This window comes from Dermacentor andersoni, chromosome 1, assembly GCF_023375885.2.
Source record: "Dermacentor andersoni chromosome 1, qqDerAnde1_hic_scaffold, whole genome shotgun sequence".
NCBI classification, from domain to species: Eukaryota; Metazoa; Arthropoda; class Arachnida; order Ixodida; family Ixodidae; genus Dermacentor; species Dermacentor andersoni.
The window spans coordinates 4,629,221-5,725,697 of NC_092814.1; the positions used below are offsets into that span (position 1 = coordinate 4,629,221).

At 47.3% G+C, this 1,096,477-nt stretch overlaps 3 protein-coding genes, 1 long non-coding RNA gene and 1 pseudogene across 4 annotated transcripts; 4 read left to right on the forward strand and 1 right to left on the reverse strand.

The window, feature by feature from the left end:
* The first annotated feature begins 330,733 nt into the window (after positions 1 to 330,733).
* Positions 330,734 to 836,312, forward strand: LOC126544748 (octopamine receptor beta-2R-like). Its single transcript, XM_050192214.3, has 3 exons — positions 330,734 to 331,866; positions 835,952 to 836,087; positions 836,146 to 836,312. Exons 1-2 carry the CDS (start codon positions 330,777 to 330,779, stop codon positions 835,969 to 835,971), a joined length of 1,110 nt encoding a protein of 369 aa, XP_050048171.1. The 5' UTR covers positions 330,734 to 330,776; the 3' UTR covers positions 835,972 to 836,087; positions 836,146 to 836,312.
* Positions 836,313 to 851,889: 15,577 nt separating this feature from the next.
* On the forward strand, positions 851,890 to 853,521 carry LOC140215529 (uncharacterized). Its single transcript, XM_072286028.1, has 3 exons — positions 851,890 to 851,966; positions 852,057 to 852,159; positions 852,261 to 853,521. Exons 1-3 carry the CDS (start codon positions 851,890 to 851,892, stop codon positions 853,338 to 853,340), a joined length of 1,260 nt encoding a protein of 419 aa, XP_072142129.1. The 3' UTR covers positions 853,341 to 853,521.
* A 5,864-nt stretch (positions 853,522 to 859,385) lies between these two features.
* Positions 859,386 to 859,898, forward strand: LOC140215530 (uncharacterized). Its single transcript, XM_072286029.1, has one exon. It carries the CDS (start codon positions 859,386 to 859,388, stop codon positions 859,896 to 859,898), a length of 513 nt encoding a protein of 170 aa, XP_072142130.1.
* A 44,733-nt stretch (positions 859,899 to 904,631) lies between these two features.
* LOC126545652 (uncharacterized) lies at positions 904,632 to 909,275 on the forward strand (annotated as a pseudogene).
* A 156,136-nt stretch (positions 909,276 to 1,065,411) lies between these two features.
* On the reverse strand, positions 1,065,412 to 1,071,155 carry LOC126522012 (uncharacterized). The gene is made up of 5 exons (XR_007597331.3): positions 1,070,747 to 1,071,155; positions 1,069,962 to 1,070,070; positions 1,068,729 to 1,068,855; positions 1,066,261 to 1,066,372; positions 1,065,412 to 1,065,537 (listed from the first exon to the last, which is right to left on the reverse strand). It is a non-coding gene; the product is annotated as an uncharacterized lncRNA (long non-coding RNA).
* Positions 1,071,156 to 1,096,477: the final 25,322 nt, after the last annotated feature.

A 1,096,477-nucleotide genomic window follows, 5' to 3' on the forward strand; every position in this document is an offset into this window, starting at 1 on the left:
ATACTATAAAATGCGACACCGGCCGCGGCTTGCAGGTTCGAAGCAGCGGATGTGGCAGCGAAGCTTTTGCTGTTGCCCTAATTTTATACACACATACACCACTGGTATAGTGGTAGCAGCACTGTAATGTGATGCATCTCTTTCGTGACATACTATAAAATGCGACACCGGCCGCGGCTTGCAGGTTCGAAGCAGCGGATGTGGTAGCGAAGATTTTGCTGTTGCCCTAATTTTATACACACATACACCACTGTCATAGTGGTGGCAGCACTGTAATGTGATGCATCTCTTTCGTGACATACTTTAAAATGCGACACCGGCCGCGGCTTGCAGGTTCGAAGCAGCGGATGTGGCAGCGAAGCTTTTGCTGTTGCCCTAATTTTATACACACATACACCGCTGGTATTGTGGTGGCAGAACTGTAATCTGATGCATCTCTTTCGTGACATACTATAAAATGCGACACCGGCCGCGGCTTGCAGGTTCGAAGCAGCGGATGTGGCAGCGAAGATTTTGCTGTTGCCCTAATTTTATACACACATACACCACTGGTATAGATGTGGCAGCACTGTAATGTGATGCATCTCTTTCGTGACATACTATAAAATGCGACACCGGCCGCAGATCGCAGGTTCGAAGCAGCGGATGTGGCAGCGAAGATTTTGCTGTTGCCCTAATTTTATACACACATACACCACTGGAATAGTGGTGGCAGCACGGTAATGTGATGCATCTCTTTCGTGACATACTATAAAATGCGAGACCGGCCGCAGATCGCAGGTTCGAAGCAGCGGATGTGGCAGCGAAGATTTTGCTGTTGCCCTAATTTTATACACACATACACCGCTGGTATAGTGGTGGCAGCACGGTAATGTTATGCATCTTTTTCGTGACATCCTATAAAATGCGACACCGGCTGCAGATCGCAGGTTCGAAGCAGCGGATGTGGCAGCGAAGTTTTTGCTGTTGCCCTAATTTTATAAACACATACACCACTGGTATAGTGGTGGCAGCACGGTAATGTGATGCATCTTTTTCGTGACATCCTATAAAATGCGACACCGGCCGCAGATCGCAGGTTCGAAGCAGCGGATGTGGCAGCGAAGCTTTTGCTGTTGCCGTAATTTTATACACACATACACCACTGCTATAGTGGTGGCAGCAATGTAATGTGATGCATCTCTTTCGTGACATGCTATAAAATGCGACACCGGCCGCAGATCGCAGGTTCGAAGCAGCGGATGTGGCAGCGAAGATTTGGCTATTGCCTTAATTTTATACACACATACACCACTGGTATAGTGGTGGCAGCACTGTAATGTGATGCACCTCTTTCGTGACATACTATAAAATGCGAGACCGGCCGCAGATCGCAGGTTCGAAGCAGCGGATGTGGCAGCGAAGCTTTTGCTGTTGCCCTAATCTTATACAAACATACACCACTGGTATAGTGGTGGCAGCACTGTAATGTGATGCATCTTTTTCGTGACATCCTATAAAATGCGACACCGGCCGCAGATCGCAGGTTCAAAGCAGCGGATGTGGCAGCGAAGATTTTGCTGTTGCCCTAATTTTATACACACATACACCGCTGGTATAGTGGTGATAGCACTCTAATGTGATGCATCTCTTTCGCGACATACTATAAAATGCGAGACCGGCCGCAGATCGCAGGTTCGAAACAGCGGATGTGGCAGCGAAGCTTTTGCTGTTGCCCTAATTTTATACACACATACACCACTGGTACAGTGCGGCAGCACTGTAATGTGATGCATCTTTTTCGTGACATCCTATAAAATGCGACACCGGCCGCAGATCGCAGGTTCGAAGCAGCGGATGTGGCAGCGAAGCTTTTGCTGTTGCCCTAATTTTATACACACATACACCACTGGTATAGTGGTGGCAGCACTGTAATGTGATGCATCTTTTTCGTGACATCCTATAAAATGCGACACCGGCCGCAGATCGCAGGTTCGAAGCAGCGGATGTGGCAGCGAAGCTTTTGCTGTTGCCCTAATTTTATACACACATACACCACTGGTATAGTGGTGGCAGCACTGTAATGTGATGCATCTCTTTCGTGACATACTATAAAATGCGAGACCGGCCGCAGATTGCAGGTTCAAAGCAGCAGATGTGGCAGCGAAGCTTTTGCTGTTGCCCTAATTTTATACACACATACACCACTGGTATAGTGGTGGCAGCACTGTAATGTGATGCATCTTTTTCGTGACATCCTATAAAATGCGACACCGGCCGCAGATCGCAGGTTCGAAGCAGCGGATGTGGCAGCGAAGCTTTTGCTGTTGCCCTAATTTTATACACACATACACCACTGGTATAGTGGTGGCAGCACTGTAATGTGATGCATCTCTTTCGTGACATACTATAAAATGCGAGACCGGCCGCAGATCGCAGGTTCGAAGCAGCGGATGTGGCAGCGAAGATTTTGCTGTTGCCCTAATTTTATACACACATAAACCGCTGGTATAGTGGTGGCAGCACTGTAATGTGATGCATTTTTTCGTGACATACTATAAACTAAGCAAGCGGCCGCGGCTCGCAGGTTCGAAGCAGCGGATGTGGCAGCGAAGCTTTTGTTGTTGCCCTAATTTTATACACACATACACCACTGGTATAGTGGTAGCAGCACTGTAATGTGATGCATCTCTTTCGTGACATACTATAAAATGCGACACCGGCCGCGGCTTGCAGGCTCGAAGCAGCGGATGTGGTAGCGAAGATTTTGCTGTTGCCCTAATTTTATACACACATACACCACTGGTATAGTGGTGGCAGCACTGTAATGTGATGCATCTCTTTCGTGACATACTATAAAATGCGACACCGGCCGCGGCTTGCAGGTTCGAAGCAGCGGATGTGGCAGCGAAGCTTTTGCTGTTGCCCTAATTTTATACACACATACACCACTGGTATAGTGGTAGCAGCACTGTAATGTGATGCATCTCTTTCGTGACATACTATAAAATGCGACACCGGCCGCGGCTTGCAGGCTCGAAGCAGCGGATGTGGTAGCGAAGATTTTGCTGTTGCCCTAATTTTATACACACATACACCACTGGTATAGTGGTGGCAGCACTGTAATGTGATGCATCTCTTTCGTGACATACTATAAAATGCGACACCGGCCGCGGCTTGCAGGTTCGAAGCAGCGGATGTGGCAGCGAAGCTTTTGCTGTAGCCCTAATTTTATACACACATACACCACTGGTATAGTGGTAGCAGCACTGTAATGTGATGCATCTCTTTCGTGACATACTATAAAATGCGACACCGGCCGCGGCTTGCAGGTTCGAAGCAGCGGATGTGGCAGCGAAGCTTTTGCTGTTGCCCTAATTTTATACACACATACACCGCTGGTATTGTGGTGGCAGAACTGTAATCTGATGCATCTCTTTCGTGACATACTATAAAATGCGACACCGGCCGCGGCTTGCAGGTTTGAAGCAGCGGATGTGGCAGCGAAGATTTTGCTGTTGCCCTAATTTTATACACACATACACCACTGGTACAGCGGTGGCAGCACTGTAATGTGATGCATTTCTTTCGTGACATACTATAAAATGCGACACCGGCCGCGGCTTGCAGGTTCGAAGCAGCGGATGTGGCAGCGAAGCTTTTGCTGTTGCCCTAATTTTATACACACATACACCGCTGGTATTGTGGTGGCAGAACTGTAATCTGATGCATCTCTTTCGTGACATACTATAAAATGCGACACCGGCCGCGGCTTGCAGGTTCGAAGCAGCGGATGTGGCAGCGAAGCTTTTGCTGTTGCCCTAATTTTATAAACACATACACCGCTGGTATTGTGGTGGCAGAACTGTAATCTGATGCATCTCTTTCGTGACATACTATAAAATGCGACACCGGCCGCGGCTTGCAGGTTCGAAGCAGCGGATGTGGCAGCGAAGATTTTGCTGTTGCCCTAATTTTATACACACATACACCGCTGGTATTGTGGTGGCAGAACTGTAATCTGATGCATCTCTTTCGTGACATACTATAAAATGCGACACCGGCCGCGGCTTGCAGGTTCGAAGCAGCGGATGTGGCAGCGAAGCTTATGCTGTTGCCCTAATTTTATACACACATACACCGCTGGTATTCTGGTGGCAGAACTGTAATCTGATGCATCTCTTTCGTGACATACTATAAAATGCGACACCGGCCGCGGCTTGCAGGTTCGAAGCAGCGGATGTGGCAGCGAAGCTTTTGCTGTTGCCCTAATTTTATACACACATACACCGCTGGTATTGTGGTGGCAGAACTGTAATCTGATGCATCTCTTTCGTGACATACTATAAAATGCGGCACCGGCCGCGGCTTGCAGGTTCGAAGCAGCGGATGTGGCAGCGAAGTTTTTGCTGGTGCCCTAATTTTATACACACATACACCGCTGGTATTGTGGTGGCAGAACTGTAATCTGATGCATCTCTTTCGTGACATACTATAAAATGCGACACCGGCCGCGGCTTGCAGGTTCGAAGCAGCGGATGTGGCAGCGAAGCTTTTGCTGTTGCCCTAATTTTATACACACATACACCACTGGTATAGATGTGGCAGCACTGTAATGTGATGCATCTCTTTCGTGACATACTATAAAATGCGACACCGGCCGCAGATCGCAGGTTCGAAGCAGCGGATGTGGCAGCGAAGATTTTGCTGTTGCCCTAATTTTATACACACATACACCACTGGAATAGTGGTGGCAGCACGGTAATGTGATGCATCTCTGTCGTGACATACTATAAAATGCGAGACCGGCCGCAGATCGCAGGTTCGAAGCAGCGGATGTGGCAGCGAAGATTTTGCTGTTGCCCTAATTTTATACACACATACACCGCTGGTATAGTGGTGGCAGCACGGTAATGTTATGCATCTTTTTCGTGACATCCTATAAAATGCGACACCGGCTGCAGATCGCAGGTTCGAAGCAGCGGATGTGGCAGCGAAGTTTTTGCTGTTGCCCTAATTTTATAAACACATACACCACTGGTATAGTGGTGGCAGCACGGTAATGTGATGCATCTTTTTCGTGACATCCTATAAAATGCGACACCGGCCGCAGATCGCAGGTTCGAAGCAGCGGATGTGGCAGCGAAGCTTTTGCTGTTGCCGTAATTTTATACACACATACACCACTGCTATAGTGGTGGCAGCACTGTAATGTGATGCATCTCTTTCGTGACATGCTATAAAATGCGACACCGGCCGCAGATCGCAGGTTCGAAGCAGCGGATGTGGCAGCGAAGATTTGGCTGTTGCCTTAATTTTATACACACATACACCACTGGTATAGTGGTGGCAGCACTGTAATGTGATGCATCTCTTTCGTGACATACTATAAAATGCGAGACCGGCTGCAGATCGCAGGTTCGAAGCAGCGGATGTGGCAGCGAAGCTTTTGCTGTTGCGCTAATCTTATACACACATACACCACTGGTATAGTGGTGGCAGCACTGTAATGTGATGCATCTTTTTCGTGACATCCTATAAAATGCGACACCGGCCGCAGATCGCAGGTTCAAAGCAGCGGATGTGGCAGCGAAGATTTTGCTGTTGCCCTAATTTTATACACACATACACCGCTGGTATAGTGGTGATAGCACTCTAATGTGATGCATCTCTTTCGTGACATACTATAAAATGCGAGACCGGCCGCAGATCGCAGGTTCGAAGCAGCGGATGTGGCAGCGAAGCTTTTGCTGTTGCCCTAATTTTATACACACATACACCACTGGTATAGTGGTGGCAGCACTGTAATGTGATGCATCTCTTTCGTGACATACTATAAAATGCGAGACCGGCCGCAGATCGCAGGTTCAAAGCAGCAGATGTGGCAGCGAAGCTTTTGCTGTTGCCCTAATTTTATACACACATACACCACTGGTATAGTGGTGGCAGCACTGTAATGTGATGCATCTTTTTCGTGACATCCTATAAAATGCGACACCGGCCGCAGATCGCAGGTTCGAAGCAGCGGATGTGGCAGCGAAGCTTTTGCTGTTGCCCTAATTTTATACACACATACACCACTGGTATAGTGGTGGCAGCACTGTAATGTGATGCATCTCTTTCGTGACATACTATAAAATGCGAGACCGGCCGCAGATCGCAGGTTCGAAGCAGCGGATGTGGCAGCGAAGATTTTGCTGTTGCCCCAATTTTATACACACATAAACCGCTGGTATAGTGGTGGCAGCACTGTAATGTGATGCATTTTTTCGTGACACACTATAAAATAAGCAAGCGGCCGCGGCTCGCAGGTTCGAAGCAGCGGATGTGGCAGCGAAGCTTTTGCTGTTGCCCTAATTTTATACACACATACACCACTGGTATAGTGGTAGCAGCACTGTAATGTGATGCATCTCTTTCGTGACATACTATAAAATGCGACACCGGCCGCGGCTTGCAGGTTCGAAGCAGCGGATGTGGTAGCGAAGATTTTGCTGTTGCCCTAATTTTATACACACATACACCACTGGTATAGTGGTGGCAGCACTGTAATTTGATGCATCTCTTTCGTGACATACTATAAAATGCGACACCGGCCGCGGCTTGCAGGTTCGAAGCAGCGGATGTGGCAGCGAAGCTTTTGCTGTTGCCCTAATTTTATACACACATACACCGCTGGTATTGTGGTGGCAGAACTGTACTCTGATGCATCTCTTTCGTGACATACTATAAAATGCGACACCGGCCGCGGCTTGCAGGTTCGAAGCAGCGGATTTGGCAGCGAAGCTTTTGCTGTTGCCCTAATTTTAAACACACATACACCGCTGGTATTGTGGTGGCAGAACTGTAATCTGATGCATCTCTTTCGTGACATACTATAAAATGCGACACCGCCCGCAGATCGCAGGTTCGAAGCAGCAGATGTGGCAGCGAAGCTTTTGCTGTTGCCCTAATTTTATACACACATACACCACTGGTATAGTGGTGGCAGCACTGTAATGTGATGCATCTTTTTCGTGACATCCTATAAAATGCGACACCGGCCGCAGACCGCAGTTTCGATGCTGCGGATGTGGCAGCCAAGCTTTTGCTGTTGCCCTAATTTTATACACACAAACACCGCTGGTATTGTGGTGGCAGAACTGTAATCTGATGCATCTTTTTCGTGACATACTATAAAATGCGACACCGGCCGCGGCTTGCAGGTTCGAAGCAGCGGATGTGGCAGCCAAGTTTTTGCTGTTGCCCTAATTTTATACACACATACACCGCTGGTATAGTGGTGGCAGAACTGTAATCTGATGCATCTCTTTCGTGACATACTATAAATTGCGACACCGGCCGCAGATCGCAGGTTCGAAGCAGCGGATGTGGCAGCGAAGATTTTGCTGTTGCCCTAATTTTATACACACATACACCCCTGGAATAGTGATGGCAGCACGGTAATGTGATGCATCTCTTTCGTGACATACTATAAAATGCGAGACCGGCCGCAGATCGCAGGTTCGAAGCAGCGGATGTGGCAGCGAAGATTTTGCTGTTGCCCTAATTTTATACACACATACACCGCTGGTATAGTGGTGGCAGCACGGTAATGTTATGCATCTTTTTCGTGACATCCTATAAAATGCGACACCGGCTGCAGATCGCAGGTTCGAAGCAGCGGATGTGGCAGCGAAGATTTTGCTGTTGCCCTAATTTTATAAACACATACACCACTGGTATAGTGGTGGCAGCACGGTTATGTGATGCATCTTTTTCGTGACATCCTATAAAATGCGACACCGGCCGCAGATCGCAGGTTCGAAGCAGCGGATGTGGCAGCGAAGCTTTTGCTGTTGCCGTAATTTTATACACACATACACCACTGCTATAGTGGTGGCAGCACTGTAATGTGATGCATCTCTTTCGTGACATGCTATAAAATGCGACACCGGCCGCAGATCGCAGGTTCGAAGCAGCGGATGTGGCAGCGAAGGTTTGGCTGTTGCCTTAATTTTATACACACATACACCACTGGTATAGTGGTGGCAGCACTGTAATGTGATGCATCTCTTTCGTGACATACTATAAAATGCGAGACCGGCCGCAGATCGCAGGTTCGAAGCAGCGGATGTGGCAGCGAAGATTTTGCTGTTGCCCTAATTTTATACACACATACACCGCCGGTATAGTGGTGATAGCACTCTAATGTGATGCATCTCTTTCGTGACATACTATAAAATGCGAGACCGGCCGCAGATCGCAGGTTCGAAGCAGCGGATGTGGCAGCGAAGCTTTTGCTGTTGCCCTAATTTTATACACACATACACCACTGGTACAGTGGTGGCAGCACTGTAATGTGATGCATCTTTTTCGTGACATCCTTTAAAATGCGACACCCGCCGCAGATCGCAGGTTCGAAGCAGCGGATGTGGCAGCGAAGCTTTTGCTGTTGCCCTAATTTTATACACACATACACCACTGGTATAGTGGTGGCAGCACTGTAATGTGATGCATCTCTTTCGTGACATACTATAAAATGCGAGACCGGCCGCAGATCGCAGGTTCGAAGCAGCGGATGTGGCAGCGAAGATTTTGCTGTTGCCCTAATTTTATACACACATAAACCACTGGTATAGTGGTGGCAGCACTGTAATGTGATGCATTTTTTTGTGACATACTATAAAATAAGCAAGCGGCCGCGGCTCGCAGGTTCGAAGCAGCGGATGTGGCAGCGAAGCTTTTGCTGTTGCCCTAATATTATACACACATACAGCACTGGTATAGTGGTAGCAGCACTGTAATGTGATGCATCTCTTTCGTGACATACTATAAAATGCGACACCGGCCGCGGCTTGCAGGTTCGAAGCAGCGGATGTGGTAGCGAAGATTTTGCTGTTGCCCTAATTTTATACACACATACACCACTGGTATAGTGGTGGCAGCACTGTAATGTGATGCATCTCTTTCGTGACATACTATAAAATGCGACACCGGCCGCGGCTTGCAGGTTCGAAGCAGCGGATGTGGCAGCGAAGCTTTTGCTGTTGCCCTAATTTTATACACACATACACCGCTGGTATTGTGGTGGCAGAACTGTAATCTGATGCATCTCTTTCGTGACATACTATAAAATGCGACAGCGGCCGCGGCTTGCAGGTTCGAAGCAGCGGATGTGGCAGCGAAGCTTTTGCTGTTGCCCTAATTTTATACACACATACACCGCTGGTATTGTGGTGGCAGAACTGTAATCTGATGCATCTCTTTCGTGACATACTATAAAATGCGACACCGGCCGCAGATCGCAGCTTCGAAGCAGCAGATGTGGCAGCGAAGCTTTTGCTGTTGCCCTAATTTTATACACACATACACCACTGGTATAGTGGTGGCAGCACTGTAATGTGATGCATCTTTTTCGTGACATCCTATAAAATGCGACACCGGCCGCAGATCGCAGGTTCGAAGCAGCGGATGTAGCAGCGAAGCTTTTGCTGTTGCCCTAATTTTATACACACATACACCACTGGTATAGTGGTGGCAGCACTGTAATGTGATGCATCTCTTTCGTGACATACTATAAAATGCGAGACCGGCCGCAGATCGCAGGTTCGAAGCAGCGGATGTGGCAGCGAAGATTTTGCTGTTGCCGTAATTTTATACACACATACACCACTGCTATAGTGGTGGCAGCACTGTAATGTGATGCATCTCTTTCGTGACATGCCATAAAATGCGACACCGGCCGCAGATCGCAGGTTCGAAGCAGCGGATGTGGCAGCGAAGGTTTGGCTGTTGCCTTAATTTTATACACACATACACCACTGGTATAGTGGTGGCAGCACTGTAATGTGATGCATCTCTTTCGTGACATACTATAAAATGCGAGACCGGCCGCAGATCGCAGGTTCGAAGCAGCGGATGTGGCAGCGAAGATTTTGCTGTTGCCCTAATTTTATACACACATACACCGCCGGTATAGTGGTGATAGCACTCTAATGTGATGCATCTCTTTCGTGACATACTATAAAATGCGAGACCGGCCGCAGATCGCAGGTTCGAAGCAGCGGATGTGGCAGCGAAGATTTTGCTGTTGCCCTAATTTTATACACACATACACCGCCGGTATAGTGGTGATAGCACTCTAATGTGATGCATCTCTTTCGTGACATACTATAAAATGCGAGACCGGCCGCAGATCGCAGGTTCGAAGCAGCGGATGTGGCAGCGAAGCTTTTGCTGTTGCCCTAATTTTATACACACATACACCACTGGTACAGTGGTGGCAGCACTGTAATGTGATGCATCTTTTTCGTGACATCCTTTAAAATGCGACACCCGCCGCAGATCGCAGGTTCGAAGCAGCGGATGTGGCAGCGAAGCTTTTGCTGTTGCCCTAATTTTATACACACATACACCACTGGTATAGTGGTGGCAGCACTGTAATGTGATGCATCTCTTTCGTGACATACTATAAAATGCGAGACCGGCAGCAGATCGCAGGTTCGAAGCAGCAGATGTGGCAGCGAAGCTTTTGCTGTTGCCCTAATTTTATACACACATACACCACTGGTATAGTGGTGGCAGCACTGTAATGTGATGCATCTCTTTCGTGACATACTATAAAATGCGAGACCGGCCGCAGATCGCAGGTTCGAAGCAGCGGATGTGGCAGCGAAGATTTTGCTGTTGCCCTAATTTTAAACACACATAAACCGCTGGTATAGTGGTGGCAGCACTGTAATGTGATGCATTTTTTCGTGACATACTATAAAATAAGCAAGCGGCCGCGGCTCGCAGGTTCGAAGCAGCGGATGTGGCAGCGAAGCTTTTGCTGTTGCCCTAATTTTATACACACATACAGCACTGGTATAGTGGTAGCAGCACTGTAATGTGATGCATCTCTTTCGTGACATACTATAAAATGCGACACCGGCCGCGGCTTGCAGGTTCGAAGCAGCGGATGTGGTAGCGAAGATTTTGCTGTTGCCCTAATTTTATACACACATACACCACTGGTATAGCGGTGGCAGCACTGTAATGTGATGCATCTCTTTCGTGACATACTATAAAATGCGACACCGGCCGCGGCTTGCAGGTTCGAAGCAGCGGATGTGGCAGCGAAGCTTTTGCTGTTGCCCTAATTTTATACACACATACACCGCTGGTATTGTGGTGGCAGAACTGTAATCTGATGCATCTCTTTCGTGACATACTATAAAATGCGACAGCGGCCGCGGCTTGCAGGTTCGAAGCAGCGGATGTGGCAGCGAAGCTTTTGCTGTTGCCCTAATTTTATACACACATACACCGCTGGTATTGTGGTGGCAGAACTGTAATCTGATGCATCTCTTTCGTGACATACTATAAAATGCGACACCGGCCGCAGATCGCAGCTTCGAAGCAGCAGATGTGGCAGCGAAGCTTTTGCTGTTGCCCTAATTTTATACACACATACACCACTGGTATAGTGGTGGCAGCACTGTAATGTGATGCAACTTTTTCGTTACATCCTATAAAATGCGACACCGGCCGCAGATCGCAGGTTCGAAGCAGCGGATGTAGCAGCGAAGCTTTTGCGGTTGCCCTAATTTTATACACACATACACCACTGGTATAGTGGTGGCAGCACTGTAATGTGATGCATCTCTTTCGTGACATACTATAAAATGCGAGACCGGCCGCAGATCGCAGGTTCGAAGCAGCGGATGTGGCAGCGAAGCTTTTGCTGTTGCCCTAATTTTATACACACATACTCCACTGGTATAGTGGTGGCAGCACTGTAATGTGATGCATCTCTTTCGTGACATACTATAAAATGCGACACCGGCCGCGGCTCGCAGGTTCGAAGCAGCGGATGTGGCAGCGAAGCTTTTGCTGTTGCCCTAATTTTATACACACATACACCACTGGTATAGTGGTAGCAGCACTGTAATGTGATGCATCTCTTTCGTGACATACTATAAAATGCGACACCGGCCGTGGCTTGCAGGTTCGAAGCAGCGGATGTGGCAGCGCAGCTTTTGCTGTTGCCCTAATTTTATACACACATACACAGCTGGTATTGTGGTGGCAGAACTGTAATCTGATGCATCTCTTTCGTGACATACTATAAAATGCGACACCGGCCGCAGATCGCAGGTTCGAAGCAGCAGATGTGGCAGCGAAGCTTTTGCTGTTGCCCTAATTTTATACACACATTCACCACTGGTATAGTGGTGGCAGCACTGCAATGTGATGCATCTTTTTCGTGACATCCTATAAAATGCGACACCGGCCGCAGATCGCAGGTTCGAAGCAGCGGATGTGGCAGCGAAGCTTTTGCGGCTGCCCTAATTTTATACACACACACACCACTGGTATAGTGGTGGCAGCACTGTAATGTGATGCATCTCTTTCGTGACATACTATAAAATGCGAGACCGGCCGCAGATCGCAGGTTCGAAGCAGCGGATGTGGCAGCGAAGATTTTGCTGTTGCCCTAATTTTATACACACATAAACCGCTGGTATAGTGGTGGCAGCACTGTAATGTGATGCATTTTTTCGTGACATACTATAAAATAAGCAACCGGCCGCGGCTCGCAGGTTCGAAGCAGCGGATGTGGCAGCGAGGCTTTTGCTGTTGCCCTAATTTTATACAAACATACACCACTGGTATAGTGGTAGCAGCACTGTAATGTGATGCATCTCTTTCGTGACATACTATAAAATGCGACACCGGCCGCGGCTTGCAGGTTCGAAGCAGCGGATGTGGCAGCGAAGCTTTTGCTTTTGCCCTAATTTTATACACACATACACCACTGGTATAGATGTGGCAGCAATGTAATGTGATGCATCTCTTTCGTGACATACTATAAAATGCGACACCGGCCGCAGATCGCAGGTTCGAAGCAGCGGATGTGGCAGCGAAGATTTTGCTGTTGCCCTATTTTTATACACACATACACCACTGGAATAGTGGTGGCAGCACGGTAATGTGATGCATCTCTTTCGTGACATACTATAAAATGCGAGACCGGCCGCAGATCGCAGGTTCGAAGCAGCGGATGTGGCAGCGAAGCTTTTGCTGTTGCCCTAATTTTATACACACATACACCGCTGGTATAGTGGTGGCAGCACGGTAATGTTATGCATCTTTTTCGTGACATCCTATAAAATGCGACACCGGATGCAGATCGCAGGTTCGAAGCAGCGGATGTGGCAGCGAAGATTTTGCTGTTGCCCTAATTTTATAAACACATACACCACTGGTATAGTGGTGGCAGCACGGTAATGTGATGCATCTTTTTCGTGACATCCTATAAAATGCGACACCGGCCGCAGATCGCAGGTTCGAAGCAGCGGATGTGGCAGCGAAGCTTTTGCTGTTGCCGTAATTTTATACACACATACACCACTGCTATAGTGGTGGCAGCACTGTAATGTGATGCATCTCTTTCGTGACATGCTATAAAATGCGACACCGGCCGCAGATCGCAGGTTCGAAGCAGCGGATGTGGCAGCGAAGATTTGGCTGTTGCCTTAATTTTATACACACATACACCACTGGTATAGTGGTGGCAGCACTGTAATGTGATGCATCTCTTTCGTGACATACTATAAAATGCGAGACCGGCCGCAGATCGCAGGTTCGAAGCAGCGGATGTGGCAGCGAAGCTTTTGCTGTTGCCCTAATCTTATACACACATACACCACTGGTATAGTGGTGGCAGCACTGTAATGTGATGCATCTTTTTCGTGACATCCTATAAAATGCGACACCGGCCGCAGATCGCAGGTTCAAAGCAGCGGATGTGGCAGCGAAGATTTTGCTGTTGCCCTAATTTTATACACACATACACCGCTGGTATAGTGGTGATAGCACTCTAATGTGATGCATCTCTTTCGTGACATACTATAAAATGCGAGACCGGCCGCAGATCGCAGGTTCGAAGCAGCGGATGTGGCAGCGAAGCTTTTGCTGTTGCCCTAATTTTATACACACATACACCACTGGTATAGTGGTGGCAGCACTGTAATGTGATGCATTTTTTCGTGACATACTATAAAATAAGCAACCGGCCGCGGCTCGCAGGTTCGAAGCAGCGGATGTGGCAGCGAGGCTTTTGCTGTTGCCCTAATTTTATACAAACATACACCACTGGTATAGTGGTAGCAGCACTGTAATGTGATGCATCTCTTTCGTGACATACTATAAAATGCGACACCGGCCGCGGCTTGCAGGTTCGAAGCAGCGGATGTGGCAGCGAAGCTTTTGCTGTTGCCCTAATTTTATACACACATACACCACTGGTATAGATGTGGCAGCAATGTAATGTGATGCATCTCTTTCGTGACATACTATAAAATGCGACACCGGCCGCAGATCGCAGGTTCGAAGCAGCGGATGTGGCAGCGAAGATTTTGCTGTTGCCCTAATTTTATACACACATACACCACTGGAATAGTGGTGGCAGCACGGTAATGTGATGCATCTCTTTCGTGACATACTATAAAATGCGAGACCGGCCGCAGATCGCAGGTTCGAAGCAGCGGATGTGGCAGCGAAGATTTTGCTGTTGCCCTAATTTTATACACACATACACCGCTGGTATAGTGGTGGCAGCACGGTAATGTTATGCATCTTTTTCGTGACATCCTATAAAATGCGACACCGGATGCAGATCGCAGGTTCGAAGCAGCGGATGTGGCAGCGAAGATTTTGCTGTTGCCCTAATTTTATAAACACATACACCACTGGTATAGTGGTGGCAGCACGGTAATGTGATGCATCTTTTTCGTGACATCCTATAAAATGCGACACCGGCCGCAGATCGCAGGTTCGAAGCAGCGGATGTGGCAGCGAAGCTTTTGCTGTTGCCGTAATTTTATACACACATACACCACTGCTATAGTGGTGGCAGCACTGTAATGTGATGCATCTCTTTCGTGACATGCTATAAAATGCGACACCGGCCGCAGATCGCAGGTTCGAAGCAGCGGATGTGGCAGCGAAGATTTGGCTGTTGCCTTAATTTTATACACACATACACCACTGGTATAGTGGTGGCAGCACTGTAATGTGATGCATCTCTTTCGTGACATACTATAAAATGCGAGACCGGCCGCAGATCGCAGGTTCGAAGCAGCGGATGTGGCAGCGAAGCTTTTGCTGTTGCCCTAATCTTATACACACATACACCACTGGTATAGTGGTGGCAGCACTGTAATGTGATGCATCTTTTTCGTGACATCCTATAAAATGCGACACCGGCCGCAGATCGCAGGTTCAAAGCAGCGGATGTGGCAGCGAAGATTTTGCTGTTGCCCTAATTTTATACACACATACACCGCTGGTATAGTGGTGATAGCACTCTAATGTGATGCATCTCTTTCGTGACATACTATAAAATGCGAGACCGGCCGCAGATCGCAGGTTCGAAGCAGCGGATGTGGCAGCGAAGCTTTTGCTGTTGCCCTAATTTTATACACACATACACCACTGGTACAGTGGTGGCAGCACTGTAATGTGATGCATCTTTTTCGTGACATCCTATAAAATGCGACACCCGCCGCAGATCGCAGGTTCGAAGCAGCGGATGTGGCAGCGAAGCTTTTGCTGTTGCCCTAATTTTATACACACATACACCACTGGTATAGTGGTGGCAGCACTGTAATGTGATGCATCTCTTTCGTGACATACTATAAAATGCGACAGCGGCCGCAGATCGCAGGTTCGAAGCAGCAGATGTGGCAGCGAAGCTTTTGCTGTTGCCCTAATTTTATACACACATACACCACTGGTATAGTGGTGGCAGCACTGTAATGTGATGCATCTCTTTCGTGACATACTATAAAATGCGAGACCGGCCGCAGATCGCAGGTTCGAAGCAGCGGATGTGGCAGCGAAGATTTTGCTGTTGCCCTAATTTTATACACACATGAACCGCTGGTATAGTGGTGGCAGAACTGTAATCTCATGCATCTCTTTTGTGACATACTATAAAATGCGACACCGGCCGCGGCTTGCAGGTTCGAAGCAGCGGATGTGGCAGCGAAGATTTTGCTGTTGCCCTAATTTTATACACACATACACCGCTGGTATTGTTGTGGCAGAACTGTAATCTGATGCATCTCTTTCGTGACATACTATAAAATGCGACACCGGCCGCGGCTTGCAGGTTCGAAGCAGCGGATGTGGTAGCGCAGATTTTGCTGTTGCCCTAATTTTATACACACATACACCACTGGTATAGTGGTGGCAGCACTGTAATGTGATGCATCTCTTTCGTGACATACTATAAAATGCGACACCGGCCGCGGCTTGCAGGTTCGAAGCAGCGGATGTGGCAGCGAAGCTTTTGCTGTTGCCCTAATTTTATACACACATACACCGCTGGTATTGTGGTGGCAGAACTGTAATCTGATGCATCTCTTTCGTGACATACTATAAAATGCGACAGCGGCCGCGGCTTGCAGGTTCGAAGCAGCGGATGTGGCAGCGAAGCTTTTGCTGTTGCCCTAATTTTATACACACATACACCGCTGGTATTGTGGTGGCAGAACTGTAATCTGATGCATCTCTTTCGTTACATACTATAAAATGCGACACCGGCCGCAGATCGCAGCTTCGAAGCAGCAGATGTGGCAGCGAAGCTTTTGCTGTTGCCCTAATTTTATACACACATACACCACTGGTATAGTGGTGGCAGCACTGTAATGCGATGCATCTTTTTCGTGACATCCTGTAAAATGCGACACCGGCCGCAGATCGCAGGTTCGAAGCAGCGGATGTGGCAGCGAAGCTTTTGCTGTTGCCCTAATTTTATACACACATACACCACTGGTATAGTGGTGGCAGCACTGTAATGTGATGCATCTCTTTCGTGACATCCTGTAAAATGCGAGACCGGCCGCAGATCGCAGGTTCGAAGCAGCGGATGTGGCAGCGAAGCTTTTGCTGTTGCCCTAATTTTATACACACATACACCACTGGTATAGTGGTGGCAGCACTGTAATGTGATGCATCTCTTTCGTGACATCCTGTAAAATGCGACACCGGCCGCAGATCGCAGGTTCGAAGCAGCGGATGTGGCAGCGAAGCTTTTGCTGTTGCCCTAATTTTATACACACATACACCACTGGTATAGTGGTGGCAGCACTGTAATGTGATGCATCTTTTTCGTGACATCCTGTAAAATGCGAGACCGGCCGCAGATCGCAGGTTCGAAGCAGCGGATGTGGCAGCGAAGATTTTGCTGTTGCCCTAATTTTATACACACATAAACCGCTGGTATAGCGGTGGCAGCACTGTAATGTGATGCATTTTTTCGTGACATACTATAAAATAAGCAACCGGCCGCGGCTCGCAGGTTCGAAGCAGCGGATGTGGCAGCGAAGCTTTTGCTGTTGCCCTAATTTTATACACACATACACCACTGGTATAGTGGTAGCAGCACTGTAATGTGATGCATCTCTTTCGTGACATACTATAAAATGCGACACCGGCCGCGGTTTGCAGGTTCGAAGCAGCGGATGTGGCAGCGAAGCTTTTGCTGTTGCCCTAATTTTATACACACATACACCGCTGGTATTGTGGTGGCAGAACTGTAATCTTATGCATCTCTTTCGTGACATACTATAAAATGCGACACCGGCCGCGGCTTGCAGGTTCGAAGCAGCGGATGTGGCAGCGAAGCTTTTGCTGTTGCCCTAATTTTATACACACATACACCGCTGGTATTGTGGTGGCAGAACTGTAATCTGATGCATCTCTTTCGTGACATACTATAAAATGCGACACCGGCCGCAGATCGCAGGTTCGAAGCAGCAGATGTGGCAGCGAAGCTTTTGCTGTTGCCCTAATTTTATACACACATACACCACTGGTATAGTTGTGGCAGCACTGTAATGTGATGCATCTTTTTCGTGACATCCTATAAAATGCGACACCGGCCGCAGATCGCAGGTTCGAAGCAGCGGATGTGGCAGCGAAGCTTTTGCTGCTGCCCTAATTTTATACACACACACACCACTGGTATAGTGGTGGCAGCACTGTAATGTGATGCATCTCTTTCGTGACATACTATAAAATGCGAGACCGGCCGCAGATCGCAGGTTCGAAGCAGCGGATGTGGCAGCGAAGATATTGCTGTTGCCCTAATTTTATACACACATAAACCGCTGGTATAGTGGTGGCAGCACTGTAATGTGATGCATTTTTTCGTGACATACTATAAAATAAGCAACCGGCCGCGGCTCGCAGGTTCGAAGCAGCGGATGTGGCAGCGAAGCTTTTGCTGTTGCCCTAATTTTATACACACATACACCACTGGTATAGTGGTAGCAGCACTGTAATGTGATGCATCTGTTTCGTGACATACTATAAAATGCGACACCGGCCGCGGCTTGCAGGTTTGAAGCAGCGGATGTGGCAGCGAAGATTTTGCTGTTGCCCTAATTTTATACACACATACACCACTGGTATAGTGGTGGCAGCACTGTAATGTGATGCATCTCTTTCGTGACATACTATAAAATGCGACACCGGCCGCGGCTTGCAGGTTCGAAGCAGCGGATGTGGCAGCGAAGCTTTTGCTGTTGCCCTAATTTTATACACACATACACCGCTGGTACTGTGGTGGCAGAACTGTAATCTGATGCATCTCTTTCGTGACATACTATAAAATGCGACACCGGCCGCGGCTTGCAGGTTCGAAGCAGCGGATGTGGCAGCGAAGCTTTTGCTGTTGCCCTAATTTTATACACACATACACCGCTGGTATTGTGGTGGCAGAACTGTAATCTGATGCATCTCTTTCGTGACATACTATAAAATGCGACACCGGCCGCGGCTTGCAGGTTCGAAGCAGCGGATGTGGCAGCGAAGATTTTGCTTTTGCCCTAATTTTATACACACATACACCGCTGGTATTGTGGTGGCAGAACTGTAATCTGATGCATCTCTTTCGTGACATACTATAAAAGGTGACACCGGCCGCGGCTTGCAGGTTCGAAGCAGCGGATGTGGCAGCGAAGCTTTTGCTGTTGCCCTAATTTTATACACACATACACTGCTGGTATTGTGGTGGCAGAACTGTAATCTGATGCATCTCTTTCATGACATACTATAAAATGCGACACCGGCCGCGGCTTGCAGGTTCGAAGCAGCGGATGGGGCAGCGAAGCTTTTGCTGTTGCCCTAATTTTATACACACATACACCGCTGGTACTGTGGTGGCAGAACTGTAATCTGATGCATCTCTTTCGTGACATCCTGTAAAATGCGAGACCGGCCGCAGATCGCAGGTTCGAAGCAGCGGATGTGGCAGCGAAGCTTTTGCTGTTGCCCTAATTTTATACACACATACACCACTGGTATAGTGGTGGCAGCACTGTAATGTGATGCATCTCTTTCGTGACATCCTGTAAAATGCGACACCGGCCGCAGATCGCAGGTTCGAAGCAGCGGATGTGGCAGCGAAGCTTTTGCTGTTGCCCTAATTTTATACACACATACACCACTGGTATAGTGGTGGCAGCACTGTAATGTGATGCATCTTTTTCGTGACATCCTGTAAAATGCGAGACCGGCCGCAGATCGCAGGTTCGAAGCAGCGGATGTGGCAGCGAAGATTTTGCTGTTGCCCTAATTTTATACACACATAAACCGCTGGTATAGCGGTGGCAGCACTGTAATGTGATGCATTTTTTCGTGACATACTATAAAATAAGCAACCGGCCGCGGCTCGCAGGTTCGAAGCAGCGGATGTGGCAGCGAAGCTTTTGCTGTTGCCCTAATTTTATACACACATACACCACTGGTATAGTGGTAGCAGCACTGTAATGTGATGCATCTCTTCCGTGACATACTATAAAATGCGACACCGGCCGCGGTTTGCAGGTTCGAAGCAGCGGATGTGGCAGCGAAGCTTTTGCTGTTGCCCTAATTTTATACACACATACACCGCTGGTATTGTGGTGGCAGAACTGTAATCTGATGCATCTCTTTCGTGACATACTATAAAATGCGACACCGGCCGCGGCTTGCAGGTTCGAAGCAGCGGATGTGGCAGCGAAGCTTTTGCTGTTGCCCTAATTTTATACACACATACACCGCTGGTATTGTGGTGGCAGAACTGTAATCTGATGCATCTCTTTCGTGACATACTATAAAATGCGACACCGGCCGCAGATCGCAGGTTCGAAGCAGCAGATGTGGCAGCGAAGCTTTTGCTGTTGCCCTAATTTTATACACACATACACCACTGGTATAGTTGTGGCAGCACTGTAATGTGATGCATCTTTTTCGTGACATCCTATAAAATGCGACACCGGCCGCAGATCGCAGGTTCGAAGCAGCGGATGTGGCAGCGAAGCTTTTGCTGCTGCCCTAATTTTATACACACACACACCACTGGTATAGTGGTGGCAGCACTGTAATGTGATGCATCTCTTTCGTGACATACTATAAAATGCGAGACCGGCCGCAGATCGCAGGTTCGAAGCAGCGGATGTGGCAGCGAAGATATTGCTGTTGCCCTAATTTTATACACACATAAACCGCTGGTATAGTGGTGGCAGCACTGTAATGTGATGCATTTTTTCGTGACATACTATAAAATAAGCAACCGGCCGCGGCTCGCAGGTTCGAAGCAGCGGATGTGGCAGCGAAGCTTTTGCTGTTGCCCTAATTTTATACACACATACACCACTGGTATAGTGGTAGCAGCACTGTAATGTGATGCATCTCTTTCGTGACATACTATAAAATGCGACACCGGCCGCGGCTTGCAGGTTTGAAGCAGCGGATGTGGCAGCGAAGATTTTGCTGTTGCCCTAATTTTATACACACATACACCACTGGTATAGTGGTGGCAGCACTGTAATGTGATGCATCTCTTTCGTGACATACTATAAAATGCGACACCGGCCGCGGCTTGCAGGTTCGAAGCAGCGGATGTGGCAGCGAAGCTTTTGCTGTTGCCCTAATTTTATACACACATACACCGCTGGTACTGTGGTGGCAGAACTGTAATCTGATGCATCTCTTTCGTGACATACTATAAAATGCGACACCGGCCGCGGCTTGCAGGTTCGAAGCAGCGGATGTGGCAGCGAAGCTTTTGCTGTTGCCCTAATTTTATACACACATACACCGCTGGTATTGTGGTGGCAGAACTGTAATCTGATGCATCTCTTTCGTGACATACTATAAAATGCGACACCGGCCGCGGCTTGCAGGTTCGAAGCAGCGGATGTGGCAGCGAAGATTTTGCTTTTGCCCTAATTTTATACACACATACACCGCTGGTATTGTGGTGGCAGAACTGTAATCTGATGCATCTCTTTCGTGACATACTATAAAAGGTGACACCGGCCGCGGCTTGCAGGTTCGAAGCAGCGGATGTGGCAGCGAAGCTTTTGCTGTTGCCCTAATTTTATACACACATACACTGCTGGTATTGTGGTGGCAGAACTGTAATCTGATGCATCTCTTTCATGACATACTATAAAATGCGACACCGGCCGCGGCTTGCAGGTTCGAAGCAGCGGATGGGGCAGCGAAGCTTTTGCTGTTGCCCTAATTTTATACACACATACACCGCTGGTACTGTGGTGGCAGAACTGTAATCTGATGCATCTCTTTCGTGACATCCTGTAAAATGCGAGACCGGCCGCAGATCGCAGGTTCGAAGCAGCGGATGTGGCAGCGAAGCTTTTGCTGTTGCCCTAATTTTATACACACATACACCACTGGTATAGTGGTGGCAGCACTGTAATGTGATGCATCTCTTTCGTGACATCCTGTAAAATGCGACACCGGCCGCAGATCGCAGGTTCGAAGCAGCGGATGTGGCAGCGAAGCTTTTGCTGTTGCCCTAATTTTATACACACATACACCACTGGTATAGTGGTGGCAGCACTGTAATGTGATGCATCTTTTTCGTGACATCCTGTAAAATGCGAGACCGGCCGCAGATCGCAGGTTCGAAGCAGCGGATGTGGCAGCGAAGATTTTGCTGTTGCCCTAATTTTATACACACATAAACCGCTGGTATAGCGGTGGCAGCACTGTAATGTGATGCATTTTTTCGTGACATACTATAAAATAAGCAACCGGCCGCGGCTCGCAGGTTCGAAGCAGCGGATGTGGCAGCGAAGCTTTTGCTGTTGCCCTAATTTTATACACACATACACCACTGGTATAGTGGTAGCAGCACTGTAATGTGATGCATCTCTTCCGTGACATACTATAAAATGCGACACCGGCCGCGGTTTGCAGGTTCGAAGCAGCGGATGTGGCAGCGAAGCTTTTGCTGTTGCCCTAATTTTATACACACATACACCGCTGGTATTGTGGTGGCAGAACTGTAATCTGATGCATCTCTTTCGTGACATACTATAAAATGCGACACCGGCCGCGGCTTGCAGGTTCGAAGCAGCGGATGTGGCAGCGAAGCTTTTGCTGTTGCCCTAATTTTATACACACATACACCGCTGGTATTGTGGTGGCAGAACTGTAATCTGATGCATCTCTTTCGTGACATACTATAAAATGCGACACCGGCCGCAGATCGCAGGTTCGAAGCAGCAGATGTGGCAGCGAAGCTTTTGCTGTTGCCCTAATTTTATACACACATACACCACTGGTATAGTTGTGGCAGCACTGTAATGTGATGCATCTTTTTCGTGACATCCTATAAAATGCGACACCGGCCGCAGATCGCAGGTTCGAAGCAGCGGATGTGGCAGCGAAGCTTTTGCTGCTGCCCTAATTTTATACACACACACACCACTGGTATAGTGGTGGCAGCACTGTAATGTGATGCATCTCTTTCGTGACATACTATAAAATGCGAGACCGGCCGCAGATCGCAGGTTCGAAGCAGCGGATGTGGCAGCGAAGATATTGCTGTTGCCCTAATTTTATACACACATAAACCGCTGGTATAGTGGTGGCAGCACTGTAATGTGATGCATTTTTTCGTGACATACTATAAAATAAGCAACCGGCCGCGGCTCGCAGGTTCGAAGCAGCGGATGTGGCAGCGAAGCTTTTGCTGTTGCCCTAATTTTATACACACATACACCACTGGTATAGTGGTAGCAGCACTGTAATGTGATGCATCTCTTTCGTGACATACTATAAAATGCGACACCGGCCGCGGCTTGCAGGTTTGAAGCAGCGGATGTGGCAGCGAAGATTTTGCTGTTGCCCTAATTTTATACACACATACACCACTGGTATAGTGGTGGCAGCACTGTAATGTGATGCATCTCTTTCGTGACATACTATAAAATGCGACACCGGCCGCGGCTTGCAGGTTCGAAGCAGCGGATGTGGCAGCGAAGCTTTTGCTGTTGCCCTAATTTTATACACACATACACCGCTGGTACTGTGGTGGCAGAACTGTAATCTGATGCATCTCTTTCGTGACATACTATAAAATGCGACACCGGCCGCGGCTTGCAGGTTCGAAGCAGCGGATGTGGCAGCGAAGCTTTTGCTGTTGCCCTAATTTTATACACACATACACCGCTGGTATTGTGGTGGCAGAACTGTAATCTGATGCATCTCTTTCGTGACATACTATAAAATGCGACACCGGCCGCGGCTTGCAGGTTCGAAGCAGCGGATGTGGCAGCGAAGATTTTGCTTTTGCCCTAATTTTATACACACATACACCGCTGGTATTGTGGTGGCAGAACTGTAATCTGATGCATCTCTTTCGTGACATACTATAAAAGGTGACACCGGCCGCGGCTTGCAGGTTCGAAGCAGCGGATGTGGCAGCGAAGCTTTTGCTGTTGCCCTAATTTTATACACACATACACCGCTGGTATTGTGGTGGCAGAACTGTAATCTGATGCATCTCTTTCGTGACATACTATAAAATGCGACACCGGCCGCGGCTTGCAGGTTCGAAGCAGCGGATGGGGCAGCGAAGCTTTTGCTGTTGCCCTAATTTTATACACACATACACCGCTGGTACTGTGGTGGCAGAACTGTAATCTGATGCATCTCTTTCGTGACATACTATAAAATGCGACACCGGCCGCGGCTTGCAGGTTCGAAGCAGCGGATGTGGCAGCGAAGCTTTTGCTGTTGCCCTAATTTTATACACACATACACCGCTGGTATTGTGGTGGCAGAACTGTAATCTGATGCATCTCTTTCGTGACATACTATAAAATGCGACACCGGCCGCGGCTTGCAGGTTCGAAGCAGCGGATGTGGCAGCGAAGATTTTGCTGTTGCCCTAATTTTATACACACATACACCGCTGGTATTGTGGTGGCAGAACTGTAATCTGATGCATCTCTTTCGTGACATACTATAAAAGGTGACACCGGCCGCGGCTTGCAGGTTCGAAGCAGCGGATGTGGCAGCGAAGCTTTTGCTGTTGCCCTAATTTTATACACACATACACCGCTGGTATTGTGGTGGCAGAACTGTAATCTGATGCATCTCTTTCGTGACATACTATAAAATGCGACACCGGCCGCGGCTTGCAGGTTCGAAGCAGCGGATGGGGCAGCGAAGCTTTTGCTGTTGCCCTAATTTTATACACACATACACCGCTGGTATTGTGGTGGCAGAACTGTAATCTGATGCATCTCTTTCGTGACATACTATAAAATGCGACACCGGCCGCGGCTTGAAGGTTCGAAGCAGCGGATGTGGCAGCGAAGCTTTTGCTGTTGCCCTAATTTTATACACACATACACCACTGGTATAGATGTGGCAGCACTGTAATGTGATGCATCTCTTTCGTGACATACTATAAAATGCGACACCGACCGCAGATCGCAGGTTCGAAGCAGCGGATGTGGCAGCGAAGATTTTGCTGTTGCCCTAATTTTATACACACATACACCACTGGAATAGTGGTGGCGGCACGGTAATGTGATGCATCTCTTTCGTGACATACTATAAAATGCGAGACCGGCCGCAGATCGCAGGTTCGAAGCAGCGGATGTGGCAGCGAAGATTTTGCTGTTGCCCTAATTTTATACACACATACACCACTGGTATAGTGGTGGCAGCACGGTAATGTGATGCATCTTTTTCGTGACATCCTATAAAATGCGACACCGGCTGCAGATCGCAGGTTCGAAGCAGCGGATGTGGCAGCGAAGATTTTGCTGTTGCCCTAATTTTATACACACATACACCACTGGTATAGTGGTGGCAGCACTGTAATGTGATGCATCTCTTTCGTGACATACTATAAAATGCGACACCGGCCGCGGCTTGCAGGTTCGAAGCAGCGGATGTGGCAGCGAAGCTTTTGCTGTTGCCCTAATTTTATACACACATACACCGCTGGTATTGTGGTGGCAGAACTGTAATCTGATGCATCTCTTTCGTGACATACTATAAAATGCGACACCGGCCGCGGCTTGCAGGTTCGAAGCAGCGGATGTGGCAGCGAAGCTTTTGCTGTTGCCCTAATTTTATACACACATACACCGCTGGTATTGTGGTGGCAGAACTGTAATCTGATGCATCTCTTTTGTGACATACTATAAAATGCGACACCGGCCGCGGCTTGCAGGTTCGAAGCAGCGGATGTGGCAGCGAAGATTTTGCTGTTGCCCTAATTTTATACACACATACACCGCTGGTATTGTGGTGGCAGAACTGTAATCTGATGCATCTCTTTCGTGACATACTATAAAAGGTGACACCGGCCGCGGCTTGCAGGTTCGAAGCAGCGGATGTGGCAGCGAAGCTTTTGCTGTTGCCCTAATTTTATACACACATACACCGCTGGTATTGTGGTGGCAGAACTGTAATCTGATGCATCTCTTTCGTGACATACTATAAAATGCGACACCGGCCGCGGCTTGCAGGTTCGAAGCAGCGGATGGGGCAGCGAAGCTTTTGCTGTTGCCCTAATTTTATACACACATACACCGCTGGTATTGTGGTGGCAGAACTGTAATCTGATGCATCTCTTTCGTGACATACTATAAAATGCGACACCGGCCGCGGCTTGAAGGTTCGAAGCAGCGGATGTGGCAGCGAAGCTTTTGCTGTTGCCCTAATTTTATACACACATACACCACTGGTATAGATGTGGCAGCACTGTAATGTGATGCATCTCTTTCGTGACATACTATAAAATGCGACACCGACCGCAGATCGCAGGTTCGAAGCAGCGGATGTGGCAGCGAAGATTTTGCTGTTGCCCTAATTTTATACACACATACACCACTGGAATAGTGGTGGCGGCACGGTAATGTGATGCATCTCTTTCGTGACATACTATAAAATGCGAGACCGGCCGCAGATCGCAGGTTCGGAGCAGCGGATGTGGCAGCGAAGATTTTGCTGTTGCCCTAATTTTATACACACATACACCACTGGTATAGTGGTGGCAGCACGGTAATGTGATGCATCTTTTTCGTGACATCCTATAAAATGCGACACCGGCTGCAGATCGCAGGTTCGAAGCAGCGGATGTGGCAGCGAAGATTTTGCTGTTGCCCTAATTTTATACACACATACACCACTGGTATAGTGGTGGCAGCACTGTAATGTGATGCATCTCTTTCGTGACATACTATAAAATGCGACACCGGCCGCGGCTTGCAGGTTCGAAGCAGCGGATGTGGCAGCGAAGCTTTTGCTGTTGCCCTAATTTTATACACACATACACCGCTGGTATTGTGGTGCAGAACTGTAATCTGATGCATCTCTTTCGTGACATACTATAAAATGCGACACCGGCCGCGGCTTGCAGGTTCGAAGCAGCGGATGTGGCAGCGAAGCTTTTGCTGTTGCCCTAATTTTATACACACATACACCGCTGGTATTGTGGTGGCAGAACTGTAATCTGATGCATCTCTTTTGTGACATACTATAAAATGCGACACCGGCCGCGGCTTGCAGGTTCGAAGCAGCGGATGTGGCAGCGAAGATTTTGCTGTTGCCCTAATTTTATACACACATACACCGCTGGTATTGTGGTGGCAGAACTGTAATCTGATGCATCTCTTTCGTGACATACTATAAAAGGTGACACCGGCCGCGGCTTGCAGGTTCGAAGCAGCGGATGTGGCAGCGAAGCTTTTGCTGTTGCCCTAATTTTATACACACATACACCGCTGGTATTGTGGTGGCAGAACTGTAATCTGATGCATCTCTTTCGTGACATACTATAAAATGCGACACCGGCCGCGGCTTGCAGGTTCGAAGCAGCGGATGGGGCAGCGAAGCTTTTGCTGTTGCCCTAATTTTATACACACATACACCGCTGGTATTGTGGTGGCAGAACTGTAATCTGATGCATCTCTTTCGTGACATACTATAAAATGCGACACCGGCCGCGGCTTGAAGGTTCGAAGCAGCGGATGTGGCAGCGAAGCTTTTGCTGTTGCCCTAATTTTATACACACATACACCACTGGTATAGATGTGGCAGCACTGTAATGTGATGCATCTCTTTCGTGACATACTATAAAATGCGACACCGACCGCAGATCGCAGGTTCGAAGCAGCGGATGTGGCAGCGAAGATTTTGCTGTTGCCCTAATTTTATACACACATACACCACTGGAATAGTGGTGGCAGCACGGTAATGTGATGCATCTCTTTCGTGACATACTATAAAATGCGAGACCGGCCGCAGATCGCAGGTTCGAAGCAGCGGATGTGGCAGCGAAGATTTTGCTGTTGCCCTAATTTTATACACATATACACCACTGGTATAGTGGTGGCAGCACGGTAATGTGATGCATCTTTTTCGTGACATCCTATAAAATGCGACACCGGCTGCAGATCGCAGGTTCGAAGCAGCGGATGTGGCAGCGAAGATTTTGCTGTTGCCCTAATTTTATAAACACATACACCACTGGTATAGTGGCGGCAGCACTGTAATGTGATGCATTTTCGTGACATACTATAAAATAAGCAACCGGCCGCGGCTCGCAGGTTCGAAGCAGCGGATGTGGCAGCGAAGATTTTGCTGTTGCCCTAATTTTATACACACATACACCACTGGTATAGTGGTGGCAGCACTGTAATGTGATGCATCTTTTTCGTGACATCCTATAAAATGCGACACCGGCCGCAGATCGCAGGTTCGAAGCAGCGGATGTGGCAGCGAAGCTTTTGCTGTTGCCCTAATTTTATACACACACACACCACTGGTATAGTGGTGGCAGCACTGTAATGTGATGCATCTCTTTCGTGACATACTTTAAAATGCGAGACCGGCCGCAGATCGCAGGTTCGAAGCAGCGGATGTGGCAGCGAAGATTTTACTGTTGCCCTAATTTTATACACACATAAACCGCTGGTATAGTGGTGGCAGCACTGTAATGTGATGCATTTTTTCGTGGCATACTATAAAATAAGCAACCGGCCGCGGCTCGCAGGTTCGAAGCAGCGGATGTGGCAGCGAAGCTTTTGCTGTTGCCCTAATTTTATACACACATACACCACTGGTATATTGGTAGCAGCACTGTAATGTGATGCATCTCTTTCGTGACATACTATAAAATGCGACACCGGCCGCGGCTTGCAGGTTCGAAGCAGCGGATGTGGCAGCGAAGATTTTGCTGTTGCCCTAATTTTATACACACATACACCACTGGTATAGTGGTGGCAGCACTGTAATGTGATGCATCTCTTTCGTGACATACTATAAAATGCGACACCGGCCTCGGCTTGCAGGTTCGAAGCAGCGGATGTGGCAGCGAAGCTTTTGCTGTTGCCCTAATTTTATACACACCTACACCGCTGGTATTGTGGTGGCAGAACTGTAATCTGATGCATCTCTTTCGTGACATACTATAAAATGCGACACCGGCCGCGGCTTGCAGGTTCGAAGCAGCGGATGTGGCAGCGAAGCTTTTGCTGTTGCCCTAATTTTATACACACATACACCGCTGGTATTGTGGTGGCAGAACTGTAATCTCATGCATCTCTTTCGTGACATACTATAAAATGCGACACCGGCCGCGGCTTGCAGGTTCGAAGCAGCGGATGTGGCAGCGAAGATTTTGCTGTTGCCCTAATTTTATACACACATACACCGCTGGTATTGTGGTGGCAGAACTGTAATCTGATGCATCTCTTTCGTGACATACTATAAAATGCGACACCGGCCGCGGCTTGCAGGTTCGAAGCAGCGGATGTGGCAGCGAAGCTTTTGCTGTTGCCCTAATTTTATACACACATACACCGCTGGTATTGTGGCGGCAGAACTGTAATCTGATGCATCTCTTTTGTGACATACTATAAAATGCGACACCGACCGCAGATCGCAGGTTCGAAGCAGCGGATGTGGCAGCGAAGATTTTGCGGTTGCCCTAATTTTATACACACATACACCGCTGGTATTGTGGTGGCAGAACTGTAATCTCATGCATCTCTTTCGTGACATACTATAAAATGCGACACCGGCCGCGGCTTGCAGGTTCGAAGCAGCTTATGTGGCAGCGAAGATTTTGCTGTTGCCCTAATTTTATACACACATACACCGCTGGTATTGTGGTGGCAGAACTGTAATCTCATGCATCTCTTTCGTGACATACTATAAAATGCGACACCGGCCGCGGCTTGCAGGTTCGAAGCAGCGGATGTGGCAGCGAAGATTTTGCTGTTGCCCTAATTTTATACACACATACACCGCTGGTATTGTGGTGGCAGAACTGTAATCTGATGCATATCTTTCGTGACATACTATAAAATGCGACACCGGCCGCGGCTTGCAGGTTCGAAGCAGCGGATGTGGCAGCGAAGCTTTTGCTGTTGCCCTAATTTTATACACACATACACCACTGGTATAGATGTGGCAGCACTGTAATGTGATGCATCTCTTTAGTGACATACTATAAAATGCGACACCGACCGCAGATCGCAGGTTCGAAGCAGCGGATGTGGCAGCGAATATTTTGCGGTTGCCCTAATTTTATACACACATACACCACTGGAATAGTGGTGGCAGCACGGTAATGTGATGCATCTCTTTCGTGACATACTATAAAATGCGAGACCGGCCGCAGATCGCAGGTTCGAAGCAGCGGATGTGGCAGCGAAGATTTTGCGGTTGCCCTAATTTTATACACACATACACCGCTGGTATTGTGGTGGCAGAACTGTAATCTCATGCATCTCTTTCGTGACATACTATAAAATGCGACACCGGCCGCGGCTTGCAGGTTCGAAGCAGCTTATGTGGCAGCGAAGATTTTGCTGTTGCCCTAATTTTATACACACATACACCACTGGTATAGATGTGGCAGCACTGTAATGTGATGCATCTCTTTAGTGACATACTATAAAATGCGACACCGACCGCAGATCGCAGGTTCGAAGCAGCGGATGTGGCAGCGAAGATTTTGCGGTTGCCCTAATTTTATACACACATACACCACTGGAATAGTGGTGGCAGCACGGTAATGTGATGCATCTCTTTCGTGACATACTATAAAATGCGAGACCGGCCGCAGATCGCAGGTTCGAAGCAGCGGATGTGGCAGCGAAGATTTTGCTGTTGCCCTAATTTTATACACACATACACCACTGGTATAGTGGTGGCAGCACTGTAATGTGATGCATCTTTTTCGTGACATCCTATAAAATGCGACACCGGCCGCAGATCGCAGGTTCGAAGCAGCGGATGTGGCAGCGAAGCTTTTGCTGCTGCCCTAATTTTATACACACACACACCACTGGTATAGTGGTGGCAGCACTGTAATGTGATGCATCTCTTTCGTGACATACTATAAAATGCGAGACCGGCCGCAGATCGCAGGTTCGAAGCAGCGGATGTGGCAGCGAAGATATTGCTGTTGCCCTAATTTTATACACACATAAACCGCTGGTATAGTGGTGGCAGCACTGTAATGTGATGCATTTTTTCGTGACATACTATAAAATAAGCAACCGGCCGCGGCTCGCAGGTTCGAAGCAGCGGATGTGGCAGCGAAGCTTTTGCTGTTGCCCTAATTTTATACACACATACACCACTGGTATAGTGGTAGCAGCACTGTAATGTGATGCATCTGTTTCGTGACATACTATAAAATGCGACACCGGCCGCGGCTTGCAGGTTTGAAGCAGCGGATGTGGCAGCGAAGATTTTGCTGTTGCCCTAATTTTATACACACATACACCACTGGTATAGTGGTGGCAGCACTGTAATGTGATGCATCTCTTTCGTGACATACTATAAAATGCGACACCGGCCGCGGCTTGCAGGTTCGAAGCAGCGGATGTGGCAGCGAAGCTTTTGCTGTTGCCCTAATTTTATACACACATACACCGCTGGTACTGTGGTGGCAGAACTGTAATCTGATGCATCTCTTTCGTGACATACTATAAAATGCGACACCGGCCGCGGCTTGCAGGTTCGAAGCAGCGGATGTGGCAGCGAAGCTTTTGCTGTTGCCCTAATTTTATACACACATACACCGCTGGTATTGTGGTGGCAGAACTGTAATCTGATGCATCTCTTTCGTGACATACTATAAAATGCGACACCGGCCGCGGCTTGCAGGTTCGAAGCAGCGGATGTGGCAGCGAAGATTTTGCTTTTGCCCTAATTTTATACACACATACACCGCTGGTATTGTGGTGGCAGAACTGTAATCTGATGCATCTCTTTCGTGACATACTATAAAAGGTGACACCGGCCGCGGCTTGCAGGTTCGAAGCAGCGGATGTGGCAGCGAAGCTTTTGCTGTTGCCCTAATTTTATACACACATACACTGCTGGTATTGTGGTGGCAGAACTGTAATCTGATGCATCTCTTTCGTGACATACTATAAAATGCGACACCGGCCGCGGCTTGCAGGTTCGAAGCAGCGGATGGGGCAGCGAAGCTTTTGCTGTTGCCCTAATTTTATACACACATACACCGCTGGTACTGTGGTGGCAGAACTGTAATCTGATGCATCTCTTTCGTGACATCCTGTAAAATGCGAGACCGGCCGCAGATCGCAGGTTCGAAGCAGCGGATGTGGCAGCGAAGCTTTTGCTGTTGCCCTAATTTTATACACACATACACCACTGGTATAGTGGTGGCAGCACTGTAATGTGATGCATCTCTTTCGTGACATCCTGTAAAATGCGACACCGGCCGCAGATCGCAGGTTCGAAGCAGCGGATGTGGCAGCGAAGCTTTTGCTGTTGCCCTAATTTTATACACACATACACGACTGGTATAGTGGTGGCAGCACTGTAATGTGATGCATCTTTTTCGTGACATCCTGTAAAATGCGAGACCGGCCGCAGATCGCAGGTTCGAAGCAGCGGATGTGGCAGCGAAGATTTTGCTGTTGCCCTAATTTTATACACACATAAACCGCTGGTATAGCGGTGGCAGCACTGTAATGTGATGCATTTTTTCGTGACATACTATAAAATAAGCAACCGGCCGCGGCTCGCAGGTTCGAAGCAGCGGATGTGGCAGCGAAGCTTTTGCTGTTGCCCTAATTTTATACACACATACACCACTGGTATAGTGGTAGCAGCACTGTAATGTGATGCATCTCTTTCGTGACATACTATAAAATGCGACACCGGCCGCGGTTTGCAGGTTCGAAGCAGCGGATGTGGCAGCGAAGCTTTTGCTGTTGCCCTAATTTTATACACACATACACCGCTGGTATTGTGGTGGCAGAACTGTAATCTGATGCATCTCTTTCGTGACATACTATAAAATGCGACACCGGCCGCGGCTTGCAGGTTCGAAGCAGCGGATGTGGCAGCGAAGCTTTTGCTGTTGCCCTAATTTTATACACACATACACCGCTGGTATTGTGGTGGCAGAACTGTAATCTGATGCATCTCTTTCGTGACATACTATAAAATGCGACACCGGCCGCAGATCGCAGGTTCGAAGCAGCAGATGTGGCAGCGAAGCTTTTGCTGTTGCCCTAATTTTATACACACATACACCACTGGTATAGTTGTGGCAGCACTGTAATGTGATGCATCTTTTTCGTGACATCCTATAAAATGCGACACCGGCCGCAGATCGCAGGTTCGAAGCAGCGGATGTGGCAGCGAAGCTTTTGCTGCTGCCCTAATTTTATACACACACACACCACTGGTATAGTGGTGGCAGCACTGTAATGTGATGCATCTCTTTCGTGACATACTATAAAATGCGAGACCGGCCGCAGATCACAGGTTCGAAGCAGCGGATGTGGCAGCGAAGATATTGCTGTTGCCCTAATTTTATACACACATAAACCGCTGGTATAGTGGTGGCAGCACTGTAATGTGATGCATTTTTTCGTGACATACTATAAAATAAGCAACCGGCCGCGGCTCGCAGGTTCGAAGCAGCGGATGTGGCAGCGAAGCTTTTGCTGTTGCCCTAATTTTATACACACATACACCACTGGTATAGTGGTAGCAGCACTGTAATGTGATGCATCTCTTTCGTGACATACTATAAAATGCGACACCGGCCGCGGCTTGCAGGCTTGAAGCAGCGGATGTGGCAGCGAAGATTTTGCTGTTGCCCTAATTTTATACACACATACACCACTGGTATAGTGGTGGCAGCACTGTAATGTGATGCATCTCTTTCGTGACATACTATAAAATGCGACACCGGCCGCGGCTTGCAGGTTCGAAGCAGCGGATGTGGCAGCGAAGCTTTTGCTGTTGCCCTAATTTTATACACACATACACCGCTGGTACTGTGGTGGCCGAACTGTAATCTGATGCATCTCTTTCGTGACATACTATAAAATGCGACACCGGCCGCGGCTTGCAGGTTCGAAGCAGCGGATGTGGCAGCGAAGCTTTTGCTGTTGCCCTAATTTTATACACACATACACCACTGGTATAGTGGTGGCAGCACTGTAATGTGATGCATCTCTTTCGTGACATCCTGTAAAATGCGACACCGGCCGCAGATCGCAGGTTCGAAGCAGCGGATGTGGCAGCGAAGCTTTTGCTGTTGCCCTAATTTTATACACACATACACGACTGGTATAGTGGTGGCAGCACTGTAATGTGATGCATCTTTTTCGTGACATCCTGTAAAATGCGAGACCGGCCGCAGATCGCAGGTTCGAAGCAGCGGATGTGGCAGCGAAGATTTTGCTGTTGCCCTAATTTTATACACACATAAACCGCTGGTATAGCGGTGGCAGCACTGTAATGTGATGCATTTTTTCGTGACATACTATAAAATAAGCAACCGGCCGCGGCTCGCAGGTTCGAAGCAGCGGATGTGGCAGCGAAGCTTTTGCTGTTGCCCTAATTTTATACACACATACACCACTGGTACAGTGGTAGCAGCACTGTAATGTGATGCATCTCTTTCGTGACATACTATAAAATGCGACACCGGCCGCGGTTTGCAGGTTCGAAGCAGCGGATGTGGCAGCGAAGCTTTTGCTGTTGCCCTAATTTTATACACACATACACCGCTGGTATTGTGGTGGCAGAACTGTAATCTGATGCATCTCTTTCGTGACATACTATAAAATGCGACACCGGCCGCGGCTTGCAGGTTCGAAGCAGCGGATGTGGCAGCGAAGCTTTTGCTGTTGCCCTAATTTTATACACACATACACCGCTGGTATTGTGGTGGCAGAACTGTAATCTGATGCATCTCTTTCGTGACATACTATAAAATGCGACACCGGCCGCAGATCGCAGGTTCGAAGCAGCAGATGTGGCAGCGAAGCTTTTGCTGTTGCCCTAATTTTATACACACATACACCACTGGTATAGTTGTGGCAGCACTGTAATGTGATGCATCTTTTTCGTGACATCCTATAAAATGCGACACCGGCCGCAGATCGCAGGTTCGAAGCAGCGGATGTGGCAGCGAAGCTTTTGCTGCTGCCCTAATTTTATACACACACACACCACTGGTATAGTGGTGGCAGCACTGTAATGTGATGCATCTCTTTCGTGACATACTATAAAATGCGAGACCGGCCGCAGATCACAGGTTCGAAGCAGCGGATGTGGCAGCGAAGATATTGCTGTTGCCCTAATTTTATACACACATAAACCGCTGGTATAGTGGTGGCAGCACTGTAATGTGATGCATTTTTTCGTGACATACTATAAAATAAGCAACCGGCCGCGGCTCGCAGGTTCGAAGCAGCGGATGTGGCAGCGAAGCTTTTGCTGTTGCCCTAATTTTATACACACATACACCACTGGTATAGTGGTAGCAGCACTGTAATGTGATGCATCTCTTTCGTGACATACTATAAAATGCGACACCGGCCGCGGCTTGCAGGTTTGAAGCAGCGGATGTGGCAGCGAAGATTTTGCTGTTGCCCTAATTTTATACACACATACACCACTGGTATAGTGGTGGCAGCACTGTAATGTGATGCATCTCTTTCGTGACATACTATAAAATGCGACACCGGCCGCGGCTTGCAGGTTCGAAGCAGCGGATGTGGCAGCGAAGCTTTTGCTGTTGCCCTAATTTTATACACACATACACCGCTGGTACTGTGGTGGCAGAACTGTAATCTGATGCATCTCTTTCGTGACATACTATAAAATGCGACACCGGCCGCGGCTTGCAGGTTCGAAGCAGCGGATGTGGCAGCGAAGCTTTTGCTGTTGCCCTAATTTTATACACACATACACCGCTGGTATTGTGGTGGCAGAACTGTAATCTGATGCATCTCTTTCGTGACATACTATAAAATGCGACACCGGCCGCGGCTTGCAGGTTCGAAGCAGCGGATGTGGCAGCGAAGATTTTGCTTTTGCCCTAATTTTATACACACATACACCGCTGGTATTGTGGTGGCAGAACTGTAATCTGATGCATCTCTTTCGTGACATACTATAAAAGGTGACACCGGCCGCGGCTTGCAGGTTCGAAGCAGCGGATGTGGCAGCGAAGCTTTTGCTGTTGCCCTAATTTTATACACACATACACCGCTGGTATTGTGGTGGCAGAACTGTAATCTGATGCATCTCTTTCGTGACATACTATAAAATGCGACACCGGCCGCGGCTTGCAGGTTCGAAGCAGCGGATGGGGCAGCGAAGCTTTTGCTGTTGCCCTAATTTTATACACACATACACCGCTGGTACTGTGGTGGCAGAACTGTAATCTGATGCATCTCTTTCGTGACATACTATAAAATGCGACACCGGCCGCGGCTTGCAGGTTCGAAGCAGCGGATGTGGCAGCGAAGCTTTTGCTGTTGCCCTAATTTTATACACACATACACCGCTGGTATTGTGGTGGCAGAACTGTAATCTGATGCATCTCTTTCGTGACATACTATAAAATGCGACACCGGCCGCGGCTTGCAGGTTCGAAGCAGCGGATGTGGCAGCGAAGATTTTGCTGTTGCCCTAATTTTATACACACATACACCGCTGGTATTGTGGTGGCAGAACTGTAATCTGATGCATCTCTTTCGTGACATACTATAAAAGGTGACACCGGCCGCGGCTTGCAGGTTCGAAGCAGCGGATGTGGCAGCGAAGCTTTTGCTGTTGCCCTAATTTTATACACACATACACCGCTGGTATTGTGGTGGCAGAACTGTAATCTGATGCATCTCTTTCGTGACATACTATAAAATGCGACACCGGCCGCGGCTTGCAGGTTCGAAGCAGCGGATGGGGCAGCGAAGCTTTTGCTGTTGCCCTAATTTTATACACACATACACCGCTGGTATTGTGGTGGCAGAACTGTAATCTGATGCATCTCTTTCGTGACATACTATAAAATGCGACACCGGCCGCGGCTTGAAGGTTCGAAGCAGCGGATGTGGCAGCGAAGCTTTTGCTGTTGCCCTAATTTTATACACACATACACCACTGGTATAGATGTGGCAGCACTGTAATGTGATGCATCTCTTTCGTGACATACTATAAAATGCGACACCGACCGCAGATCGCAGGTTCGAAGCAGCGGATGTGGCAGCGAAGATTTTGCTGTTGCCCTAATTTTATACACACATACACCACTGGAATAGTGGTGGCGGCACGGTAATGTGATGCATCTCTTTCGTGACATACTATAAAATGCGAGACCGGCCGCAGATCGCAGGTTCGAAGCAGCGGATGTGGCAGCGAAGATTTTGCTGTTGCCCTAATTTTATACACACATACACCACTGGTATAGTGGTGGCAGCACGGTAATGTGATGCATCTTTTTCGTGACATCCTATAAAATGCGACACCGGCTGCAGATCGCAGGTTCGAAGCAGCGGATGTGGCAGCGAAGATTTTGCTGTTGCCCTAATTTTATACACACATACACCACTGGTATAGTGGTGGCAGCACTGTAATGTGATGCATCTCTTTCGTGACATACTATAAAATGCGACACCGGCCGCGGCTTGCAGGTTCGAAGCAGCGGATGTGGCAGCGAAGCTTTTGCTGTTGCCCTAATTTTATACACACATACACCGCTGGTATTGTGGTGGCAGAACTGTAATCTGATGCATCTCTTTCGTGACATACTATAAAATGCGACACCGGCCGCGGCTTGCAGGTTCGAAGCAGCGGATGTGGCAGCGAAGCTTTTGCTGTTGCCCTAATTTTATACACACATACACCGCTGGTATTGTGGTGGCAGAACTGTAATCTGATGCATCTCTTTTGTGACATACTATAAAATGCGACACCAGCCGCGGCTTGCAGGTTCGAAGCAGCGGATGTGGCAGCGAAGATTTTGCTGTTGCCCTAATTTTATACACACATACACCGCTGGTATTGTGGTGGCAGAACTGTAATCTGATGCATCTCTTTCGTGACATACTATAAAAGGTGACACCGGCCGCGGCTTGCAGGTTCGAAGCAGCGGATGTGTCAGCGAAGCTTTTGCTGTTGCCCTAATTTTATACACACATACACCGCTGGTATTGTGGTGGCAGAACTGTAATCTGATGCATCTCTTTCGTGACATACTATAAAATGCGACACCGGCCGCGGCTTGCAGGTTCGAAGCAGCGGATGGGGCAGCGAAGCTTTTGCTGTTGCCCTAATTTTATACACACATACACCGCTGGTATTGTGGTGGCAGAACTGTAATCTGATGCATCTCTTTCGTGACATACTATAAAATGCGACACCGGCCGCGGCTTGAAGGTTCGAAGCAGCGGATGTGGCAGCGAAGCTTTTGCTGTTGCCCTAATTTTATACACACATACACCACTGGTATAGATGTGGCAGCACTGTAATGTGATGCATCTCTTTCGTGACATACTATAAAATGCGACACCGACCGCAGATCGCAGGTTCGAAGCAGCGGATGTGGCAGCGAAGATTTTGCTGTTGCCCTAATTTTATACACACATACACCACTGGAATAGTGGTGGCGGCACGGTAATGTGATGCATCTCTTTCGTGACATACTATAAAATGCGAGACCGGCCGCAGATCGCAGGTTCGAAGCAGCGGATGTGGCAGCGAAGATTTTGCTGTTGCCCTAATTTTATACACACATACACCACTGGTATAGTGGTGGCAGCACGGTAATGTGATGCATCTTTTTCGTGACATCCTATAAAATGCGACACCGGCTGCAGATCGCAGGTTCGAAGCAGCGGATGTGGCAGCGAAGATTTTGCTGTTGCCCTAATTTTATACACACATACACCACTGGTATAGTGGTGGCAGCACTGTAATGTGATGCATCTCTTTCGTGACATACTATAAAATGCGACACCGGCCGCGGCTTGCAGGTTCGAAGCAGCGGATGTGGCAGCGAAGCTTTTGCTGTTGCCCTAATTTTATACACACATACACCGCTGGTATTGTGGTGGCAGAACTGTAATCTGATGCATCTCTTTCGTGACATACTATAAAATGCGACACCGGCCGCGGCTTGCAGGTTCGAAGCAGCGGATGTGGCAGCGAAGCTTTTGCTGTTGCCCTAATTTTATACACACATACACCGCTGGTATTGTGGTGGCAGAACTGTAATCTGATGCATCTCTTTTGTGACATACTATAAAATGCGACACCGGCCGCGGCTTGCAGGTTCGAAGCAGCGGATGTGGCAGCGAAGATTTTGCTGTTGCCCTAATTTTATACACACATACACCGCTGGTATTGTGGTGGCAGAACTGTAATCTGATGCATCTCTTTCGTGACATACTATAAAAGGTGACACCGGCCGCGGCTTGCAGGTTCGAAGCAGCGGATGTGGCAGCGAAGCTTTTGCTGTTGCCCTAATTTTATACACACATACACCGCTGGTATTGTGGTGGCAGAACTGTAATCTGATGCATCTCTTTCGTGACATACTATAAAATGCGACACCGGCCGCGGCTTGCAGGTTCGAAGCAGCGGATGGGGCAGCGAAGCTTTTGCTGTTGCCCTAATTTTATACACACATACACCGCTGGTATTGTGGTGGCAGAACTGTAATCTGATGCACCTCTTTCGTGACATACTATAAAATGCGACACCGGCCGCGGCTTGAAGGTTCGAAGCAGCGGATGTGGCAGCGAAGCTTTTGCTGTTGCCCTAATTTTATACACACATACACCACTGGTATAGATGTGGCAGCACTGTAATGTGATGCATCTCTTTCGTGACATACTATAAAATGCGACACCGACCGCAGATCGCAGGTTCGAAGCAGCGGATGTGGCAGCGAAGATTTTGCTGTTGCCCTAATTTTATACACACATACACCACTGGAATAGTGGTGGCAGCACGGTAATGTGATGCATCTCTTTCGTGACATACTATAAAATGCGAGACCGGCCGCAGATCGCAGGTTCGAAGCAGCGGATGTGGCAGCGAAGATTTTGCTGTTGCCCTAATTTTATACACATATACACCACTGGTATAGTGGTGGCAGCACGGTAATGTGATGCATCTTTTTCGTGACATCCTATAAAATGCGACACCGGCTGCAGATCGCAGGTTCGAAGCAGCGGATGTGGCAGCGAAGATTTTGCTGTTGCCCTAATTTTATAAACACATACACCACTGGTATAGTGGCGGCAGCACTGTAATGTGATGCATTTTCGTGACATACTATAAAATAAGCAACCGGCCGCGGCTCGCAGGTTCGAAGCAGCGGATGTGGCAGCGAAGATTTTGCTGTTGCCCTAATTTTATACACACATACACCACTGGTATAGTGGTGGCAGCACTGTAATGTGATGCATCTTTTTCGTGACATCCTATAAAATGCGACACCGGCCGCAGATCGCAGGTTCGAAGCAGCGGATGTGGCAGCGAAGCTTTTGCTGTTGCCCTAATTTTATACACACACACACCACTGGTATAGTGGTGGCAGCACTGTAATGTGATGCATCTCTTTCGTGACATACTTTAAAATGCGAGACCGGCCGCAGATCGCAGGTTCGAAGCAGCGGATGTGGCAGCGAAGATTTTACTGTTGCCCTAATTTTATACACACATAAACCGCTGGTATAGTGGTGGCAGCACTGTAATGTGATGCATTTTTTCGTGACATACTATAAAATAAGCAACCGGCCGCGGCTCGCAGGTTCGAAGCAGCGGATGTGGCAGCGAAGCTTTTGCTGTTGCCCTAATTTTATACACACATACACCACTGGTATATTGGTAGCAGCACTGTAATGTGATGCATCTCTTTCGTGACATACTATAAAATGCGACACCGGCCGCGGCTTGCAGGTTCGAAGCAGCGGATGTGGCAGCGAAGATTTTGCTGTTGCCCTAATTTTATACACACATACACCACTGGTATAGTGGTGGCAGCACTGTAATGTGATGCATCTCTTTCGTGACATACTATAAAATGCGACACCGGCCGCGGCTTGCAGGTTCGAAGCAGCGGATGTGGCAGCGAAGCTTTTGCTGTTGCCCTAATTTTATACACACCTACACCGCTGGTATTGTGGTGGCAGAACTGTAATCTGATGCATCTCTTTCGTGACATACTATAAAATGCGACACCGGCCGCGGCTTGCAGGTTCGAAGCAGCGGATGTGGCAGCGAAGCTTTTGCTGTTGCCCTAATTTTATACACACATACACCGCTGGTATTGTGGTGGCAGAACTGTAATCTCATGCATCTCTTTCGTGACATACTATAAAATGCGACACCGGCCGCGGCTTGCAGGTTCGAAGCAGCGGATGTGGCAGCGAAGATTTTGCTGTTGCCCTAATTTTATACACACATACACCGCTGGTATTGTGGTGGCAGAACTGTAATCTGATGCATCTCTTTCGTGACATACTATAAAATGCGACACCGGCCGCGGCTTGCAGGTTCGAAGCAGCGGATGTGGCAGCGAAGCTTTTGCTGTTGCCCTAATTTTATACACACATACACCGCTGGTATTGTGGTGGCAGAACTGTAATCTGATGCATCTCTTTTGTGACATACTATAAAATGCGACACCGACCGCAGATCGCAGGTTCGAAGCAGCGGATGTGGCAGCGAAGATTTTGCGGTTGCCCTAATTTTATACACACATACACCGCTGGTATTGTGGTGGCAGAACTGTAATCTCATGCATCTCTTTCGTGACATACTATAAAATGCGACACCGGCCGCGGCTTGCAGGTTCGAAGCAGCTTATGTGGCAGCGAAGATTTTGCTGTTGCCCTAATTTTATACACACATACACCGCTGGTATTGTGGTGGCAGAACTGTAATCTCATGCATCTCTTTCGTGACATACTATAAAATGCGACACCGGCCGCGGCTTGCAGGTTCGAAGCAGCGGATGTGGCAGCGAAGATTTTGCTGTTGCCCTAATTTTATACACACATACACCGCTGGTATTGTGGTGGCAGAACTGTAATCTGATGCATATCTTTCGTGACATACTATAAAATGCGACACCGGCCGCGGCTTGCAGGTTCGAAGCAGCGGATGTGGCAGCGAAGCTTTTGCTGTTGCCCTAATTTTATACACACATACACCACTGGTATAGATGTGGCAGCACTGTAATGTGATGCATCTCTTTAGTGACATACTATAAAATGCGACACCGACCGCAGATCGCAGGTTCGAAGCAGCGGATGTGGCAGCGAATATTTTGCGGTTGCCCTAATTTTATACACACATACACCACTGGAATAGTGGTGGCAGCACGGTAATGTGATGCATCTCTTTCGTGACATACTATAAAATGCGAGACCGGCCGCAGATCGCAGGTTCGAAGCAGCGGATGTGGCAGCGAAGATTTTGCGGTTGCCCTAATTTTATACACACATACACCGCTGGTATTGTGGTGGCAGAACTGTAATCTCATGCATCTCTTTCGTGACATACTATAAAATGCGACACCGGCCGCGGCTTGCAGGTTCGAAGCAGCTTATGTGGCAGCGAAGATTTTGCTGTTGCCCTAATTTTATACACACATACACCGCTGGTATTGTGGTGGCAGAACTGTAATCTCATGCATCTCTTTCGTGACATACTATAAAATGCGACACCGGCCGCGGCTTGCAGGTTCGAAGCAGCGGATGTGGCAGCGAAGATTTTGCTGTTGCCCTAATTTTATACACACATACACCGCTGGTATTGTGGTGGCAGAACTGTAATCTGATGCATATCTTTCGTGACATACTATAAAATGCGACACCGGCCGCGGCTTGCAGGTTCGAAGCAGCGGATGTGGCAGCGAAGCTTTTGCTGTTGCCCTAATTTTATACACACATACACCACTGGTATAGATGTGGCAGCACTGTAATGTGATGCATCTCTTTAGTGACATACTATAAAATGCGACACCGACCGCAGATCGCAGGTTCGAAGCAGCGGATGTGGCAGCGAAGATTTTGCGGTTGCCCTAATTTTATACACACATACACCACTGGAATAGTGGTGGCAGCACGGTAATGTGATGCATCTCTTTCGTGACATACTATAAAATGCGAGACCGGCCGCAGATCGCAGGTTCGAAGCAGCGGATGTGGCAGCGAAGATTTTGCTGTTGCCCTAATTTTATACACACATACACCACTGGTATAGTGGTGGCAGCACTGTAATGTGATGCATTTTTTCGTGACATACTATAAAATAAGCAACCGGCCGCGGCTCGCAGGTTCGAAGCAGCGGATGTGGCAGCGAAGCTTTTGCTGTTGCCCTAATTTTATACACACATACACCACTGGTATATTGGTAGCAGCACTGTAATGTGATGCATCTCTTTCGTGACATACTATAAAATGCGACACCGGCCGCGGCTTGCAGGTTCGAAGCAGCGGATGTGGCAGCGAAGATTTTGCTGTTGCCCTAATTTTATACACACATACACCACTGGTATAGTGGTGGCAGCACTGTAATGTGATGCATCTCTTTCGTGACATACTATAAAATGCGACACCGGCCGCGGCTTGCAGGTTCGAAGCAGCGGATGTGGCAGCGAAGCTTTTGCTGTTGCCCTAATTTTATACACACCTACACCGCTGGTATTGTGGTGGCAGAACTGTAATCTGATGCATCTCTTTCGTGACATACTATAAAATGCGACACCGGCCGCGGCTTGCAGGTTCGAAGCAGCGGATGTGGCAGCGAAGCTTTTGCTGTTGCCCTAATTTTATACACACATACACCGCTGGTATTGTGGTGGCAGAACTGTAATCTCATGCATCTATTTCGTGACATACTATAAAATGCGACACCGGCCGCGGCTTGCAGGTTCGAAGCAGCGGATGTGGCAGCGAAGATTTTGCTGTTGCCCTAATTTTATACACACATACACCGCTGGTATTGTGGTGGCAGAACTGTAATCTGATGCATCTCTTTCGTGACATACTATAAAATGCGACACCGGCCGCGGCTTGCAGGTTCGAAGCAGCGGATGTGGCAGCGAAGCTTTTGCTGTTGCCCTAATTTTATACACACATACACCGCTGGTATTGTGGTGGCAGAACTGTAATCTGATGCATCTCTTTTGTGACATACTATAAAATGCGACACCGACCGCAGATCGCAGGTTCGAAGCAGCGGATGTGGCAGCGAAGATTTTGCGGTTGCCCTAATTTTATACACACATACACCGCTGGTATTGTGGTGGCAGAACTGTAATCTCATGCATCTCTTTCGTGACATACTATAAAATGCGACACCGGCCGCGGCTTGCAGGTTCGAAGCAGCTTATGTGGCAGCGAAGATTTTGCTGTTGCCCTAATTTTATACACACATACACCGCTGGTATTGTGGTGGCAGAACTGTAATCTCATGCATCTCTTTCGTGACATACTATAAAATGCGACACCGGCCGCGGCTTGCAGGTTCGAAGCAGCGGATGTGGCAGCGAAGATTTTGCTGTTGCCCTAATTTTATACACACATACACCGCTGGTATTGTGGTGGCAGAACTGTAATCTGATGCATATCTTTCGTGACATACTATAAAATGCGACACCGGCCGCGGCTTGCAGGTTCGAAGCAGCGGATGTGGCAGCGAAGCTTTTGCTGTTGCCCTAATTTTATACACACATACACCACTGGTATAGATGTGGCAGCACTGTAATGTGATGCATCTCTTTAGTGACATACTATAAAATGCGACACCGACCGCAGATCGCAGGTTCGAAGCAGCGGATGTGGCAGCGAAGATTTTGCGGTTGCCCTAATTTTATACACACATACACCACTGGAATAGTGGTGGCAGCACGGTAATGTGATGCATCTCTTTCGTGACATACTATAAAATGCGAGACCGGCCGCAGATCGCAGGTTCGAAGCAGCGGATGTGGCAGCGAAGATTTTGCGGTTGCCCTAATTTTATACACACATACACCGCTGGTATTGTGGTGGCAGAACTGTAATCTCATGCATCTCTTTCGTGACATACTATAAAATGCGACACCGGCCGCGGCTTGCAGGTTCGAAGCAGCTTATGTGGCAGCGAAGATTTTGCTGTTGCCCTAATTTTATACACACATACACCGCTGGTATTGTGGTGGCAGAACTGTAATCTCATGCATCTCTTTCGTGACATACTATAAAATGCGACACCGGCCGCGGCTTGCAGGTTCGAAGCAGCGGATGTGGCAGCGAAGATTTTGCTGTTGCCCTAATTTTATACACACATACACCGCTGGTATTGTGGTGGCAGAACTGTAATCTGATGCATATCTTTCGTGACATACTATAAAATGCGACACCGGCCGCGGCTTGCAGGTTCGAAGCAGCGGATGTGGCAGCGAAGCTTTTGCTGTTGCCCTAATTTTATACACACATACACCACCGGTATAGATGTGGCAGCACTGTAATGTGATGCATCTCTTTAGTGACATACTATAAAATGCGACACCGACCGCAGATCGCAGGTTCGAAGCAGCGGATGTGGCAGCGAAGATTTTGCGGTTGCCCTAATTTTATACACACATACACCACTGGAATAGTGGTGGCAGCACGGTAATGTGATGCATCTCTTTCGTGACATACTATAAAATGCGAGACCGGCCGCAGATCGCAGGTTCGAAGCAGCGGATGTGGCAGCGAAGATTTTGCTGTTGCCCTAATTTTATACACACATACACCACTGGTATAGTGGTGGCAGCACGGTAATTTGATGCATCTTTTTCGTGACATCCTATAAAATGCGACACCGGCTGCAGATCGCAGGTTCGAAGCAGCGGATGTGGCAGCGAAGATTTTGCTGTTGCCCTAATTTTATAAACACATACACCACTGGTATAGTGGTGGCAGCACGGTAATGTGATGCATCTTTTTCGTGACATCCTATAAAATGCGACACCGGCCGCAGATCGCAGGTTCGAAGCAGCGGATGTGGCAGCGAAGCTTTTGCTGTTGTCGTAATTTTATACACACATAGACCACTGCTATAGTGGTGGCAGCACTGTAATGTGATGCATCTCTTTCGTGACATGCTATAAAATGCGACACCGGCCGCAGATCGCAGGTTCGAAGCAGCGGATGTGGCTGCGAAGCTTTTGCTGTTGCCGTAATTTTATACACACATACACCACTGCTATAGTGGTGGCAGCACTGTAATGTGATGCATCTTTTTCGTGACATCCTATAAAATGCGACACCGGCCGCAGATCGCAGGTTCGAAGCAGCGGATGTGGCAGCGAAGCTTTTGCTGCTGCCGTAATTTTATACACACATACACCACTGCTATACTGGTGGCAGCACTGTAATGTGATGCATCTCTTTCGTGACATGCTATAAAATGCGACACCGGCCGCAGATCGCAGGTTCGAAGCAGCGGATGTGGCAGCGAAGATTTTGCTGTTGCCCTAATTTTATAAACACATACACCACTGGTATAGTGGTGGCAGCACGGTAATGTGATGCATCTTTTTCGTGACATCCTATAAAATGCGACAACGGCCGCGGCTTGCAGGTTCGAAACAGCGGATTCGGCAGCGATGCTTTTGCTGTTGCACTAATATTATACACACATACACCGCTGGTACAGTGGTGGCAGAACTGTAATGTTATGCATCTCTTTCGTGACATACTATAAAATGCGAGACCGGCCGCAGATCGCAGGTTCGAAGCAGCGGATGTGGCAGCGAAGATTTTGCTGTTGCCGTAATTTTATACACACATACACCACTGGTATAGTGGTGGCAGCACTGTAATGTGATGCATCTCTTTCGTGACATACTATAAAATGCGAGACCGGCCGCAGATCGCAGGTTCGAAGCAGCGGATGTGGCAGCGAAGATTTTGCTGTTGCCCTAATTTTATAAACACATACACCACTGGTATAGTGGTGGCAGCACGGTAATGTGATGCATCTTTTTCGTGACATCCTATAAAATGCGACAACGGCCGCGGCTTGGAGGTTCGAAACAGCGGATTCGGCAGCGATGCTTTTGCTGTTGCACTAATATTATACACACATACACCGCTGGTACAGTGGTGGCAGCACTGTAATGTGATGCATCTCTTTCGTGACATGCTATAAAATGCGACACCGGCCGGAGATCGAAGGTTCGAAGCAGCGGATGTGGCAGCGAAGATTTTGCTGTTGCCGTAATTTTATACACACATACACCACTGGTATAGTGGTGGCAGCACTGTAATGTGATGCATCTCTTTCGTGACATACTATAAAATGCGAGACCGGCCGCAGATCGCAGGTTCGAAGCAGCGGATGTGGCAGCGAAGATTTTGCTGTAGCCCTAATTTTATACACACATACACTACTGGTATAGTGGTGGCAGCACTGTAATGTGATGCATCTCTTTCGTGACATACTTTAAAATGCGAGACCGGCCGCAGATCGCAGGTTCGAAGCAGCGGATGTGGCAGCGAAGATTTTGCTGTTGCCCTAATTTTATACACACATACACCACTGGTATAGTGGTGGCAGCACTGTAATGTGATGCATCTTTTTCGTGACATCCTATAAAATGCGACACCGGCCGCAGATCGCAGGTTCGAAGCAGCGGATGTGGAAGCGAAGCTTTTGCTGCTGCCGTAATTTTATACACACATACACCACTGGTATAGTGGTGGCAGCACTGTAATGTGATGCATCTCTTTCGTGACATACTATAAAATGCGAGACCGGCCGCAGATCGCAGGTTCGAAGCAGCGGATGTGGCAGCGAAGATTTTGCTGTTGCCCTAATTTTATACACACATACACCACTGGTATAGTGGTGGCAGCACGGTAATGTGATGCATCTTTTTCGTGACATCCTATAAAATGCGACACCGGCTGCAGATCGCAGGTTCGAAGCAGCGGATGTGGCAGCGAAGATTTTGCTGTTGCCCTAATTTTATAAACACATACACCACTGGTATAGTGGCGGCAGCACGGTAATGTGATGCATCTCTTTCGTGACATACAATAAAATGCGAAACCTGCCGCAGATCGCAGGTTCGAAGCAGCGGATGTGGCAGCGAAGATTTTCCTGTTGCCCTAATTTTATACACACATACACCACTGGAATAGTGGTGGCAGCACGGTAATGTGATGCATCTCTTTCGTGACATACTATAAAATGCGAGACCGGCCGCAGATCGCAGGTTCGAAGCAGCGGATGTGGCAGCGAAGATTTTGCTGTTGCCCTAATTTTATACACACATACACCACTGGTATAGTGGTAGCAGCACGGTAATGTGATGCATCTTTTTCGTGACATCCTATAAAATGCGACACCGGCTGCAGATCGCAGGTTCGAAGCAGCGGATGTGGCAGCGAAGATTTTGCTGTTGCCCTAATTTTATAAACACATACACCACTGGTATAGTGGTGGCAGCACGGTAATGTGATGCATCTTTTTCGTGACATCCTATAAAATGCGACACCGGCCGCAGATCGCAGGTTCGAAGCAGCGGATGTGGCAGCGAAGCTTTTGCTGTTGTCGTAATTTTATACACACATAGACCACTGCTATAGTGGTGGCAGCACTGTAATGTGATGCATCTCTTTCGTGACATGCTATAAAATGCGACACCGGCCGCAGATCGCAGGTTCGAAGCAGCGGATGTGGCTGCGAAGATTTTGCTGTTGCCCTAATTTTATACACACATACACCACTGGTATAGTGGTAGCAGCACGGTAATGTGATGCATCTTTTTCGTGACATCCTATAAAATGCGACACCGGCTGCAGATCGCAGGTTCGAAGCAGCGGATGTGGCAGCGAAGATTTTGCTGTTGCCCTAATTTTATACACACATACACCACTGGTATAGTGGTGGCAGCACGGTAATGTGATGCATCTTTTTCGTGACATCCTATAAAATGCGACACCGGCCGCGGCTTGCAGGTTCGAAGCAGCGGATGTGGCAGCGAAGATTTTGCTGTTGCCCTAATTTTATACACACATACACCACTGGTATAGTGGTGGCAGCACTGTAATGTGATGCATCTTTATCGTGATATCCTATAAAATGCGACACCTGCCGCAGATCGCAGGTTCGAAGCAGTGGATGTGGCAGCGAAGCTTTTGTTGTTGCCCTAATTTTATACACACATACACCACTGGTATAGTGGTGGCAGCACTGTAATGTTATGCATCTCTTTCGTGACATACTATAAAATGCGACACCGGCCGCAGATCGCAGGTTCGAAGCAGCGGATGTGGCAGCGAAGCTTTTGCTGTTGCCCTAATTTTATACACACATACACCGCTGGTATTGTGGTGGCAGAACTGTAATCTGATGCATCTCTTTCGTGACATACTATAAAATGCGACACCGGCCGCGGCTTGCAGGTTCGAAGCAGCGGATGTCGCAGCGAAGCTTTTGCTGTTGCCCTAATTTTATACACACATACACCGCTGGTATTGTGGTGGCAGAACTGTAATCTGATGCATCTCTTTCGTGACATACTATAAAATGCGACACCGGCCGCGGCTTGCAGGTTCGAAGCAGCGGATGTGGCAGCGAAGCTTTTGCTGTTGCCCTAATTTTATACACACATACACCGCTGGTATTGTGGTGGCAGAACTGTAATCTGATGCATCTCTTTCGTGACATACTATGAAATGCGACACCCGCCGCGGCTTGCAGGTTCGAAGCAGCGGATGTGGCAGCGAAGCTTTTGCTGTTGCCCTAATTTTATACACACATACACCACTGGTATAGATGTGGCAGCACTGTAATGTGATGCATCTCTTTCGTGACATACTATAAAATGCGACACCGGCCGCAGATCGCAGGTTCGAAGCAGCGGATGTGGCAGCGAAGCTTTTGCTGTTGCCCTAATTTTATACACACACACACCACTGGTATAGTGGTGGCAGCACTGTAATGTGATGCATCTCTTTCGTGACATACTTTAAAATGCGAGACCGGCCGCAGATCGCAGGTTCGAAGCAGCGGATGTGGCAGCGAAGATTTTACTGTTGCCCTAATTTTATACACACATAAACCGCTGGTATAGTGGTGGCAGCACTGTAATGTGATGCATTTTTTCGTGACATACTATAAAATAAGCAACCGGCCGCGGCTCGCAGGTTCGAAGCAGCGGATGTGGCAGCGAAGCTTTTGCTGTTGCCCTAATTTTATACACACATACACCACTGGTATATTGGTAGCAGCACTGTAATGTGATGCATCTCTTTCGTGACATACTATAAAATGCGACACCGGCCGCGGCTTGCAGGTTCGAAGCAGCGGATGTGGCAGCGAAGATTTTGCTGTTGCCCTAATTTTATACACACATACACCACTGGTATAGTGGTGGCAGCACTGTAATGTGATGCATCTCTTTCGTGACATACTATAAAATGCGACACCGGCCGCGGCTTGCAGGTTCGAAGCAGCGGATGTGGCAGCGAAGCTTTTGCTGTTGCCCTAATTTTATACACACCTACACCGCTGGTATTGTGGTGGCAGAACTGTAATCTGATGCATCTCTTTCGTGACATACTATAAAATGCGACACCGGCCGCGGCTTGCAGGTTCGAAGCAGCGGATGTGGCAGCGAAGCTTTTGCTGTTGCCCTAATTTTATACACACATACACCGCTGGTATTGTGGTGGCAGAACTGTAATCTCATGCATCTCTTTCGTGACATACTATAAAATGCGACACCGGCCGCGGCTTGCAGGTTCGAAGCAGCGGATGTGGCAGCGAAGATTTTGCTGTTGCCCTAATTTTATACACACATACACCGCTGGTATTGTGGTGGCAGAACTGTAATCTGATGCACCTCTTTCGTGACATACTATAAAATGCGACACCGGCCGCGGCTTGCAGGTTCGAAGCAGCGGATGTGGCAGCGAAGATTTTGCTGTTGCCCTAATTTTATACACACATACACCGCTGGTATTGTGGTGGCAGAACTGTAATCTGATGCATATCTTTCGTGACATACTATAAAATGCGACACCGGCCGCGGCTTGCAGGTTCGAAGCAGCGGATGTGGCAGCGAAGCTTTTGCTGTTGCCCTAATTTTATACACACATACACCACTGGTATAGATGTGGCAGCACTGTAATGTGATGCATCTCTTTAGTGACATACTATAAAATGCCACACCGACCGCAGATCGCAGGTTCGAAGCAGCGGATGTGGCAGCGAAGATTTTGCGGTTGCCCTAATTTTATACACACATACACCACTGGAATAGTGGTGGCAGCACGGTAATGTGATGCATCTCTTTCGTGACATACTATAAAATGCGAGACCGGTCGCAGATCGCAGGTTCGAAGCAGCGGATGTGGCAGCGAAGATTTTGCTGTTGCCCTAATTTTATACACACATACACCACTGGTATAGTGGTGGCAGCACGGTAATGTGATGCATCTTTTTCGTGACATCCTATAAAATGCGACACCGGCTGCAGATCGCAGGTTCGAAGCAGCGGATGTGGCAGCGAAGATTTTGCTGTTGCCCTAATTTTATAAACACATACACCACTGGTATAGTGGTGGCAGCACGGTAATGTGATGCATCTTTTTCGTGACATCCTATAAAATGCGACACCGGCCGTAGATCGCAGGTTCGAAGCAGCGGATGTGGCAGCGAAGCTTTTGCTGTTGTCGTAATTTTATACACACATAGACCACTGCTATAGTGGTGGCAGCACTGTAATGTGATGCATCTCTTTCGTGACATGCTATAAAATGCGACACCGGCCGCAGATCGCAGGTTCGAAGCAGCGGATGTGGCTGCGAAGCTTTTGCTGTTGCCGTAATTTTATACACACATACACCACTGCTATAGTGGTGGCAGCACTGTAATGTGATGCATCTTTTTCGTGACATCCTATAAAATGCGACACCGGCCGCAGATCGCAGGTTCGAAGCAGCGGATGTGGCAGCGAAGCTTTTGCTGCTGCCGTAATTTTATACACACATACACCACTGCTATACTGGTGGCAGCACTGTAATGTGATGCATCTCTTTCGTGACATGCTATAAAATGCGACACCGGCCGCAGATCGCAGGTTCGAAGCAGCGGATGTGGCAGCGAAGATTTTGCTGTTGCCCTAATTTTATAAACACATACACCACTGGTATAGTGGTGGCAGCACGGTAATGTGATGCATCTTTTTCGTGACATCCTATAAAATGCGACAACGGCCGCGGCTTGCAGGTTCGAAACAGCGGATTCGGCAGCGATGCTTTTGCTGTTGCACTAATATTATACACACATACACCGCTGGTACAGTGGTGGCAGAACTGTAATGTTATGCATCTCTTTCGTGACATACTATAAAATGCGAGACCGGCCGCAGATCGCAGGTTCGAAGCAGCGGATGTGGCAGCGAAGATTTTGCTGTTGCCGTAATTTTATACACACATACACCACTGGTATAGTGGTGGCAGCACTGTAATGTGATGCATCTCTTTCGTGACATACTATAAAATGCGAGACCGGCCGCAGATCGCAGGTTCGAAGCAGCGGATGTGGCAGCGAAGATTTTGCTGTTGCCCTAATTTTATAAACACATACACCACTGGTATAGTGGTGGCAGCACGGTAATGTGATGCATCTTTTTCGTGACATCCTATAAAATGCGACAACGGCCGCGGCTTGGAGGTTCGAAACAGCGGATTCGGCAGCGATGCTTTTGCTGTTGCACTAATATTATACACACATACACCGCTGGTACAGTGGTGGCAGCACTGTAATGTGATGCATCTCTTTCGTGACATGCTATAAAATGCGACACCGGCCGGAGATCGAAGGTTCGAAGCAGCGGATGTGGCAGCGAAGATTTTGCTGTTGCCGTAATTTTATACACACATACACCACTGGTATAGTGGTGGCAGCACTGTAATGTGATGCATCTCTTTCGTGACATACTATAAAATGCGAGACCGGCCGCAGATCGCAGGTTCGAAGCAGCGGATGTGGCAGCGAAGATTTTGCTGTAGCCCTAATTTTATACACACATACACTACTGGTATAGTGGTGGCAGCACTGTAATGTGATGCATCTCTTTCGTGACATACTTTAAAATGCGAGACCGGCCGCAGATCGCAGGTTCGAAGCAGCGGATGTGGCAGCGAAGATTTTGCTGTTGCCCTAATTTTATACACACATACACCACTGGTATAGTGGTGGCAGCACTGTAATGTGATGCATCTTTTTCGTGACATCCTATAAAATGCGACACCGGCCGCAGATCGCAGGTTCGAAGCAGCGGATGTGGAAGCGAAGCTATTGCTGCTGCCGTAATTTTATACACACATACACCACTGGTATAGTGGTGGCAGCACTGTAATGTGATGCATCTCTTTCGTGACATACTATAAAATGCGAGACCGGCCGCAGATCGCAGGTTCGAAGCAGCGGATGTGGCAGCGAAGCTTTTGCTGTTGCCCTAATTTTATACACACATGCATCACTGGTATAGTGGTGGCAGCACGGTAATGTGATGCGTCTTTTTCGTGACATCCTTTAAAATGCGACACCGGCCGCAGATCGCAGGTTCGAAGCAGCGGATGTGGCAGCGAAGCTTTTGCTGTTGCCGTAATTTTATACACACATGCACCACTGGTATAGTGGTGGCAGCACTGTAATGTGATGCATCTCTTTCGTGACATACTATAAAATGCGAGACCGGCCGCAGATCGCAGGTTCGAAGCAGCGGATGTGGCAGCGAAGATTTTGCTGTAGCCCTAATTTTATACACACATACACTACTGGTATAGTGGTGGCAGCACTGTAATGTGATGCATCTCTTTCGTGACATACTATAAAATGCGAGACCGGCCGCAGATCGCAGGTTCGAAGCAGCGGATGTGGCAGCGAAGATTTTGCTGTTGCCCTAATTTTATACACACATACACCACTGGTATAGTGGTGGCAGCACTGTAATGTGATGCATCTTTTTCGTGACATCCTATAAAATGCGACACCGGCCGCAGATCGCAGGTTCGAAGCAGCGGATGTGGCAGCGAAGCTTTTGCTTTTGCCGTAATTTTATACACACATACACCGCTGGTATAGTGGTGATAGATCTCTAATGTGATGCATCTTTTTGTGACATCCTATAAAATGCGACACCGGCCGCAGATCGCAGGTTCGAAGCAGCGGATGTGGCAGCGAAGCTTTTGCTGTTGCCCTAATTTTATACACACATACACCGCTGGTATTGTGGTGGCAGCACTGTAATGTGATGCATCTCTTTCGTGACATACTATAAAATGCGACACCGGCCGCAGATCGCAGGTTCGAAGCAGCGGATGTGGCAGCGAAGATTTTGCTGTAGCCCTAATTTTATACACACATACACTACTGGTATAGTGGTGGCAGCACTGTAATGTGATGCATCTCTTTCGTGACATACTTTAAAATGCGAGACCGGCCGCAGATCGCAGGTTCGAAGCAGCGGATGTGGCAGCGAAGATTTTGCTGTTGCCCTAATTTTATACACACATACACCACTGGTATAGTGGTGGCAGCACTGTAATGTGATGCATCTTTTTCGTGACATCCTATAAAATGCGACACCGGCCGCAGATCGCAGGTTCGAAGCAGCGGATGTGGAAGCGAAGCTTTTGCTGCTGCCGTAATTTTATACACACATACACCACTGGTATAGTGGTGGCAGCACTGTAATGTGATGCATCTCTTTCGTGACATACTATAAAATGCGAGACCGGCCGCAGATCGCAGGTTCGAAGCAGCGGATGTGGCAGCGAAGCTTTTGCTGTTGCCCTAATTTTATACACACATACATCACTGGTATAGTGGTGGCAGCACGGTAATGTGATGCGTCTTTTTCGTGACATCCTTTAAAATGCGACACCGGCCGCAGATCGCAGGTTCGAAGCAGCGGATGTGGAAGCGAAGCTTTTGCTGCTGCCGTAATTTTATACACACATACACCACTGGTATAGTGGTGGCAGCACTGTAATGTGATGCATCTCTTTCGTGACATACTATAAAATGCGAGACCGGCCGCAGATCGCAGGTTCGAAGCAGCGGATGTGGCAGCGAAGCTTTTGCTGTTGCCCTAATTTTATACACACATACATCACTGGTATAGTGGTGGCAGCACGGTAATGTGATGCGTCTTTTTCGTGACATCCTTTAAAATGCGACACCGGCCGCAGATCGCAGGTTCGAAGCAGCGGATGTGGCAGCGAAGCTTTTGCTGTTGCCGTAATTTTATACACACATGCACCACTGGTATAGTGGTGGCAGCACTGTAATGTGATGCATCTCTTTCGTGACATACTATAAAATGCGAGACCGGCCGCAGATCGCAGGTTCGAAGCAGCGGATGTGGCAGCGAAGATTTTGCTGTAGCCCTAATTTTATACACACATACACTACTGGTATAGTGGTGGCAGCACTGTAATGTGATGCATCTCTTTCGTGACATACTATAAAATGCGAGACCGGCCGCAGATCGCAGGTTCGAAGCAGCGGATGTCGCAGCGAAGCTTTTGCTGTTGCCCTAATTTTATACACACATACACCGCTGGTATTGTGGTGGCAGAACTGTAATCTGATGCATCTCTTTCGTGACATACTATAAAATGCGACACCGGCCGCGGCTTGCAGGTTCGAAGCAGCGGATGTGGCAGCGAAGCTTTTGCTGTTGCCCTAATTTTATACACACATACACCGCTGGTATTGTGGTGGCAGAACTGTAATCTGATGCATCTCTTTCGTGACATACTATGAAATGCGACACCCGCCGCGGCTTGCAGGTTCGAAGCAGCGGATGTGGCAGCGAAGCTTTTGCTGTTGCCCTAATTTTATACACACATACACCACTGGTATAGATGTGGCAGCACTGTAATGTGATGCATCTCTTTCGTGACATACTATAAAATGCGACACCGGCAGCAGATCGCAGGTTCGAAGCAGCGGATGTGGCAGCGAAGATTTTCCTGTTGCCCTAATTTTATACACACATACACCACTGGAATAGTGGTGGCAGCACGGTAATGTGATGCATCTCTTTCGTGACATAATATAAAATGCGAGACCGGCCGCAGATCGCAGGTTCGAAGCAGCGGATGTGGCAGCGATGATTTTGCTGTTGCCCTAATTTTATACACACATACACCATTGGTATAGTGGTACCAGCACGGTAATGTGATGCATCTTTTTCGTGACATCCTATAAAATGCGACACAGGCTGCAGATCGCAGGTTCGAAGCAGCGGATGTGGCAGCGAAGATTTTGCTGTTGCCCTAATTTTATAAACACATACACCACTGGTATAGTGGTGGCAGCACGGTAATGTGATGCATCTTTTTCGTGACATCCTATAAAATGCGACACCGGCCGCAGATCGCAGGTTCGAAGCAGCGGATGTGGCAGCGAAGATTTTGCTGTTGCCCTAATTTTATAAACACATACACCACTGGTATAGTGGTGGCAGCACGGTAATGTGATGCATCTCTTTCGTGACATACAATAAAATGCGACACCTGCCGCAGATCGCAGGTTCGAAGCAGCGGATGTGGCAGCGAAGATTTTCCTGTTGCCCTAATTTTATACACACATACACCACTGGAATAGTGGTGGCAGCACGGTAATGTGATGCATCTCTTTCGTGACATACTATAAAATGCGAGACCGGCCGCAGATCGCAGGTTCGAAGCAGCGGATGTGGCAGCGAAGATTTTGCTGTTGCCCTAATTTTATACACACATACACCACTGGTATAGTGGTAGCAGCACGGTAATGTGATGCATCTTTTTCGTGACATCCTATAAAATGCGACACCGGCTGCAGATCGCAGGTTCGAAGCAGCGGATGTGGCAGCGAAGATTTTGCTGTTGCCCTAATTTTATACACACATACACCACTGGTATAGTGGTGGCAGCACGGTAATGTGATGCATCTTTTTCGTGACATCCTATAAAATGCGACACCGGCCGCAGATCGCAGGTTCGAAGCAGCGGATGTGGCAGCGAAGATTTTGCTGTTGCCCTAATTTTATACACACATACACCGCTGGTATTGTGGTGGCAGAACTGTAATCTGATGCATCTCTTTCGTGACATACTATGAAATGCGACACCCGCCGCGGCTTGCAGGTTCGAAGCAGCGGATGTGGCAGCGAAGCTTTTGCTGTTGCCCTAATTTTATACACACATACACCACTGGTATAGATGTGGCAGCACTGTAATGTGATGCATCTCTTTCGTGACATACTATAAAATGCGACACCGGCCGCAGATCGCAGGTTCGAAGCAGCGGATGTGGCAGCGAAGATTTTCCTGTTGCCCTAATTTTATACACACATACACCACTGGAATAGTGGTGGCAGCACGGTAATGTGATGCATCTCTTTCGTGACATACTATAAAATGCGAGACCGGCCGCAGATCGCAGGTTCGAAGCAGCGGATGTGGCAGCGATGATTTTGCTGTGCCCCTAATTTTATACACACATACACCATTGGTATAGTGGTACCAGCACGGTAATGTGATGCATCTTTTTCGTGACATCCTATAAAATGCGACACAGGCTGCAGATCGCAGGTTCGAAGCAGCGGATGTGGCAGCGAAGATTTTGCTGTTGCCCTAATTTTATAAACACATACACCACTGGTATAGTGGTGGCAGCACGGTAATGTGATGCATCTTTTTCGTGACATCCTATAAAATGCGACACCGGCCGCAGATCGCAGGTTCGAAGCAGCGGATGTGGCAGCGAAGATTTTGCTGTTGCCCTAATTTTATAAACACATACACCACTGGTATAGTGGTGGCAGCACGGTAATGTGATGCATCTCTTTCGTGACATACAATAAAATGCGACACCTGCCGCAGATCGCAGGTTCGAAGCAGCGGATGTGGCAGCGAAGATTTTCCTGTTGCCCTAATTTTATACACACATACACCACTGGTATAGTGGTGGCAGCACGGTAATGTGATGCATCTTTTTCGTGACATCCTATAAAATGCGACACCGGCTGCAGATCGCAGGTTCGAAGCAGCGGATGTGGCAGCGAAGATTTTGCTGTTGCCCTAATTTTATAAACACATACACCACTGGTATAGTGGCGGCAGCACGGTAATGTGATGCATCTCTTTCGTGACATACAATAAAATGCGAAACCTGCCGCAGATCGCAGGTTCGAAGCAGCGGATGTGGCAGCGAAGATTTTCCTGTTGCCCTAATTTTATACACACATACACCACTGGAATAGTGGTGGCAGCACGGTAATGTGATGCATCTCTTTCGTGACATACTATAAAATGCGAGACCGGCCGCAGATCGCAGGTTCGAAGCAGCGGATGTGGCAGCGAAGATTTTGCTGTTGCCCTAATTTTATACACACATACACCACTGGTATAGTGGTAGCAGCACGGTAATGTGATGCATCTTTTTCGTGACATCCTATAAAATGCGACACCGGCTGCAGATCGCAGGTTCGAAGCAGCGGATGTGGCAGCGAAGATTTTGCTGTTGCCCTAATTTTATACACACATACACCACTGGTATAGTGGTGGCAGCACGGTAATGTGATGCATCTTTTTCGTGACATCCTATAAAATGCGACACCGGCTGCAGATCGCAGGTTCGAAGCAGCGGATGTGGCAGCGAAGATTTTGCTGTTGCCCTAATTTTATAAACACATACACCACTGGTATAGTGGCGGCAGCACGGTAATGTGATGCATCTTTTTCGTGACATCCTATAAAATGCGACACCGGCCGCAGATCGCAGGTTCGAAGCAGCGGATGTGGCAGCGAAGCTTTTGCTATTGCCCTAATTTTATACACACATACACCACTGGTATAGTGGTAGCAGCACTGTAATGTGATGCATCTCTTTCGTGACATACTATAGAATGCGACACCGGCCGCGGCTTGCAGGTTCGAAGCAGCGGATGTGGCAGCGAAGCTTTTGCTGTTGCCCTAATTTTATACACACATACACCGCTGGTATTGTGGTGGCAGAACTGTAATCTGATGCATCTCTTTCGTGACATACTATAAAATGCGACACCGGCCGCGGTTTGCAGCTTCGAAGCAGCGGATGTGGCAGCGAAGCTTTTGCTGTTGCCCTAATTTTATACATACATACACCACTGGTATAGTGGTGGCAGCACGGTAATGTGATGCATCTTTTTCGTGACATCCTATAAAATGCGACACCGGCTGCAGATCGCAGGTTCGAAGCAGCGGATGTGGCAGCGAAGATTTTGCTGTTGCCCTAATTTTATAAACACATACACCACTGGTATAGTGGTGGCAGCACGGTAATGTGATGCATCTTTTTCGTGACATCCTATAAAATGCGACACCGGCCGCAGATCGCAGGTTCGAAGCAGCGGATGTGGCAGCGAAGCTTTTGCTATTGCCCTAATTTTATACACACATACACCACTGGTATAGTGGTAGCAGCACTGTAATGTGATGCATCTCTTTCGTGACATACTAAAGAATGCGACACCGGCCGCGGCTTGCAGGTTCGAAGCAGCGGATGTGGCAGCGAAGCTTTTGCTGTTGCCCTAATTTTATACACACATACACCGCTGGTATTGTGGTGGCAGAACTGTAATCTGATGCATCTCTTTCGTGACATACTATAAAATGCGACACCGGCCGCGGTTTGCAGCTTCGAAGCAGCGGATGTGGCAGCGAAGCTTTTGCTGTTGCCCTAATTTTATACACACATACACCGCTGGTATTGTGGTGGGAGAACTGTAATCTGATGCATCTCTTTCGTGACATACTATAAAATGCGACACCGGCCGCGGCTTGCAGGTTCGAAGCAGCGGATGTGGCAGCGAAGATTTTGCTGTTGCCCTAATTTTATACACACATACACCGCTGGTATTGTGGTGGCAGAACTGTAATCTGATGCATCTCTTTCGTTACATACTATAAAATGCGACACCGGCCGCGGCTTGCAGGTTCGAAGCCGCGGATGTGGCAGCGAAGCCTTTGCTGTTGCCCTAATTTTATACACACATACACCGCTGGTATTGTGGTGGCAGAACTGTAATCTGATGCATCTCTTTCGTGACATACTATAAAATGCGACACCGGCCGCGGCTTGCAGGTTCGAAGCAGCGGATGTGGCAGCGAAGCTTTTGCTGTTGCCCTAATTTTATACACACATACACCGCTGGTATTGTGGTGGCAAAACTGTAATCTGATGCATCTCTTTCGTGACATACTATAAAATGCGACACCGGCCGCGGCTTGCAGGTTCGAAGCAGCGGATGTGGCAGCGAAGCTTTTGCTGTTGCCCTAATTTTATACACACATACACCACTGGTATAGATGTGGCAGCACTGTAATGTGATGCATCTCTTTCGTGACATACTATAAAATGCGACACCGGCCGCAGATCGCAGGTTCGAAGCAGCGGATGTGGCAGCGAAGATTTTGCTGTTGCCCTAATTTTATACACACATACACCACTGGAATAGTGGTGGCAGCACGGTAATGTGATGCATCTCTTTCGTGACATACTATAAAATGCGAGACCGGCCGCAGATCACAGGTTCGAAGCAGCGGATGTGGCAGCGAAGATTTTGCTGTTGCCCTAATTTTATACACACATGCACCACTGGTATAGTGGTGGCAGCACGGTAATGTGATGCATCTTTTTCGTGACATCCTATAAAATGCGACACCGGCTGCAGATCGCAGGTTCGAAGCAGCGGATGTGGCAGCGAAGATTTTGCTGTTGCCCTAATTTTATACACACATACACCGCTGGTATTGTGGTGGCAGAACTGTAATCTGATGCATCTCTTTCGTGACATACTATAAAATGCGACACCGGCCGCGGCTTGCAGGTTCGAAGCAGCGGATGTGGCAGCGAAGCTTTTGCTGTTGCCCTAATTTTATACACACATACACCGCTGGTATTGTGGTGGCTGAACTGTAATCTGATGCATCTCTTTCGTGACATACTATAAAATGCGACACCGGCCGCGGCTTGCAGGTTCGAAGCAGCGGATGTGGCAGCGAAGCTTTTGCTGTTGCCCTAATTTTATACACACATACACCACTGGTATAGATGTGGTAGCACTGTAATGTGATGCATCTCTTTCGTGACATACTATAAAATGCGACACCGGCCGCAGATCGCAGGTTCGAAGCAGCGGATGTGGCAGCGCAGATTTTGCTGTTGCCCTAATTTTATACACACATACACCACTGGAATAGTGGTGGCAGCACGGTAATGTGATGCATCTCTTTCGTGACATACTATAAAATGCGAGACCGGCTGCAGATCGCAGGTTCGAAGCAGCGGATGTGGCAGCGAAGATTTTGCTGTTGCCCCAATTTTATAAACACATAAACCACTGGTATAGTGGTGGCAGCACGGTAATGTGATGCATCTTTTTCGTGACATCCTATAAAATGCGACACCGGCCGCAGATCGCAGGTTCGAAGCAGCGGATGTGGCAGCGAAGCTTTTGCTGTTGCCGTAATTTTATACACACATACACCACTGCTATAGTGGTGGCAGCACTGTAATGTGATGCATCTCTTTCGTGACATGCTATAAAATGCGACACCGGCCGCAGATCGCAGGTTCGAAGCAGCGGATGTGGCAGCGAAGATTTTGCTGTTGCCCTAATTTTATACACACATACACCACTGGTATAGTGGTGGCAGCACTGTAATGTGATGCATCTCTTTCGTGACATACTATAAAATGCGAGACCGGCCGCAGATCGCAGGTTCGAAGCAGCGGATGTGGCAGCGAAGCTTTTGCTGTTGCCCTAATTTTATACACACATACACCACTGGTATAGTGGTGGCAGCACTGTAATGTGATGCATCTTTTTCGTGACATCCTATAAAATGCGACACCGGCCTCAGATCGCAGGTTCGAAGGAGCGGATGTGGCAGCAAAGCTTTTGCTGTTGCGGTAATTTTATACACACATACACCACTGGTATAGTGGTGGCAGCACTGTAATGTGATGCATCTCTTTCGTGACATACTATAAAATGCGAGACCGGCCGCAGATCGCAGGTTCGAAGCAGCGGATGTGGCAGCGAAGCTTTTGCTGTTGCCCTAATTTTATACACACATACACCACTGGTATAGTGGTGGCAGCACTGTAATGTGATGCATCTTTTTCGTGACATCCTATAAAATGCGACACCGGCCGCAGATCGCAGGTTCGAAGCAGCGGATGTGGCAGCGAAGCTTTTGCTGTTGCCCTAATTTTATACACACATACACCACTGGTATAGTGGTGGCAGCACTGTAATGTGATGCATCTCTTTCGTGACATACCATAAAATGCGAGACCGGCCGCAGATCGCAGGTTCGAAGCAGCGGATGTGGCAGCGAAGATTTTGCTGTTGCCCTAATTTTATACACACATAAACCGCTGGTATAGTGGTGGCAGCACTGTAATGTGATGCATTTTTTCGTGACATACTATAAAACAAGCAACCGGCCGCGGCTCGCAGGTTCGAAGCAGCGGATGTGGCAGCGAAGCTTTTGCTGTTGCCCTAATTTTATACACACATACACCACTGGTATAGTGGTAGCAGCACTGTAATGTGATGCATCTCTTTCGTGACATACTATAAAATGCGACACCGGCCGCGGCTTGCAGGTTCGAAGCAGCGGATGTGGCAGCGAAGATTTTGATGTTGCCCTAATTTTATACACACATACACCACTGGTATAGTGGTGGCAGCACTGTAATGTGATGCATCTCTTTCGTGGCATACTATAAAATGCGACACCGGCCGCGGATTGCAGGTTCGAAGCAGCGGATGTGGCAGCGAAGCTTTTGCTGTTGCCCTAATTTTATACACACATACACCGCTGGTATTGTGGTGGCAGAACTGTAATCTGATGCATCTCTTTCGTGACATACTATAAAATGCGACACCGGCCGCGGCTTGCAGGCTCGAAGCAGCGGATGTGGCAGCGAAGCTTTTGCTGTTGCCCTAATTTTATACACACATACACCGCTGGTATTGTGGTGGCAGAACTGTAATCTGATGCATCTCTTTCGTGACATATTATGAAATGCGACACCGGCCGCGGCTTGCAGGTTAAAAGCAGCGGATGTGGCAGCGAAGATTTTGCTGTTGCCCTAATTTTATACACACATACACCACTGGTATAGTTGTGGCAGCACTGTAATGTGATGCATCTCTTTCGTGACATACTATAAAATGCGAGACCGGCCGCAGATCGCAGGTTCGAAGCAGCGGATGTGGCAGCGAAGCTTTTGCTGTTGCCCTAATTTTATACACACATACACCACTGGTATAGTGGTGGCAGCACTGTAATGTGATACATCTTTTTCGTGACATCCTATAAAATGCGACACCGGCCGCAGATCGCAGGTTCGAAGCACCGGATGTGGCAGCGAAGATTTTGCTGTTGACCTAATTTTATACACACATACACCACTGGTATAGTGGTGGCAGCACTGTAATGTGATGCATCTCTTTCGTGACATACTATAAAATGCGAGACCGGCCGCAGATCGCAGGTTCGAAGCAGCGGATGTGGCAGCGAAGATTTTGCTGTTGCCCTAATTTTATACACACATACACCACTGGTATTGTGGTGGGAGTACTGTAATCTGATGCATCTCTTTCGTGACATACTATAAAATGCGACACCGGCCGCGGCTTGCAGGTTCGAAGCAGCGGATGTGGCAGCGAAGATTTTGCTGTTGCCCTAATTTTATACACACATACACCGCTGGTATTGTGGTGGCAGAACTGTAATCTGATGCATCTCTTTCGTTACATACTATAAAATGCGACACCGGCCGCGGCTTGCAGGTTCGAAGCAGCGGATGTGGCAGCGAAGCTTTTGCTGTTGCCCTAATTTTATACACACATACACCGCTGGTATTGTGGTGGCAGAACTGTAATCTGATGCATCTCTTTCGTGACATACTATAAAATGCGACACCGGCCGCGGCTTGCAGGTTCGAAGCAGCGGATGTGGCAGCGAAGCTATTGCTGTTGCCCTAATTTTATACACACATACACCGCTGGTATTGTGGTGGCAGAACTGTAATCTGATGCATCTCTTTCGTGACATACTATAAAATGCGACACCGGCCGCGGCTTGCAGGTTCGAAGCAGCGGATGTGGCAGCGAAGCTTTTGCTGTTGCCCTAATTTTATACACACATACACCACTGGTATAGATGTGGCAGCACTGTAATGTGATGCATCTCTTTCGTGACATACTATAAAATGCGACACCGGCCGCAGATCGCAGGTTCGAAGCAGCGGATGTGGCAGCGAAGATTTTGCTGTTGCCCTAATTTTATACACACATACACCACTGGAATAGTGGTGGCAGCACGGTAATGTGATGCATCTCTTTCGTGACATACTATAAAATGCGAGACCGCCCGCAGATCGCAGGTTCGAAGCAGCGGATGTGGCAGCGAAGATTTTGCTGTTGCCCTAATTTTATACACACATGCACCACTGGTATAGTGGTGGCAGCACGGTAATGTGATGCATCTTTTTCGTGACATCCTATAAAATGCGACTCCGGCTGCAGATCGCAGGTTCGAAGCAGCGGATGTGGCAGCGAAGCTTTTGCTGTTGCCCTAATTTTATAAACACATACACCACTGGTATAGTGGTGGCAGCACGGTAATGTGATGCATCTTTTTCGTGACATCCTATAAAATGCGACACCGGCCGCAGATCGCAGGTTCGAAGCAGCGGATGTGGCAGCGAAGCTTTTGCTGTTGCCGTAATTTTATACACACATACACCACTGCTATAGTGGTGGCAGCACTGTAATGTGATGCATCTCTTTCGGGACATGCTATAAAATGCGACACCGGCCGCAGATCGCAGGTTCGAAGCAGCGGATGTGGCAGCGAAGATTTTGCTGTTGCCCTAATTTTATACACACATACACCACTGGTATAGTTGTGGCAGCACTGTAATGTGATGCATCTCTTTCGTGACATACTATAAAATGCGAGACCGGCCGCAGATCGCAGGTTCGAAGCAGCGGATGTGGCAGCGAAGCTTTTGCTGTTGCCCTAATTTTATAGACACATACACCACTGGTATAGTGGTGGCAGCACTGTAATGTGATACATCTTTTTCGTGACATCCTATAAAATGCGCCACCGGCCGCAGATCGCAGGTTCGAAGCAGCGGATGTGGCAGCGAAGATTTTGCTGTTGACCTAATTTTATACACACATACACCACTGGTATAGTGGTGGCAGACCTGTAATGTGATGCATCTCTTTCGTGACATACTATAAAATGCGAGACCGGCCGCAGATCGCAGGTTCGAAGCAGCGGATGTGGCAGCGAAGATTTTGCTGTTGCCCTAATTTTATACACACATAAACCGCTGGTATAGTGGTGGCAGCACTGTAATGTGATGCATTTTTTCGTGACATACTATAACATAAGCAACCGGCCGCGGCTCGCAGGTTCGAAGCAGCGGATGTGGCAGCGAAGCTTTTGCTGTTGCCCTAATTTTATACACACATACACCGCTGGTATTGTGGTGGGAGTACTGTAATCTGATGCATCTCTTTCGTGACATACTATAAAATGCGACACCGGCCGCGGCTTGCAGGTTCGAAGCAGCGGATGTGGCAGCGAAGATTTTGCTGTTGCCCTAATTTTATACACACATACACCACTGCTATAGTGGTGGCAGCACTGTAATGTGATGCATCTCTTTCGTGACATGCTATAAAATGCGACACCGGCCGCAGATCGCAGGTTCGAAGCAGCGGATGTGGCAGCGAAGATTTTGCTGTTGCCCTAATTTTATACACACATACACCACTGGTATAGTTGTGGCAGCACTGTAATGTGATGCATCTCTTTCGTGACATACTATAAAATGCGAGACCGGCCGCAGATCGCAGGTTCGAAGCAGCGGATGTGGCAGCGAAGCTTTTGCTGTACCCTAATTTTATACACAAATACACCACTGGTATAGTGGTGGCAGCACTTTAATGTGATGCATCTCTTTCGTGACATACTATAAAATGCGAGACCGGCCGCAGATCGCAGGTTCGAAGCAGCGGAAGTGGCAGCGAAGATTTTGCGGTTGCCCTAATTTTATACACACATAAACCGCTGGTATAGTGGTGGCAGCACTGTAATGTGATGCATTTTTTCGTGACATACTATAACATAAGCAACCGGCCGCGGCTCGCAGGTTCGAAGCAGCGGATGTGGCAGCGAAGCTTTTGCTGTTGCCCTAATTTTATACACACATACACCGCTGGTATTGTGGTGGGAGTACTGTAATCTGATGCATCTCTTTCGTGACATACTATAAAATGCGACACCGGCCGCGGCTTGCAGGTTCGAAGCAGCGGATGTTGCAGCGAAGCTTTTGCTGTTGCCCTAATTTTATACACACATACACCACTGGTATAGATGGGGCAGCACTGTAATGTGATGCATCTCTTTCGTGACATACTATAAAATGCGACACCGGCCGCAGATCGCAGGTTCGAAGCAGCGGATGTGGCAGCGAAGCTTTTGCTGTTGCCCTAATTTTATACACACATACACCACTGGAATAGTGGTGGCAGCACGGTAATGTGATGCATCTCTTTCGTGACATACTATAAAATGCGAGACCGGCCGCAGATCGCAGGTTCGAAGCAGCGGATGTGGCAGCGAAGATTTTGCTGTTGCCCTAATTTTATACACACATGCACCACTGGTATAGTGGTGGCAGCACGGTAATGTGATGCATCTTTTTCGTGACATCCTATAAAATGCGACTCCGGCTGCAGATCGCAGGTTCGAAGCAGCGGATGTGGCAGCGAAGATTTTGCTGTTGCCCTAATTTTATACACACATACACCACTGGTATAGTGGTGGCAGCACTGTAATGTGATGCATCTCTTTCGTGACATACTATAAAATGCGAGACCGGCCGCAGATCGCAGGTTCGAAGCAGCGGATGTGGCAGCGAAGCTTTTGCTGTTGCCCTAATTTTATACACACATACACCACTGGTATAGTGGTGGCAGCACTGTAATGTGATGCATCTTTTTCGTGACATCCTATAAAATGCGACACCGGCCGCAGATCGCTGGTTCGAAGCAGCGGATGTGGCAGCGAAGATTTTGCTGTTGCCCTAATTTTATACACACATACACCGCTGGTATAGTGGTGATAGCACTCAAATGTGGTGCATCTCTTTCGTGACATACTATAAAATGCGAGACCGGCCGCAGATCGCAGGTTCGAAGCAGCGGATGTGGCAGCGAAGCTTTTGCTGTTGCCCTAATTTTATACACACATACACCACTGGTATAGTGGTGGCAGCACTGTAATGTGATGCATCTTTTTCGTGACATCCTATAAAATGCGACACCGGCCTCAGATCGCAGGTTCGAAGGAGCGGATGTGGCAGCGAAGCTTTTGCTGTTGCGGTAATTTTATACACACATACACCACTGGTATAGTGGTGGCAGCACTGTAATGTGATGCATCTCTTTCGTGACATACTATAAAATGCGAGACCGGCCGCAGATCGCAGGTTCGAAGCAGCGGATGTGGCAGCGAAGCTTTTGCTGTTGCCCTAATTTTATACACACATACACCACTGGTATAGTGGTGGCAGCACTGTAATGTGATGCATCTTTTTCGTGACATCCTATAAAATGCGACACCGGCCGCAGATCGCAGGTTCGAAGCAGCGGATGTGGCAGCGAAGCTTTTGCTGTTGCCCTAATTTTATACACACATACACCACTGGTATAGTGGTGGCAGCACTGTAATGTGATGCATCTCTTTCGTGACATACCATAAAATGCGAGACCGGCCGCAGATCGCAGGTTCGAAGCAGCGGATGTGGCAGCGAAGATTTTGCTGTTGCCCTAATTTTATACACACATAAACCGCTGGTATAGTGGTGGCAGCACTGTAATGTGATGCATTTTTTCGTGACATACTATAAAACAAGCAACCGGCCGCGGCTCGCAGGTTCGAAGCAGCGGATGTGGCAGCGAAGCTTTTGCTGTTGCCCTAATTTTATACACACATACACCACTGGTATAGTGGTAGCAGCACTGTAATGTGATGCATCTCTTTCGTGACATACTATAAAATGCGACACCGGCCGCGGCTTGCAGGTTCGAAGCAGCGGATGTGGCAGCGAAGATTTTGATGTTGCCCTAATTTTATACACACATACACCACTGGTATAGTGGTGGCAGCACTGTAATGTGATGCATCTCTTTCGTGGCATACTATAAAATGCGACACCGGCCGCGGCTTGCAGGTTCGAAGCAGCGGATGTGGCAGCGAAGCTTTTGCTGTTGCCCTAATTTTATACACACATACACCGCTGGTATTGTGGTGGCAGAACTGTAATCTGATGCATCTCTTTCGTGACATACTATAAAATGCGACACCGGCCGCGGCTTGCAGGCTCGAAGCAGCGGATGTGGCAGCGAAGCTTTTGCTGTTGCCCTAATTTTATACACACATACACCGCTGGTATTGTGGTGGCAGAACTGTAATCTGATGCATCTCTTTCGTGACATATTATGAAATGCGACACCGGCCGCGGCTTGCAGGTTCGAAGCAGCGGATGTGGCAGCGAAGATTTTGCTGTTGCCCTAATTTTATACACACATACACCACTGGTATAGTTGTGGCAGCACTGTAATGTGATGCATCTCTTTCGTGACATACTATAAAATGCGAGACCGGCCGCAGATCGCAGGTTCGAAGCAGCGGATGTGGCAGCGAAGCTTTTGCTGTTGCCCTAATTTTATACACACATACACCACTGGTATAGTGGTGGCAGCACTGTAATATGATACATCTTTTTCGTGACATCCTATAAAATGCGACACCGGCCGCAGATCGCAGGTTCGAAGCAGCGGATGTGGCAGCGAAGATTTTGCTGTTGACCTAATTTTATACACACATACACCACTGGTATAGTGGTGGCAGCACTGTAATGTGATGCATCTCTTTCGTGACATACTATAAAATGCGAGACCGGCCGCAGATCGCAGGTTCGAAGCAGCGGATGTGGCAGCGAAGATTTTGCTGTTGCCCTAATTTTATACACACATACACCACTGGTATTGTGGTGGGAGTACTGTAATCTGATGCATCTCTTTCGTGACATACTATAAAATGCGACACCGGCCGCGGCTTGCAGGTTCGAAGCAGCGGATGTGGCAGCGAAGATTTTGCTGTTGCCCTAATTTTATACGCACATACACCGCTGGTATTGTGGTGGCAGAACTGTAATCTGATGCATCTCTTTCGTTACATACTATAAAATGCGACACCGGCCGCGGCTTGCAGGTTCGAAGCAGCGGATGTGGCAGCGAAGCTTTTGCTGTTGCCCTAATTTTATACACACATACACCGCTGGTATTGTGGTGGCAGAACTGTAATCTGATGCATCTCTTTCGTGACATACTATAAAATGCGACACCGGCCGCGGCTTGCAGGTTCGAAGCAGCGGATGTGGCAGCGAAGCTATTGCTGTTGCCCTAATTTTATACACACATACACCGCTGGTATTGTGGTGGCAGAACTGTAATCTGATGCATCTCTTTCGTGACATACTATAAAATGCGACACCGGCCGCGGCTTGCAGGTTCGAAGCAGCGGATGTGGCAGCGAAGCTTTTGCTGTTGCCCTAATTTTATACACACATACACCACTGGTATAGATGTGGCAGCACTGTAATGTGATGCATCTCTTTCGTGACATACTATAAAATGCGACTCCGGCTGCAGATCGCAGGTTCGAAGCAGCGGATGTGGCAGCGAAGCTTTTGCTGTTGCCCTAATTTTATACACACATACACCACTGGTATAGATGTGGCAGCACTGTAATCTGATGCATCTCTTTCGTTACATACTATAAAATGCGAGACCGGCCGCAGATCGCAGGTTCGAAGCAGCGGATGTGACAGCGAAGATTTTGCTGTTGCCCTAATTTTATACACACATACACCACTGGTATAGTGGTGGCAGCACGGTAATGTGATGCATCTTTTTCGTGACATCCTATAAAATGCGACACCGGCTGCAGATCGCAGGTTCGAAGCAGCGGATGTGGCAGCGAAGGTTTTGCTGTTGCCCTAATTTTATAAACACATACACCACTGGTATAGTGGTGGCAGCACGGTAATGTGATGCATCTTTTTCGTGACATCCTATAAAATGCGACACCGGCCGCAGATCGCAGGTTCGAAGCAGCGGATGTGGCAGCGAAGCTTTTGCTGTTGCCGTAATTTTATACACACATACACCACTGCTATAGTGGTGGCAGCACTGTAATGTGATGCATCTCTTTCGTGACATGCTATAAAATGCGACACCGGCCGCAGATCGCAGGTTCGAAGCAGTGGATGTGGCAGCGAAGATTTTGCTGTTGCCCTAATTTTATACACACATACACCACTGGTATAGTTGTGGCAGCACTGTAATGTGATGCATCTCTTTCGTGACATACTATAAAATGCGAGACCGGCCGCAGATCGCAGGTTCGAAGCAGCGGATGTGGCAGCGAAGCTTTTGCTGTTGCCCTAATTTTATACACACATACACCACTAGTATAGTGGTGGCAGCACTGTAATGTGATACATCTTTTTCGTGACATCCTATAAAATGCGACACCGGCCGCGGATCGCAGGTTCGAAGCAGCGGATGTGGCAGCGAAGATTTTGCTGTTGACCTAATTTTATACACACATACACCACTGGTATAGTGGTGGCAGCACTGTAATGTGATGCATCTCTTTCGTGACATACTATAAAATGCGAGACCGGCCGCAGATCGCAGGTTCGAAGCAGCGGATGTGGCAGCGAAGATTTTGCTGTTGCCCTAATTTTATACACACATAAACCGCTGGTATAGTGGTGGCAGCACTGTAATGTGATGCATTTTTTCGTGACATACTATAACATAAGCAACCGGCCGCGGCTCGCAGGTTCGAAGCAGCGGATGTGGCAGCGAAGCTTTTGCTGTTGCCCTAATTTTATACACACATACACCGCTGGTATTGTGGTGGGAGTACTGTAATCTGATGCATCTCTTTCGTGACATACTATAAAATGCGACACCGGCCGCGGCTTGCAGGTTCGAAGCAGCGGATGTTGCAGCGAAGCTTTTGCTGTTGCCCTAATTTTATACACACATACACCACTGGTATAGATGTGGCAGCACTGTAATGTGATGCATCTCTTTCGTGACATACTATAAAATGCGACACCGGCCGCAGATCGCAGGTTCGAAGCAGCGGATGTGGCAGCGAAGCTTTTGCTGTTGCCCTAATTTTATACACACATACACCACTGGAATAGTGGTGGCAGCACGGTAATGTGATGCATCTCTTTCGTGACATACTATAAAATGCGAGACCGGCCGCAGATCGCAGGTTCGAAGCAGCGGATGTGGCAGCGAAGATTTTGCTGTTGCCCTAATTTTATACACACATGCACCACTGGTATAGTGGTGGCAGCACGGTAATGTGATGCATCTTTTTCGTGACATCCTATAAAATGCGACTCCGGCTGCAGATCGCAGGTTCGAAGCAGCGGATGTGGCAGCGAAGATTTTGCTGTTGCCCTAATTTTATACACACATACACCGCTGGTATTGTGGTGGCAGAACTGTAATCTGATGCATCTCTTTCGTGACATACTATAAAATGCGACACCGGCCGCGGCTTGCAGGTTCGAAGCAGCGGATGTGGCAGCGAAGCTTTTGCTGTTGCCCTAATTTTATACACACATACACCGCTGGTATTGTGGTGGCTGAACTGTAATCTGATGCATCTCTTTCGTGACATACTATAAAATGCGACACCGGCCGCGGCTTGCAGGTTCGAAGCAGCCCCCCGCAGGGGCGTCTGCGTGAGCAGGCGTTTGGTGTGTTGCGACACCACGGACCCGAGCACATGAGGGTTGGACCCTCCCGCGTGTAGCCGTGCGCGGCTTAGCCGTGTCTGGGGAAAAGGGGATCCTGGGGGTTGAGCTGAAGCTGGGTGTTTGGACCTTTAAGGCCCCCCGGCGGAGGCAACACACCTCTTCGGCCTCAGCTTCACATAGACGGCACCTCCAGACTGACCCACCTGGAGGAAATCGGCAGTCGCCTTTTCCTGTCTCTCTCTCCCTACAATCTTCGTCTTTCCCCTACTTTCCACCTTTCCTGTCTCCTTCTCTCTTCTATTTACTTCCTTTCTCCTTGGCGGCAAGGGTTAACCCTGTGTGGTTATCCAACCTTGGGTACACCATATTTGGTTATAGTGGCGGCGTACGACTGGCGTCGTGCAGACTTGCATGCAAGCTCTGCCGCGTCCCCTCGTTGGGCTCCGTGGTGGGCGGTCGGCGCTGTTGCCGAATTTTTATACATTTTCATGGAACTTTCTTTCCCCAAACTTCCTGATCGCCCTCAGAAACGAGGGCGCACCGAAGATATCTTTCAATTTTTCGGACGACAAGTCCTCAACTTTCCCCGATTCCACGTGATTCATTCAGAAAAACCAGACAAACTAGTGCGATCCATTTCACCGTTCCTTGTCTCCAAGACTTTGACCGAAGTTTTCGGTACAGGATATAAGGTGTCCAGAATGTCAAGTGGCGATCTCCTTTTGGAGCTCCAAGATCAGAAGCAGTATGAGAAGCTGCCGAAACTTGTGTCATTTGGAGAGACCCAATTAACAGTAACCCCGCACCGTACCATGAACACAAGCCGCGGTGTTGTCTCGGACGATGACTTGCTGGAGCTCACTGAGGATGAACTCTTGGAGGGCTTCAGTGACCAGAATGTAATCAATGTTAAAAGAATTAAGATCAGGCGTGACAGTAAAGAAATCAAGACCAAACACCTTATATTGACTTTCGGCTCAAGTATTCTGCCCGAGTCTGTAGAGGCCGGGTACATCAAGCTCCGTGTTAGGCCATATGTGCCAAATCCCCTTAGATGTTTCAAATGCCAACGCTTCGGCCACAGTTCGCAGAGCTGCCGAGGCCGTCAAACCTGTGCGAAGTGCAGTGCCCACGAACATAATTCTGAAGCTTGCAAAAACACTCTCCACTGCGTAAACTGTGAAGGCGAGCACGCCGCATACTCGCGGTCGTGCCCGTCCTGGAAAAAAGAGAAAGACATAGTCACAATCAAAGTTAAAGAAAACATATCGTACAAAGAGGCACGCAGGCGGGTAGCATACCTGTCTAAGAGTAGCTTTGCCGATGTGGCGCGTAAGGGGGCAGCGTCACAACGGCCTCCGGCGGCTGTCCGACCCACAGGCAGTGAGTCGGCGGTTACGCCATCTGCCCCCGCGGCGGTTGCAGCTAGCGCTGCTCCGTCTACCCAGCAGACGGGGCCATCGACCCCGAAGGTGGACGCAGCCGACGCTGCCCCAGCCTCCGAGGCCCCTTCCAGCGCTGGCAACGGCCAGCGCAGCCAAATCCCTCTGGGAGCCCCATCGACCTCCGGGCTGGTGGGCGCAGGGGTCTTGCCCTCCAAGGCGGGACTCCCTCTGAAAACCTCTCGCTCGCAAGAGCGCTTGTCCGGCGTCTCACACGAGGCAATGGACACTACACCTGTCCCCAAGGCGCACCAAACGCCTAAGGAGCGTCGAGAATCGCTCGAACGCTTCAAAAAGAACAAAACACCTATTACAGGGCCTCGAAAGGGCTCTGTAATATAAGGCATCCACTCCGTTTCCGTAAACACAGCACCAATTTACCTTAAACATGGATACACAAATCATTCAATGGAACATCAGAGGTCTCCTTAGAAACCTTGATGATTTGCAAGAACTCATCCACAAACATAATCCAAAAGTGCTGTGTTTACAGGAAACACACTTAAAATCTAAACACACAAACTTTCTCCGTACGTATGTTACGTTTCGCAAAGATCGCGATGATGCCGTCGCATCATCGGGTGGTGTTGCCATTCTTACTCATAGAAGTACTGCGTGTCAACCTCTACCGCTACAAACGCCCCTTGAAGCAGTGGCGGTTCGAGTTGTCCTACTAAACAAACTCATCACCATTTGCTCCCTTTACATACCCCCGCATTACCAACTGAACAAACTCGAATTTCACTCCTTGATCGATCAATTGCCAGAACATTATGCTCTTCTTGGCGATTTCAATGCGCACAGCTCCCTGTGGGGCGACTCTCGTATAGATGCGCGAGGTCGCCTTGTTGAACAGTTCCTTTTTTCTTCTGGAGCGTGCCTTCTCAATAAGAAAGAACCCACATATTACTCTCTTGCAAACCGATCCTTTTCGTCAATAGATCTTAGTATAGTCTCCCCGTCTGTACTGCCTGAACTTGAGTGGGAAGTTACCGACAACCCTTACGGTAGCGACCACTTCCCTATACTGCTAAGATCATATAAAGAAAACGAATATCCACCATACGCTCCTAGGTGGAAGATTGAGACAGCTGATTGGGAGAAATTTCGATCTCTAACTAGTATCTCATGGGCTGACCTGTCTTCGTTAGGAATTGACGCTGCAGTCGAGTTTTTTACAGCATTCATAATAGATGTCGCATTTAAATGCATATCAGAAGTAAAAGGCTTGGCCTGCAAACGACGTGTCCCATGGTGGAACGACGATTGTAGGATCGCTCGTAAAAAACAGAACAGGGCGTGGGGGTTGCTACGCGCTTCTCCCACTGCTGAGAATCTAGTCAACTTTAAAAAAGTAAAATCCGAAGGCAGGCGAACCCGCCGACAGGCCAGACGAGAAAGTTGGCAGATGTTTCTATCGAGTATTAACTCGTTCAGGGATGAGGCGAAAGCCTGGAACAGGGTCAATAGGATAAGAGGGCGACAAGCACATGCACTCCCATTGGTAAACACAGAAGGCGATACCCTACAAGACCAGGCCAACTCACTTGGGGAGCACTTTGAGAGTGTATCAAGCTCAAATCATTATTCGCAATCCTTCCTAAAATATAAACAAATAGAAGAAGGCAAGCCACTCATCAATAAATGCCGACAGAATGAACCGTACAATTGCCCTTTTAGTGCTGCCGAGTTGAAAGCTGCCTTGAGCGCATGCAAGAGCTCCGCACCAGGATCTGATAGAATCATGTATGAAATGCTCAAAAACTTACACAATGACACGCAACTTACACTACTCACACTTTTCAACACCATCTGGGATGCAGGGTACCTTCCAACCGCGTGGAAGGAAGCCATTGTAGTCCCTGTTTTGAAACAAGGCAAAGACCCTTCCTCAGTGGCAAGTTACCGCCCGATAGCCCTCACAAGTTGCATTGGTAAGGTGTTCGAAAAAATGATAAATCGGCGACTCATTCATTTCCTTGAACAGAGCAAAATGCTTGATCCTTATCAGTGCGGCTTCCGAGAAGGGCGCTCCACAACCGATCATCTCGTGCGTGTTGAAGGGAATATCCGGGACGCATTTATACATAAACAGTTCTTCCTATCGATATTTCTCGATATGGAAAAGGCGTATGACACAACGTGGCGTTACGGAATCTTAAGAGACCTGTCAGAAATGGGCATCCACGGTAATATGTTTAATATAATAAAAAGCTATCTGTCAAATCGTACCTTCCGGGTAAAAGTCGGCAATGCACTCTCACGTCCTTTTACGCAAGAAACGGGTGTACCCCAAGGAGGCGTGCTCAGCTGCACGCTATTTATCGTGAAGATGAACACGCTTCGTGCTTCACTACCACCCGCCATCTTTTACTCTGTCTACGTGGACGACATTCAAATAGCTTTCAAATCTTGTAACCTCGCAGTCTGCGAGAGACAGGTACAGCATGGCCTGAACAAAGTGTCAATGTGGGCAGACAAGAATGGGTTTAACATCAATCCTAACAAAAGCTCTTGTGTTCTTTTTACAAGAAAGAGAGGACTTATCCCAGATCCTTGCATAGAACTGCGTGGACAACAGATACCTGTAAACAAAGAACACAAATTTCTAGGTGTCATACTTGACTACAGACTCACCTTCGTCCCCCACATTAAACATCTCAAAGAAAAGTGTCTAAAAACAATGAACGTAATCAAACTTCTATCCCAGACTACGTGGGGTAGTGACAGGAAGTGCTTAATGAATCTCTATAAAAGCCTCATTCGATCACGACTAGACTATGGCGCCGTGATTTACCACTCTGCCGCCCCGAGCGCATTAAGGATGCTAGACCCAGTCCACCATCTAGGAATCCGACTGGCCACTGGCGCTTTCAGAACGAGTCCCATACAAAGTTTATATGTAGAATCAAATGAGTGGTCACTTCATCTGCAGAGAACATACATCAGCCATACATATTTTCTGAAAGTCCACTCAAACCCCCAACATCCCTGTTTTAGTACCATTAATGACATGACATGTGCTACACTCTTTCGCAATCGTCCGTCCGTAAGACAGCCTTTCTCGCTGCGAGTGAGGGAGCTTAGCGAAGAAATGCACGTTCCACTCCTCGAGCTTCGCCTAATGCATCCAGCCAAGCTGCTACCTCCTTGGGAGTGGCAGCTCATACAATGTGATATATCGTTCGTGGAAGTCACAAAGCATGCCCCAGAGATTGAAATCAAGATGCACTTCCGGGAACTCCAGCACAAATACTCCTGCAGGGAGTTCTACACAGACGCATCAAAGTCACACGACGGGGTATCCTATGCAGCCGTCGGTCCATCCTTCTCGGAATCCGACGTACTGCACCCGGAAACTAGTATCTTTACGGCTGAGGCCTACGCACTGCTGTCGGTCGTAAAGCATATAAATAAATCACAACTCCAGAAATCAATTATATATACGGACTCCCTCAGTGTTGTGAAGGCCTTGATGTCTTTCTGTAATCACAAAAATCCAGTATTTAATGAGCTCTACTCCGCACTGTGCAAAGCATATATATCTAACCAACATGTGATCATATGCTGGGTGCCTGGACATAGGGGCATCGAGGGAAACGTTCTAGCCGACCAGATGGCCACATCAATCTCATTGCATGCAGTTAATCCTACTGCTTCGGTCCCTGTCACAGACCTGAAGCCTTTCTTAAGAAGGAAACTACGAAGCCACTGGCAACGCATGTGGGACGAAGAAATAAATAATAAACTGCATGTAATAAAGCCACAATTAGGTTTCTGGCCTCTTGTAACAAAATGCCGCCGGACAGATGTGCTATTCTGCCGCCTAAGAATAGGACACACTTTTGGCACACATAACTTTTTACTCACGGGAAACGAGCCTCCAACCTGTGGTAGATGCGGGGAGAGGCGTACCGTCCTCCACGTCCTACTGGAGTGTCGGGAAGCCGAACCCGAAAGAAAAAAACATTTTCTCTTAGCATACAGGCACCACATCCCCCTTCATCCTGTTATGTTACTTGGTCCAGAACCACTCTTTGACACCAACGCCGTCTTAGGTTTTTTGAAAGATGTTGTGTTGCATGTTATTAGCCCCACACGTTCGTAGCGCTTCCTCTCTTCTGAGGATGTCGCTGCGATAATTATTTCTAATAAGCACATGCCTCTAGGCCCTTGTGGTTCAAGGGCTCTGGCGAGGCTGTAGTGCTGTAAGCAATTTAACGTCTCGCATATTTTAAACAATGCATCATTCTTTTACGATGGATTTTAATCTTCACAGTCTTCGTCATTAATCATCGCCATAATTTTATAGCACGTAGATTTTACGCAACTTACAGCGACTATTTTTAGGCCACTTTACAGCCAGGTCACATCTTCCATAATACATCGTTAACACTACCATTTGTCATGGCGCTCTTTGGCCATACCTGGCCCTTGCGCCATAAAACACTACACATCATCATTCGAAGCAGCGGATGTGGCAGCGAAGCTTTTGCTGTTGCCCTAATTTTATACACACATACACCATTGGTATAGTGGTGGCAGCACGGTAATGTGATGCATCTTTTTCGTGACATCCTATAAAATGCGACACCGGCCGCAGATCGCAGGTTCGAAGCAGCGGATGTGGCACCGAAGCTTTTGCTGTTGCCGTAATTTTATACACACATACACCACTGCTATAGTGGTGGCAGCACTGTAATGTGATGCATCTCTTTCGTGACATGCTATAAAATGCGACACCGGCCGCAGATCGCAGGTTCGAAGCAGCGGATGTGGCAGCGAAGATTTTGCTGTTGCCCTAATTTTATACACACATACACCACTGGTATAGTGGTGGCAGCACTGTAATGTGATGCATCTCTTTCGTGACATACTATAAAATGCGAGACCGGCCGCAGATCGCACGTTCGAAGCAGCGGATGTGGCAGCGAAGCTTTTGATGTTGCCCTAATTTTATACACACATACACCACTGGTATAGTGGTGGCAGCACTGTAATTTGATGCATCTTTTTCGTGACATCCTATAAAATGCGGCACCGGCCGCAGATCGCAGGTTCGAAGCAGCGGATGTGGCAGCGAAGATTTTGCTGTTGCCCTAATTTTATACACACATACACCGCTGGTATTGTGGTGGCAGAACTGTAATCTGATGCATCTCTTTCGTGACATACTATAAAATGCGACACCTGCCGCAGATCGCAGGTTCGAAGCAGCGGATGTGGCAGCGAAGATTTTGCTGTTGCCCTAATTTTATACACACATACACCACTGGAATAGTGGTGGCAGCACGGTAATGTGATGCATCTTTTTCGTGACATCCTATAAAATGCGGCACCGGCCGCAGATCGCAGGTTCGAAGCAGCGGATGTGGCAGCGAAGATTTTGCTGTTGCCCTAATTTTATACACACATACACCGCTGGTATAGTGGTGATAGCACTCAAATGTGATGCATCTCTTTCGTGACATACTATAAAATGCGACACCGGCCGCAGATCGCAGGTTCGAAGCAGCGGATGTGGCAGCGAAGCTTTTGCTGTTGCCCTAATTTTATACACACATACACCACTGGTATAGTGGTGGCAGCACTGTAATGTGATGCATCTTTTTCGTGACATCCTATAAAATGCGACACCGGCCTCAGATCACAGGTTCGAAGCAGCGGATGTGGCAGCGAAGCTTTTGCTGTTGCCCTAATTTTATACACACATAGACCACTGGTATAGTGGTGGCAGCACTGTAATGTGATGCATCTCTTTCGTGACATACTATAAAATGCGAGACCGGCCGCAGATCGCAGGTTCGAAGCAGCGGATGTGGCAGCGAAGCTTTTGCTGTTGCCCTAATTTTATACACACATACACCACTGGTATAGTGGTGGCAGCACTGTAATGTGATGCATCTTTTTCGTGACATCCTATAAAATGCGACACCGGCCGCAGATCGCAGGTTCGAAGCAGCGGATGTGGCAGCGAAGCTTTTGCTGTTGCCCTAATTTTATACACACATACACCACTGGTATAGTGGTGGCAGCACTGTAATGTGATGCATCTCTTTCGTGACATTCTATAAAATGCGAGACCGGCCGCAGATCGCAGGTTCGAAGCAGCGGATGTGGCAGCGAAGATTTTGCTGTTGCCCTAATTTTATACACACATAAACCGCTGGTATAGTGGTGGCAGCACTGTAATGTGATGCATTTTTTCGTGACATACTATAAAATAAGCAACCGGCCGCGGCTCGCAGGTTCGAAGCAGCGGATGTGGCAGCGAAGCTTTTGCTGTTGCCCTAATTTTATACACACATACACCACTGGTATAGTGGTAGCAGCACTGTAATGTGATGCATCTCTTTCGTGACATACTATAAAATGCGACACCGGCCGCGGCTTGCAGGTTCGAAGCAGCGGATGTGGCAGCGAAGATTTTGATGTTGCCTTAATTTTATACACACATACACCACTGGTATAGTGGTGGCAGCACTGTAATGTGATGCATCTCTTTCGTGACATACTATAAAATGCGACACCGGCCGCGGCTTGCAGGTTCGAAGCAGCGGATGTGGCAGCGAAGCTTTTGCTGTTGCCCTAATTTTATACACACATACACCGCTGGTATTGTGGTGGCAGAACTGTAATCTGATGCATCTCTTTCGTGACATACTATAAAATGCGACACCGGCCGCGGCTTGCAGGTTCGAAGCAGCGGATGTGGCAGCGAAGCTTTTGCTGTTGCCCTAATTTTATACACACATACACTTTGGTATTGTGGTGGCAGAACTGTAATCTGATGCATCTCTTTCGTTACATACTATAAAATGCGACACCGGCCGCGGCTTGGAGGTTCGAAGCAGCGGATGGGGCAGCGAAGCTTTTGCTGTTGCCCTAATTTTATACACACATACACCGCTGGTATTGTGGTGGCAGAACTGTAATCTGATGCATCTCTTTCGTGACATACTATAAAATGCGACACCGGCCGCGGCTTGCAGGTTCGAAGCAGCGGATGTGGCAGCGAAGCTTTTGCTGTTGCCCTAATTTTATACACACATAGACCACTGGTATAGTGGTGGCAGCACTGTAATGTGATGCATCTCTTTCGTGACATACTATAAAATGCGAGACCGGCCGCAGATCGCAGGTTCGAAGCAGCGGATGTGGCAGCGAAGCTTTTGCTGTTGCCCTAATTTTATACACACATACACCACTGGTATAGTGGTGGCAGCACTGTAATGTGATGCATCTTTTTCGTGACATCCTATAAAATGCGACACCGGCCGCAGATCGCAGGTTCGAAGCAGCGGATGTGGCAGCGAAGCTTTTGCTGTTGCCCTAATTTTATACACACATACACCACTGGTATAGTGGTGGCAGCACTGTAATGTGATGCATCTCTTTCGTGACATTCTATAAAATGCGAGACCGGCCGCAGATCGCAGGTTCGAAGCAGCGGATGTGGCAGCGAAGATTTTGCTGTTGCCCTAATTTTATACACACATAAACCGCTGGTATAGTGGTGGCAGCACTGTAATGTGATGCATTTTTTCGTGACATACTATAAAATAAGCAACCGGCCGCGGCTCGCAGGTTCGAAGCAGCGGATGTGGCAGCGAAGCTTTTGCTGTTGCCCTAATTTTATACACACATACACCACTGGTATAGTGGTAGCAGCACTGTAATGTGATGCATCTCTTTCGTGACATACTATAAAATGCGACACCGGCCGCGGCTTGCAGGTTCGAAGCAGCGGATGTGGCAGCGAAGATTTTGATGTTGCCTTAATTTTATACACACATACACCACTGGTATAGTGGTGGCAGCACTGTAATGTGATGCATCTCTTTCGTGACATACTATAAAATGCGACACCGGCCGCGGCTTGCAGGTTCGAAGCAGCGGATGTGGCAGCGAAGCTTTTGCTGTTGCCCTAATTTTATACACACATACACCGCTGGTATTGTGGTGGCAGAACTGTAATCTGATGCATCTCTTTCGTGACATACTATAAAATGCGACACCGGCCGCGGCTTGCAGGTTCGAAGCAGCGGATGTGGCAGCGAAGCTTTTGCTGTTGCCCTAATTTTATACACACATACACTTTGGTATTGTGGTGGCAGAACTGTAATCTGATGCATCTCTTTCGTTACATACTATAAAATGCGACACCGGCCGCGGCTTGGAGGTTCGAAGCAGCGGATGGGGCAGCGAAGCTTTTGCTGTTGCCCTAATTTTATACACACATACACCGCTGGTATTGTGGTGGCAGAACTGTAATCTGATGCATCTCTTTCGTGACATACTATAAAATGCGACACCGGCCGCGGCTTGCAGGTTCGAAGCAGCGGATGTGGCAGCGAAGTTTTTGCTGTTGCCCTAATTTTATACACACATACACCGCTGGTATTGTGGTGGCAGAACTGTAATCTGATGCATCTCTTTCGTGACATACTATAAAATGCGACACCGGCCGCAGATCGCAGGTTCGAAGCAGCGGATGTGGCAGCGAAGATTTTGCTGTTGCCCTAATTTTATACACACATACACCACTGGAATAGTGGTGGCAGCACGGTAATGTGATGCATCTCTTTCGTGACATACTATAAAATGCGAGACCGGCCGCAGATCGCAGGTTCGAAGCAGCGGATGTGGCAGCGAAGATTTTGCTGTTGCCCTAATTTTATACACACATAAACCGCTGGTATTGTGGTGGCAGAACTGTAATCTGATGCATCTCTTTCGTGACATACTATAAAATGCGACACCGGCCGCGGCTTGCAGGTTCGAAGGAGCGGATGTGGCAGCGAAGCTTTTGCTGTTGCCCTAATTTTATACACACATACACCGCTGGTATTGTGGTGGCAGAACTGTAATCTGATGCATCTCTTTCGTGACATACTATAAAATGCGACACCGGCCGCGGCTTGCAGGTTCGAAGCAGCGGATGTGGCAGCGAAGATTTTGCTGTTGCCCTAATTTTATGCACACATACACCGCTGGTATTGTGGTGGCAGAACTGTAATCTGATGCATCTCTTTCGTTACATACTATAAAATGCGACACCGGCCGCGGCTTGGAGGTTCGAAGCAGCGGATGGGGCAGCGAAGCTTTTGCTGTTGCCCTAATTTTATACACACATACACCGCTGGTATTGTGGTGGCAGAACTGTAATCTGATGCATCTCTTTCGTGACATACTATAAAATGCGACACCGGCCGCAGATCGCAGGTTCGAAGCAGCGGATGTGGCAGCGAAGATTTTGCTGTTGCCCTAATTTTATGCACACATACACCGCTGGTATTGTGGTGGCAGAACTGTAATCTGATGCATCTCTTTCGTTACATACTATAAAATGCGAGACCGGCCGCAGATCGCAGGTTCGAAGCAGCGGATGTGGCAGCGAAGATTTTGCTGTTGCCCTAATTTTATACACACATACACCACTGGTATAGATGTGGCAGCACTGTAATGTGATGCATCTCTTTCGTGACATACCATAAAATGCGACACCGGCCGCAGATCGCAGGTTCGAAGCAGCGGATGTGGCAGCGAAGCTTTTGCTGTTGCCCTAATTTTATAAACACATACACCACTGGTATAGTGGTGGCAGCACGGTAATGTGATGCATCTTTTTCGTGACATCCAATAAAGTGCGACACCGGCCGCAGATCGCAGGTTCGAAGCAGCGGATGTGGCAGCGAAGATTTTGCTGTTGCCCTAATTTTATACACACATACACCACTGGAATAGTGGTGGCATCACGGTAATGTGATGCATCTCTTTCGTGACATACTATAATATGCGAGACCGGCCGCAGATCGCAGGTTCGAAGCAGCGGATGTGGCAGCGAAGATTTTGCTGTTGCCCTAATTTTATACACACATACACCACTGGTATAGTGGTGGCAGCACGGTAATGTGATGCATCTTTTTCGTGACATCCTATAAAATGCGACACCGGCTGCAGATCGCAGGTTCGAAGCAGCGGATGTGGCAGCGAAGATTTTGCTGTTGCCCTAATTTTATAAACACATACACCACTGGTATAGTGGTGGCAGCACGGTAATGTGATGCATCTTTTTCGTGACATCCTATAAAGTGCGACACCGGCCGCAGATCGCAGGTTCGAAGCAGCGGATGTGGCAGCGAAGCTTTTGCTGTTGCCCTAATTTTATGCACACATACACTTTGGTATTGTGGTGGCAGAACTGTAATCTGATGCATCTCTTTCGTTACATACTATAAAATGCGACACCGGCCGCGGCTTGGAGGTTCGAAGCAGCGGATGGGGCAGCGAAGCTTTTGCTGTTGCCCTAATTTTATACACACATACACCGCTGGTATTGTGGTGGCAGAACTGTAATCTGATGCATCTCTTTCGTGACATACTATAAAATGCGACACCGGCCGCGGCTTGCAGGTTCGAAGCAGCGGATGTGGCAGCGAAGTTTTTGCTGTTGCCCTAATTTTATACACACATACACCGCTGGTATTGTGGTGGCAGAACTGTAATCTGATGCATCTCTTTCGTGACATACTATAAAATGCGACACCGGCCGCAGATCGCAGGTTCGAAGCAGCGGATGTGGCAGCGAAGATTTTGCTGTTGCCCTAATTTTATACACACATACACCCCTGGAATAGTGGTGGCAGCACGGTAATGTGATGCATCTCTTTCGTGACATACTATAAAATGCGAGACCGGCCGCAGATCGCAGGTTCGAAGCAGCGGATGTGGCAGCGAAGATTTTGCTGTTGCCCTAATTTTATACACACATAAACCGCTGGTATTGTGGTGGCAGAACTGTAATCTGATGCATCTCTTTCGTGACATACTATAAAATGCGACACCGGCCGCGGCTTGCAGGTTCGAAGGAGCGGATGTGGCAGCGAAGCTTTTGCTGTTGCCCTAATTTTATACACACATACACCGCTGGTATTGTGGTGGCAGAACTGTAATCTGATGCATCTCTTTCGTGACATACTATAAAATGCGACACCGGCCGCGGCTTGCAGGTTCGAAGCAGCGGATGTGGCAGCGAAGATTTTGCTGTTGCCCTAATTTTATGCACACATACACCGCTGGTATTGTGGTGGCAGAACTGTAATCTGATGCATCTCTTTCGTTATATACTATAAAATGCGACACCGGCCGCGGCTTGGAGGTTCGAAGCAGCGGATGGGGCAGCGAAGCTTTTGCTGTTGCCCTAATTTTATACACACATACACCGCTGGTATTGTGGTGGCAGAACTGTAATCTGATGCATCTCTTTCGTGACATACTATAAAATGCGAGACCGGCCGCAGATCGCAGGTTCGAAGCAGCGGATGTGGCAGCGAAGATTTTGCTGTTGCCCTAATTTTATACACACATACACCACTGGTATAGATGTGGCAGCACTGTAATGTGATGCATCTCTTTCGTGACATACCATAAAATGCGACACCGGCCGCAGATCGCAGGTTCGAAGCAGCGGATGTGGCAGCGAAGCTTTTGCTGTTGCCCTAATTTTATAAACACATACACCACTGGTATAGTGGTGGCAGCACGGTAATATGATGCATCTTTTTCGTGACATCCAATAAAGTGCGACACCGGCCGCAGATCGCAGGTTCGAAGCAGCGGATGTGGCAGCGAAGATTTTGCTGTTGCCCTAATTTTATACACACATACACCACTGGAATAGTGGTGGCATCACGGTAATGTGATGCATCTCTTTCGTGACATACTATAATATGCGAGACCGGCCGCAGATCGCAGGTTCGAAGCAGCGGATGTGGCAGCGAAGATTTTGCTGTTGCCCTAATTTTATACACACATACACCACTGGTATAGTGGTGGCAGCACGGTAATGTGATGCATCTTTTTCGTGACATCCTATAAAATGCGACACCGGCTGCAGATCGCAGGTTCGAAGCAGCGGATGTGGCAGCGAAGATTTTGATGTTGCCCTAATTTTATACACACATACACCACTGGTATAGTGGTGGCAGCACTGTAATGTGATGCATCTCTTTCGTGACATACTATAAAATGCGACACCGGCCGCGGCTTGCAGGTTCGAAGCAGCGGATGTGGCAGCGAAGCTTTTGCTGTTGCCCTAATTTGATACACACATACACCGCTGGTATTGTGGTGGCAGAACTGTAATCTGATGCATCTGTTTTGTGACATACTATAAAATGCGACACCGGCCGCGGCTTGCAGGTTCGAAGCAGCGGATGTGGCAGCGAAGCTTTTGCTGTTGCCCTAATTTATATACACACATACACCGCTGGTATTGTGGTGGCAGAACTGTAATCTGATGCATCTCTTTCGTGACATACTATAAAATGCGACACCGGCCGCGGCTTGCAGGTTCGAAGCAGCGGATGTGGCAGCGAAGATTTTGCTGTTGCGCTAATTTTATGCACACATACACCGCTGGTGGCAGCACGGTAATGTGATGCATCTTTTTCGTGACATCCTATAAAATGCGACACCGGCCGCAGATCGCAGGTTGGAAACAGCGGATGTGGCAGCGAAGCTTTTTCTGTTGCCCTAATTTTATACACACATACACCACTGGTATAGATGTGGCAGCACTGTAATGTGATGCATCTCTTTCGTGACATACTATAAAATGCGACACCGGCCGCAGATCGCAGGTTCGAAGCAGCGGATGTGGCAGCGAAGATTTTGCTGTTGCCCTAATTTTATAAACACATACACCACTGGTATAGTGGTGGCAGCACGGTAATGTGATGCATCTTTTTCGTGACATCCTATAAAATGCGACACCGGCCGCGGCTTGCAGGTTCGACACAGCGGATTCGGCAGCAATGGTTTTGCTGTTGCACTAATTTTATACACACATACACCACTGGTATAGTGGTGGCAGCACTGTAATGTGATGCATCTCTTTCGTGACATACCATAAAATGCGAGACCGGCCACAGATCGCAGGTTCGAAGCAGCGGATGTGGCAGCGAAGATTTTGCTGTTGCCGTAATTTTATACACACATACACCACTGGTATAGTGGTGGCAGCACTGTAATGTGATGCATCTTTTTCGTGACATCCTATAAAATGCGACACCGGCCGCAGATCGCAGGTTCGAAGCAGCGGATGTGGCAGCGAAGCTTTTGCTTTTGCCGTAATTTTATACACACATACACCGCTGGTATAGTGGTGATAGCACTCTAATGTGATGCATCTTTTTCGTGACATCCTATAACATGCGACACCGGCCGGAGATCGCAGGTTCGAAGCAGCGGATGTGGCAGCGAAGATTTTGCTGTTGCCCTAATTTTATACACACATACACCACTGGTATAGTGGTGGCAGCACTGTAATGTGATGCATCTTTTTCGTCACATCCTATAAAATGCGACACCGGCCGCAGATCGCAGGTTCGAAGCAGCGGATGTGGCAGCGAAGCTTTTGCTGTTGCCCTAATTTTATACACACATACACCACTGGTATAGTGGTGGCAGCACTGTAATGTGATGCATCTCTTTCGTGACATACTATAAAATGCGAGACCGGCCGCAGATCGCAGGTTCGAAGCAGCGGATGTGGCAGCGAAGCTTTTGCTGTTGCCTTAATTTTATACACACATACACCACTGGTATAGTGGTGGCAGCACTCTAATGTGATGCATCTCTTTCGTGACATACTATAGAATGCGAGACCGGCCGCAGATCGCAGGTTCGAAGCAGCGGATGTGGCAGCGAAGCTTTTGCTGTTGGCCTAATTTTATACACACATACACCACTGGTATAGTGGTGGCAGCACTGTAATGTGATGCATCTTTTTCGTGACATCCTATAAAATGCGACACCGGCCGCAGATCACAGGTTTGAAGCAGCGGATGTGGCAGCGAAGCTTTTGCTGTTGCCCTAATTTTAGACACACATAAACCGCTGGTATAGTGGTGGCAGCACTGTAATGTGATGCATCTTTTTCGTGACATACTATAAAATGCGAGACCGGCCGCAGATCGCAGGTTCGAAGCAGCGGATGTGGCAGCGAAGCTTTTGCTGTTTCCCTAATTTTATACACACCTAGACCGCTGGTATAGTGGTGGCAGCACTGTAATGTGATGCATCTCTTTCGTGACATACTATAAAATGCGACACCGGCCGCGGCTCGCAGGTTCGAAGCAGCGGATGTGCCAGCGAAGCTTTTGCTGTTGCACTAATTTTATACACATATAGACCGCTGGTATAGTGGTGGCAGCACTGTAATGTGATGCATCTCTTTCGTGACATACTATAAAATGCGACACCGGCCGCGGCTCGCAGGTTGGAAGCAGCGGATGTGGCAGCGAAGCTTTTGCTGTTGCCCTAATTTTATACACACATACACCACTGGTATAGTGGTGGCAGCACTGTAATGTGATGCATCTTTTTCGAGACATCCTATAAAATGCGACACCGGCCGCGGCTCGCACGTTCGAAGCAGCGGATGTGGCAGCGAAGCTTTTGCTGTTGCCCTAATTTGATACACATATACACCGCTGGTATTGTGGTGGCAGCACTGTAATGTGATGCATCTCTTTCGTGACATACTATAAAATGCGACACCGGCCGCGGCTCGCAGGTTCGAAGCAGCGGATGTGGCAGCGAAGCTTTTGCTGTTGCCCTAATTTTATACACACATACACCACTGGTTTAGTGTTGGCAGCACTGTAATATGATGCATCTTTTTCGTGATATCCTATAAAATGCGACACCGGCCGCGGCTCGGAGGTTCGAAGTAGCGGATGTGGCAGCGAAGCTTTTGCTGTTGTCCTAATTTTATACACATATACACCACTGGTATTGTGGTGCCAGCACTGTAATGTGATGCATCTCTTTCGTGACATACTATAAAATGCGACACCAGCCGCGGCTCGCAGGTTCGAAGCAGCGGATGTGGCAGCGAAGCTTTTGCTGTTGCCCTAATTTTATACACACATACACCGCAGGTATAGTGGTGGGAGAACTGTAATGTGATGCATCTCTTCCGTGACGCACTATAAAATGCGACACAGGCCGCGGCTTGCAGGTTCGAAGCAGCGGATGTGGCAGCGAAGCTTTTGCTGTTGCCCTAATTTTATACACACATACACCGCAGGCATAGTGGTGGCAGCACTGTAATGTGATGCATCTTCTTCGAGACATCCTATAAAATGCAACACCGGCCGCGGCTCGCAGGTTCGAAGCAGCGGATGTGGCAGCGAAGCTTTTGCTGTTGCCCTAATTTTATAAACACATACTCCACTGGTATAGTGGTAGCAGCACTGTAATATGATGCATCTTTTTCGTGATATCCTATGAAATGGGACACCGGCCGCGGCTCGCAGGTTCGAAGCAGCGGATGTGGCAGCGAAGCTTTTGCTGTTGCCCTAATTTTATACACATATACACCGCTGGTATTGTGGTGGCAGCACTGTAATGTGATGCATCTCTTTCGTGATATCCTATAAAATGCGACACCGGCCGCGGCTCGGAGGTTCGAAGTAGCGGATGTGGCAGCGAAGCTTTTGCTGTTGTCCTAATTTTATACACATATACACCGCTGGTATTGTGGTGCCAGCACTGTAATGTGATGCATCTCTTTCGTGACATACTATAAAATGCGACACCGGCCGCGGCTCGCAGGTTCGAAGCAGCGGATGTGGCAGCGAAGCTTTTGCTGTTGCCCTAATTTTATACACACATACACCGCAGGCATAGTGGTGGCAGCACTGTAATGTGATGCATCTTCTTCGAGACATCCTATAAAATGCAACACCGGCCGCGGCTCGCAGGTTCGAAGCAGCGGATGTGGCAGCGAAGCTTTTGCTGTTGCCCTAATTTTATAAACACATACTCCACTGGTATAGTGGTGGCAGCACTGTAATATGATGCATCTTTTTCGTGATATCCTATGAAATGCGACACCAGCCGCGGCTCGCAGGTTCGAAGCAGCGGATGTGGCAGCGAAGCTTTTGCTGTTGCCCTAATTTTATACACACATACACCACTGGTATAGTGGTGGCAGCACTGTAATGTGATGCATCTTTTTCATGACATACTATAAAATGCGACACCGGCCGCGGCTTGCAGGTTCGAAGCAGCGGATGTGGCAGCGAAGCTTTTGCGGTTGCCTTAATTTTATACACACATACTCCACTGGTATAGTGGTGGCAGTACTGTAATATGATGCATCTTTTTCGTGATATCCTATAAAATGCGATACCGGCCGAGGCTCGCAGGTTCGAAGCAGCGGATGCGGCAGCGAAGCTTTTGCTGTTGCCCTAATTTTATACACACATACACCACTGGTATAGTGGTGGCAGCACTGTAATGTGATGCATCTTTTTCATGACATACTATAAAATGCGACACCGGCCATGGCTCGCAGGTTCGAAGCAGCGGATGTGGCACCGAAGCTTTTGCTGTTGCCCTAATTTTATACACACATACTGCACTGGTATAGTGGTGGCAGCACTGTAATATGATGCATCTTTTTCGTGATGTCCTATAAAATGCGACACCGGCCGCGGCTCGCAGGTTCGAAGCAGCGGATGTGGCAGCGAAGCTTTTGCTGTTGCCCTAATTTTATATACACACACACCACTGGTATAGTGGTGGCAGCACTGTAATGTGATGCATCTTTTTCATGACATACTATAAAATGCGACACCGGCCGCGGCTCGCAGGTTCGAAGCAGCGGAAGTGGCAGCGAAGCTTTTGCTGTTGCCCTAATTTTATATACACACACACCACTGGTATAGTGGTGGCAGCGCTGTAATGTGATGCATCTTTTTCATGACATACTATAAAATGCGACACCGGCCGCGGCTCGGAGGTTCGAAGTAGCGGATGTGGCAGCGAAGCTTTTGCTGTTGTCCTAATTTTATACACATATACACCGCTGGTATTGTGGTGCCAGCACTGTAATGTGATGCATCTCTTTCGTGACATACTATAAAATGCGACACCGGCCGCGGCTCGCAGGTTCGAAGCAGCGGATGTGGCAGCGAAGCTTTTGCTGTTGCCCTAATTTTATACACACATACACCGCAGGTATAGTGGTGGGAGAACTGTAATGTGATGCATCTCTTCCGTGACGCACTATAAAATGCGACACAGGCCGCGGCTTGCAGGTTCGAAGCAGCGGATGTGGCAGCGAAGCTTTTGCTGTTGCCCTAATTTTATACACACATACACCGCAGGCATAGTGGCGGCAGCACTGTAATGTGATGCATCTTCTTCGAGACATCCTATAAAATGCAACACCGGCCGCGGCTCGCAGGTTCGAAGCAGCGGATGTGGCATCGAAGCTTTTGCTGTTGCCCTAATTTTATAAACACATACTCCACTGGTATAGTGGTGGCAGCACTGTAATATGATGCATCTTTTTCGTGATATCCTATGAAATGCGACACCGGCCGCGGCTCGCAGGTTCGAAGCAGCGGATGTGGCAGCGAAGCTTTTGCTGTTGCCCTAATTTTATACACATATACACCGCTGGTATTGTGGTGGCAGCACTGTAATGTGATGCATCTCTTTCGTGACATACTATAAAATGCGACACCGGCCGCGGCTCCCAGGTTCGAAGCAGCGGATGTGGCAGCGAAGCTTTTGCTGTTGCCCTAATTTTATACACACATACACCACTGGTATAGTGGTGGCAACACTGTAATATGATGCATCTTTTTCGTGATATCCTATAAAATGCGACACTGGCCGCGGCTCGGAGGTTCGAAGTAGCGGATGTGGCAGCGAAGCTTTTGCTGTTGTCCTAATTTTATACACATATACACCGCTGGTATTGTGGTGCCAGCACTGTAATGTGATGCATCTCTTTCGTGACATACTATAACATGCGACACCGGCCGCGGCTCGCAGGTTCGAAGCAGCGGATGTGGCAGCGAAGCTTTTGCTGTTGCCCTAATTTTATACACACATACACCGCAGGTATACTGGTGGGAGAACTGGAATGTGATGCATCTCTTCCGTGACGCACTATAAAATGCGACACAGGCCGCGGCTTGCAGGTTCGAAGCAGCGGATGTGGCATCGAAGCTTTTGCTGTTGCCCTAATTTTATACCCACATACACCGCAGGCATAGTGGTGGCAGCACTGTAATGTGATGCATCTTTTTCATGACATACTATAAAATGCGACACCGGCCGCGGCTCGGAGGTTCGAAGTAGCGGATGTGGCAGCGAAGCTTTTGCTGTTGTCCTAATTTTATACACATATACACCGCTGGTATTGTGGTGCCAGCACTGTAATGTGATGCATCTCTTTCGTGACATACTATAAAATGCGACACCGGCCGCGGCTCGCAGGTTCGAAGCAGCGGATGTGGCAGCGAAGCTTTTGCTGTTGCCCTAATTTTATACACACATACACCGCAGGTATAGTGGTGGGAGAACTGTAATGTGATGCATCTCTTCCGTGACGCACTATAAAATGCGACACAGGCCGCGGCTTGCAGGTTCGAAGCAGCGGATGTGGCAGCGAAGCTTTTGCTGTTGCCCTAATTTTATACACACATACACCGCAGGCATAGTGGCGGCAGCACTGTAATGTGATGCATCTTCTTCGAGACATCCTATAAAATGCAACACCGGCCGCGGCTCGCAGGTTCGAAGCAGCGGATGTGGCAGCGAAGCTTTTGCTGTTGCCCTAATTTTATAAACACATACTCCACTGGTATAGTGGTGGCAGCACTGTAATATGATGCATCTTTTTCGTGATATCCTATGAAATGCGACACCGGCCGCGGCTCGCAGGTTCGAAGCAGCGGATGTGGCAGCGAAGCTTTCGCTGTTGCCCTAATTTTATACACACATACACCACTGGTATAGTGGTGGCAGCACTGTAATGTGATGCATCTTTTTCATGACATACTATAAAATGCGACACCGGCCGCGGCTTGCAGGTTCGAAGCAGCGGATGTGGCAGCGAAGCTTTTGCTGTTGCCTTAATTTTATACACACATACTCCACTGGTATAGTGGTGGCAGCACTGTAATATGATGCATCTTTTTCGTAATATCCTATAAAATGCGACACCGGCCGCGGCTCGCAGGTTCGAAGCAGCGGATGCGGCAGCGAAGCTTTTGCTGTTGCCCTAATTTTATACACACATACACCACTGGTATAGTGGTGGCAGCACTGTAATGTGATGCATCTTTTTCATGACATACTATAAAATGCGACACCGGCCGCGGCTCGCAGGTTCGAAGCAGCGGATGTGGCAGCGAAGCTTTTGCTGTTGCCCTAATTTTATACACACATACTGCACTGGTATAGTTGTGGCAGCACTGTAATATGATGCATCTTTTTCTTGATATCCTATAAAATGCGACACCGGCTGCGGCTCGCAGGTTCGAAGCAGCGGATGTGGCAGCGAAACTTTTGCTGTTGCCCTAATTTTGTACACACATACACCGCAGGTATAGTGGTGGGAGAACTGTAATGTGATGCATCTCTTCCGTGACGCACTATAAAAAGCGACACAGGCCGCGGCTTGCAGGTTCGAAGCAGCGGATGTGGCAGCGAAGCTTTTGCTGTTGCCCTAATTTTATACACACATACACCGCAGGTATAGTGGTGGCAGCACTATAATGTGATGCATCTCTTTCGTTACATACTATAAAATGCGACAGCGGCCGCAGATCGCAGGTTCGAAGCAGCGGATGTGGCAGCGAAGATTTTGCTGTTGCCCTAATTTGATACACACATGCACCACTGGTATAGTGGTGGCAGCACTGTAATGTGATGCATCTTTTTCGTGATATCCTATGAAATGCGACACCGGCCGCGGCTCGCAGGTTCGAAGCAGCGGATGTGGCAGCGAAGCTTTTGCTGTTGCCCTAATTTTATACACACATACACCACTGGTATAGTGGTGGCAGCACTCTAATGTGATGCATCTTTTTCGTGACATACTATAAAATGCGACACCGGCCGCGGCTTGCAGGTTCGAAGCAGCGGATGTGGCAGCGAAGCTTTTGCTGTTGCCCTAATTTTATACACACATACTCCACTGGTATAGTGGTGGCAGCACTGTAATATGATGCATCTTTTTCGTGATATCCTATAAAATGCGACACCGGCCGCGGCTCGCAGGTTCGAAGCAGCGGATGCGGCAGCGAAGCTTTTGCTGTTGCCCTAATTTTATACACACATAAACCGCTGGTATAGTGGTGGCAGCACTGTAATGTGATGCATCTTTTTCGTGACATACTATAAAATAAGCAACCGGCCGCGGCTTGCAGGTTCGAAGCAGCGGATTTGGCAGCGAAGCTTTTGCTGTTGCCCTAATTTTATACACACATACACCACTGGTATAGTGGTGGCAACACTGTAATATGATGCATCTTTTTCGTGATATCCTATAAAATGCGACACTGGCCGCGGCTCGGAGGTTCGAAGTAGCGGATGTGGCAGCGAAGCTTTTGCTGTTGTCCTAATTTTATACACATATACACCGCTGGTATTGTGGTGCCAGCACTGTAATGTGATGCATCTCTTTCGTGACATACTATAACATGCGACACCGGCCGCGGCTCGCAGGTTCGAAGCAGCGGATGTGGCAGCGAAGCTTTTGCTGTTGCCCTAATTTTATACACACATACACCGCAGGTATACTGGTGGGAGAACTGGAATGTGATGCATCTCTTCCGTGACGCACTATAAAATGCGACACAGGCCGCGGCTTGCAGGTTCGAAGCAGCGGATGTGGCATCGAAGCTTTTGCTGTTGCCCTAATTTTATACCCACATACACCGCAGGCATAGTGGTGGCAGCACTGTAATGTGATGCATTTTCTTCGAGACATCCTATAAAATGCAACACCGGCCGCGGCTCGCAGGTTCGAAGCAGCGGATGTGGCAGCGAAGCTTTTGCTGTTGCCCTAATTTTATAAACACATACTCCACTGGTATAGTGGTGGCAGCTCTGTAATATGATGCATCTTTTCCGTGATATCCTATGAAATGCGACACCGGCCGCGGCTCGCAGGTTCGAAGCAGCGGATGTGGCAGCGAAGCTTTCGCTGTTGCCCTAATTTTATACACACATACACCACTGGTATAGTGGTGGCAGCACTGTAATGTGATGCATCTTTTTCATGACATACTATAAAATGCGACACCGGCCGCGGCTTGCAGGTTCGAAGCAGCGGATGTGGCAGCGAAGCTTTTGCTGTTGCCTTAATTTTATACACACATACTCCACTGGTATAGTGGTGGCAGCACTGTAATATGATGCATCTTTTTCGTAATATCCTATAAAATGCGACACCGGCCGCGGCTCGCAGGTTCGAAGCAGCGGATGCGGCAGCGAAGCTTTTGCTGTTGCCCTAATTTTATACACACATACACCACTGGTATAGTGGTGGCAGCACTGTAATGTGATGCATCTTTTTCATGACATACTATAAAATGCGACACCGGCCGCGGCTCGCAGGTTCGAAGCAGCGGATGTGGCAGCGAAGCTTTTGCTGTTGCCCTAATTTTATACACACATACTGCACTGGTATAGTGGTGGCAGCACTGTAATATGATGCATCTTTTTCGTGATATCCTATAAAAAGCGACACAGGCCGCGGCTTGCAGGTTCGAAGCAGCGGATGTGGCAGCGAAGCTTTTGCTGTTGCCCTAATTTTATACACACATACACCGCAGGTATAGTGGTGGCAGCACTATAATGTGATGCATCTCTTTCGTTACATACTATAAAATGCGACAGCGGCCGCAGATCGCAGGTTCGAAGCAGCGGATGTGGCAGCGAAGATTTTGCTGTTGCCCTAATTTGATACACACATGCACCACTGGTATAGTGGTGGCAGCACTGTAATGTGATGCATCTTTTTCGTGATATCCTATGAAATGCGACACCGGCCGCGGCTCGCAGGTTCGAAGCAGCGGATGTGGCAGCGAAGCTTTTGCTGTTGCCCTAATTTTATACACACATACACCACTGGTATAGTGGTGGCAGCACTCTAATGTGATGCATCTTTTTCGTGACATACTATAAAATGCGACACCGGCCGCGGCTTGCAGGTTCGAAGCAGCGGATGTGGCAGCGAAGCTTTTGCTGTTGCCCTAATTTTATACACACATACTCCACTGGTATAGTGGTGGCAGCACTGTAATATGATGCATCTTTTTCGTGATGTCCTATAAAATGCGACACCGGCCGCGGCTCGCAGGTTCGAAGCAGCGGATGCGGCAGCGAAGCTTTTGCTGTTGCCCTAATTTTATACACACATAAACCGCTGGTATAGTGGTGGCAGCACTGTAATGTGATGCATCTTTTTCGTGACATACTATAAAATAAGCAACCGGCCGCGGCTTGCAGGTTCGAAGCAGCGGATTTGGCAGCGAAGCTTTTGCTGTTGCCCTAATTTTATACACACATACACCACTGGTATAGTGGTGGCAACACTGTAATATGATGCATCTTTTTCGTGATATCCTATAAAATGCGACACTGGCCGCGGCTCGGAGGTTCGAAGTAGCGGATGTGGCAGCGAAGCTTTTGCTGTTGTCCTAATTTTATACACATATACACCGCTGGTATTGTGGTGCCAGCACTGTAATGTGATGCATCTCTTTCGTGACATACTATAACATGCGACACCGGCCGCGGCTCGCAGGTTCGAAGCAGCGGATGTGGCAGCGAAGCTTTTGCTGTTGCCCTAATTTTATACACACATACACCGCAGGTATAGTGGTGGGAGAACTGGAATGTGATGCATCTCTTCCGTGACGCACTATAAAATGCGACACAGGCCGCGGCTTGCAGGTTCGAAGCAGCGGATGTGGCATCGAAGCTTTTGCTGTTGCCCTAATTTTATACACACATACACCGCAGGCATAGTGGTGGCAGCACTGTAATGTGATGCATTTTCTTCGAGACATCCTATAAAATGCAACACCGGCCGCGGCTCGCAGGTTCGAAGCAGCGGATGTGGCAGCGAAGCTTTTGCTGTTGCCCTAATTTTATAAACACATACTCCACTGGTATAGTGGTGGCAGCACTGTAATATGATGCATCGTTTTCGTGATATCCTATGAAATGCGACACCGGCCGCGGCTCGCAGGTTCGAAGCAGCGGATGTGGCAGCGAAGCTTTTGCTGTTGCCCTAATTTTATACACACATACACCACTGGTATAGTGGTGGTAGGACTGTAATGTGATGCATCTCTTTCGTGACATACTATAAAATGCGACAGCGGCCGCAGATCGCAGGTTCGAAGCAGCGGATGTGGCAGCGAAGATTTTGCTGTTGCCCTAATTTGATACACACATGCACCACTGGTATAGTGGTGGCAGCACTGTAATGTGATGCATCTTTTTCGTGATATCCTATGAAATGCGACACCGGCCGCGGCTCGCAGGTTCGAAGCAGCGGATGTGGCAGCGAAGCTTTTGCTGTTGCCCTAATTTTATACACACATACACCACTGGTATAGTGGTGGCAGCACTGTAATGTGATGCATCTTTTTCGTGACATACTATAAAATGCGACACCGGCCGCGGCTTGCAGGTTCGAAGCAGCGGATGTGGCAGCGAAGCTTTTGCTGTTGCCCTAATTTTATACACACATACTCCACTGGTATAGTGGTGGCAGCACTGTAATGTGATGCATCTTTTTCGTGATATCCTATAAAATGCGACGCCGGCCGCGGCTCGCAGGTTCGAAGCAGCGGATGTGGCAGCGAAGCTTTTGCTGTTGCCCTAATTTTATACACACATACACCACTGGTATAGTGGTGGCAGCATTGTAATGTGATGCATCTTTTTCGTGATATCCTATAAAATGCGACACCGGCCGCGGCTCGCAGGTTCGAAGCAGCGGAAGTGGCAGCGGAGCTTTTGCTCTTGTCCTAATTTTATACACATATACACCGCTGGTATTGTGGTGCCAGCACTGTAATGTGATGCATCTCTTTCGTGACATACTATAAAATGCGACACCGGCCGCGGCTCGCCGGTTCGAAGCAGCGGATGTGGCAGCGAAACTTTTGCTGTTGCCCTAATTTTGTACACACATACACAGCAGGTATAGTGGTGGGAGAACTGTAATGTGATGCATCTCTTCCGTGACGCACTATAAAAAGCGACACAGGCCGCGGCTTGCAGGTTCGAAGCAGCGGATGTGGCATCGAAGCTTTTGCTGTTGCCCTAATTTTATACACACATACACCGCAGGCATAGTGGTGGCAGCACTGTAATGTGATGCATTTTCTTCGAGACATCCTATAAAATGCAACACCGGCCGCGGCTCGCAGGTTCGAAGCAGCGGATGTGGCAGCGAAGCTTTTGCTGTTGCCCTAATTTTATAAACACATACTCCACTGGTATAGTGGTGGCAGCACTGTAATATGATGCATCGTTTTCGTGATATCCTATGAAATGCGACACCGGCCGCGGCTCGCAGGTTCGAAGCAGCGGATGTGGCAGCGAAGCTTTTGCTGTTGCCCTAATTTTATACACACATACACCACTGGTATAGTGGTGGCAGGACTGTAATGTGATGCATCTCTTTCGTGACATACTATAAAATGCGACAGCGGCCGCAGATCGCAGGTTCGAAGCAGCGGATGTGGCAGCGAAGATTTTGCTGTTGCCCTAATTTGATACACACATGCACCACTGGTATAGTGGTGGCAGCACTGTAATGTGATGCATCTTTTTCGTGATATCCTATGAAATGCGACACCGGCCGCGGCTCGCAGGTTCGAAGCAGCGGATGTGGCAGCGAAGCTTTTGCTGTTGCCCTAATTTTATACACACATACACCACTGGTATAGTGGTGGCAGCACTGTAATGTGATGCATCTTTTTCGTGACATACTATAAAATGCGACACCGGCCGCGGCTTGCAGGTTCGAAGCAGCGGATGTGGCAGCGAAGCTTTTGCTGTTGCCCTAATTTTATACACACATACTCCACTGGTATAGTGGTGGCAGCACTGTAATATGATGCATCTTTTTCGTGATATCCTATAAAATGCGACACCGGCCGCGGCTCGCAGGTTCGAAGCAGCGGATGCGGCAGCGAAGCTTTTGCTATTGCCCTAATTTTATACACACATAAACCGCTGGTATAGTGGTGGCAGCACTGTAATGTGATGCATCTTTTTCGTGACATACTATAAAATAAGCAAGCGGCCGCGGCTCCCAGGTTCGAAGCAGCGGATGTGGCAGCGAAGCTTTTGCTGTTGCCCTAATTTTATACACACATACACCACTGGTATAGTGGTGGCAACACTGTAATATGATGCATCTTTTTCGTGATATCCTATAAAATGCGACACTGGCCGCGGCTCGGAGGTTCGAAGTAGCGGATGTGGCAGCGAAGCTTTTGCTGTTGTCCTAATTTTATACACATATACACCGCTGGAATTGTGGTGCCAGCACTGTAATGTGATGCATCTCTTTCGTGACATACTATAACATGCGACACCGGCCGCGGCTCGCAGGTTCGAAGCAGCGGATGTGGCAGCGAAGCTTTTGCTGTTGCCCTAATTTTATACACACATACACCGCAGGCATAGTGGTGGCAGCACTGTAATGTGATGCATTTTCTTCGAGACATCCTATAAAATGCAACACCGGCCGCGGCTCGCAGGTTCGAAGCAGCGGATGTGGCAGCGAAGCTTTTGCTGTTGCCCTAATTTTATAAACACATACTCCACTGGTATAGTGGTGGCAGCACTGTAATATGATGCATCTTTTTCGTGATATCCTATGAAATGCGACACCGGCCGCGGCTCGCAGGTTCGAAGCAGCGGATGTGGCAGCGAAGCTTTTGCTGTTGCCCTAATTTTATACACACATACACCACTGGTATAGTGGTGGCAGGACTGTAATGTGATGCATCTTTTTCATGACATACTATAAAATGCGACACCGGCCGCGGCTTGCAGGTTCGAAGCAGCGGATGTGGCAGCGAAGCTTTTGCTGTTGCCTTAATTTTATACACACATACTCCACTGGTATAGTGGTGCAAGCACTGTAATATGATGCATCTTTTTCGTGATATCCTATAAAATGCGACACCGGCCGCGGCTCGCAGGTTCGAAGCAGCGGATGCGGCAGCGCAGCTTTTGCTGTTGCCCTAATTTTATACACACATACACCACTGGTATAGTGGTGGCAGCACTGTAATGTGATGCATCTTTTTCATGACATACTATAAAATGCGACACCGGCCGCGGCTCGCAGGTTCGAAGCAGCGGATGTGGCAGCGAAGCTTTTGCTGTTGCCCTAATTTTATACACACATACTGCACTGGTATAGTGGTGGCAGCACTGTAATATGATGCATCTTTTTCGTGATATCCTATAAAATGCGACACCGGCCGCGGCTCGCAGGTTCGAAGCAGCGGATGTGGCAGCGAAGCTTTTGCTGTTGCCCTAATTTTATACACACATACACCACTGGTATAGTGGTGGCAGCATTGTAATGTGATGCATCTTTTTCGTGATATCCTATAAAATGCGACACCGGCCGCGGCTCGCAGGTTCGAAGCAGCGGAAGTGGCAGCGGAGCTTTTGCTCTTGTCCTAATTTTATACACATATACACCGCTGGTATTGTGGTGCCAGCACTGTAATGTGATGCATCTCTTTCGTGACATACTATAAAATGCGACACCGGCCGCGGCTCGCCGGTTCGAAGCAGCGGATGTGGCAGCGAAACTTTTGCTGTTGCCCTAATTTTGTACACACATACACCGCAGGTATAGTGGTGGGAGAACTGTAATGTGATGCATCTCTTCCGTGACGCACTATAAAAAGCGACACAGGCCGCGGCTTGCAGGTTCGAAGCAGCGGATGTGGCATCGAAGCTTTTGCTGTTGCCCTAATTTTATACACACATACACCGCAGGCATAGTGGTGGCAGCACTGTAATGTGATGCATTTTCTTCGAGACATCCTATAAAATGCAACACCGGCCGCGGCTCGCAGGTTCGAAGCAGCGGATGTGGCAGCGAAGCTTTTGCTGTTGCCCTAATTTTATAAACACATACTCCACTGGTATAGTGGTGGCAGCACTGTAATATGATGCATCTTTTTCGTGATATCCTATGAAATGCGACACCGGCCGCGGCTCGCAGGTTCGAAGCAGCGGATGTGGCAGCGAAGCTTTTGCTGTTGCCCTAATTTTATACACACATACACCACTGGTATAGTGGTGGCAGGACTGTAATGTGATGCATCTTTTTCATGACATACTATAAAATGCGACACCGGCCGCGGCTTGCAGGTTCGAAGCAGCGGATGTGGCAGCGAAGCTTTTGCTGTTGCCTTAATTTTATACACACATACTCCACTGGTATAGTGGTGCAAGCACTGTAATATGATGCATCTTTTTCGTGATATCCTATAAAATGCGACACCGGCCGCGGCTCGCAGGTTCGAAGCAGCGGATGCGGCAGCGCAGCTTTTGCTGTTGCCCTAATTTTATACACACATACACCACTGGTATAGTGGTGGCAGCACTGTAATGTGATGCATCTTTTTCATGACATACTATAAAATGCGACACCGGCCGCGGCTCGCAGGTTCGAAGCAGCGGATGTGGCAGCGAAGCTTTTGCTGTTGCCCTAATTTTATACACACATACTGCACTGGTATAGTGGTGGCAGCACTGTAATATGATGCATCTTTTTCGTGATATCCTATAAAATGCGACACCGGCCGCGGCTCGCAGGTTCGAAGCAGCGGATGTGGCAGCGAAGCTTTTGCTGTTGCCCTAATTTTATACACACATACACCACTGGTATAGTGGTGGCAGCATTGTAATGTGATGCATCTTTTTCGTGATATCCTATAAAATGCGACACCGGCCGCGGCTCGCAGGTTCGAAGCAGCGGAAGTGGCAGCGGAGCTTTTGCTCTTGTCCTAATTTTATACACATATACACCGCTGGTATTGTGGTGCCAGCACTGTAATGTGATGCATCTCTTTCGTGACATACTATAAAATGCGACACCGGCCGCGGCTCGCCGGTTCGAAGCAGCGGATGTGGCAGCGAAACTTTTGCTGTTGCCCTAATTTTGTACACACATACACCGCAGGTATAGTGGTGGGAGAACTGTAATGTGATGCATCTCTTCCGTGACGCACTATAAAAAGCGACACAGGCCGCGGCTTGCAGGTTCGAAGCAGCGGATGTGGCAGCGAAGCTTTTGCTGTTGCCCTAATTTTATACACACATACACCACTGGTATAGTGGTGGCAGCATTGTAATGTGATGCATCTTTTTCGTGATATCCTATAAAATGCGACACCGGCCGCGGCTCGCAGGTTCGAAGCAGCGGAAGTGGCAGCGGAGCTTTTGCTCTTGTCCTAATTTTATACACATATACACCGCTGGTATTGTGGTGCCAGCACTGTAATGTGATGCATCTCTTTCGTGACATACTATAAAATGCGACAGCGGCCGCAGATCGCAGGTTCGAAGCAGCGGATGTGGCAGCGAAGATTTTGCTGTTGCCCTAATTTGATACACACATGCACCACTGGTATAGTGGTGGCAGCACTGTAATGTGATGCATCTTCTTCGAGACATCCTATAAAATGCAACACCGGCCGTGGCTCGCAGGTTCGAAGCAGCGGATGTGGCAGCGAAGCTTTTGCTGTTGCCCTAATTTTATACACACATACTCCACTGGTATAGTGGTGGCAGCACTGTAATGTGATGCATCTTTTTCATGACATACTATAAAATGCGACACCGGCCGCGGCTCGCAGGTTCGAAGCAGCGGATGTGGCAGCGAAGCTTTTGCTGTTGCCCTAATTTTATACACACATACACCACTGGTATAGTGGTGGCAGCATTGTAATGTGATGCATCTTTTTCGTGATATCCTATAAAATGCGACACCGGCCGCGGCTCGCAGGTTCGAAGCAGCGGAAGTGGCAGCGGAGCTTTTGCTGTTGCCCTAATTTTATACACACATAAACCGCTGGTATAGTGGTGGCAGCACTGTAATGTGATGCAGCTTTTTCGAGACATCCTATAAAATGCGACACCAGCCGCAGATCGCAGGTTCGAAGCAGCGGATGTGGCAGCGAAGCTATTGCTGTTGCCCTAATTTTAGACACACATAAACCGCTGGTATAGTGGTGGCAGCACTGTAATGTGATGCATCTTTTTCGTGACATACTATAAAATAAGCAACCGGCCGCGGCTCACAGGTTCGAAGCAGCGGATGTGGCAGCGAAGCTTTTGCTGTTGCCCTAATTTTATACCCACATACACCACTGGTATAGTGGTGGCAGCACTGTAATGTGATGCATCTCTTTCGTGACATACTATAAAATGCGAGACCGGCCGCGGCTCGCAGGTTCGAAGCAGCGGATGTGGCAGCGAAGCTTTTGCTGTTGCCCTAATTTTATACACATATACACCGCTGGTATTGTGGTGGCAGCACTGTAATGTGATGCATCTCTTTCGTGACATACTATAAAATGCGACACCGGCCGCGGCTCGCAGGTTCGAAGCAGCGGATGTGGCAGCGAAGCTTTTGCTGTTGCCCTAATTTTATACACATATACACCTCTGGTATTGTGGTGGCAGCACTGTAATGTGATGGATCTCTTTCGTGACATACTATAAAATGCGACACCGGCCGCGGCTCGCAGGTTCGAAGCAGCGGATGTGGCAGCGAAGCTTTTGCTGTTGCCCTAATTTTATACACATATACACCGCTGGTATTGTGGTGGCAGCACTGTAATGGGATGCATCTCTTTCGTGACATACTATAAAATGCGACACCGGCCGCGGCTCGCAGGTTCGAAGCAGCGGATGTGGCAGCGAAGCTATTGCTGTTGCCCTAATTTTATACACATATACACCGCTGGTATTGTGGTGGCAGCACTGTAATGTGATGCATCTTTTTCGTGACATACTATAAAATAAGCAACCGGCCGCGGCTTGCAGGTTCGAAGCAGCGGATTTGGCAGCGAAGCTATTGCTGTTGCCCTAATTTTAGACACACATAAACCGCTGGTATAGTGGTGGCAGCACTGTAATGTGATGCATCTTTTTCGTAACATACTATAAAATAAGCAACCGGCCGCGGCTCACAGGTTCGAAGCAGCGGATGTGGCAGCGAAGCTTTTGCTGTTGCCCTAATTTTATACCCACATACACCACTGGTATAGTGGTGGCAGCACTGTAATGTGATGCATCTCTTTCGTGACATACTATAAAATGCGAGACCGGCCGCGGCTCGCAGGTTCGAAGCAGCGGATGTGGCAGCGAAGCTTTTGCTGTTGCCCTAATTTTATACACATATACACCGCTGGTATTGTGGTGGCAGCACTGTAATGTGATGCATCTCTTTCGTGACATACTATAAAATGCGACACCGGCCGCGGCTCGCAGGTTCGAAGCAGCGGATGTGGCAGCGAAGCTTTTGCTGTTGCCCTAATTTTATACACATATACACCTCTGGTATTGTGGTGGCAGCACTGTAATGTGATGGATCTCTTTCGTGACATACTATAAAATGCGACACCGGCCGCGGCTCGCAGGTTCGAAGCAGCGGATGTGGCAGCGAAGCTTTTGCTGTTGCCCTAATTTTATACACATATACACCTCTGGTATTGTGGTGGCAGCACTGTAATGTGATGGATCTCTTTCGTGACATACTATAAAATGCGACACCGGCCGCGGCTCGCAGGTTCGAAGCAGCGGATGTGGCAGCGAAGCTTTTGCTGTTGCCCTAATTTTATACACATATACACCGCTGGTATTGTGGTGGCAGCACTGTAATGGGATGCATCTCTTTCGTGACATACTATAAAATGCGACACCGGCCGCGGCTCGCAGGTTCGAAGCAGCGGATGTGGCAGCGAAGCTATTGCTGTTGCCCTAATTTTATACACATATACACCGCTGGTATTGTGGTGGCAGCACTGTAATGTGATGCATCTTTTTCGTGACATACTATAAAATAAGCAACCGGCCGCGGCTTGCAGGTTCGAAGCAGCGGATTTGGCAGCGAAGCTTTTGCTGTTGCCCTAATTTTATACACACATACACCACTGGTATTTTGGTGGCAGCACTGTAATATGATGCAGCTTTTTCGAGACATCCTATAAAATGCGACACCGGCCGCAGATCGCAGGTTCGAAGCAGCGGATGTGGCAGCGAAGCTATTGCTGTTGCCCTAATTTTAGACACACATAAACCGCTGGTACAGTGGTGGCAGCACTGTAATGTGATGCATCTTTTTCGTGACATACTATAAAGTAAGCAACCGGCCGCGGCTCACAGGTTCGAAGCAGCGGATGTGGCAGCGAAGCTTTTGCTGTTGCCCTAATTTTATACCCACATACACCACTGGTATAGTGGTGGCAGCACTGTAATGTGATGCATCTCTTTCGTGACATACTATAAAATGCGAGACCGGCCGCGACTCGCAGGTTCGAAGCAGCGGATGTGGCAGCGAAGCTTTTGCTGTTGCCCTAATTTTATACACATATACACCGCTGGTGTTGTGGTGGCAGCACTGTAATGTGATGCATCTCTTTCGTGACATACTATAAAATGCGACACCGGCCGCGGCTCGCAGGTTCGAAGCAGCGGATGTGGCAGCGAAGCTTTTGCTGTTGCCCTAATTTTATACACATATACACCTCTGGTATTGTGGTGGCAGCACTGTAATGTGATGGATCTCTTTCGTGACATACTATAAAATGCGACACCGGCCGCGGCTCGCAGGTTCGAAGCAGCGGATGTGGCAGCGAAGCTTTTGCTGTTGCCCTAATTTTATACACATATACACCGCTGGTATTGTGGTGGCAGCACTGTAATGTGATGCATCTCTTTCGTGACATACTATAAAATGCGACACCGGCCGCGGCTCGCAGGTTCGAAGCAGCGGATGTGGCAGCGAAGCTTTTGCTGTTGCCCTAATTTTATACACATATACACCTCTGGTATTGTGGTGGCAGCACTGTAATGTGATGCATCTCTTTCGTGACATACTATAAAATGCGACACCGGCCGCGGCTCGCAGGTTCGAAGCAGCGGATGTGGCAGCGAAGCTTATGCTGTGTCCCTAATTTTATACACACATACACCACTGGTATAGTGGTGGCAGCACTGTAATATGATGCAGCTTTTTCGTGATATCCTATAAAATGCGACTCCGGCCGCGGCTCGCAGGTTCGAAGCAGCGGATGTGGCAGCGGAGCTTTTGCTGTTGTCCTAATTTTATACACATATACACCGCTGGTATTGTGGTGCCAGCACTGTAATGTGATGCATCTCTTTCGTGACATACTATAAAATGCGACACCGGCCGCGGCTCGCAGGTTCGAAGCAGCGGATGTGGCAGCGAAGATTTTGCTGTTGCCCTAATTTGATACATACATACACCACTGGTATAGTGGTGGCAGCACTGTAATGTGATGCATCTTCTTCGAGACATCCTATAAAATGCAACACCGGCCGCGGCTCGCAGGTTCGAAGCAGCGGATGTGGCAGCGAAGCTTTTGCTGTTGCCCTAATTTTATACACACATACTCCACTGGTATAGTGGTGGCAGCCCCCGCAGGGGCGTCTGCGTCAGCAGGCGTTTGGTGTGTTGCGACACCACGTACCCGAGCACATGGGGGTTGGACCCTCCCGCGTGTAGCCGTGCGCGGCTTAGCCGTGTCCGGGGAAAAGGGGATCCTGGGGGTTGAGCCAACGCCGGGTGTTTGGACCTTTACGGCCCCTCGGCGGCGGCAACACACCCCTTTGGCCTCGGCTTCACGTAGACGGCACCCCCGGACTGACCCAGCCGGGGGAAATCGGCAGTCGCCTTTTCCTGTCTCTCTCTACTCTAATCTTTGTCTTTCTCTTTCACTTTTGACCTTTCCTGTCTCCTATTTACTTCATTTCATTTCCAAGTTTCCGGGCGGCTAGGGTTAACCATGTGGGCGTGGCCTTCCTTGGTCATGGTTATATGGTTATAGCAGTTATGTATGGCTAGTGGTTTTAAAACACTCCCGTGTTGGGCTCCATGGTGGGCGGCCAGCTTAGCTGCCGAACTTATATGTAATTTCATGGACAGAACCCCCTCTTCAACAAAACCTGATCGGAGGCCGAAAAGGCACCGGACCGAGGTAATGAATTTCAATAAACCTAGTGATTGCTTCACAAAATTTTTTGTCATCACGTCTGAAACTGAACAAAAAATTCAAGACATGTCCCCCTTCCTCATCGCCAAAGCACTTAACGAGTGTATTGGTGAGACCTACAAAGCCAAGAAAATGAATTCTGGAGACCTCTTGCTCGAAGTTATGACGGCTGAGCATAGCAGGCAGATTAAGAAACTTGAGAAGATCGGTGAGAACAGTGTGTCTGTCTCACCACATCGGACACTGAACTACGCGAAGGGTGTGATTTCAGATACAGAACTCCTTAAGTGCACAGACGAGGAAATCGAAGAAGCCTTGAGAGATCAGGGTGTTCTATGTGCAAGACGAATTAAATTTAGAAAAAATAACATTGAAACTCCGACCAAACACATTGTGCTGACCTTCAACTCCTTAACACTTCCAAGTGCCGTTAAGGCTGCTTACCTGTACCTTAGAGTAAGACCATATTTGCCCAATCCCCGCCGGTGCTTTCGGTGTCAGAAATATGGGCACGGCTCCCAGTCATGTCGCGGAAGAGCAACCTGTGCTAAATGCGGTCAACCAGACCACGGTGATGAAACGTGCACAAACGAGCTGTGTTGCGCAAATTGCGCGGGTCAGCACGCGGCATTTTCCAGATCTTGTCCTCGGTGGAAAAAAGAAAAAGAAGTGATTGCATTGAAGGTACGGGAGAACATATCATACATTGAAGCCAAAAAGAGAGTCGCTTTTGCCGATAGAGGTACTTACGCACAGGCTGTGCACAGAGGGCGTGCGCCGCCGATGGTGTCAATTGGAACCCAGGTGGAGCTGCTGGACAAGGTTTCAGCTCTCCGGCCCTCCTCACCCAGTGAAATAACAGACGCTCGTCGAAACCCTCTCCCAAGAGGCCCAGAGGCTTCAGCTGAGGCTGACGGCAGTCAGCACGTGGTAGAGGCCACGAAGGTCTCAACGCCGGTGCTGAAGGACCGCTTTCTTTCCAAGAAGACGGCACCTTCTCCAAGCACCATCAACGATGAACGCCCAAAGGGCGATGATATGATGGAAGTGTGTCCGCCGGACACGAATCAAACAAAAGAGCCTACATCTGGTAGGCAAACCAAAAAGTCGGGTATTCCCCCTGGAAAACACAAAGGGGGTAGACTTCCGGTCATTCCTCCTGCTAAGGAGAAGTGACCGACAAAGCATTTTAGCAAGTTTCTTGCTCATTCACATAAGTCATCTTTGTGACCTCTTACATAGAATCTCTTTGTGAAGTACTTGATAATCCACATCATCAAATATGGCTACTATTGTGCAGTGGAACTGCCGTGGTTTAAGAACCAATATTGATGACATTTACAATCTTTTCGAGGATGCTGAGGCTTCTGTTATGTGTTTGCAAGAAACTCATTTGAAAGATTGCCATAAACAACCTCTGCGTCGATATAGCATCTTTCGCAAAGATAGGGAAGAGGCGTCAGTCGCATCTGGAGGAGTCGCTATAGTGGTCGCTCAAGGAGTCCCAGTACGCGAAGTGAAGCTTAACACCAACTTAGAAGCTGTTGCAGTAAAGGTTCAGATAGGGAAAACAATAACAGTATGCTCCCTGTACTTACCACCAGGTAAGAATATCACAATAAAAGAATTAGAAAATCTCGTGAAAGAACTTCCAGAACCTTTCCTTTTATTGGGTGATTTTAATGCTCATAATAACATCTGGGGCAGTAACCACACTGACGCAAGGGGGAAAATGGTAGAAGAATTTTTAGACAACTGCAATCTGTACCTTTTTAATGATTCAAAGCCAACATATTTTATTGCTAAATCACAATCTACTTCAAGCATTGACCTCTTCTGTGGCACGCCGTCACTTGCTGGATTTTTTTATTTGGGACGTGAGGGAAAACCCACGTGGCAGCGACCACTACCCTATAATACTCAAGCCGATCGACGCGCCTCCAACAACGCCAGTACGAAGACAGAGATGGAAGCTGGGTAAAGCAGACTGGTCAGTTTTTTTGGAAAGCTCCGAAATAAGGATTGATGATGTCATCGCACTCAATATTGACGACTTATGTGATGCGATAACGAAACAAATTTTAGATGCAGCTGAAAACTCCATACCACTTTCACAAGGGAAACTTCCACGTAGACCAAAACCGTGGTGGAATGAAGCATGTGATAAAGCTCGTAGGAAACAAAACTGTGCATGGTCTCGACTTAACAGGTACCCAAATTTCGAAAATTTATTGCTGTTTAAACAAAAGCGCAGTGAGGCTAGAAGAGAAAGACGGATAGCAAAAAGAACATCATGGGTGAAATATGTGAGCTCTATAAACAGTCAAACAACAAGTAAATTAGTCTGGAAGAAAGTGAGAAAAATAGACGGGGTTCATACAGAACACACACTCCCTATATTCGACGAGGAAACGGATCTTAAAGGGCAAGCAAATATACTTGGCGAGCACTTTGCTGGAATTTCGAGTGACGCTCACTACACGCCCGAGTTTCTTAATATAAAGGCCACGGCAGAAAAGAAAGATCTTCGGATATCTCTGAATAGTACTGAGCCATATAACTGTCCTTTTACAAAAACTGAACTTTAGGGAAGAGCCATTCAGCAGGCCCGGACAACATACACTACGAAATGCTGCGACACCTACACATGAACACGTACGACACAATCCTTCACCTCTTCAACAGGTTGTGGGCGGAAGGCTATTTTCCAAAAGCATGGAAGAAGGCGATAGTTCTACCACTTCTAAAACCTGGAAAGGCACGCTCTGATCCTAACAGTTATCGCCCCATTGCCTTAACCAGTTGTTTAGGAAAAACATTCGAAAGAATGGTTAACAAACGGCTTGTACACCTTTTGGAAAGTAACGGGTTACTTGATCAGTACCAGTGTGGCTTTAGAGCCAATCGCAGCACAATCGACCAATTAGTTCGGTTAGAAACAAAAATCCGTGAATCTTTCGTCCAAAGGCAGCATTGCGTCTCCGTTTTCTTTGACCTATCAAAAGCGTATGATACGACGTGGAGACATGGCATTTTAATGGACTTGCACAGACACGGAATAAAAGGGCACATGCTTTGTATAATCAAAAGCTATCTGGAGGACCGAACTTTTCAGGTAATGTTTGGACCAACTTTCTCCAACTGTTTTATACAGAAGAATGGAGTGCCGCAAGGTGGAGTATTGAGCGTTACACTATTTTTAGTGAAGCTGAATTCGATAACTACAGTTATTCCTTCTTCCTTAATGTATTCTTTATATGTCGATGACATTCAACTTTGTTTCTCCTCTTGTAATATGGCTACTTGCGAACGCCAACTCCAGTTGGGTGTAAACTCTATAGTGCGATGGGCAAACGAAAATGGTTTTAAATTTTGCGCAGAAAAAACAATATGCGTACCTTTCAGTCAATACCGAAGGCTCACACCGGACCCAACATTACATATTAAAGGACAGCAAATCACAGTAAAGAACGAACACAAATTTCTTGGTATGATCTTTGACAAAAAACTCAACTTCAAAGCGCACATCGCTTATGTAAAACAGAAGTCTCTGAAATCCATAAATTTAATAAAGCTCCTATCCCACCAATCATGGGGTTCAGATAGAATATGTCTGCTTCGCATATACAATGCAGTTGTCCGATCACAATTAGACTACGGATGTTTTGTGTACGGCTCAGCTCGAAAGTCAGCATTAGAGGTTCTTGATCCGGTGCATCACCTCGGACTACGTCTGTGCTCCGGCGCGTTTCGTACGTCTCCTGTACAAAGCTTGTATGCAGAAACCAACCAGCTGTCTTTGGAACACAGAAGACTATTTCTTGGAAACATGTACATAATGAGAGTACTGTCCTGTTCAACGCATCCTTGTAGACGACTATTTACAAGGCCGCGCTTTGAAACACATTTTAGCAACAAACCGGCAATCATTCCTTCTTTTTTCATCAGGTACCAAAAGCTGAATGCGGACCTATGTTTCGACGTAAGAAATAAATTCTTGCAAGATGAACCTTCTTTTGCTCCTTGGGAGATGAAACATGCGCAATGCGACTTTAGGTTAACAAAAAACAGAAAACAATTTTCACCAAGAGAGGCGTTACTAAGCGAATATTTAGAAATAGAATCAGAATATAATTTTTGCGTGAAATACTTTACAGATGGATCAAAAAGCAATGGCAATGTAGGCGCTGCAGTGACATCAAATCAATTTGAAAAACAAATGAGACTTCCAAGTCAGGCTACGGTCTTTACTGCAGAACTTCATGCCATTTCGTTAGCTCTTGAAGACATCCTAAAAAGAGGAAATAACCAATCTGTTATATTTAGCGACTCCTTGAGCTCTCTTCAAGCTCTCGCATCTAGGTTACCATCTAGAAATAATCTATTGAAGAAAATAAAAAAACAATACACAACATGTCACAAGAGAGCGTTAAATGTCACTTTCTGCTGGATTCCTAGTCATGTAGGAATTCCCGGTAATGAAAGAGCAGATTTCATGGCAGTCAGTACCAAAGATTTGGAGCTACATGATGTTGGCCTACCTTGGCAAGATTATAAAGCCACTTTAAAAATAGCAGTTAAGAAACACCGGCAGAAAGTGTGGGATCAAGAAAAACTTAACAAGCTTCATTGCATAAAACCTATTCTACGAGAATGGCAGAGTTGTCGCCACAGACAAAGATTTTACGAGGTTATTTTATGTCGCTTAAGAATTGGTCACACAAGGCTGACACATAGTTACTTAATTAATAACAAACCACAACCACCATGCCAACACTGCGGTGAAATTTTAACCGTGCTACATATTTTAATAACATGTCCTGGTTTAGAAAAATGGAGGCAAAGATATTTTAAGATTTTTTACGAAAAAAGAATCCCTATCCATCCTATGTTGTTATTGAGCGATGAACCACTGGTCCCATATGAAGATACTTTTAACTTTTTAAAAGCCACAGGAATCCTACAAGAACTGTAGCACATTTCATGTTTTATATTTTTACTTGGCCTTACACCATTTTACAGCATTTAAACAAATAAGCTAATACGAAAATCATGTTCTTGGCGCATTATAGTCTGCACGGCTGCTGCGCCATAAAAATTCCAAATCATCATCATCAGTGGTGGCAGCACTGTAATATGATGCATCTTTTTCGTGATATCCTATGAAATGCGACACCGGCCGCGGCTCGCAGGTTCGAAGCAGCGGATGTGGCAGCGAAGCTTTTGCTGTTGCCCTAATTTTATACACACATACACCGCTGGTATTGTGGTGGCAGCACTGTAATGTGATGCATCTTTTTCATGACATACTATAAAATGCGACACCAGCCGCGGCTCGCAGGTTCGAAGCTGCGGATGTGGCAGCGAAGCTATTGCTGTTGCCCTAATTTTATACACATATACACCGCTGGTATTGTGGTGGCAGCACTGTAATGTGATGCATCTTTTTCGTGACATACTATAAAATGCGACACCGGCCGCGGCTCGCAGGTTCGAAGCAGCGGATGTGGCAGCGAAGCTTTTGCTGTTGCCCTAATTTTATACACATATACACCGCTGGTATTGTGGTGGCAGCACTGTAATGGGATGCATCTCTTTCGTGACATACTATAAAATGCGACACCGGCCGCGGCTCGCAGGTTCGAAGCAGCGGATGTGGCAGCGAAGCTATTGCTGTTGCCCTAATTTTATACACATATACACCGCTGGTATTGTGGTGGCAGCACTGTAATGTGATGCATCTTTTTCGTGACATACTATAAAATAAGCAACCGGCCGCGGCTTGCAGGTTCGAAGCAGCGGATTTGGCAGCGAAGCTTTTGCTGTTGCCCTAATTTTATACACACATACACCACTGGTATTTTGGTGGCAGCACTGTAATATGATGCAGCTTTTTCGAGACATCCTATAAAATGCGACACCGGCCGCAGATCGCAGGTTCGAAGCAGCGGATGTGGCAGCGAAGCTATTGCTGTTGCCCTAATTTTAGACACACATAAACCGCTGGTACAGTGGTGGCAGCACTGTAATGTGATGCATCTTTTTCGTGACATACTATAAAGTAAGCAACTGGCCGCGGCTCACAGGTTCGAAGCAGCGGATGTGGCAGCGAAGCTTTTGCTGTTGCCCTAATTTTATACCCACATACACCACTGGTATAGTGGTGGCAGCACTGTAATGTGATGCATCTCTTTCGTGACATACTATAAAATGCGAGACCGGCCGCGACTCGCAGGTTCGAAGCAGCGGATGTGGCAGCGAAGCTTTTGCTGTTGCCCTAATTTTGTACACATATACACCGCTGGTGTTGTGGTGGCAGCACTGTAATGTGATGCATCTCTTTCGTGACATACTATAAAATGCGACACCGGCCGCGGCTCGCAGGTTCGAAGCAGCGGATGTGGCAGCGAAGCTTTTGCTGTTGCCCTAATTTTATACACATATACACCTCTGGTATTGTGGTGGCAGCACTTTAATGTGATGGATCTCTTTCGTGACATACTATAAAATGCGACACCGGCCGCGGCTCGCAGGTTCGAAGCAGCGGATGTGGCAGCGAAGCTTTTGCTGTTGCCCTAATTTTATACACATATACACCGCTGGTATTGTGGTGGCAGCACTGTAATGTGATGCATCTCTTTCGTGACATACTATAAAATGCGACACCGGCCGCGGCTCGCAGGTTCGAAGCAGCGGATGTGGCAGCGAAGCTTTTGCTGTTGCCCTAATTTTATACACATATACACCTCTGGTATTGTGGTGGCAGCACTGTAATGTGATGCATCTCTTTCGTGACATACTATAAAATGCGACACCGGCCGCGGCTCGCAGGTTCGAAGCAGCGGATGTGGCAGCGAAGCTTATGCTGTGTCCCTAATTTTATACACACATACACCACTGGTATAGTGGTGGCAGCACTGTAATATGATGCAGCTTTTTCGTGATATCCTATAAAATGCGACTCCGGCCGCGGCTCGCAGGTTCGAAGCAGCGGATGTGGCAGCGGAGCTTTTGCTGTTGTCCTAATTTTATACACATATACACCGCTGGTATTGTGGTGCCAGCACTGTAATGTGATGCATCTCTTTCGTGACATACTATAAAATGCGACACCGGCCGCGGCTCGCAGGTTCGAAGCAGCGGATGTGGCAGCGAAGATTTTGCTGTTGCCCTAATTTGATACATACATACACCACTGGTATAGTGGTGGCAGCACTGTAATGTGATGCATCTTCTTCGAGACATCCTATAAAATGCAACACCGGCCGCGGCTCGCAGGTTCGAAGCAGCGGATGTGGCAGCGAAGCTTTTGCTGTTGCCCTAATTTTATACACACATACTCCACTGGTATAGTGGTGGCAGCCCCCGCAGGGGCGTCTGCGTCAGCAGGCGTTTGGTGTGTTGCGACACCACGTACCCGAGCACATGGGGGTTGGACCCTCCCGCGTGTAGCCGTGCGCGGCTTAGCCGTGTCCGGGGAAAAGGGGATCCTGGGGGTTGAGCCAACGCCGGGTGTTTGGACCTTTACGGCCCCTCGGCGGCGGCAACACACCCCTTTGGCCTCGGCTTCACGTAGACGGCACCCCCGGACTGACCCAGCCGGGGGAAATCGGCAGTCGCCTTTTCCTGTCTCTCTCTACTCTAATCTTTGTCTTTCTCTTTCACTTTTGACCTTTCCTGTCTCCTATTTACTTCATTTCATTTCCAAGTTTCCGGGCGGCTAGGGTTAACCATGTGGGCGTGGCCTTCCTTGGTCATGGTTATATGGTTATAGCAGTTATGTATGGCTAGTGGTTTTAAAACACTCCCGTGTTGGGCTCCATGGTGGGCGGCCAGCTTAGCTGCCGAACTTATATGTAATTTCATGGACAGAACCCCCTCTTCAACAAAACCTGATCGGAGGCCGAAAAGGCACCGGACCGAGGTAATGAATTTCAATAAACCTAGTGATTGCTTCACAAAATTTTTTGTCATCACGTCTGAAACTGAACAAAAAATTCAAGACATGTCCCCCTTCCTCATCGCCAAAGCACTTAACGAGTGTATTGGTGAGACCTACAAAGCCAAGAAAATGAATTCTGGAGACCTCTTGCTCGAAGTTATGACGGCTGAGCATAGCAGGCAGATTAAGAAACTTGAGAAGATCGGTGAGAACAGTGTGTCTGTCTCACCACATCGGACACTGAACTACGCGAAGGGTGTGATTTCAGATACAGAACTCCTTAAGTGCACAGACGAGGAAATCGAAGAAGCCTTGAGAGATCAGGGTGTTCTATGTGCAAGACGAATTAAATTTAGAAAAAATAACATTGAAACTCCGACCAAACACATTGTGCTGACCTTCAACTCCTTAACACTTCCAAGTGCCGTTAAGGCTGCTTACCTGTACCTTAGAGTAAGACCATATTTGCCCAATCCCCGCCGGTGCTTTCGGTGTCAGAAATATGGGCACGGCTCCCAGTCATGTCGCGGAAGAGCAACCTGTGCTAAATGCGGTCAACCAGACCACGGTGATGAAACGTGCACAAACGAGCTGTGTTGCGCAAATTGCGCGGGTCAGCACGCGGCATTTTCCAGATCTTGTCCTCGGTGGAAAAAAGAAAAAGAAGTGATTGCATTGAAGGTACGGGAGAACATATCATACATTGAAGCCAAAAAGAGAGTCGCTTTTGCCGATAGAGGTACTTACGCACAGGCTGTGCACAGAGGGCGTGCGCCGCCGATGGTGTCAATTGGAACCCAGGTGGAGCTGCTGGACAAGGTTTCAGCTCTCCGGCCCTCCTCACCCAGTGAAATAACAGACGCTCGTCGAAACCCTCTCCCAAGAGGCCCAGAGGCTTCAGCTGAGGCTGACGGCAGTCAGCACGTGGTAGAGGCCACGAAGGTCTCAACGCCGGTGCTGAAGGACCGCTTTCTTTCCAAGAAGACGGCACCTTCTCCAAGCACCATCAACGATGAACGCCCAAAGGGCGATGATATGATGGAAGTGTGTCCGCCGGACACGAATCAAACAAAAGAGCCTACATCTGGTAGGCAAACCAAAAAGTCGGGTATTCCCCCTGGAAAACACAAAGGGGGTAGACTTCCGGTCATTCCTCCTGCTAAGGAGAAGTGACCGACAAAGCATTTTAGCAAGTTTCTTGCTCATTCACATAAGTCATCTTTGTGACCTCTTACATAGAATCTCTTTGTGAAGTACTTGATAATCCACATCATCAAATATGGCTACTATTGTGCAGTGGAACTGCCGTGGTTTAAGAACCAATATTGATGACATTTACGATCTTTTCGAGGATGCTGAGGCTTCTGTTATGTGTTTGCAAGAAACTCATTTGAAAGATTGCCATAAACAACCTCTGCGTCGATATAGCATCTTTCGCAAAGATAGGGAAGAGGCGTCAGTCGCATCTGGAGGAGTCGCTATAGTGGTCGCTCAAGGAGTCCCAGTACGCGAAGTGAAGCTTAACACCAACTTAGAAGCTGTTGCAGTAAAGGTTCAGATAGGGAAAACAATAACAGTATGCTCCCTGTACTTACCACCAGGTAAGAATATCACAATAAAAGAATTAGAAAATCTCGTGAAAGAACTTCCAGAACCTTTCCTTTTATTGGGTGATTTTAATGCTCATAATAACATCTGGGGCAGTAACCACACTGACGCAAGGGGGAAAATGGTAGAAGAATTTTTAGACAACTGCAATCTGTACCTTTTTAATGATTCAAAGCCAACATATTTTATTGCTAAATCACAATCTACTTCAAGCATTGACCTCTTCTGTGGCACGCCGTCACTTGCTGGATTTTTTTATTTGGGACGTGAGGGAAAACCCACGTGGCAGCGACCACTACCCTATAATACTCAAGCCGATCGACGCGCCTCCAACAACGCCAGTACGAAGACAGAGATGGAAGCTGGGTAAAGCAGACTGGTCAGTTTTTTTGGAAAGCTCCGAAATAAGGATTGATGATGTCATCGCACTCAATATTGACGACTTATGTGATGCGATAACGAAACAAATTTTAGATGCAGCTGAAAACTCCATACCACTTTCACAAGAGAAACTTCCACGTAGACCAAAACCGTGGTGGAATGAAGCATGTGATAAAGCTCGTAGGAAACAAAACTGTGCATGGTCTCGACTTAACAGGTACCCAAATTTCGAAAATTTATTGCTGTTTAAACAAAAGCGCAGTGAGGCTAGAAGAGAAAGACGGATAGCAAAAAGAACATCATGGGTGAAATATGTGAGCTCTATAAACAGTCAAACAACAAGTAAATTAGTCTGGAAGAAAGTGAGAAAAATAGACGGGGTTCATACAGAACACACACTCCCTATATTCGACGAGGAAACGGATCTTAAAGGGCAAGCAAATATACTTGGCGAGCACTTTGCTGGAATTTCGAGTGACGCTCACTACACGCCCGAGTTTCTTAATATAAAGGCCACGGCAGAAAAGAAAGATCTTCGGATATCTCTGAATAGTACTGAGCCATATAACTGTCCTTTTACAAAAACTGAACTCTTCGATGCAATATATTTAGGGAAGAGCCATTCAGCAGGCCCGGACAACATACACTACGAAATGCTGCGACACCTACACATGAACACGTACGACACAATCCTTCACCTCTTCAACAGGTTGTGGGCGGAAGGCTATTTTCCAAAAGCATGGAAGAAGGCGATAGTTCTACCACTTCTAAAACCTGGAAAGGCACGCTCTGATCCTAACAGTTATCGCCCCATTGCCTTAACCAGTTGTTTAGGAAAAACATTCGAAAGAATGGTTAACAAACGGCTTGTACACCTTTTGGAAAGTAACGGGTTACTTGATCAGTACCAGTGTGGCTTTAGAGCCAATCGCAGCACAATCGACCAATTAGTTCGGTTAGAAACAAAAATCCGTGAATCTTTCGTCCAAAGGCAGCATTGCGTCTCCGTTTTCTTTGACCTATCAAAAGCGTATGATACGACGTGGAGACATGGCATTTTAATGGACTTGCACAGACACGGAATAAAAGGGCACATGCTTTGTATAATCAAAAGCTATCTGGAGGACCGAACTTTTCAGGTAATGTTTGGACCAACTTTCTCCAACTGTTTTATACAGAAGAATGGAGTGCCGCAAGGTGGAGTATTGAGCGTTACACTATTTTTAGTGAAGCTGAATTCGATAACTACAGTTATTCCTTCTTCCTTAATGTATTCTTTATATGTCGATGACATTCAACTTTGTTTCTCCTCTTGTAATATGGCTACTTGCGAACGCCAACTCCAGTTGGGTGTAAACTCTATAGTGCGATGGGCAAACGAAAATGGTTTTAAATTTTGCGCAGAAAAAACAATATGCGTACCTTTCAGTCAATACCGAAGGCTCACACCGGACCCAACATTACATATTAAAGGACAGCAAATCACAGTAAAGAACGAACACAAATTTCTTGGTATGATCTTTGACAAAAAACTCAACTTCAAAGCGCACATCGCTTATGTAAAACAGAAGTCTCTGAAATCCATAAATTTAATAAAGCTCCTATCCCACCAATCATGGGGTTCAGATAGAATATGTCTGCTTCGCATATACAATGCAGTTGTCCGATCACAATTAGACTACGGATGTTTTGTGTACGGCTCAGCTCGAAAGTCAGCATTAGAGGTTCTTGATCCGGTGCATCACCTCGGACTACGTCTGTGCTCCGGCGCGTTTCGTACGTCTCCTGTACAAAGCTTGTATGCAGAAACCAACCAGCTGTCTTTGGAACACAGAAGACTATTTCTTGGAAACATGTACATAATGAGAGTACTGTCCTGTTCAACGCATCCTTGTAGACGACTATTTACAAGGCCGCGCTTTGAAACACATTTTAGCAACAAACCGGCAATCATTCCTTCTTTTTTCATCAGGTACCAAAAGCTGAATGCGGACCTATGTTTCGACGTAAGAAATAAATTCTTGCAAGATGAACCTTCTTTTGCTCCTTGGGAGATGAAACATGCGCAATGCGACTTTAGGTTAACAAAAAACAGAAAACAATTTTCACCAAGAGAGGCGTTACTAAGCGAATATTTAGAAATAGAATCAGAATATAATTTTTGCGTGAAATACTTTACAGATGGATCAAAAAGCAATGGCAATGTAGGCGCTGCAGTGACATCAAATCAATTTGAAAAACAAATGAGACTTCCAAGTCAGGCTACGGTCTTTACTGCAGAACTTCATGCCATTTCGTTAGCTCTTGAAGACATCCTAAAAAGAGGAAATAACCAATCTGTTATATTTAGCGACTCCTTGAGCTCTCTTCAAGCTCTCGCATCTAGGTTACCATCTAGAAATAATCTATTGAAGAAAATAAAAAAACAATACACAACATGTCACAAGAGAGCGTTAAATGTCACTTTCTGCTGGATTCCTAGTCATGTAGGAATTCCCGGTAATGAAAGAGCAGATTTCATGGCAGTCAGTACCAAAGATTTGGAGCTACATGATGTTGGCCTACCTTGGCAAGATTATAAAGCCACTTTAAAAATAGCAGTTAAGAAACACCGGCAGAAAGTGTGGGATCAAGAAAAACTTAACAAGCTTCATTGCATAAAACCTATTCTACGAGAATGGCAGAGTTGTCGCCACAGACAAAGATTTTACGAGGTTATTTTCTGTCGCTTAAGAATTGGTCACACAAGGCTGACACATAGTTACTTAATTAATAACAAACCACAACCACCATGCCAACACTGCGGTGAAATTTTAACCGTGCTACATATTTTAATAACATGTCCTGGTTTAGAAAAATGGAGGCAAAGATATTTTAAGATTTTTTACGAAAAAAGAATCCCTATCCATCCTATGTTGTTATTGAGCGATGAACCACTGGTCCCATATGAAGATACTTTTAACTTTTTAAAAGCCACAGGAATCCTACAAGAACTGTAGCACATTTCATGTTTTATATTTTTACTTGGCCTTACACCGTTTTACAGCATTTAAACAAATAAGCTAATACGAAAATCATGTTCTTGGCGCATTATAGTCTGCACGGCTGCTGCGCCATAAAAATTCCAAATCATCATCATCAGTGGTGGCAGCACTGTAATATGATGCATCTTTTTCGTGATATCCTATGAAATGCGACACCGGCCGCGGCTCGCAGGTTCGAAGCAGCGGATGTGGCAGCGAAGCTTTTGCTGTTGCCCTAATTTTATACACACATACACCGCTGGTATTGTGGTGGCAGCACTGTAATGTGATGCATCTTTTTCATGACATACTATAAAATGCGACACCGGCCGCGGCTCGCAGGTTCGAAGCTGCGGATGTGGCAGCGAAGCTATTGCTGTTGCCCTAATTTTATACACATATACACCGCTGGTATTGTGGTGGCAGCACTGTAATGTGATGCATCTTTTTCGTGACATACTATAAAATGCGACACCGGCCGCGGCTCGCAGGTTCGAAGCAGCGGATGTGGCAGCGAAGCTTTTGCTGTTGCCCTAATTTTATACACATATACACCGCTGGTATTGTGGTGGCAGCACTGTAATGTGATGCATCTCTTTCGTGACATACTATAAAATGCGACACCGGCCGCGGCTCGCAGGTTCGAAGCAGCGGATGTGGCAGCGAAGCTTATGCTGTTGCCCTAATTTTATACACACATACACCACTGGTATAGTAGTGGCAGCACTGTAATATGATGCAGCTTTTTCGTGATATCCTATAAAATGCGACACCGGCCGCGGCTCGCAGGTTCGAAGCAGCGGATGTGGCAGCGGAGCTTTTGCTGTTGTCCTAATTTTATACACATATACACCGCTGGTATTGTGGTGCCAGCACTGTAATGTCATGCATCTCTTTCGTGACATACTATAAAATGCGACACCGGCCGCGGCTCGCAGGTTCGAAGCAGCGGATGTGGCAGCGAAGCTTTTGCTGTTGCCCTAATTTTATACACACATACACCGCAGGTATAGTGGTGGGAGAACTGTAATGTGATGCATCTCTTCCGTGACGCACTATAAAATGCCACACAGGCCGCGGCTTGCAGGTTCGAAGCAGCGGATGTGGCAGCGAAGCTTTTGCTGTTGCCCTAATTTTATACACACATACACCGCAGGTAGAGTGGTGGCAGAACTGTAATGTGATGCATCTCTTTCGTGACATACTATAAAATGCGACAGCGGCCGCAGATCGCAGGTTCGAAGCAGCGGATGTGGCAGCGAAGATTTTGCTGTTGCCCTAATTTGATACATACATACACCACTGGTATAGTGGTGGCAGCACTGTAATGTGATGCATCTTCTTCGAGACATCCTATGAAATGCAACACCGGCCGCGGCTCGCAGGTTCGAAGCAGCGGATGTGGCAGCGAAGCTTTTGCTGTTGCCCTAATTTCATACACACATACTCCACTGGTATAGTGGTGGCAGCACTGTAATGTGATGCATCTTTTTCATGACATACTATAAAATGCGACACCGGCCGCGGCTTGCAGGTTCGAAGCAGCGGATGTGGCAGCGAAGCTTTTGCTGTTGCCCTAATTTTATACACACATACTCCACTGGTATAGTGGTGGCAGCACTGTAATATGATGCATCTTTTTCGTGATATCCTATGAAATGCGACACCGGCCGCGGCTCGCAGGTTCGAAGCAGCGGATGTGGCAGCGAAGCTTTTGCTGTTGCCCTAATTTTATACAGACATACACCACTGGTATAGTGGTGGCAGCACTGTAATGTGATGCATCTTTTTCATGACATACTATAAAATGCGACACCGGCCGCGGCTCGCAGGTTCGAAGCAGCGGATGCGGCAGCGAAGCTTTTGCTGTTGCCCTAATTTTATACACACATAAACCGCTGGTATAGTGGTGGCAGCACTGTAATGTCATGCATCTTTTTCGTGACATACTATAAAATAAGCAACCGGCCGCGGCTCGCAGGTTCGAAGCAGCGGATGTGGCAGCGAAGCTTTTGCTGTTGCCCTAATTTTATACACACATACACCACTGGTATTTTGGTGGCAGCACTGTAATATGATGCAGCTTTTTCGAGACATCCTATAAAATGCGACACCGGCCGCAGATCGCAGGTTCGAAGCAGCGGATGTGGCAGCGAAGCTTTTGCTGTTGCCCTAATTTTATACACACATACACCGCAGGTATAGTGGTGGGAGAACTGTAATGTGATGCATCTTCTTCGAGACATCCTATAAAATGCAACACCGGCTGCAGATCGCAGGTTCGAAGCAGCGGATGTGCCAGCGAATATTATGCTGTTGCCCTAAAGTTATACACACATACACCACTGGTATAGTGGTGGCAGCACTGTAATGTGATGCATCATTTCGTGACATCCTATAAAATGCGACACCGGCCGCAGATCCCAGGTTCGAAGCAGCGGATGTGGCAGCGAAGATTATGCTGTTGCCCTAATGTTATACACACATACACCGCTGGTATAGTGGTGATAGCACTCTAATGTGATGCATCACTTTCGTGACATACTATAAAATGCGAGACCGGCCGCAGATCGCAGGTTCGAAGCAGTGGATGTGGCAGCGAATATTTTGCTGTTGCCCTAATTTTATACACACATACACCACTGGTATAGTGGTGGCAGCACTGTAATGTGATGCATCTTTTTCGTGACATACTATAAAATGAGCAACCGGCCGCGGCTCACAGGTTCGAAGCAGCGGATGTGGCAGCGAAGCTTTTGCTGTTGCCCTAATTTTATACACACATACACCACTGGTATAGTGGTGGCAGCACTGTAATGTGATGCATCTCTTTCATGACATACTATAAAATGCCACACCGGCCGCAGATCGCAGGTTCGAAGCAGCGGATGTGGCAGCGAATATTTTGCTGTTGCCCTAATTTTATACACACATACACCACTGGTATAGTGGTGGCAGCACTGTAATGTGATGCATCTTTTTCGTGACATCCTATAGAATGCGACACCGGCCGCAGATCGCAGGTTCGAAGAAGCGGATGTGGCAGCGAAGATTATGCTGTTGCCCTAATTTTATACACACATACACCGCTGGTATAGTGGGGATAGCACTCTAATGTGATGCATCACTTTCGTGACATACTATAAAATGCGAGAGCGGCCGCAGATTGCAGGCTCGAAGCAGCGGATGTGGCAGCGAAGCTTTTGCTGTTGCCCTAATTTTATACACACATACATCACTGGTATAGTGGTGGCAGCACTGTAATGTGATGCATCTTTTTCGTGACATCCTATAAAATGCGACACCGGCCGCAGATCGCAGGTTCGAAGCAGCGGATGTGGCAGCGAAGCTTTTCCTGTTGCCCTAATTTTATACACACATACACCACTGGTATAGTGGTGGCAGCACTGTAATGTGATGCATCTCTTTCGTGACATACTATAAAATGCGAGACCGGCCGCAGATCGCAGGTCCGAAGCAGCGGATGTGGCAGCGAAGCTTTTGCTGTTGCCCTAATTTTATACACACATACACCACTGGTATAGTGGTGGCAGCACTCTAATGTGATGCATCTCTTTCGTGACATACTATAAAATTCGAGACCGGCCGCAGATCGCAGGTTCGAAGCAGCGGATGTGGCAGCGAAGCTTTTGCTGTTGCCCTAATTTTATACACACATACACCACTGGTATAGTGGTGGCAGCACTGTAATGTGATGCATCTTTTTCGTGACTTCCTATAAAATGCGACACCGGCCGCAGATCGCAGGTTCGAAGCAGCGGATGCGGCAGCGAAGCTTTTGCTGTTGCCCTAATTTTATACACACATAAACCGCTGGTATAGTGGTGGCAGCACTGTAATATGGTGCAGCTTTTTCGAGACATCCTATAAAATGGGACACCGGCCGCAGATCGCAGGTTCGAAGCAGCGGATGTGGCAGCGAAGCTATTGCTGTTGCCCTAATTTTAGACACACATAAACCGCTGGTATAGTGGTGGCAGCACTGTAATGTGATGCATCTTTTTCGTGACATACTATAAAATAAGCAACCGGCCGCGGCTCACAGGTTCGAAGCAGCGGATGTGGCAGCGAAGCTTTTGCTGTTGCCCTAATTTTATACCCACATACACCACTGGTATAGTGGTGGCAGCACTGTAATGTGATGCATCTCTTTCGTGACATACTATAAAATGCGACACCGGCTGCAGATCGCAGGTTCGAAGCAGCGGATGTGGCAGCGAAGCTTTTGCTGTTGCCCTAATTTTATACACACATACACCGCAGGTATAGTGGTGGGAGAACTGTAATGTGATGCATCTTCTTCGAGACATCCTATAAAATGCAACACCGGCTGCAGATCGCAGGTTCCAAGCAGCGGATGTGGCAGCGAATATTATGCTGTTGCCCTAAAGTTATACACACATACACCACTGGTATAGTGGTGCCAGCACTGTAATGTGATGCATCATTTCGTGACATCCTATAAAATGCGACACCGGCCGCAGATCCCTGGTTCGAAGCAGCGGATGTGGCAGCGAAGATTATGCTGTTGCCCTAATGTTATACACACATACACCACTGGTATAGTGGTGGCAGCACTGTAATGTGATGCATCTCTTTCATGACATACTATAAAATGCGACACCGGCCGCAGATCGCAGGTTCGAAGCAGCGGATGTGGCAGCGAATATTTTGCTGTTGCCCTAATTTTATACACACATACACCACTGGTATAGTGGTGGCAGCACTGTAATGTGATGCATCTTTTTGGTGACATACTATAAAATGAGCAACCGGCCGCGGCTCACAGGTTCGAAGCAGCGGATGTGGCAGCGAAGCTTTTGCTGTTGCCCTAATTTTATACACACATACACCACTGGTATAGTGGTGGCAGCACTGTAATGTGATGCATCTCTTTCATGACATAATATAAAATGCGACACCGGCCGCAGATCGCAGGTTCGAAGCAGCGGATGTGGCAGCGAATATTTTGCTGTTGCCCTAATTTTATACACACATACACCACTGGTATAGTGGTGGCAGCACTGTAATGTGATGCATCTTTTTCGTGACATCCTATAAGATGCGACACCGGCCGCAGATCGCAGGTTCGAAGCAGCGGATGTGGCAGCGAAGATTATGCTGTTGCCCTAATTTTATACACACATACACCGCTGGTATAGTGGGGATAGCACTCTAATGTGATGCATCACTTTCGTGACATACTATAAAATGCGAGAGCGGCCGCAGATCGCAGGTTCGAAGCAGCGGAAGTGGCAGCGAAGCTTTTGCTGTTGCCCTAATTTTATACACACATACACCGCTGGTATAGTGGGGATAGCACTCTAATGTGATGCATCACTTTCGTGACATACTATAAAATGCGAGAGCGGCCGCAGATCGCAGGTTCGAAGCAGCGGATGTGGCAGCGAAGCTTTTGCTGTTGCCCTAATTTTATACACACATACACCACTGGTATAGTGGTGGCAGCACTGTAATGTGATGCATCTCTTTCGTGACATACTATAAAATGCGAGACCGGCCGCAGATCGCAGGTCCGAAGCAGCGGATGTGGCAGCGAAGCTTTTGCTGTTGCCCTAATTTTATACACACATACACCACTGGTATAGTGGTGGCAGCACTCTAATGTGATGCATCTCTTTCGTGACATAGTATAAAATTCGAGACCGGCCGCAGATCGCAGGTTCGAAGCAGCGGATGTGGCAGCGAAGCTTTTGCTGTTGCCCTAATTTTATACACACATACACCACTGGTATAGTGGTGGCAGCACTGTAATATGGTGCAGCTTTTTCGAGACATCCTATAAAATGTGACACCGGCCGCAGATCGCAGGTTCGAAGCAGCGGATGTGGCAGCGAAGCTATTGCTGTTGCCCTAATTTTAGACACACATAAACCGCTGGTATAGTGGTGGCAGCACTGTAATGTGATGCATCTTTTTCGTGACATACTATAAAATAAGCAACCGGCCGCGGCTCACAGGTTCGAAGCAGCGGATGTGGCAGCGAAACTTTTGCTGTTGCCCTAATTTTATACCCACATACACCACTGGTATAGTGGTGGCAGCACTGTAATGTGATGCATCTCTTTCGTGACATACTATAAAATGCGAGACCGGCCGCAGATCGCAGGTTCGAAGCAGCGGATGTGGCAGCGAAGATTTTGCTGTTGCCCTAATTTTATACACACATAAACCGCTGGTATTTTGGTGGCAGCACTGTAATATGACGCAGCTTTTTCGAGACATCCTATAAAATGCGACACCGGCCGCAGAACGCAGGTTCGAAGCAGCGGATGTGGCAGCGAAGCTTTTGCTGTTGCCCTAATTTTATACACACATACACCACTGGTATAGTGGTGGCAGCACTGTAATGTGATGCATCTCTTTCGTGACATACTATAAAATGCGAGACCGGCCGCAGATCGCAGGTTCGAAGCAGCGGATGTGGCAGCGAAGCTTTTGCTGTTGCCCTAATGTTATACACACATACACCACTGGTATAGTGGTGGCAGCACTGTAATGTGATGCATCTCTTTCGTGACATACTATAAAATGCGACACCGGCCGCAGATGGCAGGTTCGAAGCAGCTTATGTGGCAGCGAAGCTTTTGCTGTTGCCCTAATTTTATACACACATAGACCGCTGGTATTGTGGTGGCAGCACTGTAATGTCATGCATCTTCTTCGAGACATCCTATAAAATGCGACACCGGCCGCGGCTCGCACGTTCGAAGCAGCGGATGTGGCAACGAAGCTTTTGCTATTGCCCTAATTTTATACACACATACTCCACTGGTATAGTGGTGGCAGCACTGTAATATGATGCATCTTTTTCGTGATATCCTATAAAATGCGACACTGGCCGCGGCTCGCAGGTTCGAAGCAGCGGATGTGGTAGCGAAGCTTTTGCTGTTGCCCTAATTTTATGCACACATACACCACTGGTATAGTGGTGGCAGCACTGTAATGTGATGCATCTTTTTCATGACATACTATAAAATGCGACACCGGCCGCAGATCACAGGTTCGAAGCAGCGGATGTGGCAGCGAAGCTTTTGCTGTTGCCCTAATTTTATACACACATACACCACTGGTATTTTGGTGGCAGCACTGTAATATGATGCAGCTTTTTCGAGACATCCTATAAAATGCGACACCGGCCGCGGCTCGCACGTTCGAAGTAGCGGATGTGGCAACGAAGCTTTTGCTATTGCCCTAAATTTTAGACACAGATAAACCGCTGGTATAGTGGTGGCTGCACTGTAATGTGATGCATCTTTTTCGTGACATACTATAAAATAAGCAACCGGCCGCGGCTCACAGGTTCGAAGCAGCGGATGTGGCAGCGAAGCTTTTGCTGTTGCCCTAATTTTATACACACATACACCGCTGGTATTGTGGTGGCAGCACTGTAATGTGATGCATCTCTTTCGTGACATACTATAAAATGCGACACCGGCCGCGGCTCGCAGGTTCGAAGCAGCGGATGTGGCAGCGAAGCTTTTGCTGTTGCCCTAATTTTATCACACATACTCCGCTGGTATAGTGGTGGCAGCACTGTAATGTGATGCATCTCTTTCGTGACATACTATAAAATGCGACACCGGCCGCGGCTCGCAGGTTCGAAGCTGCGGATGTGGCAGCAAAGCTTTTGCTGTTGCCCTAATTTTATACACACATACACCGCTGGTATAGTGGTGGCAGCACTGTAATGTGATGCATCTCTTTCGTGACATACTATAAAATGCGACACCGGCCGCGGCTCGCAGGTTCGAAGCTGCGGATGTGGCCGCGAAGCTTTTGCTGTTGCCCTAATTTTATACACACATACTCCGCTGGTATAGTGGTGGCAGCACTGTAATGTGATGCATCTCTTTCGTGACATACTATAATATGCGACACCGGCCGCGGCTCGCAGGTTCGAAGCAGCGGATGTGGCAGCGAAGCTTTTGCTGTTGCCCTAATTTTATACACACATACACCGCTGGTATTGTGGTGGCAGCACTGTAATGTGATGCATCTCTTTCGTGGCATACTATAAAATGCGACACCGGCCGCGGCTCGCAGGTTCGAAGCAGCGGATGTGGCAGCGAAGCTTTTGCTGTTGCCCTAAGTTTATACACACACACTCCACTGGTATAGTTGTGGCAGCACTGTAATGTGATGCATCTCTTTCGTGACATACTATAAAATGCGACACCGGCCGCGGCTCGCAGGTTCGCAGCTGCGGATGTGGCAGCGAAGCTTTTGCTGTTGCCCTAATTTTATACACACATACACCACTGGTATTGTGGTGGCAGCACTGTAATGTGATGCATCTCTTTCGTGACATACTATAAAATGCGACACCGGCCGCGGCTCGCAGGTTCGAAGCAGCGGATGTGGCAGCGAAGCTTTTGCTGTTGCCCTAATTTTATACACACATACTCCACTGGTTTAGTGGTGGCAGCAGTGTAATGTGATGCATCTCTTTCGTGACATACTATAAAATGCGACACCGGCCGCGGCTCGCAGGTTCGAAGCAGCGGATGTGGCAGCGAAGCTTTTGCTGTTGCCCTAATTTTATACACACATACACCGCTGGTATTGTGGTGGCAGCAGTGTAATGTGATGCATCTCTTTCGTGACATACTATAAAATGCGACACCGGCCGCTGCTCGCTGGTTCGAAGTAGCGGATGTGGCAGCGAAGCTTTTGCTGTTGCCCTAATTTTATACACACATACTCCACTGGTATAGTGGTGGCAGCAGTGTAATGTGATGCATCTCTTTCGTGACACACTATAAAATGCGACACCGGCCGCGGCTCGCAGGTTCGAAGCAGCGGATGTGGCAGCGAAGCTTTTGCTGTTGCCCTAATTTTATACACACATACTCCACTGGTATAGTGGTGGCAGCACTGTAATGTGATGCATCTCTTTCGTGACATACTATAAAATGCGACACCGGCCGCGGCTCGCAGGTTCGAAGCAGCGGATTTGGCAGCGAAGCTTTTGCTGTTGCCCGAATTTTATACACACATACACCACTGGTATTGTGGTGGCAGCACTGTAATGTGATGCATCTCTTTCGTGGCATACTATAAAATGCGACACCGGCCGCGGCTCGCAGGTTCGAAGCAGCGGATGTGGCAGCGAAGCTTTTGCTGTTGCCCTAATTTTATACAACATACACCGCTGGTATTGTGGTGGCAGCACTGTAATGTGATGCATCTCTTTCGTGGCATACTATAAAATGCGACACCGGCCGCGGCTCGCAGGTTCGAAGCAGCGGATGTGGCAGCGAAGCTTATGCTGTTGCCCTAATTTTATACACACATACTCCACTGGTATAGTGGTGGCAGCACTGTAATGTGATGCATCTCTTCCGTGACATACTATAAAATGCGACACCGGCCGCGGCTCGCAGGTTCGAAGCTGCGGATGTGGCAGCGAAGCTTTTGCTGTTGCCCTAATTTTATACACACATACTCCACTGGTATAGTGGTGGCAGCACTGTAATGTGATACATCTCTTTCGTGACATACTATAAAATGCGACACCGGCCGCGGCTCGCAGGTTCGAAGCAGCGGATGTGGCAGCGAAGCTTTTGCTGTTGCCCTAATTTTATACACACATACACCGCTGGTATTGTGGTGGCAGCAGTGTAATGTGATGCATCTCTTTCGTGACATACTATAAAATGCGACACCGGCCGCGGCTCGCAGGTTCGAAGCAGCGGATGTGGCAGCGAAGCTTTTGCTGTTGCCCTAATTTTATACACACATACACCGCTGGTATAGTGGTGGCAGCACTGTAATGTGATGCATCTCTTTCGTGACATACTATAAAATGCGACACCGGCCGCGGCTCGCAGGTTCGAAGCAGCGGATGTGGCAGCGAAGCTTTTGCTGTTGCCCTAATTTTATACACACATACTCCACTGGTATAGTGGTGGCAGCAGTGTAATGTGATGCATCTCTTTCGTGACATACTATAAAATGCGACACCGGCCGCGGCTCGCAGGTTCGAAGCAGCGGATGTGGCAGCGAAGCTTTTGCTGTTGCCCAAATTTTATACACACATACACCATTGGTATAGTGGTGGCAGCACTGTAATGTGATGCATCTCTTCCGTGACATACTATAAAATGCGACACCGGCCGCGGCTCGCAGGTTCGAAGCAGCGGATGTGGCAGCGAAGCTTTTGCTGTTGCCCTAATTTTATACAAACATACACCACTGGTATAGTGGTGGCAGCACTGTAATGTGATGCATCTCTTTAATGACATACTATAAAATGCGACACCGGCCGCGGCTCGCAGGTTCGAAGCAGCGGATGTGGCAGCGAAGCTTTTGCTGTTGCCCTAATTTTATACACACATACACCGCTGGTATTTTGGTGGCAGCACTGTAATGTGATGCACCTATTTCGTGGCATACTATAAAATGCGACACCGGACGCGGCTCGCAGGTTCGAAGCAGCGGATGTGGCAGCGAAGCTTTTGCTGTTGCCCTAATTTTATACACACATACACCACTGGTATAGTGGTGGCAGCACTGTAATGTGATGCATCTCTTTCGTGACATACTATAAAATGCGACACCGGCCGCAGATGGCAGGTTCAAAGCAGAGTATGTGGCAGCGAAGCTTTTGCTGTTGCCCTAATTTTATACACACATACTCCACTGGTATAGTGGTGGCAGCACTGTAATATGATGCATCTTTTTCGTCATATCCTATAAAATGCGACACCGGCCGCGGCTCGCAGGTTCGAAGCAGCGGATGTGGCAGCGAAGCTTTTGCTGTTGCCCTAATTTTATGCACACATACACCACTGGTATAGTGGTGGCAGCACTGTAATGTGATGCATCTTTTTCATGACATACTATAAAATGCGACACCGGCCGCAGATCACAGGTTCGAAGCAGCGGATGTGGTAGCGAAGCTTTTGCTGTTGCCCTAATTTTATGCACACATACACCACTGGTATAGTGGTGGCAGCACTGTAATGTGATGCATCTTTTTCATGACATACTATAAAATGCGACACCGGCCGCAGATCACAGGTTCGAAGCAGCGGATGTGGCAGCGAAGCTTTTGCTGTTGCCCTAATTTTATACACACATACACCACTGGTATTTTGGTGGCAGCACTGTAATATGATGCAGCTTTTTCGAGACATCCTATAAAATGCGACACCGGCCGCGGCTCGCACGTTCGAAGCAGCGGATGTGGCAACGAAGCTTTTGCTATTGCCCTAAATTTTAGACACAGATAAACCGCTGGTATAGTGGTGGCTGCACTGTAATGTGATGCATCTTTTTCGTGACATACTATAAAATAAGCAACCGGCCGCGGCTCACAGGTTCGAAGCAGCGGATGTGGCAGCGAAGCTTTTGCTGTTGCCCTAATTTTATACATACATACACCACTGGTATAGTGGTGGCAGCACTGTAATGTGATGCATCTCTTTCTTGACGTACTATAAAATGCGACACCGGCCGCGGCTCGCAGGTTCGAAGCAGCAGATGTGGCAGCGAAGCTTTTGCTGTTGCCCTAATTTTATACGCACATACTCCACTGGTATAGTGGTGGCAGCACTGTAATGTGAGGCATCTCTTTCGTGACATGCTATAAAATGCGACACCGGCCGCGGCTCGCAGGTTCGAAGCGGCGGATGCGGCAGCGAAGCTTTTGCTGTTGCCCTAATTTTATACACACATACACCGCTGGTATTGTGGTGGCAGCACTGTAATGTGATGCATCTCTTTCGTGACATACTATAAAATGCGACACCGGCCGCGGCTCGCAGGTTCGAAGCAGCGGATGTGGCAGCGAAGCTTTTGCTGTTGCCCTAATTTTATCACACATACTCCGCTGGTATAGTGGTGGCAGCACTGTAATGTGATGCATCTCTTTCGTGACTTACTATAAAATGCGACACCGGCCGCGGCTCGCAGGTTCGAAGCTGCGGATGTGGCAGCAAAGCTTTTGCTGTTGCCCTAATTTTATACACACATACACCGCTGGTATAGTGGTGGCAGCACTGTAATGTGATGCATCTCTTTCTTGACGTACTATAAAATGCGACACCGGCCGCGGCTCGCAGGTTCGAAGCAGCAGATGTGGCAGCGAAGCTTTTGCTGTTGCCCTAATTTTATACGCACATACTCCACTGGTATAGTGGTGGCAGCACTGTAATGTGAGGCATCTCTTTCGTGACATGCTATAAAATGCGACACCGGCCGCGGCTCGCAGGTTCGAAGCGGCGGATGCGGCAGCGAAGCTTTTGCTGTTGCCCTAATTTTATACACACATACACCGCTGGTATTGTGGTGGCAGCACTGTAATGTGATGCATCTCTTTCGTGACATACTATAAAATGCGACACCGGCCGCGGCTCGCAGGTTCGAAGCAGCGGATGTGGCAGCGAAGCTTTTGCTGTTGCCCTAATTTTATCACACATACTCCGCTGGTATAGTGGTGGCAGCACTGTAATGTGATGCATCTCTTTCGTGACATACTATAAAATGCGACACCGGCCGCGGCTCGCAGGTTCGAAGCTGCGGATGTGGCAGCAAAGCTTTTGCTGTTGCCCTAATTTTATACACACATACACCGCTGGTATAGTGGTGGCAGCACTGTAATGTGATGCATCTCTTTCGTGACATACTATAAAATGCGACACCGGCCGCGGCTCGCAGGTTCGAAGCTGCGGATGTGGCAGCGAAGCTTTTGCTGTTGCCCTAATTTTATACACACATACTCCGCTGGTATAGTGGTGGCAGCACTGTAATGTGATGCATCTCTTTCGTGACATACTATAATATGCGACACCGGCCGCGGCTCGCAGGTTCGAAGCAGCGGATGTGGCAGCGAAGCTTTTGCTGTTGCCCTAATTTTATACACACATACACCGCTGGTATTGTGGTGGCAGCACTGTAATGTGATGCATCTCTTTCGTGGCATACTATAAAATGCGACACCGGCCGCGGCTCGCAGGTTCGAAGCAGCGGATGTGGCAGCGAAGCTTTTGCTGTTGCCCTAAGTTTATACACACACACTCCACTGGTATAGTTGTGGCAGCACTGTAATGTGATGCATCTCTTTCGTGACATACTATAAAATGCGACACCGGCCGCGGCTCGCAGGTTCGCAGCTGCGGATGTGGCAGCGAAGCTTTTGCTGTTGCCCTAATTTTATACACACATACACCACTGGTATTGTGGTGGCAGCACTGTAATGTGATGCATCTCTTTCGTGACATACTATAAAATGCGACACCGGCCGCGGCTCGCAGGTTCGAAGCAGCGGATGTGGCAGCGAAGCTTTTGCTGTTGCCCTAATTTTATACACACATACTCCACTGGTTTAGTGGTGGCAGCAGTGTAATGTGATGCATCTCTTTCGTGACATACTATAAAATGCGACACCGGCCGCGGCTCGCAGGTTCGAAGCAGCGGATGTGGCAGCGAAGCTTTTGCTGTTGCCCTAATTTTATACACACATACACCGCTGGTATTGTGGTGGCAGCAGTGTAATGTGATGCATCTCTTTCGTGACATACTATAAAATGCGACACCGGCCGCTGCTCGCTGGTTCGAAGTAGCGGATGTGGCAGCGAAGCTTTTGCTGTTGCCCTAATTTTATACACACATACTCCACTGGTATAGTGGTGGCAGCAGTGTAATGTGATGCATCTCTTTCGTGACACACTATAAAATGCGACACCGGCCGCGGCTCGCAGGTTCGAAGCAGCGGATGTGGCAGCGAAGCTTTTGCTGTTGCCCTAATTTTATACACACATACTCCACTGGTATAGTGGTGGCAGCACTGTAATGTGATGCATCTCTTTCGTGACATACTATAAAATGCGACACCGGCCGCGGCTCGCAGGTTCGAAGCAGCGGATTTGGCAGCGAAGCTTTTGCTGTTGCCCGAATTTTATACACACATACACCACTGGTATTGTGGTGGCAGCACTGTAATGTGATGCATCTCTTTCGTGGCATACTATAAAATGCGACACCGGCCGCGGCTCGCAGGTTCGAAGCAGCGGATGTGGCAGCGAAGCTTTTGCTGTTGCCCTAATTTTATACAACATACACCGCTGGTATTGTGGTGGCAGCACTGTAATGTGATGCATCTCTTTCGTGGCATACTATAAAATGCGACACCGGCCGCGGCTCGCAGGTTCGAAGCAGCGGATGTGGCAGCGAAGCTTATGCTGTTGCCCTAATTTTATACACACATACTCCACTGGTATAGTGGTGGCAGCACTGTAATGTGATGCATCTCTTCCGTGACATACTATAAAATGCGACACCGGCCGCGGCTCGCAGGTTCGAAGCTGCGGATGTGGCAGCGAAGCTTTTGCTGTTGCCCTAATTTTATACACACATACTCCACTGGTATAGTGGTGGCAGCACTGTAATGTGATACATCTCTTTCGTGACATACTATAAAATGCGACACCGGCCGCGGCTCGCAGGTTCGAAGCAGCGGATGTGGCAGCGAAGCTTTTGCTGTTGCCCTAATTTTATACACACATACACCGCTGGTATTGTGGTGGCAGCAGTGTAATGTGATGCATCTCTTTCGTGACATACTATAAAATGCGACACCGGCCGCGGCTCGCAGGTTCGAAGCAGCGGATGTGGCAGCGAAGCTTTTGCTGTTGCCCTAATTTTATACACACATACACCGCTGGTATAGTGGTGGCAGCACTGTAATGTGATGCATCTCTTTCGTGACATACTATAAAATGCGACACCGGCCGCGGCTCGCAGGTTCGAAGCAGCGGATGTGGCAGCGAAGCTTTTGCTGTTGCCCTAATTTTATACACACATACTCCACTGGTATAGTGGTGGCAGCAGTGTAATGTGATGCATCTCTTTCGTGACATACTATAAAATGCGACACCGGCCGCGGCTCGCAGGTTCGAAGCAGCGGATGTGGCAGCGAAGCTTTTGCTGTTGCCCAAATTTTATACACACATACACCATTGGTATAGTGGTGGCAGCACTGTAATGTGATGCATCTCTTCCGTGACATACTATAAAATGCGACACCGGCCGCGGCTCGCAGGTTCGAAGCAGCGGATGTGGCAGCGAAGCTTTTGCTGTTGCCCTAATTTTATACAAACATACACCACTGGTATAGTGGTGGCAGCACTGTAATGTGATGCATCTCTTTAATGACATACTATAAAATGCGACACCGGCCGCGGCTCGCAGGTTCGAAGCAGCGGATGTGGCAGCGAAGCTTTTGCTGTTGCCCTAATTTTATACACACATACACCGCTGGTATTTTGGTGGCAGCACTGTAATGTGATGCACCTATTTCGTGGCATACTATAAAATGCGACACCGGACGCGGCTCGCAGGTTCGAAGCAGCGGATGTGGCAGCGAAGCTTTTGCTGTTGCCCTAATTTTATACACACATACACCACTGGTATAGTGGTGGCAGCACTGTAATGTGATGCATCTCTTTCGTGACATACTATAAAATGCGACACCGGCCGCAGATGGCAGGTTCAAAGCAGAGTATGTGGCAGCGAAGCTTTTGCTGTTGCCCTAATTTTATACACACATACTCCACTGGTATAGTGGTGGCAGCACTGTAATATGATGCATCTTTTTCGTCATATCCTATAAAATGCGACACCGGCCGCGGCTCGCAGGTTCGAAGCAGCGGATGTGGCAGCGAAGCTTTTGCTGTTGCCCTAATTTTATGCACACATACACCACTGGTATAGTGGTGGCAGCACTGTAATGTGATGCATCTTTTTCATGACATACTATAAAATGCGACACCGGCCGCAGATCACAGGTTCGAAGCAGCGGATGTGGCAGCGAAGCTTTTGCTGTTGCCCTAATTTTATACACACATGGCCGCGGCTCGCAGGTTCGAAGCAGTTGATGTGGCAGCGAAGCTTTTGCTGTTGCCCTAATTTTATACACACATACACCACTGGTATTGTGGTGGCAGCACTGTAATGTGATGCATCTCTTTCGTGACATACTATAAAATGCGACACCGGCCGCGGCTCGCAGGTTCGAAGCAGCGGATGTGGCAGCGAAGCTTTTGCTGTTGCCCTAATTTTATACGCACCTACTCCACTGGTATAGTGGTTGCAGCACTGTAATGTGATGCATCTCTTTCGTGACATACTATAAAATGCGACATCGGCCGCGGCTCGCAGGTTCGAAGCTGCGGATGTGGCAGCGAAGCTTTTGCTGTTGCCCTAATTTTATACACACATACACCGCTGGTATTGTGGTGGCAGCACTGTAATGTGATGCATCTCTTTCGTGACATACTATAAAATGCGACACCGGCCGCGGCTCGCAGGTTCGAAGCAGCGGATGTGGCAGCGAAGCTTTTGCTGTTGCCCTAATTTTATACACACATACTCCACTGGTATAGTGGTGGCAGCACTGTAATGTGATGCATCTCTTTCGTGACATACTATAAAATGCGACACCGGCCGCGGCTCGCAGGTTCGAAGCTGCGGATGTGGCAGGGAAGCTTTTGCTGTTGCCCTAATTTTATACACACATACACCGCTGGTATTGTGGTGGCAGCACTGTAATGTGATGCACCTATTTCGTGGCATACTATAAAATGCGACACCGGCCGCAGATGGCAGGTTCGAAGCAGAGTATGTGGCAGCGAAGCTTTTGCTGTTGCCCTAATTTTATACACACATACTCCACTGGTATAGTGGTGGCAGCACTGTAATATGATGCATCTTTTTCGTCATATCCTATAAAATGCGACACCGGCCGCGGCTCGCAGGTTCGAAGCAGCGGATGTGGCAGCGAAGCTTTTGCTGTTGCCCTAATTTTATGCACACATACACCACTGGTATAGTGGTGGCAGCACTGTAATGTGATGCATTTTTTCATGACATACTATAAAATGCGACACCGGCCGCAGATCACAGGTTCGAAGCAGCGGATGTGGCAGCGAAGCTTTTGCTGTTGCCCTAATTTTATACACACATGGCCGCGGCTCGCAGGTTCGAAGCAGTTGATGTGGCAGCGAAGCTTTTGCTGTTGCCCTAATTTTATACACACATACACCACTGGTATTGTGGTGGCAGCACTGTAATGTGATGCATCTCTTTCGTGACATACTATAAAATGCGACACCGGCCGCGGCTCGCAGGTTCGAAGCAGCGGATGTGGCAGCGAAGCTTTTGCTGTTGCCCTAATTTTCTACGCACCTACTCCACTGGTATAGTGGTGGCAGCACTGTAATGTGATGCATCTCTTTCGTGACATACTATAAAATGCGACATCGGCCGCGGCTCGCAGGTTCGAAGCTGCGGATGTGGCAGCGAAGCTTTTGCTGTTGCCCTAATTTTATACACACATACACCGCTGGTATTGTGGTGGCAGCACTGTAATGTGATGCATCTCTTTCGTGACATACTATAAAATGCGACACCGGCCGCGGCTCGCAGGTTCGAAGCAGCGGTTGTGGCAGCGAAGCTTTTGCTGTTGCCCTAATTTTATACACACATACTCCACTGGTATAGTGGTGGCAGCACTGTAATGTGATGCATCTCTTTCGTGACATACTATAAAATGCGACACCGGCCGCGGCTCGCAGGTTCGAAGCTGCGGATGTGGCAGGGAAGCTTTTGCTGTTGCCCTAATTTTATACACACATACACCACTGGTATTGTGGTGGCAGCACTGTAATGTGATGCATCTCTTTCGTGACATACTATAAAATGCGACACCGGCCGCGGCTCGCAGGTTCGAAGCAGCGGATGTGGCAGCGAAGCTTTTGGTGTTGCCCTAATTTTATACACACATACACCGCTGGTATTGTGGTGGCAGCACTGTAATGTGATGCATCTCTTTCGTGACATACTATAAAATGCGACACCGGCCGTGGCTCGCAGGTTCGAAGCAGCGGATGTGGCAGCGAAGCTTTTGCTGTTGCCCTAATTTTATACACACATACTCCACTGGTATAGTGGTGGCAGCACTGTAATGTGATGCATCTCTTTCGTGACATACTATAAAATGCGACACCGGCCCCGGCTCGCAGGTTCGAAGCTGCGGATGTGGCAGGGAAGCTTTTGCTGTTGCCCTAATTTTATACACACATACTCCACTGGTATAGTGGTGGCAGCACTGTAATTTGATGCATCTCTTTCGTGACATACTATAAAATGCGACACCGGCCGCGGCTCGCAGGTTCGAAGCTGCGGATGCGGCAGCGAAGCTTTTGCTGTTGCCCTAATTTTATACACACATACACCGCTGGTATTGTGGTGGCAGCGCTGTAATGTGATGCATCTCTTTCGTGACATACTATAAAATGCGACACCGGCCGCGGCTCGCAGGTTCGAAGCAGTGGATGTGGCAGCGAAGCTTTTGCTGTTGCCCTAATTTTATACACACATACACCGCTGGTATTGTGGTGGCAGCACTCTAATGTGATGCATCTCTTTCGTGACATACTATAAAATGCGACACCGGCCGCGTCTCGCAGGTTCGAAGCAGCGGATGTGGCAGCGAAGCTTTTGCTGTTGCCCTAATTTTATACACACATACACCACTGGTATTGTGGTGGCAGCACTGTAATGTGATGCATCTCTTTCGTGACATACTATAAAATGCGACACCGACCGCGGCTCACAGGTTCGAAGCAGCGGATGTGGCAGCGAAGCTTTTGCTGTTGCCCTAATTTTATACACACATACTCCACTGGTATAGTGGTGGCAGCAGTGTAATGTGATGCATCTCTTTCGTGACATACTATAAAATGCGACACCGGCCGCGGCTCGCAGGTTCGAAGCAGCGGATGTGGCAGCGAAGCTTTTGCTGTTGCCCTAATTTTATACACACATACACCGCTGGTATTTTGGTGGCAGCACTGTAATGTGATGCACCTATTTCGTGGCATACTATAAAATGCGACACCGGCCGCAGATGGCAGGTTCGAAGCAGAGTATGTGGCAGCGAAGCTTTTGCTGTTGCCCTAATTTTATACACACATACTCCACTGGTATAGTGGTGGCAGCACTGTAATATGATGCATCTTTTTCGTCATATCCTATAAAATGCGACACCGGCCGCGGCTCGCAGGTTCGAAGCAGCGGATGTGGCAGCGAAGCTTTTGCTGTTGCCCTAATTTTATGCACACATACACCACTGGTATAGTGGTGGCAGCACTGTAATGTGATGCATTTTTTCATGACATACTATAAAATGCGACACCGGCCGCAGATCACAGGTTCGAAGCAGCGGATGTGGCAGCGAAGCTTTTGCTGTTGCCCTAATATTATACACACATGGCCGCGGCTCGCAGGTTCGAAGCAGTTGATGTGGCAGCGAAGCTTTTGCTGTTGCCCTAATTTTATACACACATACACCACTGGTATTGTGGTGGCAGCACTGTAATGTGATGCATCTCTTTCGTGACATACTATAAAATGCGACACCGGCCGCGGCTCGCAGGTTCGAAGCAGCGGATGTGGCAGCGAAGCTTTTGCTGTTGCCCTAATTTTCTACGCACCTACTCCACTGGTATAGTGGTGGCAGCACTGTAATGTGATGCATCTCTTTCGTGACATACTATAAAATGCGACATCGGCCGCTGCTCGCAGGTTCGAAGCTGCGGATGTGGCAGCGAAGCTTTTGCTGTTGCCCTAATTTTATACACACATACACCGCTGGTATTGTGGTGGCAGCACTGTAATGTGATGCATCTCTTTCGTGACATACTATAAAATGCGACACCGGCCGCGGCTCGCAGGTTCGAAGCAGCGGATGTGGCAGCGAAGCTTTTGCTGTTGCCCTAATTTTATACACACATACTCCACTGGTATAGTGGTGGCAGCACTGTAATGTGATGCATCTCTTTCGTGACATACTATAAAATGCGACACCGGCCGCGGCTCGCAGGTTCGAAGCTGCGGATGTGGCAGGGAAGCTTTTGCTGTTGCCCTAATTTTATACACACATACACCACTGGTATTGTGGTGGCAGCACTGTAATGTGATGCATCTCTTTCGTGACATACTATAAAATGCGACACCGGCCGCGGCTCGCAGGTTCGAAGCAGCGGATGTGGCAGCGAAGCTTTTGGTGTTGCCCTAATTTTATACACACATACACCGCTGGTATTGTGGTGGCAGCACTGTAATGTGATGCATCTCTTTCGTGACATACTATAATATGCGACACCGGCCGTGGCTCGCAGGTTCGAAGCAGCGGATGTGGCAGCGAAGCTTTTGCTGTTGCCCTAATTTTATACACACATACTCCACTGGTATAGTGGTGGCAGCACTGTAATGTGATGCATCTCTTTCGTGACATACTATAAAATGCGACACCGGCCCCGGCTCGCAGGTTCGAAGCTGCGGATGTGGCAGGGAAGCTTTTGCTGTTGCCCTAATTTTATACACACATACTCCACTGGTATAGTGGTGGCAGCACTGTAATTTGATGCATCTCTTTCGTGACATACTATAAAATGCGACACCGGCCGCGGCTCGCAGGTTCGAAGCTGCGGATGCGGCAGCGAAGCTTTTGCTGTTGCCCTAATTTTATACACACATACACCGCTGGTATTGTGGTGGCAGCGCTGTAATTTGATGCATCTCTTTCGTGACATACTATAAAATGCGACACCGGCCGCGGCTCGCAGGTTCGAAGCAGTGGATGTGGCAGCGAAGCTTTTGCTGTTGCCCTAATTTTATACACACATACACCGCTGGTATTGTGGTGGCAGCACTCTAATGTGATGCATCTCTTTCGTGACATACTATAAAATGCGACACCGGCCGCGTCTCGCAGGTTCGAAGCAGCGGATGTGGCAGCGAAGCTTTTGCTGTTGCCCTAATTTTATACACACATACACCACTGGTATTGTGGTGGCAGCACTGTAATGTGATGCATCTCTTTCGTGACATACTATAAAATGGGACACCGACCGCGGCTCACAGGTTCGAAGCAGCGGATGTGGCAGCGAAGCTTTTGCTGTTGCCCTAATTTTATACACACATACACCACTGGTATAGTGGTGGCAGCACTGTAATGTGATGCATCTCTTTCGTGACATACTATAAAATGCGACAGCGGCCGCAGATCGCAGGTTCGAAGCAGCGTATGTGGCAGGGAAGCTTTTGCTGTTGCCCTAATTTTATACACACATACTCCACTGGTATAGTGGTGGCAGCACTGTAATTTGATGCATCTCTTTCGTGACGTACTATAAAATGCGACACCGGCCGCGGCTCGCAGTTTCGAAGCAGCGGATGTGGCAGCGAAGCTTTTGCTGTTGCCCTAATTTTATACACACATACACCGCTGGTATTGTGGTGGCAGCACTGTAATGTGATGCATCTCTTTCGTGACATACTATAAAATGCGACACCGGCCGCGGCTCGCAGGTTCGAAGCAGTTGATGTGGCAGCGAAGCTTTTGCTGTTGCCCTAATTTTATACACACATACACCACTGGTATTGTGGTGGCAGCACTGTAATGTGATGCATCTCTTTCTTGACGTACTATAAAATGCGACACCGGCCGCGGCTCGCAGGTTCGAAGCAGCGGATGTGGCAGCGAAGCTTTTGCTGTTGCCCTAATTTTATACACACATACTCCACTGGTATAGTGGTGGTAGCACTGTAATGTGATGCATCTCTTTCTTGACGTACTATAAAATGCGACACCGGCCGCGGCTCGCAGGTTCGAAGCAGCGGATGTGGCAGCGAAGCTTTTGCTGTTGCCCTAATTTTATACACACATACTCCACTGGTATAGTGGTGGCAGCACTGTAATGTGAGGCATCTCTTTCGTGACATGCTATAAAATGCGACACCGGCCGCGGCTCGCAGGTTCGAAGCGGCGGATGCGGCAGCGAAGCTTTTGCTGTTGCCCTAATTTTATACACACATACACCGCTGGTATTGTGGTGGCAGCACTGTAATGTGATGCATCTCTTTCGTGACATACTATAAAATGCGACACCGGCCGCGGCTCGCAGGTTCGAAGCGGCGGATGCGGCAGCGAAGCTTTTGCTGTTGCCCTAATTTTATACACACATACACCGCTGGTATTGTGGTGGCAGCACTGTAATGTGATGCATCTCTTTCGTGACATACTATAAAATGCGACACCGGCCGCGGGTCGCAGGTTCGAAGCAGCGGATGTGGCAGCGAAGCTTTTGCTGTTGCCCTAATTTTATACACACATACACCGCTGGTATTGTGGTGGCAGCACTGTAATGTGATGCATCTCTTTCGTGACATACTATAAAATGCGACACCGGCCGCGGCTCGCAGGTTCGAAGCAGCGGATGTGGCAGCGAAGCTTTTGCTGTTGCCCTAATTTTACACACACATACACCGCTGGTATTGTGGTGGCAGCAGTGTAATGTGATGCATCTCTTTCGTGACACACTATAAAATGCGACACCGGCCGCGGCTCGCAGGTTCGAAGCAGCGGATGTGGCAGCGAAGCTTTTGCTGTTGCCCTAATTTTATACACACATACACCGCTGGTATTCTGGTGGCAGCACTCTAATGTGATGCATCTCTTTCGTGACATACTATAAAATGCGACACCGGCCGCGTCTCGCAGGTTCGAAGCAGCGGATGTGGCAGCGAAGCTTTTGCTGTTGCCCTAATTTTATACACACATACACCACTGGTATTGTGGTGGCAGCACTGTAATGTGATGCATCTCTTTCTTGACGTACTATAAAATGCGACACCGGCCGCGGCTCGCAGGTTCGAAGCAGCGGATGTGGCAGCGAAGCTTTTGCTGTTGCCCTAATTTTATACACACATACTCCACTGGTATAGTGGTGGTAGCACTGTAATGTGATGCATCTCTTTCTTGACGTACTATAAAATGCGACACCGGCCGCGGCTCGCAGGTTCGAAGCAGCGGATGTGGCAGCGAAGCTTTTGCTGTTGCCCTAATTTTATACACACATACTCCACTGGTATAGTGGTGGCAGCACTGTAATGTGAGGCATCTCTTTCGTGACATGCTATAAAATGCGACACCGGCCGCGGCTCGCAGGTTCGAAGCGGCGGATGCGGCAGCGAAGCTTTTGCTGTTGCCCTAATTTTATACACACATACACCGCTGGTATTGTGGTGGCAGCACTGTAATGTGATGCATCTCTTTCGTGACATACTATAAAATGCGACACCGGCCGCGGCTCGCAGGTTCGAAGCGGCGGATGCGGCAGCGAAGCTTTTGCTGTTGCCCTAATTTTATACACACATACACCGCTGGTATTGTGGTGGCAGCACTGTAATGTGATGCATCTCTTTCGTGACATACTATAAAATGCGACACCGGCCGCGGGTCGCAGGTTCGAAGCAGCGGATGTGGCAGCGAAGCTTTTGCTGTTGCCCTAATTTTATACACACATACACCGCTGGTATTGTGGTGGCAGCACTGTAATGTGATGCATCTCTTTCGTGACATACTATAAAATGCGACACCGGCCGCGGCTCGCAGGTTCGAAGCAGCGGATGTGGCAGCGAAGCTTTTGCTGTTGCCCTAATTTTACACACACATACACCGCTGGTATTGTGGTGGCAGCAGTGTAATGTGATGCATCTCTTTCGTGACACACTATAAAATGCGACACCGGCCGCGGCTCGCAGGTTCGAAGCAGCGGATGTGGCAGCGAAGCTTTTGCTGTTGCCCTAATTTTATACACACATACTCCACTGGTTTAGTGGTGGCAGCAGTGTAATGTGATGCATCTCTTTCGTGACATACTATAAGATGCGACACCGGCCGCGGCTCGCAGGTTCGAAGCAGCGGATGTGGCAGCGAAGCTTTTCCTGTTGCCCTAATTTTATACACACATACACCGCTGGTATTGTGGTGGCAGCAGTGTAATGTGATGCATCTCTTTCGTGACATACTATAAAATGCGACACCGGCCGCGGCTCGCAGGTTCGAAGCAGCGGATGTGGCAGCGAAGCTTTTGCTGTTGCCCTAATTTTATACACACATACACCGCTGGTATAGTGGTGGCAGCACTGCAATGTGATGCATCTCTTTCGTGACATACTATAAAATGCGACACCGGCCGCGGCTCGCAGGTTCGAAGCAGCGGATGTGGCAGCGAAGCTTTTGGTGTTGCCCTAATTTTATACACACATACTCCACTGGTATAGTGGTGGCAGCAGTGTAATGTGATGCATCTCTTTCGTGACATACTATAAAATGCGACACCGGCCGCGGCTCGCAGGTTCGAAGCAGCGGATGTGGCAGCGAAGCTTTTGCTGTTGCCCTAATTTTATACACACATACACCGCTGGTATAGTGGTGACAGCACTGTAATGTGATGCATCTCTTTCGTGACATACTATAAAATGCGACACCGGCCGCGGCTCGCAGGTTCGAAGCAGCGGATGTGGCAGCGAAGCTTTTGCTGTTGCCCTAATTTTATACACACATACACCGCTGGTATAGTGGTGACAGCACTGTAATGTGATGCATCTCTTTCGTGACATACTATAAAATGCGACACCGGCCGCGGCTCGCAGGTTCGAAGCAGCGGATGTGGCAGCGAAGCTTTTGCTGTTGCCCTAATTTTATACACACATACTCCACTGGTATAGTGGTGGCAGCAGTGGAATGTGATGCATCTCTTTCGTGACATACTATAAAATGCGACACCGGCCGCGGCTCGCAGGTTCGAAGCAGCGGATGTGGCAGCGAAGCTTTTCCTGTTGCCCTAATTTTATACACACATACACCGCTGGTATTGTGGTGGCAGCAGTGTAATGTGATGCATCTCTTTCGTGACATACTATAAAATGCGACACCGGCCGCGGCTCGCAGGTTCGAAGCAGCGGATGTGGCAGCGAAGCTTTTGCTGTTGCCCTAATTTTATACACACATACTCCACTGGTATAGTGGTGGCAGCACTGTAATGTGATGCATCTCTTTCGTGACATACTATAAAATGCGACACCGGCCGCGGTTCGCAGGTTCGAAGCAGCGGATGTGGCAGCGAAGCTTTTGCTGTTGCCCTAATTTTATACACACATACTCCACTGGTATAGTGGTGGCAGCAGTGTAATGTGATGCATCTCTTTCGTGACATACTATAAAATGCGACACCGGCCGCGGCTCGCAGGTTCGAAGCAGCGGATGTGGCAGCGAAGCTTTTGCTGTTGCCCTAATTTTATACACACATACTCCACTGGTATAGTGGTGGCAGCACTGTAATGTGATGCATCTCTTTCGTGACATACTATAAAATGCGACACCGGCCGCGGCTCGCAGGTTCGAAGCAGCGGATGTGGCAGCGAAGCTTTTGCTGTTGCCCTAATTTTATACACACATACACCACTGGTATAGTGGTGGCAGCACTGTAATGTGATGCATCTCTTTCGTGACATACTATAAAATGCGACACCGGCCGCAGATCGCAGGTTCGAAGCAGCGTATGTGGCAGGGAAGCTTTTGCTGTTGCCCTAATTTTATACACACATACTGCACTGGTATAGTGGTGGCAGCACTGTAATTTGATGCATCTCTTTAGTGACATACTATAAGATGCGACACCGGCCGCGGCTCGCAGGTTCGAAGCAGCGGATGTGGCAGCGAAGCTTTTGCTGTTGCCCTAATTTTATACACACATACACCGCTGGTATTGTGGTGGCAGCAGTGTAATGTGATGCATCTCTTTCGTGACATACTATAAGATGCGACACCGGCCGCGGCTCGCAGGTTCGAAGCAGCGGATGTGGCAGCGAAGCTTTTGCTGTTGCCCTAATTTTATACACACATACACCGCTGGTATAGTGGTGGCAGCACTGTAATGTGATGCATCTCTTTCGTGACATACTATAAAATGCGACACCGGCCGCGGCTCGCAGGTTCGAAGCAGGGGATGTGGCAGCGAAGCTTTTGCTGTTGCCCTAATTTTATACACACATACTCCACTGGTATAGTGGTGGCAGCAGTGGAATGTGATGCATCTCTTTCGTGACATAGTATAAAATGCGACACCGGCCGCGGCTCGCAGGTTCGAAGCAGCGGATGTGGCAGCGAAGCTTTTGCTGTTGCCCTAATTTTATACACACATACACCGCTGGTATAGTGGTGGCAGCACTGTAATGTGATGCATCTCTTTCGTGACATACTATAAAATGCGACACCGGCCGCGGCTCGCAGGTTCGAAGCAGCGGATGTGGCAGCGAAGCTTTTGCTGTTGCCCTAATTTTATACACACATACTCCACTGGTATAGTGGTGGCAGCACTGTAATGTGATGCATCTCTTTCGTGACATACTATAAAATGCGACACCGGCCGCGGCTCGCAGGTTCGAAGCAGCGGATGTGGCAGCGAAGCTTTTGGTGTTGCCCTAATTTTATACACACATACTCCACTGGTATAGTGGTGGCAGCAGTGTAATGTGATGCATCTCTTTCGTGACATACTATAAAATGCGACACCGGCCGCGGCTCGCAGGTTCGAAGCAGCGGATGTGGCAGCGAAGCTTTTGCTGTTGCCCTAATTTTATACACACATACTCCACTGCTATAGTGGTGGCAGCACTGTAATGTGATGCATCTCTTTCGTGACATACTATAAAATGCGACACCGGCCGCGGCTCGCAGGTTCGAAGCAGCGGATGTGGCAGCGAAGCTTTTGCTGTTGCCCTAATTTTATACACACATACACCGCTGGTATTGTGGTGGCAGCACTCTAATGTGATGCATCTCTTTCGTGACATACTATAAAATGCGACACCGGCCGCGGCTCGCAGGTTCGAAGCAGCGGATGTGGCAGCGAAGCTTTTGCTGTTGCCCTAATTTTATACACACATACACCACTGGTATTGTGGTGGCAGCACTGTAATGTGATGCATCTCTTTCGTGACATACTATAAAATGCGACACCGACCGCGGCTCACAGGTTCGAAGCAGCGGATGTGGCAGCGAAGCTTTTGCTGTTGCCCTAATTTTATACACACATACACCACCGGTATAGTGGTGGCAGCACTGTAATGTGATGCATCTCTTTCGTGACATACTATAAGATGCGACACCGGCCGCAGATCGCAGGTTCGAAGCAGCGTATGTGGCAGGGAAGCTTTTGCTGTTGCCCTAATTTTATACACACATACTCCACTGGTATAGTGGTGGCAGCACTGTAATTTGATGCATCTCTTTCGTGACATACTATAAAATGTGACACCGGCCGCGGCTCGCAGTTTCGAAGCAGCGGATGTGGCAGCGAAGCTTTTGCTGTTGCCCTAATTTTATACACACATACACCGCTGGTATTGTGGTGGCAGCACTGTAATGTGATGCATCTCTTTCGTGACATACTATAAAATGCGACACCGGCCGCGGCTCGCAGGTTCGAAGCAGTTGATGTGGCTGCGAAGCTTTTGCTGTTGCCCTAATTTTATACACACATACACCACTGGTATTGTGGTGGCAGCACTGTAATGTGATGCATCTCTTTCTTGACGTACTATAAAATGCGACACCGGCCGCGGCTCGCAGGTTCGAAGCAGCGGATGTGGCAGCGAAGCTTTTGCTGTTGTCCTAATTTTATACACACATACTCCACTGGTATAGTGGTGGCAGCACTGTAATGTGAGGCATCTCTTTCGTGACATGCTATAAAATGCGACACCGGCCGCGGCTCGCAGGTTCGAAGCGGCGGATGCGGCAGCGAAGCTTTTGCTGTTGCCCTAATTTTATACACACATACACCGCTGGTATTGTGGTGGCAGCACTGTAATTTGATGCATCTCTTTCGTGACATACTATAAAATGCGACACCGGCCGCGGCTCGCAGGTTCGAAGCAGCGGATGTGGCAGCGAAGCTTTTGCTGTTGCCCTAATTTTATACACACATACACCGCTGGTATAGTGGTGGCAGCACTGTAATGTGATGCATCTCTTTCGTGACATACTATAAAATGCGACACCGGCCGCGGCTCGCAGGTTCGAAGCAGCGGATGTGGCAGCGAAGCTTTTGCTGTTGCCCTAATTTTATACACACATACACCGCTGGTATAGTGGTGGCAGCACTGTAATGTGATGCATCTCTTTCGTGACATACTATAAAATGCGACACCGGCCGCGGCTCGCAGGTTCGAAGCAGCGGATGTGGCAGCGAAGCTTTTGGTGTTGCCCTAATTTTACACACACATACACCGCTGGTATTGTGGTGGCAGCAGTGTAATGTGATGCATCTCTTTCTTGACATACTATAAAATGCGACACCGGCCGCGGCTCGCAGGTTCGAAGCAGCGGATGTGGCAGCGAAGCTTTTGCTGTTGCCCTAATTTTATACACACATACACCGCTGGTATAGTGGTGACAGCACTGTAATGTGATGCATCTCTTTCGTGACATACTATAAAATGCGACACCGGCCGCGGCTCGCAGGTTCGTAGCAGCGGATGTGGCTGCGAAGCTTTTGCTGTTGCCCTAATTTTACACACACATACACCGCTGGTATTGTGGTGGCAGCAGTGTAATGTGATGCATCTCTTTCTTGACATACTATAAAATGCGACACCGGCCGCGGCTCGCAGGTTCGAAGCAGCGGATGTGGCAGCGAAGCTTTTGCTGTTGCCCTAATTTTATACACACATACACCGCTGGTATAGTGGTGACAGCACTGTAATGTGATGCATCTCTTTCGTGACATACTATAAAATGCGACACCGGCCGCGGCTCGCAGGTTCGAAGCAGCGGATGTGGCAGCGAAGCTTTTGCTGTTGCCCTAATTTTATACACACATACACCGCTGGTATAGTGGTGGCAGCACTGTAATGTGATGCATCTCTTTCGTGACATACTATAAAATGCGACACCGGCCGCGGCTGGCAGGTTCGAAGCAGCGGATGTGGCAGCGAAGCTTTTGCTGTTGCCCTAATTTTACACACACATACACCGCTGGTATTGTGGTGGCAGCACTGTAATGTGATGCATCTCTTTCGTGACATACTATAAGATGCGACACCGGCCGCGGCTCGCAGGTTCGAAGCAGCGGATGTGGCAGCGAAGCTTTTGCTGTTGCCCTAATTTTATACACACATACACCGCTGGTATAGTGGTGACAGCACTGTAATGTGATGCATCTCTTTCGTGACATACTATAAAATGCGACACCGGCCGCGGCTCGCAGGTTCGAAGCAGCGGATGTGGCAGCGAAGCTTTTGCTGTTGCCCTAATTTTATACACACATACTCCACTGGTATAGTGGTGGCAGCAGTGGAATGTGATGCATCTCTTTCGTGACATACTATAAAATGCGACACCGGCCGCGGCTCGCAGGTTCGAAGCAGCGGATGTGGCAGCGAAGCTTTTGCTGTTGCCCTAATTTTATACACACATACACCGCTGGTATAGTGGTGACAGCACTGTAATGTGATGCATCTCTTTCGTGACATACTATAAAATGCGACACCGGCCGCGGCTCGCAGGTTCGAAGCAGCGGATGTGGCAGCGAAGCTTTTGCTGTTGCCCTAATTTTATACACACATACTCCACTGGTATAGTGGTGGCAGCAGTGGAATGTGATGCATCTCTTTCGTGACATACTATAAAATGCGACACCGGCCGCGGCTCGCAGGTTCGAAGCAGCGGATGTGGCAGCGAAGCTTTTCCTGTTGCCCTAATTTTATACACACATACACCGCTGGTATTGTGGTGGCAGCAGTGTAATGTGATGCATCTCTTTCGTGACATACTATAAAATGCGACACCGGCCGCGGCTCGCAGGTTCGAAGCAGCGGATGTGGCAGCGAAGCTTTTGCTGTTGCCCTAATTTTATACACACATACTCCACTGGTATAGTGGTGGCAGCACTGTAATGTGATGCATCTCTTTCGTGACATACTATAAAATGCGACACCGGCCGCGGTTCGCAGGTTCGAAGCAGCGGATGTGGCAGCGAAGCTTTTGCTGTTGCCCTAATTTTATACACACATACTCCACTGGTATAGTGGTGGCAGCAGTGTAATGTGATGCATCTCTTTCGTGACATACTATAAAATGCGACACCGGCCGCGGCTCGCAGGTTCGAAGCAGCGGATGTGGCAGCGAAGCTTTTGCTGTTGCCCTAATTTTATACACACATACTCCACTGGTATAGTGGTGGCAGCAGTGTAATGTGATGCATCTCTTTCGTGACATACTATAAAATGCGACACCGGCCGCGGCTCGCAGGTTCGAAGCAGCGGATGTGGCAGCGAAGCTTTTGCTGTTGCCCTAATTTTATACACACATACTCCACTGGTATAGTGGTGGCAGCACTGTAATGTGATGCATCTCTTTCGTGACATACTATAAAATGCGACACCGGCCGCGGCTCGCAGGTTCGAAGCAGCGGATGTGGCAGCGAAGCTTTTGCTGTTGCCCTAATTTTATACACACATACACCACTGGTATAGTGGTGGCAGCACTGTAATGTGATGCATCTCTTTCGTGACATACTATAAAATGCGACACCGGCCGCAGATCGCAGGTTCGAAGCAGCGTATGTGGCAGGGAAGCTTTTGCTGTTGCATTAATTTTATACACACATACTGCACTGGTATAGTGGTGGCAGCACTGTAATTTGATGCATCTCTTTCGTGACATACTATAAGATGCGACACCGGCCGCGGCTCGCAGGTTCGAAGCAACGGATGTGGCAGCGAAGCTTTTGCTGTTGCCCTAATTTTATACACACATACACCGCTGGTATAGTGGTGACAGCACTGTAATGTGATGCATCTCTTTCGTGACATACTATAAAATGCGACACCGGCCGCGGCTCGCAGGTTCGAAGCAGCGGATGTGGCAGCGAAGCTTTTGCTGTTGCCCTAATTTTATACACACATACTCCACTGGTATAGTGGTGGCAGCAGTGGAATGTGATGCATCTCTTTCGTGACATACTATAAAATGCGACACCGGCCGCGGCTCGCAGGTTCGAAGCAGCGGATGTGGCAGCGAAGCTTTTCCTGTTGCCCTAATTTTATACACACATACACCGCTGGTATTGTGGTGGCAGCAGTGTAATGTGATGCATCTCTTTCGTGACATACTATAAAATGCGACACCGGCCGCGGCTCGCAGGTTCGAAGCAGCGGATGTGGCAGCGAAGCTTTTGCTGTTGCCCTAATTTTATACACACATACTCCACTGGTATAGTGGTGGCAGCACTGTAATGTGATGCATCTCTTTCGTGACATACTATAAAATGCGACACCGGCCGCGGTTCGCAGGTTCGAAGCAGCGGATGTGGCAGCGAAGCTTTTGCTGTTGCCCTAATTTTATACACACATACTCCACTGGTATAGTGGTGGCAGCAGTGTAATGTGATGCATCTCTTTCGTGACATACTATAAAATGCGACACCGGCCGCGGCTCGCAGGTTCGAAGCAGCGGATGTGGCAGCGAAGCTTTTGCTGTTGCCCTAATTTTATACACACATACTCCACTGGTATAGTGGTGGCAGCAGTGTAATGTGATGCATCTCTTTCGTGACATACTATAAAATGCGACACCGGCCGCGGCTCGCAGGTTCGAAGCAGCGGATGTGGCAGCGAAGCTTTTGCTGTTGCCCTAATTTTATACACACATACACCGCTGGTATAGTGGTGACAGCACTGTAATGTGATGCATCTCTTTCGTGACATACTATAAAATGCGACACCGGCCGCGGCTCGCAGGTTCGAAGCAGCGGATGTGGCAGCGAAGCTTTTGCTGTTGCCCTAATTTTATACACACATACTCCACTGGTATAGTGGTGGCAGCAGTGGAATGTGATGCATCTCTTTCGTGACATACTATAAAATGCGACACCGGCCGCGGCTCGCAGGTTCGAAGCAGCGGATGTGGCAGCGAAGCTTTTCCTGTTGCCCTAATTTTATACACACATACACCGCTGGTATTGTGGTGGCAGCAGTGTAATGTGATGCATCTCTTTCGTGACATACTATAAAATGCGACACCGGCCGCGGCTCGCAGGTTCGAAGCAGCGGATGTGGCAGCGAAGCTTTTGCTGTTGCCCTAATTTTATACACACATACTCCACTGGTATAGTGGTGACAGCACTGTAATGTGATGCATCTCTTTCGTGACATACTATAAAATGCGACACCGGCCGCGGCTCGCAGGTTCGAAGCAGCGGATGTGGCAGCGAAGCTTTTGCTGTTGCCCTAATTTTATACACACATACTCCACTGGTATAGTGGTGGCCGCAGTGGAATGTGATGCATCTCTTTCGTGACATACTATAAAATGCGACACCGGCCGCGGCTCGCAGGTTCGAAGCAGCGGATGTAGCAGCGAAGCTTTTCCTGTTGCCCTAATTTTATACACAAATACACCGCTGGTATTGTGGTGGCAGCAGTGTAATGTGATGCATCTCTTTCGTGACATACTATAAAATGCGACACCGGCCGCGGCTCGCAGGTTCGAAGCAGCGGATGTGGCAGCGAAGCTTTTGCTGTTGCCCTAATTTTATACACACATACTCCACTGGTATAGTGGTGGCAGCACTGTAATGTGAGGCATCTCTTTCGTGACATGCTATAAAATGCGACACCGGCCGCGGCTCGCAGGTTCGAAGCGGCGGATGCGGCAGCGAAGCTTTTGCTGTTGCCCTAATTTTATACACACATACACCGCTGGTATTGTGGTGGCAGCACTGTAATTTGATGCATCTCTTTCGTGACATACTATAAAATGCGACACCGGCCGCGGCTCGCAGGTTCGAAGCAGCGGATGTGGCAGCGAAGCTTTTGCTGTTGCCCTAATTTTATACACACATACACCGCTGGTATAGTGGTGGCAGCACTGTAATGTGATGCATCTCTTTCGTGACATACTATAAAATGCGACACCGGCCGCGGCTCGCAGGTTCGAAGCAGCGGATGTGGCAGCGAAGCTTTTGCTGTTGCCCTAATTTTATACACACATACACCGCTGGTATAGTGGTGGCAGCACTGTAATGTGATGCATCTCTTTCGTGACATACTATAAAATGCGACACCGGCCGCGGCTCGCAGGTTCGAAGCAGCGGATGTGGCAGCGAAGCTTTTGCTGTTGCCCTAATTTTACACACACATACACCGCTGGTATTGTGGTGGCAGCAGTGTAATGTGATGCATCTCTTTCTTGACATACTATAAAATGCGACACCGGCCGCGGCTCGCAGGTTCGAAGCAGCGGATGTGGCAGCGAAGCTTTTGCTGTTGCCCTAATTTTATACACACATACACCGCTGGTATAGTGGTGACAGCACTGTAATGTGATGCATCTCTTTCGTGACATACTATAAAATGCGACACCGGCCGCGGCTCGCAGGTTCGTAGCAGCGGATGTGGCTGCGAAGCTTTTGCTGTTGCCCTAATTTTACACACACATACACCGCTGGTATTGTGGTGGCAGCAGTGTAATGTGATGCATCTCTTTCTTGACATACTATAAAATGCGACACCGGCCGCGGCTCGCAGGTTCGAAGCAGCGGATGTGGCAGCGAAGCTTTTGCTGTTGCCCTAATTTTATACACACATGCACCGCTGGTATAGTGGTGACAGCACTGTAATGTGATGCATCTCTTTCGTGACATACTATAAAATGCGACACCGGCCGCGGCTCGCAGGTTCGAAGCAGCGGATGTGGCAGCGAAGCTTTTGCTGTTGCCCTAATTTTATACACACATACACCGCTGGTATAGTGGTGGCAGCACTGTAATGTGATGCACCTCTTTCGTGACATACTATAAAATGCGACACCGGCCGCGGCTCGCAGGTTCGAAGCAGCGGATGTGGCAGCGAAGCTTTTGCTGTTGCCCTAATTTTACACACACATACACCGCTGGTATTGTGGTGGCAGCACTGTAATGTGATGCATCTCTTTCGTGACATACTATAAAATGCGACACCGGCCGCGGCTCGCAGGTTCGAAGCAGCGGATGTGGCAGCGAAGCTTTTGCTGTTGCCCTAATTTTATACACACATACACCGCTGGTATAGTGGTGACAGCACTGTAATGTGATGCACCTCTTTCGTGACATACTATAAAATGCGACACCGGCCGCGGCTCGCAGGTTCGAAGCAGCGGATGTGGCAGCGAAGCTTTTGCTGTTGCCCTAATTTTACACACACATACACCGCTGGTATTGTGGTGGCAGCACTGTAATGTGATGCATCTCTTTCGTGACATACTATAAGATGCGACACCGGCCGCGGCTCGCAGGTTCGAAGCAGCGGATGTGGCAGCGAAGCTTTTGCTGTTGCCCTAATTTTATACACACATACACCGCTGGTATAGTGGTGACAGCACTGTAATGTGATGCATCTCTTTCGTGACATACTATAAAATGCGACACCGGCCGCGGCTCGCAGGTTCGAAGCAGCGGATGTGGCAGCGAAGCTTTTGCTGTTGCCCTAATTTTATACACACATACTCCACTGGTATAGTGGTGGCAGCAGTGGAATGTGATGCATCTCTTTCGTGACATACTATAAAATGCGACACCGGCCGCGGTTCGCAGGTTCGAAGCAGCGGATGTGGCAGCGAAGCTTTTGCTGTTGTCCTAATTTTATACACACATACTCCACTGGTATAGTGGTGGCAGCAGTGTAATGTGATGCATCTCTTTCGTGACATACTATAAAATGCGACACCGGCCGCGGCTCGCAGGTTCGAAGCAGCGGATGTGGCAGCGAAGCTTTTGCTGTTGCCCTAATTTTATACACACATACTCCACTGGTATAGTGGTGGCAGCAGTGTAATGTGATGCATCTCTTTCGTGACATACTATAAAATGCGACACCGGCCGCGGCTCGCAGGTTCGAAGCAGCGGATGTGGCAGCGAAGCTTTTGCTGTTGCCCTAATTTTATACACACATACTCCACTGGTATAGTGGTGGCAGCACTGTAATGTGATGCATCTCTTTCGTGACCTACTATAAAATGCGACACCGGCCGCGGCTCGCAGGTTCGAAGCAGCGGATGTGGCAGCGAAGCTTTTGCTGTTGCCCTAATTTTATACACACATACACCACTGGTATAGTGGTGGCAGCACTGTAATGTGATGCATCTCTTTCGTGACATACTATAAAATGCGACACCGGCCGCAGATCGCAGGTTCGAAGCAGCGTATGTGGCAGGGAAGCTTTTGCTGTTGCCCTAATTTTATACACACATACTGCACTGGTATAGTGGTGGCAGCACTGTAATTTGATGCATCTCTTTCGTGACATACTATAAGATGCGACACCGGCCGCGGCTCGCAGGTTCGAAGCAGCGGATGTGGCAGCGCAGCTTTTGCTGTTGCCCTAATTTTATACACACATACACCGCTGGTATTGTGGCGGCAGCAGTGTAATGTGATGCATCTCTTTCGTGACATACTATAAGATGCGACACCGGCCGCGGCTCGCAGGTTCGAAGCAGCGGATGTGGCAGCGAAGCTTTTGCTGTTGCCCTAATTTTATACACACATACACCGCTGGTATAGTGGTGGCAGCACTGTAATGTGATGCATCTCTTTCGTGACATACTATAAAATGCGACACCGGCCGCGGCTCGCAGGTTCGAAGCAGGGGATGTGGCAGCGAAGCTTTTGCTGTTGCCCTAATTTTATACACACATACTCCACTGGTATAGTGGTGGCAGCAGTGGAATGTGATGCATCTCTTTCGTGACATACTATAAAATGCGACACCGGCCGCGGCTCGCAGGTTCGAAGCAGCGGATGTGGCAGCGAAGCTTTTGCTGTTGCCCTAATTTTATACACACATACTCCACTGGTATAGTGGTGGCAGCACTGTAATGTGATGCATCTCTTTCGTGACATACTATAAAATGCGACACCGGCCGCGGCTCGCAGGTTCGAAGCAGCGGATGTGGCAGCGAAGCTTTTGCTGTTGCCCTAATTTTATACACACATACACCGCTGGTATTGTGGTGGCAGCACTCTAATGTGATGCATCTCTTTCGTGACATACTATAAAATGCGACACCGGCCGCGGCTCGCAGGTTCGAAGCAGCGGATGTGGCAGCGAAGCTTTTGCTGTTGCCCTAATTTTATACACACATACACCACTGGTATTGTGGTGGCAGCACTGTAATGTGATGCATCTCTTTCGTGACATACTATAAAATGCGACACCGACCGCGGCTCACAGGTTCGAAGCAGCGGATGTGGCAGCGAAGCTTTTGCTGTTGCCCTAATTTTATACACACATACTCCACTGGTATAGTGGTGGCAGCACTGTAATGTGATGCATCTCTTTCGTGACATACTATAAAATGCGACACCGGCCGCGGCTCGCAGGTTCGAAGCAGCGGATGTGGCAGCGAAGCTTTTGCTGTTGCCCTAATTTTATACACACATACTCCACTGGTATAGTGGTGGCAGCAGTGGAATGTGATGCATCTCTTTCGTGACATACTATAAAATGCGACACCGGCCGCGGCTCGCAGGTTCGAAGCAGCGGATGTGGCAGCGAAGCTTTTGCTGTTGCCCTAATTTTATACACACATACACCGCTGGTATAGTGGTGACAGCACTGTAATGTGATGCATCTCTTTCGTGACATACTATAAAATGCGACACCGGCCGCGGCTCGCAGGTTCGAAGCAGCGGATGTGGCAGCGAAGCTTTTGCTGTTGCCCTAATTTTATACACACATACTCCACTGGTATAGTGGTGGCAGCAGTGGAATGTGATGCATCTCTTTCGTGACATACTATAAAATGCGACACCGGCCGCGGCTCGCAGGTTCGAAGCAGCGGATGTGGCAGCGAAGCTTTTCCTGTTGCCCTAATTTTATACACACATACACCGCTGGTATTGTGGTGGCAGCAGTGTAATGTGATGCATCTCTTTCGTGACATACTATAAAATGCGACACCGGCCGCGGCTCGCAGGTTCGAAGCAGCGGATGTGGCAGCGAAGCTTTTGCTGTTGCCCTAATTTTATACACACATACTCCACTGGTATAGTGGTGGCAGCACTGTAATGTGATGCATCTCTTTCGTGACATACTATAAAATGCGACACCGGCCGCGGTTCGCAGGTTCGAAGCAGCGGATGTGGCAGCGAAGCTTTTGCTGTTGCCCTAATTTTATACACACATACTCCACTGGTATAGTGGTGGCAGCAGTGTAATGTGATGCATCTCTTTCGTGACATACTATAAAATGCGACACCGGCCGCGGCTCGCAGGTTCGAAGCAGCGGATGTGGCAGCGAAGCTTTTGCTGTTGCCCTAATTTTATACACACATACTCCACTGGTATAGTGGTGGCAGCAGTGTAATGTGATGCATCTCTTTCGTGACATACTATAAAATGCGACACCGGCCGCGGCTCGCAGGTTCGAAGCAGCGGATGTGGCAGCGAAGCTTTTGCTGTTGCCCTAATTTTATACACACATACTCCACTGGTATAGTGGTGGCAGCACTGTAATGTGATGCATCTCTTTCGTGACCTACTATAAAATGCGACACCGGCCGCGGCTCCCAGGTTCGAAGCAGCGGATGTGGCAGCGAAGCTTTTGCTGTTGCCCTAATTTTATACACACATACACCACTGGTATAGTGGTGGCAGCACTGTAATGTGATGCATCTCTTTCGTGACATACTATAAAATGCGACACCGGCCGCAGATCGCAGGTTCGAAGCAGCGTATGTGGCAGGGAAGCTTTTGCTGTTGCCCTAATTTTATACACACATACTGCACTGGTATAGTGGTGGCAGCACTGTAATTTGATGCATCTCTTTCGTGACATACTATAAGATGCGACACCGGCCGCGGCTCGCAGGTTCGAAGCAGCGGATGTGGCAGCGCAGCTTTTGCTGTTGTCCTAATTTTATACACACATACACCGCTGGTATTGTGGCGGCAGCAGTGTAATGTGATGCATCTCTTTCGTGACATACTATAAGATGCGACACCGGCCGCGGCTCGCAGGTTCGAAGCAGCGGATGTGGCAGCGAAGCTTTTGCTGTTGCCCTAATTTTATACACACATACACCGCTGGTATAGTGGTGGCAGCACTGTAATGTGATGCATCTCTTTCGTGACATACTATAAAATGCGACACCGGCCGCGGCTCGCAGGTTCGAAGCAGGGGATGTGGCAGCGAAGCTTTTGCTGTTGCCCTAATTTTATACACACATACTCCACTGGTATAGTGGTGGCAGCAGTGGAATGTGATGCATCTCTTTCGTGACATACTATAAAATGCGACACCGGCCGCGGCTCGCAGGTTCGAAGCAGCGGATGTGGCAGCGAAGCTTTTGCTGTTGCCCTAATTTTATACACACATACTCCACTGGTATAGTGGTGGCAGCACTGTAATGTGATGCATCTCTTTCGTGACATACTATAAAATGCGACACCGGCCGCGGCTCGCAGGTTCGAAGCAGCGGATGTGGCAGCGAAGCTTTTGCTGTTGCCCTAATTTTATACACACATACACCGCTGGTATTGTGGTGGCAGCACTCTAATGTGATGCATCTCTTTCGTGACATACTATAAAATGCGACACCGGCCGCGGCTTGCAGGTTCGAAGCAGCGGATGTGGCAGCGAAGCTTTTGCTGTTGCCCTAATTTTATACACACATACACCACTGGTATTGTGGTGGCAGCACTGTAATGTGATGCATCTCTTTCGTGACATACTATAAAATGCGACACCGACCGCGGCTCACAGGTTCGAAGCAGCGGATGTGGCAGCGAAGCTTTTGCTGTTGCCCTAATTTTATACACACATACTCCACTGGTATAGTGGTGGCAGCACTGTAATGTGATGCATCTCTTTCGTGACATACTATAAAATGCGACACCGGCCGCGGCTCGCAGGTTCGAAGCAGCGGATGTGGCAGCGAAGCTTTTGCTGTTGCCCTAATTTTATACACACATACTCCACTGGTATAGTGGTGGCAGCAGTGTAATGTGATGCATCTCTTTCGTGACATACTATAAAATGCGACACCGGCCGCGGCTCGCAGGTTCGAAGCAGGGGATGTGGCAGCGAAGCTTTTGCTGTTGCCCTAATTTTATACACACATACTCCACTGGTATAGTGGTGGCAGCAGTGTAATGTGATGCATCTCTTTCGTGACATACTATAAAATGCGACACCGGCCGCGGCTCGCAGGTTCGAAGCAGCGGATGTGGCAGCGAAGCTTTTGCTGTTGCCCTAATTTTATACACACATACTCCACTGGTATAGTGGTGGCAGCAGTGTAATGTGATGCATCTCTTTCGTGACATACTATAAAATGCGACACCGGCCGCGGCTCGCAGGTTCGAAGCAGCGGATGTGGCAGCGAAGCTTTTGCTGTTGCCCTAATTTTATACACACATACACCACTGGTATAGTGGTGGCAGCACTGTAATGTGATGCATCTCTTTCGTGACATACTATAAGATGCGACACCGGCCGCGGCTCGCAGGTTCGAAGCAGCGGATGTGGCAGCGCAGCTTTTGCTGTTGCCCTAATTTTATACACACATACACCGCTGGTATTGTGGCGGCAGCAGTGTAATGTGATGCATCTCTTTCGTGACATACTATAAGATGCGACACCGGCCGCGGCTCGCAGGTTCGAAGCAGCGGATGTGGCAGCGCAGCTTTTGCTGTTGCCCTAATTTTATACACACATACACCGCTGGTATTGTGGCGGCAGCAGTGTAATGTGATGCATCTCTTTCGTGACATACTATAAGATGCGACACCGGCCGCGGCTCGCAGGTTCGAAGCAGCGGATGTGGCAGCGAAGCTTTTGCTGTTGCCCTAATTTTATACACACATACACCGCTGGTATAGTGGTGGCAGCACTGTAATGTGATGCATCTCTTTCGTGACATACTATAAAATACGACACCGGCCGCGGCTCGCAGGTTCGAAGCAGGGGATGTGGCAGCGAAGCTTTTGCTGTTGCCCTAATTTTATACACACATACTCCACTGGTATAGTGGTGGCAGCAGTGGAATGTGATGCATCTCTTTCGTGACATACTATAAAATGCGACACCGGCCGCGGCTCGCAGGTTCGAAGCAGCGGATGTGGCAGCGAAGCTTTTGCTGTTGCCCTAATTTTATACACACATACTCCACTGGTATAGTGGTGGCAGCAGTGGAATGTGATGCATCTCTTTCGTGACATACTATAAAATGCGACACCGGCCGCGGTTCGCAGGTTCGAAGCAGCGGATGTGGCAGCGAAGCTTTTGCTGTTGCCCTAATTTTATACACACATACTCCACTGGTATAGTGGTGGCAGCAGTGTAATGTGATGCATCTCTTTCGTGACATACTATAAAATGCGACACCGGCCGCGGCTCGCAGGTTCGAAGCAGCGGATGTGGCAGCGAAGCTTTTGCTGTTGCCCTAATTTTATACACACATACACCACTGGTATAGTGGTGGCAGCACTGTAATGTGATGCATCTCTTTCGTGACATACTATAAGATGCGACACCGGCCGCGGCTCGCAGGTTCGAAGCAGCGGATGTGGCAGCGCAGCTTTTGCTGTTGCCCTAATTTTATACACACATACACCGCTGGTATTGTGGCGGCAGCAGTGTAATGTGATGCATCTCTTTCGTGACATACTATAAGATGCGACACCGGCCGCGGCTCGCAGGTTCGAAGCAGCGGATGTGGCAGCGAAGCTTTTGCTGTTGCCCTAATTTTATACACACATACACCACTGGTATAGTGGTGGCAGCACTGTAATGTGATGCATCTCTTTCGTGACATACTATAAGATGCGACACCGGCCGCGGCTCGCAGGTTCGAAGCAGCGGATGTGGCAGCGCAGCTTTTGCTGTTGCCCTAATTTTATACACACATACACCGCTGGTATTGTGGCGGCAGCAGTGTAATGTGATGCATCTCTTTCGTGACATACTATAAGATGCGACACCGGCCGCGGCTCGCAGGTTCGAAGCAGCGGATGTGGCAGCGAAGCTTTTGCTGTTGCCCTAATTTTATACACACATACACCGCTGGTATAGTGGTGGCAGCACTGTAATGTGATGCATCTCTTTCGTGACATACTATAAAATGCGACACCGGCCGCGGCTCGCAGGTTCGAAGCAGGGGATGTGGCAGCGAAGCTTTTGCTGTTGCCCTAATTTTATACACACATACTCCACTGGTATAGTGGTGGCAGCAGTGGAATGTGATGCATCTCTTTCGTGACATACTATAAAATGCGACACCGGCCGTGGCTCGCAGGTTCGAAGCAGCGGATGTGGCAGCGAAGCTTTTGCTGTTGCCCTAATTTTATACACACATACTCCACTGGTATAGTGGTGGCAGCAGTGGAATGTGATGCATCTCTTTCGTGACATACTATAAAATGCGACACCGGCCGCGGCTCGCAGGTTCGAAGCAGCGGATGTGGCAGCGAAGCTTTTCCTGTTGCCCTAATTTTATACACACATACACCGCTGGTATTGTGGTGGCAGCAGTGTAATGTGATGCATCTCTTTCGTGACATACTATAAAATGCGACACCGGCCGCGGCTCGCAGGTTCGAAGCAGCGGATGTGGCAGCGAAGCTTTTGCTGTTGCCCTAATTTTATACACACATACTCCACTGGTATAGTGGTGGCAGCACTGTAATGTGATGCATCTCTTTCGTGACATACTATAAAATGCGACACCGGCCGCGGTTCGCAGGTTCGAAGCAGCGGATGTGGCAGCGAAGCTTTTGCTGTTGCCCTAATTTTATACACACATACTCCACTGGTATAGTGGTGGCAGCAGTGTAATGTGATGCATCTCTTTCGTGACATACTATAAAATGCGACACCGGCCGCGGCTCGCAGGTTCGAAGCAGCGGATGTGGCAGCGAAGCTTTTGCTGTTGCCCTAATTTTATACACACATACTCCACTGGTATAGTGGTGGCAGCAGTGTAATGTGATGCATCTCTTTCGTGACATACTATAAATTGCGACACCGGCCGCGGCTCGCAGGTTCGAAGCAGCGGATGTGGCAGCGAAGCTTTTGCTGTTGCCCTAATTTTATACACACATACTCCACTGGTATAGTGGTGGCAGCACTGTAATGTGATGCATCTCTTTCGTGACCTACTATAAAATGCGACACCGGCCGCGGCTCGCAGGTTCGAAGCAGCGGATGTGGCAGCGAAGCTTTTGCTGTTGCCCTAATTTTATACACACATACACCACTGGTATAGTGGTGGCAGCACTGTAATGTGATGCATCTCTTTCGTGACATACTATAAAATGCGACACCGGCCGCAGATCGCAGGTTCGAAGCAGCGTATGTGGCAGGGAAGCTTTTGCTGTTGCCCTAATTTTATACACACATACTGCACTGGTATAGTGGTGGCAGCACTGTAATTTGATGCATCTCTTTCGTGACATACTATAAGATGCGACACCGGCCGCGGCTCGCAGGTTCGAAGCAGCGGATGTGGCAGCGCAGCTTTTGCTGTTGCCCTAATTTTATACACACATACACCGCTAGTATTGTGGCGGCAGCAGTGTAATGTGATGCATCTCTTTCGTGACATACTATAAGATGCGACACCGGCCGCGGCTCGCAGGTTCGAAGCAGCGGATGTGGCAGCGAAGCTTTTGCTGTTGCCCTAATTTTATACACACATACACCGCTGGTATAGTGGTGGCAGCACTGTAATGTGATGCATCTCTTTCGTGACATACTATATAATGCCACACCGGCCGCGGCTCGCAGGTTCGAAGCAGGGGATGTGGCAGCGAAGCTTTTGCTGTTGCCCTAATTTTATACACACATACTCCACTGGTATAGTGGTGGCAGCAGTGGAATGTGATGCATCTCTTTCGTGACATACTATAAAATGCGACACCGGCCGCGGCTCGCAGGTTCGAAGCAGCGGATGTGGCAGCGAAGCTTTTGCTGTTGCCCTAATTTTATACACACATACTCCACTGGTATAGTGGTGGCAGCACTGTAATGTGATGCATCTCTTTCGTGACATACTATAAAATGCGACACCGGCCGCGGCTCGCAGGTTCGAAGCAGCGGATGTGGCAGCGAAGCTTTTGCTGTTGCCCTAATTTTATACACACATACACCGCTGGTATTGTGGTGGCAGCACTCTAATGTGATGCATCTCTTTCGTGACATACTATAAAATGCGACACCGGCCGCGGCTCGCAGGTTCGAAGCAGCGGATGTGGCAGCGAAGCTTTTGCTGTTGCCCTAATTTTATACACACATACACCACTGGTATTGTGGTGGCAGCACTGTAATGTGATGCATCTCTTTCGTGACATACTATAAAATGCGACACCGACCGCGGCTCACAGGTTCGAAGCAGCGGATGTGGCAGCGAAGCTTTTGCTGTTGCCCTAATTTTATACACACATACTCCACTGGTATAGTGGTGGCAGCACTGTAATGTGATGCATCTCTTTCGTGACATACTATAAAATGCGACACCGGCCGCGGCTCGCAGGTTCGAAGCAGCGGATGTGGCAGCGAAGCTTTTGCTGTTGCCCTAATTTTATACACACATACTCCACTGGTATAGTGGTGGCAGCAGTGGAATGTGATGCATCTCTTTCGTGACATACTATAAAATGCGACACCGGCCGCGGCTCGCAGGTTCGAAGCAGCGGATGTGGCAGCTAAGCTTTTGCTGTTGCCCTAATTTTATAAACACATACACCGCTGGTATAGTGGTGACAGCACTGTAATGTGATGCATCTCTTTCGTGACATACTATAAAATGCGACACCGGCCGCGGCTCGCAGGTTCGAAGCAGCGGATGTGGCAGCGAAGCTTTTGCTGTTGCCCTAATTTTATACACACATACTCCACTGGTATAGTGGTGGCAGCAGTGGAATGTGATGCATCTCTTTCGTGACATACTATAAAATGCGACACCGGCCGCGGCTCGCAGGTTCGAAGCAGCGGATGTGGCAGCGAAGCTTTTGCTGTTGCCCTAATTTTATACACACATACACCACTGGTATAGTGGTGGCAGCACTGTAATGTGATGCATCTCTTTCGTGACATACTATAAGATGCGACACCGGCCGCGGCTCGCAGGTTCGAAGCAGCGGATGTGGCAGCGCAGCTTTTGCTGTTGCCCTAATTTTATACACACATACACCGCTGGTATTGTGGCGGCAGCAGTGTAATGTGATGCATCTCTTTCGTGACATACTATAAGATGCGACACCGGCCGCGGCTCGCAGGTTCGAAGCAGCGGATGTGGCAGCGAAGCTTTTGCTGTTGCCCTAATTTTATACACACATACACCACTGGTATAGTGGTGGCAGCACTGTAATGTGATGCATCTCTTTCGTGACATACTATAACATGCGACACCGGCCGCGGCTCGCAGGTTCGAAGCAGCGGATGTGGCAGCGCAGCTTTTGCTGTTGCCCTAATTTTATACACACATACACCGCTGGTATTGTGGCGGCAGCAGTGTAATGTGATGCATCTCATTCGTGACATACTATAAGATGCGACACCGGCCGCGGCTCGCAGGTTCGAAGCAGCGGATGTGGCAGCGAAGCTTTTGCTGTTGCCCTAATTTTATACACACATACACCGCTGGTATAGTGGTGGCAGCACTGTAATGTGATGCATCTCTTTCGTGACATACTATAAAATGCGACACCGGCCGCGGCTCGCAGGTTCGAAGCAGGGGATGTGGCAGCGAAGCTTTTGCTGTTGCCCTAATTTTATACACACATACTCCACTGGTATAGTGGTGGCAGCAGTGGAATGTGATGCATCTCTTTCGTGACATACTATAAAATGCGACACCGGCCGCGGCTCGCAGGTTCGAAGCAGCGGATGTGGCAGCGAAGCTTTTGCTGTTGCCCTAATTTTATACACACATACTCCACTGGTATAGTGGTGGCAGCAGTGGAATGTGATGCATCTCTTTCGTGACATACTATAAAATGCGACACCGGCCGCGGCTCGCAGGTTCGAAGCAGCGGATGTGGCAGCGAAGCTTTTCCTGTTGCCCTAATTTTATAGACACATACACCGCTGGTATTGTGGTGGCAGCAGTGTAATGTGATGCATCTCTTTCGTGACATACTATAAAATGCGACACCGGCCGCGGCTCGCAGGTTCGAAGCAGCGGATGTGGCAGCGAAGCTTTTGCTGTTGCCCTAATTTTATACACACATACTCCACTGGTATAGTGGTGGCAGCACTGTAATGTGATGCATCTCTTTCGTGACATACTATAAAATGCGACACCGGCCGCGGTTCGCAGGTTCGAAGCAGCGGATGTGGCAGCGAAGCTTTTGCTGTTGCCCTAATTTTATACACACATACTCCACTGGTATAGTGGTGGCAGCAGTGTAATGTGATGCATCTCTTTCGTGACATACTATAAAATGCGACACCGGCCGCGGCTCGCAGGTTCGAAGCAGCGGATGTGGCAGCGAAGCTTTTGCTGTTGCCCTAATTTTATACACACATACTCCACTGGTATAGTGGTGGCAGCAGTGTAATGTGATGCATCTCTTTCGTGACATACTATAAATTGCGACACCGGCCGCGGCTCGCAGGTTCGAAGCAGCGGATGTGGCAGCGAAGCTTTTGCTGTTGCCCTAATTTTATACACACATACTCCACTGGTATAGTGGTGGCAGCACTGTAATGTGATGCATCTCTTTCGTGACCTACTATAAAATGCGACACCGGCCGCGGCTCGCAGGTTCGAAGCAGCGGATGTGGCAGCGAAGCTTTTGCTGTTGCCCTAATTTTATACACACATACACCACTGGTATAGTGGTGGCAGCACTGTAATGTGATGCATCTCTTTCGTGACATACTATAAAATGCGACACCGGCCGCAGATCGCAGGTTCGAAGCAGCGTATGTGGCAGGGAAGCTTTTGCTGTTGCCCTAATTTTATACACACATACTGCACTGGTATAGTGGTGGCAGCACTGTAATTTGATGCATCTCTTTCGTGACATACTATAAGATGCGACACCGGCCGCGGCTCGCAGGTTCGAAGCAGCGGATGTGGCAGCGCAGCTTTTGCTGTTGCCCTAATTTTATACACACATACACCGCTGGTATTGTGGCGGCAGCAGTGTAATGTGATGCATCTCTTTCGTGACATACTATAAGATGCGACACCGGCCGCGGCTCGCAGGTTCGAAGCAGCGGATGTGGCAGCGAAGCTTTTGCTGTTGCCCTAATTTTATACACACATACACCGCTGGTATAGTGGTGGCAGCACTGTAATGTGATGCATCTCTTTCGTGACATACTATAAAATGCCACACCGGCCGCGGCTCGCAGGTTCGAAGCAGGGGATGTGGCAGCGAAGCTTTTGCTGTTGCCCTAATTTTATACACACATACTCCACTGGTATAGTGGTGGCAGCAGTGGAATGTGATGCATCTCTTTCGTGACATACTATAAAATGCGACACCGGCCGCGGCTCGCAGGTTCGAAGCAGCGGATGTGGCAGCGAAGCTTTTGCTGTTGCCCTAATTTTATACACACATACTCCACTGGTATAGTGGTGGCAGCACTGTAATGTGATGCATCTCTTTCGTGACATACTATAAAATGCGACACCGGCCGCGGCTCGCAGGTTCGAAGCAGCGGATGTGGCAGCGAAGCTTTTGCTGTTGCCCTAATTTTATACACACATACACCGCTGGTATTGTGGTGGCAGCACTCTAATGTGATGCATCGCTTTCGTGACATACTATAAAATGCGACACCGGCCGCGGCTCGCAGGTTCGAAGCAGCGGATGTGGCAGCGAAGCTTTTGCTGTTGCCCTAATTTTATACACACATACACCACTGGTATTGTGGTGGCAGCACTGTAATGTGATGCATCTCTTTCGTGACATACTATAAAATGCGACACCGACCGCGGCTCACAGGTTCGAAGCAGCGGATGTGGCAGCGAAGCTTTTGCTGTTGCCCTAATTTTATACACACATACTCCACTGGTATAGTGGTGGCAGCACTGTAATGTGATGCATCTCTTTCGTGACATACTATAAAATGCGACACCGGCCGCGGCTCGCAGGTTCGAAGCAGCGGATGTGGCAGCGAAGCTTTTGCTGTTGCCCTAATTTTATACACACATACTCCACTGGTATAGTGGTGGCAGCAGTGGAATGTGATGCATCTCTTTCGTGACATACTATAAAATGCGACACCGGCCGCGGCTCGCAGGTTCGAAGCAGCGGATGTGGCAGCGAAGCTTTTGCTGTTGCCCTAATTTTATACACACATACTCCACTGGTATAGTGGTGGCAGCAGTGGAATGTGATGCATCTCTTTCGTGACATACTATAAAATGCGACACCGGCCGCGGCTCGCAGGTTCGAAGCAGCGGATGTGGCAGCGAAGCTTTTCCTGTTGCCCTAATTTTATACACACATACACCGCTGGTATTGTGGTGGCAGCAGTGTAATGTGATGCATCTCTTTCGTGACATACTATAAAATGCGACACCGGCCGCGGCTCGCAGGTTCGAAGCAGCGGATGTGGCAGCGAAGCTTTTGCTGTTGCCCTAATTTTATACACACATACTCCACTGGTATAGTGGTGGCAGCACTGTAATGTGATGCATCTCTTTCGTGACATACTATAAAATGCGACACCGGCCGCGGTTCGCAGGTTCGAAGCAGCGGATGTGGCAGCGCAGCTTTTGCTGTTGCCCTAATTTTATACACACATACACCGCTGGTATTGTGGCGGCAGCAGTGTAATGTGATGCATCTCTTTCGTGACATACTATAAGATGCGACACCGGCCGCGGCTCGCAGGTTCGAAGCAGCGGATGTGGCAGCGAAGCTTTTGCTGTTGCCCTAATTTTATACACACATACACCGCTGGTATAGTAGTGGCAGCACTGTAATGTGATGCATCTCTTTCGTGACATACTATAAAATGCGACACCGGCCGCGGCTCGCAGGTTCGAAGCAGGGGATGTGGCAGCGAAGCTTTTGCTGTTGCCCTAATTTTATACACACATACTCCACTGGTATAGTGGTGGCAGCAGTGGAATGTGATGCATCTCTTTCGTGACATACTATAAAATGCGACACCGGCCGCGGCTCGCAGGTTCGAAGCAGCGGATGTGGCAGCGAAGCTTTTGCTGTTGCCCTAATTTTATACACACATACTCCACTGGTATAGTGGTGGCAGCACTGTAATGTGATGCATCTCTTTCGTGACATACTATAAAATGCGACACCGGCCGCGGCTCGCAGGTTCGAAGCAGCGGATGTGGCAGCGAAGCTTTTGCTGTTGCCCTAATTTTATACACACATACACCGCTGGTATTGTGGTGGCAGCACTCTAATGTGACGCATCTCTTTCGTGACATACTATAAAATGCGACACCGGCCGCGGCTCGCAGGTTCGAAGCAGCGGATGTGGCAGCGAAGCTTTTGCTGTTGCCCTAATTTTATACACACATACACCACTGGTATTGTGGTGGCAGCACTGTAATGTGATGCATCTCTTTCGTGACATACTATAAAATGCGACACCGACCGCGGCTCACAGGTTCGAAGCAGCGGATGTGGCAGCGAAGCTTTTGCTGTTGCCCTAATTTTATACACACATACTCCACTGGTATAGTGGTGGCAGCACTGTAATGTGATGCATCTCTTTCGTGACATACTATAAAATGCGACACCGGCCGCGGCTCGCAGGTTCGAAGCAGCGGATGTGGCAGCGAAGCTTTTGCTGTTGCCCTAATTTTATACACACATACTCCACTGGTATAGTGGTGGCAGCAGTGGAATGTGATGCATCTCTTTCGTGACATACTATAAAATGCGACACCGGCCGCGGCTCGCAGGTTCGAAGCAGCGGATGTGGCAGCGAAGCTTTTGCTGTTGCCCTAATTTTATACACACATACACCGCTGGTATAGTGGTGACAGCACTGTAATGTGATGCATCTCTTTCGTGACATACTATAAAATGCGACACCGGCCGCGGCTCGCAGGTTCGAAGCAGCGGATGTGGCAGCGAAGCTTTTGCTGTTGCCCTAATTTTATACACACATACTCCACTGGTATAGTGGTGGCAGCAGTGGAATGTGATGCATCTCTTTCGTGACATACTATAAAATGCGACACCGGCCGCGGCTCGCAGGTTCGAAGCAGCGGATGTGGCAGCGAAGCTTTTCCTGTTGCCCTAATTTTATACACACATACACCGCTGGTATTGTGGTGGCAGCAGTGTAATGTGATGCATCTCTTTCGTGACATACTATAAAATGCGACACCGGCCGCGGCTCGCAGGTTCGAAGCAGCGGATGTGGCAGCGAAGCTTTTGCTGTTGCCCTAATTTTATACACACATACTCCACTGGTATAGTGGTGGCAGCACTGTAATGTGATGCATCTCTTTCGTGACATACTATAAAATGCGACACCGGCCGCGGTTCGCAGGTTCGAAGCAGCGGATGTGGCAGCGAAGCTTTTGCTGTTGCCCTAATTTTATACACACATACTCCACTGGTATAGTGGTGGCAGCAGTGTAATGTGATGCATCTCTTTCGTGACATACTATAAAATGCGACACCGGCCGCGGCTCGCAGGTTCGAAGCAGCGGATGTGGCAGCGAAGCTTTTGCTGTTGCCCTAATTTTATACACATATACTCCACTGGTATAGTGGTGGCAGCAGTGTAATGTGATGCATCTCTTTCGTGACATACTATAAAATGCGACACCGGCCGCGGCTCGCAGGTTCGAAGCAGCGGATGTGGCAGCGAAGCTTTTGCTGTTGCCCTAATTTTATACACACATACTCCACTGGTATAGTGGTGGCAGCACTGTAATGTGATGCATCTCTTTCGTGACCTACTATAAAATGCGACACCGGCCGCGGCTCGCAGGTTCGAAGCAGCGGATGTGGCAGCGAAGCTTTTGCTGTTGCCCTAATTTTATACACACATACACCACTGGTATAGTGGTGGCAGCACTGTAATGTGATGCATCTCTTTCGTGACATACTATAAAATGCGACACCGGCCGCAGATCGCAGGTTCGAAGCAGCGTATGTGGCAGGGAAGCTTTTGCTGTTGCCCTAATTTTATACACACATACTGCACTGGTATAGTGTTGGCAGCACTGTAATTTGATGCATCTCTTTCGTGACATACTATAAGATGCGACACCGGCCGCGGCTCGCAGGTTCGAAGCAGCGGATGTGGCAGCGCAGCTTTTGCTGTTGCCCTAATTTTATACACACATACACCGCTGGTATTGTGGCGGCAGCAGTGTAATGTGATGCATCTCTTTCGTGACATACTATAAGATGCGACACCGGCCGCGGCTCGCAGGTTCGAAGCAGCGGATGTGGCAGCGAAGCTTTTGCTGTTGCCCTAATTTTATACACACATACACCGCTGGTATAGTGGTGGCAGCACTGTAATGTGATGCATCTCTTTCGTGACATACTATAAAATGCGACACCGGCCGCGGCTCGCAGGTTCGAAGCAGGGGATGTGGCAGCGAAGCTTTTGCTGTTGCCCTAATTTTATACACACATACTCCACTGGTATAGTGGTGGCAGCAGTGGAATGTGATGCATCTCTTTCGTGACATACTATAAAATGCGACACCGGCCGCGGCTCGCAGGTTCGAAGCAGCGGATGTGGCAGCGAAGCTTTTGCTGTTGCCCTAATTTTATACACACATACTCCACTGGTATAGTGGTGGCAGCACTGTAATGTGATGCATCTCTTTCGTGACATACTATAAAATGCGACACCGGCCGCGGCTCGCAGGTTCGAAGCAGCGGATGTGGCAGCGAAGCTTTTGCTGTTGCCCTAATTTTATACACACATACACCGCTGGTATTGTGGTGGCAGCACTCTAATGTGATGCATCTCTTTCGTGACATACTATAAAATGCGACACCGGCCGCGGCTCGCAGGTTCGAAGCAGCGGATGTGGCAGCGAAGCTTTTGCTGTTGCCCTAATTTTATACACACATACACCACTGGTATTGTGGTGGCAGCACTGTAATGTGATGCATCTCTTTCGTGACATACTATAAAATGCGACACCGACCGCGGCTCACAGGTTCGAAGCAGCGGATGTGGCAGCGAAGCTTTTGCTGTTGCCCTAATTTTATACACACATACTCCACTGGTATAGTGGTGGCAGCACTGTAATGTGATGCATCTCTTTCGTGACATACTATAAAATGCGACACCGGCCGCGGCTCGCAGGTTCGAAGCAGCGGATGTGGCAGCGAAGCTTTTGCTGTTGCCCTAATTTTATACACACATACTCCACTGGTATAGTGGTGGCAGCAGTGTAATGTGATGCATCTCTTTCGTGACATACTATAAAATGCGACACCGGCCGCGTCTCGCAGGTTCGAAGCAGGGGATGTGGCAGCGAAGCTTTTGCTGTTGCCCTAATTTTATACACACATACACCGCTGGTATTGTGGTGGAGGCAGTGTAATGTGATGCATCTCTTTCGTGACATACTATAAAATGCGACACCGGCCGCGGCTCGCAGGTTCGAAGCAGCGGATGTGGCAGCGAAGCTTTTGCTGTTGCCCTAATTTTATACACACATACTCCACTGGTATAGTGGTGGCAGCACTGTAATGTGATGCATCTCTTTCGTGACATACTATAAAATGCGACACCGGCCGCGGTTCGCAGGTTCGAAGCAGCGGATGTGGCAGCGAAGCTTTTGCTGTTGCCCTAATTTTATACACACATACTCCACTGGTATAGTGGTGGCAGCAGTGTAATGTGATGCATCTCTTTCGTGACATACTATAAAATGCGACACCGGCCGCGGCTCGTAGGTTCGAAGCAGCGGATGTGGCAGCGAAGCTTTTGCTGTTGCCCTAATTTTATACACACATACTCCACTGGTATAGTGGTGGCAGCAGTGTAATGTGATGCATCTCTTTCGTGACATACTATAAAATGCGACACCGGCCGCGGCTCGCAGGTTCGAAGCAGCGGATGTGGCAGCGAAGCTTTTGCTGTTGCCCTAATTTTATACACACATACTCCACTGGTATAGTGGTGGCAGCACTGTAATGTGATGCATCTCTTTCGTGACATACTATAAAATGCGACACCGGCCGCGGCTCGCAGGTTCGAAGCAGCGGATGTGGCAGCGAAGCTTTTGCTGTTGCCCTAATTTTATACACACATACACCACTGGTATAGTGGTGGCAGCACTGTAATGTGATGCATCTCTTTCGTGACATACTATGAGATGCGACACCGGCCGCGGCTCGCAGGTTCGAAGCAGCGGATGTGGCAGCGCAGCTTTTGCTGTTGCCCTAATTTTATACACACATACACCGCTGGTATTGTGGCGGCAGCAGTGTAATGTGATGCATCTCTTTCGTGACATACTATAAGATGCGACACCGGCCGCGGCTCGCAGGTTCGAAGCAACGGATGTGGCAGCGAAGCTTTTGCTGTTGCCCTAATTTTATACACACATACACCGCTGGTATAGTGGTGGCAGCACTGTAATGTGATGCATCTCTTTCGTGACATACTATAAAATGCGACACCGGCCGCGGCTCGCAGGTTCGAAGCAGGGGATGTGGCAGCGAAGCTTTTGCTGTTGCCCTAATTTTATACACACATACTCCACTGGTATAGTGGTGGCAGCAGTGGAATGTGATGCATCTCTTTCGTGACATACTATAAAATGCGACACCGGCCGCGGCTCGCAGGTTCGAAGCAGCGGATGTGGCAGCGAAGCTTTTGCTGTTGCCCTAATTTTATACACACATACACCGCTGGTATTGTGGTGGCAGCACTCTAATGTGATGCATCTCTTTCGTGACATACTATAAAATGCGACACCGGCCGCGGCTCGCAGGTTCGAAGCAGCGGATGTGGCAGCGGAGCTTTTGCTGTTGCCCTAATTTTATACACACATACACCACTGGTATTGTGGTGGCAGCACTGTAATGTGATGCATCTCTTTCGTGACATACTATAAAATGCGACACCGACCGCGGCTCACAGGTTCGAAGCAGCGGATGTGGCAGCGAAGCTTTTGCTGTTGCCCTAATTTTATACACACATACTCCACTGGTATAGTGGTGGCAGCACTGTAATGTGATGCATCTCTTTCGTGACATACTATAAAATGCGACACCGGCCGCGGCTCGCAGGTTCGAAGCAGCGGATGTGGCAGCGAAGCTTTTGCTGTTGCCCTAATTTTATACACACATACTCCACTGGTATAGTGGTGGCAGCAGTGTAATGTGATGCATCTCTTTCGTGACATACTATAAAATGCGACACCGGCCGCGGCTCGCAGGTTCGAAGCAGGGGATGTGGCAGCGAAGCTTTTGCTGTTGCCCTAATTTTATACACACATACTCCACTGGTATAGTGGTGGCAGCACTGTAATGTGATGCATCTCTTTCCTGACATACTATAAAATGCGACACCGGCCGCGGCTCGCAGGTTCGAAGCAGCGGATGTGGCAGCGAAGCTTTTGCTGTTGCCCTAATTTTATACACACATACACCGCTGGTATTGTGGTGGCAGCACTCTAATGTGATGCATCTCTTTCGTGACATACTATAAAATGCGACACCGGCCGCGGCTCGCAGGTTCGAAGCAGCGGATGTGGCAGCGAAGCTTTTGCTGTTGCCCTAATTTTATACACACATACTCCACTGGTATAGTGGTGGCAGCACTGTAATTTGATGCATCTCTTTCGTGACATACTATAAAATGCGACACCGGCCGCGGCTCGCAGTTTCGAAGCAGCGGATGTGGCAGCGAAGCTTTTGCTGTTGCCCTAATTTTATACACACATACACCGCTGGTATTGTGGTGGCAGCACTGTAATGTGATGCATCTCTTTCGTGACATACTATAAAATGCGACACCGGCCGCGGCTCGCAGGTTCGAAGCAGTTGATGTGGCAGCGAAGCTTTTGCTGTTGCCCTAATTTTATACACACATACACCACTGGTATTGTGGTGGCAGCACTGTAATGTGATGCATCTCTTTCTTGACGTACTATAAAATGCGACACCGGCCGCGGCTCGCAGGTTCGAAGCAGCGGATGCGGCAGCGAAGCTTTTGCTGTTGCCGTAATTTTATACACACATACACCGCTGGTATTGTGGTGGCAGCACTCTAATGTGATGCATCTCTTTCGTGACACACTATAAAATGCGACACCGGCCGCGGCTCGCAGGTTCGAAGCAGCGGATGTGGCAGCGAAGCTTTTGCTGTTGCCCTAATTTTATACACACATACACCACTGGTATTGTGGTGGCAGCACTGTAATGTGATGCATCTCTTTCGTGACATACTATAAAATGCGACACCGACCGCGGCTCACAGGTTCGAAGCAGCGGATGTGGCAGCGAAGCTTTTGCTGTTGCCCTAATTTTATACACACATACACCACTGGTATAGTGGTGGCAGCACTGTAATGTGATGCATCTCTTTCGTGACATACTATAAAATGCGACAAAGGCCGCAGATCGCAGGTTCGAAGCAGCGTATGTGGCAGGGAAGCTTTTGCTGTTGCCCTAATTTTATACACACATACTCCACTGGTATAGTGGTGGCAGCACTGTAATTTGATGCATCTCTTTCGTGACATACTATAAGATGCGACACCGGCCGCGGCTCGCAGGTTCGAAGCAGCGGATGTGGCAGCGAAGCTTTTGCTGTTGCCCTAATTTTATACACACATACACCGCTGGTATTGTGGTGGCAGCAGTGTAATGTGATGCATCTCTTTCGTGACATACTATAAAATGCGACACCGGCCGCGGCTCGCAGGTTCGAAGCAGCGGATGTGGCAGCGAAGCTTTTCCTGTTGCCCTAATTTTATACACACATACACCGCTGGTATAGTGGTGGCAGCACTGTAATGTGATGCATCTGTTTCGTGACATACTATAAAAAGCGACACCGGCCGCGGCTCCCAGGTTCGAAGCAGGGGATGTGGCAGCGAAGCTTTTGCTGTTGCCGTAATTTTATACACACATACTCCACTGGTATAGTGGTGGCAGCAGTGGAATGTGATGCATCTCTTTCGTGACATACTATAAAATGCGACACCGGCCGCGGCTCGCAGGTTCGAAGCAGCGGATGTGGCAGCGAAGCTTTTGCTGTTGCCCTAATTTTATACACACATACACCGCTGGTATAGTGGTGGCAGCACTGTAATGTGATGCATGTCTTTCGTGACATACTATAAAATGCGACACCGGCCGCGGCTCGCAGGTTCGAAGCAGCGGATGTGGCACCGAAGCTTTTGCTGTTGCCCTAATTTTATACACACATACTCCACTGGTATAGTGGTGGCAGCACTGTAATGTGATGCATCTCTTTCGTGACATACTATAAAATGCGACAACGGCCGCGGCTCGCAGGTTCGAAGCAGCGGATGTGGCAGCGAAGCTTTTGCTGTTGCCCTAATTTTATACACACATACTCCACTGGTATAGTGGTGGCAGCAGTGTAATGTGATGCATCTCTTTCGTGACATACTATAAAATGCGACACCGGCCGCGGCTCGCAGGTTCGAAGCAGCGGATGTGGCAGCGAAGCTTTTGCTGTTGCCCTAATTTTATACACACATACTCCACTGGTATAGTGGTGGCAGCACTGTAATGTGATGCATCTCTTTCGTGACATACTATAAAATGCGACACCGGCCGCGGCTCGCAGGTTCGAAGCAGCGGATGTGGCAGCGAAGCTTTTGCTGTTGCCCTAATTTTATACACACATACACCGCTGGTATTGTGGTGGCAGCACTCTAATGTGATGCATCTCTTTCGTGACATACTATAAAATGCGACACCGGCCGCGGCTCGCAGGTTCGAAGCAGCGGATGTGGCAGCGAAGCTTTTGCTGTTGCCCTAATTTTATACACACATACACCACTGGTATTGTGGTGGCAGCACTGTAATGTGATGCATCTCTTTCGTGACATACTATAAAATGCGACACCGACCGCGGCTCACAGGTTCGAAGCAGCGGATGTGGCAGCGAAGCTTTTGCTGTTGCCCTAATTTTATACACACATACTCCACTGGTATAGTGGTGGCAGCAGTGTAATGTGATGCATCTCTTTCGTGACATACTATAAAATGCGACACCGGCCGCGGCTCGCAGGTTCGAAGCAGCGGATGTGGCAGCGAAGCTTTTGCTGTTGCCCTAATTTTATACACACATACTCCACTGGTATAGTGGTGGCAGCACTGTAATGTGATGCATCTCTTTCGTGACATACTATAAAATGCGACACCGGCCGCGGCTCGCAGGTTCGAAGCAGCGGATGCGGCAGCGAAGCTTTTGCTGTTGCCCTAATTTTATACACACATACACCGCTGGTATTGTGGTGGCAGCACTGTAATGTGATGCATCTCTTTCGTGACATACTATAAAATGCGACACCGACCGCGGCTGACAGGTTCGAAGCAGCGGATGTGGCAGCGAAGCTTTTGCTGTTGCCCTAATTTTATACACACATACACCACTGGTATAGTGGTGGCAGCACTGTAATGTGATGCATCTCTTTCGTGACATACTATAAAATGCGACACCGGCCGCAGATCGCAGGTTCGAAGCAGCGTATGTGGCAGGGAAGCTTTTGCTGTTGCCCTAATTTTATACACACATACTCCACTGGTATAGTGGTGGCAGCACTGTAATTTGATGCATCTCTTTCGTGACATACTATAAGATGCGACACCGGCCGCGGCTCGCAGGTTCGAAGCAGCGGATGTGGCAGCGAAGCTTTTGCTGTTGCCCTAATTTTATACACACATACTCCACTGGTATAGTGGTGGCAGCAGTGTAATGTGATGCATCTCTTTCGTGACATACTATAAAATGCGACACCGGCCGCGGCTCGTAGGTTCGAAGCAGCGGATGTGGCAGCGAAGCTTTTGCTGTTGCCCTAATTTTATACACACATACTCCACTGGTATAGTGGTGGCAGCAGTGTAATGTGATGCATCTCTTTCGTGACATACTATAAAATGCGACACCGGCCGCGGCTCGCAGGTTCGAAGCAGCGGATGTGGCAGCGGAGCTTTTGCTGTTGCCCTAATTTTATACACACATACACCACTGGTATTGTGGTGGCAGCACTGTAATGTGATGCATCTCTTTCGTGACATACTATAAAATGCGACACCGACCGCGGCTCACAGGTTCGAAGCAGCGGATGTGGCAGCGAAGCTTTTGCTGTTGCCCTAATTTTATACACACATACTCCACTGGTATAGTGGTGGCAGCACTGTAATGTGATGCATCTCTTTCGTGACATACTATAAAATGCGACACCGGCCGCGGCTCGCAGGTTCGAAGCAGCGGATGTGGCAGCGAAGCTTTTGCTGTTGCCCTAATTTTATACACACATACTCCACTGGTATAGTGGTGGCAGCAGTGTAATGTGATGCATCTCTTTCGTGACATACTATAAAATGCGACACCGGCCGCGGCTCGCAGGTTCGAAGCAGGGGATGTGGCAGCGAAGCTTTTGCTGTTGCCCTAATTTTATACACACATACTCCACTGGTATAGTGGTGGCAGCACTGTAATGTGATGCATCTCTTTCGTGACATACTATAAAATGCGACACCGGCCGCGGCTCGCAGGTTCGAAGCAGCGGATGTGGCAGCGAAGCTTTTGCTGTTGCCCTAATTTTATACACACATACACCGCTGGTATTGTGGTGGCAGCACTCTAATGTGATGCATCTCTTTCGTGACATACTATAAAATGCGACACCGGCCGCGGCTCGCAGGTTCGAAGCAGCGGATGTGGCAGCGAAGCTTTTGCTGTTGCCCTAATTTTATACACACATACTCCACTGGTATAGTGGTGGCAGCACTGTAATTTGATGCATCTCTTTCGTGACATACTAAAAAATGCGACACCGGCCGCGGCTCGCAGTTTCGAAGCAGCGGATGTGGCAGCGAAGCTTTTGCTGTTGCCCTAATTTTATACACACATACACCGCTGGTATTGTGGTGGCAGCACTGTAATGTGATGCATCTCTTTCGTGACATACTATAAAATGCGACACCGGCCGCGGCTCGCAGGTTCGAAGCAGTTGATGTGGCAGCGAAGCTTTTGCTGTTGCCCTAATTTTATACACACATACACCACTGGTATTGTGGTGGCAGCACTGTAATGTGATGCATCTCTTTCTTGACGTACTATAAAATGCGACACCGGCCGCGGCTCGCAGGTTCGAAGCAGCGGATGCGGCAGCGAAGCTTTTGCTGTTGCCGTAATTTTATACACACATACACCGCTGGTATTGTGGTGGCAGCACTCTAATGTGATGCATCTCTTTCGTGACACACTATAAAATGCGACACCGGCCGCGGCTCACAGGTTCGAAGCAGCGGATGTGGCAGCGAAGCTTTTGCTGTTGCCCTAATTTTAGACACACATACACCACTGGTATTGTGGTGGCAGCACTGTAATGTGATGCATCTCTTTCGTGACATACTATAAAATGCGACACCGACCGCGGCTCACAGGTTCGAAGCAGCGGATGTGGCAGCGAAGCTTTTGCTGTTGCCCTAATTTTATACACACATACACCACTGGTATAGTGGTGGCAGCACTGTAATGTGATGCATCTCTTTCGTGACATACTATAAAATGCGACAAAGGCCGCAGATCGCAGGTTCGAAGCAGCGTATGTGGCAGGGAAGCTTTTGCTGTTGCCCTAATTTTATACACACATACTCCACTGGTATAGTGGTGGCAGCACTGTAATTTGATGCATCTCTTTCGTGACATACTATAAGATGCGACACCGGCCGCGGCTCGCAGGTTCGAAGCAGCGGATGTGGCAGCGAAGCTTTTGCTGTTGCCCTAATTTTATACACACATACACCGCTGGTATTGTGGTGGCAGCAGTGTAATGTGATGCATCTCTTTCGTGACATACTATAAAATGCGACACCGGCCGCGGCTCGCAGGTTCGAAGCAGCGGATGTGGCAGCGAAGCTTTTGCTGTTGCCCTAATTTTATACACACATACACCGCTGGTATAGTGGTGGCAGCACTGTAATGTGATGCATCTGTTTCGTGACATACTATAAAAAGCGACACCGGCTGCGGCTCCCAGGTTCGAAGCAGGGGATGTGGCAGCGAAGCTTTTGCTGTTGCCGTAATTTTATACACACATACTCCACTGGTATAGTGGTGGCAGCAGTGGAATGTGATGCATCTCTTTCGTGACATACTATAAAATGCGACACCGGCCGCGGCTCGCAGGTTCGAAGCAGCGGATGTGGCAGCGAAGCTTTTGCTGTTGCCCTAATTTTATACACACATACACCGCTGGTATAGTGGTGGCAGCACTGTAATGTGATGCATGTCTTTCGTGACATACTATAAAATGCGACACCGGCCGCGGCTCGCAGGTTCGAAGCAGCGGATGTGGCACCGAAGCTTTTGCTGTTGCCCTAATTTTATACACACATACTCCACTGGTATAGTGGTGGCAGCACTGTAATGTGATGCATCTCTTTCGTGACATACTATAAAATGCGACAACGGCCGCGGCTCGCAGGTTCGAAGCAGCGGATGTGGCAGCGAAGCTTTTGCTGTTGCCCTAATTTTATACACACATACTCCACTGGTATAGTGGTGGCAGCAGTGTAATGTGATGCATCTCTTTCGTGACATACTATAAAATGCGACACCGGCCGCGGCTCGCAGGTTCGAAGCAGCGGATGTGGCAGCGAAGCTTTTGCTGTTGCCCTAATTTTATACACACATACTCCACTGGTATAGTGGTGGCAGCACTGTAATGTGATGCATCTCTTTCGTGACATACTATAAAATGCGACACCGGCCGCGGCTCGCAGGTTCGAAGCAGCGGATGTGGCAGCGAAGCTTTTGCTGTTGCCCTAATTTTATACACACATACACCGCTGGTATTGTGGTGGCAGCACTCTAATGTGATGCATCTCTTTCGTGACATACTATAAAATGCGACACCGGCCGCGGCTCGCAGGTTCGAAGCAGCGGATGTGGCAGCGAAGCTTTTGCTGTTGCCCTAATTTTATACACACATACACCACTGGTATTGTGGTGGCAGCACTGTAATGTGATGCATCTCTTTCGTGACATACTATAAAATGCGACACCGACCGCGGCTCACAGGTTCGAAGCAGCGGATGTGGCAGCGAAGCTTTTGCTGTTGCCCTAATTTTATACACACATACTCCACTGGTATAGTGGTGGCAGCAGTGTAATGTGATGCATCTCTTTCGTGACATACTATAAAATGCGACACCGGCCGCGGCTCGCAGGTTCGAAGCAGCGGATGTGGCAGCGAAGCTTTTGCTGTTGCCCTAATTTTATACACACATACTCCACTGGTATAGTGGTGGCAGCACTGTAATGTGATGCATCTCTTTCGTGACATACTATAAAATGCGACACCGGCCGCGGCTCGCAGGTTCGAAGCAGCGGATGCGGCAGCGAAGCTTTTGCTGTTGCCCTAATTTTATACACACATACACCGCTGGTATTGTGGTGGCAGCACTGTAATGTGATGCATCTCTTTCGTGACATACTATAAAATGCGACACCGACCGCGGCTCACAGGTTCGAAGCAGCGGATGTGGCAGCGAAGCTTTTGCTGTTGCCCTAATTTTATACACACATACACCACTGGTATAGTGGTGGCAGCACTGTAATGTGATGCATCTCTTTCGTGACATACTATAAAATGCGACACCGGCCACAGATCGCAGGTTCGAAGCAGCGTATGTGGCAGGGAAGCTTTTGCTGTTGCCCTAATTTTATACACACATACTCCACTGGTATAGTGGTGGCAGCACTGTAATTTGATGCATCTCTTTCGTGACATACTATAAGATGCGACACCGGCCGCGGCTCGCAGGTTCGAAGCAGCGGATGTGGCAGCGAAGCTTTTGCTGTTGCCCTAATTTTATACACACATACTCCACTGGTATAGTGGTGGCAGCAGTGTAATGTGATGCATCTCTTTCGTGATATACTATAAAATGCGACACCGGCCGCGGCTCGTAGGTTCGAAGCAGCGGATGTGGCAGCGAAGCTTTTGCTGTTGCCCTAATTTTATACACACATACTCCACTGGTATAGTGGTGGCAGCAGTGTAATGTGATGCATCTCTTTCGTGACATACTATAAAATGCGACACCGGCCGCGGCTCGCAGGTTCGAAGCAGCGGATGTGGCAGCGAAGCTTTTGCTGTTGCCCTAATTTTATACACACATACTCCACTGGTATAGTGGTGGCAGCACTGTAATGTGATGCATCTCTTTCGTGACATACTATAAAATGCGACACCGGCCGCGGCTCGCAGGTTCGAAGCAGCGGATGTGGCAGCGAAGCTTTTGCTGTTGCCCTAATTTTATACACACATACACCACTGGTATAGTGGTGGCAGCACTGTAATGTGATGCATCTCTTTCGTGACATACTATAAGATGCGACACCGGCCGCGGCTCGCAGGTTCGAAGCAGCGGATGTGGCAGCGCAGCTTTTGCTGTTGCCCTAATTTTATACACACATACACCGCTGGTATTGTGGCGGCAGCAGTGTAATGTGATGCATCTCTTTCGTGACATACTATAAAATGCGACACCGGCCGCGGCTCGCAGGTTCGAAGCAGCGGATGTGGCAGCGAAGCTTTTGCTGTTGCCCTAATTTTATACACACATACACCGCTGGTATAGTGGTGGCAGCACTGTAATGTGATGCATCTCTTTCGTGACATACTATAAAATGCGACACCGGCCGCGGCTCGCAGGTTCGAAGCAGCGGATGTGGCAGCGAAGCTTTTGCTGTTGCCCTAATTTTATACACACATACACCACTGGTATAGTGGTGGCAGCACTGTAATGTGATGCATCTCTTTCGTGACATACTATAAGATGCGACACCGGCCGCGGCTCGCAGGTTCGAAGCAGCGGATGTGGCAGCGCAGCTTTTGCTGTTGCCCTAATTTTATACACACATACACCGCTGGTATTGTGGCGGCAGCAGTGTAATGTGATGCATCTCTTTCGTGAGATACTATAAGATGCGACACCGGCCGCGGCTCGCAGGTTCGAAGCAGCGGATGTGGCAGCGAAGCTTTTGCTGTTGCCCTAATTTTATACACACATACACCGCTGGTATAGTGGTGGCAGCACTGTAATGTGATGCATCTCTTTCGTGACATACTATAAAATGCGACACCGGCCGCGGCTCGCAGGTTCGAAGCAGGGGATGTGGCAGCGAAGCTTTTGCTGTTGCCCTAATTTTATACACACATACTCCACTGGTATAGTGGTGGCAGCAGTGGAATGTGATGCATCTCTTTCGTGACATACTATAAAATGCGACACCGGCCGCGGCTCGCAGGTTCGAAGCAGCGGATGTGGCAGCGAAGCTTTTGCTGTTGCCCTAATTTTATACACACATACACCGCTGGTATTGTGGTGGCAGCACTCTAATGTGATGCACCTCTTTCGTGACATACTATAAAATGCGACACCGGCCGCGGCTCGCAGGTTCGAAGCAGCGGATGTGGCAGCGGAGCTTTTGCTGTTGCCCTAATTTTATACACACATACACCACTGGTATTGTGGTGGCAGCACTGTAATGTGATGCATCTCTTTCGTGACATACTATAAAATGCGACACCGACCGCGGCTCACAGGTTCGAAGCAGCGGATGTGGCAGCGAAGCTTTTGCTGTTGCCCTAATTTTATACACACATACTCCACTGGTATAGTGGTGGCAGCACTGTAATGTGATGCATCTCTTTCGTGACATACTATAAAATGCGACACCGGCCGCGGCTCGCAGGTTCGAAGCAGCGGATGTGGCAGCGAAGCTTTTGCTGTTGCCCTAATTTTATACACACATACTCCACTGGTATAGTGGTGGCAGCAGTGTAATGTGATGCATCTCTTTCGTGACATACTATAAAATGCGACACCGGCCGCGGCTCGCAGGTTCGAAGCAGGGGATGTGGCAGCGAAGCTTTTGCTGTTGCCCTAATTTTATACACACATACTCCACTGGTATAGTGGTGGCAGCACTGTAATGTGATGCATCTCTTTCGTGACATACTATAAAATGCGACACCGGCCGCGGCTCGCAGGTTCGAAGCAGCGGATGTGGCAGCGAAGCTTTTGCTGTTGCCCTAATTTTATACACACATACACCGCTGGTATTGTGGTGGCAGCACTCTAATGTGATGCATCTCTTTCGTGACATACTATAAAATGCGACACCGGCCGCGGCTCGCAGGTTCGAAGCAGCGGATGTGGCAGCGAAGCTTTTGCTGTTGCCCTAATTTTATACACACATACTCCACTGGTATAGTGGTGGCAGCACTGTAATTTGATGCATCTCTTTCGTGACATACTATAAAATGCGACACCGGCCGCGGCTCGCAGTTTCGAAGCAGCGGATGTGGCAGCGAAGCTTTTGCTGTTGCCCTAATTTTATACACACATACACCGCTGGTATTGTGGTGGCAGCACTGTAATGTGATGCATCTCTTTCGTGACATACTATAAAATGCGACACCGGCCGCGGCTCGCAGGTTCGAAGCAGTTGATGTGGCAGCGAAGCTTTTGCTGTTGCCCTAATTTTATACACACATACACCACTGGTATTGTGGTGGCAGCACTGTAATGTGATGCATCTCTTTCTTGACGTACTATAAAATGCGACACCGGCCGCGGCTCGCAGGTTCGAAGCAGCGGATGCGGCAGCGAAGCTTTTGCTGTTGCCGTAATTTTATACACACATACACCGCTGGTATTGTGGTGGCAGCACTCTAATGTGATGCATCTCTTTCGTGACACACTATAAAATGCGACACCGGCCGCGGCTCGCAGGTTCGAAGCAGCGGATGTGGCAGCGAAGCTTTTGCTGTTGCCCTAATTTTATACACACATACACCACTGGTATTGTGGTGGCAGCACTGTAATGTGATGCATCTCTTTCGTGACATACTATAAAATGCGACACCGACCGCGGCTCACAGGTTCGAAGCAGCGGATGTGGCAGCGAAGCTTTTGCTGTTGCCCTAATTTTATACACACATACACCACTGGTATAGTGGTGGCAGCACTGTAATGTGATGCATCTCTTTCGTGACATACTATAAAATGCGACAAAGGCCGCAGATCGCAGGTTCGAAGCAGCGTATGTGGCAGGGAAGCTTTTGCTGTTGCCCTAATTTTATACACACATACTCCACTGGTATAGTGGTGGCAGCACTGTAATTTGATGCATCTCTTTCGTGACATACTATAAGATGCGACACCGGCCGCGGCTCGCAGGTTCGAAGCAGCGGATGTGGCAGCGAAGCTTTTGCTGTTGCCCTAATTTTATACACACATACACCGCTGGTATTGTGGTGGCAGCAGTGTAATGTGATGCATCTCTTTCGTGACATACTATAAAATGCGACACCGGCCGCGGCTCGCAGGTTCGAAGCAGCGGATGTGGCAGCGAAGCTTTTGCTGTTGCCCTAATTTTATACACACATACACCGCTGGTATAGTGGTGGCAGCACTGTAATGTGATGCATCTGTTTCGTGACATACTATGAAAAGCGACACCGGCCGCGGCTCGCAGGTTCGAAGCAGGGGATGTGGCAGCGAAGCTTTTGCTGTTGCCCTAATTTTATACACACATACTCCACTGGTATAGTGGTGGCAGCAGTGGAATGTGATGCATCTCTTTCGTGACATACTATAAAATGCGACACCGGCCGCGGCTCGCAGGTTCGAAGCAGCGGATGTGGCAGCGAAGCTTTTGCTGTTGCCCTAATTTTATACACACATACACCACTGGTATAGTGGTGGCAGCACTGTAATGTGATGCATGTCTTTCGTGACATACTATAAAATGCGACACCGGCCGCGGCTCGCAGGTTCGAAGCAGCGGATGTGGCACCGAAGCTTTTGCTGTTGCCCTAATTTTATACACACATACTCCACTGGTATAGTGGTGGCAGCACTGTAATGTGATGCATCTCTTTCGTGACATACTATAAAATGCGACAACGGCCGCGGCTCGCAGGTTCGAAGCAGCGGATGTGGCAGCGAAGCTTTTGCTGTTGCCCTAATTTTATACACACATACTCCACTGGTATAGTGGTGGCAGCAGTGTAATGTGATGCATCTCTTTCGTGACATACTATAAAATGCGACACCGGCCGCGGCTCGCAGGTTCGAAGCAGCGGATGTGGCAGCGAAGCTTTTGCTGTTGCCCTAATTTTATACACACATACTCCACTGGTATAGTGGTGGCAGCACTGTAATGTGATGCATCTCTTTCGTGACATACTATAAAATGCGACACCGGCCGCGGCTCGCAGGTTCGAAGCAGCGGATGTGGCAGCGAAGCTTTTGCTGTTGCCCTAATTTTATACACACATACACCGCTGGTATTGTGGTGGCAGCACTCTAATGTGATGCATCTCTTTCGTGACATACTATAAAATGCGACACCGGCCGCGGCTCGCAGGTTCGAAGCAGCGGATGTGGCAGCGAAGCTTTTGCTGTTGCCCTAATTTTATACACACATACACCACTGGTATTGTGGTGGCAGCACTGTAATGTGATGCATCTCTTTCGTGACATACTATAAAATGCGACACCGACCGTGGCTCACAGGTTCGAAGCAGCGGATGTGGCAGCGAAGCTTTTGCTGTTGCCCTAATTTTATACACACATACTCCACTGGTATAGTGGTGGCAGCAGTGTAATGTGATGCATCTCTTTCGTGACATACTATAAAATGCGACACCGGCCGCGGCTCGCAGGTTCGAAGCAGCGGATGTGGCAGCGAAGCTTTTGCTGTTGCCCTAATTTTATACACACATACTCCACTGGTATAGTGGTGGCAGCACTGTAATGTGATGCATCTCTTTCGTGACATACTATAAAATGCGACACCGGCCGCGGCTCGCAGGTTCGAAGCAGCGGATGCGGCAGCGAAGCTTTTGCTGTTGCCCTAATTTTATACACACATACACCGCTGGTATTGTGGTGGCAGCACTGTAATGTGATGCATCTCTTTCGTGACATACTATAAAATGCGACACCGACCGCGGCTCACAGGTTCGAAGCAGCGGATGTGGCAGCGAAGCTTTTGCTGTTGCCCTAATTTTATACACACATACACCACTGGTATAGTGGTGGCAGCACTGTAATGTGATGCATCTCTTTCGTGACATACTATAAAATGCGACACCGGCCGCAGATCGCAGGTTCGAAGCAGCGTATGTGGCAGGGAAGCTTTTGCTGTTGCCCTAATTTTATACACACATACTCCACTGGTATAGTGGTGGCAGCACTGTAATTTGATGCATCTCTTTCGTGACATACTATAAGATGCGACACCGGCCGCGGCTCGCAGGTTCGAAGCAGCGGATGTGGCAGCGAAGCTTTTGCTGTTGCCCTAATTTTATACACACATACACCGCTGGTATTGTGGTGGCAGCAGTGTAATGTGATGCATCTCTTTCGTGACATACTATAAAATGCGACACCGGCCGCGGCTCGCAGGTTCGAAGCAGCGGATGTGGCAGCGAAGCTTTTGCTGTTGCCCTAATTTTATACACACATACACCGCTGGTATAGTGGTGGCAGCACTGTAATGTGATGCATCTCTTTCGTGACATACTATAAAATGCGACACCGGCCGCGGCTCGCAGGTTCGAAGCAGGGGATGTGGCAGCGAAGCTTTTGCTGTTGCCCTAATTTTATACACACATACTCCACTGGTATAGTGGTGGCAGCAGTGGAATGTGATGCATCTCTTTCGTGGCATACTATAAAATGCGACACCGGCCGCGGCTCGCAGGTTCGAAGCAGCGGATGTGGCAGCGAAGCTTTTGCTGTTGCCCTAATTTTATACACACATACACCGCTGGTATAGTGGTGGCAGCACTGTAATGTGATGCATCTCTTTCGTGACATACTATAAAATGCGACACCGGCCGCGGCTCGCAGGTTCGAAGCAGCGGATGTGGCAGCGAAGCTTTTGCTGTTGCCCTAATTTTATACACACATACACCGCTGGTATTGTGGTGGCAGCACTCTAATGTGATGCATCTCTTTCGTGACATACTATAAAATGCGACACCGGCCGCGGCTCGCAGGTTCGAAGCAGCGGATGTGGCAGCGAAGCTTTTGCTGTTGCCCTAATTTTATACACACATACACCACTGGTATTGTGGTGGCAGCACTGTAATGTGATGCATCTCTTTCGTGACATACTATAAAATGCGACACCGACCGCGGCTCACAGGTTCGAAGCAGCGGATGTGGCAGCGAAGCTTTTGCTGTTGCCCTAATTTTATACACACATACACCACTGGTATAGTGGTGGCAGCACTGTAATGTGATGCATCTCTTTCGTGACATACTATAAAATGCGACACCGGCCGCAGATCGCAGGTTCGAAGCAGCGTATGTGGCAGGGAAGCTTTTGCTGTTGCCCTAATTTTATACACACATACTCCACTGGTATAGTGGTGGCAGCACTGTAATTTGATGCATCTCTTTCGTGACATACTATAAGATGCGACACCGGCCGCGGCTCGCAGGTTCGAAGCAGCGGATGTGGCAGCGAAGCTTTTGCTGTTGCCCTAATTTTATACACACATACACCGCTGGTATTGTGGTGGCAGCAGTGTAATGTGATGCATCTCTTTCGTGACATACTATAAAATGCGACACCGGCCGCGGCTCGCAGGTTCGAAGCAGCGGATGTGGCAGCGAAGCTTTTGCTGTTGCCCTAATTTTATACACACATACACCGCTGGTATAGTGGTGGCAGCACTGTAATGTGATGCATCTCTTTCGTGACATACTATAAAATGCGACACCGGCCGCGGCTCGCAGGTTCGAAGCAGGGGATGTGGCAGCGAAGCTTTTGCTGTTGCCCTAATTTTATACACACATACTCCACTGGTATAGTGGTGGCAGCAGTGGAATGTGATGCATCTCTTTCGTGGCATACTATAAAATGCGACACCGGCCGCGGCTCGCAGGTTCGAAGCAGCGGATGTGGCAGCGAAGCTTTTGCTGTTGCCCTAATTTTATACACACATACACCGCTGGTATAGTGGTGGCAGCACTGTAATGTGATGCATCTCTTTCGTGACATACTATAAAATGCGACACCGGCCGCGGCTCGCAGGTTCGAAGCAGCGGATGTGGCAGCGAAGCTTTTGCTGTTGCCCTAATTTTATACACACATACACCGCTGGTATTGTGGTGGCAGCACTGTAATGTGATGCATCTCTTTCGTGACATACTATAAAATGCGACACCGGCCGCGGCTCGCAGGTTCGAAGCAGCGTATGTGGCAGGGAAGCTTTTGCTGTTGCCCTAATTTTATACACACATACTCCACTGGTATAGTGGTGGCAGCACTGTAATGTGATGCATCTCTTTCGTGACATACTATAAAATGCGACACCGGCCGCGGCTCGCAGGTTCGAAGCAGCGGATGTGGCAGCGAAGCTTTTGCTGTTGCCCTAATTTTATACACACATACTCCACTGGTATAGTGGTGGCAGCACTGTAATGTGATGCATCTCTTTCGTGACATACTATAAAATGCGACACCGGCCGCGGCTCGCAGGTTCGAAGCAGCGGATGTGGCAGCGAAGCTTTTGCTGTTGCCCTAATTTTATACACACATACTCCACTGGTATAGTGGTGGCAGCAGTGTAATGTGATGCATCTCTTTCGTGACATACTATAAAATGCGACACCGGCCGCGGCTCGCAGGTTCGAAGCAGCGGATGTGGCAGCGAAGCTTTTGCTGTTGCCCTAATTTTATACACACATACTCCACTGGTATAGTGGTGGCAGCAGTGTAATGTGATGCATCTCTTTCGTGACATACTATAAAATGCGACACCGGCCGCGGCTCGCAGGTTCGAAGCAGCGGATGTGGCAGCGAAGCTTTTGCTGTTGCCCTAATTTTATACACACATACTCCACTGGTATAGTGGTGGCAGCACTGTAATGTGATGCATCTCTTTCGTGACATACTATAAAATGCGACACCGGCCGCGGCTCGCAGGTTCGAAGCAGCGGATGCGGCAGCGAAGCTTTTGCTGTTGCCCTAATTTTATACACACATACACCGCTGGTATTGTGGTGGCAGCACTCTAATGTGATGCATCTCTTTCGTGACATACTATAAAATGCGACACCGGCCGCGGCTCGCAGGTTCGAAGCAGCGGATGTGGCAGCGAAGCTTTTGCTGTTGCCCTAATTTTATACACACATACACCACTGGTATTGTGGTGGCAGCACTGTAATGTGATGCATCTCTTTCGTGACATACTATAAAATGCGACACCGACCGCGGCTCACAGGTTCGAAGCAGCGGATGTGGCAGCGAAGCTTTTGCTGTTGCCCTAATTTTATACACACATACACCACTGGTATAGTGGTGGCAGCACTGTAATGTGATGCATCTCTTTCGTGACATACTATAAAATGCGACACCGGCCGCAGATCGCAGGTTCGAAGCAGCGTATGTGGCAGGGAAGCTTTTGCTGTTGCCCTAATTTTATACACACATACTCCACTGGTATAGTGGTGGCAGCACTGTAATTTGATGCATCTCTTTCGTGACATACTATAAGATGCGACACCGGCCGCGGCTCGCAGGTTCGAAGCAGCGGATGTGGCAGCGAAGCTTTTGCTGTTGCCCTAATTTTATACACACATACACCGCTGGTATTGTGGTGGCAGCAGTGTAATGTGATGCATCTCTTTCGTGACATACTATAAAATGCGACACCGGCCGCGGCTCGCAGGTTCGAAGCAGCGGATGTGGCAGCGAAGCTTTTGCTGTTGCCCTAATTTTATACACACATACACCGCTGGTATAGTGGTGGCAGCACTGTAATGTGATGCATCTCTTTCGTGACATACTATAAAATGCGACACCGGCCGCGGCTCGCAGGTTCGAAGCAGGGGATGTGGCAGCGAAGCTTTTGCTGTTGCCCTAATTTTATACACACATACTCCACTGGTATAGTGGTGGCAGCAGTGGAATGTGATGCATCTCTTTCGTGGCATACTATAAAATGCGACACCGGCCGCGGCTCGCAGGTTCGAAGCAGCGGATGTGGCAGCGAAGCTTTTGCTGTTGCCCTAATTTTATACACACATACACCGCTGGTATAGTGGTGGCAGCACTGTAATGTGATGCATCTCTTTCGTGACATACTATAAAATGCGACACCGGCCGCGGCTCGCAGGTTCGAAGCAGCGGATGTGGCAGCGAAGCTTTTGCTGTTGCCCTAATTTTATACACACATACTCCACTGGTATAGTGGTGGCAGCACTGTAATGTGATGCATCTCTTTCGTGACATACTATAAAATGCGACACCGGCCGCGGCTCGCAGGTTCGAAGCAGCGGATGTGGCAGCGAAGCTTTTGCTGTTGCCCTAATTTTATACACACATACTCCACTGGTATAGTGGTGGCAGCAGTGTAATGTGATGCATCTCTTTCGTGACATACTATAAAATGCGACACCGGCCGCGGCTCGCAGGTTCGAAGCAGGGGATGTGGCAGCGAAGCTTTTGCTGTTGCCCTAATTTTATACACACATACTCCACTGGTATAGTGGTGGCAGCACTGTAATGTGATGCATCTCTTTCGTGACATACTATAAAATGCGACACCGGCCGCGGCTCGCAGGTTCGAAGCAGCGGATGTGGCAGCGAAGCTTTTGCTGTTGCCCTAATTTTATACACACATACACCGCTGGTATTGTGGTGGCAGCACTCTAATGTGATGCATCTCTTTCGTGACATACTATAAAATGCGACACCGGCCGCGGCTCGCAGGTTCGAAGCAGCGGATGTGGCAGCGAAGCTTTTGCTGTTGCCCTAATTTTATACACACATACTCCACTGGTATAGTGGTGGCAGCACTGTAATTTGATGCATCTCTTTCGTGACATACTATAAAATGCGACACCGGCCGCGGCTCGCAGTTTCGAAGCAGCGGATGTGGCAGCGAAGCTTTTGCTGTTGCCCTAATTTTATACACACATACACCGCTGGTATTGTGGTGGCAGCACTGTAATGTGATGCATCTCTTTCGTGACATACTATAAAATGCGACACCGGCCGCGGCTCGCAGGTTCGAAGCAGTTGATTTGGCAGCGAAGCTTTTGCTGTTGCCCTAATTTTATACACACATACACCACTGGTATTGTGGTGGCAGCACTGTAATGTGATGCATCTCTTTCTTGACGTACTATAAAATGCGACACCGGCCGCGGCTCGCAGGTTCGAAGCAGCGGATGTGGCAGCGAAGCTTTTGCTGTTGCCCTAATTTTATACACACATACTCCACTGGTATAGTGGTGGCAGCACTGTAATGTGAGGCATCTCTTTCGTGACATGCTATAAAATGCGACACCGGCCGCGGCTCGCAGGTTCGAAGCGGCGGATGCGGCAGCGAAGCTTTTGCTGTTGCCCTAATTTTATACACACATACACCACTGGTATTGTGGTGGCAGCACTGTAATGTGATGCATCTCTTTCTTGACGTACTATAAAATGCGACACCGGCCGCGGCTCGCAGGTTCGAAGCAGCGGATGTGGCAGCGAAGCTTTTGCTGTTGCCCTAATTTTATACACACATACACCGCTGGTATAGTGGTGGCAGCACTGTAATGTGATGCATCTCTTTCGTGACATACTATAAAATGCGACACCGGCCGCGGCTCGCAGGTTCGAAGCAGCGGATGTGGCAGCGAAGCTTTTGCTGTTGCCCTAATTTTACACACACATACACCGCTGGTATTGTGGTGGCAGCAGTGTAATGTGATGCATCTCTTTCGTGACATACTATAAAATGCGACACCGGCCGCGGCTCGCAGGTTCGAAGCAGCGGATGTGGCAGCGAAGCTTTTGCTGTTGCCCTAATTTTATACACACATACACCTCTGGTATAGTGGTGGCAGCACTGTAATGTGATGCATCTTTTTCGTGACATACTATAAAATGCGACACCGGCCGCGGCTCGCAGGTTCGAAGCAGCGGATGTGGCAGCGAAGCTTTTGCTGTTGCCCTAATTTTATACACACATACACCGCTGGTATAGTGGTGGCAGCACTGTAATGTGATGCATCTCTTTCGTGACATACTATAAAATGCGACACCGGCTGCGGCTCGCAGGTTCGAAGCTGCGGATGTGGCAGCGAAGCTTTTGCTGTTGCCCTAATTTTATACACACATACTCCGCTGGTATAGTGGTGGCAGCACTGTAATGTGATGCATCTCTTTCGTGACATACTATAAAATGCGACACCGGCCGCGGCTCGCAGGTTCGAAGCAGCGGATGTGGCAGCGAAGCTTTTGCTGTTGCCCTAATTTTATACACACATACACCGCTGGTATTGTGGTGGCAGCACTGTAATGTGATGCATCTCTTTCGTGGCATACTATAAAATGCGACACCGGCCGCGGCTCGCAGGTTCGAAGCAGCGGATGTGGCAGCGAAGCTTTTGCTGTTGCCCTAATTTTATACACACGCACTCCACTGGTATAGTGGTGGCAGCACTGTAATGTGATGCATCTCTTTCGTGACATACTATAAAATGCGACACCGGCCGCGGCTCGCAGTTTCGAAGCAGCGGATGTGGCAGCGAAGCTTTTGCTGTTGCCCTAATTTTATACACACATACACCGCTGGTATTGTGGTGGCAGCACTGTAATGTGATGCATCTCTTTCGTGACATACTATAAAATGCGACACCGGCCGCGGCTCGCAGGTTCGAAGCAGTTGATGTGGCAGCGAAGCTTTTGCTGTTGCCCTAATTTTATACACACATACACCACTGGTATTGTGGTGGCAGCACTGTAATGTGATGCATCTCTTTCTTGACGTACTATAAAATGCGACACCGGCCGCGGCTCGCAGGTTCGAAGCAGCGGATGTGGCAGCGAAGCTTTTGCTGTTGCCCTAATTTTATACACACATACTCCACTGGTATAGTGGTGGCAGCACTGTAATGTGAGGCATCTCTTTCGTAACATGCTATAAAATGCGACACCGGCCGCGGCTCGCAGGTTCGAAGCGGCGGATGCGGCAGCGAAGCTTTTGCTGTTGCCCTAATTTTATACACACATACACCACTGGTATTGTGGTGGCAGCACTGTAATGTGATGCATCTCTTTCTTTACGTACTATAAAATGCGACACCGGCCGCGGCTCGCAGGTTCGAAGCAGCGGATGTGGCAGCGAAGCTTTTGCTGTTGCCCTAATTTTATACACACATACACCGCTGGTATAGTGGTGGCAGCACTGTAATGTGATGCATCTCTTTCGTGACATACTATAAAATGCGACACCGGCCGCGGCTCGCAGGTTCGAAGCAGCGGATGTGGCAGCGAAGCTTTTGTTGTTGCCCTAATTTTACACACACATACACCGCTGGTATTGTGGTGGCAGCAGTGTAATGTGATGCATCTCTTTCGTGACATACTATAAAATGCGACACCGGCCGCGGCTCGCAGGTTCGAAGCAGCGGATGTGGCAGCGAAGCTTTTGCTGTTGCCCTAATTTTATACACACATACACCTCTGGTATAGTGGTGGCAGCACTGTAATGTGATGCATCTTTTTCGTGACATACTATAAAATGCGACACCGGCCGCGGCTCACAGGTTCGAAGCAGCGGATGTGGCAGCGAAGCTTTTGCTGTTGCCCTAATTTTATACACACATACACCGCTGGTATAGTGGTGGCAGCACTGTAATGTGATGCATCTCTTTCGTGACATACTATAAAATGCGACACCGGCCGCGGCTTGCAGGTTCGAAGCTGCGGATGTGGCAGCGAAGCTCTTGCTGTTGCCCTAATTTTATACACACATACTCCGCTGGTATTGTGGTGGCAGCACTGTAATGTCATGCATCTCTTTCGTGACATACTATAAAATGCGACACCGGCCGCGGCTCGCAGGTTCGAAGCAGCGGATGTGGCAGCGAAGCTTTTGCTGTTGCCCTAATTTTATACACACATACACCGCTGGTATTGTGGTGGCAGCACTGTAATGTGATGCATCTCTTTCGTGGCATACTATAAAATGCGACACCGGCCGCGGCTCGCAGGTTCGAAGCAGCGGATGTGGCAGCGAAGCTTTTGCTGTTGCCCTAATTTTATACACACACACTCCACTGGTATAGTGGTGGCAGCACTGTAATGTGATGCATCTCTTTCGTGACATACTATAAAATGCGACACCGGCCGCGGCTCGCAGTTTCGAAGCAGCGGATGTGGCAGCGAAGCTTTTGCTGTTGCCCTAATTTTATACACACATACACCGCTGGTATTGTGGTGGCAGCACTGTAATGTGATGCATCTCTTTCTTGACATACTATAAAATGCGACACCGGCCGCGGCTCGCAGGTTCGAAACAGTTGATGTGGCAGCGAAGCTTTTGCTGTTGCCCTAATTTTATACACACATACACCACTGGTATTGTGGTGGCAGCACTGTAATGTGATGCATCTCTTTCTTGACGTACTATAAAATGCGACACCGGCCGCGGCTCGCAGGTTCGAAGCAGCGGATGTGGCAGCGAAGCTTTTGCTGTTGCCCTAATTTTATACACACATACTCCACTGGTATAGTGGTGGCAGCACTGTAATGTGAGGCATCTCTTTCGTGACATGCTATAAAATGCGACACCGGCCGCGGCTCGCAGGTTCGAAGCGGCGGATGCGGCAGCGAAGCTTTTGCTGTTGCCCTAATTTTATACACACATACACCGCTGGTATTGTGGTGGCAGCACTGTAATGTGATGCATCTCTTTCGTGACATACTATAAAATGCGACACCGGCCGCGGCTCGCAGGTTCGAAGCAGCGGATGTGGCAGCGAAGCTTTTGCTGTTGCCCTAATTTTATACACACATACACCGCTGGTATATTGGTGGCAGCACTGTAATATGATGCATCTCTTTCGTGACATACTATAAAATGCGACACCGGCCGCGGCTCGCAGGTTCGAAGCAGCGGATGTGGCAGCTAGGCTTTTGCTGTTGCCCTAATTTTATACACACATACACCGCTGGTATAGTGGTGGCAGCACTGTAATGTGATGCATCTCTTTCGTGACATACTATAAAATGCGACACCGGCCGCGGCTCGCAGGTTCGAAGCAGCGGATGTGGCAGCGAAGCTTTTGCTGTTGCCCTAATTTTACACACACATACACCGCTGGTATTGTGGTGGCAGCAGTGTAATGTGATGCATCTCTTTCGTGACATACTATAAAATGCGACACCGGCCGCGGCTCGCAGGTTCGAAGCAGCGGATGTGGCAGCGAAGGTTTTGCTGTTGCCCTAATTTTATACACACATACACCTCTGGTATAGTGGTGGCAGCACTGTAATGTGATGCATCTTTTTCGTGACATACTATAAAATGCGACACCGGCCGCGGCTCGCAGGTTCGAAGCAGCGGATGTGGCAGCGAAGCTTTTGCTGTTGCCCTAATTTTATACACACATACTCCGCTGGTATAGTGGTGGCAGCACTGTAATGTGATGCATCTCTTTCGTGACATACTATAAAATGCGACACCGGCCGCGGCTCGCAGGTTCGAAGCAGCGGTTGTGGCAGCGAAGCTTTTGCTGTTGCCCTAATTTTATACACACATCCACCGCTGGTATTGTGGTGGCAGCACTGTAATGTGATGCATCTCTTTCGTGGCATACTATAAAATGCGACACCGGCCGCGGCTCGCAGGTTCGAAGCAGCGGATGTGGCAGCGAAGCTTTTGCTGTTGCCCTAATTTTATACACACATACACCACTGGTATTGTGGTGGCAGCACTGTAATGTGATGCATCTCTTTCGTGACATACTATAAAATGCGACACCGGCCGCGGCTCGCAGGTTCGAAGCAGCGGATGTGGCAGCGAAGCTTTTGCTGTTGCCCTAATTTTATACACACATACACCACTGGTATTGTGGTGGCAGCACTGTAATGTGATGCATCTCTTTCCTGACATACTATAAAATGCGACACCGGCCGCGGCTCGCAGGTTCGAAGCAGCGGATGTGGCAGCGATGCTTTTGCTGTTGCCCTAATTTTATACACACATACACCGCTGGTATTGTGGTGGCAGCAGTGTAATGTGATGCATCTCTTTCGTGACATACTATAAAATGCGACACCGGCCGCGGCTCGCAGGTTCGAAGCAGCGGATGTGGCAGCGAAGCTTTTGCTGTTGCCCTAATTTTATACACACATACTCCGCTGGTATAGTGGTGGCAGCACTGTAATGTGATGCATCTCTTTCGTGACATACTATAAAATGCGACACCGGCCGCGGCTCGCAGGTTCGAAGCAGCGGATGTGGCAGCGAAGCTTTTGCTGTTGCCCTAATTTTATACACACATACACCACTGGTATTGTGGTGGCAGCACTGTAATGTGATGCATCTCTTTCGTGACATACTATAAAACGCGACACCGGCCGCGGCTCGCAGGTTCGAAGCAGCGGATGTGGCAGCGAAGCTTTTGCTGTTGCCCTAATTTTATACACACATGCACCGCTGGTATTGTGGTGGCAGCAGTGTAATGTGATGCATCTCTTTCGTGACATACTATAAAATGCGACACCGGCCGCGGCTCGCAGGTTCGAAGCTGCGGATGTGGCAGCGAAGCTTTTGCTGTTGCCCTAATTTTATACACACATACTCCGCTGGAATAGTGGTGGCAGCACTGTAATGTGATGCATCTCTTTCGTGACATACTATAAAATGCGACACCGGCCGCGGCTCGCAGGTTCGAAGCAGCGGATGTGGCAGCGAAGCTTTTGCTGTTGCCCTAATTTTATACACACATACACCACTGGTATTGTGGTGGCAGCACTGTAATGTGATGCATCTCTTTCGTGACATACTATAAAATGCGACACCGGCCGCGGCTCGCAGGTTCGAAGCTGCGGATGTGGCAGCGAAGCTTTTGCTGTTGCCCTAATTTTATACACACATACACCGCTGGTATTCTGGTGGCAGCACTGTAATGTGATGCATCTCTTTCGTGACATACTATAAAATGCGACACCGGCCGCGGCTCGCAGGTTCGAAGCAGCGGATGTGGCAGCGAAGCTTTTGCTGTTGCCCTAATTTTATACACACATACACCGCTGGTATTGTGGTGGCAGCAGTGTAATGTGATGCATCTCTTTCGTGACATACTATAAAATGCGACACCGGCCGCGGCTCGCAGGTTCGAAGCTGCGGATGTGGCAGCGAAGCTTTTGCTGTTGCCCTAATTTTATACACACATACTCCGCTGGTATAGTGGTGGCAGCACTGTAATGTGATGCATCTCTTTCGTGACATACTATAAAATGCGACACCGGCCGCGGCTCGCAGGTTCGAAGCAGCGGATGTGGCAGCGAAGCTTTTGCTGCTGCCCTAATTTTATACACACATACACCACTGGTATTGTGGTGGCAGCACTGTAATGTGATGCATCTCTTTCGTGACATACTATAAAATGCGACACCGGCCGCGGCTCGCAGGTTCGAAGCAGCGGATGTGGCAGCGAAGCTTTTGCTGTTGCCCTAATTTTATACACACATACTCCGCTGGTATAGTGGTGGCAGCACTGTAATGTGATGCATCTCTTTCGTGACATACTATAAAATGCGACACCGGCCGCGGCTCGCAGGTTCGAAGCTGCGCATGTGGCAGCGAAGCTTTTGCTGTTGCCCTAATTTTATACACACATACACCACTGGTATTGTGGTGGCAGCACTGTAATGTGATGCATCTCTTTCGTGACATACTATAAAATGCGACACCGGCCGCGGCTCGCAGGTTCGAAGCAGCGGATGTGGCAGCGAAGCTTTTGCTGTTGCCCTAATTTTATACACACATACTCCACTGGTTTAGTGGTGGCAGCAGTGTAATGTGATGCATCTCTTTCGTGACATACTATAAAATGCGACACCGGCCGCGGCTCGCAGGTTCGAAGCAGCGGATGTGGCAGCGAAGCTTTTGCTGTTGCCCTAATTTTATACACACATACTCCACTGGTTTAGTGGTGGCTAATCTGTAACGTGATGCATCTCTTTCGTGACTTACTATAATTTGCGACACCGACCTCGGCTCACAGGTTCGAAACAGCGGATACTGCAGCGGAGCTTTTGTTGTTGCCCTAATTTTATACACACATACACCGCTTATGTTGTGGTGGCATATCTGAAACGTGATGCATCTCTTTCGTGACATACTACAAAATGCGACACCGGCCTCGGCTCACAGGTTCGAAACAGCGGATGCGGCAGCGGAGCTTTTGCTGTTGCCCCAAGTTTATACACACATACACCGCTGGTATAGTGGTGGCTAATCAGTAACGTGATGCATCTCTTTCGTGACATACTATAAAATGCGACAGCGGCCTCGGCTCATAGGTTCGAAACAGCGGATGCGGCAGCGGAGCTTTTGCTTTTGGCCTAATTTTATACACACATACACCGCTGGTATAGTGGTGGCTAATCTGTAACGTGATGCATCTCTTTCGTGACATACTATAAATGCGACAGCGGCCTCGGCTCGCAGGTTCGAAACAGCGGATGTGGCAGCGGAGCTTTTGCTGTTGCGCTAAGTATTTACAAACATACACCACTGGTATAGTGGTGGCAAATCTGTAACGTGATGCATCTCTTTCGTGACATACTATAAAATGCGACAGCGGCCTCGGCTCACAGGTTCGAAGCAGCGGATGCGGCAGCGGAGCTTTTGCTTTTGGCCTAATTTTATACACACATACACCGCTGGTATAGTGGTGGCTAATCTGTAACGTGATGCATCTCTTTCGTGACATACTATAAAATGCGACAGCGGCCTCGGCTCGCAGGTTCGAAACAGCGGATGTGGCAGCGGAGCTTTTGCTGTTGCGCTAAGTATTTACAAACCGACACCACTGGTATAGTGGTGGCTAATCTGTAACGTGATGCATCTCTTTCATGACATACTATAATATGAGACACCGGCCTCGGCGGACCGGTTCGAAACAGCGGATGCGGCAGCGGAGCTTTTGCTGTTGCCCTAATTATTTACAAACACACACCACTGGTATAGTGGTGGCTAATCTGTAACGTGATGCATCTCTTTCGTGACATACTATAACATGCGACACCGGCCTCGGCTCACAGGTTCGAAACAGCGGATACTGCAGCGGAGCTTTTGCTGTTGCGCTAAGTATTTACAAACATACACCACTGGTATAGTGGCGGCTAATCTGTAACGTGATGCATCTCTTTCGTGACATACTATAATATGCGACACCGGCCTCGGCTCACAGGTTCGAAACAGCGGATGCGGCAGCGAAGCTTTTGCCGTTGCCCTAATTTTATACACACATACACCGCTGTTATAGTGGTGGCTAATCTGTAACGTGATGCATCTCTTTGGTGACATACTATAATATGCGACACCGGCCTCGGCTCACAGGTTCGAAACAGCGCATACGGCAGCGGAGCTTTTGCTGTTGCCCTAATTTTATACACACATACACCGCTGTTATAGTGGTGGCTAATCTGTAACGTGATGCATCTCTTTCGTGACTTACTATAATTTGCGACACCGACCTCGGCTCACAGGTTCGAAACAGCGGACGCGGCAGCGGAGCTTTTGCTGCTGGCCCAATTTTATACACACATACACCGCTGGTATAGTAGTGGCTAATCTGTAACGTGCTGCATCTCTTTCGTGACATACTATAACATGCGACACCCGCCTCGGCTCACAGGTTCGAAACAGCGGATGCGGCAGCGAAGCTTTTGCTGTCGCCCTAATTTTATACACACATACACCGCTGATATTGTGGTAGCTAATCTGTAACGTGATGCATCTCTTTCGTGACATACTATAATATGCGACACCGGCCTCGGCTCACAGGTTCGAAACAGCGGATGCGGCAGCGGAGCTTTTGCTGTTGCCCCAATTTTTACACACATACACCGCTGGTATAGTAGTGGCTAATCTGTAACGTGATGCATCTCTTTCGTGACATACTATAATATGCGACACCGGCCTCGGCTCACAGGTTCGAAACAGCGGATGCGGCAGCGGAGCTTTTGCTGTTGCCCCAAGTTTATACACACATACACCGCTGGTATAGTGGTGGCTAATCAGTAACGTGATGCATCTCTTTCGTGACATACTATAAAATGCGAAAGCGGCCTCGGCTCACAGGTTCGAAACAGCGGATGCGGCAGCGGAGCTTTTGCTTTTGACCTAATTTTATACACACATACACCGCTGGTATAGTGGTGGCTAATTTGTAACGTGATGCATCTCTTTCGTGACATACTATAAAATGCGACAGCGGCCTCGGCTCGCAGGTTCGAAACAGCGGATGTGGCTGCGGAGCTTTTGCTGTTGCGCTAAGTATTTACAAACATACACCACTGGTATAGTGGTGGCTAATCTGTAACGTGATGCATCTCTTTCGTGACATACTATAATATGCGACACCGGCCTCGGCTCACAGGTTCGAAACAGCGGATACGGCAGCGGAGCTTTTGCTGTTGCCCTAATTTTATACACACATACACCGCTGTTATAGTGGTGGCTAATCTGTAACGTGATGCATCTCTTTCGTGACATCCTATAATATGCGACACCGGCCTCGGCTCACAGGTTCGAAACAGCGGATACTGCAGCGGAGCTTTTGTTGTTGCCCTAATTTTATACACACATACACCGCTTATGTTGTGGTGGCAAATCTGAAACGTGATGCATCTCTTTCGTGACATACTACAAAATGCGACACCGGCCTCGGCTCACAGGTTCGAAACAGCGGATGCGGCAGCGGAGCTTTTGCTGTTGCCCCAAGTTTATACACACATACACCGCTGGTATAGTGGTGGCTAATCAGTAACGTGATGCATCTCTTTCGTGACATACTATAAAATGCGACAGCGGCCTCGGCTCACAGGTTCGAAACAGCGGATGCGGCAGCGGAGCTTTTGCTTTTGGCCTAATTTTATACACACATACACCGCTGGTATAGTGGTGGCTAATCTGTAACGTGATGCATCTCTTTCGTGACATACTATAAAATGCGACAGCGGCCTCGGCTCGCAGGTTCGAAACAGCGGATGTGGCAGCGGAGCTTTTGCTGTTGCGCTAAGTATTTACAAACATACACCACTGGTATAGTGGTGGCTAATCTGTAACGTGATGCATCTCTTTCGTGACATACTATAATATGAGACACCGGCCTCGGCGGACCGGTTCGAAACAGCGGATGCGGCAGCGGAGCTTTTGCTGTTGCCCTAATTATTTACAAACACACACCACTGGTATAGTGGTGGCTAATCTGTAACGTGATGCATCTCTTTCGTGACATACTATAACATGCGACACCGGCCTCGGCTCACAGGTTCGAAACAGCGGATACTGCAGCGGAGCTTTTGCTGTTGCGCTAAGTATTTACAAACGTACACCACTGGTATAGTGGCGGCTAATCTGTAACTTGATGCATCTCTTTCGTGACATACTATAATATGCGACACCGGCCTCGGCTCACAGGTTCGAAACAGCGGATGCGGCAGCGAAGCTTTTGCTGTTGCCCTAATTTTATACACACATACACCGCTGTTATAGTGGTGGCTAATCTGTAACGTGATGCATCTCTTTGGTGACATACTATAATATGCGACAACGGCCTCGGCTCACAGGTTCGAAACAGCGGATACGGCAGCGGTGCTTTTGCTGTTGCCCTAATTTTATACACACATACACCGCTGTTATAGTGGTGGCTAATCTGTAACGTGATGCATCTCTTTCGTGACTTACTATAATTTGCGACACCGACCTCGGCTGACAGGTTCGAAACAGCGGATGCGGCAGCGGAGCTTTTGCTTTCGGCTTAATTTTATACACACATACACCGCTGGTATAGTGGTGGCTAATCTGTAACGTGATGCATCTCTTTCGTTACATACTATAAAATGTGACAGCGGCCTCGGCTCGCAGGTTCGAAACAGCGGATGTGGCAGCGGAGCTTCTGCTGTTGTCCCAAGTTTACACACACATACACTGCTGGTATAGTGGTGGCTAATGTGGTTAATCAGTAACGTGATGCATCTCTTTCGTGACATACTATAGAATGCGACAGCGGCCTCGGCTCACAGGTTCGAAACAGCGGATGCGGAAGCGGAGCTTTTGCTGTTGCCCTAATTTTATACACACATACACCGCTGGTATAGTGGCGGCTAATCTGTAACGTGATGCATCTCTTTCGTGACATACTATAACATGCGACACCGGCCTCGGCTCACAGGTTCGAAACCGCGGATGCGGCAGCGGAGCTTTCGCTGTTGCGCTAAGTATTTACAAACATACACCACTGGTATAGTGGCGGCTAATCTGTAACGTGATGCATCTCTATCGTGAGATACTATAATATGCGACACCGGCCTCGGCTGACAGGCTCGAAACAGCGCATGCGGCAGCGGAGCTTTTGCTGTTGTCCTAATTATTTACAAACACACACCACTGGTATAGTGGTGGCTAATCTGCAACGTGATGCATCTCTTTCATGACATACTATAATATGCGACACCGGCCTCGGCTCACAGGTTCGAAACAGCGGATACTGCAGCGGAACTTTTGTTGTTGCCCTAATTTTATACACACATACACCGCTGTTATAGTGGTGGCTAATCTGCAACGTGATGCATCTCTTTCGTGACATACTATAATATGCGACACCGGCCTCGGCTCACAGGTTCGAAACAGCGGATACTGCAGCGGAGCTTTTGTTGTTGCCCTAATTTTATACACACATACATCGCTGTTATAGTGGTGGCTAATCTGTAACGTGATGCATCTCTTTCGTGACATACTATAATATGCGACACCGGCCTCGGCTCACAGGTTCGAAACAGCGGATGCGGCAGCGGAGCTTTTGCTGTTGCCCCAAGTTTATACACACATACACCGCTGGTATAGTGGTGGCTAGTCTGTAACGTGATGCATCTGTTTCGTGACATACTATAATATGCGACACCGGCCTTGGCTCACAGGCTCGAAACAGCGGATGCGGCAGCGAAGCTTTTGCTGTGGCCCTAATTTTATACACTCATACACCGCATATGTTGTGGTGGCAAATCTGAAACGTGATGCATCTCTTTCGTGACATACTACAAAATGCGACACCGGCCTCGGCTCACAGGTTCGAAACAGCGGAAGTGGCAGCGGAGCTTCTGCTGTTGCCCCAAGTTTACACACACATACACTGCTGGTATAGTGGTGGCTAATGTGGCTAATCAGTAACGTGATGCATCTCTTTCGTGACATACTATAGAATGCGACAGCGGCCTCGGCTCACAGGTTCGAAACAGCGGATGCCGAAGCGGAGCTTTTGCTGTTGCCCTAATTTTATACACATATACACCGCTGGTATAGTGGCGGCCAATCTGTAACGTGATGCATCTCTTTCGTGACATACTATAATATGCGACACCGGCCTCGGCTCACAGGTTCGAAACAGCGGATGCGGCAGCGGAGCTTTCGCGGTTGCGCTAATTTTATACACACATACACCGCTGGTATAGTGGTGGCTAATCTGTAACGTGATGCATCTCTTTCGTGGCATACTATAAAAGGCGACAGCGCCCTCGGCTCGCAGGTTGGAAACAGCGGATGTGGCAGTGGAGCTTTTGCTGTTGCCCTAATTATTTACAAACATACACCACTGGTATAGTGGTGGCTAATCTGTAACGTGATGCATCTCTTTGGTGACATACTATAATACGCGACACCGCCCTCGGCTCACAGGTTCGAAACAGCGGATACGGCAGCGGAGCTTTTGCTGTTGCCCTAATTTTATACACATATACACCGCTGTTATAGTGGTGGCTAATCTGTAACGTGATGCATCTCTTTCGTGACTTACTATAATTTGCGACACCGACCTCGGCTCACAGGTTCGAAACAGCGGATGCGGCAGCGGAGCTTTTGCTGCTGCCCCAATTTTATACACACATACACCGCTGGTATAGTAGTGGCTAATCTGTAACGTGCTGCATCTCTTTCGTGACATACTATAACATGCGACACCCGCCTCGGCTCACAGGTTCGAAACAGCGGATGCGGCAGCGAAGCTTTTGCTGTCGCCCTAATATTATACACACATACACCGCTTATATTGTGGTGGCTAATCTGTAACGTGATGCATCTCTTTCGTGACATACGACACCGGCCTCGGCTCACAGGTTCAAAACAGCGGATGCGGCAGCGGAGCTTTTGCTGTTGCCCCAATTTTATACACACATACACCGCTGGTATAGTAGTGGCTAATCTGTAACGTGATGCATCTCTTTCGTGACATACTATAATATGCGACAGCGGCCTCGGCTCACAGGTTCGAAACAGCGGATGCGGCAGCGGAGCTTTTGCTGTTGCCCCAAGTTTATACACACATACACCGCTGGTATAGTGGTGGCTAATCAGTAACGTGATGCATCTCTTTCGTGACATACTATAAAATGCGACAGCGGCCTCGGCTCACAGGTTCGAAACAGCGGATGCGGCAGTGGAGCTTTTGCTTTCGGCCTAATTTTATACACACATACACCGCTGGTATAGTGGTGGCTAATCTGTAACGTGATGCATCTCTTTCGTTACATACTATAAAATGTGACAGCGGCCTCGGCTCGCAGGTTCGAAACAGCGGATGTGGCAGCGGAGCTTTTGCTGTTGCCCTAATTATTTAGAAACATACATCACTGGTGTAGTGGTGGCTAATCTGTAATGATGCATCTCTTTCGTGGCATACTATAATATGCGACACCGGTCTCGGCTCACAGGTTCGAAACAGCGGATGCGGCAGCGGAGCTTTTGCTGTAGCCCTAATTTTATACACACATACACCGCTGGTATAGTGGTGGCTAATCTGTAACGTGATGCATCTCTTTCGGGACATACTATAATATGCGACAGCGGGCTCGGCTCGCAGGTTCGAAACAGCGGATGTGGCAGCGGAGCTTTTGCTGTTGCCCTAATTATTTACAAACACACACCACTGGTATAGCGGTGGCTAATCTGAAACGTGATGCATCTCTTTCGGGACATATTTTAAAATGCGACACCGGCCTCGGCTCACAGGTTCGAAACAGCGGATGCGGCAGCGAAGCTTTTGCTGTTGCCCTAATGTTATACACACATACACCGCTGATATTGTGGTGGCTAATCTGAAACGTGATGCATCTCTTTCGGGACATACTATAATATGCGACAGCGGGCTCGGCTCGCAGGTTCGAAACAGCGGATGTGGCAGCGGAGCTTTTGCTGTTGCCCTAATTATTTACAAACACACACCACTGGTATAGCGGTGGCTAATCTGCAACGTGATGCATCTCTTTCGTGACATACTATAATATGCGACACCGGCCTCGGCTCACAGGTTCGAAATAGCGGATACTGCAGCGGAGCTTTTGTTGTTGCCCTAATTTTATACACACATACACCGCCGTTATAGTGGTGGCTAATCTGTAACGTGATGCATCTCTTTCGTGACATACTATAGTATGCGACACCGGCCTCGGCTCACAGGTTCGAAACAGCGGATACGGCAGCGGAGCTTTTGCTGTTGCCCTAATTTTATACACACATACACCGCTGTTATAGTGGTGGCTAATCTGTAACGTGATGCATCTCTTTCGTGACATCCTATAATATGCGACACCGGCCTCGGCTCACAGGTTCGAAACAGCGGATACTGCAGCGGAGCTTTTGTTGTTGCCCTAATTTTATACACACATACACCGCTTATGTTGTGGTGGCAAATCTGAAACGTGATGCATCTCTTTCGTGACATACTACAAAATGCGACACCGGCCTCGGCTCACAGGTTCGAAACAGCGGATGCGGCAGCGGAGCTTTTGCTGTTGCCCCAAGTTTATACACACATACACCGCTGGTATAGTGGTGGCTAATCAGTAACGTGATGCATCTCTTTCGTGACATACTATAAAATGCGACAGCGGCCTCGGCTCACAGGTTCGAAACAGCGGATGCGGCAGCGGAGCTTTTGCTTTTGGCCTAATTTTATACACACATACACCGCTGGTATAGTGGTGGCTAATCTGTAACGTGATGCATCTCTTTCGTGACATACTATAAAATGCGACAGCGGCCTCGGCTCGCAGGTTCGAAACAGCGGATGTGGCAGCGGAGCTTTTGCTGTTGCGCTAAGTATTTACAAACATACACCACTGGTATAGTGGTGGCTAATCTGTAACGTGATGCATCTCTTTCGTGACATACTATAATATGAGACACCGGCCTCGGCGGACCGGTTCGAAACAGCGGATGCGGCAGCGGAGCTTTTGCTGTTGCCCTAATTATTTACAAACACACACCACTGGTATAGTGGTGGCTAATCTGTAACGTGATGCATCTCTTTCGTGACATACTATAACATGCGACACCGGCCTCGGCTCACAGGTTCGAAACAGCGGATACTGCAGCGGAGCTTTTGCTGTTGCGCTAAGTATTTACAAACGTACACCACTGGTATAGTGGCGGCTAATCTGTAACTTGATGCATCTCTTTCGTGACATACTATAATATGCGACACCGGCCTCGGCTCACAGGTTCGAAACAGCGGATGCGGCAGCGAAGCTTTTGCTGTTGCCCTAATTTTATACACACATACACCGCTGTTATAGTGGTGGCTAATCTGTAACGTGATGCATCTCTTTGGTGACATACTATAATATGCGACAACGGCCTCGGCTCACAGGTTCGAAACAGCGGATACGGCAGCGGTGCTTTTGCTGTTGCCCTAATTTTATACACACATACACCGCTGTTATAGTGGTGGCTAATCTGTAACGTGATGCATCTCTTTCGTGACTTACTATAATTTGCGACACCGACCTCGGCTGACAGGTTCGAAACAGCGGATGCGGCAGCGGAGCTTTTGCTTTCGGCTTAATTTTATACACACATACACCGCTGGTATAGTGGTGGCTAATCTGTAACGTGATGCATCTCTTTCGTTACATACTATAAAATGTGACAGCGGCCTCGGCTCGCAGGTTCGAAACAGCGGATGTGGCAGCGGAGCTTCTGCTGTTGTCCCAAGTTTACACACACATACACTGCTGGTATAGTGGTGGCTAATGTGGCTAATCAGTAACGTGATGCATCTCTTTCGTGACATACTATAGAATGCGACAGCGGCCTCGGCTCACAGGTTCGAAACAGCGGATGCGGAAGCGGAGCTTTTGCTGTTGCCCTAATTTTATACACACATACACCGCTGGTATAGTGGCGGCTAATCTGTAACGTGATGCATCTCTTTCGTGACATACTATAACATGCGACACCGGCCTCGGCTCACAGGTTCGAAACCGCGGATGCGGCAGCGGAGCTTTCGCTGTTGCGCTAAGTATTTACAAACATACACCACTGGTATAGTGGCGGCTAATCTGTAACGTGATGCATCTCTATCGTGAGATACTATAATATGCGACACCGGCCTCGGCTGACAGGCTCGAAACAGCGCATGCGGCAGCGGAGCTTTTGCTGTTGTCCTAATTATTTACAAACACACACCACTGGTATAGTGGTGGCTAATCTGCAACGTGATGCATCTCTTTCATGACATACTATAATATGCGACACCGGCCTCGGCTCACAGGTTCGAAACAGCGGATACTGCAGCGGAACTTTTGTTGTTGCCCTAATTTTATACACACATACACCGCTGTTATAGTGGTGGCTAATCTGTAACGTGATGCATCTCTTTCGTGACATACTATAATATGCGACACCGGCCTCGGCTCACAGGTTCGAAACAGCGGATACTGCAGCGGAGCTTTTGTTGTTGCCCTAATTTTATACACACATACATCGCTGTTATAGTGGTGGCTAATCTGTAACGTGATGCATCTCTTTCGTGACATACTATAATATGCGACACCGGCCTCGGCTCACAGGTTCGAAACAGCGGATGCGGCAGCGGAGCTTTTGCTGTTGCCCCAAGTTTATACACACATACACCGCTGGTATAGTGGTGGCTAGTCTGTAACGTGATGCATCTGTTTCGTGACATACTATAATATGCGACACCGGCCTTGGCTCACAGGCTCGAAACAGCGGATGCGGCAGCGAAGCTTTTGCTGTGGCCCTAATTTTATACACTCATACACCGCATATGTTGTGGTGGCAAATCTGAAACGTGATGCATCTCTTTCGTGACATACTACAAAATGCGACACCGGCCTCGGCTCACAGGTTCGAAACAGCGGAAGTGGCAGCGGAGCTTCTGCTGTTGCCCCAAGTTTACACACACATACACTGCTGGTATAGTGGTGGCTAATGTGGCTAATCAGTAACGTGATGCATCTCTTTCGTGACATACTATAGAATGCGACAGCGGCCTCGGCTCACAGGTTCGAAACAGCGGATGCCGAAGCGGAGCTTTTGCTGTTGCCCTAATTTTATACACATATACACCGCTGGTATAGTGGCGGCCAATCTGTAACGTGATGCATCTCTTTCGTGACATACTATAATATGCGACACCGGCCTCGGCTCACAGGTTCGAAACAGCGGATGCGGCAGCGGAGCTTTCGCGGTTGCGCTAATTTTATACACACATACACCGCTGGTATAGTGGTGGCTAATCTGTAACGTGATGCATCTCTTTCGTGGCATACTATAAAAGGCGACAGCGCCCTCGGCTCGCAGGTTGGAAACAGCGGATGTGGCAGTGGAGCTTTTGCTGTTGCCCTAATTATTTACAAACATACACCACTGGTATAGTGGTGGCTAATCTGTAACGTGATGCATCTCTTTGGTGACATACTATAATACGCGACACCGCCCTCGGCTCACAGGTTCGAAACAGCGGATACGGCAGCGGAGCTTTTGCTGTTGCCCTAATTTTATACACATATACACCGCTGTTATAGTGGTGGCTAATCTGTAACGTGATGCATCTCTTTCGTGACTTACTATAATTTGCGACACCGACCTCGGCTCACAGGTTCGAAACAGCGGATGCGGCAGCGGAGCTTTTGCTGCTGCCCCAATTTTATACACACATACACCGCTGGTATAGTAGTGGCTAATCTGTAACGTGCTGCATCTCTTTCGTGACATACTATAACATGCGACACCCGCCTCGGCTCACAGGTTCGAAACAGCGGATGCGGCAGCGAAGCTTTTGCTGTCGCCCTAATATTATACACACATACACCGCTTATATTGTGGTGGCTAATCTGTAACGTGATGCATCTCTTTCGTGACATACGACACCGGCCTCGGCTCACAGGTTCAAAACAGCGGATGCGGCAGCGGAGCTTTTGCTGTTGCCCCAATTTTATACACACATACACCGCTGGTATAGTAGTGGCTAATCTGTAACGTGATGCATCTCTTTCGTGACATACTATAATATGCGACAGCGGCCTCGGCTCACAGGTTCGAAACAGCGGATGCGGCAGCGGAGCTTTTGCTGTTGCCCCAAGTTTATACACACATACACCGCTGGTATAGTGGTGGCTAATCAGTAACGTGATGCATCTCTTTCGTGACATACTATAAAATGCGACAGCGGCCTCGGCTCACAGGTTCGAAACAGCGGATGCGGCAGTGGAGCTTTTGCTTTCGGCCTAATTTTATACACACATACACCGCTGGTATAGTGGTGGCTAATCTGTAACGTGATGCATCTCTTTCGTTACATACTATAAAATGTGACAGCGGCCTCGGCTCGCAGGTTCGAAACAGCGGATGTGGCAGCGGAGCTTTTGCTGTTGCCCTAATTATTTAGAAACATACATCACTGGTGTAGTGGTGGCTAATCTGTAATGATGCATCTCTTTCGTGGCATACTATAATATGCGACACCGGTCTCGGCTCACAGGTTCGAAACAGCGGATGCGGCAGCGGAGCTTTTGCTGTAGCCCTAATTTTATACACACATACACCGCTGGTATAGTGGTGGCTAATCTGTAACGTGATGCATCTCTTTCGGGACATACTGTAATATGCGACAGCGGGCTCGGCTCGCAGGTTCGAAACAGCGGATGTGGCAGCGGAGCTTTTGCTGTTGCCCTAATTATTTACAAACACACACCACTGGTATAGCGGTGGCTAATCTGAAACGTGATGCATCTCTTTCGGGACATATTTTAAAATGCGACACCGGCCTCGGCTCACAGGTTCGAAACAGCGGATGCGGCAGCGAAGCTTTTGCTGTTGCCCTAATGTTATACACACATACACCGCTGATATTGTGGTGGCTAATCTGAAACGTGATGCATCTCTTTCGGGACATACTATAATATGCGACAGCGGGCTCGGCTCGCAGGTTCGAAACAGCGGATGTGGCAGCGGAGCTTTTGCTGTTGCCCTAATTATTTACAAACACACACCACTGGTATAGCGGTGGCTAATCTGCAACGTGATGCATCTCTTTCGTGACATACTATAATATGCGACACCGGCCTCGGCTCACAGGTTCGAAATAGCGGATACTGCAGCGGAGCTTTTGTTGTTGCCCTAATTTTATACACACATACACCGCCGTTATAGTGGTGGCTAATCTGTAACGTGATGCATCTCTTTCGTGACATACTATAGTATGCGACACCGGCCTCGGCTCACAGGTTCGAAACAGCGGATGCGAGAGCGGAGCTTTCTGTTGCCCCAATTTTATACACACGTACACCGCTGGTATAGTAGTGGCTAATCTGTAACGTGATGCATCTCTTTCGTGACATACTATAATATGCGACACCGGCCTCGGCTCACAGGTTCGAAACAGCGGATGCGGCAGCGAAGCTTTTGCCGTTGCCCTAATTTTATACACACATACACCGCTGTTATAGTAGTGGCTAATCTGTAACGTGATGCATCTCTTTGGTGACATACTATAATATGCGACACCGGCCTCGGCTCACAGGTTCGAAACAGCGCATACGGCAGCGGAGCTTTTGCTGTTGCCCTAATTTTATACACACATACACCGCTGTTATAGTGGTGGCTAATCTGTAACGTGATGCATCTCTTTCGTGACTTACTATAATTTGCGACACCGACCTCGGCTCACAGGTTCGAAACAGCGGACGCGGCAGCGGAGCTTTTGCTGCTGCCCCAATTTTATACACACATACACCGCTGGTATAGTAGTGGCTAATCTGTAACGTGCTGCATCTCTTTCGTGACATACTATAACATGCGACACCCGCCTCGGCTCACAGGTTCGAAACAGCGGATGCGGCAGCGAAGCTTTTGCTGTCGCCCTAATTTTATACACACATACACCGCTGATATTGTGGTAGCTAATCTGTAACGTGATGCATCTCTTTCGTGACATACCATAATATGCGACACCGGCCTCGGCTCACAGGTTCGAAACAGCGGATGCGGCAGCGGAGCTTTTGCTGTTGCCCCAATTTTTACACACATACACCGCTGGTATAGTAGTGGCTAATCTGTAACGTGATGCATCTCTTTCGTGACATACTATAATATGCGACACCGGCCTCGGCTCACAGGTTCGAAACAGCGGATGCGGCAGCGGAGCTTTTGCTGTTGCCCCAAGTTTATACACACATACACCGCTGGTATAGTGGTGGCTAATCAGTAACGTGATGCATCTCTTTCGTGACATACTATAAAATGCGAAAGCGGCCTCGGCTCACAGGTTCGAAACAGCGGATGCGGCAGCGGAGCTTTTGCTTTTGACCTAATTTTATACACACATACACCGCTGGTATAGTGGTGGCTGATTTGTAACGTGATGCATCTCTTTCGTGACATACTATAAAATGCGACAGCGGCCTCGGCTCGCAGGTTCGAAACAGCGGATGTGGCAGCGGAGCTTTTGCTGTTGCGCTAAGTATTTACAAACATACACCACTGGTATAGTGGTGGCTAATCTGTAACGTGATGCATCTCTTTCGTGACATACTATAATATGCGACACCGGCCTCGGCTCACAGGTTCGAAACAGCGGATACGGCAGCGGAGCTTTTGCTGTTGCCCTAATTTTATACACACATACACCGCTGTTATAGTGGTGGCTAATCTGTAACGTGATGCACCTCTTTCGTGACATCCTATAATATGCGACACCGGCCTCGGCTCACAGGTTCGAAACAGCGGATACTGCAGCGGAGCTTTTGTTGTTGCCCTAATTTTATACACACATACACCGCTTATGTTGTGGTGGCAAATCTGAAACGTGATGCATCTCTTTCGTGACATACTACAAAATGCGACACCGGCCTCGGCTCACAGGTTCGAAACAGCGGATGCGGCAGCGGAGCTTTTGCTGTTGCCCCAAGTTTATACACACATACACCGCTGGTATAGTGGTGGCTAATCAGTAACGTGATGCATCTCTTTCGTGACATACTATAAAATGCGACAGCGGCCTCGGCTCACAGGTTCGAAACAGCGGATGCGGCAGCGGAGCTTTTGCTTTTGGCCTAATTTTATACACACATACACCGCTGGTATAGTGGTGGCTAATCTGTAACGTGATGCATCTCTTTCGTGACATACTATAAAATGCGACAGCGGCCTCGGCTCGCAGGTTCGAAACAGCGGATGTGGCAGCGGAGCTTTTGCTGTTGCGCTAAGTATTTACAAACATACACCACTGGTATAGTGGTGGCTAATCTGTAACGTGATGCATCTCTTTCGTGACATACTATAATATGAGACACCGGCCTCGGCGGACCGGTTCGAAACAGCGGATGCGGCAGCGGAGCTTTTGCTGTTGCCCTAATTATTTACAAACACACACCACTGGTATAGTGGTGGCTAATCTGTAACGTGATGCATCTCTTTCGTGACATACTATAACATGCGACACCGGCCTCGGCTCACAGGTTCGAAACAGCGGATACTGCAGCGGAGCTTTTGCTGTTGCGCTAAGTATTTACAAACATACACCACTGGTATAGTGGCGGCTAATCTGTAACTTGATGCATCTCTTTCGTGACATACTATAATATGCGACACCGGCCTCGGCTCACAGGTTCGAAACAGCGGATGCGGCAGCGAAGCTTTTGCTGTTGCCCTAATTTTATACACACATACACCGCTGTTATAGTGGTGGCTAATCTGTAACGTGATGCATCTCTTTGGTGACATACTATAATATGCGACAACGGCCTCGGCTCACAGGTTCGAAACAGCGGATACGGCAGCGGTGCTTTTGCTGTTGCCCTAATTTTATACACACATACACCGCTGTTATAGTGGTGGCTAATCTGTAACGTGATGCATCTCTTTCGTGACTTACTATAATTTGCGACACCGACCTCGGCTGACAGGTTCGAAACAGCGGATGCGGCAGCGGAGCTTTTGCTTTCGGCTTAATTTTATACACACATACACCGCTGGTATAGTGGTGGCTAATCTGTAACGTGATGCATCTCTTTCGTTACATACTATAAAATGTGACAGCGGCCTCGGCTCGCAGGTTCGAAACAGCGGATGTGGCAGCGGAGCTTCTGCTGTTGTCCCAAGTTTACACACACATACACTGCTGGTATAGTGGTGGCTAATGTGGCTAATCAGTAACGTGATGCATCTCTTTCGTGACATACTATAGAATGCGACAGCGGCCTCGGCTCACAGGTTCGAAACAGCGGATGCGGAAGCGGAGCTTTTGCTGTTGCCCTAATTTTATACACACATACACCGCTGGTATAGTGGCGGCTAATCTGTAACGTGATGCATCTCTTTCGTGACATACTATAACATGCGACACCGGCCTCGGCTCACAGGTTCGAAACCGCGGATGCGGCAGCGGAGCTTTCGCTGTTGCGCTAAGTATTTACAAACATACACCACTGGTATAGTGGCGGCTAATCTGTAACGTGATGCATCTCTATCGTGAGATACTATAATATGCGACACCGGCCTCGGCTGACAGGCTCGAAACAGCGCATGCGGCAGCGGAGCTTTTGCTGTTGTCCTAATTATTTACAAACACACACCACTGGTATAGTGGTGGCTAATCTGCAACGTGATGCATCTCTTTCATGACATACTATAATATGCGACACCGGCCTCGGCTCACAGGTTCGAAACAGCGGATACTGCAGCGGAACTTTTGTTGTTGCCCTAATTTTATACACACATACACCGCTGTTATAGTGGTGGCTAATCTGTAACGTGATGCATCTCTTTCGTGACATACTATAATATGCGACACCGGCCTCGGCTCACAGGTTCGAAACAGCGGATACTGCAGCGGAGCTTTTGTTGTTGCCCTAATTTTATACACACATACATCGCTGTTATAGTGGTGGCTAATCTGTAACGTGATGCATCTCTTTCGTGACATACTATAATATGCGACACCGGCCTCGGCTCACAGGTTCGAAACAGCGGATGCGGCAGCGGAGCTTTTGCTGTTGCCCCAAGTTTATACACACATACACCGCTGGTATAGTGGTGGCTAGTCTGTAACGTGATGCATCTGTTTCGTGACATACTATAATATGCGACACCGGCCTTGGCTCACAGGCTCGAAACAGCGGATGCGGCAGCGAAGCTTTTGCTGTGGCCCTAATTTTATACACTCATACACCGCATATGTTGTGGTGGCAAATCTGAAACGTGATGCATCTCTTTCGTGACATACTACAAAATGCGACACCGGCCTCGGCTCACAGGTTCGAAACAGCGGAAGTGGCAGCGGAGCTTCTGCTGTTCCCCCAAGTTTACACACACATACACTGCTGGTATAGTGGTGGCTAATGTGGCTAATCAGTAACGTGATGCATCTCTTTCGTGACATACTATAGAATGCGACAGCGGCCTCGGCTCACAGGTTCGAAACAGCGGATGCCGAAGCGGAGCTTTTGCTGTTGCCCTAATTTTATACACATATACACCGCTGGTATAGTGGCGGCCAATCTGTAACGTGATGCATCTCTTTCGTGACATACTATAATATGCGACACCGGCCTCGGCTCACAGGTTCGAAACAGCGGATGCGGCAGCGGAGCTTTCGCGGTTGCGCTAATTTTATACACACATACACCGCTGGTATAGTGGTGGCTAATCTGTAACGTGATGCATCTCTTTCGTGGCATACTATAAAAGGCGACAGCGCCCTCGGCTCGCAGGTTGGAAACAGCGGATGTGGCAGTGGAGCTTTTGCTGTTGCCCTAATTATTTACAAACATACACCACTGGTATAGTGGTGGCTAATCTGTAACGTGATGCATCTCTTTGGTGACATACTATAATACGCGACACCGCCCTCGGCTCACAGGTTCGAAACAGCGGATACGGCAGCGGAACTTTTGCTGTTGCCCTAATTTTATACACACATACACCGCTGTTATAGTGGTGGCTAATCTGTAACGTGATGCATCTCTTTCGTGACTTACTATAATTTGCGACACCGACCTCGGCTCACAGGTTCGAAACAGCGGATGCGGCAGCGGAGCTTTTGCTGCTGCCCCAATTTTATACACACATACACCGCTGGTATAGTAGTGGCTAATCTGTAACGTGCTGCATCTCTTTCGTGACATACTATAACATGCGACACCCGCCTCGGCTCACAGGTTCGAAACAGCGGATGCGGCAGCGAAGCTTTTGCTGTCGCCCTAATATTATACACACATACACCGCTTATATTGTGGTGGCTAATCTGTAACGTGATGCATCTCTTTCGTGACATACGACACCGGCCTCGGCTCACAGGTTCAAAACAGCGGATGCGGCAGCGGAGCTTTTGCTGTTGCCCCAATTTTATACACACATACACCGCTGGTATAGTAGTGGCTAATCTGTAACGTGATGCATCTCTTTCGTGACATACTATAATATGCGACAGCGGCCTCGGCTCACAGGTTCGAAACAGCGGATGCGGCAGCGGAGCTTTTGCTGTTGCCCCAAGTTTATACACACATACACCGCTGGTATAGTGGTGGCTAATCAGTAACGTGATGCATCTCTTTCGTGACATACTATAAAATGCGACAGCGGCCTCGGCTCACAGGTTCGAAACAGCGGATGCGGCAGTGGAGCTTTTGCTTTCGGCCTAATTTTATACACACATACACCGCTGGTATAGTGGTGGCTAATCTGTAACGTGATGCATCTCTTTCGTTACATACTATAAAATGTGACAGCGGCCTCGGCTCGCAGGTTCGAAACAGCGGATGTGGCAGCGGAGCTTTTGCTGTTGCCCTAATTATTTAGAAACATACATCACTGGTGTAGTGGTGGCTCATCTGTAATGATGCATCTCTTTCGTGGCATACTATAATATGCGACACCGGTCTCGGCTCACAGGTTCGAAACAGCGGATGCGGCAGCGGAGCTTTTGCTGTAGCCCTAATTTTATACACACATACACCGCTGGTATAGTGGTGGCTAATCTGTAACGTGATGCATCTCTTTCGGGACATACTATAATATGCGACAGCGGGCTCGGCTCGCAGGTTCGAAACAGCGGATGTGGCAGCGGAGCTTTTGCTGTTGCCCTAATTATTTACAAACACACACCACTGGTATAGCGGTGGCTAATCTGAAACGTGATGCATCTCTTTCGGGACATATTTTAAAATGCGACACCGGCCTCGGCTCACAGGTTCGAAACAGCGGATGCGGCAGCGAAGCTTTTGCTGTTGCCCTAATGTTATACACACATACACCGCTGATATTTTGGTGGCTAATCTGAAACGTGATGCATCTCTTTCGGGACATACTATAATATGCGACAGCGGGCTCGGCTCGCAGGTTCGAAACAGCGGATGTGGCAGCGGAGCTTTTGCTGTTGCCCTAATTATTTACAAACACACACCACTGGTATAGCGGTGGCTAATCTGCAACGTGATGCATCTCTTTCGTGACATACTATAATATGCGACACCGGCCTCGGCTCACAGGTTCGAAATAGCGGATACTGCAGCGGAGCTTTTGTTGTTGCCCTAATTTTATACACACATACACCGCCGTTATAGTGGTGGCTAATCTGTAACGTGATGCATCTCTTTCGTGAAATACTATAGTATGCGACACCGGCCTCGGCTCACAGGTTCGAAACAGCGGATGCGAGAGCGGAGCTTTCTGTTGCCCCAATTTTATACACACGTACACCGCTGGTATAGTAGTGGCTAATCTGTAACGTGATGCATCTCTTTCATGACATACTATAACATGCGACAGCGGCCTCGGCTCACAGGTTCGAAACAGCGGATGCGGCAGCGAAGCTTTTGCTGTTGCCCTAATTTTATACACACATACACCGCTGATATGGTGGTGGCTAATCTGAAACGTGATGCATCTCTTTCGTGACATACTATAACATGCGACACCGGCCTCGGCTCACAGGTTCGAAACAGCGGATGCGGCAGCGGAGCTTTTGCTGTTGCCCCAAGTTTATACACACATACACCGCTGGTATAGTGGTGGCTAATGAGTAACGTGATGCATCTCTTTCGTGACGTACTATAGTATGCGACACCGGCCTCGGCTCACAGGTTCGAAACATCGGATGCGGCAGCGAAGCTTTTGCTGTTGCCCTAATTTTATACACACATACACCGCTGATATGGTGGTGGCTAATCTGTAACGTGATGCATCTCTTTCGTGACATACTATAGTATGCGACACCGGCCTCGGCTCACAGGTTCGAAACAGCGGATGCGGCAGCGAAGCTTTTGCTGTTGCCCCAATTTTATACACACGTACACCGCTGGTATAGTAGTGGCTAATCTGTAACGTGATGCATCTCTTTCATGACATACTATAACATGCGACACCGGCCTCGGCTCACAGGTTCGAAACAGCGGATGCGGCAGCGAAGCTTTTGCTGTTGCCCTAATTTTATACACACATACACGGCTGATATGGTCGTGGCTAATCTGAAACGTGATGCATCTCTTTCATGACATACTATAACATGCGAAACCGGCCTCGGCTCACAGGTTCGAAACAGCGGATGCGGCAGCGAAGCTTTTGCTGTGGCCCTACTTTTATACACACATACACCGCTTATGTTGTGGTGGCAAATCTGAAACGTGATGCATCTCTTTCGTGACATACTACAAAATGCGACACCGGCCTCGGCTCACAGGTTCGAAACAGCGGATACGGCAGCGGAGCTTTTGCTGTTGCCCTAATTTATACACACATACACCGCTGTTATAGTGGTGGCTAATCTGTAACGTGATGCATCTCTTTCGTGACGTACTATAGTATGCGACACCGGCCTCGGCTCACAGGTTCGAAACAGCGGATGTGGCAGCGGAGCTTCTGCTGTTGGCCCAAGTTTACACACACATACACTGCTGGTATAGTGGTGGCTAATGTGGCTAATCAGTAACGTGATGCATCTCTTTCGTGACATACTATAGAATGTGACAGCGGCCTCGGCTCACAGGTTCGAAACAGCGGACGCGGAACCGGAGCTTTTGCTGTTGCCCTAATTTTATACACACATACACCGCTGGTATAGTGGTGGCTAATCTGTAACGTGATGCATCTCTTTCGTGACATATTATAAAATGCGACAGCGGCCTCGGCTCGCAGGTTCGAAACAGAGGATGTGGCAGCGGAGCTTTTGCTCTTACCCTAATTATTTACAAACATACACCACCGGTATAGCGGTGGCTAATCTGTAACGTGATGCATCTCTTTCGTGACATACTATATTATGCGACACCGGCCTCGGCTCACAGGTTCGAAACAGCGGATGCGGCAGCGGAGCTTTTGCTGTTGCCCCAATTTTATACACACATACACCGCTGGTATAGTAGTGGCTAATCCGTAACGTGATGCATCTCTTTCGTGACATACTATAATATGCGACACCAGCCTCGGCTCACAGGTTCGAAACAGCGGATGCGGCAGCGAAGCTTTTGCTGTTGCCCTAATTTTATACACACATACGCCGCTGATATTGTGGTGGCTAATCTGTAACGTGAGGCATCTCTTTCGTGACATACTATAATATGCGACACCAGCCTCGGCTCACAGGTTCGAAACAGCGGATGCGGCAGTGGAGCTTTTGCTGTTGCCCCAATTTTATACACACATACACCGCTGGTATAGTAGTGGCTAATCTGTAACGTGATGCATCTCTTTCGTGACATACTATAACATGCGACACCAGCCTCGGCTCACAGGTTCGAAACAGCGGATGCGGCAGCGAAGCTTTGGCTGTTGCCCTAATTTTATACACACATACACCGCTGATATTGTGGTGGCTAATCTGAAACGTGATGCATCTCTTTCGGGACATACTATAAAATGCGACACCGGCCTCGGCTCACAGGTCCGAAACAGCGGATGCGGCAGCGGAGCTTTTGCTGTTGCCCTAATTTTATACACACATACACCGCTGGTATTGTCGTGGCTAATCTGTAACGTGATGCATCTCTTTCGTGGCATACTATAAAATGCGACAGCGGGCTCGGCTCGCAGGTTCGAAACAGCGGATGTGGCAGCGGAGCTTTTGCTGTTGCCCTAATTATTTACAAACACACACCACTGGTATAGTTGTGGCTAAACTGTAACGTGATGCATCTCTTTCGTGACATACTATAATATGCGACACCGGCCTCGGCTCACAGGTTCGAAACAGCGGATACTGCAGCGGAGCTTTTGTTGTTGCCCTAATTTTATACACACATACACCGCTCTTATAGTGGTGGCTAATCTGTAACGTGATACATCTCTTTCGTGACATACTATAGTATGCGACACCGGCCTCGGCTCACAGGTTCGAAACAGCGGATGCGGCAGCGGAGCATTTGCTGTTGCCCCAATTTTATACACACATACACCGCTGGTATAGTAGTGGCTAATCTGTAACGTGATGCATCTCTTTCATGACATACTATAACATGCGACACCGGCCTCGGCTCACAGGTTCGGAACAGCGGATGCGGCGGCGAAGCTTTTGCTGCTGCCCTAATTTTATACACACATACACCGCTGATATGGTGGTTGCTAATCTGAAACGTGATGCATCTCTTTCGTGATATACTATAACATGCGACACCGGCCTCGGCTCACAGGTTCGAAACAGCGGATGCGGCAGCGGAGCTTTTGCTGTTGCCCCAAGTTTATACACACATACACCGCTGGTATAGTGGTGGCTAATGAGTAACGTGATGCATCTCTTTCGTGACATACTATAACATGCGACACCGGCCTCGGCTCACAGGTTCGAAACAGCGGATGCGGCAGCGAAACTTTTGCTGTGGCCCTACTTTTATACACACATACACCGCTTATGTTGTGGTGGCAAATCTGAAACGTGATGCATCTCTTTCGTGACATACTACAAAATACGACACCAGCCTCGGCTCACAGGTTCGAAACAGCGGATGTGGCAGCGGAGCTTCTGCTGTTGCCCCAAGTTTACACACACATACACTGCTGGTATAGTGGTGGCTAATGTGGCTAATCAGTAACGTGATGCATCTCTTTCGTGACATACTATAGAATGCGACAGCGGCCTCGGCTCACAGGCTCGAAACAGCGGATGCGGAAGCGGAGCTTTTGCTGTTGCCCTAATTTTATACACACATACACCGCTGGTATAGTGGCGGCTAATCTGTAACGTGATGCATCTCTTTCGTGGCATACTATAAAATGCGACAGTGGCGTCGGCTCGCAGGTTCGAAACAGCGGATGTGGCAGCGGAGCTTTTGCTGTTGCCCTAATTATTTACAAACATACACCACTGGTATAGTGGTGGCTAATCTGTAACGTGATCCCCGCAGGGGCGTCTGCGCAAGCAGGCGTTTGGTGCGTTGCGACACCACGTACCCGAGCACACGAGGGTTGGACCCTCCCGCGTGTAGCCGTGCGCGGCTTAGCCGTGTCTGGGGAAAAGGGGATCCTGGGGGTTGAGCCGATGCTGGGTGTTTGGACCTTTAAGGCCCCCCGGCGGAGGCAACACACTTCTTCGGCCTCGGCTTCACATAGACGGCACCTTCAGACTGACCCACCTGGAGGAAATCGGCAGTCGCCTTTTCCTGTCCTCTTCTCCAATCTTCGTCTTTCTCTCCCACTTTTCCATCTTTTCTGTCTTCTCTTCACTTCTTATTACTTCCGTATTTCCTGGCGGCAAGGGTTAACCGTGTGTTATATATCCTGCCTTGGGTATATATATATTAGGTTATAGCGGCGATGTATGGCTGGCGTCTGCAGGTATTCTTCCAACCTTGTAGCGTCCCCTTGTTGGGCTCGGTGGTGGGTGGCCACCATCGCCGCCGAACTTTCCTGCTCTATATGGCAAATAACTTTCCTCCGCTACCTGATCGCTCCCTGAAGAGGGGGCGCACCGATGAAACATTCACTTTCTTCATGCAGCCAAAACAATCCTTTCCAAAGTACCACGTTGTACATAGTCAGCACGATAAGAAAACAGTCAGAATGATCTCACCATTTGTCGTTGCGAAATCTCTCACTGAAGCAATTGGCCCAGGCTATAAAGTAACTAAGATGGGAAGTGGTGATCTTCTTCTCGAACTTCGCGACAAAGCGCAATATGACAAACTCTCGAAACTTGTTGCATTTGGAGAAATTCCAGTCTCAGTGGGCCCACACAGATCCATGAACACAGTGCGCGGGGTCGTCTCAGAAGATGACCTTCTCGAACTGAGTGAAAGCGAACTACTAGAAGGATGGCAAGAACAGAACGTTGTCAAAGTGCAAAGGATTAAAATAAGACGAGATGACAAAGAAATACCAACTAGGCATATAATCATAACATTTGGAACCAGCATTCTCCCTGAATCAATAGAAACCGGCTACTGCAAGCTTCGTGTTAGACCGTACATCCCAAATCCGCGTCGATGCTTTAAGTGTCAGCGTTTTGGACATGGGTCGCAAACCTGCAGAGGACGGGCTACTTGTGCTAAGTGTAGTTCTTCTGAACACGCTTCTGACATCTGTACTTCACCAAATCACTGTGCCAACTGTGAAGGAGATCACCCCGCCTACTCGCGATCGTGCCCCTCGTGGAAAAAGGAGAAACAAATCATAGAACTGTAAGTAAAACTCAACCTATCATTTCCAGAGGCACGTAAGCGTTTCTCACTCCAAAATCAGTCCAGTCCTTCCTACACCGATGTGGCGCGCCTGGGGGCAGCGCTACATCTTCAGGCGGCCGCGCAAGTCACACGGAATGTGACGGCGGTTACGCCATCAGCCCCCCTGGCGGGAGCAGCCACGGCTCTTCCGCCCCCTACCACGAACGACCAGCAGACCTCCGAGCCTGCTGGTCCCAGGGCCACTGCTCATGCAGACAGGCCCGAAAAACCCCCGCGCGTGCCCGCTGAGCGGGCGTCATCCAGCGCCTCTGACGAGGCGATGGATATAACAAAAACTTCTCCGGCGTCTCAGACGCCGAAGGAACGGCGTTGCTCCCTGGAGCGCGCCAAGAAAAAAGAAATACCCCGCATCAAGGGGCCTGAAAAGGTCCCTTGAGCCAGTCTAAGTGATATCTCTTGACACACAGCACATAAACACAAACAATATGGATACACAAATATTACACTGGAACGTGAGAGGTTTGATCCACAACCTCGACGATGTCAAAGAACTCTTACACAAATACAATCCAAAGGTGCTGTGTGTTCAGGAGACACACCTTAAATCTACGCAAACAAACTTTCTTAGGCAATATGCTATTTTCAGGAAGGACCGAGATGATGCTGTTGCATCGTCCGGCGGCGTAGGAATAATAGTAGACAGAGGCGTTGCTTGTCGGCAGCTGCAACTCCGAACTCCCCTTGAGGCAGTTGCTATCCAAGCAGTACTATTCAATAAACTAGTTACTATCACGTCCGTATACATCCCCCCAAATTATCAACTCTCTAGCACAACATTTCAAAGCTTTATTGATGAGCTGCGTCACCCTTACATAGTCGTCGGTGATCTAAATGCGCATAGCACACTGTGGGGTGACTCACGCTGTGATGCGAGAGGACGGCTTATAGAAAACATCCTATTCACTTCGAGTTCCTGCTTGCTTAATAAGAAAAAGCCAACGTTTTACAGCTCTACACATAAAACATTTTCTTCGATAGACCTAAGCATAGCGTCTAGTACAATTGTGCCATATCTCCAGTGGGATGTCATTAATAACCCTTATGGCAGTGATCACTACCCCATCGTCCTAAACCTTAAAAAACAAAGTGGGTATCCTGCACATGTTCCTCGATGGAAAGTTGATTCAGCGGACTGGACGAAGTTTCGCGAACTAACGCAGCTGCCCTGGAATGATATCTGTGAACTTAGCCTAGACGACGCAGTAGCATACATAACAGCGTTCATTATTGATGCTGCATCAGTATGTATCCCCCAAACAAAAGGGTCGCCCTCAAGACGACGTATTCCATGGTGGAATGAGGAGTGTAGAGAAGCCAGGAAAAAGCAAAACAAGGCTTGGAATCTCCTCCGTAACTCACCAACCGCAGAGAACCTCATTAATTTCAAGGCGATCAAGTCGCAAGGGAGAAGAACGCGCCGCCGCGCTAAACGCGAAAGTTGGAAAAACTACATAAGCAGCATCAATTCATATACAGACGAACGAAAAGCCTGGAACAGGGTTAACAAAATAAAAGGCCGCGAAACTCATCCCTTACCTTTATTAAATACACAAGGAGACACCCTGGAGGATCAGGCAGATTGTCTAGGAGCACATTTCGAGCACATTTCCAGTACATCACATTACACAGATACATTCCTAAAATACCAGCGACTAGCAGAGCAGATGAATTTGGATCGGAAAAGCACATCCAACGAAGCATACAACCGTCCATTTGGAATGGCTGAGTTCCAGGCCTCACTGAACTGTTGCAACAAGTCCGCTCCAGGAAGTGACAGGATAATGTATGAGATGATCAGACACTTACACCCCGAAACACAAAAAACACTACTGTCACTCTTTAATTCCATGTTCTCTGCAGGCTACATTCCTTCTGTTTGGAAAGAAGCAATCGTAATCCCTATTCTCAAAGAGGGCAAGGACCCTTCCTCACCCAACAATTATAGGCCCATAGCTCTGACAAGCTGTATATGCAAATTATTTGAGAAAATGATTAACCGTCGCCTCATCCATTTTCTTGAAAGCAGCAAGATACTCGATCCCTTACAGTGCGGTTTTAGAGATGGTAGATCCACAACAGATCACCTTGTCCGCATCGAGACAAATATCCGCGATGCCTTTGTCCACAAGCAGTTTTTCCTGTCTGTATTTTTAGATATGGAGAAGGCATACGACACAACCTGGCGCTTTGGAATCCTCCGCGATCTGTCTGAAATGGGAGTTCGAGGCAACTTGCTATACACCATTCAGAGTTACCTCTCCAATCGCACGTTCCGTGTAAGACTTGGTAACGTTCTGTCCCGTCCATTTACGCAGGAGGCTGGTGTTCCACAAGGAGGTGTGCTCAGCTGCACTCTTTTTATAGTCAAAATGAACTCGATCCAGACTGCCATACCACGTAGTATGTTTTATTCTGTATATGTAGATGACATCCAGATAGGTTTTAAATCATGTAATCTAAGTATCTGTGAGCGACATGTACAGCTTTGCATAAATAAATTGTCTAAGTGGGCGGACGAAAATGGTTTTAGGCTAAATCCGAGAAAAAGTACGTGCGTCCTGTTCTCTAATAAAAGAGGTATACTGGCGGAACCAGTAATCAATCTCAATTGAGAACGGTTATCTGTGAGCTGTGAACACAAATTCTTAGGGATCCTTCTAGACAGTAAGCTAACCTTTGTGCCACACCTGAAGTATCTTAAGGCAAAGTGCCTCAAGACTATGAATCTTCTGAAGCTGTTGTCACGCACAGCTTGGGGAAGCGACAGGAGATGCCTAATAAAGTTGTACAAAAGCCTAATATTAACACGCCTTGACTATGGGGCCATAGTCTATAATTCTGCTGGACCTAGTACTCTAAGAATGCTAGATCCTGTCCACCACTTAGGCATCCGCCTTGCAACAGGCGCCTTTAGAACTAGTCCTGTGCAAAGCCATTACGTCGAATCTAATGAATTGTCGCTGTACTACCAAAGGACATATTTGTGTCTTTCGTATGCCTTCAAGGTAAAATCAGCTGTGGATCATCCATGTCATTCAATTATTCACGACTCCCCCACGGCCAGGCTATTTCGTAACCGCCCAGGTGTCCGGCCTCCTCTGTCCCTCCGGTTGGAAGCACTCTCAGAGAAAACAGGAGTCTCTCTTTTAGAGAATGTCTTAATGGCCCCCTCTCGGCTTCCACCGCCTTGGGAGTGGCAAACTATCCAATGTGACATCTCCTTCTTAGAAATATCAAAACAAGCACCTGAGGCTCACATACAATCACATTTTCTTGAACTTAAAGAGAAGTATTCCTGTGACGAATATTACACAGATGCTTCGAAGTCTCCTGCTGGTGTTGCTTACGCAGCTCTCGGACCCTCATTTTCAACATCAGGGCCACTAAACCCACACACCAGTATCTTTACGGCAGAAGCATACGGTATACTTTCGGCTGTTAAACACATAAGGCGCAGAAATGTCGCTAAGGCTGTTGTCTTTACAGACTCACTAAGTGTCGTGAGAGCCCTGATTAGCCTACGAAAACATAAGAATCCTGTTTTGAATGCGCTGTATAGTTTGTTGTGCTCCGCATATATCTGCAACCAAGCGATTATTATATGCTGGGTACCTGGCCATAAAGGTATAAAAGGCAACGTAGCTGCTGACGAAAACGCTACGTCAGTGAGTTTTAGCGACACAGATGGAAATATCCCCATTCCTGCCACAGACCTAAAGCCCTTTTTACGCCGTAAATTGAGGAAACATTGGCAATCAGAGTGGGATACACAAACATTGAATAAGTTACATATTATAAAACCAAGATTGCGGAGTTGGATAAGTGAGAAAACAGCACGGTACAAAGAAGTACTTCTTTGCCGATTAAGAATAGGACACACTTACAGTACTCACTCCTACCTATTGACTGGCGGGGATCCTCCTACTTGTAGTAGGTGCGGCGATGGCCTCACAGTCATCCATGCTCTTATCCAGTGCCCTGCAATAGAAACGGAGAGGAAAAAGTATTTCCCTTCTGCATATCGCGAAAATATACCTCTCCATCCTGCATTTTTTCTTAGTGACGAACCATTTTTCAAACTGCAAACAGTCTTAGATTTTTTAGAAGAAACCGACATCCTGAAAATCATTTGGCCAGGCAATTTTTAGCACGTGACTAACAGCCCTGCATTCAAGGGCTCTCTTAAAACTCTGGTGTCAGTGTTGTTTTATTGCACAGTGTTTTTACGATAGCCCATTGCCATAACCCACATCGCTGCCTAGTCACCTTCATTATTTTAGCAACTATATATTCTACTCCACGTACAGCTACAGATTTTAGGCCCTTTTACAGCCATGTGACATCTACCATAAGGAATTCATTGTGCACGCCATCCATAATACATCAACATTACCACTTGTCATGGCGCTCTTTGGCCAAACCTGGCCCTTGCGCCACAAAACACCACACATCATCATCATCAATCTGTAACGTGATGCATCTCTTTCGTGACATACTATAATATGCGACACCGGCCTCGGCTCACAGGTTCGAAACAGCGGATGCGGCAGTGGAGCTTTTGCTGTTGCCCCAATATTATACACACATACACCGCTGGTATAGTGGTGGCTAATCTGTAACGTGATGCATCTCTTTCATGACATATTATAAAATGCGACAGCGGCCTCGGCTCGCAGGTTCGAAACAGCGGATGTGGCAGCGGAGCTTTTGCTGTTACCCTAATTATTTACAAACATACACCACCGGTATAGCGATGGCTAATCTGTAACGTGATGCATCTCTTTCGTGACATACTATATTATGCGACACCGGCCTCGGCTCACAGGTTCGAAACAGCGGATGCGGCAGCGAAGCTTTTGCTGTGGCCCTACTTTTATACACACATACACCGCTTATGTTGTGGTGGCAAATCTGAAACGTGATGCATCTCTTTCGTGACATACTATAAAATGCAACAGCGGGCTCGGCTCGCAGGTTCGAAACAGCGGATGTGGCAGCGGAGCTTTTGCTGTTGCCCTAATTATTTACAAACACACACCACTGGTATAGTGGTGGCTAATCTGTAACGTTATGCATCTCTTTCGTGACATACTATAATATGCGACACCGGCCTCGGCTCCCAGGTTCGAAACAGCGGATACTACAGCGGAGCTTTTGTTGTTGCCCTAATTTTATACACACATACACCGCTGTTATAGTGGTGGCTAATCTGTAACGTGATGCATCTCTTTCTTGACATACTATAGTATGCGACACCGGCCTCGGCTCACAGGTTCGAAACAGCGGATGCGGCAGCGGAGCTTTTGCTGTTGCCCCAATTTTATACACACATACACCGCTGGTATAGTAGTGGCTAATCTGTAACGTGATGCATCTCCTTCATGACATACTATAACATGCGACACCGGCCTCGGCTCACAGGTTCGAAACAGCGGATGCGGCAGCGAAGCTTTTGCCGTTGCCCTAATTTTATACACACATACACCGCTGATATGGTGGTGGCTAATCTGAAACGTGATGCATCTCTTTCGTGACATACTATAAAATGCGACAGTGGCGTCGGCTCACAGGTTCGAAACAGCGGATGTGGCAGCGGAGCTTCTGCTGTTGCCCCAAGTTTACACACACCTAAACTGCTGGTATAGTGGTGGCTAATGTGGCTAATCAGTAACGTGATGCATCTCTTTCGTGACATACTATAGAATGCGACAGCGGCCTCGGCTCACAGGTTCGAAACAGCGGATGCGGAAGCGGAGCTTTTGCCGTTGCCCTAATTTTATACACACATACACCGCTGGTATAGTGGCGGCTAATCTGTAACGTGATGCATCTCTTTCGTGGCATACTATAAAATGCGACAGTGGCGTCGGCTCGCAGGTTCGAAACAGCGGATGTGGCAGCGGAGCTTTTGCTGTTGCCCTAATTATTTACAAACATACACCACTGGTATAGTGGTGGCTAATCTGTAACGTGATGCATCTCTTTCGTGACATACTATAATATGCGACACCGGCCTCGGCTCACAGGTTCGAAACAGCGGATACGGCAGCGGAGCTTTTGCTGTTGCCCTAATTTATACACACATACACCGCTGGTATAGTGGTGGCTAATCTGTAACGTGATGCATCTCTTTCGTGACATATTATAAAATGCGACAGCGGCCTCGGCTCGCAGGTTCGAAACAGCGGATGTGGCAGCGGAGCTTTTGCTGTTACCCTAATTACTTACAAACATACACCAACGGTATAGCGGTGGCTAATCTGTAACGTCATGCATCTCTTTCGTGACATACTATATTATGCAAAACCGGCCTCGGCTCACAGGTTCGAAACAGAGGATGCGGCAGCGGAGCTTTTGTTGTTGCCCTAATTTTATACACACATACACCACTGGTATAGTGGCGGCTAATCAGTAACGTGATGCATCTCTTTCGTGACATACTATAACATGTGAGCGGCCTCGGCTCACAGCTTCGAAACAGCGGATGCGGCAGTGGAGCTTTTGCTGTTGCCCCAATTTTATACACACATACACCGCTGGTATAGTAGTGGCTAATCTGTAACGTGATGCATCTCTTTCGTGACATACTATAACATGCGACACCAGCCTCGGCTCACAGGTTCGAAACAGCGGATGCGGCAGCGAAGCTTTTGCTGTTACCCTAATTATTTACAAACATACACCACCGGTATAGCGGTGGCTAATCTGTAACGTGATGCATCTCTTTCGTGACATACTATATTATGCGACACCGGCCTCGGCTCACAGGTTCGAAACAGCGGATGCGGCAGCGAAGCTTTTGCTGTGGCCCTACTTTTATACACACATACATCGCTTATGTTGTGGTGGCAAATCTGAAACGTGATGCATCTCTTTCGTGACATACTATAAAATGCGACAGCGGGCTCGGCTCGCAGGTTCGAAACAGCGGATGTGGCAGCGGAGCTTTTGCTGTTGCCCTAATTATTTACAAACACACACCACTGGTATAGTGGTGGCTAATCTGTAACGTTATGCATCTCTTTCGTGACATACTATAATATGCGACACCGGCCTCGGCTCCCAGGTTCGAAACAGCGGATACTACAGCGGAGCTTTTGTTGTTGCCCTAATTTTATACACACATACACCGCTGGTATAGTGGTGGCTAATCTGTAACGTGATGCATCTCTTTCGTGACATACTATAGTATGCGACACCGGCCTCGGCTCACAGGTTCGAAACAGCGGATGCGGCAGCGGAGCTTTTGCTGTTGCCCCAATTTTATACACACATACACCGCTGGTATAGTAGTGGCTAATCTGCAACGTGATGCATCTCCTTCATGACATACTATAACATGCGACACCGGCCTCGGCTCACAGGTTCGAAACAGCGGATGCGGCAGCGAAGCTTTTGCTGTTGCCCTAATTTTATACACACATACACCGCTGATATGGTGGTGGCTAATCAGTAACGTGATGCATCTCTTTCGTGACATGCTATAGAATGCGACAGCGGCCTCGGCTCACAGGTTCGAAACAGCGGATGCGGAAGCGGAGCTTTTGCTGTTGCCCCAATTTTATACACACATACACCGCTGGTATAGTGGTGGCAGCACTCTAATGTGATGCATCTCTTTCGTGACATACTATAGAATGCGAGACCGGCCGCAGATCGCAGGTTCGAAGCAGCGGATGTGGCAGCGAAGCTTTTGCTGTTGCCCTAATTTATACACACATACACCGCTGGTATAGTGGTGGCTAATCTGTAACGTGATGCATCTCTTTCGTGACATACTATAATATGCGACACCGGCCTCGGCTCACAGGTTCGAAACAGCGGATACGGCAGCGGAGCTTTTGCTGTTGCCCTAATTTATACACACATACACCGCTGGTATAGTGGTGGCTAATCTGTAACGTGATGCATCTCTTTCGTGACATATTATAAAATGCGACAGCGGCCTCGGCTCGCAGGTTCGAAACAGCGGATGTGGCAGCGGAGCTTTTGCTGTTACCCTAATTACTTACAAACATACACCAACAGTATAGCGGTGGCTAATCTGTAACGTCATGCATCTCTTTCGTGACATACTATATTATGCAACACCGGCCTCGGCTCACAGGTTCGAAACAGAGGATGCGGCAGCGGAGCTTTTGTTGTTGCCCTAATTTTATACACACATATACCACTGGTATAGTGGCGGCTAATCAGTAACGTGATGCATCTCTTTCGTGACATACTATAACATGTGAGCGGCCTCGGCTCACAGCTTCGAAACAGCGGATGCGGCAGTGGAGCTTTTGCTGTTGCCCCAATTTTATACACACATACACCGCTGGTATAGTAGTGGCTAATCTGTAACGTGATGCATCTCTTTCGTGACATACTATAACATGCGACACCAGCCTCGGCTCACAGGTTCGAAACAGCGGATGCGGCAGCGAAGCTTTTGCTGTTGCCCTAATTTTATACACACATACACCGCTGATATTGTGGCGGCTAATCTGAAACGTCATGCATCTCTTTCGGGACATACTATAAAATGCGACACCGGCCTCGGCTCACAGGTTCGAAACAGCGGATGCGGCAGCGGAGCTTTTGCTGTTGCCCTAATTTTATACACACATACACCGCTGGTATAGTGGTGGCTAATCTGTAACGTGATGCATCTCTTTCGTGGCATACTATAAAATGCGACAGCGGGCTCGGCTCGCAGGTTCGAAACAGCGGATACTGCAGCGGAGCTTTTGTTGTTGCCCTAGTTTTATACACACATACACCGCTTTTATAATGGTGGCTAATCTGTAACGTGATGCATCTCTTTCGTGACATACTATAGTATGCGACACCGGCCTCGGCTCACAGGTTCGAAACAGCGGATGCGGCAGCGGAGCTTTTGCTGTTGCCCCAATTTTATACACACATACACCGCTGATATGGTGGTGGCTAATCTGAAACGTGATGCATCTCTTTCGTGACATACTATAACATGCGACACCGGCCTCGGCTCACAGGTTCGAAAGAGCGGATGCGACAGCGGAGCGTTTGCTGTTGCCCCAAGTTTATACACACATACACCGCTATTATAGTGGTGGCTAATGAGTAACGTGATGCATCTCTTTCGTGACATACTATAACATGCGACACCGGCCTCGGCTCACAGGTTCGAAACAGCGGATGCGGCAGCGAAGCTTTTGCTGGGGCCCTACTTTTATACACACATACACCGCTTATGTTGTGGTGGCAAATCTGAAACGTGATGCATCTCTTTCGTGACATACTACAAAATGCGACACCGGCCTCGGCTCACAGGTTCGAAACAGCGGATGTGGCAGCGGAGCTTCTGCTGTTGCCCCAAGTTTACACACGTATACACTGCTGGTATAGTGGTGGCTAACGTGGCTAATCAGTAACATGATGCATCTCTTTCGTGACATACTATAGAATGCGACAGCGGCCTCGGCTCACAGGTTCGAAACAGCGGATGCGGGAGCGGAGCTTTTGCTGTTGCCCTAATTTTATACACACATACACCGCTGGTATAGTGGCGGCTGATCTGTAACGTGATGCATCTCTTTCGTGGCATACTATAAAATGCGACAGTGGCGTCGGCTCGCAGGTTCGAAACAGCGGATGTGGCAGCGGAGCTCTTGCTGTTGCCCTAATTATTTACAAACATACACCACTGGTATAGTGGTGGCTAATCTGTAACGTGATGCATCTCTTTCGTGACATACTATAATATGCGACACCGGCCTCGGCTCACAGTTTCGAAACAGCGGATACGGCAGCGGAGCTTTTGCTGTTGCCCTAATTTATACACACATACACCGCTGGTATAGTGGTGGCTAATCTGTAACGTGATGCATCTCTTTCGTGACATACTATAATATGCGACACCGGCCTCGGCTCACAGGTTCGAAACAGCGGATACGGCAGCGGAGCTTTTGCTGTTGCCCTAATTTATACACACATACACCGCTGGTATAGTGGTGGCTAATCTGAAACGTGATGCATCTCTTTCGTGACATACTATAACATGCGACACCAGCCTCGGCTCACAGGTTCGAAACAGCGGATGCGGCAGCGAAGCTTTTGCTGTGGCCCTACTTTTATACACACATACACCGCTTATGTTGTGGTGGCAAATCTGAAACGTGATGCATCTCTTTCGTGACATACTACAATATGTGACACCGGCCTCTGCTTACAGGTTCGAAACAGCGGATGTGGCAGCGGAGCTTCTGCTGTTGCCCCAAGTTTACACACACATACACTGCTGGTATAGTGGTGGCTAATGTGGCTAATCAGTAACGTGATGCATCTCTTTCGTGACATACTATAGAATGCGACAGCGGCCTCGGCTCACAGGTTCGAAACAGCGGATGCGGAAGCGGAGCTTTTGCTGTTGCCCTAATTTTGTACACACATACACCGCTGGTATAGTGGCGGCTAATCTGTAACGTGATGCATCTCTTTCGTGACGTACTGTAGTATGCCACACCGGCCTCGGCTCACAGGTTCGAAACAGCGGATGCGGCAGCGGAGCTTTTGCTGTTGCCCTAATTTTATACACACATACACCGCTGGTATAGTGGTGGCTAATCTGTAACGTGATGCATCTCTTTCGTGACGTACTGTAGTATGCGACACCGGCCTCGGCTCACAGGTTCGAAACAGCGGATGTGGCAGCGGAGCTTTTGCTGTTGCCCCAAGTTTACACACACATACACCGCTGGTATAGTGGTGGCAGCACTCTAATGTGATGCATCTCTTTCGTGACATACTATAGAATGCGAGACCGGCCGCAGATCGCAGGTTCGAAGCAGCGGATGTGGCAGCGAAGCTTTTGCTGTTGCCCTAATTTATACACACATACACCGCTGGTATAGTGGTGGCTAATCTGTAACGTGATGCATCTCTTTCGTGACATACTATAATATGCGACACCGGCCTCGGCTCACAGGTTCGAAACAGCGGATACGGCAGCGGAGCTTTTGCTGTTGCCCTAATTTATACACACATACACCGCTGGTATAGTGGTGGCTAATCTGTAACGTGATGCATCTCTTTCGTGACATATTATAAAATGCGACAGCGGCCTCGGCTCGCAGGTTCGAAACAGCGGATGTGGCAGCGGAGCTTTTGCTGTTACCCTAATTACTTACAAACATACACCAACAGTATAGCGGTGGCTAATCTGTAACGTCATGCATCTCTTTCGTGACATACTATATTATGCAACACCGGCCTCGGCTCACAGGTTCGAAACAGAGGATGCGGCAGCGGAGCTTTTGTTGTTGCCCTAATTTTATACACACATATACCACTGGTATAGTGGCGGCTAATCAGTAACGTGATGCATCTCTTTCGTGACATACTATAACATGTGAGCGGCCTCGGCTCACAGCTTCGAAACAGCGGATGCGGCAGTGGAGCTTTTGCTGTTGCCCCAATTTTATACACACATACACCGCTGGTATAGTAGTGGCTAATCTGTAACGTGATGCATCTCTTTCGTGACATACTATAACATGCGACACCAGCCTCGGCTCACAGGTTCGAAACAGCGGATGCGGCAGCGAAGCTTTTGCTGTTGCCCTAATTTTATACACACATACACCGCTGATATTGTGGCGGCTAATCTGAAACGTCATGCATCTCTTTCGGGACATACTATAAAATGCGACACCGGCCTCGGCTCACAGGTTCGAAACAGCGGATGCGGCAGCGGAGCTTTTGCTGTTGCCCTAATTTTATACACACATACACCGCTGGTATAGTGGTGGCTAATCTGTAACGTGATGCATCTCTTTCGTGGCATACTATAAAATGCGACAGCGGGCTCGGCTCGCAGGTTCGAAACAGCGGATACTGCAGCGGAGCTTTTGTTGTTGCCCTAGTTTTATACACACATACACCGCTTTTATAATGGTGGCTAATCTGTAACGTGATGCATCTCTTTCGTGACATACTATAGTATGCGACACCGGCCTCGGCTCACAGGTTCGAAACAGCGGATGCGGCAGCGGAGCTTTTGCTGTTGCCCCAATTTTATACACACATACACCGCTGATATGGTGGTGGCTAATCTGAAACGTGATGCATCTCTTTCGTGACATACTATAACATGCGACACCGGCCTCGGCTCACAGGTTCGAAAGAGCGGATGCGACAGCGGAGCGTTTGCTGTTGCCCCAAGTTTATACACACATACACCGCTATTATAGTGGTGGCTAATGAGTAACGTGATGCATCTCTTTCGTGACATACTATAACATGCGACACCGGCCTCGGCTCACAGGTTCGAAACAGCGGATGCGGCAGCGAAGCTTTTGCTGGGGCCCTACTTTTATACACACATACACCGCTTATGTTGTGGTGGCAAATCTGAAACGTGATGCATCTCTTTCGTGACATACTACAAAATGCGACACCGGCCTCGGCTCACAGGTTCGAAACAGCGGATGTGGCAGCGGAGCTTCTGCTGTTGCCCCAAGTTTACACACGTATACACTGCTGGTATAGTGGTGGCTAACGTGGCTAATCAGTAACATGATGCATCTCTTTCGTGACATACTATAGAATGCGACAGCGGCCTCGGCTCACAGGTTCGAAACAGCGGATGCGGGAGCGGAGCTTTTGCTGTTGCCCTAATTTTATACACACATACACCGCTGGTATAGTGGCGGCTGATCTGTAACGTGATGCATCTCTTTCGTGGCATACTATAAAATGCGACAGTGGCGTCGGCTCGCAGGTTCGAAACAGCGGATGTGGCAGCGGAGCTCTTGCTGTTGCCCTAATTATTTACAAACATACACCACTGGTATAGTGGTGGCTAATCTGTAACGTGATGCATCTCTTTCGTGACATACTATAATATGCGACACCGGCCTCGGCTCACAGTTTCGAAACAGCGGATACGGCAGCGGAGCTTTTGCTGTTGCCCTAATTTATACACACATACACCGCTGGTATAGTGGTGGCTAATCTGTAACGTGATGCATCTCTTTCGTGACATACTATAATATGCGACACCGGCCTCGGCTCACAGGTTCGAAACAGCGGATACGGCAGCGGAGCTTTTGCTGTTGCCCTAATTTATACACACATACACCGCTGGTATAGTGGTGGCTAATCTGAAACGTGATGCATCTCTTTCGTGACATACTATAACATGCGACACCAGCCTCGGCTCACAGGTTCGAAACAGCGGATGCGGCAGCGAAGCTTTTGCTGTGGCCCTACTTTTATACACACATACACCGCTTATGTTGTGGTGGCAAATCTGAAACGTGATGCATCTCTTTCGTGACATACTACAATATGTGACACCGGCCTCTGCTTACAGGTTCGAAACAGCGGATGTGGCAGCGGAGCTTCTGCTGTTGCCCCAAGTTTACACACACATACACTGCTGGTATAGTGGTGGCTAATGTGGCTAATCAGTAACGTGATGCATCTCTTTCGTGACATACTATAGAATGCGACAGCGGCCTCGGCTCACAGGTTCGAAACAGCGGATGCGGAAGCGGAGCTTTTGCTGTTGCCCTAATTTTGTACACACATACACCGCTGGTATAGTGGCGGCTAATCTGTAACGTGATGCATCTCTTTCGTGACGTACTGTAGTATGCCACACCGGCCTCGGCTCACAGGTTCGAAACAGCGGATGCGGCAGCGGAGCTTTTGCTGTTGCCCTAATTTTATACACACATACACCGCTGGTATAGTGGTGGCTAATCTGTAACGTGATGCATCTCTTTCGTGACGTACTGTAGTATGCGACACCGGCCTCGGCTCACAGGTTCGAAACAGCGGATGTGGCAGCGGAGCTTTTGCTGTTGCCCCAAGTTTACACACACATACACTACTGGTATAGTGGTGGCTAATGTGGCTAATCAGTAACGTGATGCATCTCTTTCGTGGCATACTATAAAATGCGACAGTGGCGTCGGCTCGCAGGTTCGAAACAGCGGATGTGGCAGCGGAGCTTTTGCTGTTGCCCTAATTATTTACAAACATACACCACTGGTATAGTGGTGGCTAATCTGTAACGTGATGCATCTCTTTCGTGACGTACTGTAGTATGCGACACCGGCCTCGGCTCACAGGTTCGAAACAGCGGATGCGGCAGCGGAGCTTTTGCTGTTGCCCTAATTTTATACACACATACACCGCTGGTATAGTGGTGGCTAATCTGTAACGTGATGCATCTCTTTCGTGACATATTATAAAATGCAACAGCAGCCTCGGCTCGCAGGTTCGAAACAGCGGATGTGGCAGCGGAGCTTTTGCTGTTACACTAATTATTTACAAACATACACCACCGGTATAGCGGTGGCTAATCTGTAACGTGATGCATCTCTTTCGCGACATACTATATTATGCGACACCGGCCTCGGCTCACAGGTTCGAAATAGAGGATGCGGCAGCGGAGCTTTTGTTGTTGCCCTAATTTTATACACACATACACCGCTGGTATAGTGGCGGCTAATCAGCAACGTGATGCATCTCTTTCATGACATACTATAAAATGTGAGCGGCCTCGGCTCACAGCTTCGAAACAGCGGATGCGGCAGCGGAGCTATTCCTGTTGCCCTAATTTTATACACGCATACACCGCTGCTATAGTGGTGGCTATTCTGTAACCTGATGCATCTCTTTCGTGACATACTATAAAATGCGACAGCGGCCTCGGCTCGCAGGTTCGAAACAGCGGATGCGGCTGCGGAGCTTTTGTTGTTGCCCTAATTTTATGCACACATACACCGCTGGTATAGGGGCGGCTAATCAGTAACGTGATGCATCTCTTTCGTGACATACTATAAAATATGAGCGGCCTCGGCTCACAGCTTCGAAACAAAGGATGCGGCAGCGGAGCTTTTCCTGTTGTCCTAATTTTATACACACATACACCGCTGCTAAAATGGTGGCTAATCTCTAACGTGATGCATCTCTTTCGTGACATTATATAAAATGCGACACCGGCCTCGGTTCACAGGTTCGAAAGAGCGGATACGGCAGCGGAGCTTTTGCTGTTGCCCTTAGTTTATACACACATACACCGCTGGTAAAATGGTGGCTAATCTCTAACATGATGCATCTCTTTCGTGACATACTATAATATGCGACACCGGCCTCGGCTCACAGGTTCGAAACAGCGGATACGGCAGCGGAGCTTTTGCTGTTGTCCTAATTTTATACACACATACACCGCTGTTATAGTGGTGGCTAATCTGTAACGTGATGCATCTCTTTCGTGACATACTACAAAATGCGACACCGGCCTCGGCTCACAGGTTGGAAACAGCGGATGTGGCAGCGGAGCTTCTGCTGTTGCCCCAAGTTTACACACACATACACTGCTGGCATAGTGGTGGCTAATGTGGCTAATCAGTAACGTGATGCATCTCTTTCGTGACATACTATAATATGCGACACCAGCCTCGGCTCACAGGTTCGAAACAGCGGATGCGGCAGCGGAGCTTTTGCTGCTGCCCCAAGTTTATACACACATACACCGCTGGTATAGTGTTGGCTAATCTGTAACGTGATGCATCTCTTTCGTGACATACTATATTATGCGACACCGGCCTCGGCTCACACCTTCGAAACAGCGGATGCGGCAGCGGAGCTTTTGTTGTTGCCCTAATTTTATACAAACATACACCGCTGGTATAGTGGTGGCTAATCAGTAACGTGATGCATCTCTTTCGTGACATACTATAACATGCGACACCGGCCTTGGCTCACAGGTTCGAAACAGCGGATGCGGCCGCGAAGCTTTTGCTGTTGCCCTAATTTTATCCACATATACAGCGCTGGTATCGTAGTGGCTAATCTGCAACGTGATGCATCTCTTTCGTGACATACTATATTATGCGACAGCGGCCTCGGCTCGCAGGTTCGAAACAGCGGATGCGGCAGCGGAGCTTTTGTTGTTGCCCTAATATTATACACACATACACCGCTGGTATAGTGGCGGCTAATCAGTAACGTGATGCATCTCTTTCGTGACATACTATAAAATATGAGCGGCCTCGGCTCACAGGTTCGAAACAGCGGATGCGGCCGCGAAGCTTTTGCTGTTGCCCTAATTTTATCCACACATACACCGCTGGTATCGTAGTGGCTAATGTGTAACGTGATGCATCTCTTTCGTCACATACTATAATATGCGACACCGGCCTCGGCTCGCAGGTTCGAAACAGCGGATGCGGCAGCGGAGCTTTTGCTGTTGCCCTAATTTTATACACACATACACCGCTGGTAAAATGGTGGCTAACCTCTAACGTGATGCACCTCTTTCGTGACATAATATAAAATTCGACACCGGCCTCGGCTCACAGGTTCGAAACAGCGGATACGGCAGCGGAGCTTTCGCTGTTGTCCTAATTTTATACACACATACACCGCTGTTATAGTGGTGGCTAATCTGTAACGTGATGCATTTCTTTCATGACATACTATAACATACGAAACCGGCTTCATCTCACAGGTTCGAAACAGCGGATGCGGCAGCGAAGCTTTTGCTGTTGCTATAATTTTATACACACATACACCGCTGATATTGTGGTGGCTAATCTGAAACGTGATGCATCTCTTTCGTGACATACTACAAAATGCGACATCGGCCTCGGCTCACAGGTTCGAAATAGCGGATGCGGAAGCGGACCTTTTCCTGTTGCCCTAATTTTATACACACATACACCGCTGTTATAGTGGTGGCTAATCTGAAACGTGATGCATCTCTTTCGTGGCATACTATAAAATGCGACAGCGGCGTCGGCTCGCAGGTTCGAAACAGCGGATGTGGCAGCGGAGCTTTTGCTGTTGCCCTAATTATTTACAAACATACACCACTGGTATAGTGGTAGCTAATCTGTAACGTGATGCATCTCTTTCGTGGCATACTATAATATGCGACACCGGCCTCGGCTCACAGGGTCGAAAGAGCGGATGCGGCAGCGGAGCGTTTGCTGTTGCCCTAATTTTATACACACATACACCGCTGATATTGTGGTGGTTAATCTGAAACGTCATGCATCTCTTTCGTGACACACTATAAAATGCGACACCAGCCTCGTCTCACAGATTCGAAACCGCGGATGCGGCAGCGGAGCTTTTGCTGTTGACCCAAGTTTATACACACATACACGGCTAGTATAGTGGTGGCTAATCAGTAACGTGATGCATCTTTTTCGTGACATACTATAAAATGCGACACCGGCCTCGGTTCACAGGTTCGAAACAGCGGATACGGCAGCGGAGCTTTTGCTGTTGCCCTAAGTTTATACACACATACACCGCTGGTAAAATGGTGGCTAATCTCTAACATGATGCATCTCTTTCGTGACATACTATAATATGCGACACCGGCCTCGGCTCACAGGTTCGAAACAGCGGATACGGCAGCGGAGCTTTCGCTGTTGTCCTAATTTTATACACACATACACCGCTGTTATAGTGGTGGCTAATCTGAAACGTGATGCATCTCTTTCGTGACATACTACAAAATGCGACACCGGCCTCGGCTCACAGGTTCGAAATAGCGGATGCGGAAGCGGAGCTTTTCCTGTTGCCCTAATTTTATACACACATACACCGCTGGTATAGTGGCGGCTAATCTGCAACGTGATGCATCTTTTTCGTGACATACTATAAAATGCGACACCGGCCTCGTCTCACAGGTTCGAAACCGCGGATGCGGCAGCGGAGCTTTTGCTGTTGACCCAAGTTTATACACACATACACCGCTAGTATAGTGGTGGCTAATCAGTAACGTGATGCATCTTTTTCGTGACATACTATAAAATGCGACAGCGGCCTCGGCTCACAGGTTCGAAACAGCGGATGCGGCAGCGGAGCTTTTGCCGTTGCCCTAATTATTTACAAACATACATCACTGGTATAGTGGTGGCTAATCTGTAATGATGCATCTCTTTCGTGACATACTATAATATGCGACACCAGCCTCGTCTCACAGGTTGGAAACAGCGGAGAAGGCAGCGAAGCTTTTGCTGTTGCCCCAATTTTATACACACATACACCGCTGGTATAGTAGTGGCTTATCTGTAACGTGATGCATTTTCTTTCGTGACATAGTATAATATGCGACACCGGCCTCGACTCACAGGTTCGAAACAGCGGATGCGGCAGCGAAGCTTTTGCTGTTGTCCTAATTTTATACACACATACGCCGCTGGTATAGTGGCGGCTAATCTGTAACGTGATGCATCTCTTTCGTGGCATACTATAATATACGACACCGGCCTCGGCTCACAGGTTCGAAATAGCGGAGAAGGCAGCGAAGCTATTGCTGTTGCCCCAATTTTATACACACATACACCGCTGTTATAGTAGTGGCTAATCTGTAACGTGATGCATCTCTTTCTTGACATACCATAAAATGCGACAGCGGCCTCGGCTCACAGGTTCGAAAGAGCGGATGTGGCAGCGGAGCTTTTGCTGTTGTCCTAATTTTATACACACATAAACCGCTCTTATAGTGGTGGCTAATCTGTAACGTGATGCATCTCTTTCGTGACATACTATAACATACGACACCGGCCTCGGCTCACAGGTTCGAAACAGCGGATGTGGCAGCGGAGCTTTTGCTGTTGTCCTAATTTTATACACACATACACCGCTGGTATAGTGGCGGCTAATCTGTAACGTGATGCATCTCTTTCGTGGCATACTATAAAATGCGACAGCGGCGTCGGCTTCCAGGTTCGAAACAGCGGATGTGGCAGCGGAGCTTTTGCTGTTGCCCTAATTATTTACAAACATACACCACTGGTATAGTGGTAGCTAATCTGTAACGTGATGCATCTTTTCGTGACATACTATAATATGCGACACCGGCCTCGGCTCACAGGTTCGAAACAGCGGATACGGCAGCGGAGCTTTTGCTGTTGCCCTAATTTTATACACACATACACCGCTGTTATAGTGGTGGCTAATCTATAACGTGATGCATCTCTTTCTTGACATGCCATAAATTGCGACAGCGGCCTCGGCTCGCAGGTTCGAAACAGCGGATGTGGCAGCGGAGCTGTTGCTGTTGTCCTAATTATTTACAAACATACACCACTGGTATAGTGGTAGCTAATCTGTAACGTGATGCATCTTTTCGTGACATACTATAATATGCGACACCGGCCTCGGCTCACAGGTTCGAAACAGCGGATACGGTAGCGGAGCTTTTGCTGTTGCCCTAATTTTATACACACATACACCGCTGTTATAGTGGTGGCTAATCTGTAACGTGATGCATCTCTTTCGTGACATACTATAGTATGCGACACCGGCCTCGGCTCACAGGTTCGAAACAGCGGATGCGGCAGCGGAGCTTTTGCTGTTGCCCTAATTTTATACACACATACACCGCTGGTATAGTAGTGGCTAATCTGTAACGTGATGCATCTCTTTCTTGACATGCCATAAAATGCGACAGCGGCGTCGGCTCGCAGGTTCGAAACAGCGGATGTGGCAGCGGAGCTTTTGCTGTTGCCGTAATTATTTACAAACATACACCACTGGTATAATGCTAGCTAATCTGTAACGTGATGCATCTCTTTCGTGACATAATATAATATGCGACACCGGCCTCGGCTCACAGGTTCGAAACAGCGGATGCGGCAGCGAAGCTTTTGCTGTTGCCCTAATTTTATACACACATACACCGCTGATATTGTGGTGGTTAATCTCAAAAGTGATGCATCTCTTTCGTGACATACTATAAAATGCGACACCGGCCTCGGCTCACAGGTTCGAAACCGCGGATGCGGCAGCGGAGCTTTTGCTTTTGCCCCAACTTTATACACACTTACACCGCTGCTATAGTGGTGGCTAATCAGTAACGTGATGCATCTCTTTCTTGACATGCCATAAATTGCGACAGCGGCCTCGGCTCGCAGGTTCGAAACAGCGGATGTGGCAGCGGAGGTTTTGCTGTTGCCCTAATTATTTACAAACATACATCACTGGTATAGTGGTGGCTAATCTGTAATGATGCATCTCTTTCGTGACATACCATAAAATGCGACAGCTGCTTCGGCTCGCAGGTTCGAAACAGCGGATGTGGCAGCGGAGCTTTTGCTGTTGCCCTAATTTTACACACACATACACCGCTGGTATAGTAGTGGCTAATCTGTAACGTGATGCATCTCTTTTGTGACATGCTATAACATGCGGCACCGGCCTCGGCTCACAGGTTCGAAACAGCGGATGCGGCAGCAAAGCTTTTGCTGTGGCCCTAATTTTATACACATATACACCGCTGGTATAGTGGTGGCTAATCTGTAACGTGATGATCTCTTTCGTGACATACTATAATATGCGACACCGGCCTCGGCTCACAGGTTCGAAACAGCGGATGCGGCAGCGGAGCTTTTGCTGTTGCCCTAATTATTTACAAACATACACCACTGGTATAGTGGTAGCTAATCTGTAACGTGATGCATCTCTTTCGTGACATACTATAATATGCGACACCGGCCTCGGCTCACAGGTTCGAAACAGCGGATACGGCAGCGGAGCTTTTGCTGTTGCCCTAATTTTATACACACATACACCGCTGTTATAGTGGTGGCTAATCTGTAACGTGATGCATCTCTTTCGTGACATACTATAGTATGCGACACCGGCCTCGGCTCACAGGTTCGAAACAGCGGATGCGGCAGCGGAGCTTTTGCTTTTGCCCCAATTTCATACACACATACACCGCTGGTATAGTAGTGGGTAATCTGTAACGTGATGCATCTCTTTCGTGACATACTATAACATACGACACCGGCCTCGGCTCACAGGTTCGAAACAGCGGATGTGGCAGCGGAGCTTTTGCTTTTGCCCCAACTTTATACACACTTACACCGCTGCTATAGTGGTGGCTAATCAGTAACGTGATGCATCTCTTTCGTGACATACTATAAAATGCGACAGCGGCCTCGGCTCACAGGTTCGAAAAAGCGGATGCGGCCGCGGAGCTTTTGCTGTTGCCCTTATTTCATACACACATACACCGCTGGTATAGTGGTGGCTAATCTGTAACGTGATGATCTCTTTCGTGACATACTATAATATGCGACACTGGCCTCGGCTCGCAGGTTCGAAACAGCGGATGTGGCAGCGGAGGTTTTGCTGTTGCCCTAATTATTTACAAACATACATCACTGGTATAGTGGTGGCTAATCTGTAATGATGCATCTCTTTCGTGACATACCATAAAATGCGACAGCTGCTTCGGCTCGCAGGTTCGAAACAGCCGATGTGGCAGCGGAGCTTTTGCTGTTGCCCTAATTTTACACACACATACACCGCTGGTATAGTAGTGGCTAATCTGTAACGTGATGCATCTCTTTTGTGACATGCTATAACATGCGACACCGGCCTCGGCTCACAGGTTCGAAACAGCGGATGCGGCAGCAAAGCTTTTGCTGTGGCCCTAATTTTATACACATATACACCGCTGGTATAGTGGTGGCTAATCTGTAACGTGATGATCTCTTTCGTGACATACTATAATATGCGACACCGGCCTCGGCTCACAGGTTCGAAACAGCGGATGCGGCAGCGGAGCTTTTGCTGTTGCCCTAATTATTTACAAACATACACCACTGGTATAGTGGTAGCTAATCTGTAACGTGATGCATCTCTTTCGTGACATACTATAATATGCGACACCGGCCTCGGCTCACAGGTTCGAAACAGCGGATACGGCAGCGGAGCTTTTGCTGTTGCCCTAATTTTATACACACATACACCGCTGTTATAGTGGTGGCTAATCTGTAACGTGATGCATCTCTTTCGTGACATACTATAGTATGCGACACCGGCCTCGGCTCACAGGTTCGAAACAGCGGATGCGGCAGCGGAGCTTTTGCTTTTGCCCCAATTTCATACACACATACACCGCTGGTATAGTAGTGGGTAATCTGTAACGTGATGCATCTCTTTCGTGACATACTATAACATACGACACCGGCCTCGGCTCACAGGTTCGAAACAGCGGATGTGGCAGCGGAGCTTTTGCTGTTGCCCTAATTATTTACAAACATACACCACTGGTATAGTGGTAGCTAATCTGTAACGTGATGCATCTCTTTCGTGACATACTATAATATGCGACACCGGCCTCGGCTCGCAGGTTCGAAACAGCGGATGTGGCAGCGGAGCTTTTGCTGTTGTCCTAATTCTATACACACATACACCGCTGTTATAGAGGTGGCTAATCTGTAACGTGATGCATCTCTTTCGTGACATACTATAGTATGCGACACCGGCCTCGGCTCACAGGTTCGAAACAGCGGATGCGGCAGCGAAGCTTTTGCTGTTGCCCTAATTTTATACACACATACACCGCTGTTATAGTGGTGGCTAATCTGTAACGTGATGCATCTCTTTCGTGACATACTATAGTATGCGACACCGGCCTCGGCTCACAGGTTCGAAACAGCGGATGCGGCAGCGGAGCTTTTGCTTTTGCCCCAATTTCATACACACATACACCGCTGGTATAGTAGTGGCTAATCTGTAACGTGATGATCTCTTTCGTGACATACTATAATATGCGACACCGGCCTCGGCTCACAGGTTCGAAACAGCGGATGCGGCAGCGGAGCTTTTGCTGTTGCCCTAATTATTTACAAACATACACCACTGGTATAGTGGTAGCTAATCTGTAACGTGATGCATCTCTTTCGTGACATACTATAATATGCGACACCGGCCTCGGCTCGCAGGTTCGAAACAGCGGATGTGGCAGCGGAGCTTTTGCTGTTGTCCTAATTTTATACACACATACACCGCTGTTATAGTGGTGGCTAATCTGTAACGTGATGCATCTCTTTCGTGACATGCTATAACATACGACACCGGCCTCGGCTCACAGGTTCGAAACAGCGGATGCGGCAGCGAAGCTTTTGCTGTTGCCCTAATTTTATACACACATACACCGCTGTTATAGTGGTGGCTAATCTGTAACGTGATGCATCTCTTTCGTGGCATACTATAATATGCGACACCGGCCTCGGCTCACAGGTTCGAAACAGTGGATGCGGCAGCGAAGCTTTTGCTGTTGCCCTAATTTTATACACACATACACCGCTGATGTTGTGGTGGTTATTCTCAAAAGTGATGCATCTCTTTCGTGACATAGTATAATATGCGACACCGGCCTTGGCGCACAGGTTCGAAACAGCAGATGCGGCAGCGGAGCTTTTGCTGTTGCCCTAATTTTATACACACGTACACCGCTGGTATAGTTGTGGCTAATCTGTAACGTGAAGCATCTCTTTCGTGACATACCATAAAATGCGACAGCTGCCTCGGCTCGCAGGTTCGAAACAGCGGATGTGGCAGCGGAGCTTTTGCTGTTGCCCTAATTATTTACAAACATACATCACTGGTATAGTGGTGGCTAATCTGTAATGATGCATCTCTTTCGTGACATACTATAATATGCGACACCAGCCTCGGCTCACAGGTTCGAAGCAGCGGAGAAGGCAGCGAAGCTATTGCTGTTGCCCCAATTTTATACACACATACACCGCTGGTATAGTAGTGGCTAATCTGTAACGTGATGCATCTCTTTCGTGACATACCATAAAATGCGACAGCGGCCTCGGGTCGCAGGTTCGAAACAGCGGATGTGGCAGCGGAGCTTTTGCTGTTGCCCTAATTTTATACACACATACACCGCTGGTATAGTGGTGGCTAATCTGTAACGTGCTGCATCTCTTTCGTGACATACCATAAAATGCGACAGCGGCCTCGGGTCGCAGGTTCGAAACAGCGGATGTGGCAGCGGAGCTTTTGCTGTTGCCCCAATTTTATACACACATACACCGCTGGTATAGTAGTGGCTAATCTGTAACGTGATGCATCTCTTTCGTGACATACCATAAAATGCGACAGCGGCCTCGGCTCGCCGGTTCGCAACAGCGGATGTGGCAGCGGAGCTTTTGCTGTTGCCCCAAGTTTACACACACATACACTGCTGGTATAGTGGTGGCTAATGTGGCTAATCAGTAACGCGATGCATCTCTTTCGTGACATACTATAAAATGCGACACCGGCCTCGGCTCACAGGTTCGAAACAGCGGATACGGCAGCGGAGCTTTTGCTGTTGTCCTAATTTTACACACACATACACCGCTGGTATAGTAGTGACTAATCTGTAAAGTGATGCATCTCTTTCGTGACATGCTATAACATGCGACAGCGGCCTCGGGTCGCAGGTTCGAAACAGCGGATGTGGCAGCGGAGCTTTTGCTGTTCCCCTAATTTTACACACACATACACCGTTGGTATAGTAGTGACTAATCTGTAAAGTGATGCATCTCTTTCGTGACATGCTATAACATGCGACACCGGCCTCGGCTCACAGGTTCGAAACAGCGGATGTGGCAGCGGAGCTTTTGCTGTTGCCCCAAGTTTACACACACATACACTGCTGGTATAGTGGTGGCTAATGTGGCTAATCAGTAACGTGATGCATCTCTTTCGTGACATACTATAAAATGCGACAGCGGCCTCGACTCGCAGGTTCGAAACAGCGGATGTGGCAGCGGAGCTTTTCCTGTTGCCCTAATTATTTACAAACATACACCACTGGTATAGTGGCGGCTAATCTGTAACGTGATGCATCTCTTTCGTGAGATACTATAACATGCGATACCGGCCTCGGCTTACAGGTTCGAAACAGCGGATGCGGCAGCGAAGCTTTTGCTGTTGCCCTAAATATTTACAAACATACATCACTGGTATAGTGGTGGCTAATCTGTAATGATGCATCTCTTTCGTGACATACTATAACATGCGGCAGCGGCCTCGGTTCACAGGTTCGAAACAGCGGATGCGGCAGCGAAGCTTTTGCTGTTGTCCTAATATTATACACACATACACCGCTGGTATAGTAGTGGCTAATCTGTAACGTGATGCATCTCTTTCTTGACATACCATAAAATGCGACAGCGGCCTCGGCTCACAGGTTCGAAACAGCGGATGTGGCAGCGGAGCTTTTGCTGTTGTCCTAATTTTATACACACATACAGCGCTGTTATAGTAGTGGCTAATCTGTAACGTGATGCATCTCTTTCTTGACATACCATAAAATGCGACAGCGGCCTCGCCTCAGAGGTTCGAAACAGAGGATGTGGCAGCGGAGCTTTTCCTTTTGCCCCAAGTTTATACACACATACACCGCTTGTATAGTGGTGGCTAATCAGTAACGTGATGCATCTCTTTCGTGACATACCATAAAATGCGACAGCGGCCTCGGGTCGCAGGTTCGAAAAAGCGGATGCGGCAGCGGAGCTTTTGCTGTTGCCTTTATTTCATACACACATACACCGCTGGTATAGTGGTGGCTAATCTCTAACGTGATGATCTCTTTCGTGACATACTATAAAATGCGACACCGGCCTCGGCTCACAGGTTCGATACCGCGGATGCGGCAGCGGAGCTTTTGCTTTTGCCCCAAGTTTATACACACATACACCGCTTGTATAGTGGTGGCTAATCAGTAACGTGATGCATCTCTTTCGTGACATACCATAAAATGCGACAGCGGCCTCGGGTCGCAGGTTCGAAAAAGCGGATGCGGCCGCGGAGCTTTTGCTGTTGCCTTTATTTCATACACACATACACCGCTGGTATAGTGGTGGCTAATCTCTAACGTGATGATCTCTTTCGTGACATACTATAAAATGCGACACCGGCCTCGGCTCACAGGTTCGATACCGCGGATGCGGCAGCGGAGCTTTTGCTTTTGCCCCAAGTTTATACACACATACACCGCTTGTATAGTGGTGGCTAATCAGTAACGTGATGCATCTCTTTCGTGAAATACCATAAAATGCGACAGCGGCCTCGGGTCGCAGGTTCGAAAAAGCGGATGCGGCAGCGGAGCTTTTGCTGTTGCCCCAAGTTTATACACACATACACCGCTTGTATAGTGGTGGCTAATCAGTAACGTGATGCATCTCTTTCGTGACATACCATAAAATGCGACACCGGCCTCGGCTCACAGGTTCGAAACCGCGGATGTGGCAGCGGAGCTTTTGCTGTTGCCCCAAGTTTATACACACATACACCGCTTGTATAGTGGTGGCTAATCAGTAACGTGATGCATCTCTTTCGTGACATACCATAAAATGCGACAGCGGCCTCGGGTCGCAGGTTCGAAAAAGCGGAAGCGGCAGCGGAGCTTTTGCTGTTGCCCTTATTTCATACACACATACACCGCTGGTATAGTGGTGGCTAATCTCTAACGTGATGATCTCTTTCGTGACATACTATAAAATGCGACACCGGCCTCGGCTCACAGGTTCGAAACCGCGGATGTGGCAGCGGAGCTTTTGCTGTTGCCCCAAGTTTATACACACATACACCTCTTGTATAGTGGTGGCTAATCAGTAACGTGATGCATCTCTTTCGTGACATACCTTAAAATGCGACAGCGGCCTCGGGTCGCAGGTTCGAAAAAGCGGATGCGGCCGCGGAGCTTTTGCTGTTGCCCTTGTTTCATACACACATACACCGCTGGTATAGTGGTGGCTAATCTCTAACGTGATGATCTCTTTCGTGACATACTATAAAATGCGACACCGGCCTCGGCTCACAGGTTCGAAACCGCGGATGCGGCAGCGGAGCTTTTGCTTTTGCCCCAAGTTTATACACACATACACCGCTTGTATAGTGGTGGCTAATCAGTAACGTGATGCATCTCTTTCGTGACATACTATAAAATGCGACAGCGGCCTCGGGTCGCAGGTTCGAAAAAGCGGATGCGGCAGCGGAGCTTTTGCTGTTGCCCCAAGTTTATACACACATACACCGCTGATATTGTGGTGGTTAATCTCAAAAGTGATGCATCTATTTCGTGACATACTATAAAATGCGACACCGGCCTCGGGTCGCAGGTTCGAAAAAGCGGATGCGGCAGCGGAGCTTTTGCTGTTGCCCCAAGTTTATACACACATACACCGCTTGTATAGTGGTGGCTAATCAGTAACGTGATGCATCTCTTTCGTGACATACTATAAAATGCGACAGCGGCCTCGGCTCACAGGTTCGAAACAGCGGATGTGGCAGCGGAGCTTTTGCTGTTGCCCTAATTATTTACAAACATACACCACTGGTATCGTGGTAGCTAATCTGTAACGTGATGCATCTCTTTCGTGACATACTATAATATGCGACACCGGCCTCGGCTCACAGGTTCGAAACAGCGGATGCGGCAGCGGAGCTTTTGCTGTTGCCCTAATTTTATACACACATACACCGCTGATATTGTGGTGGTTAATCTCAAAAGTGATGCATCTCTTTCGTGAAATACTATGAAATGCGACACCGGCCTCGGCTCACAGGTTCGAAACCGCGGATGCGGCAGCGGAGCTTTTCCTGTTGCGCTAAGTATTTACAAACATACACCACTGGTATAGTGGCGGCTAATCTGTAACGTGATGCATCTCTTTCGTGAGATACTATAATATGCGACACCGGCCTCGGCTGACAGGTTCGAAACAGCGGATGCGGCAGCGGAGCTTTTGCTGTTGCCCTAATTATTTACAAACATACATCACTGTTATAGTAGTGGCTAATCTGTAACGTGATGCATCTCTTTCGTGACATACTATAACATGCGATACCGGCCTCGGCTGACAGGTTCGAAACAGCGGATGCGGCAGCGAAGCTTTTGCTGTTGCCCTAATTTTATACACACATACACCGCTGATATAGTGGTGGCTAATCTGTAACGTGATGCATCTCTTTCGTGACATACTATAACATGCGACAGCGGCCTCGGTTCACAGGTTCGAAACAGCGGATGCGGCAGCGGAGCTTTTGCTGTTGCCCTAATTTTATACACACATACACTGCTGGTATAGTGGTGGTTACTCTGTAACGTGATGCATCTCTTTCGTGACATACTATAAAATGCGACAGCGGCCTCGGCTCGCAGGTTCGAAAAAGCGGATGTGGCAGCGGAGCTTTTGCTGTTGCCCTAATTATTTACAAACATACATCACTGGTATAGTGGTGGCTAATCTGTAATGATGCATCTCTTTCGTGACATACTATAACATGCGACAGCGGCCTCGGCTCACAGGTTCGAAACAGCGGATGCGGCAGCGGAGCTTTTGCTGTTGCCCTAATTTTATACACACGTACACTGCTGGTATAGTGGTGGCTAATCTGTAACGTGATGCGTCTCTTTCGTGAGATACTATAAAATGTGACAGCGGCCTCGGCTCGCAGGTTCGAAAAAGCGGATGTGGCAGCGGAGCTTTTGCTGTTGCCCTAATTATTTACAAACATACATCACTGGTAGAGTGGTGGCTAATCTGTAATGATGCATCTCTTTCGTGACATTCTATAATATGCGACACCAGCCTCGGCTCACAGGTTCGAAACAGCGGAGAAGGCAGCGAAGCTATTGCTGTTGCCCCAATTTTATACACACATACACCGCTGGTATAGTAGTGGCTAATCTGTAACGTGATGCATCTCTTTCGTCACATAGTATAATATGCGACACAGGCCTTGGCTCACAGGTTCGAAACAGCAGATGCGGCAGCGGAGCTTTTGCTGTTGCCCTAATTTTATACACACATACACCGCTGGTATTGTGGTGGCTACTTTGTAACGTGATGCATCTCTTTCGTGACATACTATAAAATGCGACAGCGGCCTCGGTTCACAGGTTCGAAACAGCGGATGCGGCAGCGGAGCGTTTGCTGTTGCCCTAATTTTATACACACATACACTGCTGGTATAGTGGTGGCTACTCTGTAACGTGATGCATCTCTTTCGTGACATACTATAAAATGCGACAGCGGCCTCGGCTCGCAGGTTCGAAAAAGCGGATGTGGCAGCGGAGCTTTTGCTGTTGCCCTAATTATTTACAAACATACATCACTGGTATAGTGGTGGCTAATCTGTAATGATGCATCTCTTTCGTGACATACTATAACATGCGACAGCGGCCTCGGTTCACAGGTTCGAAACAGCGGATGCGGCAGCGGAGCTTTTGCTGTTGCCCTAATTTTATACACACATACACTGCTGGTATAGTGGTGGCTACTCTGTAACGTGATGCATCTCTTTCGTGACATACTATAAAATGCGACAGCAGCCTCGGCTCGCAGGTTCGAAAAAGCGGATGTGGCAGCGGAGCTTTTGCTGTTGCCCTAATTATTTACAAACATACATCACTGGTATAGTGGTGGCTAATCTGTAATGATGCATCTCTTTCGTGACATACTATAACATGCGACAGCGGCCTCGGCTCACAGGTTCGAAACAGCGGATGCGGCAGCGGAGCTTTTGCTGTTGCCCTAATTTTATACACACATACACTGCTGGTATAGTGGTGGCTAATCTGTAACGTGATGCATCTCTTTCGTGACATACTATAAAATGCGACAGCGGCCTCGGCTCGCAGGTTCGAAAAAGCGGATGCGTCAGCGGAGCTTTTGCTGTTGCCCTAATTATTTACAAACATACATCACTGGTATAGTGGTGGCTAATCTGTAATGATGCATCTCTTTCGTGACATACTATAACATGTGACAGCGGCCTCGGTTCACAGGTTCGAAACAGCGGATGCGGCAGCGGAGCTTTTGCTGTTGCCCTAATTTTATACACAATTACACTGCTGGTATAGTGGTGGCTACTCTGTAACGTGATGCATCTCTTTCGTGACATACTATAAAATGCGACAGCGGCCTCGGCTCGCCGGTTCGAAAAAGCGGATGTGGCAGCGGAGCTTTTGCTGTTGCCCTAATTATTTACAAACATACATCACTGGTATAGTGGTGGCTAATCTATAATGATGCATCTCTTTCGTGACATACTATAACATGCGACAGCGGCCTCGGCTCACAGGTTCGAAACAGCGGATGCAGCAGCGGAGCTTTTGCTGTTGCCCTAATTTTATACACACATACACTGCTGGTATAGTGGTGGCTAATCTGTAACGTGATGCATCTCTTTCGTGACATACTATAAAATGCGACAGCGGCCTCGGCTCGCAGGTTCGAAAAAGCGGATGTGGCAGCGGAGCTTTTGCTGTTGCCCTAATTATTTACAAACATACATCACTGGTATAGTGGTGGCTAATCTGTAATGATGCATCTCTTTCGTGACATACTATAACATGCGACAGCGGCCTCGGCTCACAGGTTCGAAACAGCGGATGCGGCAGCGGAGCTTTTGCTGTTGCCCTAAATTTATACACACGTACACCGCTGGTATAGTGGTGGCTAATCTGTAACGTGATGCATCTCTTTCGTGACATACTATAAAATGCGACAGCGGCCTCGGCTCGCAGGTTCGAAAAAGCGGATGTGGCAGCGGAGCTTTTGCTGTTGCCCTAATTATTTACAAACATACATCACTGGTATAGTGGTGGCTAATCTGTAATGATGCATCTCTTTCGTGACATACTATAACATGCGACAGCGGCCTCGGCTCACAGGTTCGAAACAGCGGATGCGGCAGCGGAGCTTTTGCTGTTGCCCTAAATTTATACACACGTACACCGCTGGTATAGTGGTGGCTAATCTGTAACGTGATGCATCTCTTTCGTGACATACTATAAAATGCGACAGCGGCCTCGGCTCGCAGGTTCGAAAAAGCGGATGTGGCAGCGGAGCCTTTGCTGTTGCCCTAATTATTTACAAACATACACCACTCGTATAGTGGTGGCTAATCTGTAACGTGATGCATCTCTTTCGTGACATACAGAAAATCTGACACCGGCCTCTGCTCACAGGTTCGAAACAGCGGAGAAGGCAGCGAAGCTTTTCCTGTTGCCCTAATTTTATACACACATACACCGCTGGTATTGCGGTGGCAGAACTGTAATGTGATGCATCTTTTTCGTGACATCCTATAAAATGCGACACCGGCCGCGGCTCGCAGTTTCGAAACAGCGGATGCGGCAGCGAAGCTTTTGCTGTTGCCCTAATTTTATACACACATACACCGCTGGTATTGCGGTGGGAGAACTGTAATGTGATGCATCTCTTTCGTGACATCCTATAAAATGCGACACCGGCCGCGGCTCGCAGTTTCGAAACAGCAGATGCGGCAGCGAAGCTTTTGCTGTTGCCCTAATTTTATACACACATACACCGCTGGTATTGCGGTGGCAGAACTGTAATGTGATGCATCTCTTTCGTGACATCCTATAGAATGCGACACCGGCCGCGGCTCGCAGTTTCGAAACAGCGGATGCGGCAGCGAAGCTTTTGCTGTTGCCCTAATTTTATACACACATACACCGCTGGTATTGTGGTGGCAGAATTGTAATGTGATGCATCTTTTTCGTGACATCCTATAAAATGCGACACCGGCCGCGGCTCGCAGGTTCGAAAGAGCGGATGCGGCAGCGAAGCTTTTGCTGTTGCCCTAATTTTATACACACATACACCGCTGGTATTGTGGTGGCAGAATTGTAATGTGATGCATCTTTTTCGTGACATCCTATAAAATGCGACACCGGCCGCGGCTCGCAGGTTCGAAAGAGCGGATGCGGCAGCGAAGCTTTTGCTGTTGCCCTAATTTTATACACACATACACCGCTGGAATTGTGGTGGCAGAATTGTAATGTGATGCATCTTTTTCGTGACATCCTATAAAATGCGACACCGGCCGCGGCTCGCAGGTTCGAAAGAGCGGATGCGGCAGCGAAGCTTTTGCTGTTGCCCTAATTTTATACACACATACACCGATGGTATTGTGGTGGCAGAACTGTAATGTGATGCATCTTTTTCGTGACATCCTATAAAATGCGACACCGGCCGCTGCTCGCAGGTTCGAAAGAGCGGATGCGGCAGCGAAGCTTTTGCTGTTGCCCTAATTTTATACACACATACACCGCTGGTATTGTGGTGGCAGAACTTTAATGTGATGCATCTTTTTCGTGACATCCTATAATATAGGATGCCAGCACTATACCAGTGGTGTATGTTTGTAAATAATTAGGGCAACAGCAAAAGCTCTGCTGCCGCATCCGCTGTTTCGAACCTGCGAGCCGAGGCCGCTGTCGCATTTTATAGTATGTCACGAAAAAGATGCATCACATTACAGTTCTGCCACCGCAATACTAGCGGTGTATGTGTGTATAAAATTAGGGCAACAGCAAAAGCTTCGCTGCCGCATCCGCTGTTTCGAAACTGCGAGCCGCGGCCGGTGTCGCATTGTATAGGATGTCACGAAAAAGATGCATCACATTACAGTTCTGCCACCGCAATACCAGCGGTGTATGTGTGTATAAAATTAGGGCAACAGCAAAAGCTTCGCTGCCGCATCCGCTGTTTCGAAACTGCGAGCTGCGGCCGGTGTCGCATTTTATAGGATGTCACGAAAGAGATGCATCACATTACAGTTCTGCCACCGCAATACCAGCGGTGTATGTGTGTATAAAATTAGGGCAACAGCAAAAGCTTCGCTGCCGCATCCGCTGTTTCGAAACTGCGAGCCGCGGCCGGTGTCGCATTGTATAGGATGTCACGAAAAAGATGCATCACATTACACTTCTGCCACCACAATACCAGCGGTGTATGTGTGTATAAAATTAGGGCAACAGCAAAAGCTTCGCTGCCGCATCCGCTGTTTCGAAACTGCGAGCCGCGGCCGGTGTCGCATTTTATAGGATGTCACGAAAGAGATGCATAGGATGTCACGAAAAAGATGCATCACATTACAGTACTGCCACCACAATACCAGCGGTGTATGTGTGTATAAAATTAGGGCAACAGCAACAGCTTCGCTGCCGCATCCGCTGTTTCGAACCTGCGAGCCGCGGCCGGTGTCGCATTGTATAGGATGTCACGAAAAAGATGCATCACATTACAGTTCTGCCACCACAATACCAGCGGTGTATGTGTGTATAAAATTAGGGCAACAGCAAAAGCTTCGCTGCCGCATCCTCTGTTTCGAACCTGCGAGCCGCGGCCGGTGTCGCATTTTATAGGATGTCACGAAAAAGATGCATCACATTACAGTTCTGCCACCACAATACCAGCGGTGTTTGTGTGTATAAAATTAGGGCAACAGCAATAGCTTCGCTGCCGCATCCTCTGTTTCGAACCTGCGAGCCGCGGCCGGTGTCGCATTGTATAGGATGTCACGGAAAAGATGCATCACATTACAGTTCTGCCACCACAATACCAGCGGTGTATGTGTGTATAAAATTAGGGCAACAGCAAAAGCTTCGCTGCCGCATCCTCTGTTTCGAACCTGCGAGCCGCGGCCGGTGTCGCATTTTATAGGATGTCACGAAAAAGATGCATCACATTACAGTTCTGCCACCACAATACCAGCGGTGTATGTGTGTATAAAATTAGGGCAACAGCAAAAGCTTCGCTGCCGCATCCTCTGTTTCGAACCTGCGAGCCGCGGCCGGTGTCGCATTTTATAGGATGTCACGAAAAAGATGCATCACATTACAGTTCTGCCACCACAATACCAGCGGTGTTTGTGTGTATAAAATTAGGGCAACAGCAAAAGCTTCGCTGCCGCATCCGCTGTTTCGAACCTGCGAGCCGCGGCCGGTGTCGCATTGTATAGGATGTCACGGAAAAGATGCATCACATTACAGTTCTGCCACCACAATACCAGCGGTGTATGTGTGTATAAAATTAGGGCAACAGCAATAGCTTCGCTGCCGCATCCTCTGTTTCGAACCTGCGAGCCGCGGCCGGTGTCGCATTTTATAGGATGTCACGAAAAAGATGCATCACATTACAGTTCTGCCACCACAATACCAGCGGTGTATGTGTGTATAAAATTAGGGCAACAGCAAAAGCTTCGCTGCCGCATCCGCTGTTTCGAACCTGCGAGCCGCGGCCGGTGTCGCATTTTATAGGATGTCACGGAAAAGATGCATCACATTACAGTTCTGCCACCACAATACCAGCGGTGTATGTGTGTATAAAATTAGGGCAACAGCAAAAGCTTCGCTGCCGCATCCTCTGTTTCGAACCTGCGAGCCGCGGCCGGTGTCGCATTTTATAGGATGTCACGGAAAAGATGCATCACATTACAGTTCTGCCACCACAATACCAGCGGTGTTTGTGTGTATAAAATTAGGGCAACAGCAAACGCTTCGCTGCCGCATCCTCTGTTTCGAACCTGCGAGCCGCGGCCGGTGTCGCATTTTATAGGATGTCACGAAAAAGATGCATCACATTACAGTACTGCCACCACAATACCAGCGGTGTATGTGTGTATAAAATTAGGGCAACAGCAAAAGCTTCGCTGCCGCATCCTCTGTTTCGAACCTGCGAGCCGCGGCCGGTGTCGCATTTTATAGGATGTCACGGAAAAGATGCATCACATTACAGTTCTGCCACCACAATACCAGCGGTGTTTGTGTGTATAAAATTAGGGCAACAGCAAAAGCTTCGCTGCCGCATCCTCTGTTTCGAACCTGCGAGCCGCGGCCGGTGTCGCATTTTATAGGATGTCACGGAAAAGATGCATCACATTACAGTACTGCCACCACAATACCAGCGGTGTTTGTGTGTATAAAATTAGGGCAACAGCAAAAGCTTCGCTGCCGCATCCTCTGTTTCGAACCTGCGAGCCGCGGCCGGTGTCGCATTGTATAGGATGTCACGAAAAAGATGCATCACATTACAGTTCTGCCACCACAATACCAGCGGTGTATGTGTGTATAAAATTAGGGCAACAGCAAAAGCTTCGCTGCCGCATCCTCTGTTTCGAACCTGCGAGCCGCGGCCGGTATCGCATTTTATAGGATGTCACGAAAAAGATGCATCACATTACAGTTCTGCCACCACAATACCAGCGGTGTATGTGTGTATAAAATTAGGGCAACAGCAAAAGCTTCGCTGCCGCATCCGCTGTTTCGAACCTGCGAGCCGCGGCCGGTGTCGCATTTTATAGGATGTCACGAAAAAGATGCATCACATTACAGTTCTGCCACCACAATACCAGCGGTGTTTGTGTGTATAAAATTAGGGCAACAGCAAAAGCTTCGCTGCCGCATCCGCTGTTTCGAACCTGCGAGCCGCGGCCGGTGTCGCATTGTATAGGATGTCACGAAAAAGATGCATCACATTACAGTTCTGCCACCACAATACCAGCGGTGTATGTGTATAAAATTAGGGCAACAGCAAAAGCTTCGCTGCCGCATCCTCTGTTTCGAACCTGCGAGCCGCGGCCGGTGTCGCATTGTATAGGATGTCACGAAAAAGATGCATCACATTACAGTTCTGCCACCACAATACCAGCGGTGTATATGTGTATAAAATTAGGGCAACAGCAAAATCTTCGCTGCCGCATCCGCTGTTTCGAACTTGCGAGCCGCGGCCGGTGTCGCATTTTATAGGATGTCACGAAAAAGATGCATCACATTACAGTTCTGCCACCACAATACCAGCGGTGTTTGTGTGTATAAAATTAGGGCAACAGCAAAAGCTTCGCTGCCGCATCCTCTGTTTCGAACCTGCGAGCCGCGGCCGGTGTCGCATTTTATAGGATGTCACGAAAAAGATGCATCACATTACAGTTCTGCCACCACAATACCAGCGGTGTTTGTGTGTATAAAATTAGGGCAACAGCAAAATCTTCGCTGCCGCATCCGCTGTTTCGAACTTGCGAGCCGCGGCCGGTGTCGCATTTTATAGGATGTCACGAAAAAGATGCATCACATTACAGTTCTGCCACCACAATACCAGCGGTGTTTGTGTGTATAAAATTAGGGCAACAGCAAAAGCTTCGCTGCCGCATCCTGTGTTTCGAACCTGCGAGCCGCGGCCGGTGTCGCATTTTATAGGATGTCACGAAAAAGATGCATCACATTACAGTACTGCCACCACAATACCAGCGGTGTATGTGTGTATAAAATTAGGGCAACAGCAAAAGCTTCGCTGCCGCATCCGCTGTTTCGAACCTGCGAGCCGCGGCCGGTGTCGCATTTTATAGGATGTCACGAAAAAGATGCATCACATTACAGTTCTGCCACCACAATACCAGCGGTGTTTGTGTGTATAAAATTAGGGCAACAGCAAAAGCTTCGCTGCCGCATCCGCTGTTTCGAACCTGCGAGCCGCGGCCGGTGTCGCATTGTATAGGATGTCACGAAAAAGATGCATCACATTACAGTTCTGCCACCACAATACCAGCGGTGTATGTGTGTATAAAATTAGGGCAACAGCAAAAGCTTCGCTGCCGCATCCGCTCTTTCGAACCTGCGAGCCGCGGCCGGTGTCGCATTTTATAGGATGTCACGAAAAAGATGCATCACATTACAGTTCTGCCACCACAATACCAGCGGTGTTTGTGTGTATAAAATTAGGGCAACAGCAAAAGCTTCGCTGCCGCATCCGCTGTTTCGAACCTGCGAGCCGCGGCCGGTGTCGCATTTTATAGGATGTCACGAAAAAGATGCATCACATTACAGTTCTGCCACCACAATACCAGCGGTGTATGTGTGTATAAAATTAGGGCAACAGCAAAAGCTTCGCTGCCGCATCCTCTGTTTCGAACCTGCGAGCCGCGGCCGGTGTCGCATTTTATAGGATGTCACGAAAAAGATGCATCACATTACAGTTCTGCCACCACAATACCAGCGGTGTATGTGTGTATAAAATTAGGGCAACAGCAAAAGCTTCGCTGCCGCATCCGCTGTTTCGAAACTGCGAGCCGCGGCCGGTGTCGCATTGTATAGGATGTCACGAAAAAGATGCATCACATTACAGTTCTGCCACCACAATACCAGCGGTGTATGTGTGTATAAAATTAGGGCAACAGCAAAAGCTTCGCTGCCGCATCCGCTGTTTCGAAACTGCGAGCCGCGGCCGGTGTCGCATTTTATAGGATGTCACGGAAAAGATGCATCACATTACAGTTCTGCCACCACAATACCAGCGGTGTTTGTGTGTATAAAATTAGGGCAACAGCAAAAGCTTCGCTGCCGCATCCGCTGTTTCGAAACTGCGAGCCGCGGCCAGTGTCGCATTGTATAGGATGTCACGAAAAAGATGCATCACATTACAGTTCTGCCACCACAATACCAGCGGTGTATGTGTGTATAAAATTAGGGCAACAGCAAAAGCTTCGCTGCCGCATCCGCTGTTTCGAAACTGCGAGCCGCGGCCGGTGTCGCATTTTATAGGATGTCACGAAAGAGATGCATAGGATGTCACGAAAAAGATGCATCACATTACAGTACTGCCACCACAATACCAGCGGTGTATGTGTGTATAAAATAAGGGCAACAGCAAAAGCTTCGCTGCCGCATCCGCTGTTTCGAACCTGCGAGCCGCGGCCGGTGTCGCATTTTATAGGATGTCACGAAAAAGATGCATCACATTACAGTTCTGCCACCACAATACCAGCGGTGTATGTGTGTATAAAATTAGGGCAACAGCAAAAGCTTCGCTGCCGCATCCTCTGTTTCGTACCTGCGAGCCGCGGCCGGTGTCGCATTTTATAGGATGTCACGAAAAAGATGCATCACATTACAGTTCTGCCACCACAATACCAGCGGTGTATGTGTGTATAAAATTAGGGCAACAGCAAAAGCTTCGCTGCCGCATCCTCTGTTTCGAACCTGCGAGCCGCGGCCGGTGTCGCATTTTATAGGATGTCACGAAAAAGATGCATCACATTACAGTTCTGCCACCACAATACCAGCGGTGTATGTGTGTATAAAATTAGGGCAACAGCAAAAGCTTCGCTGCCGCATCCGCTGTTTCGAAACTGCGAGCCGCGGCCGGTGTCGCATTGTATAGGATGTCACGAAAAAGATGCATCACATTACAGTTCTGCCACCACAATACCAGCGGTGTATGTGTGTATAAAATTAGGGCAACAGCAAAAGCTTCGCTGCCGCATCCGCTGTTTCGAAACTGCGAGCCGCGGCCGGTGTCGCATTGTATAGGATGTCACGGAAAAGATGCATCACATTACAGTTCTGCCACCACAATACCAGCGGTGTTTGTGTGTATAAAATTAGGGCAACAGCAAAAGCTTCGCTGCCGCATCCGCTGTTTCGAACCTGCGAGCCGCGGCCGGTGTCGCATTTTATAGGATGTCACGAAAAAGATGCATCACATTACAGTTCTGCCACCACAATACCAGCGGTGTTTGTGTGTATAAAATTAGGGCAACAGCAAAAGCTTCGCTGCCGCATCCTCTGTTTCGAACCTGCGAGCCGCGGCCGGTGTCGCATTGTATAGGATGTCACGGAAAAGATGCATCACATTACAGTTCTGCCACCACAATACCAGCGGTGTTTGTGTGTATAAAATTAGGGCAACAGCAAAAGCTTCGCTGCCGCATCCTCTGTTTCGAACCTGCGAGCCGCGGCCGGTGTCGCATTTTATAGGATGTCACGGAAAAGATGCATCACATTACAGTACTGCCACCACAATACCAGCGGTGTTTGTGTGTATAAAATTAGGGCAACAGCAAAAGCTTCGCTGCCGCATCCTCTGTTTCGAACCTGCGAGCCGCGGCCGGTGTCGCATTGTATAGGATGTCACGAAAAAGATGCATCACATTACAGTTCTGCCACCACAATACCAGCGGTGTATGTGTGTATAAAATTAGGGCAACAGCAAAAGCTTCGCTGCCGCATCCTCTGTTTCGAACCTGCGAGCCGCGGCCGGTATCGCATTTTATAGGATGTCACGAAAAAGATGCATCACATTACAGTTCTGCCACCACAATACCAGCGGTGTATGTGTGTATAAAATTAGGGCAACAGCAAAAGCTTCGCTGCCGCATCCGCTGTTTCGAACCTGCGAGCCGCGGCCGGTGTCGCATTTTATAGGATGTCACGAAAAAGATGCATCACATTACAGTTCTGCCACCACAATACCAGCGGTGTTTGTGTGTATAAAATTAGGGCAACAGCAAAAGCTTCGCTGCCGCATCCGCTGTTTCGAACCTGCGAGCCGCGGCCGGTGTCGCATTGTATAGGATGTCACGAAAAAGATGCATCACATTACAGTTCTGCCACCACAATACCAGCGGTGTATGTGTATAAAATTAGGGCAACAGCAAAAGCTTCGCTGCCGCATCCTCTGTTTCGAACCTGCGAGCCGCGGCCGGTGTCGCATTGTATAGGATGTCACGAAAAAGATGCATCACATTACAGTTCTGCCACCACAATACCAGCGGTGTATATGTGTATAAAATTAGGGCAACAGCAAAATCTTCGCTGCCGCATCCGCTGTTTCGAACTTGCGAGCCGCGGCCGGTGTCGCATTTTATAGGATGTCACGAAAAAGATGCATCACATTACAGTTCTGCCACCACAATACCAGCGGTGTTTGTGTGTATAAAATTAGGGCAACAGCAAAAGCTTCGCTGCCGCATCCTCTGTTTCGAACCTGCGAGCCGCGGCCGGTGTCGCATTTTATAGGATGTCACGAAAAAGATGCATCACATTACAGTTCTGCCACCACAATACCAGCGGTGTTTGTGTGTATAAAATTAGGGCAACAGCAAAATCTTCGCTGCCGCATCCGCTGTTTCGAACTTGCGAGCCGCGGCCGGTGTCGCATTTTATAGGATGTCACGAAAAAGATGCATCACATTACAGTTCTGCCACCACAATACCAGCGGTGTTTGTGTGTATAAAATTAGGGCAACAGCAAAAGCTTCGCTGCCGCATCCTGTGTTTCGAACCTGCGAGCCGCGGCCGGTGTCGCATTTTATAGGATGTCACGAAAAAGATGCATCACATTACAGTACTGCCACCACAATACCAGCGGTGTATGTGTGTATAAAATTAGGGCAACAGCAAAAGCTTCGCTGCCGCATCCGCTGTTTCGAACCTGCGAGCCGCGGCCGGTGTCGCATTTTATAGGATGTCACGAAAAAGATGCATCACATTACAGTTCTGCCACCACAATACCAGCGGTGTTTGTGTGTATAAAATTAGGGCAACAGCAAAAGCTTCGCTGCCGCATCCGCTGTTTCGAACCTGCGAGCCGCGGCCGGTGTCGCATTGTATAGGATGTCACGAAAAAGATGCATCACATTACAGTTCTGCCACCACAATACCAGCGGTGTATGTGTGTATAAAATTAGGGCAACAGCAAAAGCTTCGCTGCCGCATCCGCTCTTTCGAACCTGCGAGCCGCGGCCGGTGTCGCATTTTATAGGATGTCACGAAAAAGATGCATCACATTACAGTTCTGCCACCACAATACCAGCGGTGTTTGTGTGTATAAAATTAGGGCAACAGCAAAAGCTTCGCTGCCGCATCCGCTGTTTCGAACCTGCGAGCCGCGGCCGGTGTCGCATTTTATAGGATGTCACGAAAAAGATGCATCACATTACAGTTCTGCCACCACAATACCAGCGGTGTATGTGTGTATAAAATTAGGGCAACAGCAAAAGCTTCGCTGCCGCATCCTCTGTTTCGAACCTGCGAGCCGCGGCCGGTGTCGCATTTTATAGGATGTCACGAAAAAGATGCATCACATTACAGTTCTGCCACCACAATACCAGCGGTGTATGTGTGTATAAAATTAGGGCAACAGCAAAAGCTTCGCTGCCGCATCCGCTGTTTCGAAACTGCGAGCCGCGGCCGGTGTCGCATTGTATAGGATGTCACGAAAAAGATGCATCACATTACAGTTCTGCCACCACAATACCAGCGGTGTATGTGTGTATAAAATTAGGGCAACAGCAAAAGCTTCGCTGCCGCATCCGCTGTTTCGAAACTGCGAGCCGCGGCCGGTGTCGCATTTTATAGGATGTCACGGAAAAGATGCATCACATTACAGTTCTGCCACCACAATACCAGCGGTGTTTGTGTGTATAAAATTAGGGCAACAGCAAAAGCTTCGCTGCCGCATCCGCTGTTTCGAAACTGCGAGCCGCGGCCAGTGTCGCATTGTATAGGATGTCACGAAAAAGATGCATCACATTACAGTTCTGCCACCACAATACCAGCGGTGTATGTGTGTATAAAATTAGGGCAACAGCAAAAGCTTCGCTGCCGCATCCGCTGTTTCGAAACTGCGAGCCGCGGCCGGTGTCGCATTTTATAGGATGTCACGAAAGAGATGCATAGGATGTCACGAAAAAGATGCATCACATTACAGTACTGCCACCACAATACCAGCGGTGTATGTGTGTATAAAATAAGGGCAACAGCAAAAGCTTCGCTGCCGCATCCGCTGTTTCGAACCTGCGAGCCGCGGCCGGTGTCGCATTTTATAGGATGTCACGAAAAAGATGCATCACATTACAGTTCTGCCACCACAATACCAGCGGTGTATGTGTGTATAAAATTAGGGCAACAGCAAAAGCTTCGCTGCCGCATCCTCTGTTTCGTACCTGCGAGCCGCGGCCGGTGTCGCATTTTATAGGATGTCACGAAAAAGATGCATCACATTACAGTTCTGCCACCACAATACCAGCGGTGTATGTGTGTATAAAATTAGGGCAACAGCAAAAGCTTCGCTGCCGCATCCTCTGTTTCGAACCTGCGAGCCGCGGCCGGTGTCGCATTTTATAGGATGTCACGAAAAAGATGCATCACATTACAGTTCTGCCACCACAATACCAGCGGTGTATGTGTGTATAAAATTAGGGCAACAGCAAAAGCTTCGCTGCCGCATCCGCTGTTTCGAAACTGCGAGCCGCGGCCGGTGTCGCATTGTATAGGATGTCACGAAAAAGATGCATCACATTACAGTTCTGCCACCACAATACCAGCGGTGTATGTGTGTATAAAATTAGGGCAACAGCAAAAGCTTCGCTGCCGCATCCGCTGTTTCGAAACTGCGAGCCGCGGCCGGTGTCGCATTGTATAGGATGTCACGGAAAAGATGCATCACATTACAGTTCTGCCACCACAATACCAGCGGTGTTTGTGTGTATAAAATTAGGGCAACAGCAAAAGCTTCGCTGCCGCATCCGCTGTTTCGAACCTGCGAGCCGCGGCCGGTGTCGCATTTTATAGGATGTCACGAAAAAGATGCATCACATTACAGTTCTGCCACCACAATACCAGCGGTGTTTGTGTGTATAAAATTAGGGCAACAGCAAAAGCTTCGCTGCCGCATCCTCTGTTTCGAACCTGCGAGCCGCGGCCGGTGTCGCATTGTATAGGATGTCACGAAAAAGATGCATCACATTACAGTTCTGCCACCACAATACCAGCGGTGTATGTGTGTATAAAATTAGGGCAACAGCAAAATCTTCGCTGCCGCATCCGCTGTTTTGAACCTGCGAGCCGCGGCCGGTGTCGCATTTTATAGGATGTCACGAAAAAGATGCATCACATTACAGTTCTGCCACCACAATACCAGCGGTGTTTGTGTGTATAAAATTAGGGCAACAGCAAAAGCTTCGCTGCCGCATCCTCTGTTTCGAACCTGCGAGCCGCGGCCGGTGTCGCATTTTATAGGATGTCACGAAAAAGATGCTTCACATTACAGTACTGCCACCACAATACCAGCGGTGTATGTGTGTATAAAATTAGGGCAACAGCAAAAGCTTCGCTGCCGCATCCGCTGTTTCGAACCTGCGAGCCGCGGCCGGCGTCGCATTTTATAGGATGTCACGAAAAAGATGCATCACATTACAGTTCTGCCACCACAATACCAGCGGTGTTTGTGTGTATAAAATTAGGGCAACAGCAAAAGCTTCGCTGCCGCATCCTCTGTTTCGAACCTGCGAGCCGCGGCCGGTGTCGCATTTTATAGGATGTCACGAAAAAGATGCATCACATTACAGTTCTGCCACCACAATACCAGCGGTGTATGTGTGTATAAAATTAGGGCAACAGCAAAAGCTTCGCTGCCGCATCCGCTGTTTCGAAACTGCGAGCCGCGGCCGGTGTCGCATTTTATAGGATGTCACGAAAGAGATGCATAGGATGTCACGAAAAAGATGCATCACATTACAGTACTGCCACCGCAATACCAGCGGTGTATGTGTGTATAAAATAAGGGCAACAGCAAAAGCTTCGCTGCCGCATCCGCTGTTTCGAACCTGCGAGCCGCGGCCGGTGTCGCATTTTATAGGATGTCACGAAAAAGATGCATCACATTACAGTTCTGCCACCACAATACCAGCGGTGTATGTGTGTATAAAATTAGGGCAACAGCAAAAGCTTCGCTGCCGCATCCTCTGTTTCGAACCTGCGAGCCGCGGCCGGTGTCGCATTTTATAGGATGTCACGAAAAAGATGCATCACATTACAGTTCTGCCACCGCAATACCAGCGGTGTATGTGTGTATAAAATTAGGGCAACAGCAAAAGCTTCGCTGCCGCATCCGCTGTTTCGAAACTGCGAGCCGCGGCCGGTGTCGCATTGTATAGGATGTCACGGAAAAGATGCATCACATTACAGTTCTGCCACCACAATACCAGCGGTGTTTGTGTGTATAAAATTAGGGCAACAGCAAAAGCTTCGCTGCCGCATCCGCTGTTTCGAAACTGCGAGCCGCGGCCGGTGTCGCATTGTATAGGATGTCACGAAAAAGATGCATCACATTACAGTTCTGCCACCACAATACCAGCGGTGTATGTGTGTATAAAATTAGGGCAACAGCAAAAGCTTCGCTGCCGCATCCGCTGTTTCGAAACTGCGAGCCGCGGCCGGTGTCGCATTTTATAGGATGTCACGGAAAAGATGCATCACATTACAGATCTGCCACCACAATACCAGCGGTGTTTGTGTGTATAAAATTAGGGCAACAGCAAAAGCTTCGCTGCCGCATCCTCTGTTTCGAACCTGCGAGCCGCGGCCGGTGTCGCATTTTATAGGATGTCACGTAAAAGATGCATCACATTACAGTTCTGCCACCACAATACCAGCGGTGTATGTGTGTATAAAATTAGGGCAACAGCAAAAGCTTCGCTGCCGCATCCGCTGTTTCGAAACTGCGAGCCGCGGCCGGTGTCGCATTGTATAGGATGTCACGAAAAAGATGCATCACATTACAGTTCTGCCACCACAATACCAGCGGTGTTTGTGTGTATAAAATTAGGGCAACAGCAAAAGCTTCGCTGCCGCATCCGCTGTTTCGAACCTGCGAGCCGCGGCCGGTGTCGCATTGTATAGGATGTCACGAAAAAGATGCATCACATTACAGTTCTGCCACCACAATACCAGCGGTGTTTGTGTGTATAAAATTAGGGCAACAGCAAAAGCTTCGCTGCCGCATCCTCTGTTTCGAACCTGCGAGCCGCGGCCGGTGTCGCATTGTATAGGATGTCACGAAAAAGATGCATCACATTACAGTTCTGCCACCACAATACCAGCGGTGTTTGTGTGTATAAAATTAGGGCAACAGCAAAAGCTTCGCTGCCGCATCCGCTGTTTCGAAACTGCGAGCCGCGGCCGGTGTCGCATTGTATAGGATGTCACGAAAAAGATGCATCACATTACAGTTCTGCCACCACAATACCAGCGGTGTTTGTGTGTATAAAATTAGGGCAACAGCAAAAGCTTAGCTGCCGCATCCTCTGTTTCGAACCTGCGAGCCGCGGCCGGTGTCGCATTGTATAGGATGTCACGAAAAAGATGCATCACATTACAGTTCTGCCACCACAATACCAGCGGTGTATGTGTGTATAAAATTAGGGCAACAGCAAAAGCTTCGCTGCCGCATCCGCTGTTTCGAAACTGCGAGCCGCGGCCGGTGTCGCATTGTATAGGATGTCACGAAAAAGATGCATCACATTACAGTTCTGCCACCACAATACCAGCGGTGTATGTGTGTATAAAATTAGGGCAACAGCAAAAGCTTCGCTGCCGCATCCGCTGTTTCGAAACTGCGAGCCGCGGCCGGTGTCGCATTGTATAGGATGTCACGAAAAAGATGCATCACATTACAGTTCTGCCACCACAATACCAGCGGTGTATGTGTGTATAAAATTAGGGCAACAGCAAAAGCTTCGCTGCCGCATCCGCTGTTTCGAAACTGCGAGCCGCGGCCGGTGTCGCATTTTATAGGATGTCACGGAAAAGATGCATCACATTACAGTTCTGCCACCACAATACCAGCGGTGTTTGTGTGTATAAAATTAGGGCAACAGCAAAAGCTTCGCTGCCGCATCCGCTGTTTCGAAACTGCGAGCCGCGGCCGGTGTCGCATTTTATAGGATGTCACGGAAAAGATGCATCACATTACAGTTCTGCCACCACAATACCAGCGGTGTTTGTGTGTATAAAATTAGGGCAACAGCAAAAGCTTCGCTGCCGCATCCGCTGTTTCGAAACTGCGAGCCGCGGCCGGTGTCGCATTGTATAGGATGTCACGAAAAAGATGCATCACATTACAGTTCTGCCACCACAATACCAGCGGTGTATGTGTGTATAAAATTAGGGCAACAGCAAAAGCTTCGCTGCCGCATCCGCTGTTTCGAAACTGCGAGCCGCGGCCGGTGTCGCATTTTATAGGATGTCACGAAAGAGATGCATAGGATGTCACGAAAAAGATGCATCACATTACAGTACTGCCACCACAATACCAGCGGTGTATGTGTGTATAAAATTAGGGCAACAGCAAAAGCTTCGCTGCCGCATCCTCTGTTTCGAACCTGCGAGCCGCGGCCGGTGTCGCATTTTATAGGATGTCACGAAAAAGATGCATCACATTACAGTTCTGCCACCACAATACCAGCGGTGTATGTGTGTATAAAATTAGGGCAACAGCAAAAGCTTCGCTGCCGCATCCGCTGTTTCGAAACTGCGAGCCGCGGCCGGTGTCGCATTTTATAGGATGTCGCGAAAGAGATGCATAGGATGTCACGAAAAAGATGCATCACATTACAGTACTGCCACCACAATACCAGCGGTGTATGTGTGTAGAAAATTAGGGCAACAGCAAAAGCTTCGCTGCCGCATCCGCTGTTTCGAACCTGCGAGCCGCGGCCGGTGTCGCATTTTATAGGATGTCACGAAAAAGATGCATCACATTACAGTTCTGCCACCACAATACCAGCGGTGTATGTGTGTATAAAATTAGGGCAACAGCAAAAGCTTCGCTGCCGCATCCTCTGTTTCGAACCTGCGAGCCGCGGCCGGTGTCCCATTTTATAGGATGTCACGAAAAAGATGCATCACATTACAGTTCTGCCACCACAATACCAGCGGTGTATGTGTGTATAAAATTAGGGCAACAGCAAAAGCTTCGCTGCCGCATCCGCTGTTTCGAACCTGCGAGCCGCGGCCGGTGTCGCATTTTATAGGATGTCACGAAAAAGATGCATCACATTACAGTTCTGCCACCACAATACCAGCGGTGTATGTTTGTATAAAATTAGGGCAACAGCAAAAGCTTCGCTGCCGCATCCTCTGTTTCGAACCTGCGAGCCGCGGCCGGTGTCGCATTTTATAGGATGTCACGAAAAAGATGCATCACATTACAGTTCTGCCACCACAATACCAGCGGTGTATGTGTGTATAAAATTAGGGCAACAGCAAAAGCTTCGCTGCCGCTTCCGCTGTTTCGAAACTGCGAGCCGCGGCCGGTGTCGCATTGTATAGGATGTCACGAAAAAGATGCATCACATTACAGTTCTGCCACCACAATACCAGCGGTGTTTGTGTGTATAAAATTAGGGCAACAGCAAAAGCTTCGCTGCCGCTTCCGCTGTTTCGAAACTGCGAGCCGCGGCCGGTGTCGCATTTTATAGGATGTCACGAAAAAGATGCATCACATTACAGTTCTGCCACCACAATACCAGCGGTGTTTGTGTGTATAAAATTAGGGCAACAGCAAAAGCTTCGCTGCCGCTTCCACTGTTTCGAAACTGCGAGCCGCGGCCGGTGTCGCATTTTATAGGATGTCACGAAAAAGATGCATCACATTACAGTTCTGCCACCACAATACCAGCGGTGTATGTGTGTATAAAATTAGGGCAACAGCAAAAGCGTCGCTGCCGCATCCGCTGTTTCGAAACTGCGAGCCGCGGCCGGTGTCGCATTGTATAGGATGTCACGGAAAAGATGCATCACATTACAGTTCTGCCACCACAATACCAGCGGTGTTTGTGTGTATAAAATTAGGGCAACAGCAAAAGCTTCGCTGCCGCATCCGCTGTTTCGAAACTGCGAGCCGCGGCCGGTGTCGCATTGTATAGGATGTCACGAAAAAGATGCATCACATTACAGTTCTGCCACCACAATACCAGCGGTGTATGTGTGTATAAAATTAGGGCAACAGCAAAAGCTTCGCTGCCGCTTCCGCTGTTTCGAAACTGCGAGCCGCGGCCGGTGTCGCATTTTCTTTTATAGGATGTCACGAAAAAGATGCATCACATTACAGTTCTGCCACCACAATACCAGCGGTGTATGTGTGTATAAAATTAGGGCAACAGCAAAAGCTTCGCTGCCGCTTCCACTGTTTCGAAACTGCGAGCCGCGGCCGGTGTCGCATTTTATAGGATGTCACGAAAAAGATGCATCACATTACAGTTCTGCCACCACAATACCAGCGGTGTATGTGTGTATAAAATTAGGGCAACAGCAAAAGCTTCGCTGCCGCATCCGCTGTTTCGAACCTGCGAGCCGCGGCCGGTGTCGCATTTTATAGGATGTCACGAAAAAGATGCATCACATTACAGTTCTGCCACCACAATACCAGCGGTGTATGTTTGTATAAAATTAGGGCAACAGCAAAAGCTTCGCTGCCGCATCCTCTGTTTCGAACCTGCGAGCCGCGGCCGGTGTCGCATTTTATAGGATGTCACGAAAAAGATGCATCACATTACAGTTCTGCCACCACAATACCAGCGGTGTATGTGTGTATAAAATTAGGGCAACAGCAAAAGCTTCGCTGCCGCATCCGCTGTTTCGAAACTGCGAGCCGCGGCCGGTGTCGCATTGTATAGGATGTCACGAAAAAGATGCATCACATTACAGTTCTGCCACCACAATACCAGCGGTGTATGTGTGTATAAAATTAGGGCAACAGCAAAAGCTTCGCTGCCGCTTCCGCTGTTTCGAAACTGCGAGCCGCGGCCGGTGTCGCATTTTATAGGATGTCACGAAAAAGATGCATCACATTACAGTTCTGCCACCACAATACCAGCGGTGTTTGTGTGTATAAAATTAGGGCAACAGCAAAAGCTTCGCTGCCGCATCCGCTGTTTCGAAACTGCGAGCCGCGGCCGGTGTCGCATTGTATAGGATGTCACGAAAAAGATGCATCACATTACAGTTCTGCCACCACAATACCAGCGGTGTTTGTGTGTATAAAATTAGGGCAACAGCAAAAGCTTCGCTGCCGCTTCCGCTGTTTCGAAACTGCGAGCCGCGGCCGGTGTCGCATTTTATAGGATGTCACGAAAAAGATGCATCACATTACAGTTCTGCCACCACAATACCAGCGGTGTATGTGTGTATAAAATTAGGGCAACAGCAAAAGCTTCGCTGCCGCTTCCGCTGTTTCGAAACTGCGAGCCGCGGCCGGTGTCGCATTGTATAGGATGTCACGGAAAAGATGCATCACATTACAGTTCTGCCACCACAATACCAGCGGTGTTTGTGTGTATAAAATTAGGGCAACAGCAAAAGCTTCGCTGCCGCTTCCGCTGTTTCGAAACTGCGAGCCGCGGCCGGTGTCGCATTGTATAGGATGTCACGAAAAAGATGCATCACATTACAGTTCTGCCACCACAATACCAGCGGTGTATGTGTGTATAAAATTAGGGCAACAGCAAAAGCTTCGCTGCCGCTTCCGCTGTTTCGAAACTGCGAGCCGCGGCCGGTGTCGCATTGTATAGGATGTCACGAAAAAGATGCATCACATTACAGTTCTGCCACCACAATACCAGCGGTGTTTGTGTGTATAAAATTAGGGCAACAGCAAAAGCTTCGCTGCCGCTTCCGCTGTTTCGAAACTGCGAGCCGCGGCCGGTGCCGCATTTTATAGGATGTCACGAAAAAGATGCATCTCATTACAGTTCTGCCACCACAATACCAGCGGTGTATGTGTGTATAAAATTAGGGCAACAGCAAAAGCTTCGCTGCCGCATCCGCTGTTTCGAAACTGCGAGCCGCGGCCGGTGTCGCATTGTATAGGATGTCACGGAAAAGATGCATCACATTACAGTTCTGCCACCACAATACCAGCGGTGTTTGTGTGTATAAAATTAGGGCAACAGCAAAAGCTTCGCTGCCGCATCCGCTGTTTCGAAACTGCGAGCCGCGGCCGGTGTCGCATTGTATAGGATGTCACGAAAAAGATGCATCACATTACAGTTCTGCCACCACAATACCAGCGGTGTATGTGTGTATAAAATTAGGGCAACAGCAAAAGCTTCGCTGCCGCATCCGCTGTTTCGAAACTGCGAGCCGCGGCCGGTGTCGCATTTTATAGGATGTCACGAAAGAGATGCATAGGATGTCACGAAAAAGATGCATCACATTACAGTACTGCCACCACAATACCAGCGGTGTATGTGTGTATAAAATTAGGGTAACAGCAAAAGCTTCGCTGCCGCATCCGCTGTTTCGAACCTGCGAGCCGCGGCCGGTGTCGCATTTTATAGGATGTCACGAAAAAGATGCATCACATTACAGTTCTGCCACCACAATACCAGCGGTGTATGTGTGTATAAAATTAGGGCAACAGCAAAAGCTTCGCTGCCGCATCCTCTGTTTCGAACCTGCGAGCCGCGGCCGGTGTCGCATTTTATAGGATGTCACGAAAAAGATGCATCACATTACAGTACTGCCACCACAATACCAGCGGTGTATGTGTGTATAAAATTAGGGCAACAGCAAAAGCTTCGCTGCCGCATCCGCTGTTTCGAACCTGCGAGCCGCGGCCGGTGTCGCATTTTATAGGATGTCACGAAAAAGATGCATCACATTACAGTTCTGCCACCACAATACCAGCGGTGTATGTTTGTATAAAATTAGGGCAGCAGCAAAAGCTTCGCTGCCGCATCCTCTGTTTCGAACCTGCGAGCCGCGGCCGGTGTCGCATTTTATAGGATGTCACGAAAAAGATGCATCACATTACAGTTCTGCCACCACAATACCAGCGGTGTATGTTTGTATAAAAATAGGGCAACAGCAAAAGCTTCGCTGCCGCATCCTCTGTTTCGAACCTGCGAGCCGCGGCCGGTGTCGCATTTTATAGGATGTCACGAAAGAGATGCATAGGATGTCACGAAAAAGATGCATCACATTACAGTTCTGGCACCACAATACCAGCGGTGTTTGTGTGTATAAAATTAGGGCAACAGCAAAAGCTTCGCTGCCGCATCCGCTGTTTCGAAACTGCGAGCCGCGGCCGGTGTCGCATTGTATAGGATGTCACGAAAAAGATGCATCACATTACAGTTCTGCCACCACAATACCAGCGGTGTATGTGTGTATAAAATTAGGGCAACAGCAAAAGCTTCGCTGCCGCATCCGCTGTTTCGAAACTGCGAGCCGCGGCCGGTGTCGCATTTTATAGGATGTCACGAAAGAGATGCATAGGATGTCACGAAAAAGATGCATCACATTACAGTACTGCCACCACAATACCAGCGGTGTATGTGTGTATAAAATTAGGGTAACAGCAAAAGCTTCGCTGCCGCATCCGCTGTTTCGAACCTGCGAGCCGCGGCCGGTGTCGCATTTTATAGGATGTCACGAAAAAGATGCATCACATTACAGTTCTGCCACCACAATACCAGCGGTGTATGTGTGTATAAAATTAGGGCAACAGCAAAAGCTTCGCTGCCGCATCCTCTGTTTCGAACCTGCGAGCCGCGGCCGGTGTCGCATTTTATAGGATGTCACGAAAAAGATGCATCACATTACAGTTCTGCCACCACAATACCAGCGGTGTATGTGTGTATAAAATTAGGGCAACAGCAAAAGCTTCGCTGCCGCATCCGCTGTTTCGAAACTGCGAGCCGCGGCCGGTGTCGCATTGTATAGGATGTCACGAAAAAGATGCATCACATTACAGTTCTGCCACCACAATACCAGCGGTGTATGTGTGTATAAAATTAGGGCAACAGCAAAAGCTTCGCTGCCGCATCCGCTGTTTCGAAACTGCGAGCCGCGGCCGGTGTCGCATTTTATAGGATGTCACGAAAGAGATGCATAGGATGTCACGAAAAAGATGCATCACATTACAGTACTGCCACCACAATACCAGCGGTGTATGTGTGTATAAAATTAGGGTAACAGCAAAAGCTTCGCTGCCGCATCCGCTGTTTCGAACCTGCGAGCCGCGGCCGGTGTCGCATTTTATAGGATGTCACGAAAAAGATGCATCACATTACAGTTCTGCCACCACAATACCAGCGGTGTATGTGTGTATAAAATTAGGGCAACAGCAAAAGCTTCGCTGCCGCATCCTCTGTTTCGAACCTGCGAGCCGCGGCCGGTGTCGCATTTTATAGGATGTCACGAAAAAGATGCATCACATTACAGTACTGCCACCACAATACCAGCGGTGTATGTGTGTATAAAATTAGGGCAACAGCAAAAGCTTCGCTGCCGCATCCGCTGTTTCGAACCTGCGAGCCGCGGCCGGTGTCGCATTTTATAGGATGTCACGAAAAAGATGCATCACATTACAGTTCTGCCACCACAATACCAGCGGTGTATGTTTGTATAAAATTAGGGCAGCAGCAAAAGCTTCGCTGCCGCATCCTCTGTTTCGAACCTGCGAGCCGCGGCCGGTGTCGCATTTTATAGGATGTCACGAAAAAGATGCATCACATTACAGTTCTGCCACCACAATACCAGCGGTGTATGTTTGTATAAAAATAGGGCAACAGCAAAAGCTTCGCTGCCGCATCCTCTGTTTCGAACCTGCGAGCCGCGGCCGGTGTCGCATTTTATAGGATGTCACGAAAAAGATGCATCACATTACAGTTCTGGCACCACAATACCAGCGGTGTTTGTGTGTATAAAATTAGCGCAACAGCAAAAGCTTCGCTGCCGCATCCTCTGTTTTGAACCTGCGAGCCGCGGCCGGTGTCGCATTTTATAGGATGTCACGAAAAAGATGCATCACATTACAGTTCTGCCACCACAATACCAGCGGTGTTTGTGTGTATAAAATTAGGGCAACAGCAAAAGCTTCGCTGCCGCATCCCCTGTTTCGAACCTGCGAGCCGCGGCCGGTGTCGCATTTTATAGGATGTCACGAAAAAGATGCATCACATTACAGTTCTGCCACCACAATACCAGCGGTGTTTGTGTGTATAAAATTAGGGCAACAGCAAAAGCTTCGCTGCCGCATCCTCTGTTTCGAACCTGCGAGCCGCGGCCGGTGTCGCATTTTATAGGATGTCACGAAAAAGATGCATCACATTACAGTTCTGCCACCACAATACCAGCGGTGTTTGTGTGTATAAAATTAGGGCAACAGCAAAAGCTTCGCTGCCGCATCCGCTGTTTCGAACCTGCGAGCCGCGGCCGGTGTCGCATTTTATAGGATGTCACGAAAAAGATGCATCACATTACAGTTCTGCCACCGCAATACCAGCGGTGTTTGTGTGTATAAAATTAGGGCAACAGCAAAAGCTTCGCTGCCGCATCCTCTGTTTCGAACCTGCGAGCCGCGGCCGGTGTCGCATTTTATAGGATGTCACGAAAATATGCATCACATTACAGTTCTGCCACCACAATACCAGCGGTGTATGTGTGTATAAAATTAGGGCAACAGCAAAAGCTTCGCTGCCGCATCCGCTGTTTCGAAACTGCGAGCCGCGGCCGGTGTCGCATTGTATAGGATGTCACGAAAAAGATGCATCACATTACAGTTCTGCCACCACAATACCAGCGGTGTATGTGTGTATAAAATTAGGGCAACAGCAAAAGCTTCGCTGCCGCTTCCGCTGTTTCGAAACTGCGAGCCGCGGCCGGTGTCGCATTTTATAGGATGTCACGAAAAAGATGCATCACATTACAGTTCTGCCACCACAATACCAGCGGTGTTTGTGTGTATAAAATTAGGGCAACAGCAAAAGCTTCGCTGCCGCTTCCGCTGTTTCGAAACTGCGAGCCGCGGCCGGTGTCGCATTTTATAGGATGTCACGAAAAAGATGCATCACATTACAGTTCTGCCACCACAATACCAGCGGTGTTTGTGTGTATAAAATTAGGGCAACAGCAAAAGCTTCGCTGCCGCATCCGCTGTTTCGAAACTGCGAGCCGCGGCCGGTGTCGCATTGTATAGGATGTCACGAAAAAGATGCATCACATTACAGTTCTGCCACCACAATACCAGCGGTGTTTGTGTGTATAAAATTAGGGCAACAGCAAAAGCTTCGCTGCCGCTTCCGCTGTTTCGAAACTGCGAGCCGCGGCCGGTGTCGCATTTTATAGGATGTCACGAAAAAGATGCATCACATTACAGTTCTGCCACCACAATACCAGCGGTGTATGTGTGTATAAAATTAGGGCAACAGCAAAAGCTTCGCTGCCGCTTCCGCTGTTTCGAAACTGCGAGCCGCGGCCGGTGTCGCATTGTATAGGATGTCACGGAAAAGATGCATCACATTACAGTTCTGCCACCACAATACCAGCGGTGTTTGTGTGTATAAAATTAGGGCAACAGCAAAAGCTTCGCTGCCGCTTCCGCTGTTTCGAAACTGCGAGCCGCGGCCGGTGTCGCATTGTATAGGATGTCACGAAAAAGATGCATCACATTACAGTTCTGCCACCACAATACCAGCGGTGTATGTGTGTATAAAATTAGGGCAACAGCAAAAGCTTCGCTGCCGCTTCCGCTGTTTCGAAACTGCGAGCCGCGGCCGGTGTCGCATTGTATAGGATGTCACGAAAAAGATGCATCACATTACAGTTCTGCCACCACAATACCAGCGGTGTTTGTGTGTATAAAATTAGGGCAACAGCAAAAGCTTCGCTGCCGCTTCCGCTGTTTCGAAACTGCGAGCCGCGGCCGGTGCCGCATTTTATAGGATGTCACGAAAAAGATGCATCTCATTACAGTTCTGCCACCACAATACCAGCGGTGTATGTGTGTATAAAATTAGGGCAACAGCAAAAGCTTCGCTGCCGCATCCGCTGTTTCGAAACTGCGAGCCGCGGCCGGTGTCGCATTGTATAGGATGTCACGGAAAAGATGCATCACATTACAGTTCTGCCACCACAATACCAGCGGTGTTTGTGTGTATAAAATTAGGGCAACAGCAAAAGCTTCGCTGCCGCATCCGCTGTTTCGAAACTGCGAGCCGCGGCCGGTGTCGCATTGTATAGGATGTCACGAAAAAGATGCATCACATTACAGTTCTGCCACCACAATACCAGCGGTGTATGTGTGTATAAAATTAGGGCAACAGCAAAAGCTTCGCTGCCGCATCCGCTGTTTCGAAACTGCGAGCCGCGGCCGGTGTCGCATTTTATAGGATGTCACGAAAGAGATGCATAGGATGTCACGAAAAAGATGCATCACATTACAGTACTGCCACCACAATACCAGCGGTGTATGTGTGTATAAAATTAGGGTAACAGCAAAAGCTTCGCTGCCGCATCCGCTGTTTCGAACCTGCGAGCCGCGGCCGGTGTCGCATTTTATAGGATGTCACGAAAAAGATGCATCACATTACAGTTCTGCCACCACAATACCAGCGGTGTATGTGTGTATAAAATTAGGGCAACAGCAAAAGCTTCGCTGCCGCATCCTCTGTTTCGAACCTGCGAGCCGCGGCCGGTGTCGCATTTTATAGGATGTCACGAAAAAGATGCATCACATTACAGTACTGCCACCACAATACCAGCGGTGTATGTGTGTATAAAATTAGGGCAACAGCAAAAGCTTCGCTGCCGCTTCCGCTGTTTCGAACCTGCGAGCCGCGGCCGGTGTCGCATTTTATAGGATGTCACGAAAAAGATGCATCACATTACAGTTCTGCCACCACAATACCAGCGGTGTATGTTTGTATAAAATTAGGGCAACAGCAAAAGCTTCGCTGCCGCATCCTCTGTTTCGAACCTGCGAGCCGCGGCCGGTGTCGCATTTTATAGGATGTCACGAAAAAGATGCATCACATTACAGTTCTGCCACCACAATACCAGCGGTGTATGTTTGTATAAAAATAGGGCAACAGCAAAAGCTTCGCTGCCGCATCCTCTGTTTCGAACCTGCGAGCCGCGGCCGGTGTCGCATTTTATAGGATGTCACGAAAAAGATGCATCACATTACAGTTCTGCCACCACAATACCAGCGGTGTTTGTGTGTATAAAATTAGCGCAACAGCAAAAGCTTCGCTGCCGCATCCTCTGTTTTGAACCTGCGAGCCGCGGCCGGTGTCGCATTTTATAGGATGTCACGAAAAAGATGCATCACATTACAGTTCTGCCACCACAATACCAGCGGTGTTTGTGTGTATAAAATTAGGGCAACAGCAAAAGCTTCGCTGCCGCATCCCCTGTTTCGAACCTGCGAGCCGCGGCCGGTGTCGCATTTTATAGGATGTCACGAAAAAGATGCATCACATTACAGTTCTGCCACCACAATACCAGCGGTGTTTGTGTGTATAAAATTAGGGCAACAGCAAAAGCTTCGCTGCCGCATCCTCTGTTTCGAACCTGCGAGCCGCGGCCGGTGTCGCATTTTATAGGATGTCACGAAAAAGATGCATCACATTACAGTTCTGCCACCACAATACCAGCGGTGTTTGTGTGTATAAAATTAGGGCAACAGCAAAAGCTTCGCTGCCGCATCCGCTGTTTCGAACCTGCGAGCCGCGGCCGGTGTCGCATTTTATAGGATGTCACGAAAAAGATGCATCACATTACAGTTCTGCCACCGCAATACCAGCGGTGTTTGTGTGTATAAAATTAGGGCAACAGCAAAAGCTTCGCTGCCGCATCCGCTGTTTCGAACCTGCGAGCCGCGGCCGGTGTCGCATTTTATAGGATGTCACGAAAAAGATGCATCACATTACAGTTCTGCCACCACAATACCAGCGGTGTTTGTGTGTATAAAATTAGGGCAACAGCAAAAGCTTCGCTGCCGCATCCCCTGTTTCGAACCTGCGAGCCGCGGCCGGTGTCGCATTTTATAGGATGTCACGAAAAAGATGCATCACATTACAGTTCTGCCACCACAATACCAGCGGTGTTTGTGTGTATAAAATTAGGGCAACAGCAAAAGCTTCGCTGCCGCATCCCCTGTTTCGAACCTGCGAGCCGCGGCCGGTGTCGCATTTTATAGGATGTCACGAAAAAGATGCATCACATTACAGTTCTGCCACCACAATACCAGCGGTGTTTGTGTGTATAAAATTAGGGCAACAGCAAAAGCTTCGCTGCCGCATCCCCTGTTTCGAACCTGCGAGCCGCGGCCGGTGTCGCATTTTATCGGATGTCACGAAGAAGATGCATCACATTACAGTTCTGCCACCACAATACCAGCGGTGTTTGTGTGTATAAAATTAGGGCAACAGCAAAAGCTTCGCTGCCGCATCCCCTGTTTCGAACCTGCGAGCCGCGGCCGGTATCGCATTTTATAGGATGTCACGAAAAAGATGCATCACATTACAGTTCTGCCACCACAATACCAGCGGTGTTTGTGTGTATAAAATTAGGGCAACAGCAAAAGCTTCGCTGCCGCATCCTCTGTTTCGAACCTGCGAGCCGCGGCCGGTGTCGCATTTTATAGGATGTCACGAAAAAGATGCATCACATTACAGTTCTGCCACCACAATACCAGCGGTGTTTGTGTGTATAAAATTAGGGCAACAGCAAAAGCTTCGCTGCCGCATCCGCTGTTTCGAACCTGCGAGCCGCGGCCGGTGTCGCATTTTATAGGATGTCACGAAAAAGATGCATCACATTACAGTTCTGCCACCACAATACCAGCGGTGTATGTGTGTATAAAATTAGGGCAACAGCAAAAGCTTCGCTGCCGCATCCGCTGTTTCGAACCTGTGAGCAGAGGCCGCTTCTCGGATTTTCTGTATGTCACGAAAGAGATTCATCACGTTACAGTTTAGACACCACTATAGCAGCGGTGTATGTGTGCATAAAATTACGGCAACAACAAAAGCTTCGCTGCCATCTCCGCTGTTTCGAACCTGTGAGCAGAGGCCGGTGTCGGATTTTCTTTATGTCACGAAAGAGATGCATCACGTTACAGAATAGCCACCACTATACCAGCGGTGTATGTGTGTATAAAATTACCGCAACAGCAAAAGCTTCGCTGCCGCATCCGCTGTTTCGAACCTGTGAGCAGAGGCCGCTTGTCGGATTTTCTGTTTGTCACGAAAGAGATGCATCACGTTAAAGATTAGCCACCACTGTAGGAGCGGTGTATGTGTGTATAAAATTAGGGCAACAGCAAAAGCTTCGCTGCTATCTCCCCGCAGGGGCGTCTGCGTAAGCAGGCGTTTGGTGTGTTGCGACACCACGGACCCGAGCACACGAGGGTTGGACCCTCCCGCGTGTAGCCGTGCGCGGCTTAGCCGTGTCTGGGGAAAGGGGGATCCTGGGGGTTGAGCCGATGCCGGGTGTCTGGACCTTTAAGGCCCCCCGGCGGAGGCAACACACCTCTTCGGCCTCTGCTTCACATAGACGGCACCCCCGGACTGACCCACCCGGGGGAAATCGGTAGTTGCCTTTTCCTGTCTCTCTCTCCCTACAACCTTCGTCTTTTCCTTACTTTCCACCTTTCCTGTCTCCTTCTCACTTCTTTATTACTTCCGACCTTTCTGGCAGCAAGGGTTAACCTTGTGTGAGTAGCCAACCTTGGTTATATCATATTGGGTTATAGCGGCAACGTACAGCTGGCGTTTGCAGGCCCTGTTGTTCAGGCCCTGCAGCGTCCCCTTGTTGGACTCCATGGTGGGTGGCTAGCGTTGCTGCCGAAAACTACACTTCCACACATGGCTGTTTCCTTCCCTCCACTACCTGATCGCCCTCAGAAAAGAGGGCGCACCGATGAAGTCTTCCAGTTTTTTGGCCGCCAAAAAGAATCATTCCCACGTTTCCATGTGATTCATTCTGCAAACCCAGATAAACAAGTACGAACGATCTCACCCTTCCTTGTTTCCAAGTCATTGACTGAAGTCTTTGGTCTTGGTTATAAGGCGTCGAGGATGGCAAGTGGTGATCTCCTCTTGGAGCTCCGCGACCAAAAACAATATGAAAACTTGTCAAAACTAGTGTCATTTGGGGAAACCCAGATAATTATTACCCCGCACCGCACGATGAACACCACCCGTGGTGCTGTCTCTGACGATGACTTGATGGAGCTCACCGAGGCTGAACTCTTGGAGGGCTTCAGTGACCAGAATGTTATCAATGTTAAGCGAATTAAGATGAGGCGAGATGGAAAAGAGATCAAAACGAAACACCTGATACTCACCTTCGGCTCAAGTGTCCTTCCCGAGTCCATCGAGGCCGGTTATATCAAACTTCGTGTTAGGCCATACATTCCCAATCCTCTCAGATGCTTTAAAGGCCAACGTTTCGGCCACAGTTCACAGAACTGTCGAGGCCGGCTGACTTGTGCCAAGTGCAGTGACAACGAACGTTCCTCTGAAACGTGTCTGAACACTCCACATTGTGTTAATTGTGATGGCGAGCATGCCGCATACTCGCGGTCATGCCCGTCCTGGAAGAAAGAAAAAGAAATAGTCACAATCAAGGTCAAAGAAAACATATCTTTCAAGGAGGCACGTAGGCGGGTGTCATACCTGTCTAAGAGTAGCTTTGCCGATGTGGCGCGTAAGGGGGCAGCGTCACAACGGCCTCCGGCGGCTGTCCGACCCACAGGCAGTGAGTCGGCAGTTACGCCATCTGCCCCCGCGGCGGTTGCAGCTAGCGCTGCTCCGTCTACCCAGAATGAGGGACCATCGACCCCGAAGGTGGACGCAGCCGAGGCTGCCCCAGCCTCCGAGGCCCCTTCCAGCGCTGGCAACGGCCAGCGTAGCGAAATCCCTCTGAGAGCCCCATCGACCTCCGGGCTGGTGGGCGCAGGGGTCTTGCCCTCCAAGGCGGGACTCCCTCTGAAAACCTCTCGCTCGCAAGAGCGCTTGTCCGGCGCCTCACACGAGGCAATGGACACTACACCTGTCCCCAAGGCGCACCAAACGCCTAAGGAGCGTCGAGAATCGCTCGAACGCTTCAAAAAGAACAAAACACCTATTACAGGGCCTCGAAAGGGCTCTGTAATATAAGGCATCCACTCCGTTTCCGTAAACACAGCACCAATTTACCTTAAACATGGATACACAAATCATTCAATGGAACTTCAGAGGTCTCCTTAGAAACCTTGATGATTTGCAAGAACTCATCCACAAACATAATCCAAAAGTGCTGTGTTTACAGGAAACACACTTAAAATCTAAACACACAAACTTTCTCCGTACGTATGTTACGTTTCGCAAAGATCGCGATGATGCCGTCGCATCATCGGGCGGTGTTGCGATTCTTACTCATAGAAGTATTGCGTGTCAACCTCTACAGCTACAAACGCCCCTTGAAGCAGTGGCGGTTCGAGTTGTCCTAATAAACAAACTCATCACCATTTGCTCCCTTTACATACCCCCGCATAACCAACTGAACAAACATGAATTTCACTCCTTGATCGATCAATTGCCAGAACCTTATGCTCTCCTTGGCGATTTCAATGCGCACAGCTCCCTGTGGGGCGACTCCCGTATAGATGCGCGAGGTCGCCTTGTTGAACAGTTCCTTTTTTCTTCTGGAGCGTGCCTTATCAATAAGAAAGAACCCACATATTACTCTCTTGCAAACCGATCCTTTTCGTCAATAGACCTTAGTATAGTCTCCCCGTCTGTACTGCCTGAACTTGAATGGGAAGTTACCGACAACCCTTACGGTAGCGACCACTTCCCTATACTGCTAAGATCATATAAAGAAAACGAATATCCACCATACGCTCCTAGGTGGAAGATTGAGACAGCTGATTGGGAGAAATTTCGATCTCTAACTAGTATCTCATGGGCTGACCTGTCTTCGTTAGGAATTGACGCTGCAGTCGAGTTTTTTACAGCATTCATAATAGATGTCGCATTTAAATGCATATCAGAAGTAAAAGGCTTGGCCTGCAAACGACGTGTCCCATGGTGGAACGACGATTGTAGGATCGCTCGTAAAAAACAGAACAGGGAGTGGGGGTTGCTACGCGCTTCTCCCACTGCAGAGAATCTAGTCAACTTTAAAAAAGTAAAATCCGAAGGCAGGCGAACCCGCCGACAGGCCAGACGAGAAAGTTGGCAGAAGTTCCTATCGAGTATTAACTCGTTCAGAGATGAGGCGAAAGCCTGGAACAGGGTCAATAGGTTAAGAGGGCGACAAGCACATGCACTTCCTTTGGTAAACACAGAAGGCGATACCCTACAAGATCAGGCGGACTCACTTGGGGAGCACTTTGAGAGCGTGTCAAGTGCCAACCATTACTCGCAATCCTTTCTCAAATATAAACAAATAGAAGAATGTAAGCCACTCATGAGAAAATGTCAACAGAATGAACCATACAACTGTCCTTTTAGCATTGCCGAGTTGAGAGCTGCCTTGAGCGCATGCAAGAGCTCTGCTCCGGTATCTGACAGAATCATGTATGAAATGATCAAAAACCTACATAAAGACACCCAAGTTACACTAGTCACACTTTTCAACGCGATTTGGGCTGCGGGATACTTCCCGACTACATGGAAAGAAGCCATTGTGATCCCGGTTTTGAAACAAGGCAAAGATCCTTCCTCAGTGGCAAGTTACCGCCCGATAGCCCTGACAAGTTGCCTTTGTAAGGTATTTGAAAAAATGATCAATCGCCGTCTCGTGCATCTCCTAGAGTCCAGTAAAATGCTTGACCCATTTCAATGTGGTTTTCGGGAAGGGCGATCTACAACCGACCATCTTGTGCGCATCGAAGCGAGCATTCGCGATGCCTTCGTGCACAAGCAATCCTTCTTATCTGTATTTCTGGATATGGAAAAACCGTACGACACAACCTGGCGGTACGGAATCCTGCGCGATCTTTCCGCGCTAGGTATCCGCGGCAATATGCTAAATACTATAGAGAGCTACCTAGAGAACCGTACATTTCGAGTGAAAATAGGTCCTGCACTGTCGCGTACATTTAAACAGGAAACTGGGGTACCCCAGGGTGGCGTACTCAGCTGCATGCTCTTTGTCGTAAAGATGAACACGCTTCGTGCATCTTTACCACCAGCTATTTTCTATTCCGTGTACGTAGACGATATACAAATAGGTTTTAAATCCTGCAACCTCACAGTCTGCGAGAGACAGGTACAGCATGGTTTGAACAAGGTGTCACAGTGGGCAGAGAAAAATGGATTTAAAATCAATCCTCACAAGAGTTCTTGTGTTCTGTATACAAGAAAGAGAGGCCTGGTTCCGGATCCTTGCTTAGAACTGTGTGGACAACAGATACCTGTAAACAAAGAACACAAATTTCTAGGTGTTATACTTGACAATAGACTCACTTTCATCCCACACATAAAATATCTTAAAGAAAAATGTCTGAAAACAATGAACCTCTTGAAACTTCTATCGCAAACTACGTGGGGTAGTGACAGGACGTGCCTAATGAATCTCTATAAGAGCCTGATTCGGTCACGATTAGATTATGATGCCGTGATCTACCATTCTGCCGCCCCGAGCGCGCTAAAGATGCTAGATCCGGTCCACCATCTAGGAATCCGCTTAGCCACGGGCGCTTTCAGAACGAGTCCCATACAAAGTTTATATGCAGAATCGAATGAGTGGTCACTTCATATCCAGAGAACATACATCAGCCAAACATATTTTTGAAAGTCCACTCTAATCCTCAACATCCGTGTTATAATACCGTTAACGAGATGACATACGCTACACTCTTTCGCAATCGTCCCTCCGTAAGACAGCCTTTCTCGCTGCGTGTGAGGGAGCTTAGTGAAGAAATGCAAGTTCCACTCCTCGAGCTTCGCCTAATGCATCCAGCCAAGCTGCTACCTCCTTGGGAGTGGCAGCTGATACAATGCGACACATCTTTCGTTCAAGTTACAAAGCACGCTTCAGACATTGAAATCCAAATGCATTTCCGGGAACTCCAACACAAACACTCCTGCACGGAGTTCTACACAGACGCATCGAAGTCACACGACGGGGTGTCCTACGCAGCCGTCGGGCCATCCTTCTCGGAAACCGATGTACTGCATGCGGAAACTAGTATCTTTACGGCTGAGGCCTACGCACTATTGTCGGCTGTGAAGCATATCAGGCAATCAAAACTCCAGAAAGCAGTCATATATACGGATTCCCTTAGTGTTGTGAAGGCCTTGGTGGCATTCTCTAACCACAAAAATCCGGTAATTAACGAACTCTATTCTGCTCTGTGTAAAGCGTATGTAGGTAATCAGCATTTCATCATATGCTGGGTGCCAGGTCATAGGGGCATCGAAGGTAACGTCCTGGCGGACCAGATGGCCACGTCAGTTGCATCATTTTCTGCTAATCCCACCGCTGCAGTTCCTGTCACAGACCTGAAGCCCTTCTTACGGAGGAAACTACGGAACCAGTGGCAGCGCCTATGGGACGCGGAAACAAATAATAAGCTCCACGTGATAAAGCCGCAGTTAGGATTCTGGCCTTCCGTAACAAAATCACGCCGGACAGATGTCCTATTCTGTCGTCTAAGAATAGGACACACTTTTGGCACACATAACTTTCTACTCACCGGAAACGAGCCTCCAACCTGTGGTAGATGCGGGGAGAGGCTGACCGTCCTCCACGTCCTTCTGGAGTGTCGGGCAGCCGAATCTGAAAGAAAGAAACATTTTCCCTTAGCATACCGCCAGAACATCCCCCTTCATCCAGTAATGTTACTCGGCCCAGAACCGCTGTTTGACTCCAGTGCAGTCCTGGGCTTCCTGAAAGATGTTGTCTTGCATGTTCTTAGCCCCACATGTTCGTAGCGGGTCCTCTCTTCAGAGGATACCGCTGTGATAGCTCTCTCGTATAGCACGCGCCTCTAGGCCTTTGTGTTTCAAGGGCTCTGGCGAGGCAGCAGTGCTCCAAATAATTTTACTATCTTATACATTTTCCATTTTGCATCATTCTCCTACGATGGATTTTAATGGTCATAGTTTTCTTCATTAATCATCGCCATAATTTTATAGCACGTAGATTTTACGCACTTTACAGCGACTATTTTTAGGCCACTTTACAGCCAAGTCACATCTTCCATAATACATCAACAATAACACTTGTCATGGCGCTCTTTGGCCAAACCTGGCCCTTGCGCCACTAAACACAACACATCATCATCATCATCATCATCGCTGCTATCTGCCCTGTTTCGAACCTGTGAGCAGAGGCCGGTGTCGGATTTTCTTTATGTCACGAAAGAGATGCATCACGTTACAGAATAGCCACCACTATACCAGTGGTGTATGTGTGTATAAAATTAGGGCAACAGCAAAAGCTTCGCTGCCATCTCCGCTGTTTCGAACCTGTGAGCAGAGGCCGGTGTCGGATTTTCTGTATGTCACGAAAGAGATGCATCACGTTAAAGATTAGCCACCACTATAGCAGCGTTGTATGTGTACATAAAATTAGGGCAACAGCAAAACCTTCGCTGCCATCTCCGCTGTTTCGTACCTGTGATCAGAGGCCGGTGTCGGATTTTCTGTATGTCACGCAAGAGATGCATCACGTTAAAGATTAGCCACCACTATACCAGCGGTGTATGTGTGAATAAAATTAGGGCAACAGCAAAACCTTCGCTGCCATCTCCGCTGTTTCGAACCTGTGAGCAGAGGCCGGTGTCGCATTTTCTGTATGTCACGACAGAGATGCATCACGTTAAAGATTAGCCACCACTATACCAGCGGTGTATGTGTGTATAAAATTAGGGCAACAGCAAAACCTTCGCTGCCGGATCCGCTGTTTCGAACCTGTGAGCAGAGGCCGGTGTCGGATTTTCTGTATGTCACGACAGAGATTCATCACGTTAAAGATTAGCCACCACTATACCAGCGGTGTATGTGTGTATAAAATTAGGGCAACAGCAAAACCTTCGCTGCCGGATCCGCTGTTTCGAACCTGTGAGCAGAGGCCGGTGTCGGATTTTCTGTATGTCACGAAAGAGATGCATCACGTTAAAGATTAGCCACCACTATAGCAGCGTTGTATGTGGGCATAAAATTTGGGCAACCGCAAAACCTTCGCTTCCATCTCCGCTGTTTCCAACCTGTGAGCAGAGGCCGGTGTCGGATTTTCTGTATGTCACGAAAGAGATGCATCACGTTAGTGACTAGCCACCACTATACCAGCGGTGTATGTGTGTATAAAATTAAGGCCACAGCAAAAGCTTCGCTGCCGCATCCGCTGTTTCGAACCTGTGAGCAGAGGCCTCTTGTCGGATTTTCTGTATGTCACGAAAGAGATGCATCACGTTACAGATTAGACGCCACTATAGCAGCGGTGTATGTGTGTATAAAATTTGGGCAACAACAAAAGCTTCGCTGCCACCTCCGCTGTTTCGAACCTGTGAGCAGAGGCCGGTGTCGGATTTTCTGTATGTCACGAAAGAGATGCATCACGTTAAAGATTAGCCACCACTATACCAACGGTGTATGTGTGAATAAAATTAGGGCAACAGCAAAACCTTCGCTGCCATCTCCGATGTTTCGAACCTGTGAGCAGAGGCCGGTGTCGGATTTTCTGTATGTCACGAAAGAGATGCATCATGTTAAAGATTAGCCACCACTATAGCAGCGTTGTATGTGTGCATAAAATTAGGGCAACAGCAAAACCTTCGCTGCCATCTCCGCTGTTTCGAACCTGTGAGCAGAGGCCGGTATCGGATTTTCTGTATGTCACGAAAGAGATGCATAACGTTAAAGATTAGCCACTACTATACCAGCGGTGTATGTGTGTATAAAATTAGGGCAACAGCAAACCCTTCGCTGCCATCTCCGCTGTTTCGAACCTGTGAGCAGAGGCCGGTGTCGGATTTTGTGTATGTCAAGAAAGAGATGCATCACGTTACAGATTAGCCACCACTATAGCAGCGGTGTATGTGTGTATAAAATTAGGGCAACAACAAAAGCTTCGCTGCCGCATCCGCTGTTTCGAACCTGTGAGCAGAGGCCGCTTGTCGGATTTTCTGTACGTCACCAAAGAGATGCATCACGTTACAGATTAGACACCACTATAGCAGCGGTGTATGTGTGAATAAAATTAGGGCAACAGCAAAACCTTCGCTGCCATCTCCGCTGTTTCGTACCTGTGAGCAGAGGCCGGTGTCGGATTTTCTGTATGTCACGAAAGAGATGCATCACGTTAAAGATTAGCCACCACTATACCAGCGGTGTATGTGTGTATAAAATTAGGGCAACAGCAAAACCTTTGCTGCCATCTCCGCTGTTTCGAACCTGTGAGCAGAGGCCGGTGTCGGATTTTCTGTATGTCACGAAAGAGATGCATCACGTTACAGATTAGACACCACTATAGCAGCGGTGTATGTCTGCATAAAATTAGGGCAACAGCAAAACCTTCGCTGCCATCTCCGCTGTTTCGAACCTGGGAGCAGAGGCCGGTGTCGGATTTTCTGTATGTCACGAAAGAGATGCACCATGTTAAAAATTAGCCACCACTATAGCAGCGGTGTATGTGTGTATAAGATTAGGGCAACAACAAAAGCTTCGCTGCCACCTCCGCTGTTTCGAACCTGTGAGCAGAGGCTGTGTCGGATTTTCTGTATGTCACGAAAGAGATGCATCACGTTAAAGATTAGCCACCACTATACCAACGGTGTATGTGTGAATAAAATTAGGGCAACAGCAAAACCTTCGCTGCCATCTCCGCTGTTTCGAACCTGTGAGCAGAGGCCGGTGTCGGATTTTCTGTATGTCACGAACGAGATGCATCACGTTAAAGATTAGCCACCACTATACCAGCGGTGTATGTGTGTATAAAATTAGGGCAACAGCAAAACCTTCGCTGCCGCATCCGCTGTTTCGAACCTGTGAGCAGAGGCCGGTGTCGGATTTTCTGTATGTCACGAAAGAGATGCATCACGTTAAAGATTAGCCACTACTATAGCAGCGTTGTATGTGTGCATAAAATTAGGGCAACAGCAAAACCTTCGCTGCCATCTCCGCTGTTTCGAACCTGTGAGCAGAGGCCTGTGTCGGATTTTCTGTATGTCACAAAAGAGATTCATCACGTTAAAGATTAGCCACCACTATAGCAGCGGTGTATGTGTGCATAAAATTAGGGCAACAGCAAAACCTTCGCTGCCATCTCCGCTGTTTCGAACCTGTGAGCAGAGGCCGGTATCGGATTTTCTGTATGTCACGAAAGAGATGCATCACGTTAAAGATTAGCCACCACTATACCAGCGGTGTATGTGTGCATAAAATTAGGGCAACAGCAAAACCTTCGCTGCCGCATCCGCTGTTTCGAACCTGTGAGCAGAGGCCGGTGTCGGATTTTCTGTATGTCACGAAAGAGATGCATCACGTTAAAGATTAGCCACCACTATAGCAGCGTTGCATGTGTGCATAAAATTAGGGCAACAGCAAAACCTTCGCTGCCATCTCCGCTGTTTCGAACCTGTGAGAAAGGGCCTGTGTCGGATTTTCTGTATGTCACGAAAGAGATTCATCACGTTAAAGATTAGCCACCACTATAGCAGCGTTGTATGTGTGCATAAAATTAGGGCAACAGCAAAACCTTCGCTGCCATCTCCGCTGTTTCGAACCTGTGAGCAGAGGCCGGTATCGGATTTTCTGTATGTCACGAAAGAGATGCATCACGTTAAAGATTAGCCACCACTATACCAGCGGTGTATGTGTGTATAAAATTAGGGCAACAGCAAACCCTTCGCTGCCATCTCCGCTGTTTCGAACCTGTGAGGAGAGGCTGGTGTCGGATTTTTTGTATGTCACGAAAGAGATGCATCACGTTAAAGACTAGCCACTACTATACCAGCGGTGTATGTGTGTATAAAATTAGGGCAACAGCAAACCCTTCGCTGCCATCTCCGCTGTTTCGAGCCTGTGAGCAGAGGCCGGTGTCGGATTTTCTGTATGTCACGAAAGAGATGCATCACGTTAAAGATTAGCCACCACTATACCAGCGATGTATGTGTGTATAAAATTAGGGCAACAGCAAAACCTTCGCTGCCATCTCCGCTGTTTCGAACCTGTGAGCAGAGGCCGGTGTCGGATTTTCTGTATGTCACGAAAGAGATGCATCACGTTACAGATTAGCCACCACTATAGCAGCGGTGTATGTGTGTATAAAATTAGGGCAACAACAAAAGCTTCGCTGCCATCTCCGCTGTTTCGTACCTGTGAGCAGAGGCCGGTGTCGGATTTTCTGTATGTCACGAAAGAGATGCATCACGTTAAAGATTAGCCACCACTATACCATCGGTGTATGTGTGTATAAAATTAGGGCAACAGCAAAACCTTCGCTGCCATCTCCGCTGTTTCGAACCTGTGAGCAGAGGCCGGTGTAGGATTTTCTGTATGTCACGAAAGAGATGCATCACGTTACTGATAAGCCACCACTATACCAGCGGTGTATGTGTGTATAAAATTTGGGCAACTACAAAAGCTTCGCTGCCACCTCCGCTGTTTCGAACCTCTGAGCAGCGGCCGGTGTCGGATTTTCTGTATGTCACGAAAGAGATGCATCACGTTACTGATTAGCCACCACTATACCAGCGGTGTATGTGTGTATAAAATTAGGGCAACAACAAAAGCTTCGCTGCCATTTCCCCTGTTTCGAACCTGTGAGCAGAGGCCGGTGTCGGATTTTCTGTATGTCACGAAAGAGATGCATCACGTTACTGATTAGCCACCACTATACCAGCGGTGTATGTGTCTATAAAATTAGGGAAACAGCAAAAGCTTCGCTGCCGCATCCGCTGTTTCGAACCTGTAAGCAGAGGCCGCTTGTCGGATTTTCTGTACGTCACGAAAGAGATGCATCACGTTACAGATTAGACACCACTATAGCAGCAGTGTATGTGTGAATAAAATTAGGGCAACAGCAAAACCTTCGCTGCTATCTCCGCTGTTTCGTACCTGTGAGCAGAGGCCGGTGTCGGATTTTCTGTATGTCACGAAAGAGATGCATCACGTTAAAGATTAGCCACCACTATACCAGCGGTGTATGTGTGTATAAAATTAGGGCAACAGCAAAACCTTCGCTGCCATCTCCGCTGTTTTGAACCTGTGAGCAGAGGCCGGTGTCGGATTTTCTGTATGTCACGAAAGAGATGCATCACGTTACAGATTAGACACCACTATAGCAGCGGTGTATGTCTGCATAAAATTAGGGCAACAACAAAAGCTTCGCTGCCACCTCCGCTGTTTCGAACCTGTGAGCAGAGGCTGTGTCGGATTTTCTGTATGTCACGAAAGAGATGCATCACGTTAAAGATTAGCCACCACTATACCAACGGTGTATGTGTGAATAAAATTAGGGCAACAGCAAAACCTTCGCTGCCATCTCCGCTGTTTCGAACCTGTGAGCAGAGGCCGGTGTCGGATTTTCTGTATGTCACGAAAGAGATGCATCACGTTAAAGATTAGCCACCACTATACCAGCGGTGTATGTGTGTATAAAATTAGGGCAACAGCAAAACCTTCGCTGCCGCATCCGCTGTTTCGAACCTGTGAGCAGAGGCCGGTGTCGGATTTTTTGTATGTCACGAAAGAGATGCATCACGTTAAAGATTAGCCACCACTATAGCAGTGTTGTATGTGTGCATAAAATTAGGGCAACAGCAAAACCTTCGCTGCCATCTCCGCTGTTTCGAACCTGTGAGCAGAGGCCTGTGTCGGATTTTCTGTATGTCACGAAAGAGATTCATCACGTTAAAGATTAGCCACCACTATAGCAGCGATGTATGTGTGCATAAAATTACGGCAACAGCAAAACCTTCGCTGCCATCTCCGCTGTTTCGAACCTGTGAGCAGAGGCCGGTGTCGGATTTTCTGTATGTCACGAAAGAGATGCATCACGTTAAAGATTAGCCACCACTATACCAGCGGTATATGTGCGTATAAAATTAGGGCAACAGCAAAACCTTCGCTGCCGCATCCGCTGTTTCGAACCTGTGAGCAGAGGCCGGTGTCGGATTTTCTGTATATCACGAAAGAGATGCATCACGTTAAAGATTAGCCACCACTATAGCCGCGTTGTATGTGTGCATAAAATTAGGGCAACAGCAAAACCTTCGCTGCCATCTCCGCTGTTTCGAACCTGTGAGCAGAGGCCTGTGTCGGATTTTCTGTATGTCACGAAAGAGATTCATCACGTTAAAGATTAGCCACCACTATAGCAGCGGTGTATGTGTGCATAAAATTAGGGCAACAGCAAAACCTTCGCTGCCATCTCCGCTGTTTCGAACCTGTCAGCAGAGGCCGGTATCGGATTTTCTGTATGTCACGAAAGAGATGCATCACGTTAAAGATTAGCCACCACTATACCAGCGGTGTATGTGTGCATAAAATTAGGGCAACAGCAAAACCTTCGCTGCCGCATCCGCTGTTTCGAACCTGTGAGCAGAGGCCGGTGTCGGATTTTCTGTATGTCACGAAAGAGATGCATCACGTTAAAGATTAGCCACCACTATAGCAGCGTTGTATGTGTGCATAAAATTAGGGCAACAGCAAAACCTTCGCTGCCATCTTCGCTGTTTCGAACCTGTGAGCAGAGGCCGGTGTCGGATTTTCTGTATGGCACGAAAGAGATGCATCACGTTAAAGATTAGCCACCACTATACCAGCGGTGTATGTGTGTATAAAATTAGGGCAACAGCAAAACCTTCGCTGCCATCTCCGCTGTTTCGAACCTGTGAGCAGAGGCCGGTGTCGGATTTTCTGTATGTCACGAAAGAGATGCATCACGTTACAGATTAGCCACCACTATAGCAGCGGTGTATGTGTGTATAAAATTAGGGCAACAACAAAAGCTTCGCTGCCATCTCCGCTGTTTCGTACCTGTGAGCAGAGGCCGGTGTCGGATTTTCTGTATGTCACGAAAGAGATGCATCACGTTAAAGATTAGCCACCACTATACCAGCGGTGTATGTGTGTATAAAATTAGGGCAACAGCAAAACCTTCGCTGCCATCTCCGCTGTTTCGAACCTGTGAGCAGAGGCCGGTGTCGGATTTTCTGTATGTCACGAAAGAGATGCATCACGTTACTGATTAGCCACCACTATACCAGCGGTGTATGTGTGTATAAAATTTGGGCAACTACAAAAGCTTCGCTGCCACCTCCGCTGTTTCGAACCTCTGAGCAGAGGCCGTTGTCGGATTTTCTGTATGTCACGAAAGAGATGCATCACGTTACTGATTAGCCACCACTATACCAGCGGTGTATGTGTGTATAAAATTAGGGCAACAACAAAAGCTTCGCTGCCATTTCCGCTGTTTCGAACCTGTGAGCAGAGGCCGGTGTCGGATTTTCTGTATGTCACGAAAGAGATGCATCACGTTACTGATTAGCCACCACTATACCAGCGGTGTATGTGTGTATAAAATTAGGGAAACAGGAAAAGCTTCGCTGCCGCATCCGCTGTTTCGAACCTGTGAGCAGAGGCCGCTTGTCGGATTTTCTGTACGTCACGAAAGAGATGCATCACGTTACAGATTAGACACCACCATAGCAGCAGTGTATGTGTGAATAAAATTAGGGCAACAGCAAAACTTTCGCTGCTATCTCCGCTGTTTCGTACCTGTGAGCAGAGGCCGGTGTCGGATTTTCTGTATGTCACGAAAGAGATGCATCACGTTAAAGATTAGCCACCACTATACCAGCGGTGTATGTGTGTATAAAATTAGGGCAACAGCAAAACCTTCGCTGCCATCTCCGCTGTTTCGAACCTGTGAGCAGAGGCCGGTGTAGGATTTTCTGTATGTCACGAAAGAGATGCATCACGTTACAGATTAGACACCACTATAGCAGCGGTGTATGTGTGCATAAAATTAGGGCAACAGCAAAACCTTCGCTGCCATCTCCGCTGTTTCGAACCTGTGAGCAGAGGCCGGTGTCGGATTTTCTGTATGTCACGAAAGAGATGCATCACGTTACAGATTAGACACCACTATAGCAGCGGTGTATGTGTGCATAAATTTAGGGCAACAGCAAAACCTTCGCTGCCATTTCCGCTGTTTCGAACCTGTGAGCAGAGGCCGGTGTCGGATTTTCTGTATGTCACGAAAGAGACGCACCATGTTAAAAATTAGCCACCACTATAGCAGCGGTGTATGTGTGTATAAAATTAGGGCAACAACAAAAGCTTCGCTGCCACCTCCGCTGTTTCGAACCTGTGAGCAGCGGCCGGTGTCGGATTTTCTGTATGTCACGAAAGAGATGCATCACGTTACTGATTAGCCACCACTATACCAGCGGTGTATGTGTGTATAAAATTCGGGCAACCGCGAAAGCTTCGCTGCCGCATCCGCTGTTTCGAACCTGTGAGCCGAAGCCGCTTTCGCATTTTATAGTATGTCACGAAAGAGATGCATCACGTTACAGATTAGACACCACTATAGCAGCGGTGTATCTGTGTATAAAATTAGGGCAAAAACAAAAGCTTCGCTGCCACCTCCGCTCTTTCGATCCTGTGAGCAGAGGCCGGTGTCGGATTTTCTGTATGTCACGAAAGAGATGCATCACGTTACTGATTGGCCACCACTATACCAGCGGTGTATGTGTGTATAAAATTAGGGCAACAGCAAAAGCTTCGCTGCCGCATCCGCTGTTTCGAACCTGTGAGCAGAGGCCGGTGTCGTATTTTCTTTATGTCACGAAAGAGATGCATCACGTTGCAGAATAGACACCACTATAGCAGCGGTGTATGTGTGTATAAAATTAGGTTAACAGCAAAAGCTTCGCTGCCGCATCCGCTGTTTCGAACCTGTGAGCAGAGGCCGCTGTCGCATTTTATAGTATGTCACGAAAGAGATGCATCACGTTACTGATTAGCCACCACTATAGCAACGATATATGTGTGCATAAAATTAGGGCAACAGCAAACCCTCCGCTGCCATTTCCGCTGTTTCGAACCTGTGAGCAGAGGCCGGTGTCGGATTTTTTGTATGTCACGAAAGAGATGCATCACGTTAAGGATTAGCCACTACTATACCAGCGGTGTATGTGTGTATAAAATTAGGGCAACAGCAAACCCTTCGCTGCCATCTCCGCTTTTTCGAAGCTGTGAACAGAGGCCGGTTTCGGATTTTCTGTATGTCACGAAAGAGATGCATCACGTTACTGATTAGCCACCACTATGGCAACGGTGTATGTGTGCATAAAATTAGGGCAACAGCAAACCCTTCGCTGCCATTTCCGCTGTTTCGAACCTGTGAGCAGAGGCCGGTGTCGGATTTTTTGTATGTCACGAAAGAGATGCATCACGTTAATGATTAGCCACTACTATACCAGCGGTGTATGTGTGTATAAAATTAGGGGAACAGCAAACCCTTCGCTGCCATCTCCGCTTTTTCGAAGCTGTGAGCAGAGGCCGGTTTCGGATTTTCTGTATGTCACGAAAGAGATGCATCACGTTACTGATTAGCCACCACTATACCAGCGGTGTATGTGTGTATAAAATTAGGGCAACAGCAAAAGCTTCGCTGCCGCATCCGCTGTTTCGAACCTGTGAGCAGAGGCCGCTTGTCGGATTTTCTGTACGTCACGAAAGAGATGCATCACGTTACTGATTAGCCACCACTATAGCAACGGTGTATGTGTGCATAAAATTAGGGCAACAGCAAACCCTTCGCTGCCATCTCCGCTGTTTCGAACCTGTGAGCAGAGGCCGGTGTCGGATTTTTTGTATGTCACGAAAGAGATGCATCACGTTAATGATTAGCCACTACTATACCAGCGGTGTATGTGTGTATAAAATTAGGGCAACAACAAATGATGATGTGTTGTGTTTTGTGGCGCAAGGGCCAGGTTTGGCCAAAGAGCGCCATGACACGTGGTAATGTTGACGATGTACTATGGAAGATGTGACTTGGCTGTAAAGTGGCCTAAAAATATTCGCTGTAAAGTGCGTAAAATCTACGTGCTATAAAATTGTGGCGATGACTAATGACGAATACTATAAACAATAAAATCAATCGTAGAAGAATGATGAAAAATATAAAATATAAAAGATGGTAAAATTACTTGGAGCACTGCTGCCTCGCCAGAGCCCTTGAAACACAAGGGCCTGGAGGCATGTGCTATACGAAATAGCTTTCACAGCGGCATCCTCTGGAGAGAGGAGACGCTATGAACGTATGGGGCTAATTACATGTAAAACAACATCTTTCAGATAACTTAGGACTGCGTTGGTGTCAAATAACGGTTCGGGGCCGAGTAACATTACTGGATGAAGGGGGATCTGCTGCCGGTATGCTAGGGGAAAATGTTTCTTTCTCTCAGATTCGGCTGCCCGACACTCCAGGAGGACGTGGAGGACGGTCAGCCTCTCCCCGCACCTACCGCAGGTTGGAGGATCATTTTCAGTGAGTAAAAAGTTATGTGTGCCAAATGTGTGTCCTATTCTGAGGCGACAGAATAGGACATCTGTTCGCCATGTTTTTGTTACGGAGGGCCAAGAACCTAATTGTGGCTTTATCACGTGCAGTTTGTTGTTTACTTCTGCGTCCCACATACGTTGCCAATGGTTTCGCAGTTTCCTTCTTAAAAAAGGCTTGAGGTCTGTGACAGGGACTGAAGCGGTAGGATTAACTGTATGCAATGAAATTGATGTGGCCATCTGGTCTGCTAGAGCGTTACCCTCGATGCCCCTATGTCCAGGCACCCAACATACAATGACATGCTGGTTAGACATATACGCTCTACAGAGAATGGAATAGAGCTCAGTAATTACGGGGTTTCTGTGTTTACAGTGCGACTTCAAGGCTTTCACGACGCTTAGGGAGTCTGTAAATAAAATTGTTTTTTGAATATTTGATTTTCTGATGTGTTTCACAGCCGACAATAGTGCATGGGCCTCAGCCGTAAATATACTTGTTTCAGGGTGCAGTACACCGGATTCCGAGAAGGACGGACCAATGGCTGCGTAGGACACCCCGGCATGCGACTTAGAAGCGTCTGTGTAAAACTCTGTGCACGAGTACTTGTACTGGAGCTCCAAGAAATGCATTTTGATATGTGTCTCTGGCGCATGTTTAGTGACCTCTACAAAGGATGTGTCACACTCTATCAGCTGCCACTCCCAGGGCGGTACTAGCTTAGCTGGAGGCATTAGGCGTTGTTCGAGAACTGGGACATCCATTTCCGTGCTAAGTTCTCTTGCACGCAGTGAGAAAGGAAGTCTCATAGAGGGTCTGTTATGAAAAAGTGTTGCACACGTCAAGTCGTTAGCGATTGTGAAACACGGATGTTCCTTATTAGAGCGAACCTTGAGAAAATACGTTAAGCTGACGTTGGTTCGCTGAAGATGGAGTGGCCACTCATCCGACTCTACATATAGACTTTCAACAGGGCTTGTCCTAAATGCGCCAGTGGCCAGACGGATACCCAGATGGTGTACGGGATCTAACATCTTAAGTGCGCTCGGTGCGGCAGAGTGGTATACTACGGCACCATAATCTAACCGTGATCGAACTAGGCTCCTGTAAATATTCAATAAACACTGTCTGTCGCTACCCCACGATGTGTGGGATAGTATTTTAAGTAAGTTCATTGTTCTAAGACATTTTTCTTTAAGATGTTTTAAGTGAGGAATGAAAGTGAGCCTGGAGTCAAGAATAATACCTAGGAATTTGTGTTCTTTGTTGACAGGAATTTGTTGTCCGCCCAGTTCTACACAAGGATCTGGGACCAGGCCTCTCTTTCTTGTGAAGAGAACACAAGAACTTTTGTGGGGGTTGACCTTAAATCCGTTTTGGTCTGCCCATTTGGAAACCTTGTTCAAGCCTTGCTGTACCTGTCTTTCGCATACTGTGAGGTTGCAGGATTTGAAGCCTATTTGAATGTCGTCCACATAGACGGAATACAAAATGGCCGGTGGTAAAGAAGCACGAAGCGTTGTCATTTTAACAATAAAAAGTGTGCAACTGAGCACGCCTCCCTGGGGTACACCAGTTTCTTGTGTAAAAGGACGTGACAGCACATTGCCGACTTTTACACGGAATGTGCGATTGGACAAATAGCTTTCTATGAGGTTTAGCATGTTACCATGAATGTCCATTTCTGCCAAGTCTCTTAAGATCCCGTATCGCCACGTTGTGTCGTATGCCTTCTCAATATCGAGGAATATGGATAGGAAAAACTGTTTGTGTACAAATGCGTCACGGATGTTTGCTTCAATACGTACAAGGTGATCAGTTGTGGAGCGCCCTTCCCTGAAGCCACACTGATAAGGATCAAGTATTTTCTTCAGTTCAAGGAAATGGATGAGTCGCCGATTAATCATTCTTTCAAACACCTTACAGATGCAACTTGTGAGGGCTATCGGGCGGTAACTTGCCACTGAGGAAGGGTCCTTGCCTTGTTTCAAAACAGGGACCACAATGGCTTCCTTCCATGCGGTTGGAAGGTACCCTGCATCCCAAATGGTGTTGAAAAGTGTGAGTAGTGTAACCTGCGTGTCATTATGTAAGTTTTTGAGCATTTCATACATGATTCTATCAGATCCTGGTGCGGAGCTGTTGCATACGCTCAAGGCAGCTCTCAATTCAGCAGTACAAAAAGGATGGTTATAAGGCTCATTCTCTCGACCTTTTCTTCTTAATGGCTTACGTTCTTCTGTTTCTTTGTATTTGAGAAAGGACTGTGTATAATTTGTTGGACTTGACACGCTCTCAAAATATTCCCCAAGTGTGTCTGCCTGGTCTTGCAGTGTATCGCCCTGTGTGTTTACCAGGGGGAGTGAATGTGTTTGCCGCCCTCTAATCCTATTTACCTTGTTCCAGGCTTTGGCCTCATCCCTAAACGAGTTAATACTCGATAAAAATTTCTGCCAACTTTCTCTTCTGGCCTGTCGGCGGGTTCTCCTACCTTGGGATTTTATTTTTTTAAAGGTGACAAGATTCTCAGCGGTGGGAGAAGCTCGCAGCAACCCCCACGCCTTGTTCTGATTCTTACGGGCGGTCCGACATTCGCTGTTCCACCATGGTACACGTGGTTTGCATGCCAAACCACTTACTTCGGATATGCATTTTGACGCGGCATCCATTATGAATGCTGTAAGATAATCCACAGCAGCATCAATTTCTAAAGAAGACAGGTCAGCCCATGAGATGCTAGAGAGAGATCGAAATTTCTGCCAGTCGGCTGTGTCTATCTTCCACCTAGGAGTTTGTGGAGAATATTCGTTTTCTTTGGATGTTCTTATCAGTATGGGGAAGTGGTCGCTCCCGTAAGGATTGTTCATAACTTCCCATTGGAGTTCAGGCAGTATACACGGGGAAACTAGGCTGAGGTCAATTGATGAAAATGTTCTGTTGGCGAGAGAATAATATGTGGGTGCCTTCTTATTCAGCAGGCATGCACCAGAAGAGAAGAGGAACTGTTCAACAAGACGACCTCGCGCATCTATACGAGAGTCGCCCCACAGGCTGTTGTGCGCATTGAAGTCGCCAAGAACAAGATAGGGTTCTGGCAGTTCATCTATAAAGGACTGAAATTCATGTTTAGTTAATTTGTAATGTGGGGGTATATAAAGCGAGCAAATAGTGATGAGTTTGTTTAGCAGAACAACTCGCACCGCCACTGCTTCAAGGGGCGTTCGAAGCTGTAAAGGCTGACATGCTATACTTTTATGTGTGAGAATCGCAACACCACCCGATGATGCGATGGCATCATCGCGATCTTTACGAAACGTAACATATGTACGGAGAAAGTTTGCGTGTCTGGATTTTAAATGTGTTTCCTGTAAACACAGCACTTTTGGATTATGTTTGTGGATGAGTTCTTGCAAATCATCAAGGTTTGTAAGGAGACCTCTAATGTTCCGTTGAATGATTTGTGTATCCATATTTAAAATAAATTGGTGCTGTGTTTACGGAAACGGACGGGATACCTTAGATTACAGAACCCTTTCGAGGCCCTGTAATAGGGGTTTTGTTCTTTCTGGAGCGTTCGAGGGAGCCTCGCCGCTCCTTAGGCGCTTGGTGCGCCTTGAGGATGGGTGTAGTGTCCATTGCCTCTTGTGAGGCGCCGGACACGTGCTCTTGCGAGCGGGAAGATTTCAGAGGGAGTCCCGCCTTGGAGGGCAAGACCCCTGCGCCCACCAGCCCGGAGGTCGATGGGGCTCCCAGAGGGATTTGGCTACGCCGGCCGTTGGCAGCGCAGGAAGGAACCTCGGAAGTTGAGGCAGCCTCGGCTGCGCCCTCCTTCGGGGTCGATGGTTCCTTCTCCTCGGTTGACGGAGCAGCGCTAGCTGCAACCATCGCGGGGGCAGATGGCGTGACTGCCGACTCACTGCTTGTGGGTCGGACAGCCGCCGGAGGCCGTTGTGACGCTGCCCCCTGACGCGCCACTTCGGCAAAGGTGGTCTTAGGAAGGTATGAAACCCGCCTGCGTGCCTCTTTGTATGATATGTTTTCCTTTACTTTGATTGTGACTATTTCTTTTTCTTTCTTCCAAGACGGGCATGACCGCGAGTATGCGGCATGCTCGCCATCACAGTTCACGCAGTGTGGAGCGTTTTCGCATGTTTCAGAGGCATGATCGCGAGAACTACATTTTGCACATGTCTGCCGGCCTCTGCAGTTCTGGGAACTGTGACCGAAACGCTGGCATTTGAAGCAGCGGAGAGGATTTGGAACATACGGCCTGACCCGTAACATTACGTAGCCGGCCTCGAGTGTCTCAGGCAGAATGCTTGAGGAGAAAGTCAGTACAAGGTGCTTGGTTTTTATCTCCTTTCCGTCGCGCCTTAGCATGATTCTTTTAACATTGATCACGTTTTGCTCACTCCAGCCTTCCAACAGTTCGGCTTCTGTGAGCTCCATCATATCATCGTCAGAAACAACACCACGGCTGGTGTTCATAGTTCGGTGTGGGGTTACTGTTACTGGGATTTCCCCAAATGACTCAACTTTAGGAAGATTTTCAAACTGTTTTGGATCGCGGAGTTCCAAAAGGAGATCGCCGCTAGCCATTTTGGATGCTTTATAGCCTGTACCAAGAGTTTCAGTGAGATACTTAGATACCAGGAAAGGAGAAATCATTCTCATGGTCTTTTCAGGTTTGCTTGAATGAATTACATGGAATCGGGGGAAGTTTTGCGATTTCTTTCCAAGAAATTGGAAAATATCTTCGGTGCACCCTCGTTTTTGAGGGCGATCAGGTAGTCGAGGAAAAGAAGTGGCCTTTAGGAGTATGGTGTTTTCGGCAGGGATGGCCGCCGCCCACCATGGAGCCCAACCAGGGGACGACACAGGACGGAAATATTCAGTTCTGCGCACGCCAGCGGTACAACCCCGCTATAACCGAATACATATACCCAAGAGTGGATATAGTGCACAAGGTTAACCCTCGCTGCCTACGAAGTCGGAAGTAACACGAAAATAAAGAGAGGACAGGAAAGATTAAAAGTGAGAGAAAGACGAAGGTTGGAGGGAGAGAGAGAGACAGGAAAAGGCAACTACCGATTTCCCCCGGGTGGGTCAGTCCGGGGGTGCCGTCTATGTGAAGCCGAGGCCGAAGAGGTGTGTTGCCTCCGCCGGGGGGCCTTAAAGGTCCAAACACCCAGCTTCGGCTCAACCCCCAGGATCCCCTTTTCCCCAGACACGGCTAAGCCGCGCACGGCTACACGCGGGAGGGTCCAACCCTCGTGTGCTCGGGTCCGTGGTGTCGCAACACACCAAACGCCTGCTGACGCAGACGCCGCTGCGGGGGGCAACAACAAAAGCTTCGCTGCCATCTCCGCTGTTTCGAACCTGTGAGCAGAGGCCGGTGTCGAATTTTCTGTATGTCACGAAAGAGATACATCACGTTACTGATTAGCCACCACTATACCAGCGGTGTATGTGTGTATAAAATTAGGGAAACAGCAAAAGCTTCACTGCCGCATCCGCTGTTTCGAACCTGTGAGGAGAGGCCGCTTGTCGGATTTTCTGTACGTCACGAAAGAGATGCATCACGTTAAAGATTAGCCACCACTATACCAGCGGTGTATGTGTGTATAAAATTAGGGCAACAGCAAAACCTTCGCTGCCATCTCCGCTGTTTCGATCCTGTGAGCAGAGACCGGTGTCGGATTTTCTGTATGTCACGAAAGAGATGCATCACGTTACTGATTAGCCGCCACTGTACCAGCGGTGTATGTGTGTATAAAATTAGGGCAACAGCAAAAGCTTCGCTGCCGCATCCGCTGTTTCGAACCTGTGAGCCGAAGCCGCTTTCGCATTTTATAGTATGTCACGAAAGAGATGCATCACGTTACAGATTAGACACCACTATAGCAGCGCCGCATGTGTGTATAAAATTAGGGCAACAACAAAAGCTTCGCTGCCACCTCCGCTCTTTCGAACCTGTGAGCAGAGGCCGGTGTCGGATTTTCTGTATGTCACGAAAGAGATGCATCACGTTACTGATTAGCCACCACTATACCAGCGGTGCATGTGTGTATAAAATTAGGGCAACAGCAAAAGCTTCGCTGCCGCATCCGCTGTTTCGAACCTGTGAGCAGAGGCCGCTTGTCGTATTTTCTGTATTTCACGAAAGAGATGCATCACGTTACAGATTAGACACCACTATAGCAACGGTGTATGTGTGCATAAAATAAGGGCAACAGCAAAAGCTTCGCTGCCATCTCCGCTGTTTCGAACCTGTGAGCAGAGGCCGGTGTCGGATTTTCTGTATGTCACGAAAGAGATGCATCGCGTTACAGATTAGACACCACTATAGCAGCGGTGTATGTGTGCATAAAATTAGGGCAACAGCAAAAGCTTCGCTGTCATCTCCGCTGTTTCGAACCTGTGAGCCGAGGCCGCTGTCGCATTTTATAGTATGTCATGAAAGAGATGCATCACGTTACAGATTAGCCACCATTTTACCAGCTCTGTATGTGTGTATAAAATTAGGGCAACAGCAAAACATCCGCTTCCGCATCCGCTGCTTCGAACCTGTGAGCCGAGACCGGTGTCGCATATTATATTATGTCACGAAAGAGATGCATCATGTTACAGATTAGCCACTACTATACTAGCGGTGTATGTGGGTATAAAATTACCGCAACAGCAAAAGCTTCGCTGCCGCATTCGCTGGTTCGAACCTGTGAGCCAACGCCGGTGTCGCATTTTATAGTATGTCACGAGATGCATCACGTTAAAGATTAGCCAGCACTATACCAGCGGTGTATGTGTGTACAAAATTAGGGCAACAACAAAAGCTCCGCTGCCGCATCCGCTGTTCCGAACCTGTGAGCCGAGGGCGGTGTCGCATATTATAGTATGTCACGAAAGAGATGCATCACATTACAGTTTAACCACGACTATACCAGCGGTGTTACGATGCAGATTGCGTGGCAAACGGAAGCAGTACCACCTCACCGAGGCAACGTTCCACACGTGTCGCATTTTTACGTTTTAGGGTGCATGTAAATTTCCTTGCTTGTCTAAGTCGTTGAAGTGGGGCCGATCGGTGTTAGCCTCCCTCCGAGAAAGACAGCTGAAACCTGTAGCAAAAAGCAGGAAGGGCTGCTCAACGTTCCACCCGGTTTGCCGCTGCTGAGCCCATTGATGAAGAACGTTGTTGCATAGCTCTTCAAATGTCCGAGCATGCATGTGACAAGAGGTCACTGAAGTCTGGTACGATGCGTATAGCGTGGCAAACAGGAGCCGTACCAGAAAATCGCACACAACTCTGCGCGCGTCGCGCTTTTACGTTTTATGGCATAATGTCCACTCCTTGCGTGTTTCATCATCATCATCATCATCATTTATCATCATCATTAATTGTTCCCTTAAGGGTCCCTTCAGGGACATTACATAAGGGGGGGGGGGGGGAGACAGCGATGGGAAACTGCCATACATCAGGTCAAAAAAAAAAGAAGAAAAAGAAGAAAAAATGCAAACAAAGGTAACAGAAAAATAAATAAGGGTAGAAAACATCCGGTATAAACAGAAATATGGAAATATCGCAAACTGAGTAGCAGTAAATTTAAAGAAAAGTGTACACGTAAATGTGAAACAGGGTAAACATAAGTGGCAAAAAAGAAGAGAAGGAAAAATAGGCGATGACACAAGCAAGTCGGATTGCTGGGAGAGGAAACGTGAGGAAAAGTGGCTATTTCGTGTTGAAATGGTCTGAACGTAACTGTCTAAATTTGGAGGTATTTGACTCTAAACCCACGGCTTCGGGAAGATTGTTCCATTCTTTTATGGCGATGGGGAGGAAGGATTTGTTGAAGGATTTGGAAGAACCATGCAAACGCTGTATGCTAAGGGAGTTAAACAAACGGTGAGATGAGCGTAAAGGAGCATGTAATAAGTTCTCTCGCAGTGCAGAAAAGTTGAAGTATAATTTATGAAAAAGACAGAGCATTGCAAGTTTCCGGCGGAGTGCTAGGGGCCGAGTCTGAGAGAAAATTTCATGTCAGTAACGCTGTGCCAACGTGAGTACTGGGAAGTTATGAAGCGGGCTGCCCGGTTCTGAATGGCTTCGAGCAACTGAATCAAGTAAACCTGGTGAGGGTTCCATATGGCTGAGGCATATTTCATTTTAGAGCGGACGTATCTTTCGTATGCTAGTTGCCTGATGGATGGAGGGGACATAGCCAGAGATCTTCGGGTGAAACCAAATGATCTGGAAGTGTTTGCACAAAGTTTCGTGATATTGTCCACGCAAGTTAGCTTGTTAGTTATTTTGACTCCCAGGTACCTGTATGAGTTTGTTACTGATAACGCCATGGAGTTCAGCGAATACGGGAAAAGGGTTGTGGAACGTTTACGTAAGATGTGCATGCATTTACATTTTGAAATATTAAGCTGCATAAGCCAGTCCGAACACCATTTCTAGATTTTGTTTAGGTCGTCTTGTAATAATTCCTGATCGGAATTATCGGAGATCCGGCGATAAATGACGCAATAGTCCGCAATAAGACGTACGGATGACGAAATCCCAGATGGCAGGTCGTTGATAAAAATTAGGAAGAGAAGCGGAGCAAGAACGGAACCCTGGGGAACTCCAGAGATAACGACAGTAGTTTCAGACGCATGACTGGCGATGACGGTGAAGTGTGAGCGGTTAGTTAAAAAGCAGCGAATCCAGGATAAGATAAAAGGGTCGAGTGATAAGCATACAAGTTTACACAATAGACGTTGGTGAGAACGCGGTCAAATGCTTTTGAAAAATCTAAGTAGATGACGTCTGTTTGGAATGAAGAATCTAAATTAAGGTGAAGATCGGTTGTAAATTCGAAACGTTGGGTTTCGCACGAGAACCCTGCCCTGAAACCATGCTGTTTGGGAAAGAAGAAAGAATTGTGATTGAGGTGATTCACAATATGGAAGTAGAGTATATGTTCGAAGAGCTTGCATGAGATACATGTTAATGAAATGGGACGATAATAAGAGGCGTCAGCACGGTCGCCGCTCTTAAAAATTGGCACAACCTTGCTTGATTTCTAGTCATCCGGAATTTGAATGGTATTGAGGGTCTGGGCGAGAATGAGTTGCAGGATTTGGCTTGTGAAACGTTTCGTGCCTTTAAGTATTTTAGCAGGAATGTTATCAGGTGGGGTGAAGTGGACGGCTTGAGGTTATCGATGAGCTTTGAAATTCCCTCAGATGTCATGGTTACGGGTGGCATTGGAATACAATTTACGCTAGGTAAAGTAATGCTCTTATCCGCTGACTCGTGGGTGAAAACTAAGGTGAAGTAGGAAATCATCGTGTCTGATCGCTCCTAAAGCGGAACGTCTGTGGCGTCTTGTCTTTTTAAGGATATATTATAGGAGCTGTTCTTGTTGGGCTGTAGCAAATTCCAAAATTTCTTGGGGTTAACACGCAATATTTCTAGGATATCGTGACTGTAGAATTTTGTTTTGGATGACCGCAATAATCTAGTGTATTCGCGAAGGATGCTGAAGTATTTTTTTTCATTTTACAGGTGATCCGGAGTTCTTGGCATTACGGAAGAGGCGCTTTTTTTTTTCGTGATAGCTTACGCAGCGAGTTAGAATACCTTGGCTTTGTGGCATCCCCGCGGATGCAGATGAGTGGGACGTAGGCATCTATGAGCGATAAGATTTTGTGCTTAAAAAAACACCAATTTTCGTTCACGATTCTTGTGGCCATGGACGCATGAAAGGTGGTGAAAAAGTGTTCGAGGTCGGAGTTTATGCTCGCGAAGGCAGCTTTACTGTAATCACGGATGTATTTGATGGATGGTTGACGGGGGGAGACTTCAATCGTCAGGTTAAAGAACAAGAGATTGTGATCACTCAGCCCACTGTAACATGAAATGGATTGATTTAGCTCAGGACTGGAAACAAGAATGAGGTCAAGAATATTTGAGCCTCGTGTTGGCTTGTTTACTGCATGGAAAAGGTTTGAAGTGAGGACCATTTCAAGGAAATCTTTAGATTGGCGAGATGACGAAGTAAGAGCCTCCCAGTCGATGTCCGGGTAGTTAAAATCACCGCAAAGCATTAGATTGGCATGAGGAAATCGGGATTGCAAGTCTTGAACTACAGAGTGAAGGTCCGTAATAAAAGAATGATCCGTGTCAGGTGCTAGAAAACACACAATTAGTACATTGGTACAAGAGGGAAGGCATATTTTCAGACACATTATTTCGCTGTGGCTGCTTATCTCGAGTAAAGTTGATGAAAAAGTTGAATTCACAAGAGCAAGAATGCTGCCTCCCCGGCGATCTACTCGACCTCGCCTCCAGATACGAAAGGACCGGTTGCTGTGGAGCAATTCTGAATCGTTTTTATCAGGTGTTAGCCAAGATTCAGTAAATAAAGCGATGTCAGTTCTATGGTCTTCGTGGACGGCCTCAACTATTTCTTTTTTTTTGGCAGGTAGCTTCTTATATTTGTCAGTAGGACAGAAATTTTGTTAGCTTTAGCTGTGCGCAGGCATTCTGACAGCAGGGCCGCAGGACCTGCGGTAGGGGAGTGTCGCACGGCACTTGCGTTAACCGCGATGAATGAATTTCTACAACGGAATATGTTTCGCCGTTGTAAGTGAAAAGTTTTCTGCCCATAACCAACTTATCAAAGCGGACCTTGAATGAGGCGTTAGTTTTTTGGCCATAAGAAAAAAGCTTTTTTCGGGCTAGCCGAACTTTAGCTGAGTAATCCTCACGAACTGAGAATGGGGTTTCTTTAAGTTTCTTTCCTGCAACAAGAATTCTTGATTTTTCTTTAAAGTGTGCAAGCTTAACTATGATTGAGCCGTTTTTGCCGTACTGGAAACGACCTAGTCGGTGTGCACGTTCAATATCTTGGCTACCAATTGTAATACCTAGGTGTTCGCAGCAGAAGCAAGTAATGTGCGCCTCGGACTGGTCCCAGCTTTCGCCGAGTTCGTCCTGAAGTCCGAGGAACAGTAGGTTTGTGCAGTCGTTGAAGTGAAAGCTGCCCTCCGAAAAAGACAGTTGCAACTTGTAGCAGAAAGCACAAAAAGCGGCTCAGCATTCCCCCTGGTTTGCAGCTGCCGAGCCCATTGATGAAGAAGGTTGTTTGGAAAGCGTTGTATAAGTGTTCGTTCGTGTACGTGACATGATGTCGCTGAAGTTAGGGACGATGCGAATAGCGTGGCAAAGAGTGCGGAACCAAGTGATCGAAGCAACCATTCGAACGTGTTGCGCTTTTACGTTTTCGTGCGCATGTCCACTCCTTGATTGTGTCAGTCGTTGAAGGGCGGCAGCTCGGTGAATGCCGCCCTCCAAGAAAGACAGCTGCAAACGGTAGCAGAAAGCAGAAAGGACTGCTAAGGATTCCGCCTGGTTTGCTGCTGCCGAGTCCATTGATAAAGAACATTGTTGCAAAGCTTTGGATAAGTGTTCGGGCATGCATGTGAGTTGATGCCACTGAGGTCCGGTACGATGTGAATAGCGTGCCGAATGACAGCGGACCAGGTCATCGACGCAACCAATCGCATGTGTTGCGCTTCTTCGTTTTAGAGCGCATGTCCACTACGTACATGTCTCAGTCGTTGAAGTGCGGCCGATCGCTGAATTCTACCCTTCGAAAACGACAGCTGCATCCTGTAGCAGAAGGCAGAAAGGGCTGCTCAGCATTCCCCCTGGTTTTCTGCGGTCGAGCCCATTGATGAAGAACATCGTTTCGAAAGCTTTGTATAAGTGTTCGAGCGTGCATGTGACATGATGCCACTGACGTCAGGTACGATACAGATTGCGTGGCAAAAGGCAGCGGTACCAGGTCATCGAAACAACCATACGCACGTGTCGCGCTTTCATGTTTTATGGCGCATGTCCACTCTTTGGCCGTCTCAGTCGTTGAAGTGCAGCCGATCGGTGATAGGTTGTCCTCTGAGAAAGGCAGCTGCAACATGTAGCAGAAAGCGGATAGGGCTACTGAGCATTGCGCCTTGTTTGCTGCTGCCGAACTCATTGATGAAGAACGGCGTTATAAAGCTTTCTTTAAGTGTTGGAGCATGCATGTGACAAGATATCACGGAAGTGCGGTAGGATCGGGTTAGCGTGCCAACCGGCAGCGGTACCAGGTCATCGACGCAACCATCCGCACGTGTCAGCAAATACGTGAAATGCCTGCAACGGGATGAGGGGTTAGCTGGAAAGAGTGGCACCTACCTTGAGGCCGCCACGGGAAAAAAGCAGGAGCGCAGGGAGGGGTCAATCACCCTTGTCGAATCCGAATCACGCGGAAAAGAACTTAAGGGAAGCAAGCATAGGTAGTAGAGAGCGAAATGGTGGTTATCGCCTGCGACTCAAGCCTGCCTAGGTGCTCAGACGCAATTGGGGAGAGGGTGAAAGGCGGTAAAAGAGTGGCGGTAGGGACATTTCCAGGGCAGACACTACGTTCTGTCAGGGAGCGAGCAAAAGAAAAGCTCGCATAATATGCCCATGTGCGCAACCTTGTTGTAGTAGTAGGTGGGTTAATGACGTCGTAAACAGGAAAGGGACAGGACTAGCCCAGCGCTTGGCGAAGTGGGTGGAATACTTATGCGAGCTATCCCCTCAGGTACAGATCGAGGTGCACACGGTGCCGGAGGTGCTTGTACGTGGCAATCACGTACAAAGTGCCATAGTGGCTGGTAATGAGGCGATATGGAAAATCAGCCGAGAGAAAGGCTTCGAGGGTGTCGAAGTAAACCGGTAAGTGAGAAAGTGTGGTGGTTTTCAACGAGATGGGATCCACTTCAATTGCAGGCTTGCATGAGAAGTGGGCTGGCGACTTGCTGGTCGCGCTGTTGGTTTTTTAGGGGGCCCACAAGCGCTCAGTAGGTGACAGTAGGTAGTAATGAAGAAGGTCCCCTAAGGGAACCTCAGAATAGCATCGGCGTCAATATTATAAAAAAGGAGGAAATCAAGAGAGCTCGCCATGCAATAGGCTACATAAACATGCAGGGCGGCAGAAGAAAGGAAAAGTGGGCAGAGATTGAGGAGCAGTTAAATAGAGTACTAATAGGGGTGTATGCGGTTACAGAAACGCACCTTACAGACTCGGAAGAACCGCCAGTGATTAAAAATTATGTTTGGGAAGGGTGCAACAGAATTAAGTCGGAATGAAAGGGAGGGGGAGACCGAATGCTCATCAATCAGGGACCCAAATGGAAAAGAGTGAATTCAATAGGTCAAGACCATCTTTGGTTATCAGGTACAATGAGTGGGAAAAAACTTGGCTGGGCGTTACCAATGTGTGGATCGAAAATAATTGCGCAGAGAAGAATATAGACTTAATGGAATGCATAAGAGCTGATATTATGGGTTTTGGGAATGATGCTGAAATTATCCTATTAACTGACATGAATGCCCACATACTGGCTTTAGATGGCTATACAGAAAACAACAGAAAGTCAATGCTAGACCTTTGTGAGCAACATAACCTCGTTATCGTGAATACAGCGCCTAAGTGAGAAGGGCAGACCACGTGGGAAGTGGGAAACTGGCAATCAACAATTGATTACTGTTTGATGACAGAAGGAACTCATGATAAGTTGAGAGAAATGGTCCTTGATGAGGAAGGGTATAGCAGCATAGGGAGTGATCATAAACGTATCATTTCGAAAATGGGATATGTAGTTGGGAATGAGCGAAATGGGTGCAAAATGGCCAGTCCAAATTTGAACGCTGAACAAGTAACAAATATAGTCACTAGAGTGGTGGAAGAACATTGAAAATGCCAAGAGTTGGTATATAGTGAGCTTCTAAGTGTAATAACGACAGAAATATAGAAAGAGAAACAACATCTTCGTTGGAAAGAAAAAAAACCGAAAAGCTTGTGGAACAGGGAGATACGAGAAGCGATCGCCGAACGACAGAAAGCATCCCGAGAGCACAGGAAGGCAAAGAAGGCGCAGTTGCTGCAGGATGAAGTAGCCAGTAAATGGGAAATATACCACGAGAAAAGTCTATGGTTCCGATACTGGTGCGAGCAAAGATAAAAGGTGTAAGTGAACGTTGGTTGTCAGAAATACGTGAGGAAAGGAATTCCGCACCTAGAGTATTTTGGAACCACATCAAATTATTAGCCAGGAAGTCAACAACAATACAAAAACATATCGTAGACAAAGATCGGAACAAATTGGAAGGGAAAGTGGCATTAAACTACCTCCGAAAAATAACAGCCGAACCTTTCCAAGGCAATGACCAGGTTGTATTTGAACAAAAAAAAGAGCATGAAAGAGAACGAGATGGAAGAGGAGCTGGTGCTGACAAATATCAACTGGAAGAAAGGCGATGAGAAAATTCCTAAGCGCACAGCCACAGGGCTAGTACAGGCTCCCATTAGGCAGAAAAATGAACTAGGACCAAAAATTAAGGAAAATGCGGTGAAAACAGTGGAAAGAACTTCAAAACATAGACGAATACCAGTCAGTTGGCGACAAGGTAGAATGAATTTAATCTATAAATGTAAGGGGAGAAATATAGAAGTTACTCGTATAGACCGTTGACCATTACATCGGTAATATACACGCTAGCAATACAGACTATCAAATTAAAGCTGCATGCATGGGCAGAGAATAATGACATTTTGGGAGATCTTCAGAATGGCTTCAGGATAGGCAGGAGTTTGGATGATAATTTATTTGTTCTTACTCAGTGTATTGAAATAGCAAGAGTAGAAAGCAGACCGTTATATGTGGCTTTTTTTAGAAATTACAGGGGCGTATGACAACGTAGACCGCACAATTGTGGGATATTCTGGAAGGGGAAGGCTTAGGTCACGATTGTCTACAGCTTTTGAGAGAGATTTACCTACAAAATACCCTTAGCGTTGAATGGGAAGAAATGAAGAGCGAGGAGAAAGTGGATATCAGCAAGGGACTCAGGCAACGGTGCCCTTTATCCCCACTGCTGGTTATGATGTACATGGTGAGGATGGAGAGGGGCTAGAAGGAAGTATTATCGGGTTTGATCTCTCACACAGGCAACCGGTACAGTGATAGAGCAGCAGCTTCCATGTTTATTTTTGCGGATGACATTGTCTTGCTAGCTAACAAGCAAAGTGATTTGCAACGTCTGGCTAGTATCTCTGGACAGGAAGGCAAGAAAGAATTTAGGTTTGTAATTTCGTGCTAGAAAAGCTGTTGTTATGGTATTCGATGAAAACAGTGAACATACAGTGACAATACAGGGCCAGGAAATACCTCGCGTAAGAGAATATAAAGACCGTGGTATATGGATAAACGAAGGCAATAGATATATGGAAACACAGGAAAAAACAATAACAGTAAAGAGGAAGAGAACTGCAGCCATAATCAAGCACAAAGTGCTATGGGAATACAATAGGTACGAGGTCCTCCGGGGTATGTGGAAAGGTGTAATGGTTCCAGGACTTACTTCTGGAAATGGGGTTGTTTGCTTGAAATCAGGGGTAAATTCAGGACTCGAGGGGAACCGAAGGTCAGCGGGTCGCCTCGCATTGGGCGCTCACGGGAAGACTACAAATGAAGCTGTTCAGGTTGATATGGTCTGGACTAGTTTTGAAGTGAGGGAAGCTCACAGTAAAATTATTATGAAGAACGACTAAGGAATATGGAAGAAAGTAAATGGGCTGGGAGAGCGTTGAGGTATCTGTACAGGAAAAACATTGATTCACAGTGGAGGAAAAGAACTAGGAAGCTTACCAACAAATATGCGGGGTGTATGGGTGGGCAAACCGCAACAAAGAACGTCAAGCGGAAAGTCAGAGAGGCTGAAATAATCCCATGGGTGGCGGAAATGGAAGACACCTGCGGTGAGTAATTAATTAGGAGGAAAAATGAAATCAGGAAAGAAACAATTCATGATAACTCAAAGGGAAACTCATTACTTTTCGAAGCGAGATCACGATGCCTTAGAACATGCACCTAAAAGAGAGATATAAGAAGGAAGAAGAAGCATGTGCTTGCTGCGGTAATGGTAGGGAAATGATGGAGCATGTTTTATTAGAATGTGAACACATCTGCCCAGCAGTCGATTTAGGCACCACTGGCCTCCTTGAAGCCCTTGGGTTCAGCGAGAACAGGGAAAAAGTAAACATGCCCGCAATAGAGATAAGTAAGAGACGATTGGAAGATTGGTGGAAGAAAAGTAGTGAAACGACAAAAATCGTTGACGTACAAAAGCAAAGTTCGCAAGGGGGGGGGGGGTGGGGGGGGGGGGTCAGAAAAATGTGGTTGTGGGAATTCATAGTCTCTTTTTTATTTATTTTTTATTTTTGAACTTGGCAATGGCATTACGCAGTATAATAGCAAGAGCCTGGTGGCGCAACCCACCGCCCCGTTCAATAAGGACGCTCATAACATCCATCCATTCATCCATCCAAATACGGCCCACGCAACAGGCCACGTTTCTACCAGAAAGCTCGTCTTCGTACATCGCGTTGGCGGCCAGCGTTTCGCAGAAACATTATGGTTGTATACGCACCAACTGCCGGGTAGCGTATGCGGGATCTTTGAATGCTAAGGCGTTCCACTCTTGAAGTTGAAGCCTAAGCGTCCTCAATTTTTTTACACCGAAGCTGTCTACGGGTAGGTTATGGACGATCGCGTCCGCGCGTAGACCAACAATTACTCATACGTGGGCCGATCCCGAAGGTAGTGCATACCAGTCCGACACACGGTGGTGGTGAATCAGGCATTAATCACTCCCCATACGTGGGACGATCCCGAAGGTATTGCAATGCCGGGTGAAGCCGCGGCGGAGGTGAAGCAGGCTTTAGGCACGCCCCATACGTGGGCTGTTTCCGAAGATAATGCAATATTAAGCCGTCCCGCAACGGAGGTGCAGTTCGCCTGAGGGGTCCACATTGCTTCGCTGGTCAGCATTCTTCACGGAGTGGAAGAGCACTGAGTTTTTTTAGCCGTTTAGCATGGAAGGCACCCATAGATTACATTGTGTCGAAGGCTAGCAACCCAGTAAACTTCTTGAGACGCAACTTTAAACAAGCACCGGCCTCTCTAAAGCTGCGTATGTCGAATGTGCGCCCACTTTTACGACACGCGTGTAGCACTTCGGACCCTTTTACTAAAGTTCGTTCTCTGCATCGTGTGCAGTTACGAGCGGTCCGTTTCGTCACAGGTAGGTGGGCACGGTCGCTGGGCCACGATGCACGCCCTTTCATTTCTTTACACCAATATTCGCCGTATTCTTCCCAAACATGATGCCCTCCGAACCCTGCGCAGTGCAACGGCATCGAACATTGTCCTTCGTACTGAAACTTGGCTTAATCCGTACAATAATAATGCTGAAATTCTTTCACATTTTCCAAAATTTTCTATATTCCGACGCGACAAAACCCACCAAGAAAAAGGGGGGGGGCGTACTGATGGGCGACGTACAGCACAGGAAAGTCTTCAGTGTGCTGACATAACAGTAACAACGCCCTTAGAAATTGTCTTTGTGATAAGCAACGCTGCCCGCCCAGCCGTTATTATCGGCACATGGTATCGTTCACCCGACGCAAACCGCTCTTTCGTGGCTGACTTCCATGAGGTGCTTCACTCGGTAACAGTGCTTTATCCCCAATCACCTATCATACTGTTCGGCGATTTCAACTTCCCTGCCATCAATTGGTCCAAAGTGGGCAAGGTGGCAGCAGTACGAGCATCAGGCTTACCCGCTGCCAATTTCTTACGCAGATCGCCTTCCTCGCTTGTTGCTACTTCTAATGTGCTGCGGTCATCTCTCCTGACGTCATCGCTCTCGTGCACTCGCCGCCATCGTCAAGGTCCCTGGGTGATTCCGCTGGCAGCTGTACGAACTGTCCTATCTCCCTTCCGGATTACTGTCTTGATCTGACCGCCACCAAACGCGCCCGGAACCCGGGCATAGCTGGCACACTGAACCGTCCATTCACAATCAAGCCCAGTCCCACGACGTCAACGATCATGCCTATAAATTCCCAGCCGGATCCTTCCTTCTTCAGTGGGCAGGGTGGCAGCAGTACGAGCATCATGCTTACCCGCTGCCTATTTCTTACCCAGGTATGTTACTTTCAGAATTCCCGCTGCATTCGCTCTGATGATCGATTCTTACTGCTGCTCTCTTGCCCACACTATTCTTGCAGATGCTTTGCTTATATTTCTTTGTACTCGCAGCTCGCTGTTTGTATTAGTAGATTGTTACAGAGTGGTGGCGTTGAAAGCAATGCTGGTCCTCACTCCCAAAAAAATCCGAGCCTTTAGCAAGGTTTTGCCGATCAACCATCGTTGTCTGAAATGCTCACTGAGCATTTGAACGGGCAGAAAAGATTAGCTGAGCATATGGCCGAAATTAAAAACTTTGAACAATCTGTTGATACACGTTTTGAGATTATCGAATCGCGTCTTGCTGCCCTGGAGTCCTCGTCACATAAGCCGGCCGCCCCATGCGGCAGTCTTAACAGTGAACTCGCACGTCTAACAAACGAAATTCACAGCCTTTCAACTAAATATGATGAATTAGAAAACCGTGCTCGTAGGAACAATATATACTTACACAGTCTACCAGAATCCTCCGATGAAGATAATGACTGCCTGTCCTCAGACATTGCAAAATGGTTTGAGGATAAACTTAAAATGAGCTGTTCTCAAATAGAAAGATGCCATCGTCTTGGAAGGCCTTCACGTGACCGTCCACGACCCGTGATTATGAAACTTCTGGACTATCGGGACAAAGTTTCGGTGTTAAAAAGTGGTCGCAAGCTAAAGGAAACCGATTACCGTATTTCAGAAGATTTTTCACTAAGTGTCCGGAACATCCGCAAAAAACTTTGGGAAGCATCGGAGAGTTTTAGGAACAATGGGTGCACGGTCCGCATACGGTTTGACCATTTATTTATCGATAAAGTTCGCTATAACTGGAACAGCGCTTCTAATACGTCAAAGAAAGTACATCGTGACACACCACTAAGTAGTGTCACACCAGCCTCACCGCCTTGACTCCTTCGTCGCAAAACCAATGACCTCCGTGTATTAAATATTAACGCAATAAGCCTTCTCAATAAATTTTCCGACTTCCATCTCTCTAGTAACGGCTCATTCCCCCCCTATTATAGGCATTACGGAAACATGGCTACATGACGGCATATACGACTCCGAAGTTGCGTTAAGTGGATGCACGTTCATCATCATCATCATCATCAGCCTGGTTACGCTCACTGCAGGGCAAAGGCCTCTCCCATACTTCTAAAACAACCCCGGTCATGTACTAATCGTGGCCATGTCGTCCCTGCAAACTTCTTATTCTCATCCGCCCACCTAACTTTCTGCCGCCCCCTGCTACGCTTCCCCTCCCTTGGAATCCAGTCCGTAACCCTTAATGACCATCGGTTATCCTCCCTCCTCATTAGATGTCCTGCACATGCCCATTTGTTTTTCTTCATTTCAACTAAGACGGCATTAACTCGCGTTTGTTCCCTCACCCAATCTGGTCTTTTCTTATCCCTTAACGTTAAACCCATCATTCTTCTTGCCGTAGCTCGTTGCGTCGTCCTCAATTTAAGCAGAACCCTTTCTCCAGGTTTCTGCCCCCTAGATGAGTACTTTGGTAAGGATACACGTTGGTACGAGTTTACAGACCGAATGGTAGAGGCGGTGGTGTCGCCCTCTATATACAGTCCCACCTAAAGTTTTCAGTTCTTGAAACCCTATGTGAAATTGAATTGCTTTTGTGCAAGATTCATTTGGAAAGATCATCCGCACTAATTGGAGTGTTTTACCGGCCTCCCGGCTATTGTGGTGATCAGTTCGGCTTTCTTAGCAACATTTTGTATGATTTGAAATTATCAAATATAATACTTATTGGAGATTTTAATGCACCTGGCATTCACTGGCCCTCTCTCACCATTACTGGCTGCGACGTGTCTCTCTCGAGAAAATTATCGCGCCTTTCCCTACATTCGGTCTTAAACAGATTTCCACGAGAACACCAGGGAAATGGCTGTCCTAGATTTAGTTTTTCTTGGCTCCAGTCTTCTCCAAAGTGGCTTCCAGTGCTGCGTTACTGACGGGATTTCTGACCACAAAGCCGTACTGTTCTCGGTTTTCTGTATTATTCCCAAACCGCGGATTGAGTACTGCACTTTTCGTGATTTTAGCCGCGCCAATGATGCTGCAATTACCGACACACTTAGCGAATCGTTTGAGAAGTTTCATGAGTTATCTTTGAACAGTGATGTTGATGTTGCCGTAGGGTTTTTTGAGAATATTGTTGAAACATGTATTAACCAGTTTGTTCCCCTCAAAACAAAAAAGAAAAATATTAATTCACCGTGGATGACAAGAGAACTACTGCATTTATCGCGTCGTGTTTCGAGATTGCGCAAGTCTAAAAGAAAGGGTAATCCTGCCAAAATTGTAGAGTTCAGTGATGCCAAGAAAGAACTTCGCCAGCAACTAACATCTGCCAAGGATTTCTACCATGCTGTTACTTTGCCAAAATTAATGAAAACAAACCCTCGTATGTTCTGGAAATCGATAATGCCAAGTAACAGCACAACTAACAGTTTAGTTGTTAAGGACGTTGCAGTTTCAGATTCACTCACGATTGCTTCCGCTTTTAACACCTATTTTCATTCCGTGTTCACACAGGATAACTCTTCACTTGCCCATTTTAGCTATGACTCATACCCTCCTATTGAAGACATCGTTGTCTCTAGTTGAGGTGTTCTGAACATGATCCGCCATTTAGATACTAAAAAGAGCGGCGGCCCAGATGACATACCAAATTTCTTCCTCGTTTGTTACTACGTTTGGACAAGCGGATACCTCTCCGTTATCTTCTGTAAATCATTATCCACCTCCACTGTTCCCCAATCCTGGAAGCTTGCTACGGTCATTCCGATATGCAAATCCGGTAACGCTCAACTTGTGCAGAATTACAGACCCATTTCATTAACTGCTCATTCATGCAAGTTACTCGAACATATAATTTTTAAACACATGACGGAATTTCTTGAAAGCCACAATATCCTATCCAATTACCAACATGATTTCCGTCGCAGATATAGCACCACTACCCAACTTATCGAATTCACGCGCGATATTTGTCAGTCATTAGATTTAGGCGGCCAGATTTTTGTTGACTTATCCAAAGCTTTCGACACCGTCCCACTCCTCTACAAGCTCCGCTCTAAATAAGCCTTCTCTGCTTGGTTGGTAGCTTCTCAGTGTGTGCACTCCAACGGCTCCGCCCGCTTCTTATGACTTGCCGCATTGCGTGTCCGTTAGTATTCGTCTTTACGCTGATGTCCTCTATTATAGTTTTAGCACACCAACGGATCATGATTTACTTAATGACTCCTTTGCAAGATTTTGTAGGTGGTGCAAGAAATGGCAAATAAACATTAATTTCTCTAAAACTGTTTCCATGTCCTTCTCCAGACGCCCATCACTTTTCACGTACCCTTTCTATGGTCAAGATTTAAAAAGAGTAACCGAATTTAAATACCTTGGTCTTCATTTCTCCCATGACATTTCATGGTCGAAACACATTGACATCATATGTAACAAAGCTTTTAGACGTCTCGGTTACCTCCATCGTTCATTACGTAAGGCTCCAAAGGATACCAAACTGATGACGTATAAAACACTTATCCGCCCCATTCTTGATTATGGCTGCATCATATGGAATCTTCATAAAAAAATGCCATATTAAAAAAATAGAATCAATTCAAAAGAAATCAGTGCGCTTCATTTTTCGCAACTATAGCCGAGATTTTCCCCCTTCTTCCCATTAAGCAGCTATAGGTCTTACAGTTCTTTCATCTCGCCGCCGCTTAGAATGCATAAAATTTTTACACACGCTGATTCATTCTGAGCGCCTTGTTACACTAAATAATTTTTTGAACTTTAGTCCACCATCTATAACTAGGATTCTCATAATCTCAACCTTGCCCCTTTCTTTTGCCGAACGGAGGTGCCCAAGCACAGCTTTTTCCGTTGGCCATTGAGCTCTGGAATTCACTGCCTGGAAGCATCCGCTCTTTACCTACGCAAGAATTTTTGAAAACATATAGTTCATATTTTTGTGCCTGTATTTTGTTTTCTCGCTTTCCTTTTTTTTCTTCACTCCCTCACTGCCCACTCCTGCAATAGCCCCACCGAGGCTGCAGTATGTATAAATAAACAAAAAAAAATATAGCTGAAACAACGTCAAAAAACAATTTCGAAAGTGATTTCCTTAATACATGTCTTACGTTTGGCTTAACACAAATCGTCAGTAACGCCACGCGGCCCAATGATATGTCTTCTAACATATTGGACCTTATCCTCACTTCTCACTCCGATAATGTTTCAGCACTGGCGCATTTATCTGGCCTTAGCGATCATTCAGTGCTACATATCTCATTCCAATGTGACATCCCTGCCTTCACTAAAACTAGAAAACTATTCCACTTTACGACAAAGGCAACTATACTGATATGAATATTAAACTAGCGGAATTTGCCAGCTCATTCTTTACCGGTTTCTTAGAACGTTCTGTTGAAATTAACTGGCTTCTTTTCAAAAATAAAACGCATGAGCTGATAAAAACCTACATACCTACTATCAATGTAACTGAAAAGCACTCATCACCTTGGTTCAACAGGACACAAAAGCGCCTCAACAATAAAAAGAAAAGGCTTTACCGCGCTGCTAGGCATTACAACTATGAGTGCACATGGCAGAAATACTACACCGTTGAATAAACGTACCTATCCCTTGCTAGTCAAGCAAAACGCTCCTTTTTTTCGACAACCCTACCAAACATCCTGCGAAATAACTAAAAAAAATTCTGGAATATTATAAATCCAAAGTATTCGCAACCACTTGCACTATGCGACGAGAAAAATAAGCCTATTCCTGATCACGAAATCGCCGAAGCGCTTAATCATGCATCCCGTGTTTACGAATGAACCTAAAGGTGAACTTCCTGAATTCCCACTTTTCAGTTACCATACAATGCCCGCAATCACCTTCAGTTCTGATGGAATCAGGAAATGCATTGACTCCTTGAAGCTGTCGTCTTCACCTGGCATCGATGGTATTAATTCCAAAGTCTGCAAAAATAGTAAATATGTTACAAGCGAGATGTTATGTCATATTTTTCAGCAATCTTTATCATCAGGAGTGGTGCCGGACGACTGGAAAGTGGGTAAGGTTATACCAGTCCCAAAGAAAGGTCCTTCATCATCATGTAGTAGCTACCGCCCAATCTCTCTAACCAGCGTCTGTTCGAAATTAATGGAACATGTGCTTTACTCCCACATTGCTACATTCCTAACGTCTGTCCGTTTCTTCCACCCTAACCAGTATGGCTTCCGTAAATGTTTATCTTGTGATAACCAATTAGCGCTCTTTATAAATGACATAAGCTCTAACCTTGATCAAAACGTCCCAGTTGATGCCCTCTTTTTAAATTTTGAAAAGGCGTTTAACAAAGTTCCGCATTAACGACTTCCTAAAACTTTCTCACTTGCACCTAAATTCCCTTGTTTTGGGCTGGATACGAAATTTATTGAATAAGAGACAACACTTTGTGTATCCTAACAACTACTCCTCCTCTAAAAGCCCTGTTCTCTCCGGTGTACCCCAAGGCAGTTCTCGGACCCCTCCTCTACCTTATATATAAGTGATTTACCGGATAGTTTCTTCTAAGATTCGCCTTTTTGCTGAGGATTGTGTCATTTATCACCCAATCCTAGCTGATACCGACAACACCGCATTGCAAGATGATCTAGACAAAGTTACCATTTGGTGCAGCATGTGTCTAATGTAACTGAACACTACAAAGACTTTACTAGTACCTTTCCATCGACGGAAGCTTCATCATACTCCTAAGTACGTTCTCTGCAACTCGGAAATGTCATGTGTAGAGTTATGCAAGTACCTTGGCCTTACACCCTCAAATAACCTTCCTTGGTCTTCTGATATTACGAACATCACTAACGAAGCCAATCGCACGCTTGATTACTTCCGCCGCAACTTGCGCTTCGTTTAAAGATACAAACTTATCTCACTTTTGTCAGACTTAAGCTAGAATACGCATGCTCTGTTTGGGACCCGCACCAAACCACGCTTTCTAACACTTTAGAAGCAGTTCAGAATCGTGCAGCTCGTTATATTTATTCTGATTATTTTTACCACACTAATGTCTCTCAGCTAAAATTAAAAGCAGAAATTTCCAATCTAGACATAAGGCGTCATGTTTTGAGACTGTGTCTTTATCACAAATTTTATCATTCTGCTCCTAGTACTTCAGCCAACATTCCAGCACACCGTCAATCTTGCCGATTACGTCACGAAAAATCTGTGTACCCTCCGCCTGCCCGGACCACTGCGCACCTACATTCTTTCTTTGTGAAGACTGCCCGGGACTGGAATTACCTTTCCGCCGACGCCGTGCACCACTCCAATCAACATCAGTTCAAGGCTGCCATTGAGTCCACATTCCACTGAAGTGGTCACCCATCCCTCATGTAATACCCCACACCGGGGCCTTTGAGGTAATAAATAAATAAATAAATAAATAAATAAATAAATAAATAAATAAAAGCCGTTTGCCTTCGCTGCGCAGACACTTATCCTGGCCCCGGTTCCCGCCGCTTCCGATGCCACGACTCCCAGCGAACCACTTCGCTTCGAGTGTGCCGCCAGCCCTTGTCAGCTGTCTACAGCTACAGATAGGCCGGCAGCGCCACCGCTGCTGTTCTTCAACTGCTCCCGGATCGCCGTACCGTCATCGACAACAACCGAAATAAAACAGCATCAGCCAAGCGCGGCCCTCTGTGGGCTCGGTCGCTGCGCCACGATGCACTCATCAAAGCCGTTTGTCTTCGCGGCGCAGGTCAGTAACCATTATTGTCTTTTCACAAAAAAATCAAGTGACTACCATCTCCTGCAGCTACCGGGCCCACAGTGCTGCATTTCGATTGTTATTGAATGTTCTGATGTAGTGCGTACCTTGTTGTTGTTGGCTGGCGATATCGAGTCAAACCCAGGTCCCGACACGGTACTCGCGGAACAAAAAAAGCTGTCTACTGGTCAGTCACATCTACTCACCGAGGTTCAAGGCCTTAGAAACCAACTAACAACTACTGAACAGGCTATATCTGATTATCCGACCTAGAAACTCACTATCAAGATCTGGTAACACTACGCACCGACATGGATACGACCTGCACTAACACCACCTAAACAGCCAAAGAAATCAGAGGAATAGAAGCCCGCCTGGATGATGGCGAAAATCGCTCACGACGTAAAAATTTAATTTTCCGTAATATCACAGATAACAATGCATCGGAAAACTACGCCCAATCTGAAGAAACGGCCATGCGCCTCTGCCATGATCACTTAGATCTAACCATTGACCCAAAAAAATTGAACGGGCTCATCGTCTAGGCCACCATTCTTTTGGGCGCCCTCGCCCAATAGTAGACAAATTTACATTTTTTAAAACCAAAGAGATAATTCTTTCTAATGGCAGTAAGTTAAAAGGGACTGATTACAGCATTGGGGAGGATTTCTCACGCCCTGTCCGAGATGCGCGAAAGCATCTAGTTAGATTTGGCAAAACTAAAACCACAAAATTTTCCTTGCGCTACAAAACATTGTCCATCGGTCATAAGCGGTGCGCATTCGACGAATCATCGCAGACAGTAAAAGAAATCTTATAGTATACGATTCATCGTCGTGTAACTAAACTTCCTGGTAGAAGCCCTCGTGGTAAACTTCCAAATCGTTCTTTTTCTATTATTTTCATAAACATACGCAGTTTCCTCCCCAAACGCGAACACATCTGTAATCTTGTTTTATCATCTACCAGCAACATACTTATACTAACTGAAACGTGACTAACAGATGACGTCAGTGATACTGAAGTTCTTGCCAATCTACCTAATTTTAATATTTTTGGCAAGGATCGCAAGGGCTTCAGAAGATGAGCTGTTCTAATTGCCACTAATTAGCAATCGCCGTGTTCTGTTATTAATATCCAATCAGAACTTGAAATACTACGGGTGATCTGCCGTGCATCACCACAAACCGTCATACTAGGCGTCTGCTACAGACTCCCCCACAGCAATCCAAAATTTTCTTATTACCTAAATGATAGCCTAAATCAACTTACTACTACACATCCCAACGCGCGCATTCTTCTTTTTGGCGATTTTAACTTGCCGTCTATTGACTGGCAGAACTTCACACCAACAAGCAATGAAGAAGTAACTAACTTTCTTGATGTTTGTCTAAATTTTAATCTCACCCAATTAGTAAAAGAACTCACACGCGTCGTACGTGATTCGTCAAACAACTTGGACCTTATACTAACTGAAGTACTATAGCGCCAAACAGACGACACAAGAAGAAGAGACACGGACGAGCGCTTACTAACAAATGATGCTTTAATGACGGAAACACACAACATATATACGCAAATTTGGCGGCGCAACTCGCGCATTGTCAAAACATCACATGGTAACTAGGCAAAAGGCGATAGAACGATTGTGAAGGTGACGTTCGTGAAGATGACACGTGGTGTACTGGGCCAAATGACTATAAATTATAATGGTTACGCGATACACAAACACCGCCGTAAGGGAGTACCCCATAAGAAACTAAAAGATTAGGAATATTCACCAGGCGCAGGCGGCGCAGCAACATGCTCAGTTTTAACTATGGGCTTCTAAAAATGACATCTCACTTTTATACAGAATTCTGTATAATTCTGCCTATAGTTAAAAAAACTGAGCATGTTGCTGCGCCGCCTGCGCCTGGTGAATATTCCTAATCTTTTAGTTTTTTATGGCGTACTCCCTTACGGCGGTGTTTGTGTATCGCGTAACCATTATAATTTATAGTCATTTGGCCCTGTACATCACGTGTCATCTTCACGAACGTCACCTTCACAATCGTTCTATCGCCTTTTGCCTAGTTATCATGTGATGTTTTGACAATGCGCGAGTTGCGCCGCCAAATTTGCGTACATATGTTGTGTGTTTCCGTCATTAAAGCATCAGTTGTTAGTAAGCGCTCGTCCGTGTCTCTTCTTCTTGTGTCGTCTGTTTGGCGCTATAGTACTTCAGTAATATGCACCAACTAGCCCAACAAAAAGTTCTGCTGGATTATACTAACCAATCACCCTGAAAGTTTAAGCAAATGTTACTTATCTCCGCGAAGTTAGCGACGACAAAGTTCTACATGCTACTTTCACCTTCATCGAGGAATCGCGCCAAACGTTCCACAAAACGATTCGCCTTTACGACAAAGGCAATTACAATGAAATGAACAACCAATTGCTCGTTTTTTTTTTCAGAATTCGAACGAGGTTTTCAAGACCGATCGAATGAAGAAACACTGGCTTACTTTTAAAACCAAACTCGCCGAAATAACATCCAAATTCATTCCCACCATTACATTTCGTGCCAATCATACTAAACCATGGTTCACAAAGTCCTTGAAAACACTCGAGAACAAGAAGAACTGACTTTTCCGTGCAGCAAAGCTAAACCCGAGCGAATGCGCATGGAATAAATACTAAGAGGCCGAGTCAATATATTTGCGGTCCATTTGTAATGCCAAACACGTATTTTTTCATACTGACCGCCCGCAGATCCTAACCAATAACCCCAGAAAGTTCTGGCAAGTTCTAAATCCTGATCATGCGCCTATCATCCCACTTACCGACACACTTGGCGAGGAAGTGAGCGACGTCGAATGTACAAATATATTCAACACTGCATTTTCATCCGTCTTCACAAACAAAACTGATATAACCACCATCTGTACCAACTGGCTAACCAAGATCGCTCATGCCACCAGTCACATTCGCTGCACACGGCATCACCTGTATCATTGAAAATATTAGGATGTCATCCTCGGCAGGTACTGACAAAATCACCAGCAAACTCTTAAAAAACACTCGGCATTCTTCTTCAGTGTACTTATCATTACTGTTCACACAATCACTCTCCACAGGTAGCATACCCAGCGATTGGAAGATGGCAAAGGTCGTTCCGCTCTTCAAATCAGGTAAGAAAGAATCGCCCCTTAATTATCGCCCCATCTCTTTAACAAGTGTGCCATGCAAAATCATGGAACATGTAATCTATTCTTGCATAATAAACTTTCTTGACTCTATTAATTTCTTTCATCCTTCACAACACGGCTTCCGTAAGAACCTATCTTGTGAAATACAATTAGCTATTTTTGTCCATGACCTGCACATGGCCCTTGATTCTAACCTTGAAACTGACTCAGTCTTCCCAGATTTCGCAAAAGCCTTCGACAAGGTTCCTCACAAGCGCTTACTACTAAAACCTGCTTCGTTAAACTTGCATCATAACGCACTGCAGTGGATAAAAGAATTTCTGGCAAACCGTAGCCCATTTGTTCACGTTAATAATCAAGCCTCTAGGTCTCTTGCAGTAACAAAGGTGTGCCATTGATTGGCACACCTTTTCATTGCATTCTGCTCACTGTGATGATAACACAGTCTTTGATATTGTATTCGCGTTTGACTTACTGCAAATGGTAAATAATTTCTCGAGAGTACAGGCAGCGGTAGGCTCAATTCCAGACTTATTTGTTGTAAGTGGCGCCATCCGAAATGCGATAACATCTGAAGACACAAACGGGATTTCTGATCACAAAGCTGTCTTGTTGAGCTTGTCAAATGTCTACCCTGATCGCAAAAACAGTGTTCATTTTTTCCCCAATTTTTCTCGCGCTGATGATGAATCCATTCTGGATATGCTTGCATTCTACTTCGATGACTTCAGAAGCAGCGCTTGCAATATGATGGCTTTCCTTTAGGCCAATTGTCTCTGAATGTATCCAACGTATCGTTCCCAGAATTGCAAAATCTTCTGTGCAGAGTAACCCATGGATTTCTCGTGAGACGTTACGCTGACAGCGAAGGTTTAAAAGGTTAAAAGTGAAATCAAGAACAAATGTAACCTTAAAATCTATTGTAGAAGGCACTTCAGAACAACTAAAACAAAAAATAATTTGCGACAAAGAAAAATATTACGGAACGATCCTGCCTTCGTTTATTAAAACGTCTCCCGAAAGATTCTGGCGCCAAATCACACCTAAATCTTCTTCCACCAGTGGGTTCATATAGACGGCAAATGTGTGTGTGATGAGACTCGTTTGTTCTGCTTTTAACAAATTATTCCAGTCGGTATTTACCAAAGATAATGGTTGCCTTCCCAACTTTTCTATATCGCTTCCTGTTATATCTGACGTTGTTATTTCTGAGAGCGGCGTGTTTAATTTGCTATTGAACTTTGATACTAAAAAGTCACCAGGACCAGATAATAAACCAAACCCATTTTCAAAGCGTTGTGCGGAATGGTGTTCCGAGTACCTGTAGGTCGTATTCACCAGATATTTACGCGATGGTTCCCTACCGGATGACTGGAGGACGGCCGAAATCAAACCTTTACATAAATGCGGGAAAAAAACACACATAGACAATTACCGACCAGTATCTCTTACATCTACATCATGCAAACTTTTAGAGCATATAATTCAAAAACATATATTAGGTTACTTAGAAGAGCACAATGTACTTACAGATGTCGAACATGGTTTCAAGCATAGGTTTCTACATGTACTCCATTAGTTGAGTCTGTTCACGATCTCGCACAGGCAATTAATGAAGGAAAGCAAACAGATATTGTCTTCATGGATTTTCGTAAAGCATTTGACAAGGTATCACATAACAAATTAATCCATAAATTAGTGTATTATATAAAAAATGAACAGATATTTACATGGATCAGAGCCTATCTTACTAACAGACACCAATTTGTCAACTTAATGCTTCTTCTAACAATACAGAGGTTGCGTCTTGAGTCCCCCAGGGGATCCGTTTTGGGACCACTTTTATTTCTATTATTTATAAATGACATAGTCGCAGAACTTTCAGTTTCCGTGAAATTTTACGCAGACCACTGTATTTTGTATGAAAAGATATCTTCTGTGGATGATCTGGTGCGTCTAAATAATGACCTGGCAAAGGTCGCTGCTTGGTGCGAACAATGGCAAATGTCTATTGATTCTCATGAAAAAAAATTTTTTATGAAAATCACATAAAAATGAACCTCTTCAATTTGCTTATAATGTTGACAACGTATCTCTATTAGAGGTAAGAGAGTACAAATATCTGGGCTTATGGACAACCATTGAGCTTTTCTGGACGAAGCACTTGATACTGTTGTTGCAAATTCTTTGCCTAAACTGTTTTTCTTCAGGCGCTCACTGAAATCACCTACGTCTAGTGTTCGTTTACTGAAGTGCAATTCCTACATTCCTCCCTTGTTGGAATATGCCGTAATTATTTGGGACCCATTCACTTTAACCAATATTAAAAAACTGGAACGTGTACAGCATAAGGTAGTTAGGTTTGTTTTTAATTCATACGGCCGTGCGTCTGTTGGTGAGCTCGTAAGACGCAATGGATTGCCCCCGGTGACTGTGCGCAACCATATCTGTCGATTAACGTTCCTCTTTCAACTTGTAAACGGCCATTATAAGCTTAACACTTCCAAGTTCTTTACTTACTCATCAGGTTATAACACGTGAGGAATGCATGCTTTATCGATAACCCCCATCAACGCACGGAATAACTGTTTCAAATATTCTTTTATTCCTAGGACAATAACAGACTTCAATAATCTTAATTCTGATATTGTTACCCAGAATTCCTTATCAATGCTTGAAAAATGCTTGCAAATGTTATGAATTTGTGTGCGTAATTTGCTTGCATGTTTTTTTTTTTCTTGTATGTTATGCATTCTTCACCAATGTCTGAAAATGCCTGCCTATGTGATTAATTTTGTGTTTACATGCTTGCATGTTTCTGTTTACCCACCCTGCTATGATCTGATTTCAGATGGCAGTATCCATAAATAAATAAATAAAATCAGGCGCCCCGCAATGGTCAGTCCTTGGTCCCCTTCTATTTTTAATATATATTAATGACCTACCAACACATGTCTCCTGTAGCGTTCGTATCTTTGCCGATGACTGTGCTATCTATCGCACAGTCAGTAACCCCTCTGATCAACTAACTCTCCAAAGGGATTTAACTTGCGTCCAGGACTGGTGTAACCATGGCTCATGGAACTTAACCTCGATAAATGCAAACTTATGTAATTTTATCGAAAACGTAATCCTGTCCTGTTCCCTTATACAATCTCACACGTCACAACAGCATTAACACAGTCTTACAAATACCTAGGCGTAACGTTGTCCAACGATCTAACCTGTAACGCGCATGTCACTAGAGTGATATCATCTGCTGACAGAAACCTTGGATTCCTAAAACATCTACGTCTAGCGCCACCAAAATAAAAATTACTTGCCTACAAATCACTCGTGCGCTCTAAGCTGGAATATTCCTCCGCCATCTGGAGCCCTAACCAGAAATATCTAACAGACTGTCTAGAATCAGTACAGAACCGTGCCACAAGGTTCATTCATTCATTCTATTCGTATAATGTCCGTATATCATCGTTAAAAGCATAATCGGGCTTAACAACCCTGGCTTGTCGGCATCTATGCACTTATTTCATAGGTTCTTTTGCAGCTCACTTCTTCATCCACCCTACATCAGTCCTCCTGCACGATTTTACTCCGCATTGGTCACCCCCTTCAAGTCGCCCGTCCACGTGCGCACACTACCACTTTTGCCTTCTCATTCTTCCCACGTTCAGCCTCGGACTGGAACGGCCTTGCACACGACATCGCCGCAGTCACCTGCTCATCCACGTTTTTAAACTGTATAATTAACATATTTACCAGGGAGCAAACCTGTCCCTAAACATCTTTGTCTTGTGTATTTAATTTCTTTTATTAGCTACCCAGCCCTTATGTAATACCCCCAATCCTGGGGGCTTTTAAGGTAATAAAATGAAAGTGAAGTGAAGGTGTTTATTATTATTCTGAAAGCTCATTTGAAATTGGAAATACATTAGGATGACCTCTTCTTGAAGACGGGCGGCATTATTTACGTTTGTCATTGTTTTATAAAAAAAATTGATGGCCTAATTGGCGTTCAAAAAGAAACTTGGAGCCTACATATATCCGTGTCTGCCCGTACAGATCACACATTAAATGTCCGCGAGTTTGCTGCCCGAATGCAAACAATGTGAGAGGGCACGGCGATACTTGTTGGTATAGATCGCTAGCCATGTGATTCATCTTCTCGCACAGGCTCTGCTGGTGCTATTCAGCGGGGCGGAACCAGTGCCTCACAGTTCGTCGTTCACGGCAGCTGTTTCCGGCGACAACCCTCTTAGACGCTGCATCACGTCGCGAATGCTTCAGTTCCTTAGACTACACTGGGCTGCATGAAGACATCCGACGCCACTGCTATAAAAGCACAGCTTTCTGCGAGACTTGTCAGAGGGCACGGCGATACTTATCAGTAAAGGTCGCTTACCATGCGACTAATCTCGTACAGGCTCTGATGGTGCTGTTCATCGGGGCGGAACCAACGCCTCACTGTTCGACGTCCGCGGCAGCTGTTTCCGGCGACAACCCTCTTGGACGCTGCATCACTGTCGCGAATGCTTCAGTTCCTTGGACCAAAATGGGCTGCATGACGTCATCCGAACCCACCGCTATAAACGCACAGCTTCCCGCGGGACTTGTCAGAGGGCACGGCGAAACTCGTCGGGAAAGGCGGCTAACCATGCCATTCATCTTCGTTGTGCAGGATAGTTACAGCTACTCAGTGCGTATCGACGACAGGTATCTAGTAATTTTTCCGTGTTCTCAAACGTGCTTGTACGTTGTGTGTCAGTGCTTTTGCTATTGCAAGCTAGCTCTTTGTGGAGACGTTGAAGAAAATCCCGGACCGTCTGTGGACAAAATGTTCAAGCAACTCATGGAAGGCCAACAGGCCATGAGGGCTGATATTGCTGACCTCAAGAGTCGCCTAGAATATACTGAACAAAAGATGTAGAGCCATGAAAAACGCCTTTCAAATCTGGAAGCAAAGATACAGGCGTCGGACGAATCAATCACTATCAGCCATCGCTGCAGTACACGAGACTGAGAGGTCGGCACATGCCAATATGGTCGAGTTGAAGAACAGAAGCAGACGTTCAAATTTTGTTATTTTTGACGTTCAGAGTGTACTAATGAATCACAGTCAGCTTTGCGCGATAAAATTGCCTAAGAGCTGTTTAACGTCAAGCTCTGCGTAAACTGCATATCAGTTAGCCACATTCATTGACTTGGAAAACCAGCACCAAAAAGGCCTATTTTGCTGCCCTTCCACAACTACAGAGAAAAAATAAGTACAACGTAACGCCAATAAATTGAACGGAATGCATGCATTTCTACAAAATGACGATTTCGCCGAAACACTTGGAAAGCAGCTTTGGGAAAGAGCAAAGCCGGAGAAAGATCAAGGAATAAAGATCGGTCTGGTTCACGACAAACTTCGTATCAATGATCAGCTATTTGTGTGGGATGATAGTCAAATCGCGCGTAAAGCAGTTTCAAGAAACTACGCCCCATAGTCAAACAGCTAAAAACTGACGCAAGGTATTTACGTCTGCTTTCTTTTAATGCGTTGTTAATAAATTGGACTCTCTTGAATCCCTTTTGCTCGTTTACGACCCAAATGTTTGTGTGATCTGTGAAACATGGCTGCATGGGGTGATAGTGAAATCGTACCAACCGGATACAGCATATATCGTCGGGATAGGGGTTCCCGCGTAGGAGGCGCGGCTGTCATCGCGAAACAATCTGTCGACGTTTGTGATCAAATCACTGAACACGAAAGCCTGCTGCTCAACTTGTCTGCCGGCAGGATTACATTCTTTATGCCGCATATCGATCACCTGATGCCGACCAATCATTCGTGGATAAACTATACGATCATGATCATATACGATTCTTGAGGTATTGTTTATCCGCGAGATTGTTCACGATGCGGATGTTTCGGTACAGCCAAGAATTTCGGATTATGATTTAATATATTTTTCTTGGAACTCAGCTGGTACTACACACCATCGCTCTATAACGCTCTCCGTCTTTAAAAATGTTCCTAAGGCAGATGACACCTCCATAGTGTCCTTGAGCCTAGTGATTTCTTGCATGAACTTCAGTCTCATTTTGCCGCTCTTAGTTTGCCATATCCTATGTATGTGACATTTACATTGTGCATTTATATGCTTTTTGGTTTGTCGATTCCAAATTCCAAATGACGTTATAAATCCGCGCTTCATGTATTGACATTTTTTATCTCGATGCTAATATTTCCCCCTACACTAATACCCCAAAAGGGCGCTGTAGGTATTGGAAATAAATAAATAAATAAATAAATAAATAAATAAATAAATAAATAAAAATTCTATGAAAAATGATATGTCCTGTGTGTCTCAGAGACGTCTAATTGTTGAGGCTTGGCATTCCTGCAGGCAGCAGTCGTACGGTCTCGAAAGCATACCTTGTTAAAAAAGTTGGGCTGAGCAGCTGTGTGAGGTTTGCAAAACAGAGCCATCATAACTGCTACTGAACACGAGTTGAACGTGTAGCACTGAGAAAGGTGTAAATACTGGTCCTTTATTCTTTGTGTGCTGAAAAACAGCTGAAAGTCTCCATTATCTTCATATCAAATACCCGACGCTTCAAACTAGGGACGAAATGCGTAATTTTGGGAAGCAGTTAACAAAGCAGAGGGCGTCAACAGAAACTCGGCAGCAGTGTTATTTGAGCCCAGCTGCAACTGCGGAATGTTTCCCTACAAACGCGGAAATTCGCATTTTTTTATGAAGCATACATGTCGGGAGAAATGTTTTAGCGGGTTAAAATCAAGCAAACGTTGCAGAAGTTATATGTAGCCACTGTTAGTTGCACGTTTTTTGCACTTGAGCATGCGTTACTCTGGGAATAATTTTCTAAGGGGACATAATCGGGAAGACAAGTTGCCGTGGGCGACCGAGTGTCAATTCCCCAAGTGCAGCGTTCGGCTTTCGTCAAGAGACGCGGGGCGAGAATCTCACGAAAGAAATTGGTCGGTCCGCTGCTGGAGGGCGCGGCGCGATTCATTGGGCACGGACCCACAGATTTACCGGAAGTAGCTGTTCTTAGCTGAGAGGGAGAGAAGAAGGATCACATGCTGCTCTGATCTCTCCCAAAAATACTCCACAAGGACAGGAGGCAAAATCGAGTCTTATTCGGGCAAGTTAGTAATAAAGCTAATGCAGTTGGAGGTTGCAGTTTTATGTTTGTAACTTGCAATGAAGATGTTCTTAATTCGATTCCACGGTCGTCGGAACAATTCACACCATTAGGGGCACATCTCTGCCCCACAACAATATTTCTCAGCTATCTTCCTTGCGTTTCCTTTCTTGCAAACTGCGCTCTCGATACTTCCGCGTAGATAATATATTGTCACGCTGGTAGCGCACGTCCCATTTGTGACCTGCATATATCTGGGGAGCAAAGTTCAAGAAAGGAAACACAAGCAGTGTAGAACACGATTATCATTGCGTGACAAAGATGCGTGTAAACTGTACTTATTGTGTACACTCCGAGTTTGCACCTTTTTGGGGCTTAAATACAAACAATATCTGTCAACTTGTACGTCTTTAAGTTAGCGAATTGCTTTGCAGCGTGAGACACTCTCCTTGACAGGAAGGTGCGTTAAAGATAGAAAATTGCAGGTCCGGCTTGAACCGCGCAGTCGTGGAATCTGTATACTGCGGCTTTATTCAAGTGCTTTCCTTTTGTTGAATGACAATGGTGGCACGCGCTGCAATAGCTGCAGAAATGGCCGTGGCGTTCTTCGAGCGCCGCCCCGAAGCCGCCGAGACGCGCTTTTAGCGCACTAATGAGGCCGCTGCAGCGGCGGCGGGGGCGTCCTATTACGGCGCGCGGTCGAGGAGGATCGATGGGGGGCTTGGTGCGGGTGGCGCGAGATGGCGCCGCCTGAGGCTTTCGCGGCGACGGCGGCGGCCGACGCGGCCAGAGGCTCGGGGAGGCAGGGCGGCAGCATGACCGTGGCGGCGGCGCCCAACGCGAGCCTGGGAAATCTGACGGACGAGGAAGCCGGCGACGACGAGTCCTGGGAGAGTGTGCTCAAACTGGTGCTCAAGACGCTCGCGTTGGTCACCATAATTTCGTCGGCTGTGTTTGGAAACCTACTCGTGGTAACCTCGGTGATCCGGCACCACAAGCTGCGCATCACTACGAACTACTTCATCGTGTCGCTGGCGCTGGCGGATACGCTGGTGGCGCTGTTCGCGATGACCTTCAACGCGTCCGTCACCATCTCGGGCCGCTGGCTCTTCAACCAGACAGTGTGCGACTTCTGGAACTCGTGTGACGTGCTGTTCAGCACGGCTTCTATTATGCACCTGTGCTGCATCAGCGTGGATCGCTACTATGCGATCATCAAGCCACTGGAGTACCCGACCAAAATCACAGGCCGCACGGTGGCCATCATGCTCGCTTGCGCCTGGATTAGCTCGGGCCTCATTTCGTTCATCCCCATCTTCATGGGCTGGTACACAACAGAGGAGCATCTGGTCTACAAGCTGGACCACCCGGACGAGTGCATATTCGTGGTGAACAAGCCGTACGCGATCGTGTCGAGTAGCGTATCCTTCTGGATTCCTTGCTGCATCATGTTATTCACCTACTGGCGCATCTACGTGGAGGCGACGCGCCAGGAGAAGATGCTCTGCAAGTCACAGATGGGGCCCGCTGGCATGCTGTGCCGAAACTCGACCGACCTGCCCAACGTGCACGCCCCTCCGCACCGCAACTCGCACGGCGACGACCCGGAGAGCGGCCAGTCGACGCCCACCAAGCGTACCATCAACAAGATGAAGCGCGAGCACAAGGCCGCCAAGACTCTGGGCATCATCATGGGCGCGTTCATCCTCTGCTGGCTGCCCTTCTTCCTGTGGTACGTGTCGGTGACCATGTGCGGCGACGCCTGCCCCTGCCCGGACCTGGTGGTGGACCTGCTCTTCTGGATCGGATACCTCAACTCGTCGCTCAACCCGGTCATCTACGCGTACTTCAACAGAGAGTTCCGCCAGGCCTTCAAGGAGACACTGCAGGCCATCTTCTGCTCATGTAAGGGAGCTTCTTGCTGCTTCATGACGCGTAGCCGTAGCCGGCCCTTCGACTGCACCTACCGGTCCACGCTGGACGTGGCCGAGAGTAAGTGCCTCCGGGACTAGGCGGAGTGCAACCTTTCCGCGCCGAGAGCTTGCGCTTCGCCTGCTGGTTAGGATCAATAAACTGTTCGGACCCGGCGGCAAGCCATGCTCCACTGCGGCGTCCAGTTGAGCATGAATGCCGCCTTGACATTCCACCTGTGCCGTGATGATGACTGCTCCTTGAACGTTGCTGCGCAGACAGAATAATTGTGCTGGGACTGCATCTCTAGACGAGTCCATTTCCTAAACACCAATAATATTCACATACTCAAGTCGCCATTGACACATTTCTTTTTCTGCCGCTGCCAAAGGGTACTCAATGCGCTCCTGTTTAAAATATTGCGTTATAATGTGGGACATGAAGTTGTAAAGTGGCACTATAAGCAAAAACGCCATGACCGTGTAGTTCGTAACCTCCACGTTATAAGCCGCGGTGCTTTATTTAAATGTTAAAGTAACGGTCCCCCCCCCCAAAAAAAAAAGGCACCGTTGTAAGAAACAAATGCTGTGCCGTTTTGTCTAAGATGTTCGGAACCAAAGTTTTCATTATTGAACTAAATTCTGGTGTTTCACATGTCAAAACCAGGATTTGTTTTTGAGGAACGTCGTATTGGGGGACTCCAGATTAATTTTGACCACCAGGCGATCTTGAACATGCCCCTAATGCAAAGTTTTAATTGTCGGTTCTTAGAAAGTACGCTGATGCCAAAGTGTAGCAACGTTCTTGTGTTTTCCTATATTTGTAGTCACGTACTCGAGTATCACTGATATATGTGTTCGCTGTGCTGAGTCAGTATCCTCTGCTGACCTGCTAATCACCGATCGGCACATTCGCTGAATTTGGGCACTTTTGTTGATGAACTACAGCCGTTGCGCCGAGCCCCACGTCGAATTCTGACTTAATTGGAGCCTTGTCAGGACTGATCTTCCATAACTCAAATGCTCTGAATTTTGAGGCGCAGTGTTTATCAGTATTCTCTCAGTCTAGGAATATTAGTTTTTCAATAGGAGACACACAACAGGGGTCGGACACTTGCTATGGTGACATGTTGGCTGGGCCATGGATTTCTTTGCGAATGCTGCTGGTCTGGTCATGCTTTATAGACTGCTTCCAGTTCAATTGCTTCGACGACAGCTAGTCGGGATGGCGTGATTATGAGGTGGTGTTGCTGAGATGGCACCCACACAGTGAAATTGGCACGAAACATTGTTCCGGGTCCGCGTTTGTTTTCTGTTTTTCTGGCAGTTTCCCTGCGTGCGGGAATCTGAACGCCGTAACGATACACCTTAAGATGATATTTTTTTTTGAGGAGATGCATCCACAATCGCAAATTTTAGTCTTTTGCATGAATATTTATGAATCTGAAGGTTTACTATTTTTTTCTATTTTCAAATATGTGCGCTAGATGACGCGAGTGAAACACCTTTCAACCGTCGTCGTATGTTTTAAGCTCATGAAATATGGTGCAAGTATTTATTAATTTGGAGAGAATTATTTTAATGTTGTGCACCGGCGTAGACATGTTATACCATGGAGTGAGCATGCAAATGTTACACAAAGCACGGTGATGCAGTGCAACTTCAGAAAAGGACTCGAACACGAAACTACGAAGGAAAACTGTGTAGCTGTCTTGCTACTCTGGCGTCGATGACCAATTATGCGTCCACCTTGCGTATTGGTAGGCTGCAGAAAAGAGTCCTTAGTTTTTGTATTGACGAACGTGTGCAAAATTTAAACACAAGACAGGTAAGTTCAGTGGGGCACGTTTGTTACTGAATGGCCCGCATTGACCTGGATCATGTGTATGCCATACATCGCCCAATTGTTCAGGACGACTGTGCTTGCCAGTAATGGACACGACATCCCCAGCGTCGAACACACCACGCTTGTAAGAATTGGTTGTCATTGGCTGGTTTCTCAGGTCATTCGCACTGCCTCTCCGGTGTCACATTTCAATCCTTCAAAACAAGCAAATTCGACTTCGTTGTCACTCTAACGGCGCGCTCCAGCTTTGCTTGTGCGATTCTGTTACGTAGGCGACATGAATGGCTGCGCCTGAGACTGATTCGCTCGAGGCAACCAAGCAATTCTCTGACGTTGAAGGCTCTCGTTGCCTGTCAGTGCGTGAGCGAGCCTTGATGTCCTCTCGTTTCCCATCGTCGCCTAATAAAAAAAATGGCTCGGATCAGGGCCACACGACGCTCAAAGTCGGCAGCATGTTGACTGTACGGATTACAACGACGACATTGTATATATAGCCAAGGACTTTAAAAAGGCGTATGACTGTGAGCAAGAGTTCGTGGCGCATGCTCACACGCAATCAGCGTGCCCGAGCTGTAGAACGTTTGCCGACTTCATTCTGAATGCAATCAACTCCATCGATTTTTCCATTGCGTTTCTTGTTAATACGTAGCGCTTACATGCTAAAAATGTGGTCTCTGATGTGAACTCAAGTATTGAATTTTTGCCAGATGTAATTGCCGACGCGTTGTATTATGTGCCGTACTTTATTCCTTTCACATTTCTGATTTTATTTATATTTTTTTATTCAGAAACGAATACTTTTCTGTTTTTCCATATAAAGCGAAAGTGCTGTGTAACTTGAAATAAGTAACTTCTGGCCTATTTGGCCCCATACAAGGCTTCTTTGTCGTGTCGGTTACTGTTCTAGTTTACAAGAGGCTAATGTTCGTCAAGCACTACTCATTGTAAAGAACGTAAGTTTCGCTAGTCTGACCCACCCGTCCTGGTTGCTTCCTGGCTTTGGTGTTGGGCTGCGAAGCACGAGGTCGCAGGATCAAATCCCGGCCACGGCGGGCGCATTTCGAGGAGTGCGAAATACAAAAAATCACCCTTGTACTTAGATTTAGGTGCGCGTCAAAGAACCTCAGGTGGTCAAAATTAATCCGGAATTCGCCACTACACGGCGTGCCTCATAATCAGATCGTGCTTTTGGCTCGCAAAACTCCACAATTTAGTTTAATTTTTAAGTAGTCTGCCCCCCCCCCCCCTCGTCCCCCTCTCTATGGACGCCTTAGATGTGCAAATATGTATAGCGTCTTGCACCCTCATGCTAGAAAGTCCTCATGGTGATTAACGCCGAAACTAGGGCTAGTTGGTGTTGATGCATTTGCTGCGACAGTTACTAGCGCTAACAAGACTAACGAAAAAAAAGGTGGGATAAGACAAAGCGCTAGTACTTCAACTGACAGCTTTAGTCATAAGAAATGCAAGAAACCACCGTATGCTCAAATTAATGTGCAGACAGACGCATAAACGAATGTGCCTCGTAGGAGAAAAACTAAATGCGCAACGACCCCGATAGGCGCCCACAGCGAGCCATTACAAAGCTGATCAGGTCAAGGTGCAACACCTCTTTATCAGTGAGTGCCAGTGATGGAGCGCTTACACATTCATCAGAAGCTTTTGAAATGTAATACGCCTCAACTGTATGCCTATCTAACTGCCTGGCCAACTGTGTGAGCACTTGCGTGTTATGAAAACAAAGGGAGCATTTACGTGTTTATCTACGACAGTTGTCAGCAAAGTTGCGCTCTGTCCTGTCCCACTTTTTTCCCCGTTAGTCTTGTTAGCGCAAGTAACTATGTCGCAGCAAATCCTCGTGGTGTCTGATCTATGTGACCGCCATTAATTTTGAAAGAATTAAATGTGTGCTGCACACTTTTAGTTCATTGCAGTCGTGTTTTTGCACCAATTGATGCAGATAAATGTTGCACGAAGAAAAGTCGCCTACTGAGATGGCGAAAATGCCACTTGTGTGGGAATGCTATACAATATGTTGGCACCTACTTTCAGTGGGCATAAAATTGTGTTCATGAAGAACTAATAAATACATTAACGCTAACACTGGCTTGCTGACACTTGTGGAACGTGGAGTTCGCGCGACCAGGAAACCGCTGCGAAGCGTAACCATCGTGCAACGAACATCACCAAATCTAGTTGAAACGACGCGGGGAATGTTAGCATAACTTATGCACGCCTGGTTGAAATTACAGTCGTGAAAGCTATATAAAGTCTTGTAAGTAGAGTTTGCTTGCGTTGGTAACTGTAATCCATATAGGCGGCCTTTTTCCACACAAATAGAACACACACCAGGTGCGTCTGTCACTGGATGGATTTTTGTCCTCTATTTGTGCACTGCGAACATATACATCTTGTAAGAGGCTGGAGTACACACACAGAGAGATGCATCACTGCACTACTCGATTATTCTATGCGTGGAAGGAAGCTTGTGAGTACGGATCCATGGAGTGTACAGATTCGGTCGTGCGCAGTGCGGTTATCTTGTGGAAACTGTGAAGGTGCGGTACAGCAAAGGTGTTCATCTAAATAGACATATTTTGAGACGAACTAACTAGCCAACATGGCTTGTTAGTTCGGAATTGTGGCCATGTTTTCCCTGTTGGCCAACATGGCCAACAGGGACAACATGGCCACGATTACTACATGACCGGGGCAGTTAGAGAAGTATGGGAGAGGCCTTTGCCCTGCAGTGGGCGTACCCAGGCTGATGTTGATGATGACGATGAACTAGCCAACTACGTAAATCAACTAGCTCAAACCATCGTCCTTTTGAGAAGAAGGCTTCTTTAGGCACCGAAACCTGAAAATAGCCTTGTAGAATTCGAGAATTTGAACATGATTTGTCTAAGAAATTGCTAATAAAGAAAAAATGAGATATCCACGCAATCGTAGTAATTGCTACAGAGGAAACCAATACGGATTCCTCGAAAGAAGAGCCTCGCAGGAGAAGAAAAATTCGTCCTGGTCCGGATCTCGAATCCGGGGCCACCGCCTTTCCGGGGCAGCCGCTCTACCATCTAAGATAATCAGGCGGCTAAGAGATGGCAAGGCGAAGTAGAACCTAGCTATCAATAACTCGAAGCAAAGGCAAGAGTTTCGCGTAATAGTTCTGCGGAAACCCGCAAGGTGGAGTGAAGTAATCGACTAATAGTTCTGCGGAAACCTGCAAGGTGGAGAGAAGTAATTGTGAATTACTTCTCTCCACCTTGCAGGTTTCTGCAGAAATATTACGTCACTCTTGCCTTTGCTTCCAGTTGTTCATAGGTGCGACTTCGCCTTACCATCTGCTAGCCGTCTGGTTAGCTCAGATGGTATAGCGGCTGCCCCGGCAAGGCGGTGGTCCCGGGTTCGAGTCACAGATGAGAAGGAATTTTTCTTCAACTGCGAGGGTTTTCTTTCGAGGAATCCGTATGGGTTTCCTTTGTAGCAACTGCAACGATTGGGTGGATGTCTCATTTTTCGTTTATTAATTACTGCTCTCCACCTTGCGGGTTTCCACAGAACTATTACGTCACAAATAGCTACGTTGAATCATTTCCCGGCAGCGCAGTTTTCCGGAACCAATGGTGCTACTTGGCAGCCCCTACTTCTGGGGCGTTCTCACAATACAAAGTGTAATTAGTGATGTAAACAACTATTTAAGCTGGACCGCAACTTTTTTTTTTTTTTTGGAACTGTGCGTATGCATCGGGACCCCAAGCGCAGGAACTGCAACGAGAAGCTATTGTAGCGGGGTAACGTAAATGCCAGCTGCCGCACTGTTTTTGTTGTATTTGCCGATTTCTCGGTTGGGTGCCTAACGGAGGCGTGTGGCAGTGCTCCCGACACTGCGCCGCTTGGACACCAATGGCGATGATGCACAAAGCATTGGGAAGCACATTGATGAATCGAGGTGTCGATGCCTGAGGCAGCCGTCTTCATAGCCGCTGCCGTCCGAACCCCTAGCTGGCCTCCACGTTCTATCGCGGCCACATAAGTCTCTGGCCGAATGCCGGAAAAGTGAATGTTGAAAAGCAGTTGTCTGAACATGTGGAAGATTACTGCATTCGCAGACTGAAGATGCAGTGGATTGGCGTGATGTTTTCATCACACGCCCACAGGGATTCAAAAAAAAAAAAGTTCTGGCTTAAAGAAAGAGGATCTCATATGCATCTGGAGACGAGTATAGGGCGTTCAACTTTCGATGCGAAATTCGTAGAAGATATATGGGGCATGAATGCATCCAAGGACATTTGAGAGGATATACTGGTGCGGATCAGGCATAGCGCATGCTTATTCAGGTTTTAAACATGCAATTGGTTTGTGGTCCAATAATTTCACGCTAGAGAGTACTAATGATAAATTTGTTATTAATTAAGGGTTACAGGGCGGTCGTTCAGGGTACGAGAGAGGACAGGCAATAAAAAGCTAATAAGGTCTACATATCAACTAACCAGTTGCTGCACCTTATTTGCAGGGTTTATTGGTCGGTATACCACGCAATCTGCCATTCGTAGGACACTCAACGGGAGGTCATTGGTATTTAAATGAAGAAGGAAAGACGAACAATTGCAGTGATCAGAATTCTCCATGGCTGTGTGACTAAAAGCTCAGAAAAAATGGCATCGCGCCCAACATAACAGTGGAGGTCATGCGGGAATAGCGGAGGGCTACTCACCTAGTAACACAAGAGAGCATATTCATTCATTCCCTTCTTTATTTTCGCCGAAACATTTGCTACACGCACATAAAATATTATTGGACCATATAGCCACAGCGGCAATTTGCGGGTCCACTTAACAAAATAAATATTTTCATTTGCAGTGACATAACATATGGCGCGTACAAATAATATGAAAAGTGAAAAAAAATACACGAGCTCGTAACTCAGGGATAATTATTCACATATTTAATGAGAATTGCTTTAAGTAACTAGTTTAAACGCTATTTGCAATAGAATTCTGCGACGTCCCGTTGTGGCCGTCGGTTGTCTGGGGCGGCATACGACACACGTGGACACCGTGGTGATGTTATGGTGTAAAGGCAAGGCGCAAAAGACCAGGACCGAAGGACACAAACGATTGTTTCGATCTGCCGTTTGTGGCCTTCTTCAGTTCTGGTCTTTTGCGCCTTGCTTTTACTCATTCAAGCATGAACCAACAACCAAGAGTTTTACTTGACCGTATTGTGTAGCAGCGGCTACGCCTATTTGCCGTTCTTGCGCAGAGCCTCGCCTGCTCTCGTTCGCGACATGCCTGGCTTTTTAAAGTTCGCAACTGTCTATTATACAGGCGCTTAACACAATGGTTCAACGGAATACACCTGGTTTAGCGCTGCAAAATCAAGTTTTCCAAATCGCGCCAGCTTGTACCAAGAACAAGTTTTATTGAGATATATTTCAACTACAGCGGGCTCCTTTCACCTGTTTGCTCAATGTGATGCTGCCATTCTTGGCCGCATTAACACGCTGACGTGCAACGTGGTGACTGCGAAGCGCCGAGCAAGGATTACGCACCAGAAAAGGCCCTTTGTGTCTGTCTTTTTAGCGTCCTAAAATTATGTTGTGCAAGCGCGTCGAGCTCACTTAGAGATATAATCCTGTTTACAAAAGGCAAGATTCGTTGTCCCACTTTCACACGCGCACAAATCAATGTAAACACTGACACTTATTGCTTATATACACCAAAGCTATGTATTGTTGACTAGTCTGCAGAATGCAGTTTGGCAACGGGTCTTAGGTATGTTTTCAATTTGTCTAGATTCACAATCTCACTTCCCATGTCGTCTACAAGTTCAATTTCATAGTTCGCGAGATAGTTTATTCGCTATCTTGTGAGGTTGAGTAAAGCGTCTGTGCACTACCGCGCAGTAACATGATTATGTTTGGAGTTCTTCAAGTTCTTGGCCGCTATAAACCGTGTGTACTAGTAGCACTGGGTCTCTGGATACCGCAGTCGTGGCCTAGTGTGCAGGGCGTCCGCCACGGCTGCGTTAGGTGGGCAGTTCGAAACCCGCCGCTGGCACCCACCCCAAATGGGGCAAAAAATCATGGGCACAGGCGCTCCCAAACCCAGCGCCCGGTACTGTTCAGGGCGTACCGCCTGGGGAGTGCGCACGAGTTCGCTAGTTTCGACATGTAACCCGGAAGGGTGGTTGTGTTAACTGTCCGTAATGCGGGCACGGCTGCATTAATCACTGCGTCTCTGCCATGCACAAAGAAAGATGGTGCTCTAGTTTGACTAACCGTGTCTTGGCACTCGGTGTTGTCACAAAATACTACATGTTAGACTACATTGGCCCACTTTTCTCCCACAGCGATAGTCATGACAATCATTCGCTTGAGTGTCTTATTAGCCCTTTCTCCTAAGCCGTTTGCCGCATAATAATAATAATAATAATAATAATAATAATAATAATAATAATAATAATAATGCCTTTATTTTCCATCCCAAGGATGTGGGAGGCAGAGAGAAAAAGCTAGATTTCCAGCTTGACGGGCCCTCGCCTCCCCGATACAAATACATGATGCTGTGGTGAGTACCGCGATCTCGATTGCCGTACCGTGATCCGTTGTTATCGTGGCTGCGCATTCTTGCTTCACAATGATCCATCTCTCCATGAACTTTTCCACAGCGGTTTTGCCTCAACGAATTTGGTTACGTAGTCAATGGCTACGATTATATTGGCGCACGATTACGAAGTCTTGAAGGGCATGTCCATCCCAAATGTATGGAAGGGGCTGCGGAATTGTATTGCTTGGAGTGAGCCCTAAGGTTCCGAGGTAAACTTCTTCCTCTGAAAAACGTTACTCTTACTCAAATACCTTTCCACGTCCTTATAGAGTTTTGGTCAAGGGTGCTCCGATCTTAGGGCTTGAAAGCTCGTCTGATGCCGATGTGGCCACCGTAACTTCCTTCATGCATTTCGCGAAGTGCCTCCGCTTGTCGCATGAAAGAGGCACTGCAGAAAGCGACTGTTAAATGACCGGGCCTTGATGTTTTTTGTAGAGAACTTCATTGTGCGTCATGAATTTCTTTTGGGCACGTATCTGTTGCTTCTTTGTACCGGATGCTCCATTTTGTAGGTCCAGTGGTTTGGCGCAGAATATGTCCTGGCGCTGTTCCTCATCCGTGCCACCACAGTGTCGCAGTGATGGATAGGATACTGCAAGGATTTGACTTTTCTCCTGAATAACGGAGGTGTCCTTCATAGACAACTGGGTGTGCTGTGTAGGACTCCTTATTTATAGATGATGTCACAGTCAAACTCTTGTAAGATAAGAAACTAGCGAAGGAGGCGTTGGTTTCGTTCTTTGTATCGTAAAACTCAACGAAGTGCATAGTGGTAGCTAATACCTTGAAGTTTTCGTTCTATCAGGTACGGTTGCAACTCTTCTGAAGGCCCATTTGACTGCCACAGCTTCCAGTTCCGTTGAGGAATAAATGAGCTCTGCGCCACTAAGTGGCCTGCTCAGGTATTCGTCGCTCTTCATCCTCTTGTAGCAGACGAGCACCGAAACCATGTCCAGAGGCGTGCTTGCACACAAAAGTCTCGGTTCTCCGAGAATCACCATGACCAGGAATTAGGCAATGTTATGCCCGTCCCCTTTGGAACGGGGCGGTGGGTTGTGCCACCAAGCTCTTGCTATTATACTGCCTAATGTCCTACCTAGGTTAAAAAAGAAAAAAAGAATGAGAAAAAGCCCTATGAACTGCCAGAACCAAATTTTCTGGTCCCCTATTGCGAACTTTGCTTTTGTACGTCTCCGTTTTTTGCCGTTTCCCAACTTTTCTTCCACGAATCTTCCAATCGCCTCTAACTAATACCTATTGCGGATATGCTTACTTTACCACTACTCGCGCTGAATCCAAGGGCTTCAAGGAGGCCAGTTGTGATTAAATCGACCGCTGGGTAGACGTCTTCACTTTCTAATAAAAGATGCTCCATAGTTTCCCTAGCTTTACCGCAGCAAGCACATGCTTCTTCTTCCTTCTTATATCTCGCTTTATAGGTGCGTGTTATAAGGCATCCCGATCTCGCTTCGAAAAGTAATGAGCTTCCCTTTGAGTTATCATAAATGGTTTCTTTCCAGATTTCGTCTTTTCCTCTTAAGTTGTTACTCATGGCAGGTTTCTTTTCCATTGCCGTCACCCATGAGATTATATCAGCCTCTCTGACGTTCCGCTTGACCTTCCTTCTTGCTGTGTTGCCCACCCTACAGGCCGCATACTTGCTGGTACGCTTCCTAGTTCTTTTCCTCCACTGCGAATCAATGTTTTCCCTGTACAGATACCTCAACACTCTCCCAGCCCATTTACTTTCTTCCATGTTGCTCAGCCGTTCTTCATACTCAATTTTACGGCGAGCTTCCCTCACTTAAAAACTACTCCAGCCCATATCACCCTACACAACTTCATTTGTAGTCTTCCCGTGAGCGCCCAATGGGAGGCGACCCACTGACCTTTGGTTCCCGTCGAGTCCTGATTGTACCCCTGATTTCAAGCAAACAACCGCATTTCCAAAAGTAAGTGCTGGAACCATTACACCTTTCCACATACCTCGGAGGACCTCGTACCTATTGTATCCCCATAGCGCTTTGTGCTTGATTATGGCTGAATTTCTTTTCCCCTTCACTGTTATTGTTTTTTGCTGTTTCCAAATATCTATCGCCTTCGTTTATCCATATACCAAGGTATTTATATTCTGTTACCCGAGGTATTTCCTAGCCCTGTATCTCCACTGTCTGTTCACTGTTTTCATTGAATACCACAACACCTGATTTACTAACACTAAATTTCAAACCTAAATTGTAGCCTTCCTGTCCACAGATATTAGCCAGACGTTGCAAATCACTTTGCTTGTGAGCTAGCAACACAATGTCGTCCGCATAAAATAAAGCTGGAAGCTGCTGCTCTACTACTGTTCCCGCCTGTTTGTATGAGAGATTAAACCCGATATTACTTTCTTCTAGCGCCCTCTCTAGCCTCACCATGTACATGATAAACAGCAATGGAGATAAAGGGCACCCCTGCCTCAGTCCCTTGTTGATATGAACTTTCTCCTCGCTCCTCATTCCTTCCCATTCAATGCAAACGGTATTTTCTAGGTAAATCTCTGTAAAAAGCTGTAGACAATCGTCACCTAAGTCTTCCCCTTCCAGAATATCCCACAAAATGTAGCGGCCTACGTTGTCATAGGCTCCGGTAATGTCTAAAAAGGCCACATACAACGTCTGTTTTCTACTTTTTATATTTCAATACACTAAGTAAGAACAAACAAGTTATCATCCAAACGCGTACCTATACTGAAGCCATTTTGAAGCTCTCCCAAAATGTCATTATTCTCTGCCCAGGCTTGAAGCTTTAATTTGATTACCTGCATTACTAGCCTGTATATTACCGATGTAATGTTCAGCGGTCTATACGAGTGAACTCTGTTTCTCGCCCTTACCTTCATCAATGAAATTCCTTCTACTTTGTCGCCAACTGTCTGGTATTCGCCTATCTTTTAAACTTTCTTCCACTGCTTTCACCAGAGCTTCCTTACTTTTTGTTCCTAGTTCATTAATCAGCCTAACGGGAACCTCGTCTAGCCCTGTGGCTGTGCGCTTAGGAATTTTCTCTTCCGCTTTCTTCCAGTTGAAATTTGTCAGCACCAGCTCCTTTTCCCACTTGGGTCTCTTTCATGCTCTTTTTTTTTTCAAATACAACCTCTTCATTGCCTTAGAAAGATTCGGCTGTTACTTTCCAGATGTAATTTATTGCCGCTTCTCATTCAAGTCTGTTTTGATCTTCGTCTAGGATATGTTATTGTATTGTTGTTGACTTCCTGCCTTATAGCTTTTATCTGGTTCCGAAATATTTTAGGTGCGGCCTTCATTTTCTCACGCATTTTTGACAACCAACGTTCACTTTCGCATTTTAATTTTGCTTGCACTTGTATTTGAACCATAGACTTTTTCTCCCGGTATAATTCTCATTTACTGGTTGCTTCATCCTGCGGCAACTGCGCCTTCTTTGCCTGCCTGTGCTCTCGAGATGCTTTCTGTCGTTCGGCGATCGCTTCTCGTGTCTGCCTGTTCCACCAGCTTTTCGGTTTCTTCTTTCCTTTCTAGTGAACATGTTTCTCTTTCCGTATTTCTGTCGTTATTGCACTTAGAACCTCACCATATTCTCACTCTTGGCCATTTGCCAAGTTTTTCTCGATTCTAGTGACTTCCTCGATTCTAGACCATTTTGCGCTCCTTGCTCTCTTTCCCAACTACATATCTCATTTTCAAAATGATGATGTCTTCGCCGAAGACCGCCTCTAGTGACCGCCACTGGAAACGTGAGCGTTTCCTAAGGGATAGCGTCGTTTTTCGCGAATAACTAATCATAGAAGCCATCTTTCAAAATATTCCCATGGAAGTAGGCTCTGCGTGTTTAGGCGGACATCTCATGCAAACGGTATCGTTACTTCAGGCCGAAAACCCGTTCCAAATTGCAGGCGAAGTTTGAAGTATGGGAGTCTATGGAAACGTTCACATTTTGGAGGCTTTTCTGGCTAGTAAGAATTAATTTGCGATGGAAGTATTGCATCAATTGGTATAAACCCAGGGATTTATCAACTTCAATGACTCGGCTTTCAGCTGGATGCAGCAGCAGCAGCAGCTGCTCCTCTTGAAATGACGCAAAAGTCTTTCCAAAATAGCAGTTTTCATAACAAGGTAGCGTAATTTATTGTGGTAGATATACTATAAACCTGGTTTTTGCATGCAGCCCTCGGTCGAAGTGATCGCCCAGTGCTCTGAACGACGGCAGACCCCGAGCAAGCAGTTTCGAGGCCAGCTTTCTTTTTTCTTTGTCGCTGCCTAGTCTGGCAGTTTTCGGCCAGATGGAATATTACAAAATGGAGGTCATTTAGTGAAGTACTTGATGAAAAGAGCGCCACGAAGGCGCGGACTAAAAAAGGAACATGTACGACGGACAAGGCGCTACTTCCAACTAAATGTTTTTTGAAGGCTTTTAAATATGTACAACCTAGGATGGCCCATCGTGACATCCCGACCTCCCTATCTCATTAGAAATGCTACCTCTTTTTCGGTAAGCGTCACTGAAGGGCAGCCAATGCACGTGCCCTCAGCCTTTGCAATGTAGAAAGCTTCTGATATCTCCCGTTCTAGTCTATCTATAGACGGTGCCAGAAACCTGGTGTCACGAAGATACGGGCGGCAATTGTGACGTTTACAGTGTTCTGCCAGATGGCCCCCCGCATCGTTATTTACGGCCCAATTGTGCTCACGCGCCCTTCCATAAAAACACCGTCCGGTTTGACCGATATAAACCTTTTAGCAACTTAGGGGTGCCTCATATACGACATTACTTTTGCAAGCCGCGTACTGCGCTGCATGTTTCTTAACTCATGGTTCGGGTTTTGCCTTTGTCAGCATAGGGCATATCTTGGCCAACTTACACTGTGCACTGAAGAGAAGATTAACACTGTGCCTTTGCGCAACCTTCTTGAGGCTGTGGGATACCCTGTGCCTATAAGGAATTACATGTACTCTCTTCCTATCAAATGGCTTTTTTGTGTTAGTGCCCTCTCTTGCCTGTTTGATCTTTTGAAGAAGGTTATCGCAGACGCTAGTGATCAAGACTGAGGGTAAACCGGCTAGGCGTAGCCTTGAAACCTGGTTATTGAAACTGCTTTCTACTTTGTGATTGCAAGACTTATTTAGAGCTTCTTTTAGACAAGTCATTGCAGCTCCTCTTTTAGTAGGGCACTACCTGAAGCGCCATTTATGCCAGTTACCCCTAGATGATCCTTTCCGTGTGTGGAGCTCTAGAGTAGTCCTGCTGACTTTAGAACAAGGGACTTGGAGCAATGTGTACGCGTTTTCACTGCACGTTGAAGACCTGTATTATGCGATTCCTCATGACGGAGTGCTCAGCGCCATTAGCAACAAAATCGAAGGCTTTGGTGAAGTTAGGATCAGTTGTGCAACCGGAGTGGATAGTGGCCTGTTTTTAGAACTGTTGAGCTTTTATCTTCATTCCACTGTCGCTAGTTTAAAAAACCAACAATACGTACAACGCAAGGGTATCTGCATTGGATCGTCGCTCGCTCCCATTCTTTTAGACATCTTTCTCAGCGCCTTTGACAAGTGTGTAAATAGCATTCTGAATCAGTCATGTGCTCCTTCTATAATGAGGTACGTCGATGACTACCTGGTGGTTGTTAACGAGGTTCCTGGGTCTAGGCTAGATGGCACTGTAGAATCTATAATCAACACATTTAGACATGCATCGGAGGCTCTAAATTTCACGTGCGAACGGCCTTGTGATAACAGCATTCGCTTTCTGGACCTCAATCTCACTCTAATGAACACGCATGTCTGTTTCGAATACCAGCCGAGGGTGAACAAGCAGCTAATTTCATACGACACTGCGCACTCCAAGCTAGTAAAAAGAGGAGTTGCAATGACTTCTCTAAAAGAAGCTCTAAATAAATCTTGCAATCACAAAATAGAAAGCAGCTTCAATAGCCAGGTTTCAAGGCTACGGCTAGCCGGTTTCCCTTCACTCTTGATCTCTAGCGTCTGCGATAAGCTTCTTCAAAAGATCAAACAGGCAAGAGAGGGCGCTAACACAAAAAAGCCATTTGATAGGAAGAGAGTACATGTGATTCCTTATTGGCACAGTGCGTCCCACATCTCAAGAAGGTTGCGCAAAGGCACAGTCTTAATCTTCTCTTCAGTGCACCGTGTAAGTTCGCCAAGATATGCCCTATGCTGACAAAGGCAAAACCCGAACCATGAGTTAAGAAACATGCAGCGCAGTACACGGCTTGCAAAAGTAATGTCGTATATGAGACACCCCTAAGTTGCCAAAAGGTTTATATCGGTCAAACCGGACGGTGTTTTTATGGAAGGGCGCGTGAGCACAATTGGGCCGTAAATAACGATGCGGGGGGCCATCTGGCAGAACACTGTAAACGTCACAATTGCCGCCCGTATCTTCGTGACACCAGGTTTCTGGCACCGTCTATAGATAGACTAGAACGGGAGATATTAGAAGCTTTCTACATTGCAAAGGCTGAGGGCACGTGCATTGGCTGCCCTTCAGTGACGCTTACGGAAAAAGAGATTTCTAATGAGATAGGGAGGTCGGGATGTCACGATGGGCCATCCTAGGTTGTACATATTTAAAAGCCTGTTTCTTCCAAAAACATTTAGTTGGAAGTAGCGCCTTGTCCGTCGTACATGTCCCTCTTTTAGTCCGCGTCTTCGTGGCTCTCTTTTCTTCAAGTATGCAAAACCAACTCGCCCACATCAAGCTTCTGCTGCATTTAGTTACGGTTCTTGTTTTGTTTCTAACTATCTGCACCAATATTCTCGTGCCTAACTAGCTGGCTACCCGCCGCGGTTGCTCAGTGGCTGTGGTGTTAGGCTGCTGAGCACGAGGTCGCGGGATTGAATCCCGGCCACGGCGGCCGCATTTCGATGGGGGCGACATGCGAAAACACCCGTGTACTTAGATTTAGGTGCACGTTAAAGAACCCCAGGTGGTCGAAATTTCCGGAGTCCTCCACTACGGCGTGCCTCATAATCAGAAAGTGGTTTCGGCACGTAAAACCCCATAATTTTTTTTTAACTAGCTGGCTGCTTTCGTGAATATGCGAACGTGCTTCCAAACTTTCATTGCACTTTAGATATAGCGTATTCTCGACAATTAATCCGGGTAACGTGATTTTAAAGTTCATTTCTTCCTTCATGTAAAGATTGATGGAGATATTACTAAGAAATATTTTTGTCTCTGCAGCTGTGTCATGGCAAAGGCTTATTTGCCCAACTCTTGTGTGCTTGAAACGTACCTGAAAAATGAATTAGCGTCCCGTGTGCGCAAATAAAAGACACAAACGTAGCAAGATTGCAAGGAGCCTTAGACGTAGTATTTCTACAAAGGATTATAGTTGAAGCTATTTGACGGAGTACATTCGCGTCATAACAAACCGGGATTTTCGGGTACCTTATGTGGTGTGAAAATCAAGGCTGTCCGGATTATTGCACGTTTCTTTGCCTAATACAAACCGGTACCTCGAAACCTAAAATTTCTGTCCTCAATATGCAGCGCACGTGTCTTATCATCATTCCCATGTAGCTTCACGACGTTTCAGAAGTGCTAAATGTCTTCATATCTTTATCCCGCGACGCACGCAGCGGAGTATTGGAAATCGTATGCGAAAACAGACAGGGACTTGTTAGTGTAGCCTGTCGTGTAAAAAGAGAGAACTATTCCACCCGCAGACACTATTCGCGTTATGCCCGAAAAGTTGTGCAAGAAGACCTTCTCCTCGGCTACAATCACCAGAGATGCTACAGCATTCTGCTGTCCTGTTCTTAACTCACCCTATTTTTCTTATTAGTGAGTCAGGTCACAACACCGCGATATAATCAGTAGTGCAATTCTGCAGTTATTCTGTGAGAATATTCTTCTGCCCTAAATTTAACCTGTTAGAACAATGGAAGAAACATGAGAAAGGGCATTGAGGGTTTGCTAGACATGTCTCCCTATCAGAATCGTTTACGACCCACATCGGTACGGTGGTTTTGTTATTATCACGCCAGCGCACATTGAGCACCGTTTATTATTTTGTCCACAGCCTGTAAATCAAATTTTAAATTTTCGTTCGTTGTGCATAAGTAGCACAATGGCAGTTGACCCTTTTGTATTGTCACGTGGTAGTGACGGTGAAGAAAGCAGCAATACGGTGAAATACAAAACTAACTTTTATTGGGCGAACCTGTGCCCACAAAAACAGGCTACACATATAGCACAACGATAGCGGCGAACACGGTTGGCGATCGTCGGAAATCTGATCAGCGGGTCAAGCGCGTCGGCTTTTAAAGAACAGTCGTCGAATGTTCCAGACTAATCGTTCGGACCCGCGTGCCTTCCACAAAGTTCTGCACCATTCGCGTCAGGTGATGAAATGAGATAACATACGGTTCGGCGACAACAGACAGCGGATAGAAGCATCGATAACTTTCCAGAAACGTCGGATACATGCAGGCGCGTCCCACGCTGTGCAATTACATTTGTTAGGCGGCGAAACGTGGTCGCCCGATAAAGATAAGTACACGTGTCAGTATGGTCCCACTAAGCCGATCATCCCTCTTCTGCCATGGCGCCGGAAACACGTCAATTTCGCCCTTAAATTTAAGACATTCACTTTCCTGGAAAGCTTAGGGACGCACACGAGACGACCTAGTGAAGTTTTGATGTAGTCCTGACATTTGAGTAAAATTTCATAGGTAATGTTACTATCCTTTAACTGTTCACCTATTATTTATATATTAATTTTACTTACAAATACTGCAGGCAGCAGTGCTGCCGAAGCCGGAGAGGGTTACAAAAGGTGAGTTCGCAAACAAAGCTCAAAAGTATTAACACTAGCACATTGAACAACACAAGCAGGCAGACGGTTCCATTTTTCGATTGCGTAGGGATAAAAATGAATTTTGAAAATTTTTCATCATCATCAACATCAGCCTGGTTACGCCAACTGCAGTGCAAAGGCCTCCCCAATACTTTTCCAAATACCCCGGTCATGTACTAATTGTGGCCATGTTGTCTCTGCAAACTTCTTAATCTCATCCGCCCACTTAACTTTCTGCCGCCCCCTGCTACACTTCCCTTCCCTTGGAATCCAGTCCGTAACCCTTAATGTCCACCGGTTATGTTCCCTCCTCATTACATGTCCTGCCCATGCCCCACTTCTTTTTATTGATTTCAACTAAGATTTAGTTAACTCGCATTTGTTCCCTCACCTAATTTGCTCTTTTCTTGTCCCTTAACGTTACCCCCATCAATCTTATTTCCATATTTCGTTGCGTCGTCCTCAATTTAAGTAGAACCCTTTTCGTAAGCCTCCAGGTTTCCGCCCCGTGCATGAGTACTGGTAAGACACAGCTGTTATGCACTTTTCTCTTGAGGGATAATGGCGACCTGCTGTTCATGATCTGAGAATGCCTGCCAAACGCAATCCAGCCCATTCTTATTCTTCTGATTATTTCAGTCTCATGATCCGGATCCGCGATCACTACCTGCCCTAAGTAGATGTATTCTCTTACCACTTCAAGTGCCACGCTACCTATGGTAATCTGCTCTTCTCTTCCGAGTCTGCTAAATATTAGTTTTCTGCAGGTTAATTTTTAAACCCACCCTTCTGCTTTGCCTCTCCAGGTCAGTGAGCATGCATTGCAATTGCTCCCCTGAGTTACTAAGCAAGGCAATATCATCAGTGAATCGCAAGTTACTAAGGTATTCTCCATTAACTCTTATCCCCAATTCTCCCCAATCCAGGTCTCTGAATACCTCCTGTAAACACGCTGTGAATAGCATTGGAGAGATCGTATCTCCCTACCTGACGCCTTTCTTTATTGGGATTTTGTCGCTTTCTTTATGGAGGAATATGGTGGCTGTGGAGCCGCTATAGATATCTTTCAGTATTTTTACATGCGGGTCGTCTACACCCTGATTCCGTAATGACTCCATGACTACTCAGGTTTCGACTGAATCAAACGCTTTCTCGTAATCAATGAAAGCTATATGTAAGGGCTGGTTATATTCAGCACATTTCTCTATCACCTGATTGATTTTGTGAATATGGTCTATTGTAGAGTAGCCTGTACGGAATCCTGCCTGGTCCTTTGGTTGACAGAAGTCTAAGGTGTTCCTGATTATATTTGCGATTACCTTAGTAAATACTTTGTAGGCAATGAACCGTAAGCTGATCGGTCTATAATTTTTCAAGTCTTTGGCGTCCCCTTTCATTTGGATTAGGATTATGTTAGCGTTCTTCCAAGATTTCGGCACGCTCGAAGTGATGAGGCATCGCGTATACAGTGTGGCCAGTTTCTCTAGAACAATCTGCCCACCATGCTTCAACAAGTCTGCTGTTACCTGAGGCTCCCCCGCTGCCTTCCCCCTTTGCATAGCTCTTATGGCGTTCTTTACTTCTTCCGGCGTTACTTGTGGGATTTGAAATTCCTCTAGAATATTCTCACTCACATTATCGTCGCGGGTGCCAGTGGTACTGTATGAATCTCTATAGAACTCCTCAGCCACTTGAACTATCTCATCCATATTAGTAATGATATTGCCGGCTTTGTCTATTATCGCATACATCTGATTCTAGCCTATTCCTGGTTTCTTGTGCACTGCTTTTAGGCTTCCTACTTTCCTGAGAGCATGTTCAATTCTATCCATATTATACTTCCTTATGTCAGCTGTGTTCCGCTTGTTGATTACCTTGGAAAGTTCTGCCAGTTCTATTCTAGCTGTAGGGTTAGAGGCTTTCATACATTGGCGTTTCTTGATCAGACCTTTCGTCTCCTGCGATAGCTTACTGTTATCCTGTCTAACGGAGTTACCAGCGACTTCTGTTGCACACTCCTTAATGATGCCTGTAATATTGTCGTTCATTCCTTCAACACTAAGGTCCTCATCCTGAGTTAAAGCCGAATACCTGTTCTCTAGCTTGATCCGGGATTCCTCTACTTTCCGTCTTACCCCTAACTCATTGATAGGCTTCTTATGTACCAGTTTCTTCCGTTCCCTCCTCATGTCTAGGTGAATTCGAGTTATTACCATCTTATCGTCACTACAGCGCACCTTGCCGAGCACGTCCAAGGTATGCTGCAGTGACTATAGGATGGTAAGAACTCGAATTCGCCTAGACTTGAGGCGAAATTGTTTAGTTGTGGCATAATATGGCCTTATCACTTTTTTGTGGTTTATTCTTGATGATCTTTTTTGTGCAGTAAGTAGGCATGATTCAGTAAGTGATAGAGCAAGTACAAGAATTTTAACCTGGTGATCTGCCTGCGCAACTCGGGCGGCTCCAACTTATGTTGCCTTAGCATATCAGTAACAGATTAATGTTTTCGATAACCAGATGAGATGAACCTCGCAGCATGACGTTGTATGTGCTCCAGCTGTTCGATGTTTTTGGCATGCTACGGATCCCACAACACGGACGACTACTCTAGGACTGGTCGAGCCAGAGTTGGATAGGCTTCAAGTTTTACGCTCGACGGAGATCCTTTGATTTCATGCAGATGTAGCATAATTTGTTGAATGCCTTCGAGCATGTGTCGTTAATATGCATATCCCATTTAATATTGCTTGTAATTGTTAGACCTACGTATTTAATACATGTAGCACGATTTATGCACTGATCGCCAATTTTTTAAACGTACTGTAAGTTGAAGGGGTGTACGGTGATTAAAAGACGGGATAAAAGAAGACACCCAGGGGTGCACACAGCGCTAACTTCCAACATTGTTCATTATCGAAAACCAGGTCGTATTTATGCACTCAGACAACGTGCGTCACAGCCACGTCAACAGATCAATCAGAGCGAAACATTTTAGTAAGTGATACGTTCAGCCATGCCCAAAAATGTCAGTTCTTTTTCAGAGAGAGCCAATGACGGTGTGCTGATACATGAATGGTTGTTGATTGGAAGAAAGGGGACCACTTATGTTGCTTACAATGAAGGGAGAGAAACCTATCATTTATCAGCAAACTGTCATTGGCTCTCTCTGAAAAAGAACTGAAATTTGTGCGCATAGCTTATCACTTAGAAAAATGTTTCGCTTTGATTGATTGGTAATCTCTTCACGTGGATGTGACTCATGTTGGCGGAGTGTAGAATTACGACCTGGATTTCAATTATAAACATTGTTAGAAGTTAGCCCTATGTATGTCCCTGTGTGCCTTCTTTTGTCCCGCCTTTTAATCGCGCTACCGTACACCCCTTCAAGATGCATTGCCAACAAGCCCACATTGTAACCCTCTCGTATTTAAGGGATCTTTTATAGCTGTAATTGTCATTGATGTGGTTATACCGTTTTTGAGCTAATAATGATGTAATACATGCGAGTTGAATTGTTATACTAAATGGATCATATTTACGATGGCTGTTCTTAAATTTAGCCAGGCTGAAGCGCTGCATTACGCTGGCTGGAAGAGTAATTCATTAAAGAAATGTGGTGCAGAATAAGGATAATGGAGGTGCTGAATGGCAGAGTCGGCGTCAAAAACTTACGCGGCGAGGTTCTGCGAAAAAGTTCATTTTTAACGCAGCTAGGCCCGCAGCGGGTAAAATGATTCAGAGCCGTTGGTTACTCAAGACCAGTGCATGCTGAAAGTCCGAATACCATGCTGCGTGCCTAGAGAGCAGAAATATAGAAGCTTTTTTTTTAAGATTGCGCGCTTCGTAAGCTTTTGACGCTGACTATACGTTCGGAAGGCGAGCTGCTTTTTGTCTTACACGTGATGACAAGCGCCGAGCTCTTGGTGGTGGAATATTGGAGGGTAGAATGGTAGAACGTTTGCAAGGTCAGGCGACTTGATGACTCAAATCTAGCGATAGAACCTCAGCATGCATTTTTTTCAGTGACACTGATGATGAATTCAGAGTAAATGAATCTTACCGTCCGACACTGTACAGACTCGCGTGTACTGCATAGGTTCCATATCGCTGAAGATTAAATGCTAATTCGGTACTGCGCATTCCTATTCGAATTTTGGCCTGTCCCTACCGAGGTAGGCGGTTGCTTCTTGGGATGTAGTTCAGGTTATGGTAGATGCGATTAGTAATGTTGTATGTGTGAGTAAGCTGACTGCGATTATAACGTGAAGTACGTCAAGGTACCTACGTTAAATCACGGTCCAAATTACAGAGCCCCGTATCGCATATATTAGTCATCTGAGAGTGTATCCGATAAAAAGTTATAAGTTTAATAATATTGGGACTTATTAGCCTTCTGTTCTGTATTCTGTACGATGTTATCTTGTGTGTTAAATTGTAACGTTATCGTCGCTTCGAAGAGAACGTGACTGCATCAGTCCACCTTTCTCGGGCATACTTCATTTCGCCTGGGTAACACTGCCTGACTATATATTTTTAAATCTGCCCCGATGACGTAAGTCATGTTGTGGAACAAAAATAAATACCGCTTCTAAAGAATGAACCATCACAGCTTCACGACAAAGCACGACATGTTGGCGCGAGTGGTCATATTTGATGCTATTCTTCGGCATCCTCGACCCAAGTGCATCTGAATCCCCGCTCAGGCACCGGAAAAAATAATTCGACTTTGCGCAGACCAATTAAACATGACCGTGAATCCTGAGGAGTTTGAACGTGCGCATCGTCTCGGGCGTCATTCCGATAACCGAAACCGCCCTATAATCGTAAAGTTGCTTTTTCTAAAACAAAAGAAAAAACCCTGTCTAACGGACGCAAGTTGAAAGGGACGTATTGCATTCGCGAAGACTACTCTCGTACTGCACAAAATGCCCGGAAACATCTTTTGGCTTTTGCGAGGAACCAATCAGTTACATTTTCATTACGCTACAAAACTCTGTTTATAGGATCTGCTAAGTACATGTAAGACGAAACTACGAAATGTATAAAAGAAGTCCAATAGCAATCGCTGCATCACCGTCATTCAACACACCGTTCGATGACGACAACCAGCTCTAACACTACTATTTCAGCAATCCATTCTAAGATACGTAGTTTCCTTTCCAAACGTGACGTTGTATTTAAACTCATTTTATCTTCTGGATGTAACTTGTTGATACTTACCGAAACCTGGCTAACTACTGACGTATCCGGCGCGGAGGTCATGGATGACCTACCCGGTTTCCGTGTTTTCCGTGACGATCGCTAGTACTCTGGAGGCGGCGGGGTGCTCATCGCCATTAGTAATACGATGCCATGCTCCTTTGTTCACAACCCAAGTGACCTTGAAATATTCTGGCCACTCTTTCGTGCAGCACCGCAAACTATTCCACTTGACGCTTGCCGCCCGCGAGCACACACTAGCTTTACTGACAAGCTCAACTGCGTCCTGCATGCACTGATGGAAAAATATACTACCGCTCAGATTTTGCTCTTCGGAGACATTAATTTCGCTAATATCAATTGGGATAGCTATCCACCTTCGTCACATAGTACAACCAAAAATTATTTCCTCCAAGTCTGCTTTAATTTCAAGTTAACCGAGCTAGTCTTAGAACCAACACGCGTAGTGAAGGACTCGGCCAGTATTTTAGATCTCACATTAACTAACAATCCGTCTAGCCTATGTTCGATATCTCCGGGCAATTAGCGACCACAAAGTAATCCAGACTGTCTTCAACTTTAACTCTCCAAAACGAGAATAATGGAATACGCTGGATACGCTTATACGACAAAGGCAACTACGAAGCCATTAAGAACGAACTGATGTCCTTCTACCCACTTTCAGTGATCAATTCCACAACCGCACACTTCAAGCAAATTGGTCGATCTTCCAACAAAAAATCGCTGACCTTGCTAATAACCACATTCCAGTTATTCCAGTACGGACTAACAGCAATAAATCTTGGTTCACAAAAAAATTATCGACTTTAGAAAACAGGAAAAAAACGAATTTTTCGTTCGCCAAAGCAAACCAATTGTGCTGTTGCCTAGGGCAAATATTACGAGGCAGAGAAAGTTTATCTCTCATCTATACGCCATGAAAAGCACTACTTTTTTCATGACACGTTGCCTCGTGTACTAAGCAGTAACCCCCAGAAATTCTGGCAAATTCTAAACCCCAAGCCACCGGATGCTATCACTATCGCCGACCATCACGATATAGTAATCCCCGAACAAGAGTGTGCCGATGCATTTAACCGCGCGTTTTCATCAGTATTCACCAATGAACCTGATGCTCTGTTACCTATACCACCTTCACTTGTGCACTCTGTTATGTCACCCATCGAATTCGCTGAGTATGGTATAACGGCAATAATTGAAAAGCTAAAACTCTCATCGTCATCAGGGGCCGATGGCATCAACTCTAAACTGTTAAAAAATACTGAACTCATCTGCGCAGCGTACTTTAATATTAATCTTCTCGCAGTGTCTATCCTCCTCGCCTGGAAGAAAGGGCAGGTCGTTCCAATCTACAATCAGGCAATAAAAACTCACCTCTTAACAGCCGACTAGCGTACCCTGCAACAGAATGGAGCATGGTATTTTCACCCAAATTATGCACTTCCTTGATACTAACAACTTTTTTCACCCATCCCAACATGGCTTCCGTAAGGGTCTCTCGTGGGAAACGCCACTTGCTCTGTTCGTCTATGACTTACACGTTAATCTCGATGCTAACACCCAAATCGATGCGATTTTTCTGGATTATGCTAAAGCATTTGATAAGATCCCTCACCAGCGCCTATTACTGAAGCTCTCCCAGCTGAACCTGCATCCTGACATCTTAAATTGGGGTATTGAATTTCTCACTAACCGATCACAGTCAGTGCATGTCAATAATCACACTTCCGCGCCCCTCCCTGTAACATCTGGCGTCCCACAAGGTAGCGTTCTAGGCCCCTTACTTTTTCTTATTTATATTAATGACCTTCCACTTAATGTTTCCTCTGAAATCCGTATGTTCGCTGATAATTGTGTCATCTACCGCATAATTACTAACGACTCTGACCACAGTATTCTACAAAATGACGTTAACAAAGTGCAAGACTGGTGCAACGACTGGTTAATACCCCTAAACCCCTATATATGTAATGTCCTTCACCCGCCGCCATCAGCCCTTATACTCACCGTATAATATTACTAATACTACCTTAGAAAAAGTGGGCGCATTTAAATACCTCGGTGCCACCCTTTCATGCGACTTAGACTGGTGTGCTCATGTAACGCGCATTACTGCCTCCGATAACTAAACGTTGGGATTCCTTAAACGCCATCTGCGTCATGCAACGCAACACGTCAAACTACTACCATTCAAGACGCTCCTTCGTCCGAAACTTCAATACGCATCCCCCATCTGGTCACCACATCAAACTTACCTTATCAATGCACTCGAAAGAATTCAGAATCGTGCGGCAAGATTCATTCATTCTTCGTATTCCTACAACACTAGCGTATCGCTACTAAAAGCACAGTCCGCCTAAACACGTTATCATCCCAGCGTTCCATTGATTCGTTAATCGTCGTTCATAAGTTTTATTACAGCTCGCTTCATCATACACCATATGTGTTGGACCCACTCCCTCGCCATTCCCTGCGTACAGGGCATTACATGCAAGTAACCCGTCCACGCAGCCGCACTAGAACCTTCTATGCATTTGCCGATCATCAACCGACTGGAACGGCCTGCCCCGCCACATAGCCGAAATCACCTGTCCATCGACGTTTGCTGATAAGCTTAATACTAATATTCTTCATTGAACTCATGTGGCCACTAATTAGAAGAAAGAACATTTGTAAACCCCACCCCTTATGTATTACCCACATTGAGGGGTCTTTAAGGAAATAAAAGTGAAGAACGGCAGCACGTCGTTCAAAAATGACTCCCCGGTTTCTTTTCTCAAGGGCGCGACTGACCCGTAGAAGGGTAATTCCAACTTTGATATCATGCTTGCGACCTTTCAAGTGCCGGACGAGCGCCTTCTTGTGTATATTTCTGGCGCATGTCATCGAAAGGCTTTAAACAGCGAAAGTTTTTGACAGTCACTTCGGAGGCTGCACAGAAAGCGCGGACAAGCAGTCTGCTTTGAACACGCACGTTCTGAACCAAGACATATTTATGAGAAAGGGGCTCCTCTATTACCCATAGTGAGAAACTGATCGACAAATTTCACCTCATTGTCCCGACTTGTTGATGAGACGAACTCGGCTGCCTGTTTTCCTTATTATAGTTTGTACATAGTTTGTACATTGTCAGTAGCCTATACGTAGAACAGGAAATTGACGTCGGAGTCACATCAGCTATCATATATCATAAATTCTAAGAACGAAAAACTGACAGTGCACTTCATAATACTGGCAACACAAACCGCTATGCATGTGATTCAATTTCATATCCGTTCGGGGGTAAAAATGTGCTGTTCAGATGTTAAACGCGCTTAAATTATGCAAAAATTCAGAAGGATATTGTCCTTCAACATGTGTCCGTATTGACTATCACATATTTCTTCATCATATATATATGTGTGATTCCCAAATATAGGGACAACGATTCGTGTACTCAAAGGTTTTAACGGTTCTCGTAGGCGGAGCCTCCGAGAACCCAAGTGAGGACAAAGCCGTTGGTTTCTAACACACACACAAACTTTTAATGGAACTAAAATGGCTTAAAATAAATTATAGAAAGAAATAGAAAGAATAAAATAAACACTCAAATAGACATCGCGGCGGTAAGACACATTTGGGGCTAGTGTGCAGCGAACTAGTGCGCGAGTCCGGGCTTGCCACGACGGCAGGGACGCATAACAGTCTCGATGCGGAGACGCGGCGACAAGTTGGCGAAAGGAGTTGCGCCGGTCTCAGCAAAGGTCGTGGTGTAAGTTGACTGACCGGGCGACCGGAGCGCGCCAGCTCTGGCTTGGAGAGGTAAAGCAGGCGGCTTGGTGGCACGAGCAGACGGCGGGGGCGTTCTGGCCGGGCAGCTGGATGTAGAGCTCGGGCCCGTAGCTCGACTGTTCTCGTCCTGCCCACGGGCGCAGAAGCTCACCGGTCTTGAGGAGCTGACGGCACGCTGGGGTAGACGGGCGACGCACAGGAACGGGCTGACAGGAGGGCCCGGTCGGGTGAAGTCCTGGTGGCTCGGGTCCGGAACCCGACGGCCCGTCTTCAACTCCCGGTCCGGTGGTTGACCTCCTCCTGGCGTCGCTTCCTGGAACTCTCCCGGCGTCTCCGCGGCGTCTCCTGCGCGTCTCCCCGGCGTCTCGTCATTCTGCCAGCGCACCACGCTTTTTCTTCTCTCTGGGCGATTAGGCATTCTCCGATTGGCTGTCTGACGCCCCGTGGTCTTTCCTAATTGGTTTGCTTTTCTTCTTTTAGCCTTTTTTCTTGCGCCGCGCGTTCACATGCCGGACGCTCTTCGGCGTTGTCGTTTTTCTCCTTCTAGCACGGAATTTGCCTCAGCGCGCGCACTCCTTGTCGTCTGCTCCTGACCGTCCCGCTCACCGCACCACGTCACGCACCACACATCGCGTAAGCCCTTTTTTTAACAAGTTTTTCGGAAGAAAAACTGCCGCTCAGTGCGCGACATAGTTCACGCATGCTCGGAACACTACATTCATGGACCGTTCACAAGAACTCACTGTATGGTTCCATGGCACAGTTCACTGAGCACACCGAAAGAACATTAAAGGAAAACACTAATTCAAAGAAAGCACAGCAAGTGAAAAAAAAATGGTAGCGTCAAAGGCTAATAGCCTGGCATTGTGAAGACAACCTTGCTACGGTAAAGGTAACATCAAGAGGCTGAGGGTTACTGAGGGTTGTAGTCCCCCCTGTATTCTACCCATGTAGTCCGCCCTGTGAAGTTCCGCACGTAGACTTTCTTGAAGGTCATCGCCCTCATTTGTTGTGAAGGTAGGTTTAGGGGTGTCCGTCTCCTCCTTCTCCACCACGATGAATGATACTGACTGTGGGGAACTATCCGGTTCACGCTCTTCATAGCGCTTCAGCATGTTAATATGAAACAGTTTTGTAGTATGTCCTAAGTCCAACCAGTAATCAAAGTTGCTTTTTTTTCCTGTGACCAAGAAAGACCCCTTCCAGTGCATCAACAGTTTGCCGTTGTTGGAAGCAGGATAAGGGCACGCTCACCAACTTTCATCTGGCGTATCTTGCTTCCCCGGTCGTAGTAATTTTTCTGGGTCGTTTTAGATCGCGACAAGTTCTCTTGTGCCAACCGTAGTGTCTTTTCCAAACGATCTCGGAGATCCAAGACATACCCTATGTGGTCTTGTTCTTCGTATGGGTGGTCTCCTGTCCATAGTTCCTTAAGTAGACGGAGTGGGCCCCGAACGTGTCGACCGTAGATCAACTCGAAAGGAGAAACCCCATGCTGGCTTCAGGCACTTCACGATACGCAAACAAGAGGGGTGCTAGTAATCGGTCCCATGACTTTGGTTCTTGGCACATCTTGAGTAGCATTTGTTTCAACGTGCCATTAAATCGCTCCACCAGACCATTACACATGGGATGGTGCGGCGTCGAGCTTAGACGTTTGATATCCAGCAAGTCATTTATCTCTCTCATTAGGTCCGACGTGAAACAGGAGGCGTGATCGCACAGTATCTCACGTGGAAATCCAATGCGAGAAAACATTTCTATCAGTCCTTCGGCCACCGTAGCCGAATCGATCGACGGCAAAGCTATCGCATCTGGATATCGTGTAGCAAAGTCCACCAGGGTCAGTATGTATCGGTTACCCTTATTTGACGTTGGCTTTAAGGGTCCAATTATGTCCGCCGCCACTTTTTCAAATGGAGTGTCTATTAAAGGCACGCGACCAAGAGGTGCCTTGCCCACCTTGCTCTTAGGATACGTTCGCTGACAAGTGTCGCAAGAGCGTACGTATCTTCTCACTGCTTCTTGGACTCCTGGCCAGTAGAAGGATTCCAGAACCCGATCAATTGTTCTCTTAATTCCTTGGTGCCCTGACATAAGGCTTTCGTGTGCCAAAGTGAGCACTTGGCAGCGTAATCTTTGAGGTACTACCACTTGTTCGGTCATTTTGGCCGAGGGTAGCCGGTAACGACGATACAGCATTCCCCTTACTACTTCTTCGAATGAGTAGGATGCTAATCCTTTGCCTTGGAACACTTGACCCACATTGTTCCTGCAAGATTCTAAGGTTTTATCTTCGTTCTCGGCCGTGGTAAGATCCCTCCTGGTTATTTTTAAGGCGCTGATATTGATCGTGGATGTTTTCGGTTGTTGATCTCGGCTCTTGATGCCGACCAGCAAAGCATCCGGGGAATGGTCTTCTCCCTTGGTTCTTTTCTCACTTGCTATACCATCTTCGATGGGCTTCTTCTTCAGCCTTTCTGTCCAGGTTTTATCTGGATCATGAGGTTCTCGTGAGCCATGTACATTTTCGATAATAATATCATATAAAGGAGCTGTCATACACTTGACAATCGACGTACCTGAAAAATAAGGTGAATGAGTTTCAACTTTAGCCTCGGGAACTTCAATGCTGCTGCCATCCGCCAGGACAAGCTTAGCGGTGGTACCTGTCAGAGCCTTGTCTGGTACGAGGGAACGACGCACGACCAGCGTATTGCTTCCTGTATCTCGCAAGACTGACGCGGTCTGTCCGAAGATGACGCCCTTGACCACTGGCATCTTGCGTGCTACTGTCCTTGTGGGGGTCTTCACCGTGCTAGCTATGTAGCTATGTCTTCTTGTTCAACGACTACTGCGTTGGAATCTTCCAGGCACTCTTCTGGCGACAATAGGCAAGACCTTTTCTTTGGTGGACCGTTTTTCTTGGTGCAGGCTTTGACATCATGCCCGGGCTTACGGCAATATCCGCAGTACGGTTGCCTCAGCTTAGATCGGCAGTCCAATGCCCCATGACCCAGATTTCCACATACGAAGCATCTCATTGGAACTCTCTCGGATGAGCTTCCGGTTTTCTCCGTAGGGTTAATGCCTTCCGATTTCTACTGGAACACTAACAAATTGGGCTGTCTCTGAGCCTCTAAGAAATTATCGGCAGCTTCGGCCATGTCATCTAGCTGGCGGTAGCTCTTCTCGCGCAGGAAGAGTCCTCACCGATGATGACAGTTGTTCAGAAACTGCTCCGTCACCACTAGGTTGCGAAGTGCCAAATACTCCTTTTCGGTTTCGGACATTTCCACCCACCGATCAAAGAAACTCAGTAGCCTAGTTTCGTACTGCTTTCCAGTTTCGCCATCTTGGGGTTTGCTCTGTCGGAACTTCTCCCGGTAGCCTTCCGCCGTAAAACGAAAACGCTGGAGCACCGCCAACTTGCCTTTATCGTAGTCGAGGGAGTCTTCCGGCGACAGACGTCCAAAGACTTTCAGAGCTTCTCCGCTCAAGCATAAACTTAGAGCCGTGGCCCATTTGTCTCTAGGCTATTCTTGTCCGGTGGCGTCGCTTTCGAACCTTTTTAAGTAGGCATCCAACTCGTCCCGGCTTTCATTGAATCCCGGCATTAAACTGTGAGGATTCACGCTGAATGGGGCACTCCATCCAGGCCCTCGGTCAGCTGTTTTTGCAGCATCCGTTGCCGCCATTTGAAGGCGCAACTGAAGCGTTCACTCCTCCAATTCTAGCTGCCGTTGACTCGTCTCACCACGATTGCCCTCAGCTTCCGCGACTTTAAGCCGTAACTGTAAATTCTTTTCCTCTAATATAAGCTCCTGCTTTTTAGCCTCGCGCTCCGCTGCCCGCTCTTCTCGCGCACGCGCTTCCTGCTCGTTCAACCATGTCCTCAACTCCGCACCTTCTAGCCCCATGCGTTCGGCTAAGGCTAACAGGTCTCGTGTGCTAGCAGCCATAGTTCCTAGCCTTTAGAAAAAAAAAAAAGTCCGAACGAACGGCTTTGTCCGGTCGCGGACGCCAATTTGTGATGCCCAAATATGGGGACAACAGTGCGTGTACTCAAAGGTTTTAACGGTTCTCTTAGGCGGCGCCTCCGAGAACCCAATTGAGGACAAAGCCGTTGGTTTCGAACACACACACAAACTTTTAATGGAACTAAAAAAGGCTTAAAAGAAAGAATAAAATAAACACTCAAATAGGCATCACGGTGGTAAGACACATTTGGGGCTAGTGTGAAGCTAACTAGTGCGCGAGTCCGGGCTTGCCACGACGGCAGGGACGCATAACAGTCTCGATGCGCAGACGCGGCGACAAGTTGGCGAAAGGAGTTGCGCCGGTCTCACCGAAGGTCGTGGTGTAAGTTGACTGACCGGGCGACCGGAGTGCGCCAGCTCTGGCTTGGAGAGGTAAAGCAGGCGGCTTGGTGGCACGAGCAGACGGCGGCGGCGTTCTGGCGGGGCAGCTGGGTGTAGAGATCGGGCCCGTAGCCCGACTGCTCTTGTCCTGCCCACGGGCAGAGAAGCTCGAATGCCGGCCTCGGGCAGCAGGCGGCACCACAGACGGGGGCGGCGTTCTGGCCGGGTAGCTGGCGTAGAACTCGGGCCCGTAGCCCGACTGTTCTCGTCCTGCCCACGGGCGCAGAAGCTCACCGGCCTTGAGGAGCTGACGCCACGCTCGGGTAGACGGGCGACGCACAGGAACGGGCTGGCAGGAGGCCCCGGTCGGGTGAAGTCCTGGTGGCTCGGATCCGGAACCCGACGGCCCGTCTTCAACTCCCGGTCCGGAGGTTGACCTCCTCCTGGCGTCGCTTCCTGGAACTCTCCCGGCGTCTCCGCGGCGTCTCCTCCGCGTCTCCCCAGCGTCTCCTCATTCTGCCAGCGCACCACGCTTTTTCTTCTCTCTGGCCGATTAGGCATTCTCCGATTGGCTGTCTGACGCCACGTGGTCTTTCCTAATTGGTTTGCTTTTCTTCTTTTAGTCGTTTTTCTTGCACCACGCGTTCACGTGCCGGACGCTCTTCGGCGTTGTCGTTTTCCTCCTTCCAGCACGGAATTTGCCTCGGCGCGCGCACTCCTTGTCGTCTGCTCCTGACCGTCCCGATCACCGCACTATGTCGCGCACCACACATCACAATATGGTGCAAACATAACTAAGTCGAATTATGAATCAATTGAAAGTTGAATTGGCTTCTTCACATCTGGGGAAAATACAGTAGGCGCTTGAGAATGTCATTATACAGAATCGTTTGTTCGCATAAACTTCCTGGCTATATATTGCACTGCTTTGTCTTTTTGCACCAATTTTTATTCACTGCATTTAGGACACATGGCACCTTTGTGTTTGTTATTTTAGTGCGCGAGTGCAGAAATACATAAGCAGTTTGTTTTCGGAGAGAATTCGCAATTGCGATCCAAGTTTCAAGAACTCGTTGTTTAGGTTGTCATTTCAGCAATGAAGACTCAACACGTTCATGCACAGACAAACTAAGGGTCTAAGGGGGACAACTGATTAGTGAGCTGCTGCTGCTGCTGCTGCTGATAATACACCACCGGAGGTTACCACCCGTCATACGAAAAATACCTTGTACAGTATAATTATTTATGTACGCCATCAGCGCTCGAAGGCATTACAGAAAAGTGTGGGCGGAGAAGCGTAGAGAAATAATGCGTAAGCTTGTCATCATACAATTTTTGCTGATGGCAAATGGAAAAAAAATCTGTGTGCACCAGGAAGGCAGCTTTGCAGTTATACAATATTACCTGACATTGCAAAGAAATATAAAGTAACGTGATGAGTCATTCACAAGTTCAGATTACACAACGTACGCTAGTACATGTCGCATGAAACTTGCGTTTGTTAGTACTCGTTACGATTTCTTTGGAGAGACGAATGCATTCAAGGCCAAAAGGAGCTTAAGAAAGTGAATCTGGGTAGATTTGATACCTTCTTTATACAACTAATTAATGGGATTCGATATATGTTGCCATGGAGATATAAGTTAAGAATTGGAAATTCAAGGTTAGTTTTATTTGTAGTTAGAGTAACTATTAGATCATAAGTTGCAAATATAGAGCGAGTGGAGTAATTTTAAGAAGTTCTAATGAGCTAATAAAGTTAATGGAATCCCATAAGGTAGATGCATACTCTAATTTTGTTCGTATTAGCGTTTTCTATAGTACTAACTTGAGAGAGTATTGTGGCAATATAGACGTAGCGGAGCAAATAACCCAAAGAGAGATTCTTTTGTTTTTTTGCATTCATACTAATGTCGATATAGATTTACCAAGTGAGACTAGCGGTAATATGAACGCGTAAATACTTTTATGGGTACACAGGCTGTAACGCAGTGCTGCCAAGTACTCGTAAGTACTTCGAAAAGCAGTTTTGAATGGTAGTTGCTCGGATAATGTTGCTGCTAGATCAGTTGTGCCGCAGGGCTCCGTGTTGATTCTCTTTCTTGTTTTATTAATGACATTTGTGATGTTATCGAAAGCGCGATACAATTTTTGCGGAATATTGTTTATGCCCTACGTGCGTGGACATCCAATATTGCTTCCCGTTGGCGGCCGACCTGAAGCGCGTAGAATAATTGTGCGTCACTAACAGCATGTCCGTGAACATAAATAAATCTGTACACGCTAGCGTTACTGTGAAAATATAGCGAAATAACATATAAGTATTCGTTAAGTAGCCAAAAATAATTCATCAGTCAAATATTTAGGTGTCATGATGTGAGAGGATGACCCTTGGCCACAACATGTTAATACCTGAGTAAAACTTGTTGCTGGGCTAGTTGATGATGCATTCTTTAAAGCTGATGGTAGCGCTAAAAGGGATGAACACACGGTGAAAAGACGACGACGAGCTTTCCCTCGTTGTCGTGTCGTCTTTTCACAGTGTGTTCGTCGCTTTTAGCGCTACCATCAGTTCTATAGAATGTTAATACCATAGGGCTGGGCATGACCTTGGCTTCTTGCAACAACGTTTAAAACACGTCACCATTACTGCAAAACAAGCAGCGCATAAACAAGTTTTACCAATTTTGGAGCTGCCTTGCCCTGTGTGGGATCCGTTTTGTGATCGTAATAATGCGCTAGAAACAATCCAATCCGTCGCGGCCAGGTAAATACAAGCTGGGGACATACAACCACCTTCTAGGTTTAAGAGCAAGGAAAAAAATGTTGTGCCCTTCCACTCTGTGAAGAAGGAAAACCAGCGAAGCTGTATAGAGATGACTATATTGGTAGCTATATTGATTTACATTGATTGCTATAGGATTGCTATATTGGTTGAATAAATACACATACACGTAAGTTCGTGGTTTTTACCGTCTTTAGTTTGTCTCATTCTTTACCACAGTAACCATAGCTTTGTGGTCGCTGTGGTACACCGCGATCGGTTGCACTGTTGTGCTAGACAAGTTCTTGCCAAAGGTCATCTCTATACACGACCGGTAACGCGCCGGTCGGTACAATGACGTCCGTGTAGCACTCGGTTCCAAACCGTTAAAAGAAAGGATGCAATCCAATTGCCGTCGGGGCGCGATAGGTCGACGTTAAAGTCGACGATTGGTGGGTACACTACTGTGTTTTATTATGCTTTTCGATCCCCCAATGGGAGCAAAGGAGTGCAGCCATCCCACGTTTTTTTATATGGCCATGAAGGTCATGCATCATAACATGGTCGATAAGATAACATTCAAAGTGACCGCCGCGACTGATAACATCACGCGGAACCCACTTGAAAAACACAACAGGAAATTTCAGTTTGTCGTATTTTGGGACGTTGTTTCTGTGGTTCTGTCGTTCTGTTGTCTGTAGTGTGACGTCCTGCAGTCGAAAGTTCTGTAGTTCTTGATCAACATGTAATTAAAAATTGAGAGAGACCTCTTTAAGGCTATGTAAATTTGGTAGTGCAAAAAAAAGAACAAATTTCCCCACCGGGCATTTGAACTTGCTACCTGAGGATTCCGAGCCGAGCATCTTACCACTGCACCATGCCGATTTTTTTTATTTATTGCCTGACTTTGACAAAGAACAGCAATACACAAAAGAAAATTTACAGGATACAATGACCACATCGTATTGACATAATCAGCCTGGTACGGGGCTGGCACATTAAAATTCATATAGAGCCATCAATGGCTCCATTCTTGACAGCCACTCGTAAGTATCGACACCGGGCTTCAATATCTCAACAAACCGATGCACAGTTTCACGGAAATAAAGTCGCGTAGCTCGTCCGTCAGGATCCTGTCATTCGAGAGCGCCAAATACTGTGGAGGCCCATTGAGATTAATAAATAAAACGAAACTCCATCCTCGTTAGTAGTGGGTAGATACCGTATTCCATGAGGGTCGAGGGGAAATTGTTTCTTTATCGTTCTTTGTAGTACGTCCCAAAAGTATACCCCTCCCCAATAATGACGAAAAACATGATCTATCGTTTCTGGTTCTTTGCAGATAATGCAGTGAGACCTCCACGGTAGAAATAATCCATTTTCCTGTAAAAACATTTGTACTGGCAACGTTCCAGTGTGTAACCACAAAAAAAAAAAGGTTTCAGCCCCTGGCGCAACATACATTGTCTTCACTCTCATTAACACGTCCCTTCCAGGGCCTCCTCTGTACCAGGCTTTGTACATGGGCTCCGGCAGAACAACGTCACACAAATCCTTGCACATTTTTTTTTTCTTTTTGACATTAGATAAATATTCATTTGAAAACCTCGTTGCAAGAAATCGTACACTTGTGACAACTTCTATAAAATATCGAAAAATACCTCCCGTGAGTGTTTCGGTTGAAACAACAAAGCATGGCGACTCGCGCCCGAGCCTTACTTGGCATGCGGTGCGCAGAGAAGGATCGGTGACATCGCGAAGGAAAAGAAACCTGTTAACAATCTGCCGCAAAAAAAGGTGTCCCAGGCTCAATCCACCATTCTTGACTCCTCTGAAGAAATTCGTTCGGCTGCACATTTCTCATTGGGCAGCCCGCACGAAAATGGCGAAAATTCGATGCAGCTTCTGTACATTGAGCCTTGCACAATGTAACACCTGCATTACATACCATAGCCCACTAATAACGAACAGATTGCACACGGTGACTCAAGCAAAAATCGATTAGTTCGTTCCTTTCCGCCTTTCCACATGTATCATGCGCCTGCGCTGTCCATGAGTCACTGCACCACGCTGAACGTGTCTGTAAGCGTACATTTTGGCCATGTCAATGGGGTAAGAATCTCGGTCTGCGTTGATGTTTACATTTGCATTTTAAGAGCCAAGATCCGCTATCACTCCACCGCGTCAACTGCGCATCTCTAGAAGAGCGAAAGTCTTGTTACCATCGACAGGTACATCGTGGAGTGCTAGAACATCGATTTTGCTGTACGATATCAATATTAAATAAGAAATTCAGAAATAGACAACGGTGACCGGGGACACTGTTAGGGTTGTTACTGCTAATTTCGACAGTTGTCTCTCGCTCTTTACACTTTTGAGCGCGCACATAATTCGTGTGGTCAATGCAAAATAGCTACAGAAACATTCGTGGATGAGTAAAGCAGTGATTTGGGCTTGTTGGTAAGACATCGTGAGGCTTATAGCGCGTGAAAGAGTGGATCACGTGGATGAGTGTTCATTCTGAAAGCGTACTGGCTTCTCACGGCAGCGCTCTACAAGAATAATGAGACCCGAGTGAGACAGCTTTTCACGCAACTTTGTGGAATAACCCAAAACTACTTCTTCGCTTCGCAAAAGCTTATGCAATATTTCTGGAAAATTAAATAATGTGTCAGTGTAACGGCACATGTAAGTCCATAGGCCTGTTTGCCAGATCCTACCAAATAAAACAAAACGGATACGCAGCCATTCCCGCGGATGGTGTGATTTTGATCAGCGGCCGATTTTGAGGAGGCCGGTAGGGCGTTGCTGGTGCCTCGTCATCATGGCGCAATTATAACAACTGGCCAAGTTGACTTTAATACCGGTGGCGGTGCTATCATCATTGCCGCCTTCAGAGAACCACGATTGAATACGGCGCAAGACAAAAGTACAGTGTACACCACCGATGCGAAACTGACATACAATTTTAAAGCGTCGTGATAAAAAGCGCTTCTGTCGCAGCGTCAGAACTCATGTCGCTGCGACAGAAAGTGGCACATTTCTAACGCCACAACAGAAAATGTGTAGTCCCGACAGCGAGTTCCTGCTGCGACGTGAGAATCGCTGTTGTGATAGAAAGTTGTTGTTGCGACTTCATAAATTCTTGTTGTCGCGACAGAACGTTTCTGTTGCGACTTGAGAACTCTTGGCCGTCGCGACCGAATGTTTCTGTTGTGACGTCAGAATTGCTGTCGTAACGTCAGAGTCGCTGTCACGATAGAAACCTGTTGTTGTGACTACAGCACTCTTGTTGTCGCGACAGAACGTTTCTGTTGCGACTTCAGAACTCTTCGTCGTCGCGACAGAATCTTTCTGTTGCGACGACAGAATTTCCATCGTAACGTCAGAATCGCTGTGACGATAGAAAGCTGTTGTCACGAGTTCAGAACTCTTGTTGTCGCGACAGAACGTTTCTGTTGCGTCATCCCAATTTCTGTCCTAACGTCAGAAATGTCTGTCGCAACTACAGAAACGCCAGGAACGTCTGTCGTACAACAGAAATGTCTGTAGTTGCGACAGGAATTCCTGTTGTCTTTTTTAACTGGGAAATGGTAATGCACTTTATACATGGACAGAAAATAACATTCAGAGCACTGAATGTTATTCAGTGCAACCACTGCGACTTTTTTTTTTCGCGCATGCGCGTGGGGTTGCGCCGGAGGAGTTTTCGGCGTACAGATGACACACGGATGAACGGACGGACGAATGGGCTAGCCATGTGCAGCTTCGGTGTAAGGAGAATTTGACTGGATTCTTTTGCTTGAACAAAGATGCAGGCTATGTGTTAAGCTGTTTTGCTCAATTTCGCATAATCATATACTCATCAAACTATCCAAAGACGAGCACTGCACCAGCCGGTTTTCCAGCCCCGGGCCCGGCTCGAGCCCAAAAGTAGCATGCGTTGGACCGCCTGAGTCCGGCCCGCTGTCTTTAAACCTGGCCCGTGCTAAACCAGGGCCCCAAAAATTGCGACTTGGCTCCATCCGGCCTGGCCCGGTCCTGTTCTCCATTAGACCTTGAGCCTATGCGAAGCTAGGTCTTCTCGGTTACTGCGAAGATTCTGTCAGGTGATCAACGGGTGCTGGGCGTTCTTCAATCTGCATCAAAGCAGCTTTTTGCCCTGTGTCCCCTCTCGCCTGCTATTCTAGCTATGCGTGAAACAAAAAATTTTATTTCATTATTATACACGAACATGGCCAGATTATTAATTTAATGCTTGGTATGGGGGAAAACCCACATATACAACGGACAGTTAGGAAAATAGGGAGGGATCACAGCCACCTGGAGTGACAGTACGCCTCCTTACATTTAGGAAGAAAAATATAGAAATACACATCAGTTGATCGCGATGTTCGTGCTCTAAAGTGGGATAAAAATGGCCGTACAACAATGTTTAATAGTTCTGCGGCAATATACTACAGCGAAGGCATAGGTGAACACGCCGCCAGCACACGCCGCCAGCCGTTTCATCTCACTTTTTTGAATCCCACATAATTATTGAGATGTACAGTGGTTGAACTCCAGGCGATAAATTTAAATACACTGCTCTTGCCTTTCACGAATACCATAATACAGGGCCACCAGAAACTATTTTCATTAAACATAAATTGGCGATATGCAAGGGTAACGTTCATGTGCAATAATATTTTCACATAGCACGCAATTTTTGTTCTTTATTCAGCTTCATTATAAAGGTGTTAGTTTTTCAGACTCGGCCTACTTTTGCTTTAGTGCGGTACATGTACGGCCGTGAGCAATATGAGCGGGAACACGCGAACGCGTGTAAAATAGCCTCAAAACCGAGTTAGAGCGATACACGGATGGCGCTGCCGGAAACAGAGGGGAAAGGGGGCCGCTCTTCCGCTAAATGTTGGCACTCCCACCGCGCTTGCGTTTGTCGAAAACGGCAGCTTATGGCATTTCACTGGCCGGCGATAGCCGACAAGACGGTTACGTTCGCAATGACTTGTTTCATTGTTTTTTCGTCGTGTTTTTTTTTCTTCTTTTTAGAGCGCAGCTCTGACGCGCCGGTTGTTGCGTTTAGTGTAAGTTGCTTTCATATTTACCTCCATAGGACTTGATGCATATCTTATGAAGCGCGTCGTGTCACGTGTTACAGGAAGGCGGACAGATTTCCCAGGGAAGTCGCTCTCGAATGTTTATGCTACAAAACAGTGCTGTTCTTGGCCACGCTTCGTTGCACAAAGTTATCAGTAACCGCAATATCAAACAGCTTTGTCAATGTGCGCTGGCGATGCGACGTGCGGCACTTTTTATAGAGAGACTCATGGGGGGAGTGTGAACAGTTATTAGAACAGCGTCCTCCTTTCCACCTTGTTTCCTACGGCGGCCGCCGCGCATCGCCCATAGCAAGGTTCCAGGTAGGTTCGAGGCTTTCTGACACGCGCTCCTTTGTTCCTGCTCATATTGCTCGCGATAGTACAACGTAGGCAACGTATGTTTTTTACCCTCTCATATAGGAATATGATATCCTCGTTCGTTCATTTAAATTCGCAGGGAACTGACCCAGTGCTAGAAAAACAAGCAAGGACTCCGAATTCGAGGGTTCAGCCGCTTAACGCTTAAAAATAGAATTAAAAAATTCACTGGACAATAAATTTTCTCCGTTCTGTTTTCTTTTTAGCATCCTCTAACCAACGTTGATATATTTTTCAGCATCCATGTAGGTTTAAAGTATTTTTCTAAGAACAAGGGTCACTTAAAAGTCTAAATTGAATTAGGCTAATTGTGCGATAAACTACTGCAGAATATTCCACTCGCTTGTAACATAATCAAGAAAAATAATGGCCCAGAATTTATTTGCTACCACTTAGCTTAAGTACTCTAAGAACTTGTTCAAAATTTATTTTACTTTTGTTTTTCCATTAAAGTTATCACGCACAGGCAGTGCACAACGGCACATCAGTGACCGCTGCACATCAGGCGGCCGTGAGAAACAAACGCGTCGCCCGGTACACTGGCACAACACTATCATGATCACCATACGCCCTCCCCTAAGCGAGCAAAACACACGATGGTTCAACCCTCTCGTAGTAGTGCAGAGGCCAGAAGTACTCATGAAACGGAAGTGTAAAGTGCATGCTTTGTTTGAATTACGCATACAACGTATAGAAACGCGGCGGCTAGTCGAGTGGTAAAAAAAAAAAAACACGTAACCTTCTCAGTGGTTCATGTACCCGTTAGGAAGCAAACAAACGCAATAATTTCATCATCATCATCATCATCATCACCATCATCATCATCAGCCTGGCCATGCCCACTGCAGGGCAAAGGCCTCTCTCATACTTCTCCAACTACCCCGTTCATGTACTAATTGTGGCCGTGTTGTCCCCGCAAACTTCTTAATCTCATCCGCCAGCCTAACTTTCTGCCGCCCCCTGCTACGCTTCCCTTCCCTTGGAATCCAGTCCGTAACCCTTAATGACCGCCGGTTATCTTCCCTCCTCATTGCATGCCCTGCACATGCCACATTTATTTTTCTTGATTTCAACTAAGATGTCATTAACTCGCGTTTTTTCCCTCACCCAATCTGCTCTCTTCTTATCCGCTTAACGTTACACCCATCATTCTTCTCTCCATAGCTCATTTCGTCGTCCTCAATTTCAGTAAAACCCCTTTCGTAAGCCTCCAGGTTTCTGCCCCGTAGGTGAGTACTGCTAAGACACTGCTGTTATACACTTTTCTCTTGAGGGATAACGGCAACCTGCGATTCATGATCTGAGAATGCCTGCCAAACGCACCCTAGCCTATTCTTATTCTTCTGATTATCTCAGTCTCATGATCTGGATCCGCGGTCACTGCCTGCCCTAAGTGGATGTATTCCCTTACTACTTTCAGTGCCTCGCTACGTATCGTAAACTGCTGTTCTCTTCCTAGACTGTTAAACATAACTTTAGTTTGCTGCAGATAAATTTTTAGACCCACTCTTTTGCTTTGCCTCTCCAGGTCAATGAGCATACATTGCAATCGGTCCCCTGAGTTACTAAGCAAGGCAATGTCATCAGCGAATCTCAAGTTACTGAGGTACTCTCCATTAACTCTGATCCCCAATTCTTCCCAATCCAGGTCTCTGAATACCTCCTGTAAACACGCTGTGAATAGCATTGGAGAGATGGTATCTCCCTGCCTGACGCCTTTCTTTATTGGGAGTTTGTTGCTTTCTTTATGGAGGACTATGGTGGCTGTGCAGCTGCTATATATATGTCTTTCAGTATTTTTACATAGGTCTAGTCTACACCGTGATTCAGTAATGATTTCATAACTACTGAGGTTCCAACTAATTCAAACAATTTCTCGTATTTTTCTATCACCTGATTAATAGTGTGAATATGGCCTATTGTTGAGTAGTCTTTACGAAATCCTGCCTGGTCCTTTGGTTGACAGAAGTCCTGATTGTATTTGCGATTACCTTAGTAAATACTTTGTAGACAACGGACAGTAAGCTGATCGGCCTATAATTTTTCAGGTCTTTGGCGTCTACTTTCTTATGCATTAAGATTATGCTGGCGTTCTGCCAAGATTCCGGTACGCTTGAGGTAATGAGGCATTGCGTATACAGAGTGGCCAGTCTTTATAGAACAATCAGCCCGCCATCCTTCAACAAATCTGCTGTTAGCTGATCCTACCAAGGGGCCTTCCCCCTTTGCATAGCTCCCGAGGCTTTCTTTACTTCTTCCGGCGTTTCTTGTGGGATGTCAAATTCGTCTAGACTATTCCCTCTTCAATTATTGTCGTGAATGCCACTGGTACTTTATAAATCTTTATAGAAGTCCTCAGCCACTTGGAACTATCTTATCCGTATTAGTAACGATATTGCCGGCTTTGTCTCTTAACGCATACATCTGATTCTTGCCTATTCCTAGTTTCTTTGTCACCGCTTTTATGCTTCCTCCGTTTCTGAGAGCATGTTCAATTCTATCCATATTATACTTCCTTATGTGAGCTATCTTACGCTTGTTGATTAACTTAGAAAGTTCTGCCAGTTCTCTTCTAGCTGTATGGTAAGGGGCTTTCATACATTGGCGTTTCTTAATCAGTTCTTTCGTCTCCTGCGATAGCTTACTGGTATCCTGTCTAACGGAGTTACCACTGACTTCTATTGCGCACTCCTTAATGATGCCCATAAGATTGTCGTTCATTGCTTCAACACTAAGGTCCTCTTAATGAGTTAAAGCCGAATACCTGTTCTGTAGCTTAATCCGGAATTCCTCTAGTTTCCCTCTTACCGCTAACTCATTGATTGGCTTCTTTTGTACCAGTTTCTTCTGTTCCCTCGTCAAGTCTAGGCTAATTCGAATTCTTACCATCCTATGGTCACTGTAGCGCTCCTTGCCGAGCACGTCCACATCTTGTGTGATGCCAGGGTTAGCGCAGAGTATGAAGTCTATTTCATTTCTAGTCTCGCCATTTGGGCTCCTCCACGTCCACTTTCGGCTAACCCGCTTGCGGAAGAAGGTATTCATTATCCGCATATTATTCTGTTCTGCAAATTCTACTAATAACTCCCCTGCTATTCCTAGAGCCTATGCCATATTCCCCCACTGACTTGTCTCCAGTCTGCTCCTTGCCTACCCTGGCATTGAAGTCGCCCATCAGTATGGTGTATATTGTTTTGACTTAACCCATCGCTGATTCCACGTCTTCATAGAAGCTTTCGACTTCCTGGTCATCATGACTGGATGTTGGGGCGTAGACCTATGCGACCTTCAATTTGTACCTCTTATTAAGTTTCACAACAAGACCTGCCATCCTCTCGTTAATGCTATCGAGTTCCTGTATGTTACCAGCTATACCATTATTAATCAGGAATCCGACTCCTAGTTCTCGTCTCTCCGCTAAGCCTAGGTAGCACAGGACGTGCCCGCTTTTTAGCACTGTATATGCTTCTTTTGGCCTGCTAACTTCACTGAGCCCTATTATATCCCATTTACTGCCCTCTAATACTCTAGTTACACGGCCGACTTAACCGTAGTTACGCTAAACCGCGGTTACCAAACTTAACTGCGGTTATCGCTAACCGCGGTTCGCCGCTGTTACGCAGGTCGCCAACGCTCTCGGTTAAGACAACTAACGCCCCCTGGAATAAAACAAACAAACTAACGCGTCAATCGGCGGAATAAAGCGCCGTATGCAGTTATGTAAGTTATTACAAAAATATTCTTTCTAAAACACAATTTCATGCCAAACTGTATGTGTTTCAGTCGCAAAACAGTTGTCCAGAATAGTTTGCAACATGAACTAGTTCTGGAGTGCGCGAAGCTGGACGGGACGCAAGAACAGTCTTTCAACATTGCTCTTCTCGTGCTTCAGTGATGCGTCGTAGCAGCAGCTGAGTGTTTTTCACTTTGTGTATCTAATATCGCTTGTGCATCGAGGTTCTCTTGCGCGCTTCGAGTCTTTGGGGCGACGGCCCAGAGTTTTTGATTGCATCTAATGTCGCTTGTGCACCGAGGTGTGCTTGCGCGCTTCGAGCCTTGCGGCGATCGCCCAGAGAAAGCCTCCACTTGATGTGACAGTCACTGACAGCGACGACGATGCAACATTCTGGGCATTTTTCATGGCTCAGCAGGTATTGCTGCAACAGCGGCGAATCCGGGAGCGCAGCATTTTTACTCAAGTGCAGGAGCTGAACGCCGAGCGAAGAAGAGCGGAGAGACGATGTAAACGCCTTATGGTGATCGCTGCTCGGCTGTGCTCTCGTGAGAGGCGTCTGTGGTCATACCCTCGGGGTCCGTCGTGGTGGGAGACTACCCAGCGTCATCTTTCGGATGACGACTTCAAAGGAAACTTTAGAATGAGTCGAAGTACATTCAGTTATGTAATAAGTGTATGTGAGTGTATGAGACGCGCCGACACCAGCAAGCGCAAAGCCATCCCATTGGACGAAAGGGTGGCCATCGCGATCTACCGCTTGGCTTCATCTGCGGAAGACAGGACTGTGCCAAACGTCTTTGGCGTCAGCCGTTCTTCTGTATATATTATCTTCCGCGAGTTTTGCGAAGTGGTTGTACGTGTCCTTGAGCCGCGATTCATGCGCTTCCCAACACTGCACGAATTACCGGAACACATGAGGCAGTTGGCAGCACTAACCGGGTCCCCCCAAGGTGTGGGAGCCCTAGATGGATGCCATATAGAAGTGTGCCCACCACAAGAACAAGCTTGTGACTACTATAACTATAAAGGATGGTATAGTATAATAACTCTTGGCTGTGGTAGATCAAAACTACAAGTTCATGTATACAAATGTAGGCACACCTGGAAGAAACCATGATGATGATGTCTTTCAGAAGTCAAAACTCAAGAAGATATTATCAAGCAAATAGTTTGATGTGGAAAAAAAAGTGATCCATGGAGTGACAGTTGGCCCTGTACTTCTTGCAGATCAAGCGTTCCCACTTCAAAAGGAAGTGATGAAGCCTTTTCCAGTGCCAGGGGCTGCAGATTCTGCTTCACAGGTTTTTAATTATCATCTGTCTAGTGCACGAAGGGTTGTGGAAAATAGGTTTGGTCGCCTGAAAGCAAGATTCAGAATTTTGCACAAAGGCCTGGAAAATAACATTAGTAATGCGAGACGCATCATCCGTGCATGTTGTGTGCTGCACAACATTTGCGAAGAACTGAGTGATCGATGCGAAGCAAGCTGGCTTGAATGTCTGAACTCTGTTGATGCCAGTAGGCCTTAACAACAGAGCGAAACCAACCGGTCAGAACCAGGTGGTGCAGAAGTACGAAATGCATTAGCAGCATTCCTTGCTGGCAGCTAAAAGAGCACATGGATTACCTCTGCAAGGCCACTTCAGTGTGCATAACTGTGCGGGTGCTTTGGCACCCAGTGTTATGCTGTGTTTTCTGGTTGCAAATCTGTGACACTGGGAATGGGTGAAGCAGTGGGATGTCACCAGCAGCAGTCACCAAAGTTCTCGATGAAAAACAGATCAGCAGCTGCGAGTTCCTTGTGTGGCTAGCATATGCAGCCTCTCAGTGTGACAGAGCACTGCCTGTATTAATGTTTACATGTGTTTCTTTAGAAAGCCTGGAAGAATAAGCACAACTTTGCTGTTGTAATCAAAATCAATACTCTGGTATAAAATCAGTTTTCAATTGTGCTTTTCAGCTTTTCCTTCACCGATTTCTCAGTGAACTTACTATCATGGCACAACTTGAACGAGTTTGCGCTTCTCTGAACTGAATCATTGCACCATGACCGACATGAACATCTGGATGTCTGGCGCTTATTTACGCTAAATAGAAATAATGGGTCTTCTAAGTACCTTTTGCCGTCCTTAATGTGGCGCAGGGCAAAGCTGAGAATAAAAACTGTTTTAGGGAAAATCATCGGCATGCACATATTAGTAGTGACCTCTCCCTATCAAGTATAATGTTTTGTGCACCATTCGGGCTTTTGCCGGCAGGTATGGTCTAAGTACATCTGCAGTTCCACTGAAGGCAGATGTTACGGTTGTCATGGGCTCTACACGTGTAATTAAGGATAGTCAGCCAAGCAAGCCAAATCATAAATCAGCAAAACAAAGCTCCATAATGAATGTCAGCAGCCAAAGTATCCCAAAATGGGAGCCTTCACACAAAATAGGGTCAGCGAAAAAGATGCTCCACAATGCTGAACCCATTGCTAAGGAAAGGAAACAAAGTGAAAGGAGTGCAAAGGAAAGATGTCATTACTAACCATGCCTTGAAGAATGTTCCATTTGTTTTCCTTTTTTACCTTTATGTGTAATAAATTTTACTGCTACGAATGAACTACTACTGGGCATCAAATGTTATATACCAACTTGCATGAGCACCTGCCCTGAATACCTTTGTAGCTGTTCCAAGTTGGCATTTGTCAAGCGTCAAGCCTTGCTCTGAAGGTTGAAATGCTGCTCCCATCGCTTACAATTACATGCCTCTCCGTGGCTACTAAGAAATGCTGCAATTCAGTTTCTTCTTTTTTATTTTTTAGGAAAATGTTGCTGCATCAGTCGCAGCATGGCTGCGACTCATGCAGCAACATCGCAGCAGTCGCAGCATGGCTGCTTGCATGTCATTAGAGTCTTTTTGCAGTTTCAGCCCTTCCTTCATAAGCTTTCTCGTTTTTCTGGCTGCTTTTTTAGCAGTGCTCCATTCTTCTTTGTGCAAATTCAGCACCTGCTGCATGACTGAAGCTCCTGGCCGTTTCCTCTTCCCGCTGGGGGAGGCGGTGCCATCAACTGCAACAGAGTTGCCTTGTTAATTTGCACTATTGGGTCTGGTGCTGCTTCTATTTGCAAGAGCAGAGCTGCTGCAGCTGTTGCCGTTTGCAACATTTTCTATATCTGTGTTAGACTCAGTGGGGATGGTGTCATCCCAAGAGGCCAGCAGCTCCGCGTCTTCGGTCACATCTTCGACTACGTCAACCTGCACAATTGTGATCTTGGATTATCGAACCACACAATCACGACATCTCAGGTGCTCTTGCACAAACAAGCAAGCACACTTTCAACAGGACAAATGTGAATCGCCTAGCAATGTAGCGCATCGAAGATTGCTATTACTCGGTGCTCATCATTAGTCTTCATTTGTCACGTGCTAACCAGTGCTACTCTCACAATGGATAGCATTGTCCAATACTACTCACAAAATATTTGGTGAACATCATTGTGAAAAGTCATGCAATACAAATAATCTTGCACGGCATGATGAATATGCCAACATTAATTAGGGTGGTAAAACTTTCCAAGTTAGTTTATAAACACATTATACCTGGAAACTTTCTTCAACCAGCTGGTCGTCGTTGGTTGCTAAGGTGCCCAAAAATTTATGGAGGCTCCAATAATATTCCCACTCGACACCTTTCGAGCCGGTTGTCGTTCCTTCCCTTCTCAGCTTCCTAAAAAAAAAACTTGTCACTGCAGACACAATCCGCTAAAGGCCCTATCGGAGCAATGCTATCAAAAGAAATGTGAAAGCATGCCTGCTGAGCGCCTGGCATGAAAGTATGTAGAAATGGAAGCAAAATATCATGCTGCATGATCACAAAACTGTCCGTATCGGCAATGACAGAGCGCTACCTTTAATGCCTTGGCTCAGTGGTTATGGCAGTCGACTGTCGACCGGAGTACTCGTGTTCGATCCAGGCCGCAGCGGCCGCATTTCGAGCGAAACAAAACACAGAATGCGCCCGTGTGCTGTGCGATGCAAGTGAACGTCAGGAAAGCCATGATGGTCTCAATTATTTCGGAGCCATTCACAGCGGCGTCCCTCATAGTCCGTGCACACACTGTTAAAAGGCGTTAAACCGCTCACGTTACCACTTTGATCGCATGCAATGCAGCAGTAATGAGTCTGCAGCGAGAGGGTTATGCTAGCGCAATCGACAGAGTTCTATTTGACGTGAAAATTACTTGTATCGTGTCTGGTTCCAACCCGATGAAAGACGAGACGTTCGAGGTAAATATTTAGCCTCGTGCAATAAAGACCCAACACAACCACGCAAGTAGTAGCTTCAACACTTGACAACGCTGCTCCTGGCGCACGTTAACTCCGCGTATACTGAACAGCAACCAGCAAAACATGTAATATGTGCCTCAAGATATACTCTTGTACTTACCGGTACTTATTGTTGAGGTTGTCGATCTTCAGCCGCACTTGCTTTACAGTGAACGGCTCCACTCCGGACGGCAGCCCGGCGTTTAATTCGGCCGTAAATGTTGCATATATCTTCGCGTTCCGCGTCGTCCCCCGCAGATATTTTAGATTACTCTCCCACAAGGCGATAAGGCTCTCCGTAGTTGATCGACACCAACTGGTGCGCTCATCCCCCGCGGACACTGCCGTGCACCTTCCGTCTGTAGACGCCGCCATTTTCTCGGTTTCTCGGTAACCGAGGTTAGCAAGCTCAGTTTGCCACAACCGCGGTTAGCAGCGTAACTGCGGTTTCGTACGCCGTCTAACATGCGCCAACCGAAGTTTCGCGTAACCGCGGTTGCATTGACCGCGGTTAACGGTACCTGTGTAACAAGGGTATAATTCCTCCAATAGCACTGCTAGACTCGGCTCACTAGATAACGTTCTAGCGTTAAACTTTGCCAGGTTCAGATTCCAGTGGCGGCCTGTCCGGACCCAGAGATTCTTAGCACCGTCTGCTGCGTCACAGGTCTGACTGCCGCCGTGGTCAGTTGCTTCTTAGCTTCTGGGGACTGAGGGCCGGGGTTTGATTGTTGTATTCATATAGGAGGCTGTGGCCAAGTACTGCGCCAGGGTGTCCAATCCTGCTCTTCTGAGGGAGTTGGTCACCGGTTCTGGTCACTGCGATCAGCCAGCACTCCAGGCCTGTTTATGCGATTTTATCAAACACGCGGATTTTCTGTTTTTTAATCCGGTGGAGAACTGCGCGGCATCGGGAATCGAACCATGGTCCCCTTGCACGCGAGGCGGATGCCCTACATCTACGCCACGTTAGGAAGAGGCCACAAACACTGAGCAAAGTGAAGCGAACTGTGCATACATTAATTGAAATCGCCCATACAATACACAGAACAGCATACGTTTCAATCACTTGCTGACAGGATGCAGCAGAAAGTCAAAGAGAAACGTCGGTGACGCGAGTTTAACCCCCCTATACGAGCGCACGAAGCTGCAGACTGGGAAAGCAGCAACGCGATGATGCGAGACGGCACATTACCAAGTGTGTAGCAAGCTTTCGCCTTGACTTGTCATGGGAGTGTAAGATGCTGGCCATGTTTTTTTGTGCAACAACAAAGTATTGCAAACCACTCTGCCTCTAGGCACGTCTTGTGGTTTTGAAAAATGTAACCAGCTGTACCGAAAGTCCTCTCATCATGGATTCCTCTTGTGGGTGCTATATGAGGGACAGCTTGGATATTTGAAGACAGTCTAGCCAATTTTTTTTTGCACCGAGTCTAGCACGAATCAAGTATTTTCCACTCTCTTGAGCGCGATTTCAATGCGAATATCTGTCTAATCCTTCGTCGTTCTGATTCGGCTCGCTGATGTCTAGCAAGTCTTGAAGTTTGGCGTTCGCCGCCACTGCCAACCACCCCATTGCGCTTTCCCCTTGTTGATAGGCGGGGCTGCTGTCAAACTCAGTGCGCGACGTCTATCGAACGTCAGGTCGCCCGTCTCACGCCTGAGCATGATCAGCTCTACGAATTCGAGGTCTTACTAACCTGGGAACAATGTTGAATAGAGATTTTTAGTGTCGGGAAGACAAAATAATTCCGGCAGAACCCATCTCAATATGACTGTCGAAGCTGATACGATCAGAATTCACGCAATGTAGCGGCGCTGCCGTGACTCACCGTATTGACTAAGATACCTTTATTTAGAATCTGTATTCATCCTCCAGAAATTTCAAGTGATTCGTGTATATGCGACATACAGTGTATCCTTGAGTGGCCCGCTTTGCTATAAGCATCGCTCGCGAAGCTTATCCACGATGGTAGGACAAGGACCGTACGCCAACGGCGCAAGAAGTCTCGATGATGAAAGTAGGAAGAAATAATGACGTCGATAGAACGACGAAGGCATTATGAGGACGACGGCATGATCACGATAGGACAATTCTGAGGGGATGACGATACATATCCACTACATAATTACAATGCCATGACGACTGTGGCATAATCCCGATTGACTGAATGTTGCACAATAATCACGGAATGAAGGAGTTATGCTGATAGAAAGACGAAGGCGGTATGGCAACGACAGCATGACAACAATGGGATGACACTTGTGTAATGATGGTGCGACAACAGCGTGACGACGTTGGCCTCGCAATGGTGCAACGACAAGTGTACGAAGATGCCAGTGGGCCACGACGGTATCACGATCATGGTATTACAACAAATGCATGAAGATGACCGTATGTCGACGGTGCAATGGCGATTAAAAAAAATTAAATTATGGGGTTTTACGTGCCAAAACCACTTTCTGATTATGAGGCACGCCGTAGTGGAGGACTCCGGAAATTTCGACCACCTGGGGTTCTTTAACGTGCACCTAAATCTAAGTATACGGGTATTTTCGCATTTCGCCGCCATCTAAATGCGGCCGCCGAGGCCGGGATTCGATCCCGCGACCTCGTGCTCAGCAGCCCAACACCATAGCCACTGAGCAACCACGGCGGGTGCAATGGCGATGGCATGACAACCGCGACATAAGCACGGTTGAATGACGACAGCATCATTAGGATGGAGTGACGTCGACGAAACTGTGTAGGTGGCATGGCGATGAGCGTAGGACGACAATTTGATGACGTTTCTGAAATGATGTCCATGATCAGACAGCGTTACGAGAAATGCAGGACTAAAACAGAATCATCATGACTGTATGACGATAATGGAACTACCACTATGACCCCGAGGACACGCGTAGCGTCTTATATTAGTAGAAACCTTAGTCACACGCCGTAAGATAGATAGATAGATAGATAGATAGATAGATAGATAGATAGATAGATAGATAGATAGATAGATAGATAGATAGATAGATAGATAGATAGATAGATAGATAGATAGATAAAGAAATGTCTGAAATAGGCTAAGAATTAAAAAGCGGCGTGACAGTGAGCACGGTTGATTACTGCATTGTACCGTTTTCTCCGCGGTCGACAAGCGCCGCTAATGTGCACTAATCTATGCAGCGTACAGTTTTTATAGTCTTCAGTCTTAAGCTTGAAGTTTTCATAGTCTTTAGTTTTTTAGAGTTGCAAATAGTATGTCTGGGCCTAATCTGGGTCCTACACGAACCCGAACCCGACCAGAGCCCGAAGCTCCTAGGTCTGAACCCGGCCCGGGCCCGAGTCAACAATTGCTTACCTGGACCTATCCCGGCCCACGGGCTGGGATGGGCCCGGGCTTTTGGGCCAGCCGGGGCCCGTGCAGTGTTCTAAATTCCGAATCCCGCATTTGTTTACTCGCGTAAGGAACATCAACTTATACCTAGGACGTACCTTTGCAGTACTAATCTTTTGATGCGATTACCATTATTTGCCTACTTCAGACGTTTTGAGCCTATCTATGTATCATACCTACCTGTCTACACTCTTTCGCTGGCACAACGGCCCAAGTTGTTTACCAGTTGTGGCCATTAGGTCCTGGTCGTGATGCCGTCGTTCCATCTTTGTGCATTGAAGCTTTGCTATCTGGCCATCGTCATGCTATCGTCGTCACGCCTTTACGTCCATTCAGTGGGCGAAGTTGTCTAAAAACTTGGCTCTCTCGGTAAGTACTCGTGGGGGTGTTGACGTCGGGGTCGTTGCAGCATCGCCATTCCAGCTTCGTAAACCGCCTCTTGTCATGGCGCCGTCGTCAGGTCATCGTCATCATACAGGCTTCACGATAGAGTCGCTGTTACGCCATTGTCATACACTCGTGGTCATCCGATTGTCCTCATACCTCTTCATGCCATCGTCGTTGTGTCGTAGTTATAAAGTCGTCGTCATGCATTCGTCCTCATACCGTCGTCGTGATGCCGTCGTTCTGTCGTCTGCGTTCTAACATCGTCATCCAACTCTCACGATGCCGCGTTGCCACACAGTCGTCGTCATACCATTGTAGTCATGCCGTCGTCATACCATTGTAGTCATGCCGTCGTCTTGATGCTGTTGTTTTACCATTGTCTTCACTTCGGTAACGTCATCCCATTGTCGTCATCATACTGCTTTCGTCGTTCCATCGACGTCAATCTGTCTTTGTGAGTCTATTGTAAATATGCTGTCGTCATTCAATCGTGATAACGCTGGCGCTGTCGTGCCATCGTTGGCATGGCGTCGCGTTCAAACAGTCGCGATCGTGCCGTCCTCGTCATGCTATCGTCGCCATCCGGTTGTCATCATGCCATCGTCGTCATACACTCATCGCCATGCAATTGTCCTCATGTTGCAGTCGTCACGTTGTCGTCGTTATACCGAAGCAAGGTTAGGGTACGGGCTAGTTGGTATTCCATTGTTTAAAACATTGTTTACCTCGCATACAGAGACAAGGGACCAAAAGAACGACGAAGACAAGCGCTTGTCTTCGTCGTTGTTTTGGTCCCTTCTCTATGTATGCGCTTTAAGTGATGTTTTGAAACGGTCATTACACCAACGTCATCAATGAAGAGTGGTCATATGATTGTAATCATCCCGTTGTCATCATACCGCCTTTGTCATTCCAGTGACGTCATTCCTTGTCTGATTCCATTGTTAGTGCGTCGGCGTCATACAGTCGTCGTCACGCCCTCATGTTCTTAGCCTTTCTATGCCAAGTGAATGCTATAACAACATAACAGGATTCCGCAGTCGGCCACACATAACCAAACCAACGGAAGTCTCAGAGGGACAGCTACAGATGTTAAACAAACACTACTTCAGAAATGTGGTGCGTTGCTACACGCTCGCATGCTAAGCATTACTATCGACAGTCATCATGAGATGACTTCTGCAGTAACATTTTTAAATATTCTTTTTTTTTTCAATAACAATCTTCGCTTTGAGTCAACTGCCTGCGCATGGGGTTTACCGCAGCAATCTTGATGTCTTTTACCGTTTTAGCTCGGGTGCGCCTATCTAAGTACATGCGAAAACGGCAATCGTTTTTCAGAGCAACCACTGCACCATAATCTCATGAATTATGTTGACTTTAAAAGAAAATGTTAAAATGCAGTGATTTCAGCAAGCAATGTTTGATTTAAGCTGTCTACTTTCCTTATGTAATCCTTTAAAAAAATCGCAAAACTTCAAGAAACAAAACTTGACGTGTAGAACTCTACCTCAGAGCCAGAAAAGATGTCGCACTTCTGCAAACTGCCCTTAATAATACATCTAAAGAGGGCAGCTATAATATATCATGCGACGCCCTGAAATATACCACTAATTAATTTGTGAATGTTTCATTAGCAACACCCTTCCAAACATTGTAACAAATTCACATAAGTTGTAAATCCGTGCATAAAATTTGTCCGATTTTTATGCTCCATTAATGCAGTTTATAGAAATGCCTATTTTTTTTTTGCATGGCTGAGTTGCGGATTTGCAAACTTCATGTTTCTATTCTTTTTGCTTTCAAGTTTACCAATTTTCTGCAATTGTGAAAAAATTCCATTGTCAAAATCACAATTTTATTTCCGGCAGTCACTGTAATTTAACTTTATCTCTTAAATGCAATAAATTTGATTCAGATCGGTTGGGTCATTTCCTCGCGTATTTTTTCACATGTATTTCAACAGCCGGCATCGGAGATAGGCCTCAGCTATCTTAAACAAAGCGTCACGGTGGTTCTCTAGGAAACCCATGAAACAGAAGCCTGACTATCGGCGAGCCCGTGGCCACCGCGGTGCAGAAATAAAAAAAAAAAAAACGCCCAAGAAAAATATATTCACCGGAAGCATCGCAGGAGTCGTTATCTCGGCCAGACATCTCTGCGAAATTCCGACGCGCTGTCTGGCCAAGTGTCTAGGAACATCGTCGATTCATTGCCCGTCTTCGAGATAGCGCTGATACATCAGCGAAATTGTTTCCATGTGCCGAGGGGAAGCGATAGCCTCAGGGTGTGCTTCTTTTTATTGTGCTTTCTTTAGTTGTGTGTCATGTCATACTTCATGGCGCTATTTTTGAAATCTTCAAGCTATTTTTCAAATCTTCAAGGTTGATACGCCACGTGGTGGCGAAGGAAAGCATCTGAACGAAATGTCCCTAATTCCTGGGTATATTGAAGAAAGGTGGTTTGCGCAAGACGAGAGCTTCGAAGGCCAATCGCTGATCCTCTTCCCATGAAAAAGTGGAATAATTCTTTGGAAGAGACGTAAGAGGTGTGGCAAAAAATGCAGTAAGGAATAAGCGTCCTAAAGTGCGGTGTAAGCTCCACGAATGATTTATGTTCGGGCACGTTGAGAGTAGGCGGGAACTTCTGAACAGTTGCCAGTTTCGATGTGTCAGGACTTACACTATTCTCTGCTATAACGTGGCCATGATAGTTGATTGCCGGGCAGATGAAGAAACACTTCTGTGGCTTAAACGAGAGGTCTACATTCTTGAACTTGGAAAATGTGTCTCTAAGGTGCGAAACGTGGTCCTCGAACGTCTGACTGAACACTACGCAATTATCCATATATACAAGGGCATTGCTGTATTTAATATAATCCATAACTGTATCAACTCCTCGCTGATATGTAAACGGCGCGTCATCTAGGCCGAACTGCATCTGTAGGAATTCGTAAAGACCCCATGGTGTAATGAACACAATCTTCTCTATGTCTTCGGGGCGAATGGTGATTTCATATAACCCAGACACCAAGTCTATCACAGAAGTATTTGCTTCCTATAAGAACCCGTAGTGGATCTTCAATACTTGGGATTGGATACATATGACGTCGCCAGTTGCTGCGTTGAGCCGCCAATAGCCAACGCACATGCGTGTCCTGTCGTCTTTCTTCGCTACTGGAACCAGTGGTGACGCCCGTGGACTCGTGGATGGTTGCGCTACATTGGCGTCGACGAAGTCCTTGATCATGCTTTTGACGAGGTCGCGCTGCGTAGGAGAGAATCTACAAGGATGTTGGTAGATTGGCTTCACATGTCCTGTTGGAATGTAATGTTGCGGAAGCTCGCAGCTACCCACATAGGTACTGGACTCTGCAAGAGAAGCAGTATGTTGCGCCAACTTCTTCATAACTTACAGCTCACTCGAGGATAACGCTATACTGATGAATAGTCCTCTATTTTAGTGGTACAATGCTTCGGGCCGACTGCATATGCTGGTGGTTCATCAAGGTCCTCAGGAGAAGGCAGAAAATTAATCTGCAAGATTCAATGACATCCTTCAGCAGAAAGTTCATTGTCCTCTATGCTGCTCGCTTCTTCTTCAAGGCCGACCGTTGTCTGAGATGGAAGCACGACGGCTTGAGACGAACAGTTCGTCAGCCAAACATTGACAGCTTTTACAGCGAAGCTGTCTATGGCTAGGATCTGGAAAAAAAATGTGTCCGGCGTGTTGACAAAAATAATGCGCCGGAGCGTGAATGCTGTTGCCCAAAGGCTAGTCTATGACGATGCGTGTCGAAATATAACTTATAAAACAGAATAGTCTACCAACAAATAGGCGTGTGTGATTTTCTCTTGACATTCCCCTAGCGCCTACATCAGTTGCATCTTGCATTCGGTATGGGTAAGACCCGTGTCGGTCGCTCCGAAAAGGCAGAGCGCGCCTTCAAGGAGTGCAGGGGCATTCATCAGGGCGAATGAATGCGGAAGCGATGAGAAGCCGAATGTGCAACGGCCTAACGTGCTGCGGCCGATAGTGCTTGCCCATCGACTTTAAGTAACCGTCCCCGTACCGATGAAGAACGCGGCCATCTAGAGCGCTAGCGACAACAGAAACGTGAGTCCAATTGCTGTCACCGGGCTAGAATGACTGATGAAGATCGGGCAAATGACGATAAATGCATACGCACTGCCCGCCAGGACCCTCAGTATCGCGAAGCCGAAATGGCCGTCGGCGAGTCGGTTGCAACCCAAACGAGCGCTTCCCAGGAGCCAGGGCAAGATTTCAATGGGAGTTGGCCGGGAATCAATTTGGGTACCAGTGCTGTGTGCGTGATCGTCTGTGGTTCGCTGGATGCCTTTCCGCTATCTCCGGCGTGCGATACCAACTGCAGTGTGACTGTGCGGCGGCGACGATCCGGCAGTGTGTGTAATTGGAGTGCCCCGAGCAAGTGCCGGTGCGCGGGAAGTGTCGCGACTGCTTGCTTAAGGAAGTTGTGCCCGGTTCGCCACTACTAACGGCTACGTGTGCCCCCGCCCCGTTCCGGAGCACCTCCCAAATATGAATGTCGTAGAACGAAAGCTGGTGTCGCCACGCCTTCGTTTCTTGTGCATACGTCGCTTCACCCACGGTAGTGGCAGTATGGTATAAAGAGGCAGATCGTGAATGTGCCCATGGACGTTCAGGCCACCGTGAATTGCCTGCCCCGCAACCTGAGCGACGATATGGCAATCGACGTTCACATCAAAAGTCGGCTTTTGGCGAAGCCCACGTATAAAGGTGGGCTCGTCAAAAAGGCAAATTTGAAGGCGTAGCTAATTACCTAGTGACTACGCCATTGTACCGATACTACGCTGTCCGGATTGTCCAACAACTGCGTACCATTCCAGATGACCGAGACCGTGATGAGGACGACGACGGGATCCTGGGCGAGATATCGGTGTCCGATCGAGATGGTGCCATACAATGCGCCACGGTGATTAACGCTGTTGCCTAAAAGCTAGTCTATGACGATGCGTGCCGAAACATCAGTGGTCTGGAACAGCGCACTAGTTACATGACTGTAGCACCGGATGAGAACATGACACCATTTTCCCTGCTATATGAGGGACACGCCGAGGACCTCTTTTCCCCCCATATCTACTTAGGGCTTTCGCGGAAAATTACTAGTTCCCGCCCAACATCATTCGTCAAAGCAATAGTGAAATTAGGCGTGCCTACCGACGAGGCGTCGGGCCGTCCCGTGTTTTATACATGGCCACGAAGGTCATGCGCCAAACATGGTTTATAAGATGGTGACCTTCAGACGAACCTCCGCAACTGATAACATCATGCGGCGATAGTTGGACGACTGAGAAATTGTGAGGAATGCTCTCAGCCACGACTTGACGTTCATGCAAGGACACTCCGCAAAACTCTTTCGCTTACGCTCCATCCAGGAATGCACAGAGTCGCCATCTTGGGAGACCGACGGCGTTCGTGACCCTGTCCGCCTCCGAGGCCCACTCGAATCGTCTCATTGATTTGCGCGAGCGGCCGCGTGTTCGCGGTAACGCCTCGCTGCAGCGCGCAAACCAGGACATGACCTTCGTGAAACCTGTTGAACTGTGGAACAACGTCCCGGTCGCGACCGCTATATATGCGTACAAAATATTCAACGTCATTCTGAACATTCTCATATTCGCGCCTCTCACCGCTTAATCCTTGGGTGGTCATTGATTCCCTCAAGCGAGTCGAATACCAGCAACCAGGCAGCCCACACGTCCACATTTTGGTGTGGTTGGACAATGCAGCCAACGAAGAACTAATCATGTGCTGGCCTCGTAGCGTAGACCTGCTTGAGCATATGGTGTCTCTCGACACGTCGGTACTGAAGCGTGAGCGGACCCAAAGCTACCAGCATATTAATTTGCACCGATCGTCTTTTTCGCCAAAAACCGCCAATTAATGGAACCGCCTTCCTGCCGCCACAGTCTCAATTTGGGACACCACTAACTTCAATATCGCTGTTCAACGTGCCTTATAGCTTGATTTTCTATTCTTGTCGTATACAGCAAATATTGTACATAATCTATATATTCACCACTGCAAAGAATTCCACAAAATGTTGGTTTGGAGGGCCGTTCTTGCCCAGTGAGACCACCAGGGTGATTCTAAGACAACTTCAACGACATAGAATGGCGCAAGAAACTGAAAGCGAAATGCACGGAGATGCACCAAGCACTGGAGCACACAAACTACACCGACACTGGATATGTCTGTCGGCAGTTCTTTGTTATGTCCGACAGTGAATACGTGGGAATTCTGAGGGCGGGTGTCACGAGGCCTTGTGTAGTGCACGCTAGAACAGTGGACTAGAAGTGGGTCAATGCCTTCAACCCGTGGATCGGCTTTCCCTAGACTCGAACATGGACTTGCAGGTAACACTTGACCACTATGCATGCGCCACATACGTGATAGACGATGTTAACTAGGCCGACTGAGGCATGCCCGATTTAGACAAGGCCGTAGTTAGGATCATGGACGAGAACACCGCAATGGAGTACCGCGAACTGCTTTAAGTTCTTGGTGCCAACATGCTACAGGCCGTTCAAATGTTGTCTCAAGAGGCAGCATGGTACCTACTGAAGCAGGACATGTCTTCGAAGGGTCGACAAGTGGTGTACATCTCCACCTGCCTACCCGAGGAACGGATATATGTTCACAAGTCGCGGGACCAGATCACTGCCGAAGGACTTGACGATAATTCAGCTCAGGTGTGGAAGTTGAACATCCTAGAGAAGTACTTAGATCGGCCGCCTGAGTTGGAATTCGTGTTTTTGGCAGACTTTGTCGCAAAATACAAGTGCAATGCCTACCGGAAAGAGGACGTTGCTAGGCAGCAAACTATCGCCATCGGGTTTCGCCACTACCCGCAGGAGCAAACTCTCGACTATATGAGGGAACAAGTGCTCCTGTTTCATCCGTCCAGGCGGGAAGTGGACGTGTGGGATGAGGACAGATTCGAGCGCTTATACGAACATCTGCCTTGATTGTAGAAAGACAAAAAAATACACTCGCGACATGGACTTTGATGCATTCATGCAAGTGGCGAGGGCCATAATCGAATAAGATGAAGAAGATGGAGAAGAAAGAGAAAACCGCCGCAACAAAGAAGCCGTCGCATCCACCGTGCTCTTTCAGGAGGACATGTACTTCCTTGGTGATTCCGAATATGTCGCCGCAGGAGCAAATGAGACTACACCGTGCGTTACCGTTCAGAAACGTGAACACATCCTCAAGGCGGAAGAGTTTTACGACTTTATGCGACTGACGAACGTCGAGTAGCGTCAGATTCTCCGAGAGATCATTCACCGCACCACCATTCGAGGATCCAAGCTACTGTGGGTGTTCCTGGTGGGTCCCGCAGGATGTGGAACGAACTTTGTCCTCCATAATATAATGGAAATTTACAACAAGCATTACAAATAGAGGGCCGACTCCGGATATAGCGCCAGCGTCTTGTGCACAAGCACTGGCAAGGCGGCGGTGGCAGTTGGAGAAACGACCGTTCATGCGGCCCTGAAGTTCATGCGGCCTGAACGACCGTTCATGCAGCCCGGCACAATGACGGAGGACTCCGGGGTAGCGATTTAAACACCTTTCGCAGCGCTTTCGCCAATGTTAAATGCGTTATCATTGGCGAAGTGAGTTTGTTATCCGCGCATGCCTTCGACCGCATCGACTCACACCGCAGTCGCATACAAGAACGATGAACCATTCGGGGGCCTTGATGTCATGTGCGGTGACCTGAGGCAACTACCACCTGTCAGAGCGAGCGAAGTCTTCAAGTGCGTTCTAGGGCTCAACGACATCTTGAGTTCTTAAGTAGTGGCATAACTTGTATTTTACCCTGCGGCAAGTTGTGCGACACAAGGATGCCTCTTTCTGCCACATCTTGACCAAGATCGAAGACGGCAGGGTCCTTGAGCCACAAGAGATTCAATTGATCGAGAGCCGCTTTGTGACGGCGAACCAAGCAGCAGTGATTCCTCTAAGTGCCATTCGCATATTGTCTTACGCATACGGAGACACGCAATCTGCCTCGTACGAACATTCTTGCAAAAGGCAAGCCGTATATGCTTACCTCCAATGTAGACGTTAAAGATGACTTAGTCAACGGTGCAGCCGGCGTGCTTCACGAAATAGACTATAAGGAAGGCAATACATATGAGAGTGTAGGCTGTGCCTCAAGTTCTGTGGGCAAACCGGGAGGCTCACAAGACTAAAAGCCAAGCCTCTCAGCGACGCGTGCATACGTGATGTCAGGATCTTGTTGGATTGGGTGCCGGTCGAGAGGCGTACATTTAGCATCACCCTAGACCGAAATAACGGACTCACGTGTCGCCAAAGGCAGTTTCCGGTGGTACAGGCTAGCGCAGTCACTGTATACAAGTCTCAGGATGCTACGTACTCCTCAATGGTTTACGAATACGACTGGGAGCACCATCATTAACTTGTGTAGTTCCCCTTGACCAAGTGCACTGGCGGCAACAGCCCACACCTCGCCATCGAAAAGGGTGACTTTACATTTCATTATGACAAGGAAAACGTTGGTCGTGACCTGCTCGACGAATTCAGGTGACAGGATTCACACCATGTTCTGACCGTTCAGAAAGCCTGTGTTCAAATGGTGACCCAACTGCACACGTTTGAACTGGCCGGTATGAATGTGAGGTCGCTCTAGAAGTAATTCATTGACGCCGTGCGTGATCCCGTGCCACACACCATTCCACTCTTGTCGGAAGCGTGGACCGACGTTCTGGTGCAAAGGAATGGACACACGGGGTTGGCGCGCAACAAGAGCGTCCCGAGCGGGTGGAGTTGCCATCAATGCAAAGACCCGCTGCATGACTGCCACCCCGTACGATATGCCAGTCGTAAATGATGCCTCGGATTGCGCGGACGTTTGTGTCGTTAAGCTGGAAGATGGCACAGCGGTTGCTGCGGTATACATCCCTCCCGCAACCTCAAAGAAAGAGATCCAAGACTTTCTGACTGACATGTTCGGTTGGGTGTCTCTCGACAACACAACCATTGTCGTCGTTGGTAACATTAATGTTGACATCAGTAGACCCGACGGAAGGTGGATTTCATCGATCATGTTGGAACGTTTCGGCTTAAAGTGTTGCAATGAAGTTGATCGTGCATTGATCTCACATTTAACGAAAATGCGTCTGAACCGATGTGCAACCAATTGCAGTTGCAACCAGTAGCTACCATAGAGCAATGATCAATATGGTGACCATCTTAGTGGAATTAAAAAAAAAAGGCCAAACTAAACCAAGTCATGTGTTGTGTCTTTTCAGCCAATTTAACATAACCACCAAATTGAATAATTAAAAATATAAAGAAAACAATACTAACAGCTTTGCTCGTCTTCCATCTTCACGTAGTGGAAGGGCTCTGAATTTTTTTTTCTGATGCGTCTGCAACCATCGGTCTAAGATAAGTAAGTAGAAGTCGTAAAAGAGCGTTGTGCCGGTGCACTACTTGGTGGTCTTTGGCACCCGGGAACAAGTCGGCGTGATGTGAGAAACGCGTGAAGAAAAATGATTTTGATGCCGTGAGGGAGAGGGCTTCGCCTTTGTCTCTTTTGCTTGAGGCATACTTCTTTGCTGTACGTCATCTTCTGAGTAGTTTGCGATTGCACGCTCTTCGTGCGCTGACGATGCAGCCTAGGCTTTCGAGGGGAAAACATTACCGAAACAGGACGTTTGACGCTCTACGGTGCCGCAGTCTCGAGTTCTTCCACGACCATAATTTCAACGTTTTCCTCTGGCTTTTTTCTCTGGTCAAAGGGCAAAAAGGAGTCAAACATGTCGTCTACTCCCCTGAATGTCTTGTCAAAGAAGTGTTTCTTGGCTTTAGGTGAAAGTGTACCCTTGATTACTTGACAGTTTTCCGATTGCTTTGCGAGATAATTGCACTGTTCCGTGAGGTCCAACTTGTGGTATGCGAAGTCAGTACAGGACTACTCAGTTCGTTGTATAACTCCGAACTTCCGCTGCATAGAAGTCACCTCGCAGCGCAAGTTGTAACGTCGGTGGAAGGCTGCCTTAACATCAACCCATATAGTGATGTTTGCATGTATGTGTGATGGCGCATCCATACGAAGTATATCGCTAGGGGCCTGGAGATAATGAAGGATATAGGTACGTCTTCCAGAACTCAGAAGGTCTTGAACCAAACATAAACTTGGTAAAAGCAGGCTGGATCATCTTTCCAACATGCGGTAAAGAACTGGCTGCGAAACGTGAAAGTCGATTGAGAGAGTCTTTAGAAGAACCGTCGGACGCATACTGAATAATTTCGTTGCTAGCCTGGTGATTTTCGTTTCCCGCACTGCGGTTATGACTCATTGATATGATGTTTGAATCTATACTGGCACATAATTTGGTGTCAGACGTGACTTGGACTCCAAACGCTCGATGCGTTCCACTATGGGCACGAGTAGGTTGCAAAATAAGTTTTCACCTGCCTGCAGCTGCGTGTCAGGAGGTGGCTTTGAAGCGTCATCTTCTGGAACGGAATCGTATCCTTCAGAAAGCCTTCTTTTGAGTCCCTCCAGTTTTCGACGGAGCTGCTCGACTTGGGTTTTAAGGGCACTTGTTTCGGGCGTGGGGTACCTGAAGGCTTCCACTCCGGCGGATCATCGAACTCTTTGAACGCATCGATGGAACATTGGATGGACGCCATCTTGGGTGCACGGTGAAGACGTTCTCTCAAATTCAGTGGTTCAACGAAAGCAGCGCGTAGCGAGCGACGTCTCTAAATCGAAAAGAGGTTTTCGGAGCTCACCCCAAGCGCTTTCTCGCCATGAGCGACATGGCGTCGTGGCCGTCGCTTGTCTATAGGCTCCGAGGTGACATGTGCGCACACCCTGGAGGGACTTCTTTACTCCTCGTGGCAGCCCTTGCGCGCACGAGCTCGGCGCCGATCATCGCCCTTCTTCGCGCCAGAGCGTCCTCTGCTCTGGCGCGAATCCCAAATTAGGACCCCAATAAATTCGAGTATTCTCTCTCTTTCCTATGGGTCACCCCATAGCATTGCAGGACCCAATAAAGTTTTTCATCCATCCATCCAACTGCATATACATCTTTACAAGCAGGCAGGTTAAAGTGATAATTAGTGTGCGCTATCGTATTCCGTGTACGTAGCTGTGTAAACGTACTTAATAGACATAGTTACTGTATAGATAACACTTGAGCAATGACTTTGTCGACCTTCTGTATGTGTACAGTATTTAGTGGCAATATCCGAAGGGATTTAAAAAGACGTGCACTGTGGCCTTTAAACTTAGAGAACGTTATAAATACAAAATATGGCACCCATATGCCGCTTTGTTGCAGATATTGTTAATGCGAGTACCTCCATTTACATTATATCCAGAAATAACGCCTAGGTACTTAAAAGTCTTGATCCTAATAGCTATTATCCAGACTTAATCGCAAAATCTCATAATCTGCAATTTTTTTCTTAGAGCGAGACATTGCTTTCTTTGTTTAATATTTAACGATGACTTGATTATTATTAAGACATTTTTGAACATAATATCTCGCTCATAGCAGCCTCTAGTTTATCCAGTGTCGCCTTTTAAAGTTAATGCTGTATCATGAGCGTACGTGAGAGCTTCAGAATATTTCATTATAGATGGGAAATCATTGGCATATAAGCTGAACCGAACAGGCCCAAGAACATAGTCCTGTGATACCTCTGCTAGTATTGTTTGTGCTGAAGGCGGTAAATCTTTCATTACAACATGTTGCCGTCTGTTAGAGTGTAATTATCTCGGAAGATTTGCCTCTAAAGCCCTATCTGAGAACATTACGCACAAGAATGTCATGACAAACCATGTTAAGTGACGCTTTATATTATATCGATATTAGTTCCAGCTTTGACTTAAACATACCCGTGGATGCTCTCTTGTTACACTTTGAAAAAGCGTTCGACAATGTTCCGCATCAACGGCTACTCCTAAAGCTTTGTCGACTAAGCATTAACACACCTGTATGCAATTGAATTCGCAGTTTTCTCGCAAATCGACAAGAATTTGTCTATGTTAACACCCACTCATCAAACCGATCCCCCGTAATCTCTTGTGTGCCATAAGGTACAGTACTTGGACCCCTACTTGTTCTCATTTATATTAATGACCTCGTAGCTAGTATCTCTTCTACCATTCGTCTATTCGCAGATGACTGCGTCGTATATCGTCCCATTAGAAACAGCGCAGATATTAATTCTCTTCAAAATGACATCTACCTTATTGAGTCCTGGTGTAACACATGGGTAATGCCCTTAAATATAAAGAAAACTTCAATAATGTCGTTCCACTGCAGGCCGCATTACCAGCCAGCACAATATATAATTTCCGGCTCCACAGTATCATCCTCTGAATCTTACAAATATCTTTGCGTAACATTTTCAAGCAATCTCTCGTGGTGAACGCACGTAACAAGCATAGCTAAATCCGCGAATCACGCTTTGGGCTTTCTTCGTAGGCACTTAAGACTCGGTCCCCTATCAGTGAAACTAATAGCTTATCGTGCATTTGTTCGTCCAAAGTTAGAACACGCACGCGCTGTTTGCGACCCTCATCTATCTAACATGTCTGATATTCTCGAATCAATCCAATATCGTGCAGCTCGTTTTATTTACTCTGTTTCATCTTACCATTCCAGCGTTTCCGAGCTTAAGGCTCGTTGTTACATTACCAACCTTGAATTGCGACGTCACATCTCTAGACTATGCCTTTACCACAAGTTTTATTATGTTCCCTTCGAAGTTCCAGCTGTCTTGCCTGTTCATCACTTGTCCAGCCGCACAAACCATCCCAGAGCGGTTTACCCTACCCCAGCGCAAACTACCACTCATCTTCACTCTTTCTTTTGTGACGACCGCACGGGACTGGCACCATCTACAAGCAATTGCCGTGCACCACTCCAATCAAAATCAATTCAAGGCAGCACTGGAATCACACTTTCACTGTAATTAAAACCCATCTCTCATGTAATACCCCAACTGGGGTCTTTGAGGTATAATAAATGAAATGAATCTAAGTGCTTTTTTGGCGTCTAAGATAACTACGCCTGCGATTCGATTGTTGTGGAGAGATGTATTGAATATCTGGGTGAAAATCAAATCTACGTAAGAGATGATCTGTCAATTCTGAAACCATGCTGTTTAGTAGTGCAGATATTATGCTTGATAGTGCAACCTTTTATATATTTGCAGATTAATATCCCAAACATTGTGTTTATTGCGCTTAAAATGGATATTGATATTGTGACATGCTGACGAAGATGATGTTTTAATATAGGTCGGAAGAAGACGACGCTCTGGACTTTGCGCGCTGTCTACCATGCATGTTGTCAGCTGCTATAATTATGTAAATATCCTGTAAATATACGTCTGACTGTTTTTAACCCCGTAACATTTTGGTGGAGGTTGCAGGATCATTATCAAGACGAATTTATGCAGCGGGCGCTCCTTGGCTGCCTCTACAATGCCAGCTTTAGGTGAGGATGCTTTGGGCCCCTCGGCACCCACGCCTACCGTATTTCTAGCAAAACCCCGCGACCCAGGAACCTTTTCTGGCAACGACGCCACTGATGCTGTAGACTGGCTTCAACTATATGAGCGGGTGAGCACCAGCAATCACTGGGACCAGACTATCATGCTCGCTAATTTGATATTTTACCTCGTGGGCACGGCACGCGTCTGGTTTCAACACACGAGGAGGAACTTACCAGCTGGGATATTTGTAAACAGAAGCTCTAAGATTTGTTTGGCAAACTTGTTGAACGTCAGCGTGCCGCCCTAAAAGACCTCGCTTCGCATGTGCAGACGTGCACTAAATCCTACCTCACGTACATCCAGGAGGTACTCGCTCTGTGCCGCAGAGTGCACGCCTTCCATCTCCTTGTGTTCAAGAATTCTTTCACTATGCAAGCCATTATTGCCGAATACCAGCGGTTTGAAGAAGCCAAGAGTCGCCACATTGCCCAGCCATTTACCCGCCTTCCCAACACGGCTGCTACGTCTACCTGCGAAGACCTCCGCTGTCCGCCCAGACCCATTCGCTCTGATGATATCCTACATATCATCCGACGTGAAATAGAAGCCGCATCCGCCGTCACGACCCCAACCCATGGCCCTGACAATTGCCAGGCGACCGTCTCATTGATCCAGTCCGTCGTGCGCCAAGAATTGGCCAATGTTGGCTTGACCAACGTCTGCTCAGTTAATCGGCCCGACTACACTCCGTCCAGCACTGCCACACGCACCCGCAGCCTGAATGCCCCAACGCAGTATCGCAACCCGGCAGAATGGCGTACTCCAGACGACAGGTCTATATGCTTCACTTGTGGCCGTATCGGCCATATTTCACGTCACTGCCGGTCTTCGTGGAATTTGACACCCTGGTCCTACCACCCATCCCACGGCCTTCATGCTGCTCCTCGGTTCGCCCGCAAACACAGCCAGTAAATTCTGGTGACACTTCTCTTCCTACACGCTCTAGCCGCTCTCCTTCTCCACGTCGCCGCTTCTCCTGATCGCCCCCATCTCGCCGATCGCCGTCCCCTAGCTCCTTCTGGCGCACCCTTCCGGAATACTAACGGGTGCAGCACCTGGAGGCGATGCTGCCAAAGCGAGCCGACGCAAAAATCCTCTTCTGACCTTGCCCACACATCGGAACCTCTTTAAAGTGAACGTGGATGGTGTACCTTTTACGGCTCTTGTTGACACTTGCGCGCACGTATCTGCGATGAATGCTCAGCCTTGGAATCGTCTCAAGAAAGTCCTCACTCCTGCCCCGTCGCCTGTAGTCCAAGTAGCCGACGGTGGAACACCAGCCGTTATTGGCATGTATCCGGCTCGTGTGAGTGTCGCCAGACATCGTACTTCTGTTTTATTTTATGTTCTAGAGCACTGGGCCCTCACGACCTCACCCTGGGCCTTACTTTCTGTCCACAGATTCCGCATTCATAGAGTGTTCTGCTGGTGTTGTGCTACTCGCTCTACATGGTGCTATTGCCCCTCCCGATAGTGCTCCGATACGACTATGTTCCACAGAGCATCTTCGCCTCCTTCACCGTGCCGAACCTACATAGGTGTCTCGCCCGTTCCACCTGTACCCAGACGGTGACTACATCGTATCCCCTTATCCGGATGTCCTGCTCTAGCATAACGTCGCTTTTCCTTGCACCATCATTACCATTTCGGACAACACGTCCTGCCTTCCGCTTGTGAACTTTGGACTCTGTACACAAGTACTCCCGCGCGGAATATCCCTGGAGCAAATAACGCCACCCAGAGACTACCACATTTCGGCTTTACCTTGTGACAGCTCCTCGTGTTCAACTCTTGCTGCGCCCCCTGTCCTTTCAGACTTGACTGCCCTAACCAAAATGATTGCTCCCGACCTTCAGCCACAGCCTGCTCAAGAACTCAGTATCCTCCTTGCCTCATACTGGGACATATTCGACCTTGGAGAGTGCCCTCTAGGACAAACATCTGTCGTAAAACATCGAATAAACACCGGCGATGCGGGCTCGATCCATCGGCGACCCTACCGCCTCTTGCCTACTGAGCAACATATCATCCAACATGAAGTTGATAAGATGCTTTCTTGAGACATCATCGAACCTTCTTGCAGCCCATGGGCATCCCCTGTTGTACTAGTTAAAAAGGACAATAGTTGGCGATGTTGCCTCGATTATCGACACCTCAACAAGGTAATAAAGAAAGACGTCTATCCGCTACCACGCATTGACGATACCCTGGATTGCCTGCATGGAGCACAATATTTTTCGTCCATCGACCTTCGCTCCGGCTACTGGCAAATTGCCGTCGATGAGATGGACCGCGAGAACACAGCTTTTATTACTCCCGATGGCCTGTATCAGTTCAAAGTGATGCCTCTCGGTTTATGTAATGCCCCGGCCACATTTGAACGAGTGATGGACGCCCTCCTACACGGTTTGAAGTGTTTCATCTGCCTCTGTTACCTGGACGATGTGATCGTTTTTTCTTCGACTGTTGCGATGCACCTCGAACGCTTATCGGCGATCCTATCTGTTTTCCGTCAGGCGGGGCTACAACTAAATTCGTCCACGTGCCACTTTGGTCGTCGTGAAATTTCTGTGCTCGAGCATCTCGATTCTTCTGGTGTACGCCCTGATCACGATAAGAAACGGGCAGTGGAAAACTTTCCCGTGCCAACATGTGCCAAGAATGTTCGCAGCTTCTTGGGCCTTTGCTCCTACTTCCGTCCGTTTGTTCGAAGTTTTGCGAACGTTGCGCGCCCTCTCATTCAGCTCCTAAAGAAAGACGCTGCATTCATTTGGGGCCTTGAGCAAGCTGCTGCTTTCACCGAGCTGATTGCGCTGCTTACATCCCCGCCCATTCTCGCTCACTTTGATGCGTCAGCTCCAACAGAAGTCCGTACCGATGCCAGTAGCCACGGTATTGGAGCTATCTTTGCACAGAAACAACAAGGGTGAGAACGTGTTATTGCCTACGCCAGCCGCGTTCTTTCCTCTGTGGAATTATTCTATCGCCGAACGCGAGTACCTGGCTCTCGTTTTGGCATTGGGTAAACTAAGCCCCTATTTGTTCGGCCGCCAATTCACAGTCATCACTGATCACCACGCTCTCTGTTGGCTTTCGTCCCTCAAACATCCTTCACGGCGCCTTGGCCGCTGGGCTCTGCGCCTTCAAGAATACTACTATTCAGTTGTATACAAAACTGGCCGGTACATCAAGATGCGAACTGCTTGTCGCGCCATCCTGTCCACCCTCCTGACGTTTCTGATGTTTCTACCTGTCACCGTTCTCTCTGGCTGCTTTTTGCGGTATTGGAGCCGAACTTCGGGATGCCTCCTTGCAACACCTTATTCTCACTTCAACGACGCCTGATCCTTCTCTTCGCATGTTTGAAATTCATGATGGGATATTGTTCAGCTCTAACATGCGCGCGGACGGCCCTGACCGCCTCTTCGTTGTGCCTGGGCCTCTGCGTCAGACTGTTCTCGCCCAGCTTCATGATGTACCGACTGCAGGTCAGTTTGGCGTGTCACGGACTTATGACCGCGTTCGTCGGCGCTTCTTTTGGCCTGGTCTATACCGTGACAACTGCCGTTATGCCGCTGCGTGTGACCTTAGTCAACGACGCAAAAAGCCGACCGCACTCCCTGCTGGTCGCCTTCAACCACTTGACGTACCATCCGAACCATTCTTCTGTGCAGGTGTTGATCTTTTAGGCCCTTTTCCTACGTCTGCTTCGGGAAACAAGTGGATTGCTGTAGCAGCAGACTACGCCACCTTATATGCAATCACACGGGCTCTTCCGACAAGCTGTGCAACCGATGTTGCCGACTTCCTCCTAGAGAACGCCATCCTTCACAACGCCGCCCCTCGACAGCTCCTCACCGACCGAGGCCGCTACTTTCTTTCTAAAGTTGTGAATGACATTCTGCACTCGTGGCGACTAAACGCAAACTTGCTAATGCTTACCATCCACAAACGAACGGTCTAACCGAGCGCCTTAACCGCACCCTTACTGCCATGCTGTCTATGCATGTCTCCGCTGACCATCATGACTGGGACGTTGCGCTGCCATTCGTTACGTTCGCCTATAATTCGTCTCGCCATGATACCGCAGTCTTCTCTCCATTCTTCCTCTTGTTTGGCCGCGACCCTACGCTACCTTTCGACACAGTTCAGCCTGCTAGTCTGAATTCCACGTCCGGGTACGCATGTGAAGCCATACTCAAAGCACAAGAAGCACGCCATATTGCCCGAAGTCGACTTGTGGAGTCGCAGGACAATCAGTGGCGCTTATATGACGCCCGCCATCGTGACGTCCATTACACACCGGGCGCCCTCGTTCTCCTTTGGTCGCCGTCGCAACGCGGTGGCCTCTCGAAGAAGTTACTTTCACGCTACTCTGGCCCTTACCGTGTCTTGCGTTAAGTAACTGACGTCACGTACGAAATCGTCCCTCTTGAGCCAAGCGTGGCTCAGCATCGCTCCGACGTGGTCCACGTCGCGCGTATTAAGTTGTATCACTCGCCCGTCTCCTAACCAGCACTGAGCCGGTGCTTCAGCCGCCGGGGGCCATGTGACACGCTGACGAAGATGATGTTTGAATCTTGGTCGGAAGAAGACAACGCTCTGGGCTTCACGCGCTGTCTACCATGTTGTCAGCTGCTACAATTATTGTAAATATCCTGTAAATATACGCCTGACTGTTGTTAACCCCGTAACAGTATATATATATAGCTTCACGGCATAGAATGATTTCTATTCTTATAAACTTGCACTACTTTAGCAGTTTTAAGCACATCAGGGCATAGGTCTGCAACTAGACTGATTAAACAAATGCTGGAGGTGCATCCCTAAAACATCTACGTTATCTTTAGCGATCCTAACTGCAATTGCATCTATTCCAGCTGCTCTGTTTACATGAAGACGTCGGACTGTTTGCAAAATTTTGAACCCCTCTGCAAATTAAAAAACGCAGGTATTTAATATAAACATCACTGTACACGCGGGTTTTGTCACATGAGTGAGCTTAGGGGCAAATTGTGGGCCTACATTTCTGTAATAATTGTTGAATGCATCCACAATGTCTTGTTTTAACAAATTAAGCATTATTTTCTTACCTAAATGACGGCGAATGGCTTCGTTCACCAAGCTTCATACTATAGCAGTATTTCTACTGGCTGCTTCGACAAGCTGGCTGTAACACGTTTTTTTCTCTTCCTGATTAAAAAACCGATTAATTTCTCAAACTTTTGAAAGGACTATAATAGAATGCATTGAATGCATGCATTTGCGCTACGTCCGTCCACGTCCTGTCCTTCCTTAATATCGTGTTTGTAAAACTGAGCGCAATATAACCATGAAGAATGCATTGCTTTTATGTTCTTTCCACTTACCGTGCCACACATCTTTTTCTTTTACATCTTTGCTATATAATGAGCCATCAATGGGCAGACCGGTTTCTCGTACTGACCACCTAAATTCTTACGAGAGCTTTCTAGTATGGCAGTCAGTGGTGAGGACATCAACAAACTTCTCATATTTCCTGTCATCATATAAAACGTAAAAGTGCATTTCATCTTGCTTTTCCAAACGAGCAGTGCAATCTATCTTCGTGCGTGTATTAGAACGAAAATTTTCCACAGAAAAATGCAAACAGTTATCAATAACTATAAAGATGGGCGACTGACCAATTATGGGAGGGCGATAAACGCCCGCATACACACTAATCCGGCTGGTGCAGAGTTCATGGTCAATCATTGTACTAGAAGTGGTGGGGACACGTGTTGCCTCTGTTATAAGATTTTGCAGGGGAAATTATTGCAGCAGATGGCTATAGTTAGTGTAGTTATGACCGGACGTGTCAATATTGAAGTCGCCGACTATTACAATGCAGCCATGGTGACTACGAGGCAAATGTTCAAGAGTAGCTTCGAAATACTGAAGAAAGCATTGTACCGATGAGCGCGGGGGGTGATAAACGACCCCTACGAGAGGATCGCCACTAATTTTACTGAATTTCCAATATATCATTACTAACACAAGTGAGAACCTGGTAAGCCTTCTGAGCCATCACAAAAAGGCCTGCGCCTCCAGCCCGTGAACGTGTGTTTCGGGGTAGCAACTGCAGTTTGTAACCCTGCACTCAAATTGATTCGTTTCGTTTGAGTCAAGTTCCGATAACAGCTACAATGTCATAAGCAAAATTATGTCAGGCTAACAAGAGGTCAATGAACCGAAATTACTTTTAAGGCTCCGAATGCTCAATGAATTCTTTAAGGGTTTCGTTATTTTCAACTTAATTGTTTATTTGATCAAAATTCTATGGCATTATGAATTTTGGAGGGCTCATGCGAACTGAATACTTTCTTTTTGTTACACCATATTTGCTAGGTCATCTTCACACGTCACACGCACGACAGGAGAATCTTCCGCCTTGCGCATGAGGATCTTGTCTGGGATACCCAGACAAACTTCTAGTTGCACTTGTGTCTGACAAGATCAGCCTTCTCAAGAAGAACCTTATTATCAGGAAAAAGTACTCATTTATGTCAATTTCGTCACCACCTGCAAGGCTGAGACAACTGGTGCTAGGCTTCGTCTTCCTAGCTTCACTCAAAATTTTATTGCGGGATGCCCTTGTTGAGAGTTTGACCACCCCATTATGTTTAACCTTATCCATGGACGGCTCTCAATTCCACAGCATCAGTGTCATTCGCCGCAAGAGGGGCCTCAAGACAGGTCGCTATTTTAATAATTGCGCTATCAAGGTCCTCATGTTGCAGCGGCAGGAACGCTCCTGATTTCAACGCTGATGTCCCTACCACACTGTTTGATTTCCATCAGGTCAGCCCTCACCGATTTAATTTCTTTGCGAAGTTGCTAGATTTCTTTCTGTCGTTGGGAACTATGCAACTTCACCTCAGAAAATGGACGTCGGAAGCCGTCGGCTTCTTTTCTGAAGTACTCAAAGCTCTCTTTAATGAAATTCAGTGACTCTTGCACACCACTAATCTCAGCCCAAATTCCTGTGTTTGACTTTTCAAGTGGGCTGACATCATTTATACGTACATTGCCAATGCATTCAGCTTTCCCGACATGTCAATCAAGATTTTCACAATTTCTTTTATGCTATCTGTCTGTTAATCACCGATATCACTGAAGACATCTGGAAACCGCCAGACGTGATGTCTGGTCCCCCGTCACCTTAAGACGCAAACACAGGGCCAACAGCGTCTACTTAACCAGGGAACTACAATACCACATGAAACAATAAGAGCTACACAGCACATACTGCCGTTTAGAGGGAGCACTCCAAATCCCTGAAGATAATGTCTCGCGTATGGTGGCAGCAGCAGCAATTACGGCACCATACTAAGACAGGTCAGCATAATTATAAAAGAAAATGTGACACAAATCTGCAAATGCTTAGCTGAGTTAAGCCATGGCTGTGCGCTGCCACTGCTGCTGCTGCCAATCTGACCGCCGGTCACCCGCCCACTCGACAAGCCAGATAATAAACTATGTAGTTGCTGTCAACATGGATAGATGGCAACAGTGGTGAAAACGGCAGCTCCACAGAAGGAAGCTTCAGAAGCGTTGCAACAGGAATGGCTCCTAGTGGGGTTGTACCACTGCAGAGGCCGTCCTAAAGTCAGTCAGTTGTAAAAAGCTCAACCGTAGAAACCTTATTCCCGCAGCTCGCAGCAACGCTGGGCGATTCGCGCTGAGAGCACCGCAGCCACCAGCTGTAAAATGCAGAACTAATATAACTTATCAATTAAACACACAATTCTACAATTAGTACCAACATATTCTTTACAAAAGCTTGTGCAGAACACAAGCAAAAATAAAATTGAAAAGTACAAGGCGTCAGGAGGAATTTGCTATTAGACAACAAATCATATAGTTTCCCTCCGAGGTAGATTTATCTAGCCACTATAAAAAAACAACACTGGTTATGGTACAAATGAAAACACTGACTGGAAACCACTAGAGAATAAAAAATCGCTGATTGTCGCACAATGCGACATGGAAAACAGCGGTAATAAAACATATCCTTGAACAGAATAAATATAACTCGTAAATAAATAATACAAGGGAGTGCTAAGTGGCATAGAATTAATTGTACACGTGAAGACGGTGAAGCATTCGAATGCGCTGAAGCGCGATAGACGGGTCAAATACCAGATAGACGAGACAAGCGCTACTAACAGCAGTCCCGTCTATCTCGCCTTACTTTGTCCCATTTATAACGCGTCACCGTACTCAGATATGCATCACCAACTGGGCCAAAATTCTACTCTTCTGAAAACAACCATACATGTGTTGGCGTGATGTCAGATGGTATTTGAAGATGAAGCGCTAAACATTTATCCCCGTTCGATGTGTATATCAGTTTTTTGGGGTCTTGTAACGTCGGGTTGAGTGGCAATGTGTGGTCGTAGATTACTTCCATTCTATGATAGTGCGAGGAAAAAAATTACATGGCGAGGTGAGATGCTGTGTACTTTACGCGTTCGATTTTATAAGAGAGTTCTTGGCGTGGAAACCTGGCAGTGGGTTTCTGGAAGAAGCCATGACTCATAGTGGATGGTAATAAAACTTGTGAAGGAGTGAAAGGTAAGATATCTAGCGGCGACATGATAGTCGAGGCAATTAAGCGCGTGTTTTAGGAGCAGTGAAGCCAATGAAACTTGAGTTGTCAGAGTAAATCGATCATACAGCACCTTTTTGTTAGAGTCTTATGTTAGAAATAATGCAAGCCTGCTCCAGAGCTCCCATTTGGCGGAACGCGTATTCTACTTTTGGACGGAATAATGAAACGTAAGCAAGTTTACGAATGTGAGCAAGATGCTGTTGGAGGTTGTGCTTGAGCAGTCCTGATGAGCGGTTGGCACATGCAAGCATATGATCAATCGGCTACTGCCATGATAAGTCGGGCATGAAGAGTAGTTGTGCTTTTAATCAGTTGTAAGTTCGACTGGCTGCTTTTCAATTGTGTAAGTACTTTTTATCGGGGAAATGCGGTTAATAAAAGAAGTCATTTCGGTTTCAGATTAATTGAAAGGAATTGGCCAGGAGATGCAAAAATCATTGAGCACGGAAAGATTGTTTTGTAAATCTACGCGGTCAGCGTCGCAAGAAATGTTTTGGTAAATCACGCAGTCATCATTGAATTATCTAATACAGGAAGAAACACGAGATGCTTAGTCGTTCATCTAAGTGTGAAATAACTTGGAACGGATAACACTACTTTGAGGAACAACGGAAGAGTCATGACCAACAGAAGAATCACGGTCATTAAAGGTGTAAATTGTATTCGCGAAGGAATTCCTTTATTCTTGCAACTACGGCATAGAAAATCTTAGGTTTTGTTAATTTTGACAGCAGTATGTGCTGTCTGTGCGTGTCGGACACGGTGGAAAGCTATAGAAAAATCTAAAAAATGCATCAACTTGTAAGCCGGCGTCTATGAAGATAAGTGAAGGAACTCAGCGATCTGTGTTTCGCGCGAATAACCATTTAAAAACCTGTGCTGATACTCAAAGATGACTTCTAGATCGTAGATGCGATATATTTCTTAGAGTGTATTGTATTGTTACACGAACGAAGGATTAAGGACTGGAGTCTGTTTACAAGGCACACTTACAAAGGCGTAACTGCGGCGCTGGCCAGTTCGGCCGCAGCCAGCGAGCGTTCGTCGTCTTCGTCGGGGCGCCCGCGTGCATGGGCCACAAGAAAGACGCAATGTGCATGTATCAGTATTTTCCATGAGCTGTAAAATGGTACTAGTTAAAGAAATTGTCTATAGTTAAGGGGTGAACAATGATCACGGGTCTTAAAAATGCGTATTGGCAACATGCCCGTGATGATAAATGGCGTTAATTGATCATGATTGTGAAAAAAATAACCGATAGTAATGGAGCAAGACTGGACGATAAATCTTTTAGTAACTTGTTATTAAATGGAATGTTGAAGCTGTAGAAACGCAAATTTTCTTTTGCTGCTAAGAATGAGAAAGTTTTTTTTTTTTTTAGAATGCGAATAATTTTTTAACGAGTCGCTAAAAATGGCTATGCGAGTGGGTTCAGATGCAGTCTCCAGTGAGAGGATTGGCTAATGATAACATACTGGGAAGGGGATCTTTTTTCTCACCGATGAAAATCGAACGAAACATTATGTTTAGTACGTCAGGTAATTTAGATTTTTGAATACGTAAGACATATTAATTGCCGTGAATAATTAATTATTTAGATTCACCAGGATTTATAGATTACCAAGAATATTTAGCATTGCTATGTAGCACAGATAGAAGCGTCGGTGTGCAAAAGGTATGTGCAACCTGACTGCCATAACACTTAATACCATCGAAATATTTTTGTCTCATGTGTGTCGAATCGGCTATCTTGGAACTGTGAATCAAATGTTTATATTAATTTTTGGAAACAATGCTGGACTTTGCCTAGAGTTGCCACCACGATTATTACTAGACTGGCGCGTGCAATCGCCGTTGAGCTAGCATATGGGCACGATGTGCAGAGCATGTCTCGTCTTCGTGGATAGATTACTGTCTCTGCTTATTGGCGTAAATCCGGAAGCATTTTCTAAACCCTGAAGGCAGTAAAGCGGCGCACCTGTAGAGTCATTTTGAAATGATGAGTAGTTGGCGTCCTACGATCGAATGAAATGTCAAAATGTCGCGGAGACAATGCCGAAATTCACAAATCGGCTTGACAGATGTCTGCGTCGGTACAGCAAGGCAGGTGGAGGAAAAAAACTTGTAAACATATATAAATACAGCCACGCACACAGGCACAAGTGCAAGAAAATATGCTGTATAAAGTGCAGAGATGTCCAAAAATAATATACACTTATAATATGCACTTGCTTTAGTGTGAGGATAATAAGATCCAGCCAACCCAGAACATGCGCTGCGCCAATGAAGATATAAATAACAAAAATAGACAGACTAAAATCCAGCTTAAAAGAACATGCACCGCGCCAACCAAGATAAAAACGAGGCTACACAAATGGGCATAACTTTTTAGCGCCCAGTTCTTAGGCGCCCGTTCCCGCGTTGAGCGTCGTCGTCCCTCGTCGTAACCGAGCGAACAGGCACAGCGAAGGTTGAAAGAGCGAACGCGGCGACGACGATACTGAAGAGAGCACGAAGAGGAAAGCGGGGAGAAAGGGTGAGGATGAAAGCGGAGTGCCGCACAAGACGTTATTCACAGCGGCGACCAGGCACGCGGCAAGCGCGTCCACCGATAGCGTACTTACTGAAACAAAGTGCTGGCGTGCGCTTCTGACCCACTTGGCATTCGCTGCTTGCCTGCACTGCCGCCGCTAGAGAATGCGCTCCGCGCAAGCCACGCGTTCCCGTGTTTTCTTTCTGAACAACGAGCGACGCAACCTGTGGAAATGCTCCGTCTGCCTCTGCTGCTGAAAGAGCTGCCCGAGCAGAGGCTCAGCGTCACCGCCGACGGGACCCTGCCGCTAAAAATCAAATTATTTGCCGCAATATATTGCGAATTCGAAACATCTAAAAGCCGCGCTCAAAGTTCTCATTAGATGGCATCCTAATCGTCGGGGAATTTTTTATGCAATGATTGAATCACAAAAATTCACCGGCGGTCACGATACTTCCTAAAGCCAAATTTGGTGTTTTCAACTCGCGATATATTGGCTGGCGCGGACAATCCATCTTGTGCGGCACGTTCCAAATGGAGCGGAGACCGCCGCGGTTGCTCAGTGGCTATGGTGTTGGGCTGCTGAGCACGAGGGATCGAATCCCGGCCACGGCGGCCGCATTTCGATGGGGGCGAAATGCGAAGACACCCGTGTACTTAGATTTAGGTGCACGTTAAAGAACCCCAGGTGGTCGAAATTTCCGGAGTCCTCCACTACGGCATGCCTCATAATCAGAAAGTGGTTTTGGCACGTAAAACCCCATAATTAAAAAAAAATGGAGCGAAGTTTGCAACGACAGATCGCGAGAGGCAGCGCGTAGGTGACATGTGGCCGCGATTCCATGGAATAAAGAACCAACTTTTGAGAAGGGAAATTGTACCTTCCGCAATGGTACGAAAATAAGCATCGGCATCGTATGGAACTTACTTAGGTGGACGCCAGATGGCACTGCTCCATCCGGAAGCGGAAGTGCGTTTTTTTAGAGCGAAATATAATATGGCCATTTTTTGCCGATAGCATTCGCTGGTACACGCCGCGCTTGCCCTGCCGGTTATGCGGCGTGCCTCAATGCCTTGGCTGCCGCGTAACCGGTGCGTTCTAATTGCCAGGAGAGCAATGAGCCTCTGCTGACGCCCATACAATCAAGCCACAAGTGAGTGAAAGAACGTGCGACTTTATTGGCAGAAGACAAGCAGTGTACATTCTCGTGCAATAGCAGAAATAAAATTTGCATATCGAGATACGCTGGAATAATTGACGCGAGCTCGTAAACGGCTCACCGTCATTGTCGTACATGGCGGTCTGGTAACGAGCGGCAACCAGCAGCGCAAGAAAATTGGACAGAGTGTCCCACCTGTTTGCAGTGGCAGGCGCCGTTAAAGATGAGCAACTTGCATTGAGAAGCAATCGGGTGACGCAGGCAACTTCTGCCGCAGCCTACACAGCGACATGTACTACCTGGCATTTTAGCGCTAACTCCTTTCCAACCTGCACGTTTCTTTTCTTTCGGGGGCCGCTACTGTGTGGCTCACACTTGGTGTTCTACATTGTCTAAATATGGACAAGTCGCTTTCGTGGACATCACCTTCATCAGCCACCTTTGCGGGCCTTTCCACCCATGTGGCTCTCAACTTCATACACGTCGAACCATGTAAGCATTATGCTGGTCTCCGTTCTTGCTTAATCGCGGCCGAGAAATGCAAGAGGCACAATTTGCCCATGGCTGCAGCAGGAAAAGGTGAACGGTGAGCATTAATCACGGTGTGTGTAAATTGGGAGCCTATGTCGCTGTGCAGACTGCAGGAGCGAATGCTTACTTCGAGAGACTACTTCCCAATGCAACTGACCAGGCTGCCACATTCGAGAAGCATAACATGGCGACCATAACCAAGTCAGATAACAGCGAAATTAAACAGCAATCAATCACCGCATAGGGTTCAGACAATACATTATACATTGGCTAGGAACCATATGACAACAGTGGGCATTCACATACACGGGTCTCTTGGGATATATTCAGCCGTCTACTTACAGGCATAATGCTTGCCTTCGTCGCACGTGGTGGTCAAGTAACGAGCGACAAACAGCAGCACAAACAGATTGAACAGAGTGTCGTACCTGTTTGAACCGACAGTTGCCGTTGAAGATGAGCAACTTGCATTACGAAGCAACCAGGTGATGGAAGCACCTGCTGCCGCAACCAACACAGCGACATGGACACCCGGTATTTTAGCGTTAACTCCTTTCCAACCTGCACGTTTCTTTTCTTTCGGGGGCCACTAACGCGTGGCTCGCACTTGGTGCCCTCTTTGTCTCAATATGGACAAACCGCTTCCGTGGGCATCACCTTCGGCAGCCTCTTCTGCGGGCCTTTTCACCCATGTGGCTATAAACTTCATACACTTCAAACCATGTAAACACATATGCTGGTCTCCGTTGTGAGCAAATCATGGCCTAGGTAGGCCGCAATCACAATTTGCCCATGGCTGCAGCAGGAAAGAACCAATGGAGAGCACCAGTTACAGTGCGTGTATACTGGGAGTCTATCTCGCTGTGCGGACTGCAGGAGCAGATGCTTACCTCGAGAGACTGCTTACCAACGCAACTGACCAGGCCCCCACATCCGAGAAACATAACACGGCGACCACAACCAAGTGGGGCAGCAAAACCAGATTCTGCAATCAATCACTTCAGTGCAGCTTGCGCAAAGACCCAGGCTATTGAGGAAGAAGAGCAATCATCAACGTGACTAGGAATATGGCAAATGAGAAAGCTTGGATTCAAGAGAGAAGCCACTCTGCTCTGCAAGCATTGAAGGCTAAAAACATCAAGAAAAGTAAAATGGTGCATTGCACACGGTGCGTAGGTTAATGAAAGACACATGCCGATGCTGCATCAGCTATTTCAGGAGAGGAATTGTGCATGACAACATGCACTAGAAGATACTACTGCATATATGGTACGCTACCAGACAGTGACTGGTATTAAGTATCAGCGAAGAATCGGTTTACTTTTATGCTTGGATGAGGATGAATGATCTCTAACGAGAATGGGCAATGAAAAAGCTTGCATTTATAGGAAAAAATTACCCTTGGCACAAATGGAATTGACATGGCCAGGAAGCTGATTAAGGGTTAACTGACAGAACTCTTTTGGCCAGCGTCGTCGGTTGCAGCTGTATCTAAACACCAAGAATTTCTAGAAAGTCCTTTTTGAGTTACCTGGATGACTCAGCCAATTTGTCCATGCTGGTGGAATGGTGGCTGAAGCTCTTTTCAGTCTTGCCACAGTTCCCTACAGACTTGATATCCAAATTCTTCTGTTTGCGCCTCTTTGTTCATTGTGTGAAAGCCTTGCAAATTCGGCTCCAGCCCCTTCCTGTTGGTGTAGATGGGAGCTCCTGTGATGACCAAGATGTGCTTGGCATAGACTGTTGGGGCAGAACAGTGACACATGAGATACAGTACAGATTAGCCAAACTCATACAGTGTTTTCTTTTACGTTCGAACCCATTATAGTGAACCATAAAGTTGAAAAAGCATTCATATCTGCAGCAAAGAAATGGCATGTATCTCAAGACTAACAAGCGAATACAGCATATATCAAGCATTATTTATTTGTGAACCAGGTATTGTTTACCTTGTAGTAGCAGCCAAAGTCCACACAATGGTTTTGTTGTAGCAGGCAGCAGCTTCTGTTTAGTGCGTGGAGTGTGTTGCTTTATACCGGTGCCGTCCTCATTACTGCATGTCGGGAACAAAAAATTTGACTGCATCAGAAATTGAAAAAAGCACAATTTTGCAATATGAAATGCAAAAAGGTGTGGCATATATATTGTAATGGTTTGCGACTAGAGAGCACATGCGAATGTACACTGTCTGTTCTAGGGTGCCTAAGCGGCATGTTAAATAAATATTGCTATTGTCCATAAAATTGATGTCTGCCTAACTACAATGCATGTGAATAGCTGAAGTATTATTAAAATCACAAATGAGAACATTTGTGCGCTCATTTATACACTAGAAGAGGCCGAAGGAACCAACCCAAACCAAGAAAGTCATCCTCCACTTATCCTCCTACAAGCCTACTGAATCTGAAGCTGCCGTTCTGCGCAAGGGCTTGAACGTGAACACTGGCGACACACCCAATACGGCGAGAGTAATCTGCGCTGTGGAACGTGCGGTCATTCAACTTCCTTCCGAAGTAAGAGAAGAAGCTCGCACCCGCGCCATTGGTGTTCTGTCAAAGTGGCGGACGCGCAACCCTCAAGCCCGATTTTCACCTGCTGAGAAACAAGCCATCGAGGGCCTCCGGAACAATGCCTCCATTGCGATCCTCCCTGTATATAAGAGAAACGCCATCGTGTTGCTCAACAGAAGTGACTACAATGAGGAAATCAAGACGAGGATACCTGCGTCGCGATTCAAAAAGAACACGCCGCAAACCTGCAAACAAATCTGCAAAAGCTCCTCTCCAAGGTTTTTAATTTTGTACCACCGCTGCACAAGCATCTCTACCATCTCCTCTTGTGTACTAACGGGTCCGCACATGCAATATACGGATTCCCGAAAGTTCATAAGCCAGCCGTTCCACTGCGGCCTATTGCCGACTTCACAAGCTCACCGCTGCACCGGTTTTCAGGTTACCTACACCAAGTGCTGGGCCCGCTCGCCGGCAAGACAGCGACGCACATTTCGAATTCTTCAGCCTTCGTGGTGAAAGTGCGCGACATTTTTCTGGGTGAAGACTACGTTATAGTGTCATTTGACGTGAATTGCCCTTCACTTCAGTGCCTGTTGACGGGGCCGTATCTACGTGCATAAATGTCCTGCTGGCTGACGACACGCTCGCTGAGCGCACCCCTCTGGAAGTACATGAAATTGACGAGCTTTTAGACTTCTGTTTGAGCAGCACCTACTATACTTACGACGAACAATTTTACAGGCAGATCAACGGAACTGCCATGAGGGCTTTCATTTCCGTTTCTACCGCTCACTTGGTCATGGAGGTCATTGAACAGAAAGCCCTCGCTGGCTGACTTCGCTCCCGCGCCAAAGGTTTTCATCCGCTTCGTAGACGACTGCTTCGGCATTGTGCGAAGACAGGACGCTTCACGCCTCCTGCGTCTTCTCAGCTCAGCAGAAGGAGCCATACAATTTACTTCTAAATACAAGTGTGACAGTAGCCTCCCCTTGACGTCCTCGTGCGACGAAGTGGAACGAGACTCTCATTTGCCGTGCATAGGAAGGCGACTCATAACGGCCGGTACATAAACTTCAATTCTTGCCACCCGATTTGGCACAAGCAATCCGTCGTCTCGTCGCTCGTGACGCGAGCTACACGCATCTGTTCAAGTGAAGACGAAATGCAGAACGAACTGAACACAGTTCGTCACGAATTATCCAGGAACGGGCACCCCAAGAAGTTCATTAACAAAATGGAAGCTCGTGTCCTCCATCCCAAGCCGTCTAAAGGCAATCGTTCACGAGACGCACTGGCATCCCATATGTGCCTGGCGTCAGCGAAGCTCTTAGCCGCGTATCCTCAAGATACTATCTTAGAATAGCACACATGTCATGCAACGAACTGAGAAATCAGCTTGTTAACGTAAAGGATCAACTTTAAAACAAGAATTACCCTGGTGTCATCTACAAGGTACCATGCGCAGACTGCAGCTGCAGTTACATCGGCGAAACCGGCAAATTCATGAGAAGATTAAAAGATCACCAAAGGGACGTCTACATCAAGAAAAAAAGCCTCGAACGCCCTTGCCGAACACGCTGATAATAGCAGTCACGGTATCGATTGGGAAAACGGTGCTATAATAGCAAAGGAAAAGAATCCGATGACGCGACTCTTGTTAGGATTTTTATTTATTCAAGCTACGTGCATCAGTATCAACAAGACTGACGGAAATCCGCTGGCCAACTACACCCGTTCTCTACGGCTGATTTCGGCATAAAAACAACTTGTGGATCTTGCCCGCTTTTAGTGTGATCAAGGAACCCGTACGAGTCCCGAAACGTCTCTGTGTTGTTTTCACCTTGACTTGGTCAGTGACCGCAATTTCATCGTCATCATGTTACCTGACCGGACGAACTTTCGTCGAACTTTTGACTACACACTCTAAATATCATTACTTTCATCAGAGCTCTTTCTGTTGATGCACTATCTTTCTGTACACAATTGTGTAGACAGCATCTGAAAGGGTTAAGCACTGCGGAAGGAATACCATCAGCACCACAAGAAGGTTCACTTGAAAACAAGGTCTTCATTGACTGATAGCGCACACACCGTGCCAGACTGAGAATGAAGGTTACTTGAAGTATCTTTGACACCATATACAGAACACAAATGTCCTGCAAAGCCATAAGCTGTGCTCGGGACAACATCACCATTTTCGTCAAGAAGGCATACATCATTGGCGCTCTGTTTAGAAAAGTGAGAGTGCCCGAAGCTTCAGAAATATTTTGAATTATGTGTCACTCGGGCTTCAGCAGATTCACTGTGCTCGTAGTCATGATTTTAATAATAATAATGATAAGGAGAAGAAGAAGAAGAAGAAGAAGAAGCTTAGTTGTAACAGTGCACTCTAGACAGCTCGCAAGACTAAAGAAAGGCTGAGGCCTGTGCGCTAGAGCTTCTGAAAGCCAGCCATCTAGAGCAGGAATTCGCAGAGTGCAGAAGGCAGCTCCCTCCCTCCAAGTACACACACACACACACACACACACACACACACACACACACACACACACACACACACACACACACACGCACACGCATACACGCACACACGCACACACGCACACACACGCACGCACGCACGCACTTGTTCAATTACACGCACACAGTCGACGGGTGCACAACACGCAGGAGTGCTAATTCACTCCGGTCGCCATGAAGGAGAGTCCGAATGGGTGGGAGGGGAGTGCAGAGAAAGCTCTGTATGCCAGATATAAGCATGGAGTTGCAGCATAAGGCCGTACAGGCGTGATGGGTCTCAAGCTGTGCTGGCCGCTTGTTCAGACGAAATGAAGAATAAAGATGAGGGCTGTCCAAAGAGCCGTCAAGCACCCTGCAGCATAGACTAGTGCAATTTTGCGCTGGTATTGCAGGGTGTGCCACTTGAGGGCTTGAGGGAATCCTCGTAGGCTGACATGAGCTTCCGACGACGCAAAAGACGGGAGTAGGGGGTGCGTGTTGCCCAGCACTGAAAAAAATCAAGTTTGCCAGTGACGTGAGTTTGGTACAGGGACTGTACTGATGAGCAGTACTCAAGCCGTGGCAAAATGATATAAGTGTACAGTGCTCGGAGAAACAGGTCCACAGGGAAGGGCTACACGGGTCACAAAACCAAGAATGCGGCGATCCTAAGATACAGTGCTGGTGACATGTGCAGGAAAGTCGCGAGAAGAGCTGAATGTTACACCCATAATGGGAAGGACCCGAAGTTTTTACAGGACTGCGTCCGAGGAAGTAGGTTCGACATGCATCAGTTTTGTTGTGGCTGATACTCATGGCAGCATTTCCTGCAGTGTTACCACAAAGTTTGCTATTGTACGCCCAGTCGTTCACTTTTATGGTATGTATTTAGTTCAAGCGCGTATGCTGTACACTGGCATAATGTTGCAGTGCAACTTATAACTTGTTCATAAAACACATTCTGCGAAGATGCATTACGAACTTGGCTTTGAGGTGATCTTTTTCCTGACTACAGTTTATAGCATCGAAGCGAGAAACATTTTAGCGGAAACTGAAGAGATTTGGGCAGTTTAAGGATACCGACTGCACAAAGCACTGATGACACCTTTTCACCTTCCACATGGACTCACTTCATCTGCTCTCTCCATAAAGAAAGAGATCGGAACCCAATTATAGTTTCATTGACTCAGTACGTGCTGCTTCTCAAGCAGGCATCGAAGCAATCCTGGTATATGTGGCAGCACGCACAAGTCTTGCATGGTGCAGGTCCTCCTCTGCATTGCACACGGTGCACATATTGCAAACAGCCGCGCTTATAACGTAAAACTATTCCAAACTTTTCTATTCAAATTCTGCAATCAGACCGCCGCGATTGGTGAAAAACTTTGTGGACCACCCCCACTTCGCCTGTCTGTCACACGACGTCATGAAAACCGCGATAGCTCCCCATCTGATGTGATGTGTACACGCTGATTACGCATTAATTGACCGAACAAAAGAAAAATAGTTCATTCTGATTCGGCGCCTTTTCGCCATTAGCCTTCGGCTTTTCGTCAAAAGTGTTCGGGCTGCATCCACGTCACCTGCCTGCCATGCGACGTCACAAAACCACAATTCCTCACCGCGTCAAAGTGACGTGTACGCGTGAAACGTGCATTAACATGCCGAATACCACTCAATTATCTTCTGAATAGCCGCAGGCAGCCCCGTTCCTAAAAGAATAAAAGATGGCTGCCGCCGATCGCTCAGGCAGTGGCTACTCCCACCTGCCCGACAGCATGGCTTTATTTGCGTACAATAAAACTTTTGCGTGGCCGTGCAACGTTTTCGTGCACATTCGGCACGTTTACGACCTCGCTCAGCCAGCTTTTATTTGCTGAGGATCCTTTTTAGCGGCACTCTTAACCTTCCGTTGCATGCCGCCGAAATTTTCGACCAGCCACCGCAAGCTGAGGGAAAACGGACCAGTCGCAGATGCTGGTACCCCCTCCCTCTTCATCCAGTTCTCGATTTTCAGTGCAGTGGTTAGGCCCCATCGAAGCCTTCTCCACTTGAGCGTGCTCCTCGCCTGTTGTCAGCCAGTTAGATAAGACAAGCTGCTGAGTGTAGGCAATGTTATTCGTTTTTCAAGCAAACAAAAGTGACCTTTTGTGAACGAGGTGAGCGTTTGATTGGTCCATTCAGACAACAGTGTGGGTGACCGCTCGTTGCAAATTCGACGTCAGGAGATTGGAATAAAACATATTAGTATAGTTTTATGTTATAGGGCCCCAGATCATTTCTTTTGGCAGTGCTCAAGTATAAGGACACACTGACTCAAACATGACTGCGCTGTGTCATGTTTCCTTCAGTGCGCCAGCGTTCTTGAGTGCTGCACGAGTGATTTATCCCCAACAAGCCCATAAGACGCATGCACGTGAAAAAATTGAGTGGAGGAGTTCAGTGAAATTTTACTAAACTGGATTCACATGTCGAATAGAATAGCGCACTCTCAGCTGAAATGGCCGGCGTGGTTGGTAACCTACGTACTTCCCACTGTTCGGCTACTAGTGTATTTCGCTTTCGAAAGTTGTGTTTGCCAATGGAAAGAGCGGAGAGTTCGCCCGTTAAACTTGCTTCACCTGAGGCCACATGAAACACGCTGCGATTCACCACCCGAATTTCCATACGGTTCATTCACCACATCAGACACCACGCGAAGTCACGAGTGCCATACTTTAAGTGCATTTTCAGCTGGGCTCGTTTACACGCCAGTTAGAAACTCGATAGACGCGCTAGGCCTTCGCGTAACGTAAACAACATCGGCGATAGGCGACTGCTGATTGTGCAGTCTGCAGAGTTCGGAAGCATGTTTCCATTCCTTTCGAGTATGACAAAATTCACATACACCAAGCACAGACGTTGCGGCAATGGTGATTCGGTTGGATGTTTTAGCACTGAGACCGCACTGAGACCGGCGGAACCCAGTTGGCAGGTTGGATTTGTCGGCGTCATTCGAGGTCGGTTCGGATCCACGTCGGACTGCCACAAGCCACGTTCGTCGGTCGTGTCGTTGTCGTCCTACTATCACAACACCGTCTTTCAGCAACACTGTCGCGCGCTTCGTGTGTCCAAAGAACTCGCACGATCGTTGGTGTCGGCGTCTTCGTATTGGCGGCCATTAGTCCTAGCAGCCGGAGGCCTCGCAGCATCCGATTGATTGACGCCGGCGACGCATAGCAGTCTCTGATTGGTGCACGCGTGTGAAGCGTCGCCAGGCATCGGCAAACTTCTAGCATCGGCAGTCGACAAAATATCTGCGTGTCATCACGCTTCGCCCTGTTCCCGGCCGACGCTTTTGATGCATTGGCACGTGCCCAAGCAGCTTGCCGACGCGTGCCAGTGGTTGGGCCTCAAAAGCTGCACTCTAAACAGAGTCTCATCTCTGTTCTTCTGCGTAAAAGCTAAATTGCAATCGATATAATGAGCCATTGTTGCCGCCTATATTGGTCAGGAATGAGCCGGGCGAAAGAAAAGCTTAGTATCTTGTTTCGAGAGTATGTTGGACGCATGTAATAATAATACACACAAGTTTTTTACCTTCCGACTATGCTATATCACTCTCACTATGTGGTGTTAAGTGGTCGGAATATCGAGCAGATAACGAAGCATTCGATCACCACAGCCTTTTCTGGAACGTGGTGTATTCCAATATATCATTAGTGCGGGTAGGATAGATTCGGATTCGTTCGGTAAGATTCGTTATAGCAGCACAATATAAATAAATAAGGAATGATATCACTTTTGCATTCACTTTAGTACCGACATAACGGTAACATCCTATAATGTTCAAGGAGAGTTTCTATATTCGATGCGCCAACATTTATTCGAACTATTCGGACTGCCTTTTTCTGTAATTTGCTTAGTGCTGAAATATTTTTGGCTGTGTGTTAGGTTAGATGAAAAATAAAGCATGAAGAATTAATATATTGATCCGTATGAGCAAGCAATACCGTAATCTAGATAACACTACACCAATGTTGGACACCTTAGCGATAGGGTGGCTCATGTGGAGGTTCATGCTCTGCACATCACGTGTACCATGGAAGCATTTTCATACAAAAGACTGTATAAGTCAATCAGTTCGTACATGAAATTTTATAGTCAGTCCGTCCACGTGTCCAGATACCTCTGAAGAAATGTCATCTCTTTCTCATGCACCGCCAAAGACGGGCAGCTGACACATTCATTACCTGCTTTCCTCATAAAATACGCTTCAACTATTTTCCGTTCTGTTTTTGTTTTTCTTTTCCCAAGAAAGTTCTCTTGCCAAGCTTAGGTGTGCATGCGCAGATGTTGCAGCGTTCGGCCAAGTGGCCACCGTATCCTTTTCTAACGTCGTTATTGCGCTGTCCAGCCCTGTCACTGAATCAGTGGCCAGTTTGTCCAATATAAACCGGCCGACAACTTAAGGGTATATCATGCACATTTGATGTGCATACGGCGTAAGTAGTTCGTTGATTAGTATTGCATGCTTTTCTGGTTGTTGTGAAAGCTACACACTGCCGACAACTTGCAAGGCGCTGCAAAAACTAGGTTGTGTCGGTTTGCTACCTTTTTGAAATTATGTGAAACTTCATGGAGCTATGGGATTATATGCAAAGGTCCTTCGTCACAATCTTTGTTAGCGCACGGCCTTTCTCGTTTAAATTTTCGAATTAATCTCAGAGATTGATGAAACAACAGACATTTGGAGTCCTTTATATTTCCATCTGTCCATTTGGCAAGGCACACTATATTCAATCTAGCGAACACATGACGTTCGCAAATCACTATAAAGGCATGGGATAGCTATGCCCTTTTTTATCGATTTCAAATGTGCGCTATCGAAAGGTGGAAGACTTTTCTTTGCACCTTATATCCCCAGCACACGTGGTCATCTGATGGTCATAAAAGATGAAAAAGACGTGCCTTTTGAAACTATATATTTGAAAAACCCGCACTCGGGGCGCAATACTTACTTTATTTTATGAAATGCATTCTTTACTCAAATTGTACAGAAAATTCTTACAATTTTAGATAAAAGAACAAAAAATATTCTGCAATATAGACAACATTTCCACATCATGGCGTACTGCAGATGTTTCAATTCTCTAGCTTAAAACGAAAATGAGCTGCAAGAAATATTTAATGTCTAGTGGAAACTACCTTTTTACTGGAGGTGCCACACATTTGGGCAAAACATCACACTCTGCTCGACTCGATCTAGCAGATCTGTTATGTATGCTTAAAAAAACGCAATAAACAACGCCAGTAATATTGCGAACATCTCTAACACTCATAATTTGGCAAAAGAAATCAGTGACTCAACAGGCCGAGAACGAAACTCGCTGGCCAAAAGATTACGTCAGTCCCGGCTGGATTTGCCGATTTCTGTTGCCGAAAATAATCTCTCATGATCGAGTGTCCTCCTCAGACTCACTGCTAGCAACGGCTAGTGCCAAAATAATTATGAGAGGACGCAGCCTAATCGCAAAAGCGACGTAGTTCTTGAAGAACGCTTCACCTAGCGCAGAACGGGCCGTCGTTGTGATTACTGGGTCACAGCTCCTTGTGCAGCGCAAAAGAATAAACTACTCAAAACATGCAAGTCTACTCGTTAGGCTACGTCGCGGATGGCACAGTAGCTTTGTACAGGCAGTCGGCTCGTGCGTCACCATGACTCACGCTCAATAAAAAGAGATCGCGTGTTTTCGTACGCATTCTTCAGTAATTAAGGTGACTGTGATGATGTGCTCCAAAGAAAGGACAAAAATAACGGTGTCAATCTCATGCAATGTAGAATTTTGTGTTAATGCCGCTGGTTCGGTCGCAGAACGCACGCGATTAATTGTTCTTTTTTTAGCTTGTGCGTGCTTGTGAATTGTTAGTTTCGGTGTTCGTGGGTGATGTTGCCACTTTTGCAACACCGAGCCACAGCGCCAGACTCGCTCCAAATGATGCTCAATATGTGAGAACGCCAAATGCTGACAGGTGTTCATATCAATGACAACCTTTGAGAAATGCGCATTCCTTTTCAATCTCACGATCTGTCAGCGCAACAACTAGAAAAGCACGAAAAAGGAGGCAATCGCCAGCGCTGTCATTAAATAACCTCATACATACATACATACATACATACATACATACATACATACATACATACATACATACATACATGCATGCATGCATGCATGCATACATACATACATACATACATACATACATACATACATACATACATACATACATACATACATACATACATACATACATGCATACATGCATACATACATACATACATACATACATACATACATCAGGTGTGATTAAGCATGATTCATGATTGAAAACCATAATTCAACCTGTGTTCGAGTGAAGGAGGGCTCACTTACGTACTGATGCGCATGGATGTGAAAAGCTTCAGCTGTATTATTATAATGCCGATCTCTGTGCCTCATAACGGTGGCGTTATTATCGAAAAGCGGCACGCAGCCACAAGTGCGACATATGCATGAGGACGGGGTGTGCCTTAATGAAGTGCTTCAAGCGTACGTTGATGCGGTGCCCCTTCTGGACAATATAGACTTCAGAACAAGAAAGTGGCACTTTGTACTAAACTCCAGTACCACAGGACGTAGACCTGGAATGGTGCTTCATTGAACAGCCAGCGTTCTAGAGCGCAACCTGAGCCCTTCTCTGAAGAGCCGCCATTCCCGCGCTCTACACTAGGGGGACGCCGACTGTACGTGGTGGCACCGACGACATTAACGTCTGCGCTACGTCTTGTTTATTTTCCACGCTACTTTCTTTTTCAAAATGACCGCTCACGAACTAATTACCTTACCTTTGTGTTTATGAAGAGTACGGTGCTAATCTTTGATTCTCTGTGACAGTCACAGCAGTATTTCACTAAGGGATTTAAAGATGGGGAGAGTGATTCCTCGGCCCAAATAAAACTGCTTCACTTCCACCAATTATCCGCAGGCCAGTATTGTTAACTACTGTACCCTGAAAACTCATGCAACGCGTTATCTATTCTTCCAAGAGGTGTTAATTTGAATCCAATTCTTTAACTTAGTCTCATTTCATGGCGTCTTTTTAATCCGAAATACAATTTTTGTCATTCACTGATAGATTTTACGGGCCTTTTATGCTTCTCATCGTGTAAACAGTATTTTAATTTACTTTACTGAAGGCTTCATTCGATCCCGCAACACTTAATTTTTCTCACATTTGAAAAGCTGAACTTCGATCGAGGTGCCGGATTCAGTAAAATGTTCCTAACCGCCTTCAGTGTGCTTGTGCTGAGCAATGTGACCCCTCTTTCCCACCAGTAATTTGGGTAATCCCTCGAGGGTCTTTCCTAGGGCCGGTTTGTTCCTGAGGTCTTGTTCGCGCTTTTGTTGCCTTACAGTTGCGCTAAGCCTTGCAGAAAGATGGCTTGCGTATGCGACGACGTGCTCAGCATTGTTGGGGCGTGGAATCACCGCGGCACCGAGAGCGATTCCACTAGCATACGTGTGGATTTTCATGGGAGCAGAGGGATCAAAAGGGTGTAGTATCGGCTGTAATATCCGACCAAACTTTAGTTGATGATTCTCACTCCGCTTGGAGTCAAAAATGATGATTCCAAAATGCTGATTCACAGTCCGGTGTCCATTAGAAGGGTACGTCCGAATGCAGTCAGTGGGCATGTTTTATGAGCGAAGTTGGTAACAAAATGGCGCAAGCATGAGCAGAGGTGCAGAAAATTTCGGAGTTCCTCCAGTGACTACGAAATCATGATGTTGCTCTCAGCGGTGACTTGCTTCGGGTCTGAGCCTTACCCAGTCCCAGTACAAAGTGTCTAAGACATAGATCTTACGTTTTACCAAACGGACTTTTTTCAAGTTCAGCGGGAATGAAGCTCGCTCCTCCAGACAGCTTCACATAACATCAAGGTGAGGGTTATGTTTGTCGAATGCCTGCAAATAGATCCTTACATCGTTGAGGTAACGTAAGAAAATCTCCCATGTTAGGCCCCACAGATCTATGTCCATAAATATTTCCAATGTGACAGGAACAGCGCACAAACCAGTTGGCGTAACACTAAATATCAACAAGCCGTCTAAGGTAATGAAAGCGGTGTTCTCTTTGTCAGCCAGATCCATGAGATTTTGCCGATAACTGTGTCTCAAGTTCACTGACGAAAAAATTAGTTACGGAATGACGCCATCGATGGGGAGAACTGTATGCATGTCCTTTCGGCACTTTATTTTGTTAAGGTGAAAGCCCTAAGTGGCTCATGAGTCGAAAAATCCGATGGCCGGATTTATTGACAAATTGACCGTCCGGCTTTATGGCACCAAATTTCAATGGCACCAAAATTGATGAGAGTCGAACCCACGCCCTTTGGCGTTAATTAAAGGGCAGTTAATTAGGGTACAGGTCTTTAAGATAGAGTTAATTAAGACACTTCAGCCCGCGACTGTTGGTCGGTGTCGAACCCAGGATCTTTGGTGTTAATTAAGGCAAAGTTTATTCATTCACAGTTATTTAAGATGGAGTTCATTAAGCACTCGAAACCACTACCTTTGGTTGGCGAAAACGAGTAATAGGAAGTAACAACGCATTCGAATGAGAATTTTAAGTAATTTAATGAATGACTCGTGAGCGTGCAAGCTTTCTCCTTCATCCTCTTTAGTGTATGCTAAAGGGAATGCCAACTTTTTTATTTACTTAATACCCTAAAACTATGCCGGGCATTATAGGAGGAGGCAACAAGCCACAATCAGTAGAGCTGTAACAAAGGATACAATGCTTAACACACAAAAAGTTATACAAACAATTATGTTGAAGAAATATAGACTAGTTCAATGAAAACGCAAACTAATGGTAACGAAATTAACAGTAGAAAATTAGCGGAACGACAAAGTTGGAAGGCGAATAAAGCTCTAGTTGATGTTTATCAAAGGAAATGTCTTTTTGAATGAGTTGGGGGCGAGAATCGGGTACTTCGCACCCCACTCTACTGCCTTGCGTTAGGGCAGTTGGAGGACCCTCGGACTGCTTGATTTTGTGACGGCACATGACCATGGAAATGGCCCACGTTTTGAGACCTTCGGGATCGGGCCACGTTTTAGACTGAGTATCTCCACGGAAACAGCCGACATTTTTAGACCGGACTACCTTCGGAATATGCCCACGGAAAATGCAAGAGCATATACCCGATGCCGAAAAAATTGGGGTAACTCGCTCAGGTAGACATTGTCACCTAAAGAAAGTGTCGATCATTTAGCATTTCAGAAATTGCTAACGGTTTACAAATAGGCTGGCAATGAATTTTCGATAGAAGATGAAAATATTAGTGTGACCGCGTTCCCTGCTAATGTATTCCACTCGTTTAATGGCAATGCAAGAGGGTAGTTTCGGGACCTATTGGTTCAGGTAAATATTGGTTTTAATTACGATTGTTGACTGCGTGCTCGGAAACATGACGTGCCTGTTGAATGCGGGACACAGTAAATGGTGATTTGCTCTTGTATAAGTACTGAGAAAATTCAGAGCCATTCCGCTCCGTGAAGGTGTATGACCAGCGGAGCTGTATATAGCTAAGAAGAAAATAAAATAAACATCAAAGCCAATGTAACAGAAATATCCACGTTGTTATAATTATTTACATTTATCTCCTGACCACAGTAATTGTGAATTTATAGCCGCTATGACAGACGGTCATTGGCTCTTTGACGACAGTGGAGATGTTCTTATCCAACGTGAGGTCTATGCACGACCCATGGCACGTCTTGGAGACATTCGTCTTGGTGTGGCATTGAAGGCAGAACTTTTCCAAGAGAAACGCCACCTTCGATCGGGACGAGACACATCGAGGTCACCCAGAATGACGATGGGACTGGGGTCCACCGGGTGGATCCACCCAAATATGTCGATCACACAGTCTTCAAGGTCCCTCCTTGACGTTCCGGGATGAGCGTATACGGTGGGGACAACGATTCCGTCCCCAGTCTGTATGGCGCATGCGTCGGACATTCCACGTCAAGTCCCGTCGTCGGTGAGCTGTAACGGCCGCGCTATCGTTTGCGTAGATCGCAACGCATCAAACCATCATCCATCGCCGGTTTTGACATAGCTTGCCTCAAATGCAACTGGGACACATACGCTGATACGATTTTGCCTTATGTTTAAGCTATTTCAGCTCTATAGACGCCGCCATCGTTTTTGCCTACGCACATCACGAAACGCTAGAAACTAGCCTAAGACAGCTGCGCTCTAAAAATGCTGAGCGGGCGTGCTTCTCCGCATTGCAAGTTACGGTATTTCAAGTAATATTTTCAGGGCAGACATTGATATCGCGAGTAGCATGATGCGATGAACCTTGCCGCCTTGTTTTGTACTTGTTCATTCGTGTGGATTCGCTTATTGTCATGAGGGTGTCAAATGGTCGATGCGTATTCCAGCGATGACCTGACTAAAGAGATGTACGCGTATGTTCGAAGGCTGGTACCCTTATTTGCAAGGCATAGGCGCCACTTGAGGAAAGCGAGTTTTTCCGCGATTTACCAGTAATATATTCAACATCGGTACACCTACTTCAATCGTAGCTTAGGAAAACGCGTTAATCAAATTAAATCAAAGCAATGTAATCAAAGATATGTAGAGAAACGGACAGATTCAATTACCACATTGTTTATAATATAGCGGTTTGATACACGGGTGACGCTATTTGTTATCGTAACTTGCTTGGTCTTCAAGGTATTTATTTCTACCAGCAAAGTGCGGCATCATCACTGGGGTTCCCCTGATTGTAGGCAAGCTAGATCATCGTGGTTAAACACGGGGAAGGCGGGAGATGGAAATTCAAGGTGATGAACAAAAAAAAGAACACAGTAAAAGAGGGGCTAACGTTTCGACAAGTGTACTTGTCTTATTCAAGGCTGATTTCGGTTTTTTCAAGTTATTTCCCCGTAGTTTACATATTCCTCAGCAAACAAGCGTCAGAAAGTGCACTGGACAACTCCAGATGAGTTTCTTCATACTTTTTGAGCATAGATCTTCACTACTAATGTAAAGAACACCTTCTGAAGAATGTGTGCCCTCTAATGTCAGTTTATTCGTACGCGACGAGGGCTGTACATAATGCGGCATCATTATCGCTGGTAAAGGTGGTATTTAAATCATCATTAAATTTCTCTGCTTGACCTAATGTTTGTTCAGGTGGCAAATCACCTGCTTTGTGCTTGTTACCTTTAATGTATTTGCACAACTTATGGGGCGCTGTTTTATTAAAGTTGGTGATAGTAGCTCAAGTTATATTTGTTTTTCTATTTTACGGCATATTTCAATTTACACGGCAGTTTCTAAACCTTGGGAGCATAACATGTTAAGGGAAGCCTAGATATGAACCTTCGTTTCTTTATGATTCTGCGCTTAAAATGTATGATATCGCTTGTGATCCACGGGTTTGATTGTTGAACTACTTTCACGTTTTGTAGGAATAAAAGACAAGCAGTGTATCGCGTTGCTCTTCAAGTTTGACCACAATTCATTAACATAGGAGACGTATTCATCAAAAGGCGCAAACCACCGTTCGAGGAAACGAAATCGCAGTAGCATGTTAAATGCATTTTCGGGCATCGCAGCGACGTGCGAGAGCTTGCGTGGTTGTTGAGTCAATACGTGTGCGTGCTTGGCATGAACTATGGGTCAATCAACCATTTCCCATTCTTTCATTTAGAGAATGAGTGAAGGAACGAGAATCAAAGGTGGCTGGTTATCAGACTGACAAAATGTCCATGTAAGTAGAGACAGAAATATAGGCGCGCGCTGTTGGTGTGCCCTTGACGCGCACTGTGTGTTCAAGTTCAAGTTCATTTATTTTACCACATACATGGAGTTTCACATAAGTGGTTGGAACGAGGGAAAGAAAGCTGCATTAAAAACAGCTTGACTGGCCCCACGTCCACTAAGGCAGCATGGCAATAAAAGAAAAATACATTTCAACGTCGGTGTCTAATGCGAAAACGTGATATGTACAGAAGACATATTTAGAAAAAGTGAAATTTAACTGAACAAATTTAACACAGCATGCTTAAAACAGAAGTGTTAGAAAGTGTGCGAACGTTTTCATAAGAAATCTTGAATTTATTTCATGCCATCGGTAAGCAATAATTAACGTTTGAAAGCCGTAATTTGTGCGCGGCCGTGGCACATACCATTTTTCCCAGTGTCCGTTTAGGCGCGAAGAAGGATTTAGTTGCAAGTTAGCTACACTGTGTATATAACCGCGATTTCTTACGGTATCAGATCTAAAGGAAACTAATAAAGTGTATTCATATAGCACGTTTAATTTAATTACATTATATTTAACGAATAGTTCTGAAGTATGTGCATTAAATGGTAGGTTTGCAACAGAACGTAGGACCTTTTTTGTAGGATAACAAGATTATTTATGGATTACCATGTTCCGTTACCCCAAATTAAGTTACAATAGCGCAGTGGTGATGAGAAGAGTGCCTTAAATATCGAAAGCTTTTGAGGAACTGGCAATACGCGCTGACATTCTCTCAGTACGCCCAAGACCTTGCAAAGTTTGTTGTGTAAATGTTTCGTATGGTGATCCCATTTCATATATTCGTGAAAAATTAAACCCAGAGATTTTACTGTAGAAGAAAATTCAATTTTATTATTATTCAACATCAGATTGTAAGAATGAGAGAGCTCATAAAGTGGAGATTTAGAGCGAAAAAGAATAGCTTTAGTTTTTGAGCAGTTAATTTGCAAGGAATTGCTAAGTGTCCAGCTGCATGTATTTTCTAATGTCAAGTTAGCTAGATTCACGAGATCATGTATATTTGTTCCTGAAAAGAAAAGACTTGTATCATCAGCATAGGTTATGTATTGGGCTGAATGGTCAACATTTACAGTATCATTAATAAATATACTAAACCAAAGCGGGCCCAATATGCTGCCTTGGCGAACTCCATATTTAACAGGTTGCATAGAAGAGAGATTTCTGCGTATCGATACACATTGATTTCCTTTTGTTAAGTAGTTTTGAATTAGGTTGAGGGCAACACCACGAACTCCATAACACGGCAGCTTTCCTATGAATGTTTCATGGATGACTTTGTCAAAGGCCTTCGACATATCTCAAAATATGCCGAGTGTGAATTTCTTTGCTTCAATATTTTTAAGTATCAATTCATTTTGAAACAATGGAGCACGTTCTGTTGAAAAACCTGATCTAAATCCGTATTGCGATTTAGTTATGATGGAATGTTTGTCAAAGAAGTTTGACAGTCTAAGATTCATAATTTTTTCAGGTCCTTTGGAGAATAGGGGAAGCATTGAAATAGGTCTATAATTCCCGAGAATGGTTTTATCTCCGCTTTTGTGTATTACCGTCACCTTAGCATTCTTCATAATCACTGGGAAAATGCCAGTTCGGAAGGAAAGGTTATAAATATGTGTCACACACGGGCTAAGTAGATCAATAATATATTTAATCGACTTCATATCAAAACCTATTAACCTGTTAAAACCTAGGAAGAAATCACATACGTGCATACACAAACGAAATCCATAGGCGCATCATAGAGTCAAGTCAGAGAGTAATTGAAATAAATCAGTGCGCCTGTATTCCAGCTGGAAGGGGCAAAGGCTTCTCGTCCGGAGATTGCAGCCTCTCAGTGGGTCAGAGGTGATGTATGTTCTCCCCGACGCGAAGTGGCAGTTTGTGCACAATGCGCTAACTAAGAGCACCGGGCGCTGTGGCTGTTTCAGATTCCTACAAGACTTGCCCATGCTCAGGCTGCGGCGGCAATGAGACGATTTTCTGCAGGAGACGAGCTCCACTGCCTTGCTTGAACTTTATCCTTGCGTCAACGATTAGTAATTGGCGAAGCATTCTCGATACACGTCGGAATGCACATACGGCCAAAGCCGGTATACGGTGTGCGTCTATTCAGATATGCGCTTTAGATCGGCCATGAGATGGCATGCACAGTTGTACTACGCTGCGTAGAGGGCATCGTGAAAGCGTGATAGTTCCGAACAGATATGATACCTCCGCTCGCTAACCTGTGTGATCTGGTGTGGTGGTCAACGTGGAAAGCTTGAGTGTCCGGCGCATATGTATTGTTTAGCTTCTCTATGGTAAGAACGACATTGCAGGGCTTGCCAACCGCGAAAGTTCGCACAGTGCCATTGTCTATGCACTTACGTATGCGCATGTCTACCGCTTAAAGGGACCAAAGGAGACAGAATTGACGACCCTCTGTGGTGGGTTATGTAAGCATGTTCTTTAGTAAACACGGCGGAGAACAAATGATTCTCGTAATTTTTTACGTCCATTCTCTCATGCTTGCATTCTTCGCAAGGCGTAGACCTAGACGGCAGAGGAGGCGAAATAAAGCATGCTCTGCAACAAAATTTGTCTCGTCTAAAAATTTAAGACAGGAATAGAAAAACTTACCAAGTGAGGAGCACTAATTATGACAGGCACTACACTTATAGCCCTTTATTCAGAAGCAGAGCTTGCTACGTATGTATACTACACGAACACGAATTAGCAAGGGGCGACGAAGAGCAGAAGAGCTTAGCAATTTAATATCCGCATTTCATCAGCAAGAGCAGTTTGGCTAACACAGACTTGAGCATCTATTTCAAAGTGATACAACTGCAACAGCTCCAGTACAATATTATCTTTACTTTTGCCAAGGATCCTCATCAGAAAACGCGGTTCACAGTTGCGAAATATGCAATGCGAAGAAAGATGGGTCTTAAAATCTTTGTTTAAACTGTTGGCATGATGTCTCATTTGATAATTGCCGCAATGGCCAGTTTTGCCCGACGTAGGCTATTCCACAGCTTAGCGGAATGTGGTATATAACTCCAGTGGAACACTGCACACGGCGTGGTGGCTGCTCACTCTCTTCGCTACTGGAGTTTATTCGGTACATCTAGACAACTGCAAAAATTTGCCTGCAGTGTAATCATCATTTTTTCTGCACTAAATACACAGTTGAGCCAGTCGCTGGAACACGAGCAAATTCACTTCGCTTGTATATTGGCCCCTGACCATCCTACGCAGCACACGGCGGGGGCGGCCCCAACACTCATGGGTGTTGAATTTTTTTCGGAACATCACAGCAACTCAAAAATTGCGTTGTAGTGTAACCATCAACTTTTCCTCAATAAATACACAGTTAAACCAGCCGTGGACAGCCGAGCAAATGCACCTCGCATATCTATTCGTGTCTCACCATCCCCATTGCACCTGCAGCACACGGCGTCAGCGGCGCTCACTCTCCTCGCTGTTCAATTTTAAAGGGAACATCTAGAAAACTGCGAAAATCCGCCTGTAGTGCAATCACCAACTTTTCCGCAAATAATACACAGTTGAGCCAGCCGCTCACAGCCGAGCAAATTCATTTCACAGGTCTATTCATGCCTCACGATCCCCATTTGAAGCTGCAGCACACAGCGCGGGCGACGCTCACACTCCTTACTGAAGGATTTTATTCGGAACATCTTGTCAACTGCAAAAATTCGCCTGTAGTGCCGTCATCAACATTTACACAATAAATACATGGCTGTGCCAGCCGCTGGCTGCCAAACAAATGCACCTTCTATGTCTATTCCTGGCTCATGATTCATATATGCAAATGCAGCACGCAGCGTGAGCGGCGGTCAATCAACTTGCTGTAGGATTTTTTTTTTCAGAACGTCTAGGCAACTGCCGAAATTCGCATGTAGTGTAATCATCAACATTTCCGCGCTAAATACACGGCTGTGCCAGCCACTGGCAGCCAAGCAAATGCACCTCGCATGTCTATTCGTGTCTCACGATTCCCATGCGAACCTGCATCACATAGCGTGGGGGACGCTAACATTCCTTGGTGAATGAATTTATTTGGAACATCTTGTCAACTACAAAAAGTCTCCTGTAGTGTAATCGTCAACATTCCCTCACTAAGTACACAGTTAAGCCAGCTGCTGGCACCCGAGCAAATGCACCTCGCATGTCTATTCGTGCCTCAATATCCCAATATGCACCTGCAGCACACAGCGCGGGCAGCGCTGATTCTCTTCGCTGTGGGATTTTATTCGGATCATCTTGTCAACTTCAACAATTCGCCTCTAGTGTAATCATCAACATTTCGGCACTAAATACACAGTTAAGCCAGCTGCTGGCACCCGAGCAAATGCAACTCGCATGTCTATTCGTGCCTCAATATCCCAATATGCACCTGCAGCACACAGCGCGGACAGCGCTCACTCTCTTCGCTGTAGGATTTTATTCGGATCATCTAGTCAACTTCAACAATTCGCCTCTAGTGTAATCATCAGCATTTCCACAATAAATACACAGTTAAGCCAGCTGCTGGCACCCGAGCAAATGCACCTCTCATGTCTATTCGTGCCTCAATATCCCAATATGCACCTGCAGCACAAAACGCAGGCAGCGCTCACTCTCTTCGCTGTAGGACTTTATTCGGAACATCTTGTCAACTTCAACACTTCGCCTATAGTGTAATAATCAACATTTCCGCACTAAATGCACAGATAAGCCAGCTGCTGGCACCCGAGCAAATGCACCTCGCATGTCTATTCGTGCCTCACTCTCCCAATATGCATCTGCAGCACACAGCGGGGGCAGCGCTCACTCTCTTCGCAGTAGTTCTTTATAAGGAATATCTTGTCAGCTTCAACAATTCGGCTCTAGTGTAATCATCAACATCTTCGCAATAAATACACAGTTGAGCCAGCTGCTGGCACCCGAGCAAATGCACCTCGAATGTCTATTCGTGCCTCGCTCTCCCAATATGCATCTGCAGCACACAGCGGGGGCAGCGCTCACTCTCTTCGCAGTAGTTCTTTATAAGGAATATCTTGTCAGCTTCAACAATTCGGCTCTAGTGTAATCATCAACATCTTCGCAATAAATACACAGTTGAGCCAGCTGCTGGCACCCGAGCAAATGCACCTCGCATGTCTATTCGTGCCTCGCTCTCCCAATATGCACCTGCAGCACACAGCGCGGCCAGCGCTCACTCTCTTCGCTGTAGGTCTTTATAAGGAATATCTTGGCAACTGCAACAATCGCCTCTAGTGTAATCATCAACATTTACGCAATAAATACACAGTTGAGCCAGCTGCTGGCACCCGAGCAAATGCACCTCGCATGTCTATTCGTGCCTCACTATCCCAATATGCACCTGCAGCACACAGCGCGGGCAGCGCTCACTCTCTTCGCTGTAGGTGTTTATAAGGCACATCTTGTCAACTTGAAGAATTCACCTCTAATGTAATCATCAAAATTTCCGCAATAAATACACCGTTGAGCCAGCTGCTTGCACCCGAGCAAATGCACCTCGCATGTCTATTCGTTCCTCACTATCCCAATATGATCCTGCAGCACACAGTGCGGGCAGCGCTCACTCTCTTCACTGTAGGACTTTAGTGGGGACTTCTTGTAACTTCAACAATTCGCTTCTAGTGTAATCATCCACATTTCCGCAATAAATACACAGTTAAGCCAGCTGCTGGCACCCGAGCAAATGCACCTCGCATGTGTATTCGTGCCTCGCTCTCCCAATATGCATCTGCAGCACACAGCGGGGGCAGCGCTCACACTCTTCGCAGTAGTGCTTTATAAGGAATATCTTGTCAGCTTCAACAATTCGCTTCTAGTGTAATCATCCACATTTCCGCAATAAATACACAGTTAAGCCAGCTGCTGGCACCCGAGCAAATGCACCTCGCATGTATATTCGTGCCTCGCTCTCCCAATATGCATCTGCAGCACACAGCGGGGGCAGCGCTCACACTCTTCGCAGTAGTTCTTTATAAGGAATATCTTGTCAGCTTCAACAATTCGGCTCTAGTGTAATCATCAACATCTTCGCAATAAATACACAGTTGAGCCAGCTGCTGGCACCCGAGCAAATGCACCTCGAATGTCTATTCGTGCCTCGCTCTCCCAATATGCATCTGCAGCACACAGCGGGGGCAGCGCTCACTCTCTTCGCAGTAGTTCTTTATAAGGAATATCTTGTCAGCTTCAACAATTCGGCTCTAGTGTAATCATCAACATCTTCGCAATAAATACACAGTTGAGCCAGCTGCTGGCACCCGAGCAAATGCACCTCGCATGTCTATTCGTGCCTCGCTCTCCCAATATGCACCTGCAGCACACAGCGCGGCCAGCGCTCACTCTCTTCGCTGTAGGTCTTTATAAGGAATATCTTGGCAACTGCAACAATCGCCTCTAGTGTAATCATCAACATTTACGCAATAAATACACAGTTGAGCCAGCTGCTGGCACCCGAGCAAATGCACCTCGCATGTCTATTCGTGCCTCACTATCCCAATATGCACCTGCAGCACACAGCGCGGGCAGCGCTCACTCTCTTCGCTGTAGGTGTTTATAAGGCACATCTTGTCAACTTGAAGAGTTCGCCTCTAATGTAATCATCAAAATTTCCGCAATAAATACACCGTTGAGCCAGCTGCTTGCACCCGAGCAAATGCACCTCGCATGTCTATTCGTTCCTCACTATCCCAATATGCACCTGCAGCACACAGTGCGGGCAGCGCTCACTCTCTTCACTGTAGGACTTTAGTCGGAACTTCTTGTAACTTCAACAATTCGCTTCTAGTGTAATCATCCACATTTCAGCAATAAATACTCAGTTGAGCCAGCTGCTGGCACCCGAGCAAATGCGCCTTGCATGTCTATTCGTGCCTCACTATACCAATATGCACCTGCAGCACACAGTGCGGGCAGCGCTCACTCTCTTCACTGTAGGACTTTATTCGGAACTTCTTGTAGATTCAACAATTCGCCTCTAGTGTAATCATCCACATTTCCGCAATAAATGCACAGTTGAGACAGCCGCTGACACCAGAGTAAATGCACCTCGCATGTCTATTCGTGCCTCAATATCCCAATATGCACCTGCAGCGCAAAACGCGGGCAGCGCTCACTCTCTTCGCTGTTGGACTTTATTCGGAACATCTTGTCAACCTCAACAATTCGCCTCTAGTGTAATCATCAACATTTCCGCAATAAATACACAGTTAAGCAGGCTGCTGGCACCCGAGCAAATGCACCTCGCTTGTCTATTCGTGCCTTACTATCCCAATATGCACCTGCAGCACACAGCACGGCCAGCGCTCACTCTCTTCGCTGTTGGACTTTATTCGGAACATCTTGTCAACTTCAACAATTCGCCTATAGTGTAATCATCAACATTTCCGCACTTAATGCACAGTTAAGCCAGCTGCTGGCACCCGAGCAAATGCACCTCGCATGTCTATTCGTGCCTCACTCTCCGAATATGCATCTGCAGCACACAGCGGGGGCAGCGCTCACACTCTTCGCAGTAGTTCTTTATAAGGAATATCTTGTCAACCTCAACAATTCGCCTCTAGTGTAATCATCAACATTTCCGCATTAAATGCACAGTTAAGCAGGCTGCTGGCACCCGAGCAAATGCACCTCGCTTGTCTATTCGTGCCTCACTATCCCAATATGCACCTGCAGCACACAGCGCGGAGAGCGCTCACTCTCTTCGCTGTAGGATTTTATTCGGATCATCTTGTCAACTTCAACAATTTGCCTCTAGTGTGATCATCAACATTTCCGCAATAAATACACAGTTAAGCCAGCTGCTGGCACCCGAGCAAATGCACCTCGCATGTATATTCGTGCCTCGCTCTCCCAATATGCATCTGCAGCACACAGCGGGGGCAATGCTCACACTCTTCGCAGTAGTTCTTTATAAGGAATATCTTGTCAGCTTCAACAATTCGGCTCTAGTGTAATCATCAACATCTTCGCAATAAATACACAGTTGAGCCAGCTGCTGGCACCCGAGCAAATGCGCCTCGCATGTCTATTCGTGCCTCACTATCCCAATATGCACCTGCAGCACACAGCGCGGGCAGCGCTCACTCTTTTCGCTGTAGGTCTTTATAAGGAACATCTTGTCAACTGCAACAATCGCCTCTAGTGTAATCATCAACATTTCCGCAATAAATACACAGTTGAGCCAGCTGCTGGCACCCGAGCAAATGCACCTCGCATGTCTATTCGTGCCTCACTATCGCAATATGCACCTGCAGCACACAGCGCGGGCAGCGCTCACTCTCTTCGCTGTAGGTGTTTATAAGGAACACCTTGTCAACTTCAACAATTCGCCTCTAATGTAATCATCAAAATTTCCGCAATAAATACACCATTGAGCCAGCTACTGCCACCCGAGCAAATGCACCTCGCATGTCTATTCGTGCCTCACTATCCCAATATGCACTTGCAGCACACAGTGCGGGCAGTGATCACTCTCTTCACTGTAGGACTTTAGTCGGAACTTCTTGTAACTTCAACAATTCGCTTCTAGTGTAATCATCCACATTTCCGCAATAAATACACAATTAAGCCAGCTGCTGGCACCCGAGCAAATGCACCTCGCATGTATATTCGTGCCTCGCTCTCCCAATATGCATCTGCAGCACACAGCGGGGGCAGCGCTCACACTCTTCGCAGTAGTTCTTTATAAGGAATATCTTGTCAGCTTCAACAATTCGCTTCTAGTGTAATCATCCACATTTCCGCAATAAATACAAAGTTAAGCCAGCTGCTGGCACCCGAGCAAATGCACCTCGCATGTATATTCGTGCCTCGCTCTCCCAATATGCATCTGCAGCACACAGCGGGGGCAGCGCTCACACTCTTCGCAGTAGTTCTTTATAAGGAATATCTTGTCAGCTTCAACAATTCGGCTCTAGTGTAATCATCAACATCTTCGCAATAAATACACAGTTGAGCCAGCTGCTGGCACCCGAGCAAATGCGCCTCGCATGTCTATTCGTGCCTCACTATCCCAATATGCACCTGCAGCACACAGCGCGGGCAGCGCTCACTCTCTTCGCTGTAGGTCTTTATAAGGAACATCTTGTCAACTGCAACAATCGCCTCTAGTGTAATCATCAACATTTCCGCAATAAATACACAGTTGAGCCAGCTGCTGGCACCCGAGCAAATGCACCTCGCATGTCTATTCGTGCCTCACTATCCCAATATGCACCTGCAGCACACAGCGCGGGCAGCGCTCACTCTCTTCGCTGTAGGTGTTTATAAGGAACACCTTGTCAACTTCAACAATTCGCCTCTAATGTAATCATCAAAATTTCCGCAATAAATACACCGTTGAGCCAGCTACTGGCACCCGAGCAAATGCACCTCGCATGTCTATTCGTGCCTCACTATCCCAATATGCACTTGCAGCACACAGTGCGGGCAGCGCTCACTCTCTTCACTGTAGGACTTTAGTCGGAACTTCTTGTAACTTCAACAATTCGCTTCTAGTGTAATCATCCAAATTTCAGCAATAAATACACAGTTGAGCCAGCTGCTGGCACCCGAGCAAATGCGCCTTGCATGTCTATTCGTGCCTGACTATCCCAATATGCACCTGCAGCACACAGTGCGGGCAGCGCTCACTCTCTTCACTGTAGGACTTTATTCGGAACTTCTTGTAGATTCAACAATTCGCCTCTAGTGTAATCATCCACATTTCCGCAATAAATGCACAGTTGAGACAGCCGCTGACACCAGAGTAAATGCACCTCGCATGTCTATTCGTGCCTCAATATCCCAATATGCACCTGCAGCACACAGCACGGCCAGCGCTCACTCTCTTCGCTATAGGATTTTATTCAGATCAGCTTGTCAACTTCAACAATTCGCCTCTAGTGTAATCATCAACATTTCCGCAATAAATACACAGTTAAGCCAGCTGCTGGCACCCGCGCAAATGCACCTCGAATGTCTATTCGTGCCTCACTATCCCATTATGCACCTGCAGCACACAGCGCGGGCAGCGCTCACTCTCTTCGCTGTAGGATTTTATTCAGATCATTTTGTCAACTTCAACAATTCGCCTCTAGTTTAATCAACATTACCGCAATAAATACACAGTTAAGCCAGCTGCTGGTACCCGAGAAAATGCACCTCGCATATCTATTCGTGCCTCACTATCCCAATATGCACCTGCAGCACACAGTGCGGGCAGCGCTCACTCTTTTCGCTGTAGGTCTTTATAAGGAACATCTTGTCAACTGCAACAATCGCCTCTAGTGTAATCATCAACATTTCCGCAATAAATACACAGTTGAGCCAGCTGCTGGCACCCGAGCAAATGCACCTCGCATGTCTATTCGTGCCTCACTATCCCAATATGCACCTGCAGCACACAGCGCGGGCAGCGCTCACTCTCTTCGCTGTAGGTGTTTATAAGGAACACCTTGTCAACTTCAACAATTCGCCTCTAATGTAATCATCAAAATTTCCGCAATAAATACACCGTTGAGCCAGCTACTGGCACCCGAGCAAATGCACCTCGCATGTCTATTCGTGCCTCACTATCCCAATATGCACTTGCAGCACACAGTGCGGGCAGTGATCACTCTCTTCACTGTAGGACTTTAGTCGGAACTTCTTGTAACTTCAACAATTCGCTTCTAGTGTAATCATCCACATTTCCGCAATAAATACACAATTAAGCCAGCTGCTGGCACCCGAGCAAATGCACCTCGCATGTATATTCGTGCCTCGCTCTCCCAATATGCATCTGCAGCACACAGCGGGGGCAGCGCTCACACTCTTCGCAGTAGTTCTTTATAAGGAATATCTTGTCAGCTTCAACAATTCGCTTCTAGTGTAATCATCCACATTTCCGCAATAAATACAAAGTTAAGCCAGCTGCTGGCACCCGAGCAAATGCACCTCGCATGTATATTCGTGCCTCGCTCTCCCAATATGCATCTGCAGCACACAGCGGGGGCAGCGCTCACACTCTTCGCAGTAGTTCTTTATAAAGAATATCTTGTCAGCTTCAACAATTCGGCTCTAGTGTAATCATCAACATCTTCGCAATAAATACACAGTTGAGCCAGCTGCTGGCACCCGAGCAAATGCGCCTCGCATGTCTATTCGTGCCTCACTATCCCAATATGCACCTGCAGCACACAGCGCGGGCAGCGCTCACTCTCTTCGCTGTAGGTCTTTATAAGGAACATCTTGTCAACTGCAACAATCGCCTCTAGTGTAATCATCAACATTTCCGCAATAAATACACAGTTGAGCCAGCTGCTGGCACCCGAGCAAATGCACCTCGCATGTCTATTCGTGCCTCACTATCCCAATATGCACCTGCAGCACACAGCGCGGGCAGCGCTCACTCTCTTCGCTGTAGGTGTTTATAAGGAACACCTTGTCAACTTCAACAATTCGCCTCTAATGTAATCATCAAAATTTCCGCAATAAATACACCGTTGAGCCAGCTACTGGCACCCGAGCAAATGCACCTCGCATGTCTATTCGTGCCTCACTATCCCAATATGCACTTGCAGCACACAGTGCGGGCAGCGCTCACTCTCTTCACTGTAGGACTTTAGTCGGAACTTCTTGTAACTTCAACAATTCGCTTCTAGTGTAATCATCCAAATTTCAGCAATAAATACACAGTTGAGCCAGCTGCTGGCACCCGAGCAAATGCGCCTTGCATGTCTATTCGTGCCTGACTATCCCAATATGCACCTGCAGCACACAGTGCGGGCAGCGCTCACTCTCTTCACTGTAGGACTTTATTCGGAACTTCTTGTAGATTCAACAATTCGCCTCTAGTGTAATCATCCACATTTCCGCAATAAATGCACAGTTGAGACAGCCGCTGACACCAGAGTAAATGCACCTCGCATGTCTATTCGTGCCTCAATATCCCAATATGCACCTGCAGCACACAGCACGGCCAGCGCTCACTCTCTTCGCTATAGGATTTTATTCAGATCAGCTTGTCAACTTCAACAATTCGCCTCTAGTGTAATCATCAACATTTCCGCAATAAATACACAGTTAAGCCTGCTGCTGGCACCGGAGCAAATGCACCTTGCATGTCTATTCGTGCCTCAATATCCCAATATGCACCTGCAGCACACAGCATGGACAGCGCTCACTCTCTTCGCTGTAGGCCTTTATTCAGAACATCTTGTCAACTTCAACAATTTCCCTCTAGTGTAATCATCAACATTTCCGCAATAAATACAGAGTTAGGCCTGCTGCTGGCACCGGAGCAAATGCACCTCGCATGTCTATTCGTGCCTCAATATCCCAATATGCACCTGCAGCACACACCACGGACAGCGCTCACTCTCTTCGCTGTAGGACTTTATTCGGAACATCTTGTCAACTTCAACATTTCGCCTCTAGTGTAATCATCAACATTTCCGCAATAAATACACAGTTAAGCCTGCTGCTGGCACCCGAGCAAATCCAGCTCGCTTGTCTATTCGTGCCTCACTATCCCAATATGCACCTACAGCACACAGCACGGGCAGCGCTCACTCTCTTCGCTGTAGGATTTTATTCGGATCCTTTTGTCAACATCAACAATTCGCCTCTAGTGTAATCATCAACATTCCCGCAATAAATACACAGTTAAGCGAGCTGCTGGCACCCGAGCAAATGCACCTCGCATGTCTATTCGTGCCTCACTATACCAATATGCACCTGCAGCACACAGCACAGGCAGCGCTCACTCTCTTCGCTATAGGATTTTATTCGGATCATCTTGTCAAATTCAACAATACGCCTCTAGTGTAATCATCAACATTTCCGCAACAAATGCACAGTTAAGCCAGCTGCTGGCACCCGAGCAAATGCACCTCGCATGTCTATTCGTGCCTCACTATACCAATATGCACCTGCAGCACACAGCGCGGGCAGCGCTCACTCTCTTCGCTGTAGGATTTTATTCGGATCATCTTGTCAACATCAACAATTCGCCTCTAGTGTAATCATCAACATTCCCGCACTTAATACACAGTTAAGCCAGCTGCTGGCACCCGAGCAAATGCACCTCGCATGTCTATTCGTGCCTCACTATCCCAATATGCACCTGCAGCACACAGCGCGGGCAGCGCTCACTCTCTTCGCTATAGGGCTTTATTCGGAACATCTTGTCGATTTCAACAATTCGCCTCTAGTGTGATCATCAACATTTCCGCAATAAATACACAGTTGAGCCAGCTGCTGGCACCCGAGCAAATGCACCTCGCATGTCTATTCGTGTCTCACTATCCCAATATGCACCTGCAGCACACAGCGCGGGCAGCGCTCACTCTCTTCGCTATAGGACTTTATTCGGAACATCTTGTCGATTTCAACTATTCGCCTCTAGTGTAATCATCAACATTTCCGCAATAAATACACAGTTAAGCCTGCTGCTGGCACCGGAGCAAATGCACCTCTCATGTCTATTCGTGCCTCAATATCCCAATATGCACCTGCAGCACACAGCATGGACAGCGCTCACTCTCTTCGCTGTAGGCCTTTATTCAGAACATCTTGTCAACTTCAACAATTTCCCTCTAGTGTAATCATCAACATTTTCGCAATAAATACACAGTTAGGCCTGCTGCTGGCACCGGAGCAAATGCACCTCGCATGTCTATTCGTGCCTCAATATCCCAATATGCACCTGCAGCACACACCACGGACAGCGCTCACTCTCTTCGCTGTAGGACTTTATTCGGAACATCTTGTCAACTTCAACATTTCGCCTCTAGTGTAATCATCAACATTTCCGCAATAAATACACAGTTAAGCCTGCTGCTGGCACCCGAGCAAATCCAGCTCGCTTGTCTATTCGTGCCTCACTATCCCAATATGCACCTACAGCACACAGCACGGGCAGCGCTCACTCTCTTCGCTGTAGGATTTTATTCGGATCCTTTTGTCAACATCAACAATTCGCCTCTAGTGTAATCATCAACATTCCCGCAATAAATACACAGTTAAGCGAGCTGCTGGCACCCGAGCAAATGCACCTCGCATGTCTATTCGTGCCTCACTATACCAATATGCACCTGCAGCACACAGCACAGGCAGCGCTCACTCTCTTCGCTATAGGATTTTATTCGGATCATCTTGTCAAATTCAACAATACGCCTCTAGTGTAATCATCAACATTTCCGCAACAAATGCACAGTTAAGCCAGCTGCTGGCACCCGAGCAAATGCACCTCGCATGTCTATTCGTGCCTCACTATACCAATATGCACCTGCAGCACACAGCGCGGGCAGCGCTCACTCTCTTCGCTGTAGGATTTTATTCGGATCATCTTGTCAACATCAACAATTCGCCTCTAGTGTAATCATCAACATTCCCGCACTTAATACACAGTTAAGCCAGCTGCTGGCACCCGAGCAAATGCACCTCGCATGTCTATTCGTGCCTCAATATCCCAATATGCACCTGCAGAACACAGCGCGGACTGCGCTCACTCTCTTCGCTGTAGGACTTTATTCGGAACATCTTGTCAACTTCAACAATTCCCCTCTAGTGTAATCATCAACATTTCCGCACTAAATACACAGTTAAGGCAGCTGCTGGCACCCTAGCAAATGCACCTCGCATGTCTATCCGTGCCTCCCTATCCCAATATGCACCTGCAGCACACAGCACGGGCAGTGCTCAGTCTCTTCGCTGTAGGATTTTATTCGGAACATCTTGTCAACTTCAACAATACGCCTCTAGTGCAATCATCAACATTTCCGCACTAAATACACAGGTAAGCAAGCTGCTGGCACCCGAGCAAATGCACATCGCGTATCTATTCGTGCCTCACTATCCCAATATGCACCTGCACTACACAGCGCGGGCAGTGCTCAGTCTCTTCGCTGTAGGATTTTATTCGGAACATCTTGTCAACTTCAACAATTCGCCTCTAGTGTAATCATCAACATTTCCGCACTAAATACACAGTTAAGCCAGCTGCTGGCACCCGAGCAAATGCACCTCGCTTGTCTATTCGTGCCTCAATATCCCAATATGCGCCTGCAGCACGCAGCGCAGGCAGTGCTCAGTCTCTTCGCTGTAGGACTTTCTTCAGAACATCTTGTCAACTTCAGCAATTCGCCTTTTGTGTAATCATCAACATTTCCGCACTAAATACACAGTTCAGCCAGCTGCGGGCACCCGGGCAAATGCACCTCGCATATCTATTCGTGCCTCAATATCCCAATATGCACCTGCAGCACAAAACGCGGGCAGCGCTCAGTCTCTTCGCTGTAGGATTTTATTCGGAACATCTTGTCAACTTCAACAATACGCCCCTAGTGTAAGCATCAACATTTCCGCACTAAATACACAGTTAAGCCAGCTGCTTGCACCCGAGGAAATGCACCTCGAATGTCTATTCGTGCCTCATTATACCAATATGTACCTGCAGCACACAGCACGGGCAGCGATCACTCTCTTCGCTGTAGGATTTTATTCGGATCATCTTGTCAAATTCAACAATACGCCTCTAGTGTAATCATCAACATTTCCGCAACAAATACACAGTTAAGCCAGCTGCTGGCACCCGAGCAAATGCACTTCGCATGTCTATTCGTGCCTCAATATCCCAGTATGCACCTGCAGCACACAGCGTGGACAGCGCTCACTCTCTTCGCTGTAGGACTTTATTCGGAACATCTTGTCAACTTCAACAATTCGCCTCCAGTGTAATCATCAACATTTCCGCACTAAATACACAGTTGAGCCAGCTGCTGGCACCCGAGCAAATGCACCTCGCATGTCTATTCGTGCCTCAATATCCCAATATGCACCTGCAGCACACAGCGCGGACTGCGCTCACTCTCTTCGCTGTTGGACATTATTCGAAACATCTTGTCAACTTCAAAAATTCGCCTCTAGTGTAATCATCAAGATTTCCACAACAAATACGCAGTTAAGCCAGCTGCTGGCACCCAAGCAAATGCACCTCGCATGTCTATTCGTGCCTCAATATCCCAATATGCACCTGCAGCACGCAGCGCAGGCAGTGCTCAGTCTCTTCGCTGTAGGACTTTCTTCAGAACATCTTGTCAACTTCAGCAATCCGCCTCTAGTGTAATCATCAACATTTCCACACTAAATACACAGTTAAGCCAGCTGCTGGCACCCGAGCAAATGCACCTCGCTTGTCTATTCGTGCCTCACTATCCCAATATGCACCTGCAGCACACAGCGCGGGCAGTGCTCAGTCTCTTCGCTGTAGGACTTTATTCGGAACATCTTGTAACTTCAACAATTCGCCTCTTGTGTAATCATCAACATTTCCGCACTAAATACACAGTTAAGCCAGCTGCGGGCACCCGGGCAAATGCACCTCGCATATCTATTCGTGCCTCAATATCCCAATATGCACCTGCAGCACAAAACGCGGGCAGAGCTCACTCTCTTCGCTGTAGGACTTTATTCGGATCAACTTGTCAAATTCAACAATACGCCTCTAGTGTAATCATCAACATTTCCGCACTAAATACACAGTTAAGCCAGCCGCTGGCACCCGAGCAAATGCACCTCGCATATCTATTCGTGCCTGACTATCCCAATATGCACCTGCAGCACACAGCGCGGGCAGTGCTCAGTCTCTTCGCTGTAGGACTTTATTCGGATCATCTTGTCAACTTCAAGAATTCGTCTCTAGTGTAATCATCAACATTTCCGAACTAAATACACAGTTAAGCCAGCTGCTGGCACCCGAGCAAATGCACCTCGCATGTCTATTCGTGCCTGACTATCCCAATATGCACCTGCAGCACACAGCGCGGGCAGTGCTCAGTCTCTTCGCTGTAGGATTTTATTCGGATCATCTTGTCAACTTCAAGAATTCGTCTCTAGTGTAATCATCAACATTTCCGAACTAAATACACAGTTAAGCCAGCTGCTGGCACCCGAGCAAATGCACCTCGCATGTCTATTCGTGCCTGACTATCCCAATATGCACCTGCAGCACACAGCGCGGGCAGTGCTCAGTCTCTTCGCTGTAGGACTTTATTCGGATCATCTTGTCAACTTCAAGAATTCGTCTCTAGTGTAATCATCAACATTTCCGCACTAAATACACAGTTAAGCGAGCTGCTGGCACTCTAGCAAATGCACCTCGCATGTCTATTCGTGCCTCAATATCCCAACATGCACTTCTAGCACACAGCGCGGACAGCGCTCACTCTCCGCTGTAGGATTTTATTCGGATCATCTTGTCAAATTCAACAATTCGCCTCTACTGCAATCATCAACATTTCCGCACTAAATACACAGTTAAACCAGCTGCTGGCACCCGAGCAAATGCACCTCGCATGTCTATTCGTGCCTGACTATCCCAATATGCACCTGCAGCACACAACGTGGGCAGTGCTCAGTCTCTTCGCTGTAGGACTTTATTCGGAACATCTTGTCAACTTCAACAATTCGCCTCTAGTGTAATCATCAAAATTTCCGCACTAAATACACAGTTAAGCCAGCTGCTGGCACCCGAGCAAATGCACCTCGCATGTCTATTCGTGCCTCAATATCCCAATATGCACCTGTAGCACACAGCGCGGACAGCGCTCACTCTCTTCGCTGTAGGATTTTGTTCGGATCATCTTGTCAAATTCAACAATTCGCCTCTAGTGTACTCATCAACATTTCCGCACTAAATACACAGTTAACCCAGCTGCTGGCACCCGAGCAAATGCACCTCGCATGTCTATTCGTGCCTGACTATCCCAATATGCACCTGCAGCACACAACGCGGGCAGTGCTCAGTCTCTTCGCTGTAGGACTTTATTCGGATCATCTTGTCAACTTCAAGAATTCGTCTCTAGTGTAATCATCAACATTTCCGCACTAAATACACAGTTAAGCGAGCTGCTGGCATCCGAGCAAATGCACCTCGCATGTCTATTCGTCCCTGACTATCCCAATATGCACCTGCAGCACACAACGCGGGCAGTGCTCAGTCTCTTCGCTGTAGGACTTTATTCGGAACATCTTGTCAACTTCAACAATTCGCCTCTAGTGTAATTATCAAAATTTCCGCACTAAATACACAGTTAAGCCAGCTGCTGGCACCCGAGCCAATGCACCTCGCATGTCTATTCGTGCCTCAATATCCCAATATGCACCTGTAGCACACAGCGCGGACAGCGCTCACTCTCTTCGCTGTAGGATTTTGTTCGGATCATCTTGTCAAATTCAACAATTCGCCTATAGTGTAATCATCAACATTTCCGCACTAAATGCACAGTTAACCCAGCTGCTGGCACCCGAGCAAATGCACCTCGCATGTCTATTCGTGCCTGACTATACCAATATGCACCTGCAGCACACAACGCGGGCAGTGCTCAGTCTCTTCGCTGTAGGACTTTATTCGGATCATCTTGTCAACTTCAAGAATTCGTCTCTAGTGTAATCATCAACATTTCCGCACTAAATACACAGTTAAGCGAGCTGCTGGCACTCGAGCAAATGCACCTCGCATGTCTATTCGTGCCTTACTATCCCAATATGCACCTGCAGCACACAGCGCGGGCAGTGCTCTGTCTCTTCGCTGTAGGACTTCATTCGGATCATCTTGTCAACTTCAAGAATTCGTCTCTAGTGTAATCATCAACATTTCCGCACTAGATACACAGTTAAGCGAGCTGCTGGCACCCGAGCAAATGCACCTCGCATGTCTATTCGTGCCTCAATATCCCAATATGCACCTGCAGCACACAACGCGGACAGCGCTCACTCTCTTCGCTGTAGGATTTTATTCGGATCATCTTGTCAACTTCAACAATTCGCCTCTAGTGTAATCATCAACATTTCCGCACTATATACACAGGTAAGCAAGCTGCTGGCAACCGAGCAAATGCACATCGCATATCTATTCGTGCCTCACTATCCCAATATGCACCTGCACCACACAGCGCGGGCAGTGCTCAGTCTCTTCGCTGTAGCATTTTATTCGGAACATCTTGTCAACTTCAACAATTCGCCTCTAGTATAATCATGAACATTTTCGCACTAAATATATAATTAGGCATGCTGCTGGCACCCGAGCAAATGCACCTCGCTTGTCTATTCGTGCCTCACCATACCAATATGCACCTGCAGCACACAGCGCAGGCAATGCTCAGTCTCTTCGCTGTAGGACTTTCTTCGGAACAACTTGTCAACTTCAACAATTCGCCTCTAGTGTAATCATCAACATTTCCGCACTAAATACACAGTTAAGCGAGCTGCTGGCATCCGAGCAAATGCACCTCGCATGTCTATTCGTCCCTGACTATCCCAATATGCACCTGCAGCACACAACGCGGACAGCGCTCACTCTCTTCGCTGTAGGATTTTATTCGGATCATCTTGTCAACTTCAACAATTCGCCTCTAGTGTAATCATCAACATTTCCGCACTATATACACAGGTAAGCAAGCTGCTGGCAACCGAGCAAATGCACATCGCATATCTATTCGTGCCTCACTATCCCAATATGCACCTGCACCACACAGCGCGGGCAGTGCTCAGTCTCTTCGCTGTAGCATTTTATTCGGAACATCTTGTCAACTTCAACAATTCGTCTCTAGTGTAATCATCAACATTTCCGCACTAAATACACAGTTAAGCGAGCTGCTGGCATCCGAGCAAATGCACCTCGCATGTCTATTCGTCCCTGACTATACCAATATGCACCTGCAGCACACAACGCGGGCAGTGCTCAGTCTCTTCGCTGTAGGACTTTATTCGGAACATCTTGTCAACTTCAACAATTCGCCTCTAGTGTAATTATCAAAATTTCCGCACTAAATACACAGTTAAGCCAGCTGCTGGCACCCGAGCCAATGCACCTCGCATGTCTATTCGTGCCTCAATATCCCAATATGCACCTGTAGCACACAGCGCGGACAGCGCTCACTCTCTTCGCTGTAGGATTTTGTTCGGATCATCTTGTCAAATTCAACAATTCGCCTATAGTGTAATCATCAACATTTCCGCACTAAATGCACAGTTAACCCAGCTGCTGGCACCCGAGCAAATGCACCTCGCATGTCTATTCGTGCCTCACTATACCAATATGCACCTGCAGCACACAGCACAGGCAGCGCTCACTCTCTTCGCTATAGGATTTTATTCGGATCATCTTGTCAAATTCAACAATACGCCTCTAGTGTAATCATCAACATTTCCGCAACAAATGCACAGTTAAGCCAGCTGCTGGCACCCGAGCAAATGCACCTCGCATGTCTATTCGTGCCTCACTATACCAATATGCACCTGCAGCACACAGCGCGGGCAGCGCTCACTCTCTTCGCTGTAGGATTTTATTCGGATCATCTTGTCAACATCAACAATTCGCCTCTAGTGTAATCATCAACATTCCCGCACTTAATACACAGTTAAGCCAGCTGCTGGCACCCGAGCAAATGCACCTCGCATGTCTATTCGTGCCTCAATATCCCAATATGCACCTGCAGAACACAGCGCGGACTGCGCTCACTCTCTTCGCTGTAGGACTTTATTCGGAACATCTTGTCAACTTCAACAATTCCCCTCTAGTGTAATCATCAACATTTCCGCACTAAATACACAGTTAAGGCAGCTGCTGGCACCCTAGCAAATGCACCTCGCATGTCTATCCGTGCCTCCCTATCCCAATATGCACCTGCAGCACACAGCACGGGCAGTGCTCAGTCTCTTCGCTGTAGGATTTTATTCGGAACATCTTGTCAACTTCAACAATACGCCTCTAGTGCAATCATCAACATTTCCGCACTAAATACACAGGTAAGCAAGCTGCTGGCACCCGAGCAAATGCACATCGCGTATCTATTCGTGCCTCACTATCCCAATATGCACCTGCACTACACAGCGCGGGCAGTGCTCAGTCTCTTCGCTGTAGGATTTTATTCGGAACATCTTGTCAACTTCAACAATTCGCCTCTAGTGTAATCATCAACATTTCCGCACTAAATACACAGTTAAGCGAGCTGCTGGCATCCGAGCAAATGCACCTCGCATGTCTATTCGTCCCTGACTATCCCAATATGCACCTGCAGCACACAACGCGGGCAGTGCTCAGTCTCTTCGCTGTAGGACTTTATTCGGAACATCTTGTCAACTTCAACAATTCGCCTCTAGTGTAATTATCAAAATTTCCGCACTAAATACACAGTTAAGCCAGCTGCTGGCACCCGAGCCAATGCACCTCGCATGTCTATTCGTGCCTCAATATCCCAATATGCACCTGTAGCACACAGCGCGGACAGCGCTCACTCTCTTCGCTGTAGGATTTTGTTCGGATCATCTTGTCAAATTCAACAATTCGCCTATAGTGTAATCATCAACATTTCCGCACTAAATGCACAGTTAACCCAGCTGCTGGCACCCGAGCAAATGCACCTCGCATGTCTATTCGTGCCTGACTATACCAATATGCACCTGCAGCACACAACGCGGGCAGTGCTCAGTCTCTTCGCTGTAGGACTTTATTCGGATCATCTTGTCAACTTCAAGAATTCGTCTCTAGTGTAATCATCAACATTTCCGCACTAAATACACAGTTAAGCGAGCTGCTGGCACTCGAGCAAATGCACCTCGCATGTCTATTCGTGCCTTACTATCCCAATATGCACCTGCAGCACACAGCGCGGGCAGTGCTCTGTCTCTTCGCTGTAGGACTTCATTCGGATCATCTTGTCAACTTCAAGAATTCGTCTCTAGTGTAATCATCAACATTTCCGCACTAGATACACAGTTAAGCGAGCTGCTGGCACCCGAGCAAATGCACCTCGCATGTCTATTCGTGCCTCAATATCCCAATATGCACCTGCAGCACACAACGCGGACAGCGCTCACTCTCTTCGCTGTAGGATTTTATTCGGATCATCTTGTCAACTTCAACAATTCGCCTCTAGTGTAATCATCAACATTTCCGCACTATATACACAGGTAAGCAAGCTGCTGGCAACCGAGCAAATGCACATCGCATATCTATTCGTGCCTCACTATCCCAATATGCACCTGCACCACACAGCGCGGGCAGTGCTCAGTCTCTTCGCTGTAGCATTTTATTCGGAACATCTTGTCAACTTCAACAATTCGCCTCTAGTATAATCATGAACATTTTCGCACTAAATATATAATTAGGCATGCTGCTGGCACCCGAGCAAATGCACCTCGCTTGTCTATTCGTGCCTCACCATACCAATATGCACCTGCAGCACACAGCGCAGGCAATGCTCAGTCTCTTCGCTGTAGGACTTTCTTCGGAACAACTTGTCAACTTCAACAATTCGCCTCTAGTGTAATCATCAACATTTCCGCACTAAATACACAGTTAAGCGAGCTGCTGGCATCCGAGCAAATGCACCTCGCATGTCTATTCGTCCCTGACTATCCCAATATGCACCTGCAGCACACAACGCGGACAGCGCTCACTCTCTTCGCTGTAGGATTTTATTCGGATCATCTTGTCAACTTCAACAATTCGCCTCTAGTGTAATCATCAACATTTCCGCACTATATACACAGGTAAGCAAGCTGCTGGCAACCGAGCAAATGCACATCGCATATCTATTCGTGCCTCACTATCCCAATATGCACCTGCACCACACAGCGCGGGCAGTGCTCAGTCTCTTCGCTGTAGCATTTTATTCGGAACATCTTGTCAACTTCAACAATTCGTCTCTAGTGTAATCATCAACATTTCCGCACTAAATACACAGTTAAGCGAGCTGCTGGCATCCGAGCAAATGCACCTCGCATGTCTATTCGTCCCTGACTATACCAATATGCACCTGCAGCACACAACGCGGGCAGTGCTCAGTCTCTTCGCTGTAGGACTTTATTCGGAACATCTTGTCAACTTCAACAATTCGCCTCTAGTGTAATTATCAAAATTTCCGCACTAAATACACAGTTAAGCCAGCTGCTGGCACCCGAGCCAATGCACCTCGCATGTCTATTCGTGCCTCAATATCCCAATATGCACCTGTAGCACACAGCGCGGACAGCGCTCACTCTCTTCGCTGTAGGATTTTGTTCGGATCATCTTGTCAAATTCAACAATTCGCCTATAGTGTAATCATCAACATTTCCGCACTAAATGCACAGTTAACCCAGCTGCTGGCACCCGAGCAAATGCACCTCGCATGTCTATTCGTGCCTCACTATACCAATATGCACCTGCAGCACACAGCACAGGCAGCGCTCACTCTCTTCGCTATAGGATTTTATTCGGATCATCTTGTCAAATTCAACAATACGCCTCTAGTGTAATCATCAACATTTCCGCAACAAATGCACAGTTAAGCCAGCTGCTGGCACCCGAGCAAATGCACCTCGCATGTCTATTCGTGCCTCACTATACCAATATGCACCTGCAGCACACAGCGCGGGCAGCGCTCACTCTCTTCGCTGTAGGATTTTATTCGGATCATCTTGTCAACATCAACAATTCGCCTCTAGTGTAATCATCAACATTCCCGCACTTAATACACAGTTAAGCCAGCTGCTGGCACCCGAGCAAATGCACCTCGCATGTCTATTCGTGCCTCAATATCCCAATATGCACCTGCAGAACACAGCGCGGACTGCGCTCACTCTCTTCGCTGTAGGACTTTATTCGGAACATCTTGTCAACTTCAACAATTCCCCTCTAGTGTAATCATCAACATTTCCGCACTAAATACACAGTTAAGGCAGCTGCTGGCACCCTAGCAAATGCACCTCGCATGTCTATCCGTGCCTCCCTATCCCAATATGCACCTGCAGCACACAGCACGGGCAGTGCTCAGTCTCTTCGCTGTAGGATTTTATTCGGAACATCTTGTCAACTTCAACAATACGCCTCTAGTGCAATCATCAACATTTCCGCACTAAATACACAGGTAAGCAAGCTGCTGGCACCCGAGCAAATGCACATCGCGTATCTATTCGTGCCTCACTATCCCAATATGCACCTGCACTACACAGCGCGGGCAGTGCTCAGTCTCTTCGCTGTAGGATTTTATTCGGAACATCTTGTCAACTTCAACAATTCGCCTCTAGTGTAATCATCAACATTTCCGCACTAAATACATAATTAGGCATGCTGCTGGCACCCGAGCAAATGCACCTCGCTTGTCTATTCGTGCCTCAATATCCCAATATGCGCCTGCAGCACGCAGCGCAGGCAGTGCTCAGTCTCTTCGCTGTAGGACTTTCTTCAGAACATCTTGTCAACTTCAGCAATTCGCCTTTTGTGTAATCATCAACATTTCCGCACTAAATACACAGTTCAGCCAGCTGCGGGCACCCGGGCAAATGCACCTCGCATATCTATTCGTGCCTCAATATCCCAATATGCACCTGCAGCACAAAACGCGGGCAGCGCTCAGTCTCTTCGCTGTAGGATTTTATTCGGAACATCTTGTCAACTTCAACAATTCGCCTCTAGTGTAATCATCAACATTTCCGCACTAAATACATAATTAGGCATGCTGCTGGCACCCGAGCAAATGCACCTCGAATGTCTATTCGTGCCTCATTATACCAATATGTACCTGCAGCACACAGCACGGGCAGCGATCACTCTCTTCGCTGTAGGATTTTATTCGGATCATCTTGTCAAATTCAACAATACGCCTCTAGTGTAATCATCAACATTTCCGCAACAAATACACAGTTAAGCCAGCTGCTGGCACCCGAGCAAATGCACTTCGCATGTCTATTCGTGCCTCAATATCCCAGTATGCACCTGCAGCACGCAGCGCAGGCAGTGCTCAGTCTCTTCGCTGTAGGACTTTCTTCAGAACATCTTGTCAACTTCAGCAATCCGCCTCTAGTGTAATCATCAACATTTCCACACTAAATACACAGTTAAGCCAGCTGCTGGCACCCGAGCAAATGCACCTCGCTTGTCTATTCGTGCCTCACTATCCCAATATGCACCTGCAGCACACAGCGCTGGCAGTGCTCAGTCTCTTCGCTGTAGGACTTTATTCGGAACATCTTGTAACTTCAACAATTCGCCTCTTGTGTAATCATCAACATTTCCGCACTAAATACACAGTTAAGCCAGCTGCGGGCACCCGGGCAAATGCACCTCGCATATCTATTCGTGCCTCAATATCCCAATATGCACCTGCAGCACAAAACGCGGGCAGAGCTCACTCTCTTCGCTGTAGGACTTTATTCGGATCAACTTGTCAAATTCAACAATACGCCTCTAGTGTAATCATCAACATTTCCGCACTAAATACACAGTTAAGCCAGCCGCTGGCACCCGAGCAAATGCACCTCGCATATCTATTCGTGCCTGACTATCCCAATATGCACCTGCAGCACACAGCGCGGGCAGTGCTCAGTCTCTTCGCTGTAGGACTTTATTCGGATCATCTTGTCAACTTCAAGAATTCGTCTCTAGTGTAATCATCAACATTTCCGAACTAAATACACAGTTAAGCCAGCTGCTGGCACCCGAGCAAATGCACCTCGCATGTCTATTCGTGCCTGACTATCCCAATATGCACCTGCAGCACACAGCGCGGGCAGTGCTCAGTCTCTTCGCTGTAGGATTTTATTCGGATCATCTTGTCAACTTCAAGAATTCGTCTCTAGTGTAATCATCAACATTTCCGAACTAAATACACAGTTAAGCCAGCTGCTGGCACCCGAGCAAATGCACCTCGCATGTCTATTCGTGCCTGACTATCCCAATATGCACCTGCAGCACACAGCGCGGGCAGTGCTCAGTCTCTTCGCTGTAGGACTTTATTCGGATCATCTTGTCAACTTCAAGAATTCGTCTCTAGTGTAATCATCAACATTTCCGCACTAAATACACAGTTAAGCGAGCTGCTGGCACTCTAGCAAATGCACCTCGCATGTCTATTCGTGCCTCAATATCCCAACATGCACTTCTAGCACACAGCGCGGACAGCGCTCACTCTCCGCTGTAGGATTTTATTCGGATCATCTTGTCAAATTCAACAATTCGCCTCTACTGCAATCATCAACATTTCCGCACTAAATACACAGTTAAACCAGCTGCTGGCACCCGAGCAAATGCACCTCGCATGTCTATTCGTGCCTGACTATCCCAATATGCACCTGCAGCACACAACGTGGGCAGTGCTCAGTCTCTTCGCTGTAGGACTTTATTCGGAACATCTTGTCAACTTCAACAATTCGCCTCTAGTGTAATCATCAAAATTTCCGCACTAAATACACAGTTAAGCCAGCTGCTGGCACCCGAGCAAATGCACCTCGCATGTCTATTCGTGCCTCAATATCCCAATATGCACCTGTAGCACACAGCGCGGACAGCGCTCACTCTCTTCGCTGTAGGATTTTGTTCGGATCATCTTGTCAAATTCAACAATTCGCCTCTAGTGTACTCATCAACATTTCCGCACTAAATACACAGTTAACCCAGCTGCTGGCACCCGAGCAAATGCACCTCGCATGTCTATTCGTGCCTGACTATCCCAATATGCACCTGCAGCACACAACGCGGGCAGTGCTCAGTCTCTTCGCTGTAGGACTTTATTCGGATCATCTTGTCAACTTCAAGAATTCGTCTCTAGTGTAATCATCAACATTTCCGCACTAAATACACAGTTAAGCGAGCTGCTGGCATCCGAGCAAATGCACCTCGCATGTCTATTCGTCCCTGACTATCCCAATATGCACCTGCAGCACACAACGCGGGCAGTGCTCAGTCTCTTCGCTGTAGGACTTTATTCGGAACATCTTGTCAACTTCAACAATTCGCCTCTAGTGTAATTATCAAAATTTCCGCACTAAATACACAGTTAAGCCAGCTGCTGGCACCCGAGCCAATGCACCTCGCATGTCTATTCGTGCCTCAATATCCCAATATGCACCTGTAGCACACAGCGCGGACAGCGCTCACTCTCTTCGCTGTAGGATTTTGTTCGGATCATCTTGTCAAATTCAACAATTCGCCTATAGTGTAATCATCAACATTTCCGCACTAAATGCACAGTTAACCCAGCTGCTGGCACCCGAGCAAATGCACCTCGCATGTCTATTCGTGCCTGACTATACCAATATGCACCTGCAGCACACAACGCGGGCAGTGCTCAGTCTCTTCGCTGTAGGACTTTATTCGGATCATCTTGTCAACTTCAAGAATTCGTCTCTAGTGTAATCATCAACATTTCCGCACTAAATACACAGTTAAGCGAGCTGCTGGCACTCGAGCAAATGCACCTCGCATGTCTATTCGTGCCTTACTATCCCAATATGCACCTGCAGCACACAGCGCGGGCAGTGCTCTGTCTCTTCGCTGTAGGACTTCATTCGGATCATCTTGTCAACTTCAAGAATTCGTCTCTAGTGTAATCATCAACATTTCCGCACTAGATACACAGTTAAGCGAGCTGCTGGCACCCGAGCAAATGCACCTCGCATGTCTATTCGTGCCTCAATATCCCAATATGCACCTGCAGCACACAACGCGGACAGCGCTCACTCTCTTCGCTGTAGGATTTTATTCGGATCATCTTGTCAACTTCAACAATTCGCCTCTAGTGTAATCATCAACATTTCCGCACTATATACACAGGTAAGCAAGCTGCTGGCAACCGAGCAAATGCACATCGCATATGTATTCGTGCCTCACTATCCCAATATGCACCTGCACCACACAGCGCGGGCAGTGCTCAGTCTCTTCGCTGTAGCATTTTATTCGGAACATCTTGTCAACTTCAACAATTCGCCTCTAGTATAATCATGAACATTTTCGCACTAAATATATAATTAGGCATGCTGCTGGCACCCGAGCAAATGCACCTCGCTTGTCTATTCGTGCCTCACCATACCAATATGCACCTGCAGCACACAGCGCAGGCAATGCTCAGTCTCTTCGCTGTAGGACTTTCTTCGGAACAACTTGTCAACTTCAACAATTCGCCTCTAGTGTAATCATCAACATTTCCGCACTAAATACACAGTTAAGCCAGCTGCTGGCACCCGAGCAAATGCACCTCGCATGTCTATTCGTGCCTCACTATCAAAATATGCACCTGCACCACACAGCGCAGGCAGTGCTCAGTCTCTTCGCTGTAGGACATTATTCGGAACATCTTGTCAACTTCAACTATTCGCCTCTAGTGTAATCATCAACATTTCCGCACTAAATAAATAGTTAAGCAGGCTGCTGGCACCCGAGAAAATGCACCTCGCTTGTCTATTCGTGCCTCAATATCCCGATATGCACCTGCACCACACAGCGCAGGCAGTGCTCAGTCTCTTCGCTGTAGGACATTATTCGGAACATCTTGTCAACTTCAACTATTCGCCTCTAGTGTAATCATCAACATTTCCGCAACAAATACGCAGTTAAGCCAGCTGCTGGCACCCAAGCAAATGCACCTCGCATGTCTATTCGTGCCTCAATATCCCAATATGCACCTGCAGCACAAAACGCGGGCAGCGCTCACTCTCTTCGCTGTAGGACTTTATTCGGATCAACTTGTCAAATTCAACAATACGCCTCTAGTGTAATCATCAATATTTCCGCAATAAATACACAGTTGAGCCAACTGCTAGCACCTGAGCAATTGCACCTCGCATATCTATTCGTGCCTCAATATCCCAATATGCACCTGCAGCACAAAACGCGGGCATCGCTCAGTCTCTTCGCTGTAGGATTTTATTCGGAACATCTTGTCAACTTCAGCAGTTCGCCTCTAGTGTAATCATCAACATTTCCACACTAAATACACAGTTAAGCCAGCTGCGGGCACCCGGGCAAATGCACCTCGCATATCTATTCGTGCCTCAATATCCCAATATGCACCTGCAGCACAAAACACGGGCAGCGCTCACTCTCTTCGCTGTAGGACTTTATTCGGATCAACTTGTCAAATTCAACAATACGCCTCTAGTGTAATCATCAATATTTCCGCAATAAATACACAGTTGAGCCAACTGCTAGCACCTGAGCAATTGCACCTCGCTTGTCAATTCGTGCCTCACTATCCCAATATGCACCTGCAGCACACAGCGCGCGCAGGGCTCAGTCTCTTCGCTGTAGGACTTTATTCGGAACATCTTGTCAACTTCAACAATACGCCTCTAGTGTAATCATCAACATTCCCGCACTAAATACACAGTTAAGCCAGCTGCTTGCACCCGAGGAAATGCACCTCGAATGTCTATTCGTGCCTCACCATACCAATATGCACCTGCAGCACACAGCGCAGGCAATGCTCACTTTCTTCGCTGCAGGATTTTATTCGGATCATCTTGTCAAAATCAACAATACGCCTCTAGTGTAATCATAACATTTCCGCAACAAGTACACAGTTAAGCCCGCTGCTGGCACCCGAGCAAATGCACCACGCATGTCTATTCGTGCCTCAATATCCCAATATGCACCTGCAGCACGCAGCGCGGGCAGCGCTCACTCTCTTCGCTGTAGGATTTTATTCGGATCATCTTGTCAAGTTCAAAAATTCGCCTCTAGCGTAATCATCAACATTTCCGCAATAAATACACAGTTGAGCCAGCTGCTGGCGCCCGAGCAAATGCACCTCGCATGTCTATTCGTTCCTCAATAAATCAATATGCACCTGCAGCACACAGCGCGGACAGCGCTCACTCTCTTCGCTGTAGGACTTTATTGGGAACATCGTGTCAACTTCAATTCGCCTCTAGTGTAATCATGAACATTGCCGCACTAAATACATAGTTAAGCAGGCTGCTGGCACCCGAGGAAATGCACCTCGCATGTCTATACGTGCCTCAATATCCCAATATGCACCTGCAGCACGCAGCGCGGGCAGCGCTCACTCTCCTCGCTGTAGGATTTTAATCGGATCATCTTGTCAAGTTCAACAATTCGCCTTTAGTGTAATCATCAACATTTCCGCAATAAATACACAGTTAAGCCAGCTGCTGGCACCCGAGCAAATGCACCTCGCATGTCTATTCGTGCCTCAATATCCGAATACGCAACTGCAGCACACAGCGCGGACAGCGCTCAGTCTGTTCGCTGTTGGACTTTATTGGGAACATCGTGTCAACTTCAATAATTCGCCTCTAGTGTAATCATGAACATTCCCGCACTAAATACATAGTTAAGCAGGCTGCTGGCACCCGAGCAAATGCACCTCGCAAGTCTATTCGTGCCTCAATATCCCAATATGCACCTGCAGAACACAGCGCGCACTGCGCTCACTCTCTTCGCTGTAGGACTTTATTCGGAACACCTTGTCAACTTCAACAATTCGCCTCTAGTGTAATCATCAACATTTCCGCACTAAATACACAGTTAAGCCAGCTGCTGGCACCCGAGCAAATGCACCTCGCATGTCTATTCGTGCCTCCCTATCCCAATATGCTCCTGCAGCACACAGCGCGGGCAGTGCTCAGTCTCTTCGCTGTAGGATTTTATTCGGAACATCTTGTCAACTTCAAAAATACGCCTCTAGTGTAATCATCAACATTTCCGCAATAAATACACAGTTGAGCCAGCTGCTGGCACCAGAGCAAATGCAGCTCGCATGTTTGTTCGTGCCTCAATATCCCAATATGCACCTGCAGCACATAGCGCGGACAGCGCTCACTGTCTTCGCTGTAGGACTTTATTCGGAACATCTTGTCAACTTCAATAATTCGCCTCTAGTGTAATCATCAACATTTCCGCAACAAATACACAGTTGAGCCAGCTGCTGGCGCCCGAGCAAATGCACCTCGCATGTCTATTCGTTCCTCAATAAATCAATATGCACCTGCAGCACACAGCGCGGACAGCGCTCACTCTCTTCGCTGTAGGACTTTATTGGGAACATCGTGTCAACTTCAATTCGCCTCTAGTGTAATCATGAACATTGCCGCACTAAATACATAGTTAAGCAGGCTGCTGGCACCCGAGCAAATGCGCCTCGCATGTCTATACTTGCCTCAATATGCCAATATGCACCTGCAGCACGCAGCGCGGGCAGCGCTCACTCTCCTCGCTGTAGGATTTCAATCGGATCATCTTGTCAAGTTCAACAATTCGCCTTTAGTGTAATCATCAACATTTCCGCAATAAATACACAGTTAAGCCAGCTGCTGGCACCCGAGCAAATGCACCTCGCATGTCTATTCGTGCCTCAATATCCGAATACGCAACTGCAGCACACAGCGCGGACAGCGCTCAGTCTGTTCGCTGTTGGACTTTATTGGGAACATCGTGTCAACTTCAATAATTCGCCTCTAGTGTAATCATGAACATTCCCGCACTAAATACATAGTTAAGCAGGCTGCTGGCACCCGAGCAAATGCACCTCGCAAGTCTATTCGTGCCTCAATATCCCAATATGCACCTGCAGAACACAGCGCGCACTGCGCTCACTCTCTTCGCTGTAGGACTTTATTCGGAACACCTTGTCAACTTCAACAATTCGCCTCTAGTGTAATCATCAACATTTCCGCACTAAATACACAGTTAAGCCAGCTGCTGGCACCCGAGCAAATGCACCTCGCATGTCTATTCGTGCCTCCCTATCCCAATATGCTCCTGCAGCACACAGCGCGGGCAGTGCTCAGTCTCTTCGCTGTAGGATTTTATTCGGAACATCTTGTCAACTTCAAAAATACGCCTCTAGTGTAATCATCAACATTTCCGCAATAAATACACAGTTGAGCCAGCTGCTGGCACCAGAGCAAATGCAGCTCGCATGTTTATTCGTGCCTCAATATCCCAATATGCACCTGCAGCACATAGCGCGGACAGCGCTCACTGTCTTCGCTGTAGGACTTTATTCGGAACATCTTGTCAACTTCAATAATTCGCCTCTAGTGTAATCATCAACATTTCCGCAACAAATACACAGTTGAGCCAGCTGCTGGCGCCCGAGCAAATGCACCTCGCATGTCTATTCGTTCCTCAATAAATCAATATGCACCTGCAGCACACAGCGCGGACAGCGCTCACTCTCTTCGCTGTAGGACTTTATTGGGAACATCGTGTCAACTTCAATTCGCCTCTAGTGTAATCATGAACATTGCCGCACTAAATACATAGTTAAGCAGGCTGCTGGCACCCGAGCAAATGCGCCTCGCATGTCTATACTTGCCTCAATATGCCAATATGCACCTGCAGCACGCAGCGCGGGCAGCGCTCACTCTCCTCGCTGTAGGATTTCAATCGGATCATCTTGTCAAGTTCAACAATTCGCCTTTAGTGTAATCATCAACATTTCCGCAATAAATACACAGTTAAGCCAGCTGCTGGCACCCGAGCAAATGCACCTCGCATGTCTATTCGTGCCTCAATATCCGAATACGCAACTGCAGCACACAGCGCGGACAGCGCTCAGTCTGTTCGCTGTTGGACTTTATTGGGAACATCGTGTCAACTTCAATAATTCGCCTCTAGTGTAATCATGAACATTCCCGCACTAAATACATAGTTAAGCAGGCTGCTGGCACCCGAGCAAATGCACCTCGCAAGTCTATTCGTGCCTCAATATCCCAATATGCACCTGCAGAACACAGCGCGCACTGCGCTCACTCTCTTCGCTGTAGGACTTTATTCTGAACACCTTGTCAACTTCAACAATTCGCCTCTAGTGTAATCAACATTTCCGCACTAAATACACAGTTAAGCCAGCTGCTGGCACCCGAGCAAATGCACCTCGCATGTCTATTCGTGCCTCAATATCCCAATATGCACCTGCAGCACATAGCGCGGAGAGCGCTCACTGTCTTCGCTGTAGGACTTTATTCGGAACATCTTGTCAAGTTCAACAATTCGCCTCTAGTGTAATCATCAACATTTCCGCAATAAATACACAGTTGAGCCAGCTGCTGGCACCCGACCAAGTGCACCTCGCATGTCTATTCGTGCCTCAATATCCCAATATGCACCTGCAGCACACAGAGCCGGCGGCGCTCACTCTCTTCGCTGTAGGATTTTATTCGGATCTTTTTGTCAACTGCAACAATTCGCCTCTTGTGTAATCATCAACATTTCCGCAATAAATACACAGTTGAGCCAGCCGCTGGCACCCGAGCAAATGCACCTCGCATGTCTATTCGTGCCTCACAATCCCATATGCACCTGCAGCACACAGAGCCGGCGGCGCTCACTCTCTTCACTGTAGGATTTTATTCGGATCATCTTGTCAACTTCAACAATTCGCCTCTAGTGTAATCATCAACATTTCCGCAATCAATACACAGTTGAGCAGCCGCTGGCACCCGAGCATATGCACCTCGCATGTCTATTCGTGCCTGAATATCCCAATATGCACCTGCCGCACAGAGCGCGGACAGCGCTCACTCTCTTCGCTGTAGGATTTTATTCGGATCATCATTTCAACTTCAACAATTCACCTCTAGTGTAATCATCAACATTTTCGCATTAAATACACAGCTAAGCCAGCTGCTGGCACCCGAGAAAATGCACCTCGCTTGTTTATTCGTGCCTCAGTATCCCAATATGCTCCGGTAGCACACAACGCGGACAGCGCTCAGTCTCTTCGCTGTAGGACTTTATTCGGATCATCTTGTAAACTTCAAGAATTCGCCTCTAGTGTAATCATCAGCATTTCCGCACAAAATACACAGTTAGTCCAGCTGCTGGCACCCGAGCAAATGCACCTCGCATGTCTATTCGTGCCTCAATATCCATATATGCACCTGCAGCACACAACGCGGACAGGGCTCAGTCTCTTCGCTGTAGGACTTTATTCGGATCATCTTGTCAACTTCAACAATTCGCCTCTAGTGTAATCATCAACATTTACGCACTAACTACACAGTTAAGCCAGCCGCTGGCACCCGAGCAAATGCACCTCGCTTGTCTATTCGTGCCTCTATATCCCAATATGCACCTGCAGCACACAGCGCGGAGAGCGCCCACTCTCTTCTCTGTAGGATTTTATTCCGATCATCTTGTCAACTTCCACAATTCGCCTCTAGTGTAATCATCAACATTTACGCACTAAATACACAGTTAAGCCAGCCGCTGGCACCCGAGCAAATGCACCTCGCATGTCTATTCGTGCCTGACTATCCCAATATGCACCTGCAGCACACAGCGCGGGCAGTGCTCAGTCTCTTCGCTGTAGGACTTTATTCGGATCATCTTGTCAACTTCAAGAATTCGTCTCTAGTGTAATCATCAACATTTCCGAACTAAATACACAGTTAAGCCAGCTGCTGGCACCCGAGCAAATGCACCTCGCATGTCTATTCGTGCCTGACTATCCCAATATGCACCTGCAGCACACAGCGCGGGCAGTACTCAGTCTCTTCGCTGTAGGATTTTATTCGGATCATCTTGTCAACTTCAAGAATTCGTCTCTAGTGTAATCATCAACATTTCCGAACTAAATACACAGTTAAGCCAGCTGCTGGCACCCGAGCAAATGCACCTCGCATGTCTATTAGTGCCTGACTATCCCAATATGCACCTGCAGCACACAGCGCGGGCAGTGCTCAGTCTCTTCGCTGTAGGACTTTATTCGGATCATCTTGTCAACTTCAAGAATTCGTCTCTAGTGTAATCATCAACATTTCCGCACTAAATACACAGTTGAGCCAGCTGCTGGCACCCGAGCAAATGCACCTCGCATGTCTCTTCGTGCCTGACTATACCAATATGCACCTGCAGCACACAGCGCGGGCAGTGCTCAGTCTCTTCGCTGTAGGACTTTATTCGGATCATCTTGTCAACTTCAAGAATTCGCCTCTAGTGTGATCATCAACATTTCCGAACTATATACACAGTTAAACCAGCTGCTGGCACCCGAGCAAATGCACCTCGCATGTCTATCCGTGCCTCACTATCCCAATATGCACCTCCAGCACACAGCGCGGGCAGCGCTCACTCTCTTCGCTGTAGGATGTTATTTGGCTCATCTTGTCAACATCAACAATTCCCCTCTAGTGTAATCATCAACATTTCCGCAATAAATACAGGGTTGAGCCAGCTGCTAGCACCCGAGAAAATGCACCTCGAATGTCTATTCGTGCCTCAATATCCCAATATGCACGTGCAGCACACAGTGCGGACAGCACTCCCTCTCTTCGCTGTAGGATTTTATTCGGATCATCTTGTCAACTTTAACAATTCGCCTCTAGTGTAATCATCAACATTTCCGCACTAAATACACAGTTAAGCCAGCTGCTGGCACCCGAGCAAATGCACCTCGCATGTCTATTCGTGCCTCACTATCCCAATATGCACCTGCAGCACACAGCGCGGGCAGCGCTCACTCTCTACGCTGTAGTGCAGCACACAGCGCGGGCAGCGCTCACTCTCTACGCTGTAGGATTTTATTCGGATCATCTTGTCAACTTCAACAATTCGCCTCTAGTGTAATCATCAACATTTCCGCATTAATACACAGTTAAGCCAGCTGCTGGCACCCGAGCAAATGCACCTCGCATGTCTATTCGTGCCTCACTATCCCAATATGCACCTGCAGCACACAGCGCGGGCAGCGCTCACTCTCTACACTGTAGGATTTTATTCGGATCATCTTGTCAACTTCAACAATTCGCCTCTAGTGTAATCATCAACATTTCCGCACTAAATACACAGTTAAGCCAGCTGCTGGCACCCGAGCAAATGCACCTCGCATGTCTATTCGTGCCTCAATATCCCAATATGCACCTGCAGCACACAGCGCGGGCAGCGCTCACTCTCTTCGCTGTAGGATTTTATTCGGATCATCTTGTCAACTTCAACGATTCACCTCTAGTGTAATCATCAACATTTTCGCACTAAATACACAGTTAAGCCAGCTGCTAGCAGCCGAGCAAATGCACATCGCATGTCTATTCGTGCCTCAATATCCCAATATACACCTGCACCACACAGCGCGGGCAGCGCTCACTCTCTTCGCTGTAGGATTTTATTCGGATCATCTTGTCAACGTCAACAATTCGCCTCTAGTGTAATCATCAACATTTCCGCAATAAATACACAGTTGAGCCAGCTGCTGGCACCCGAGCAAATGCATCTCGCATGTCTATTCGTGCCTCACTATCCCAATATGCACCTGCAGCACACAGCGCGGGCAGCGCTCACTCTCTTCGCTGTAGGATTTTATTCGGATCATCTTGTCAACGTCAACAATTCGCCTCTAGTGTAATCATCAACATTTCCGCAATAAATACACAGTTGAGCCAGATGCTGGCACCCGAGCAAATGCACCTCGCATGTCTATTCGTGCCTCACTATCCCAATATGCACTTGCAGCACACAGGGCGGGCAGCGCTCACTCTCTTCGCTGTAGGATTTTATTCGGATCATCTTGTCAACATCAACAATTCCCCTCTAGTGTAATCATCAACATTTCCGCATTAAATACACAGTTGAGCCAGCTGCTGGCACCCGAGCAAATGCACCTCGCATGTCTATTCGTGCCTCACTATCCCAATATGCACCTCCAGCACACAGCGCGGGCAGCGCTCACTCTCTTCGCTGTAGGATTTTATTTGGATCATCTTGTCAACATCAACAATTCCCCTCTAGTGTAATCATCAACATTTCCGCAATAAATACAGGGTTGAGCCAGCTGCTAGCACCCGAGAAAATGCACCTCGAATGTCTATTCGTGCCTCAATATCCCAATATGCACGTGCAGCACACAGTGCGGACAGCGCTCCCTCTCTTCGCTGTAGGATTTTATTCGGATCATCTTGTCAACTTCAACAATTCGCCTCTAGTGTAATCATCAACATTTCCGCACTAAATACACAGTTAAGCCAGCTGCTGGCACCCGAGCAAATGCACCTCGCATGTCTATTCGTGCCTCACTATCCCAATATGCACCTGCAGCACACAGCGCTGGCAGCGCTCACTCTCTACGCTGTAGCATTTTATTCGGATCATCTTGTCAACTTCAACAATTCGCCTCTAGTGTAATCATCAACATTTCCGCACTAAATACACAGTTAAGCCAGCTGCTGGCACCCGAGCAAATGCACCTCGCATGTCTATTCGTGCCTCAATATCCCAATATGCACCTGCAGCACACAGCGCGGGCAGCGCTCACTCTCTACGCTGTAGGATTTTATTCGGATCATCTTGTCAACTTCAACAATTCGCCTCTAGTGTAATCATCAACATTTCCGCAATCAATACGCAGTTGAGCAGCCGCTGGCACCCGAGCATATGCACCTCGCTTGTCTATTCGTGCCTCACTATCCCAATATGCACCTGCAGCACACAGAGCCGGCGGCGCTCACTGTCTTCACTGTAGGATTTTATTCGGATCTTATTGTCAACTGCGAAAATTCGTCTCTAGTGTAATCATCAACATTTCCGCAATCAATACACAGTTGAGCCAGCCGCTGGCACCCGAGCATATGCACGTCGCTTGTCTATTCGTGCCTCACTATCCCAATATGCACCTGCAGCACACAGCGCGGGCAGCGCTCACTCTATACGCTGTAGGATTTTATTCGGATCATCTTGTCAACTTCAACAATTCGCCTCGAGTGTTATCATCAACATTTCCGCATTAAATACACAGTTGAGCCAGCTGCTGGCAGCCGAGCAAATGCACCTCGCATGTCTATTCGTGCCTTACTATCCCAATATGCACCTGCAGCACACAGCGCGGGCAGCGCTCACTCTCTTCGCTGTAGGATTTTATTCGGATCATCCTGTCAACTTCAACAATTCACCTCTAGTGTAATCATCAACATTTCCGCACTAAATACACAGTTAAGCCAGCTGCTGGCACCCGAGCAATTGCACCCCGCTTTTCTATTCGTGCCTCACTATCCCAATATGCACCTGCAGCACACAGCGCGGGCAGCGCTCACTCTCTACGCTGTAGGATTTTATTCGGATCATCTTGACAACTTCAACAATTCGCCTCTAGTGTTATAATCAACATTTCCGCATTAAATACACAGTTGAGCCAGCTGCTGGCACCCGAGCAAATGCACCTCGCATGTCTATTCGTTCCTCACTATCCCAATATGCACCTGCTGCACACAGCGCGAGCAGCGCTCACTTTCTACGCTGTAGGATTTTATTCGGATCATCTTGTCAACATCAACAATTCGCCTCTAGTGTAATCATCAACATTTCCGCAATAAATACAGTTGAGCCAGCCGCTGGCACCCGAGCAAATGCACCTCGCTTGTCTATTCGTGCCTAACTATCCCAATATGCACCTGCAGCACACAGCGCGGGCAGCGCTCACTCTCTTCGCTGTAGGATTTTATTCGGATCATCTTGTGAACATCAACAATTCGCCTCTAGTGTAATCATCAACATTTCCGCATTAAATACACAGTTGAGCCAGCTGCTGGCACCCGAGCAAATGCACCTCGCGTGTCTATTCGTGCCTCACTATCCCAATATGCACCTGCAGCACACAGCGCGGGCAGCGCTCACTCTCTTCGCTGTAGGATTTTATTTGGATCATCTTGTCAACATCAACAATTCACCTCTAGTGTAATCATCAACATATCCGCAATAAATAAACAGTTAAGCCAGCTGCTGGCACCCGAGGAAATGCACCTCGCATGTCTATTCGTTCCTCACTATACCAATATGCACCTGCAGCACACAGCGCGAGCAGTGCTCACTTTCTACGCTGTAGGATTTTATTCGGATCATCTTGTCAACATCAACAATTCGCCTCTAGTGTAATCATCAACATTTCCGCAATAAATACAGTTAAGCCAGCTGCTAGCACCCGAGAAAATGCACCTCGCATGTCTATTCGTGCCTGAATATCCCAATATGCACGTGCAGCACACAGTGCGGACAGCGCTCCCTCTCTTCGCTGTATGATTTTATTCGGATCATCTTGTCAACTTCAACAATTCGCCTCTAGTGTAATCATCAACATTTCCGCACTAAATACACAGTTGAGCCAGCTGCTGGCACCCGAGCAAATGCACCTCGCATGTCTATTCGTGCCTCACTATCCCAATATGCACCTGCAGCACACAGCGCGGGCAGTGCTCAGTCTCTTCGCTGTAGGATTTTATTCGGATCATCTTGTAAACATCAACAATTCGCCTCTTGTGTAATCAACATTTCCGCAATAAATACAGGGTTCAGCCAGCTGCTAGCACCCGAGCAAATGCACCTCGCATGTCTATTCGTGCCTCAATATCCCAATATGCACCTGCAGCACACAGCGCGGACAGCGCTCACTCTCTTTGGTGTAGGATTTTATTCGGATGATCTTGTTAACTTCAACAATTCGCCTCTAGTGTAATCATCAACATTTCCGCAATAAATACACAGTTGAGCCAGATGCTAGCACCCGAGCAAATGCACCTCGCGTGTCTATTCGTGCCTCAATATCCCAATATGCACCTGCACCACACAGCGCGGGCAGCGCTCACTCTCTTCGCTGTAGGATTTTTTTCGGATCATCTTGTCAACTTCAACAATTCGCCTCTAGTGTAATCATCAACATTTCCGCAATAAATACAGGGTTGAGCCAGCTGCTAGCAGCCGAGCAAATGCACATCGCATGTCTATTCGTGCCTCAATATCCCAATATGCACCTGCACCACACAGCGCGGGCAGCGCTCACTCTCTTCGCTGTAGGATTTTATTCGGATCATCTTGTCAACGTCAACAATTCGCCTCTAGTGTAATCATCAACATTTCCGCAATAAATACAAAGTTGAGCCAGCTGCTGGCACCCGAGCAAATGCACCTCGCATGTCTATTCGTTCCTCACTATCCCAATATGCACCTGCAGCACACAGCGCGGGCAGCGCTCACTCTCTTCGCTGTAGGATTTTATTCGGATCATCTTGTCAACATCAACAATTCGCCTCTAGTGTAATCATCAACATTTCCGCAATAAATACACAGTTGAGCCAGCTGCTGGCACCCGAGCAAATGCACCTCGCATGTCTATTCGTTCCTCACTATACCAATATGCACCTGCAGCACACAGCGCGAGCAGTGCTCACTTTCTACGCTGTAGGATTTTATTCGGATCATCTTGTCAACATCAACAATTCGCCTCTAGTGTAATCATCAACATTTCCGCAATAAATACAGTTGAGCCAGCCGCTGGCACCCGAGCAAATGCACCTCGCTTGTCTATTCGTGCCTAACTATCCCAATATGCACCTGCAGCACACAGCGCGGGCAGTGCTCAGTCTCTTCGCTGTAGGATTTTATTCGGATTATCTTGTAAACATCAACAATTCGCCTCTAGTGTAATCAACATTTCCGCAATAAATACAGGGTTGAGCCAGCTGCTAGCACCTGAGCAAATGCACCTCGCATGTCTATTCGTGCCTCAATATCCCAATGTGCACCTGCAGCACACAGCGCGGACAGCGCTCTCTCTTTGGTGTAGGATTTTATTCGTATGATCTTGTTAACTTCAACAATTCGCCTCTAGTGTAATCATCAACATTTCCGCAATAAATACACAGTTGAGCCAGACGCTAGCACCCGAGCAAATGCACCTCGCGTGTCTATTCGTGCCTCAATATCCCAATATGCACCTGCACCACACAGCGCGGGCAGCGCTCACTCTCTTCGCTGTAGGATTTTTTTCGGATCATCTTGTCAACTTCAACAATTCGCCTCTAGTGTAATCATCAACATTTCCGCACTAAATACACAGTTAAGCCAGCTACTGGCACCCGAGTAAATGCACCTCGCTTGTCTATTCGGTCTCGTCGAACGGGCCGAGGCCTTCACGTCAAACAAAGCGCTCGGAAGAGCGCGTGCCCAGCGCCTCGCTAGAGGCGATGGACACAACCACCAGCAAGACGGTGCCACCTGCGCCTAAGGAGCGGCGAGGATTTCTCGATCGCTCCAAAAGAGATAAAACTCCCGTCACGGCGCCTGCAAAGCGCCGGTGAACTAACATCTCCTTTCCAGAACACACAGTATCCAACTCCATCAAAATGGATACACAGATTACGCAATGGAATGTGAGAGGTCTCATCCACAATCTTGACGACGTAACCGAACTTCTACACAAATTTAATCCAAAGGTACTGTGTGTTCAGGAAACGCACTTAAAAGCTACACAGACAAATTTTCTCCGGTCGCACACTATCTTTCGTAAAGATCGTGACGAGGTGAATACCTCATCCGGCGGTGTAGCCATAATTGTCAATAAAACTATTGCTTGCCAACACTTGCCGCTTCGGACGTCCCTCGAGGCGGTTGCAGTTCGAGCAATTCTTTTTAGTAAATTAGTAGTAGTCTGCTCTATATACATACCTCTAAACTATCATATGAGCAAAATAGAGTTCTACGAACTTATTAATCAACTTCCTGAGCGATTTCTCATTGTTGGGGATTTTAAAGCGCATAACAGTCTGTGGGGAGATTCTAGGACTGATTCGAGGGGACGACAGATAGAATCCTTTCTTGTTACGTCCGGTGTATGCCTATTTAATAGGAAAAAACCCACCTACTATAATATTGCGCATAATTCATACTCCTCGATAGATTTAGCGCTTGGATCTTCAATACTTTTTGCCAACTTAGAATGGGATGTCATAGAAAATCCGTTTGGGAGTGACCACTTTCCTATAACTTTAAACTTACTAACACGACCCGACACCCGTCCACAGGTTCCCCGCTGGAAACTTGAATCCGCGGATTGGAAGTCTTTTAAGGAAGGTACTTACTTATCACAAGATTTTATACGCGATTTTAGCATAGATGATGCTGTAGCATATTTTATCGCTTTTATTATTGACGCAGCTGAAAAGTTCATTCCACAAACAAATGGTCACTCATCTAAGAAACGTATTCCTTGGTGGAATGAAGACTGCAGGGATGCACGAAAAAGACAAAATAAGGCATGGGGCAGATTGCGCCAATATCCTACGGCGGAAAATTACATTGCATTTAAACATATCAAGTCGCAAGGACGGTGCACGAGACGGCAGGCTAGAAAAGCAAGCTGGGAGAGGTTTCTCTGGGACATCAATTCCTATATCCAGGAGGCTAAAGTATGGGATGGTCTGAGAAGGCTAAAAGGGCAGGAGATCAACCCATTACCTTTGATTGATAAGCGAGGAAATACCTTGAAAAACCAGGCCGATGCCCTTGGATTACATTTTGCGCGTGTATCAAGTTCCATAAACTATTCAGAAATATTCCTTAAATATAAGCAAATAGCAGAACTTAAGTCAATAAACCGTAAATGCAGAGCAAATCTACCATACAACTGTCCTTTTAATATGGCCGAGCTTAGAGCTGCGTTGACCTCGTGTATGAGCTCTGCACCTGGATTTGACAGAATCATGTATGACATGATTAAAAACCTACACACTGATACACAGATGACACTTCTGGCACTTTTTAACTCTGTTTGGGCTGCTGGATACCTCCCATCCTCATGGAAAGAAGCTATCGTAGTACCGGTCTTGAAACAAGGCAAGGACCCATCCAACGTTTCAAGTTAACGTCCAATAGCACTCACAAGTTGCTTATGCAAACTCTTCGAGAAAATGATAAATCGTCGTCTCCTACATTTCCTTGAATCGAATAAAATACTCGACCCTTACCAATGCGGCTTCAGAGAAGGTAGGTCGACTACTGACCAGCCCGTGCGCATTGAGGCAGGCATTCGCGACGCCTTTATCCACAAGCAGTTTTTTCTTTCTGTTTTCTTAGACATGGAAAAGGCATATGACACGACTTGGAGATATGCAATTTTGCAAGACCTCTCAGAAATGGGTATTCGAGGGAATATGCTGAATGTAATTGAAAGTTACGTATCAAACCGTACATTTCGCGTTAGGGTGGGCAACGCTCTATCCAGGCCATTTACACAAGAAACTGGTGTGCCGCAAGGAGGGGTATTAAGCTGTACCCTTTTTATAACCAAAATGAATTCCTTGCGCTTATCTATACCGCAGAACATGTTTTATTAGGTATGCGTAGATGACGTACAATTAGGCTTCAAGTCATGCAACCTTTCTATCTGTGAGCGACATGTCCAGCTTGGCTTAAACAAAGTTTGTAAATGGGCAGAAGAAAACGGCTTTAAACTGAATCCTGTTAAAAGCTCATGTGTCCTTTTCACACGAAAAAGAGGATTATTTGCAGAGCCCAGTGTAGAACTACATGGACAGTGCATACCAGTTGCCAAACAACACACATTTTTAGGAATCATATTAGATCCAAAACTGACCTTCATTCCACACTTAAAGCACCTAAAACAGAAATGTCTAAAAACAATGAACCTTCTTAAACTCTTATCACATACAACATGGGGCAGCGACAGGAAGTGTCTGATGAACCTGTACAAAAGTCTTATACGCACACGGTTGGATTATGGGGCCATAGTATATCAATCAGCCAGCCCAAGTTCTTTGAAGATGCTTCACCCTGTTCACCACATAGGTATCCGCTTGGCGACCGGTGCCTTCAGGACAAGTCCTGTAGAAAGTCTCTACGGTGAAGCTAATGAGTGGTCCCTTCATCTTCAGAGGTCATACTCCAGTTTCATGTACTTCCTAAAAGTGAACACAAACCGCGACCATCCCTCTTATGTAAGCATAAACGACGTGGCATCTGCAATGCTCTTTAATAATCGACCTGCAGCTACAGAACCATTCCCTCTGCGCATTAGAAAGCTTGCCGAGAATATGCAAGTCCCAATTATACAGCAAAACCTGATGGCCCCAGCTAAGCCATTGCCGCCGTGGCAGTGGAAGCCCATAGAATGCGATATGTCATTCGTAGAGGTGACGAAACACGCCCCAGAGGCACAAATCCGAATGCATTTCTTGGAACTTCAATCTAAGTACTCGTGCATAGAATTTTACCCTGACGCTTCTAAGTCGCATGCCGGCGTGTTTTATGCTGCAATCGGACCATCCTTCCTTCAGTCCGACGGACTGCATCCGGAAACAAGCATATTCACTGCGGAAGCTTATGCAATTCTATATGCTGTTAAACAAATAAAGAAAGCAAAGTTGCACAAAGCCATTATATACACGGACTCTCTAAATTTCGTAAAAGCCCTAATGTTCCTCCGCAATCATCGAAACCCTGTACTTACCGTGCTTTATTCAGTCATTTGCACATCGTACATGTCTCAGCAGCAAGTCATAATATGTTGGGTACCTGGACATAGGGGCATTGAGGGTAATATGCTGGCTGACCAAATAGCCACATCAATTGCATCACAAGATATCCATGCCGCCACTGCACTACCTGCCTGAGATCTAAAGCCTTTCATCCGAAACAAACTCAGAAGCCACTGGCAGCGCTTATGGGATGCTGAGACAAATAATAAGCTTCACTTGATTAAACCAAAACTGTGTTATTGGCATTCTGCAACAAAAACACGACGAACAGATGTCCTATTCTGTCGTCTTAGAATAGGACACACATATGCCACACAGTTTTCTGCTAACTGGAAATGAACCACCATCCTGCGGTAGATGCGGTGAAAGGCTCACCGTCCTCCACGCCCTCCTGGAGTGTCGGGAACCCGAAACAGAGAGAAAGAAACACTTTCCGCTAGCATACCGGCAACACATCCCCCTTCATCCTATAATGTTTCTTGGTAAAGAACCGTTGTTTGACACCAGAGCAGTCCTAAATTTCCTAAGCGATGTTGTCTTACATGTTGTTAGCCCTACGAATTTGTAGCACATCCTCTCTCCAGAGGATGCCGCTGCGATAATATATTTTTTTATATAGCACAGGCCTTCAGACCCTCTCGTTCCAAGGGCTCATTTAGGCAGGAGTGCTTCTTGTAAACGTTTACCTTCATGTATTTTTAAATATCATCATTCTATCACAATGTATCTTTTGTGTAATTAGTTCTCAATAGTCATTGCCATAATTTTTATTACATATAGCTTTTATGCGCTTTACCGAGATTGCTTTTAGGCCCTTTACAGCTACGTCACAATCACTCACGGAATTCATCTACCCACTGCAAATCCATCAACACTGACCTGGCGCTCTTTGGTCATAATTGGCCCTTGCGCCATAAAACAACAAATTAATCATCATCGCTGTTGGATTTTATTCGCAACATCTCGGCAAATGCAAAAATTCGCCTGTAGTGTAATCGTCATCTTTTCCGCAAGAAATACACAGTTTAGCCAGCCGCTGGAAGCCGAGCAAATACAGCTCATACGTCTATTTGTGCTTCACCTCCCCCATATGCAGCTGCAGCACGCGGCTCGGGTGGCGCGTGCTCCGCTCGCTGTTGGATTTTATTCGGAACATCTGGGCAACAGCAAAAATTCGTCTGTAGTGTAATCGTCAACTTTTCGGCAAGGAATGCACAGTTTAGCCAGCCGCTAGGAGCCGAGAAAATGCTGCGCGCTTGTCTATTCGTGCTTCACCTCCCCCATATACTCCTGCATCACACGGCTCGGGTGGCGCGCGCTCTGCTTGGTGTTGGATATTATTTGGAACATTTCGGCTACTGCAAAAATTCGCCTCTAGTGTAATCGTCATCTTTTCCGCAAGAAATAAATAGTTTAGCCAGCCGCTGGAAGCCGAGAAAATGCAGCTCGCATGTCTATTCGTGCTTCACCTCCCCCATATGCACCTGCAGCACACGGCTCGACTGGCGCGCGCTCTCCTCGCTGTTGGATTTTATACCGAACATCTCGGCAACTGCCAAAATTCGCCTGTAGTGTAAATGTGAACTTTTCCGCAAGAAATACACAGTTTAGCCAGCCGCTGGGAGCCGAGCAAATGCATCTCGCATGTCTATTCCTGCTTCACCGCCCCCATATGCACCTGCAACACACGGCTCGACTGGGGCGCGCTCTCCTCGCTGTTGGATTTTATTCCGAACATCTCGGAAACTGCGAAAATTCGCCTGTAGTGTGATTGTCAACTTTTCTGCAAGAAATACACAGTTTAGCCAGCCGCTGGGAGCCGCGCAAATGCAGCTCGCATGTCTATACGTGCTTCACCTCCCCCATATGCACCAGCAGCACACGGCTCTTCTGGCGCGCGCTCCACTCTATATTGGATTTTATTCGGAACATCTCGGCAACTGCAAAAATTCGCCTGTAGTGTAATCGTCAACATTTCGGCAAGAAATACACTGTTTAGCCAGCCACTGGGAGCCGAGCAAGGGCAGCTCGCTTGTCTATACGTGCTTCACCTCCCCCATATGCACCAGCAGCACACGGCTCGACTGGCGCGCGCTCTCCTCGCTGTTGGATTTTATTCGGAACATCTCGGCAACTGCAAAAATTCGCCTGTAGTGTAATCGTGAACTCTTCGGCAAGAAATACATAGTTTAGCCTGCCGCTGGCAGCTGAGCAAATGCAGCTCGCATGTCTATTCGTGCTTCACCTCCCCCATATGCACCTGCAGCACACGGCTCGACTGGCGCGCGCTCTCCTCGCTGTTGGATTTTATTCGGAACATCTCGGCAACTGCGAAAATTTGCCTGTAGTGTAATCGTGAACTCTTCGGCAAGAAATACATAGTTTAGCCTGCCGCTGGCAGCTGAGCAAATGCAGCTCGCATGTCTATTCGTGCTTCACCGCCCCCACATGCAACTGCAGTACGCGGCTCGGGTGGCGCGTGCTCCGCTCGCTGTTGGATTTTATTCGGAACATCTCGGCAACTGCGAAAATCCGACTGTAGTGTAATCGTCAACTTTCCCGCAAGAAATACGCAGTTTAGCCAGCAGCTGGGAGCCGAGCAAATGCAGCTCGCATGTCTATTCGTGCTTCACCGCCCCCATATGCACCTGCAGCACACGTCTCGACTGGCGCGCGCTCTCCTCGCTGTTGGATTTTATTCCGAACTTCTCGGAAACTGCGAAAATTCGCCAGTAGTGTAATCGTCAACTTTTCCGCAAGAAATACACAGTTTAGCCAGCCGCTGGGAGCCGAGAAAATGCAGCTCGCATGTCTATTCGTGCTTTACCGCCCCCATATGCACCTGCAGCACACGGCTCGACTGGCGCGCGCTCTCCTCGCTGTTGGATTTTATTCGGAACATCTCGGCAACTGCAGCAATCGGCCTGTAGTGTAATCGTGAACTTTTCGGCAAGAAATACACAGTTTAGCCAGCAGCTGGGAGCCGAGCAAATGCAGCTCGCATGTCTATTCGTGCTTCACCACCCCCATATGCACCTGCAGCACACGGCTCAACTCGCGCGCGCTCTCCTCCCTGTTCGATTTTATTCCGAACTTCTCGGAAACTGCGAAAATTCGCCAGTAGTGTAATCGTCCACTTTTCCGCAAGAAATACACAGTTTAGCCAGCCTCTGGGCGTGGAGCAAATGCAGCTCGCATGTCTATTCTTGCTTCACCACCCCCATATGCACCTGCAGCACACGGCTCAACTCGCGCGCGCTCTCCTCCCTGTTCGATTTTATTCGGAACATCTCGGCAACTGCGAAAAATTGCCTGTAGTGTAATCGTCACTTTTCCGCAAGAAATACACAGTTTAGCCTGCCGCTGGCAGCTGAGCAAATGCAGCTCGCATGTCTATTCGTGCTTCACCACCCCCTTATGCACCTGCAGCACACGGCTCAACTCGCGCGCGCTCTCCTCCCTGTTCGATTTTATTCGGAACATCTCGGCAACTGCGAAAAATTGCCTGTAGTGTAATCGTCACTTTTCCGCAAGAAATACACAGTTTAGCCTGCCGCTGGCAGCTGAGCAAATGCAGCTCGCATGTCTATTCGTGCTTCACCACCCCCTTATGCACCTGCAGCACACGGCTCAACTCGCGCGCGCTCTCCTCCCTGTTTGATTTTATTCGGAACATCTCGGCAACTGCGAAAAATTGCCTGTAGTGTAATTGTCCACTTTTCCGCAAGAAATACACAGTTTAGCCAGCCACTGGGAGCCGAGCAAGGGCAGCTCGCTTGTCTATACGTGCTTCACCTCCCCCATATGCACCAGCAGCACACGGCTCGACTGGCGCGCGCTCCACTCTATATTGGATTTTATTCGGAACATCTCGGCAACTGCAAAAATTCGCCTGTAGTGTAATCGTCAGCTTTGCCGCAAGAAATACAGAGTTTAGCCAGCCACTGGGAACCGAGCAAATGCAGCTCGCATGTCTATTCGTGCTTCACCGCCCCCATATGCAACTGCAGTACGCGGCTCGGGTGGCGCGTGCTCCGCTCGCTGTTGGATTTTATTCGGAACATCTCGGCAACTGCGAAAATCCGACTGTAGTGTAATCGTCAACTTTCCCGCAAGAAATACGCAGTTTAGCCAGCAGCTGGGAGCCGAGCAAATGCAGCTCGCATGTCTATTCGTGCTTCACCTCCCCCATATCCACCTGCAGCACACGGCTCGACTGGCGCGCGCTCTCCTCTCTGTTGGATTTTATTCGGAACTTCTCGGAAAGTGCGAAAATCCGACTGTAGTGTAATCGTCAACTTTCCCGCAAGAAATACGCAGTTTAGCCAGCAGCTGGGAGCCGAGCAAATGCAGCTCGCATGTCTATTCGTGCTTCACCTCCCCCATATCCACCTGCAGCACACGGCTCGACTGGCGCGCGCTCTCCTCGCTGTTGGATTTTATTCGGAACTTCTCGGAAACTGCGAAAATTCTCCTGTAGTGTAATCGTCAACTTTTCCGCAAGAAATACACAGTTTAGCCAGCCTCTGGGCGCCGAGCAAATGCAGCTCGCATGTCTATTCGTGCTTCACCACCCCCATATGCACCTGCAGCACACGGCTCGACTGGCGCGCGCTCTCCTCGCTGTTGGATTTTATTCCGAACTTCTCGGAAACTGCGAAAATTCGCCTGTAGTGTAATCGTCAACTTTTCCGCAAGAAATACACAGTTTAGCCAGCCTCTGGGCGCCGAGCAAATGCAGCTCGCATGTCTATTCGTGCTTCACCTCCCCCATATGCACCTGCAGCACACGGCTCGACTGGCGCGCGCTCTCCTCGCTGTTGGATTTTATTCGGAACTTCTCGGAAACTGCGAAAATTCTCCTGTAGTGTAATCGTCAACTTTTCCGCAAGAAATACACAGTTTAGCCAGCCTCTGGGTGCCGAGCAAATGCAGCTCGCATGTCTATTCGTGCTTCACCACCCCCATATGCACCTGCAGCACACGGCTCGACTGGCGCGCGCTCTCCTCGCTGTTGGATTTTATTCTGAACTTCTCGGAAACTGCGAAAATTCTCCTGTAGTGTAATCGTCAACTTTTCCGAAAGAAATACACAGTTTAGCCAGCCTCTGGGTGCCGAGCAAATGCAGCTCGCATGTCTATTCGTGCTTCACCACCCCCATATGCACCTGCAGCACACGGCTCGACTGGCGCGCGCTCTCCTCGCTGTTGGATTTTATTCCGAACTTCTCGGAAACTGCGAAAATTCTCCTGTAGTGTAATCGTCAACTTTTCCGAAAGAAATACACAGTTCAGCCAGCCTCTGGGTGCCGAGCAAATGCAGCTCGCATGTCTATTCGTGCTTCACCACCCCCATATGCACCTGCAGCACACGGCTCGACTGTCGCGCGCTCTCCTCGCTGTTGGATTTTATTCGGAACTTCTCGGAAACTGCGAAAATTCTCCTGTAGTGTAATCGTCAACTTTTCCGCAAGAAATACACAGTTTAGCCAGCCTCTGGGTGCCGAGCAAATGCAGCTCGCATGTCTATTCGTGCTTCACCTCCCCCATATGCACCTGCAGCACACGGCTCGACTGGCGCGCGCTCTCCTCGCTGTTGGATTTTATTCCGAACTTCTCGGAAACTGCGAAAATTCTCCTGTAGTGTAATCGTCAACTTTTCCGCAAGAAATACACAGTTTAGCCAGCCTCTGGGCGCCGAGCAAATGCAGCTCGCATGTCTATTCGTGCTTCACCTCCCCCATATGCACCTGCAGCACACGGCTCGACTGGCGCGCGCTCTCCTCGCTGTTGGATTTTATTCGGAACTTCTCGGAAACTGCGAAAATTCTCTTGTAGTGTAATCGTCAACTTTCCCGCAAGAAATACACTGTTTAGCCAGCCACTGGGAGCCGAGCAAGGGCAGCTCGCTTGTCTATACGTGCTTCACCTCCCCCATATGCACCAGCAGCACACGGCTCGACTGGCGCGCGCTCCACTCTATATTGGATTTTATTCGGAACATCTCGGCAACTGCAAAAATTCGCCTGTAGTGTAATCGTCAGTTTTACCGCAAGAAATACACAGTTTAGCCAGCCACTGGGAGCCGAGCAAATGCAGCTCCCATGTCTATTCGTGCTTCACCACCCCCATATGCACCTGCAGCACACGGCTCAACTCGCGCGCGCTCTCCTCCCTGTTCGATTTTATTCGGAACATCTCGGCAACTGCGAAAAATTGCCTGTAGTGTAATCGTCACTTTTCCGCAAGAAATACACAGTTTAGCCTGCCGCTGGCAGCTGAGCAAATGCAGCTCGCATGCCTATTCGTGCTTCACCACCCCCTTATGCACCTGCAGCACACGGCTCAACTCGCGCGCGCTCTCCTCCATGTTCGATTTTATTCGGAACATCTCGGCAACTGCGAAAAATTGCCTGTAGTGTAATTGTCCACTTTTCCGCAAGAAATACACAGTTTAGCCTGCCGCTGGCAGCTGAGCAAATGCAGCTCGCATGTCTATTCGTGCTTCACCACCCCCATATGCACCTGCAGCACACGGCTCGACTGGCGCGCGCTCTCCTCGCTGTTGGATTTTATTCGGAACTTCTCGGAAACTGCGAAAATTCTCTTGTAGTGTAATCGTCAACTTTCCCGCAAGAAATACACTGTTTAGCCAGCCACTGGGAGCCGAGCAAGGGCAGCTCGCTTGTCTATACGTGCTTCACCTCCCCCATATGCACCAGCAGCACACGGCTCGACTGGCGCGCGCTCCACTCTATATTGGATTTTATTCGGAACATCTCGGCAACTGCAAAAATTCGCCTGTAGTGTAATCGTCAGTTTTACCGCAAGAAATACACAGTTTAGCCAGCCACTGGGAGCCGAGCAAATGCAGCTCCCATGTCTATTCGTGCTTCACCACCCCCATATGCACCTGCAGCACACGGCTCAACTCGCGCGCGCTCTCCTCCCTGTTCGATTTTATTCGGAACATCTCGGCAACTGCGAAAAATTGCCTGTAGTGTAATCGTCACTTTTCCGCAAGAAATACACAGTTTAGCCTGCCGCTGGCAGCTGAGCAAATGCAGCTCGCATGCCTATTCGTGCTTCACCACCCCCTTATGCACCTGCAGCACACGGCTCAACTCGCGCGCGCTCTCCTCCATGTTCGATTTTATTCGGAACATCTCGGCAACTGCGAAAAATTGCCTGTAGTGTAATTGTCCACTTTTCCGCAAGAAATACACAGTTTAGCCTGCCGCTGGCAGCTGAGCAAATGCAGCTCGCATGTCTATTCGTGCTTCACCACCCCCATATGCACCTGCAGCACACGGCTCGACTGGCGCGCGCTCTCCTCGCTGTTGGATTTTATTCGGAACATCTCGGCAACTGCGAAAATTCGCCTGTAGTGTAATCGTCAACTTTCCCGCAAGAAATACACTGTTTAGGAAGCCACTGGGAGCCGAGCAAGGGCAGCTCGCTTGTCTATACGTGCTTCACCTCCCCCATATGCACCAGCAGCACACGGCTCGACTGGCGCGCGCTCCACTCTATATTGGATTTTATTCGGAACATCTCGGCAACTGCAAAAATTCGCCTGTAGTGTAATCGTCAGCTTTGCCGCAAGAAATACAGAGTTTAGCCAGCCACTGGGAGCCGAGCAAATGCAGCTCCCGTGTCTATACGTGCTTGACCTCCCCCACATGCAACTGCAGTACGCGGCTCGGGTGGCGCGTGCTCCGCTCGCTGTTGGATTTTATTCGGAACATCTCGGCAACTGCGAAAATCCGCCTGTAGTGTAATCGTCAACTTTCCCGCAAGAAATACGCAGTTTAGCCAGCAGCTGGGAGCCGAGCAAATGCAGCTCGCATGTCTATTCGTGCTTCACCTCCCCCATATGCACCTGTAGCACACGGCTCCACTGGCGCGCGCTCTCCTCCCTGTTGGATTTTATTCGGAACATCTCGGCAACTGCGAAAATTTGCCTGTAGTTTAATCGTCAACATTTCCGCAAGAAATACACAGTTTAGCCTGCCGCTGGCACCTGAGCAAATGCAGCTCGCATGTCTATTCGTGCTTCACCACCCCCATATGCACCTGGAGCACACGGCTCGACTGGCGCGCGCTCTCCTCCCTGTTCGATTTTATTCCGAACTTCTCGGAAACTGCGAAAATTCTCCTGTAGTGTAATCGTCAACTTTTCCGCAAGAAATACACAGTTTAGCCAGCCTCTGGGCGCCGAGCAAATGCAGCTCGCATGTCTATTCGTGCTTCACCTCCCCCATATGCACCTGCAGCACACGGCTCGACTGGCGCGCGCTCTCCTCCCTGTTCGATTTTATTCGGAACTTCTCGGAAACTGCGAAAATTCTCCTGTAGTGTAATCGTCAACTTTTCCGCAAGAAATACACAGTTTAGACAGCCTCTGGGCGCCGAGCAAATGCAGCTCGCATGTCTATTCGTGCTTCACCACCCCCATATGCACCTGCAGCACACGGCTCGACTGGCGCGCGCTCTCCTCCCTGTTGGATTTTATTCCGAACTTTTCGGAAACTGCGAAAATTCTCCTGTAGTGTAATCGTCAACTTTTCCGCAAGAAATACACAGTTTAGCCAGCCTCTGGGCGCCGAGCAAATGCAGCTCGCATGTCTATTCGTGCTTCACCACCCCCATATGCACCTGCAGCACATGGCTCGACTGGCGCGCGCTCTCCTCGCTGTTGGATTTTATTCCGAACTTCTCGGAAACTGCGAAAATTCGCCTGTAGTGTAATCGTCCACTTTTCCGCAAGAAATACAGTTTAGCCAGCCTCTGGGCGTGGAGCAAATGCAGCTCGCATGTCTATTCATGCTTCACCACCCCCATATGCACCTGCAGCACACGGCTCAACTGGCGCGCGCTCTCCTCCCTGTTCGATTTTATTCGGAACATCTCGGCAACTGCGAAAATTCGCCTGTAGTGTAATCGTCAACTTTCCCGCAAGAAATACGCAGTTTAGCCAGCAGCTGGGAGGCGAGCAAATGCAGCTCGCATGTCTATTCGTGCTTCACCGCCCCCATATGCACCTGCAGCACACGGCTCGACTGGCGTGCGCTCTCCTCGCTGTTGGATTTTATTCGGAACATCTCGGCAACTGCGAAAATTTGCCTGTAGTTTAATCGTCCTTTTCCACAAGAAATACGCAGTTTAGCCAGCAGCTGGGAGGCGAGCAAATGCAGCTCGCATGTCTATTCGTGCTTCACCACCCCCATATGCACCTGCAGCACACGGCTCAACTGGCGCGCGCTCTCCTCCCTGTTCGATTTTATTCGGAACATCTCGGCAACTGCGAAAATTCTCCTGTAGTGCAATCGTCAACTTTTCCGCAAGAAATACACAGTTTAGACAGCCTCTGGGCGCCGAGCAAATGCAGCTCGCATGTCTATTCGTGCTTCACCACCCCCATATGCACCTGCAGCACACGGCTCGACTGGCGCGCGCTCTCCTCCCTGTTCGATTTTATTCGGAACTTCTCGGAAACTGCGAAAATTCGCCTGTAGTGTAATCGTCCACTTTTCCGCAAGAAATACACAGTTTAGCCAGCCTCTGGGCGTGGAGCAAATGCAGCTCGCATGTCTATTCATGCTTCACCACCCCCATGTGCACCTGCAGCACACGGCTCAACTGGCGCGCGCTCTCCTCCCTGTTCGATTTTATTCGGAACATCTCGGCAACTGCGAAAATTCGCCTGTAGTGTAATCGTCAACTTTCCCGCAAGAAATACGCAGTTTAGCCAGCAGCTGGGAGGCGAGCAAATGCAGCTCGCATGTGTATTCGTGCTTCACCACCCCCATAAGCACCTGCAGCACATGGCTCGACTGGCGTGCGCTCTCCTCGCTGTTGGATTTTATTCCGAACTTCTCGGAAACTGCGAAAATTCGCCTGTAGTGTAATCGTCCACTTTTCCGCAAGAAATACACAGTTTAGCCAGCCTCTGGGCGTGGAGCAAATGCAGCTCGCATGTCTATTCATGCTTCACCACCCCCATATGCACCTGCAGCACACGGCTCAACTCGCGCGCGCTCTCCTCCCTGTTCGATTTTATTCGGAACATCTCGGCAGCTGCGAAAAATTGCCTGTAGTGTAATCGTCACTTTTCCGCAAGAAATACACAGTTTAGCCTGCCGCTGGCAGCTGAGCAAATGCAGCTCGCATGTCTATTCGTGCTTCACCACCCCCTTATGCACCTGCAGCACACGGCTCAACTCGCGCGCGCTCTCCTCCCTGTTCGATTTTATTCGGAACATCTCGGCAACTGCGAAAAATTGCCTGTAGTGTAATCGTCACTTTTCCGCAAGAAATACACAGTTTAGCCTGCCGCTGGCAGCTGAGCAAATGCAGCTCGCATGTCTATTCGTGCTTCACCACCCCCTTATGCACCTGCAGCACACGGCTCAACTCGCGCGCGCTCTCCTCCCTGTTCGATTTTATTCGGAACATCTCGGCAACTGCGAAAAATTGCCTGTAGTGTAATTGTCCACTTTTCCGCAAGAAATACACAGTTTAGCCAGCCTCTGGGCGCCGAGCAAATGCAGCTCGCATGTCTATTCGTGCTTCACCTCCCCCATATGCACCTGCAGCACACGGCTCGACTGGCGCGCGCTCTCCTCCCTGTTCGATTTAATTCGGAACTTCTCGGAAACTGCGAAAATTCGCCTGTAGTGTAATCGTCCACTTTTCCGCAAGAAATACACAGTTTAGCCAGCCTCTGGGCGTGGAGCAAATGCAGCTCGCATGTCTATTCATGCTTCACCACCCCCATATGCACCTGCAGCACACGGCTCAACTGGCGCGCGCTCTCCTCCCTGTTCGATTTTATTCGGAACATCTCGGCAACTGCGAAAATTCGCCTGTAGTGTAATCGTCAACTTTCCCGCAAGAAATACGCAGTTTAGCCAGCAGCTGGGAGGCGAGCAAATGCAGCTCGCATGTCTATTCGTGCTTCACCACCCCCATAAGCACCTGCAGCACATGGCTCGACTGGCGCGCGCTCTCCTCGCTGTTGGATTTTATTCCGAACTTCTCGGAAACTGCGAAAATTCGCCTGTAGTGTAATCGTCCACTTTTCCGCAAGAAATACACAGTTTAGCCAGCCTCTGGGCGTGGAGCAAATGCAGCTCGCATGTCTATTCATGCTTCACCACCCCCATATGCACCTGCAGCACACGGCTCAACTCGCGCGCGCTCTCCTCCCTGTTCGATTTTATTCGGAACATCTCGGCAACTGCGAAAAATTGCCTGTAGTGTAATCGTCACTTTTCCGCAAGAAATACACAGTTTAGCCTGCCGCTGGCAGCTGAGCAAATGCAGCTCGCATGTCTATTCGTGCTTCACCACCCCCTTATGCACCTGCAGCACACGGCTCAACTCGCGCGCGCTCTCCTCCCTGTTCGATTTTATTCGGAACATCTCGGCAACTGCGAAAAATTGCCTGTAGTGTAATCGTCACTTTTCCGCAAGAAATACACAGTTTAGCCTGCCGCTGGCAGCTGAGCAAATGCAGCTCGCATGTCTATTCGTGCTTCACCACCCCCTTATGCACCTGCAGCACACGGCTCAACTCGCGCGCGCTCTCCTCCCTGTTCGATTTTATTCGGAACATCTCGGCAACTGCGAAAAATTGCCTGTAGTGTAATTGTCCACTTTTCCGCAAGAAATACACAGTTTAGCCAGCCTCTGGGCGCCGAGCAAATGCAGCTCGCATGTCTATTCGTGCTTCACCTCCCCCATATGCACCTGCAGCACACGGCTCGACTGGCGCGCGCTCTCCTCCCTGTTCGATTTTATTCGGAACTTCTCGGAAACTGCGAAAATTCGCCTGTAGTGTAATCGTCCACTTTTCCGCAAGAAATACACAGTTTAGCCAGCCTCTGGGCGTGGAGCAAATGCAGCTCGCATGTCTATTCATGCTTCACCACCCCCATATGCACCTGCAGCACACGGCTCAACTGGCGCGCGCTCTCCTCCCTGTTCGATTTTATTCGGAACATCTCGGCAACTGCGAAAATTCGCCTGTAGTGTAATCGTCAACTTTCCCGCAAGAAATACGCAGTTTAGCCAGCAGCTGGGAGGCGAGCAAATGCAGCTCGCATGTCTATTCGTGCTTCACCGCCCCCATATGCACCTGCAGCACACGGCTCGACTGGCGTGCGCTCTCCTCGCTGTTGGATTTTATTCGGAACATCTCGGCAACTGCGAAAATTTGCCTGTAGTTTAATCGTCCTTTTCCACAAGAAATACGCAGTTTAGCCAGCAGCTGGGAGGCGAGCAAATGCAGCTCGCATGTCTATTCGTGCTTCACCACCCCCATATGCACCTGCAGCACACGGCTCAACTGGCGCGCGCTCTCCTCCCTGTTCGATTTTATTCGGAACATCTCGGCAACTGCGAAAATTCTCCTGTAGTGTAATCGTCAACTTTTCCGCAAGAAATACACAGTTTAGACAGCCTCTGGGCGCCGAGCAAATGCAGCTCGCATGTCTATTCGTGCTTCACCACCCCCATATGCACCTGCAGCACACGGCTCGACTGGCGCGCGCTCTCCTCCCTGTTGGATTTTATTCCGAACTTCTCGGAAACTGCGAAAATTCTCCTGTAGTGTAATCGTCAACTTTTCCGCAAGAAATACACAGTTTAGCCAGCCTCTGGGCGCCGAGCAAATGCAGCTCGCATGTCTATTCGTGCTTCACCTCCCCCATATGCACCTGCAGCACACGGCTCGACTGGCGCGCGCTCTCGTCCCTGTTGGATTTTATTCCGAACTTCTCGGAAACTGCGAAAATTCTCCTGTAGTGTAATCGTCAACTTTTCCGCAAGAAATACACAGTTTAGCCAGCCTCTGGGCGCCGAGCAAATGCAGCTCGCATGTCTATTCGTGCTTCACCACCCCCATATGCACCTGCAGCACATCGCTCGACTGGCGCGCGCTCTCCTCGCTGTTGGATTTTATTCCGAACTTCTCGGAAACTGCGAAAATTCGCCTGTAGTGTAATCGTCCACTTTTCCGCAAGAAATACACAGTTTAGCCAGCCTCTGGGCGTGGAGCAAATGCAGCTCGCATGTCTATTCATGCTTCGCCACCCCCATATGCACCTGCAGCACACGGCTCAACTCGCGCGCGCTCTCCTCCCTGTTCGATTTTATTCGGAACATCTCGGCAACTGCGAAAAATTGCCTGTAGTGTAATCGTCACTTTTCCGCAAGAAATACACAGTTTAGCCTGCCGCTGGCAGCTGAGCAAATGCAGCTCGCATGTCTATTCGTGCTTCACCACCCCCTTATGCACCTGCAGCACACGGCTCAACTCGCGCGCGCTCTCCTCCCTGTTCGATTTTATTCGGAACATCTCGGCAACTGCGAAAAATTGCCTGTAGTGTAATCGTCACTTTTCCGCAAGAAATACACAGTTTAGCCTGCCGCTGGCAGCTGAGCAAATGCAGCTCGCATGTCTATTCGTGCTTCACCACCCCCTTATGCACCTGCAGCACACGGCTCAACTCGCGCGCGCTCTCCTCCCTGTTCGATTTTATTCGGAACATCTCGGCAACTGCGAAAAATTGCCTGTAGTGTAATTGTCCACTTTTCCGCAAGAAATACACAGTTTAGCCAGCCTCTGGGCGCCGAGCAAATGCAGCTCGCATGTCTATTCGTGCTTCACCTCCCCCATATGCACCTGCAGCACACGGCTCGACTGGCGCGCGCTCTCCTCCCTGTTCGATTTTATTCGGAACTTCTCGGAAACTGCGAAAATTCTCCTGTAGTGTAATCGTCAACTTTTCCGCAAGAAATACACAGTTTAGCCAGCCTCTGGGCGCCGAGCAAATGCAGCTCGCATGTCTATTCGTGCTTCACCTCCCCCATATGCACCTGCAGCACACGGCTCGACTGGCGCGCGCTCTCCTCCCTGTTGGATTTTATTCCGAACTTCTCGGAAACTGCGAAAATTCTCCTGTGGTGTAATCGTCAACTTTTCCGCAAGAAATACACAGTTTAGCCAGCCTCTGGGCGCCGAGCAAATGCAGCTCGCATGTCTATTCGTGCTTCACCTCCCCCATATGCACCTGCAGCACACGGCTCGACTGGCGCGCGCTCTCCTCGCTGTTGGATTTTATTCGGAACATCTCGGCAACTGCGAAAATTCGCCTGTAGTGTAATCGTCAACTTTCCCGCAAGAAATACGCAGTTTAGCCAGCAGCTGGGAGGCGAGCAAGTGCAGCTCGCATGTCTATTCGTGCTTCACCACCCCCATATGCACCTGCAGCACACGGCTCAACTGGCGCGCGCTCTCCTCCCTGTTCGATTTTATTCGGAACATCTCGGCAACTGCGAAAATTCGCCTGTAGTGTAATCGTCAACTTTCCCGCAAGAAATACGCAGTTTAGCCAGCAGCTGGGAGGCGAGCAAATGCAGCTCTCATGTCTATTCGTGCTTCACCGCCCCCATATGCACCTGCAGCACACGGCTCGACTGGCGCGCGCTCTCCTCGCTGTTGGATTTTATTCGGAACATCTCGGCAACTGCGAAAATTTTCCTGTAGTTTAATCGTCAACATTTCCGCAAGAAATACACAGTTTAGCCTGCCGCTGGCACCTGAGCAAATGCAGCTCGCATGTCTATTCGTGCTTCACTACCCCCATATGCACCTGCAGCACACGGCTCAACTGGCGCGCGCTCTCCTCCCTGTTCGATTTTATTCGGAACATCTCGGCAACTGCGAAAATTTGCCTGTAGTTTAATCGTCCTTTTCCACAAGAAATACGCAGTTTAGCCAGCAGCTGGGAGGCGAGCAAATGCAGCTCGCATGTCTATTCGTGCTTCACCACCCCCATATGCACCTGCAGCACACGGCTCAACTAGCGCGCGCTCTCCTCCCTGTTCGATTTTATTCGGAACATCTCGGCAACTGCGAAAATTCGCCTGTAGTGTAATCGTCAACTTTCCCGCAAGAAATACGCAGTTTAGCCAGCAGCTGGGAGGCGAGCAAATGCAGCTCGCATGTCTATTCGTGCTTCACCGCCCCCATATGCACCTGCAGCACACGGCTCGACTGGCGCGCGCTCTCCTCGCTGTTGGATTTTATTCGGAACATCTCGGCAACTGCGAAAATTTGCCTGTAGTTTAATCGTCAACATTTCCGCAAGAAATACACAGTTTAGCCTGCCGCTGGCACCTGAGCAAATGCAGCTCGCATGTCTATTCGTGCTTCACCGCCCCCATATGCAACTGCAGTACGCGGCTCGGGTGGCGCGTGCTCCGCTCGCTGTTGGATTTTATTCGGAACATCTCGGCAACTGCGAAAATCCGCCTGTAGTGTAATCGTCAACTTTCCCGCAAGAAATACGCAGTTTAGCCAGCAGCTGGGAGCCGAGCAAATGCAGCTCGCATGTCTATTCGTGCTTCACCTCCCCCATATGCACCTGCAGCACACGGCTCGACTGGCGCGCGCTCTCCTCCCTGTTCGATTTTATTCGGAACTTCTCGGAAACTGCGAAAATTTGCCTGTAGTTTAATCGTCAACTTTTCCGCAAGAAATACACAGTTTAGACAGCTTCTGGGCGCCGAGCAAATGCAGCTTGCATGTCTATTCGTGCTTGACCTCCCCCATATGCACCTGGAGCACACGGCTCGACTGGCGCGCGCTCTCCTCCCTGTTGGATTTTATTCGGAACATCTCGGCAACTGCGAAAATTTGCCTGTAGTTTAATCGTCAACTTTTCCGCAAGAAATACACAGTTTAGACAGCCTCTGGGCGCCGAGCAAATGCAGCTCGCATGTCTATTCGTGCTTCACCTCCCCCATATGCACCTGCAGCACACGGCTCGACTGGCGCGCGCTCTCCTCCCTGTTCGATTTTATTCGGAACTTCTCGGAAACTGCGAAAATTCTCCTGTAGTGTAATCGTCAACTTTTCCGCAAGAAATACACAGTTTAGACAGCCGCTGGCAGCTGAGCAAATGCAGCTCGCATGTCTATTCGTGCTTCACCTCCCCCATATGCACCTGCAGCACACGGCTCGACTGGCGCGCGCTCTCCTCCCTGTTGGATTTTATTCCGAACTTCTCGGCAACTGCGAAAAATTGCCTGTAGTGTAATCGTCACTTTTCCGCAAGAAATAGACAGTTTAGCCTGCCGCTGGCAGCTGAGCAAATGCAGCTCGCATGTCTATTCGTGCTTCACCACCCCCTTATGCACCTGCAGCACACGGCTCAACTCGCGCGCGCTCTCCTCCCTGTTCGATTTTATTCGGAACATCTCGGCAACTGCGAAAAATTGCCTGTAGTGTAATCGTCACTTTTCCGCAAGAAATACACAGTTTAGCCTGCCGCTGGCAGCTGAGCAAATGCAGCTCGCATGTCTATTCGTGCTTCACCACCCCCTTATGCACCTGCAGCACACGGCTCAACTCGCGCGCGCTCTCCTCCCTGTTCGATTTTATTCGGAACATCTCGGCAACTGCGAAAAATTGCCTGTAGTGTAATTGTCCACATTTCCGCAAGAAATACACAGTTTAGCCAGCCTCTGGGCGCCGAGCAAATGCAGCTCGCATGTCTATTCGTGCTTCACCTCCCCCATATGCACCTGCAGCACACGGCTCGACTGGCGCGCGCTCTCCTCCCTGTTCGATTTTATTCGGAACTTCTCGGAAACTGCGAAAATTCGCCTGTAGTGTAATCGTCCACTTTTCCGCAAGAAATACACAGTTTAGCCAGCCTCTGGGCGTGGAGCAAATGCAGCTCGCATGTCTATTCATGCTTCACCACCCCCATATGCACCTGCAGCACACGGCTCAACTGGCGCGCGCTCTCCTCCCTGTTCGATTTTATTCGGAACATCTCGGCAACTGCGAAAATTCGCCTGTAGTGTAATCGTCAACTTTCCCGCAAGAAATACGCAGTTTAGCCAGCAGCTGGGAGGCGAGCAAATGCAGCTCGCATGTCTATTCGTGCTTCACCGCCCCCATATGCACCTGCAGCACACGGCTCGACTGGCGTGCGCTCTCCTCGCTGTTGGATTTTATTCGGAACATCTCGGCAACTGCGAAAATTTGCCTGTAGTTTAATCGTCCTTTTCCACAAGAAATACGCAGTTTAGCCAGGAGCTGGGAGGCGAGCAAATGCAGCTCGCATGTCTATTCGTGCTTCACCACCCCCATATGCACCTGCAGCACACGGCTCAACTGGCGCGCGCTCTCCTCCCTGTTCGATTTTATTCGGAACATCTCGGCAACTGCGAAAATTCTCCTGTAGTGTAATCGTCAACTTTTCCGCAAGAAATACACAGTTTAGACAGCCTCTGGGCGCCGAGCAAATGCAGCTCGCATGTCTATTCGTGCTTCACCACCCCCATATGCACCTGCAGCACACGGCTCGACTGGCGCGCGCTCTCCTCCCTGTTGGATTTTATTCCGAACTTCTCGGAAACTGCGAAAATTCGCCTGTAGTGTAATCGTCCACTTTTCCGCAAGAAATACACAGTTTAGCCAGCCTCTGGGCGTGGAGCAAATGCAGCTCGCATGTCTATTCATGCTTCACCACCCCCATATGCACCTGCAGCACACGGCTCAACTCGCGCGCGCTCTCCTCCCTGTTCGATTTTATTCGGAACATCTCGGCAACTGCGAAAAATTGCCTGTAGTGTAATCGTCACTTTTCCGCAAGAAATACACAGTTTAGCCTGCCGCTGGCTGCTGAGCAAATGCAGCTCGCATGTCTATTCGTGCTTCACCACCCCCTTATGCACCTGCAGCACACGGCTCAACTCGCGCGCGCTCTCCTCCCTGTTCGATTTTATTCGGAACATCTCGGCAACTGCGAAAAATTGCCTGTAGTGTAATCGTCACTTTTCCGCAAGAAATACACAGTTTAGCCTGCCGCTGGCAGCTGAGCAAATGCAGCTCGCATGTCTATTCGTGCTTCACCACCCCCTTATGCACCTGCAGCACACGGCTCAACTCGCGCGCGCTCTCCTCCCTGTTCGATTTTATTCGGAACATCTCGGCAACTGCGAAAAATTGCCTGTAGTGTAATTGTCCACTTTTCCGCAAGAAATACACAGTTTAGCCAGCCTCTGGGCGCCGAGCAAATGCAGCTCGCATGTCTATTCGTGCTTCACCTCCCCCATATGCACCTGCAGCACACGGCTCGACTGGCGCGCGCTCTCCTCCCTGTTCGATTTTATTCGGAACTTCTCGGAAACTGCGAAAATTCTCCTGTAGTGTAATCGTCAACTTTTCCGCAAGAAATACACAGTTTAGCCAGCCTCTGGGCGCCGAGCAAATGCAGCTCGCATGTCTATTCGTGCTTCACCTCCCCCATATGCACCTGCAGCACACGGCTCGACTGGCGCGCGCTCTCCTCCCTGTTGGATTTTATTCCGAACTTCTCGGAAACTGCGAAAATTCTCCTGTGGTGTAATCGTCAACTTTTCAGCAAGAAATACACAGTTTAGCCAGCCTCTGGGCGCCGAGCAAATGCAGCTCGCATGTCTATTCGTGCTTCACCTCCCCCATATGCACCTGCAGCACACGGCTCGACTGGCGCGCGCTCTCCTCGCTGTTGGATTTTATTCGGAACATCTCGGCAACTGCGAAAATTCGCCTGTAGTGTAATCGTCAACTTTCCCGCAAGAAATACGCAGTTTAGCCAGCAGCTGGGAGGCGAGCAAGTGCAGCTCGCATGTCTATTCGTGCTTCACCACCCCCATATGCACCTGCAGCACACGGCTCAACTGGCGCGCGCTCTCCTCCCTGTTCGATTTTATTCGGAACATCTCGGCAACTGCGAAAATTCGCCTGTAGTGTAATCGTCAACTTTCCCGCAAGAAATACGCAGTTTAGCCAGCAGCTGGGAGGCGAGCAAATGCAGCTCTCATGTCTATTCGTGCTTCACCGCCCCCATATGCACCTGCAGCACACGGCTCGACTGGCGCGCGCTCTCCTCGCTGTTGGATTTTATTCGGAACATCTCGGCAACTGCGAAAATTTTCCTGTAGTTTAATCGTCAACATTTCCGCAAGAAATACACAGTTTAGCCTGCCGCTGGCACCTGAGCAAATGCAGCTCGCATGTCTATTCGTGCTTCACCACCCCCATATGCACCTGCAGCACACGGCTCAACTGGCGCGCGCTCTCCTCCCTGTTCGATTTTATTCGGAACATCTCGGCAACTGCGAAAATTTGCCTGTAGTTTAATCGTCCTTTTCCACAAGAAATACGCAGTTTAGCCAGCAGCTGGGAGGCGAGCAAATGCAGCTCGCATGTCTATTCGTGCTTCACCACCCCCATATGCACCTGCAGCACACGGCTCAACTGGCGCGCGCTCTCCTCCCTGTTCGATTTTATTCGGAACATCTCGGCAACTGCGAAAATTCGCCTGTAGTGTAATCGTCAACTTTCCCGCAAGAAATACGCAGTTTAGCCAGCAGCTGGGAGGCGAGCAAATGCAGCTCGCATGTCTATTCGTGCTTCACCGCCCCCATATGCACCTGCAGCACACGGCTCGACTGGCGCGCGCTCTCCTCGCTGTTGGATTTTATTCGGAACATCTCGGCAACTGCGAAAATTTGCCTGTAGTTTAATCGTCAACATTTCCGCAAGAAATACACAGTTTAGCCTGCCGCTGGCACCTGAGCAAATGCAGCTCGCATGTCTATTCGTGCTTCACCACCCCCATATGCACCTGCATCACACGGCTGAACTGGCGCGCGCTCTCCTCCCTGTTCGATTTTATTCGGAACATCTCGGCAACTGCGAAAATTCGCCTGTAGTGTAATCGTCCTTTTCCACAAGAAATACACAGTTTAGCCAGCCACTGGGAGCCGAGCAAATGCAGCTCGCATGTCTATTCGTGCTTCACCGCCCCCATATGCACCTGCAGCACACGGCTCGACTGGCGCGCGCTCTCCTCGCTGTTGGATTTTATTCGGAACATCTCGGCAACTGCGAAAATTTGCCTGTAGTTTAATCGTCAACATTTCCGCAAGAAATACACAGTTTAGCCTGCCGCTGGCACCTGAGCAAATGCAGCTCGCATGTCTATTCGTGCTTCACCGCCCCCATATGCAACTGCAGTACGCGGCTCGGGTGGCGCGTGCTCCGCTCGCTGTTGGATTTTATTCGGAACATCTCGGCAACTGCGAAAATCCGCCTGTAGTGTAATCGTCAACTTTCCCGCAAGAAATACGCAGTTTAGCCAGCAGCTGGGAGCCGAGCAAATGCAGCTCGCATGTCTATTCGTGCTTCACCTCCCCCATATGCACCTGCAGCACACGGCTCGACTGGCGCGCGCTCTCCTCCCTGTTCGATTTTATTCGGAACTTCTCGGAAACTGCGAAAATTTGCCTGTAGTTTAATCGTCAACTTTTCCGCAAGAAATACACAGTTTAGACAGCCTCTGGGCGCCGACCAAATGCAGCTTGCATGTCTATTCGTGCTTCACCTCCCCCATATGCACCTGGAGCACACGGCTCGACTGGCGCGCGCTCTCCTCCCTGTTGGATTTTATTCGGTACATCTCGGCAACTGCGAAAATTTGCCTGTAGTTTAATCGTCAACTTTTCCGCAAGAAATACACAGTTTAGACAGCCTCTGGGCGCCGAGCAAATGCAGCTCGCATGTCTATTCGTGCTTCACCTCCCCCATATGCACCTGCAGCACACGGCTCGACTGGCGCGCGCTCTCCTCCCTGTTCGATTTTATTCGGAACTTCTCGGAAACTGCGAAAATTCTCCTGTAGTGTAATCGTCCACTTTTCCGCAAGAAATACACAGTTTAGCCTGCCGCTGGCAGCTGAGCAAATGCAGCTCGCATGTCTATTCGTGCTTCACCTCCCCCATATGCACCTGCAGCACACGGCTCGACTGGCACGCGCTCTCCTCCCTGTTGGATTTTGTTCCGAACTTCTCGGAAACTGCGAAAATTCTCCTGTAGTGTAATCGTCAACTTTTCCGCAAGAAATACACAGTTTAGCTAGCCTCTGGGCGCCGAGCAAATGCAGCTCGCATGTCTATTCGTGCTTCACCTCCCCCATATGCACCTGCAGCACACGGCTCGACTGGCGCGCGCTCTCCTCGCTGTTGGATTTTATTCGGAACATCTCGGCAACTGCGAAAATCCGCCTGTAGTGTAATCGTCAACTTTCCCGCAAGAAATACGCAGTTTAGCCAGCAGCTGGGCGCCGAGCAAATGCAGCTCGCATGTCTATTCGTGCTTCACCACCCCCATATGCACCTGCAGCACACGGCTCAACTCGCGCGCGCTCTCCTCCCTGTTCGATTTTATTCGGAACATCTCGGCAACTGCGAAAAATTGCCTGTAGTGTAATCGTCCACTTTTCCGCAAGAAATACACAGTTTAGCCTGCCGCTGGCAGCTGAGCAAATGCAGCTCGCATGTCTATTCGTGCTTCACCTCCCCCATATGCACCTGCAGCACACGGCTCGACTGGCGCGCGCTCTCCTCCCTGTTGGATTTTATTCCGAACTTCTCGGAAACTGCGAAAATTCTCCTGTAGTGTAATCGTCAACTTTTCCGCAAGAAATACACAGTTTAGCTAGCCTCTGGGCGCCGAGCAAATGCAGCTCGCATGTCTATTCGTGCTTCACCTCCCCCATATGCACCTGCAGCACACGGCTCGACTGGCGCGCGCTCTCCTCGCTGTTGGATTTTATTCGGAACATCTCGGCAACTGCGAAAATCCGCCTGTAGTGTAATCGTCAACTTTCCCGCAAGAAATACGCAGTTTAGCCAGCAGCTGGGAGCCGAGCAAATGCAGCTCGCATGTCTATTCGTGCTTCACCACCCCCATATGCACCTGCAGCACACGGCTCAACTCGCGCGCGCTCTCCTCCCTGTTCGATTTTATTCGGAACATCTCGGCAACAGCGAAAATTCGCCTGTAGTGTAATCGTCAACTTTTCCACAAGAAATACACAGTTTAGCCAGCCACTGGGAGCCGAGCAAATGCAGCTCGCATGTCTATTCGTGCTTCACCGCCCCCATATGCACCTGCAGCACACGGCTCAACTCGCGCGCGCTCTCCTCCCTGTTCGATTTTATTCGGAACATCTCGGCAACTGCGAAAAATTGCCTGTAGTGTAATCGTCCACTTTTCCGCAAGAAATACACAGTTTAGCCTGCCGCTGGCAGCTGAGCAAATGCAGCTCGCATGTCTATTCGTGCTTCACCTCCCCCATATGCACCTGCAGCACACGGCTCGACTGGCGCGCGCTCTCCTCCCTGTTGGATTTTATTCCGAACTTCTCGGAAACTGCGAAAATTCTCCTGTAGTGTAATCGTCAACTTTTCCGCAAGAAATACACAGTTTAGCTAGCCTCTGGGCGCCGAGCAAATGCAGCTCGCATGTCTATTCGTGCTTCACCTCCCCCATATGCACCTGCAGCACACGGCTCGACTGGCGCGCGCTCTCCTCGCTGTTGGATTTTATTCGGAACATCTCGGCAACTGCGAAAATCCGCCTGTAGTGTAATCGTCAACTTTCCCGCAAGAAATACGCAGTTTAGCCAGCAGCTGGGAGCCGAGCAAATGAAGCTCGCATGTCTATTCGTGCTTCACCACCCCCATATGCACCTGCAGCACAAGGCTCAACTCGCGCGCGCTCTCCTCCCTGTTCGATTTTATTCGGAACATCTCGGCAACAGCGAAAATTCGCCTGTAGTGTAATCGTCAACTTTTCCACAAGAAATACACAGTTTAGCCAGCCACTGGGAGCCGAGCAAATGCAGCTCGCATGTCTATTCGTGCTTCACCACCCCCATATGCACCTGCAGCACACGGCTCAACTCGCGCGCGCTCTCCTCCCTGTTCGATTTTATTCGGAACATCTCGGCAACTGCGAAAAATTGCCTGTAGTGTAATCGTCCACTTTTCCGCAAGAAATACACAGTTTAGCCTGCCGCTGGCAGCTGAGCAAATGCAGCTCGCATGTCTATTCGTGCTTCACCTCCCCCATATGCACCTGCAGCACACGGCTCGACTGGCGCGCGCTCTCCTCCCTGTTGGATTTTATTCCGAACTTCTCGGAAACTGCGAAAATTCTCCTGTAGTGTAATCGTCAACTTTTCCGCAAGAAATACACAGTTTAGCTAGCCTCTGGGCGCCGAGCAAATGCAGCTCGCATGTCTATTCGTGCTTCACCTCCCCCATACGCACCTGCAGCACACGGCTCGACTGGCGCGCGCTCTCCTCGCTGTTGGATTTTATTCGGAACATCTCGGCAACTGCGAAAATCCGCCTGTAGTGTAATCGTCAACTTTCCCGCAAGAAATACGCAGTTTAGCCAGCAGCTGGGAGCCGAGCAAATGCAGCTCGCATGTCTATTCGTGCTTCACCACCCCCATATGCACCTGCAGCACACGGCTCAACTGGCGCGCGCTCTCCTCCCTGTTCGATTTTATTCGGAACATCTCGGCAACAGCGAAAATTCGCCTGTAGTGTAATCGTCAACTTTTCCACAAGAAATACAGAGTTTAGCCAGCCACTGGGAGCCGAGCAAATGCAGCTCGCATGTCTGTTCGTGCTTCACCGCCCCCATATGCACCTGCAGCACACGGCTCGACTGGCGCGCGCTCTCCTCGCTGTTCGATTTTATGCGGAACATCTCGGCAACTGCGAAAATTTGCCTGTAGTGTAATCATCAACTTTTCCGCAAGAAATACACAGTTTAGCCAGCCTCTGGGCGCCGAGCAAATGCAGCTCGCATGTCTATTCGTGCTTCACCACCCCCATATGCACCTGCAGCACACGGCTCAACTCGCGCGCGCTCTCCTCCCTGTTCGATTTTATTCGGAACATCTCGGCAACTGCGAAAAATTGCCTGTAGTGTAATCGTCCACTTTTCCGCAAGAAATACACAGTTTAGCCTGCCGCTGGCAGCTGAGCAAATGCAGCTCGCATGTCTATTCGTGCTTCACCTCCCCCATATGCACCTGCAGCACACGGCTCGACTGGCGCGCGCTCTCCTCCCTGTTGGATTTTATTCCGAGGAAACTGCGAAAATTCTCCTGTAGTGTAATCGTCAACTTTTCCGCAAGAAATACACAGTTTAGCTAGCCTCTGGGCGCCGAGCAAATGCAGCTCGCATGTCTATTCGTGCTTCACCTCCCCCATATGCACCTGCAGCACACGGCTCGACTGGCGCGCGCTCTCCTCCCTGTTGGATTTTATTCCGAACTTCTCGGAAACTGCGAAAATTCTCCTGTAGTGTAATCGTCAACTTTTCCGCAAGAAATACACAGTTTAGCCAGCCTCTGGGCGCCGAGCAAATGCAGCTCGCATGTCTATTCGTGCTTCACCACCCCCATATGCACCTGCAGCACACGGCTCGACTGGCGCGCGCTCTCCTCGCTGTTGGATTTTATTCCGAACTTCTCGGAAACTGCGAAAATTCGCCTGTAGTGTAATCGTCCACTTTTCCGCAAGAAATACACAGTTTAGCCAGCCTCTGCGCGTGGAGCAAATGCAGCTCGCATGTCTATTCGTGCTTCACCACCCCCATATGCACCTGCAGCACACGGCTCAACTCGCGGGCGCTCTCCTCCCTGTTCGATTTTATTCGGAACATCTCGGCAACTGCGAAAAATTGCCTGTAGTGTAATCGTCACTTTTCCGCAAGAAATACACAGTTTAGCCTGCCGCTGGCAGCTGAGCAAATGCAGCTCGCATGTCTATTCGTGCTTCACCACCCCCTTATGCACCAGCAGCACACGGCTCGACTGGCGCGCGCTCCACTCTAAATTGGATTTTATTCGGAACATCTCGGCAACTGCAAAAATTCGCCTGTAGTGTAATCGTCAGCTTTGCCGCAAGAAATACACAGTTTAGCCAGCCACTGGGAGCCGAGCAAATGCAGCGCAGCTCCCATGTCTATTCGTGCTTCACCACCCCCATATGCACCTGCAGCACACGGCTCGACTAGCGCGCGCTCTCCTCGCTGTTGGATATTATTCCGAACTTCTCGGAAACTGCGAAAATTCGCCTGTAGTGTAATCGTCAACTTTTCCGCAAGAAATACACAGCTTAGCCAGCCACTGGGAACCGAGCAAATGCAGCTCGCATGTCTATACGTGCTTCACCACCCCCATATGCACCTGCAGCACACGGCTCAACTCGCGCGCGCTCTCCTCCATGTTCGATTTTATTCGGAACATCTCGTCAACTGCGAAAAATTGCCTGTAGTGTAATCGTCCACTTTTCCGCAAGAAATACACAGTTTAGCCTGCCGCTGGCAGCTGAGCACATGCAGCTCGCATGTCTATTCGTGCTTCACCACCCCCTTATGCACCTGCAGCACACGGCTCAACTCGCGCGCGCTCTCCTCTCTGTTCGATTTTATTCGGAACATCTCGGCAACTGCGAAAAATTGCCTGTAGTGTAATTGTCCACTTTTCCGCAAGAAATACACAGTTTAGCCTGCCGCTGGCAGCTGAGCAAATGCAGCTCGCATGTCTATTCGTGCTTCACCTCCCCCATATGCACCTGCAGCACACGGCTCGACTGGCGCGCGCTCTCCTCGCTGTTGGATTTTATTCGGAACATCTCGGCAACTGCGAAAATTCGCCTGTAGTGTAATCGTCAACTTTCCCGCAAGAAATACACTGTTTAGCCAGCCACTGGGAGCCGAGCAAGGGCAGCTCGCTTGTCTATACGTGCTTCACCTCCCCCATATGCACCTGCAGCACACGTCTCGACTGGCGCGCGCTCCACTCTATATTGGATTTTATTCGGAACATCTCGGCAACTGCAAAAATTCGCCTGTAGTGTAATCGTCAGCTTTGCCGCAAGAAATACACAGTTTAGCCAGCCACTGGGAGCCGAGCAAGGGCAGCTCGCTTGTCTATTCGTGTTTCACCTCCGCCATATGAACCTGCAGCACACGGCTCGACTGGCGCGCGCTCCGCTCTATATTCGATTTTATTCGGAACATCTCGGCAACTGCGAAAATTCGCCTGTAGTGTAATCGTCAACTTTCCCGCAAGAAATACACTGTTTAGCCAGCCACTTGGAGCCGAGCAAGGGCAGCTCGCTTGTCTATTCGTGCTTCACCTCCGCCATATGCACCTGCAGCACACGGCTCGACTGGCGCGCGCTCCGCTCTATATTGGATTTTATTCGGAACATCTCGGCAACTGCAAAAATTCGCCTGTAGTGTAATCGTCAGCTTTGCCGCAAGAAATACACAGTTTAGCCAGCCACTGGGAGCCGAGCAAATGCAGCTCGCATGTCTATTCGTGCTTCACCACCCCCATATGCACCTGCAGCACACGGCTCAACTCGCGCGCGCTCTCCTCCCTGTTCGATTTTATTCGGAACATCTCGGCAACTGCGAAAAATTGCCTGTAGTGTAATCGTCCACTTTTCCGCAAGAAATACACAGTTTAGCCTGCCGCTGGCAGCTGAGCAAATGCAGCTCGCATGTCTATTCGTGCTTCACCTCCCCCATATGCACCTGCAGCACACGGCTCGACTGGCGCGCGCTCTCCTCCCTGTTGGATTTTATTCCGAACTTCTCGGAAACTGCGAAAATTCTCCTGTAGTGTAATCGTCAACTTTTCCGCAAGAAATACACAGTTTAGCTAGCCTCTGGGCGCCGAGCAAATGCAGCTCGCATGTCTATTCGTGCTTCACCTCCCCCATATGCACCTGCAGCACACGGCTCGACTGGCGCGCGCTCTCCTCGCTGTTGGATTTTATTCGGAACATCTCGGCAACTGCGAAAATCCGCCTGTAGTGTAATCGTCAACTTTCCCGCAAGAAATACGCAGTTTAGCCAGCAGCTGGGAGCCGAGCAAATGAAGCTCGCATGTCTATTCGTGCTTCACCACCCCCATATGCACCTGCAGCACAAGGCTCAACTCGCGCGCGCTCTCCTCCCTGTTCGATTTTATTCGGAACATCTCGGCAACAGCGAAAATTCGCCTGTAGTGTAATCGTCAACTTTTCCAAGGGAAATACACAGTTTAGCCAGCCACTGGGAGCCGAGCAAATGCAGCTCGCATGTCTATTCGTGCTTCACCACCCCCATATGCACCTGCAGCACACGGCTCAACTCGCGCGCGCTCTCCTCCCTGTTCGATTTTATTCGGAACATCTCGGCAACTGCGAAAAATTGCCTGTAGTGTAATCGTCCACTTTTCCGCAAGAAATACACAGTTTAGCCTGCCGCTGGCAGCTGAGCAAATGCAGCTCGCATGTCTATTCGTGCTTCACCTCCCCCATATGCACCTGCAGCACACGGCTCGACTGGCGCGCGCTCTCCTCCCTGTTGGATTTTATTCCGAACTTCTCGGAAACTGCGAAAATTCTCCTGTAGTGTAATCGTCAACTTTTCCGCAAGAAATACACAGTTTAGCTAGCCTCTGGGCGCCGAGCAAATGCAGCTCGCATGTCTATTCGTGCTTCACCTCCCCCATACGCACCTGCAGCACACGGCTCGACTGGCGCGCGCTCTCCTCGCTGTTGGATTTTATTCGGAACATCTCGGCAACTGCGAAAATCCGCCTGTAGTGTAATCGTCAACTTTCCCGCAAGAAATACGCAGTTTAGCCAGCAGCTGGGAGCCGAGCAAATGCAGCTCGCATGTCTATTCGTGCTTCACCACCCCCATATGCACCTGCAGCACACGGCTCAACTGGCGCGCGCTCTCCTCCCTGTTCGATTTTATTCGGAACATCTCGGCAACAGCGAAAATTCGCCTGTAGTGTAATCGTCAACTTTTCCACAAGAAATACAGAGTTTAGCCAGCCACTGGGAGCCGAGCAAATGCAGCTCGCATGTCTGTTCGTGCTTCACCGCCCCCATATGCACCTGCAGCACACGGCTCGACTGGCGCGCGCTCTCCTCGCTGTTCGATTTTATTCGGAACATCTCGGCAACTGCGAAAATTTGCCTGTAGTGTAATCATCAACTTTTCCGCAAGAAATACACAGTTTAGCCAGCCTCTGGGCGCCGAGCAAATGCAGCTCGCATGTCTATTCGTGCTTCACCACCCCCATATGCACCTGCAGCACACGGCTCAACTCGCGCGCGCTCTCCTCCCTGTTCGATTTTATTCGGAACATCTCGGCAACTGCGAAAAATTGCCTGTAGTGTAATCGTCCACTTTTCCGCAAGAAATACACAGTTTAGCCTGCCGCTGGCAGCTGAGCAAATGCAGCTCGCATGTCTATTCGTGCTTCACCTCCCCCATATGCACCTGCAGCACACGGCTCGACTGGCGCGCGCTCTCCTCCCTGTTGGATTTTATTCCGAGGAAACTGCGAAAATTCTCCTGTAGTGTAATCGTCAACTTTTCCGCAAGAAATACACAGTTTAGCTAGCCTCTGGGCGCCGAGCAAATGCAGCTCGCATGTCTATTCGTGCTTCACCTCCCCCATATGCACCTGCAGCACACGGCTCGACTGGCGCGCGCTCTCCTCCCTGTTGGATTTTATTCCGAACTTCTCGGAAACTGCGAAAATTCTCCTGTAGTGTAATCGTCAACTTTTCCGCAAGAAATACACAGTTTAGCCAGCCTCTGGGCGCCGAGCAAATGCAGCTCGCATGTCTATTCGTGCTTCACCACCCCCATATGCACCTGCAGCACACGGCTCGACTGGCGCGCGCTCTCCTCGCTGTTGGATTTTATTCCGAACTTCTCGGAAACTGCGAAAATTCGCCTGTAGTGTAATCGTCCACTTTTCCGCAAGAAATACACAGTTTAGCCAGCCTCTGCGCGTGGAGCAAATGCAGCTCGCATGTCTATTCGTGCTTCACCACCCCCATATGCACCTGCAGCACACGGCTCAACTCGCGGGCGCTCTCCTCCCTGTTCGATTTTATTCGGAACATCTCGGCAACTGCGAAAAATTGCCTGTAGTGTAATCGTCACTTTTCCGCAAGAAATACACAGTTTAGCCTGCCGCTGGCAGCTGAGCAAATGCAGCTCGCATGTCTATTCGTGCTTCACCACCCCCTTATGCACCAGCAGCACACGGCTCGACTGGCGCGCGCTCCACTCTAAATTGGATTTTATTCGGAACATCTCGGCAACTGCAAAAATTCGCCTGTAGTGTAATCGTCAGCTTTGCCGCAAGAAATACACAGTTTAGCCAGCCACTGGGAGCCGAGCAAATGCAGCGCAGCTCCCATGTCTATTCGTGCTTCACCACCCCCATATGCACCTGCAGCACACGGCTCGACTAGCGCGCGCTCTCCTCGCTGTTGGATATTATTCCGAACTTCTCGGAAACTGCGAAAATTCGCCTGTAGTGTAATCGTCAACTTTTCCGCAAGAAATACACAGCTTAGCCAGCCACTGGGAACCGAGCAAATGCAGCTCGCATGTCTATACGTGCTTCACCACCCCCATATGCACCTGCAGCACACGGCTCAACTCGCGCGCGCTCTCCTCCATGTTCGATTTTATTCGGAACATCTCGTCAACTGCGAAAAATTGCCTGTAGTGTAATCGTCCACTTTTCCGCAAGAAATACACAGTTTAGCCTGCCGCTGGCAGCTGAGCACATGCAGCTCGCATGTCTATTCGTGCTTCACCACCCCCTTATGCACCTGCAGCACACGGCTCAACTCGCGCGCGCTCTCCTCTCTGTTCGATTTTATTCGGAACATCTCGGCAACTGCGAAAAATTGCCTGTAGTGTAATTGTCCACTTTTCCGCAAGAAATACACAGTTTAGCCTGCCGCTGGCAGCTGAGCAAATGCAGCTCGCATGTCTATTCGTGCTTCACCTCCCCCATATGCACCTGCAGCACACGGCTCGACTGGCGCGCGCTCTCCTCGCTGTTGGATTTTATTCGGAACATCTCGGCAACTGCGAAAATTCGCCTGTAGTGTAATCGTCAACTTTCCCGCAAGAAATACACTGTTTAGCCAGCCACTGGGAGCCGAGCAAGGGCAGCTCGCTTGTCTATACGTGCTTCACCTCCCCCATATGCACCTGCAGCACACGTCTCGACTGGCGCGCGCTCCACTCTATATTGGATTTTATTCGGAACATCTCGGCAACTGCAAAAATTCGCCTGTAGTGTAATCGTCAGCTTTGCCGCAAGAAATACACAGTTTAGCCAGCCACTGGGAGCCGAGCAAGGGCAGCTCGCTTGTCTATTCGTGTTTCACCTCCGCCATATGAACCTGCAGCACACGGCTCGACTGGCGCGCGCTCCGCTCTATATTCGATTTTATTCGGAACATCTAGGCAACTGCGAAAATTCGCCTGTAGTGTAATCGTCAACTTTCCCGCAAGAAATACACTGTTTAGCCAGCCACTTGGAGCCGAGCAAGGGCAGCTCGCTTGTCTATTCGTGCTTCACCTCCGCCATATGCACCTGCAGCACACGGCTCGACTGGCGCGCGCTCCGCTCTATATTGGATTTTATTCGGAACATCTCGGCAACTGCAAAAATTCGCCTGTAGTGTAATCGTCAGCTTTGCCGCAAGAAATACACAGTTTAGCCAGCCACTGGGAGCCGAGCAAGGGCAGCTCGCTTGTCTATTCGTGCTTCACCTCCGCCATATGCACCTGCAGCACACGGCTCGACTGGCGCGCGCTCCGCTCTATATTGGATTTTATTCGGAACATCTCGGCAACTGCAAAAATTCGCCTGTAGTGTAATCGTCAGCTTTGCCGCAAGAAATACACAGTTTAGCCAGCCACTGGGAGCCGAGCAAGGGCAGCTCGCTTGTCTATTCGTGTTTCACCTCCGCCATATGAACCTGCAGCACACGGCTCGACTGGCGCGCGTTCCGCTCTATATTCGATTTTATTCGGAACATCTCGGCAACTGCGAAAATTCGCCTGTAGTGTAATCGTCAGCTTTGCCGCAAGAAATACACAGTTTAGCCAGCCACTGGGAGCCGAGCAAGGGCAGCTCGCTTGTCTATTCGTGTTTCACCTCCGCCATATGCACCTGCAGCACACGGCTCGACTGGCGCGCGCTCCGCTCTATATTGGATTTTATTCGGAACATCTCGGCAACTGCGAAAATTCGCCTGTAGTGTAATCGTCAGCTTTGCCGCAAGAAATACACAGTTTAGCCAGCCACTGGGAGCCGAGCAAATGCAGCTCGCATGTCTATTCGTGCTTCACCTCCCCCATATGCACCTGCAGCACACTGGCGCGCGCTCTCCTCGCTGGTGGATTTTATTCGGAACATCTCGGCAACTGCAGCAATCGGCCTGTAGTGTAATCGTGAACTTTTCGGCAAGAAATACATAGTTTAGCCTGCCGCTGGCAGCTGAGCAAATGCAGCTCGCATGTCTATTCGTGCTTCACCTCCCCATATGCACCTGCAGCACACTTCTCGACTGGCGCGCGCTCTCCTCGCTGTTGGATTTTATTCCGAACTTCTCGGAAACTGCGAAAATTCGCCTGTAGTGTAATCGTCAACTTTTCCGCAAGAAGTACACAGTTTAGCCAGCCGCTGGGAGCTGAGAAAATGCAGCTCGCATGTCTATTCGTGCTTTACCGCCCCCATATGCAACTGCAGCACACTGGCGCGCGCTCTCCTCGCTGTTGGATTTTATTCGGAACATCTCGGCAACTGCAGCAATCGGCCTGTAGTGTAATCGTGAACTTTTCGGCAAGAAATACATAGTTTAGCCTGCCGCTGGCAGCTGAGCAAATGCAGCTCGCATGTATATTCGTTCTTCACCTCCCCATATGCACCTGCAGCACACTTTTTGACTGGCGCGCGCTCTCCTCGCTGTTGGATTTTATTCCGAACTTCTCGGAAACTGCGAAAATTCGCCTGTAGTGTAATCGTCAACTTTTCCGCAAGAAATGCACAGTTTAGCCAGCCGCTGGGAGCCGAGAAAATGCAGCTCGCATGTCTATTCGTGCTTTACCGCCCCCATATGCAACTGCAGCACACTGGCGCGCGCTCTCCTCGCTGTTGGATTTTATTCGGAACATCTCGGCAACTGCGAAAAATTGCCTGTAGTGTAATCGTCCACTTTTCCGCAAGAAATACACAGTTTAGCCTGCCGCTGGCAGCTGAGCAAATGCAGCTCGCATGTCTATTCGTGCTTCACCACCCCCATATGCACCTGCAGCACACGGCTCAACTCGCGCGCGCTCTCCTCCCTGTTCGATTTTATTCGGAACATCTCGGCAACTGCGAAAAATTGCCTGTAGTGTAATCGTCCACTTTTCCGCAAGAAATACACAGTTTAGCCTGCCGCTGGCAGCTGAGCAAATGCAGCTCGCATGTCTATTCGTGCTTCACCACCCCCTTATGCACCTGCAGCACACGGCTCAACTCGCGCGCGCTCTCCTCCCTGTTCGATTTTATTCGGAACATCTCGGCAACTGCGAAAAATTGCCTGTAGTGTAATCGTCCACTTTTCCGCAAGAAATACACAGTTTAGCCTGCCGCTGGCAGCTGAGCAAATGCAGCTCACATGTCTATTCGTGCTTCACCACCCCCTTATGCACCTGCAGCACACGGCTCGACTAGCGCGCGCTCTCCTCGCTGTTGGATTTTATTCGGAACTTCTCGGAAACTGCGAAAATTCGCCTGTAGTGTAATCGTCAACTTTTCCGCAAGAAATACACAGTTTAGCCCGCCGCTGGGCGCCGAGCAAATGCAGCTCGCATGTCTATTCGTGCTTCACCACCCCCATATGCACCTGCAGCACACAGCTCAACTGGCGCGCGCTCTCCTTCCTTTTCGATTTTATTCGGAACACCTCGGCAACTGCGAAAATTCGCCTGTAGTGTAATCGTCAACTTTTCCGCAACAAATACACAGTTTAGCCAGCCGCTGGGAACCGAGCAAATGCAGCTCGCATGTCTATTCGTGCTTCACCACCCCCATATGCACCTGCAGCACGCGGCTCAACTGGCGCGCGCTCTCCTCCCTGTTCGATTTTATTCGGAACGTCTCGTCAACTGCGAAAATCCGCCTGTAGTGTAATCGTCAACTTTTTCGCAAGAAATACACAGTTTAGCCAGACGCTGGGAGCCGAGCAAATGCAGCTCGCATGTCTATTCGTGCTTCACCACCCCCATATGCACCTGCAGCACACGGCTCGACTGGCGCGCGCTCTCCTCGCTGTTGGATTTTATTCGGAACATCTCGGCAACTGCGAAAAATTGCCTGTAGTGTAATCGTCCACTTTTCCGCAAGAAATACACAGTTTAGCCTGCCGCTGGCAGCTGAGCAAATGCAGCTCGCATGTCTATTCGTGCTTCACCACCCCCATATGCACCTGCAGCACACGGCTCAACTCGCGCGCGCTCTCCTCCCTGTTCGATTTTATTCGGAACATCTCGGCAACTGCGAAAAATTGCCTGTAGTGTAATCGTCCACTTTTCCGCAAGAAATACACAGTTTAGCCTGCCGCTGGCAGCTGAGCAAATGCAGCTCGCATGTCTATTCGTGCTTCACCACCCCCATATGCACCTGCAGCACACGGCTCAACTCGCGCGCGCTCTCCTCCCTGTTCGATTTTATTCGGAACATCTCGGCAACTGCGAAAAATTGCCTGTAGTGTAATCGTCCACTTTTCCGCAAGAAATACACAGTTTAGCCTGCCGCTGGCAGCTGAGCAAATGCAGCTCGCATGTCTATTCGTGCTTCACCACCCCCTTATCCACCTGCAGCACACGGCTCAACTCGCGCGCGCTCTCCTCCCTGTTCGATTTTATTCGGAACATCTCGGCAACTGCGAAAAATTGCCTGTAGTGTAATCGTCCACTTTTCCGCAAGAAATACACAGTTTAGCCTGCCGCTGGCAGCTGAGCAAATGCAGCTCGCATGTCTATTCGTGCTTCACCACCCCCATATGCACCTGCAGCACACAGCTCGACTAGCGCGCGCTCTCCTCGCTGTTGGATTTTATTCGGAACTTCTCGGAAACTGCGAAAATTCGCCTGTAGTGTAATCGTCAACTTTTCCGCAAGAAATACACAGTTTAGCCAGCCGCTGGGAGCCGAGCAAATGCAGCTCGCATGTCTATTCGTGCTTCACCGCCCCCATATGCACCTGCAGCACACGGCTCGACTGGCGCGCGCTCTCCTCGCTGTTGGATTTTATTCGGAACATCTCGGCAACTGCGAAAAATTGCCTGTAGTGTAATCGTCCACTTTTCCGCAAGAAATACACAGTTTAGCCTGCCGCTGGCAGCTGAGCAAATGCAGCTCGCATGTCTATTCGTGCTTCACCACCCCCATATGCACCTGCAGCACACGGCTCAACTCGCGCGCGCTCTCCTCGCTGTTGGATTTTATTCCGAACTTCTCGGAAACTGCGAAAATTCGCCTGTAGTGTAATCGTCAACTTTTCCGCAAGAAATACACAGTTTAGCCAGCCGCTGGGAGCCGAGAAAATGCAGCTCGCATGTCTATTCGTGCTTTACCGCCCCCATATGCAACTGCAGCACACTGGCGCGCGCTCTCCTCGCTGTTGGATTTTATTCGGAACATCTCGGCAACTGCAGCAATCGGCCTGTAGTGTAATCGTGAACTTTTCGGCAAGAAATACATAGTTTAGCCTGCCGCTGGCAGCTGAGCAAATGCAGCTCGCATGTCTATTCGTGCTTCACCTCCCCATATGCACCTGCAGCACACTTCTCGACTGGCGCGCGCTCTCCTCGCTGTTGGATTTTATTCCGAACTTCTCGGAAACTGCGAAAATTCGCCTGTAGTGTAATCGTCAACTTTTCCGCAAGAAATGCACAGTTTAGCCAGCCGCTGGGAGCCGAGAAAATGCAGCTCGCATGTCTATTCGTGCTTTACCGCCCCCATATGCAACTGCAGCACACTGGCGCGCGCTCTCCTCGCTGTTGGATTTTATTCGGAACACCTCGGCAACTGCGAAAATTCGCCTGTAGTGTAATCGTCAACTTTTCCGCAACAAATACACAGTTTAGCCAGCCGCTGGGAACCGAGCAAATGCAGCTCGCATGTCTATTCGTGCTTCACCACCCCCATATGCACCTGCAGCACGCGGCTCAACTGGCGCGCGCTCTCCTCCCTGTTCGATTTTATTCGGAACGTCTCGTCAACTGCGAAAATCCGCCTGTAGTGTAATCGTCAACTTTTTCGCAAGAAATACACAGTTTAGCCAGCCGCTGGGAGCCGAGCAAATGCAGCTCGCATGTCTATTCGTGCTTCACCACCCCCATATGCACCTGCAGCACACGGCTCGACTGGCGCGCGCTCTCCTCGCTGTTGGATTTTATTCGGAACATCTCGGCAACTGCGAAAAATTGCCTGTAGTGTAATCGTCCACTTTTCCGCAAGAAATACACAGTTTAGCCTGCCGCTGGCAGCTGAGCAAATGCAGCTCGCATGTCTATTCGTGCTTCACCACCCCCATATGCACCTGCAGCACACGGCTCAACTCGCGCGCGCTCTCCTCCCTGTTCGATTTTATTCGGAACATCTCGGCAACTGCGAAAAATTGCCTGTAGTGTAATCGTCCACTTTTCCGCAAGAAATACACAGTTTAGCCTGCCGCTGGCAGCTGAGCAAATGCAGCTCGCATGTCTATTCGTGCTTCACCACCCCCATATGCACCTGCAGCACACGGGTCAACTCGCGCGCGCTCTCCTCCCTGTTCGATTTTATTCGGAACATCTCGGCAACTGCGAAAAATTGCCTGTAGTGTAATCGTCCACTTTTCCGCAAGAAATACACAGTTTAGCCTGCCGCTGGCAGCTGAGCAAATGCAGCTCGCATGTCTATTCGTGCTTCACCACCCCCTTATCCACCTGCAGCACACGGCTCAACTCGCGCGCGCTCTCCTCCCTGTTCGATTTTATTCGGAACATCTCGGCAACTGCGAAAAATTGCCTGTAGTGTAATCGTCCACTTTTCCGCAAGAAATACACAGTTTAGCCTGCCGCTGGCAGCTGAGCAAATGCAGCTCGCATGTCTATTCGTGCTTCACCACCCCCATATGCACCTGCAGCACACGGCTCGACAAGCGCGCGCTCTCCTCGCTGTTGGATTTTATTCGGAACTTCTCGGAAACTGCGAAAATTCGCCTGTAGTGTAATCGTCAACTTTTCCGCAAGAAATACACAGTTTAGCCAGCCGCTGGGAGCCGAGCAAATGCAGCTCGCATGTCTATTCGTGCTTCACCGCCCCCATATGCACCTGCAGCACACGGCTCGACTGGCGCGCGCTCTCCTCGCATTTGGATTTTATTCGGAACATCTCGGCAACTGCGAAAAATTGCCTGTAGTGTAATCGTCCACTTTTCCGCAAGAAATACACAGTTTAGCCTGCCGCTGGCAGCTGAGCAAATGCAGCTCGCATGTCTATTCGTGCTTCACCACCCCCATATGCACCTGCAGCACACGGCTCAACTCGCGCGCGCTCTCCTCCCTGTTCGATTTTATTCGGAACATCTCGGCAACTGCGAAAAATTGCCTGTAGTGTAATCGTCCACTTTTCCGCAAGAAATACACAGTTTAGCCTGCCGCTGGCAGCTGAGCAAATGCAGCTCGCATGTCTATTCGTGCTTCACCACCCCCTTATGCACCTGCAGCACACGGCTCAACTCGCGCGCGCTCTCCTCCCTGTTCGATTTTATTCGGAACATCTCGGCAACTGCGAAAAATTGCCTGTAGTGTAATCGTCCACTTTTCCGCAAGAAATACACAGTTTAGCCTGCCGCTGGCAGCTGAGCAAATGCAGCTCGCATGTCTATTCGTGCTTCACCACCCCCTTATGCACCTGCAGCACACGGCTCGACTAGCGCGCGCTCTCCTCGCTGTTGGATTTTATTCGGAACTTCTCGGAAACTGCGAAAATTCGCCTGTAGTGTAATCGTCAACTTTTCCGCAAGAAATACACAGTTTAGCCCGCCGCTGGGCGCCGAGCAAATGCAGCTCGCATGTCTATTCGTGCTTCACCACCCCCATATGCACCTGCAGCACACAGCTCAACTGGCGCGCGCTCTCCTTCCTTTTCGATTTTATTCGGAACACCTCGGCAACTGCGAAAATTCGCCTGTAGTGTAATCGTCAACTTTTCCGCAACAAATACACAGTTTAGCCAGCCGCTGGGAACCGAGCAAATGCAGCTCGCATGTCTATTCGTGCTTCACCACCCCCATATGCACCTGCAGCACGCGGCTCAACTGGCGCGCGCTCTCCTCCCTGTTCGATTTTATTCGGAACGTCTCGTCAACTGCGAAAATCCGCCTGTAGTGTAATCGTCAACTTTTTCGCAAGAAATACACAGTTTAGCCAGCCGCTGGGAGCCGAGCAAATGCAGCTCGCATGTCTATTCGTGCTTCACCACCCCCATATGCACCTGCAGCACACGGCTCGACTGGCGCGCGCTCTCCTCGCTGTTGGATTTTATTCGGAACATCTCGGCAACTGCGAAAAATTGCCTGTAGTGTAATCGTCCACTTTTCCGCAAGAAATACACAGTTTAGCCTGCCGCTGGCAGCTGAGCAAATGCAGCTCGCATGTCTATTCGTGCGTCACCACCCCCATATGCACCTGCAGCACACGGCTCAACTCGCGCGCGCTCTCCTCCCTGTTCGATTTTATTCGGAACATCTCGGCAACTGCGAAAAATTGCCTGTAGTGTAATCGTCCACTTTTCCGCAAGAAATACACAGTTTAGCCTGCCGCTGGCAGCTGAGCAAATGCAGCTCGCATGTCTATTCGTGCTTCACCACCCCCATATGCACCTGCAGCACACGGCTCAACTCGCGCGCGCTCTCCTCCCTGTTCGATTTTATTCGGAACATCTCGGCAACTGCGAAAAATTGCCTGTAGTGTAATCGTCCACTTTTCCGCAAGAAATACACAGTTTAGCCTGCCGCTGGCAGCTGAGAAAATGCAGCTCGCATGTCTATTCGTGCTTCACCACCCCCTTATCCACCTGCAGCACACGGCTCAACTCGCGCGCGCTCTCCTCCCTGTTCGATTTTATTCGGAACATCTCGGCAACTGCGAAAAATTGCCTGTAGTGTAATCGTCCACTTTTCCGCAAGAAATACACAGTTTAGCCTGCCGCTGGCAGCTGAGCAAATGCAGCTCGCATATCTATTCGTGCTTCACCACCCCCATATGCACCTGCAGCACACAGCTCGACTAGCGCGCGCTCTCCTCGCTGTTGGATTTTATTCGGAACTTCTCGGAAACTGCGAAAATTCGCCTGTAGTGTAATCGTCAACTTTTCCGCAAGAAATACACAGTTTAGCCAGCCGCTGGGAGCCGAGCAAATGCAGCTCGCATGTCTATTCGTGCTTCACCGCCCCCATATGCACCTGCAGCACACGGCTCGACTGGCGCGCGCTCTCCTCGCTGTTGGATTTTATTCGGAACATCTCGGCAACTGCGAAAAATTGCCTGTAGTGTAATCGTCCACTTTTCCGCAAGAAATACACAGTTTAGCCTGCCGCTGGCAGCTGAGCAAATGCAGCTCGCATGTCTATTCGTGCTTCACCACCCCCATATGCACCTGCAGCACACGGCTCAACTCGCGCGCGCTCTCCTCGCTGTTGGATTTTATTCCGAACTTCTCGGAAACTGCGAAAATTCGCCTGTAGTGTAATCGTCAACTTTTCCGCAAGAAATACACAGTTTAGCCAGCCGCTGGGAGCCGTGAAAATGCAGCTCGCATGTCTATTCGTGCTTTACCGCCCCCATATGCAACTGCAGCACACTGGCGCGCGCTCTCCTCGCTGTTGGATTTTATTCGGAACATCTCGGCAACTGCAGCAATCGGCCTGTAGTGTAGTCGTGAACTTTTCGGCAAGAAATACATAGTTTAGCCTGCCGCTGGCAGCTGAGCAAATGCAGCTCGCATGTCTATTCGTGCTTCACCTCCCCATATGCACCTGCAGCACACTTCTCGACTGGCGCGCGCTCTCCTCGCTGTTGGATTTTATTCCGAACTTCTCGGAAACTGCGAAAATTCGCCTGTAGTGTAATCGTCAACTTTTCCGCAAGAAATGCACAGTTTAGCCAGCCGCTGGGAGCCGAGAAAATGCAGCTCGCATGTCTATTCGTGCTTCACCACCCCCATATGCACCTGCAGCACACGGCTCAACTCGCGCGCGCTCTCCTCCCTGTTCGATTTTATTCGGAACATCTCGGCAACTGCGAAAAATTGCCTGTAGTGTAATCGTCCACTTTTCCGCAAGAAATACACAGTTTAGCCTGCCGCTGGCAGCTGAGCAAATGCAGCTCGCATGTCTATTCGTGCTTCACCACCCCCATATGCACCTGCAGCACACGGCTCAACTCGCGCGCGCTCTCCTCCCTGTTCGATTTTATTCGGAACATCTCGGCAACTGCGAAAAATTGCCTGTAGTGTAATCGTCCACTTTTCCGCAAGAAATACACAGTTTAGCCTGCCGCTGGCAGCTGAGCAAATGCAGCTCGCATGTCTATTCGTGCTTCACCACCCCCTTATGCACCTGCAGCACACGGCTCAACTCGCGCGCGCTCTCCTCCCTGTTCGATTTTATTCGGAACATCTCGGCAACTGCGAAAAATTGCCTGTAGTGTAATCGTCCACTTTTCCGCAAGAAATACACAGTTTAGCCTGCCGCTGGCAGCTGAGCAAATGCAGCTCGCATGTCTATTCGTGCTTCACCACCCCCTTATGCACCTGCAGCACACGGCTCGACTAGCGCGCGCTCTCCTCGCTGTTGGATTTTATTCGGAACTTCTCGGAAACTGCGAAAATTCGCCTGTAGTGTAATCGTCAACTTTTCCGCAAGAAATACACAGTTTAGCCCGCCGCTGGGCGCCGAGCAAATGCAGCTCGCTTGTCTATTCGTGCTTCACCACCCCCATATGCACCTGCAGCACACAGCTCAACTGGCGCGCGCTCTCCTTCCTTTTCGATTTTATTCGGAACACCTCGGCAACTGCGAAAATTCGCCTGTAGTGTAATCGTCAACTTTTCCGCAACAAATACACAGTTTAGCCAGCCGCTGGGAACCGAGCAAATGCAGCTCGCATGTCTATTCGTGCTTCACCACCCCCATATGCACCTGCAGCACGCGGCTCAACTGGCGCGCGCTCTCCTCCCTGTTCGATTTTATTCGGAACGTCTCGTCAACTGCGAAAATCCGCCTGTAGTGTAATCGTCAACTTTTTCGCAAGAAATACACAGTTTAGCCAGCCGCTGGGAGCCGAGCAAATGCAGCTCGCATGTCTATTCGTGCTTCACCACCCCCATATGCACCTGCAGCACACGGCTCGACTGGCGCGCGCTCTCCTCGCTGTTGGATTTTATTCGGAACATCTCGGCAACTGCGAAAAATTGCCTGTAGTGTAATCGTCCACTTTTCCGCAAGAAATACACAGTTTAGCCTGCCGCTGGCAGCTGAGCAAATGCAGCTCGCATGTCTATTCGTGCTTCACCACCCCCATATGCACCTGCAGCACACGGCTCAACTCGCGCGCGCTCTCCTCCCTGTTCGATTTTATTCGGAACATCTCGGCAACTGCGAAAAATTGCCTGTAGTGTAATCGTCCACTTTTCCGCAAGAAATACACAGTTTAGCCTGCCGCTGGCAGCTGAGCAAATGCAGCTCGCATGTCTATTCGTGCTTCACCACCCCCATATGCACCTGCAGCACACGGGTCAACTCGCGCGCGCTCTCCTCCCTGTTCGATTTTATTCGGAACATCTCGGCAACTGCGAAAAATTGCCTGTAGTGTAATCGTCCACTTTTCCGCAAGAAATACACAGTTTAGCCTGCCGCTGGCAGCTGAGCAAATGCAGCTCGCATGTCTATTCGTGCTTCACCACCCCCTTATCCACCTGCAGCACACGGCTCAACTCGCGCGCGCTCTCCTCCCTGTTCGATTTTATTCGGAACATCTCGGCAACTGCGAAAAATTGCCTGTAGTGTAATCGTCCACTTTTCCGCAAGAAATACACAGTTTTGCCTGCCGCTGGCAGCTGAGCAAATGCAGCTCGCATGTCTATTCGTGCTTCACCACCCCCATATGCACCTGCAGCACACGGCTCGACTAGCGCGCGCTCTCCTCGCTGTTGGATTTTATTCGGAACTTCTCGGAAACTGCGAAAATTCGCCTGTAGTGTAATCGTCAACTTTTCCGCAAGAAATACACAGTTTAGCCAGCCGCTGGGAGCCGAGCAAATGCAGCTCGCATGTCTATTCGTGCTTCACCGCCCCCATATGCACCTGCAGCACACGGCTCGACTGGCGCGCGCTCTCCTCGCATTTGGATTTTATTCGGAACATCTCGGCAACTGCGAAAAATTGCCTGTAGTGTAATCGTCCACTTTTCCGCAAGAAATACACAGTTTAGCCTGCCGCTGGCAGCTGAGCAAATGCAGCTCGCATGTCTATTCGTGCTTCACCACCCCCATATGCACCTGCAGCACACGGCTCAACTCGCGCGCGCTCTCCTCCCTGTTCGATTTTATTCGGAACATCTCGGCAACTGCGAAAAATTGCCTGTAGTGTAATCGTCCACTTTTCCGCAAGAAATACACAGTTTAGCCTGCCGCTGGCAGCTGAGCAAATGCAGCTCGCATGTCTATTCGTGCTTCACCACCCCCATATGCACCTGCAGCACACGGCTCAACTCGCGCGCGCTCTCCTCCCTGTTCGATTTTATTCGGAACATCTCGGCAACTGCGAAAAATTGCCTGTAGTGTAATCGTCCACTTTTCCGCAAGAAATACACAGTTTAGCCTGCCGCTGGCAGCTGAGCAAATGCAGCTCGCATGTCTATTCGTGCTTCACCACCCCCTTATGCACCTGCAGCACACGGCTCAACTCGCGCGCGCTCTCCTCCCTGTTCGATTTTATTCGGAACATCTCGGCAACTGCGAAAAATTGCCTGTAGTGTAATCGTCCACTTTTCCGCAAGAAATACACAGTTTAGCCTGCCGCTGGCAGCTGAGCAAATGCAGCTCGCATGTCTATTCGTGCTTCACCACCCCCTTATGCACCTGCAGCACACGGCTCGACTAGCGCGCGCTCTCCTCGCTGTTGGATTTTATTCGGAACTTCTCGGAAACTGCGAAAATTCGCCTGTAGTGTAATCGTCAACTTTTCCGCAAGAAATACACAGTTTAGCCCGCCGCTGGGCGCCGAGCAAATGCAGCTCGCTTGTCTATTCGTGCTTCACCACCCCCATATGCACCTGCAGCACACAGCTCAACTGGCGCGCGCTCTCCTTCCTTTTCGATTTTATTCGGAACACCTCGGCAACTGCGAAAATTCGCCTGTAGTGTAATCGTCAACTTTTCCGCAACAAATACACAGTTTAGCCAGCCGCTGGGAACCGAGCAAATGCAGCTCGCATGTCTATTCGTGCTTCACCACCCCCATATGCACCTGCAGCACGCGGCTCAACTGGCGCGCGCTCTCCTCCCTGTTCGATTTTATTCGGAACGTCTCGTCAACTGCGAAAATCCGCCTGTAGTGTAATCGTCAACTTTTTCGCAAGAAATACACAGTTTAGCCAGCCGCTGGGAGCCGAGCAAATGCAGCTCGCATGTCTATTCGTGCTTCACCACCCCCATATGCACCTGCAGCACACGGCTCGACTGGCGCGCGCTCTCCTCGCTGTTGGATTTTATTCGGAACATCTCGGCAACTGCGAAAAATTGCCTGTAGTGTAATCGTCCACTTTTCCGCAAGAAATACACAGTTTAGCCTGCCGCTGGCAGCTGAGCAAATGCAGCTCGCATGTCTATTCGTGCTTCACCACCCCCATATGCACCTGCAGCACACGGCTCAACTCGCGCGCGCTCTCCTCCCTGTTCGATTTTATTCGGAACATCTCGGCAACTGCGAAAAATTGCCTGTAGTGTAATCGTCCACTTTTCCGCAAGAAATACACAGTTTAGCCTGCCGCTGGCAGCTGAGCAAATGCAGCTCGCATGTCTATTCGTGCTTCACCACCCCCATATGCACCTGCAGCACACGGGTCAACTCGCGCGCGCTCTCCTCCCTGTTCGATTTTATTCGGAACATCTCGGCAACTGCGAAAAATTGCCTGTAGTGTAATCGTCCACTTTTCCGCAAGAAATACACAGTTTAGCCTGCCGCTGGCAGCTGAGCAAATGCAGCTCGCATGTCTATTCGTGCTTCACCACCCCCTTATCCACCTGCAGCACACGGCTCAACTCGCGCGCGCTCTCCTCCCTGTTCGATTTTATTCGGAACATCTCGGCAACTGCGAAAAATTGCCTGTAGTGTAATCGTCCACTTTTCCGCAAGAAATACACAGTTTAGCCTGCCGCTGGCAGCTGAGCAAATGCAGCTCGCATGTCTATTCGTGCTTCACCACCCCCATATGCACCTGCAGCACACGGCTCGACTAGCGCGCGCTCTCCTCGCTGTTGGATTTTATTCGGAACTTCTCGGAAACTGCGAAAATTCGCCTGTAGTGTAATCGTCAACTTTTCCGCAAGAAATACACAGTTTAGCCAGCCGCTGGGAGCCGAGCAAATGCAGCTCGCATGTCTATTCGTGCTTCACCGCCCCCATATGCACCTGCAGCACACGGCTCGACTGGCGCGCGCTCTCCTCGCATTTGGATTTTATTCGGAACATCTCGGCAACTGCGAAAAATTGCCTGTAGTGTAATCGTCCACTTTTCCGCAAGAAATACACAGTTTAGCCTGCCGCTGGCAGCTGAGCAAATGCAGCTCGCATGTCTATTCGTGCTTCACCACCCCCATATGCACCTGCAGCACACGGCTCAACTCGCGCGCGCTCTCCTCCCTGTTCGATTTTATTCGGAACATCTCGGCAACTGCGAAAAATTGCCTGTAGTGTAATCGTCCACTTTTCCGCAAGAAATACACAGTTTAGCCTGCCGCTGGCAGCTGAGCAAATGCAGCTCGCATGTCTATTCGTGCTTCACCACCCCCTTATGCACCTGCAGCACACGGCTCAACTCGCGCGCGCTCTCCTCCCTGTTCGATTTTATTCGGAACATCTCGGCAACTTTGAAAAATTGCCTGTAGTGTAATCGTCCACTTTTCCGCAAGAAATACACAGTTTAGCCTGCCGCTGGCAGCTGAGCAAATCCAGCTCGCATGTCTATTCGTGCTTCACCACCCCCATATGCACCTGCAGCACACGGCTCAACTCGCGCGCGCTCTCCTCCCTGTTCGATTTTATTCGGAACATCTCGGCAACTGCGAAAAATTGCCTGTAGTGTAATCGTCCACTTTTCCGCAAGAAATACACAGTTTAGCCTGCCGCTGGCAGCTGAGCAAATGCAGCTCGCATGTCTATTCGTGCTTCACCACCCCCATATGCACCTGCAGCACACGGCTCAACTCGCGCGCGCTCTCCTCCCTGTTCGATTTTATTCGGAACATCTCGGCAACTGCGAAAAATTGCCTGTAGTGTAATCGTCCACTTTTCCGCAAGAAATACACAGTTTAGCCTGCCGCTGGCAGCTGAGCAAATGCAGCTCGCATGTCTATTCGTGCTTCACCACCCCCTTATGCACCTGCAGCACACGGCTCAACTCGCGCGCGCTCTCCTCCCTGTTCGATTTTATTCGGAACATCTCGGCAACTGCGAAAAATTGCCTGTAGTGTAATCGTCCACTTTTCCGCAAGAAATACACAGTTTAGCCTGCCGCTGGCAGCTGAGCAAATGCAGCTCGCATGTCTATTCGTGCTTCACCACCCCCTTATGCACCTGCAGCACACGGCTCGACTAGCGCGCGCTCTCCTCGCTGTTGGATTTTATTCGGAACTTCTCGGAAACTGCGAAAATTCGCCTGTAGTGTAATCGTCAACTTTTCCGCAAGAAATACACAGTTTAGCCCGCCGCTGGGCGCCGAGCAAATGCAGCTCGCATGTCTATTCGTGCTTCACCACCCCCATATGCACCTGCAGCACACAGCTCAACTGGCGCGCGCTCTCCTTCCTTTTCGATTTTATTCGGAACACCTCGGCAACTGCAAAAATTCGCCTGTAGTGTAATCGTCAACTTTTCCGCAACAAATACACAGTTTAGCCAGCCGCTGGGAACCGAGCAAATGCAGCTCGCATGTCTATTCGTGCTTCACCACCCCCATATGCACCTGCAGCACGCGGCTCAACTGGCGCGCGCTCTCCTCCCTGTTCGATTTTATTCGGAACGTCTCGTCAACTGCGAAAATCCGCCTGTAGTGTAATCGTCAACTTTTTCGCAAGAAATACACAGTTTAGCCAGCCGCTGGGAGCCGAGCAAATGCAGCTCGCATGTCTATTCGTGCTTCACCACCCCCATATGCACCTGCAGCACACGGCTCGACTGGCGCGCGCTCTCCTCGCTGTTGGATTTTATTCGGAACATCTCGGCAACTGCGAAAAATTGCCTGTAGTGTAATCGTCCACTTTTCCGCAAGAAATACACAGTTTAGCCTGCCGCTGGCAGCTGAGCAAATGCAGCTCGCATGTCTATTCGTGCTTCACCACCCCCATATGCACCTGCAGCACACGGCTCAACTCGCGCGCGCTCTCCTCCCTGTTCGATTTTATTCGGAACATCTCGGCAACTGCGAAAAATTGCCTGTAGTGTAATCGTCCACTTTTCCGCAAGAAATACACAGTTTAGCCTGCCGCTGGCAGCTGAGCAAATGCAGCTCGCATGTCTATTCGTGCTTCACCACCCCCATATGCACCTGCAGCACACGGGTCAACTCGCGCGCGCTCTCCTCCCTGTTCGATTTTATTCGGAACATCTCGGCAACTGCGAAAAATTGCCTGTAGTGTAATCGTCCACTTTTCCGCAAGAAATACACAGTTTAGCCTGTCGCTGGCAGCTGAGCAAATGCAGCTCGCATGTCTATTCGTGCTTCACCACCCCCTTATCCACCTGCAGCACACGGCTCAACTCGCGCGCGCTCTCCTCCCTGTTCGATTTTATTCGGAACATCTCGGCAACTGCGAAAAATTGCCTGTAGTGTAATCGTCCACTTTTCCGCAAGAAATACACAGTTTAGCCTGCCGCTGGCAGCTGAGCAAATGCAGCTCGCATGTCTATTCGTGCTTCACCACCCCCATATGCACCTGCAGCACACGGCTCGACTAGCGCGCGCTCTCCTCGCTGTTGGATTTTATTCGGAACTTCTCGGAAACTGCGAAAATTCGCCTGTAGTGTAATCGTCAACTTTTCCGCAAGAAATACACAGTTTAGCCAGCCGCTGGGAGCCGAGCAAATGCAGCTCGCATGTCTATTCGTGCTTCACCGCCCCCATATGCACCTGCAGCACACGGCTCGACTGGCGCGCGCTCTCCTCGCATTTGGATTTTATTCGGAACATCTCGGCAACTGCGAAAAATTGCCTGTAGTGTAATCGTCCACTTTTCCGCAAGAAATACACAGTTTAGCCTGCCGCTGGCAGCTGAGCAAATGCAGCTCGCATGTCTATTCGTGCTTCACCACCCCCATATGCACCTGCAGCACACGGCTCAACTCGCGCGCGCTCTCCTCCCTGTTCGATTTTATTCGGAACATCTCGGCAACTGCGAAAAATTGCCTGTAGTGTAATCGTCCACTTTTCCGCAAGAAATACACAGTTTAGCCTGCCGCTGGCAGCTGAGCAAATGCAGCTCGCATGTCTATTCGTGCTTCACCACCCCCTTATGCACCTGCAGCACACGGCTCAACTCGCGCGCGCTCTCCTCCCTGTTCGATTTTATTTGGAACATCTCGGCAACTTTGAAAAATTGCCTGTAGTGTAATCGTCCACTTTTCCGCAAGAAATACACAGTTTAGCCTGCCGCTGGCAGCTGAGCAAATCCAGCTCGCATGTCTATTCGTGCTTCACCACCCCCATATGCACCTGCAGCACACGGCTCAACTCGCGCGCGCTCTCCTCCCTGTTCGATTTTATTCGGAACATCTCGGCAACTGCGAAAAATTGCCTGTAGTGTAATCGTCCACTTTTCCGCAAGAAATACACAGTTTAGCCTGCCGCTGGCAGCTGAGCAAATGCAGCTCGCATGTCTATTCGTGCTTCACCACCCCCATATGCACCTGCAGCACACGGCTCAACTCGCGCGCGCTCTCCTCCCTGTTCGATTTTATTCGGAACATCTCGGCAACTGCGAAAAATTGCCTGTAGTGTAATCGTCCACTTTTTCGCAAGAAATACACAGTTTAGCCAGCCGCTGGGAGCCGAGCAAATGCAGCTCGCATGTCTATTCGTGCTTCACCGCCCCCATATGCACCTGCAGCACACGGCTCGACTGGCGCGCGCTCTCCTCGCTGTTGGATTTTATTCGGAACTTCTCGGAAACTGCGAAAATTCGCCTGTAGTGTAATCGTCAACTTTTCCGCAAGAAATACACAGTTTAGCCAGCGGCTGGGAGCCGAGAAAATGCAGCTCGCATGTCTATTCGTGCTTTACCGCCCCCATATGCAACTGCAGCACACTGGCGCGCGCTCTCCTCGCTGTTGGATTTTATTCGGAACATCTCGGCAACTGCAGCAATCGGCCTGTAGTGTAATCGTGAACTTTTCGGCAAGAAATACATAGTTTAGCCTGCCGCTGGCAGCTGAGCAAATGCAGCTCGCATGTCTATTCGTGCTTCACCTCCCCATATGCACCTGCAGCACACTTCTCTGCTGGCGCGCGCTCTCCTCGCTGTTGGATTTTATTCCGAACTTCTCGGAAACTGCGAAAATTCGCCTGTAGTGTAATCGGCAACTTTTCCGCAAGAAATACACAGTTTAGCCAGCCGCTGGGAGCCGAGAAAATGCAGCTCGCATGTCTATTCGTGCTTTACCGCCCCCATATGCAACTGCAGCACACTGGCGCGCGCTCTCCTCGCTGTTGGATTTTATTCGGAACATCTCGGCAACTGCGAAAAATTGCCTGTAGTGTAATCGTCCACTTTTCCGCAAGAAATACACAGTTTAGCCTGCCGCTGGCAGCTGAGCAAATGCAGCTCGCATGTCTATTCGTGCTTCACCACCCCCATATGCACCTGCAGCACACGGCTCAACTCGCGCGCGCTCTCCTCCCTGTTCGATTTTATTCGGAACATCTCGGCAACTGCGAAAAATTGCCTGTAGTGTAATCGTCCACTTTTCCGCAAGAAATACACAGTTTAGCCTGCCGCTGGCAGCTGAGCAAATGCAGCTCGCATGTCTATTCGTGCTTCACCACCCCCTTATGCACCTGCAGCACACGGCTCAACTCGCGCGCGCTCTCCTCCCTGTTCGATTTTATTCGGAACATCTCGGCAACTGCGAAAAATTGCCTGTAGTGTAATCGTCCACTTTTCCGCAAGAAATACACAGTTTAGCCTGCCGCTGGCAGCTGAGCAAATGCAGCTCGCATGTCTATTCGTGCTTCACCACCCCCATATGCACCTGCAGCACACGGCTCAACTCGCGCGCGCTCTCCTCCCTGTTCGATTTTATTCGGAACATCTCGGCAACTGCGAAAAATTGCCTGTAGTGTAATCGTCCACTTTTCCGCAAGAAATACACAGTTTAGCCTGCCGCTGGCAGCTGAGCAAATGCAGCTCGCATGTCTATTCGTGCTTCACCACCCCCATATGCACCTGCAGCACACGGCTCAACTCGCGCGCGCTCTCCTCCCTGTTCGATTTTATTCGGAACATCTCGGCAACTGCGAAAAATTGCCTGTAGTGTAATCGTCCACTTTTCCGCAAGAAATACACAGTTTAGCCTGCCGCTGGCAGCTGAGCAAATGCAGCTCGTATGTCTATTCGTGCTTCACCACCCCCTTATGCACCTGCAGCACATGGCTCAACTCGCGCGCGCTCTCCTCCCTGTTCGATTTTATTCGGAACATCTCGGCAACTGCGAAAAATTGCCTGTAGTGTAATTGTCCACTTTTCCGCAAGAAATACACAGTTTAGCCTGCCGCTGGCAGCTGAGCAAATGCAGCTCGCATGTCTATTCGTGCTTCACCACCCCCATATGCACCTGCAGCACACGGCTCGACTGGCGCGCGCTCTCCTCGCTGTTGGATTTTATTCCGAACTTCTCGGAAACTGCGAAAATTCGCCTGTAGTGTAATCGTCAACTTTTCCGCAAGAAATACACAGTTTAGCCCGCCGCTGGGCGCCGAGCAAATGCAGCTCGCATGTCTATTCGTGCTTCACCACCCCCATATGCACCTGCAGCACACAGCTCAACTGGCGCGCGCTCTCCTTCCTTTTCGATTTTATTCGGAACACCTCGGCAACTGCGAAAATTCGCCTGTAGTGTAATCGTCAACTTTTCCGCAACAAATACACAGTTTAGCCAGCCGCTGGGAACCGAGCAAATGCAGCTCGCATGTCTATTCGTGCTTCACCACCCCCATATGCACCTGCAGCACGCGGCTCAACTGGCGCGCGCTCTCCTCCCTGTTCGATTTTATTCGGAACGTCTCGTCAACTGCGAAAATCCGCCTGTAGTGTAATGGTCAACTTTTTCGCAAGAAATACACAGTTTAGCCAGCCGCTGGGAGCCGAGTAAATGCAGCTCGCATGTCTATTCGGGCTTCACCGCCCCGATATGCACCTGCAGCACACGGCTCGACTGGCGCGCGCTCTCCTCGCTGTTGGATTTTATTCGGAACATCTCGGCAACTGCGAAAATTTACCTGTAGTGTAATCGTCAACTTTTCCGCAAGAAATACACAGTTTAGCCTGCCGCTGGCAGCTGAGCAAATGCAGCTCGCATGTCTATTCGTGCTTCACCGCCCCCATATGCACCTGCAGCACACGGCTCGACTGGCGCGCGCTCTCCTCGCTGTTGGATTTTATTCGGAACATCTCTGCAACTGCGAAAATTCGCCTGTGGTGTAAACGTAAACTTTTCCGCAAGAAATACACAGTTTAGTCAGCCGCTGGGCGCCGAGCAAATGCAGCTCGCATGTCTATTCGTGCTTCACCGCCCCCATATGCACCTGCAGCACACGGCTCGGGTGGCGCGCGCTCCGCTCGCTGTTGGATTTTATTCGGAACATCTCGGCAACTGCAAAAATTCGCCTGTAGTGTAATCGTCAACTTTTTCGCAAGAAATACACAGTTTAGCCAGCCGCTGGGAGCCGAGCAAATGCAGCTCGCATGTCTATTCGTGCTTCACCGCCCTCATATGCACCTGCAGCACACGGCTCAACTGGCGCGCGCTCTCCTTCCTTTTCGATTTTATTCGGAACACCTCGGCAACTGCGAAAATCCGCCTGTAGTGTAATCGTCAACTTTTCCGCAACAAATACACAGTTTAGCCAGCCGCTGGGAACCAAGCAAATGCAGCTCGCATGTCTATTCGTGCTTCACCGTCCCCATATGCACCTGCACCACGCGGCTCGGGTGGCGCGTGCTCCGCTCGCTGTTGGATTTTATTCGGAACATCTCGGCAACTGCAAAAATTCGCCTGTAGTGTAATCGTCAACTTTTCCGGAACAAATACACAGTTTAGCCAGCCGCTGGGAACCGAGCAAATGCAGCTCGCATGTCTATTCGTGCTTCACCGCCCCCATATGCACCTGCAGCACGCGGCTCGGGTGGCGCGTGCTCCGCTCGCTGTTGGATTTTATTCGGAAAATCTCGGCAACTGCAAAAATTCGCCTGTAGTGTAATCGTCAACTTTTCCGGAACAAATACACAGCTTAGCCAGCCGCTGGGAACCGAGCAAATGCAGCTCGCATGTCTATTCGTGCTCCACCGCCCCCATATGCACCTGCACCACGCGGCTCGGGTGGCGCGTGCTCCGCTCGCTGTTGGATTTTATTCGGAACATCTCGGCAACTGCAAAAATTCGCCTGTAGTGTAATCGTCAACTTTTCCGGAACAAATACACAGTTTAGCCAGCCGCTGGGCGCCGAGCAAATGCAGCTCGCATGTCTATTCGTGCTTCACCGCCCCCATATGCACCTGCAGCACGCGGCTCGGGTGGCGCGTGCTCCGCTCGCTGTTGGATTTTATTCGGAACATCTCGGCAACTGCGAAAATTCGCCTGTAGTGTAATCGTCAACTTTTCCGGAACAAATACACAGTTTAGCCAGCCGCTGGGAACTGAGCAAATGCAGCTCGCATGTCTATTCGTGCTTCACCGCCCCCATATGCACCTGCACCACGCGGCTCGGGTGGCGCGTGCTCCGCTCGCTGTTGGATTTTATTCGGAACATCTCGGCAACTGCAAAAATTCGCCTGTAGTGTAATCGTCAACTTTTCCGGAACAAATACACAGTTTAGCCAGCCGCTGGGAACTGAGCAAATGCAGCTCGCATGTCTATTCGTGCTTCACCGCCCCCATATGCACCTGCAGCACACGGCTCGGGTGGCGCGCGCTCCGCTCGCTGTTGGATTTTATTCGGAACATCTCGGCAACTGCAAAAATTCGCCTGTAGTGTAATCGTCAACTTTTTCGCAAGAAATACACAGTTTAGCCAGCCGCTGGGAGCCGAGCAAATGCAGCTCGCATGTCTATTCGTGCTTCACCGCCCTCAAATGCACCTGCAGCACACGGCTCAACTGGCGCGCACTCTCCTTCCTTTTCGATTTTATTCGGAACACCTCGGCAACTGCGAAAATCCGCCTGTAGTGTAATCGTCAACTTTTCCGTAACAAATACACAGTTTAGCCAGCCGCTGGGAACCGAGCAAATGCAGCTCGCATGTCTATTCGTGCTTCACCGCCCCCATATGCACCTGCAGCACACGGCTCGACTCGCGCGCGCTCTCCTCCCTGTTCGATTTTATTCGGAACATCTCGGCAACTGCGAAAAATTGCCTGTATTGTAATCGTCCACTTTTCCGCAAGAAATACACAGTTTAGCCCGCCGCTGGGCGCCGAGCAAATGCAGCTCGCATGTCTATTCGTGCTTCACCACCCCCATATGCACCTGCAGCACGCGGCTCAACTGGCGCGCGCTCTCCTTCCTTTTCGATTTTATTCGGAACACCTCGGCAACTGCGAAAATCCGCCTGTAGTGTAATCGTCAACTTTTCCGCAACAAATACACAGTTTAGCCAGCCGCTGGGAACCGAGCAAATGCAGCTCGCATGTCTATTCGTGCTTCACCGTCCCCATATGCACCTGCACCACGCGGCTCGGGTGGCGCGTGCTCCGCTCGCTGTTGGATTTTATTCGGAACATCTCGGCAACTGCAAAAATTCGCCTGTAGTGTAATCGTCAACTTTTCCGGAACAAATACACAGTTTAGCCAGCCGCTGGGAACCGAGCAAATGCAGCTCGCATGTCTATTCGTGCTTCACCGCCCCCATATGCACCTGCACCACGCGGCTCGGGTGGCGCGTGCTCCGCTCGCTGTTGGATTTTATTCGGAAAATCTCGGCAACTGCAAAAATTCGCCTGTAGTGTAATCGTCAACTTTTCCGGAACAAATACACAGCTTAGCCAGCCGCTGGGAACCGAGCAAATGCAGCTCGCATGTCTATTCGTGCTCCACCGCCCCCATATGCACCTGCACCACGCGGCTCGGGTGGCGCGTGCTCCGCTCGCTGTTGGATTTTATTCGGAACATCTCGGCAACTGCAAAAATTCGCCTGTAGTGTAATCGTCAACTTTTCCGGAACAAATACACAGTTTAGCCAGCCGCTGGGCGCCGAGCAAATGCAGCTCGCATGTCTATTCGTGCTTCACCGCCCCCATATGCACCTGCAGCACGCGGCTCGGGTGGCGCGTGCTCCGCTCGCTGTTGGATTTTATTCGGAACATCTCGGCAACTGCGAAAATTCGCCTGTAGTGTAATCGTCAACTTTTCCGGAACAAATACACAGTTTAGCCAGCCGCTGGGAACTGAGCAAATGCAGCTCGCATGTCTATTCGTGCTTCACCGCCCCCATATGCACCTGCACCACGCGGCTCGGGTGGCGCGTGCTCCGCTCGCTGTTGGATTTTATTCGGAACATCTCGGCAACTGCAAAAATTCGCCTGTAGTGTAATCGTCAACTTTTCCGGAACAAATACACAGTTTAGCCAGCCGCTGGGAACTGAGCAAATGCAGCTCGCATGTCTATTCGTGCTTCACCGCCCCCATATGCACCTGCACCACGCGGCTCGGGTGGCGCGTGCTCCGCTCGCTGTTGGATTTTATTCGGAACATCTCGGCAACTGCAAAAATTCGCCTGTAGTGTAATCGTCAACTTTTCCGGAACAAATACACAGTTTAGCCAGCCGCTGGGAACCGAGCAAATGCAGCTCGCATGTCTATTCGTGCTTCACCGCCCCCATATGCACCTGCAGCACGCGGCTCGGGTGGCGCGTGCTCCGCTCGCTGTTGGATTTTATTCGGAACATCTCGGCAACTGCAAAAATTCGCCTGTAGTGTAATCGTCAACTTTTTCGCAAGAAATACACAGTTTAGCCAGCCGCTGGGAGCCGAGCAAATGCAGCTCGCATGTCTATTCGTGCTTCACCGCCCCCATATGCACCTACACCACGCGGCTCGGGTGGCGCGTGCTCCGCTCGCTGTTCGATTTTATTCGGAACATCTCGGCAACTGCGAAAATCCGCCTGTAGTGTAATCGTCAACTTTTCCGCAAGAAATACACAGTTTAGCCATCCGCTGGGAACTGAGCAAATGCAGCTCGCATGTCTATTCGTGCTTCACCGCCCCCATATGCACCTGCACCACGCGGCTCGGGTGGCGCGTGCTCTGCTCGCTGTTCGATTTTATTCGGAACACCTCGGCAACTGCGAAAATCCGCCTGTAGTGTAATCGTCAACTTTTCCGCAAGAAATACACAGTTTAGCCATCCGCTGGGAGCCGAGCAAATGCAGCTCGCATGTCTATTCGTGCTTCACCGCCCCCATATGCACCTGCACCACGCGGCTCGGGTGGCGCGTGCTCCGCTCGCTGTTCGATTTTATTCGGAACATCTCGGCAACTGCAAAAATTCGCCTGTAATGTAATCTTCAACTTTTTCGCAAGAAATACACAGTTTAGCCAGCCGCAGGCAGCCGAGAAAATGCAGCTTGCATTTTTTTTCGTGCTTCACCGCCACCATATGCACCTGCAGCACACGGCTCAACTGGCGCGCGCTCTCCTCCCTGTTCGATTTTATTCGGAACATCTCGGCAACTGCGAAAAATTGCCTGTAGTGTAATCGTCCACTTTTCCGCAAGAAATACACAGTTTAGCCTGCCGCTGGCAGCTGAGCAAATGCAGCTCGCATGTCTATTCGTGCTTCACCACCCCCATATGCACCTGCAGCACACGGCTCAACTCGCGCGCGCTCTCCTCCCTGTTCGATTTTATTCGGAACATCTCGGCAACTGCGAAAAATTGCCTGTAGTGTAATCGTCCACTTTTCCGCAAGAAATACACAGTTTAGCCTGCCGCTGGCAGCTGAGCAAATGCAGCTCGCATGTCTATTCGTGCTTCACCACCCCCATATGCACCTGCAGCACACGGCTCAACTCGCGCGCGCTCTCCTCCCTGTTCGATTTTATTCGGAACATCTCGGCAACTGCGAAAAATTGCCTGTAGTGTAATCGTCCACTTTTCCGCAAGAAATACACAGTTTAGCCTGCCGCTGGCAGCTGAGCAAATGCAGCTCGCATGTCTATTCGTGCTTCACCACCCCCTTATGCACCTGCAGCACACGGCTCAACTCGCGCGCGCTCTCCTCCCTGTTCGATTTTATTCGGAACATCTCGGCAACTGCGAAAAATTGCCTGTAGTGTAATTGTCCACTTTTCCGCAAGAAATACACAGTTTAGCCTGCCGCTGGCAGCTGAGCAAATGCAGCTCGCATGTCTATTCGTGCTTCACCACCCCCATATGCACCTGCAGCACACGGCTCGACTGGCGCGCGCTCTCCTCGCTGTTGGATTTTATTCCGAACTTCTCGGAAACTGCGAAAATTCGCCTGTAGTGTAATCGTCAACTTTTCCGCAAGAAATACACAGTTTAGCCCGCCGCTGGGCGCCGAGCAAATGCAGCTCGCATGTCTATTCGTGCTTCACCACCCCCATATGCACCTGCAGCACACAGCTCAACTGGCGCGCGCTCTCCTTCCTTTTCGATTTTATTCGGAACACCTCGGCAACTGCGAAAATTCGCCTGTAGTGTAATCGTCAACTTTTCCGCAACAAATGCACAGTTTAGCCAGCCGCTGGGAACCGAGCAAATGCAGCTCGCATGTCTATTCGTGCTTCACCACCCCCATATGCACCTGCAGCACGCGGCTCAACTGGCGCGCGCTCTCCTCCCTGTTCGATTTTATTCGGAACGTCTCGTCAACTGCGAAAATCCGCCTGTAGTGTAATCGTCAACTTTTTCGCAAGAAATACACAGTTTAGCCAGCCGCTGGGAGCCGAGCAAATGCAGCTCGCATGTCTATTCGTGCTTCACCGCCCCGATATGCACCTGCAGCACACGGCTCGACTGGCGCGCGCTCTCCTCGCTGTTGGATTTTATTCGGAACATCTCGGCAACTGCGAAAATTTACCTGTAGTGTAATCGTCAACTTTTCCGCAAGAAATACACAGTTTAGCCTGCCGCTGGCAGCTGAGCAAATGCAGCTCGCATGTCTATTCGTGCTTCACCGCCCCCATATGCACCTGCAGCACACGGCTCGACTGGCGCGCGCTCTCCTAGCTGTTGGATTTTATTCGGAACATCTCTGCAACTGCGAAAATTCGCCTGTGGTGTAAACGTCAACTTTTCCGCAAGAAATACACAGTTTAGTCAGCCGCTGGGCGCCGAGCAAATGCAGCTCGCATGTCTATTCGTGCTTCACCGCCCCCATATGCACCTGCAGCACACGGCTCGGGTGGCGCGCGCTCCGCTCGCTGTTGGATTTTATTCGGAACATCTCGGCAACTGCAAAAATTCGCCTGTAGTGTAATCGTCAACTTTTTCGCAAGAAATACACAGTTTAGCCAGCCGCTGGGAGCCGAGCAAATGCAGCTCGCATGTCTATTCGTGCTTCACCGCCCTCATATGCACCTGCAGCACACGGCTCAACTGGCGCGCGCTCTCCTTCCTTTTCGATTTTATTCGGAACACCTCGGCAACTGCGAAAATCCGCCTGTAGTGTAATCGTCAACTTTTCCGCAACAAATACACAGTTTAGCCAGCCGCTGGGAACCGAGCAAATGCAGCTCGCATGTCTATTCGTGCTTCACCGCCCCCATATGCACCTGCAGCACACGGCTCGACTCGCGCGCGCTCTCCTCCCTGTTCGATTTTATTCGGAACATCTCGGCAACTGCGAAAAATTGCCTGTAGTGTAATCGTCCACTTTTCCGCAAGAAATACACAGTTTAGCCCGCCGCTGGGCGCCGAGCAAATGCAGCTCGCATGTCTATTCGTGCTTCACCACCCCCATATGCACCTGCAGCACGCGGCTCAACTGGCGCGCGCTCTCCTTCCTTTTCGATTTTATTCGGAACACCTCGGCAACTGCGAAAATTCGCCTGTAGTGTAATCGTCAACTTTTCGGCAACAAATACACAGTTTAGCCAGCCGCTGGGAACCGAGCAAATGCAGCTCGCATGTCTATTCGTGCTTCACCGTCCCCATATGCACCTGCACCACGCGGCTCGGGTGGCGCGTGCTCCGCTCGCTGTTGGATTTTATTCGGAACATCTCGGCAACTGCAAAAATTCGCCTGTAGTGTAATCGTCAACTTTTCCGGAACAAATACACAGTTTAGCCAGCCGCTGGGAACCGAGCAAATGCAGCTCGCATGTCTATTCGTGCTTCACCGCCCCCATATTCACCTGCAGCACGCGGCTCGGGTGGCGCGTGCTCCGCTCGCTGTTGGATTTTATTCGGAAAATCTCGGCAACTGCAAAAATTCGCCTGTAGTGTAATCGTCAACTTTTCCGGAACAAATACACAGCTTAGCCAGCCGCTGGGAACCGAGCAAATGCAGCTCGCATGTCTATTCGTGCTCCACCGCCCCCATATGCACCTGCACCACGCGGCTCGGGTGGCGCGTGCTCCGCTCGCTGTTCGATTTTATTCGGAACATCTCGGCAACTGCAAAAATTCGCCTGTAATGTAATCTTCAACTTTTTCGCAAGAAATACACAGTTTAGCCAGCCGCAGGCAGCCGAGAAAATGCAGCTTGCATTTTTTTTCGTGCTTCACCGCCCCCATATGCACCTGCAGCACACGGCTCAACTGGCGCGCGCTCTCCTCCCTGTTCGATTTTATTCGGAACATCTCGGCAACTGCGAAAAATTGCCTGTAGTGTAATCGTCCACTTTTCCGCAAGAAATACACAGTTTAGCCTGCCGCTGGCAGCTGAGCAAATGCAGCTCGCATGTCTATTCGTGCTTCACCACCCCCATATGCACCTGCAGCACACGGCTCAACTCGCGCGCGCTCTCCTCCCTGTTCGATTTTATTCGGAACATCTCGGCAACTGCGAAAAATTGCCTGTAGTGTAATCGTCCACTTTTCCGCAAGAAATACACAGTTTAGCCTGCCGCTGGCAGCTGAGCAAATGCAGCTCGCATGTCTATTCGTGCTTCACCACCCCCATATGCACCTGCAGCACACGGCTCAACTCGCGCGCGCTCTCCTCCCTGTTCGATTTTATTCGGAACATCTCGGCAACTGCGAAAAATTGCCTGTAGTGTAATCGTCCACTTTTCCGCAAGAAATACACAGTTTAGCCTGCCGCTGGCAGCTGAGCAAATGCAGCTCGCATGTCTATTCGTGCTTCACCACCCCCTTATGCACCTGCAGCACACGGCTCAACTCGCGCGCGCTCTCCTCCCTGTTCGATTTTATTCGGAACATCTCGGCAACTGCGAAAAATTGCCTGTAGTGTAATTGTCCACTTTTCCGCAAGAAATACACAGTTTAGCCTGCCGCTGGCAGCTGAGCAAATGCAGCTCGCATGTCTATTCGTGCTTCACCACCCCCATATGCACCTGCAGCACACGGCTCGACTGGCGCGCGCTCTCCTCGCTGTTGGATTTTATTCCGAACTTCTCGGAAACTGCGAAAATTCGCCTGTAGTGTAATCGTCAACTTTTCCGCAAGAAATACACAGTTTAGCCCGCCGCTGGGCGCCGAGCAAATGCAGCTCGCATGTCTATTCGTGCTTCACCACCCCCATATGCACCTGCAGCACACAGCTCAACTGGCGCGCGCTCTCCTTCCTTTTCGATTTTATTCGGAACACCTCGGCAACTGCGAAAATTCGCCTGTAGTGTAATCGTCAACTTTTCCGCAACAAATGCACAGTTTAGCCAGCCGCTGGGAACCGAGCAAATGCAGCTCGCATGTCTATTCGTGCTTCACCACCCCCATATGCACCTGCAGCACGCGGCTCAACTGGCGCGCGCTCTCCTCCCTGTTCGATTTTATTCGGAACGTCTCGTCAACTGCGAAAATCCGCCTGTAGTGTAATCGTCAACTTTTTCGCAAGAAATACACAGTTTAGCCAGCCGCTGGGAGCCGAGCAAATGCAGCTCGCATGTCTATTCGTGCTTCACCGCCCCGATATGCACCTGCAGCACACGGCTCGACTGGCGCGCGCTCTCCTCGCTGTTGGATTTTATTCGGAACATCTCGGCAACTGCGAAAATTTACCTGTAGTGTAATCGTCAACTTTTCCGCAAGAAATACACAGTTTAGCCTGCCGCTGGCAGCTGAGCAAATGCAGCTCGCATGTCTATTCGTGCTTCACCGCCCCCATATGCACCTGCAGCACACGGCTCGACTGGCGCGCGCTCTCCTAGCTGTTGGATTTTATTCGGAACATCTCTGCAACTGCGAAAATTCGCCTGTGGTGTAAACGTCAACTTTTCCGCAAGAAATACACAGTTTAGTCAGCCGCTGGGCGCCGAGCAAATGCAGCTCGCATGTCTATTCGTGCTTCACCGCCCCCATATGCACCTGCAGCACACGGCTCGGGTGGCGCGCGCTCCGCTCGCTGTTGGATTTTATTCGGAACATCTCGGCAACTGCAAAAATTCGCCTGTAGTGTAATCGTCAACTTTTTCGCAAGAAATACACAGTTTAGCCAGCCGCTGGGAGCCGAGCAAATGCAGCTCGCATGTCTATTCGTGCTTCACCGCCCTCATATGCACCTGCAGCACACGGCTCAACTGGCGCGCGCTCTCCTTCCTTTTCGATTTTATTCGGAACACCTCGGCAACTGCGAAAATCCGCCTGTAGTGTAATCGTCAACTTTTCCGCAACAAATACACAGTTTAGCCAGCCGCTGGGAACCGAGCAAATGCAGCTCGCATGTCTATTCGTGCTTCACCGCCCCCATATGCACCTGCAGCACACGGCTCGACTCGCGCGCGCTCTCCTCCCTGTTCGATTTTATTCGGAACATCTCGGCAACTGCGAAAAATTGCCTGTAGTGTAATCGTCCACTTTTCCGCAAGAAATACACAGTTTAGCCCGCCGCTGGGCGCCGAGCAAATGCAGCTCGCATGTCTATTCGTGCTTCACCACCCCCATATGCACCTGCAGCACGCGGCTCAACTGGCGCGCGCTCTCCTTCCTTTTCGATTTTATTCGGAACACCTCGGCAACTGCGAAAATTCGCCTGTAGTGTAATCGTCAACTTTTCGGCAACAAATACACAGTTTAGCCAGCCGCTGGGAACCGAGCAAATGCAGCTCGCATGTCTATTCGTGCTTCACCGTCCCCATATGCACCTGCACCACGCGGCTCGGGTGGCGCGTGCTCCGCTCGCTGTTGGATTTTATTCGGAACATCTCGGCAACTGCAAAAATTCGCCTGTAGTGTAATCGTCAACTTTTCCGGAACAAATACACAGTTTAGCCAGCCGCTGGGAACCGAGCAAATGCAGCTCGCATGTCTATTCGTGCTTCACCGCCCCCATATGCACCTGCAGCACGCGGCTCGGGTGGCGCGTGCTCCGCTCGCTGTTGGATTTTATTCGGAAAATCTCGGCAACTGCAAAAATTCGCCTGTAGTGTAATCGTCAACTTTTCCGGAACAAATACACAGCTTAGCCAGCCGCTGGGAACCGAGCAAATGCAGCTCGCATGTCTATTCGTGCTCCACCGCCCCCATATGCACCTGCACCACGCGGCTCGGGTGGCGCGTGCTGCGCTCGCTGTTGGATTTTATTCGGAACATCTCGGCAACTGCAAAAATTCGCCTGTAGTGTAATCGTCAACTTTTCCGGAACAAATACACAGTTTAGCCAGCCGCTGGGCGCCGAGCAAATGCAGCTCGCATGTCTATTCGTGCTTCACCGCCCCCATATGCACCTGCAGCACGCGGCTCCGGTGGCGCGTGCTCCGCTCGCTGTTGGATTTTATTCGGAACATCTCGGCAACTGCGAAAATTCGCCTGTAGTGTAATCGTCAACTTTTCCGGAACAAATACACAGTTTAGCCAGCCGCTGGGAACTGAGCAAATGCAGCTCGCATGTCTATTCGTGCTTCACCGCCCCCATATGCACCTGCACCACGCGGCTCGGGTGGCGCGTGCTCCGCTCGCTGTTGGATTTTATTCGGAACATCTCGGCAACTGCAAAAATTCGCCTGTAGTGTAATCGTCAACTTTTCCGGAACAAAGACACAGTTTAGCCAGCCGCTGGGAACTGAGCAAATGCAGCTCGCATGTCTATTCGTGCTTCACCGCCCCCATATGCACCTGCACCACGCGGCTCGGGTGGCGCGTGCTCCGCTCGCTGTTGGATTTTATTCGGAACATCTCGGCAACTGCAAAAATTCGCCTGTAGTGTAATCGTCAACTTTTCCGGAACAAATACACAGTTTAGCCAGCCGCTGGGAACCGAGCAAATGCAGCTCGCATGTCTATTCGTGCTTCACCGCCCCCATATGCACCTGCAGCACGCGGCTCGGGTGGCGCGTGCTCCGCTCGCTGTTGGATTTTATTCGGAACATCTCGGCAACTGCAAAAATTCGCCTGTAGTGTAATCGTCAACTTTTTCGCAAGAAATACACAGTTTAGCCAGCCGCTGGGAGCCGAGCAAATGCAGCTCGCATGTCTATTCGTGCTTCACCGCCCCCATATGCACCTGCACCACGCGGCTCGGGTGGCGCGTGCTCCGCTCGCTGTTCGATTTTATTCGGAACATCTCGGCAACTGCGAAAATCCGCCTGTAGTGTAATCGTCAACTTTTCCGCAAGAAATACACAGTTTAGCCATCCGCTGGGAACTGTGCAAATGCAGCTCGCATGTCTATTCGTGCTTCACCGCCCCCATATGCACCTGCACCACGCGGCTCGGGTGGCGCGTGCTCTGCTCGCTGTTCGATTTTATTCGGAACACCTCGGCAACTGCGAAAATCCGCCTGTAGTGTAATCGTCAACTTTTCCGCAAGAAATACACAGTTTAGCCATCCGCTGGGAGCCGAGCAAATGCAGCTCGCATGTCTATTCGTGCTTCACCGCCCCCATATGCACCTGCACCACGCGGCTCGGGTGGCGCGTGCTCCGCTCGCTGTTCGATTTTATTCGGAACATCTCGGCAACTGCAAAAATTCGCCTGTAATGTAATCTTCAACTTTTTCGCAAGAAATACACAGTTTAGCCAGCCGCAGGCAGCCGAGAAAATGCAGCTTGCATTTTTTTTCGTGCTTCACCGCCCCCATATGCACCTGCAGCACACGGCTCAACTGGCGCGCGCTCTCCTCCCTGTTCGATTTTATTCGGAACATCTCGGCAACTGCGAAAATTTGCCTGTAGTGTAATCGTCAACTTTTCCGCAAGAAATACACAGTTTAGCCAGCCACTGGGAGCCGAGCAAATGCAGCTCGCATGTCTATTCGTGCTTCAGCTCCCCCATATGCACCTGCAGCATGCGGCTCGGGTGGCGCGTGCTCCGCTCGCTGTTGGGTTTTATTCGGAACATCTCGGCAACTGCGAAAATCCGCCTGTAGTGTAATCGTCAACTTTTCCGGAACAAGTACACAGTTTAGCCAGCCGCTGGGAACCGAGCAAATGCAGCTCGCATGTCTATACGTGGTTCACCGCCCCCATATGCACCTGCAGCACGCGGCTCGGGTGGCGCGTGCTCCGCTCGCTGTTGGATTTTATTCGGAACATCTCGGCAACTGCAAAAATTCGCTTGTCGTGTAATCGTCAACTTTGCCGCAAGAAATACACTGTTTAGCAAGCCACTGGGAGCCGACCAAATGCACCTCGCATGTCTATTCGTGCTTCAGCTCCCCCATATGCACCTGCAGCACACGGCTCGACTGGCGCGCGCTCTCCTCCCTGTTCGATTTTATTCGGAACATCTCGTCAACTGCGAAAATCCGCCTGTAGTGTAATCGTCAACTTTTCCGCAAGAAATACACAGTTTAGCCATCCGCTGGGAACTGAGCAAATGCAGCTCGCATGTCTATTCGTGCTTCACCGCCCCCATATGCACCTGCAGCACGCGGCTCAACTGGCGCGCGCTCACCTCCCTGTTCGATTTTATTCGGAACATCTCGTCAACTGCGAAAATCCGCCTGTAGTGTAATCGTCAACTTTTCCGCAAGAAATACACAGTTTAGCCATCCGCTGGGAACTGAGCAAATCCAGCTCGCATGTCTATTCGTGCTTCACCGCCCCCATATGCACCTGCACCACGCGGCTCGGGTGGCGCGTGCTCCGCTCGCTGTTCGATTTTATTCGGAACATCTCGGCAACTGCGAAAATTCGCCTGTAGTGTAATCGTCAACTTTTCCGCAAGAAATACACAGTTTAGCCATCCGCTGGGAACTGAGCAAATGCAGCTCGCATGTCTATTCGTGCTTCACCGCCCCCATATGCACCTGCACCACGCGGCTCGGGTGGCGCGTGCTCCGCTCGCTGTTCGATTTTATTCGGAACATCCCGGCAACCGCGAAAATTCGCCTGTTGTGTCATCGTCAACTTTTCCGCAAGGAATACACAGTTTAGCCAGCCGCTGGGAGCCGAGCAAATGCAGCTCGCATGTCTTTTCGTGCTTCACCGCCCCCATATGCACCTGCAGCACACGGCTCAACTGGCGCGCGCTCTCCTCCCTGTTCGATTTTATTCGGAACATCTCGGCAACTGCGAAAATTTGCCTGTAGTGTAATCGTCAACTTTTCCGCAAGAAATACACAGTTTAGCCAGCCACTGGGAGCCGAGCAAATGCAGCTCGCATGTCTATTCGTGCTTCAGCTCCCCCATATGCACCTGCAGCACACGGCTCGGGTGGCGCGTGCTCCGCTCGCTGTTGGGTTTTATTCGGAACATCTCGGCAACTGCGAAAATCCGCCTGTAGTGTAATCGTCAACTTTTCCGGAACAAATACACAGTTTAGCCAGCCGCTGGGAACCGAGCAAATGCAGCTCGCATGTCTATTCGTGCTTCACCGCCCCCATATGCACCTGCAGCATGCGGCTCGGGTGGCGCGTGCTCCGCTCGCTGTTGGGTTTTATTCGGAACATCTCGGCAACTGCGAAAATCCGCCTGTAGTGTAATCGTCAACTTTTCCGGAACAAATACACAGTTTAGCCAGCCGCTGGGAACCGAGCAAATGCAGCTCGCATGTCTATACGTGGTTCACCGCCCCCATATGCACCTGCAGCACGCGGCTCGGGTGGCGCGTGCTCCGCTCGCTGTTGGATTTTATTCGGAACATCTCGGCAACTGCAAAAATTCGCTTGTAGTGTAATCGTCAACTTTGCCGCAAGAAATACACTGTTTAGCAAGCCACTGGGAGCCGACCAAATGCACCTCGCATGTCTATTCGTGCTTCAGCTCCCCCATATGCACCTGCAGCACACGGCTCGACTGGCGCGCGCTCTCCTCCCTGTTCGATTTTATTCGGAACATCTCGTCAACTGCGAAAATCCGCCTGTAGTGTAATCGTCAACTTTTCCGCAAGAAATACACAGTTTAGCCATCCGCTGGGAACTGAGCAAATGCAGCTCGCATGTCTATTCGTGCTTCACCGCCCCCATATGCACCTGCAGCACGCGGCTCAACTGGCGCGCGCTCACCTCCCTGTTCGATTTTATTCGGAACATCTCGTCAACTGCGAAAATCCGCCTGTAGTGTAATCGTCAACTTTTCCGCAAGAAATACACAGTTTAGCCATCCGCTGGGAACTGAGCAAATCCAGCTCGCATGTCTATTCGTGCTTCACCGCCCCCATATGCACCTGCACCACGCGGCTCGGGTGGCGCGTGCTCCGCTCGCTGTTCGATTTTATTCGGAACATCTCGGCAACTGCGAAAATTCGCCTGTAGTGTAATCGTCAACTTTTCCGCAAGAAATACACAGTTTAGCCATCCGCTGGGAACTGAGCAAATGCAGCTCGCATGTCTATTCGTGCTTCACCGCCCCCATATGCACCTGCAGCACGCGGCTCGACTGGCGCGCGCTCTCCTCCCTGTTCGATTTTATTCGGAACATCTCGTCAACTGCGAAAATCCGCCTGTAGTGTAATCGTCAACTTTTTCGCAAGAAATACATAGTTTAGCCTGCCGCTGGCAGCTGAGCAAATGCAGCTCGCATGTCTATTCGTGCTTCACCGCCCCCATATGCACCTGCACCACGCGGCTCGGGTGGCGCGTGCTCCGCTCGCTGTTCGATTTTATTCGGAACATCTCGGCAACTGCGAAAATTCGCCTGTAGTGTAATCGTCAACTTTTCCGCAAGAAATACACAGTTTAGCCATCCGCTGGGAACTGAGCAAATGCAGCTCGCATGTCTATTCGTGCTTCACCGCCCCCATATGCACCTGCAGCACGCGGCTCAACTGGCGCGCGCTCTCCTCCCTGTTCGATTTTATTCGGAACATCTCGTCAACTGCGAAAATCCGCCTGTAGTGTAATCGTCAACTTTTCCGCAAGAAATACACAGTTTAGCCATCCGCTGGGAACTGAGCAAATGCAGCTCGCATGTCTATTCGTGCTTCACCGCCCCCATATGCACCTGCAGCACGCGGCTCAACTGGCGCGCGCTCTCCTCCCTGTTCGATTTTATTCGGAACATCTCGTCAACTGCGAAAATCCGCCTGTAGTGTAATCGTCAACTTTTCCGCACGAAATACACAGTTTAGCCATCCGCTGGGAACCGAGCAAATGCAGCTCGCATGTCTATTCGTGCTTCACCGCCCCCATATGCACCTGCACCACGCGGCTCGGGTGGCGCGTGCTCCGCTCGCTGTTGGATTTTATTCGGAACATCCCGGCAACCGCGAAAATTCGCCTGTTGTGTCATCGTCAACTTTTCCGCAAGGAATACACAGTTTAGCCAGCCGCTGGGAGCCGAGCAAATGCAGCTCGCATGTCTTTTCGTGCTTCACCACCCCCATATGCACCTGCAGCACACGACTCGGGTGTCGCGGGCTCTCCTCGATGTTGGATTTTATTCGGAACATCTCGGCAACTGCTAAAATTCGCCTGTTGTGTAATCGCCAACTTTTCCGCAATAAATACACAGTTTAGCCAGCCGCTGGAAGCCGAGAAAATGCAGCTCGCATGTCTATACGTGCTTCGCCACCCCCATTTGCATTTGCAGCACACGACTCCGGTGGCGCGCGCTCTGTTCGCTGTTGGATTTTATTCAGAACATCTCGGCAACTGCAAAAGTTCGCCTGTAGTGTAATCTTCAACTTTTCCGCAAGAAATAACAGTTTAGCCAGCCGCTGGGAGCCGAGCAAATGTAGGTCGCATATCTATTTGCGTTTCACCACCCCCATATGCGCCTGCAGCACATGGCTCGGGTGGCGCGTGCTCTCCTCGCTGTTGGATTTTATTCAGAACATCTCGGCAACTTCAAAAATTCGCCTGTGTTGTAATAGTCAACTATTTCGCAAGAAATACACAGTTTAGCGAGCCGCTGGAAGCCGACAAAATGCAGCTCGCATGTCTATTGGTGCTTCACCACCCCCATATGCACCTGTAGTACACGGCTCGGGTGGCGCGCGATCTGCTCGCTGTTGGAATTTATTCGGAACATCTCGGCAACTGTAAAAACTCGCCTGTAGAGTAATCGTCAACTTTTCCGCAAGAAATGCACAGTTTAGCCAGCCGCTGGGAGCCGAGCAAATGCAGCTCGCATGTCTATTCGTGCTTCACCACCCCCGTGTGCACCTGCAGTACACGGCTCGGGTGGCGCGTTCTTTCCTCGCTATGGGATTTTATTCGGAACATCTCGGCAACTGTAAAAAGGATTTTGATGATGCCCTGCTTAACTTTCAGTGCATACATCTTGATTTGTCTTGCGCCAAGTTTCGTTCTCACTCATTTCAGGCTGCGTCCAGTTTAACGGCTTCTTCAGTCTTTCTCTCGTTATAATTTCTAATATCACTTATTTTCGCGTTGTTGATCGCTTTTCACAGTTCCGCGAATTCTATCTGATCTCTTGAGTTGGACACTTTCATTCTTTGTCGTTTCTTTATTAGGTCCTTTATTACTTGGGAGTGCTTGCCTAATGGTTGCCTTGGTGCCTTGCCTCCCACTTTATTGCTTGCACTGAAGCGAGCCTCGTTTAATACCTTGGAAAACCAGGCCGATGCACTTGGATTACACTTTGCGCGTATATCAAGTTCTATAAACTATTCACAAACATTCCTTAAATATAAGCAAATAGCAGAACTTAGGTCAATAAACCGCAAATGTAGACCTAATCTACCGTACAACTGCCCTTTCAATATTGCCGAGCTTAGAGCTGCGTTGAGATCGTGTATGAACTCTGCACCTGGAGTTGACAGAATCATGTATGACATGATTAAAAACCTACACACTGATACACAAATGACACTTCTGGCACTCTTTAACTCTATTTGGGCTGCTGGATACCTCCCATCCTCCTGGAAAGAAGCTATCGTAGTACCGGTCTTGAAACAAGGCAAGGACCCATCCGACGTTTCAAGTTACCGTCCAATAGCACTCACAAGTTGCTTATGCAAACTCTTCGAGAAAATGATAAATCGTCGTCTTTTACATTTCCTTGAATCCAATAAAATGCTCGACCCTTATCAATGCGGCTTCAGAGAGGGTAGGTCGACTACTGACCAGCTCGTGCGCATTGAGGCAGGCATTCGCGACGCCTTTATCCATAAGCAGTTTTTTCTTTCTGTTTTCTTAGACATGGAAAAGGCATATGACACGACTTGGAGATACGGGATTTTGCAAGACCTCTCAGAAATGGGTATTCGAGGGAATATGCTTAATGTAATTGAAAGTTACCTATCAAACCGCACATTTCGCGTTAGGGTGGGCAACGCTCTATCCAGGCCATATACACAAGAAACTGGTGTGCCGCAAGGAGGGGTATTAAGCTGTACCCTTTTTATAATCAAAATGAATTCCTTGCGCTTATCTATACCGCAGAGCATGTTTTATTCGGTATACGTCGATGACGTTCAATTAGGCTTCAAGTCATGTAACCTTTCTATTTGTGAGCGACATGTCCAGCTTGGCTTGAACAAAGTATGTAAATGGGCAGAAGAAAACGGCTTTAAACTGCATCCTGTTAAAAGCTCATGTGTCCTTTTCACACAAAAAATGAGGATTATTTGCAGAGCCCAGTGTAGAACTACATGGAGAGCACATACCAGTTGTCAAACAACACAAATTTTTAGGAATCATATTAGATTCAAAACTGACTTTCATTCCACACTTAAAGCACCTAAAACAGAAATGTCTGAAAACAATGAACCTTCTTAAAGTTTTATCACATACAACATGGGGCAGCGACAGGAAGTGTTTGATGAACCTGTACAAAAGCCTTATACGCACACGGTTAGATTATGGGGCCATAGTATATCAATCTGCCAGCCCAAGTTCTTTGAAGATGCTTGACCCTGTTCACCACTTAGGTATCCGCTTGGCGACCGGTGCCTTCAGGACAAGTCCTGTAGAAAGTCTCTACGTTGAATCTAATGAGTGGTCGCTTCATCTTCAAAGGTCATACTCCAGTTTCATGTACTTTCTAAAAGTGAACGCAAACCGCGACCATCCCTCTTATGTAAGCATAAACGACGTGGCATCTACAATGCTTTTTAATAACCGACCTGCAACTACAGAACCATTCTCTCTGCGCATTAGAAAGCTTGCTGAGAATATGCAAGTACCAATTCTACAGCAAAACCTGATGACCCCAGCTAAGCCATTGCCGCCATGGCAGTGGAAGCCCATAGAATGCAATATATCATTCGTAGAGGTGACGAAACACGCTCCAGAAGCACATATTCGAATGCATTTCTTGGCACTTCAATCTAAATACTCGTGCATAGAATTTTACACTGACGCTTCTAAGTCGCATGCCGGCGTGTTTTATGCTGCAATCGGACCATCCTTCTCCCAGTCCGGCGGACTGCATCCGGAAACAAGCATATTCACTGCGGAAGCTTATGCAATTCTATGTGCTGTTAAACAAATCAAGAAAGCAAAGTTGCACAAAGCCATTATATACACGGACTCTCTAAGCGTCGTAAAAGCCCTAATGTTCCTCCGAAATCATCGAAACCCTGTCCTTACCGAGCTTTATTCTGTCATTTGCACATCGTACATGTCCCAGCAGCAAATCTTAATATGTTGGGTACCTGGACATAGGGGCATTGAGGGTAATATGCTGGCTGACCAAATAGCCACATCAATTGCATCACAAGATATCCATCCTACCACTGCACTACCTGCCTTAGATCTAAAACCTTTCATCCGAAAGAAACTCAGAAGCCACTGGCAGCGCTTATGGGATGCTGAAACAAATAATAAGCTTCACTTGATTAAGCCAAAACTGGGTTATTGGCCCCCCGCATCAAAAACACGACGAACAGAAGTCCTATTCTGTCGTCTCAGAATAGGACACACATATGCCACACACAGTTTTACGCTAACTGGAAATGAACCACCATCCTGCGGTAGATGTGGTGAAAGGCTCACCGTCCTCCACGCTCTCCTGGAGTGTCGGGAAGCCGAAACAGAAAGAAAGAAACACTTTCCGCTAGCATACCGGCAGCACATCCCCCTTCATCCTGTAATTTTTCTTAGTAACGAACCGTTGTTTGACACCAGAGCAGTCCTAAATTTCCTAAACGATGTTGTCTTACATGTTGTTAGCCCTACGAATTTGTAGCACATCCTCTTTCCAGAGGATGCTGCTGCAATAAAATTTTTTTTGTATAGCACATGCCTTCAGGCCCTTCTGTTCCAAGGGCTCTCTTAGGCAGTAGTGCTTCTTGCAAACGTTTACCTTCATGTATTTTTAAATAGCATCATTCTATCACAACGTATCTTTTGTGTTCTTAGTAGTACTCACTAGTCATTGCTATAACTTTATTACATATAGCGTTTATGCGCTTGATTTTACATCATTCTTCTACGATGGATTTTAATGTTCATAGTATTCGTCATTATTCATCGCCATAATTTGATAGCACGTAGATTTTACGCACTTTACAGCGACTAATTTTAGGCCACTTTACAGCCAAGTCACATCTTCCATAATTCATCGTCAACATTACCACGTGTCATGGCGCTCTTTGGCCAAACCTGGCCCTTGCGCCACAAAACACCACACATCATCATCATCAAGCGAGCCTCGTTACAGTTTCATTCATTGCCTCTATGTCATCATCATCATCTCTCTGTTTTAAGGCAGCATACTTGTTTGCAAGTACCAGACTGAATTTGTCTACTTTTACCCTTACTGTCTCGAAGTTGACCTGTATTTTCTTGACCAATTAAACTTTTTCTCTCTTCCAATTGAGGTGAATCATAGCGCTCACTAACCTATGATCACTCCACTTTACCATAGCTATCACTTCTACATCCTGCACTATGCTGGGATCAGCAGAAAGTATGAAATCAATTTCATTTCTTGTTACACCCCCGCGCGGGCGTCTGCGTCAGCAGGCGTTTGGTGTGTTGCGACACCACGTACCCGAGCACGCGAGAGTTGGACCCTCCCGCGTGTAGACGTGCGCCGCTTAGCCGTGTCTGGGGAAAAGGGGATCCTGGGGGTTGAGCTGATGCTGGGTGTTCGGACCTTTAAGGCCCCCCGGCGGAGGCAACACACCCCTTTGGCCTCTGCTTCACATAGACGGCACCCCCGGACTGACCCACCTGGGGGAAATCGGTAGTTGCCTTTTCCTTTCTCTCTCTTCCTCTAGTCTTCGTCTTTCTCTCACTTTTCATCTTTCCTGTCTTCTCCTAGCTTCCGCTTACTTCCACTTTTTCCAGGCAGCAAGGGTTAACCTTGTGTGAATAGCCAGCCTAGGTTATATCATATTTGGTTATAGTGGTAATGTACAGCTGGCGTTTGCAGGCCGTGTTTCACAGGTCCTGCAACGTCCCCTTGTAGGACTCCACGGTGGGTGGCTGGCGTTACTGCCGAAATTACAATCTCTTATGGCTTCTTCTTTCCTCCCCTTACCTGATCACTCCCTCAAGAGGGGGCGCACCGATGATGTCTTCGAATTTTTTGCCCGTCAAAAAGAAACTTTTCCTCGTTTCCATGTAGTGCACTCCGAAACACCAGACAAACCCGTGCGAACAATCTCACCATTCCTCGTGTCCAAGTCTCTTACCCAAGTTTTTGGTACAGGTTATAAAGCATCCAGGATGGCAAGCGGCGATCTCCTCTTGGAACTCCGCAACCAGAAAGAGTATGAAAAGCTACCCAATCTAGTTTCATTTGGTGACGCCAAAGTAACCGTAACTCCTCATCGTACAATGAATACCACCCGTGGCGTAGTGTCTGATGCTGATCTCTTGGAGCTGACTGAGGCTGAGCTCTTGGAGGGCTTCAGCGAGCAGAACGTCATCAACGTTAGGTGAATTAAGATGAGGCGTGATAATAAGGAAATTCAGACCAAACACCTGATACTTACTTTTGGCACAAGTGTTCTGCCCGAGTCCATCGAGGCCAGCTATATCAAGCTCCGTGTTCGCCCATATGTTCCAAATCCCCTGCGTTGCTTCAAATGCCAGCGTTTCGGTCACAGTTCACAGAGCTGTCGAGGCCGCCAAACCTGCGCGAAATGCAGTGCTCATGAGCACACCCCTGAAACTGGTGAAAACTCTCTCCATTGTGTAAACTGTGAAGGGGAGCACGCTGCATACTCGCGGTCGTGCCCATCGTGGAAGAAAGAAAAGGAAATAGTTACAATTAAAGTAAAAGAAAACATAAGTTTCAAAGAGGCACGCAGGCGGGTATCCTTCCTGCCAAAGCACACCTTTGCCGATGTGGCGCGTCAGGGGGCAGCGCCACAACGGTCTCCGGCGGCTGTTCGACCCACACCCAGTGAGGCGGCAGTGACGCCATCCGCCACCTCGGCGGCTGCAGCTAACGCTGCTACGCCAACACAGCAGACGGGGCCATCGACCCCGAAGGTGGGCGCAGCCGAGGCTGCCCCAACCTCCCCGACCCCTTCCAGCGCTGGCAACAGCCGGCGCAGCCAGATCCCTCAGGGAGCCCCATCGACCTCCGGGCTGGTGGGCGCAGGGGTCTTGCCCTCCAAGGCGGGATTCTCTCGGGAAACATCTCGCTCGCAAGAGCACGTGTCCGGCGCCTCACAAGAGGCAATGGACACTACACCCATCCTCAAGGCGCACCAAGCGCCTAAGGAGCGGCGAGGCTCCCTCGAACGCTCCAGAAAGAACAAAACCCCTATTACAGGGCCTCGAAAGGGCTCTGTAATCTAAGGCATCCCATCCGTTTCCGTAAACACAGCACCAATTTATTTTAAATATGGATACACAAATCATTCAATGGAACATTAGAGGTCTCCTTACAAACCTTGATGATTTGCAAGAACTCACCCACAAACATAATCCAAAAGTGCTGTGTTTACAGGAAACACATTTAAAATCCAGACACGCAAACTTTCTCCGTACGTATGTTACGTTTCGCAAAGATCGCGATGATGCCGTCGCATCATCGGGTGGTGTTGCGATTCTCACTCATAAAAGTATAGCATGTCAACCTTTACAGCTTCGAACGCCCCTTGAAGCAGTGGCGGTGCGAGTTGTTCTGCTAAACAAACTCATCACTATTTGCTCGCTTTATATACCCCGACATTACAAATTAACTAAACATGAATTTCAGTCCTTTATAGATGAACTGCCAGAACCCTATGTTGTTCTTGGCGACTTCAATGCGCACAGCTCCCTGTGGGGCGACTCTCGTATGGATGCGTGAGGTCGTCTTGTTGAACAGTTCCTTTTTTCTTGTGGTGCGTGCCTTTTGAATAAGAGGGAACCCACATATTACTCTCTGGCAAACAGAACCTTTTTTTCAATCGATCTCAGCATAGTTTCTCCTTCTATTCTGCCTGAACTTGAATGGGAAGTTACAAAGAACCCTTACGGAAGCGATCACTTGCCCATACTACTAAGAACACCTCAAGAAAACGAATATCCACCACAGGCACCTCGGTGGAAGATTGAGACAGCTGATTGGGACAAATTTCGAACTCTTACTGGTATCTCATGGCATGACATCTCCTCGTTAGAAATTGATGCTGCTGTGGAGTATTTTACAGCCTTTATAATAGATGCCGCATCTAAATGCATATCACAAGTAAATGGCCTCTCGTGCAAACGGCGCGTCCCGTGGTGGACCGATGATTGTAGGATCGCACGTAAAAAACAGAACAAAGCGTGGGGTTTGCTACGCGCTTCTCCCACTGCAGAAAATCTTATCAACTTTAAGAAAGTAAAATCTGAAGGCAGGCGAACCCGCCGACAGGCTAGAAGAGAAAGCTGGCAGAACTTTTTATCGGGTATCAACTCGTACACAGATGAGGCGAAAGTCTGGAACAGGGTTAGTAGGATAAGAGGGCGACAAACATACTCCCTCCCTTTGGTAAACACACAAGGCGAAACTCTGCAAGACCAGGCAGATTCACTTGGGGAGCACTTTGAGCGTGTGTCGAACTCAATCAATTATTCCCAGTCCTTTCTTAAACATAAAGAAATAATGGAACGTAAGCCAATCATACGAAAATCCAGGCAGAATGAACCGTATAACCGGCCTTTCAGTATTGCCGAGTTGAAAGCGGCCTTGAACACATGCAAAAGCACTGCACCGGGACCTGACAGAGTCATGTATGACATGATCAGAAACCTACATACTGACACACAAGTTACACTACTTACACTATTCAACACTATTTGGGCTTCCGGATACCTCCCATCCACATGGAAAGAAGCGATTGTAGTCCCTGTTCTGAAGCACGGAAAAGACCCCTCCTTGGCGGCAAGTTACCGTCCGATAGCTCTAACTAATTGTCTGTGTAAGCTTTTTGAAAAAATGATAAATCGCAGACTTATACATTTCCTTGAGGTCAACAATATGCTCGATCCTTATCAGTGTGGATTCCGAGAAGGGCGGTCGACGACCGATCATCTTGTGCGCATGGAAGGAAATATCCGCGATGCCTTTATACATAAACAGTCTTTCCTATCGATATTCCTCGATATGGAGAAGGCATATGACACGGCATGGCGTAACGGTATCTTGCGAGACCTGTCGGAAATTGGCATCCGTGGAAATATGCTGAACACAATTGAAAGCTATTTGTCAAATCGTACCTTCCGAGTAAAAGTCGGCAATGCACTGTCACGTCCCTTTACGCAGGAAACTGGTGTACCCCAGGGAGGCGTGCTCAGCTGCACTCTCTTTATCGTTAAGATGAACACGCTACATGCTTCACTACCACCTGCCATTTTTTATTCCGTATACGTAGACGATATACAAATAGGCTTCAAATCCTGCAACCTCACAGTATGCGAAAGGCAGGTACAGCAGGGCTTGAACAAGGTTTCCAAGTGGGCAGACGAAAACGGATTTAAGGTCAACCCCCACAACAGTTCTTGTGTTCTCTTCTCAAGAAAGAGAGGCCTGGTCCCAGATCCTTGTGTAGAACTGGGCGGACAACAAATCCCCGTCAACAAAGAACACAAATTCCTTGGTGTTATTCTTGACTCCAGGCTCACTTTCATACCTCACATAAAACATCTTAAAGAAAAATGTCTTAGAACAATGAACTTACTTAAAATCCTATCCCACACAACGTGGGGTAGCGACAGACAGTGTTAATTGAATATTTACAAGAGCCTAGTTCGATCACGGTTAGATTATGGTGCCGTAGTATATCACTCTGCCGCACCGAGCGCACTTAAGATGTTAGACCCCGTTCACCATCTGGGTATCCGTCTGGCCACTGGCGCATTTAGGACAAGCCCTGTTGAAAGCCTATATGTAGAGTCAGATGAGTGGCCACTCCATCTTCAGAGAACAAACATCAGCTTAACGTATTTTCTCAAGGTTCGCTCTAATAAGGAACATCCGTGTTTCACAATCGCTAACGACTTGACGTGTGAAACACTTTTTCATAACAGACCCTCTATGAGACTTCCTTTCTCACTACGTGCAAGAGAACTTAGCACGGAAATGGATGTCCCAGTTCTCTAACAACGCCTAATGCCTCCAGCTAAGCTAGTACCGCCCTGGGAGTGGCAGCTGATAGAGTGTGACACATCCTTTGTAGAGGTCACTAAACATGCGCCAGAGACACATATCAAGATGCATTTCTTGGAGCTCCAGTACAAGTACTCGTGCACAGAGTTTTACACAGACGCTTCTAAGTCGCATGCCGGGGTGTCCTACGCAGCCATTGGTCCATCCTTCTCGGAATCCGGTGTACTGCACCCTGAAACAAGTATATTTACGGCTGAGGCCCATGCACTATTGTCGGCTGTGAAACATATCAGAAAATCAAATATTCAAAAAACAATTTTATTTACAGACTCCTTAAGTGTCGTAAAAGCCTTGAAGTCACACTGTAAACACAGAAACCCCGTAATAATCGAACTCTATTCCATTCTCTGTAGAGCATACATGTCTAACCAGCATGTCATTATATGCTGGGTGCCCGGACATAGGGGCATTGAGGGTAACGTTCTAGCAGACCAGATGGCCACATCAATTTCATTGCATGCAGCTAATCCTACTGCTTCGGTCCCTGTCACTGACCTGAAGCCTTTTTTAAGAAGGAAACTGCGAAACCACTGGCAACGTAAGTGGGACGCAGAAGTACATAACAAACTGCACGTGATAAAGCCAGATGCATCGAAGTCACGCGACGGGGTGTCCTATGCAGCCGTCGGTCCATCCTTCTCAGAATCCGACGTACTGCATCCGGAAACTAGTATCTTTACGGCTGAGGTCTACGCACTGTTGTCAGCTGTGAAGCATATCAGGAGATCAAAACTCCAGAAATCAGTCATATATACGGACTCCCTTAGTGTTGTGAAGGCCTTGATGTCATTCTCTAACCACAAAAACCCGGTAATTAATGAACTCTATTCCGTTCTGTGTAAAGCGTATATAGGTAACCAGCATGTCATCATATGCTGGGTGCCAGGTCATAGGGGCATCGAAGGTAATGTTCTGGCGGACCAGATGGCCACGTCAATTGCATCGCATTCTGCTAATCCCACCGCTGCAGTTCCTGTCACAGATCTGAAGCCCTTCTTACGGAGGAAACTACGGAACCACTGACAACGCCTATGGGACGCGGAAACAAATAATAAGCTCCACGTGATAAAGCCACGGTTAGGATTCTGGCCTTCCGTAACAAAATCACGCCGGACAGATATCCTATTCTGTCGTCTAAGAATAGGACACACATTTGGCACACATAACTTTTTACTCACCGGAAACGAGCCTCCAACCTGTGGTAGATGCGGGGAGAGGCTGACCGTCCTCCACGTCCTTCTGGAGTGTCGGAAAGCCGAATCTGAAAGAAAGAAACATTTTCCCTTAGCATACCGCCAGCACATCCCCCTTCATCCAGTAATGTTACTCGGCCCAGAACCGCTGTTTGACACCAGCGCAGTCCTGGGCTTCCTGAAAGATGTTGTATTACATGTTATTAGCCCCACACACTCGTAGCGTCTCCTCTCTTTAGAGGATGCCGCTGTGATAGCTGTTTCATATAGCACATGCCTCTAGGCCCTTGTGTTTCAAGGGCTCTGGCGAGGCAGCAGTGCTCCAGGTAATTTCGCCATCTAATATATTTTCTGTATTGCATCACTCTTTCACGGTGGATTTTATTACATATAGAACACGTCATTTGTCATCGACATAATCTTATTACAGATAGATTTTATGCACTCTAGAGCGACTATTTTTAAGGCACCTATACAGCCACTTTACATTAACCCCATAGAACTCATAACTACATTGCGGACTCATCAACACTGCCTTGGCGCTCTTTGGTCACACTTGGCCCTTGTGCCAATAAACACTACATATCATCATCATCATCTTGTTACACATTTAGAGCTTTTCCAGGTCCATTTTCTGTTGCTACGTTTCCTGAAGAAAGTGTTCATTATTCTCAGTTCATTCCTTTCTGCAAATTCTACCAGCTTCTTGCCTCTAGCGTTTCTAGAATCGACACCGTAGTTGGCAATTGCCTGTTCACCCGCCTGCCTTTTTCCCACTTTTGCATTGAAGTCCCCCATTACCACTGTATACCGCGTTTGCACTTTTCTCATCGCTAATTCAACATCTTCATAAAACTGATCTTCTTCCTTATCGTCGTAACTGGATGTTTGAGCATAGGCTTGTATTACCTTTAATGTATACTTCTTATTGGGTTTGATTACGACTACTGCTACCCGGTCGTTGATGCTGTAGAATTCGTCAATGTTGCCCGCTATGTCTTCATCGATTAGGAATCCTACTCCGTATTGCTTCTTATCCGGGAGAACCCTATAGCAGAGGACATGACCGTTATTCAGCAATGTGTAAGCCTCACCAGTTCTTCTAATCTCACTAAGGCCGATAATATCCCAAACAATGTCTGAAGTTCTTCGAAGAGTCCTGCTAAGGTAGCCTCAATCGAGAGGGTTCGGGTGTTAAACGTTGCAAGGGTCAGTCTCCATTGGCGGCCTGTCCAGACCCAGGTATTCTTACCACCTTCTGCTGCGTTGCAAGTTCGACCGCCGCCTTGGTCAGGTGCTCCGGAGCTACAGGAGACTGAGGGCCATTGGTTCACTGAGATCACTTCATTAGGCAGGTTGTCGCCAAATACTGCACCAGGGAGGCCAATTGCTGTTCTGGTGAGGGAGTCTTTGTTCAAGCTTAGTGGGCCTTCCTAATTTGCTTCTACCTGGATTAGTATAGCCCCACTCGCTCTCGGCATCTTTCGCCGGTGTCAGGCGCCACTCCAAGCCTGTAAATGTAGGGAACTGGAGGATGGCATACGCAGATACACCATCGTAAATAAAGAGGGGGAGGGGGGGGGGGGGGAGATTTGAACTTCCGACTACCGCAACCGAACATAAGACATAGCTCAGTGAGATAATCCCGCAGGCGGCTAGGCTACCTTGTCGCCGACAGGTAGCCTAGCCTTACATGCGTAAAAGATCCGCTGATTTGTCCGCCCTTTCCGGGTTTTTGCTGACCGGCATAGGTTCCACTCATCATCATCATCATCATCATCATTATCCTGGTTAAGCCCACTATAGGGCAAAGGCCTCTCCCATACTTCTCCAACTACCCCGGTCATGTACTAATTGTGGCCATATCGTCCCTGCAAACTTCTTAATCTCATCCGCCCACCTAACTTTCTGCCGCCCCCTGCTACGCTTCCCCTCCCTTGGAATCCACTCCGTAACGCTTAATGACCATCGGTTATCTTTCCCCCTCATTACATGTCCTGCCCATGCCCATATCTTTTTCTTGATTTCAACTAAGATGTCTTTAACTCGCGTTTCTTTAACCCTCTTTTCTTATCCCTTAACGTTACACCCATCATTCTTCTTTCCATAGCTCGTTGCGTCGTCCTCATTTTAAGTAGAACCCTTTTCGTAAGCCTCCAGGTTTCTGCACCGTACGTGAGTACTGGTAAATCACAGCTGTTATACGCTTTTCTCTTGAGGGATACTGGCGACCTGCTGTTCATGATCTGAGAATGCCTGCCAAACGCACCGCAGCCTGTTCTTGTTCTTCTGATTATTTCAGTCTCATGATCCGGATCCGCGGTCACTACCTGCCCTAAGTAGATGTATTCCCTTACCACTTCCAGTGCCTTGCTACCTAACTTAAACTGCTGTTCACTTCCGAGATTGTTGAACAGTACTTTAGTTTTCTGCAGATTAATTTTTAGGCCCACCTTCTGGTCAGTGAGCATGTCTTGCAGTTGGTCCCCTGTGTTACTAAGCAAGGCAATGTCATCAGCGAATCTCAAGTTACTAAGGTATTCTCCATTAACTCTGATCCCCAATTCTTCCCAATCCAGGTCTCTGAATACCTCCTGTAAACACGCTGTGAATGGCATTGGAGAGATCGTATCTCCCTGCCTGGCGCCTTTCTTTATTGGGATTTTGTTGCTTTCTTTATGGAGGACTACGGTGGCTGTGGAGCCGCCATAGATATGTTTCAGTATTTTTACATATGGCTCGTCTACACCCTCATTCCGTAATGCCTCTATGACTGCTGAGGAGTCGACTGAATCAAACGCTTTCTCGTAATCAGTGAAAGCTATATATATAAGGGTTGGTTATATTATGGTTATATTATGGTTATACTACATAGTGTCAATTCTCAGTTGTCCTAGCCTTTTGTTTCCAGCATCTTACTCATGCACGCGGTCTCGAGCGCGCCGAGGTACCTGATATATTTTTGCTGAATTTGAACAGAGCTTAACACTTGTGCGTAAAAATAAAAACGGGAGATGTTTTTCAGCGCTTACGAGAATCCCCGAGTGTCGTATGATCCGCTCGTCGCGTTTGCTTCTCTAGTCGTCCGAAAAACTCCCGCTCTCGGTTGGCTATTCTCAATGTTCAGTCACTTATATTTGTAGCCTTGCGTTATCAAGCGGGTCCTTTGCAAAGCAGATGCAGAAATCTAAGGTAATAGTATTATATAAAAGCGGTGATAAAAATAGCATGTCATGTTACCGACCGACTTCCATTTTACCGCTTTTTTCGAAAGGTTTGGAGAAAATTGTTGAAAAACGGTTAAGGAAATTTTGCAATAAGTTTAAATTGTATCAACAGCACAACATGGCTTTATGCGAGGTAAATCTACTAAATCAGCTTTATTGTCTCAACAAGAATAGATTCTTAAGGCTTTTGAAAATAAGAAATTGTGCTTCGGCATCTTCTTAGATTTCTCAAAGGCTTTCGATCACCCTAGTCATAATAGCTTACGTAAAGAGTTAGACCTTTATGGCATACGTGCCACTCCACTTGAGCTATTGAAATAGTACCCACGCCATTGTGTACAATGCGCTAAAATGTGGCCACATATACCTCCATTTCAAACTATTACTTCTGGTGTCCAACAGGGTGGTATTTTAGGACCTTTACTTTTCATTTTATATATAAATGACCTTGTTTTGACTGATAGCCAGCCGAAATTTGTCATTTATGCTGATGATGCAAGTTTATTTTTCAGGATTAGTTCCATACAATCTCTGCTTTCTGTTATTAACAATTCTCTTGTTAAAGTAAAGGGCTGGACTGAAGCGAACTCATTACTCACAAACACACAAAAAGCTAAAGCTCTTCTATTCAGTACAAGACAGTTTCCAACTCAACCCGATATACATATATACATAGGCAATTCACAGGTACAGTTTGTAGACACTTTCAAGATTTTAGCAGTAATTTTTAACAAGACCATAAGCTGGGACACTGAAGTTCAGTTCATTCTGAGTAAACTGGCTAAGTGCACCGGAATTCTTGCAAAATTTCGTCATTTTCTGCCCGAACGCATCAAATTAATCATGGACAATGCGCTTTGTGTATCGCATCTAAATTATTGTTTCTTGGTTTTGGGTACAACCACTGAAACAAACATTACTAACATATATATGCTTCAAAAGAAAGCTGTACGCTACATGGCAAACGTAAACTACTTTGCTCACACTCGGAACTGTTTGCTCGTTACCAAATTTTGCCGATTAATACCGTGCACGAATATTACTTATCATTAAAATATAAGCGACGTATCCCAAATAACCAGCTTAGTTTTCTTGAATTACCCTGCCTCAGACACAATCTTTTAGAATACTCCTTTCGCAAGAAATAAATCTGGCACATTCCCTTCTCCCGTACAATGTACGGGCAAGAGATCCTCCGACACAGCCTGCCCACTGTTTTGAATAAATTATTGTCAAGGGGTATAATTCCGGAAACACGTTCACTAGTTGAGATGAGAAGTGCATTAATTCACTAATAGCTTCTTTTTGAAAGCCGCGTTTATGTACATTTTTTCTTATCTTGTTGCGATGTATCCTGTGTAATTTTATTTTGCTGCGATGATTTTCTGTGTTTCTTTTTTTACTGTTATTGTGTTTTTCTGTTCTTATGCTTTGTTCACAAACTCATGTATATAAAGAGATGTTTTTGCCCTTGTTAAATAGCCAGAACAATAATATGTCATTTACACTTTGCGTTTTCGCTGTATGCCTTGTACAGGGCGGCTCGGGCGTCCCTCAAGTTATTGCGTTCACTTTTTGCCCGGGCCCACCCGCATCGTTACTTTTTGTCTATGTAAATAAACTCCACTTTGACTTTGACAACACATCCTCCTTAACTACGTGCCTTACCATGAAATGTTTGCAAGTTTACCAGATGGAGGGCTGTGAGCCCTATCAGGAAAGCAGCAGTCTACATTTTTGTATCATACTGAGCGGGAATGCTAAAGTTGACTTGCCAGCTTACTTCCTTTTAAGGGCGTTCTATGACAATCGGAGAAGTAGGATGTTGAGTCCTGACTTGTTTCTTTCCTTGTCATTATAGTCATGACGACCAATGTAGCAGGCTCCTACTTGCTAATGCACAAACTCTGTCATTTGCTATTCGCAAATCAGATTGATGGGCATTACGACAAATTATTACCACAGGTTAAAGAGGGGAGTGGTTACAAAGCAGTAGGGTAAGACAAACTAACAAGATCAGTGTGTTCTGGTAACGCAATGATTATCCTGATTATGCAATGTTAGCTATTGTTTTGCAAAAATAGTTTGTTATCTGTGATGGCTTAGATACTTACGGGAAGGTGGTTCCATTCCTAAGATGTCTCAGCGTGGTAGCTTGTCTTCGTCACAGCCCTCACAAAAACGTTTCATTGTTGAAACTTTGGCTACAGGCTGAGGCTGCACTTGCTCACCTCTCTTACTCAACTGAAGTGTTCATCTCCTCGTAACCTTTTTGCATTCTTTGAGCACACAAACCGAGATGGCTTTTTTTCCACATGAAACCGTAGATTGCATTTTCCAAGAATCCGTGAGCATTAATTGGGCATAGTTATATGTTTATTTAGTGTCCTTCTTTATACACAATATTTGCAGAGGCCCTTGTGAGCACTGTTGTCTCCATAACGTTTCTCGCCTTCCTAAGAGTATTCTACTTTTGTCAAAGCCATTACTGCTGCACTACTTGAACACTAAATGTGCAGCAGAAATATCAAGAACAGGCAATATGTGATGGAAAATTTAGCGTAACGTGTTTTTTTTTCGTCTACACTTCGTGCCTATCGCCAATGTGTAATGCAAACAATGCAACATTTCAGCTCCAACTTATCTTACTGACAGTGCATGTTTGCCGAGCAATTCTTATGTTTCTTTTTTTTTATCTTGCTGAAATCGTTGAAGGCAGGGAATATACGCACAGTATGAAACACGGGAAAGAGCACTGTACGCAATACGTGTGTAGCCCAGCACGAATATCGTTGCCTGAAGCTTCGTTCTCCTTGCTTTAGCGGCACGCCAAACACGATGAGAAAACTTCGCTTGATTTGAGCTTTCAATCCCAATAAATGGATTACTATCTGTGTTTCTGTAGGCTGTCAGCTCAGTGACTGACAACATTAGCTCCACCTTACCTGTACTAAAATCGTGGGCATGTACTGCTTCATTCACGATTGGCAATAACCAATGTAAACTTACTTGTGTGACGTTCTTTTTTTTTGCCAGTTGTGGCCTCTCGGTCACCTGGTGATATAATAAAGATATCTGTAGTCACCGTAGAGTACTTTGCACACGAATACAGTCCTTAAAGGGGTAACAAAAGTCCAAAACCAGCGAGCGAGCAGTGCAACGAGCCACACCAGCGGCTATCGTAACGGCCATACTGCTCACTGCGTAATGATGATGATATTAGTCGCGGTCGCATATTTTATTTCACAACGCCACCGATAATCTTATTTCCGTTGCACTGTGGAAGGCACAGTTTCACTTCGTTAAATTTGTATAGGTGTTCTGTGGTGTTACTGCGTTGGCAATACCGTGTGTTGGTTCACTACGTATCGCATTAATGCATATATATGCCTAAACTATGGCAGGTTAAAAAAAATAATATGTTTTGATAAATAGCCTTTCACATGCTTTATAATGTAATCAGCGGTTACTTAATCAAATTATTTGCTGCAACTGTCTGTTTTAAGCAGTCCTGCATAGGAGACATAGGCAAATGCAGCCCTTATCAGGCATCTTAAGATATAAAACTTGTTGTACCAACTCTCGTAAAATTTCGTGAAATGCATGGCAGTTTTCTTAGCGCAGAGCGAATAAATATTACGTTGGTCCTACGGAGTCACAATATTTTCACATGGGCTAAATCGTTTTTGGGTTTTCAACATATACTGCTGGCACTTTCCGGGCTGTTACTTATAGTGATAAATCTCTAGTATAAGATTGCTTGATGCCTATGAAATGTGACTTTCACCCTGCACAGCGAAAACGCATTCTTGACACACATAAAAAAACAGGCAGCAATGAATGACGCTTCTTCCCTATCGGACAGTTCCATATACGGCAGTGTTCAGGTGTATTTTCTCCAATTTACCGGCGTTGTGTGCAGGGATTATAAAAGGTTCTTACCTTTTTATCACGCAACATGAATTGTTTTATTTCGGTTGTCTCATCACCTGCTGTTTACGTTACACACCGTAAGCGTTATACACGACTGAAATTGCTTTGTAGTGCTTACAGTAATAGGCTATCACCCCAGAATTACAATAAAGGTACACGTTATAAAGTTTCAATGGTAATACATCAGTCTCGGTAAGGGGCCCTAAAGATGGAGTGCCTCAAAGCACTTGGTCCTATGCCACATATAGTGATTCTTTTCACGTACATAGCAGTTTGTCCTATATAGAAGTCCACTTCATCAGGGAAAAAAGAATTAGAGTGTATCTGTGTGGTCATGGTTGCTTCTTCATGAATTCACGTGCCGCCGAATTTCACCTGGCGCTTGCTCATATCTTCTACGCAATTTTGGACATTATAATGGTGGCTCAATGATAACCTTAGTATCATCATCATCAGCATCATCAGCATCAGCCCGGCTACGGCCACTGCAGGGCAAAGGCCTCTGCCATACTTCTCTAACTTCCCCGGTCATGTGCTAATTGTGGCCATGTCGTCCTTGCAAACTTCTTAACCTCATCCGCCCACCTACCTTTCTGCCGCCCCCTGCTACGCTTCCCTTCTCTTGGCATCCAATCCGTAACCCTTAATGGCCATCCGTTATCTTCCCTCCTCATTACATGTCCTACCCATGCCCATTTCTTTTTCTTGATTTCAACTAAGATGTCATTAACTCGCGTTTGTTCCCTCACCCAATCTACTCTTTTCTTATCCTTTAACGTTACACCCATGACTCTTCTTTCCGTAGCTCGTTGCGTCGTCGTCAGTTTAAGTAGAACCCTTTTCGTACGCCTCCAGGTTTCTGCCCGGTAGGTGAGTGCTGGTGATTTGAAACGGAACAGCGCGGTTTTCACGGGAACAAGCAGGGAGAAAGGTCACGGACGAGCGCTGACTTGCCAATGAAGTTTATTGCTTGGAACGAAGAAAATATAACAGCTCCAACCAACAGGAGCAAGCAAAAAAATCATCCATATGATGATACATATGGGGATATGATGATTACACTTATCTCCCTTGTTCAGAGCAGCATGTATGATTGACTGTGAATATATGTATGATTTTTTTGGTTTTTCCTGTTGGATGGAGCTGTTATATATTCTTCGTTCCAAGCCATAAGCTTCAGTTGGAAGTCACCGCTCGTCCGTGTCGTTTCTCACTGCTTGTCCCCGTGAAAACCGCGCTGTTCTGTTTCAAATATGGCTTACCAACTCTCCCAAATGTCCGTTTTTATGAGTACTGGTAAGACACAGCAGTTGTACACTTTTCTCTTGGGGGATAATGGCAACCTGCTCTTCATGATCTGAGAATGCCTGCCAAACGCACCCCAGCCCATTCTTATTTTTTAGATTATTTCACTCTCGTTATTCGGATCGGCGGTCACTACCTGCTCTAAGTAGATGCATTCCCTTACGACTTCCAGTGCCTCGCTACCTATAGTAAAGTGCTGTTCTCTTCCGAGGCTGTTAAACATTACTTTAGTTTTCTGAAGATTAATTTTTAGACCCACCCTTCTGCTTTCCCTCTCCAGGTCAGTAAGCATGCATTGCAATTGGTCCCCTGAGTTACTAAGCAAGGCAATATCATCAGCGAATCGCAAGTTACTAAGGTATTCTCCATTAACACTTATTCCCAATTCTTCCCAATCCAGGTCTCGGAATACCTCCTGTAAACACGCTGTGAATAGCATTGGAGATATCGCATCTCCCTGCCTCACGCCTTTCTTTATTGGGATTTTGTTGCTTTCTTTATGGTGGACTACGGTGGCTGTGGAGCCGCTATATATATCTCTCAGTATTTTTACATGCGGCTCGTCTACACCCTGATTCTGTAATGCCTCCATGACTGCTGAGGTTTCGACTGAATCAAGCAGTTTCACGTAATCAATGAAAGCTACATACAAGGATTGGTTATATTCCACACATTTCTCTATCACCTGATTGATAGTGTGAATATGGTGTATTGTTGAATAGCCTTTACGAAATCCTGCTTGGTCCTTTGGTTGACAGAAGTCTAAGGGCTAAGGTCTTAGCATCACGGCATTGCAAAGTTTTACCTACTGTTTCAGTCGGAAAAGCGCTGTGCGGCGAATGGTTCATGCTCGTAGCACATTGATCACTGAGTTCCCCATTAATACTGCCGCAGCGTGACCTTCAAGCAGAAAAATCTAGAAGGATGAGGCTACTTCCTCACTAGTGTCAGTTTGGTTCAAATTATCTTGAGCTTTTGTGAAAATTTTTTCGCAACATCCTGAGAAGGGAAACGTCTTCACTGAAACAAAAAGTGACAGAACAGTCCATGGTTGACGCTACGAATCCTTGATTACGTTAGCCTCTATTTCATGGCATGCCATGCACAGCCGCTACCATGTGCCCTCATCCCTATCTGCCTACAAGTAGGACCGGTTACTTTTGAAAGGTAAGACAGTTTTTTGATGTGGACGATAGATATCCGGAATCATATTCATTTTGTCGCTCATGAATACGTAATCACAATCTGGGCAGCAAGCATTTATTTTCAATCAATCTTGTTATGTTTTTTTTTTCTGCCATGAGATCTCGATCTCCACGTGCCCACAATATTGCACCTTTTGTCATGCGAAAATGTCTAGATACAGTGTTAGCAATACTTGCAGAGAAAGTTATCTAATGAACTCAGGCTGGGAGCCTCAAGCTTTTGTGTGGAGTAATGGGGAACAAGAGCAGTGCGGAACGTGTAGCATATCTGGCATTATTTTTGCGACGACTACTGCCGGTATTTTTCAATGACATGTTGAAGTTGCTATGGACTGTGCATTGCGAAAGTTGCGGCATTTGCTCGGCACACGAAGCAACGGGTGCACTGTCTAGGACGACGACGGCGTGGGCAACATTCAGGTGACAACCATGGTATGCTGCCCTTGTTATGTAAGTGGCGAGAGGGGCTCAAAGTGGCTCAATCTCTCGTTGGAACAACTACATGAAACAAACAGCATCGCAACAGGGCGGCAACCTAATAAAGAGAACAGTCACTTTCCTTGCCTGTAGCCCCTCTAAGTGCCTCGCACTGTAAAACCATGGTAGAGTGTATAAGCGCGACTGGACGAGGACGTAGAAAGAAAAAGACACACAGACACAGCGCTTCTACCATGGGTTCTACAGTCTACCATGGTTTCTAACCAACTAGCCCGCCAACGTGTTTTAACCAAGTAAAATCATAGCTCCTTGAAAGAGCACCTTAGAGGCTAGGTTTTTAGAACGCGTCCTTGGCCCGACGAAGGCCGCCTTATGAGGAAACGCTCGGAAGTCTCACCCAGGCGTGACGGCGCTGCTTGCACGCGATATTCCACCACATAGCGCATTTTCCAGTCTGTGCTTGTATGTCGTCAATTTGTGGGGTGTTTTACTGGGCAAGCTATCCTTGCCAATTGGCTATGTCGGCGTTTTCAAGCAACCACACTACGGCCCTGTTCACAACTGATGGCAGCCAAGATTGTAGGAACCCAGTCGGCGCCTCGGTGGTTGCGTTTCAGCGTAGCTAGCGGTACGTGCCGTCTTTCTTTTAAAACCCTGATGAGAAAACACTGCAGAAGGAAGTCAAGCTGTACGGTAACAAAAAAAAATGCCTGTTGTGTCACTATGTCACCGTCAATATGCCAACTTGTTCGTGTATATTTTACTGGAAACAGTTACTTCAGTTTGCATATTTTTCATGTAATCTTTCCAGCAGTGCGTAGAAATGATCACCTGCTGTTATGCTGATTCACAGTACCCGTTGCTTCATTTACAATGCGCTGCGAAACACGCCCTAGGTGGTTTTCTCGCTTTACAGTCTGAACCAGACTTTTCGTAGAACTTACATTGTCCTGCTACACAGTTTCAGACTTACTCTTTAAATTGCGTAAGATTAATGGAGTGCCATTATTTCAAATTACAGTGGTATGGAAGCAGATCTTTATTTCAGTCCGCTGGCACTTCATATCTTTTTTAATTAAAAGCTTCAAATTGCACATATCTTACAGAACGGTGCACTTATAAGTTCCGCTGTTATAAAAAACACAGAATGTTCTGTCTGGTCTTAAAATAAATATCCTACCCCGAAATATTCACAGCTGTGCAGTTGAAATTCTTTCATACTAATGTTTGCTATGTCGTGCTTAATATTACGCTCGGTCACCTTTGAAAAAATGCCAGATATTCGCCTCGTAACAACAACGACATTTCCAATTAAACTCCGTCCGGATTCACCACATAGTCGTGCCAACTGCACATGTCATGCAATACTATTGCAGGCATGCTCTGTCGTGTTTATGAATACGCTCAAAAGTGTGGCGTTAAGTGTTTGACTGTGGACCTGGATGCAGAACAACTCTGAACACAGTGAGCCACAAGAAGCGACGAGTAAGCTCAAATATGTGCTTAAATTCATCACTTTAACTTCTTAAACACTAAGTGGCTTAATATGTTATTTCTGTTGAAGAAAAGCAGAAATATCAGCTCGCTTGAAAAGAATTGGTTGGCCCTCCCATGGGCTATGCCTAAAGAATAAAAGAGCACGGAGCACCATATAAGGCAGACGCAACTCATTATACGTGTAAAGAATAACGAAAGGGCTGTGCCAGTATTAGTAACTTTCGGAACACGAATTTATTATTGTCTTACTCAATTTGGTGCACGCATCGAATAGTTACTGTTGGCAAATGCGGCAACGTTTTTAAATAGTTTTCGGTTACTTGACATGGTGAAATGGGCCCAATCAAGCAAACCATTGAAGCAAAAATGCCATGAGTTTCATCCCGCGTGGACTCAATTGCAGCATGCGGCGCCACCTGGGCAGCGAGTTGTTCGTGCGCATCACTTGCGGTCATACTTTACTCACTCAGTGTGTTCGGCTTTTGGCACCAATCACGAGTGTTTCAGTTTACTTCTTTAATAAGTGGATACGTGCTTACATACAGAAGCAGGTCCCAGAGCATGTGGCTGAAATGGGACCTCCTGTCAGAAAGTATATACAATTGCGCAAATATACAGCATAAAATAGCGATATAGTAGTCACTAAGTGGAAGAAAATGCAATGTAAATGTCGTACAAACTGCAAATAATATAAAGTCAATAACTAGTCGTACAATTAAAGCAGTAGTTAAGGCATTCGCAACAGAACATCTCTCGGGTTTGCGTCTGAATACGAGCATACGAGAGAGAAATCCTGCCTTCTTCGCACATGCTGTTGCCGTAGTCGATGCCCACATCAGATTTAACCTCGAAAGTACACAAATGCTGACGCGCTCGCAAAACTATATATTTAAACTTCATTACGGCATTGAGCAACCACGGATGCCCCAATGAGTCTTGAGTATATAAGCAAAATCTTTATTGTTTCGTAATGGTACATTTGTGATTTCGATAACGCGCGCTTGAAAATGTGCGCTATTATGATGTACTACCAACATTGTTTCATGGAAATCTCTAAAAATACGTCGGACGTAAGCGCGAATAATCCAGTTTGTTGCCTTAGAAGGTCCGAATAGTAGATTCAAAAGGAAAAAGCTCTTCCGCAACTTCGCGTTGCCTTCAGAACACAGCGCTTAGAATATGTATGCAACTCTTTAGCATACACGTGTGCAGTTATCGTTTGTGAAGCTTGATGCGACTGGTATTAGGCGTTCTTTTACGTAGTTCAATGTAAGCTCCGAGAGTCCCATTCGTAGCGCTGCGTCTGTTCTTCTGCTAAGCTCGGCTCAATGCCATGACTTTTACAGACAAGCGCAGAAATTAGTCAGATCTTTATTCTTCGTCCTATGTCATTCTAAGAGGCTTGATCATCACTTTAATTATTATATCAGACTACAATGCGCTGTCTCTTCCAATGAACTGAGTGAACCTAGGAAAAAATGAACTGATAGTTCTCCTTTCCAAGAATTTCTCTATTGGTCCGGAATTTGGAAGTACTCTTTCCCAGCAGCTGCTCATTGGTCTTGGATGCAGTCTGTATTGTATCAGGCGCGCGTGCGCTCTATGCATGTGCCCTGGCCAGCATGCTATCTGTAACACGTGGCTGTTATCATGCAGCCGCCGGTACACTATATATGTTGGGAAGCAATCCCGAATAAACGTTCTTCTTCTGGTTGCTTTCACGCGGCGTGTTCATTGTTGGACGCCGGAACACAGTCTTTCGCAAGAGTTCTTGATTGGTGTCAGACTCGGCAGCAATCTCCGACGGCACAATAATCACTGGTTCGGGTAGGCCGCGCACATAGACCGGCGTGTGTGCCACAATTACTCCTATGGCTGTGTTGATCGTTCTCATGAAAAAACACAGGTTCTTTAGAGTCAGGCTTCTCTTGGGTATAAACAGTCCTAGACACCGTAGGGCGCATTTCTAGGACTCCAGTTGTTCCGCATCGCGGTAAACGCCGTCGCTTGGAGCTGACGACCCCCGCAGAAGTATGCCCTGCAGACCTCCGGAACCTCTTTCCCACGGCCAGGCACGCTCTGCCTCTGGGAATCCATGCACCAACCCAAGAAATGCGCAATTACGGTGTGTGGCAAGTAGTCAGACTGATCCGCAAGTTCAGCCACCGACTGTAGTTCCCCGCCGTCGGCTCCCGCTAGCCCGAGCGCTGTTCAAGCGGGCCGCGCTGTTCACGTCCGCTCATTTGGCGCCAGCTCGTTAGGCGTGGCTTCTGTCACACACCTTTCCGCCATCATATTCGCCAGCTAGAAATCTGCACAAACTAGAGGGAGGAGCGCAGCGGAGGGCTCACTGTTCTGATGAAAGAGGCATTTAGAAACTTCTATATATACGTTAGATACGGTATAATGCACAACCTGCCGCGGTTGCTTAGTGGTTGTGGTGTTGGGCGCCTAAGCATGAGGTCGTGGGATTGAATCCCGGCCACGGCGGTCGCATTTCGATGGGGGCAAAATGCAAAAAGACCCGTGTACTTGGATTTAGGCGCGCGTTAAGGAACCCCAGGTGTTCCAAATTTCCCGAGTCCCCCACTACGGCGTGCCTCATGATCAGATCGTGGTTTTGCCACGTGAAACCCCATAATATAATTAATTACACAAAGGTAGAGCACAATTTACGCAAATCGCATATAAATCGGCCTTCGAAACGCCTGTATCAGCAAGAAACAATGCGGCAATAGTCCTAGCGATCGTGAGCAATGGGTAATATCATTGATCGAAAAGGAAATTGGTAAGCTCCCGCTATTTGCTTTCCTTCTTGATGTTGATGTGTGTGTTTTTAGAAAGCCGCTCGAAGAGAAATATCAGTCATTGCAAATGTATTGCACTGAAGTTGTGCAAGTAATAAAGGCAGATTCAACGGTGGCGTTCACGTATAACGCCTCTGGTTGACAGGGTGCCGTCTCGGTTCGATTGCCCGAAAGAACTTGGGTTTTATTCGGGTAACCTTCTTGTTTCTTTTCTCTATTTTTCTGTTATCTTTCGCGGAAGCGTCCCTGACATGGCAAAAACGCTTTTGCTACGTAGATCTTATAATGGCAAGTGGAGGCAAAGCAACGGCCGTTCGACAGCTAGGTCCAACTAACCATCTCGTCATCCGTTTTTAGGGGCGCTCCTTCGCGCATGTCGTAAAGGTGCTAGAAAGCTATCTGAACGCGTGAGCCGATGCGTGCGGCAGCGCTGCTTCCGCTCCTCTTGCCGGGTCAGGTGAAAGCGGCTAATTCGCCAGGTCAGCTCACAGACAACACATGCACAGAAAACAACCTGAATTGGTATCCAACCCAGGTACGCAGCATAGCAATCGAAAATTTCACTTCAACGCTTACAAAATGGCCGACCTTCGATGGTTCCTATGCTTGTAATAACCACTGACTGCCAACTGTTCAGCTTTCTGTCACGCGGTTTTTGTTGATTTCGGCGCTTCTAAAAACCCAGATTGCGCGTTTGCGTAACTTCTACTGTAACCTTTCATTAATCGCGCATTGGTGAACACACACAGCACTCCATGCTTCGTTAGAAAAGCGAGCCCTCAGCCGCGTTGACAGTGACTTAGATTGTAATGAGCTACTGTACGTGTACTCTCGATCACGTTGAGCAGAACCACATCTGCGAAGTGATTACTAATTGAAGAAGGCGAATCAACGTCAAATTAGAAGCGTTTATATTCTACTGAAACGGGGGCCGAAAATGCTTTTAAGCGTACGCAGAACCATAACGTCACTTACTCTGCCAAACCTAGTCGTATGATTAATGGAGTCCCCTGAAGGAGCGCCCACAAAACAACTGGTTTGAGAGACAGAGCATGCGGTACGACAAGCTTCACTTGCGGCTCTTCGCGAACGAAAAGGGAGGGACTTGGAAGAGCGGTCTGTGCAGCTATAAATGTACGGAAAAGAGTTGCGCCTCTCTGTTTTTCTTATTTTAGTTAACGTTTGTGTTAATTTGTGGAATGTAGTTTCGACTTGGAGATCTTGGTAATTGTGAAATGCTGCAATACTAACGGGTTTCTACCAGTAATTTATTGGATAGGTAGCGAAGTGTAACTGCATCATTGCTCTATTCGGGATTAGCACACGTTGTCCTTGCATTGCGTCGAGGGGCACCGAATGGAGTGTATTTTTCTTGCTAGGAAAGCCCGCATCAAGACTACGGAAGCTGGTGCGGCAGTTGTTACGGCAATGTTGAGCACGCCAATCTGCCCGGGTTGCTTCAAAACAGGCATGCTGCACCACAACACACACAGATAAGTGCTGACGTGAAGGAAACATGTATTCAGCTGTTCACTCTGCCTGTGCCCGGCGTAATATAACGTGAAACATTGAAAACCAATGACAAACGTCGGACGGACGTCTGAAAACACTGCCCAATCCGCTAACATACCTGTAAAAAAAGTTGGAGGGAGACGTCCGAAGTACCTTAGCCTAGTTTTATTCTAATGATGAAAAGGCTGTTCAATATTGGAAAGGAACTGAAAAGTTATTGAATATTCATTTTGTTTCTGGCATTATTGGATTCAATGTGATCTCAGAAATTGTTAGTCGCACTCCCCCAATAGGCACAGCAATTTATATGGAACCGGGAAAACATAATATTAACCATATTTGTACATTCCAATAGCGTTGCGCCAAATGCTGCAACCAGAAGACAACCTAATTTCTCTTTCATGCTGCGCTCAGTATTTATGCTAAATAAAATGTAGGACTTCCGTGAGGAAAAACTAAAATACGACTGGCATTAGCGCCGACTACAGGGGCGCAAGTGCTTCACCCCCCCCCCCCCCCCCCCTTCCGGAGATTAGCGCTGGGATCAGGGGGCATCGTGTCTTCTTTTGTACGGTTTTCTTCAAATCGACTGAAGAACTACAGCCTAAATGTTTAAAGCTGAAATAACAGCACAACGTTAAATTACCGCGGCTTCATAGATTTGTCTTGCACCAGCAAAGGAGACGGATGACAACGCCAAGCGATCCAGTTCGCTATCAGGGATTCCGACTAGCAACGGAAACTCTCGGAATGTCTACAGTTTCATGTTTCTGCGAAATAACATGAGTGGCCACTTGATATGTGCAGGTTTTTCTTTCGTGCACGTTCTCTTTTAAGACTTCAAACCGAGCAGTCAAATCAATTCTTCACTCAAAACATCAAATATGAACTTACTTTTAAATGTAAGCCTGGCAGACACTACACATTATGTTTGCGAACATAAATAAAATGTTTAGAGCAAAATGAATGGGACTCTGAGCTCCATAATAAACTCCAAAGCGTAAAACCCATCGAAAGCGAATGGCGGAGTGCCAGATAGAGGGAACGGTTCTACGAGGTTGTCTTGTGCCGTCCGGAAATAGGCTACACACACTTAACCCACAGCCATCTCTTATAAAAGGGTCTGTGAAGAGTGCTCGAACAGCTTATCATCGATACATTCCGGAGTCCCGCGGTCTCTACGGGAAGCCGTCATTTTTCGCATGGGTCACCTTCACGACTATGTCATGGCAGCGTTTTACGCAACAGTTCCAGCACTTGTTCTTCCGCTTCGGATTCCGAGGATATATGTCAACCAGAGCAATTGAATGGAAACCGGCCACGAACTGTGAAAATCGCAGCCACCAACGGACAAGAAATGTAGTACGTCATCCACCTCCTGAATCAACGTGACTGCAGACTCGACAAGCGATGGCTACGTATTCCGTCAATGATCAAAGTCACCCCTGCTTTGCTCGCCGAAAGGTATACCAACGTTGGAGCTGGAAGCGACCTGTAAGGTCGCTATGGGCTGAATGTTTTCGGCCCGGCCACCGGAGAAAGATGAGAATTTTCTTGTGCGAGCTCCAAGGCCCGCGCGTCCAAGAGCACAGCCCGGGGACGACGGAGCGCGCGCGCGAAAGAACGATTCGAGAACGCGCTCGAGATCTGTGAACACGTAAGAAGCAACTCCCTTTCTCAGCGCCGCCGGCCGTTGTTAGAATTTTCAAGCCGTAAGAGCGTGCTCGGCGTAGTGTTTTAGGTTCTGTGCTTTTTAAGTCAGGCTTCGAGCAGCGAAGTAGACAACCCGGGATTATGGGAAGCCGTCAAGTGTGAGCGTTGAGGTCAAGTGTTAAGTGTTGTGTCCGCTTTGGTATCTGAGCAACAAGTATTTAGTCACCTTTGGTGGCTCAGTGCGAAGATTTTGCTACTTCTGTGTGTGTGTTACTGTAGTGTGTTTGAAACGTTATATAAATCAATTTCTTCGGTTTCTCCCTGTGTCGTCCGTCCATCGTCTGCAAGCCAGTCTGCCACACATCCCACGCCAAATGAGTGTGAACCTCTAGGTAGGTACCAAGGGGAAGAAGCAAGAAAAACCTTAAGCATTACTCCACCTATTTGTACTTTGTACCTACAGACTCCAACGCTGTTAGCACCAACAAACGATTGACGCGCCATTTGTTTTGCTTTTACAGCGAAGCTGTGTACCTCGAGCCCCCGTGGGAATGAGCCTCATGTGTGCTATCGTAGGGGGGCAGACATCTTGGCTGGCTAACGTCAGCGTAGTGAACAAAAATGCCTTGCGGTAAAGCCTACTTATTCTCGAATAACCTGCATAAAACGTCTGCGACTCTTGTGTTATGAAAACTATCCCGAAAATTAGTGATGTGACCATTGCCGCTAACATGACTCTATCATTACGCTGAGTTATAATGTACTTTGCCTAATTAGGTAGATCCCAGCCAAGTTGTAAATGTTGTTGAATTCCCGTCTGCTGTCAATACATGGGCTTCTACAGGAGGGAAACGAACAGCCCCATGTTTGTCTGCTGGGATAAAACTATACTCCTTCCAGTTTTCATTAAGGTATATCTGTATAAAAAGCATGCTCAACAGCAAACTACAAACAACCGTGTTTTGTGTCGTGCACTCCTTCGGACTGCGTCTCGGTCTATCGTTTCTTTTTTTTTTTTTTGCACTAGTTTGGCTTTACTGTACAACCACGTTCCCACAACAATTGGGGCGAATTTGGGAGCACAACGACAGCTTCGCTGGCATCCCGCCTTGACAGAGTGGATTGGTCCCCCGACTTTTTCTCTGAAATGCGGAACACGTTTTTGGCACTCCATTCTGTAGTGGCCTTCCTGGTACTGTTTTCAGGAAACACTGAAAAACAATGAACACATATCTCATCGAGAACAGACCTCCCAAAGAGGTTGACGAAAGGTCACGCAATCCACCCCGCATGGGACCTTCAACGGCCGCTTCTAAGCCTACCGAGGCTTGCCGTAGCTGCACAGGCTGGACATCTGCCACTGTAGCCACTGGCTCCGCACGCGTGCGAATTGTTGGTGGCGACTCAGCGCCTAATGCTAAAGCACTAGAGGGACGACACTACCTACCAGCTTGTAAACATGCGCACAAATGGCTTTTGTATGACGCGTCTGTGAACAAGCTATTTTGTGAGACCTGTCGCGCTGCTTGGGAGATTAACATTTTTCTTCCAGATATTTCCAGGGGTAAGGGCACTCGCTTGACGTTTATGCGAAATGGGTTGTCTAACTGGAAGGAAGCTCTTATAATATTTAAGCGTCATGAGGCCTCGAATCTGCAGCTTGCTGCCATGAGAGGAACCGCAGCTGTGAAAACGGATGTGAATGTAGCAACTGCTTGTGCACTTGGGAGGCAAAAAGAAATAGAAGACGTAAGGAAAGCGCTGATAGCGACATTACCTGAATTGCAGTACTTAGCATACCAGGGATTGACAGTACGTGGTCGTGATGATGCTGAAAGAGATGTAAAGTCACGTCTCGAACCTCGCACCAATAACATTCGTGAACTGCAATCATGGCTTTGTCGAACCATGTGCACCTGGCCGTCCGACGATATTTTAAACGAAATGTTGAATATTTTGGCTCGTGATGTTCTCAGGTCACAAACAAGTGAGGTTCGTGAAGCGGGGCACTATGCCGTGATCATGGATGAGACAGCGAACATATCTGCCAAGGAGCAAGTGTCGATCTGCTTTCGTGTTTCCCAAAAGAACCTGGAAACACATGAGCTGTTCTGTGGATTTTATGACACAGCGAACGCCAGAGCGGCTGGTCTTTTTGCCCTTCTAAAGGACGTCCGCTGCCGTCTTAATCTTAGCATTGACAATTGCGGTGGGCACTTCTATGATGGCGCTGCAGAGAGGAGAGGCAGCGCAGTGGACGGCACGCCCTCATACTACATTCGCGAGCACTGTACGTACACTGCCTTGCACACATACTTAGCCTGGTGCTACAGAACATGAGCCAGAAAGCGTAAATGTGCCGCGATTTCTTGGGCATATCACAAATGATAAACTTTGTTACGTGCTCATGGCCATTTGCTTTTTCATCCACTTTCATTTATAATTTCTTTCTTTCAATTAATAAGCACATGTTATTTTCTCTATCATGTCGTTGGTGCATTTGTTTTGTGGCTTCTTATGATATGACTAATAAAAATTGGGCCCTAGGTTTCCTTTCTTCTCATTCATTAGACACGTTCCAGGTGTTTCTGAAAGAAAATGAGAGGTTAAACTTGCCGAAGTGTTGTGCCATGAGGTGGACCCTAAGGGCCATTTCTCTGAAGTCGATTGTTCAGAATTATAGCCGCCTGAATTAGTTTCTTCGTGGCCTAGCACCAGAATAAAGAAACGAGGTCGGAGCCAAAGTCACTGAATTTTCGAAAGCGCTGTCAAAATTCGACACACATTTCATCATCAAGCTGCTGACAATCGTGTTTTCGTGGTTTGACACAGTAGGCACTGCGTTTCAGAAAGCAGCACTGAGATTTGATCAAGTACAAAAATTGACAAGGCCGTCAAGGAGAGTCTTAGCGGACTTAGAGAAGATTTTTCCGATTTTGGAGCAAGACACACGCACAGGCACGTGAACTGTAACTGAATGTTAAAAGAGAATGAAACTCCTGCGCCAAGGAAACGGAAGAGATGGTGTGACGATGGATCTGTACTTTACGTTTTTCCTGCGGCAGAAGACATGTACTGCCATCTCTTGCCAAGGAGCATGCGCTTGGGGTGGGGGGTGGGGGGAGAGGAACGAATGAAAAAGAGGATGAGAATGGGCCTCAGCCCGCCCCCCTCCCCCGGCAGATTTAAAACGCGGCGCCTGTGACGACAATTAATTTCTAACACCTCAACTATCAGCAACAGAGAACTACTTTTCTTCAGGCATATTTTTACGGCTCACATACAACATAAGCTTAAATGATCAGAACGTTATGTTCAGTAAAATAATTATTGTCAGTTAATAAACGAATTGAAATATCTAGCAGGTGGGAGAAATTAACGCAGTCATCATCATCATCATCATCATCACCAGCCTGTTTTATGTCGACTACAGGACGAAGGCCTCTCCCTGCAATCTCGAATTACCCATGTCCTGCGCCAACCGATGCCAACTAGCGCCCGCATATTTCCTAATTTCATCGCTTCGCCTAGTCTTTTGTCGTCCTCGATTGCGTTTTCCTTCTTTTGGTACCCATTCTGTAACCCTAATGGTCCAACGGTTATCTAACCGGCGCATTACATGACCTGCCAAGCTCCATTTTTTCCTCTTTGATGTCAATTAGAATATCGTCTATATGCGTTTGCTCTCTGATCCAAACCGCTCTCTTCCTGTCTCTTAATGTTATGCCTAGCAATCTTCGTTCCATAGCTCTTTGCTCGGTCCTTAACTTGTTCTCAAGCTTTTTTTGTCAGTCTCAAGTTTCTACCCCACATGTCAGCACTGGTAAAATACACTCATTGTACACCTTCCTTTTCAATGATAATGGTAAGCTTCTAGTCAGGAGCTCGCAATGCCTGCCGTATGCGATCCAACCCATTTTTACTCTTCTGTGAATTTCCTTCTCATGATCAGCGTTCCCTGTGGTTAATTGATCTAGGTAAATGTACTCCTTCACAGACTCTAGAGGCCGACTGCCGATCCTGAACTAATCTTCCTTCGCCCGGCTATATATCATTATCTTTATCTTCTGCATGTTAATCTTCAACCCCACTCTTACACTCTCTCTGTTAAGGTCCTCAATAATTTGTTGTAACTCGTCTGCATTGTTGCTGAATAGAACAATGTCATCATCGAAGCGAAGGTTGCTGAGATATTCGCCGTCCATCTTTACTCCTACGCCTTCCCAGTTTAATAGCTTGAATACTTCTTCTAAGCACGCAGTGAATAGCATTGGAGAGATTGTGTCTCCATGTGTGACCCCTTTCTTTATCGGTATCTTCCTGCTTTTCTTGTGTAGAATTAAGCTAGCTGTGGAACATCTGCAGACATTTTCCAAGGTATTTACGTAAGCGTTCTGTACTCCTTGATTGGGCAATGCATCTATGACTGCTGGTATCTCTACGGAGTCAAATTCTTTTTCGTAATCTATGAAAGCCATATAGGGAGGCTTATGGTATTCTGCGGAATTCTCCATAACCTGATTGATGACATAGATGTGATCTATTCTAAAGTATCCCTTCCTGAAGCCAGCCTGTTCCCTTGGTTGACTGAAGTCCAGTGTTGCCCTTATTATATTGGAGATTATTTGCTAAATATTATATATAATACTGGGCATAAGGTAATGGGCCATAAATTTTCAATCCTTTAACGTCTCCCTTTTTGTGGATTAGTATAATGTTTGCATTCTTCCAGTTTTCTTGGACCCTTGCAGTCGATAGACACTTCATATAAATAGCTGCCAGTTTTCCAAGCATTATGTCTCCTCCATCTTTGATTAAATCGACTGTTATTCCATCTTCTCCTACCGCTCTTCGTTGTTTCACGTCTTGCAAGGCCCTTCTGACCTCATCGTTGGTTATAGGAGGAGTTCCTGTATCCTGTTCATTACTGTTTCTAATTGAGGTATCCTGCCTCCTCTGGGTACTGTACAGGTCAGTATAAAATTCTTCTGCTGCTATTGTTATACCTTCGAGATTGCTGATGATGATACCCTAATTTTCTTTCAGTGCATACATCTTGGTTTGTCCGATTCCAAGCTTCTTTCTCACCAATTTCAGCCTGCGTCAATTTTTTACGGCTTCTTCAGTCTTTCTCACGTTATAGTTTCGTATATCCCTTGTTTTCGCCTTGTTGATCAGTTTTGGCAGTTCCACGAATTCTATCTCTTGAGTTGGACACTTTCATTCTTGTCGTTTCTTTATTAGGTCCTTTATTACTTGGAAGAGCTTGCCTACTGGTTGGCTTGGTGCCTTGCGTCCCACTTCAGTTGCTGCTTCTGAAGCCAACTAGTTACGGTTTCATTCATTAGCTCCATGTCATCATTATCTCTCTGTTCTAAGGCAGCATATTTGTTTGTAAGTACCAGCCTGAATTTGTCTGCTTTTACCCTTACTGCCTCTAGGTTGACCTGTTTCTTATTCACCAATTTAGCCCTTTCTCTCTTCGAATTGAGGAGAATCCTAGCCCTCACGAATCTATGATCACTGCACTTTACCCTACCTATCGCTTCTACATCCTCCACTATGCTGGGATCAGCAGAAAGTATGAAGTCAATTTCATTTCTTGTTTCACCATTAGGGCTTTTCCAGGTCCACTTTCTGTTGCTACTCTTCCTGAAAAAGATGTTCATTATTTGAAACTCATTCCTTTCTGCGAATTCTACCAGCATCTCTCCTCTAGCCTTGCTAGAATCGACGCCGTAGTTGCCAATTGCTTGTTCACCAGCCTGCTTTTCCCCCACTTTTGCATTGAAGTCCCCTATTACTACTGTATACCGCGTTTGCACTTTTCTCATCGCTAATTCAACATCTTCATAAAACTGATCTACTTCCTCATCATCGTGACTGGATGCTGGAGCGTAGGCTTGTGCTACCATTTATCCATACCTCTTATTAAATTGTATTACGAGTACAGCTACCCTCTCATTAATGCTGCAGAGTTCGCCAATTACGTATATATATATATATAATACTTATAGCGGGACTCGAAACTTCCGACTATGGCAACCGACCATTCGCCATAGTTCAGTCTGATAATCCCGCAGGTGGGGAGGCCACCTTACCGCGTCAAGTACAGCCCCGAGGGCCCTACGTGCCTGAAAACTTCTTTGATTTGTCCGCGACAGAAGTGTTTTCCTGATCACGATGGGTGACTCAATATATAACGATTTCTAAACGGTTCCGGCCTTGTAGTGCGCAGGTGACACGGCGTAATATTGCTCAACGTTTCCAACATCGTGGTTCCATCTCACGGTCTCGGCGGCCTGTCGAATGCATCGGAGAAGTCTTTCCGAATGAGACGGACCTGGTACTAATGCGCCGCGCAAGGCGGAGACGGGGGATGTGAGGAGGGTGCATTGACTGAGGCTTTCGCTCAAAGGAAAATTCGCAGTGGCGAGACGGGCCGCCAAACAACGCAGTACCATTATAAAATTCTTTGAAAGCTTAGTTTCCGCCATAGCTAGTAGAAGTAACATGAGCACTGTAATGGTTACAACCTTGCGTGCAATTATCGGGGTCAGGGACGTACCCCAGGGGGGGGCTTAAGTCAGGCTGATAGGGCCCGGAAATTTTCTCGTTCTCTCGGTGCACCGCCGCCCACAGCGAGCCCCCGGTGCCGCAAATCACGATGCATGTTGTCTTGAATGTCCTTTTAAATGGTCGAAAAGATATTTCACTGCAAACTCTGCACAATTGGGCGGGATTTCGCGGCAACGCCCATGCACCGGGAGTCACATATCATAAAACAACGAGCCCCATCCGAGCAGAGATTCAAGGGCGTTTTGGTGGATAGCGGGCTCATCGCGGCATCTCGCGGAGGCCGCGGAATCCAAGGAGCGCATTGATTTCAATTCTGAAACTTTATGGGTATAAAGTTCTCATAAACTTTTGATGCGAAAGGTGCATTGACATTTTTTTTAAGTCGGGCTTTAGATTTTCAATTCCGGAACGTTGCGGGTTTACTGTTGTCATAACCATTTGACGCCAAATCTGCACTGACTTTTCTAACGTCGTACATCGCACCATACAATGAGACAGGACAAATTAGCACACTGTCGAAAATTTGACAAAGCACGCAGCGAGGTCCGATGAGCCGAAGCGTTGTGTTCGTTCATTTGTGCCGTCATGTCACACAAAAGAATATCAACATTCTTTTTCACCTGCGCCAGAGCATTCATGTCGAGACGCTAAAACCAACAAAGGTAACTACGTTGTTATTTATTTTCATACTTTGACTTTTATACGCGAGGACACATTGAGCCTCTTAATTTTTTTTCTTATTTTTTTTTGTTCTCACTACCCTCGGGCTGCTGGAACCAGTCAGAGCGCATGCGTTTTTCTCGTGTTGCCCCGACCACCGCGCGGCGCACTTCGATTCTGTTCTCACTTCGATTTCTCTGGCCGAGTACATTTCCGTCTGGCAGAGCTTTGAAATTTTTCTGGCTAGCAGACGAGAAAAAGAAACAATGAATTGTCGCTGGCTGCCATTACTGCGGGGACTCGACGGATTTCAACGCGTTCGCTTGAGTGCAACCTCTGCGGAAAATTTTATCTCGCCGGCGTAGGATACCCAGCAGCATGTGTCTGGTTCTCTGGTCACCAAGCGTCTGAAATTTTCTTCGGTATTCCTTCGGTAGCCACATTCGGTGCCCAAAGTAGGCATTCCATTGTGTCCAACATGCTTTCCTTCGCCCTCTTTTTTTTTTATTTCCGTGCACCCGCCCCACAAAAAAAAAATACATTGTTGCGGCGCAGCAAATTCTCGCACGGTGAAAGTTCGATTTTGTTATATCTTCTTCTGCGGAAAGTAATGGGCCACGGGACGCTTCAGTTGCCCGATACTCTTATTATTGCGATAGGAGTCATATGGACACTCCATGCGCATTCTTGCCGTCAACCTCATGTTCCGTATAAAATCCACGGGTGATAACATCGTCACCGCGCGCCGCATGTGCGGGGGGGCGTGGTTGAGCCGACGGCTCAGTCTTGTGTGCGCAAGAGACAAAAGCGAGGAGAAAGCGCGCCGCCTCCTGTCACGAGCGATACATCAGGGGGAGTGGGTGCTGTGATCTGTAAATCTATGGTTGCGCAACCTGTTTATTTGCCTTCTTTGACGCATTATATACAGTGACTTTTTTCTTAAATTAGTAGATTTATTAAAGACTTACACGCATATTTAGATATCTTGTTGTGAAGTTTTGTGTATACGTGCAGTGAACTTTGCTTCCAGTGCCACTTTCTTGCCCTTGATCAAGCTGTATCTTGGCATTTCTCATGTACGAGGGTGAGTCAAACGAAAGTGAACCAACCCACACCACGCAATAATGGTTCGGTTCGTTATGTGCGAAGTATGCGCGTAGCACAACAGGCATCTCTCATTTACAAAGGTGACACGCAGGTGTGAGGATAAAGCTTTTTTAATGCTCTCGTACACTGGGTTGAACATAGTTGCGTGACATAATAGACGCCCCAAAAGTTGAACAGCGTGATGTCGTGAAGTTTTTGACAGCTGAAGGTGTTTCCCAAAAAGAAATTAGTCGCCGTATGGCTGCTGTGTACGTTGAACATTGCAGTTCATTGGCCACTGTGAAGCCTCGGAGCAAACAGTTCAAAGAAGGACGTGAAATTCAAGAGCGGGCAAAAAGCCACCGTGCTATCACCCCCAGCACAATTGCAAAGGCTGATTACACAAAAACGGAGGATAAGCATCGATGGATTGGCCGGGCGTGTGAACATCAGTCATGGTTCGCGTCACACCACAATTCTTAAACATCTCCGTTATCGGCTCTTGTGTGCGAAATGGATGCCCAATATTTTAACCCACCACCGGAAGACGGACAGGTTCGGTGCTTCTTTGACTCATCTAATCCGTTATCACAATGACGGTGATGACTTTTTGTCTGAAATTGTGACGAATCATGGTGCCGCTACTGAGAGCCTGAAGCACGACGACAAAGCCTACGGTCGGTGGGAACATTTGAACTCGCCGCCACAAAGAAAGCAAAGGCAGTCCTTTCTCCTGGAAAGGTGTTGACTTTTTTTTTTCGATCTTCAGGGGCCATTATTGATCAAATTTGCTAAACCTGGAGAAACTATCAATTGCTTCTGATATTGCGAAACGTCGGATCAGCTGCGTGTCGCCATCAAAAAGAAACGACGCAGAAGATTGAGGAATGTGATCGTCTTGCTCCACAACAATGCCCGTTCTCACGTCGCTGATGTGCTTAATACAAAACGGGCAAGGTTCAAGTGGGGAACGCGGCAACATCGGCCATACAGCTCAGACCTTTCGCCATGCAATTTCCCCATTTTGGAGCATTTGAAAAAAAAAAACTGGTCAAGGGAATTAGATTCGTGTCGGGCGATGACGTGAAAAAGTCAGTTACAGACTTTTTAAAACAGCAACCCAAGGAGTTTTATCAGGCACGAATGACGCGACTCGTTAGTCAATGGGACAAATGTCTAAATGCTCATGGAGACTACTTTTGAATAAAGTGCACCGTTTGTCATTCATTTCATTTCATTTATTGATACTGTCAGCCTTTCTCAGGCTATTATAGGAGTGGAAAATCTAATAAATTGACATTCTAAACAAGGTACATTTCACAACTACGATATCGACACAAAAGACAAAGGACAAATCAAACAGTAGATAACAAAACGCATGCAAGTGCTGAGGCACAACTATTACATTGGTGTACTACGGTCCAGGTAAGATTTCAGGCATTCTAGAAAGGCATCGAGGGAGTTAATAGTTACAATGGAATCAGGCAGCATGTTCCATTCTTTAATAACACGAGGTAAAAAACTGTACTTAAAAGAATCGTTATAAGAACGGCGCACAGGAATGTACATGGAATGGCGATGTCTTGATGTCTGATTAGGGTGTATTGTAAAATATGGTGATGTGTTGATATTCAAGTGGCCATGAATTAAAAGGTAAAGAAACTTCAGCCTATCTACCTCAGTGCAGTATTCTAAACTTTTAAGGTTTGCCAATTTACATAATTCGGTTGGTGAATCAGTTCGGCGATATTTATTGAAAATTAAAAATTGAGAAAGTTCAGAAACTTGCTTCCCGTTTTATTTCTTAGACGCAGTGTAAGGATCCCAAACAATTTTGCCATATTCAATTACAGGTTTTACAAGGGTGTTATACGTGAGTCTTTTTACATCGGGAGTTGCATTACGGATTTTGCGTCTTAGTGTCCAAATTGCTTTGCGTGCCTTGGAGCATACATTATCTAAGTGTGTATTCCAGTATAGGTCAGAAGTGAAGGTTAAGCCGAGATACTTATGCTGATGGACTCTATTAACTGGTTTACCTGCAATGGAGTAAGGGTATATCATTATATTTTTCTTTCTAGTAACAGACATAATTACGGATTTGTCAGAGTTAAGCACCATCTGCTACTTAGCGCACCAATGTTCTATTGCATGCAGATTAGCGTTCAGTTCTTCTTGATCAATTGGAGTCCTAATTGTTTTGTATACGACACAGTCATCAGCGAAAAGTCTGATTGGGACCGTGATAGCTTTTGGGAGGTCATTTATGAAAACCAAAAATAAAAGGGGGCCCAAGACACTACCCTGTGGAACACCTGAAACCACAGGGGAAGAAGACGATTTAAAGCCTTCGAGGTGTACAAACTGTTCACGGGAGGTGAGGTAGGAAGAAAACCAGTGTGTTATTTTGGAGTTCCTGAATATAGCATTAATCTTTAGCAGCAACTTTGGATGGGATACCTTATCGAATTCTTTGGAAAGTCCAAGAATAATATGTCAGTTTGGCCACGGCTGTTTATTCCCTCGGAAAGATCGTGAGCGGTTTCTATGAGCTGGGTAATTGTAGAAAGGCCTTTTCGTAACCCATGTTGAGAAGGATGAAGTATGTTATTATTTTCAAGATATTCTATAAGGTGTTTAAATACAATATGCTCAATAACTTAGAACATGTACAAAGGAGAGAAATTGGTCGGAAATTATTGACAACCGATGAAGAACCACTCTTATGGACCGGAATAACTTTGGCATATTTCCAAGCGGACGGGAAAGAACTCGAGGTAATGGATATTTGAAAAATTTTTGTGAGGTATTTGGCAACCCACTCTGCATATCTAAGCAGGAATTCATTGGGGATTTCATCAGGGCCTGGGCTTTTCTTTACAGACAATTGAAGCAGCAAGTTAAGCACTCCTTGCTCTGTGACTTCTAAGTCTTGATCTGGAGGGCAGCCAGGTGCGTCTGCTACTTTTGGTGACAAGCCGTCGTCAGAAGTGAAGACGGATGAAAAAAAACGAGTTAAGGTTTTCAGCTCTTTCTGCGTTATTTCTGTCTCCATTTTTTCGAGGCTTTGAAGGAATAACATCGCGCCAAAATTTGGTAGGTGCCTCTATTAAAAATTTTTTTTAGTGTTACATTGTAGAACTTGTCCTTAGCCACCTTGACAAGATGCTTGAGTTGCGTACTCATTTGGCTAATGGCACTGCTATCGCCAGGAACAGACTTAATCCTGTTTGCCCTCCGTTTTCTTTTTAATTTCCGTTTCATGTGTATGATTTCTCTTGTTATCCAGGGATTCTTCTTCCTCCCGCAAGGGCACCTTGAGACTCAAGGTGATGGTGCTTGGCGCCACCACGGACCCTTAGCCCCCATACCGAAGCTGTAATCCGCACCGTGGCGAGAGGTTGTAAGGTGAAGGGCAGAAACCATGAACGGTGGCGGTCGGGGCCATGGTCAAGCCCAGGCCGACGGGCTCCCCGTCTGTTTACCAGGTGGGGGGCTCCGGGACCTTCTTGTGTCTATAAGGGTGAAACACAGGTGACACAATAGGAACCCTTAATCCATACATGCCGCATGGATTCTCAATTTCCCCCTCTAAAAAAAAATGATCGGAACCGGAAACGGTACCGCACCGAAGGAATCAAAGTTCCAACTCAGAAATGTGCAGAAAATTTTCCACAGTTCCTGGTAGTTCACGCTGTTGAGCAAAAGGTTCCAGTGGCCACTTTATCAGTGTTTGTACTACAAAAGTGGCTAGTAGCTAACATAGGCGAAGAATATGAAGCAAAAAAACTGTCCTCAGGAGATCTGCTTGTAGAAGTCAAATCCAAAAAGCAGAGTGATGCGTTAATCGCACAAAAGAAGCTTGCTGACCTTAACATTACTGTAACACCTCACAGAAGCCTGAACAGCGTTCAGGGAGTAATTTCTGAGCGGCTGCTAATGACAGAAAACGAAAATGAGCTCCTCGAGAATTTGCGAGACCAAGGAGTAACGTCCATGCGCCGCATAAATATAAAGCGCAATGGCGAAGAAAAAACAACACCTCACATCGTGCTAACATTCGGCAGCACTCGCTTGCCCGAGTCTGTCCGGGTTGCATTCATCAGGTGCCCAGTGCGCCCATACATCCCTAACCCTAGGAGATGTTTCAAATGCCAAAGGTATGGCCATAGCAGCAACACATGTAGAGGCAAGGAGACCTGTGCGAAATGCGCCGAAACCGAACACAATACTGACAACTGCCAAGCAAGTGAAACAAAGTGTGCAAATTGCAACGGTCCACATGCAGCGTACTCACGAACCTGTGAAGTATTCAAAAAAGAAAAACAAATAATCAATCTGAAAGTACGAGAAAACATATCTTACCCTGAGGCAAGGAAAAAGTTCAGTCAAGAGACATCCAGGTCATATGTTGACGCCGTGCGCCGGGGGGCCGAGCGGCGTCTGGTGACAGTGGGCACACAGTACACCATTGTTGATGTGTGCCTGCCCCGTCCCCCACCCGAACGGCACTCCGGTGTCGGCACCATTGACATCCCGGAGGTTCACCTGACGGCGGCCTCTGGCACAACCAAAGTTAGTGGGAGTGGCGACACACCACTCCAACTTCAGGCCACTGCCCAGGCAGGGCCATCCACAACTCTGACAGGTGCAGCCAAGGCTGCCATACTATCACAGAGAAAAGGCTCGCTGGCCCCTGAGCCGGTAGGCCGCAGGGCTTCCCCCCATAGGGAGAAGCCACAAATCCGTACCCCCGCGGGTTCCCCGCGGAAACCCATCACCTCGCTGGAGGCGATGGATATAAGCAGTAGCCCGCCTCCGCAGCAGTGGCGGCGCAACTCCCTTGATCACAAAAAGGGAGGAAAAACTCCAATAACGGGCCCCACAAAACCGGTAGCATAGGTTTTTGAAATACTTTCGTCAAATTTATTAGGTATGGCGTTCCTAATTCACTGGAACTGTCGAGGCATATTAAAAAACTACGGCGACATAAAAGATATCCTTGCTGTATATTCCCCGGTTGTTTTGTATCTCCAGGAGACAAACTTGGGATCAAAACATAAAAATATTTTAAGTAAATACAAAGTCTTTCGTCACGACCGAGAGCAAGCAAATAGGCTCTCTGGAGGTACTGCCATAGTTGTTCAAAGTAGTGTGGCTACTCGTGAAGTCAAGCTTCAGACTACATTTGAAGCCGTTGCAGTGTCTGTAGTACACTTTAAAACAATTACAGTATGCTCCGTATATATCCAACCACACCTGACAGTAACGCTCCATGACTTAGAAGACCTTTTAAAACAATTACCAGAGCCATATCTGTTAGTCGGCGATTTTAATGCTCACTCCAATTTGTGGGGAAGCGAACAAACGGACACTAGAGGCCGTATTTTAGAAGATTTTATTCTCTGTAATAATATATGCCTGCTCAACAGGGGCAAACACACATACTGCTCTCCAAGCTCAGGAAAATGGAGCTCCATAGATTTGTCTCTTACGTCGCCTTCTGTTTTTAATGCTTTTAAATGGGATGTCTTGGACAACCCGTATGGTAGCGATCATTTACCTGTTCTTATCAACCTAACATCATCTCCGCAAATCATCCCTACAAAACCACAACGTTGGAAGCTCCATTTGGCCGACTGGGCGCTGTTTCAAGAAAATGCCAGCTTAGAAAAAATAGATCTACATAATTTAGGTATAGACGAACTTAATGAAATTGTCACAAGCTACATTATTTCTGCCGCGCTCCTGGCCATACCTCAATCTTCTGGAGTGGTGAAACAAAACCACAAAACCTGGTATACAAAGGAATGTAGATTAGCAAAAAAGAAACAGAACAAAGCATGGGGAAACTTTCGAAGGTACCCCACGCAGAAAAATCTCATAGACTTTAAAAAGGCAAGAGCACAAGCCCGATATATCCGTCGTAGAGCCGAAAAGACTTCGTGGCAAAATTACGTAACTTCCATAAATAGCTCAACCACATCAAAAGAAATGTGGGAGAAGGTACGAAAGCTAGATGGTAAATACTCCCCTTTCACACTTCCCCTTCTAACAGCCCCTGGTAAACAGACAAACACCGAAGAACAGGCAGACATTTTAGGTGAATATTTTTCAGCAGTTACCAGCCCATCAAACTACACAGAATCATTTCTTACGTACAAAAACAGAGCCGAGAAACAAAGACTCCCTACAAGTGGATATACAAATGAACCATATAATAAATTATTCACTGTTCAAGAAATCAACACAGTCTTATCCGCTGGTAAACAGACTGCACCCGGCCCTGACGGAATACACTATCAAATGCTGTCCCACCTCTCTGAACCTGCCGTAGAGGCACTCTTAAGTTTTTTTAATAAGGCTTGGGTATCGGGTAAACTACCCGAAGCCTGGAAGAAGGCCATCATCGTTCCATTTTTAAAGCCCGAAAAACCACAAACCTCTCCCAGTAGTTACAGGCCCATAGCGCTCACCAGCTGCCTCGCAAAATCCTTTGAGAGTATCGTGAATATAAGATTAACCTTCGTGCTAGAAGTTCGTGAGCTTCTCGATGCCCATCAGTGCGGTTTCAAAAAGGCATGCTCCACAACAGACCACCTGGTTCGTCTTGAAAATACTGTCCGTGAAGCCTTTATACACAAACAACAATGTCTCGCTGTCTTTTTCGATTTAGAGAAAGCTTACGACACAACCTGGAGGTACGGAATTCTTCACGATTTGGCTGAGCTTGGCATTCGTGGCAGGATGCTGAACTGCCTAAAAGACTTCCTGTCAAACCGTTCATTCCATGTACGCCTCGGTTCAACCCTGTCGAGAATTTTCATTCAAGAAAATGGAGTGCCCCAAGGGAGTGTTTTAAGCACGACCCTCTTTGTTGTTAAAATGAATTCAATCAGTAAAATAATCCCAAGGTCAATTATGTATTCAATCTATGTCGACGATCTTCAGATAGCTTGCACATCCTCAAACATAGCAACATGCGAAAGACAAGTGCAGTTAACAATAAATAAACTTTCAACGTGGGCTGAACGAAATGGTTTCCGGTTCTCCCCACAGAAAACGGTGGCCATCCTTTTTTCACTCAAACGTGGCCTACAGATAGATCCTAGACTATACCTGAACGAAGCGGAATAGCCCGTAAAAAGTGAACACAAATTTCTGGGCATAACTTTTGACAGAAAACTGACCTTCTTGCCACACATAAAGAACCTGAAGAAGAAAACGTCCCAATCATTAAACATATTAAAGGTGCTTTCACATAAACGCTGGGGGGCTGATAGGACCTGCCTTTTACACATCTACCGCAGTATAGTTCGCTCTTGCCTCGATTACGGGTGCATAGTATACAACTCAGCTCGCCCGTCCTACCTGAAGCAATTAGATCCAGTTCATAACTCAGGTCTGCGCCTTGCAAGTGGGGCATACAGAACATCACCCATAAGCAGCCTATATGTCGAATGTAACGAACCAGCCCTCGCAGATAGAAGAGCCATGCTCACATGTGCATATGTCCTAAAAACCCGTTCACTACCAAAACATCTCTGCTACTCCATAGTTACGAAGTGCCCGTCTAAGCAGCTTTTTAACAACAAACCGAATGCGACGAGACCCCTTATTCTCAGATTTGAAGAAATTTGCCAGGAATTAGGTATTCTAGACACACTGCCTGATGTTGCCCAGAGACCCGAACCACTGCCACCTTGGCACACCTTTCCCAGTGTAGGTGACTACACACTGACACAATTTCATAAAAAGCAAACTCCACGTGAGCATATAATACAAGAATTTTTGGCGCTAGACAAAAAGTACAAAGAACACACAGCATTTTATACTGACGGTTCTAAAACATCACTTTACGTCGGAAGTGCTGTAGTGCAAGATAAATGGGAAAATGTAGTCAGGTTGCCTCAGTGCGCGTCAATTTTCTCAGCCGAATGTCATGCCATTTCGGTGGCTGTATCAAAAATAGTCGAGATGAACATCCAAAACAGCATTATCTACACGGACTCGCTAAGTGCAATCACAGCACTGAAAGCCAGAAACGTAAGGGAACCTTTAATAGGAAATATAATCCATAACATAATAACTGCTCAAACACAAGGACACGAAATTAAGCTTTGTTGGATACCAAGCCATCAAGGAATTAGAGGCAACGAGAGAGCTGACGCGTGCGCCGCTCAAGCCTGCCATAAGGATGTCAGTACTGTAAATATACCCTATGCAGATTGCATGAAGTTAGTAAAAAACAAGCTTAAAGAAAAATGGCAGCGTACATGGAATAGCGAAGAAAATAACAAACTACATTTAGTAAAACCTATTCTAGGAGAATGGAGATCATGCAGGCACCAGGAACGTTTCATAGAAGTAATTTTATGCCGCCTGCGAATCGGACACACACACCTAACACATAACTTTCTACTGACAAAACAGGACAAACCCTTATGTGAGAAATGTGGAGACGCACTCACTGTAAATCACATTTTATTCTCGTGCACACAACTCGAACGGCTAAGGAAAAAATATTTTACTGTATTTTACAATGAACGCATTCCCTTTCATCCCAGTCTGCTTTTAGGAGATAACCCACTAGTAGAAACTTCATCTGTTTTTAGTTTTTTGAAAGACGCAGCGATCCTAAACGAAATATAATATATCACAGAACTACTAATTCTAAAGATTATTACCCAGTTTTTTCAAGCATCTTATGATACACCTCACCCATTTTCTCAGTCCTGAGAAGAAGGCTGAGGTCTTCATTTAGTTTGTTGGGCTCCTCAGAGTCCTTGTCCGGACAAGGACCTTCGCTGAGGATACCCAATTTTGAAATAAATTAAACCATGTGTTTGGCGCATGATAGCCTGAGTTGCTTATGCGCCATAAAACCCAATACCAATACCAATACGATTCTTCTTCCTTGTACATTTTGAAAGCTTGGGAATAAAGTGCGTAATACAATCTTCCACAATGTTTGAAAAGTAGGCCCATTATTTGTCTACGGTAGCACCATTATCGGCAAGATGCATAAAATCATCAAAAATGAACCCTCAAGGCATTCCAACACACCAACGTCGTCAGCGGCTGCAAAGTTTAGAAACGTCTTACGTTTACTATGCGAACGATCTGGCACCATATCGAAAACCATTATTACAATTTTGTGATCAGATATACCTTCGCAGGGTTCGCAATCACAAAGATGTGGTAGCAGTTCTGAGGATATAAAGACTAGGTCTAGAAAAGATGATGTTTCTCATGCTCTGGTGTGACCTTCTACAACTTGAGTTAGGTTATAACAAAATGCAAGCTCAATTAGTTCTTCACAGCTAGGCATATCCGTTGCACTAAAGGAGAGTGTATTCCAGTCAATTCTGGGCAAGTTAAAATAACCTAAAAGTAGGATTGAGTCGTCTTGTTTTAAATTCCTGTCCATGAAATTAAAAAAAAAATTAAATTATGGGGTTTTACGTGCCAAAACCACTTTCTGATTATGAGGCACGCCGTAGTGGAGGACTCCGGAAATTTCGACCACCTGGGGTTCTTTAACGTGCACCTAAATCTAAGTACACGGGTGTTTTCGCATTCCGCCCCCATCGAAATGCGGCCGCCGTGGCCGGGATTCGATCCCGCGAATGAAATTGTTTTTTTAAGCTAACAAGCATGTCTACAGGGGAGTTTGGGGCTCTGTACACACCACCTACTATCACCGAGCGGTTATTTAACCTAACTTTTATCCATACTGATTCAATGTTACTTGGACCATCTAAAACAGAAAATACTATACCGCTTTTGACCATTATTGCCACTCCACCCGCTCTTTCTATCCGATCTCTTCTTACTATTAAATAATTTGGCGGCGTGACTTCCTCGTCCGATACATCCTGATGAAGCCAAGTTTCAGTTATTACTAGTATATGTGGTTCGTGTTCCAAGATAATGCTTTCAATGGCGGTTGCTTTGTTTACAATGCTTCTGGCGTTTATATTTATCGCCTTAAAGCCTGCGTTGGGAGAATTATTGAGTCACACTTGATCGTTTTCTGCAGGGGTATGACACTTCACTCTCTGAGCGGTTACTTCATCCCAAATGTAAAGGTCGTCGCCAATTTTAATCTTATCGAAAAGTAATTTAACTTTCAGGCCATCGCTCCTCTCCACATCTGACGAATTCCACAGCTTTTTGCGGATATCAACAACTCTTTTAGAATAGTCCTCTGATATGCTTGTTTGACTACCTTTGAGCTTGTGGCAGTTCTGCATAGTTTTCATCTTATCTCTAAAATTATTTAGCTTCAAAATAACAGGACGGTTCTTGTCCGGCGTTTTCTTTCCTAGTCTATGAATTCTTTCGATAGAGTTAAGTTTGTGTCCGAGTTTTTCTCCGAATATATTGTCATTTACCTTCTTCAGCAAGATCTCTTCAGATTCGCGCCCTTCCTCTTTTACACCTCGAATTATGAGGTTGTTGCGACGAGATCGGTTTTCTAAATCGTCAAACTGCCTGGAGATACTATTCATTGTCAAGCCGTGACCTTCCGTAGCAGTTTCTAAGTGGTCAAGCTTTTTGTGTGTTCCGTCAAGGCTCTGCAGTTTGTTTTCAATAGCCTGAAGCCTGGTTTGTATTTCAAGAATGCGTGACTCAGACGATGTTTGGTTTTGCTGAATTTCCGATATTTCTTTCTGTGTGCTGATTAGTTCAGTAAACATTTTTTTCAGTAACAGGGCCGGGATTGGATTCAATGTCTCCAGACAGCTTGAGTAAAAGAAGTGAAATCGAAAAACAGTCACACACATAATTGAAAAACCCGTGTGGACACGGCAGCACTAGTATACAAGGGTTATCACTACGGAAGCCATACTTTTCATCACCAACCTGCACAGGTAGAGGTACGTTTGGTGACATTGTCACGGCCGTGCCGCCGTGTCCACTGAAGCAGGAGCTTGCAGGAGCGCCTTTTATGTGCACTGGTCTTGCCGTCCCGTGATGGTGTGGTGACGTCAGCGTGCTCGAAGACAGTGCGCCGTAGTCCTTATCCACGTGTGGGAGGCGGAAAATGTCGAAGCCGGATGAAGATGCGCAGAACGAGCTGTATCCATGGGGCCATTGCGCAGCGTTGATTCCGTCAAGGTGCAGACAGCATCCTTCAGCAGGGAACGATGCCGATCCGCCAGAAACGAAGAGCAAGCAGCCAGCGAAAACCTGCACAGGTAGAGGTACGTTTGGTGACATTGTCACGGCCGTGCCGCCGGGTCGCATATATTCGCATTGGCTCACTTTCATTTGACTCGCCTTCGTAGATGTTGCAGAGCTCCTGCTTTTTATATGTGCTGTCTGTTGCGACTATAATTTCGGTGCAATTACTCACAATACACGACCGATGGCAGCTGCTCCTGCGCAATACATTGTAACAAAGGATAGCGTCATTGAGATTTTTCCCGGGTCGTTGCATATGTACAAAAATGTAAAGAAGGTTCTTGAATGACAGAGAGAGAGAAATGCAAATGAGAGAACGACAGGGAGGTTAACAAAGTTTCTATAAAATATTTGTCCTCACCATGCTCATTGCATGGCCTTCACATTTTTCATATCAGTGGCACGCACTGCCTTGCTGGTTTCAAACTGATGTAGTTCTATAGTTCGTGTGATGCTTTCATTGATTACTAAAGAGACAGAAAATATGGAAGCATTGATATCATTTATTTCGGGCACAATCTTGGACGCATGCTAGTATATTCTTTTATGAAAAAATACATATGTTACGTGTCTGGAGAGTGCCTAGCGTTCAAGAATTTGTTTGCAGCATCTTTGGCAATGCAGTTATTATTAATGTATTTGATCCCTCGACAAATTCCATAAAGAGGAGGCCAAGCTTCAACGAGGGAAGCAAAGAGCCTGTTAATTCACCGTTGACTCAGGCAGTGCGAAAAAAATTAAACAAACGGAGGGAAAGAAAACAACGACACAGCGCGGACTGTGAACTGAGGATTGAATGCACAAAAAAAAGCGACAGATATATTTGCGCGCTGAAAAAGACACGCGCGGTCCCAAGAAAAACTTAGAAAAAAATACTTTTTACTTCCTATGTCACTTATTGGTTTGCGTCCAGGTAATTTAACTCAGCGCCAGGCAGCATAATGGATGGCCTCGCGACACACTTTTGACCCGATTAGCTTCTCAAAAAATGCTTCTTATATTTCTCGTGCCACCTTGTTCTTGATTCTCGAGTGCCTTTCATTCAGCAAACATAGGTGCGCAGCCGCATTGCTTAGACTGTAATAAGTTTGAACACGACTGTCCCCTCAAAGAACCTCTGTGGTCCATTCCTCTGCTATTCAGACAATGACCCGTTGGCCCGACGTATCACTTCCCACAAGATAGCGGAACGTTACACCAGAGTCCTTCAAGACTCTGGTTATACACAAAGCCTTTGCCGCACTCGACGTAAAACTTTGGCGGTGCTTGATCGCGCAACCACGAAAACGGGCAAACGGTTGTCGGACAAACGGATGTGGGGCAAATGTGTAAGCACGAAGTGAATTTTCCGGATTTTGACGCAAGAATGGTGACGACAAGTACGACGACTGCCGCCGTGCGTACTGCGGTTGGCATGCCAACGGTAGGCGCCTTTTTACAATTGCTGTAGTAAGTACAGCCGGGTGGGGCATTTCCGGAGGCGCCCGACGTTTCTGCGCAGGCGCAAGAAAGAGCGGCTGCGAGAGAGATAATCTGGGGGTTTTCACTCCTTGAATATCTGACTCTGCCTAGGGGAGAGGTTTCTTTTCTCGTGTTGTATACGTTTTTCCTTATAGGCTTGCTGGTATAGCGGCGGGGACGAAATTCGAAATAAATCTGAAAAAATAGAAAAAATAATAAAATACAACATTTGTGGGTTTCATTATGGATATATCAGAGCATAAGTTTAGTTACAAGTTGAGTTACTGGCTGGAATAATTAGAATAATATAGAAATCAATGTTGCGTCAGCCTTGTTGGGCTCCGGCAGCAACGTGGCGACCGCTGCTCCTCCTCGCGCGCCTCGTTTGGAGGCGTGCGGCTCCACCAATGTGTGCGTGGGCGCCCGTTGCGTCTCGCAAAATTTGGACGACGCTTGAGCTTCGCCTTTACGAGTGGAACGCGATAGCATTCACAGATCCCCGACTGCTTCTTCCCGGCAACGCTGTGCGCGAAGGCGGCTTCGCGGTAGAAACGCGGGCCGCGACGAAGGCGAGCGCCAGCTTTAAGGCCACCCATCGCGGACGCCGGTCTGTGGGTGTCAAGTGCTGTTGCGCGATTGAAGCTGTTCTGTATGTTGCGCATTCGCCTCTCTGTATGTACGGTATCTTATACAACGGAGAATAAACGCTCGAAAGTCCTTTGTTCCCTCCCGTCCTTGCTTGTTTGCGCCAAGGCGATAATATTTATAGTATACTCAACGGGTCTCTTTTTTTTTTTAGTTTTCGCGTCACAGAAAAAAGTTCTCTCGTGTAGTCACATTAAAATCTGAGGGCTATCATGCTTGTAGGTTGTGTATTAAAAGGAACTATGGGGTTTTACGTGCCAAAACCACTTTCTGATTATGAGGCACACCGTAGTAGAGGACTCCGGAAATTTCGACCACCTGGGGTTCTTTAACGTGCACCTAAATCTAAGTACACGGATGTTTTCGCATTTCGCCTCCATCGAAATGCGGCCGCCGCGGCCGGGATTCGATCCCGTGACCTCGTGCTCAGCAGCCCAACACCATAGCCACTGAGCAACCACGGCGGGCGTAGGTTGTGTGTAAAGCGCGAGACACACGGGGCGATTTTCCGTGCGATCGGTTGCACGGCGCGTCGTGTGCGACTTGTCGCATGCGGCGGGACATGTGGCACGAATGAGCCACCGGCGCGTGGCTCAGCCCAGAACTGGGGCCCCAACGGGGAAGCTCGAAATGCTGCGTTACTTCGAACGGAAAGTGAAAGCAAACGAATTTGCACAGCTCTTTTGTTTAAACAAACGTTGACAATATAAACACGTCTATGCGAACACCGTAAGCCTGTTTCACATGCTGCGACTGGAACGACGAAAATCGGTGCAGTCGCCCGCGTCGCAGTGCCATTTTCAGAGGGTCCATTTCACATGATTACGATTTCAACAATGCGACTGGTGCGACGCCCAGGGTTGCTTACTGCCAGCTTTCGTGGCACACGCTGCATAATTCTTTTATTGTAATGAATAAAACGTTTACATTATAATATTGCGGACTTTTTTTATTAGGAGCAAGTAATATGCGTGTTTTATTATTCTAAAACGTGTTCAACTTAAGGTTTGTGTTCAAGTGCGCAAGGGTGTATTCTCATGTTCAGTGCGACATGGCGCACGTAAACAGCTGTTCGCAGGTGGTTCAGCGCTGTATCTTGCCTCATCTGCCTTCTATGACAATTTCGTTCTGCCTGCGCTACAATAATCTACAACATGACCTATCGACAAGTTCATATAGCTACCCTCACCGCATATGCAGTATTCGGAATTCGGCTGTCACGAAGTCGTCGTGACAGCCCAACAAGATCGTCGCGCTACCGGTGCTCGGCGTCAGCTTCTGGAGAAATGATGTGTGTAGCACATTGCTCGCGAGTGCGCATATGCGGTGCCTGCTCCTAGCCATATTCTTGCGCCAAACGCAACAACAAGCACCAACCCGAAAGTCCGCGTGTGCCGCTGAACGAAGCCGCAAATGATCTGTTTGATTAGTCTGCTGATGGTAGGCAGTTGTCCTCCTGTGGCTTGTCTGGCTGTATTGCAGAATGGCTTGGGTGAGCTCTGCTGTAAAAGCGGTTCCTCTGCCGGGTATGAGGACTTCTGGAGCACCATGTCGCAGCAGGATGTTCTCCACGAAAAATTTCGACACTTCGGCTACGCTGCCTTTCGGTAGAGCTTTAGTTTCAGCGAAGCGGGTGAGATAGTCTGTCGCCACGACGATCCACTTAGCTCCGTGTCTGCTCGTTGCTGCTCATCGAAGTCTTTCGCGCTTATTACTCCAAGGAAGGCGTCGTCATCCTCGTCATCTTGCGGCGGCGGGTCGATCGGGGCGCGTGATAGGCAATCGGCATGTGAGTGTTTTCGTCCGGACTTGTACGTTACAGTGATGTCGTATTCTTGTAGTCTGAGGCTCCACCGCGCCAGCCGTCCTGAAGGTTTAGCGCAATTACAGCGGAACACTTCATTGCGTCCAATCAGAAATTCTGAACACTGGCACATTCCCCGAACACGAACGAACTACGGTCTCCAAATGTTAAAATTCACCATTCCACACGTACTCAATACGTTCAAGCTTACAGAAGATCACTTGCGTGTCCTTTCAGGCAGGGAGTTATTCAATATGTTTACATAACCTGCTACAAGCCTAGAAAAATTCTATCTAACTAAAGCCGTCCTTTCTGTTTATAGTATGTCTTACTGTTATGTTACCTTGCAATAATTTTCTTGTCGTTGGTTTTGGTTTTTTTCTGCGTGAATGATTGATGTACTTGTAGGCACCCAAGGGTGCATATAATTATGTATACTTGACAATTATTGTACATGTTTTTACTTATTTTTCTTTTTCTATAATACGTTAAGACTGTATGAAGTTTGAATGATTGATGTACTTGTAGGCATCCAAGGGCGCATATAATTATGTATACTTGACAATTATTGCACACGTTTTTACTTATTTTTCTTTTTCTATAATACGTTAAGACTGTATGAAGTGTGCTGTGTTGTCGTTCTGCTGCTTTGTACGGATGGGAGGTGGGGCTAGTGAAGCTGCATCAGCGCAGCTTTTTTCCCACTTTCCACGCCACAACTGTTCTGTGTAAAACACACTGTACTGTTAGTGGTGAAAATAAACTTCAACTTCAACTTCAACTTCAAGTTAGCTAGCCAGGTCGCTGACCACTTTCAATGACCTCCCATATAGGTAAGGGCGGAATTTTGCTGTAGCCCAAATGATGGCGAGGCATTCCTTTTCAGTCGTAGAATAATTGCCTTCCGCTTTCGACAGCGACCGGCTAGCATAAGATATCACCCGTTCAAATCCGTCTTTCCTCTGGACTAGGACGGCACCGAGGCCTAAGCTAAGGGCGTCAGTGTGGATTTCGGTATCGGCATCCTCGTCGAAGTGTGCAAGTACCGGCGGCGACTGCATGCGTCGTTTGAGTTCTTGAAATGCATCGGCCTGCGGCGTTTCCCACTTGAACTCGACATCACATTTGGTTAGATGTGCTAGCGGATACGCGATGGGTGAAAAGACCTTGACAAAGCGCCTGTAGTAGGCACACATGGCAAGGAATCTACGCACTGCCTTCTTGTCGATGGGCTGCGGGAACTTTGCTATGGCAGCTGTCTTTTGCGGGTCGGCGCGGACTCCAGATTTGCTGATGACGTGGCCTAGAAACAGAAGCTCGTCGTAAGCGAAGCGGCACTTTTCCGGCTTCAGAGTAAGCCCTGATGACCTGATGGCCTCTAGTACTGTTGCAAGCCGCCTAAGGTGATCGTCGAAATTTCCGGCGAAGACGACGACGTCATCCAAATATACGAGACAGGTCTGCCACTTCAATCCTGCTAAAACCGTGTCCATCATGCACTGGAACGTTGCAGGCGCCGAGCACAGTCCGAATGGCATAACCTTGAACTCGTAGAGGCCGTCTGGGGTGATGAAGGTGGTCTTTTCGTGATCTCTTTCGTCGACTTCTATTTGCCAATAGCCAGACTTGAGGTCCATCGATGAGAAGTATTTAGCGTTACAGAGCCGATCCAACGCGTCGTCTATTCGTGGGAGGGCGTATACGTCCTTCTTCGTGATCTTATTCAGACGACGATAATCGACGCAGAAACGTAGGGTTCCGTCCTTTTTCTTCACCAAGACTACAGGTGATGCCCACGGGCTTTTTGACGGCTGGATGATGTCGTCGCGCAGCATTTCGTCGACTTGGTGCCTTGTAGCCTCACGTTCTCGCGTAGAAACTCGATAAGGGCTCTGGCGGAGTGGCGGAGCACACTCTTCGGTTATTATGCGATGCTTTGCGACTGGCGTTTGTCGAATCCTTGATGACGTCGAAAAGCACTCTTTGTATCGTCGAAGTAAACTTCTGAGCTGTTCTTGCTTAATCATGGGGAGACTTAGCTTTATGTCGAAGTCTGGTTCGGAAACTGTGGTCGTAGGAGTAGATGCGGCAGAATCCAAGATGACAAACGTATTGTTGGCTTCCAGAATTTCCTCGATGTATGTGATCGTCGTGCCCTTGTTGATGTGCTTGAACTTCTCGCTGAACTTTGTCCGCAACATTTTCGTGTTTCCTCCGTGCAGTCGAGCGATTCCTCTTGCGACGCAAATTTCGCGATCGAGCAGTAGACGTTGGTCGCCTTCGATGACGCCTTCTACGTCAGCAGGTATTCCGTTGCCGACCGAAATAACAATGCTGGAGCGAGGCGGGATGCTGACTTGATCTTCGAGCACACTCAAGGCGCGGTGACTAGGAAGGCTCTCCGGCGGTATCGCTTGATCTTCCGACAGCGTTATTGATTTCGACTTCAGGTCGATGATTGCGCCGTGTTGGTTCAGGAAGTGCATGCCGAGAATGACGTCTCGTGAACACTGTTGGACGATAATGAAGGTGGTAGAGTAAGTCCGGTCGTGAATGGTAATTCTTGGCGTGCACATTCCAGTAGGCGTTATGAGGTGTCCTCCAGTGGTCCGAATTTGAGGGCCTTCCCATGTAGTCTTAACTTTCTTCAACTGGGCGGCGATGAGTCCACTCGTGACGGAGTAATCGGCCACTGTATCAACTAAGGCGGTGACTGCGTGGCCGTCGAGAAGCACGTCGAGGTCGGTGGTTCTTTGTCTTGCATTACAGTTCGGTCTTGGCGTCGAATCACTGCTGCGTCGCGTTGACCTGTGGCTTTTATGCGACGTCGTCAGGTCGTCTTTCGTCGTCGTATTCTTTGCTTGCAGACTTCGTCGGGACGGCGGCGTGTCGTTATGTCGTCGAGGTAGTTTTTCGGTGTCTTCGTCGGTGGCGGAGGATCTTCGTCAGTTCGCCGAACAGCAACCGCACCTCCATCGGTTGCTGCTTTTAGTTTTCCGGATATGGGCTCGCAGAGCGGCCCCGGGCTCGGCCGGTGTATGGTCGGCGATGCGGTGACAGGTAGCAGCCTGGTGACGGCGAACGGGACGGTCGTCGAGGGCTGCCCTGAGTGGCGGCGAGATAGTTGGCGATATCGCGAGGTCGTTCGCCAATCTGCGGTCGCGGCGCATTAACGGCGAACCCTCGGAGTCCCATCTCCCGGTATGGGCATCGACGGTAGATGTGCTAGGCTTCTCCGCAGTGATAGCAAAGCGGACGGTGGTCGGGGGCGCGCCAAACGTCAGTCTTCCTTGGAACGCCGCGTGAGGTGACGGGTTGGCGTGCTAGCGGCAGGGGTGGTGGTGGACGACGGAATTTTTTCGTCACTGGGCCCTGCCGTGGGCGCGGAGGGGGAACGTGACGGCGGGCTACAGCGGCGCATGCAATCGCTTGCGGCTGAAGCGGCGGCGATGCAGGGGATACTCGGAGTCCTCCTCACGGACGGCGTCGGCAATTGAAGCCACTTGAGGCTGTGATGAATGGAACAGCTTTTATAGCTCCTCCCGCACGACCGCTCGGATAGTCTCTCGCAGGTCGTCGGTGGCCATTGACTGAACTCTGGCGTAGTTTGTCGAGTTAGTGCGGCGGTTGATTTGCCGATTCCGCTTTTCCAATGTCTTCTCGATGCTGGTGGCCTCGCGAAGAAACTCCTCGGCGGTCTTCGGTGGGCTCCGTACCATTCCGGCGAAAAGTTCATCCTTTACACCACGCATCAGTAGGCGGACTTTCTTTTCCTCGGACATTTCCGGGTCGGCGTGGCGGAATAGGTGGCTCATTTCTTCTGTAAAAATCTCGGTGGTCTCATTCGGCAGCTGCACTCGGCTTTCCAGTAGTGCTTGGGCTCGTTCTCGGCGTACGACGCTTGTCAACGTCTGCAGAAAGCCGCTTCGGAAAAGGTCCCAGGTCGTTAAGGTGGCTTCTCTGTTCTCGAACCACGTCCTGGCGGCGTCTTCCAATGCGAAGAATACATGTCGCAATTTGTCGTCGCTGTTCTAGCTATTAAATGCAGCGATCCTCTCATACGTGTCAAGCCATGTTTCCGGGTCCTCAAATTTTGAACCGCGGATCGTCTGAGGCTCCCTGGGCTGCTGCAGCACGATGGGGGACGCTGGGGCTGCAATTGGGGTTGCCTTGGCCACAATCTTCTTGGTCTTCTCGGGTAGAAGTCCATGCTCCGGGGGCAGCTGTTGAAGACGGCGGCTTGCTCGATGGTCCGGGACCACGTTGGGGTTCTCATTGCGGTCCGGGCTTCGATCACGGCTTGCCGGGGGCGTCCAGTACATGAACGAAAAGCACCTCCACCAGATGTCACGTAGTGGTGACGTTGAAGAACACACTAGCAATACTGTGAACGACAAGACTAACTTTTATTGAGCGAACCTGTGCCCACAAATCAGGCTACACTTACAGCACAACGATAGCGGCGAACACGGTCGGCGATCGGCGAAAATCTGATCTGGGTCAAGCGCGTCGGGTTTTATACAGCAGTCGTCGAATGTTCCAGACTAATCGTTGGGACCCGCGTGCCTTCCACAAAGTTCTACTCCATTCGCGTCAGGCGATGAAATCAGATAACACAAGGTTCGGCGACAACAGACAGCGGATAGAAGCATCGATAAACTTTCCAGAAACTTCGGATACGTGCGGGCGTGTCCCGCGCTGTGCGATAACATTTGTTAAGCGGTGAAACGTGGTCACCCGGGAAAGATCAACATGTACACGTGTCAATATGACGCGGCTGCTTACGCGCAGTTTTGCGTAGTGTGTCTTGGTCATCTTTGGGATTTACCTGCATATGCGATAGAAACCACAATGCGCGCTTCCATGACATTACTTTGGTCTTTCTACTTTCGATTAGTGTCTTGTTCGCCTTCGTCAATGAGTGTCTTTTTAAAGATGCTCTTGCTTGATAGTGCTACGGAACAAAATGTGCGATCACGAAAAGGCGAGCATAATAGTAGGGTCCCACCGGTTATTGCGGCTGACGTGTTCATACAGGCTGATCCAGTCATCGACGTCTTCCCCATCTTTGCCCGAGAATACGCCAGGATCACGGGGAGCGGGAAGAGTGGTGTAGGTCGTCGAAGTGGCAGCAGGTGTCGGAGCCGGGGGAGTACGGTTGTCGTCGCCGGGAGCCATGAAGGAAGGCTCGACGTACCGTCCACTGCGAAGCTCCGTGACGAGATACAGGGAACGTCCACCTCCACCAGATATGTTACGTAGGAAGACGCAGACGAAAAGCTATGTGCAAGTATATTTACAAGAAAATACGCTGCGCTTGGCCAAGAGGCAACAGCCCGCGCTAGCTTCTCATCGTCGTCGTCGTCTTCGCACTGCTCGCCTTTTTGTGATCGCACATATTGTTCCGTAGCAATAGTAAAAACCTTTGAAATAGGGTTGAGCACGTATGGAGGACGGCGAAAGAGCTGTAACTATACGTGCGATGACAAAAGACGTAGTTGAAATCTACATAACCACTCTGGCAGTTTTGGGCAAACAGAAATATGCGACAGGACAATTTCACAGGGATAGATATGAAACTCTCCTGTCGGATCATTCTGTGCGCCCAAAGTTGTCAGAATAATTAGAGTTTTGAACTACGTCTTTTGTCATCACACGTCTCTATAATTAGAGCTCCGTTGTCGTCCTGTGCAAATTCTTGTAAGGCCCTAACCGTAGGGGTGTTACCCGTCTGACAAGAAAAACACCTTCAAGGGTGGAAACATTTTTACAGTGTACTACGACACTCTTGTACTCGCATCGCCCTGAGTCGCCAGGATGGCTCTTCGCTGAGGGGGCCAATGTAGTGGAGTAGGGACTATTGAGAACGAAGTCCGGCAGCCCGGAGAGCGCGAGATAGCGACCGACGCTCAAGGCTGTTGTTGCGTTAACCCTGCTTGTAAATAAACTCCCCTTACGTAAGCAATACTGCTACAACGTGTATTTGCAAAATGCGGTTTTATGAAGCTACGCCCTCTGGTCAACTAAGACGTTTCATGCTAAAATGTCAAGCTTTAGAACACCGTTCTGCTTGATACAGTCACTAGGATTTAGCTTACTCTCTCGAATGCAAGAAACCTTAATCAAGTCTGTGCAGGGATTGTTTCATAAATGTATTTCTGCGTTTTATTTGTACTTGGATAGGCTGCGTTGGAGTAGGCAACGAGCTAATACTTGGTATTAAGAGGAAGCTTTAGCTCGGGTGCTCCTATATAAATACATGTAAAAGTAAAATTCGTTTCTCTCGGCAACCACAGCACCAAATTTGACGAGGTTTATTGCATTTAAAAGAAAAACTTAAAATCTAGTGACTGTTGGTTTCAAATTTTTGAGTTGATCGTCAATTTTTTATTAGAAATTGGTAAAAATCGAAAATTTTCAGAAAACGAAACTATCAAGTTTGCAACTCTGTCTCTCAACAAAGAAAAATGATAATACAATTCTATGAATTACATCTAATAGTACATCTAAAGCAGACTAAAATGATATGTTACGCATGAATACAAAAAGATTGAATAATATGGAAATACAACTTTTGCAACACCCTTGTAACCAACGTAACAAATTCACGCAGGATGTAAAATGTCATATTGAATTTTTCCGCTTTGAATTATCTAATGGATGCCGTTTACAGAACCGCGATATCCATTCTTGATGCAGAGCTATGAATTTGTAACTTGGTGCTTCTATTTTTTTCAAACGGTCAAATATTTGAAAATCGTTTTAAGAAAACTCAAGCCCTAAATCGAAATTCCCCTTGAAACAGTCACTAGAATTTCTCTTTCAAATGCAACAGATTTCATTAAAATCGGCCGAGGGGTTATATCAGAAAACGCTTTTGCGTTTTTACATGTATTGGAATGTGCCGCGTCGGAGTTGGGCCCGAGCTTCCGCTTAACTAAACAAGCCGAAGTTTAGGGCCGTTCAAACAGAGGTGCAATGATAATGACAGCTGTAACGTTAAGAGACAGCAGCGTCGCTCAGCCAAGAAGCGGGGGTAGTGGATCTCCTAATTGACGTTGGGAAAGAGAGTTGGGTAGCACATGGGCAGGGCATGGGCAGGTGGCCTGTTGGAAAATGAGTGCCATGCGTAGCCGGAAACGACAGCAAACTAGGCGGTGTCATGCAATTAAAATAAAAAGAAATCAAAAATCTTTATTCAGCATTCTTCCGCGTATGACAATAATAATGCTTGGACAAGAGCAATAAAGCTGCTACAAGCAACTTGACGAGGCCCTTGCCCCTGTTTGACTGGCAGCGCGAAGGTTTTACACTCATTGTAAATACATATTGTTTACATATATGTGTTGCATCTCACAGAAAAAAGCAAGACAAATGTATTCGCGTACAATAGCACCCCACGTACAGGCCAGCATGTCTGAAAACATATACTGGGGGAAAAAAACGCATTTCTGGTCCAATTTAGACCATTTTCACTCAGGACGTACAGACAATAAAAGAATCATACCAAGGCAATACGAAATCAAGTGACCTGTAAAATAAGAGAAAACGTTTACATTACATTTTTCTCCTTTTTTTTCTTTTTTTTTAAGTTGAAGACCGTCGTTTGCCATTAAAAATTCTTTCCATTGTTTTCTACTGATGGTCCTCGGGTCTATATGCCTCTTTTCAAGGCTATTTAGCAGGAGTGGTAAACGATATTGTAACCTGTAAAACCATTATTGGTTCGGGAAAATGGCAAATCCCATATTTCTCTTTGCCTTACGCTGTACGGCAGCTGCAAGGATTTTTTGAGGCAGCTCATTCGAAGAAAATGCTCATTTGTGTGTTTTAAGCTGCTCTTGTATTTTAAGAACAGGTTAAATATGTATGCATGCCTGACAGAAAGGACATTAAGTGACTGAAACAAATCCCGCGTATGGGAATCGTATGGGGCATTTGCGATATGGCGAATAACTTTTTTCTGTATTACAAGTAATTTGTGAATGTTCGTTCGAGATCTTGTCCCCCAAACAAGGTTACATTAGTTTATATGCGGGAGGAATAAGGCATTATATAGAAGAAGCTTGAGTTTCGGTGGAATCACCTGTCGCAATCTGCAAATCATTCCACATGCCCTCGGCAACTTTTTAGCCACAAGGTCAACATGAGCGTCCCAAGTTAAATTTTCGTTAAAAACGACTCCTAGTGATTTAACCTGTTTCGCAAGCTCGATTTTAGAATTGTCAAAATAGATATCCAAGCAACGATTTATTTGCCTTTGCACCGGCGCAAATGAAATACATTTGGTTTTCGCTGCGTTTAATTTTAAGGAATTTACTGTGCTTCATTGAAACAATCTATCAAGGGTAGTATTTGCTAAGCTTGCGAGTTCCTTAATATCCTTGGACTGAAATAATACGCTGGTATCTTCTGCATAGATAACAAAATATGCTTGATCACTAATGCTTATTAAATCATTAATATAAAGATTGAATAAGATCGGTCCCAGTGTACTGGCCGGCGGAACCCCAGTCTTCACAGGAAGCAAAGATGAATATTCGCCTGAAATAGCGATGCACTGTTTTCTTTGTTCGAGATATGATTGTAGTAATTCTAAAGGTATTCCACGAACCCCATAATGTGCTAATTTGCATAATAAAGTAGTATGATTAATCCTGTCGAACGCCTTCACAAAATCTACAAATATGCCAAGGGTTAACATCCTTTTTTCAATTCTATTAAGTATGTGCTGTTTTTGCGACAGTCGAGCCAGTTCGGTTGACCCCTGCTTTCGAAAACCGTATTGCTGAGACGTTATAATCGAAAACCTATTACAAAACGTTGTCACTCTATTACAAATAACTTTTTTCAGACCTTTCGAAATAACAGGTAATATTGCCACTGGTCGGTAATTGGATAAATCAATTCTGTCTCCAGAGTTATCCAACACCGAAACCTTTACTAGCTTAATTTTTTCTGGAAAAACACCTGTAGGCAAACAAGTATTAAACAAAAAAAGATGGGTGAAAACTGGTACCAGGAGATCGAGCACAAACTTAATAGGTCCTATTTGAAGTCCATCTATATCACGCGCTTTACTGTTTTTTAGTGATAAAAATACTAAGAATATTTCCTCCGGAGATGCCGGCTCAAAAAAAGCACTGTTCGTAATCTGCATGTCCAGGAAGCTCGTGGCAGTGTCATCGTGGACGCTATCAACCAGATTTATTAAATATTCATTAAACTTGTTCGCCAAATATTGCCCTTTAAATGCTTCATCATTAATTATTAAGTCCACTTCTTCATTTTGGCGGCTTCCCCTTTGTAATAGTTTGTTCATTTCGCGCCATATTTCATTACCACGAGCGCCCGGTTTCCCCAAGAGGTTTTCAAAATAGCTGTTTTTAGCATTCCGTAAAAACTTTGTCAAAAAGTTTCTGTGTTTTTTATAAGCAAGAAAGTCTGCACGATTTTTTGTTTGCAGAAATACGGAATACAACGCATATTTTTTTCTTATCATATTGAGACATTCATCTGCGAGCCAGGGCTTACGTATCTTCCTGGATTTTTTTCATCATCATCATCAGCCTGGTTATGCCCACAGCAGGGCGAAGGCCTCTCCCATACTTCTCCAACTACCCCGGTCATGTACTATTTGTGGCCATGTTGTCCCTGCAAAATTCTTAATCTCAACCACCCACCTAACTTTCTGCCGCCCTCTGCTACGCTTTCCTTCCCTTGGAATCCATTCCGTAACTCTTAATGACCATCGGTTATCTTCCCTCCTCATTCCGTGTCCTGCCCACGCCGATTTCTTTTTCTTGATTTCAACTAAGATATCATTAACTCGCGTTTGTTCCCTCACCCTATCTGCTCTTTTCTTATCCCTTAAAGTTACACCTATCATTTTTCTTTCCATAGCTCGTTGCGTCGTCCTCAACTTAAGTAGAACCCTTTTCGTAAGCCTCCAGATTTCTGCTCCGTACGTGAGTACTGGTAAGACACAGCTGTTATAAACTTTTCTCTTGAGGAATAATGGCAACCTTCTGTTCATGATCTGAGAATGCCTGCCAAACGCACCCCAGCCCATTCTTCTTCTTCTGATTATTTCAGTCTCATGATCCGGATCCGCAGTCACTACCTGTCCTAAGTAGATGTATTCCCTTACCACTTCCAGTGCCTCACTACCTATTGTAAACTGCTGTTCCCTTCCGAGACTGTTAAACATTACTTTAGTTTTCTGCAGATTCCCCGCAGGGGCGCCTGCGTCAGCAGGCGTTTGGTGTGTTGCGACACCACGTACCCGAGCACACGAGGGTTGGACCCTCCCGCGTGTAGCCGTGCGCGGCTTAGCCGTGTCTGGGGAAAGGGGGATCCTGGGGGTTGAGCTGATGCTGGGTGTTTGGACCTTTAAGGCCCCCCGGCGGAGGCAACACGCCCCTTTGGCCTCTGCTTCACATAGACTGCACCCTCGGACTGACCCACCCGGGGGAAAACGGTAGTTGCCTCTTCCTGTCTCTCTCTCCCTCCAGCCTTCGTCTTTCTCTCACTTTTCATCTTTCCTGTCTTCTCCTTCCTTCCGCTTACTTCCAGATTTTCCAGGCAGCAAGGGTTAACCTTGTGTGATTAGCCAACCTAGGTTATTTCATATTTGGTTATAGTGATGACGTACAGCTGGCGTTTACAGGACCTGTTCTTACAGTCCCTGTAGCGTCCCCTTGTAGGACTCCATGGTGGGTGGCTGGCGTTATTGCCGAAAATTCAATTCATTTATGGCAACATCCTTCCCTCCGCTTCCTGATCGCCCTCAGAAAAGAGGGCGCACCGATGAAGTCTTCCAATTTTTTGGCCGACAAAAAGAATCATTCCCGCGTTTCCATGTCATCCTTTCTGCAAAACCAGATAAACCAGTAAGAACTATCTCACCCTTCCTTCTTTCGAAGTCATTGACTGAAGTCTTTGGTCCTGGATATAAGGCGTCGAAGATGGCAAGCGGTGATCTCCTCTTCGAGCTCCGCGATCAAAAACAATATGAAAAATTGTCAACACTGGTGTCATTTGGGGAAACCCAAATAATTACAACCCCGCACCGCGCGATGAACACCACCCGTGGTGTTGTCTCTGACGATGACTTGATGGAGCTCACTGAGGCTGAACTCTTTTAGGGCTTCAGTGACCAGAATGTTATCAATGTTAAACGAATTAAGATGAGGCGAGATGGAAAAGAGATCATGACGAAACACCTGATATTCACTTTCGGCTCAAGTGTCCTCCCCGAGTGCATCGAGGCTGGTTATATCAAACTTCATGTTCGGCCATACGTTCCCAATCCTCTCAGATGCTTTAAGTGCCAACGTTTCGGCCACAGGTCACAGAACTGTCAAGGCCGGCTGACTTGTGCCAAGTGCAGTGACAATAAACATTCCTCCAAAACGTGCCAGAACACTCCACATTGTGTCAACTGTGATGGCGAGCATGCCGCATACTCGTGGTCCTGCCCGTCCTGGAAAAGAGAAAAAGAGATTGTGACAATCAAAGTCAAAGAAAACATATCTTTCAAGGAGGCACGTAGGCGGGTGTCATACCTGTCTAAGAGCAGCTTTGCCGATGTGACGCGTAAGGGGGCAGCGTCACAACGGCCTCCGGCGGCTGTCCGACCCACAGGCAGTGAGTCGGCAGTTACCCTATCTGCCCCCGCGGCGGTTACAGCTAGCGCTGCTCCGTCAACACAGCAGAGGGGACCATCGACCCCGAAGGTGGGCGCAGCCGAGGCTGCCCCAACCTCCTCGGCCCCCTCCAGCGCTGGCAACAGCCGGTGCAGCCAAATCCCCCAAGGTGCCCCATCGACCTCCGGGCTGGTGGGCGCAGGGGTCTTGCCCTCCAAGGCAGGACTCTCTCTTGTAACTTCTCGCTCGCCAGAGCATGTGTCCGGTGCCTCACAAGAGGCAACGGACACTACACACGTCCTCAAGGCGCACCAAACGCCTAAGGAGCGGCGACGCTCCCTAGAACGCTCCAGAAAGGGCAGAACCCACGTTACAGGGACTCGAAAGAGCTCTGTAACCTAAGGCATCACTTCTGTTTCCTTAAACAGAGCACCAATTTTGTATTTTTTTTACATATGGATACACAAATCATTCAATGGAATGTCAGAGGTCTTCTTAGGAATCTTGATGATGTGCAAGAACTCGTCCATAAACACAATCCAAAAGTGCCGTGTTTACAGGAAACAAACTTAAAACCAAAACACACAAATTTTCTTCGACAGCACGTTCCTTTTCGCAAAGATCGCGATGATGCTATCGCATCATCGGGCGGTGTTGCCATTGTAATTCAAAAAAGCATAGCGTGTCAACGTTTACAGCTACGAACGGCCCTCGAAGCAGTGGCGGTTCGAGTTGTCCTGCTAAACAAACTCATCACTATTTGTTCGCTTTACATACCCCCACATTACAAATAAAACAAACCTGAATTTCAGTCCTTCATAGATGAATTCCCAGAACCTTATGTTGTTCTTGGCGATTTCAATGCACACAGTACCTTGTGGGGAGACTCTCGTATCGATGCGCGAGGTCGTCTCGTTGAACAGTTCCTTTTCTCTTCTGGAGCGTGCCTTCTAAATAAATAAGAAAGAACCCACATATTACTCTCTTGCAAACAGAACCTTTTCGTCAATAGATCTTAGTATAGTTTCCGCGTCTATACTGCCTGAACTCCAATGGGAAGTTACGAGCAATCCTTGCGGGAGCGATCACTTCCCCGTACTGCTAAAAACATCTAAAGAAAATGAATTTTCTCCACAAGCTCCTAGGTGGAAGATAGATAGAGCCGACTGGGAGAAATTTCGAACTCTCACTACCATCTCATGGGCTGATATGTCTTCTTTAGAAATAGATGTTGCTGTGGAGTATTTTACAGCACTCATAATAGATGCCGCATCTAAATGCATATCTGAAGGAAGTGGCTTGGCATGCAGACGGCGTGTCCCGTGGTGGAACGATGAATGTAGGATCGCTCGTAAGAAACAGAACGAAGCGTGGGGGCTGCTACGCGCTTCCCCCACTGCAGAGAATCTTATCAACTTCAAGAAAGTAAAGTCCCAATGCAGGAGAATTCGCAGGCAGGCCAGAAGAGAAAGTTGGCAGAACTTTTTATCGAGTATTAACTCATTCACAGATGAGGCCAAAGTCTGGAACAGGGTAAATAAAATTAGAGGACGACCAACTTATTCACTCCCTCTGGTAAGTACACAGGGCGATACACTGCAAGATCAGGCAGACTCACTTGGGGAACACTTTGAGAGCGTGTCAAGTTCCACCAATTATTCAAAATCCTTTCTCAAACATTAACAAATAGAAGAATGCAAGCCACTCATAAGAAAGTGTCAGCAGAACGAACCGTCCAATTGTCCTTTTAGTATTGCAGAGTTGAGAGCTGCCTTGAGCGCGTGCAAGAGCTCTGCACCGGGATCTGATAGGATCTTGTATGAAATGTTCAAAAACTTACACAATGACACGCAAGTTACACTACTTACACTTTTGAACACTATCTGGGACGCAGGGTACCTTCCAACGGCATGGAAAGAAGCCATTGTGGTCCCTGTTTAGAAACAAGGGAAGGACCCTTCCTCAGTGGCAAGTTACCGCCCGATAGCCTTCACAAGTTGCATGTGTAAGGTATTTGAAAAAATGATAAATCGGCGACTCATCCATTTCCTTGAACAAAACAAAATTCTTGATCCCTATCAGTGTGGCTTCCGAGAAGGGCGCTCCACAACCGACCATCTTGTACGTATTGAAGGACATATTCGTGACGCGTTTGTACAGAAACAGTTTTTCTTATCAATATTCCTCGATATGGAGAAGGCGTACGATACAACATGGCGCGGCGGAATCTTGAGAGATTTGTCAGAAATGGGCATTCATGGTAATATGCTAAACATAATAAAAAGCTACTTGTCCAATCGTACCTTCCGGGTGAAAGTTGGCAATGTGCTGTCACGTCCTTTTACACAAGAAACTGGTGTACCCCAGGGAGGCCTGCTCAGTTGCACACTTTTTATTGTTAAGATGACAACGCTTCGTGCTTCCTTACCACCGGCCATATTGTATTCCGTCTATGTGGACGACATTCAAATAGGCTTCAAATCCTGTAACCTCGCAGTATGCGAGAGACAGGTACAGCATGGTTTGAAGAAGGTGTCAGGGTGGGCAGAGAAAAATGATTTTAAAATCAATCCTCAAAAGAGTTTTTGTGTGCTGTTTACGAGGAAGAGAGGCCTGGTTCCGGATCCTTGCTTAGAAATGTCTGGACAACAAATACCTGTAAACAAAGAGCACAAATTTCTAGGTGTTATACTCGACAATAGACTCACTTTCGTCCCACACATTAAACATCCTAAAGAAAGATGTCTGAAAACAATGAGCCTAATGAAACTTCTATCCCAGGCTACGTGGCGTAGTGACAGGAAGTGCTTAAAGGGACACTAAAGGTTACCAGAAAGTCAAGTTAAAGTGATAAAGCAATGCTCTAGAACGTCTAAGGCGTCAATATTATCGCGAAGAGAGCTTTAGTAACCGAGAAATTGAGGTAAATGCATGACACGATTTGAGACCCCCCAGCGACATTCCGGTACTAGCCCGATGACGAAAGGACTCCTCATAATTTATGTCGCTAGTACTCAAAAACTCGTATTAAAAAGATCTGATCATTAGATTATAAGACAGAAGAAAATGCTACTTGCCTACTTCTATTCGATTCTAAGAAAAAATAACATTTTCACGTTACCCTTGAGTAGTACGGGTGATCGAAAGGTTTAATTTTCGCTCTACTCTGCGCGCGCTTTGGAGTTTCAGTTGTTTCTTTATCGCGTCGTGCTGCGGTGGTCCTGCTGGCTCGTGAAACTTGCATTTGGAACAACCAGCGAGGATGCCACGTCCATGTGATGTCGTGGGATGCGCGAACGGTCCGCGGAACTTGGCCAAGGGCAGTTGCAGCGGCGAATCCAACGTTACTTATCACTGTGTGCCAACGAGTGAACCTCTCCGTTCGAAATGGTTAAGTGCCGTACCTCTGCCACAGCGCGCTGGCAAAGAGCCGAAAAATCACATAGTGTGCTAGCTGCACTTTCGTCCAGAGGATTACGAGTTCAACGCCGACTTAGTGAAGTCGTGTGGAGTGCCTTTCAAAGCAGGCCGCCGGCGTAGTAGTACGCAACGACGCCGGCAGCGCGAGCCCTCAGCAGCAGGTCACGTTCATCAGTGCTTAAATCGCGAGCCATCGACCCCAGCATCGCGAGCCAATGTGTCGTTGTCAGGGTCGTCCATTGCAACGAGCGTCGAAGTTGGCGTCATAAAATAAAGAACAAGCTTATCGTCGCGCGCTTTCCCTTCCGCTAGCCACCATAGTTCCGCTTTCGCGCTGCTGTCGGCTCTGTCTTGGCTCTGTTTCTGGCCGCGCGTTTTCGTTTTGCGCAGAAAAGCAGTAGCGCCGTCTGCGCGAGCCATTTTACTCTCCGACGGCGCAACGTCACTATGAGACCATGACGTCAATACTCCTCGATCGGGGGGCGGGTGATTTGAACTGCGCTAGAGCTACGTGGACGCTTCAGAACGCATTTTCTCTTAAAATAAGTCTCTTCTTCGCACGAAACAAGCATTTCGAGGTTTCTGGGATGATATTTCAACAGTCCACGTTGACTTAATATTAACCTTTAGTGTCCCTTTAATAAATCTCTATAAGAGCCAGATTCGGTCACGATTAGATTACGGTGCCGTGGTATACAACTCTGCCGCCCCGAGCGCGCTAAAGATGCTAGACCATGTTCACCACCTAGGTATCCGCTTGGCCACGGGCGCTTTCAGAACAAGCCCGATTGAAAGCCTATATGCCGAATCGAATGAGTGGTCACTCCGCCTGCAGAGATCGTACATCAGCTTTACATATTTCCTTAAAGTGCGCTCTAATCTTGAACATCCATGTTTTGGCATCGTTACCGATATGACGTGCGCTACACTTTTCAGCAATCGCCCCTCTATAAGACAGCCCTTCTCGCTGCGTGTGAAAGAGCTTAGCGATAAAATCCATGTCCCACTCCTCGAGCATCGCTTAATGTACCTAACCAAGTTCTTACCTCCTTGGGAGTGGCAGGTGATACAATGTGACATATCCTTTATAAAAGTTGCAAAGCACGCTCCTGAGGCCGAAATCCGGAAGCATTTCCTAGAACTACAGTACAAGCACTGCTGCGCAGAGTTCTACACAGACGCTTCGAAATCAAATGCCGGGGTATCCTATGCAGCCGTCGGCCCATCGTTTTCGGAATCCGATGTACTGCATCCGGAAACAAGTATCTTTACGGCCGAGGCCTACGCATTACTCTCTGCTGTGATGCATATAAGAAAATCAAAACTTCCAAAAGCAGCGATCTATACAGACTCTCTCAGCGTCGTGATAGCCTTAATCTCACTCAGCAAACATAAAAATCCCGTATTTAACGAACTATATTCGGTCTTGTGTAAAGCGTACTCATCTAACCAGACTATCATAATATGATGGGTCCCTGGCCATAGGAGAATCGAAGGTAACGTTCTGGCGGACGAGATGGCCACGTCAATCACATCGCAAGCTGTTAACCCTACCGCTGATGTGCCTGTCACAGATCTGAGACCTTTACTACGAAATAAACTGCGAAACCACTGGCAGTGCACGTGGGACGCGCAAACAAATAACAAACTGCACGTTATAAAGCCACAGTTAGGTTTCTGGTTCTCCCCAACAAGATCTCGGCGAACAGATGTCCTATTCTGTCGCCTCAGAATAGGACACACATTTGGCACCCATAATTATCTGCTTGCTGGAAGTGAACCTCCAACCTGTGGTAGATGCGGGGAGAGGCTGACCGTGCTCCACGTCCTTCTGGAGTGTCGGGAAGCCGAATCTGAGAGAATGAGACATTTTTCCTTAGCATACAGACAGCACATTCCACTTCATCCAGTAATGTTCCTCGGCCCAGAACCGCTTTTTAATACAGACACAGTCCTTGGTTTCCTGAGAGATGTGGTCTTGCATGTTATTAGCCCCATGCATTCGCAGCGCTTCCTCTGTTTAGAGGATGCCGCTGGGATAGTTGTACTGTATAGCACATACCTCCAGGCCCTTGTGTTTCAAGGGCCCTAAGGAGGCAGTAGTGCTCTAGCATTTCTTATAATCTGATATATTTTACCTATCGTATCATTCTTTTTAAATGCATATAAATGTTCATAGTACAAGTCATACGTCATCGCCATAATTTTATTATACAGATTTTACGCACTTTAGAGCGTATATTTTAAGGCCTCTTTACAGCCACGTCACACCAACTTCATAGTAATCATAATTACACTGCAAACTCATAAGCACAGACATGGCGCTCTTTCGCCATACCTAGCCCTTGCGCCATAAAACCCCACACATCATCATCAGTTTTCTGCAGATTAATTTTTAGACCCACCCTTCGCCTTTGCCTCTCCAGGTCAGTGAGCATGCATTGCAGTTGGTCCCCTGAGTTACTAAGCAAGGCAATATCATCAGCGAATCGCAAGTTACTAAGGTATTCTCCATGAACTCTTATCCCCAATTCTTCCCAATCCAGGTCTCTGAATACCTCCTGTAAACACGCTGTGAATAGCATTGGAGAGATCGTATCTCCCTGCCTGACGCCTTTCTTTATTGGGTTTTTATTGCTTTCTTTATGGAGGACTACGGTGGCTGTAGAGCCGTTATAGATATCTTTCAGTATCTTTACATACGGCTCGTCTACACCCTGATTCCGCAATGCCTCCATGACTGCTGACGTTTCGACTGAATCAAACGCTTTCTCGTAATCAACGAAAGCTATATATAAAGGTTGGTTATATTCCGCACATTTTTCTATCACCTGGTTGATAGTGTGAATATTGTTAATTGTTGAGTAGCCTTTACGGAATCCTGCCTGGTCCTTTGGTTGACGGAAGTCTAAGGTGTTCCTGATTCTATTTGCAATTACCTTAGTAAATACTTTGTAGGCAACGGACAGTAAACTGATCGGTCTATAATTTTTCAAGTCTTTGGCGTCCCCTTTCTTATGGATTAGCATTATGTTAGCGTTTTTCCAAGATTCCGGTACGCTCGAAGTCATGAGGCATTGCGTATACAGGGTGGCCAGTTTCTCTAGAACAATCTGCCCACCATCCTTCCACAAATCTGCTGTTACCTGATCCTCCCCAGCTGCTTTCCCCCTTTGCATAGCTCCCAAGGCTTTCCTTACTTCTTCCGGCGTTACCTGTGGGATTTCGAATTCCTCTAGACTATTCTCTCTTCCATTATCGTCGTGGGAGCCACTGGTACTGTATAAATCTCTATAGAACTCCTCAGCCACTTGAACGATCTCATCCATATTTGTAATGATATTGCCGGCTTTGTCTCTTAACGTATACGTCTGATTCTTGCCAATTCCTAGTTTCTTCTTCACTGCTTTTAGGCTTTCTCCGTTCCTGAGAACATGTTCAATTCTATCCATATTATACTTCCTTATGTCAGCTGTCTTACGCTTCTTGATTAACTTCGAAAGTTCTGCCAGGTCTATTCTAGCTGTAGGGTTAGAGGCTTTCAGACATTGGCGTTTCTTTGTTTAATGTTCTCGGATTTATCTCTTGAACAATGAATGACTCAGAATGATTCACACTTTTTTTAATAATTTCACCGTGTTTACAAAACATAAATAGGTAAGTGGTCACTCACGGCTGCTGAGACAACACCCGATTGTATCGTGTCTTCAATGCTGTTAGTTACGAATAAATCCAGAAGGCTTTCAGAAGAGTGGCTGATGCGTGTTGGCTCATCTATAACGTTTTTGCAACCAAACGAATCCAACATTACCTGCAATTCTCGTGACTGATTTGTATTTTGCAATAGGTTAATGTTACAGTCACCCCCAATTGTAATGTGCAGCCTATTTAATGACGCAAAACTCAGCACGCTCTCTAGAAAAGAAAGAAATGCGTCTAGTTTACCATTCGGTGGGCGATACAGCACAACAAATACTGATTTCTCATACTGTAAAGATAAGGCTTCATAATCTGGCGTTTCTATCGAGAATTCGGTGAGTAAGCTGCTTGGCATGTGCTCGGATACAAGTTGCAAACACCCCCACCACGGCGATGTGATCGATTTAGAAAAAAAGTTCGAAAACCAGGCAGGCAAAGTACTTCCCCTTCAGATTTGTACCACGTTTCTGTGAACATGATGACGTCAAATTTGAAACCGAACTCGGCAAGAAACATCATTAGTTCGTCATGTTTGTGCCTAGCTGATTGCGTATTGCAATGCAAGAATGAGATATTGGCCTCGAGCTCCACCACTGGAAAAGCCGGCGCCACCGTCGGCGTGACGTGCTATTAGGGATCACGTGGACATAGCGGCCGTGTCGGCTGCTTCGGGAGCGCGGAAGCGAGCTGAAAACGAGTTTAAATCGTTTAAATTCCCTCGTACGCTGCGGTCCTCATTTAGTGGCGAGATTTTCCCGCTTCGAGTGTCTCCTTTACAACGCTTGAAAGCACTAAAATAGCTAGGTAGTGGCTGCCTTTGAAGGCGCGCAACATGGTAGGCTACTGCTCGGTGCCGCAATGCCGGATGTACGCAACGGAGCCCCGTGTCAGCCTTATTCACACGTAGCAGCAGGACAAGAAGATGCGTGAAGCTTGGCTCGCGAAACATAAAACCGGCAAACAGTCATCGGATACAACTCGGGTATGCAGCAAGCACAGACGCGAGGACGATTTCTGCTACGGCGCCGAGTCTGCGATGTTCGGAAAACGCGCACTGAGACGCTCGCCCGAGTCCGCTGCCCGACTAATGTCATGACGGTTTGGTCTATGAACTTGTCGATGCTATAGATACTGGCAAGTTCACTGGAGTGGAAAGGGAGCGGTAAGAAGCACATTATAAAAAAGCATGGCATATGGTCATGTTTGTGTTATAAATTAATGCTCTGGATTACAAAAAAGAAGCAGCGGGAAATCGCACGCTGAGAATACCGATAAACATACAGTGCGACGCAACTCGAGAAATAATATTGAAACGTCCAAGAATTTAGAAGAAAAAAAATGATTGAATCGTCGCGACGGCACATCACAGTCCCCATAGGCGTCGAAGTCTCTGCGATGAAATTATTTTTGAACAGCTCTGATAGCGCCCACGCAACAATGGTTGCTTGTATACTGTCAAATGCTCATATTCTGCGGCCTAAAGCTCATGGCACGGTGCGAAAACGCGCACGCGGCGAAAGTGAAAGAGTGCGCGGACAAGCATGCAGACGCGCAGTCGCTCGCTGCAAATCTGTTCGATCGCTGCATTGAGGCTTCATTCTATTATGCCCCATTTAGTTATACAAACACTATAAGAACATATTTCACATAGTTTGCTCTCAGCGTTTACCTACCTTTCACGCAAGAAGCCGGTTTGGGAGACTCCATCGCGGCGACCGCTCGCAGTGGCGTTCACTGTACGTATTCGGTAAAGAGATAGCGTCCGTAAACGATTCTATGCTTTCAGTTTGCCCAAGATTATTACTTAGACAGTAAAAAACTTCTCTCGTTTCGAAAGTACTTACAGAAATGTCCGGGAGAGCTCGCGCGTGGTGTTTTCAGTGAGCGCTGACAGCAAAACCTATGAGGAGCGCGCCGCGCGATCCCTCATACTACGCAAGCGAGGCGCTTCCGATAGATGGCGACTCCGTAACTCCTCGCCGCCAATAGGCATCGCCGCCTGGGCAGACAACGCCACGTGGTATAACCATCACAACAAAAGGTACGAGAATGCGCGCGCCAAGAGATAGTAAAGACTACATCATCTTTTCCATGTCGGCTTCACATGTTACACGTAGCATACGGGAACTTTCCGTCTTACGAGCAAAAATTTTGCCTCCCCCCACCCATGCATAGCGCCATTTCATTTCCTTTTTCTTCTTTTCTTCGCCTCAGTCATTTCAAGTAGCTTCTTTAGATGAGGGGCCAGGGGATCATTTACAAACACGGATTGCTCAGTGGCAAATCCTAGCTCAGCTGTAGTGAACCTCGTCTTTCGTGCTTTTTCAACAACTGCGTCCCGTTTCGACCGCCGGTTAAAGACCACGACAATGTTCTGATTCGACCCATCTGTTCCTTCCGTCCCACTGTTCCGCACAGGAACACGATGGCAAACCTCAATGTCCTGCTCATTTATAGGCTCGCCCAGCGCTTCACCTACCTTTCCAAGCACGTTCACGAGGTTCTCGTTATTTGCAACGGGAATCCCCTTCACTTCGACGTTTTTGTTTCTTGAGTACTGATCCTGAGCTCTTATCCTGAGAGAATTATCACGGACCTGAGCCTTCAATTTGTCACCTCCTGAGCCAAAAGATCATTGGACACCTTTAAAGCTGCATTCTCCTCCTCGACGCTAGCACATTCCTTTTTCATGTCTTCATACTGTTTGTTTATGAATTCCAAGGATTGTTTTAGTTCCCTTAACTCCTTCCGGAATTCGCGTTTTAGGTCTGCTATCTCAATTCCCATTGGGACAGGTTACGAATCAAACACAGGCGTACAAAAATTTGACAGTCGGGCAGCAAAAATTCACTGTAAGGCAGCAGAAGCAGTACGTACAAAAATTAGCAGAAGTAATAAGAGTTCAGACCTTGGAAAGCAAGTTGACGAAAATCACACTCTGCTCCGTGCGCTGCCCCGCTGCCAAGTGGTTCCAACGATGATCGTGGCGTCCTTTTAAGCCAGGCAAAGCGAGCGTGTCACGTGTCCACAAAACCAGCCAATTCACCGGCGCATCAGGACGACGCCGCTGTATCTTGATGCAGCTGAACCGCAGGCACTTGGTCAGTAGTCGAGCGTTTCGCCTGTGAAATGCAAGTTGACGAAAATCACACTCTGCTCCGTGCGCTGCCCCGCTGCCAATTAGGAAGTTTGCAGGCAGAAAATATTGGCTGCCGGCACACGACAGGGGTAATTGGAGATCGATCGGAGAGGCCTTGTGCTTCAGTGGACATAGATTATGCCGCTGATGATGATCGTCTAATTTTCCATGATAATGAAAGCAAAAAAACAAGAAACCAGCATGTCGTGTTACCACATATATGTCCTGGAAAGCGTCGTCCATGTGTTGTGTTCGTTTAAGAAGCAGGCTTCCCTCTAGATGTTAAAAGTCTCGTAAAAGAAGCAAGAGCAAACAGACACTCAAAAGCACGACCAGGGATAGTGCAATGTCTGTCCCACTGGCTAAAATAAAAAATGGTGTCGGCCTTGTTTCCAGCTCCGAAAAAACAGGCGCGCGCGTGACAGGATGACGCGCGCATGAACGCCAGGCTGTGCGTAAAAGCACGCCACGCGTTTCGTCGTGCGTAGCAATACGGTGGTCATCACGACGCTGGTCTGACAGTGCTGGCGGCAGCCTTGCAGCCCTGCCCCGGTCTCCTGCGGCTGGCCTCTGGACGCGCATCACGGGACACGCAGTGCAAAGGGGGCCGTGACTGCCTACGCAACGCGCGAGGGATGCTCGTGCCCATCTTCGTGTGTTCTTTCCAGCGCTTGACAAAAAATTGGAGGACGCTTAAGCTTCGCCTTCAAGAGTGGAACGCGATAGCGTTATCGCACCGCGTTCTCACCGCCTACTCAAACGCGCTACGCCAGCCAAACGTCGCGATCGGCAGCGATAGCCGGGCCCCGACGCGCCATGAAGGCGGACGCGGTCATGGGGCGAGTGGCCCGCCACGTGTCGGGGCAGCGCCGTACATTGCGAGGAGGGGGTCTTCTGTGTTTGCCGCAAGATGGATCTGCGTGTGCACAGAGCGCAGGAGAAATTTAGCGGAAACGTACTTCGCTACTCGTGAAACTGCGACTTCTGTGAGTTACATTGTCATAATTACCGATATACACCGCAGTATAATTTTCTACGGCACGTTTCTAAGGCAACACCGCATACACTAGAGGCGATTTTGTCCCGTTTTCAAGGAACGAAGTCGTGGCTGAGCGGTAGCGTCTCCGTCTTACACTCCGGAGACCCTGGTTCGATTCCCACAATCGACCTTGCAAGATGTTTTTTATTTATGAAGTGCCTTCTGGGATTTATCGCTCATGGCCAACGCCGCTGACGCCGACACCGACGACTCCGGCTTTTCTGCGACACGAGCTCCTTAACGCTGTCGCGTTAAAATCAAATTCGCGCTTCGGATAGCCCAAGTAGGCACGTGGCGGCGTCAAGGCAGACGACGGTGCCGACAGCCGCGGGAAGCACAGGGTGGCTGCACTGCAACCGGAGTGGCTTCCCTTGAGACTCCTGGCGGGCACATGTGGGACGATATGGCTTCATTGTAGGCCTTTCTGTGGCACCAGTAACATTAACACTCCGACATAGAATTTCACCGTCCGACTACAATGTTGAAAACAGACCGCGAGCTTTCACACTGCGCGACCGCACGATGCATCGCTGCACGGTTCCCAGGGGTTCGAAAGAAAACGTCGCCCAAAAATTCCAAGAAGTAGCCATAAAAGTCGCCAACTGTAGCAAAACCTTTTTTTGGTGGTCAAAGAAGTGGCCACACTGAAAAACCAGCAACTGACGATTTTTAGCGCATTAAGAAAGAAGGTGAATAATACGTGTTATATGAAAGCAAACGAGAATAACATAACAAACGTTGTCACATTATTTTATCATAATATAGCATCTGACGTTCTTTGCAAATTTCCGCCGCAGTGCTTTCTCCTATCGGTAGCGCTAGTTGCAGCGCAATTTACTCGTTGCACGCCGTCCTTGCACCACACTATGACGTCGTTGTGCAAGATGTATGACGTCACATGCGCTCTCTCTCCCCGGCATGCAGTCGCAAGCGCCTTTAAGAAACACGCATAGACACTGGAACCTGTTATGTTTCAAACATAGCTGTCATGAAACCATAGACGCCGACTACGGGTGGGCTCCGGCGCCTGAGCCCCCTGCAAGGTTTTCCAAGGTGAAGGGGGGGGCTGAGCCCCCCTTCCCCTGCGGAGATGCCGAAGCCTACTACAATCCCCCCCCCCTAACGTGCTATTGCCACAGTTTTGTCCCCTACATCATTTGATGTTTCTTTCGACTTGCCTCGACCTTTTCACTAGTTTACAGCATCATTGTTGGCGCGGACGTGCACGATTTTAATTCATACTTTGCTTTCTTTCTGCAAATCATGACAATATGAGAACAAGCGCATTACAAGTACCAGCGGCGGCTGCCATATCTATATTTTCTCACTTCAACATTGTTTGAAATTTCCTTTGTTAACAGCATGCACAGAGACATATATTTAAATATATACACAGGACAAAGCTTATTATATTCTTAAAGAGAAGGAGGTAGCCAATTAACAATTATTTCGTAAGGTATGGATAGCTTATGCTTAGAGAATGAATATGTTGCTGTATGTTCACCTCCCTTCAACATCCTTTGCATGCTTTCTTGAGCCCGAAAAATCCTGTAGGCTTTAGTGACCCCTTCGACAGGGGCATTAATGATGTGTGTCTCAGTATCGCTTCCCTTTCCAGTAAGCAAAGCTAACGACTCACTAAAAACACTTCTAATAATTTACAACATTTACTAGGGATGGAAACATCGTCACTTGCATGCAGAGGTCACAAATATATACAGGTTGTCCCAATTAACTATCACGCACCAATATTTATAAAAAAGCAATGAGAGACTCGGAGAAACATAGTGCGTATTGTTTCCAGAAAAGGGAGCAACCGCCAGTATTTTTTGTTACTGGGATTTAGTTACGTAACTGTAAATAATTACCTAAATCAATCACGTACTATCATAATTATCAAAGTGTCAATGAGGTATTTCCAGAATTAGGGAGGAACAGCGACAACTAAGACGATCACAAGTGGGGAGAACGACACAGGACAAGCGCTGTTCCTTCCTAATTCAAGTATGCACCATCTAGCCCAAATGAATATTGTCCTGAGGTATTTCTAGGCACAGCCAAGGAACATATACTAATTTTTCCTACTGATAAATAAACCCTGCGAAATATGGCGAATACAACCTGACTGCGCTCCCACCCGCATCATAAAGCAGCTCCCTCGAACAGGCTCCTTCTGAGTTAGCCAGAACGAAATGAAGGAAATAAAGAAAAAAAATCACCGCCCAAGCACTCCGTACAGATCGTTAGCCAGCAAAGCTGAAACGTGCGGCCCTGGTGTTTATCACTGGGTTAGTCCGGACGGTTCCTTAAACGACGACTTGGTAGGCTGCCGGATCCTCCGTACGCAGTTGCTGTTCTTGTGCCCGGGCGGCAGCACCGGGACGGCGTAAACGAGTTCGTTCCCGGTCCTGCTCGCGGCGTTGCTGATCGAAAAAATGCCTACTCCTAAGGAGTACGTATGACGCGTGGCCTACCCGTTTCGGAGCCGGAAAGAAACTGCTGCGCGCCACCAGCTCGGCTGCGACGAAGGGCAACAACGTCACTACTAGCGCAGCCAATCGCGCGCCTCTCTTTCGCTTTTCTTTTGTGCATTCGCATGCGGTGGTGCCGGAGAAGTTTCCGGCGTACAGGCGACAAACGGACGGATTGACCAATCGCCTAGCCATATACTGCTTCGCTGTAAAACATCGTGATCGAACTAGTGCCTTACCTGCCACGCCTCCGCCGAAGTAACGCGTTGCGTTTGGTGTTAGTTGGAAACAAGCTGTGATAGCTATTGGCTTAGCGCAGATAAAGTGCACGGATGATTCTTTTTTTTTTTTTGCTACAATACCTATCACCACAATAGCGAATTGACAACGTCAGTGCAAATATTTAAAATTGCCTTTTGTTTCGTTCCAGTCGCCATGTCTTTCTCTAATGAGCAGAAGGTAAAAATGATTCTTGCCTTGGGAGCTGCAAATGACAACAAGAGGAAGGCCGCAAATATGCATCAGTAATGGAAGTGTGGCGGTAGACCAAAGGCGTCGACTATCATCACAAATGATGAAAACCTGAGACAAACAGGCAGCTTCAAGAAACAGCGGCTTAGGACTCCATTTTTGAGTCCCAGCCACGCACGGATGTTATAGAATTTATGGCCTCTAACCCTCATTCTAGCGTGCGGGACATGGCCGCCCAGGTATCAATTTCCAAGTCATCAGTTTGGAGAATTCGAAACGACGGCTTTTCACCCGTACCACCTTAACCAGCACCAATGCTTGAAAGATAGGGACCTGTAGAATCGTCTAGATTTCTCGAATTGGGTCCTCACAAAAGCCGGTGAGTCATCGGACTTACTGAGCAAAATCATTTACACACATTAAGCCAATTTTCACAGAAACGCCCAGGTAAATTTGCATAATGCACACTATTGGAGTGACTAGAATGCGCACTGCGTAAATCGCAATCGGAACCAGTACCAGTGGTCGTAAATGTGGGGTGCGAAATTTACGCTGGTCCTATAATCAGTCTCATCTTCTTCGGTAACACACTGACTGGACAGCGTTACGTAGACGAAATCCTTGAAGGAGTGGTGGACGAGTTTCTCAACGAAGTCACGTCTTCCACTTCTGTGGTATCCGCAAGATGGAGCAACAGCACACAGCAGCAGCCGAGCACGAAACTGGCAGGATGCGTCTTTTCTTGTGCAATAGATTGGAAGGCACGGGCGTGTAAGTTAGCTGGCTAGGTCACCCGACCTCTCTCCACTCGATTTCTTTCTTTGGGGTTTTGTAAAAATTGTGCTTACATGACTGAGACGGTTGTCAGATTAGCTCAAGACAAGGACAACGAGTATGTACGATAGAATGCGAGCGTCAGTCGTCAAGAAAGCCACTGAAGTTGTGGTAAAGCGGACTCAGTACCACGTAGCTGCAGAAGGAGACCAATTCGAACACGTCCTCTAGGCAGCACCTGGTGTTCAGCGGAGCTTACGAATTCAAATAAGGGCACACTCAAATCTGATCTATTTCATTTCTTTTTTGTTTTTTTGTGCACGAGTCCCGATTGCCAATTCGGCTGCTTTAGAAGTGGACAGTGACAGTGACAAGAACTTTATTAAGTGTCCTGAGGAACTCGATTGGGAGACCGAAGGCTCCCCGATCAAGTTGTTGGCTCCGCCCACGACGGGACAGGGAGGTGGTGACTCTCCGCGACGTCGCGGGCCCTCTGGACGGCCTGTAGTTGGTTTGTGAAATCCGAGCTCTTCAGCAAGGCGTCCCACTTGGACTTGTTATGAAAGTCGGAGCCCGCGTTGTACGGGCACAGCCAGAGCATGTGGTCGAAGGAGCAGCACGCGTGACCGCATTTGGAGCACGATTGCGGAAAGTTCGGGTCTATCCAACTCAGCGCTCTAGGGGTTAGGTAGGATCTCGTCTGTAAAAGTCTGAAAGTAACAGCCTGAGCCCTGTTCAGTTTCGGGCTGGGGGGAGGGAATTTTCTCCTGCTTTGTCTGTAATGTGATGTAATTTCATGAAAGGTCGTAAGATTATCTTTGAAGGGGCAATCCTGCGGGAGAGCCGGACCGTTATCTCGGGCGCGGTTCGTGAATTCACGCGCCAGGCAGTTGGCCCGCTCGTTAGGGTTGCAACCCGCTTGGTTAGTTACATCGTTTACGTGCGCCGGGAACCATGCTAATGTATGACCTCCAATGTCTTCTCGCGTAGTAATACGTAAGGATCTGTTGACGATGTCGGCTGCGTGTTTACAAACTAGAGCGGACGAGAAAGCCCTAACCGCCGTGCGCGAGTCGGAGAAAATGGTCGCCGGGCCTTTTGCGGCTTGAAGAGCCAAGGCTATCGCGGTTTCCTCCGCCTCATTCGCGTGTTTAGCGTAAATTGATGCGGCGCTGATAAGTGTCCCGCGCGCGTCAACGACCGTGATTGCAAACCTGTCTTCGCTGCCATATTTGGCAGCGTCGACGAAGAATGCGTCTGCCCCGTAAGGATCGATTCGTCGAAGGATGGTTCTAGCCCGCGCTCTTCTGCGACCTTCGTTATATATTGGGTGGATGTTCCTCGGCATGGGCTCAACCTTTATGCCTTCACGGGCTAATTTAGACAGGGGGTGTCTGTCGAGCGGTGCCTGTATAGGGAGTTGACCAGCTTCATCGAGAATTTTGATTCCCGGCTTAGTTGACGAAAGCCTGGAGATCTGTGCAATAAACTGCGCTTCAATTAATTCGTCAGTGGTATTGTGAATTCCGAGTTGAAGTAGTTTTACTGTGCTAGCGGATTGTGGGATACCGAGTATTCTTTTGATGCCGGACCTGATGAGCGTGTCGAGTTTGTTCTTTTCAATTTTGCTCCATTTTAGGTACGGTGCCGTGTAAGTAATGTGACTGATGAAGAAAGCTTGGAAGACCCTGAGTAGGTTGTCCTCCTTGAGTCCCCCCCTTTTGTTATTTACTTTCTTGAACGCATCGGTTTTCCCTTTTCTCTGCACGTGGGTCGTTTCCCGGTGTGTTTATTTCGCTTTTATTCATGCCATGAACCTGTTTTTGCAGCACGTATACACTCCCATGAAAACTAAAACCGTCAATTCAATTTGGCTTTGGTCCTAAGAAAGTTTCTGGCGCGAAATATAGCTGCGTGCGCACTCTGTCGATGCGGTGCGAGCAAAGCGGGGATTTTGAAGCATGCTTTACATTGATTTTCGCGTTTCGTGCGAGGTGAGAGCGGCTTTTGTTATCAATGCGATCAGTCGGCCTTGACAAATGGATAATAAGTGTGATGTATCTATGAGAGGAAGGAATAGCTGCGAAGCCGCGAAACTTGCTGTCTTCCGTTCTATTATGAAGGTGATGCGCGTTCTGTTCGGGTTTGCGACACGCAGTGTGGTTGCTTTCTATCAGCTTATCTGAGGGCGCTGCTTTATGATGGGGGTGGCAGCGCAGTCACGTGGTACTTTTCATATAAATCGTGAGGCTTGTTTGCCAGTCGGAAAAAATTGCACACAATTACTACGTCGTTGAAAACACAGCACTTAGATGTCGTTTGGGGGTGCCTGGCGTTGCTACAGATACCTCAGTGACACTTTGATAATTAGGACAGTACTTCACGAATTAGATAATTGCAATTGTCGAATTAAATTTCAGGAATGAAATGAATTACTGGCGACTACTCCACTGTACTTGAAACGATATGCCGTAAGTTTTTTCGAGTAACGCAACTGCTCTTTCTTCAAGTCTTGGTGCATGATAGTTGGGGCACCCTGTATAATTCACTCAGTAACAGCAATGAGTGTCAGCCTGATTCACAGGAAATCAGAATCAACAGCAGTCATGCGCAGGAGCGCTTATACTGGGACTCGCAGAAAAAAATAAACAGAGAGAGGCTGCAGTTTTGCCGGAAAGGCGAAGCAGTATTAGTTATAGCAAAGTATGCGACAAATACACGAAGGAAGATTACACCACTGAAGCACCGAGATACGACCGATTTGTAGTAGTGGGAAAGGGGTCAGGCAGTGAAATTACTATGAGGTCCTATCTAAATTCTCATATAAGGCGGTCACTTCAGCGAACAATTCTTGTAGGTCACGCGAAGTTTGTCAATATGCAATATATATATATATATATATATATATATATATATATATAGATGGGGTTCGGAAAGCTGGTTATACCCCCCCGCCCCGTGGAAACGAAAATTTTACGTCTATGCTTGAAGCGTTTTCGGTTGCTGTAGTCGCTTCTGGAGCCAAGGAATATGGCCTTCGAGACTCGCTTTCGAGGCAACCGTCGCTGGCGGTGGCATTAGGACACCACCTATTGATTCCGTCCAACGCATTGCGCAAAAGCATATTCTTTGAGATTACTTCATTCCTATTACTTATAGAGGACTGCTGTACGCCACCTATACAAAAACCCAGGGGGCCTTTTCATTTTTCCTTCCCCGACAGTCGCGGACTTCCCGAGGTGGCGATTTCAGTCAATCAGCGTTGCGTATGAAGCGTTTCGGGCTCAATTGGATAGCTCGGAAGTCGAAGAGGCCTACTGGCCTCCTGGCGGCTTTTGTGGGTTTTGAGCTCCTGGATTAGCTTCCGGCGCTTGCAAAAAAAAAGGCATGTGCTTCGAGATCATGTCTTTGATGCTGTTGCTTCGAGGGAGCCCCCGCAGGGACTCTAGCTATACCAGTTACCTCCGCCAAATTTTCCGTGGCCAGGAGCCTCTTAAGGTAGGCTGAGAAGTGGCCAAACCCGCTGTGGCGCATTCACCAGGGGCAAGGAGGAGGCTCACGGTCGAGCGCTGAAGCGCTCACCGTGATGCCAGCGCCGCCGGGTTCTGAGGCCCTCGAAAGAAGCCGGGCCCCACGAAAGCGCGCACCTTAATCCGAGTGCCCCGCACACCTTAGGACCCGGCCACAAGAGACTTGCGCTTATGTGGGCACGAAATGTGCAACATGTAAATCGGTGGAAATAGAACGTGGATGTATAGGGTGTCCCAGCTAAGGTTAGCCAAGCTCTTAAAAATAAAATATGGAATATACGAGGACGCAACTAATGGTATTCTATCAGCAGTGACGTACCGCACCAGGGGAACTTTTTTTCATAATGTAACTTTTGATAATTACATTATATTAAGTAAAGAAATTTATAATTACTGAATTGAAGGCCCGATTTTTGATACAAAAGTGATACTTGCGTTTTCAAACACGCTATTTAGTTGTTATCAATGTGCTACGGGTGGCGTAATTATTTGTTCCGAAAGAAAACGCGCGAAATATAAAACCAGCCGTGCGACGACGCGCTGGCAGAGTAGCGCAAAGGCGTGCCGGCCACCAAGTGAGGCCGCAATGCTGACGGGCCGCGGGCGTTGCCCCGCGTGGCGATTATGTTTGCGTCTTTCTTCGAGCGGACATCACGAGTGACACCGGGATATTGACGGCAACAATATGGTCATTGGACCAACTACAGCGCGCGTTGTTGAATAGATGACCATAGCCACGCCCACTTTACTGGTCACATGATCAGGGATTTCGAGCCGGAGGTGGTTAGTTAACGTGAAGATCACGGCATGCCGCCATTTCGTCGCAACCAGAAATGCCAGGGATTAGCATGCCGGCACGTTTTCAGACTGTCTGTAGCAGGTTTGCCGGAGCAGTGAATTGCCCAAGTGAGTGGGCAGGCCCGCTCTTGGATTAACAGAATGGTGCATGCGTTCGAAACGGAAGGTCGCTTGGTGAACCTGCCCCGAGGACCGACAGCGGACTGCGACGACGACCGCTGCAGCCGCGAGACCCGAAGCTGACTGCAAAAGCAATCCGCAATGACCGGGCGTCTCCACTGCTGCGACCTTGTCTTCCCAGAAGGCTCGCACGAGGTAACTGGACTGAGTGGCGCAGCGTGATTTTTACGGAAGAATCGACGTTCACAACGCGATGGGTCCAACAGCGGCGCGTCCGAAGGACGCGAAGCAGGTGGCCCACTTTTTCGTATCTTCGTATTTACGTCGCATAGGAGAGGCGGACGAGCGAATGCGTTGCACGGTTCTTCCTTTTCGCAAGGGAAATGTTGCGGCGAAGCGTAACCGCTATTGGCTACGTCGAGCTGGGCCAGCGCGTGTTGTACGAGGAAGCGGCGCACGCCCGATAACACGCGCCGTTTGTGCTCATCTTGAAAAACTGCGAAAAGAAAAAACAAGAAAGGCGATCAGGCAGATGTGACAGCGTGGGCGGTACCTTCCTTCTTTCGGGACACCTGCAGCCAGGTTTTGCTACACTGCTAATAAACCTCTCCATACGCCGGCAGGACGACAGCGTCAATTCTTTGCCAAAGGTGAACAGGGTTCGCTCATATAACTTTAGCTAGACTTAACAAATATGCCGATGCATCCTATGACTACGCGACCAAATGCATGTAGCTCACTTTTGTATGTAGTGTGTCACCCTATTCTTTGTATTTTGCATAATTGGATAATTAGTCAAGATTAATTAACCAACTTCTGAAGCAACGAAGCGAAGAAAAAAATCCTACTTAGAAAGTAACAGAGCTGCTTGCGAAACGTCCGAATAAACAGTTTCTGTCTTTCTATCTATTAAGTAAGTCTTGAATACATACGCACGCAGTCTTGTAGATATATGTAACCAGTCTTGGGTATTAGCTTATAGCAGCGTTGTATATCAACGTCTACAGCTATCTTCCTAACCTGGTGGCGTCCCCTTGTTGGGCTCCATTTAGGGCGGCTGTCACCGCTGCCGAAAACTTCACGACACTAAAGGCTGTCCCCACAATCCCTGATCGCCCTCAGAAATGAGGGCGCACCGAAGATGTTTTCAAATCTTTCGGCAAGAGATTGCAAAGCTTCCGCCGATTTCACGTCATCCTTTCTGACAAACGTGAAAAGACTGTGTGAATGATTTTAGTTTTGCTAGTGTCTCAGCGTGCAGGCATCGAGGGTGGCTAGCGGAGATCTTCTTTTGCAACTCGGCGATGCGAGGCAGCATGAAAGGCTAGTTACATTCGGGGAGATCCCAGGGACGAAATCCCCGCATCGAACTATAAACACCAGCGGTAGTTATCTAATGGAGCTGACAGAAGCTCGACTATTAGAAGGCTGGAACGATCAAAACGTAATCAATGTTAAGAGGATCCTGCTATAGGGCGAGGGAAGAGCATTTAATACTTACCTTTTAAGTATGCTCCCTGAGAATATTGAGACAGGGTATGTGAACATGTTTTAAATGCCAGCGATGTGGCCACATTTCACAGAACTGGCGAGGCTGCCAAACTTGTGCTATATGCAGTGCTCATGAGCACTCCTCTGAATTGTGTGAAAACTCTTTCCACTGTGTAAACTGTGGTGGAGAGCACGCCGCGTACTCGCGGTCGTGCCCATCATGGAAAAAAGAAAATGTGAAAATAAATGGAAACATCCGTATTCAGCTTTTCTGGACACAAGGGTTTAGTTCGCGTGAGTGCCACCACGTGGCGTACTGACCTTAAACTTTTCAAACTTCCCGCGGTGACGCGTGATGACGCCAACCAAACAAAAATAAACAAAATAAAAGCTATCCCTGCGCATTGAACTTCGCCACCATGCTTGTCCCGCCGGCGTTATCAGTGTTCTTGATAAAGCGTATTCGCTCGTCGCCTGGAAATTACTCGTCATCCTAAGGGCGTTTAGTCGCGGCGAGCAATGGTTGATTCTGGGCTGTTGATGCGGTTCTTTTTTTTCTTTTTTTTTCCTTTTCTTTTTCTTCTTTTTTTCATTCTACGGAGTAAAGAAGTTAGCCTAACCGTCAGAAGCACCTCGGGGCAGCCTTTCTTAAGTCGGCACACGTTGTTAACGTCCGAACACCGCACAGCGTCTACTAGACACGCCGTCGTGGACGGATTTTGATTTTCCCCTATCGAATTTGTTAAGGTGCATACAATTATTTCACTAGCGACTTTGCAATTCGCACTCATGGGCTACCGCCGCAGCTGCAAATCTAGATGTGCTTAAGTATTAAGACATATACATAGATATGTTGGTTTTTCACCTTGACACAACAGTAACGAAACAAGAGTTGAGCAAGCTGTCCCTGTGTCGTCGCAGGGTGTGAGACCGGGCTAGTTGGTATTCCATGCTAAAGTGACTAGCGCATGAGTGGACACGGGACACTAAAGAGGCGACAAGGATAAGCGCAAACTTCCAACTGGGCGCTTGTCCTTGTAGCGTCTTTAGTGTCCCCTGTCCACTCTTGCGCTAGTCACTTCTGTCTGTGTCGTCGTCCGTTATGCTATGGCCGAAGCTGCTCGCAATAATACGTCACATTTACTGGCCACCAGGCCAGGTACACCCTTGGGTACGACATATACAGTACTTGCAGTTAGTTTCCAAAGTCGTCTCCTATGGCGGTTATCCACGTGCGTGAAGCAAGAACGCTATTTAAAGTTGTTGTGCAGTAATATATGCGGGATTTGTATGTTCCCCACATTCTCTACCATGTTGCCGTTCCGCCTTTAATATATAGCCGCAATGTAGACTAGCAGCTATCGAACGCCATAAAGGCTATCCACATACTCAAAGATCTCGCGCACAGGTTCTGACACCCCGCAGGGGCGTCTGCGTCAGCAGGCGTTTGGTGTGTTGCGACACCACGTACCCGAGCACACGAGGGTTGGACCCTCCCGCGTGTAGCCGTGCGCGGCTTAGCCGTGTCTGGGGAAAGGGGGATCCTGGAGGTTGAGCCGATGCTGGGTGTTTGGACCTTTAAGGCCCCCCGGCGGAGGCAACACACCTCTTCGGCCTCGGCTTCACATAGACGGCACCTCCAGGCTGACCCACCTGGAGGAAATCGGCAGTTGCCTTTTCCTGTCCTCCTCTCCATTCTTCGTCTTTCTCTCCCACTTTTGCATCTTTCCTGTCTTCTTTTCATTTCTTTTAACTTCCTATTTCCGGGCGGCAAGGGTTAACATTGTGTAATATATCCAGTCTTGGGTATATATATATTAGGTTATAGTGGGAACGTACCGCTGGCGTACGCAGAATAGAATTTTTCTAATCCTGTGACGTCCCCAGGTTGGGCTCCGAGGTGGGCGGCGGACATTCCTTCCGAATACAGTAATCCTATATATGGCTTCAAATTTCCCCACACTCCCTGATCGCTCCCTGAAGAGGGGGCGCACCGATGAAACCTTCAACTTTCTCTTCAAACCAAAAGAAACGTTTCCCAAGTACCACGTAATACATAGTCAACACGAAACCAAGACAGTCCGTACAATATCCCCGTTTGTGGTCGCAAAATGCCTGACAGAAGCAATCGGTTCTGGTTACAAAGTAACTAAGATGGGAAGCGGCGACCTTCTTCTGGAAGTGCGTGACAAGCTTCAATATAGCAAACTGACGAAACTTGTTGCGTTTGGTGACATTCCTGTATCTGTGGGCCCCCACCGGTCTATGAACACTGTGCGTGGTGTCATTTCTGATGACGACCTCCTTGATCTTAGTGAGAGCGAGCTGTTGGAAGGATGGCAAGACCAAAACGTGGTAAAGGCACAACGAATTAAGTTAAGGCGCGACGACAAGGAAATTCCAACAAAGCATCTAATAATAACATTTGGAACAAGTGAACTACCTGATTCATTAGAGACGGGATATTGCAAACTACGCGTACGACCGTACATTCCCAATCCGCGCCGATGCTTCAAGTGTCATGGTTTTGGGCATGGGTCTCAGAGCTGCCGAGGGCGTGCCACTTGTGCAAAATGTGCATCTAAAGACCACGCTTCAGACAACTGTTCTTCCACAACCCACTGCGCTAACTGTGACAGAGACCACCCCGCCTATTCGCGATCGTGCCCGTCATAGAAGAAACAAAAACAAATAGTCGAACTGAAGGTAAAACTAAACATCTCTTTCCTAGAAGCGCGCAAGCGTTTTAGTGTCCACAACCAATCGAATCCGTCCTACAGTGATGTGACGCGCCGGGGGGCAGCGCCACATCTTCTGGCGGCCGCGCAAGTCACACGGAGTGTGACGGCGGTTACGCCATCAGCCCCCCTGGCGGGAGCAGTCACTGTTCTTCCGCCCCCTACCACGAAGGGCCAGCAGACTTCCGAGCCTGCCGGTCTCAGGGCCACTGCTCGTGCAGACAGGCCCGAAAAACCCCCGCGCGTGCCCGCTGAGCGGGCGTCATCCAGCGCCTCTGACGAGACGATGGATGTAACAAAAACTTCTCCGGCGTCTCAGACGCCGAAGGAACGGCGTGGCTCCCTGGAGCGCGCCAAGAAAAAAAAATGCCCCGCATTAAGGGGCCTGGAAAGGTCCCTTGAGGCAACCTAATTCATATCTCTTGACACACACCATAAAACACTTTCAATATGGCCACACAGGTAATGCATTGGAATGTGAGAGGTCTAATACACAATCTTGATGACATTAAGGAACTCCTTCGCACGTTTAATCCAAGGGTGCTGTGTGTGCAAGAGACACACCTCAATCTTTCACATACTAACTTTCTCAAACAGTATGCCATTTACCACAAAGATCGCAGTGACGCCTACGCCTCGTCAGGCGGTGTTGCTATTATAGTAGATAAGGGTATCATCTGTAAGCATTTACATCTGCAAACGCCCCTTGAGGCATTGGCAATCAGAGCCGTGCTATTTGATAAGCTAGTTACTGTTTGCTCTCTCTACATTCTTCCGAGCCATCAACTTTCCAGAACAGAATTCGAGAGCTTTATCGCAGAACTCCCCGAACCTTACATTGTAGTAGGCGATTTAAATGCACACAACACCCTCTGGGGAGGTTCTCGTTGTGATACGAGAGGGCGCTTATTAGAAAACTTCCTTTTATCCTCCAATGCATGCATACTAAACAAGAAAGAACCCACATTCTACAGCGTGGCAAACAAAACGTTCTCATCCATTTACTTAAGCATAACATCAAGTACACTAGTGCCATACCTGGAGTGGAACATGATCAAAAATCTATATTGGAGTGACCATTTCCCAGTTGTCTTAAAATTAACAAAAAGGGATAAGTTTTCTCCACATCTGCCCCGTTGGAAGGTCGACTGTGCTGACTGGAAACGATACAGAGAGCTGACACATTTGACCTGGGATAACATCTGTACTCTCTCAATCGATGATAGAGTGTCATATTTGACGGCGTTTATAACAGATGCTGCATCAATATGCATCCCTGAAACGAATGGATCACCCTCTAAACGACGTATTCCTTGGTGGAATGAGCAGTGTAAGGAAGCCCGCAAAAATCAAAATAAGGCTTGGAGTCGCCTTCGCAACTGCCCAACTAACGAGAACTTGATCAGCTTCAAGAAAATAAAATCAGAAGGTAGAAGAACGCGCCGCCTTGCCAAGAGAGAAAGCTGGCAGAAATACATTTCTAGTATTAATTCATATACAGACGAAAAAAAAGCCTGGAACAGAGTAAACAAAATAAAAGGCCGCGAAACTCATCCTCTACCATTAGTAAACACGCGAACAGATACTCGTGAGGACCAGGCTGACTGTCTAGGAGCACATTTCGAGCACATTTCCAGTACATCTCATTATACAGATACATTCCTAAAATACCAGCGACTAGCAGAACAGATGACTCTGGGTAGGAAAGGCACATCCAATGAAGCATACAATCGTCCATTTGGAATGGCTGAGTTCCAAGCCTCACTGAACTGCTGCAACAAGTCCGCTCCAGGAAGTGACAGAATAATGTATGAGATGATCAGACACTTACACCCTGAAACCCAACAAACACTACTGTCACTATTCAATTCCATGTTCTCTGCCGGATACATTCCTTCTGTCTGGAAAGAAGCAATGGGTGAGGATGGGTCCTTGCCCTCAAAGAGGGCAAGGACCCATCCTCACCCAACAGTTATAGACCTATAGCTCTCACTAGTTGTCTATGCAAATTATTTGAGAAGATGATTAACGGTCGCCTCATCCATTTTCTTGAAAGCAACAAAATACTTGATCCCTTTCAGTGCGGTTTTAGGGAGCGTAGATCCACAACAGATCACCTTGTCCGCATCGAGACAAATATACGTGATGCCTTTGTCCGCAAACAGTTCTTCCTGTCAGTATTTTAAGATATGGAAAAGGCATACGACACAACCTGGCGCTTTGGAATCCTCCGTGACCTGTCTGAAATGGGAGTTCGAGGCAACTTGCTGAACGTGATTCAGAGTTACCTCTCCAATCGGACGTTCCGTGTTAGAGTTGGTAACGTTCTGTCTCGTCGATTTACGTAAGAGGCTGGTGTTCCACAAGGTGGTGTGCTGAGCTGCACTCTTTTTATTGTCAAAATGAACGCGATCCAGACTGCCATACCACATACTATGTTTTATTCCGTATATGTGGATGACATCCAGATATGTTTCAAATCATGTAATCTAAGTATCTGCGAGCGACAAGTACAGCTTTGCATAAATAAATTATCTAAGTGGCGGACCAAAATGGTTTCAAACTAAACCCACAAAAAAGTACATGTGTCCTATTTTCTAACAAGAGAGGCATAATGGCGGACCCCGCAATAGATCTAAATGGAGAACGGCTATCTGTGAGCCATGAACACAAATTTCTAGGAATCCTTTTAGACAGTAAGCTGACTTTTGTACCACACTTAAAGTATCTGAAATCAAAGTGCCTCAAGTCTATGAACCTGCTGAAGCTCTTGTCACGTACATCTTGGGGAAGTGACAGGCGGTGCCTTTTAAAGCTCTACAAAAGTCTAATATTAACACGCCTTGACTACGGAGCAATAGTCTATAATTCTGCCGGACCTAGTGCTCTGAAAATGCTTGATGCTATTCACCACTTAGGTATCCGTCTTCCTACAGGCGCCTTTAGGACTAGCCCTGTGCAAAGCCTCTACGTCGAATCAAACGAATGGTCATTGCACTACCAAAGGACATATTTAACTTTATCCTACGCCCTGAAAGTTAACTCAGATGTTAAACATCCTTGTCATTCCACTATATGCGACTTGTCCACTGCTAGGCTGTTTCGTAACCGCCCAGCCACTAGGCCTCCTCTGTTCCTCCGGTTGGGAGCACTCTCAGAAAAAACAGGGGTCCCTCTTTTACACAATGTCCGAATGGCTCCTACACGGCTTCCACCGCCTCGGGAGTGGCAGACTATCCAATGCGATATCTCTTTCTTAGAAATATCGAAACGAGCGCCGGAGGCACATATATATTCGCATTTTCTGGAACTCAAGGAGAAGTACTCATGTGATGAATTTTACACAGATGCTTCGAAGTCTCCAGCTGGTGTTGCTTACGCAGCTCTGGGACCCTCACTTTCAACGTCTGGACCACTAAACCCATACACCAGTATCTTTACAGCGGAAGCATACGCCATTTTTAAGGCTATTCAACACATACGGCTCACAAATATCGCTAAGGCTATTGTCTTCACAGACTCATTAAGTGTAGTGAGAGCCCTAATTAGCTTACGAAAGCATAAGAACTCGGTTTTTAATGAGCTGTATAGCTTGTTATGCTCCGCATATATGTGCAACCAAGCGATTATACTATGCAAAAGGATAGACAGTTGGGCGAGTTGGTACGGTAACATGATTTTGGCTTCTAGCGCGAAGTGAAACACGGACACAGAAAGGAGCAGACAGGACGAGCGCTAACTCTCAACTAAATTTTTATTAAAACGAAGAACATATATATAGGGGATTGCAAAAACCGTAGCATAAGAACATGGCAAGGTAAAAAGCATCAGTTAAACATATCAGGGGGTATGGAAGTCAAAGAACAAAAATTACTTCAGATTAGTACACGTATTGCGAAGGTACTGAAATTCGCAATCTAACAGAGACAACGAAGCATGACTGACGCAAGTGTCTCTTAATCGTTTTATGTGGAATGCCTCGATAATTTCCCGCGTGGTTTGGCATCTGTGTCTAGAAAGAATTTTTTTGTGGTTGCAAACCTTTGTTTGAAGACACAAAAATTCTTTCAAAACTGCAAATAGTCTTAGATTTTTTAACCGCAACCGACACCCTGAAAATAATTTGGCCAGGAAATTTTAACACGTGATTACCAGCCCTTGCATTCGAGGGCCGTCTTGATGATTTAGTGTAACTGTTGTCTGGTTTTCTTATGTTTTTTATCAAAACACAACTGCCATCGTCCACGTCCATAACTAATCAGTGTCATCATTTTACTAGCTATATATTTACGTCATTTACAGCGAAAGTTTTTAGGCCCTTATACAGCCATGTCACACCTACCATAATAAATTCACTGTCCACGCCATTCAGAATAAATCCTTTAAATTACCATTTGTCATGGCGCTCTTTGGCCATAACTGGGCCTTGCGCCATTAAAAAACCACATATCATCATCATCACAGCTCCTGACACTTAATTGTATTCAAGAGTTGTGCGACTGTGCAGGACATCCTTAACGAATGTTACATAACACATTATGAGGTTTTACTTGTCAAAAGCACGATTTCATTATGAGGCACGCCGTAGCGAAGGATTCGGGAATAATTTAGACCACTTGGGATTTTTTAACGTGCGCCTAAAGCCGAGACCACACGTGCGCTTGCGGACGCGCGCAAGCTCGCGTCCGCGCGCCTCGGCAGCAATGGCGGTGTGCATGCACAAGACGCGCGCGCGCTCATTGGGATCACTCACAGAGGACAGGCGCCGCTTCGTACTTTGTTATCGACTGTGTTTCAGAATGCTTCGATATCCATAAACGTAACTGTTATATTTTTGTGGCTGTTAGATCAGCGCAAACAGGAAAGAAGCACTTTCTTGGATGATATAAATCTGATTCCCTGAGAGTTTAACGTTCCACACCGTAGCGGCGTAGCCAGGCGCGCCGACGCGAGTCAACCGAAGCGCGCGATAACAGATAGGAGCTGTTCCCCGAGATCACGCCGCGTTTCGACGCGTACGAGCCATGCCGCACCGTCTGCGCATGCGTGGGCGCGTGAACGCGAGCTTGCGCACGTTCGCTAGCGTACGTGTGGTCTGGGCTTAACCCTAATTTCGCATTTCACACCCATCGAAATACGGCTTCCGTGGTTGGGATTCGATCCCGAGACCTCGCGATTAGCAGCCGAACCCAATAAAAGCTAAGCAACTACGGAGGGGAAGGAATGTTGGCAGTAGGAGACAATTTGAGACAATTTGTTCCCATCCTCTTTCCGTGAGAATCGGTACCATCTGTCGAAGAATGACACCGTAGAATGCACTGTATCCAATGTGATGGAGTCTGCGTCCAATATTTCAGACCCGAATCATTCTGTAACTACTGACGACCGGGCATCTCGCTAATACGTGCAGTCGCTTGACAGCTACCGAGCGCTGGCGTCGGCCACAGGAGCTACTTGACCTTTGTTCAACACTTGCCGGCATTCTCGCCTTATTTCACACCATTGCGTTTCAGCTGAACTGCTTCAACAGCCACTTTATTTGTGCCAAAATTTGGCCACCCTGTCAACGTTATGGTTTCTTATGTTTAAGTCATCTTTTATATTTAGTCTAATGCTATCCTGAAATTTCCAGCGGTTTCACCTTTCCCAAAATGCAAGCATTTTGTCGGCCTCTGTTCATATTTTGGAGGATTTTTAATAGACGTGCAAACCATTGCGTGGACCCCTGACCAAGCTGCTCAAAAAGTCATTTTATATCCCTGAGGTCTTGTACAAGCTTCTGCCTTCCTGCCGTTCGTCAACCTCCTGATTTCCCTGTCAAATCTATCCCATTTTGACGACCCTAATCCCACGGAAGTTGGCAACGATATAGTGTCCATGGGATGAAAGCCATTTCAATCAATTCTACTGTGGATACGACAGCCGCTTTTGCTCACTGTGAATGGAAATCTTGCGTTAATGAGCGCCATTCCTAACCATTTAAATTGACAGTAAAAAAATTATTCGGATCTCATGTATGTGCGAATCGATGTAAGCAAAGCTTTCTGTGTTTGTTGTCATTGTCATACGTAATCTCCACAGAGTAGACAGGCACTCTCTAATGAAATACTGTCAATGTTTGCCTGATTACGCCTGCCATTGTGACGCAAATAAACAGAACTTGAACTCATTTGCTCAGAAATAAACGCTGAATGAAATGCTGACGTCATCCTAAACAAGATCAACAAGCGCGGCAGTGCTCGATGTTATGATGTCCCTATTCGTAAGCCTATATTCGTGATTTGTTTTTTGTTTTTTTTTTGGGGGGGGGGGCGATGTGCTCTTGTACCCTAGAAATGCCCCTCGGACGTCTCTGACGTGCTCGTTTTTATTCGCAAGTACCCAATGAAAACGCTCATTGCTGCAACTTCATGATGTCCTGGTGGCAGGTCGCCATGGCGTGTCGCGCAAGTATGACCACGCTGAATCATTTGGGTTGACATATACTATTTTGTGCGTATGCTTCACCACATTCATTTTTCAAACTATGCCAGAGCTCGAAAAGGGCGGCCAACTCCCTACGTCCCTTTCCTCTGTTTACTTCCGCAAAGTGTGTGTTTATCGCTGTGGTTACCAAATACGCCCAGCGGTATGCTACCACTCAAGCCTTTCTGGCGGCAGAGCAACTGAAGTCACAGGCTTTATTCAACATGGCGTCGACGTTCAATATGGCTATCCTCGATTACCTTTCGCGGACTTTGCTCAGCGCCTTCTCTCCAGTTTCATCTCTTATACTACTAGCTCCTGCTAGACACAACACAGACACGCAGCGACCTTAATGAATTATCAATTACACGCTAGTTGACACGCTGTCGATGTATATTTCCGCTGAACACCGGGATTGGAGCGTGGTGCTGTCTACGGTGACATTATCCGACTACAGCCTCGCTCAACAACAACGCTCGTTACTCATGACGTCTTCTTCTATTTTTTTGTCGACAAGAGCATAGTGTATTTCCTCTGAATGTGCTTTCGGCTTTAGGTGTGACCTTGCACGCCCGCTTATTCTGTTACATTGACGGCGACCGTTGTCGTCAGGCTGCCACCTCATTCTGAGCTTCGCAGTCACCAGAGAGCACAGAAAGCTGTCTTCACAAACAAACCATCGGGATTCGAGCCCATCTCCCAAATGCACCATCTTACATTTGGGAGATGGGCACGCTAGCCATTACGCTACCACCTGCCTCTACCAATTTCTGTTTATCTGCCTTCCCACTTCACGTTTTTGCCGCAGACGCAGGCAGAACGGATGCAGAAACGAAAAAAAAAGTTAAGATTGCTTGAGCTGCCAGCTGACACATGACCTTAACTTTTGCAGGTTATTCTCATTGGAGCGCATGTAGGCTTGCGGCTGCGTGCAGATTGTGGATCGCTTTAGCTTTATTGTAAATTTGCTTTCACCGACTCTTCTCAGCTAGAACTGAAATGCCGGACAAGAATGAGACCTACCGTTGAATATTTTTTTCTTGTTTTTTAAGTTTAAACCAAAAACGCTCATTTACACAAATAGGGATTTTTTAAAGAAATGGCATAAGGATACTATATTTCGAGGTCATGTCGTTGTGTAAATACGGGCCGACACCACGTATCGACGAAAGGGCATCACAGTGCCGATGCACGCGGCAGGTTACTGAATGAAGAAAACAGGAAATGACTGTTTTTCAGTTCTCGCAACATGTTGTACACAGAACACAAGGCACCCAACACCATGACATTTTATTTTTGACAGCAGCGACACACAATGGCGGATTGATTTACTTCCTAAAGGGGTATCATATTATTTTTTCATCGCGGAACCGCAAGCACAGGTTGCGTCGCGCGTATACCGCAGCCTCGTACTGTGGCTGCGCTCCTTTTCCTCTAACAATGTGGCCCCCGGCGGCTTCACGCGCTCCCGTAGGTGGCGGATCGGACTGTCACTCCAGAAGTTTAAGTACATAACCTCTTTGTATAGAAACGATGGCATGATTGTTAACATATTGTTGGCTTGGATATGTTTGGCATGAGGCCCAAGACCCTGTCGTCTAACGCGTTCTTATGTTTGCGTTCGCGTCTCTGTCTTGAAGTGACGCGCACCGTAACATGCTGCAAACGCGAAAAACACGGTTCTAAAATGTCTGTTCTCTAACTTGTGCAGTAAACCCATGTTTATAGTATTCGCGCAGTATAGTAGTAGTATAGTAAGAGTCACGAGTATGGCATCCGTAACCGCAAGCGTCACGTTATGGTCGTAACTTGTCGGGACAGCGTAGCTGTAATCCGCAGACCTCGCCGCTAAGGACTACGTGGCTAGGCATGGCTGATGAATAAGTAATTGGGAAGATTCGTTTTCAGTAAAGGTTTGTTACCAAGAACGGCAGGAGCTTATACTGCCGCAAAGGATGGATGCTGGGCGGTGACTCCAATCATTTACTCGGCACATCACACATCTACACAGGAATTCAACTGGTTTCGCCAACTCTTGCTTATATTTTCTCGCCGCTAAGCTGCGACTTCGCCTGCCATTCGGGCCCCAGCTTTTCCTCTTTGTCCCCCACTTCATTCCCAATCTGCTGAGACGTGCTTCCACTGATGCTTGCTCCTCCTTTTTCTCAATAAATGAAGGCATTCATTCATGCATTCCTAAGTTACTGCAGAAAATAGTGACACGTGTACTTATCTTTATCGGGCAACCGCGTTTCGCCGCCTAACATATGTAATCGCACAGCGCGGGACGCGCCTGCATGTATCCGAAGTTTCTGGAAAGTTATCGATGCTTCTGCCCGGCTCCCTGTTGTCGCCGAACCTTATGTTATCTGATTTCATCACCTGACGCGAATGGTGTAGAACTTTGTGGAAGGCACGCGGGTCCGAACAATTAGACTGGAACATTCGACGACTGCTCTATAAAAGCCGACACGCTTGACCCGCTGATCAGAATTCCGACGATCGCTGACCGTGTTTGCCGCTATCGTGGTGCTATAAGTGTAGCCTGTTCTTGTGGGCACAGGTTCGCCCAATAAAAGGTAGTTTTTGCCTCTCACAGTATCGCTACTGTGTTCTTAACGTCACCACCACGTGACAATAGCGTGTCTGTACCTCTATGACCACCCTGTCTCTCACTTGGACTCTCCCATCGCAAAACAAAGTTGCTGTGTTGCAAATGGCTGGGCGTCACATATACAATTTTCTAGGAATGGCCAGTAGCACGGCGGGGAATTTTCGGTGGGTGATGAGACAGTATATAGAACACCTTCTCTGCCATATCCACACTCAGTGCTTTGCTTCGTGAGCTACTATTAGCCGCTACGAAGAAGTACGAAATGAAAGAAACCTAGCTGGGCTGGTCGCGGGCAGCTCTTTTTGGATTCGTGATGCGTCGATTTAAAATATGTATATTTCTTATCTAAGCCTAAATGACAGCGATATAGGCGAGGTGAGTTACGGTAGCTCGTTGGTTTGGACTAACGACGCCCTTCATGCAGCACTTTCATCTTATGCGTGCTTGCGAACGGGAATGAAAGACAGGAGGGTAACACGCCTTCCTGAAATGAAACATTCGGAATAACCCTTTGTTTGGCGGTTGGACATATGTCGAGGGTCCCCGATACGAACCACCTGCAAGTCTGTATCACCTTGCAAAGGGGAACTCAGATGAAACGTTGTCAAACGGATAGGCTTTTAATTATCATTTATTTATTATTTATTTTACAATACTGCCGCTCTCAGCCGAGAGCCTAGCGGACGGGCATAAACACTTTCTTTTCCCTACATAAAATACATGTGCGAGCTACACAAAGAATGAAAGAGCAACGATATTCAACAAAATGCAAAAGATAAGGTAGATAAGCTATACAACAGAACACTAAACAAAGCAGAATAAAATGAACAGCAACCGGGCATATCATAGTCAAAGCAAAAACGTGAAGTATTTGGGAACAAACAAGTGTATACATCTTTTTTTCTAAGTACTGTTAGTTTAACATAAAGAGAATAGGGAACAAACATGAGAAGTCGTTAATAATCTCTTGTGATGAGCTCCAGTTGTGAAACGAACAGGGATAAAGAATTTGTCGCTGTTAATGACGAGTTAAGTTCATTCCATTCTCTGATTACTGGAGGAAAGAATGAGTACCTGAGTGTTAAGTTTATCTTTATTGAAATTCCTTACCATGAGGTGAAAGCCGACTAATAAGCATTTAAATTTTCTGTGCTATTAAAACATCCTGTTACTAAAAGGTTGCTGTGCTTTACAGCCCCCTAAATTAAAAAGTAAGTTATGAAAAATAACTTGGCGCGGTAAATGTGTAAACGCAGACGCAAGAAAAGGCCTAGTCCGTTTCCCAGTATTCACTCAATGAAGACGGAGCACCTCTATTCTCTCACGTTGTAATAATGTCAAGAACAAAACACTTCCAAAAGAGTTAGTTACGAATGTTACTCATTATAAGATGAGCTTGCGCTGGAAAAGAAAACACTCAAACATAACGATGGCTGCGCGCAAACTGCTTCCTCAGATTCCGATCTGCGGATCAAGGCGTCGGTTCGTCAGATTGGAATGCTCGTACATTGCAGCGCAATCTCGGGTCGTCAAAAGTGATGGACAATGTACGCCAGAATTCGCTTCACGCGCGCAATCTGATAAGATAACGCTCTTTCGCTATTGATTCCGTGACAACATACTGGATATTAGAAACTTGCAGGCGTATCTTGAGCTAACTGATAACTTTGGAACTGTGGTTAGACGCTAAAAAAAGCCCCCCCCCCCCCCCCCCTAAAAGAAGAATACAGTTTCTTTCAATATTAGCTGAAACATAGTGCGTGTGGTTTAAAAAGGCCCCCCACACTGCACAACGGCGCCGACATACAGGAAATTCAAGAGGGAACCCCTTTCCGATTACTTGTATTCATCAAACCAGCACATCGTGGTTCAATGTAGCCCTGTAGTCCAGGGGCCAGTTCCACCACAGGTACTGTGTCGGAGCTCATATTTCATCTCAGCATTAATTGTCACAAAATCACAGTATTTTTTACTTTAGCTCTTATGATTAGACAGCTAAAATACATCCAGCGAAACCCTCACCCTAATATTTCAGTACTTTTTGTTCTAACGTACAGATCCGTGCTGATCCATATGTTACAAAGTACTGAAAATGTACCCAATGCTTTCCTGCAGGAAGCTGTTTTTATTCCGTTAGATCCCAGGAAACCGAGCCTGATGACACCAACGCTCAGAAACCTAATCGGGAGAGCGCACAATTTTCTCGCACACCTTGTGGGATGTACCGTACCACTGAGGTGCTTCTTGTATAATATATGAGAATTGGTTGTAAAGACAGACGTACAAGGTTGGGCCATGTGCTTAAGCTCATAAAGTTGATTTGTGCCAAGATAACCTGTCCAAGCTTTCACACTTACTTTATAAGAAGCCTACAGCACCATCAATATGCCGGCTGCTTTTAACTGCACGAAACAAAACTATTGAAACGATACAAACAATGTTAACATGATTTTATCATTCGAGTGTTCAGATTGGTAACCTCTAGATGCGGAGTAAGTTGAGAAGTTGTTTGCGTAATTAACAAAGCTGCGTTAATTAAATTTTCAGTAATGGTTCTTACGTGGCTAAAGAGAATGAGCAGTTTGGAGCCCGTCCTCGAGATTACGCAGCCAAGCGAAAAAATTTCGACTAAACATGCTTCTGTAAGAGCCATGCGAACAAAAATATTCCAAGTAAACACTCTTGGAAGACGCAACTGACGCAGAAAAAGAACATCTGTAAAGTCACAGAAAGAACAGCACTTCACGACGGGACACAAAGGAGGAACCACACAAAAACTGCGCTAACTTTAAACGCTGTTCTTTATGTGATAATGAAGCAACTAGCCCGTCAGTCATTCCTTCCAAACCTGTAAAGTCAACCTGACCACATCTAGCCTTTTGTGATGCTGTCATCAATAGTATGGCCCCGTGAACATGTTCCTCATGGCCACATAGTCGCGTTCCATTTTTATTCATGCTGCTTTCTCGAAGGCAAGATTTTAAAGTTTTAGTGTCAATACGGCAGTGAACGTGTGCCACCGAAAGCTTGCTTGGTCGCAGAAGCGATGCATGACGGAATGATGGTGCAGATTTAGCGCGTCGCTGGCATCAAGACAATGCGCTGCCGCCGAGGGAAGGAAGATAACGAAAGTCAACAGCTTGGTAGCTGCGCACGAAGCGGTGCCGATGGTGGCGGTGCCATCATGACGAAATCTGAGGCGGCGATACTGACGGCTGAGGCGTTTTATTTTTCTTTTAGTCTTTTATTTCTTTTTTTTTTACAACGGAGTCGTTAAGAGTAAGCTTTAACTCGGGCCCAACTCCGACGCGGCCTATTCAAATAGATGTATAACGCCGAAACGCTTTTCTGAGATAACCCCTGGACCGATTTGAACGAAACTTGCTTGATTCCGGAGAGAAACGTAAATTGTATTGACTATTGCAAGCGGAATTTCTATTTAGGGCTTGAGTTCTGGTAAAAGATTTTGAAAAATTCGAAAGCGCGAAAAATACAGAAGCACGAAGTTTAAAAATTAATAACTCCGCATCACGAACTGATATAGCGGTTCTGTAAACAGCATCCTTTAGACAATTCAAAGCGGTCAAATCCAATATGCCGACTTATATCTTACGTGAAGTTCGTTCCGTTGTGAACAAGGGTTGTGGAAAAGTTGTATTTCCACATTACTAAATTTTTTTAGATTCATGCGTAATATATCAATTTTGTCCGCTTTAGATGTGCTGTTAGATGCAATGTACAGAATTGTGATATCAGTTTTCATTGCCGAAAGACAGAGTTGTAAACTTGATGGTTTCGTTTTCTGAAAATTTGCGATTTTTGCCAATTTTCAATAAACAAATGACGACTTAAATCGAAAATTCTAAACCAACAGTCACTAGATTTTAAGTTTTTCTTTTAAGTGCAACAAACCTTGTAAAATTTGATGCAGTGATTGTGGAGAAAAATGAATTCTCCTTTTACATGTATTTAGATTGGACCAACAGAGCTAAAGGTTCCTCTTAAGGGCGACTTTCCCCACTATCGCGTCCCCATGTAGAGCAAAATCCCGAAGATAGCGTAATACCGGCCTGACCCGCAGCGGGGAAGCAAGCGTTCAGCTCTCCCCACACGTGGGCCGATCCCGAACACAGTGCAATGCGGGGCCGGCATACTGTGGAGGTGCAGATCGCCATTAAGGGGACACAGCTTTGCTGGTCATCTTTCTTCACAGAGTGGGAGGGCACTGAAATTTTTTACTTTTCAAACATCAGGTCATCGACGGCGAAACCAGGGACACCAAAGCCGTCCTCGGGCTCGACCTAGAAAGCGCCTTCGACAAAGGGACGCACTCTGCCATCCTCACCCGGGTATCCCATATAAATCCAGGCGAGAGGTCGTACGAATATTTCAAAGACTTCCTCATCGGCTGAACGGCGGAGCTCAGAACCGGCGACCTGAAGACGGACGAGAAGACATTAGGGAGCCAGGGCACTCCCCAAGGCTCCGTCATCTCACCCATGCTATTTAAGCTTGTTATGATTCAAGTTGCCAAAAAACTATGCCAGCTTGAAGGACTGAAGCACACGATATACGCGGACGACATTATGCTGTGGGTGGAAGGGGGCTGTGATGCCCGCATAATATCCACACTACATACTGCCGTCGACACGATCGAAGAAAGCCTGGAAGGTACGGGACTGCGTTGCTCCCCAAGTTAGTCGGAGCTCCTGCTTTACCAACCGATCAAAACGCACAGAATCAAGAACCAAAGAAAACATGAAAAAATCAAGATCCGCACCAGGGATGGTAACACAATACCGACGGTCAGCAAGATCCAAGTCCTGGGCATGACGATCGAAGCGCTCGGCAGGAACGGAGACACCGTTACCCGCATCATGGGTAAGGCGGCCAACGCCATCAGACTGCTCAAGCGCGTTACCACCAAGAAGGGAGTAATGGAGGAAAACTTCATCAGACTTATACACTCCTTCGTACTAGGCCACATAGGGTACGTGGCAGCCTTCCACAAGTGGGTGAAAAGCGAAAAGAACAAGCTAGACATCCGAATCCGGAGGGTTTACAAGACACCACTCGGTCTACCCGAAACTACCAACACGAAACGTCTCCTCCAGCTGGGCATACACAACACGCTTGACGAGATCGCCGAAGCGCAAAGAGCCGCTCAGTTGGAAAGACTATCAGAAACAAAGGCCGGCAGAAAGATCCTGTGCAGTCTAGGCATTGGTTATTACGAACAGCAGGGACCAAAATGCCCTGTCCCTGACCACGTACGACGGAACGTGCGGGTTGACCCCTTGCCGAGGAACATGCACCCGGAATTCAACGAATGCAGAAGACGCGCTAGAGCCAAGGCACTGACGGACCTGCACGCGGAAGACACCGGCACCAGATACGTGGATGCAGCCGAATATGCCGGCCGCAACGGTTTCGCCATCGCGGTGGTCGACTCCGGAGGCAAAGTGCGGGCGACGGCCAGCACATCGAGCAAGCAAGTGGAGGAAGCAGAAGAAATAGCCATCGCCCTGGCCATCGTAGACCGAGAATGCCATATGATCCTTAGCGACTCCAGACAGACGGTGAGGAACTACGCCAAAGGAAGAATTGCCCCAATGGCGGCACGCATCCTGCTCCGACAGGCAGACCGCGACAAGAGGACTCGAATCAAGTGGTTCCCGGCGCACGCAGGACAAGCGTCGGAGAAGCATGCCAATCGCAACGAAACGGCACACGCCTGAGCGCGAGGACTAACCGACCACGCCCAAGGCAACGGCTGCCCGCTGTGGTTCAGCGCCAAAGACCGGATGACCAGCTATAACGAACTGACCAAGGCTTTCGGCTGGCCCGCAGACTCCTCCCGCCGCCCTACAAAGGGATGAGCAGGTCGCAGGCCGTGCTATTCAGGCAACTACAAACGAGCACGCTTCCAAGCCCGGCGCTATTGCATAGGATGTACCCAGAATCGCACCCCCCATGACAAGTGCAGAGCGTGCTGCAGGGAGACAGCCACATTCGAGCACATGCTATGGGATTGCTCCAAACATCCAAGCGAAGCTAACTGAAGACGTAACTCAAGGACGTACTCAGCAACGCGGAGCGACGACCAAGAAAAACAACTCCCGGCCGTCCAGCAGGTCATCGAGGCGCTGGCTAGGCAGGAGCCTGACGAGCCGGCAACGGCGAGCGGGGATCCTCGCACAGCACCCGCCATGATGACGACGTAGGCCACGTCCGAAGCGCGCCTTCGCACTTTACTGCAGGCTTAATAAACGTTTTACCAATCCAATCCAATTACTTATCCGAGTTTGTCCTGCATGCATCTTCGATGAAAACAAGAAGCAGGTATGCATAGAAAATCTGAGGAGGCGGCGGCAGGTGGTAGCGCAGAAGTTAGCATGCCCAGTCCCTGCACGTACTTATACCTGCATTGACATGGGTTCGTGGTAGTGATAGCGACCAAAGCTCTACTTTTTCTGCGCGCTCTAGGCATTGTGAAACTAAGGATGTAGTTAGCATGCCCAGCCACTGAATGCAAATTGCAGCAGTTACGAGTGGTGGAATCCCGCTGGGGCTGATTGTGAAGAAAGCTCTCCCCTGCTATTCCTAGTGCCTATGCCGTATTCCCCCACTGCCTTGTATCCAGCCTGCTTCTTGCCTACCTTGGCATTGAAATTGCCCATCAGTATAGTGTATTTTGTTTTCAATCTACCCATCGCCGATTCCACGTCTTCATAGACTTCTTCGTCATGACTGGATGATGACCAGGAAGTCGAAAGCTTCTATGAAGAACTTCTATTACACTTCAAGTTGGCCCAATCCGAAATTTCAATTGGGCCACCCCTAATTTTCAAGTTGGTCCACGTCCTCCAAAATCGTCCTCCAAATTTAAAGTCGAGGCACCCCAAAATTTAGTTTGGCCCTCCCCCATATTGCCCGCAAATTCAGATTGGCCGACCCCGAGATTGCCCCCACATTTAGGTAGGACCAACCCCATATCATCCCCAAATACAGATTGGCCCGCCTCCACAACACCACCAAATTTAGGTTGGCCCACTCCAATACCACCTGCAATTCAAAGTTGGCCCACCCCCATATCCACCCCAAACTAATGCTGGCCCACCCCTCGATCACCTCACATTTAGGATGGCCCACCGCAAATCACCCACCAATTAAGGTTAGTCCACCCATATATCACCCCCCAATTCAGCTTGGCCCAACCGCACATCCCCCCATGGTTAGCTTAGCCCGTCCCCATGTCACCCCCAAATTTAGGTTGGCCCACCCCCATATCATCCCCAAATCCATGTTGGCCCATCCCTATATCAGCCCCAAACTTAGCCTGGCCCACCCCTCTATCACCTCAAATTTAGGATGGCCCACCGCAAATCACTCCCACATTTAGGTTAGCCCATCCCCATATCACCCCCGATTCAGCTTCGCCCAGCCCCATATCACCTCCATGGTTAGGATGGCCCACCCCCCATATCCCCCCCAAATTTAGGCTTACCCACCCCTATATCACCTCAAATTTAGGGCCACCCCCATATCAGCCTAAAATTCAGCTTGGCTCATTACCATTTCACCCCAAATTTAGGTTGGGCCACTCCCATATCACTACCAAATTCAACTTGGCCCATCCCTGTATCACGCCCAAATTTATGCTGATGCCACTTCCAATTGCAAGTTGGCCGCCACAACCGTTTTTATAAAGACCTATGTATTCACGTGGGAAATGCGTCAAGTTTTTTGGCGTTACAGACACGATTTTGCACGATTTTGCTACCAAATTGCTGGGGTACTCACCAAAGAAGGCTGCGCATTAAAAGCAACTGCACCGAACAAGCGACACCATATGTTGATCCTAAATACTGACGGCTAGTCAAGCTAGCTTCTCCGTAGAGCGACCGGGGCAGTCACAGCGCTGGGCATTTATTCAAATGGTTTTTTTACGGCCACACCTACGGATTCATACCACTTGGCTGAAAAGAACACATTAACAGTAGCTATTCATTTACACGCTGCACATCTTCTCCTAGTTGGTGCATTTCTTAAATGGATGAATCTTTAAAAATAATTAAGGTTCGGGCAGCGACTCAGCTTAGCAGACCCTTTGTTCCGCACGAATGTTGCATAGGAATGGCACTGGCCACCGGGTGGCATTGTGGCTTAGGTGGACCTGACTCGCTCGGAGTATGTGCCATTGAGGACAGGCGAAAGTCGAAGAAAACAGACCTTCTAGAAGAACGCAATAAGAATAGCCATTTTGTTCTCCCAGGTTCCACGCTACAAAGCATGAAGGTTTTTTTTTTTTTTTTTGCATAACACAAAGCTATGCGCAAGCTTCTAGTTATGATGTCCAATGAATAAAATCTTCATAAATGCTATGACTTAACAAATGAACACGACACTGCTATGTTTTAGGAAGGAAAAATAGAAAACATAATATTTCAAGAGAACCACTGGAAAACCAGAACCGAAAGCAAATCATGAGTTTTGTGTTTCTGCCATCTGGTGGGAGACTATAAAGCTAAGTCCTATGCGGCTGTTAAAAATGCGCCGCTGAGAAACCAGAATCGAAAGCAAATGTTGCGTTTTGTGTTTCTGCCGTCTAGTGAAAGACTACAAACCTAGGTCCTATGCGGCTTAAAAAGAACGTGCGAAGTGGGAATCGAACAGCGGCCACCGCGACGCAGGACTAAAGGTGCTCGCTATTCTACCACGCGGCCACGGCTTCCGAGGCTTTGCACAGTGGTACGCTCATCCTTTTATAGATACCACGTGAATTTTCACGACAGTGCTACAAAAAAGGCTTTTGGGAACAGTGTTAGGCCATGTGTGGAGAGTCTAGATAGGCATCGATCGAAAGCTGAGTCTCCGAACTACATACGCTGCACTGGGTATTACGATAGACGCCGTAGTCTAATCACAGACACCGTTCTCGCCTCGAAAATCGAGTACAAATTTTCGTCGTTTCCCAAGGCTTCCATTGCTCAATCTTTAACCGCTGTGGGAACAGAATTCTTACGTTACATAGAGTGATCACTGCATTTGGCTCGTGTGGATTCTCTTCAAGAACACGTCTGTCACCTGCCTTTTTCGATAATCGGCCTGCAGCTTTTGTTATTCGCGAAAAACCCGCTCGTTCCATTGAAAACGCGCTAGCTTCGTGCCGGGGCCGCTTGGGGCGCTAGTTGGTACGTGTCCGCTAAAGCTGGATATGCTCATTCAAGGAAGCACGCCTACCTGCCTAAAGTCAGTTGTGCCGAAGTGACGCGTCAAGGGGCAGCGCCGGCCTCCAGCGGCGGTGACGCCACCCTCGGCGGCTGCACATCAGAAGGGACCTCCGGACGCGTGGTCTCAAAGGTCTCGCCTACCGAGGCCCTCGCATCAAACGCAGCGCTCGCGTGTGTCCAGTGCAAGAGACGCAGCCAGCCAGACGGCGCCGTCAGCGCCTAAGGAACGAGACCCTCGTGATCGCTCCAAAAAAGCTGAAACTCGAGTCACGGCGCCGTTAGAATGGGGTGTAATTAAAAATCTATTCGGAAGTAATCTAACACTGAACTTAGTAAACGAACATCCCTCCGCTCTTCCCTCGATGGAATCTGGCCTCCGCTGACTGGGCACGTTCTAGGAATCCACCTACTTATCACAAGATTTTATAGACAATTTTAGTACAGATCATGCTGTCTCATACTTTACCGCTTTTATCATTGACGCCGCTGAAAAGTTCATTCCTCAAACAAGTGACTCTTCATTCAAAAGACGGGTCGGGTCCCCTGGTCGAAAGACGATTGTAGAGAGCCGCGGAGGAGACAAAATAAAGCTTACGGCAAACTACGTGAATGTCCTACGGCCGAAAATTTTATAAAATTTAAACAGCTTAAATCTCAGGGAAGATAGACGGGACGCCAGGCAAAGAGGGCAAGCTCGCAGAGGTTTCGCTCGGGCATAAATTCGTATCCTCGAGAAGCTAAAGTATGGAACGGGCTGAGAAGGCTAAAGGGACAAGAAATCTATCCGTTGCCCCTACTGAACGATGAAGCGAACAGCTTGGAAGACCAAGCTGACGTTCTTAGCAAACACTTTGAGCGCGTTTCCAGTGTTAACCATTATTCCAGGAACTCCTAAAACACAAACAAGTAGCAGAACGCAAGGCCATCACCCGCAAATGCAGACAGAATGAACCATGTAACCTGTCTTTTAACATTGCCAGGTTGACAGCCTCCTCGACTGCGTATCAGAGCTCTGCACCTGGACCTGACAGGATCATGTACGACATGATTAAACACGTCTCCAGTGATACTCAAATAACTCTACTCGCACTTTTCAACGCGATATGGGCTGCGGGTAGCTCCCCACTGCATGGAAAGAAGCCCTTGTTCCGATTCTGAAAAAAGGCAAAGACCCCACTTTAGTAAAAAGTTACCGCCAGATCGCCCTCACAAGTTGTATTTGTAAACTTATTGAAAAAATGATAAACCGCCGCCTTTCACACTTCCTTGGGTCAAACAAAATTCTTGCTTTATATCAGTGTGGTTTTAGAGAAGGACAATCCACAACCGACCATCTCGTGCGCATCCAAGCAAACATTGGCGATGCCTTTGTACATAAACAATCCTTCTTATCTGTGTTTCTTGATATGGAGAAGGCGCACGATACAACTTGGCGTTACGGAATCCTGTGCGACCTGTCGGTGTTGGGCATCCGAGGCAATATGTTAAACTTCATACAAAGCTACCTACACAACCGCACATTCCGTGTAACAATAGGCAATGCACTGTCGCGTACATTCGTACGGGACACCGGGGTACCCCAGGGAGGCGTGCTCAGTTGCACGCTCTTTGTCGGTAAGATGAACACGGTTCCTACATCATTACCACTAGCTATTTTTCATTCCGTCTACGTAGACGACATACGAATAGGTTTCTAATCCTGCAACCTCACTGTCTGTGAGAGACAAGTACAACAGTGCTTGAACGAAGTTTCCAAGTGCGCAGACGAAAACGGGTTCAAAGTGAACCCCAACAAAAGTTCTTGCGTTCTCTTCACCAGGAAGAGGGGGCTTGCTGCAGATCGCACTCTCCAAATGTATGGGAAACAAATACCTGGGAACAAAGAACACAAGTTTCTAGGGGTTATAGTGGAATGCAGGCTTACTTTCGTTCCACACAAAAAATATCTTAAAGCAAATTGTTTAAAAACAATGAACTTACTTAAAATTATATCCCACACAACATTGGGTAGCGACAGAAAGTGTTTATTGAATCTTTACAAGAGCCTAATTCCGTCACGATTTGAATATGGTGCCGTGCTATATCACTCTGCCGCCTCGAGCGCGCTAAAGATGCTAGATCCCGTCCACCATCCGGGTATCCGTCTGGTCACTGGCGCATTTAGAACAAGCCCCCCGTCGAAATCATATATACGTAGAGTCAGATGAGTGGTCACTCCATTTTCAGAGAACATACATCAGCTTCACCCATTTTCTGAAAGTGCACTCGAATCAGGAACATCCGTGTTCCACAACCGTTGACGACTTGCCGTGTGCAACACTTTTTCGTAATATACCCTCTATGAGACTACCTTTTTCACTGCGTTGGAGAGAACTTAGAGAACCAATGGATGTCCCAATTCTCGAAGATCGCCTAATGTTCCAGCTAAGCTATTACCGCCCTGGGAGCGGCTGGTGATACAATGTGATGTATCCTTTGTAGAGGTCACAAAGCACGCTCCTGGGATCGAAATCGCTATGCATTTCCGTGAACTTCAATTAGTCCTGCTAGTATCTCTCCTCGTGTACTGAAGCGATGGGCTGCGCCCATTTCGCTTTACCTCTACATAATTTACTCAAAGTCCCTTTCAACAGGCACTTTACCCGATGATTGGAAAATTTTCTATGTTGTTCCAGTTCATAAGGGGGGCTAAAAAATATGTAACAAATTACCGGCCCATTTCATTAACATCGATATCATGTAAAATTTTGAACATATCCTATTAAGCACATATTGACCCATCTTACAGTTAATAAGGTTCTGATGAATGAGCTGCACGGTTTTCGCAGGGGCTTTTCTTGTACCATGCAACTTCTAGAGTTCTTTCATGAGTTGGCTTCCAACCTTGACGAGGGTGGGCAAACAGATTGCGTGTTTTTAGATTTTCGAAAGGCCTTCGACACCGTGTCGCACTCCCTTCGCCTCGTAAAACTGCAGAATCTAAATTATGACCAGAATTTACTAACTTGGATAACCAATTACTTGTTCGACAGGCGCCAATGCGTGCTTTTAAACGGGAGGTGTTCATCCTATGTTTCATCAGGCGTGCCTCAAAGCTTTGTCCTTGGACCGCTCTTATTCCTTATTATGATATTTCTGTAGGTGTTCCGTCGCGCATACGTTTGTTTGCCGATGATTGCGCTTGATATCGACGGGTTAGGAACGCAAGTGACGGCGTTTCCTTGCAGGACGATTTGGTTCGTATTACAAGGTGGTGCCAGAAGTGGCAAATGACGTTGAATCCAGAAGTGTGGGCTTACACATCTTACACCATAAATATGTATGGGATTACTATGGAACTAACATGCAAATATACTTGCGTTGTTTTATCGCATTATTGTTCATGGAATGCCAATATTGATTATGTTGTTGGTAAAGCAGCAAAGGCTCTTAACCTTGTCGAGCGGAACCTAAGATGGGCATCCCAGAATTTAAAGAACACAGCCTACCTCACCTGTATTAGACCGATTTTGGAGTACGCATGCCCTGTGTGGGACCCGATGCAGGCCAGGTCTATAGATAAGCTTGAAAAAATTCACAATAGAGCTGCGCGGTTTCTTTTAGGGCGGTACAAGCGGACAGACAACTGTACCGCTATGAAAACAGAATTGAGTTGGGAATCGCTTTCTTTGCGCAGAAAAAAAACTGCGCTTAATTTTTCTCTTTTTGTGTTTTCATGGTAACCCTGGAATTGCTTGTATAAACTACTTTGATGAAACCAATTCCATATCCAGTCGAAATGACCACTGACACAAAGTGAAAGAGTACCGTGTAAGGACAACTATGTTTTACAATTCCCTCTTGTGATAACTATCAGAGATTGTAAGCGGCTGCAAGAGACGCAAGTGTGCAGTATAGATGAAGAAGTATTTTGTTTAATTCTGCAATCATCCTGCTGTAACGCCTTTTTTTGCTAAGCGGGGCACTCACTGAATAAAGAATAAAGAACTTCAATCCAAGTACTCTTGCTCCGAATTTTACACAGACACGTGAAAATCTCATGCTGGCGTACCTTACGCTGCTGTTGGTCCCTATTTTATCTAAATCGGACGTATTGAACCCCCTAACAAGTATCTTCACTGCAGAAGCCTATGCAGTACTATCTGCGGTAAAGCATACAAAGAAATTAAAACTCGACAGAGAAATCATATTCACAGACTTGCTAAATCTTGTAAAAGCGTTAATATCTTTACAAAAGCATGCAAATCCAGTTTTTATTGAACAGGATCTTGTGCAACATTCATTTATCTCGTATAGATGTGATATGCTGGGTTCCTGGCCATATATAGAGGAATCGAAGGTAATGTGATTGCCGACGAAATCGCCAAATGAATAGCATCGCAAGGTATTCGCTCTGCTTCTGTCCCTGCCACAGACATGAATCCTTTCCTAGGAAACAAACTGTGAAATCACTGGCAACGCTTGTGGGATGCTGAAACGAACTATAAGGATCACGTGATTAAGCCGAAGTTAGGTTTCTGGCCCTGAGCTACAAAAAGACGAACAGATGTCTTATTCAGTAGACTTAGAATAGGACGCACATTTGGCACTCATAGCTTTCTCTTGACTGGTAACGAGCCTCCAACCTGTAGTAGATGTGGTGACAGGCTGACCGTCCTCTACGTCTTGCTGGAGTGCCGGGAAGCCGAAAGAAACATGAAGAAACATTTTCCACTTGCACACCGCTATTGTGTCCCTCTTCATCTGGCTATGTTCCTTGGCGAAGAACCGCTTTTTAAGACCAAAGCAGTCATCGCTTTGCGGAATGATGTTGTGCTACATGTTATCAGCCCATTAAATTCGTAGCGCATCCTCTTTCCAGAGGATACCGCTATGATAGTTGTTTTATATAGCACATGAATCTAGGCCCTTCTATTTCAAGGGCTCTGGTGAGGCAGTAGTGCTCTAGCCAATTTTTAGCATCCCACATATTTTGTAAATTGTATGATTCTTTCGCAATGCATGTTAATGCTCATAGTGCACGTCATTACTCATTGCCATAATCTTATTACACGTAGATTCTACGCAATTTGCAGAATCTATTTTAGGCCCCATTACAGCCACGTCACAGCAACTTCACAGAACTCATCTACCCACTGCAAACTCGTTAACACTGACATGACACTCTTTGGCCATACCGCGTCGTCTTAGAGTGCATCGTCATATTTTTAAACTCTCGCTAAAGTTAGCTGAAACACCCTCCATATGTTTGTGATTGTGATAGCTGATCGTGACTGCGACATGTGGTGACGCTGTTGTTGAATACTGATTCACAGCCACACGTTGTAGTGTAGAGCAAGGAAACCACTGGCTGTGGCGTTGTTCGCATTGCTGCTACGCTCGCGCAGTCTATCACATCGACTGATGTGTCCGACCTAATGCTTGCTGGACAATATGCAGGCCCACCGCCGTCGCGGTAATCTACTACCTTCACGAATCGCTGTGCTCTACAATTCAATTGTCTCGTGCTCTACCTGCTCAATCGCTAGCATGTTGCCAGGAGCGGGCGATATGGGTGCCAAGCCTCCAAAGAAGGCTTGGCGGTGGCCGGCAGCTGAATGGCCGGTAGCTTGCACGCACCTACTAGACACCGTGCTGTACCCGCTTAACGGCCCACTTCGCGACGGCTTCTACCAGCACGACCTCGCTGCTGCATCCGTTACTCGCTTCCTGGAAGCAAGGAGTGCTACACTGGCGGACCATTGTCGAACGCGTCTGGGCGGCGATGAAGAAAGGCCTTGCACGTCGGCCGCTGCTCCGGTGTTCCTGTGGGCGGCGTTGCACGCAGAATGGCAGAGATTGGCGGAGTGCTCTACCTTTGCCTGTCTGTCACGCCCAACGGCTGCCGTCCTGGCCGCGAGAGGAGAGCCGACGATGGCGTACTTTATGCCAACGTGTCCGCGACCGAGTCTTATTCCTTTATTTTTCTTCTACAGGTTTACATTCTGGAATAAAGTTTGCTAATCCATCGTGCAGCCGTTCCTTTTACTCAGCGAAGCGGTACGTTACTCGCACGGCATATGGGCCGCATCAGAAGGGCACGCGTCCGCGCGAGCCGCTCGAGCAGACGACGTCGCGGCGGGCGCGGTTCAGCGCGCCTAAAACCCCTGAACACAACAGTCACCACTTCCTCGGAACTTTGCCGCTTTCTCTCTCGCCTGCCACGCCTCCGGAAAGTCGATCCTCCTGTTGGTCGCAGCGCTGTGGTCACGTGCGCGCTTTTTTGGTCCGTAGCTGACGCCGGCGTCATTCCTGGGTATCGAAATCGCGCTTCGGTTGGTTTCTGGCATCGGAGTTTTAGCGGGGAGCGTAGCGCTGGTACCGTTTACGTATTGCGGGGTTGCCTAGCCTATGCTGTGTTTATGGGTGCAACAACCGCGGAGGCTAGCGGAAAAGACTTTTCGTTATTCTATCTGCAAAAAGCAACGAGGCTCGCCAAAAGATTTGGCTGTAGAGGATCGGCCGGGCAAACTTTCAAAATGCGTGAAAATCCGCGCTTTTGTGAGGAAAGTGGCCGCTCATCGGAAGTCACTCGTATTTTTTCGGACGGTTTGGTGAGAAGCACGAGCTTCTGCAGCCTTTCTTCGCACTAAGTAACGTTGGGCGCGGTTGTAGTTGTAAACGTTCACTCGCTGCTACGAAAGCCCTGCTTCGTGTTGTGTGAGCCCCGTCGTTCCCGCTTCTGGTTCGGCAGGCTACATTATGATGTTGTGCTCATTGCTTGGCGCGCTCGTTTCGTTGTAGTTGAACCATTGCTAGGCTTAGACACGAAAGTTTCGCTTCATATGTTAGTTCGACCAGCCGTTCAGTGACGCGTATTGCACACTGAAGTGACGCGCGTTGCTAGACGTATTTCATTTTTTTTTTTTTTAGTTGGACTCCGCTGACGAACTCGAGACTAAAACAGCGGTTCTCATCTTTTGAGACCCGCTGTTCATGCTACTCGCGGTGCAGGTCTAGCTTTTATGTAGCGCGCATCAGTGCATGTATTTGTATTTGCGGGGTTGTTACCAAAGTCGGCAGTTACTGCGCCTAGGCACAGTAACGGCAGCTATATCTTGTGTGCACCATATCTGCGCGCATAATAAATCAGAACGCAGACATCCGCTAAACACAGCCGAATTTTTGCTGGGTTCAAAAATGTCGTGCAAATCTAAGCTGGTTGAAACATTTTTAACGCGGATAGGTCGGGTAAAAGAAACCCCTAACCAAGGGGCGCTCAATGACCCAGACCACTTTCAACGTTCGACGTTGATGAAATTGTTATGGCCACGCGCACGGCAGGCTGACATATCAACAGTTCTTATTTTCGAAATTATTGCTGGCTGACATAACAACAGTTCTTATTTTCGAAATTATTTGTTAAATGTCACGGTGCATATTTTCTTCCGTGCCTTGTATCATATCTCAAAACATTGTGCCATACCAAATCCTAGCTTATTCATCTTAGGATCACTAAACCGAAGGCCAATTTGAAAGCCAAATCCTTGGCAATTACGGCATCAAGAAATTAAGGCCCGATGGATTACCAAGCCTCTTTGCAGTACGAGCAAACGTGCCTTTGACAGATTATAGAAGTTGTACACCACCATCTGTTCTGATATGACCTAGACCCCACGCTTGTGTTTTAAAAAAGCACATACAAAGCGTATGTTGTTACAATATCTCTTGGTGGCGTTGAAGTTCAAATGAAGCTGATGAAATGGCGCCGTTGAAGAAAAAAAGAAACGCACCGTTAGCTCGCTTGCGCACACCACCTGCAGTCGACGTGATCGTAGTGGAAGGAGCTTGGATAAAGCAGTGCAGCGTGGATACCGGTAGGTATTCGGGTAACACTTATTGATGAACCTCTCCTGTCATAAACGCAACAACCAGATCCTTCAAAGGGGCGAACGTTGGAAGCTCGCTGTGGCAGGCCGTGGTGCCGCCACCGTCGGCGCCCGGGAGCAGCCGAGTGAAGGAGCGCCGGCATAACAGGAGGGGAGATGTCGTTACTCTTCGATCATTTAGGGGTTTTACGCGCACCACGCTTGCAGCACCCCTGGCGTTGCGCAGAAGCCACGGTCTAAGGGGTAACCACAGTCCCGCGCTCATTGGAAACCGGAAGCAGTACGGCTACGCTCAAAGCGCTCTCATGTTCGCGGTGTTGGGGGCGAGGAGTTACGGAGTCGCCATCTGTCGGAAGTGCGTCCCTTGCCTAGTATGAAGATTCACGCGGTGCGCTCCTCATAGGTTTGGCTTACGGCGCTCAATAATAACACGACGCGGCAGCCCTGCTGGACATATCTGTAAGTACTCTCAAAACGAGGGAAGTTTTTGACTGTCAAAATAATAATCTTGGGCAAACTGAAAGCATAGAATCGTCTACAGACGCTATATCTTTACCGAATATGTACAGTGAGCACTGTTATGGTTGGGGGTTCAATCCCATCGCTCGTGATCTGTTGTCAAGATTGGAGTCGGGCATGAATTAGTAGGTAGCTGGCCCATGTCGTCGTCCAACTTATCCACGCTGAGGACGTTGATGAAGGGAAGGACTGCTTCTCACCGAGAACGAGGAATAAGGGTTTATTTACAGTATTGATATCAGTCTAACATGACTGTATGAGAAAGTACATCAGTCTAACATGACTGCTTGAGAGAGAGTGTGCTGAGCAGCCGCACAACAGCGGTTTTTAAACACTCGGTCCTCTCCCAAATACAAGGTGACGCGAACGTTCGTTCACTCATTTTAAACAGGCCGCCTCTCTCCTGGACGGGTTACACACACACACGCATACACACAGGTGCGATGGTCCGGAGCCGACGTCAGAGGGGCTTCGTAGAACTCGGAGCCGTTGCGGGTAGTGCGTTGTCTTGCGTCTTGGTCGGTGCGTGGGAAGGAGCCTGCGTCGGCGTTCCCGCGTCAACTCCCCCACTGTAGCAGATCAGGTCGGCGTTGTGCTGTTGCGCACAAAGCCTGCTTCGTCGAACTCCTTCAGTCACAACGGCGATGAGGCTAGAGCGCAACGGTGACGGTTTCAGCACAAAGCCTGCTTCGTCGAACGCATCCTAGCTGAAGCGATGGAGAGTGGAGGATGCGCGTATTGTTCATGACGCAAAGTCGACTTAGTCACGCCGAGGCTAGAGGTTGGCGTCGGAATTCCGAGATGAGGTTGCCACCACTGGCGTATATGGCTGGCAAACTTGCACTGCAGCTGGCCGTTCTTAACAGCGCCTCCATGGCCCGGAAAATCTCGACTGTCTAGCGCAGATAACCGCTGGGCAGGAAGAGAACGGCTGGTGGCCAGGGGGTGATCTCTTGGCTCGCAGTAACCACTTGTGCAAGGATGTCACCGCCCCAAAACATCCAACAAGGACAGGCAACTGCAAAATAAACCTCACAACACGGCTCTGCGCCGAGATGACGTACAGTGGCCCGCACTTCAGACCCGCTAGGCTTCAAAATAAAAAAGAAAAGAAAAGTGCACAAACAAGAAAGGCTGCATTTCGCTATGCCAATTTCTGAAGGAATTTCGTGCTGACAAATTCAGCAATCATGGAGGGAATCCTGCTAAATGAGAGGGGATCTTCTTGGCTTAATAAAATTAACACTAGTAACTCTAAAATTGAGGCGGGACCCTCAAACGCAGAATTCAAATTAGCCTGCTCAAACCATCCGCATTGCTATGCAACTTTCCCTTTTTATATCTAACGGAGAAGTTGTACTCTTGGAGAGTGAGGCTCCATCGGAGCAAGCGGCCATTTTTGTTTGACATTTGATTGAGCCACGTCAGAGGACAGTGGTCGGTCTCGAAGATGAACTTCGCTCCGTACAAGTAACACGACAACTTCTGGGCGGGCCAAACTAAACAAGCGCATTCCTTCTGAGAAGCGCTGTAGGCTTCCTCTCTTACATTTAGTTTACGGCTGGCATAGAGGATAGGACGCTCCTCGTTATCCTCGCCGACCTGACTAAGTACCACGGCCATACCTCTGTCGCTTGCGTCGCATTGAACTATGAATTCCTTTGTGTAGTCTGGCGCGCGAAGCACAGGACGAGAAACCAATAGCGTTTTCAAACTTTGGAAAGCGTTCTCTTTGTCTTTATCCCAGTGTACGCTACTCGGTGCTCCCTTTCGGAGGGCGTCTGTTAATGGACTGGCCGTTTGCGAGTAATTCGGAATGTACCGTTGATAGTACCCCACAAGTCCCAAAAATGAAAGAAGGTCTGTTTTCGTGCGTGGCTGAGAAAATTGTCGAATCGTAGCTATTTTCAGCTCGGCCGGCCGTCTCGTGCCTTGGCCGACAACATGGCCCATATAAGTAACCTGTGAACAACCAAATCTACACTTTTCCGCTTTCATCGTTAAGCCGGCTTCCCTCAACCGTGGGAACACCTGTTTGAGGTGCGATACGTGTTGTTCCCAGCTGTCCAAAAAAATTGCTACATCATCCAGATATGGCAGGGCAAGCTCCTGCAAGTCTTTTAGGACAATATCCATTAACTTAGAGAAGCTAAACGGCACGTTCTTCAGCCCGAAGCTGAGTGCGAGAGGGCGAAAAGTGCCTACAGGTGAGATGAATGCGGCATAGCGGCTGGCACTTTCTGAAAGGGGAACTTGCCAGTACCCCCGCACGAGATCTATAGTTGAAATGTATTTAGCAGCGCTAACTCTTTCAATTCGTTCCTCAATGTTGGGTATCGGGTACAGCTGATCCCTAGTGATGGCATTTAACTTCATGTAGTCGACACACGGACGAGGCTCCTTGTTAGGGGTTTCTACCAGTATTAGCCGTGACGTGTAGTCACTCTCAGCGGGCTCGATAACTCCCAACTCTAGCATGCGCTGTATCTCTGCCTCCATAATCTCTCTCTGTCTGGAGACACACTGTAAGGCTTTCATCTTACTGGTTCGGTTGATGTCAGCTCTATTTTATGCGTTATTAGTTCGGTACTATTCGCCCGATCGCTGAACCTGTCGATATATTCCCCTAACACCCCTTTTAGCTCATCTAGCTCCTCGGGTATTAGAGCGTGCGAGCTTACCGAGTGTTCTACTACTTCTTCTAGGCCGATTTCAGAGTTGGAGGTCGCCCTATACTCCTTAAACTTGGTACTAGGGCCATCCCGCTTTTTGATGGTATAGTTAACGACTCCGCTCCGCTCTATATACGGCTTCATCAAATTGCAGTGATATATCCTCACCTCCTTCCTGCGACCGGGCATTTTCAGAGCATAGTTAGTATCTGAAAGTTTATGCAACACTTTAACGGGCCCGTCCCAGTGAACTTCGAGCTTGTTCTTTCTTGAAGGTTTGAGGATCATTACCTGGTCTCCGGCGTTAAACGTACGAAGCCTCGCATTCTTGTCGTAATAGAATTTGGCGTTCTTTTGAGCTACTCCCATGTTCTTTCCGACTAGTTCTTGGGTTGCGCTTGCCGTTCCAGCAATTTTAGCACGTATTCAACAACTGTTGGACTCTCCCCTCTTTCCTCCCACATCTCTCTCAACATTCTTAGTGGAGAACGGAGTGTCCTCCCATACACTAGTTCTGCTGGCGAGAACCTTGTCGCTTCATGTGGAACAGTTCGCAAAGCGAACAAAGTTGCCGGCAGACAGTTCTCCCAGTCCTTGTGCTCGTAACAGAGCGCACGCAAAACTCGCTTAAGCACCGAATACCACCTCTGTACACTGTTCGACTGAGGGTGATAGACAGAACTGTGTATTAACTTTACCCCGCACTTTTGCAAGAATGTGGAAGTCAGTGCGCTCGTGAATACTGACCCTTGATCTGCCTGAATTTCGGCTGGAAACCCAACTCGTGCAAACACTGTCAAAAGCGCGTCTACTACTTCGGTGGAGCTGAGCTCTGTCAGAGGGATTGCTTCTGGAAACTTTGTAGTCGGACACAGCATGGTAAACAAGTACCTGTAGCCCGATTTTGTTTTTGGAAGAGGCCCTACCGCGTCTATTACAAGTCGTCTGAAAGGCTCTGTTATTAAGGGCACTACCTTCAGTGGAGCTTTCCTGGTTTACCAGAGCGCTGGCAGGTGTCGCATGAACTTACAAAGTTTCCTACGTCTTTGAAACAGCCAGGCCAGTAGTCCATAAGCAATCTTTCCTTTGATTTGTTTATGCCTAGGTGGCCATACCACCCATTTCCATGACAGAGACTCAAAAGGTCCTCTCTATACTTAGTAGGTACGACTAACTGATCTAAAATCCTACCCTTTCTATCTCTGTAGTGCCGATACAACAATCCTCCTCTCTCATGTATCGTCACGTTGTGCCTAGAAATGCCTTCTTTGGCTGTGTGATGTAATTTGGCTAAGCTCTCATCATTCTTTTGCTCGGCTGCCAATGACTCTCTATCCACACGTAAGAGCTTATCAAAGTTCTTTGAGGCCGGTGATAATAACCACCCTGTCTCGCTTGTGAGTGCGTCAGCTTGCTAGTCCTGCAGGCTTGAACTTGGACACCCTAGTGATACGCTCTCAATGAGCTGGTCAGCTGGCACGCCCTCCTCGAATGATTTTCCATCCCTCGAGCCTAGCTCGGATTCGGGTATGGAAGTTATCCCCTTTTCTGCTTCCGCTGGAGCAGCTTGTGCCTCTTCAGCCGAAAGCGGCGCGATTTTACGGGCTCGGCCTCGCGTCAATGCCTGTACTATGCCCTCTCCCAGTTTAAGCCCTTTGTCACGCAGTAACTGATTCGAAGGATTCGAAAAGATGTAAGGGTACTGTAGTGACAAAAATTTGGAAACTGCAGCCTCAGTCTCTAGCTCCCCGAATAGCCCACTGATTTTGACTTTGGCCATGGGCAGACGTACGCTGTGTTCTTCTACAACCTGTTTGATCAATGCTACTACTCCGGTGAAGTCATCTACCGTCACGTAAGACGGATGGACAATGTCCATCGTGGCGGCACTGTCTCTTAGCACTCGGCATGGTTTGCCATTAACTTGCAGGTCGTGAAGATAGGGGCTTAAAAGTTCCATATTCTCGTCTTTTTCCTCTACGTAGGAAAAAACTACGCTAGGCTTCACGCAGTTTACAGCTATATGTCCCAGTTTGTGACATGTATAACAGCGGATCGCCCTAAAAGATTCGAATTTTCTTTTCTGTTCCTTTTGTGCGGTTTCCCCGTTAAGTTTCTCCTCGCTCTTTTCTGCGGGCTTTTCCTCCACGTCTACAGGCTCCGATTGTCTAGTCTGCGAACCCTTTTTGAACGGAAATGGTTTCCTCGGTCCATTTCGACCGTCCCAATTTCCGTCCTCGGCGTTCAACTTTCTACGGGTTGCGTACTCTTCGGCTAATTCAGCCGCCCTTTCCACAGTGTTTACATTCCCCCTGTCTTGCACAAACAGTTTCACAGCTTGGGGGATGGTTTTGTAAAACTGCTCTAGACACATGCATGCTGTGATCACGTCTCTGCTGTCGTACGCTTCCGCGCTTTTCAGCCACTGGACTAGGTTGGCCTTTAAGCTATATGCAAACTCCGGATACCCCTCGCTGTCTTTCTTGCCTGTGCTTCTAAACCTTTGCCGAAAAGCTTCGGCTGAAAGGCGGTATTTCTTCAGGAGACTAGCCTTAACTTTTGCATAATCATATGCATCCTGTGCACTCAGTCTGGCGATTACTTCCGCCGCCTCACACGGCAACATAGACAGCAACTGCTGTGGCCATGTACTCGGGCCGAAGTTCATGTTCTCGCAAGTCCTTTCAATATTGCTTAGGAACAAACCTATGTCGGTCCCGACCTCAAATGGCTTTAATAGCCTGTCCATGCGGTACGATTCTGCCTCACTTGATCGTCCCAGAACGCCTTCACTTCGTTGAGACAACTCCAAACGTTTGCTTTCAAGTTCAAGTTGCATTTTTTTTAACTGGCTATCTTTATCGCGTTCCTCTCTCTCTTGTTCTTTTCTCTCTCTTTCTTCTCTCTTTTTCAGAAGTCCAAACCCCATTTCAGTTTCTTCCTTACTGGCCTGTTCGGAAATTAGGTGGAATAATTCCAATTTTAGCATTTCCTTGCGTACATCTAGGCCCAGTTCCTCAACAACAATCAACAACTCGTCTCTCAGCAGTGTCCTTAAGTCCATGATTGCTGCTTTACTGCCTTGATCCTGCTCTCTAAATCTAGCTAGGAAAACACACCCTAGCTAACACTCAACAATGTAGCTTCCCTACTGTTCTAAACAGAACAACCACAAAATGAAGCCTAGAGAGTAAAAGCAAGAACCAAGCACTCACCGCAGTCGCAGCACCACGTCGCAAAGTCCATCTCACCGCTGTCAGCCAGTTGTTATGATTCGGGGTTCAATCCCATCGCTCGTGGTCCGTTGTCAAGATTGGAGTCGGGCATGAATTAATAGGTAGCTGGCCCATGCCGTCGTCCAACTTATCCACGCTGAGGACGTTGATGAAGGGAATGACTGCTTCTCACCGAGAACGAGGAATAAGGGTATATTTAGAGTATTTATATCAGTCTAACGTGATTGCTTAAAAAAGTACATCAGTCTAACATGACTGCTTGAGAGAGAGTGTGCTGAGCAGCCGCACAACAGCGGTTTTTAAACACTCGGTCCTCTCCCGATAAAAGGTGATGCGAACGTTCGTTCACTCATTTTAAACAGGCCGCCTCTCTCCTGGACGGGTTACACACACACACGCATACACACAGGTGCGATGGTCCGGAGCCGACATCAGAGGGGCTTCGTAGAACTCGGAGCCGTTCCGGGTAGCGCGTTGTCTTGCGTCTTGGTCGGCGCGGGGGAAGGAGCCTGCGTCGGCGTTCCCACGTTAACTCCCCCACCCGTAGCAGATCAGGTCGGCGTTGTGCTGTTGCGCACAAAGCCTGCTTCGTCGAACTCCTTCAGTCACAACAAAGATGAGGCTAAAGCGCAACGGTGACGGTCTCAGCACAAAGCCTGCTTCGTCGAACGCATCCTAGCTGAAGCGACGGAGAGTGGAGGATGCGCGTATTGTTCATGACGCAAAGTCGACTTAGTCACGCCGAGGCTAGAGGTTGGCGTCGGAATTCCGAGATGAGGTTGCCACCACTGGCGTATATGGCTGGCAAACTTGCACTGCAGCTGGCCGTTCTTAACAGCACCACTGCCCGCAATCGCCACGATGGACTCTCCCGAACCGGCTTCTTTTGTGAAAGGTAGGCAGACGCTGAGAGTAAACTATGTGAAATATGTTCCTATAATGGGCTGTTTGTATAACCGAATGGAGCATATCAGAATGAAGCGTCAACGCAGCGATTGCACGAATTCGCATCGACCGACTGCGCGTCTGCACGCATGTCCGTGCACAATGTTTTCCTTTCGCTGGGGGCGCGTTTTCGCAGAGTATGAGCATTTTACAGTACACAAGCAACCATTGTTGCGTGGACGCTATCAGAGCTGTTCAAAAATAATTTCGTTATAGAGACTTCGATGCCAATCACGGCGACTGTGATGTGCCGTCGCAAGGATTGAATTTTTTTTTCTTGTAATTTCTTGGTCGTTTCAGTATTATTTCTCAAGTTGCGTCGCACTGTATGTTCATCGGTCTTCTCAGCATGCGATTTCCCGCTGCTTCTTTTTCGTAGCCCACTACATTAATTTATAACACAAACATGACCATGTGTCATGCCTTCTTCTAATGTGCTTCTTACAATTCTCTTTCCATTCTCGTGAACTTCACAGAATCTAGCATCAACAAGTTCGTAGACCAAATAAAGCGTCATGACATTTGCGGGACAGCGGGCGAGCGCCTGAGTGCGCGTTTTCTGCTACTCACCGAACATCGCAGTCCCGACGCCGTAGCAGAAATCTTCTGCGCGTCTGTGCTTGCTGCATGCCCGAGTTCTAGCCGATGGCTGTTTGTCGGTTCTAAGTTTCGCGAGCCAAGGTTCACGCAGCTTCTTGTCCTACGGCTACGTGTGAATAAGGCTGACACCAGGCTCCATTGCGTACGTCCGGTACTGCGGCACCGAGCAGTAGCCTACTATGCTGCACGTCTCAAAAAGCAGCCACTGCCTATTATAGTACTTTCAAGTGCTGTGCAGATACCCAAAGCGGGAAAACATCACCACTTAACCAGAACCACAGCGTAGGTGGGACTTCAAAATTTTGTTTTCAGCTCGCTTCGGCGCTTCCGAAGCAGCCGACGCGGCCGCTGTGTCCACGTGATCCCTCATTCCACGTCACGCCGATGGTGGCGCCAGCTTTTCCAGTGGTGGAGCTCGCCCCCAATACAACGATGCAACACATTGCCTCCGGCGCTGCATGCTTGGAGGAAGGAAAACACTAGGAGGGAACGTCGCGTGACAATCTTGAAGCCTAGTCAATAAAAATTGAGAAGATGGGGTGATGGGAAATAGGCCCTCACGTTATAGGCAAGCGGTAGGTTTAGTTGGCTCGCTTTGGTTGCGTCTGCTACGGGGCTTTTGGAATGTGCGCACATAGTCGGCGTGGAAAACGCACTCCCAGGTTGAGTGAAAGAATTCAAGTGCGTGAAGCAGTCGAGTCTGTGTTACGTCAGTCAGGTAAACCACCGAAGCACCACACGGCTCGCCGCTGAAGCAAGCAGCAGACAGGCGCCAATGGTGTGGCGAGTGAAGGCGTCGGCATTATGTCCAACAACCCGCGACAGCCACCTCAAGGAAAACTGGTCGCGTTTCGGGGCGGTTTCAAGGAAACAAGGAAACATTTCGTCCTGCAAAACTTGTGAAGGCAACCAAGCCGCCCTTCCGATTTGTCGCGTTTGGTGGCATCTTCTGGGAAATAATAAGATGTCTTTCGCCCCTGCAAAGATGTGCAGGCGCTCAAGCGAGCGTCCAGGGTCCACAGCGACTGCTTTTCCGTGTGAAAAGAATTCTTTCCATCTTGTACCTAATGATGGCCGGGTGAGCCGCGGACTCCGAGCATACTTGAGGCTGTGCCGGCCCGCTGTTATGGTAGACGGTCCCAGTCGACACTGTCATTCTGCTCAATGCCTTCTGCGTCTCAACACTCCGACGAGAACTCAAAAGGCACGTCCCACCAGCGTAGGGACGACGCGCCGCACAATCTTACAAAATATTGCACGTAAATCACAAGAAATGGCGAGGACTTCGGCGTTTAGATTTCAGGGTAATCCTGTTTATTTATTTCCACAACAAAAGAAGCACAGCAGTATCTTTTACTAAGCAAACACGCGACAAATAACTATCCTGTGAAAGATCTTGTCTCATCCCATATATGTGCTAGACAGCGGAACAAAAATTAGCAAGAAAATACGCACCGGAGTTTCAGGTACTGTTGCGTACTTCAGCGTAGCGTATCGTACTGCTGCCATGTTGTAGCGACACCTGCCTATCGAAGCTCGACCGACGTTACTATTAGGTAGCGTGGCGTTGTCGGCGGGCTGCAGGCATCCGGTAGACCATGGCGACCGGGCAAGGACGAGACAATTTCTAGTGCGAAACTTGCACGGTTTATTCAAAGGTTTATTCAAAATTACATTTCGGAGCTCCTTAAATAACCTCTCTACAATCGTGGGAGGGATCTTCCTTCCGGCGACGTCACGTGACCGGCACAGAAAGAGGGCCCCTCCTTCTCTGGTTATACCGAGTCTGCTGCAAGGAGGATGGCGTTTGTCCGTCTCTTTTACGCGTTGCTGGTTCGTGGAAGTTCGCCTTTAGAGTTTGGCTGTTCGAGGAAAGGGTCCCTCTAAAGTCGCACGCACGCACGCACGCACACACACACACACACACACACACGCGCGCACACACACACACACACACACACACACACACACACACACACACACACACACACACACACACACACACACACACACACACACACATTCACGCGCGCGCGCGCGCGCGCACGCACGCACGCACGCACGCACACACATGCACGCACGCACGCACGCGCACACACACACACACACACACACACACACACACACACAGACAAAAGAGGCCTGTAAACATTGCGGGGCATCCGCCAGACCGGCAGACGCGCTAGATGGTCATGGCGCATTAGGAAGGCACGCTTCATTTCGACGAGGCCTGGTAGGTGAAGGTCGGGTGAGAGGAAGTTCTTTCTGCACGAGGTGCGGGATGCCAACCCTGGCAGGAGAAGTCACGCCTCATTTCGACGAAGAAGGTCGGGTGAGAAAGTCCTTTCTGTACGAGGTGCAGGACGCCAACCGTAACAGTACACAACAGCTGATTTGACGAAACAATAGACCATGCTCGGGCCGGCATACTCTGCACGGTTTTCGAGGTGAGAGCGCCGACTTACTGCGGTGGTAAGAGCAAGTGACGCTTTGAAATTTGTGTTGCCGCGAGTCTGGCCCCCCAGTCTTTCTCCACGTTTCAAGGCAACGCGGCTGAAGCGAAGAACGACGCTCCTGGTAGCAGCAACCCACGCGTTGTACTTCCTACGCGCCTCCGTGTCTTTGACGGCAGGCGCCGCTAAGCCACTAGTCGTTACCACGTACCAAACAAACACGAGTGGTCCGAAAACAATGTGGACATATTCCTACCCGAAAGGCACCGCGCACAAGGTCCCGGCGAGCGGGAGGGGCGGCTTCAGACTAAGTTGGCTTGCCGAGGCTAGCAGAATCACGTGATGCTCCCTCCTAGTCTTTTTCCTTCCTCCATGGCTGCATGTAACGCGACCACGCGCTCCAAGGGTATCGTTTCAATCCATCAGCTATGTATGTACAGTGAAACCTCGTTACTACGAACACCACTTTAACGAACTTTCATAAATCCCCTGCTGGCTTTTTATAGTTTCAGCGTAAAAATATTTCAGTATGATTAGCCTAGTGATCGTTATTCAGTTTCCCTGTGGTGTTAACAACGCCTCAGTACTACGAGCTAATATACCGAAATCTGGGGGTTCTTACATTTCCGTGTATCCACGGCATCCGAAACAGCAGGCTAGCAGACGACAAGGCGCAGAGAGCCGACGTCGCGGCGCATGGGTTCAGAAAACGTGAGACGGCACCCGAGAAAAAAGAACGCGGGCGAGCGGAGGCGACGACGCATGAGCTTTTGCGAGCGCATGCTCCGCCCAGAAAAGTGTCGCCTAGCAACTGAGGCGCGTCTCTTCCTTCTTTCGTCCGCATTTCGGCCGCGGCCCTTTTTCTTACGCGCTTCTTTCTGCGGCCCTACTAGCTGCGCGCGGTTAAACCTCCGTACTCGCGGGGATGCCACAGGGTCGCGAAACTAGCGGTGTCGTTTACGCGCTCTTGTTCAGGTGGCCCCCTCGAGCGAGACAGTGGCGGTGTCCACGGGCAAGAAATGCGAAAAACAAACAAAAAGCAAGAAACGCTTTGGAGGCGGCATGGAGCTATCTTGTTGTGGGTAGTTTTCTCGGCGTCATCGTCTGTTTAGCGACTCTTATATGCCGTGGTTCGGTGGTGCGTGGCGGCGATGTCGATGGAAAATAGCAACAGCGCCCGCTGAGAGCAAACCCCGACGTTCTCGTGGATAGCTCATATGCTGTCAGCTTATTAACGCGGAATGGCGGTGATGAGTTGATGGGCAGAATGGTTAATTTTGGGGCTTTCGCTCTAACGATGTTTCAGAATAACGAAAATTTGCCGCGGTCCCCTGAATTCGTTATATCGAGATTGCACTGCATGTATTTATGTACGTAGACTTAGTCCTGAATTGCCGCAATCGCCAAGCCTCACAACATACAACCGCCTTCCAGTACACCGCCACAAAGATGGTGCCCATCGTTACCAAATGACCAAGCGTGTTAATGTACCCTATTAGGCACTTATTAATAACGTTGTTCAATTACCAATTATTGCTGTGGCTCAATGAAACCATTAGGTAATATTTTGTCTCCTGAACTATGAATATTCGCGTTTATGCTAAGCGAGTGACTGATATCTTGCTCTAGAATTCCTGCTGAAGCCCTGTGTACAATTATGTTGACACAAATAGGTAGTAGCATGGCAAACGTTTTGCTCGGATAACTTGTCGACGCATCATCAAAATTTCTGTCACTAGCACGCAAGTATTTTCACTACGGGGTGGTCGTGCGGTGCATTCTTTAATACGTGCACTGTGGGTTAGATATATACGGTGTGAAGAGATTGTGCGATGACAGTACGTGTTTCAGAGACTGTTGCAACGCAGGTACCAATCTTCTCGGCAGTTTATGACCCAAAAGCAAAATATTGCATCTTTTTGTTCACTTGTGCATACTATAACAGGACGATGCGATTCCAGGGAACTCATGGCTTGTTGATATGAGTACGCGAGGCCTAATGTCCTACTGAGTTCCCTGTTGGGATGTCGTTATATGGCAGTAGTTGGATCGGATGGTATGGAGCGCCCCGGGAGGCATTGGTTGAAGATGTTTTCGCCACGTGTGACTGCAAGTGGGAGGCAATCGTGAACAGGCGTTTCAATTCTCATGACATTAAAATGCTGTTGCGTTGCTGAGGCTATGAACGAGATTCAACGCGGGGCTGGTTTCTCGTATGTGAGGAGGTGTCATTCTTGCAGCACTACTCTAAGCAAACAGGTGAACAAGGCAGGTCTCGACGGGAAACGCGAGCCCTGGGAAAGGAGGAAGCTCACCGCCCGTAGCGTGCATGGTGTTAGGAATGGCCGTACGGGGTGGCAACGTGCCAGCTATTTCAGCCCGCTGCACGTGTTCCAATCGAAGCAGACGGGGCGCACTTCAGAGAACTGCGGATAACCGGCCGTCACGTGGCGCGGGGTCAGCTCCGGAATGTGGTGCTCGCCACCCTTGACGGAGCAGAGTTCTACGAAGCCCTCTGACGTCGGCTCCGGACCTTTACACCTGTGTGTGTGTGCAACACGAGCATGTGAGCCCGCCTTCTCCAAAAGGGCGCGTCATCTTCGGTGACGTCGAACGATGACTGGACAAACGCTTCCGTTCGCTTGGAATCAAGGGGGGGGGGGGGGGGGGGGAGAGCTTATAAGCAGTGCTCGTCGTCGGGAGCTGTGTGCTCGTTGTGTGCTCGTTTTCGTGCTCGTCGTCGTGAGCTGCGTGCTCGTTGTCATGCTCGAAATGTACTCGTGAGCTGTGTGCTCGTAAGCTGTTTGCTGTATGCGTCGTCTTGCGTGCCCCATTTGGGAGTCACGCTAGACTGTCGATGTATCTTGTTCAAAATGTTAATATGTAAATAAATCCTGTTCACCGAGTTCCTCTCTACGACCTTCAACTCCTTCAATTGGTGGCAGCGGTGAGATCGTCCGACGAATCTAATAATGGATGGCCGAGAGCAGCGTGACCACCATCGCCACGCTGGGCGCAAATGGCGGGGAAAGACACGCAATGTTCAAGCCCGCCAAGGTGTACAGTTTCCATGGATTCTCGCCGCGAGAAGCAAACCACGTGAGATGGATGTGTGAACCAACAGCAGACAACAACGGTTTTCGGCAACACAAATACCGCTCGTTTCTCGTCACGAGAGGCTGTTGAGCGGCACGAACGCGGTCATTTGTGGGCAACGCCGCAGGCGAGCTGGTCATTGCAAGCAGTGACCGTTTAACCTGACTCCTGGTTCTCCACTGCTCTGGGACTCCTTGCTGCTGACCAATGCAGTGAGCCTTCCGAGGGGATCTGAAACGGACTGCAAGCAGCTGGGTGAAAAAGCCCCGACAGAAGGCGATTGTCGCGTCAAGTCCCTGCAAGAATCTACAGGGGCTTTTTTTTAGACCTTGCAGGGTTTTTTTTTTATAAAAGAAAGTAATGAGCGCAGGGAGGCTAGCCTTTTTCAAGACGAGTTTCTATAGGCGAGGTGTGCATACTTTGCCGCTATTCATGTGAGCTTAGACTATTTAACAAAAATTGATAAACTTTCTTTTAGTGCCTTTGGGGCAGTTGTCTAAATTCTAAATGGCAAATTCGGAGGGAGTAACATTTTGACGCGCACTCATCTTTTAAAAATCTTGAAAATTGCGCATAATTCGAGATATTCACCACGTAATTGCAAAGCTCAATCGAGGCAATATCGAGACTGAGCGCGTCGCACGGCCTGCCAAGCTTCAACGATGGAGAGCATGCCGTGGCAGATGCCGACGCACAGCCAAAGCGGGACGCAATCAGCGGCCGCCGCGACTGGCCAAGACGTTTGGCTTCAGATTTCCTCACGCGTTCGATGTGACTGCGGAGCCGCCTTTGCAGCGCGACACTGGGCTTCGATATTGCCGGGATTTGCCGTTGAAATGCGGTGATAAATATCCTGAATCAGGTGCGACTTTCAAGATTTAAGAAAAGATCGGCATGCGCGTTATCAGCATGACATAACATTCCCGACAGGAAAGTAGCGAGCGCGGCGTTTTCAAGAAAGGAAACGCAATCAAGGCAGATGGCGATTATTGTTGTTTGGCAGATATACAGCCTAAAGGGTGTAACTTTGTCTGAGAGTGAATGCTCTTCAAAATGGTTGCACCCTTTTGGACTTGTCCTGCAGCGATAACTCAGCGCCCGCTATTTCCTGTCCAGAATGCTGCGTCGTGCTGATAACGCGCAAACCACTCGTGAGATGAAAGTATCGGGATCGGAATGCAGGCAAGACAGGTGACGATTATTGTTGGGGGACAAGACACGACCCAATGGGTGTAACCTTTTTGAAGACTGTGGGAACTGGCATGCAAAAATGTCCCATTTACTGCGCTAGTAGCCTTCCTATATAAAAAAATTCAAGGAGACCAACACTCTTAGCAAAAATTAGCCGAGATTGAAGTTTTAACCGCTCATGCGCTTTGAAAGCTGCCTTGCACTAAAGGGACCTGGCATGCTGGAGTAAAATGCGCTACATTGAGTCGTTTAATTGCCGCCTCTGATTTGAAACATAGTCGAAGGATGTCATTAGCCGACTTTACGACGTGCGGAGTTTTAGATCACGTGAATAGAAGCCATTAACAGGGAAACCACATGATCGACAACCTCGATCACGTGAATAAATGTTCCCCGATCCCTCACAAGCTCCACCCCTTCGAGAATTTATTCGGTCACATCCGCTGTGGCACAGGCGCCGAAATGTTGCTGTGTTGAATTTAGCGAGGGTTGAAGAGAAGTACGGCAGCGCGGATTCCGCAATTTATAAGTGTCAGCTGTGCATGGCTGTGTTTATTTGTTTACGCGTGGATGCAACCAGTTTCGCTTCCGCCAAAGTACCCGTAGCACGCCGTCCACCGAGACGTTTTGTCGTCTTTGTTTCCTACGCTACGAGGAAATAAGGTTCCGCCTATTCAAGATGAAGTGAAATATTCTCCAAATCACGACACTTGGCGCCATAACCGCTGAGTTCGCAGGAATCACTCACGAATAACCGCAAAACTTGGCGAAATAGAAGTAGTCCGACTATGCTGCCCATTAACTTAACGCGAATGAAAAACAATCACGTTTTTACATGCAAAAGCACGGTCAGCAAAGGAGAGTAAATTTTTAATCCGACTGGTATGTAGTATAAAAAGCCCAGAAACGGGAATGCGATACGGGGCGAGCGGTTTATTTATTTATTTATTTATTTATTTATTTATTTATTTAAGATACTTTCAAGGCCCGAATGCATTACAGAAAGGAGTGGGTGAACATAACAAAACATTTGTGCAATGTACAAATACATATTTAACGTGGCGTTTCATGAATGCTGGTTTTGAAGGTGTCGGTATCCAGGATGGCTGCAACGGTGGCGGGAAGGTGGTTCCAATCTTTGCTTGTGCTAGGGATGAATGCATTAGTACAAAGTTTAGTACGTGAAGACGGCACACCAACTTTGAAACTGTGATCAGAGCAAGATGATACGTATGACGGTTCGGTGATAAGCTGTTCTTTCAACAAAGGATTGTGGTGGTAGATTTTATGGAATAGCGAAAGGCGGAAGCATCTACGACGGAAAGAAAGTTCTGGCAAGTTAAGTGTTGTCTTCATTGAGGTAACGCTAGCATGTCGGAAGTAGTTTGATAAAATGAAACGCGCTGTACGATTTCGAATGGCTTCTATGCTGTTTATGAGTGTAATGTTAGCCGGGTCCCAAATGGCGCATGCGTATTCTAGTTTGGAACGAACTATTGTTTTGTACAGAGTTAGTTTCAGTGACGATGGTGCGGATGAGAAGTTTCGGCGCAAATAGCCCAACATGCGATTGGCATTGCTACATATAATGTCGACATGCATGTGCCAGGAAAGGTTGCTGGTGATGTGAACTGAGAGAGGGCTATTATTTAGGAAATATGTATGCAGATTAGTAGTACAGGTACGCTGTGATACCCGCATGCATTTACATGTGCTTAAGTTAAGCTTCATAGAACACTTGTCACACCATAAGAGAACGTTATTAATATCGTCGTGAAGTTTACGAGAATCATTGAGGCCATTAATTTTATGATATATAACGCAGTCATCAGCAAAACGCCTAATAGTCGAAAATTTCACACAGGAAGCAAGATCAATAATATAGATTAGAGAAAGTAGAGGACCGAGAACCGACCCTTGCGGCACTCCTGACGTTACCGCGAGGGGCGCACACGACGAATTGTTCGCGATTACGTATTGTGTTCTATTAGCGAGAAAGTTTTTAATCCAGTCCAGTACTAGCGGGTCAATGTCATGAAGACTAAGTTTATACATTAGTAGGTTATGGGATACGGTATCGAAGGCTTTAGCAAAATCGGTAAAGATGCAATCGGTGTCAAATCCTTAGTCGGTGTTAGAAAAGAGGTCGTTAGTAAAGCAAGCTAGTTGCGTTTCGCAGGAGAAGGATTTCCTAAAGCCATGCTGACTGTTGTTAAAAAAAAAGACTCCCATTTCGCATTATTTTTGTTTACGGTGTGTGCACTTGTTATGAGTTGTGAATGCGAAAGCATTAATGTCCAATTGAATGCCGCTGCCCTTGGAGGGAACTGCTCGCGGGGCTGGGTGGCGTCAGGCCGGGTGCACTCGGGTGGTGTCGCCCGACTGCCGCAGAATGGGACGCTCCCAAGTTGGGCGTCACCGCTTCGTCACACCGGGCCTGGAAATTTTGGTGCAAGTAGCATGATGTCACAAAACAGAGTGCACACGAGCCAGGGACACTCGCGTGGTTCGCCGACGTTTTCCCTTCTGTTGACACACGGCGATGCCCCCCGCGGGTTCCGTCGGGGCGCCGACACACTTGGATCACATTTCATGCTTTCGAATCGAAATTTCCATTGTCTGCACACAGAGGGTACACACGTCACAAAGAGCTGTAATATCAGGAGGGTGTTTAACTGGGCTAGTTTGTTCATTCTTCGAGGATTGTAGCAGCAGAAGCAACACGGACACATAAGGAACAACTAAATAAATAAACAAACTAGACGAAGATGCAGCTGCACTGTCAACTGATTTCTGTATTGAAATTCCAGCTCTTAATTATTTCGTCGCCATATGTCCTCTCTTGTCTATCTGAGGCTCTCTCAAAAAGGTGACTTCCTTTCCTGTCAAGGCCACTGACGGTGTGCTTACGCATTGCCCTCCTGTTTTACTTATCTCAAATGCCTCAAGAATTTGCTGAGTTAGCCTATCGTCGTTCCTTTTCAGGACTTGCACTTGATGAAATTTGGGGGTGAACGTGCTTACTTGGCTATCTTGTCCCTTCTTGTTCATTTCGCAACGTGTCCAGTTCAAGGGCAGATTGCTGCCAGGGGCCCCTGAAAGTGATGATGCGTGCTCTCCTGCTGATCATTAACCCCCGTATTCCTAAACACGCCTTCACTCAACGCTTCTCCTCGACTCAGCCAAGTCGAGGCGACGGGGCTTCCTTCACTCAAGGCGCCGTTGCGTTTCATGAACACTACTCCACCTTTCCTCCGCCAAGGAACGCCTTGAAAATGCGCCTTTGACTCGAGTGAAGTGCACTGACCGAGAATAGCGTCTGATGTCTAGAGTATTCCTAAATGTGTTTATCAAAACTGCAATTATTTAAGACAAATATGTGTGTCCGTTAACTCGTTTTCCTAATAAAACGACTACATGGCGCAATACACAACTTTAGCTCGGTGACGCTCCCACTGTGAGCAGTCGGTTGATAGATCAAGCGGGAGCTGTGTTTGAGGTCTGGCAACAATCGACCCCAACAGCTGAGAGCATGGCGCATGGCTAAAAACCAAGAAAATTTGCTCCGGCATTTGTCCGCTGCTCTTTGTTTCCTAGTGCTTCACTGATGGTTCACGTTGCGCTTCTTAATCGCGGTTATTATGGGTGATTTTGTCCGTGTGTGTATGGTGACCGAGCCGGATTGATTTCGAAGGAAGCCCCAGATGGAATGGCCGATGAGCAGCTTTGTTTATCTTCAATATTCAGGACCGATTGGCGCTGAAAGTTTGCTGAAAGCAACAAGAGGAGAGAAAATACCGGTTAGTGAACCATTTTTGCATAGAAGCACATTATTTTGATGCGGTTTTCGCGAGGTTGCTGCGGCGCTGTCAATAAAACGTTTCCAATGTGCTCAAGCATGACTGTTGTTCATGTTACGGGCATTAACACCTGAAGCATATTTGAGGCAGCAGAAGCTTGCGCAAAACATTTTTTTTAACTGATCGGAGCTTGGGGGAGATTCGGCACGACAGTCTGTTATTCCTTCCGCCTTTTTAAAGAAAAATGCAGAATGTACTTATCGGCCCGTATGTGCAACGATCATTCCAGTATCGCGTATGAAATCTTTCAGTATTGAGGAGAAGTCATTATTGTATGCATGTGGCAGAATGCAGATGGCTGAGTGCGTAGCACCATCAGGTTGAAGAAGAGCGATTTCGAGTCCTGTACTTTCCTATCCCTATCTAATTGAAGAAATTCATTGCTGCGACCCTCATAACTCATCTTAAGCTGAAAGTAGAACCAGAGCAGAAACAGCATATATTCAGGAAGGGATTACACGTGGTTGGGTGCCTACAGCCGACAGGCTGCTGTCTAGAATACAGATGGAGTTTTATTCTAGAATATATTTGTAAGCAATACTACTGTTCCTGTTTGCATGATCAGAGTTCACGCTGTATTTGCATACTATCAAGGTGGAAAAAAGACGAGCATAATGTCAAGTTGTTTTAGAAAAAAGAATGGCACTTGGATTGACCAGAAATTATTAAGGGGTACATATTATTTAAAAAAATAATATGGCTGAAGAAAAGAAAAACCTCGATAAAAAATACAATCACTTCAGCTACAACGTGTCTATGAAGGCGAATGCATGCAGTCAAAATGCTTTTAGTGGTGATGTTTGTCCTGGTAGGATGTCAGATGCGGTAGGATAGACATCTTAGCCAGAATATTGCGACAACTATTCTAGTGCAGCAGGACGCACGAACTGGAGCTTTTCACTTGCACACCAATGCAAGCGCATCACACACAGCACGCTTGGAAATGCAGTTGGTGTACGTGCTTGTGTTGGCAGCCTGGTTCCCGCATGAGACAAGAGGTTGGTGATAAATATACAATGATGTTAAGGCGCATGACAAGAAGTTTAGGTACTGTATTCGTTTTCTTTAGTTTACTTTTTGTACTAACTAAATTCGTTTAAGACTTTTGTGTTCTAGCACGCGATTTTTTTTTGCTGTATTAAGCTCATACTCTTTTTATTTATATTTGCAAATAAATAATTTTCAGCTGGTTTGGCGCTTGAGCAGCCAGACCGACATATGCAGTGATCTAACACTTACCTAATGAACCGTCTAGAGAGCTGGAATGTTCGCAACAAAGATACACGAGATATATCTGCTACCAGTTGCTGGCAATGCCTGTATTAGGAGCTGTCATTGCACTGCTACAGCTTTTTTATGACAATAAAAATAATCTGATGTGCAAAAAGTATACTCTGTTGTATTGTTATTGTGTTTTTTACTCAGATAAATCATTGCATTCACCTGTGTATTCATGCAGGCATAATTGTGAATGCCGTTTCATAACGAGCCACTTCCTCGTTGGGCTCGGATGTTCATAGGCATGATGAGCTAATTAAACTGAATATTTTGAAGCTAGGCCCACGTAATTATTGCTTACGACTTTAAATTCCATCAACTGCACACGGTCCACGCAAAATTACAGTTCATTATTTTGTTTTCCGTAGCGCAACTAGCTGCATGGAATTAAATAAAATTGAAAATAATACTAAAGAGAATGCACCCCCTCGTGTATCGAGATGATCGCCTTGCTTGCGGTCCTTGGATTAGCGCAGTCAGTGACGATCTACCCTAGTGCAACCCTAGTGCCGGCGCTTGCATGCACGCACACAGGCACGCACTAATCGCAGTGAACTGATGCGGCTGTGTACGACCAGCCGCGAGAAACACGTCAATGCTCTGGCACCAATAGTAGCTTTGGAGCACTCGCGCGGACAATACCTGTATGCAGGTCAACAACGGGCTCACGCCAGGAGTAATACCACAGTCACTGCACTTGCTCGCAGTCTTGTTAACAGGACGGCCGATCTGTCTCGGCGCCGCAGTGGAATAATTCCGTTGCCGAAGCGCTCCAGAGGATTGCACCGGTCCCAAAAACGAAGCCTTTGAAAATGCGGACCATGGTTAACGAAAGAAAAGATACGGAGGCAACTGGCGTCCATCGGAAAAAGCTGACGAGGCGAGCGACAGATGACAAGGCCGCCATGTTTACGCACTAACTTCATTCAAGGAGCGATTCAAGGTAGCTGCGAGGCTACCTTGACATTCTCGAGTAAAACGCTCGAGCTTTCCTTCACTCAACGCGCGTTTCTAGTGGAGGGTGGTTTGTGAAACGAAAAACCGCTCTCAAGGAGCATTTCGAGTGGAGGGTCGAGTCGAGGTGCGTTTGTGAATACGGGGGTAGGCATCTTCCTGTTTGCCCTATGTATTGTTTTCCACAGGAAAGGGGGATGGCGTACACTACTCCTTTGACGCCATCGCAGTACTTGTTCTGGTAGGCGATCTGGCATTGTGGTTTCTTCTTTTCCTCATATTCTTCCTTTGTTTGGTGCTGAGCGCACTACTCGGACTTAACTGCCGCTGAAAGCTTTGTTCAGTCTGACGCCCCGGCACGATTTCTTCAGTGCTGAACTAAACGCTCGCTATTGCCCTTTTTACAGTGTTGGAATGGCTTGACGTGAAGAGAAGAATTGTTTCTTTGCTCTGGGCTCGTATCCCCAGCATAGATGTCCCGGTTAAAATTCTAGTAAAATTTCCAAGAACTGCAGAGAACTGACTTATTCATCAAGCTCTCTTTCATGCTCACTTGAACTACTTTGCTTTAATATGGGGAAACACCAGATTAACCAATTTGAATAAGCTAAAAGTACTTCGGAAAAGAGCTATTAGGGCAATAGAGAACATACCATACCTTGAACATACCAGCCATCTTTTTGTGAAGCAAAAAGTTGTTACGGTGAACAATAGACACAAATGCAGTCTGCTACAATCCTACACTAGTGCAACTCGCGGGAAGCTTGACACATTTTTCACACTTGCAAATCTCACATTTTTCACACTTGCACTATTTACGGAACGCAAAGGCTTAGCCACACATTAGCAAACACTCTTAACGCATATGAGCAGCAAGACATTGAAATCAAAACACTAAACCCCACCAATGTAGTTAGCTTGTTCTTGTAACTGCGAATTCCTTAAATTGTATTGCTTTATATCATTGTTTTCACTAAGCACACGACTACGATGCCAATTTGTCTTCTCTTGCTTTATTATGTGCAAAAATGATTCTATATGTACTATTTTTCATACTCGTGTATAATAATTATTTGCTTTCGCTTGTGTGTTTACCCTGTCACTTCAATTATTCACTTTTTGCTTGTATAATTCTCTTTTTGCTTGTATATTTACCCTGCCATTGCTCCTACAAGGTGGACGGTGCTTAGTCAAGCCGCAGTATCCCCAGCTTTTCGCCGTCTCCCCTTTTTCACAGATGTTTTTGTTTGGTGAAAATAAAGCACTGACTGACTGACAACTGTGTTTCGAAAGCTCATAAGTGAAGTTCAGCTCTCGGCACGTTGATCGAAAGCACTCCAGTACGGTGTCCTTAAGTCGATGGTAATCGGTTGCATTCTCTGTTTGGCAGAAGTCGTCCACGTATCGATAGTCCGTGTGACTCGCCTTCCCTTGTTGGATCCTTGACTTGTCTTGTCGCATGCTGTCAAGTACAAGTCACTCAGGATTGGTGCTATTTTTGATCCAATGCAGATCGCTCTTTTTTAGACAAACGAGGTTCCATCATGCACAGCGATTGTGGCAGCGAGATAGGCGCTCAACACGTGCAAGAATGTTTTCAGAGGTATTCTTACCGAGTTTTGAAATGGAATGGCTCTTCCTCCTCTATGGTCTCTCTCAGTACATTCATCATATCCGCATGCGGTATTGAATAATACATGTCTTCGATGTCAATCTAGAACCCGCACCAATAATTCATTTCGTACATTCTTATCTCAGAGGTTCCTCAGTTAGGTCAGAGATCTTCTACCCTGATTAGGGAAAGTTGCCTGAAAAGGTGTGCTCAAAGCAGTGATTTACACGTGTCTGCTTCCGGTAAAATGGCGCGGAAGGGGTACCAATTTAATGGGCTTTTGCACTGAAGAACACCGACAGCGTGCTGGTTTTTGCTGCTTCGACCTTGTTGCACAGCTGGCTACCATTACTTGTTTCTTCTATGAGCTTCTTCACCTTTCTTTTCGCTTCCTTTAGGTCTTTATTTTCTACCTTGCGGAAGTTCTTGTTGATGACATCTAATGCTCTTGTGTTGTAGCTACTGGCGTCGAGTACTACAAGTCCCCCTTCTATGTCTGAAAGGCAATATTTAAGTTTTCTTTTTCCAATTTCTTTACAGTTTTGGCGAAACTGTGTTCATGGCGCTTGCGTTCTTTTGAATGAGCCAGTGTATGGACTCCTTCTGCCACAACTCTGCTAGCATCCTCTGCATTTACTTTTGCTACGACTCGTCTGACAAGCTTTCCTGCTGCGTCTAGTCTTGGGGGAAGCGCAAATTTTGTACCGAGTTCCAATGCTTCTTTTGAAGGTTGTGTGAGCTGTTCCTGTCCTACTGTGACCACTGAGTTCTTCCTTATCTTCTCGCAATCTCTTTTTGACCTTGTATTGTCGACTTCAAAACTGGCAGGAACCACCTATTCCACACGTGTTCAGTGCTAAAAACTGGCGCTGGCCACGTGAGGACGATAGGATTTTTCGTCAGAGGATTTCACCATGACGAAGTCGATGAGTAGGCGAATCGGTTTCCACATTTCAGCCCGCAGTGTCTTCATAATTCTTCTTGCATATCCTTGTGGCATGGAATGACTTCTACGATGCATGAAACAGGCAGCCGAGACCGTGAGCTGTTTGGTGTACCTCCCTCCAGACGCGACTAGTGAATTCGTGGTAAGCGCTGAAAGGCTTTTGATTTTCTAATTTTCTTTTTTTTTTCACACTACTTTTAGGTGCTCTTCAAAACCGCCGAAAATATATCGTGCATCTAGCCGCGTCCATGGCCGCTTGCATACGGGAGACTCCGAAACCATGATGTTAGAACTATTGATATATACAATGCCATGCCACCTGCAGCGATCATCAAAACCCGTATACCGCGGATAATTCAAGCCTGTTTTCAGGCATTCCAGTTATACTAAATGGACTTTAACTGACTCTACCGACATTCCTCGCGCTGACATTCTAATGGGAGCCACCCCCCCCCCCCCAAAAAAAAAAAGATTGCAGCGCTAAAAAAAAAACAGAAAAAGTGATGAGAAGGTTTGCAGTAGCACGCAAACAATAAGGAATAAATAACGTAACGTTAACAGTTGCAAAGTTCACATACAGATTTTCATCAAGTAAAAATAAAAATGTCGTAGTGTGCGTCCAGTTATTTCTTCTACATTTGCACTTATATTCGTTTTCGCGGGTATCCGTTTGTACTCCTATAGATCACGAGCATCTATTCGCAACTCTGAATGGTCATTGGTACGCCTGTAGGGTTTGCCTATAGCCGAGTTCACGGCCGTCTGCGCACGTGCGATTCCGGAACTGCTAGGCCAGAACCGTTTAGAAATCCTTTTATATTGAGTTACCCATCGCGATCAGGAGCACACACATCATCACACACATACACCAACAAGTTTTTAGGCACGCAAGATTTACGAAATGGGTTGCATAAATCTGCGAAACGCGCAGTCAATATGCCCCCCTTTTTGTGTACTCCTGTAGACACGAGCATGTAACCGCAACTCTTCAATTGCATGCATTGCAAGTTCGGTGCCAAACGGGACATCAATAGGTTTCCCGCGCGTAGTGTCCAAACAATGTGTAACTGATCGCAGGCAGAAGGTTACGCTGGAACTTAATGGAGGCGTCGTGTAAGCGCTTTCCAACCATAGAGCAAGGCCGCTTCTCTGTATCCCTCTATAAGTTCTTTCTTTTTGACGATGGTGCGCTTGAAACTCACCTCCTCCCGTGCACAACATCTGCAGGCTTGGAGTGACTGCTGTCACCGGCAAAAGATGCCGAGAGCGAGTGGGGCTATACTAATCCAGGTACAGCCAAATTAGGAAGGCCCACTAGGTTTCAACAAGAGACTCCCTCACCAGAACACGAATTGGCCTCCCTGGTGCAATATTCGGCCACCCCTTCCCAAATGACTCACTCAATTACCCACTGGCCCTCAGTCCCCAGCAGCTGCGGAGCACCTGACCAAGGCGGCGGTCAGACCTATAGCGCAGCAGAAGGTGCTAAGAATATCTGGGTCCGGACAGGCCGCCGATAGAAACTGACACTTGCAACGTTTAACACCCGAACCCTTTCGAGTGAGGCTAGCTTAGCAGGACTGAGGAACCATCAGACATTGTTTGGGATATCATCGAGCTTAATGAGATTAGAAGAACTGGTGGGGCTTATACATTGCTGAATAACGGACATGTCCTCTGCTATAGAGGTCTCCTACATTAGAAGCAATACGGGGTAGGATCCTAATCTATAAGGACATAGCGGGCAACACTAATCAATTCTATAGCATTAATGAGAGGGTAGCTGTAGTAATCAAACTTAATAAGATGTATAGATTAAAAGTAGTACAAGCCTACGCTCCGACATCCAGTCGCGATGATGAGGAAGTAGGTCAGTTTTATGAAGATATTAAATTAGCGATGAGAAAAGTGCAAACTCAGTATACTGTAGTGATGGGCGACTTCAATGCAACAGTGGGTAAAAAGCAGGCTGGTGAACAAGCCATTGGCTACTACGGTGTTGATTCTGACGAACGCTAGAGGAGAGATGCTGGTAGAATTCGCAGAAAGGAATAAGCTTAGAATCTATGTATGCCCTGTGAGTGAAGATTGATACCATGAAATACGAACTAGCCCGTACCCAAACCTTGCTTCAGAATAATGAGCACCTTCTTCAGGAAACGTAGCAACAAAAAGTGGACTTGGAAAAGCCCTAATGGTGAAACAGGAAATGAAATTGACTTCATACTTTCGCTGATCCCAGCATAGTGCAGAATGTAGAAGTGATAGGTAGGGTGAAGTGCAGTGATCATAGGACAGTGAGGGCTAGGATTCACCTCAATTTTAAGAAAGAAAGAGCAAAATTGGTCTACGAGAAACAGGTCAACCTAGAGGCAGTAAGGGTAACAGCAGACAAACTGAGGCTGATCCTTGCAAACAAATATGCAGCCTTCCCTTACAAAAATAACTAATAATAAAAAAAGACTGTCTATAGAAAGTCTATAGACTTTTCATAGACGACCTTTCCTTTCTATAGATTTGGTCTTTTGTTGATGCAAAGTCTATAGACTGTCTATAGACGAAAGTCGATAAAGTTTCTACTTCTTTTTGTCTATTCGCAGTCTATAGAGGCTCTATAGAAAAAAGTTGATAAGGTGTTTGTTTCCTTTTTGTCTACTTCCACTCTATAGAATACCTACAGACGAAAGTCGACACAGTCTCTATCTATTTTTGTCCATACTTTGACTATAGACTTTCTATAGACGAAAGTCGATAGGGTTTCTATTTCTTTTGTCTACTCGCAGTCTATAGACGGTCTATAGAAAAAGTCGATAAGGTGTTTGTTTCTTTTTTGTCTACTTCCCCTCTATGGACTACCTACAGACGAAAGTCGACAGTCTCTATCTATTTTTGTCCATACTTTGACTATAGACTTTCTATAGACGAAAGTCGATAGGGTTTCTATTTCTTTTTGTCTACTCGCAGTCTATAGACGGTCTATAGAAAAAAGTCGATAAGGTGTTTGTTTCTTTTTGGGTTACTTCCCCTTTATGGACTACTTTTAGACGAAAGTCGATACAGTGTCTATTTATTTTTGTCCATATACTTTTTATATAGACTTTCTATAGACGAAAGTCGATAAGATTTCAATCTCTTTTTGTCTAGTCGCAGTCTATAGACGGTCTACAGAAAAAATTCGATAAGGTGTTTGTTTCTTCTTTGTCTACTTCCCCTCTATATGGACTACCTGTAGACGAAAGCCGATACAGTTTCTATTTATTTTTGTCCATACTTTGTCTATAGACTCTCTATATTATGGACAATAGTCGACAAGGTTTCTATTTCTTTTTCTCTACTCCCGGTGTATTGAATGTCTATAGAAGAAAGTCGATAATATGTAATTCTGAGTTCCCATACCCCCCGCGCTCTGCGAACGCAATGATATGGCACTGGTTCATGCACGACGGCACCGCAACCCCGGCGCGGCGGGCAAACAGTGCAGACTGCTAGTCTGCGTTCGGTGCAGCTGCCCCGAACGAGGATCGCGGTGGAGCAGGCACCGTCCGAGTCACCAAGGTCTTCCAGGCACCCGAAGGCCCTAAACCTGGCTGCTTCCAGGACGTACACTTCGCGAAGACCAGGTGCTGAAGGTCAGATGGGGATGATGTGGCAAAGGTGGTGAATAAGTGGCGAAAGCCGGCAGACTAGGTGGTGAATTCACCACCTGGTCTGCCTCTGAGCTGTCGTGGTCTTGCATGTCTATAGATTAACAATAGACAAACATCGTTGATCTGGGCCCAACCCGTGTACGCTGTAACCAAGCGCAGGTACCGGTGGATAATACGTAGCTGCGTTTGATATAAGCACCTGAAGTTGTATACTGCTGAGATTGCTGTAGAGCCTATTTGTAGAGTTTAGTATACACATAGTGTATACCTCCGCATTTGTTGACCTCATGATATGATCTACGTAGTCGCTCTCGGCAATCCCAAGACAGTCTTCAAAGTTGTCGCATCAATTTTGCGGCAGCAGAATAGAGAAAGCAAAACGCCGATCCAGTTGTTATAATAGATGTTATGAACGCCAGCTTCAGCTACAAGTGGATTCCAACCTGGCATCAAGCTAACAGCAAAGACACTCGTAATGTTTGTAGCTGACAACGCGGACTTTGTGAATGTGCGATGAACCGATGTCGCGCATGTGGTGTTCGCGTTGTGTGTCGTCCGATTGTCGGATACTTTTCACATTGTCTTCATATCTGGGTTGCGTCACTAACATCGGGCGGTTTTTTGTTGACTGATATCCTGCACTATAAACCCATCAGAGTTTCTCATTCACTTAAAATAGGTGCCAAATTCTTTGAGCCCACCCAGTATTTCGCCGGCGGTATGCCTGCGCAGCCACGCATATGAGTACCTCAACGCTGTACTGATTGCTTTGACCTATCATCGGAACAGAAAATTAGCACTAACATACGTGCGGGCATCACATTTGGCGGTACGCTGGATGATATGCTACAAGTACGCTGTATTACTCATTGACGCTGGCAATAATGCGTCTGAAACGTCTGAAGGGCCCTGTAACGGCTTTTACAAACAGCGCATTCATGTTAGCGTTCCAGTCTCATACGATAGCCCACAGCGTTTGTCATACAACCTGCCAGCGCATTTCCTTCGCCCATGAAAAAAGATGAATAATGGAAATGAAAAGCCACCCGTTCCGGCGCGCATGGCGCGCATAGAGAGAGAGAGAGAAAGAGACAAAAAAAAATGAAGGAGGAAAAGGCGCTCACACTCCTCCGAGCGCGCACGCCCTCGCGCGCGGAGCTCCTGCGCATGCTCGGAGCTCTTGCGCATGCGCGGCGGTGCGCCGTCTCAACGAGTGCGCCAGGCACGTAAACGGTGGTACCGGTGTGCGGTGTCTGCCTGAACGTTCGTGTCTGTGTATGCGTGTCTTCTTTGTGGCATCACACGTCAACTACACTGAACGGTAAGCTTTAACAAAGATGTTTGCGTCAATAGCTCATGATTATTATGTGAGCGCATTTCGTAGCGCGAAGCGGCTGCATGTAGTGTAGGCGACTCGGGTATAGTGTCGGTTTGTTGCTGACATGGTTTGGTAACGTGCTCTTGTTCTCGCTTCTACTATACGGAATGTTTTACGGCGAGCAATCGCTCGGGCTTGTTGATTTTAGCATTATAGTTTAGGTGCGTAAAGAAGAAAGTACACCATGTTTTAACTTGATACTGAGCTACCACTTAGGGGATTGTGTATGTTGGGCAGCCAGTGCGGTAGATCTCATTTCGTGGCGCTTGATCCGGCCACGATGAATGCTGCGCCGCATGTGTAGTGAAATTCTCGTGACACGCTTTACGTATATATCTCGAAATTGTGTTAGCATCAAGAATGTTCAGACCGACACGTATAGTTGAATAACTGCTAGCGTACTCGGATGAAAGGGCGTGTTTGCGGGGCATGCATCAGCAGTGTGTGCGCTACCGTTTTCGCATTGTTTAAAAGTAGCAGTATCTTTAAAGTTCCTGGCAACCACTCTAAATAATTTTGGGAAGTTACCGTAAGCAAAACACGAGATTTGAATAAATATCTAGCAGAAATCTCTGAATTCACCCAATCTATTTATATGCAACCACAAACGCTTTTGGAACATGAAACCTGCGATACGCTCAGTCAGTCGCAGCTTCGCAACTTAGCCGAAAAAATTGGAGAACAATAAATTAGTCGCTCCGGGAAGCACCTTTACACGTTTCAGACTGAAGGCATTGCGTTTGACGGTAGTTGGAAGATTTGTTTTTTGTCTCTTTTTTAAACAGTTTAGCAGCAGAAGTTATCTTTCTAGCTATATGAAAAGCGTTGAGCGCCTATCGATGCTTCGGCGTTATGCAGTTTACGTGCTCTTAATCACTAGGCAGCTGCTGGCGCAGATTCGCATTGTGCCATTCGTGCATGGTATGAAGCCCTTGTCGTGCGTAATAAGTGTTCCGGTTTTCATTACTGTTGCATGTAGTGCCGTCGTCTTGGACAGACTGCATACTATATGCGCTGTACAAAAGAAAAAAAGAGCCAGATTATCAATTTGGTGCTCTTTTCTTAGTAGATAACGCACAGATTATTCAAATAATTCAGTGGACATTGCATTTGTTCTACCCTTATGAACACACCTAAGAGATCGTAACATGTTTTAGTTGATAAGTAACCTGATCAGTACGCCCCCATTCATGTGCATTCTACTGAAAGTGTGGCAAATGTATTCATCTCGAAGTATGAGAAAAGAGACATTGCAGACTGTTCTAAGCGGAAATAAATTGCAAATGTGAACGTGATTGTTCAAAACTGCAGTCAGTATGCTGAGCATGTTCGTTCGGCACGGGCATATTACATTAACACCTGAAAAATGTGCACAGTCCAGCCGGGTATCTTTGTTTCAACAATTATTATTATATGAATCGTTTGGAATTCTCGCATTTCTTTTATTTTTATAAGTACACTGTGTGTCACTTCAACCTGTCTTAAAACGAAACGTACCGTTGCTGGCACCGGCGACCATTACGGTTTTATAACTGCTTATCATATTAACGAGAAGAAAGGGGGTTAACCGAGGGGCCCGATTTTTATAAGTCATATCATGAGAAGCCAACAAACACTGACACCAAGGACAACATAGGGGAAATTACTTGTGCTTAATAAATGAAATAATGTAACGATAAATTAATGGAAATTAAAGTGGATGAAAAAACAACTTGCCGCAGGTGGGAACGGAACCCACAACGCGAAATGCGAAGGTTGTGGGTTCGGTTCCCCGCAGGGGCGTCTGCGTCAGTAGGCGTTTGGTGTGTGGCGACACCACGTACCCGAGCACACGAGGGTTGGACCCTCCCGCGTGTAGCCGTGCGCGGCTTAGCAGTGTCTGGGGAAAAGGGGATCCTGGGGGTTGAGCCGATGCTGGGTGTTTGGACCTTTAAGGCCCCCCGGCGGAGGCAACACACCCCTTTGGCCTCTGCTTCACATAGACGGCACCCCCGGACTGACCCACCCGGGGGAAATCGGTAGTTGCCTTTTCCTGTCTTTCTCTCCCTCCAATCTTCGTCTTTCTCTTACTTTTCATCTTTCCTGTCTTCTCCTAGCTTCCGTTTACTTCCAATTTACCAGGCAGCAAGGGTTAACCTTGTGTGAATATCCAACCTAGGTTATTTCATATTTGGTTATAGTTGTAATGTACAGCTGGCGTTTGCAGGCCGTGTTTCACACGCCCTGCAGCGTCACCTTGTAGGACTCCACGGTGGGTGGCTGGCGTTGCTGCCGAAATTACAATCTTTTATGGCTACTTCCTTTCCACCACTACCTGATCGCTCCCTGAAGAGGGGGCGCACCGATGATGTCTTAGAGTTTTTTTCCCGTCAAAAAGAAACATTTCCTCGCTTCCATGTAGTCCACTCCGAAACACCAAACAAAGCCGTGCGAACACTCTCACCATTCCTCGTGTCCAAGACTCTGACCCAAGTTTTTGGTACAGGTTACAAAGCATCCAGAATGGCAAATGGTGATCTCCTCTTGGAGCTCCGCTACCTGAAGCAATATGAAAAGCTACCCAATCTAGTATCATTTGGCGACGCCAAAGTAACAGTAAGTCCGCATCGTACTATGAATACAACTCGTGGCGTAGTCTCCGATGATGATCTCTTGGAGCTGACCGAGGCTGAGCTCTTGGAGGGCTTCAGTGAGCAGAATGTCATCAACGTTAAGCGAATTAAGATGAGGCGGGATAATAAGGAAATACAGACGAAACACCTGATACTTTTGGCACAAGTGTTCTGCCCGAGTCCATCGAGACCGGGTATATCAAGCTCCGTGTTCGCCCATATGTTCCAAATCCCCTGCGTTGCTTCAAATGCCAGCGTTTAGGTCACAGCTCACAGAGCTGTCGAGGCCGCCAAACCTGCGCTAAATGCAGTGCCAATGAGCACACTTCTGAATCTTGTGAAAACCCTCTCCACTGCGTAAACTGCGAAGGCGAGCACGCTGCATACTCGCGGTCGTGCCCATCTTGGAAAAAAGAAAAGGAAATAGTTACAATTAAAGTAAAAGAAAACATAAGTTTCAAAGAGGCACGCAGGCGGGTATCCTTCCTGCCAAAACACCTTTGCCGACGTGGCGTGTCAGGGGGCAGCACCACAACGGTCTCCGGCGGCTGTTCGACCCACACCCAGTGAGGCGGCAGTGACGCCATCCGCCCCCTCGGCGGCTGCAGCTAACGCTGCTACGCCAACACAGCAGACGGGGCCATCGACCCCGAAGGTGAGCGCAGCCGAGGCTGCCCCAACCTCCCCGGCCACTTCCAGCGCTGGCAACAGCCGGCGCAGTCAAATCCCTCAGGGAGCCCCATCGACCTCCGGGCTGGTGGGCGCAGGGGTCTTGCCCTCCAAGGCGGGACCCTCTCTGGTAACCTCTCGTTCTCAAGAGCACGTGTCCGGAGCCTCACTAGAGGCATTGGACACTACACCTGTCCTGAAGGCGCACCAAACGCCTAAGGAGCGGCGAGGCTCCCTCGAACGCTCCAGAAAGGGCAACACCCCGGTTACAGAGCCTCGAAAGAGCTCTGTAATCTAATCTCTGAAATCCCTCTAATTAATACCTGTTTCCGTACACACAGCACTTATTTGTTTCCAGTATGGATACACAGATAATTCAGTGGAACGTCAGAGGTCTCCTTAGAAACCTTGATGATGTTCAAGAACTAATCCACAAACACAATCCAAAAGTGCTGTGTTTACAGGAAACACACTTAAAAAACAAACACACAAACTTGCTCCAACAGTATATAACTTTTCGCAAAGATCGTGATGATGCCATCGCATCATCGGGCGGTGTTGCCATTGTCACTCATAGAAGTATAGCGTGTCAACCTTTACAACTACAAACGCTCCTTGAAGCAGTGGCGGTTCGAGTTGTCCTACTCAACAAACTCATCCCCATTTGCTCGCTTTACATACCCCCGCATTACCAACTAAACAAACATGAATTTCAGTCCAGGATAGATCAATTGCCAGAACCTTATGTTGTTCTTGGCGATTTCAATGCGCACAGCAGCCTATGGGGAGACTCTCGTATCGATGCGCGAGGCCGTCTCGTTGAACAATTCCTTTTTTCGTCCGGTGCGTGTCTGCTGAATAGGAAGACACCCACATATTATTCTCTCGGAAACAGAACATTTTCTTCAATTGACCTCAGCCTAGTTTCCCCTTGTATACTGCCTGAACTCGAATGGGAAGTTATCAACAATCCTTACGGGAGCGACCACTTCCCCATACTGCTAAAAACACATAAAGAAAAAGAATGTCTACCACAGGCTCCTAGGTGGAAGATCGATACAGCCGACTGGGAGAAGTTCCGAAACTTAACTAGTATCTCATGGAATGACATGTCTTCGTTTGATGCTGCTGTGCAGTATCTCACAGCCTTCATTATAGATGTTGCATCTAAATGCATGTCAGAAGTGAATGGCTTGGCATGTAAACGGCGGGTCCCGTGGTGGAACGACGATTGCAGGATCGCTCGTAATAAACAGAACAAAGCGTGGGGGTTGCTGCGCGCTTCTCCCACTGCAGGGAATCTAGTCAACTTTAAGCAAGTAAAATCCCAAGGCAGGAGAACCCGCCGACAGGCCAGAAGAGAAAGCTGGCAGAAGAATTTATCGAGCATTAACTCGTTTACAGACGAGGCCAAAGTCTGGAACAGGGTAAATAGAATTAGATGGCGACAAACATATTCACTCCCTCTGGTAAATACACAGGGCGACACACTGCAAGATCAGGCAGACACACTTGCGGAGCACTTTAAGAGCGTGTCAAGTTCAAACAATTTTTCGCAATCTTTTCTCATAAATAAACAAACAGAAGAACGTAAGCCATTAACAAGACAAAGTCGAGAGAATAAGCCTTACAACCGTCCTTTCAGTATTGCCGAATTGAGAGCTGCCTTGAGCGCATGCAAGAGCTCCGCAGCAGGATCTGATAGAATCATGTACGAAATGCTGAAAAACTTACACAATGACACGCAAGTTACACTACTTACACTTTTCAACACTACCTGGGACGCAGGGTACCTTCCGACCGCATGGAAAGAAGCCATTGTGGTCCCTGTTTTAAAACAAGACAAAGATCCTTCCTCAGTGGCAAGCTACCGCCCGATAGCCCTCACAAGTTGCATGTGTAAGGTATTCGAAAAAATGATAAATCGGTGACTCATCCATTTCCTTGAACAGAACAAAATGCTTGATCCCTATCTGTGTGGCTTCCGAGAAGGGCGCTCCACAACCGACCATTTTGTACGTATTGAAGGAAATATCCGGGACGCATTTATACATAAACAGTTCTTCCTCTCGATATTTCTCGATATGCAAAAAGGCGCATGACACAACGTGGCGATACGGGATCTTGCGAGACTTATCGGAAATGGGCATTCATGGTAATATGCTAAACGTAATAAAAAGCTACTTGTCCAATCGCACCTACCGAGTAAAAGTTGGCAATGTGCTGTCACGTCCTTTTACACAAGAAACTGGTGTACCCCAGGGTGGCGTGCTCAGTTGCACACTCTTTATTGTTAAGATGACAACACTTCGTGCTTCCTTACCACCGGCCATTTTGTATTCCGTCTATGTGGACGACATTCAAATAGGGTTCAAATCCTGTAACCTCGCAGTGTGCGAGAGACAGGTACAGCATGGTTTGAACAAGGTGTCAGGGTGGGCAGAGAAAAATGGATTTAAAATCAATGCTCAAAAGAGTTCTTGTGTTTTGTTTACAAGAAAGAGAGGCCTGGTTCTGGATCCTTGCTTAGAACTGTGCGGACAACAGATACCTGTAAACAAAGAGCACAAATTTCTAGGTGTTATACTTGACAATAGACTCACTTTCGTCCCGCACATTAAGCATCTTAAAGAAAAGTGTCTCAAAACTATGAATCTAATGAAACTTCTATCCCAGACTACGTGGTGTAGTGACAGGAAGTGCCTAAGGAATCTCTATAAGAGCCTAATCCGGTCAGGATTAGATTATGGTGCCGTGGTATATAACTCTGCCGCCCCGAGCGCGCTAAAGATGCTAGACCCTGTACACCATCTAGGTATCCGCTTAGCCACGGGCGCTTTCAGAACAAGCCCGATTGAAAGCTTATATGCCGAATCGAATGAATGGTCTCTCCACCTACAGGGAGCATACATCAGCTTTGCATATTTCCTTAAAGTGCGCTCTAATCTTGAACATCCATGTTTTGATACCGTTACCGATATGACGTGCGCTACACTTTTTAGCAATCGTCCCTCCATAAGACAGCCTTTCTCGCTGCGTGTGAAGGAGCTTAGCGATGAAATGCATATCCCACTCCGCGAGCATCGCTTAATGCACCTAGCCAGGCTCTTACTTCCTTGGAAGTGGCAGGTGATACAATGTGACATATCCTGTATAAAAGTTACAAAGCACGCTCCTGAGGCCGAAATCAGAATGCATTTCCTAGAACTTCAGTACAAACACTCTTGCGCAGAGTTCTACGCAGACGCTTCGAAGTCAAATGCCGGCGTATCCTATGCAGCCGTCGGCCCATCCTTCTCGGAATCCGATGTACTGCATCTGGAAACAAGCATCTTTGCGCCCGAGGCCTACGCATTACTCTCTGCTGTGAAGCATATAAGAAAATCAAAACTTCCAAAAGCAGCGATCTATACAGACTCTCTAAGCGTCGTGAAGGCCTTAATGTCACTCTACAAACATAAAAATCCCGTATTCAATGAACTGTATTCGGTATTGTGTAAAGCGTACTCATCTAATCAGAATGTCATATGTTGGGTCCCTGGACATAGGGGAATCGAAGGCAACGTTCTGGCGGACGAGATGGCCACGTCAATCACATCGCAAGCTGTTAACCCTACCGCTGATGTCCCTGTCACAGATCTGAGACCTTTACTACGAAATAAACTGCGAAACCACTGGCAGTGCACGTGGGACGCGCAAACAAATAACAAACTGCACGTTATAAAGCCACAGCTAGGTTTTTGGCCCTCCCCAACAAGATCTCGGCGAACAGATGTCCCATTCTGTCGCCTCAGAATAGGACACACATTCGGCACCCATAATTATCTGCTTACGGGAAGTGAACCTCCAACCTGTGTTAGATGCGGGGAGAGGCTGACCGTGCTCCACGTCCTTCTGGAGTGTCGGGAAGCCGAATCTGAGAGAATGAGACATTTTTCCTTAGCATACAGACAGCACATTCCTCTTCAGCCAGTAATGTTCCTCGGCCTAGAACCGCTTTTTAATACAGACACAGTCCTAGGTTTCCTGAGAGATGTGGTCTTACATGTTATTAGCCCCATGCATTCGTAGCGCTTCCTCTCTTTAGAGGATGCCGCTGGGATAGTTGTACTGTATAGCACATGCCTCCAGGCCCTTGTGTTTCAAGGGCTCTAAGGAGGCAGTAGTGCTCTAGAATTTCTTAAATTCTGATATATTTTACCTATCGTATCATTCTTTTTAAATGCATATAAATGTTCACAGTACAAGTCATACGTCATCGCCATAATTTTATTATACAGATTTTACGCACTTTAGAGCGTATATTTTAAGACCCCTTTACAGCCACGTCACACCAACTTCATAATAATCGTAATTACGCTGCAAACTCATTACAACCGACATGACGCTCTTTGACCATACCTGGCCCTTGCGCCATAAAACCCCATACATCATCATGGGTTCGGTTCCCACCTGCGGCAGGTTGTTTTTTCATCCACTTTAATTTCCATTAATTTATCGTTACATTATTTCATTTATTAAGCACAAGTAATTTCCCGTATGTTGTCCTTGGTGTCAGTGTTTGTTGGCTTCTCATGATATGCTTATCATACTGTAATATAATGAAACATCGTAATGGTACTGATTAATATTGCCATGTAGTCTTTAGTCAGAGGTAAACAAAGTTAACTAGAGGCATAAGTGATGAGAGCAAATTATATAGAAAACTACTATTGAACCGTAAAAATAACTCATTGTATAGTTTTCCCTCACATTGTTGGATTTGTTTTACGTGTGTCTCTTTGTCTTCCGTGCTGTACTCGTGTGGCCATCAATTAGGAACTTGCCGAAGCCCTTGTCAGCTTTATTAGACAAGATATTCAAGTCAGTTGCGTCTAATACTACATGTCAAGTGACCGACGTGTTATTCGTTTTATCTAAATATTATGGACTGGCAGTGCTTGGCAAGCATTAAACCACAATGTTTTTTTATTGCGCTTAAGCTGCAGGCGTCATAGATTGCCAGAAAATTTTCATGAAGACAGTTAGGGAAGGCTTGGAAGAAGATCGGGAAATTTTAAAATGGCCACATAGGTATGCTGTCTTGTTATATGTCATACAAAGTTTCGAGAGAATCTCTGTGCTAAATATATTTTTAAAACGTTTCACTTTATAAAAATTGAGGGAAATTGGTTCCATTTATGGAAAAAAAAAAGAAAGTCAAGCATACTGACAAGGCATTTCTTACTCAAAATGTTTTTTTTTTTTTTTGCGTTACGTAAACGTCCTGAACCTCGATAGCCTAGAAAAAAATTTCATCTTTCAAAGCACCTTAAATAATTTGCTGTGATAGAATTCATTCGAACTATACTATCAGTTCTGTTTCCTAGGAGGTGCACATCTGTCGTGCCATGACACAAAGTGCTCGTGTGATATTTCGGGTGCTCATGTGGTATACCTAACTTGGAAACCTGTTAGCATGCCCAACAGGCCTCATTACCTGTAAGAAATTAAGTGACCATATCAATACAATCAACCCATCTGCCTTCTGTTGAAGCTATGGCCAATCACCCATTCATTTAAAAGTATGAGAAAGACATTTAAATGTGTATTAAGCAACATAAATTACATTCTTAGGCATGGTACTGTGAATATTCCAGTCACGCCTTCTGAACATATCCCTCTGCACGGGCATACTTAACTACCAGCGAAAAAAAAAATGTACAGACAGCCCAACTGGGTAATGTTTCAGCAATAAATATAGAGACCATTTGGGATAAGTACATTGATGCATCATATATGAACGTGTCACAAAAGGGAACATACTGTTGCTGGCACGAGCAGCAGTTGTGACTGTTTAATTTTTCACCATACCATGCTATAAAACATTCTATAAAGGTACTGATCTGTATTGACAAGCAGTCATTGTCATAGTTAAACCGCATTAAGTATTGACTTAGATGGTTTGAGCAAATATATTAAGCTGCTTAATGAACATACAAAGAATACAGACTTGTTATTTTTCCCTCATATTGCTGCATCTACTTATTTGCAGCATACAACTGCAGCATCTTTGGGACTAATGACACAAAGGTCAAGGCCAGCCTGGCCACCATGCTTGCCAAGGAGTAGTGTAAATATTTAATCTGTTTCCATAATAGCATAAGACATGAATTTAAGGAATTCATCTATTATATCAAGCAATAAAAACGGTTAATGCATTGCCGGTGCATTTGTTTTATTTTTTGCACTGCACGATTCAGCACTATATAAATTCTTTCTGTTTATGCAACATATATGAAAGTACAGCTGGTTGAGGAGCATTATTAATCTACTAACGGTAAAGTATAAGTGCAGATGAAAAGGAAGAGGTGCACATGCATAAATACATTCAAAACTTTTTGCTACCGCATGTAAAGAAAAAGGTAAACTAACTTGTAGATAGCCGCTATGGGGTTATGGCCTTATACATTCTTTGTAGACTTGTCTATAAAATGTCTGTGTCTATAGAGTGTCTATAGATTAATGAAAATTCATGTTTGTTGACAAATGTCTGCAGAATGTCATAGAAAAAAGTATCAGATTATAAAGTTCTGTTTTTGTAGACTGAAGTCTATAGAATGTCTATAGACTATCTGTATACATTTGTCTATAGACCTTCCATAGACTTCAGTCTACAAAAGTAGAACTGTATATATAGTTCTACTTTTGTAGACTGAAGTGTATAAAATGTCTACAGACAAATGTCATCTATAGACATTCTATAGACTTCAGTCTACAAAAGTAGAACTGTAAGCCTATACACTTGTGCATAGACATTCTGCAGACAACTGTCTACAAACATGAATTTTAATTAATCCATAGACACTATATAGACATAGACTTTTTATAGACTAGTCCATAAGTGTATGGCCATAAGTCTATAGACTCAGACTTCGTATAGACTATTCTTTAAGAAGTGTATGGCCATAAGTCTATAGACAGTCTATAGACTCAGACTTTTTATAGACTAGTCTATAAAAAGTGTATGGCCATATGTGTATAGACCGTCTATAGGCAGTCTTTATTATAGTGTATGGCCATAAGTGTATAGACCGTCTATAGGCAGTCTATAGAATCAGACTTCTTATAGACTAGTCTATAAAAAGTGTATGGCCATAAGTCTGAAGACAGTCTATAGACAATCTATAGACTCAGACTTTTTATAGACTAGTCTAAAAAAGTATGACCATAAGTCTAGACTGTATAGACAGTGTATAGACAGTCTATAGACTCAGACTTTTTATAGACTAGTCTATAAGATGTGTATGGCCATAAGTCTATAGACTGTTTATAGACTTCATAGACAAATGTCTATAGACTGTCTATGGACTTTCTATAAAAATTTTTGTAAGGGTTAGAACAGAGAGATAATGATGACATAGAGCTAATGAATGAAACCGTAACAAGGCTGGCTTCAGAGGCAGCTTTGAAGAGGGAGGGAAGGCACCAAGGCAACCAGTAGGCAAGCTCTCCCAAGTAACAAAGGACCTAATAAAAACACGACAAAGAATCAAAATGTCCAACTCAAGAGATGAGATAGAATTCGCGGAACTGTCAAAACTGATCTGAAGCGAAGGCGCTAAAACGACGGAGGACAAAGAAGAAACACACACACACAGGGCGCCCTGTGTGTGTGTGTTTCTTCTTTGTCCTCCGTCGTTTTAGCGCCTTCGCTTCAGATCATGCTTAACCAACACGCCCAAGTATCCATCCTAATGTGAAAACTGATCAAGGTGAAGGTCGGAGCAAAATATAATTGACTTCTGTGCGGATAAGCTTGGCATCAAAATAAGTGAACAACAATTTGAGCGGGTGCATCGGTTGGGAAGATATAGCGAGGACAAACGGAGACCAATCATAGCCAAGCTGACCGTCTTTAAGGAGAAAGATCGCATTCTCTCTTCGGCACACAAACTGAAGGGAACGTCATATTCCATTCGCGAAGATTTTTCACCGGAAACTCGACGTGCTAGACGAAAGCTAATTGAATTTGCGAAAACCAGAATAAAGCTTTAAAGCTTTCAGTGGACAAGCTGCGTATTGAATCAAGAACTTATATCTACGATGGTTCTGCAAGTGCAGTTGTCCCGCTGAATAGATAGCTATGGTTGGGAGCATGCGCACAGAGTGACCAAGAACAAAAACTAACCCCGACTTCAGCCTCGCTATCAGTATCATATGCCAACACACGAAGCATATTATCAAAGCGCGATCTCATCTCTTCCTTCTTGGAAGACAGTAAATCGGACATTATCGCTTTCACAGAGACATGGCTACATTCTGCAATAACGAATGATGAAATCTTTTCATTTTCAAACATGTACGACATATATAGGTGTGACCGCTCTATTAAAAGAGGAGGTGGTGTTTTGATTGGTGTAAAGAAAACCATTTCGTCATTTTTGGTCAACACTAATTCTGATCTCGAGATTGTTTGGGTGGCCTGCACGATCTCATCTTCTAGGATGCTAATAGGTAATTGTTACCGTGCACCAGTTTCTAACAATTCTTTCATCAATGCTCTCCGCGACACAATCAACAGAGCAATTGAACTCTTCCCGGCTGATTTATCTTCTTGGGGATTTCAATTATCCACTAATCGATTGGACGAATTTATCATCTCCTTGTCATATATCGTCTGAATAAATCAACTTGTCTTTAGACTTTAATCTCTTTCAAGCTGTCACGAAACCCACACGTGGTACCAATGTTCTAGATCTTATTCTTAGTACAACACCTGAAACAATAGGTCACATAGAATATTTTGATGGTTTCAGCGACCAGCATTTGCTCCAAATAACGATAAACACAACGCCACCGGTGACGGGTAAAACGAGAAAACAAATTCGTGATTAAAATAAGGCAATTATAAAACAATAATCTCAGAAATTGAAACTTTCTTCGAAAAAACAATGTGGCCATCATTTTACGATAGATCCGTTGAAGAAAACTCGCTCATGTTTAAAAATACACTGCGCATTAGTAGACAAGTATGTTTCACTCGTTAATATAACTAACGATAAGTTGAACCCTTGGTTTAATAAAAAACGTTAACGCATGAGGAACAAAAAAAAAACGCTTGTATAATATCGCTAAGCGAGATCGCACATCAGCAGCGTTGCAGAATTACAAAACGTACCTTAAATCGTACTGCTCAGCTTTAGGGTGAAGCTAAAGATAAATATTTCTCTAATGATCTTCCTGAGCTGCTTAAGAACAATCCTGCCAAGTTTTGGAAAGTAATAAAGCCTAACAACGAATCAGATGAATTGTCATTACAAAACAGCAGCAATATTCCTATTCCAGACGGCCAATGTTCGGAGGTCTTTAATTCATTCTTCAGCTCTGTATTTACACAGGAGAACACTTAAAATATACCTTTTGTTTCGGAATAAGGCTACTAATACATGGAACTTATTGAAGTCACTTTGGAGGGCCTCTCTTCTCATAAATAACCTTAAGATGTCTTCTTCATGTGGCATAGATGGCATAAACTCAAAGATTTTAAAGAATACGGTAGAAATATGAAGCAAAATTCTTTTTCACATATTCAGACAGTCACTTGCGACTGGCCACCTTCCCGCAGATTGGAAGATGGCGAAAGTTATACCTGAATTAAAAAATGGCAACAGGAACTCCTGTGAGAATTATCGTCCCATTTCATTGATATGCATTCCCTGCAAGTTGCTTCAACACATTATCGCTTCGCAGATTTACAGACATCTTGAGACTAACAAATTCCTTTTTCATAATCAGCATGGCTTTAGGAAGGGCCTCTCGTGCGAGACACAGTTATTTGAATTTACAACAGACCTACACATGGCATGGCATGGCATGGCATGGCAAGAACTTTATTTTAGTCCAGAGAAACTAGGGTCCGAGGGCACAAGCCCCCAGGCTAAGTCGGTGGCTCCGCCCACGTAGGCACCGGTAGGCCAAAAGCTTTCCCGATGTCGTGAGCTCTCCGGACGGCCAGGAGTTGATCTTGGAGGACTTCGCTGGATATGCGCCGACTCCAGTCCTCCTCACTGTTGAGAACCGAAGCCCTTTGGTTGGAGCACAGCCAGAACATATGATCAAATAGACACGAAGTGTGTCCACAACTTTTACATTCCGCGGGAAAATCCCGGTCAATTTTGTATGCACAAAAGGTGTGGGATAAGATTTAGTTTGGATCATTCTTAATGTGACTGCCTGAGCTCGGTTGAGCTTCTGATGGGGGGGGGGGGGGGAGGAAAAAACCTCCTGCCTTCCCTATAGTGTGAGGTGATCTCGTGAAAAGTAGTAAGTGGGTCTTTGTAGGAGCCGCAGTCATCCTGGAGCAGTTCCTGATCTGATGCGCGGCATGTGAGATCTCGCACAGCAGAGTGAGCTTGCTCGTTAGGATTGCAGCCACTGGGGCTGACCGAGTGGCCCTGATGAGCCGGAAACCAGACTAGGTGTGAGCTATCCAGTTGGTCGTAATTATGAGTATTAATACTGTGTATAAGTAACTTGTGTGCTTCCACTGAGATGAAGCCGGCTGAGTAATTCCTAATAGCTGTACGGGAATCAGAGAAAATCGTGGAGCCTCTCCTCATTGTAATTACAAGTGCTATGCTTGCTTCTTCGGCGGCATGAATGGAGGTCGTTCTTAGTGACGCCGCGTTTATTAATTTACCGCTCTCATCGACCACGGCAATAGCGTAGCGGTTGCCCGATCCATAACTAGTTGCATCGACAAAAAGAGCTGAGCTGTGTTGTTGGTGCAGTTTACCCAGAATGCATTTGGGCCTGACGTCCCTTCTGCGCTTGTTGTACACAGGATGAATATTTCTAGGTATGGGGTCTACAAATAATTGTGTCTCCACCTCCTTGGGTATTTTGAACTTAAAGACGTCTCCTCCTCGAGGCAGTATTCCGACTTCATCTAGAATTTTACACCCTGGCTTAGTGTTGGAGAGTCTTGCAATTTGTGACATCGAATGTGCCTCAATGAGCTCATCTATAGTGTTATGAAGTCCTAACTTGTTGAGGAGTTCGGTACTCGTTCCGTGCGGGAGTCCCAGAGCCCTTTTGAGTCCGGAGCGTATAAGTGCGTTTAGCTTAGCCTTCTCTCCCTTCCCCCAGTTCAGGTATGATGCAATGTACGTCACATGACTGATGAAAAAAGCATGATATGCTCTGAGGAGATTGTCCTCCTTGAGGCCTGCATTTCGGTTTGAGACCCTGCCCAGGAGCTTTAAAGTACTGTTGGCCTGACCTGTGAGACGGTTTAGGGCCGTAGCGTTACAGCTCCTTGCGTCAATGAGAAGACCCAGAATTTTTATTTGCTCTACTCTGGGTATGACCCGTCCTGTGTTGTCTGTGATTTTTATTGGCAGAGTTTCTAAAGGCACCAGGTTACTAACACCTTGTCTCCCCTGTCTGAAGAGCAGCAGCTCAGATTTACTAGGTGATAGCCTGAGTCCGGTGCCCTTAAGGAAGGATTCTGTGGTGTCTACCGCTGCCTGTAGTGTCTGCTCTAGTGCTGCGAGTGACCCCCTTGGGACCCACACTGTGATATCGTCAGCATATATGACGTGCCCCAAGCTCGGGATTTTGGACAATTCCTCCGAGAGCCTGTGCATGGCAATGTTAAAGAGGAGTGGGGACAATACTGAACCTTGTGGTGTGCCGTTGTTGCCTAAATTGTATGGACCGCCTGTGACTATCCAGAGTTTGACCCGAGCTGTCCGATTAGCTAGAAAGGACCTCACATAATTGTAAAAATTGCTTCCCAGGTTCAAGGTTGAGATTTCATGTAGGATATGTTTATGTGCAACCGTATCAAATGCTTTGTTAAGATCCAGACCCAGGAGGCCCTTTACGTCCCTGCTAGGGTCGTCAATAATAGCCCGTTTGATCATTAGCATGGCGTCCTGTGTGGATAATGCCTTCCGAAAGCCTATGAGATTGTGTCTGAAAAGCTCCTGGTTTTCTATGTGTTCTATTATCCTATTATGAATAGCATGTTCGGCTACTTTGCCAATACAGGATGTAAGTGATATGGGCCTGAGGTTCTCCATTGTTAGTGGTTTGCCGGGTTTCGGTATAAACGTCACCTTGGCCTCCCTCCATTCCGGTGGGACAGTGCCTGATCTCCAGTGACTATTAATTTTGACCGTGATTATGTCTATGGCATCATCGTCCAGGTTTCGTAAAAGTTTATTTGTGATGCCATCCGGACCCGGGGCAGATCCCCCATTTAAATTAAAAAGTACATGCCTTATCTCAGCTGCAATGAAGTCACTGTCCAAGTCCGGTTGCGGTATTCCGGAGTAAGGTTGGCTTATTTCTTCTTCGCTTTCATATTCATTTTTAAGTGGCAGGTACATGTGTGCGAGGTCGTTTGCGACCTCTGTTGCTGTCCGCCCTATAGTTATCTGTTTATTGACGAGCCTGTTTATGGCGAGGTTTGTAGTACCTCTGGAGAGCTTGTCATTAAGTAGGCTCTTCAGTAGGTTCCATTTGCCTCCTCTGCGCAATCTGCCGTCTGTTTCTAAGCAAGTTTCGTCCCATTGTTGACGTGAAAGTTGAGCCGCGTATGTTTCGATATCACGATTAACTTGGGCGACCTTGGCTCTAAGTCTTCTATTGAGTCTGTGACTCTTCCACCTGGTTAGAAGGGCATTTTTCGCTTCCAGCATGTGAGCTAGCTTGGAGTCCATTTTTGGGACTTCGATTTCTGTTGAGACTATTTTAGTAGCTTTCTTAACCGTTGCCTTTAGCTGATCTAAAAGCTCCTCATAAGATTCGTCATCTATGCTGGTTTACTTACGCAGCTTACGGAAGAGATCCCAGTCCACGTATTCATATTTCCTTAGTGGTGGTGGTTGCGTCTGTAAGATGACTTCAATTATGTAGTGATCACTTCCTAAATTCTCCTGCAGATTGTCCCATGAGCCTTCAATTCCCCGAAGGAATGTAAGATCGGGGGTTGTATCTCTGGTAGTGGAGGTACCAGTTCTCGTGGGGAAGTTAGCATCTGTAATAAGAGCAAATTTTAATTCACTTGCTGTGGTTGCTAAATTAGTACCCTTGACGCTCTGATGACCATAGCCCCATTCTTTGTTGGGAGCGTTGAAGTCCCCAGCCACTACGAGTGGGGCTGTATCTGCCTTACTGGAAATGCGGCCCAAGAGGGTCTTAAGATCCCTTTTCCTATCTTGCGGAGAGATATAAACGTTAGCTATATACACGTTAGCTGCTTTTTTGTTTTTCAGGATGAGTTCGATCATTTGTGCTTCTAGACCAACCTTGTACTAGGGAAGCTCGTGAGTTTCATAGGAGGTACCCTTTCGAACCAAAGTCGATATTCCCCGACCACCTGGAATGGTCAAGGTTTCGGAGTTGTAACCCGGTAGAGAGATATCCTCCTTAGCTAGTGTTTCCTGTAAGAGAATAACGTGCGGCTTAACTTTGGCCGATCTAATGAGCTGCTGCAGGGGAGCCTTGCGCCTTCGGAAACTCGCACAATTCCACTGCCATATTTTAATGTTATTGTTGTCGTTTGAAGCCATTATGATACCACTGGTTGACTACCCGAACCACTAGAGTCCGCGCTCGGGCTACCGTTTGTGCCTCCGTGGCCTGCCGATGCAGCCGCTGCGCTTGCCTTTGCCTTAACTTTGGGCCTTTCTAGTTGACCCACTCGAGCATCTAGATTAGTGATGAGCTCCATGATTTTCGCCAGAGTCCTGTCTATTGTGGCTAACCTTGCGGCTATTCTGACTTTTTTGTGTTTGGGGGGTGCCTCACTCTCTCCCATCTCCTCTGCCTCAGAGGTTTCTAAATCTTCCTCCTCTGTTTCGCTAATGGGAACGGGGTGGGGGGCTTTACGTTTAGGTTTGCCGGCCAAGGGTTTTGGAGCCATTGTCTCCATCTGACTACGGGGTGTTTCGGACCATTCTTTAAAGGATTTGAAAGCCTCCCTGAGCTCAGACAGCTCTTGCCTTAATTTCCGATTTTCTGATTCTAATGCCAATATTCGGGGATTTGACTCACGTTCCGGCTGTGCTCTACCATTAGTACTCCTAGACCTTGCCCTTGTCGGTTGTCCTGGTTTCCCAAGGCCTCCGTTCTTGACTCGATCGGCCCAGGTTGCTCTTGGGGTCGACTGTGAACGGGACCTCGATCTTGCCCCAGGTCCTCGGGGTTGCTGGTCAACACCAGAAGATTCTCCAGAGCTGGGTTGTCCTCTGGATCGAGAACGCCCTCTGGAGCGGGAGCGCCCTCGTGAGCTGGAGTGTCCTCTCGTGTGAGAGCGCAAGTTGGGGTCAATTTCTTGCATGACCCCTTTGCGCTGGGGATTGTCGCTGTCTTCAATGTCGTCGGCCACCTGTGTACAGCGTGCTTGCTGTCGTTGGCGCATTCGACGCCTTTGCCTCACATTATAAGGCATCTGGAATCTTCGACTGCATTTTCGGTCCCTAGTGTGGTGTGCGCCTACACACTACTTAAATTAAAACTTACAAATTGATTGCTTGCTCCTTGATTTTTCGAAGGCATTCGACTGTGTCGCACATTGTCGCCTAATATCAAAACTCTCCGCACTTAAATTGGACTGTCTACACACACAATTGGACCTACACACTAACTTAAATTATAACTTACAAATTGATTGCTTGTTCCTTGATTTTTCGAAGGCATTCGACTGTGTCCCACATTGTCGCCTAATATCAAAACTCTCCGCACCTAAATTGGACTGTCTTACCTTGTCATGGATCCGATATTTCTTGTCTAATCGTCAGCAGTTTACTATTGCAAATAACTACTCTTCCTGAGTGGGCTAGGCTGCAGCGGCACCGGCACCATGTTTAATCGCTGCTTGTATATATATATTATTATGTATTATATGTATTTAATCGCTGCTATATATATATATATATATATATATATATATATAGAAAATTGTCAGTCATAGCTCTCGTAGTATAGCCCTCTGGGCCGTTTCCTTTTTTCTTTCGAAAGTAGTCCTATTAGGGTTATTATAATTCCACGAAGGTATTTCGCCCTCGTCAGCAGCAGTCCTTGAGATAGTATTCCGGTGGCTAGCTTCCCATGCTATGCGTGCCGCCCCCGCACCTGGTTAAGCTGTTCCTAAACGCTAGAGTTATACTATGTCCGCGCAACCTTGAGCGATCGGAAAGCGTGTTTTCCCCTCTCGGCCGGTGGAGAAGGGAGGCTTTGTTTCCGGCCGCAGAGCCCTCCTCGTCTCAGTAAGGTGCCTGGTGGTGGTCTCGTGCTGACGATGCCCTCTCGGTGAGCGCATATTCCCCCCCTCATCTTTTAAGAGGTTCAATACTTATAAGCATTTGTCTCGCAAACCATATTTACTTCAAGGGAATTTTCCACGTCTCAATAATTTCTCTCGTCGTATTCGAATGCTGATTGCCGTGCTATCGTTTGATAACGAAGCTTTCCCTCAAGTCTAAATATTTTAGGGCAGTTTTCCTAGTCTCTAAAGCCGCTCGAGTTCGCTCTTCTCCTCGGACGGCCATTTTTCCAAGAAAGTATGCCTTCCAACCAGTCGGACTAAACGACTATCGAAAAAAACCGACTATCGCGGACATCATCAGTCCCTTTGCACGTAAGTACGAGGCTCGGAGCAGGAGCTATGGCGCGTGAAAGTAACCTGGGGCCTGACGAACCAACCGACTGAGCTATCTTTCCGGGCAACATCCAACGGCCACGAGTTCAAATCACCTGTCATGCTCCTTTCCCCCCCCCCCTTTTTTTTCTTTCTTTTTAATGTCTTTTCCTTTATTTTATCACTGTACAGGAACCCTCCTAAAATAAAAAAAAAAGATAGATATATATCTTCAATTATGTATGGCCACACATGTGCAGGTCATAAATACCAGGTTCTCTAGCCGAGTGCCATCCGTGCGGTATAACCGAGCTTAGATTGGTCCACCTTGACTGATCAAATACGGCACCACTGTAGGTTAAATGAGGCGTACAACTCCTGCGGGACCCGCCGTGGTTACTCAGTAGCTATGGTGTTAGACTGCTGAGCACGAGGTCGCGGGATCGGATCCCGGCCACGGCGGCCGCATTTTGATGGGGGCGAAATGCGAGAACACCCGTGTACTTAGATTTAGGTGCACGTTAAAGAACCCCAGGTGGTCGAAATTTCCGGAGTCCTCCACTACGGCGTGCCTCATAATCAGAAAGTGCTTTTGTCACGTAAAACCCCATAATTTAAATTTTAATTTAACTCCTGCGGGGACGGTACAGTATCCGCCTCCCGTGCAAGAGGACCGTGATTCAAATCCAGGTGCCGCGCAATTCTCCACCGGTAAATACAAAAAAAACCATGTGTTGAGAAAATTGCACAAACAGGCCTGCAGTGCGGTCTGATCCCGGTGACCAGAACCGGTAACGCACTCTCTCACCAGAGCAGGATTGGCCACCCTGGTGCAGTACTTCGCCACAACCTCCTATATGAACACAACAATCAAACCCCGGCCCTCAGTCCCCAGCAGCTGCGAAGCAACTGACCACGGCGGCGGTCAGACCTGCGACGCTGCAGAGGGTGCTAAGAATCCCTGCCTCCGGACAGGCCGCCATTGGAATATGAACCTGGCAACGTTTAACGCTAGAACGTTATCTAGTGAGGCGAGTCTAGCAGTGGTATTGGAGGAATTAGAGGGCAGTAAATGGGATATAATAGGGCTCAGTGAAGTTAGGAGGCCAAAAGAAGCATATACAGTGCTACAAAGTGGGCACGTCCTGTGCTACCGGGGCTTAGCAGAGAGACGAGAACTAGGAGTCGGATTCCTGATTGATAAGAATATAGCTGCTAACATACAGGGATTCTATAGCATTAACGAGAGGGTGGCAGGTCTTGTTGTGAAACTTAATAAGAGGTACAAAATGAAGGTTGTACAGGTCTACGCCCCTACATCCAGTCATAATGACCAGGAAGTCGAAAGCTTCTATGAAGACGTGGAATCGGCGATGGGTAGAGTGAAAACAAAATACACTATACTGATGGGCGACTTCAACGCCAGGGTAGGCAACAAGCAGGCCGGAGACAAGTCAGTGGGGGAATATGGCATAGGCTCTCGGAATAGCAGAGGAGAGTTATTAGTAGAGTTTGCAGAACAGAATAATATGCGGATAATGAATACCTTTTTCCGCAAGCGGGTTGGCCGAAAGTGGACGTGGAGGAGCCCGAATGGTGAGACTAGAAGTGAAATCGACTTCATACTCTGCGCGAACCCTGGCATCATACAAGATGTAGACGTGCTCGGCAAGGTGCGCTGCAGTGACCATAGGATGGTAAGAACTCGAATTAGCCTTGACTTGAGGAGGGAACGGAAGAAACTGGTACATAAGAAGCCAATCAATGAGTTAGCGGTAAGAGGGAAACTAGAGGAATTCCGGATCAAGCTACAGAACAGGTATTCGGCTTCAACCCAGGAAGAGGACCATAGTGTTGAAGCAATGAACGACAATCTTATGGGCATCATTAAGGAGTGCGCAATAGAAGTCGGTGGTAACGCCGTTAAAGAGGAAACCAGTAAGCTATCGCAGGAAACGAAAGATCTGATCAAGAAACGCCAATGTATGAAAGCCTCTAACCCTACAGCTAGAATAGAACTGGCAGAACTTTCTAAGTTAATCAACAAGCGTAAGACAGCGGACATAAGGAACTATAATATGGATAGAATTGAACAGGCTCTCAGGAACGGAGGAAGCCTAAAAGCAGTGAAGAAACTAGGAATAGGCAAGAATCAGATGTGTGCGTTAAGAGACAAAGCCGGCAATCTCGTTACTAATATGAATGAGATAGTTGAAGTGGCTGAAGAGTTTTATACAGTACCAGTAACAGCCACGACGATAAGGTGAGAGAGAATAGGCTAAAGGAACTTGAAATCCCACAAGTAGCACCGGAAGAGGTAAAGAACGCTTTGGGGGCTATGCAAAGGGGGAAGGCAGCTGGGGAGGATCAGGTAACAGCAGATTTGTTGAAGGATGGTGGGAACACTGTCCTAGAAAAATTGGCCGCCCTATATACACAATGCCTCATGACCTCGAACGTACCGGAATCTTGGAAGAACGCTAACATAATCCTAATCCATAAGAAAGGGGATGCCAAAGAGTTGAAAAATTATAGACCGATTAGCTTACTGTCCGTTGCCTACAAAGTATTTACTAAGGTAATCGCAAATAGAATCAGGAATACCTTCGACTTCTGTCAACCAAAGGACCAGGCAGGATTCCGTAAAGGCTACTCAACAATAGACCATATTCACACTATCAATCAGGTGATAGAGAAATGTGCGGAATATAACCAACCCTTATATATAGCCTTCATTGATTACGAAAAAGCATTTGATTCAGTCGAAACGTCAGCAGTCATGAAGGCACTACGGAATCAGGGTGCAGATGAGCCATATGTAAAGATACTGGAAGATATCTATAGCGGTTCCACCGCCACCGTAATCCTCCACAAAAAAAGCAACAAAATCCCAATAAAGAAAGGTGTCAGACAGGGAGATACGATATCTCCAATGCTATTCACAGCATGTTTACAGGAGGTATTCAGAGACCTGGAGTGGGAAGAATTGGGGATAAAATTTCATGGAGAATACCTTAGCAACTTGCGATTCGCTGATGATATTGCCTTGCTTAGTAACTCAGGGGACCAATTGCAATGCATGTTCACTGACCTGGAGAGGCAAAGCAGAAGAGTGGGTCTAAAAATTAATCTACAGAAAACTAAAGTAATGTTTAACAGTCTCGGAAGAGAACAGCAGTTTACGATAGGTAGCGAGGCACTGGAAGTGGTAAGGGAATACATCTACTTAGGGCAGGTAGTGACCACGGATCCGGATCATGAGACTGAAATAACCAGAAGAATAAGAATGGGCTGGGGTGCGTTTGGCAGACATTCTCAAATCATGAACAGCAGGTTGCCACTATCCCTCAAGAGGAAAGTGTATAACAGCTGTGTCTTACCAGTACTCACCTACGGGGCAGAAACCTGGAGGCTTACGAAAAGGGTTCTGCTGAAATTGAGGACGACGCAACGAGCTATGGAAAGAAGAATGATAGAAAGAAGAGCAGAAAGAAGAAAGAAGAGCAGATTGGGTGAGGGAACAAACGCGGGTAAATGACATCTTAGTTGAAATCAAGAAAAAGAAATGGGCATGGGCCGGACATGTAATGAGGAGGGAAGATAACCGATGGTCATTAAGGGTTACGGACTGGATTCCAAGGGAAGGGAAGCGTAGTAGGGGGCGGCAGAAAGTTAGGTGGGCGGATGACATTAAGACGTTTGCAGGGACAACATGGCCACAATTAGTACATGACCGGGGTAGTTGGAGAAGTATTGGAGAGGCCTTTGCCCTGCAGTGGGCGTAACTAGGCTGATGATGATGATGATGATGATGATGATGATGATCTTCATGCAGTTCTTCGGCTTCCTTGCTGTACCCTCCCTTTGCGGCATCACATGGCTTGGAACTGCTTCGTCTGACTTGGCTCCCTTCGCGGTCGAGCACGTGGATGTCATCGAGTGCTTGCCCAGGAATTGCTCTATCGCTACCATATGCGATTACCTCGGCGCGTCCCACTTCAAGCTACAGCATGCAAGTCACCCCGGTGTCCTATCCTTTGATCAGCCAATCATCGACAACTCTCGGTCTGTGACGTCAACAGCCGACGGTATAAATGTCCAGCGCGTGGATCGACTCTTCAGTGGGCTAGGCTGCAGTGGCACCGGCACCATGTTTAATCGCTGCTTGTTCTTCATGCAGTTCTTCGGCTTCCTTGCTGTACCCTCCTTTGCGGCATCACATGGCTTGGAACGGCTTCGTCTGACTTGGCTCCCTTCGCGGTCGAGCACGTGGATGTCATCGAGTGCTTGCCCAGGAATTGATCTATCGCTACCATATGCGATTACCTCGGCGCGTCCCACTTCAAGCTACCGCATGCCAGTCACCCCGGTGTCCTATCCTTTGATCAGCCAATCATCGACAACTCTCGGTCTGTGACGTCAACAGCCGACGGTATAAATGTCCAGCGCGTGGATCGACTCTTCAGTGGGCTAGGCTGCAGCGGCACTGGCACCATGTTTAATCGCTGCTTGTTCTTCATGCAGGTATGTTACTATTCTGATGCGGAGTGTATCCGATCTGATGATCGTTTTCTGCTGCTGCACCTTGCCCACAACGTCTTGTATCCTGCTGCTCGCATGCATTGTATTGCGCAAGTCGTCTCCTCTTGAGCGGAGATGTGGAAATCAACCCTGGCCCGGGTACCTCGGTCTAAGTCTAGGCGTGGATCCGGTTCCGCTCTCGATGAGAATGATGCTCGCCCTTCCTTTGATAGCCATGACAAAAACGACCCTTCGGTATCGGAAATGTTCTCTAAATTATTGGAGGGGCAGACACAGTTGGCACGTGATTTTGCGGAAATTAAGTCATTTCAACAGTCAGTCGCGCGTCGCTTTGATGTTTTTGAGTCACGTGTTCATGCACTAGAATCCACTCCTATGTCCAAAGACTCTATTTTACTGTGTGATTTACGTACTGAAATAAGTGCCTTGACTAATAAGGTAACGGACTTGGTCTTAAAAAATGAGTCTTGAAAATCATTGACGTAGAAACAATCTGATCATACACGGTATTTCTATAGCAATGAATGAAAACGCTACCACCCTGATGACTGCAGTTTCATCTGTGTTTACTGAGCACCTGAAGACTAGCTGCCCTCATATTGAGCGCTGCCACAGGCTCGGTAGAGCACGCACTGGTTACATTCGTCCCGTCATTCTAAAGCTTTGTAACTTCAGCGACAGAACCGAGGTTCTTAGGAACGTCTCAAAACTCAAGGGCTCAAATTTCGTCATTAAAGAAGATTTCTCTTCCAGGGTTCGGTTAATTCGGAAGAAAATCTGGGACGCATCAGCCTCTTTTCGGGACAGCGGTTCTGTTGTGAAGTTGAGATATGATCATGCTTTCATTAACAAGGTTCGCTATAACTGGGATGACAGTTCAAACTCATTAGTAATGGCACCCGCTCAACGTGTTTCTTCTGAGTCTGGCCGTTTGACTTCCGTTCCATCCACTTCCTGAATTCAACCTGGCCGTTTTGAGAACCTTGTTGTCTTAAATATAAACGCTCGTAGTATTGTTAAAAAATTTCCTGATTTACTGTCCCTTATATCTATTCATTCCCCCCATGTTATTGGCATCACAGAGACTTGGCTGCACAATGGTATTTACGAATCTGAATTCACTCCACCCGGTTTTGTTGCCGTGCGCTTAGACAGGATTTGCGGTACTGGTGGTGGCGTGGCACTGCTTATCCGGTCGGATCTACGATTCTCAGTCTTGCCTTCTCCTCCAGAAACAGAATCTGTGTGGTGTAAAATTTACCTTCATAATCGGTGTATTGGGATTAGTGTTATATATCGTCCCCCCGGCTCTACTCTTGATGTTCTTCATGCTGTTGCAAATTTCATGAGCGAGATTAACATTGCTTCGTCGAGTTTTATCTGTATGGGTGACTTCAACGCCCCTGGCATCCACTGGCCATCATTGTCTGTAGTCGGTCGCAATACAGCTATTTGTAAAGAACTAATAAACATTTCCTTGTCCTTTGGTCTCACCCAGGTTGTTCCTAGTGCAAGCAGATTAAATTCCGTCCTTGACTTAGTTTTTCTAAGCGCTAACCTAGCCGAACGTGACTTCTCTTGCGAGGTAACTGATGGTATTTCAGACCATAAAAGTGTTTTAGTGTCACTCTCCTGTCCAATTTCTAAATCCCCATACACGTTTACTAGTTTCCCTGATTTCACTCGTGCGGACGACAATTCTATTACTGATGTCTTATCTCATCATTTCGATACGTTTAGTGCACTTGCAGACAACCAGGACGTCAACTGCCTTGCTAATTACTTTGAGCGTCTTGTCAAATCATGTATCGAACGTTTTGTCCCCATCAAAACTAAGAAAAGAAATTCTAACATTCCATGGATGACTCCTGATATCTTGCATTTGTCCCGTCGCGTTCGAAGGTTGAGGCGTTCCAGAAGAGGCACTGATTCTATGGCGTTGGATAGATTTGTTAAGGCAAAGAATGAACTCAATCTTAAGTTGCAAAATGCCAAGGATTTCTTTTTTCGCGTTCGCCTGCACAATTTGTTACGAACTAACCCACGAAAATTTTGGTCTTCTATATTACCTCGCGATGCTTTATCCACTTTCAGAATAGATAATGACGTCATCAACGACCCGGCGGTGATATCCGATGCTTTCAACAAGTATTTCCAATCCGTGTTTGTTTCCGATAACAACTTTATCCCGACACTTACCAATATAGTTTCTTCTGAAGCAATCAGTGACGTTGAGATAAACTGCGAAGGCATCCTCAATCTTATATTAAACCTGGATGTTAAGAAATGCACCGGTCCGGACGGGATACACAACGCGTTCCTTGTTCGTTATTCGTTGTGGTCATCAAAATATCTGTCAGTCATATTCAGAAAGTCCTTATCATCCTCTACTGTACCTTCTTCAGGGAAGTTAGCCAAAGTGCGCCCTCTTTACAAATCTGGAGATAAGCAGTGTTTGTCGAACTACAGACCAATTTCACTGACGTCACAGTCCTGCAAAATGTTGGAACACATCATTCATAAGCACATCACGCTCTTTCTGGAATCAAATAATTTACTGTCTAACATGCAACATGGGTTTAGGCGCGGTTTTAGCACGTTAACGCAGCTAGCTGAGTTCATGCATGACATTTCATTTAACCTTGATGTAAGCAACCAGGGTGATGCCATTCTTATAGATTTCTCGAAGGCATTTGACACCGTTTTACATTCTAAACTTATTGCTAAACTTAATGCTGTACTGAATAATCCTCATTTAGTTAACTGGATTTTAAGCTTTCTCTCATTTCGCTCCCAGTTCGTCTCTTACAGTTCGACTGACTCCGCTACGGTTGACGTGACATCAGGTGTGCCCCAAGGCTCCGTCCTTGGGCCGCTTCTTTTTTTATTATACATAAACGATTTGCCACTTCACTGCTCTTCTAACCTCCGTCTCTATGCTGATGACTGCGTTCTATATGAAGTGATTAAATCTTCTAATGATCATTATCGCCTTCAAGAGTCGTTTTCTAGATTTTGCGATTGGTGTAAAACTTGGCAAATGAACATTAATTTCAACAACACCGTTCTGATGTCTTTCTGCAACAAATCTTCCCCCTCCCTTTTCAGTTACTCGTTCAATGGCCGTGCTGTAGATAAGGTTTCTGAGTATAAGCATCTTGGTGTCATTTTTACGCATAACATGTCATGGTCCAAACACATTGATTACATATGCAGTAAAGCACTAAAAAAATTAGGTTACTTGAGGCGAACGCTAACCCGATCTCCTAAAGACACAAAGTTACTAATGTATAAATCTCTAATCCGCCCTGTTCTTGATTATGCATCTGTAGTTTGGAGCCCGCATAAGCAGTTAGAGATTAATAGACTAGAAGCTATACAGAAAAAAGCTGTGCGATTTATGTCATCATTACGATCGCGACTTTTCGCCCTCTTCAACACTTTCTTCCTTGAACCTAAACACTCCCTCTTCTCGTCGCCGTGTCGAATCATTAAAATTCTTGCATTGCATTGTCAATTCTTTAGTTAGGCTCTCAGACGATAATTACATTAACTTCGCGCCGGGATCATCAACGAGAAGACATCACGACCTAAACTTGATACCCTACTACGCACGTACTAACATGTTCAAATTCAGCTTTTTTCCCCGCTCAATTGAAGACTGGAATTCATTACCTGGGTCTATTCGCTCATGCTCATCCCAAATTTTTGCAACCGCCATCCCAGATGCATAATCGTGCTCACCCATGTCTGGCAGCATTTGTATAACTTCTTGTGTATTTTTCTTTCATTTTCTTTCATCAGTGCTCTTTAAAAGTGTTCACTTGTGTTTACCGCTGTATACTCCAATGTATTTTTTGTATCTTTTTCTTAACCTACTCCTGCTATAGCGCAAATTGCGCTGCAGTATGTATAAATAAATAAATAAATAAATAAATAAAACAGACGTTTTTTCTGGTGTACCACAGGGTAGCGTCCTCGGTCCCTTGCTTTTTCTAATTTTTATTAACGACCTACCTCACAATTTGTCCTCCTCCATCAGAATATTCGCCGACGGCTGCATAATTTATCGCCCAATTAAAAACTCAGATGATCATCTCGTTCTTCAGCAAGATCTTGCAAGAACCCAGCAAGAACCCTTGCTTTAGGTCCTAAGCACTGTTTTAAGCCTAATGTAAAACCCGTTGACGTTTTAAGCATACCGCGCTGCATAACCAGGTTCGTCCCAGAAGAATGCTCATGCTGTATTTCGGATTGCATTGCTAGCATTAAACAACCAAATCCTCATTTTAAGACGCCTGACCCTGTCCGACCGTTAGTTGATTACCTTGTGGAGCATAAACTTAGACCAGTAATATCTGACAAGGAAGGTTATTTCGTAATTATGCCAGATGACATGTCAGAAAACGCGATTTCAGCCATAGAAAAGAATTTGCAGCCAGTAAAACTCAAGCCTTCGGTAATTAGGCAACGTGCGGTTGACCTCCTATCAAGACATAATCTTGATAGGCTTGTCTGTAATGTCAAGAAAGCTAAATCTCTCACCTTAGAACTGTTTTTCTGGGCCAAGGCCCATAAACAAGAAATTCCTTTTCGTGCTATAGTGTCAGAGAAAGAGACGTGACAGGTCTGTGTCGCTAGTTACCTACAGAACTGCCTAGCTTTACTAGTTTTTTCAGACCCCTTTTGCCTACGTAATTCTCAGGCACTAGTTCAGTATTTGAGAGAGGAAAATCCTGGTGATTGTACAGCTTTTAGTATGGAAATCGAAGACCTGTATTATTCTTTGCCGCATGGTGGGTTGCTAAATTCCGTAAATGAGTGCATTAAAGAACAAGTGCAAGAGTCGGCTTTTATTGACAGATGCGGCGTTTCAACGGGACCTTTTCTAGAAATTCTTTCAATGAAGTTGAAGTCGACGCTGATTGGGTGGAGAGATGGCGTTTTTCTGCAGAAATCAGGCATGTGTATTGGCTCAAAGGTTGCCCCTATTCTTAGCAACATTTACCTGAGTAAGGTTGACAACTGCTTAAAGAAAGCCTTAGGTGATAGCGTTATCAAGATATTTCGTTACGTTGATGATTACCTGATTTTCTGCAATAGGGAAGAATTCGATTCCGCTGCTACCTCAGTAAGTGAGCAACTTAAACTTTATGGGGGAGGATTAAAGTTTACCAAGGAATTTCCTCAGCGACGCGTAATTCAGTTTCTTGACATTTCCTTGATCTTCGAACAAAATCATGTTTGTTGGCAGTACTCCCCAAGATCTTCGACACCGCTGCTAAACTTTCAATCTAAGCATTCTAAATTAGTAAAAAGCGGAATTGCCATGTCGTGCCTTAAGTCTTCCCTCACCAGATCCTGCATGCACAAAATGAGCGCCAATTTTAATGCGCAGGTCCGGCGCCTATTAGAAGCAGGTTATCCTAGTGTAGCGGTGGCCACTGTGGCTGAGCGCCTAAAGAAGTCGGTTTCGAGAGGGACGAACGTGATTACAGAAAGCAGTAATAGCAAAAAAAGAGTACTGGCTATTCCGTATATTTATTCAGTGTCGCACAGGCTTAAAAAAGTTGCTAGTAGATATGATGTTAATGTTGCTTTCACTGCTCCCAAAAAGCTAGGTAAGATACGCGCTGCCGTACAGAATAAAAAGGAGCGGGTAAAAGGCAAAAAACGAACAGATATTTGTCCAGTGAAGCACAATAAGAACAACAGTTTTACTGACTGTCGTATGGGTGTGGTTTATAAAATTCCCCTTAGCTGTGGCCAGTTCTACGTAGGGCAAACGGGACGGTGTATCAATCGGAGGCTAATGGAACATAAAAGGTCGTTAACCGGTGGATCGCCTTCTAATCTTTCGCTACATTGCCGAGATTGTAACTGCACGCCAGAGTTAGATGAATGCGCGATATTGTACAGGCATAAGAATGAAGATACGCGTCTTATGGTAGAGGCATGGCATATCTATAATGGTGGAAGTGCGTGCGTGAGTCAGCTTTCGATTACGTTACATAAGGAAGAGATTAAGTGCCTTAACAGTTATCTGTCACGTAGACCGGCACGTGTACCCGATTGACACGTGGTGTTGCCATTCCTGAGCATGCGCAGATGAGTTTTGTGTCTTTCTTTTTTCGCCTCAGTGCTCCCTTTAGTTGATAGTCGGCGTTCGTGTTGTCCACTTCTCTACTCTTGTGTCCTGTCTGCACGCCTCACTTCTATTTTGCATAATGAGGACCTTCAACAAATCATTAGCTGGTGCAATAAATGGCTAATGACTTTAAATACCACAAAATGCACAGTAATGTCGTTTACCTGGAAGTCGGCAACCTCACCGTATCACTACCATATTAACAATTACACTGTTACAACAGCTACACAATATAAGTATCTAGGAGTTCCATTCACATCGAATCTTTCTGGGACAGAGCATAGCACGTCCATTTTAGCTAATGCCTCCCAATCGTTGGGGTACTTGCGACGCAACTTAAGGAATGTTCCTTCAAATGTTCGCAAGCTAGCTTACCTAACTCTCGTTCGTCCCAAGCTCGAGTATGCATCTCCCATTTGGTCCCCTCACCAGAAATCCCTCATTGAAACGCTAGAACGGATCCAGAACAGAGCAAGCCGCTTCATCATAAACGATTACAGCTACCAGTCTAGGGTAACACAAATAAAACTTAAGCTTTCAATACAATCCTTGAACACTCGTCGAGACATTGACCTTTTATCACTGTTCCACAAATTCCTTCACTTCACTCGAACACCCGCATGCTTGAAACCACCCTACTCCACGTCACATAGGCTTCATAATCATTTCAGCTATGCCCGCCTTTACGGTTCTACCAAAGCATTCCATTACTCTGCTCTTCCTCGTGCTATCAGAATATGGAATTCGCTCCCGGACAGCATTGCATGCCAGTCCAACTACGATTCATTCCGTGATGCCTTGACTGAACGCATGACTAAAGAAATGTAAAGTTTTACGTTTGTCGCACAATGCTTTCTATACTTGCACTATCTTTTACAGCTTATTGTCGCATCATTACCGTTATGCCGCTATGTTTACCGTTCCGTTGGCATGTCGCGTCCTTAAGTTTCCTGTCATTTTTTTTTCATTATTACTGTTTAACACTCTCATGGTAATTACACGACTTCACTGAAAACAATCTGTGTGATTTATTCCTTGTTATTATATGATGTTTCCTTCTTTTCCCTAGTGAATTGTGAACTAAATAAGTCTTTGTTCATCTCGGTTGCACTTGCGGTTATAGCTTGTAAACAGATACGGTTTATAGATGTCTTGTATTCTATCTATTTTCTGTGTACTGCCCCCCTTACTCAATGCCTCACTTTGAGGCCTGTAAGGTATTTTTAAATAAAAAAATATAAGAAAATGCCTGAAATCAGTGAGAAAGAAACTTGGCATAGGACAAACCAAGATATATGCACTGAAAGATAAGCAGGTTAAAATGATCAGCAATCTCGAAGATATAGTAAAAGAAGCGGAAGAATTCTATACTGATCTGTACAATACCCAGAGGAGTCAGGATAGCTCCTTTAAAAACCGTTATGAACAGGATACAGAAACTCCTCCTATAACTAGCGATTAAGTCACAAGCGACTTGCAAGACATGAAACGAGGAACAGCGGCAGGAGAAGATATAATAACAGTAGATTTATTCAAAGCTGGAGGAGATATAATGCTTGGAAAACTGGCGGCTCCTTACGAAAGGTTTATCGACTGCAAGAGTCTCACAAAACTGGAAGAATGCAAAAATTATACTAATCCACAAAAAGGGAGACGTTAAAAAATTGAAAAATTATAGGCCCCATTAGCTTACTACCACTATTATATAAAATGTTTACCAAAATAATCTCGAATAGAATAAGAGCAACACTGGGCTTTAGTCAACCAAGGGAACAGGCTAGCTTCAGGAAGGGATTCTCTACAGTGGATCACATCCATGTCATCAATCAGGTTATCGAGAAATCCGCAGAGTGTAATAGGCCTATCTATATGGCTTACATTGATTACGAAAAGGAATTCGATTCAGTAGAGATCCGAGCAGTCATAGAGGCATACGTAATCAAGGAGTACAGAACGCTTACATAAATTCCTTGGAAAATATCTACAGAGGTTCTACAGCTACCTTAATTCTACACAACAAAAGCAGGGAGATCTCTATAAAGAAAGGGGTCAGACAGGGACACACAATCTCTCCAATGCTATTCACTGCGCGCTTTGAAGAAGTATTCAATCTATTAAAGAGACAGAAAGAGAGCGGTTTGGATCAGAGAGCAAACGGGTATAGACGATATAGTAATTGACATCAAGAGAAAAATAATGGAGCTGGGCAGGTCGTGTAATACGCCGGTTAGATAACCGTTGGACCATCAGGGTTACAGAATGGGTACCAAGAGAAGGAAACCGCAGTCCAGGACGGCAGAAGACTAGGAGGAGCGATGAAATTAGGAAATTTGCGGACGCTAGTTGGAATTGGCTGGCGCAGGACAGGGTTAATTGGAGATCGCAGGGTGGGGCCCTCGGCCTGCAGTGGACATAAAACATGATGATGATGATGATGATGTTGTTGTTGTTGTTGTTGTCCTTGGGAAGGCGACAACATCCCGAGTAGCAACCTAACGTCTTCCATCAAAACGATCTTCTTGATGTAACGTGAGAATGAGCGAGCCCGGCAAGTGAAGAAGGCAATGTCAAGACATATGTCACTTGAGTCAAGCTGATGCGAGAAACAAGTAGAAACGCTCAGAGGGCTGGAAATGGATCTCAAAAGTGTGTTTAACTGGGCTATAGTCGGGTACAACTTTAGGAAAAAGGGGCGTTTACACCTCCAAGGTGGGTGCACACAAGCCCTGACCAATGCGCGCGCACTCTAAACTGACGTCACGCTCCGGACGGTCGGTGACCCCGCCGATGATGGCCGCCCTCGCTTCGAACTCGGCCGGGTCGCGTCAGTAGTCTGCGTCTGCCTCTCATCAGAGGGAATTCCCAAACCTTTTGTGGTGGCCTATCGTGCCGGAAATATTATTGCGAGCTTACGATGCACCATTTGTGTCGCGTGCGTTTATTCGGAGCTGTGATCCGGCGACGAAAGGTTGCAGCGAGCATCGATGACGCTAAGCTACGCGAACTGGCGAGACTGCAGGCTTGCAAAAAAAAGAAACCGTGAAAAAAAAACGAATAAGAAACCTATCACATTGTTGAAAATAACTTTGTGAAAACACAGAACCAAAAAAATATAAATCTTCTGCTGTTTAAAAACGGGAGTATTTCTTTAAAACGATTTTTCTATCTTTCGTGCCTCGATGGTCTGCTCGCTCCAGGTTTGTAAACCTCTCGATAAATGCATTCTTTTTTTAAAGTACTCTTTAAATGGCAACTTATTCATTCTAAACTCGGAGAAGGAGTGGTAAATGTGCCGTGTACACGTATACCAGCGCAAAAGCCATGCAGAGCTGCTTTCTGTTCTTTTGCCCATTACAATGAAACTAAAGAGTCGATGACGCGCAGCAATGTAGAAGACAAGGCGTTATTTATCTCTCGCAATCAGCCCTGTGCTGTAGTAATCCAATCGCGCGATCTCCATCAAACCAGTTATAAAATACCAAAGACTTTATTTAGGCCGAGAACTGCGCGTTTCAGAACCACGATTTTTTGAGCGGGACTATTTTAGTCACGGAGGCAATTGGCTGTCGTGCTTCGGTCATCTGGGCGGAGCCTCCCCTTTTTTGCAAGAATAATTATGAAGATACTGCGAGCTGAAATATGGAAACAGATTCGCCTACTCACCGACTTCCTCAAGGTGAGAACCTAGGACAAAAGATCCTATCGTGTTCACTTGGCCAGCGCCAGGTTTAGCGCTGAACACATGTGGAATAGGTCGTTCCTGCCAATTTTGAAATCAACAATACAAGGACAAAACGAGTACGAGAAGATAAGGAAGAACACAGTGGTCACAGTAGGACAGGTGCAGCTCTCATAACCTTCAAAAGAAGTATTGGGACTCGGTCCCAAATTTGCGCTTCCCCCGAGACTACACGCAGCAGGGAAGCTTGCCATTATCATACGAGTCGTGTCGAAAACCTTCGTAGAAGAATGCAAGTTCGCGATTAAATGCGTCCAAGTTAGCTTTCTTGTTATCAGTGATTAATTCTTACGCGGGGGCTTTCTTTTTTAATGGCAATGAAATGCCGATATGAAGTACGCTGTGGTCGCTGAAGCCAGGGAACGAAGTCACATATTTATGTTTTCCAGGCTAGATGTTAACAAGAGATCCAGGGTGGGGTCGCCCCTAGTTGGGCATGCTTTTGCTTGGTGGAGGTTAAAGTCTTGAGGTTATTCAAGAAACTGCTTGGGTTCACTACAGGGTGTTTTGTTGGGTACTCAAAGTAGTGGCCAATTGATGCTCGGATGATTAATGTCTCCGAAAAGGATGATAGGTGCAGCAGGCATATTTTTTTATTTGTTCTAAAGAAAGCCGTAAGAAATCGCAAAATGAGTGTTTACTATCTGGTGGACGGTAACTGATTCCAAACACTACTTTGCCAATTGTACTGTGCAGGTTTACCCATGTTAGTTCGATGTTGTCGTCGTTATTTATCAGTGATGATGGTAAGCTGTCTCTAACGGCAACTAGTAGACCTCCCCCTCGCCTATCATGCCGATCGCGTCAGTAAACTGTAAAGTTAGGGTAGGATCGAAAAACTTCGTGGTCGCCGACATCCTTATTTAACCACGTTTCCGTTAGTAAAATCTTATGGGCAGTGGTGTCGTCTGTGAATCTTTCGAGTTCATCACGTTTTGGAATTATACTGCGGATGTTAGTGAAAGCCACGCTAATGTTTAAAAATGAATCAGGGCGGTTTATGAATGAAGCAGTCGCGGAATTTCTTGTTCGTCACTGGGGCTGGTCAGATAAGGTATCACTTGGAGCTGGCAGTTGCTTGCTGTTGGGTGCTGTGGTGTATTTCAATGACGCTATCGGATGCAGTAAGGAAAACAGGAGTGCAATGTGTAAGCACTCCGTCAGTGGCCTTGACAAGAAAGGAAGTCACCTCTTTGAGAGAGCCTCAGATAGATAAGAGAGTCGATATGGCGACGAAATAAATAAAAGCGGGAATTTCAATATAGAAATCAGTTGACAGCGCATCTGCGTCCTCGTCTAGTTGTTCCTTCTGTGTCCGTGTTCCTTAAGTTCTACTGCTACAATCCTCGTCGAGCAGTAATCGTTCGCTCGAGAACACTACCTGTACGATTCATAAGAAATATGCTCTACTGAATCATTCTGCAGATGATGATTACATGGTAGTGTTTTGTGTGGCAAGAGCCTAGTGTGGCCTTAGAGCGGCATGTCCGTGGTAGCTTAGTGGCTATGCTGTTGGGCTGCTAAGCACGAGGGTGCGGCATCAATTCCCGCCCACGGCGGCCGCATTTCGATGGGGGCGAAATCCGAAAACACTCGTGTGCTTAGATTTAGGTACAAGTTAACGAGCCCCTGGGGGTCCAAATTGTTCCGGAGTGCCTCACTACGGCGTGCCTCATAATCGGATCGTGGTTTTGGCTAGTAAAACCCTATAATTTATTAAAAAAGAAGAGCGCCATGTCAAAGATTTGTCGATGACCAACGAATTACAATGGATACCAAACGAAGCATGCTTCGCTTTACGTATTTGTCAACTGGGGTTGTAGTTTTTTTAGGCATTTGCTATCCACAAGTATCCGATACCTGCGTCAGTGAACCCTAGCTCTGTATCTTTGCTCTGGAAATAGTTGTCACATCTTAATGCGCCTTTTATTCACGGCGCGACGGCGCATGTGCGCTGCACGAGCGGACTAGTCGCGAAACGTTTCGCAAGATGTGGCTAGTTGTACTTGATGGTGGCGCGAACTACATTTCATGAAAGGCTAGGGACAGAAATAAGAAGACAGCATGGCGCTTTACTGTCTGCCTATTTCTTTTTACGCCTTGCGCGCCACAGTATTCCTCGAGAACTTAAGCACCAGCCAGCCCAAGTTCATCTGGCTTTGCAAGGGTCGCGCGCACGCGGCCCGATCTCGGGGGACAGTCCCCTGATAAAAAAACAAGCGCTCGCGCTGCTACAAGCGCTGTACCGCGTTGAAACTCCGCTGGTAGATCCACGCCGGCGCGGTGACGTGCGCAGCGCACGACTCGCATTCCGCTTTAAAGCAGAAGGCGTCCAGGGCTTCGTCCGGACGACTGACTGCGCCGTCAGCCACGTAGCCTTTCATTGATGGAATTTAACGAAAGACCCCTGGGTTACATTTGTGCGACACTTAGAAAAAATTCACCGACGATTACAATACTCCATAATGAGAAATTTGAGCGCAGCTCTATACGTATTTTCCTTTAGCGATATATTCGCTGGCGTGGACAATCTGTCTCGTGCAGCACGTTGCAAACGCAGCAAATCCCCCATTACGGCTATCTAAACTCAGCGCACTAAAAATTGATACTAATGTACTTAATTGGATAAAAGCATTTCTAACACACCGCATGCAATTTGTAAGCGCTAATGAAGTTAATTCAACTCTAACCCCAGTTAAATCAGGTGTTCCACAAGGGTCTGTGCTTGGGCCGCTGTTGTTTTTAATTTACATTAATGATCTACCTGATAACATTTCGTCTAAAATTTGTCTTTTTGCAGATGACTGCGTAATATATCGTAAAATTACTAATGACACTAATATTTCATCTCTTCAGGACGATATAAACACACTGCATAACTGGACTATAAAATGGCACATGCAGCTTAACGTCAAGAAATGTAAATCAATGCGAATATCCCGTACTAATGAAGCTTGTCCTGTCTATTTACTTAATAACATTCCTTTAGAGAGCGTAATAAATTACAAATATCTGGGCGTCCATATAACCTATAACTTATCCTGGAAGTACCATATCGACTTTATAACGAGCAAAGCTAATCGCACACTTGGATATCTTCGTAGAAACTTCTCGCTCGCACCATTATCACTCAAACATTTGTTATAGACGACATATGTCCGTCCATAGTTGGAATATGCATCATCAGTATGGGACCCACACCATGCCACCTCAATTAACTGCCTTGAAAGTGTCCAGAATCGCTCCGCTCGGTTTATACTGGCTAATTACCATCGTACGGCAAGCGTAACACAAATGAAGACTACTCTGAACCTACCTTCGCTATTAGCCCGCAGGAAACAATCACGCCTATGCTTATTTCATAAGATTTACTACCAGAAAGCTGCGCTTCGGTCGGCATGGATTAACCCAGCACCATTCATCTTCTCACGTAGAGATCATACGCATAAAGTACATGTTCCTCGCTCTAACACACTAACACATTCGCAATCATTTTTACCTAAAACATGCAACGAATGGAACGGTCTGCCAACATCTATTGTTAATATAAGTAATCCTGTTCAATTTAGAAATGCTTTAGTTAACTACATGTAAATCATGAAACTTGCGTTCAATATGTCATGTGACTTGTTATTGTATAAGTACTATTTTTTCAAATTAGCTATGTATGTATTTACCTATCATTCCCAACCTGTATATTGAAGTGCATGATGAAATTTCTATGGTGAACTACGACTACTATTTTTCTGTAAATTAGTAAGCTAGTGTAATTTTCTATTTTTACTTATACTGTGCCTTTCCTGTATATCATTTTTTACTTCCTTTATGTAGCCTCTCCCCTCTATAATGTGTATTTACTCTGCTGTAAATAAATGAATAAAAAGTGTGGCACGACTGCCTCGCTAATCTGCGAGAGGCGTGGGCGATGCATGGGCGCGATTCACAGCAGCCGCGGACAGCAGACTTCCCCAACGACGCGCGCTCCATTTTGCAGCCGTCGTCGTCGCGCTTCTCACGCTTTCGCCATACCTTCCTCCTCCGCTTTCCACCTCACGCCCCTCTTTTTCCGAGCGCCCTTCGCTGTGCTCGTTCGCTCGGTTTTTACGCCGCCGCTTACCACGGGAACGGGCTCATAAGAACTGTGCTCTAAAAGCAAGTCTTCTTGCAGCGTCGGCCCTCATTTGCTGGTGGGGGCCGTGCGTGCCTGACTTGACGTACTCGTTCGTGGTGTGGTCATCATACGACGACACGAGACCGAAAAGCCGCTCCTACCAATGACTGGCGGATGTCGCTGAGACCATTTGATCACAAGACGGCCTACGCAAGCGACGAGCTCGAGTTGTCGCACTGTGTGGCACGCGCCATCGTTCGACCGAACTCTGTGCGATCGGCCGTCGAACGGACAACGCGAAACTGCCTTCGCTTCTATGCATAGCTAATCGCGCTGAGTCATACATGCCTAGGAGCGTGAAATTGTCTGGCGCCGTCGAGTTCATGCAGCCGTTACCACGGTGGACCTGAACTGAAATGTAAGCAGTTAGGACGAAGGAAACAGCTTTTACAGTTTTTTCATAATTTACAACATTAATTATTAATGATAATGTTTATTTGCCATCATACATGTTAGATGGGAGGGCGGAGAGAAAGAAGCTGCTCGCAGGCAGCTTAGCAAGCGCACAAGCCCTGGCCTGTTTATTTTGGCAAGCACAGCAATACATAGAAAGTACGCAAACAAAACAAAGCAACAGCTGCTGCTGCTGCTGCTGCTGCTGCTGCTGCTGCTGCTGCTACTGAGTTAAATATAAATACAGGGGAATGAACGAACAGAAACGGATTCTAATGGCAATACAAGCCACGGAATAACATGATGTCACTGCGAAAGGAAATATCCAGAATCAAGCACTGTACATAAGGTGAAGATTCTGGTAAGAAGAAGAAATTAAATCAAAGCTATCTAATTTGTAGGCGTTGAAAAGAGAGGGTAACGCGTAGGATAAACGCTGTTGTTCCGTAGTAAGACGAGGAGTATTTACTAATCAGCTTTCTGCATATTTAGTTGGGTAGTATGGTAAATTGTTTTGCAAATTTACAAGACGTGAGCTATTGAGGTTATGTTTTTTTTCCGTTTTGAACTTCAGGCTCAGTCGGTACTTATATAAGTTGTGTATACTAATAATTCTAGAATTGTGAAAACGCTGAGCGGTGTGTGATCGGTACAGTGCATTATAAACATGACGAATGTATTTCTTCTGCAAACGAGGAATGGGTTGCAGGCTAGAGGGCGCTGAGGTTCCGCTACAAGGCTATGAAATCCCCCGAGTGGCCGAATACAAATATCTCGGGGTATGGATAAACAAACGGCAGATGCACACGGAAAAGCACGAACAGCCTTTCATAGCAAAAGGGCGAAGAGATGCCAGGATAGTGAAACAGGGCATCGTGGGGGTACAACAGGTATGAGGTACTGAGAGGTATTTGGAAGGGAGTAATGGTGCCGGGGCTTACTTTCCGGAATCCGGTGCTGTGTTTAAGGGCAGAGGTTCAGTCAAAACTAGAAGTAAATCAGAGAACTGTTGGAACATTAGCACTAGGTACCCACGGGAAAACCACAAACGAGGCAGTACAGCGGGATATAGGCTGGGCATCGTTCGAAGCATGCGAAGCTCAGAGTAAAATCCTATACGAAAAACGTCTGAGGAAATTGGGCGATAACAGGTGGGCAGCTAAGGTGTTTAAATACCTATACAGAAAAAGCGTTGACTCACAATGGCGAATAAGAACTAGGAAGCTAACCAGTAAGTATGCCAGACATGAGGACGAAGGAAGACAGAGCATTAAACGACAGGTTAAGAACGCGGAAGGTAAAAATTGCATAAATTCAATGGAAAAGAAGCATAGTGCCGAACTATCATCAACATCATCATCATCATCATCATCAGCCTAGTTACGCCCACTGCAGGGCAAATACCTCTCCCATACTTCTCCAGCTACCCCGGTCATGTACTAATTGTGGCCATGTTGTCCCTGCAAACTTCTTAATCTCATCCGCCCACCTAACTTTCTGCCTCCCCCTACTACGCTTCCCTTCCCTTGGAATCCAGTCCGTAACCCTTAATGACCATCGGTTATCTTCCCTCCTCATTACATGTCCGGCCCATGCCCATTTCTTTTTCTTGATTTCAACTAAGATGTCATTTACCCGCGTTTGTTCCCTCACCCAATCTGCTCTTTTCTTATCCCTTAACGTTACACCTATCATTCTTCTTTCCATAGCTCGTTGCGTCGTCCTCAATTTCAGCAGAACCCTTTTCGTAAGCCTCCAGGTTTCTGCCCCGCAGGTGAGTACTGGTAAGACACATCTGTTATACACTTTCCTCTTGAGGGATAGTGGCAACTTGCTGTTCATGATTTGAGAATGCCTGCCAAACGCACCCCAGCCCATTCTTATTCTTCTGGTTATTTCAGTCTCATGATCCGGGTCCGTGGTCACTACCTGCCCTAAGTAGATGTATTCCCTTACCACTTCCAGTGCCTCGCTACCTATCGTAAACTGCTGTTCTCTTCCGAGACTGTTAAACATTACTTTAGTTTTCTGTAGATTTATTTTCAGACCCACCCTTCTGCTTTGCCTCTCCAGGTCAGTGAGCATGCATTGCAATTGGTCTCCTGAGTTACTAAGCAAGGCAATATCATCAGCGAAACGCAAGTTGCTAAGGTATTCTCCATCAACTTTTATCCCCAATTCTTCCCACTCCAGGTCTCTGAATACCTCCTGTAAACATGCTGTGAATAGCATTGGAGATATCGTATCTCCCTGTCTGACGCCTTTCTTTATTGGGATTTTGTTGCTTTCTTTGTGGAGGATTACGGTGGCTGTGGAACCACTATAGATATCTTCCAGTATCTTTACATATGGCTCATCTACACCCTGATTCCGTAGTGCCTTCATGACTGCTGAGGTTTCGACTGAATCAAATGCTTTTTCGTAATCAATGAAGGCTATATATAAGGGTTGGTTATATTCTGCACATTTCTCTATCACCTGATTGATAGTGTGAATATGGGCTATTGTTGAGTAGCCTTTACGGAATCCTGCCTGGTCCTTTGGTTGAAAGAAGTCTAAGGTATTCCTGATTCTATTTGCGATTACCTTAGTAAATACTTTGTAGGCAACGGACAGTAAGCTGATCGGTCTATAATTTTTCAAGTCTTTGGTGTCCCCTTTCTTATGGATTAGGATTATGTTAGCGTTCTTCCAAGATTTCGGTACGTTTGAGGTCATGAGGCATTGTGTATATAGGGCGGCCAGTCTTTCTAGGACAGTGTTCCCACCATCCTTCAACAAATCTGCTGTTACCAGATCCTCGCCAGATGCCTTCCCCCTTTGCATAGCTCTCAAACCGTTCTTTACCTCTTCCGGTGTTACTTGTGGGATTTCAAGTTCCTCTAGCCTATTCTCTCTCACCTTATCGTCGTGGGTGTTACTGGTACTGTATAAATCTCTATAAAACTCTTCAGCCACTTGAACTATGCCATCCATATTAGTAACGATATTGCCGGCTTTGTCTCTTAACGCACACATCTGATTCTTGCCTATTCCTAGTTTCTTCTTCACTGCTTTTAGGCTTCCTCCGTTCCTGAGAGCGTGTTCAATTCTATCCATATTATAGTTCCTTATGTCCGTTGTCTTACGCTTGTTGATTAACTTAGAAAGTTCTGCCAGCTCTATCTGTAGGGTTAGAGGCTTTCATACATTGGCGTTTCTTGATATCGATGACTATATCGATACTGGAAACAGCGGATCAGGAAGGAAACGTTTTATGATAACTCAAGAGGCAGTGCCCTACTCTTTGAAGCTAGATCAGGATGTCTTAGAACGCGCAGCTATAAAAAGAAATTTAACGAGAAAGAAGACACATGTACTGTGTGGTAAATCTGTAGAAACAATAGAACACCTCATACTAAAATGTGATGGTACCCATCCCGATGTCGATGCGGGCGCAGTCACGCTTCCTGAGGCCCTAAGATTTTGAGATAACAATAGTCATGTAAATAAATATGCGGTGGAAATTAGCAAAAAGCGATTGGAAGATTGGTGGCTCAAATGCGGAGAGGTGACATAAGGTTAAAAGTGTAGAAACAATTATTTAAAGAAATTGGCAAATTTAAATAGCTTACAACACAGTTCAACAAAAATAAAAAGCTGAGCATGGTGGCAACTGCCATCACCCCGTTTCAAAGGGGACGCTCCTACCTTCCATTCATCCATCCGAGTTGACAGTAGTTGAGGTGAGAATAAAAAAAAGGGAGCTATAAAGAAGCAATTCGTGTTGATAACTGATAGCTGATCGGCCTATCATAGCGGTGATTCTTTGTCTTTAGATCGTTTATATGATTGTCCCAAGACATATGACAAGAGAACGCCCAGGCATTTTAAACTCTCTACAATAGCTATGTTGCGGAAGTACTGTAGTATGAGTGTATGGTGTGGCGGAATGATTATGTTAATTGGTCAGAAAATGACTGCCTTAGTTTTATGTTCATTTATACGCATACAGTTTAATATTGCCCATTTTCCTAGCGCGGTCAAGGTATTGTTACATGCGGATATCATTTCAGATATATTTTTTCCTGAGAAGAACATAATAGCATCATCTGCATAAATAATAAATCTTACATCAGGATTTGTGTTTACAGTGTCGTTAAGGTACAAATTTAAGAGGAGAGGTCCTAGTATGCTACCTTGTGATATACTACTTTGGATAGAGTTAACTGCAGAACAGGAACTAGTTAGCAGGACCGCTTGCTTTCTCTGGGATTAATACGACCGTATTAGTTGTAAAGCCTTACCGCGAACTCCATTCATGTAATTTTTGCAATAATATTTTGTGATCCGCCAAGTCGAAAGCCTTTGAAAATCGACAAATACGCCAAGTGCCATGCACTTTTTTCCAAATGGTTCAAGTTCTTTCTGTGCAAGAAGCGCCGGTTCAGTTGATTTATTTTTGGTGAAGCCATATTGATGGGAAGTAAGCAGGTCGTCGTTGTTAATGAATTTTGATAAACGCAAGTGCAAAAGTTTTTCAAAGACCTTCGAAATCACAGGTATTATAGACACCGGCCTATAGTTGCGCAAATAATTTCGGTTGCCTTTCTTTATAGATTACAGTTATCTTTGCTATCTGCATTTTTGTCGGAAAGACCGCTGTCCTTATGCATGCATTCAATATGTTAGCAAGACTTGGTTCTATGATATCAGCGACATGTTTCACAGGGCGCACCTGCAGGTCATCGATATCACGGCATGTACGGTTTTTACGCTCTGTATCACAGATATGATTTCCTACGCTGTGGCAGGCTGCAGAAATGTAGTCACTGTTCGGAGTGTTCATGTATTCTAAGGCGTCGGGCAAGCCACTGCTTGTTCCAGTCTTACGAAAGAAATTGCGTCAGCTCTGGCCTTCGCGATTTCGAATAACTACTTCGCACGGCGCGTACACAATAAGCGGCAAGCGCCGACACAGCGCTGTGCCAGCATCTCACCATACCTGTAGGCTGCCGGCCGCATTCGCTACGAAGATGGGTGGATCTGTACGTCTTGTTATGCTGACACATTTCACAGCTCTGCGCCAAACGGGAAACCAGAGACTGCGTGCATACAGCAGCATAAAGAACCACCTCGCTCAGTTGTATGCCAACGATGGCATGCGCGTTTTCGCAAGAGAACAACACGGCCTGTAAATGAGCGCTTATGCGAGCACAGTTTTCTCCACGAATATAGAACGCGATAACTATAAGTATGATGAAGCTAAAGAAAAGCGAGAATCAGTGATGAATTAACAGCCCGTAATATGTGTAACGGGATCAGAGTGGCCGTTAAGCGGTTCCGCCGCTTATATTGACTCGTCTCAGGTTGGAACAACACTACGCATATGCGCAGAAATGTATTTTGCTATCTTTTGACATTAAATCATATCAGCGATGCACCATTTCCTCAATATTTTACGCTAACATCGATGTGTAGATGTCTATGTAAACAGGTGCACCTCTTTGATAAATCCGACGCCGAAGACTGTGCTCGAAGACTTGTTGAATATGCAAGTGTCTCAAGAATGGGCATAAAGAATGAAGCAAGCGAGCTACGACAAACTCCATGGCAGCTGCGTCGGCAGGCTGAAGTCAGCGTGGCCTCACTGCTTCTACGACACCCAGTGGTCGGTGCGTGCTACACGGCTTCTAGGAATGACTTGCTGCCCCGGAGAAGCCATCCATAAATATTCGCGATCCACGCACAACCGATGCGCACTCAACATGCAGGTACACAAATCAAACGGCGAAAGCCCCGGCACCCTTCCAAAACGTTTCCAGCGGCAGGAAAAGGCGGATTGTGGCCACCTGGTGGTGCCTGTATGTATGTGTAGCCTTTCACAATAAACGTCGTCTGCTCTTGCGCTCTCTTTTGGCATAACCTGATGCGCGCCTGGAAACCATGATGTCGACAGTTGGTTGCCGGGTTGTTACACATGCATTAGATGTGTCGGCCGGCAAATGCTGCGACCCCCCGTGGAAACGAGTCGCGCCCTTTATGAGGACGGGGCGCCCACGCTTAATTACCGCTCTCCAGTGGCCGCGCTATTCTTAGAGGCGCGGCTGCGTGCCGGCCTTGGCGGCGTCCTTGGCCGCGTCATTCGGCGCCCTCTGGCGCCGGCTCCGCGCAAATCGATTCTCGGCGACCATGGCCCGACTCGGCGCGCCTCGTTCTGCGCAAGTAAAGGCCACGAGTATGCGCCACATTTCTCGTAGCTTACCGGAGCCGCCTTGTCGGGTTGACAGCACGCAAGCAGGGCATTCTTGTGCTGGCATGGAGCGGCGGCTATGTTGTTGTTTACGTGTTGTGCTCACTGATAAAAGAGAACGTATCTTTTGTGTGTAAGATTTAACAAATGCTCGAAATGTTGCTATGGTATATCAGGCAGGTGATGGTGTGATGTGAATATCTGCCTTCTGAAATTGAAAAGACATTAAAGCCAACATTTTTCTTCTAAACGGATAAAAAACCAGCGGAAATACGCGAGACTAGATCAAAAAGACGACGGAACTAGCTGGAGCCTTTGCACCTTTTCTTTTTTTTTCTTTAGAAATGTGGGATTTTCATCACAATATATTTTCCAGGAATTATCGTATGCAAAAAATATGAAGCTACGATTGTTATTGCAGTCAAATAGCCGCTGTCACCTTCATTTTAGGCGCTGTGTTCGGTCCAACACCTTGATACAATTTAGGTGCCCCGTGTCATTGGCTTGTAAAATAGAGATGTCGTTTTCGTATGTCATACCAATAGGCTTTCGTGGTATCGTAACAGCTGTGTGCGCATTCCTGTTTGTAAAATGTCTATTTTATGTTTGATCTGCTTTGTACTAATATGCATTTCGATTTTTATCCTCTCGAGTTTGCACACACTTGTCCTTATATAGCTGTACCTTTTGCAATAGGGGAACCTGTAAGGTATCAAAATAGAAATGGCTGGCAGCTTATCCTTATTCGCAGGTTGGCGTAGGTACGCTTGGTGAGTATCCTGTATTGAGCACACTCTAGTTTTGATTTGAAAAATGAATGATAAGCCAGTAATTTTTCATCAGGTGGCGCTAGTGTCGCTCCAGGTAGCCCTGGCTTCGGTTAGCAGACGAGTTAGTTGCATCCACTCGCAAAGGCAAGTCGTTACAAAGGCCAGTATACTATCTGAAAGGCGAGGCTCGTTCAGCGGGGACGTTACCGATTTTGCAGATTCCATCGGCAAGTGAACGACACGATTTCACATTTATTATAGTTCAGCGTCATAAGCCTTCGCGTGCATGACATCCGTTTGGAGAGCGGATTCGTCTGAGTTGTTAGTGATGGTATGTAAGACAGCCGTAGGCGTACATGCGCATGCTACACGAAGCAGGGAGCAGTAAATCGTTAATGTAAACAAGGTAAGTACAAGTGGGTTAGAAGGCAGATCATTTATGAATACTCATCGAGAGTGCCCTGTTGGAAATTTTTTGATCCAATTGAGTACGTTAAGATGGAAGTTTAGTTGTGAATGCTTCATCATTAGATGTGAGGGGGATACTTTGTCGAATGTCTTTGCCAAGTGCAGGAAGATGGCCAAAGTCAACGTTACAATTGCTGTCGTAGATTAAGATGGCCAATTGAGTTTGGCAGGAGAAACTTTTGCGATAACCATGCTGTGATGGACGGAAAAAAATTGTTCGAGTCAAGAGAGGTAATGATTTGAGAATAAATGGCGTGTTCTATGATTTTACACGGAGCGCTCGTTAAAGAAATCGGTCGGTAATTCAATGGAGAAATTTTGACCCCTGATTTGCAGACGACAGCAACCTTCCCTGCTTTCCAGTCATGCGGGATAAGGCCTCAAGAAAGTGAATGAGGACACTAAGATTTAATATGCTGCAGATCTGCACCTTATGCTTTTGAGAAGTTTAAGATTGATTTCACCTACGCCGTCTAATGAGAGCTTTATGTAATATATTTCAAGTCATATGCCATTGGCAGTAAATACACCATCATTACTGGTTTCCATTACTGGTTTACGAGGAAACAATTATGGACGATTTGTCTGTAAACGTAGTTTTAAACGCAGACGTTAAACATATTCGCGCATTCAGTGTCGGGCGCCACTAGGCCTGCCTCGTTATTTGTGGTTAGAATACGTGCCTGCAGAGCATTTATTCTCTACAAAAATTTTCTTTTATTGTTTTTAAGTGTAATTACGTATGAGGAAATTATTGTTTATCTCTGCGCACTGCGGATAAATAAGCGGCTTCATCTTAGTACTTGTTTTCCCATGCACAAGGAGTGCTGCGCTTCTTATTGGCTGTACGATGAGGCCGCTTTTTTTATTTATTTTGCGGACGCTTCTTTCCCTGGGTAACCATGTGTTATGAGAATTAGACCGGAATCTAATCTTTGAGACGAATGTTTCTGTTAGCTCGTTAAGTTTCTGCCTGTAGAGATGACAGTTCTCGTGGATATTTTAATAATTGAACCTAGACACAAATGTCGGAAAGAAGGTGCTGAGTTCAGTGTAATCCTGTCGCAGTCACCTGCTTACGTCACACGAGCGGATTGCTTTCTCGTGTGTTTGGCGTATCGCAAGCTATAAAGGAAAGTGTCAACCAAGTGTTGACGCTAAAGAAGACGAAGTCGACGTACATGGTTGTTCAAATGGTTGGGTGAATAAATGTTGACCATATCTATATTGGGCCTGTTTTTCATGTTTATTATTCAATTAATTCCTATCTTGATCGCATCGTATTTCACGCGCAATTACGGTTATCCATGGCCGTCCTGTAACGTGGGAGGCACTCGTTGCATTCTTCAGAAGCTTCGGCAGCCAGGCATATGTGCGACTCTCCTCCGCTATGGACGGATCGATGGATGCCATCAGCGTCACCTTTGTAACGCGGTGGTGGATCGCGCCACCAAGCTTTTAGTTTGTCGAATGTCCTGCCTATCATTTTGAAAACACGCACACACACAAAAAAAAGCGCCGTCCTGCGGCTCCTGGCGGCGGGCACGATCGGTCGTCTTGGTGTGGCGCACCGACGATTCGACAGGTTGGCGCAATAGTGGGCTAATAGCGCCACACACGAGCTTTGCAGAGTTTCAGTCTAGCGTGACAGCGCAGTGCCGGACGCTATTCCATGCAAAGTGCACCTAATGGAGTCTGCCTGTTCGGCAAGCTATGTGTGTGCGTCCGAAAAGTGCGAGAGGCAGCTCAAGGAAAGCCGGGCAAGCGTTGAATTTGCATTTTCCATGTGTGCCTATCCGAGCGAAATCAGCAGAAGCTGTACGCCATAGCTTCCGAAATTTTCCCGTCTCAGACGCCATATGCTCTCGTGCCTATCTCCACCGATGGGTGCCGCTGCCATCTCGGAGGTTTCTAAACATAAACATGCAGGGCGCAGAAGAAAGGAAGTGTGCTTAGAAATTGAGGAGCAGTGAAATAGAGAACAAATAGTTGTGTATGTGGTTACATAAACGCACCTTAGAATCTAGAAGAGCAACCAACAATTGGGAAGTATGTTTGGGAAGGGTGCAATAGAACTAGATCGAAAAGAAAAGAAGGGGGAATCGGAATGCTCATACAGAACGGAGCCAAATGGAAAATAGTAAATTCAAAGCGAATGTAACATCTTTGGTTAAAAGCACGATGAGCGGAAAGAGAACTTGGCTGTGGGTAACGTATTTATGAACGTGAAAACATTGCATAGAAGAACGAAGAGTTACTTTACTGATTAAGCGGAAGCCCCAAAAGCTTTGCATCAACAATCATGGCGGCACCCAATGAAGCGACGGCTCTAACCTAGCACAAGCTACACTGGATACATGGTAACGCGTGAAGTTTGTAAGCTAGAAGTGACTGCGGGTATTGTGTTCTCTCAACTAGCATGTGTAATGAAGATTGATTCATTAGCTATTCAAAAGGCGCAGCGCGACTGGGACGGAGACAAAGAAACACACATCACAATAGAAGCGCTCACTAACAACTGGTTTATTTGTACCAAAACCGGCCTATTTAGGCGCAAAAAAGATTGCCATATAGCATCGCAGTGAGCACAGATATGGTCACACATGATCAACCACAAGCAAGATACCCCAGACGTTTAAGAACACGTTACTAAATCCATAAAAACAGTAAGAACAAGATATGGGCATCGAACGTAGTCTACTATCGCCACTTATCTCAATGACTCCGCCTAAGGCGAAGTCACCATGCATAAGAAAATATTGTAATAGAAACAATGAACATGCGCACTGAACAAGGTGTCCACACACTTGGTTTGAGCAGGCTTCTGTAACGAAAAAAAAACACCTTTACAAGGGGGTGAAACTTTTTAGACCTAAAAAAAACCTTCAAGAAACTTAGTCTCATCGTCACTCAAAAATATGGATGGCTTCCTGACGCAGTTGTCCGCCAATCTTTTGATAAAAAGGTTCGGCGATTTCTTGCTCGGTCCTTTCTTTCGCGTTCATCAGAAACATACTGTCGTCAAATTTTGGTTTGCAGCCACACAGCTTGCAATGTTCTGCCAGAAAGCTGCCTGTCTTATTACGCACATTAAGATTATGCTCCCCGGCCGGCTCGTTGAAACATCTCCCCGTTTGGCCTATATACCGGTGACCGCAACCAAAAGGAATTTCAGAGACAACATTTGCCATACAGTCTGTGGATTTATTTTTGTGCTGAGTAGGGCATTGTGGCAACTTCTCTTTGTTTGTCGTACAAATTTTTGACAACTTACACGGCGCAGAAAATACAATCGGAACCTGATGCTTCGAAGCAATCTTCTTGATGCTGTGTAACAATTTATGAATATGCGTAATCACCTGCACCGGCCTTTTTTGCTTACCGGGCTTACTTTTAGGATTAAAAAGTAACGTTCAATCCACCGATCCAAAAAAAAAAAAAGGAAAGCACTCGATTTGCTGTAGGATCTGTACTTAGTGAGCCTTGCTAATCAAGCGAGGAAAGAGCAAAAAGGGTTTCTGGACGTCTTTTTCAACCTGAAGACCCATAAACCAGGAACACTACTTCGCGCCGTAGTTTTGGAAATTGGCAACGCGTCCTCGCTCGATATCTTCAAAAGCATCTGGAGCTTCTGGTGAGCGGAGATCCCTTTTCGATAAGGAATTATTCGGACATTGTAACGTTTTTGGATGAACTGTCACCTGGGTTGTACTATGCATTTTCAGTTGATATAGAAAATTATTTTATTTACTCTGTTCCACATCAAGAGCTGCTAAGTGTCTTAAAAGAAAAGATAGCGGCTTACGAAGAAAGTGATTTTCAGAATGCCACAGGGATTCGAAATGACGCTTTCATAATCTTGTTAGAATTTTATTTGAACTCCACTGCTGTGAAGTTTGAGGGAAACTTTTTCTTTCAAAAGCGAGGAATACGCACAGCTGTAGCTCCGGTTCTTTGTGACGTGTTTTTAGCCTATGTCGGGAGACGCATCCAGGCACATGTGCGGGATCCTCGCGTTGTTAACGTATGCGGCTATGCAGACGATTTTCTCGTAATTTTAAGAAATGTTTCAAACGATGATCTGGAGGCTGCTGTTCATGACACTGTTAAAATGATCTCATCCAACTCTGCCGGGCGTAGCTTCACTTGGGAAACTTCAAACAACTGCCAACTACGGTATCTGGACCTATCGTAGCTATTTAGGGATGACCATATATGCTCGCAATATTACCCGAGGTCTAAAAAGGGGCTACTGCTTTTTTACAGTGCCCATTCCTAACTCTTCAAAAGAGGAATTGTAATGAATTGCCATCAATCAACCCTAAAGAAAAGATGTTTCCAGGTAATGAGTGAAAGCTTTGGTTCCCAGGTGACGCGGCTGAAGGAAGCGGGATACCCATCGGTTTCAGTTACTGCGGTTTCAGAAGTGTTGCTTCCAATGATTAAGAACCTTAATCCAAAAAGTAAGCCTGGTAAGTAAAAAAGGCCAGTGCAGTAGTCCGTATAGTCATAAATTGTCACACAGCATCAAGAAGTATTCCTTCGAAGCATGAGGTTCCGATTGTATTTTCTACGCCGTGTAAGTTGTCAAAAATTTGTACAATGACAAACAAAGGGGAGTTGCCACAGTGCACTACTCAGCACAGAAATAAATCCACAGACTCTATGGCAAATGTTGTCTGGGAAATTACTTTTGCGGTCATTTGCGGTCACCGGTATAGAGGCCAAACGGGGAGATGTTTCAACGAGCAGGCCAGGGGGAATAATCTTCATGTACGTAATAAGACAGGCAGCTTTCTGGCAGAACATTGCAAGCTGTGTGGCTGCAAACCAAAATTTGACGACAGTATGTTTCTGATGAGCGCGAAAGAAAGGGCCGAGCAAGAAATCGTGGAACATTTTTTATCAAAAGATTGGCGGACAACTGCGTCAGCAAGGCATCCATATTTTTGAGCGACGATGAGATTGAGTTTCTTGAAGGTTTTTTTTAGGTCTAAAATGTTTCAGCCGCTTTTAAAAGTCTTTTTTTTTACAGAAGCCTGCTCAAACCACGTGTGTGGACACCTTGTTCTGTGTGCCATGTTCCTTGTTGCCATTATCATATTTTCTTATGGATGGTGACTTGGCCTTAGGCCGAAGCATTGAGATACGTGGCGATAGTAGACTACGTTCGATGAACATATCTTGTTCTTACTGTTTTTATGGATTGAGTAATGTGTTCTTAAACGTCTGGGGTATCTTGTTTTTGGTTCATCATGTGTGACCATATCTGTGCTAACTGCGAGGATACATGACAAGCCTTTTTGCGCATAAATAGGCTGGTTTCGGTGCAAATAAATCCAATTACTCAGCGCTTGTGTTGCGGTTTGTGTTTCTATGTTTCCGTCCCAGTCGCGCTGTACCTTTTGAATAGCCATCAACCAACTCGCCCAAATCAGTTTGACTGATTCATTAGATGCAGCTGATTTCGAATTCGATTGTCGAGTTCACGGCTCGCAGGCCTTACCCTTTGTGAATTTCGCTGGCGAAGGCACGTTAAGTTGGTTACTCAAAAGTAAGCGCGATAAATTGCTTGCTGCTAATAGAACAACCTCGAACTGGTAATTAAAGGCTGAAACTCAGACGGAAGAAAACTTCGCATACAATGCTATATTCTGTTTTCATAATTATAATAGTTTTTTATGCAACCGCAAGGCGATATCTGCAAACACAAAGCCCTGTTCTAAAGCCCTTGGTTCTTGCGTGCCCCAACGCTAACCCCCGTAATCGTAAACGCTAGAGAACTGTTATAAATTTCTCTTGTACTAGATCTCTGTTAGCAATGTAACCTAGTTATTGCAAATACGGGGATGAAATGGCATCGCCAGATCACTTGGGAAGTCTGAAATAGGCAATCGGCCATTGATTGCTGTCTGATGAGAGAATGCATTTGTGACAAGTTGAGAGAAATGGTCATTGACGAGGAACGGTATAGCAAGATAGCGCGTGACCATAAACGTATCATTTTGAAAATGGGACATGTAGTTGGGAAAGTTTGAGTAATAGTTCTGCGGAAACGTGCAAGGCGTAGAGAAGTAATTAATGAAGGGAAAATGAGACATCCACCAAAACGTAGCTAAGCGCTACGTAGGAAACCCATACGGATTCCTCGAAAGAAAAGCTTCGCAGTTGAAGAAAAATTCCTCCTAGTCCGGGACTCGAACCCGGGACCACCGTCTTTCCGGGGCAGCCGCTCTACCATCTGAGCTAATCAGGCGGCTAGCAGATGGCAGGCGAAGTCGAATTTATCAACACCTCAGAAGCACAGGCAAGACTTTGAGCAATTATTCTGCGGAAACCCGCAAGGTGCACAGAAGTAGTTGGGAAAGAAAGCAAAGAGCGAAGAATGGCCAGTGCAAATTTGAACGCTGAACAAATAACAAATATAGTCACAAGAGTCCAGAAAGAACTTGGCAAATGGCCAGAGGAGTGGAAATATAGTGAGCGTATAAGTGTAATGACAAGAGAAATGACATTATTTTGGGCATGTTCGTGTTGGTGACAGCACGCGTAACCGAAAAATGCGGTTGTGCAGGCTTTCACTAAAGCCCCATATATATGAGTGCGACGGGTCTGAAACTAAATCTGTTGGAAGTTAGCGCCTGTCTTCGTCGGTTTTCACTCTGTCCTTGTATTGTGTTGTGTGCTAGATGCAGTAATGACAAGAGGAATAAGGGAAACAACACGTTTGTTGGAAAGGAAAAAAGTAAGCCGAAAATGTGGTATCTGGGAGATACGGGAAGCGATCGACGAACCACAGAGAGAGAGAGAGAGAGAAAACTTATTTTTACGCCAGCATCCGGCGCTCAACCCTGGTGTGTCAGCTACGAGTCCTCACCCAACACGTCTCTGACGTGCAGGAGAATATTAGTTGCGTGGAGTGGTGGAATGAGCCCATCCGTCCATGATCGTGGCTTGATGTTAGTGGGAATGTTTGAGAGGGGTGACTGCAGTTTCGGTTGAGTGTGAGGGCAATGCCATAGACAATGCTCTAGGGACGGATAGCCCATGCAGTTCGGGCATTTCGGTGGGCCAGGTAGGCCTTGAATGTAGTGACGAAAAAGAGGAGTCACTATTGAGTTTGTTTGAAGTCTTCAGAGAATAGCGCTGTCTTCTCGCGAGAGGTTAGCAGGACGAGTAATAAAGGCGACGGCATTGGCGCGAAGTTCCTTTAAAAGTGATGTGCGCTCTTTGTGCAAAGTCTTTCTGTGTTCCCTTGGGTTAAATTCAGATGGCCATAGGCACGAGGGACCCGGAAAACTAACTACGCGGGTGAGCTCATGAGCTGGGGAGTTCCCCCCCCCCCCCCCATACCTTGGTGCCCAGGTATCCACTGCAAGGTAACACAGAGCGAAGGGTGTGCATCCAAGTGACATTGAAGTAAGCTGTGTATATGTTCAGGCAGCAAGTTGTCGCGAAACGTGGGGCATGCATCTTGGCTATCGGTGCGAATAAATATGCGTTGGGTGGGATGATAAGGCCGGGTGACTGCTTCGAGAATAGCAAGAGCCTCTGCGTCGGATGGGTCGGGGACTCCTATGTGTGCGTTTACATGCTCGTATTCAGGGCTGACTACTACAGTTAGACATTTACCTCCGAGTGACTAGCGTCCATATAATACGTAGTGTCTGGTAGCGGGTTTTCCCTATTTATTCGTTTGACTAACTGGGAGCGGCGTGCTTTGTGTTTGTGCGGCTGCATATGTTGTGGTATGGGTAGAACCGTGAATCTGGGTAGTGAGTCCTATGGTGATGAATACAACGGTAGAAAAGGGGGTAGGGCACCTGTCTGGTATCCCTGATGTTCGAGCAGTTTGCGCCCTTGTGGGGATGTTTGAAGCCTTTGAATTTGCGCTTGTCTGCAAATTGTAATGCATTCATCAAGTGCGTTGAAAAGCCCAGTGGCGGCCACAAGCTCGTTTGCGGCAAATCGGGGTACTCCTAAAGCTAATCTCGTATATTTGCGGAGCGCCGTCTCTAATTTGGAGTGCTGGGTTTTGAGGAGAGAGTGATATGGAAGTTGGTAGAGCACACGGGAGTAGACAAGCGCCTCAGTAATCCTTCGAAGTTCTTGCTTCTTTAGTCCTCTGTGTTCACGTGTTACTCTAGATAGCATGTGGTATATCTGGTTCAGTTGTCGGATTGTTTTTTCACACCATACTTCAGCTCTACCGTCATCCTGAAGGATGAAGCCCAGTATTTTAATGTTAGATCGGCGCGGTATTTGAGTGTGTTCGATATGGAGACTGATGCTTTGGCGCTGCTCTTCCGCGCGGCGGCCTGTTTGATTAGTTACTACTATGTACTCAGATTTTGTTGGAAAACACTTAAGCCCAATACCGTTAACGTATTCGTGAATGGTATCTAAGGCTGACTGGATGGTGTGCTCCTGTTGTCCTAGGGACCCCTTGCAACACCATATAGTAATATCGTCGGCATAAATATTGTGTTCGAGTAGTGCGATGGACGTGAGCCAGGCAGGCAGATCGAGCAAAGCAATATTGAAGAGAGTGGGTGATAGGATTGAGCCTTGAGGGACTCCTATGCTAAGAGATTATGGCGCTGAAAGCTCTCCAGTGATTTGTATTTGTATAGAGCGACCGGTAAGAAAATCTTTAATATTATTGTAGAGGCGGGCGCCGGTTCGTAAGGTCAAGAGGTTCTTGAGGATAGCGGAGTGTATCACGTGGTCGAACGTCTTGTGTATATCTACACCTGCGATTACTCTGGTTTGTACGAGACTGTGATTTTGATACGCATCTCCTGAGATACGAAGCATGGTTTCCTGAGTGCTAACATGTGATCTGAAGCTTGTCATTGTGTAAGGAAAAGCACTGCTGTTTTCTAAGTGCCGGGGCCATGCGTTCCATCAGTTTGCTTACACACGACGTTAAAGACATAGGACGTAGGTTCGTGATACAGTTGGCCGGTTTGCCAGGTTTCGGGGCTGGTATTGTTATTGCCGTTTTCCACTCCTCTGGAAAGATTCCAGATTCCCAAATATTGTTGATGTATTCTAAATGTTGCTCTAACTGAGAAGAGGGTAAGTTACGAAGTGTACTATAAGTAATCCCATCTTTGCCAGGCGTTGTGTTTCGTTTCAGCGAAGAGAGAGCCGTATGTAGCTCAGCTAAAGTAAACAGGCTGTTTATGCCTGTTGTACTCTCTCCGAGTGACTCAGTTGGGTAATCCGGAAGTTTTTCTGCATTTTGGTGCAAGGGATAGAACGTCTGACGAATTTCATCAGCTATTTCTTCGCGTGTCTGGCCAGAGCTCATCATTATCTTGTCCATGGTGTGTCGTGGTTTTCCTTGGCCCAAATTGATCTTCAGATATTCCACACCTTCGCAGTATGTAGGCGGCCGTTGAGCTTGTCACATGTTTCTAACCAGTTGTCGGTGCAAAGTTATTTGCTCAATAAGTTTGCGAAGGCTATGATTCTGTTTATGTTTCTTCAAATTCTGCACTATCCTGTGTCTTTTATCCCATAAGTTAAGCAGATGAGAGTCTATGTGCGGGTTTTCAGCAGTACGCGCAATCATTTTGGTGTACTTTTTCCTCATCTCACTAATATTCTTCACCCATGAATGTAGGTCCGGCTGTTCGTCGGCCCTGTCTAGGTCTGATCAGAATCGGTGCCAGTCAGTAAGTTGTGTATTGGAAGCTGCGTTAGCAAGGAGAGCCTTAGAGCGAGGAAGGCTTAGAGTAACTTCAATGATGTAATGGTCACTTCCAAGAATTTTCGTGAAGATTCGCCCAAGTTACATTCCCAATTGCGCGGTACAAGCTTAAGTCGGGGTTAGCGTCACGTTCGACACTGTTTCCTTGGCGCGTGGGCTCGGTTGTGTCATTCGGGAACGTATACTCGTTATCTTGCATTTTTCTTTTGAGGCGCTGCGCTGCTTTCGTTGTGCGCTGGTAGCCCCATGATATGTTATGTGTATTGAAATCCCCAGCTATAACGATGTCTTTGTCCTTATGTAGCTTTGTGTACGCGTCCAGTCATTTGAGAGAAGAAGGACAGTCGAGCCTTGGGACCCAGTATGCATTGATAATTAGAACGTCACCGCTGCCGAAGCGGCATTTGACAGTAACGTGCTCCGGAATCAAATTGTTTATGGAATCAGTATCGATTTGTATGGCTGGAACATGTTTGGCCACGTATGTTACAGTGGTAATGGGAATGGTCACACCCTGTGGAGCTCTTTTTTCTCGTTTAGTAATACTTCCTTGGGTAAAGTGTTCATATCCCGGTATTGATATAAGTACGCAAGCTTCTTGAATTACAAGAATATCTGGTTTCTGCGCTTCTCGGTAGATGAATTGTTGTAAGAGAGCCTTCTTCCTTCGTAAGCTCCTGCAATTCCATTGCCATAATACTAGAAATCGATTAGGGCCTGCCATATTACAGATTTGCCGAGCTGGAGGGCTCATCGACCTTGGACTCCGTGGATGTCTGTGCACGTGCGAATATTTGCGCGTTGGCTACTAGCTGTTGAACGACGGCATCAGTGCGTGCAATTTCTTGTTTTAGATATTGAATTTCAGCCTGTATTGTGCGAATCACTGCAACCTCATTTGCGAGGCTGTCTACTTTAGCCGTTAAAACCTGGACCGCTCGTTCAAGGCGCTGCATGCTTGTTTGGTCCGGCATGTGCGATTGTGTTGTGGATGGTGTCATAGGGCGCTGAAGAGCTTGACAGTATGAGTAACGAAGAATTGGAGTCCGCAAAATATAACGGGTTGACTATGAAGTGTTAGGTGAGGGTTGTGAGGAATAAGTAGGTAGGTTTGGACGGACTGGCTCGCCGTTATCAGAAGCTAGCTGGCTCTTGTCGTTTCTGGGACGTTTCGGCTCCGGAGTGGTAGATCGCTTCGCGGCCTTAGACGGCGGGCTTCCATCGGAGATTTTTTTCCGATGGTTTGGTTGGCACTGCGACTCCGCCTGCGACTCGCCTGGCGAAGCACGGCAAACCGGTTGGAAGGAGCGATGGAGGTGTCTGGGGTCTTGTCACTTATAGTGACTCTTGTGTCCTGTTGACAGGGACGGTGAGTCGCCGGTGGCAATTCAGGGAAATCTGATCTATACTGGAAGGGCTTCGTGTTTCGTATCCGTCGGCGACGGTGCTTGGATGGCCGCGAACGCGCGCGAGGTCCGCGTCCTTTCTTGCTGGGCAGTCTTTTGAAGTCGGCGAATGTTCACCGCCGCAATTATGGCAGTAGGGGAAGCACTCTTGGTGGGGGGCGTATGCTTTGTGCACTGGGAAATGTTCTACTGCATTGATGGCACATGCAATACGTCGAACGATTTGGGCATACGTCGGTGGCGTGACCAAGCGTGAAGCAGTGCGAGCACAGCGAACTTCTGTGTCGAAATGGGTAGAGGCGCTGGACAACGCGATTAATAATGGCAAATCTGGGTAAACGTGGGCCTTCCACCGTAACAATCACGGTGTTGGACGAGCCTATTCGGCGAATTGTCAGGAGTTTCGCTTGTTCTACTTCCACAATACTCTGCAGCTCTCCGTCGGAGACCGAGGTGGGTATTCCATGCATGACGCCGCGTGCGTTCATAGGATCGGCGGCCAGGTAGGCGGTTGTTTCGTGAGCTGCATCGTTGATAGTGATGCTCTTTAGTTCCGCGAGCTTGTTGGCAGCAGATCGACGATAGGTGTCAACGGCCGCCAGGTTTTGTGTGGTGCGGATTTTGAAGTATGTGTCGCTGCGTTCCACTGTGTTGAGTCCTGCCGCCGAGCGGATAGCGTTTCCGAGGGTACCGACGTCGACTGCGGCAAGGTTCAGGCATGCCGTGAATTTTACAATCACAGTGGTGGCTTGTTGCGGGCGTGGCGTTGTCCCTACGGTGCGCCAGTGGCCAAATGTCGTAGCGGATGCCGCTGCTTGCTCAATTTCCATGCTTCAGAAGCCCGCGAACGCGCGTGGCGTCGGTGGTGTCGAGGTGGCGTCCAGTCAAGGACTAGGCTTAGTGGCCGGCGGCCGGCTAAGCCGGCAAAGTTCTTCCATAAATTGTGCAGACACGATGAAAAGTTCGTCTCACCGGAAGGTGCGTACCTTCAGACGTCTTTCTAGCACAAGTTTGGAGTCCTATCGAAGAAGGTTCCGTTGATAGGGTGAAAACTTCGAGGAGCAGATGTGGATCCGTACTGACTCGGCGACCGCCCTCCGCATCTCTCAACCACAGAGAGCATAAGGATAACACAGACAGGCAGAAAAAGCGCAGTTTGCCGTAGGTTGAAGTAGACAGTAAATGGGAAGTATATGGGAAAAAATTATGTTGCTCGAATTCTGGTTCAAGCAAATATAAAAGGTGAACATGAACGTTGGTTGTCAGAAAACCGTAAAAGAAAAGAAGGCGGCACCTAGAATATCTTGGAACCACATAAACCTATTAGGCAGGATGTCTGGAACGCTAAACAACTTTCCCCAGACGAAGATGGAGATGAAGACGTAAAAAATAACAGCCGAACCATATTAATGCAATGACGAGGTTGTTTAGAGAAAAAGAACAGCATGAACGAGAACCAGACCAAGAAGGAGTTGGTGTGGTATGGTACAACTTTATTGAGGTCCTGCAGAAAAGGAGTTGCTTATGACAAATTTTAACATGAAGAAAGCCGAAGAGAAAATTTATAAGCGCATAGCCACAGGTATTGATGAGGTTCCCGTTAGGCTAATTAACGAGCTAGGACCAAAGCAAAGGAAAGTCTGTTCAAGACTGGAGAAATAAAGCTCACAAGATAGGTGAATACAAGACAGTTGGCGACAAAGCAGAATGAATTTAGTTTATGAAGGTAAGTGGGCGTGACGGCAGCGCATTGGAAACGATGTTTTTCAAGTCGCTTTTTTGTTTTATAGGTATGTCTATATAGGTATAGAACTCTCGTTCTTGCCGGTGATACCAGAAACAAGGAACAAACACATGGCGACTGGATGAAAGCCAACAAAGTCATCTTGCCGACTACCAAGAATCATTTGTATGGCCAGACACCTGGGACGGCGGAAAACACGGTCCAACAAGCCTCTATAAGGAGCACCTCGCCACAGATCACCTTCAGTGGGCTTGGCAGTAGAACATCGGAAATGATGTTGCCCGACCCGTTCTGCTTTGTTGTCCAGGTCTTTGCCGACCTGATCCAAGTGTCAACCGCCAGTTTTCGGCGCCTTGCCTGAACCGCCTGTCCTTCTCGGCGTTGATACCAGCAACGAGTTATCAGCACATGGCGACTGAATGAAAGCCATCAGAGTCATCCTGCCTACTATCAAGATTGCTGCACATACCCGAACATCTTGATCGGGGGAACACGTGGTCCAATAAGCCTTTATAAGGAGCACCTTATGCCCGATAACATTCAGCGTGCTTGGTAGCAGCACATCGGAAACCATGTTGCCCAACGCGTTCCGCTTTGTCTTCCAGGTATTTCCCGACTTGATACAAGTTCAACCGCCAGTTTTAAGCGTCTTGCCTGAACTGCCTGTCGTTCTCGCCGTTGATACCAACAACGAGCTACAAGCACATGGTGACTGGATGAAATCCAGCAAAACCATCCCGTCGTCTATCAAGATTGCAGCGCCTACCCGAACATCTTGAATGGGGGAATGCGTGGTCCAACAAGCCTTTATAAGGAGCACCTCGTCGCCGATCACCTTCAGTGGGCTTGGTGGCAGCGCATCGGAAACTATGTTGCCCAACCCGCTCTGCCTTGTTTTGCAGGTCTTTACCAACCTGATAAAAGTGCAATCGTCAATTTTCTGCGCCTTGCCTGAACTGAAGTTTAGCAGGATGCGTTGTTGGGCAAGTTGGTTCATTGTAATAGGAAACATTGGTTGCGCTTTCTAGACAATCACATGTAAGAAGACAGGACATGTGACAGGACATGTCTTCTTACATGTGATTGTCTAGAAAGCGCAACCAATGTTTCCTATTGCCTGAACTGCCTGTCGTTCTCGCCATTGACACCAGCAACGATCTACAAACACATGGCGACTGGATGAATGCCAAAAAAAAGTCATCCTGTTGACGATCAAAATGGCTCCGCAGGCCCCGACATCTGGAATGGGGGAAAAGGTGGCCCAACAAGCCTTTAAAAGGAGCACCTCGTCGCCTATCAGCTTCAGTGGGCTTGGTAGCAGAGCATCGGAAACGATATTGCCCATCTCGTTCTGCTTTTTTGTCCGGGTCTTTGTCGATTTGTCGACCTGATACGAGTGGAACTGCCAGTTTTCTGCGCTTTGCCTGAACTGCCTGTCGTTTTCGCCGTTGATACCAGCAACGAGCTCTAAGCACATGGCGACTGGATGAAAGCCAGCAAAGTCATGCTGTCGACTATCAGAATTGCTGCGCCTACCCGAACATCTTGAACGGGGGAATGCGTGGTCCAACAAGCCTTTATAAGGAGCACCTCGTCGCCGATCACCTTCAGTGGGCTTGACAGCAGCACATCGGAACCGATGCTGCCCAACCCGTTCCGCTTTGTTGTCCAGGTCATCGCAGACCTGATAAAAGTGCAACCGCCAGTTTTCGGCGCCTTGCCTGAACCACCTGTGGTTCTGGCCGTTGATACCCACAAGTTATATGCACATGGCGACTGGATGAAAGCCAAGAATGTCACCATGTTGACTTTCGTATTCAAGACTGGTGTGCTACATGGCTCATGTCCCTAAACGTTAGTAAGACTGTGCATATTTCATTCCATCGTCGACCTAACTACATTCCCCCTGCCTACAAGATTAACAACTGCACTATATCTACTACCGACTCCTTCAAGTATTTAGGAATTCACCTATCCAAAGATTTGTCTTGGACAAATCACGTAAGCCACATAATTAATTCAGCTAACAAAATTCTTGGTTATCTTCATCGTAATCTCTTCATGGCACAACCACCCGTGAAATCAGTTGCCTATAAAACGCTTGTGCGACCAAAACTTGAATATGCATGTGCTATCTTTGACCCTTACCAAACTAATCTCACTAAAGCCCTTGAAAGCGTTCAAAACCGTGCTGCTAGATTTATTCTTTCAGATTACTCATATCACACTAGCGTTTCATCACTAAAATCTAAACTAGACCTATCGCCTCTTTCCTCTCGTCGTCGCATCTCTCGCCTATGCCTCTATCACAGGTTTTTTTTATTCCATACCTCGTGACAGCCAGATGGTTCAGCTGGCTCATCGTGTTCGTCGAACAGGCCATCCGAACTCCGTAATCCCACCACAAGCCCGCACCACTACGTTCCTGCAGTCATTCTTCGTCCGAACTGCCCGAGACTGGAATGGCCTTTCCAGACAAACTGCACTCATCCGCGATACAGCACGCTTTAGATCTGCCATTGAGTGTTCCGACTCATCTTTGTAATTTCCACATCATCACTCCCGCCTTTTACATGCCCACCCCTCATGTAATGTCCTATTTTGGACCCTTGAGGTATTAATAAATAAAAAAATAATAAATAAAATATCAAGATTGCTGCGCATGCCCCGACATCTGCACTGAGGGACCACGTGCTGCAACAAGCCTTTATAGGAGCACCTCATCGCCGATCATCTTCAGTGGGTTTGGCAGCAGCACATCGGAAACCATGTTGCCCAACCCGTTCCGCTTTGTTGTCCAGGTCTTTCCCGACCTGATGCAAGTGCAACCGCCAGTTTTCGGCACCTTGCCTCAACCGCCTGTCGTTCTCGCCGTTGATACAAGCAACGAGCTATAAGCACCTGGCTACTGGTTGAAAGCCAGAAAAGTCATCGTGTCTACTATCAAGATTGCTGAGCATGTCCTGAAATTTGGAACGGGCAACACGTGGTCCAACAAGCGTTCACAAGGAGAACCTCGTCGCCTATCAGCTTGAGTGGGCTTGGTAACAGGGCAGCGGAAACGATGTTGCGCAGCCCGTTCTGCTTTCTTGTCCGGGTCATTGTCGACCTGATGCAAGTGCAACCACCAGTTTTCTGCGCCTTGCCTGAACTGTCTGTCGTTCTCACCGTTGATACCAGCAACGACCTTTAAGCTTTTGGCGACAGGATGAAAGCCAGGAAAGACATCCTGTCGACTATGAAGATGGGTGCGCATGCACCGACGCTTGGAACGCGGGAACATGTCGACCAACAAGACTACATAAAGAGCACGTGGTCGCCGATCAGCTTCAGTGAGCTGGTCAGCAGCACATCGGAAACGGTGTTCACCAATCCGTTCTGCTTTGTTGCCTACATTTGTGCACACATACCCACTAAATGCTTTCGCAGCTAACCGCTGTTTGGATCTGCTTCCTAGCGCATTGCTCATTGCGAACCTTCTATATAACTATAAGACGCCGAAAACAAAACACAGCCACATCAGAGGACAACGGGACAGAGCGCCTCCCTGGCGCTCTGTCCCGTTGTTCGCTCATGTGTGCTTGGGATATACACGGGGGTTCTTGGGCCCAGGGCTCAAGAGACAGCGAGAAAGGCATGGCGAACTGACATTGTCTATATCCATTTTATGCCATGGTGCGCAGAACATTTAAATGTACACAAAACGCAAGAATGCATACAGCACTTAAGCAAGTCTAGAGCACTCTTCGCGGGTCTATTCTAGTCATCCGTGTTTACGGGCGAAAGTTCGCTATCATAAAGTGTCCGCTCTCCCCGGACGGGCGACTAACGCACGCGCAGAATGACGGCGGTGTACTCAGGGTACTCCCAATGCCAGCAGAAGACGCTCACCGCTCTGGGCTCGAGCAGCGTGACAGGCCCATTGGCGGCGAGCTCTGCTGCTTGCCGAGCCGTCCACATCCGATCCCCAGCTCGAGCACTCCTCGCGTGCCGCCCGCCCCACCGCGCACTCTCCCTTTTCTTTCTCGTCCTCTCGTCCCGCCAAACGCCCCACTCGTCACAATGGTGTGTGTAGTTTTTGGCGTTCTAAACATAATCAATATCGAATTGCCCAACAAGAAGTTTTCTTTTATGTGATGTAGGTTCATTCCCAAGGAATTTTTTAGTGTGCGGTGATTTTGACTTCAATCCAGGTCCAACACATGAAGAAATGTTACCTCAGCTTGTTTTTGGCCAAACTAATATGACTGCCTCAATTAACAATTTACTTAGAAAGCAGAGGACGCTCGAGGATAAAATTGGCGGTTTAACTGAGCGCATTACCAGCGTGGAAGCCAAGATGTAACGCCTTCCCACATTAAACAAAGAGCTCAGTGATCTAAAAACAAATGCAACTCAACTTGACAAAAACAAGTCGCACATGATCAAAAAGATTGATAGCCGGATAAATAACTTGCTTTTCTGCGGTTTATAGGAGAAAGACACTCAAACAATTGTTGGTCTTCAGAACATGGTAAAGAAAGAAATCTTTCAGGAAAAATTTTAAGTCGAAATTTATAGTGTGGAAAGGTGTCACATACTGGGAAAAAAGAACAAAGGACCGAGCCACCCTGTAAATATGTAACTACAGAGATAGAGTTACGGTGCTACAGGCGCGCTCAATGCTGAGAGGTACCCATTTTGCTGTAACAGAAGAAGACCTTTTCAGCCGAATTCGCGAGATTAGAAAAAAGCTGTGGAACAGCTGTTCAGAGGAGAAGGCTAACGGCGCTGAAATCAAACTTTATTTGACAAACTATATGTTGATGGTGTTGTTCTTAGGCGGGACGAACAGAAGGGTAAGAGCTGTCGTGTTACTAGAAAGTAAAAAAACAAATGATCGAGTACAGTTAGAAAGCGAATGATCACACTGTTAAATGTGTCCAAGTATTGTCAATAACGCTACACAACTGGAGGGTTTGCTTCTTTCTCATGACATGGAAATAGCTGCACTTACCGAAACTTGGCTAAATTGCACCGTATTTGATAGTCAATTTGTTCCAGAAAACTACCGGGTGCTTCGAAAAGACCAAAATGGAAGGGGTGGAGGAGTAGCCGTACTGTTGAAATCTTCATTGCAGGTCTTCAATATGCCTGATATGGATGGTGTGGAGGGGTTATTTTGCAGATTCGATAAAAATAATTGGCTATATTCTAGGAGTAGTGTACAGGCCTCCTAACTCCACCCTTGAAGTCCTAGTTAACCTGCAAAAATATTTACAGCGTCATGTGAATGCGAATGATAGGCTAATTTTGACTGGTGATGTTAATCTACCCAACACAAATTGGACTACCTTCTTGTATTCCACTAACACTATTGAACAAACTATGCTTGATATTTTCTTTGCATTGGACCTGTTGCAAGTAGTTAAAGACTTTACTAGAGTTCCTAATGGCTCAGGTTCAATTCTTGATTTTTTTAATTGGTACTTTTCAATAAATAGTGGATTGCAATGTAACGACTTGTAGTTCTCATCACAAAGCTGTCGTAATGACCTTGAAAAATGCAAACATGAACCGCGAAAATACTGTTTTCTTTCCTAACTTCGTCTCTGCTCACGATGAATCAATTATTGATATGCTGGACCTTGATTATGACACCTTCAAAAATTTTAATCGCGCCGTCAATGACCTCTGGGTGTCTTTTAAATGCATTGTACGCATTGTTCCAACAATTGCCAAGAAGGCTCCAACATGTAACCCGTGGATCAAACGAGAGACGCTATGCTCGCAGCGCAAACTATAAAGAATTAAAAAAATGGTTCAAAGTAGGAAGCTGTTCTCAGACGAGCATTGATGAGCAATCAGAAAAATTAAAGCTTGTCCGGGACAAGGAAAGGTAGTGCGTTACGCAGTTGCCCTCCTTCATTAAGATATCCCCAGAAATATTCTGGAGCCAAATAACGCCAAGAGTGCAATCAAACGATATATTTACAGTAAACGCGTCAGGAGTGAACGTGATGATGGTTTGCTGTGCACGGCTTTTGATGATTGTTTCAAATCGGTATTTCCACAAAACGACGGCTTTCTTCCTAACTAAACCACAAGTTTACCATCCATTTCTCGTGTTATGATTTGTTTTCCGAGGTAGGTGTTCTCAATTAATTGTTGAAAGAGGGTGTTAAAAATCTCCTGGGTCAGACATTCCCAATGCTTTCCTGAAGCGTTATTGAGAGTGGTGTTCCAAATAATTATGCATGTTGTTCGGCAGGTCATTAAGTGATGGCTCATTACCGGATGACCGGAGAACCGCCAGAATCAAGCCAATTGATAAAACTGGAGACAGAACACCTATTCGGAATTACCTTGCGGCATCATTAAACGCAACAGCATGCAAAATTCTAGAACTTATTATTCATTAACATAAGGCTGATTTTCTTGAGCAAAATAACTTTCTAACCAATGCAGAGCACGATTTTAGACGAGGATACTCTAGTAATGCTCAGCTAGTGCAAAGTGTACATGGTTTTGCAGAGGCAAGAAACGAAGGAAAACAGGCTGACATAGTTTTGCACAATAAACTTCTTCATTAACTAGGAAATGTAATAAAAATGACAAACTAGTCACAGGTATTTGAGCTAACCTCAAAAACTGTCGTTAGTTTATGGTATTAAATAGTTCTTCTTCCTCTACAGTTTCTGTTGATTCTGGCGTTCCCCTGGGATCCGTTCTTGGACCGGTTCTCCTTCTTGATTTTGTCGGTAGCATTGACTCCAACATCTCGGTTTCTATCAGGTTGTACACCGACGATTGTGTGTTGTATGAAAACATTAATAGTACTGAAGTTGAAGACAGGTTAAATAACGATTTTTCAAAAGTAATATGTTGGTGTGACAAACGGCAAACGTGTGTTAATTACGATAAAACAGTGTTCATGCGCATAACACAGAAACGGAAACCTCTGCTATTTAATTATACTGCTAACAATAACTATATTTCTGAAGTAAAACGCTATAGGTACGTAATGCTTAGGTAGTTAAGAGCCAGCTAGGTTGTTAAGAGCATGCCGCCCATTCCAGGCTCACTCAATTAACCTCAGTACAGCTTCCAATAGTTCACTGATCATGTGAATCATGTGCGAGCTTATTTTTATATAGGGAAAAAGGATCAAAATAGTACTCGCATGTATGATGTTCACATCATCAAGTGGTCTCAAGTCTATCATCCTTGTTTGCTGCCATGGCTGAGAGAGGGGGCATGCCTGTCATGGTTATGCTTAATTTCGTGCTCTTTAGTGAGGTGTTGTACATTGTTTAAATGTTGAATCAGGTATGTATAATTAGTAAAGGGGCAACAAATTGGCGACCCAGGCTGGCAAGAAAGAATGTAATTATTTCATTTTACTCGAAATAGGTTGTCTTATCAGCAATATGTTATTTGGTTTCATATAGATATTGTTACGTAGGAAGACGCAGACGAAAAGTTAGTTAGTTTGGGTTTATTGGCACAAAGGCAACTAAGGCCATGCTGCGCCAGTCACAAGACAAAATGAAACGGGACGTTAGAGCAGGTAAACCTGCATTACATTATATTTGGTGTAAATAACCAGTTTCCTCTAAAACGTCGAGCAGGTTGGTAAATGGCACTAGGGGGTCATCTGCTAGTAATAAGGCAGGGTGTAATGGAGTGTGCGAATTATACAGGCTGTATAAAAACCTCCGTCTCAGTGTGTCGATGTGTGGACATGTTATTAGGATGTGCATGACTGTAAGAGCTTCATTGCATTTTTCGCAACTTGGCGGGTTTTCTTTTAGGAGAAGGAAATTGTGCGTCAAATGTGTGTGTCCAATTCGAAGTCTACACAAGATCACCTCGTAGAATCGTTGCTGGTGACTGCATGATTTCCACTCGCCAATTACAGGTTTAATTAGATGAAGCTTGTTGCTTAAACAATTGTCCCAATCGCGTTGCCATTTTGACGTCAAGGCCTTCCGAATCGCATTGATACTGTCTTTATATGGAAGTGCTGTATTTTGAATATTTTTGTACGGTGCCATTGATGCGCATTTATCCGCTGCTTCGTTACCCACTATCCCAACATGGCTTGGTACCTAGCAAAACCTAACTGATCGGCCATATTTTTTTGACAATAATGCGTTCAAAATATCGCCTAACAAGGGTTCACTTTGGGATTTCATGTATAGAGCCTTCAGTACGCTTAATGGATCTGTGTATATGATAGTGTTTTCAAGTTTGTCAGCAATGATCTTTTGAAGCACCGTCCATATTGCGTACACTTCGGCTGTGTAGACAGAGGCATGCTGAGGTAGTCGAGTACTTGTTTGCCAATTTTCTTTTACGGTCCCCACACCCACGTGTTTTTCCGTTTTAGAGCCATCAGTATAAAATTCCATGTAATCTTTATACTTGTTTTGAAGAGCGTGGAATTCTTGTATGATGTGTTCATGTGGTGTACCTCTTTTCTTTAAATGTGTTAGTGTTTACTCAGCTAACGGCCTGAAATCACACCACGGGGGCAAACGTTCTGGCTTTCTGGCTACCTGGAGGACGTCGCGAGGGATGTCATAATCCCAACAGTATTCCTCGTATCGCAGGAGAAGTGGTCTAATCATGTTTGGTTTATTTGTATAATGTAAGCTTGAGTTGCACTGTGTCACGATGTTGTAGCAAATGTGTTGTGGTGAGGATCGGATTCTGAGTATGTAGGAAAAAGTTAGTAACGCTCTGCGATGCTGTAAAGGAGGCTCATTACATTCAACATGTAAGCTCTGCACAGGCGATGTTCTGTAAGCACCGCATGCCAGTCGTAGTTCTAGGTTATGAAATGGATCAAGTCGTCGGACGTAAGATATTCTGGCTGAACCATATATAATGCTACCGTAGTCTAATATGCTACGCACCAAAGTGCGATAGATATGTAGCAGGCATTTACGGTCAGAGCCCCACTGTTTCCGGGAGAGGATTTTTAGAATGTTAAGTGCATTGTTCGCTTTGATTTTAATACTATTGATGTGTGCGAGAAAGTTCAACTTTTTATCAAACAGAACACCCAGAAACTTGTGTTCTTGTTTTACCGGTAGTGTGGCTTCTTGTAGCTTAAGGATGGGATCTAGTTGTAGGCCTCTTTTTTGTGTAAAGACAACACTGATAGTTTTTTCACTTGAGAAGCGAAAGCCGTTTTCAGATGCCTACTGCGTTAGTTTGTTTAATGTAATTTGAATTTGTCATTCGCAGGTTGCCATGTTCGATGCACGACACGCAATTAGTAGATCATCCACATATAAGGAATGCATTACAGAGGATGGAATTACATTATTGAGCGAGTTCATTTTCACGACAAACAATGTTGTGCTTAATACGCATCCCTGAGGTACACCGTTTTCTTGAATAAATACGCGGGACAGTACCGTTCCTAAACGCACTTGAAATGTTCGATCGGACATGAAATCAGCAAAACATTTAAGCATTCTACCGCGGATCCCCAAATCCGCTAAATCCCTTAAAATACCGTACCTCCATGTTGTGTCGTACGCCTTTTCTAAATCAAAGAAAACAGTGAAACAATATTGTTTGTGTAGGAAGGCAGCACGTATCTGGTGTTCTAGCCGAACTAGATGATCTGTTGTAGAGCAGCCTTTCTTGTACCCACACTGATGAATATCGAGTAGGTTCTCAGTTTTAAGGACGTATGCCAATCTGATGTTTATAATGGATTCATAGGACTTGGCAAGACAGTTTGTGAGTGCTATAGGTCGGTAGCTGGTAGCTGTTGTAGGATGCTTTCCAGCTTTCAAGAAAGGGATTATAATGGCTTTTTTCCACTCAATCGGCATTTTTCCTGTTTCCCAGATTACGTTGAAAAAGTGCAGAAATGTCTTAAATGCTTTTAGAGATAGGTGTGCGAGCATTGTGTAATGTACTCTGTCCGGACCTGGCGCTGTTTTTTGCCACTAGTGAGTACTCTGTTGATTTCCGGAAGTGTTAAGGGTGCATTATATGGTCTCTCGGAACTTCCTGTTGTCTGAATCTTTTGTTTTTCTGCTGTTTATAGTTTTGAAATTCAGTGTAGTTTAGTGAGCTTGATATGTTATGGAAATGCTGCCCTAATATGTCTGCTTGTTCTTTTAAATTCGTTTGTGTACCTGGAGGTGAGAGTATGGGGATCGTATAAGGAGTGCACTCGCTTCTAAATTTACGAAGCTGATCCCACATTCTTTTGGATGTTATTGAGCTATTGATGGAGGATACATACGTTTGCCAAGACTGTCTTACGGCTTGCCTGCGCATGTACCTGGCTTTCGCCTTTGCTTTTTTAAAATATAGGAGGTTATCTTGTGTTGGGTATAGCCGAAAGATACCCCACGCTTTGTTTTGTGCTTTTTTAGTTTGTGTACATTCACTCGTCCACCAGGGTTTTAGTTTTTTCCTTAGGAAGCCGGAGGATTGCGGGATCGTCTGTTCTGCTGCAGCAAGTATGGAGGCAATAATCTTTTCATTCATTTCGTCTATCGTTTGATGATCTGATATGTCATCCAGACTGGCCTTCTCGCTGAGGAGAGGCCAGTCTGCCAGATGGAGTTTCCAACGGGGTGATCTTAATGGTACTGTAGGGAAAGGAGATGTTCTTTTAATAATGCCGGGCATGTGATCACTGCCATAAGGATTGTTAATAACACTCCATTTAAAATCGATCAAGAGAGATGGAGTGCACAGCGCCAGATCTAGACAGCTCATAGCTCCTGTGCTTGGGGAGCAGTAAGTTGCCGCACCAGTGTTTAAAAGGCATATTTCGTTTGTCAGGATAAAATCTTCAAGTGTTTGTCCCCTGGCGTCAGTTGTTTTACTACACCATAACATGTTATGAGCGTTAAAATCACCCGCTAATAAAAAAAGGCTTAGGTAGCTTGTTTAAAGTTAACTCCAGATCTCTTACAGTAAAATGTGCATGTGGTGGAATGTATATTGAGCAAATGGTAATGGTTTTCTGTGATAAAACCGTGATAGCAACGGCTTCTAAGTGAGCATTAATAACAATTTCTGTAGCTGCAATGCCTCTCTGTAGAACAATAGCTACACCACCCGAAAGCCGGTTGTCCTGAGTACGGTCGCGCGTACAACAGTGAAGCCTTTTAAAATGTTTTTGTGCTTTTCACCTAGTTTGCTTCCTGTAAGCATAATGCGACGGGAGAGAAGTTAAATAACAGGTCTTTTATGTCACCTAAGTTATGTAAGAGACCTCTACAATTCCAATGGATCATAAAAGCCATTATAAAATTGAAGGGTAAGAAATGATATTAACGAGTGAATGGGAGATAAGAAATATGTTAGGTGACATGGATCTGAAGAAGGCAGATATAACGGAGCTATAACCCTTAGGTTATAGCCTTCTTATATTGGGTGGTTATTGGGATTTTGTCCCTCTTAGCGCGCTCGAGAGAGCGCTTGTCCTTCGGTGTCGATGACACCGGGGTTTTTGTTTCGACCTCCATCGCTCTCTCTGAGGCGCTGGAGGACCGAGAGTTCGGCGCCGAGACACGTGTCTCGGGTTTTGGAGTTCGCTTGATCTTAGGGACCTGCCCGACTGGTGTCTGCGGGGCCTTCGAAGAGGATGGAGCAGCGCCGACTGCTTCCACCACGGGGGCGGGAGGGGTCACTGCGGGACCACTATGCGTGGTCTCGGAGGACTCTTGAGACCTCTGTGACGCTGCCCCCATCTGCGTCACATCGGCGTAACTTCTTCGCGGAAGGTACGATAGCCGCTTTCTGGCATAGAACGAGATTTTTTTTGACAGTTAGAGCAATTACTTCTTTTTCTTTTTTCCAGCAAGGGCAGGACCTCGAATAAGCTTGATGATCTCCCTTGCAGTTAACACAACGTGGGGAAGAGGTGCAATTGTCAGTTTGTTTATCGTTGGAGCTGCATTTAGCACAAGTTGTTCGTCCTCGACATGCATGCGAAGCATGTCCAAACCTGTGGCATTTGAAACATCGTCTGGGGTTCGGGATATATGGTCTAACATTTACCTTTACATAACCTGCATCCAGCGAGGTAGGCATTACCATTGTTCCGAAGGTGAGTATAACATGCTTTGTGGGGATTTCTTGGTCGTTCCTGCGGATGACAATTTTTTTGACTTTAGTAGCATTTTGTTGCTGGAAACCTTCCAGTAGTTCTTCGTCGCTCAAGCCAATAAAATCTTCCTCTGATATCACAGCCCTGCTTGTTTTTAGTGTTCTGTGCGGTGAAATTGTCACTGTTGCGTTACCAATACTGGTAAGTTCTGTAAGTTTTTGCGCTTGATCTTTATCATTTAGTTCTAGGAGGTCCCCGCTAGCTATTTTTGAGGCTTTGTATGTAGGTCCGATTTTTTCTTTTAGACACTTGGCCACTAGGAATGGAGAGAGCTTTCTCACTGGTACGTTGTTTTCGCTGTGCACTACATAGAACTTGGGAAATGATGGAGCGTTGCTCCGAAAAGAGAACTGGAACGTTGCTTCGGTGCGGCATCTTTTCAGAGGCCGATCATAGAGAATAGAGGCTTGCGTTGCCATGAGAAAAATGTGTATGTTCGGCAACAGCGCCGACCGCCCACCACGGAGCCCAACGCGGTGACGCGGCAGAGCTTGTGTACAAGTCTGCACGACGCCAGTTGTACGCCGTCACTATAACGAAATATGGTGTACCCAAGGTAGGATAGCCACACAAGGTTAACCCTTGCCGCCGTGGAGAAAGGAAGTAAATGGAAGAGAGAAGAAGACAGGAAAGGCAGAAAGTGAGAGAGAAAGACGAAGATTCGAGGAGAAAGAGACAGGAATTGGCGACTGCTGATTTCCCCCGGGTGGGTCAGTCCGGGGGCGCCGTCTGCGTGAAGCAGAGGCCAAGGAGGTGTGTTGCCTCCACCGGGGGGCCTTAAAGTTCCAAACACCTGGCATCGGCTCAACCCCCAGGATCCCCCTTTCCGCGGAGACGGCTAAGCCGCGCATGGCTACACGCGGGAGGGTCCAACCCTCGTGTGTTCGGGTACGTGGTGTCGCAATACACCAAACGCCTGCAGACGCAGACGCCCCTGCGGGGGCAGACGAAAAGCTACATACAAGTATATTTACAAAGAAATACGCCGCACTTCGTCAAGAGGCCACAGCCTGCGCTAGCCTCTAATCCTCGTCGTCCTCTTCACACTGCTCGCCTCTTCGCCATCGCAAATACTATTCCGTAGCACTACCCCCGGCGGCAAAAGCGCCGCCCCGGAGCGACTAAAGGCCGGACTCGGACACAGTGTAGTAGGCCTTAACCATCACCATCACCATCATCATCATCATCAGCCTGGTTAAGCCCACTGCAGGGCAAAGGCCTCTCCCATACTTCTTCAACTACCCCGGTCATGTACTAATTGTGGCCATGTTGTCCCTGCAAACTTCTTAATCTCATCCGCCCACCTAACTTTCTGCCGCCCTCTGCTACGCTTTCCTTCCCTTGGAATCCATTCCGTATCTCTTAATGACCATCGGTTATCTTCCCTCCTCATTACGTGTCCTGCCCATGCCCATTTCTTTTTCTTGATTTCAACTAAGATATCATTAACTCGCGTTTGTTCCCTCACCCAATCTGCTCTTTTCTTATCCCTTAACGTTACACCTATCATTCTTCTTTCCATAGCACGTTGCGTCGTCCTCAATTTAAGTAGAACTCATTTCTTAATCCTTCAGGTTTCTGCCTCGTACGTGAGTACTGTTAAGACACAGCTGTTATAAACTTTTCTCTTGAGGGATAATGGCAACCTGCTGTTCATGATCTGAAAATGCCTGCCAAACGCACCCCAGCCCATTCTTATTCTTCCGATTATTTCAGTCTCATGATCCGGATGCGCAGTCACTACCTGTCCTAAGTAGATGTATTCCCTTACCACTTCCAGTGCCTCACTACCTATTGTAAACTGCTGTTCCTTTACGAGACTGTTAAACATTACTTTAGTTTTCTGCAGATTAACTTTTAGACCCACCCTTCGGCTTTGCCTCTCCAGGTCAGTGAGCATGCATTGCAGTTGGTCCCCTTAGTTACTAAGCAAGGCAATATCATCAGCGAATCGCAAGTTACTAAGGTATTCTCCATTAACTCTTATCCCCAATTCTTCCAAATCCAGGTCTCTGAATAACTCCTGTAAACACGCTGTGAATAGCATTGGAGAGATCGTATCTCCCTGCCTGACTCCTTTCTCTATTGGGATTTTGTTGCTTTCTTTATGGAGGACTACGGTGGCTGTGGAGCCGCTACAGATATCTTTCTGTATATTTACATACGGCTCGTCTACACCCTGATTCCGCAATGCCTCCATGACTGCTGAGGTTCCGACTGAATCAAACGCTTTCTCGTAATCAATGAAAGCTATATATAAGGGTTGGTTATATTCCGCACATTTTTCTATCAACTGATTGATAGTGTGAATATGCTTTATTGTTGAGTAGCCTTTACGGAATCCTGCCTGGTCCTTTGGTTGACGGAAGTCTAAGGTGTTCCTGATTCTATTTGCAATTACCTTAATAAATACTTTGTAGGCAACGGACAGTAAACTTATCGGTCTATAATTTTTCAAGTCTTTGGCGTCCCCTTTCTTATGGATTAGGATTATATTAGCGTTTTCCCAAGATTCCGGTACGCTCGAAGTCATGAGGCATTGCGTATACAGGGTGGCCAGTTTCTCTAGAACAATCTGCCCACCATCCTTCAAGAAATCTGCTGTTACCTGATCCTCCCCAGCTGCCTTCCCCCTTTGCATAGCTCCCAAGGCTTTCTTTGCTTCTTCCGGTGTTACTTGTGGGATTTCGAATTCCTCTAGACTATTCCCCTTCCATTATCGTCGTGGGTGCCACTGGTACTGTATAAATCTCCATAGAACTCCTCAGCCACTTGAACTATCTCATCCATATTAGTAATGATATTGCCGGCTGTGTCTCTTAACGCATTCATCTGATTCTTGCCAATTCCTAGTTTCTTCTTCACTGCTTTTAGGCTGCCTCCGTTCCTGAGAGCATGTTCAATTCTATCCATATTATACTTCCTTATGTCAGCTGTCTTACGCTTGTTGATTAACTTCGAAAGTTCTGCCAGTTCTATTCTAGCTGTAGGGTTAGAGGCTTTCATAGATTGGCGTTTCTTGATCAGATCTTTCATCTCCTGCGATAGCTTACTGGTATCCTGTCTAACGGAGTTACCACCGACTTCTATTGCACACTCCTTAATGATGCCCACGAGATTATCGTTCATTGCTTCAACACTAAGGTCCTCTTCCTGAGTCAAAGCCGAATACCTGTTCTGTAGCTTGATCTGGAATTCCTCTATTTTCCCTCTTACCGCTAACTCATTGATCGACTTCTTATGTACCAGTTGCTTCCGTTCCCTCCTCAGGTCTAGGCTAATTCGAGTTCTTACCATCCTATGGTCACTGCAGCGCACCTTGCTGAGCACGTCCACATCTTGTATGATGCCAGGGTTAGCGCAGAGTATGAAGTCTATTTCATTTCTAGTCTCGCCGTTTGGGCTCCTCCACGTCCACTTTCGGCTATCTCGCTTGCGGAAGAAGGTATTCATTATCCGCATATTATTCTGTTCCGCAAACTCTACTAATAACTCTCCCCTGCTATTCCTAGTGCCTATGCCATAGTCCCGCACTGCCTTGTCTCCAGCCTGCTTCTTGCCTACCTTGGCACAGAAGTCGCCCATCAGTATACTGCCTACTGACGTGCAAGATAATTACTAGATGCCAGAGAAGAGGACGAGGTTAAACTAACAAGAGCAATTTCGTACGTCACAGGTGTCACCTGGCGCAGCACGCGTTAGGAGCCTGTGTATCGCGAAAGGAGCTTCTCTGAAAGTCCGGCGGGACGAGAGGGCCACCACAGGAGCACGAGCACACGAGGCAAAACTGTACGTCACGGGCGTTTTACTGACGCTGCTGAGTGGTTTGCGAGGCCGTCAGTCGAGCACAGGCAAGCTGGCGTGCATGGTCCGCGAGGGCGATGGCGTCGCCCGCATACTCGCTTGTTGAGATCGCAGCAGGAGGAAGTGCCGTGTCAAGGGGCAAGGCCGGTTCGCGACCGTAGAGTAGATAAAATGGAGAAAATCGGGCGGTGGCGTGCCGGGAAGAATTACACGCAAATATGACGTAAGGAAGGGCAATGTCCCAGTCGGTGGTGGGCCTTGGAAACGTACTTGGACAGCATATCGGTAAGAGTACGGTTTAACGGCTCTGTCAGGCCATTGGTTTGAGGATGGTATGAGGTAGTCAGCTTGTGTTGAATGGAGCAAGAACGCACAATGTCGGCGATGACTTTCCAGAGGAAGTTACCACCACGGTCAGTAAGCAGCTGTCGCGGGGCACCATGAAGCAAGATAATATCCCGCATGAAAAAGTCCGCGACGTCAGTGGCACAACTGGTAGGGAGAGCTCGCGTGATAGCGTAACGGGCGGCGTAATTAGTTGTGACGGCTTCCCATTTGTTCCCAGATGATGACGTGGGAAAGGGACCGAGGAGGTCTAATCCAACATGAAAGAACGGTTCCACAGGGACGATGATCGGCTGGAGATGACTGGAAGGTAGCACCTGAGGTGTTTTCCGACGCTGGCAGGGATCAAAGGCAGCAACATAGCCTCAGACGGAGCGAGCGAGACGAGACCAGTAGAAGGGGCGGCGGACGCGGTCGTACGTGCGGGTTACCCCAGGATGTCCTGCAGTGGGTGCGTCATGCATCTCAAAGACCACAGTCTGTCGTAGATGTTTTGGCACGACAAGAAGAAGATCAGATCCGTCAGGGAGGAAGTTCCTTCGGTACTGAATGCCGCCCTGGACGACATATCGGCGAGCGCATGCGTCGCTAGTTGTAGAGCGCAGACGCTCGATGAGTGCTCGCAGCGATAGGTCTCGGTACTGCTCATCGGCGATGTTAGCGAAGGCAGACACAGAGAAAATGCCGTTTGCGGTACTACTATCGGTGTCGTAAGGGTCGTCTACCGGGTAGCGAGACAGGCAGTCAGCGTCCTTGTGTAGTCGGCGAGATTTGTGGGTGACAGAGAACGAATATTTTTGGAGGCGTAAGGCCCAGCGACCAAGTCTTCCTGTAGGGTCTTTCAGTTAGCATAACCAGCAAAGCGCGTGATGGTCTGTGACAACGGAAAATGGTCGGCCATATAAACATGGGCGGAACTTCGCAATCGCCCAAACTAGGGCCACACACTTACGCTCAGTGATGGAATAGTTGCGCTCCGAGGGTGAGAGGAGCCTGCCGGCGTAAACGATCACACGGTGGTTGCCGCGCTGGCGTTGTGCCAGTACTGCGCCAATTCCGTGACCGCTGGCATCAGTACGGACTTTGGTAGGCGCAGAAAGATCGAAACGGGCAAAAAGGGGAGGCGTTGTGAGGTCGATTAGATGCGAGAATGTAGAGGCCTCGTGATCGCCCCACTGGAAAGGGGCGTCTTTTTTAAAAAGCTTGGTTAGTGGTAGTGCTATGGCCGCAAAATTTTTCACTAAACGGCGGAAGTAGGAACAAAAGCCGATGAAGCTGCGCACATCCTTGACACACTTCGGAACAGGGAAGTGCGTAACAGCATGAATCTTGCCTGGGTCCGGTTGCACTTCGTTCGCGTCAACGAGATATCCAAGGACGGTAATCTGGCGATGGCCGAATTGGCATGTCGATGCGTTGAGTTGCAGACCGGCTCGACTAAAAACGTCCAGGACTGCTGAGAGGCGCTCGAGGTGTGTAGCGAACGTTGGGAATACTATAACGCCGTGAACGTGGACCATTTGAAACCGTGGAGAAGGGAGTCAATCATGCGTTCAAAAGTGGCAGGAGAGTTACATAGACCGAACGGCATCACTTTGAATTGATAAAGACCGTCGGGTGTTACAAAAGCAGTCTTCTCGTGGTCGACATCATCCACGGCAATCAGTGTTTGCCGTAGCCAAGATCAATAGAGGAGAAATTGCGAGCACCGTGGAGGCAGTCAAGGGCGTCATCAATCCGAGGTAGGGGATAAATGTCCTTTTTGGTAATCCTGGTAAAGTGCCGGTGATCCTGCAAAAGCGCCATGAGCCATCCCTATTTTTTACCAGTACAATAGGTGACGCCCATAGACTACATGACGGTTCAATAATGTTCATGGCAAGCATTTTGCGAACTTCTGTGCGAATAACTTGACGCTCAGCGGGTGACACTCGATACGGGCGGCGTTGAATAGGAGGGGCATCCCCGGTATTAATGCGATGCTTAACGGCTGTAGTTTGGGCCAAAGGACGATCATTAAAGTAAAAAAATCGTGATAGTAAAACAGAACATGGTAGAGCTTACGAGCGTGCTCGGACGGCATGTCGGGTGCAATCATTTTCTGTAAGTCGGCGATGGTACAAGTTGGCGACTGCGATTGTAGAGGAGGATCGGCTGAATTGTCGTCTACTGCAATAGATGCTACTGAGTGTACCTCGAATGAGCAAAGCTGGGCCAGGGACATCGCGCGTGGCAGCGCTTGTGTCGTCAAGCCAAAATTGACCACTGGCAGACACAAGCAATTCGCCGTAATGGATAAAACGGTATGAGGTACTGCGATGCCGTGTGTAAGTAGGATGTCTTGCATAGGATCCGCGATGTAGTGACTGTTGGGCACTGGAGGGATGACACTAAGTCACCGTAAGTCAGTGCCGAAGGTGGCAAGCGAAAGAAGTCGATGGAGCTGAGGCGAGTGGACTGTTCAGCAGAATCCAGAGCAGGCAGGTCAAGGCGAAGAGTACTGGCGGAACAATGGATGAGAGCAGAATGTGCAGAGAGGAAGTCTAAGCCGATGATGATGTCGTGGAGACAGTGGACGATGACTGTGAATAGCACGATAGTGGAGCGATCGGCGAAGGAGGCGCGGGCGGCACACATACCAATTACGGGGGCTGTTCCGCCATCGGCGACACGGACAAGAGGCGTCGTGGCGGGCGTGATTATTTTCTTCAGGCGGTTACGAAGGTCAGCGGTCATTACCGACAAGTGCGCCCCAGTGTCTATACGAGCAGATACAGAAACACCGTCGACTTGCACGTCAAGAAGGTTCAGATGAGCGGGCAACGTCAATAGAGGATTTGGCGGCGTAGGGAGCAATGCAGCGTCACCTCCAGGCGCTGCATCGTCTAGTTTTCCAGCTGGGAGCGGCGTCCGAAGGGAGTCGGCGAATAGGAGCGACGGGGCTGGGGAGAGCAAGATTGTCGTCGTTGGGGCGAAGGCGAACGAGAATAGGGGCGGTCCGGTGCAGGAGGATCAGTGGCGGCATTATGGGGGCGTGCGGCATAGGGACGAGGAAGGCCACCTGGGGGGTGAGAGTAGGCAGTGTAAGTAGATCGGGTCGGGGAAATCCAGCGACTGCGACAGTGCCGAGAAATGTGCCCAATTCGATGGCACTGAAAACAAATAGGCTTGTCGTCAGCAGTGCCCCGTTCAGACGGGTTGCGGAAACGTTGTGAGTGCGAAGAAGCGGGACGGGGCGGAATCGAAGTAGCTGGGTGGGTATCAAGGCGATGGGCCGAGCAGATGGTGTGAAGACCCATGTTCTCGAACTCCTCGCAGACAACCGCCTGGATCAGGGAAACCGTGACTGCAGGTGCGTTGGACGAGCTAGAGTCGAAGGCAGCCGGATAGGTGCCCTCGATCTCACGCCGGACGATATTGGTAACATCGCCAGTTTTGTTGGGATGAGGAGCGTCGGTACAGGAAGATGTCGCTGGGGTGTTAGGCAGACGGGCCAAGTGCTGATCGATACGTCGGCTTTGAGCGAGTTCCAGGCGGCGACGCTCTTTTATAACGGCTTCCACCGTCGCCACGTTGCTCAAAAGAAGCAAGTTGAAGGCGTCATCGGCAATGCCTTTGAGGATGTGGGAGACCTTGTAGGACTCAGTCATGTGTGCGTCAACTTCGCGGCACAGAGCCAAGACGCCCTGAATGTACGTGACGTAGGGCTCCGTTGACGTCTGCACACGACCGGAAAGCGCCTTCTGCGCGGCAAGTTGGTGACCGTAGGGGTTGCCGAACAAGTCTCGGCGCTTTTGCTTAAGCGAATCCCAACTGGTCAGCTCATCTTCGTGCGTCCGAAAACAAACTCGAGGTGTGCCACCGAGGTAAAAGACTACGTTGACGGGCATGATAGTAGGGCCCCACCGGTTATTGCGCCTGACGTGTTCGTACAGGCTGATCCAGTCCTCGACGTCTTCCCCATCTTTGCCCCAAAATACGCCAGGATCGCGAGGAGCGGGGAGAGTGATGTGGCAACTGGTGTCGGAGGCGGCGGAGTCGAGTTGTCATCGCCGGGAGCCATGAAGGAAGGCTCCACGTGCCGTCCGCAGCGAAGCTCCGTGACGAGGTGCAGGGAACGTCCACCTCCACCAGAGATATTACGTGGGAAAACGCAGACGAAAAGCTTGATACAAGTATATTTACAAGGAAATACGCCGCACTTGGCCAAAAGGCAACAGCCCGCGCTAGCCGCTAATCCTCGTCGTCATCGTCTTCACACTGCTCGCCTCTTCGTCATCGCAAATATTGTTCCGTAGCAATATTCTCCTTGAAAACGTCTGATGAGTATATAGATGAGATCTGCATATATTATCAGGGGACCATTATAATTAAATATTGCGTTATGCCAGTCATAACGAATTGTACACGCACAATGCTTAACCGTGCTTGCTGCATCGAGTTTAACGCTTATGCACGACAATCTTATATAAGGTAAAAACGTTCATCCATCTTTTATTTTTCTGCTTCAGTTAAGGTTTTATTCTGTTTGTAAAGTTTACTGCAGCACGCAGTAAATTTCTAAAAGGCATGTTTTATGCCACACTTCGTCTTTTGTGCAGGGAAAACACGGGGAAGGCGGGAGATGGAAATTCAAGACGATGAGCAAAACAAAAACAAGGTAAAAGCCGGAGCCAACGTTGCGACAAGTGGATTCTCTTTTGCAAGGCGACATATGCTTTCCTCGGCACAGTATATATATGTAGTTAACGTTCTTCTAAAAGCGAGATGGGTTAATGCGGGTGGGCGAGGCAATGACCGAGGACCTGTTAGCGGCGAGGGTGTATAATTGCAAAAAAGGTGTGCTATTCAACGTCGGCGGAGGAATGGGAGGGAGCGCCGCGTGTCAGCCGGTGGACGCTTGACAATTGGGGGCGACCTGCACCACTGGAAAAGCTGGCGCCACCCTCGGCGTGACGTGGCATGAGGGATCACGTAGACACAGTGGCCTCGTTGGCTGCTTTAAAAGCGCCGAAACGAACTGAAAACGAAAGTTTAAAGTCCCACCTGCGCTGTGGTTCTGATTAAGTGGTGAGGTTTTCCCGCTTTGAGTATCTGCACAGCATTTGAAAGTACTATAATAGGCAGTGGCTGCTTTTTGAGGCGTGCAGCATGGTAGGCTACTGCTCGGTGCGGCAGTGCCGGACGTACGCAATGGAGCCTGGTGTCAGCCTTATTCAAACGTAGCCGCAGGACAAGAAGCTGCGTGAAGCTTGGCTCGCGAAACTTACAACCGGCAAACAGCCGTCGGCTAGAATTCGGGCATGCAGCAAGCACAGATGCGCAGAAGATTTATGCTACGGCGTCGGGACTGCGATGTTCGGTGAGTAGCAGAAAACGCGCACTGAGGCGCTCGCCCGCTGCCCGGTTAATGTCATGACGCTTTATTTGGTCTACGAACTTGTTGATGCTATATTCTGGCAAGTTCACTGGAATGGAAAGGGATCGGTAAGAAGCACATTAGAAGAAGGCATGACACATGGTGATGTTTGTGTTATAAATTAATGTAGTGGGCTACGAAAAAGAAGCAGCGGGAAATCGCACGCTGAGAAGACCGATAAACATACAGTGCGACGCAACTTCAGAAATAATACTGAAACGACCAAGAATTTACATGGAAAAAAAAAGATTGAATCCTTGCGACGGCACATCACAGTAGCCGTGATTGGCGTCGAAGTCTCTATAACGAAGTGATTCTTTAACAGCTCTGACAGCGTCCACGCAACAATGGTTGCTTGTGTACTGTCATATGCTGATATTCTGCGAAAACGCGCCCGCAGCGAAAGGAAACCATTGTGCACGGACATGCGTGCAGACGCGCAGTCGGTCGTTGCGAATTCGTGCAATCGCTGCGTTGACGCTGCATTCTAATATACTCCATTCAGTTATACAGGCAACCCATTATAGGAACATATTTCACATAGTTTACTATCAGCGTTTGCCTACCTTTCACGCAAGAAGCCAGTTCGGGAGACTCCATCGTGGCGATTGTGGGCAGAGGTGCTCACTCTACATGTTCGGTAAAGAGATGGCGTCTGTAGACGATTCTGTGCTTTCAGTTTGCCCAAGATTATTAGTTTCACAGTCAAAAACTTCCCTCGTTTTGAGAGTACTTACAGAAATGTCCAGCAGGGCTGCCGCGTGGTGTTTTTATTGAGCGCCGTAAGCCAAACCTATGAGGACCGCCCCGCGTGATCCCTCATACTACGCAAGGCAGGCGCTTCCGACAGATGGCGACTCCGTAAGTCCTCGCCCCCATATTCGCCCCCAAATGCCGTTTCTAATATAAATACCTTGGTGTATGGATAAACGAAGGCAATATATATATGGAAACACAGGAAAAAAAACAATAACAGTGAAGGGAAAGAGAAATGCAGCCATAATGAAGCACAGAGCGCTATGGGGATACAAGAGGTACGAGGTTCTCCGAGGGATGTGGAAAGGTGTAGTGGATCCAGGACTTACTTTTGGAAATGCGGCTGTTTGCTTTAAACCAGGGGTACATACAGGACTCGATGTGAACCAAAGCTCAGTGGGTCGCCTCGCATTGGGCGCTAACGGGAAGACTACAAATGAAGCTGTGCAAGGTGATATGGGCTGGACTAGTTTTGAGGTGAGGGAAGCTCGCAGTAAAATTGAGTATGAAGAACGACTGAGGAATATGGAAGTAGGTAAATGGGCTGGACGAGTATCTAGGTATCTGTACAGGAAAAACATTGATTCACTGTGGAGGAAAAGAACTAGGAAGCTTACATGCAAGTATAACACAGCCACAAAGAACGTCAAGCGGTAAGTCAGAGAGGCCGAAATGATGTCATGGGTGGCGGCAATGGAAAATAAACCTGCCATGAGTAACTACTTAAAGGGACACTACAGAGAAAAATGATTTCTTCTGTATCAGTAAATTGCCTCCCTACTACACCAAAAACACCACTTTTACCACGATAAGACGCTTGGTAAGTCAGAAAAAGCGCAACAACGAAAGACGGGTGGTGACGCCTCTTTGAAGTTCCCGTTTCTGGTCGCTGTGACGTCATGGATTTTGATGGCATCTTCTAGGGCCTACTTATTTATATAGCGGTACAGATTGACTACATTGTGTTCTAAAGGAACTAAATATTCAACATGGCAACATCGCGTTTGGGCCCAACGCGGCCCAAACGCGAAAACATACTTTGGAATCTCTGACGTCACACTGACGTACCGGCGTTGGCTTTTGGGCGCGAATTTCAAATACTCATACTTCGACCTTCATTTTCTCGTCTAATAATCAAACTATTATTTTGGAATGACTGCCTGCAGTGTTCTCAAACAATGCTTTATTAGTTTAAACTGATTTGTTGTTTCGCTTTAGTGTCCCTTTAAAAGGAAAAAAACGAAATCAGGAAAGAAACAATTTATGACAACTGAAAGGGAAGCTCATTACTTTTCTAAGCGAGATCGGGACGCCTTAGAACACGCATCTATAAAGCGAGATATAAGAATGAAGAAGAAGCATGTGCTTTCTGCGGTAAAGCTAGCGAAACTATGGAGCATGTTTTATTACAATGTGAAGGCGTCTAACCAGCGGTCGATTTACGCACCACTGGCCTCCTTGAGGCCCTTGGGTTCAGCGAGAGCAGTGGAAAATTAAACATGTCCGCAATAGGGATTAGTAAGAGGCGATTGGAGCATTGGTGGAATAAAAGTAGGGAAACGACAAAAAACGGAGACGTACAAAAGCCCAGTTCACAATAGGGGATCAGAAAATTTGGGCGTGGTAGTTCATAGAGTTTTTTTTTTCTTTTTTCATTGTTTAACCTAGGTAGGACATTAGGCAGTATAATAGCAAGAGCTTGGTGGCGCCACCTACCGCCCCGTCCCAAAGGGGACGCTCACAACATCCATCCATCCAGCCCCCAATAGATTCCTCTTTTCGTGGAAAGGGCCTGGACGAGGGGTATTAACTCCTCCACTGAAGGTCAGCGAACTATCTTCTCTCTGCAGGAGGGAATGAAGAAGCGGCAGAAAGTGGTGCTCGTAGAAAAAAATAAAAATAAAGTGGAAAACATATATAAATGAAGGAACAAAAGAAACGGAGGAATGAAAATGAAAAATAAAACACTAAGCAACCAATGAAAAATAACTAAGTGCTGTTGCCTATAGCTTGAAATTTAGCAGAGCGAATAGATTCTAAAGCTCCCTTTGAAACGTTTATGCCTATTGGTTTCAATGTCTTGAACGTATGGATGAGGTATGATTCTCTGTATTATCTGTGTCGCGCAGAACGTAAATTTGACTATAGGATGTAGAGTTGAAGTTCACCAAAGCTATGACCTGGCTGGTTGAAATGCTCGGTGGCGGCTTTGGGAAGCTTTTTAGCTGTGCCCGCGCGATGACCGCTTCTGAGGCTAATTGATTGTCCCGTTTCACCTATATATTGTTTTTACAGAAGGAACCTCCAAGCGTATAAATCACATCCGAACTTGTACAAGTAAAGGTAATTTTCCCTCCGTGTGTATAACTGTTTGCGGTGCTTTTAATTTTAATGTCACTATAAAGGTGCCTGCAGGTTTTCCGCCTGGGGCGATAACATGCTTTTATTAGGGGGGAATTATGCTAGCTGAGTTATACGTGCACTAACATGTCTTTAATGTTTTGTTGCGGCGATAGCTCGCCCTGGTTACCACTGGGAACGCTTTTCTCAGACGCTCGTTACTTGTTAATATTGGGTGCTATTTTCGTACGTGCTGTTTATGTTTGGAAGGTCATTATAATATTTCGTTATAAAGACTAGTGGTATCTCAGATTCTGGTGTAGGCTGTTTCTTAGTTAATTCCAACGGCCTCTCTAATGTTGACGCGACGTCATAAGCTCTGTCAAGAGGAACGTGTGGTCTTTCTGCTAGCATTGTTTGTAGGTCATTTGGGTGATGGATATAATCGTTGTCTTCGCTGCAGATTCTTCTTATTCGTTTGGCTCGTCCGACAAAAAATCCTCGCTTGTAGTGTCCCGGATGATTACTGTTGTACCCTAAATATTGCTGGCTGTCCGTAGGCTTCCGGTAAAGTGTTATTCTCAGTTTTCCGTTTCCTATGTATACTGTCGTGTGTAGGAAGTTGATTTGGCTAGGACCGGGCTGAGCAGTAAATTTAATACTCGGGTGAAAGCGATTGAAATGGTTAACTAAGTCGGTTAACGCGTTTGTGCCGTGTTCCAATATTATAAATATGTCGTCAATGTAACGCCGACAGCTCTGGGGTTTTAAAGGGTATGATTTTCTTAGGTTTGCTTCAAGCTGTCCTATGAAAGTGTTGGCATACGTGAGAGCGAATGGCGTGCCCATGCTAGTGCCGAAAGTTTACAGGTAGTAAATAGAATAGAATTAGAAATAGTTGAGCGTGAGAACCAACCTAAGGAGTGACAGGTAAAATTCAGGAGCGTGCGCTTGGGGATTTACTGCGAGGGACTTGGATGCGGCTTCAATTCCTTCGCTCATGGGTATGTAATGTAAAGGGCAGAAACATCTAAAGTGACTAGAATAGCGCTGTCGGAAAGTATTTGGTTGGTGCGTATCCAGCTTTTTTGTACATCAGGGTTTTAGTTCACGTCATTGCCACCACGAGGCGTATTGATCCTAATGTTTACTTGATTAATGGTTCTATCACTGGTTTTGTTGCTATTAAATTAAATTAAATTATGGGGTTTTACGTGCCAAAACCACTGTCTGATTATGAGGCACGCCGTAGTGGAGGACTCTGGAAATTTCGACCACCTGGGGTTCTTTAACGTGCACCTAAATCTAAGCACACGGGTGTTTTCGCATTTCGCCCCCATCGAAATGCGGCCGCCGTGGCCGGGATTCGATCCCGCGACCTCGTGCTCAGCAGCCCAACGCCATAGCCACTGAGCAACCACGGCGGGTGAGCTCCCAAACTGGCCAAGTGTACACTGTGGGTTACTTACTTCTTTATGGTTTGTAATGTTTTTTTACACTGCATTTCTGTTTGCTGGCATAATGTCTAAGCCAACTTGACATTTTTTTGATTATGTATTGTTTTTGTCGGTCCTCAATCAGTTCCTGTGCCTGCTGCTGCTGCCCTCAGACCGGGTTTAAGGCCCGTGAAGTTGCTCCCAACAACGTTTTGCTTAAATTCCCCATAAATTGTATATTTGTGGAGACAAAGGCGAATGACAATAAATGAAAATTTTTCACACTTACCGTGGGGATTTAGTGATAACGTCAACGAAAACAAAATAAATGGATTAAAAGTTATCCGTGCGCCGAACTTCACCACAAAGCCTGTCCCGCCGGCGTTATCAGTGTTCTTGATAAAGAGTAACCGCTCGATCATCGTCCGTTGGAAATGACTTATCATTCTAAGAGCGTTTAGTCGCGACGAGAGAAACCCAGTGATGATTGATTTCACACTTTTCAGAGGCGTCCCAAAAGGCAGCCAGGGTTTGTTTAGTCACACCGAGCTGACAGGCTGTCGCCAGAGGCGCGGCAGTCGGAGCACATTCGCAGCCTTCGAACGTCGCACAGCGTCTACGAAAGACGGCTTTTGATTTTCACCGATCGATTTTGTTAAGGGGCTCTACTTATTTCCCTAGGAATTTTGCTAGCGGCGGTCATGGGCTACCGCAGCAGCTGCAAATCACACGCTGTGGTTGCTTAGTGGCTACGGTGTTGGACTGCTAAGCACGAGGTCGCGGGATCGGCTACGGCGGCCGCATTTCGATTGCGACGATATGCGAAAACACCTGTGTACTTAGTATTAGGTGCACGGCAAAGAACCCCAGGTGGCTTAAATTTCCGGAGTCCCCCACTACGGCGTGCCTCATAATCATCAAGTGGTTTTGGAACGTAAAGCCCCATAATTTAATTTGCCTGCAAATCTAGAAAAGATGTGCCTATGTATTAAGATGCACTAATGAACAAGTTGGTTTTGCACCCTGAGACAAGAGGCACCGCAGAAGAAGTGCGCAAACTCTCTTTGTTTCGTCGTCCGTTAGCACCCTATGGCTGAAGCTGCTTACAGTACTACGTCACGGTTACTGTCCACAGGGCCAGTTACACATAGCGTACTTGCGGTTAGTTGTCAAAGTACTGTGCTGTCACGGTTATCCACGTAGGTGAAGGAAGACCGCTATTTAAGATTATTGTGCAGTTATACACACGGGATTTATCTGTTCTCCATACTGTGTACCATGTTGCCGTTCCGCCTTTATAATATAGCCGCAATATAGACTAGCAAATATCCAACGCCAAAATGGCTGCCCACATAGGCAAGGCCTCGCGCACAGCTCCTCACACTTGTGTTCAAGAGTTGTGCGACTGTCAAAGACATCATTAAGGAATGTTGTCAGTTCGAGGAAGGTGACAGTCGGCACATGAGGCAATTTGCTCGCATCCTCATCGCGCGAGATTTCCTACCAGCTGTCGAAAAATGACACCGTAGAGTGCATTGTTTTCAGTGTGGTGGAGTCTCCCTGTAACTCGACTCTCCCTGTAACGACTGACGTACGACAGGCATGTCGCTAATATGCACAGTCGCCTGACAGCTGCAGGGCGCTGGGGTCGGCCACGTGATCTACTGGACCTCTCTCCAACACTTGCCGACTTTCTCGCCTTATTTCGCCCCATCTAGATTCGGCTGAATTCCTTCTACAGCCAATCATTTTTTGTCCCGAAAGTTGGTCACCCAATCAACGCTATATTATTTCATATTGAAATTGTCTGTTATATTTAACTTAGTGCTGTCCTCAGATTTTCCCCGCAGGGGCGTCTGCGTCAGCAGGCGTTTGGTGTGTTGCGACACCATGTACCCGAGCACACGAGGGTTGGACCCTCCCGTGTCTAACCGTGCGCGGCTTAGCCGTGTCGGGGAAAGAGGATTCCTGGAGGTTGAGCCGATTCCGGGTGTTCGGACCTTTAACGCCCCCCGGCGGAGGCAACACACCTCTTTGGCCTCTGTTTCACGTAGACGGCACCCCCGGACTGACCCATACGGGGGAAATCGGTAGTTGCCTTTTCCTGTCTCCCTCTCCTTACAACCTTCGTCTTTCTCTTAATTTCTACCTTTCCTGTCTTCTACTGGCTTCCCCTTTACTTCCAATTTTTCCAGGCAGCAAGGGTGAACCTTGTGTGAATAGCCAACCTAGGTTATTTCATATTTGGTTATAGTGGTAATGTACCGCTGGCGTTTGCAGGCCGTGTTTCACAAGTCCTGCAGCGTCCCCTTGTAGGACTCTATGGTGGGTGGCTGGCGTTACTGCCGAAATCTCACATACCTTTATGGATAGATCCTTTCCTTCACTCCCTGATCGCCCTCAGAAAAGAGGGCGCACTGATGAAGTTTTTCAGTTTTTCGGACGCCAAGTCCACAACTTCCCACGTTTCCATGTAGTTCACTCGGAAAAACCCGGCAAACCAGTGGGCACAATTTCACCGCTCCTTGTTTCAGACTTTGACTGATGTTTTTGGAGCCGGTTATAAAGCGACCAGGATGGCAAGCGGTGATCTCCTCCTGGAGCTCCGCGATAAGAAGCAATAGAGGAAACTGCCGACACTAGTGTCATTTGAGGAGACCCAACTAACAGTAACCCCGCACCATACTATGAACACCACCCGCGGCGTTGTGTCGGACGATGACTTGCTGGAGCTCACTGAGGCTGAACTCTTGGAGGGCTTCAGTGAACAGAATGTAATCAATGTCAAAATAATTAAGATTAGACGAGATGACAAAGAAATCCAAACCAACCATTTCATAATCACCTTCGGATCAAGTGTCCTGCCCGAGTCATCGAGGTAGGGTACATCAAGCTCCGTGTTAGGCCATATGTGCCCAATCCACTCAGATGTTTCAAATGCCAACGTTTCGGCCACAGTTCGCAGAGCTGTCGAGGCCGTCAAAACTGTGCGAAGTGCAGTGCCCATGAACATACTTCTGAAGCTTGCGAGAACACTCTCCATTGTGTAAACTGTGAAGGGGAGCATGCCGCATAGTCGCGGTAGTGGCCATCTTGGAAAAAGGAAAAGGAAATTGTGACGATAAAAGTAAAGGAAAATATCAGTTTCAAGGAGGCACGCAGGCGGGTATCGTACCTGCCCAAGAAAACCTTTGCCGATGTGACGCGTCATGGGGCAGCGACACAACGGCTTCCGGTTGCTGGCCGACCCACAAGCAGTGAGTCGGCAGTTACGCCATCTGCCCCCGCGGCGGTTGCAGCTAGCACTGCTCCGTCAACCCAGAAGAAGCGACCATCGACCCCGAAGGTGGGCGCAGCCAAGGCTGCCTCAACCTCCCAGGCCCCTTCCAGCGCTGGCAACAGCCGGCATAGCCCAATCCCACAGGCAGCCCCATCGACATCCGGGCTAGTGGGCGCAGAGGCCTTGCCCTCCGAGGCGAGGCTCTCTCAGGAAACTTCTCGCTCGCAAGAGCGCGTGTCCGGCGCCTCAGAAGAGGCAATGGACACTACACCTATCCTCACGGCGAACCAAGCGCCTAAGGGGCAGCGAGGTTCCCTCGAACGCTCCAAAAAGGGCGAAATCCGCGTTACGGGGCCTGGAAAGAGCTCTCTAATCTAAGGCAGCACTTCTGTTTCTGTATACACAGAACCCAATTACTTTAAGTATGGATACACAAATTATTCAATGGAACGTCACAGGTCTTGTTAGAAACCTTGATGATGTGCAAGAACTCATCCACAACACAATCCAAAAGTGCTGTGTTTACAGGAAACACGCTTAAAATCCAAACACACGAACTTTCTCCGAAAGTATGTTACGCTTCGCAAAGATCGCGATGATGCCGTCGCATCATCGGGTGGTGTTGCCATTGTCGCTCATAAAAGTATAGCGTGTCAACCTTTAGAGTTACAAACGCCCCTTGAAGCAGTGGCGGTTCGAGTTGTCCTACTAAGCACACTCATCACTCGCTTTACATACCCCCGCATTACCAACTAAAGAAACATGAATTTCAGTCATTGATAGATCAATAGCCAGAACCTTATGTTGTTCTTGGCGATTTAAATGCACACAGCAGCCTGTGGGGAGACTCTCGTATCGATGCGCGAGGTCGTCTCGTTGAACAATTCCTTTTTTCGTCCGGTGCGTGTCTGCTGAATAAGAAGGAACCCACATATTACTGTCTTGCAAACAGAACCTTTTCTTCAATTGATCGTAGCCTAGTTTCCCCGTCTATACTGCCTGAACTCGAATGGGAAGTTAGCAACAATCTTTACGGAAGCGACCACTTCCCCATACTACTAAGAACACCTAAAGAAAACGAATATCCACCACAGGCTCCTAAGTGGAAGATTGTTACAGCCGACTGGGAGAAATTCCGAACTCTCACTAGTATTTCATGGCATGACATGTCCTCGCTAGGAATTGATGCTGCTGTGGAGTATTTTACAGCCTTCATAATAGATGCCGCATCTAAATGTATATCAGAAATAAATGGCTTGGCATGCAAACGGCGTGTCCCGTGGTGGAACGACGAATGTAGGATCGCTCGTAAAAAACAGAACAAAGCGTGGGTGTTGCTACGCGCCTCTCCCACTGCGGAGAATCTTATTAACTTGAAGAAAGTAAAGTACCAAGGCAGGAGGATGTGCCAACAGGCCAGACAAGAGAGTTGGCAGAAGTTTTTATCGGGTATCAACTCATATGCTCACAAGGCCAAAGTCTGGAATAAGGTTAATAGGATAAGAGGGCGACAAACATATTCACTCCCTTTGGTAAATACACAGGGCGATACACTACAAGATCAGGCAGACTCACTTGGGGATGACTTTGAGCGTGTGTCGAGCTCAATCCACTATTCCCAATCCTTTCGTAAACATAAAGAAATAGAAGAACGTAAGCCAATCATACGAAAATGCAGACATAATGAACCGTATAACCGGCCTTTTAGTATTGCCGAGTTGAGAGCTGCCTTGAACACATGCAAAAGCTCTTCACTGTAGAGGTCACAAAGCATGTAGAGGTCACAAAGCATGCTCCTGACCTCGAAATCGCTATGCACTTTCTTCAGCTTCAATTGAAGTACTCCTGCTGCAAATTCTACACAGACGCGTCAAAATCACATGTTGGCGTATCTTACGCTGCTCTTGGTCCCTCTTTTTCTGAATCTGATGTGTTAAATGCCCCAACAAGTATCTTCACTGCAGAAGCATATTAAGTACTGTCTGCAGTAAAACATATAAAGAAATTAAAACTCGACAGAGAAATTGTATTCACAGACTCGCTGTCTTGTAAAAGCCCTTATTTCTTTACAAAAGCATAAAAATCCTGTTTTCATTGACCTTTACTCACTCTTATGCCATATCTATCACATAGACACGTAGTTATATGCTGGGTACCTGGCCATAGAGGTATTGAGGGCAATGTACTGACTAATAAAATAGCCACATCACTCACATCACTAACCACTTTTCCTACGGCTGCTGTCCCTATCACAGATCTAAAGCCTTTCTTGCGAAAGAAACTGCGGAAACACTGGCAACGCATGTGGAACGCAGAAACAAATAATAAACTGCATGTTATAAAGCCACAGTTAGGTTTTTGGCCCTCCCCAACAAAACCACGGCGAACAGATGTCCTATTCTGCCGTCTCAGAATAGGGCACACATTTGGTACCCACAATTTTCTGCTTACTGGAAATGAACCTCCAATCTGTGGTCGATGTGATGAGAGGCTGCCCGTCCTCCACGTCCTCTTGAAGTGTCGGAAAGTCATAATGTCACAATGCACATTAATGCTCATAGTCCACGTCTTTTGTCATTACCATAATCATATTACACATAGGCTTTATGCACATTAGAGCGACCAATTGTTAAGGCCCCTTTACAGCCACGTCACACCAACTTCATAGAAGTCATAACTCCGCTGCAAACTCATCAACACTGGCTTGGCGCTCTTTGGCCATACCTGGCCCTTGCGCCAATAAGCACCACACATTCATTCATTCCTCAGTTTTTCAGCGGGTTCAACTTTACCAAGATGCCCGCATTTCAATGTCTAAGAATTCTTTGGCGAGTACACCAGTAAAATCTATCATGCGAAATGTGTAATGCTGCTATCTCCACACAAAAAAGTGCGTAATTTGCGACGTTAAAATATTTATGTGTTATGATAGTGTAAGTGTAAATGTATAAATGATTAGTAGCTTTATAACCAGTAATGAACAAAAGAAACAAAAATTATACTCATATGATTACATTTATGCATACGCATAGGTATACACTGGGTTCCGTAGAAATTGCATGGGGAAGCCTATAGTACGGGTGGGTCAAGTAAAATTTGGAGGCGGGCTAGCTTGAAATTTGGTGGTGGGCCAACTTAAACTTGGGCTTACGCATGCCACAGAGTAACACAGGTAGTAAGCGACAAAAGTGGACACTTGGGGCTCTATTCTCGACACGCATGGTGGCTGCACGGCAGCCATTATCCGCAATACCAGATAACATCGCTGCTCTACCAGATAACATCGCTTGCCAATCTAAATACACTGCATTTCGCAATCGGCTAACCGATTAATATGCCGTTTCAACCGTCTAAACACGTCATGCCTTTTGTAATTTTCCGGCATTTTTTTGTACAAGTTGAAGAATTTCAGTGGTCCCAATTTTTTTACAATGCTTACTACTGTATAACATGCAAAAATGTTTATAATTTTGTGCTATTATATTATTGTTTACCATTTATTGTTATTGCTCTTGTAGTGTATTTGCTAATCTATTAATTTTCCATGTTGTGTACGTACTCCATCCATTATGCTGATGTTTATTTTTTTCCCGATTCCATACTAATATGTTACCGTATTTCCCCCTTACACTATGCCTTCTCGAAGGCCTGTAAGGTACATGTAAATAAATAAATAAATAAATAAATAAATAAATGCTGCTTCGCTGTGTCGTTGAAATTTGTGCCGGGAAACCGAAGTTTTGCAAAATGCAATTTTGCATTTTCATGAAGATAACGAGACGTGAAGCTGCAACTTTTAGTCGACTTAGACTATTTTCTGGTCCTTGGCAGCCATAGTGCTAGTTTAGCGCTTTAAAAAGAAACTGACTGGCAGAAGCTCGTACAATGCACCTTCAATATCGCGAATATGCGGTGTTGCTTTATGATAGCCGCCATCTCAGCTTGCTGACTGGCTGAAGGAATATCCCGTGAGGAGAGGCACAGGAAGGGCCGTTTCGTAAACGTCATTTTGACGTTGCGTGACGTTGTGCTAGTTTTCCATTGTAGATATTTTCCGCCATAATTATTAGTGAAACGAGCCGCGCGAATTATGAGTAGCCATATTCGATGCGTTCGAGAGGAATGCGTGTTGCCGCATTTTCCCCGTCTTTAGGGGCCAGCAAAACATTTTGTTCATAACGCGTGCTCAGAGTATCTGCATCGCTCACTGGTGGTGTTGGTATTTGTGTTGTGGGTCCTTAATTATTTAAAGCACGCTTATTTGAAATAACATTGGTTTAACATTCCAGACCTTCTGGGACATTTTCCGCTTTTCACTGCTGCCTTTTGATATCAAGATGAATCACTTTTCAAGCAGCGAACGAGAGGTGGCACTGCCAGCGCTGGCGTCTCGCGCGCAACGCCCGCCGAGTCGGGCGCGCGTGTCTCGCGAGAGGTCGCGATAACGCGGCGTGGAACATGCGCTCGTCACCGCTGGCAGCACGTGGAGACGCCAATATACGATCACTCATTCCCGGGGCCACGGGTTCATGAAGCAGACGACGGCTTGTATGCAGCAGACGACGGAAGCGACAAGCGGTTTCGACGGAATAATCATAAGCTTTGGGCGAGCTGCTTTATTTTTCACTGAGGAAAACTGTCTTTTTTTTTATGAAGAAGGTTCTGTGCCTTCATTTCAGCTTCTTGAGCCGCCGTAGTTGCTTAGTGGCGTGGTGGCTTAGTGGCTATCCTGCAATCTGTGCTGCTAAGCACGAGGTTGCGGGAAAGAATCCCGGCAATGGCAGCTGGATTTCGATGGGGGTGAAAAGACTCGTGTACTTAGATTTAGTTGCACGTTAAAGAACCCCAACGGGTCGAAATTTCCGCAGTGCCCCAATAAGGAGTGCCTCATAATCACCACGTCGTTCTGGCACTTACAACCGCACAATTTAATTAATTTCAGTTTCTCAGGCAAAATCTCAAGTTGGCGTCGCGTTCCGAAAGTAGAACGGGGCCATCAGAGGCATCTTGTAGAGGTCGTGCCTGCGTCACGCCTCGAAGAAAATGGCGGAATATCCAGCATAGAGCCGCTTCGCAGCCGAGCCATACATTGATGCATGAAACGTAAAGAGTGGGCACTCCAGTAGCGGCTGACTGTGCCGCCCGGCGGAATCGGCGCCAGCCTACGAGCCATGATCTCATTTTCGTTTTTTTATTGCTGCTTTTTTTGTGACCAGTAACGTTGCATACATCGAGTGATTTCATGCAGGCGCTTGTGACGCTGTTTATATGTTGCGACGACGAGCGCAGCAAGGTATTTCACTTTATGCTTATTTATTTATTTATTTATACCAGGTACCCTCATGGCCACAGGGGCTTATTGATGGGAGTGGTACAGTGCAAAAAGACCAGTATTAAACTTCGAAACACGTGCATACACATACAAAAAGATAAACAAGTAACAACATGAAAATGAATCGGTATACTGCATATCATATTGACTGCAAATAAAGACGGGGACAGAGAACACATAAGCAGCACGGGCGTGTTCTCTCCCTCTGTCCCCGTCTTTATTTGCGGTCAATATGATATGAAGTAAACAGCAACTAAGCCAAAGTTAAGTTCTTCGGAATCTATATACGTTCGGCTGAACAAGTAAGTAAAAAAAAATAGTGCTAAAGATACTGCAGCAACAATGCATAGCACATGAGAACATCGACGCTCATCAAGAACAAAAAGAAAAACTTCAATACACAATTTAGCTAACAGAATACAAATTCCCTAACCGCTTCTTGAATTCTTCGAAAGTGTTAGTAAGCGCGAATGATTTTGGTAGGAGGTTCCGCTCCGATGCTGTGTTTGGATAAAATTAGTGCAATTATGCAGACGTGCGACAATGTGCAATGCCAGCCTTGCATGAATAATCAATGCGCCGTGAAATGCAAGTGGGAGGGATTATGACCGTATTTCTTAGTTCGCTCTTTTGTTTATAAATTTTGAAAAAACAGACACTGACGCGATATCTTTCGGCGCAAGGCAAGTGGTGGTAGCGATAAGGTATTTTTCGTGATGGTTACGCTGGATAGACAATAAGAATTGCCATGAAGCGGGCTGCACGGTTTTGGACGGCTTCTGATGCTTCTGTTAGTAATTTAGTCTGTGGATCCCAAATGGGCGCATCAGCCTCGAGTTTTGATCGGACGAGGGAAGTATAAAAAAGAAGCTTAACAGAGCGCGTTGCTGTGTTAAGGTTTAGTTTCAGATAGCATATCTTGCAGTTAACATTAGAGATAATGTACGTTACATGTTTGTTCCAGGAAAGATTAGACGTTCAAAAGACGCCGAGGTATTTGTAACACGTAAAAAGGAAAGGAAATTAACTGGTATAGTTAGCATTGACGGTAAAATGACGTTGTGAAACTTAATTCTTAGCTCCTTTAAGGGCTTTCTTATAGACACCGACATGCTCCAGAAGGCTTGACCAAGCTTCAGGCCTAGCCAACCATTTTGCATTGTGAAATAGTCGACGCTTTTGATTTGAAAGTCCTTTGAACGTCTGATTAAACCATGGGGAATGGGGATTTGGGGTGATGGTTTCATGCGGAGTGTATGTATCTATTAAATCCTGAAGCTTGTTCTTGCAGGTACACCAATTTTCTTCAACGGAACGTTTGTTGAAGCTGGCCAAAAAGTTATTACTACGCTCTTATTATTAGTTATTATTAAAAGTTATTATTACGCTGTTACGAGGACCTTGCTTGTGCACAGGAACCACGCTTGCCATTTTGCAATCGTTGGGCAGTACACCTTCGACGGGTTATTTTTGAAATAGGACACACAAATACCTAGAAACTGGGTGGGTACACAAAGAAAGTAGTTTCGGCGAGAAGTCGTCTGGTCCTGCTGCTGGTGGTGGTGGTGGTGATGTTGAAGCAGGCGGGGTTAGCCTGGCATACATAGCCGGCAATTGTTCCGCCTGATCCTCCTTCGAGTTGAGATCAGGGGTGTGTCACCAGGTGTCGATGAGCCCCGTGTCTCGCAGGTCTGGTCCTGCTGCCTCATCTAGGAGTAATCCAATTCCATGCTGGGTTATGTCATCCATTTGTACTGGGCACAATAGTGGGACACTGTACCATCTTTGACGTTACTGCGTACAAACACTGAGCTGAAAAAAGGTTAAAGCATCCCTATTTAAAAAATTATGAACGAGAATGCACGAGAAATGTACGCTATTATTGCGCCATAGAATGTACGATTTCTCGCACACGAAACGAGTCCCTGTGAACTGTACAATTTCTCATACGCTGAACGATTTCTCGTACTACACGTGTGCATGAGATTGCGTTCTTGTGAATGAACGAGATTCCCGTACATCAAGAACGAGTTTGTACGAACTGAGTGCATACAAGATGAACGATCTTGTACGACCTACAAGAGTGTGAACCCTAAAAATATTGGCACGTCCTTTACATATTTACTATAAGAATGCAAATACATTTCTTGTAAATGATACTACATGCATGATCACTTGTTCTGACCTAACTGCAGTGTTGTCTTGCTGTAATGGCTTGTTTGCAGTTCTATGGTAAAAAGTAATTTTGAGGTGAAAATGCCAGAGGAAGTGATCGCTTGTATATGTACATAAAAGAGTATACATTACGCAGGTTCTCAAGTTTTTATTAATAGTGATCTCCTCTGAATTCAAGCAACATCATGTCAGACATCTGACAAGCGTTGTTTATTGGACCTTCTAATGGTACTTTGAAACACCCAGTCTGCTGAGAGATGACCATCGGTATTGAGTGATAGCTTGAGTGAGAGCTTAAGGGGCAACTGGAAAAGTAAAAAAAAGCCAACAATTTATTTTCACTTAAGCGATAAGATAACGCATAGGCAAAAGCAGTTTTGCCTACATTCACACAGGTAAGCGTGCTCTAGTGTTCAGAACATATGGGATACTGAACAAAGTTTATTAAAAATAAGTACTTTCCTTCAATGCTTATGACTGCTTAAGGAACATGCAGTACTGTTGTCGAATAACCTGTCACATAAGCAGTCCACTGAAACAAGTGTTCTCACAGGTAAAAAAAAAGACAAACACACTGCTTGATAAACAATAATTAGTAGTATTGAAGCAACAGAAGTAACAAGCCCAAAATGTAATGTTGAAAAGCAGCACAAACAGGTCGAGCGTACTAAATTACTTAGAAATTATCCTTCTGCCAGCAACGTAAAAGCCGTGGTGGCGTAGTGGATTCGACATAGCACTGCTAAGCCAAATGGCGCAAGCTAAAATCCTGGCCACAACTCCCGCATTTAGATGGTGACAAAATGCAAGAACATAAGGTACATTGGGCGCACAATAAAGAACCATGAGTGTCAAAAATTAAACCGGTGTCCCCCACTAAAGCGTCCCTCATAATCATATTGTGACTTTGCCAGATAAACCCCAGAATTTATTTTACTTAGGGCAAATAGTGTATGCATAAGGACAAATGCTTATATAGAATCATCTGACACCACCTACATTTAACAAACTTTAATATTTCTGAAATAAGAAATTGTCATAATATTTGAGGAAATGTCTATTTATGTCAAAATAATTACCATTAGCTCTAAATGGATCATTCTGCCTTACGTTCTTTTTAACTAAACTATATGTGCAGTGCAGGTGCTCACTATACCTAAAAAATTGGCACCATTCCTTAAAGTGGATGCTATTGTTCCAAGCAACAACATAAGTTTCCTTTACGATTGTTAATATATGCAAATGAGTTTCTCAATTCGTGACATCACCGACTCCTGGATAGGATCACTAGTCACACTGCCTCCCCCCCCCTTCATCTGTTGTTGTCCACAAGATGACGCCGATGACGACACTGATCTGAGTTTGCAGTTGTTAATGAATTCTGTTTCATAATGATGAATTTAGGGTCACTGACCCCATTCAGGCCGGTAAAGTTCGTGGTCTTGGCTCAGAAAGAGCTTACTGTTGGCACGTTCCATGGTACAGGTAACCCTCGCAAGGGTTGGGTGAATTGCCAGATTGTTGTCTAGAGTCTGTGAGGGATTACGTTTAGTTAGGTCAAGTAATCACAGAGAACCGTGATCATGAAAAGAAAATTCATAGACGAATAAAAATGGGTTGGATCGCATACGGCAGATATTGTCAGCTCCTGACTGGAAGCTTATCAATATCATTGAAAAGGAAGCTGTACAATCAGTGCTTTTTACAAGTGCTGACATATGGAGCAGAGACTTGGAGACTGATAAAGAAACTTGAGAACAAGTTAAGGACCGCGCGAAATGCGTCGGAACGATGATTGCTAGGCATAACGTTAAGAGGCAGAAAAAGAGCGGCTTGGATCAGAGATAAACGGGCATAGCAGTTATTTTAATTCACATTAAGAGAAAAAAATGGAGTTGGGCACGTCATATAATGCGCCGGTTAGAAAAGCGTTGGACCATTAGGGTTGCAGAATGGGTACTGTTGGGTACGGACCCTTTTCCTGCCATCACTCAAGTTCCCCGACCACATCCGATCGCCGTGGCATTCTAATTATGGCGCGCCGGGGCGCGTCTACCACGTTACCGGAACCGTCAGACAGGTTGGCGACCCCCACCTCATGCGCCGCACGTCGAGCTATTGTCCCCCTCCCTGCTTGAGTCTTCCCGAAAGTGCAACGGGAGGCTGGCACGGTTCCAGGTAGTTGATCTTGGTACCGAGCAAACCTGTTTTGCGGCTTTGGAAGGGCGTTCAAGAACAACCCGTCTCCTCCAGCTGAGCGCTTCCAGGCGAGGAGGCGACGCCAGAGTCAAGTCAACCCTCGGACAATGGAGCCCTGGAGCGTCCCCATTGACCGAATGTGACGGCACATGCACGGGCGCCTACCATTGGAGGAAAATGACGACACCTGAGCTGGCTCGACGATTGGCCGATAATGACATGACCCCGAGAAACCGAAGGGGTTTAAACCAAGAGACAGGGAGAAGAGTTTCTTCGTTCTTACCACGGACCGCAGCGTCCGATTTGCTGCCGGCCGTCGTTGACTTTATGACTGTGCATTACTTTGTGTAATTACTGCAAATAATGTAAATAAATCTTCAGTTTTAAAAATCATCCTCAACGTCGGTCAACGCCCGCACTCAACGGCACATCTAATAGTATCAAGAGACGGGAAACGCAGTCGAGGACGGCAGAAGACAAGGTGAAGCGATGAAATGAGGAAATTCGCGCGCTTTAGTTGGAATCGGTAGGCGTAGGACAGGGGTAATTGGAGATCGCAGGGGGAGGCCTTCGTCCTACAGTGGACATATAACAGGCTGATGATGGTGATGATGATGATGATTCCTTTGTGCAGAATGGCAGTTGCAGGTTTATTGGGCTTGTAGGAATCAACATCAAGTTAACTTTGTGGTTTCAACGGGCTCTTTAGGATTTAATATACCAAGTTTTCTGGAGTCTGCATAGGAAGTCCTTTAGTGTCGCTGTGAAGTTGACATTTAGCTTTATGTCCCAGAAGACACAAATAATGATCTGCTATAGTTTTCTCTACGCGTAGAATGCTCGAGTTTCTAAGCCCTTGATTTTCTGTCAGCACTGAGCTCTTGCTGGCAGTAATTTTTTTCCAGCTAGCCGAATTATCTTGATGCACCACGCTGACATTACCGATGCCTTCAAATGCGGACATTTTGGAGAAAGATTCTTTGCTTTGCAAGTCTGTTTGAAGGAAAGGTGGCACTTACAGATTTCTATTTTGGATGCGAGTTAGACGAACCAATAAGACTTCGTTACAATGTTCTGTCAATAAGTTTGGTAGAAAGTGTTGTCAATGGTTTAACGAAAATTCATTTAGTCAGATAGCATGATTTGTGAAGTTGCCTCACTGACCAAGTAAGTAATGATCATCACGTTAGGGACGAGACGAATTTTCGTCAAACCTTTACCTCCTACACAACTGAACACAAGACGTAACCAAGATTCGCGAGTTCGTTTCACTCACATCTAGAATAGCCACCTGTGAGTGCTACCTTTTCTTCAACCACACTTCCAAAGACAGGAGCCTTATCCTGAAAAGAATGCATTTGAAGACATCAGTTGTGTCAGCTTAGGACCTCAAGATAATTCAGCAAGCTGAGAAGAAATTACTGACAGCACAAGTATGCCAACAGAAAATGAAGGGCATCAAAGCTGATCCCTTCTTCGCAATCTGCCTACTAAAGGGTCATTTTTCATGACTTTCCAAATGCACAACTTCATGGCAACTTAATGCCGATGCTAAGCAAGCACTAATGCGGACAGTTGCAAAAAAACTTGATGCGCTAATACAAATGCGCCCACTCAAACCATAGAAATTATGTTTAACATGTGTTCCTACAACTACACTGAACCTAAACCTGCTGTTTCGGGCAAGGGAAGGAACATCAACACTGCTGCCTTGCCTGACTGAAAGGGAGTCATCTGCGCCGTGAATAGTGGTGTCAGTGCAGTTCCTTCCGAAGATGAGGCCCACACCTGTACTTTTAGTGCGCTGTATAAATTAGAGAAGCACATTCCACAAGCTTGTCTGCCTAGTATGAGCAAAGAACCCATGGGGCTCCAAAAACCATCCAACCAATGAACACAACCACAAACCAACAAACCTAACCTGTTCAGTGCTGAGAGAAGTAGCCTCAAGTCGGCTTTTCCTACAATTCTTTCTCGGCATGGCAGAATCTTGCTTTTCTGTGTAGGCACGTAAATAATGAAGAGGCATGCATCCCTACCTGCGAAAAGAAAAGCATGCAAAAGGGAGTACGCAGAGCACACAACTGTTGATGGATAATAAATACCACTATTGTGCAGTAGACACTACGTCGGCAAAACAGGCCAATGTGTAAATGACTGGATGTGCAACCATGTTAACTTGATGCTCAGTTCATTTGGAAGTCACTTTGTAGTGAACAGCGCACTTGCATTATTTTGTTTGAAAAGTGCAACTGTGGCAATGTATAAGGACAATAGGGCTGGCGAGATTTGTGAGGCTTTCCTTATATGTGTGACGGAAAATCTGTGAGTTGGCTCCACCAGCAGAGGATTATCAGATGGCAAGACCGCTTATTTATGATAGTAAAACAAGTGTCATAGTAGCCATGCCTTGTGTGCTTTTGGCAGTTGTGCGAGCAATCTCCTTCGGGCGTAAACACTGTTGAATTGCGGATGAACTACAGCACGCGATAGTACAACTTTCAACACATTTTTCCGTGCACTGTGATCCGACGCGATAGTGGCGTGAGTACCACAGGTACCTCATGAGCCGGGAACAAAAAAAACATGCGAACGGACCGAACCACGCTGATCAACAACGGCGCACCGCACGAAACATACAGCGAGATATTAGCGTTGTACAGGCCCAGGGGCTTAGTGATCGTTAATGCACACAAAAAAGGAGCACATTTTCTCTCGCCACAGCGTAAATATGATCAAACTATGACTGTCACATCGGCCACCCAGGCCGTCGCAACAACGTTTATAGATACTTTTTCTGTACCCTAACTCCTCGCCACCCCTATGCTCACCGAGCCGCCCGCTGCCGCCACCACAGCGCTGCCGCCGAACTTGGCTCCAAGCGCACGAGCGCCGTCTGCTATAGCCTGGCACGGTTGTTTGCCGCAGCGCTCGGCATTTGCATGGTGCTCGCTGAATAGAACAGCCGTTATTTCTTTCTGCTGTTGTTTAAGCTAAAGTATAATATTCTACAGACATCATAGCTGAAGGCGCACGTCCGGAAAAAGGGATGACTCTTGCGGACCGGAAATGCCAAAACGTGATTCCACTTCTTACTCATGCGCAAGTTCGCTTTGTCTTGACGGCCTTCGATGTATTCGATGGGAGCAAAAGCAGATTGGACAGTTTGGAAACACGCCAAGAACTGTGCACTTTATTCATTCCCATGCACCGTGCTATCTTTTGACGACCTTGCCGCTAATGCCATGCGACAGGTAACATGTGAATTGAGCTTGTCACCATCTCGAAACTGTACATCAGATACCTTGCATGATTTCCTTCAAACCTTTCTCCGCGCAAGAAATTGCATTTTGCTAATTCTGAAGTAACAACGCGGATCTAACGGCGGGAGAAATTATGTGCCGTTTGTAGTAGCTTTCCTGCACATGCTGTTGGAAACAGACATGAAACACGTCGGCATGTTGTCGTGAATTTCCCTAACATGACAGAAAATATGGCACCAGAAGCAAGGTTTATCGCTGGAGACGAAAAAATGGGCCTAGAACCAAAGTGCGCGCGCAATATCAACACTCGGTGACCCACACGTCGCAGGTACTCGTATTTATACGTGAGCGCGGAACTTGGACCGGACGCAAAAGGCCTCGTCCGCCGGCCACGTGCACGAGCACAGTTATAATGCACACACAGTGAGAAAATGAAATCGGCTACAGCACAAGAAGAAGCGCAAACACCTGCAACAAGCGCGCACATGTCAGCAGCGCCGCTCACTTGGCGCAAAGCTCGACTGCAGCACCGTCACATTCCCAGGAGCAAGTCACGCTTGGCTTGAGATGAACAGTTGTGGAACTCATTTCCTCATGATAGAGGTATGTTATGTTTATATCGGCGTCTCTGCTTCCGGTAACCGTGATCGCATGGGTAGTAGCGGGGTATTATTTCCATGTTGTGAGCGTTACGCGGCCTGTTTCAACGACGTTGCTGACATTGCTTTCAACAGCGAAGACAGCAACCTGCGGAGCAACCGTATCAACCGATCAGGGCCGTAAAACCTGTTTGAAATTCGCAGCAGATAGTTGTTTGGTTTGTGATTGTTACAAGGGGCTCCTGTTTGTCAGCAGCCTAATCGACGACGGATTTTGTGTCGAGTGGTGTCATCAACACACTTTGTTTCAGCTTGTTGTGCGCCGTTCTACGGATGTGTACTCTTCATGAGTGGTACCGTTCGTGCATCGAGCAGTGCTGCCACGCCGGCTGGATTTGCTTCCTTGTAAGAGCGCCCGTGCAGTCTTTCGCGAGTGCTTTTGGAAACTGCTCGCGTTCTGCCTGTGTGTACGCGCGCGTCTGACATGCGTCGTTATTGTGCCAGCGCTTTGCAAACGTGTTTTTCATTTGGTGACTGCGTGCGTGAACGCCAGGATGTGCTGCATGTTCGTCATTTGGAGACTGTACGCACACTGGAACTTTGGTTATTTCGAGGTCAGCTTTCAACGCATGGCGAAACATTGCCTTGTTGTTAAACATCATTGGCGCGCGAACTACTTTGTAATTTCTCCTTTGATTTCAAATTCAGTTTTGTGTAAAATGTAGGCAGGTACTGGTGCCCAAGTTGCGAGGCTAATCTCGTTTTTTGCCGCTGTTGTGCAGACGCGAGGATTTGTTCACTAGGTCAAGCTCTCAGCGAGCTGCGAAAGGCTTAGGGCAAACAATTTTTCATAGCAGTAATTGTGCATCGATCGTATGATATTTTTAGTGATTGATGGTTATCCAGTTTCATTATTTTTAATAATTTGTTACAAAGTGCGATGGAATTTGACTGCTATCTTGGATATTTATTAACCGAATTGTTTAAATTGTGTTTTGTGGTTCTGCTTTTTATTTTTACATGTTGGCATGCATGGCCAATTTCATGCCTGCCTGCTACGGTTTGACATAAGCAGGCACTAACAGGCTCTTAGCATGGCTACTGAAGAGACTAGCAGATTTGTATTTGACGGTTTTGTGGTTGACACACTGAGCTGTGTGGAAAATATGGAGCTTCAAGTTCGCCCAGTACTGTCTCTGACTGACATCTCGGATGCAAGGAATATTATTAGAATGTGACAAAGTGCATGCATCGCCTGTTACCGATCAAACTGCATGCAATAAACTCCCTTGCCAACTCGCCCTTGTTGGATCTGTTTCGAATGCGCTAAAATCTCAATGCCAGATTCTTTTATTGTGCGCATAAACAAACGTATAGCATCTTATTATGAAACATTGAAGGTGGCCAACTCCTACGTTGGATTAAAAATCTTAGGCTGATCTACTCTCAACAAGGGATGTATTCTCAGACGATAGCTTTCAACGATATCATTGTTCTATCTGATGCTTATTGGCTGGTCGAGGAATGCATCATGCAAAGGCGGTAGTATCACCGTAAATGTTCATCCGAGAATAAGTCCCCAAGTTAAAATCATTGCATCACTAGTACCGGAGATGTATGAGTTCATTCCATGAAATTCCGAAAGTAGAACTCTGGCCCTTTTATTTGCTCTGTAATTTTTGCTCGTATATGTCTCACAATGGTTTAATGTCATCATACAGCACATTGATCATGCTCTTGCATTTACTATAAACAACTCATTATAAATCTGTCATTAATGAGCTTTTATATGCACTACGGCTTAAGTGCGCATACTTTGTATGCAGCTCTTAGTCATTCTCAAAGATCACGTTGCTCATATGGCTACAGTGCGTAGACATCACACGCCACCTCACACACTTCATACATAATATCGTTAGGTCTACGCAGCACATCGCACATCGCACAGCAGATTGCATAAATATCGTGCACTTCGTAAAAGTCTGCGTAGAACCTCATACAGATCTCACACATATTCTTCGATATCTCGTTCAATACACTCTAAAAAAGCTTACACCCTTTGGGGTGCTTATTTGTCACACAACAATAATTGTCATCAGACTTGCCCGCATTTCCTTTCTTGAAAACACTGCGCTCGTTATTTCCCTGTCAAGAATGCTCTGTCATGCTGATACCGCGCATGCAGTTCGTGACTTGGAAGTACCGGGCTCCCAGCGTTAAAGAAAGGAAATGCGGGCGAGAGCGGTGACGAATATTGTGTGGCAAATATACACCTTAAACGGTGCAAATATTTTTAGAGCGTATGCATAGCATATCGTTCACTTCTGGTCAACTCCGTGCGATATGCATACATCTCGTTCATTTGCCATAGAATTATCATACAAATTTTTCAATATGAGAGGCTATCATCAGCAATCGTACCAAGGTGTAGCAGGGAAGTCATAGTTATGTCGTCCTTTTTGCTGGTTTTGATTAATCGCCAGAATCCTTTGGGTGGATCATTGAGCCTTGTATAGAAAGTGGAAAAAAATATGCAGATCCTACACACTGGCAATCGATGTAAGTGAACCTTTCCGGGCTGGATGCTTTGATTGACAATAATTAGCGGTGATGTTTTGGATCTCAAGGCTAGTTTGACATATTTACAAAATGTTGTTTCGCATGATTGGTACGTCTTGTGCGGATCGTTGTCTTCTATGCCATAGAGAACCAGTTTCCATCGTCCAGATCTGTTTTCAATGGCATCAATTACAGCTTCTTGCCATCTGAATGCTGCTTGCAGTACGTCTCATTTGGACTTCCATCCTTCAACAGCTCGCTACAATTTATGTAACATATCAAATTTCGATTCTAGCTTACTCAATTTCGCAGAAGGTTAGTGATAATTTGACTTTTCGCGGTTTGGCAGTTTTCAATGGCAGAAAGTCTTTTTTTCATTCTGTTTTTGACAGTATGGTAAGTCCATAAGAATTGACTCAGCTCAGCCTGCGTTATTCTCGACATCTCCACGCAACAAAGGCAATAGATACATCGCGCGACAGCGCAAAAGAGCAAAACGGCGTCGTCTATGGTACACAACACATCTATCATGCTTTCTCTCACGTGCATGCAAAAGAAGAACTTGGGGTGGAACCGGCAGTGACATTAAAATGCGAGAAGTAATTTCACTCCAACTAACCTGCACCATAAGCAAAAAGTTCGTAAAGGACGCAGCCGTAGCAGCGCTGGCTCCACAACCTAAGTTGAGACTGATATTGCGCTCCTTATTTAGGTTGTTCTAAATCCGGCTCAGGGGACAAGGCATGCTCACTGACCTGGCGAGGCAAAGCAGAAGGGTGGGTCTAAAAATTAATCTGCAGAAAACTAAAGTAATGTTTAACAGCCTCGGAAGAGAACAGCAGTTTACGATAGGTAGCGAGGCACTAGAAGTGGTAAGGGAATACATCTACTTAGGGCAGGTAGTAACTGCGGATCCGGATCATGAGACTGAAATAATCAGAAGAATAAGAATGGACTGAGGAGCGTTTGGCAGGCATTCTCAGATCATGAACAGCAGGTTGCCATTATCCCTCAAGAGAAAAGTGTATAACAGCTGTGTCTTACCAGTACTCACATACGGGGCAGAAACCTGGAGGCTTACGAAAAGGGTTCTACTTAAATTGTGGACGACGCAACCAGCTATGGAAAGAAGAATGATGGTTGTAACGTTAAGGGATAAGAAAAGAGCAGATTGGGTGAGGGAACAAACGCGAGTTAATGACATCTTAGTTGGCATGAAGAAAAGAAATGGGCATGGGCAGGACATGTAATGAGAAGGGAAGATAACCGATGGTCATTAAGGGTTACGGACTGGATTGCAAAGGAAGGGAAGCGCAGCAGGGGCCAGCAGAAAGTTAGGTGGGCGGATGAGATTAAGAAGTTTGCCGGGACGACATGGCCACAATTTGTACATGACTGGGGTAGTTTGAGAAGTATGGGGGAGGCCTTTGCCCTGCAGTGGGCTTAACCAGGCTGATGATGATGATGATGATGATGATGATGATGATGATGAACCGTCCGGCAGTCATCCATGGTCGTCGGTACGATAGCGGACATTGTCCAAAATTGGTGGCTGTGCAAGTCTCCAGACCATTGTCGTATTCGCTGCCACTTGTATCCTCACGGATCCACATAGTGTGATGCACCGTGGTGTACAGCAGTGCTGATGCCACTTTACCGTCTGGGTGGTGGTCCCAGCAGGAGCTTCATGGCGCTTGACAGGAAAACACCTGCGCCATAAGCAAGAAGTTCGTGAATGACGCAGCCGTAGCAGCGCCGGTTACACGCCCCAAGTTGAGACTGATATTGCGCCCGTTACATCATCATCATCATCAGCCTGGTTACGCGCACTGCACGGCAAAGGCCTCTCCCATCGTTTTAATGGCGATAGCTATTCCATCACCTCGTGACTCTATCTTTGCGGATAAGCTTTTAAGTAGAAGGTACGATTTCCGAATGCTGTACATGAGCATGTAACCATCATCATCATCAGCCTGGTTACGCCCACTGCAGGGCAGAGGCCTCTCCCATACTTCTCCAACTACCCTGCTCATGTACTAAGTGTGGCCATGTTCTCCATGCAAACTTCTTAATCTCATCCGCCCACCTAACTTTCTGCCGCCACCTGCTACGCTTCCCTTCCCTTGGAATCCAGTCCGTAACGCTTAATGCCCCTCGGTTATCTTCGTTCCTCATTACATGTCCTGACCATGCCCATTTCCTTTTCTTGATTTCAACTCAGATGTCATTTACTCGCGTTTGTTCCCTCACCCTTTTCGTAAGCCTCCAGGTTTCTGCCCCGTACGTGAGTACTGGTAAGACACAGCTTTTGTACACTTTTCTCTTGAGCGATAAAGGCAACCTGCTGTTCATGATCTGAGAATGTCTGCCAAACGCACCTCAGCCCATTCTTATTCTTCTGATTATTTCAGTCTCAGGATCCGGATCCGCGGTCACTACGTGCCCTAAGTAGATGTATTCCCTTACCACTTCCAGTGCCTCGCTACCTATCGTAAACTGCTGTTCTCTTCCGAGACTGTTAAATATTACCTTAGTTTTCTGCAGAATAAGTTTCAGACCCACCCTTCTGCTTTGCCTATCCCGCTCAATGAGCATGCGTTGCAATTGGTCCCCTGAGTTACTAAGCAAGGCAATATCATCAGCGAATCACAAGTTACTAAGGTATTCTCCATTAACTCTTATCCCCGATTCTTCCCAATCCAGGTCTCTGAACACCTCCTGTAAACACGCTGTGAAACACGCTGTATAGATATCTTTCAGTGTTTTTACATACGGCGCGTCTACACCCTGATTCCGTAATGCCTCCATGGCTCCTGAAGTTTCGACTGAATCAAACGCTTTCTCGTAATCAATGAAAGCTATATATAACGGTTGGTTATATTGCGCACATTTCTCTATCACCTGATTGATAGTGTGAATATGGTCTATTTTTGAGTAGCCCTTACGTAATCCTGCCTAGTCCTTTGGTTGACAGAAGTCTAAGGTGTTCCTCATTCTATTTGCGATTACCTCAGTAAATACTTTGTAGGTAACGGACAGTAAGACGATCGATCTATAATTTTTCAAGTCTTTGACGTACCTTTTCTTATGGATTAGGATTATGTTAGCGTTCTTCCAAGATTCCGGTACGCTCGAGGTCATGAGGCGTCGCGTATACAAGGCGGCCAGTTTTTCTAGAACGATCTGCCGACCATCCTTATATAGGCTGGGCATCTACTTATATAGGCTGTTTAATCATCCGCAGTGGTCTATGGTCGTTGGTGGGGTAGCGGGCATTGCCCAATATTGGTGGCTGTGCAGCTCCCCAGACCAATGTCGTATCCCCTGCCACTAAACCTCAGCGATCCACATAATGCGATGCGCCGTGGCTACCAGCAGAGTTGATGCCACTTTACCGTCCTAGTGGTGGTCACAGCACGAGCTGCATGATGCTGGACAGGAAAAAACCTGCATCATAAGCAAGAAGTTCGTGAACGAGCGCTGGTTCAACTCCCCAAGTTGAGACTGATGTAGCACTCCTTATAGAGGCTGTTGTAACCCTCCGCAGTGGTGCGTGGTCGTTGGTCCGGTGGCGTGCATTGTCAAAAATTGGTGGCTGCCATTCTCTTTAAATCCATACACTTCTGGAAGGTGGACACACCCTGCGGTTCTCCTTGGGTCAATATTTAGGCATTCCATCACGATGTGCCGAGTAGTTCCCGCGTTTTTCTTTGCACCACACACATGCCGCATCTTACACCGCATATACGTTACGTTGTGTTTTTGAGTAAGGATACAATAAGCTAAACACTAAACGCTGAAGAAATAAACATGCGCCGTCGACATCACCGCTAATTATCGTCAATCAACGGAAACAACACAGAAAGCTTTGCTTAGATCGATTGGCACAGCGCGTGGGATCCACATGATATTTTCCCACCAAAACTCTAAACGCCACTTACGTATATCTACTGGTGAAAAACGGAGGCAGCCATCTTCTTCGAATTCAGACGCTTCATGAAGGTGCACAGACGTTGTGGTTCTCACTGGGTCAATAGTTTTGCATTCCTTCACGATGTGCCCAGTCGTCTCCGCGTTCTTCTTTTGGAGCTTACACATGCCGCATCTTGTGGTGCATATTTCTACTTTGTGTTTTTGTAATCGGTTAGCCAACTCGGGCCGAAAAAAGGTAGCCACTGAAAGCTGAAGAAATAGACATTCGCTATCGACATCACCTCTAATTATCGTCAATAAACGGAAACAACACAGAAAGCTTCGCTTACCTCGATTGCCACAGTGCGTGGGATCCACCTGAATTTTGAACCAACACTATAACCATCTGTTACTTATTTCAACTGCGGAACAGTGTAGCGTGCCATCTTCTTTGAATCGATAAATTTCCGGAGTGTGGTCAGACCTTGCTGTTCTCACTGGGCCAATATTTTGTCATTCCAATACATGGCGAGTCGTTTCCGCGTTTTTCTTTTGTAGCACACACATGCCACATGTTGTGGCCCATATTTTTTGCGTTGAGTATTTGTCCTCAGGGAGCAAGCTCAGGCCGCAATAACATAGGCATTAAACGCTGAAGAAATAAATATTCGCCGTCGACATCACCGCTAATTATCGTCAATCAACGCAAACAACACTGACAGCTTCGCTTGCATCGATTGCCACAGTGCGTGAGATCCACATTATGTTTTCGCACCCAGATTAGAAACGTCTCTTGCGTATCTCAACTGCTGAACAGTGAAGCCTGCCATCTTCTCGGAATCCATATGCTTCGGGAAAGTGGACACGTCTTACGATGCTAACTATGTCAGCATTTTGGAATTCCATGAAGATGTGCCCAATCGTTTCCGTGTTTTACTTTTGTAGCATACACCTGGCGCATCTTGTGGCGCATATTTGTTACGTTGCGTTTTTGTCTTCAGGCACCCAGCTCGAGCCACAATAAACTAGGCACTAAACGGTGAAAAAATAAACATTCGCTGTTGATATCACCGCTAAGTATCATCAATCAAAGCAAACAACATCGACAGCTCCGCTTACATGGATTACCACAGTGCATGGAATCCAAATGATTTTTTCGCACCCAGACCGTAAACGTCTCTAACGTGTCTCAACTGCTGAACAATGATAAATAAGGTATAAAAAAATGTAATAATGCCCCGGAAACCCGAGTGAGCATGAGGCTTTCGTTACACTAGTGTCAACGAGTCAGACCGTTGGCATTGCCGTTACTTCTTGCAGCGAATATCGAAGGTGTACTGTTGCAGAGCCAAGCTCCAGCGCAAAAGACGGCCGTTCTTTGCAGACATGGACTGCAGCCATGTGAGGGGACTGTGGTCAGTCTCTATGGTGAACCTTGAACCAGCGGTATAGCATGCTAGCTTCTGCACCGCCCATACTACGCAGGCGCATTCCTTTTCTGAAGCACTGCATGCTTCCTCACGAATTGAAAGCTTTCTACTGGTGTACAGTACAGTGTGTTCGTTTTCGTCATCTCTGTTTTGAGAAAGCACCACCCCCATGCCCCTGTCGCTGGCATCACACTGAAGAATGAATGGCTTAAAGTAGTTGGGCGCGTTCAACACTGGCTGACTCGTTAGTGCTTTCTTCAGCATACTAAAAGCCTTTTCTTTTGCGTCATCCCATGTTACCCTTTGTGGTTCTGTTTTTCTTGGAGCATCTGTTAAAGAACTTGCAATCTGGGGATAACGCGGGATATATCTTTGGTAATAACATGCCAAGCCGAGGAATGACCTGATGTCCCACTTGGTGCGTGGTTGCGGGAAGTTGTCTATTGCAATCAGTTGAACCTTTGAAGGCCGACGATGGCCTTGCCCTATTACATGACCTAGATAAGCTGCCTCTGCGCGCCCTAATTGGCATTTGGGAGCCTTGACAGATAAGTTTGCCTCTCATAGACGACACAACATGGTTGGCAAGTGTTGCATATGCTCCTCCCATGATGAAGAAAAGATTGCTATGTCATCGAGATACGGAAGTGCAAAGGGCTCCATTCCCCGTAGCACCTGGTCCATAAGGCTAGAGAAACAATAGAGAGCAACCTTCAATCCAAAGCTCAGGACTTTCGGCCGAAAGGTTCTCATCGGGGAAATAAACGCCGCAAGCCTGCTTGCCCTCTCCGTCAACGGAAGCTGTCAGTACCCTCTGACTAAATCGAGTGGGGAGATGTAATTAGCATGGCTCACTTTTTCAAGCCTTTCCTCGACATGCGGTATTGGGTAGGTCTGGTCCTTCGTGATAAAGTTGAGCCGGTGGTAGTCGATACACGGTCGCGGCTCCTTTCCTTGGACCTCAGCCAAGATAAGAGACGAGGAATAATCACTCCCTCCGGGTTCGATTACACCTAGCTCTAACATCTTGTTTATTTTAGCCGCCATGACTTGACGTTGGCGAGGTGAAACGCGATAAGCTTTCGAACGAACTGCTTCTGTAACTCTATATCGTGAACGATCGCAGTGGCCCTGCCAGGTGTGCCTGAAGATATGTCTTTAAATTCAAACATGAGCTCCCTCAGTTAGGCCCTTTGATTGGGATTCAACTCCCCCGGCTCTACTAGCTTGTCAATGGTCTCGTGAACGCCTTTTGCCCCCGTTACTGATGTTTACTCCGGAAAGTCGACAGGCATCTCCTCAGGTTGGTTAAGGGACATGTTCACAATGGGCTCCCTCTGCCGTTAGGATTCAAGTAGATTGCTGTGGTACACTTGTGGTATCCTTCGTTTTCCCGGTACAGTGATTACGTAGTTTGTTTCAGATAATTTCTGACTTATGTCAACCGGTCCTTCCCATTGAACCTGTACTTTGTTTTTCAATGAAGGTTTCAGGATCATTACCTTTTCTCCAACTTCAAAGCGTCGCGTCCGACCCGTCCTGTCATAGTAATGCTTAGCATTGCTTTGGGCCTTGCGCATTTCTTGTTCAGCAATCATTGTGGCAGGGCTTACATCCAATAACTTCCTCCTGTATTTTGCCTCTTGAGACATTTCAGGCTCCGGCGCTTGCCTGACCTCTTCATTAGCTGGTGCACTTTCCGCAGTATCCCCTATAGGGCTGTCCTGTTTGGGGCTCGTTGACGAATCTTCGTCAAACCTGTTTCCTACGCCACTGGACATTCGTACACTGCCTTGGCCGCGAGCTCCCTTGCCTTGGAACGAATTAGGGCTTGCATTATTTCTTCGCTAAACTCGAGTCCCCTGCGTCGTAGCAAATCCTCTGATTTGTTAGAAAACAAATACGGATACTGCGGAGGGAGATGTGCCGAGACGGCGGCTTCAGTGTCCAGTAGTCCAAAAGGGCCTTCAATGCGAATCTTTGCCACAGAGAGACAAACACTGCAGGTATCTACAGCTTTCCTTACCGAAGCACATTCTCCCGTGAATTGGCCTTCCTCCACGGACGATGGGTGCACCATGTCCATTGTGGCTGCTGAGTCGCGAAGCAGCCGACACGGTTTGCCGTTTACGATAAGGTGTCGAATGTACGGTTCTAGCAAGTTCAGATTTTTCACGTTGCTACTTAATGACATCAACACTAGTTTGGGGTTTCTGCACCCCACGGAGATATTCCCCGTTTGCTGGCAGTTGTAGCAAACAACTGGTTTCCTTGCCTCGAAAGCTTTTTTTCTTCTGCCTTTCTGCCCTCCGTTCGGGTGACTCCTCCTTTCCCTCGCTGTCCTCGTCAATATTTTTCACCTAATCTGATCTTTCCATTTAATTACACTGACTCGACTTTGACCATCGCTTTGGCTTGTCGGGTCTCTATTTATTTACTTCATTCTTGTGAGCTTCGTTGCTTTCGAACGCACGGCGAGTTACGTACTCCTCAGCGAGATTGGCCGCTCTCGTGATAGTGCCCACGCCTGGCCTATCCGGAGCCCAATACTTGATGTTTTCTGGCGGCCGGCAGTAGAATTGTTCTAAAACAACAATGCATTGTCTTTTGGCGTCGCCGAGTGCACCTTCTTCTATGAGCCATTCTTTCAGGTTTACCTCCAAGGTGTATGCAAAATCTGAGCATGACTCACTTTAGGTCTTCTCGAGTTCCCTGAATTTTCGTCTGAATGCTTTTCCTGATAATCTATACTTTTTAAGCAGATTTGCTTTGACTTCATCGAGGTCCTCTGATTCTTCTTTCCCCATGCGGGCAATGGTATCTGCTACCTCACGTGGCAGTTACGTAAGCAAGCGTTGCGGCCAAGTGTTTCTCGCGAATTTCGCCTTTACACACGTGCGCTCAAATTTCACCAGAAAAAGACCTATCTCCCCTCCTACTGCTTAGGATGCCATCAAGTCTGTCATTCTGCGCTCGCTTTCGTGCTGCCTGCTCGCGCTCTTCTTTGGCCTCACATGCTGCCCGCTCGCGCTTTTCCTTTTCTTCTAGGCGCTTACGCTCTTCCTCTTTCTTCGCAATGCTCTCTAGGCATTCCTTCAGTTCGTCGTCGTCTGCCTCGATCGCTTCGATCGCCACAATGATCTCCAGTTTTCTCTTTGATTCGGTAATTTGGCGGCCCTACTCTCTGGCCAAGCTAAACAATTACTGATTCTTTGGTGCCTTCATGTTAATGGCTGCCCTTAGTGCAGCTAACTCTTCACTCGATAACAACCTCGACGTACTCAAAGCTTCCGTCAATGGTTAGAGAAAAATCACTGCTCTGTAGTTCTCCCCCAAAAAATACGTAAAGCCAAGTGATATCTTAGTGAAGAACACCTGTGCACTCACCATATGCAGTCATGAAGCCTGACACCTTCCTTCCGAACGTTGTCCCTAGGACGAAGAGGAGACGATCTCTTAGATGTCGTCCAAAGTTGGGGTCTCCAGGGTAGCGTATCCGATCGCTGCCAATCAGTTGTTGCGTTGTCCAGGGTAGCGCACCCCACCGCTGCCGATCGCTTGTTGCGACGCCTGTTTCTCGAAGCCCGACCGGCGTTAGTATTGGGTAGCGTGGCGTTGTCGGCGGGCAGCAGACATCCGGTAGACCATGGCGACAAGGCAAGCACGAGACGATTTCTAGCGCGAGACTTGCACGGTTTATTCAATGGTTGGTGAAGGAAAAGAAGAAGAGAAGGAATTGTGCAAAAGTACATAGCGGTGCCCGGTAAATAGGCCCACTAAAGTCGTAGGTGGGATCTTGCTCACGTCAACATCACGGGACAGGCATGGAGTCTGGTTGTGGATGGGCAGCTGATCACTTCTTCCCGATTAGACTGCACGGCCTCGCCTCCTCCGATGGAAACCCTGGTGCCTGGTCGGCGATGGGGCTATTGATCCATGCTCCCAGGTGAGGTGGCACGGGCTTGCTTGGTTCACGGACAGGGCGTCTGATTATGGATGGGCGATTGATCCATTCTTCTAGCCGATGTTGGTTCTCGGAAGTTCTCCTGTAGAGCTTGACAGTTCGTGAAAAGGGTCCCTCTAAAGTCGCACACACACAAAGGTGCCTGAAAGCAATGAGAGGCACCACCCAGACCGGCAACCCCTCGAGACAACCACAACAAATTGGGAATTCACCATTCGTTTCGATGAGGCATGGTGCTCGAGCATCCTTTTTGCACGGGGCGCTACACGCCAAGCGTAACAATATTTGTTACGGTGTGTCTTTGTCCTCAGGCAGCTGGCTCGGGCCGCAATAAGCTAGGGACTAAGCAGTGAAGAAATAAATATTCGCTGTCAATATCACCGCTAATTATCGTCAATCAACGCAAAGAACACTGACAGCTTCGTTTACATCGATTGCCACAGTGCGTGGGATCCACACAATTTTTTCGCACCCAGACTACAAACGTCTCTTACGTATCTCAACTACCGAACAATGAAGCTTGCCATGTTCTTTAATCCATACGTTTCTTGAATGTGGACACATCTTACGGTTCTGACTGGGTCAATGTTTTGGCATTCCATTAGGGTATGCCGTATCGTTTCCGCGTGTTTGTTTTGCTTGACGCACATGCCGCATCTTGTGGCGCATATTTTTGACGTTGTGTTGTTCTCAGGCAGCCAGCTCGGGCCGCAACAAGCTATGCACTAAATGCTGAAGAAATTAATATTTGCCGTCGACACCAGCGCTAATTTTCGTCAATCTACGCAAAGAACACAGAAAGGTTCGCTTACATCGATTGGCACAGTGCGTGGGATCCACATGAATTTTTTCCACCAATAGTATAAGCGTCTCTTACGTATCACAACGGCTGAGTAGTGAAGCATGCCATCTTCTTTATTCCAAACGTTTCTGGAAAGTAGACGCGCCTTACGGTTTTCACTGGGTCAATATTTTGGTATTCCATTTGGGCGTGCCGAATCGTTTCCACGTTTTTGTAGTTGCGCATATTTGTGACGTTTCGTTTTTGTCTACAGGCAGCCATCTCAGGCCACAATAAGCTAGGCACTAAACGGTGATGAAATAAACATTCGCCGTTGACATCACCGCTAATTATCGTCAATCAACGCAAACAACACAGAAAGCTTCCCTTACATAAATTGGCCCAGTGCTTGGGATCCCCAGAGGTTTTTCTGCAAATATTTACTTTGGTTAACTGAACATGCTCCTACGTCATATGAATATGGTGTCTTGGTTATTTACACGCGTGCATGTTCTTTTTGTTTGTTTTCACGCTGAGGCAATTTGCACCAGCATGGAGAAGCAGCATCTGCGCGATGCTTCTGTGGGCAGCTCCCCTAGCGGCTCACTGTCCAACTAGCGCATACCGTAGTCTAACTGCTAGGGAGGTGAGGTGCACGAGAAGCTGGAAGGTTGTCGTAACATAAGTGCTGCTTTAAGATCAGTGTTTCTGCAATCTGCAAGTAAATTTTCATGTAAGTAAAGGCTAAATAAATCGAATCAGAATACCGACCTTGCCGATACCGAATCAGGATACCGGTGCCGTGCTCGCGCCATCTGTTCGGTACCGGAAAATTATTGACTACGCTACAAAGTGGTGAAGGTGCTGGTTATTAAAAATCGTAGTGAGCCCAACGCTGAGAACTCAGAATGGTGCGAACGATTTTGCGACTCTGCCTCATCCTCCAACGTCGGCGACGGGCAAATCAAGACCGTTTATCGGACCCCTGCTCTTCAAATGTGTCTCTGAGAATATGTTGTGCAGTGTTTGTCCTGCTAAAAAGACGTCTCGTCATTTAGTACCTGGGATGATGACACCGAGGTGAAGTTTCGTTATCAAGAATTCGATGTGTAAAAGTGGTACACACCCAACTTCCGTTATTTATATCTCGGTTAACTGGAAAAATAATTTGTATGCACTCTATAGTCATGGCGAAGAAACACGTATTAGTTTGGATGGAGATGTGGTTGAGATGGAACGATAAATCCCGCCGCCTTGGTTAATTCGACCACCGCTTGTGGCCTCGTATGTGCGCTGTGGTTACGAGAAGCTTGAAAGAGCAAGAAATCTGGCAGAGAACGCCACTCATCCCCTAGGCTTCAAGCTGTCTTATTTTTGTCTTTCAGTGGCTGACGCTCCTTCCACCCGTTGCCGCTTGTTTCGTGTCGCATTGCGCCCCCGTATTAAGCAGTCTGCTTCGAGGGTTCAGTATGGCGTCGCGTGGAAGTTGCACAGCGCCATCTATCGAAGTCATGAATCATCGGCATCTCTTGTTGATGTCGAAAAGGTTTAATTGGTTCATTTCGCCACGGTTTGTTAATTCAATATTTTGGACTGTTGAACCAAATTTTATGGTCTCACAAGGGTCAAATTAACGGAAGCCGACCGTACATTCAAAATTTTGGCCGCTGCCTTAAATACGTGGCGAGATTGGGCTAGGTTACTCAAGTGTTGCTTCAGCAACCGCTACGCAGCAGAGATGTGATTCGAGAACAAAGCATGCCTGCCTTCTGAGGGCCCAGAGCAATTTGCTACGACGTGCTGCAGTCCGACTGGAGCCAGCTGCGGAGTCATCTCTTGCGCGGACCTCGTGCCTAGAACATCGTCCTCTCAGCCAGTCTGCACAAAATCTGCGAACCACACAGACGGCTGTGCCTCTGGCGCACCACTGGCCCGCAGCCGAGGAACCCAACACTCTCTGATGAGCTGCTTCCCGTCCACACGCCCACCGGCAAGGAGCTTCCACGTGCAATTCAGAAATGAAGACCACTACGTAATCGAAATGTCTGACCGTTTAAGAGCTGCCGAAGCATAAGTGGACCCTGCGTCCTGGCTTTGAAGATCCGACGGTGACGATGCTGCCACTACATCGGCCAAATCGCCCATCAGCTCCAGAAGCTTTGCCGAGACCATCAGCGAGAAGCGGTAACGGTGTGCGACATTATTTATGGAAAACTATGGCATACTGGGCCGTTCACATTGTCAAGACAATCGAGCTCATCGGCATCATGCCTGTGGGAGCAAACGGAACCACTGAAAGATGAAAGTCCCCACCGCACTAGAAGCTGCCGCGCGGCAGCTTTTTCTTGCCCCGCGAGTATTCGGGCGTCTTTTTTTACGGTGTCACGTGACTGCCACAGTCGGCGTGTATCGTTTTCCTCCTGTTTGGATGAGCCCTAATAGCAGACACAGGCTGTTTTGTAAATATTGTTTATCCGCCGCGGTGGCTTAGCGGCTATGGTGCGAGGTCGCGGATCCCGGCCGCGGCGTCCCCATTCAGATGGGGCAAGGGCGCCCGTGTGCCGTGTATTCGGGGCACGTGGTCAAAATTAGTCAGCAGTCCCCCACTCATTATGAAAGCGTAGTTTTAGCTCGTAAAACCCCAGAATTCAGTTCAATTCTCCTCGGATCTCACAAAAAATCGCTTTTGTCGAAAACTCAAGAGACAGCCAAGTTTTAATCGAGAGAATCGGAGGAAACAACCTCACGCCGGCGGGAATAATTCTTCAATTACGGGCTGCGCAAATCACTATCAAGTTTTTATTGTAAGGGACTACTCTTGGGGAGCTTCTGAGTAGCCTCGTAGTTTGCCGAGCAGCTCAGTAACTAGTCGGCTTTACTGCGGAGAAACTGTAAGTTTCTCCGCAGTAATCTAGAAGTAAAGAGTGTTCCGCAATCTAGAAGTGAAGAGGGTTCCGGCGCGGTGCTAAGAGCAGGTGTGCAATTCACTGAGCGAACTTGTGAACAAATTTTACATAAGAGATATCACAAGAAAAAAAAGGGTATTCACACAGCTAAGAACGTTCGCAAGATGAGGACGCTTGCAATGCTCAGCGCAGCAAAGAAGGGCTGTAGTGGACAAATGGTGTGTGTATATATGGAATCGTAGCGCAGGCGCGAACTTGAGTACTTGCGCCAGTAGTAATGGCAAGTCGATTCACAAAACGGCCGTCAGAGATGCCTACGTAAGAAGCAATTTCTACGATACTCACCAACGTATGTGCGCAGCTCGAGCACGTGCGGCTATGGCGCCAGAGGCCACGACTGATATCCGAGGATGGCGCAAGTGAGTGGCGCGTTCTGATTTTCCGTTTCGCCGAGCGCATTGAGCATTGCATTATTGTGTTGGGCGTACGCTGCTGTGAAACGCAGTGATGCAGTGCTGCCACATTTTGCTTTCTCTGATAGAATGTGTCTGAATGTTCATGCTGGTCATGACACTCTATCGGGTGGTAGCAGCAGAAGTGTGGTGCCCGACAACCGTCAAGCTTGCCATTGGTGTTGTTTTGAGTATCTCTACCACCTTTCTTTTCTAGTTTGAGCTTGCCCTCGCTCATTGGTCTGCGGATGATTATTTTGGAGGCGCTATGGAGCCTGTAATTCTCAATGCGATAACATGAAGCAACTAAAAAAAAAAAAAACGTGTAAACGTTTTAATTGTAATTAATAATTCTAATTGCCTGCTGTTGGACATTGTCATCTTCCGCACTGTTAGCCTCAGCCTTCTATTATGTTGCTGATAGAAACGACTTAGTGTCTGTGCCCACGGTTTCGCTCATCCTGGAGTTTACGGTGTGAGCGAACGTATGCGTATGATGGAAGACCATCCTGTCAGTGTAATACGAAGTGGGACGTTAATACGATGACATGTATAAAACTGAAATGACCAATAACGTCGCGTTCGAACGTTGATATTAAAATCATGTCCGCTGCCCGAACAAGCGTGATGCTGTGAAACAAAATACACTTGATGAACTGATAGAATAATTGTCGCACGAGTCCCTTTGTATGCAGCTGTGTTACAGGAACGCGCGTACGAACACTCTTTCGTGTAACAACTGTTGGGTGCGCCTGTACCTCTGAATGGGCTACAAAGATCCATGCCGCCACGACAAGCGTCGTGTCAGTCGTCATAAAGCGACCTGTGACGCAACGTATAGGATCCGACAGGACCTTTTGTTGGCGCAAATTGTTAACGTGTGTTCGGTCTGACAAGAACTACAGCGCATAGCGTACGGGCTCAAATCGCGCCAAGCATGCGTGCTTCTCCGATAATATATTTTCCTATTTCTAGATTGCTATTTATTGAGCAATGCAGTGAAGATCCTTTATGTTGTGTAAACGTGGAATCATAATGCAAAACCAAACATTCAAATATACCGCTTTTTTACTAGTCTGGAGAGATATTGGGAAGAAAACGCCTTTGACTGCTAGCGCACTTCTTTAAAGTGAATGATGCGCACGTTGCTTGCGCGTCCCTGTAGCTAATGAAAAAGATTCACCGAGTTATTTTCCGAGCGTGAAAGAAGCTCGCGAATACACGCAAAATTACCGCGTGACTGGCCGGTCGAGGCACTTTGCGTGTATTCGCGGGCTTCGGTCACGCTCGGAAAAACACTTTTTTGTGGCACGTATTGAGCAACAGAAAGCTCTACCAGAAGTTTTTCAAGTTGCTCTACAAATGTCTTATTGACACTTTTCATCTAATTATGGTATTTCAGAAGTTGATTAACTTGTTAAGTCCAATTGTGTAATTAGGCGGAATGAAAAAAAATAATCGGGGTATCTCCAAGCGACGCAAACAACATTACATTGGTTCTGTCCAGCTACGTGGCATTTGTTGCATATTTTTAATGTTTGGATAAAGTCACCTGGGGCAACTGTATGGTGCAGCCGTCTGTTCCTTGTGCATTGAAACTCAGACGCCAGCAAGCGAACTTTATTGAACATGATGTTAGTCTAATTTCGCACAAGCACAAATCGCAGGAACCTTCTGCTGCTGAATCCAGTAAGCATGATGTAACAGGTACGCACTGAAGAGCTCCGCAAGCGCCGGCACATGGATTCGGGGAAGTGGTAGCAATATGCACAGGCATCAATCGCAGTTTGTTGCTTTGATCTCTCCAAGTGTAGGTGATCCTAAACACGTTTTGTGACCAGAGTCCCATATAATGTCTCACTCTTCGTTTTTCTATAATAATGTTATAGAGCTGAGAAGAGGCACCATATCACTGCGTCTTTGATAAACGTCTCTTTTTCATCGTAGAAGCTTTCACATCGTTTAGCAACTTCCTGACACCCGTTAAGAGAGACCCATACCTTCTCACTGCACAAGCTCACGGCTACAGATGACATTTTTTTTTCATTCTGCGTGCTTTATTTGTAGCCCGTCGTGTTCCACAAGTAGCAGACGACAAACGCCGCTGAGCACCGTTCTATTGAGCGCAGCGCCATTTTTGCCTCATAATACTGAGAACTGGTGAACTTCGTTCAAGACGGCTTGGTCAGGATACCTGCTCCTCTAAGCACCATATCTAAGGTCTGGTTACTAGACAGGTAGGAGTGACAATTGAGCTGTTCACCACTTCTCCGCATTATGACGCAAAAATGGCGTTGCAATCAGTAGAATGGTTCTGCGCGCGTCGTCGCAGGCGAGACAAAATGCGTGTTTGAGGATATCGCTGCCGCTGATTTCAGCTATGATCTTGAAATACCATTGTATGAAGTGCAAGCAATGTTATATAGGTAAATTGTGCTATTGTCTGAAAACACGAAGCGCTGGAACAATTTTTTTAGCTTCTATGCAAGAACTTCGCACTACAGCTTTAGCGTTTTTGAATGAATGCGGAGTTATTTTAATGTTGCAGGCATTGTACTGGTGAGTAGTTTTTTTTTTGGATTTCGTGCCGCTAAGTATAATTTGAATTGATTAAATAATAAGGTTCAACGTCCGGAAGTACACGGGCTAGCTATAAGAGATGCCGCAGTTGGGCATTCCTGAATAATTTTTTGCGCCACCTGTAAGTCGTTAACGTGGGTCTAAACCTAAATACAAGTGCGCTTTGTATTCCCATCCATTCAGAACACGGCCGCTATCACGGATAAACGAACCCACGACCTCATCATCAGCAACACAACGATAACCACTGAGACATCATGGCGGGTAAGAACTCCGTTTCGAGCAAGGATGTTCCACTTGGTGCTGAATTTACAGCGTCCGTGTAATAATTAAGTGTTGTCGTTCGCCTTTCCTAAATCTTAGCAATATATCGTTTCAAACGATTGCGCCGTAGCTGGCAATATTTCGTATATTTTAGGAACAAGTGAACTTACCTTTTATGGGGTGCAGCCGTCGGTTCCTTGCACAGAAATTCACCCGCTTCTAATCGAACTTTATTGAGTGTGATCTTAAAAACTACGTTCGCTCAAAGAGAAAATGCGGCAGCCTTGGAACCTTCACATCCAGATCCACTGGACGGACATGATGCAACAGGTACATGATGACAAGCTCCGCAAGCGCCGGCGCAGAAATCTTTACGTCGTAATATATAATATACATTACAGATATTACAGGCGTCGATCGGAGAGCAAACGGCGATAGGCGATATTACCATTAAGAGAAAAATAATGGAGCTTGGCAAGCCACGTAATGCGTAAGATGGATAACCGGTGGGCCATTAGAGTTACATTGTGGGTGTCAAGAGAAGGGAAGCGCAGTGAGGAGGACGGCAGAAAACTAGATGGGGTGATGAAATTAGAAAATTCGCAGGCGCAAATCGGAATTAGTTTGCGCTGGACAGGGATAATTGGAGATCGCCGGGAGAGGCATTCGTCCTGCAATGGACATAAAAATAGGCTGCTGCTGCTGCAGCTGATGATAATGATAGAAATGAACGGAACCGTCATATAATTGCAGCTCTGGTATACGTTTCTTAGTCGACGACATGGGAGAAGTAGCGCTTCAGTGACTGCTCCTAAATACGTCCTTCGCCGAGAAGTGGTGTCCGCTGCTGCTTTAGGCTCTGTGACTTACAGTTCAGAGCGAAGAGATAAGTGTGCTTGATGATCTGTTCTGAAGGACAAATACCGTCACTTTTTGGTGCGGACTCCGCTTATTCGCCGTCCGACAGGAGCTTCCACTCACAATGCCCTTTTCGTCGTAGATGCTTCAGCATATTTTGAGCAACTTGCAAACACGCAATGCCTGTATGTCCCCATGCAGAAACTGGCGGCTACGGATGACAGTTTTTCATGTGTGGCGTGCCACAAGTGCCAGACGACATGCGCCACTTGTGCGTCACGAGAAGTGGCGAACCCAGGCGGGTTCTTCCCTGAAGCAGGTAGAGCCGGGCGTCATTCGCGGTGCGCACCAAAATAGGCTGCGGCCCGGCTTTGGGGTGGGTGGAACGGGGCGCCATGAACGAGGCGATGTGAGATAAAATTTATGAAAGAAGGCAAGCAACTTTGTGACCAAGTGCTAGGGAACATTGGGATCCGTGATGCTGCTATTGTATGAGTGCTGGAGAGGACATATCTAGTAGCCTGGCTTGGAACAGATTACAGTGTTTTTATCAAGTTAAATTGATTAAGTTCTCATGTACCGCATGCGCATTCTATTTTACCTTTGGCTGGAGCAGTTTGCACGTCTACTTTTTCCGCGAAGCCAGACAAATCTCTGTCGAAGACGCTTGTCCTTGTGCCCATTCTAGTTTTGGCCCCTGTAGGATATTATAAGCCAATAATTTTATATACGACAAAGCTAGGCGTAAGTTACGGCGAAGGGGGCCGAGAATGCGGTTGGCTTCGTTCGTTATATTGGGAACGTGGTGCGACCAACAAAAGTCAGTAGGTTATTTAGTACCAAGCTATGTATACCAGGTTACAGATGTAACCGGGGAGTCACAAAGTAGCCATTCTGGTGTATTGCCTGCGGTGTAAAAAAGAATGAATAGAGCATTCAGTGACATAAGCCGATAACTGCACCACTTTTCAGCGCGCTTGCCGTCGGATGTTGTTAATGCGAGTAACTCAGTTCTGCAGAATCCCGCAAGGTGGGGGCAGTATCGTGAAAGGGAAAAGTCATCCACCGAAATGTTGCACGGATCTACAAGGGAAACCCACATTTCTTTCTCAGAAACAACGCTTCGAACTTGAGGAAAAACTCGTCCTGGTCCGGGATTCGAACGCGGGACCTACGCCTTTCCGTCTTTTGCACGATGCTTTCTCCACTTTATGGCATTCCGCAGAACGGATGTGCCATATTCTCCCTCCGTGTCCTTAAGGTTGTCGATTGATTCGCGCTGTGATCTGCTGGCCGCCTGGTCAGCTCAGATGGCAGGACGACTATCCAGGACATATGTCCAGGTTCACGTCCCGGACCAGGATAAATTTTCGCTCACCTGTGAAGCGTTCTTTCCGAGAAACCCGTTTGGGTTTCGCTTGTAGATTCGTGCTACATTCGGGTGGATGAGAAATTTTTCCTTTCACGTTGGTAATGCTGTTAACTGCATAATAGAGAATACAGTACACTGCAAATAGTCGGACGAAAGATTAGTAGGAACGTCGCTAATTTAATGTAGAACGAGCAAAAGGCCATGCACCCTGAGGAACGCCTGATACAAGGTGAAGCAATAGAGAAGAGTAGTTGCTTGCATACGCAAATTGCTTTCAGTTGGGTAAATAATTTTGGATACGATTTAGAACGAGAGCATAAAGATTAGGACGCGTTTTAAGAAAAGCCTCTTGTGCGGGACTGTATCAAACGCCAGCTCCAAGTCGAGAAATAGTGTACGAAAATATCCAGAGCGGAGCTTATGTCATTAATAAGTAATGTCAATTGCGTTTCTCCAGAAAGACCTTTTTGGTTGGTGGTTGACGGCAAGAAGGCCGCTTGCTGCGCGCCGTGCCTGCGAGCCTGTGCGCGGACGATGCGTCGCGGCCGCCGTTTCGCAGCGTTTCCGCGCTCATCGAAGGCTCGTGTTTGCTGGTGCGTGCGTGACACCATGCTTGTTAATTTAGTTAGCGAATGTTTGCAAATTGACGCGGCCGATAGAACTGTTATCCTTACTTCGTATAGTTCTCTACTATTCGCTATCGCAATCGATGCTTCGCCTTTTTTAACAATAATTAAATTTTATAAAATTGTTAGTAAAATTATTAAAATTGTTATTAAAGTTATTATTATTTAAAGTATTATTGTTGAAATTCATTAAATTTTAATAATATTGTGGCGTAAGTATGCATTCATTCATGAGTAGCCCAGAAATATCTGTCCGTCACGCGAAGAACGCAATGCCTTGTATCGGCACAAAAATGCCACATTGGCGATGTTAAGACATTTCATCGGCATTATAGTGTAAACGTAGATGATTGCTAGCTTTATAAGTGATTGGGAACAATGAAACCAATAAATATAATATTGATCAAAGAATAGCCATATGAAGTTGTAGTTGAATTTATTTTCATCAGTACGTGCAAACAGTAGTACAAACAAGTGAAGTATAATTGCGCAGTCCCGAAGTAAGAACTGTCGGGGGGGACTTCCAAACAGGAAACAAATGGGGGTTAGTACAATTGTGGCAACAGTAGCAGGCTACATCATACAAAGGTTGTGTTTGGCAGGGAAAGAAAACTGCATAAAAAAAAGAAGAAAAAACAGAGCTTTGAATACAAAAGTGTGGTTGTAGTGTGTGGAACATGCAATGCGGAAAAGTCTTCATCGGGAAAAAAACCCAATAAACACCGGTTTAATACCAAACTTGATGGTGGTAGCATGGGGAACAAGCGATGCTGTAAAATACTGACAGGGATCGAATAAAAAAATAAAAAATACATATAAAAAGAAAATTAGGAACAGTACAGTACAAATATATTTAATAATGTTTACATCGCACAATGAAAATACTAGGAGTTCGGTAACGAGTCAATATAATACGCCTTAGCTCTGCGCTTGAAGTCTTCAAATGCACATGATTTGATGTCGGACCGAATCGAATTCCACAATGATACGCCTGAAAACATGACAGTAAATTTCCCATAGTGTGAATTTTAGGAAGGAGCAATTTGTGACGCGCGGAAAACCTTGTGTTATTATTATTAGTGAGGTCAGTGTGGGTAAAACTTTCAATACCTAGCTCCGTATTTATGAGGCGGAACATTATTAGCGACAGCTTATGATTGAATAACATGCGCAAGGGGAGAAGGCTTAGTAAACGAAAAATGGGAGCAGAGTGAGACGTAAAAGGTTGAAATGACATCAATCGTGCCGCTTGCTTTTGTAAAGTTACTAGTTAGTGGAGACGAGCGAAGCATGTGTCGCCCCATGACGAGAGGCAGCATGAAAGATGACTGGGAATATACGCGTAATACAAAGACGAGAGAATGCCCGGCTCAGCGCGATTTGATAATGACGTGAATGCCAAAAGAAATTTTTTGAACAAGAGATTGGGCATGGCGGTTGAATTTTGTGTGCTCATCTAAGATAATACCTAGAAATTTTGTTTACCCAGATCTTGTTATTATCTGATTGTTAAGTGATACGACTATGAAATATACGAATAATTTTTGAGGGGAATGAAATACCATAAATGTTGTCTGCGATGAATAGATATATAACGTATTTTTCAGGCACCATGCATGTTCATTAGCGAGATCATTGCTTAATTTATTTACTAGTGTCACGGAATTTTCGTCGGATACGAAAATGGTTGTGTCATCAGCATAGAGAAGGCAGTGGGCATGCGTTAATATTTGTGGTAAATTATTAATGAAGAATAAAAATAACAATGGCCCAAGTATTGATCCCTGAGGGACGCCTCTATTAATAACTTTAGGTGAAGAGAAGGAACTATTCACTTGGGGGACTATTTATGGTCGGTCTATTAGGTAGCCACGAATTAACTGCAAAAGCGGGCCAGGAATGCCATGAGGTTCTTGTTTGTGTAGGAGGATTAGGTAGTTAATTGTACAGAACGCTTTAGTGAAATCAATAAAGAGAGCACCGACTAATAGGCATTCGTCTACAGCTAATTTAACTTTGTCAGTAAAGGTAATAAGTGCAAGTTCAGTTGACAAATGCTCTCGAAAACCAAATTGATGCGGAGAATATAGCTTAAATTGGGATAAGTAATTAGTGTAATGCTTGTGAATAAGTTTGCCACCATCGCGACGTGCACTTTACTCCGGGCTCTCTGGTGCTTCTCTGGTCACCCATTCGACGTGTGGGCCTCTCCGAAAAGCTGCTGTTGCGCTACACTGGCCCATACCGTGTGGTGCGACAAGTGACCGATCTCACGTATGAGGTCATCCCTGCCGACCTGTCAGCGTCATCGTCGGCTGCAAGTGACATCGTTCACGTGGCGAGACTAAAGCCATACCAGACACCTTTCACCGCGGATGTGTAGATTAAGCACCGGGACGGTGCTTCTACCGCCGGGGGTCATACTACGGAGCAGCCGCCACATTGAGGCTGTACTGAGGAGGAAGAAGACGACGTGGGCCCGCTTGATATAGTGTCGGCATTTTGGCCTTTCGTTAGCTTCCCTGTAAATAAATTGTATATAGTATTGGGCTCCAGCTACACGTAACAATATTTACTATTCCCTAAAACAATACAATAATGGAATTCCCTACTCCCCACAGTCCTTTCAATCAGTCTCTTAATAACAGTTCGAAGTGTCGCTTCCATCTCATTTTCGTTGCTGCAGTTAAGCTTTAGGGATACTTCGTACTAGTGAGCTATAACAGGTAGTGGCACTGTTCCTATTCTTTTGCAATATTTTCCGAGCAATATACATTGGAATGCTTTGCCATTGTTTTTATATCTTTTCTTTTTTATTTTATTTTTTCCCTCTTCTTTGGTGTGACATGTGATTTGTTTTGTGTTTACGAAACTGCATTGTACTATATATTCACTATATTCGTGCTTGCGCATCTGCATCTTTTTATAATTTCTATTATTTAATGTTCGGCTAAAGCACTGCGGCGCTTATTTATGTATTGTATTACGTATTCTTTGTTTATTTACCCACACCCGCCGTGGTTGCTCAGTGGCTGTGGTCTTGGGCTGCTGAGCACGAGGTCACGGGATCGAGTCCCGGCCACGGCGGCCGCATTACGATGGGGGCGAAGTGCAAAAACACCCGTGTACTTAGATTTAGGTGCACGTTAAAGAACCCTAGGTCGTAGAACTTTCCGAAGTCCTCCACTACGACGTGCCTCATAATCAGGAAGTGGTTTTGTCATGTAAAACCCCATAATTTTTCTATTTACCCGCTCTATCACAATCTTCGGGTGAACTGTATTCATAAACGAATAAAGAACAATTAGTGACAGAACACCACTTAATAATGACACGTCGTTACTGCGAATCGGCTTTATTATAAAGTATCCCATTTGCAGTTTACACTGAAGTTCACGTTCATGGCTGGGCGGAGCATAGGCAGAACGGGTCTTTGTATTGTAATGATCGCTTCCCGTCGCCAACGACTCTGGCACTGACAGTATACTGACGGCAAACCTTAAGCCAACCTCTCATCACAAAAAACTGCCCCTTCGTCATTACAGACGTTGCATCGGCTGATCCCGTTTGGACCGAAGTCATGCAGTCGTCCTCACTAGAGCGCACAGCCACGACCACAGCGCCTCCTCCGCAGTACCAAGACAAAGGCAGATTTTAACCCTCTAACGACGGCAAGTAACTACAAGGAAAAAATTACTTGGCAAAAGCTTTTCTGTATTACAGAGAAAACGCCAGGCTGAAAAGTGGAAATGCTTCACCCCAAGCCACCTATGACTTTCTTTGGTATATGTACAGACAACACTCGTCCTACGTCAACCATAAGTGTGTATTCCTTTGCCTTCTACCACGTGTTCGACACCATTGAGGCCGGACGTGATGCATCGATGCAAAGCGAGTCGCGCGCTTAACTTGTTCCTCTGTTCTTGCTCTGAGCAGCAAATCATGCTTTCTGCCTGTTATTGAGTGTTGGTCGAAGACATTTAGCGTGAAACGCCGCACTCAACACCGAAACTCAGCAAGAAAAACAATTATCTGGTCTGTTGTGGCTGAGCCAAACGCCTTACTCAAGGGCTAGGAAACAAAAGTCTCCAGATTTCTTACTCGTAACTCACGCATGCTTGCAAGGCTCGTAAGGTAAGAGAATGGGACTTTTGTCGGGCACGCAGCTTTGGAGGAGTGGCGCTTTGGAGAGACGGCACACTAGCCGAGAGTTCTAGGGACCCTGCACGGAACCGTGTGCCTGTGTACCCTTTCGGAAGAGGTACCGCCATGGATAGATGTTATGAGCGTCCCCTTTGGAACGGGGCGGTGGGTTGCGCCGCCTCTTGCTATTATACTGCCTAATGTCTTACCTAGGTTAAACAATGAAAAAAGAAAAAAAAAGCACTATGAACTACCACGTCCAAATTTTCTGATCCCCTTTTGCGAACTGTGCTTTTGTACGTCTCCGTCTTTTGTCGTTTCCCTCCTTTTCTTCCACCAATCCTCCGATCGCCTATTACTAATGCCTATTGCGGACATGTTTGCTTAACCACTGCTCCCGCTGAACCCAAGGGCTTCAAGGAGGCCAGTGGTGCCTAAATCGACCGCTGGGTAGACGTCTTCACATTCTAATAAAACATGCTACGTCGTGTCTCTACCTTTACCGCGGCAAGCACATGCTTCTTCTTCCTTCTTATATCTCGCTTTGTAGGTAGGTGCGTGTTCTAAGGCATCCCGATCTCGCTTCGAAAAGTAATGAGCTTCCCTTTGAGTTATCATAAATGGTTTCTCTCCTGATTTCGTTTTTTCCTCTTAAGTAGTTACCCATGGCAGGTTTCTTTTCCATTGCCGCCACCCATGAGATTATTTCACCCTCTCTGACTTTCCGCTTGACCTTCTGAGTTGCTGTGTTGCCCACTCTATAGGTCGCATACTTGCTGGTAAGTTTCCTAGTTCTTTTCCTCCACTGTGAATCAATGTTTTTCCTGTACAGATACCTCAATACTCTCCAAGGCCATTTATTTTCTTCCGTATTCCTCAGCCGTTCTTCATACTCAATTTTACTGCGAGCTTCCCTCACTTTAAAACTAGTCCAGCCCATATCACCCTGCAAAGCTTCATTTGTAGTCTTCCCGTGAGTGCCCAATGCGAGGCGACCCACTGACCTTTGGTTCCCATCGAGTCCTGATTGTACCCCTGCACTCTTAGGCAAAGTTACACCCTTTGGCTTGCCCCTTCTGCCACACAACAATAATCGTTATCTGCCTTGATGCGTTTCCTTTCTTTAACGCTGCGAGCCCGGTACTTTCCAGTAACGAACGGCACGCGCGTTATCAGCATGCAACAATTTACACCCTTTGGAGTGCCCCTTCTGATAACGCGCGTGCCGTTCGTTACTGGAAAGTTCCGGGCTCGCAGCGTTAAAGAAAGGAAACGCATCAAGGCAGATAACGATTATTGTTGTGTGGCAAAAGGGGCAAGCCAAAGGGTGTAACTTTGCCTAAGAGTGTGGTTTAAAGCAAACAACCGCATTTCCAAAAGTACGCCATATCTGGCCATATCTTGTGAAAGTGGCGCCATCTGTCGTCGGGCCGGGCTCAGCCGCTGTGCTGGTATGTGCAGCGGCGCTGGCTGTCGAACAAAAGACTTGCTTGTTTTGCAATTTTCTTTTTATATATTTGTGCGTGTATGTGTGTGGTGTTAGGAATGGCCTGTCAGGGTGGCAAAGTGCAAGTTACTTCAGCCCGCTGCACGTATTTCGATCCAAACGGGGTGGTGGCGCACATCAGAGAACCAGCGAGGACAGCGCTAACCAACCGTGAACTTCCTTTGAAGAACTTGACCATAGAATAAAGACTAACTTTAGAGAAGGGAAACTGCACCTTCCGCAGTGGTACGAAAATAAGCAGCGGCAGCGCATGGAACTTAGCGGGGGGGACGCCAGATGGCGATGGTTAACACGGAAGCGGAAACGCAGTTTCTTTTTTTTTTTTTTGTTGTTGAGCAATATCCAATATGGCCGCTTCTCGCCGGTAGCGTGCGCTGGTACGCGCTGTGCTCGCCCTGAGCATTCTATGGCTCTGCGGCATGCCTTGTTTTGGCTGCCGCGTAGCTGGTGCGGTCTAATAGCCAGGAGACCAAAGAGCCTATACTGACGCCCATACAAACAAGACAAGTGAGTGAACTGAACGTGCGGCTTTAGTGGCAGAAGAAAAGCAGTATCCCTGTACATTCTCGTGCAACAACAAAAATAAAGTTTGCATGTCGAGATACGCTTGAATAATTAACGCGAGCTCCTACTTCGTTGTCGGACCTGGCGGTCTGGTAACAATCGACAACCAGCAGTGCAAACAGGTTGGACAGAGCGTCCCACCTGTTTGAACCGACAGTTGCCGTTGAAAGTGAGCAGCTTGCATTACGAAGCCATCGGGTGATGCAAGCATCTGCTGCCGCAGCCAACACAGTAACATGGACTACCCGCCACTTTACAGTTCAAACTCCATTCCAACCTGCATGTTTCTTTTTGTTCTTTCGGGGGCCGCTAAAGTGTCGCTCGCACTTCGCGCCCCACTTTGTCTCAATGTGTTCATCGTTCGTTTCGTGGGCATCACCTCTGGCAGCCACTTTTGTGGGCCTTTCCACCCACGTGGCTATCAACGTCACGCACTTCAGACTATGCGAGCACGTATGCTGGTCTCAATTCATGCCAGACCGCGGCCGCCGAGGAAGGCCGCAAGCACAATTTGCCCACGGTGCATGTGAATTGGGAGTCCATGTCACTGTGCGAACTGCAGCAGCAGGTGCTTACCTCGAGAGACTGCTACCCAATGCAACTGACCAGGCCGCCACATCCGAGAACCATGACCGAGGACAGCATCTCAAGGATGCAATCAATCACTTCAGCGTACCACTCGCATAAGGTTCACTGTATACTCTATACATTGGTTAACATCAACATGGCATCAGCGAGCATTCGCGTACATGGGTGGCTTGCGGCACATTCAGCTGTCAGATTACAGGTATAGTGCTTGCCTTCCGTCGCACCTGGCGGTCTGGTAACAAGCGACAACCAGCAGTGCAAACAGATTGGACAGAGCGTCCCACCTGTTTGAACTGACAGTTGCCGTTGAAAGTGAGCAGCTTGCATTGCGAAGCAATCGGGTGGCGTGAGCATCTGCTGCTGCAGCCAACACAGTAACATGGACTACCCGCCACTTTAGAGTTCAAACTCCTTTCCAACCTGCATGTTTCTTTTTGTTCTTTCGGGGGCCGCTAAAGTGTCGCTCGCACTTCGCGCCCCACTTTGTCTCAATGTGTTCATCGTTCGTTTCGTGGGCATCACCTCTGGCAGCCACTTTTGTGGGCCTTTCCACCCACGTGGCTATCAACGTCACGCACTTCAGACTATGCGAGCACGTATGCTGGTCTCAATTCATGCCAGACCGCGGCCGCCGAGGAAGACCGCAAGCACAATTTGCCCACGGTGCATGTGAATTGGGAGTCCATGTCACTGTGCGGACTGCAGCAGCAGGTGCTTACCTCGAGAGACTGCTACCCAATGCAACTGACCAGGCCGCCACATCCGAGAACCATGACCGAGAAGAACAGCATCTCAAGGAAACTCTGCAATCAATCACTTCAGCGTACCACTCGCATAAGGTTCACTGTATACTCTATACATTGGTTAACATCAACATGGCATCAGCGAGCATTCGCGTACATGGGTGGCTTGCGACACATTCAGTCGTTAGAATACAGGTATAGTGCTTGCCTTCCGTCGCATCTGGCGGTCTGGTAACAAGCGACAACCAGCAGTGGAAACAGATTGTTTTGAACCTGTTTTGCTTCAGTACCTCGCAAAAACCCAGTACCTCCGCAAGTTGTTCCTAGTACACTTCAATAAGTGTGGCGGATCAAAAATAAACTACATTTTCGTCCCATCCATTTCAAAAAAAGGATCTTGTGGGGTTATTTTGAGGGCTCTCCCAAGTGCACAGTTGTTAGCAGCTTGGCCACAGATCAGTGCCTTTACAAGGAGACCACTGTCCTTCAGCTTACTTAGTAGTTGTCTCAGCAAACTCAAAATGGCTCCAGAAGGAACTGTGCCGTCACCTATCATAAAACCTACAGGTTGGAGCCACTGCTTCGCTATACCAGACACAAGAAACAAGAGTGCTGTATTTGCTACACAACCAGACCTTTCAGTGCCACTGTCAACATAACCAAGAACAACATCATGCTTGGAGTCATACTGCAGGTTTCGTTTCAGAGAAATTTCATCAAAAATGACACATGCCCTGTCCACCAAATCCCAATTTTTTGTTTTTTTCTTTCACAAAATCCAGAATCTTTGGCATCAATCCTGGTTTGAGCGATAGTGCCGACAGCCAGGTTCTTAATGTTTTTACTGTTGGAAGGCTAAGGGTTTTTGCCAGGTACCTGTATGCTTTTGGGCTATTGAAATAGAGGTTAAGTGCAAACTCGCGGAACTCTGTTGGCCAGCGTCGTCCGTGCTTGCTCATTGGTTGCAGGTGCATCTGAACACGAAGAATTTCTAAAAAGTCTTTGTTGAGGTACCTGGATGACTCTGCCAATATCCGTGCTGGTGGAATGTAGGCCGAGGCACTTTTCAGTCTTGACACCGTCCTCCGTAGGCTTGCTATTTCATCCAAATATTTCTGTATCCGCTTCTTAGTTCGTGGTGTAAAAGCCTTGCGGATTCGGCTCCGGCTTCTCCTGTTGGTGTGGATGGTAGCTCCTGCGACGAGGACCGAGATGTGCTTGGGACAGGCTCTGTTGGGGCAGAACAGCAACACATCAGATCCAGCACAGGCAAGAATGTCGGCAATTAGCCACACACTGCCACACACTGGCTGTGAACGCACCTTGAATGACAACTGGCGGAGTCGTGCTCACTGGGTAGTGGAGCTGGGTCAACTGACTGGGTTCAGGCGTGCTTGGGACAGGCTGTGTTGGGGCAGAACAGCAACACATCAGATACAGCACAGGCAAGAACGTCAGCAATTAGCCACACACTAGCTGTTAACGCACCTTGAATGACAACTGGCGGAGTCGTGCTCACTGGGTAGTGGAGCTGCGTCGACTCACCGGTACTGCTGTCCTCAGTCGCAGAATACGGTTCCCATTTCGAAGCAGACGCATGGCTTACGACCGAAACGTAGCTTTCGGGCTTACATGTCCACTTGCAAACACGTCACTTCACCCCAAGTTAAGTAACGCGAGACATCGAATCGCAATAAACTAATTTTAGCAACAAAGAAGCAACCAGTCTAAGTGTACGAACGAATGAATCCGTGCCGCCATGCACTCGAAAAAAATTTTGAATCCAGGCGAGGGGTCATGTGGAAGATCGATGATGCTGAACGCTATATATTTGCGTTTATAATGACAAAAAAAGTAAACTTACTCATGAAAAGCACAGCAGCTAATTAGCAAAGATAATTTTATGGCTTATCTTATGTAATAAATATGCTTCGCTAACTGTAGTAGAAAGTTTGTAAAAAAAATTGCGCTTATTACGGCGCCCCTAGCGGGAGATATTGAAACTAACTCGGGAATCCCTTGAGGTGTTCTACTATGCTTGTTTAATAGCAGTGGCGCGTGGTCGATTTTTTCGCCCTCTGTGGCCATTTCTTGAACTTGAGAGTGTGCGGGGCCTGACTTGCCTACGGCGGCGTTCATCCACCAAGCGCCTCGTTCGGAGAACATGAGAAAGGCAGCTCTGGAATGTAGAGGCGCGGGATGGGTTCGGGCTTGACCAACTGACTACGGGGACGCAGGACACTGGATAACACGACGGCCGCGCTGCAGAGGTTACCTGCCTTCGGAGGGGGCACTGAAACTTGTGTGCGCGTGTGTGTGTGTATAAACCGTCCCGCGGAGAGGCGGCTGGTTTACGGTGACGTCGAATGATGACGTTGAACGGAGTGGTTATAAGCGGCTGTTGTCGGCTGCTAGTGTGTGCTCGTCGTCGTGCTCTGTGCTCTAAATGTACTCGTGAGCTGTGTGCACGTTTGCTGTATGCTTCGTCCCCGAGTTCCTCCGATCGTCCTACAAGCCCGACCTCCAAATCTTACAACTGAATGGCAGCGGTCAGATCGGCCTACAGCTCGTAGATCGGCGTACGACTCGGAGACAACAACGGCAGCTGACGGACGTTGGCACATAGTGACCGACCGGTATCCTGATCAAGTTGGAGGCGACTTAGGATTGACCACCTCTTGCAACTGACTGGATACGGCGGAGAAGGATTGGTGATATGGTGCTGCTTCAGTGGGTAAGCGTTTGGTTTTGGCTGTAAGATTTACCAGGCTTCAATTTCTCTGTGTTTTTGGATTTGATTCGCTGGGGATCTTTTACTTGCATTTTGATTTGCGTGGGTATCGCAGCAAGTATTGTGTGACAGCAGGGCCAAAGCTTAAAGTAGCGACCATGGTCCTAATGTGTTTGACGGGAGCTGACCTGTTGTGGTTGTGTGAAGAGCTCGAGGTAGACGTAGAGAAGGACTTGAAGGAATCAGAGATTCGTAAAACCATTCTGGAAAGTGGCAATGATTTGAAATTCATAGAACAAATTGGTAAACGAATTCTAAGCAAAAGACAGGAACAGGAATCAATTAGGCAAGAACGCCAAGAGCGCGAGCGAAAGCGCCAAGAGCGTGAGCAAAAACGGCAGGAGGTTGAAAAGGAAATGACCGCAGTGAAGAAACATACAGGATTTGCTGCAGTTAAACGCACGGGGAGAACAGCGGCTTGAGAAATCTGTAGGCTGGAAGCAGCGAAAGTGGGAAGTAGATATCAGATTTTGCTCAAAAGCCGAGGAAAGTAGTAGTACCTGTGAGAATAGCAGCACCTTCATAGGTGAACTCGAAGTGCTAGCAGCTAACGAAGCCTTAGTGGCAGCAGAGGCCGTTAAAAGCCAGAGTGAGAGCGACGAGGTGCTGTGCCAACAGAGGACTGTAGAGACAGCTAGGCCAGCTGCGAACAAATTGGCACAGTTACCGCGAGTGTGCGTCGCTTGTAATGTTAGCGAGGTTACTAGCGAAGTAGAGAGTACTGCTGACCCGACAGGCGCGACCACCCATGTCGAGTCAAATCTGCGTGCCAAAGTGATGTGCGAGCTGGACGATGCAGTTGAGGGCAGCTCTCGGGATTGCGAGCTCCGTAGCTCAAGGGAATAGCACTGCATTGTTCAGGGATCGGTGCAGCTCTCCGCCAGTCTAGGTAGGCACGAGAGCGATGATTTAGTTAGGAATCATTCAGACTGTGCGGGTAAGAGACCGATCTGGGCCGACGAAATGTGTACCGGCCAGCACGAGGCGCGATAAGGCGACATGAGAGGGAGTTCAAAGAGAAAGCGCCGCAGAAAGAAGCGCGCTAAAGATCAGAATGCGGTGGCTAATGTAGCGCAGCCAACGATGGCGAAAGGCGCAAGAAGCCAGGGCGCAAGGAAAAGAAAGGTACGGTCGTCGTTGACGATGTTGACGCATCAAGCACGTTCGAGCCACAGGTCAAAAGGAGACCGAGAAGCATGTTCTGCACGGACGCGGACAAAGGGCACGGGGCAGATAAATTCCTCGTCGTTCCGTCGTTCTTTTCGAAGTTCAGCGTGTAGGGCGAGGGAGCGCAAGGTGGCAAGACGAAACGAGGTGATAGGGAGTAGCGACGCGGTCAATCGAGTTCGTGATGAAAGGCGTGTGCCAGGACGCAAATTTGCATTAGACTGTAATGTCTTGGAGGAGCTGATAGTGAGTCAGCCCTTTTGTTCTTCCTCGGTAGCCAGAGTAGCTTTTGAACCGCGACCACCTCGAGTACGGCTCAAAAGTATGAGTCAGGTGTAAACGTTTGGAACGGGAGGCCAAGAGAGCTTCCGCAGAAGTGAAACGTCTTGTTTTATTTTTGAGCATTTGGAAAATTTTCGCGAATTGAGACCACTTTCTTTCAATAGGTAAGGTATGAGGTTTGTGTTTTTGTTCAAGAAGCTCCGAGATTGGAAAGATGCGTTTTATGTAAACACGTAGTTTGCCGAGATGTTCGTTAATGAGTAGATAGGCTTTCTTTTTTTTTGTGTGTGTGTGAGAAACCTCAAGGTCAAGGTTATCGTTGAGAGGCCTATCGTAACGCGCGTGTGTATTAGTTAACCTTCTTTTTTTATGTGTACTTTTATTTTAGATTTTCAGGTAGTGCATCATTTGCACTGAGAAGAGCTCTTAGGTCTATTAGCGCCTGTCCTGTGCGGACGGAAGGAAGCAGAAGGTTTATGACTGGGTTGCTCGTGTGTGTTGAGGGCAGCCGTATTCTGACTTCTCTAGTACGCGTGCGTAGAGCTAGTTAGTAGAAGGCACATTTGTTTACAGGTTCCTCGGTGTTGCGTAAGTTACGCAAGTTTGGTTGTTCAAGGAACGTGTCCTGTATGGGCTAAAGGAACAAATGTGAGTAAGCGTGATGAAAACTTTGTGTATGACGCAAGCACGTGTTCGGAATAGGGACCACAAAGCTAGCGCGATTGTATTTACGTACCTGTGGAGTTGGCCAGACGGTTCAGTGGCAACAGTACATGAGATAAGTACGCCACTGTGATAGGGTAAGAACAGGCTGTTCGTGAAGTTAGGCTGCTTAAGTTATGTTTGGGTATTGGTATTTGAGAGCCTTCGGTTTAGTTCTGCGTAAACCTTTGCTCTTGTGCAGCGCGACAGTCGGGTTTGGTCTAACTCAAGGGGAACGTGAACGGTCGCTTTGGCGGCACAAAATTTTGGGGCGAAATTTGGGATTCCCAGTTGAGCGACTTGCATGGAAATTTTGATACGAAGCCAGGTGGGTTAACAGCTGATTCCGGGTGTTTGCACGCGGAGTGGTATTGTGTTGCCGGGGTCGACTCTTCTGTGCCAGTTGTTGTGAGATGGTTGAAGACATTCCTAGTGCGCAGGCGTTGAAGAGAGCAAAGCCATCTTCTTGCTCACCAGCCATTCTCTTCTTGCCCAGCGGTTGCCAGCACTGGCCAGGCGAGATTTTCCGAGCCATGGAGGAGCTGTTAGGAATGGCCTGCCAGGGTGGCAAAGTGCAAGTTACTTCAGCCCGCTGCACGTGTTTCGATCCAAACGGGGTGGTGGCGCCCTTCAGAGAACCAGCGAGGACAGCGCTAACCAACCCTGAACTTCCTTTGAAGAACTTGACTACGGCGGCGTTCATTCACCAAGCGCCTCGTTCGGAGAACAGGAGAAAGGCAGCTCTGGAATGTAGAGGCGCCGGATGGGTTCGGGCGTGACCACCTGACTACGGGGACGCAGGACAATGGATAACACGACGGCCGCGCTGCAAGGGTCATCTGCCTTCGGAGGGGGCACTGAAACTTGTGTGTGCGTGTGTTTGTGAGAGGCGGTTGGTTTACGGTGACGTCGAACGGAGTGGTTATAAACGGCTGTTCTCGGCTGCTAGTGTGTGCTCGTCGTCGTGCTCTGTGCTCGAAATGTACTCGTGAGCTGTGTGCTCGTTTGCTGTATGCTTCGTCTTGCGGGCTCTATTTGGGAGTCACGCGTAGACTGTGTAAATGTATCCCTTGTTCAAATGAAAATAATGTAAACAAACCCTGCTCGCCTAGTCCTGTCGCCCCAAGTTCCTCCGATCGTCCTACAAGCCCGACCTCCAAATCTTACAGTAGGCGATGGTTGTGCTGTCCAAAGTAATTGTTAATGCTCTATCGCTGTCTCTTGCGAGATATATTTCACAATTAAGTGGCTTTGCTTAGCGGGGCATCCGCTCTGCAATAGAAATTTTCGTACAAATTAGTCCTGCGGCTGCCCAGTATTATACGAAACACGCGGATTGTTAGAAAGCGGCGTTGGGTCTTGCGCCATACAATATTTTTCCTTTGTTCATCCACACACGCACTTCTTCAGGCGTAACCTATCGTGCTATACGTGCGCTAGAGAAAAATAATCCTCTCTCGGAGGAATCTTGCCGAACATGAAAGGTGCATCCTGAGAAGCAGCGGCAGCTTCCATGCACAAATACCAGCTCATAAATGTGCACATTCTTATTATTGCGTCAGAATTCTTTGGCGAGCTCCCCAGCCCTGTCACGCGAAAAGTGTAGGCCTTGGATGTGTACAAATATGCGTAATTTTCAAAGGTAAGGCATTTAGTCGTTATGATTGTGTAAATGTAGATGATTGGCAGCTTTTCAGCGATAAGTCAAAATTTAAAAATACAAAGACAATACCCATAGAGATACATAGCGCTCTTTTGAAAATGCACGGGGAAGCTTATAGGCTCCTGACAGTGGAGTTTCCCGGCGACGGCCGCGCCACCTGTAGCGTCGAAAGCGCAACTCTGGTACTGATACAACTTCAGTCGACGGCGTAGAATCCAGCTAGCGCACGTATTGTTGTTATTACTGCGCGTGATTCGAAACTTCTTAACCACGTGCGCCGCCGTCCTGCGGGCAAACGTTCTCATACCACTGTTTTACGATGGCAAATGTGCAAGACATCGGAAACAGCCGAGGAAAAAATAGCGTGGGGACGGCGGTACTGCTGCGCCAAAGGCTGTAACGGCCGTGCAGGGCTGCCTGCTCTCCGACTCTACAGATTTCCTGGCTGGCCGTGGTTTTGCGCTTGCGCTTGCTTCTTGGAGGATCGCACTAGAAATTATTGTAGTCAGTAGACTGAAGTTTTTGGTCGAGAAAGAGTCTTGCCGGGCAGCCGACTTACATATTTTTGCAAATTGTCCATATCTTTTAGAGCTATTTATTTTGCTGTACGAAGCGTACTGCGTGGTGCTTGCAGATGTTCTGGCTTGCGTGAGTCGCTGAGCACTTCACGCTGTGTGGCTCTGCTTGGGTCCAGGTTGCCGAATACGGTCACCCGAATCTTGGCGGCCGGAGCGGCTCAAGTTGCGGCTCGAGTTGTGTACTCTTATATAAAGGTACCCCCCCCCCCCCCTTGGGGTTTATATGTGCCACACAACGGTAATCATCATCTGCCTTGTTTGGGTTTCCTTTCTTGAAAACGCCGCGCCCGCTACTTTCCTATCGGGAATGATATGTCATGCTGATAACGCGCATGCCGTTCGTTACTGGGAAGTACCGGGCTCGCAGCGTTAAAGAAAGGAAATGTGGACAAGACAGATGACGTTTATTGTTGTGTGGCAAGATACAACCCAAAGGGTGTAATTTTGTTTTAGAGTGTAAACAAAGTACTGCAGTTGCTTGGCAGAACATAGCAGTCTAATAACATTTTTGTGCAAGTTGTTTAAAAGAGCCTTTTAATAATTCTAAATATATGGCGCCCATCCTCCCTGGCAAATGAGGCTTTGCAAGCGTGTCAAAACAGCAGCATGGAGGGACACATTTTGTCTGCGGTAACTCAAATGGTTTGATAAGAACACCTACGCCAAATGCTTAATAAGCTCAGCCATGCCTGCACACTCAATTGAGCTGCTTGATCAAAGCATAATATCATAGTTGAGTGTACTCAGGCCAGAGATACGCTGCAGTTGTATTTGCCTTGCTGGGAGTGACACTTCGCCAGCACAGTCTCACCGGCGACTTCTTTCACGCTGTGAACGTGCCCGGCAGCGTAGAGCTTTACCCCTTTACGACGAATGGCAGGGCGTATCCGACCATGTAATCTTGAGATTGGTCTCAAACCACATAGCAAAACTTGCGCCATTTGTCCGTTTCAAAACAAGCATGAACATGCGATCAAGTTGGCAGGTCCGCGTGGGCAGCGTGAGTAGCGTGGTCCGTCAGTGTCAGTTTTGACGGAAGGTGCCGCAAGAGGCGCTGACGATCGCTGCTCGGACGCGCCGTCTGGGCAGTGTCAGGAGCGTATATTAGCGGTGGGCCAACTGAAATTTTGGGGGTGGGCCAACTTAAATTTGGGGGTGATCCAACTTGAAATTTTTGGGTGGGCCAACTCGGATCGGGTTGTTTGATTTTTTTTAGCGGAACGAAATAACCGTTTTTTTTTTCTTGTTACGAAGACGGCGCAAGGCGGCCGTAAACCAAGGCGACTGGGGATTACAGTGTACTTCTCGTTGGGGAAAATATTTTCGAATTAGGAATAAGAGTTTGCACTTATAAAGGGACCAGTGTTCTTCAAGTGTTCATTGATAGAAATCGGGCATCTTTGCATCCATAAAATGCTCCATTTCTTGCGTAATTGCGGGAGTATCAGCTTTGAATAATCGTGAATTGTCTGAACCTTCTTTGTGTACCAAAAGCGTGTTTTTAAGTCAAACTGCAGCAATGACTGATCACTTATCCTAGGAAGATAAGTTAAGGAGGAAACTAGGTCGGGGGTAGTAGACAGCACTAGGTGAAATGTGTTAGAAGACTCGGGTTGGTTTAAGGATCAGCTGTGCTAAATTCATGTCAAAGCACAAATTTAGAATTCAATAGACTCGGCGGAAGTACGCTTAAAATTAACACAGTCAGTCTCCCATGTTATATCTGGAAAATTAAAGTCCCCCAAAGCAAGTACCAGAGTGTTATGGAACCTAATAATCAATTTGTTAAGGAATCATGGAAATCTGCTCAAAATGTAGAGGACGAATTTGGTCGCCTATAACCTGCAGAGAATATAAAGGGATGGTCTGAAATGCTCACGCGCACACAGACTAATTCTAGGGGTGATGAAATGTCAATAACAGATAAATTTAGGTCATCCTTGACGGCAATCAATACGCCCCCTCCTGACAGGATATAGCGGTCGCACCTGTAGATGTTATAAACGCTTTCACAGTCGAATATTTCACTGTTCTTCATTTTCGCGGAAAGCCAAGTTTCAGTAAGAAAAGTGACGTCAGCGGAGCAAGAATCGATACTTAAAGCTGTTCGCTTGTTGGAAACGCTACGCACATTAGAGAAAAGAAGAGACACGCTATTTTGACAAGGTTGACTTGAAGATAGCTATGCGGAATGAGAGGAAGACCTGTGCCATCTTTAGTTACTTCAGTGGCGAAATCGGAAGAATGAAGTTCGCAGATATTATTGGTGGCAAAAGAATACACATAGGTTTCTTTTTTTTTGGTTCATGACTACACTAATTTACACTAAAGCCCGCAGTTTCATTCCCAAACGTGACGCAATATCAGATCTCGTGACGTCATCTAACAGCAACTCGCTAATTTTAATGGAAACGTGGCTTACAAGTGAAATTCTGGATGAAGAAGTAGTCCAAGACTTGCCAAACTTGGATGTTTATCGCTGTGACCGTCAAGGGGCACGCGGGGGTGGAGTTGTTATTGCTTGCAGGCATGACTTATCCTGTACACCAGTTATTATTTATTCCAACTTATAAATAATATTTCTTCTTAATCGCTCTTCCCTTTTATATGTCATTCTATAGTGTCTGCTACAGGCCACCTACGAGTAATCCAAACTTCTCACTAGAACATAAGAATGTACTTTATGCCAGATTACTGCAAGCCATCCTAACGCTCATATGCTTCTGTTCGGTGACTTCAACTTCCCTATTATGGATTGCAATAACCTGACTTCCGTAATAAACAGCACAGAGGCGAAATACATTTGTTTGAATTTTAACTTATCGAAACTTCTCTCAGAGCCGACGCGCGCAACGCGCGACTGTGAAAACATTTTCGACCTTATACTCACTCGCCATCCATTATCATCGATTACCTACCTTTGTCCTATCAGTGACCACAGTGTATTTCATGCCACATTGACTTTGCCCAAGCACCACGTGCTCTTTCCAGCAAAACTATCAACGTATATGACAAAGCAAGCTTCGCAGGTATAAATGAAGAATTGTGCACATTATTTCCAGTCTTTGAAACCTCATTCAATGAACGATCTGTTCAAGACAACTGGGAACTGTTTAAAAATAAAATAAATGAACTAGCGAGGAAGTATATTCCGAAAGTAACAGTCCGTGCGAATCATCGGAACCCCTGGTTTAATAACAATGTAAAGAGGTTGGAAAATAAGAAAAAAAAATTACTTTCTCGTAATGCAAAGGAGAAACCAAGCCCAAATTCATCGAAAAAATACTAAGCCGCTGAGAGAGAATACTTACGTGCTGTCTGCAATGCCAAATGGTCCTTTTTCAGTTATGATTTACCTAAAATGTTAACAGGCAACCCCGAGAAATTTTGGAAAGTTATCAACCCAGACAAAACACGCACTATAACTCTTGTTAATGATACGGAGCAAATCATGCCTGAAACTGAGTGCGCACGCATATTTAACAACGCATTTTCGTCAGTATTTTCTAAAGATAATAACGTTCCATTGTCTAATGTCCCCTGCAACATAGTTTCTTGCATGCGGAGCGTGGAGCCTGATGGTCTTTTGCGCATAATTGAAAACCTTAAACTTTCATCCTGAGCAGGCATGAATGGCATAAACTCTAGACGGCTAAAAAATACAAAATAAATGTCTTCATCATGTTTGTGTCATATATTCTCGCAGTCACTTTCTACAGGTTCCATGCCTCACGACTGGAGGGTGGGTAACGTCGTTCCCATCTACAAGTCTAGTAATATGAACACACCATTAAATCATCGACCCATCTCTCTAACTAGCCTTCCGTGCAAAATCACGGAACGCGTCCCTGATCATGAATCATTTGGACGTCAATCAATTTTGTCATTCCGCACAGCATGGGTTCCGTAAGGGTGTCTCTACCGAAACGCGACTAGCTTTGTTTCAGCACGACTTGCATGCACACCTTGACTCTAACCAACAAACTGACGCTCTGTTTCTGGGCTATGAAAAGGCCTTCGACAAAGTTTCTCACCGCCTATTGCTACTAAAGCTTCCGTCTTTGAATTTACGCAGTGACGTACTCAAATGGCTCGAAGCATTCCTTACTGATCGCTTCTAATTCATTTCCATAAATTACAAGATGGGCCCGAACTGCTAAATCTAGTCTTTTAATTTCAAATGAGCGCTGAAAGAAAAACGCTCAAGAGAGCGGAATGAGGTTTTGATCGCCTCGATTCCGCATGTTCACATTTCGTTCATATGCGCTCAATCACCGCGCGAGCCTTGATGATTGCTTGCGCTTAATCCCGTTTGCTCTGTGAATTATTTTGCTTGTAAGTGTCCTGCGTAAACACAGCGGTTACTTCGAACGAAGAATTCATGTAAAAAAGAAGGCTGACAGTCGCTTGGACCGAAAGACTTTGGACATAACGTCGCTGAAACGTGCGACCCTCACGGCAACTAAACAATCTCCTGTGTGCAAACAAGTGCGCCGCTGAGTGAGTCTGTCGTGTAGCGATTACACGACGGCTGTTGTGTTTTGTGGTTCAGTGCTACGAGCCAGTGCAACTGTCGTGACATTCTGAAGCGGCGGTATGGATCGTGTCAGCGAGTCTCCTCGATCGTGTTCGGGCTGCTAGCGCGGTCTAATCTCGCGCCACACCAACATGAAGCGTAGTGTGTGCGCGTGTGTGATTGCGGTTGACTGTTCTCGTGAACAGTGCGACGTCGCCACGTAAACTTGAACCATGACGCGCATTGTTGTGTTTATGCTTTTCGCCCCACCACTATAGCCCCGTATGAATTAGAGGGCCCTTATACAAAACGCAGGCGGTTTGGCCGAGCTATTACTGCACTGTGTTCTGCTGGCGATCCGTGTATCGCTTCTGGCGTTTTTCTTATGTTAATTTACAGTTGTGCGTTTTTCATCAGTACAATGCAATCGCCGATTACTGAAACATCTTCGAGTGTAAGGAAAACTTGGAAGGAACGAGCTCGCAGCTGTGTGTAATGTACTTTGATATATTGTATTATACTTTATTATTTTATGGCCAGTAGCAGTGACTATGCAGTATTTGTTTTTAAAAGCAGAGTAATGCAGGCACTTAGGGATATATTTATTCACGTATGCAATGCACAAAATACGATTAGGATTTGCAGAGCTGGAAATGAGTTTTTGGACATATTGTAAGGCGCAGTTAACAAGGCGCGCACAAACACAGGGAAGTGTGAAAGTATAATTCGCTGCTGAAATTTGTTATTTTTTATCGCACGTAACGCAATGCGGATATTTGTCCGCGACTCTTCTGCCCCACTGTTTGCCTGCATGCCAGACTGCACTTGCTAAGTCAACGGGCTCAAGATGCACTAAAATCGATAATCTCCACGAACTTTATTCATGCGCGCGAATGAAATACTGTCGCAGCTCTGCACACGTGTATACTTTCTCTCGCAACCTTCGTATCGCCCTACGTTACTTCCTTCGCATAGTTACCGACGGTTCAGTCTGTCCGTACAATTCTATGCGACCACATTTATCTTCTGGTTAGGTTTTGTTTGCCGCGCGGGATGCAAAATAACTTCTTGCCGTCCTCCGTCTGATCTCGGCACCCACCCGCACAGCAACAAGGCATTTCGGTCCTTCGCATCCTAGGTCATACTGGGCTATTCAGCGGGCTCATAACGAACTAAAATAAATAATATCCACAAACTTGGGCCATAACATCCATGCTCGCGAGTGAAATACTATCACAGCTAGACACACGTACGTGTATACTTTCTGTCGCACCTTTGTATCGTTGTATGTAACTTGCCTCGCATAGTTGTGCAGTTACCGACGGTTCAAAGTCCTTCCGTCCAATTCTGTGCAATCATACTTTTCTTCTGGTTAGGTTCTGGTTGCCGCGTGGGATGCAAAATAACTTCTTGCCATCCTTCGTCCGGTTTCGTCACCCAACCGCACAGCAACAAGGCATTTCGGCCCTCCCGGAAAGAAATTATCGCAGCAATGTGCATAGCACAACAGCCGAAACGCGCGCACTTCGCCCGCCGGAACTTTCAAGGCGGCAAAGGGGCGGAGCAAGGTCGCATGTCAGCGATCAGCCTATCGCTGGCGTCGCCGGCTGGATCAAAACCTTTCGGTACTTTAAAATTATTAAGGGACTTTAGTGCGGGCTGCGTCCGGAGCACCCTGGCGGCCGCCGCTCCCGCGCCCTCTGCACAAGGAAGGTGCGCACGCGTTGTGACGACGAGGCGCTCTCCTGAAACGACAACACTGACCTCTGCTCGCTGTGCCTTTACGTTATGTGAAATGCAGCGAATGTACAGAACTGTCGCAAGGTTGTCGTGTCAATGTCAGCGCCCCCTGTTGTCGATGAAACGTATTCCGTCTGCTGTGCTTGTTTGAGCAGGCCTTCTGTAACGGACGCCGCTAGTTTGTACGCGTTCGAAAAACCGACGTGCTGTTTCGCCTTACGCGATTGGCCTAGGCCGCGTTACCGGCGCAGCCTGGACGATCCCGTCAGGCGAAACTGAACGTTTCGAATGCGTACAGAACGCGTTCAGTCGCTGCAACGTCACAAAGGGCGCGGTCCGCGAAATTTGTGGGAACGGGAGAGAGAGAGCAGCCAATTGGCAAGCGGTGAATTCCCCAGAAGTTTGCGTGCCTCCTTTGTCGTCTGCTTGGGGACTATATACTAAAAAATTGTTCCTTGCCTTCTAATGAATATTTTTATATGTAAAGAAGGTATCTTTTCTCAAGCTTAAATACGTTCTCAAATAATAGTATGTATGACTACTACAATTTATTACTACTGCCTTCTCTGCCTGGTTGCTAGAAAGTGTCACGCACAAAAGAAAGGATAGCAACAGTCGCGTGCTTTCCAAGAGGCAAGAAAAACATGTCGCACCGCATCGTCCCACTGAGCCTCCGGGTCTTGGCTCGCCAGAGGGAGCTGTTCAACGCACTGTTCGATTCGAGAAACGAAAGCGACGCCGCCTTCTGCCATTTCATCTAACGCATTTCGCACCTCCAAACCCCCTCCTTCCTCCTCAGGCAACGCCAACGCAACAACAGAAGCTCCCATTGCAAGCGCCCTTTTCTCGAATTAAACTATTGATTGGATCCGAACGTGCCATTCCATAACCGCTGCAGCCGTTTGGATCTAATCTGCTAGACGTGCCATGCGAAGCCAGTTTCGTAGCGAGTGCATGATCGCTAGAACAGAACTCTTCTCGTCGCGCTCTACGCCCAACAAACGACGCGCTCGCCTTCAAAATAATTGACAGGAGCGTGTCGTCATTTTTACGTCAACAAAAACGTGGCCGCGCCCCGCGGATGACGGCGTCGGCACGGCCTAGGTTAATCGCATGATGCCAAACTCAAGGTGCATTCCGAACAACGACCTCCGATCGCGCCCCAGGACATGACTTGGGTGGCCGGCTTGGCGAAGTCGTCTGGCCTGCATCCTGGAGTTTGCGATCATTAAACGCTGGCGTGACTTTTACTGCGATAGCAATTATATGGACACTCCAGACGCATTTCTGCCGTCGGCGTCGCCGTGATGTTCTGCATAGAGTCCAAGGATGAAAGCATCGTCGCTGTGCTATATGCGAGTGGAAGCGTGCAAGGATGGGCGAATCAATCGTGCACGCAAGGAAGAAAAGCGGGGTGGAAATGTGCGCTCTTTCGTCGGCACGGGACGGGGCGGGGGATGGGGGGGGGGGGGGGGGGGTTCTACTCCGGCGGCCTCTGCGTATGGCATGACTGTGCGGGCATTCTCCTGAAAGCGACACGCAATGAGCGACCGAGGATCGCTCATCCCGGATGAGCGATCCTGCGATGAGCGATGCCGCCTAGGGCAACGTTACTAGACTAGCTTCAGTTTTCCAACTCGGCACCGTTGCGCGGAACCGCCACCCGCCCGCGCCTTCGTGGCGCTGCAGTCGTGCCCAGCTTCACTTCCTCACTAGCCGGCTACGCGGGCGGGCCGGACTAAGCACGCGGTGCAGCGTTGGTGTATTCTGTGGTTCGTTGTTGCCGGCGAATTTCAACAAGCATGTCATCCGCGATACTGTTGCCTTCGCCGAGTTCGTGCCACTGCTCCCGGGCTCGTCGTCGTCTTCCACAGCTGGCTGCGTTGCCGTTCATCATTCCAGCGTAGAATTTCACTTCTCTTCTGTCGTCGTAATGGGGAGGCCGCGTTTACGAGGGTGTGAGCCATTGCTTAAGGGAGTATGAGCCACTCATTGTCTTACGTAACGGACAGATTTAATTTTGAAGAAATTTAATTTCGAAGAATCACAAGCTGCAATTGGCGGGCGAAGGCTTCTAACCACGCCGCCGAGCAAACTCGAGACATCGAACGCAAGCGACAACGGTGGACTGCGGGCATACCGTCAGTGACGTCGTTCTCTCCGTCGCAGCCGCTTGTGTGTGTATAACCTCATAATTGAGAAATACTTTAATGAACCCTCGGGATTAACCCAGTGATAAACACAAGGGCCGCACGTTTCAGCTTCGCTGGTTAACCATCTTCACAGAGTGGAAAAGCCGCCGATTCTTTTTTTTTTTTTTTGTGGCTTGTATGCTTAAAGACTGACCTCATCTTTCTTTTTGTAGCGCTTCTTTGGCGTGGTGAGAAGCTTCGGTGGGGATGAAGATCATCATACAATCGCGCACTTTGGCCAGATATTCAGGCTCCTGAGCCTAAACTGCGCGAAACGTTAAGACGACAGGAAGAAACGCAGCTTCTGCGCTTCGCTGTATGCGTTTCTTCCTTTCGTGCAGTTTACCCTTCTTTCAGTATGAACCAACTGGCTCGATAAATGTTATTGCTGTAGGTGGATACCGCTTTCTCTTGGTATAACTAATTCGGACAAGGAAGAACGCCAGCGAGCGCGAATCGCGCGCCAACTGCCCGTCTGAACGAGCTCAAGTCTGCGGCGTCTGCAGTGGAGCTCGATGGAACGGCGCTGCCATCTGGCGGCTGTCACAGAAGTGGCGACAGCGCGGGCGGAGACAACTGAAGCTAGCCTGGGTGCGCCGAGGGCCCATAGCTTCGCGGGCGCTGTCTTTTCGCCTCTTAGTTTGCGCTGAAGCGAGAGGTCAGACTGGCCGATGCATAAGGTCAAGAGAACAGCTGGTCAGCTTGAAGGGAAGGACCTACATGCATTTGGCAATGCACTGCTGTTCAATTGAGCACGTGTAAGCCATTGTTTGACTGAACCGCTATTTTTTTAAATTAATCCTAATCAGATAACGAGAGAAATTGTACAACCTTGGCACATCTCTAGACTGCAAGCAGCATGTGTTAGCCATCCGTCTATCGCTTTAAATGACAGTGAAATTAGCTTGCTCAATAATAGAAGGTAGGGTGTCGATTCTGCTGCATTTTTTAAGGCTGTTATCATGTGGAACGGATGCTCTATTGGCCATGAGCGGTGGTTCTTGAGACTGTATATGTGCTGTTTTGGGAATAAAAATTAAGATTCCTGTCTGCGCTGGTCTTTGTGTCTTTTTTCTTGTTGTCGTTTAGTGTGCGCAGAACTTTCAACAATTGCACTTATCTTTTGTTTGTGGAGTTTTGCTCATCGATGTATATTGCTGTGTTTAAGCTTTTACTTTCCCTTTGGCCTTTATTTGATGGGATTAAAGCTACCGCCACCTGTATATAAAAATCGGCACAACGAATTAAAAATGTTTGCGGCGTGGATGAGAAATATGGCCCCGTAGTCTAGTCGTAAGCCTGAGACCGTTGGTGTGCATTTCTGTATGCGACTTTTTGACGCGTGTCACTGCAAAGATTCCCAAATAGATCTGCACCGTGATGTTTTAGAGGAGGTCACCACTGATATAACAACTTTGGGACTCAACGGTTAAGCATCATCCTTTATGCCTCTATATGCTGTTCTCACCTGCGAGCTTCATTTGAAAGTATGCTCCGCGTACTCATGGACACTTAAAGACGCGCAGTGTTTGCCGAAAAATAATTGTAGCACTTTCTCGGCACCTCGAGACGCCTAAAGCGTAAACTGAAGCATATATGCACAAGTCATTGCCATGTTTTAAGCCGTCTGAGAAAAGAACGTGTTCATGACGAAATTTCTAGCGAGCACAATAGACAAGGACGCAGAGATGGTGCAAACACGAGCGCTCACTCACAACTGTTCATTTTTGGAAAGAGACAGAGCATAAAAGCGCCAGCTATCTGCGCTAAGCATGTGCAAAACGAGTCATCAGTTATTATAAAGACAGATCACAAAGGTTCAAGCAGTATTCAAGAATACAAATTGTTTGTCCGTGATAGCAACCGATGGCTGGCTGACCGACGCATATTTCAGCACCCCTTATTATATAGAATGCCTCTGTAATTTCACGCGTTTATATTTATCTGAAAACAAAATATCATCGTTAAAAATACCGGTTCACGATGACTTAGGTTGCAGAGGATTTTCTTTTCCGAACCGTTGTCAGATGGGAAGAGGACTTGGCACCTTTGAAGGCACCGCGTCCGTGAGCGTACATATCTCATCAACCCATCATCATCCGATACATTGACCCCGGTTCCCCCCCACAACCCGGGCTGACTGGGTGGGGGGACTTGGTTCGGGCCAACGGTCCTTCCCGGACAAGGGGGCTGTTGTGGTGCAGCAACACAGAGTTACCGCACTCAGCACACAAACAGCCATGTCGGTCTTACAGGACTTAAGCCTGAATGACCCTCGGACTGCCTCGGCGCAAAAAAGGCCAAGGCATACAACCATGCAGAGCACCAAAGCCGTCCGCGGAGCAGCGCGACCAACCAAGGGTGCGCCACCACCGGTTCTAGCTCTGGGTTCCGCTGAACCAAACAAAACCTCGTAGATCGACTGGCGCACACGGCCGAGTCGAGCGACCTTAGGAGCATGCATCATAACTTAATGGAGAGCTTTCCGCCTGACTCATCAAAAATCACCGCAGGACGGGCCCACACTTCGAGAAACTTCTTCTCGCCCAAGCGGTGCCGCTCCCGGGTGAGGTGGAACCAGACCTCCTTCCGTGCTTTCGCAAGCACTTTGTGAAGGCCCGGCGCCCTCCCCCCGAAAACTGCATCGCGGCGTGCCAACCACACTTGGTAGGAGCACTCAGCGAGGAGAAGCACGAACTGGTTGACCGCCTGATTAGGCAAAGGGTGCAAAAATCGGACTGTCTGATAAGGAATGCCTGGGAGATTAAACAGACTAGCGATCCTACAGAGAAGAGCTGCAGGAAGCAAACACTGCGTAAATGCATGAACCGAGTCCTCACGAGCGCCACAGAACGGGCACACTCCACTAACCGGGACGGCTGTGAAGGGCCTGTAGCCCAACGGCAGGCACCCTCGCGCCAGGCGATACATAAAAGTGGCTCGCCTAGCGTCGAGGAAGCTAGCCGTGATGAGCTTCCAGTTTGGCCTGTGAATGGACAGGTCATACATTTGGCAATGCGGAGGGAGGCCTGGGGTAAGGATGTCTACTATTTCTTGGAGTGGAGTTGAAACTACGTCGATGTCGGGGCGAACCGTGCGGAGGCTTACCAAAGAGTTGGCAGCCGCCGCATAAATGGTGGACGGGGTACCTGAACGAGGAACGCAGTGCGAAAAAGTGCTCTGCGAAAACAAGCGGAGTCGGGTGCTAAGGAAAAACGAGGTAAAGCTTCGAGTCAGGAGCATATCCGAGTTAAGAGCGACCTGGGTCCATCTGACGTGTAGTGCGGTAGCCACGATGCCCAGGTCGGGAATTCCGAGTCCTCCCTTATCCCTGGGTAACTTGAGCACCCGCCTAGCTACACAACCATTTGTACCCTTCCAAAGGAAGCGAAAGAGGACCCTCTCCAAGATATGCTTGGTTCGGGTCGGAACAGGAGACACACACGCCACATACGTCAGGAACGAAAACAGAAGTGAGCGCAGGATTGTCGCTCGAGCAGTCAATGGGCATGACAACGCGCTGAACTCCTTAATTCTGGTTTCAAGCTTCTCCTTAGCCTGTTGCCAGTTTTCAGGAGACAGACCATCTGGTTCGAATTGGAAGCCTAGAATGCGCAGCCGCGTTTTCACGGGGAGACCATGAACGGGCTGCGGACTGGACGGAGTGGAGTTCAAGTACATGGCTGCACTTTTCGACCTATTCAACCTTGCACCACTCGCCCTGCAATAACTGTCCATGACCTCCAAGACGCCGCAAGCTGATGCTTCATCCGGGACGACAATGGACAAGTCATCCGCGTAGGCAAATAGTGCAACCGGAGGGGAACCTGGTGGGAGTAGGAACCTGCCAATTCTGCTGTCACAGGACAACCTCTGCAGAAGCGGTTCAAAAGCGAGTACGTAGAGGGCAGGTGAGAGGGGGTCCCCCTGCCGTACACCACGTCCCACAATGAACGCCTCCGAGACGCGGTCCCGTATGACAACAGCAGAAGTCGGTCGAGAATACAAAGCTTGGACCATCTGCCGAAAACCCACACTAAAACCAGCCTCTTCCAAAACACGGAAATGGTACCTATGGCTAATAATGTCGAAAGCCTTCTGATCAAAGGAGCAAAGAATACCTGGAAGTTTCCTGGTGTTTGCCCACAGGAGAAGGTCCCTCACTGCTTAACCGTGAAGCTGAGTAGAGCGCCCCTGGACACTACATGCCTGGTACGGACCCAAAACAGTGCTGAGCACTGGTGTGAGTCGCGTACACAGGCACTTTGCTATGAGCTTATAATCGCAGTTAAGAAGCGTGATTGGACGCCATGCTCGCAGATCGGTGCTCCTCGACTCGTCCTTACAAAGGAGAGTGATTAGCCCCTCTCGTTGAGACGCTGATAAGGTCCCTTCACTGAGTAGCCGGTTCACCAGTGATGTGAACGGCTTCCCTAACAGTGTCCAAAATTTAACATAAAACTCGACTGTAAGACCATCGGATCCTGGACTGCGATTACGCTTCATAGACTTCAAGGCGGAAAATAGCTCGTCCTCATCTATGGCTGAGTCGCACACTTGCGGCGGCTCAGCTGGTAAAGCAAACGGAAAAACAGCTGGAGAGGCAACTGGTTCAGCATACAAGGACATGTAAAACTGCCTCGCCAGTGCAAGAACTCCATCTGGTGAGTCGACTATGCTATTATCGCTTGGATCTATTAGGGAAGAGAGAGTTGTGCTCTTCCTTGAAAGATGTTTACGTAGGACGTTTCTGCTGCACCACGCTTCCATTTCCCACAGCTCTGCTCGGGTTGTGGCCCTCAAGCCATCCCAGCGTCGCTGCAGGAGAATCCGAAGTTCCTTTCGGAGTGAGGCCAGCGCCGGAGCAACTCCAGGCCCGCCGGACAGTGGCCTCGAGAGCAGGAGGATCGCGTCGGAGACGATTTTTATCTCCTCACGCTCCTCGCGCGCTCGACGCTTGCCCCAAGACCTGAAGCACTCACGCACCCTGACCTTCACGTCATCCCATTCCGTACCACTAAGATTCGCTGTGTTATGAAGCGATCGAAATAGTATGGATGATACCGAGAGCGTGTTTTTGTTCTTTTAGAGGAAGGAGCGTCTATGCACCGAACGGTTTGTCCTATGCACTTACATAACACCGCGGCGTGGCCGCGCTCCTCGCACCACCAAGCGGGCGCCGCGAGAAGTACTGCGGCGCAATCGGCGCCTGAGGCGGAGTTATACCCCTGTCAAGCGGGCAAGTTAAGTGCACTTACGGCGAGTGCACTCGGTTTTTAAGTGTACTTTCCCAAATCTTAACGTCGCAGCGGAGTGTACTCTCAGATGAGTGCACTCAAGTCGGAGTACGTTTACGGAACGCACTTTGCTGGCCGAGTGCGTAGCCTCGCCGCCAACGGTTTGAAGGAGTGCCTAGCCTCGCCACCAACGCTTTCAACGACGCAAAATGTAATGCATAGAAAAAGGACACACAAGTTTATTTCAGTTATTGAGCAGCTTTTAACAATATAATTTGTGTTTAGCGAGAAGCGAAACAGCACAATAAAGAAACGAATTTATCATGTAAGCAACTAACGGCGCCAGAATGATGCGGCACTGCGGCGCCGCCATGTTTATTCAGTACGTGTTTATTTTGGTGTGAAAGCGTGCTGACCACGCCAGTCGTGCTTTGAGCCGTGTGCGTGGCATTTTGCAGTGTAGCTAAATATCGAACTCGCAGTCTTTGCTCATATATACTCGCTCATATTCTGTTGTAGCAGGATCATGAGCAGAATCAACTGCCGCACGCCGCAGTGTTGTTTTGGATTGGCTAGGCATTCGTCTTGGCCAGCATTGACTTGCAACACACTTATAATAAAAACATCTTCGTTTCTTGTTGAGACAAATAGATGAAGTTTGTTGTTATATATAATTCTACTTAAAACAATCGCTTTTTAGCAGCTTTCTCTTGTTAACTTACCTCTTTAAAAACGCGCTCTTAGTCTGTCGCCATTTTTTTTTTTTTTTTTTTTTTACTGCGAGTGCACTCTGTTTTCCCGTTAAGAAGCGCGTTGCCTAAAGTGTGACTCAAGGTCCCGAAGTGCACTCCCCATAAGTGCACTTAACTTGCCCGCCTGACAGGGGTATTAGCTGCGCGTCGTCTGCTACGGTTCTTCCCACTTCGCCACACGCGCTCTGGTACACGAGACCGTAGCCGTGGTGCTCGAAAGGAAGGAGACCTTCATCTAGGCTTCATGTACGTGGAGCCGCGGTCTGGGCTTCTTCGTATTCACGATAAAATAAATCGGAAGCATAGATTTATATATATGCCTTGCTTGTCATGTGATTTTTTACTTAGCAAGCGAATTCGGAAATCGACCCTGTGTGACAAAAGGGACCTTTTATAAGTAAAAGGCGCAGTTAAAATTTCAGGTGTACAGCATGCCTACGTGCTTTGATAACCGATTTATAATACTACCTGTTAACGCACCATTGCTACAGGGTTTATGTACTCCAAGGCGCGCGCGCAATCTAGGTTTCGCGGCGAAGTGAGAGGAACCGTAGCAGACGACGCGCAGCTAACTCCGCCTCAGGCGCTGATTGCGCCGCAATGCTTCGCGCGGCGCCCGTTGTGGCGCTCCGGGAAGCGCGGCCACTCGCTCCGTGTTACCTCTGTACATGTTGCCTCATGTTAACGGAATCCGGTACACAACTATTCTGCGTTTTGTGAATTTTCGATCTTCTTTAAAACCGCAGCTGTATTTTCTTTTGCTAGTGTCAAACTTTTTTGAAACAGCTTGGCACTGTTTTTGCACTTTGTTAGGAGCGCTGAAAACCACTTCAACGCCATACCGGCTCACAACATTCTTTAGCCCATGTGAAATATAATGAACGTAAGGTACAACCGCAAGGCGTTTTCACTCCTTGCTATGCCTGTTCTTTGCATCTATTGATTGTGCACCCTTTTCTATCTGAGTCACTTAACTTAAATCCTTAATTACTTAACCCATCTAATTACAATCCTAATTATTTATTTAAGTACTTAATTTGTATATTTATTAAGCACAAGTGGATCTGGTGACTAGCAGGTGATCTGTCGCATAAACAGTTTTGGTGCTGTTTTGAAGCAGACAAGACCGAGTCAGGGCAACACCGTCATGAGCATATCTGGTGGTTGCGTCCAAAGTCGCAAGTATCGTTCATAGGAGGCAGGATATCTTCCTGTCGACACAGAGTAAAAGTGATGACTTGCCAGGTGTGTCGTGTAACACGAGCAGTTGCAAGCGAAAACGGCCAAAAAGAGGGCCACGTCGCTATCCCGATGATGAGCCGAATTCTACATCGACAGCATGTCGGCCAGCGTGCCAGTGAGGGTCTGATTCTGTGCAAATGAGTTTTGTTTATTGGCATCGCGATGCGGTCATGCTCTAGCAAAATGTGACAGCATCTCACTTGAGAATTCCCGAGTACATCGCATACACGGCGTGCGATGTACTCGTAATTATGGGGTTTTACGTGCCAAACCACGATCTGATTATGAGGTACGCCGTAGTGGAGATTCCGCAAATTTCAACTACCTGGGGTTCATTAATGTGCACCTAACCAAAGTAGATGAGTGTTTTCGCATTTCGCCCCCATTGAAATGCGGCCGCCGTGGCCTGGATTCGATCGCGCAACCTCATGTTTTAGTAGCCTAGCACCATAGCCACTAAGCAACCACGGCGGGTCGTACAACAGTGATTATAAGAAGCCTGCGACATAACTAAACAAATCAAGTTCAAGAACAAATCCACTTTAGTGTGCAGTGTAGAAAACAAGCAACTTCACAGTGTAATCGGGAGAAGGATTAAACTAAATTATGCGGTTTTAGGCGCAAAACGACGATCTGATTAAGAGGAAAGCCGTAGTGCGGTTCTCCGGCATAAGTTGGGCCATCTGGGATTCTTTAACGTGCGCCTAAATGTAAGCACACGTTTTTCTTTTGTTTTTTTGCATTTTGTTCCATTCGAAATGCAGCCGCCGCGGCCGGGATTGTAATTTGGTAAGACGCAAAAATGAACAATTTGTTTATTTATTACAATTTATTACAACAATCCGCACTCGCCCAAGAGATGCGAAATCACCCGTGTGCTTAGATTTAGTTGCACGTTAAAGGAGCCCAGGCGCTGCATATTTCCGGAGTCCCCGACTACGGCGTGCCTCAAAATAAGATCGTGGTTTTGGCACGTAAAACCCCACAATTGATTTTTTTTTTATTTTAACTCTCTTGAGAGTAATATAGCGCGGGGAGGAGGATGTTGTGTGTTTGTTTTTTTAATATGCGAAGCCAAACACGGGTCCAAAAAAATTTTGCAATAAAATCACAGTGCATAATGACGCGGAGATGATTGAAACACGGTGAGACAAAGCCAATACATCAAAGGGCGAAGAAAAAAAAAAGCAATATAAATCAATAAAAAAAGATTACAGTGAATTTCGGTTCTTAATACATGAAATTAGATTGCAGACTACTGAATTCAGAAAGTAAGTTCCATTAAAAAGTTGTGCGCAAAAAACGAATATATTAGTAAATTGGTTGTAGATTTGATTACCCGAACTTTCAAGCCATGGTAATGTTGTTGAGAGTGCAGCGATAATTTTGGTTTGATGAAAACGCTCGTGGTAAATATTATGACAGAACTTGAGACGAAGGCTTAGGAAAGGCATTTGTAAGATTTTCTTCATCGGTGTGACGCTCCTAAGATGGCAATAATCACTGACGATAAATGTGGCGGCGCGATTTTGCATGCTTTTCAAAGAGCCGATAATGTTTTGCTGATTAGGACCCCAAAACTCGCAGGCGTATTTGAGAATAGGTCTTACATGCGTTCTGTACAGAAACTTTTTCATGCTTGTAGGGCTACCGTGAAAAATACGGGCCAAGAACATGAGAGCTTTACTTGCCTTATTCGTTGTTCTGGTGGTACGCTCGTGACAGGAAACTGTATTAGTGAAATGCATACCAAAGTAACTTATCGCTGTCATGCAGGGAAGGATAATGTTCATTCATTTTCATTCATTCATTTGCATTTTATTGCCACTCTTGCCATATAAATTATCAAAACACTGACTAAACCCATAGCCAGACGCTATGGTTTCAGTCAGCATTTCAGTCAGTGTTTCAGCCAGTGTTGTTAATACAATATGAACTAGGTATATCAGAGGCTATGGGTTCAGTCAGTGTTTCAGTCAGTGTTGTTAATACAATATGAACTAGGTATATCTAACTTTTCTCTTGGGAAACGAATGTAATTGCATTTGGTAATATTCAGAGCGGTACTCTAGGTATCACAGCACGTGGAAGTCATATTCAAATCTCACTGAAAAATTTGTATGTATCTGGCAGTGTTGATTTGGCGGTAAACAACGTAGTCATCGGCATAAGAACAGAACGGAACAGAAGAATAAAAACATGATTAATCCGAACACGGATCCCTGTGGCACACCCAATGAAACACGAGCTAGTGAAGAGCACGAACTGTTCGCCAAAGGGAGTTGTTTACGCCCTGCAAGATAACTGTTAAGCCAACTGACTACATTATCTGAGAGGCCAAGGTGTGCATGGTAAATTGAAATGACTGACCTTGTCGAAAGCCTTGCAGAAGTCTAAGAGCAAACAGTCCACTGGAATGCCTTTGTCAACTGAAGATACTATATCGAAATGGAACTCTACTAATTGCGTGTCGCACGAAAAACCTGCTCGAAACCTATGCTAGTACTGAAGTAACTTTGTCTAGCCACATGTTTTTCTACATTGCTACAAAGAATGTGCTACGACTGCCGATGCAGCTGCTGCGCTTCCTTTGCCTTAACTTTGGGCCTTCCTAATTGACCCACTCGAGCATCTAGATTAGTGATGAGCTCCATGATTTTCGCCAGAGTCCTTTCTATTGTTGCTAACCTTGCGGCCATTCTGACTTTCTTGTGTTCGGGGGGTGCCTCACTCTCTCCCATCTTCTCTGCCTCAGAGGTTTCTAAATCTTCCTCCTTTGTTTCGCTAATGGGAACAGAGTGGGGGGCTTTACGTTTAGGTTTGCCGGCCAAGGGTTTTGGAGCTGTTGTCTCCATCTGACTACAGGGTGTTTCGGACCCTTCTTTAAAGCATTTGAAAGCCTCCCTGAGCTCAGACAGTTCTAGCCTTAATTTCCGATTTTCTGACTCTAATGCCAATATTCGGGGATTTGACTCACGTTCTGGCTGTGCCCTACCATTAGTACTCCTAGACCTTGCCCTTGTCGGTTGTCCTGGTTTCCCAAGGCCTCCGTTCTTGACTCGATCGACCCAGGTTGTTCTTACGGTCGACTGTGAAAGGGACCTCGATCTTGCCCCTGGTCCTCGGGGTTGCAAGTCGACACCAGAACATTCTGCGGAGCTGGGTTGTCCTCTGGATCGAGAATGCCCTCTGGAGTGGGAGGGCCCTCGTAAGCTGGAGCGTCCTCTCGTGCGAGAGCGCAAGTTGGCGTCACTTTCTTGCATGACCCCTTTGCGCTCGCTAGGAATCGTCGCTGTCGTCAATGTCATCGGCCACCTGTGTATAGCGTGCTTGCTGTCGTTGGCGCCTTCGGCACCTTAGTCTCATAATATAAGGCATCTGGAATCTCCGACTACACTCCTGCGAAACCTTTACACGAGCAGCAAAGAGGAATAAATTTCATTACTGCTACTGTGTGTGGATGAGCCCTGTACCACCAGGTGGCTGCAACATGCATACCATTGACATTTGCGCTTCTGCTCAACCCGTGAAACGGCACGGTCAAACGGCCACGCTCTGTCCCCTTGTACTTGCGTTTACCCGAATGCCGGACTCGCGAAACACTATTGCGGTAGTAATCCTCTTCGTAAAGTGACGGCCGCAAACGCGCAACTCCTGGTGCCGATCGGATAGCGGCAATCCGATGCGCTGCAGCCAGTCCGCTCATCTGCTGCCTTGCGGAGGGACACAATTTCGCAGCCTGGCATATTGCCTGTCGCTACGTTTACAGCCCAGAACGCAACAAAGTCGAATCATGGTGCTCGCGAAAGGGCGGACACCGACTCTGACCGCGGAGCTCTCGTCAAGATGGAGGGTGTTGTAACACAAGCAGACGACGCTTGCTGTGTGCCGCAAGGGCTTAAGCGTAGTGACAAATTGTTCTTGTGCATTCTCTTTCTGCTATGTTCCTTTTAGAGAAACAAATTAACTAACATTCCAACTATTACGAACAACATTTGTTCACCATAAAGTAGGAAACATTATTGATGAGGCGCCCTGGGCAGCCAATCGGGTAGCTCGCCCTATTAACGTCATTGGGGTAAATAACGTCAAATGGGTAGGGGCGGCTTGAAATTCAGCCGAGCGATGTGCTGCGATCGGCAGCGATGTACATTTTTAAAACCTTATAATAAATTACACGTTTACGCAGAGCATTTAGATGCGTCAATTAATGATCAGAAGGACCTACTCTAACGATTCGGTACGTTTGTACAATATCGTCAAAAGCGTTTCAGGGTCCCTTTAATTTAGCTAAAGCACGTTGTTGAGCTAGTTGCTTTCAATCCATGATAGAATGTGTAAGCGCGACTGAACAAGGACGTAGAAAGAAGCAGACACACAGCGCTGTCTCCGTGTGTCTTTTTCGTCTACGTCCTCGTTGAGTCAGGCTTACATATTACATCATTGTCAATTTAGATAGTAAGCGAATGTTTACAAGTTTATACAGCCGATAGAACTACTATTTTTACTTGGTACAGGGATCTACGAATATGCTATCTCAATCGGTGTTTCGCCATTCCGGCGGAACTGCGATTTTTTTTTGTCAGACTTGGACAGAGTGAGTACGACGCAAACCTGTCCGGAAGATCGGCAGCCGCAGGCCGGCACGCCCTATTGTAGTGCTTACATTTTTGTAGTAGATTACCTGTTCAACTAAAAATCGAGATTTTTTTGGAGATACTGCCAATTACATGGCCATACATTTTGTATATCTCGTAATTTTTGTTACATATTTTTCTTAGTAGATACAAGCGTGTCTTTACAATCTTAATATCTAACATGCATCTTGTTAATAAAACATTTATGCAGGAAAAGTGCAGTTATTCTGCTTTTTGTTTATGTATTACATAAAATACTGAGTGCAGTAGTTCCTTCAGAATAAAAAATCTGGCGTAACCTACAAAAAATAAAAATAAAATAACCTTTTCCCCCATGGTAGGGAAAGAGTCAACTTCATCAGGACAAATTTGGAGGGGAATATGCCGTATAAAAAAAAATTATGCGGATCCCACGCACTGTTGGAGTCGGTGTAAACGAAGCTTTGTGTGCTGTTTGCTTTGATTGACGATAATTGGCGCTGATGCTAACAGCGAATGTTCAATTTCTTCAGTGTTTACTGCAATACGAGATGGGTGAGTTAATGGTAAACGTTCCGTTGCGTGCACCACTGCTGCCTGTCTGCGTAGCAAACACAAGACATAGCGATACGAGTTTGAGTGAAGCGTTGTTGGGCGTCATTGCTCATAACCTCCGAGAAAGTTGGCATTGCCTCCAACGACACATCGCATAGTGGCAGAAGCGTTAAACTTTAACTGTATTATGGTGCTGTACGTGCCAAAAGGACAATCGAGGTACACAGTAGTGGCCGTCTCCGGATGAACTCCCAGGCTTGTTCAACGTGAACCTAAATCAAGATACCCGGCGTTGTGTTTGTCGAACTAGCGACCTGGAGCCGCAAGAAACCGCGGCGTTGATGGGGCTCGCCTATCGACGCCGAATAATTGTTCGTCTGCACGCGGTGTGTCGCTTGCGCGGTGGAGAAATTCGGATTGTGTGTATTTTTCAGAAATTGCTGAAACATGTCGTACTGTACTTTCAGCTTATTGACTTTGTACGCCTCCATTTTCCTCAAGCGCTCTCCCCCGTGTATGGGAACTCCGAGGGAATTGCGGCTGTCATTTACATGTTTCTTAAAGAAAAACAACACTAGGAACAATCCTTGGAAATGTACGACGTTGGTGTTCTTTTTATGTATTGGTATCCTGACGTAAGCTTGCATTTACACAGAATACATTTTTGCCATTGTAAGCATTCGCTAGGATTTATTAAGTAGCGATTTAAGGCACAAGTAACTCATATGTACACTGGAATTGTAGCCGGCCTACCTATCAATGTCAACGCGTTTCCATATTTTCCCCAAAAAAACCATCATTTTGCCGTGTGGCGATCGTGCGGAAGGCCGCCGTGTGAATGCAAAAGCGAAGCAGGCGTAAACATCCTTTCACTTTGTGGTGGCGCAGGTGCTGGCTGTGAAGATTGAGTTGGCTCGCAGCGGTGGCTTGCCAGCAGGTGGCATCGCTACTCGTGCGAGGACACGGGACCAGGGTTCCTAGAGCAGCATCGCTTCGTGGGAACGCGTGCGGCCGCCGCGCGGAGGTGAGTGACGCGTTGCGCCTCGCGAGGGCGCCAGTGCTCACCGTGGCGGCTCGTGCAGGGACCGGACTGCGCGGGCGTGGCTCCCGAGCGGCGGCGGCCAGGCACGAGACGACGACGCCTGCTATTTTTTAATAATGTTCACTAGTGCTGCCTGTTGGAAGGGGAATCCAACACGCCCGCGTAACGCACAAAGAGCTGCGTTCGAATAAAAATTATTTTGAGAGACTTGCTATCTTGTGTAAATCAACACGTAGACGAAAAAATAATCACATCTGTTGACAGCACGGTGCTACGACGAAAAGCTATATTTATTTAATTTATCTACAATATTCCAAGTCCAGTCGGCCTGTTACAAGAGTGTGGAAAAATACAAAAATATACAGTACAACATATAGGATGCAGGGATAACGGGGGGGGAGGGGCTGCCAACAACCTCTGCATACCCACCGCGCAGACAAGCCCCGCGGTCCGGTTGAAGCTCCAGGAAACAATGGATGACAAAAACGCGTACAGGAGAGTTAATTTCCTTTCCCTTGTCCTCTCGTAGCTTCAACGGTAGTCAAGGAGGGAAGGTGTTGAAGGTCCGAAGTCGGCGCCCCTCGATGATTCGAGTGCACGGTGGTAGCGCGAAGGAAGAGCCGTTGTCCGACGAAGTGACGTTTTATTCAAACGCCAAAGCGTCTGTCCGGGTCCAAGCCCGAAGCTCCGCTCTCCTTCCACACAACGAAACATGACTTTTTAAGCCCTCAATTGTACAAAGGATTCGCAAACCAGCCAATCACGCATGCGAGTTCACATCATTGTAACCAATAGCACAACCACCTTCGTGCCGCACACAGCATTGGTGGAAACAGTGGCACTCTTTAGAACACGCCAGGGGATAGGATTTCTCAAACACACGTGCCACCTCCCTCTCCCCTACGTTGGGCTGCGAGTATCGGCCCCTGATGTCTTCCCTCTTTTCACCTGCAAACGGCCGCCATGCTAGCTGCCGAGAATGTTCCGTGAAATCGCGGATTATTAACTGCATATCCGCCGCACAGCGGGCTACCCTGCCAGTGCTGAGAAATCTGTCTTCCGTGCAGCTGTGTGGCGGTTCGCTTGAAATACAAACACCATAATTGGGACGCGATGGCAATCGCACACAAAAGCATTCCTCGGCCGTAGCCGGCTAAGTGGTAAAGCTACCGCCATTTTCACGGGAATCCTTAGCAGGCGCACGCGGATGCCAAACATCAAACCGGCTGGGCAGCGTCGCGTCGCCCAATTTCCGTGACCGAGACGGTCGACGGGACATTTGGGGAGCGCACGGGCATTAGCGGTGGCGGTGACCTCAAGCACCCCCCCCCACGCTCGTCTCCCCGAACGCTCCCCTTCGGCTCGGGCCTTCTAGCCTTTTGTTCCGAGCGGGGGTGCAGTTCTAGTGCCTTTTCTACGGTGCAGCTACTAATCCGCTTTCTCTTCACGCGTGAGTGTTGCCCGCGTCCCCTCTTCGCGGAAACCATATGCGTGCCTCATTTCCGGTTATTGGCCGATACAGCAGGTGTGGGCTCGTCCTACGCTTTGCTGTAGTCGCCTAAACTGGGCCACAAAATAACAGCGAGGTCAAGTCCCTAATCTCAAACTGACTAGGAGGAAAACATTTGATAAGCTTGCAACTAAAACTTCCATCAGACCTGCTCGATATACTTTACATCAGTGACGGATTCCTCGAAGAGAATACGCTAGGCAAAAAGAGGCTTCCGACTTACCCACCGAGGTACGGGCGGGGTCTGGCACGGCCAAAACATGGATGGCTAACCACGTGCGGGAAGACGGCGCCTTGACCGCTGGCTGAAAACCCAAGAAGCTCCGCCACAGAACACCTATATGAACTTAGAGAAGGGAAACGGTACCTTCCACAGTGCAACGGAAATAAGAATAGCGGTGGCGTTGCGAAATAAAGTGTGCGACCGAGAGATGCCGCTGGCAAACTCAAAACTAATATCATCATCATTACGTAGTGAGCAATATGGCCGCTGCCGTAGCGGCTGGTGTGGCTCGTTGCGCTGCTCGCTCGCTAGTTTTCGGCATTTCGTTACCGCTTTAGGGGCGGTGTTCGTGTGCACGGTACTCTAAGATGACTACAGACATATCTATTAGATCGCCAGGTGACCGAGAGGCCACAACGGGCAAAAAAATAAAACATGTCAGACAAGTAAGCTTACATTGTTACTGTCAATCGTGAATGACGCAGTAAATGCCCACAATTTTCGTACAGGTAAGATAGAGCTAATGCTGTCGGTCGCTGAGTTTACAACATACAGAAACAAAGATAGTAATCTATTTAATGGAATTGAAAGCTGAAATCGAGCGAAGTTTTCTCATCGTGTTTGGTCTGCCATAAAAGTAAGGAGAACGAAGATTCAGAAAACGATAATCGTGCTGGGCTACGCTCGTATTGCGTACAGTCCTGTTTGGCGTGTTTCATACTATACATATACTCCTTGCCTTCGACAATTTCACCTAGATTAAAAAAAGAAACATAAGTGCTCGGCAAAGATGTATTGTCAGCAAGATAAGCTTGAGCTGCAATGTTGCATTGTTTTCATTGCACATTGGCGATAGGCACCAAGTGCAGAGAAAGAAAGCGTTATGCTAAATTTTACATCGCATATTGCCTGTTCTTGATATTTCTTTTGCACATTTATTATTCAGGTGCAGCAGTAAAGCCTTTTGCACAAATGAAATACTCGTAGGAAGGCGAGAAATGTTATTTACACAACAGTGCTTACATGGACCTCTGCAAATATTGTGTATAAAAAAAGGCGCTAAATAAACATATAAGTATTCCCAAATAATGCTCACGCATTCTCCGAAAATGTAATTTGCGGTTTCGTGTTAAAATTAATATCTCGGCTTGTGTGCTTAAAAAATGCAAAATGGTTACAAGGAGATGAAGCCCTCAGTTGAGTAACAGAGGTGAGCAAGGGAAGCCTGAGACTGTAGCCAAGGTTTCAACAATCAAATGCATTTCTGAGGGCTGTGAAGATACATGTTCCCACACTGAGGCTTCCCTTGCTCGTCCACTGTTGATTGTCTTAATGTTAAGTCAAACTTCGAGTATATTTTAAAAACTCTTTGTCAGTACACTGTCCTCAGGTATGTCATCGGCTGTTTGAAGAGAAAGAAAAATTGTTTTTATTGGTTTGTCATGATTGAGAAGTGTGGAGTAGGCCGCTAGGGTAAAGTTGCCTTTTGTAATCATCATCATCATCATCATCATCATCAGGCTGGTTACGCCCACTGCAGGGCAAAGGCCTCTCCCATACTTCTCCAACTACCCCGGTCATGCAGCAATTGTCGCCATGTCGTCACTGCGAGCTTCTTAATCTCATCCGCCCACCTAGCTTTCTGCCGCCCCCTGCTACGCTTCCCTTCCCTCGGAATCCAGTCTGTAACCCTTAATGACCATCGGTTATCTTCCCTCCTCATTACATGTCCTGCCCATGCCCATTTTTTTCTTGATTTCTTCTAAGATGTCATTAACTCGCGTTTGTTCCCTCGCCAAATCTGCTCTTTTCTTATCCCTTAACGTTACACCTATCATTCTTCTTTCCATAGCACGTTGCGTCGTCCTCAATTTAAGTAGAACTCATTTCTTAATCCTCCAGGTTTCTGCCTCGTACGTGAGTACTGGTAAGACACAGCTGTTATAAACTTTTCTCTTGAGGGATAATGGCAACCTGCTGTTCATGATCTGAAAATGCCTGTGAAACGCCCCCAGCCCATTCTTATTCGTCTGATTATTTCAGTCTCATGATCCGGATCTGCGGTCACTACCTGTCCGAAGTAAACGTATTCCCTTACCACTTCCAGTGCCTCGCTACCTATCGTAAACTGCTGTTCTCTTCCGAGACTGTTAAATATTACTTTAGTTTTCTGCAGATTAATTTTTAGACCTACCCTTCTCCTTTGCCTCCCCAGGTCAGTGAGTATGCATTGCAATCGGTCCCCTGAGTTACTAAGCACGGCAATATCATCAGCGAATCGCATGTTACTAAGGTATTCTCCATTAACTTTTATCCCCAATTCTTCCAAATCCAGGTCTCTGAATAACTCTTGTAAACACGCTGTGAATAGCATTGGAGAGATCCTATCTCCCTGCCTGACGCCTTTCTCTATTGGGATTTTGTTGCTTTCTTTATGGAGGACTACGGTGGCTGTGGAGCCGCTACAGATATCTTTCTATATATTTACATACGGCTCGTCTACACCCTGATTCCGTAATGCCTCCATGACTGCTGAGGTTTCGACTGAATCAAACGCCTTCTTGTAATCAATGAAAGCTACATATAAAGGTTGGTTATATTCCGCACATATCTCTATGACCTGATTGATAGTGTGAATATGGTCTATTGTTGAGTAGCCTTTACGGAATCATGCCTGGTTCTTTGGTTGACTGAAGTCTAATGTGCTCCTGATTCTATTTGTGATTATCTTAGTAAATACTTTGTAGACAACGGACAGTAAGCTGATCGGCCTATAATTTTTAAAGTCCTTGGCGTCCCCTTTCTTATGCATTAGGATTATGTTAGCGTTCTTCCAAGATTCCGGTACGCTCAAAGTCATGAGGCATTGCGTATAGAGGGTGGCCAGTTTTTCTAGAACAATCTGCCCGCCATCGTTCAACAAATCTGCTGTTACCTGATCCTCCCCAGCTGCCTTCCCCCTTTGCATAGCTCCCAAGGCCTTCTTTACTTATTCCGGCGTTACTTGTGGGATTTCAAATTCATCTAGACTATTCTCTCTTCCATTATTGTCGTGGGTGCCACTGGTACTTTACAAATCTCTATAGAACTCCTCAGTCACTTTTCTAGCCTTTTCTAGCCTTTTCTAGCCATCTCTTAGCCGTCTCTAGCCGCGTCTGAGCGCGTACGGCGTCAGGCGCGGCGGCTGCTTCGCGTGTCGACGCGCACGGCGTGGAGACCTTGTACTGCTAGGTTTTTTGCGCCTGGGCTGGAAGCTGCCGCCCGCTTCACCCGCCCGACGCGCCTCACGTGACAAGGGCGAACCAACGTGATTTCCGGAAATATTTTTCGCACGACGTGCAGGCAAGCCCGGGCATGCTGCTTGCGTTGTGATCGGAGTTCTGCGAGGGTTTTGTTATTTTATGACGGCAGCCGCTGAAGTCTTCAGCCGTAACGGCTGCCGAAAGTGCAACGGCAGCCTGGCACGCTACCAGGTAGTTGATCTTGGTTCCATATAAAGCTGATTTGCAGCTCTGAAAGCTGGTTTGAAAACAACCCGTCTCCTCCAGCTGAGCGCTTTCAGACGGGCCGGCTACACCAAGGCAACGCCGGTTGTAAGTCACCCGTAAGTCACCTGTAAATAAGACACAGTGGAGCCCTTGGAGCGACCCCATCTGCCGAATGTGACTGCACTTGCACGGGCGCCTACCATTGGAGGAAAATGACGACACGTGAGCGGGCTCGACGATTGGCCGAAAATGACGTGACCCCGAAAGACCAAAGGGGTTAAAAGCTAGAGACAGGGAGAAGAGACATGCATTCCTTCATTCATTCATTTTTTCGTTCTTCTTGCCACGGGCCGCAGTTTCTGATTTACTCAACGGTAAGATCCAATAAGGGCTAGCCTAGTTAATGATTTCATGCGAACTGTACATGAGCCTTTTGTAGTTAATGAATGAAAAATAATGGATATATCAAGATCTAATTTTAATCCTAGCACTTGCCATCTTAACAACGTTCCCTTAGATTTCTTCATGTCCTATAGATATATTGGTGTACACATTACTAATAACTTAATTTCGACCAATACAGTACATCATTACCAATGCTATTCGCATGCTTGGGTACTTACGTCGCAACTTTTCCAAAGCACTGTCTACTTGAAAACTACACCTTTACAAGACTCTAACACGCTCGAAACTTGAATATGCATCTGCAATATGAGATCCCAGTCACGTTAATCTTATTACTTTAATTTAACTAGTACAAAATAACTCTGTTCGTTTCATTCTTTCAAAATATATCCGTACCGCTAGTATAACCTCATTAAAACTAACCTGCACTGATTACCCTAGCTAACCGCCGTAGTCGCCTGTGTTTCGCTATTTCATAAAATTTTCAATCATACCACAATTCACGACGACTTCATACGGCGGCCTCAAGTACATGCCAAACCGCATTGATCATCGCAGCAAGGTAGGAATGAATTCTTATTACACGAAATCTTTCTTTCAATCTTTCATCCCCCTTACATCTCAGGAATTGAACCACCTTCCCTGAAGTATCGTAGCCATCATCGATAACAAACTTTTTTTTGCAAAACATTAGCTAACACTGCATAATCAGGAGAATCATTACGTTACCAGAACTCACTCCCCTCTTTAATGGCATACGCCCCTGAGGGTACTCTAAATAAAAATAGAATAATAAAGTGAAGATTGACTGCGAGAGTTTCTGTCAATATGAAGCGTGATTTCCTGAAAATGGCACTGAGCAGTTTTGAAGGTTTTAAAATTCTTTGCAATTTCGTGTAACAAATTCACGCTATGAGGGAGCATGTGATAATTGGTGGTAATGCCCATCAATCTGATTTCCAAATAGCAGTTGACAGAGTTTGTGCATTAGCAAGTAGGAGCCTGCTACATTGTTGCTATTCTAGTCGTCATGGTTATAATGAGATGGAAAGAAGCAAGTCAGGACTCAACATCTCACTTCTCCGAATGTCATAGAACGCCCTTAAAAGCAAGAAAGCTTGTATGTCAAATTTTAGTATTCCCGCTCGGTATGATACAAAACTGTAGACTGTTGATTTCCTGAGAGGGCTCGCAGCCATCTACCTGGTAAACTTTGCAAACATATCACGGTAAGGCACGTAGTTCAGGAGGATGTGTTGTCATTCTGGTGACCGTTGAGCTCCTTATGGCTTGGCGTGGGCAGCTTGCAAACCAATAAGCTCCCTTTTGTCCTTCTTCCTGAAAAGAGAAATCATGAAGTCATGACAAACATGCAAGCAAAACATGATGAAACAAAAAATAGTCGAATAAATGAACAAATCACAGTTCTTGTTGAAGGGTTCAGAAACATACCTTGCGAGGATTCAGGCTCTGTGGTGACACATTCACTGTTGACATTGTACGTCAAGAGACAATAGAGACCAAAGGGGTGAACAAATATGAGCAGCGTCTTCGAGGCTGGAGACAGCACAAGAGCCTTTATAACTATGGTGGAAGCGTGCCTAAGTTTGCGATTCATGTACGACTAAGAACAGTGCCATGACAGAAAAGCACACACACACACACAACACTGTTTTGACTGCGCATTTCTTACAATGGTGTCCTTGCTTTTTTTTTTGCCAATTATTTTGCCAGATACTACGTAATAAAAACAGTAATTTTATTATGTATCCAATGCAATAAATCCAACTGTATCACCGGAAGTACATTTGCACTAATGTGCAGTGAATTTATCGCAGTGTACCATTCATGCAGACACAGCCAAAACTATTTATTTTTTATTCTGTACTCAGTGTTAGGAATTTTAGCAACGTGGCAAAATAACAAGAGCCCTGTTTGAGTTGAATGAAAAGAGCAAGGCGCAATAGACCAGGACAGAAGAAGAACACAAACGACAGGACCGGCGCCGGTCCTGTCGTTTGTGTTCTTCTCCTGTCCTCGTCTATTGCGCCTTCCTCTTTTCATTGAAGCATGAACCAACTAGCCCAAGGAAGAGTTTTACTTCTTTGAATTGCCTTTGACGAGCAATACCTTTATCATTATTTCCCACTTTGAAGAAAAAATGACTTCAGGAATCTGTTTATCCGCCTCGAACGCGAAGAAATTCAAAGTTGAAAATGCGAAGCAGCGTTTTTCACTCACTGGAGCACACACCTAGAGGCTGCAAGGTTAATCCGCTTTCGTGGGTAGTATCCGAAGAGACTGCACTCGGTTCCAGCGACGAGTTTTCACGGTAGCTAGGAAATTTTTTTTTTTTTTTCAAGCAACATGTCATCACGCGGCGAGACGCGGCAGATCACGGAATCCGTGAATGAAGCCATCGTGCCGGTGAAACACCGCAGCTGATAAAATTCGCCGTCTTTAACCACGTTCGCCTGGTAGCGGCTATCGAATTTTGGACGCACATACTGGCTGATGTATTATTATCTCATAATTGGTAACTGACCTCCACGAAGCCATTCATGGTGGAATAAAAATAGATGCTATATTTATTGATTTTGCAAAAGCATATGACAAAGTTCCGCACATCCGCTTATTAATGAAGCTAACGAATGTTAACATAAGCAGTAGGATTGTGAATTGGATAGCTAATTTTTTAACCAACCGAAGTCAATCAGTGTACGTGAACGGGTACCCATCTTCAGTTTCGCATGTAAAATCCGGTGTACCACAAGGTTCGGTCCTGGGTCCAATATTGTTTCTGATCTATATTAACGACATAGGATACACTTTATTTTCTACTATCAGGTTATTCGCAGACGACTGTATCATCTACAGAGGAATTAGGAACGGCGAAGACGAGAACTCATTACAGGTAGACCTCGACAAACTCGCATTTTGGTGTGGCCAGTGGCAAATGGAAATTAACATTTCTAAAACTAAGGGCATGACGTTCACGATAGCACATAACCCGGAATTGAGCTACTACACCATTCAGGGAATCCCTGTTGAGAAAGCATCCACAATTCAATATCTCGGAGTTCATTCATCCTCTGCTTTATCTTGGAACGAGCACATTAATACCATAACCAGTAAGGCATCCAAAACACTCGGCTTCATTAAGCGTAACTTAGACTTGGCGAACTCTGCTACTGAGTTATGATCACGCTTGTTAGTTCAAAGGTAAAGTACGCATCCATTATTTGGAATCCGCATCAAACTTATCAGATCAATCAACTCGAAGCAATACAAAATAAAGCAGCAAGATATATCACGAGGAAATACTCGCGAAAATAGAGTGTTACGGATATCAAGGAATCACTTTCATTGCCCTCTCTTCAAAACCGCCGAATAATAGCATTGTTATCAAATTTTCACGCGCTTTATCATAGCAGATCCCTGCTCCGCGAATCTCACATTAGTGCAGCTCATAGTATTTTTCAGCGTTTTGATCACCCATTTAAAGTGCAACTCTCTTTTGCTCGCACTATTCTGTATCGTGATTCACCATTACTTTTGGCAATATATCATGGGAATAAACTACCGAGGGACATTCTATCTGCCATTAAACATGATGTTTTTGTTACCAAGTTGATCATTTACCTTAATGTGGGATTATTTCTGTGTTGAGTGGTTACTTGCGTATGTTATTCTTTCTCTACATTATTATGTCACTGTATCTTACCAATGTTCATTTTTACACGCTTGTAATTGTAACCGGCTCCCCCTCCCCTATGTAATGCCCGAATGGGCCTTTAGGATATATGAATAAAATAAATAAATAAATAATTAAAATGAACCTGCGTGATGCTGCTCAAAGGAAAAGACCACCCCGTTCGCAAATGTAAACGCCGTACAATTTGAATCGATAAACGGCACAAACTGCAATCGATACCAGTGCGCTGCTGCTTATCACACGTGACTGACTTCTCAAAACCTCGATTCAAGTCATAAAGCGCAGACTTTAATAACGTAAGTACAATAAAAACAATTGGCTGCCTATTTTGCGAAAAATTACACGTTAACTGTATTTGTCGGTTTTATATGTACATTTATAGATTAAATATTTAGCCGTGTTGAGCGCCCCTAGCAGAAAAAATACAAATTAAAGTATGCGACCAAATTACAGTAGCTTCACTTGCGCGCTTCATGCTGGAACGCGCCGTGGTTGATTTTTCGCCCTCTGTGGCGGTCGCTGGAACTGGAGAGTGTGCGCCTGGGGCCGAATCTTATAACGGTTCGGAAGGGAACCGGTTCACTTGGCCTCAACTGATTGGTCAAAATTTTGCTTTTGTCAGGGGCCGTCAGAGACAGTGGGGCGGCACCGCAAATGACGAACACGTCACGCATCTGTCAATCATTTCCAAAGCGAACCCGTCTTTGGCTAAGAGCGGAACTGGCGAAGGGGTAGTCCGCTTTGGGTTCCGTTGCTGTGGCTTAGCTGTTGGCTTGCGACCCTGGAGGCGCGCGCCGGTCGCGCGACCCCGGAGACACGCGGGCGTCGCGCGCGCGTGCGTTGCTCTTTCGGTGTCGACCACGGCTGGAAGTGCGATACGCTTTTGAAGAAATGACGGATAATGAGTTGCATCGCCCCTGCCGGCTTTCTAAGTAGACCCTTTGCAGGCTACGGTATCAATTGGAGGAGAATGGGTTGCAAGCGTACCAGTGGCCATTCCACGCAGAGGAAGCAATTGCAAGCTGCGGTTCATCGCCACCGGCCTGCAGCTCCCAGAGGTCGGTCGGAAGCGAAGCATTCATCGGAATGGCCTAGATCTCTGCTGCGGAGGCTGTCCACGAAGTTGCTCCTCCAATTACTGTGTTCGTCGGTTGAAGGTCTGTGTCAACTTTCTCGTGGCCTCCTCTTCAAAGCCAATGCCACGGAGATATTTTCATGGTGAGATCAAATTCCCAGAGCTTTCGCCAGCGTGAATAGCTCAGAAGGGTTCAACCTAGGCTGGTCCAGCGCTTCTTTCGTTCGGCTGGTAAAACTTTACAGTAAGGAGGCGAAGATATTGTGGAGATCTCTTATTTGGCTACCCTTTTTTTCGGGAGAGCCGCACCTTTTCCTCACTTTGACGTCACAGCGCGCACCGTCAGCACCACACTCCTCGATTTTACTTCGCGCACGCAATGCAGGGCCCATATATCGTAACGTTCGATTTCAAGTTACATTGCTTCTATCACGCGACTCGCCGTGGGGCAGATCGCAGGGATAGCGGCAGCGCGGCGTCGAGCGAGTCATGTCCGAGCCGATGACGAAGGGCGAAAAAAAAGGAAAATTGATATAGTCGGTTAGTAAAGGTGACGCTAAGAACCATGCAGTTTACTTTTTTGTTGCGCTCGCTACTTAGGAAGTGTTGGCAGTGCATTCCTAGCCGTTGCGTGCACCGTGCAAGCTCCTGGTAGCAGACGACATAGCGCTGCGCTCTGCCAACTCATTTACGCTTGCAATACCGTCTGTCGGCAGAAAATGAAAAGGAATGACATTAATAAATTACTTCTGCATACCGTAAACGCCAGTCACCACACGTTTATACTTTAGAACTAGTCGTATAATATTTACTTTATATTTTACATTTATTTAGCAAGCAGAAACGGTCTGCAGTTCCTCGATTAGCTCGTCATATGACTCCCTACACTTCTGAGGTACCTCTCATCTATTGATCACGTCCCCCCTTCTTCCACCACCGGCTTGGGAGTGGTACATTTAGTGACTTAAGCGGCCAAGTCAACGGTTAGTTTTCCGAACCGTTATAAGATTCCGCCCCTGGCTCCGCAGTGTCGCAGGGATCTAGCGCACCTAGTGGCTCAGACAGCGCTTCCGATTCCCGCGTGAGGAAGGAAGCTTCCCCTCTGCGCACACCTGGTGGAGTTTGCGTCGGACGCGACATTTGACGCGCGTGCAATGGTCACGGGCGACGAGGATTCCCACAACAGTGCAACACAAGATATGATGCACAAAGCTCAGACAATACTTATGTAAAAAAACTGAGGACACCCAAGCACTTCTTGTAAGTTGCGAATGCGACGGTCCTTGGAGCATGCGCAGCGCGTAATGTACCATAGCGCTACTTGCTCCCCGAGCCACCAAGCAGCCTTCGGTGCAAACGCCGCATGCCGCCACCGACGTCCTGCGCGACAAGAGACCGAGGAAGCAGCAGCGGCCACCAAGGCCCGAGCCAGCAAGCAGCAGCAACCTGCGGTGGTGGCTCGGGCACCGCGCACCGGATTTCGAGAGTTGCGGCGATGCCCTCTCAGGCAACACCTGGCGGGCTATTGTGACAGGATGCGTCCCCTTTCGCCCGCTCTGTTCCGTGACGTGGCGTCGTAGCCAATGGTACTTTAGGTGTCGTTTTGCTGCTACTAACTACAGATGGCGGCTTTGTTGCTCAATGGACGCTTTGACGCTTTCGCATCAAAAATTGTTTAGATCCCACGCAGAGAAGAAGCCATGAAGTGCGGATGCACGTCGCGTCAGCTCCGCACTTTCTTATGATTGTCGGCGGAATATCGCATTTTGTGAAGCACTCCATTGATAATCAATAGAAAAAGTGCCAAGGACCCCAAGGATACGATTCTCTACGAGGTGGACCCGTTGTTCGGCCGTCAATCGTTCTTTCCTCTCACTACGCGTGGCGGAAGATGTACGCCTAACGCGAACCCCTCTACACCTCGAACGTCTCCGCCGCAGCGGTGGCTGAGAGAGCTCGGCCTAGCGCGCCGAAGGAGATATCGAGGCCCTGCTCCATGATGGAAGTCGTGAGGGTGGAAGTCGAAGAAATGCAACCGGAGGAGTTCGGAAAAGAATGAGGTTGGTATGAAGTTAGAAGAGGCGCAAAGAAGTTAGAAGAGGCGCAGTGGTGGGGCCGGATTGGTGGGACGCAAGCAGCAGGGAAGAACCTCAGTCGGGGAAGCAAGAAATAGAAACAAATGGAGCAACGAGCGCAAGGTGCGCCAAATCGGCAAAGAAAGTTGGCTGCCTAACCTGCCAAAAGAAGACTACAGAGTTATCGTGCGTCTACGTGGCCGACTTAACGTATCGCACTACAAGCTGGGTCGCATTAATTGCTGCCTGCGCAACGCTGCCGGGGGAGGCAGAGAGACAGCGGACGAAGACAGCATATGCGTAAACAGCAAGCAAGATATAATGGTGCTCAGCACGCCTTCCGAGGATCGGGCCAGGAAATATGGGGCTATCAATAAGCTCCGCCTTGGAGAACAAGAATTTGAAGCAAGTGCTTACAGAGCAGCTGCTGATAACACATCCAAGGGTCTCAGCAAAGGAATATCCAAGGAGCAGAATCCGGAGGACATAGTGACCAGTCTGGTCACGCCACCAATCCTGGAGTCTTGCACGTCAAGAGTATCGGTAATACAGACAACGTGATTGTTTTATTTGAAGGTTTTCACGTCCCAAGATATGTGAGACACGGAGCGATGCTTATCCAGTTTTCCTTGTATAAAAAGCACATCGACATATGCTATGAATGTGTAAGAACAGGGCACAGGGCTGGCGTACGTGTACCCCAACCCTGAAGACAAGATTTGCCAGGGGTGTGAGTGCAAGAATCCACAGCAGGATCACAACTGCGAAGCGGAGTGGCAACTTTGCTGCAAAGTCCACCTCACGGGAGACAACGAGTGCAAGGCAAGATACAAGATACCGTACCTGGTCAAGAGACGCCGCTAGGAGCGATGGAGGAGAGATGAAGCAGAGGGCAAAGATGAAGAGTACTACTACCGCAAGTGCAAAGAACCCAGAGGGAGCAACAACAATAACCATAAGACTGTAGCGAGCAAGCAGCTTTAACCGACAAAGAAGAAACAAGCAGGAAAAACTATGGAAGAGACCGCTCCGGTTCCTTCCCGAGACTGCCCGGGGAAGCCGGTCGCGCAGACTCCAGGTCCAGGGCCAGATCATGGACGAGATCAAGGTCGAGGTCCGGTTCGAGAACTAATCGCGGGGGAGATGGGGGCAAAGCACAGGTGAGCTGGGCAAGCGCGGTGTCCGGAACTGCTACCCAATCGCCTAAATTAAGGGGTCCGCCCTAGAACAGGAAATGACACAGATTAGAAACATGCTAGAACAAATCACCCGAGAAAATGCAACGCTTAAAGATGAGATCAAGCAGCTTAGGGCAGAAAACACGAAGCTTCAGCAACAAAGAAAGAATGGTCACACACCCTCCTCCAGGATGATGTCGACGCCTAGTCGAGCTCCAACACCCGTTCCCACACAAGCAAACGAGGAAGCACCACCACACAAAAGGAGGGCGCAGGAAACGGTTGAGTTAAAGAGCAATCAGCGAGTTTATGGGAACGTTTAAGGGAATGTTCGATGGGTTACAGAACAAATCACAAACATGTATGAAGAGATTAAACAACGATTCGATTGGAATAGAGTAGCGGCACTAGAAAGCACACCAAAGAATATTAGGCTGGCAGGCGCGGCACCGGTTAAAAGCAAACCGTATAGCAGACCGAATGCGGTGCAAAATAGCAAGGCCACCGGGGAAGAACAGATAAATCAACATGGCGCCGCATAATCAATACACGATTTGGCATTGGAACTGCCGCCGGTGTAGTCGAAAGCGAGGAAACTTGCAGCAGTTCGTAACAACTAAGGAGACGCCAGATGTGATTGCCCTGCAGGAGACCGGGGGCATGGCAAAATCATTGGCGTATAAATCTTCCAGTGCTTCCGGCGAGAAGGCAACCGTCAAAATGCTGATACACAGGAACCTCTCGGCTGTCGAGCACGATACCGGTATGCGCGGCATCGACCACGTCCTGATTGAAATAGTCTTCTCCCGTAAAGAGGAGGGAAGTCTATTTATTCTTAACATATACAATCCACCCCGACACAAGCCTAAATTCGGCCCACTCTCCTGCAAAGCGCTGAGCGTAGCGGACAAGCAGGCGCTAGTCGTGGTCGGCGATTTTAACGCGCCACCCACGGCTTGGGGATACAGCACAGAGAACATTAAGGGCCGAAGCCTATGGGCAGACGCTCAGCACGAAGGCCTAACGCTCACAACTGACCCTCAGGCACCAAACACTATAGGAAACAGCGTAAACGACACGACACCAGATCTCACAATTACGAAGAATGTAGCAGATTCTGTAGTGAATGTAGTGGGCTGTAGTGGGCTGTAGGGGATGCAGGGGATGTAGATGTAGTGGGCTCGGTGGCTGTGCCACAACATGGTTGCATAATCCACTTGTCTTCGCCATGCAGGTGTACTCGCCCTCGATCATCTGCGTCATGCTCCCTGCTGTCTTTTGCGCTACCTGGGCGACCGCGATCGAGCGTGCGCCGTTGCGCGGCGCGGCTGACGCAAGGACATTGTGCGTAGCAACTCCCAACCTGCCGACTCAAGTCAACTTGACACTCATCGCAGACTGGGAGGCCCCATCGTCAGCAACAACACTCACCGTGCCAACTATAAAGGAGCAGCGACCGTCCACCGCACCCTGTGGGCTCGGTGGCTGTGCCACAACACGGTTGCATAATCCACTTATCTTCGCCATGCTGGTGTACTCGCCCTCGATCATCTGCGTCATGCTCCCTGCTGTCTTGCGCTTCCTGGGCGACCGCGATTTAGCGTGCGCCGTTGCGCGGTGCGGCTGACGGAAGGACATTGTGCGTTGCAACTCCCAACCTGCCGACTCAAGTCAACTTGACACTCATCGCAGACTGGGAGGCCCCATCGTCAGCAACAACACTCACCGTGCCAACTATAAAGGAGCAGCGACCGTCCACCGCACCCTGTGGGCTCGGTGGCTGTGCCACAACACGGTTGCATAATCCACTTATCTTCGCCATGCTGGTGTACTCGCCCTCGATCATCTGCGTCATGCTCCCTGCTGTCTTGCGCTTCCTGGGCGACCGCGATTTAGCGTGCGCCGTTGCGCGGTGCGGCTGACGGAAGGACATTGTGCGTTGCAACTCCCAACCTGCCGACTCAAGTCAACTTGACACTCATCGCAGACTGGGAGGCCCCATCGTCAGCAACAACACTCACCGTGCCAACTATAAAGGAGCAGCGACCGTCCACCGCAACCTGTGGGCTCGGTGGCTGTGCCACAACACGGTTGCATAATCCACTTATCTTCGCCATGCTGGTGTACTCGCCCTCGATCATCTGCGTCATGCTCCCTGCTGTCTTGCGCTTCCTGGGCGACCGCGATTTAGCGTGCGCCGTTGCGCGGTGCGGCTGACGGAAGGACATTGTGCGTTGCAACTCCCAACCTGCCGACTCAAGTCAACTTGACACTCATCGCAGACTGGGAGGCCCCATCGTCAGCAACAACACTCACCGTGCCAACTATAAAGGAGCAGCGACCGTCCACCGCAACCTGTGGGCTCGGTGGCTGTGCCACAACACGGTTGCATAATCCACTTATCTTCGCCATGCTGGTGTACTCGCCCTCGATCATCTGCGTCATGCTCCCTGCTGTCTTGCGCTTCCTGGGCGACCGCGATTTAGCGTGCGCCGTTGCGCGGTGCGGCTGACGGAAGGACATTGTGCGTTGCAACTCCCAACCTGCCGACTCAAGTCAACTTGACACTCATCGCAGACTGGGAGGCCCCATCGTCAGCAACAACACTCACCGTGCCAACTATAAAGGAGCAGCGACCGTCCACCGCAACCTGTGGGCTCGGTGGCTGTGCCACAACACGGTTGCATAATCCATTTGTCTTGGCCATGCAGGTTGGTAACCATCGAACTCTATTCACAAAAAAAAACACCACCAACTACTTTTTGGTACAGCTTCCGAGCCCGCAGTGTTGCCTTGCTACCTGTATCGAGTGCTTTCATGTTGTTCGGCCCCTATTACTGATGTGCGGTGACATTGAGAGCAACCCCGGCCCCGACAAGCTAGACGTAATCCTTGGCGAACCAAAAAAGATGTCTACTGGCCAGACAGAATTGGTTAAGGAAGTGCAAGAGCTTAAGTTCCAACTTCTGTCAATGGACCAGAAAATGACTAATCTAACTACGCGTCTCAGCGCCTTAGAAATTCACTGCGGAAGTCTATCTACACTCCGCAGTGATCTGGAGGGGATTCAGGCCACTTCGGCTGCAACGTCTCGTTTAGTTGGTGTGCTGGAAGCTCGTCTAGATGACGCAGAGAATCGCTCTCGGCGTAATAACCTACTTTTCTATGGTTTACCCGATACCAACCCCACTGAAACGTATTCGCTTACAGAAGACTTGGTTATTCGCCACTGCTCTGACCACCTGGACACCCAGTTGAGCCCTAACGATATTGAACGCGCCCATCGCCTCGGACGACACTCTAAGGACAGGAAACGCCCAATTATCGTTAAGTTTACATTCTTTAAAACTAAAGAATCAATTCTATCTAAAGGTTCAAAATTCAAAGGTACAGACTACAGCGTAGGTGAAGACTTTTCGCGCCGCGTTCAAAACTGCCGGAAACATCTTGTCGCTTTTGCCAGGGCGAAGTCCGTGCCTTTTTCCCTGAGATTTAAAACTTTGCATATTCGCCCCGAACGTTACGTTTTTGATGAACTTTCAGAATCTGTAAAAGAAATATCTTAACAATCAACTCATCCTTGCCGGTCATCGCGCTATCCCCCACCTACGCCATGTGCCAACGTTTCACTATCAGTAATCTTTACTAACATTCGCAGCTTCCTGCCGAAACGCGATATCGTATCGAACCTTGTAACTTCGTCAGGCAGCAATCTACTTATATTAACCGAAACGTGGCTGAACAACGATATCACTGACTCAGAAATTCTGTTTGACCTGCCGAACTTTAATCTTTTTCGCGCTGATCGCAATTATTCTCGTGGGGGAGGAGTCCTAATTGCAGCTAGCGAACAATTGTCTTGTTCTGCCATTAATGTCGCGTCAGACTTAGGAATGTCGTGGATTATGTGCCGCGCTTCGCCTCTGACGTTATTAATTGGTGTGTGTTATAGGCCACCTCGCAAAAGTCCCGACTTTCCCCGCAAGCTTCACAATGTTCTAAATAAACTAGTATCAAAGCACCCTAAAGCACACATCCTACTATTCGGAGACTTCAATTACCCCAATATCGACTGGAGTAACCAACCTCAGCCCATAGTTAGTCAAGAAGAGCCGAATGACTTCATTGACGTTTGCCTTAATTTTAACTTGACCCAAGTTGTATCCGAACCGACACGCGTCGCAGGGGAAGCAGCGAACACTCTGGATCTCATACTGACCACTCGTCCAGACAGTCTTAATTTCATTACAGGCCTCCGAGAAATCAGCGACCATAAAGTAATCCATGCCAACTTTAACTTCTCACCAGAATTAAAACAAACTTCCCAGAAAACTATTAGGCTCTACGATAAGGGAAACTACGAAGCAATCAACTCTGAAATAACGAACTTCTGTCGGTCTTTGAAACGTCCTATCTTTCCAGAAGTGTAAATGAGAACTGCACCCTTTTCAAACATAAGATTATCGAACTAACAAATAAATACATTCCGTCATGCAGTTTACGAAAGAGTAATCAGAAACCCTGGTTCACAAAGACACTGAAAAGGCTCGAAAACAAGAACAAACGCGCATTTCGTACAGCTAAACACCACGCAAACCCCCACGCATGGGAAAAATATTATGAAGCTGAGAACGCATACTTGGCCGAGATTGGAAGTGCTAAGCGCTCATTTTACGAAGTAGTACTAACAAAAATGATAGTTGATAACCCCAAGAAATTCTGGAAGGTGATAAACCCGAAGGAAGCGCGCGCTATCACCCTCACTAACAATGCTGGTGAAATCATGGCTGATGCCGACTGTGCAGACATCTTTAACACTGCATTTTCATCTGTTTTTACCGACGAATCCGAAGCACCATGTTTTACATTACCACTTATTATTACTACAGCCATGGACGCCATAACTTTCAGCAGTAGTGGAATTTCATGCATAATAGATAAAATAAAAAATACATCTGCCGCCGGCATAGGTGACATCAATCCAAAAATTTTAAAAAACGCTAACCCAGCCTGTTCCAGTATTTTCTGTTTATTGTTTTCACAATCACTCTCCGAAGGAACCATTCCAGACGACTGGAAAGTGGGGAAGGTCGCTCCCGTGCACAAAACAGGTAATACTGATTCACCTCTTAAGTATCGGCCCATTTCATTAACAAGTATTCCCTGCAAAATCATGGAACACGTCATTTACTCCCAAATCATGCAATTCTTAGATTCCAATAACTTCTTTCATCCGTCACAGCATGGTTTTCGTAAGGGTTTTTCGTGCGAGACTCAACTAGCCATTTTTCTTCCTGACATTCACGCCAACCTTGATATTAATCTACAAACTGACGCCATCTTCTTAGACTTCGCTAAGGCGTTCGATAAAGTACCTCACCAACGCTTGCTTCTTAAACTTTCCCAGTTAAGCCTACATCCAAACATCATCGCGTGAATTAGCGAATTCCTCACGCATCGCTCTCAGTCTGTCTTCATTAATAACCAATCCTCCGACCCGCTCCCAGTCACCTCTGGCGTCCCGCAGGGTTCCGTCCTCGGTCCCTTGTTATTCCTCATTTACATTAACGACTTACCCCAGCGCGTATCTTGTAATATCCGCTTGTTCGCTGATGATTGCGTTATATATCGTTTGGTAACTAACCCTTCTGACCAAGAATCTCTTCAGGCAAACCTAAACCTCGTGTTAAACTGGTGTTCGCAGTAGATGATGACACTCAACCCTAACAAATGTAAGTACATGTCTTTTCACCGCCCTCGCAACCCTCTTGTTTTTGAATATACCGTTTCTAACTCCCCTGTTGACCTCGTCCAGTCTTACAAATACTTAGGTATCACCATTTCTGATGACTTCTCTTGGCGACTGCACGTAACTAACCTAATATCATCCGCTAATAAAACATCAGGTTTCTTAAAACGTCACCTAAGGGAAGCCCCTCAACACGTCAGACTACAAGCATCCATCTCACTTATCAGAACTAAACTGGAATACGCATCGCCCATCTGGAACCCTGATCAAGCATATTTAACAAATGCCATCGAAGCTGTACAAAACCGAGCTACCAGATTTATTCACACTTCATACTCATTCGACGTTAGCATATCATCTCTAAAATTACAATCAGGTTTGTGTGATCTTTCTGCTCGCCGTCGCATTGCCAGTCTTGTTTTGTATCACAAGTTTTTTTATTCGCCCCTAGACAAGAACCATACATCTGCGCACCCCCACCACGCAGATCCCATCGCATCGGTCACCCTCTTCAAGTTTTGCCTCCACGAGCTCGTACTACTACCTTCATGAACTCATTTTTTTCACGAACAGCAACTGACTGGCCTTCCTCACCATGTCGCTGCCATAACCTGTCCATCCACATTTTCGACTTCTGTGAACGCCTGCATCTTGTAAACCCCACCCCTTATGTAACGCCACAAAAGGGGTCTTTAAGGAAAATAAAGTGATGTGATGTGATGGACAAACATGCAGGAAAGCTTAGGTAGTGACCACTACATCGTCATTACAACGGTACAAGCAGGCACAAGGAAAAAGAGGGGCAGAAAACTGTAACTTGTAGAATGGGACTCTTTCCGCAATATCCGACAAGATGCGGAAGACACTATAGCGCACATCGATAAATGGGCCGAGAAACTACATGAAAGCATTAAACTAGCTACCAAAACTGTTCCAGAGGAGGCAGGGATAGAGGAGATGGACAGCAGATTATTGTCAAGTGTTCGACGAAAACTTGTCTGGCGAGGAAACATATTGGTGCCAAAAAGCGTGCACTCGCCAAGAATAAAATAAAACTAAAGAACAGACGTTTCGGGCCCCGTACTGATCCCTTGGTCACAATGAAGATGTAAGCATGGGCGCGCGGCTATTGATGGGTGAGGTGGCGCAGCGTTCGGGTGCACATCTCGGGAAGATTACCCCGCGACCTGTTTATCGTGTGTCTAGATGATTGGATGTAAAATGGTTCTAAAAGAAAATGAACAGATAAGTGCTCCTCTTTTGCAATGATGGCTGCCGAGTCCCAGTCAGTGATGTGTCCGGTTAGTTGGTGATGTTCCGCCAGGGCGTTCGTGGCTGTGTGGCCCTTGGCGACGTCATTCATGCGTTGTTTCAAGCGCCGTTTAAACTTTCCGCTCTCGCCGATGTACGACAGGTCACACTATTTGCATGGTATCTTTTATATAACACCCGGGTAGTTCCTGTGTTGCAAAGGGTCTTTTGCGCAAACCAGCTGTTGGCCAAGTTTTCGGGAAAGCACGTGGGCGATTTGAACACCGTATCTCTTAAACATTCGTGCAAGGGCTTCGATTGTTCCCACTGTGTAGGGTACCGCCGCGCGCTTCACTGTTTCTTTCGCCGTTTCACGACGGGGCTTCGCTGATTTGCGCTCCTGCGTTCTGAGCAGTTCTACAGGGTAACCATTGTTCAACAGGTCCCTTTTCACAATCTGTAGCTCTTCCCTATGTTTCGTGGGGATGGAGCAGACGCGAATGCCCGGGAAAAGAGTGCTGCAGCGACGGATCGCTTTTGCCCAATTAGGTGCGCTGAGTCGAAGCTCAGGTACTTTCCCATGTGCGTTGGTTTTCTATACACACTAGTGCTCAAGCCGCTTGAAGTCCTCTCTACGAGGACATCCAGGAAGGTAATTCGCCCATTGTTTTCCACTTCAGCCGTGAATTGTATACTCGGCTTGAAGGAATATAGGTGCTCGAGGAAATCTGTTGCGTGCGGGCGAGGGATAATGCAGAAGCAGTCGTCGATGTATCTTAGAAATCACTTTGGTCCCTTCCCAAACGAAGATAAAGCGGCACTTTCCAGATCCTCTAGAGCAATTTTGGCGCAAACGACGGACACAGAGGCTCCCATCACTGTGCCGAATTGTTGCTTGTAGTACTCCTTGTTAAATACGAAGTACATATACTGGAGGCAAAATTTCAGAAGGGGGCAAATATCGTGGGATTCAAATGGCGTGCGTTCGGGCAGAGAAGAGTTAGTTTCGAGAATTTTCCTGCAGCACTCGACCGCATAGTCAATTGGCACGCATGTAAACATTAATTTTTCGTCAAAGGAGGTCATGACTTTGTCATCGTCAATGGAAGCGCTTCTTATTTGCTGAATAAAATGAGCGCAGTCTTTGACGAAAGTGGGCGTGAGTCCTGCAAGCGGCCTAAGAATACGGTACAGGTAGCCGGACAGTTCGTACAGCGGTGAGCGTGTCTAGTCCACAATTCGTTGAACCGGGACGTCCGACTTGGGAATTTTCAGCAGTTCGTAGAGCGCGGGAGCCGATCCGTTGTGGCAGAGGAACCTGTAGTAGAGATTCTTTCTTCCGGCGGCACAAACTTGAAAACTTCAGTTAGCAACTTCTGGAGCTCCGATTCCACCTTCTTCTTTGGATCCCTAACCAGTTTGGCATAGGTCGACTTGTCCTGGAGCAGTCCATTTATCTTGTTGATTTAGTCCGCACGGTCCAAAACCAGTGGCATTTCCCGAAGACTATGTCCTCGCTTTCTTTTAACCGTTTCAACGCGCTTCTTTCTGCTGCCGGCAACGTCGTTGGATTTGTCTTCGCACCCTTTGGGACGACCCCAATTGCACGCGAGCGAGTTTGTTCTCGTAGACTGGGCTCAACAATCGTACCGCTGGTTCCACGGCGCAAGTCAGCTGGCCGACGTTTGTTCTTCTGGCGATGTTCTACTTAAGGCCGCGGCTTAGCAGAGCATGCTCTGCCGGGTCGAGCCTGTACGAAGATAAGTTCTGAACACCCAGTGTGCCAGAATTATCGGCATTTCTTAGTAAAAGAAGGGAGAACTTGGAATCCTGGCACGCTGACCTTTGTTCCCGCGTGGCGGCAGCAATGCTGTTGGCGTGAAGTAGAACACCGTGGAATTCAATGGGCAGCTGTTTTTCGAGCCGACGTTGAGCGAAGAAGATGTCGTTCTCCAGGCGTTTGATTCTTGCCTTTGTTTCAAGGCTGCGGGCCTGGAGAAGGTGTTCCTCGGCTTTGGCAATAGCCCCTTCTCTATGGCAGTCTTGACAAGGACCGGGAGCCGCAGGGACCGCGGGATGAGTCCATGCATCTTGCAGCACGTGTTGAACTGTAGGTGGCACTAGAACGAGACAGGTCTCGTTTTCAAATTGGCGAACCGACGCATTTGCGTTATGGCCGCAGTCCCATGCTTCTCTCGAAGACCAACATAGTCAAGTGTCAGCGTGACAGGATTCCAAGTTCTCCCTTCTTTTACGAAGAAATGCCGATAATTCTGGCACACTAGGTGTTCAGAACTTATCTTCGTACAGGCTCGACCCGGCAGAGCATGCTCTGCCCAGCCGCGGCCTTAAGTACAACATCGGCACACGACGAAATGTCGGCCAGCTGACGTGCGCCGTGGAACAAGCGGTACGAATCGTTGAGCCCAGTCTACGAGAAGAAGCTCGCTCGCGTACAATTGGGGTCTTCTCGAAGGTTACGAGGACAAATCCTACGACGTTGCCGGCAGCAGAAAGAAGCGCGTTGAGACGGTTAAAAGAAAACGAGGACATAGTCATCCTCCCCACGGACAAGGGAAATGCCACTGTGGTTTTGGACCGTGTGGACTACATGAACAAGATAAATGGGCTGCTCCAGGACACGTCGACCTATGTCAAACTGGCTAGGGATCCAACGAAGAAGGTGGAATCGGAGTTCCAGAAGCTGCTTACTGAAGTTTTCAAGTTTGTCTCCCCCGGAAGAAAGAATCTCAACTACAGGTTGCTCTGCCACAACGGATCGGCTCCCGCGCTCTACGGGCCGCCAAATATTCACAAGCCGGACGTCCCCGTACGGCCAATTGTGAACTACACACGCTCGCCGCTGTACCAACTGTCCGACTACCTGCACCGTATTCTTAGGCCGCTTGCAGAACTCACGCACACCTTTGTCAAAGACTCCGCTCATTTCATTGAGCAAATAAGAAGCGCCTCCATTGACGATGAGGAAGTCACGATCTCCTTTGACGTAAAATCAATGTTTACATGCGTGCCTATTGAATATGCGGTCGAGTGCTGCAGGAAACTTCTCGAGGCTGACTTTTCTTTGCCCGAACGCATGACACTGGAATCTCACGACATTTGACGCCTTCTAAAATTTTGCCTGGAGGATACGTACTTCGGCTTTAACAAGATGCACTACAAGCAAGTATTCGGCGAGGGGAGCCTCTGTGTCCGTCGTTTGCGCCAACATTGCTCGAGAAGGTCTGGAAAGCGCCGCCTTATCTTCGCTCGGGAAACGACCAAAGCTAATTCTAAGATACATGGACGACTGCATCTGCATTATCCCTCACCGGCACGCAACAGATATCCTCGAGCACCTTCAAGCCGAGTGTACAGTTCATGGCTGAAGAGGAAAACTATGGGTGAATTCCCTTCCTGGATGTCCTCGTAGAGAGGACTTCAAGCGGCTTGAAGTCTAGTGTGTAAAGAAAGCCAACGTACACGGGAAAGTACCTGAGCGTCGACCCGGCTCACCCAATTGGGAAAACGTTATCCGCCGCTGCAGCACTTTTTTCCCGGGCATTACGGGTCTGCTCCAGCCCCAGGAAAAAGAGCTACAGGTTGTGAAAAGGGACCTGTTGAACAATGGTTACCCTGTAGAACTGCTCAGAACGCAGGAGCGCAAATCAGCGAAGCCCCGTCGTGAAACGGCGAAAGAAACAGTGAAGCGCGCGGCGGTACCCTACACAGTGGGGACAAGTGAAACCCTTGCACGAATTTTTAAGGGCTACGGCGTTCAAATCACCCACGTGCCTTCCCGAAAACTTGGCCAACAGCTGGTTCGCGAAAAAGACCCTTTGCAACACAGGAACTACCCGGGTGTTATATAAAAGATACCATGCAAATAGTGTGACCTGTCGTACATCGGCGAGAGCGGAAAGTTTAAACGGCGCTTGAAACAACGCATGAATGACGTCGCCAAGGGCCACACAGCCATGAAGGCCCTGGCGGAACATCACCAACTAACCGGACACATCACTGACTGGGACTCGGCAGCCATAATTGCAAAAGAGGGGCACTTATCTGTTCATTTTCTTTTAGAACCATTTTACATCCAATCATCTAGACGCAGGATAAACAGGACGCGGGGTAATGTTTCCGTGATATACACCCGAACGCTGCGCCCCCTCACCCATAAATAGCCGCGTGCCCATGGTTGCGTCCTCGTTATGGTCAAGGGACTGGCACGGGGCTCGAAACGTCTGTTCTTAATTTTTGTCTTATTCTTGGCGAGTGCACATTTTTTGGCACCAAGGAGATTATTGCACATGTGGGAAGCGAGAGGTAGTATGCTGTAAAGATTGAAGAAGCAAGAATATAATCGGAAATTAAGGAAGAGAATTGTGGAATTAAGGAAGCAAATCGAGGTATATGCAGATAGGTTAACCCAACAAAAGTGGGAAGCCACGTGCGACTTCATGGAAAGGCAGATAGGAATGTCCAAGAGCTGGAACATTCTCCGATGTCTCTTGGACCCCGGTGGTAGAAAAGCCATACAAAGACCCAATCTACAGAAGGTTACACACATCTACGACGGTGCAGTAGAAAAGCTCTTTTGAGAGCTCCAACAAATGTGCGTTGGAGATGCGGATAGAGAACGACTCCCGCATTACCTAGGTAACGAGAATCCTGATCTTGATATCCCTATTACCAAGGCAGAAGTCAGATGTGAACTTACCAGGCACAACTCGGATTCTGTACGAAGACCTGATGGGATAAGCAACAAAACACTCAGTAACCTCGATGATGTCTCCATCCGAGCTTTCACAGACTACATGAATAACTGCTGGGAGCAAGCTGGCATTCCAAGTCAATGGAAATCAGCACAAATAATTTTTTTCGAAAACCTGGAACGAAACCACAACTGACGAACTTAAGGCCCATATCGCCAACATCCTGCGTCGGTAAACTCATGGAACATGTGGTTCTCACACGCCTCACGAGATACATGGATGATGGAGGACTTTAGCCACATACCACGCTTGGATTTCGACCCAAGTTATCGAAGCATCATGGTATGCTCAAACTAAAGCATCAGATCATAGATGCGGGTGAGAAAACACTAGACACTAAGGCAATAGTAGGTCTCGATCTAACTAAAGCCTTTGACACTGTCACGCACAAAGCAATACTACAAAATCTCCGAAAGCTGGATGTAGGACGTAAAACATACGCGTACATCGAAGACTTGGCGGATCGTACCGCAAAGATTTCACTTGGAGAATGCAAAGTGGAGACGCTCAAACTAGGTAATAGGGGTACCCCACAGGGCTTAGTCCTATGTCCCTTTCTATTCAACGTGACAATGATCTGTCTTCCTGCGATACTCGAAAAGATAAAAGGAATCGGACACAGCCTATATGCGGACGACATCACCCTTTGGGTGGCAGCTGGAAGCGAGGGGCACGTGGAAGATATCCTTCAAACAGCTGTAAACACGGTTGAAGACTACATCAAGTTGATGTAGTCTTCAAAAGCTAAGATAGGATGCATCATTAGAAGAGCGTATAAACAAGCCGTGGGAGTTCCGGCAAATACGTCAAACGAGAGATTCTTGGCGCTCGGCGCGCACAACACACTACACGAACTTATTGAGGCCCAGATAGTCGCGTAGTATGAAAGACAGAATTTGACAGGAGGACACATCTTGGATTACATCGAAATAACCTACGAATTAAGCACAGCACGGAGTGTGGAAACAGATACCAAGGAAAATAATGGAGCATCTATGAATACCCGCAATCCCCAGAAACATGCACCAGGAGTTTCACCAAGATCGAAGAACCGCAAGAGCGAGAGCTCTCCACAAAAGGTTCCGTCGTGCCAGGGACATGGTCTCTGTGAACGCGCCGGAGTACGCAAATATACAAAGTATGTCAATAGTTGGTGCGAGTCTAGAGGATGACTGCAGAGTTAGTGGCACGGTAAAAACAGAGTAGGCGGAGGTGGCGGAGGAGCTGCCTTAGCACTGGCAATAGCCTCCACGGAGGCTAACATCGTAGTAAGCGACTCCAAGACAGCCGTCAACAACTATGCAAAAGGAAGAATCTCGCCGGAAGCGCTGAGAATTTTAAACAACTTTCATGAAGATCGAGGCATTCACATCATACTTGCACCCGCACACTCCTCCCTTCCCGGGAACGAAATAGCGCACAACCTGGCTCGAGAACTGACGCGCCGAGCAGCTGACAAGCGAAAATGCTGGGAACGGAGAGAGACCGGATGACCAGCTTTAACAAGATCACCAAATACTATAAATTGGGAAGGGCCCATTTCCCCTTGGGACATTCCTCGATGAGTAGATGACAAGCGACGGCATGGCGCCTCTTACAGATACATATTCGAACCCGGTGGCCTACCACCGCTACTACACGGACCTTTACACGGATATATGTACATTCTGTCAAGAAAGGGCGGACCTACAACATATGGTTTGGGCTTGTCCTAGGACACCCATACAGAATAAAATAAACAAGACCAGAGAGCAGTGGGAGACCGTGTTCCTCAGTTGTGCACCGGAAGACCAACTCAAGCAATCCAGCAGGCCGAAGATGTCGCCAGGGCCCAAGGGCTCGAGGCCGTTATGTAGATAGAGAGGCCTTGGTCTCAAATCTGCTGTCCACAAATAAAGTTTATTCCTCCCCCTCCCACGCACTGTCGGTCTCGACGTTATGCGAAGCATTTCGCAGGGAGTTGGCTATGCTGAATTGTTGGGGGTTCCGCCATAGGTTACCAGGTCTATCAATGCGCTACTACAGAGAACTAGAATTAACGTGAATGCGTGTGTGTGTAACGAGAGCAGCAAAACGACGCCGACAGCAACCAGGACTGCGTGATTTCTACGGACGATCGAGTTAATGTGAGCACCGGGATGTAGGTGCGAGATGAGTAACGAACGCAGAAAATTAAATGCTCACGGACACCAGCGAGTGCTATCGCTTGGAGGGGACACACACATGGGTGCCTTGACGGCGAATACCTGAAGCACAACCTGAAGCCAGTGTGCGTTTATATAGCCATTCGGACGAGCGGTGTGTTTGCCTTGGCCTAGCCGTCATGACGCTGCTATAGTAAAAATTGGTGTAGCCTTGTCATACTCGGACACTATATGAACTAGGAAAGAGCAGGCCTCGATGTTTGACTAAGCACTCTGGTAAGACTGGAAAGGCTGCGAAAGTCCGGTACAAGCTTCAGGAGCATCAAGGAGGTGGTTCGCCACAGTCCAGCGTTTGGAAATCAGCGCTCGTGAGAAGATCACTTTTCTATCCTTGCTATGCTGCCGAGATGCCAGGATCTTCTTACGCGGGCCACGCGACTCGAGGGCAGATGGCACGCGATAATGAGAGGCGAGAGTCGTATTACGAAGCTGCAATGACGATGCGATGACCATCACGGAAACACGAACCAAGCATATAGCCATCGGTTTAATTAAATAGGCAACGTAATCCACTCGGTCGGAATAAGTTCTTGTCATGGCATTAATATCATGACCGTGCATGCCAGCATGCCTGACATGAATTTACGGCATTCTTGTTATGCATGACATGAAATTCGTAGGAATGAGCATACTATGCAGTCATGGAATTCATGTTAATCGTGTTATGATATGCATGCATGTAACAACACATATCGAGAATACATCCAGTCAAAAATGCATAGCTTGTCATTCAGTTCATATATGTCATGTCATTCTCACTTATGATATTAATGTCATGGCGTGCATGCCATGTCATTCATGTCATGACATGAGTATCAGTTATGTGAAGTCCAGTTGTTACAAGTTCTGAATCAGGGTACCCACACCAAGAATCAGATGACATGACACGCATGTCATGACGTCAGTGTCATGAATGATCTAAACGACATGAGTTGATGGCATCGGGGTCGTTTCTTTACCTCGATATGGATCAGCATATGGGTGACTAGACATGCGTGCATGACATGACAAGAACAACACTGCATGTCTTGCCATGACGTACGTGACATGTTATGAAATTTATCATATTGGTGCCATGACACGCATGTAATTCACGTGATGACAATTATGTCATATCATTCTTGTGAGGCCATGCACCCAAGATATGACGATCATATCCAGATATATATGGAGTGAAAGAAACGACCATGCTGACACCATGTGTTTGATAAAATTTAGACAATGACATGCATGCTATTGAAAACAAATGATTGAGAACCTTAACAAAGAGAGTGTAAGAGTGGGGTTGAAGATTAATATGCAGAAAAGAAAGATAATGATCAATAGCCTGGCAAGGGAACAAGAGTTCAGGATCGCCAGTCAGCCTCTAGAGTATGCGAAAATCACTCACAGGGGACTCTGGTCATGAGAAGAACATTTACGGCAGAATAAAATTGTGTTAAAGTGCACACGGCAGACATACTCAGATCCTTACTGGAAGCTTACCATTATCACTAAAAAGAAAGCCTGTACAATCCATGCATTCTACCGGTGCTTACATACCAGGCAGAAACTTGGAGACGGACAAAGAAGCTCGAAAACAAGTTAAGGGCCGCACAAAGAGTGATGGAACGAAAGATGATAGGGGTATAACGCTAAGAGACAGGAACAGAGGGGTGTGCATCAAAGAGGAAACGGGCATAGCCGATATTGGAATCGACAATAAGAGAAAAAAATGGAACTGGGCAGGTGATGTAATGCGTAGAGCAGATTACCGGTGGGCCGTAAGGGTTCGAGAAATTGGGCCAAGTAAAGGGAAACGGAGTCAGGACGGCGATAGACTAGGTGGGGTGATGAAATTAAAAAAATCGCAGGCGCAAGTTGGAATTGGTTTCAGCAGCGCAGGGTTAATTGAAGATCGGAGGGGGAGGCATTCGTCCTGCAGTGGACTTAAAATAGGTTGTGGATTATGATGATGATTATGCATGCCATGTCATGCACGTTATGTTATGACGCGACATGTGTTTTCTCATTTGTGTGAATACGCGCATGACATTTTATGCAATTTGTCATTCATTCCATAAGACGCATGCACTTCATACCATGATATATATTTCGTGTCATGCCATCCATGTATACATGTCCTTCATACCCTGATATATATCGAGTTAAAGAAACGACCACGTCGGCACCGTGTGGGTTATGCCATTTATGTCATGGCATTAATGTGATCAGATATCATTTACGATATTCATGCGTGCATGCCATGCCTCTCCCTATTAACACGACAGCGCTAAGCGCCCCGTGTTGGAGAAAATCCTGTGTCGGCGCCGGCATCCCGGAGTTGTTCGTTAGCGAAAATTTCCGTATGTGTTTAGGTACATGTACATGCCACGTGTTGCTATGTGAAAAGAGCGAGACAATAAAATAAACCTGAAAATGATGCAATTTTGTGGCCACGGCTATGCACTACGTCGGAGATTGGCCCACGCAAGAGACCGCGTTTCAACCAGAAAGCTCGCGTTCGTGCACAGCGTTCGCCGCCAGTTACATAAGTTACATAAGTTACACAGTTACATAAGCTGCAGGCGGCGCCAAGCGTGAAAAGCGGCCAGGGATCTTTGAATGCTATCGCGTCACACTCTTAAAAGCGAAGCTGAAGCATCCTCTAGTTTAATATTCTGATATATACCCGGTTCAAGAAACGACCACGACGCATCACAGCGTAGAGGATAGATAGATAGATAGATAGATAGATAGATAGATAGATAGATAGATAGATAGATAGATAGATAGATAGATAGATAGATAGATAGATAGATAGATAGATAGATAGATAGATAGATTCAAAACACCTGAAGTTCGAAAAGAATGCTTCGTAGTGAACAAAAAAATTCACCGACGACTACGATACTCCCTAACGCGAAATTTGAGCGCAGTTCTATACGTGTTTTTATTTCGCAATATTGATACGTGTACTTGTTTATCTTTCTTGGGTGACCGATTTTACACCAGCTAACAAATGTTAAACGTTACGCTCAGCGCCGGACGCGCCTGAATGTATCGGAAGTTTCTCGATACCCGCCGCGGTAGCTAAGTGGCTACGGTGTTGGGCTGCTGAGCACAAGATTGCGCGTTCGAATCCCGCCCCCGAGGGCCGCATTTCAATGGCGCAAAATGCGAAAACACCCGTGTACATAGATTTAGGTGCACGTTAAAGAACACCAGGTGGTCGAAATTTCCGGAGTCCTGCACTACGGCGTGCCTCAGAAAGTGGTTTTGGCACGTAAATCCCTATTTCTTTAGTTTCTTGAATGGTATGGAGGATTCTATCCGTGTCTCTTGTCGCCGAACTTTTTGTAATCTGATAGTATGCGCTACGAGAATTCTTTAGTATGTTCTGGGACAAACGCGGGAACCAGCGATTATTCTGTAACCTTCGAATAAAAGCAGACGGGCTTGCTCCGAACATCAGATTTTGGACGATCGACTACTGTATTCGCCGCTATCGTTGTGCTTTGAGTGTAACTTGCTTTTGAGGGCAAAGGTTCCCCCAATAAATAGCACAACTTTGCGGTTCTTTTCTTCATCGTCACTACAACGGGACATACGGCGGAGGTGCTGTGCGTTCATGTACCGGACGCCGCCGTCAACCTGATACACCGAAGACAACACCAGCGTCGCCCCGACCATCGAGCAAGCCGCTGGCTACAAAACCTGCGCCCGGAGCACGGACTTCTACCTGAGACGACCGGAAAGATCGTGGCCATGTCAGCAGCCATAATGGCAGCCCCAGCGTCGCCCATCATGCTGCAACATCCCAGGAAGTCGCACCCGGTGAACTGGCTGGAATCGTATGAAAGGGTCGCTAGATTTAACAAATGAAACATCGACGACAAGCTGTACCATAGTTTCTCATTGAAAGACGCCGCAAGGACGTGGTTCAAGAATTGAGAAACTACCTTAACATGTGACTTATTTCGCCGCTACTTCCTACAGACCTTAACGAGCATCGTGCGTAAAGAGCAAGCGCAAGCTGTGCTGCAAGTCTTCGAACAACTACCCAATGAGACTATTCACGGAAGTGGTGATCCGCCTTTTCCGACACCCCAACCCGGAAATGTCCCAGGAGAAAGAAAGCCCGCTTCCTGATGCGAAGCGTAAAGCAAGAACTTTTTGCTGGACTGATCCGCAACCCCCCGAAGAACGTAGTTGAGTTTTTGACAGAGGCAACGACGATGGAGAAGACGCTCGAAATGGGCACCCGTCAATACAACCGCCAAGTGCTTTCGCCTAAACCGAAATTCAAGCACTAGGCTCTGACGAGTTCCGAGAGACCATTAGAACCGTCGTAATCGAAGAACTGCGCACGGTCTTCCCTGCGACGCACCCTCGAGTAGCATCCATTGCTGATATCGTCCGAGATGAGATTCAGCAGTCATTTAGAGTCCCCGAATCGCCATGGCCTCAGCCGGAAGCGATTACCCGCGCCGCTGTAGCCCGCTGTCATGCTCCCCCTCCGCACCCACGCCAGGGCCCGTTAACGGCGCAGTTCCGCCGTTCGCCGCTGCCAGCTCGCCCTCACGTCGCCCAAGGAAGGCAGATGTATGGCGCGATCCACACCACCGTCTGCTCTGCCATCACTGTGCAGAAGCGGCCCACGTCTACTGCCGGTGCCCATAACGCGACTTGGGACTACGAGGCTTCGCCCTCAGCGCGCCGCGTCCACAGCTTGGTGAACCGCCTAGTGATATCTCTTAAGGCAGAAAGCTGGGCTAGTTGGTGGTTGTTCGTATAAGGGGACATCACACTAGCGTTCGGTGTGTCTTTTTTTATCTTTTTTCGTGGTGCTGTCCGTGTCCTTTTTTACGCGCTAGTGCGATGTCCCCTTATACTAGTGATATCGCCGACTACATCGCCGAAGCACAGTGGAGACCCCGACGTTCTTCGCGTTCGCCGTCACCAGGGCGCTACCGGTTGCCGTATCGCCCACTGTACACAGGACAAGCCTATGGCCGGTCCGTAAGCCCATATCTGGAAAACTAAAAGAAGCAACGAATGGAGGTGCGGTTGCAGTACGTCGAAACAGCGACGACTCCCCTCCTCCGCCGACGACGACGACGCTTCAAGATATATCTCGACGACGTAGGAACGACAGGCCGCCATCCCGACGAAGATTAGAAGCGAAGGATACATCGACAAAAGAAAACCTGACGACGAAACCCACCAGCCACAGAACAACGCGATGCAGCCGTGATGTGACTCCACGACCCAATTGCAATGCAAGACGAAGAACCGCCAACCGAGACGTACTTCTCAACAGCCAGACCGTCGCCGCTATAGTAGACACAGGAGCCGACCATTCCGTCATCAGTGAACACTTCGCCGCCAAGCTGAAGAATGTCATGGCTACATGGGACAGCCCTTATATCCGGACAGAGCCCTCATATCCGGACAAAAATGATGCTGTGATACCGAAAAAATGATACCGACTGTGCTTCTGTGGAGGATTAACCAACTCCATCACCACGGTCTCCTAGCATGAAGCAAGGTTTGACTCATCTTGGTTGTCTGGATCGTGTGAAAACGTGCCAACCTCGGTTGTCCATATTTCCGAGCAACCGATGCTAACCGAGCCCTGTCCTGTTCCTGAGTTAGCAACGTCTATGATACTCGGCCGGGCCCCTGCCACAAAGCTCCAGGTGTCCGGTTCGCCACGCCCGATTTGTACTACGGCTGATCATCATCATCATCATCAGCCTAGTTACGCTCACTGCAGGGCAAAGGCCTCTCCCATACTTCTCCAACTACCCCGGTCATGTACTAATTGTGGCCATGTTGTCCCTGCAAACGTCTTAATGTCATCCGCCCACCTAACTTTCTGCCGCCCCCTACTACGCTTCCCTTCCCTTGGAATCCAGTCCGTAACCCTTAATGACCATCGGTTATCTTCCCTCCTCATTACATGTCCGGCCCATGCCCATTTCTTTTTCTTGATTTCAACTAAGATGTCATTTACCCGCGTTTGTTCCCTCACCCAATCTGCTCTTTTCTTGTCCCTTAACGTTACAGCTATAATTCTTCTTTCCATAGCCCGCTGCGTCGTCCTCAATTTCAGCAGAACCCTTTTCGTAAGCCTCCAGGTTTCTGCCCCGTACGTGAGTACTGGTAAGACACAGCTGTTATAAACTTTTCTCTTTAGGGATAATGGCAACCTGCTGTTCATGATCTCAGAATGCCTGCCAAACGCACCCCAGCCCATTCTTATTCTTCTGATTATTTCACTCTCATGATCCGGATCAGCAGTCACTACCTGTCCTAAGTAGATGTATTCCCTTACCACTTCCAGTGCCTCGCTACCTATCGTAAACTGCTGTTCCCTTCCGAGACTGTTAAACATTACTTTAGTTTTCTGCAGATTAATTTTTAGTCCCACCCTTCTGCTCTGCCTCTCCAGGTCAGTGAGCATGCATTGCAGTTGGTCCCCTGAGTTACTAAGCAAGGCAATATCATCAGCGAAGCGCAAGTTACTAAGGTATTCTCCATTTACTCTTATCCCCAATTCTTCCCAATCCAGGTCTCTGAATACCTCCTGTAAACATGCTGTGAATAGCATTGGAGAGACCGTATCTCCCTGCCTGACGCCTTTCTTTATAGGGATTTTGTTGCTTTCTTTATGGAGGACTACAGTGGCTGTGGAGCCGCTATAGATATCTTTCAGTATTTTTACGTACGGCTCGTCTACACCCTGATTCCGCAATGCCTCCATGACTGCTGAGGTTTCGATTGAATCAAACGCTTTCTCATAATCAATGAAAGCTATATATAATGGTTGGTTATATTTCGCACATTTCTCTATCACCTGATTGATAGTGTGAATATGATCTATTGTTGAGTAGCCTTTACGGAATCCTGCCTGGTCCTTTGGTTGACGGAAGTCTAAGGTGTTCCTAATTCTGTTTGCAATTACCTTAGTAAATACTTTGTAGGCAACGGACTGTAAGCTGATCGGTCTATAATTTTTCAAGTCTTTGGCGTCCCCTTTCTTATGGATTAGGATTATGTTAGCGTTCTTCCAAGATTCCGGTACGCTCGAGGTCATGAGGCATTGTGTATACAGGGTGGCCAGTTTTTCTAGAACAATCTGCCCACCGTCCTTCAACAAATCTGCTGTTACCTGATCCTCCCCAGCTGCCTTCCCCCTTTGCATAGCTCCCAAGGCTTTCCTTACTTCTTCCGGCGTTACTTGTGGGATTTCGAATTCCTCTAGACTATTCTCTCTTCCATTATCATCGTGGGTTCCACTCGTACTGTATAAATCTCTATAGAACTCCTCAGCCACTTGAACTATCTCATCCATATTAGTAACCATATTGCCGGCTTTGTCTCTTAACGCATACATCTGATTCTTGCCTATTCTTAGTTTCTTCTTCAGTGCTTTTAGGCTTCCTCCGTTCCCGAGAGCCTGTTCAATTCTATCCATATTATAGTTCCTTGTGTCCGCTGTCCTACGCTTGTTGATTAACTTAGAAATTTCTGCCAGTTCTATTCTAGCTGTAAGGTTAGAGGCTTTCATACATTGGCGTTTCTTGATCAGATCTTTTGTCTCCTGCGATAGCTTACTGGTTTCCTGTTTAACGGCGTTACCACCGACTTCTATTGCGCACTCCTTAATGATCCCCATAAGAATGTCGTTCATTGCTTCAACACTATGGTCCTCTTCCTGGGTTAAAGGCGAATACCTGTTCTGTAGCTTGATCCGGAATTCCTCTAGTTTCCCTCTTACCGCTAACTCATTGATTCGCTTCTTATGTACCAGTTTCTTCCGTTCCCTCCTCAAGTCAAGGCTAATTCGAGTTCTTGCCATCCTATGGTCACTGCAGCGCATCTTGCCGAGCACGTCTACATCTTGTATGGTGCCAGGGTTCGCGCAGGGTATGAAGTCGATTTAACTTCTAGTCTCACCATTCGGGCTCCTCCACGTCCACTTTCGGCCAACCCGCTTGCGGAAAAATGTATTCATTATCCGCATATTATTCTGTTCTGCAAACTCTACTAATAACTCTCCTCTGCTATTCCTAGAGCCTATGCCATATTCCCCCACTGACTTGTCTCCGGCCTGCTTCTTGCCTACCCTGGCATTGAAATCACCTATCAGTATACTGTATTTTGTTTTGACTTTACCCATCGCCGATTCCACGTCTTCATAGAAGCTTTCGACTTCCTGGTCATCATGACTAGATGTAGGGGCGTAGACCTGTACAACCTTCATTTTGTACCTCTTATTAAGTTTCACAACAAAACATGCCACCCTCTCGTTAATGCTATAAAATTCCTGTATGTTAGCAGCTATGTTCTTATTAATCAGGAATCCAACTCCTAGTTATCGTCTTTCTGCTAAGCCCCGGTAGCACAGGACGTGCCCGCGTTTTAGCACTGTATATGCTTCTTTTGGCCTCCTAACTTCACTGAGCCCTATTATATCCCATTTACTGCCCTCTAATTCCTCCAATAGCAGTGCTAGACTCGCCTCACTAGATAACGTTCTAGCGTTAAACGTTGCCAGGTTCATATTCCAATGGCGGCCTGTCCGGAGCCAGGGATTCTTAGCACCCTCTGCAGCGTCGCAGGTCTGACCGCCGCCGTGGTCAGTTGCTTCACAGCTGCTGGGGACTGAGGGCCGGGGTTTGATTGTTGTGTTCAAATAGGAGGTTGTGGCCAAGTACTGCACCAGGGTGGCCAATCCTGCTCTGGTGAGAGAGTGCGTTACCGGTCCTGGTCACCGGGATCAGGCCGCACTCCAGGCCTGTTTGTGCAATTTTCTCAACACACAGTTTTGTTTTGCATTTTCCGGTGGAGAATTATGCGGCACCGGGATTTGAATCACGGTCCTCTTGCACGGGAGGCGGATACTCTACCGTCCCCGCGGGAGTTAAATTAAAAATTAAATTATGGGGTTTTACGTGACACAACCACTTTCTGATTATGAGGCACGCCGTAGTGGAGGACTCCGGAAATTTCGACCACCTGGGGTTCTTTAACCTGCACCTAAATCTAAGTACACGGGTGTTTTCGCATTTGGCCCCCATCGAAATTCGGCCGCCGTGGCCGGGATCCGATCCCGCGACCTCGTGCTCAGCAGTCTAACACCATAGCCACTGAGTAACCACGGCGGGTCCCGCAGGAGTTGTACGCCTCATTTAACCTACAGTGGTGCCCTATTTGATCAGTCAAGGTGGACCAATCTGAGCTCGGTTATACCGCATGGATGGCACTCGGCTAGAGAACCTGGTATTTATGACCTGCACATGTGTGGCCATACATTATTGAAGATATATATCTTTCTTTTTTTATTTTAGAAGGGTTCCCGCACAGTGATAAAATAAAGGAAAAGACATTAAAAAGAAAGAAAAAAAAAGAAAGAAAAAGGGGGAAAAAAGGAACATAACAGGTGATTTGAACTTGTGACCGTTGGATGTTGCCCGGAAAGATAGCTCAGTCGGTTGGTTCGTCAGGCCCCAGGTTACTTTCAAGCGCCATAGCTCCTGCTCCGAGCCTCATAGGTGCCAAACCTCCCCGATGAGCTTCCTTCTACTGACGAGCGCTAGGAAACAACACTCAAGAACCGACGGATTTGTTTCCTGTTTGGCTTCAAATAATCGTGTTCCCACCGACAAAGTGTGCCTCGAGAGGACGTATGAGACGGCTTCTCGTTGCGGCAACAGAGAAGTACAGACACCCCCGCAGCAAGAGGTCCGTTGCGAGATTCTCCGATGTGACTCTGCTAAGTGGCCGGACGTTATTTCTGACAGCTTTCGGAGTGTATGCCTTGAGAAAGGGCCATTGTATTTTCAAAATCGGGCAGAAAATTTTCCGTCTTCCGAAAGGCAATGCAAAACTCAGAAACGCTGTATGCCACCTCATCTTTTCGTGCGAAAGGCTGTAAATGGGGAGGCGTACGAGCGACACTGGTTAATGTACTCGGAGTCAAAAGGTTCCGTTTACTGTTTCATGTGCAAACTATTTTCGATTTCAAGCAACCGCAGTGCTTTCACCTCGTACGGCTTTTCTGATTGGAAAAGAGCAAAAGAAAAGGTTTGCCCACATGAAAAAAGCGTCGAGCACCGGAACAACCTGGCAGCATAGCTCGCCCGCTCTAACTCGAGCAGCACAATTGACAAGGAGCTGGTTAAGCACATTGTCGCTGAGACCGCTTACTGGACAGAGGTGTTGAAGCGCGCAGTCGTAGTTAAGCTTGTAGCTGAGCGCAACCTAGCATTTAGGGGCAGTGGGGAGATTTTTGGTTCATCGAGAAATGGCAGTTATGTGGGAGTGCTTGAGACAATCGCCTAGCGTGATCCCTTTCTAGAGGAGCACATCAACCGCTATGGGATTAAAGGAAAAGGTAACCTATCGTATCTGTCAAAAACCATTTGTGAGGAATTTATCGAGCATATGGCAAAGGCTGTCAAGGAACGTCTCGTTGACGAAGTGAAACGCGCAAAATACTTCTCTTTAATTGTTGATTCGACTCCAGACCTTACTCACGTTGATGAGCTGTCAGTCGTTTTACGATACTATTTAAATGGGAAAGTGTACGAACGCTTTCTTGAATTTGTTCCAATTGAATTGCATACCGGCTTGTATCTTTTCGATACCGTGGTGTCCCTCTTGACGACCAATGGCATCTCAATTGATGATTGTTGCGGTCAAGCTTATGATAATGTGAGTAATATGTCAGGAATGTACAAAGGACTGCAAGATCAACTCAAACACCTGAACGAATTGGCAGTCCACGTCCCGTGTGCTGGTCATTCACTGAACTTGGCGCGTGTAGCGTTGACAGTTGCCTTGAGGCAGTGAAATTTTTCATTGTAATTCAGAGACTGTATGTATTGTTTGCTGCCTCAACTAAGCGATGGAGGTATCTTTTGGCCAGCATGGACGGAATTGGCCAGCAGCTTGTTTTCAAAAGTCTCTCTGAGACGAGGTGGCCAAGACACGCTGAATCATGTAAGGCCATTCTGAAAAATTTCAATGCAATTCTGTGTTGCCTTGAAGCTATATCAAAGAACGAGGAACAAAATGGTGACACTAGGATCGAAGCGCACTATCTCTTCAAGAAAATGACAAAACTAGAGACTGCATTCATGGCGATTTTCTGGAGTGAAATCTTGGAGCGCTTTGGCAAAACGATGGTAGCACTTCAGAAACCAGGCGTAGATATTTCAACTGCTGTAGATTTGGTGAGCTCTCTAGAAGGCTTTGTTAATTCTTTGCGACCTCTCTGATACCTTCGAAGAAACAGCACGCACGCTAAGTACCAATCAAAGTTATCAGGATGAGGGAAACGCATTGTTTTGAGTAAGCACCCGGAGGGAAAAAGCGATAGTGCGCTACAAGGTAGAAAAAACGTTTGTCGTAGAGTCCTACAATGTTGTACTTGACAGTCTAGGCTCTGCTTTGCGAGTGCGAAAGGCTGCTTACACTGAACTCTGCGAAATGTTCGGATTCTTAAAGTTGCTGACAGAAGTTGGGAGCGAGGATTCTCTGGCACAGCAGGCTGAGAAGTTTGTGAAAAGCTACAAAAATGATTTGGAGTCAGCATTTTCCGCTGAAATTCTTCAGTTTGCGAACTTTCTGCACAACTCTGTGTGCCAGGACAAGATTCCCCTGGGAATAATGAAGTTGCTGCACGAAAGAAAGCTTATAGATGTTTTTCCGAACCTTTCTATTGCTTTGCGAATGTACTTAAGCATGCCCGTGGGAAACTGTGAGACCGAACGATCATTTTCTAAGTTGTCGCTGATAAAAAATCGCCTTCGTTCGAGCCTCCTTGACGACAAGGTGAACTCGCTTGCTATGATATCCATTGAAAGTGACCTACTCCGCCATCTATCCTTCTAACAGACTATATCTGATTTCGCCAAAGCGAAGGCGCGAAAGCTGCCATGTTAAAAGAGGACTGTTTGCGCTATACATGAATAGTTGCAATAAGTTCGTTGTGTGGCCTCCCAGCCTCCACGTTGCCAATGAAACGCTGAGCAGTGTAATTCAATATATGCAAATCTTCGTTGTTCGTCTCTTGTTTGTTCTTCTTGTGATATTTAGCGCGCTTATAAAGAACTGTATTTTTGTTGTTTTTGATAGTGCCACGTTTATCTGGTGTCGTGCTTGCTTGTCTTACCTATAACGAAAAAATTTTCAAATCATGTTTTGTAATTACAGTTGGTAATTTTCATCTGTATTCTAGTGCATTTTTATGGTGTTTGTATTGCCTTAAGTATTGTATATATCTATTGCAGATTTATACAGTAACGTGTATAATGATTACTGCATTATTAATGATAATGATTATAATGATTAATGACTACTGTGTGCTGATTACTGTATTATTGGTTACTGCGTGTGACCTCTCGATACAACCCGACCTCCTTTTCAGAGTCATGGATCGTATTTCGGGCTCGCGCTTCCTAGTAGATACGGGTGCAGAGGTCAGCGTACTGCCGTCCACAAATGGTGACTCGAAATCACCTGGACCTACGCAGCCCCGTGGTCCCTCACTCTCGACTTTGGCTGGCGGCGCACGTTGCGCTGGGTCTTCATCGTAGCCATTGTCAATCAACTCATCCTCAGCTCAGACTTCTGGATCAATTTCGACTTCGACGTCAGTATGCGCCGCCATCACGTGATTTACTGCGAGACGCGCCTCTCCATTCCATGCGTTCTGTCGGTTGTCGCTCCCACTGGAATCCACAGGTTGATCCCACCTTGCCCGTACGTAGAATCCTCAAAGTCTTTCCCGAGGCCACGAGGCGCTGCAATTTAAATCAGCTACCCAAGCACAGCTTAACACACCACATTGTCGCGCGTGGTCCACTCGTCGCAGCTCATCCGCACTGCCTCTTCGGTGCACCTCAGGCAATTGCTTAAGTGGAATGCGGTCACATGATACCGCTGGGCATTATTCATTCTTCGCCGAGCGCTTGGGCCCCGGCACTCCATCTGTTGTCCAAGAAAGGACCGGGTGACTTGCGTCCGTGCGGCGACTACAGGGCTCTAAACGCTCACATGGTGCACGCTAGCGCCTCATTGGACAATCAACGTTCTGCAGATGTCCAGTAAAGATCCGAAACGGGACAGTCGAACGTCCATAGGACATACTTAAGCCTGTGGATTATTCTTTGATGTCCATGGGATCGTGCGATGCACGCGAATTGACGTTCATACAAACGTCCCAAGAACGTTATAATGGCATATTCAGACGTCGAAGAGATGTTTAAATATATACTATTTTTATTGCATAATCCTGAGTACGTCCTAGGGACATTTTGGTCAGGATGTAGGAAGCTTCTGGGACACTTTGTCTTACTAATCATCCAAAGTGCGGTTGTGGGACATTTGGTTGCGGATTTAGGATATTGTCACGTGGTGGTGACGTTAAGAACACAGTAGCAATACTGTGAAAGGCAAAACTAGATTTTATTGGGCGAACCTGTGCCCACAAAACAGGCTACACTTATAGCACAACGAAAGCGGCGAACACAGTCGGCGATCGTCGGAAATCTGATCAGCGGGTCAAGTGCGTCGGCTTTTATACAGCAGTCATCGAAGGTTCCAGACTAATCGTTGGGACCCGCATGCCTTCCACAAAGTTCTACAACATTCGAGTCACGCGATCAGATAACACAAGGTTCGGCGGCAACAGACAGCGGATAGAAGCATCGATAACTTTCCAGAAACTTCGGATACATGCAGGCGCGTCCCGCGCTGTCTGATAACATTTGTTATGCGGCGAAACATGGTCGCCCGTTAAATATAAGTACACGTGTCAATATCCACACGTCCGATTTGATTATAAATTACCATAATTGGGACGTTCTTTAGAATGTGCCCTATAGGTGCAGTAAGCCTGCTGCATTTTACATACCATTAACAAAGTAAGCTTGGCCAGGTTTTGTGTCGATTTGTGGGGCAATGATGAAAAAGAACTGCATGGCTCTTACAGATCTATCCCAGCGGTCTAATAAGGCAACCAAACACTTTTGTTATGCAAAAGCTGAAGTACCAGGAGACAGGCCAGGAATACAGCCCACCGCATCGCAAAGCACGTTAAAAGAAGGCTGCAGTGCACCTAAGCAATGAGCACATAATTCACTGCTACACTAAGCTAATACATTACATACAACTTCATAAAAATGCATTAATTCAGAACATATAGACTTGCAAGCTATACTTTCTGTGCTAACAGGAACGAAGCCACAGAAATAAGTTCTGCAGGCTGCTGAATCATTTGACAATCTCAATAAAAATACAGCATTTATTTCAATAAAACAGTTGCAGAAAGATCACCAGTTCAACTTTCAAATGCACTCAGCAGTTTTCAGTAAAGCCCATCAATGCAAACAAATAAAGCTCAATAATTTCATCATACAAGCTCAGCCATTAGGAGTTATCAATGACGAACCATGATTAGTGAAAGTGCACATGAAATAACCTGTTTACAAATGCTCTTTGGATAGCAAGAAAATTTAACAATTCGCAATGGGGCCACCACGGAAGCTAATACGAGGCCTACTGTGGGCTCACTTCCGTGGTCGCAGCACATCAATGCGAACTTTGCTGAACAGTCAGATATGTTAGCGACTTTATTGAGTAGTTACACACACTAACACGAGTTATGCTAAAGATGTCACAACTACACTAGGCATTAACGAAATTACTTGAGACTAGTTCAGTCGCCATATATAGACACAAAGAGGTGCTGTATGATCATCCATTTATAGAGTAAATGCGCTATGCGTCCATAACAAGTTCTGGGAAAGGTCAAGAGAGCAAAAATTGACACTTTCATGAGTGCGGAGATCATTTCAGTTGAGCTAATAATTTGCAGGTGCACCTCAGCCAGTAAAAGAACTTTAAAAGCGCTCTGCAAGGGTGGGGGTACAAAGGAAGTTGGTAGAGCTACTGCTGGTTGGCCCGCTTCAACGGTCGAAGGAACATAAAGGCAATATTTGCTGGAAAGTTCGCAGGTGTCTTAACCATGCAGGAAGCTACTCCATACTTTCTGCGGGACTGCTTCAATGATCGCACACATTTAAAGTACTAAATATTTGATAGATACACTGGGCAGTAATAAAATTACAAAAGGATTACTTAAGCCCTTGTAAACACGAACATTGCTGGAGAGTTCACCGATACAAAAGCAGTTAAAAGACACCTACTTCATCACGAAACCAGATTAATTCCACTGGTACTAGAAGTTACAAGATACTTGATGTACTTGAGTGGTCACAAACACAAATTCACCGTGAGTGTTCACAGGCTCGAAGGCCTCTAAGCAAGTGAACAGATGTTGAATGCGACCTTTCCGTGGTCACAGCCAAATATTGCTGAAGCCGTCGCAGGTACCTTGGCGTCTGCACAATTAACTAAAGGCTTGCGGCACGCTCGCTGCAGCAGTCATACACAGAAAAATGCATTATATGAGTTCACCCGTACCAATACGGAGGATTTGTGTGGGCTTGCTCAAATACAAGTTCATCCTAAAAAAATTCACCGGTATCAGACAGCCTTGATGGAAATTATCAGATGCAGAGCGTGGCGGGTCTTCCATGTCAGCAGATACAAATACTTCTGAAAAGATCACAGGTATCTTAGCGATGAAACATTTTACTAAGTCTCAGTGCAGGCTGGCTCAGCGGTCGCAGACTACATTGCAGTTCACATGTACTAAGAAATTTAGTGGGACATTTCTGTAGACTTGCTTCAACAGTCACAGAGACGAAAATTAACCCAGAGTTCACAGGTGCATCGGCACATAAGGAAGTCGCCTGCAACAGGCGTGGTGCAGCCTTTCATCCATGGTTGCAGATGCAGAACAGAAGAGATCACGGGTACGCTACACAATTTACTATTCGTCCTGCAGAATCAGTTCCAGCGGTCGCAGGCACTAAAATGCACTGTTAAGATCAGAAGTACTAAGAAAGTTAGCAGACTTCCGCGGGCTTGTTTCTGTGCTGATCATCAGCGAAGGATGATGTCGACCCAAAGTAACACCAGGATGATGGAAGGAACACAGCATGGCTGTAAAGTATGCAATAAAGACGTGTTAGAAATATATGCGAAAATTACTATCCACCATGCGCATGTTAATACCCCCACTTTTAATGGCGATCTAGAATTTCTGATATTAACTTTGCTTCCTTGTGGCTTAGTATAAACTTGTTGAGCTAACAGTTATCAGAAAAGGAGTTGTAGTGATTTCAACTCTCATCATCATTTATTATTCCCTTAAGGGCCCCATTTGGGGTATTACATAAGGGGGAGGCGAAACAATAATACAAACATCGAATGAATAGTCATGTACAAAGCAAAAAAAAAGGCAACAACTGAAAAGACACTAAAAAGAACAGGTTTTTGCATAATTAGCTGCAAATATGGGTGGTTAGTAACTCTCGAAATTTCGAAGGGTTTCGCTCTACAACAATGGATTCCGGGAGCGAGTTCCATTGTTCTATTGCAGAGGGAAGGAATGATTTGTTAAAAGCGTTTGTAGAACCATGAAGGCGTTGGATACATAAAGAATTGAATAGACGATGTGATGAGCGAATGGGTGGAAATAAAAGTGAGGAACGAAGGTCAGGAAAGTTATAGTACAATTTATGGAATAGGCAGAGTTGCGAAATTATGCGTCTTGATGCTAAAAGGGGTAGACCAATGGATAACTTTAAGTTAGTAACGCTGATAGTGTTGTCATAATTCGATAAGATAAAACGGGAGGCACGATTTTGAGTAGCTTCTAAAGTGTCAATCAAGTACTTTTGATGTGGATTCCAAATTGTAGACGCGTATTCTAATTTGGTACGGATGAAAATTTCATATGCTAGTTTACGAATCGACGGAGGAGACAAGGATAGGGATCTTTTAATATAGTGAAGGGATCTTGAAGCATCGGCTGTTATTTGTTGGATGTGGTTCGACCAATTTAGTTTGTTAGTGATGATAACGCCAAGGTAGCGGTAACTGTCGACCTCGGATAAATTCACAGAGCCCAAAGTGTATAGAAATTTGGATGTAGAGCGTTTACGTGATACATGCATTAACTTGCATTTGGAGACATTTAGTTCCATCATCCAGCGTGAGCACCACTTGTCAATAGAATTTAGGTCATTTTGCAGAATGGATTGGTCAGTGTTAGTAGTGACATGACGGTAAATAACACAGTCATCGGCGAATAGACGTATTGTGGATGATATGTCTGTTGGAAGGTCGTTAATGTATATTAGAAAAAGGAGTGGGCCGAGGACGGATCCCTGTGGTACACCGGATATTACTTTGGTAGTATCTGAACAGCGACCGCCAACACAGGTGAACTGGAGGCGATCTGTCAGGAAGCAAATGATCCATGATAGGATTAGTGGGTCGAGGTGAAGGCATGAAAGTTTGGACACTAGTCGGTGATGAGGGACGCCGTCGAAAGCCTTTGAAAAATCTAAGTAAATTACGTCAGTCTGAAATGAAGAATCTAAGTTTAGGTGGAGATCTGTGGTGAATTCGAAAAGTTGCGTTTCGCATGATAAGCCTGGACGAAAGCCATGTTGTTTGCTAAAGAAAAAAGAATTTCTGTCGAGGTGGGAAGCTATTTGGGAATAAATGACGTGTTCTAAAAGTTTACAGGCAATACATGTAAGTGAGATCGGGCGATAGTTGGATGGGTCAGAGCGCTTACCAGATTTAAAAACGGGGGTTACTTTGCTTAGTTTCCAGTCTTTGGGAATAGTACCCTCGCTTATAGACTGGGTAAAAATGATTTGTAATATCTGGCTAGAAATGACGTTAGTGCCTTTTAGTATCTTCACCGGTATGTTGTCAGGTCCGGGGGAGCTAGATATGTTAAGTTTATTGATTAGGCTTGCGATTCCTTCAGCAGTTACATCAATGGGAGGCATTTCAGTGCCGCAATATCTTGGTAAAACAGGAATGTTGGTGGAAGATTCACAAGTGAAGACGGAAGAGAAGTATGAATTGAAGACGTCAGAACGCTTTTCAACTGGAACATGGGACCCATTAGGATTAGTTATGGTAATGTTATGCGACTGATTTCTATTTGGTGCGAGTATTTCCCAAAATTTTTTCGGGTTTACACGGATGATATTGAGAAGATCCTGGTGATAAAATTTTTTCTTAGAAAGCTTCAGAAGGCTGTTGTACTCGCGCAGGCAGGTGAAATACTTCTTCCATTTAGGGGCGGAACCACATTTTTTTGCCACTCTGAAAAGGCGCTTTTTCTTCTGTGCTAGTTTTTTTAGTTGGTTTGTGTACCAAGGCTTTCCCATGACACCACGAATACACACAAGAGGTACGTGCTTATTGATTAAGCTGAGTAGCTTATGCTTGTACAACAGCCAGTTTGTATCAACAGACCTTCTGAAGGCAGTTGCTTTGAGGTATTCAAAAAAAATATTCAGTTCAGTGTTAATTATGGAAAAGTCAGCTTTTTTGTAGTCCCGAATTAGTTTTATTGAAAGCTGTTTGACTGGAACTGGGATTTCCAAATTGAAAAGTACAATACTGTGATCACTCAGCCCATTGACACATGCTATAGACTGAATGTATTCGGGTTGGGAAGTGAGGACCAGGTCAAGGGTGTTTGAGCCACGTGTAGGTAAATTTACTGTTTGTGTAAGGTTGAAGTTTAAGGCTAAATCAAGGAAATCTTTTGACTGGCGGGATGATGCTGTTAGAGTGTCCCAGTTTATATCCGGAAAGTTAAAATCACCACAAATAATATAGTTAGCACGCGGGAATTGAGAGGATGCATCTAAAATGACAGTGTTAAGTTCGTCGATAAAGGAAGGGTCACAATCGGGTGGGCGATAACATGATATGAGAATGCAGGTGCATGTGGGCATGGATATGTGCACACAAAGAATTTCGTGAGTACAACTGTTAGGGAGCTGGTAACAAGGAATGCTGTTTTTCGTGAAGACAAGAACGCCACCACTCCTTCGTTTCCTCCTATCGCGTCTGTAAACAGTGTAGGGGGAATCTGCATGTAATAGCTCAGTGTTATCTATGTCAGGGGTTAACCAAGACTCAGTGAAAATGACCATGTCTGTGTTATTATCCTCGAGAAGGGTTTCAATGGTATCTTTTTTTGACATGTAACTGCGAACATTAGCCAGTATAACAGAAAGTATGCGATTGCGTGATGTTTCAAGAGGGTTTAGTAGCGGCTGGGAGCGAAAGGAGAGTGCTGGGCAAGCCTGAAGTGATGGCTAGGATTTAACTTGTAAAACTGAGTCTGATTGCACATCATATAAAAACTGTCTATCATTCATCTGAAGTTTATCGAAGCGTATCTTGAAAGTGGAGGCGTTGTTTTGTTTCGCATAGGCGTACAACTTTTTCCTTGCAAGCCGGACGCGCGATGAAAAATCTTCCCGGATAGAAATTGCCGTACCTTTAAGCTTTGGCCCGGCAGACAGAATACTACACTTATCTTTGTACCGCGCAAGTTTTACTATAATTGGTCGGTGTTTACCGGCCTGGAAACGGCCAAGCCTGTGTGCGCGTTCTATGTCATGTTTGGTTATGGAAATTAGAAGTTTATCTGCACACAGTGAAATAACGCGAGACTCTGATTGCTCCCAAGTTTCATCATGCGCATCCTCAACACCGAAAAAAAGTAGGTTGTCCAGGCGAAGGCGGTTTTCAGAGTCATCGCATTTCTGTACGAGGTCGTTTATTTGGGAAGTGAGTGTAATTATTTCAGTATTGTCACTAGATGCAGGTATCGAGTGATTTGATTTATCAACGTCTACAATTTTCTCAAGGGCGTCTACACTGGTGGATAGACGGCCGACCTGGTTTTCAATGGTGGCCTGTGTAGCACGGATTAGAGCGAGCTCAGACAGAACGGTGTTCTGAGAGGTTTCTAAACGGAACAGGGCGCTAGCAATGGATTCAAGGGATACCGGAGTGGGGATGTCATTAACAGGACCGGGGTTAAGCTCAATGTCCCCAGAAAGGGCTAGTAAAAGGAAAGTGAGGTGAGCATTCACACAAAATGAACATAGCAAGTGGCACAAAACTTTCCGATTGGCATCAAATGTGTCTGTACAAAGATAAAAGGAAGTCGCCCAGTCTCTACGTCAGCATAGCTATGCCAAGCGTGCTGATAACAGTACAAGATGTCGCAGTTTCGTCCGAAGAGCGATGCAGTGATTGCGACCGCAAATTACCAGACAGCTATAATTAGGCAGCTTTACGTGTTATCGCCAGTGCAAATAACGATAAACCTTTGCTTCCTTGTTAAATTAACAAATTTGGTGTCGTGCGCAAAGCCAAACATGAACACATCTCACTGATGGTAGATAGATAGCTAGTAGATAGATAGTACTTTTATTCATATCAATTCTCGTACACCAAAATCAGGCCTACCAAAGCCCCACCAAGGGCTTGAGTGGCAGCGCCTGGCAGACAGCGAACATTAGCAAACTAAAGGAAAATACAGATGTTGCAACGAACTCTACGAACAAAAAAAAAGAGAAAAATTTAACAACACAGAGAGATAGATATATAGACATAACTATTACAACATCAAAAGGGATGACTGTAATGCGAAATTAAGACAGTAACACTATATGAAATCATTATGGGGCAGGAAGCAATGCGGAGACATACCGCAAAATTTTTTTAGGGCGTATTTCGTTCTCATGCGGAATACACTAGGTGGCATACTATTAAAACAGGCAGGTACATAGTATTGACGTGTGCGCTTTCCGTACCGGGTTGAGGAGCGAGGAATGCAGTAACGGTATTTTGGTCTTAAATCACGTGCAAGAACATATGGCATGGTGAACTGACTGTACCAGAAATGTTTAAGCACAATAGTTTCTGTTAACAAAGCGTTAAAGCTTGGAAGCTTTAATCTTCTAAAAATATCAATGTTAGTACCAATGGGCAGGTCGTAGGCAATATTCTTTAAAAGTAAACGCAGAAGCGAATTCACCCTGCGCTGCCAGCGAACCGTGCAGTGACCATAAACCGTGATTCCGTATCTAAGCACACTATAGGCTAGAGCGTGTGTAACACATGTGCGGACAGAAAAAGGCATAGAATATCTAATATTATACAGGACACAAGACACAGCAGGAAGTCTTTGACAAAGAAAAGAAAGGTGCGAGTTCCTAGAGAGATCACTGTCGAAGATCAGGCCAAGACATTTGACCGAATGCGCATATTTTACTGGTACACAGTTACAATGAGAACAGGAGTAAGTATGCAAATAAACAGGATGACTCAACTAAAATTTTTCAAGGGTTATGAAAACATATAAGTTGCATTTTAGAACTATTAAAATTAATAAAGTTAGACCTAAACCCGTCCATGGCTTTAATAGCTGCCATCTGTAATGCTGTAACAGCATCAGTGTGTTTCTTTGCGCGTGCAACAATAACAGTGTCGTTAGCATACTGGAACAATGAAACAGGCACATTGTTAGCAATATCATTAACGTATAGATTGAATAACAAAGGACTCACTATAGAACCTTGCGGGACTCCGGAAGTAATTACCGTGAAATCGCTATGGAGTCTTGAAATCGACACATACTGGCGCCAATCTTGTAAAAACTCAGTAAGTAAATGTAAAAACGAACCTCGAAATCCCATTGTTGAAAGTTTATCAAGCAGAAGAACGTGGCAGATGCTATCGAAGGCCTTGCTTACGTCAAGAAAAAGAGAGCATACGACTTCATTATTATCAAAAGCTGAATTTATTACGTCAGAGAATTCTTCAAGAAGATCTGTTGTTCCTTTTCCTGGTGTGAAGCCATACTGACAAGGTGATAGAACATTGTGCGTATTCAAAAAATTCGTGATGGTAAGTAGTAGATGATTTTAAAAAATTTGGCCAATGCATGACAGAATAGAGATAGGTCGGTAATTACTCATCATGTTTCTGGAGCCACCCATATACAAAGGTATAACTTTAACAGTTTTCATTGAAGTCGGTATTATACCCCTGGGAATGATACTATTAAGGATAAGTAGTAGGACACCTTTAATCGCTTCAAAATTTCTTCACAATTCAGAAACAGTGCGGCCGTCATGACCAGGAGATTTGCTACGTTTAAGACTGAAAAGTATACACCTTAAGTCACTTTCGGTAATGTCAGGAAGGAAAGCAGATTCCATCACACTGGGAGGCACAGGACAGTCGGTAGGCGGGCTACGAGATGCACCAGAGACCAGAGAAAATAGTTTGTTAAAGTCATTAGCAATGCTCTGTCCATCTTTATGGAAATGAGATATGAAATATATATCATTATAAAGAGCAACGCTCACTCCTTTCTAGTTATTTACCAATAACCATGTTTTCTTGCTGTTAAAGCGTGCGTCGTTAAACTGAGACCTAAAGTGGTTGCGCTTGGGCAGACGGATCATGACATTACCTCGGTTTCGTTCATGTTTAAACTACAGTGGTAGTTCAGAACAGTTTGGAGCACGTCTCAATGAAGCCCAGAGCAGATCTTTCTCTTTAATGGCTTCCAGTACTACGGGGGACATCCACTTATGGTCTAAATTTTCTTGCTTAACGATCACCATGTGTGAAGATTCGGCTTTGTGTGAGCGAAAAACCTCGACGAAACTGTCATAAGTCTGCAGGGGACACATTGTAAATAAAAGAATCCCAATCATACTTTGCTATACTTTCATCAAAGCGCTTATAATCAAGTACTGATACGTTTTGCTGGCTGCGCAAAGGCGCAAGGTGGCTGGAACCATCCGCTAACGAGCAGTAGACGAAATAGTGGTCTACAAGCTTGACTTCAACCACAGCAGACCGCACCAACAGGTTTTGAGAACGCATGTTTATGTGGTCGATGCGAGACGAGACCAGCTGCCCAGATAAGTATTTCTCACGTGTCGGGCTGTGGATTTTAGTCTCTAGTCCCCACTTTGATAAAGTGTCAAGATAATCTGCGACCGTTGGCACAGTTGGGCGTTGAATATCGATATTCATATCCCCGATAATGCACACGTGTTCTTCACTGGAAAATGATGATATTGCAGAATCAAGCTCAGCTAAAAAGATTCCACCATTACAACACGGAGGGCGGTAAATTATGAGTAGAATCAACGGCAACCAAGGTGCACTTAGGCGGAGCGCAACTTCTTCTGCTTGAGTAAAAGGAATACCAATTTCAGAAACTGACCAAGAATCTAACAAAAACTGCGATTCCTCCGCCTGTTCGTTGTAGACGAGTGTAAGAATGTAACTCGTAGCCTGCCAGCGAGAAATGTGATAACACATCTGACGAAACGTTCACTTCCGTGAGAGCAACAACGTAAAAATTTGAATGAAACGGGTGAGCTGGGGAACAAAAATTGTCCCAATGTTTCCGTATACTGCGAATATTACCATGAGTAAACGGAAATAAATTGCGTGTGTGATGCTTAAAGAACTTCTGGACTTGAGAAAAATTGGAAGACTTCACGAAACCAATGTCAGACATGGTTATGTTAGTTTTTCAAGATCCGAAAGCTTGTTGATACAAATGAGAGGTGCGCCTTCGGAATGTTTTGCAAGGACCTTCCCATTTTTGGTCCAAACGAACTTGCCGGACGGAACAACTCGCGATTAGCCCGAGACAGGTGATCGTTGAAAAACAGCCGAGGAGACTGATCGTCAAGCACCAAATCAGGAAGGCCTTTCCGGGCCCCGAGCCATTTCTGCTTAACAGAAATTGAGCGAGTTTGCACTAGAATCGGTAGAATATAGTTGCCTCGCGATGGCAGCCGATGTACTGCCGAGATATCTGCTTGTTGACAATCGGTTATGTTTAGCTTGCCTGCCAAACTACTTAAGAAAGAGTGTAAGTTTTCATGAGATTTGACGGGAAGGCCGTGAATCTCCAAGTTACATCTTCTGCTGTATTGTTCGAGGTCATTTATTTCCGCGCTCATCCTGTCAATCACCTGTGTCTGGGAAACTACTGTTGAAGCGAGCGATTGAACTTGTGATCGAAGGTCTCCAAGCTCAGTCTGATTAGTGGCCACTGTAGCAAGCACCGAGTCATAATTTGACGAAAGAAAATCAATAGCGGACTGTATGTGCTCGACTGCCGAAGCAACCTTTTCGCTAGTTTCCTTGACAAACAATAGTTTCTCAATTTTCACCATCAGTGTTGAAACAGTTGTAGTCAAAGAATCTAGTTTCATATTGAGACTCGTATTCAGGTAAACAGGATTCAGGTTCATATTGAGGTAAACTGGCTGTATTAACGCTGGCGTGATGAAGTGAGGAAGCCGCGACAAGCGATCGCGTCTCGCTGCTTCCAGCCACAATGCGTTTCCAGAGCAAAATTTGCGCAATCTTCAACACTAAGCTGCGCGGGTGCAGTGCCCACGAAGCCACTACCCACCGCGGCGCACGTCAGCGGCCTTTCGTTAGGAGTGTTCCTACAATTTCTATCGCAATAATAAAAAAATTAAGCGAATGTCGACTATAAAACGCCAGTAAATATAGAATGACGATATGGGGATGCAGCAGTCTCGTAATCTTGTCCAGTGCGTCGCGCACACATGTCAGCACATACGCTGGCCGAAATGATAGCAAATGCGAGAACTGAAGCAGCAGGTTCGTCAACCACCCTGTGTGTGAGGTGCTGCCATTGAAATACTAATGCCTACAATATAGCTACGTTATTCGAAACCTCCGCGGTTATACGATTCTTGCATACGATGTTACGCAAACACAACTCAAACGGTAGACGAAGCTTAAGCGACACGGTAAATCATCTGACAGAAACTTAATTAACAGTCAAAAGAGGCAAACGTTCTCCATTACTGAAAAATAGTATTATTTGGTTCTACGTGCCAACACTACGATCTGATTATGAAACACGCCATAGTGGGGGACTACGGAATTATGTGGACCATCTGGGGTTCTTAAAGTGCACGTAAATCTAAGTACACGGGTGTTTTAACATTTCGCCCACATCGAAATGCGGACGCCGTGGCCGGGACTACATTACTAAAAACACGGCAACGTGCGAATTCGGAGCAATAGTCTAATAAACGTAAACGTTTCGATCGTTACAGATAGCTGAGACGCAAGCTTGACACCTCACCAACATACTAGCATGCACCCGAGAACGAGTAAATAAGCAGCAGTTCACAAGAAGTCGCCCAAAGTTTTGTTAAAAATTCAGCAGCGCAGCCAGCCAACCATCATGTGCAGCAAGTGCTGCGATCGCTATACAAATGCTCACAAACGTTTACTTACCTCAACCGTACGCCGTTTTACGATCACTCTCGTAGTCGCGGTTATGCAAAGAAAACTCAAACGGCAGACGAAGCTCAAGCGACACGGTTAATAAGTGAGCGCGGGCGCGTGACGCAAATTTAGCAGTCAACAAATATCGACAAACGTTCCCCATTAATAATACAAAACAATACGACCACATGCGAACGAGCTACAGTATAAGTAGCGTAAATGTGTAGATCGTTACCGCAAGCTAAGAAATAAGCTTCATCTTATTACCATCACATCATTATCATCATGATCATTACCACCACTTATTGGCCTTGGAAATCATCGCTGACGGCGCTGGAACTGCCTCAGCCCTGAGCCCTTTCGTAAATACTGTTGCAAATGCGGAATTAAAAGTGTCAGCCCATTCAGTATCGGTAATTGTCTCGTGTGAGTCATTGGTGAGCGTAATAGTGTGAACAGGATGAGGATTTATTACTTGCCAAAATTGTCTTGGGTTAGTGCGCAGCAAACTCGGGAGTGCAGTGCCGTAAAAGGAACGCTTTGCGCTGCGGATTGCAGTCAGATATTCGTTTTCAGCTTTGTAGTAGGTTTCCCATCGATGCGAGTTCCCGTTATTTGTAGCCACTCGGTAAAGACGTTTCATTTTATTTTCTAGTTTTTTTAAGGCGTTAGTAAACCAAGGTTTTTGATTATTGGGGCGAATGTGAACTTTAGGAATATATTTGTTAGCCAAATCTGTTAACTTATCCTTAAACATCGACCAGTTATGGAATATTGACCGATTGCGATACGCCGCTTCAAACGTGGGGAAGAAGGTCTCAAGTTCGCGGTTAATTGCGTCATAGTCACCCTTTTCGTAAAGCCTTATAGTTTTCTTATGTGTCTTATTTGGTGTTACAGGAAAAGAGAAAGTAGCATGAATGACTTTATGGTCACTAATTCCTCGAAGGTGTGTAATTGATGAGAGGGTACTGGGATCATTAGTCAGGATGAGGTCCAGAATGGTTGCGGATTCTGGTGTGACACGCGTTGGCTCCGAAACTAATTGTGTTAGATTAAAGTTCAAACAAATGTCGATGAAATTCCTTGTCTCTGGGGGACCTACTATTGAAGAATATGTTAAGTTGCTCCAGTCTATATTTGGGAAATTAAAGTCCCCGAAAAGTAAGATGGAGGCATTAGGGTAGATGGTCGTTAGTTGTATTAAATTGTTATTGAGCTCCCCACAGAATTCAGGATATGGCTTCTGGAAAGCGACAGCGCAACTCGTGAATCGACCATCAACTTATTGGCCTTGGAAATCATCGCTGACGGCGCTGGAACTGCCTCAGCCCTCCCCCCAGACGGTCCTCACTGAGCCACGAACGTCAACACTTGTGCCTGGTATAAAGCAGGCCTGCAACGGGTCGCTTGGCAGTGGGCACGGCAGCAGCGTCAGAATACCGCCTAACAATCCGCTCCTATTGTGAATCCAGACGCTCGTGATTCTGGTGTTTCAACCAACGGCACCAACGGGATCCCCATCGACCCCAGATGCGCAGCAGATATGGCTTCTGGATATCGACGGCGCAACTCGTGAATCACCATCAACTTATTGGCCTTGGAAATCATAGCTGACGGCGGTGGAACTGCGTCAGCCCTCCCCCCGGACGTCCTCACTGCGCCACGAACGTCAACACTTGTGCCTGGTATAAAGCTGGCCTTCAACGGGTCGCTCGGCAGTGGGCACGGCAGCAGCGTCAGAATGACACCTAACAATCCGCTCCTATTTTGTATCCAGGTGAGAAAGAATGTTCGAAAATGCTTCCGCAGTAAGTATGTATTCCTCATTTTGCTGCCGTGCCCACGGCTCGTGTGCGACCTGGTTGGCCATTCCTGTGCTTCTTGCTGCTTCTGGGTGGCGATTTCGAGTCCAACCCGCGACCCACACTTGAAGAGCTGGCCGCTCAACTGAAGCTTATCGCGGGTGAAATAAAAAATGGCAGAGCAGAGACGAATAAAAAACTCAATGCGCTTGATAAAAAGCTAGAGAAAATTGCTAGCCTTGAGACTAAAGTGACTGACTGTGTGAACAGAGTAGCTGAACTTGAATGTAGTATGGAAATTACGGCCAAAAAACTAGATGCCCTCGAAAATGGAGGCCGTCGTTCTAATCTTATTGTATATGGTGTTGAGGAACCAGAAAACGAGTCGACGCAAGTACTCGAAACAACTGTAGTTAAGGAAATTTTCGAGAATGTACTTGGCGTAACGATATCGGGAGTCGAACGCCTTCACCGTCTTGGTAGGCCAAAGCAGGGCGATGAGCAAAAATCCAGGCCTGTCATAATGAAGATTGTTGACTACCAAGACAAAACAAACATTATGAAAAACTGCTCAAAATTGAAAGGCTCCACAATTTCCGTCGGTGAGGATTTTTGCCAGTCTATCCGAGAAATTAGAAGGAAGCTGTGGGCTCACACCAAAGAAAATCGTGATCGACAGGAAAAAGTACGCCTTGTGTATGATAAGGTTAATGTAGAAGGAAGGCTCTTTTCTTGGCACGAAAGCAGCAATAAAGTGATAGCAGTAACAAAAACGCCAAGGAAAAGGCAATGAAAAAAGATGTACCAAGCGAACCAGGTATCACGAGACGCTCAAGTCGGCAACAATAATCAACATAAGTGCTCGCAGACTCGTTAATAAAGTAGATCAGCTAGAAGCAATACTCGTGGCACATATCGTCAGTATCACAGAAACGTGGCTGCATTCCGGTATTTCTGATAAGGAAGTTGTACCCCCAGGATATGCGATAGTGCGCAAAGACAGGGAATCACGTGGTGGGGGTGTCGCGCTTCTTTGTAAGAAAGGGATCCGCTTTTCTACTATGCCCGACGTAAGAAATACTGAAGCTCTGTGGTGCAGCGTGCATCTTCAAGATACGATCGGTAAAGTGGGCGTCCTCTACAGGCCCCCGAATGCTGAAAGTGTGTGCCTTGATTCTTTACTTGACTATATGCAATCGCACGTGCACGGGGGCTCGATTGTACTTGCTGGTGATTTCAACCTTCAGAGATTGAGTGGTGTTCCCTTATCCCTGAAACAAAAGCTCAAAGCATCCTACTGGACATTATGCTTGGCTTTAATCTTGATTAGTTTGTTTCCGTCCCAACTCGTGTACAGGGAACGTCATCCTCAATCTTGGACCTCGTCTTTGTCAGTTACAGTCTTCCTATAAATGAGTCGGGAGTAGACATACTTGATGGACTATCCAACCACAAAATGGTCTTATGCTCATTACCATTCACTAGCCCACCTACATTACGTGGCCAATTAACGCAAATACCCGCCTTTAACAAAGCCAATGATGACGCTATAATGACGTACCTTGAACACGAGTACCCTGAATTTCATGATTTTTGTACCGATGAACGTTATAGTATCGATGCGGTTTGGCTAAAATTGAAGTTTCATGTCATGCATTGTATGCGTAATTTCGTCCCAGCTGTGTACAAATCAACTGACAAACGCAATCCGTGGATCACGCGTGAAATAATTCATACTAAACGTAAAATCAAGAGGTTACCAAAAACTAGCAAGCAAGGGAATGTTTCAGGCTACCGTTCTCAAGTAAATTCCCTTACTAGATTACTTAAGGAACAAGTGCGTAACGCTAAACAGAAATTCTGTGGCTCTACATTGCTCGAGTTTATTAAGAATGCGCCTGACAAATTCTGGCAGTATATGAATGCTAAGCCGACTAATCCAGCTTCACCAGATGCGCTAGATCAGGCTAGAGCTCATGACTTTAACGACTATTTTTGTTCGGTTTTCACAGCTGATAATGGTACTGCGAAAATAAATCCTTCCTTTTACAATCGGGATTATCTATTGGTAGGCACGCCTACTTTATCGGAGGCACGCATCCTTTCGCTCCTATTAGGCATCAATGAAAAGAAAAGTAGTGGTCCAGACGCGATTCCCAACAGCTTTTTGAAACGGTACGAGGAGCCAGTCAGCAAATATCTTTATCTCATATATTCCAAATTTTTGAAAGACTGTTGCCTTCCTGCTCAATGAAAACTGCTCAAATTACTCCCGTACTCAAATCAGGTAATGCAGCGTCTCCTTCTAAATTCCGGCCTATTTCTATCACTTGCACTTGCAGCAAAATTCAAGAACACATTGTATTAAAATTTCTAATAAGTTTTATTGAGTCAAACAATATCCTCCACATGCATCAGCATGGCTTTATATCTGGATTATCCACTTTTACACAGCTTGTCGAAACACTGCATGACCTGGCCCTCGGCATTAACGAGCGCATTCAAACTGACGTCATTTTTCTCGATTTCTCGAAGGCTTTTGACTGCGTCTCGCATACTAAACTGCTCCTTAAACTTCATTACATATTAGGTGATGGCCCAATTTTCCAATGGATTAATAATTACTTAACTGGCCGCTACCAATTTGTACAGTACGGCTCTCGCTCCTCCCACCTTGCTCCAGTGTTATCAGGTGTTCCCCAGGGATCTGTGTTAGCTCCAGTTTGGTTTTTTATTATTTATAAATGACATAACTAACTATGCTGACGTGAAACTCAGGCTCTTTGCTGATGACTGCATGCTCTATAATGAAGTACGACACCGCGATGACCAGGTGAAATTAAATAATGCCTTAAATAAAATAGCTCAGTGGTGTGTAGATTGGCAAATGACAATAAACATTGATAAAACCGTATTCTTGTCCATTACAAATAAAGTGTCTAAGCTTGATTTCCCATACCATTTTAACGATGTGCCACTTCGAAGTGTAAACCAGTATGAATACCTAGGCCTCATAATATCGTTTAATCTCGGCTGGACAGAGCACGTGCGTCAAGTGTCAAATAAAGCATTAAACAAACTGTTCTTCATTAAACGGGCCTTGTCATATTCTACACATGAAACAAAGCTTCTAGCATACGTCACTTTTGTCCGCCCAGTCTTAGAATACGCCAATACTGTGTGGTTTCCTCACACTGCGAACGATATCGCCATTTTGGAAAGGGTGCAGCGGAAAGCGGTGCGTTTTATCTTTAACAGCTACGGACGCCTTGACTCGACTACTGCTCTGTTACAGCGACTACTGCTGTTACAGCTACCCTTGAAAGTCGCGCTTTTTCGGCTCAAATTTGTGTACCAACTATTGCATAGACCATTCCGTATAAACCCTGACTCTTACTTGAAATTGCGTGATACTAGACCGACCAGAAGACGGCATGCATGGGAAGTTGTAGAATATCCGTTCATTAATAATACGTTTCGCTATTCTTTCTTCCCACGCTCAATTCGGGAATGGAATACACTGGATGTAGTCGCAAAACAGCAGCCAACACTGGAAAAATTTATGGATTTAATTGAGCATGCTGTTTCAGCCTAAAACTTGTCAATATAAGTAAGTAAATTGCTTTCGCTATGCAATCCATCCCGATTCAGTTTGTGATAGGAAAGCACTTGCCTACATTTTTTGTTCTGTGAATTTTGTAGTTGAATGATGCCTTCTACTCTGCGTTTTTTTAGTTTTCCTGCTGGTCGATGTACATTGGCTTCGTTGTATGTATTATTATGTATAAATGTGCTACTGCTATTCTTGAATAGTCTCCAATCATTATGTGCTGTTTTTCTATAGAATGTTTTACTAGTGTTCATTGATGTGACTTGTTGCTCACCCCTGTAAAAATCCCCATGGGGGATTGACACTATTCTATAAATAAATAAATAAATAAATAAAATAACAGCCTTTATCCGACCACACGCAAATACCCAGCAGCCTAAGAAGGCGGCCAAAAGTTTCGTTATTTAGAAAAATGTGGATGGCATTATTTGGCACGAATATACAAGGGTGCTAAAGTTCAGTAGTGCGGCCGGCTAATTAACTATCAGGTGCATCATACCAGCCGTAAAGACAAGCGTGGCAAAGTTCAGCAGTACGGCGGGCCAATTATCCATCACGTGCAAAAAGTGCTCCGATCGTTATACAGATGCCTACATCTGTATTGCACGTGCGATGTTCACGTACAAACCTGCATGCTTATTCTTTCACTCCAAGGTCAGCGAAAATCTGTTCCATCATCCTTTAAAACCAGGATTTCCACTTTTTGAGTAGAGTCCCACCCATCTTTGTAACGCCCTACGTGACATTCAGAGTATAGAAATAAATGAGTAAAAGAAATTCAGTTAAACCATCCTTACGCATTTTTTACGAATGCTGTCGCGTTCGTTAAGTAAACAAAACACCAATGGCAGACGAAGCTTAAGCCACACGGCTGCTCAGTACGAGCGCGTGATAGATTCAACTTTCACAAACTCTCATAATAAAAAAATGCGACCACGTGCGGAAACGCTAATCAGCGCGCACGTTTCGTCATTACAGAGCTGAGACGTGAAGTTGACCTTAACACCATACTAGCATGCAGCTGGTTCACGTGTAAATAAGCACAAGTCTAAGAAGTCACCAAGATATTTCGTTATTACGACAACGTGAATGACACTGTTAGCCAGAAACAATACCAGCCTTAAATGCACGCGTGGTTAAATTCAGCAGCGCGACCGGCCAACGGGCAGCCAATTCTCCGATCGCGATACAAACCCCAGCAAACGTTCTATTATTCCGAACGTACGCAGTTTTACGGTTACTTTGGCTATCCCTGTTTACGCAAACAAAACGCCAACAGAACACCTATCGAAGCTTAAGCGACACGATTATCACTAAGAGCACGCGAAAGAATCAGCAAATTGAGAAGATTTCACTGTTACGTACTAAACAATGCGACCACGTGCGAACGAGCAATTAAGTCGGCAGAAATGTTTTATTCGTCACTCACAGACAGCCGAGGAGCAAATTTCTTTTCATATCCACATCTTACTAGCATCCGATCACGTCTAAGTAAGCAGAAATCAACAAGTGGCCGTAAAATTTCGTTAGTCCAAGCAAATTGCACAGCACTGTTAGAAAAAGCAATATAACAGCCATAAAAACAGGCGTATTAAAATTCAGCAGCGTTGCGGCCATAATGTGCAGTAAGTGCCCCGACCATGATACAAATGCGTACAAAATTTCAGCTATTTCAACCTTCCGCAGTTGTATGCAGGACGGCCCGTGGGCTGGAGCCGCGGAGGCCGAAGTGGGCCGGGAGGTGTTCGCATAAAACAATGGGCTGTCCGCGACAGCCGATCTTATACACGCCTGGCACGCGTCGGCGAGACCCAACCCACGGACCAGCCTGGGTTCTAGCTTTGGTGTCGCCGTTGCCGCTTTGGTGTCCTGGAGGCGCCGCCAATATGGTAAATAATGACACCTTGTTTCAATTAGTAAAAAAAACGCGACTCAATAAATATTATTTCGGGCCGCAATCACTTGTGGGCACAGGCTGAAATTCAGAAGCGGCAGAACGACGTCGTTATTAGTAACAGTGACTGGCGTATGCGGAAAATTAACGTTCCTGTTCAAAAGCACATCGATGATGGGGCGAAGCACATATTCACCGTCAGGAACCTGTAGTTGGGCGGCCAGAGTGACGTGAGTAACTGCCTCGGGTGACAGGCGTACATCGTGAAGCGAGCACAAATGCGGTGGGGCGGTGCTCGGAGCATCGGCGTCTTGAGGCAGTTCCAACTAAAGGTAGAGTGTATAAGCGCGACTGGACGAGGACGAAGAAAGAAACAGATACACAGACACAGCGCTTCACTTTCAACTATAGATTTTATTTTCGCACGCGTCGATAAATATATACCGTGCGAGCGGAAACAAACGTAACAGCAAAAAGAACATTGAGTGGTAGATTTCGTTGAAACGGACACGTGTGCAAGGCAACGGAAAAAAAGAAAAAACATGTACTACAATCGTCACAAAGACAGGCCAAGGAATCGTATCTCCTTTTCCGATAGTGACACCGAAGGCTTGCTTACGCACTTTTGCTCTAATTTCGCTATCTCGTAGGCCTCTACAATCTCCCTCGTCATCCTGCTATGAGCCTTATACAGAACGGAAGTGCTTTCAAACATGGGCTTGCAGGAACAATCTCGGCAGTGAATACCCAAATGACCCGAGATTACCTTAGTGACGTTATAGTGATGCTCCTTTAATCTCTCGTTGATGCATCTGCCGGTTTGACCAATATACGTACTTCCGCATGAAAGTGGGATGGCATAGACAACGTTATGAGTACAGGTTACAAATTGTTTGCGATGTTTGGTAGAACATGAGTGCCTTTTGTTATTTTCTGTGTTAATCTGTTTGCATAGCTTCTGTAGACGCTCAGGGGCAAAGAAAACCACGTCTACTCCCGATTTCGCCGCTATTCTTCCGAGATTATGTGAAATGCAATGAATGTATGATACCACAGCAACTTTCTTCGCTCTAGCATTGGTGCTGCTTGCATTCGACGAGTTTTTGCACTTTTTGCTTAAGCCCTCCGTGACAGAAGTTAGCATGCGCATCGGGTCCCCAGAATCTGCCAGGCGCTTGGCCTGCTCTTTGAAACTGGCTTCCATTTTGTGGTCACATGACTTCGTCACATGACTTCAGCAGGCCAAGCGCCTGGCAGATTCTGGTTACCCGATGCGCATGCTAACTTCTGTCGCGGAGGGCTTAAGCAAAAAGTGCAAAAACTCGTCGAATGCAAGCAGCACCAATGCTAGAGCGAAGAAAGTTGCTGTGGTACCATACATTCATTGCATTTCACATAATCTCAGAAGAATAGCGGCGAAATCGGGAGTAGATGTGGTTTTCTCTGCCCCTGAGCGTCTACAGAAGCTATGCAAACAGATTAACACAGAAAATAACAAAAGGCACTCATGTTCTACCAAACATCGCAAACAATTTGTAACCTGTACTCATAACGTTGTCTATGCCATCCCACTTTCATGCGGAAGTACGTATATTGGTCAAACCGGCAGATGCATCAACGAGAGATTAAAGGAGCATCACTATAACGTCACTAAGGTAATCTCGGGTCATTTGGGTATTCACTGCCGAGATTGTTCCTGCAAGCCCATGTTTGAAAGCACTTCCGTTCTGTATAAGGCTCATAGCAGGATGACGAGGGAGATTGTAGAGGCCTACGAGATAGCGAAATTAGAGCAAAAGTGCGTAAGCAAGCCTTCGGTGTCACTATCGGAAAAGGAGATACGATTCCTTGGTCTGTCTTTGTGACGATTGTAGTACATGTTTTTTCTTTTTTTCCGTTGCCTTGCACACGTGTCCGGTTCAACGAAATCTACCACTCAATGTTCTTTTTGCTGTTACGTTTGTTTCCGCTCGCACGGTATATATTTATCGACGCGTGCGAAAATAAAATCTATAGTTGAAAGTGAAGCGCTGTGTCTGTGTATCTGTTTCTTTCTTCGTCCTCGTCCAGTCGCGCTTATACACTCTGCCATGGATTCTAACCAACTAGCCCGCCAGCGTGTTTTATCCAACTAAAGAACGCCGGTCGTGCAGTCAATGAGAGCAGAACGAATGGATAAAAAGTCCAATCGAAGGATAACGTCCTGAGGGCAGTTGTGGATCACAGTAAAAAGAACAGAAGTAGGGCGGCCGGCTATGCTTAAACGCGCAGTACACATTCGAAGAACCAGCACGCCGCCGTCGGCCTCACAAAGCACTCCGACAGCTGCTGGGGTGACGAGCTTGTTTAACCGTCTACGTAGGCTGGCACGCATCACAAATACGGGGGCTCCAGTGTCAACGAGTGCTTGTACAGGTACGTCGTCTATTTTAACGTCAATTGCACCTCTCCTTGTGGGCACAGACAGTGGATTTGTTGCAGTAGTAGGCAATGTAGCACTACCTCCGAGGGCCGCATTCCTTAGTTTTCCGAAAGAGTGCGGCCGAAAGCCACAGGGGACGAAACGCGACGCGGCTGCGGCGAACGGGAAGGTGGGTGACGTGTTTGCGGTGAACGAGTCTGGTGTCCGCGCGGCGATGGTGAGCGACTGTACCACGTGTTCCTAGCAGAGTTGTCGGCGCTGTTGGACTCGGCGGTGGGCGAAACATTGCAAGCATTTGCATCAAAACGGTTCAGGTTGGTCGGCGCGTGAGGTGCGGAGGGCCACGAGTTGCGACAGTATCGGGCGACATGAACAATGCAGCGGCCGGCGAAACATATCGGCTGGTCGTCCGCAGTTCTGCACTCAGTCGGGTTGCGATAGCGCGGAAAGAAGCGTCGGGGTGGAGCGAAAATAGTAGAAGGGAGTTCGTTAGCTCTGGAATTGGCGACATCACATACAGAATGTAACCAATGTTCTCAAGGTCCTGGTGGACGATGGTTTGTAAGAAGGAAACTGAAGAAATGGTAGCATCAGGGCTACGCGAGCAGAAAGCTGTGGGCGCCATTGCATCCAGTTCATGTCGAACGATTCGCAACACGTCCCCTGACACGTGCGGGTTGAACTTCACACGTCAACGTTGCGGCAGTATTCTGAAGTCTGGCGAATGTTGCAAGACGCGTCGGCTTTTGGCCTGCTTGAATTGTTGGCACTCTTTAATGATAGCATCAACTGTAGAGCCGCTTTTGAACATCAGCAGATTAAAGGCGTCGTCAGCAATGCCCTTCAGCACGTGCCCGACCTTCTCAGGTTCCATCATGTAGTGATCAATTTCACGACGAAGTGCCAGCACGTCCTGGATGTACGAGACATTGGACTGCGCGGGGGACTGGGCCCGGGAGGCCAGTTCTTCTTTAGCGGCATTTTACGGCCGGCTGGTTTGCCAAACAACTCTGTCAACGTCTCTTTGCATTGGTCCCAGCTGGTTAGCTCCTCTTCGCGGTTTTCGTACCACACCTTTGCCGTGCAACTTAGGTAGAACAACAGGTTAGCTAGCGTAAGCGTGGGGTCCCATCTGTTGATTCCACTGACACGTTCGTACATAGCCTCCCACTCTTCAACGTCGGCGCCATCGGTCCCGCAATAAGTTCCGGGATCCTTAGGTTGCACAACCACAATCGAAGGTGACAGCGACGTAGCTGGCGACGGTGTAGGCGGCAACGACGTTGATCCCGCGTGCTCACCATCATTCATGGCGCGGCCGGTGATGCGACGTCTACTGCGGAGTTCCGTTTCCCGCCGTGGTACCCCGCACCTACACCAATATGTTACGGGGATGTTGTGAGCATAGAAAGACTGTATTTACAATATTGTTACGGTGAAGAGAAGGAAGAAGTTGAATTATACTAGAGGAAGACGAAATCTTGCAGTTGCCTGACCGCCATATACCTCACTTGTAAATATTGTCACGTGGTGGTGACGTTGAAGAAAACACAGTAGCAATACTGTGAACAAGAAAACTAACTTTTATTGGGCGAACCTGTGCCCACAAAACAGGCTACACTTATAGCGCAACGATAGCGGCGAACACGCTCGGCGATCGTCGAAAATCTGCTCAGCGGGTCAAGCGCGTCGGCTTTTATAGAGCAGTCGTCGAATGTTCCAGACTAATCGTTTGGACCCGCGTGCTTTCCACAAAGTTCTACACCATTCGCGCTACGCGATGAAATCAGATAACACAAGGTTCGGCGACAACAGACAGCCGGGTAGAAGCATCGATAACATTCCAGAAACGTCGGATACATGCAGGCGCGTCCCGCGCTGTGCGATTGCATTTGTTAAGCGGCGAAACGTGGTCGCCCGATAAAGATAAGTACACGTGTCATTACCCCCCTCTTAAAAAGCATCGCCCCGATGCTGCTAACAAACGAAAGTAACAAAGAAAAGCACTCGTAGCAAAGAAAACAACAAACTAAGGAAGTTCGTCAGCGTCCGTAAAATGGTTTAAGGCGCACCACGTGGACCACTTCAGATCGTGCGCGGCGCCGTTGTGAGTGCGAAATGCCGTCTGGCACGACCTCATAGTCTAGTGCGCCAATACGTCGGATGACCTTGTAGGGTCCGAAATAGCGTCGCAGCAGCTTCTCACTGAGTCCTCGCCGGCGTATCGGGGTCCATACCCAAACACGGTCGCCGGGCTGGTACTCGACGAAGCGTCGTCGGATGTTGTAGTGTCGGCTGTCGGTATGCTGCTGGGTCTTGATCCGTAGGCGGGCGAGCTGTCGGGCTTCTTCGGCGCGCTGGAGATAGCTAGCGACGTCAACATTCTCTTCGTCAGTGACGTGGGGCAGCATGGCGTCGAGCGTCGTCGTCGGGTTCCTGCCGTAAACCAGCTTAAACGGCGTGATCTGTGTTGTTTCTTGCACCGCCGTGTTGTAAGCGAATGTTACGTACGGCAGGACGGCATCCCAGGTCTTGTGTTCGACGTCGACGTACATCGCTAGCATGTCGGCGAGGGTCTTATTCAGCCGCTCCGTAAGACCATTCGTCTGCGGGTGGTAGGCCGTGGTTCTCCTGTGCGTTGTCTGACTGTATTTCAGAATGGCTTGGGTGAGCTCCGCTGTAAAGGCCGTTCCTCTGTCGGTGATGAGGACTTCTGGGGCGCCATGTCGAAGCAGGATGTTTTCGACAAAGAATTTCGCCACTTCGGCTGCGCTACCTTTCGGCAGTGCTTTAGTTTCAGCGAAGCGGGTGAGGTAGTCTGTCGCCACGACGATCCACTTATTTCCGGTTGTTGACGTCGGAAAGGGTCCCAGCAAGTCCATCCCGATCTGCTGGAATGGTCGGCAAGGAGGCTCGATTGGCTGTAGTAATCCGGCTGGCCTTGTCGGCGGTGTCTTGCGTCGCTGACAGTCTCGGCATGTTCTGACATAACGGGCGACGTCGGCGGTCAGGCGCGGCCAATAATACTTTTCTTGTATCCTCGATAGTGTCCGGGAAAAACCGAGGTGTCCAGCGGTCGGATCGTCATGTAGGCATCTCCACCAGCACCTCCACCAGATGTCACGTGGTGGTGACGTTGAAGAAAACACAGTAGCAATACTGTGAACAAGAAAACTAACTTTTATTGGGCGAACCTGTGCCCACAAAACAGGCTACACTTATAGCGCAACGATAGCGGCGAACACGCTCGGCGATCGTCGAAAATCTGCTCAGCGGGTCAAGCGCGTCGGCTTTTATAGAGCAGTCGTCGAATGTTCCAGACTAATCGTTTGGACCCGCGTGCTTTCCACAAAGTTCTACACCATTCGCGCTACGCGATGAAATCAGATAACACAAGGTTCGGCGACAACAGACAGCCGGGTAGAAGCATCGATAACATTCCAGAAACGTCGGATACATGCAGGCGCGTCCCGCGCTGTGCGATTGCATTTGTTAAGCGGCGAAACGTGGTCGCCCGATAAAGATAAGTACACGTGTCAATATACATTATTTTACACTCGTGGGCCTGCTTTCCTCCTGCAACATTTTGGTGGAAGGTGCGGGGTACAATCACAGAACTTCGCAGCGGACCTCATCTACCTGCCGCCACAATGGCAAATCAACCGACACAAGCGACAACACCTCAGCAGCCCGTGCCGACGGTCATCCTCACTCATCCGCGGGACCCAGGGACATTTTGTGGCACGGACAACGCCGACGTTGAGGACTGGCTTACGATGTGGGAGCGAGTGTGCGACAACCACAGGTGGGATCCAACAATGATGCTAGCAAACGTGATATTTTATCTAAGAGGAACGGCGAAGTAATGGTACGACACACACGAAGGTGACTTAATGAGCTGGGATGTCTGCAAAGAAAAAATGCGAGACCTGTTTGGCAGACCTGTCGGTCGTCAGCTGGCAGAAAAAAAAGAACTTGCGTGCCACGCTCAGACGTCCACAGAATCCTATGTCATGTACATACAGGATGTGCTGGCCCTCTGTCGCAAGGCTGATAACAACATGACCGAGGCAGAGAAGATTGGTCACATAGTGAAAGGTATTGCAGGCGATGCCTTCAATCTACTGATGTGTAAGGATTGTGCTACTGTGGATGCAATTATAAAGGAGTGCTGGCGCTTCGAACAAGCAAAGGGCCGCCGCGTCGCTCAAACTTTCGACCGATTGCCCAATACCGCCACATCTTCTTGCGAAGAGCCGCCGCGGTACGTTCAGCCCACAGGCCCAGAAGATATCACGCGCATTGTTCGCCGTGAGCTTGAGGCCATGGCTCCGGCTCCAGTTCGTTCCGACTGTCGGGAGAGCGTGCCCGCTATCTCCCTTATACAAGCAGTCGTTCGGTGGGAAATAGCAAGTTTGGGCTTTCCGTCTCTCTGCTCGGTCAGCCATACAAACACCTACCAGATTTCTCCTGCCGCTCGCTCCCAGACGCAAAGCTTTCCGCCGCTCCGTCGCAACCCAGCTGACTGGCGCACAGCGGAAGATAAACCCATCTGTTTTGATTGCTCCGGTATTGGACACATCGCCCGTCATTTCCGCAACCACTGGTCGTCGCCTCCTCGGTGGTCGTCTCGGAGTTACTACCGCCAAGTACCGAACAATCGTACTTTCTCGCCCTATACGCCGACTAGGAGCATCGATGCCGACAGTGCTCCACCAAGATCCAGCCGCTCCCCGTCTCCGCAAGGTTGTAGGTCCCGTTCGCCTCTCGTTCACCGCTCTTCGTCCCCTTCTGCAACCGGTCGCTTTGCTTCGGGAAACTAGGCGGTGCAGCTCCGGGAGGTGAAGCTGCAACTCCGACCCCGCCCACAAATCCTCTGTTGACCCTGCCTACATGTGGAAACCTACTGGACATTGAAGTTGATGGTGTTCCTGTTAGATCTGTCGTTGATACAGGAGCGCAGCTTTCAATTCTAAGCGCTGCTCTCCGCCGAAGGCTCAAAGAGGTTCTGACACCCACAGTACCGGGCACTATGCGAGTCGCCAATGGGAGTATTTCACCTGTCCTTGGAATGTGCACAGCACGTGTGACCATTGGGGGCCATTATACCGTTGTTCTCTTTATCGTCCTTGAACACTGTCTGCACGACCTAATTCTCGGCCTCGACTTCCTTTGGAAACACTTTGCCCAAATTGACTGCTCTGCAGGTGTTGTACAGTTGGATCTGCCGCTTCCTGCCGACGCAACAACTTGTGCTTCACACCGCTTATGTTCTGCTGAGTTTGCAAGGCTGTCTCCACAAGCGGCTATAAATGTCCTCCTGACGCCCTGTCCTCCCGTACCTGATGGCGAGTACGTCGTGTCGCCGCTTACTGACGTGGTTTTGTCGCGCAATATTGCCCTGCCAAGCACCTTAATCCGGATCCGCGAAAACTGCACTCGCGTGCCCATCCTCAATTTTGTATTTTCATCGCATGTGCTGCCACGCGGTATCGCCATAGAGCATATCACTCCTTTGGAAAAATTTGAGATTTCTTTTTTGACCTCTGAATCCTTCCTCAGTACCAGCGGACCTTTTGCAACGGCCAACCAAGATAGCAACATTGTGCAAACGAAGAGAGCAGCGCAGCTATAAATACGTCCCTTCTTATCAATAAAGCATTCTTCTTGTAGCCACGACCGTGTGCATTACGCCCGATACATGGTGTCAGAAGTGGGATCGCTCACGGCACCATGACCGACCTGCGCCCGCCTGAGCCACTGCGAGTGGGCGACAACGCTGCAGCGTCCTGGCAGACATTCAAGCAACGCATCGAGCTGTACCTGATAGCAACTGAGCCCACGAAGCCAGGCAGTAAGGAGCAGAAAGCTGCAATTTTTTTGCATGTTGCGGGTCAAGAAGCAATTGACGTGTTTAATACTCTGAACCTATCACCAGAGGAAGCTAAAGACTACGACGTTTTGGTTAAAGCATTTGAAAACTACTGCTTGCCTAAGTGTAATGAAACTTATGAGCGATATGTGTTTCGCTCGCGTCGTCAGGCACACGGAGAGCCATTCGAACAGTTCTTTCGGGATCTGCAACTAAAAGCAAGAACGTGCAACTTCGGAGATTTACGAAATTCCATGCTGCGGGATCAAATTGTCTATGGCATTTGCAGCTCTTCCCTGCGAGAAAAGCTTCTTCGAAAGAGAGACCTGACCCTAGCCACAGCGGTGGAATGCTGCAAAGCTGAGGAACTTGCCGAATCGCAAAATAGGGCGTGGACGGAGGAAAACAAGATTGAACCTGTATTACGAACGCAAGCTAAACACGGACGCCAAAAATGCCGGTATTGCAACTTCTCGCATGCGCCAAGGAAGTGTCCGGCGTACGGCAAAACATGCAACAAGTGCACGAAGCCTAATCACTTTGCCGCCTGCTGTACGGGCAAGCGAGCAGCCGTTGATGACGTGGTCGAAGGAGCGGAGAGTGATAATGACTTCGACGTTCTGGAGATCAGGACGACGGAAAGCAAGCGTGGTCCCGAAAGTCGCGACTGGATTGTAAGAACGAGCATTGAAGGAACTGATGTGCAGCTTAAGGCCGACACGGGAGCACAGGCTAACTTGTTGCCGCGTTCGCTGTTCAAAAGGCTCGGAACTAGACAGGAGCCGTACCCCACGAGGAGCATCCTGCGCCATTACGGGGGCGGCGAAATACCGCACAGTGGAAAAGTTCGCCTCGCCGTGCAGTTAGGCAAGCGGCGTGTGCTGCTTGAGTTCTTCATAGTAAAGAAGAAGCAAGCTATTCTGGGCCTCGGGGCAAGTGACCAACTTGGTCTGGTCAACAGAGTGAACTCGGTGGGCAGCAGCGAGACATACGTAAGCCTAAAGCAGGCATTCCCAAGGCTATTCACGGGCATAGGCAGGACGCGGCGCGAGTACAAAATGGTGCTCCGGAAGGACGCTGTCCCGGTGGTTCAGCCAACCCGGCGTGTGCCTTACGCCCTCAAGAAGCCGCTTAAGAAAGAACTTGACCGGATGAATGCTGCGAACATCATCGAGAAGGTAGAAGAACCGTCAGACTGGGTAAGTCCCTTGGTTATCGTGAGGAAGAAAAATGGAGACTTAAGAGTATGCATGGACCCGCGGGCAATTAATAGGGCGATGAAGAGAGAGCACTTTCAGTTGCCATGCCGGGAAGAAATCGAAGGTGATCTAGCGCATGCAGAGTATTTCAGCAGACTCGATGCAAACAGTGGGTTCCATCAAATTCCCCTCGACAAAAAAACATCAGAAATCTGCACATTCAGTTCACCGTTTGGTCGGTATCGGTATCTCAGACTGCCATTCGGTATTACATCTGCACCCGAAGTTTTCCAGCGCACAATGAGCCAGATATTCGACGACCTCCCGGGAACACGGGTGTACATTGACGATGTGCTAGTGTGGGGTTCTACGCGAAAGGAGCACGATGAACGCCTGTACAAAGCGCTGGAAAGGGCACAGGCAGAGGGCCTAACTTTGAATGCAGAAAAGTGCCTTTTTGGACGTACTGAAATCAGCTTCTTGGGTGATAAGATTAGTTCCAAAGGTATTGAGCCAAATCCCGACCTGATAAAGTGCCTTTTAAACCACCCTCCGCCAACGACCAAGAAAGACGTTCAACGCTTGCTTGGCACCGTGAACTATTTCGGGAAATACTTGCCACTGTTGTCAGCCCACACTGAGGCCCTGCGCAGTTTGATTAGAAACGACACACTTTTCGAGTGGACGCATGTTCACGAGCGTGAGTGGGTGCTGCTCAAAAAGATGCTGACGGAAGCACCCGTCCTGGCTATCTTTAATCCCGAGCTTTCCACGAAACTGTCGACGGATGCGTCAGCATTTGCACTCGGAGCAGTGCTTTTCCAACAACATAGAAAAGACTGGCGCCCGGTAGGCTACGCATCGCGAGCACTCACAGAAACTGAGCGAAGGTACGCCCAAATAGAAAAAGAGGCCCTGGGCATAACATTCGGCTGTGAAAAGTTTAATGATTATGTTATTGGAAGACATGTCGTTATCGAAACCGACCACAACCCATTATTGGCTATTTCAAAGAAAGAAATAGGCGACATGCCACCCCGTCTGCAACGACTATTTCTTCGACTGCTGAAGTACGAGTTTGAGTTGCAGTATGTTCCAGGCAGCAAATTGGTTGTTGCCGACACGCTGTCACGAATCCCATCGCAGAAACAACCAGAAAAAGGCTCAACGAACGTTGAAGTTCATGCCGGGGCGTTCTGACTGCCGTTGTTGGACCAGCCACCCTATCTCGTCTGCAGGCAGCAACGGCCAGTGATGCAACGACGCAAGACGTCATTTCCAGCCTGCAGTCGTCAATACCTGTAGAAGGTGAGCTCAAGTCCTTCGCACAAGAACTTTCTGTAGTCAACGGAGTACTCCTCAAGGGAACTAAAGTATTCGTACCTGCAAGCATGCGAACAGAGATGCTGCGACGAGTGCACCAAGGGCATCTCGGCTTAGGAAAATGCAAATCGAGGGCTCACAAGTTGATGTATTGGCCAGGAATGTCAACAGATATTGCCCACTTCATTGACAGGTGTGACGTTTGCAAGAAGTTTGCGTATCGACAGCCTGACGAGCCCCTGTGCCAACGCACCGTTCCAGACATGCCATGGGTGAGGGTTGGTACAGATCTTTTTCAACACGCCGGAAAGCATTATTTAGTTGTCTATGACGCCTACTCTAAGTTTCTAGAAGTCGAGCATCTCAAGGATACCTCTGCAACGACTGTCATCCATAAACTACGTCAGATCTTTGCAAGGCATGGATTACCACTAGAAGTTTGCAGTGATGGTGGCCCGCAGTTCACGTCAAAAGAGTTTGAAGATTTTGCGGCTCGTTATGACTTTGTTCATACGATTTCAAATCCCTGTTTTCCCAGGTCCAATGGACTCGCCGAGAAGGGCGTACAAGTGGTCAAGCGGCTTCTTGGCAAGACTGAGAGCAAGAAAGAGGACTTCTATTTGGGCCTTCTCAATTACAGGGTGTGTCCTCTCGAGGATGGCCGATCACCATCGGAACTGCTAATGGGACGAAGTCTCAGAACGCTACTTCCAGATTTTTCAGTGTCATCATCAGGTCCCGTCCAAAAGCATGTCCAAGCAAGGACCACAGGAAGAACACTAACTCCACTACTGAAGGGAGACGTCGTCCGCATCCTCGGAAATGGTAGATGGGAAATCAAGGCGCAAGTCCAAGATCTCGTGGCCCCAAGGTCGTATACCGTTCTGACAGAGGATGGCCGGGTTTTCCGTCGAAATAGACAGCACCTTCGCAAAACATCAGAAGCGTTCCATCGAGCCATCCATTACGAGGCGGACGACTGCGACGACACCCCCGATTCATCTTCGAGCGCAGCCTCGCTGCAGCCGCCTGAACCTTCGCAGGCCGCACCGGATCGACCACCAGCGGGCACATCCGGCCCACCTAACATCCCAGATTCACTAAGGCGGTCTACCAGACCGCGAAGACCACCAGATCGCCTGGCCTACACGCACGGATCCGGCAGACTGAAACAACCTAGGAGTGTTGACTGCTACTCTTCGATGTTGAGTGCTTTCCGTGTTTTCAGTGTTTCCATTCTTCGAAGAAAGGAGGATGCAACGGCCAACCAAGATAGCAACACTGCGCAAACGAAGAGAGCAGCGCAGCTATAAATACGTCCCTTCTTATCAATAAAGCATTCTTCTTGTAGCCACGACCGTGTGCATTACGCCCGATACACTTTGTCGCCCACTCCTCCGTACTCGACGCCTGCGGACGATGTTTCTAAGATGATCGCCCCTGACCTTCCCTCCGAGCAAACAGCAGCTCTTCGTCACCTTCTGTCATTTTATCGGGACATCTTCGATTTGGACGACTGTCCACTTGGCCAAACATCTGTTGTCACGCATCGCATCAACACCGGTGATGGCAGCCCCATTTATAGGCGGCCATATTGTGTCTCCGCAACAGAAAGGGTCATCATACAGAAAGAGGTAGACAGGATGATGGACAAGGACATCATTAAACCTTCCGGTAGCCCGTGAGCATCACCGGTTGTCTTAGTAAAGAAAAAAAGACAACTCGTGGTGCTTCTGCGTTGACTACCGTCACCTCAACAGGATAACAAAGAAGGATGTTTATCCCCTGCCTCGCATTGATGACGCTCTTGACTGCCTTCACGGATCCCAATACTTTTTATCAATTGACCTCCGCTCCAGCTATTGGCAGATTAGCGTCGATGAGATGGACCGCGAGAAAACAGCATTCGTCACGCCGGACGGTCTGTACCAATTTAAAGTCATGCCCTTTGGATTATGCAATGCGCCAGCTACATTCGAGCGCATGATCGACTCTTTCTTGCGCGGCTTGAAGTGGTCTACATGCCTCTGTTACCTCGACGATGCGATTGCGTTTTCGCCGAACTTTGAGAGCCACCTGCAGCGCCTCACAACCATACTATCCGTGTTTCACAGGGCTCGCCTTCAGCTAAACTCCTCCAAGTGCCATTTCGGTCGCCGTGAAATTAACATGCTCGGCCATCTCGTAAACGCCGCCGGAATCCAACCTGATCCACAGAAAGTTCACGCCGTGCGAAATTTTCCTGTACCTTGTTCAAGAAACTATGTCCGTAGTTTTCTGGGCTTACGCTCTTATTTCCGGCGATTTGTGAAAAATTTTGCCGACATCGCTCACCCTCTCACTGACCTTCTTAAGAAAGACGTCTCTTTCTCTTGGGGACCACTGCAGAAGAAAGCCTTCTCTACCCTGAATGAGCGGCCTACAACTTCCCCAATTCTGTCACACTTTGACCCTTCTGCGCCCACTGAAGTACGAACTGACGCGAGTGGTCATGGCATCGGCGCTGTCCTCGCTCAGCGTCAACAAGGCCAAGACCGTGTCATTGCTTACGCTAGCCACCTTTCCACGTGCAAGCGAAATTACTCCATTAGTGAGAGAGAATGTCTCGCGCTCGTATGGGTGGTCGCGAAATTTCGGCCGAACCTTTTCGGTCGGAGCTTCTGCGTCGTAACCGATCATCACGCCCTCTGCTGGCTTTCCTCTTTGAAGGACCCAACTGGACGACTTGCACGTTGGGCGTTGCGTCGACAAGAATATACTTTTTCTATTATATATAAGTCAGGGCGCCTGCATAAAGATGCTGACTGCCTGTCCCGCAATCCCGTGGATCAACCGAACGATACCAATGCAGACTCGGAGATCAGTGTTCTATCCCTCTCCGGCTTCCTCCATATTGGCGACGAGTAGTGCAAAGATCCTGTTCTTCGAACACTTATGGAACGCCTAAGCTCCTCGCCCAATGACCCGTCCCTCCGTAAGTTCACCTTGCGCGATGGAACTTTATACCGCCGTAGCGTCCGTCCTGACGGCCCGGAGCTCCTCCTAGTCGTTCCCAAGCACCTTCGAGTCGGCGTGCTCCAGCACCTTCACGACGCTCCTACTGCTTAACATTTTGGCATCACTCGTACGTACGACCGTCTGCGGCGCCGCTTCTTCTGGCCCGGCATTTATCGCTCGGTGCGCCGTTATGTCGCTTCTTGTGACCTGTGTCAGCGCCAGAAGACGCCTGCTATGCCTCCCGCTGGTTTGCTGCAACTAGTTGATACCTCTACAGAGCCCTTCTTTTATGTGGGCCTAGACCTCCTTGGCCCGTTTCCAATTTCCATCAAAGGAAAGAAATGGATTGCTGTAGCAACCGATTATGCCACGAGATATGCCATCGCACGAGCGCTACCAACCAGCTGCGCTACAGATGTCGCCGACTTCTTACTATACGATGTCATCCTGCACCACGGCGCCCCTCGCCAGTTGCTGACGGATCGCGGCCGCTACTTTCTATCGAAGGTCGTCGATGATCTGCTCCGCTCCTGTTTTACAGAACACCAGTTTGCTACCGCGTACCATCCTGAAACGAACAGCCTCACCGAGCGACTCAACCGCAGGCTAACTCAAATGCTGGCCATGTACGTTTCCGACGATCACCGCGACTCGGAAGTCGTTTTACCATACATCACTTTCGCATACAACTCGTCCCGTCACGACACTGCCGGATTTTCACCATTTTACCTGTTGTATGGCCGCGACCCCACCTTGCCCTTTGACACTTTGCTACCTTCCGCATTGCAATCACCCAGCACTGGTTACGCTCGCGATGCTATTGACTTAACCGCCCAGGCCCGAGAAGTCACCCGTCATCGCCTCACAGTCTCGCAAGCTTCTCAAAAGCGACGCTATGACCTTCGGCACCGAGACTCCCATGTTTCAACTGGTTCCCTTGTCCTTCTCTGGACGCCTTCACGTCGCGTCGGCTTGTCGGAAAAACTAGTTTCCCGTTATTCTGGTTCGTACCAGATCTTACGCCAACTGTCCGACGTGCCATAAGAGATCGGCCCAGTCGGTCTGCCTTCTGTGCCTCCCAACGTCACCAGCGATGTTGTTCACGTCGTCAGGCTCAAGCCCTATGTCCCCCCATTAAGTGAGCCTCTATAACTTGCACCGGGGCGGTGCTACTCCGCCGGGAGGGTGATGTTACGGTGAAGAGAAGGAAGAAGTTGAATTAGACTAGAGGTACACGAAGTCTGGCAGTTGCCGGACCGCCATATACCTCAGTTGTAGATATACATTATTTTACACTCGTGGGCCTGCTTTCTTCCTGCAACAATATGTATACAAGAGGAGTCAGAATAGTAACGATAGCGGACCACCAACAACACGCAGCAGCCAGTGTCTCGCGATCTTCTTCTTCCTCTCTCTTCTTTCACCCTTCCGTAACAATATAATTACGTCCAGCGGCCAACTTGTGACGCTAAGTTCAGCGCTACCACGCCCGCGACTTCTGCAACACCACTCAGAACTTTACCTGTCAAGGTACGTTGGACAGTCTTTTTGGCGTTTGCGGCGCTGGCGCAGAGTCAGCCATCGTCCCCGGCGGCCTTTCAGCGGCGTCCGAGCGTAAACAAACTCGATCCCCACTCCGCTATGCCGGCACGCCAAGGGACAAATGCCTACAACACGCGCTAAGAAACCTCCTCCGTAGTGCCTACTCAGATAGCCAGATACATCCATTAGATGTGAATAATATGGTGCACCTTGGACATTCAGTACATCCATTAGATATCCAGATTTATGCAGAAAACATTGTATGGATGTACTATGGATCATCGCAAATACACCCAGACCACGTAAGCGGTACGTTGTGGGGATGTCAGGGCCGGATATATAGAACATCTAATAGACGTCCACAACATCCTGTTGATATATTTACTACATGCAATAGATATGCACAACATCCACAGAACATCTACTGCACTACATATGGATGTATCTGCAACATCTAATATGTAGTTGAGTAGAACTTGTTGCTGGGCGAGTTGGTTGGGATCTAATGAAGAATACATTGTTGCGCCAAAAAAAGGGAAAAAATGACTACAAGAGACCCTACAAGAGACAAGACTACAAGAAAGCCTACAAGACTACAAAAGAGACCCTACAAGGACCATCCTAGCTTTTTTCAAAGACAATAACCTCCAGCTTCTTCAGTCTGATAAGGAAGGACGTTTCGCGGTCTTCTCGGGAGGTGTGTTTAGCGACAAGGCACAACAAGCTGTAGAAAAGAACTTTGTCCTAGCCAAAGAAAAGGCAACAACAGTCAAGAAACAAGCTGTAGCCCTTTGCACAGAACTTCATCTTTCCAAGTTAGTCAAGGTAATAAGTGAAAGTAAAGGCGCTTCCTTAACCCTGTTTTTCACAGCGAAATCTCGTAAGGAAGGAATTCCGTTCCGTGCCATCGTAAGCGAGAAAGGCTCTTGGCAACAGATAGTTAGCCAGTTTTTTTTTAAAGAACTTGAAAGCGTTGCAAGTGTATGATCCTTTCACGACTAAGAGCTCTTGAGCTGTAATTCAATTCCTGAAAGGAAATGCCTCTATCGCACACGCTTTTTCTGTAGGCGTAGTTGATTTGTTTTACTCAGTGCCTCAAGAGGAAATGTGTGCCTCTTTAGGGATTGCATTGACCACAACGGCCCAGTAGATTTTCAGAATATAGTGGGCATATCTATTGAGAATTTTATGGTTTTATTGGAATTTTATTTAAAGTTTACTTTTTTTTTTTAACGACGACTTTTATGTTCAACGCAAGGAATATGCATTGGGTCCTGCGTCGCTCCTGTGCTGTGTGACATTTTCTTGGCTTCAATTGACCGCGACCTGCACAGTTCCTTTGACGATAGGTTCTACCTTAAGGCTTTTAGATATGTCGATGATTTTTTTTTATTCTTTTAAAGAGCAACCATAATTTTACCGTTGACCAGTGCATTAGCCAAATCTTAGATGTTTTTAGACTACATGGGAAAAGCATGCTATTTACACATGAAATCCTTTCCCATAGCACTCTACAGTTTTGAGATCTGTCTTTAGTTTTTGACAAAGACCACGTATCTTGGCAGTATAGCCCACGCGCCCAGAAGGAATCGCTACCGTATGATTCGGCACTCTCAAAGCTAGTGAAAAGAGGAATAGCCACTCTTTGCCTTCAATCTGCTCTCATGAAGTCGTGCCCCCACTCGATGCAGACTAGCTTTGATAAGCAATTGGCGAGGCTACACACAGCGGGCTACCCGAGCTCGGCCGTTGGGGCGGCGTCAAAAACATTGCTCCAGAAGGTGAAGGAAAAAGCCACACGCCTAGGCCCGACCAAGTACGAGGCAAACCCGCAGTGGTGCCATACGTCCACAAGCTTTTCCACAAGTTGAAGAATGTCGCCACAAGGTTTGGTGTGCCAGTTGTTTTCTCGGGAGCACGCAAGTTGGTTGGACTCTGTCCGCGCATAAGCCGCGTTGACAAAAAGTCAGGATGCCAGAAAAAGCACACTAGACAGTACGTGAAATGTGTGACGGGCGTTATATACGAAATACCGCTAAAATGTGAGAAATCCTACGTTGGACAAGCGGGGACATGTGTTAATGACGGGGCCCGGGAGCATGAACTGTCTGTAATCAACAAAGGTAACGCGCATTTACCTGCGCATTGCACGGTTTGCCTGAAAGGAACACGCCAGCCACTACTGCGTGAGATAAAGATACTTGGCAGGAGTGGTGATACGCTAGCAAGGGAACTTTTGGAGGCATATCACGTAAAAGTAAGAGGCACGAGTTGTATTAGTGACACGTCTGTTTTTCTGTTTGAAAACGAGTTGCAAATGTTGAAAACCTCACTGTAATCGCTCTAGGCAACACTGATGTACGCATGCGCATTTGTTCATTCTCCCTGCCCTGCTCTAAGAATAAGATCAGTTTAAGTTCAGCGCTCAAGCTGTCGTTTCGTACTCTTCCTTCCCAAGTCTTTCTTTCCTTTTTTTGGCGCAACAATGTATTCATAACATCTAATATATATCTACTGGATGTGCCTTGCAATATTTTTGGCTGTATCATTTATTCATCATGCATGCATGCACTGGGCCTCTTCCATTTGTAGTCCCAGACTGCTCCAGACGGCTCGAGACGCTACAACAGCCAGTGATTATTGGCGTACGCAGCTTCTCAGAAAATCCCGGACTGTTTGGGACAACAAAGCAAAGTGCCACTCTTACTAAGCGAAGAAAAATTTCGTTGTCACCACCAGCATTTTTATTGTGAAACTTCTTACTGGTATCAACCGTTTGACAAGTACGTAATGATGTACACTATATTTGCAGTGAAATACAACGGCAGACTGCAGCTGTCTCATGAAAATAAAGTGAACAGTTAAAATACAGCATAATGCAATCTCTTGATTTTGGAAAGGCAGAATGAGCACTTAGTGCACCAACCAATACAAAAATACCACATATGCATAACAGCTGAGCACAAACATACTAAAGAATAAATAAAATGAGACATTAAAAGCAACACTTGCAAAGAAACACTTCTTACAGCACAGTGTTGCATTCTCTCCAGTAAAATAGAACACAATTGGCACATTACTACACTTAATTCTCATGAACAAAAAGAAAATTCACATATGAAAACATCAAAGCACTATTTCACTAGCCGTGTATTCAGCAAAAGAAGAAATTGAGACAATGTAGTGAACCACAATAAAGGAGAGCAACAGCTGAAGGCACAAAACAGCAATGTGTCCTATAGGGAAAACAATCTTAAAACCACTAATACGCTAGCAGAATTATAAATTCTGTAAGAGAAGCAGGCGATCCCCTGCAGCAAAGGGGTGCTGAATTAGCTTCCCCATAAAGGAGAAAAATTCGGAACACAGCAGCTGCATAAAAAAATAGTTTTAACATATTGTTCTCAGTCTTAGAAATGTAGACTGTTATAACGAGGAAGTCATTTTCTTCGCATTAGTAAGCATGCACTATAAGTACAAAAATGGTATGCTCTATAAATAATTCGAGTAGAGTAACTATACCATATTTCTATGCGAGTGAGGCTACAGCCAATTCGTGTGTAGATTCATGAATCATAAGTGATGTCAATGTAGTTGCAGTTAGTGGTTACCTTGTACTAAAGCACACTTGGCATGCACTAGTCAAACAAATGCAGTGGTACCAGGCCACACCATGCTGCTGAGAGTGCTGAGCTACTTGTAGCAGTATCAAATCAGCTCTTTCCTTTTAAACTGTCTCACTTCTTTCCGTACACTCAGCCTGACATCATGTAACAGGATTCTATATTTGTCACATTCTTGAAAACATACAGCACTACTTCAAATTCAGTGAGGTGCCACGAAAGGCCAAAGCATTGATTCAGCTGATGCTGGAAACGAGCTGCTACATCTACATGTCTGTAGCGTTATATGGTTGGTGTTCATACACTGGGTTCAACATAGCAGCAGTGGCTAATTGCATTGGCCCTCGCAGCATTACTACCAAGGAAACATGTTGCAGTGAGTGCTCATCTTAAGGTTACCACTTGAATGGAATATTATTTTTGGACGCTGAAGATACTGACGTTTAGCTTTGTAGTAATTACCGTGACTACAAGCTATACCGCTACCAGTTTCAAAAGAGGAGGAAAATTTGTCAACCCTCCTAAGGGCACATGATACGATGCTATGTGGGGCTGGAGGCGAACTGTATTTGGAAGATCACTCTCTTGCTGGCTGGCTTGAGCATCCTAAACCTGAAAAAGAGGACAGAATCTTCACAATTATGCAAACACATCGCTTATTACTTAGCTCACATTTCGATATTCACCCTTAATTGAAGCACATGCTTGACTGTCACTATAACGACAGGTGCGAACGTGCCCAAGACACTCACTGTCTCTCCTTGGGCGCGTTCGCGTAGGGCTTTATCTCGACCAAGTCAAGCACGGGCCTTCAAGTTAAGGCACATTGCTTAAATGGGGGGTAGGACATACAAGGTAGCTTAAGACGCCTAAAGTAACCGGTTTTCAGCTTCTTTAAATTCAGTGATTAGGTTAAGATCTCCGAGTATAAATCCACAGCTATAGCATCTTTATCATGGAGGCATACCTAAGGCATCCGCCTAAATAGTACCACTGACAATAACATTGCCATTGCAAGCAGCAGATCACAGCCAAGCTTTATATAATGTGCAAAAAGATCGATTGTTCAAGAACGCGTGAAAGTATATGGCTTGTGCCTACAAATGATACGAGCACGTAATACTGGACGCTATACACAGGAGCTATCCAAATGTACAGAGGAGCAACAGAGCGTGCAAACTATCACGTAGCTTTACAGACAGCCCCTATTACAAAAGACCTCCAACGCAATGCATGAACGGTGAATACTTCCCGACATCAAGCACCACTATCGAAAACGTGTGCCAGAACCACTGAAACCACCGTGCCGCTGTGCACAAAACCTGCGGACCGCGAGAAGCACGTACAGTACAAGCAAGACTAGGACGAGTATGAGAGGATGAAGTGAAACACGGGACAAAGGGAGACAAACAAGAACGTCGCTTCTCTATCGCCATTTGTTTTAAGTTGCAGTTCATCTGTTCAAACTAGTCTTAGCTATGCACCAATTGGCTCAGTTTAATACTTGTCCGAGAAAAAACACCAGTGACATGCCTCGAAGGGTACTGCCGAAACCGCTGGGCGTTTGCGTTATGCATCAGCTCTTCCTGCCCGTGCAAAGCACTCATTACCGGCATAAAAGAGAAGATAGTACAAAAACAAACCATCGACATACCTTGAAAACCACGGGCCTGCTGACGACCGGACACCACTGCAGACATGGCGAGAATAAGAAGTGAAGTGCCGCAGCATCATCCCCGCAACCTAAAAGTGGTTCGTTGTGAGAACCGTAAAATTGGCGCTATCTTCTGTAGCCCTTCAGGGAGCACAGCATAGAGCACCACGTCTCATCCATAGATAAAACTCAGCGCCAGCACTGGAACACAAGCTTACACATGCCCGCATATGCTTGCTTGCTGCGCCATTGCAATGACTGTGCTTATGGTGATGTATGACAGGCACGCGACTGTGAGAATAATTGATAATTAGACAATAATGCTGCGTGAAATCTCTCTAAATCATTTAACTTTTCTAACCTCTTTAAACACCATTTTTCATTCAGTGCAAAATTTGTGGCGTGCTTCCGGCTCGTTGTTTCGAGCATGCTTTCGACGCACATGGCCTCCGAGATGGAGTGTCAAGTGTATCAAGCCACGCAATTACATCCACACGGGAAGTCTGCCACAGTTTAAAAAATTTTGGTGGTGCTCAACAAAAGTAGAGTGCCTTAATATAATTTTCATGCAGTCTTTTCTACTATATATATGAGTTCATTCCCAAACATACTGTACCTCGTTTTTCCAATTATTTTTCCAAAGTAGGAAATAAAATGCCATTAATTGCAAGAAATGGAACGTCTATGGACATCCATTACATGATCACTGATGATACCGCGCGATCGTCGCACCAAACTACAGGCTCCAACTGCGCAGCATCGTCCACCTCAAAATCATGGAGGCGCGTGTAGACAATGCCAGAAAAAGCTTTGGGGGGCCTACAATGCACGTCTAAAGTTCAAACTTTATGGACGTTCCATGGACATCCAAAATTTTCTGTTGTACGTGTGATGAACGAACTAAATGGATGTTCATCGGACATCCAAAACTTTGATGCCATTGTACGTCCCTTAAATGTATGTGCATTCAAAGGGTGTCCGTAGGACATCCCATTTTTTGCTGGATGTTTGCATCAATCTGGTGCATCTATCGGATGTTTGTAGCTATCAGGGTGGACAGAGTAACATATTCAAAAAGCAAACGCCAAAGATTTTCTCTCTCGCGCCCGCTCTACTCGCGCCTGCGCACAAAAGGCAGGCTATCCCACAAATCAACGTCTCGTGAAAATCATAGATTGCCGTACGCAGCTTTCTCGACATGTTCGCAGAGCGTAGGGGCGTAGGACACGATTGATTCGGTTATGCCTTGCGGTACGTGGTAATGCACAGCTGTTACGACGCTCTGCCTATCGCTTTGTGACGTTTCCTCCAGATATGCTTGTGTAGTTTCGGTCGTTCATTGAAACTTCTCCATTTATCGTCTGCATTGGAAGTTTGATTCCGAGTGCAGCAGCTTCACATTGCTGGATGACATGTCTATTCGGCAGAGCGTGCGCTGAAGGCAGCCGTGGAAGAGACTTAACATGCAGCGATATGATCACGTAGTGCGTTTGGGATTTTATGTGTTGGTCCCACATATGGCCCGTGTGGGACATCCCGTTTAAAACATCCTTCGGGCATCCATAGGATTAAAGTTTTGGGATTCTGTTTAGATCCCAGAAAATGAATCGTGTGGATGTCCGAAGGATGTCTTAAATAGGACATCCTGAAATGAATGTCCAGATGTTATCCCCTGGATGTCCTGACTGCGACTTGGACGTTCGGATCTAATCAGGATGACTAGTGTATATTCGTGGTCCAATGGGTGTACCCGTCCACATATCCCAGATTTGACAGGCAACTTGGAAAGATGCAGGATATTTAGCAAACTGGACCTTGTCAAGGTATATCGCCAAATAATTTAGCCTGTCGATGTCCCGAAGACGGCCATTATTACGCCCTTAGGTCTGTTTGAGCATGTGCGCAAGCGCGTTGGGCTCCGCTATGCAGCTTACACGTTCTAAAGGTTCATGCCGAGGTTACACGCAGGCCTCCCTGGTATATTAAGCCCACATCGACATCCTCGTCGTAAGTTCCACTCCCCAACGTCAAGAGCGTCACTTCCGGGAACTCTTTCAGGGCCTTCAGCGATTTGACCTGGTTGTCAATCCCCACAAATGCGTCCTCGGGTCTCCCGAGCTCGAGTTCCTTGGCCGCCACATCTCTGCGCTTGGTATTCGTCTCTTGCCCTCTCGCGTCGAGGCCCTGAAAGACTTCCCAGCACTCACTACCCTACGACAGCTGCGTGAGTTCCTGGGTCTAGTGAATTTCTCACGCCGCTTTATTCCGCACTGCGTGGAGATTCTGCACCCACTGACTGATCTTCTTAGCAAAACTGAGAGCTCCCAATCCGCGATATCCTGTTCTCCCGAAGCTCAAGTTGATTTCAGCGCGGCAAAAAAACCCGTCGCCCGTTCAATAATACTCATCCATCCAAAGACGGACGTTCCCACTCGCATCATTGTGGATGCTTCCAGATTAGCTATCGGCGCTTTTCTCGAACAAAAAATTTACTCCGACTGGCACCCATTTGGTTTCTTCTCTCGGAAAATTCAATCTGCCGAGACTTGCTACAGCGCTTCTGGTCGTGAGCTGCTAGCCATATATACCACCACGCAACACTTCCGGTACTTTTTGGAAGGCCAGTCATTTTACGTTCAAACCGATCCCAAGCCTCTGGCGTGTTTCTTTCGTATGAACTTTTCCAAGTACGTTGGACGTGAACTTCGTGAAACAGTCTATGTATCGTAGTTCACATCGGATATCAATTACATTAAAGGCACCGACAACGAGGCAGCTGACGCACTTTTACGCATCACCTCCCTCGGCGTTTGAACATCTGCTATGGACTGGGAACGCATATCTTTCATCGGTAGGATTAACCATCTGGACAGCCAAGGGCAGCTTTATGCTGTTCGCCAGACTGCGTCAAAGAATAACTCAGGTGACGATTAGCCTCGGAAGCATGTCAATTTATCAAGCAAATCACATACGATTTGTGGCGTAGCACTTGATTCCAGGATGTACTGGAGAGGTGCTTTGGACAACCTCGTTTCATCACTTGAACCGCACTTGAATTCGGTGCGAAGGATAGCCATTGTACGTTGGGTAAGTCATCCTTCTTTGATGCTGAAATTACACTCGGCACTGATTGTGAATCGTGTGCTTTTCCCCGCAGGGGCGTCTGAGTCAGCAGGCGTTTGGTGTGTTGCGACACCACGTACCCGAGCACACGAGGGTTGGACCCTCCCGCGTGTAGCCGTGCGCGGCTTAGCCGTGTCTGGGGAAAGGGGGATCCTGGGGGTTGAGCTGATGCTGGGTGTTTGGACCTTTAAGGCCCCCCGGCGGAGGCAACACACCCCTTTGGCCTCTGCTTCACATAGACGGCAGCCCCGGACTGACCCACCCGGGGGAAATCGGTAGTTGCCTTTTCCTGTCTCTCTCTCCCTACAACCTCCGTCTTTTCCTTACTTTCCATCTTTCCTGTCTCCTTTTCATTTCTTTATTACTTCCGACCTTCCTGGCAGCAAGGGTTAACCTTGTGTGAGTAGCCAACCTTGGTTATGTCATATTGGGTTATAGTGGCAACGCACAGCGGGCGTTTGCAGGCCCTGGTTTTCAGGCCCTGCAGCGTCCCCGTGTTGGGCTCCATGGTGGGTGGCTAGCGTTGCTGCCGAAAACTTCACGTCCTCACATGGCTACTTCCTTCCCTCCACTACCTGATCGCCCTCAGAAAAGAGGGCGCACTGATGAAGTCTTCCAGTTTTTTGGCCGCCAAAAAGAATCCTTCCCGCGGTTCCATGTCATTCATTCTGCAAAACCAGATAAACCAGTACGAACAATCTCACCCTTCCTTGTTTCCAAATCATTGACGGAAGTCTTTGGTCCTGGTTATAAGGCGTCGAGGATGGCAAGCGGTGATCTCCTCTTGGAGCTCCGCGATCAAAAACAATATGAAAAATTGTCAAAGCTAGTGTCATTTCGAGAAACCCAAGTAATTATAACCCCGCACCGCACGATGAACACCACCCGTGGTGTTGTCTCTGACGATGACTTGATGGAGCTTACTGAGGCTGAACTCTTGGAGGGCGTCAGTGACCAGAATGTTATCAATGTTAAACGAATTAAGATGAGGCGAGATGGAAAAGAGATCAAGACGAAACATCTGATACTCACCTTCGGCTCAAGTGTCCTTCCCGAGTCAATCGAGGCCGGTTATATCAAACTTCGTGTTCGGCCATACGTTCCCAATCCTCTCAGTTGCTTTAAGTGCCAACGTTTCGGCCACAGTTCACAGAACTGTCGAGGCCAGCTGACTTGTGCCAAGTGCAGTGACAAAGAACATTCCCCCGAAACATGCCAGAACACTCACCATTGTGTTAATTGTGATGGCGAGCATGCCACATACTCGCGGTCGTGCCCGTCTTGGAAAAAAGAAAAGGAAATCGTAACAGTTAAAGTAAAGGAAAATATAAGTTTCAAGGAGGCACGAAGGCGGGTATCCTACCTGCCAAAGAAAACCTTTGGCGATGTGGCGCGTCAGGTGGCCGCGTCACAACAGCCTCCGGCGGCTGTCCGACCCACAAGCAGTGAGTCGGCAGTTACGCCGTCGGCGCCCACGGTGGTTGCAGCTAGCGCTGCACCGCCAACCGAGCAGAAGGGACCTTCGACCCCGAAGGTGGGCGCAGCTGAGGCTGCTCCAACCCACCCGGCCCCTTCCAGCGCTGGCAACAGCCGGCGCAGCCAAATCCTTCAGGGAGCCCCATCGACCTCCGGTCTGGTGGGCGCAGGGGTCGTGCCCTCCAAGGCGGGACTCCCTCTGAAAACTTCTCGCTCGCAAGAGCACGTGTCCGGAGCCTCACTAGAGGCAATGGACTCAACACCTATCCTCAAGGCGCACCAAGCGCCTAAGGAGCGGCGAGGCTCCCTCGAACGCTCCAGAAAGGGCAAAACTCCGGTTACAGTGCCTCGAAAGGGCTCTGTAATTTAATCTCTGTAATTTCCATAATCACTACTTCGGTTTCTGTACACACAGCACCTATTGACCTCCAATATGGATACACAAATAATTCAATAGAACATCAGAGGTCTTCTTAGGAACCTTGATGATGTGCAAGAGCTTATCCAAAAACACAATCCAACAGTGCTGTGTCTACAGGAAACACACCTAAAACCACAACATACAAACTTTCTCCGACCGTATGTGAAGTTTCGCAAAGATCGCGATGATGCTGTGGTATCATCAGGCGGTGTTGCCATTTTGATTCATAAAAGTATTTCCTGTCAGCTTTTACAGCTATAAACGCCCCTTGAAGCAGTGGCGGTTCGAGCTGTTCTTGTAAATAAACTCGTCACCATTTGCTCGCTTTACGTACCCCCACACTACAAATTAAACAAACATGAATTTCAGTCATTTATAGACGAATTGCCAGAACCTTATGTTGCTCTTGGCGATTTCAATGCACACAGCTCCCTGTGGGGCGACTCTCGTATAGATGCCCGAGGTCGTCTTGTTGAACAGTTCCTTTTTTCTTCTGGTGCGTGCCTTCTGAATAAGAAGGAACCCACATATTACTCTCTAGCAAACGGAACTTTTTCTTCAATCGATCTCAGCATAGTTTCTCCTTCTATTCTGCCTGAACTCGAATGGGAAGTTACAAAGAACCCTTACGGAAGCGATCACTTCCCCATACTACTACGAACACCTAAAGAAAACGAATGTCCACCACAGGCACCTCGGTGGAAGATTGAGACAGCTGATTGGGAGAAATTTAGAACTCTTATTGGTATCTGATGGCATGACATCTCCTTGCTAGAAATTGATGCTGCTGTGGAGTATTTTACAGCCTTGATAATAGATGCCGCATCTAAATGCATATCACAAGTAAACGGCTTGGCAGGTAAACGGCGTGTCCCGTGGTGGAACGACGATTGTAGGATCGCTCGTAAGAAACAAAACAAAGCGTGGGGATTGCTACGCGCCTCCCCCACTGCGCAGAATCTTATAAACTTTAAAAAAGTAAAATCCCAAGGCAGGCGAACCCGCCGACAGGCCAGAAGAGAGAGTTGGGAAAAGTTTCTATCGGGTATCAACTCTTATACAGAGGAGGCGAAAGTCTGGAACAAGGTTAACAGGATAAAAGGACGACAAACTTATTCACTGCCCCTGGTAAACACACAAGGCGATACCCTGCTTGAACAAGCAGACTCACTTGGGGAGCACTTTAAGAGCGTGTCAAGTTCCACCAATTATTCGCAATCTTTTCTCAAACATAAACAACTAGAAGAATGCAAGCCACTCACAAGAAACTGTCGGCTGAAAGAACCGTTCAACCGCCCCTTTAGTATTGCAGAGTTGAGAGCTGCCTTGAGCGCATGCAAGAGCTCTGCACCGGGCTCTGATAGAATCATATATGAAATGCTGAAAAACTTATACACTGACACGCAAGTTACACTACTCACACTTTTCAGCACTATCTGGGACGCAGGGTACCTTCGGACCACATGGAAAGAAGCCATTGTGGTCCCTGTTTTAAAACAAGGAAAAGATCCTTCCTCAGTGGCAAGCTACCGCCCGATAGCCCTCACAAGTTGCATGTGTAAGGTATTTGAAAAAATGATAAATCCGCGACTCATCCATTTCCTTGAACAGAACAAAATGCTTGATCCCTATCAGTGTGGCTTCCGAGAAGGGCGCTCCACAACCGACCATCTTGTACGTATTGAATGAAATATCCGGGAAGCCTTTATACATAAACAGTTCTTCTTATCGATATTTCTCGATATGGAAAAGGCTTATGACACAACCTGGTGATACGGGATCTTGCGAGACTTATCGGAAATGGGCATTCATGGTAATATGCTAAACGTAATAAAAAGCTACTTGTCCAATCGCACTTTCCGGGTAAAAGTTGGCAATGTCCTGTCACGTGTTTTTACACAAGAAACTGGTGTACCCCAGGGTGGCGTGCTCACTTGCACACTCTTTATTGTTAAGATGACAACACTTCGTGCATCATTACCACCGGCCATCTTGTATTCCGTCTATGTGGACGACATTCAAATAGCTTTTAAATCCTGTAACCTCGCAGTGTGTGAGAGACAGGTACAGCATGGTTTGAACAAAGTATCAAAATGGGCAGAGAAAAACGGATTTAAAATCAACCCTAAGAAAAGTTCTTGTGTTCTTTTTACACGAAAGAGAGGCCTGGTCCCGGATCCTTGCTTAGAAATGTGTGGACAACAAATTCCTGTCATCAAAGAGCACAAATTCCTAGGTATTATACTTGACGATAGACTCACTTTCATTCCACACATCAAATATCTGAAAGAAAAATGTCTAAATACAATGAACTTAATGAAACTTCTATCTAAGACTACGTGGGACAGTGACAGAAAGTGTCTAATGAATCTCTACAAGAGCCTAATGCGGTCACGATTAGATTATGGGGCCGTAGTGTATAACTCTGCCGCCCCGAGCGCGCTAGAAATGCTGGATCCTGTCCATCATCTAGGTATCCGCCTAGCCACTGGCGCTTACAGAACAAGCCCGATCGAAAGCTTATATGCCGAATCGAATGAGTGGCCGCTTCACTTGCAGAGATCATACATCAGCTTTACATATTTCCTTAAAGTGCACTCCAATCCTGAACACCCATGTTTTAATACCGTTACCGATATGACGTGTGCTCCACTTTTCCGCAATCGCCCGTCTATAAGACAGCCTTTCTCGTTGCGTGTGAAGGAGCTTAGCGATGAAATGCATGTCCCACTCCTCGAGCATCGCTTAATCCACCTAACCAAGCTCTTACCTCCTTGGGAGTGGCAGGTGATACAATGTGACATATCCTTTATAAAAGTTACAAAGAACGCTCCTGAGGCCGAAATCCGAATGCATTTCCTAGAACTTCAGTACAAACACTCCTGCGCAGAGTTCTACACAGACGCTTCGAGGTCAAATGCCGGGGTATCCTATGCAGCCGTCGGCCCATCGTTTTCGGAATCCGATGTACTGCACCCGGAAACAAGTATCTTTACGGCCTAGGCCTACGCGCTACTCTCTGCTGTGAAGCATATAAGAAAATCGAAACTTCCAAAAGCAACGATTTATACAGACTCTCTAAGCGTCGTGAAGGCCTTAATGTCACTCAGCAAACATAAAAATCCCGTATTTAATGAACTATATTCGGTCCTGTGTAAAGCGTACTCATCTAACCAGAATATCATAATATGCTGGGTACCTGGCCACAGGGGAATCGAAGGTAACGTTCTGGCAGACCAGATGGCTACGTCAATTGCACCCTCTGCTGTTAATAATACTGCTTTTGTACCTCTCAGAGATCTGAAACCTTACATGCGGAAAAAAACTGCGAAACCACTGGCAACGCATGTGGGACGCAGAAATAAATAATAAACTGCACGTTATAAAGCCACAGTTAGGTTTTTGGCCCTAGCCAACAAAATCTCGGCGAACAGATGTCCTATTCTGTCGCCTCAGAATAGGACACACATTTGGGACCCATCATTTTCTACTTATTGGAAGTGAACCTCCAACCTGTGGTAGCTGCGGTGGGAGGCTGACCGTCGTCCATGTCCTCTTGAAGTGTCGGAAAGCCGAACCTGAAAGAAAGAAACATTTTCCGCTTGCATACTGTAATTACATCCCTCTACACCCAGCTATGTTTCTTGGTAAGGAACCGCTTTTTAACACCAAGGCAGTCCTCGACTTTTTAAAGGATGTAGTTCTACACGTTATAAGTCCATTAAATTCGTAGAGCATCCTCGCTCCAGAGGATGCCGCTGCGATTATTGTTTTTGAATAGCACATGCCTCCAGGCCCTTGTGTTTCAAGGGCTCTAAGGAGTCAGTAGTGCTCTAGCATATCTTATATAACCTGATACATTTTTAGACATCCTATCATCCTTTTAAATGCGTCTTAATGTTCATAGTACACGTCATAAGTCATCGCCATAATCGTATTATACAGATTTTACGCACTTTAGCGCGACCATTTTTTAAGGCCCCTCTACAGCCACATCACACCAACTTCATAGAACTCATGATTACACAGCACACTCATAAACACAGGCGTGGCTCTCTTTGGCCATACTTAGCCCTTGCGCCATAAAACATCAAACATTCATTCGTGTGCTTTTCCAATTTTCGTTAATATCGCGATTAGAGTCCCAGTACAATCGATTGGAGTCTCTACATTAGACAGGCCTCAGGACAGCTCTTGGTTTGTCAAAGGCACCTGCCAGAAATAACGTTTTGCACTTGCATCTCCTTGCATCTTAACGTCCGCTCTTGAAACTTTGCCGCCTCAGTGAGACTCAAGCTCAAAGAGTGCTTGTACAGAAACTTCGGAGGGGGATGCAATACCTCACATTTGTGGCACTCCACACCCTTAGTATACTCTGTCTGCAATTTACAAAAAAATAGACCGTCAGAACCACCGTGTTCATATGAGTGCCTGTAATCCTAAACTTGCCATTCCGCCATTCCGCACCTGTAGCAGATACAAAATCTCTGCAGACAGAACGCGTCAAGAGAATGCATGACAGACAGCTTTAGTTTTGCAGCAATGGCTCTGTTGACAATGGGAATGCAGATAGCGCAGCGGCGTACGTGATAACGACCCTCAATGTCACGTGGGCTGCTAGACTTGACTTCATCGTGCCTTCTAAGGCAGGTGAAAGTGTCGACTTGCAGCAGCCTGGCGGAAACTGAATTCCTGTCAGCCTCAGCCTGTAGTTTGCTGTAGTCGCTCTAGTTTGCACTCGATAAGTGCATTACATCCTGTTAAAGAATTACATAAAGTAGCATATACAATCGTGCTCCAGTGGGTACCTTCTTACATCGGCGTAGCAGGCAAGGAGGTCGCTGACAGCCTGGCGCGCAAAGCGCTGCAAGTCAAGCCCACAAACAAGGTGCATCAGGACGCAAAAAGAGACACGAAGGCCATGGTAAGCCACTTCCGTGCGTGGTGGTCTCCACCGCATGAGCCTTGTGTGATTAGGACCTAACAGAACTGAGGCCGCTATTCTGTATCCTATCCGCACAATGTCAGCGATAATTCTAGCTTGGTGGTGCAAGACAGGAGATGAGAAACTCATCTGATCCGGTATCAGAATAACGGTGACGACTGCTTGTCTGCAATTGTGACCGGGAACGAATCATGGTACCGCGACTACGAGCCTGAAACACGATGGCAAAGCCTACAGTGGAGGCATTCAAATGGAACCCCCCACCCCCCAAACAAGTGAAGGCCGTCATTTACGCCGGAAAGCTGTTGTTGGCCTTTTTATCGATCGTCAGGGGCCATTACTGATAAAATTTGTTAAACCTGGAGAGACGATCAATCATTTCCAATATTGTGAAACGCCCGATCGGCTGCGTGTCGCAATAAAGAACAAACGACGTGGAAAATTGACGAATGGGGTCATGTTACTCCACGACAATGCGCGTGCCCACGTCGCTGATGTGGTTATTGCAAAACTGGAAAAGTTCAAGTGGATCGGATTGGATTGGATTGGAGAAACTTTATTTATGCCTGCAGTTGGGCGCTCGCGCGCCCCGACGAGGGCCTACGTCATCCTCGAAGTTGCCGTTACTCGGCGCGGGTCTCCGCTCGCCGTTGCCGGCTCGCTGGGTCCGTGCCTTTCGAGCGCCTCGAGGACCTGCTGGACGGCCCAGAGCTGATTGTCTCGGTCGTAGCTCTTTGCGGCTGCCTCGAGCCGCGGTGGGAGTGTTCTTGATTTAGCGTCTTCTGGATATTTAATGCAGTCCCACAAGATGTGCGTGTAGTCTGCGGTCTCCCTCCGGCAGACTCTGCACATATCTGTCGGATATGTCTCGGGGTACATGCGATTCATCAGTTTCGGGCTCGGTAGCGATCCGGTCTGGAGCTGTCTCAGTGCCACCGCTTCCGCTCGACTCAGTCTCGGGTGCGGGGGTGGAAGAGTCCTGCGAGCCAAGCGGTAGGCCTTCGCGATTTCATTGTAATCCGTCATGCGGTCCTTAGTTCCGAACCACGTCGGACGGTCTGTCGCCGGGGCGCGGTTGGTTAGCGCTCGCGCCGCGGCGTGTGCCGTCTCATTATGGTTCTCATTGCGTTCCGACGCGTCGCCCGCGTGCGCCGGGAACCACTTGAGTCGTACTTTTCGTTCGTCTAGTTTTACCGCTCGCAGTACGCGCTTAGCCTCCCTGCAGATTTGCCCTTTGGCGAAGTTTCGCACCGCCTGTCTTGAGTCACTCAGCACCGTGTGGCAGTCTGCGTCGGCGATGGCCAGGGCGATGGCTACCTCCTCCGCTTGTTCCGCTTCGGTGCTTCTCACGCTCGCTGCCGTCCTCGTGGCGCCGGTTGACGCCTCTATGACGACCGCTGCGAAGGCGTTCCGTTGGTGTTCGGCCGCGTCCACGTACCGCGCGTGTTCGTCGTTGGCATGCTGGTCGATGAGAGCCTTGGCCCTCGCCGCTCTTCTTCCCTTGTTGAACTCGGGATTCATGTTTTTCGGTATGGGGTCGATTCTGGTCTGGCGTCGGACCTCTTCGGGGACGGGGAGCTTCATCTCCACCTCGTTCGAGCCTCTTATTCCCAGATCGTCCAGTATCTTCCTCCCGGCTTTGGTCATGGACAGCCGTTCCAGTTGAGAGGTCCGTTGCGCTTCGGCTATTTCTTCGAGCGTATTGTGTAGCCCGAGTTCTAACAAGCGGGTCGTGCTTGTGGACTCGAACAGGCCCAGCGCCATCTTGTACGCTCTTCTGATGAGCACGTTGATCTTGTTTCGTTCGTGTTGCAGCCATCTGTGGTAGGCTGCAACGTACGCGACGTGGCTGATGACGAAAGATTGGACGAGCCTAATTAGGCTCTCCTCTCTCATGCCAGCCTTTCGGGAAGTGACTCGTTTGAGGAGTCGAATCGCGTTGGCTGCTTTTGCCTTTAGACGGGTGATGGTTTCGCCGTTCCTTCCGTGCTTTTCGATGACCATGCCTAGGATCCTAATTTTGCCGACCTCGGGGATCACGTTTCCGGATTTGGTCACGATTCTGATTTTTTCGCTTTCGCGTTGTCTGGTCTTGCCTGTGCTGTATTTGGTAGGTGGGAGTATGAGAAGCTCCGATTTGCTCGGCGAACATGCCAATTAACATGCCAATTAAACATGTGTCTGAAATCCTATCCCCCATCCTAGCAGACATAATAAATAAAATGTTTGAGACTGGAATCTTCCCTGACTCGCTCAAGATAGCCCGCATCTGTCCTATTCACAAGGGTGGTGCTGAAGGAGACATAAGCAACTATAGGCCAATCTCGGTCCTGCCTGTTCTATCGAAAGTATTTGAAGGGGCCATAAATATAAGACTAGAAAAATTCTTTGCGAAATATGGGGTAATAAGTGACATGCAGTTCGGATTTCAAAAAGGAAAATCTACCGAGGACGCACTTCTCAGTATCAAGCATGATATTATACATAACTTTGAGCACAGGCTTTACACGCTAGGACTGTTTGTAGATCTACGAAAAGCTTTTGACTCAGTGTGTCATGATGTGCTATTAATTAAACTAAAAAGATACGGTGTTCGCGGCGTCGTCCTTAAACTGATAGAGAGTTACTTAAGCAATAGGCTTCAATATGTAAGTGTCCACCAAGGAACGACTACAAAAATAGTAATTAAACAAGGTGTTCCTCAAGGCTCTATTCTTGGACCGCTATTATTCTTAGTCTATATTAATGATCTCTGTAGCATCTATAATTCCCCTAAACTAATAATGTACGCAGATGACACGAATATTTTCTTCACTGCACGTACCCTTACAGAGCTTCAGGAGATTGTTAATAAGTATATGGAGTCACTTTCTGACTGGTTACATGCCAACAGGTTACAGTTGAATACTAATAAAACCAAATATATTATATTCGCTCCGATTAACAAACCAATGAAGAATGATATTCATATTACCTCTCGGGGCACTCCGTTAAAACAAGAGGTTAAGCAAAAATTTCTGGGAGTATGGTTCCAAGAAAATTTGTCTTGGAACACCCACATTGATAATCTTGCTTTGGAGCTCAGTAGATCGCTCGGCTGCTTGTATAGAATAAGCTCACTTATACCTTTGTGGCTTAAAGTTTCTCTTTATTATACTCTCTTTTATTCCAGACTTTCCTACTGTATTTTGGTTTGGGGTACAACCTCTAGTAGAAACTACCTCCGAATACTAAAGTTTCAGAAGCGTGTACTTCGCCTACTCGAAAGATATGCAGGACACCCACAAGACTTGCCAACAGGTCCACTGTTTGTAAAGTATTCTCTGCTAAGAGCTGATGAAATTTATTGCTTCAAGTTATTGCAGTATGTACAAAAACATAAACTACACGCATTTAGCAATCCCGCTGAAACACACACGCTCGCCCTTCGAAGGCAAGAGCGCAGAAAGCCTCGAACACGCACGAATTATGGAAAACAACATTTAAATTACCAAATTCCGGTGCTTCTAAATAAACTTCCAGATGATGTCGACCTCAACAAATCGATTAAGAAAAAAACATTCAAAACAATGGTTATCGAGAAAGAAATTCGCTACCAGTGACATCTCATTTAAAACCATATGTAGCGTTTGTCTGTAAAATAGTGCTCTTTTACTGTGTGTTGGATGTCGCCTTTTTTCTCTTTTTTCATATGTTCGCTACGATGATTGACATTTTGCATTTGCGTTCATATGTTTTTTTTTTTTTTTTTCCCGTTCTGTCACATCTTTGACAAGAAATCTGTTTTATATATTTGTGTGCAGTGATATGAACTAGATCCTCTATGACATAGAACTGCGTAGAGTGTAACTACAAATGTGTGTGCTGTTTTTCTCAAATCTCTTTTGTAATATTGTCGAAACTGTATGCGGAGGGAGGGCCTCGTCAGGCTAGTAGCCTTTAGCTCTCCCTTCGCTTTTTCCTTGTATTGGAAAGAAACCAATAAACAAACAAACAAACAAACAAACATCTCAGTCCGGTGCCTTCCAGCTGGTCTTCTATTGCGTCGACGGCGGCTTGCAGCGCGCCCTCGATGTGAGCGTCGCTGCCACCGGTCACCCATATCGTGATATCGTCCGCGTAGATGGCGTGCCTGACGTCTTCGATGCGCCCGAGCTTTTCGGCCACTCCGATCATTACAAGGTTGAACAGCATCGGCGAAATGACCGATCCCTGCGGTGTTCCGGTGCTCCCGAGCTTCTTCTCTTGCGTCTGTAGGTCGCCTGCTCGTAGCTCGACGGTCCTGTCCGTGAGGAAGTCCTTGATGTAGTTGTAGGATCTTTCCCCCATGTTGAGCTTGGAGACTTGGGACAGAATCGCCGAGTGTTTCACCTTATCGAAGGCGCTCTGCAGGTCGAGCCCTAGGATGGCTTTGTTGTCGCGGGCGCTGCCACCATCATCGATGAGTTGGTGTTTGAGCTGCAGCATCGCGTCCTGCGTGCTGAGATGCTGTCTGAAGCCGATCAAAGTGGCCGGGTACAGCCCTTCTCGTTCCAGGTAGTCTTGCCACCTGTTGAGCAGGACGTGCTCCAGCACCTTGCCCACGCAGGACGTGAGCGAGATGGGCCGGAGGTTATCCGTGTCGGGCGGCTTCCCCGGCTTGGGGATCAGGATGGTCTTGGCTGTCTTCCACAGCTTTGGCAGCGCGCCCGCTCTCCAGCACTTGTTGTAGTATTTTGCGAGCTTTTCAATCGAGCCGTCATCGAGGTTCTTGAGCGTCTTGTTCGTGACGAGGTCCGGGCCGGCTGCCGACCGGCTGTTGAGGTCGTGCAGGGCCGCGCGTACCTCCTCGACGTCGATGTCACGATCGAGCTTCGCGGTAGGCAGGCCGCTGTACGGCGCGTGTTGTTCAGTAGGTGTAGTCGGCAGGTATTTGTCGTTAATGCGCCTGGTGACTTCATCGACGCCGTGTGCTGAGACCGCCCGATGTATGAGCCTGGCGAGTCTGTCCCTTTGGTGCGACTTGGTCTTCGTTTCGTCGAGCAGGTGCCGCAGTAGGTTCCACGTCTTCCCGCTATGCATCTGCCCGTCTGCCGCGTTGCAGATCTCGTTCCACTGTTGCATGCAGAGAGCGCGGCAGTGATCCTCGATCGCTCGGTTCAGCTCCGCCACCTTCTTTCGCAGTCTGCGGTTAAGCCGTTGTTTCTTCCAGCGATTGAGTATCGACTGTTTGGCCTCGATGAGATGCGCAAGCCGGCTGTCTACTTTGTCGATCTCCGCGCCCGTTTCAATCTCTTTGGTCGCGTCGCGTACGCTCTTGGTGATTTCGGCCGTCCACGAGTGGATGTCTTCGATCTCGTCGTCACCGTCGCTCTTCTGGCTTCTGGCGTCTCGAAAGGCATCCCAGTCTATCCATCTGTGAGTTTTGACGCTGGTGTCGTTGTGTTCCGGTATGCCGATCTCCACGATGGTGTGGTCGCTGCCTAGGTCGATCCCCGTGTTTCTCCAGGTGATCGCGCCCCGGATGTCGTTCTTCATGAACGTGAGGTCCGGAGTGGTGTCCCGGGACACGGAGTTACCAATTCTCGTCGGATGTGTCGGGTCCGTGATGAGGGTGAAGTCGAGTTCCGTGGCATCTTGGTACAGGTCGCGGCCCTTTGCTGTGTACTTGTTGTAGCCCCAGGCAGGGTTCATCGCGTTGAAGTCTCCGCACGCGATCAGCGTGTTGCGGCCCGCTGCGGTGCTGGCTCTGTGCAGTAATGTCTTGAATCTCTGTTTTCTCTGAGATGGGTTGCTGTAGACGTTGAGCAGAAACGCTGCAACATCCGCCATACAGCCCAAACATGTCGCCTTGTGACTTCCACTAATTGGGGAAATCGAAAAAAAAAATCAGCTGAAGGGAATCAGATTTGTGTCGGACGATGACGTGAAAGAATCCATCAGACTTTTTGAAGCAGCAACCGAAGGAGATTTATGAGATGGGAATCACGCGACTCGTTAGTCAGTGGGATAAATGTCTAAATGCTCATGGAGACTACTTTTGTTAGTGCCCCGTTTGTTATATATTCGCATTGGCTCACTTTCATTTGACTCGCCCTCGAACATTTTGCAGAACCCCTGCTTTTTATTTTTGCTCGCTGTTGCGACTATAATTTCAGTACAATTACTCACAATACACGACCGGTGACAGCTGCTCCTGAGCAATACATCGAAACAAATGAAAACGTCATTGAAAATTTTTACTGGCCGTTGCACATGTACATTAATGTAAACAACGTTCTTTAGTGGCAAAGTTTCATTAAAACCTTTGCCCTCAACTTGTTCATTTCATGGCCTATACATTTTTCATATCAGCGGCGTGCACTGCTTTGCTGGTTTCGGACTGATATAATTTTAAAGGTCGTGTCATATTTTTGTTGCTTATTAAACAGACAAAAACCATGGAAGCATTGATATCAGTTATTTCGGACACATATTTTGGGACATACGAGTGTATTCTTTTAGGAAAACATACATATTTTAGTTGTCTTGACAGTGCGTAGCGTTCAAGAGTTCGCTTGCAACATCTTGGCAATGGCAATGCAGTTATTATTCATATATTGGATCACTCGACAGACTCTACAAGGAGGAGGCCGAGCTGCAACGTGACCCCCCCCCCCCCTCGATCAACATTTCTGGCTACGCCACTGGCCTCTAGATGTGTCAACCAAACTCGATGATTCTTGTGCCTAAAGCTGGGAAGCTGAAGCTCAGCGTTGATGACAGGAGACGCAATTGTGTCGTCTTCGCTTGCAGCAGGAGTAGGAGCAGAGTCGTCCATGGCAGCGTTCGAGAAATAAACGTAAATGTCCAGGGTCACTACTTCTTGGGAGCTCGGTTTAGCGGAAGCAAGTAATACACGTTTTCACAGGTTGAGAACGAAGAGTAGACTGGCTTTATTCCACAGTAAAACAGGTTTTTACTGGAGTGGCAGTGGCAGCGCCCCTTTCGGGCAGCCACCTCACATCCAAGAAACAGCAAGGGCCAGTGACCCCCACGTAGATTCCAGGCGAGGTAACTGAATTTCACAGAAGCAGGGCGAAAATCACAGATACAGCCGGTCACTACCAAACAGTCCCTAAGGCGGCTGAGGATTTTTATATAATTATACGGTAGTTTGGGAATTCTTGGCATTCTTCGTCTTTAGTTGATATGTTTTTTTAAGCGTTGTAATTCTCTCACTGAGTCTTGCGTCGGCTTACTTCCTTGTTGGTGCCGTTGTTGCTTACTCTTGTTCTTGTGACAAGTAAGCCATCCAGATTCTTCATCGCATTCCTCTGGTGCAATGTCTATTTATTCCACCTCCATTGTTCGAGCAGGCTTCTTAGGTCTCGAAGATAGGCCTAGGCTCCCGCTGTTGCGTGCACGCTATACTCACCACAGCGGCGGCGTCATCGACGGCGCCAGCTGGTGCTCCTCGAACAGCTGCGCAGCTGCTTAGCTGGAGGGCACTCCCTACGGTAGGGTTATCGAGACGGTGGCATGATGTCGTAGGAATTCTTCAAATAAAGTCACTAGTAGAGCTCCTACTCCGATGTGAGCGGTCTCAATGGAAAGCTGATAACTTCCTGAAGAAGCCCTCGGGAATGGTTGGATAAACAATGCACTAGTTCTACTAGCACAGCGTCGAAAAACTGGAGCCCATACCATGTGCGTCTTCATACCATTTCCGCGACAGATATGCAGCATGAGGCGCAGGGGCTGGGTTGCGACACGGAACAGAGGGCAGTCAAGTATGTTGAAATAGGTAGCTCGGGCGACGCGGCCCTGCCGGAGAAGGAAATCTTTCCAATTTTCCCTCCCGAAATTCAGGAAGAGAGTCAGGGGATGGACTAAGATATAAAGCTCATTGCGAAGAATGAGAATCGAACCGCCAGCTCGCGAGGCATATTAAGCCGGAGGAGGTAAATGATTTCGATTTCCGCGATAGATATGCAGCAAGAGGCGCAGGGGCTGTGTTGCGACGCGGAAAAGAGGTCAGACAAGTAGGTTGAAATAGGTAGCTCGGGCGACGTCGTCCTCCCAGAGGAGCAAATATTTCCGATTTTCTGTCCCGAAATTCAGGAAGAGAGTAATGGGATGGATTACGATGAAAAGCTCATTGCGAAGAATGAGAATCAAACAGCCAGCTTTGGAGGCGTATTAAGCCAGAAAAAGTAAATCAATTCGATTTCCGCGAAAGATATGAAGCATGAGGCGCAGGGGCTGTGTTTCGACGGGGAACGGAGGGCAGTCAAGCATGTTGAAATAGGTAGCTCGGGCGACGTGGTCCTCCCAGAGGAGAAAATCTTTCCGATTTTCCATCCCGAAATTCAGGAAGAGAGTCAGGGGCTGAATTACGATAAAAACTCATTGTGAAGAATGAGAAACAATGAGCCAGCTCGGGAGGCGTACTCAAGCGGCAGGAGGTAAATCATTTGGATTTCCGCGACAGATATGCAGCATGAGGCGCAGGGGCTGTGTTGCGACGCGGAACAGAGGCCAGACAAGTAGGTTGAAGTAGGTAGCTCGGGCGACGTGGGACTGCCGGAGGAGGTTATCTTTCCGATTTTCCCTCCCGAAATTCAGGAATAGAGTCAGGCGATGGACTACGATAAAAAGCTCATTGCGAAGAATGAGAATCAAACCGCCAGCTCGCGAGGCATATTAAGCCGGGGGAGGTAAATGATTTCGATTTCCGCGATAAATATGCAGCATGAGGCGCAGGGGCTGTGTTGCGACGCGGAACAGAGGTCAGACAAGGACGTTGAAATAGTTAGATCGGGCGACGTGGTCCTAGCGGAGGAGGAAATCTTTCCAATTTTCCCTCGCGAAATTCAGGAAGGGAGTCAGGGGCTGAATTACGATAACAACTCATTGCGAAGAATGAGAATCAAACAGCCAGCTCGGGAGGCGTACTCAACCGGGAGGAGGTAAATCATTTCGACTTCCGCGACAGATATGCAGCATGAGGCGCAGTGGCTGTGTTGCGACGCGGAACAGAGGCCAGACAAGTAGGTTGAAGTAGGTAGCTCGGGCGACGTGGTTCCGCCGGAGAAGGAAATCTTTCCGATTTTCCCTCCCGAAATTCAGGAAGAGAGTCAGGGGATGCATTACGATAACAACTCATTGCGAAGAATGAGAATCAAACAGCCAGCTCGGGAGGCGTACTCAACCGGGAGGAGGTAAATCATTTCGATTTCCGCGACAGATATGCAGCATGATGCGCAGGGGCTGTGTTGCGACGCGGCACAGAGGGCAGTCAAGTATGTTGAAATAGGTAGCTCGGGCGACGTGATCCTGCCGAATGAGGAAATAATTCCGATTTTTACTCCCGAAATTCAGGAAGAGAGTCAGGGGTTGAATTACGATAAAAAGCTCATTGCGAAGAATGAGAATCAAACAGCCAGCTCGGGAGGCGTACTCAAGCGGGAGGAGGTAAATAATTTCGATTTCCGCGGCAGATATGCAGCATGATGCGCAGGGGCTGTGTTGCGACGCGGCACAGAGGGCAGTCAAGTATGTTGAAATAGGTAGCTCGGATGACGTGGTCCTGCCGGAGCAGGAAATATTTCCGATTTTCCCTCCCGAAATTGAGGAAGAGAGTCAGGAGCTGAATTACGATAAAAAACTCATTGCGAAAAATGAGAATCAAACAGCCATCTCGGGAGATGTACTCAAGCGGGAGGACGTAAATCATTTCGATTTCCGCGACAGATATGCAGCATGATGCGCAGGGGCTGTGTTGCGACGCGGCACAGAGGGCAGTCAAGTATGTTGAAATAGGTAGCTCGGGCGACGTGATCCTGCCGAATGAGGAAATATTTCCGATTTTTACTCCCGAAATTCAGGAAGAGAGTCAGGGGTTGAATTACGATAAAAAGCTCATTGCGAAGAATGAGAATCAAACAGCCAGCTCGGGAGGCGTACTCAACCGGGAGGAGGTAAATCATTTCGATTTCCGCGACAGATATGCAGCATGATGCGCAGGGGCTGTGTTGCGACGCGGCACAGAGGGCAGTCAAGTATGTTGAAATAGGTAGCTCGGGCGATGTGATCCTGCCGAATGAGGAAATAATTCCGATTTTTACTCCCGAAATTCAGGAAGAGAGTCAGGGGTTGAATTACGATAAAAAGCTCATTGCGAAGAATGAGAATCAAACAGCCAGCTCGGGAGGCGTACTCAAGCGGGAGGAGGTAAATAATTTCGATTTCCGCGGCAGATATGCAGCATGATGCGCAGGGGCTGTGTTGCGACGCGGCACAGAGGGCAGTCAAGTATGTTGAAATAGGTAGCTCGGATGACGTGGTCCTGCCGGAGCAGGAAATATTTCCGATTTTCCCTCCCGAAATTGAGGAAGAGAGTCAGGAGCTGAATTACGATAAAAAACTCATTGCGAAAAATGAGAATCAAACAGCCATCTCGGGAGATGTACTCAAGCGGGAGGACGTAAATCATTTCGATTTCCGCGACAGATATGCAGCATGATGCGCAGGGGCTGTGTTGCGACGCGGCACAGAGGGCAGTCAAGTATGTTGAAATAGGTAGCTCGGGCGACGTGATCCTGCCGAATGAGGAAATATTTCCGATTTTTACTCCCGAAATTCAGGAAGAGAGTCAGGGGCTGAATTACGATAAAAAGCTCATTGCGAAGAATGAGAATCAAACAGCCAGCTCGGGAGGCGTACTCAAGCGGGAGGAGGTAAATAATTTCGATTTCCGCGGCAGATATGCAGCATGATGCGCAGGGGCTGTGTTGCGACGCGGCACAGAGGGCAGTCAAGTATGTTGAAATAGGTAGCTCGGGCGACGTGATCCTGCCGAATGAGGAAATATTTCCGATTTTCCCTCCCGAAATTTAGGAAGTGAGTCAGGGGTTGAATTACGATAAAAAGCTCATTGCGAAGAATGAGAATCAAACAGCCAGCTCGGGAGGCGTACTCAAGCGGGAGGAGGTAAATAATTTCGATTTCCGCGACAGATATGCAGCATGAGGCGCAGTGGCTGTGTTGCGACGCGGAACAGAGGGCCGTCAAGTATGTTGAAATAGGTAGCTCGGGCGACGTGATCCTGCCGAATGAGGAAATAATTCCGATTTTTACTCCCGAAATTCAGGAAGAGAGTCAGGGGTTGAATTACGATAAAAAGCTCATTGCGAAGAATGAGAATCAAACAGCCAGCTCGGGAGGCGTACTCAAGCAGGAGGAGGTAAATAATTTCGATTTCCGCGACAGATATGCAGCATGAGGCGCAGTGGCTGTGTTGCGACGCGGAACAGAGGGCCGTCAAGTATGTTGAAATAGGTAGCTCGGGCGACGTGATCCTGCCGAATGAGGAAATCATTCCGATTTTTACTCCCGAAATTCAGCAAGAGAGTCAGGGGCTGAATTACGATAAAAAGCTCATTGCGAAGAATGAGAATCAAACAGCCAGCTCGGGAGGCGTATTAAGCCAGAGGAGGTAAATCAATTCGAGTTCCGCGACAGATATGCAGCATGAGGCGCAGTGGCTGTGTTGCGACGCGGAACAGAGGGCCGTCAAGTATGTTGAAATAGGTAGCTCGGGCGACGTGGTCCTGCCGAAGGAGGAAATAATTCCGATTTTTACTCCCGAAATTCAGGAAGAGAGTAAGGGGCTGAATTACGATAAAAAACTCATTGCGAAGAATGAGAATCAAACAGCCAGCTCTGGAGGCGTATTAAGCCAGAGGAGGTAAATCAATTCGAGTTCCGCGACAGATATGCAGCATGAGGCGCAGGGGCTGTGTTGCGACGCGGAACAGAGGGCCGTCAAGTATGTTGAAATAGGTAGCTCGGGCGACGTGGTCCTGCCGAAGGAGGAAATAATTCCGATTTTTACTCCCGAAATTCAGGAAGAGAGTAAGGGGCTGAATTACGATAAAAATCTCATTGCGAAGAATGAGAATCAAACAGCCAGCTCGGGAGGCGTATTAAGCCAGAGGAGGTAAATCAATTCGAGTTCCGCGACAGATATGCAGCATGAGGCGCAGGGGCTGTGTTGCGACGCGGAACAGAGGGCCGTCAAGTATGTTGAAATAGGTAGCTCGGGCGACGTGGTCCTGCCGAAGGAGGAAATAATTCCGATTTTTACTCCCGAAATTCAGGAAGAGAGTAAGGGGCTGAATTACGATAAAAAACTCATTGCGAAGAATGAGAATCAAACAGCCAGCTCTGGAGGCGTATTAAGCCAGAGGAGGTAAATCAATTCGAGTTCCGCGACAGATATGCAGCATGAGGCGCAGGGGCTGTGTTGCGACGCGGAACAGAGGGCCGTCAAGTATGTTGAAATAGGTAGCTCGGGCGACGTGGTCCTGCCGAAGGAGGAAATAATTCCGATTTTTACTCCCGAAATGCAGGAAGAGAGTAAGGGGCTGAATTACGATAAAAAACTCATTGCGAAGAATGAGAATCAAACAGCCAGCTCTGGAGGCGTATTAAGCCAGAGGAGGTAAATCAATTCGAGTTCCGCGACAGATATGCAGCATGAGGCGCAGGGGCTGTGTTGCGACGCGGAGCAGAGGGCCGTCAAGTATGTTGAAATAGGTAGCTCGGGCGACGTGGTCCTGCCGAAGGAGGAAATAATTCCGATTTTTACTCCCGAAATGCAGGAAGAGAGTAAGGGGCTGAATTACGATAAAAAACTCATTGCGAAGAATGAGAATCAAACAGCCAGCTCTGGAGGCGTATTAAGCCAGAGGAGGTAAATCAATTCGAGTTCCGCGACAGATATGCAGCATGAGGCGCAGGGGCTGTGTTGCGACGCGGAACAGAGGGCCGTCAAGTATTTGAAACAGGTAGCTCGGGCAACGTGGTCCTGCCGAAGGAGGAAATAATTCCGATTTTTACTCCCGAAATTCAGGAAGAGAGTAAGGGGCTGAATTACGATAAAAAACTCATTGCGAAGAATGAGAATCAAACAGCCAGCTCTGGAGGCGTATTAAGCCAGAGGAGGTAAATCAATTCGAGTTCCGCGACAGATATGCAGCATGAGGCGCAGTGGCTGTGTTGCGACGCGGAAGAGAGGGCCGTCAAGTATTTGAAACAGGTAGCTCGGGCAACGTGGTCCTGCCGAAGGAGGAAATAATTCCGATTTTTACTCCCGAAATTCAGGAAGAGAGTCAGGGGCTGAATTACGATAAAAACCTTATTGCGAAGAATGAGAATCAAACAGCCAGCTCTGGAGGCGTACTCAAGCGGGAGGAGGTAAATAATTTCGATTTCCGCGACAGATATGCAGCATGAGGCGCAGTGGGTGTGTTGCGACGCGGAACAGAGGGCCGTCAAGTATGTTGAAACAGGTAGCTCGGGCAACGTGGTCCTGCCGAAGGAGGAAATAATTCCGATTTTTACTCCCGAAATTCAGGAAGAGAGTAAGGGGCTGAATTACGATAAAAAACTCATTGCGAAGAATGAGAATCAAACAGCCAGCTCTGGAGGCGTATTAAGCCAGAGGAGGTAAATCAATTCGAGTTCCGCGACAGATATGCAGCATGAGGCGCAGGGGCTGTGTTGCGACGCGGAAGAGAGGGCCGTCAAGTATTTGAAACAGGTAGCTCGGGCAACGTGGTCCTGCCGAAGGAGGAAATAATTCCGATTTTTACTCCCGAAATTCAGGAAGAGAGTAAGGGGCTGAATTACGATAAAAAACTCATTGCGAAGAATGAGAATCAAACAGCCAGCTCTGGAGGCGTATTAAGCCAGAGGAGGTAAATCAATTCGAGTTCCGCGACAGATATGCAGCATGAGGCGCAGTGGCTGTGTTGCGACGCGGAAGAGAGGGCCGTCAAGTATTTGAAACAGGTAGCTCGGGCAACGTGGTCCTGCCGAAGGAGGAAATAATTCCGATTTTTACTCCCGAAATTCAGGAAGAGAGTAAGGGGCTGAATTACGATAAAAAACTCATTGCGAAGAATGAGAATCAAACAGCCAGCTCTGGAGGCGTATTAAGCCAGAGGAGGTAAATCAATTCGAGTTCCGCGACAGATATGCAGCATGAGGCGCAGTGGCTGTGTTGCGACGCGGAAGAGAGGGCCGTCAAGTATTTGAAACAGGTAGCTCGGGCAACGTGGTCCTGCCGAAGGAGGAAATAATTCCGATTTTTACTCCCGAAATTCAGGAAGAGAGTCAGGGGCTGAATTACGATAAAAACCTTATTGCGAAGAATGAGAATCAAACAGCCAGCTCGGGAGGCGTACTCAAGCGGGAGGAGGTAAATAATTTCGATTTCCGCGACAGATATTTATTTATTTATTTTATTTATTTATTTATTTATTTACCCTCAGGGCCTTTCGGCATTAGAGAGGGGAGTGGGTTATATATACAACAAATAAGAAGAAAAAAATATATCATGAGCTTATACATAATATTTGCTAATTATACAATGTTAGCTGAAAGTATGATAAATGCAGTAATAGAACATGACATATAAAAGTAACATAAACAAGAAAAAGGAAAACACCAGGAGCAGTTCGTACAAATGTTTGCTATTGTACATTGTTAGCTAGTGCTTTTCGAAAATGATCGTTGTTATGAATGGAAACAATGTCAGTAGGAAGATCATTCCAATCTTTCGACGTACGTGGCAAAAATGAATGTAAAAAGTGTGTCGTGTTACATGTACCAATTCTAACTTTATGATGATGATCAGTACGGTGAGATAAGTAATATGGTAGCGACATGAATTTTGGATGATGTGTAGGGTGGTGATACAGCTTATGAAAAAATGAAAGGCGGGAAATTTTTCGACGTGTTGCTAGCGGTTGAAGACCCAGATTCGATTTCATTGAAGAAACGTTCGCACCACGGTAGTAATTCCAAAGAATAAAACGAGTGGCGTTGTTTTGGATGAGTTCAAGGGAATGTATTAGGTTTTCGTGGTAAGGGTCCCATATAGCTGCAGCGTATTCTAATTTTGGCCGTAACAGGGTTTTATAAAGTAGTAATTTTAAAGGAGAGGGAGCATGAGAAAAGTTACGGCGTAAGTATCCCATCAAGCGGTTAGCTTGATTAATTATGTATTCGACGTGATGATTTCATGTTATTTTAGATGTTATATGTAGGCCTAAGTACTTATATGAGTTAGTAGATTCTAAAGCAACGTTATTCAAGTAGTACACAGGCAGATTATCGTTAGATCGGGATACTCTCAGAAATTTGCATTTGTTAATGTTGAGTTCCATTCGCCACAATCGGCACCATTCGCTGACGTTATTGAGATCGGCCTGAAGCAGGGAGATGTCGTATTCGTTAGTTATTTCTCTGAGGATTACACAATCGTCTGCAAATAAATGTACGTCAGAGGTTATTGCTGAAGGTAAGTCATTAACGTAGATAAGGAATAATAGAGGTCCCAGGACGGAACCTTGGGGCACACCGGACTGAACGTCGCTTTGAGGTGAGTCATGGCCATTAGCTGTTACGAACTGAGAACGGTTAGCGAGAAATGACTCAATCCATTTGAGAACGTTATGATCCAGGTTTAATTTGCTTAGTTTATAAAGCAAAAGTTTATGACACACTTTGTCAAAGGCTTTCGAAAAATCTAAAAAGATGCAATCGGCAAGAGAAGAACAGTCAAGTATTTGGTGTAGTTTGTGAGTAAATGTTAGTAATTGTGATTCACATGAGAATGATTTTCGGAAACCATGTTGTGATGACGAAAAAAATGAATAAGATTCAAGAAAATCAGCAATTTTAGTAAAAATAATGTGTTCTAGCAGTTTGCAGTAGGTACTGGTTAATGATATCGGGCGATAATTTGTAGGTGATGTTTTGCTGCCAGATTTGTGCAAAGGAATTATTTTTCCTATTTTCCATTCTGATGGAACAGTAGATGTGTTGAGTGATTGTTGAAATATTTTGGTTAGTATAATGGAACTATAAGCGCAGGTGTTTTTCAGAAATTTAGCACTGATGTTATCAAAGCCGGGTGACGAATCCATCTTCAATGAATCTATTAGTCGAATAACTCCGGGAACTTCAACCGTCACTGGAGGCATAGTTAAGAAGTTATAGCCATTCAAGATAGGTAGTTCAATATCAACTGTGCACGAGAAATTTTTAACAAAGTTATTATTCAGGAGAGTTGCGCATAGGTTTTTCGGAACAGGGTTACCAGAGCAAGTGTTAAGAGTGATAGAATCATCGGAAAGTGGATGTATGACGCGCCAAAATTTTTTAACGTTAGTTATCAGCATAGATGGTAATGTGGTTGATAAGAATGTTTCTTTAGCGCATTTGAGTGCGGCTACATAGGTGTTAGATGCTAATGTGTAGGCTTTCCAACGTGAGTCAGTGGGTGATTGCTTCGCGGAACGATACAGTCGTCTTTTTTTGTTGGATAGTCGTTTTAAATGATTATTGTACCAAGGCGCGCGCGGGTTGCATGTTATAGTACGGGTTGGGATGTGTTTATTGATTAAGCGATTTACCTCTGCCGAAAACATGTTCCAGTTTGACTGCACACTACGATTTTCAATATCACTCATGAAGATGTTAAGAAATAGACTGAGTTCATCATTTATTGCTTCGAAGTTAGCTCTCTTATAGTCTCTAATTATTTTTTTAGTCTTCGGAAGCTTCACAAACGCAGTATTAAAGTGAATATTTAGTAATAAGTGGTCACTGATACCCGGTAAGTAATGGATGGTAGAGGCATAATCGGGACGATTGGTTAGGATCAAATCGAGAATGTTTGCGGAAGTGGATGTTGATCTCGTGGCTTGTGTGACTAATTGACTTAATGAAAATGTAGTACAAATGCCCAAGAAATCTTTTGAATCAGAAGAAGAAGATAATAAGTTAGGTATATCACTGTTACAAACTATATTAGGAAAATTAAAGTCACCAAATAAGAAAAGAGGTCTACAAGGAAACTTTGTCGTAATGGTACTAATTATATCATGCAATTCATTGGTAAATGCGGGTGACGAGGAAGGTGGACGATAGCAAATGCTTAAAATTACCTTTTGATGGTTCAGAGTTGCTGTAGCCCACACTGATTCTAGATTGGTGCTGATGTGAATGGGTGACGATGGGACGCGTTTCGAAAGGGCAAGGAGTACGCCGCCACCACGGCGCTCTGTTCGGTCACAGCCGTATATCGTGAATCGTTTGCTATCATGAAACAGTTCTGAGTCTTGAATGTCATTCGAGAGCCACGTTTCAGTTAAAGCTATTATATGGGCTGAACACGTGCCAATTGCGGATGATAATGAGTCACGGTTTTTCAGAACACTTCTGATGTTAGTATAAAGGATGCTGACTTGATTATTTTGCGCATGCCCACTGCCCCTCACGTGTCCCTAAGTAGGAACATGTTGCGAGGCAGCTGAAACATTATTTAGGCCGAAGTTGCGTCTTGGCATCTCCTGAATACTATTCGAGTTAGAATGGTACATGTAGCATTTGTTGTTTAGTAGCAGTTTCTTGTGGCGGAGTTTAAACTGTGGTGACTCTGGTTGCGATTTCGCAAACTCAATTAGTTTTTTACGGGAGTGTCGAGTTGCGGGTGAAAAGTCCTACTAGATCTTAACTGCGCGCGTGATGAAAGTACCGATTCTTTCGCTCTGTAGTTAGTAAATTTAGCAATTATCGGGCGACATTTGTTAGCTTGGTAAGTGCCGAGCCGGTGGGCTCGCTGAATTGAACTGCTGGGAAAAGATCCAAGAGCAGCGTTAAGTACTGAGGTTAGTTTTTCTTCTGTCTGTTGCCAGGTTTCTTTCGAGTCGGGTAGGCCATGAAATATTAAATTATCGCGACGAGACCTGTCCTCCAGATCATCCAGACGCGATAATGAGGAGCTGTTCTGAGCAGCGAGGCTATCTACGTTGTCTTGCATGCGTGTTAGGTTAGTGTCGAAGTGTATGCAGCATGAGGCGCCGGGGCTGTGTGGCGACGCGGAACAGAGGGCAGTCAAGTATGTTGAAATAGGTAGCTCGGGCGACGTGGTTAGAATGAAAGGATAAAACCGCTAACTGCAGAGGCATAGTTAGGCAAGAAGAGGAAATCGTTTTGATTTCCGTGACAGACATTCAGCAAGAGAGCAGGCGCTGTGTTGCGACCCGGCACAGAGTGCAGAGAAGGAGGCTGAAACAGCTAGTTCGGAAGACCTAGTTCTGCCAAAGGAGGAAATCTTTCCGATTTTTCCTCCCGAAATTCAGGACGAGAGTCAGCACTGATTTACGACAAAGTACTCAGTGCGAAGAATGAGGATGGAACCGCGAGCTGCACAGGCTTAGTTAAGCAAGAATAGGAAACCGTTTCTATTTCCGTGACAGTAATTCAGCAAGAGAGCAGGCGCTGTGTTGCGACGTGAAATAGAGTGCAGAGAAGGAGCCTGAAATAGCTGACTCGGGAGACCTATTCCTGCCAAAGGAGGAAATCTTTCCGATTTTCCCTACCCCTATTCAGGAAGAGAGTGAGCGCAGATTTACGACAAAGTACTCAGGGCGAAGAATGCGGATGAAACCGCTAGCTCCAGATGCGTAGTTAGGCAAGAAGAGGAAATCGTTTCTATTTCCGTGACAGTAATTCAGCAAGAGAGCAGGCGCTGTGTTGCGACGTGAAATAGAGTGCATAGAAGGAGCCTGAAATAGCTGACTCGGGAGACCTAGTTCTGCCAAAGGAGGAAATCTTTCCGATTTTCCCTCCCGAAATTCAGGAAGATAGTCAGCGCTGATTTACGGCAAAGTACTCAGTGCTAAGAATTAGGATGAAACCACTAGCTGCAGAGGCTTAGTTAGGCAAGAAGAGGAAATCGTTTCGATTACCGTGACAGAAATTCAGCAAGAGAGCAGGCGCTGTGTTGCGACGCGGAACCGAGTGCAGAGAAGGAGCCTGAAATAGTTAAAAAAAATCTAATCAAAATCGCTTTATTTCAGGGTATTTCCTGCGGAGACAGAGACTAAAGGCTGAAATAGCCTGACTGGGCCCCTGCCCCCGTTCAGTTCATACAGCATTTACGCGTACAATAACATATACAGTAACGTGCACATTATATTAAAATTACAGTTGCACTCAATGTACAGCCGATGAAGGAAAGAAAGTGACTTCTAATACATCAGATAAGAAGTATGAAATGCATACATGTGTACATAGATCACGCAGATAGATATACATATAGAAAAGGTCACACAGGATTCATGTGTTATATAGCTAGTAGACCCTTTAGCCTGTTACAGATATGTAGATAACGACTATATACCAGTACATTGTGCTTACAAAACAGAAAAAAAAAGAAAATCAGGAATGCCATGGTCATAGTAGAAAGTAACGTAAAACAGTCTACAATACACATCCTGTTCTGACAAGGAACGTTTTGTACATTCTTTTAAGTTTGCCACGGCTGTCTGCCCAATTTATTATGTCTTTCTGTTTATTTAGAATCTGTATAGCTTGATACGTTACCGATTGTTTCCCGTAATTTGTCCTAATCTTCGGAAGCGTCCTCCTATGCTGCCTGAACCCGTGCTTATGTTCAACTACCATATCACTGTCTTTGTATATGTTTGTTGTGTGCATATGTTGCACTAATTTATAGAGATAAATTTGATTGTCCATAAGCATGTTGTGCTTCAGAAATAACTCCCTGGTAGGTAAGTCACGCATATCTCCTGCATAATTTTCAAATATACGTAGCACGCGCTTTTGTAGTACCGTTAATCTATTATAGTTGCGCTGAGTGGTGGTGCCCCATACTAGCGAACAGTAGGCAATCTTAGAATATACTAGAGTGTAATAAAGAGTTTTTTTTAGCCGAAGAGGTATTAATGTAGAAATATTTCTAATACATCCTATTGATCGAGCTATATCGACTACCAAATGGTCGACGTGACATGACCATACCAAAGACTCTTGGAACCAAACGCCTAGGAATTTTTGCTCAGGTGTTTGCTGAATAATCTCGGTTCTATACGTAGTACGCATGTCATGTTGGTCGCGTTTATTTGGAGGGGAAAAAATGATGTATTTAGTTTTAGAGGCATTTAATTGTAGACAATTATCATTTAGCCATTTCGATAGGTTTTGTAGATAATGATTAGTCTTTTCTTGAAGTTCACGTTTTGTCCGTGAAGTAAAAAATACGTTAGTATCATCCGCAAACATTACTATATCAAGGGTGTTGTCAATCTGAGTTATGTCATTAATGTATAACAAAAACAGGGTAGGACCTAATACTGATCCTTGAGGTACTCCATTTGTTACATTTAACGACGTCGAGGAATAATTATTAACATCTGTAAATTGGAAGCGTTTCTCAAGGTAGCTGGTTATTAATTTCAATGACATGGCACGTATTCCATAACACTGCAGTTTTAGAAGTAGAATATCATGATTCACGGAATCAAATGCTTTCCGCAAATCTAGAAAGAGACCTAAAGTAAAATCCTTATTTTCAATACCTTGAATAATTTTCTCCTTTGCACGAAGTAGTGCCAGTTCAGTTGACTTGTGTTTTTGAAATCCGAATTGCGAACTAGATATGATATTATATTTCTCTAAGAGCTTTGTTATGCGATCATTAATTGCCCACCCAAAGACTTTTGATAAAACAGGTAATACCGGTATTGGCCGATAATTTGTAAGGGCGTTTTTGTTTCCGGATTTGTGTATCGGAACAACCCTTGCTATTTTCAGTTGGTCAGGGAAGATACCAGTATCGAACATTAAGTTAATAATATAGGTGAGAACGTTTTTTAGTAACTTGGAAACATACTTTACTGGCTCAGCCCTAAATTCGTCATAACCAGCGGCGACATTCTTTATTCTGTTAAGTAACTCTTCAGTCTCTTGCGGGGAGACGTGATACAAAACAAACGAATTTGGTAAAGAACTGATGTGTCTTGTTGGTTGTTGACTGCCTAAAATTGCGGTATCTGCCTTTCCTGACTGTATAAAGTACTCATTGAATGTGTTAGCCAAACACTGGCCTGTTATCGCATTTCCATTGATCTCAATCTCTTGTACGCTGGTTATGGCATTGTTTCTGCTTGTCAATCCGTTTACTGTTTCCCATATATTTTTTACATTAGTTTGATGGCGAAGAAACAAACTTTCATAATAATTTTCTTTTGCTCTTTTAGATCTGCTTTTTTAGATTTCGAAGCTTCTTGAACTCCTTAAATTGGTTTACATCGCGCGTACTAATAAAAGTGTGATACATCGCGTTTCTTTCTCTTATTCTTCTGTATAGTGCAGGGTTAATCCAAGGTTTTATTGCTTTTTTATTCTTTCGGCCACATTGTAAAGGAAACGCATCATCATAACTTACTTTTAACTTCTTGTAGAATTCCTTGTAAGCATCATTAGGAGCACTGCAGTCATACACGCTAGTCCAATTTATGGCCTCCACTAACGAAAAAAATTTTTCAAGCGATTTGTCGTTTATCACTCGATATTTGCTTACTTCAAGATGTCTGCGTGTGAACTGATCAGTAACGCAAACCACGGGTAGATGATCACTTATATCGCTAACTATCACTCCACCTATTAGTTCTGATACACTGATATTCGTAACACAGATGTCTATGGCTGTAGCTGTTTTAGGGTCAATGCGTGTGGGAACCGAAATCAAATTTTCACATCCGTATGACATAATCAGGCTCTTGTAATTCATCGCGTACTGGTCATTACTAACTGTATTTATATTTATATCACCAACAACAAAAAAAGGTAACTTGTTTGTCTGAAAAACCTGCATCAATTGCTCAAGAAAATCTAAGAACTCGCGTTTAGAACCAGCTGGTTGCCTATATATGGCAGCAAGCTGAAATTGAGATGTTTTTATAACTAAGCATTCAACATTTGCATTTGTAATTGTGTATTCCTCAATAATGGTGTAAGCATAGCTATGACTGATATATACCGCCACGGCCCCTCCTCTCTTCCCTACGTGGTCCAAGCGTATACAGGTGTAATTATTAATGACGGGTGTATCAACGGTAATCGTCAGCCAAGTCTCCGTAAGAACAATGACTTCAAATCTCAGAACGAGAGACTCCAAGAAAATTTGTAGGCTGTCAAGCTTGTTTTTTATGCTTCTAATGTTGAAATGAATCAGAAAGAAGTTACTTTGCTTGGTCTTAAATGCGGTGTTAAATACTTCTGCTGTGTAGACATCACACGTGCTCATCTACAGTAAAAAGAAAGCAAGCTTATAATTAGCTGATACAATCTTTAGTTCATTTTGGCAAGGTCATCGGAAGAAGTGATTCGCAGGACAGGACTATCTTCGTTTTTCCTTGCTAGGATCTTGCCACCTGCTGTCCACACAAACTTCCATTTGAGCTCTTTCTTCTTTGCCACTGTTGCTCCAAGCAACTGCTTGTTGTGGCGTGTCAAATGTTCATTGACAAAAATCGCACTGTTAACACCAACCAGGCCAACGTCTTTTGCGTCAATTATCATTTTCTTAGCCTTGGCTAATATCGAGTCTCTCTTAGCACGCCTCACAAAACGAACAACAATGTTCTTGGTTGTTGAGTTCGCAATTGGAACTCTATGGCATATATCAATGTCCCTCTCGTCAACTGCCTCTCTGACTATTTCACAGATTTTTCGAACGGCTACTAAAGAGTCGCACTCGTCCGGAACACCCTTGATCTCAAGGTTGTTACTTCTTTGATATTGTTCCAACTCTTGTAATTTCAGAGTTAACTGTTTGTTTTCAGTTTTCAGTTTTTGATTCTCAGATACCAAGCTTTTTCATTCATCGCTTAGCGCCTTTAGATCCCGCGTCACGTCTTTGACATCGTCACACGTGTCACTGCAGTGCTGAACAGACTTTCTCAGTTCCCTGAGTTCAGCACGCATTTCCCGCTTAAATTCTGCAATCAAGGCTGCTACATCACTTTCCCCCTCTTTCCCTTTCCCCGGCGTCATTGTACGATAGCACAGGTATCAACTTAATCACTTTCATACAAAAAAAAGACAACGACAACAGGCGTGTTCGGCAGCAGCGCAGAGTTGCAAAGACGATTTCAAAGCAAATCGACACTAATTCCTCACCTGCAAAGCATGCAGAATTGTCTTTAGCGTGTGCACACTTCAATGCGCCGCTGCCGAACTGGACGCCTGGGCTCAGTGGGACCGTATTTAAGCCGTCCGCCGTCGGGAAGGTACAGCGACGCCCCCAGCTATCTTCGTCACGTGGTAGAGCCTTGACGGTCGCAGATCTTGCCTGTAGCGCTGATTATCCCGGCCGCTTCTTGAGATGGCTGCAAAGGATGCAGAATTGTCTTTAGCGTGTGCACACTTCAATGCGCCGCTGCCGAACTGATTCGGGAGACCTATTCCTGCCAAAGGAGGAAATCTTTCCGATTTTCCCTCCCCCGATTCAGGAAGAGAGTGAGCGCAGATTTACGACAAAGTACTCAGTGCGAAGAATGAGGATGAAACCGCTAGCTCCAGATGCGTGGTTAAGCAGGAAGAGTAAATCGTTTCGATTACCGTGACAGAAGTTCAGCAAGAGACCAGGCGCTGTGTTGCGACGCGGAAGACAGTGCAGAGAAGGGGGCTGAAATAGCTAGTTCGGAAGACCTAGTTCTGCCGAAGGAGGAAATCTGTCCGATCTCCCCTCCCGAAATTCGAGAAGACATTCAACGCTGATTTACGACAAAGTACTCAGTGCGAAATATGAGGAGAAAAACGCTAGCTGCAGAGGCGTAGTTAAGCAGGAAGAGGAAATTGGTTCAATTTCTGTGACAGAAATTCAGCAGGAGACCAGGCGCTGTGTTGTGACGCGGAATCGAGTGAAGAGAAGGAGGATGAATAGCTAGTTCGGAAGACCTAGTCCTACCAAAGGAGGAAATCTTTCCGATTTTCCCTCCCGAAATTCAGGAAGACAGTCAGCGCTCATTTACGGCAAAGTACTCAGTGCGAATTATTAGGATAAAACTTTTAGCTGCAGAGGCGTAGTTAGGCAAGAAGAGAACATCGTTTCGATTTCCGTGACGGAAATTCAGCAAGACACCAGGGGCTGTGTTGTGACGAGGAACGGTGTGCACAGAAGGAGGCTGAAATAGCTAACTCGGGAGACCTAGTCCTGCCATAGGAGGAAATATTTCCGATTTTCCCTCCCGAAATTCATGAAGAGAGTGAGCGCTGATTTACGACAAAGTACTCAGTGCGAAGAATGAGGATGAAACCGCTAGCTGCACAGGCGTAGTTAAGCAAGAAGAGGACATCGTTTCGATGTCCGTGACGGAAATTCAGCAAGAGACCAGGCGCTGTGTTGTGAAGAGGAATGGTGTGCAGACAAGGAGGCTGAAATAGCTAACTCGGGAGACCTTGTCCTGCCAAAGGAGGAAATCTTTCAGATTTTCACTCCCGAAATTCAGGAAGAGAGTCAGCGCTGATTTACGACCAAGTACTCAGTGCGAAGAATGAGGATGAAGCCGCTAGCTGCAGAAGCGTAGTTAAGCAAGAAGAGGAAATCTTTTCGATTTCTGTGACCACCTAATTCCTCTCCTGACTTCTTTGCTCATTTGCAAAGTTACCTGATGGCTCATGTGAAGCCTGGTGATCGATTAATTCTAGGCGGAGACTTCAATATGCCAAACGTGGATTGGTCAACCTTCACACTAAACGTTTCTAATGACAGGCTACAAGAAGGGTTGTTTGATATGATTTTTTCTTTTGATCTACGGCAAGTAGTTGACAGTTTCACTAGAATACAAGGTAACTGCTGCTCCATTCTTGATCTGTTTTTCTTAAGTGGATCTATTACGGGGCAAGCAAAGTGCGAAGTACTGCCTGGAATTTCCGATCACTCTGCTGTGTTGTTGACCCTTTCGGGCGTCTCTGTGAAGAAATCTGTTGATGTCACTTCCGTGCTCAACGTCTCACGCTCAGATGATGTCGCCATATTGGATATGTTTTCGTTTAGTTTTGACTCATTTCAAGGCAGCAGCGCAGACATTCATACACTGTGGAATCAATTTAAAGATCTTTTAAATGATTCCATCAAACGCTTTGTCCCTTGCATGCTAAAGGAAAGGAAAGGCAAATCTCCCTGGATTTCACGAGAAACATTGCAATTAAGAATACGATTAATGCTCCTAAAGACAAAAAGAAGTACCGCAAGAGACTTGGACGCTTTGCTTACTGAAACTTCCTAACTCTCCTCCGAGCTAAAAATGAAAGTTTCTTCAGATAAGCAACGCTACTTTCGGGAGAAACTTCCTAAATTTATTTTAACATCTCCTGAAAAGTTATGGAGGCTAATTTCTCCCAGTAAGGAAATTAATGATGCTTTCGTCGTAAATGGTGTTTTCAGTAATGTAGTGCAGCAATAGCAGATGCATTTAACTTACATTTTAGATCTGTGTTTACTCAATAAAATGGTTCATTGCCATACTTTCATGCTTCATACCCCCCTATGTTTGACGTTACTATTATAGAGAATGGTATACTTAAAATGCTCCTTAACCTTGATATTAAGAAATCACCCGGTCCTGATGGTTTGCCAAATGAATTCTTAAATTCTTCCTGCGCCATGGCTCTCTAACTATCTGAGTGTGCTCTTTTGTAAATCACTAAATGAAGGCGAGATTCCAATCGACTGGAGAACTGCAGCAGTGAAACCCATCTTCAAAAATGGTAATAAGCAGCACGTCTTGAACTATCGTCCTATTTCTTTGATTTCAACATAATGGAAGCTTCTGGAGCATATAATACACAAACATCTTACTGAGTTCATTTCAAAGAATAAAATATTATGATGCCATCAGCATGGCTTCAGAAAGGGTTTCTCTACATACACACAATTAGTAATTACTGTACACGATTTCGCTAAGGCCATAAATTCAGGTAAGCAGGTTGATGCAATCTTCATGGACTTTGCGAAAGCCTCTGACAAGGTTTCCCACAAAAAGCTACTCCACAAACTTGATGTTACTCTGGGTAATGCCAAAATTGCTACTTGGCTTTCTGCATATCTTTCAAACCGATATCAATATGTTTCATTCAAAAACCATGCCTCTCCGAGGCTTCCCGTTGAGTCTGGTGTTCCACAGGGTTCGGTGCTCCGACCAATGTTGTTTCTAGTTTTTATTAATGATATCGTTAATGGCATTCCTGTAAAAATTAGATTATATCCGGATGATTGTATAATGTATTCAGAAATAGATAGCGTCAGTGACCAACAACGACTAAATGAAGCCTTTGAGAAAACTTTAATATGGTGTAGTGACTGGCAATTGGCTATCAATATTGAGAAAACTGTAGTTATGAAAATTTCGCGCCAACGTAGAAATCTGCACTTCCAGTACTCGGCGTCTAATGTTTTGCTATCTGAGGTTGAGCAGATAAAATATCTTGGTATTTGGATTTCTAAAGATCTTAGATGGAACAAACATATCAACACTGCATGCAATTCCGCCAATCAAAAGCTTTTCTTTCTCAGGAGGGCCTTGAGACTGACAACACCTGAAGTTTGCCTTCTTGCATTTAACGCAATTGTGCTGCCAATTTTAGATTACGGATCCATAATACGGTATCCTTTCACCAAAAAAAGATATAATAAAGTAGAAGGCATTTAAAAGCGGGAAGTTCGTTATATATATAACAGCTTTGGGCGCACGTCGATGACAGCCTTGCTCAGCAGAGCCAATCTGCCAACGCTAACCAAAAGGAATCGTGTTTTCAGATTAAAATTTTAGTTTCAGCTCAATAAGAAATACTACAGCACAGATATTTCTGAGATTATTTCCTTTTCAACAGGTTATGCTACAAGGCAACGGCATGCACTAACAATTACGCCCTTCACTAGGCGCAAACATTGCTTTAAATACTCATTTTTTCCTAGGGTCGTAACTGAATGGAATCAACTGTCCAACGATGTGGTGTTGCAGCCATCCCTGAATTTGTTTATGTCCCATATTGTGTAATTTTCGTATTTTCGCTCTGTTACATTTGCACTTGCAGCAGGTGCATTGATTCAGTTGTACTCGAACCGTATCTTTTATGTAATGATATCTGTATTGTCTTTTTACTAGTCCATGTAATTTTTCTTTTGCTTGCCCTGCTAATCATGTCATAATGATGTATCCCCGTCCTGCAAAAATACTGTAACGTGATCGCAGTATTTGTAAATAAATAAATAAAAAACATACAAAAAGAAGAGAAAGTAGTTTCGATTTTCGTGACAGAAATTCAGCAAGAGAGCAGGCGCTGTGTTGCGAGGCGGCACAGGGTGCAGAGAAGGAGGCTGAAATAGCTAGTTCGGAAGACCTAGTTCTGCCAAAGGAGGAAATCTTTCCGATTTCCCCTCCCGAAATTCAGGAAGACATTAAGCGCTGATTTACGACAAAGTACTCAGTGCGAGCAATGAGGATGAAACCGCTAGGTGCAGAGGCGTAGTTTGGCAAGAAGAGGAAATAGTTTCGATTTCTTTGACAGAAATTCAGCAAGAGAGCAGGCGCTGTGTTGCGACGCGGAACAGAGTGCGGAGAAGGAGGCTGAAATAGCTTGTTCGGGCGACCTAGTTCTGCCAAAGGAGGAAATCTTTCCGATTTTGCCTCCCGAAATTCGGGAAGACAGTCAGCGCTGATTTACGACAAAGCACTCAGTGCGAAGAATAAGGCGAAACCACTAGCTGCAGAGCCGTAGTTAGGCAAGAAGAGGAAATCGTTTCGATTTGTGTGACAGAAATTCAGCAAGAGACCAGGCGCTGTGTTGCTAAGCGGAATAGAGTGCAGAGAAGGAGGCTGAAATAGCTAGTTCGGAAGACCTAGTTCTGCCAAAGGAGGAAATCTTTCCGATTTTCCCACCCAAAATTCGGGAAGACAGTCAACGCTGGTTTAGGACAAAGTACTCATTGCGAAGAACCAGGATGAAACCACCAGTTGCAGAGGAATAGTTAAGCAAGGCCAGAAAATCGTTTGGATTTCCGTGACAGAAATTCAGCAAGAGAGCAGGCGCTGTGTTGCGACGCGGAACAGAGTGCAGAGAGGAGCCTCAAATAGCGAGTTCGGAAGACCTAGTTCTGCCAAAGGAGGAAATCTTTCTGATTTCTCCCCCTAAACGCAGGAAGACAGTCAGCGCTGATTTACGACAAAATACTCAGTGCGAAGAATCAGGATGAAACCGCTAGCAGCACAGGCTTAGTTAAGCAAGAAGAGGAAATCGTTTCGATTTCCGTGACTGAAATTCAGCAAGAGAGCAGGCGCTGTGTTCTGACGCGAACAGAGTGTAGAGAAGGAGGCTGAAATAACATGTTCGGAAGACCTACTTCTGCCAAAGGAGGAAATCTTTCCGATTTTCCCTCGCGAAATTCAGGAAGACACTCAGCGCCGATTTACGACAAAGTACTCAGTGCGAAGATTGAGCATGAAACCGCTAGCTCCAGAGGCGTAGGTAAGCAAGAAGAGGAAATCGTTTCGATTTCCGTGACAGAAATTCAGGAAGCGAGCAGGCGCTGTGTTGTGACGCGGAACAGAGTGTAGAAAAGGAGGCTGACATAGCTAACTCGGGAGAGCTAGTTCTGCCAAAGGAGAAAGTCCTGCCGATTTTCCCTCCCGAAATTCAGGAAGAAAGTCAGCGCTGATTTACGACAAAGTTCTCAGTGCGAAGAATGAGCATGAAACCGCTAGCTCCAGAGGCGTACGTAAGCAAGAAGCGGAAATCGTTTCGATTTCCGTGACAGAAATTCAGCAAGCGAGCAGGCGCTGTGTTGTGACGCGGAACAGAGTGCAGAAAAGGAGGCTGACATAGCTAACACGGGAGACCAGCTTCTGCCAAAGGATGAAATCTTTCCGATTTTCCCTCCCGAAACTGAGCAAGACAGTCAACGCTGATTTACGACGAAGAACTGAGTGCGAAGTTTGAGGATGAAACCGCTAGCTGCAGGGGCGTAGTTAAGCAAGAAGGAGAAATCGTTTCGATTTCCGTGACAGAAATTCAGCAAGAGAGCAGGCGCTGTGTTGTGACGTGGAACACAGTGCAGCGGAGGAGGCTGACATAGCTAACTCGGAAGACCGAGTTCTTCGAAAAGAGGAAATCTCTCCAATTTTTCCTCCCGAAATTCAGGAAGACAGTCAGCGCCGATTTACGACAAAGTTCTCAGAGCGAAGAATGAGGATGAAACCGCTAGCTCAAGAGGCGTAGGTAAGCAAGAAGGAGAAATCGTTTCGATTTCCGTGACAGAAATTCAGCAAGCGAGCAGGCGCTGTGTTGTGACGCGGAACAGAGTGCAGAGAAGGAGGCTGAAATAGCTCGTTCGGGAGACCTAGTTCTGCCAAACTAGGAAATCTTTCCGATTTTCCCTCCCGAAATTCAGTAAGACATTCAGCGCTGATTTACGACAAAGTATTCTGTGCGAGCAATGAGGATGAAACCGCTAGGTGCAGAGGCGTAGTTTGGCAAGAAGAGGAAATAGTTTCGATTTCCGTGACAGAAATTCAGCAAGGCAGCAGGTGTTGTGTTGCGACGTGGAACAGAGTGCAGAGAAGGAGGCTGAAATAGCTTGTTCGGAAGACCTAGTTCTGCCAAACGAGGAAATCTTTCCGATTTTTCCTCCCGAAATTCAGCAAGAAAGTCAGCACTGATTTACGACAAAGTACTCAGTGCGAAGAATGAGGATGAAACCTCTAGCTGCCGACGCGTCGTTAAGCAAGAAGAGGAAATGGTTTCGATTTCCGTGACAGAAATTCAGCAAGAGAGCAGGCGCTGTGTTGCGACGCGGAAAAGAGTGCAGAGAAGGAGGCTGAAATAGCTTGTTCGGAAGACCTAGTTCTGCCAAATGAGGAAATCTTTCCGATTTTCCCTCCCGAAATTCAGCAAGAAAGTCAGCGCTGATTTACGACAAAGTACTCAGTGCGAAGAATGAGGATGAGACCTCAAGCTGCAGAGGCGTCGTTAAGCAAGCAGAGGAAATCGTTTCGATTTCCGTGACGGAAATTAAGCAAGAGTGCAGGCACTGTTTTGCGACGCGGAACAGAGTGCAGAGAACGAGGCCGAAATATCTTGTTCGGATGACCTAGCTCTGCCAAAGGAGGAAATCTTTCCGATTTTCCTTCCTGAAATACAGGAAGAGTCACCGCTGATTTACGACAAAGTGCTCAGTGCGAAAAATGAGGATGAGACCGCTACCGGCAGATGAGTAGTAAAGCAAGAAGTAGAAATCGTTTCGATTTCCGTGACAGAAATTCAGCAAGAGAGCAGGCGTTGTGTCGCGACGCTGTATAGAGTGCAGAGAAGGAGGCTGAAATATCTAGTTCGGAAGACATAGTTCTGCCAAATGAGGAAATCTTTCCGATTTTCCCTCCCGAAATTCAGGAAGATAGTCAGCGCTGATTTACGGCAAAGTACTCAGTGCGAAGAATTAGGATGAAGCCGCTAGTTGCAGAGCCGTAGTTAGGCAAGAAGAGGAAATCGTTTCGATTTCTGTGACAGAAATTCAGCAAGAGACCAGGCGCTGTGTTGTGACGCGGAACCGATTAAAGAGAGGGAGGCTGAAATGGCTAGTTCGGAAGACCTAGTTCTGCCAAAGGAGGAAATCTTTCCGATTTCCCCTCCCGAAATTCAGGAAGAGAGTCAGCGCTGATTTACGACAAAGTACTCAGTGCGAAGAATGAGGATGAAACCGCTAGCTCCAGAGGCGTAGGTAAGCAAGAAGAGGAAATCGTTTCGATTTCCGTGACTGAAATTCAGCAAGCGAGCAGGTGCTTTGTTGTGACGCGGAACCGATTGCAGAGAAGGAGGCTGACATAGCTAACTCGGAAGACCGAGTTCTTCGAAAGGAGAAAATCTCTCCGATTTTCCCTCCCGAAATTCAGGAAGGCAGTCAGCGCTGATTTACGACGAAGTACTCAGTGCGAAGAATGAGCATGAAACCGCTAGCTCCAGAGGCGTACGTAAGCAAGAAGCGGAAATCGTTTCGATTTCCGTGACAGAAATTCAGGAAGCGAGCAGGCGCTGTGTTGTGACGCGGAACAGAGTGTAGAAAAGGAGGCTGACATAGCTAACTCGGGAGAGCTAGTTCTGCCAAACTAGGAAATCTTTCCGATTTTCCCTCCCGAAATTCAGTAAGACATTCAGCGCTGATTTACGACAAAGTATTCAGTGCGAGCAATGAGGATGAAACCGCTAGGTGCAGAGGCGTAGTTTGGCAAGAAGAGGAAATAGTTTCGATTTCCGTGACAGAAATTCAGCAAGGGAGCAGGCGTTGTGTTGCGACGCGGAACAGAGTGCAGAGAAGGAGGCTGAAATAGCTTGTTCGGAAGACCTAGTTCTGCCAAACGAGGAAATCTTTCCGATATTTCCTCCCGAAATTCAGCAAGAAAGTCAGCACTGATTTACAACAAAGTACTCAGTGCGAAGAATGAGGATGAAACCTCTAGCTGCCGACGCGTCGTTAAGCAAGAAGAGGAAATGGTTTCGATTTCCGTGACAGAAATTCAGCAAGAGAGCAGGCGCTTTGTTGCGACGCGGAAAAGAGTGCAGCGAAGGAGGCTGAAATAGCTCGTTCGGAAGACCTAGTTCTGCCAAGTGAGGAAATCTTGCCGACTTTCCCTCCCGAAATTCAGCAAGAAAGTCAGCGCTGATTTACGACAAAGTACTCAGTGCGAAGAATGAGGATGAGACCTCAAGCTGCAGAGGCGTCGTTAAGCAAGCAGAGGAAATCGTTTCGATTTCCGTGACGGAAATTAAGCAAGAGTGCAGGCACTGTTTTGCGACGCGGAACAGAGTGCAGAGAACGAGGCCGAAATATCTTGTTCGGATGACCTAGTTCTGCCAAAGGAGGAAATCTTTCCGATTTTCCCACCCAAAATTCGGGAAGACAGTCAACGCTGGTTTAGGACAAAGTACTCATTGCGAAGAACGAGGATGAAACCACCAGTTGCAGAGAAATAGTTAAGCAAGACCAGAAAATCGTTTGGATTTCCGTGACAGAAATTCAGCAAGAGAGCAGGCGCTGTGTTGCGACGCGGAACAGAGTGCAGAGAGGAGCCTCAAATAGCGAGTTCGGAAGACCTAGTTCTGCGAAAGGAGGAAATCTTTCCGATTTCTCCCCCTAAACGCAGGAAGACAGTCAGCGCTGATTTACGACAAAATACTCAGTGCGAAGAATCAGGATGAAACCGCTAGCAGCACAGGCTTAGTTAAGCAAGAAGAGGAAATCGTTTCGATTTCCGTGACTGAAATTCAGCAAGAGAGCAGGCGCTGTGTTCTGACGCGAACAGAGTGTAGAGAAGGAGGCTGAAATAACATGTTCGGAAGACCTACTTCTGCCAAAGGAGGAAATCTTTCCGATTTTCCCTCGCGAAATTCAGGAAGACACTCAGCGCCGATTTACGACAAAGTACTCAGTGCGAAGATTGAGCATGAAACCGCTAGCGCCAGAGGCGTAGGTAAGCAAGAATAGGAAATCGTTTCGATTTTCGTGACATAAATTCAGCAAGCGATCAGGCGCTGTGTTGTGAGGCGGAACAGAGTGTAGAAAAGGAGGTTGACATAGCTAACTCGGGAGACCTAGTTCTGCCAAAGGAGAAAATCTTTATTATTTTCCCTCCCAAATTCAGCAAGACAGTCAGCGCTGCTTCACGACAAAGTACTCAGTGCGAAGAATAAGGATGAAACCGCTAGGCGCAGAGGCGTAGTTAAGCAAGAGGAAATCGTTTTGATTTCCGTGACAGAAATTCAGCAAGCGAGCAGGTGCTTTGTTGTGACGCGGAACCGATTGCAGAGAAGAAGGCTGAAATAGCTAACTCGGGATACCTAGTTCCGCCAAAGGAGAAAGCCTTGCCGATTTTCCCACCAGAAATTCAGGAAGAAAGTCAGCGCTGATTTACGGCGAAATACTCAGTGTGAAGTTCGAGGATTATCCGCTAGCTGCAGAGGCGTGGTTAAGCAAGCAGAGGAAATCTTTTCGATTTCCATGACAGAAATTCAGCAAGAGAGCTAGCGCTGTGTTCCGACGTGGAACAGAGTGCAGAAATGGAGGCTGAAATAGCTATCTCAGGAGACCTAGTTGCGCCAAAGGAGGAAATCTTTCCGATTTTCCCTCCTGAAATTCAGGAAGCCAGTCAGCGCTGATTTACGACTAAGTTCTCAGTGTGAAGAATGAGGATGAAGCCGCTAGCTGCAGAGACGTAGTTAAGCAAGAGGAAATCATTTCGATTTCCGCGACAGAAATTCAGCAAGCGAGCAGGCGCTTTGTTGTGACGCGGAACCGATTGCAGAGAGGCAGGCTGAAATAGCTAACTCGGGAGACCTACTTCTGCCAAAGGAGGAAATCTTTCCGATTTTCCCTCGCGAAATTCAGGAAGACACTCACCGCCGATTTACGGCAAAGTACTCAGTGCGAAGAATGAGCATGAAACCGCTAGCTCCAGAGGCGTAGGTAAGCAAGAATAGGAAATCGTTTCGATTTTCGTGACATAAATTCAGCAAGCGAGCAGGCGCTGTCTTGTGAGGCGGAACAGAGTGTAGAAAAGGAGGCTGACATAGTTAACTCGGGAGACCTAGTTCTGCCAAAGGAGGAAATCTTTCCTATTTTACCTCCCAAATTCAGCAAGACAGTCAACGCTGATTTACGACGAAGTACTCAGTGCGAAGTTTGACGATGAAACCGCTAGCTGCAGAGGCGTAGTTAAGCAAGAAGAGGAAATCGTTTCGATTTCCGTGACAGAAATTCAGGAAGCTAGCAGGCGCTGTGTTGTGACGCGGAACAGAGTGTAGAAAAGGAGGCTGACATAGCTAACTCGGGAGAGCTAGTTCTGCCAAAGGAGAAAGTCCTGCCGATTTTCCCTCCCGAAATTCAGGAAGAAAGTCAGCGCTGATTTACGACAAAGTTCTCAGTGCGAAGAATGAGCATGAAACCGCTAGCTCCAGAGGCGTACGTAAGCAAGAAGCGGAAATCGTTTCGATTTCCGTGACAGAAATTCAGCAAGCGAGCAGGCGCTGTGTTGTGGCGCGGAACAGAGTGCAGAAAAGGAGGCTGACATAGCTATCACGGGAGACCAGCTTCTGCCAAAGGATGAAATCTTTCCGATTTTCCCTCCCGAAACTGAGCAAGACAGTCAACGCTCATTTACGACGAAGAACTGAGTGCGAAGTTTGAGGATGAAACCGCTAGCTGCAGGGGCGTAGTTAAGCAAGAAGGAGAAATCGTTTCGATTTCCGTGACAGAAATTCAGCAAGAGAGCAGGCGCTGTGTTGTGACGTGGAACACAGTGCAGCGGAGGAGGCTGACATAGCTAACTCGGAAGACCGAGTTCTTCGAAAAGAGGAAATCTCTCCGATTTTTCCTCCCGAAATTCAGGAAGACAGTCAGCGCCGATTTACGACAAAGTTCTCAGAGCGAAGAATGAGGATGAAACCGCTAGCTCAAGAGGCGTAGGTAAGCAAGAAGGAGAAATCGTTTCGATTTCCGTGACAGAAATTCAGCAAGCGAGCAGGCGCTGTGTTGTGACGCGGAACAGAGTGCAGAGAAGGAGGCTGAAATAGCTCGTTCGGGAGACCTAGTTCTGCCAAACTAGGAAATCTTTCCGATTTTCCCTCCCGAAATTCAGTAAGACATTCAGCGCTGATTTACGACAAAGTATTCAGTGCGAGCAATGAGGATGAAACCGCTAGGTGCAGAGGCGTAGTTTGGCAAGAAGAGGAAATAGTTTCGATTTCCGTGACAGAAATTCAGCAAGGGAGCAGGCGTTGTGTTGCGACGCGGTACAGAGTGCAGAGAAGGAGGCTGAAATAGCTTGTTCGGAAGACCTAGTTCTGCCAAACGAGGAAATCTTTCCGATTTTTCCTCCCGAAATTCAGCAAGAAAGTCAGCACTGATTTACGACAAAGTACTCAGTGCGAAGAATGAGGATGAAACCTCTAGCTGCCGACGCGTCGTTAAGCAAGAAGAGGAAATGGTTTCGATTTCCGTGACAGAAATTCAGCAAGAGAGCAGGCGCTGTGTTGCGACGCGGAAAAGAGTGCAGAGAAGGAGGCTGAAATAGCTTGTTCGGAAGACCTAGTTCTGCCGAAATGAGGAAATCTTTCCGATTTTCCCTCCCGAAATTCAGCAAGAAAGTCAGCGCTGATTTACGACAAAGTACTCAGTGCGAAGAATGAGGATGAGACCTCAAGCTGCAGAGGCGTCGTTAAGCAAGCAGAGGAAATCGTTTCGATTTCCGTGACGGAAATTAAGCAAGAGTGCAGGCACTGTTTTGCGACGCGGAACAGAGTGCAGAGAACGAGGCCGAAATATCTTGTTCGGATAACCTAGCTCTGCCAAAGAAGGAAATCTTTCCGATTTTCCTTCCTGAAATACAGGAAGAGTCACCGCTGATTTACGACAAAGTGCTCAGTGCGAAAAATGAGGATGAGACCGCTACCGGCAGATGAGTAGTAAAGCAAGAAGTAGAAATCGTTTCGATTTCCGTGACAGAAATTCAGCAAGAGAGCAGGCGTTGTGTCGCGACGCTGTATAGAGTGCAGAGAAGGAGGCTGAAATATCTAGTTCGGAAGACATAGTTCTGCCAAATGAGGAAATCTTTCCGATTTTCCCTCCCGAAATTCAGGAAGATAGTCAGCGCTGATTTACGGCAAAGTACTCAGTGCGAAGAATTAGGATGAAGCCGCTAGTTGCAGAGCCGTAGTTAGGCAAGAAGAGGAAATCGTTTCGATTTCTGTGACAGAAATTCAGCAAGAGACCAGGCGCTGTGTTGCGACGCGGAACCGATTAAAGAGAAGGAGGCTGAAATGGCTAGTTCGGAAGACCTAGTTCTGCCAAAGGAGGAAATCTTTCCGATTTCCCCTCCCGAAATTCAGGAAGAGAGTCAGCGCTGATTTACGACAAAGTACTCAGTGCGAAGAATGAGGATGAAACCGCTAGCTCCAGAGGCGTAGGTAAGCAAAAAGAGGAAATCGTTTCGATTTCCGTGACTGAAATTCAGCAAGCGAGCAGGTGCTTTGTTGTGACGCGGAACCGATTGCAGAGAAGGAGGCTGACATAGCTAACTCGGAAGACCGAGTTCTTCGAAAGGAGAAAATCTCTCCGATTTTCCCTCCCGAAATTCAGGAAGGCAGTCAGCGCTGATTTACGACGAAGTACTCAGTGCGAAGTTTGACGATGAAACCGCTAGCTTCAGAGGCGTAGTTAAGCAAGAAGAGGAAATCGTTTCGATTTCCGTGACAGAAATTCAGGAAGCGAGCAGGCGCTGTGTTGTGACGCGGAACAGAGTGTAGAAAAGGAGGCTGACATAGCTAACTCGGGAGAGCTAGTTCTGCCAAAGGAGAAAGTCCTGCCGATTTTCCCTCCCGAAATTCAGGAAGAAAGTCAGCGCTGATTTACGACAAAGTTCTCAGTGCGAAGAATGAGCATGAAACCGCTAGCTCCAGAGGCGTACGTAAGCAAGAAGCGGAAATTCTTTCGATTTCCGTGACAGAAATTCAGCAAGCGAGCAGGCGCTGTGTTGTGGCGCGGAACAGAGTGCAGAAAAGGAGGCTGACATAGCTATCACGGGAGACCAGCTTCTGCCAAAGGATGAAATCTTTCTGATTTTCCCTCCCGAAACTGAGCAAGACAGTCAACGCTGATTTACGACGAAGAACTGAGTGCGAAGTTTGAGGATGAAACCGCTAGCTGCAGGGGCGTAGTTAAGCAAGAAGGAGAAATCGTTTCGATTTCCGTGACAGAAATTCAGCAAGAGAGCAGGCGCTGTGTTGTGACGTGGAACACAGTGCAGCGAAGGAGGCTGACATAGCTAACTCGGAAGACCGAGTTCTTCGAAAAGAGGAAATCTCTCCGATTTTTCCTCCCGAAATTCAGGAAGACAGTCAGCGCCGATTTACGACAAAGTTCTCAGAGCGAAGAATGAGGATGAAACCGCTAGCTCAAGAGGCGTAGGTAAGCAAGAAGGAGAAATCGTTTCGATTTCCGTGACAGAAATTCAGCAAGCGAGCAGGCGCTGTGTTGTGACGCGGAACAGAGTGCAGAGAAGGAGGCTGAAATAGCTCGTTCGGGAGACCTAGTTCTGCCAAACTAGGAAATCTTTCCGATTTTCCCTCCCGAAATTCAGTAAGACATTCAGCGCTGATTTAGGACAAAGTATTCAGTGCGAGCAATGAGGATGAAACCGCTAGGTGCAGAGGCGTAGTTTGGCAAGAAGAGGAAATAGTTTCGATTTCCGTGACAGAAATTCAGCAAGGGAGCAGGCGTTGTGTTGCGACGCGGTACAGAGTGCAGAGAAGGAGGCTGAAATAGCTTGTTCGGAAGACCTAGTTCTGCCAAACGAGGAAATCTTTCCGATTTTTCCTCCCGAAATTCAGCAAGAAAGTCAGCACTGATTTACGACAAAGTACTCAGTGCGAAGAATGAGGATGAAACCTCTAGCTGCCGACGCGTCGTTAAGCAAGAAGAGGAAATGGTTTCGATTTCCGTGACAGAAATTCAGCAAGAGAGCAGGCGCTGTGTTGCGACGCGGAAAAGAGTGCAGAGAAGGAGGCTGAAATAGCTTGTTCGGAAGACCTAGTTCTGCCAAATGAGGAAATCTTTGCGATTTTCCCTCCCGAAATTCAGCAAGAAAGTCAGCGCTGATTTACGACAAAGTACTCAGTGCGAAGAATGAGGATGAGACCTCAAGCTGCAGAGGCGTCGTTAAGCAAGCAGAGGAAATCGTTTCGATTTCCGTGACGGAAATTAAGCAAGAGTGCAGGCACTGTTTTGCGACGCGGAACAGAGTGCAGAGAACGAGGCCGAAATATCTTGTTCGGATGACCTAGCTCTGCCAAAGGAGGAAATCTTTCCGATTTTCCTTCCTGAAATACAGGAAGAGTCACCGCTGATTTACGACAAAGTGCTCAGTGCGAAAAATGAGGATGAGACCGCTACCGGCAGATGAGTAGTAAAGCAAGAAGTAGAAATCGTTTCGATTTCCGTGACAGAAATTCAGCAAGAGAGCAGGCGTTGTGTCGCGACGCTGTATAGAGTGCAGAGAAGGAGGCTGAAATATCTAGTTCGGAAGACATAGTTCTGCCAAATGAGGAAATCTTTCCGATTTTCCCTCCCGAAATTCAGGAAGATAGTCAGCGCTGATTTACGGCAAAGTACTCAGTGCGAAGAATTAGGATGAAGCCGCTAGTTGCAGAACCGTAGTTAGGCAAGAAGAGGAAATCGTTTCCATTTCTGTGACAGAAATTCAGCAAGAGACCAGGCGCTGTGTTGTGACGCGGAACCGATTAAAGAGAAGGAGGCTGAAATGGCTAGTTCGGAAGACCTAGTTCTGCCAAAGGAGGAAATCTTTCCGATTTCCCCTCCCGAAATTCAGGAAGAGAGTCAGCGCTGATTTACGACAAAGTACTCAGTGCGAAGAATGAGGATGAAACCGCTAGCTCCAGAGGCGTAGGTAAGCAAGAAGAGGAAATCGTTTCGATTTCCGTGACTGAAATTCAGCAAGCGAGCAGGTGCTTTGTTGTGACGCGGAACCGATTGCAGAGAAGGAGGCTGACATAGCTAACTCGGAAGACCGAGTTCTTCGAAAGGAGAAAATCTCTCCGATTTTCCCTCCCGAAATTCAGGAAGGCAGTCAGCGCCGATTTACGTCAATTTTCTCAGAGCGAAGAATGAGGATGAAACCGCTAGCTCCAGAGGCGTAGGTAAGCAAGGAGAAATAGTTTCGATTTCCGTGACAGAAATTCAGCAAGCGAGCAGGCGCTCTGTTGTGACGTGGAACACCCTGCAGAGAAGGAGGCTGGCATAGCTAACTCGGAAGACCCAATTCTTCGAAAGGAGGAAATCTCTCCGATTTTTCCTCCCTAAACTGAGCAAGACAGTCAACGCTGATTTACGACGAAGAACTGAGTGCGAAGTTTGAGGATGAAACCGCTAGCTGCAGAAGCGTAGTTAAGCAAGAAGAGGAAATCGTTTCGATTTCGGTGACAGAAATTCAGCAAGAGAGCAGGCGCTGTGTTGCGACGTGGAACAGAGTGCAGTGAAGGGGACTGAAATGGCTAACTCAGGAGACCTAGTTTTGCCAAAGGAGAAAAGCTTTCCCATTTCCCCTCCCGAAATTCAGGAAGACAGTCAGCGCCGATTTACGACAAAGCACTCAGTGCGAAGAATGAGTATGAAACCGCTAGCTCCAGAGGCGTAGTTAATCAAGACGAGGGAGTCGTTTCGATTTCGGTGAGAGAAATTTAGCAGGAGAGCAGGCGCTCAGTATGGGTTTCAAAAAGACCAGTCCACAGGGTTAGTTCTACTGCGTCACAAAGAATATATCCTGACGAATTTGGAAAACAAGCTCCTCACTCTAGGTTTATTTCTAGATTTCAGTAAAGCATTCGATTATAGTAACCACGATATTCTTTTTCATAAGCTCAATCTTTATGGAGTTAGAGGAGTTCCTCTTAATTTCTTAGGTCGTATCTCCAGAATAGACGCCAATATGTACAGATAAATACCTTCAGGTCCGAAGAAAGATTTATACTATCTGGAGTGGCTCAAGGCAGCATTCTTGGTCCTTTGCTTTTTGTTCTCTATGTTTACGATATTGTAAATATTTATTCCTATGTGATTTTTTAATTTATTCAGAAGGCACCAGCATGTTTCTAACATCACGTTCTTACACCGAGCTTATCACAACATTAAATGAAGTGCTCCTGAAACTTAGTACATGGTCTACGCAAAACTGGTTATTGTCAATCCATCCAAAACTAAAGACATAATGTTTCGTCCCAAAAGAAGCACCTCCGCTTTACTACATGGCATAGCCTCAAATAATGCTCATACTGAATTTGTAGAAAGCATCGAAACCCTAGGCGTGCATTTTGTCTCATCGCTGCTATGGAATGACCCTGTAAACTTTTTAGCACTAAACCTGAGTCAGGTAACAAGTATCATAAGCCGAAACCGATACCTTCTTCTTACATCAGGTAAATTAATTTTATATAAAGCTTTATTCGCCTCCCATATCATTATTGTCACCTCGCATGGGGCACTACGACTGATACGAATTTAAACAAATTATTTTTACTACAGAAAAGGATAGTACGCGTCCTCGCAAATGTTCCGTACGATACACACACCGAGCATTTATTTGACAAGTTTAAAATTATCACAGTAGAGGAAATCCATAGGCGTCAACTTTTGCAGAAGTTTTATCACATGAACAGGAAAAGCGATCTAACCGTTGTTAAATTATCATGTTTAGATGAACGTGTCCCCTAACGTTTCACAGGAAACACAGAACCCTGGACAGTGCACCGCTTTAGAACTAATTACAGCTCACAAATGCTAAAGAACAACTTACCAAGGCTTTTAAATCCTTACACTAAATCTGGAATTGATATTTGTGCCCTTACCCCATCAGAATTTTCTCGATTTAATCAGCAGAACTAATAATATTCATGTCTAAAGGTCAGGTTCTTGAGGCGCGCAGATTAGTTGAGTGTACAGCTTGTTGACATATATGTTATCTGTATATGTGTGTACTTACATATACTTTTTTGTGATGTGTGAAACGTCATTTAGTCCGTCTCATGCATTCTTGCAAAACTGTATTTTCGCATTGTCAAAAACACGCAGCAGCTGGGCGCTGCCCATGTCTTTATGATCAGGAGGGGCAGGGTGTATTTTCAAGCGGCACTTGCAGCTTTTCTTCCCTGTCTCCCCCACTCAATTGGAAATATACATATATTCAAATATTCAAATCTCAGTGCGAAGAAAGACGTACGATGAATGAGCGCGCTCGGGAGACGTAGTTAAGCCGGAGGAAGAAATCCTTTCGATATCCTCGTCAGATATTCAGCAATAGGCGTTGTGTTGCGACACGTACAGAGTGCAGAGAAAGAGGTTGAAGTATCTAGCTCGGAAGACGTAATTCCGCCGGAGGGGGAAATCTTTCTGACATCTCCATCTGCGATGATTCAAGGTAACCAGTCGGATACCGCCAGGGCGGGTTTGGACAAGCGGACATTCCTTCACATGTCCTCGGGGTGTCTTTGTACCGTCGAGGATCTGGGTGCCTTTTTCTTTTCCCTGTCGTCTCGGGGTAACTAAATGGGAGTGAACCAGGCACAGATGCCCTTCTGGAGTACCACGGGCCCCAAACTGCCACGTCTCTGTCGCAGATGGAGTTATTGTGCTTTCCCTTTACCTCTTCATCCAAAATGATGTGCTTGTGTTTTGGGCCAAGCTAACACCAAGATCTCTCCCGAGGAAAAGGGCTGGAAACCACCGGATTGACCGAGGGTGATGTCAGCCATCTCAAGACGCCGGATTGGGGAAAGGGATGTGTCTGTTACCACGAAGGGGTAATAGGTGTCCACGGCTTTGTGAAGCTATCGAGGGATAGCTTTAACGGGGGCTCCTTGGCTATGATGTATTGATGTGATAGCGCAATATATGGAATTGAAATAAAGACGAGATGGACGCTTGGTGATCGAGAATCGGCAGCTGCGACGTGAGCCTGAACATCTTATCCGCATCATTGGTATGGTTTGTTGCTGTACCATATTGACCCGCGTGCTCGTCGATTCTACGTCGTTACACTGGTCGAAGTGCTAGGCCTTGAGCGTCGCAATAGTTGTTCTATTTGTGGCGAACTCGATAGACGTGTCCAGCTTCACCAGAATGGCAGTGGACTGGTTCACGGTCCACGATGCACCACAAATCGGTTTTCCGACGCCGATAGTTCGGCGGCAACTCACCATGGAGCCAAGGATTTGGTGCGCATGCCGAAGATACGATATTATTTTTGCTACCGGTATCGGCGGGTCGGTAGACCCTACGGGGCTGACGATATCAGACAGTTATAGCATAACGTACGTTATACACTATAGTACAGTGTACGCTAAGCAGCGCACGTTTAATACAGTTTCAGTTGGCCTACGAGATATTCCCATCTCGAAGGCGATTTGTTGTGGCCATATGTTGTGGGTGACTTCATCGATAGGTGGCGCTGCCATCTCAAAGCTTTTTTTCGTTAGGCTTCGACTCATTCGAAACGATAAGCGATCTCGAAAACTCCACGAGGTTATCCAGAAAACTCTTCCGTCGATGGGGCCTGAGACTAAGCGAAAGCCGTTTACACAGTCATTTACTACGAACGAAGTGCATTTTACAAAAGCGAGGACAAACTAATTTCGAAGCGGGCAGCTTGGACCGCCGCCATGTTTCCCGCAGTCTACGCAAACCACGCAAAGACGTACGCTATAGGTCGTTTAGCGTTCTGCACATGTGCAGTAACCACCCGCAATATTATAGCGTAGGCAATGGTACAGCATACGCTAAACTAATACTGTGTAACGGCTCTTTTTGTAGCGTAGGTGATGTCCTAGTCGACATTGAAGTTGTGTTCATTAGACGGCCAACAGCCTCCGCATAAGCAAGGCGCCACGGCACTTCGCCACAGTCTGGCGATGAAAAAGCTCGCCGGACTTATTCCCGCACCACATCAGCTACAAAAGATAACGCTGGCGCCGGTTCCGTAAGGACAAGAACACATCCAAGCTGCCGAAACACTTCGCGCACAACTTCACGCAGAGGCCTGTTGTTACTCGCAGCCAGTACGGAAGTATCCGTAACCGAATTAATCATGTCATGCTGGCGGTATCGTTGCTGTAGGGCCCGTTCAATGGCTGTCGCCACTTTTGTGAACTCCGCCACTGTTGTCGGCGGATTTCTCACAAGGCCGGAAAACAGTTGCTTTTTCACTCCCCACAAAAGATACCGTAGCTTCCTTTTCCCTGGCATCTCGGGGTCTGCTTTACCGAAAAGGCGGGCCATGTCGTCTGAGAACATAGTAACGCTCTCATTGGGTTGTTGAATGCGCATTTTAAGGATACATTGCGCATTTTCTCTCCTGTCGATGTTTGTAAAAGTATCCAGCAGCTGTGTGCGGAAGTCATGCAACGTGGCAAAGCTCCTTTCCCGGTTGACTTACCACGTACGAGCATTGTCCTTCAGATAGAAATTGAAAGTCGAGAGTCGAGCTGGTCTTATGGTTGTATTTGGCGACATGCTCGAACTGTGTAGCCAATCTTGGACGTCTTCAAGGCCATCGCCAAGAAAGCTCTCCGGAACCATAGGGTTCTGCAGTTTTACTTGCTATGGAGCTGCGGTGGCCATGATAGTTGTAGGAGGCAAACGATTTCTCGAGGTTTCTTACAGGGGGCTGGACTCTAGCCTAGCAGGCGATGACTAAACCGGTGGACCAGTGTTTCGATGCGAGATTACGATTGCCGGTTCGATCGTCGGCTCCGCGAAGGGGTGCCAAGCATGAAGATTTCATTTCATTTATTTACCTTAGGACCCCACTGGGGTATTACAAAAGGGGTGGGTGTTCACAAAAAATAAAACACTCAAATTTGTGACAACAAGTACTCAGTCACATTGCCAGAAAAAGATGATGGACAGGTGAGAACGACGATATTGCGGGGAAGGCCGTTCCAGTCTTTGGCTGCACGAGGAAAAAAGATGCTGAAATATTAACAGTTCTCACACGTGTACGGGAAACTTGCAGTTGGTGACCAGTGTGAGGAGATATGTATCGGGCGGTGTGATGTAAGGAGCACAATTAAGTAATTAATGGTAAAGCTTATAGAGTAGACAAAGTGGTGCTATGTGTCGGCGGAGGGATAAAGCTTGCAACCCAGATTCCGCTTTGAGGGCGGTAACACTGACTTAGTGAGAATAAGATGAGTGAACGAATCTGGCGGCACAATTCTGTACCGCTTCAAGGTCATCTACGAGGCATACTTGATGAGGGGACCATATGGGTGACGCATACTCTAGTTTTGAACGGATAAGTGACTTATAGGCTAGTAATTTAGCGTGTTGGGGAGCGTTACGAAGGTGATGTTTCAGAAACCCGAGAGTTCTATTTGCCGATGATATGACGTTTGTAGTATGTGCATGCCATGAGTATTCATTGGACAAAGTAACACCTAAGTATTTGAACGATGTTACTGCTTGTATAGGTTCGCTAGCAAGTATGTACGGGAATGTAACGGGGTGCTTTTGATGACTAATGAAAGAAGTTTACATTTAGTCGGGTTAAGGGTCATTAGCCAGCGGTCGCCCCATTCCTGGACACGGTCTAGGTCATGCTGAAGTTTTTCTGCGTCTCAATGGTTAGAAACTGATCGGTAAATTACACAGTCGTCAGCGAACATACGGATTTCTCAAGATAAGTGTTGAGGCAAGTCGTGAATATATATGAGAAATAGGAGAGGACCGAGAACAGAACCTTGGGGTACGCCAGATGTTACAGGAACAGGGTCAGAGGTATGATTATTAACAGGGACGTGTTGGGATCGGTTAGACAAGAATTCCTTGATCCAAATCAGAACGTTGTGGTTTTATCGAGAAATGTTATGATTTGAAAATAAATGACAGGCTCCGTGATCTTGCACGGGACACTTCTTAATGATATGGGGTGGTAATTTAGTGGGGAATCTTTTTTACCAGATTTATAGACAGGAACAACCTTCCCCACTTTCCAATCACTTGGCATGTGACCTACAGAGAGTGAATGAGCAAAGAAAATACACAGATGCGCAGTAATGGTATGTCTGGTGTTTTTTAACAGCTTGGAATTGATTTCGTCAATGTCAGTCGATGAAGAAAGCTTAATGTTATCAAACAAAAATAAAATTACATTATGAGTTATTGTGATAGCAGGCATAGTAGACAGAGTTCTAGCTGGTGTCGTAGGCAAATATGTGCTGGGTTCTTTTTTGAAAACTGTGCTAAAAGCAATGCTAAAGGTGTTAGCGCTTTCGAGGTCCCCGACGGTTTCTCCCAATTCGTTGGTCAGAGTGATAGCGCGCGATTCGATAGGGTTGATGGCCTTCCAAAATTTTCTCGGGTTATCATTTAACAATTTTGTCAAATCGCTGTTGAAAAATTTGTACTTAGCATTTCTCACACCAATGAGGTAGGCATTCTCGGCAGTATAGTACAGCAGATGCGTTAGACGAGGCTCTCACCTTAGCAGCACGAAAAAAGCGCTTTTTTCTGGCTTCTAATGTTTTTAGTATCTTAGTGAACCATGGCTTTTGGTGGTTTTCACGGAAAGTAATTTTTGGAAGGAATTTGTTGGCCAAGTGCTGTATTTTCTATTTGATTACCTCCCAGCTCTCCTGGAGAGGCATGCTGTAAAATTGGGTTTCAAGGGGAAACAAATTCTAAGCTCGTTGTTAATTGCGTCATAGTTACCTTTTTCATATAGAAGGATTGTTTTCTTACGTTTCTCGCGCCTTTCAAAGCAGAACGAAAGCTCGGCGTGGATAGCTTTGTGATCACTAATTTCTTGAAGGTATTATATGTGATAAGCTCTCATGATTCGTAGTTTGTATAAGATGCAAGATAATAGCACCGACGCCAGCAACGCGCGTTGGTTCCCTTACTAAGTGAGTGAGATTGGCATTCAAGCACACTTCTATGAAATCATTTAATTCTCTGTGGTTCGTCCCTGAGGGAGTTAGTTTCTGCCATTTGATACCGGGATAATTGAAATCTCCGAATATCAATATATGTGAATTTGGATATGCAGTGCCGAGATGACTCAGAATATTGTTCAGCTCACTTGAAAAGTTAGGTGAAGTATGAGGAGCACTGTAGCAAACACCAAGTAAAACGGATTGCGCCGATGAGCGAAAAATTTACCATAACATTTCTAGATCAGAGACGATGTCTAATGGTGTGCACGATAAGCTAGGGCCCACAGCAATCAAGACACCGCCCCCTCGAGTGCGTCTGTGGTCATTTCTGAAAACTTGGAAACCTGCCAAGTCAGCAAGTACTTCTGTATCAGTGACATCAGGAGTAAGCCACGTTTCGGTTAGTATAAGTATGCTGCTGTTTGAAGAAATCATGGTGTTAGACACGAGTGGTCGCTTAGGTAAGAAACTGCGAATATTTGTGAATATGACAGATAATGAAAGATTATTTCTTGGCATGGTTCGGGGGCGGGTAATCACATTTTTCCGGGCCGACGATTGCTATTACACTTCTCTTACAGTTTCAGATACGCTATCCAACACGTAGCGCTTCAGTCCAATGTGCAGGGTTTTGTAGCGCAGATTAAATGGGGCAGGTTGCTTTCTGGCAAATGCAACGGGCTGGCTGCGAGCAATTCGAACTGCACGAGAAAAATCTCCGCCAATAGTATAATTGGTACCTTTTATTTTCCGGGCGCTCGACAGGACAATTTCTTTTGTTTTGAAAAATGTGAATTTTGTTATTATTGCACGGGGTTTGTCGTTCGAATGACGTCCGTGAGTTGCGTTCGGTTTTCGGCATCATTAAAACGTGCCTCTAGTGTTAAAATTAAGCAAGTAGTTTTAGTTGCCTCGACGCGGAGAACTTCTGTGTCTGTTTCAAGTGTTACAAGGCTTTCGTAATGGCTCTCAAATTCGGCCATACGAACTGATCAGGTGTATTTGTTGGTGGTGCTGTTCCGCATACTCATCGATCCTCCCTCGTTACAATATGTAAATACGGGGGACGGCCTGAATGTAAGCTGAGTCATTCACACGGAAACTTTATTGTTTGAAAAAAATACACCATGGCGTCACGAACTATACATCGTGCACTATTTTCGCCATCGTCGCCACCGACATTGAGACATTTGTCGTAGCGTGCAATCAGGTTAAAGAGACCACTCTGGTAAAACTCTCTGCCCTGCGCTACAAGGAATTGTCGCACAACCTGCTCCACCTCATCATTGTTTGGGAAGCGATGTCACGAGAGTGCGGCTTTCAATGCACGGAACAGCTGCCCATTCATACCGGATAACAGCACGCACTTCCATCGGTGACCCCGTTGTCAACACATGTCTGTCTGGCATCGCGATTTGAACTCGAATAACCTCGGGCACGCCGGCCTGCTCCCACTCTCTCTTCTTCGGCACTCTGCGCATGCGTATTCCCTTCTCCGCTGGCGCTCCTTCTGTCGTTGAACCAGCAACGCGCGTGGATTCTTATTGCCATTGTCTGCTTCAACTGGTGTATACCATCTACTCTTTTAAAAAAGAAAAGACGGGACTTAATTTCGGAAAGGCCCTCGTACAAACGTGTGCCTTAAAACGTCGTGAATGTCAGGCCCAGCCCCATGTGCCTTATACCAGCATACACCATTCTGCATGAAGTTTCCACATCTTTGCACCCCAGGGGGTATTCTGTAAGTCTCCCCCATGTGGGCATGTCCACGTCGTCTGCTGCTGAAATGCTGATTGACTGAGAGCGCCTCTTTTCTTCAGTGGCTATGGTGTTGGGCTGCTGAGCACGAGGTCGCGGGATCGATTCCCGGCCACGGCGGCCGCATTTCGATGGGGGCGAAATGCAAAAACACCCGTGTACTTAGATTTAGGTGCACGTTAAAGAACCCCAGGTAGTCGAAATTTCCGGAGTCCTCCACTACGGCGTGCCTCATAATCAGAAAGTGGTTTTGGCACGTAAAACCCCATAATTCATAATTCATTCTTTCCTTCTGAAGTGTGCTGAGCCCAGCCAATGCTAACTTCACGAGCAGACGAAAGGGAGATGCCCGCTGCGTGGACACTTACAGAATAACCCCCTCCGGCCCCAACCGCACTAGCACTTAAGGTCAGTTTCCACACAGAATACGGGTATCTCATTTCAAACTGCAAATAATTTAAATGGTCACCGTTGTTTGAAAATACAACTGTTTGTATTTAGGGTTGTTAATTCAGAAAACTGCTGAATCATGTGTTAATTACTCCTCCGGGGTAATATCACGCAGTCAAATGAATTTGCTAGAAGTACGATGAACCCATAACCCCAGTGGTGTGGTCTTCATTCGATTCCAGCTCCCAAGCTATTTGTAGTTTTTATAATTTTCCATAAGTTCTCTGGGCGCTGTTTTTTTTTATCTTTAACCTCCGCGAAGCGATCTCTTTGTTTTGTCATTTTCGCAGATACTGCTGATTGCATTTCAATACGTGTTTTTTTTATGAAAACCACTTGATGTTTCTATTCTTCTTCGTTCTTGTTTCCCGCGCAAACTCATTGCTCATATACCAGCTAGTCTAAATTTCTGCATTCTACGAAGACCATTATGCGCATACACGATGACACGTTGAAAGTACATGGCAAACGAGCAGTTGATAGGCCCTAAGAAAAGTCGCTTAGGGTCTCAATAAGGCCTTAAACCTTCCGAACCTATTCTAAATTCGCTCTAACAAACGGCACCAAAGCGGCTTTGGAACGTCAATGTAGGCCATATCCACGGTGTCCAGAAAAGATCATAGGATAATGCAGGCAGTGCCTCCGCTCGTTCTTAAGTGTAAATCGCTGACCTTGGCACGTCTCTTGAGGAAGTTGTCTGAGAAAGATTTTATTACACCTTGAAATTACGGCTTTCTTCTCCAGACAAAGTATACAGTAAGCTCTTGTGTCACAAATATCGTCCACTGCAAGAATAAATCTGAGTCAGGGGAGATATGCGGTCATGGCAATCATTAGAAACATTCTGAAGTTTTACGTGCCAAAAGTGTTATGGGATTCTCATGCACGCTGTAGTGGGGGACTCTAAATTTATTTTGGCCCAATAATTTACCGTGTACGAAATTCTATGTACGCGAGCACTTTGACACTTCACTCTCATCGAAATGAGACCACCATGGCCGAGATCCAACCCTCGACCTCAAGCTTAGCAATTTAACGAAGCTACGACGTCGCAATAATATGCACCCATGGTAATGACTACAAACTTATTCGCTCACTCGAAAACTGCACCTCATGTAAGCACACGTAGCCGCCATGTAGAAATTATCCTTCCGTGATTGGTAAAAATGTTTTCGGGCCACGTCCAGTTCGTATCTGTGTCACGCGCGTCACAAAACTGCGGTAACTGTAACTGAATTCAGCGACTGAGGATATGTTTGGTTTAGCCCTTTCCGAGAAACTTCAATGAGTTTACATTTAGAGGTGTTTATGTACATTTTCTATAAAGTGAACCAATTCTCAATTTTCTGCAAGTCTTCCTAAAGTTTAGACTGATCACTGCTGGAAGCAGGTCTTCGATATAGGCCGCAGTCATCTGAAAAAAGTCGTACAGTAGAGGAGACTATTTGCAAGATCATTAATAAATATCAAGAACAAGAGAGGGCCTACAAGAGAACCCTGACGAACGCCTGAATGTACATCGCATGTTTTAGACTCCTGATTTTCGATAACAGTGAAATGTGAACCATTAGTCAGGGAGTACTCAATCCATGATAGCATTAAAGTTTCAAGGTGAAGTCAAGAAAGTTTGGTCAATAAACGAAAACGGGCTACGCGGGCGAAGGCTTTAGCAAAATTGAGGTAGACCACGTCTGTCGGAAAGGAATAATCCTGGTTGAGGTGAAGATCAGTAGCAAATTCAAACAGTTGCGCCTCACAGGACAGGCCTTGCCGGAAAATATGTGGTTTCGAAAATAAAAATAATTTTTATCAAGGTGGCATGCAACATTTGAATATACATTGTGCTCTATGTGTTTGCAAGCGATGCAGGTGAGTGATAGTGGGCGATAATTTGACGGGTCAGAACGATTACGAGATTTGAGAACAGGAACTGCGCTGATTTCCAGTCCTTAGGAACAGAACTATTAGAAATTGATTCTGTAAAAAAAATATTAAAATTTTGTTGGAAACCAGTTTAGTATTCTTTAATACGTTTGATGGAATGTTATCGGAATGTTATTGATAGTTTTGAGCTCATCAATAAGTTTCATAATTCTTTCAACACAGGGTCCATTTGTACAAAACTGTAATCTGGTAGGGAGTTAGTGGGAATTGGGGTTTCCCGAGTAAAAACAGAACGAAAGTAGGAGTTCCTAACATCGGATTGATATTCACGAGGAACAGGGGATCCATCAGGATTAGTTAGATGAATCTTGGTGAGCGCAGCGTTTTTCAGCAAAAGTAAGTTTCCAAGTTTTTTCTTTGGTTACCATGGAGCACGTTCAGCACATCCTGGTGATAGAATTTTTTTTGAACACTTTATTCCAAGATTCTATGCTGGTGTAAGCATTCAAAATATTTCTGCCATTTATCACTAGACTTTATTTGTTTAGTATCTTGGAGCAGACGCTTCTTTCTTTTCGATTATCTTCTGACGGCATTCGAGAAACAGGGCCTGCTGACATCACCATCTATGCGAATAAGTGGTACATGAGCTTCTATAAGACCAAGAGTTTTCCGCTTATACCTGAATAGTGACCTATTTTGATCGAAAGACCTAGAGTATGCTGAACGGGAGAAGTGGTGGAAGACAGCGAGTTCCAGTGAGCTCCCTTGCCGAGTACGGCCTTTGTCAGAAGCTGGTTAAGCGCTAAACATTTCAACTTAGCCACAGGTGACTTTTTTAGTGACATGACAGAACAACTGGGAAAATTTTAGGGACTTCAAATTCAGAAAAGCTGCTTTGCAAAAGCCTTGTGCGCACGTTATAATAAAAAAAATCCGAGGGCACATAACCACTTCTTATGGGTTGTCAATGCAAAAACATTAATGTCTAACTGAATGCAGCTGGGTGTTTCTTCGAGTTATGAACTCCTCGTGGGCAAGCAAGTGCGTTGAGGCACTTGGCCAACGCTACTTTGGACGCTGCACTTTGATCCGTGACGTCATGCTACCTTGCCCGACTGCCATAGAATATTTATTTATTATTTATTTATTTAAAATACCCCAAGGGCCCTCATTACGAAGGTATTACATGGGGGGGGGGACAATCACAGGCACTGGTCATAGTTTGTACATATTAAAAACAAGAGAATGTAACAGAAGTAATAATACAGTGAAACATAGGTAATATACAAGATAATTACGTCCCAATTATTACAGAGAAAACATTAGTACATATTAGGAGAACATAAGGCAACTGCAATGAAAAACAGCTACAAACATCGAAAACACTGTAGAAGTCCCAAGAAATATAATAATACCATTAGTCGACAAGTCGTGAGCGAATTAAATGTAGAAACTTAGTCAAGTCTGGTTCCGTGGCAAGGACTGATGGTAAGGCGTTCCATTCAGTTATTGTGCGTGGTAAGAACGAATATGCATAATGGGATGACTGGCAGTTAATGCGTTTGACTTTGTATGGATGGTCACGGGGTGGGAAAATAACTGGTGGTGACTGAAAGAAATCATCGTGAAGTGATGGATGGTGATAAAGCTTATGGAAAAATGCTAGGCAAGAAATTTTACGGCGAAGTGCTAAGTTGTCAAACTCGACTTTATTCTTTACGAGGTGACACTGGCGTAACATGAATAATTTGAAAACATAAATCGCGCAGCACGGTTCTGCAAGGCTTCGATGTTACTGATGATATAAGTTTGTTCGGGATCCCAGATGGCAGACGCGTATTCTAGTTGAGGACGGATTAATGTTGTGTGTGCTAGTTTTTTAACATGCATTGGGGCTTCTTTTAAGTTATGTTTAATAAGTCCGAGAGTAGGGTCTGAAGAGGCAAGGGTAAGATTAATATGATTATTCCATGATAAGTTTGACTTAAGATTGATGCCAAGGTACTTGTAAGTAGTTGCGAGTTCCACAGCGTTGTTATCAAAGGAGTAGGTGGTTGGAATTCGTGGCCTATTGGTGAAATACATGAGTTTAGTTTTGGAAATATTTAATGGCATTAGCCAATTAGAAGACCATGCACTTATTGCGCCCAGGTCAGTTTTTAGTAAGTGGCTATCAGTGTTACTTGTTACACACCGATAAACTACACTATCGTCTGCAAATAGTCTGATTTTGGATGACACGCAACTGGGTAAATCATTAAAATAAGTCAGAAAGAGCAAAGGTCCAAGTACGCTGCCTTGTGGAACTCCAGACGTAACATCAGCATAACATGACTTGGAATTGTTAACTGATGTAAACTGAATTCTAGTTGAGAGAAAATCGGTGATCCATGCAATCATAGTAGGGCGAATGTTAAACTGTGAAAGTTTAACAACCTATGGTGTGGAACACGTTCAAATGCCTTAGAAAAATCTAAAATATTGCGTCAACTTGGAACCCGGCGTCTATTAGTGCGTGTATGTCGTTAATAAGTGCGGCAAGTTGGGCGTCGCATGAGTAGCCCTTGCGAAACCGTGCTGATGCTTAAAAATAATGTTATGGTCTTCAAGGAAGTTGATGACTTGACTGTGTATGATATGTTCGAGTAATTTACAAATAGTCCTGGTTAAGGAGATGGGAGGATAATCAAGGGGAGAAGCACGATCACCTGATTTGAAAATGGGTATTATTTTAGCAATGCGCCCGTCATTAGGAATACTACCAGTTGATAGTGATTGGGAAAATATAGCGGTTAACATAGAACAAATACTATGCGATGTATTCTTTAAAATTTCATTATTGAAAAATAGATGGTCGGCACTAGATGGCTTTGTAAGATTAGTTAGTTGAGATAAAACACCAGCATCACTGATGACTACATCAGGCATTGTGATTCCCACTAATGTCTTTAAAGTGGCCAATGAGTTAACGTTTTCATGAGTGAAAATTGTTACAAACGTATTATTAAGAAGTGGAGCGCAATGTGAATTGGGGATAGGAACACTATAAGAATCACTAAGAATGATGTCAGTGCGAATTGCAGGGTTCACCACACGCCAAAAGCGAGGAGTATTATTTTTTAGCATGTACGGTAAATCATGAGAAAAATAGTAATGCCGAGTGGATTTTAGCAATGCCTTATAAGCCTTTTCACACGCTTTGTGTTTATCATGGGCACTCGCTAGACGAGTCAGCTTTGCCTGCCTGTAAAGTCTCTTCTTTTTGTTATTAAGCCGCCGAAGCTTGCTTGTAAACCAAGGAGAACTGCTTTTGCAGGAAATGAATGGCATAGGAATGTAGGTGTCAATGAGTGATCTGAGGGTGGCTTTAAAGAGGGCCCAGTTCTGTTCAATGGGACGTGAATGAAAATCATGCAGAAATTGACCTGAAAATGTTGTTAATTCATTCTTAATTGCGTCGAAATTGGCTTTACCGTAACACATTATTTTCTTTTTGGTAATTATTCTTTTTCCCACGCAAAAGTTAGTGCATCCAGTTGTAACATCATGGCCAGCGATGCCTGCTTCATGAGTTATGTCGGCAATTATATCAGAATTATCAGTTAAAACTAAGTCTAGTATATTGGCAGAAGTTTCAGTGGATCGTGTTGGTTGACACGGCAGAAGTTGGGTTAATGAAAAGTCAAGACGAGTGCTGAGAAAGGTATAGGCGGCCGCAACCATGGCCGATACGGAGAGCGTCGACCAATCGATATTTAGAAAATTGAAATCGCCAAATATGATAATTGCCGACCTCGGAAAAAGCGCGCACACCTCGCCCAGCACTCGATCATACTCATCGGAAAACGCGTCAGACATGTCTGGTGGACAGTAAAAAACGCCAATGATCACACCAAATGCAGCACCTATCAAGGAAATCCAAATACATTCAAGAAAAGAATCGATAATGATGGGTGCGCCAATGAATTCTTCCTTTATCGCGATGAGCACACCGCCCCCTCTACGCTGTTGCCTATCACATCGAAAAAAACTTGGAAGTGGATTCACTCGCAAAGATGCTGTTATCGTGTATGGTGTTGTTAAGCCAGGTCTCGGTAAGTAACACTAAAGAAGCCTGGAATGAATCGATGAGCGATGAGAGTGCAATACCATTAGCGACAACACTTCTAGCGTTGGTGTATAAAAAGATAAATTTGTTATTAGTGCTACAGCGCAATTTTATGGGTGAGCCAGTAGATGAACCTGAGCTTAATGATACAAAGGAGGAGGAACATCATTCATCCCTGTGCCGAGAAACAAGAACAGCCTGGCCTTCATTGGTGTTCCACTCGTTCCATAGCCAACTACGGATGTATGGTGTGGGCAACAACAACAGCTGGAAACATTAACAAACTCACTGTCTTACAAAAACGTATTATACGCATTGCATGTAAAGTGCCGTATTTCTTCCACACTGCAGGCCTTTTCCATCAACACAACATTATACAGATGAAGTCCATGTATAACTACAGACTGTGCTATAAATATAAACTCGCCATGATGAAAAATGATGACTCCTTGCTTAGACTTGCTGGGTTAGAGCAGAGCAGAACTGTGTATGATACCCGCACAACAGAACCTTGGAATGTTAAGAAATGCCGCACAAACTATGGCAAACAAATGTTGCAGCATACCTTACCGACACTTCTGAACCATTTGTACTGCTACGAGAATATTGATGTATCTAATATTTCTCTGAAAGAATTGCCCCAAATGTTCGTGTAGTTTTGTACTGTACAAGTACAATGTACTGCGTACTGAACGTGCATGTCTCATTCTCTGTACCGAACGTACGTGTTTTTTTTTTGTTTTGTTTTTTTGTTTTTCTCCTCACGTTTTGTTTGTTGTACTGCGCCGCCGTCAATGCTGCACTGTAAGAGGAAGCCAGGACCTCTCAAGCTGTCTATACAGCTTTTTCCCTGGCTGTCCTCGCAACACCAGTTGCGGAAATAAACCTTCAACCTAAACGTCATTGTTCAAGTGCAGTTTGTTGAAAACAAGACGTACTAGATCTCCGTATTTCTTCATAGTTCGCGAGAACTGGAGAAGTTTCCGTCGCTTTTCGCGAACTGCTTCCGAGTAATCTCGCGAGATGCTCAAGTTAGTGTTCTTCAACTTATGGCCACGGCTCAGAACCAGTTCAACTTCCTTTTCATTGAAAAATTTGGCTATGATAGGCCGTTTCTTCTCGGACGAAAAGCGGCCCACACGATGTGCTCTCGAGATAGACGTCACGGTAAGCCCAAGGTTTTCGGTACAGAAATTACTTACGAGTCGTTCTGACTCTTCCAAGTTTGAGACTTCGCCGAATCTGTTAAGCCATAAAAGAGAGCGTTAGATCGCCTAGAGTGATCTTCGAGGTCGTAAATTTTTTCCTGTACGCCTACGAGACCATTGTCCTTGCTCGCGATGGACTGAGCACACGCGGCCGCTGCAAATTTCCCCTCTAGATCAAGAACACGCTTTGTCAGTTTTTCTAAATCATTCTTTAACTCTACGTGCATTTGAAGCACCTTGTTGACATATTCTTGAAGTACTGTATTACTAGCGTCAACACGCAAGATAGAGCCAGCCACAAGGTCTAGCTTTTCCTCTTGAGCCTTGGTCATGGGTCCAGGTTTTAGCTCGACATCACCACCCAGAACAAGCAGGCACAACAGATACGATGCACAAGCGCGAACACTTTTCAAAACATGTGTATAAGGTGTGTAATGGGGATGTTCCCGAACGCCGTGTTGATTTTGTCGCCACCGCTTTCTTTATGCCGGGTTTGGCAACGGAGGTCCAAGTAGCAAAATGCCATAAGGCCTGCTATCTAGGAGGCGATGGTTTAGATCAGTGGGTAAGACACTAGGCTTCTGTACATGGAGTCACAGGTTCGAAACTCACTGCCGCCAGCGTTTTCGCTTTCGAATTTATTCTGTATTTTCATACATTCTTTATTTCGATTGCCTAGGCGAAGTTATAACACAAGCGATAGCTTGCACGGACAAGGAACACGCGGTTCAAACAGGCTAGCAAGGGTGACGTTGCAGCGATGCCGCCTCCCCTCATACAAGAGCTGGCGCGCCATCACGGCAGCAGGTTTACGCTTTCGCCCGCTCGGCTCGATCGAGGCGTGCACGGGACGTAGTGCCACAAGCATCGGAAATTTAGGTTCTTTAGACTCCTTCGCTCAATCGGCTGTTTGATGCTTTCACATGAAAACTACATGTGAGCGACAAAAATTGGCTGCATAAAGAGATGGTTCATCATGCAGTTGTTGCCTTCGCAGGATTCCCAGTGCCATCGCAAAAATACATTTCTGAACGTATATTTTTCTCTCATGCACGAAACCGATTTGAATGGGTCTTAACGCTGCGAGTTTGGAATTTTCACGAAATCCGGTCGATTGGGGGATATTTACAAATTTTATCGTAAGATTTAGAATGCAGCAGGTAAATTATAACAATGTTGACTGTAGGAAGTCGTATGAATCGCAGAATCTGGGCTCATTCATGAGAGCCTGCACACGCTGCTTCCGATTTCGTGGGTTTCGGGCAGATCAGCGACGAGCTTTGGGGTGGACTTAGAGGTGGAAATGCTGCAGTTGCCCTACATAAGTGTCACGCCATTGTGATCGCCATTTAACATGCGACCTTGTGTCTCTTGAAGAATTTTGCCAACTTTCACGAAGCACCAAGAAATAGGAAATTTCCAGGCAAACGTGGACTAAGCGCATTTTCTGTGCAAGCGAAATCAGTTTGCTAGTGTTCGATGGAATCGTGCTGCATTTCTAACTTCCCTATCTGAAGGCAAACGCCCAATTTCAGCTGTTATTCTGCATTGTTATGTAAGTATAACAGTGAGGTAAAAGCACAGTACACACTGCTGGTAAATACACTCTTTCTTCTTCGCGTTCGCGGGCACTTTGCACTCGCGTGAGACGTTTCGGTGAAGGATTTATGTTATCCTAGACTATGTTAAGGAGTTTCAAAATGCCTACGTTACCAAAAATTACTGAGAAGTTCAAACAACCTTTTAACGACTTTGCAGCATTATTTAGCATATATAAAGCGACTTTTTGGTCGTACTTTAGCGACCCACTAAAAATTATTTCAAGTCTGATTAAGCCGCACATTTTACATAAAGCTGTCGTGACCATGCATTGAAGATCTGTGAATTGAGGTGTCGTACTGATGTTTTCAGCTCTTCTCTTAACGGGAAAGTCTTATGTCGCTCATACCCCCGATGGTCTTGCAAAAAAGCGAGTCGTCCGGCTCAATGGTACAAAAACTATCATCATTAGCAAGAGCTCATGCTCTTGTAAGCAAGCAAAAAAATGCAATGGCTTATACGCCTACAAAGCTTAGACTAAAAGCGCTCTGCACACTGTATCGAACGCTGCATACATTCATTGAACTGACACATACAACACATAGAATAGCATAAGTTTCAATTTCCTGCTCAGAGGATGCAACGTAAAATTGAAGAGAAACGTCGTTGGCGTGTGTATGACCCTTCTATACGAGCGCACGAAGCCGCAGCTGAAGAAGCCGAACTGCGTAAGCAGCAACGCGACTGCGCAAGGCGGCGCATTACCAAGTGTGCAGCAGGCCTTTACGTATTACACCAGTGTAACGTGCTGCCGAGCTTTTTTTTTTCCTGACACCATTTCACAGCTTCCACGCAGCTCACAAGGTGGCCAGTCCGTGGTAGGGTTGCGGTTATTACGAAATAATTATCTTTAACGGCAATGTTGTTATGTTTTTTTTTCTTGTAAAAATGTTATTCTGTACGTGAACAATTCAAGGTTGCCAAAACGACACAGAGTTTGTTTATTTCTCGATAAAATTATTCAGTGAGACTGCTATTATGCGTTTATTTCGTCATTGTAAGGATTTTATTCTGTATGAGTATGCATTACATATTATTATGATATTACGACACTCAAGAGACGAGCCGCCGCGAGAACGACGACGAAGTGGGCTCACCCGGCGTGGCGTGGCTGCGTGGCTGCCGCTTCTGTTCTGCTCCGTTCCTGCTCGTTCCTGCCGTTCCTGCTCGTTCGCTGCAGCTTCTGTCACTTGGCCAGGTTCTGGGTGATATTAGGCTTTACTAATCTTATTTATTGAGCTCTCACTAATTCTAACGCCACCTTCATCCTAGGCTGATGTCCATAAACTCCCCAGGCAGGGGTTTTTCCCCATGTGCGGCCTCTATTCCAACGGATGAATTACCTCTAGATTTGTTCATCCGCAGTGGTGTGAGCAACATCCCGCTGGCTCTGGTTCCTTCAAATGGAGGCTGTATACGTCTGACCAACCCCCATGCGATCCAGAAATCTCTGCAAGCGGCTACCTCTTCATACCAGACCATCACGGAAGTGAGGCAGTTCGGCCGCGGAGGTATCGTGTGTCGATCGCCAGACCAGTCCTGTGTCGCGGATTTGCTAAAGTGCTCATCATTCGCGTCATTACCGGTGAGTGCCTTCATCCCTGCTCACCTCGCCTGCACTAAGGGAATAGTCAGAGGTGTCGATGCTGATCTTTCTCCCGCTGAAACACTTGAGAGATTGTCTGGGACTGGAGTAATCGCTGTTTACCGATGCAGTCGAGTGGTAGACAATAAGCGGGTCCCAACAGAATCAGTGATAGGAACTTTTGCTGGAACTTCCTGCCCGTCAGAGCTAAAGGTGTGGCCCCTTGTGTTCAGAGTTGAACCCCTGGCGTCGCGTCCGATTCAATGCCGCAATTGCTTGCGATACGGCCACAGTATGGCAGGGTGTAAATCAAGACAACGTTGTTGCGCATGTGGGGGAGAACACGCTCAAAGTGATTGTAATGCCCAAGAAGAGCGATGCTGTCTCTGTGATGGAAATCATCCAGCCAATTGTTTAAACTGTTCTGTTAGGGCTCAAGAATTACAGGTGATTGAAATAATTGATCGTCGACGCTGCTCTAGGATGGAGGCTATAAACATTGTGAAAGAAAGGGCATCTGGCTATGCGGGGACAATAGGGAGACAAAATCTTTGCATGGACCGATCACTTACTGCAACTATAGAGGCCGCTGTGGAAAAGGCAGTTACTAAAGCTATGGAAAGGTTGGCAATGAGCCTTGGTGAATGTATCTCACAAGCCGTTTCTAGTCCTTTATCTCATTTGATGCAAACTACCTGCCCAGCTCCTGTACCAACGCAAACAGTTGATCCTGAGCACCAAACTAACCATGAAAGATCAGACGCCAGTCCTTGCAATAATGATATTGGACTTTCAACTCCCTCTTCCGCGGGCCCTACAACTTGTAATCTGATTAATACAAATTTGGAGATGACAGAGGTAGAACAAAATGCTCGAGCATATAAAAGAACCATGTCTTCTATTAGTGAAGACTCCTCCCCCGGTCCTCACTCAAAAGCTAAGAAAAGTCAGTCCAGTGTTGTGCTAAAGGATAACATTCTACAGAAGGCAGTTTCGACTGCGGCACTTTCCAAAATATAGGATCACTAAAAGTGCTTCAGTGGAACTGCCGCTCTTTATATTCGGCATCAGTAGATTTAACTTGTTTAACTTCTCAATTTAATCCTGATTTAATTATGTTACAAGAAACGTGGCTAAATCCTGAGAAATCTTTTCAGCTGAAATTCTACAGGTAATTCCGATTAGACCGTCCTACAAGAGGTGGCGGATTACTTACACTTATCTCATCTAAATTTTGCCATAAGGCTAAAATTTCATTTCAAGTTTCTACTCCAGAGTGTGAAATCCTAGCGATAGAACTGGTTCTCCGGGGATGTTGTCCTTTTACCGTAGTTAATGCATATTTTCCATCGGGCGTACAGGACACTAGCACACTGGATAGTGTTATTAACTCTTGTGGACGTGACATTGTAATCTCAGGTGATTTCAATTCTCACCATATTTCATGGGGTATAAGAACAGATTTGTGCGGCACCCGATTGTGGAACTGGTCGTTGGACAATCGACTCACCTGTGTAAACTCCGGATCTATTACGTTTGTTAGAGGCCGATCTTACTCTTCACTAGATCTTACATTCTCTGGCCCGAGTCTCTCCGTAACTTCTTCGTCCACTATTGATTGTTCGACAAGCAAGTGATCACCTTCCAATAGTATTTGACGTTGCACGTCCGGTAACATTTATAAGTGACCAGGTTCGAACTCTCATAAATTACAACATTTTTAAAAATGCTTACGAAATGTTCTTTCATCTCTGTCTGATGCACCTGCAGAACAAAAAACCACGATTATCTGTTCCGCTTTGGAAAGTTCTCGAAAAAAAGGCTCAATTTGAGATTACATTGAATAAAAGAAATTCTTACAGTCCTTGGTGGAATGAAGAATGCACTCGAGACTACAGAAAGAGAAAAGCTGCTTGGAAAAAATTATTGCATAACCAGAGTCCCCAAAATTGGAGTGACTATAAATTTTTTCGAGCTGTCTTTAAACATACAGTTTCTAAAGCCAAAGATGAATTCGACTGTAAGCATTTTGATTTCTTGTCTAACAATAAAAATAAGCGTGCATTGTTCCGTTTTCTCCGCGGTAGAAAAGTTCTTCCGCGTCAAATTAATATCGACTCTATAATCTTAAGTAGCGATGAAATGAAACAATCACAAGAAGAAATCGCAAAGGGATTAGAAATTAGATTTTCTTCTTTCTTGCCAAGTTGTTCTCGCTTAGGAAGGGCATCAGATGATTTTACAGAAATCTCCATGTTAGAATTGGCTGAAATCGTGGAGCGACTTCCAGATTCAGCTCCCGGTGTGGATGGGGTAACATCTACTATGATCAGAATTTTATTTAAGGAAGCTCCTGATGACCTTTTAGCTATTGTAAATTACTCAATTCGCTTCTCATGGATTCCGTCTGCGTGGAAAATTGCTAAAATCATCCCTATTCTTAAAAATCACGGGGAAGGATATACAATAGATAACATTAGGCCAATTGCGCTAACCTCAAATTTGGTTAAATTAATTGAAAGAATTCTATATGCCCGCATGAATAAATTTATACAGAACAAGGACTTGCTTAGCCCCTGCCAAATTGGATTGCGACCATCATGTTCAATTTGGCATGCACACGTGGACCTAGAAAGTAGAATAAAATTAGCACGGCGACAGAGGCAATGGGTGCTCTTGTGACATTAGACATTTCCAAAGCCTACGACAGTGTAGAACACTTAATTTTATTAGATATATTGCGAAATCTAGAGATTCCAAATTATTTTTCAAACTGGATTGGTGAATTTTGAAATGGAAGAACATTTTACTGCAGTCTGAGAGGCGTTTCCTCGAGTATATATAATCAATCACGAGGTGTTCCTGAAGGAGCTGTCACTTCACCATTACTATTTATTATTCTGATGTGTTCCATTCCTCTTCATCAAGATGTACAAACATACGTAGACGCGGATGACATTGCTTTCTTCGCATCAGACAGTGATATTCACTCTCTATATTATCGACTACAAAACTACCTCAACGCCATAGAAACCTGGTTAAACAAAATTCGCGTTTCACTTAACGTTAGAAAATGCTCGATATTGGCTTTCCCTCTTAACAATCCCGTTAATATATCGATATCCTATCGCCTCGAGACTATACCTCAAGTGGAGTCGGTGAAATACTTAGGTGTAGTATATGACGGTTCCCTCAGCTCGCTCGGCCATATTGACCATATAGTTAAAAAAGGAGTGCGAGCAGTTGGTATGCTACGTAAGCTGTGCAACAGTCGGTCCGGAATGCGGAGAGATCCACTTTTAATGATATACAAAATGTATGTGCGGCCCATTTTAGAATTTGGATGTGTTTTATTTTCTGATGCTCCAGCTTATAAATTACGTCGCCTTGTTCTACTTGAGCGAGAAGCCCTACGACTGTGTTGCGGATTACCGAAATATGTTGCCAATAACATATTACACCAAGAAGTCAGGTTGCCCTCAATATTGTGTAGATTTCGGTTACTGACGGTGCAAACAGTCTTAAAATTGTATGAATCCCCTATTACAAGATTGAAATACATATTCATTTTCCAGCCTGCACTTTTCTTCGGAGTACACTGGCATCGTTTTCATACACCACAGGTGGTTCTTTAAAACTGATGGTAGCGCTAAAAGGACGGACACAAGATGAAAAGACGACACGACGACGAGGAAACGTAGCGTTTCCTCGTCGTCGTGTCGTCTTTTCATCTTGTGTCCGTCCTTTTAGCGCTACCATCAGTTTTAAAGAATGCATCACCAACTAGCCCAGCACCAAGTTTTATTGAACCACAGGTGGTCTTCGTACAAACATTGATAAATCCCTTAAATGTACGTCTCTGGGAGGTACCGCCTATTTGTGATGTGCGAGAGAACCTACAAATTATATATGATGACATCTACCTAAATAATGCAAAACATCTCCCTTATAATATATTAAACGGCTTATTACAGGACCATTTATTGAGTTTATCTATAAGTACGGTCATTGCGACAGACGCCTCACAGTGTGAAGAAAAATCTGGAATTGGCATTTTCTCTCCCGCTCTAGACTGGTCATTTGCAATCAGGATTCCGGACTTCGATTCCGTATTTTTGGCTGAATTTCTAGCTGTAGTCCTAGCCTTACGCAAACTAAACTTGTAAATATCGGCGGTTGTAATAATAACAGATTCTTTATCCTTATGTTCATCGCTCACAGCAAATGGTGTCTCTAACCTTTTACGTACATTTCATTTTCTAGTGCCTGCCCACATAAATTTAATTAGATTGCTTTGGGTGCCTGGACATAAAGGATTAGTCATGAAGGAAATGGTTGACAGTCTCGTGAGAGAGGCCCTCAGTGGCCCTGTACTACCATTACTTCCTACAATAGCTTACCTGACGACTACTAGATTCAGGAGATATACAATTACACAAGACTTTTTGAACCCAGCTGTAGCTAATTTTTCAGAATATCGACACCGCCTATTCCCTTGGCCCAAAAATTCCTTTCACACCAGAAAAACTGAAGTCATCTTTACCCTATTACGTTGTCGAATACCAAAATTAAACTTCTATCGTCACAGGGCTGGTCTGGTGCCCTCCCCTCTGTGCCCAGTCTGTGGAGAAGATGAAACAACAGATCATTTTTTTTTCATATTCTGCCGTCGTTTCACTTCTTTAAGAAAAAAATCTAGAATCAAGATTTACACAGCTTGGTTTCAGCTTTTCAATCATAAATATCCTTTCTCTAGGAGCCTCCTCTCTTGGAAAGTGCCACAGGGATATTTGCTCAACCATGGAGGATTTTATAAGTGCTACAAAGAAATTCTCTTGAATTCTTAAACATTTTGTTTTTGTTCATTTCCTCCAGTTAGCTTTACCAATTTTAGTCTTTTAATAAAGATAGCCTAATTTCACCCAAATCTTGGCCAATCGCCCACAGTGGGTGTGGGCCATCGCATAAGGAATACCTTACCATACCTTTGGCGCGAGTGAATGTCGGCCTGGCGATCTGGCTCCAGTTCAGTGTAAATAGCTTGTAAATAGCCTCGTCCGTCTGTGTGTTTCTACATGTAAAATTACGGATATCTTTGTATACATATTGCGCACCCTGCAATAATGCTTTCACAGCGAGGTAGGCACTTCAAATTAATGAATTAAAAAACAAACAAACCAATAAATAAATAAAGCGATGCACCGTTGTAGTCCACTAATCTGTGTGCTTGACTGCAATATACATACCATAAAAAAGCTTGCTTGTGCGGAATCATTGAGAGGGTGGCACACTGGCCCATCTGTGGTAACGCAGATGTAATATAAAGTGAAACAACAGGGAAATTCAAAGTAATATGGGAACTTGCAATGATGAGGAGTAGTCGAACGAGGAGTGTCGCTTCAAGCCTACATTTCGGCAAGGGTCCCGTCAGGGCAGCAGCTGCTTTCTCTAGCATGCTTTCCTTATCGGCGTGCTTTCGGTACGTTTAGCTCACTCTCCCCTAGCCTCAACGGGGGAGGAAGAGGAGAGTAGACCGAGCCATGGTGTGACCTAGCTTCAACGTCCCTCCCACTGTAATTTCGGCGCCATTTACCACCTATTTTTTATTTTAAAGCGAAGCTTTCTTTCCCTCTTTTTTGGACGTTTCCACTGATGCGACTGCTGCTGATGTCTTGCATGGTATGTAACGGGGTGGTTGACAGCGTGTGTAATGTACATGGCAGGGGCGCGTGTCTATCAAACTTTTCCATCGGACTTCGGGGGCGTCACAACAATGCCCCCTGCATCTCCCTGGCCCTTGCTACAATGTCCACTGGAATTCCCTGGCCATCACGCAATGCCCTCTGTAAGGCTGTAATTACGCGTGAGACCCCCGCAAAAGCATTGCAGAAGCTGCAGCGCTAACCTTTGTACTCACGCTCGACAGCCAAGAGGGGAGATAGATTGGTAGAAACACGAGACAGACAATGCGCAACGGCAACGCTGTGACGAAGCAGGTGAATAACGACTGGTAGCTAGTGGCAGCTTGCATGCGTGGAAAGATCGCGAGAGAAGAGAAAGGCGCTGTCAGAAAGCGCGCTTCGTTTGGGGTCTCTTCAATAAAAGAAACGCTATAAGTAGACATGAGGATGGTTGCCGACCAACTGTAAAAATATAAAAATAATCAATCAATCAAATCAAAGGTATTTATACAAGTGTCCAGGAACAATCTCGAGGGTCTTGGTGCTAGCGCACTCGGCAAAACAATCCACAGGGAAAACAGTGCACGCCCACATACACATAGACACATACACAAGTGCGCACACAAAAAAAATAATAATTTTGTGAATACAGATTCTAACAGAGCATAAGATGAGTACACGAAGAGAACACAAAGCAAATGTGGAGAAACAGAAAAGGATTACGCAATAACGGAACATACAATTGATGAGAGTTTTTCTCCAGTTATTGAAATTTCTTTGGAACTCCCGCCAGCAAAATATTAAAGTCAGGTATGAGGATATCCCGACACTCTAAATGGGCGTTGTATGTCGCGTGCACTCTAGATAGAGGGAGACTGGGAGGCCGTGTTGCGTAACAGAAGCACCACCGGCACTGGTCCGTCGGGCACGGGGCAGCGGCTATTACTCCGAAGCCTTCGGTAAAAAGATTCCTCCCTCTCAGCCACTACGCGATGCGCTTTGTAAATGAATGACAGCGCTCAGGTGCTACGGAAAATGGCGCATAAGAACACCTCGTGCAAACACATCTCACTGGGCGCTCTGTGCACTACGTAGACAAGTGGTACTCGTAAAGTAACATTTAACACTACATCGTGACTATCGTATGCCCTCAAAATCACCGTCAAGTACCGTCAAGGATCACAAAAAGCGCAGAAAGCTTTGCTTACATCCATTCTCACAGTGCGTAGGATCTGCATAATCTGTAACATTTTTTTTACGTTAGCTACGCCAGACCACAGCCAGGAATTTTCTCCCTTGAGGGTGGGGCACTACGTAATTTGAAGTAGTAGCTTAGCGCGAATAAAATCACGGACACAAGAAAGACGGACAAGGACAAGCGCGGACAAGGAAAAACACGCAGCTACTGCTAGCCTCCTTGTTGAAACGTTGCCTCGTTAGACTCTCCAAATCACAGTGAGACGCATACAGGCGTACTCGACACGGCAGCTTGCATTGACGCTATCTCGCTCAGTGGGAGGGATGACGTCCGGCCACTTGAGTCGAGCACAGCTATAAGCGGAACTGATAGCGTGTCTCTTGGGGTCGCGGCCGCTGGCACGATGACCCAGCAGCGACCGGGGGCGCGTCACAAATAGATGCGCCTATTTCGGTCACCGCCACCACCGCAGCAGTAAATAAGAGCACACATATCTGGCGCAACGTTCCTCTGCGTTTAGGTTTGTTTATAGCAGCGTCTGTCATATGTAGGCTGTAACCACAATAGTCAAAAGCCGAAATAACAGAACTGTCCGTTTTCAGGAACATGCTTTACTCAGCTGGCAGCTTGCGCTGTCCAGTATTCCAATTGCTATCAACCGATTTACAGCATGACATGCTTTTTGAGTGCAGCTAGCGTTTTGGAACTTTCTCATTCTATAGCACGGATATATTCAGTTATTTCTGGCCGTATTCCATTCCTCCACATTTGTTGAATATCTCTCAAAAGCTTAGAGCGACAGAAAGCTGAGCTAGTAGGTAAGGATTTATTATGCAGGCGTTATACGGCGTTCGTGTTGTCCACTTCTCTTGTGTCCTGTCTGCACGCCTCACCGTTTTTGCATAATGAATCTCTCAAAAGCTGATTTTTTTTACTTTTTCGGACCCAGCTTTACTTAATTGACTGCGTTAACCTCTTAATTGTCCAAATAGGAAAAAATATTTTTGAAAGAGTTCTTTCTACCATTTCTTTCTAAAACAATATGATACGTGGAATGCATATAGCGGTATATACTGCTCGTATTGCAAAAAAAAAATTATCAGCCCAAGCATTCCGTAAAGATTCTTAACGAGCAAAGATGAAACGAGCGGCCCCGGTGTTTGGGTAGATGCCGACAGTTTATTAAAGTATTTCTCAGTTATTGGTTAGGTCGTTGTGTTTCAAAATTCATAACGCCACCAAACAAACAGAAGCGGTAGCACCGAGGGGCACCAACGAGTCAGCTGTGGATGAAAACGCTGGAGACAATCGCGATGACGATAGCTTTCTACACGCGGACACTATACTAGGGAAACTAGCGCTCGACAGCTTTGCTGCAAAAAGAATATTGAAAATAGATTACATTGTCACGTAGCAGTGACAGTGAAGAACACAGCAGCAAAACTATAGATGAGGAAACTTAAGTTTTTATTGGGGAGAACTTGTGCCCACAGAAGGCAGTTACACTCAATAGCACAACCATAGTGGCGAACACAATCGGCAATCTTCGAAATCTGACCACCGTGTGAAGCGCGTCGCCTTTCATACATCACTCGTCGAAGGTTCTCGTGCAATCGCTCGTGCCTACGTGGTTTCCACAATCTACTACGCAATTCGTGCCGCACATGCGATCTGATAATACAAGGTTCGGCGAGGACATACACAACAGATAGAACGAAACATTACATTCCCGTAAGTTCCAAATAACGCAGGCGCATCTTCCGTTCAGCGATAACATTTACCATTTGTTAGCCTGTGAACAGCGGCCACTGCAGAAAGATGAGCAAGCACACGTGTCAATATATATTTATTTGCTACAATTACAAAAAATGCCGCTTTACTTGCACGTATACAAAAGGAGAAAGGAAAAAAAAGTCAGATTTGCAGAAAGACACTTTGACCTCATAGCTTAGGTGATTCAGTGAATGCGGGCCTGGAAGATGCAACACGCATATAGCTTTGATTAAAGGGACCCTGGGGTCATTTATCGAATCAAGCGATTACGATTCAGACGACATAGCCTCACTCGTCATCAGTGCTGTTTCGTGCAGTGGCCTTCAGTGACACATACTAGACTTGTTCAACGCAACAAAGAACTTCACAGTTTATTCAGCGCTGCCTTTTGTACACTCTGGGAGGGAAAGAGAAGGGCAAAACTACGGAGTGCACAGAGGGTGTGCAATGATAACACTGTGCGGCACGTGTATAGCGACAGGCGCTGCTTGATCAGACAGGATACATCCTCCTTTCTTCACAGTGAAACAAACAACCAAAAATGTGTCACCCAAAGTACAAAAGTACAACAAAATCTCGGCAAGCTGTTTAGGGCACTTGCACAAAGTTGCCCTCGTAACCCAGTCTCTGCGGTGGTTTTCTGTTTCGGGTAGAACGTCTGGGGCCAGGACTTTCGGTCTCTAATTCTGCACAAGCGATGGTTGATTGAAGGCATTTGGGCTTTCCTCCCAGCACCTTTCTTCGTCTGAGGATTATTCGGTTTTGTCGAATGTCTCCGATGTTTTTACGAGGTATTGATGGTTGCGCCGCAGAATCTTGCTTTTCTCTGTAACGACCGAGTATCATCTTTGACTGCGTCAAGTTCAGAACGTTAGCTTTTCTTTCTCACGTGTTCCCCGGAACTCGCACCACTTGCCCTGTGGTCAAAGATGGAAGATACCGACGCTTTCACTTTGCCTGCTCATGTTTCAGCACTGCTGTTCGTAGCGCCCTGTTGAAGTCCGGTAGGGGCGTCCTCTATGGCCGGCGTTGAAGTGACTCCCCTGGGGACATTCCGTCTTCCAGTGGGCTGGACCTGTAGCTGAGGAGACCCATCCAAGAGTCATTTTTTCCTTCCATCGTATGTTTAAGAATTCTTTTAACTATTTGCACGCCTTTTTCGGCTAGGCCATAGGATTGTGGAAACCTTGGAGTCGGCGTTGTGTGCTTGAAGTCGTACTCTTTTGCAAAAATAGAGAACTCTCGGCTTGCGAATTGGGGTCCGTTGTCGGTGCATATTCCAAGAGATATGCCATACCTAGAGAAGATTGCACGTAGCCTTTCGATCGTTGTAACGGGAGATGTGTGAGTAAGTGAGTGAAATACCTTCATTAGGTCCATAGAAAACACAGGGGAGACCCTGCGCGTCCCGGTTAGTCCCACGTAGGGACCGCCAAGCCAAGCCTGACGGCCTGAACGCGCGCACTCTGGACTGCCAGAGTTTGGTCATTGAGTTCGGGGCTTCCCAAAAGCGCAGCCCACCCATCCTCCCTGAAGGAGGATCCGATGGCTTCACACTCCCACAACACATGATCCAATGCTGCCCTTAGTCCACAGGTAGGGTAGTCGGCACTGGGATATCTTTCAGGGTATATTGCATGAAGAACCGGATACACACGGGCTTGTAGAAGTTGAAGAGTCACCGCCCGCGCGCTCCGTAAGGCGGGGTGCGGAAGGGGGAATACCCGTTTTGACAGATAGTAGTAGGTGGTAACCTCATTGACCTTGAACAAGGGTTCCGCGCGGGGCAGGAGGACTGCGGAGGCGGCGCGGTCAGTGAGTCCTCGCGCGGCCTCGTGCGCGCGCTAGTTAGGGTTAGAGGGAGAGCCCTCAGTCAGCCCCAAGTGAGCTAGAACCCAAGTGAAAGAATGCGGAGACATACATTTGGCCCTTTGGAGAATGCAGAGGGCCTGAGGGGAGACCACCCCGTTTAGTAGGCCTTATTGGCTCCCTTGGAATCGCTATATTTTGCCTCTCTGCGACCATCGAGCACAGCCAGGGCGATTGCAACCTGTTCGGCTATCACGGGACTCGAAGTGCGTACCGTAGAGCAGCAAGTGAGCCTGGAATTGGAGTCGACGATGGAGATGGCGAATGCCTCTTGTTGGACATATGCTGCTGCATCCATGAAGCTTGCCTCAATGTGGTTGTTGCGGACATGCTCGAGTAGAGCTGCACCTCTGGTCCGACATCTGCCGACGTTGTTTCCGAGGTGCATATTGCGGGGAATGGGCGCCAAGTGCAGTTGAGACCTGATGTCGCTGGGAATCCGCATGGCTTCGGGGCAATGGTCGACAGGGCTGAGATCCAACTCGTCGAGTATCTTGTGACCCACCGGGATGCTGGATAGCCTGAGCAGCTGTGGGCGCTCTTGTGCCTCGATCATTTCTTCGAGCGTGTTGTAGACTCCGAGCTTGAGCAGGGTTTCGGTGTCGGTGCATGTATGTAAGCCGAGGGCAAGCTTAATGACCTTTCTGATGAGGGAATGGAGCTTGTTGCTCTCTGCAACATGCCAATTATGCATGGCCGCCGAGTAGGAAAGGTGGCATAGAACAAAAGGATGTATATTGTGGATGAGATTGTCTTCCTTGATTCCCCAGTGCCTGTTGTCGATCATCCGGATGAGGCCGAGAGCACTCTCCTTCTTGGCGGTGATATTTCTTAGTGCGGTTCCATTGGCACCGTTAGACTCGATATATATCGCCAATATTCGGAGCGAGTCCACTCTGGGCAGCGGGCAACCGTCATCAGTGAAATGCCGTATATCGCTTTCGGACGCCGGTTTCCAATCACGGTGGCCGTCGCCTCTGGCTCTTTTCTTGTAGAAAAGTAGTTCAGATTTGGATGGAGAACGTCTGAGTCTAGTGGGGCGGAAGAAGCGCTCGGTCGCATCGATGACGCTCTGCATGGCGCTCTGCTTGGCCATCGCTCCCGCCGACGCACCAGATGGGGATGTAATCTGCGCAAATGGTATGGTTGATTCCTTGAACCTTCGCCAGCTCCTTGGAAAGTTCGATCATTGCGATGTTGAATAATGTTGACGAGATGACTAAGCCCTGAGGCGGGCCGCATGAACCGAGGGTGATCTCTTGCGAGAGGTATCCTTCCATCTTGAGCTTGGCACTTCTCTGGCTAAGGAAGGATGGATGGATATTGTTTCTTGGCGCAAGGGCCAGAAATGGCCAAAGAGCGCCATGACATTTGATGATGAATGGCAATGAGTATCGTTGAATATGGCGGGAATCGAGTGGCTGTATATTGGCCTAAAATATTCGCTATAAATGGTGTAAAATCTCTATCTATTAAAATATTGCCAATGAGAAGTGAGTTCTATGGTTGTAAAAGTACGTTGTGAATGAGTAGATACTAAAACGTGTTAATTTATAGCAGCACGAGTGCCTCTGCGGAGCCCTTCAGCTCAAGGGCTGCGAGGCATGTGCCCTGTAAGTGATTTCATTGCAGCTACAGCTTCTAGGCACAGGCTGTGCTACAAATAGCCTGGCCAAATAATGTCTATTGTATTTGTTTCTTCTAAGAACTTGAGTACTAATTTAAAATTAAATAGAGGGCCATTGCCTAAAAAGAAGACTGGGTGTAAAGGTACATTATGACGGTATAAGAATAGGAAGAACTTTTTTCTCTCCCTTTCTAATAATGGGCACTGAACGAGAACATGAAGAACTGTAAGTCTACTGCCACACCTAGTGCATGTTGGAGGGTTAGTTCCAGTTAGAATATACGAGTGAGTGCTATAGGTATGCCCAATTGTTAATCTACGGAGCAGTACTTCCTGGTGTCTTGTTGTTTTCTCAGAAATCCAGTTCCCTATCTTTGGTTTGATTAGGTGCAGTTTGTTGGATACCTGAGTGTCCCATTGCCTTTGCCAATATTTCCGTAGTTTATATTGTAAAAAAGGTTTAAGGTCTGTGTGGGGTACAGGTATATTGAAGTTTGCGTCACAAAAAGCTACAGATGTAGCCCTTTCGTCAGCAGCTACGTTGCCCTCTATGCCTCTATGGCCAGGCACCCAAGAAAGAACAATTATTTGGTTCGACATGTACGCTGAGCATAGAAGGTTGTAGACTTCATTAAGGATAGGGTTTTTGTGTTTTCGCAGGCTTGATATGGTATTAACAACGTTTAATGGATCTGTGAATATGACAGCCTTTATTATACCTGTTTGTTTTATATGTTTCACAGCAGAGAGGATCGCGTATGCCTCCGCTGTGAAAATTCTGATGTTTGGATTTAATGCACCGGACGTTGAGAATGACGGTCCGAGAGCTGCATAAGCTACACCATAAGTAGACTTTGAAGCGTCTGTATAAAATTCCGCGCAGGAGTACTTCGCCTGGAGTTCGAGGAAGTGTGAATGTATGTGTACCTCAGGCGCATGTTTTGTTAATGCGACGAAATACATATCACACTGGATATTCTGCCATTCCCAAGGTGGTGCAATGTTAATGGAAGTCATTAGGACTGTTTCTCGAGGTTTAATACCAGTTTCATGAGCCAGTTGTTCTAAGCGCACAGACAGAAGAGCTCGAACAGATGGGCGGTTATGGTGAAGTCTTGCAGAAGACAAGTCAAGTAGAGTTGAGTAACACGGATGTTCGTTATTCAATTTACATTTTAAAAAGTAGGAAAAGCTTAAATACGTTCTGCGCAGATGTAACGACCATTCGTTCGCCTCCACATACAAACTTTCCACAGGAGTTGTCCTAAATGCGCCTGTTGCCAGCCGTATGCCTAGATTGTGGACTGGGTCGAGGATTCTGAGAGCACTATGCGATGCGGATTGGTACACCACGGCTCCATAGTCGAGGCTAGATCGTACAAGGCTCCTATATAGGCTACGCAAACACCTCCTGTCACTGCCCCAGTTTGTTCGAGAAAGTATCTTCAGCAGGTTCATTGTCTTCAGGCACTTCGCTTTGAGATATTTCAAATGTGGAATAAAATTAAGTTCTGTGTCCAAGATAATACCTAAAAATTTGTGTTCAAGGCTGACCGACAGTCGTTCTCCATTAAGTTGAATAATGGGTCCTGGTGATATGCCTATCTTGTTTGAGAAGAGAACACATGAGCTTTTTTGAGGGTTAAATTTAAAACCATTTTCTTCTGACCACTTTGAGAGTTTGTTTAGGCCGAGCTGTAGCTGTCTCTCGCAGATGCTAAGATTGCACGATCTAAAAGCTATCTGTATATCGTCCACATAAACCGGGTAAAAAAGTGTGTGAGGTATGATGGTATGTAAGGAGTTCATTTTCACAATAAAGAGTGTACAGCTCAGCACTCCACCCTGCGGTACACCTGTCTCCTGTACGAATGATCGTGACTGCACATTGCCAACTCTAACACGAAACGGTCTGTCAGACAGGTAGCTTTCAATAATGGTCTGCAGGTTGCCACATATACCCATTCCAGAAAGATCCCGAAGGATCCCAAAGCGCCACGTAGTGTCATACGCCTTTTACATATCAAGGAATACAGATACGGCAAGCTGTTTGTGGATAAAGGCTTCACGGATGTACATTTCCATTCGGACAAGCTGGTCTGTCGTCGACCTACCTTCCCTGAAACCGCATTGGTATGGGTCTAGTATTTTGTTGGTTTCAAGATAGTGGAGCAAGCGTTTATTCACCATCTTTTCAAAGAGTTTGCATAGGCAGCTTGTCAACGCTATCGGTCTATAACTATTTGCCAAGGAAGGGTCCTTACCCTGTTTCAAAATGGGAATTATAATGGCCTCTTTCCGGACAGAGCGAATCTGAACGGAAGACCATATACCATTGTAACTAAAAAGAAGGGTTTTTTGTGTTTCAGATGGCAAGTGCTTTAACATTTCATATGTTATGCGGTCAGAGGCTGGAGCAGAATTGTTGCAGCCGTTTAGTGCTGCTTGAAGCTCTGCTATGCCAAATGGTCTATTATATACCTCATATTTTGCAGTTTTTCGTACTAATGGCTGCCGTTCTATTCGTGTTTTATGTCTTCGAAATGTCTCATAATAGTGCGACGAACTGGATATGCGTTCAAGGTGTGCGCCTAGAAAGTTCGCCTGGTCTTCCATACTATCTCCCTGTGTATTTACTAAGGGTAGCGAGTAAGGTTGTCGAACTTTTTTTCTGTGCAATCTATTCCAGACCTTTGTCTCATCCGTGTAAGAGTTAATTCCTGATATATAATTTTGCCAACTCTCTCTTCTAGCTTGTCGGCGCGTTCTCCTTCCCTGAGATTTGACATGCTTGAAATTAACAAGGTTTTCTCCAGTCGGAGAATCGGGGAGCAACCCCCATGCTTTGTTCTGCTTTTTACGCGCGTTACGACACTCCTCGTTCCACCACGGAACACGGCGCTTGTTGGATGATCCCTTTGTTTCTGGGATACATTTGGTTTAGGCATCAATCAGAAAAAAAGGTGAAGTATTTAACCGCAGCTTCCATGGTTAGAGCAGAGATGTCAGTCCGCGATATGAGAGTAATTTTTGAGAACTGTTCCCAGTCGGCTGAATCAGTTTTCCACCGAGGAAACTGTGGGGGACATTCATTCATCTTCGGTGTAGACAGAACTATCGGGAAATGGTCGCTCCCGTACGGATTTCTAATAACATTCCATTTAAGATCAGGTAAAAGGGTGGGAGATGCAATACTGAGGTCTATAGAGGAATAGGTTTTATGTGCAGTATTGTAATATGTAGGTGCCTTACTATTCAAAAGGCATGCACCAGATGAAAAGAGAAACGGTTCAATCAATCGACCTCGCACATCGCAATGAGAGTCGCCGCCCCATAGGTTGCTGTGTGCATTTAAATCTCCTAGAACCAAATAGGGTTGGGGTAATTGATCTATTAATTTATGGAATTCATGTTTATGGAGCTGATATTGCGGGGATATATACAGATAGCAGACGGTAATAAGTTTGTTTAGAAGTATGGCTCGAACGGCCACTGCCTCTAGGGGCGTTTGTAGTTGTAGATGTTGACACGCTATACCTTTGTCGAGTATAATGGCTACACCGCCAGATGATGAGATGGCATCATCACGATCTTTACGAAAAATAACATAATGACGAAGAAAGTTAATGTGTTTAGATTTAAGATGGGTTTCCTGTACACACAGCACCTTTGGAGTGAGTTCGTAGAGAAGTTCTTGAACATCATCAAGGTTTCTGAGGAGACCTCTGACATTTCACTGCATAATTAGCGTGTCCATAATGAAGTTAATTTGGTGCTGTGTGTACGGAAATAGAAGTTATGCCTTAGATTACAGAGCTCTTTCGAGGCCATGTAATGGGGGTTTTGCCCTTTCTGAAGCGTTCGAGGGAGCCTCGCCGCTCCTTAGGCGTTTGGTGCGCCTTCAGGACAGGTGTAGTGTCCATTGCCTCTAGTGAGGCTCCGGACACGTGCTCTTGCGAGCGAGAGGTTACCAGAGAGAGTACCGCCTTGGAGGGCAAGACCCCTGCGCCCACCAGCCCGGAGGTCGATGGGGCTCCCTGGAGGATTTGGCTGCGCCGGCTGCTGCCATCGCTGGAAGGGGCCGGGGAGGTTGGGGCAGCCTCGGCTGCGCCCACCTTCGGGCTCGATGGTTCCTTCTGCTGGGTTGGCGGAGCAGCGTCAGCTGCAACCACCTCGGGGGCAGATGGCGTAACTGCCGACTCACTGCCTGTGGGTCGAACAGCCGCCGGAAGCCTTTGTGTCGCTGCCCCCTGACGCGTCACATCGGCAAACGAGTTCTTGGGCAGGTGGGATACCTGCTTACGTGCCTCCTTGAAACTTATATTTTGCTTTACTTTAATTGTCACAATTTCCTTTTCTTTTTTTCACGATTGGCAGGACCGCGAGTACGCAGCGTGCTCCCCATCACAGTTCACACAGTGGAGAGAGTTTTGACATGTTTAAGGTAGGTGTTCGTAGGCACTGCATTTCGCACACGTCTGGCGGCCTCGGCAGGTCTGTGAGCTGTGGCCGAATCGCTGGCACTTAAAGCATCGTAGGGGATTTGGAATGTATGGTCTCACTCGGATTTTCACATACCCTGTCTCGATAATGTCGGGTAGGTTGCTTGAGCCAAATGTAAGTATTAGGTGCATGGCATTGATTTCTTTTCCGTCACGTCTTATTTTAATTCTCTTAACCTTTATCACGTTCTGATCATTCCAACCCTCTAGAAGTTCGGCTTCAGACAATTCTAGCAGATCAGCATCCGATACAACGCCACGGGTAGTATTCCTGGTACGGTGTGGGGTCACTGTGACTGGAACACCCCCAAAAGATACAAGTTTGGACAGTTTTTCATATTGTTTCTGATCGCGGAGCTCTAGGAGAAGATCACCGCTAGCCATTTTCGATGCTTTGTATCCGGGACCGAACACTTCCGTCAGAGATTTCGAGACAACGAAAGGTGAGATCATTCTTACCGTCTTCTCAGGCTTATCAAAGTGGATGACATGAAAGCGGGGAAAGTTCCGTGTATGATTGCCAAAGAACTTAAAGACATCTTCGGTGCGCCCTCTTTTCTGAGGGCGATCAGGAAGTTTGGGGAAAGCAGTTTCAATGAAAATATACAAAAATTCGGCAACAGCACCGACCGCCCACCACGGAGCCCAACGAGGGGACGCGGCAGAGCTTGCATACAAGTCTGCACGACGCCAGTCGTACGCCGCCACTATAACCAAATATGGTGTACCCAAGGTTGGATAGCCACACAGGGTTAACCCTTGCCGCCAAGAAGAAGGAAATAAATAGAAGAGAGAAGGAGACAGGAAAGGTGGAAAGTAAGGGAAAGACGAAGGTTGTAGGAAGAGAGAGACAGGAAAAGGCGACTGCCGATTTCCTCCAGGTGGGTCAGTCTGGAGGTGCCGTCTATGTGAAGCCGAGGCCGAAGAGGTGGGTTGCCTCCGCCGGGGGGCCTTAAAGGTCCAAAAACCCAGCATCGGCTCAACCCCCAGGATCCCCTTTTCCCCAGACACGGCTAAGCCGCGCACTGTTACACGCGGGAGGGTCCGACCCTCGTGTGCTCGGGTACGTGGTGTCGCAACACACCAAACGCCAGCTTACGGAGACGCTACTGCGGGGTCCCCAGCCCGAGGCCGGCAATAGATTGGAGAATGAATTCGTGCTAGATATTGTCGAAGGCCTTCTGCAGGTCTAACCAAGGATGGCTCTGGTAGCTCCCGTGCCCCGGTCGATAATCTGATGTTTTATCGCTTCATCGTCCTGTGTCGAGAGGCCGGCTCTCAAAACACTCATATTTTGCGTGTACATGTCATTGGTGTCGATGTGCACCTTCAGCCGGCTGAACAAGGAATACTCTGCGACCTTACCGACACAAGGTCAGGGAAATGGGTCTTAGATTGTCAATTCCTCTTGCTTTACCGCCTTTATTTATTATTTCCTAATGTCTTTATTTTCCATTCCAACGATTTCGGAGACAGAAAGAAAAAGTTAGATTTCCAGTTTGAAAAGCTCTCGCCTCCCCGATACAAATAAATATTTTTTAGAATAAAGGAAAACCGTACAGACATATGAGCACAGAAGAAAAGGAATATCAGAACGCAAAAACAAACGGCATTTTTTAAACAAATGTACAATTCCAAAAAACAAAGCGGTGTGCATATTATCATGTCACACATTTCAAACAATAGGTCCCACCCTTTCGCGCATAACTGAAACAAAATGACGCAAATCTTTTGGCCGAATGCGTTGAAGATTTAAAGTGTAATTTTGGCACAGGTTTAAGAAATATGAAAGAGTGTTTCTGAGTGTATTGGCACAACTATATTTCGCACAAATATATTGCCAGTGGGGGCGAGGTTGAAGCAGCGCCGCTACTTGGGTTAAGCGTGGAGACGAAGAAGACGTTGTTGGTTTTTCTCTTTGACGACTTATAACGTATGTTTGTTAGTGGTGCTGCTCCACATCCTCGTCCATCCCTCGTCCTTACATTGGTGGAGGTGCGGGGTATTATTCAAGCTTGGCACCCCTTCGCGGAGCCAACGATCTAGCCCGGAATCACCATCGCGCATCGAAACACCGGTCCACTGGTTTAGTCGTCGCCTGCTAGGCCTAACTCCCGTGTCCAGTCCCTTGCAGGAAACCTCGAGAAATCGTTTGCCTCCTAAAAGTATCATGGTCACCGCAGCTCCGTCGCATGTAACACTGCAGAATCATTTGGGTTCCGGATAGGTTTCATGGTGATGCCTTTGAAGACGGCCAAGATTGGCTAGACCAGTTCGAGCTCATCGCCAAGTACAACCATAAGACCAGGTCGGAGGATGAACTCTCGAGTGTCTATTTCTACCTGATGGACTACCTGATGGCTACTGTTTGCCGGCCTTGTGAGAAATCTACCGACAACAGTGGTGGAGTTCGCAAAAGAGGCCACAGCTATTGAACGCGTCCTGCAGCAACGATACCACCAGCATGACCTAAGTAACTCGGCGGCGAACACTTTCGTACCAGCTGGGAGTAAGACAGGCATCTGCGTAATGTTGTCCGACACGTTCGGCGAGAAGAGCTTCGACAGCTTGGATTTGTTGTTGCGCATACGGAACCGGCGCCGGCGTTATCTTCTGTAGCTGATGGGGTCCGGGAAGAAGTCAGGCAAACTTTTCCTTCGCCATACTGTGGTAACGTGCCGCGGCGCCTTACTTATACCGTACGTGCACCAGCTATCGCACCGGCTGAGAAAAGTTGGAGAGAAGTGCGGCGTGGACGTGATGTTCACTGCCCCCGAAAAGCTGGTGCGCATGTGCAAAGTCGTAAACGAAAAGAAAAACCGTTCTGCGCCATAAAACATGAATGCAAGTTTGTACCCTGCATTGTTGGGGTCGTATACCGCATACCTCTCTCTTGTGGTAGATGCTACGTGGGGTAGACTGGCCGCTGCTTAAATGAACGGCCACGAGAGCACCGAACACTGGTAGATTCATTAGCGGGAGGCGGCCATTTGGCCATGCATTGTAAGCGATGCGGGTGCGTGCCTGCGTTTGATACCACGTGTGTGCTTGGTAGGGCAGGCACAAGGTGGGCGCGCGAGATTTGTGAGGCATATCACATTGACAGGGAAGGTGATAACTGTGTCAGCACGGCATCACTTGCCTTGTCCAAAAAAGAAAAAAATGTACTTACAGAACAGTCTGCCACATTTTGATTAGAATGTGCCCTTACTGTTTTAACCCTGTGTGCGCATGCACCACCGAAATGTATATATGTACCTTCGCTCGCAGTTAAAACCTCAGTTGATGTTTAGCGCTCATCCTGTCGTCTTCTCTGTTTGTGTCCCTGCTATTTTGCGCTAGTCTTTTGAATAATAACGACACACCAACTAGCCCAACTTTCTGCCTTGGTCAGTTGATGACACCTGTCGGGGAATTCACGCTCCGATTCTTAATCGCCGATTCAAGCTACTTCGCCACCCTCGTCATTCTTATTGACTGTTGTAAAAAAACTTATATTGGACATGGATTTCCTGCGTGAGTAAGGCGCCGTGATTAACATCCGTCACTGATGCGTCACGTTTGCCACGAGCTGTGATAATGTCACTCACTAGAAGAAATAACAGCCTCGCTTACGTATTGCTAAGAACTACGTGATACTTTTGCCCCGGATTTGCTCACTCGTACCCATGCACTCTAACAGTCTGCAGAATAAGACTGGAGTCGCTGAACGCATCAACGCGCTAGCACTGAATTGCGGAGTCTCCATTGCCAAAGCACTTATCAATTAAATTATGGAAGCGCCAAACTGTTGCTGACGAATTTTAATAAGGAACGTCCACACATCGTTAGAGGCAGCGCTGTCGCTTATTTCGAGGATGTAACACAAATACAAAACTGCCACTTAGCGCAGAAGGCGGCGTCTACCATCCACACAGCTGCGCCTATTGCAGACGTCAATCCGACGGTAACGGCCGTTTAGCGAAACCGACTTCTTGAACTCATCAATCAGTACCAGGGCTGTTTCAGATCTGCGTCAAGAGTTGGCCAAACACCACTTACCAAGCACCGCATCATTACTGATGTCGACGCCAGGCCCATTCAACAAAACCCTTATCGGGTGACCCCAAAGGAACGCGAAGCAATACAAAAACAAGTGAAGACGATGCTGGAACATGGCATTATTCGACTATCTAATAGTCCTTGGGCATCACCAGTAGCTTTAGTGAAAAGGAAGGATGGTATACGGCCATGAGGTTACGGCAACATTAGACGCAATCCTCCCTCATGAATTCGATGACAACGAGACGGGTGCTGAAGAGAACACACAACGAGCAGAGGCAGCTAGGCAGCTTGCGCGTCTGCGAATCCACGAACAACAGGACTATGACGCCTGATGCTACAATCTAGGGCCCATAACCGTAACATACAACGTCGGTGACAAAGTGTGGGTCTGGAAACCTATTCGTCAGCGTGGGCTCTTTGAAAAGCTCCTGCGCAAATACTCCGGGTCCTACATAGTTATTCGACGCATCAGTGACGTCAACTACGAAGTCGTTCCAGACGGCTCTCAGTGGTCAAAGCGACGACGGCATTTACACGAGGTCATTCACGTGCTTCGTATGAAGCCGTACTGTGAAGACTGACAAGACTGCGCAGTTCTTTTATCCCTGGTTTACAGGCCTCTATCATCAGGACGATGATCTTTTCTAAAAGGGGAGCAAATGGCACAACTATATTGCCGCATGTACGTGCCAGTGGGGAAGAAGTTGATGAAGCGCGACTTTTTGGGTTAGCGTGGAAACGAAGAAGACGTTGTTGGTTTTTTATGCGAAGCATATTACTAGAGCTCAACCCAGCTCCTCAGGCGCGGCGGTGTCGCCTTCAATACCACGTGACACCGTGACGTCACGACAGAGGAGAAACGGGGCTCCAACTCGCGCCGTCGCTCGCGGGGTCGCGGCGGTATATGAGCAGCTGCTTTTTTTCTAGGTGCCTTTGGCTCAACTCTTGCAAGATGGGCTGGGTGGGAATCGAACCAGGGTCTCCGGAGTGTGAGACGGAGACGCTACCACTGAGCCACGAGTACGATGCTTCGAAGCGGTACAAAAGCGCCTCTAGTGAATGCGGTGTTGCCTTAGAAACGAGCTGTTTCTAAGGCTCAGGCGTGCGTCGCTTGCTCTTGACGTGCTCAGGCGTGCGTTCCACTCTTGAAGGCGAAGTAGAGTAACGCATGAGTTGTTTCTTCTACTAGCCGAACCAAATATAGCCAAGCAACAGCCGTTCACCAGGCTAAACAGTGGTTCAACAACTAAAATAAAGGCTAGTATGCTTCGCATCCTGGGCTTAACCTTAGCTAAGCCACAGCCATTTTTCTCTGACGACTGATTAAGTGTGTATGTTGGTGGCGCTGCTCTGCATCCTCGTCGATCGGAGAAGCGGAGGAAGACGACGCTGTTCCATCTGTTGTCACTTCATCTCTGTAATTTTCGCATAGGTTTTACTATCTATTAAGTAAGTTATTTATATCCATGGAAGACGGCTGCATCTCTAAGGCGGTACTGTCCCTATGGGAGGGGTACGGCTGCTCCGGCGCCGGCATCTTTAAAGGGACAGCGCCATCCGAAGGAAGCCAGCGTGGCGGAGGCGGCCATGGCCTCGCAAGGCGTGGAGCTGCCAGTCATCAGGGACAATCAGCAGTCCAGTGCGTCATCATCGCTCAGTGGGGACGACTCAACTATCGTCGACCCTGACGAGGAAGTGGTTGATGTGGAGGAAGTGGAAAGCGACGTCTTCAAGGTGGTGACTCATCGGAAGCAAAGAACGGTCGTAATCCCAGTGGTAGTTTTACAAACAGACAAAGGTGTTGATTTGAGAGAGCGGAACCCTATCAGGCTCTTCGAAGCCATTAAATTACTGCTGAGATCTGCTCAGATTCGCAGTCGCTTCACAACGCAAGGTGCTCTTCATCTAGATATGGCAACGGAAGAGCAAGTTTACATTCTTCTCCGGTGCTCTCAGATTGGTGACATAAGAGTTAAAGCCCGGTTGCCCCACTCCTACATGAATAACACATGTGTTATTAGGGGAGTACCAGTGTGGTATTCGGAAAGCGACCTTCTTGACTACTTGAAACCGCAAGGTGTTTTGCACGTGAAACGTATGATGCGCCGGGTGGAGACTCAAGAAAAAGAATGGGCAGCGAAGCCTACTAACTCTGTTGTGCTAACGTTTGCTCCCAACACCGAGCACCCAGAAAAAATTGACCTCGGTTTTACCAAGCATACAGTCAAATAATTCGTTAAAACTCCTCCCCGATGCTTTAAGTGGCAACGCTTTGGGCATGTAGGCAAAGTTTGCATCAAAGATCAACGTTGCAAACGATGTGGTGGCACCCACGATTACAAAGCCTGCAAGGCAGATTTTTCTTGCGCTAATTGTGGGGGTGACCATCGAGCGAGTTTCGGTAGCTGCCCCTTCCGTGTAAGCGCCTTACACCGTCGAGTGTCCTTCATTAGTGGTCGCAAACCACAACCTACTGAGAAGCCGATACCTGGAAGGGACAAGTTCCCTGCGTTAGAGTCGGAAGTTAATGGCGTGGTAACAAGCAACGTCAGTGAGCGACCTGACCCTAGCAAGACGGCAAAGTCCTCTGTGGGTGAGTCGGCTGTTCAATCTGCTTCAGCCAAAAGTGTCCAAGTTCCTCAGCGACCAGATCAAAGCCAGACTCGAAGTCAAGGAGGAAATTCCCTTGCCTCAAAAGAGATGAAGAAACCAGCTGCAGCGGCCAAGAGTGGGTACCAGTCCGCATCTTTTGTTGAAGTTGTGAGGCAGTCCGTCCAGCAAAATAACGAGCTCAAAAATCGGGATCTGTCCGACCTTCTGCGAGTTTTGTTTGAAGTCCTCCGTTCATATGTTCAAGCGATGCAGACTAGCACCCTGAAGAACTTTCTACAGCTCGGTCTTTCCTTTGATTCCATTATTACCGCCTTCGCAGCGAACTTTACCTTACAATATGGCTAGAGTTCTTCAACCTCGTACAACTAAAATAACCGCAAAGTGCCGTTTATTATGCAATGGAACTGCGCTGGGATTATAAGTCGATTAGCAGAACTGAAATTATTTTTGAAAGAAACTTGTGTTCCAGTATTGGCCCTCTCGGAGGCTGGCCTACCAAGGGGGAGATCTTTGACAGGATATGTCGCGCACAAGAATTGCAGTATAAAGTCATTTCCCGCAGGCAGTGCCGCCCTTTACATACGAAGAGAGATTCCTTATGTCGCTTTGAACGTCACTGATCTTTGCACCGATAGTATTGAGGTAGCGGCTGTGAGGATACGGCAGGGCTTCCGAACTCTTTCTGTTGCATCCGTGTAGGTGTCTCCGCGGAAGAAGGTAGCAATAGATTTATTTCTCCAGCAGCTTTGTGACCGTTGCAAAGCGCCCCGAATTATCTGCGGTGAATTCAACGCCCATCACTCTGTCTGGGGTGACAGGAACACAGACTCCCGCGGACGCAAACTTGTAGAGTTTATCGACAGTTTGGGCCTGTGCGTGGCCAATGACGGAAGTGCCACTTTCTTCCGGCCTCCAGCCTCAGCCACGTCTATAGACCTAACCTTGCAATCACCTGATGTCAGTGGGAAGTGGTCAACTGCACCTGACCCCATGGGAAGGGATCACTATCCAATTTTAGTGTTTACTGCCGACTTCCATATGCGCGGCGCTAAAATGAGCCATGTTGTTAATTCGGACAAATACAGGGAGCAACTTGCAAGTGTTTCTGGTGATGTGATAGACAAAATGATTTATGGTAAGATGGCTGCTACCACGGCGGTCAAGTTGCCTAATCATTTTCCCAATCCTGATTTAAAACTCAGCAACCTTTGCGCAGCGCGCAGAAGGGCGGAGCGACAACTGATGCGGAAGAAGGACGACATATCCTTGAAGACGACCTTCAACAGGCTTAACTCGGCCATTCGACGCCATACGAACAAACTCTGTAGGTCGCAGTGGGCGTCCTTCTGCGCTAGCTTGACTGTTTTTTCGCCGATGACGAGAATTTGGCGAGTCATTGGTAGCCTTGGCAGTGATTCTCGTCCTAGTAAGCCTTTCGAAGCGGTTGCACTGCGCAAGCGCACAGAAATGTTTCCATTTACAAAGACAAGATCAAAAATTGATTTGCTGTTCAAAAAATTATTCTGGGGTTTTACATGTCAAAACGTCAATAATATGAGGCGCACTGTTGCTGGGGGCTCGGGACTAATTATACTTGAGTTATTTACCGCGCAACAGACGCACTGCATACGGGCGTTCTTGCATTTTGCCCCCAACAAAATGCGGCCGCCGCAACCAGGATTGCATTCGGCGACCTCGTGCTTAGCAGCGCCACGAGAAGGCTACTAAACAACCAAAGTGGCATTCAATTTCTACAGAAAAGTTGCCATTAACAAAGACATGATCAAAAATAGAGTTGCTAAACACAAAATTATGCTGGGCTCTTACGTGTCAAAACCTCAATAATGTGAGGCACACTGTAACTGGGGCTCCGCTGTAATTAGGACAACTGGATTTATTTACCGCGCACCCGATGCACTGTATACGGGGGATTTTGCATTTCGCCCCCAAATAAATGCGTCCGCGGCAGCCACGAATTGAATTCGGCGACCTCGTGCTTAGCAGCGCCACGTTAAAGCTGCTAACCGACCACGGTGGCATTCAATTTGTACAGAAATGTTGCCAGTAACAAAGACAAGATCAAAAATAGATTTGCTAAACAAAAATTATTCTGGGCTTTTACGTGTCAAGACCTCAATAATGTGAGGGACACTGTAGCTAGGGGCTCCGGCCTAATTTGGACAACTGGAGCTATTTACCGCGCACCCAATGCACTGTTTACGGCTGTCCTTGCATTTCGCCCCAAAAGAAATACGGCCGCCGCAGCCAGGAATTGAATTTGGCGACCTCCTGCTTAGCAGCCCACCGTTAAAGCTGCTAAGCAACCACGGTGGCATTCAATTTCTCCAGAAATGTTGCCATTAACATAGACAAGATCAAAAATTGATTTGCTATTGAAAAAAATTTATCTGGGCTTTTACGTGTCAAAACTTCAATATTAGGATGTACAGTAGCTAGGGACTCCGGACTGATTAGGACAACTGGAGTTATTTACCGCACAACCGATGCACTGTACACGGGGAACGGTGCAGTAGAGTTCCAAAACTCCTCTAGGGTGTCAATAGACAATTTTACGAAAATGCTAGAATTTTACGTTGATGTCATGTTTCTCTCATTCGAGAACAAGTTTTATCGACAAAGACAAGGGATTTGTATTGGATCCTGCGTAGCCCCGGTGCTTACTAACATTTTCTTAACCTGTATTGACAGCGCCTTGGAGCCAATTTTAACAGGAAAGGGTGTACTAAAAGTGTTCAGGTATGTTGACGATTTTTTATTAGTTTTTAACAAACTGAACATCTTGACTTACACAGATGGTGTAAGCATTGTGCTAGACAGCTTTAAAGAGGAGGGATGGGGGTTGGTTTTCAGCATGAGCTACCCTTGCAGGGGCTATTACACTTTTTAGAGATTAACATTACCTTGGGTAAAGATCATGTATGTTGGCAGTACGCACCTCGAGCAAAAAAGGAGCTTCTTGCTTATGCTTCGGCGCATTCAAAACCGTAAACCTTTCCATTGCTAAACTTTGTCTTGAGTCTGCTCTCGAGAAATCATGTCACCATGCAATGCGTGCGAGCTTTGACAAGCCAGTTGATAGGCTGGTTTCGGCGGGGTTCCCAAGCACGGTTATCACAGCAGTGGCTCAAGCGATCTTGCAAAAAATCAAAGGTACCATGGTCAAGAAACAGTGCGCACAAGAAAAACTAGCTGCGAAGTCGGAAGTGGTATCGTATGTACATATGATAGCCCACAATATGACAAAGGTGGCAAACAGACACGGCGTGCTAGTCGTGTTTTCGTCTCCTCGAAAACAAGCTCAGCTCTGCGCCCGCGTCGCGAGCCATGGTACGAGGAGCAACTGCACCAAAAAGCATGGAAAGCAGTTTGTAAAGTGCTGCACCACTGTGGTATATGAAATACCTTTGACCTGCGGGAAAACCTAAGTGGGCCAAACGGGCAGATGCGTGAATGACCGTGCAGCTGAACATGTGAGGTCGCTGAAAGAAGGAGGTGCGCATCTATCGCAACATTGGGCAACTTGCACTGCGTGTGACCGAGCGGCAGAACATTCGCCACGAAAACAATGCCAGTACTGCAAGAAGTGTGAACCAAGGTTCGGAAAGATAAAGATTCTTGGCAGAAGCAGGGAAACAAAGGCACGTGAGGTTTTGGAAGCATTCCATATAAAGAAAAGAGGAAAAAAACTGTGTTAGTGATACTTCCGTGATCCTCTTCAAAAGCGAAATATCCTATCTAGACGGGTTTGGCAGATGATGAATTATGATCATTGTGCGCATGTCTGTGATTTTCCTTATGTTTGCTGATTTTTGGGTAAATAAAAATAGATGAAGTTGGCTCTTGTCCTGTGTCGTTCTCCCCACTTGTGATCGTCGTTGTTGGCGCTTTCCTTCCTAATTCAACGCGTCAAAACCTCAATAATGTGAAGCACACTGTAGCTGGAGCTCCGGACTAATTAGGACAATTGGAGCTATTTACCGCGCATTTGATGCACTGTATACGGGGGTTTTTGCATTTCGCCCCCAAATTAATGCGGCCGCGGCAGCCACGAATTGAATTCGGCGACCTCGTGCTTAGCAGCGCCACGTTCAAGCTGCTAAGCAACCACGGCGGCATTCAATTTCTACAGAATTGTTGCCATTAACAAAGACAAGATCAAAAATAGATTTGCTAAACAAAAAATTATTGTGGTCTTTTACGTGTCAAAACCTCAATAATATGAGGCACACTTTAGCTGGGGCTCCGGACAAATTAGGACAACTGGAGCTATTTACCCCGCACCCGATGCACATTATACGGGGGTTTTTGCATTTCATCATCATCATCATCAGCCTGGTTACGCCCACTGCAGGGGAAAGGCCTCTCCCATACTTTTCTAACTACCCCAGTCGTGTATTAATTGTGGCCATGTTGTCCCTGCAAACTTCTTAATCTCATCCGCCCAGCTAACTTTGTGCCACCCCCTGCTACGCTTCCCTTCCCTTCGTATCCAGTCCGTAACCCTTAATGACCATCGGCTATCTTCCCTCCTCGTTACATATCCTGCCCATGTCCATTTCTTTTTCTTGATTTCAACTAAGATGTCATTAACTCGCGTCTGTTCCCTCACTCAATCTACTCTTTTCCTATTCCTTAACGTTACACCCATCATTCTTCTTTCCATAGCTCGCTGTGTCGTCCTCAATTTAAGCAGAACCCTTTTCGTAAGCCTCCAGGTTTTTGCCCCATACGTGAGTACTGGTAATACACAGCTGTTATTTGCTTTTCTCTTGAGGGATAGTGGCAACGTGCTGTTCATGATTTGAGAATGCCTGCCAATCGCACCCCAGCCCATTCTTATTCTTCTGATTATTTCGGTCTCATGATCCGAATCCACGGTCACTAGCTGCCCTAAGCAGATTCAATTCGATTCAATTCAGTTTGTTTGGACATATATAGGTGGTACAGGATGTCCACGTGGCGCGGCAAAAGGAGGCAACAATGCCTCCTGACAGGGCCTTCACCTCGGGATCACACATTATGAGAGCAGGTCGGCATGGCAAAATACTGCACTACATTGTGAGATCATAGAAATCAGTGGAAATTCAGAAATACAATGCTGTGTCACATATGACAAATTATCCTATGATTTGATATTATTCACTAATTACATCATTTTATTTCACAGAAACAATGATGTAGATAATCAATCAAATTGCACTTGCTCAAGATAAAAGAAAGGTGCAATTCTAAGCAAAAGAGGCAGGAGAAGAAAGCATCATTTTCATTTTTTTTCTTAAATTGAGAAAGGTTTCTGGAATCATTTATGCAGTTGATCATTAAAGGATAAGTGTTACAGAGTGTAACTATTTGGTTGTCTATGATCTGAGCACCATAATTTGCGCGTGACCTCGACCAAACCATAGATACAGTGGGCAAGTTATGGGTAAGGCCCCTGTTTAAGTACTTAGAGCAGAAGGATGTGAAATCATGCTTCATATTATGAAAGATAAGTACAGCCAATGAGAAACTGTAAAGGGGATAGTACGGCAGTACCTTAACGGCGTCGTACAGGGATTCTTTGGTAACAGGTGCGGAACGGAATACCGTCTTCAACGCCCTTAACTGAAGGGAGAAAAGGCGGTCTGAATCTGATTTGTTACATGTACCCCAAACTAGCTGACAGTACATAAAATAGGAGTTAACTACGGAAAAATAAATCAGTTTTCTCAAACGCAGAGGTGAAAGATATTTTACGCGTTGCAACAAATCGATAGACCTATTGCTTTCAAACGAGCCTGATCCACGTGATCTGTCCATGTTAAGTCATATTTGAAACAGACGCCCAGGAAGCGGCAAGAATTTGTTGGCAACAGATTGGTATTGATACATGTACTTATCTTTATCGGACGACCACGTTTGGCCGCCTAACAAATGTTATCGCGCAGTGCAGGACGTGCCTGCATGTAAAAGAAGTTTCTGGAATGTTATCGAGGGTTCCGTCCACTGTCTTTCACCGCAACTTGTGTAATCTGATTGCATCTATGCGCGACACCAATAGTGTAGAACTTTCTGGAAGACACGCCGGTCAATCTGGAACATTCGACGACGGATCTATAAAAGCCGACGCACTTGACCCGCTGATCAGATTTTCGACGATCGCCAACCGTGTTCGCCGCTATCGTTGTGCTATAAGTGTAGCCTCTTTTGTGGGCACAGGTTCGCCCAATAAAAGTTAGTTTTGCGTTTCATAGTATTGCTACTGTGTTCTTTGACGTCACGACCACGTGACATCTGGTGGAGGTGCTTTGCGTTCATGTACCGGACGCCCCCACAAAGCCGTGACACAAGCCCTCACGCGAAAGACACCAACGTCGCCAAGAACCAGCGAGGTAGTCGCAGGCTGCAAGGACTGCCCCCGGAGCACGGACATTTGCCTGAGACGACTAGGAAGATCGCCACCAAGTCCACCCCAATGGCAGCCCCAGCGTCCACCGTCGTGCTGCAGCAGCCCAGGGAGCCTGCGACGTTCCGCGCTTCAACTTTCGAGGACCCGGAAAGCTGGCTTGAGACGTATGAGTGAGTCGCTGCGTTTAACAACTGGAACAGCAACGACAAACCGCGACATGTCTTCTTCGCATTGGAAGACGCGGCCAGGACGTGGTTCGAGAACCGAGAAGCCACTTTAACGACCTGGGAACTTTTCCGTAGCAGCTTCTTGCAGACATTCGCAAGCGTCGTGCGCCGAGAACGAGCCCAAGCGCTATTAGAAACCCGGGTGCAGCTACCTAATGAGACAAGCGCGATCTTCACGGAGGAAATGAGCCGTCTCTTCCGCCACGCCGACCCTGAAATGCCCGAGGAGAAGAAAGTCCACCTACTCATGCGTGGTGTGAAGGAGGAACTTTATGCCGCAATGGTACGAAGCCCACCGAAGACCGTCGACGAGTTTCTTTGCGAGGCCACCAGCATCGAGAAGACACTCGAGATGCGAAACCGGCAATTCGACTGCCGCACGAACTCGACAAACTACGCCGGAGTTCAGTCACTGGGCACCGACGACCTACGCGAGACTATCCGAGCTGTCGTGCGGGAGGAGCTACAGAAGCTGTTCCCATCATCACAGCCTCAGGTGGCTTCGATTGCCGACGCCGTACGTGAGCAGCTCCAACAACAACTCGGAGTAGCCCCTGAATCGCCGCAGCCTCAGCCGCAAGCGATGACCTACGCCGCCGTCGCCCGCCGTCAGGGTCCCCCTCCACAACCGCGCCAGAGCCCCGTAACGCCGCAATTCCGTCGACCCCCACCGCCGCCGCCAGCACGCCCACCCGTCGCCCAGCGCAGCTACCCGAGGAAAACAGACGTTTGGCGCGCTCCTGACCACCGCCCGCTCTGCTACCACTGCGGAGATGCGGGTCACGTCTACCGACGATGCCCATACCGGGAGATGGGACTGCGAGGTTTCGCCGTGAACGCTCCGCGCCCGCAGCAAGGTGAACGCCCTCGCGATATCGCCGACTACCTCGCCGCTACTCAGTGGAGCTCTCGACAACTGTAGTGTTCGCCATCACCAGGCCGCTACCTGTCGCCGCAGCGCCGACCATACACTGGCCCAGCGCGGGGCCGGTCAGCGAGCCCGTATCCGGAAAACTAAAAACAGCAACTGATGGAGGTGCGGTTGCTGTTCGTCGAACTGACGAAGATCCTCCGCCGCCGACGAAGACACCGAAGAAACTACCTCGACGACATAACGACACGCCGGCGTCCCGACGAAGTCTGGAAGCAAAGATAACGACGACGAAAGACGGCCTGACGACGCGACGTTCCAGCTTCAGTTCAACACGACGCAGCCGTGATCCGACGCCGAGACCTAACTGCAACGCCAGACAAAGAACCACCGACCTCGACGTGCTTCTCGACGGCCACGCAGTTACCGCCTTAGTGGACACAGGGGCCGATTACTCCGTAATGAGTGGACACATCGCCGCCCAGTTGAAGAAAGTTAAAACTGCATGGGCAGGCCCTCAAATTCGAACCACTGGAGGACACCTCATCACGCCGACTGGAATCTGCACGGCAAGAATAACCATTCATGACAGGACTTACCCTGCCACCTTCGTTATCCTCCAACAGTGTTCATGTCAAGGATTGATGGTGAGCAATTCGCACTCTCCGAACCGGAGGGGATGGGGTGACAACAAACCCACCCCGCGTGCGTTTAGTGAGGGTTCGACTGCTGACCGGCGATAAGGTCCACGCCTGATCGACCGTGAACCAGAGGCATGAGACGGGAGGCGACGTACAACACACACACTCAATTTAATACAATAAAATCATGTCCGAGACATAATGGAAAAAAAAACATGCAAACTTCCAGTAGTGGGTCCTAGCTCGCGGAAGGCGTGCGGGTCACACAACACACGCCCTGACGCCACTCGCGCGACACTAAGCCCACCACGTGGGAACCATTAACACTCGCGAAATAACAAAAAATCCGCGACACAAATGAAAAATATACGCGACAATAAATACGGCAAACACTACACTAACAGAACATACAAAAATTAACACGCGATGGATAAACAATTGAAAGATTAAACGCGATTAGAAAAGAGTCCGGCGGAAAGTTCTGAGAGCGGGCTGGAACACGAGGCTTATCTGGGGCGTGCTTGCCGAGGTCCCGATCTGAAGAGCGTCGGGCTGCTGCAACCTCGCTGCTGAAGATCCTGACGGACTTGCACCGTCTGTCGCTCGACCGGCGAAGACTTCGGCCTGGAGATCTCAGCCTGCCGACCACATCTTCAGCTGTCCCCCGGTGCCCGACCAACCTGCTCCGTCTTCCAAGCCGCTCTGCCGCTCCCCGAGCTGCCTCGTCCCTCCGCCGCGCTCAGGCGACACACGTGACCAAACAGGTCGCGCGAGCTCGGGACAATGGGGAGCGCTCTCTCCCCATCGCCGTGCAAGCGGCGCTGTAGCTGGCGCGACACTGGCGGCCATCCCGAGAGGGACGCGGGCATGCACTCTGTGACACCACCCCGACGACAAGAATGTTATTCTAATAACATTCAAACTAGCACATAGTCATGCACGCGCACCTTAAGGAGACCGCACTCTCCACGCACTCGAAGGTCACGCGCACAATCACGTCGTCGTGTGGGTCACGGTTCGTGAAGTCCTCCGCACAAGGCACTTCGCCGCGCACATCGCCGCCTCGCTCTCGGCCAGTCAGTGCAGTCCACAGCCCAACTCAAACGCAAAAAGGAGAACAGAAAACTAATGAGAAAATAATGCTCCCGAGAATTCACAGATTCAAAATACATGCGACAAGGTATTGTCCCCTTGGGCCCTGTGAGTGGCGCAAACCACGGCAGAGCCGGCACGCGCACTCTACAGGCAACACACATCACACACACAAAAGAAAACACAAACAAAAAAACAGAGATCGGTGAATGGAAGCGCCGAAAAATGAACGAATTACACAACTCGCTACAAGATAACAATAACATGGCCGGACCAACAAAGGAGACGATCAATTAAGGGCAGGCTGCCCTTCTAAATTCTCGCTTCTCTTTTAGTCGTACTCGCTGAGGTCGCATCCCTGCTATTCCCCAAGCACTCCCGGCGCAAAGGTGGCGAGACGCAACAAGCGCCCTGCAGCGACATGCCGCTTCGCGCCTCGGCTGCCCGCTTTTGCCTCGCTGCTTGTGGTACACTGACCCCTGCCTAGTCCTCACCCATGCACAGCGCATGAGCAACCGGGTGCCACGAAGGGCGCGGCTCGGTGGTACCTGCCGTCGATGAACCGAAGATATCGCTCGCGCTCTCTTTCGCGGCGAAGAGCAACGCTCCGCGACCGCCAGGCTTTGTCGACGCCTCTGTGACCTCTGCGTCGTTTTGCGCGGCCTCTTCCTCACCCTCCGGAGTCTGCTAGGGGTCCGCACCTCGCGCCCCCGCGGTGTGTGGTAACTCGCCAGCCTCCGCCGCGCCACACACTTCGCCGCCTCTCTCGGCTTGCGATGTCGGCACCATTTGCCTGCGCGGCAGCTGACGTTTTTCGTGGCCAGCCTCTGACCATCGTCACCCACCACACCGCCTGATTCCCGAAGCAACGGCCTCTCGTTCGCTTCGAGGGCCCCGGAACCGAAGGGCTTAGGCACGAGGGAGGATACGGGCTGGGCACGAACCTGCGCAAGGTTCACTCCAGAGGGATGAGGTTGGTCAGCGGCGGCGGTCGAGCCCTGCAGGCACTCTGTGTTACGAATGTTCTCGACACGGCCCTCCCTCGCGCGCAACAGCGCAATTTCCCTCTCTAACTCGAGGACGCGCTGGGAAGACCGTGCCGCATCGCACTCCTCCGCCTCGCGTTGACGCAGCTCTCGCGCTTTCCTGCGCTCGCGACGATCCGCCTCCTCTTTGGAGCGCATGTCGCGCAAAAACTCCCGGAGCACGGGCCCCTCAAGGCCCATCTGCCTCCCGACGGCCACGATGCGCTCCAACTCCTCGAGGAGTCCATCAGCCATATTTCGGCCTTCTCCCGCTCTCGGCCGTACGCGTCTGTTCCGCCCGCTATGCCTCGTGGTCACGGAAGATCGCGGTCAGCGAGTCCTGTCGTGCGGACGCCAGTTGTCAAGGATTGATGGTGAGCAATTCGCACTCTCCGAACCGGAGGGGATGGGGTGACAACAAACCCACCCCGCGTGCGTTTAGTGAGGGTTCGACTGCTGACCGGCGATAAGGTCCACGCCTGATCGACCGTGAACCAGAGGCATGAGACGGGAGGCGACGTACAACACACACACTCAATTTAATACAATAAAATCATGTCCGAGACATAATGGAAAAAAAAAAACATGCAAACTTCCAGTAGTGGGTCCTAGCTCGCGGAAGGCGTGCGGGTCACACAACACACGCCCTGACGCCACTCGCGCGACACTAAGCCCACCACGCGGGAACCATTAACACTCGCGAAATAACAAAAAATCCGCGACACAAATCAAAAATATACGCGACAATAAATACGGCGAACACTACACTAACAGAACATACAAAAATTAACACGCGATGGATAAACAAATGAAAGATTAAACGCGATTAGAAGAGTCCGGCGGAAAGTTCTGAGAGCGGGCTGGAACACGAGGCTTATCTGGGGCGTGCTTGCCGAGGTCCCGATCTGAAGAGCGTCGGGCTGCTGCAACCTCGCTGCTGAAAATCCTGACGGACTTGCACCGTCTGTCGCTCGACCGGCGAAGACTTCGGCCTGGAGGTCTCAGCCTGCCGACCACATCTTCAGCTGTCCCCCGGTGCCCGACCAACCTGCTCCGTCTTCCAAGCCGCTCTGCCGCTCCCCGAGCTGCCTCGTCCCTCCGCCGCGCTCAGGCGACACACGTGACCAAACAGGTCGCGCGAGCTCGGGACAATGGGGAGCGCTCTCTCCCCATCGCCGTGCAAGCGGCGCTGTAGCTGGCGCGACACTGGCGGCCATCCCGAGAGGGACGCGGGCATGCACTCTGTGACAGTTCACGAGACTTCATTCTCTGTATGGACTTCCTGAACCAGCAGGGCGCAATCATCGACCTGAAGTCGAAGTCAATAACGATGTCGGAAGATAAAGCGATACTGCCGGAGAGCCCTAGTAGTCACCACGCCTTGAGTGTGCTCGAAGATCAAGTGAGCATCCCGCCTCACTCCAGCATTGTTATTTCGGTCGGCACCGAAACACCCGCTGACGTAGAAGGCGTCATCGAAGGCGACCAACGTCTACTGCTAGACCGTGAAATTTGCGTGGCAAGAGCGATCGCTCGACTGCATGGAGGGAAAACTAAACTGTTGCTGACAAACTTCAGTCAGGAGTTCAAGCACATCAACAAGGGTACGACGATCGCGTACATCAAGGAAATTCTGGAAACCAGTAATGCGTTTGTCCTCTCGGATTCCGCCGCATCTACTGCGAAGACGATGGTTCCCGAACCAGACTACGACATTAATCCAAGTCTCCCCGTGATTAAGCAACAGTAGCTCAGAAGTCTGCTCCGACGATACAAAGACTGCTTTTCGACGTCATCGAGGATTCGACAAACACCAGTCGCCAAGCATCGCATAATCACCGAGGAGTGCGCTCGACCACTCCGCCAGAGCCCTTACCGAGTTTCGCCGTGAGAACGTGCAGATATAAGAGAACAAGTCGACGAAATGCTGCGCAACGACATCATCCAGCCGTCGAAAAGCCCGTGGGCATCCCCTGTTGTCCTGGTGAACAAAAAGGACGGAACCCTACGTTTCTGCGTCGATTATCGTCGTCTGAACAAGCTCACGAAGAAGGACGTATACCCCTTCCCACGAATAGACGACGCATTGGATCGGCTCTGCAACGCTAAATACTTCTCGTCGATGGACCTTAAGTCTGGCTATTGGCAAATAGAAGTCGATGAAAGAGATCGCGAAAAGACGGCCTTCATCACCCCAGATGGCCTCTACGAGTTCAAGGTTATGCCATTCGGACTGTGCTCGGCGCCTGCAACGTTCCAGCGCGTCATGGACACGGTGTTAGCAGGATTGAAGTGGCAGACCTGTCTCGTTTACTTGGATGACGTCGTCGTCTTCGCCGGAAATTTCGACGATCACCTCAAGAGGCTTGCGACAGTACTAGAGGCCATCAAGTCGTCAGGGCTTACTCTGAAGCCGGAAAAATGCCGCTTCGCTTACGACGAGCTTCTGTTCCTAGGCCACGTAATCAGCAAATCTGGTGTCCGTCCAGACCCGCAAAAGACAGCTGCAATCGCACAGTTCCCCGCAACCCATCAACAAGAAGGCAGTGCGTAGATTCCTTCGCGTGTGTGCCTACTACAGGCGCTTTGTTAACGACTTTTCACGCATCGCCGAGCCGCTGACACGTCTAACTAAATGTGATGTTGAGTTCAAGTGGGAAACGCCGCAGGCCGACGCATTCGAAGAACTCAAACGACGCATGCAGTTGCCGCCGGTACTTGCGCACTTCGGCGAGTACGCCGATACAGAAATCCACACTGACGCCAGTAGCCTAGGCCTCGGTGCCGTTCTAGTCCAGAGGAGAAACGGAGTCGAACAGGTGATAGCTAATGCTAGCCGGTCGCTGTCAAAAGTGGAAGGCAACTATTCTACGACCGAAAAGGAATGCCTCGCCATTGTTTGGGCTATAGCTAAATTTCGCCCTTATCTTTATGGCGTCAGTGACCATCACGCGTTGTGTTGGCTAGCGAATATAAAGGATCCTTCAGGACGACTGGCGCGGTGAAGCCTCAGACTACAAGAATACGACATCACTGTAACCTAGAAGTCCGGACGAAAACGCTCCGATGCCGATTGCCTATCACGCGCCCCCTTTGACTCGCCGCCTCAAGACGACGAGAATGACGACGCCTTCCTTGGAATGATAAGCGCGGAAGACTTCGCTGAACAGCAACGGGCAGACCCGGAGCTAAAAGGCCTCGTCGAATATTTGGAAGGGCACACCGACGTTGTCCCTAGGGCGGATTATCTTCCTTCACGCTACAAAACAATCTAATCGTGAAGAAGAACTTCTCACCAGTCCGCGCCAACTACCTTCTTGTGGTCCCGTCAGGACTTCGTCCAGAAGTATTGCACGCCCTACATGACGATCCGACGGCTGGACACCTCGCATTTTCCCGGACACTATCGATAATACAAGAAAAGTATTATTGGCCGCGCCTGACCGCCGACGTCGCCCGTTATGTCAGAACATGCCGAGACTGTCAGCGACGCAAGACACCGCCGACAAGGCCAGCCGGATTACTACCGCCAATCGAGCCTCCTTGCCGACCATTCCAGCAGATCGGGATATACTTGCTGGGACCCTTTCCGACGTCAACAACCGGAAATAAGTGGATGGTCGTGGCGACGGACTACCTCACCCGCTTCGCTGAAACTAAAGCACTGCCGAAAGGTAGCGCAGCCGAAGTGGCGAAATTCTTTGTCGAAAACATCCTGCTGCGACATGGCGCCCCAGAAGTCTTCATCACCGATAGAGGAACGGCCTTTACAGCGGAGTTCACCCAAGCCATTCTGAAATACAGTCAGACAAGGCACAGGAGGACAACGGGCTACCATCCGCAGACGAATGGTCTTACGGAGTGGCTGAATAAGACCCTCGCCGACATGCTAGCGATGTACGTCGACGTCGAACACAAGACCTGGGATGCCGTCCTGCCGTACGTAACATTCGCTTACAATACGGCAGTGCAAGAAACAACACAGATCACGCCGTTCAAGCTGGTCTACGGCAGGAACCCGACGATGACGCTCGACGCCATGCTGCCGCACGTCACTGACCAGGAGAACCTTGACGTCGTTACCTATCTCCAGCGTGCCGAAGAAGCCCGACAGCTCGCCCGCCTGCGGATCAAGAACCAGCAGAGGACCGACAGCCGACACTACAACCTCCGACAACGCTTCGTCGAGTACCAGCCCGGCGATCGTGTTTGGGTATGGACCCCGATACGCCGACGAGTACTCAGTGAGAAACTACTAGGACGCTATTTCTGACCCTACAAGGTCATCCGACGTATTGGCGCACTGGACTATGAGGTCGTGCCAGACAGCATTTCGCATTCACAGCGGCGCCGCGCACGATCTGAAGTGGTCCACGTGGTGCGCCTTAAACCCTTTTATGGACGCTAACGAACTTCGTTATTTTTTTGTTTTCTTTGCTACGAGTGCTTCTTTTTTTATTACTTTCGTTTGTTTGCAGCATCGGGTCGATGCTTTTTAAGAGGGGGGTAATGACACATGTACTTATCTTTATCGGGCGACCACGTTTGGCCGCCTAACAAATGTTATTGCGCAGCGCAGGGCGTGCCTGCATGTAAAAGAAGTTTCTGGAATGTTATCGATGGTTCCGTCCACTGTCTTTCATTGCAACTTGTGTAATCTGATTGCATGTATGCGCGACGCGAATAGTGTAGAACTTTGTGGAAGACACGCCGGTTAATCTGGAACATTCGACGACTGATCTATAAAACCCGACGCGCTTGACCCGCTGGTCAGATTTTCGACGATCGCTGACCGTGTTAGCCGCTATCTTTGTGCTATAAGTGTAGCCACTTTTGTGGGCACAGGTTCGCCCAATAAAAGTTAGTTTTGTGTCTCACAGTATTGCTACTGTGTTCTTTGACGTCACGACCACGTGACAGTATTATAGATCTGTAGTTGGACGTGATGATTCAAGGGCATGTTTTTGGGGCGGAAAATAATATATTGTGTTTTCTTTATATTTAAGTCAAGTTTGTTATTATTTAACCAAATCTGTAGCTGACTCAGCCACTGATTTGCATGTTGTTCAAGTGAGGCTAGATTTGGACCAGAAAAGTAGACATTAGTGTCATCCGCGTAAACGATAATATCAGGTGTCAGGGGGATGTTGACGACGTCATTGATGTATAAAATAAATAACAAAGGCCCAAGAATAGATCCTTGCGGCACACCGTACTTAATGATTCCAATATCTGACAGAAATTGATTCATACTAGCGAATTGTTTTCTTCCTTTGAGATAACTGTCTATCAGCTCATGTGCTATTTCTCTGATTCCACACTTTCCCAGTTTTTCCATCAGAATTTCATGTTTAATAGAATCAAAGGCTTTTCGGAAGTCAAGAAAAATGTCCAGTGTATATAGTTTCTGTTCAAAGTTTTCCAAAATACGGTCCTTTATGAATAGCAGTGCTGTCTCCGTTGATTTTCCAGCCTGAAATCCATATTGTTGTTTACATATTATATTATCAGCATTTAAAAATTTTTTTAACCTCGTGTATATTATGCGTCCCGGGATCCTAGAAAAGAGCGGCAAAACAGAAATAGGTCTGTAGTTATTCAGATAATTTTTCCTCCTCCTTTGAATATTAAGGTCGCGCGTGCAACTTTCATTTTATCAGGGAATATACCGGTCTCTAATATGAGATTACAAATATATACTAGAAGACCCACAAGTAATGGATGTACGGCCTTGAATGGGCGTGCACTAATATCGTCATTTCCTGGCGAGCACCCATCCTTCATTGCCTTTACAACACTTACAACTTCTTCCTCCGATGTAGGTATCAGAAACAGTGATTTGCTATTAGTGGAAGGAACATTTGAAGTTATAGGCGTTAACGCTTGGTTCATGTGTGAGCAATTTGGCGAACCTACATTGAGAAAATGTTCGTTAAACTTGTTTGCAAGTGGTACACCTGAAAATCTTTTACCGTCGATATAAAAATCCAGCAGAATGCGTGCTTTGCCAACTTTTATAATGTTGTTAGCTGTTGGCCACAATAATTTAGGACTGTTCATGACTGTGGAAAATTTGTTGTCGTAGTAAGCTGATATTCCTTTCTTAAGATCTGAAGTTAGGTTGTTACGGAATTTTTTTAACTCCGTGAAATGAACCGGATGTTTCGTTTTTATGAAACGAGCAAACAGCCAGTTTTTTTCTGTTTATACGTCTGTATAATACCGGAGTAATGCACTCTTTTCTTATCCCCCTGTGCTTTTTATAGGCCCGAGTGGAAAAGCATTGTTATAGTGGTGAAGCACTTTCTCTAAAAAAATGTTATATGCCTTACCCGGGTTGCTTTCACTATATATATCATCCCAGACTACGTCAGTCATCAGTGAATGGAACTGCGCAATGTTATTTTCATTGATTATTCGTCGGAGGAATTTAGTTCTATTTATTTCTTTCACCAAGGAAAAGAAGGCGAAAAAAGGAAGGTGATCAGTTAAGCGAGTCAAAATTGCACCGGATGTTATTTTATTTAAAGGTAAATTAGTAAAGCACAAGTCAATGAGCGCTTCAGAGTGTTGACTGATTCGTGTCGGCTTATATACAATATTTTCACAACCATATGATAACATCAACTCGAAGAGGTGCACCTGGCTAGCATTGTTTCTTAATAAATCAATATTCATGTCACCAAATATAATAACATGTCGTTTAGTGAAGGTACCATATTCAAGAAAGGACTCAACGTAAGTAAGAAAGGTGCTAACTAATCCGTGAGGGGGTCGGTACGTGAGAAGTATAATCGTATTATGATCGGTCACACCAACTGTCTCAAAATCATCACAAGCTACGGTGAATTCCGGAAGAACCCCATAATCAATGTCTTGCTTTATATACGAAGATACGTCGCCGCCACGTCTTTCTTTCCTAAATACAGAGATGTTGTCATAACCTGTTAACTGTGTAACATCGCTATTTGATGTATACCATGTTTCTGTAAATCCAATTATGTCAAAGTGACATTTTATGAGCTCGAGATCAGCCTCAATTTCATCAATCTTATTTCTGAGGCTTTGTGCATTCAAATGATAGAAGGAAAAATATTTACAATAACTATTTTCATTTATGAACGTGTTAAGGGAGTCGCTAGTATAATACATCGTGAAGGTTAACAAGAACAGCAGCAATAAAAAAGAAACCAACTTAAGCAATTAGCTCAAGGTCTTGGTCAGAGGCAATCCTTATTACCCTTGCGCCAGGTTCTTTCCTTACAAAGACCTTTCCATTGGAACACCACGAAAATTGGTAGCCTTGTTCGCGTGCTCTTGATTTGGCAAGCCATAACAGCTTTCTGTTCAGTGCCGTCAGATTATCGAAAAAGGAAATGTCTTTATCACACTTCTTCACAACTTCACGCTTTGCAAGCCAATTTACTTTCACAGATTGGCGGGAAAACCTTATCAGAATGATTGACACTTTGTTCACAGGTGCTGGCAGGCGATGCAAACCGTCCACATCACGCTCATTCAGCAGGGGCAGCTCGAGTTTCTGAGCAAGATTATTCAGTTTTGAGAGAAGGTTTCCTTTTTCGGTGAAATATATACCGTGAATTTCCATGTTGTGACGCCTACTGTATTGCTGCAATTCCTTCAGTTCCTCAGTTAGCCTTGCAACTTCATTTTTGTCTTGGTGCACCTCTAAGACTTCTACGCCTCTCTTGCTAAGGCTCTCGATCTGCCCCTCATGTCTATCAGAAATTTGTAGGAGAGCATCATACTTGTCTGACACATGTTGAACAAACTTTTCAATGTTACTGACAGTTTCCTTTAGGTTTGACAAGTCTTCCACTTTGGCAGTTAGATTTACCAGACTGCTATTAATCGCAGCAAGTTGTTTAATGATAGCTGCAGGTAAGTCATTGCTACGTTGCACTTTGCGCGAAGCGGACATTCGGCATGTTGGACACTCCAATGTGTTCTTTGCTTCCTCATTTTTCGTCTTGAACGCGCGTTCACTTACGTCAGAACATTTGCCTAGGTGGAAGTATTGACAACACTCAACACATTTCATAGATTCCTCATCATTTGAAAGTTTATCACAACGCGAAAGACAAGTATCGGTTGTCATAATAGCATTCAAAGCAGCAAAGGCAGCAATAGAGGCAGCAATAAGGGCAGCAGGGGCAGCAACAGAAATGACAAGAAATACATGTTAGATTCAAATAATAACCAACCTGCGTATGACAAGTGATGAGAACAGGGCTGACGAACGAGTTGCCGCCACTGCTGCCCAATATGTGAAGCTGGCCAGCACGGTGTTCGCTTTTAAAGGCGAATTTGGGAGAATTAAAGGGAGATGTATTCCCCTACCACTTCTAGTGCTTCGCTACCTATCGTAAACTGCTGTTCTCTTCCGAGACTGTTAAACATTACTTTACTTTTCTACAGACTAATCTTTAGACCCACCCTTCTGCTTTATCTTTCTAGGTCAGTGAGCATGCATTGAAATCAGTCCCCTGAGTTACTAATCAAGGCAATCTCATCAGCGAATCTCAAGTTACAAAGGTATTCTCCATTAACTCTTATCCCCAATTCTTCCCACTCCAGGTCTCCGAATACCTCCTGTAAACACGCTGTGAATAGCATTGGAGAGATCGTATCTCCCTGCCTGACGACTTCCTTTATTGGAATTTTGTTGCTTTCTTTATGGAGGATAACGGCGGCTGTTGAGCCGCTATAGATATCTTTCAGTATTTTTACATATGACTCATCTACACCCTGATTCCATAATGCCTCCATGACCTGCTGAGGTTTCGACTGAATCAAACGCTTTTTCGTAATCAATGAAGGCTATATATAAGGGTTGGTTATATTCCGCACATTTCTCTATCACCTGATGGATAGTGTGAATATGTACTGTTGTTGAGTAGCCTATACGGAATCCTGTCTGGTCCTTTGGTTGACAGACGTCTAAGGTGTTCCTGATTCTATTTGCGATTACCTTAGTAAATACATTGTAGGCAACGGACAGTAAGCTGATCGGTCTATAATTATTCAAGTCTATGGCGTGCACTTATGTATTAGGATTATGGTAGCGTTCTTCCAAGATTCCGGTACGCTCGAGGTCATGAGGCATTGTGTATACAGGGTGGTCAGTTTTTCTAGAACAATGTGCTCACCATCCTTCAACAAAAATTCTGTTACCTGATGCTCCCCCGCTGCCTTCCCCCTTTGCATAGCTCCGAAGGCGTCCTTTACTTCTACCGGCGTTACATGTGGGATTTCAAATTCCTCTAGACTATTCTCACTCACATTATCGTCGTGGGTGCTACTGCTACTGTGTAAATTTCTATAGAAGTCCTCAGCCACTTGAACTATCTTATCCTTATCAGCAACGATATTGCCGGTTTTGTCTCTTAACGCATACATCTGATTCTTGCCTATTCCTAGTTTCTTCTTCGCTGCTTTTAGGCTTCCTCCGTTCCTGAGGGCATGTTTAATTCTATCCATATTATAGTTCCTCATGTCAGCTGTCTTACGCTTGTTGATTAAATTAGAAAGTTCTGCCAGTTCTATTCGAACTCTAGGGCTAGAGTCTTTCATACATTGGCGTTTCTTGATCAGATCTTTCATGTCCTGCGATAGCTTACTGGTCTCCTGTCTAACGGAGTTACCACTGATTTCTATTGCACACTCCTTAATAATGCCCATAAGATTGTCGTTCATTGCTTACACACTAAGGTCCTCTTCCTGAGTTAATGCCGAATACCTGTTCTGTAGCTTGATCCGGAATTCCTCTAGTTTGCTTCTTACCGATAACTCATTGATTGGCTTCTTATGTGCCAGTATCATCCCTTCCCTCCTCAATTTCAGGCTAATTCGAGTTACTGCCATCCTATGGTCTCTGCAGCGCACCTTGCCGAGCACGTCCACATCTTGTATGATGCCAGGGTTAGCGCACAGTATTAAGTATATTTCATTTCTAGTCTCGCAATTCGGGCTCCTCCACGTCCACTTTCGGCTATCCCGCTTGCGGAAGAAGGTATTCATTATCCGCATATATTCTGTTCGGCAAACTCTACTAATAACTCTCCACTGCTATTCCTAGAGCCTATGCCATATTCCCCCACTGACTTGCCTCCAGCCTGCTTCTTGCCCACCTTGGCATTGAAGTCGCCCATCAGTATAGTGTATTTTGTTTTGACTTTAACCATCACCGATTCCACGTCTTCATAGAAGCTTTCAACTTCCTTGTCATCATGGGTGGATGTAGGGGCGTACACCTGTACGACCTTCGATTTGTACCTCTTATTAAGTTTCACAACAAGACCTGCCACCCTCTCGTTAATGCTGTAGAATTCCTGTATGTTACCAGCTATATCCTTATTAATCAGAAATCCGTCTCCTAGTTCTCGTCTCTCCGCTAACCCCGGTAGTACAAGACGTGCCCGCTTTTTAGCACTGTATATGTTTCTTTTGTCCTCCTTACCTCACTGAACCCCATTATATCCCATTCACTACCCTCTCATTCTTCCAATAACACTGCTAGACTCGCCTCACTAGATAACGTTCTAACGTTAAACGTGGCCAGGTTCCAATGGCGGCCTGTCCGGAGCCAGGGATTCTTAGCACCCTCTGCTGCGTCACAGATCTGACCGCTGCCGTGGTCAGTTGCTTCGCGGCTGCTGGGGACTGAGGGCCGGTGTTTGTTTGTTGTATTCATATAGGAGGTTGTGGCCAAATACTGCTCCAGGGTGGCCAATCCTGCTCTGGTGAGAGAGTGCGTTACCGGTTCTGGTCACCGGGGTCAGGCCGCACTCCAGACCTCTTTATGCAATTTGCTGAACACACGGATTTTTTTCCGGTGGGAAATTGCGCGGCACTGAGATTCGAACCACAGTCCTCTTGCAGGCAAGGCGGATACTCTACCGCCACCGCAGGAGTTGTACGCCTCAATTAACCTACAGTGGTGCCTTCTTTGATCAGTCAAGCTAGACCAATCGGAACTTGGTTAAACCGCACAGATGGAACTCAATTGGAGAAACCTGGTATTTATGACCTATATGTGTGGCCATACATAATAGAAAATAATTTGTTTTGTTTTCTTTGAGAGTTTCCGTACAGCGAAAAACTGAAAGAAAAGAAATATTAAAAAGGGGGGAAGAAAAAAAGAAGGAAAACAAAAAAAAGGAGGAGCAAAGAAAATAACTGAGAAGAGAAAATTGCTGAAGCATAATTGCAGCGCCGTGGTTCTAAGGCGCACCCGCGGTAGAAAAACGGAAGGCGATATAAACGTGCGTGGCCATGGTACGCACGCAAAACCTGCTTTAATAAATTTAGAGACTTGAGAAAACGTTACGTTATCAACAGATAACATGGCACTCAGCACTTGAATGCAACCAGAGAAATTACTCAGACATGGAAAATACCCTTGAACTAAGCATGGTTTCCGAGAGAAATGCTTCTATGTATTGAACAATTTTAAAAAGATGAAGGAATATAGGATAATCTCCGCGCTTACCGAGAAGATGGCATCCGCACGAGACTACACCAGGCACCTTACTGAGGCATGGAGCTCCGCGGCTGGTTCGAAGCTCCCCTCTCAGCCGGTCACGCATAGATCACGTGCCTTCCGATCGCCCAAGGTTGCGCGGGCACTGTTCAAATTGAGCGGACTCGAGCGGCTTTAGAGACTCGGAAAAGCTTAAGCAGGTGCGAGCGCGGCACGCTTAGCGTGGGAAGTTAGCCCGAGTAACTATCCCAAGGACTGCGACTCACGAGAGCGAAATGTCTATGTGTAATTATAATAACCCTAATTTGACTACACCAGCCGTGGTTGCTCAGTGGCTATGGTGTTGGGCTGCGGAGCACGAGGTCGCGGGATCGAATCCCGGCCACGGCGGCCGCATTTCTATGGGGGCGAATGCGAAAACACCCGTGTGCTTTGATTCAGGTGCACGTTAAAGAACCCCAGGCGGTCGAAATTTCCGGAGTCCTCCACTACAGCCTTCCTCATAATCAGAAAGTGTGTTTTAGCACGTAAAACACAATAATTTTATTATTATTACTTTCGTATAGAGAACGGCCCAGAGGGCTGTACTACGCGTGCTATGACTGATAATTTTATTTATATATATATATTGACGCGTGAGTCTATTCTTCTGTACAGACGACAACGAAGATAGGGACATTAACGGATTTCGTCTAGTGGGTCAGTGGGATTCGGCGAGGACGAAGAAGACGTGTCTCTGGCCTGTTTTGTATTTGAACAAGTTGTCCTACGGCTCTTGAACGTCTCCCTGTCTACAGTCTGCGTTGTACTGCGACACTAGTGGAGGTGCTGGGTACTGACCGCGCCAGATGCTCGGGAGTCCTTCTGGGAGTCGTTCCTCTAGCCCGGACGCCTTATCACCAGTTTCTCAACACCCGCGCATCGCTTTAGTCGTCGACTACTAGGCCTTGCCCCGGAGTTCTCCCCTCTTCAACCACCTCTCCCTAGGAGCTCCACACATCTCGCAATGGCCGAAACCAGCCCAACGCAAGCACCCCAAAGCAGCCGGTTTTCCAGTCCACAGCAAGTAACCGTTCTGCATCCTCTGGTTCCCCATCGCTATAGCGGACCAGTCTTCGAAGACATTGAAGACTGGCTTGACAAATATGAACGCGTCGCACAGATTAATCAGTGGACTGAGCAGCAAAAGCTCTCCCACGTCTATTTCGCCCTTGACGACAGCGGCCGTACTTGGTACGAAAACCACGAAGCTAGCCTAACGACATGGAATGACTTTCGTCAGAAAATCACAGATACTTTTGCGAGTGCCGACCGACGCTACCACGCCCAGCAGATGATGGAGCTACGCGTACAACAACCTAATGAGTCAGTAACAATGTTCGCCTAGGACATGGCCTGCCTCTTTCGTAGAGCCGGCCCGAACATGACTGACGAAAGAAAGTTGCGCTACCTCATGCGAGGTGTAAAAGAGCAGTTGTTCGCGGGACTTGTGCGGAATCCACCAGTCACCGTCACTGACTTTATCAAAGAGGCTACGGCTATTGAGCGGCGCACTGACCGGCGAGTATCAGAACTCCTTGCGCGAATTGATCAGAGAACTCGTCAGAGAAGAAATTCAAAAGATTCTGACACCGACAGTGGATAGACCCGTAGCGTCAATCGCCGGAGTGGTGCGTGACGAAATCAAGCAGGTGTTACCGGCAGCCGATCTGCAAGATCACCAGCGTCCCATGACCTACGCAGCCGCTGTCCGATGTCCACCACCCATTACAACCACACCGCCGTACCACCAGCCTCCGACAGTCGCTCCTTGGTCGCCGCCGCAAGAGGGGGCTTCGAGGCACGCACCCGTCATGCAGCTACAGTCATACCACCAGCCGCCGTTCACAGCGCCTTGTCCAACGCCGCAAAACGACACTACGGGACGGCCGCAATTTCGGAGAACCGACGCATGGCGCACCGTCGATAGGCGCCCACTCTGTTTTCACTGCGGAGGCGTCGGCCACATTTCGCGTCATTGCTGGCATCGCGACACATCATTTCGACCTTTTCGTCCGTGGTCCTATGGTCGACGTGCAACTGACGACTCGATGCTACGTCGCGACGAAACTGCTTTTCAGGGACCTCCAATAGCGCACCCGAATGACGAATCTGTGCCGCATGTTCAGTCCGATTTCGGCCGTCGGTCACGCTCGCCAACCCCTCCACGTCAGATGCCTTCCCCTACTGGACGTACTTTTGCTGACCTCCGAGGGCGAAGGTCTCCCAGCCCACGCCGGGGAAACTGAAGGCGGCGACCTCTGGGGGTAAGGTTGCAGGCCCATCGCAAGACAATAAAAAGCCCCCGACACTCTCGGCGCAGAACGACGTGAAGCCGATAAACCCCGACACCGAAGAAATTGTGAGCGCCGACATTGATGTTTTGGTGGATGGACAGCCGGTGACAGCGTTAGCCGACACTGGTGCCGACTTCTCTATAATGAGTAAGGAACTCGTCCTCCGTCTGAGGAAAGTAAAGACGCCATGGACGGGACCCCACATAAGGACGGCAGGCGGGCAATTACTGATGCCTATTGGAAGATGTACTGCTAGAATTAGCATCCGGGATTCTTCTTTCGTGGCCACTTTCATCGTTTTTCCTGTGTGCTGTAAGGCTTTGATTATTGGTATGGATTTCCTTAAAGAATACGGCACCGTAATTAACATACCGGACCACATGGTGACGTTTTATAAGAGCGGTTTAGTCCATTGCTTATCGCCGCAACGCAACTCCTTTCGTCAAGCAGAAGACGACGTCGTCATCCCACCTCGATCATGCACCCTTGTTACGGTAGCATGTGACACACCGTTTCATTGCGAGGGAGTTGCCGACCAAATAACCACGTTGTTGCTTACTCACGGTATCTCGGTCGCACGAGGAATCGTAAATGTCACCGACGGGCGCACTAACTTGTTACTAACCAATTTTAGCACAGAGCGACGGTACCTTCCAAAGGGCACGGCTGTGGCTTGTTTTGATGGTGTTGCGGATGTTCGAGGCTGCTGTTCGCTACTCGAAGAAGCACCTACGCAAGGCCCAGCTTCTGCACTCGACGTCAGCACTGCTTTGTCGCAGCACGAACGAGAGCGGCTTCTCACGCTATTGTCGAAGTTCAATGACTGCTTTGCGTCGACGTCCAGCGTCGGACGGACGCCTCTAACGAAGCATCGGATAATTACAGAGGATACGGCAAGACCAATTCACCAAAATCCTTATCGTGTGGCTCCCAGAGAACGTGAAGTCATACATCAACAAGTGACAGAAATGCTGGAAGACGACGTGATTCAACCATCAACGAGTCATTGGGCATCTCCTGTAGTCCTAGTTAAGAAAGAAGACGGCAGCCTGCGTTTCTGCGTGGACTACCGAAAACTAAATCAAGTGACAAAGAAAGACGTGTACCCGCTTCCCCGTATAGATGATTCACTCGACAGGCTTCGTCACGCGCGTTACTTCTCTTCAATGGACTTAAAAAGCGGATATTGGCAAATCGAGGTAGATCCCAGAGACCGTGAAAAAACTGCTTTTGTGACGCCAGACGGCCTTAACCAATTTAATGTCTTGCCTTTCGGCTTGTGCTCTGCCCCTGCTACATTCCAACGCCTCATGGACACTGTGCTTTCGGGTCTGAAGTGGAAAACCTGCTTAGTGTACCTGGACGACGTCATCGTGTTCTCCGCAACCTTTGAAGAACACCTCCGACGGCTTGAAGCGGTTCTGCAGTCCATCCGGTCCACCGGCTTCACCCTGAAGCCGGAGAAGTGTCACTTTGGCTTCGGGGAACTACAGTTTCTCGGTCACGTCGTCAGCCACGCAGGTGTTCGCCCAGATCCTGAGAAAATTGCGGCCGTAGCACAGTTTCCCGTACCGTCCGATAAAAAGGCTCTCAGGCGCTTTCTGGGCCTCTGTGCCTATTACCGCCGGTTTATTGCGGACTTTGCTCGCATTGCGTCGCCGTTAACTCGCCTGACGAGACGACGTTGCTTTTGTATGGGGCGACGAAGAGCAAGGTGCATTCACTGACTTGCGGGAACGTCTCCAGACACCTCCAGTGCTTGCTCACTTTGATGAGACCGCTCCTACATTGCTCCACACTGATGCCAGCAATGTTGGCTTGGGAGCTTTCTTGTGCAGTGGCAGGAGGGCACAGAAAGAGTACTTGCCTATGCAAGCAGAACACGCTCACGCACAGAGGCCAATTACTCCACAACTGAGAAGGAATGCCTCGCCGTAGTATGCGCTGTTATGAAATTTCGTCCATATTTGTATGGCCGCCACTTCACAATTATCAGCGACCACCATTCACTGTGTTGGTTGACAAACCTTAAAGACCCTTCGGGACGAATGGCGCGTTGAAGCCTACGGCTGCAAGAGTTTGACATGACTGTCAAGTACAAGTCGGGGATACGACACACGGATGCTGACTGCCTGTCTCGATCGCCGATAGAGTCGTCTGCTCCACCCGAAGAACACTCGGCATTTCTTTGTGTCCTGGACACATCCACCATCGCCCAACAACAGCGGGACGACCCTGAGTTGCTTGAGCTCATCAATTACTTAGAGGGCAGATCTGCGAAGCCGCCTAGAGTTTCGCAAGATGCCTGTTGTCGTTTTGTTTGCGGGCCAAAGTCCTCTACAAAAGAAACTTTTCTTCGACCGGGTCCCCCTATCTGCTCGTCTCCTGCAGCTCTTCGTACGGAAGTACTTCAAGCCTGTCACAACGAGGTGACTTCTGGTCACTTAGGCTACACGAGAACGTTGGCCAGAGTGAAACAGAGGTACTACTGGCCGAGACTTAACACCACCGTGAAACATCACGTCCGCACTTGCCTCGACTGCCAGAGGCGCAAGTCGCCTCCGTCGAAACCAGCCGGCCTCCTGCAACCCGTCCAGGTTCCTTGAAGACCATTTGACCAAATAGGAATGGATATATTGGGTCCGCTTCCTACTTCTACTGCCGGGAATCGCTTTGTTATTGTAGCAACCGACTATCTCACACGTTACGCTGAAAGAAAGGCAATCCAGAGAAGCACAGCGGAAGAGGTGGCGCGCTTTTTCATTCAGCACATTGTGTTGCGACACGGCGCACCAACCGTCGTAATAACAGATCGAGGAACCCCATTTACGGCTGCGCTTTTAGATCACGTCTTGCTGCTAAGTGGAACGGCGCATCAGAAATCAACCGCCTACCATCCACAAACCAACGGATTAACAGAACGCCTGAACAAAACAATTGAAGACATGCTCTCCATGTACGTGGATGTTGAACATAAAAATTGGGACGACATCCTAACGTATATTACCTTTGCATATAACACGGCGAAGCAAGAGACAACGTGCAAGACTCCGTTCATCCTTCTTCATGGGCGGGATGTACAAACGATGTTCGATGCTATGCTTCCACATGACTTTGACGACACTGATACGGACGCCGTTGTGTTTACGCAACGCGCAGAAGAGGCTCGGCAACTGGCGCGCTTGCGGATCTGCCAGCAGCAAAACTACGACGCAGGGCGCTATGACCTTCACCGTCGAATAGTAATCTATGACGTCGGCGACAGAGTGTGGGATTGAACACCCATACGAAAACGAGGCTTCTCCGAGAAGCTGTTAAGGCGAAACTTCGGACAATATCGAGTATTGCGCCGACTCAGTGACGTCACGTACGAAGTCGTCCCCGATAGTCCCAATTGTACGCGGCGCCGCACGCACCATCCTGAACTTGTGCACATTGTCCGCATGAAGCCGTATGTGAGCGAATAACTATGCGAGAGACCCTTAATTCCGCAAGTGACACTTCTGGTCTAGCATCGGGACGATGCTCTCTTAGGGGGGGGGGGGGAACAAATGACGCGTGCGTCTATTCTTCTATGCGGACGACAACGAAGATAGGGACATTAACGGATTTCGTCTAGTGGGTCAGTGGGATTCGGCGAGTACGAAGAAGACGTGTCTCTGGCCTGTTTTGTATTTCAACAAGTTGTCCTACGGGGCTCTTGAACGTCTCCCTGCCTACAGTCCGCGTTGTACTGCGACAATATATATGTATATATATATATATATATATATATATATATATATATATATATATATATATATATATATAATGTATATATATATAACCATTCCACTTATTTCAAGGGAACCATACTTAGTTCAAGGGAATTTTGCACGCCTGAATAATTTCTCTCGTCGTATTCGAGTGCTGATTGCCATGTTATCGGTTGTTAACGAAACTTTCTCTCAAGTCTGTAATTTTATTAAGGCAGTTTGTCGTGTCGTATCATGGCCAGGCATGTTTATATCTCCTTCCGTTTCACTACCGCGGGTGCGCTTTAAAACCACGGCGCTGCAATTATGCTTCAGCAACTTTGCTTTCCTTTCTTCTTCTCCTCCCTTAACCTCGTTCTCTTAACTACTGCACGCAGAGACAAAGCAACAGCGCTTGCATTCGATCCCATAGATGAGATGAATATATATATATATATAGTTATCAGTCATAGCACTCGCAGTACAGCCCTCTGGGCCGTTCTTATTTCGAAAGTAGTCTTATTAGGGTTATTATAATTACACGAAGGTGTTTCGTCCTTGTGAGCAGCAGTCCTTGAGATAGTTACTCGGGCTAGCTTCCCACGCTAAAGGCACATTCACACCGAAAGCGGAGCGTCCAAACGGCCAAGCGGATTTTCAACGCGGCAAAGCGGTGAGCGCGCGCGCCTATTCAGACCGGACGGCTTGCCTGGCGGCCCGCGTCGCAGGAAAGGCGGAGCATCGAGCATGTTCGTAGCACACGTGTCGCCATCTCTTGGCACCGGTCGTCCGTCCTCAACGCGCGCGCGCGCGAGCATCGTCACCGCGCCACCGTCTTCTGGCCAGCCGCTCTCGCTTGCTAACCACTTGTGAAGAATGATCAGCTCGGACGAAGAAGACGAAATAGTTGCTATTCTACTCGCCGCTTCTTTAGCAACTTTTCAAGACGAGAAGCAGAAAGCTCGAAGGAAAACAGCCCGCCAACGCCACTGGTGGGTTCGCCCCGCCTTGCAAGAACGAGAGAGAATGGGTCATGCCAGTGCTTTGATTCTTGTGTTCAGTGTCCTTGTATACGTCGTGTCTCTTGGCATGTAGCATTGGGCAACATTTGATTGTGTCGAGCTGTCGAGATTGTGTCGATCCAGCTGTCTCGGTGGATGCCATTTTGAGTCGGCTTGTCTCCTCGAACCCTGGTTGGCTGCGGGAAAGCGGGAAGCTCCGGCGGGGCGGAAAAAATCGGTCCGTGAGCGATCGGGCTGCCCGCCGCGTTTTCCGCCTCTTTTGCCCGCTCGGCGAGGAGGTTTTCGCCGCTTTCCGCTTTCCGCCTGCCCGCTTTGCCCGCCTCGCCTTCGGTGTGAATGCGCCTTAAGAGTGCCGCGCTCGCCTAGCACGTGATGAAGCTTTTGCTAGTCTCTAAAGCCGCTCGAAATCGCGCTTATCCACGGGCGGCCATTTTTCCAAGAAAGTATGCTTCCAGCCATCGCGGACATCAGTCCCTTTCCACGTAAGTATGAGGCTCTGGACAGGAGCTATGGCGCTTCAATGCAAACTGGGGCCTGACGGACCAACCGACTGAGCTATCTCTCCGGGCAACATCAAATGGTCACGAGTTCAAATCACGTATTCTCTTCCTTTTTTTGTTTTCCTTCTTTTTTTCTTTTTCGTTGCCCCATTTTTAGTATCTTTTCTTTTAGTTTATCACTGTACGGGGACCCTCCTAAAAAAAGAAAGATAACAATCTCCTCTTTATGTATGACAACACATGTGCATGTCATAAATATCAGGTTCTCTAGTTGAGTGCCATCTGTGGGGTATGCCCGAGCTCAGATTGGTGCACCTTGACTGATCAAATAAGGCAACACTGTAGCTTAAATGATGCGTACAACTTCTGCGGGGGCGGTAGAGTATCCGCCTCGCGTGCAAGACGAACATGGTTCGAATGGCGGTGCCACGCGATTCTCCACCGGAAAAAAAAACAGAAAACCCTGTGTTCAGAAAATTGCGCAAACAGGCCTGGAGTGCGGCCTGATCCCGGTGAGCAGAACCGGTAACGCACTGTCTCACCATAGTGGGATTGCCCACCCTGGTGCAGTACTTGGCCACAACCTCCTATATGAATACAACAATCAAACTCCAGCCCTCAGTCCCCAGCAGAAGCGAAGCAACTGACCACGGCGGCGGTCAGATCTGTGACGCAGCAGAGGGTGCTAAGAATCCCTGGCTCTGGACAAGCCGCCATTGGAATCTGAACCTGGCAACGTTTAACGTTAGAACGTTATCTAGTGAGCCGAGTCTAGCAGTGTTATTGGAGGAATTAGAGGGTAGTAAATGGGATATAATAGGGCTCAGTAAGGTTAGGAGGACAAAAGAAGCATACACAGGGCTAAAAAGCGGGCACGTACTGTGCTACCGGTGCTTAGCGGAGAGACGGGAACTAGGAGTCGGATTCCTGATTAATAGGGATATAGCTGGTAACATACAGGAATTCTATAGCATTAACGAGAGGGTGGCAGGTCTTGTTGTGAAACTTGTAAGAATTGGTAAGAATTGGTAAGAAGGTAAGAATTTAAGGTAGTACAGGTCTACGCCCCTACATCCAGTCATGATGACCAGGAAGTCGAAAGCTTTTATGAAGACGTGGAATCGGCGATGGGTAAAGTCAAAACAAAACACACTATACTGATGGGCGACTTCAGTGCCAGGGTAGGCAAGAAGCAGGCTGGAGACAAGTCAGTGGGGGAATATCCATAGGCTCTATGAATAGCAGGGGAGAGTTATTAGTAGAGTTTGCAGGACAGAATAATATGCGGATAATGCATACCTTGTACCACAAGTGGGTTAGCCGAAAGTGGACGTGGAGCAGCCCAAATGGTGAGACTAGAAATGAAATATACTTAATACTGTGCGCTAACCCTGGCATCATACAATATGTGGACGTGCTCGGCAAAGTGCACTGCAGTGACCATAGGATGGCAGTAACTCGAATTAGCCTGAAATTGAAGAGGGAAGGGAAGAAACTGGCACGTAAGAAGCCAATCAATGAGTTAGCGGTAAGAAGCAAACTAGAGGAATTCCGGATCAAGCTACAGAACAAGTATTCGGCTTTAACTCAAAAAGAGCACCTTAGTGTTGAAGCAATGAACGACAATTTTATGGGCATCATTAAGGAGTGCGCAATAGAAGTCGGTGGTAACTCCGTTAGACAGGAGACCAGTAAGCTATCGAGGGAGATGAAAGATCTGATCAAGAAACGCCAATGTATGTAAGACAGCTGACATAAGGAACTATAATATGGATAGAATTGAACATGCTCTCAGGAACGGAGGAAGCCTAAAAGCAGTGAAGAAGATACTAGGAATAGGCAAGAATCAAATGTATGTGTTAAGAGACAAAGCCGGCAATATCATTACTAATATGGATGAGATAGTTCAAGTGGCTGCGGAGTTCTATAGAGATTTATACAGTACCAGTAGCACCCACGACGATAATGTGAGAGAAAATAGTCTAGAGGAATTTGAAATCCCACAAGTAAGGCAGGAAGAAGTAAATAACGCCTTGGGAGCTATGCAAAGGGTGAAGGCAGCAGCGGAGGATCAGGTAACAGCAGATTTGTAGAAGGATGGTGGGCACATTGTCCTAGAAAGACTGGCCACCCTATATACACAGACCTCGAACGTACCGGAATCTTGGAAGAACGCTAACATAATCCTAATCCATAAGAAAGGGGACCCCAAAGACTTGAAAAATTATAGACCGATCAGCTTACTGTCCGTTGCCTACAAAGTATTTGCTAAGGGAATCGCAAATAGAATCAGGAACACCTTAGACTTCTGTCAACCTAAGGACCAGGCAGGATTCCGTAAAGGTTACTCAACAATAGACCATATTCACCCTATCACTCAGGTGATAGAGAAATGTGCGGAATATAAACAAACCTTATATATAGCTTTTATTGATTACGGAAAAGCATTTGATTCAGTCGAAACCGCAGCAGTCATGGAGGCATTACGGAATCAGGGTGTAGATGAGCCATATGTAAAAATACTGAAAGATATCTATAGCGGCTCCACAGCCACCGTAGTCCTCCATAAAGAAAGCAACAAAATCCCAATAAAGAAAGGCGTCAGGCAGGGAGATACGATCTCTCCAATGCTATTCACAGCGTGTTTACAGGAGGTATTCAGACAATTGGAGTGGGACGAATTGGGGATAAAAGTTGATGGAGAATACCTTAGCAACTTGCGATTCGCTAATGATATTGCCTTGTTTAGTAACTATGGAGACCAATTGCAATGCATGCTGACTGACCTGGCGAGGCAAAGCAGAAGGGTGGCCTGAAAATAAATCTACAGAAAACTAAAGTATTGTTTCACAGTCTCGGAAGAGAACAGCAGTTTACGATAGGTAGCGAGGCACTGGAAGTGGTAAGGGAATACATCTTCTTAGGGCAGGTAGTGACCACGGATCCGGATCATGAGGCTGAAATAACCAGAAGAATGGGCTAGGGTGCGTATGGCAGGCATTCTCAAATCATGAACAGCAGGTTGTCACTATCCCGCAAGAGAAAAGTGTATAACAGCTGTGTCTTACCAGTAATCACCTATTGGGCAGAAACTCGGAGGCTTACGAAAAGGGTTTTGCTGAAATTGAGGGCGACGCAACAAGCTATGGAAAGAAGAATGATGGGTGTAACGTTAAGCGATAAGAAAAGAGCACATTGGGGGAGGGAACAAACGCGGGTAATTGACATCTTAGTTGAAATCAAGAAAAAGAAATGGCCAAGGGCCAGACATGTAATGAGGAGGGAAGATAAGCCATGGTCATTAAGGGTTACGGACTGGATTCCAAGGGAAGGGAAGCGTAGCAGGGGGCGGCAGAAAGTTAGGTGGGCGGATGACATGAAGACGTTTGCAGGGACAACATGGCCACAATTAGTACATGACCGGGGTAGTGGGAGAAGTACGGGAGAGGTCTTTGCCCTGCAGTGGGCGTAACCAGGCTGCTGCTGCTGCTGCTGATATATATATATATATATATATATATATATATATATATATATATATATATTTCTCATTTACGGTATTGAATATGAGCGCTGTTCCTTCGTTTCTGCGTCTAGTAGTTAAGAGAGCGAGTATAAGGGAGGGAAAAAAGAATAAAGGAAAGGGAAAATTAATGAAGCATAATTGCAGCGCCGTGGTTCTAAGTCGTACCCGCGGTAGAGAAACGGAAGGAGATATAAACGTGCGTGGCCACTTTACGCACGTGAAAAACTGCCCTAATAAATTTAGAGACTTGAGAAAACGTTACGTTATCAACACATAACATGGCAATCAGCACTCGAATACGACGAAATTACTGAGACGTGGAAAATTCCCTTGAACTAATCGGTATGGTTATAAGTATATATATATATATATATATATATATATATATATATATATATATATATATATATATAAAATTATCAGTATTAGCTCTCGCAGTACAGCCCTTTGGGCCATTCTGTCTCCGAAATTAGTCATTTTATAATTCTGGAGTTTTACGTGCCAAAACCACGTTTCGATTATGAGGCACGCCGTAGTGGAGGACTCCGGAAATTTCGACCGTTCTTTAACGTGCGCCTGAATCAAGGCACACGGGTGTTTTCGCATTTCGCCCTCATCGAAATGCGGCCGCCGTGGCCGGGATTCGATCCCGCGACCTAGTGCTCCAGAGCCCAACAACATAGCCACTGAGCAACACCATTAGGGTTATTGTAATTAGACATAGACATTTCGCTCTCGCGAGTCGCAGTCCTTGGGATAGTTACTCGGGCTAACTTCCCACGCTAAGTGTGCCGCGCTCGCACCTGCTTAAGCTTTTCCTAGTCTCTTTAGCCGTTTTAGCCACATTGTAGGTGGGGCTCCGGACAAATTAGGACAACTAGAGCTATTTATCGCGCACACCATGCACTGCATACGGGGGTTCTTGCATTTCGTCCCCAAATAAATGCGGCCGCGGAAGCCACGAATTGAATTCGGTGACCTCGAGCTTAGCAGCGCCAAGTGAAAGCTGCTAAGTAAGCACGGTGGCATTCCATTTCTACAGAAAGGATGCCATTAGCAAAGACACGATGAATAATAGATTTGCTTAACAAAAAATTATTCTGGGCTTTTACGTGTCAAACCCAAATTAATATGAGGCACACTGTAGAAGGGGCTCCGGAAAAAATAGGACAACTGGAGGTATTTACTGCACACCCGATGTAATGAAAACGGGGGATTTTCCATTTCGCCCCGAAATAAATGCAGCCGCGGCGGCCACGAATTTCATTCGGTGACCTGTAATTCGGACACCCGATGTACTGAATACCGGGGATATTGCATTGCACCCCCAAAAAATGCGGCCGCGGCAGCCATGTTTTGAATTCGGCGACCTCGAGCTTAGCAGCACCAAGTTAAAGCTGCTAAGTAACCACGGTGGCACTCAATTTCTACAGAAATGTTGCCATTAGCAAAGGCAAGATCAAAAATTGGTTTGCTAAACAAAAATCACTCTGGGCTTTTACGTGTCAAAACCTCAATAATATGAGGCACACTGTAGCTGGGTCTCCGGGCAATTTAGGACAACTGGAGCTATTTACCGCGCACCCGATGCTCTGTATACGGGTGATATTGCATTTCGCCCCCAAATAAATGCGGCTGCGGCACCCACGAATTGAATTCGGCGACCTCCTGATTAGCAGCACCACATTAAAGCTGCTAAGCAACCACGGTGGCATTCCATTTCTACAGAAAGATAGTTAAGTGGGGTTTAATGGCGCAAAAGCAGCTAAGGCTATGCTGCGCCAAACACGAGGTGTTTTAAAATCCAGTTTATGAAGGAAAAAGCTGTATTAGTAGTCTATATTTTACGTAAAAATCCAGTTTAGTCTAGAAATTTATGGACGTCAGATAATGGGACTAGCGGATCATCACCTCAAATTAGAGCAGGGTGTAAAAGTATGTGTAGTTGATATAATTTGTGCAAAAGTGTTCGTCTGTGTCTTTCAGTCTGCGTACATGTGAGTAATATATGCATAACTGTTAGTGGCTGTTGACATTTCTCGCATGTTGGTGTGTCTTCTTTCGTAAGTAAGTAATTGTGTGTGAGGTGTGCGTGCCCAATGCGTAGTCGGCATAAAACTACTTCGATGAACCGCTCCTGATGATAGCATGACTTCCACTCGCCAACTATGGGTTTCGTGAGATGTAGCTTGTTGTCGGCACAACAGTCCCATTCGCGCTGCCATTTTACCGTGAAGGCTTTTCTAATTGCACGGATGCTATTATTATATGGGAGTGCCGTATTTGTAATTGCTTTGTGCGCTGCCATGGCTTGGCAGCTGCTTCATTACCCGGTATCCCAACATGGCTTGGGACCCAGCAGAAACGAATATACCTCCCGTATTCGTTAAAAGCCACCATGTTTAAAATGTCTCCCATCAGGGGTTCACACTCAGATTTAAGATGTAGCTCCTTTAGTGTGCTTAAAGAATGTGTGTATATGACTGCATTTTTGTGTTTATCAGCGATAATCCTTTTGACAACAACCCATATAGCGAAAACTTCGGCCGTGAAAACAGAGGCGTGTTGTGGCAATCGAATACTTTTTTCCCAATTTTCCGTTAAGACCCCCACACCAACGTGCTCTTTCGTTTTAGAGCCATCAGTGTAATATTGCATGGTATTTTGATATTTGTCCTGAAGTGTACGGAATTCTTGTGTGATGTGTTCGCGTGGGGTGTCTTTCTTCTTTAAATGTGTCAATGTCTAGTCACATAACGGTTCAAAATCGTACCACGGGGGCAAACGCTGTGGCTTTCTGGCAATCTGGAGGACTTCGCAAGGAATGCACAGAATCCCGAACATATTCCTCATATCGCAGGACAAGCGGTTTAATCATGTTCGGTTTATTTGTATAGTGTAGGCATGAGTAGCCGTGTGTGAGGATGTTGTAGCATATGTGTTGTGGTGATGACTGAATTCTTAGTACGTAGGAAAAAGTGAGTAATGCTCTGCGCTGCTGTAATGAGGGTTCATTACACTCAACATATAAATTTTGAATAGCTGATGTTCTGTAGGCATCACTTGCCAGTCGCAGTCCAAGGTTATGTACTGGATCAAGGCGTTGGATGTAGGACTGTCTGCCTGAGCCGTAAACCACGGAGCCGTAGTCTAAAAAGCTACGCACAAGAGACCGGTAAATACGTAAAAGACATGTTCGGTCGGAACCCCAGTGCTTATGAGATAAAACTTTCAGGATATTCAATGCTTTCTTTGCCTTAATCTTTAGTGTTTCAACGTGGGCTAGGAAGTTTAGTTTTTTGTCAAAGATTACTCCCAAGAATTTATATTCTTGTTTTACCGGCAGCGCGACATCATTCAATTTTACCTCCGGGTCTAAGTACAACCCTCGTTTTTGCGAAAAAAGCACTGTAACGGTTTTCTGAGTAGAGAAGCGGAAGCCATTTTTCTCAGCCCACTCCATTAGTTTATTTATTGTTATCTAGAGCTGCCTTTCACACGTTCGTAAGTTTGAGGCGCGGCACGCTATTTGCAGATTATCGACGTATATGGAGTGCATAACAGAGGTGGGAATGACGTTGTTGACAGAGTTCATTTTTACTATAAAGAGTGTTGTGCTAAGTACGCAACCTTGTGGCACACCGTTTTCTTGGATAAATATGCGCGAGAGCACAGTGCCTAGACGGATTTGAAATGTTCTGTTGGACATAAAATCAGCCAGACAGGTTAGCATTTTGCCACGGATTCCTAGTGAGGCGAGGTCACGTAAGATTCCAAATCTCCACGTGGTGTCGTACGCTTTTTCTAGGTCGAAAAACACTGCCAGGCAGTGCTGTTTGGGTAAAAATGCTTGACGTATTTCGTGTTCAAGTCGGACGAGGTGGTCTGTCATTGAACACCCTTTTTTATAGCCGCACTGGTGAAAATCAATGGAGTTCCGTGTATCAAGCGTGAAAGTTAATCTCGCATTTACGAGACTTTCGTATGATTTCGCCAAACAGCTTGTGAGGGCAATGGGTCGAAAGCTGCTTGGGGATGTGGGGGATTTACCTGTTTTTAAAAAAGGCACAACTATTGCGTTTTTCCATCTCTTTGGCATGCTTCCAGATTCAAATAATTTGTTAAAAAAATCAAAGAGAGCCTCTACGGATGCTTGGGACAGGTGTGCAAGCATGGAATAATGGATCCGGTCAGGACCTACTGCAGTTGTTTTGCCAGCACAGAGGACCCTGTTAAGTTCTTGTACCGTGAATGAAGCGTTGTATTCATCCCTTGACATACAAGCAGTTGGTAGCTTCTCCTTTTCTGCTGATAGTTTGTATTTTAAAAACGTGTTTGAATAATTAGCCGAATTAGAGATGTTATAAAAGTGTTCCCCAAGTATATTCGCTTGTTCTTGTAGTGTTGTTTGAGTGCCTGAAGGTGTAAGTATCGGTATCGTGTATGATGAGTAGTCCCCCTTAAACTTCCTGACCTGTTTCCGCATCCTTTTGGTGGTGACGGTGCTATTAATTGTCGATACATATTTTTGCCAGGAAGACTATTCTGCCTGTCTTCGAATATATCGAGCTTTCGCTTTGGCTTGTTTAAAATTTAGAAGGTTGTTACATGTTGGGTACCTGCGTAAGATTCCCCAGGCCTTATTTTGCTGCTTTTTAGCTATGGTGCATTCATGTGACCACCAAGGATTAAGCTTTTTCGGAACAACGCCAAAAGATTGCGGAATGGCCTTTTCGGCTGCAGAAATAATACAGTTATTAATTTTTTCAATAATTTCGTCAATGCTTAAATCTGTTAAAGTAAGCTCCTCCAGACTGGCACTTTCTGTGAAAACAGACCAGTCTGCCATTTGTAGTTTCCAATGGCGCGGTTTGTGAGATATTATGGGTAGCGTTGAGGTGAGGTTGATTATACCCGGTAGATGATCACTGCCATATGACGTCTCCAGTACATCCCATTTAAAATCGGTAAAAATGTCAGGAGGGCAGAATGCTAAATCAATGCAGCTAAAAGTACGTGAACTCGGTGAAAAATGAGTTGGTGCACCCGAATTTAAAAGACAGATGTTATTAGTCAAAATAAAATCTTTGATAAGTTGTCCTCTTTGGTCATTCTTATCACTACCCCAAAGAGTGCAGTGAGCATTAAAATCTCCGACTAAAACAAAAGGCTCCGGGAGCTGGTCAATTAAATCTTCTAAATCTCGAGTTTTGAAATGGCTATGGGGAGGAATGTCAATGTTAAGTGACAAAGCGGTGACAGCTACTGCCTCGTACGGAGTGTTTAATAAAACGTTCCGTGTGGGAATGCCGCTTTGGACGAAAATAGCGACACCTCCTGATAAACGAATGGAGTGCTCGCGGTCTTTTCTTACGACAGTAAAACCTTTAAGAAAATGTGTATGTTTGGGTCCTAGGTTTGTTTCTTGGAGGCAGAATGCCACTGGTGATAACTTACTTATAATATCTTTGATGTCACCTAGATTGTGGATTAGGCCTTGCAATTCCAATGAATGATAAAAGCCATCTTATTGGATTTGGAAAAAAAAATTACTTATGTGCATGAGCTTACAAGTTGTAGGTGACGTGTTTGGAAAAAGCGTATTACCCTTATAAAGGGCGGTAACCGTTCAGGGTACTTTTCCCTTTCTCACCGGAGTTACAATATGTTTCTCCTTCTGTAAGCGCTCCATGGAGCGCCGGTCTTTTGGCGTCAATGACGCCGGGGTTTTTGGATCGACCTCCATCGCCTTTTCCGAGGCACTGGACGATCGAGAGCCAGGCGCCGAGACGCGCGTCTCGGGCCGTGGGGTACGGCTCAACTTCGGGCCCTGCGGCAGTGTGGTCTGCCGGCCCGTCTTCGTTTCTGATGGAGCAGCACTGGCTGCATCCACCAAGGGGGCGGTTGGGGTCTCTACAGGGGTACCGGACATGGACCCTGTAGATTCCTGAGACCGGTGTGGCACTGCCTCCTGCCGCGTCACATTGGCATAGCGCACTTGAGGTAAGTGCGCGAGCCTTTTCCTGGCTTCATGCAATGAAATTTTTCCTTTACAGTTATTGCAATTATTTCTTTTTCTCTTTTCCAGCAAGGGCAACTCCTTGAGTAAGCTGGATGATCGCCCTTGCAATTTACACATTGTGCGGGAACATTGCAGTTATCAGAAGGATAGTCATAGGCACTACATTTCGCACATGTTTCTTTGCCTCTGCATGATTGTGATCCATGCCCAAACCTCTGGCACTTGAAACACCGCCTCGGGTTCGGTATGTACAGCCTCACGTTGATTTTTAAATATCCTGCGTCGAGTGAACTAGGGACTGTGCTGCTACCAAATGTGAATATCACATGTTTCGACGGAATTTGTTGGTCATTGCGTCGTAGTGTGATTCTCTGTACCTTAATTAAGTTTTGCTCCTGAAATCCTTCGAGGAGCTCTTCATCACTGAGGTTCAGGGAGTCTTCTTCTGATATAACTCCTCTGCTTGTGTTCAGTGAGCGGTGTGGAGAGATTGTCACTTTGATGTCGCCGATAGTGGTGAGTTCGGCGAGTTTTTCAAGTTGATCTTTTTTGGTCAGTTCAAGGAGGAGGTCTCCGCTAGCCATCTTCGAGGTTTTGTAACCAGCTCCAATTGTTTTTGCTAGGCATTTCGAAACTATGAATGGTGACAGTTTTCTTACAGTTGTGTTGCCTTCACTGTGAAGAACGTGGTATTTTGGAAATGAGTTTTCGGTTGGTTTTAAAAAGAACTGGAAAGTTGCTTCGTTGCGACCTCTTTTCAGAGGCCGATCTAAAAGTCGCGGGAACGCTTCTGCCATTGGATAGTTTGAAAAATCGCCAGCGGTGGTAGCCACCCACCACCGAGCCAAACAAGGGGACGCTGCAGATTCCAAGAAACCTGCAGACGCCAGCTATACACCGCCACTATAATCTAATGTATATACGCAAGGTTGAATATATGACACACGGTTAACCCTTGCCGCCCAGAAATACGGAAGTAAGAATAAGTGAGTAAAAGACAGGAAAGATTGAAAGTGAGAGAGTCAGAAAAAGATTGAAGAGGGGGACAGGAAAAGGCGACTGCCGATTTCCCCCAGGTGGGTCAGTCGGAGGTGCCGTCTATGTGAAGCAGAGGCCAAAGAGGTGTGTTGCCTCCGCCGGGGGGCCTTAAAGGTCCAAACACCCGGCATCCGCTCAGCGTCCACAATCCCCCTTTCCCCAGACACGGCTAAGCCGTGCCAGGCTACACGCGGGAGGATCCAACCCTCGTGTGCTCGGGTACGTGGTGTCGCAACACACCAAACGTCTGCTTATGCAGACGCCCCTGCGGGGTTCTACAGAAAGGTTGCCATTATCAAAGGCAAATCAAAAATAGCTTGGCTAAACAAAAAATTATTCTGGGTTTTTACGTGTCAAATCCTCATTAATCTGAGGCCCACTGTACCTGGGGCTCCGGATAAATTAGGACAACTGGAGCTATTGATCGCCCAAACGGTGCACTGTATACAGGGGTTTTTGCATTTCGCCCCCCCCCCCGCCAAAAAAAAAATGCGGCCGCGGCAGCCATGATTTGAATTAGGCGATCTCGAGCTTAGCAGCACCAAGCTAAAGCTGCTAAGCAACCACGGTGGCATTCAATTTCAACAGAAATGGTGCCATTAACACAGACATCATGAAAACAACATTTGCTAAACAAAAATCACTCTGGGCTTTTACGTATCAAAACCTCAATAATATGAGGCACGCTGTAGCCGGTTCTCCGGACAAATTAGGACAACTGGAGCTCTTTATCGCGCACCCGATTCACTGTACACGGGGTTTTTTTTGCATTTCACCACAAAATAAATGTGGCTGCGGCAGGCATGATTTGAATTCGACAACAACGTGATTAACAGCGCAGAGTTAAAGCTCTGCGCTGTTAAGTGTTTGACCACGGTGGCACTCAATTTCTACAGAAATGTTGCCATTAACAAAGACAAGATGAAAAATAGATTTGCTGAACAAAAAATTATTCTGGGCTTTTAGGTGTCAAAACCTCAATAGTATGAGGCACACTGTAGCTGGGGCTACGGACTAATTTAGACAACTGGAGCTATTTACCGCGCACCCAATGCAATGTAAACGAGGGTTTTTGCATTTCGCCCCGAAAGAAATGCGGCCGCGGCAGCCACGAATTGAATTCGGCGACCACGTGCTTAGCAGCGCCACGTTAAAGCTGCTAAGCAACCACGGTGGCATTCAATTTCAACAGAAATGCTGCCTATAACAAAGACATGACCAAAAATAAATTTGCTAAACAAAAAATTACTCTGGGCTTTTACGTGTAAAAACCTCAATAATAATAGGCACACTGTAGCTGGGGCTCTGGAGAAATTAGGACAACTGGAGCTATTCCCCGCGCACCCGATGCATTGCATACGGGTGATTTTGAATTTCGCCCCCAAATAAATGCGGCCGCGGCACCCACGAATTGCATTCGGCGACCTCGTGCTTAGCAGCGCCACGTTAAAGCTGCTAAGCAACCACGGTGGCATTCAATTTCAAAAGAAATGTTGCTATTAATACAGACATGAAGAAAAAATAGAATTGCTAAACAAAAAATTATTCTGGGCTTTTACGTGTAAAAGCTCAATAATATTGCTACCTGAAGGTGAAGCCGAATACAATTTACAATTTATTCATAGGTAAGCTCACGGAGCCAGAATGGCGACGCTATATCAAGCCGCCATACACGTCGTCTTCGTCTTTTTTTTTCCTTATTATCGACATGGCAACATACAAAACAAGACATTTTAACAATACACAACAGTCGCGACAAAATCTCTGCCATTGGTTGGCGGTCACAGGGCTAAAAACGCTTGCAATTCGCTCCATGTTGGTTGTTCTTTTTGCAAATTCGTCCTCCTCAGAGCAGCCACACAGTGGCGGCTGTTCCGTAGCAGGCACCGTCTCGGTGTTTAATCTACACATCCGCGGTGAAAGGTGTGTGGTATGGTTTTAGTCTTGCCACGTGAACGATGTCACTTGCAGCTGATGATGACGCTGACAGATCGGCGGGGATGAATTCATACGTGACATCGGTCACTTGTCGTACCACACAATAAGGGCGAGTGTAGCGCGACAGCAGCTTTTCAGAAAGGCCCACACGGCGAACGGGCGACCAGAGAAGCACCAGAGAACCCGGAGAAAAGTGCACGTCACGATGGTGGCAATCATAGAGGCGTCTCTGATGCTCCTGTGAGGCCTCGAGACGGGAGCGGGCGAGCTGGCGTCGGCGTGTGCGATCGCGGCGCGGGCGTATTCAGTGGCGGAACGTGTGGCCGAGGGCAGCAAAGTGTCCAAGGGCAACACGGGTTCTCGGCCATATAGGAGATAGAATGGTGAATTGCCGGCGGTGTCGTGGCGCGATGAATTATACGCGAACCTCACATATGGTAAGTGAAGATCCCAGTCGTGGTAGTCGGTCGCAACGTACTTGGAAAGCATGTCGGTGATGGTCCGGCTGGGGCGCTCCGTGAGGCCGTTGGTCTATGGGTGGTAGGACGTGCTGAACTTGTGCTTTGTCGAGCAGGAGCGGAGGATGTCCTCGACGACTGCCGACCGAAAGCTGCCGCCACGGTCAGTGAGCGATTGGCGCGGAACTCCGTGCACTAAAATGATGTCATACAGCAGAAAGTCAGCAACGTCGGTAGCGCAACTTGTCGGGAGGGCTCTGGTGATTGCGTACCGCGTAGCATAATCGGTAGCGACGGCGACCCATTTATTTCCGGAGCCTGAGAGAGGGAATGGTCCAAGAAGGTCTAGACCAACACGGAAAAAGGGTTCGGGTGGGATGTCGATCGGCTGGAGACATCCAGCTGGAGGTGTGGAGGGCTTCTTCCGGCGCTGACAGGGCTCGCAAGCTGCAACGTAGCGCCGCACGGAGCGGGCGAGACCCGGCCGAGAGAATCGACGGCGTACACGGTCGTATCTGCGCGAGACGCCCAAATGTACAGCCAAGGGAGCATCGTGCAGTTGCTGGAGGACAGCCGACCGCAGGTGCGATGGAATGACGAGCAGAAGGTCAAGGCCATGTGGATCGAAATTGCGGCGGTATAATGCCCCCTCCTTAAGGAGAAACATTCGGAGAGAGGCGTCGCCAGGAGTTGACTCCAGACGGTCGATGAGGGCGCGTAATGAAGGATCGCGCCGTTGCTCGTTGCCGATTTGAAGCAACTGGGACACAGAGAAAACGCAAGCGATGGCGTCCACATCAGCCGGTTTGTCGACAGGGCAGCGGGACAAACAATCGGCATCCTGGTGCAAGCGTCCCGTCTTATATACCACGGAGAAGGTATACTCTCGCAGGCGTAACGCTTAGCGAGCGAGTCGTCCCGTGGGGTCCTTGAGCGAGGATAGCCAGCAGAGAGCGTGGTGATCAGTGATGACACAGAAGCGGCGTCCGTACAAGTATGGACGAAATTTCGCAACAGCCCACACAAGAGCGAGGCACTCGCGCTCTGTGATCGAATAATTGCGCTCGGCGGGTGATAGAAGTCGGCTGGCATAGGCTATTACGCGATCATGTCCACGCTGGCGCTGTGCTAACACTACTCCTACACCGTTACCACTGGCCTCAGTTCGAACTTCCGTTGAGGCAGCCGAGTCAAAGTGGGCAAAAATGGGAGGCGTGGTAAGGAGAGTAGTCAGCTGCGAGAAAGATGCGGCGTGGTCAGGACCCCAAGAAAAAGGGGCGTCTTTCTTCAAGAGGTCGGTAAGGGGACGTGCGATGGTCGCAAAATCCTTCACATAGCGTCGGAAGTAAGAGCACCGCCCTACGAAACTACGAACGTCCTTGGTAGACTTCGGAACAGGAAAGTTCGTAACGGCGCTAATTTTGTCCGGATCAGGTCGCACGCCGCTGGCGTCCACGAGGTGTCCAAGGACGGTGCTTTGGCGGCGAGCGAAGTGACATTTTGACGAGTTCAACTGGAGACCGGCGCGACGAAACACGTCAAGAATCGGTGAAAGACGGTCTAGATGCGTGTCAAATGTGGGCGAATAAACGATGACCTTGTTCAGATAGCACAAACAGGTGGACCACTTGAACCCCTGAAGCAAAGAGTCCATCATTCGTTCGAAGGTGGCAGGCGCGTTACACAGACCGAAAGGCATCACCTTGAACTGATAAAGGCCATCAGGCGTAACAGATGCAGTCTTCTCTCGGTCCATGTCATCGACGGGTATCTGCCAGTAGCCGGACTGTAAGTCGATAGAAGAAAAATAGGTGGCACCGTGCAGGCAGTCTAGAGCGTCATCAATAAGTGGCAAAGGATACACGTCCTTTTTTGTGATTTTGTTCAGGTGGCGATAACCTGCACAAAAGTGCCACGTTCCATCCTTCTTTTTGACAAGTACGACGGGAGATGCCCAGGGAGGACAGGAAGGCTCGATAAGGTCCTTTGCAAGCATCTTTGTGACTTCCTGTTGGATAACAGCTCGTTCCGACGAAGAAACACGGTATGGACGTCGGTGAATAGGGTTCTCATCGCCAGTATTTATGCGATGGGTCACGATGGACGCTTGACCTAAGGGTCTATTGTCAAAGTCAAAAATGTCGCGATAGTCTTCAAGAACGCGGCAAAGAGCTTCAGCTTGAGCAGGTGTAAGGTCAGAGGAGACCATCTTCTTAATGTCGACGTCAGTACCGTGCGATGACGTCACGGTATGGGCTGAGCTGTAACGAGCTTCCACTATGAATGGCTCGACCTCATCATCCTGCAAAGCGCGAATTATAGCCAAGGAGATGCCCTGAAGCAGAACTTGCGTGGTTAGCGCGAAATTGACAAGTGGAAGGCAGGTGCGGTTGCCAGTAATTTTCAGCACAGTGTGCGGCACGGTAACACCATGTGTAAGCATAACGGCCGGAATTGGTGCAGCCACGTAAATGCCGTCAGGTACAGCTGGTGAGGACAACAAGTCGACGTGTGTCACAGAGTGAGGTGGTAGGCGAATAAAATCTATGCAGCTCAGATGGCTTGGAGGCGGGTCCACAGGGTCGGCAAGAAGAGGCAAGTTAAGGCGAAGTGAGCCGGCCGAACTGTCAATGAGGGCAGAATGATGGGCGAGAAAATCCAGACCGAGAATGAGTTCGTGAGGGCAATGCTCGATGACGGTGAAGAGAACGACGGTGTGTCTCTCAGCAATGGTGAGTCGGGCAGAACACATGCCAACAGTAGCGATCGACAGTCCCTCCGTCGGCGACTTGTACAACTCGGTTCGGGGCAGGCGTCAGAGCTTTCTTGAGCCGACGGCGAAGAGCAGCACTCATAATGGACACATGCGCCCCAGTGTCAATCAACGCCCACACAGGAACATTGTCGACGAGAACGTCCAAAAGATTCTTGTTCGTGGGTAAGGTGAAACAAGGATTTCGGGCCAATGTCGTCAATGCAGCTTCACCTCCAGAAGCTGCACTGTCTAGTTTTCCGGTCGGGAGTGCGGCGAGTAGGTCGGAGAAGGAGCACGGCGTGAAGGGGGCGAGCGAGATTGGCGGCGGGAAGGAGAAGGCGAGCGGGAGTAGCGGGGTCGTGTGAAAGGTGTCGCAGAGTCAGATGATGGAGCGGGCATAGAAGGGGCGAAGGAAAGGATGCGCTAGAGGGGCGAGGGGGTAATCAGGATAATAGCGCCTCGGAGAAGTTCAGCGGCTGCGGCAGTGGTGAGTGACATGTCCAATGCGTCGGCAGTTAAAACAGATCGGCTTGTCGTCCGCGGTTCGCCATTCGTAGGGGTTGCGCTGTCCATAAGAGGAGCAAGAAGAGCGCGGTGGGGACGTGCGTTGAGACAAAGGTTCCGAGCGTACGGAACGAATGGATTGCACGCCGACATTGGACAACTCTTGACGGACGACGGCCTGGATCAAGGAGATTGTCACCGGAGAATGGTCAGGTAACGGGAATGAAGGGGCCGCCGGTTGTGCCGCTTCGACCTCACGACGAATGATGCGGGTCAAGTTGTCACATCGCGACGGCTGGTGGAAGAGGTGGTCACAGGATTACGTAGCAGCTGTGTTGGGAAGTCGCGTGATGTGCTCGGATACCCGGCGGCTTTTAGCATGCTCGAGACGGCGGCACTCCTTGAGGATGGTATCGATGCTGGTGACGTTCGTAAACACCAGTAAATTGAAGGCGCCGTCAGCAATGCCTTTGAGGACGTGACTAAGCTTATCGTCCTCAGTCATGTTCGGGTCAGCCTTGGCACAAAGGGCCAACTCGTCGAAAATGTACGACACGTAGGACTCGGTCGACGTCTGCACACGTGTGGCAAGGGCTTTCTTGGCGTTGACTTGTCGACCAAACGGATTGCCAAAAAGGTCGCGTAGCTTGTCTTTGAAGAGATCCCAGCTCGACATCTCCTCTTCGTGAGTCTGGAACTACGCCAATGGAGCTCCGTCGAGGTAGAAAAGTACGTTGGCAAGCATAATAGTCGGATCCCACCTGTGACTGGTGGAGACACGTTCGTATAAGCGGAGCCAGTCGTCAACATCAGGACTGCCGACTCCGTTGAAAACACCAGGATCCCGAGGTGGGGAAACTACGACGTAGGTCGGGGCTGCAGGCGGAGACGCTTGCGTAGATGAAGTGCCGCCAGCAGGAGCCGAAGTTGCATTGTCGCCGTTGCGACCGCTGCGAAGGTCCATGACGGGTACGGGGAACGTCCACCTCCACCAAATTAATGTTACGTGAAGCTGAAGCCGAGCACTATTTACAATTTATTTACAGGTAAGCTCACGGAGCCAAAATGGCGACGCTATATCAAACCGGCACACACGTCGTCTTCCTACTCCTCAGAGCAGCCACACAGTGGCGGCTGTTCCGTAGCAATATAAGGCACACTGTAGCTGGTGCTCCGGACAAAATAGGACAACTGTAGCGATTTACCGCGCACCCGACGCACTGTATACGGGGGATTTTGCATTTCGCCCCCAAATAAATGCGGCCGCAGCACCAACGAATTGAAATCAGCGACCTCGAGCTTAGCAGCACCACATCAAAGCTGCTAATCTACCACTGTGGCATTCAATTCCTACAGAAATGTTGCCATTAAGAAACACGTCATCAAAAATAGATTTGCTTAACAAAAAATTACTCTGGGCCTTTACGTGTCAAAACCTCAATAATGTGAAGCAAACTCTAACTGGGGCTCCGGACAGATTAGGACAACTGGAACTACTTATCGCACTCACGATGCACTGTATACAGGGGTTTTTGCATTTCGTCACCAAATAAATGCGGCCGCGGCGGGCATGATTTGAATTCGACGACATCGTGCTTAGAAGCGCCACGTTAAAGCTGGTAAGCAACCATGGTGGCATTCAATTTCTAGAGAAATGTTGCCATTAGCAAAGACGAGATCAAAAATAGATTTGCTAAACAAAAAATTATTCTGGGCTTTTAGGTGTCAAAACCTCAGTAGTATGAGGCACACTGTAGCTGGGGCTTCGGACAAATTAGGACAACTGGAGCTCTTTACCGCGCATCCGATGTACTGAAAACGGGGGATTTTCCATTTCGCCCCGAATTAAATGCAGCCGCGGCAGCCACGAATTTAATTCGGCGACCTCGTGCTTAGGATCGCCATGTTAAAGCTGCTAAGCAACCCCGGTGGCATTCAATTTCTACAGAAATGTTGCCATTAACAAAGACATAATGAAAAATAGATTTGCTAAACAAAAAATTATTCTGGGCTCTTACGTGTAAGAACCTCAATAATCTGCGGCCCACTGCAGCTGGAGCTCCGGACGAAATAGGACAACTGGAGCTCTTTACCGCGCATCCGATTCACTGTATACGGTTTTTTTTTTTGCATTTCACCCCCAAATATATGCGGCCACGGCAGCCACGAATTCAAATCGGCGACCTCGTGCTTAGGAGGGCCAGGTTAAAGCTGCTCAGCAACCACGGTGGCATTCAATTCCTCAGAAAGGTTGCCATTACCAAAGACAAATCAAAAATAGGTTCGCTAAACAAAAAAAATATTCTGGGCTTTTACGTGTCGAAACCTCAATAATCTGAGGCACACTGTAGCTGGGGCTCCGGATAAATTAGGACAACTGGAGCTATTGATCGCCAACACGGTGCACTGTATACCGGGGTTTTTGCATTTCGCCCCCAAATAAATGCGGCTGTGGCAACCATGACTTGAATTCGGCGACCTCGTGCTTAGCAGCGCCACGTTCAAGCTGCTAAGCAACCACGCTGGAAATCAATTTCTTCGGAAATGTTGCCATTAGCAAAAACAAGATCAAAAATAGATTTCCTAAACAAAAAATTATTCTGGGCTTTTACGTGTCAAAACCTCAATAATGTGAGGCACACTATAGCTCGGCCTCCGGACAAATTAGGACAACTGGAGCTATTCATCGCGCACACGATGCACTGTATGCGGGGGTTTTTCCATTTCGTCTCCAAATAAATGCGGCCGCCGCAACCAGGATTCGAATTCGGCGACCTCGTGCTTAGCAGCGCCACGTTAAAGCTACTAAGCAACCACGGTGGCATTCAATTTCTACAGAAAGGTTGCCATTACCAAATACAAAACCAACAATATATTTGCTGTTCAAAAAATTGTTCGGGGCTTTTATGTGTCAAATCCAGAATATTAGGAGGCACACTGTAGCTGGGGGCTCCGGACAAGTTTGAAAAACTGTGGTTATTTACCGCGCACCCAATTCACTGTATACGGGGATGCTTGCATTTCGCCGCCAACGAAAAAGGCCGCCAAAGCCAGGGTTCAATCCAGTGACCTCGTGCTTAGCAGCATCACGTTAAAGCTACTAAACATAAAAGAAATGTTGCCATTAACAAAGACGAGATCAAAAATATATTTGCTGTTCTAAAAAATTGTTCGGGTCTACGGCCATATATGGTATAATAAATAATGGGTAGATATAGCCATATACGGCATAGAAGCTGCCTATATATGGAAATATTAAATATTTGAAACATATGGTCATATACGGCCCTTATATGCCACAGGTGGCCCCATCTGGCCAATTTTTAATATGCCCATAGATGGCGAGAGCCCGTGGAGGTTCAGTTTCTTGTTTGGATATTGTGGCGAATGGACGTGCTTTTCGGGTCTCAGTTGCGGCGACGAAATCATAAGTTCATGTGCATGCTTTAGGCTTGCTTCTGTTTTTTATTTGCTGATTTTTTGCCTCTAAATAGTAATTGCGTGGTTTTCCTTTTCTTTCCTTTTTGTCCCCCGTATTTCGGGTGTGCGGGTGTGCTTCGTGTTCTTTTGGTTTTTCAGGATTGTTAGAGCGTCCTTTCGTGCCACGTGCTTCAACACGTGCAGCCGGGTGGGACGTTGAATGTTTCTAGGTTTTAAATGGTAGCTTGGAAGTGGCACGACAAATTGCTATTAGCGGTTTTACTATGAGGGTTTTTGTAGGAAAGTGAGATCGTGGCCGCGTGGTTTAGCGCGTGCGAGAGCGTGTCATACCTTCGGTCTCCGCGGCATTGATTCCTTTTGAAACAATGTGAGAGTTGCTTTGCTACATTTTGAGGATGGGGATCCTGTGCTTATCGGTTTTTGATAAAAGGCACGCGCACTGCATTGATATAGTATTATAGTATTTGTATCAGTAGTAGCATTATTACAGTATTGTAGTATCTGCAAGAAAAAGTGCAATACAAGGCTAGAAAGACGGGAAAGCAAAGCTGTGCCCGTGGGGTCCCTCAAGGCAGATGAGGAGACGGATGAGAAGGGAGAGGGCATCGAATGAACAGGCACACAATGTGATGTCGATAATAGGCTGCAGAAATTGGAGGCTTTCCAGGAAGAGCTTTTCAAACACGTGCAAGAGCTCAAAAATGAGCTAAACAGGGAGCGTGATGCACGGAAGGTAGTTGAAAAGAGACTTGAAGCAGCCGAGGAAAAGCTAAGCAGGGCCGCCATTATGAACGAAAACATTGGAACGCAGACTCACTAAGCGACAGGCGAGGGAGGGTCATCGAAATACGTGGAAGGCATGCAGGGTGATGACGGGTTACCTGGAAAGAGCGGCACCTACCTTGAGGCCCCCACGCGGAAAACGCAGGAGCCCAAGGGACAATGCCCCTTGTCGAGTCCGAATCATCGGAAAAGGACAAAGGGAAGCAGGGAGTGGTAGGAGAGAGTGTAAGGGTGATTATCGCTGGCGACTCAAACGTGGCTGTGTGCTCAAAAGCAATTGTGGAAAGGGTGAAAGGTGACAAAAGAGTGGTGGTAGGGACATTTCGAGGGCGGACACTGGGTTCTGTCATGGAGCGAGCAAAAGAATAGCTCGCGGAAGATGCCCACGCGCGCAACCTTCTCACAGCAGCAGGTGGGCTAAATGACGTCCTAAATAGGAAAGGGCAAGGACTAGCCCAGCGCTTGGCGAATGGGGTGGACGACTTGCGCGAACTATCCCCTCAGGCACAGATCGTGGTGTGCACGGTGCCAGAGGTGCCTGTGCGTGACAGTCATGTACAAAGAGCCGTAGTGGCTGCTAATGAGGAAATGTGGAAAATGAGCCGAGAGAAAGGCTTCGAGGTTGTCGAAGTAAACAGGGAAGTGAGAAGTTGTGGTGGTTTTGAACGAGACGAGGTCCACTTCAATTACAGGCTGGCACGAGAAGTGGGCTGGCGACTTCGTAGCACGCTGTTGCTTTATTTGGGGGCCCGCGGGCGCTCAGGAGGTCAGAGTAGATAGTAATGAAGAAGGTACCCTAGGAGAACATCAGAAGAGCATCGCCGTCGATAACATAAACAGGAGGAAAGCAAGAAAAATAACTCGCCATGCAATAGGCTACATAAACATGCAGGGCGGCAGAAGAAAGGAAGAGTGGGCAGAGATTGAGGAACAGTTACATAGAGAACAAACATAGGTGTATGCGGTTACAGAAACACACTTTAGAGACTCAGAAGAGCCGAAAGCATATTTAGCGCCAGCAAACAAGGACGGAAGGGAAAACCACTTTTTGATTATGAGGCACGCCGTAGTGGAGAAATCCGAAAATTTCGACCACCTGGGGTTCTTTGACGTGCACCTAAATCTAAGTAGACGGGTGTTTTCGCATTTCGCCCCCATCGAAATGCGACCGCCGTGGCCGGGATTTGATCCCGCGACCTCGTGCTCAGCAGCCTAACACCATAGCCAGACGGAAGGGAGACGACACCACAAGAGCCACCAGGTATTGAGAATTATGTTTGGGAAAGGTGCAACAGAACTAAGTCGGAAAGAAAGGGAGGGGGAGTCGGAATACTCATCCATCAGAGAGCCAAATGGAAAATAGTAAATTGACAATGTCAAGAGCTTCTTTGGTTATCAGGTACAATGAGTGGGAAAGAAACTTGGCTGGGCGTTACGTATTTCTGGACCGCAAAAAATTGCACAGAGAAGAATAAAGAGTTAGTGGAATGCATAAGCGCTCATATTAAGGGTTTCGGGAAAGGTGCTGAAATTGTCGATTAGGTGACATGAATGCCCACATACAGGATTTTCATGGCTATACCGACAATAACGGGAAGTCAATGCTAGACTTTTGTGAGCAACATAACCTTGTTATCATGAATACAGTGCCTAAGTGTGAAGGACAGATCAGCTGGGAAGTGGGAAACCGGCAATCGACCATTGATTACTGCCTGATGACAGAAGGAATTCATGATAAGTTGAGAGAAATGGTCATCGAAGAGGAAGGGTGTAGCAGGATAGGGGTTGACCGTAAACGCATCATTTTGAAAATGGGATATGTTGTTGGGAACGAGAGCAAGGAGAGCAAACTGGCCAATCCAAATTTGAACGCTGAACAAATAGCAAATATAGTAATTAGAGTTGAGGAAGAACTTGGCAAATGGTCAAGTAAAGACTGGGAATATGGTGAGCTTCTAAGTGTAATAACGACAGAAATACGAAAAGAAAAACAACAAGTTCCTTGTAAAGGAAAAAAGAAACCGAAAAGATGGTTGAACAAGGAGATTAGAGAAGTGATCGCCGAACGACAGATAGCATCTCGAGAGCACAGGCAGGCAAAGAAGGCGCAGTTGCCGCAGGATGAAGCAACCAGCAAATGGGAAATATACCGGGAGTCTATGGTTCAAATACTGGTGCAAGCAAAATTAAAAGGTTAATGTGAACGTTGGTTGTCAGAAATACGCGAGAAAATGAAGGCCTCATCTAGAATATTTTGGAACCACATAAAATTATTAGGCAGGAAGTCAACAAAAATACAAAAACATATCCTAGACGAAGATGAAAACAGACTGGAAGGGGAAGCGGCAATAAATTACATTCGAAAAGTAACAGCCTAGTCTTTCCAAGGCGATGACGGGGTTGTATTTGAAGAAGAAAAGAGCATGAAAGAGACCCAAATGGAAAAGGAGCTGGTGCTGACAAATTTAAACTGGAAGAAAGCGGAAGAGAAAATTCCTAAGCGCACAGCCACAGGGCTAGACGAGGTTGCCGTTAGGCTGATAAATGAACTGAAGTTGAAGTTTATTTTCACCACCATCAGTACAGTGTGTTTTACACAGAACCTGTTGTGTAGTGGAAAGTGAGGAAAAAGCTGCGCTGATGCAGCTTGACTAGCCCCACCTCCCATCCATACAAGGCAGCAGAACGACAGCACAGCGAACTTTATACAGTCTTAACGTATGATAGAAAAAGAAACAATATAAGTAAATAAAACGTGTACGATAATTGTCAAGTACACATAATTATATGCGCCCTTGGATGCCCAAAAGTGCATCAATCATTCACGCACAAAAAACCAAAACCAATGAAAAGAACATTATTGCCAGGTAACATAACAGTAAGACATACTGCAAACAGAAAGGACAGCTTTATTTCGAAAGAATTTTTGGAGGCTTGTAGCGGATTATGAGAACAAGTTGTATAGCCCCTTTCATGAAAGGACATGCAAGTGATTTTCTGTAAGCTTGAACGTATTGAGTACGTGTGGAATGGCGAATTTTAACATTTGGAGACCGTAATTCGTTCGTGTTCGGGGAATGTGCCAGTGTTCAGAATTTCTGATGGGACGCAATGAAATGTTCGGCTGTAAATGCGTTAAACCGCTTAAAATTAGGACATTTCTGCGAATTTCAGACCTCAACGACAACAACAACTGATGTTCCATAGGCAACACTGAATTTTAAAACATAAACTTCATAAATAAATTAGATGTATGATCTCTATAGCCTAAATCTGGAACAGCCCGTAAAGCACACTTCTGAAGTGTATATAACTTTTTCTTTGATGTTTGAGTTCCAGATGCCCATACCAACTGGCAGTAGCGTAGGTGGGAACTAAAAAGCGAATTCAAAATATGAAGTTTCTGGGGAACCGGCAGAAACGACTGACACCTCCTTAGCACACCTAGGGCTTTTCTTAGCTTAATACACAATTCATCAATGTGTGAATCCCACAACATATGTTCATGAAAGATAATTCCTAATGTTTTCACAGTCTCTGAAAGTTCAATTTCGAAATTATTTAGTAGCAGTTAATTCGAGTACTTGCAAGCCATTCCTTTCGGACGGAAAAGAACGGCCTTGGTTTTAGAGCTGTTGATTTGTAACGAATTACGACAAGACCCTTCCGATAATTTGTGTAAAGTTTCATTAGCTGCTCGAATCAACTCATCTAGGTTTGCTCCTGTAAAAAATAAGCTCGTGTCATCTGCATAGATAATGTATTTATTGATTGATCTGTGTCTACAATATCATTATTGTAAAGGTTAAATAAATAGGGCCTAATATACTTCCCTGTGGTACACCAAGTTTGATTTTTCGGGCCTTAGATATTTCCCTATTTATTGACACACACTGGTACCAATCGCTAAGATAGCTCCTTATTAAGTCAAGTGTAATGCCTCTGATGCCATAACAGGGCAATTTTTCTAACAATGTTTGGTGATCAATCCTACCAACGCTTTTGTAAAATGTACAAATACGCCTAGTGTGAGCTTTCTTGCTTCAATGTTGCCTAGTATGACCTCTTTCTGATGTAGAAGCTACTGTCTCTGTCGATACACCTCACCTGAAACCGTATTGTGCCACTGTACCAAAAAGTAAGGAAGCTCTGGTGAAAGCAGTGGAAAAAACTTTAAAAGATAGACGAATACCAGACAGTTGGCGACAAAGTAGAATGAATTCCATTTATAAAGGTAAGGGAGAGAAAGGCATAATTCACTCGTATAGACCGTTGACCATTACATCGGTAATATACAGGCTAGCAATTCAGGCAATCAAATTAAAGTTTCAAGCATGGGCACAGAATAATGGCATTTTGGGAGAGCTTCAGAATGGCTTCAGAACAGGTAGGCGTTTGGACGATAACTTGTTTGTTCTTACTCAGTGTACTGAAATATCAAAAGCAGAAAGAAGACCGTTGTATGTGGCCTTTTTAGACATTACAGGCGCCTACGACAACGCAGACCGCAAAATTTTGTGGGATATTAGGGAAAGGGAAGGGTTAGGTAACGATTGTCTACAGCTTTTGAGAGAGATTTACCAAGAAAATACCGTTTGCATTGAATGGAAAGGGATGAGGAGCGAGGAGAAAGTTCATATCAACAAGGGACTGAGGCAGGGATGCCATTTATCCCCGCTGCTGTTTATGATGTACATGGTGAGGATGGAGAGGGCGCTAGAAGGAAGTAATATCGGGTTTAATCTTTCATACAAACAGGCGGGTACAGTAGTAGAGCAGCAACTCCCAGTCCCAGGTTTATTTTATGCGGACGACATTGTGTTGCTTGCTAACAAGCAAAGTGATTTGCAACGTCTGGCTAATATCTATGGACAGGAAGGCAACAATTTAGGTTTGAAATTTAGTTTTAGAAAATCTGATGTTATGATATTCAATGAAAACAGCGAACAGACAGTGGAGATACGGGGCCAAGAAATACCTCGGGTTACAGAATATAAATACCTTGGTATATAGATAAACGAAAGCAATATATATATGGAAACACAGGAAAAAAAACGTAACAGTAAAGGGGAAGAGAAATGCAGCCATAATGAAGCATAGAGCGCTATGGGGATAAAATAGGTACGAGGTCCTCCGAGGTATGTTGCAAGGTGTAATGGTTCCAGGACCTACTTTTGGAAATGCGGTTGTTTGCTTTAAATCAAGGGTACAATCAGGACTCGACGGGAACCAAAGGTCAGTTGGTCGCCTCGCATTGGGCGCTCACGGGAAGACTACAAATGAAACTGTGCAGGATGATATGGCCTGGACAAGTTTTGAAGCTCGCAGTAAAATTGAGTATGAAGAACGGCTGAGGAATATGGAAGAAAGTGAATCGGCTGGGAGAGTGTTCAGGTATCTGTACAGTAAAAACATTGATTCACAGTGGAGGAAAAGAACTAGGAAGCTTAACAGCAAGTATGCGGCCTGTAGGGTGGGCAACTCAGCAACAAAGAAGGTCAAGCGGAAAGTCAGAGAGGCTGAATTAATCTCATGGGTGGCGGCAATGGAAAAGAAACCTGCCATGAGTAACTACTTAAGAGGAAAAAACGAAATTAGGAAAGAAACCATTTATGATAACTCAAAGGGAAGCTCATTACTTTTCGAAGCGAGATCGGGATGCCTTAGAACACGCACCTATAAAGCGAGATATAAGAAGGAAGAAGAAGCATGTGCGTGCTGCGGTAAAGCTAGGGAAACGACGGAGCATGTTTTATTAGAATTTGAAGAAGTCTATCTAGCGTTCGATTCAGGCACCACTGGCCTTCTTGAAGCCCTTGGGTTCAGCGGGAGCAGTGGTAAAGCAAACGTGTCCGCAATAGGCGTTAGTAAGAGGCGATTGGAGGATTGGTGGAAGAAAAGTAGGGAAATGACAAAAAACGGAGACATACAAAAGCACAGTTCGCAATAGGGGATCAGAAAATTTGGGCGTGGTAGTTTAACCTAGGTAGGACATTAGGCAGTATAATGCAACATAAGGCAGCATTAGGCAACCCACCGCCCCGTTTCAAAGGGGACGCTCATAACATCCATCCATCCATCCATCCATCCATCCATCCATCCATCCATCCATCGAGTGTTTCGATTGCGTTCTCCCAGCTACCACTTAAGTTTTACGGCATCACTGCCGGTTTGCGTCATCACTGCTCCCGCCGCAACCAATGCAAATATGGACGTGTTCGCTCATGCAGTTCACTAAGAACTCACACTTCTCCACCGCGCACTAGTTACCGGGCTCCTCCAGCGTTTTCACGCCTCATTCGACATTGGCCAGCAGTCCTTGGGCCGAGCGTCAGCAGTCGTTCATCAGATTGACACCGGTCAACCAACAACATTGCGCCAGCGTCCGTATCGTGTGTGTGCCGCTGAACGCCGGATCATCGACAAGCAAGTTGACGACACGCTGAGCCGTGATATCATCCAGCCCTCTAACAGTTCATGGGAGTCGCCAGTTGACCTAATTAAAGAAAAAGACGGCTCCACAAGGTACTGCGTCGACTATCATCAGCGCATTAACCGAATGACGCGCAACATGCCTATTCTGTGTAGCGCATCGACGATGCCTTGGACAGTCTACAGGTAGCGGAATTCTTTTTCTCGCTGGATCTGCGCTCCGCGTACTGGCAAGTGCCGTTGGCAGTGGCCGATAGCCCAAAGCCAGCCTCTGTAGCACCTGATCGGCTATACGAATTCACCGTCATGTCCTTCGGCCTCTTAAACGAACGTGCCACATTTGAACGAATGATGGAGACCCTTCTTCGAGGCTTCAAGTGGAATACGTGCCTTCGTTGCTTGTCCATTGGACATCGCGACCAACTAATATGCCCAATACCGGTTCTCTTCAATAAAACATCCAACTGGTCGGCTCACTTCCCTATTGAAAAAATATGTATGAGAATTTTACGAGAACTTATCTACGCTATTATTGCTCCGTAGACTCAACGATGTCGTATGTCACATGTGTACGAGAGAACATCGTCACTGAACGAGATCGTTCTCGTATGGGTACATTAAACGAGATTATTCTCGCATAGCTATGCTTGACGAGATAGTTCTCGCACGTCTATGCTCAACGATATCGTTCTCGTTTGTGTATGCTACATGAAAATGTTCTCGTTCAGCTATACAAAATGACACTATTCTTGTTTAGCTGCATTCTACAAGTGTTCTCATTTGTGTTGAATGAGTTCTTTTGTTCATGCAATATTTTTGGTGAAGTTCCACACAGTAACATCTACTGCCAACATTACAGCGAGTTAATTTCTATCACGTGAGTCGGCCGATGTGCCAGCTAGTAGACAAAGAGGACACTTTTTAGGGCACACAATTAACACAAACCATCTTTATTTTGCATCTCGAAGCATGGTGGCCAGGTGCTTGTTTAGGTCCTTCAGCCTCCTTGCCTCTGTATCCACAGTGCTCGGTGTTTTTGACACAAAGTGCTCGTATGCCTCTGCAAAAAAATGTAAACAAAGCAGCCGGCCCTGTTAGATTCTAACAAGCCATTGGAACTGACATGCATAATAGGTGGCTCCACTGCATAACTGAATGGGCTGGTTCTTGCATGATATTGTGTGTAAAGCGTGAAAATCTCACAGAGAAACAGGAAAAAGAGAACACGGAGGCTTATGAGTTTTCTACCTATGTAAATTGATATTTCAACATTAACGACAGCAGTTGAAAGCAAGTGCTCGTCCTCGCATTGTCTTGTTCCTGTCTCTGACAAACAATATAAATGGCTGCAGAATTGCAATACAAAACCACAGAAATAGTCTAATACCTTTCCACAAGTATTTTACATTAAATGAACAAGTATAACAAGCTCATGCAAGTGAATACAAGAGATAGTACAGCTCTTTGCTACCGCACTGCGGAATATGCAGACGGAAAACACTGCATAGATGCCAGTGCAGAATTGTTTATAGGAAAGATTAATGCACCTTTAATACCACTATAGAAACTAAATGATAGTTTTTGTTCTAGTTTAAGGCCTAAACAAGCTCCATGGCAGTTTGCATTTAAGGAGTGTAAGCATCCTCTGAAAACATGTACATGAGGAACACTGCAGAACACGAGTGTATTTATCACCAAGGCCAACCCTTGTGTCTTCTTAAATATTTATCAAAAGTCAAACTCAAAACTGATACTGAGGTGCAAGGTGTCCATATCATATTACCTTGTGAAAGCACTGTGGTGCCTGGATGTTGTGGGACCAACTCGGACGTGGAGATCAGCACTGATCAGCAACACTGCAGTCTGCTTACAGCTTTCCTGCAGGCCCAGCACACCTGCATTAAAGCAAGTGAGCTTGGTGTCACAAGAGCACTGTATTTACCCGCATAATGATCGCACTTTTTTGTAAAAAAATGGTCGCAAATTCAGATGTGTGATCATTACGCCGGTTAAATTTCCCGCAAAAAGAATTTTTTTTTATCCCGCGTTTGCTGCGGGATGGCAACAGGTCAACAAATAGGTGGCTGCCACTGAGTGTAGTGCGGGACACCAAAACAAAAATGGCGGCCGGCGCAGCAAGCTGAACACACCAAATGCGCCGAACGCGATTTTTTTTTCTTGTGACTACATTACACGCATTGAAACAGTTTCTTCCGTATCCGGAATGAATAATATCATTAATATCAGTAAGTTTGTGGCAATAACGTAGCCACGTCCACTATGAGGGGGCAGAAACAGATGGGCGTGCTTAGCTGCCAGTGACATAGAAAGACATGGCGGGCATGCTGCGGAAACTGCGGCATTTGCCTTCACTACTATCCTAATACAGCACGTTTCCGCTAAGGGTGGGAGAATATCTTAGCTGTGTTACAAGTGTTACAAGATTTGTTGCGTGCCCACGAGTGCAGATGAGAAAAATCGAAAGGTGCCTTTTTTGTTGTTCTTGACCACAACCATTACAAAGCCTACACATAATAAAGGCAATTTTGGTTGTAGCTTTTTTGTCATGGAAGTGCAGAAAATGATGAAAGGAATGAAATCGGGCATCTGCTTAAGAATGTTTGGTGCATGCAGACTGCTTGGTTTGTCTTAAAGAGTTGTTCGCGTAGCATCCGACAGATGGTAAGCGCGATCATTAATAGCTAGACTTGGCACATGACAGATCGCTGCGGCAAGTTCGGAGTGTGATCAACACAGGAAATTAAAAAAAATCGAATTTGTACGACAAAATTCAGGGCTGCGATCATTACGTGAGTGCGATCATTATGTGAGTAAATACGGTAAATATAAAAAGTGACACTGTGAACAAAGCAATACTTATTAGGTATAAATAAGAATGAAATGCTGACATTCGCCCATAGAAAGCTTTAAGTAACAAAGCCTGCAAGATAAGAAAAATGCAATGTATGGGCCATCTGTACAGGAACATTAATCGAAGGTCCCTTCATTTTTTTAGTCCCTTCTCCTCCTCATGCATTGATGGCAGTCAGGTTAAGTAAACTGGGCCAAATTACCACATAGTGTAAGCAAAGGTGGTCACTTTGTGGGCCAATTATGATACCATAGCACGACATGCATCCCTACAGTCGTTTTAATGTGTTCTGAAATGCTAGCCATCTTGTAGGCCCTACAGTGTCAAAGCATCCATAACCCTAACAGCGTTACCCTGTAGGGATAACCAATAAGTGTCCACAGCAGCACAACTCAGCATATCTATCAGGAGGCTTTCGTTACACTTTTACAACTCTCCTCCTCTGGCTTCATCCCAATTTTTGTCAATACAAGCTTGAAGCATCTGCACAAGCTGAATGCACCAGAGCACCATAAGAAATACCACATCTTTCTACCCAATTCCATGTTTAATATAAGACTGGCAAGTTCACTATCATGTGTAGAACAAACCAAATTGTTCTGTAATCATGTAATCTTCCACTACCTGTGAAAAAAAAGCATGCAAGAAAGAGTACGTAGAGCACAGGGGTGTTGATGGATATTAAATACCACTGTCGTGCAGCAGACACTACATCGGCAAAACAGACCAATGTATAAATGACTGGATTTGCAACCATGTTAACTGAATGCTCAGGTCATTTCGTGATCACTTGGTAGTGCAAAGCTCACTTGCATTATTTTGTTTGAAAACTGTGCACCTGTGGCAATGTATAAGGACCATAGTGCTGGCGAAATTCGTTAAGATTTCCTTGTATGTGTGACACGGAATCTGCAAGTTGGCTCCACCTCCAGTGGACTATCATATAGCAAGACTGCTTATTTATCATTGTAAAACAAGCGTCATAGTAGCCATGCCATGTGTCCTTTTCGCAGTTGTGTCAGCAACATGCATTTTCGATTTATCTGTTCTTGCCCTTTCACCTCTCGCTTTATAGTGCTGTGCAAGCAGTAAAACTGGATGGTTGTTAGACTTATGTCCTGTCACTTCCTCACCTTTCTTATGAATTGTGCATCAAATAAGGCTTTTTTTTTTTGGTGAAAGAGTGCTACTTTAAGTCATAAACAAGTTCCATGGCGGTTTGCATTTAAGTATCTTCTGAAAACATGTACATGAGGAACACTGCAAGAAGAACGCTTTAAAAAAAGAACACGAGTGTATTTATCACCAAGGCCAACCTTTGTGTCTCAGCATATTTCTCATAACTGATACTGAGGTGCAAGGTGTCTATATCATATTACCTTGTCAATGAAGCAAAGCACAGTGGTGCCTGGACGTTGTGAGGCCAACTCAGACATAGAGATCAGCACCTGCACTGATCAGCAACACAGTAGTCTGCTTACACTCTTTCTGCAGGCCCAGCCACATCTGCATTAAAACAAGTGAGCTTATTCTCACAAGAGTATAATATAAAAAGTGACACTATGAACAAAGTAATTCTTATTAGGTATAAATAGGAATGAAATGCTGATATTCGCCCATAGAAAGCTTTGAGTTAACAAAGCCTGCAAGATAAGAAATGTGCAATGTATGAGCCATCTGTGCAAAAACCTTAATCGAAAATCCCTTTTTTTTTGCTTCTGTCCTCCTCGTGCATAGTTGGCAGACAGGTTAAGTAAACTGGACCAGACTGCCACGTAGGGTAAGCAAAGGTGGTCACTTCTTCGGGGAGCAGCCTATAGGCTGCTTCTTGAAAGAGTATCAGAAAATGCGAATAATGCATGTATTCATTATTCACAAGAGGCCTTGTTTCTCTGAGAATGCCACAGCCAATCACATATTTTAAATTGAGCATTTTAAAATGCATGCAAAGTACAGCATGGCCTTGAGGGTACCCCAGACTACTGAAATGCACATCAGCCAAGTTCAGCAGACAACACCATAATTAAGCCTCTAGAAGTTGTGCATTTTACTGCAAGTTAACAGAGTAATGAGGAAGAGAAGGTGAGGGAGATGGTGCCACTATAGCATAGTTCAAGCTCTATCCCACATCATGTGCAGAAGGGCAAAGAATGCCCAGCTTTCGGTTATACTCGCACCTGTGACCACTGCACCATGTTGACTGACATGCGTAACAAGCAGTTTGTGATACCACGTTATTACATCCTGCAACTGACGTGACATCAGAGATCAGCTTCAAGCTTGACGCTATGCTATACTAGGGACAGATAATGAACCGGCTACATTAAAATCTAAAGCAAAAGTGTTGAACATTGTTTGCCAAACCTGCCAGCCTCTGCACTTCATATTTTGCAAAAATTCTACACAGAAATCCTGTGTTGGAAAGACAGCATGCACTTTCCTAAAGCTTTCTCTCAGCGCCCACATTTTTCTATGCATACTTTATTAACCTTGACACGCTGTACACAAACAGCACACTTGGAAAAGCTGAAACTAATCGGGAAAGTTGGCAGGTACCAAATACACGAACAGAACCTAGAACACATAAATGGCTGTGACCGTTTTGTACGTACCTTGCCAAAGCAGGCAGATCAGATGCTTTGTCGTGCTGTTCAGGCTGCATAGCGCCGCAGTCTCCTTTGTGGTGCAGAGATGCCTCCGTCTCAGGAAATTGTGACATCCCTAAACAATAAATGTTCAGCTTATTGTAATCACTGCTGAATCTGCAAACTTGTGATTTAACAACATTGCGTCAAATTGTGGAAAGCTCTCGTACAGCCAGCTACAAGAAGCTGCATCCGCTTAGACAAATTAAATGTTTCATTCTTACATCACAGGCGGTTATTCAACGTGTCAAAGGCACGAAAACAAACAGAACACTAAACACAAGAAATACAGGTTGCCTTGGCGACAATCTATAAGCATCAAAGTTTGCATACAAGCTAAAATCTTCTCACGAGTCAGATCATTTGGATGCCGTCGCGCGTTGACGTTAGCTGTGAAAACATTTGCACAACACATCAACGTACTTCTAGAATTGTCTATACGATTTCTTGCTGAGAAATTACGTACAGAAGCAGTGACATTCCCTGCTTGAATTTTTGTGCCCGTTAAGACCAAGCGATGCCCCGGCGCTAGCATACTTCATAACAAAAAGAAAATAAACAATAGATGAAGCTCTTAACAACATCAATCTCGGGGTAATTTTCGTGAAACGTTTTGCTAAATGTGCACTACGATATCGAACGAACATTAGAGAATCACTGTTACTGTTTTTGTAGCTGTACTAATCATCTTCTGCTGTGCATGACAAGGTACACTACATCAACCATAAGAATGCGCTAGGCGCCGGACTTACCTTCTGAGGCGAGCGCTCCTTCGTGTCCGTTCACGCCGCATCGACTGCACCAACAGTCCGTCCAGCGTAGTGTTGAATTGCGGTGAACTACAGCACGCGATAGCACAACTATCAACACATTCTTCCGTGCACTGTGAGCCGATGCGGGAGCGGCGAGAGTACAACAGCTTCTCATGAGCCGGGCACAAAGATAGCGCGTGTGGACCGCACTACGATAATCAACAGCGGCGCACCTCAAGAAACATACAGCGAGCTAATAGCATTGCACAGGACCTAGGGCTTAGTGATCGTTAATTCACACAAAAAAGGAGCACATGTTCTCTAAGCACCGCGTAAATATGATCAAACGATCAGTACCACATCGACCGCCCGGGCCGCCGCAATAACGTTTAGAGATCCGCTTTAAGTACCCCAACTCGAGCCTATGCGCACCATTTAGCCCGCTGCCGTTCCCGCCACCGCAGCGCAGCCATCGACCTCCACGCCAAGCGTCCGAGCGTCGTCTGCTATAGCCTGGCACGGTTATGGGTGTTTGTCGCGGCACTCGGCATTTACATGGTGCTCGCTGAATAAAGCAGCCGTTATTTCTTTCTGTTGTTGTTTAAGCTGAAGTATAATATTTTACAGACACCATACCTGGGGGTGCAGGTCCGAAGAAACGAATGAGATGAAAAAAAAGTGGGCCTACAAACCAAAGTGCGCACGCAATGTTAACGCTCGGTGAACCACACTTCGCCGGTACTGGCGTCTCCGTGAGCGCAAAACTTGGACCGGACGCAAAAGACCTCGACCGCCAGCCACGTGCACGAGGTCAGTGACAAGGCACACGCAGTCACAAAATAAAATCGGCTACAGCACAAGAAGCGCAAACACCCGCAACTAACGTGCACATGTCAGCAAAGCAGCACCGCTCACTTGGTGCAGAGCTCGACCGCAGCGCCCTCACAGTCCCAGGTAGAAGTCGCGCCTTGCTCGAAAGGAAGAGTCGTGCAACTGAGAAAGTAACTATAATAGCGTCCTCGATCACCTTGCGCCGGAGTTGCCCCGAAACCAGAATGGTGCGATTTGCACCGCCGTGGTGGCGCACTGCGGAGGGTCAACATCGAGGACAAAACTGCACCCCGTGCAGGGTGCTTGCCTGCAGCGCTACATTGCCCCTGGCGCGAAAAACGTGCGCGAACACGCGCGCGCACATTTTATTGTTTGCAGGTGCTGAGCATCTGCGGCAAGCGCTCGAACCTTGTCAAACTGCGTGCTCCGACATACCTGGTTGCAAGCAAACACCAATGGATTTTATAATTAATCCATACGACCCGTTCCTGACGACCCGTTCAACGAACCTGTCCACTTTGGGCCGCTCTTCACCACATTGTTTTTGGACGCGAGGTCGATCAGCATGTCGTCTTCGCTGTCAGACGAACTTGAAAAAAGCTAATCTATTGCAGCAACTAGGAGCGCTTCCTTTCTCATTGCCGACATCTCCACTAGCTAACTCCGTCAACTTCGTTGCAACCGCAGCTTGCGCAGCTATCGGGCCAGAGCGTCCGCGGTTCTGCAGTCGGCAGTGCGCGCGCGCGTCGCACGTCCCGCAGTGCTTGCTGGGATTGCACCCCGGCGCACCTTCGATTTTCTCGGTGCGAGACGGGGCAACGGAAAACCACCCCAACAGGGTGCGCTTCCGGTGATCGAGGATGGTCGGTGCGCACCAGTGCGGTTGATCGAGGATGAAAGTGCGCACCAAGGCGCCCCGGTGCGCACCGGTGCGGGTGATCGAGGACGCTGTAAGTCTCGGTCCGAAATGGGGGGAAATGACGTCTTTTGTTTACTTCGCTGTCTGTGTTTCCGGTAAGCGTGATCGCATGGGTAGCGTGGGTAGTAAAGGCGTATTATTTCAATGTTCTTGCGTGTTTTAGGCGACCTTTTTCAACAACTTTGCTGACATTGCTTTCAACAGCGAAGACAGCCTGTGGAGCAGCCCTATCAACCGGACAGGGCTGTAAAATCTGTTTGAAGTTGGCAGCACATCGTCGTTTGGTTTGTGAATGTTAGGTGTTCGTGTTTCTCAGCGGCGTAATCGACGACAGATTTGGCGTCGAGTGGTGTACACTTTGTTCAGGCTTGTTGTGCGCCATTCTACGGATGTGTACTGCTAATGAGTGGTGTTGTTTGTGCTTCGGGAAATGGTGCCACGCCGGCGGGATTTGCTTTCTTGTAAAAACATCCGTACCGTCTTTGGCGAGTGCTTTTGGAAACTGCTCACCTTTTGTGTGTGTGTGTGTGTGTGTGTGTGTGTGTGTGTGTGTGTGTGTGTGTGTGTGCGCGCGCGCGCGCGCGCGCGCACGCACGCACGCGCGCGCTTCTGATATGCGTCGAACGCGTAGGAACGTCCGTACAGTCTTTCGTGAGTGCTGTCGGAAACTGCTCGCATTCTGTCTGTGTGCGCGCGCGTGACATTCGTCGTCATTGCGATTTGCAAAGGTGTTTTTCATTTGGTGACTGCGTCCGCGAACGCCAGGTTGTGATACACGTTCGTCATTTAAAGACCCTGCTTCAATGTAGGGTCACTTACATTTTGGTTGCTTGGAGGTCAGCTTTTAACACATGGCAAGGCATTGCAGTGCGCTTAACCATCATTGGCACACGAACTGCTTTGTCATTTCTCCTTTAAATTCAAATTCAGTTTTGTGTAGTATGTAGGCAGATAATGGTCACCAAGTTGCGACGCTCATCTCGTTTTTTGCCACTGCTGTGCTGTGCACATATGAGGATATTTTACTAGGTCAAGCTCTCTTAGCAAGTTGTGAAACACTTAGTGCAAATAATTTTTCACAGCCGTAACTATGATCATGACCACAATTGATCACATGGCATTATAGGGATTGTTATTGTTATTACCATATTCTTTATTTATTTGTGACAAAGTGCGATGGATTTTGAGTGCTATTTTAGCTATCTGTTCACCAACCTATTACACTGTTTTGTGGTTGTGCTTTTTATTTTTATATGTGGGCATGCATGGCCAATCTCATGCCTACCTTCTACAATTTGACATAAACAGGCACTAACATGCTCTTAGCAGATTTGTATTTGACAGTATTGTGGTTGACGCACTTGGCTAGTTGGAAAATATGCAGGTTCAAGTTCGCCCATTACTACCTCTGACTGATATCTCTGATGCAAAGCAATATTATTAGGACGTGACAAAAGTGCATGCATAATTTGTCACTGATCAAACTGCCTGCAATAAACTTTGCCAACTCGTCCTTGTTTGAAGTGTTTCCAATGTGCTATAATCACATTGCCAGATTATTTTATTGCATGCACAAACAAACATATAGCATTTTATTATGAAACTTTGATGGTACCTGACTCCTATATTGCAATAAAATCTTAGGCAGATCTACTCTGAGCAAAGGATTCATTCTCTGATGATAGCTTTCGACAATATCATGGTGCTATCCAGTGCCTATTGGCTGGTAGAGGAATGCGTCATGCAAAGGCAGTAGTATCGCCTTAAGTGTTCATCCGAGAATATGTCCCCAAGTGAAAATCATTGTATCAAAAGTACCGACACCAGCTTTGATGGGGATGTATATGTGTTCGTTGCATGAAATTCCAGAAGTTGAACTCTGAACATCTTATTTGCTGATCATACAGCACATTGATCACGCTCTTGCATGTACTACAAACAACTCATCATAAATCTCACTGTCATTAATGAGCTTTTGTATGCACTACGACTTGAGTACACACACTTTGTATGCAATTCATAGTCATCCTCAAAGATCAAGTTCCTCATACAACTACAGTGAGTACACATCACATGCCACCTCACACACGTCATACATAATCTCGTCAGGTCTACGCAACTCATCGCACACATGTCATACAAGCTCTACGCATTCTTATCGCACATCGCATAAATCTCGTGCACTTCGTAAAAGTCTGCGTAGCACATCATACAGATCTCGCTCGTTTTCTATGAGAGTTCGTTCAATATGCATTTCATATCGTTCATTTCTCGTCAAATCTGTGCGACATGCATACATCTCGTTATATTTCTCGTCAAATCTGTACGACATGCATACATCTCGTTCAATTTCTCATACAAATTTTTCATTAGGGTTGTTGGGCATTACGCCTATAAGAATACGACACTCGCATTTTTTATCGCTCAGACCGCAAACCTTCATATGAAGACGCTCTATCCAGGTCACTGCTGCCTTCTGATCCCGTCCGCCCATGTAGTTTCACGTGCGATGCCTTCGGACTCAATATTTCCGATATGCGATCAGAACAGCGCAAGACTTTATGGATCTCTTCGCTTCTAGACTTCCTGTCTATACGGTCTCCAGCTTCTATCTCTCGGACGCTCCGTCGCAAAGCAACGCACTTGATCATTCGGGATAACCTGCTGTGCCGCCGGAGCTACAACTCCAGTGGTCGCAAAGGGTTGCTTGTTATTACCCCACACCTCCGCTCCGACATCGGCGCCACTTTCCATGATGACCCGCGATAATTGACATATTCCCGCCTCCCAGCTTCGGTACTTCAATACTAGTATTGAGTGAGCATGGACGATCAGTAGCAGTGATGAGGACGCTCAATCCAATTTTTTTGTACAGATACAGTGTGCATCTGGCCCGCGACCGACATGGTGGTGGTAGTCTTCCTGTATATGCTCCCGCAAGGAGCAGAGTTGCGCATAACTTTTCCGGCGCCGCTTGCACCGCTATTCACCAAGCGCGATCACGTGGTGCAAAATGACGCAAAATGATCAACTGCGCGCTCCGAAGCCAACTTTACGGAAACGGCGCCGACTCGTTTCTGTCAGTGCCGCCGAAATTGCAATCAGCGGAGCGTCGTCGAGCGTGCGCAGCCACGATCGGCGCCGGGTTGCAATTCAAGGATATTAAGTTAACCACTTTGGTCAAGTGCGAAGAAGCAGATCATTTTGACACTTGTATTCCAGTATGACGGGTTGCAGCGCACCAAACTTCGCAAATCGCACGGAAGGCGGCAGAGCTTTTTACGCGGTGCCGTGAGGACGGACGAGACCGGCCGGCTCCGACCAGGATATGTGAGGTCCGTTCGCCTTGTCTACAGAGGTGAGTTCGGCTTGTTTACACTAAAGCGGCATTTATCTCGAGTAACACTGCTGTACACGCTGAAATGAGTACGCCTGGCATGAGAGGTTCTTCACTTGTGCAATTTTCGGTGCATATGTGCAGCGCGACACAGACGCGGTACAAAGAAAGGACGACACGTCTGTGTCGCGCTGCACATAAACGCCAAGAATGTTAACTTCAACTCGTACAATTCGCTTTGTTGCTTGTACGATTGTTCTGACTATGCGGCTCCAGAAAAGTGTGTTCAGAACACAGTAAATACTAGCAGGTGCAATTTGTCCGCTGTCCCCTGGCTGTTCTCTGCTCCGTTTTTCGGGCTCCGGCTTTTCTCTGCTGCATCGGCGTTCTGATTTTTCATGTAAAGTCGATTGATGTGCTGGTGTTCATTGTTTTGTGGTAAGCGATAGCACTGTGCGTTCCCGCTTATGAGACGGCTGCGATAACTTCAGAATTTACCGCCTGCAACATGTTGCTTGTTCGATCAGCCTTAGTCCACGTGAGAAATGTGAAATTATTTTTGTACGTTTTATAAGCGCCGTGTTATAGTAAATTAACCTGAGTAGTATGAAGAGATAAAGAAAAGTGTGCTTCATATTAGTCTGCAATGTGGGCATAAAAAGTTTGCCAGTTTGTCATATCTTATGTGAATAGTCCAATAAAAATAACCTGTTGCCTTTCCAGTTCCTTTGAATTCTGCCCCCAAGGCTCCAAGAACCAGCACTCATCCCCTGCTGCCACCAGCCATTGCTCATCCATTCCCTTGTACGAAATAAATTTGATCTAGAAGCTGGTGCATCTTGAATCTTTTTCCACTTGCAGATTTGCTGCTACAAAGCAGCTGTTAAGTTTGCGGTATGAGTCGTAAAAATAAACTTTGCATGAGATGTGTGCATGTGAACATTTGAAATTCGTTTAAATTTACGTGTCTACACATCATATGTCGAAAACGTGCCGCTGCTGTGAACGACGTTTAGTGATGAATGACGGTCAACGGTCACTGACATAATTGCAGGCGCGATAGTTCTCTTGGCGACATTCATTATTCGTCTCGTTTCGGCAGCCAAAATGTGCTGACATAACTGTCTACCACACGTGTGTGAAGTTTTCTTTAAACACCCTTTAAAACATTTCTTGCCTTCCGCCTCCGCGAGAAAAATTTATATGCATGGTGAAAAACATTGCACCGCTTTTTGTTGCAAGGTAATGCGCGTTTGCACGCGAACTTTTGAGCAGTTCGAGCCATGGGCGTAGTCAGGATTTTATTTCGAGGGAACGAGGGGGGTCCTACTCTTTATATGTACATTTGTGCGTGTGTTTGTATATGTGCGTGTATTTATGTACACACAAACTAAATATTTCGGAGGGTTGGCACCTCTCCGCCTGCGCCAATCGTTCGAGCTTAGCCTGCGTTAAAAAGTGTCGTCTTGCTCAGCGCTTGCGTACAGTTGCCGCATATAGCTCGCGACCAGCAGACAAAAAAGCAAATGGAGCACAACGCGGCATTTGCCTCCTGCGCGCTCGAGGAGTGGCTTCACTGCAGAGCTGCATCATAAACCGGACCTATGCGCAACTCTGCTCCCTGAGGGAGCATATACAGGAATACTAGATGGTGGTGCCGGAAAGCCCCCTGGGAGCAACTTCAAACGAATAGCGAATAGCGAAGCGAATAGCCACTGATACACGGCTTTACTAGCGGCGGCAGCTCGATAAAGGGCTTTACGCTGTGGGGTGGTCGCTGCATCAAGAGAACACGCCGCTGAGGCATTGATGAACGTTGCGGAGCCCTGTACAATGCGGCGATAAGAGAATGCAGCCGTATATCTTTCAATGGTTGCTTGTAAGCGGGCTTGAGTAGCGGCGTGCGAGTGCGCATCTATTTCGTATTTCGCGAGCTTTTGTTTTTTCTGAGAAAAACAACCAGGACCACTCCAGCACGAAACAAATGCTTGCTTCTGAGGTTACTTAAGGTGCCCAGCAACTTTGTAATTGATATGTTTGCGATTCAAGCAATAATCAAAAAAGTTCACTAATGCAAAGTACTTAATGAAGTAATACTTCGTGATGAAAAAAATGCTGGCCGTAAGTGCATACGGCTACGGCAACTATGCAGTCGGTACGACTTCTCTAGAGCTCCTGGGTATTTTTAAAACTTGGTCCAAGTTAGCTGGGACACCCTGTATATCTATATGTTCAAATCAGTGCCCAGCAACGGCTTCCTAAGAATAGCATAATGGGATCTCGAAGGCAATCCTTTTGCGGCTTGCATGCGGCGGAAGCTATACCGGAAATTGAAAATACGTCATAGAATTTCTTTCTGTGTTAAAGTAGCTAAAGTATAGCGGTTAATATGGATTGTGCGATGGTTCTTTTTGTATTGCAACATCTACATGTAGTTGGGCGCAACAAGGCATAAATTGAGTCTGCGTTGATTATCATTTTAACATCACGGAGACGACAACAACCTCCCGAGTCTATGGGTAGTGCCACCCACCTCACCGTTTCAAAGGGGTTGCTCATAGCATCCAGCCATCAATCCTGTCTCTACGTTTACATGTGCCGTCGGTCGTGCGAGATGCTGCGATGTGTGTGTTTGATCGTGTATTTGCGTTTGCTTTAATGAACTGTGACCTAGGGTACGACACGCATGGCGGCTGCACGGCCGCCATTATCCGCCATGTTGACTCTCTGATTGGCTGTGGAGAGCTCACGTGCCTTGAAATTTGTGCCGCGAAACGGAAGTTTTGCGAAATGTCATTTTGCGTTTTCATCAAGATGACGAAACGTGACGTGGAGCTGCAAATTTTATGGACTAATACATTTTTTGGTCCTTGGCAGATATATTGTGATGTTAGCGCTTCAAAAAGAATGTGAGCGGTAGCGTGCAGAAGCCAGTGCAATGCATCTGCAATTGCGCGAATATGTGGTGGCGATCCAAGATATGCGCCATGCCAGCTTGCTGATTGGCTGGAGGAATATCTCGTGAGGAGCATCACAGGAAGGGCTGTTTCGTAAACGTCATTTTGACGATGCTTGACGTTGCGCCGGGCCGCCATTGCTGAGACTTTCCGCCATAATTTTTGCTGCGACGAGCCACGCAAATTATGCTAATGAGCAGCCATATGCAATGGCAGCCGAGAGGAATGCGTATTGCCACATTTTCCCCGTCGTTTGGCGCCACGCAAATCTTTTGTTCATTACGTGTGCTCATAGTATTTGCATCGCTCTCGGGTGGTGTTGGCATTTGTGTTTGGGGCCATCATTTTTTAAAAGAACGCGTTTATACGAAATAATATTGGTTGAATATAGCAAACTTTCGGCAATGTTGTCCACTTTTCGCTGCTGCATTTGTATTGTGATCAAGATTAATGCCTTTTCGCACAATCAAAAGTGATGACAACGGCCTCTTTCTAATTTATTAAAAGAAATGTACGCAAGACGGTGCCTTGAAGTTTCCTCCCGCGGTGCGAGTAACCAGCGAAACGAACAAGAGATGGCAGCGCCGGTGCTTGCGTCGCGCTAGTGGATATCTCTGGCGCGCGCAACGCTATCGGTGATATTCGGCCGTTTCTCAGCCAGACGAGTCGGGCTGAGTCACTTGCGTTTCCCGAAATAGCGATAACATGACCTGGTAGGTCGCGTATGTTGTCTCAAGCATGAAAACAAGCGCGTTGGCGCCAACATGCGATGACTCATTCCATTTTCCAGGGACACGCATCCTAGCTATTGAAGCAGACGATGGCTTGTACGCAGCAGACGACGGAAGCGAGAAGCGTTTTCGACGGAATAATTATACGCTTTGAGATAGCTGCTTTATTTTTACTGCGGAGGAAAACTGTTTTGCTTTACCGAAAACGCTATATTCAGTGCCTTCATTTCAGTTTCTTAGGCGAAACGTCAAGTTGGCGTGACGTTACGTAAGCAAAACGGGGCCACCAGCGCCATTTTGTTTGCGTCGCGCCTACGTCACGCATCGAAAAAAATGGCGGAATGTCTAGAATACCGCCCTTAGTTCGCGTGCACAAAAGTGCCAGAAGATATCGTGTGTCTCTCTGGAAACACGCTGTGTGCGTGGCGCGCCAGGCAAATGTGAACCACCGATTTTTATGCCGTTGAGTGCGTTCCCTTTGTCTCTGGTTGTTGTGGAAAGTTCGGTAGACGGCGCGAAGATATTCTTTAGAACTGGAACAATCGGTGTGGCCCACTCCGAGTGGGTCACTGGGGATATGCCAGCTGACACGAGTGGAATTAATACCTTCGAAACCTTATCAGTAAGAGAGTACGGTATTTTTCGTGCCTTGAACAACTTTGGCGTACCTCCAGGCTCGATGTGAAGTCAGAGCGGTGGGCCTTTCACGAGTTCTAGGCCCTCAGTGCACAGGTAGGCGAAGTGATCCATCGCCGCATACACTGACGGTGACCCCGGGTTTGACTCTAGTGGTGGCACCACTACGTGTAGCACCGCTGCGCCCTCCTCTTGTAGTTTCTGCAACAAATCACGAGCGCACAAGAGAAGACCTTCGCAGACCACGGCAATCAGGTTAGAATGAACCTCCGCTGACTTGCGGCTGACGCGCATGGACAGTACTCCGCTCACTGGCAGCTGTCACAAATAGCACGCCAGCTTTATTTTCGGTTCCTGTAGGTTGGGCCATTGATGACCGTGGGTTTTGTAGGTTGCTCTACGAATGACGCATGCAAGGGAGCCGGTATCTACATCCATCTTCAGCTTTACACCTTTCCATGTGAACGTTTCCTGAATCGGTGGCACCAATGAATCCCTCGAAGTGATAGACCAAAGTTGCGACGTGCTGCTATCACTGTCGGTGGCTTGTGCTCTCACATTCGGTGCGTTATCAATCTTTGGGCACATTCGTGCCAAGTGCTCTAGTTTGGAACATTTATAACAGTGCCTCCCCCTCATCGAACAGGCCGTCCGTTCATGCCTCCCACAGCGTTCGCATGGATTTCTCCCGTCACGTCTATTTTGTCGTCGTAGCATTGCTCCTTTGCTGCGGACACTTTCGCCGGACCCTTTTCTTGATTTATGTTCTGCGCATCTAACTCTGCCCTTTCTGCTGCCAACGCATCCGCTTCTTGTAATGGCAGATCAGGTTTTGCCCACAGCTGCTTTTACATGTTTCTTGAACGTACCCCACATACTATACGGTCCCTTAACATCCTGTTCAGCATGGACGAGAAATTGGAGTTACTTGCTAAGCGCCTTTTTTCCACAATAAATGCGCGCAACAACTCTCCTCCTGGTTTTGGTGTAAAACTTTGAAGCCTTCCGAAATTTCATTTGGCCGTGGGTCATAGTACTCTCTTAAAGCCTGTTTCACATGATGCGATTTTCGTCGCACCGGAAGTGCGATTTCCGTCGTTTGCGATGAAAATCGCAGTCGCAGTGCCGACCCGCCGATTTTCGGCTGCGACCAACCGGTTGGTCGCACAGTCGCACCGATCGCTGCGATTTTCCGTCGAAATTGCGCGGAGAGCTGTCAACGGAGCTATTTCGCCGGTTTGTTTTGGAAAATGCCGTCTCGCCCGACAAGTGCAATGCGCATTTGCATTTTCTTGTCGGTTTTCAAGCATGAATTTCCCGATGCATCTTGCAAGCTTATCTTGCCTCTTATTAAATTTGACAGAGCAACAGTGCAGGCTATCGTAATGAATTTGCTACGATAGCATTAAATCCGTGGCTTGAATAAAATATTACATGCACGTTAAGTTGCACCTCTTCTCTGGAGAATTTTTTTTTCTTGCACAGAAACCAATAAACATTGACTATGTTGCGGACTTTGTATCCTTACTGCATCTGTATGAACACTTGCTCTTCAATGTAATTAACTGTACAGCTAGTAGATTAAGTAAATTGCTTGCTATAGTGGCACAGTGACAACGTACCCTCCAGCACAATCATGTAGAACTCGTGCAACAATGCGAAAAGCAGGCAAACGGCCTGTTCTTGTGGGGATAAAACAGTATAAAACGACACGCCGAAGAAAAGTAAATCAAAACTGTGCAGTGAAGTCAGCCAGTTCAGCCAGTAGAAGCAGTTCTTGCACGTTCACAGCTGATCAAGTGTGCAGAAACATTCATGCCTTACATGTTTCTAGTAAGTTTCTAATAAGTTTGTAATCACATATATTAGTGTGTAAACCCATGTAACGATATCCGCTGCGATTAGTATCTTTATAAGTAATGAAATACCATGCTACTTGCAAGAACATATATCACCCGAGGATTTTAGAACAAATTTCTGCATTTCAACTATACACCATATGTGGTTTATTCAATAAAAGACCACAAACTGTGCTTTTTTGCAATGACAAACTTATTCCAAACTTTACTTATATACAGGCAATAAAAAAAATTATAAGACAGAAATATTGTTCTTCAATTTGTTCACTTGCCACTGTGGCTATAGCATTCTGCTGCTAACACAAGGCGAGGGGTTGATTATGCCAGCCATGGAAGTCACATTTCGATGGGAGTCATAGGTGAAAAAGAAGCTCTTGCACTTATTTCATCACCTTTTATTGAACCCTTACACTTCAAAATACTATTGCATAGGGGGGCATGCTTATGCAAAATCTAACACCAATAGAATGCAAAGGGCAGAATTGTAAAACAACCATCTTTCGTGATAATTCGAGTGTGTAAATATTCATTGCATCAATATGTATTGTTCAACAGCACTGCACAAATAAGCATTATCAGGTATAGCAAGTACTCTGTCAGGAAGCTGGTTCTACAGATGTATAAATATCAAGGCATGAATGCTCATACTATGTCGCACACATAGCACAAAGAAAACCATTTTGAAGAGTTGTCCCTTCTGGCAGATATGAGTGGGCCATGAGCAGCAGAAACTTTATTGCAGGACATTGTGTAATACCGCTTATGAAAGAATGAAGAGAGTGAAGAGGCTTTTAACAGCAGTACCTCATGCTACTCTAATAAGAGGAACGATGAGCAAAAACATTTCTGGTACAGCACTTAAACAGTAACTTTCTGAAAGACAGAAAATCTCAGGTGAGAGTTGGAGGTACAATTGGCCCACCCACAACAACACGGGCATACTACAAGGAACACTACAGCCTATGGTGTATTAGTCTATGGGAAAGCTATCTGATACAGAAATCAAGAATGATGCAACAAGCCCTCGACAACACTGCAGACTTTCTTGGCCAGTCTGGCCTCTCGCTTTCTGATAAGTCAGGTCATATCGACGTCGGAAAAATAAAGAAAGACTAGAATCAAAAACTACCCCAGACTGCACACATTGTGATCCACATAGCTGGACAAATATGCCCGCAAGTCAACATCCACAAATCCTCAGCTAGTGTAAGCCCGTGACGGCAGAGCCAGCACGTGGGTGAAACAATTATGCAATGCCTGGACGCAACTTCCATACCTGGTGAAAAGAATAATCTCGAAATAATGGGGGTGGACGAGTGGATACTACGGAAAATCGCAGATGCTGTGCTTGTGTCCAAGGTATGGTACGGTATGAATTATAGCAGCACACAAAAAAGACAACTCATCGAATACAAGCATCGGGTAGTAATAACAGGTCTTTCCAACTTTACCATGCTTGAAGACCTCTATGAGAAAGAGCTAACGAACAAGCACCTAGACAGAGTAGAGTTGCAGCCTGCAGCACAAATTCTTTCTCTCAAGAGCTCAGAACCTCGTCCCAATATACTATGCCAACAAGCATATGAGATGCAAAGAGCACTACCCCACCCTTCAAAAACACAACCTCATCATCATCATCATCATCATCATCATCATCATCATCATCATCAGCCTAGTTACGCCCACTGCAGGGCAAAGGCCTCTCCCATACATCTCCAACTACCCCGGTCATGTATTAATTGTGGCCATGTTGTCCCTGCAAACGTCTTAATGTCATCCGCCCACCTAACTTTCTGCCGCCCCCTACTACGCTTCCCTTCCCTTGGAATCCAGTCCGTAACCCTTAATGACCATCGGTTATCTTCCCTCCTCATTACATGTCCGGCCCATGCCCATTTCTTTTTCTTGATTTCAACTAAGATGTCATTTACCCGCGTTTGTCCCCTCACCCAATCTGCTCTTTTCTTATCCCTTAACGTTACACCTATCATTCTTCTTTCCATAGCTCGTTGCGTCGTCCTCAATTTCAGCAGAACCCTTTTCGTAAGCCTCCAGGTTTCTGCCCCATACGTGAGTACTGGTAACACACAGCTGTTATACACTTCCCTCTTGAGGGATAGTGGCAACCTGCTGTTCATGATTTGAGAATGCCTGCCAAACGCACCCCAGCCCATTCTTATTCTTCTGGTTATTTCAGTCTCATGATCCGGATCCGCGGTCACTACCTGCCCTAAGTAGATGTATTCCCTTACCACTTCCAGTGCCTCGCTACCTATCGTAAACTGCTGTTCTCTTCCGAGACTGTTAAACATTACTTTAGATTTCTGTAGATTAATTTTCAGACCCACCCTTCTGCTTTGCCTCTCCAGGTCAGTGAGCATGCATTGCAATTGGTCTCCTGAGTTACTAAGCAAGGTAATATCATCAGCGAATCGCAAGTTGCTAAGGTATTATCCATCAATTTTTATCCCCAATTCTTGCCACTGGAGGTCTCTGAATACCTCCTGTAAACATGCTGTGAACAGCGTTGGAGAGATCGTATCTCCCTGTCTGACGCCTTTCTTTATTGGGATTTTGTTGCTTTCTTTGTGGAGGACTATGGTGGCTGTGGAACCGCTATAGATATCTTCCAGTATCTTTACATATGGCTCGACTACACCCTGATTCCGTAGTGCCTTCATGACTGCTGAGGTTTCGACTGAATCAAATGCTTTCTCGTAATCAATGAAGGCTATATATAAGGGTTGGTTATATTCCCCGCATTTCTCTATCACCTGATTGATAGTGTGAATATGGTCTATTGTTGAGTAGCCTTTACGGAATCCTGCCTCGTCCTTTGGTTGACAGAAGTCTAAGGTATTCCTGATTCTATTTGCGATTACCTTAGAGAATACTTTGTAGGCAACGGACTGTAAGCTGATCGATCTATAATTTTTCAAGTCTTTGGCGTCCCCTTTCTTATGGATTAGGATTATGTTAGCGTTCTTCCAAGATTCCGGTACGTTCGAGGTTATGAGGCTATGTGTATATAGGGCGGCCAATCTTTCTAGGACAGTGTTCCCACCATCCTTCAACAAATCTGCTGTTACCTGATCCTCCCCAGCTGCCTTCCCCCTTTGCATAGCCCCCAAGGCGTTCTTTACCTCTTCCGGCGTTATTTGTGGGATTTCAAGTTCCTCTAGACTATTCTCTCTCACCTTATCGTCGTGGCTGTTCCTGGTACTGTATAAATCTCTATAAAACTCTTCAGCCACTTGAACTATCTCATCCATATTAGTAACGATATTGCCGGTTTTGTCTCTTAACGCACACATCTGATTCTTGCCTATTCCTAGTTTCTTCTTCACTGCTTTCAGGCTTCCTCCATTCCTGAGAGCCTGTTCAATTCTATCCATATTATAGTTCCTTATGTCCGCTGTATTACGCTTGTTGATTAACTTCCTGGTCATCATGACTGGATGTAGGGGCGTAGACTTGTACTACCTTCAATTTGTACCTCTTATTAAGTTTCACAACAAGACCTGCCACCCTCTCGTTAATGCTATAGAACCCCTGTATGTTACCAGCTATGTTCTTATTAATCAGGAATCCGACTCCTAGTTCTCGTCTCACCGCTAAGCCTCGGTAGCACAGTACGTGCCCGCTTTTAACACTGTATATGCTTCTTTTGTCCTCCTAACCTCACTGAGCCCTATTATATCCCATTTACTACCCTCTAATTCCTCCAATAACACTGCTAGACTCGCCTCACTAGATAACGTTCTAACGTTAAACGTTGCCAGGTTCAGATTCCAATGGCAGCCTGTCCGGAGCCATGTATTCTTAGCACCCTCTGCTGCGTCACATATCTGACCGCCGCCGTGGTCAGTTGCTTCGCGGCTGCTGGAGACTGAGGGCCGGGGTTCGATTGTTGTATTCATATAGGAGGTTGTGGCCAAGTACTGCACCAGGGTGGCCAATCCTGCTCTGGTGAGAGAGTGCGTTACCGGTTCTGGTCACCGGGATCAGGCCGCACTCCAGGCCTGTTTGTGCAATTTTCTCAACACACGGTTCTTTTGTGGTATTTTCCGGTGGAGAATTGCGCGGTACCGGGATTTGAACCACGGTCTTCTTGCACGGGAGGCGGATACTCTACCGTCCCCGCAGGAGTTAAATTAAAAATTAAATTATGGGGTTTTACCTGACAAAACCACTTTCTGATTATGAGGCACACCGTAGTGGAGCACTCCGGAAATTTTGACCACCTGGGGTTCTTTAATGTGCACCTAAATCTAAGTACACGGGTGTTTTCGCATTTCGCCCCCATCGAAATGCGGCCGCCGTGGCCGGGATCCGATCCCGCGACCTCGTGCTCAGCAGTCTAACACCATAGCCACTGAGTAACCACGGCGGGTCCCGCAGGAGTTGTACGCCTCATTTAACCTACAGTGGTTCCTTATTTGGTCAGTCAAGGTGGACCAATCTGAGCTCGGTTATACTGCACGGATGGCACTCGGCTAGAGAACCTGGTATTTATGACCTGCACATGTGTGGCCATACATAATTGAGGATATATATCAATTTTTAGGAGGGTTCCCGTCCAGTGATAAAATAAAAGAAAAGACATTAAAAAAAGAAAAAAAAAAGGGGGGGAAAGGAAATAACAGGTGATTTGAACTCGTGAACCTTGGATGTTGCCCGGAAAGATAGCTCAGTCGGTTGGTTCGTCAGGCCTCAGGTTACTTTCAAGCGCCATAGCTCCTGCTCCGAGCGTCATACTTACGTGGAAAGGGACTGATGTTACCCGCGATTCCGAGTGGTTGGAGGGCATACTTTCTTGGAAAAATGGCCGCCCGAGGAGAAGAGCGAACTCGAGTGGCCTTAGAGACTAGGAAAAGCTTGATCAGGTGCACGGCGAGCGCGTGATCGAATGCGCGCGCTGTTGCTTTGTCTCTGCGTGTAGTAGTTAAGAGAGCCAGTTTAAGGGAGGAGCAGAAGGAAGGAAAGGAAAGTCTCTGAAGCAAAATTGCAGCACAACACAACCTCAGGAGTACCTGAACTTGAAACACAACAGGCCCGTACCGTGAAATATGGGGGCAATAAATTAGGCCAGGAGACTATATGCAACTGCCAAACACACGGAGGAGGTTGCTAATCATGATTATGCAGGCAAACATAAGGCACATATAGTACACTGATCTGGCAATAGCAGTGTAACAGTAGTATGACACTACATAAAACTAAACCCCATATAAGTGAGTACCATTCCATGTCACCCTACACCTAGAAAAGCTGAACTGAAAGCAATCAAAGCAGCACCCTGCACAACACCCTGCATGGATTCACCAGAAACTGTCTGGGCCTGCACATCACACAAGATTGTCAGGAAAATCAGGAGATTAACACGCGACTTGCAAGCACATGGCCAGAAATTAAATTACAGGATACATAGCCATGCAGATATTCCAGGACACAAGCGGGCTTATAAGCCCGACATAACTGAAAACTAGATGAGTTTGTGTGTATTCATTATTAACTAAAGTGCAACAGATAGACAGCAGACAAGAACGAAGCACTCTGTGTGTTCACTTCGTTCCTCTCCATCGCATTTCTGTTGCACTATAGTTAATGAATTCATAAGGCTGCACAGGAAAAGAATGATACCTCTGCCCAAGGGCCCATCTCACATCCAAATCCACGCGTGTGCACACACGCACACACACAAATGTTGCAAGAGTGCATAGCATGAAGCAGTATCAACAGGATGACACTAGATATGGATGAGGACTAACTTTCAACTGAGGTTCATTTGTAAAAATGTGGAGAGATATATAAATTACCAGAAAAAAAAAGGACGATGAGCAAAACGAGAACAAGGTGAAAGCAGGAGCCAACGTTTCGACAAGTGGACTTGTCTTCATCAAGGTCCACTTGTGGAAACGTTGGCTCCTACTTTCACCTTGTTCTGGTGTTGCTCATCGTCTTGAATTTCCATCTCCCGCCTTCCCCGAGTTTTCCCCAGAAAAAGAAAGACATCTTTGAAGGATAGACAAAAATTGGTGCTTGATGCAGCCAAACATAAATAAAAATGCAACAGAAAGAAAATAGAGAAAAATTCCAAGTGCAGGAAAAAATCATTACAATTGCCAATCCTGCATGCCAGTACCTTTCAAGAAACACTGTTGTTATTCCAATTGACAGACTGACAGCTTGCTTATGCAAGCACATTCTTCCAGTTCCATGCCATTGGGAAAAAATGAGTTTTCTGGTAGGTAGCCACATGCACACTTGGTGATCACAATGTTTTTTTTTTTTCCCCTGGACTTGTATATATATATGTATTTTCTCCTTTCCTGCTTTTATGTTTGGTTTCATCAAGCGCTAGTCTTTATCAGGTTTTATTGCTGTACTACTTCATGCTAACCTTTATAGATCACTGCATTTCCACAATAAACCTTTTAATCAGAAGTTAGCGCACCCTGTTCTTATTGCTTCACACTGTACATTCTTGCTACATTGGCCAAATAAAATATTTTATAAGGTATCCTAAGGGCCATTAAAGTGACTTGTTGCAGTCTAAAAGAATGAATAGCCTGGCTGCAAATGGCACCAGAGAACACATAGGACGAACAAGAAAGCCGAGATGATCTAACAACCAAAAGTTTAATGTACACACCGAGTAAATGCTCGCTGACAAGCAATAGACTGAACATACACAAAAAGGAGAAGCAAAAATTCATGTGCGTTTCCTGACAGGAATTGCACCCATTTCTAACGGAGGCCGTGCTGACAAGATTAACCCAGCATTTTTAGATCGACAGCTTCCGTAATTTCTATAGGCAGCCGATCTGCACAGAATGCTAGCTTCTTCCTCTACGATGCACGCCCAGATGTGAAGAGTGCATTGTAGAGGAAGAAGCTAGCATTCTGTGGAGATCGGCTGCCTAGAGAAATCATGGAGGTGGTGGTGATCAACTTTATTGAAAGGGGGAAGGGTAAAGAGGGACGTGGCTGAGGGTTAGGGCTCAAGTAAGGCCCTGGGCCTGCTTGGCCTTTTCCGCCCAGTCCACCAGTTCAAGTTGTCGGTCGACGTCCCCGGAACTGAGCCAGGCTGTCCAGTCAGTCTCGCTGCTGACGGGGGGATGAGAGAACGGGAGCGAGGCGCATTCCCTCATTATGTGTGTTAGTGTTCCTGTTTCTGAACAGAGCCGATATTTGTCGCTTTCCCTGCCCCCTGTGATTTTGTTAATGTATTTTGGGTGTGGGTATGTATTTGTCTGAAGTCGCCGAAACGCGACCGCTTGCGTTTTGTCGAGTTGCTGGGCCGGTGGTGGCAGCGCGCGGCGCCTCAAGCGATACCGATGAGCTATTTCATAATAAGTCTCGCAGGGTTCCTCGTGTCTCTCCTCCTCATTCACGCCGTCCGCATCCGCGGACGAGGCTCGGCGCGCGAGATCTCGAGCCAAACTGTGAGCCGACGCGTTGCCGGGCACAGCCGCGTGAGCGGGGGTCACCACGAGGGTTTTCAAGCCGCTTAGGGGGCGTCGTGTGAGGACATGGTACGCCTGTTTGCAAATTCTACCACGGACGAAATTGCCGATGGCCTGCTTGCTGTCGCTGATGACGGTATTCGCTTCCGCATGCATGGCCATGGCAATCGCGGATTCCTCCGCTTCCACCACTCGGCCAGCCGTGATTGTTGTATGTTCTATCAGTCCTCTGTTGTGATCCGCTACCACCGCGGTCATGAGGTCGCCTCGAGGGTGTCTGGCTGCGTCTGTGTAGAGCACTCCATCTTGCGAGCCGTAGCGTCGCCAAATGGCTTCATGGAAGCTGTAGATGCAAAGATACTGGGAGAATCTTGTGTCAGCATGGCGGCTGTTACACTTTCAGAGATGGATGCGTTTCCTGTTGGGATCTGTATGGACACACATCAGATCTTGCTTCTGCTTTTTGTGTAAATCTGATTTATTACTTGTCGACCAGCGTTTACTCGGCATGCTCAATAAACTTTAATTTGTTAATACACCTCATGATTGTCTTGGTCTCTAGCAGAAAGGTGTTCATTCTTTTTACAGTGAAGCTGTATATGCCTAGGCGAAGCACTCATGGTCCGATCCCAAAAACCCTAGTGTGGGGGTGTGAGCCATCGTTTAAGGGGGTGTGAGCCATTGCATTCGTCTTGCATGATGGACGGAGAAATTTCTTGTTGGGTAGACATAGAAATGCTTATGCATTTCAAACATACATTTATCTGCATATTATTGCAGGGAAGGGACACAGAGGGGGACGGGGTTAAGACAAGATCATGATGTCATTATTATCTCGCAGCAAAGGTGTGGTGGGCCATTGGCTAGACCGATAGTGACGTCGTTTCTCTCTAGCAGCAGAGCGCGCATGCAGCAGTCTCTCTCCCAATAGGTTCGAAAATGTGTCCCTGTATTTAATTAAATGAAATGTGCAGCCCCGGTGTGTCACTTGGTAACTACAGTGCATAACTGAGTCATAAACATTATGATTAACGCATTACAAAACACCAGTGCGTAACATAATTCAGAAAGACTTTGATGGACCCGCTGGATTAACCCAATGAACCACTCATTGCACTTTCCATGATGGTGATCTTGCAAAGTGCAATGTGTGGCATTCCAAATAAACAATTTGATAAACCCAAGCCAAACATGTGCATAACCTCGTTAAGAAACAGACATAACCAATAATATAGAAAGACTTGAATAAACCATTGCAATTAACCCAGTGATAAACACCGGGGCCGCACATTTCAGTTTCGCTGGTTTACCGTCTGTACAGGGTGCATGGGCAGTAACTTTTTCTGTTATTGTTTGTTAAGTATTGTATAATGTGCCAGTAAAACAAGTTGGGCTAGTCGGTGCAATGTATTGGTACTGCTTTCTTTGCTGGTTTTTTTTCTTATTGTTGTGCCCTTCTTCCTTTTGTAACAACTTTTTTATTCCCCCTTGCATAATACTCCAACCTTGCAGCCTGCGAGGTATATAAATAAATAAGTACATAAGCACGTCATTCATTCATCTGCATACACCTCGCACCATTCCTTGCTCAACAAATGTCACTGTGTTGTCTCGCAGCGTGCATCTACATTAACTGCCGTTTGCCTTTCGGTATAGTTTGTGAACAGTGTAATGCATAAAGATTACATGACATTAAGGTTGTGACCCATGCGGTGCATAAGCAAACCTTGCAAAAGATGGCATGTTGGATTGTTGAAAATAAGACAAATTGTATATATCGCAGTTACTTTAATAGCATTTAATTGACCACTGACAAAAACTTCACTTCGCATAGATTCCAACACGTGCACTGAATCTGCTGTATTTTTTTTGCTTATTAATATAGTCGTTACTGCATGGCCACATTGTAGATTTGAAAACAAAGTTAAATAAATTTGTTTGTTGCAATATAACAATATGTGTAGATCACTGCGATTGTAACACCAGAACTTGATATAAACATGCACACTGTAGGATGCAGACAAATGCTCAGGACAAACTCCATAATGTTCGCATCCTGATACTTATGAAAGTGAACGGTTTCATTCCATGGCTGTCAATGAGAGGGAAAGAGAAAACTTAATTGTGTTCATGGAACAAAAACGCATTGATAAGCTTAGACATATAGTCATTGCTTAACACTTTCAAAATGAATAATTATAGCTTGCTATCGACATTGAAGCAGCCTTTCGACAGCAAGAAAAGGAATCAGTTTTTCCAGCTCTGAACATTGAATTGCAGGAAATGCAAGCAGGCATAAAATTCTCCCAATATAATCTGTTTAGGAATATCAAATTGGAATAAACATTGAGGCTTGCATTTGTACTTTCTCTGGCTGAGCAATGTAGTTTGAAATGACTCCCATAAGCATGTCGTAACAATGTTGATCTAATACAGGTTAAATGCATGACTAGCTTAAGAAATCTGGATGATTGCTATAAATTACAGTGAAGAAACTATAATATCTAATAACATTAATAATATAATAATAACATTTATTTCCAGAAAACAGACTAACCGTGAGAGGCGTGCGAGGCTGAGCAGAAAGCTGAAAATTTCTACGGCAAGTGCGCCTGCCGTGGGCCTACGATCCTGCATTATGAATAGCGCGTATTGATATGGTCTTCTTGTTAGAAGTTCCGAGTATACTACCAGCGCGAGACACGGGACAACAAAGTGGACGAGAAGCGTGTCTTTTAGAATGCTATGTTACAACGTACAGGTTTCTACAAAAGTGGCGGTAACTGCTCGAAACATTTGGTGCGTCGGCTTTTGCGCCTTTAGAAATATTTACAGAGGGCTCCCATATATATATTCGCAGCGCAAGCACGGCGATGGACGAACCAGGCTAGCGCTAAGGTTGAATTTCACACCACAATTTTCATTCCACGTCGTAATCACACAGATCGTTTGAGGCTTCGTTCAGGGGCACACGCGGGCGTTCGGGTTGGTGCTTCTTGTTGCGTTTGGGGTAAGAATATGGCGAGGAGCAGGCACCACATATGCGCAATGACGGGCAATATACACGCATCATTTCTCCAGAAGCTGACGACGAGCACGGGTAGCGCGAGGATCTTGTTGGGCTGACACGACAACTTCGTGGCAGCCGAATTCCGAATACCGCATATGCGGTGAGGGTAGCTATATGAACTTGTCGATAGGTCATCTTGTAGATTGTAGTAGCGCATGCAGAACGAAACGGTCATAGAAGGTAGATAAGACAACACACAGCGCTGAAGCATAAAGAATCGCTGAACCACCTGTGAACAGCTGTTTACGTGCGCGATGTCGCACTGAACTACAGAAACCGCCGCCGCGCACTCCAAGACAAATCTTAACTAACGTTTTTAAATTAGTAAACGTACATATTATTTCCTTCTAATCAAGAGAAGTCAATAATATTATAGTGTAAACGTTTTATTCACTACAATAAAAGAATTATGCAGCGTGTGCCATGAAACCTGGCAGTAAGCAACCCTGGGCGTCGCACCAGTCGCATTGTTGAAATCGCAATCATGTGAAATGAGCCCTCTAAAAATCGCATTGCGCCGCGTGCGACAGCACCGATTTTCGTCGTTGCAGCCGCAGCATGTGACACAGCCTTAACACCTTTACGATCGCATCGTAGCCGACTGCGTTTGGCTTCTGCGGTGCGACTCTGCCGCATGGCATGTCAATCATCCTTGACGTAGCAACACACGGGGCTCTTTTCCTGAGATTGCCAGTATCCTCGTTCGCTTCCAAATATGCCTCAGCTTTTACGAGGCCCGCTTGCCACTTATCTGTTTCGTCGTTGAATTCCGGGAGGCGGTGGCTCATGACAGACGGTGGGGTGGTTGCTAGCGCACACTCAGGAAACAGCTCGTTCTTTGCTGGAATCCTCGTTGCCACTGTGACAACCCACCACTCGGCTGGGCCGTGCGCGAAAGTACACGTACAGAGTGGCCAGGGAACAAAGTCAGCGTTTATTAAGGCGTAAGCCTTTAGTGGCTCATGAGGGCGCGGGCGTAGTCCGTGGTGGACGCAGGAAAGCGGTGATCACCGGCGAGGGGAGCATGGAGAGAATGCACCACCAGCGAGTGGACAGGAGGCGCCATGCCAGCAGCGCTGTACGAGTGGGCGCGTGGGAGAGCGCGGACATGCGCGTGGGGGTGCGCGCACATCGGCAACAAACTTTGCAGCCACATGGCTGTGATTGCATCCCATGATCGCGGCAATGGCGGCGTCCGTTCGCAGAACACTTCAGACAACACTAACAGGGTCTGTCATAGATAGTCTTTCGCATATTGCAGTTGAGCTCCGCAATGTGCCCATAGATTTTGTTGTCCGGCTTGGGCTTTTATCAGAACGAAAGGTAAGCGAGGGCAGAGAGGGAGAAAAGTACGGAGGAGGCACGTGCATGCGTAGACTGACGGCGCCTGGCAGCGGTAACCAGCAGTTTGTGGCACAAACCGAGGTGTATTTTTAACATGAAACCGTAAATTGCATTTTTCCAAGGATCCACGACCGTTGAATGGCTTACTTATATGTTTATTTAGTATCCTTGCTTAGTCACATAATATTTGCCGAGATCCTTGTGAGCAATGTTGTCTCCACAGCGTTCCTTGCTTTCCTACGAGTACTTCACTTGTGTCGAACCCTTTACTGCCGCTTCTGAACACTAAATGTGCAGCAGAAATATGAAGAGCAGAAATGTATCATGTAAGATTGAGCATAACGTTTTTTCCCCCCGATTCCATGCTTCTCGCCGATGTGTTATGAAAACAATGGGAGACTGCAGCTGGAGCTTATCTTGCTGGCAGTACATCCAAGGTAAATATACCTGGTAGCGAAGCTTCCATAGGAGCCCGTACGTCCAAAACATGGCGTTCATCGGTGGTTCATGGGGCTTAGCGCCATCTTTATGACGAGGGAACACATCCGGCAGAAGAATAAATAATGTGACGCCATATCAGTTAAAAACAGAAGCGATGTCATATTGTTTTCGAAGGGGCGAAATTCGTTTTGGTGGCCTGCCTTTAGAGCGATATATTGAAATGCCCTGACATTCAACTTGATCGGCGTTATGAGGTTTCAGCGAGGAAAGCAATTCAGGAAAGGCCAGCCGTACGGTTGTCGAAATCACACCCCTGCACAGAACATTTCTTGGGAGGGCGACCGAAGCTTTAAGTGTAGAGTGCTGTCGCCGGACGCCTAGCCCGTCGGCTAGCGCAGTCGTACGAAAACAATTAACTGGCAGTCGTAACACACAACTTCTTAATGAACAGGTATAGATGCGATGAAGCTACCCGCGTCACCAAATTCAGGCAAACGTCGACAAGTAAAAGAGCACAACGTGTCAGGGGGGCGTATATTAACAGCTGAAGTTTACGGGCGATTTATGCACAGTTCAAGAGCTGCATTGCATTGCGAGCGATAGCAGCGTCAACACCCCCTGTAACGATGGGCGCTGAAAAAAAAACGTATTTAGTAATAATAATAAAATTAAATAAAATTGTATTTTATTTACTCGTTACGAACATATAAAATTGACGAGGAATTTTATTTTCGTTGAATGAATTTAACTGTGTCTCGCTCTAATTAAAAACGCTTTTTTCTTTCCCAATGTTTGTTCCATCCAAACATAGCCGCACTTCCATCGCTGCTCCCATGGTTGCTGATGTCGGTGACAATTTGTATTCAACCACTTTTCGCCCGAAGCTTCGAGACCTATTTGGATCGATCTTGGTACGTCTTTGCCGAGCACTTTTCATCTTTCTTTTTTGGTGTATCTGGAATTGTCGAACGTAGACAGCATACTATAAATAACGTAAAGCAGCACTGTACGCAATACAAGCCGAAGGGTAGCCTAGGGTAAATCACGATTTCTGAAGCATCGTTCTCCCTGGTTTAGTCGAACGCGCTGAGAAAACTCAATTACAGCTTTCAATTTGTATATTTACATGACTATCTGTCTTTGTGTATGTTGTAAACTTAGTGACTGACAGCATTACCTCCAGCTGATCTGTGCGAAAATTGTGGACATGTACTGCTCCATTCATCATTGACAATAAACCATGTAAGCTTACTTGTTTGAAGTGTTTTTTGCTAGTTAAGGCCTCTCGGTCACCTGGAGACATAATAAAGATATCTGTAGTCCTGTTAGATTACCGCACACACGAATACCGCCCGCGGTAACAAAGCACCCAAGACAAGCGAGCGAGCAGCGCGACGAGCCCCACCAGCCACTACCGTAGCGGCCACATTGCTCACGACATAATGATGATGATATCAGTTTTGCTGCTACTGATGATGATGATATAAGCTGGCCAGTGCAGGCACAGAGGTAGAACATTCGCCTCGCGTGCAAGAGGACCGTGATTCGAATCCCGGTGCCGCGCAATATTCCACCGGATTAAAAATCCGTGTGCTGATAAAATTGCAATAAACAGGCCTGGAGTGGGGCCTGATCCCGGTGACCAGAACCGGTAACGCACTCCCTCACCAGAGCAGGGTTGGCCACCCTGGTGCAGTACTTGGCCACAACCTCGTATATGAACATAATAATCAAATCCCGGTCCTCGGTCCCCAGCAGCTGCGAAGCGACTGAGCACGGCGGCGGTCAGATCTGTGACGCAGCAGAGGGTGCTAAGAATCCCTGGTTCCGGAGAAGCCGCCATAGGAATCTGAACCTGGCAACGTCTAAGGCTAGAAGTTTATCTGGTTAGGCGAGTCTAGCAGTGCTATTGGCGGAATTAGAGGGCAGTAAATGGGATATAATAGGGGTCAGTGAGGTCAGGAGGACAAAAGAAGCTTATACAGTGCTAAAAAGCGGGCACGTACTGTGCTACCGGGGCTTAGCGGAGAGACGAGAACTAGGAGTCGGATTCCTGATTAATAATGGTATAGCTGGTAACATACAGGAACTCGATAGCATTAACGAGAGGGTGGCAGGTCTTGTGAAACTTAATATA

Excerpts from the sequence above, each read along its gene's own strand:
- LOC126544748 (XM_050192214.3), top strand. The coding sequence starts at position 330,777 with ATGACCGTGGCGGCGGCGCCCAACGCGAGCCTGGGAAATCTGACGGAC. Across the intron at positions 331,867-835,951 it reads GCAGGCCATCTTCTGCTCAT|GTGCTGGCTGTGAAGATTGA; the intron begins GTAAGGGAGCTT and ends GTGGTGGCGCAG.
- LOC140215529 (XM_072286028.1), top strand. The coding sequence starts at position 851,890 with ATGCTGGTGTACTCGCCCTCGATCATCTGCGTCATGCTCCCTGCTGTC. Across the intron at positions 851,967-852,056 it reads CTGGGCGACCGCGATTTAGC|ACTGGGAGGCCCCATCGTCA; the intron begins GTGCGCCGTTGC and ends CACTCATCGCAG. Across the intron at positions 852,160-852,260 it reads GGTGGCTGTGCCACAACACG|CGTGCGCCGTTGCGCGGTGC; the intron begins GTTGCATAATCC and ends ACCGCGATTTAG.
- LOC140215530 (XM_072286029.1), top strand. The coding sequence starts at position 859,386 with ATGAACAAGATAAATGGGCTGCTCCAGGACACGTCGACCTATGTCAAA.